Genomic DNA, 1107378 nt, shown 5'->3' with positions numbered 1-1107378 from the left:
TTTTCTCCTGTTAATCTGTCTGGTGTCAATTTTATTACCAGTCCAGCCACAAGAACTCAAGAGGGACGGGGAAATTTCCTCCTCTCTGGCACTTGGGTGAGTTGCTGGGTCAGAAGAGGAAATAGCTAGATTTTCAAATATTTCACAAACAAATATACACGGCCAGGGAACAATACCCTGGGTTTAAGAACATGTTGGAGGGGAGCAAAGACTTCCTCTACCCTCTTAGGTACCGTAGCTGGGCCTACAAAATAAACTGACAACAGACAGCTTAGCAGGAGAAAAATGATACACATTTTATTTGATCTTAATGTTTTTACATGGCATGTGGTGGGGGGTGCTTTCTAGAAAGAAGGGAAAACCCCAAAGAAACAGGCCTAAGAGATTACATACTATTTTGACGAAAGAGCAGTGATCAATTTGTGGAAATGTGACAAAACAAAGGAAAAGAGTTTACTCCAAGGGGGGTAAATTGTGGGGCCGTGACCAAGATACACATGGGAAACTGATGGAAGGTGAGGATTGAGTTCCTAGTCTGTACAGATTCATCTCGGCGTTGGTGCCCCATCTCCAGTGAGAAGAACATTCTCCTCTCCCTGGTTCAGGGAGAGCGATTTTCTCACGGGAAATGTATGATTTTAGGCAGAACATGGGAAGGCAAAGGGCTCTTCCTGCATCTGCTGTTTCTTAATTACTTTCAGCTCAAAATAATCCTTATGCCAAAGTGGCATATTTGAAGGTGGCCTATTCTGGTCCCCTACAATGTCTAGGAAGACAGGTGCAGAAGGAAAACACCTTATCCTCCAAGGTGTGTGCTGTGCACTGTGTTAGGCTTCAGAGACAGGAAAGCTAGGAAGAAATACCATCTTGGATCAGAGCTCCATGTCTTATAAAAGAAACTCAGTGTTTCCCTTCTAGTTGGTTCACTGGGAACAGCTGCACAGGATTTAAGGTGACTAGGATATCATGGTTTTACCACTGGGAAAATGCTTTGTCCCTCAGCCATCCTCAGTGTGGGTATTAACAGCTGACCAAGTCGCAAGATGGTGAGTGGAAACTGGCTGAGGAATTGGAGCGCTAGGACGTTGCTCATTATGAATCAGTCACAGGGATGAGGAATGAAGAAGCCCTGCTAGCGCGTGGCTTTGTAAAAAAACATATATATTTCACAAACGCCAGCTGACCTTTCTGCTTTCTATTTATGCAGAGGAAATGCCACCAGCTATTTCGGGTGATGCAGAGATAGGCACACAAAGGAGAGTGACGGGAGTTAATTATTTAACGTATTTGGGGCCGAGGCTGGAGTGAAAGCTCTAGGGTCGTTATACGGGCTCAGGATAAAGAAGGCAGACAGATCAGACAGTAACCTAAGCGGGGGGGGGGGGGGGGGGGGGGGTGAGGAAACACCACACTGCTCTCTCAAGGTGATGGGTGACTCATGTTTGTTAATGACTGTGTCAGAGGGAAGGGGGCCAGGACACCAAGATGACCAAGGAGAATGAAAAATGAGGAAGAGAAGGAGAAGGGGTGAGACAGAGACAGAGAGAGGCGACCTGGGGGGGACAGGGGTAGACACACAGTAAAGAGTATTTTAAAACGATCTTCTTTGTGTAAGGAAAACAAATTGAACTTGCTCCCAGATGAGCTGGATTCTGCACCCCCTGTTGCCATTTACTGTGTGACCCAGGGCAAGTCATTTCCTCCGAGGCTCAGTTTGCTGCCTTTGTCTGAAGATAGCCATAAAAAAGAAGCAAGACAATGTCATATGTTGATCACGGGATTCAGCGTAATGTGTGGACATGCTTTAAAGGCTGTTAAGATGCTCCCAACTTTGGAGGAAGGGTTAATAACTTTACGACAAACTTATAAAGTGATAACTTCCCATCGTTGGAGATTCATCCCTGAAGGCTTCCTTCCGTGGCTAAGATTCTAGTACTAACATGCCAACACACCCCCAAAGTAAACACTTTTAGCCGTTTTCAGCCAGCACTTGGCTAGAAACTTGTTCACGGTCAGCTGAGAGCTGAGAGGCCATGAAGAAAGCAGTTCTGAAAAAGCAGTTGCGCTCGCAGAGAAACAGCTGCACCTCCCACCCAGGCCTCAACACACCGATCATTCACGAACTCGCCTGTGTGACCCCAGGGCCTTCAGGGTGCTCAGTCCTGCCCTAACTTCAGAAGGAAATACGGAAATTTGGTCCAACAAATATACATTATGAAATAAGATATTCATAAATACTCATTCGGTGTACCGGAGCTGTTAGCATTTATGCAGAATTGAGAGCTTGACTCCAATGAGTATTCGCAAAGTAGATTTGAAAGTTTAGTTGGCAGACAATCTTTCAACAGCTAGAATTTTTTTTTCCAAAATATTATGCTTTTTCCTGCTCTGAAAGATTGAATTTTTGGTTCCAGTTCACCCCTCCCTGGACCCCTGACTGCTCCCCCGTAACTTGGCGGTTCTTCCCACTGTCATGGGAGCAGAGCATTTCCTCGCCCTGGACTCTGAGTTTGGCTGTGGAACTGGTCCTGGCTGAGTGAGCACTCAGGAGCAGGAAACTTGCAGGGACAGTTGGTTAAAGGGGACAATGTTTCAGTTACACCAATGAGTGAGTAGGTTCTGGAGATCTTATGCACACAGTGACGATGGTTAATAATGCTGTATTATTGTGTACTTTAAATTTGCTAAGAAAGTAAATCTTAAGTGTTCTCACCACACACATAAAATAGTAACTATGGGAGGTGATAGATACGTTAATTAGCTTCACTGTGGTAATTTCACAATGTATATGTATGTCAAATCGTCACATTGTACCCCTTAAATATACACAGTTTGTATTTGTCAATTATACCTCAATAAAGCTGGAAAAAAACAAATCCAGACAAGTAAGGAGACAAAGATCTTACGGCATGAAGAACACAAAGGTTTGTGGGTTCCAGGAACGTACCATCTTTTTGTGCTGGTGGTTCAAGTGTGAGGGTGACTGTGGCAGGTTTGAGAGGAAGGTGTGTGGCCGGCCACTGGGATGACCCCAGTGGTCCTCACCTCTGGTAGCTATCCTGCTCTGTGCAAGTCCCTCTCACGTGGCATCAGGGGTGGCCTTGTGGCCATCATGTATGACTTCTGACACTAGGTCATAAAAGACATGGATCCCATCTTGCTTTCCCTTGGGTCCCTCACTCTGAAAGAAGCTGGCCACTGTGTCGTGGGGACACTCAAGAGCCCTGTGGAGACATCTGTGTGGCATGACACTGAGGCTTCTGCCACCAGCACTAACTTCCAGGCATGACGGTCAGCCGCCCGGGAAGCCAGTTCTCCAGCCCTAGCCAAGCCTTCCCTTGACTGCAGCCCTTGCTGATCCCTGGACTAAACAGCACGAGAAACCCTGAGCCAGAGACATCCAGGGGAGCCGTTCCTTAATCCTGACCCTCAGCCACTGTGAGATAGGAAATGTTTATCGTTAAATCGCTACATTTTACAGTACATTTCAGCAACATCACTAAGACAGAAGGCAAAGTTCACATATGAGCTGTTGAGTTTGCTTTGCTGAATCCCATAGAAATGTGCAGCCCCTGAAGAGGGTGTGACTGAGCTGTAACTTGAGACCGAGTGGAGGGCAGGTTTGAAAAGGGTGAGACAGGCAGGACAGGGAGGCATTTAGGAGGTTAGTCCAGGTGAGCAAAGATGAAGCTTGACCTTCATCTGATGGGTCAGGGCATTGAGCATGGAGACGATCACAGGGAGCTGAGGGGTGAGGGCTGCCTGGGGTGGGTGAGGGCAGGGGTGTCGGTGAGGCCCCTAGGTCTCCATCAGGGGCAGCTGGACAGGCGGGGGGCATTTACAGAGGTGGGGGCACAGGAGACGCGGGAAATACTGAGCTCATTCCTGGGCGTGCTGGATTGGAGGCATTTGTGGGTGTTCAGGGGGAGAGGTCCAGGTGTGAAGCTGGAGGTGTCTGAGAAGCTCTGTCCTCCTGGTGAAATAGATCCACCTGATGCGCTCCAGACAACACAACCGAGGATGTTTTTGATGCTACACCTGTAAATAATCAAGAAGAGGGCTGGCTTCTCTAGAATGCACCTCCTCGAAGGCTGCTGGATGTGACTGCAGGTGTGTGAATGCCTAAAAGATAATATTGATAATAATAGCATCTAGCCCTTTCCATAAGTCCTTTTGGATAAACTTCAACAGGCTCTAGCTGGCAGCTCACTGCTCTCTCTTTCCCCCCGCATGCTATACTCTTCAAAATCAGCACTTCTTAATCTTGGCTCTGCATTTGAAACACCTGGGAAATTTTATGAGGCTTAAGTGGGACAATGTAAAATTTCCTGACAGATGGGAGATGTTGGTTGAAGTCTTCTTTCGCCTAAAAAGTGAGACCAGGCCCTCACCTCTCTCTCCCGCTCCTGGACCAAAAGGGATCCTATCTACGAAAGGGTTTTGTGAAATGCAAAGCTTATTCAAATGTAAATTATAACCTTTACCTTTAACTTCATGAGAAGTCAAAGAGCTCTTTATTTTTAACTTTTTACTATGAAAAAATATCAAACTCCATTAAAGAGAATAATATAATAAGCCTTTGTTAGGGAACTCAGCTTCAGAAATGATCAATTCATGGCCAATCTTATTTTATTTATAGTCTCACCCATTACCCCCTCACTGGCTAATTTTTTATCATTCATAAATATTTCAGCATGTATCTCTAAAATATAAAGAATCTTTTTTTTTGTAAAAAGCCACAATACTATTACCACACTTTAAACATGATCAGTAATTCCTATATATCAAATATCTGCTCAGTATTCACATCTCCCCCACTATCTTATTTTTCTTTGTTTCTTCAGATTGGGATCCAAACAAGCCCTTCACTAGATGCGTCTCCTCGGTCTCTTTTAATGTATAGATTCTGCCGCCATCTCTTTTCCCCTTGTGATTCGTTTATTGAAGAAACCAGTTCATTTCTTTTGTAACGTTTCCTTCAGTCTAGACTGCATCATCCTGATTTAAAGCAAAGAAACAAAAAACTTTATTTTTTAGAAGTATTAGATTTACAGAAAAACGGTGAAGACAGCTCAGAGACCCCGCACAGCGCACGCAGCCGCCCGCCCCCGTAACTACGGTCACAGCGGGAGTGCACACCACCCGCAGGGCTTAGCCCTGGGTCACCCTGCAGCCGTGCGGAGGCAAGGCTGTCATTACGCCTCCTCTGGAAGGAAGTCGCGGCTCACAGCCCACCTTGAAGGAGTTGGCCTCTTCAGGGCAGAGCATCTATATAAATTACTTCAACTACTTCCGTGTGGGAGATTTGCTTCTTTCCCCCCATTTATGTACATATTCATGATTTACATAAGTACAGATCCTTAGAGGTTTACTTCATCCTTTGGATTATAATCCAATAAGGCTTTATTTTTCTGCCCAAACTGTTTCGGCTTCCACTGCAGGGGAGCAGTTGGCCCCTGTGTCCCTGTGCCTTTGACAAACTCCCATCAATTTTTTTTTTCCTATTCATTATTGATTGACTGATGGGTTTCCAGGGCGCTTCCTTTCTGGCATCACAAGATGCTCCAGGCTCATCACGGATCCACTCTGTATATTTCCTGCCCCAGTGCTTGAATCAGCAGTTCTCCAAGGTGTCTTGGTTCCTTTTATTGGGAAATGGTAACAGAGACCAAGATCTGGACGCTGGGTGTGCTTGTGGTTCCTGCGGAATCACTGCTTCTAGGCCATCCCAGCCGACAGAGCAAGGAAATTTGTCTGTATCCTAACTGACCCTTGAATATACACCTACCCAAAAATGTTTGTGTGTAACCATCTGTATCTAAACAAATTCTTCCTGATGTCTCCAACTCTAATCCACTACCACCTGGATCATTCTAGCTTCTTCCTGATATTTGAAAAAGATGTTCTTTTGTATTTCTTATAATATGGTAGTTAGATTCAAATCCAGTATTTTAGCAAGAATATTTCATAGGTGGTGCCTCTTCCATCATTTTAGTGATGTTAGCAGCCACTGATGAGCATTTGCTAGGACCTCTTAATTCTTCAAAGTTTAAAAAATAATAAAGGGTTTTTTTCTAATGTATTTATCAAAAAAAATCCAGGTATAAATGGACCACTGCAATTCAAACCTGTGTTGTTCAAGGGTTAAATGCGTATATAAATAAAATCTAACTTTTATATATTCTTCCTTACATCAACTCTGTTTCTTAATACAGAATATCTTGTATTCCTTCCCCCCCCCCCCACCAACCTTACTTCTTTTTTTTAAATTTTTATTGGAGTAGAGCTGATTTACAGTGTTTTTTTCATTTCAGGTATACAGCAAAGTGAATCAGTTATACATATATCCACTATTGATTTTTTAAGATTCTTTTTCTATATAGGCCATTACAGAGTTCCCTAAGCTATACAGCAGGTTCTTATTAGTTATGTATTTAATATAAATAGTAGTTTGTATATGTCAATCCCAATCTCCCAATTTATCTCTCCCCCACCCCGCCCCATCCCCTGGTAACCTTACGTTTGTTTTCTACATCTGTGGCTCTACTTCTGTTTTGTAAATAAGTACATTAAAAACTAAAGTTTTGATTGGCTCTTTCTTCTCTGAATAACTGCAATTCTCTATAGAAAGAGAAACCTCCCCTCATCAACTATTTGGTTGTCCATATAAAAAGGATAAATGCTTAATTCCTTTCCTCAGTATCTTAAAAATAATGAATATATTCCCTAGCATCCTCTGAGGCTGAACACTGAACTATTTTTGGTTTTGAACTTGGAGCATCTCTGGAGGCACAGAGCTCAGCTCTCTACCTTCAGCCCTTACTGCTGGGCAGTCTTCCTCAGGAGGTGAAATAGCGGAGGTCGGGGTAGAGACCGGGCTCCCCCTAGCACAGACAGAGAGCAGTTTGGAGAGGGAGGCAAGGCTGGTGGGGTTCTTGAGGGCTTCCATATTCATTCATCCTGAAAAAGCTCCGTCTCCAGTCATTTTCTTGTAGAGCTGTTACCTTGGTTTCATAGTTTTTCACATTGCTTTAGAAATAGCTGAATCCATCTTTAAAAGTCTCTTCAAGCAACCATAAAAGAAAATACAACAGATGAAGCTCTAGAAAGAGCATGTTTGATCCTAAATCCTTCAAGGAAGCCCTTCTAGGAGAGAAACCAAGAAACCCTTTGGAGTGTTAGGGGTAAGGGTTAGGGCACTGTTCTCAGCCCTGGTTCCCAAAACACTTTTAAAACCCACTTATACCTCAGCACCACTGTCAGAGACTCTGATTCGATTGGTCTGGTGTGGAACCCTGGAACTGGCAGGCCTTTTTTCTTTTATAATTTTTTTTATTGAGGTATAGTCGATGTATAATATTATATAAATTACAGGTGTACAATACAGTGATTCATACTTTTTAAAGGTTATACTCCATTTAGAGTTACTGTGAGATATTTGCTCTATTCCCCGTGTTGTACTATGTATTCTTGTAGTTTATTTTATACCTAATATTTTGTACCTCTTAACCCCTTGCCCCTATAATGCCCCTCCCCCATCCCTCTCCCCACTGGTAGCCTCAAGTTTGTGCTCTGTATCTGTGAATCTGCTCCTTTTTTGTTACATTCACTAGTTTGTTGTATTTTTTAGATTCCACACATAAGTGATATCATACAGTATTTGGCTTTCACTGTCTGACTTATTTCACTTAACACAATATCCTCCAAGTCCATCCATGTTGCTGCAAATGGCAAAATTTCTTTCATGGCTGAATAGTATCCCATTGTGTGTGTGTGTGTGTGTGTGTGTGTGTGTGTGTGTGTGTGTGTGTGTGTATGCCACACCTTCTCTATCCATTTGTCTGTCAATGGACATTCAGTTTGCTTCCGTGTCTTGGCAACTGTAAATAATGCTGCCACGAACATTGGGGTGCATGTATCTTTTAGAATTATTGTTTTTGTTTTTTGTTGTGGTGGTGGTGGTGTTTTTTTTGTTTGTTTGGTTGCTTGGTTGGTTGGTTTGTTTTCTGGATATATGCCGAGGAGTGGAACTGCTGGGTCATATGGCAGCTCTATTTTTAGTTTTTTGAGAAACCTCCCATACTGTTTCCCACAGTGGCTGCACCAATTTACATTCTGGAATTGGCAGTTTTTATGAGCTTTTCACAAGGTTTAATCATTTAACCAAGGCTATTTCCAGGCCCCCTAGAACTCTAAGAGGGGAATGAGTCCTGTCACACTTGCCGAGAAAAACCTGGCCTCTGTTCACCAATGCCGAATAGAAATACAGAGACAGAGCTTTGGAGGAGTAGAAAGGAATAGCTTTATTGCTTTGCCAGGCAAAGGGGGAACAGAGTGGCTAGCGCCTCAAGAACTGTGCCCCCCCTCTCTGGGGAATGGGGAGAGGTCTTAGAGTCAGGGCTTGTGGTCAGGGGGAGCCGATAAGGACCAAGGCAGTAACAGTCTTGCAGTCTCCTGATGGGCGGGTGGTGAGCTAAGGAGGAGTCAGCATCATCCACCTTCAGGTCCAGCGGGTCTGGGGTCTGCATGCGCGTGGGCAGCGCACCATCACTAATCGTTCACGTCTCCCACCTGGAGGGGGTTTCAACATCTGCAGAACAGCTCAAAGATATTGTTGTGTGTATTGTTACTGGGGAAACAGGACCTGCCCCAAGGCTGCTCTTGACTTTTTCACCCTGGTCTCGTGCATCCCCTCCCTTCACCAGTTAACAACTGCTTAAATCTGCCTACTGGTACTCAGGGAAGGTCATGGAGGCTGAATGGAGGCTGTTTTCCTATCATCAAAGAAAGAGGGAACAAAGAAAGAGGGAACACAGAAAGGCTTTGTGCCCAGGAGCCTCACAGGGCCCTGCTCGGTATCAGCACCTACAGTCTAATCACCTCAGTCCAGTTGCCTGATGTTCGTAGATGCCATCTCTCAGAAGACTAAGCTCGGAAAGATGATGCCAGGGATGTCTCACTCCCACCCCTGCTCCCTTCCCCCTCCCCCATGCAGAGGCCTGGTGAATGTGGCTGAGTTCCAACCAGTGGGCCTTTAACTCTGTCCCACCCTCAGCTGCACAGATAGCTACATTTGCTGTGCCTGGCACTGTTCTAAGTGCTTTAAATCTCTTCATATCCCTAGTAAGTTGGTATACTCTGCACTTAACAGATGAGAGACTGAGATCTGAGAGAAATGACTGACTTGCTAAGGTCACCAGCCCGTGTCTGGGTGGGTTCTTAGGCTCTTCCTCATCACATGCTGTCACTTACAAGCTGTGACTCCCAAGCCCAGCCCCTCTCAAGAAGCTGCCTCCTCCTTTCCTTTGCGTAATAAATACTTGATAAAAGACAACCTGCACAGAGTGCAGGGCCTGAGAAAAGGCGGGGAGTCCTGGGGTGAGGGATCCTGAACCCCTGTTCCTCATGCAGCATCAGGCCCTGAGGAGTCCCTTGTCCTGGGGGTGGGCAACTCCCCACCTTCCTGCACAGCGCAATGGTCTGAGCTTGTGTGAGGGTAAAGTCTAGAAAGCCTTGGGCACGTCTACCTCTGGCCCTTGCTCTCTCTCCTTCCTGTGCCCACAGGGTTTCACCCACAGCCCCTTCCTCACTTACCCTTTTCCATAAAATCCCGTGGGTCTGTCCGTCCTATCCACCGCCTATGGCCACCCCAATTCGTGACTAGAACTACACTGATCATTGCTCTCCCCGCTCCTATAATCCCCATCCCAGAGAGTGACAGCGCCATCCACCCAGACCTAAGCCTGAAGTCATCCTGGCAATCGCCGCCGCCCCCCCCAAACCCCCCATCAGTGTCACCCTCACGATGGCTCTAACACCCATCGCTTCTCTGTCCCCACCGCCCAGGGCAGACCGCGGCTCTGAAGCCTCCTCTGGTAAACCTAACCCCCTCCCCGCCCCCCGGGCTTCGTGCACCTTCCGGACCAACTAGGTGTGGTTCCCAGGACGCCCGCGTGGCTCCCCCAGCTCCCAGGACGCGTCCCTAACAGATAATTAAACTCTACTCGGGCTGCGAACCTCTGCTGCGGGACCCAGCTGTCCCAACCCTCTGGGCAAGTCCCCTGGAGCTGGACTGTGACACTATTAACGGCCGCCCTCCGCGTCCCGGACCCGCCACGCCTGCAGACCCGCCCGGCCCAAGGCCCACTTCACCCGGGTCCCACTTGGCCCTAGACGACCCCGGGCCGCAGGCCCCGCCCGGACGGGCTGCCGCCCGGGTCCCTGCCGCCACGTCCCGTTCTGATTGGCTGCTGCCCTGGCCCGCCGCCAGGCCCCGCCTCGGGCCCTGCAGGGATTGGCCCATGCCGCCACGCCCCGCCCCGGGTCCTGCAGGGACTGGCCCCGGGCATCTCGTCCCGCCCTGAGCCCTGCAGGGATTGGTCCTGGCTGCCCCGCCCCCCTGCCCTGGGCCCTGCAGGGATTGGCCCCCGGCGCCTCGCCCCGCCCTGGGCCCTGCAGGGATTGGCCCTGGCCGCCCCGCCCCCTGCCCAGGTGGGCCTTCTGGAAGGCGGAGGGCGGAGGGCGGATCATGGCCGGGATGCGTAGGCTGGAGCTGGCGGAGGCCCTGCAGCTGGGGCCGGGCTGGCGGCACGCGTGCCACGCGCTGCTCTACGCGCCGGACCCCGGGCTGCTCTTCGGCCGCTTCCCGCTGCGCTACGCCGTGCTGGTGAGGAGGGGACGCTCCCGGCAGCCCGCCCGCCCCCGCCCCGCGGCCACGCCGCCTTGGGCTCCCCGGGCCATCCCCGCCTCCCTCTCCCGCAGATGCAGATGCGCTTTGACGGGCGCCTGGGCTTCCCCGGCGGCTTCGTGGACTTGCACGACAGCAGCCTGGAGGAGGGGCTGAACCGCGAGCTGCGCGAGGAACTGGGCGAGGCCGCGGCCGCCTTCCGCGTGGAGCGCGCCGACTACCGCAGCTCGCACGCCGGGTCCCGGCCGCGCGTCGTGGCGCACTTCTACGCCAAGCGCCTGACCCTGGAGCAGCTGACTGCGGTGGAGATGCGCGCGCCGTGCGCCCGGGACCACGGGCTGGAGGTGGGGCCAGCCCAGGATCCCACCCCGTGTCCTCCAGCTCCCTATGGCCTGCCCCGCAGTTTCCTCCTGTGGTTGGGGTCTGGGTGACTGGTTACACCCAACCTGGTGTCCCTGCAAAGATCTTACCCCCTCCCCACTTTACAGGGCTCTACAGTTGTCTTTCTAGAACACACCCATGCAAGTCACGCCCTGCACCTTAGGCCCATTTGTCTTGCGTAGGAGACGTGGCCTGATGTTTTGTGGGGAAACCTCGCCACTTAGGCTAGGGCAGAGGGGGACAGATTGTGTACGGCGATGGTTCTCAAACTTTGGCGGGTATCAGAATCATGTGGAAGCCTTATTAAAACGGTGATTGCTGGCCCCACTCCCAAAATTGCGGGCTCAGTGGAGGCGGGGGACAAGGGCCTGAGAATTTGCATTTTTCAAAAGTTCTTAAATGGTGCTGAAGTGGCTGCTCTGGGTAGCACATTTTGAGAACTGGTGTAGGGCCCAGTGTGCGTCCTGGAGGGGGGAGCCGCTATAGTGATGTGGAAAGGGCCAGCATTTGTGGAGCTGGAGAGCATGATCTGGGACCTTCCTCTGCAAACACCCGGGTCCTCTAGGTCCTCAGAGGTGTGCGTCCTCAGGCTCAGGCCTGGTTCTGCTGCAGTGATAAGGGGTGAGACCTCTGATCTAGGAAGATCTGTCTGGGATGAACCCCCAGAGTTGCCAGTCTCCTGTCTCCTTCCTTTCCCAGGTGCTGGGCCTGGTGCGGGTGCCCTTGTATACCCTGCGGGATGGTGTGGGAGGCCTGCCTGCCTTCCTGGAGAATACCTTTATTGGAAATGCACGGGAACAGCTGCTGGAAGCCCTCCAGAACCTGGGACTGCTGGAACCTGACTGTTTGGCACGCCTGAAGATTTCAGCTCCTCCCTAGAGGCTGCCCTCCATGGACCCTCCATGGAACCTGCCTGAGATCAGGGCCTTTGTATTGGGGAGGGAGGAAGGAAAAGGGGAATGTTTTTTCTTCTAAGCCTGATAAGATGATAATATATTAAAAGAAAAATGTGTGTAATATGTTCTGAGCAGAGGGCCCCGTGGCGATGCATGGCATCGGGCAAAACTCCACAGCCCATCCCAGGGGCCCTGGCAGATTCTCAGAGCCTGCCTCTTCCCTGTACATTTGCACACACACAGCCTGGTGGCCCCAAGACATGCACCCACACACAAGCTGATGCCTCCCCTCCTCCCTCGCCATGTCCAGTTTAAGCAGGAAGTGGCTTGTGTGAGGGGGGCGTGGCTTGTCACCATACCCATCTCCTTGCGGGCAGGAGCATCTGACCCAGGGAGGGTCTCTGCACGCTTCTACATGGCTGTGCCCAGGGTCTAGCCCAGCCCATGATTGTTGGGAGGACAGAAGCAGAGGACCCATTTTCCCCCTGAAAGTAGTCGCATCCTTGCCTGGGGGTCGGCCAGAGCAGTATCCCCACCGAAAGGTGGTAGAGGGCCCTAACCTACCCCCTGCCCTCTTCTGAAACTGAGCAGAAAGGACAAGGAAAAGGTTAGGCCCCCTTGAACTGACCTTGGACACAAGACTCCTGGGTACTGGTGCATTTCCCCCAGGGCTTTCATTTGGGATCCCTTAGACTCTGGGAACAGTGAAGGGAGCTGGCCCAGTCCTGATCTAGACCTGCCCCAATAAAAAAGAGCCTCCCAGTAAAGACTTATAGCTGGGCCTCAAAGCCCTTCAATTCCTTCAACAAATTAGCTGTATGAGGTATGGGTGATCTAGGGATGAGAGAGCCACGGGCGGCTCTCCGTGCAGCCAGGAAACTTTCTCAAGGTCCAGATAATAAATATTTTAGGCTTGGTGAGGCACATGGTGTTTGCAGCAACTGCCTACCTGCCAGGTCAGAAGTAGCAGGGGACAATATATAAATCAGTGGGTGTGGCTGTCTCCAATAAAACCATTTATAAAGGAATGTAGCCAGCGTGTGCCAACCCCTGCTCTAGAAAGGAAGAGAAGATTAATTACATTATGATGCTTAATTGCCTGTCTTATTTATGCCCATGTTAAGAAGGAAATAAAGGACTGCTACGGGTCCCACCCTGGTATCGTTCACTTTTAGCTGAGGTGGTCTGGAAGGGCCTCCCTGAAGAGTGTTCAGGTTGAAGGATGGAAAGGATGGAGCCAGAGAGGTGTGTGGGGAGAGGATTCTGGGTGTTCCAGAAGGAGCATGTGTTAAGGCCCTGGGGAGGAATCTTGGCAAATTATCCCAAAACAAATGTTCTCAACTGGGGGTGGCAGTGAGGGGAGAGGGGGGAAGCAAAGGATTTGCAGCCCTCTTGAATTTACCAGAGCATGTTCTGGGGATGGAAAAGGCCAGTGTCATTAGACTAAAGTAAGCGAGGGGAGGTGGAGCAGGAGACAAATGGTACAGAGCCTTACAGGCCATGGTCCCGACAAGGTGTGTGGAAGGCGGTAGGAGAGGAAGTGTGAGGCAGCAGTGATCTGGGCCAGGGTGGCAGAGGAGGTGGAGAGAAATGGGGTCCTTGACAGGCCCTCCAGGCTGGCTAGAGGATGGGGGAGGAGAGAGAGGACTCAAGGGTGAATTTGCATTTGTTCTCTTTTGTTGAAGTTATGGATGAAGGGAAAGCCTGGCAAAGCTGGAAGGGGAATCACACGAGTTTTTGGAGGGGATGGAATCAAGGTCATTTCGGATGTTTTGAGACCTCAATTTATGTCATCCTCATAAAAATCGTATGGCGATACTTCAGACTTGATGGGGTCATCCAGGGAGAGAAAAGAGACTCGGGACAGCACCCTAAGGGAACCCAGCCCTGAGAGTTTGGGGGAGGAGCAGGACATGTTCAGGAGGAGGAGGAGTTAAGAGGATGCTGCTTCAAGGGGGTGGGCATGCCAAGCGCTCCTGAGAGGGTTGGTAAAAGGAGGGCAGAACTGTCTTGGATTTTGTAACGTGAGGTCTTTGATGACCTAGATGGGAGCCCTTTCAGAAAGGGGTGGGAGTTGGTTGAGTGAGTGGGTAGTGGGGGGCAGGGGGGGTGGACAATGAGAAGCAGGTCCAGAGGGTGTGAGAAATGGGGTGAGGGGGCTTCCTAGGTGGCACAGTGGTTGAGAATCCACCTGCCAATGCAGGGGACACAGGTTCCATCCCTGCTCCAGGAAGATCCCACATGCCGCGGAGCAACTAAGCCCATGCGCCACAACTATAGAGTCTGCGCTTTAGAGCCCGTGAGCCACAACTGTTGAGCCCATGTGCTGCAGCTACTGAAGCCCATGCGCCTAGAGCCTGTGCTCCACAACAAGAGAAGCCATGGCAATGGGGAGGCTGCGCACCACAGCAAAGAGTAGCCCCCACTCACCGCAACTAGAGAAAGCCGGCACACAGCAAAAAAGACAACACAGCCAATAAAATAAATAAATAAATAAATAAATAAATAAATTTAGAAATGAGGTGAGAACCAGAGAGGGCTGTCGGGTCAGGGAGCGTTTGCAGCAGGAGAATCTGTGTGTCCATGGAAATAAAGTGGAGAGCGGGTTCCTGACGGGGCACAGTCCATGAAAAAGGAGGTGGCCTGGGCCCTCTGAGAGGAGGAGGAAGAGTCCTGCAGCACAGTGGGTTCAAGAAGAGGATTTATATGGAAACGCAAAAGACCCCGAATAGCCAAAGCAATCTTGAGAAGGAAAAATGGAGTTGGTGGAATCAGGCTTCCTGACTTCAAACTATACTACAAGGCCATAGTGATCAAGACAGTATGATACTGGCACAAAAATAGAAAGGAAGATCAATGGAATAGAATAGAGAACTCAGAGGTAAGCCCAAGCACATATGGGCACCTTATCTTTGACAAAGGAGGCACGAATATACAATGGAAAAAAGACAGCCTCTTCAATAAGTGGTGTTGGGAAAATTGGACAGCTACATGTAAAAGAATGAAATTAGAACACTTCCTAACACCATACACAAAAATAAACTCCAAATGGATTAAAGACCTACATGTAAGGCCAGACACTATAAAACTCCTAGAGGAAAACATAAGCAGAACACTCTATGACATACATCAAAGCAAGATCCTTTTTGATCCACCTCCTAGAATCATGGAAATAAAATCAAGAATAAACAAATGGGACCTCATGAAACTTAAAAGCTATGGCACAGCAAAATAAACCATAAACAAGACAAGAAGGCAACCCTCAGAATGGGAAAAAATAGTTGCCAACGAAACAACAGACAAAGGATTAACCTCCAAAATATACAAGCAGCTCATGCAGCTTAATACCAAAAAAGCAAATAACCCAATCCACAAATGGGTGGAAGACCTAAATAGACATTTCTCCAAAGAAGACATACAGATGGCCAACAAACACATGAAAAGATGCTCAACATCACTAATCATCAGAGAAATGCAGGTGAAAGCCACAATGAGGTATCACCTCACACCAGTCAGAATGGCCATCATCACAAAATCTAGAAACAAGAAATGTTGGAGAGGGTGTGGAGAAAAGGGAACTCTCCTGCACTGTTGGTGGGAATGTAAGCTGGTACAGCCACTATGGAAAACAGTGTGGAGGTTCCTTAAAAAACTACAAATAGAATTACCATATGACCCACTAATCCCACTCCTGGGCATATACCCCAGAGAAAGCCATGATCCAAAAAGAAACATGTAGCATAATGTTCACTGCAGCACTGTTTACAATAGCCAGGACATGGAAACAACCTAGATGCCTATCAACAGATGAATGGATAAAGAAGATGTGGCACATATATGCAATGGAATATTACTCAGCTATAAAAAGGAATGAGATGCAGCTATATGTAATGAGATGGATAGAACTAGAGTCTGTCATACAGAGTGAAGTAAGTCAGAAAGAGAAAGACAAATATTGTATGCTAACATATATACAGAATCTAAAAAAAAAAAAATGGTACTGATGAACTCAGTGACAAGACAAGAATAAGGATGCAGATGCAGAGAATGGACTGGAGGACTTGAGGTTTGGGGTGGCAGGGGGTGAAGGGGAAGCTGAGACGAAGTGAGAGAGTAGCATAGACATATATATACTACCAAGTGTAAAATAGCCAGTGGGAAGTTGCTGTATAAGAAAGGGAGATCAACTTGAGGATGGATGATGCCTTAGAGGGCCGGGACGGGGAGGGTGGGGGGGACTCAAGGGAGGGTGGGAATACAGGGATATGTGTATAAATATAGATGATTGACCTTGGTGTACCTCAAAAACTGGTACAAGAGTGTAAAGCAGTTATATTCCAATTAAAAAAAATTTTAAAAAAAAAGAAATGAGATAAAAAGATGCTGTAATGATAGCAAACATATGTAAAATCTTCTAAAATAAAATTATACTCAATTTACAAAAAAAAAAAAGAGGAGGGGAAAGTGCGGAGGAAGAGGGGCTCAATGGTGGGATGCAGGAGCTGTAATCTCCTCCAGGAGAAATGAAGTGAGACTGGCAGCTGGGCGTGGGTGGGGGCTGTTCTCAGAGGGTGGGAGGCAGCCTTTCATCCACGCCTGGGACAGCAAGTTGATTACAGAAACGTAGAAGGGCAGGCAGGGCTGTGCTGTGAGACGGGGGTCTGGGTGCTCAGATGGGGGCCGGTGTACACACACACACACACACACACACACACACACACGCATGTTTCTCCCACACCCGTGTTCCGCTGGGACGAGGATACCCGGGGCAGAGTTGGGCCTTTGCCAGAGGTGCACGAGGAAGGAGAGGTGAGGCGGCTAAAACTACCGGAGACGTAATACTGGACTGTGGGGAGTCAAGCTGAATCTGAATGAGCCAGAAACGGAAGGCAGGAGGTGCCTTCGGAGGGGCTCGTGAACTGGAGGTCTCAGTGAGGTCAGCCTCGGCCTGGGCTGCGGTGGGTGGGGAGGTGTACTTGAGTCCGAGGGGGGTGGTTCTGAAATTGAGAGGTGGAGCCGTGATGGGAAAGGCAAGGTCGATGTGATGAAGCCAGAAACCGAGGGCTGCTGGAGAAGGTGGTGGTAACTAGGAGCCAAGTCCTCAGCGAGGCCGCCGGGTGGGGACGGAGCCTCGGGGGAGCGGGCTCTGAAGAAGGGGTGGTGGGGACGGGTGGGGACAGGTGGCGGCTCTGGGCCTTTGAAGCGGTGGGGGTGGGAGCAGCTGCGAAGATCAGGTGGGTGCCCAGAGAGGGGGACGACTCTGTCTCCTAACCTGGCCCTGACTCTCTGGCAGCTCCCCAGGTAGGCAGGCCAGGGGCAGGGATGCCTGAGCACCTCCCAGGGCACCGACGGCCCCCACCCACCCGTGCTGTGTGTCCTGCAGCCCTCACCCATCTCTGCGAGGAGAGGTCGAGAGGGATCCCCAGTGGGATGGGAGTGATGGCCCTGCTTGCCTTGCCTGAGCCTCACAGACGGCATCTTACTGCGAGGCTGCCCGGGGCCGGGGGTGCTCCTGGCAGTGCAGTCGTCAGCTTGTCTCTTTGTTTTTACTAAATCTATTTTTTTGGCGCTGGTGACTGTTGAGGGGGACAGCCCACAGCTTCCAGGTATCGTCCCCACATGCACCCTCCCAGTGAGAGCGTCCCGTCTCAGCCCCCTCCCCCAGACTGCCCATCTTTCTGTGGCTTGAGTGCATTTCGCCTGCCTCGTCTTCCTGTCCGCAGGCAGGCAGGGAGGTGAAGGCACACCTGCCCCTGGTCTCTCCCCTCTCACCCAGTGCCTTCTGGCTGCAGGATGAGGAAACCACCTCAGCCTGGAGAAACCAGTCACCACGGGGAGAGAGGAACTGAGCATCTCCGTGGAATCCTTGACCCCATTAACTGCAGTGGTGGCTCAGCCAGCTCCTGACCTCCTCTTCCTCATCTGAGCCACTGGGTTTGTGGTCCCCGTCGGGAGGTAAACCAGGCAGAACCACCCAGCACTGTCTCTACCTGATGCCACCGCCTCGCTTCCTGTCTGTTGGTGCATTTTGTGTCTTGGGAGGTGAGTGGCCCTGGCTGCACCGGCCCCCCAAACACATTTCCTTTCTCAGCAGAGTCAGCGAGATGCTTGCACTCCTCAATTCTCTTCTGTTTCCTTGCGGCTGCGGCGGCTGGCGCTTTCACACTTTTGGGCCCCGTGCTGTCCGGAGCCAAAGTCTCCTTGGTTATCAAATTTCTGGCAAAGCTGCAGCTTTGAGCAGAAACATTTGAGGAGATGGCTGCCACCTTCCCAGTTGCTCGGGCCAAAGGCTGCTGAGTGAACCAGACCAGGGCAGACATGCAGATGTGGGAAGGCGTGTGTCCTATGACTTTAGTTTGTTGCACAGAAAACGTTTTCCCCCCAAACCGTCTCCTCCACATAGACAAATGAACAGGAGAAAAAAAATAGAAAAATTTTATTTGTGATGAAATTAGTGAATGGCAACAGAATTTGAGCCCAACTAACAAACGCGGACCTTGGCCTGCCTCAGACACAGGCAGAGAGCAGGAGGTGAGGGTTATATTTAAAACACATTCAGTTCTGAGGAAGAGAGACACGGCACGGGCAGGGCAGGGGAAGGAGAAACACCCACCATGGACTTAAGGCCACAGAAACCTCCCAGGAAAAGAGACCACATGGCCTTGTTCCCCGGCCCCCACGTCCACCTGAGCCTGCGGAAGGCAGGAGTGGGGAAGTTCAGCCTCCCTCCGGGTAAAGGCAGCCCGGCAGAGGCCAGAAGGCAGCGAGACGAAGCTGCCTTCCGGGGCCTCGCCCCTGGCCCCAGCCCCAGCCCTGCCAAGCGCCGCGCTCCCCCTGATGCAGATGTGAACGCAGCCCCGTCCCGCCCCCGGGGCCTGTTACCCACAGGCATTCCCAGCAGGGGCAGTAGCAAGCACTTCCCGGCCTTCCGCTCAGGTGGCCCTGGTGGGGGTTTCAGTAATTATAAACAGCCCTTGGGAAAGCCCTGGAAGGGCGGCTGCTACCCACAGCCCTGGCCCCCCAGCCTCTCCTGGACACCAAACAGCAGACTGACGCATGCACAGCCTCCCGTGGTCCAGGACGTCTTCCAGGGGGGGATGTAGGCAGAGGCCAGGTAACAGCGAGCGGCGAGCACGTGGGTGAGCGTGTGCTTGTCTGAGGGCAAAGGAAGGGAAGAGTCGCCTCCAATTCACCGAAGTAAACAGGAAACAACAACATGTGGTCTGCTCCTGAGAGGCATGTGAGCGCGGGCTGTAAATGATAAACAGCGTTCTCTAGAAGACTGATTCCAAGCAACAGAAGCAGGCTTTGCTCAGGGAATTTAAGGAAAACATGGACTGGGGAATAAGAGGAAAGACGGGATAAGACATAAACAGCTGGCAGCACCGAGGAAAGGGTTTAAGGAGCTAGGTCTCTATTAGCTTAAAGTTACACTAGGATTCTTTAACGAATCAAGAGTTTATCCACAATGATTGCGTGAATTTTAGATCACATACAGCAAATCTATGGGAAATGCAAGGAGAAATCGACAGAATGGTATTGGGAGACCACAAACTCAGTCCTGGGCAGATAAAATGTCAACGTTTAATAAAAATAACAACAACCATGATGGCAACAATTAAACACCCGGGCATCACTCCCTGCGCTGTACGCCCTGTGCTGCGGGCTGGCGGACGCTATTCTAAGTAAGCTCTTTTCATATATTAACATATGTAACGTACCCCAACCGTATCAGAGCTACTGTTATATTATCTCCATGCTCCAAATAAAAAACTCAGACACAAAGGTCAACAAAATAATGTACTTTGCCTAAAAGATAAATCCTGAACTCTGTTGACTGAAGCAGAGAATCTACCTTTAAGGACCCAAGAAACAGTTACCAAATTACTTATCTATTGGGCCTTAGAAAACCTCAGTAGATCCTCTCCAGTCTTGTCCCACCTCTGAAACGACAGAGTACATGTCACATTCTGTGAGCGCCACATGATAAAACTGGAAACAAAGGACAGGCAGAGACTCTGAAACTTTCTTCTCCATGCTTTTTCATATTGCCTGAACCGTCTACCATGTGTGTGTGTATTTTGTTTCTAAAATGACCAGTTAAAGAAATAAAAAGGAAATTGCTTTTTTCTCGTGAGTTTACAGAAACCCAACCCCAATAAATCGAAAGAAACAAGGAAAGGATTCAGGGTGGACACGGGACCCATCCCAGGAAGAATGCTGTGTATCCTGTTGAGTTGAGGGAGGACTGAAGCTCTCCAGCCCCAGAAGAGAATGTCACGGTGGAGCGTGAGTGGCCGGGTGTGGTCACGTGCTCACCTGGGCCCTCCCTGCTGAAACCAGGACGCGGCACCTGACCCGCCACGCCTGGCTCCTCCGCCCGCGCAGGGGCTGGGGCAGCGGAGAGCAGATCTGGGGACGCAGCAGACCCCCGAGGGAGGGGCAGCAGTGCTCTGCAGCACAGATAGCCCCTGCCCGTCACCAGTGGAAGGAAAGGGCTGGGGACTCCGACTTCCTCTTTGCTCCAATAGGGACCTTGTTCGTGAGATTCCGTAATTCTTCATGTGGCTGTGCTTTCGGTGTAGAAACTCATGCCTGCAATTTTCAGCCAAAGGTTTGCTCCACGTGGCTACGTGGCCCCCACAGGATCCCTTTGAATGGCTGCATGGTGTCCCACGGAGGCGTTTCCCCTGCGTTTTGATCACCTCTTTAGTTGCTCATCCTCTGACCCACCAGAGCTGAGAAAGCTGCTTTGACCTCAGGCTTCCCCAGGCACTGCCCCTCCTCCCCCGCCCCAGCTCCCCCTCCCGCAGGTGCATTTTGCCTCACTAACGCCAATGGTTTCTTATTTTTAATGTTGCTGCCTAAGGGAAGTAGTCTCTGGTCCTGACCTTCTGGACTAGGTTAATCTACCTCATACTGTACAGAAAATGATAGTATAAAATGGAATAAAAGCGTATGCAACCCCCCAAAGTGGGAAAGAATACTATATAAGCATGTCAGATAAGTAACTGATCGTAATTTTATGGGGTTATTTTTTTTCCTGGATTTTGTCACGTTTGTGGTGTTTTTCAGCTTTTTAAAGTTGTAATTGGTTGTGCTTTTACATCCTAAGTCGATATTCCCTTTGGTTTCCTTTTTCTAACTTTGGTTTCTTTTTTCCTAAAGAACATTCCCCAAGTTGTGTAAGATTCGTGCCCCATGAAGCCTAGTTCTGCCGTGTGTGGAGGCCTGGATGCCCTCACTGTCGGCGGGGAGCAGGGCAGGCAGGGCCTGTCACCACCTCACACCCCCTGACGCCCCCAACGCCAGGACGGAGCCCCAAAGCCAGGGCTGGGGTAGAACTAAACAGGGAATTAGCCGTCATTCGTTTGACCTTTATGCAGCTTCTAGGGCTAGCTCAAGCTGTTCCTTGTTTATGCAATAGATGATAAGTGATCTAAATTTTCCATCCTGGGACTTAGGGGTGATGAAGGGGACAAGAGGGGATGGAGAGAGGGTGATGGAAGCTCTATGAGCAGGAAGCAGCCGGAACAGTGGTCCCTGAGCTCCAAGTCTTTCCCTGGCATCGCTGTTCTTGGTGGTCATGTGGAGGATTTAATGGCTCTAGGCCAGCTGTCCCCTGTGGCAATGACACCCCATCCGCAAAGGGTGTGTTCCACTTGCGATGGTCATGTAACAAAGCACCCCCAAATGTAGTGGCTGAGAGTAACAGCAGTTGCTTTGTCCTTCATGGCTGGAGTCAGATCCAGGCTGGACTTGAGCAGCTGGGGGCCGGCCAGGCCTGTCTCCCCGCACGCAGTCTCAGGCTCTTCCATGGTGACTGGCTTGGGCTCCTCAGCATGGTCCCCTCGGGGGGGTCAGACTGCCTCCCTGGCCATCAGCACTCCAGCAAGCAAGACGGAAGTTGCATGGCCTTGTCTGAATCTGCTCCGGAAGTCAACTTCATTTCTGCCACGTTCCAGTGGTCACAAACGACAGAACTCACGTAGATTCGAGGGGTGGGGAAGCTGGCCTCCATCTCTGGATAAGGGAGTCACCAAGTTCTAGAGGATCACCTGGGACAGACACCCTTGCAGCCATCTTTGGTGCCTAGAAGCGCTGGCTATAAAAGAGGGTATTGGGCGTGAGAACCCTCCTTGCAGGCCTACCTTACCCCAGCACACAGCTCCAGGAACTCTTCAGAGGGATGCAGGCATGAACTTGACAGGATTGAGTTCAGAGCCCTTGACCTCAGGTCCTGCTGTGGTGCCGGCTTTGAAGCTCATCCTTTTTCCATGGGGGTGGGGCTGCCAGGAAGGGCCGGTCACAGCTTAGACATCTCCGGAGATGCACGCAGGGCGGCGCCGTGTCAAAAGGCTGAGGGAGACGAGTTCAGCTCCTGGACTTCTCCCTGGTGAGTTTTGCAGCAGTGGTCGTGTGTGGAGAATAGCAGACCTGACATCCCCTTGTTTCCGTTATCCTAAGATGGACATGATACTCTCCGAAGTCAGGATGGGTCTTACGATTGATGCCAGGTGGTGGTCCTGACATGGTCATCACCTGCTGCACGTGGCCTGAAAAGTTGTGGGGTGAATGTCAGCAGCTTGAGAGGAACTCCCAGAGACTCAGGTGGAGAACTCTTAAGAAGTGTTGCTCTTGACGGCACAGAGGTCGGTGGTTTGCAGAAAAACTCAAACACCTATGACCTCAAGTTGAAAAATGATTCAAAAGCGTTGAACACTGCAGAAGTTTTAGGAATATTTAAATCACTATTTTGCATATACTTCCCATGTATCCACAAGAGGGATCTATGATAAAAACCATGTCTAACGACGTCAAAAAATCTTCACTATATAGAAATTTTTAAAAAATGAATTGACAAGAAGACATTGTGTTACGGCTTAACGGGGGAATTTTTCTTTCTTAAACGTATGTAAGATAACAATGCATGTAGCAGCCAATCATGACTTACAGTGGGTGAAGTGCAGGAGGGGAGAAGCTCATTTCTTATCTCGGAGGTCTCTGGAGTCCTAAGTGACTTCTAAGAAAGAGCTCAGAGCATGCAGTGGGGGCTGAGAGGGGGTCAGAAAGGCCAACGACTGGCTGGTCTGACTCATCCGCGCCTGAAGCACTGGGCAGAGGCCAGGACGGGCAGCGCTGAGTGTGGAAGCAAGAGGTGAGGAGCTGGAGACCAAGCAATGCGGCTGCGGTGGCGCTGGGACAGGTGGAGCAAGATGTTGGCGGAGGCCTCCCCAGCGTGGAACAGAATGGAGTTTCAGGGGTGCAAGGCTTTGGAGGGCGAGCGCCTCTGCCTGTCGGCGCCATCAATGATCAGACAGGCCCCAGGTCTCCTGTGAGAGGGACTAGGAGGGCCCAGCCAAGCAGGGGGAAGATGACGGTGGACACGAAACTGCCTACAGAGATGAGGGCTGACGGTGTAGGACAGGCTGCCTGGCAGAGGCGCACAAGGGGAGGCCAAGCCGTCATGTATCTGGTGTTAAGGAAGGAGTTAAAACTGTGCTGGGTCTGTGACCAGGACAAATGTTTCAGCAGAATAACTCAGCCACTTGAACCACTCAGAGTGACTCCAGCACTGTGTACTTCCAGATCTGTTCAAATATTGGCTTCAATACCCCATTTCCCAAACCAGAGTATGGTTGAAGAGGCTCCAACTCTGGGGGGACAAAGTTGTTGATTGTTTAAACTGGACACACGGTCCCCATAAGTATCAGGCACCTGCCCTCAGGTGCTGCTGAGAAAATGCCAGTCCTTGTAGTAGTAACATATTAATTACATCACATGGAGTCTGTTCCTGGAAAGGCTGCCTGCCCCAAGCCTCCCTAGTGCCTACTTGTCCTTCAGAGCTCACCACCCCTTTAGGATGGCCTTCATCCCACTCATTTGGGCTGCCATGGCAACTTGAGCATGCCTCCACAAGAGAACCATCCCACTGGCCCGAATTCTTCCTTTAAATTGCTTTTGGCCCTGCTAGAACACCACTGTATCTCCCCAGCATCTGGCATGTTACTAATAAAGCAGGCCCAGTAAGACTCAGTAAAATTCTTGTTGAATGCATGCTTCTTGAAAAATCTTTTCTCTTATGAAAGCTGAGCAACCCAGTAGAAGCTCATTTTGAATATTAATTCATATTAATTTTTTGCCAACAATTTTTTCTTTCTTTTTTTAAAAAATATATTTTTTTAAATTTATTTGACTGTTGGGTCTTAGTTGCAGCACACAGGATCTTCATTGCAGAACATGGACTTAGTTGCCCTGCAGCGTGTGGGATCTTAGTTCCCCAATCAGGGATCGAACCCGTGTCCCCTGCATTGGAAGGCAGATTCTTAACCACTGGACCACCAGGGAAGTCCCTCCAACAAGTTTTTTCACATTTTGGCAAATAGCGCTGGACTGGGATTCAAGACTCTTGTACAGGTCCAAGGGCCTTGCGTCCATTAGGCAACCTCCTAATCTCGCTGGGTCTTGGTCACTGCATCTGCTGTGCACACCTCAAGGGTGCCCTGTGTCTTCCATCGTTTATCACACTGCCTGGCACATACTGTGTGTCCAATAAACATTTGAATACATTAATCTGTGGAATGAATGAAAGGTTCGGATACATTATCTCGAAGTTCCCTATTTGGCTTCCTAAATAATGCAAAGAAACACTTCCCGTCACTCTATCCAATCAAAACGTGTATTAGTTCTTAATCTATGTGATACGGTTTAACAAAGCCAGCATACACGACTGCTTGGAGGTATCCTAACTTATTACCATGGCAACATCACACTTCCTAGTCTTCAAACACAGGTACAGTTGAGATGAGCTGACCTAGCATCTCCGTTGAGGTTTGGAACTCAAGACCAAGCCCTACTGATTGTTATGTGATAAGGTTTTAGGGGTCCCTACGGACACGCCTCAGAGCTGCTTCCACCTGTTGGCTGATAACTGAAATTCTGTGATTCAGCTCCTCAGCGTGGAGAGCTTTATATCCTTCAAGAAACACAGAACATCCATTTTTGTAAAACAGTGTCCAACATCAGAACAAATATCTCTGTGTATTGGCTGCACGGAACTTTTAAAGATAACATCGGTGAACCGAGAGGTCATATTGCTTCAGCTTCACGATATTATCTTAAGGGAATTGAACGCACAAATCATCGTTTCAGGTCTGTGAGCATGACAGCTGGTGGCAGTGTGCCTCCAAGTGCATTCATTATAGCTAATTGTGATCACGCTAAGATATACGTGATTTATAGTGGTGTTATTTTCATACATTTTAGCAGATAAACCAAGCCCATTGGATGAGTGATAGATTTTTCAGATGTGAAGGGAAATCATTCTGTGTAAGTAAGATTGTCTACCTTGATTGTGAATGCCACTGCAAGGAACTGGGAGCTGGGTTGAAATGCAGGAAGTCAAATATAATTTTGGAAATGTATATACATTGTCATTATCTGGTGGGCATATATTATTTATGAAATTTTGCTTTGTAAATAACAGAAGATCCAATTTAAACCTTTTGAGCTCATATACCTGGAAATCTGAGAAATGTAGATTTCAGGAGGAGCTAACCCAAAGCCTCAATGACTTGGTTTTATTCTCTCTCTACACTGTGCTGCTATAGTGAGGGCTCCATCTCAAGGCTGATTCCCCTTATTTGTATCCAAAGCAAGAGTCCTTAGCTTTGCCACTGTTGGCCAGCCCTAACTAATGCCCGTGGTCAAAGGACGACCATGAACTTGGGCTGGAGAGGCCTAAATCAGTGACTGTGCCCAGGGGAGCAGGACTAAGTGAGGGTCTGTTCTATTCAGATCTCATGGCTGCTATTCAACGAGGGAGGAAAGAAAACCACAACGTCCAAACCGATGACGGGAACACGGAAGACAGAACATTACCTCTGAATAAGTACATAATTATTTTTGTCAATCAAGTGTAAAGGGGGCACAAAGGAAACTTGTGTCATTCCGCCCGGTTTCAAACAATTCCTTGTCATGAAGAATTGATGGGAAACCATGGGCTGTCCTTGGCAGCTATCCCAATTCTGTCCCGTTTTCAATTAGAGGCTGGAGTCAGAAATGGATTCTGTAACTTATGAACCATGGTAACTGGAGGCTGTAGCTAATCTCGTGTCACAGCTTTTGTTGTTTAGGATGCTCGGGCAAGAAGAGTCAAATGGCCTGTGCTCTGTCTGCACGAGCGTTCTGCTCTAAGTCAAAGCGGAATCGTCAAGCCTCAGCGGCTATATCTCAAATGGCCAATTTAAAAAAACGACTCGCAAATTAGGCTGTTCTCCAAAGTGTGTTTCGAAACATTTATTTGCTTAAGTGACTATAAAATGAGGAATATGGTTAGGACACAAATGAATGGGCTGGTGTAGCCTTTTGAGTTTATTTCACAGGCTCTACTTGGCCAGAACATCTTGCATTGATTCTTGGCATTCTTCAAGCCAATATGTTATCTAGCCTTTTACAGTAGACAAAGCACCACACGCCTTCCTCTGGAGGATCCAGAGGTAGCACTCTGTCACCCTCAAGTCCCTGGAGAGTGTGTGAGTGTGTACATATGTGTGTTCACGTGTGCAAATGTGTACCAAATGTGCTCACCGATGAGCAGAGGACTGCGTGTCTACTGTGTACAAGCACTTAATCTAACTCACTTTATTTAACCTGCAGAGTCACCGTTTTCCCACTGCACAGATAAGGAAACAGTTTGCAGCGGCTAATGATTTGTCAGCTGTCCTAGAGCGGTAAGGCGCAAAGCCGGACTTGAACTCGGGTCTGCCTGTGGTCACACCTCGGGATCTGACCCGCCAAGCTTCACAGCCTCACTCTTTCTCTGAGTTGAATTAAATTAAATTTTTCATTTTGCTGTTAGCTTTGCCTTCTTCCCTGCCCTGTCAAACTCTGTTCATTTACTCGATACTGACTGAGCCCCTCCCACATGCCAGACACTGTTTCAGGAGACACAGCAGAGAGCAAAGCAGACACAAATCCTTCCCTTCAGGGGACTTCCCTGGTGGCCTGGTGGTTAAGAATCCGCCTGCCAGTGCAGGGGACGCGGGTTTGATCCCTGGTCCGGGAAGATCCCACATGCTGCGGAGCAACTAAGCCCGTGCGCCACAACTACTGAAGCCTGTGCGCCTAGAACCTGTGCTCTGCAACAAGAGAATCCACTGCAATAAGAAGCCTGCGCACTGCAACGAAGAGTAGCCCTCACTCGCCACACCCAGAGAAAAGCCCTCATGTAGCAACGAAGACCCAAAGCAGCCAATAAATAAATAAATAAATAAATAAATAAATAAATAAATAAATAAATATTTGTAGAGACATGGATGGACCTAGAGACTGTCATACAGAGTGAAATGAGTCAGAAAGAAATATCGTATATTAATAGACATATGTGGACTATAGAAAAATGGAACAAATCAATCGGTTTGCAAGGCAGAAATATAGAGACCCAGATGTAGAGAACAAACATATGGACACCAAGTACATATGGACACCAAGTGGGGAAAGCAGGGAGGGTTGGGGGAGGAATGAATTGGGAGACTGGGATACCAAATTGTACACTCTGAATATATGTAGTTTATTGTCTGTTAACTGTATCTCAATAAAAGTTCTTAAAAAATAAAAAATAAAATAAAAATTTTTTAAAATAAAATAAAAAGATTTGAGGTCCTTAAACTCAGGGTTTCACTCAGTGTGTGTGCAGGTATCACTTGGGCTTATCCACATCACCTATTGGAAACCGGGCTTGGAGAAATGGCACAGATGCTGATATTCTGGCTTCTACTATTGCTATAAGTAATAAAGTCCTTTGTTTCTGGGAAAAAAAATAAAGAAAAAAAAAAAGAAAAAGAAATCCTTCCCTTCAGGAGCTTACCTTTTATCAAGAATAAGCTGAGTTTTCTGTGTCCTGCCCTCCCAGATTTTTCACCCTAAATATCCTTTTCCTTTCAATCATTCAGTAGACTCAGGGCCTCCTTCCCAAAGGCTACTTGCCCTGAAATATGATTCAACCTTTCAGATTCATACGGGCAGTGGGAATTTGCTTCTATTCTTCTGATGCAAGATACTCAGCTGTCTTATTATTTTGGCTTCAGAGGCGGGCGGCCTCGGGGCCCTGGACTGGCTGCTGGCCCAGTGGTGCGTGAGCACGTGGGCACTGGGTGACCAGTGCGTCAAGGAATGGGTGTGTGGACTCAGTGTTGCAGGCCCAGTTTCCAGGGGAGCAGGTCCTGAGCTAGAGGTTTTCAGGCAAGAAGGTTGCTGGGACGGGCTCTCGGGCACAGCCTGGGCGGAGGGAAATGAACTACTGTGCCGCTGCTTGACCTTAAACGGGCTTCCTTAGTTTGGTAATACCAGGAACATTTATTTGACTGGCTTCTATTATCATTTAATTCCTTGTCTCTTAAGGACTGACGTATCATTTTGTTTAGCTGTAGTAACATTTGGACCTCAAGTTATACAGATTATCTCCTTTAATCCTCAAAACACCCCCGTGAGGTAGATGTCACCATCCCCATTTGACAGAGGAGTAGACTGAGGCACAGTGAGGTCGGGGAACATCTGTGTGGTTACACTACTACGTGGCAGAGCTGGTATCTGAACCCAAGGGCCGGAGCGCTTGCCACTATGCTACCCTGCCTCTCTCCCTTTCTCAAGGTTGGCCTCAGCCTCCTCTAAGTTTAGTAGTTAAGATATGCTCTCGGGCTGTCTATGCTCTATTGATTTATTTATTGAAACATTCAACAAGCATACCATATTTTGGAGAGTGTTCAGAGCTATGGTATATAAGACAGATTCTCAGAATATCTCACAGGATGGTGAAGGGCTTCAGAGAAGTAAAAAGGCAGATAGGAGATGGAGTCGTAGGCGCTAAGCTATAGAAAGCCCTGTGTACGGTGGGGTACACAGGAGGGTTCCTAACACTCGTGGGGGTGGAGAGATGCTCAGTGAAAGCACCAAGGAGGGGGTGTCTGAGCAGAAGCGTAAAGCAAGTACCAGGAGAGGGCGTGGCGGGTGTCCCAGAAGCAGAAGGTTGCAGGCGCAGGAGTGAGCCAGGCATAGGGAGGAATCCAGGATGTCGGGGGCCCCGTGTGAGAGGTTGGACATGCTAAGAGCTGCACTGAGACGGAGCAGGGCCAGATCAGGGAAGCCTTCCAAGCCCCGTCACAGACTGGGTTTTGCCCTGAGAGAACTGGGAAACCACTGCAGGGTGTTAAACACGGTGACTTTATCCAAATTGCTTTTTGTTTTGCCAATATGTTCTTTTTTTTTCTTTTTCAAAGCTTTATTGCGATATAATTGACATACTATAAATTACATGTATTTAAAGTATCCATGTGGGTGAGTTTCCGCACACGTCTATCCTACTGAAACCATAAACACCATCAGGAAAGCGAAAATGTCCATGGCCCAAGGCATTTTCTCCTGCCCCTTTATAAATCCTCACTCCCCGCCCCACGCCTAGCCCCAGGTGACTGCTGATCTGCATTCTGTCGGTAGAGATTAGTTTCTGTTTTCCAGAGCTTTGGATAAATAGAGTCGAAATTTATATGTGTTCTAAAGACTACACATTTTTGTATTATTTCAGCAAGATTATGCAGACTGCCAAGTCAAGAATGGATAAGAAGAGCAGACGCTTTAGGCAGTGAATTATTAACTGAAGTGTAATAACTAATGCCTCTGGAAAGGGGCTCTCTCTGAAGTCGCTCTGTTCATTGCATCACAAAGCAGCAGAGCTACCCCCTCTCCCGTTCCCTCTTAGGTCCTTGTTTCCAGGCGACAGAGACCTAACTCAGGCTGTCTGGAGTGTGCGCGCGCGTACACAGGGTTTAATTGGTTCTGCCGCTGAAAGGCTCAGCAGCGGTCAGTTTCAGACGTTGATGCTCAAACGACCTGATTAGGACTTGCTTTTTCCTGATCACTTAGCCCTCGTCTCTTTCACCTCCCGTAACCAGCATTTCTGATGCTGTTGCTGTGAGGACATTTAAGAGCTCATAGCAGCTTTCATTGTATACAACCCCGCGCTGTTAACTGTAGCCACCGGGCTGCACACTCGTTCCCTGGAACGTTTTCATCTTGTAACTGGAAGCTTGTGCCCTTTGGCCAACATCTCGCCTCTTGCCCACCTTCCAGCCTTTTAGAGAACATTTATTGTGTTTATTTAAGCTCTTACCCAGTGAGTTTCAATCAACGTCTGCTGTTTCATTTGTCGTCTTTAGGTGCCATGTTCCTTCGCCCTGGGAATTCACGCTCCTGTTTTAAGCTGGTTTTGAGGAAGAGCCAGATTCCTCCACGGAAAGGGAAAGGACGAGCCCAGGGCAGACGGCTCTGGACGCCACAGAACCCCGCAGCCTATGACCTTTGGTACAGCTCTGCCAGGCACCTCCTGTGAGCAGGGGTCTCCTAGTTAGAATCCCTCATCCCGGGGAGCTTGAGGGGGGAGAGGTGAGTGCACAGATGCTGAGCATCAGCTGTCGTTCCTGTTCCCATCAGCTCCTCACACCAGCAGGGCTCCTGCGGTGTTTTATGTACCCTGCGCTGATGCTGCAGGTTTCTGTGCCCAAGAGGCTGCTCTGATCCACTTACCCGCCAGGCCTCAGAGAGGGCAGGGAACTTAGAGTCCTTTCTCTGCCCTCGCCCTCGTCTGCTCTGCCCTCCCTCTGCCTCCCCCAACACACCTGCGCTAGACAGCCTGCCTTCTCCCCAGGGGCATCTCACATCTTGGAGGCGTTGTTGATAGTTTTTTCAGATCCACAGTTGCATCTGCTTCTGCAGCTTTTCTAGGGTAGGTCTGGGTGGCGGGGAGTCAGCAAGGCGGTTAGTGCGCTGCCTTGACAGAGTCAGGAAAAGGCCCGGACACGCACATCTCATTTTACAGAGCCATCAGTGTACCTGAGTACCACTCCTCTCTGAGAAGGAGTGACGGGGAGGGCAGGACCAGGAAACAGGGTCAAGAAGCTGTGTTTTTTAAGGCAGAAAGCAATCTTAAATTTGAGCCCCCTATTTTCTCATCGAAGTAAACCCCAGTGAAATCTTCTTTTAGGTAATGACTCAGAGACTCTGACAGGGTTTAATAATAGCTCTTGATGATTCATGTGAATATTTGACTCTGAAGTTCCTTGTCTTTGCGGAAGGTTGGTGTGAAACTTTTGCGCCCAGGAAGTACGGGTGAAGGTCTAAGTACTCACTGCTTGGTGAAGCGGTTATGATAACAGCAATTAATAATTGCATTTCTCTGTGCTCTGCCAAAGCAGCTGGGCATTGTAGAAACACTTTATAATAAAGCCATAAATAGATAACTAGATAAAAACTTTAATTAAGCTGCTTAAAATAAAGTACCATTTCATTCCTTTTTTCTTTCCTTTTCTTTTTATCTCAGTGTCTACAAACTTTAAAAAATAGTGTTTGAGCTAATTGCTTCGGGAGATACCAAAGATTATTATCTGCAGCAATATGTTATTAGAAACAAAACTAAAGATTCCAAAATGCATTTTATAGCAATGCTTCAATGTGAGGCAAAAAACTCTCCTAATGAGAGAACCAAGAGCGTTCTCAGCCCGACAGTTTTAGGCCCACCTGCCACTAGCCTGCCACTCAGAGCACGTTGCTTAGTCACTGGGCCTCAGTTTCCTCATCTGTTAAATGAGGTTGCTGCAATAAGTCTCTTGGACAAAAGGACGACAGGACCTTTATGTTTCAGGTGAGGGAGAGGGTCCCCGTGCCCGGGAAATAGACAAACCACCAGTCTCTACTACTTCTCCACCCCAGGGATGAGGACGACAGGAAGCAGCCCAGAGCAACCTCCAACCTCAACTCCAGGAACCAGGCAAGATCCTCCACCACCTCCCAAATTAAATCACAACTACCTGCAGAACAACCATCGATGGAAAAGACCAGAACCTACCAGAAAAGACCTTCTGCAGCAAGACGCAAGGAAGGAACCCCAACGACACGGGGAGGAGGGGCAGACTCACGCGACACTCAAGGCATGTCCCCCCCAGGTGGGTGGCCCACCACTGGAGAAGAAGCACAGTGCACAGGTTCTTCCCCAGGAGTGAGAATTCTGGGTGCCACGTCGCACTCCCTGGCCCAGGGGTCCTGCCGTGGGAAGACCAGTCCCCAGAGCATGTGGCTTTGAAGGCCAGCAGGGTTTAATTTCAGGAGCCCCAGAGGCCTGAGGTTGATAGAGACTTCACTGTTAAAGGAAGCACACAAAATCCCACGCACCCTGGGACCAGGGCAAAGCAGGAATTTGACAGGAGCCTGGGCCAGACCTACCCGCTGGGCTTCCAGAGCCTCCCGCAGATGCAGGGAGTGGCCGCGGCTCCCGTGGGGGCACAGAGGCTGGCAGCAGCCTTACCGGGGAGCTCGCGCTGCCCTGTGTACCTGGACGCTGGTGCCAGGGGGCTCCCCCTGTCAATCATGAGCGCCAAATCAGCACCAACACCAGGCCCGGCTCACCAGCCTGTGGACACACGTGCTGGGAAACCTCAGGCTAAGCAACCCCAGTCACCAGCAGACAGGCTGCCTACAGACTTCCTGAGCTCACAGCCCCCTCTAGACACGGCCCTGCCCACCCTGGAACATTTTCAAGGAGACTTGGATTTGGACTCATGAGCTCAAAGGAGCTTTGCCATTTCCAGAGAGAACTGCAGCTCTCTGCACCCTGCTTTTCATATCTGTGGAATAAAAGTGTTGGATGAGATGATTTGTCTGGACATTGGCGGCCGTGAAATGCCACGTTCTCTGATCATCTCTGTGACTGGTGTGATCTGACAACAAATGACATCAACAAGATCCCGTTATTTGTTATGTTGAAAAAAAGTGATGATCTTGCCCGCAGTCATCTCTAAATTCAGGTTTGGACATAGGCAGGGTGTGCATTTTTTAGAAACTGGTGCTTGTTTCTTTAAAGCACTTGCCAAAATCACACTGTTGGTTATTGGAAGACTTGAGGGGAAGGCCCTCAGTCTCAGACCCCAAAGCCAGACTGCAGGCCATCTCTAACAGGACGAAAGAGGTGCCGAAAGGGGACAGGAAGGGCAGGCTGTGCTCCTGTGAAAGTCCTTTGGAGCTTGCTGACTGTTTCAGCTTCAGCCGCACTCAGAGGTGGGCTCCTGCTGCCCCCTCCCCCCCCCCGTTTTCCCCATGAAAGCGGCCAGGGCTCCTGCAGACGTGCCTTCTGAGCGACCACAGCACAGTTCTAGGACTATTCCCACTTCATCGGGAGGCTTTCCTTTGAAGGCACAGTGTGTGTTGCACACAGCTGTTTACATTTTGCTGAAATCTCAGGTGTGATTCCATGACATCTCAGTTTCTTTTTCCCAGGGGGATGGATGGCTCCCACATGTTAAGCCCAAGTCGGGGCTTCCCAAGGCTTTGCCCATCAGGGCGCTCCTAAACATGGTACTTGTACAGTAGATGGGCTACTTCAGGTCTTGAGGTGCCTGTCCGGGGACTCCAGCCTTAGGTACCCCGTCCCAGCTCAGCATCCCTGAGGACTGAGGGCATCACAAGGCCCACATGTTTTCTCTTACATTTTGTTATAAAAAGCATCAAACATAAATAAAAGTTAAAAGAATTGTATAGAGGATACCTACATACCCACCACCTAAATGCTACCACTAAGATTTTACTTTACTTGCTCTATTACATTGGTATTCATCTATCCACCCTTTACCCAGCCAGCATCCCATCATATTTTGCAATGTAATTTGAGGTAAGATGCAGGGGCCAGTGTACTTCACCCTAAACTTTTCAGCACACACAGTACTAGTAACTAGAAGTTCAATATTTTTTTTTAAGGTGAAGCTTATGTACTGTGAAATGCACTCATCCTTTTTTTAACCATTTTTTAAAATGGAAGTACACTTAATTTACAGTGTTGTGTTAGTTTCAGGTATACAGAAAAGAGATTCAGTTATACATATATGTTTGTACGCGTGTTCTTTTTCAGATTCTTTTCCATTATCGGTTATTACAAGATATTGAGTATATTCCCTGTCTGTAGAGTAGGTCCTTGTTGTTAATCTATTTTATACATAGTAGCGTGTATATGTAAATCCCAAACTCCTAATTTATCCCTCCCCGGTCCCCACTTTCCCCTGGGTAACCATAAGTTTGTTTTCTATGTTCCTCATGAAATGCATTAAGTGGCAAACTTGTACGCGTGTAACCCAAACCTCTATCAAGATAAAGAGCGTTGCATCACCCAGGAAGGCCCCTCCTGCACTGTCCACACCCACCACCCCACCTCACAGGTCGGTTTTGACCTCACAGGTCAGTTTTGGATATTCTAGAGTTTCATGTACAATATGTTGTCTCCCAGTCTGGCTTTCGCTCAGTGTGTCTGACATTCATCCGCGTGGTTGCACAGAATCAGGAATCCCCTTTCACCACCAAGTGCATTGCACTGTATGAATGTACCATGGTTTGTTTAACTGCTCCTCTGTTGGTGGACCCTGGGCTGCTCCGCTGTTCCGTTCTCTCTCATGATACCTACCCCTTCCGATCTGATCCACTTCACGCTCCAGCAGATCCATGCCTGGGAGATTGTGAGACAAGAGTGCTCTGGTGTATCAAGCCAGGTTTGCTCGCTGGCGTGTGCTGGGGTTCCTCCAGGGCAGTTTGCACACTGGTGAGCCGTGCATGGGACACAGATGGTGGCCTTGTGATGCCCTCAGTCCTCAGGGATGCTGAGCTGGGACGGGGTACCTAAGGCTGGAGTCCCCGGACAGGCACCTCAAGACCTGAAGTAGCCCATCTACTGTACAAGTACCATGTTTAGGAGCGCCCTGATGGGCAAAGCCTTGGGAAGCCCCGACTTGGGCTTAACATGTGGGAGCCATCCATCCCCCTGGGAAAAAGAAACTGAGATGTCATGGAATCACACCTGAGATTTCAGCAAAATGTAAACAGCTGTGTGCAACACACACTGTGCCTTCAAAGGAAAGCCTCCCGATGAAGTGGGAATAGTCCTAGAACTGTGCTGTGGTCGCTCAGAAGGCACGTCTGCAGGAGCCCTGGCCGCTTTCATGGGGAAAACGGGGGGGGGGAGGGGGCAGCAGGAGCCCACCTCTGAGTGCGGCTGAAGCTGAAACAGTCAGCAAGCTCCAAAGGACTTTCACAGGAGCACAGCCTGCCCTTCCTGTCCCCTTTCGGCACCTCTTTCGTCCTGTTAGAGATGGCCTGCAGTCTGGCTTTGGGGTCTGAGACTGAGGGCCTCCCCCTCAAGTCTTCCAATAACCAACAGTGTGATTTTGGCAAGTGCTTTAAAGAAACAAGCACCAGTTTCTAAAAAATGCACACCCTGCCTATGTCCAAACCTGAATTTAGAGATGACTGCGGGCAAGATCATCACTTTTTTTCAACATAACAAATAACGGGATCTTGTTGATGTCATTTGTTGTCAGATCACACCAGTCACAGAGATGATCAGAGAACGTGGCATTTCACGGCCGCCAATGTCCAGACAAATCATCTCATCCAACACTTTTATTCCACAGATATGAAAAGCAGGGTGCAGAGAGCTGCAGTTCTCTCTGGAAATGGCAAAGCTCCTTTGAGCTCATGAGTCCAAATCCAAGTCTCCTTGAAAATGTTCCAGGGTGGGCAGGGCCGTGTCTAGAGGGGGCTGTGAGCTCAGGAAGTCTGTAGGCAGCCTGTCTGCTGGTGACTGGGGTTGCTTAGCCTGAGGTTTCCCAGCACGTGTGTCCACAGGCTGGTGAGCCGGGCCTGGTGTTGGTGCTGATTTGGCGCTCATGATTGACAGGGGGAGCCCCCTGGCACCAGCGTCCAGGTACACAGGGCAGCGCGAGCTCCCCGGTAAGGCTGCTGCCAGCCTCTGTGCCCCCACGGGAGCCGCGGCCACTCCCTGCATCTGCGGGAGGCTCTGGAAGCCCAGCGGGTAGGTCTGGCCCAGGCTCCTGTCAAATTCCTGCTTTGCCCTGGTCCCAGGGTGCGTGGGATTTTGTGTGCTTCCTTTAACAGTGAAGTCTCTATCAACCTCAGGCCTCTGGGGCTCCTGAAATTAAACCCTGCTGGCCTTCAAAGCCACATGCTCTGGGGACTGGTCTTCCCACGGCAGGACCCCTGGGCCAGGGAGTGCGACGTGGCGCCCAGAATTCTCACTCCTGGGGAAGAACCTGTGCACTGTGCTTCTTCTCCAGTGGTGGGCCACCCACCTGGGGGGGACATGCCTTGAGTGTCGCGTGAGTCTGCCCCTCCTCCCCGTGTCGTTGGGGTTCCTTCCTTGCGTCTTGCTGCAGAAGGTCTTTTCTGGTAGGTTCTGGTCTTTTCCATCGATGGTTGTTCTGCAGGTAGTTGTGATTTTGGTGGGCCCGTGAGAGGAGGAGAGCTCAGGTGGTTTCTACTCTGCCATCTTGGCTGCTCTCTCCTGAATTATGTTGCAAATAATTTGGGAGGTGGTGGAGGATCTTGCCTGGTTCCTGGAGTTGAGGTTGGAGGTTGCTCTGGGCTGCTTCCTGTCGTCCTCATCCCTGGGGTGGAGAAGTAGTAGAGACTGGTGGTTTGTCTATTTCCCGGGCACGGGGACCCTCTCCCTCACCTGAAACATAAAGGTCCTGTAGTCCTTTCGTGTTCAAATTTCTTTCAGTGCCTGGATAGGTGTCTGGAACCATCGTGCAGGGAAGGGTCAAGGAGGGCGTTAGCCTCCTGCTCCCCCCTCGCATTTGACAGTGAGGCTCTCTAAGCTGCTGCCAGTGCCTGTGGCAACAATGCCCTGATGGAGGGGTGGAGAAACAGCATTTTCCCCTAATGAATGGTATGAGAGTTGGGGCAGGTGATGCAGTGCTGCTCCCAGGGAGGAAGTAATCTCTAACATCTCCAACTGGATGATGGCTCCTCTTGGGGAAGGCAAGAAAGGAGGACCAGAGCTGGGCTTCACCGGGGAGATGGTAGAGTGCCCTCCAGAGCCCTGCTCCATCAGCCAGCCTTGGACACCTGCTGCTGCCTTGGGGGTGGGGGGGGGCAGCTCTGTCTCCCAGCTGTGGTGTGCCACCAGCCCCAGCCAGGAGGAGCTTGAAATGCCTACAGCATAGGTTTTATCACCCCCATTTTAGAGGTGAAGTAACGGATACCCAAATGGTGAAGAGATTGGCTCAAGTTACACCACTGGTAATAGGTGGAAGAGCTAAGGCTCCAACTCCAGGGCTCTCGGGTCTGTAATTCAGCATGGTGGTCTGGAAAGTTCTTCCAGTTTAGTATTTACAAGGCCTTGGACAAGGCAACTGAGGTTATAGTAGAGATGATATGACGTCATATACGTGGAAGTGTCTACCACACGGCTAGCAATAACAGGAACTCAGTAAATGTGCTGGTGTGGCAGGGTGGGAGTGGGGGAGGTAAAAACAAGAATAGCACTGGGTCTTGGCCCTGAGGAAGTTCATTGTTATGAGCAGTTAGGCTCATGACCTAGTTTTGAATCATGGCTCACTGTGAAGCTGTGTTGCTTTGGAAAAGTTATTCTCTCTGTGCCTCGGTTTCCTCATCTGTAAAATGGGCGTAATTGTAGTATATATTTCCAAAGGTTATTGTGGAGTTTAAATGAATGAATCCATATAAATGTTTTGGCCAGTGCCTGATCACAGAAGGCCTGTGATCCATGGTAGTTTTATGTACTATTATATAAATATGTAAAAATGTAAATAAAAGATTTAGGGAACAGACAACAAAAACAATGGAAGGAATGGCACAAGAGGAAAATGGAAATGTTTGGAGACACCTGCAGGTACAATTTGTGACCAGATGGCAAATGATCTCGATCTCAGTTGATCACGAAACAGTCCAGAGGATGATGCCAAACCTTTCTTTTAAAAAAAGTGCCATCTACGTGTACTGTGGTTCACCCTGGGCATCTTCTGCAAGGTCAAGGCCTCTAGTCTTTGGTACAGAGCATTGTATTCTTTTCCCATTGCTGCTGTAACAATTAGTGGGCATTTAGTGGCTCTAAGCAACACATATTTTCTGTTTTATAGTTCTGGAGGTCAGAAGTCTAAAATCAAGGCTGCATTCCTTCTGGAGGCTTCAGAGGAGACTCTGTTTCCTCCCATTTACCAGCTCCTAAAGTTGACCTCATTCTTTGACTCCACGGTCCCTCCCTTCATCTTCAAAGTCAGACATGTAGCCTCTTCTCTCCTCTCTGACCTCCCACCAGCCTCTTATAAAGATCCTGGTGATTATACCAGGCCCACCAGGATAATCCAAGATAATCTCTCCATCTCAAGGTCCTTAACTTAATCACATCTGCCATACAAGGTAACATATTCACAGGTTCTGGGGATTAGGATGTGAACATCTTTCAGAGGCCATTCTTCAGGCCTGTCACAAGCATCTCCAAGCCGAACACATCTTTCCTCTGCTTAATATGGGCGGCCTTGCTGAGAATAACTTGCAGGATCTATTATGCAAATTCTTCACCCCACCATGTGTGACAAGCAGAAAAAAGAGCCAATGGTGAGGGAAGAAAGGACCCTGTCCTAATACTCGTGCATATGATACATGCTGTGGGAGTTCTGGTGAGGGCAGTAAAGGCCGTCTCTCTTTTTTTTTTAAGAAAGAGTTTTACTATTCATCTTTATCTTGCATATCACTGTTCACAGGGAGCTGACATCGCTGCACGCATGTGGGAGAAGCAAGGAATGCCAGACAATTCCTTTGCTCATGTGCCAAGCTCACTGGACATCAATTACAAAACCCAGATTCAAAGACTGGAGTTTCAGGACTTCCCTGGCGGTCCAGTGGTTAAGACTGTGCGCTTCCAGACATATAAACGCTAATTTGTATAAAATAGATAAGTAATAAAAAAATTATTAAAAAAAAAGAAAAGACTGTGTTTCCGCTGCAGGAGGCATGCATTGGATCCCTGGTCAGGGAACTAAGATCCTGTATCTCGTGTGGTATGGCAAAAAAACAAACAAAGATTGGAGTTTCAAGGATGCAAAGGTAGATGTGGGGATTACCAACATTGCTCCTCCTCGTGGATGCTGACTAAAACACTCAAACTGCTAAAACCCAGGATTGAACCAGGGACCTTTAGATCTTTAGTCTAACACTCTCCCTACTGAGCTATTTCGGCTGCTTAGGCATAAGCTGCCCTGACACTTATTTTTCAAAACTGAGATTGTCTTCAACCCATTGTTAGAATGTTTCAGACTCCGCAAGAGTTGCTGTCTAATTGTCCAATATATTTACCGACCCCAAAAGTTTAGAATGTCTTCATGTACGGTGCTTGCATGCAATTCCTGGCAGTGTGGGATGGTAGGAGGAGGAGAGAGACAGAAGAGAAGTGATAGGGATTCATTGAAAACCCTCTCTGCTCCTCCGACACAGCTCAGAACATTACAGAAAATTTTTTTTTAAATTTCTTTGAGTCCCTTATTTTTTCTCTTCTTTTTGTTTATTCTTGCCTAATCTTCAAAGATGCTGCGAAATGGATTAATTTTTGTTAATGTGGAAGCAGCTTTCTGTTTCCTGGTGATGATCTCTGATGAGTGAGCTGGTTCCTTTCCTTTATGCTCTTCCATCTACTCTATCATAGTCTTTTGGCCCAGGTTAGAAGGTTCTGGAGAGAGGACTAACCTGGCTGAGAAGAAACTAAGAGCGGGAATGGTAACAATTTGGGTTTAGAATTCACTATTCTTGTGCACAGCCATTCACCAAAAAAAGTCTAATTTAAAAATTGTAGAAATAGTAGAGTTAACAGAATAAACTTTCTGACAAAAGAAAATAGTTTTGCCAAAGAATACAGAAAATAGGTATATTTCCTAACATATCCAAAAAAGAGGTAACTGTCACTGGGGGTGTAGCTCAGTGGTAGAGCGCATGCTTTGCAGGTATGAGGTCCTGGGTTCCATCCCCAGCACCTCCATGAGCATTTTTTCTTTTTTATGGTCTCCAATCTATTTCATACTCGTACTTTCCTGCAGTCTCGCGGAATCTGCTTTCTTACTTTTCCACTTTTGCTACCTTTCTCCCCCTGCTCACATGGAAAGTAAACATGACTGCTGTAGCAGCAGAAGCAAGAAACAGGAGAAGAAGGGAAAAACAAAACCAGAAAAACAGGCTTACACCACATCTGCAAATGTCACCAATTTAACCAGGTTTTCACCTGGACTACCAGTTTACAAAACTACTTAAGAGAAGGAAAATCAAAGTAAGACAGGGGGAAAAAAAGCAAAGAAAAAGAAATAAACCCATGTGCAATTTCTTTAGCCAGAATAACTAATCCTAAAGACACTAGCCATGGGAAAAATTGGGGTGATGTGAGCAGGATTCCAACTGTCCCTGGAAAAACACGTCGGACTGCACATTGAACAATTTAGACACACAGCTATTCATGAACCTTTATCACATACCTGGAACAGAACACATGGATATGAACAAGGGCTTCTGTTTCTCCAGTGAGAGCATGGAAAACGACAAAATAAGGAAAGCCCCACCACCAGCCTGCTTTGGTTTTGGAGGCAAGGTCACGCTCAACCCCCGCCACAGAGAACACTGGGCTTCCAGATAAATTCAAGTCACCGAGAGGCCTTGGCTTCTAAAAAGAAGCATCTCCTTGTCTCCTTCCCATCCTTTCCACTGAATTCTCAAGAAGTTGAGAAACAGATGCTCAGCAGCAAGTGGGTAACGTGGAGGCAGGAAACAGTCCCTTTCAATCAACCAGACCCCAGGGGCAGTATTTCTGCTCAAAGGTTGTCCTTTGGGGACTGGTGGAATTGACGCTGTTTCCTTTTACAGAGGGCTTAAGAGATCTGCAATTTCTGAAGAGGGAATCACTTTACCTGGAAGCTGATGGCAGAAAATGGGACTTTTATTGGTCTTCTTCTAAGGAAATTTTAGGACCATAATAATAACTAGTATAAATCAAAAAAGAATGAGACCAGGAGCAATCTCATTTCTTTGTTTTTTCACAAATACTAACAATAACCTCCTTTCCTACTAGTCTTTTTTTTTGGCTGTGCTACACAACATCTTAGTTTTCAGACCAGGGATTAAACCCTCGTCTCCTGCAGTGGAAGTGCAGAGTCTTAACCACTGGACCACCAGGGACGTCCCAGTATCTACAAGTCTCAATGCATAACTTTAAGTTCTCACCCTACCCACTCTTCAGACGTCTTCTACTCCTAGCCACATAAATGTCCAAACTTGAGATTCAGAGATATCCACAAAATTCCAGATTCAGGTTATAATGTGTATAGGCAGACTTCCTCAAGACATCTTATAGGCATTTAAAGTATGTCATATCCAAACCCAAACTCAATGTTTCCCCTTTATTGAAGGGCAGTCTTTTTTATTGGAACTAAAAATTTTGAAATATCTTGAGAAAGAAGCAGGTCCAACATAAATTTTATTTACCCATGAAGACAATTTTATAGAGCTTGCTATATGCCAGGCACTGCTCGAAGCACTTCATATATAGTCATGTAATCCGCTAACAACCCCAGGAAGTACCATTCTATTATCATGACCCCCATTCTATAGATGAGGAGACTGAGACACAATCAAGGGGAAGAGATGAGCCCAAGGTCACACAGCTAGTTGTGGTGGCTCCCCGTAAAGTGGTATCAAATGACTGGGAACAGCAGAACCCCTAGTTCTAGTGACCTTGTGCACTCACCACCCAGGACTTTTTGTGTCCTTGAACCCAGAGTTCTCAGAGTGTCCCATCAGGGTGGCTTTTTGTGTAGATGGTATAGCAGGAACATGGGGAGTAGTTCTCACCTACTGGAATGTCTTTATCTCAACTCTGAAAAGAATAAGGACCCCAGGAAAGAAAGGAGGAGGCACTTTTAGAATCCCGAGAGCTAGGACAGATCTTAGAGATCATCCTGACTGTCAAGGTTTCCCAGATTTCCCACCCTGGGGCGAAGCAAAGTAGCTGCGCTACCCTGGGGGTCCAAGTGTTTTGCCTGGATCTTCCGCCTCAAGCAAGAAACCATCTTTCAAGACTCAAATTCTAGCTTAAAAATTCATGAAGTATATTTTTTTAAATTTTCCTATCCTTTTTTTAAAAAATTGAAGTATAGTTGATTTACAGTGTTGTGTTAGTGTACAGCAAACTGAATCAGTTCTCTCTCTCTGTCTCTCTCTCTCTGTCTATATATATATACATATGTATATCTATTCTCTTTCAGATTCTTTTCCCTTATAGGTTATTACAAAATATTGAGTAGAGTTCCCTGTGCTAGACAGTAGGTCCTTGTTGATCATCTATTTTATATATAGTGGTATGTAGATGTTAATCCCAAACTCCTAATTTATCCCTCCCCCATGAAGTATTTTACATTCTAACCCTGCAATGTTTCTCTACCAATGAATTGTTTTTCTAAAAATAAGTCTTTCAATAAAGCTATCAGAAGATTGAGAAAAAGAATTATTTTTCATCAGTTCCTCGCTCTCCCAGCCTTTCCCTAACTTAGGTAGCATTTGCAGTCTGCGACTTATCTCTGTTTTGGTCTTCCCAGCATATGAAGTGCCTTAGATCTGAGGGGAGCCCTCCTATCCCAGAGCCCCCTCCCTGACAGAGCCTGAGTCAGCGGGCCAGGGGGCTCGCTAGCCCAGGCTCCCTCCAGCCAGGGCTCCGGCCCGGACTCGGGATCAAGGTGGTGCCAACCTGATGCACTTGACAGGACTTGCACTCGGGAATCGAAGGGAAGCAGTGACCCCAACAACACGTGCTGGCCTAGGAACACTAGTGAGGCATCACCTGGGGGTCTGCCCTCTGGGCTTGAAACCTAGTCCTCCAGGCAGCTCAACATTTTTGTGAGTCCACAAGTATCCAATTAGTAAATTCTTTAGCCAGAGTCTCCTATCACTTGCGACTAAACCCTTGGCAATATTTATATTTGCAAATACTTATCAAACACCATGTGCCAGGAATTGGTCTAAGAGCTTCCCATGTACAGACTCACTTCATCCTCAGAGTAACCCCATGAGGCAGGTGCTATAATTATGCCCCTTTTACTAGCACGGAGACCGAGGTGTAGTAGAGAAAGTAGTTTGAGGCTAATTTGCCCGAAATTATTATTATTTTTCTATTTATTTATTTATTTATTTATTTATTTGGCTGTGCCAGGTCTTAGTTGTGGCACACGGGATATTCATTGCCATGTGAGGGATCTTCGTTTAGGCATGTGGAATCTTTAGTTGTGGCACACAGGCTTTTAGTTGCAGCATACAGGCTTTTAGTTGTGGCATACATGCAGGATCTAGCTCCCTGACCAGGGACTGAAACCTGGCCCCCTGCATTGGGAGCATAGAGTCTTAGCCACTGGACCACGAGCAAGTCCCCTAAAAAAAAATTATTTATTTACTTATTTACTTATTTGGCATTTGCCCCCAATTATAAGCAATGAAGTAGCAAGGCTAGGATTTGAACCAAGCTGTCTGGATCTACATCTGAGCTCTTAATCACCATGCATACTGCTTCTCTACAGGTGTTTAATTTTATTTATTTATTTATTTTACTTGCTACATAATAACTGTTCATCACAGAACCATCCAAACACTATAAAAGAGTAGAAAAAGAAAATAAACAACTGTACTGCTTATAGCAAACCATTGTCCATAGCTACACTAGCTGCTTAAATGCAATTAAATGAAGTAAGTTAAAGATTTGGTTCCTCAGTCACACCACCCACACTTCCCGTGCATCTCCTGGCTGCTGGTTCCGTCGGCACGGCTTGAATAGGGCATGTTTCCATCATCGTAGCAAGTTCTGATCGGCAGCCCTGAGTAATCTGGTCTTTTTTCCATAGTTCTCTGGGACAGTGAACAAATACATGTAACTTTATATAAATGGAGTCTGTCGCGTGCTGTTTTTATTGTGGGACTCTCATTATTCCCTCCTGCCTAAGGCTTGTGTTTTCTTGCTTTGAGCCGCCCCTCTCTTGTTGGGATGAGCTGGGTGTGTGGGGGCCTTTCTGGGCCTTGCCCTCAGCTCTTACCTTCATGGAAATTTCACATCACACGTAAAAAGGCCTGTAGTTGGTAAACACTTGCTTTTTTCCATGAATAAAATATCATGGAAATACTTCCAAGTCAGCCAATCCAGGTCTAACTTGTTCTCGCTAGTGGCCTTGTGGAATTCCACAGTTCAGATATAATGACATTTTGAGGTGCCTTCAGCCTCTTTCCCAGGAATAGGGTGATGGGATTGAAAGGCATGTTTATGTTTAATTTAATAGATATTACCAGATTCTAGCCCAAAGGCGAGACTGAGCCCCCTTTTCTCCAGCAAAGAGTGAGTATATTCTGCCTTCTCCCTTCCCTTTCTGTCTCCCCACAGCCCCTAGACATTCCGTGTCCTGGTCCAGCATTAGGTACTATCACACCTCTGGATTTTTTCAGAATTATGATTGAAAAGTGGTGTCTCTCTACAGTGACAAACTGACCCCGGTGAGAGCAGCTGGTGAGAGCAGTTGCCCAAGCTACAAGCAATGAAGGATTGCAAACAACGTCAGTTTGCTTTTATCCATCACCACATGCAGGCCATTTTAACACTGTTAGTGATAACGTACTCCTCCCCTCAAAAATCTTGTTGCTGTTGATGGGAATGTAAATTGGTGCAGCCAGTATGCAAAACAGTATGGAGGTTCCGCAGAAATCTAAAACTAGAGTTGCCATATGATCCAGCAACCCCACTCCTGGGCATATATCAGAGAAAACTCTAATTTGAAAAGACACATGCACCACTATGTTCATAGCAGCACTATTTACAATAGCCAGGACATGAAAGCAACCTAAATGCCCATTGACAGATGAATGGATAAAGAAAATGTGGCACATATATACAATGGAATATTACTCAGCCATAAAAAGGAATGAAATAATGCCATTTGCAGCAACATGGATGGACCTAGAGATTATCATACTAAGTGAAGTAAGTGAGAAAGAGAAAAATACCGCATGATATCACTTATTTGTGAAATGTAAAATATGACGCAGATGAACATATCTACAAAACAGAAATAGAGCCACAGACATAGAGAACAGACTTGTGGTTGCCAAGGAGGGAGGAGGAGTGGGGAGGGATGGACTGGGAGTTTGGGATTAGCAGATGCAAACTAGTATATATAGGATGGATAAACAAAAAGTCCTACTGTATAGCACAGGGAACGATATTCAATATCCTGTGATAAACCATAATGGAAAAGAATATGAAAAAGAATGTATATATTGTAGATATAGATATTCTACAACATTGTAAATCAACTATACTTCAATAAAGTAAATTTTTAAAAAAAATCTGATTGAACTTGGTGTACCCCCCAAAAAATAATAAATAAATAAATAAAATTAAAAAAAAAAATCTGCTGTTGGCCTACATTCTAAGCTACTGCCGTGGGTACTACTAAGTTGTTGGTTTTTTAAATTAATTAATTAATTAATTAATTAATTTATTTATTGGCTGCGTTGGGTCCTCATTGCTGTGTGCAGGCTTTCTCTAGTTGTGGTGGATGAGGGCTTCTCTTGTTGCGGAGCATGGGCTCTATGCATGTGGGTTTCAGTAGTTGTGGCACACGGGCTCAATAGCTGTGGCTTGCGGGCTCTAGAGCACAGGTTCAGAATAGTTGTGGTGCACAGGCCTAGCTGCTCTGCGGCATGTGGGATCTTCCTGGACCAGGGCTGGAACCCGTGTCCCCTGCATTGGCAGGTGGATTCTTAACCACTGCACCACCAGGGAAGCCCTTGAATTTTAATAATATGTGTAAGTGTCAAGTCCCAGGTACACAACTGGCGTCAAATGCACACGAACTCAGCCGCACGTATTTGTTCAAACGTGAATTATGATGGTTCTCAATAATTCTAGCTCACTTCAGGTATGTCTTGTGTCTCCAACCAATGGTACCACACACTCCTGTGCTTACACAGGAGATTCGGGATAAACCAGGAGAGCTGGGTGTAATCTTTCTCTTTGGAGACTAAATGTACGTAAAACTTTTTCAAATAGAATCGGCCTTGAATCACATGTTCTGAAGCACCAAGTTTTAACACTGTCCCTTGAAGGTCAGTGCACGGAAACTGTGGAGAAAGCCAGGAACAATGCAACAACTACGAAAAAGTCAGGATATAGGCAATTTCACGGAAAATAGAGTCAAAGTTTGAAGAAGAATGCTAGGAAACATGGCACAAAGTGAGGGTCTTCTATGGCCGGAAGAAATCAAAAGGACAGTCTTTGAACAGCTGGCTCATTTTCACCAGGAACAGGACACTCATTCTAAAGCAACGGATCAGGTAATGTCGGCGTTTACTGTTCAGTCATTTTCTCTGAATTCAGTATAAGAGGAAAACCTTCAGGGATTTTACTAAATGTAATAGAAATTTATGATGACTCTTCTGCTGAAACATTTTGGTGGGAATGTTTCGGCTACAGAGACATATGCAGACCACTGAGAACAATCCTGAAGAAACAAAGGTATGGAAGATGCTGCAATTTCTGAAATTCTTTGTAAATTGAGGCTTTTAAAGAATCAGTCGAGTTTATGTTTGAGACGTTTCTTAATTATTTGAATAACTTACTCGGGGTGAAAGAAGACTTTCAGAATTAAAATTAATAAAAACTGTCTTCCATGAATTATAAGTGAAGAGATAGGTGGACAAATCTGCCTATTCTGTCTATTTAACATGAATATGCAAATTTTGACCAAATCATTGACATTTGCGAAAGTTAAGGCTCAAACACAAGAACTGTAAAGCTATTTCATCACTGAGATGGAGTAGGTAATTTTTTCTTTTTCAAAAATTGCATTGATATAATTTTAAAATATCAATCATCTTTTATCCTTTGTAATGTAGTTTTTATTTCATTTAAAAACTTATTTACTGACAATTATGCACATGCAGTTCAATAATAGAAACATTTACTGCCCGCATTTCCCTTCTGATCTCTATTCTCATCAGTTTCATTTCATAATTATTACTGAAGATCCTTTTGCAGTAGAGAGGAGGGTAGGATGCTACAAAATGATTCAAAAGATACAAAATATTTTCAAGTGGATAGAATCAGCCTTGAATAATATCCTGAAACGCTAAGCTTCATAATTTTTCCTCGAAGGTTGGTGCACAGAAATCGTGAGGCCACTGGGCACTTGCTGGCGTGATTAGCTCTGGAGTGACCGCAGAGGCCAAGCAGGAGAGGCGCAGCCACCCAAGCAGCCGCAACTGATGGAATGAGCCGCGTGCGGCTTCACCACACCACCTCGGGTCCTGGGATCCACATGGCTTGTCTTTCAAATAGGCCCTTTCTTTCACATGCATTTCCCTGACTGCAGAGAAGCTGAGCAGTTTTTCATGTTTACTGGACATCTGACAACCTTCTTCTAAAATTCTTCATCCGTATCCTCTCTGGAATGGTGATACTCAAGCTGTTTGCGTCAGAGACCTCTTTGAGAATATGATGAAGCTTATGCATCCTTTTCTGAGAAAAATACACATGTTAACCTGTGCAGACCTTTGCATCCAACTTCAGGAGGCCCAGAAATCTCCTCTTCCTCATTTTACAGGTAGAGGAACTCAGGCTCAAGATCTCAGACTAATTTAGAGCAAGTTCCTTGCCCTCTGCGGCTCGGTTTTCTCACCTGCCGAATGGGAACACTCCCACTTAACCTCGCAGGATTAATATAAGAATCGGATGATCTAATGTCTAAACGTATTAGTCTGGATGTTCAAAAATTACTGCAGGGGTTGACCTTGTTTTTCTTTTCTTTTTTTACCTTCAGAGTTCCCTTCCCCTTTAGTATGAATTAGTTCCAAAGTTTAAAGAGGGAGCACTGTCCTAATCCTATCACTCCCTGGCCGTGAAAAATCCCAATAATAAGTGAGAACTTTTTTGCACTCTTAGCCAGGGACTAAGGGTAGAATTGTGTTGCTTTTGCCTCCAAACTGTTTCACATTTTTCTGTTTCTCTCCTTCACCACCTTCGAGACGGTGAAAGCTGGATCAAGAGTTCAGTTTTGGAGTTCAAGGTATAAATTTGAGAGTCACTAGCTAGTAAATGGGGTTTAAAATCATGAAATTAGATGAGACCACACTGGGGAAGGGATGGTTTTAGAGTCGCAGAGAACTGAGTTTGAATCTTGTTTTCACCACTTAGGAACTTGGGCCAATTACTCAAGCCACTTGGTGCCTCAGTGTCCTCATCTGTAAAATGGGGTCATAATTGCATAGAGTTCTCAGGAAGAATTAAAGTGAGGTAATGCAGGTAAAGGATATGGACTGTAAGTAATAAAATGGAGTCACTTATGTCAAGGGGATCGACACTGCAGCCAGGAGGGCAGTAGGGAGGGGAACTTAACACACATCTACCCAGATATAACATAAACTTTCGATCCACAGGCCACCTGGAACTCATTGTCTTTACTTCCTAGAAACTGCAGCTCAGCAACCAATCAGCAGCTGACGTGCAGGTAACTGAACATCTGCCAGCACGCATTGTAGTTCCGTAGAAGGCACGTAACGTCTCTGAATGTCTCTGTCTCTTGTCTTTACAAAACCCTGCCATTCCCTCTTTCCCTTGGAGCACATGTGAGTTGCTACTGGAACTGGTGCATCTCCCAAACTGCAATTCTTAAGACCCTAAAAAAGCTCTTGCTTGCAGCCTTCCGTGGGACTCTTTGGTAGACAAGGACTCGCATAGCACCTGGCCCATAGTCCAGCTCTCGGTGAACAGAGGCTGTGCTATTACTGCAGATGAGGACACTAATTCAGCGAAGTCGGTGGCTTGTTCTAAGTTACCCATGAATACATGGGAAATCCTCGACTCAGAGAATGGGCTTATCCCTTCTCACAGCAGTCCTGTCCCTCTGGATCCTGGCTTGCTGTCCACAGCTCAGATGTCCAGGCACTGGGATTCCGGGGCCTGTCTCCAAGTCCTTGTCCACAGCAGCTGCAGGGCACATGCTGGTGGGCTCCGTCTGTGCCGTGATGTTGGGTTAAAGAGCTCTCGTCCCCACTTTTAGGGGCAAGAATCCATGTGTAGCTGCTGATTTTCATACCAGAAGCCAAAATTGGGAGGCAGGGCTCCCATTCTCACAGGTGCTACTTTCTTCGGATTGTGGCTCAAAGGCTGTCCTTGAAGTCACCATACGCTGAGGGAACCAGAGTGAAAATTGCATTCCGCCAGGAGGCAGACGACCCAGATTCCATTCCATTCAGCAGGTTCCTATGGTCATGATCTGGTCCCTGGGGTCTTTCTTCTTTCCATCCGTAGAACAGTCATATTCACATAGAGTAGATGTTTGGCCTTTTAGGAATGAAAGCTTTTATTATTATTTCTGGCTGTGTTGGGTCTTCATTGCTGCGTGCGGGCTTTCTCTAGTTATTGTAGCACGTGGGGCTTCTCATTGCAGTGGCTTCTCCTGCTGTGGAGCATGGCTCTAGGCATGTGGGCTTCAGTAGTTGCAGCACGTGGCCTCAGTCGTTGTGGCACTTGAGCCCTAGAGCACTTGGGCTTCAGTAGTTGTGGCGTATGGGCTCAGTAGTTGTGGCAATGGGGCTTAGTTACTCTGCAGCATGTGGGATCTTCCCCAACCAGGGATCGAACCTGTGTCCCCTGCATTGGTAGGTGGATTCTTAACCACTGCAGCATCAGGGAAGTCCCAGGTATGAAGCTTTAATGAAAAGATAGCCTCTGGAGTTTTAGGAACAATCCACAAGTTTTGTGGAGAAGCAAGAATGTGGGTGATTGTGGGTGAGATCACTGTGGAGGACTTTCTGATACAAATCCTAAAATTCAGAAGCCTAAAAATGAGATGATTGGATAGTTTCAACCTAGAGCTGAGCTGGGAGGTATTCATGAGCCTTTTGGAGGATGTGATGATTTCAATTGTTCTGTAAAGCCTGGGCAGACTTCTGGGGGTGCTGAAGGCCTGTGTCCATTACCTACTATTTCTAGAGCAAAGATTCTCTTTGGACCAGTAGCATCAGCATCATCTGGGAACTTCCTCAGATGTCAATTTACCCCAGAACTACTGAATCAGAAACTCTGGAGTTAAGACCCAGCAAGCTGTGTTTTAACAAAACTTCCAGGTGATTTTGATGCAGCGCAAGTTTGAGAACCACCGTTCTTTTGTTCTTTTTTAAATATTTATTTATTTATTTAGGCTGCTCCTGGTCATCTTTGCAGCACGCAGGATCTTCTTCGCAGCATGTGGACCTCTTAGTTGCGGCACTCGAACTCTTACTTGTGGCATGTATGTGGGATCTAGTTCCCCAACCAGGGACCGAACCCAGGCGCCCTGCATTGGGAGTGTGGAGTCTTACCCACTGGACCCCCAGGGAAGTCCCCATGAGAACTGCTATTCTTAAGTATAAGTAACTGCAAATCTGAAGAAGCCTCTAAGAACACTGGAACCCAGGGAGGTAAGGAGGCTGCTGGAAATGGGGTGAGAGGCAGAGGGAAGCGGTGAAGGACTGGCAGCTTGGTGTGTAAATCTGTAGAGGGTTCCTGGGGAAGGGGAACCAGGGATGACTTTCTTGACATAAGAGAAGCCATTTTGGGATTTAGCCATTTGGGGATCTAAGCCATTTGGGCATGTAAGTCTGGCCACAGTATAACCATTCCATCTGAACTGGGACTCAGCCTGTTACCAAACTCAAGTCCATGTGTCCGACACACCATGAGGCCAAACAAACCAAAACCTCGGAGTTTGGAGCAGAGAAAGGTCTATTGCAGGGACACGCAAGAAGAATGCGTGGCTCATGCCCCCAAATCCCTGAGCTCCCCAAAAGGGTTTCAGCAAAGCATTTTGAAAGTCAGATGAGGGAGGGGGTCATAGAGTCTGTGATCAGCTCCTGCATAATTCTCTGACTGGCTGATGGAGAGGGAACAGGTCAGTGTCACAGGGGGCAACACCATCAGTCCTTAGGCTCCAGACGTTCTGGGACTCTGTGCTTGTGATCACCAAGCAGTTACTTTCCTCCTTTTGGTGGTGGTTTTTAGGATCTGAAAAACTCAGCAAATATAGGAAATACGATGATCTGGGTACTTCGGAGAAGAGCTACAGCAGAGGATGTGGGGGACGGGTCTGTCCAGGGAAGGCCCTGCAGGGTCCTGCTTGGTTACAAGCTTCGTGCCGCCTGCACTGGAGCACATTTGTGGTTAAATTTTTATCACCGTTGGAAATTTCATAGTGTCTGTGATTGCTTTTCAAGTACCTCCTGAAGAGAGATATGAGCCTCCCTCTTTCCTTCCTCATTTACATGCAGATTATCCTTTAAGGAGGATGACTCAGATTCCCAGCATTTGGCCTCGTCCCCTCCCCTCCGCTTCCCCACACTGTAACCTGCATACTAAACAGAGCCCAAAGGGAGGGCATTAAATGCATGAAGAAGTAATGCCATGAAGGCAGGAGTCCCAACCAATCTCATCTTGCTTGTAATCAACACATTATACAATCTTAATAAAAATGTGCAGACATCTAATTGCCTTTATGGCCAAACACGGATGAGTCCAGACTCCTGAGACCCTTCGATATATTCCAAAGCCATAATGCTTAAATCTAGGACTGCAATATAACTCAGCAGTGCTAGAATATAGTCAGAAGAAAATTCAGTTTCTGACACAGCTGTTAGGAGAGGGGCGCCTGTCTCACTCTGTAAGAAACACGCTGACTTACTTGGCTGGGAATTTCTGCAGGATCCGCCTGGGCTGCTGGTGCTCTGAAGGCTGCTAACTAGGAAGACCTTTCACTCTGCTGCAGCATTTATGTCTGGAGGAGGGAGCCGGCTTAGCCTGTGTGCAGAGCAGCTGCACGTGTCAGGGGACAATGTCCCCAGAAGCAACACTCAACCAATGACAGAGGGGGAATCAGTAGATAGATACCCACCATGTCCTCACTGCTTGGTTGGGACAGCTCTGAGGAGGTCCTGCTCTACACCCAGGACACCCCGGTAGAAGTGACCTCCGGTTGATGGAATCTGGTCCCAGGGCCTTCCCCTTACAAAATCAACAGTCACAGATGATGGCAGAGAGGAAAGTTGCCTTTAGTCAGAAAGCCAGCAATCTGGGGAGATGGTGGACACAAGGTCCCCCAAAACCACCTCTGAAGATTCTGCTCAGCCATGAAAGCTTCTAAAGGGAAACAGGGATGTGACCTCCGTCACTCATTGAGATGGGGGGGCAGGGGCAGTATCGTCGCCACCCCCACTATGTGCAGGCATAGTGACTCCCTGTGATCTTTCTTTTTTTTTTTTTTGGCACACGGGCTTCGTTGCTCCGCGGCATGTGGGATCTTCCTGGAGCTGGGATCGAACCCGTGACCTCTGCATTGGCAGGCGGATTCTTAACCACTGCGCCACCTAGGAAGCCCCCTGTGATCTTTCTTTAGGTACCATCTCCTTCACACAGTTTGATCATGAGGTTACTGAAGGGGGAGCTGGGGAAGAGAACTGGTCATCTGTTAATTACTTATTCTTCAATTCTATTTCTTTGATCCACAGAGAGAACCAACAAGTTAGGCAAAGTATTGTGTGATCAAAAGATCTGAAATGTGTGCTAGGGCCAGAGATGAGTAGAGTATGGGGACGCCAGGTTTAAGGTTAGGGTCAAGAGAAAAGGGGCCTCCTGCAGAGAACTCCTTCCTGCAAAGAGGTCTCTGCTGCCGAAAGCTGCTTACAAATCCCCACTTCTCAGAACATCATTTCATTTCTATGGGATCCCGGGCGAAGGCCCATCTTCTGTAATATCTTCGTGCTGACATAGGGTTCTGTATTCTCAGAGTGGAAGATGTCGACATAGGTCTGTAGCATTTCTTTGCTGACTGTTGTAGTTGCCCATTTACATCTACGGGCAGGAAAAGCCACAATGATTTTGATGCCCACAAAGATACAGACTATTGTGAGCAGTAGTGTTAATCCCACTGTCTCAAGCCAGGTCTTGGAGCTGTGCTAGCCATGATTCAGTCCTGCTCAGGATGGAGCAGGTTATATCATGGCTGCAGTCTGGTCATCACACAGGTAGCTTTTTCCCTCTGGTGGTGGTTACTGTATCTGTAAGACAACTCAGGAAGGTACATCCGTCTGTGACTCTGTTGTCCTAATCATTAACTGCTTGAGCCAGCTTTTTGTGATTCAAAGAGGCCTGGGAGACTTCAACCCTTCTATAAACACGGAGGGGCTTTTGTGCTTGGGGGAGTGGGCACAGGGTTCTGCTGGGTTCCACAGTTACATACCGTGGGAACTGGCTTCATCACACACCCTCTGTTACATTGTTCTCGTCCCAGGCCGCATTTTGAACTCCTTTTCTGGAGTTTTCTCAGATCAGCTCTCAAACTACTCATCCTTGAATCCTTGTCTTGGGCAGTGCTGCTGGCGGAAGCCAAATAAAATATACTTTAGGTGGGATGCTCAATAAGGAAAAGGGACAGCTTTCATTCTTAACAGAAAGCAAGCCATTACGTTCAGGTAAATGCTATTAATGAGTTCAGTCATCCACTGGTTACCAAGCATTAATTAGGTACCTGCTGTTTACCTGGAGCCAAGGGTAGATCTAGAGAGGTTGGGGCATGATTGAAAGAGGCCTGGGATACCAATCTAATGCATTTGAACCTTCTTGTATCAAGAGGAGGGAACTATTGAAGAATTTTGAACAAAGGGGTGATACAGTCAGAGCTGGACAATGGGAAGCTTAATCTGGCTCCACAGTGTGAACTGGAGCTTAAGATTGGGCTAAGGAGGCACATTACAAAACTGCTGGAATATTTTTACTGCATGTGTGATGCCGAAAGCTGGCCTCTGTGCACCAGCACTGAATTTAATCTCAGAGACAGAGATTTGGGCAAAGTAGAAAACAATAGTGTTATTGCTTTGCCAGGCAAAGGGGGCCACAGCAGGCTAATGCCCTCAGAGCTATGTGCCCCAACCTGGGTTGGTGATGGGGGGCAGTTGTGAGGCGTCCCATAGTCCAGGAGCAGCGTTGCTGATAAGGACCAGGGTGTGTGTGGGGCCTGCACGCCTTCAGTCTAGAGATCAGCTGGCGAAGGGTGGTCTCATGATAGGTTTCTGTGGTTCTCAAGGTGATCAAACTCTGACCTTCTGTCTGGAATAAAGAATGCTTCAGCAAGCAGTTAACATCTTCCACTGGTGGGGGGTTTTAGTTCTTCAGAAGAGCTCAAAGATATTGTTGTATGTCCCTTGAGGGGGAACCAGGACCCTGCCCCAAGGCTGCAGTAATGTGTCTTGGCTGCCCCTCCCTTATCTCTGCATCGCCTCCCCTTCCTGAGTAGCAACTGTTTGAATCTATCCTTTGGAACTCAGGGAAGCTCAAGGAGGCTGAATGGGGCCTGTTTCCTACAAACAAGAAACGGGGGACACGGAAACCCTTTTGTGCCCAGAAGCCCCACAGGGTCCTGCTCGGTTTTATGTGCAGAAAAATAGTTCTGAAAAAGTTGCATACATGACTTGATAAAAACATAAAATAAACATGTCAAAGGTTTTATTCCACTCATTAGGGAACCAGTAAAATGTTAAACTAATTCAAATGAAAATTTGAAGAACAGAGATTTACAAGAATCAGACCAAAGAAAATGTTGAAATGAGTTTGTTCAGAGATGCAGAACTGGTTAATATCCTACAGGCAATAAAGGGTAACTTTGAAGGATATCATTTTTACGGATGGAAATCAGTTGCCTCACTACCAGACAAAATCAGCATTTGTTAGGGCTCCACTGCATTGCTTTAGGGCAAAAATTCTTTGCTGTCAGTTTTCTGTGAGTTAGCCTCTACCCCAACAGAGCTATAAAATAGACTGGTCCATAGAAAGCCAGTCAGAGGAACACTCCTAACATTGCTCTGAAAGAATGCTCAATAATCTCCTTGGCCTATTTTCAAGTTTAGGATAGTTTTTCTTGACAGTCTCCTCTATTGTGATCGTAAATAATCTGCAAAGTTTAAGAGGTGCAGCAAGAATGTTAAGTAACCCTAAAGGCTTCCTCGTGTTTGCTTTTCAAATCTGGAGCCATACAGTGTAGGGCAACTATGTGGATTAGGAATCTCAAATTGAACTTTATAAAGTCTCTGTTGTTTTCTTTCCTATCTTGAGGCTTAGGAACCAAACCCAAGAAACTCTGTCCACCAGATTTAACCTGGGGAACCTATCAATTTGGTAAATTCCTCTCTTCTTGAGGTCCTCTCAATTTTCAACTTTCTCAGCTTCCTTACCTGCCAGGAAGTGACCTTCCTTTCCATCTGTGAGGCTGGGCAACAGGCCAGTTTTCCTAGGAGAGCTTTTCCTAAGTCAAATGCTTAAAAGAATATTTGTCATATGTGACTGGTCTAGGAATGGCTTTTAGTATACTGATGTGATAATTCTCTGAGATTGCTCAGTGCATAGGAACATCTGACATGCCTCAAAATCTTCCAGTTTCTACATCTGTGAAAGAAATTGGATAATTTTCTAACAATAATTCTAAAAATTCATATAACTTTACTAACAATGAGCAGTAAAGATAAAAGAAACTTTTAAAAGCTATTAATAATAATAATAATAATAATAATAATAATAATACATTTCAATCAACCATGATAAAGAAGAGAATAAAGTGATGGTGGGGTCAGGACATGCTACCCCAAAATACATCACCTTGGCACATTGGATATTGTTGTTGAACCCAAGTTCAGTTCATGTGCCCAACACATGGTGAGGCCAAAGCAACTGAAATGTTGGAGTTTGGAGCAGAGAAAGGCTTGCAGGGACAAGCAAGCAGAAGGGGCAGCTCATGCTCAAAAAAAAAAACAAAACGCAAACTCCTTGATGGTTTGGGGCAAAGAGTTTTTAAAAGCAAAATTTGGGGTGAGGGCTGTAGGATGTGTGACTTTCTTCTGATTGGTTGGTGGTGAGGTAACAGGGTGGTGCTCCAGGAATCTTGTGCTCAGTCTGGAGTTACCATCCTCCACCTGGGTGGGAGGCTTAGTTCTTGTAGTAGAACTCAAACATATTGTTTTGTATATCCCTTGAGGAGGAACCAGGACCCTGCCCCATGGCTGTCCTATTGTTTCTTGACCACTCTGCCCTTGTCTCTGCATGCCCTCCCTTCCATGCTTAGCAATTGTTTAAATCTGCAATGGGTTTTTGTTTTGTTTATTTGTTTTGACTGTTCCTCCTTTGCTTCTGCATCCCTTCTCTTCCCTGTTTGGAACTCAGGGAAGGTCAAGGAGGCTGAATGAAACCTATTTCCTACAAACAAGAAACAGGGGATATGGAAAAAATTTGTACCTGGGAGAGCCCCACAGGGTCCTGCTTCATTTTACCTTGAGCTACTGTGCTCATTCTAATTGGTTAAATAGCCCTATTCTATCGGCCTTTGACTGTGAGTAGATGCATTTATATAAAATGAAATCATAATATAAATCATATTTTGAGTAGAGAGGAAAGCGCTTCCATGTAGAGCTGTGCAGTGGCCCCAACACCTGCATGTGTGAGACCTTTCACATCTTTGCTGCTCACACAGACCAAGGAAGCAGCAAGAACCCCAGCAAGTTTTGGGACTTGTCCCACACACTGCATACGTGTCCAGGTGGCAACGTAAATAGCAGTGACCAGGGACTGTGGAAAGGAGAGGTCTGGGAACTCAGCATGTGAAGAGACAGGGCAAAGGTCCTCAGCCATTTCCTAGCAATTTCACAATCTCCACTGAAGGAAGTCAGCATAACATTTGCAGCCTAGCTTGGGCTTGGGGAAAAGAGGTGAATAATACACCATCAAAGGAATTGTGGTTTGAATTTGCTCTGAATGTACATTTATTTCCTTTATCCCAGCTACATCTGTACACACCTTGCTGTGAAACAGTGTAATTAACCACTGGGTTTCAGAGAGAAGTGATAATTTTCAGTTTATTCTCAGCTCATTTTCAGTCCAAATTTTAACTTGAAAATGCTTTTTCTTCTCCCTTTGGCAGCAGCTCTCAGAAGTGGATTTTGCTGGAAGCCTTCTATTTTCATCACTCTGATTGCTTTATTTATGCTGCAAATCACTGATTTGGTGTTGGGGAAATTGACATGTTTGGGGTAGCAAAGCTTTTAGTTGATGGGTTGATGAGTTTTAAACTTGTTTATGGAAAAATTTTTTTTAAAAAATAAAGACTCTTAAAGTTCCAACTCATCATGCCTTATGTTCAGGAGAGCAATAGTGACCTCTTTCCATTTACTTCAACCCTTTGTTTCATGAAAGACTGAGGTGTGAGAGGATGGTCACCTCCCAGGTCTCAGGTGAGTCCCTGGCATGGCTGCCAAGCGTGGGTTCTTGGCTTCATGCAGGAAAGAATTTGAGAGTGAGTCATTGCAAAGTGAAAGAAGGTTTATTCAGGAAGATACACACCCCACAGACAGAGTGTGGGCCATCTCAGAAGGCGAGAGGCCCCAGGGTACAGGGTTGTCAGTTTTTATAGGGGTGGGTAATTTCATAGGCTAATGAGTGGCAGCAGTATTCCAACTATTTTGGGGAAGGGGTGGGAATTTCCAGGAATTGGGCCACCACCGCTTTTTGACCTTTTATGGTCAGCCTTGGAACTGTCACGGCACCTGTGGGTGTGTCATTTAGCTGATGTGTTACAAAGAGCATATCCTGAGCCTCAAGGTCTAGTGGAAGTCAACTCATCCACCATCTTGGGTCTAGTTGGTTCTAACCAGTTTATGTCATGTTATGTCGTGTCCTTGGGCTATGCCATTCTCCTAAAGATTGTGCCCTAGCCTCTTCCTGTCTCACTTTGTTATCAAATTAAAACTGAAGAGTAGACTTGTCTAATCTTCCCTCAGGAACATCTTGGTACTTGCCTTAATGACCAGGTTGGATAAACCAGTCTTCTCTCTGAACCAAGCTCTGAATACCTTGTTCCCCCAGTATCTGATCTTGTTGAATGGGATGGAATGAAGCAGCCATTGAAGTTGTGAGCTGGTTTGGCTCTGCCTTGACTCAGTTATGTCACCATATCTTGATCTTTCTTGGCTCTATTTCTAATTAATGAATTAAGAAGATTGGATTACATGAATACTATAGAAAAGTTTTTTGTTTGCTGTTGTTTTCTTTTATGCAACAGAGTTCTTCAGATGAAATTTTACTTGAAATTCTGATGTGTAAAATCATGTATTGGTTTTCTATTGCTGTTAAACAAATCTCCCCAATTCTTAGTGGCTTAAACAAGTGATAATTTATGATGTCTCACAGTGTGACCGAACACAGGTTCATGTGCCTTACGCATTGTGAGACCAAACAAACCAAAACATCAGAGTTTGGGGCAGAGAAAGGTTTATTGCAGGGCCGGCAAGGAGATGGGTGGCTTGTGCTCAAAAACCCTGAACTCCCTGATGGTTCTGGGGGAAAAGTTTTTATAGGCAAAATTTGGGCTGAGGGCCACGGGGTGTGTGATTTTCTTCTGATTGGTTGGTGGTGAGGTAAAATGGTGGTGCTCCAGCAATCTTGTGCTCAGCCTGAAGTTAACATCCTCCACCTGGGTGGGGGCCTTAGTTTCTGCAGAAGAACTCAAAGGTATCCTCATGTATATTCCTTGAGAAGGAACCAGGACCCCGCCCCAGGGCTGTACTATTGTTTACTGACTGTTTCTCCTTTATCTCTGCACCCCCTCCCTTCCCTGATTAACAAATATTTAAATCTGTTCTTTGGAACTCAGGGAAGATCTAGGGAGCTGAATGAAGCCTATTTCCGGCAAATGAGAAATGGGGGACACAGAAAAGACTTGTACCAGGGAGGACTTCACAGGGTCCCGCTTGGTTTTACCAGTTTCTGTTGATGAAGAATTTGGGAGCAAATTGGCTGAATGGTTCTAGCCTGGTGTTTATTATGAGGTTGAAGTCAGTTGTCAGCTGAAGGCTTGACTGGGGCAGCACTTCTAAGGTTGAGTACTCATGCAGCTGGAAAGGTGCTGCTGGCTCTTGGGGTGGGGAGGGAGTGGGGGGTGGGGGTGGAGAGGGCTCAATTTTTCTTCATGGGAGCCTCTCCACAGGGCTGCTTGAGTGTTTTCACGGTATAGCAGCTCCCTTCCACCAAGACAGGTTTCTGCCCTCAGCTGGGGTAGAGTTTTTCTTCCATCCTTCTTCCAGACACACGGGCCTTTGTGTTCTGGAGACAGCAAGCTGTCCTGCCCCTCCCCCAGCTGTGTAAGTCTTTTGTTTTGTAGGAGACTCTGGTTCAAGGACGAGAGCAGGGCCTTGTTCCCACCCCCACTCCCAGTTATTGTAGACAGTTGTAACAGGGAAGAACAGACTCCACGTTGCATCTGTTTCTTTCACTTTAACCTTTGCTTTTCCTTGCTTTTGTTACTATAATCACTAAAAGGATGCTGTCTATAGCTCTAGGCATACAGGATGGCCTGCCTCAGGGAACCCTGCCCCTCTGCCTGAATGGTAACTGAAGTGCTTTTGTTCAGCTCACAGAGAGACAATCTGAACCTGCCCACCTGTGAATGCCTGTGGAAAAGAAATTAACACATCCCCTCCCCGAGGCTGGCCAAGCCAGGGGATATTTTGCAAAGCTAATGTCCTTTTTACTTTACTTCCTCACCTCCTCCCCTCCCTGATAGGATGGTAATCTAGGACGTTAATCCACTACCTTCTTAGACACTTAGCTTTCCAAATAAAGTCATATTCCTTACCTCAATACCTTCTCTCCGATTTATTGGCCTGTCATGTAGTGAACAGAGCGAGCTTGGACTCAGTAACACAATGAGACCAGCTCACATAGGTCTGCACCCCATTCCATTCTCTCCCAATTTCCCTCCAGGCTCATCAGAGCCAGAAGGCAACAGGGTTCACAAGACCAGGGTTGAGATGGGCTCTGTTCCGGACTCCATACACCACCCTGAGCAAACCCTTTGTCATTTTCAGCTCTTCACTCTGGGAAAATCAGGGGCCCAAGGTTGGGGCTGAGAAGATGGGCTCCTTGGTCTCATCCCCCACACATCTGTTTTGTTTTAGAAAGGCCCACAGCCTGTGCCTGATTGAGGGTAGATGCTTGCAAATACTAACTTCCTTCACATCACATGATGAGCCCCAAATTACCCTTTCAAGTTGAGTTGGGGGAAAGAGTAACTGGTTGAGGCAGGTTAATAATAAAAGCAGGGAAGGAAGAGGCAAACAGAAGAGAATCCAAACCTCAGGGAATAAGTAACGTATGGCCTCTTTTACAGAGATCCTGCCATAAACAGCCCAGACATCTGAGTCAAGGAGATAAGGGAAAAATCTAACTTCTGCACTCTGGCCTCTCTACCTTGCCCCTGCCTAGATAAACATAGCTATAGGCTCCCAAAAAGCGCGGGAACTGGTTTATAAAAGGGGAAACTTTTCTTTGTTTCGGGGCTCAGTCTTTGGATGTGAGTCCACTGGGCCTGTACCGGTACAATAAACATTGCTTCCTGTATTACAAGCCTCGGTGTCCTGCCTACCTCTACCGAGTCCTTCAACATGGTGGGGAGGGCTTTGGGTTTTCCGGAGAAAGTTAAATTGCTGTCTGCTGAGCACCAGCTCTGCTCCACGTGTGTTCTATTGACAAGTGCCTCCTCTTAGAGCCCCCGTGTGAGCACAGGACTGAGCGGGGAGGAAAACGTCCCTTCTTCCTTTCTAGGTCCTTTGGCTGGCTTAAGGATTAAATTGACATAAGACAGATTAAAGGGGAAAACAAATTTAATTTCCTACATATGAGAGTACCATAAAAATATGAGACTCAAAGAAGTAACCAAAGCAGGAGGCTTTTGTACATTTTAGACAAAGAAATAATCCATTTGTGAAGAATTGACAAGAAAAGGGCTTTGGACTTGGGGTAGTAAGTTGGTGGAGAAGTAACAGGTTTGTTTATACAGACTTACGGGCCCTGAATTCCCTATTTCTGGTGATGAGGGTGACTTCTACTCTCCTAGCACCAGGAGGAAACCTCACCTCCTGCTTTCAGATGATTCAAAATGATTTGTACTGGCTGCTTCTCAGGTACCTTTAATTCAAAATAATCAGTATGCCCAAATGGCAGGTTTCTGAGCCCCCAGAACTACTATCTCCATTCTACTGGCGAGGAAACAGGCGTCAAGAGGTTGCTGCTTTCACGCAGCCCTGCATCTCATAGGGCTGGGGGCAGGCTTGAACCCCAGGCTGCCTAGTCTTCCTGCTCCCAGGCCGCTGCCTCCTGCCCCAGGGAACACAGCATTCCAGGGTGGGACCAGCTTCGTGTTTGCTGTGGGACGTGGAAACGGCCCAGTCACAGACGCTTTCCTCCCTGCCTGCTCCCTGTCACTGTGGGTGGGAAAGAGGCAGGTGGGGAAGGGATGTCTGTTGTGATGGGGGGGGTGGCCAGGTGGGTCAGGACTCTGTCCCCTTACCTGCCTGCCTCCTGCCACAGAGAAGAACTACATAGGTTCTCTTCCAGGTGGGGTGTGAGGGCTGCCAGCAAGGGCTTTGGGGGGAGTGGTCTTGTGGGTGGACAGCTGATAAGTTCCTGTGTTTTTCTCTCCCCACGTGGCTCCTCTGCAGAGGTGTTCATTGCCAGGCAAGGCCTAGTCCATTAATGGCAGGAGCACTTGTTTTTACTGTGGTGGGAGGAGGGAAAAGGTTGGGTCCTGGCACAGCCCATTCACAGACATGATTCCCTCCAGCCCTCAGCAGCCCTCTCCCTGCGTTTCCCCCTCCTCACTCTCGAAGGCTGAGCCCAAGGGGAGGGGCAGGCAGGGCCAGCTCCAGTCCCAAAGAACCCTCCCTGGCCCGTGCACGGACGCACGCCACACACATGCACACTCACGCACGCACGCACACGCACACACGTATATACACACATGCACTCTCTCCCCCCAGGGACTTGGGGTGGGGCAGTGTCTCTCTCTACCCAATTAGGATTCTTGAGGGAACCTGGTCAGAGGACATGCAGGCTCGGCCATTGCAGAGCGGTGGACACTGAGCTGAAGGCACCCGGCCATCTCCCAATCAGTCTGACCCAGCACCACCCAGAAGTGTCAAGTCCTGCACAATCCCGGCCTCCCTCGTCTTTGGGGAGATCGTGAAGGCACGTGTTTCTCCGAGTTACCATTGCTCTGATTTCCTGTTTCTGCTGATTTCTGGATCTCGTTCTGTCTCTCATCATGGTTTTTCCTTCTTTCGGATGTGCACGCCCCATGCCCAAAAACACCGGCCCCCGCCACCTTTCCCTGCCACCCCCTCCACTCACACGCCTGTGAAGTCTCTGCTACGGACGATTTGCAGATCACTGTGGGGCTGGGGTGCCTGGGCCAGTCCAGCAGGTCAGTAAACATCCTACATCCCTGTTCTCAGAAGTCCCCCAGCCACAGCTGCCACCTGTGCTGTGCCCCTCCCTGTCCAGCTGCCCTCCACTTGGCTCCTCTCCATGGTTCCGGCCCCTTCCCTCCCTCCCTCTGGGGCTCCCAGAGGAGCTTTACGTGCAGAACAATTGCATTCTTCAGTTGTGCCCTAGTTTGATCCAGGGAGTGTATTAAGGATTATCTTTCCCCAACTAAAATCAACAAATATAAATGTATAGAAGCAAATACAGATCTGGATCTGGATCTGCCCTGAGTCTTCCTCTGCCTGATATTAAACTAGCAATCAGCACTTCAGCCCCTGCTACTCTGGGAAGGGCTGCATGGTGGGGACAGAGCCAGGGGCGTGATGACCGGGCAGCAAAGCGGTCAGCCTCTGCCTCTCGTCCAGCACGGGCACACGCCTGTGTTTCCTCTTACTCCTCACACAGGACACTTTGCTTCTGATGCTTCTGGTGACACCCAAACGTCTGGGTGTTTTCCCCTCACCAAGAGATTCTCTGTGACCAGCTGGGTGTTCCACAGTTCAGTTCAAGTCTGACACTAACTGGAGTTAGCACAGACCCCGCAGGTTAGGGCCTCAGTTCCACAAGACCACCCCCGAATGTTAGATGCCAGTCACAGGCGGTAGGTTCCCAGGTGGCCCATAACATCTGTCCAACTTGCCTACAAATCAGAGGTTCCTACAACCCCTTCCTTGGATTCCATCATTTGCTAGAACAGCTCACAGAACTCAGGGAAAATGCTCATGTTTACCAGTTTACGTAGTGAAGACTATGATAAAGGATGCAGAGGAATGGCCGGGGGAGAGGTATGTACGACATGGTCTGGAAGGGCCCCCAGTGCAGGAACTTCTGTCCCCGGGGAGCTGAGGTGTGTTGGCACCCAGGACAGGCTGCCCTCCTCAATGGCATATTGATCGTTTTGAATTAAAGTTATTTCAGAAACAGCGGATAGGGACTTCCCTGGTGGCACAGTGGTTAAGAATCCACCTGGCAATGCAGGGGACACGGGTTCGAGCCCTGGGCTGGGAAGATCCCACATGCTGCAGAGCGTCCCGTGCGCCACAACTACTGAGCCTGCACTCTGGAGCCTGTACTCCGCAGCAAGAGAAGGCACCACTCGCCACAGCTAGAGAAAGACTGGGTGCAGCAACGAAGACCCAACGCAGCCAAAAATAAATTAGAAAAAGAAAAGAAAAGAAACAGCTGATACAAAAGGGACTTTTACCCTCCTTCCTGTCCCCTGAGAGCAGGAGACAAATCTCCCACATGAAATGCACCCTTCCTGCACCAGGAGGTAGAGACATTCTTACACCAGAGAGGAGGAACCCAGGGTGGAGAAGCCCATATAAGCAGACCTTGTTACTTCCTTACTAATTAAGCACCCACGCCTAAGTTTCTTTCTCCTGTTAGTTCCTTTCAAAGTTACTGTTTCTTTGTCTGAAAAGTATGAAAGCTGCCTGCTTTGGCCACTTCGCAGGTACCATTTCTAGGAGACCTCCATCCTCACTATTTAAACTGTTTCTTTTCTTCCTGCTAATCTGTCTTGTGTTAATTTTATTATTAGTCCAGCCACAAGAACCCATTAGAGGTAGAGGAGAAATTTCCCCCCTCCCCGACAGGTGTGCCACCCCCTGGTAGCTGGATGTGTTTGCTAACCCAGAAGCTCCCCATACTATTGGGGCTCTTATGGAGCCTCAGCACATAGCCATGATCGATTCGGAACTCCATTTCCAGCCCCTCTCCCCTCTTTGTAGAACGAGGGGAGGGGCTGAAATTTCCAAGCTTCTAATCATGGCTTGGTCTTTCCTGTGACCAGCCCTCATCCAAGAGCCCACCCCACCCAGAGTCACCTCATTTGAACAAAAGATGTTCTGGTCCCCCAGAAAATTCCAAGGGATTTAGGAATTCAGTGTCAGGAACCAGGGTCAAAGACTAAATACTAGAAATAAAGATTCTCCCAGCATCCCTATTTATAAGGATTTTTAGGAGCTCTGTGTTAGAATCTTGGGGCAGAGACCAATACATGCATTTCTTATTATCTCACACTCTGGACACAGAGAGACCCAGATTTGAATCTTGGCTCCATGACTTATTGGTTTGTGACCTTGGACCAGTTGCTCAATCTCTCTGAACCTCAACTTTCTCATCTTTAAAATGGACATATTAATGACAACCACCTTGTAGGGTTCCCAGAAAGATTAAATGGGAAAATACATATAAATCCTAGTGTTTGCTGCTTCATACACCCTCATTGGGGGACTCTTTTATGGGAATCCCTGTGTGAAATTGAATGGACAAGGACGTTTTTGCCAAAAGAATTACAGTAATGTTATCAGCATATGTCATTCACTCTGCCAAGCCCTCTACCTGCATCAGCTCAGTTAACCCTCACAATCACTGTCTAAATGTCACCGAACACAAATTCATGTGCACACAAACACACACTGAGGCCAAACAATACTGAGATGTCAGAGTTTGGAGCAGAGAAAAGTTTATTGTGGGTCACACAAGCCCATGGGTGGCTTGCGCCCCCCAAATCCCAAACTCCTAGAAGGGTTTCAACAAAGCATTTTTTAAAGGCAAGGATAGGGAGGGATGTGGTTAGTTGCTGCAGACTTCTTGGGGTTGGAATCCTTTGTTCTTGCACCACTCTATGTCAGGTCATGATGTTCCTGTAAACCTCCAGCAAGACAAATGTTATTCTCTGTTCTGCAACTTTTTACCTCTGTGTGAATGGATTTTAAAGGTCAGAGCCTTGAGAATGTGCTATCCTGTATATTTCAGGCAATGGGCAACATTCTTTTACAAAAGGTGAAGAGCCATCATGACTAAGCACAAGCAATAGAGCACAAAGTTTAAAGATCTAAATCCCACTTCCAGGCACATACTCAGACAAAGCTATAATTCAAAAAGACACATGCACCCCTGTGTTCACAGCAGCACTGTTCACAACAACCAGGACATGGAAGCAACCTAAATGTCCATCAGCAGGTGAATGGATAAAGAAGGCATGGTATATATTAAAATGGAATATTAGCCATAAAAAAGAATGAAGTAACGCCATCTGTAGCAACATGGATGGACCTAGAGCTTATCCTGCTAAGTGAAGGAAGTCAGACAGAGAAAGACAAATACCATATGATATCACTTACATGTGGAACCTAAAATATGATGCAAATGAATGTATCTATGAAACAAAAAATAGTCACAAATATAGAGAACAGACTTGTGGTTGCCAGGGGGGAGGGTGGGAGGGGGAGGGAAGAATTAAGAGTTTGGGATTAGCAGATGCAAACTATTACATATAGGAGGGATAAATAACAAGGTCCTACTCTTTAGCCCAGGGAACTATATTCAATACCCTGTGACAGGGCTTCCTAGGTGATGCAGTGGTTAAGAATCCACCTGCCAATGCAGGGGACATGGGTTCGATCCCTGCGCCAGGAAGATCCCACATGCTGCAGAGCAACTAAGCCCATGCACCACAATTATTGAGCCTGCGCTTTAGAGCCCATGAGCCACAACTATTGAGCCCATGTGCTGCAACTACTGAAGCCCACGCCCCTATAGCCTGTGTTCCACAACAAGAGAAGCCATGGCAATGAGGAGCCCGTGCACCACAGCGAAGAGTAGCCCCCACTCACCGCAACTAAAAGAAAGCCCGCACACAGCAAAAAAAAGACCCAACACAGCCAATAAAATTAATTAATTAATTAATTAAAAAGTAAATAAATAAAAATAAAAAAATAAAACAGATTTCAAACGTGTATTACAATAAAAATGACATAAAAAAATTCCCTGTGACAAACCACGATGGAAAAGAATATATAAAAAAGGTACATGTATGTATAACTGAACCACTTTGCTGTACAGCAGAAATTAAACACAACATCGTAAATCAACTATATTTCAATAAAATTAAAGAAAAAATGAACAGATCTAATATGGAGTCATATTTGTTCTTTCCTAGTATATAGAGGAGAAACTGTTGTCCGTCTTTCATAGATGTGAAAATTTAAGTCATTTTCTGAAGGCCACACAGCTGGGAAGCATTAGGATTCAAACAGGGTTGACCCCTTCTGAAGCCCACACCTTCTCTGCTGTATTCTCTCCATTGTTCTTTCCATCTAGACCCTTCGGGCCAGGAAAAACTTTGAGAGACTATGGAGTGAATTGCAGATTGGGTTCTCCAGAAGTGGAGGCTGAGAAGGAGTTTGGGTCCCAGGATGTTTACTAGAGATCCACACCTGTAGAAGGCAGGGGAGAAGGCAGGTGAGCTGGGATGCATGTCTGATAGAGTCATGGCCCCCAGGACCCCTGGGGCATTTACAGCACATCAGACCATCGGGATTGTTTCTGATCCAACCAATGTTGCCCCAGGATGAAGGTCAGTACCAGGAGGGATATGTCAGTTAGGGCCTGTATTCACTAAGTATAGAGACCACTCTGACCCACAAGGCAAACGAGGGACTAGATTTTTCTCTCATGTGAAGGAAACCTGGCCATCACCATCTCAGTACTACACTCCATGATATGATCAGGGAGACGTTCGTCTTTCTTGGTGCCTGGTCCCCATCCTCAAAGTGCCTTTAAGTTCTCAGATGGTTGCTGAAGCTCCAGCTATTATATCCACATTCAGAGAGGAAGCAAAGGAAGCAGGGAGGGGTAAAAAAAATGTGTGTCCCCCACTGAACCAGACCACTCTGAAGGGCTCTCTGAAAAACATCCCTAGCAGGTTTGTCAAAAAATTAAATATAGAATTACCAAGTGATCAAGGAATTTCATTTCTAGGTATAGACCCAGAAGAATGCAAAGAGGGACCTGAAGACATATTTGTACACTAATGTTCATATAGCATTATTCACAGTAACTAAAAGGTGGAAACAAATATACTTCGACAGATGAATCGATAAACAAAATGGGCTGTGTGTAAACCTCCCCCCAACACACACACAATTCATATGTCAAACCCAATGCCCAACCTAATAATATGAGGAGGTTGGGACTTTAGGAGGCATTTAGTGCCCTTATAAAAGAGACCCCAGAGAGCTAGATTGCCCCCTTCCTACCACGTGAGGACACAGCACAAAGACACTATCTATGAACCAGGAAAGGGGTCCTCACCAGACACATCTGCTGTGTCTGAGTCTTGGATTTCTCAGCCTCCAGAATTGTGAGAAGTAAATTTCTGTTGATAAGCCACATGGTTCATGGCATTTTGTTATAGCTGCCCGGATGGACTAAGACAACATAAGATGGAATGTCATTCAGCTTTGAAGGAGTGGAATTCTGATACATGCAACAACATGGACAAACCTTGAAAACCGGCTCAGTGAAATAAGCCAGACACAAAAGCACAAATACCATATGAGGTCCCTAGAGTCATCAAATTCAGAGAGTAGGTTGATGATGGCCAGTGTCTGAGGAGAGAGGGGACTGCGCGTGACTGCTTAATGGGACCTTATTTGTTTTGGAACTAATAGAGGTGGTGGTTGCACAATATTGTGAATTTACTAAATGCCATTGATGTGTTCACTTTAAAATATTTAATTTTGTCATGTGAATTTCACCCCATTAAGAAAAGATTTTTGAGGCAAACTCGTAAAAAACAAAAACCCACAATGAGATACTGCTATGCACTTATTAGAATGGTTCACGAGTGCTGGTGAGGACATGGAGGAACTTAACTTCAGACTAGCTGGTAGGAATATACAAACAATCTGGAAGTCAATTTGGCCACTTCTTAAAAAGGTAGACATATACTTACCACATGACTGGTATGTCTCGTGGAGACAGAAATTAGAATAGTGGTTACCAGGGGGCAGCAGAGAGTGGGGAAGGTGTTTAACGGGGCCAGAGTTTCAGTTTGGGATGATGAAAAAGTTCTGGAGATGAGTAGTGGCGATGGTAATACAACAATGTGAAGATACTTAATGCCATTGAATTGTACACTTAAAAATGGCTAAAGTGGTAACTTTTATGTTCATGTATATTTTATCACAATTTAACAAACCACCTCACCATCAACGACTGCTGCTTTTTTTTTTAAAGTGTACAATTTGAACTACTGATTACACTCTTGTGATCACAGTTGCAAGCAAAACTGGGAAATGTAGACTTTTGGGTTGTAAGCTTTTTTACCCTAAATAAAACTGAGGAGCTGTTAGTGAGACAGGAGTGTTGGGGAGGGTGCCAGTGGTCTCTGACACATAGAACAAAAGCACCTTTGCTGTCCTCATTGATTTGTACATAGATGTGCCCATGAACTTGGTCCATCTGTTTTTATTATACATACGTCACAATCCTCTAAAGGTATAGTTTTTTTTTTTTATTGAAGTATAGTTGATTTACAATGTTGTGTTAGTTTCTGGTGTACAGCAAAGTGGTTCAGTTATATATATATATACATATATTCGTCTTCATATTCTTTTCCTTTGTGGTTTATCACAGGACATTGAATATAGTTCCCTGTGCTATACAGTAGGACCTTGCTGTTTATCCATCCTATATACAGTAGTTTGCATCTGCTAATCCCAAACTCCCAATCCTTCCCTCCCCTCCTCTGTGGTCAATCACAAGTCTGTTCTCTATGTCTGTGAATCTGTTTCTGTTTCATAGTTAAGTTCATTTGTGTCATATTTTAGATTCCACATGTAAGTGACATCATTTGTCTTTATCTGACCTTCTTCACTTAGTATGATCATCTCCAGATCCATCCATGTTGCTGCAAATGGCATTATTTCATTCTTTTTCATGGCTGAGTAGTATTCTGTTGTATATATGTACCACATCTGCTTTATCCATTCACCTGTCAATGGATGTTTACGTTGTTTCCATGTCTTGGCTATTGTAAATAGTGATGCAATGAACATTGGGGTGCATGTATCTTTTTGAATTAGAGTTTTCTCTGGATATATGCTCAGGAGTGGGATTGCAAGATCATATGGTAAGTCTATTTTTAGATTTTCAAGGAAAATATTTTTTGAAAGGTGTCTAATCAAATCTTGTTATTTGTGGTCATGATGTTCTATAAAGCTGCCATGGACACTGGATTTGTGACCATGGAACCACTGCTTCCAGGGGAAATACAGAGTTAGTGTCCTGGTCTTCCTGTCATAGCATTTTTGTCAACCGATGGATACATACCTTGTTTAATGCGTGTCTCTCTTTAAGACACCTTTTAATATATTTGGTGGATTCATTGACCTTGAACTCACGGTCAACAGCACTAGAACTTATGCCTGAATGAAGCTCATCTAACACGTGCATTTTCTCCATAAGGCTCGTCACAGCCTCTGAGCTTAGGACGCTAGACAGCACTCCAGCACTAGCCTTGGAAAACAGCAAAATCACCAACACAAAGCACAAAAATGTACAAACAGCACTAAATAGAACTCAGAAAGGACCCTTTTTTACAGGAGGGCGCTGAGCAAGGAGGCAGTGTCACCTTGTGTGGCGTCAGCTGGGAACATGGTGGCAGGGTCACAAGTTTTCCCTCCTCGGTGTGTGTCTGCAGATGACCCCAGGCCCACAGGCACTGGTTTTCAGGTTACAGAGGAAGTTTAGCGCGTAGGCAAACTCACAAATCTGTGAATAATGAGAGTCAACTCTACGAAGTCAGAGTTTTCACTTTGCCACTTGGATTTAACGTCACTAATGAACACCGTTTATCCAAACTGAGCTTAATTTTGCCTCGGCGGTCAGTACCATTTTTCATCCCGCTCCTCCTCACCCTTTCTCCCTACAGTGTCTGGGCCTTGGCTGCCGGGGAGCATCGCAGTTGATGATGAGGGCTGCGGGGAACGCAACGACCGAGAGAGTTTGTAACAGGGAACCGCCGTCTCATGGTGGGCGGTCGGGTGCAGCTCTCGGAATTGCAGAATCTAGTCCTGACCGTAGTTTTCTAAAACCAAAGAAAAATGATGTGGAAGAGGGAAATACTCTGAAATCCCAATAGTGGGTGGGTGCACTAAAGAGAGATGGGTATGTGATTTTTTTCCCCTTCTATTCTGTTTTACAAATTTTCTGTAAAATCCTTATACATTTTTGTGGGAAGACATTCGGGAACCTTTTTGAAACCTTGAAAATGTTGAAGTATGTGGGCCAAGCGATGGGATTCAGAATGTCCTGCTTGAGCAGTGGAGGAGCTGAGGGTGCGGGGCGTGGAGACTAATATCACCCTGTTTGGCCCTGAAGGACGGCTGGTTAGCCAAAGACGGGTAAGATTCCTCAGAGGAGGAACAACCTAAGACAGGCACAGCCGCAGAGGGGCCAACAGGGGTGGTGCATAGAGCCTTCCTTATATCACCATGTTTGGCCCTGGAGGATGACTGGTTAGCCAGAGATGGGTAAGATTCCTCAAGGGAGGAACAACCTAAGAAAGGCACAGTCGCAGAGGGGCCAACACGGGTGGGGCACCGACCCCCAATATCTGAGAGAGGTCTCCTGCCCCCAGGGCTGTTTTGCTCTCCAGGCCCAGCTCAAATCCACACCTGCTCAACTCAGACCCAGGAAGTAAACAAAGATAATTGCCTCAGTCATGTGAGGCCTTTGATTGCTTATGAGTATAACCTGAGAATGGTAGCCCACGAACTCAATAAAAGCAACCTGGGATGAGTCAGCAGGGCTCTTGATCCTAGAGGTCTTGAGTCCCCCGGTCCCATCTTTCTCTTCAGTCTGTGTCTGTATCTTCTTCAAGCTTGCGGCACCCGTCACTCACCTCGAGTCGCCGAGTTGATCCCGGCATATTTTCACGATGAAAAGTAACTATTAAGAGAAAGAAGTATCCGTTTAAGAGATCCCAGACTCCCCTTGGGCACGGCATAGCTCACAACCCCCAAAAGGGACTTTTTTTTTTTTTTGTCACTCACACTAGCCTGGGGAAGGAGCAGGTCTGAGAGGCTAGAAGCATTTTTACTCATTTCAAGTTTTCGTTCTTCAGCCCCTGCTGGACAACATGGGGGTGAGGTGAACTCAGGAAAGGAAGGGGTTTTCTGAAGACAGTGTCAGCCGCGGATGCCTGCAGCCCCTTCTACACCAGCAGACCTCAGTAGCATCCGCTTCTCCTGGACCGTCTTCTCCTTCCAGCCCCAGGCTCCTCTGTTTGCCAAACCGAACACTGGAAGTTTGCACAGGCCATGACATTTCAAGAAAGTTCACCTCCCTGAAGGCATTCCCTGTAAACTTTTTCTATTCCAAAAATGGGTTTTCCACCCCCAGGAAATGCTGGTTTGTAGCTGAGGGCTTCTGAGTTCATCTGAAGTCATGAACTTTCTGCGTCTTGTTGGGTAGTGACCCACGCTGCCCAAGGACAGGTCAAGGGCAGGAACGCGGGCAAACACCTCGGCTGGAATCCCCTTGCAGCTCCGCACACATTTCTCGGTCTTTCTGCGTCTGGTGCCCGCTCTGTGCTCCCGGCAGGCTGCTCACCAGCTGGCAGAGCTGGGGGCCTGCCTCCAGGGGAGGCCACAGGCGGGGCAGGAGAGGGAGGGGTGGGACCTCCCTGCCCTGGCTTCCTAGGGCTGCTGTGACCATCACAATCTCGGGGGCTTAGAGAGAAATGTATTCTCTCCAGTTTCGGGGGGCAGCGGTGTGAATCAAGGTGTCTGTAGGGTGGGCTTCCTCTAGAGGCTCCAGGCGAGAATCCGTTCCTTGTCTCTTCCAACCTGCGGTGGCTGTTGGTGTTCCGGGCCATGCGGCCGCCTCCCTCTCACCTCTGCCCCTGTCGTCGCTCTGCTTCTCCTCTTCTGCCGCCTTCTCTCTGCCTCCCTCCTGGGAGGATGCATGTGATTTCCTCCCATAATCCAGGATTCCCTCCCCATCTCAAAATTCTGAACTTCATCGCTTCTGCAAGTTTCTGTTTTGCCATATAAGGTAACTTTCACAGGTTCCAAGGATTAGAACATGTGTATCTTTTGGGGCACTATTTTCAGTCTACCACGCTCCCCAAGAAAGAATGCTTTTCTATTGCCATGTGGGGACATGGACACTAGAGGCTCTGAGACTGTGACTTGAGCAGAAATGTTTCTTTTATTAACACTAGAGATGTGTTTGGGAAAGCAGCAGGCGATTGGGGAACTCCAAAGGAGAAGACTCTAGAATGGCCCAGAATAAGAGAAGAGACCCTCTGAGTCACAGGAGAGCTGGGGGTAGCAGATGGAACGCGGCCGAGGCAGAGGGCTCGTGGGTCAGGAGGTGGGGTGATATCCAGAGACCAGGCCACCGTAGGACGCACGCAACGGCAGCACTAGGCTGGCTGGTAGTGGTCTTTCGTTAGATGACCCTCTTTCTAAAATACTGTAAAAGGGCTTATGAATGGGATGGTCTAGATCTTGGGGGTTGAGGAGTAAAAGGTCATACTCCCAAAAGGAATTTGTTTCCTTCTACCCCAGAGACATGTAAAATGCCACTTTCTTCTACTGGAAGGCTTCTGCAGGTGACCCCTCACCTCCGATCCCCTTTCCTCCGTGTTTTCTCCCCCAGGACCTCTCCGTTCTCGTCTCAAACCCCTCTTCCCTTCCCTAGATGTTGCTCGGCTCAGATCACCCCCGGGGAAGCCTGAGAGCACGCGCAAGTCACCTGCTCGCGAGCCTAACGTGAGGCAGCTCAGCGGATGCTGTGAGTTTCTCCAGCCTCGTCCAGCGGCTGAGGCCAGGCCTGGGGAAGGTGAAAAGCCTGGCTTTGCATCCGTGAGAGCCATGCATCTGAGGTAAGGCTTGCGAGCTAGAAGAATAGGAAATGGTGGTCCGAGAAGAGGGTATACAGAATGAGAAATTAGGAGATCCGTTCCACGATTAGATCTCGAGTGGCCACCGTGTGCCAGGAGACTTCTGTGTCTGGGTGCCTGAGTAATCTCACCTAGAAGCAGGTAGGAATAGACCAAGGCTGGCACTGGAAAAGCAGTGGCGGTCACTCAGCCAGGATATGGGATGTGGGGTCAATTTGTGGTTTGGACCTTGACCACAATTCGTCTGTGTTCAGGCGTGATTGTGGGTGGTCTTGTTTTTTTTCTCCATCCATCAACGTCACAGAATGGCCTCCTCGGATGCCGATGGTCTGTGCAAGTATTATGCTCCACAGGAGGACCAGCAGAGAGCGCGCCAAGCCCGCTGTGGGTGTCAAGGACAGCTTTTCTTTTTCACCTTACACAACTGACCGCACATGAAGAGCAAGAAAACTCCAGCTTTCAATAGATTGGCCCTGTCGTCGTAACGTCCGGGAGAAACAAAAAAGGCAGGATTACCAAATTCCCCATCTCCCAGCAGCAGACGTATGATGCCTTTTGAAGACTAATTAAAATTTCATGTCCAAACCATTTACATGCAAGAGCAATGAAAACATCTGAGCTTCAGTTAGGTACAGTCTAGAGACACGTAGTCCCAGAATCTGACCTACGTCAAAAGTGCGGTAATCTTTGGGGGGATTCTTTCATGGATGCTAAATAACTTACTTTGAAATCCCGTTACATTTGCTGTGATTTTTTAAAAATGACAACACAGTTTCTATTTTCATGACCTTAAATATTTGTGTTTTCTTTTCCCCACGTTACAGTTGTTTTAGTAAACAAATGCCTCTGGAATGAATATGTGGTTCCCAAATTCCTCCTATTCAGGAGAAAATCAAATAATACAGTGTTGATGCTGGAAGGACACTATGAGGGCCCTGAACATCACAAGGGCCTCAGCTAGAAGGGACGTGAGATCGCCGACCCTGGGTCAGCCGGACACCGAGACGCCTCCCCTCGGTCCTGAGAAAGTGCGCTCCGTGTGGGCAGAGACATTTTCTGTGTGGTCTCCCACTGGGTTCCCCAGGGCCCGGCATGGTGCTTGATGAATCACAGGGGCTCAATAAATGAAAAAATAAGTTACTTTTTTGGATAGAGACACAAAACACATTTCTGGAAAGTCAGGACTCTGGAGGGGTAGGGACATCAGATTCTGTTATTCAACATACGGTCTGTGGGCTGGCAGACCCAGCGTCACCTGGGATCTTGTTAGAAATGCAGAATCTCAGGCTCCACTCAGACCTGCTGGATCAGAATCTGCATTTTAACAACATCCCTGGGCGACTGACAGGCATGTTGAGGTTCGAGATGTACCGCCCTACACATCACCCAGCCAGCGTTTCTCAGCCTCGGCTGGATGGCTGGCTGGCTGTTGCTGGGGGACGCTTTTAGTACACGTGGATATGTGGGTCCCGTCTCCAGAGTCTGATGTGTGGTCAGGGTTGCAGATCACGGATGGTCGCGCAGTATCCTATGTGACCTTAAGTCAGTTACTTAGATTTTCTGGGCCTCAGTTTTCGTCTCTGTTAAATGGGCTTATCAATGCCCCCCAGCCAAAGACCATCAGGAATACACTGTGGTTGAACAAAGTGGATTTAATAACCTGAGGCAATGCCTTCTGCAAGGAGCCTCGAGGCTTTTCAGAAGGTGGTGGGGGGAGGTTAGGAGGGGGCTGTTGCAGGATTTGAACATGTGTTAGGTGATTTGTTAGAGAATTCAAAGGCAGGTGGTTTTGCTCTGACTGGGTGCTGTCTGGAAGCAGGAACAATTCTGCTAAACCTTAATTTTTATCCCTCAGAGGTGAGAGAAACAAAAGAGAATAAAAGCTGTAACTGGTGAAGAAGTCAGCTGTATTAGCTGGGAGTTAGGGGCGTTTGGTCTGGATGTGTTCTTGCTCTGTTTGTACCCAGACACAGTTTCAGACTGCTCTTGTTTTTGTCCTGGTCCATCACGGTCACAGAGTAGCTTGGTTGGCTGTTGGCATGTATGAAAGTATCTGTGTCCAACATGTAATGGACATAAAAATTATTAATGAAGTGTATTTTTTTTGGTACTGCGTCTTAAAATTCCAATGTGTATTTCATGTTTACATTATATCTCAATTCAGATGCATTTCAAATTTTCGAGAGTCACATGTACTTTGGAAAGTACAACCTTAGAGAATTGTTTTTAAGATTAAATTAGGTAACAGAGTAATTAGCCCTTGGCCAGGCTCAGTAAATCTTAGCTATTATTGTTGTCACTCGTGCAATAATGGCAGAAATGACAGGCACCTTATCTAGGATAAGGCTGGAATGAATCTTCCAGAAAGAAAAAGTATTAATTTATGCCTAGAAAATTCCAGAGCGAGCTTTGTGCTGCCAAGGTGGAATGCTTGCATAAATACCCATTAAACTTGTTAATTGTGTTTCTCAAGTCTTCTATGTCCTTGCTGATTTTTGTCTGCTTCTTCTATCAGTTTATTTTAACACACCTGATAAAAATATGTTAACATTTTCTACTCTAATCATTGATTTGTGATTTTTCCCTTGAAATTCTATTTTTATATGCTTCATATATTTTGAAGTTATATTGTTAGGAGCATACTATTTCATGATATAGCAATCCATCCTTATTTCCTTTTTGCTGTTTTTATTCTGTCATTTCTTGCCATGTTGAATGAAATTTATAATTTTACTCATCTCTTTGAGCATCCTAAAAGCACGAATCTTAAGATCTTTGTTGACATGTTTATAACTTTCACGTGGGGAGAATTCATTCTGATTGCTGGTTGTTCTGGCTCTTTCTTAGCCTTTGATTTCTCTTTATGGTAAAAACATAACATTTTAAAAAAGAATTTTGTTTTTGAATGGGAGATATTTTGTTTATTTACCCTTAAAATATATTTTCTTTTTCTCTTCTTGCCTCATTGTTCGTCTGTCTTCATCTGATGGTTTTCAGTTGCTACTGCCTGACTCCTGGACCCTTAGTCCAGAAGGATTTCAAAAGATCTTGCTCTCTGGTCATAACAAAGTCTTCGCAAATCCAGTTACTGAGCCTGTAGGAACTTGGTTTATCTCTTGGTAATAACATTTATTGATTTATTGATTGATTGATTGGCTCAGTTTGGATTTTAATGTAAAGACAACAGAAATCATTGCAGGGTTATGAACAGGAAGGGCAATATATATATGTGTGTGTGTGTGTGTGTATATACGTAATTGAAATATAGTTAATTTATAATAATTTCAGGTGTACAGCCTACTGTTTCAGTATTTTTATAGATTATAATCCATTAAAAGTTATTAGAAGATAATGGCTACATCTATTTATACATAAAAAATAAATTAGTCTATTTTATACCTAGTAGTTTCTATCTGTTACTCCCATACCCCTAAGTTGCACCTCCCTTTTCCCTCCCCCATTGGTAACCACTAGTTTGTTTTCTATAACTGTAAGTCTGTTTCTGTTTTGCATATACATTCATTTGTATTATTTTTTAGATTCCACCTTATAAGTGATATCATACAGTATTTGTCTTTCTCTAACATTTCACTAAGCATAATATTCTGTAAGTCCAACTACATTGCTGCAAGTGGCAGAATTTAATTTTTTTATGGCTGAGTAATATTCCATTGTGTGTGTGTATGTATATATGTGTGTGTGTATGCATATATGTGTATATATATATGCAGCATTTAGACTGTGGTCTCCCACAACCCTAGGCCAGTAAATGACATAGGCAATAGGTTCTTTTTTTTTTTTTTTTTTCCTCTTGTCTTTATTTGGTGAGGATACTGGGATGGTGGAGCCCTCTGGCTTTGGTCTTCCCTCTTGGGTCAAGCATTTTGGCCCCTTTAAAGCCACTGCCATAATTTTTTTTCTTATCCACGTCTTAAGAGGCTTGTGCTTCAGTTTGTTCTCTGCTTTACATATTTTTCCTTTTCTGGTTTATTTACTCTGGAGCCTGGCTGTGTCTATTTACATATCTCATCCATCACCACTATGTTTTGGAGCAGAGGGGGTGCAAAAAGTATGGTCTCATTTCACTTTGTGGACCAGAGGTCCCAACTTGCCATTTTTAATGTGACTCTGTTATGTATCCCTATGAGTGTATAAGCTCTTTGTGGCTTTGAGGGACACATCTTGGTCCCCTGAAAATTAGTACTTGTGTCCAGGACGAGGGAGAGGCTCCTCTATAAATGTGGGTTTAATTAAGTATGTCGACTTGCTAAGTGCCAACCTTCTCTTGCAGCCCCAGGTCTTAAGAATCCACCATAGTTGTTTTTTTTTAAACTTCTCCTCAGGGAGATAATATATACTCATTTATTTCTTTATTCCACACACATAACTCTTCAGTTCTATATTTGTGCATTAAAAAAAAAAAGACCAGGGCTTCCCTGGTGGTGCAGTGGTTAAGAATCCACCTGCCAACGCAGGGGACACAAGTTTGAGCCCTGGTTTGGGAAGATCCCACATGCCGCAGAACAACTAAGCCATCTAGCCACAACTACTGAGCCTACATGCCACAACTACTGAAGCCATGTGCCTGGAGCCAATGCTCTGCAAAAAGAGATGTCACCGCAATAGGAAGCCTGTGCACTGCAATGAAGAGTAGCCCCGCTCTCCGCAACAACAGAAAGCCTGCATGCAGCAATGAAGACCCAATACAGCCAATAAATAAAATTAAAAAAAAAAAAAAAGACCAAGCCAGTCTGAAATGAAAGCCTCATCAACCTGAAAGTTAACTAAATGGTTGAAGAAGGGAAATTAGGAAGAAAAGTGCTGTGTAATCCGCTTCCTCTCCACCTCCTGTTTTTCCTTTCAAGCCTCAGCTCAAGTTTCCTGGACATCTTTTGTAACCAACCTCTCTGCCAGTCCTTCTCCAGTTTAGCATTTCTTCCACAGTGACTGTATCATTCTATTGTGTGTAGTCCTATGGTGATTCAGGATAGTTTACTTGTTTCCTTTGTGAAAGTTCTGAGGCCAATTTTGAAGTAGTTTTTCTTGGTCCCATTTCATTACTCCCTCCATTGTATCTCTCACTTCCCATTCCCACCCTTTCATATACATGAATTACTCAACCACAATCAATGAAAAAAGTTTTAATTACATTTATAATTGAGGCATAATGTGTATATGTACACAATTTTTTTTATTAATTTATTTATCTATTTATTTATTTTTAGCTGCATTGGGTCTTCCTTGCTGCACGCAGGCTTTCTCTAGTTGTGGCGAGCTGGGGCTACTCTTCGTTGTTTCTCATTCTGGTGGCTTCTCTTGTTGCAGAGCACAGGCTTTAGGCGCTCGTGCTTCAGTAGTTGCAGCACATGGATTTAGTTGCTCTGTGCATGTGGGATCTTCCTGGGCCAGGGATCAAACCCATGTCCCCTGCATTGGCAGGCGGATTCTTAACTACTGTGCCACCAGGGAAGCCTGTATGTACACAGATTTTAAGTGAACAACTCAATAAGTGTTTACATATAAACACATACAGTCATGTAGCCAGTACTGAGATCCAGGTATAAAATGTCACCAGCACTACACCTGGCTTCTGTGAGTCTCACCCACTCAGTTCTCATATAGTAGTTTTGCCTGTTCTTGAACTTTATATAAATAAGACCATAACTGTGTGTATTCTTAAAACAAACAAACAAAAAACCCCAAACCCACTTTTTATTTGGAAATAATTTCAAATTCACAGAGAAGTTGCAATAATAGTACAAAGAAAATCCACATACCTTTTACCTAGATTCACCTATTGCTAACATTTTGCACCCATTTGTTTTATTATCTACCTATTTTATATAAATATTTTCTCCTGAGTCTTTTCCTGAACTTTTGAGAGTAAGTTTCATTCCTTGTGATTCTTTACCTCTGGATTCTTCAGTGTCCATTTTCTAGAAATAAGAATTTCTCTTACATAACCAGAGTAGGGTTGTCAATTTCAGTAAATTTAACATTGACACAATAGTTAGTTCATGTTCCAGGGGAGGGATAAATTAAGAGGTAAATTATATACTACTGTATATAAAATAGATAACCAACAAGGGCCTACTGTATAGCACAGGGAACTATACTCAATACTTTGTAATAACCTATAGTGGAAAAGAATCTGGAAAAGAATAGATATAGATATAGATATATGTATATGTGTAATTGAATCACTTTGCTATATACCTGAAACTAACAACATTGTAAGTCAATAAAATAATAAAAGAAATAAGTCCATGTTCCACTTTTACCAATTGCCCCAGTAATGTTCTTTCTAGCATACTTCCCCACCTCCTCCCCCTCCAATACAGGATCTAGTGTAGGATTAGGTATTACATTTGGTTGTCATGGCTCTTTAATCTCTTAATCTAGTATCTATACCCAGTTTTGTTTTGTTTTGTTTTGTTTTTGATTTTATGCATTTGACATTTTTCGAAAGCATTCAGTCTCTTTTTTCTTTGGCAGGAATTGCCTGACATTCTTTAAAGATTAAATTCAGATTATACATTCCAGCTGGGATATGATAGAAGTGACATTTGTCTCAATGTGTTACATCTGGTTTCACGATAGTCATCTGTCCCTCACTGGTGCTATTAATTTTGATCACCTGGTAATTACTCTATAGTTAATGTTTTCCCCTTTCAACTAATAAGCAATCCATGGGGAGACACTTAATTTTTTTTTCCATTATGACTTATCACAGGATGTTGAATATAGTTCCCTGTGATATATGGTAGGGCCTTGTTGTTTATCCATTCTATAGATAATAGTTTGCCTCTGCTCATCCCTAACTGCCAATTCATCTCCCCACCCTAATAGCAACTACAGGTCTCTTCTCTCTGTCTATGAATCTGTTTCTGTTTCATAGATAAGTTCATCTGTGTCATACTTTAGATTCCACATATAACTGATATCATAGGATGTTTGTTTTTCTCTGACTTACTTCTCTTAGTATGATCATATCTAGGTCCATCCATGTTGTTGCAAATGGCATTATTTCATTCTTTTTATGGCTGAGTAGTATTCCATTGTATATATGTGCCACATCTTCTTTATCTATTCATCTGTTGATGGACATTTAGGTTGCTTCCATGTGTGGGGAGACACTTTAATACCATGCAAATATCCTGCTTACTATGAAAATCTGCCCCTCCCTCCCCCTTGATTTAGTATCCACTGATGATTCTTGTCCGTACCATGATGCCTGCAGAATGATGTTTTGCCAGGTCTAGCAGCCCATCCACATTTGTTAGCTGGACAGTCAGCATTCCACTGAAAGCCGTAGTCCTCCCTTCGTTCTCACTTATTTATATGCATTATTGTATGGACTTATGGATTCCTACGTTTCAAGTGGCTTAAAATTAAAAACTGACTACCTGTAAAAGCGTCTTTCTGTACTTGTTCTATTTTTTTTTTAATCTTCTTATTCTTGTGCCAGTACTACATGGGCTTTGCTCGTTCATAAAGCAGTGTTTATGGCTTAGAGTTGGGAAAAATAAATCTTTCTCCATTTACTTATTATCTTTATAATTTCTTTTGAGATTTCCTCCAGCTTATTATTCTGAATGAATTTAGAATCATTTTTGCAGAATTATACCCTCATGGCTTTTCTGTTCACTGCCTTCCCTCAACTCTGGTGGGATTATGATGGAATGACCTATAGGTACAGTTTAGAAATAACAGGCAATTTTATGAAATGTAGTCTTTTCACCAGAAACAAGTCTGTCCTCCACTTATTCAAGTTTTAATCTGACCATTAATATCTAGAAGCGTAGGGTACATAAATGTGTGATTTGCTCTGTGGGCCTCTCAAATGGTTTTAAACCTTTACAAGAATGTCACTGTGGGCCTTGGAGTCAACCAAGAGAAAGGCAAATAGAATAACCAAGGAAATTGAAAGAAGAAGAAGAAGAAAAAGAAAAAGATTCTCCAGTATGTTCAGTATATTCATTTCATTTATTTACCAAATAAGCCTTCTGGAGGTTCTGCTTGTCACTTGTCTTAGCACTATGCTGGACAAGGGGGGTACAGAGGGGAAGCCAGGCCAGAGGAAAGAATAAAGTCAAATAAATAGAAGGAAAAACAAAATCTTCAATATGCTCATTCCATTCCCTTCTCATGTGTGCCTTTTGGAGGCCTTCCCATGCCACCTGTAAAACTTGCCTCTGGGATTTCACAGAAGACTAAGGTTGATGTCTAATGAAGTAGGCAAGGGATGATTAAAAATCTGCCTGTGAAACAGATACCCAGATGTAGAGAACAAACATATGGACACCAAGTGGGGAAACCTGGGGGTGTTGGATGGGATGAATTGGGAGATTGGGATTGCCATATATACACTACTAATAAGACAAAAATTATCAAACTGTATACTTTAAACATATGCAGTTTATTGTATGTCAATTGTATCTCAATAAAAGTTCTTAAAGAAAAAAAAAACAGCTCTCACCAGACATCAAATCTGATCACACCTTGATCTTGAACTTCCCAGCCTCCAGAACTATGGTAAATAAATGTTTGTTGTTTAAGCCACTCCCCAAAAAAAGAATCTGCCTATTAAATTTCAAAAATTTTGACCACCGTGCATCCTCTTAGAGCTTGAAGAAAGGGGTTTTTAGGATAAATAATAATAAGTCCTGCTGAACACAGCAGGTAATAAAGTGTTAGCTGGACAACTGCTAATAATTTGATAATGAGCTTTGATCGAATGTGATATGATTAAGTCATCATGTGTTAACTTACAGCCTGGGGGACTGCATATACATGGGGCAGAAAGAAAAAAGGAGACTTTACCTGTATATCTGACATTTTTGGAAACACTTTATTGAGAAAAAAGTAACTTAAAATCTGGAAAATTTTCCTGAGAGCTTCACTTTTTACCTCCTGCCTGGAATGGAAAGCACTTCCAGTGGTATCACTTTGGCAGCATTTAGATCCCAGTTTTCTGAGCTCTGCAATTAAGATTGTGGGTTCCACTGGCAAAGACAGTGAATGGGTCTAAGAAGTGCTCATCAAGTCTCTTTAGCTTTTATCAGCTTCTTGGCACTGTTTAGGAGACTGTCTGCTCCTGGAATGTGGCCTAGGTCGCTTGCCACGCTCAGACCAGGCTGAGCCCCCAGAGAGAGCATTGTGCCCCAATGAAAGAGTAGCCAGTGTCACTGAACTGCAGTGGTTCCAGGCTTGAGCCATGTGTGTGGTTTAAGAGATGCTCCCAGCCATAGCTCATTTCTACCTTCTTCTTCTCTACTCCCTTCATCCTTCTTCCCTTCTCCCTTCATCCTTCTTCCCATCCCTTCCTCCATCCCTTCTACAGGTTTCTGGGAAACGCTCCCTCAAGTGTTCTCCTAACTTATGAATTTAAGTCTTTAGTAAACAAGAAGTTAATAATTATTTATGATGTCCCTATTGTTCTGGATAAATGAAAGGGAATAAATTCCTTCCAGTATTTAAGTAAATTAAAGTGGAACCCACGATTCACAGTTAAGTTTCAAATCTGCCGCTCAGAAAATCCTCCAGGTGACCTCCTTCCATTCCTCTGTCCCCACCTTCTTTCCTTCCCTGTGAGAGGTGGTGTGACACCATATAAGCATGTACATTGTAGGACTGTGTATACCTGGAAATATAGACTTAGATATTCATTGCAGGTGGGAAAGATGGCGTGAAGAGAGATGATTACCCCAGAAATCGGGCTAAGAAGAGTTGGTTCATTTTCACTCTGCTTTCAAGGAGGCAGGTAGGATTAAATACCTTCCTTTTCCTGAGTCAAGGGATCATTCTCTTTTTGACAGGAAAGACATAGATCTTCCTGATATTACTCCTCGAGAGGACTGAATCATGCAGCCGCTGGTATAAGGAACATGGACAATGTCCTCAGCAGTAGGGCTGTGACAACACTGGCTCTCTCTTGGCCTCACAGAGATGGTTTACTGGAGACAGACACAGCTAATACCATTCCCATCCTCCCACCACCTCCTACCAGGCAGGCCGTGTAATGCCCACTCTTCCCAGGGCTCTGGCCTGACTTGTCCTGATGAAGATACTTGGACCCACCCAATACCCACAAGCTAAAGTCGTATGTGCTTTTGCGTTCCTTCCTGCTTTCCACATGATGGCCTAGTAACTTCACCCAGGCATTAGGTCCTCCCTGGGATTTTGGGAATTCCCAGATGGTATAAGGGTCCTTGCTTGGCTCTCTGGGGTGATAAATCCAGTCTTAGGGGTGGAGAGAGAGACGGGAAATGAAGGAAGGGTGGATGTTGCCCCCTCTGGAACTTGGGAAAGGAGAAAACAACAGCAATATACTCAGAAGTAGGGGAGAAATTTCCAGTAAGTGGAGGAGGACACCCATGGACACCTCACCTCAGGGTGGGGGACCAGCTACTCTTGCCTTAAATAGAGATTTTGAACACATGTAAGTCGGTACAGTCTCTCTGAGGGTTAATTTGGTATTCCACGTCCTTCGATCCAGTCATTTCCCTTCCAGTAATTTACTTGAGAACAATGAGTGACATCCACAAAGGTTTAGCTGTAAGGATGTCCTTCATAGGCCTGCTTCCAACTGAGAAACAAAAAACCAAAACCCCCCAAACTTTAAGACACCAAAAGATAGATTATCAACTGAAAAAGGCTACAAAACAGCAGGCACAGTATAATCCTATGTATTATACAATCAATCACATAAGTAAGCGCAGAAGTTCTAGAAGATGCTAACAGTCTTAGTAACTCTATGAGGTGGGATCATGAAGTGCTTTTCTCTTTTTTTCTAAATTTATATAATAAATATTACTTTTAGAATACATTTTATTTTTAAGTTTTAAAGATCAGTTGCTCCTTTTGTGTCCTCTTAAAATCCAACTGGATGATTGACCCATAATGATTTTTCCCTTATTTTTATTTATTAAGTCAGTGCGTTCTCTGAATGTCTCTAGTTTCAGTGAGAATAGGAAACACCCCTGGCTCAATGTAGAATCAAAAAACCAACAGCTAAGGAGGTGACAAAGAGGAACCACCCCCCTCACCGTGGCCAGGTAAATAATTACACAGAGACGAGAAAATAAGAAATGGTGGGGTCTCCATGCCTGGGAGCACCGCGGTCTTAAAAAGCTCAGGCACTTTTCTGACTGATGGTGAAATAGAAGGGTCAATAGACAACTTCTCCAAGCTGGCCTGATCGTTGACCTTCTGTGTTTGATAATTCGGTCAACCTAATTTACCACATAAATAGAAGAAATGACTAATCCACAGACATTCTTCATGGGCCTCCCATCCATGAAGAGGCACAGAGGCCAAGAGTGCCTACTTGTCCTGTCCAGTGCTCCTTCTCATCGCATTAGATGGAGAGAAAATTGGGACAATGTCCTTAAAAAGCTGCAAGAGTTCTTTATTCAATGACATTTTGAATCAACGCTTATTTTTAAAGAAGTTGGTTCAGCAGGTTTAGCTCGTATGACCTCTTTGATATTCTTGAACCTCAGGATTTTTTTGTCTCCCACTGTTTCACTGCTTGAAGCTATTTGAAGGTCTAATCAAGATCTATTAGGCAGGCTTAAGACCCTTGCTCAGGTCAAAACAATAATTCTGGTGTTGACCGAGAGGGTCATGTAACTATTCCGACGTGGAACGTGGAGTGAAAGGGCAGATCCTTACCTTCCAGTCACCACTTACACACCTGACCCCTCTTGCTCTTGCGTCAGCCAGAACCCCCCAATCTGGTGGGAGTGATCCCACCCAAGTCTGCCCTTCCTCTCACACTCAGTCCCACCCAGGTCTCATCAAGCCTGGCTCTGGCAACCCAGTCTTCGTTCCACTCCGTTCCCATCTCAGGTGATGGGAGAAGAGGTGAGACGTGGTGAGTTTAAGGGACATGACATCCATCTTTTCTTCTGCAGACTTGAGAGAAACTGCCTCCCAGAAAAGTTATCTAAACCACACCCACAGGTATGGCTGGGGGAAGGGGCTCCTGGGTCCCCACAGCTGAAGAGGGGGCTTTTCCACCAGAACAGGTAGGAAGCTGGGGCCCTGCCCAGAAGTCCAGAGGGGCACGACCTCCAGTTCTCGCCCGGCTGGGCCTTTCACTGGACGTTTGGCTTGAAGATGCCACACGATCACTGAGTCACAGTTCCCTCTTCTGTAAAGGAAAGATGGTAACAACCGGCTCGCAGGGTGGTTGAGGATTAAATGAGAGACTGTGAGTAAAACATCTGACATGCGGTAGTTTCAATAACTGCCATGTGTTTATTACCTTCAAGTCCTGAGGGAGAGGGACCCTGACGAGGCCTGAGAGGGGGACCCACTGCTCAGTAAGTCAGCTTCACCCCCAGGCAAGACCCTCCATCTCCACGGTGGCTTCTCTAGGTTCTTCTAAAGCATTCAGCCATGAGAAGAACAGTCTTCATCGATCCCAATTTGCATCCAAAGAAACTAAGTTAATAGATAAAATTTTCTCCACTTTCCATTTTTCCTCTCAGTAGTTTTTCCTAAACCTCTGATACCTGCTGCAGGTGCAGGACAAGTGAAACAAGTACAATTGCAAACATTACAACAATAATAACAAACTTTGAAAACTTCAGACCAGCTACAGTTGAGTTTGTTGTGCCTGTGATCTTATCGTGGAGATACTAAAGCAACATATTTCTAAGGCAACTTAGAGCAAGTTTTAATACATGTTTATATATGAGGCTAAATCACAATCCATAACAGAGGAAAACAAATATGTCAATCTTTTATTGACTGTGTCAATATTCAGACACAGTCCTGACTCCCAGGTTGTTGTGAGAAGGGCACAGGAAAGTCAGGGACCTGATTTTTGTACAATCTCTGCCAGCCACTTGTTTGGTGAGACCCTGACTGAGTCCCAGGCCTCTCATTCTGCTCGTTTGCTCAGCGATCGCACAGGCTGGTCACTGTTTTTCTTTTTTTGGCCATGTGGCATGCAGGGTCTTACTTCCCTGATCAGGGGTGGAACCCTTGCCCCCCTGCAGTGGAAGCGCAGGGTGTTAAGCACTGGACCACCAGGGACGTCTGAGGCTCATGACACCTAGCATTTGCATAGTCTTACAAGATGAGGAGCATTTTCCCAGGGGAGCACTCTCACAAGGACAGAAAAGCATTTTATAATATCAAGTTTTACCATGCACATATACACATTGCTATTATTACATTTTAACAAAATTGTCTCCAATGTGAATTGCTCTAGGGAGGTTCCCAAATAACTGGCCCAGATGCCCTATGTGACTTGCCCATCTGTACATCATGCTGCTTCGGGCCAGTGGTTCTGAACCTCCACTGTGCGTTGTATTACCTGAGCTTTGGCAACCAGCCCCAGAGAGTCTGAGGATACTGGACTAGGGGTTTAAAAGCTCCCTGCGTGGTTCTAAGGTGCAGTCAAGGCTGACAAGCACTGTGTCAGGTGAAGGTGAGACTTGCCTGTGTAAACCACGTTTGACGGGGTTTGGATGGACTTCGTCATAAACCCACATCCAATGGCTCCTGGGCCACAGAGCCTTGAGCCTCTCTCTTGATGGGAAGTGGCATCTAACAAAGCACTTTGGGTCATTAAGTCACAATATTCTTCCCGTGGCAGAGGCGTCCTCATGGTTACTGGCTAGAGAAAGTAACATGGAAGTGGGGAAGAGATGCTGCTGGTTCTAATCTTACAGGTAGACACGTTTAGAGCTTTTATAAAATGGACCTTTTCCTTATTTCCTTTCTTTTTATCAGTTCTTTTTTCTTTGCCTACTTCCTCTGCTTTGACTCATGTTTTCCTAAATATCCATGTCCTCTGTGGATACTGTAACCTCAGCTCTGTCCCTTATGGTGACATTGTAGCAGCAGGCTGGCTGTTTTTGGCAGCTGGTAAAACTGTTGGTGGTGAGGAGGGGCTCCCTCCTTACAATCACCATGCTCCTCTGGGAGGTGAAGCGTCATGTTCAGTGTTTCTACAGTTAGCAGAAAAGATGGACAGTCACCAATGGTTCTGATGCCATCTTTGCTTTATCATCTCAACACACCATCTTAGATAGGGACATTTATGTTGGATGCCCAAGAAAACTATTTATTATTCATTCTGATTGAGTCCCATTAATATCGTTGTGGGGACTTTTGGTGATGCAGTGTTTAGGTACTTCCTTCTCAAATAAAGCAAATTCGAGGCAGTGTCAGAACTTGATGGATATCTTATCCTTTTGCTTTAAAAACAACAATAAACTTCCTAAATGCCCTGACAGACTCGATGCTTGTAAAAAGTCTGCTTTAGGAGAATCAGGATCACAACTGTCGCTTTCACTCTTGTGGTCAAATGTCAGGAAGGAAAAATTACGTGCCTCCCATGCCAAGAAGGTTCTTTAGCAAGTGGAGTTGAAGTCATTTATTTGCTTGTATGGTGTTATGGGCTGCATTCATTGAGATTAACTTGGCTCATCTAACTTGAGCAGGCCACCTCATTAATCTAAAAAGAATGAACAACAATGCATGACAGGGACGGCTGTAAGTTCTTTGGAAACAACATTTAAAAGCAGAAAAGCAAATGATGAGATGGAGGCTGGCAGCCACGCACACGCAGGACTCTGGCGGTTTCCGGAGGTGATGATGACACTGTAATTGGGTCCTCTCACTTCAGGGAGTCCTGGGCAGTGGCCGAGGCAGCATGTGGATGGCGGCTGTCTTGGACCACATGTTTTGAGGCGTCTTTGTTGTTTCTCTATACAGTTCCTCCCCCTTGGCAGCCACAGTCTGTTGTCTATGTCTGTGAGTCTGTTTCTGTTTTGTAGATAAGTTCATTTGTGTCATATTTTAGATTGCACGTGTAAGTGATATCATATGGTATTCGTCTTTCTCTGTCTGACTTACTTCACTTAGTATGATAATCTCTTATCTCCATCCACGTTGCTGCAAATGGCATTATTTCATTCTTTTTTGTGACTAATATTCCATTGTATATGTACACCACATCTTCTTTATCCCTTCATATTTTGATGGACTTTTAGCTTGTTTCCATATCTTGGCTATTGTGAATAGTGCTAAAGCAAGTATGTCTTGACCAGTTGGCCTTCCTGAGGCCTATAGAATTTATAAGAGGTCCAGTATTTACCTGTATTACAACTTATAGCTAGTACCAACTAAGACTGGAAGAAATGTCTAATCTGAATGAAGTTTGGTGACAAAATATTTCCTCAGTTCAAGACAAAATCTAAAACAGTGGATCAAGTTCAAGCCCACTTGGACTCCATGTCTTCCCATCTACCCAGTGGCCAACACAGCTCAGAAGTCAGCCACTAGTACTGCGTGGGCTCCAAACGGAAAGGCAAGTGGCCAGTGTCCAGACCATGGACTACTTATCCGTAGTAGGCAGAGGTCCATTTCCCTCGAGTTGAATATTTGATGACAGGAGCTGGAGCCAGAAATAGTGACCTGAGGTTCTTAGCAAATCACGTGTGTTTTGCTTAGTGTCTATTGGACCGGGCAGACTTTGGCTTTTGTATCCCATAAGTGTAAAGAAGGCATCCTCCTTTCCCACCTGGCTCAGTAGAACTCAGGTCACTTCTTCTGGGCCACTGAAAAAGTCTGCAGGAACAGAGCCCTGATCCTCTTCAAAGATAGGTAGCTGTACAAAGTGCTGGTGGCGGGGAGCGGGGAGCAGGGGTGTGGTGGGTGCTCTGCTTCCTGTGTGGCTGTAAGCGACAGGGCTCACACCTGTGGTCCTAAAAGGTGATCAGGAAATTTCTCCTGCAAACTCAAATGCAGACACACAGTCCATCTGCAGATGAAATGGGGAAGAACCTTTGTATTCTATTCCAAGTTCATCACTAAAGAGATGCCGCCATAAGCTGAAATTATACGTAGTGGCCCATCTTTGGGAACCCTGCCTCCCAGGTAACGAGCATTAAGCTAAAACACCTTTGTTTAGGGTACCCTGTTGAGAGGAAAGAGTTGTTGGAATTTTACTCCATTTGTGAATTGGTTTGTTTGCTTCTTTGGATACTAGCATTTATATGTGACTTTTGTGCTTTGTCTTGGATTTCTGTCTTTAAAAATGGGGAATGTTTCAAATATTCCTTAAAGAAAGTCCTCTGAGGTGGGTTTTGGATAAGTGATCTGATTATAGCCATAAACCCATGAGTCAGAAGAAGGTGGTATTTTATTGTAAACGTGTGTGACCAAGGTACCTGTCAGAATCTGCACGGGGGATTAGCCACTGTTATCTTGGGACCTCGTGCACCATGCACTGCTACCCTTGCTGTGTAATTATGTCATTTATGGTCTCCTGTATCACATACGTAAAACCCCATGACCAAACGAGGGTTTGGCAGATGGAGGAAAGGAAAAAAAAAAAAAAAGGCCTGTCTGTGGGACCTTCCTAGCGGGAAGAGAAAGATTCCACTTGGTTCCTAAAATCACCAAAAGCCCCAGCCCAGCCCAGAAATCAGAGCCTGGTTGGTTGATACCAAAGCAAAAAGGCATCCTTTTAAAGGTTAGAGATGATCAGTTGCTATTTATGGTTTTATGGTGGCTATTCTGTGAAAAAGCAGGGAAGAATGATAAAATCCTTTATGTGCAAACATTTGTGCTATTACATCAGGGAAAATAAGAAAAGGAAGGGAATGAGAGTGAGAATATTTTGCTTCAAATCTTAACTCCTCCATTCTTTTTCATGGCTGAGTAATATTCTAGTGTGTGTGTGTGTGTGTGTGTGTGTGTGTGTGTGTGTGTGTGTGTGTGTATACACACCACATCTTTATCCGTTCACCTGTCAATGGACACAGGCTGCTTCCATGTCTTGGCTATTGTAAATAGTACTGCTATGGACATTAGGGTGCCTGTAACTTTTAGAATTAGAGTTTTGTCCAGATATATGCCCAGGGGTAGGATTGTAGTACCATTTGCAACAACATGAATGGACTTAGAGATGATCATATTAAGTGAAGTAAGTCAGAGATAGACAAATATCATATGCTATCTCTTACATGTGGAATCCAAAAAGAAATGATACAAACGAACTTATATTCAAAATAGAAATAGACCAACAGACATAGAAAACAAACTATGGTTACCAAATGGGAAAGGTGGGGAGGGATAAATTAGGAGTTTGGGATTAACATATATACAAAAAATATATATATATACACTACTATGTACAAAATAGATAAACAACAAGGTCCTACTGTATAGTACAGGGAACGCTACTCAATATTTTGTAATAACCTATAAGAGAAAAGAAACTGAAAAAGAATATATATATGTATATACATATATATACACACACAGTATAACTGAATCACTTTGCTATATACCTGAAACTAACAAAACATTGTGAATCAACTATACTTCAATTTAAAAAGTCCTAATTCTGGCGGGAAGATAAAAAACCGTAACTCCTCCCACTGAGCTATCTTCCTTAGCCGCTCCAGCTGTTTTGCCAACATATCCACCCCTTCCACCACCTTCCCTTCCTATCCAGCCCCCATTCCTGACACTGGGACTCAATTAGAAAATCCTGTGTTAGTTCCTGGGGCATAGGGGCTTGGTCTCGTATCACCATCTAAGACCCAAAAGGGCATCCAGTTTGGGCCCCTCCCGGGGCAAGGCAATGTCCCTTACACCTTTATCAGATGGGGACTAAATGCAAATGACCAGCCGGTGAGGCTTCTCAGACTTCCTTAACTGGAAAGATTGCAACCCTCCTTCATAAGGAGGGTCCTCTATACTCGGAGACCACTTGGCATCACGCACAGCTGAACCCAAATGGGACCCTGATGAGGGAGGAATGCCTTTATCATAATACTACTTATTAGTGCATCTGGGCAGGGCTTTGAAAAGGGGAACCAAAGAAAAATAGTTCAAATAAAATTCAAGAAATTCACCAAAAAAAAAAAAAAAAGACCCCTCTCAATTTTTGGAAAATATTTATCAAACCTACAGACAGTATACTGATGCAGATCCTGAGACCCCTGAAACTATTAGAATGGTAAATTTGACCTTTTTTGGGCAAAGTGCCTCAGATATTGGGAGAAAGTTGTGACGATTAGATGGTGCATTTGAAATGAACTCTTCTCCAGGGTAGATGTTGCTTTTAAAGTGTTCAACAGGGAACAACAACAGAGGAATGAAGATACCAAACAAAAGGCCACATTTTTGGCAGTGGCACTGGTTCCCAAAAGGGGAGTAACCGGAAGAGAGGTAAGCCCCCATTGTGGGAGGAATAATGCGCTTTCACCCTGAAGATTTTCTTCAGAACAGCTTGACATGAGTCCCACCAGAACACGCTTTAAGCCTACAGATGGCGCTCAAGAGAACCCCAGGAAAGAGACAGAGCCCTCCTCTCCATCCACCCATCCCAGGTCCCTGAAAAGGTAAGACCAGAGTGTGGGCTAACAGCACCCCAGGGAAGGCCAAAAATACATGGCCAATAGGAATCCCCTTAAAAAGGGATGCTGGGACACCTAACCTGAAACGAGATCCTCTGAGGCAAGAGGATCACTTCTCCCACAAGTTGTCAAAATACCATCCAGTATATTCAGAAAAGGACAAAGAGAGGTTTTCACTGGGATGCGCCTTGCCTGGCTAGAAATGCGGTGTGCAATTCCTTTGACTCCTGAGGTGATCTTGGACCCTGTGTTGCAGCACATTGATGTCAGTACCCATTAGGGGAGAGATGCCACCTTAAGATGGATTCAAAAATATACAATGGGGCTTAAACTATAACAGACCATCCAAGTCACTAAGAATTGCATGATTTGTGCTAAAAATAATCCAAAGACTGCTGTTGGACTTTCCCAGATGGGGGCCCAACACAGAGGAATCTGCGTCACCAAGAACTGGACTCATCTGCCTTGAGCTGCGGGAAATTTCAGATACCTGCTAGTGTTTGTGGACACCTTTTTTTCGGAGTGAGTGGAAGCAATCCCACCTGGATAGAAAAAGTCTCTGAAGAGGGTGCCTGGGTCTTGGACAAACTGAAAGCTGAACGTGAGTGTGGTATCAGCATCGATATCTCCCTGTGGAAATTTGAGACCATAAGTACTATGTGACTATCATTGTTGCCCCAGGACACAGAGACTTTATCAAAAACAATGATTCCAGGCACACCCCAGGCTGCCCATGCTGTCCTCATTGTTGCTGCTGGTGCTGCTGGATGTGAAACTGGTATCTCCAAGAGTGGGTAGAGCCATGAGCATGCCCTTCTGGTTCACACTCTGGGTGTGAAACAGCGAATTGTTGCTGTTAGGTGGATTCCACTGAGCCGCCCTAAAGGCCTGAAGAGATATGAGGAAGTTGTTAAGGAAGTCAGCACCTACATTAAGAAAATTGGCTACAAGCCCTATTCAGTAGCATTGGTGCCAATTTCTGTCTTGAATGGTGACAACACGCTGGAGCTGAGTGCTAACATGTCCTGGTTCAAGGGATGGAAAGTCACCCGTAAAGATGGCAATGCCAGTGGAACACACTGCTTGAAGCTCTGGATGGCATCCTGCTACCAACTCATCCAACTGACAAGTCCTCGAGTCTGCCCCTCCAGGACAGTTACAAAACTGGTGGTATTGGTACTGTTCCTGTGAGCTGAGTGGAGACCATTCTCAAACCTATCATGGTGGTCACCTTTGCTCCAGTCAATGTTACAACTCAAGTAAAGTCTGTTGAAATGTACCATGAAGCGTTGTGAAGCCCTTTCTGGGGACAATGTGGGCTTCAATGTCAAGAACATGTCTATCAAAGATGTTTGTTGTGGCCATGTAGCTGGTGACAGAAAAAATGACCAACGGATGGAAGCAGCTGGCTTCATAACACAAGTGATTATCTTGAACCATCAGGGCCAAATCAGTGCTGGATATGCAACTGTGCTGGACTGTCACACAGCTCACAGGTTGTCACACAGCTCTTTCAGTTTGCTATGCCGAAAGAGAAGCCTGATCGTTATTCTGGGAAAAAGCTGGAAGATGGCCCCAAATTCTTGATCTGGTGATGCTGCTACTGTTGATGCGGTTCCTGGCAAGCCTGTGTGTGTTTAGAGCTTCTCTATCCTCTGCTGGGTCGTTTTGCTGTTCATGACGTGAGACAGACAGTTGCTGTGTCATCAAAATGGTGGAAAAGAAGGCAGCTGGAGCTGGCAAGGTCGCCAGGTCTGTCCAGAAAGCTCAGAGGCTAAATGAGTATTATCCCCAATACCTGCCACCCCAGTCTTAATCAGTGGTGGAAGAATGGTCTCAGAACTGCTTGTAATTCTAAAAGACTGATTAATGGTAACAATGAATTGTAATATCTTCAGAAGGAAAGGAGACTGCTTTGTGAACCACTGGTTTTGTGTGTGGCAGTTTAAAGTTACCAGTTTTTTAAATCAGTACTTTAAACATTTTTTTTAAATTTTATATTGGAGTATAGTTGATTTACTATGTTGTATTAGTTTCAGGTGTACAGGAAAGTGACTCAGTTTTATATATATATGTGTGTGTATATATATATGTGTGTGTGTATATATATATATATGTGTGTGTGTGTGTATATATATTCTTTATAAGATTCTTTTCCCATATAGGTTATTACAGAACACTGAGTAGAGTTCCCTGTGTGACACATTAGGTCCTTTTTGATTATTTTATATCTGGTAGCATGTATATGTTAATCCCAAGCTCCTAATTTATATCCCCACTCAACCTGTTCCCTTTTGAAGTCTGTGTTTCTGTTTTGTAAATAAGTTCATTAAAATCAGTACTTTTTAATTAGTTAGAGCCCTCCTTAAGGAAATTATCCCCTGATTTGGATTAAGGCATTGAAACTACATTAATCCTGGAGACCACAATTAACAGAAAAAACTGAGAAAATGAATAGTAATTTAACTTGGGATAAGGCCTTGCCAGTTGCCCTGCTACAGATCAGTGGCTCCCAGAGCAGGCTTAAATTAAACCCCTTTGAAATATTGTATGTAGAACCTATAAATGCTCTGAAAGACCTAGCAGTTGCCAATTATGTTAAGACTTTGGGCATTATACTAAACCCTGTTCATCAGTTTGCCTCCAACAGATCTGCCTATCCAACTGAAGTAAATGGTAATTTCATTATGGCTGGAGAGGGGTCAACCTATTTGTTTAATTTTGTCCAAATAAACAGCACAGGAATTTAGTATATATATTGGGAACTGGAATCCAGCCTGAATTGGGTTCAATTACAAATTAAGACAACAAAGAGCTAAGGGGTTTCATCAGGTTCAAATAGTTGTACATAAAAAAGGAAAGAGGATTTTACTACTACAGATTCTAAAGAATATTCATCACCCCTGTTCAGCAGGAAGTAGCCACAGCAGTCTTTGTCTCTTTCCCCACAAGACTGTGGAATGGACATTGACAGTGGGGAACCTCAATAGGGAAGAAACTTTGAATTCTATTACAAGTTAATCACTAAAGGGATGCTGCCTATAAGCTTAAAGTATACACAATTCCCATCTCCGGGAACCCTGCCTCCCAGGTAGTGAGCATTAAGCTAAAATACCTTTGTTTAGCTCACAGGAAACATCTGGACCAGGCCCACCCGTGAGTGACTGCAGGAAAGAAGAAATTAACACATCCCCTCCAGAGGCTAGTTGGAACCAGGAAATGTTTGACTTTACTCCCTCCCCTTTTAGTATATAAGAAACTTGAATTCTAACTCAGGCAAGATGGTTCTTTGGGACACGAGTTCACCATCTTCTTGTTCTGCTGGCTTTCCTTGCTCCAACAACTTATCTCGATTTATTGGCCTGTTGTGGCATGAGCAGTATGAGCTTGGACTTGGTAACACAGATTTTAGTGCAAGATGGTGATGGGTCTGGGGCAGGCTCTCTAGTGGAGAGGACTCCCTGCCTTCTTCAGAATACATCCTGGCTCTCCTTCTGTCATCTGGCTACTTTCAAATATGATTCCTTTTCTACACTGCATAAAGCATTCTTCCTGAGTAATGATTCCCCCCATCAACAGCTTTTGGGAAATCAAACAGTTTTTCATTCAGACGAGGTTGGGGACTCCTGATCCAAATCTCTGCGTATACCTTATTTGGAAACAAGATTTTATATTCTCCCATCAATAACTGTTCATTTGTCTTGCAAGGTAACAGCTGCTTTCCATAACTTTATCAGCAACCTTGACACATCTATAAGTTCACTAAAATCTTTTGGTTAAATGCAGCTAATTAAAGGAGAACTGATGCATACAATATTATGAATTTCAAAGTTAAATAGGTATAAATAATCCCTAAGCATAGTATGAGGCAAACCTAACTAATGGGTACCATTTTAAGTTTTGGTTATTCTTGAATTTACATATTCATATCAATTTTAGAATCAGTTTGGACAGTTCTATGGTAAGTCCTGTTGAGATTTTAAAAATAGGATTGCAGCTTCCTACATGGCGCAGTGGTTGAGAATCCGCCTGCCAATGCAGGCGACACGGGTTTGATCCCTGCTCCAGGAAGATCCCACATGCCGCGGAGCAACTAAGCCCGTGTGCCACAACTATAGAGCCTGCGCTTTAGAGCCCATGAGCCACAACTATTGAGCCCATGTGCTGCAACTACTGAAGCCCACGCACCTAGAGCCGGTGCTCCACAAGAAAAGCCACAGCAATGAGGAGCCTGCACACAATGAAGAGTAGCCCCCACTCACCACAACTAAAGCCCGCGCACAGCAAAAAAGACCCAACACAGCCAATTAAAAAAATAAAAAAGTAGGCTTGAGCTGAATTCTTTACAATATTCAGTAACTTAAATAATGGAGAGGACTATCATGGTTTTCTATGATGTCCTTCAATAATATTTTATCTTTTCCAATAAGACCTTAGAATATTTGTCCCTAAGTAACCTTAAAAATTGCTGTTGTGGATGGTATCCACTTTCCTCCCACAGAATTTCCCAATTAAATATCACTATTATGTGTTTGTATATTAATGCTGTATTCAGTCACAGCATTTGATAGCTTAGTTGACTGTCTTTGATCTTCGAGATAGATCATATTTCTTATATGAGACTTGTTCTCATTTTCCAGTATTTGTATCATTACTCTTTCCTGTTTTACTGCACTGGCTAAGATCTCCAAAACCACTGGTGAGTAGAAGCAGTAAAGAGTAGCCTTGTTTGACCCCTGACAAGAATGTGCCTAATATTTTACCCTTGAATATGATGTTTATCTTTTTAGAAGTTCAGGAATTTCCAGTTTGATAAATTATTTGCTTTTAATAAAAAACAATGTGCTAATGAAGATTTACTACAGTGTAAAATGATTCCTCTTGAGGAACTCATAATTACAGAGAAATATGTAACAAATCAGTGTTATCTGTTTCACTTCAGTACCTAGGAAGCTCAGAGCCAAACTGGGTATAACAAGTGTGTATCTCATAGCCTGCTCAACTCTATTACAGGGGCACCATTCCTTCTCACACCCTCCCTCCCCCAATTTATACCATCCTACATGTTTTCCCCTTACTTTACTATTTTAATGCATGAATCTCTTGTCAACTGCCACAAATCTTTAATGAAGAGAGATGAAGTATAAATGAAAACTTCAAGAGAGTGGCTACAGCTGGATTTAAAACTAAGAATGAGAGAAATGCAAGGTGGGCAGGAAAATACTGTTAGGTTTTTGAGTGCTCTCCTGATAACTAATGGATTTGTTATTAAAAGGTCTAACACTGTGGTTATAAGTCTCATGGGTGGCAGTGTGAATCAAGTCTCAGAAGATACCTGGGGTTTAAAAAGTTAGATTCTGTGGATCTTCAGGAATCTGGTCTAGAGGAAATCCAGTAGTTAAATGAGGCCCGCTTATACTTACATTGCTAAGCTTAATTATCTGTCATAAGTAGCCATTAGAAAACATTTTCATTTCATACAATGAAGAGAAACCCAGGAGCTATTAACATTTTGAGTAATAAGTGATTAATAAGTTTGGCTAAGACTCTGAGCTTCCACTGCAGGGGGTGTGGGTTCAATCCCTGGTTGGGGAACTAAGATCCCACATGCTGTGCAGCAAAGGAAAAAAAAGGGAAAAATAATTACACCTGTCTTACAGTTGAATGATCTAAAAAATAACTATACCTCCTCACAGAAGTGTAAATAAGACCCATAATATATGATTTTATTGTCAGTTTCAGGCCTTTAACTATGACAGAAACATTTCTATAATTTAGATTAAAAAAATCTCAATTCCCTTTTCTTTTTATGGCTCAGGAAATGGTTTCCTTTATCTAAGTAGGTTACACCATATGATTTGACACTGTTCCACAACCACCCTTTCACAAAGACAGACAAATCTTTATAAAAGAAGTTAAATTTATAAACATTTATGATAACTTGAGAAATACATAGTAAAAAAAGAACAGAGCCCACAAATTACAAAGATTTTGCTAATATGCAAACTGCTGGTCCATCTAAATCTGGCATATTCAATCTACTTAACTGATTTACTTCTAGTGTGGTAACTTTTTAAATGAAATTCAGTTGGAGGATAAACGATAAATTTTATGCCCTTGACAAAGACAGCCAGTGTGGTACGTTGCAACAAAGAAGAGAAAACATAACTCCTGGTTGTGTTATTGTTCTGGCTCATCAGAATTCACAGGGTATGTGGGGTTCTGTTCTGTTCAATGAGGTCAGGCAAACGTAATAGAAGGTGCCCCGGGCTGACACACATCTTCATCATACAAATCTTCTGGTAGCTCCTCTTCATCCCCATCAGGAAAATACGTTGGGAATGGTAGATTTTTAGAGAAATCCTTATATGCAGGCAATTTAGAATCTTTGATCTGGGTGGAGGAAGCAAAAATCTTATTAATAAGTGATACCAATTAAGCTACTTAAAGATAGTCTGGTTTACTTATTCATAATCAAAGAATATGTTTCTACATTTTCTTTTTTTGTTTACTTTGTTTTTTTGTTCCTACATTTTCTAACGTGAATAACACAGCTGTTATATACTGAGTTCCTCTTACTATATATATATTTTTTTATTCCAATAAACTTAACTAATCCAATGACAGAAATATAACCTTCCACAAGTTAATCAACTATCTCATGAGAATAAAATTACTCTGATTATATTTTATCCATAAACAGGATAAACAGAACTGTCCAAAAGGATAAATTATATTCTACAATTACCATATAAATATCAATTACACCCAAATTGATTTTTCAAATATAAAGAACTCACATAAACTATATGCCTAAAAGGTATTACTATCTACCTCTCAAGTACTGATTTTATTATCTACTCATATCATGTATCTTAATTATTCTATATTCTACCATAGATTTTTGAGCTTGGGTTAAAAAAAATAAAATTTACCTAGTACTTTTGTTAGTCTTGTTAAGGAAATTAGCTTATATTTAACAAGTAGTATTCTCTTTGAGAAGCTAAAGACAGAATATTAATTAGCAAAAACAATAATAAACCCAGAAGCCTTGAAAACAGCTCAACTCTTTATATCCTAAAACTATTCTAATTACATTTGTAAATTCATAAACTGAGGAACAGTACAGATATTGATATGACCTAAAATGTTGGGTTATATTTTTGGAAAACAATTATTGGGTTCTTTAAAGCTTCTGACTCATTCCACAGTCTTCATTTCCGAGAGAAATAAAAAAGAGTTACACGTTAAACAGATTAAAATAAGGCATAATCATTTTGGCAATAAGAAATGAATAATTTGGTTGAAGTAAGTACATAGCTGCTAGGAATAGCTAAGTACAGAAAAACACCTATATTAATTTCTCTTATTAAAATTGTTCCAAGAAATTACCAGTAAGTTGCCCAGAAGAAAATATGCTTGTTTAATTGTTTTCCCAATTCACAAATCTTGAGTTGAACTTTAACTTGGAAAAAAAAAGTCATATTCTTACCAACTGTCTCAGAATTTATAACTGAAAATCAAACCCAAGCAAATAAACAACAAAGCTTTCTGTGCTAATTAGATAACTGTGAAAATTTAGTTATAAATTGACTAAACAGTGAATTCTTAGGTACTTTCAAAGTTTTACAGATCTATTATACCTAAGAAACAGCAAGGTGATTTCAGTTATACATATATATATATTCTTTCCCATTATAGGTTATTACAAGATACTGAGTGTAGTTCCCTTTGCTATACAGTAGGTCCTTGTTGGTTATCTGTTTTATATATAGTACTTTGTATCTGCTAATCTCAAACTCCTAATTTAATCTGTGCATCACCCCTTTCCCCTTTGGGAACCATAAGTTTGTTTTTTATGTTTGTGAGTCTACTTTTGTTTTGTAAATAAGTTCATTTATATCATTTTTTAGATTCCACACATAAGAGATATGATATTTGTCTTTCTGTCTGGCTTTTACTTCATATGATAATCTTTAGGTGCATCCATGTTGCTGCAAATGGCATCATTTCACGCTTTTTATGGCTGAGTAACATTCCATTGTATAAATGTACCACGGCTTCTTTATTCATTCCTCTGTCGATGGACATTTAGGTTGTTTCCATGTCCTGGCTACTGTAAATAGGGCTACGATGAACACTGCAGTGCATGTATCTTTTCAAACTATCGTTTTCTAGATATATATCTAAGAGTGGGATCGCTAGACCATATGGTAATTCTGCTTTTAATTTAAGGAACTTCCATAGTGTTCTCCATAGTGGCTGCACCAATTTACATTCCCACCAACAGTGTAGGAGGGTTCCCTTTTCTCCACACCCTCTCCAGCATTTGTTATTGGCAGACGTCCTGATGATGGCCATTCTGACTGGTGTGAGGTTATATCTCACTGTAATTTTGATTTGCATTTCCCTACTAATTAGCAATATTGAGCATTTATTTTGTTTTTGTTTTCATATGCCTTTTGGCCATCTGTATGTCTTCTTTGGAGAAATGTCTACTTAGAACCTTTGCCCATTTTTAAATTTTTTATATTGAGCTGTAAGTGCTGTTTATATATTTTGGAAGTTAATCCCTTGTTGGTAGCATTGTTTGCAAATATTTTCTCCCATCCTGCAGATTGTCTTTTCATTTTATGGTTTCCTTTGTTGTGCAAAAGCTTTTAAGTTTAATTAGATCTTATTTTTTTATTTCCATTACTCTAAGAAACAGATCAAAAAAGATACTGCTGTGATTTATATCAGAGTGTTCTGCCTGTTTTCCTCTAGGAGTTTTAGAGTATCTGGTCTCATATTTAGGTCTTTAATCCAGTTTGAGTTTATTTTTGTATATGGTGTTAGAGAATGTTCTAATCTTGTACACGTAGCTGTCCAGTTTTAGCAGCACTACTTATTGAAAAGACTGTCTTTTCTCCACTGTATATTCTTGCCTCCTTTGACTTAGATTAATTGACCACATGTGTGTGGTTTTATTTTGGGGCTTTCTATCCTGTTCCATTGATCTATATGTCTGCTTTTGTGCCAGTACCATACTGTTTTCATTACTGTAGTTTTGTAGTACAGTCTGAAGTCAGGGAGCCTGATTCCTCCACCTCCATTCTTCTTTCTCAAAATTGCTTTGGCTAATTGGGGTCTTTTGTGTTTCCAAACAAAATTTAAAATTTCTTGTTCTAGTTCTGTGAAAAATGCCACTGGAAATTTGATAGGGATTACACTGAATCTATAGATTGCCCTGGATAGTATGGTTATTTTTAACAATACTGATTCTTCCAATCCAAGAACATGGTATATCTTTCCATCTGTTTGTGTCTTCTTTAATTTCCTTCATCAGCATTTTAGTTTTCGGAGTACAGGTTTTTGCCTCCTTAGGCAGGTTTGTTCCTAAGTATTTTATTCTTTTTGATGTGATAAACATAAATGGTATTGTTTCCTTAATTTTACTTTCTGATTTTTGTTGTAGCATATAGAAGTGCAACAGACTTCTGTGTATTAATGTTGTATCCTGCAACTTTACCGAAGTCATTGATGAGCTCTAGTAATTTTCTGATAGCATCTTCATGATTTTCTATGTATAGTATCACATCATCTGCAAAGAGTGACAATTTAATTACTTCTTTTCCAATCTGGATTCCTTTTATTTCTCTTTCTTCTCTGACTGCTGTGGCTAGTAGTCCCAAAACTATGTTGAACAAAAGTGGCAGAAGTGGGTATTTGTCTTGTGCCTGATATTAGAAGAAATGCTTTCAGCTTTTTGCTGTTGATTATGATGTTAGCTTGTGGGTCTGTCATATATGGCCTTTATTATGTTGCGGTAGGTTCCCTCTATGCCCATTTTCTGGAGAGCTTTTTTTATTTTAATTCATAAATGGATGTTGAATTTTTTCAAAAGCTTTTTCTGCATCTATTGAGATGACCATATAGTTTTATTCTTCAACTTAATATGGCATATCACACTAATTGATTTGCAGATACTGAAAAATTGTTACATCCCTGGGATGAATCTCACTTGACTGTGTTGTGTTGTATGATCCTTTTAATGTATTGTTGGATTCAGTTAGCTAGTTTTTTGTTGTTGTTGTTGATTTTATTTTGTTGAGGATTTTTGCATCTATGATCATCAGTGATATTCGCCTGTAATTTTCTTTTTTTGTGGTATCTTTGGTTTTGGTATCAGGGTGATGGTGGCCTCACAGAATGAATTCTGAAGTGTTCCTTCCTCTGCAATTTTTTGAAACTGTCTCAGAAAGATAGGTGTTAACTCTTCTCTAAATGTTTAGCAGAATTTGCCTGTGAAGCCATCTGGTCCTAGACTTTTGCTTGTTGGGAGTTTTAAAATTACTGATTCAATTTCAGTACTGGTAATTTGTATGATCACATTTTCTCTTTCTTCCTGGTTCAGTCTTGGGACACTGCACCTTTCTAAGAATTAGTCCATTTCTTCTAGGTTGTCTATGGCTGTATAGTTGCTTGTAACAGCCTCTTCTGATCCTTTGTAGTTCTGTGATATTGGTTGTAACTTCTACTTTTTCATTTCTGATTTTTCTGATTTGGGCCCTCTCCTTTTTTTTCCATGTTGAGTCTGGGTGATGGTTTATCAATTTTGTTTTCAAAGAATCAGCTTTTAGTTTCATTGATCCTTCCTTCCTCCCTCCCTTCCTTTCTCTTTTGTATCTATTTCATCTATTTCTTTCCTTTTACTAACTTTGGGTTTCAATTGTCCTTTCTCTAGTTGCTTTAGGTGTAAGGTTATGTGGTTTGATATTTTTCTTGTTTCCTGAGATAAGCTTGTACAGCTATAGCCTCCCCTTTTAGAACTGCTTTTGCTGTGTCCAATAGGTTTTGGATCACCATGTCGTCATTTTCACTTTTTTCTAGGTATGTTTTGATTTCCTTTTCAATTTCTTCAGTGATCCATTGGTTGTTTAGTAGCATATTGCTAAGCTCCCACGTGTTTGTAGTTTTTGCAGTCTTCCTGTGGTTGTTTCTTTTCTTTTTCTCTTTTTTTTTTGGGGGGGGGGGCGCACTCCATTGCACAGCTTGCAGGATATTAGTTCCCTGACCAGGGACTAAACTCATGCCCTCAGCAGTGAAAGCACAGAGTCCTAACCACTGGACTGCCAGGGAATTCCCTGGTTGTTTTCTAATCTCATAGAGTTGTGATCTGAAAAGATGCTTGATATGATTTCAATTTTCTTAAATTTACCAAGGTTTGCTTTGTGGCTCAACATATGATCAATCCTGGAGAATGTTCCATATGCACTGGAAATGTGTATTTTGCTTTCATATGGAAGACTCTATAAATATCAATTGAGTCCATCTGGTCTAATGTGTCATTTAGGGCTTGTTTCCTTAGTTATTTTTCTGTCTGGATGATCTGTCCACTGATGCAAGTCAGGCGTAAAGTTCCCTACTGTTATCACTGTCAATTTCCACTTTTGTCTGTTAACATCTGCCTTATATGTTGAGGTGTTCCTATGTTGGGTGCATATATATTTACAATTGTTATATCTTCTTCTTGGATTGATCCCTTGATCATTATGTGGTGTCCTTCTTTGTCTCTTGTAATGGTCTTTATTTTAAAGTCTATTTTGTCTGATATGATATTGCTACTCCAGCTTTGATTTTCATTTGTATGGAATATCTTTTTCCATCCCCTTACTTTCAGCCTATACGTCTCTAGATCTGAAGTGGGTCTCTTGTAGACAGCATTATACGGGTCTAGTTTCTGTATCCATTTAGCCAGTCTTTGCCTTCTGATTGGAGCATTTAATCCATTTACATTTAAGGTAATTATCAGTGTATATGTTCTTATTGCCATCTTGTTAATTGTTCTGGATTTCTGTAGGGCTTTCCCCCCTCTTTCTTCTTTTGTTCGTTGTTCTTGTGATTTGATGGCTATCTTCAGTGTTATTTTGGATTTTTTCTTTTTTGTGTGTATATGTACTATGGATTTTTGGTTTGCAGTTACTATGTATATACATGATTGTTTTAAATTGCTGATCTCATAACTTAAATTGCATTTTAAATACCCCACATTTGTATTCTCCTCCCCTCATGATTACTGTTTTTATATCATATTTCACATCTAATTATTTTGTGTATCCCTCAACTGCATATTGTGGATACAGATGATTTTACTACTTTTGTCTTTAACCTCCCTACTAGTTTGTGTGTGGATGATTTCCTACATTTACTGTATGTTTGCCTTTACCAGTAAGCTTTTCCATTCCATAATCTTCTTGTTTCTAGTTGTGGCCTTTTCTTTTCCACTTAGAGAAGTTCCTTTAGCATTTGCTGTAAAGCTGGTTTGGTGGTGTTGAATTCTTTTATCTTTTGCTTGCCTGTAAAGCTTTTGATTTCTCCACCATATCTGAATGAGAACCTTGCTAGGTATTCTTGGTTGTAGATTTTTCCTTTTCATCACTTTAAACACATCAATGCCATTCCCTTCTGGTCTGGAGAGTTTCTGCTCAAAAATCAGCTGCAAGTCTTATGGGAGTTCCCTTGTACATTATTTACAGCTTTTCCCTTGTTGCTTTTAATATTTTCTCTATTTTTAAGTATTGTCAATTTGATTACTACGTATCTTGGAGTGTTCCTATTTGGGTTAATCCTGTATGGGACTCTCTGCACTTCCTGGACTTGGGTGACTGTTTCCTTTCCCAGGTTAGGGAAGTTTCCAGCTATTATCTCTTCAAATACTTTCTCAGGCCCCTTCTCTCTCTTCTCTATGATCCCTATAATAGGAATGTTAGTGCACCTGATGTTGTCCCAAAGGTCTCTTAAACTGTCCTCATTTCTTCTCATTCTTTTTTCTTTATTCTGTTACATGGCAGTGATTACTACTATGTCTTCCAGTTCACTGATCTGTTCTTCTGCCTCACTTATTCTGCTGATTCCTTCTAGTGTGTTTTTCATTTTGGTTATTATATTCATCTCTGTTCAGCTGTTCTTTATCCTGACTCTGTTAAAACCTCCTTCTTGCTCTGTGCATCTATTCTTTTCCTGAGTTCTTGGGTCATCTTTATGATCATTACTCTGAATTCCTTCTCGACTACACTGCCTACCTTCATCTCAGTTCTTCCGGGGTTTTACCTTGTTCCTTCACCCAACATGTATTCCTCTGCCACCTCATTTTGTCTAAATTTCTTCTTGTATTTTTATGTGTGGTTAATTGCACTTCTCAACCTTGGAGAAGTGGCTTTCTATATGGGATGTCCTGTGTGTCCCAGCAGTACACTCCCCTCTCATCACCAAATATCACATAAAGGACCACCTTGTCCCAGGGTAGGGTCTGACCTGTTTGCAGACTGTTCCACAGGCTGTGTGATCATAGTTTTCTTGCTACTGGTGTCTGCCCCTGTTGGATGAGGCTGCTCTAGAGGCTTGTGCAGACTTCCTGGCAGGAGGGGCTGCCCATTGGTGGATGGAGCTGGTCCCTGGCCCTCTGGTGGGCAGGGCCACGTCAAGGCGTGTGTCCAAAAAATGGCTGTGGGCTCAGGAAGTCTCTAGGCAGCCTGTCTGCTGATGGATGCCGCTGTGTCCCGCCCACTCAGCTGTTTGGCCTGAAGTGTCCCAGCACTGGAGCCTACAGGGCATTGGGTGGGGCCAGGTCTTGGTGCTAATGGCCCAAGCAAGATAGCCTCCAGCAAGAGTTCATGAAGAAGAATACTCCCTAATATATCTGCCACTGGTTTTTATGTCCCCAGGTTGTGCCACAGCTGCCCCCCACCTTCCTAGGAGACCCTCCAGGACCAGCAGGTAGGTCTGGGCCCAGGCTCCTATGAAATTACTGCTTTTGCCCTGGTTCCAGGTGCAGAAGAGATTTTGTGTGTGCCCTTTATGAGTGAGGCATCTGTTTCCCCCAGGCCTGTGGAAGTCCTGCTACCAAGCCCTGCTGGCCTTCAAAGCCAAATGCTCCAGAGCCTGACATCAGGCTCAGAAATCTCACTCCTGTGGGAGAACTTCTGTGATACAATCATTCTCCAGTTTGTGGGTCACCAGGTAGTAAAGGATTTGATTACATAACGAGTGCACCCCTCCTACCATCTCATTGTAGTTTCTTCTTTATATCATGTAGAATTTTTTTTTTTGGTAGGTTCGTCTTTTTTGTTGATGGTTGTTCAGCAGTTAGTTGTGAGCTCAAGGTCCCTCCACTGCACTATCTTGTGCTGAAGTCGCTGGTATGTGTTTTTGTGCACTGAATCTTATCCATTGCTTTATTATTTCTCTGCCTTCAGGACTCCCCCTCATTCTTTTTATTATTTATAGATATTGGCAAACCAGTTCAAATCCTTCTTTAGGAAACCCGGAGTAGGACACACACACACACACACTAGGCAAATCTGAAAATAAACTTAAATTATAAATTATAATATAGGGATGAGTACACATGAATAGTACAGTATATTATGCTATAAATAATAGTTCTTTAGGCTCTCTTAATACATTGAGTCCAAACAACAACAAAAGCTTAGATTAATTAAACAGATTAGTTATCCCTAAGACTATCTTGCTAACTTTAGAATGAAAAAAAAAAAAAAAAAATCATTGGCAGCCCTGTAATCTGTACTCTGATGGAACCAAAAGCTCCTGTGGAATGAGTGGATGCTAACGAGGTTGCCTGTCCAGCAGGAAAAGACTTGACCTCCAAGGGCAAGGGGCTTATTCACCTGCTATGAGATAACTGGAAAGAATGGACAAAATGGGGTGAATGTTATCAGAAGATTTACCAAACTTTTGATATTTAAAATACAAGTCCACAAAACACTCCCCCAAACCCACAACTTAATGTTTGGGACAGACATTTAAGGTTAAATGACACTATATTTCAAAGATGTTCTTCAAGATGAGTTCTTCTATCAAAATATGTTTGTTGGAAATACATTCACAAGTGTGTTAACAGTTCAAAGTGGCTAGACATTTCTTTGATGGTACAGTTTCTCAAAATGTATTTGGACTCCTCTTTTGGAACTGCCTTCAGTGCACCTTCTGAATATCTTCAGTGATAGCAAGCCACCATCCATTAAGTGGATGGAGTTTTTGAAGGCAACCTTTACTGAAGTGGTTAGAAAAATCTGAGTCGTAAGTGTGGTTGATTTTAAACTGTTTTTAACAACCAGATCAGAACCGTGCACATATGGTTTTTCAAGGCAGTTGACCTTTCATCCCTGCTGATGTCAAGAAAGATGCTGAGGTGAACCTGAAGAGTCACAGCAACAGTGAAGCTCAGCTGGAAACCAGCCTAGAGCTGTATACACCAAATGGGGAGAAAAGGAGAATTTGACAACTTTTAAGACTTCATCTGCTATCCAATATAATTTATTATGAAAAATGAGCATTCTCCTTTTTTCTCTTTTATTAGGTTGTGATATTTATAACAATGTAATAAATCTGGAGTGTGGAGGTAGGAATACATTGAATTATGAGGCCAAAATGTTAGGAGAAACAAATGACAACCTGCTGGTTTCCAGTACCTGTCGCTGTATATATGACTTGGGTCACCTGGAGCCTGGAAACTTACTTAAACCTAAAAATCCGCACACTTGGGGAAAAAAAAAAGACCAAAAAGTCTTGCAAGAATTAATCAAATGCATTTTTCCTTAAAAAAAAAAAATTGAGAATAATCCAGTCAGAAAAGTGAAGAGTTCCAGAAAGGGAATTTTAACCACTGTACAAATATTGTACCTTATGCTAGTAATGGAACCTACTTTAAGAAATGAAAAGAATACACAGAAGAAGAAGGAGGTGTTTTGAAAAACCTGAGGATAAAGTTTCAGCCTATTTTTGTTCTTATTCTTGGAAGATTAATGATGAATCTATTTCTGAGAACTGCTGATATTACTTCTACTACACATTTATTTTCAAAATGGAAGATTCAAAATTCAAAAGTGATCTCTCATTTTGAATTATGTTGACTTAAATCCCAGTCTGAATATTTATTTTGTATTTTATTTGATGGAAATAAATCTGAGAGCTTAAGAATGTATTTTCAAGTCTATCTTGCATAACATGTTTTCTTCTCTTCTTGTTTTGAATAAACAAATGTATTTTTAAGGAAAACACAGAGCAATGCTAGTAATAATAATAATAATAAACCTCTCCTTAGAATGTCCACCTTAGACCACCTTTCTTCCTGACTCGCATTTAATTTCCACATCACATATTTTTAGTTCCCATGTCAAACTACTCTTAAAAAATGAAAAAGATATTTTTTTGAAGGACAGAGATATATTGATATTTTTGCAAGTAGTTTTGCTAATATTCTTTTGGTATTTCTAAAGAGCCTCTTACTGGACCTACCCTTTGTGCAGGTTCATGGTTTTAGAGACATAGGCTATAGGTTATTTTGTGCAATCTTCTCACTCAGGTGCTACTACAAAGCAGAAAAATTAGCAAAGAACATGTGAAGAAACAGCCACTTATTTTTAAGTCACATTTATGGATGAGAGGAGAACTTCTGGCAGACATCCACATCCCTGAACAAGGGAAAATAAAGACACTGATAACGCACCTTTACTAAGCAGTTTCTGTGTCCAGGTACAGAGCCATTTACATAGATGATATTGTGCTTTGTGTTTATCCTCCAGACCTGAAGCAGAAATAAAATCAAACTTTAAGAGTTAGAAATATGAGAATATACTTATATTAATACAAACAAAAGCTGAGGCTATAAGTAGCCTGTAAAGAAACAGTCATGCTAGCGCCTCAAAATCTGAACGAGAATAAAAATTTCAAGCCCTATGCATGACTTGTGCTATAACACTGCAACAGATGCATCTCATGTAAGTGGTAGGAAACTCTCATTGTAAGTATAAATGTGACTGTGCGAGCAAGGCTGCTTGGATGTCTCAGTATTCCGCTGGCACCTTTAAGAATAACAAGTGAAAATTCAATTTCATTTTATTCTTAGTTAACATGAGCTTGCTGCAACTAGAAACTGGGAAGCCACAACCTCTCTGAGTTTAATTTTTTTAAAAAAGTGTGCTGAGCAGATGGCCTTCAAACAGATCTTCACAGGGGGAAAACATTTACACAAATGAGAGAATAGTCAAGAAATGGTACTGAGAAGGTATCTGCGGGAAAATCAAGTTTGACCCACACCACATGGCTAAATGTTAAATACTAGGGAAACTGAAATCTCTCTCCTGTCACACATACGCATACACGAAAAGAAAACACACATGCAGATACAAATAGTTGTCTGTGGCAAGTATAAAAGCAATAGAAGAGGGAAAAAAATCTTAGATTTCATTAATGAAATTTAAAAAACTTCTGCTGGTTAAAACTTATAAATAAAATATGTCTAGAATAGAGAATGAAAGAATATGCACTGACACCAGTGGTTATCTTTGGGGGTCATTCTTTTGTTTTTGTTTTTTAAATAAATTTATTTATTTATTTATTGGCTGCATTGGGTTTTTTTTTTAATTAATTAATTTCTTTTATTGGCTGTGTTGGGTCTTTTTTTTTTTTTTTTTTTTTTGCTGTGCGCGGCCTTTCTTTAATTGCATTGAGTGGGGGCTACTCTTCATTGTGGTGCGCAGGCTCCTCATTGCCGTGGCTTCTCTTGTTGCAGAGCACAGGCTCTAAGCGCGTGGACTTCAGTAGTTGCAGCACATGGGTTCAATAGTTGTGGCACACAGGGTCTAAAGCACAGGCTCAACAGTTGGGGTGCACGGGCTTAGTTGCTCCATGGCATGTAGGATCTTCCCGGAGCAGGGATCGAACCCATGTCCCCTGCATTGACAGGCGGATTCTTAACCACTGCGCCACCTAGGAAGCCCCTGGGGGTCGTTCTTTTGAATGGCTTATTTTTTCCTTTGTACTTCCTATACCGTTCATATATACATAGATGAGTTGTTTTAATAAAAATATAATCATATGGAGCCTGTTATGTGCAACTCATTTTCACTTAGATATTACATACATTCCTCAAGTTAGCAGAGAGTGAATTTAACTCTTCCTTCTAAATATATAATTATTTTACAAAAATGGATGTATACCACAATGCTTTTTTAGTACTATATTTTCCTATTTTGATTGTCTCCTATTTTGTCTTCCTCTCTCCTCTTCCTCACCCACATCCACCCACACATTGCATATTTAATCAAAAATAATCTGGTACATAACTATCTACTCTGTGCTTACATGGCATGGAGACATATATGTGCAGGGAGCTTCTGTTTACTCTTTTATAATATACATAATGCTCTGAATCTCTACTTTTTCATGCAAAAACTTTGTGGAAATCTTCCAGGTCAAAGAGTAGACAATTAACTTTTTCTTTTTAATAAGTGCATTTTCCATGGCTTGGATGTTAAATGAACATATATGACAATTCCAACACACACACACACACACACACACACAGAGTTCATGTATCCCCCACCCCTCAATAATTATAAAACCTATTAGAACAACCATACATTGACATGTTAAATACATATGTTGGTGTTATTGCATTTAGGCATTAATTTAACCATTCCTATGAAAAGCCACTCCAGAAACTAAACTTACTTTCAGTCCAAATGCTGTCCTCTCTATGTTCCCCAGTTGTCCAGGCATTTTAGTTCCAGGCCAGACTCTGGCAACATCCTAAAGCAGAGAACCAAACTTAGCACTTTTAAATAGTACTCTCAATTTCAAACAGTATCAATCAAACCAAAATGCCAATAAGATATGTCATTAAAATGTTTTATTTTTTCCCTCATTTTGCTAGGCCCCAGTAAAAAACAAAATATGGATTTAGTCACATTTACCCCTAGAGAACTCCCTTTCTAAATTAGATCAGAACAAAAAAAATACAGACTAAGAACACATTTAGGAGAAAAACTCAGTAACGAGAGAGCAACTGAGCCAACAATGGCTGAGAAAGACATAAAAACGTGTCACACAACCATTCAAAGGAAAAATGGACTGCCTGGATGCTTTCACAAATCTTCTGTATTAATGGACTTGGACTCCATCCAGTATACTGGTGCTAGAGTGGTCCTCCTCTCCCGCCCCTGCGTTTGATGCAGAGTGACTAAATGACAGAGTTAGTTATCTTCAATAGTGAGAAACTTGGCTTCCATTATCAATATATTTACTTCTCTGGTAAACCCTACAATTCACAGAAAGTTATCTCAGAATGGCTAACTAATACTACTTCAAAAACGGTAATTAAAACTCAACACATGCACACAGCACATTTTAAATTCAGACTCCAGGTACACAGCCAACAACTACGTGTTCACAAGTTCCCTGAGTTAGTCCACTCCAGTGCCCCCACTGGAGTGCGGTTCTGTTACTCATGTAAAATAGGTTCATTTTCTAATTATATTCCATTATGGACCCCCCCCATTTTTATTTTACTTTAAATATGTAAAACATTAACATGGTTCCAAACTAAGAAGTATAACAAAAAAGTACATCTAGTTAAGCGTCACACCTGCCACTCCTGAGCCCTTCCATACTGCTCCCACCCATCCCTTGTAGTTTCTGGTTTATCTTTTGCATATTTCTTTTTTCAAAAATAAGCAGATAACGTGTGCATTTTGTTATATCCTGGAAATCATTGCACTGTTTCATAATGACTTCTCATTCTTTTTTTTCAGCTGCATGGTATTCCACTGAGTAGATACACCAAAGTTCATTCATCCGAACTCCCAGGTACGGACATTTATGCTTGTAATTACGAATAATGTTACAATGACTAATTTTGTACAAATGCATTTTCATATTTTGGAGAGAATACCTCTGGGTAAACTCCTAGAAGTAGGATTGTTGTGTCAAAGGTAAGCACATGTGTAGTTGTGTTAGCTACTGCAGCACTCCCCCCATAAAGGGTGCATTATCTTATATTTCCACCAGCAACGTATGCAAGTGCTGCTTCTCTACACTCTTGCCAACAGAGGGGCAAGAACTAAACATGTGGACAGCACAATCTGCTAGGTGAAAAACCAACTCGAGTGGCTTTAATCTCTCTCTCTCTTACAAGAAGTAGAATATATTGTCAAGCTTTAGAGATTGACCTTGTGTCCTCTGATGCTCCAAAGAGAGAGACTCCCCCAGGCTCTTCATGCTACACCTCCGGGAGAGGTATTCAGTAGGAGTAAATCAGCAGCGCAAAACTCCTTCTCTCCTTCCTATGCTCTTACTGTCTAGCTCTCCACTTTTTCTCTACTACTTTCCCCTCCATCATTATATTGGCCTCGACAACTTTTCCCAATGGTCTGTTTTAAGGCAAAAGCAAATCTGTGAAGGAACCAGTGAGGCCAGACGTAAGGGCATTCTGACCCCTGATCACCAGCAGCTGACTTCAGAGTGTAGGATGGGAGAGAGTGATGGGAAAGCAAGTAGGCAGACAAGTACTGAATACTGGCTGTAAGTACGCAGGGTGTTATAACCAGTGACTCACGCTGGCTCTGGAAAGTAAGTAAGGCCAGAACAAGTAAGGCCAGAACTCATAAAAGTGTGACTTTTACTAGGACCCACCTGGAGTAAGAGTCAAATGATGTGACTTGATCCCAAGGACAGACTAAAGCACCATATACATAAAAGTTGACTCCCCAGCACTAAAAAGAGGATCACTGAGTTATACTTACACCAGTTGAAATAGCTCCAGGCCTCCTGTGGGTTTTAGTTTGACCGTGAGTAGCTGGCTGGCCTTTAAATCCCCATCTTTTCATGACACCTTGAAAACCTTTACCAATACTGAACAAGATAAACATTAGAATTTACATAATGAACAGAGGGTAAAATATCCCCAGTTGTATACTTTGATAGTACCTGAGAGTTTTAGCAAAGTTCCTTATCTAAATAACTAGAAAAGGCCATACAAGCCAAACTGCAAGGGAACATGCCTTATTCTCCATCCTGGTTTGCACACCTTCCAGGACCCTCATTCTACATAAAATGATCAGTTCAAGATTGTGAGACAACAGCAAGCTAAGCAGGAGTTGTATCATCCTAATCCCATGAAACAACACAGTAAAAGTGGGACATTTTAGAAGTTCAAAGTACTTGTAAGAGATGCAGCAGGCAACCACTAAGACCCCTACCTCCTGTAAAGCAATTATATTCCAATAAAAATTAAAAGGAAAAAAACAAACACCCCCCCCCCCCCAAAAAAAAAACTACCTCCTCGTACACATATCCCTGTGTGATCAATCACCTCCCCCTGTCGGTGTGGACCTAGCAATTCACCTGTAAGGAATAAACGACGGCAGAAGTGATGAGACATCACCTCTGACTCCAGGTTACAAAGAGACTGGCTTCCATCTCTGCACTCTCGGCTCTGAAGGAAGCCAGGTGCCAAGCTATCCTATGGAGAGTCATGTGGCAAGGGCCTCTCTAGCCAACAACTGCGGACCTGATGCTCGCCACTGGCCATGTTAATGAGCTTGTAGGCACTTCTCCCAAGTCGAACCCTGAGCTGACTGCAGCCTTAACTGATGCCTTGGCTGCAGCTTCGTGAGGGACCCTGAGCCACAGGCACCCAGCTAAGCTGCACTGGGAGTCATGACTCCAGAGATGGTGAGAAACTATGAACAGACCAATCACAAATACGGAAATTGAGGCAGTGATTAAAAATCTCCCAACACACAAAAGCCCTGGGCCAGATGGATTCACAGGCGAATTCTATCAAACATTTAGAGAAGAGCTAACACCTACCCTTCTCAAACTCTTCCAAAATATTGCAGAAGGAGGAACACTCCCAAACTCATTCTATGAGGCCACCATCAGCTTGATACCAAAACCAGGCAAAGATGTCACAAAAAAAGAAAATTACAGACTACTGATGAATATAGATGCAAAAATCCTCAACAAAATACTAGCTAACAGAATCCAACAGCACATTAAAAAAATCATACACCATGATCAAGTGGGGTTTATCCCTGGGATGCAAGGATTCTTCAATATACGCAAATCAATCAACGTGATACATCATATCAACAAATTGAAGGATAAAAACCATATGATCATTTCAATAGATGCAGAAAAAGCTTTTGACAAAGTTCAACATCCACTTATGATAAAAGCTCTCCAGAAAATGGGCATAGAAGGAAATCACCTCAACATAATAAAAGCCATATGTGAGAAACCAAAAGCCAACATCATTCTAAATGGGGAAAAACTGAAAGACTTCCCTCTAAGAACAGGAACAAAACAAGGGTGTCCACTCTCACCATTATTATTCAACAGAGTTTTGGAAGTGTTAGCCACAGCAATCAGGGAAGAAAAAGAAATAAAAGGAATCCAAATTGGAAAAGAAGAAGTAAAATTATCACTCTTTGCAGATGACATGATATTATACATAGAAAACCCTAAAGACTCTACCAGAAAACTGCTAGCACTAATTGATGAGTGTAGTAAAGTAGCAGGATACAAAATTAATGCACAGAAATCTCTTGCATTCCTATACACTAACAATGGAAGAGCAGAAAGAGAAATTAAGGAAACTCTCCCATTCACCATTGCAACCAAAAGAATAAAATACCTAGGAATAAACCTGCCTAAGGAGGCAAAAGATCTGTATGCAGAAAAATTGAAGACATTGATGAAAGAAATCAAAGACGACACAAACAGATGGAGGGACATACCATGTTCCTGGATTGGAAGAATCGACATCGTGAAAATGACTGTACTACCCAAAGCAATTTACAGATTCAATGCAGTCCCAATCAAATTACCAATGGCATTTTTCACAGAACTAGAGCAAGAAATCTTACGATTTGTATGGAAACGCAAAAGACCCCGAATAGCCAAGGCAATCTTGAGAAGGAAAAATGGAGTTGGTGGAATTAGGCTTCCTGACTTCAAACTATACTACAAGGCCATAGTGATCAAGACAGTATGGTACTGGCACAAAAACAGAAAGGAAGATCAATGGAATAGAATAGAGAACTCAGAGGTAAGCCCAAACACGTATGGGCACCTTATCTTTGACAAAGGAGGCACAAATATACAATGGAAAAAAGACAGCCTCTTCAATAAATGGTGCTGGGAAAATTGGACAGCTGCATGTAAAAGAATGAAATTAGAACACTTCCTAACACCATACACAAACATAAACTCCAAATGGATGAAAGACCTACATGTAAGGCCAGACACTATAAAACTCCTAGAGGAAAACATAGGCAGAACACTCCATGACATCCATCAAAGCAAGATCCTTTTTGACCCACCTCCTAGAATCATGGAAATAAGATCAAGAATAAACAAATGGGACCTCATGAAACTTAAAAGCTTTTGCATAGCAAAAGAAACCATAAACAAGACTAGAAGGCAACCCTCAGAATGGGAAAAAATAGTTGCCTATGAAACAACGGATAAAGGATTAACCTCCAAAATATACAAACAGCTCATGCAGCTTAATACCAAAAAAGCAAATAACCCAATCCACAAATGGGCGGAAGACCTAAATAGACATTTCTCCAAAGAAGACATACAGATGGCCAACAAACACATGAAAAGATGCTCAACATCACTCATCATCAGAGAAATGCAAGTCAAAGCCACAATGAGGTATCACCTCACACCAATCAGAATGGCCATCATCACAAAATCTGGAAACAACAAATGTTGGAGAGGGTGTGGAGAAAAGGGAACTCTCTTGCACTGTTGGTGGGAATGTAAGTTGGTATAGCCACTATGGAAAACAGTTTGGAGGTTCCTTAAAAAACTGCAAATAGAACTACCATATAACCCAGTAATCCCACTCCTGGGCATATACCCAGAGAAAACCATAATCCCAAAAGAAACATGTACCATAATGTTTATTGCAGCACTATTTACAATAGCCAGGACATGGAAGCAACCTAAATGCCCATCAACAAGTGAATGGATAAGGAAGATGTGGCATATATATATACAATGGAATATTACTCAGCTATAAAAAGGAATGAGATGGAGCTATATGTAATGAGGTGGATAGACCTAGAGTCTGTCATACAGAGTGAAGTAAGTCAGAAAGAGAAAGACAAATATTGTATGCTAACTCACATATATGGAATCTAAAAATGGTACTGATGAACTCAGTGACAAGACAAGAACAAGGACGCAGATGCAGAGAATGGACTGGAGGTCTCGAGGTTGGGGGGGGCAGAGGGTGAAGGGGAAGCTGAGATGAAGTGAGAGAGTAGCGTAGACATATATATACTACCAACTGTAAAACAGATAGCCAGTGGGAAGTTGCTGTATAACAAAGGGAGATCAACTCGAGGATGGATGATGCCTAGAGGACTGGGAAGGGGAGGGTGGGGGGGACTCGAGGGAGGGAGGGAATACGGGAATATGTGTATAAATACAGATGACTGAACTTGGTGTACCTCAAAAAAATTAATTAATTAATTAAAACGTTTGTTGTTTCAGGCTGTTGTGTTTTAGGGTAATGTGCCAGGCAGCAATATATAACAGAACATGGAATAAAACAGTAATAATGCTCTAAACACTGAATAAGTTTAGAAGATGGATCTTGGTTTAAAGGTTTGAATCAGAAGCCAATGGAGAAATAAAATCAGAGAGTAACAATTTCTTAAAACTCTAATATTTCAGTTTTTAAACAAAACCATTCTATTTTCAAATTCTGTGAACCAGAGAAATATTATGCAATGTAAGGTTCAAGCAATATTTATATGAAGTTTGTCTCTGATTGTCAAATATATCAGGACAAATGATACAAGGAAAGGGCTAGAATGAACTGTAAGTCTCTACTAGGCAGGACTTCCCTGGTGGTGCAGTGGTTAAGAATCCACCCGCCAATGCAGGGGACATGGGTTCGAGCCCTGGTCCGGGAAGAACCCACATGCCGTGGAGCAACTAAGCCTATGCACCACAACTACTGAGCCTGCGCTCTAGCACCTGCAAGCCACAACTACTGAGCCCAAGTGCCACAACTACTGAGGCCCGTGCGCCTAGAGCCCGTGCTCCGCAATAAGAGAAGCCACTGCAATTAGAAGCCTGTGCACTGCAATGAAAAGCAGCCCCCACTCGCCACAACTAGAGAAAAGCCCATGCGCAGCAATGAAGACCCAATGCAGCCAAATATAAATAAATAAATAAATAAAAAGACTCTACCAGGCATGTTTTTATAGACTCTTAATAGTATGACAGACACTTTTGTTCCACCTTTCATTAGATAATAGGTCAACATATTTTTAATGTTGTGTTCCCTTAATTTAACTATTATTAAATAAATAGTGCATAGTTTAGGACATTTACAAAAAGAACCAATCACAAAAAATTTGGAAAAGTATGTTATTTCCACGAGGACTTTACTATGCATTTAACAAAGAATTATCAGAGAGTAATGGATTGACGTAAGCCCACATGACTAAGATGGTTTGTTTCAGATAAATCAAGAAATCAACATAAAAGACAATACGAATATGTGTAGACTATAACAGCTGAATAATATCAAATCACAGGTCAAAAGCTATTTGTATATGAATAATTTAAATATAGCTTTTTCACATTCATCAACTGAACACATCACTTATGGTGTGCACTGACCAGCACACCTTGTTTTATTGTGCTCCACAGACACTGTGGTTTTTATTTTATTTTCTTTCTTTTTTTTTTTGTGGTTTTTATAATTTTGACAGGTTTGTGTCAACCTTGCGTGATCAGATGACAGTCAAGCACCTTTTGGCCATTCGTGTTTTTGTTTCGTTTTGTTTTGAATTTTTATTGGAGTATATAGCTGCTTTACAATGTTGTTAGTTTCTGCTGTAAGCAAAGTAAATCAGTTATACATACACACATTACCTACTCCTTTTTAGATTTCCTTCCCATTTAAGTCACCACAAAGCACTGAGTATAGAGTTCTCTGTGCTATACAGTAGGTTCTCATGAGTTATCTATTTTATATACAGTAGTGCATATATGTCATTCCCAATCTCCCAATTCATCCCACCCCACTCTTCCCCCTTTGGTAACCGCAAGTTTGTTTTCTACCTCTGTGACTCTATTTCTGCTTTGCAAATAAGTTTATCTGTACCATTTTTCTAGATTCCACATATAAGTGATATCATACAACATGTCTCTCTCTTCCTGACTTACTTCACTCTGAACCAAACTGCAATATCTCTGAGGCATGCCTGCACATAATTCTTTTTTTACTCAAAAACTCAAAATGCTTATCCTTGATCAAACAGCTAAAAAAGAAATTTATTTAACATATATTCATTGAAAAGTCACTATAAACTTTGCAAGGTTAACATCTAAGAAGGAAAACTATGATGATCAAATATTTTACTGAAATTTTGTTTCAGAAACAACAAATATTTCTACTTAACACTGAATTTTAGAATCTACTGGTATTTGAAAAATAAATGCTTTGCAATTTAAAGATAAAAAAGAAGTACCTAAAGAGTCATTTGAACTTATGATATTGTTTGGCAAATAACACACTTTAAAGAAAAAGACTGGCAATGCCATATCTAAAATGAGTGTATTTTCAAAACACGGCATTCTAACACTGGTCATTCTTGGTAGAAAGTTTGTTGGTACCTTCTGAGTTCTCAAACTGATTCATCTCCCGCTTAAAGAGAGAGAGTGCATGTGTGCACTGGTAAAAAAAACATTCCAGGTAAATTGCAGAAGATAATTTAGCTCATTTTACCAGCAAATGATTACAAAATCAAAGTGGTATTCTGAAAGTTCTAATTACTGTCAGCTAATTACAGACTGTTTTTCAATCTAGTTCTAGGACACATCATGTTGTTATACTGTGTACAATGAGAGCCTCTTTAATAAATAACTTTAAACAACAGGATACGACACAGGTGACATGACAAATCACTGGCTGAATTGAGACCATGGGGAACAGAGGGCACCTGTTGCTCCATAGGGGTGGGGCACAGGTGTCTATTCTGTTGTTTCTCTCAGTTGTCATCCAACTGGAGAACAAAAACGAAACAAAAGCAAAAAATGAACAAATCTATACTTAGCATACCCATGCACAGTTCAAACCTAAGGTTTTCACAGGTCACAAAATAAAACCTTCAGTTTACTAAAAAGGATACAAAACATGTTAATACACTTTTATCTCTCCCACCCTTTTTCTGCTGCAGTTTTTAATTAATTGACAGCAGAAAAAACCAAATAAAGGAAAATCCAAATCAGCTAAGAACACATTAGAAGTTCCAAATTTTGTGAAACATATCTGAAAATTAGGAAAATATAAAAAATGTATTTTATTTAGAGTATTCATACTTGCTAAAACCAAAACTTCATCAAAGAATCTCAGAGATACGATTTAAATTTAGACTTTATTGCCCTTGTGTCTTGGTATATTTCCTCACTATACTTTAAGTTCACGAGTCACAGGGATTGTGCAACATCTAACCCTAGCGCCCCACCTAGAGAACTCAGAGCAATTTTGTTATTGGCTATAACTATGTCTTAGGAAGAGAGAGAATTACTTCCTTTAATTTGTCCTGTAGTTTCCACATGCTGTATAATGGGCTTTTCTTTTATAAAAGTTCGAGAAGATTGTATTAAGAAAAGGAAAGGAGGGGCTTAAAGGTTTGACTCTAAGAATCTTGCAGAACAGAATGCATAAGTCAGTGTTTCCAAGTGCATTCTGTAAGTGTCTAGAGAGTACTACTATGAATCTCATTTCCCTGTCACGTTGTGACAAATGCCTAAATGTCTACCAGCAGACACACAGGTCTACATACCCATCACATATTTCCCCACTTTGTGGGAAATTGCCTTTGACTACATGGTTCTGGACACATTTGTATATGGAGGTAAAAAACAAAATGTCCACGAGGTAAAGAGTACTCTCGAGTCCATCCATTCTGAGTCCTCCGAGAAATTCCTCCAAAATTCTCATCACTGAGTCTTGTCGTGTCAATTTCTACCCAACTCAGTGCTGTTGTCTAAACCTATTCGATCAGTGATGTAAAACAGCTCCTGAGCACATAGGTAAGTCATGGTGAAATCTTCCAGTTGCTCTGTGTCCCATCACATACAGTTAAAAGCTGGATGTAAGATCTGTATGGCTGTTACTCTCCAGGATGAATCTGTGACAGCACGACCTGAAGTGCAGGGATTTTGTTTCTGTCTAAAAACTATAAAGCTCCCATCAATATCTGGGAACATTTTTATCAACAACTGACTGCTAAGAGTGCACAGCTTAGAGCTTTCTGACATCAAATCTAGTTCATTCAATATTACAAAGAGCGAAATGTGCAGTGACTCCTTTGAGTCCTCTTACAGAAGGGAGCATTTTCTGGCTGTCCTAAGTAAACCCAGAACACCATGTGTGCTGTTCTGAGTTCAGTCTGCTCTTCTCACAAAAGAAAACTCAAAAACTCAAATAAGGGACTTCCCTGGTGGTCCAGTGGTAAAGAATCTGCTTTCCAATGCAGGGGATGCGGGTTTGATCCCTAGTCAGGAAACTAAGATCCCACGTGCCGCGGGGCAACTAAGCCTGAGCACCTCAACTAAAGAGCCTGTGTGTCGCAAACTACAGAGCCCATGTGCCCTGGAGCCTGCGCGCCACAACTAGAGAAGAGAAAAAACCCTGCACGCCACAACTAGAGAGGAGCCTGTGCACCACAACAAAACTCCCACGTGCCACAACTAAGACCCAACGCAGCCAAAAAAAAAAAAAAGGTAAAATGGCAACCCCAAAATTGATTTCATTAAAAAAAAACCTCAACTAATGCTGCAATATCGTGAAAAGACAGTTTTCTGAGTATTACTTCTTCGTTAATACAGAAAACAGTGAGTTATGCTACTTGGAAAACGGAGGGATTATTTTTTGGAAACAGATTTTTAAAACTGAAAGGAACCTTAGAATATGTGGAATCTAAAAAAAAGAAAAATGATACAAATGAACATTTACAAAACAGAAACAGACTCACAGACATAGAACACAAACTTACCGTTACCAAAGGGGAAAAGGGCTAGGGAGGGATAAATTAGGAGTTTGAGATTAGCAGATACAAACTACTATATACAAACTAGATAACCAACGAGGACCTACTGTATAGCACAGGGAACTATATTCAATATCTTGTAATAAACCATAATGGAAAAGAACATGAAAAAGGATATATGTATATATGTATAACTCAATCACTTTGCTATCTATACACCTGAAACTAACACAATGTTGTGAATCAACTATACTTAAAACAACCCCCCAAATAAATAAATAAATAAATAAATACAAAAAAATAACCCCCCCCCCCAAACCTAACAAAAACCCACACTGGAAAAAAAAAAAAAAGAAAGAAAGGAACCTCAGAAACCATTTACTCCCAAACCATTATGTTAGAGATACAGAATCTACATCCAGAGAAGTTAAGCCACTTGCGCAAGGTCAAATCCCTGGTAAATGAAAGCATCTGGTCATGCTTCAACCCAGGTCATACTGTCTCTTGAGAAACAGAGTAGAGCAAAAATGAAGTAGCATATCAGAGAAGCAAGGAGCTATTTCAAGGGCATCCTCATTACACTGTAAATTCTAGATGCAGAAGGTATTATGTATTCTTAAAATTACCTACTACTTTGCTATACAAAACAGTCTAAGTAAGAGGCAATAATCTGATGTATTAGAAAATACCACAATTGAATTTCTAATGACAATGTTAATTCATTTAAAAAGATACTTCCTATTGAGAAAACAATTTTCCTTTAAAATTTTGAAACAAATGAAAACCCAGTAATATCAGCAATAGCGATAGCAGCCAATGCTCCTGAGCATTTATTATGTTCCAGATCTTGAGCTAAGAGCCCCTGTGCATGATCTCATTCAATCTTTCCAACAAGGCTGTGAGGTAAGGTGCTGTAAGTGGTCTCTTGTTAAAGCTCAGGTGACAGAGAGGTTAACAAAGCTGTTTAGGTCACAGAGCTGCTGAGAAGCAGAGCCATGCTTTAAGCCACTCCCTAGATACCTCTGATGAGACACTCACTTTGACTGACTGAAGGAGGATTGTTTTTTAGAGACTATTTCCCTCTATAGCTTACTCATTTTGAAAATTGTTTCACTAGCATGCTTAAAAATGTACTGCTTTGAATAACTAGCAAATAAAGTAACATTAAAAGTGAAATAAAATTGCAAATGATTAGGGCTGGAGAGCAATTGTTCCCTGGGAGCTTCCCAGCAAACACCCCCCAGACAGAACAACCCGTTGGCAGGGACCGTGTGCAGGACTGCGCACACAGCCCAGAGTCTCCGCTTTGTTAAGAACCTATCCAGCTTTTTAATCACCTGAAGTAAGTATCATTATCAAAGCAAGCGCCTGTTTTTCTATTTTGAGGCCAAAGGGTAATGAGAACTAAAGGGCACCGATAACTTCAAAAATAGTAAGATTATGCCAGAAATTGCTATTAAAGCAATAAGATTATGCCTGAAAATATATGGGCTGTTTTAATCAGCTCAGACTCGTAGACAGATTTTTAGATTATCTTTCATCTAGAAAGAAAAAATCTTTTTAGTAGCTGAATGAGCTGTTTTCTGATTTCAGTCTGGGATTCACGACATTACTTTGGGCACACCACTGTCAGGAAGTCAAAGTTCAGCACGACACCTGCCAGGAAAGGCCCCCATGCCCACTGTCATGGATGCATCACCACACCTGTGTCCTTGAAGTCCTCTGAGACAGAAACCCAACATTTTTTCCTGAACAATGAAGAATGCACTTTTACAGTTTCATTCTGTTTATTTTACTTTCATTCTTTCCTGATTTATTTCCTTAAAAAAAGGAAAAACTCTACAAGTTAAAATAAGCACTGCTAGGATTCAACAGAAAATGCACTAAACATCCTATGTTAAGGGCAGAATCAACAGTCACACTTTATCTCACCCACTCTTTATATACTATTTAGAGATGTTTCCTCCTCAAAACAGAGAGAAAAAGAAAGGGAAAACATTAGACCCCCAAACCCATCATTTATGAGAAGTTACAGAGGAGTGAATTGCCATTACAAAACAAGAACATAATCTTTAAAAGGGTCCTAGGAAGGGGAGTGGGGAGTGGTGGTGGTGTGGGGAAAGTATCATTATATATGCTAGACTTTACATTTTATTTATAATAAATTACATAAAACTGACATATTTCAAAGACCAGGTCTTATTATCTATTTATAGCATAATGAAAACTGAAAAATTATTCTGCTAGAATGGTTTTATAAAGTAGATGTAAAGATCTTTCCCATATAATCTAAATAGAATTTGTATACTCAGACCCTTTAAGATGAAAAACTATTTCTGGTTTAAAAGTAAAAATTAAAAAGAACTCCACTAAATATACATTCACCTCCCACTCCAAAGCAACAATGGTAAGTTTACTTATTTATATAGAAAATTATACCCAAAGTCAGCACAGGTAAACACAATGTATCTTTCAACATAAGCAGATTTCCCAATGCAATCATCAAAAGACAAACATTTTAAAAATTTAAGGAAGGCTTAAAGAAGAGGCTGCTACAGTTGGTTACTGGTCACTTAAAAAAAAATGCCTGCAGACAATTTCATTCTTGAAGTAGACAGATTCTATTAACACAGTATTTTCTTAAATTAGTATTTTTCCATTTTAATTTTTCTTATTTAGTTAGTTATTTCTTAAGTATATTTAATCCAGCAACTAAAATTGAAGGTATAGGTAAAAAACTTGAAATACTCAAAATATAAGTGCAAACTTAACAAATATCATTTCAACATGAGAAAAATGAAGAATTTCACTTAGAAAAAAGTCTGAGATTAACTTCTAATGGAAAGGAGATGACGCAGCCAGTCACTAAGGAGACCAGTTTCCAGTTCCGTGCCAACTACAATGTGGGTGATGCAGAGGCCTGTTTTTACTGACAATGTCATTTGAAACTGGATGGATTAGATTTGCCTGCTTTAAAACAGATGTTGTGTGTTATCATTTGAGTAGAGCTGAGAAAAGGCAGGCACTGGGACTCTCTGGGTGAAGGAGAGGCAGGAAAAGCGGTTCCACCGGTGAGCTCCTGACCACCCTCCAAGCCCACTGGTTCTCAAAGTGTGGTCTCTGGACTAGCAGCACCCATGCCACCTGGGAACTTGTGAGAAATGCAAACCCTCCGGCACCAGCCCAGATCTAAGGAACCTAAGGACTGGTGGGAGGGTGGCGCTTAGGAAGCCCTCCTGGAGATTCTGAGGCCCACTCAGGTGCAGGAACTGATGCTCCAGGCTGTGAACCCATGTCCCTCATCTGACCTAACCATGTCACGGCCCCATTTTTCCTCTAGTGTTTACACCTGTAACAGGATTAATAATCAAGACAATGGAGCCCAGAAGTTTCAAAATTTTAAAACAGGGGCTGAAAATGGAGGACAAGGTAGAAAATCTCTGCCTGTAGGTGAGCCACAGCAAGAAACTGCAAGGACTCAGAGCCTATGCCCAAAAGACAACGGTTCTATTTACAGTCAAGAAGGAAAAAAAACATTCTCACTGGCTGCGAAGGCTAAAACTCCAAGCATGCGGAACTGTCCAAAAAAAAAAAAAAAATGAGAAGCATCAGGGAGATGAGACAGAAGAATTTAAAAAGGAGAAAGAAAAGCAAGCAAATTCATGTGTGCGCGCATGTACACTTGCACGGGAAAGTCAGCAGTAAACAGACAGCTTCCACCAGGACCGTGTGTACATGAGACCCAAGTCTGCACCCAGGAGGAATCCAAAACATCTCCACATGAGGAGGACAGAGTTCTGTAAATTCGCAAGCACTTACAAGCACCCTGAGGCCACCCACAAGCACATGCCAGCCACAAGAGCGGAGGCCACCGGCAACATTTAGCGAAGGGTCAAAGTCGGTTTCATTCTGATTTCAGGTAACACCCCGAAAAGGTATGCACACCAGAGTACAGTGCACACATTACACAGTCAAAGTCAAACAGAGGATGGTACCGCAGCCCACACAACAGTGAGGGTCTTCTCAAATGCAGGTCGCCCTTCTCCAGAGTAGAATGTCAACTCCTCTAAATCCCAGGGCTCACTACTCTCCCAGCTCTCAGCAGCCATCCAGTCCTGAGGCTGGTACATGGCTGTACACACACGTTTTCTAGGTACATGATCTTAAAACACAAAACAAAATCCTTCCACTTTTACACTCACAAGGAGAAGGCTGAAGTTTTAAAAATAGCTTTTAAGAAGCCAAGGAAACCCAACACTAGCATATGAAATGAAAGCATCTACTGAACATAGGCACTGAAAGGCTAGGCTCTAATCCAAGCTAGTCACAAACACTGCTACAAGGCATCTGCTAAAAAAGGATGACTTTGCAGGGCTTCCAACACTATTAACTGTGTGCAAATTAACAAATTACCGTGAGGTATTTTATTATATATAATAATTAAGGAATTTAAAAAGTAAAACCATCTGATTCACAACACACACGTCTCCCCACCTACCAAAACCAGAGCTTTATAGCTCTGATATTTTGAGTTCTTCATAGGGCAGGCAGGACAAATGTTACCAAGAGAGCACTAATTTCACCCCAGCAAGTAGGAATGAGTTCACAGCAATCAGGAAGCAGGGAAAAAGAGAGGAACGTTCACAATCTCTTTAAAGAGGCCCCACTCTCCTCTCCTCCAGCACCACCCTAGCCTCCTCCATTTCTAAATAGGTAATCAAAAGTTACGGCCCCTAGGACCTGTGCGCAATGCCCCGTGTTAAAAGTAGGCAGTAACAATGTGGAAGTGAAGAAGCATCTGACTGCATTCAGGAAACCTGCGCTGGGTTTATCTGGTTTCCTAGGATATATGAAGCTGCTCTGGCTCAGTCACTGTGATCCTAAGGTTATCCCGGAGCACCTGTGAGCCACTGTTCATTTTTCAAAGGGTTCTCAGTCAGAATATTCCAAAAGAAAACCCAGGCACATAAAGCAGTGAAACTATCATCTATGTTGATAGAACAAGAAACAAGAATGCACAAGAGCCTGGAAATTCCCTGGTGGCCCAGTGGTTAAGACCCAGCACTTTCACTGCCATGGGCCTGGGTTTGATCCCTGCTTGGGGAACTAACATCTTGCAAGTCACACAGACAAAAGCTGATATATGGAGTTAAGCTTTGCCTAGACCATGTGGATTCTAACAACTGATATTGAACAATTTCTATATAAACATATTTAAGGGCTTGGTGACTTCATTCAATAGTGAGATAACCTCAACTGATTTTTGAAACACTAAATCTGTAAGATCTAAATGTTTCCTGGAGATTATCTAGCCAGTACTGAGCTTATCTTAACAGACGGTAAGATATAAAAAAACTACAGTATCCCAAATACCACCACCCAGAGTAAGTATGATTCAAAGTCAGCATTTCTGTTAGAGTGACAATTAAGTGTTAATTTCTACCAAATCTGAACCCTTGTTTATGTATAACACAATATTTTGCTTTTATGGAATAGGTCTCTTCCTAGTGCCAAGAGATGATGCCATGCTGTTGAAGAGGCCTAAGGTGTAATCCTATTTCTTCTTCCAGCTCCTGACAGGATTTTAAGAGTTCCAAAAATGCTTTTCAGTTAGTTACCTAGGGGAACCTTAAGCACAACTATCACAAATAGTACAAGATGCCTGTAATGTAACCGCTGCCTGTCTCTTTCACCAGCAAACTGTATGCAGCCTTTGGTCTTCAAACAGACGTGGGCCCAACCCACAAGGGACCTAAGTAGTGTGATCTTTCTCTTAATCCCACCTCAAGAAGCACACATCTCAGTTTAACAGCTGTAACCCAATGTGAACTCTTCACATGCAACTAATTCAGTGCAATTTACAAACCGGTACCATCAGTAACATTAAGGATTAGAATTATGAATGAGAATATTTGTTACTTATCCTTCACACAGTGACTTTGAAAGACTGCACTTCTTTCATTCACTCAGATGTTTTTTAATATACAAGGAAAACAAAAGTAAAAAAACCTGTTCGGTGGACCTACGTTTTGGCTGTGACATCCACATACTGTCCTGGGCGAAAGTGAGCAGCATAAAGAGGGGTGCCTTTATGAAAAGAAAACAAAAAATCAGTATGAAATTTGTCAGCCCAGAAACAACTGCATCAAACATAAACTATATACAGGAAGCCTTCTAGCGATCACATTTCAAAATATCAGGAGAGTCTCTTCTGCAATTTTAATTCTTAGAAACATCAACAATAAAATAAAACTGCTCAGCAAACATATTTTAATGGACTGTATGTAGGCTGAAGCATGGGGCACATGGTGCTGGAGGGGCCAAGGCCCATGACCACTGATATGCTTGTGCCTTCACAGAAGCCAACATGATGCTGGCTGAAACAGGCAACTTCTGTGACAGCACTGTCCCTGCTGGTAAACACACAAGATTCTTGGTCGTTTCTGTGAGTAACAATATATTACGAGGAATTTCCCATCTCAAATAAGAAAAATAAAAATCAGAGAATGACTCAAAAAACACTGGGGCTGGATCAAGTCTTTTTTTTTTTTTTTTTTCCTATTGGAGATAAGTTATCTAAAAATAGGAATCAACATTAACACCATCCAGTAAGAGACTTTTTTTTAAAAAGCTGGAACCAATGTAGCACAGAAAGTAATCAAAAGCTAACTTTTGTTTAAAACAGGGAGTAAAGTGCAGTAGGGTTTGAGAGGGTAGCATCCTTTAGGTAGGACCCAACATGGATTTACAAGAGCAGAGAAAAACCTTAAAGTAAGAAAAAATAGGGGAGATTAAAAAGTGACTGAATTTCTATGAGGTTGAATAACCTGAATTGCTAACATATGACCATTTTTCACCCCCCCACACAAAAACAATATCATATGGTTTGAGCTACAGCAAAAGTTAACGTGGACTTAATTTTTATACTTGTTAGTTTAACTCCATTTACTTTACCTCAAAGATGAAAAATCTGCACTTCAAAAAATACCTTCGATTCTAGCTTATATCAAGCCTGACTCTACCACTCCAATTAATAAGGCCTATTGCAACTGCTCCTACTTCAAGAAATTCAGTTCCGGTATTAAAATATCAAATCTGAAAACATCCTTCTACAGTCTACTTGTTAGAACTCAAGTTCAAGAGATCAGGGAGCTTTTCTGAAGTTCAAAGACATCAAAATGCCATTAACTATATGAACCAATATTGCCAAATCTTACTTTCTGACATTCCATGGAGTAGGTAAAATACTTTGGAATTTTTAAGTAAGAACCTTTACATCAAGGTGCTATGGTCAGTCACTTTCCTGTTTCAGGCTACATTTCCTCATATTATTCTATCTCAGTGAGAGTCTATTCTTCTCTTAATAAAATGCCAGCCTACAGACAGTGAACTTCATGTTTTAAAAGTTCGTTTATTTATTTGGAGTGACTTTTCCAAATGTGAAACTCTGTACATTACAAACAAAAGCATCCCTCCCTCTTTTGTGGAAAACAAAGACTCCTCCACAGTTATTTCCACTTAAAAAAGAAAAAGACTTGTTTGTCCCTAGTGATTAAACCAGATACGGTTTTATATCTAAAAATAAATGTTTGGGACTTTGTATTGTGAATTCAGCTTTACTGACAGGGCTGACATTAAGTAAATCACATATTTGGGTATTTTTACCTCCCTCCTCTCCCCGGCCTCAGATTACCTGGTTTAATTACAGCATTATCTGTTACATGAAAGATTTTAACTTTCTCTTTTGGAGGCAATCCAAGTTCTTGGTAAAATTTCAATATAGATGTAGATTTCTAGAGGAAAAGCAGCACACATAAGTAACACATTAAATATGAAAGGCAGAATTTAACACAGAGAGATCTAAACCATGTTACTAACACCCCAGAAAACAAATCAAAGAGCATTCTTCTTCTCTAATGAACAAAGAATACCCTATTCCCCTTATTTAAGGGAGGTGAGCTTTTGTCCATCACACTTGGGGTCCAAATAATTGGTATAGAGTAGCGCATATAAGGTATATGGGGAAAGACTTCTGTTCCACAGGAAAGGAAATATAGTTGTGCTCATATTTGGATTTTGACTGGATTTGATCTTGACTGTATCAAGAACCCCAATCCTGGGAAATTTTACTCGAATTTCCCTGCTGCGTCCAAGCAGCTGGGAGAAAACATGACAGGTCACACTCAAATGTACGACCACAGACCTCAGAGTGAGTTCCAGTGTGGCCTGGCCAACCACATTCCCCTGTTACATCCCTTTCACTCCCCAAGGCAACTCTGTCACATCCTCTTAAAGCCTCCAGCACTCTCCCCTCCTCTTTGTTTGGAGCTGATAACATTGCTTCTTATTTCACTAGAAAAAACCCAGAAGAACCAGGAGCCCTTCCCCAAGCTTTTAGTACCAAATCAATCAAACTGCCTGTACCAGCTTTACGTACTGTCACCCTCCCACCCACTCCAGGTGCACAAGAAGCAAGTGGGCAGCTTTCAGAGAACACCAAGGCCAGGGCCTCAGCTCAGAGGCTGTAACTTCACTTGGTCTAAGGGGACATCCAGGCGCCAGCGTTTTTTCAGCACTCCATCTGGTTCTGATGTGAATCTGGGGCTGGGAACCACAGCGACAGATGAACTGTCCATGCTCTCATTAAAGCCGAATCCTTCGCTGCGTGCTGACTCCTAGCACCCCTCACCTACGCAATGGCTCTACTCCTGATACTGTCTTCTCCATCTTCTGAATCAATAGTTCCCTCTTTCCACTGGAGCCTTCCTATCCACATACAGAGAATCACAATAACTTGCGTTAAAACAAAACCTCTTCCTCGGCCACAGTGCCCTCCAGCTAATCCTTCTGTGCCTACCCACGACAGCGCTCCTCCCGCTCTCTCAAGCCCACTTTCATCGGGGCTTCCAGCCCCTAATACTCAATGGCACGTGCTGGTCAGCACCCCCGGAGGCGCTGGTCAGCACGCACAACGCTCGGCACAGGCGCGGCTGTCTCCTCGGAAGGCCTGCACGGGACTTGCAGCTCCCCCTCTGGCTCTTTCCATGCTGATGACTCACCTTTCTAACACGCAGGCAAATTCTACTCTGAACTACAAATTCTTCTGCCCAGTTGCCAAGTCAACATTTCACTTTGATATCATACAACAACTCAAGTTTAAACACTTCTAAACTTGAACTCAACATGCCCCCCACCCCGCCAGGCCTGCTCTCCTCATCTTCCAAATCTCAATAAACAGCAGCTAGGTACTTCTCTTTAGACCAAAAATTCTGTGGTCACCTACGACTCTTCTCTTTCTCACATCCCAAGTCCATCGATCAGCCATTCCTGTAGCCTCATCAGCCACTTCTCACTCCCACCGCCAGCCCCCCAGCCAGCCAGCCGTATATGGTCTGGATTATCTCAGTAGCCTCCTATCAGGTCTCCGACTTCCACACTCCTGACTCCCTGGTGTGTTCTCCATTCACAGGTTGGCATGATCCTTCTAAACTCAAGCTACGTCAGTCTCCACAATGGCCTGAATCTCGTGCAGAATCGAGTCCCAAGTCCTCACCATGGTTTACAAGGTTCTGTACCACCTACTCTCCTCCTGGCTCGCCCTGTCTCAGGGACCAGTCTGAGAACTCACTAAACAACAGCCTCAGATCCTTTGCACACACTGGTCTCCTTGCCTGAAATGCCATTTTGCCAGATTTTTTTTCCCTTTTCCCCTTCCTCTCCATAGTCTTAAACTGCCTATGCTATTTACAACTGTAGAAAATGTCTGCCTTATTATTACAGGTGTACAGAATAACAACTTGACTTATATACATCATGGAATGATTTCCACAGTAAATTTAGTGAGCATCCATCATCTCACACAAAAAATTAAAAGAACAAATTTTTTCTTTGTGATGAGAACTCTTAGGATTTGCTTTTAATAACTTTCATATATGATGTACTGCAGTGTTAATTATATTTATCATGTTGTACATGACATCCCTAGTATTATTTACCTTATAACTGAAAGTTTGTACCTTTTGACCACCTTCATCCAATTCCCCCTCCCCCATTACCTTCCTCTGGTAACCACAAATCCAAAATCTTTTCCCATGAATTTGTTTGTTGAAGTATAACTGACTGATAACCCTGTTACTTCCTGATGCAAAACAAAGCCATGCAATATTTCTATGCATTACACAGTGATAAGTCTAGTTACCGTCTGTCACAAACATATTACGTAGTTTTTGACTGTATTCCTCACACTGTACATTTCACACCTGTGACTCATTTATTCTGCACCTGGAAGTCTGTGCCTCTCAACCTCCCTCACCTATGTCTCTCCTCTCACCTCTGCCAATTTCTGTATGATATACTCCCTTACTTATTTAGGTCTCCACCCAAATATCAACTTACCTTTCCTGATTATTCTACCTAAAACAGCACCACTTTCTGTCTCTGGCAATGCCCTCAGCCCACTTTATTAACCTTCAAAGCACCTCCTTCCATCTGTCACAATACACATTTTTAAAACTGTTTATTTTCTGTGCAATAGCTTCCCTGTCTCACCCCCAACCCCACCAAAACGTAAGCTTCTCGAGAGAAGAGACGTTAGTGGCTGCTCCACTGCCAGCCCCTGGTAGGTCCTACTGTCTGCGCTTCCCTCCACCCCACTTTTTTTCCTGCTATTGTAAATATCCTTGAATAGAAAATATCCATGAATAGAAAACTTTATGGACAACTCATTTCCTTACCATAATGACCTGGTGTCTTTTTTTTTTTTTTTTTTTAATTCTTAAGACTCTTGCTATAGATTGCTGTAAGACTTAGCAAAAAGCTGTACCACTTTACACTTCCTGACATGAAGAGCCTCTTTCATGAGAATATAATCAACAATATCTGCCTTCCTAAATGGAGCACCTGCAGGGCCGCCATGAGCCGCAGCGCTCTACGTAAGCTTACCTGTGCCTGTCCACGCCAATCTCCTGGCTTATAACCTGCCCCACTGTGTACTCCCAAAGCTCATTGAAAGTCTGTTAAACACATGTCTAGGCCCAGCTTCAGTGATAAGCCACATTTCTCTGAAGAACATGTATTTGAATATGCAGCAAACTTCAGGCACTTGCTAATTTCGACTTGAAATAAGAACTGTGTCCTTTATAATCACTGAGTAGGCTGCTCTCAGTGGACATGACATTGGGTGGCACTGGCCTGTAAGCAGAGAGCTTTAGGTTCTGGATCAGACCACAGCCTGCAAGACTCTCCCTAGAGCACTGCAGTGGACCACGCAACAAACGTTGAGCAGCTCTACTCCAGATATCCACAGAAGATTGTTCTCCACCCCACAGAGTTCCCTCGGGGGGCTATGCTTTCCTCCAAGAGTGACAACATACACGCACTCTCATCATTCTCTATGGTTTCACGTCCCATATGCTAAAATCTAAGACTGACATTCAACATCGCTGTTACCAAGGCCCCTGCTTTTCATCATCTATCACACTCACTTCTTCCACAAAAGCAAACACAGAAGTTTTCATTTAAAAATGCGGCTCCTTGAAAAAGAAATAAAAATAATCCAGACTGGAAGGGAAGAAATAAAACTATCACTGTTTGCAGATGACAAGATACTATATATGGAAAATCTTAAAAGATGCCATCAAAAAAACTTATTAGAATAAATGAATTCTGTAAAGTGGCAGGACACAAAATTAATGTACAGAAATCTGTTGCTTTTCTGTATACTAACAATGAATTATCAGAAAGAGAAAGAGAAATTAAGAAAAAAAACCCATTTGCAATTGCATAAAAAAAAATACCTAGGAATAAATCTAACCAAGGAGGTAAAAGACCCACACTTGGACAACTAAAAGACAGTGATGAAAGAAACTGAAGATGCTACAGAGAAAAGGAAAGATATACCATGCTAATGGACTGGAAGAATTAGTATTGTTAAAATAATCATACTGCCTAAGGTGATGTAAAGATTCAATGCAATCCCTATCAAAAACAATGGCATTGTTCACAGAACCAAAACAAAAAAAATTCTAAATGTATACGGAAACACAAAAGACCCAGAATAGACAAAACAATTTTGAGAAACAAGAACAAAGCTGGAGGTATCACACTTCTTGATTTCAAACCATACTACAAAGCTACAGTAATCAAAACAGCATGGTAATGGCACAAAAACAGAACTATAGATCAATGGAACAGGATAGAAAGCCCAGAGATAAACCCACGCACCTATGGTCACCTAATCTATGAAAAAGGAGGCCAGAATATACAATGGAGAAAAGACAGCCTCTTCAATAAGTGGTGCTGGAAAAACTGGACAGCTACATGCAAAAGAATCAAACTGGACCACTTTCTCATATCATATACAAAAATAAACTCAAAATGGATTAAAGACTTAAATGTAAGAACTGAAACCATAAAACTCATAGAAGAAAACATAGTATGATCTTTGACATAGATCTTAGCAAAATTTTTTTGCATCTGTCTCCTCAGGCAAGGGAAACAAAAGCAAAAATAAATAATTGGGGTTACGTCATACTAAAAAGTGAAGGAAACTATTAACAAGATAAAGACCACCTACTGAATGGGAGGAGATATTTGCAAAAGATATCTCTCATAAGGGGTCAACATTCAAAATATACAAGGAATTCATACAACAGCAATAGAAACCCAGCAACTCAATTAACAAGCAGAAGACATGAATAGACACTTTTCCAAAGACATACAGATCACCAACAGACACATGAAAAAATGTTCAACATCACTAGCCATTAGGGAAATGCAAATAAAACCACAAGATATTGCCTCCCACCTGTCAGAATGGCTATTATCAAAAAGAAAAGAAACAACAAGTTTTGGAGAAGATGCGGAGAAAAGGGAACCCTCACACACTGATGGGTATGTAAATGGGTGCAGCTGCTATGGAAAATGGTATGGAGTTTCCTCAAAAATTAAAAATAGATAGAAATATCATATAATTTAGTTAATCTATTTCTGGATATTCTTCCAAAGAAAACAAAGACACTAATACAAAAAGATATACACATATCTATGTTCATCACAGCATTATTTACAATAGCTAAGATATGAAAGTGACCTAAGTGTCCATCAATAGATGAATGGACACACACACAAACACACACACACACACACTGGAATATTACTCAGCCATGAAAAAAATGAAATGTTGCCATTTGCAATAACACGGATGGGTCTAGAGGATATTATGCGAAGTGAAATAAGTCAGATGGAGAAAGACAAATCCCGTATGATTTCACTTATATGTGGAATCTAAAAAACCAATGAACAAAGGTAACAAAACAGAAACAGAGTCACAGATACAGAGAACAAACAGCTGGTTGTCAGAGGGGGATGGAGTGGGGGGATGAGTGAAATAAGTGAGGGAGGTTAAGAGGTAAACTTGGGAATGCAGTCAATAATACTATAACAACTCTGTATGGTGACAGATGGTAACTAGACTGATCACAGGATTCAGTTGGTAATGTACAGAAATACCGAATCACTATGCTGTGCATCTGGAACTAACAGTGTTTTAGGTCAATTAAACTTCAATAAAATTTTTTAAAATGTGGATCCTTGAAATTATTTTCCTAATGTATCAGATTCAGATTTATTAAATTTAGAACAGACTTCAATTTTATTTTTGACCCTCACATATTCTACCTGGTAATTTAAAAAACATATTATTTTATTAATATCAGTTTTTAAGTATTCCAGGAAGCTTATGAGAAAAATTCTGTACTTTTTTTAGTAACACAAAATGGACAAGATAAATGTCTTGACTAAGTAACTACAGGCTGAGACATAAGAAGGACAAAGGTAATGCATACTTCCTGATTATCGTCCAGTTTCAGTAACAGTGAATAATTTTTTTCTTTTAAAATCAAAATATCATAAAACTAATAGGTATCTTCCTGAGAAAAAACAAATGTTCAAGTTGAGTTGAAGTCAACCACAGTGTAACAGAGTTTTTTTCCCTAACTTCCAAATAAATGATTTCACAAGGCAATTTAAAAGACTGACAGCAGCGTCACACTTGGATAATCCCATCTATGAGGCTGCATTTTTTTCTCCTTCTTCAGAGTTCTCTGCAATTATTCTTCTCACAATGAAAATGCTTCTCTGCTCCTAAGATGAACTGATTTAATCAACTCTTAAGGCCACTTAACATCCTTATTCAAAAACACCATGTACCACATCAGTTTTTATTTATAAGGTACACAAATGGCAAAAGCAAAGTAGTCTAATTTCTTGGAGGCATAAATTCTTTACAGATTAAAAAAAATAACATTCTAGCCCTATTATAAATAAAACTGATTCAATCAACTCATTTTAGAATGCTTAACTATTTAATATTATATATTCATAGGTCTCTCTCTCTCTTTCTCTCTCTCAAACCCTCTACAATCAATTTACTTGCAGTTTCCCTGAGGGTCACAATGTGCAAGAGAAAGTCTGTATGCTTTTAGTTTCAAAAATCTTTTTCTGGGACTTCCCTGGTGGTGCAGTGGTTAAGAATTTGCCTGCCAATACAGGGGACATGGGTTTGATCCTGGTCCAGGAAGATCCCATATGCCGTGGGACAACTTAGCCTGTGCACCACAACTACTGAGCCTGCACTAGAGCCCACGAGCCACAACTACTGAGCCTGCGTGCCACAATTACTGAAGCCCATGTGCCTAGAACCGAATGAGAAGCCTGCACAAGGAAGAGCAGCCCCCACTCGTCACAACTAGAGAAAGCCCATGCAGAGCAACAAAGACCCAATGAAGCAAATAAATTTACATAAAAAAACAAAAACAAAACAAAAAAACAAAAACAAAACAAACAAAAACCAAAAGTTTTCCTTTCTGAACCAAAATGCTTTACTTATAAAGAATTCTAGAACTTCATTTTCACATCCTATCCTGATGAAAGGTCATTCAAAGACAAACTTTTTTCTTAATACTGCAATACATGACCTCTGGACCTAGAAAATTAGTATCTTAAAGAATAAAAGGGGCCTTCCCTGGTGGCACAGTGGTTAAGAATCTGCCTGCCAATGCAGAGGACATGGGTTTGAGTCCTGGTCCAGGAAGATCCCACATGCAGTGGAGCAACTAAGCCCGTGCGACACAACTACTGAGCCTGCACTCTAGAGCCCATGAGCTACAACTATTGAGCCCATGAGCCACAACTACTGAAGGCCATGAGCTTAGAACCCGTGCTCCACAACAAGAGAAGTCACCACAATGAGAAGTCCACGCACCACAACAAAGAGTAGCTGTCACTCTCCGCAACTAGAGAAAGTCCTAGCACAGCAACAAGGACCCAATGCAGCCAATAAATAAATAAATAAATTTATTTTAAAAAAACAGAAATACTGATTTTAAAAAAAAAAAGCATAAAAGGGCCTCTGTAGCACTTCCTATACCACCGCAGTGAATAGTTTTAAAGGTTTATGCCAGTTAAATGGTTAAAATTCATCACAGTATAAGAATACAGCATTCAAATCACCCTGCTGTGCTATATATTCATTGGTGAGATAAAGCTTACAGTATGAAGACGAGAATCTCATACACGAAAGTAGAAATAAAAGTACTATCATTTCTGTGATAGTTTCAATAAGACTATCTTCATCACTAAGTAAAATAGAATAAATTGAGCTAGCAAGTACATTTTAGGAGGGGAACTTTTGTTTTTTCTTAAAAACTAAAATATTAGAGAACCAATGTGAGACTTTTAGAACAGGAGAGGATTCAGAGACCATCAAGCCCACTTCCTTGTCTTCATGGCTAAGAAACTGGAGTGGAGTGAAGGAGCTAATGGTAGCCACGGAATCAGAACTCAGCTCTTGTGACCCCACGCCTGCTCATTTCCCACTACCTCACAGTCCAGAGGAAGTAATGTGCAAAGATCTGCTGGAGCATAAGGGGTTACCCCAACACAACGCCTGACCTACAAACAGCAAGGCTGTAGGTCATATTTACAAAACTGGTAATGAAATAAAGACGGCAGTGCTAGTCTTAACAAAAACACAGAAATACAATCAATTAGAAAACAGTTGTCTATCAAACTGAAGAACTGTTCACTTGATTCACAGGAAGTCTGGCAAACATTTACACACTTAAAAATTCAAACATTTGACATTTTAAAAAAAGTTTTCAAAAATATCACACTGTGCTTTTAATTACTGTGGTATTATCTGAACCCTGTAATTACCAGTCAATAAACTGTCAAGAATAGTAGATATTACTACAAAGCCTTGATGAAAAATTAACTATACTACCATAATATGCAAAATAGCTAAGTCCTCTAATACTTATGAGATAGGCCTATTAAAGTATAAGATTCCAACCACAGCCAATTTACTGATCAGTATATCCTACTACTTACAGGACAATTCCACCTGGATTTTCTGTAAACACTTCAAATACAGCTTTCCTCCAAAGCATCCCTTTCCTTGTCCCTGTCGCAGGTCACGGCATCAGCATTGACCCGCTGGGTCCTCTTCCCACATGCTCACACTCACCTGGTCTTTTATAATCCTTGCCTTTTCCAAGCCCAATGCAACTGCTCTGGGGCAAAAGACTTTTATCAACTCTCCCTGAGGGCTTAAAACAACCTCCCAAATGTCCTCCCTGCATCTGGAATCTTCTAACTTAGTTAACCATGATAACAATTTGACCACTACCCTGGTTAAAGAATTCAGAAAGTTCCTCAAAGTCTACATGATGAAGTCTAACCTCCTGAGCCCTCCATTCTGACAACCCCATCTTTCATACTTTTACCACATTCTCCCAGTGGCCCCACTGCACACTAAGATTCAGACACACAGCCCTCCTCTTCCCAAGCACCAATGCTCTTCCACACATCTGCTTCTGCAGAGCCCACTCTGCCTGGCATGCCTTTAACACCCACCCTCCTTTCTGGGCTCTTCCTTGTGACACCTCCTAGGATCTCCACAAGCAGAATCAGCCAATGTGCTTGCTGCATTCACAGACTGTGCTGAGATGGCCGATTTCTTAGTCCGCCTTCCTTTGTGCGTCTGAAGGTGGGTATGAAGACACAGTTAAGAAAGAAAGGCTTCTGGAGTCTCACCATCACTCTACCTCTTATCAGTGGGTGTCCCCAAGGGAACTACTCAACCTCATTAGCCTTAGAGTCTGAGAAAGCTTAGTAAGTTCATAAACATAAAAGACTTACTGCCTTCATACCCAGCATGTAATAAGTGCTCAAAAGTTAACTATGATAAGGAAACAGGAGATGAACAATATACACTTGCTAGATTTGACAGCTGCACAACACATGTTGTCTCTTAATTTCCATACAAGTTCATTTCATAAACAATTCAGAGTGGAAAAACGTTAATCTAGAGACAAGTGATGTTTTAGTAAGCCGAAAGACATCTCAGTAGCCATTGGTAAAACCACCACTGTTCCTAGAAAGGTATTTTCTGCTTTTACTCATCCAGAAAAACCCCCAAATACTAATTGTGCAGATTTTTTCACATTTAAACTACAAACTCCACACTCTATTAACCTACTTGGGAAATACACTGTATTTAGAAAAATCTGATGTGAGTTCATATGTAGCTTTCTTCCCAACACTGAAAGCTCCTTCTAATATATATAACATTAATCCTCACATGCTGTTGGTGTCAAGAATTGAAACAATTTAGGAAAAAAATGAAATTAAACATAAAACAAACACAAAACAATCAGCTACCATCTGTTGAGTGTCTGTTACATGCCAGGTACATGTGAAAAGTCTCACGTAACCCTGAACCTCTTACGTAAGAAGTATTTTTATCCCCATTTTACATCTGGGCAAATACTGCAGCTCAGAGGGTGAAGTTACTTGTTTCAGGCAGTGAAGGGAGATGCTGGAGCAAATGCAAAGGCTCCCAGACTCCGGGCTCAGTGGCTCTATCAGACTGCCTCCCCCCAAGTCCACAGACACCTCCTGGACAAGTCTGTGGCGATGGGACATCCTCAACATTTACAGAATTCAGAATCCGAAAGAATCCAGATCTAAAACTAATGAAATGCACTATTCTAGGAATGAAAACGCATCCTTACACGGAAACATGATACAGTTTTTCCTCCCACAGTCAGGGCTGCCGTTTTTCCATTATGGTTTTCCTTTGGCGTATATTTTAGGACATGACAGTCTTGTACCTAAAAGAAAACAAACAAACAAAAAAAACTAGGTATGGGCCAGTATACATGTTAACATTACCTACCAGCCACACTGAGGCCCTAGGACAGTTAGGAATTCCCTAAAGTTTCTTATCTCATCAGCCCTCTAAAACCTACTAGAGTCTTAAAAAGAACTGTCAAATATTGAATACAACACAAAAAGTGCATAAAACACAAACCTACAACAAAATGAGTATTTATAAAGACAATATGCATGTAACCACTACCCATGTCAAAAATCCCCCAAACCTCTGTGTCTCTTCCCAGTCCCCCCACACCCACTGCTCCCCACCCTTTTCACCCCAGAGCAGTGGCTCTCAAAGTGTGGCCCCCAGACAAGCCGCACAGCAGCATTACCTGGAAACTCGGTGAAAACGCAGGTTCCCAGGCCTCAGCCGAGACCTGCTGAATCAGAACCTATTTCATAAGCCCTCCAGGTGATTCTGAGGTACAGTAAAGTCTGAGAAGCACTGCCCTAGAAATATCCACCTCTCCTGACATTTGTGGTAATCATGTATTTAATTTTTCATTATAATCACTACCTTTGGCAGTATTGCTTAATTCTGTAGTTCAGTGCTGCCTGTTCAATCTTTATGTAAGTAAAGGAGTCAGACCGCATAGACTTCTCCATATCTTCCGGCTTTTGCACAAGAGTCTATTGGTAAGGTTCACCCATACTGTTCTGTCTGGCTCCATTCTGTCCATTTTCACTGCCACTCAGCACTCCATCATGTAAATGCACCATGATTTATTTAGCCATTCTACCACGATGGACATGTGAGTTATTCCTACTTTTGAAGTATTAAGAGTAATGCTGCTATAAATCATCTGTTCAAGTTTTCTAGTAACACTCAGGAGTGGAACTGGGAAACCACAGGTTCACCTACCTCAAGTTTTCCATAATGCTAAACTATTTCCTGAAGTAGCTGTACCAATTTACAATCCCACCCATCATTCCTGAAAGCTCCCAAAGTTAGTCCAAACAAACAATAATCCTTTCCTTGATTATTCAGAGTCAGTAAAAACTTACTAAAGGCTTGCAGGCCACCTGTGCCTGTCAGCACTGGAAGCACTTATGTGCAAGAGCTCTCATTTTAATCTCCATTACCTGCCTAATCACTTGTCTGAGGCTTGATACCGATATGAACTGAGCTGGTCAAACTGATACGGGGAATGATGGTCTCAACTTTATCAGTGTTCTTTTTATAATAATGATAAAGACAACAACAGCTAACATTTATTGGACATTTAATATTGTTTTAAATTTTCAGTGCTTGACATTTATCATCTTGTGCAAGCCTCACAATAACCCTTTGAGAGAGGTCACAATGATTTCTTCTACAGAATAAAATTATATCTCTTATAGATGAGTCAGAGTGCTCCAAGGAGCACAGCTAGGAAATGGCAGAACCAAGATACGAGGTATTCTGGTTTCAGGGCCTACATTCCTAACCATCAGAGTTTAACCTTATCTCAGAGAACAAAATGCTGCTTTCCCAGACAAGTGTTACATTCTGAGTTAGTAAAGAGATCAAAGTTACAATCTGGAGTTGAAAGAACTCCATAGATGAAAATAAGATGGGACTGAGATTTTTTTTCTGATTATGAATTAAACTAGTAGATCTATAAGAAGCTAGGTTATAATTTTTTTTTAATTCACTGCCCCAATTATTCCAATGCCAGTATCAAGAGAGGCACCACTCAGACATAAGAACATTCACTGACACCATCGGAAGAAAAGCCCTTTCACAGTATTTATGCTCCACTTTACCTCTTTTTCACCACACAGCCATATGTTTCAAGACACAAATGTTGCCCATTTAGGTTTGCACAAACAGACCTCAGCACACACACGGCTTTGTTGAATCTTCTGTTTCTTTCTTACCTGAAGTAACGTGGCCACGTGCTTCTGACCGTCTTTGGTCCATAAAGGCATCATGCCTAGCTTCAGTGCAATAAGGCCTACTCTAGAGGAACCTGGCCGTTAAAAACAAATCAATTTTCACACAGATTTTTCAACACTTGTCAACACAATACAACAGTGTTTCCTAAATTTTGGTTTCATATAAGGAGCAGGCAGATAAGAAACATGCTGATATATTCACAGAGTGAAATACAACTGTTCCTTACAGATACAAGTGCCTTCAGCCATGCCTGACATAATATACTGGTACTCAATAAATCTCTGTACAATAAAAAATATAAGAGAACTGTACAAAATAAAGAAAACAGTTAAACTGACATTCTGGTATTTAAAACAGTGGTATTAATAGAGGGCATCCTCTATTAATAGAGGATAAATAAATCCACTATTCTGTTTTGCTTTCCTAGATAAATTCATACCCAACCTCATTAACTACAAAACATCTACTACTCAAATTCTAAGAAGCTAGCTGGAGTTATAGAGATGACACAAGTGGTCACGTTGTTAAAATATGTCAGCATCCACCACGATACTTAGATTTGTTGTATAAACTGAAGTTGCTCCACTAAGAATTCTAGCCATTAAACAACTAAACAGCCACAATAACCCCCAACCAATGACAACACCCTCACCAGGAAAGGCCTTATGCTTTCTGGTCTAGCCACACATGGATTTAGCACTCCACCAGGCACAAAGAGCTGATTCTGGGGTTATGCTTGGCAGGCGTGGAGTGCTAGAATACCCCAACTGCAAATGTCTGTGTGATACGTTACAGTTTAGATCACACTCTTTCAGTTTTTCTTCCTTGATTTACTTGATATTATTTTTTTATCTAAAGAAAACAAGAAAATGTTTGCAGAACAATTCTTTTCATCTACAAAGCAGTTTCTTGAGGAAGTCTTGATGACCCTCAGACATTCGCTAACAGTAGACTAGGATGCTGGAAATATACTTGCAAAGCAAACCACAATGAAATAGACACACTTAAGACATGAAAAATAAAGAGATGATAAATTTATCCAGAAGTCACTATGATTTTAAACATGCCAGCCAGACAGTAATTAAGCGATGAGAACACAACATATACAAAATAATCACCTGGTTCCCAAGAATGTATAGGCCACGGCTCATCTTTCAGAGGACAGAGTTTACTTGCTAACTGGGCTTTATTTTCATCAGAGACCAACTGCTTAACAAAGGGAACATTTTCTTCAGAAAGATGCTCATCCCACCAAGTACCACTCTTGCCATGGAGACATCTAACCAAAAGCCAGATGTCTGTTCTGTAAAAATAAAAATTAGAAAACAAAGCATAACTCAAAAGGTTCTCCCACTTAGTGTACAAAAGGAAGGTCACATGAGTTGGAAAGCAATCAGGCCCTTAGGAAAGTGTTTGGATTCTGTTCCAGCTTTTTCCCTGACATTCCTCATGATGATAAAAGGGCTTATGTTTTACCTGTTGATAGCTACCTTGGATGAAAAGTTTTTCCTCTTCTCCTCTGGGGTAAACACATTTCTAACAGAGCAGTCCTATGTAGACACGAGAAGCCACAGGCCCATGCGAACATGTACCTTAACAGTTTACAGCCCGGAGAGGTAACAGAATGTGGGATTACTCATCTTTCTCTGATAAACCCACTTCCTGCCTGTAATGACATGGCCTTGACTCAGAGTGTTGAAGAAACTCGGTGTACAAATTCTAAAAATCCATAAAAGACATGACCTCTGACTAGCTGAACACACCAAAAAAGACCTTAGGGGATGGAGGTCAGGAAAAATGTGTGTAATTCTTACAAGGAGGGTCAGAGAAGAAGTAAAGCTTCCTGCGGTCTCTTTTGTAGACAGGTAGATATATCCAGGCTAGAGTCCCAGTTTTGTAGTTACTAGTTAAGTGACCTTGGTCAAATCACTCTTCTCTAAGCCTCCCTTTTAACTGCAAAACGGAACGATAGGATGGAATAATGGTGGTATCTGCAAAACGCAGAGCAGCTCTCACGTGAGGCTACGTGAGCTCAGACGCCTAATGTTCCTAACAGAGCATCTATTGCAGAGTAAACGCTCACTAACTGGCAGATAATATTACTGCTGTTGGAAACGCCTGCTGCCAGTCGCTGGCTCATCAGCATTAAAAGCAAAAAACAAACCCCCCCACCTCTTCAGTCCCTCGAAGGGCACGTCCTTAGAGCAACGACTCTTACTCGTGAGGCCTGGACGGCGCCCCCTGACCCCCGCGCCGGGCCAGGCCACAGCCCGAGGCCGCAGGTGCAGGGACCACCCCCCTCCCCCGTCTCTCCTCCAAACCCACCTGCTCCCCGCGCCGCGCTCAGCGCCCAGGCCGCCCGCGCCGCGGTCCAGCACCCGGGCGCCCGCCCGAGCCAGCAGCCTCCAACCGGGCATGGCCAAGCCGGGAGGGCGCAGCCCCTTCGCCTCCGGGCGCCCTGCCGCTCGGCTTTCAGGGCGCCACGGCGCCGGAGTCCACGTCCACGAAACCCTCGCGAGCCGTCCTAGCAGCCGCCCGCCCGCCACTGCCCTCCCGGAGGAAGGAGATTTAAGGAGCCACTTCCGGTTCTTTCGCAAAGCGCACCGGTGAGGGGGTCAGCCCCGGGAACCAGAGTTCCGCCTCTGGAATGGTCCCACGTCGGGTCGCAGTCGGGTGGGGAGGGCGGGGTCTGACTGACTCGGCTCTCCAGGGGTGCAAAACAAGGGATCCTCTTTAGGAGAATGAGGAGAACTAGGGGCAGGCTTCCTAAGGAAACGAAATCACTTCTGAGTAATGCCTGTTGTGGGGCAGCTCACTGTACTAAGCAGCGCTTGATACTCTTGCACTGGTTACGTTAGAAACAGCCCTGAAAGGAGGTTGTTATTTTTATATTATAAATGAAGGAACACAGACTTAGAATTTTGGTGCTGGTCCAAAATAGCGCATCTGGCAGATGGACAGAGTCGGCACTGAAACAGGGTTGGCGTGTGCTAGTAGAATGTGGCCAAGTTGATGTCGTGTGACTTCCAGGGGTGGATCATAAAAGGTATTGCTACGGTGTCTTGGGCTCTTGGACGGCTCCCTATGGGGAAAGCCAGCAGTCACGTCCTGCAGACACTCAGACAGCCCTGTGGTGAGGCCCTGCGAAGAGGAACCAACTCACCAGCTAGGAGTGAACCATCTAGGAAGGGGATCCTCCCATTGCAGGCAACCTTTCAGATGACTGCAATACATGAAAGACTTTGAGCCTAAACCACCCAGCCAAGGAACTCATGGGTTCCTGGCCAGAAGAAACTTCCAGAGAGAAGAAATGGTTACTCTTATTTTGAGTCGCTAAATAGATACCTAATACACCTTAAGTAAAAATAAACCCTTGTCCTGGGTTCCAGCCTAATCGGCATGTATGTATCTGGGCATTGATTCTATCACTCCAAAAGTTTGTTTCCTTCTTTGTCAAATGGGTGTTTGTAGAAACTCAGAAATAAAAACTTAAAAGTTTAGCTATTTCAAGACCCTATTTTATTCAAGATCTGGCTACCCTGGCTTAAAAAGTCCAGGCAATAGTCAATTCCTGGTAACTACTTGGACTGTTCTGTAAAAATGAAAATTAGAAAAAAAAGCACAGTCTCAAAATCTTTGCTTTGTTCATGCTAACCAGGCTTCCCAGTTATTTGAGAACAGCCCTTTACTGAATAAGCATGTCTTGAGGTATGCTGCATGCAAGCAGCTGGGAATAAAAAGGCTTGTCTACTACTGCCAAGGTCTAGCATTTCTTGTGCATATAGTATGCTATAATATGTGTTCAGTATTGTGGAAGCCCATCAGTCAGAGACCACCAGGAGCACAGCCAAACTCAAAAAGTTTGTTTAAATTACCTTGCTGCAGCAAGAAAGAGCATATACCTGGATGCTTCTGTGCAAATGAGTTATAAGATTTGGACTTATGCTGGGTGGCATCAGGGAAACAGGGACTTGTTTTGGAATGGATGCTATCAAGGACAATCCAGTAACTCAATAACTTTGTTCTGGAGGCAAGAAGGACAAAGTGAGACTAGGGATGATGATGGTGAAGAGCCAAAATTGCTCAGATTAAAGAAGTTAGTCATTTTGTACCTGGGGTGTGACCTTGGGTGTGATCTGCTAGAAATATTGTGTTGACATTCCGTTATAAATTAAACACTCTGCAGTCCAATTCCTAACAGGATTCATGTTCACCCTTTCAGTGTGTTTCCTCACTTGATCTTTATAATAACCCCATGTGATAATACTATGATTATTTCCATTTTACAGTTGAGAAAATAAACTCAGAGCAATTACACAACCTAAGTTCACTCGGCTAGTAGGGCCAAGATTTAAATCTCAGCAGTGTGGCCACAGAGCCTGTGCTCTCAGCCATTCTGTTCCTTTGATTCCTTAAAACAAATATGTTATTACCCTTGCTTTGGAATTCCTCTGTCTCTAAGAGGAAGATTGGTAAGTGATCATCTCACACACGGCAGCCTGTGAGGCCTGAGGAGGCAGCCGTTCAGACTAACCTTAGCCCCTAGTGCCAGAACATTCCTGGTGCATAGTGGCAACCTTGAGTCAATGAAATCCTTAGCAGATACTACTGCTGAACAGAATCAAAGTAAAATGTGCTTTGTCTACTGTCACATCTCCTGATTGCCAGCTGGGTCTGGGAGGTATCCTTTTACTTGATTTAGCCACTACAGTGTGCTGCTAATTGACAAGGACCAGTCCAGTTCTTGAGGAACCCAGCCATGTCTCCTTTAGGGAACCAAGCTCAAGCTTCCCAGCATTTCTTTCTTCTTTTTTTTAAAAATAAATAAATAAATTTACTTATTTATTTATTGCCTGCCTTGGGTCTTCATTGCTGCACATGGGCTTTCTCTAGTTGCGGCGAGTAGGGGCTGCTCTTTGTTGTGGTTTGCGGGCTTCTCAGTGCAGTGGCTTCTCTTGTGGAGCATGGGCTCTAGGTGAGCAGGCTTCAATAGTTGCAGCACATGGGCTCAATAGTTGTGGCTCGTGGGCTCTAGAGCGCAGGCTCAATTGTTGTAGTGCATGGGCTTACCTGCTCCGTGGCACATGGGGTCTTCCTGGAGCAGGGATTGAACCCATGTTCCCTGCATTGGCAGGCGGATTCTAAACCACTGCGCCACCAGGGAAGTCCCTTCCCAGCATTTCTAACATCATCCTTCAGAGACCACCCCGGACCCCGGGTCCCTAATATCACTTTGCCTCTCTGGGACTTCAATTTTCTCACTGGAGCAAAGGTAACCCCCATTAGTGCTACCATTCTATAATTCTTACTCCTTTAATTTAGACCAAAATCAGATGGAATAAATATTCGTCATATTAAATAAAACATGAGGAATAGTTTCACTTCTGAGTTTCTAAAGCCATGTCCAACAAAAGAGAACCATCATAGAAAGACTAGGTTTCAAACCAAGGGTCTATTGGAAAATATCTTTTTTATGTGTTCCTGCCTTTAAGCCCTTCAGTTAGTTCTCACGATGTTTGTGATATGTCCTGTTTGGTTGGCTGCTTGCAGAATAATACATTTTTCATTGTTGATTAGTTTACATTTTACATTCCTTTATGCCATCTCTTAGCTCATAACATGCCTTATATTTGAAATTAAAAATTGTTTTGAGTTTAGACTTCTAATTAAATTATGCTTGGCTTTTCCCCATTATTCTAAAGTTGTGAGAATTTAGCACATTTTAAAATTGGTAGAGATTCTATGAAAGTTAGTTGAGCATTAGATGGGGAATAGAAAAATTGAACTTTAGGAAATTTTAAACTTTGAGATCCCATTGCAAACTCAAATAGGAAACTTAAACAGCCATATTGCAGAATCAGTAAGAAGACGAAATCTGCCTCAATGTCCTCCAGTAAGAGTAAATCACAATTTTCAATTTCAGTATAAAACTTTTAAAAACAGTTTTTTATTTATAAGTTCCTAATTCTCCCACAGATCTTAGGGTTCCAAGAACTGACCAGCATGGAAATATATTTGTTTTGAAGTCTAAAAAAGAAAAAGAAAAAGAAGAGGAGGAGAGGGGGAGGAGGGGGAGGAAGAGGAAGAGAGGAGAGAAAGGGAAGGAGGGGGAGGAGGGGGGGAGAAGCAGCACCAGCAGTAGTGTGGCCATGTGGTGATGTGCGTTCAAGTTTCCCAGCATCCTGTCCTTATATTCAGAATGGTTCTGAAACTTAATGTGCATTTTTTAAACCCATGTACATTTTTTAAAAGCTCTCTGATGACTGAACAAAGACGTTAGTGGCAGGCAGTGGAGCATCACACACCCAAGGACAAGATGCTTTCTGCCAAGGGCGGCTCCTTCCCCCTGGTCTTCTCCAGATGCTGTGTAATTCTGATGGCTGTAGTGTAGCTCTAGACCAGTGAGTATTCTTGTCATCTGGAGCCATGGTCATGATCCTGTCTGAGCCCAGAAGATAGAGTCTTGAGAAATTCTGTAGAATGAGTTCATTTGGGATTTTGGTTATACTTGGAAAGGGTCCCAGAAGGATGAGAAATAACCAACACTTAAATTGTGCTAAGTGGAAGGCATTGTCCTCAATGCTTTCCAAGCCACTCCTCACCTATGCAGTATCTACTCTTATTCTCATCCTCATTTACAGATGTGGAAATCGAGGCACAGGGAAGATAAGCAGCCCATCCAAGGTCACAAACTGTAAGTTCATTAAGTAAGTCGTGGAGACAGGAGTTGAACCCAGGCAGGCTGGCTCCAGAGTCCAAGTGCTCCACTGCCCTGTTGTACTGCCTCTCACCCAAGAGGAGAAAGATGTGCATCTGAAAGGTAACAGTTGAACTATTCCTTGAGGAAAGAGTAAGAGTCCCCAGGAACAGACTAGAGAAAGGACAGTCTAAGAAGAAAGAACATGGTTCCAGTTACTATTGCTGGGTAATAAATCACCGAAAACATTTTGGCATTGAACAACCACTATTTTATTTTTTGTGTGCCTTCTATTGGTGGAAAATTCAGAAAGGGCACAATGGGGACGGCTTGTTTCTTCTTCATGATGTTTGGAAGCTCTGCTGAGATGACTCAGAGACGGGGGGTGATGTCAGCTGTGGGGCTGAAATTGTTTGAGGGCTCCTTCCCTTCTTGTCTGGTGTTTGATGCTGCATGTCAGCCAGGACCTGAACTAGTCTGTTCTCTGGAACACCTATATGTGGTCCCTCCATGTGGCTGCTTGGGGTTCCTCATAACGTGAGGGTTGGATCCCAAGAGCAAGCATCCCAAAAGAACCATATATAAGCTGTGTAACCTTTTATGACCTCAGCTCAGAAATTGTGTCTTCACTTTGGACACATGCTAGCCCAGATTCAAGGAATATGGACCCACGCCTCAATGGGCGCATTGAGTCACATTGTCGAAGAGCACATGGGGTGGGAGACATGCTTACCGCCATCTTTAGAAAGTATAGTCTGCCACAAACACTGTGAGTGTGTCCATGTGAAAGGATAGAGTTGCATCTACACAGTTGCAGGGATTGATCAATTGCTAATCAACCGCTGATTGAGCAATACCGTGACGTCTTCCCCGTGAAAGTGTTTGAGATTATGTCTGACTGGACATAACCTGGCTGGAAGGAAAATGAGATTTATTCCAGATTTTCTTCTGCTTCCTAGTGCACCTTCTTGGTAAAAAGCTAGTATTTTCTCTATTCATAGAGACCAAAGGCCGGCTTGAAGGACTGTGGGTGTCCAGGAAGACTTGAATACGACCCAGTATGAGTAGCACATTGTAGGACAGAAAAGGAGATTGACCATCAAACAGGTTGAGCCACTGACCCTAAATGCCCTTCCAGCAGTGCCTATCCCCTTAGTGGCAAGGGCTGGGCAGCTAAGTTGGGTCCAGGAGGAGTGGCCGGCTGCAGGGGCGGGGAGGGCACTGCCAAGCTGCTCAGAGGTCAGGTGGTGACAGCGGTTCCTCCCTCTTTGGTATTTAGACTCCAACCAGGCCTAGCAGGATTGTCATGGCAACTCGCCTGCCTGCACTGCTGAGCTGAGACAGGATTCCCTTAGTAACCGAGGCGCCCAGGAGATGATGCTTAAAATAATCTTTTATGCCCAGGCAGAAATGCCTTTGCTGTTTTATTAACCATGAAGCACCATGGGGCATGACTTTCACTCCCACTTTATTTCAAAATGGAACAAAATGGTTTTTTAAAGCAGGAATTTCCACCATGGGCCAAATGCTGTCTTTGCTCTGCAAAGCATACATCCCGCTGAAACCAAGGAGCATCACACCCGAGTGTCTGAGAGGAGCCGCTGGTCACTATTATATAAATTACCTTCAAATAGGCCAGGCCATCTCTGGCTGAAATCACTGGGCTTCATCTATTCTCTTTCCTATTTCCTACTGAAGTCCCAGCTGGTCTCCCTGTAGGGCAAATAGTTATGCTTAGCAAGAGTTTAACACTTGGGCCATTTAGCCTGACAGCTTCTGGCACCTGAGGCTCTCCCTGCTCACACCACCTCTCCAGCTGTTCCGCATCTCCAAGGCCTGCCTCCCTGCTCAGGGCTTCCTCATGGTCACTAGACCTGTCTGTTAATTCCTCTCTCTTAGCACTTACTGTATGCACTACGCCCTTGTACTCTACGATTCTCTTCTATTATAAGTAGTGAGGGGCCGTAAGTTTATAAGCCATGCATTCTTGACAAGATTGCAAACTCTTTCAAGGCAGGATAATATTAACGTATTTCCTCAGTTCTCCCAGAAATCCTATATTTATAGTAAGAGCTCCAGGGGAATTCCCTGGCAATCCAGTGGTTAGGACTCTGTGGTTTCACTTCCAAGGGCATGGGTTCAGTCCCTGGTTGGGGAACTAAGGATCCTGCAAGCCATGCAGCAGGCTTCCTACCTCCCAAAATATATATATGAGATATATATATATATCTCATATATATAAAATATATAACATATATTAGTATATGTTATATATAATATATCATATTATATAATATTTTCATTAGATACATAATAAGAGATCCACGACCATCCCACTTCATCATCATCACTGTCACCATCATCACCATCAGCACCATCAGCATCGTCACCATCATCACCGTCACCATCATCACCATCATCACTATCACCATCATCACCGTCACCATCATCACCATCATCACTATCACCATCATCACCATCATCACCATCAGCATCATCAACATCATCAGCATCAGCATCTTTATCATCACTGTCATCACATTACCATCACGGCTCCTTTCTGGACAAGGTGTAGTATGCTAAGCCTCCTCCTCTCTCTTCCTTCTGCTTCTTTCTTTACCCTTGTAATCCACATGCTCCAGTCCAGGAGCAGAGCAGAAAATGCCAGGTGTGGGTGAGCAAACTTTGCCTTAAAGTTTCTTTCAAGTGAATCAGTCATTGTGGGAACAGTAATTCGTCTGTCAGAACATGAGTTTTCTGGAAAAAGAACCCCTCTTATATCATGGCAATAGTAATGGTAGTAATGAAAAGACTCATAATAATTTTTTGAGCCACTTATATAGTGTGGGGCATAATGGTAAATGTTTTGCAAATATTTCATTTAATCCCCACAACAATCTGTGAGTAAAGTATTGTGACTGGAGAGGTTAGATAAGTTGTCCAAGACAGATATTTAGTAAACATCTGTAGGAAAGCCATGTATATAATCCAGCCTGCTTTAGAACCCAGGTCTCCTAATTCCTGTTCTATTTTTCCACTTTACATGATGCCGAGCCCTTGGGTTTGCTGTTTTGGGTGACTGAAAGCAGAAGTTATTCATGAAATATCTCCTTGCTTAAGTTATGGCCAGTAGAAAAGGGGGGAAATGATCTTTAAAGTGAAATATCAGCTAGTCTGGAACTGTCTAAATGTAAAATGTCATTCTAAGTAGGCAAGGCCTTCTGTAAGAGGGAGTTTGGGACTTGGTCAGACAGCAAAATAAAATATATGGTAAATTGATTCTTGGGGAAACTGACTTTGTCACTGAAACTTGGTTCTTCCTCCCGTGAGCCCAGGGGAGCATCTCGGCACTGGAAAGTTGGAGGTCTCAGGCAGCAAAAAGGTGCTTGTCCTGATGGATGCTTTCTTGGACTCTAAAGCAGAGTGGCTTTTCTCAAGGGGCAAAAACAGGATAGCCCATGGACAAGGAGCCATTCTCCCTGAAACTTCTCTCAGTTTCCCGCCTTAAACTTCTAGCAAATTTAGAGAACACCTTAATTAGAATGTCCTTCCTGCTTCCAAGAATGTGAGAAAGATTTGATTTTAATCTCTCCATTGTTTCTGAATTATCTTATTGCAAATCCTGAAGTGAAACACGTAATGGGCCATAATAGAATAGACACCAAGGAAAATAGAAAGAAGCGGTAGATACAGGGTGTTAAGAAGGAACATGGTGGGTTTCCCTCAGGCAGAGCAGAGGAGGACTCTCCTTTTGCTCTTTCCCTGCAGCAGCAGCTCGGATGATTTGATCCATCCTAGAAACAAATTGTGTCTCTTCTGCTTCTTTTCCATCTCACACAAGGAAGTGGTTAGTGAGTGGGTAATGCTTATTTCATTCAACCAATATGCAAGGACTTTCTACGTTCCAAATCCCACCTGCTATCTATATGCTAAGTCCCGCAGGAAAATCAAAGGTGACCCTATTCTCCAGAGTCCTGAGGCAGAAGACTTACACAAAATATTAATAGATGAGTAATTTTTATTCATTTAGGTACTTCTCACCCCTACAACGTTTCAGCAACCAGAAAGAAGTGAGAGAAATGGGCTCCCTCCGTGGCTGGTGAGAGAAGGAATAGCCACGCAGCACCACCTCCCTCCACCCCTGCCCTGCCACCTTTCCTCTCTGCCCAAGGTCAAGCTACATTAGTCAAAACTCTCTGGTTGTGAGCAACAGAAGTCCAGCTTCTACTGGACTAGGTGAAAGGACAACTACAGGCTTCGGTGGTTGAGAATTCCGGGAATGCGGGGTTGGGGGTGGGCTGGATCCAGAGCCTGTCCCAAGTTATCAAGACAGTGCCTCCCCTCGTCCCTTTTTACATCTTTGTTCTGCACTGGTCTCATTCCCGTGTGGAGGCGAGGATAGCTTCCCACACCTGCAGGTTCACGTCCTCACAGGGCAGCTGTGTCAGGGCACACTTACTCTCTCCTGGGAGCTCCAGCAAAGTCCTGGGTTTGGATGTTCTGGCCTGGCTCAGGTCACATGTTTATCCCTGAGCCAGCCACTGTGACAAGGGCCATCAAATGCTACAGTTTTGTGCATTTGTCATCATACTTTAATATTTTTTGGCCATCTTTTTGTCTTCCAGGCTATACACCTTACCCATTATGCTGAAAATAATGACTTAGAGACTGCTTATTATATGCCGTGCAATGAGCTGAACATTTTAAAGATAATACCTCCTGAGGTCCTCACAAGGACTCTAAGAGGTAGATAGTATCCTTTCCATTTTGCAGATGAGAACTCTGAGGGTCAGAGAAGGTAACTAAATTTATACTCTCTAGGACACATGTTTGTGCCTGACACCAAAACCCTCGCTCATAACCATCATGAGGCAGCTTTCTTCAAGACGGTCTGACCAGCTTGTTAACTGCTCTCGCTACAATGGATAAATGCACATTCTAGAATGAACCGAGACCTGCCAGATGGCATTTCAGCGAAGTTCATTCTGATCCTGAGGCTATTAAATAAAGAGACATCAGCAGAACATGATGGTAATTTCTGGACTGTGGCTATATTTAATGATATTTTTAATCACTTTCAATTCATTTGATTCGTATTTAGCTCTAAATGAATTAGTTTAGATTATGAAATTATTTTCTCAGCCTAATCCAGTCCCTGTTGGTGTACGTATTTTTATTATCCCACACTCCAGTCCACCTGGGTTTGACATTTGGCGCTCTGATTGCTTTGCATAATGCGGGGATTGCGGTCCCAGTGGATCCCAGCTGGTTGCCAAGGATTTACCTGTGGATTATTAATGAATGCAGGAGGTCCTCTTTAGCATTTTATGTCACTTAGAAAAATCATTCAATATGCAAGAGGAAAGAAAAGATCTTTCTTTTGAAATACACCATGCCTTTTAATCACCTGTGAAAGAAATTCCTTTCTTAGAAATTTCACCTGGTCAATGGGGGAAATCCTGTCTGTTCATCCTAGGCAGAACCCTGCCAACCTTCTGGCTCTGCTTTCAGTTTTACAAAGTGAAAGCTAATGAACATATGTGCGTATATGTACACAGATGTATAAAAGAAAAGGGCACTCCCTATACTATCAGAAACCAATGTACGTTTAAATCTATTTTATTTTTCTCTCAGAAATTTCTGGGCAAGACTAGAGAAATTGTTCATAATGCCTGAACTTGAAGCTGCGTTTACATTCTGGGGAAAAGCATTTTTTGTTCCATCAACAAGGCTGCAGTTTTAGGACCCTTTTATGTTCTCGGAAGTCACAGAAACAGGCAGGAGTGGAATGGCAGACTGATGTGCCTTTGTGAATGCACGCTGGGCTTTTAACATTAGAACCCACTGTAAGTTTCATCAAATTGGAAATGCGCACAAAACCTCAGTGTTCTTGGGTAAACGTCTGAATTATATTATCTGCCCTAAGACCCCAAAAGGTCAAGGTCCCAAGCAGTTACAAATCCCAACATTTATTTGTGATGCTCTGCTTACGTGTAAATGGCAGAAGCACTTTTAAAGTCACAACGTGAAGAAGGCTTTGATGCGTTTTGCCTCTAAAGAAGAAAGAAGAGTAGGACTGTGGGGATAAATGTATGCTATGGTTGGCAAATGTGAAATTCTTGTAAATAGTTTATGGTGTTTCTTTTTCTCCTATGCATTATTAGATGAATGATAAATCTTATAATCCAGAGTTCTTAGAGCAAATAGGGCGTCCCCTTTTCAATGCATCTCCATCACATTAAAAATGTTCTCTGTTCAGTTCAAACATTCAGGAAAGCTTTGTTGAGTCCTACTGTCTGTTCTTGGCTGTACTTTGGGGAATTAAGCATGGGGACTGTGTCCATGGTGGTGGTGGTGGGGAGGGAGTGGGGAGTGGGGGTGGGAGTATGATTGGGAGAAGATGCAGCAGCCTGGAAATGTGCTAATGTGGAAGGAGGGGAGATTGGCCGGAGAACCTGCAGCCACATCTAAGATGAGACGTGGGTCTGGGAGGAAACCTGGTGAATGACTGGACTGTCTACTCATCAAGTAAGCTGGGATATTTACTGGTTTTATTTTTCTAAAATTGAGGTGAAATTCATGTAACATAACACACATACGATAAAATTAGCCATTTTGAAGTGATCAATTCAATGACAGTTCTTGCCTTCACAATGCTGTGAATCTCCATCTCTAGTTCCCAAACATTTTCATCCCTCTGTTCTGTTGGTGTTTTTAATGAAAGGCAGGAGAAGTTTTGGAGCCATCTGGGTTATGTAACAGTATCACATCAACCTTAAGATACCGGTCACATTCTCTTGTATTATGTTTGTTGCACTTCAGTGTGTTGGTCTGGAAATCCTTGTGTTAAACAGTGGCTTTTGGTGGAATGGAAATTAATGCACCAGAATCTGATTCATGCTCTGCAGCTGCATTTCTCAGAAGACTGTGGGCAGGTCTGTCATTGACCAAAAAGGCACCTCCTCTTACTGGTTGGGCCCTGCATGCTCTGGGGTTGTATCTGTGCTGTTAGTATAGGACCTGAGGGCTCTGCTCTCTGGGAGGAACTCAGGTCCCAGTTGGAGGGATTTCTGAGAGAAGTTTACCCAGGAGCAAAGGGAGCAAAGGGAACCAGTAGGAGGAATACTTGGCCAAGTCTTGGTTTGGGAGGCCTTCTGAGAAGAGTTGTCGCCTGAGCTGAAACCTCGAAGATAAGCGGGAGCCCACGGAGTGAAGAGGTAGGTTGGGGAAAGCTTCAACAAACACAGTGTGAAGAGGTTGTCAGACAGCAGTGGGAGAACAGATCTGAGGAAGATGATGTAGATTAGGAAAACAAGTTAGGAGGCTCTTTTATATCCCCGACAAAAAAAAAGATGGTGAAGAGTTAAACTCAGTGCAGTGGCTATAAAAAGAAGGAGAAAATGGTGCTGACATTATAATAGCAGGTGTTACAATGTGTTAAGTACTTGCTATATGCCAGGTGTCTTGGGTGTTGTGCTGGGCAACCCAGATCCCCCCTTCAGGACTGAAGGGCTTATTCACGCCAAACCACCCCTCTTCTTGAGGCAGCTCCCATCACTGGCTAGTCTATGAGGGGCTATAAAAGCCTGTCTCCTTGGCCCAACTCGGGGTAACGTGGAAGGACTCTCCCAGCTTCACATCCACCTGTTGCAACCCAACATCTCCTCTGCCCAGTATTACTTCCTTCCCTCTCCTTCCACAGCTCATAATCTCAAGACCATTCCCTTAATAATATTCTCTTAATAATCTACCTGCACAATAATCTCAGTCTTAGAGTTTGCTTCTTGGGAAACCCAACCTGCAACACCAGACAGGGTTCATTATCTCATGTCCTCATGGAAACCTGCCAAGGTAGAAATTATTCTCCCCATTCCACAGATGGGAAAGTTGAGCTCAGAGAGATCATCCAACTCTGAAGTAGCAAAGATTGGGTTTGGATCCAGGTTGTTCTGGCTGGAAACACTAGGAATTTCCACTGAACTGTGCTCGGTAGGAGGGCAGAGTCTAGAGGTATTTAGAAAGTAGAATTTTTTTCAGGACTGATTTGAAGGTGTGTCTCATGTTGGGGGTGGGGGAGAGGAGGATGATGAAAATGGTTGGCAGGCTTGCTGTTTCTTCTCACACGTATGCCCACCTCTCTCCCTCCATCCTGCTTCTCCTTCCAATATTTAAGAGCATCTTCATGAGAAAGACCTTACATCTTGTGAGTCTTAATGTTAAGGCATGTATGGTATGTCTAACAGGATTCCAAAGTCCTAGAATCAGAGGGTAGCTCTGGGCTGGGACCTCCTCTGGACACAGAGACCATGTGTTTCCTCTGCTTCCTTCACTCCCAACTGCCCCTACATCTCCATCCCCAGCCCCAAGCTTAGGGCGGGTTGGTATTTAGCAAGTGCTGGGAAGACTGAAGAAAGGAGGTATTCAGACAGATTCAGAGGACACTCTCCTGGGCAGCGATTTTGAATCGGTGGGTATTTTTACCATCACTCCTTGGCCTTGTCTGTTTTCTCCTTCTGTCTCCGTGGGCAGCCTTTTTAACAGCTCTTGAACACTCCACGCTTCCTTTTAGAATCATCTGGCAACATCCTGCATTTCCTCTGGGGTAAGCAGAATGGCCTCTCAAACATGTCCATGCCCTGATCCCTGGAAGCTATAAACACATTATATTCCATGACATCAGGGATGTTGCAAATGTCATTACTGTTATAGATCTTTGGATAGTGAATCCTAGATTATCTCTGTGATTCAACGTGATCACATGAACCTTAAAGGCAGAGAACTTTCTCTTGCTGGCGTCAGAGAGATGCTGAAGAGGAAGTAAGGGAGAGTCAGTGTTTGAGAGGTGTTTGACCCACTGCCGGAGAGGCATATGGAAAGCAGGGAAGGGAGGTGAGGCCTCTAGGCGTAAACACCTCTCCCCCTCAACCTCCCAGCTAACAGCCAGTGAGGAAACAGGACCTCACCTGAATGAGCTGGGAAGCAGATTCTGTCCTCCGGCATTCAGTAAGGAGTACAGTCCTGCTGACATCTAGATTTTAGCCTTATGAGGCTGAGAGCTGAGTCTCCCTGGACTTCTGACTTACAGAAACTGTGCAGTAATGAGTGTGTGCTGTTTTAAGCCACGAAGCTTGTGGTAATTTGTTACACAGAAGTAGCAAACCAATACACCTTTTGTCAGGGGGTCTAGAGCAAGCAGTTCTCAAAGTGCAGCTCCCGAAGGCCACTGAGACCCTTTCAGGAAGTCTGTGAGGTGAAAACTATTTTCACAATAACACTAAGATGTTATTTGCCTTTTTCATGTTGTTGACATTTGCACCAATAGCGCAAAAGCATCAGTGGGGAAAACTGCTGGTGTCCTGGCTCATGTCAAGGTGGCATCACTTTGCCAGTGGTCATTCTATTTTCACCGGCACAACCTTGCAAGAAAGAACATGCAGTTTCACTTAAGGAAGCTCTTAAGGAGCAGAAAAATTATTAGTTTTGTTAAATCTCGACCCTTGAGCCATGTATTTTTCATATGCTGGGTGATCATATCAAAGCACCAGAAAGCCCCTCCGCCTCGAAGAAAAGCTCATGTGCCTTTTCCCCCATGGAACACCAGTTTTACTAGACAAAAGACTGATACAGAAATTAGAGTTATTCAGACATGGGTATTCGGGAGATACTTTCTTGAAGATGAATGAAGTGAGACTGACACTTCAAGAAACACAACTGACAGTATTCGTTACCAGTGGTAGCATTTGAGATTTCTAGCAAAGAATAGAATTTTGGAAAACCTGAGTCTGCCACTGGAATTTGACAGATTTGCAATCCTTAGACTGTCTGATGAGATCAGCTGTGATATTACACAGCAGAAGAATGTGATTTTCTTTATACTGTAAAATAAACTGTGGAAGTATTTGGAACATGTGAATAACTGAGTGGGTCATTAATCATGCTGAGTAAATGAGCCATGGAAAATGCAGGAAGCATTTATTGATATGCTTCCATATTCCAAATTGCAACTAACCTTCAGGAAGCTACCACTTATTGGGGCTTCCTGTGGCACGGTGGTTAAGAATCCTCCTGCCAATGCAGGAGAAATGGATTTGAGCCCTGATGCAGGAGGATTCCACATACTGTGGAGCAACTAAGCCCGTGTGCCACAACTACTGAGCCTGTGCTCTAGAGCCCACGAGCCACAACTACGGAGCCCGTGTGCCACAACTACTGAAGCCCACATGCTTAGAACCCATGCTCCACAACAAGATAAGCCACTGCAATGAGAAGCCTGTGCACCTCAATGAAGAGCAGCCCCTGCTCGCCGGAACTAGAGAAAGCCCGTGCCCAGCCACGAAGACCCAGTGCAGCCAATACATAAATAGATAAATAAACATATTTATAAAAACAATGCCCCTCCCCTTACCAGCTACATAGCCACGTGAGGCTAGATCTTCTTCATTGTACTTCAACCAAGACATTATTTCACAACAGGTTGAATGCAGAAGCAGATGTGAGAATCCAGCTGGCTTTTGTTAAGCTAGACACACAGTGCAGCTTGTCTCACTGACTACTTTTTTGGTCTTTAAAATGTAGGTTTTTCTAAAAATATTTTTATGGTAACATATAGTGGATTTATTACTGACATAAATGAATTAATACATGTATTATAGTTTCAGTTTCAATTTCAAATACAGCAAATATCAATAGATGTGAACCACAGAAATAAAATCTTTGGGGTCTTCAGGAATCTTCGAGTGGATATTATCTACCGAGGCCTGTGGGAGGGCAGGCCACACATGGGTGTAACTCAGTGGTTCTGAATTAGTGCTCCAGAGGTATTTTTCATTTAACTCATACACTTTAGCCCTTTTCATTCTTAAAACAATTGTTGAATGTTGAATGAGTTTTCTCTGTTTACAGATTGGCAGGTTTTGTGTGAAATATCACATTTTTCAATTGTCTTAAAAAACTGAACGGCCTGGCTGCACTGGATCCAGGATTCAGCCCAGCCCCTGGCGCTGGGTGGGGCAGCCCTCCTCTGCACACAAGCCTTCCAGTTTCCCTCCACCCTCACCACACCCCATTCCTTACAACCTTCCCTTTAAACCTGTTTCTCCTCAGTTGTTCATGTGGTGTCTCGGCTCCTGGAAGCATCTGTGTTTGAAATGTCTCATCTACGTGTCTACATGGTCTCCTTGGTAGCAAGAAGCTAGGAAGACCTGGGTGTGTCTCTAGCTCATTCACAGGGGATGTTATACATCACTAGATGCCAAGAGCCCATGAAAAGAAGATGAGATCGCCAGATGAGACAGGGATTTCTGAAATGGAGGCACAGGGCATATCGTAAGGCTCATTCTCTCAAATATGTTAATAAAGTGCTGCTGAATATGCCAAGCAGATGGGTACGGTGCCAGGAGGGTAGCTGAAATGGGGATTATAAAATGAGTTTGTGTGCCAGAGCCAGAGTATCTGTGTTCAAATCCTGGCTATACCTTTTAATAGCTGCGTGACCTTGGGTTAGTTACCCAAACTCTATTTGCAAAATTAGGCTCATAATACTATCTGCCTTATAGGGCTGTTGGGAGAATTAAATGAGGTAGTGTGTGACAAGCAATTAGAACAGTGGCTGGCACAAAGGAAGCCCTCAACGACTGTTAGCTATTATTTTTGTTATTCTTTTGAGCTGGGCTGGTGTCTGCTGTGAAAAGGAAAGTCGGCTGCCTTAAGATTCTGCCAGAAAACCTGGACGCTGTCCTCCCCACCCTTCTCCAGGTCCCAGGCATCCTCACATGAGTGTGGTGGGTCCCAGCAGATATTCGAGGATGACATGGGCCTCATTTTGATTGACAGCCACAGCCACTCAATCCACACCTGTTAAATCTACAGTGGATTTGGCAGAAGACCTAAATGGACATTTCTCCAAAGAAGACATACATATGACCAACAGGCACAGGAAAAGATGCTCAACATTGCTAATTATTAGAGAAATGCAAATCAAAACTACAATGAGATATCACCGTACTCCAGTCAGAATGGCCATCATCAAAAAGTCTACAAATAATAAATGCTGGAGAGGGTGTGGAGTCCGTTTTACATCATTGGGAATGTAAATTGGTGCAGCCACTTTGGAGAACAGTGTGGAGGTTCCTCAAAAAACTAAAAATAGAGCTACCATATGATCCAGCAAGCCCACTCCTGGGTATATAGCTGGAGAAAACCATAATTCAAAAAGATATATACATCCCAGTTTCATTGCAGCACTATTTACAATGGCCAAGTCATGGAAACAACCATCTACAGAGGAATGGATAAAGAAGATGTGGTACGTATATACAATGGACTATTACTCAGCCATAAAAAAGAATGAAATAATGCCATTTGCAGCAACATGGATGGACCTAGAGATTATCATACGAAGTGAAGTAAGTCAGACAAAGGGAAATATCATGTGATATGGCTTACATGTGGAATCTAAGAAATGATGCAATGAACTTATTTACAAAACAGAAATAGACTCACAGACTTAGAAAGCAAACTCACAGTCGCCAAAGGGGAAAGGGGGGTGTGGAGAGTTAAATTAGGAGTTTGGGATTAACATATACACACTCCTATATACAAAATAGGTAAACAACAAGGTCCTACTGTATAGCACAGGGAAATATACTCGATATCTTGTAATAACCTATAATGGGAAAGAATCTAAAAAAGAATATATATATATATATATATATATATATATATATATATATACAGCTGAATCACTTTGCTGTTCACCAGAAACTAACACAACATTGTAAATCAACTACACTTCGATAAAAATTTTAAAAAATTAAAAAAAAATGTACAGCGGATTTGCTGTGGCTGATGAGCACACTAACAAGTCCATTCATTTGTTCTTTCACACGTTCACTTATTTGATCAGTATTCTATTTCTTCATTAAGCATCTATCTATCGAATAGTTATCTATTCATTAAACACATGGCTTACTATGTTCCTGTCTCATGGACACAGAAGCTCATGTCCTTGTTTTGGGTTAGAAACAACCATCAGCTCTTTCTGGTGAACAGGGCCTAAGTATTTTAATGCCTTGTCTGTTAAAAACCGTGATCCACATGTTTCTATGAGACTGTGAAAGAGCTATTCCTATCCTGAGGCCAAGTTACGTGAAATAAACTGCTGTTCAGAAATTGCCTTGCGAAGAGAAACAGGACTATAACTCAGAAAAAATTCTGTAAGTACCCAATTTATTCATAAAATAATACAGCTTAAATATTTATGGGTTTTTTTTTTTTGGTCATATACTTACCATCACTCCCAAATGTGCCTTCGGCCAACATGTATTTGCAAGGTTAGGGTCTGTAGTTATTCCTCTGGAAATCGTACAAGGCATTTGATGTGCTCGTTAAATACTTCCCCCTCACCAAACAACACACAGATCTATTCTGCCTTGTGATTTACTCTCCCATATCTCTGACCAAAAGTGGGCTCCACCTAGGGCCTTTTATGCTTGCAAGACACTTGTTCATTTCTTGGAAAGACGATTATACAAGTGAAACATTCATTCTTTTGGTTCAAGACTGGCCAGTTTATATCAAAACAAAACACATCCACCCAAAACAATGATTCCAGGCATTTGTGTTGATGACTGAGTTTGCTCTCAGGAGTGATAAAAAGACACACAAGGAAGCCCTAGATTAAGCTTAAATATAAACCTGGTGGGCCACTTCTCTGGAGAGCCATACCACGTGGCCTTTTGCCGTGGACAAGTTTCCACTGTCATGGGTCCATTGAAGACTCTTTGAGGTCATTCCTAGGGATTGACATAAACATGGGGCCTGAATTGGCATCACCTGGGACTCTGTTAGAGCAGGATCTTGGGCCCATGTAGATCTACTGCGTCACAGTCTAAGTGTTAACAAGATCCTCTGGTGATCTGTATACACAGGAAAGTCTGAGTGGTGCTGGACTGGGAATCCCGGACCCACCTCAGGAAGACACCTCTAGGTGAATAAACCTCTTCTTCAGTGGACAGACCATCCTCAGCAGGGAGGAATTACAGATGACAGCTGCCAAAACAGTATGGGTTTTTTTATTTTTATTTTAAACATGCAAAATACAGTCCATGCATCTGCCATTTTAAAAAGTCTCTCATCCTGTAGCAGATAAAACCAAACATGTTTTGGCTACCAACGTTCAAGAAATGTTTCAAAATGCTTTACAGTGTAAAGATAATAAGAAATTTAGCAAAATTTCAACAAACCTGTATAAAAAACAGATACAGATAACATTTTATTTCAAGGCGACATGCTGTAATGTAAAGAGTAAGTTATAATGATCTGTGTTTCTTCGTAAAAAGTCTTTAACAATACAAGTGCTTAACAGATTGAGGCCTCAGGGCTACACATGCAAAAAAATTGTCAATTAGTTAAAAATCACCAAAACGTGCTATTTTTAAATGTGTATCTGTGTGTCTTCTTAAGTACAGGAGTAATAGAAGTATTAAATATTAGCAGGAATAGTATTTGAGAAGTCCGTAAAAGTGTGTAGAGTTCATGGAGCCAGTGTCCGGGAAGAGTCATACATGTCTGATGAACATTTTGGCTTAATCCCTTTGCCATTGTAATAGTCCACGACTTGGTTTGGGACTTCAGCCAACACGCTCTTTGCCAGGGCAGCTGGAGATGCCTGCAGGGAAGAAGAAATCACCGTGACTTTGGCGCCCAGCCAAAGGAACCTGACCCAAATCAGCCTGAAAGACTGGAGTCCTGCTCTGAGCAGCTGGGCTCATCCATTCACTCATTCATCATACATTCACTCATTGATCATCCACTCACTCATTCATCATCCGTTCACTCATTCATCATTCATTCTGTACTTAGCATCTACTCCAAGAAGAGTTGTCTGATCATTGGAAAATGAACCTTTAATTTCATAATTGTAGTTTTTCATGTCTGTCTAAAATACAACTATTCACATCTCAGGATGGGTGAACATTGGATGGCAGGAAGAACAGCTTTGTAGTTTTGTGTCTGATTTACATTCAAATCCAGACACCTATTTATGTTCCAGGCACTATGTGAGCATTTATAGGGTCTATGGTTCTTGCCATTAGGGAAGTTACAGTCACGTGAGAGGAGCCTGGTGGAGCCGAAATGAACCCTCCCGCAAGGCAGAACATGATACATGCCACAGACCAGCAGATCCCAGCACACAGGAGCTCGTTAGAAATGTAAACTCTTAGACCCATCCCAGAGCTGATGAAGCAGAGTCTGCATGTCAATGCTATGCCTAGGAGGCTCCTGTGCGTACTGAAGCTTGAAAAGCACTGCTCTAGCGAGTCACAAACACTGTGACTAGAGCACAAAAACCAAGAGACTAAGTCATCCTGGAGGAAACCACAGCAGGTTTCCAAGAAGAGGTGGCATTTAAGTTGGGTATGTTTTCAAAGGGGGAAAAGGAGAGGATTGGCATTTGATCATTCTAGGGACAGTGAGTCCTCTGATGGGGCTCTGAAGGAAGTGTGCGCGCGTGCGTGTGTGTGTGTGTGTGTGTGTGTGTGTGTGCGCGCGCGCGCGCGTGCGTGTGCATGTCGGGGATGCAGGGTTGGTGGGGCACTCAGCTGGAAAATGAGCTTGTGGCCAGGTGATGGAGGGTCTTGAATACCATGCTAATTTACGTATCCTTTCTTCTGTCAGCATTATGGACTCACTGCCGGCCTTGGGGCAGAGGAAGGTGGAGGTTGAAATCCTGCATGGACTCTGGACCCATGCAGAGCTGGGCCTGATCTCGGACCCTGGCACTCACTACTAACTGCCCAGCCGCTAGGCAAGTAAGATTGCCTGAACCTCATTGTTAGCAGTGACTGAAGAGGTTGAAAGCCTGAAGCAGAGGCATGTTTGAGGTCCTTCCCCCCTGAAGGAAAGGGGGCTGGCCTTAATGCCAGATGACCTGGTTTCGAGCTCTTTCCTTCCTATGTGGCTTCTCACGCAGCCATTCAGCTCTGCATATTCTGAGACAAGAGAGGAAAGAATAGAAATTCATTCTATCTCAGTCTTTAGGAGGCTCAAAATGTAAGAGACGTATGTCTTAAAAACAATCTGAACACTGCAAGGAGTGCTTCTAAAGTGACTGCTCACATTTTGAAGTTGTCACAGTATGTGGGATGTTGGCATCCATGAATGCTCTTTTATTTTATAAATAACTGCTCAGGGTTGTGTGTTAAATCATGGCCCACTTGTACACTGGGGAAGACACAACAGTCACTTCCTCCCTTTTCTCTCTGGTCGTTGCTCACACAAATGTTAGAAAGATAAAGACTTCCTGGCCTTCCTGCCATCTAGGGACAGCCATCTGACCCAATTTCATTGTTTGAGACCCAAGTGGGAGTTCCCTGGGGGTGTTTCCTGGAAAGCTCTTCAACAGACATCATTGGCTCTGTTTCTCTCTCCCGTTCCTTTTTTCCTTGACCTAGCATGTGATTCCTGGGGCTATGGCAACCATTTTAGCATTATGAGGGAATAACAAAAAGAATCTCTAAGTGCTGGTCCTGACACTATTGAATCATTGAAAAAAACTAATGTCCGCAGGCACCAGCCCCTCTAGCTACATGAGAAAAGTATATTTGTACTTGTAAAACTCAGGGTTTCTCAACTTTGGCATTATTGCTATTTTGATATATTGGATATATTTGATAATTCTTCATGTGGGGACTGTCCTCTGCACCATAGGATGCTTACCAGCATCCTGGCCTCTACCCACTGGATGCAAGTAGCCATGAAAACTGTCTCCAGACATTGCCACATGTCCCCTGGGGAGAAAAATCATCCTTGGTTAAGAACCATGTGTGTAACCCACTGTGAGATGGATTTGCTGTTATTTGAAGACAAATATTCTTCAATCGTATGTCAAATAGAACTTGCTTGGATGATAAAAGTATCCTGTATCTCTGCTCTTCAATGTGGTAGTCACCAGACACATGCTGTCACTGAGCCCTTGAAATGTGGCTAGGGTGACTGAAAAACTGACTTTTAATTTTAATGAATTTAAATTTAAATAACCACATGTGGCTCTTTGCTACTCTGTTGGACAGCACAGTTCCCAATGCTTCTCCTGCCTCTTGCATATCTGTGCTGGTAGCTCTAGTGAGCAAAGAGGGCTTGGAGGTCTGTTAAGTTGGGAAAAGGCAAAAAGATATGAAAGCAGCTGGCAACAACAGTAACAACAGCTGCATTTATTAACCACCTACATGTACCAGGCCCTGTGCTTAGCTTTATACAGGGCCCACCTCCAACCCTCCAATGTGTGTGTCATTCACCTGTTTTACAGATGAAAGTCTGTGACACAGAGAGGTTACATAACTTGCCCTGAGCTACACAGCTCAGAGCCTCTGCCCTGTCCGAAGCTGAGTTACCATGCAGAGCAGAAAAAGAGAGGCAATTCCTGGGTTCCTGGCTGTATGAAATGATATCAGTGCCTCACCTTGCGTTTTATTTATGGTTGATTGAATTCAGAGTAGATTAGTTTGGATAATGAAATGGTTCTCAGAATCTAATTTGAAATCCAGAAAGATAAGGCGGGTGCTAGGCTCCTGGTGCTCTGCTCTAGTGGTCCACGGGGAGCTGGGGCCCTGGGGCAGAGGGACAGTGAGGGGACCCCCTTCCTCACCCTGATCAGGCACCTCCTTGCTGCGGGTGCCCCCACCTCCCTGCCCGCCCACCAAGGTCTGTCCTCCTCATGTCCCAGCTCCTGCCGCTTCTCTGAAGTTTTGTAGCAACCGGGTGGCCCTCCTCAACCACCCACAGATCGCTTAGCGTGGGAGTTTTCTGCAGACATCTATGTCCCAACCGCGCAATTCTTCAGTAAATTCCTGGAGGCCGGGCCCCATGGCGCCTCATCTCGCTGTGGTCCCAGAGTGAGCACTTAGCGGGCCCCCAGCGAGTGTGTGAGGGTGAGGGGCTGGCGCGGAGGCTGCAACCTTGCGTGGCCCTGTGGAGCGCGCGTGCGCATGTATGTGTGTGTGTGTGTGTGTGTGTGTGTGTGTGTGTGTGTGTGTGTGTGTAGGGGGCAGGAAGAGGGTGGTTTGGGGATGCTCTTGGACCCCTCTTCACTTAGGCAACGCTGTGGGTGGTGGTCAGTCCTGTGGTGCTCCTGTCTGGCTGACAGGATGGGGTGGGACACCACAGTCTGCAAGAACACTGTCTCCCCACCTTGGGCACCACGCAAGCAAGTGGCTTCACGGATAAACACAACTGCGGGAGATTCAGCTCCAACGCACCCCGACTTGAAGAGGATGCCCCTCCTTGCTGTCCTGTGCAGACACCTCGGGGGCTTGGAAACTTCCCCTCGGGCAAGCCGAAGGTGGGCTACCGTAGCAGGGTTACCCTTCACCCAGGCTCACTGCCTGTACACCTGTAGGGGCTTTCACAAGGGGATGGAATGAAAGAACACGGGGGGCTGTCTGGGACACAGCGGGAGAGGCTGCGCCACCAGCCGAGGGAAACTTTGTATGAATCAGAAAAGGTGGTGGTGGTTTTTTTTTTTAAACTCTATCGGTCATGAGCCGGTTTTGATTCTGCCTTAGCAAACTTATTCCAGAATTTTCCCCTATTGACCACAATCAACTGTTTAATATCATCCTTTAAACTAACTTTGGCTTCTTGCTGGTTCGCTCATTAATGAATTACATAAATCTTTGATGCTGCTCACTACATATTTATAGAGGGATTAGGTTTCTATCCTTTTGAAAATATACTTTGCCAAGGCAAACACAGGCCTCTGCCGGGGCACATGGCTTGACAAGAAGAACCAGGCCGAATTTCAGCTCCTCTTTGCTGCTTCAGCCAGGCACCCTTGAGCAGACAACAACCTGCACAACTGTACATGGCAGCCCTGGGTGCACTGGAGACCCTAAATTATGTGGATGAGGCCAAGCTCTAATGAAGTATTGGCTACCTAGTTCGCATGGCTCAGGTTACACTTCTTTCTCCAGCGAGCCAAGCTCTACCTGTCATGGGTGGGAGGCGGCCTGGCCCTGGAGGGGGCAGTTGGCATTGCTTCACTACGAACCCTGGTGGAAAAGGGGCGGGGGGTGGTCTTCTGCTCTCGCATGGGAAGCCCCTGAGATATGCGTACGTGTTTGAAGTTCCTGAAGGGCACGAACTGGACGATGTCGCGCAGGACGGGCTCTCCCTTGGGTGACCTCAGAATCCCGTCGTCACCGTCCAGCATCTGCATGTCGCTGAAGTCTGCGTTGCCCACTCCCACGATGATGACCGACATGGGGAGGTGGGAGGCGTGCACGATGGCCTCCCGCGTGTCCGCCATGTCTGTGATGACCCCATCCGTCAGGATCAGCAGGATGAAGTATTGCTGTCGTCGGTGGGATGCCAGGAGATGACGGGGAAGGGGGTGGGGTGGGGAGACAAGGACAAGGCCAGTTACACCCAGGCGTCTCCAGTGCATACGGACCACAGCGAGTGACGACAGACTTTTCCCGAGTGCCTGTGCTGACAGCCCTAAACACTGAAGACCTAGGATGACGGCAGCTTAAAGGCAGGCACAGTGATTGCGGGTTAATCTAATTATCGCCTTAGCGATGGTTACAAGGCACAGGGTTTAGACAGAGCAGCAGAGGAGTCAGCGGGGCTGGCTTCAGATCCTGTTCTCTGAGACGCTGGGAATTGTCCCTTAACTCCTCTGGGTCTCAGCCTCTTCATCTCTCAAGAGAGGGTGGGGCCAGATCATCCCACCGTCCTCTTCAGCTTGGAGGCTTGGCAAGAGTCTAAAGCCAAGCTGCCTAATATTTACAGTAGCCACAGCTCCACGTGACTGCGGAGCCCTTGAAAGTGGTGAAAGCAATGGAGAAACAGAATTTTTAATTTTATTTCATTCGAATGAACTTAAATTTAACTTTAAAAAGTGGATATCCGATTGAGTTATCAGAAATCTTTTAAGTATGTTTGGAATGATTATGAATGTGAGTCTACGTTCTCAATTATCAATGTATAAAATCTATATAAGGACCAAGTATTTTTGATGACACTTTAGCATCCACATTGAGATGATGTACGTATAAAATACACACTGGATTTTGAAGACTCAGTACAAAAAAAAAGAATGTAAAATATGTTATTGATAATTTTCATATGGAGTACCTCTTGAGATGATCATGTTTTAGTTATACTGGGTTAAGTAAAATATATTATTAAAATTAATTTCCCTGTTTCTATTAACTTTTTAAAATGTGGCTACTGGAGAATTTAAAATTGTTGTATGCCTCCCACTGTATTTCTAGTGGACGGCGTTGCACTAAAGCCCCGCTAGGAGAGGTGAGGGTCGCAGTCTCTCCTTCTGAAGGCCCTGTGCCCTGGGCTAGTGAGTGGCCTGCAGGGGGCTGCCCTTCTCCAAGGATGTGGGCAGAAGGCTCCTCCTGCTCCAGGTCCTGGCTGGACAGGCTGGTGGGTGACTCATGTGAGATGGAGATTGGAGAGAAGGCTCCATACTCATCAGTACAGGGAGGGCTCGGGAAGGGCTATGGGGCTGGAGAGGGAAAGCCCAGTGGAGGACATCACTGTCCTTAGTTATAAGAGGCATCATGACAGCCTCTCGGGTAAGAGGGGAGGGAAGGAGGTCACTGAGATATTGCTCATGCCAAACTCAAAAGGCCTAATGTAATCGTCGCAATATGCTCAACTCTACAGGAAATAGCGTGGGATGATGAAACCATTCCAAGTTGCCACATTTCAAAGGAGAAAGGCTATATAGAAGAATCACATGTCGAAAACATCTGGTTTTGAGAATCACACTTAAAAGGTTGCATATAGGCTGGCAGTGTTAAAGAGTTCCCTTTTTTCTCTGTGAGTCTGAAAAAAATGTTTTTAAACAAAACAACTCAGTCAAAAATCCAATTGGAGAGAAGAGGAATTCACACTGTGATGAAGACAGCCACATGTCCTGAATGCTGTCCCCACAGTTTAATATAAAGACTAATTCTGTGCCATGTCTGCTAGCTACCCACCCCTAGTTCTAGCTGAACAATTTTCAAGTGCTTTGAAAATTCGGGTTGCCAATTTTCATCCATACCTATGCTTTTTTGAGTCTCATACATTCACAGAGAAGGCGGCCTGGGAGTTTGGAGGAAGGTTTCAGTTGGGTGAAGTGGTGGAGGAGCTAGGGAGGTGCAGGGAGAAGGGGCAGAAGGGGGCAACTTGGTGGCTTGGCGATGGAGGGAAGCAGTGTAGGAAACACTAGGAACATAAATGACTCCCCCCAGGGTGCCCCTTGGAGGCCATGGTAGGTGCCACACCTGGAGGGAGACCCTCCTGATTCCTGAGCAGGTGGGCTTCTGAGTGAATCACACTTCTGCGCCCCCATCATCCACGCCCCACCTTCCCCTAACTCCTGTCTGATTCGATCTTCATGGTCCAGGGCACGGATCTCCCCTGCTTGCTCCCTACAACATCCCCAGGAGCAAACGACCTGACAGTCACATGACCACATCAAGCTAGTGTAGAGTTGTCATGGTCTAGAGTGGGCGCTGGGAAAGTATTTTCTGTAAGGGTCTATAATAAATACTTTAGGCTCTGCGGGCCATAATGGTGTCCATGGCAATGACCTAACTCTGCCTGTTAGAATGAAAACAGCCATAGACAGTACTTAATAGGAGTGCATATGCCTTTGTTCCAGTAAAACTTTATTGATGGACACAAGTTTGAATGTCATACAACTTTTGTGTGTCCTGAAATATTATTCTCCTTTTGATTTTTTTCAGCCATTTAAAAATGTAAAAGCCACTCTTAGCTAGTAAGCCCCTGAAAAATAGGTTGCAGAGGGTAGCTGCCTTTTCATTTAGAGCAGGGGTTCTTAACCTGGGCTTGCAGGTTGCTGAGTTGAAAGAATTCAGGCAGTCTGTGCAGCTGGGGTAAATTAAAGTTTTATTTTCACTAACCTCTAACTAAAACATTTTTTTCAATTCTAAATATAATCAACAAATAAAATTAGTTTTAACTGTACTTGTGACTGAGTCACCAATGGAAATCACAGAATATGTTTCTGACACATTACAGTGGCTGCAAATATCTCAACGTATCACGCCATTCAGTACCACTTAGAAATGATGGAATTACTAGGCCAGCCACTAGTTCTCATGATTTAATTTTATTACTATATTTATGATACTTCTAGGTCACATTTAGAGATACTTTGCTAACTGCATTTCAATATAATTGGTTTACTTTATAACACATACTTTATTTTGTGCATTTAAAGGCCCTTCTGAGGAGGGGTCCGTGGGCTTCACCAGCTGCCATGGAAACCATAGAACAGAAAGGGTTAAGAAGCCCTGGTCTGAGGAGGCTGTCAAGATTCTAGAACCTGACCCTTCCTGGTTTAATCTAGCTACAGGTAAGAGGCTACAGACTGCTGGATTGCAAGCCCGATGGAAATTTCCAATAAAGCTCACAGTAACAGCTGCTTCCAAAGGCAGGCTAGGAAAATACTCACAGTGAAATATTATAGACTTTGAATGTACTTGAGGTCCAGTTTACATAAGGAGGGGACTTTTTTTTTCTTTCTAGAAGAGTCCCACAAAACTGAGGAGAAAACCCTCCAGCCACAGACTTCCTGGCACCACCTGCCTACAAGGTTCAAGGTTAGGACTCTTAGCAACCAGTGACAACAAGGCCCTGGACCACACGCTGTTCAGAAGGTAACAGAAATCTCTGGGGGAAGGCGCCAGTATTCCTGCCTATAGGAGTGAGTTATCTGCGGAGATATGGATTAGATGCTTCCTGACCTGTCCTTTCAGAGCTGACCCACCCGTCCCTGGAGGAGTGAGTGGTGGCCAAACCTCACCCTGGTTTGTATTAGTCCAGAACTCAGACCTATGTCAGATTCTCTTCTTTCTGTGGGTCCTGGTACCCCAGAGAGGCCGAGATGATTCAGTTTTCAAACTGGGCTCCGGGGAGCCCTAGGGATGGCTTGGATGCTCTTGGGGATAAAGGGAGTCAAGGAGAATAGGCAAGTTTGGACCCCATCCCTCAGCCCGATTTAGCAAAAATAGTGTTTTCTTCAAATCCATTTTATATGTTTGGTTTCCGAGCAAGATATTATTTGAAGAATTTGAATTTGAAGTTCTGGTGAGTAGAAAAAAGGTTAAAAATAAAATGAAATCCCGATCCTGTCCAACTCTGTCCCTAAATCTTGCATCCGTGAGGATTCGGATTTGCTCCAAGGCCTCCATGGGTTTGGCAGGATCTTCAGGGATGTTGGGGACAAAGTGTGTGTGGTACGGGTGGAGGGGCCAACAGCAGGAGGGATGGCGACACTGAGTATGGGCAGCTCTTTCAATGAATGTTGCTCTAAAAGAGTAAAATAAGGGACAGTAGCTAAAGAGTAAAGCGAGAGCTTTGGACTTAAGAGATATTATAAATGCTTTGTTTGCTAATAGGAATGAGTCTTCAGTAGAGAGGGAAAAACAGATGATAAGGAGAGAAAGGGAATACTAAGTACAAGGTCAGTGTCCCTGGAGCGGAGGCGTGTGCTGCAGTGCGCAGAGCAGAGGTCGCCAGGAGATGGGAGTGTGGTCCAGCCCATCCTCACATGAGGGGAGCTGAGAACAGGCACAGGAGAAGGGGCTCAGATGAGCTCACGTGAAAAGGTGAGGGAGCCGCGTATCATGTTCTCTATGCAGATTAAGTATCTTGGAACCCAGCATAAAATCAGAGAAAATTTCAGACGTCAGTAATGTTCTGCTAAATCTGAGAAAAGGTCATAAAGCTGAAAAAGCACATAATGATGGTATTGAAAAATGATACATAGAAAAGTTATTACGGCAATATATGTACCTCTAATATATTAGGGGAAAAACTGAACACTTTGGCCTTGTAGCCTTGGTTTGCATTTTTCTTAAGAAAACCACCAACAGGACCTGAATTAAATCTTCGCTGTGATGGTGTGTGTTACTTCACTTGACTACCAGGAGGAAGAATAACCCTTTGTTTTACTTCACTTCCATCTGTAGTCTGGGCACTCTGAAAGCAAGCTTAGTTTTGGACGGTTGTTCCTTCCCGGGGACTGATGGTGAGTGTGGGTACTATGAGGATGACCTGCACTCCAGCGGATAGAGTGGCCCCCCGTGTTGAGTGCCTCCTGTGTCCAGGCAACGCTGCAGACATCCAGCCGGGTCGTCTCTAAACCTCACACTAATCCAGCAAAAATGGGCATGTTTATCCCCACTTTCCAGATGAGGAGACTGAGGACGGGGGGCAGGTTAAGTCACTTCTTCAAACTCACACAGGTAGGAATGAAATTTATTGTCAGAGTGGGATGGGTGCTACGACCAGTGTCCACGTGAGGAAGGGTAAATGCCCACGAGCAGGCAGACCGCCCCTCTCCTTACCGACGCCTCCTTGGTGTTGGTCTCCTCTGATGCTGACTTGGCGACCTTCTGGATGATGGGAGCGATGTTGGTGGGGCCGTAGAGCTGGAGTTTGGGGAGGCAGCTCTGGTAGGCTTCCACAACTCCTTGAATCCCTGAGGTGGAATTGGCAAAGGTCAATAGCTAAATAGTCCCCTAACTATATTTATAATCAAACACACACACACGTGAAGAATTAACTTCCTCCAAACAGTCCTTATCAACAGCACATTTATGTTAAGATAAAAAACACCACATCTGGGCTGGTATTTCTGCCTCCACTCCCACTAAAATCATTCTCTTTGTTCCTTTTACTTATTTTTTTTGAAATTAGCTTGGGAAGAATTTATTAATGAATGATTGTGTTTGCTACAGAATGCAGACAAGCTTTTTATGACAAAAGAGAATATTCTAGATCCATTTAAAAAATGTCAGTTACAAACTTACGTATTCCCAAAACTTTCTACACTTTCAAAAATAAGGTATTCCTATTGGGAATATTTTGCCACCCTCCAACTTAAAACTCAGAGAGAAATCATTTTGGTCTGAGATCACTCTCTTTAAAGGTTCAAGTCAAAAGCGACCATTTCCACAAACGTCTCCCTTAGGTCTCACTCTACACAACAGATTTCATTAGATCGTCCTATTGTAATGCAACCAACATTGCACCCATTTTACAAATGAAGAAACTGAGGCTCGGAGAAGTGTGCTGCAGACTCAGGATTCACACCCAGGTGTGTCTGGCTCTAAGGGCCATGCTCACAGCTTTAACATGCCTCTGGTTTTTACACCGTCCTGTGGACTCTAGTATACCCACCCCAGGCCACCTGTGTGAGTGATGTGTACCCACAACTGTCTCTCCAGATGTTACAGTCCTCGTGGGCAGGAACTGTGACTTTCTCTCTCATGAGCTCGAGGCAGGTCGGGCGCATGGTAGCTGCTCCCCAAACGTGTGACGAGTGAGCAAAATGACTGTCACGATCATCTGCCAGGGACTGGAGCACAGATGTGCGACATCCATCACCATGGGCACCTCTCATTTAAGGGGGGCTTCCAGCCAAGAGGTGGTGACGGGTGGGCTCTGCTGGAAGAGGCAGCCCTGCTTGTGTAGCTCCTCCCAGCACGAGTCTTGACTGCACACTCAATGTTCTAATCCTGATCCCACAGTGAAGTCCCATCACCAATGATTTTTGTTCAAATGGTTCTCTCCGTGTCTGTGCCTGTGTCACCTCTCCCTTCCCCTGTTTCATTTCATCCTCCTACACCCCTTTCTACCCTGAAACAGCACACTGATCCTGTTTGAGGCCAGAGAGACCCACAAAGTCCCTGCTGTGGTTGTTTTCCCTCCGCACCCCGCCAACCAGCTTTTGGGCATCTTGGATGAGCTAGCTGTGTTCTGTTCTGCCCTTATACCCATGCATGCAGCACAATGTGTATGAGAATGACTGACAATGCTGCACTCTCTGTTCTGCTCCAAAGTCTGCTGTTCTAAAGACAGGTGCCAAATCATCACATAGCCTGGTTTTGAAATTAAGTGATGCTGAACAGAAGCTCTCTATCTTTTTTGTGTTTTGAGTTTTTGCCTAAGATAAGCAAGTTTGAGTTCTCTTCCAAAAATACCAGGCAGATGAATTCTAAGATGTGAAATGGGTTAACACTGGATATGTCCTTCATTCTGCGTTGATGGAAAACCATTCTTACAGTTGAAGAGCAGGCGTGGTTTGAGATGAGGGAAGTGTAAATGGAATAAACTTGGTGTGAGGGGTGGTGAGAAGGACTAGGGCAGAATGGACATCTGGTCTCAGAGGTCGTTGTGTGCAGACCTGGGGGGTGTTGATGCCATGGTCTTGGACAGTTAGTGCCAAGTTTGTGACAGGAACCCCCTGCAGGATCCGAATTAACCTCGTTCAGTCCCTTCCTCCTCTACAGGTAGGAGGAAGAGATGTGGACATTTCCACCAGCCCACTGTAAAAATGTCTTACCATTTTCATAGCAACAGGTGTACTTGGCTCTATTTATTATTTAGAAATCAGGAAAAATGGTTCTAGGATACAATTTATCATCCCAGTCATCACCATTATTTTGTGGAATGTCTTGGGGAATTTCTAGCTGGAAATAACAGAATACAGACCAAAGCCTTTGAGAAGGGTCTTTCTGGCACAAAACCATGAAGTGACTTGTTTGAGGTTGCTGAGGGCCGACGTGCTGAAAGTGTCGTGTGATCTGCTCGCTTCCCCCCTCCCTACTACATCACAGAGAGGAAGTCGTGAAAAATAAATACTTGATGGCAACTTGGAAAGCAGAAAGAAGGGCACCTCGTCACTGCCCACCAGGTGACCCTTCCCTCATGTTTTTTCGTTTTTTGTTTTTTTGCTAGAGGAATCCAGAATTGGGGTTGATATTCTTGCTCTAAGCTCAAGACCTCTTCTGCATTCAGTCTTTTCCAGCCCTTATGTCTCTGCTCTGCTGTTACGGCTCTTTGTGGCCTTCAGAGCAGCCTGTTTATTTGGGTAGCAGGGAGCCTGCCTCTCTGCTGTGGACAATCATCCCTGACACACTGCATCAGGAGAGAGAAACTACAACGGGAAGAGGACGAAGGGAAGGGCTGTGAGACCCTGGCTTCCTTTCACGGCGTGATTTACCTGCACATTCTGGGTTGTCTTCATTAAAGTTGATTGCGAAGTCATGAGAGACCTGGATCCCAATTAAAATTTACAAAAGGGAGAAAGGAGAAGGACAACGTTAATCCAGGAAGGAGGCACGGGGGCTAAGTGTTTGCAAACAGATGCTCATCACATGCATTGTGTGTCACGCCGCGGGAACCGTTTTAAGCCTTCACACAATCACTCTGAGATGGAGGGTGGATTCTGAGCTTCCGGCGGAGTTGAGGCGACAGGGAGATTTTCTAGAATCAGATAAATGCTGGCAGGAGGGGGAGAACAAGGCATATGAAAAAAAATCCAAGAAGAGATTTCAGAAAAATGTAACTCCAAATAGCTTCCAGATAGAAGTGGCCACAGACCCGAGGCTTAGATTTGGCTGACTTCTATTTGGACCCAGTGATTAAAAAATGATAACTCAATAACCCAAGCTGTCTGTTCGACATGGCCATGGTTACAAAGGCGCCAGCTAAACTGTTGACATTTAAGACTCATTCTAACATAACATACAGAACTGCCAGGCAGGCGGATTTTCACATACATGCAGGTAAAAATAGACTCTTGCTTTTGGAAAAGTAATAAAGTAATATAATTTGGAAACTTCCAACACAAATTCCTCTACCTGGCAGGACCTATGAACAAGGTCAAATAATTGTGGTTGACTTTTTTCTTTCTAAACCCTGATAAAACAAGAGGGGTGTCCTGGTGTCACTTGGACATTTTTATTGGGTCACTTGGAATTTTATCAGTAAAATTCCATTTCAAAGGCTATTTCCCAGCGCACTGACTCTCTGGGGCCTGGAAAGTAGGTCATAGTGTTAAAAGACCCTCTTTTCTCAGTGGGGGTCAGAGCGGATGCTGCTGGTGCCTCGTCCACGTTCCCGTGCCTGTGGCTCTTCCAGACAACGCAGCTGACTGCCAATCATCTTACCTGCTGTATTCACCTTTAGTTTCTCTAGGACTTCCAGAGCCTGCTTTGCCTGCCCAAGTGACAGGCTAAGAGTGCTGGGGAATTACTGTCCCCTGGGAGTAATGTACCCTGCAAGCAGCTCTCCGTCACGGGCTGACAGGAGGTGGCGGGTCTCCCTTGGGGGTCTGCGTGTGCTCTGGAGTGCCTCCTGGGATTCAGCTCTGGCTGTCCATGCTGGAGATGACTTGTTAGTAAACCCTGTGTTGACTTCTTCCCGCTTCCCCACTCTCTACTGAGGCTTCCTCCACCTCTTAAATAAACTGCTTGCGTCTAAATCCTTGTCACAAGGTTCCAGGTAAGTGCAAACTAAGACAGAGGTGCTCTGGGCTCAGTTTCAACGCAAACTGAGATTTTATCCTGAAGAAGTAAGTCATGGTACCCTTGTAACCTCTCTGGGGGCACCTGAGCTGCTGAGACCATCAGGGCCTGTCTGGGGCAGAGGGGAGGTGAGGCATGGAAAAGGGGTATCTGAAGGGCTTTGGGGGAGCAGAGTGAGGATACATAACGGGTGCCTGTTAGGATAGCAGGAAGAAGTCAGCTGCCAGTCAAAGCCGAGCCAGGGGATCAGGACTTTAGCAAACAGCAAGAAGAAGAAGTTGTTTCAGGAGGGGGACCAGGCAGATGTCAGGGGTAAGGACAGGAAGGCCTGGAGCCAGGTGTGCTGTACACCTGTCCTCAGCCCCGCTGAGACGGGAAGGCTGCTCGGGGGGATGTGGGGAGGATGCTCAAGGATCTCAGGGCAGCTGGACTGGCAGTTGTCCAGATGCGTTCCACAAGGCTCCTCTGTGAGGAGGGCAGGCGTCCACCTGCCCACATTCTGGAATTGATAGCCCATCTGAAGGGGACTGCATCTCCTGAGCTCTGGCTAATTCTTTTATGTGTAATATTTTAATTTTGGTGTTGCCAGGCTTTTAAGTTTTCCCAGAGAAGCCAGAAATCTGATACTTTATGTGATACTGTCTAATTCTTAAAAAAACAAAACAAAATTGTGTGTTAAATAGAATATATTTTTGGTTGGACTAATGTCTACAGGCCACCAGTTGACAGCTCTTGTTCTATATTCTTCCCCCACCACGTGCTCTATTTCCAACAAATGCTTCTAGGATTCTGTAGCATGGTCAGCAGGGAGGCCAGTGTAGGTTACAAGGCAAACAAGGAGGAGAACAGGACAGGTCAGGGAGACTGGCTGCTCCATCACTGAAGGTCCTCGGTCTGACGGCTCTGGGGTGGGAGCAAAAGTCGGCATCTGCCTCATGCTGTGCAGCTCACACAAGGTCGTAAAAGAGAAACTGATGACTGGGGAGTATTGCTTGTACTTAGCTGGAACTCAGAGGCATTCTGAGGCTGCAGCAGGGGCCCTGCTCCTCTCCAAGGTTCTCCCACCTGGGGAGCTGAGTCCCCTGTGGAGAGTGTCCCACAGGGCCATCTGGTATACCATGGGAGAGCCCCTCAGCCCCACTGCAGCACAAATCTCTCTATGTGCAGTCTTTGCCTTCTTTGTGAGAAATTGGGCATCGAGACCAAATAGGATTCCAGGGTCTCTACAGGAGCCTTTCAGCTCCAGATTCTCTGAGCCCGAGCGGTTCTTTCTTCAGGATTTCTCTGTCTCCCACACAAGACTTAGGGACTTGGGATGAGGGAGTCCGTAGACCTCACTGTCATGGACTTTTGACTGTTGGCATGGTCGATAGGGTCTTTCTCCAGGGGAGATCTGAATAGGTGGGTTCTGAGCCACTGGAGATCAACTTCCAAGGGTGTCTACAGTCTCTGACGATGTCTGTAAGAAGCTATGTTTACAGTGGAACTCTTCATTTGGAAATGGCTTTGAGAAGGCCCATCCAGGACACCAGGAGATTGGGTGTCATCAAAACACAGGCTCCCAGGAGCTGCTCTCACTCGTTCTGAAGACCACGGCTGCCTCTTTGGGTCCTTACGTAATTATACCGAAGGTTGAAAGAGTGAGACTCCTGTGAGGCAAACCCAGGTCATCCTTTGTTTATAGCAAAACACTCACTCACCGTGTACTCTGGGGGTATCCTGGCACCGAACCCAAAGGCTGGGAACATTTTGTCACTGAAATTAAAAAAAAAAAGCAGTTGCTGCATTTGTCCATCGCGTGAGGAAAAGAAACATGAACCTGCATTACTTCGCTAGAACAGGTCACCAGGCCGAATGCTGACTCATGCTTCGTGATGACCTGTGGTAACGGGATAGCAGTAGCATGGGAGACTGAAATGAAGAAACAATCCCCACAGCTCATCACTTTACAGCTTTCCTCTACTGTAGGTGAGAGGATGGGCAGGTGAAGAGTTAACACTGATTGGCACTACATATGCCAGAAATGATGCTAGGCCGTGCACATACTTATTTAATTTTCACACAATGTTTGAAGGCCCACCTACTTATTACTCCCATTTTACTGATGAATAAACTGAGTCTCAGAAAGGCTAAGAAAGTGACCTAAGGTGTTTACCAGCGAGCACTGTGATTCCACAGCCCATGCCTTTTCTATTATACCATCATAACTTAATGATTACGTACAGCATTAAATGTGGTTTCGTCTTGCAATTCCCATAACTGGGCCCCCTGAGCAGACCCAAATAAGACTCTGCTTAAGCAGATTCTGTGCTGTCGGGGATTGTTGCAGTCAGGCTCTGGAATATTGCTCTTGGAAAAGGGCACGTCCTTCTCAGGCTATCTACCTTTACTTTCTCTCCCATTAAAAGCACAAGTGAGTCCAGTAGAGATGTATTAAAATAAAAAACACAAGTTAGATTTGTTCTTGGAACAATTCCCCCATTTCTCAGTTTTTGCAGAGTCAGTCAAGTTAAAAAGGAAATTCAGATAAGGGCTCACTGTCCCAGAATGTCTCTGCAAGCAAGAGTGGAGCCCCAAGCTGAGAAGTCAAAGGATCAAAGTCAGACTGTCATCCATCACTATCCAACTGATTTAGAGGTCATCAGTAGCCAATGATGGCTTTGATAGAACTTCAAATGTAGCCAATTTGACCAAATCTGGAACAGGGGTTGGGAGATACAGGGAAAGGAATTCTTTGAAATCAAAGTCTAAATTTGCCAGAAAATCACCAGTTCTCCTTTTCCCTTCCTGTTGTGTAGATACGCACTTCGTGGTGAGTTGCATCTAGCAGGTATTAGAAAAGGTATTAATGTTGATAAATAGAAAATCATAAAAGCTTACCAAGGATTAGCCACAGCTCTGAGAAAAAAAATACTTCTGGTCCTTGGAAATATTGAAATACTTTGTCTCAGAAATTCCTTCTTAGCCAAGACAAGGGTGAGTAGATGCGGGGAGGAATTAGCGAGGGAGTGTCTTGGGGTACTTTCTAGTTAAGTCTGGAAGAAAGCTGTTCTGGGTGGAGGATGAGTCCTGCTTCTTCCAACTCAGATGGCTCAGAAGTCAAAACAGAGAAACCTGGGAGGCTCCACACCTTTCATTTTCTTTGATGAGTTTATTTAGGAGGGGTGAAATCTAGTATTCCATCCATTTCTAATCACCAAACCAGTGTTCCAGCCGTAATGATATTCCTTTTACACCTTTGAGCCACCCTTGGGGATGAGAAGTTTGCTGAGCAGGAGGCACTGTTATATAACCGAGTTTCAAGAGTCGGGAGGTAGGGAAAATGCCTCACCTACGAGGGGAATAATTAGTGAGTCAGGAGGGTGTCAATTCTCTGAAGTTAACTACCACAAAGACTCTAATAAACATACTAAAGAAAAAAATTCAAGCCTAAGCACAATAGATTTAAGCATTCATTTCCCCTGATTAAAAATAAAAGCAGGCAGAGAGGAGTCTCATTATGCAAGAGGCAGGGAGGGCAAGTTGAACCCACAGTCAAGCACTGGCACCCCAACACGCCTGAGAACTCAAGATCGGATCCACCAGCCTGGAGGAAAGAGGCCAGTGAGCAAGTGCTGAGAACGTGACTGGTGGAAACTTCCAGCCTGGAAAACTCAGGGCAGATCACTGCATTGCTGAAGGCAGGATTTACTACTATTGGAATCAAACAGTATAAAATATGATCAAAGAGCCCAGAGTCTTCAGTGGCAATGAGCTTGCTGACTTGAACTTCTTAGGGAAAGACCTTGGTCAGACGATCTGCAGATGGAAGATGTATTTCTACCCTCCGTGGTAAGGAAGAGTGGGCTAACACAAGAGATTAATAAAGAAAAGACAAATGACTGCATCTGTAAGGAAATGGAGATGAACTCAGAGCAAAATAGCACTTCAGAACAACTAGACGTTTAATAAAGGCTGTTCTCTAAAGCGGTGGTCTTAAAGCTGGGGTACACAGAAATGGAAAGCCCTTCTGTGGATATGAGAGCAGGGTTTCTTTGCCTTTAAAGGAAATCAGTATTCAGTTCCTCGACCTCCCCACGTATTCTTTGCTGAAATCGATCTTGTGGGAATGTCTGTGATGGAAATACCTGCTCTTCATTCACACCTCCCCTCTCCCAATTACCCTCCGCTCACCCACTCTGAAGCGCAGCCACTGTGGCCCACTGCTCCCCAGTGTGAAAGCTAGAGACACTTCCTGACGCGAATGACTCACTAGCAAACAAATCCCTTTGTAAGTCAGGTAGTTGCTAATTTTTGCTTTTAAAAAATTGGAGGAAGTGCTGATATCAGGCAGTAGATCATTAAAAATACCTTTTGATGATAGATATATAATTTTTTGATATAAAACTTAGAACTGAAAGAATTACGTATTACTGCTAGGAAAACTCTTTCCATTACCATGGACTTATAAAAACAAGCTTTCTTAGTATTTACATTGATAAAAGCAAAAAATTGGATTAGAATTGATGCTAGATTTTCCCATTCTGGTATAGGTAGCAGTCATCCACAGATATGTAAACTAATAGGGGAAAAAACCTACTATCTGTTTCATTAAGATTTTTTTCAGTTCTATTTTTTATAGGCAATAATAAGGTATTGAAATTTCCCAAATATCTATGATCAATTATGCACGCATAAGGATTATAACACAAACTAAACCAGAAGATATTCTTTAAACATTTTGAATCTTTTCATTACAGTAAATTTTAGAAATTGGAAATTTAAAAATTTATATTCATATTTTAGTTAAAGACGTGTATGATACAGTGATCAATGAAGGAATTTCAAACCAAATTTTTTAAAGACACCTTGGGATGAATTTCTTTGGGGGAAGGGAATGTAAATACGAGTTCATGAAAAGGAAGAAACAAAATTCTCAACTCAAACTGATGAACTTGTTCCTGCCTTTTCTTACATGGATGGTGGTAGGCATCAAATAGCTACGGCATTTAGACTCTGCTGGATGCGTTCACAAGAGTTATACAGAGTTTTATTTTTAAATGTCCATATTTACATTACACTAGACTTTTCATTCTTTGTCGCTATTTCAACTCATCATGGAAAATGTTAGATTTCAATGTAAAAGTGTGTGAGGGTTACATATTTTAACATTCTTTTTAGGGGCATGTGAGCCCCCAAATTTTAAAGGTTATTGGTCCAAAATGACTTTTAGGTCTGACACTACAGTCCCTTTTGTGTAAGAGTATTAAAGAAAATAGCCTCTATCAATTATCAAGTATGTACAAAAAGCAGAACTTTTATATCTCATCCTTACAACTGCTCTGTGGGGGAAGTTAGATGACTCTTTCACTTGCAGTCAAGAGAACCAAGGCCCAGGGAGTATAACCTCAGGAGGATAAAGGGAGCCCAACTGGGGTCTGAACTTAGGCCGACCTGTCACCGGGACCCTGTTGACTCTACCCTTCACAGGAGGCTGGTCTGGTCTAATAATTCAGAATAATGTCCTAGTAACAACAAAGAAAGAATTAGCAGAACTCACCACCCCCAGGATGCCCTCCTTGACTGTCAATCTCTCTTCCCACAAAGGATAGAGTTAATCCTTCCTTCCTCATGCATCCCCATCCTTATATAGGCCACGCAGGGCTGTGAGTTATTTACGTGCCTTTCTCTCCCATGAGACTTGTGACCTACTTGGCGGGAACCATGCTTATTAATCTCTCTGTGTCTTTGAAGCACTGGGTGAGGGGCCTGGCACCCAGTAGGTCCTCAGCCACTCCACCTCACCCATCTCTCCCCATTTAACGCTGAGTCTCAACCCTGGATGCCCACTGGAATTAAAAATCCTGATCCCCAGGACGTGCACCAGAGTAATGAGATCAGGGTGTCTGGGGTAGGGCCCAGGCACCAGCTCGCTTTAAGGCTTCCCAAGCGGTTTCAGTGTGGAGCCAAGGTTGAGAACAGCAGACTGGTGTCGGCAGAGTGGGAAAGGTAGCACTGCGATGTGACCCTGCCTTCTGACCTCTAAGCCAGCCCTCTGCACTCGAAAATGCCTGTGTCAGTGCTAGCCTTGCCTCCTCGCACCGCACCAAGCACACCTCGGCGGAGACGCCTGCCTTGGCCGGTTCCTAGGGTCCCTGTCTTATTCTGGGGTGGCCAAACCTCCCAAACATCGGTCTGTATTCCTGAGCCAGGTGCTGTATCTATACTCTCTTGGTAGCAGCTGGACCAGCCTTTCTGCAAGGGACATGGCAGGTGGTCAGAGATTCACATCTCTACTGAGCCCCCGGAATGGATGCCACCCTGGCCTTGAGCGGCCTAAAGAGACCAGGTCGTTCACAGGAGCTGGGGAAGGGCTGCAACTGACCAGGAACATATGAGCTCATCTGTGAGCACATGTGCTTGGGGAGCTGGAGGGGAGAGAGGGCAGGGGTCTCCCTCTCAGAGGCACAGAGAAAATCAGCCGGCAGGGCTGCCGTCCAGGCTCAGGACCTGAGTCTGGGGGCGCCTCCCTTCAAGGCCGCCCTGAGAACTCCCAGCTGCATGCGCCTCTCAAGCTGTTCAGCCTCAAGGATCAGCTCGTCATGACCCGCGCGCAGTGACTGTACAAGGCAGGAAGAAAACCCTTGGCTGTCAGAGGCTGGGAGGAATTTCCAAGGCTCTTGGGGATTGAAAACCTCGGAGTCGCTGCAGGAGGGGGGACGGCGCCTCCTGTCAGTTTTTATTCAAGTGTTTCTTTTGGAACATCAACCTCACTGACTTTGATGCAAGAATAAATCAATTCCAAAGCCCAACTGGAAATGTCCTGACTGCCTGTCTATTGTCTCTCCACCCACACAGAGGAGAAGCGATGGAAACTTAGTTTTCAAGAAGCGATTAGTGTGTCCATTTCAATGCTGAGGTGTCTTCTTTAGATGAAAAACAAAAAAGCTCCACTGGGCTGAAGAAACCTGATTTTCTTGGCCAGTTGGGGCCGATAACTTTGGTACTTTCCTTTAAAAGATTTTTAAAAGAACCATTTGCGATGAGTCCTCATGTAACCCCAAACGTGTCATCTCTTACTTTCATAATGAATCTGTATTTTTGAGGGAATACAAAATCCTCCCCAGGCTTTGTCTGGCTCACATTATAAAGGGATAACAGCTCTAAAAGGTGTGTGGGTCCCTCTGACTGTCATATCTGCATCTTGCATGTGAGATAATCAGGAAACAGAAGTTCTGCAACTTGTCCAGTAAATCTGCTGCAGAACCACGGCAAGGGCTCCGGGTGCTGGCACCCTAATTTCTGGCCAACCCACCAATCTGCTCTTTGCAACTCATTATTACACTGCCATGTGCCTTGCAGAGTCGGTCAGAGTCAACTTTATCACTAAGCATCTCCTGTGTTGTATTAAGTGCTTTCACCTACTTTATCTCTTTTTATGAGCATTTCAGAATTTAAAAGTTATTAAGAATCCTGAAGATGTTCCCTCTCTTCCTTCTTCTCTCATATGGACACATTATGGCACTAGGTCACCTGTGTGTGTGTGTGTGTGTGTGTGTGTGTGTGTGTGTGTGTACGTGTGAGAGAGAGAGAGAGGGAGGCAGAGAGGGAGAGGGAGAGGGAGAGAGAGAGAGGGAGAGGGAGAGAGGGGGAGAGAGAGAGGAAGAGGGAGAGAGGGAGGGAGAGGGAGAGAGGGAGGGACAGAGGGAGAGGGAGGGGAGAGGGGGAGGGAGAGAGAGGGAGAGGGATAGGGAGAGGAAGAGGGGGAGAGAGAGAGGGAGAGGGAGAGAGGGAGGGAGAGGGAGAGAGAAGAGAGAGAATTACTGTTTTCTTGTCTTGGGATGTTTGGAGAAGTTTCTGACAGTGGGGATGCAATCTGTCCATCTTTTCTGTCTTTGGTAGAAATCTTCACGTGACATGAGCCTCTTTGAGACTCCTCCCTGAATTGGGGCCTGAAGAAATCAGAGCTGAGATTTGAGTTGTCTTCACAGACAATATTTCAAGGTTAAGTACAAGTACCATTTCAACAAGGTAATTTAAAACGCTCTGATTGCCCTCTGCTCCAAACGTGGGAGAGGGGACATGTCGGCAGGGCCTCGAGGTCAGAGCTGTCCGATTGCACTGCACTTGTTCATCCATCCCCTGCTGGCCTCACACCCGTCTGAGCTGCTGGTCATCACCAGTACTTGTCCTGCTGGTTTCCCCGCCCCTTCTGGTCACTAGGCTGTGTCACTCCCTACGGTGCCTGGGTATCAGGTTTTCCATACGGTTAACACCAATTATACGACTAGAAAGAACAGAAATCAGGCTATTCCATGAACTCTCTCTGAAACCGGAGGACAGAGTCACTTTCTTTATATTCCTGGTTTAACAGGTCAGTTAGTTGCTGTTCATTACTAACTAGCCCTATTTTACAATCACCTCAGGCTGTCAACTGAGATTTACTCATATTTATATTTACACTGGTTCTACTTCACAGAGCCTTCTTGATCAAATGTGTGAACAACTTCACCTCAATCTGGAAATACTGGAAAGGCAGAATAAATTCAGTTCAATGTAATTTACGTAAATCGCTTCTTATTGGGAATTCTCTTGGTGGGCAAGGTCAATATTTACCATCAAACAAAAATAAATATAATATCGATCTGATCTCAAAATCATGTTTTCTATACAGACACACAAACACACACACACACACTGTTGTGGGCACACACACCCCCTCTGCCAAAGTTACCAATAGCTGCTGAGGTCAGTGAAGCCCCACGCTTACAAGCTTACACTGTGGCATGAGCTGGGTCTGGGTGTAAATCCTGCCCTGAGTGTGGGACAGGGCACAGAGGACTTCAGCTCCCCGCACAGTTTCCTCTTCTGTTAACCACCACCCACGACAGAAGGGTTCATGTGAGGATCAGACAGAACAGTGCCCAATAAACCAGTGCTTCTCAAACCCCAAGGTGCACACGAATCATCTGGGAATCTTGTTACAAGGCAGATGCTGACTCAGATTCTCAAGTGGGACTTGATGAAGTTCCTTCCTAGGCGTTACGCCGGTGGTCCACGCACCAAACTTTGTGTAGCAAGTGACATACCGAAACTTTATAAAAGGGAAACCAAAATCGCTCTCCAGTGGTCCTGACAGCCACGTAAGAGAAGAAAGCTAAGAAGGATCTTTTTGGTGGCCAGTGTGAGCTTGGCGTGAACTCGGTTTCTCCAGGTGTGGAGAGGATAACACACTTGGGGCATGGCTTTATTCTGTCCCCTCGTGAGTCTCAGCATAACCTCATTTCCATTCTTCTGCCCAGGGTCAGACAAGGGCCACAGGAGCCCACAGAGATGGCAAGTCTCATACCTGTCATAGTCTTGGCAAATCTCCCCCACAGCCACCAACGCCTTCAGGTACTCGTTGGGCTGGTAGGGGTGGATGTAGTGCAGGGAACAGCTGTTCCTGGGGTCCCCATTCGAGGCTGTGAAATCTATAGCTACCTGCAAGAGAAGATAGGCAAATGGGTGGATTTAGAATGAAGGTGTTTCGTAGGAATTGTGATTAGCCCTGAGAGAGACACCGCCGGGCAGCCGGCCAGGGGGTGGGGGTGGGTGGGGGCTGGGGGCAGTATGTTCCACACCTGCCAATAAGCAGAGTTAGAAAAGAAATTCATTAGCTTTAAAAACTAGGTATTCAAATGCTGGAGAGGGTGTGGAGAAAGGAGAACCCTCCTACACTGTTGGAAGGAATGTAAATTGGTGCGGCCACCATGGAGAACAGTATGGGGGTTCCTCAAAACACCAAAAATAGAGTTGCCATGTGATCCTGCAATCCTACTCCTAGGCATATATCCAGACAAAACTCTATTCCAAAAAGATACCTGCACCCCTATGTTCATAGCAGCACTATTCACAATAGTCAAGACATGGAAGCAACCTAAATATCCATCCACAGATGAATGGATAAAGAAGATGTGGTGTATATATATACAATGGAATACTACTCAGCCATAAAAAGGAATGAAATAATGTCATTTGCAGCAACATGGGTGCAAGTAGAGATTATCATGCTTAGTGAAGTCAGAAAAAGAAAGACAAATACCATGTGATATCACTTATATATAGAATCTAAAAAATGAACTTATCTATGAAACAGAAACAGACTCACAGACATAGAGAACAGACTTGTGGTTGCCAAGGGTGAGGGGGTATGGGGAGGGGTGGATTAGGAGTTTGGGACTAGCAGATGCAAACTAGTACATATAAGATGGATAAGCAACAAAGTCCTACTGTAGAGCACAGGGAACTATATTCAGTATCCTGTGATAAACCATAATGGAAAAGAATATATAAAAAACGTATATGTATGTATAACTGAACCACTTTGCTATACAGCAGAAATTAACACAACATTGTAAATCAACTATACTTCAATAAAAAAACTAGTTATTAGTTTGGTTGAGGCCATTTCTACAGTCTTCAATCTCCCCCTCCCCCATGGCCTCTCTTCTCCCTGCCCAAAACGGAACTTGAGATTGACGTCCAGGCCAGAAGGCCCAGCATCTGATCCATGCTGTCACCAGGCAGAGAGGGTAAACGCTGTGATTCACTAAGCAGAGTCCTTTGTGCTCTCCAGGCAGGACGATTCCATCTCTGAGGCCTAGCTAAACTCCCTCAACACTAAATTCTGCGTTACAGATGTGGTCTGTATAACGAGGCCATGGTTATTCTCATGAGTGACCAGCGCAGAGTGAGGTGCTGAAATGGTTGTGATAACATCCTTGCCAGAAGCAGCTCTGTGTGTGGCTCCATTCACGTAAAAACTCTTGCCCACAACCGCGAAGATGCCTGACTGCTACAGCATTGTTGGTCGCAAGAGGAGAAGAGAAACCTCTGTCTGGCCACCAAGTTGGTCATTATCCTTGAACTGAAGGTTTTTCTGACCCCCAACATCAGCATCATCTCAGTAAAGTTGTTGTTTTTTTTCTTTTAATTTTGGCTGTGTTGGATCTTGGTTGTGGTGCATAGACCTCTCTAGTTGTGGCATGCAGGCTCTAGTTGTGCACGGGCTCTCTAGTTGTGGTGCACAGGCTCTCTAGTTGTGGTGCACAGGCTCTAGTTGTGGTGCATGGGCTCTCTAGTTGTGGTGCATGGGCTCTAGTTGTGGTGCGCAGGCTCTAGTTGTGGTGCATAGGCTCTCTAGTTGTGGCATGCAGGCTCTAGTTGTGGCATGCAGGCTCTAGTTGTGGTGCACAGGCTCTCTAGTTGTGGCACACGGGTTTAGTTGCCCCATGGCGTGTGGAATCATAGTTCTCCAAGCAGGGATAGAACCCACATCCCCTGCATTGGAAGGCAGATTCTTAGCCACTGGACCACCAGGGAAGCCCCACACAGGACACTTCTTAACAACAACAACAAAATGCTTAAGCCTGGGTGGCGGGGGTGCAAAAATGGGAAGCCGCACTTCTTCTGATTTCTAACCTCATCACCAATTCAATGAAAGTTAACCTAGCAAACACCTCTCCAAAGAAATGCTTCATCTTGGAGGTGGAGAGTGGAGAGGGAAGGATTAAAATGAAAGGAGTGGTAGGGAGAGAAAGGAATGCCCATGGTGCACCCAGCTCAGTGGAACCCATTCACTGGCTGACTGATGACAGATAGGCTCTATTTTCTCTTATGATCTTGTGAATGACAAACGTTATTTGCATAACATTTGGCAAAATTCCATTATAACAAATAACTGGAATATCTCATCGGATTTAAGGTGGGGTGCTAGTTCTGAGAGCTCAGAGGAAAGGGGCTATGTGCTCTGTGTCTGCTTCTGAAGGACCAGACTGTAAGAGTAACTTTGATGGAAAAAAGTGTCACCTTATCTTATACCATAAGTCTGCAATCAAATCCATCCTATATATAATAGTTTGCTTTTGCTAACCCCAGACTCCCATTCTTTCCCTCCCCCCCCACCTATATCTGTGAGTGTGTTTTTGTTTCACAGATATGTTGATTTGTATTGTATTTCAGATTCCACATATAAGTGATATCACACAGTGTAATCAATTATATTTCAATATAAATTTTAAAAAATAGAATGGATAAACAACAAGCTCCACTGTAGAGCACAGGGAACTATATTCAATATCCTGTGATAAGCCATAATGGAAAAAATACGAAACAGAATGTATATACATGTATAACCAAATCACTTTGCTGTACCGTAGAAATTAACACAGCGTTGTAAATCAACTACACTTCACAAAAACATTAAAAAAAAATTTTTTTAAAGAAAAGAAACAAAACAGTGGGAGAGTGGGTTACTGAGGACAACTAGGGGTGACCTAAAAGGACCAGTGAAATCCAGTATCTTCTGAGATAGATTTCATCCTGCAAGTGAAAGCCAAGCCACTGAAACAAAGAAAGGAAGGCAGCAGGAACTGTGGTGAAAAGCTAGTGAAGGTGGCAGGGGTGGTGGGGGAGCCTACAGGCACTTTGTTAAGAAGGGGAGCATTCCAGGCCTCACCCACGGGGACCCAACCAGACAGAGGTCCCGATACACGCAGACAATCCCTGGAAAACTTCTCCAAGGAGGACACTCGAGAGACAGTGTTTGGAGAAATCCAACATCTCAGGGCCCCTTGGATGTACTAAGCTCCAGCACACACCCACCATTCTCTGCCCTGTTATCCTGACGAGACACACGTAAGAGATCCTGGCTCCTCACATGTGTACATAGTGTTTAAAAGGTAAAAACAGTGCTGGGAAGGCTAGAAGTAAAGCCACTTCTTTCTCTCCTACTGAGGAAAGCACTTTAGAACAGTAGAAAATTCTAGAGAATGCAAAGATGTTATCATGGAGAGAACCTGGATTCTGCTCTGATTTATTGATACCATTGCAGGTATCGCAAATCACTTTATTATGAATAACAAGTACCTGTGGCTCCCCTCACTTCTGTTTACCATGCCCCTCATCGCACAGCATCCCCATCTATCTGTGTTTCTTAACCCTGCAGCTGACCACCTGTACCATGTGTTGATTACCTGATTGTCAAGGGTATCCTGTGATGACAAAAATATGCCGGTGTCTTGACGTAAAACCAGAGAATGAAATCAGATAATATAAAGAACAGAGGGGAAAACCTCCATAAAGAAAAATGATAACTCAAGAAACATAACTGAACATCTTATCTTCCCAGGCATAGGCAAGATCCTCCAAGCATGCAAGCACCAAGTGGCAGCATCTGAGCCCAGGTGTATCACCTGGATGAGTACCTGTGCTATGGGGGGAAGTGTATGCAACATTTGGATGAGCTTAACAGATCTTGGCAACAATCTATACTAAATTAAAAAAAAAATAAACATAGCGCTGGGATTAGGGTAAGATAAGAGAGGTGGCTAGGGCATAAACTCAGGAAGGCATCATCTGAGTTGACCCTACACCTGCCTGATCCTGAGAGTGATGTCTCCTGAAATTCTGCATCCTAGTGCCACTCTTTCTTCACTCTGGTCCTGGTGCTGCTATATCTTTTCATTTTTATCAATTCTTCATCCTCAGGCTGGGAATAATTCCCTTATGCTTAACAAACGAGGGTGGGGCAGAGATGGTGGTGAGAAGAGGATTGTGATTGAAGATATTAAGCATAGAAGACAAACAGGATTCAGTGACTGATTGTGAAGTTGCGTGCCAGCTGCTGAAAGAGAGCGACCAGATCTCTTTGGGGATGGAGTGACCAGATCTCTTTGGGGATGAAGGAGATTATGTAGGGTGGCAACCTGAAATTCAAGGTTAGAAGCTGGTATTGCATTGCCTGTTCCTGGTGGTGCTGTAGGGACACACAAACGTGCCCAATGGAAACTGCTTTTTTCCTGCAGGCAGGCCTCTGGGGTTCCCACCCTTCCTGTGGGGATGGCCCCCACGTTTGTGACAACCACAGAGGCTATTCTGGCTCAGGAGATGCTGATGTAACTTTGGGGAAGGGTGGGTTCACAGGAGCTTTCCCCAGAAAACATCCAGGAGGTTCTCAAACGGCCTGTTTGTCACGGGCAGGGAAGGGATCTGAGACGTGGGCTCGTTTCAGGTAAGAAGCTAAAAACGTCCAAGGAAGGACACTCATTGTTAGCGTCCAGCCCTTTCTGGAAGCAGCTCCCCACGCTGGCAGCCTGCTGAAAAAGGACATAAACCAATGACTTTTATTACCAACTACTTTCTGCAGTTCCCACTGCTCATAAAAATATTTTATTATTTGACTAGAGAGTAAACGGACAGTCTCAGGTACAAGGCAGCTAAAAGGTTTTTTTTTTTTCTTCCTGGCGAGTTATGGTTTCTGAAGTCTCCCTGATGAGGCTGGAGATAAAATCTCTGTCTTCAGGAGGTGGCCTTCTACTGAGAATTCTCTGTGCACTTTAAGTTAGCATGAGTGCAAAGAGAACAGAGTGAAAGGTTAGGTTTATTTTAAAAAGCAACAGGGAGGCTGTGAAAGATGGGATTAAGTTAAGAAATAAAAGCAAGAAAATGACCAAAAAATGTGGGTTTGCGGAGGAGGCTCCCGACTCCTGGCTTCCTTAATGTGGCAGGCTTGCAGAGCTGCTGTTTTCATCTTCTGCTAGGAAGCATTTAGGAAAGCCTGCGGTTCAGATGTGCGCTCCCATCTTCCCAGCGGGCAGCCCCAGAACAGGCCTCCTTTGTCTCCGCTTCTGCCCAGGAGGCCTCGCTCTTCATTAAGCAGAGCCATGGAGCACTTTTGCAAAACCTTGTAAAGTGAGAAAGCAAAGTGCTTGCTTCCTCTGGGCTGCCAGCGTGGGGAGCTGCTTCCAGAAAGGGCTGGACGCTAACGATGAGTGTCCTTCCTTGGACGTTTTTAGCTTCTTACCTGAAACGAGCCCACGTCTCAGATCCCTTCCCTGCCCGTGACAAACAGGCCGTTTGAGAACCTCCTGGATGTTTTCTGGAGAAAGCGTCTGTGAACCCATCTCTGGTTAGTTGCCTGAAGTCTCTGCAAACTTTCTGATATCACCTGCTATAGGACAGCTTTTTTTTTTTTTAGATTTGTATACGATTTGGACCTATACAACGAGCTTTGTAGGTGGAGATACTGTTTAGTCTGGGCCATTTCTTAAATAAATAATAGGTTTAACTATTGTGCTTTTCTGTTTCCTCAAAACTCCACAGCAGGCAAAGAAATAGGAACCTAGGGGAGATAGGAAAGACCCCGGAGGTGGCCTGGTTCATTTCCTGGAATGTGCAAAGCATTCTCCTCTTCAACCCAGGACTCATCCTCATTTCTTGGAGGTCTACACCAGAATCTGTCACTGTTTAGTCTGGGATATAAGGTCAGGATTTAAAACTTAAACTGAGACACAGCTTGGGCATATGTTGTCCTAAGTGTGTTAGGGTCAGAAAAGATGACATGAGAGTACCTTTAACAGGTCGTCTTTTCTTAGGCTTGAAGGTTAATCTGGGAGAAGCCACGTTCAGCTTATTATATCATATTGTATTATTAAAATGCAGACTATAAAATCAGAGATAAAGGAAAGCAATACCCTCTTTAATCAAAAAAAATTACAAATAATAAAAAGGCCATCTGAATATAATAAGAAAAAAATGACGACTCAGGATTCTACTAGTCCGGTAAGTCATAATTTTTCTTTTTAGTTATATACAATCATATATTCAAAATATTTTTAAAATTTATATATAAAACATACAATATAATTATTTATAATATATACGAACATTTAACATGGTTGTAATCATAGGGTAGCTTTGCTTAACATTCTTCTTTTGCCGATTTAACACTACCACATAAACATATCCTCATGTTATCACCAACCATCACAACTGTCACTTAAAATGGCTTTATCATCGTCCACCTAAATGAGGTACTGCAATTCATACAGCCGTTACCTTATTGTTGGACATTTGTGTTGCTCACAACCTGTCTCTGTGAAAAGTCATTTTACAATGAACATTTTTTTGCATCTGGAAAGGCAATAACTTTCAAAAGAAACATTTAATTCTACCATTTGCTTTCCAAATATCTTAGGGAGTCTGCCTTGTCTATGTTGTCTATCGTTGTGTATTTTGTATGCGAAATTCTAGTGTTTCTCTTTTTAGCTGCTGTACCATGTGCCAAACACACGGAACCCAAGCTCTCTCCCTCACGTCTCGGCTTCACCTCTGCCCAGCTCCTCCAAGACCACAATGCGGCTGTCGCCCCAGAGTCCTCACGATGCGAGGATTCACACGAGGGACAAAGGCTGTCCTCAGGGGCACCCTTGGTATCTGGAAATGGTGTGCAGAATTGGGTGAGTGCACTTTCCAGTGAGAGGATATAGATCTTGTATCAGATTTCAAATGTTCCATGTGACCAAAAAAGAGGCAGAATCATGGACTGGGGCTCTTTTTGGCATCCTTTATCTCCTTCTCTCCCCGGGGCCTCCTCTGCTTATTCTATAGCCTAAGACACCCCTCTTCTCACCCTCAGGTTGCCGCCCTCCTTTCCGCCCCTTGCCTGCCCTTCACTGTCAGCCTTCCTGTTCACCTCCGGACTGTCTGCCTTGTTCATCTCCGGACTGTCTGCCTTGTTCACCTCCAGACTGTCTGCCCTGTTCACCTCCGGACTGTCTGCCGTGTTCACTTCCGGACTGCCGGCTACACCCCGGCTCCAGGGTCTCCGTCTCGTTCTGCTGAAGCTGCTCTTCTGTAGGTGACTTGTGGCTGCTCATTACATGCCCAAGTTGCTGTTTTCCACCCTTCGCCTTCTATCTTCTCTTCAGCATATGCGGTTATTGCCCTTGACCTTGTACCGCTTCCTCCTGATCATCTGAGTTACTGCCTCCTCTGGGACCTTTTCCTCTGGCATCTCTTCTCTTACTGTTTGCCCCTCTTTCCCCTGATGCCAAGCGCAGGTCTTCTACAATATTCTATCACCAGTGCCCCCGTCTCTCTGTATTCTTCTCTTTAGCCGCCTCCTCCAGACCTATACACGTGCAGCTTCCACCGCTCTTCGGAAGCCGAGGTCCGCACTTATCAATGCCGTCTCCACCGGGACACCTGAAAATACCTCCACCACGTCTGCAAGGAGCGCCCCCTGTTGCCAGGCGGCTCCTCTTGCTTTCCACGTGTCTGTGAACATAGCCGCCGTGCTCTGTCTTCAGGCATCATCCTCCCATGCTCGCTGTCTCCTCACGTATCATCACTCACGGCTAGCGGACTCTCTGTTCACAGTGCCCCTTCCTACTGCTGCGCCTCCAGCCCCTCTTACTCCCGCCACCAGGACGGTGCCGTGGGCTTTCACGTCTTCTTTCAGAGTCCCTTTCGTGAAGCCCTCCCAGATCTACTTCCTTAAAGCACGTGCCTGATGGCTCCTGAGTCCTGCCCGAGAGTCTTCTCAACATTCCCACGTCCCCCCAATTACCTCAGATTCAAAGCCTTTCCAATTCTTGATCCAAACCACTTCCCCGACAATTCCCTAAGTATATCCTGTATATTCACATTACCTCAAATAAGGTTTCAGTTTTTATCATTAGAATATGTGGTTGCAAAAATATTTCAGTTCATAGGGGTGCTTTTAAAAGCAAAAACATAGTATCTGTCTCCAGGGAGATGGCAGGTTTCAACGCTGGAGAGCTCAGGGGAGGGGTGGCTGCACCGGAAGCCCGCTCCTCCCTCCCTCTGCTCGCCACGCGCGGAGCCCTCTTCTCATTTCTCATCCTTCTGCCACGTACCCTTCATTTTGCCAGATGGCCTCGATAAAGTGATTGGGCAGATAATAAATACCAAATTCATTAAGACAAGCTAATTGTTATGAATAGTTTGCACTGCAGCTTATCATTTACAGTAGGTGGCACTGCTTGAGTAATAAGAAATTAATTACGAGAAAGCGGACTTAATTTTAGAGGAAAATGAAATGACGTTGTCATGTATGTTTTCTTTAATAGAAAGCTTAAAACAGAACACCTAGCAACCCTCCCCTGCGTCCCCGGTCTGGAGCCCCCCAGGAGGAAGGGCTTCGTTGCAGGCACTGCTGATGGCCTGGCCCCTTCTCCTCAGCATTTATCCGCACCTGCTCCCCCTCTTCTCATGCCTCGCTCCAGACTCACTCCAGACCTCCCGCAGGTCCACCCACGGACCCCGGAGGGCTGAGAAGCCGGGGCTGGGAAGGCGGTAGTGAGAACCATTGAGGTGGTCCCTCGCAGTTGGGGAGGATCAGCAAAAGGGAGAAGGAGGGGAGAGCAAAGCCAGGAGGGCAATGCTCCTGTGTCAGGGGGGCCACACGACATCCCCTCCGCTCCCCTCCGTTCCCGAGTCAGGGTGTACAGCCGGAAACCCTCTGGGGTCAAACTTCCAGTGTTCACTGGGGCTGATTCTTTGCAGCCCAACCGCAAGGGCAAAGCAAGCCCCTGTTCAAAAGCATGGGAGCTGTTCAAAAGCATGGAATCTACAGAATCTAAAACAGACCCAAATCAATAGAGTTTTCCCTTGAAAAATCTATAAATAGTTTCCTGACATCACTCCTTGGCCTAAGATCGTGGGATACTGTCTCCTCTGTGGCATTGCTGGCTCCTCCACCGCCCTTTGCCCGGGACAGCTGGAGCAGGGGTGTGTGCCCACAGTGCACGCCTTTGCTACCTTCTAGACATGCCAGTGTGTAAACGGGGGGTGGGGGCGCTGGGTGGGTGTGTCTTTAGAGAAACTTAGACTTTAAACAAATGACCAAAATCTATAATTAAGTCCTGTAAATTTTCAGGGGCAAATGAACAATGGCCTGAATTTAGGCAGGACATAGGTAGACCCCTCTGAGGTTACCACAGAGGACCAGCCTCTATCTAGGGAGATGCCTTATCTCATCCTCTTGGGGCGCTCCCTACTAGTCTTTTGGGTACCACTATCCCTAGTCTCAGGAATACATTGCTCCTGTCCACTCTCTTGGGCTCAAACCATTTTCCTTGCCTTCCTCTCACAAATGAGCCCGTCTAGGGAGCTAAACAGGGCTGAGTTTCACGAGTACATTTCTGTAAGATGAGGAACAAATGCTGCACAAATTGGGTCCCTCTCTTTACATGGGTTTCCTATAGGCTTCAGCAGATCTATTTCCTGTCATCTGGGTATTCTCTTTCTGCAGGTCATGTCTGCCCAGACCTAGGAGGATTCTGAACATGAAGTCACTGAAAGCAAATTGTTCCAGAGCAGATGGACTCACAGCCTTGGCCCACCCAGGCATTTAAAAAAGACCTGGCCCACCCCCACCCCCAAATACAAATTGGGAGTGTGCAAATCCTGTGGGCTCACAGATTCCATGTAGGAGGTGACCCTCAATCCACTCTCTCATTCTCTCTCTCAGCCTTGAAAGGCTGATTCTCCAATCTTGTGAGATTCACTTTTTCACTGACCGATGGACCATTTGGAAGGCTTCCTCTCGGCACTGACCATTGGGCAGGACACGGATGCTTGTTCTGACCACATGAACACAACCAAGACATCTGCAATGGTTCAGTGGGGCGTCCTAGCGCGGTTCGCTTCCTCCCCACCCTTTCCACCTAGGGATGGGGTCTGGCGACCCGCCCCCACCTCATGCCTCACACAGTTACTGAAGGAACAGAGAGTATGAGGCTGGTTCCCCAAACCACCTGAGGCTGAATGGCATGGGCTTCCTGAGATGATGCTGAAAACCACACTCACTGGGGAAGACAGAAGTGTGACCTCCTGGTAAAAACATTTCCTGTATGATGCTTCAGTGGTGAGACTTGAGCAAAGCTGACCTAGGGTCTTAACAGCCTTTGGTCTCCTCTTGCCCCACACCAAGCACCACTCCCCAGCCGCTCCCCTGATGGAAACAAACGTGGAAACAACTCACTGTAAACTGGATTTGGCAGCCACCCATGATGTAGTCCAGGAAAGAGTGCATCTTATGGATCTGCACAGGGGGAGGAGAGGAAACCGTGTTAGCGGCAGTATGGTCTCTGCACCTGTAGCTGAGAGGCTTGGACTTTGGGGTTATGCTGACCTAAACGAATGAGCAGAGAAAGATCTGTGGGAAAAAGATGGGTCAGCTGATTTTGTTTCAAGAAACGAGAGAGAGCAAGTGATGCTGAATTCAGATGGGCCTGTGAAGGCAGCAGCCATCCATCCCTTGCTACCCTCTCTTTCGGTTCACTCACACTCTTAATCAGCTTCTGCCTCTGGGGTGAGACCAACACTCTGTTTTCAAGGATCACCCCTGGTTTGAAATGGATAAAGTCTCACACTTGGCATCAGTCTTTCTGCCTGTGTCTAAATCCCAGGTCTGGTAATATCCCTAACACCACAGTAATCAAGACAGTCAGCTTCAAGGTCACAGTCACCTGAGAAGGTCTTTACTGTCAGCTGCCAGCTAGTGAGATTCCTCCTATGCCATGAACAACAGGGATTAACAGTGATTGAGCACTAACTGTATGCCAAGCACTTAACATACATTTTCTCATTTAATTCTTAGAACAAGCCTGTGAAGGTGATATTATCATTATTGTGCCCGTTTTATAGATGACAAAACTGAGGCTAAGATCACCCACCTAGACGATGGAGGTGGGACTCAAATGATGGTGGTCTTGATGGCACCGTCCATCCTTTCAACCTCTAGGATGGAAGTCAGCGGGATCCCTGCCCTCTGCCCAGCTCCCAGCACCCATGTCCTCACACAACTTACTGATTTCTAGTCTTAATTTCTGCTTCATTATGATTCTGGGGCTTGAGTCTTGGTGACATTCATCTACTTATTTCTTCAACAAGGATTTGTTGAGCCCCCACCATGTACTGGATGCTAGGGATATAGGGGTGAGAAAAACAGGCATGGTACCTGCAGCCACTGAGCTCACCATCCACATCCTTTTACTGGGACAACCACCAGCTGAGTTTTGACCCTCACTTCTCAGACTCCATCTGACGCTCAGGGCAGCATCTCAGAGACGGACCCATAAAACCCCACGGTGGTGTTTTCAGGCACCACCTCCAGGTGGCACACATCTTTCAGCAGACCTGTCTCAGGGCTGATGTTTCCTGGGTCCTCTGAACAGTGCCTGCTCCTGGCTTCCTTATGGCGATGCTTTGCCTGACAGTTGGGATATCCTACTACTGTCTGTACACCAAGAATGTGAGTTCAAGCACCATGGCCTCCGAGTGCCGAACTCTTAGATCAAGACAGACACATGCACGGTCACCTTACAGAGATGGACAGTTGAACTGGCTCACCTGCATCTTCTCTTCTCCTGCTTCTATGGGCACAGGGATGGTCACAGGACTGTTCTGAACGTATCAGGATTTGGTCTGTACAGGTAGTAAGATGACCAGAGACAACTGTCTCTGAAGGAAGAGTTTAGCATGCTCAGCTTCCCAAGGGACAGGAGGCGTGTCCTGCCACACAAGGGGGCCACGTGGGGACACACTAGGGTCAGTCAGGAGGCAGGAGGACTGATGGGAAAGCACGGGAAAAAGTCTTTATCAGGGTTTTGTGGGAAGGAATGAGTGAAGCAAGGGAAGCAGGTTTAGGGTTGAATAATTTGAGTAACTTAGAAGGCTGTGGGGATAGGGATGGTCTCTAATTGTCTGAGAGCTGGCTCTGGGGTGATACAGACAGGGTGGATATTGGCTTGGTGTGTGAGAGTTCAGGAAAGGGCATGGCTGGGGGTATAGGCTCTGGATAGGTTGGTCTGCATGTCAAAGACAAGCTCACAGGCAAGCTGATTGCTACCTCTAGGAATTAGCTAACCCTGGGAGGGGCAGTTCCTCCCCAGTATGCAAGGCCCCAGGAGGTCAAAGTATCATAAAATACAGAAAAAAAGACACTATTAAAACAGTGACCCCAGATGGCCAGTCATAAGCATTATCGCCTGGTTCCAGTGATTGGTTCAAAGGATGGGCATGTGGCCTAAGCTAGACCCATTGGTCTTTTCCTTTACTGTCTTGTCATGTAAGGATGTGCTCCTGCAGCTGCTGTCAGCCGGGCAAGGCCAACCCTGAGCGAAAGAAGCTGACGTACAGAGAGAAACTGCATGGCTCGTAATCTTACATCGTGGAGTCAGACAGACGGAGACCGAAACCTCAGCTCTTAAGCTTACCATGAAAGTGGAGACCTCAGGGTTCTGATAAGAGTAAACACAACGTGTTGCAGTTATTTTCACGTGGGAAGTACTCAACCAGTGGCAAAATCATTCCCAGGTGGGCTTTTCTGCGAAGTTAGAGCCCCTCTGGGAGGAATTTTTAGGCCCTTTAACCTTTCCCCCCAGTCTTGTTTTCATGGTACCCTTTCAGCATCAGGGGAGCTGCCACATGTAAAGCACTGAACCCCGCGATAGGCACAGAGCAGTGCTTTAGAAATGTTGGCTGCCCCCTCTGGCAACCTCCCTCTGGTGCCGCCCTGGGCAGAGAAGAGCCTGACTTGTGACCAGGACTCTCCTACCTTTGAGGGCAGGTCTGTCCTTGTGGAAGGGGTGGTGGCATTGGCCTACCACGGCTCCAAGACCACCTATGCTTATAACGTATGTCCATTAATACCTTGACTTTCTGATTATTATTTTAAAAAGATCATATCTGCTTGGCACTCTCTCCTTCCGTCCATACAGCCTGCAGCCTTCCTCCCGCACAGCCCTGGCTTCACACTCCTGGAAGACAGGGGCTATGTGTATACCTTGCACTGATTCAAAATCACAATGCCCGAGTTCTTATAATTCTTCTTCTTGGCTTTGTACTTGGGGTTGATGCACTCCCACTGCACCTGCAACAAGAAAGGTCATCACGTGATTGCCAGCTCAGGAAGAAGTGGAGTCATGCGTGAGGAGGCCCCCAGGCACTGCTGCAGATGGCCCTGAGGGCTGAAACGTGGTCTCTAGTGATCCCCGCGCACGTGCAGGGGCAGGCAGGAGGCGAGGTGGAGAGGGAGACTCTGACGTCACTTGGCCTGGCTTGAATCCCGGCTCCCACTTTCCAGCCGTGTGACCTTTGGCAAATTACTCGATTCCTCCATGCCTTGCAGGTGTCCTCTGTAAAATGGAGCTTATAACTGTAGCTATCTCATAGGCTACCATGAGGATTGAATGACTAACCCCGGTCCTACATTTAGAGCAGAGCCTGATGCTTGTCAATGCTTACCATTAATGGGGCCAAACCCGGCAGCAGAGGGAAGGAGAGGCCTGGGGACACACAGCTGAGTAACCTGAAAGTGGAGGCTTAGTGTCTGGGAGCTGACTTAAGTGGTAGGAAACTGAGGAACGTGAATACCAGCTACGGGAAGTTGGTGTGGATGATGGTGAGTTTGCCTAAGTCCCCAGAGAACTAAACTAACGTGCTGGTACACGTCACAATGGTGGCGTGTTAGATCTCCAGAGAGGCTCCTGTGAGGGACAGAACTAGAACTGAGGAGGCACCTGGGAGCTGAAGGGTGAACAGGGCTCAACCTTCCCAGCCTGCAGAAGACTTCAGGCGACAAAGCCAAGTGCACTTCGACCGCTGACAAAGTCAAACATCCAAGAGTCATCGAATGCTCCTGCCCACCATCCAATGGGAGTGGATCCTTGGATTTCCACTCAGAAGACAAATTTTCACTCTCTGACAATTGGAAGTGTCTGAAAATGAAGCAGTTTCTGGCAGACGTGAGTGGGTAGACTGATACAGCCTTGGCCCCAAGGACCCGTTCCTCCCAGGGCACAGTGATGCTGAGCTTAGTCAGGTGACTTGTTTGGACCATTGGGACATCAGCAAAAGCGATGTGAGCAGAGGCTTGACAAGTGCCTGTGCACTGGGACTTGCCCTCCTCTTCCTGCTGGGACGGTTTCTCCCCCGTGTATTAGCGTAGGCTGGTGTCCCGGAGGATGGAAGAGCGCATGGAGGGACATTGCAGCTACCCCAGCTTCGGAGGCACCAATGCGGGAGTGAGTCTGGAGCAGAGAGAGGTTTCCCAGGGGAACTCGGCCCAGACTGCCGACATCTCATCCTGCCTGTAGCAGTAGCCTCCTGACAGATCTGCCTGCCTCACGCTCTTGTCTCTCTATAACTGGTCACCCACACAGTAGCCAGAGTAATCTTTAAGGAACTCATGTCATTCTCCAGCTGCAGTGTTGCCCAGTGAAGCTTTCTACAATGTTGGGAATATTCTATGTCTGCACCAACCAATGTGGAAGACACTAGCCATGTGAGCGCTTGGGGGGGTGTGTGTATGTGTGTGTGTGTGTGTGTGTGTGTGCACGCGTGTGTGTGTGTATGGGGGGGGAGAGAGAGAGAGAGAGAGACAAAGAGACAGAGAGAGAATGAGATGGAGGAATTGAAATTTTAACTTAATTTACCTTAAGCTTATTAAAATTGAAATGGAACTAGATGTTTGTAGCCAGTGGCCACTAAATTGGAGAGTGCAACACTTTTATAGGAAACCCTAAACTCTTTTCTCCGAGCTACCAGAATCTGCTTTTCCTGGCCTCTGCCTCTGCCCTTGACCACATCTCACGCGTGGTTCCCTCACCCTCTCTGCTCCAGATACACTGGTCTCTTTCTAGATCCTGAACCATCCACGCTCTTTCCTGACTCAGTATTTTGTAATGTGGTTCCCTCAGCCTGAAATCCTGTTCCCTTGCTTGTTACATAGTTGGCTTCATTTCATCTTTAAGGGCCTTCAAGTTAAATGTCACCTTTTCAGGTGATCTCTTCTATGTTACACCTTTATAACTAAATTGGCTCAGTCTTCTATAGCATCTGTCACAATGTATAATTACATTTTGAATGAATCAATTACTTGATCCATATTTAGATTTTACTCTGATGCACAGTCATATCAGGCCTGGAGTCTGACACTTAGCAGGTGCTCCTCTGTAAATATCAGTAGAGTCAATAAATAATAGCACAGTTCCCTGAGTGCAAATGTGCCAGAATAGGGACTGAGTGGTTGCACCAAAATCTTTCTGGTGTCTCAACGACACGGAAAAGTACGGCAGCATATCATCCATTTCCTCAGAGGGACTTAAAGATTCACTTCTGTTTGAAAGCATCAGCCTTTGGGGTGCTTCAATTGTGATGTATGCTATAATCTTACTTTTAAGGTCCTCTTCGGATTCTAAAGATGAAGTGTTTCCCATGTTTATTGGTTTGGCTATTTCTATTGGTAAAGGAGAACAAGACAAAACTTGTAAAGCTCTTTAGCACGCTAATGGGTGGTATGGGTAACTGTCATTCATTTACGAGCTCAACAGGGCCTGGTCCTGTACATTCAAAGAAGCAACAACGTCTCTGGATAAATTCCTAGTTATTTGGGGAATGACTTTATTTATAGCTTAGTGTTGGTTTTAATTGTAGCCCTGACACTCTGCAAGCCTGCTCGTGGGTGAAGGTCTCTGTGTGTCTGACACGTTTCTTGCAATGCCGGCTATGTAACTGCATGTGTAGCATGTTGCGGGAGCTGTGCAGAAAGCGGCCCTTGACTTTTCAGGCCAAAGGGAGGTAATCAACAATCGGTCTGATTTAGATTAAGCCTCTGATTCTGAAGAAGGTTAGTTTATTTCCATCTAGTCTGGTTATATCTTGACTTACATCTGAAAGGAGAGACTTGAACAACGAGTTAGGACAACCTTCCCTAAGCAGCACTTCTGAGCAGGCCAGGCACGGGGTTTTTAAGGGGAGAGGTCTTCCTCTGCTGTCACTCCTTTCTGATCTATGGGGACAGTGGTCCCCAGAGTAAGGATGGCAGGTCGCTTGGTTTGACTTCCTCCAGAAGCTAACACAGAGGCAAGGATTTAAGTTCAAGTAATTCGTCTGGGAGGCAATACCAGGAAGCAACAACAGAAGGTGGGGGATTGAGAGAGGGAGGCAGCCAAAGAGGGCGCGTGATGCAGCCAGGCACCCAGCAAGAGAGCTGGGGTATTTACATCCCATCTTCCACTCGCTGCTCCCTGCAATGTGTACATCTACCCCGACACGTCTGGCCAGCTGTGGGTGTGGGCAGAGTGGGCTCCAGCAGCCAGAGGAAGCCCTCAGGCAGAGAGATTCAGGTTCCACAGCTGAAGCTGGGCAGGTGAATCCTGAACAGGTCAGAGCAGAAGTTACATGTCAGGGTCCAGACGACAGCAACCGACTAATAGACACGTGTATGTATCCCTCAAAGTACGGGTGTCTGAGAGATGCGCAGAGGAGGTGTAGGCTTCTGTGTGAAGCAGCGAAACCCCCATGTGCCCCTGTGGTATGTGGTAGTGTTTGGGTTTATGTCTTGGTATCAAGAGTGTAAGAGTGAAATGGTGAGACTAGATGAAAATCGGGTGCACAGAATAAAAATTTGGAGGAATCAAGTAATTTGTCCAAAGCATTAAATGTGTAATTAATATCACAGGTCATGGAGATGTAGAGCTAGAAAGAATGCTGCCACCAGCTAATAACACCAGCACATATTTTGGAAGTGCCAGACACCCCACCAAGTGTGTATCATGACTTATCTCATTTAATCTTCACAGATTGCTACCAGGTAGGTACCATTATCACCTTCATTTTCTTTTTTTTTAGGTGAGAAAGCTGAGGCACAAAGAGATTGTCACTTGTCCAAGGATTACACCGCTGAAGGAAATGAGAAACTTTCTCATCTGACTTCTCCATTTTGCCAGTGGAGAAACTGGACCACCCTGGCGCAGGGTCCTGTCCAGGGTCACACCAGTTGCTGTGGGCTGCATTGGCACCAGAACCCAGATTTCAGTTCCCACCATGCTCCTTCCTGGCCGTGTTTAATCGTGTATTAATGTCTCACCTCCAGCTGCTCTGTGTGCAGCTGGGTGCTAAGGAGCCACGGGGAGAGGCTAGTCTGGGGGAAGCGCCAGGAGGGGTTGACCACGTACCTGTTTTCCTTCCATCGCTCCTCTCATCTCCTTGAATGTTGAGGTGAATTCTCCAATGAAGTCATGTTTTCCATTGGAGTCCCAGTCCCATACTATGCACTACAAGAGAAAATAAGTATTTTTTTTTTAAACTTAAGAAAGTGTCCACAGCAGCTGAAGGCAATGCAAACTTTATGAGGAAGACTTGATGAAGGATGCTTGGTCTGGAGCAAAAGTCTGGGATTACAGCATGTGGAATGGGGTCTGCCTTTGGTTTCCATTGGCTTTACTTAGGTTTTTTGCCATGATCTCCAAGCAGCCCTGTGACTAATAATTTGCCCATTTTTCAGATAAGGCCAGTAAGGCCAAAAGGAGATAACTGACTTGCCAGAGGGACCATCCAGTGAATGAGAAATGAAACCTGGGATTTGAAGGCAGGTGTCCTGACTCCGACTCCAGGGCTGCTTCCCCACAGCAGAGAGCCTGTGTGGTTCACAGCGGGAGTCACGCGGGCAGCTTCCACAGGGGCAGCTTACGTTTAACAATTTGATCATATGAGTCACATTTTCTTTTTCTTTTTCTGAAGGCAAAAGAGCAATGCTAACAAAAACGATGAAGAGGGCAAAAAGTGAGATCTTTGTACCCACGCGAAAAATGGGTGAAACACAGGGAGAGGTGAGTTACACTGGTAAGAAGCAGGCATCCGTGACACTTAAGACGTGACCTTGCAACAAGGAGCTCCATCGAACAGCGCGAAGGCTAGCTGCTGGGCTTGCGAGGGACACTGCAGAGCGATGCAGGTGACATTGGGAGCACCCTCTGCTTGGGCACGTCCTTAGATGAAGAGGGAGTCCCCACGTTTTCTAGGGTGGAGGTTGGACTAGGGTCTCAAGCACTTCAGATATCACTTCTACATCTTATACCAGCGATCTGCAGCCAGGAACCCCAGAGCTTAGATAAGATCAAGGCAGCAAAGGAGACATTTACTCAGAGGTTTTCCCTGGAATATTGGGGTTCAAGGTGCAGCCTGGTTCTTTCTTGGGATGAAGACCCCACTGGCCAGTCCTGCTTGCCTGGAAAACCTGGTTTGTAAATCTATCTTCTGACCCTGTGGGATGCTGCACAGACATGAAATACACCCCGAATGCCACATAATCCCCCCCTACACTTATTCCTACTCATTTATTTTCTGTCCCAGCAGATGGTATCCACATCCATCCACTGGGGCATGTCACTCAGGATGCGCAGTGTGCACGTCACACTGTCAAACATGTGTCCACGGACCTCAGCGACTCACAACAGGAGTCTTTCTCTCTATCTGCCAGTGCCCCTTACTGACCCTGATACTCACACAGTCATTCCCCGAAGCCAGAGCAAGAGAAAGCTTGCCCGGCCTGGACGCAGAAAGAGAAGGACATGTGCTCCTGCGGCCCCGCCTCTCAGGCTCTTAACTGTGTCCAGGAGTGAACACAGCCCTGGGGCGCCTGATCTGACACGCAGGTACTCAGTTTTCTATCTTGGGGCAAAGCAGATAAAAAGGCAAAGGCGCTGAAGCAGCCTTTTCAACACTGCCTTGTGTTTTACTGTGTTTCTTTTTAACGCTTCCTTAGAATATAGGGAAAGCAAGAGGGACTGTATGTAGTACTTTGCTTTGTCACCGAGTCTCAAGCAAAACCACCTATGGCTTCTTCTCTGCCTTCTCTTAGATTTCCTGTCTGGCTTCAGTTAGTTACTGCCCTCCTTCCACCTGCCACCATAACGTTCAAGATGTTTGCTCTCTTTGGGGCAGGATGCCCTGGGCTGCAGGATGAGTCAGGCCTGATGGGGCTCCAGGCCTGGCCTCCAGGGGGTGGGCGCCGCTGTTCCCACGGGCCCTGCTTCTTCACTGGGTGGCATTTCTCATCATGGCAAGGGCAGAATTCTGTTTTGACCCTTCTCAGAAGGGATCCCAGAGGAAAGCAGACACAGTGAGGCAAAAAAATGAAAACACCGTCTTCCTCTCTCTCCCTGCCATGAAGCTGGCTCATGACAGCTCTGGTGCAGCTGACAGAGGAACATGTCTTGGTGAAAAGTAAACAGATCAACTGCCCTGCAGAAAAGCTGAGACAGAGCTGGGTTTTTGGTGTGAATCAATAGGGAAGCCTTGACAGATCGGTGAGAGAGAGGCAGCTCAAAACCGTCTGCAAGCCAGGAGGCCTCCTTGAGCTCTTACAGCTCACAGTGGAGTTTAGGTACATCATCTTAAGATGTATGAGCTCAACAGATGGTCTTGTCGACTCCCTCATTTTACAGAGAAGTAAATTAATGGAAGAGAAGGGAAGTGATTGCTGAGAGTTCACCCAGTGCAGGGCTGAGATGAAAGTCCAGGTTTCCTGCCTGCCTAATTTCCCCTCCACCACAAAACAGCAAATTACAATAATTACAACATGTATAGTGCTTACTATGGACCGGAAACAGTTCTGAACGCTTTACATGTATAAATTCACTTAACACCCACAACAATTTATCAGTATTCTCATTTCACAGATAAGGAAACCGAGACACAGAGAGGTGAAGTAAGTTTTCCCAGACTACACAGCTAACAGTAGGTAATATTTGCACTAAAAGAAGTTAAACTTCAGAGCTTTTCCTAACTGATCATCTCTTACGAACCCAGGCCATTTGTATTTATGGTCTCTAATCCTATACGATAATCCTGACATGACAATATTATTATTACCATTCACAGGTATCAGTCACAGGCTTAGAGAGGGTAAGTGACTCGACTAGACATCTAGAAAGTGACGAAGATGGATTTTATTTCTTTTTCTTGTCTAATTGCTCTGACTATGACTTTCAGCACTATGTTGAAAAGAAGTGGCAAGAGTGGGCACTCTTGTCTTATTCCTGATCTTAGAGAAAAAGGCTTAACATTTTCACCACTGAGTAAGATATTAGCTGTGGGCTTGTCATATATGGCCTTTATTATGTTGAGGTAATTCCTAGTTTGTTGAGCTACAAGGGGTGAATTTTGTCAACACAGAATTGCTAAAGCAATCTTAAGAAAAAGAACAAAGCTGAAGACATCACTTCCTGATTTCAAAATATATTACAAAGCCACAGGAATGAAAACATCATGGTACTCCCCTAAAGACAGATCTATAGGCAAGCGGAACAGAATAGATAGCCCAGAAATAACCATGCCTACGTGGTCAACTGATATTTGACAAGGATGTCAAGAATACACAATGGGGAAAAGGGAGTCTCTTCAACAAATGATGTTGGGAAAATTGAATATCCACATGCAAAAAAATGAAATTGGATCCCTACCTTACACCATACACAAAAATCAACTCAAAATGGATTGAAGACTTAAACACAAGACTTGAAACTGTAAAAACTCCTAGAAAAAAACACAGGGGAAAATATTCTTGACATTCATCTTGGCTATGATTTCTTGGATATGATACCAAAAGCACAAGCAACAAGAGCAAAAATAGACAACTGGGACTACATCAAACTCCTACAGGAGCTATAAAAATCTCCTGCACAGCAAAAGAAACCATCAATAAAGTGAAAAGGGACCCTACAGAATGGAGGAAAATATTTGCAAACTGTATATCTAATAAGGGATTAATTTCCAAAATATATAAGGAACTCCTACAATTCAATAGCAAAAAGCCCCCCAATAACCTGATTAAAAAATGGTCAAAGGACTTGAACAGACGTTTCTCCAAAACTAATATACAAATGGCCAACAGGTATATGAAAAGATGCTCAAAAATCATTCATTATCAGTAAATGCAAATCAAAATGACAATGAGATATCACCTCATATCTATTAGGATGACAATTATTAAAAAAACACAAAAGATAACAATTGTTGGCAAAGATACGGAGAAATTGGAGCCCTTGTAACTGTTGGTGGGAATGTAAAACAGTGCAGCAGCTATGGAAAACCATATAGTGGTTCCTCAAAAAATTAAAAATAGAACTACTATATGATCCAGCAATCTCATTTTTTGGCTGTACATCCAAAGAACTGAAGTCAGGATATCGAAGAAATGTCTTCATTCCCATGTTAACTTTAGCAGCAGTATTCACGATAGACAAGATGTGAAAACAATCCAAGTGTACGACTAAAGGAAATGTGGTATATACGTACAACAGAATATTATTCAGTCTTAAAGAAACTTGTGCCATTTGTGACAGGGATGGACATTTTGCTAACTGAAATAAGCCAATCACTGATGGACAACTAGTGCCTGATTCCACTTTTATGAGGCATCTGTAACAGTCAAACTCATAGAGGCAGAGAAAACAGTAGAGGTTGCTGAGGGGTGGGGGCAATGGGGTGTTGTTCAATGGGTATAAGGTTTTAGTTACGCAAGATGAATAAGTTCTAGAGAACTTATTCTAGAGACCTGCTATACAACATTGTGTCTATCGCTTATAATACGGTATTGTGCACTCTTCAAAACTTGTTAAGAGTGTAGATCTCGTGTTATGTGTTTTTAATCACAAAACAAGTCAAAAGGACATAAGGAGACGTTGGGATTTGTGGGATCTGTCTGTTACCTTGATCCTGGTGATGGTTTCACAGGTGTTTGCATATGTCCAAACTCATCAAATTATATACATTAAATATGTACAATTCTTTATATATTAAATAAAGCTGTTAAAAAAATCTCAAAGTAAAGGAGATTTTCCTCGATAATCTGGGTGGGTCTGATACAATCAGCTGAAAGCCCTAAGAGCAGAATGAAGCTTCCTTGAGGAAGGAGGAATTTTGCCTTTGGACCATAACTTAACTTCAGTTATCTCTGAGAGTTCCAGCCTGGCCCCGGAGGGACTGCTCTAGGGATTTCAGACTTGTCCAGCCAGCCCCCATGATAGCATAAGCCAGTCCCTTGCAATACAGCTCATAATGTCTATCTTCTGGTTCTGTTTCTCTGGTTAACCCTGGCTGACACACCTTATCCCTTGGCATTCACACCTTCACATTAAGAAGTGAGTCTTCAGTGACAATTGGTCTTCTCATACTGATATGCCAACGTTTACTGACCACTTACTTCGTCCCGGGCTTTGTTCCAAGCCTTTGACATGCTCAGATGGTTAATCTTCACCACAACTCCACCAGCGGGAGGCTATTATTGTCATCTCCACTTTACAGATGAGGAAACTGAGACACAGAGAGATGAATGATCTCCTACTGTTATGGAATATTTTGGGTTTTAAAGCACGACTGGCTTTGACATCAGAGCTCTTGGGATCTGGATGTGATCCAGTCCTGGAAGGCTAGGGTGGGCTAACAAACTGTGGTTCTAAAACTACATAACTGCAGCTCATCACTGCAGAATTCTCACAGTTAAAGGAAATCTGTTCTTCCCTCGCCTTTTAAATTTTAACATATGTTTTAACATTGTAAGCTGTCATCTGTCCAGGTGAAGGGAGGGTAGGGTTCTCTACCCACTTTCTCTTGGCTCCTTGGTTACAACATCCCCAAAGCTTCCACTGCAGTCTGTTTATATCTGCTTTAATGTGTCTCCAGCTATGTGGTCACCACCAGTCTATACCCACTACTGGAAGGAAACTGAGTACTGTGCTTTCTATCAGGGTTTAGCACAGTTCTTGGGCACAAGTAAGAACTCAGATAAATCTGTGAAGAGTTCACGAAGAAGGTCTTTCTCCTTAAGTTGAGTGGATGGCAGTTCTCAGATCGGCCCTGTTTCCACACTGCACAGGGAAGATATTGCAACCAACTGGTTAATTTTTATTAAAGGAGATGATTAAACTGGGTAATATGTTTTGGAGGTGGTAGACATGGGCACAGGAAAAGGATTGTCTACATGGGATTATGGGCATGGTTTAGTGGTGTAGCCACAGGGGCCAGGCCCTGGGACGCAGGCGGCTGAGTTCTGTCCTTGCTCTGCAGATAGTACTGTGAGACCTTAGGGTGTCTTCTCAGTACCTCTGTGCCTCAGTTCCTTCTCTATGAAATGGATGTCTGGGGAATGAGAGCTGGAGTAAGTGCTCTCTGAGGTCCCTTTCAGATTCAGAATTCCCCAATTACACGGCATTGCATCTTTATTCCTTTTTCACCTTTATATTCTGAAGTCTGAGATAATCATATTAAAGTCATAAAATTCTTAATTATCTATGAATACCTGATTAATGTAACACTACTACCTTTTTTTTCTTTTTCTTTTTCTTTTTTAAATTAATTTTTATTGGAGTGTAGTTCCTTTACAATGCTGTGTTAGTTTCTACTGTACAGCAAAGTGAAGCAGCTATACATATACATATATCCCCTCTTTTTGGGGGTATTTCCTTCCCATTTAGGTCACCACAGAGCACTGAGTAGATTTCCCCGTGCTCTACAGTAGGTTCTCATTAGTCATGTATTTTATACATAGTATCAGTGGTATATATATGTCAATCCCAGTCTCCCAATTCATCCCACCCCCCTTTCCCCCTTGGTATCCATACGTTTGTTCTCTACATCTGTGTCTCTATTTCTGCTTTGCAAATAAGATCATCTGTACCATTTTTCTAGATCCCATATATATGTGTTATTATACGATATTTGTTTTTCTCTTTCTGACTTACTTCACTCTTTGTGACAGACTCTAGGTCCACCCACATCTCTATAAATGCCCCAATTTCTTTCCTTTTTACAGCTGAGTAATATTCCATTGTATGTATGTACCACATCTTCTTTATCCATTCCTCTGCTGACGGACATTAAGGTTGCTTCCACGTCCTCACTATTGTAAATAGTGCTGCAATGAACACTGGGGTGCATGTGTCTTTCTGAATTATGGTTTTCTCTGGGTATATGCCCTGTAGTGAGATTGCTGGGTCATATGGTAGTTCTATTTTTAGTTTTTTAAGGAGCCTCCATACTGTTCTCCATAGTGGCTGTACCAACTTACATTCCCACCAACAGTGCAAGAGGGTTCCCTTTGCTCTGCACCCTCTCCAGCATTTATTGTTTATAGACTTTTAATGATGGCCATTCTGACTGGTGTGAGGTGATACCTCACTGTAGTTTTGATTTGCATTTATCTAATAATCAGCGATGTTTAGCATCTTTTCATGTGTTTGTTGGCCATCTGTATGTCTTCTTTGGAGAAATGTCTATTTAGGTCTTCCACCCATCTTATGATTGAGTTGTTTGTTTTTTTGATATTGAATTCCATGAACTGTTTGTATATTTTGGAGATTAATCCTTTGTCAGTTGCTTCGTTTGGAAATATTTTCTCCCATTCTGAGGGTTGTCTTTTCTGTGGTCACCTAATCTACGACAAAGGAGGCAAGACTATATACAGTGGAGAAAAGACAGTCTCTTCAATAAGTGGTGCTGGGAAAATTGGACAGCTACATGTAAAAGAATGAAATTAGAACACTCCCTAACACCACAGACAAAAGTAAACTTAAAATGGATTAAAGACCTGAATGTCAGGCCAGACACTATAAAACTCTTTGAGAAAACATAGGCAGAACACTCTTTGACATAAATCACAGCAAGATCTTTTTTGACCTACCTCCTAGAGTAATGAAAATAAAAACAAAAATAAACAAATGTGACCTAATGAAACTTAAAAGCTTTTGCACAGCAAAGGAAACCATAAACAAGACGAAAAGACAACCCCCTTTATTTTCTTTTACTAGGTATCTTTATACCCCTTGGACAACTGAAAGTCAATTGTTCACTTTCTCATGTGATTCTCACGAGAGCACCATGAGATGGCAGGTCTATTTTCACAGATGATGATCCTAAAACTCAGTAAAGCAGCTGAAGGTGGCTTATTCCCAAGCGCAGAGCTAGCAAGAGCTGAATTAGGCTGTGGACCTGGATTTACTTCTCCCCACCCAGGACGCTTTTCATCATGCCACATAGCTTCACAACAGACACATGCAGATGCCTTTCCAATGGCAGGACTTTCTTCTTTTTCTATTTTTAAATAACCAACTGAACCATGGACATCTGACCTCTCCCGGGGAGAATATACTTATATACATTTTTAATGTTGTCTTTGATAGTAAGCCACTCTCAAATTGCCCAGAATGCTTAATCCAGGTGGGGCCTTCCTGGGCTCACTTAAAGGGAGAACTTTAAATTGAGACCATTAAATGCTAACGGAATCAGTAATGTAGGAACCAAACTGTTCTCATACCACTCAGTCTAGACTAGTCTCCTAACTGCAGCTTTTGGGAAATCAGGCAACGTTCTATCATTTTGAGGAGTTTTAGGCACATACATACAATTATATTTCAGGATAGCTATGATTAGGGATGTGGGAGAGTTACATTCCTAATTCAGTACTTGGAATAGCTTCCTTTCTGTTCAAATTCAATGACGACCCTTAACACAAAATTGGTTCAGTGGTTTACACCGGACTGTAAACAGCTACAAAAAGAGTATTAAATGTATGTTTGTCTATTCGGTGGTGGTGACTTGGGCACAGGCAGCCCTTGGTGCGGTGTGTCCATGGGGAGAGGCTCCACAACCCTTTATTTTCACATCACTTGACTGCTGTTACTCACTGCTGACTTGGCAATAGCCTTGTGACATCAGCTCAGCTACCAGGACGGGAGTTAAAAGTAGCTCTCTGTTTGTTACACGAACACTGTGATTTGGACCTCTGAGGTCTGGCAGGGCAGGCTGCCACAGGGAGGGAAGACAGACATCTTCCCAGTAGATGTACATCTACTGTACAGACATCTTTCCAGGGACGAGGCTGGACCCTGGGAGATGGGCATATGCAGCATCTAGATAGAGAGGAGAGTTTCCCAAATAAACATAATGTAGGTACAGCTCCAGAAATGGCGGGCAGGGCTGGGGCCTCAGCCATGTCCATCTCCGGGGGTCTCCTTTGCTGGGCAGGTGGGCAGGACTAGCAGACGTCTGTCTCTATGAGAGCCTGAATATCTTCCGGGGACTCAACGTAAGGTGAGGAGAGAATGGGACAACAAGATGGGCCCAGGACCAAGGAACTGCATTTTAGAGGAGTGGGGCAAGGCTGAGTAGAGTCTGGTGACCATCAATCAGCATTTTCCTCAGATCTAACCCCCATGGATCCATGTCCGCGTTGTGGGGAGGGAGCTTTAAGTAGAAAGGCAGCTTGAAAGAGCAGTTTTCACAAAAGAGCAGGGTCTTATGTAGGTCAGGAGAACAGACAGGGTTGGATGCACTACGAGGCCCAGATGTGAGCATCCCACGGGGTCCGTGCATCTCCACGCAGGGGAGGTGGTGCTGGGGACCAAGGGCAGAGGGGTGGCAGCAGCAGTGGCAGCAGGGAGGTCTGGCAGCTTAGAGGGCACGGCCTTGACAGCCATACGCTTGAGCACCCTTGCACCAAGGCTGCAGCAGCGGAGAGAGAGTGGTGCTGAAGTTGCTGGTATCCATGAAAGATGACTCCCCTTGGCCTGGGGGTTAATACTTCACGTGAGCTTCTGAGACAGTAAAAGTGGGGGAGGGCCCTCCGTGGTTTCAGGGGAGGCAGAAGCAGGAGGCGACACACAGGAAGAGGGTGGGGGCATGGCCCACTCCAGAGGTAGCTGAAATGATGCGTGGGTGAGCACGTGCGAGAACCTGCTTGAAATTCGCAAATAAATAATCCAAGAGTGAACTTTAAAGGGGAGGGGAGGTCAGCGGTCCTGCTTTAGTTGATGGAGCAAGACCAAGGGAAATGAAGGCTCTACCACAGTCTATATTTTCAAATCCATACTAAATATGGGGTACACCAGCTTGTCTGAACTCCAGGGGCAGACGCCTACATGAGTCTGCACAGTCACCTGTTTTCCCTGCCCGGCCTGACTCCACCTCAAGAGGAAACACGGAACGTCTGGGACATGCCGTCCAGCGGCAGTGGGTGGGGGTGCTCTGTCCTCATCCTGGGGGCGGGGGGGCACCACCTTCCTCATCAGCCCTATGTCCAGACTGATGGGGCTCCTTCTAATCCTGAAACCCAGGCCAGGTGCTCATGAGACAAGCATCCCAGAGCACGTGTTCCTTTGCAGACTTGAGTCAGTGCCAATGACCTCAATCTGCTCCTTACATCTTGATTTTCAGGTTCTAGACTTCGTTGCTGTCGACTTCGCTGCTTTTTCTTCTAAATCTGCTCTTGATGTACGTTTTGCATTTGCCTCACTACCTTTCCACAAATGGGGCACAGCTTCCTTTTCCAAAATTAGAGAGTTGGTTAAAGATGTAGGTGCCTCCAAGAGAGGAAACCTTTGGGAGGAACTTGCTAGCGGTTTGATAAGGGTGGAAACACTAGCACTCTGGAGTCATTCAGAATTTGATTCAAGTCTCCTCCCTTTCCTTGGACAACTGTGGAATCATCCCCAAGTCACGCTGCCTTTCTCTACCCAGTTTGTTCATCTTTAAGGTGGGGATGGTAATTCCTCTCCACTTACTAGGTTGTTGCAAGGACTAATCCGACATTTACCTGTTATTTACTTATCACCTACCACGGACTAGGAATCATGCTGGAAATGGGGAAATGAAATGAGGGGCTTAGCTCCTGCCCTCGGGATACTGATGATGTCGTTCAGGAGATGCACTTGCAAATAGAGGATAGTGACACGGAGCAGAAATGGCAGAAATGGAGGGTTGCACCAGGGGTCATCTGGGAGCCTTCGCTGAGGACGGTCAGGGAAGGCTTCCGAGAGCAAATAAGAAAAGAGCCCCGGTGAACTGCATACGCAAGTATGAAAGATCTTTTTCTCATCCACACAGAAAGACAAATGACTAGTATCAGACTTTTCTCTGAGCACGAGGTAAGGACAGATGGAGCAGGAGGGCACTTGTCTGAAGGGACCACTGGAGGATGCAGTGGTACTCTCTGCTCCCTCTTGTTTGCACTCGAGTCTGCAAGGAACAGGAATGCAATCTGTTTGAATCTCTTCTCTCCCCTCACATTACATGTTCCAGAGAAAGTAAAGCATATCATAGCACTTCCCTGCAGGACCTTGTGCTATGCCACAAGGAAAGCCCCCAGATGTGGGTCCTGGTGTGGCCTGTGGTGTTAAATAGCTGTGAGACATTGGGCAGGTCGTTCCACCTCCCTGGGATTCAGTCCTCATCTGCAGAATGAGTGGCTTGCATTGGAGGAAGAGTGATACAATTTTTTTATGCCTGGGGATTTAATGCGTCTAAGGAGAGCTTATTAAATTTCAGATTCCTGGGCCTTACCTTCAGAGATTCTGATTCAGCTTTCTAGGGAAGGGTCCCGAGAATCTGACTTAGAAGCAAGCAACTTGCCAGTTTGGGTGCATATGATCTCTGGACACATTGAGAAACACTGGACAGAAAATCCAGGAGTCCGTGGTGTGTGACTGGGGGGGCAATAATTACAATTATATCCTGGTTTACACACTGTGTTCTTCAATTCAGTAAGAAACCTGACCACAGATGGAAAACAACATCCAAGGGCTACCCTGGCTCCTTCATGATCACTCAGTGCAGCACCACTCTAAGTAGGCAGCCAGAATCCTAAAATGTTGTGCTCATGAGAGCTGGACTGAGAGATGCCTGGGAGGAAGGGCAATGCACATGTCGGCTTTGTCTTGCCAGTTCACACATCTCTCCTCTTCTGGACTACAGCCAAGCCTGGAGACGTTCCACAGCGAGCTGTGTCACCCCTGGAAATGTACGACTCATTGGAAATGTATGACTTTGGGAGGCTTGATTAGTTCAGATAAGCTTCAGAGGCTCCCAAACGCTTGTCCAAACTTTTTTAACTTCACACCTCACTAGCGTTTAGGAAGACTGAAAGCCCCAGAGTTGTATGGGCAGAGTGGAGAGGCCAGCTTTGACAGCGACTTACGCCCCAAGCCTTCATCAGGAGCTCCAGCTCCATGACCAGTTACTCTGCGTTGGTTCAACCTGTATTACGCTTCTACCAAATTTACAGGTGTCAGATCTGTCTCAGAAGCTGATATTCGATTAGGGGACTGAAGAGTGGCTGAACTCAGGAAACTTCCTTAGGTGAACTGCAAATGTGGATACAATTCCTGCTCAGTGCACAGATTTTCGATGATGCAGGACAGTGCGGGGGGTTGTGGGGTGTGATGCATCTACTCTAAACACCTGATGAAGCACTGCCGTCCTCGAGGAGCTCTGAAATCATGTCTCTCCTTTCTCTCTCTCGCTTTGGCCCCTCTGTCTCTTATCTATATCTCCACCTCTCCACGTATTTCCTGAGACCTATGTTGGATGAGTCTAATATATTCTATATTCTATAATAGGAGACAGAAAAAGTGACCGTGGGTTTTATTTTTCCTATTTGATGCTTTTCTTTCATTCACTATCAAAGCTTTATTGACTCCTTTCAATGTGTCAGGAAACGCGCTAGGTGTAGTGCATGCAGCAGCACATGGGAAAGACAGATGACTTAATCTCTCCCCATATAAGCTCCACAGCCCAGTGGTGAAAACAGACATTAATCACATGTAGAAAAAAAAATGGAAAATTAAAGTGGGTATGTTATAGGGTCTCCGTAAGTGTCGGTTAGATAAATGAACGAGGCGTGACACAAACACGTGAATGAGATATTTTATGTAAGGACCTTGGAGAACTTTTCACAAATGCTAAGTAATAATTCCCTCCAAATGTTTTGAAGGGTCAGTAGGAATGGATACAAAAATCCCTCTTTCATTTAGAATTCAGATTAGGTATACAACCTATAACCTTAACCTCAGAGTTATAAGACAGAAAAGCCATCCAGAGTTTGATACAGTATCCACAATATGTGCTTGTTAGAGTCTCTAACCCTGTTGAAAAAGCCCAAATTCCAGTCTCATGATGAGCCTTGAGAAAACGCCCTTTGACTGGACAGGGGTAGTGTGTGCAAAGTAGGTTTTAAGTCCTGCAGGTCAGAGGTCACGACTCACCAGTTTTCCTTGTAAAGCACCCTGTATAGGTGATGCCTGATAGACACATGCGTATTGTCCTGCTAGTTTATCTGTTTTTAGTATGGTTAGTGTTTGAGTTATTTCTGTGCACCAGGCACTCACTGGCCAAGTCCTCCAAGTACATCTCATTTAATGCTCATAACAAATCTATGAGGCAAGAACTGATGACAATGTTTTGAAGGAAATTGAAGCACAGGGACATCGGGTAACTTGCCTGAGGTCACTCAGCTGGAAAGTGATCAAGTTGGGATTCGAACCAGGGCCTCTTGGGAAGGAGCCCATGGTTTCCCACATATCACACTGCATTTTTTTTTTTTTTTAGAAATTTACTTATTTATTAATTAATTATTTATTTATTTAAATGGCTGTGTTGGGTCTTTTTTGTTGTGCACGGGCTTTCTTTAGTTGTGGTGAGTGGGGGCTACTCTTCGTTGTGGTGCGCGGGCTCCTCATTGCCGTGTCTTCTCCTGTTGTTGGAGCATGGGCTCTAGGCGCATGGGCTTCAGTAGCTGCAGCACATGGGCTCAGTAGTTGTGGCTCACGGGCTCTAAAGCGCAGGCTCAGTAGTTGTGGCACACGGGCTTAGTTCCTCCGTGGCATGTGGGATCTTCCTGGAGCAGGGATCGAACCCGTGTCCCCTGCATCGGCAGGCGGATCCTCAACCAGTGCGCCACCTAGGAAGCCCACACTGCATTTTCACTAATCCTTAAGTGGATATTTATTATCTGTTGCGTTTTCTGTAACTTCCTGGGCACCGTGTACATGACAGTTGAGACGGGATGCTGTGTCCCTATTTTTATGATGTTTATCCACACCCTAGGAGGCGTCACGCCCTGGAGCATCCTACAGATTTCCTTGCTCGGACCGATCATCTGCAGGGGAGTCTGAGATGTAAACTATTTTAAATGGGGGGTGACACAGTCAGACCAGCCATGCAGAGGGACCCCCGTGTCTGCGGAGTGGAGTTCGGATGGAAGGGGCGGGGACAGAGGTCCCGAGAGGGCCTGAATCTAACCCACAACGGGAACGCGTGCGGGGGCATTAAAGAAGTGGCAGCTGTGGATCTCAGCCTCTAAGCAGATGTTGGGGTTGAGCGAGAAAAAGAGGAAGAAGAAGAAGCTGATGTTACCTGGAAGCTCTTGGCTTGGGCGATTCCGTGTATCGTTCACCTGGGTAGGAATCACAGGAAGAAGAGGCTTGGGGTCAAGGGATAGTTCCGTATCTGGCCACGTCGCATGTTGAATCCCACGTTCTTGACCTCTACTAAACACCATGAATCTCTGGACTCATGACAGGGAATCATTGTTTCTTCTAGAAAAATGCCTGTGTCTCTGTTTCTAAATGAGCCACGCTACTTGTGGTTTATTGATTGCCATAATTTGATGCCTGGAGGCAACCTCCCGTTGGTCCCTGAGGAGGAAAAGGCTTGAAGACCAGAAAGAACAGATGACTCTGTTTGTACGGCTTAATCAGTCTGGAAACCGCAAGCTGCCAACATGGGGCTCGCTGACAGCCAGGAGGGAGTCTTGGCGCAGCCAGGCAACTCAATTACTGTGTGTTTCCGACATAAGCTCATTCACACGCTTTCCCTGTTTAATTATTGCCTGTGGAGCCATCCTAGGTGTCCAAGTCTTGGAGGTTTTAAACCAAGGGAACAAGACAGATCCTAGAAGCGTGGAGAAACGCGCCATTCCTAACCAATCACATGGAGCGATTCATGGAGGAGAGTTTTGGTGCTGCCACAGATGGTACAGAACAGCTGAGGCATTCCAGCCAGGGGCACAAACACTGCTCTGGGTCCGCCTGCCTCAGCACCACCACTGACTGGCCCCTGCTCCGTCCCCGTGTTCACGGTGTTCCTTTGGCTTGTCTGGGCACCCAGCTTATCCTTCGGGCACCAAGGCACCTTGCATGCTCATACTCTTCTGGGCCTGGCTACTCCTGGGGACCCTCTCACCCACGTCTCTTGTAGGCAGACATCACCTCAGACCCTGGTCTGGATCCCGAGTCCTCATCCAGGAATTGGCTTCTGACTGAAGTCCTGTGTAGATTTACTTCAGCTACCCTTGAAACCAAGCTCCAATATTTTTCTTTTCTTGAAATTTCATTTGGTTCCTTGTGATGGGGTCCCTCTGTCCCTCAGCCTTTCTACACAGAACCAGCCATTCCTGGCCAATCTGTGCCTCCCTGAGCTATGCTGCCTACTTAGCGAGCGTGAGGAAAAGAGTTCGGAGTTCCTGGATGAAACAAGAAAACCAAACAACGGTACTAAGCTGTTAGCCTAAAAGTGCCACTGGCGAAACTCTCCTTGTCAGAGAGAATCATTTCTTCTCTTCCAAACAATAATTATTATAGACAGACTTGAGCTGAACACTTTTCTGTGAGATAGGAGGGCTTGGTTCTGAGTCATCCAGGAAGATATCCTATTTTCATCCGGATGAAGTCAGACACACATTTGCAAGATGGACAAGCAGAGAGCTAAGATTTTGACAGTATTGAGCAGGGCCACTGACCTATCTTATCAGGCTTATTACCCAAGTAATTGAACCTTTCTTCTCATTCCATTTCTATCACAGGACAGACCAATAGCTTTATTTGTCTCCAGTGAGATGACACAAACCTTCTTTACCTGGAAGTGTAAACCCATCCATTCACTGATGGGAAGGCCTACCTAATAACAGGCTCATCAATAACCACTTTGGAAGCCAGCAAAAGTAGTGGAAACTAATTAGAACTTTTTTCCTGGCCATCAGAGTAGTCAGTGTATTTTCAATGGAGGTTTTTGATAAATGGACCCAAGTTTCCGTCTAAATCCCATTCTCCACATCATTTTAAAGAGTAGAAATCAAAATTCACATGGCAGCAAAACATTTTAAAAGTTCATTTCATACAGCATCAGTTTTATGGGAGGTTAAAGAGGTATTAATAGAAAATAAAAAAGGGTTGAATCCTCAAATAAGCTTGGGTTACCCTGAGGTTATAGAAGTTAAACAGCTCTCTCTGTTGCAGACTTTGAAATGCCACAGTGAGGCCAACCAGCCATCATGGGCACAAAATTTAAGGAGGCACTTGTTCTCAGGGCACCACAAGCACAGGGTTGTCACTTGCATGACACTGAGAGTGAGAGCTTCCTTAAATTTTGCACCAGTACGCCTTTGCCTTCCCCTCATCCAGGTCCTGTTAATGTGTACTGTGAATAATTTCCAACATTATGGCATAACACACAGTACATAATACACAGCTCACTTGGTCAGTACATTTGTAGAGTTGGTGGAAACGAAGGACGTCCTAGTCAGGTGGACTGCACATTTTGGAGAAGCTGTGCTTGGGTGCAAATTCTTTCTCCTGCATCCATCTTACTTTTCTGTTTTGGTAAATTTTATGGTGAGCTCACATTTTCCTTAAGTTCTGTGTCAGCGAGACAAAAATCCCCGTTTCCTCATGATCAGCATTTATCAGGGGATTTTTTTTAAAGCCACGAAACAAAATATGTATGTTCCTCCTTTATTGATGGATTCACTGGCTGTATCCGTGTGAATGATGCCTTGGCAAAAATGGGACCGGGAGAGCCCATTACGCTTAGGGATATAAATTATCCTCGGTGGAGAAATCCCTGTTCATCAATACTGATGTGGCTGTGGCATCAATTTAACAGCTGAACGCTAAGGACCATTAAACCTAGCACGGTTTGCCATACCATTATTTATAACAGTGCCCAAAAGTAGCATGTAATTAACTCCATGACTGATTGACAAAGCAAATTGCAGGGTGATCAATCACAGTGTATAAACATTTGTCACCATGCTACACGTGGGGTATGAAGGTTGACTTGTGATGTTTCAGTGCTTCCTTGTCTGGACTGTGGCTCTGGGCTGGTGTGAGGCCCACCACTAAGGGGGACTTTATTCTCAGATGCAGATTTAAAGCCAGTGTCTGTACCGTCATATTCAGCCTCATCTTGCCATCTGGCTTCATCTTCCAGAGGGTGACCAGTAGGAAGAATCTGTCAGTTTCTCTTTATCTAGAATGGCTTCCTCTTTCTAGGTCTCCCAGCAACTCATGATTTTCTCCTTTGTCCAACAGTCTCCGCTTTCACTAAGTTTTCCTTCTGCCACTTGCCTTTAAAGCAATCAATTTCCACTCTTCTGCAGGTTTCCCCTCACTACAGCTATTTTGTAATTTGTCCTCCTCTTTAAAAAAAAAAATTATTTATTTATTTATTTGGCTGCCTTGGGTCTTCGTTGTGGGATCTTCACTGCGGCATGCAGGATCTTTTGCTGCAGAGCATGGGCTCTTCGTTGCTGCATGCAGGCTTCTCTCTAGTTGTGGTGCACGGGCTCCAGAGCATGCAGGCTCAATAGCTGTGGCACAGGGCTCTCTAGTTGTGGTGCACAGGGTCTACAGCGCACACAGGCTTAGTTGCCCCGTGGCATGTGGTATCTTAGTTCCCCTACCAGGGACTGAACCCGTGTCCCCTGCATTGGAAGGCGGATTCTTAACCACTGGACCACCAGGGAAGTCCCTTGTCCTCCTCTTCGAGCTGATCAGGAATGCCTTCACCATGATCAGGGCAGATGAGAGCCAGTCAGAGTTTTCCTCTCATGCAAGGACTGTTTTGTATAAAGTTTACAGTCATCCTGCAGGGTTAAGCCCTTGCCTGTGACAGCTACTTGTACCTTCAGAAACTCCAGGTCCCCTGGGGTCAAAAGGAGCCCTGTGAGTGAGATTCATTCCAGAGAGAGAGATGGCTGAGGGGAAGATATGCTTCCCCCATCAGCATGAGTTTCTGCTGCGTGAATACTGACGCTAATATGCAAGAGTCTAACATGGCCGCCTGTAGAAACTGGACTCTGTTTCTAGGGGGGCTTCCCTGAAATGTGGAGGAACTATTTCAAGTATCAATCATAGAAGAAGAGTCAGGTCCTTAGGGTGGAGGAAAAGAGAATTCTGTACCTCTGTCCTGGCATCTGTTTCTTAGGTCTAGACCAGGAGGGCAAATACCGGGCACAGCATATCATCCCCCACTGCTCCCTGTCCATCCTCTTATCCTCACCCACTGCAGACATCGCCGTCAATCACACTTTCCTCACTTAGACCCCTCCTCAACCCAGCATTCCAGCAGTCATTATCTATTGTTCAGAGCTGGAGTATAAGATTAAAACCTGTTCTCCATTGTCAGTCTCAAGTCGGATGAGTCAGGATGCATGTTTGTAGGGTGGGTGCTAGGAGGGAAAGAACTACCTAAATGTCACTGCCTTACCCACTGGGGCAGGGAGATGAGCCCTGAAGAGCGAGCATTATCCTGGAAGCCACATCATTTTCACTTAATAGTACTCCCTGGGTTTATTGTCTATTTGTTCTTACCTGTCTTTTAGCAACATTTGGTTTGAATAACTTGGCTTTGTCACAGCTGGACCACATAGCACCCAGAGGAGACCCATATGTTCATGGCTGGGTCAGAGCTAAGTGGGAAGCTGGTTACCCTGAGACTGCTAATTAATAAACACTCCTAGGAAGCCTAGGTTCTGTAGTTCAGCTGCTTTTTCTTACTCTGAGATTCTTCCTCCTACTGACAACTTTGGGGATCCTGAGTGCTCTATTTTATGAAAGAATGTAACTTTCATTTTCACCACCTTGCCAAGATCGTAATGAGGCAGCAAAAAAATTACTTCATTCACAGAAATTACCATCCTATCCATCTTCTTTCCACCTCTCCTATTCACAAAGTCATGTGTTTTCCATGACGAATCCTTCTAATTTTATGTCACTAAAGCCACATACACTAAAACCTTGGTTTGCGAGCATAATTTGTTCCAGAAACGTGCTTGTAATCCAACGCACTTGTATATCAAAGCGAATTTCCCATAAGAAATAATGGAAACTCAGATGATTCGTTCCACTACCCAAAAATATTCATATAAAAATGGTTACATTACCATAATAGATACAAAATAATAAAGAAAATACAACATATAAAGAAAAATAAATTAACCTGCACTTACCTTTTAAAACCTTTGTGGCTAGTGTGAGGGAGACGAGAGAGGAGGGTTATTGTGTAGGACGACTTTCACTAACACTAATGGAATCATTGCTATCTATTGGCTCAGTGGAATCTTTCTCTTTTCATGCAGCTTTAACAAGGAACCTATCCAATGACACTTGCTTTTGCCTCCTTTTGAGGATTTCGTGGAAAGGTGACATTGCATTGTCCTTAAACAGATTCATTGCTTGCACTGCTACAGCCTTATTTGGGTGGTGCTTTTCTACAAAATTTTGCACTGTTTCCCACATTTTACACATCTCCCTAATCTCATTTGAAGTGAGGCATTCCTCCACCTTTTTCTCCTCCTCCTCCTCTGCAGACGAGATCTCCTCCGTGACCTCTTGCTGTTGCTCGCGATGCAGATCCATCAGGTCGTCGGTGGTCAGCTCCATTGGCTCAGTTGTGATCATGTGACGTTGGGCATCACGTGCTACTCGTATTGCAAGACCGCCCATTACTGAGTTAAAATTTATTAGAAATGTTTTCTCGTCTAGCGGAACACTCGCAGAACAAGTTACTCGCAGTCCAAGGTTTTACTGTATTGAGGTAGCAAATCTCTAAGTTTCCTGATGACTCGAGCCCCAACATCCCGTGGATATAATGTTGATGATGATGATTTCCCTGGCACGAGTTTCTAAGAGAGCCACAGAAACTCGTCTTCTTCTCCTTCTGTCTTTACTTAGAAGCTTAGCTTTTAAGATGCTCTCTGGAGCTTTTATCTATGAAGAGGTGAATGAACTGGCAATATCTTATTATTCATGTTTGCAAATAGTTACCCTGGCAAGCAGGTATGTGCTCTATACACCTAAGTACTGATTTGGCATGTGAGTCAAAAGAGAGTGTGTAAGCCACCTGCAGGCAGCTCTCTCGGAGGAATTCAGCTGGGCATGTAACCCTATTCAGTTGAAAGATTTGGACATATAAGAAGTACTAAACAGACCATCATTTTCCTCTGTGTCTCTCTGGTCATGTACAAATCATTCATTTGGCAGGTTCTTTGTAATTCCACTAATTAAAGGCAAACTATTAGACTTTTTGGCCCTGAGTCAGGATTCTACAAAATTTTTCTTCAAAGCCCAAACATCACCCCAACCAAAAGCTGGAGGTGGAATTAAGGTACAGACTTATGATTTATTTTTAAACTTTTAATTGGCATTTGACCTGGTGGCTGGCCTGGCACTTGTTGGGATCCCCGCCCAGCCCAACATGGAGAAACATGAATCCACTTTTATTCAAGCAAGTAGTCTTTGGGATTTTATTGGTTTCATACCCCAGGTAAGCAGGTAAGATTGAATCAAAGGGCAGAGGAATAAAAGACAGAGAGGCTTACCATGAAGGCACTGAATCCATTCTGTGCACATCTATACTACTGTTTCAACCACAACCTCATTCATTCAACCCAACAGCATTCGCCCAACACATTCCCTGCAGGCTGCCAGGAAACACACAATATACAAAATGAGTTAAAAAATGTGGTCACTGCCCTCAAGGAGCTTGCCATCTCGTAGGGAAGGTAAACCTAAAACCAGAGCAAAGTTGTCTGGCAATTTATTAGGAACCGTGGGTGAAAGCGAAAAAGAAGCCTGATCTGTTGTGGGCCCTCCCTGCACGTGAGAACAGGGACAGAGTCTTATTTGTCCTTGTAACTTGTGCCAGGAAAAAAGTAGATGTTCAATTCAATGCTTGATGGAATGCAACTGAGAGGAAACATGAGAAATTCTTAGAGGAGGTCCTTCTAGAAGAAGAACTGGAAGGGAACATGGAGTTTAGGTTAACAAAGAGGAGGGAGAAGGAAATACTCTGTAGGAGACTGAAAGAGCTTAGAAATAGTGAGGGGCAGCTGCTGGAGCAGAAGGGCAGGACAGAGAATACAGAAAGAGAACCAACGTACACTGATGACATTCATCCTTAGTTGGCTTCCTCCCAGATCTGACTCCAGTCAGAAGGACTTAGAGAAACAATACATGCTCTTGTTCCTAACCAAGTGATGGGAGTACTGCTTTGTTCTCATGGAAACAGAGACTTCCTGGGGTCTTCTGGCGCTCACAAAAGTCTTAGCTCCGCATTCTCAAACTTTAATACACACAAGAATCTTTTGGAAGGCTGGTTAAAATTCAGATTTCTGAGCCCCATCAGCAAACTTTTTGATTCAGCAGATTTGGGGTAAGGTGTGAGGATCTGTACTTCTTACCAGTGCGCTGGTGATGCTGATATGTTAGTTCTGTGACCAGAGTTTGAGAACCATTGCCTTAGATAAATATACAGTTACCTTTCCCTCATATTTACACCATTTCCCAAGACATGGAGAGAATCAAATGCTATAAGATGGCTGTGATGATCAGAGCTTTTAAAAACGTCTGCTGAAGGCAGCTGTTTCAAAGATGCTTGGTTTCACGTGATAAAAGATTTCTGGAATAAAACTGCATTAATTTCCAATTTATAAATAATTTAACTGTAGAAGTTCCTACTGTTAATTGGATGTTGAGAACTCAAAACAACAAAGTTGTAAACAGTGTTTAGGTCTCCAGCTCACCACAAAAGCCCAGGTCACCTGAAATATATCTAATGCACTCAATTCTGTAATAGAGAATCATAGAAAATAACACCACGGCCATACCACTAGTTAAACCAAACACAACCTTGAATGTGTGTGCTTCATTCTGTCCAAAAGATGATACTTAGAAGTTACATGACCACTAAATTTTGATAAGTTTATTTTAGTGCATTAGGAACTTCACTAATTGAATGATCTTTAACCAAAGAATAACAGAGGAGCATGGAATAAAAATAATGAAATGGTGCATAAAGGAGTTCTTAAAACCTTTGTGTTTTTTAAGTTGGATTTTTTTCTATATTACAGATACTTGCAGGAAAGATTTGGTTCACATAGGCATCTCAGCCCCTGTCATGGCAATGACTTTGAACATGTAACTGGAGGCTGGGCTTCAGAATATCTGCTCTTTGCACATCCCTCTCCTGAGGGTTTCTGTCCACGTAAGTTGCCGCAGTAGTGCCTCACGCCTGTGCACCCTGGAAGTGGACACCTCGTCTAAGTACAGCCCACCTGTAGGTTGGCCAGGAGCCTATGAGATGACCTGGAAGTCTTGTTCATCATGAACAATGGGGACTAATTAGACCAATCAGAACTTGAAACAGGGAGAAAGAATGGAGCAGCTGGTTTGGGGACACAGGGAGACTAGCCAAGTTGCCACAATGGTAGAGCACAAGAATAGACATTTGTGAACCCTTGTTGCTTAGGAGGTTGACCAGATGACCCCATCACTTGTGCTGCTCTGAATTCTGAATGATTTATTGGGTCTTGAACTACTTAGTAAGCTCTGTGAGACATGGTGGTTTAGCAGTTCCCAGAAACCTGAGACTGTAGCAAAACCCCCATATCTTCTTCCTCTTCTCCAGGTGAGTTCTTACCTAACTCAGCCAAACTAAAGACCATCAAAATTCCTTTTAATAAAAATAGGCTGACCAACATAAACTCGTGTGGAAATCCCCCAGTGACAGATTTGGCACATAGCTGCAGAACTGGGATAGTATTTCTCTCCTCTCCTCCTTGATCACTCCCAACTGATGGATTAGGAAGTTAAAATCCTCATAGTTTTGAATTCATCGGAACTGAAGGCACACCAAAATGCACAGAATTAAGGACCAGACAGTACATAAAAGAGAAAGGCAGAATGGGAGTCAGGTGATCAGCCCTCAACACAAACAAAGGTGTAAAGCCTTTGATGAGCTGCATCTATAAATAATTAGCTCTGCCGGTCTCTGTGAGGCTTTGGACAATTGTTCCCGGCCCACTAGGGATAATGAGGGCTAGAGATGCTGCCAACAAGCTCAGCTATAACACAATCCAGAGGACAATGTGCTTCAGATACTAACTCTGCACTCGTGTGATGCAGATTTATAGGGTCTGAGCACTGTTCTGAGGAGTACTGGTATTCTTAGATTCATTAAATGGGAACTTAAATGCCTTGTCTCAAGTGTGTCACTGACACCTTAGTATCTTAGTTCAATAGTAATTTGAGGATCATTCCACTAGGGCTCCCTAATTTTAAGGATAAGAAAACTGAGGGCTAACTTCACAAAATTTATTCATGATAGTATTGCTTTTAAAGTCTTGTTCTACTTGGTCTTAGCTCAGAGGCAGTAAAAACTTCATCTTACTGACCTTATTCAGACACTTATTTTGTGGGGTCATTTATAATAGCTCCCACACACACTCTCGCACACCAGTAGCTATTCTTGTAAGTTTTAAAAGAGCCATCACATATCTTGTCTCTCTGATCCTCTCAACAGCCCTTTGAGATGGGCACAGGTATCATTTCCATTTTACAGATGATGAGGCTAAAGCTCAGAAAGGCCAGGCCACTTTTTGGAAACCTAGATTCTCTGAGGTCTAATCCAGATGCCTTTCCAATGGAGAATATACTGAAAACAATTTGTAAATTAAAATTTGAAATAGAAACGCTAGTCTTTATCATAACCCTCACCTTAATCCCCACGTCATATTCCCTGAACTATAGCAAAGGTCCATCCTTAAGGACAGTGCCTATCTTCAGTTCTCTGCACACTTTGCAATTACAGGAACTTTCCACACGTTAAGTCAGAATCTCCACTGGATTATAAACAGGATCCTTTTGAATGCTGGTAACTTTGAAAACTCCCAAAGTACCATTCTGACCCTTGACTTAGTAACTGTGACCATTTTCTTCAGAGGCTTCTGTTTGACACCAACATTAACCTACCACCACCCAAGTCACTCATTCATTCATTCAATCATTTGCCATTTCTTGGGCGACTACTATGTGCCGGACATGGTTAAAGGCTAAACATATGCAGATAACAAGGCAGGGTACCTGTTTTCCCAGGAGCTTATGCTTTAGTGTGTGTAGGGAGGTGAGGTGCTGGGCAGAGGAGGGAAAAGAGGAGAGACACGCAGATGCACCAACAATGAACATATCTGTGCTATATTAAAGATGAGGACAGGTTACTGTGAAAACACAGAAGAAGGTTCTAAATCAGCAGGAGGGGTCAGGGAAGGCATTTTGGAGGAGATGATACTCATCTCGGGAACCATCCCTCTCTGAGGACCACCTGCCCTTCTGAATCTACAGGAGAGCTCCCGGTGCAAGTTAGGAGGGCTACAGAAGGCAGGAATGCTTCTTGCTGTTTCTATAGTCTGCAATCCTAAAGGAGGGGGACTTCTACGGCAAAAGGGAGGGATCAGAAAGAATAATAATGAAGCCTTGCTGACATCTCAGCCTAAAGTTATATTAAGCTAGGGCACAAGCCTTTCTTAAGAGTGTCTTATTCAAGGACTTTACAGATAAGCAGAGACTCAGTGAAATCAAGTGAGTATCCCAAAGACAGGCCATCATTGACTGTGATAACTCAAACCGAAGTCTCCTGAGCACTGCTCCTCCCTCCCGTAATGTTTCCCTTTAAATTAGAAATAGCCTCCTTTGTTTTCATTCTCCGTGTGCACTGACAGGCCAAAAGGAATAAGGCTGGGCTTGGTACAGTCCCGAGCTGTTTCGCTGCACAATAATTTGGGAGGATAAGCTTCCCTTTGGTCTTAGGGTCATACATAAACATAGAGAAGGCCAGCCTGATCGGATTTGAAGGAGCATGCCCCGAAGATCCCTCTGCTCCTAAAATATTTATCCCTCAGGGGCCAGAGTGTCCATTGTAAGTGGGGCAAAGCTGGGTGGCAGAGACTTCTGGGAAGAAAGCGCAGTCTATCATCGCAGCCTTCGAGTTTATGACTTTATTAACTGTGAGCAGCTTTGTCACCACCAAAACTGTGAGGGAACCGAGACATCACTTTGGAGTTGGGTAAACAATAAATCCTGGATGTATAGGGAATCTCTGAAGGGATTCATTATGGGAGACCTTGAGTGACTATAAGGGGCTTGGGGGGCGACTACTCGGATGGTTTGGGAGAACAGAGGCAACGCTAAAAGCACAGAGAGGGATGACACTGAAGATGTTTACCTCACATGCCTGCTTCTGAGAACAGTGTTGGTCCTTTGGTTTTCCACCTGTATGTCCTACAGTATCTGGGCCTTCTTATAGCATTTCAGGGATATTCTTGAAGAAAGTGCAATTACGGCAGACCGTATTTTCTCTTTATTTTCTCCAAGCTTCCAGGAACCTGTTCTATTACCACTAGAGATCAGGTGTCCAAGTCTGGAACATTTGTTAGGGAAGACATTTCCCAGGACGTGGAATATCCATCAAAGCCATGTGTGTTCATGGAGCATCCTGTATTGGGGCGGGGGAAGCAGAAGGGGTCCCTGCCCTCAAGGAGGGAGACAGCATTGGCCTATGGCTGGCGGCTAAGTGAACAATAGACGTGGTTCACATCCAAGGGCTTGTGTGTGACCCAGGATTTAGGGACCATCGGCATTACCTTGTGGAGGCGGGGGAAGGTTTCATGGCCAACAATATGGTGTGAGCTTTGAGGAACAAGCGCTGTGGCCAGTGGAAGGCGAGAAACATTGTGGATGAGGTTGTGAAGTGGCTGCCCACGTGATGGCGGGGGAAAATGCTCTTTCTGAGCAAGGAGAATGTGGGAGAAAGGAATTGTTAGGGAAGGGAGTTGTGACTATAGGTAAAATGGGGAGATTGATTAAAGAAGGCTGGGCAGAGGGCCCGCCCAGAGAGGACTTCCTAAGAGGACTGGAAATGTCCCAAGTCCCCACAATACAGGACCCTACACAAGGAGTCCCACCATCAATTCCTTAGTGACATCTCCTAGCACCTTCCCCTTGCTCATTCTGTTCCACACACGGCATCCGCCTGCCCACCCTCAAATCTGTCTGGAACGCGCCTGTCTCATGGGCTCTGTGTTCGTGTTTGCTCGTCCCAACACGCTCTTCTCAGACATCGCAGTATGGCGTGCTCCCTTCCCTCCTGGCTTGTGCTAGCGTGTGGTACAGCACGTGAGCTAACCTCTAACGACAACTCTTCTCTGCTCTTGTTTCTCTTGCCTATTTAACTTTTCTCTGTAAGACTTATCACCATCTGACCTGCCGTGTATTCTAACATACAGTATTTGTTTCCTGTCTATCTTCCTCATCAGAATTCAAGGACCATGAGGGCAGGAGTTCTGGAGTCTGTTTTAGTACCTGCTGTATCCTCAAAGCTTATGAAAATGCCTGGACTTAATATGCGCCCAAGAAAAATCTGTTGACGGAAGAAAGGAAGGAAGAAGGAGAGAAGGAAGGAAATAAAAAGAAGAAAGGCATGTTTACCTTCGGGTGGCAAGAGAGACTGGCAAGGGGGACCCCCAGCACGTTTCACAGAGCCATGGGGTTCCACTTGCCCCCCCCAAGACTCCTCAGTGAAGAGAAGCTCCCACACTTTCCTGTACCCGTCTGTGGTACTCACGTTAATGACAAGCAGAAGTCTGCAAGGCTGATGGAGAGCCAAGAGAGGAGAAATGGCGAGAAGGACGGAGAGCAAAGGGAAAGAACATGGGTCTTGTGAGAATAGTACGGAACGCAATTCATGGCTTCAGGAGGCATGTCCACCACTCACTAGCTGTGTGACTCACCCAAGTCACTTCCTTCCCCCAGGTCTCCGTCTCCTGCCCTAAAGACCTGGGCCACAGGTGGTCTATGTTGGTAAAGCTTGTGCAGGGCACTTTGCTGCTACTTTCCCTTGTGATCTCAGTAGTACCTGTCAGTACCTGTCAGCTTTTACTCATCGAACTTGGACATGACCTCAGAATACCACTCAGCATGGCAGTCCAGGTAGCTCACTGCCAACGGCTCAGAACTCTCACAGTGGAGATAACACCACTGCCACGTGTGGCTTAGATTCTCTCTCAGGTGATCTCCAATTTAGCTTATTATGCTTTAAAGTTTGGAGAGCGGGGTATGGAGAATGAGGTAGTGGCTCCATGTGCATGGGGTGGGGGAAGAAACTCCAAGGGAAAGGAGGATTAAACTGAGGTCAGTTGGGATGGTGGGGAGGATTCCTAAGCATTCTGTGGACAGGTTGGTGGTATCCTAAGCTACTAAAAATTAGATGTATTGCGAAGGTGCTTTTGGGAGGTGGCTAATAGACAAGAAGTGGCTATAGTGTGATGAAGCTCAAACTAGAGTGCATCTGAATCACCTAAGGCGTTTAAAGCACAGATCTCTGGACCTCATTCTCAGGATTTCTGACTCAGCAGATGTGGGGTGGAGCTCAAGAATTTCCATTTCTAACAATTTGCTCTGGTGATGCTGCTGGTCTAGAGGCCACACTTTGACAATTTCCTATAGTGTCAGGAGTGGGAGGTATAGACAGAAAGCGATGTCAATGGTTTGGGCAAGAATTCCTCAAAAAACTAAAAACAGAACTACCATATGACCCAGAAATTCCACTCCTGGGTATACAACCAGAGAAAACAAAACCACTAATTAGAAAGAATACATGGACCCCAATGTTCATAGCAGCACTATTTACAATAGCCAAGGTATGGAAGCAACCTAAGCGCCCGTCAACAGATGAATGGACAGAGAAGATGTGGCACGTATACATGGAATCCTACTCAGCCATAAAAAAGAATGAAATTCTGCCACGTGCAACAACATGGAAGGACTTGGAGGGTATTATGCTAACTGAAATAAGTCAGAGAAAGACAAATACTGTATGATATCACTTACATGTGGAATCTAAAAAATACAACAGACTATTGAATATAGCAAAAAAGAAGCAGACTCGCAGATTCAGAGAACAAAGTCGTGGTTACCAGTGGGGGGCGGGGAGGGGCAACATGGCGGGGGGGTAAGAGGTACAAACTACTGTGAGAGCGAGAGCATCACTCTGCACTCGCTGCCATCACCTTAAGAAGAAGAAGAGGACTGAGACTTGAGACAAGTAGTAAAGAAAGAGAATAAGACAGGGCATCGGTCATAATATGCTCCCAAGATTCTTTGGCGCCACTAAGAAATACAATTGCTTCCTAGTTCATATCAAGCCTAAAATTGCCAAAAATAAAACGGGGAAAGTACTTAAAATCAAGCTGATTCCATAGCATATGCTACACGTATATATCACAATAGCATGTAGCCTGTGGCATGGGACATACATTCGTGCTGCAGGGAGACATGAGACTTTGAGAGTGGTGAAGAAACGCTCTAGCCAGCTGGGGCCCCCGTCTAGGGTCCATTCCTAGTCCCAGCCTGCTGGGTAGTAAAGCTGTCATGATTCTTTCTCTTGTAGAATAAAAGTCAAGCACTTTCTGGAGGCAATTCCTAGAACTATGGAGTTGGTTGACTATGGCTGACCCAGGTGTGGGGGAAGATTAGCTTTCTTTGGGTGCCGTAAAGAAAGGGGAACTTTTGTGGACATTTCCTTGTGAAGGAGAGGAAGCTGGGTGGCAGGGAGGCCTCTGAAAGCCCAGGTAGTTACACAATAAGGTTGGTGACTGGGTGTAGGGGAGGTCCTGGCAGAAAGATTAACCAAGTGTTGCTGGTTGTCCTTTTATGGCATTTGCAACACCCCCAGCTATGAAAACTACAATACGGCAGGTGCCGTGGGGAGAGGCATGAAGGGCAGGGAGAGAAGATAATTCGCAATTATTGAACTTTGGGCTCTGTGTACAGTGAAATGTACACACAATCCTATTAAATTCTCCAAACAACCTATGAACTCTTCATTGTACAGGTTCTGGGAAGCTAAGTAACTTGTTCAAGTTCACCAGCTTGAGAAATATTCAAAGTGTGTATGATTTCTTGGCCCGGTTTGGAAATGTGTTTTGCCCACCCTTGCCAGATAATAGGAATTGCTTGGCCCCTGCAAATTCCAAGGCCCCTGCAAGACTTAGAATTTCTAAGTGGGGCGCCTGGGATGTTTTATACACATCCTAGGCGGTTTGTAGGATCAGGTCATTTTGGGGAAGTCCTGCAATGTAAATATCACACTGCCTTGACGAGGGGCATGGGATTGGAGAAATTCAGGAGGTAGAACTGTCCGACTTGACTGTGACTGCAGGAAAGCACAGTCTCCAATCCCTGATCAGCACTTTGTATCCAGAGTTCTGTAGGCCCTGCCCCTGCCTCACAAGCACGTCCTCCTCTAACCAGGACAAAAGCCACGAATGGCCCTGATGCCACGTGCCCTTGGGTGTGAGCCCCCACAAAAACTGCAGCCAGAGCACAGCAGCAGCAGGCGTGTTCACCTGGAGATGACTTTCATAACCCTCATAGGTGGAAAGAAATGTAAAAAGCGTTTCTAGAAGAGCAGCCAACTATTATGTCCCTGTTTTCAGAACACAAAAATTACTGTAATTGTTTGGTTGATTTAAAAAACAATGATGATGATGTATTGCAATGAGATGATTTAAAGAGAGAGTTTCTTGGAGCAAGAAATTATGTTAGTTTTAAAAGGTTTTAAATTGACCAAATTGTACCAGAGTAAATCCTTTGCCTTTTAGCACAGTAGGCCGTTTTCCCTGAGCCCTTGGGTCCAGAGTTACTGGCTACCTGAAGGTCAGATTTGCCAATTATCTGGCCTCAGTGAAGATACCACCTATGATAGGCAAAATAATGGTTCCTCAAAGATGTCCACATTCTAATCCCAGGATCCCTGGATCCTGTGACTTTGTTACTTTATAAGGCAGCAGGGACTTTGCAGATGTGATTAAGTTAAGAAAGTTGAGATAGGAAGATCACCCAGCTGGATTATCCAGCTGGGACCAATGTAACCTAAAGGGTCCTTTTAAGAGGGAGACAAGAAGGTCAGGACCGAAGAAGGAGACGTGATGATGAAAGCAGACGTCAGAGTGTATGATTGCTGGAAAGAGGTCCCGAGCCAAGGAATGAGGTGCCTCTAGAAGCTGGAAAAGGCAACAAAACAGATTCTCCCCTCAACCTCCACAAGGAATGCAGCTCTGCTGACACTTATTTCAGCCTAGAGAGAGACTCGTTTTGGACTTCAGATCTCCAGAACTGTAAGATTATAAATTTGTGTTGTGTTACCACCAAGTTTGTAGTAATTTGTTACAGAAGAAATAGGAAACCAATACACCATCATTGAGTGGCTTTTGTCTTGTTATTTCCATGTTGACTAGGAAGGCTCTTGAAGCCAGGTGGGATCCTCAGGAAAAGCCAGCATAGGGGTCAAACTAAGACCCAAGTTCAAAGTCTATGGTGTTGACTCCGACTCAGAACCATCACTGGGCAAAAAGTCCCTAACTTCCTCCCTCAACTACTTTATCCTTTATGAGTACTGGTAACAGTGCCCCATCTCGATGTTTTTCCTACGGCCATCTGCTCTTACTTCTCCTGATGCGGCCACTTCAGGTATCCATTATCCTTTAGAAACTGTAGTGCTCATGGCCAGCTTCAGAAAATTGTCCCCCTGGACCATTTCAGCCTGCAAATCTCATTCTGAGGAAATTAAAATAAATGTTTGCTAGAGACGAAGGCATTTGTGTCTGGGTGTCTGATTCCAACATATCCTTTCCTAATCGTAATTACCTGGCTCCCTTGGCTGAGACCTTTGCCTCATGAATCTCTGTAACCCAGAGAAAGTTTTTTATACGTAGTCATCGGCCCTAACTTTGGTTTTTGTCTTCTGCCTGGTTTCACCCCTCTCAGGAACCTTCTTTAACTTTGCTTCCTTATTCCAATTTTGGTCTTAGGGAGTGCAGTTCATCCCCTGCTGCAAAGGGGATTTCACATGCTATACTATACTAGGAAGAGCAGCAACTTGATTTTGTTCAGCTTGACAATAAATTAGAACATCTGAGTACCCACACATGACCTTAAGATTGTTGTGTGATGAAACATATCACTGATTCTTGTCATAAAGTGTGCCTCATGTAAAAGTCTTGAAGACCACCTCTTACTCTAATGTGCATGAACAGATGTCATCTGACAGTCAATAGCTCAGAGAGAAACACACCAAAGCAGGGCAGAAAGTCAGGATAAAACAGTCTAGGAGGTAGCTATGCAGCCTGGAAAACTTGTTTGCTATATAGGTGCCTAATTCCAGGAGTGAACACGGCAAAGCCTGCCCACGGGAAAAGGAGTATGTTGTCCTGTATGCATGAACATGGCAGGGAACAGTCCTATAATATAAAGGATGAGGGCGTAATTGGCAGGAAAGGTTGGCCTGTGATAGGGCAGGTCAGAAACAACTGTCCTCCGCACAGTGGCAAGAGAGGGGCAGATGCTCTGCAAGGCTCCTGCTGAAATCAGAGCTGTGTGTCCTCAGGGATTTGCCTCTGTCCCTGGTGCTGAAGTTGCTGATCTCAGAACACAGAATCTAATCACTGCCAAGTTGATTAGATTCTAACAATCTAACACAGATTCTGCATCACTGCTTAGGACTGTTGCTTGGTAGCCACATCTAGGGTCATCTGTAAGAGATGAAGGTATTTTCCAAGTTCTCTTTAAACCCAGACCACATGCTATAGTTTATAGAGGACAATAGGTACAAGGCAAAGGAGGGGTCAGTTAATGGGAGACTACAAAGAGTTCATGTGATAATTCTCTGTCTGCAATGTCTACACTTTCCCATTTCTACCATTTTGCTACACATAACTAGTTTTACATCAGCTTTCTATGTCACTAAACTCCACTGTAGTGACATACTCAAACTAAAAAAACAAACCTGCGTCTTCATTCTTGCCCTGTCACTGGGTTCATCAGTACCATTTTTTTTAGATTCCATATATATTTGTTAGCATGAGGTATTTGTTTTTCTCTTTCTGACTTACTTTACTCTAGGTCCATCCACCTCACTACAAATAACTCAATTTTGTTCCTTTTTATGGCTGAGTAGAGAACGGACTTGAGGACACGGGGGCAGGGGGAGGGGAAGCTGGGATGAAGTGAGAGAGTAGCATTGACATAAATACACTACTAAATGTAAAAGAGATAGCTAGTGGGAAGCTGTTGCATAACACAGGGAGATCAACTCGATGATGGGTGATGACAGAGAGCTGGGATAGGGAGGGTGGGAGGGAGTCGCAGGAGGGAGGGGATATATGTATAAATACAGCTGATTCACTTTGTTGTACAGCAGAAACTGGCATAACAGTGTAAAGCAATTATACTCCAATCAAGATGTGGAAAAAAAAAAGAAAGAAAAAAATAAACCTGAAGTTTTATTTTTATGCAATAACATAGATGGGGCATGCCGAAATGAAGCCCATCATTGGGTGATGATTTTTGTTCTGATTATGAAAAATTGTAATGGCTCTGGTAGATAAACCATTTTACAAGTGTTGCACTCCCCCAGGTCTGCATGCATAATTCTGGGCCACCGTGGTCTCCTCTTTCTGGGCACAGGGCTGTGGGCAGCCACTGTCCCAGCAAAGTTCCCCAAATCATTCTTCTCAAGAACTGTCATTCTTGCCCAGACTTGACCTCCTTACACCTGGAAGATGCTTTCTTTCTTTCCACTCACAGTCCTGCTTCTTGTAATAGATTTCTGCCTTAACAAAAAGCTAACACAAGCTGCTGAGTTGAGTCATGGCCCTTATTACTCAAATTATGGGGTGAAAGTATATCTATGGTAGTCACATGTGCATTAGAAATGCAGACTCTCAGGTCCCACCCCGAACCTACTGAACTCAAACCTGCATTTAAACAAGATCCCAGATTGATCTGTGTGCATATTAAAGTTTGAGAAGCACTGGTTTAGGCTATCAGTTGCCTGAATTAGAAAAGTCAGTTTCCAATATCCTAAATCTGCTGGGTTTATGTATTCATTCAACAGTTACTGGGCATCTGCTCTATATTAGGCACTTCCCTAGGTTCTGTGGATAAAAGGTAAAGAGGGTACAGTTTCTTTTCTTTCTATTTTCCATGGTGTTTGTTCATCACCTTGCCCTGCTGTTTACCTCTGACAGGCCTTCCTCTTTCTCACCATTTTCCTTGACTTTGGGTGCCTGACCTGGCTCTATTCTCTGCTACATGTGGTTTTCTAAACATTTCCTGGTAAGTTTAGAAAACCACATGTAATTTGGCTGCTGTTCTCTTTTGTGCTGCCGTGAATCCATTGGATGTTCTGGTTATAATTGGAGACGTCTTTCTGACCATCATTTTCTGCCTTAGTTACCAAGTTTCCCGAGGCTCTCTTTCCTGTGGCCACGTCCCCTTGCTGCATCTGCCCTTGGAATGTAGCTTTCTCACTTTAACCATGGGACACATACTATCCTAGCTGCTGCCGAGATCTGTGTCCAGGTTCTAAGAACTGTGGCTGTCCCTAGAGACTTCCAGCAACACACCTTAGGGAGAAGTAACCTGCCCTTGGCAGGAAAACAAAAGCCCTTATTTTCCAGCTACGCAAAGAAGACCCTTCCTCCAGAGCTTCTTTTTGTCCCTTCCCCAATTTAAGTGCTTCTTTTCAAAGGCAGAGTAATGAGCCACAACTGGAATAGCAAATGGGTCTAGTTTTTAGACAGCCTGTTAACGTTCCATATTCTTTTCATTCTCTTTTATCGCTGACAGAACTTACCATACATTCAATTCAACCCCAAATACAAGTAGGTTCAATTAAGTTGAGAGAGCAGACCTTAATTTGGAGTAATTTTTTTACTTTTTTGGAGTAATTCTGTGCTTTTTACTCTTCAACGGCATCACGTTTCACCATAGATTGGCCCTATTTAAAAGATGCTCTTTCCCCCTACATTCATATAGCGCTTTAATGGGTTTCTATTACTTCATGATGATACAAAAACTCTGTGAGGTCTCATGGGGGTGTATCATATCCTATTTTCACATAAGGATCTCATAGCTGGCAAGTTAAATGAATTCACCATACCTTTGGCAGAATTGACTCAAACCCAAGTCTTGACCCAAGGCTGCTGTTGTCTACAACACTTGATGCGACCCTAGTGGGGACAGAGGATGGACATTTTGATGCCCAACAACACAGAGGCCAAAAGTGGACTCCACACAAATCCCGGCCTTATGTCTTACATATAGGCTTACAACTTTCCAGCAGTCCTCAAATGGGTCTCCCAGTTTTTGCATCTTCTGGATAAAATCTGAATGGATCAGACGAAAAGGGATAGGACAAATGTTTTCCTCTGAAATTTTAGCGTCAGTCTGGGGAATAACTGACTACACTTCTTCCCTTATTTTTCTTCTTCTCTCATGATCTGAATATCCTAGTTCTCACGCTGTCCTCAACTGAAGTGAGGTCCCATAAATATTACTAACTGAAATCTTTCTAGCGATGAGCTACATGTGCTCAAGCAGAAATGATGGTCGTTTGCAGAGTTGCATGGTCACCCACATACCCCAAGAATCTTAGGGAGTCTCCAGGTAGACCCAGAAACCAACCTATCTAGTTGCATCCCCACGGGGCATGGCCACGCTTCTTCCTTTCCTGCTCAGCCTCTTCCTTAGCCACTTAAGGTTGCCTTGTCCCTGCAGCTGCCATTGGCATCCAGAGGGCTGGGTTTTGCAGAAGTGAAGAGAAGGCCCCTCCCCTTACACCCTGTATCATTACCTGGACCCCAAAGCTGCACTTCTTATACACAGAGGCTCCTAAAGGTGCTCATGAAACAGTGTCTTTAGTTTCTAGTCTCCGCCTGTGCAAACACGGCTCCAGCCCAGTTCAAGAAGCCAGGCCAGGGTGATGGTGCACCATCTTTCTATGGTTTGCCAACTCTTTCCTGCCTGGAGTCTGGCTGATACACCAAGTATTAAGTTTTCTCTCCCCCTGCATCCTATCAGGGTTATACACATGTATTCCCTCTCCAATTCCTCTCTTCTTTTACTCAATTAGAAGTTAACAGTGCACTTAACACCCCCCTCCTTAAAACAACTTGGGGGCCACAGAACCATCATGTTAGAAAACAAATGTTATGGCCACAGATGGCTTTCCCTCTCTTCTCTCTCTCTCTCTCTCACGCACACACACACACACATCCCATGACTTGTATGTTTTATAACTGGAAATTTCTACTTTTTGACCCCCTTCATCAATTTTGCTCACCCCCACCCCTGGCAAATACCAATCTGTTCTCTGTATCTTTCAGTTTGCTTCCTATGTGTTTTTGTTTTGTTTTCTCTTCATATTCCATATATAAGTGAGATCATATGCTATTTTCTTTCTCTGTCTGACATTTCATTTAGCATAATGCCCTCAATGTCCATCCATGTTGTCACAAATGACAAGATTTCCTTCTTTATTATGGCTGAATAGTATATATCTTCTTTATCTATTCATCCATCAATAAACATTTAGATTGTTTCCATAGCTTGGCTATTGTAAATACTGCTGCAGTGAACCCTGGGGTGCGCATATCTTTCCTTCCTCCCTTCCTTCTTTCCTCCCTCCCTCCCTCCCTCTCTCTCTTTCTTTCTCTCTTCCAGGTCTTCATCATAGCATGTGAGACTTTTAGTTGCAGCATGAGGGCTCTTAGTTGCAGCAGGAGGGATCTAGTTCCCTGACCAGGGATTGAACCTGGGCCCCCTGCATTGGGAGCACAGAGTCTTAACTACTGGACCACAAGGGAAGTCCTGTATCTTTTCAAATTAATGTTTTCATTTTATTTGGGTATGTACCCATAAGTGGGATTGCTAGATCATATGGTAGTTCTATTTTCAATTTTTTGAGGAACTTCCATACTGTTCTCCATAGTGGCTGCACCAATTTACATGCCTACCAATAGTGTACAAGGATTCCCTTTTCTCCACATCCTCACCAACACTTGTTATTTCTTGTCTTTTTGGTAATAGCTATTCTAACAGGTGTGAGGTGATATCTCATTGTAGTTTCAATTTGCATTTCCCTGATGATTAGTGATGCTGAACATCTTTTCATGTGCCTGTTGGCCCTCTGTGTATCTTCTTTGGAAAAATGTCTATTCAGATTCTCTGACCAATTAAAAATCAGATTGTCTTTTTGCTATTGGGTTGTATAAGTTCTTTATATATTTTGGATATTAACCGTTGGTCAGACATATGATTGTAAATATTTTCTCCCATTTAGTAGGTTGCTTTTTTGTTTTGTTGATAATTCCCTTTGCTGTGTGCCTTCTCTCTTTTAACATCTCTTAAGCTTCTACTATCCATCAGAAATTATATTACCATATTTCATTGGCTCTTAGTTATTACTGGTTGAAGGAAATATCATTATTTTTGGTTTCAGTATGAAACTAAAAAACATCCAAAAGAGGGCCAGGAAGATGGTGGAAGAATAAGACGTGTAGATCATCTTCCTCCCCACAAATACATCAAAAATACATCTACTTGTGGAGAAGCTCCCACAGAACACCTTCTGAACCCTGGCAGGGGATCTCAGACTTCCAGAAAGGTAAGAAAATCCCTAAGTAACTGGGTGGCACAAAAGAAAAAAGGGAAAAAAAGAGACAAAGTAATCCCGAGGAGATGTGCCCACCCGGGAGGGAGCTGTGAAGGGGGAAAAGCTTCCACACACTAGGAAGCCCCCTCATTGGCAGGGATGGATTGGGGGAGCTTCTCCCCAGAGGAGAGAGCAACAACATGTGTGCGGGGGGCAGAGCAGAAAGATTCCCACATGGAGGATCCAGGCAGCACTCCCTAGCTGGAGATGCTAGTCTATTCACCTGCAGTGGTGGGTGGGGGCTGGGCGTTGAGGCTTGGGCTTCAGAGAACAGACACCGGGGAGAGAACTGGGGCTGGCTGCGTGAAAACAGCCTGGGGGCAAGCGTGCCACAGCTAGCTGGGAGGGAGTCTGGGGAAAAGCCTGGGCCTGGTGGGGAGGCAGGAGACCTTTGTTTCAGGTGCTCGAAAGGAGCTTGCTGCTCTGCGAACTCACAGGCTGCAGAGCAGCGCCTGCACGAGTATCACTGCAACCTGTGGCTGCTAAATGGAAACACAGAGCCCGCTATGGCAGCCACCAAGGGTCCTGTGTGCAAGGCAGGTCACTGGCCACACCCTCCTGGCAGCAGGTGTAGCCCGCCAACTCCAAGGGTCTCGCATTCAGAACCAACTTCCCTGGGAGAACGCACGGCACACCTCAGGCTCATGCCGACCTCTGCTGCTGCAAGCACCCCCACAAATTTCAATTAGACTGCCATATCCCTCCCTCCCCCCAACATGAATTTGCAAGTGAGCCCCAATCACCCTCTTTTGCCCCCTCTTGCCTGGGTGGGGAACCAACTCCTGAGAGCAGCCCACATGCAAAGAAGGGACCAAACCCAAAACTAATTCCCGGGGTCTGCAGGACAAAAGAAGAAAAGGGAAACAGCCACAGGAGGAGCAGATTTAATACCCACAATTGGCTTCATAAACCCTGCCTCTGCGGGTCACCTGAATAGACAAGTGTCTCTACAATAGAGGCTGTAGACTTAGGGGGCAACTGTGGACTGTGGGGAGTAAATACACGCAGGACTAACACCAGATCACAGTCTGAGCTCTCCACAGTCCTCCCCACAGCAGGTGCAGAGACCTACCTAGAAGTATTGGAGGACTTCCTGGTATGTTTGACTTGTTCCTGGTTCTATGTATTTTTTAGTTTAATCTTTACTGTATATATTTGTATGTGGGTTTGTTTATTCGTTTAATTACTCCCTTCTTTGTCTTCTCTCCTTGTCTTTTCTTTGTGTTCTCCTCTTCTCTTTTCTTTCCTTTTTGCAAGTGCAAGTGTGTACATCTCCTTGTATGATTTTGACTGCTTAGTGTTGCTTTTACTACCTATCTCAGGGATTTGTCTGTTCTTTCCCTTTCTTCCTTTTTTTTCTTTTCTCTCCTTCTATCTCCTTTTTCTCCATGCTGTGAAGCTTCCAGGGTCTTGGTTCCTGGACCAAGGGTTGGAGCTGGACCTCTGAGGCAGCAGAGCTGAGTCCAGGACGTAGGAACACTAGAGAAATCCTGGCCCCATGGAATATTAATCAGCAAGAGCTCTCCCAGAGGTCCCATTCTCAACACTAAGATCCAACTCCAACCAAAGGCCAGCAAGCTCCAGTGCTGGATACCTCAAGCCAAACAATTAGCAAGACAGGAACATAACCCTACCCATTAGCAGACACACTGCCTATAGTCATACCAAGCTCACAGACACACCCAAACACACCAACAGATGTGGCCTGGTACATCAGAAGGATAAGATCCAGCTTCACACACAAGAACACAGGCACTAGTCCCCCCCCACCAAGAAACCTACACAACTGGCTGGACCAACCTCCCCACTGGGGACAGACAACAGAGTTAAGAAGAACTATGACCCTGCCACCTGAGGAAAGAAGACCCCAAACACAGTAAGTTAAACAAAATGAGAAAACAGAGAAAGATGCAGCAGATGAAGGAACAATGTAAAAACCCACAAGACCAGGCAAATGAAGACAAGATAGGCAGTCTACCTGAAAAAACAATTTAGAATAATGATAGTAAAGATGATCCAAGATTTCAGAAACAGTATGGAGGCACAGATGGAGCAGATGAAAGAAATGGTTAACAAGGAGCTAGAAGAACTAAAGAGCAAACAAACAGTGATGAACAACACAATAACTGAACTTAAAAATAGTCTAGAAGAAATGCAGAGCAGAATAACTGAGACAGAAGAACGGATAAGTCACCTGGAAGATAGAATGGTGGAAATAACTGACATGGAGCAGAATAAAGAAAAAAGAATGAAAAGAATTGAGGACAGTCTCAGAGACCTCTGGGACAACATTAAATGTACCAACATTCGAATTATAGGGGTCTCAGAAGAAGAAGAGAAAAAGAAAGGGTCTGACAAAATATTTGAAGAGATTATAGTGGAAAACTTCCCTAATATGGGAAAAGAGATAGTCAATCAAGTCCAGGAAGCACAGAGTACCATACAGGAAAAACGCAAGGAGAAACACAAGACACATATTAATCAAACTACCAAAAATTAAATACAAAAAAGAAATATTAAAAACAGCAAGGGAAAAGCAATGAATAACATAAAAGGGAACCCCCATAAGACTAACAGCTTATCTTTCAGCAGAAACTCTAAGGGCCAGAAGGGAGTGTAAGGATATATTTAAAGTGATGAAAGGGAAAAACCTACAACCAAGATTACTGTACCCAGCAAGGATCTCATTCAGATTTGAAGGAGAAATAAAAAGCTTTACAGACAAGCAAAAACTAATAGAATTCAGCACTACCAGACCAGCTTTACAACAAATGCTAAAGGAACTTCTCTAGGAGGGAAACACAAGAGAAGAAAAAGATCTACAAGAACAAATCCAAAACAATTAAGAATATGGTAATAGAATATACATATCAATAATTACCTTAAATATGAATGGATTAAATGCTCCAATCAAGAGACACAGGCTGGCTGGATGGGTACAAAAACAAGACCCTTATATATGCTGTCTACAAGAGATCTACTTCAGATCTAGGGACACATACAGACTGAGAGTGAGGGGATGGAAAAAGATATTCCATGAAATGGAAATCAAAAGAAAGCTGAGGTAGCAATACTCATATCAGACAAAATAGAATTTAAAATAAAGACTGTTGCAAGAGACAAGGAAGGACACTACATAATGATAAAGGGCTTAATCCAAGAAGAAGATATGATAATTATAAATATTTACGCACCCAACATAGGAGCACCCCAATACATAAGTCAAATGCTAACAGCTATAAAAGGGCAAATTGATAGTAACACAATAATAGTAGGGAACTTTAACACCCCACTTACACCAATAGACAGATCATCCAAACAGAAATTAAATAAACACAAGCTCTAAATGAGACATCAGACCAGATGGATTTAATTGATATTTATAGGACTTTCCATCCAAAAACAACAGAATACACTTTCTTTTCAAGTGCACACAGAACATTCTCCAGGATAGATCGCATCTTGGGTCATAAATCAAGCCTCAATATATTTAAGAAAATTGAAATTATATCAAGCATCTCTTCTGACCACAATGCTGTGAGACTACCTATCAATTACAGGGAAAAAACTGTAAAAAGTACAAACACAGGGAGGCTAAACAACACTCTACTAAATAACCAAGAGATCACTGAAGAAATCAAAGAGGAAATAAAAAAATACCTAGAAACAAATGACAATGAAAACACAATGACCCAAAAGCTACAGGATGCTGCAAAGGCAGTTCTAAGAGGGACGTTCACTGCAATATAATCCTAACCTCAAGAAACAAGAAAAATCTCAAATGAAAAACCTAACACTACATCTAAAGCAATTAGAGAAAGAAGAGCAAAAGAATCCCAAAGTTAGCAGAAGGAAAGAAATTATAAAGATCAGATCAGAAATACATGAAAAAAAAATCAAGGACACCATAGGAAAGATCAATAAAACTAAAAGCTGGTTCTTTGAGAAGATAACAAAATTGATAAGCCATTAGCCAGACTCATCAGGAAAAAAAGGGAGAAGATTCAAATCAACACAATTAGAAATGAAAAAGGAGAAATAACAACTGACACTGCAGAAATACAAAGGATCATAAAAGACTACTACAAACAACTAATAAATAAACGCCAATAAAATGGACAACCTGGAAGAAATGGACAAATTCTTAGAAAAGTACAAACTTCCAAGTCTGAACCAGGAAGAAATAGAAAATATGAACAGACCAATCATAAGCATTGAAATTGAAACTGTGATTAAAAATCTCCCAACAAACAAAAGCCCAAGGCAGATGGCTTTACAGGTGAATTCTACCAAACATTTAGAGAAGAGCTAACACCTATCCTTCTGTCCAAAATATAGCAGAGGGAGGAACACTCCCAAACTCATTCTACAAGGCCACCATCACCCTGATACCAAAACCAGGCAAAGATGTCAAAAAAAAAAAAAAAAAGAAAAAAAAAAAAAAGAAAATTACAAGCCAATATCACTGATGAACATAGATGCAAGTATTCTCAGCAAAATACCAGCAAACAGAATCCAACAGCACATTCAAAGCATCATATACCATAATCAAGTGGGGTTTATCCCAGGAATGCAAGGATTCTTCAATATACACAAATCAATCAATGTGAAACACCATATTAACAAATTGAAGGATAAAAACCATATGATAATCTCAATAGATGCAGAAAAAGCTTCTGACAAAATTCAACATCCATTTATGATAAAAACTCTCCAGAAGGTGGGCATAGAGGGAACCTACCTCAACATAATAAAGGCCATATATGACAAACCCACAGCAAACATCATCCTCAATGGTGAAAAACTGAAAGCATTTCCTAAGATCAGGAACAAGACAAAGGTGTCCACTCTCACTGCTATTATTCAACATAGTTTTGGAAGTTTTAGCCACAGCAACCAGAGAAGATAAAGAAAGAAAAGGAATTTAAATTTGAAAAGAAGTAAAAAATGTCAGTGTTTGCAGATGACATGATACTACATATAGAAAAACCTAAAGATGCTACCAGAAAACTATTAGAGTTAATCACAGAATTTGGTAAAGTTGCAGGATACAAAATTAATGCACAGAAATCTCTTGCATTCCTATACATTAACAATGAAAAATCAGAAAGAGAAATTAAAGAAACACTCCCATTTACCATTGCAACAAAAAGAATAAAATACCTAGGAATAAACCTACTTAAGGAGGCAAAGCACCTGTATGCATAAAATTATAAGACACTGATGAAAGAAATCAAAGATGACACAAACTGTTGGAAAGATATTCCATGTTCTTGGATTGGAAGAATCAACATTGTGAAAATGACTATACTACCCAAAGCACTCTAAAGATTCAATGGGACTTCCTAGGTGGCACAGTGGGTAAGAATCTGCCTGCCAATGCAGGGGACATGGGTTCGAGCCCTGCTCTGGGAAGATTCCACATGCCACGGAGCAACTAAGCCCATGTGCCACAACTATTGAGCCTGTGCTCTAGAGCCCGTGAGCCACAACTATTGAGCCTGTGTGCCACAACTATTGAAGCCCACGTGCCTAGAGCCCGTGCTCCACAACAAGAGAAGCCACTACGATGAGGAGTCTGTGCACCACAATGAAGAGTAGCCCCCGCTCACAGCAACTAGAGAAGGCCCACGTGCAGCAATGAAGACCCAACACAGACAATAAACAAATAAAATAAATAATTAAAAAAAAAGATTCAATGCAATCCCTATCAAATTACCAATGGCATTTTTCACAGAACTAGAACAAAAAATTATACAATTTATATGGAAACACAAAAGACCCTGAATAGCCAAAGGAATCTTGAGAAGGAAAAACAGAGCTGGAGGAATCAAGCCCCCTGACTTCAGACTATACTACAAAGCTACAGTAATCAAGCTAGTATGGTACTGGCACAGAAACAGAAATATAGATCAGTGGAACAGGATAGAAACCCCAGAGATAAACCCATGTACATATGGGCACCTTATCTTTGACAAAGGAGGCAAGAATATACAATGGAGAAAAGATAGCCTCTTCAATAAGTGGTGCTGGGAAAATTGGACAGCTACTTGTAAAAGAATGAATTTAGAACATTCCCTAACACCATACACAAAAATAAACTCAAAATAGATCAAAGACTTAAATGTAAGGCCTGACACTATAAAACTCTTAGAGGAAAACATAGGCAGAACACTCTATAACATAAATGACAGCAAGATCTTTCTTGACCCACCTCCTAAAGTAAAGGAACTAAAACCAAAAATAAACAAATGGGACCTAAAGAAACTTAAAACCTTTTGCACAGCAATAGAAACCATAAACAAGACAAGAAGACAACCCTCAGAATAGGAGAAGATATTTGCCAATGAAGCAACGGACAAAGGATTAATCTCCAAAATATACAAGCAGTTCATGCAGCTCAATATCAAAAAAAACAAATAACCCAATCCAAAAATGGGCAGAAGACCTAAACAGACAATTCTCCAAAGAAGACATCCAGATGGCCAACAAACACATGAAAAGATGTTCAACATCACTAATCATTAGAGAAATGCAAATCAAAACTACAATGAGGTATCATCTCACACCAGTCAGAATGGCCATCATCAAAAAATCTAGGAACAATAAATGCTGGAGAGGCTGTGGAGAAAAGCCCTCCTGCACTGTTGGTGGGAATGTAAATTGTATAGCAACTGTAGAAAACTGTGTGGAGGTTCTTTAGGAAACTAAAAATAGAACTACCATATGACCCAGCAATCCCACTCCTGGGCATATACCCGGAGAAAACAATAATTCAAAAAGATACATGTGGGACTTCCTCGGTGGCACAGTGGTTAAGAATCCACCTGCCAATTCAGGGGACATGTGTTTGATCCTTGGGCTGGGAAGATCTCACATGGCTGCAGAGCAACTAAGCCTGTGTGCCACAACTACTGAGCCAGTGCTCTGGAGCGTGGGAGCCACAATTATTGAGCCCGTGTGCAGCAACTACTGAAGTCCAGGCACCTAGAGCCCATGCTCTGCAACAAGAGAAGCCACCGCGATGAGAAGCCCATGCGCCACAACTAGAGAAAGCCTGTGCAGGAACAAAGACCCACAACAGCCAGTAAATAAAATAAATTAAAAAAAAAAAGAAGAAACATGTACAATGTCCACTGCAGTACTATTTACAATTGCCAGGACATGGAAGCAACCTAAATGTCCATCAACAGATGAATGGATAAAAAAGATGTGGTACAGATATACAATGGAATATTACTAAGCTGTAAAAAGCAATGAAACTGGGACATTTGTAGAGACATGGATGGACCTAGAGACTGTCATACATAGTGAAGTGAGTCAGAAAGAGAAAAACAAATATTGTATATTAATACATATATGTGGAATATAGAAAAATGGTACAAATCAGCTGGTTTGCAAGGCAGAAATAGAGACACAGACGTAGAGAACAAATATATGGATACCAAGTGGGGAAAGCGGGGATGGTTGCGAGGAATGAATTGGGAGATTGGGATACCAAATTGTACACTCTAAATATTTGCTGTTTATTGTATGTTCACTGTATCTCAATAAAAGTTCCTAAAAAAAAAAAAAGGAAATGAAACTGAGTTATTTGTAGGGAGGTGGATGGACCTAGAGTCTGTCATACACAGTGAAGTAAGTCAGAAAGAGAAAAACAAATACCATATGCTAACTCATATGTATGGGATCTAAAAATATGGTATTGATGAACTCAGTGGTAGAGGAAGAATAAAGATGCAGATGTAGAGAACAGACTTGAAGACACAGGGAGGTGGGGAAGGAGAAGCTGGAACAAAGCAAAAGAGTAGTATTGACATTTATAAACTACCAAATGTAAAATAGATAGCTATTGGGAAGTAACTGCCTAACACAGGGAGATCAACTCGATGATTGCTGATGATCTAGAGGGGTGGGATAGGGAGGATGGGAGGGAGGATCAGGAGGGAGAAGATATGGGGACATATGTATAAATACAGCTGATTTGCTTTGTTGTACAGTGGAAACTGGCACAACAGTGTAAAGCTATTATACTCCAATAGATTGAATAAAATAAAATAAAATAAAATAGAGAAAAGTAAAAAAAAATTATATATATAAATATCCACAATGAGGAGTTTAATAGGAAATTATTTCTGCATGTTGGAACTCAAGGGCCACCCTGTGAGAATAAGAGCAGATGAGGGGAAAAAAAGCCCACCACGCAGGAAGGGATGGCAGGAAAATTTAAATATCTCAATATCAGCACTGGTTAAATGGTGGAAAAGAAAAATCTCTTCTGAGAATTTGAGCCGAAGCTGGTATTCATTCAGGGCTATGATCTGAAATCACACTAGCAGAGCAGTGCAAAAACGCCTCAAGTAGAGAATTTAATTTAAAGGAGTCTCGAGTTGATCATTCCTCAAGGGTGTGGAAGGAACAAATGTAAATACTCTCTGAAAGAATTTGACTTGTACTCATGTTGTCCAACATGGTGGCCACTAGCCTCATGTGGCTATTTAAATTCAAAACAATGGAAAGTAAATAAAACGAAAAATTCACTTATTCAGTTGCACCAGCTTACATGCCAAGGGTTCCAAAGCCATAGGTGGCTGGTGGTGACCATATTGGACAGAACAGCCCAGCAGCATTTGAGCATTTCCAACATAACACAGTGTTCTTTGGACAGCACTGACCAACAGCAACAGAAAACAAGCCGTTCATTGTACGATGTGGCCTGATTTCTGAGACAGGAATTTGAGAAAAGTGTGTGTCTTAAGACTCAGTGAAATACAGTAGATGCAGAAGTAGAGAGATGAATGAAAGCTTCACTTTGAGGAATTGGCAGATACGAAAATCAGGTTGCCTGAGAATCACCTGGAACTGAGACAGGGCATCTAGAAGTTCCCAATCACGGAGAATTCCTCTTCAGCCCTCTGAGTTTCTAGAGCAGTCAGGAGCCACTTGGGCTGAGAGCTCATTGCATGTGACTGACTGGGGAATTAGCACAAAATCTCATTACTTGGATGACCTTCCAGGGCCCTTAGCTCTGTGAAAATTAGAACTGAATGCAGAATGACATCTGTTGGGGTAGCTTTTTCCCACAATATAACTACCTTTGACCTTTTGAAATTCAATTCATTTTTATAAAGTTACTGTGCAATTATTAGAGTAATAAAAGCATTTTCTGAGTCCCAGGAGAAGACAGTATCAGTGGGAGACTTCAGAGTAAAAAGTTTTAAAGAGTGAATGTCTACCTCTCTAGATTTTCCTGAATCTCCATCCTCTGACATCTCTCTGAGGATTTTTGATTTTGATTGAGAGTGTGAAAATAGGAGTTTTATGTGAGGAAAATATGTGGAACGATAGTATACCTAGAACACGCGGCTACTGTTTCAGGCTTGCACAGTTCTAAAACCGTAGAAAGACTTCATACATAATGCAACTTAACAAGAGAATGCTTAAATTTATGAGGAATTACTTTGTGATTCTGCATATTTTTAAATTGCTACCTGGTTCTATCCCAGTACACTTTATCACCTTATACAGAAAAACTCAAGGTATCAACACATTTCTTTTTCTTTGGTTCATAATAAAGGATAATTGAAATATGGTTCCCATTGTAAAGTGTGTCTCAGTGAAAGAGCTGTCTCATATAATACTAAATAGTACCTAGGATGTGTTAAAGTACTGAAGTAGCAGGTTTGTATGTGGGTGTAGGGGTGCAGGAGGAGAGAAGTTGGAAATGATGTAAAGGTTGTGGAAGGAGATCTTAACATTTACTGAGTGCCTACTATGTGCCAGTTCTGAGCTGGTGCTTTACATACCTTGTCTACATTATCTCATGCAACTTTATGATACAGGTTATTATCTTCCTCTTATGAGTGAGGAAACTAAAACTCAGAGAGGCTAAGTAGATTTCCCAAGGTCACTCAATGACCTTTTGCCAACACCACTCTGCTAAAACTGCTGTTGTCAATGTGGGCATCTTTTCAATGACACCACGATGAAAAACCCAATGGTCTGTTTTCAGTCCTCATCTTTCTTGACCTATCATCAGCATTTGACATAGCTGATCACTTTCTGCTCCTTAATAGATTTTCTAGATGTGGCTTCCAGTGTGTAATACTCTCTTGGCTTCCTTCCAATGTCACTGGACATACCCCCTCCAATTTCTTTGTTTCTCATCTCCTTGAGGTCCTAGGAAGGCATGCCCCAGAGCTGAGTCTCTGAGTAGCTTCTTTTCTCCAGCTATGCTCATGTCCTCATGCCCCTGGGTTGGGTTTTATCAATCTTGGCACTACTGACATCTGGGCCAGATAATTCCTTGTTACGATGGCACAGTCCTGTGCGTCATGGGATGTTTAGCAGCATGCTGACCTCTAATCATTATATGCCAGTAGCAACCACCCCAGTCACTCCCAGTGGAGAACTATTGCCCCGGGTATTCTCATCTATTTTTATGGCTTTAAAAACCACCAGCAAGCCAAAAATACCCAAGTTTATATCCCAAGTTTGTATCTTCAGTTCAGACCTTTCCTCTGCCTCCTCGACCTCTCCATTTTGGTGTCTAACATGAACCCTGCCCCACCTGCAGTCCCACCCACCTCAGCTGCTCAGGCAAGACTTCCCTCTCCCACATTCAATCCTTTAGGAAATCCTGTTGGTTTTACTTTGAAAATACATCCATTATCCAGTTTTACCTCATAACTTCCACTACTCCCTTCCTGGTCCCAGCTACCATCTTTTGCCTAAGTCGTCATGATAGCCTCCTAAGTGGTCTCTTTGCCTCTACTCTTGCCCTTTTCTAATTCCATTCACCTCCCCACCATCATTCCCACCCTGCCACAGGAGTCTCTTCCATGTAGAGGAAACATACTCTTCTCAAGCGCACATGAAGTCTTTATGAAAACTGACCTCTGGCTCAAAAAAGTCAAAGAATCAGTATAAGACAGGCCATGTTCTATGATTACTACTAAGTTAAAAATTGATTTTAAAACACAACTACATCTCCATATATCTAATTTTTTTAAAAAAAGTTCATTAATCAAAATAACTCATGAAAAAAGAATTAATGATGGAAACTGAAAATAACTTGGAAGTAGATGACAAAGAAGATACTAATATCAGAATATGTATAACGTGGCTAAAGTGATCCTTCAATGAAAATTTAAAGCCTTAAGTATTTATACCAGTGATGAAGAAAGGGTAAAAATTGATAAGTCAAATGTTCAACTTAAGTAAATTAAAAAAAACAAAAACAGAATAAACCAAAAGAAAGTAGAAAGAAGGAAAAAAACTTGCAGATGATTTTGGTTCAAACTCTACTCCACCATGTGTCTTATTCTTTTGGTGACATTATTTTTAAAGGGTGCAGAAAATTCCATTATGCAGATTGTTCTATTGTTAATATTACCACTCATCTTATGTTAAGCATTTCATTTTCAAATATGAAATCCATGATGATTTCCATAGAATAAGCTTTTAAAAATAGAACTGTGAGACGTCTTAGACATATCCGGGGAGTGCCATATTCACCTCAATTAATATTGGAGGGACTTCCCTGGTGGTGCAGTGAGTGGTTAAGAATCCACCTGCCAACGCAGGGGACACAGGTTTGATCCCTGGTCTGGGAAGATCCCACATGCCGCGGAGCAACTAAGCCCATGCACCACAACTATGGAGCCTATGCACCACAACTACTGAAGCCCACGCCCTAGAGCCGGTGCTTGGCAACAAGAGAAGCCACCACACTGAGAAACACATGCACCACAGTGAAGAGTAGCACTCCCTCCCCTCCCCCCGCAGCTTCACAACTAGAGAAAGCCCGTGCACAGCAACGAACACCCAACATGACCAAAAATAAAAAATATTGGAGATTATACCACAACCCTTGGTACATTTAATAACAACCTACTCCTTCTGTTCTTAGTCTTGCAGCTTTGTGTGGTGTAACATTGTATCCTCCCTACCAACAGGCATGTTTATCCCGCAGATACTGGAAACACATCCAGTAGTCTCCGGAACTTCCCATACTCCGAACACCCATTAACTCAACAAGTTTAGAAGGCGCGAATGCCAAGACTGGCAAACGTTTTGCCGAAGGCTTATCCATGGGAAATGTAGATTAGAATGAGTGATTCGCTTTGGATCATTTTCCCAGGTAGAGCTGTCAGAACCAATGAAGAAAGTAAGTAATCAAACTCACCTATTATCACAATCCAATTTGGCTGAACTTCAGCCAGGAAAGCAATTCTAGGGACGATTAAACCTGGGCCTCCAGTGAAGGGGCCAGTACTAGACCATAAGTTCACAATCAGTGCTTCTTTGCTCATCTCCAATATTGCAGATTGGGTAAATATGATTACTTCTACCTTAAACCTACTCTGACCTTCCTGAGCCTGACAATATCTTATAACTGGATGGGAGATGAGAGGATAAGGATAACGTGGAAGCAATGTCCTTTCTGAATTCATGTGAAAAACTAAAGTTTAAAAAGTCTCTAGCTATGTTTTAAGAGAGACTATTCCTTGGTTTTATATCATTAGTTCATAAACTTAAATCATCCTAAGTGTAAAATGAAGGGAGCAGGCATTGCTTCTCTTGGCCGAGAAAATTACTGGACACTTAAAACCGTCTGGAAACATCAACTTGACAATACATCAAATAGTACTCAGATGCAGTCACATATGAACTTTTAAACTTCATATTCTTTTATTGAGAGCTTATTCTTTTGCAAAACCTGATTATCATAGCTTTTTAATGGATGTCCTCACTCAGGATCAAAAGTGAATTCAGATTTTTGGAACACTTTTGGATGGTTTCTGTTGAAGAGCTGTTATTGCACATTCTATGATTTCTTTCAAAGTCGGATCCAGAAACCTTTTGCCATTTAAAATAGACATCAAAGAACTGAAGTTATAAAAAGTCTCAGAAAACCTGCTGGTCCTAGAATTATTCATGAATGGAAGGTTCCTAACTTTGTCTAACTATCCTAATAAATGATTTAGACATAATCACAATTGGATTGGCCCTAAAAGTCATCCACCCATTAAAAAAAAGATGTCTTAGATGATCAATTTGTCAGTTTTCTAAATATTCTAATTATACATGGCTAGTGGCTACCCTACTGGACAACACTGATACTGAACACACAATAGAACAGCCCAGAAAATCCTACTGGACAGTGCTAGCTGAGACACATTTATCTGATATCCTGCATAAAGAGTAAACAGGAAAACCATATTTCAAAAGATACATGTACCCCAATGTTCACTGCAGCACTGTTTACAATAGCCAAAACATGGAAGCAACCGAAATGTCCACTGACAGATGAATGGATAAGAAGATGTTTTATATATGTGTGTGTGTGTGTGTGTGTGTGTGTGTGTGTAATATTCCACTACATATATATGTAATGGAATATTACTCAGCCATAAAAAGAATGAAATAATGCCATTTGCAGCAACATGGATGGACCTAGAGATTACCATACTAAGTAAGCCAGACAGAGAAAGATAAATATCATATGATACTGCTTATAAATGGAATCTAAAAAAAAATGATACAATATTTCCAAAACAAAAAAAGACTCACAGACATAGAGAACAAACTTGTGGTTACCAAATGGGAAAGGAGGGTGGGGGGGAGGGAAAAATTAGGAGGTTGGGATTAACATATATACACTATATATAAAATAGATAACCAACAAGGGCCTACTGTAGAGCACAGGGAACAATACTCAATATTTTGTAATAACCTGTAAGGGAAGAGAATCTGAAGAATATATATGTGTGTGTGTGTGTGTGTTTGTGTGTGTGTGTGTGTGTGTGTGTGTATGTATAACTGAATCACTGTGCTGTATACCTGAAACTAACAAGATATTTTAAATCAACTATATTTCAGTTAAAAAAAAAAAAGAGTAAATAGGGCTGAGGCTGAGTAGTAAACTCAAATGTCCTCAGAGACCAGGAAGGTAAAACACGTGGGTAAAGCAACATAGTGTAAGACTAGAGAGAGATTTAATGTTTCTGTTGAATGGGACAGTGCAGAGTACGTGCTCTATCCAGAGAAATAACTGCTTGCATCTAGCAGTGTCTGCCCTGGATCCTGATTTTTTCAGCCAGGTCTGTGATCCCGCAAGACCCTGAGAACACTTCTGCTAATTTCAGGAAAACTTTGGACCTTGAAATGTATTAGCTTAGCTTATCTTTCAGGTAAAATAACAGACTTGAAATTCAAACATACCTCTGAAATATAAACACAATTTCATGCATCAGTGGCCATTTAATGGCCTTGTATAATCAAGGTACAGGATTTTGACACAGCCTGTACCATAGGTTCTCAAATTTTAGCATGCATCAGAATCACATGCAGGGCTTGAAGTTCTGCTTTTGCAGGTCTTGGCTGGAGCCTGAGATTCTGAATTTCTAACAAGTTCCCCAGTGATTCTGGTGCTACTGGTTAGAGGATCACACTTTGAGACATACTAGTTTAAGTATTTGCTAATCATTCTTTTCAGCTTATGCCATTTTCCATGTCCAGTTTGTGGTTCTGAGTGACATTTATGTTTATGGGAGAAGAGGTCAATGATATAGAAAGTAAAAAGATTCCAGAATGAAGAGTCAGGAGACCTTGCTCCTTGTCTCAGCCAGTGGATTGAATCTGAGACTTCGAGCAAGTCATATGATCCTCTGGGCTTTAGGAGGATGGGAAAGATCTAAGGATGATATGGACTCTGGATAAAACTAGCAGGAATATAAGAGGGGCATAACCAAGGAAGGTCAAGAAAAGTTGGGCACAATTTCAAGTTTAAATGGCTTTCTAGTAATGGACAGAAGCAAAGAAACAGTAAACAACTTATTCCAGCTTTAGATAATCCAACTGCAGCTCAATAAACGGTTTTCAGATAAGGAGGGAAGAGATGGAGAGTGACATTGCACTGACAATTTGCCTCTGATGAACCAGGCCTAGGACTCTATTGCCAAGAGAGATGCTCACGGTACCAAACCATCATCAGTGTCCAGAAGAGGAAACAGGAAAAAGCTGGACGGCTGAAATCACCTTGGGGAGAAGTTCTCCAAACCGAAAGGACACAGATGTCACATTTCTGTGTTGCTATCCAGCCACTGTCCATCTGTGATGTCCCAACTAACACTGCACATACCTCGAGATGAAATGAGGCCTTCACCACTAAAAGCTGGAGTTATCCATGCAGACGCCCTCTTGGTTAACCAATTACAGATGGTATCTCCACATCTTTCAGGTTTAGCCATTTTTTTTTGGAAATCCTGACACTGTTTATGGCAGTGGCTGGTGCCTCAGAGAACACATGTACCTTTGATTTCATTTGGTCCCTGGCCAATGAAACATCTTAATGAATGATCTATCATAACATCTAATACGGGTAATGTAGCCCATGTGTCCTGAGCACTTATTACATGCTGAGCAAATTGTTTGCATTTCTTCCTTTAATCCTGACAACAGCCCTGTAAAGCAGGTACTATATTATGTCCACGATGGAGGTCAAGAGAAGTATCTCACCTACTCATAAATTAAAACAAGTCCAAAGTTTCAAGTATATAGTCTGGATAAAGTGAGCTACGAGCTGGGTTTTCATTATTGGAGGTCTCAGCATTCAGAGCCTTTGTGGCATGTCTGGCTGCCCTGACTGCTAAGAAGGCATTTCTAAAATAACAGGTCTGGTAGAGCAACCCAAGTACTTTACAGACTTTCTCACTGACTCAAAAAAATGTCACTGGGAAGTGGGTGGGGGCAGACATTACCATCTTTGTTTTGTAGATGATGTGATTTAAGCACAAGAGGGTTATTTATCCAAATTCAGTATGGAGAGGTTCAGAGTTGTGAATGGAACTCAGACCTTGACCTTGGAGAGGACTCAGGAAGCTGAAGAACCTGCCCATAAAAGACCTCTCTTTTCAACAGCTGCACAATATCCAATTTCTAACATAGGAGGTTACTTTGCGCAGAAAGCAGTCAGAATCTCACTCTCTGTGACTGACTCAGAACACAAACTCTGCTGCAAAAAAGGTGACAGACTATATACAAATAGAAGGAAAATAACAGAAAAACTTTCGTTGCATATCAGGCTAAGATACTGAAGAGTTCTGGTTACATTTCTCTTAAAATATATAATGACCCAAGAATTAAGAGTCGGGCCAAAGTGTTTTTCCTCCATCTACAGCAACATACTTCTTATTATAAAATGCAATGAAATTATCTAAATGCTTTAGATAATTTTACTGATAACTTTCATTGACACCACCTATTCTGTGATACAAAGAAAATTCTTCCCCTACACATTATGACAGCAGAAGAACTCATGAGGCAGAATTCTGTCCCCAGGAAATCTCATAAAACCTCTCCCAGGTCTCCAAGGCCCAACAAATGTCACAGGCTAAATTCAGAGTTAGTCCTGCTGAGGACAGGTACACTGTGTCCAGTATTAGGAAACCACCTCGACTCTGGGTTATTAGCATTCTGTGACATTTCCTTCGGCAATTTGGAGCAGCTGTAAATAGGCAAGTTGAAGAAGAAGAGAAATGCAAGCATGTCAGAATGAAGAAAAGGGCTGGGCAGCCAGTGATGACTGGCTGGGTATCACCTCTGGGCTCCGCTGCTGCTAGGTAACATCTTTGTTACCTTGGAAATCAATGATGATGTAGAACTTTCGTCCACAGATAGCACCATCTGTCATCTGAACCAGTAGCCCCCAGTCTTTGGGAGCAGAGCCTGATGGAAAAGATGGGGGAAGAGAGGCTTTCTACTCTGCCCCCAGCTTTCTTAAAACTGCTGTGCAGATCCAGAGGAACCTCTGAAGGGTAAAAGAGCTCCCACCCACTGTTAAGACACTCTTTGGCCAGAAAGAAAGTTCTGCCCTACAGATGACAGCTGGAGTGAGGATGGAGCCTGAGAACGCAGCTAAGCAAACAGCAAACTAGGGTTTCCTGGTTCTCATCTCTTAAACCATTCCCTTTGGAGCACGTTAGATACATCCCCAAACCTGGAGATGCTGTTGGAAATCTCAGCAAATGTGACTGCCAGGGGCCACTGCAGAGACTGCCTGTGCTGATTCCTACAGCCAGGACCAGGTTGCCAGGAGGGCCCTGAGCCCTGAGAACCACACACCTGCTGGTGGAGAAGAGAGGTGGGGAAGGGATGCAGATGATGGAAGGGAGAGAAGACTGGATAGCAGTCCCACATGTTTCCTGCCCTCTGTCATCTCCAATCCTGCCGTACCCTTTCTTTTCCCCTGTCCCATCTAATGGTCCAGGGAGCAGATTTTTGAATCTAAGAAAAGGGGTTCATAGAAAGACTAATATGAAGATTCTGGAAGGGGCTGGGTTTGTAGTAGAAAAGCATAGGCTTTGGAATCAGGCTGTGGGCATGAATCTTGGCCTTGACTTTACTAGTTACTTGATCTCGAGGCTCTGAGTAAAATGCCAATAACAATACTTACCCTGCAGGGCTGATGAGGGAAATTAATAAAATTACTCAAGTGAGAAATTGGAGAGGAATATTAATCCCCCTTTCCTTTCTCCTCTTCTCCATCTGATATCGAGGCCATCACTATTTCCTGTAGAATGTACTGCCTAAATAGTCTCCAGACAACTCCTTGGCTCTCTCACACTCACCGTCACTGCACTTCAGGACCTCGTTATCTCTCATCTGGACCACAGAAGTACCTTAACTGCTTTTTTTCTTGTTCGAGCTCAGGGAGTCAGATTAACTGTCAGAAATGCGAGTCTGACCATAGCTTTCGTGTCTCATAGCCCAGGATGGGTGTCCTATAGATTTTTCTTTCCCTGGTATTTCCGCACGTTAAAAAATATGTCTGCTTATACACTGAGATCAGGTTTTTTCATCATACTTTGAATGTCCTGATGGTGGAGGACCTCTCCGTACCTCTAGAAATGAGCATGGTGCTTCACAGAGAGTAGGTCTTTTTTTTAATGGAAGTATAGTCGATTTGCAATGTTGTGTTAAGTTTCAGGTTTACAGCAAAGTGATTCAGTTATTTTATATATATATAATATATTATATATATTATATATATATATATTCTTTTCCAGATTGTTTTCCTTTATAGGTTATTAGAAAATATTGAGTACAGTTCCCTGTGCTATACAGTAGGTCCTTGTTGGCTATCTATTTTATACATAGCAGTGTGTGTATGTTAATCCCATACTCCTAATTTATCCCCCCCCCTTTCCCCTTTGGTAACTATAAGTTTGTTTTCTACATCTATGGGTCTATTTCTGTTTTGTATATAAGTTCATTTGTATCATTTTTTTAAGATTCTACATATAAGTAATATCATATGATATTTGTCTTTCTCTGTCTGGTTTATTTATTACGATAATCTTTAGGTCCATCCATGTTGCTGCAAATGGAATTATTTCCTTCTTTTTTACGGCTGAGTAATATTCCACTGTGTGTGTGTGTGTGTGTGTGTGTGTGTGTGTGTGTGTGTGTCTCCCATCTTTATAGGTCTTGAATGGAAATTCATATATAATTGAATGAATGATCACATATTTAATGTATTAAGGAAGCTGGACTTAAAAGATATTCAGCAAATGATGATCACTTTCAAGGAATAAATGGTTTAAATATTTGAAATTGAGAAGGTTCTGAAAATTCTGGTTTTGCTCCTTGATGACAATATTTTTGATAAGGATTGTTAAGGCTGTCTTTGTATATAGTAGGTGATCCAAGGTTTGTTGAACGAATGAATGAATGAGTGAACCCTATGGAATAGGGCAGATACTATTATCTCCACATGACTAGGAAGAAAATGAGGCTTAGAGAAGTTGCTGCTAAGCTCGGGGACATGCCAAGGAGGTCCAATCACCTGGGAGTAGGTGGCAGGGCCAAAAGTACGTGCTGGTGGTTTGCCTGCCATTCCAGTTCTGCAAAAATCTTTCCTCGCCGGAACACAATGCCACCAGCTGGGCAAGTGTGGAAACCAAGAATTTTCCTACTTTGCTCTACTTTCTTGGGGTCGATTAGTGATGAATTTGCAAGGCCTGGAACACAGAAAGGCAGGAACAGCAGCTTCCAGAATAGATGCTGCCAGGTGAAAAACTGATTTGCAAAAAGCAGCAGTTTGGGCACATTGTTCTATGTTATTAGCACATCACAGCAGAATGAAAGGAAGGTCATATCAAATTGCTTCCAAGAGCTGCGAGCTCCACTGATACTGACTCATTCGGCTGTTTGAACTCTCCAGCCCAATATATTTTTTGGCCCCGATAGATGGTTCTCACACAGACTCCTTCTCATGCGTAACTACTACACACAACCCACTATTGTCACCAAAAGAGATACAGGCCATGAAACGCATCAGCGCTAAAGTAAAAGCATTCAGGACAGTGAATAGCGTAAATGGAAACCCAGTAGAAAGGCTAGTTAAGGGCTGACTTCCTTCCTATTACAGGAAGCACCAGCAGGAGAGGGAAGCATCAGGGTATCCACCTCTGCGCCCTCCCTACCATGCGGAGGTTCTCGCAGTACCTGTGTTCCCGGCATGGGGGAAGGAGATGGGCTCTACAGCTTTACTCTCTGGTAACATAACTCCTTGTCCTTGGCCCGTTAGACCTGGGGTGGTAAAAGCTTCCTGCTGTTGCTATTCCTGGGCACTTAACCATCTCTCATTTTACATCTGTAATACAGTCCTTCATTAAATGCCCTGCCAGGATCCTGACTGGTACAGAGGAGAAAATAATTTCTCAACTTTCTCCTTAAGAGAGCAGGCTGTTAGGTCTGTCCTAGAAAAATGTGGGAAGAAAACACACTGCCAGAGACCTAGTACTAAAAGATGGTTATGGACTAGACTCCTTAAGCAAAAGACATCTATTGTCATCCTTTTAACCAAACTGTGTGCACGAGTAGGGTGGCCTGATATGTGTCCCTTTCTAAGACTTATCAGAATACATTGCACACAGTCAGGAAGCATTTTTATGAGTAGACAAAGGTGTGTGGAATGAGTTTCCTGTTGTCCTCTGTTAGGTCATCTGGTGCAACAGAAGAAGGGAAGAGAGTGACTGGCTTTATTTTCACCTCCAAGCTGAGGGTCAACACCCTCGCTTTTCATTTCTGACTGTGGGGCCTGAGGGAAGTTGCTTAATCCTGCTGATCTGTTTCATCACCCCCAAACAAGTACAGAAATCCCACCTCCATAAGGTAGGGAAGATTAAATGACACCTTACAGGTAAAGTGCTGAGCAGAGTGCCTAGCGCTTGTTGTTCAGATTTTTGACTAGAAATAAGGTCTGTAAAACCAAGGGGGTGCAGAGACCACCCCTGGGGTATTCATTTTATGTTGCTGTGTTAACAAATTACTACAACACAGTGGCTTAGAAGAACACACACTTGTTATCTCACAATTTCCATGGGTCAGGAGTCTAGACACACCTTCGCTGTGTCCTTGCTCAGGCTCGCACAGGCTGAGATCTAGGTGTGGGATGGGCTGTGTTATCATCTGGATGTGAGACTAGGGAAGGATCTGCTTCCAAGCTCCCTCAGGTTGTTGGCAGAATTTGTGGCTGTAGAATTCATGGCAGTTCGTTTCTTGAAAGCCAGAAGCAGAGAGAAGTCTCTGACTTCAGGGAAGGCACAGGTCCTCTGTTAAAGGGCTTATAATTAGGTCAGGTCCACCAGGATAATCTCCCTTTCGAGCAATTCAATGCAACTGATTAGGGCTCTTAATGACATCTTCACCTTTGCCATATAATGTAACATAACCACAAGAATGATGTCCCACCACCTTTGATACATCTACTGGTTAAAAGGTCACAGGTCCTGCCCACACTCAAGGGGAGGGAAATACACAAAGACACAGACACTAGAGGGTGGATGTGTGCACAGCTGGAGTGAAGGGGGAATATTAGCACTTGCATTTATATCCATTTTTATCACAGCCTTTAAAATTCTATTATTGTATAAAATTTAAAGTATACATACTGTATTAGCACACGAGTAAAAGTATGTAATTAATAAAATATGTATATGTTGAAAGTGCTTTTATTGATAGAAATGCATTATAAAAAATTGTAAATGATTTCAAGCAACAGCTCTTTCCCCTACTTTCTCTTCTCACTTTTGCTACTTATCTGTGAAAGCCTGTGCAAATTACTTAATCTATGACTCAGCTTCTTCATCTACAAAAATAGGAATAATAATTCCTGCCCTGTCTGCCGCCTAGATGAGGTTCTGAAGAGAAAATGTTGGGAAGCATTTGGAAATAGACACAATACGTACCAAGTAGGCAGAAAAGCAAAAGAGTTTTTTTTTTATCATCTCTGATTTTACACTAAGAGAAGCCAGAAAGAACTGATCAAGGTGCCATCTTCTTTCTGCCTGTATTTGATTTCTTCAACGTACATGCAGGACTCCCCCCAAGAGATTTAAAATACTATAGGGCTCTCTGGAATTTTACAACGAGCTTACAAAAAGCCTTGAGGTTCCTGTTTCCTGGCTGTTCACTGCAAGGGCACTTCACCTGAAATGTGATGATATTAAGTTGCAGGAAAGTCCTTGGTACTGCTCTTCTTCCCTCATCCTTCAATCAATGACAGTGATGGATAAACAAATCTGCTATTTTGTTTTTTCTCCTACCTTGGAGGCAGCAATTGAACCTGTTCCCCCATTTCTCCCAGGCATTAGAATTCAAGACAGAAAAAAGGGCCTCTGGAAAACTTCAGGAGGTATCAGGTGGACTCTGGAGTCAACCAGACCTGAGCTCAGGTTCTGTCCTCAAGGGGTCTGTGAATTTTTAGGGACTTTTCCAACTCTCTGAGCTTCAGTTTCCTTCTTTGGTAGCCTTGCAATTTTGTTGTGAAGATTAGAGGTGATGGAAGATGGGAAAGTACCTGGCATGGTTCCTGGCATACTGTAGGTGCACAATAGTGGCTTACTGCTCTTTCCCTTCTGTAAGTCCAGGTTCAAGTCATGGTTTGGCTTCTAATGAGCCATGTGGTCCAGGGCCAGTCTCTTCTCCTCTCTGGGCCTCTATTCCAAGGTTCTAAGGAGCCCTAGGTTCAAACCGCAGCACGGCTGCATGAGATCTCATGGGACCTGGGACAAGTCATGGAGGCGTCCTCCACCTCGTCCTCCTCATTACAATGTTGTCACTCCCAGCCCACTGATTTAAAAGAACAATTGATGAAATCTGTGGCCACACGTTTTGTAAAGAAGTAGATACTGCAGCTACAGTCTCAAATATACATTCAGCCCCGTGGAGAATAGGTTGTGAATGGGAATAAACAATGCAGAAATGGGGTAAAAGACAAACCCACCTCAGAAAACTAACACAAATATAGAAGGACAGTGCTCTGTGGCCAGGCTACTTTAAGCCTAAGTAGACGCTGGAATTTAAGAGGAGATGAACCAAACTGATCCACAGTCTATTTCCTAATTTTGTATAACATACACAAAATTACATAAAAATAAGGTATGCATTCAAAAATAATCTTTGGATATGAAAAATTTTTGTATCCAAAAATAAGGTATGTTTGCCTTTCACCAGGAAAACCCACAGTGACTTTTAGAAATAATTACTTCAATTTTTACTTTTTCGGTAGGAACTGAAAAGGACTAAGCAAAGAGAGAAGGTTGGCGTGGATGCTAAAAATTGTGTGTGTATTTTAAACTGGTCTTTTCTTTTTCCTTGTTGCAAAAGTAACACATTCCTAAGGTAGAAAAAATTTTAAAATTCTTAAAAAATAGTTTTGTTGTTTAGCCACTGAGAAATGTGTACTGTTAACATCATTTTGGTGTGTTTCCTTCTAATCACATGTACATGTGCACGTGCACGCATGTCCACACACACACACACACACACACACACCCCGTCTATTCACTGACAACTCTTCCATTCATGCTGCAGCCTCACTCTCTCTTCTGAGAGTCAGACTCATGTAGATACCTGCCAGGTTGTCCAAGCGTTCTGGGTTGCCCAAGGCTGGTGGTTTCTTGGGACGCAGGCCTTTCTGAGCTAAAACTGAGACAACCCTGGGCCATCTGCCGCTGGATGACCACACACACCTTCAACTTAGCGGGTACAAAACTGAATTCATCATTCCCACCCCAAGACTCCTGCTTCTTTGATGGTCTGATCTTAAGGAATGGTACCATTTTCCATCCATGTGACCAAGCCAGGAGTTAGCGACTGATGCTTGAGGCATTCCTCTTCCTGTCTCTCCATCCAACAGCCAATCTTGTACCAAGTCCCGTTATCCCTGTCTGGTAAGTAACTCTTACCTGCATGACTGCTCTGACTTCTAATCAGATCTCCTGCTTCAAGCCTTGCCCTCCTTCAATCCAGATTCCACAAATAGGCAGACTATTGATCTCAAGAATTCAAACATGACCATATCACCCTCCTGCATAGAAACTCCAGTGCCTCCCATCACTCTCAGGATAAAAATCCAAATTCCTTAATGTGAGCCACAGGGTTCTGTTTACCCATCTCTAATCCTCCTCTGGGGCCTCCTCCCTAACACATTAAAAGCCTGCGGCATTGGGCCTATTAATCATGAACTTCTGGGCCTTTCTACGTATCTTCAAGGTCCTGACTTAGATGCTCTATTCTCACAGGAAACTGCTCTGAAGCTTGTAAATATTTTATGATCTTTATAATAAATTTAAGTTACATGTCAGCAGAATTTTGAAGACTGATTTGACTGAAAAAGACTTACAAAACTTCCTGAGACTGCTGTCTCCCCAATACCCTTATGAAATATCCAACCAGGGATTAAATTTCCTCAGACTACTTGGTTAAAGCAGTGGTTCTCCACCTTGGGTGCACATTAGAATCACTTTGACAGCTTTTCAAAATTTCTGATGCTTTGGGCTCATATCCAGAAATTATTCAATTGGTCTGAAGTGGGATCAATACTTTTCAAAGGTCCTCAGGTGATTCCGGTATGTATCCAAGGATGAGAACCACTGCCTTAGTCCTGCCACTGCCGTGGTCCGGTGTTGCCACACAATTATATTCGGCCCATCCTGAGTTTAACTATCGGCTTCCTCACCTATCGCTGCTTACAAACCTCTCCAGCAGGAGTCAGTTTGAGCAGCAATGAAGTGATATTTTGATCTCCATGCTTCTGAAGTCTAATTTTTCAGTTGGAACAAACTCAGGAAGGGATGCAATGCATTTTCACCTTTAAACCCCAACAGAGAGGAAGATAGTAAAAATCCAATTGATTAGGGCAGTGGTTCTCAACTGGGGTGATTTTTGCCCCCCAGGGGCCATTTAGCAATGTCTGGAGATGGTTTTGGTTGTCACGACGGGGAGTGTGTTACTGGCATCGAGTTGATACAGGCTAGAGATGCTGCTCAGGATACAATGCACAGGTCAGCCCCTGCAGCGAAGAGGTGTCTGGCCCCAGTGTCAGTGGTGTTAAAGTTGATGAATCCTGGTCTGGGGGACCGGCTGAACCTGACCAGATGGACTACACGGCAGCCCAGTGATCCGGAGGAATTGGGAGAAGAGGGGGTGCTTGGAAGCGGCCCTTGGCTCCCTCCCCTGGAGGCACAGAGGGTGGGGGCCTTGGCTAATGGCTTTCTTGCTGGCCACTTGCGGAGGTTTGGATTCAGGATTTGTTCCTAGTGTCCAAGACTTTGATAAGAAACTTACAGAGGCTGATGCTTACCTACAAATCTTGATAGAACAGTTAAAGCTTTTTGATGACAAACTTCAAAACTGCAAAGATGATGAACAAAGGAAGAAAACTGAAACTCTCAAAGAGACAACAAATAGCATGGTAGAATCAATTAAACACTGCATTGTGTTGCTGCAGATCGCTAAAAGTACTATTAATTCTGTAGATGCAATATATCAACCTAGTCCCTTGGAACCTGTGATCAACACAATGCCTTCCCAGACTGTCTTACCTCCAGAACCTGCTCAGTTTTGTAAGTCAGAGCAGCGTCCATCTTCTCTACCAGTTGGACCTGTATTAGCTACCTTGGGACATCATCAGACTTCAACACCAAACAGTACAGGCAGTGGGCACTCACCACCTCGTAGCAGTCTGACTTCTCCAAGCCATCTCAACTTGTCTCCAAACTCAGTCCCAGAGTTCTCTTATTCTAGCAGGGAAGATGAATGCTATGACGCAGATGAATTCCATCAGAGTGGCTCAACCCCAAAGCACTTCATAGATTCCTCTGGATCGGCCTCAGTCTTGACACACAGCAGCTCAGGAAATAGTCTAAAGCGCCCAGATACCACGGAATCACTTAATTCTTCCATGTCCAATGGAACAAGTGATGCTGACCTTTTCCATTCACATGATGATAGAGATGATGAAGGGGAGGCAGGGTCGGTGGAAGAGCACAAGAGTGTTATCATGCATCTGTTGTCACAGGTTAGGCTTGGAATGGATCTTACTAAGGTAGTCCTTCCAACATTTATTCTTGAAAGAAGATCTCTTTTAGAAATGTAAACAGACTTTTTTGCACATCTGGACCTGTTTGTGAGTATTAGTGACCAAGAGGATGCTAGAGACCGAATGGTTCAAGTTGTAAAATGGTATCTCTCAGCCTTTCAAGCAGGAAGGAAAGGATCGGTTGCCAAAAAGCCATACAACCCCATTTTGGGCGAGATCTTTCATTGTCACTGGACATTACCAAATGGTACTGAAGAGAATGAGGAGCTAGTTGCAGAAGGACCAGTTCCCTGGGTTCCCAAGAATAGCGTAACGTTCGTGGCTGAGCAGGTTTCCCATCATCCACCCATTTCAGCCTTTTATGCGGAGTGTTTTAACAAGAAGATACAATTCAATGCTCACATCTGGACCAAATCAAAATTCCTTGGGATGTCAACTGGGGTGCCCAACATAGGGCAGGGCTGTGTCTCATGTCTGGACCATGATGAACACTACATCCTCACATTCCCCAGTGGTTATGGAGGGTCTGTCCTCACAGCGCCCTGGGTGGAACTAGGCGGAGAATGCAATATTAATTGTTCCAAAACTGGCTATAGTGCAAATATCGTCTTCCACACTAAACCTTTTTATGGGGGCAAGAAGCACAGAATTACTGCTGAGATTTTTTCTCCAAATGACAAGAAGTCTTTCTGCTCAATTGAAGGGGAATGGAATGCTGTAATGTATGCAAAATACTCAACAGGGGAAAATGTAGTTTTTATAGATACCAAGAAGTTGCCTATAATCAAGAAGAAAGTGAGGAAATTGGAAGAGCAGAATGAGTATGAATCCTGCTGCCTTTGGAAGGATGTCACTTTCAACTTAAAAATCAGAGACATTGATGCAGCAACTGAAGCCAAGCATAGACTTGAAGAAAGACAAAGAGCAGAAGCCCGAGAAAGGAAGGAAAAGGAAATTCCATGGGAGACAAGGTTATTTCATGAAGATGGAGAATGCTGGGTTTATGATGAACCATTACTGAAACGCCTCGGTGCTCCCAAGCATTAGGCTGGGAAATGCAGAGTTTGCTCCTGGTGACCAGGGCAGGAGGCATAATTAAGTAACAATCTTCCTTTGGGAGAACCTGTTCACTCCTTTCTTATTGCAGTGGTTCCTATCTCAGGGATACTGGACTTTATGACACAGATGAACAATTAAAGTGAGAAAAGCTTCCCTTTTTCCTGTTCTATGGCAGTTACAATGTTGACTTCGGTCTTGAGAAAAACTTCAGGTTTTGAAAACCAGATATCTGCTCCTTTTCCAAATCCCATGTTATAAATCCCACTCTCAAACTCTGCACTCTAGTACTGCTGTTGAGATATACAAAGTTTCCTAGTTCATATAATCTTGGGTTCTATATATATATATAATATATATAATATAGCTGATGTCAGATTTTTCATAAATACACCATTTACTGTAAATATTGGTTCCTCTGAGCTGTTTTAGAAAATTTAGCACAGTGTATTAAAAATGACGTGTTAGGAAATTTCATGGTCTCACCTACAATAACTTTTATTTTGGAATTGAACTGTTATTAAGTTGTATCTAACTCTGGACTACAGTTTAATTATACTCAGTGCTTCTTAAGGCTTCATAAAGTAATTTTTCCAAACTTTAAAAAAAAAAAAGGTGACGATTCCTGACTGATACACGAGATGACTCCAAAGCTTCTCTCTAGCTTTAAAATAATTGTATAAAATTGGTGCAGCCACTACGGAAAACCATATGGAGGTTCCTCAAAAAACTAAAAATAGAGTTTCCATATGATCTAGCAATCCCACTCCTGGGCATATATTTGGACAAAACTATAATTCAAAAAGGTACATGGATACCTAAGTTCATAGCAGCACTATTCACAATAGCCAAGACGTGGAAAGAACCTAAATGTCCATCAACAGATAAATGGATAAAGAACATGTGATGATGTGATGTGTGTGTGTTTGTGTATAATGGGATATTAGTCATAAAAAATAATGAAATGATGCCATTTGCAGCAACATGGGTGGACCCAGATATGATCATACTAAGTGAAGTAAGTCAGAAAGAGAAAGACAAATACCATATGATATGACTTACATGTGGAATCTAAAATATGATACAAAGGAACTTATCTATGAAACAGAAACAGACTCGCAGACAGAGAGAACACACTTGTGGCTGCCAAGGAGGAGGGGGGTGTGGGGGAGGGATGGACTGGGAGTTTGGGGTTAGCAGATACAAACTATGATATATAGGATGGATAAACAACAAGGTCCTACTGTATAGCACAGGGAACTCTATTCAACATCCTACGATAAACCATAATGGAAAAGAATATAAAAAAAGAATGTATACATGTATAAGTGAATCACTTTGCTGTGCCGCAGAAATTAATACAACATTATAAATCAACTATACTTCAATAAAACAAATCAAAAAATACCTGTATCAACGACTAGCCATGAAGAGTCTGAGTATTATGAGGAACTAGAGTGAACGAATGTTAGCCTTGGCAAGAAGGAAACAACGGATGCAGATACTGAGAAACTGCAAGGTGGCAATGGGTGCACTGAAGGAGACATGTCATTGCGGTCACCTCTTGACTGCTGCCTCAGCATCAGTGAGCCTTTGCACGTGAACCCTGGGCGGCGGCAGCAGCACCCCGTGGCGACTGTGAGAAAGGGAAATTCTCTGGCTTTACTCTGGATCCACTGAATCAGAAACTCTGGGGTTAGAGCCCAGGTATGTGTGTTTTAACAAGCCCTCCAGGAGATTCTGATGCATGCTCTAGTTTGACAACATCGTTTTAGATCACATGTTGACCTGCAAAAAGGTCTGTTGAGGTTTGGTACACTGTACACCTCCAAGCATCGGTTTCATTATTGGGAGCAGCAGGGGTGAATGAATTGTAAGAGAGTGTATTAAGACGGCCAGCTGGGCTACAGGGCAGATGAGCTGGAGGTAATGCTTCCTGACAGGCCCATTTAGTGATTTTACTCTTTTGTGGGATAGCTGTCATGACACATTTTAAATGACAGTGCAACCAGGCATGCTGGGTGGCCAACAACAATAAAATTTGGGTAGATGTTTAACTGCCAAGGGAAAGACAAGGAAAAAAGACAAGGAAATTATAGAAAACATTCTGAGGATCAGAATATAGAAGATGGTCCTTCCTCTTCTCACCCATTCTGGGACTTAATTGAACCCTGCTTGTCTTACTCGCCCTACCCTCCATCTCCTGATTTTTCCCATTGAAAATCGCACAGCTTACAGGTGAGCTAGAATTTATCATTCCTAGTTTTAGACTTGGTCCTTGCTGTTTCAGAGACTCTCTGAAGGAAGTAAATACCTGACCAGGAAATATGCCAGTGAAATGAGAGACCTGACATTTGGAAAATCTGCAAGGCTGCTTTCCTTCCCTTTCCTTTCCTGAGAGGAATTTAGGCCCCTTAGATCTTGTTTATCCTCTTTGTGGCTTTCATTCCAGCCCCTCATCCTGAAGGAGTGTCTTTGCCTGTTGGTTTCTCCCTCATCCAGACTCCTCCTCCCTTTCTTTCTTTCCTTCTTGCAACCCTCAGGGCTGGTGGAAGGAAAGATGTGCTTAAATTCGAGGGAGAAAACTATTAGGAGAGGGTATGATTGTAAATGGGCTGTAGTGGGGTGTTCTCCAAGACATGGACGATGAGGAAGGAATATTTCTACGATGCATTTAGACTTGCCTTACATAAAGGCAGTGCCCCAGGGCAAAAGCGACAAGACGGCAATAACAAGCTCATCAGCAGTGTCCATACAGGTGAGGGTAGGAACACGTGGATGAGAGGAGTGCTTTCCTTGCACCCTTTAAAAGGGCAGACCAAACAGCAACACCTTGGCAGAAAATCTTCCAGAAGATCTCACTAATGTGACTATGGCATGCATATATACCATCCATGCATCCATGCATCCACGTATTCATCGATCCATCCATCCACCCACCCATCCATGGATCCACGCATCCACATATCCATCCATCCACGCATCCACGTATCCATCGATCCATCCATCCATGCATCCATGTATCCATCGATCCATCCATCCATGCATCCACGTATCCATCGATCCATCCATCCATGCATCCACATATCCATTGATCCATCCATCCATCGATCCAGCCATCCATTGATTCATGCATCCACGTATCCATCCATCCATGCATCCACGTATCCATCGATCCATCCATCCATGCATCCATCGATCGATCCATCCATGCATCCACGTATCCATCATCCATGCATCCACCCATCCATCGATCCATCCATCCATGCATCCACATACCCATCATCCATGCATCCACCCATCCATCGATCCATGCATCCATCCATCCACGTATCCATCCATCCATGCATCCACATATCCATCCATCCACGCATCCACGTATCCATCCATCCATGCATGCATCCATCCATTAGGCAGATGTTTATCAAGCATCCACTATATGCCCAGCACTGTTTTAGGAGCTGAGGATACAGAAGTGAATTAGGCCAGTTCCTTTCCCTCAGACCTTGGTACTTGCATTTCAGTATAGAGACAGACAATAAGTATAAAGAAACAAACACGACGATGAGGACAGATGATAGTAAGTGCCATCAAGGAGATTCATGGGGTGATGAGATGGCGAGTACTCACGGGAATGTGTGCATGAACCATGTGGCTGGGTTTAGAGCTGACATCTGAAACGTAAGAATGTGCCAGCCATCCAGAGATGGAGAGGGAGTGAAGGAGGACAGACAGGAATTTCAGGCATATATCACATTCTAGAAATGTAAATGAGCGGGCCAATGAGTTTAAGAAAAATTATCCATAACCTGGAAACAAGTCAAGAGTGTGACTGCAAGTCCTTTCAATGGCATACTGAAGCTTTGTTTAACAGGCCCAAGGATGATTGATTTTCCTACAAGAATATACCACTGCATGATTTTGCTATTTATTGTTTATTAATTAAGAGCTCAGACTCTGTGGAGCTACATATGTTAAACTTATGTATGATGCAGTGATTTCTGTCTAGAAGCAAAGATAACCCTGAAGTTTATGATTGATTGCTATGAAGGACACGGACCAATTTTGTGTTTAGAAATCTCAGTTATGTTGAAAGAAAAAGACTGTTTAAACCCTACTCCTCTTGGAAAATAGTTTATCATCTTATTGGTTTCCTCATTCATGAATGAGTTGATTAAAATCTTTGAGAGTTGGATGAGTGGATGAGTCATGCTTTTAACTTTTGGAAAACTATATTTTGACAAGACTCACCATAGCTCTGGAGTCCAGAGATCAGCCTTAATGAGTTCATGTAGCCCTAGAATTTTCTGCATTTTAAAAGGCAAATATCCTATTAACTTAATCAGAGTCTTCAAAGGGTCTTTGTGTCCAACTTCTGACCACAGTAGAATCTCTCAAGGCTCCTCCTGTGCCCTGGGCTTGATTTTCCAAGCTCACCAAGCAATGTTCCGATGGCTAGCTCTGTTTCATAAAGGTTTACATATCAGGGTAGAAGTACCTTGTGTGGAGCATGAAGATCATAGCTTTTGTTAAATTAATTTACTAAAATTTTTGTGAATTCATATATTGGCCTCCTGATGCATGCATCTGACTCTTACATGAATCCCCTCTTCCAGGACCCATCAAGTCCGAGTGGCTGTCTAAGCAAAGAAGCTGGAGACCATAGCAGGTGGACGGGGCCCGGGCTGGAGCTGTCTAGCTGAGCGGCCACTCTAGGCAACATGAGGAGGTGTCTGACTTGTTTCTAATTCATTGGGTGGAGGCCAGGGTGATGATCATTCTAACTTTCTTCTCCTTGTTGGGATGGCTCAAAGGCATCTGCCTCCTCTGTCGTGAGCTTAAGGTCACAGGAAGGAAGGTCCTCACATGCTCCCTGGAGACAAATACTTTATTTCCTATGATGTCAGTCAGTCCATTCTCCCCTGATAATGGTTTCATGTGCTCCCCACAGACAAAATCTTGGCCTTCCCCAACCCTTTCTTGGAAGTCTGAGCACCTTGTAGCAGCTGGGATTTCATGAGTGCCGTGGCCATGAAAAGATGCTGACACCTCCTGATACCTCCTGCAGCTCCTGAGGAGGGCCTGTGGGACTGTTCTGCCCAGTACCTAAGAAAGGGTCATTTCTCTTGGCCTCAGGGACTCTCTATAAAAGCTGTCCTTTGTCCTAAGAGAGAACTCTCTTAATATTTTATTTGAAAATTCTATTGAAAAGACTTTCCACAAGAAATGCCCAGGATGGCTGCAGACTGTAATACTTTTTTTTTTTTTTTAAACCTACATTCCTCTCTAATGTTTAAAATGTGGGACAGTAGCTGAATGCCCTACAGAAATGGACTCAATACAACGGCCTCTCGGGATGTCAACCTAGTTTGTGAAAACCTTCCTATTGACAAGGCTACATTTAAAAACATTTCCAAAAGGGAAAAAATGAAAATTGAGATCTTGAGGCAACTTTTTGAGCTTCAATGTTAACCAAGTGGTGCAATGAACGATGAAAAGTGGCCTAAATAAACACAAACACACAAGCAAAGCAGAGCAACTGGCATAAGGGAGTGTCCGTGTTGCCTACACATAGCATCATTTGGACGGAGCAGGTAGCCCCATTGGGTGGAATAATGCCTCAAGGATGCACAGAGCATCCTCATACTTTCCTTCCCCGTCATCATCCAGCAGCGTGGTCCAGCTGCCTAGTTCTCCCAAGCACCTTCCCAGGATCCGGTTAGCTATCTTAATTTTCGGTGCAGATGCGGGCATAGATGGGTTAAATAATGTGAGGAAGTTGCATCTCATCACAGCAATAAATTACAATTTATTGAAACAGATGTTCTCTCTAGTGGGAAAATGTCCACCTTGGAGGACAAGAGGGCTCCCTCTTCACTTTACACCAGAGATCTCACCAGGGCACTGATTAGTGTTTATTTGGTCCTCTTAGTTCAGAATTTCAAAGTATTTTCCAAAGGTAATTTCCTCAAAAATTTTTTTTGAGTTAAATCAGACAGAGCATGACCATGGACAATTTTCCCCACAAAATAGGTGGGGCCAGATCATGCCAACTCTTGTGGGCTTTGCACTCATTATGGTGTGGGGAAGGGCCTCTCCTGAGGCCCACAAAGGCTTCTGAGTGGGAGAGGGGGTCTCTGGGGTCTGAGGAGCTGCCACACCCTCATCCCGGGTGGCTGGGAGAGCCAGAGTCATCCTAGGTGAGGTGTGCCAGGTGCAGACACACTCAAACACTCCTCAGTACAGTAACGCCAAGCAGGTGTTCCACAAGGGGTGAGTTCAAAGTCGCGTCAACAGGAAGAAGATTCTTTTTTCATACATATTTTTTTTTATTGTGGAAAAAGATACATAACATAAAATCTACCTGTAACCATTTTAAGTGCACAGCTCTGTGGCATTAAGTACCTTCGCACTGCTGTGCACCTGTCACCACCATCCACCTCCAGAATTTTTCCATCCTCCCCACTGAAAATGTAAAACCCGTTAAGCACTAACTCGCAAGGTTCTTTTTTTTTTAATATAAGACCAGATTGCATAGTTTCCTGAGGAGAAAAAACACAGCGCTTGCTTTGACTGGATGTTCTCTCTTCTTAGATATTAAGGAAATCAGACTTGATTCTCACTGATGAAAAAATTATCATTGCATTGAAATACCTACTTTTGACCTCATTTTCAGGACACCCATTCCTCCTCCTTTGGAATCATTAAAGACTGGGTAGAGGAGGGCTCCCATGAGCAGTGGAGGCTTGACACGTGAAGGGGTGAAATTTTCTCCTAGGATTGTGTTTATTGGAAAAGAAGGAATGGGTTCGCAGCATGGGATGAGTGAAAATAGGAAGGCCTCTTGAAGAGAAAGAGAGGAGATGGTGAGAGAGGACTGCTCTGGTCACACATGGGCAGTGGCTACTCTCTTGAACATCACAGATATAGAATATACCACCATCACAGAGAGTTTTATTGGACAGACTCAGACAGATGTGATTCTGGTTTTGTCACTTGCAAGTTCTGTGAATTTAGTCAAGTGATTTCCCCTTTCCAAGCCTCAGTTTTCTCATTTGTAAAATGGGGATATTAAGAATGTCTCCCTGTGGAAAAGCCAGCTCGCTAGTCACCAAAAACCACCCCAAATCCAACTAGACCACATTTCTTAGCCTCTCTTGCAGTTCAGTGTGGCCATATGACTTAGTTCTAGTCATTGGAGTATAGCCAAGTGCTACTTTCAGCTAAAACTTCTAGAGAGCACTCTCCACATTTTTCACCCTTCTTCCTGTGGATGTAAGTAACAGTGAGGCCCTAAGGTATGAAGGAGCCCCAAGAGAGAAGCAACTTGTGTTCTGAATCACTGCACGGAGGAGAGGCAGACTCTGATTAGAAAGCTCTCATTCTGATTGTTATGTGAGCGAGAAATAAACATACACTGCATGTGGGCTCTTTGTTACCACAGCATTGTTTAACCTAGGATAATTATAGGGTTAAATGAGGTAACTTAAGAGTGTCCAGCATGGCACCTGGGAGCTGGTGGGTGAATGCTCGGTGCATGTCAACTGTCCTTTAATAGTTAAGAATAAGAATGATAGAGCATGAGAGACCAGGGTTTAAACTAAGGCTGTGTAATATTCAGCAATTTCCTTAAACAAAGAGTTTTGAATTGCTCATCTGTAAAAAGGGGGACAATATTAATGAAAAGGAAAAATATTATTAAAATTAAGAGAATGTGCAGCTGTTCTCTTGTTCAGAAGCCTTCTCTGTTCCTGCATGATTTACCACTATTTAAGCGGGCTGCCGCTATTCCTTGCTGCAGTACCGCACTGATCACAGATCTCAGGAGAGACAGCCTGCTGGGCTTGGGCGCCGTTTACTAAGTGGCACTGAGAATTCCTGTGCCAGGGCTGATCCAACCCAGACACACCCTGGTGGGTCTGCAGTCCTCTGGTAACTGCAGGGCATCTAGGCTGAGCAAGCCATCGACAGGCACACAACCAGCAGCCCTCGAGTCCGGAGGCCATCAGGAGAGCACTTACGTTTTAACAGATCTCGAGAAAGCCTCACAGGACCATGAGCCACCCCCAAATCTTCCGCTCTCCACTATAAGGTAGGTAGAGAGGGAAGTGACGTTGCTCCCAGCTGCCTGGGAACGTCGGGTTCTCTACTACAGGGATTCCCAGCGACACTGAACACAGTGACGAACCCCTCAATCCCAGCTTCCTGTGTTTTGTACCAAGAACCAGGAAATACTGGTGCAAGCCATGGGCTATCTAATGATTGAAGCCCCTCCCGTGAATTTGGGGCAACCATGGGGCTGAATCGGGGTCACTGTTGCGGACTGAGATCTGGGGTTGGAACTGGGGTGGGGTTTCTTCCTTCCCAAGCAGCAAGAGCCAGAAATTTGTAAGAGAAAATCAGGATGAAACAAGTATGGCAACTGAGTCCAAAGGATCAGAGGCCAAATAAAGGCACTTAGGGGTCCAGGGGTTAGGAGTCACGTGGGGTTGGGAATAAAGGGGGAATGTCCAGGGAAGACTCCAAGAACACACTCCAGGAGTCCAATCCGCTCGGCAGCTGCGTGCCAGTCTGGCTCAGAGAGTCCAAAGCCAGGACAGCGGGCTTGTGGAGAAGATGGCCTGGTTGCACCTGAGAAGAGAGGACAGGAAGCTGGACAGAAGCCCAGGACAGGTGCTAGCATCTCGTACGGGAGGAAGAGCAAGTGTATACACACCTTAGCTTTGCAGTGAGGTGGCAGGAAAAACACTCAGCTACCTAAGAGAGGCGCCGGGAAGCCAGCCAGGTTTGGAGAATCAGTAGGAAGACAGTGTTTCTCCATGTGGGCTTGGCAAATGGCCTGTACTTTTCTGACTGGCCAGGAATCCAACTTTGGGGTGTCAGGAGGGAGCTTGTGAACATGCTGTCTCAAATCACTCAGGCGTGGCTGCAGAGGAAGGAGGGGCACGAAGAGTTGAGCAAGATGGATGGTGGGTAAAAGTGCCATTTACGGTGGCTTTATTTTATTTTTCTTAATGGTAATTTTTTTAACATATATTTTGCTGTAATTTATTATTTTTTATTATTATTATTATTATTTGGCTGTGTTTGGATCTTTGTTGCTGCGTGGGCTTTCTCTACTTGTGGTGAGCAGGGGCTACTCTCTGTTGCGATGCACGGACTTCTCATTGGAGTGGCTTCTCTTGTTGTGGAGCACGGGCTCTAGGGCATGCAGGCTTCAGTAGTTGCAGCATGCAGGCTCAGTAGTTGTGGCACCCAGGCCCTAGAGCGCATGGGCTTCAGTAGTTGTGGCACGTGGGCTCAGTAGCTGTGGCTCATGGGCTCTAGAGCGCAGGCTTAGTAGTTGTGGTGCATGGGTTTAGCTGCTCCGTGGCATGGGGGATCTTCCCCAGCCAGGGAACAAACCCATGTCCCCTGCACTGGCAGGTGGATTCCTAACCACTGCGCCACCAGGGAAGTCCCCATTTATGGTCGCTTTAGACTTGTGTCTGGGCCTCCTCTCAACCCGCATGGCCTCCTGTGTTTCATCGCCTCTGCTTTGACTTTGGGGACCTGCTTCTCCTTCTTTTCTTCTACTTCTTTCTCCTGGTTCTGTCTTGCTGTGTCCACCCCACCAGGACCTCAGTTAATAACCTGGGCCTCTCTCCTGAATAAGGCCTGGGGGCAAGTTGATACAGAACTAACTGGTCCTCATCACCCTAGATCCCCCTTCAGGGCAACTGGCTTCTATCAGTCATCCTCAGAGGATGCCCGATAAACTCTAGGGGAAAGTCTCCAAGTTACCTGTGCAGTTTGAGCACCAGAGAAGGGGAAAGGAAATGGCCTCAGGGTGCTTACACAGTATTTGTCTGGATTGTTCTGGCATGGACTTTCCGCCAGTACTAGGCACAATTAGGGTGCTAATAATACTTGCTGGTGGTCCCTTCTCCCTTTCTTCCTCTCTAAGACCCCCATCTGGGAGAATCTATTCTGAATACCAGCACTGTCTCCTAACAAATATGTACTGGGTATTAGTAATGTGTTGATAAAGTCAAAGGAAATGATTAATATCATATTTCATAGAATCAAAGAGGCAAATATTTATTTTCTTAACAACCACAAAGTGATAGGAAAGTACTGTTATAGTTTCATTGAGAGTGTTTTTTTCCCTTTAGTGGCATGGTGAATAGTTTCTCAGACTTTATGAAATATGTTACACAGAGATAAGTCTTCTTTCTGTTAAATATTTGAATGATGATAAGATTTTTGGTTGAGTGAGAGTAATGGGATATGCTTTACCAGGATGATTTATTTTCTAAGAAATACAACAAAATAGAGGCAGCACGATTCAACAAAAAGCATGAAATCTGGAATTTGACTGCATGGGGTTTTGAGCCTCAGTTTCTTCATCTGTAAAATGAACACAATGGAATCTACCTCATAGTTTGGTTAGAAGTAAATGAATTTGTGATTTTGATAAGGAATCTAATACACCCTAGAAATCATGGATAATTTCATTCAATAGCTAATGTTAAATATTAAGTGTATTTCATTAAGTAGCTAGTTTAAATATTAAATGTCATTAAACAGCTAGTATTAAATATTAAATACATATATTTCATTAAATAGTTAATATTAAATGTAACTCTAAATCTGCTCAGGAAGTAGTGCAATGTCTCTTACATAGTTCAGAAGACATCTCAGCTTGTTGCATGACTGTCTCTTGAGTTACCAAGAAAGCATCCTCTCTGAATCCTACAATAGGTATTTAAGGCTCAGCAGATGTGGCTGAGAAAACTCTAAGCCTCTGACACTTTCATAATTTCTTAAAAAAATTAACTTCTGTGAGAATTAATGGGGAAACAGCACAGGACTTTCCACCATAGTGATGGAGAAGACTAGAGGATGCTTTCCATCTCTGCTATGATTTAACACTGTTGGGAGCACTGATCCACACAGATGAAGGGAAGAAATAAGGAGAGCCACTAGTTAAGTAAGCAGGGGCAAGACTGTCTCTATTTCCAGATGATCTGTATTCTAAAAACTCCAAAAAATTAGCAGAAAACGACTACAAACAACAAAATAAAATAGTAATTTAAGAAAACAATTCAATAGCTGTTATGTATACAAACAATAGTTAGTTAGAAGGTGTAATGGAAGAGAAACAAAGACATAAACAAAGAAACTAGGCATAAACTTAAAAACAAACATTCCAGGCCTCTAAGAGGAACACTACGTGCTCCTGCAAACACAAAAGGAGACTTGAATGAATTGAAAGAGGGCCCAGTTCTGGGCTGGGAAGACAGCCTTAGAAGGGATTTCTTTTGCAATCTCAATAACAATACCATCACTTTTTTTCCCCCCCCTCTGGTACTAGTTGCTTATAGAGCTGAATGGAAAGAACAACAAGCAAAATATCCAAGGAGACCCTTAAAAAGGCAAAGAATACAGAAGTGAGAGAGGCTGGTTCTGTCAGGTATTAAAAGGTGCTACAAAACAATTACCTATAAGGGAAGAGAGTAAAAACCAGAAGAAAGAGGAATGGGAGCTAAACTTTTCTGAATATTCTTTGTTTTGTAGCTCTGACTTTAGAATCATGTAAACATTTTATATAATTATAAAACAAAATTAAGCTTGAACAAATAAATTCTAAAAGTTGAAAGCAAAATGAAACAAAGGAACCCAGCGGTTTCAAGGGTTAGAGCTTCCACTGCGGAGAGGAACTGTCTCTAGACGGTAAAGTGTGACTTAGCGGCCGTAGAGAGATACATATCTTACGGAAAAAAAGAATTTCAAACTTTCAAAATTCATGAATTCAAAAAATTCATACCAGAAAGCAGGGAAATTATTGAATTTGCATCAAAAGAACTCAGGAGCCAACCTGAAGGGATTTTAACTGGTTAAACATGGGACGACACAAGAGTCAAAGGAATAATAACTGAAATAGACTGAAACACTGGAGTATATTAAAAAAAATCCATGAATTCTTAATAATACTGAGGGGACCCATTAGTCACCTATGGAGGATGCTAGAGAAGTAACTTGTTATTCTGAAAATTGTTTTAAAAAAAGAAAGAATACAGCATTTTCCTGTCTTTCTTGTACAAATCACACCTCAGGGAACTAAACAGTTGTTGGAGGGATCTCTTCTTTACAGAAGAACTCTAAATAATAGATAAAGAAGGAATATTAGAATTGGAAAATTACCCTTCTGGATGTTCTAATGAAATAATGAATCTAGGCAATGCTCCTCAATGACTGTTGAGGCCATAAAAGAGCACCATCCCTTGTAAAACAGTCTTGCTACAAAGCAGCCCCCGAATCTGATCAAGTCCCAACTAGCTGTTTACAGGGTACACAGAGCAGGGGCTAACGCTACAGGACACACCAGCCTGGTTTCTTCAGTAAGTAAATTACGAGGAAAAAGAAAAGGGAGAGAGAACTAACAGATTGAAAGAGACTTCGGAGACATTTTGGTCAAATGCAATGCTTGCACCTTGTTTAGATTCCAACTTGAAAAAAATAAAACTATTCAATACATTAGAGGGTTAGATATGAATAGAGGCAGAATATTTGCTGGTATGAAGGAAGCTTAATATTCTAGGTATGCAAGTAGGTTTGTGGTTATGTTTATAGAAAGATTGCTTGTCTTGTAGAGACACATACTGAGGATACACCATGAAATGGCAAGACGTTTGGGAGAGGACCCCATAGGGACTTTCATTGGCCCCCAGGCCATTTTGCCTTCATGGGCCCCCTCCCACCAGAATAGATTTGGGGAATCTTAAAAATGTTATTATTTTCTGATGCGAGAAAAAATGGAAACATTTTATTCAATCTTACAAGCTTGTTTTTCCTTCTGACTTCAAAAGAAATTAAAACATTCTTGGAGGCTCTTGAAAGTATCATGGGTCCTGTGCTTGCTTTGCCTAAAGGATGAGTGAGCCCTGATCTGGGATTTGCTTCCAAATGACCCAGCAGTGGCGGTGCTGGTGGTGGGGGGTGAGGGGAAATGGGTGTTGGGAGTGTGGATGAAATAAACTTGGCCACCGTGAGTAATGGTTGAAGCTGTGTGATGGGTATGGAGAGGGGAGTAGGTTATCATAACCTACTACTTTTATGGATGTTTAAACATTTTCATAATCAGTAAATTAAAACATTAATTTCTGAAAAACACTTATTTGAATTTTTTTAAAAAAATTTTCCCACAAAGGAGAAATAGGAAAAAATAAAACCGAAAGAAAAACCTGGTTTTATTTGAACTTCCTGTTAGTATGGACCCTGAATAAGTGAGACAAAGATATCGTCTCATTTGGGACAAAGACCTCATTGTTAGAGTTTTGCTAAGACTGAGAATCTAAATGGACAGAGGGCTTTTACAATTTTTTAATTTAAAAGTTCACGTTTTCTTTTTTCTTGGTGGTGAGGAGATGCCGCCTGTCAATATGGTACCATTTTATTGCAGAGAAAGCTGAATGGGAGCAACATTATGAGAATTTCAGCGGGGCCTTTGTGATGAAATAATCAATACAAATAAAAGGTGATACAGGAAGTCTCTTGTGCCTCTCAGAAAAGCTGCATTTGGTTACTGCGAACAGGTGAGTGAGGATGTCGGGTTTGTCACCTAGCGAGCTCAGCACACCTGTGTGGGCGTCCCCCACCCTGTGAGCACCTCATAGCACCTCCCTGCTCCTCACTCACTCACTCCAGAAACAGTTACTGAGTATCTACTCTGTGCCGAGTGCTGGGCTGGATGCCTGGATACACAGGGAAGAAAACAGGGTTCTCACCCTCAAGGAGCAAACCCGGAAGGACGAGTCACCCGCTGGGGAAAGAGAGATGGAAACGAGAATGTTCCAAACGAGTGGAGAAGCATCTCCATGAGGTGGGTGCAGGGGGCTAGGGGGCACCCACAGAAGGCTTCTGGAAGCGGAGGGGTATTGAAGAGACCCGAGGGTGATCCAGAGGGCAGGGATCCAGGAGAAGCAGAACCAGGAAGGCGCCCAAGGTAGGGAGAGGGCGTACAAAGCCGGGAGAGGACAGGGGAAGGGATGAGTGCTGGGCAGAGCAAAGGTGGTGGAGGGGAGGCTGGGTGGTGCAAAGTTGGGGGGGCGGGGGGAGAGCGGCGCTGAGCCGCGGAAGGGCTGTAATGAAGGAGCAAACGCCTATCCGGGGGCCTCAGTGTAGGCTGGGACTAGCAGTATTTGCATCACCCAGGAACTTGTAGAATGCAAGTTCTCAGGCTCGCTCCAGACCTACCTAATCAGAACCTCTCTGTGTGTTAACAAGTCTTCTAGGTGATTCTGAGGCCTTGGTCTAAATGGTTTTACCTTCCAGGTAACAGTCAGTAATGTCTGAATACACTTTTGGCTGTAAGACTGATGGGGGTGAAGTACTACGACTGGTGTTTAGTAGCCTGGGACCCTGCTAAACATCCTACAATGCACAGCGCAGGCCCCCACAACAGAATCCAAATGTCAGGGTGCAGCTGTTAAGAAGTCCTGACCCTCATTTCCTCTGTCTGTCCCCTTTCCCTCCCTCCCTCCCTCCCTCCCTTCCTCTCTCTCTCTCTCCTTTATTCCCACTTGCCCTCTACAAACAGCAAAACACTCAAAAGGCTACAAAATGCTCCTTTTCTGCATTTTTATTTATTCAATTACAGATAACCCTCCCCTTTTATCTAATGAAGAACTCCTCATGACCAAGTTGACCTATAGGTAATGTAGGCATTATGTTATTTCTGCCCAAAGGGTCCCTTTACCTCCCTGGGAGTGGGCTGGGCGGCTCAGAGTATAGGTTACAACCCCCACCCTAGGCCCAAAGCTGTAGGTCGGGGCCACTCTGCATATGAGCTTACACACGAGGCCCAAGCAGCCAGGGGTCCTGATTTTGGCATGAAAGTCAGTTCCAGTGCAGGTGGAGGCTCCCACAGGAGACACTGGGGACTACTCCAAGCTGCTCCTCCAGCCCACAGAAGTGAGCGTGTCCATGCATAGCACAGAGTCCAAACAGAATGGTTTTAAGCAAAGATGTAAAGTCACATTAAGAGTTTGGGACTAACCAACAGGATTCTAATCTGATGATGAGTTTGACAAATTGCAATAATTATATCCATTAGAAGAAGGTTTACAGGGCGAAAAGAGTGAGGAAAGTGTAAAGTTACAAACATTGGCAGTGCCCATCTGACACTTTCCAGGGGAGTTGGTGCCCCCGACATGAATGTTGTCTACCTAATGGACTTATAATCCCACCTCAGCGGCAGGTGCCCCATGCTCTTAAAGTCTGAAGCCATCAACCATCCCCATTATCCAGCTTCCCTGGCTCTGCTTTCAGGCTGGACCTTCTGACAATGTCTTCTCCAAGGTTTGCCTACATGGAGAAAATGCCCTGGGAAAGCTGATATGAATGTTGAGTCTGCTTGAGGGTCACGTTTCTCACCGGACATGAACCAGTTGGCCTTTTGGTTTATAGCTCTGGCCTCTATTGAATCTTCTCAGTCATCCTGAGTTGGTAGAATCACCTCTGGGACAATGCCAACATGGAGCTTCTGGACTTCCAAGGTAGAGAGAGGGCTAGACCAGGGACCACAAGGAACGCCTCTGGGAGTCTGCTCCTGGCACTTAGGCTACTGTTCTCCTTTGGTCATCCTGACTCTCATAACGCATCTTTTCTTCCAGCTTCTACATTCCCATGATACTAAAAAGCACGTGTGGTAGATTGAAAAAAGTGGCCACCACACTCTGCAGCTCCTTCCAATAAGAGATAAAGTCCTTGTCCTATTTCCTCATCCCTGAATCTGGGATGGCCACGTGACTGGGCCTCGGGACACGTGCATCTTCTGTCCTGACTCTTTTGGACCCTGCAGTTGCTGAGTGTATGCGTCCCAGCTAGCCCACTGCATGATGAGAGACACACGGCCCCACCACGTCGGTCATCCCACATGACAGCCAGACACACCCCAGGAGCAAAGGCACCCTGCTCAGGTACAGCTGGCTGCAAGGGCAGGAGGAAGTCCATGCAAGACCAAGAAAAGAGCCTCCTAGATGAACTCAGCTTGCCAGTATGCAGAATCATAAGCTAAATAAATGGCTGTTGTTTTAAGTATCAAATTTTGGAGTAGTCTGTCATACAGCAGTAGATAACTCCCAATTATACCCTGAACTTACTGCCACAGTTTCTCTCTGAGAGGCCATGGGATCTGCCTTTTAACGTAACACGATTGGAATTTATCTCATTTTCTCCAGAGCCCCAGTGGCTCCAGCAGAAGGGAGAGCCCTTGTTTCTTCCATTGAGATGCTAAGAGATTTAGGTAAATGCTACAGAAAATTTTGGGTTTGCCAACATTCACTTGAGGAGAAAGAGGAGGGTTAAATATGTAAAATTGTATTTTTCAGACATAGATTTCTGACCTTCAGCCGGCGGTCCGGATCTCCACTGCATAGAGAATTTACTGACACTTTGAATGATTTCCAGGCTGGGCTCAAGTTATTCATCACAACCTGAGGAAAAAAGAGAGGTGTGGTGGGTAGGAGAGGAAATGCTGGACATTTTCACATTTCAACATAAAAACTGCTTGAGAAGCACTGTGGTGCTTATGAAAAGGACAACTGTCTGGAACGGGTGCCTTTGTGAAAACTTGGAGTATAAACCTTTCAAGGGTGCCCACTAAGTGGATAGTATGGGCAGAACTCCTGCGGCCACTGGCCTGGCTGTGGTTTCATGAATAAGGACAATAATGTCATCCAGTATGTGTGTGCTGGAGGTGACCCCTTCCGTATCAAAAGAGGCTGGGATTCAGGAGATGGGCTGCCTCTGCATCTGATAAAGGGTCCCCAGCTCTGTAGGACTGTCAGTCCTGTGGCATCAATTCTCTCCTACGGAGGTCAGCATACATTGGTGGGTGTGGGGATGAGTCAGGACAACTCTGCTGCTGAAGAACTGAGTGGTAGTTGCTGACCAGTGACCTTGATTAGATCAGACTGCAAGTCAGAAGAAAAGTTTCTAGAAGAAAAATCCCAGCATTGCACTTACACTAGGTGTGCTCGGAAGGCAAAAGAGGGCAGATCTTCAGAACTTCAGGATCAGACACTAAGACTGTAATATAGTGAAACCCTTTCAAAAGCAGCTTACTAATCGTGAACTTAGCTCAATCCTGCCTGAGAGTCTATTCGAGTCAAGTCTTATTCCGCCATCAAATGAGACAAATAATTCATTTGGTTTAGAATGTATGAGTATTTGCTCTGTGCCTAAGACTGTACTGTGTACTCTAGGGCAGGACCTCCCAAAGTGTGGCTCTTGGACCAGCAGGAACTTGTTAAAAATGCAAATTTCTAGATTCCATCAGACCTGCTGACAGAAACTCTTGAGGTGGGCCACGAGGTGATTCTGATGCACGGTATTTGAGAACCACTGCTCTAGGGGACGTACAAATGCAGTTAAATGCAATTCTGTCATATTGATTTTTCTTCCTGTGAAGTTTTTAGCTAGCAGAAGTCTTAGCATTGTAAAAAAAGTTAATTCTCTATCCACATGACATAATTATTTTATAAGTGATTTCCTCTTCTGAATTCCTTAATATAATGACGAATTATTGATTATACTGCAGGCTCATTATTAAATTTCCTTTAATGCATTAAAAAGTAGAAAAATAATGTTCCTGCGTGATTTTGCTGTTTGCTCTCATTCCTTGAATGATCAAAGTGACAGAAGAAAAGTTAGATAAAATTGTTTTGGTTAATTTAAATTTCTCACCTTTACACAGAAATACTAAGGAGTGAAGATGTTTCATTGCAACAGTTTTGTAAAACTCAATAGCAGATCAAAATGTCAACTAGAAATTTCCTCTGAAATTAAAATCTGTGTGTGTGTGTGTGTGTGTGTGTGTGTGTGTGTGTGTATGCACACATGTGTGCTTACCCAGAGAGAACAGTATTGCCCGGTATTTATTTTGTATCTATTGAGTAAGAAAGAGTAAAAAATCAATGTTATGTTGATTGACTCATTGGAAAAGTTTACGGTCACATTTCTGGTGAGATTTCCAGGAGCCCCTTGCAATGGGGAATGGGGAAGTGCTAGTTCTGGGAGCAGGGGAATTTGCCAAGAAGAGGGATGCCGTCAGGAGTGAAGAAGTCTAACAGTACGCCACCCCTCTCTTTCTCCCTGCATGTTCAAGTCCCTGTGCACTGGCTGTAGCAAAGGCATGAATGGGTACCACTTCTGATTCTCCCCGACAATTAGTTACTTCTCCTGAAAGAACTTTGTTCCACCAAAGGAATCTTTATGTGGGAAAAAGTTCTACTTAGTGGTGGCAGTGGGGTGCCACTCTGGGAAACCGTCCCAATTGCATTTGAAACTATTCCCCAGGGAAGAGTCTGTGACTGTCCAAAGACTTACATTGTGCTATCACAGGGAGTGGACATACTATCTATATTCAGCTCTATTCATGTATTCATTCTTTCATTAAACACACTTTATTAAATGCTAACCATATACCAGATGACATCCACCAACTAGCCCGCCTAAGACTATTCAGTTCTTGTGCACCTTAAATATGGCATGAAAAGTTCCCCTAATGCTACCTGCAACTCTGCTACTTCAGGAAAAAGGAACTGGATTTCCAGGGTGGGGTCTGGGGACACGGCGCCCCACTCTCATCCTGTGATAGTCCTGAGGGTCCCTTCTTCCTTTACCTCACACTGGAAGCACAACATTTTCCTCTCAGCTCACCACGCCTCCTGATCAGTGCACCTCTCGCCCCCACACAGCCTCTCTTGAACTGGCTTGTACGTAAATAAAATGTGGAGCCTAGGGTTGGCCGTTAAGTGGGTGTGTGGTGGTGGGTAGTGGGGGTGGGAGAGCGAAGGATCAGGTTCGGAGTCAGGTGGAGAGAAGGTGGAAGCAAGAGCGGGGAGGCAGCCAGACCACTGTCTGCTGACGCGGGGCAGCCGTTCATGGGACAGACCTGATGCCAAGTCCCATGTATGGACGTTCCCCGGGGAGGCAGACTGGCTTCGCAAGTAACAGCAAAGCTCAGGGTCAAAGTCAATTCAAACGTCAGCTCAACCCCTTGCTCACCGTGAGAACTGGAAAGGTGACTTGACCTCCTCAAAGTTCCGTTTCTTCAACTGGAAAATGGGGTAATGATCATGTCAAGGCATGGTTGTGAGAAGTTTATAAAATGATGCAGATGAAATCACTCAGTACAGTGCTTGGCACCTAGTCACGTTCATTAAGTGTTAGCTAATATTCATATTTTTATTATTAAGCTGCTGGCTTTCTGCATTAAAGGTCAGTAGTGGAAAATCTGGGTGAGAAAAGGTCTCCTCTTATAACACCCACATTGAGAATAAAGAGCCCTCTTGAGGACTGGGAAGACTCCAGGCCTTGGGGGATAGCTACAGACACTAAGGAAGGGAAGCGGTTTCTCAGAACAGGTCCATGCAGCATCTTAAGGAGATGAGACGGCACAGCGGGAGGCGGCTCTTCTCACCTCGGTTCGGTGCACAAGCTGCTGAGTTGCGTCATCGTTCATTCGAAAAATTTCCAGAAATGGGTCAGACTTACTGAAGAAATCCTAGAATAGATAAGCAGAAGTGAGTTGTTTCCCTCCCCCTACAGAAACACATTTGGTCCAGCCCAGGATAAAATGCCTCTGAATTTGACCGTTCCTTGCTTTGCTCTCCATCCCTGGGACCCACCCTTGGCTAGAATGAGCTGCATCTGAACCCCGCGTCCTTTCAGAAGAAAGTACCTGGTTGATTGAAATCCCAAGTCGTCTTCAAAGATCCATCCAAATGCCAGTTCTCTGAGCAGCACTGCATCTGCCATCTTAAACGTGTTAGTTCTAGCTATTGTAAAGTCTATGTCTGATGACTACAGTTTCCGGATCACGGTGGGTCTGTTTCTATTACCTGTTTCTCTGTTCTGCCTCTTGTTATGCTTGTTAATTTTTGATTAGATACTAGACACTGCGTAAAAAAAATTATAAAGGCTTTAGATGAGTCTTCGGCTTCTGGCAAGCAGTCAGAATGCGGGCAGTCACCTGAATCCAGTTAGGATTGCGCTCTTTCGAGGTTGGTTTCTTCAAAAGTCTTTAAAGGCCCCATCTATTTCTGATTCCTCTGTTCCTTGGGCATAGTTCTTAAAGGGCTGTCATTCAGAAACTCACTGTTTATGAGGGTGGTTCCTCCTTAACAAGCCCTCAGTGCTCATTTCTGTTTGTGAGGCTGAAAGACTGTTTACTTCCATAATCTTCTGGCTCTGTAGTTTTGGGTTCAGTTTCTCTCTACACTGCTATTTGCTAATTTAAATGCCTTGAGGGGATAAGTCACTCCAACTATTGGGCGGCGTCCCTTCTCTGAAGCCTCTACAAATAACCCAAGCTCTCCCTGCAGCCCTGAACTCCGGTTTTACTTCCCCAGTTCCATGCGACTATCAAAACCACTGCTCAGTTTCTGCTTCTTAGTAGCTATTTTCTGCTAGGCTTCCCAGCTTCTCCATCCCTGGGTCTTATGAATCAACCTTATGGAATTGCCTTGAGTGGAAGACCTGCACAGAAGGTCTGGATCACCTCGATTCATTTATCTTCTCTCCAGCTTCTGCACCCTTAAATCTCGACCGCCTTAAGACTCTCAAACAGACATCTCTTGTATCTTGTCCAATGTTTATAGTTGTTTTCCGTGTAGAATAATGTAAAACAAACAGGCACTTTAATACTAGAAGCAGACCTATCCATATCCTTGTTTTAAACTTGGCTTTTTACCCCGATAGATTATAAACTCTCAGAGAGGAGGAATTGTGTCTTATTTTCCTTTATATTTCTGTTTCCTTAGCATCTTCCAAAGCACCTAGCTTTTAATGGCACTCTGTTTACTGAATGTATGAATGAATACATAAATGAGTGAGTCACGTGAATGCCGAGTATAGAACAGGAGGCGATCTGAGCAACAGATTTAGTCATCACATCCTTACTATGTATTTCACCTGGCGATTCCCTGCCCCAGAAATCTAGATGGCAGCAAAGTAGAATAAAGCCTACAGCCATCTTAGTCTTTAGCTCAACAAAATACTCTCAGGGGATATACTGATCATAGAGCCCTTGTGCTTGATATTGATACAAGGAAAGATAAAACCTTCCCTCAGCCCTCCAAAGTGCCATGGAGTTTGGTGCTAAGTACACACATAAACGTAACCAAAGCCTAAGCAGGAATGAATGAATGACAGAGAAGAGGGAAAGTCGATGGGTTTTGACCACAAACTATGGTCGTGAGGAGGATGTTTCTAGGGAGGGAACAGACTGAATGAATGTGTAGAGTAAACACAGAACGTGTAACAGGGAAGAGCTAAATCAGACTCCATGTTCGATCTGTTTCTTGGACTTTAACCTTTGCTTTTTGCTGCTTTTGTTATTACAATCATACAGGATGGCATGCCTCAGGGAACCCTGCCCCTCTGCCTGAATGTTAAACTAAAGTGCCTCTGTTCAGCTCACAGGCAGACACTCTGCCCTGCCCACACATGAATGGCTGCAAGAAAGGAGAAATTAACACATCCCCTCCCCAAGGCTGGTCATTCCTGGAGATGTTTTGCAAGACTGATGGCCCTTTTACTTTACTTCCCAGTGCCTCTCCCCCTCTATTCTGCCTTTTTACTGTACTTCCTCATAGCCTCCCCCTCTCTGATTCTATAAAAGAAACTGGCACCCAGACTCTGATAAGATGTTGTTTTCAGAGACACTAGCCTGCCATTTTCTCTGTTTGCCAGCTTTCTGAATAAAGTTGTATTCCTTGACTCAACACCTCATCTCCGATTCACTGGCCTGTCATGCAGTGAGCCGAGCAAGTGTGGACTTGGTAACAAAAGGACACACCAAGTAGCTGAACTACCCTGCAGCCTAAGGATGTGTAGGGCAGGAGTTTGCTCTTTGAGGTGAAGGGCCTTAAATGTGCATCTGAAGTGTCTGCACTGACCTGAAAGGCAGTGGGGAGCCACTGAAGGATTCTGAGTGGGAAAAAAAACATGGTTGGCCCTGTAGCAAAAACTTTGTAGGATACTTTAGAAAGAGGAGGGAGTGGGATACCTGTCTTCCCTTTGGCTGTTCTCCCTACGCAACCAGGACCAAATGCCCGGAGTCTGGAAAATGCCCCTCTGCTCTGTCCTGAAGGTGCCTGGTTGGCAGTGCAGTGTTCATCAGTAAGTATGCCCTGCAAACTCACCTCTCCACAAGAATGGCCCTGCTTACCTCAAAGATACACTTCTATCAGATTGTTACTGAAACAGGAGGGAAGGGGGCAGGGCACAACTTTTGAAAGAATGACATAGCCCGAGGCCATGACATAAACTGGTTAGACCCAAATGGGTCCAAGATGGTGGACAAGTCGACTTCCAGGTGCCATGACGGTTTCAAGGCTGACCTGAGGATCAAAAAGTGGGCAGTGGCCCAATTCTGGAAATCCCTGCCCACTCAGTAGACTATGAAATTACCTGCCCTTACAAAATCTGACAACCCCCATACCCTGGTGCCTTTCTCACCTTCTGAGAAGGCCCACACTCTGCCTGCAGAGTGTGTTTCTCTCTAAATAAATCTCTAAATAAACTTCTTACCTATTACTTTGTCTCTCACTGAATTCTTTCTGTGATGAGACATCAAGAACCTGAGCTTCATTAAGTCCTGAAACCAGGTGTGTGATCTCAGGTGGAAGATCTTGGGTTTTGCCAGGTTTGTGTCACAGCATGTGGGTTCAAGTCCCAATCTGAGGTGCACAGTTTCACTACCTCTACGTGGAACCAAGTGGGACCCTATGGGGCCGTCCCGGGACAGGCCCTCCCCTGTATCCTCTGCGGTAGCTCCTCTCTGAAGTGCCCAGATAACAGCATCTGATGCATATTTCCTGAGTTGTGTTACAGATGTGAAAACCTCCCATTAAGTGAAAGATGCTCACTACTTGACGACCATGGGCACACAGCCCTCAGGCCACCCGGAGCCTAAAGACCTGTGACCCTGCCCTGTTCCCTCACCATCAGCCAATCAGAATCCTGTGCAGGCTCTGATCACACACCCTGCGACCCCCTCCCTCATCTGGTGTTTTAAAAATGCTTTGCTGAGGGAATTCCCTTCTGGTGCAGTGGTTAGGGCACTGTGCTTTCACTGCCGAGAGTGTGGGCTCAATCCCTGGTCAGGGAACTAAGATCCTGAAAGCCAAGTGGTGTGCCTACCACCCCCCTCCAAAAAAAAAAATGCTTCACCGAATTTTATAACCCTTTCTCTGCTTCCAACGCCGATCTTTTGTTTGCCTGGCCTAACTGTGTGTCAGGCACACATACTTGTGCTAACGTAGGCATCTGCTCAAGACATTCGTGCTGGAGCCTCTCTCTGCTTCAGCACACGTGCACGTCAGAGAACCGGAGCCTCCCTCCCACCCCCCAGTGTGGCCACGTTAGCTTGTTCTACGCGCCCTGGGCCCTCCTGCAGGAGCCACAGGCTGTGACTCCTGAGATAGGTTGCTCAACACACAGGAGGAACAACATCCATTATTTATCTTTTTCCTTTTATTGATAATTGTAAACTTTTGCTATCATTTTTTAAAAAATAGAAAATATAGAAAAAAATAGAAAGATGACAAAAATAGAAGGAAGAAATAGCCCATAATCCCACCCATGATACCACAATTATCGATAACATTTTGGGAAATTTTTTTCTAGAATCTAGACATAAATTTCTTTCTTTCTTTTAAAAAATATTTGTAATCGTACTCTATATACACGTTGGTACCCTATTTTTTTTTTCTTGGAAGTATATTGCAATGTATGTTCTACTTTATTTCATATTCTTTTAAGATACTATTTAGGCCTGTCATGGAGTTGTTATCAGGAGGATGTACTGTCCCAGGAAAGAGCAAAATCTGACTCTAAGTTGGATCTGTTTTCTTTACTTTAAGCTTTGCTTTTCGCTGCTTTTGTTATTATAATCATACACAATGGTCTGACTCAGGGAACCCTGCCCCTCTGCCTGAATGTTAAACTAAAGTGCCTTTGCTCGGCTCACCGGGAGACAATCTGACCCTGCCCACCTGTGAATGGCTGCAGAAAAGAAGAAATTAACACATCCCCTCCCCTATGCCAGCCAAGCCAGGCAAAACTAATGGCCTTTTTACTTTACTTCCTCACCTCCTCCCCTTCTCTGTTCTATAAAAGAAACTGGCATCCAGACCCCGATAAGATGGTTTGGGGGGACACTAGTCCGCCATCTTCTCGGTCTGCCGGCTTTCCAAATAAAGTCACTATTCCTTGCCTCAACACCTCGTCTCTGATTTATTGGCCTGTCATGTGGCGAGCAGAGTGAGCTTGGACTTGATAACAGTACTATAAGTCAAGAAAAGAAAGATCAGGATACAATCTTCACCTTCAAGTAACTAAAAATCTAACATGTAGCACACTGGCTTTCAAATCCTGACTCCACCATATACAATCTGGATGATCTGGGACAGGACATTTAACTTTTCCACACCTCAGTCTCCTTATCCACCAATGGAGAGCGTATCACCTTTTCCTCACAGCAGTGCAGAAGGATTAGAGAAGCTGATGTGCGTAAGTGTTAAGTCCAGTGCCTGGCACGTGGTCAGCACTCAGAAAGCACTACTGCTGTTTATTATTACCAGTGAAAGAGAGAATGCATGAGGACACTTAGTATAGCACTACACAAATATCAGGGATGATTACTATTAAGATATCTGATTTCTAGAAATAAAACAACTCATGAGCAGCTCAAAAGCATCTTAAATGTACACTCAGAGATTCATAGTTAAAAATGACAAATCTGTGTCTAATTGTATGCTTACTTGACGACAGTCTGGAATTTCCAGCTTCCTTTGCTTGACCATCAGAGTTAAGATGGCCCTTGGGACAACTCAGAACAATGAAAATTAATGATATAGGCATTTTACTGAAGTTTTGCTATGGTAAAATGTTTTAATAACTTGGAGGCTATATGACCCTGCTCTTTTAGTCCAACATGAAAGAAATTTGGTCAAGTGAGAGGTCAGTGAGCAGTCAGCGGAAGTTTGAAAGAGAAAAGGAAGCAGTGCACAGCCACAACCGTGACCACGGGGTCATAGCCAAACTCTACAGCTTCCTCGTCTCGTGACTGGGCAAATTGTTTGACCTCACTATGCTTCATCTGTAGACTGGAAATAATAAGACCCATTTTTAACAGTATGGGTATGAGTTTTGGGGGTAACAGAGGCTAGACACCTGACCCCTGGTACATTGTAGATGCTCATGAATGATAATTTGCTATCATTAATGCAGGCTGGGTTAGTTTTCAGGCAGGCATACTCGAACACAGTAAAATCACAGCACAGCATGAGAAAGTTAATGCTGATACAGAACAGGGGTCAGCAAACTATGGTGTATGGCCTAAATTCAGCCCACTGCCTGTTTTTGTGAATAATGTTTTGTTGGAACATTGCCACGCTCATTCATTTACGTATCATACGTATGTTTTCACGCTGCTTTTGTTTATGTGGATTATATCTATCAATATTTTACCATATTATAAATTAAAACTGAGAAATTAAAAAATATTCATTTGTTATATCATTTTTAAAATAATAAAGATAAGCCTACTACATCATAATAAAAATAGCATTTTAATGGAAAATAATTACATTTTCCAAATGTATAAAATTGTCAGGAGAATGACATTATTTCACATCTTTGTGAATCAGTTTAATGATGGGATCAACAGAAGAATTCTCATATTTGCTGCTGCGTTCAGTCTGCTGTGATGCTAGAAGAACCAACTGTACACAGTATGAGAGTGAAGGAAGAAAATAATGTCCTAGTACTACTATGGAAATGGTTTTGACCTCATGCATTCTTTCTTGGACCTGGGACCACACCTTGAGGACGCTGCCTTGTAGCATACACACCCTCACTTTCCTCTCCCTGGCTCCCCACCTCCCTGAAGTACACGGGAACAGAACCAAGCTCTCCACAGTCCAAGACCAATCAAACTCATATTCATCAACCCTCTGCCCGGAAAGAAGACTTAGATTGTAGTTAGGGAACCTGAGTGAGTCCCTCTCTGTTACTGATCATCTGTGAGTGTGGGTGTGTGCGCGTGTGACATTTGGTAAGCCATTTCACATCTCTGAACCTCGATGTTCTCATATGTAAAAGAAGGCAACTGTATTAGGCAGAGCTTTCTACCAGAGGTGCTTGGATACCTGGAGGTTACCGGAATTACTGCAAGGGAACTGGGGTTCCAGATCTCCACAACTATTGTCTGAATTGGATATAGCATATTTCCCCCACATACTCATACTGCAGTTTTTCACATGTATATAGAAATTAGTTGCTCTAATGATACTAATTAGCAAAATGTTTTAAATTAAGGGATTTGTTTACCTCAGTGGCTTTTACTGTTGGTCTATTTTCTCAATTAATAGATATAAGTTTAACTATTAACATGCAGGTAGCTCAACCTTACTGAGTGCTAAAGGCTAGAAGGAGGTCCTCCTGAGAACCTCTGGGAACTATTTTACCAGCTGTGTCATGGGATAATTGTTCTCTCTTGTTCAGATTCTATCACAAAAATACTGTGGCAGGTTGCATCTTCCACTACGCTGTCCACCGTCACACGCTTTTCCACGTTATCACTTTGCCACTCCCCCGTCAAGGCGTGGAGTCACTCTCCTCTACTCGACTCTGGGCTGCCTTGTGACTCACTTGTAACCACCAGAAGCAGCAGAAGGGACAACTTTTAAGGCTCGGTCAGAAAAGGCCACACAGCTTTTGCCTGCTTCTCTTGGGATGCTCTTGTTGGGAAAAGCCAGCCACCATGTAGAAAGTGTGACAAACCTAAGACCACTAGGAAGGCACTCTGGCTGACCTGCCTGGTGGAGCTCGGCCTTCCAGCCATCCCATGTGCTGGGCATGTGACTAAAGCTCCTCCACCAGCTGCGTATAACTGAGTGACTTCTGTCATTGTCATAAGGAGCAGAAGAACTGCCCAGTGGACCCTGCCTGAATTTCTGACCTCACAATTACGACATATAATAAAGCAGTTGTTAGTATAAGTCACCGGGTTTTGGGGTGTAGATAACGGGACAGCAGTGTCAGGCCTGCTGAGCCTCTGCTTCCTGAAGAGGTTGTGTCACGTGATCTTCATGGTACCCTCCTGCTCTTCAACTCTGCAACTCTGCCCTCTCCCCACTGGAGACCATTCGGCTCCCAGTCCACTGGCGCAGCACTTCTGCTTTGCTCTGAACAGGGCCCGCTCCTTTCCGGGTGACTGAGTCTGGGAGAGACGCCGCCACACTGTGGAGGACCTGGGGTCTGCTGCCTGGGGCGCTGGGGTTTCAGCACTGAGCAATCAGCTCAGCTGGGAGTGGCAACGGCCACTGGGAACCATGGTGAGAACCACTGAGAACCACTATGGCTCTAGCATTGTCACGTCATTTGTTGTTTAAACCAATGTGTCACTTGGTGCATTGCAGGTTGTGGGTGTAAGCGTGGTTCAGAGTGTGCCCTTTCCCACCAACCGATGCATGACAAGCACACGACAGAGGTTTGGGAGATGAATGATGAACGAGTGGATAAACGAACAAATAAGGGAGGGAATGCACGGATGCATACATGGACTGGGCACTGTTTGTAGGTGAGAATGGACTATGCCAGCACACAAGCTGCTGCCTAAGACTCTGGGATGCTGCTTGAGGGCTCTCCCCTTTTCAGCCTAATGCCTGTAAGCAACTGAAAGCGTAGCACCACGTCCCCAAATCCCCTCTTCTTTAGTTGTTCGCTTGGAAAATGGAGTCCTTTGTGAATACATTGATGCTTTTAGACTCAAGGGTGTGGCTGGAGGGAAATAATATATATATGGTGAGGTTGGAGAGGAAACTTTTTTTTTTTTTTTTTTTTTTTTTAATTTTTATTTTTTTTTTTTTTTGGGGGTACACCAGGTTCAATCAACTGTTTTTATACACACATCCCCATATTCCCTCCCCTCCCCGACGCCCCCCCCTCGATTCCCCCCCACCCTCCCCGCCCCAGTCCTCTAAGGCATCTTCCATCCTCGAGTTGGACTCCCTTTAGAGAGGAAACTTTTTTAAAGGGGTGGAGACTGTAGAACTTTTCTGTGTATACAAGACCAGCAGGGCCTGTGACTGGGTGGAAGGTGTGAGATACAACAGGAAGAGTACAGACGGGAGTCAGGCTGACACGGGACTGAGTCCTCAGTTTTACCACCAACCAGGAGGGGACGGTGGCCATGAGCACGTGCTTTGCGAACCTCCCACTGCAGGGAGTGGAACTGACCATGGACCCCAGCTGCTGTGCTCCAAAATTCAGCCCTGCCCTCGCTCCAAGGCCGGGCTGCCTGTGGGCTGCTCCCTGCCAGTGCTGCGTGTGTGGGGGATATGAAGGAGCTCATGGGAGACACGGACTCGCTCGCTGGCCAAGTTTGGCTCTAGGACGCCTTGATGGTGTTGCGGGAGCTGCCACCTCTCCCCCTCTCTCCTTTGCCTATATGCAGGCCTGCACCCTGGTCTATCGGCTCTCCAGACTTCCCCCTCAGTGTTCCCGACACTGTATGTCTCCTAATAAAATCCTTGCATCTTTCACCCTGTCTTGGTGTCTTGTTTTTTTGGGTTACCTGGACTAACACATGCAGTGACCTTAGACAATTACTTTATCCACAGTAATCTGTCTCTTCACCTGTAAAACAGGGTTAATAATGCCTGTTACATGCTGTGATCATGCTTGAAAGGCTCTTAACCCCGTATCTGGCAAATACAGATGCTTAATAAATGTAACTTTTCTTCTTTTCTCACATGTCCTCTTTTCCTCTGAAAAGTTCCTAGTGATGGGGTAAAGTCACGTTTACCTCTGCACATGTGACCTGTAGCATTTGGGAACGAATGAAGTCTCAGTGTAACAAAATTGCCCTATTTTAATTATAGTCCCTCCTCCTTCTTGTAAACTGCTTCTTAATTTGGGGGAAGTCTTACTTTGTAGACCTCTCTGAAATCTTTGATGTGTTTAATAATGTGAGCTGAAAGGGAAAAAACAGCCGCGAGGGGAAATCTTATTAAGCTTTGTGCGCCAGCTTTATTACTTCCTTCAATAAAGCTGATGCCAAACACTTTACCTTGTCATCCAGTTTCCGCGCATTGAAGGCAAGTTCAACGTAGTCATCGTTGCCAGATAATTCCTCAGCAATCACCTAAAGGAAAAAGCACGCATCAGACACAGTGGCAGTTGGACCACTCAGCCCAGAAACTCATGAACAATTTAGCTCACGTTTGATCCAAAAATCAACAAAGACTGGCATCTGGCGTGGAGTTTCCCACAACCCAGTGAAGACAGCACAGCACCTCCCGGTGCACAAGGGAGCTCCCTAGAGCAGACCACAGATAATGACTAGATCTCATTCGTGCTGAGCACGAGAACACGAGGTGTGTGGTGTAAGCTGGAGGAAGAGGTTTTGGAGGAACAATTAGGAAGAGCTTCTTCCTTCAAAGGTCACACAGTACTGAATGGCATGTCCATAAATAATCATATATATTTTCTTCTTTGGGAAGTGACAAAAAAGGAGGAGTAGGCAGCAATGCTTCTCCACTGTTTTGAATCAGACCAACAAGGGTTAGGGAATAAATAGGTCCTTACGTCCCTTCCAGGCCAATGGTTACAAGGTCATTAAAGAAATGTTCTAATTCCAGTGTTTCAGAAAAAGACTGTCCCTTGGCTTTTCAAGACACACACACACACACACATACACACAGAGAGAGAGAATAAGAATCTAGACCCTTAACTCCCAAGAACAGAGAATTCCTGACAAAGACTTTGACGTAAGTGAAGAGATAATAGTATCTAAGAGCCTTTCTCATAAAAGATCACTTCCCAATATTGAATAGTGACTTTCAAAGCCTTGGAGCAGAAACTGATGGAAAAAGAAGTTAGGAGAGAAACAACAACAAAAATATAGGGACCATTGTAGCTGCATATAGGTTAAACCACTTCTAAATCAGGTTAGGACTCCACCAGGCATTCAGAGGCCAGTCATCAAATTTGTTATGTGGAGACACTGAGCTTTAATTCAATTTTATCTCCATTCTATCTGAGCTCAACTTTTCCATTACGAGTTGGGTTCATCTGTTCTGAGTACACATTGGTAGCCTCTGGAAATTTTTATTTTATGCATAATATTAAAGCTAAAAGAGTTGTCTAAAGAAAGAAGGATCCCTTCAAAAGTGTGAGCACCTGAGGAGTAGGGAACATGGGTCCAGATACACCGTGAAAACTCAAGAACTACTTGATAAACTGGGAATCGTCATATTTAGATTTTTCATTTGATTCTCTTTTGTCCCATGTCACCTTAATGCCTCTTCTCTTACAATCCACCTGAGCTGTGGTCTTTATTTTGTGGTTACAGATACCTTTGGAAAGGTGATGAAGTTATGACTTCCATCTGCAAAGCCTAGAAAATCTGGCACATATTTTCAAGCGTTTTCCAGAAGCTGTGGAGGCCATTGTTCTGAACCAAGGACCCAGGATTAAGGGGAGGATTTAAATATTTAAAATTAGGAAGGAGATTAAGTTTTTCTGGGCTGTGTAGAGAAAGGGAATTCTGGAGCTGTCTTAGAAAAAAGGTGGCAAGATGAGCTTTTGTTCACTGGGGAAAGAACTGTGGCAGATCTCACACCTGGGTTCACCACCCCAAGTCTTCTCTAGGACTGTGGGCTTTGGGAGAGAGCCCATGGGTCCACGGCTTTTCAGAGCACCCATGTCTTCAAAGACCATTTGAACCATTTGTTCATGATTGAACACGGTAGTCAAGAAAAAGCTCTGATATGATTGCATCATTTTAATATTTAATACTCAAGCCAAGAAACTCAGCTAAGCTCCTGTGAGAATGGTCCTAATTTTCACCAGTGGACATGAAATATTTTAAAATTTTTCCTTTAAAAAATGGCTTAAAGGTTTTTTTTAACGAATCAGTCACTTTCAAGTTAAAAAGGAATGTTCAAAGGACCTATGGAGGTTTTCCTCTGAGGCAATTTGCCTGCAAGCAATTCAGATTCTCCTAGCACTTTTTTCTACCTATTATTATTATTATTTGTTCACACAACTAAATGGTTAGACAACTTATCTTTCTCAAGGGCTCTAATACAAGATGCCAAAGTTTCAAATACTGGAGCTCTACTTGAACATTTCATGTTTTATTTAGAAATACTTCCAGCATTGCCTTATAGAACACTCTGCAATGACAGAAATGTTCTGTAACCTGCACCGTCCAGTATGGTAGCTGCCAGCCATGTGGAACCACTGAGCCCTTGATATCAAGCTAGTGGAAGGAATTTGCTTCTATTTAATTTTATATCATTTTAAGTTTAAATCATCACACGGCTACCAAATAGAACAGCACAGCTCCAAACTATTAGGTTAAAGAGGAGGGTTAAATGCTGGGATCTCTGGTTCTTAGGCAACAGACCAAACCTTGGATTAAATGCTATTAGAGCTTTTTTTTTTCCTCAAGAAACTGAGATGTGGGGGTAGGTAGCTTTAAAGATTTGAAAACGCATTCTTACTGTGCTCAATAACCCCATGTTTGGTCCCTGCTAAAACCTACATTTAATTACAGAAGTGCTTAGTTGAAGTGAATGGCCTCACTTTCAAATTCTTTTTCTACAATAGAAAGGTCAAAATTGTATTGTCAGGAAGGAGAAAGATGGGGAAAAGAAGGGGCAACTGGGATAGCTGAGCAGTTGTGGGATCAGCTTCCCACGTGGCTGGGTCGGACCGTCGGCTCCACCTGGGCACCTGGGCACCTGGGCAGGCGGCTGCCGAGGGAGGGCTCACCGTGATGGAGGATTTCCCCGCCGTGTTCCCGTGCTTCAGCAAGGATTTGGACAGCTTTCTCTGGGAAACGATCTGTACAAAAGGAAACACAAGGTGGAAACACGAGTCATATGCTTGCAGGTACACTCTTTCATATCTCCCCTACAAAATTCTGCACTTACAGCTCTCCTTGAAATTATGACATCTGTGTCCATTTGTTTTCCAAGGTTCTTCCACAAACGTCTCCTAAATACAGGTCCTTCCCTTCTTTCCTCTTATGGCCTGTGCTGTACGGATGAGTGTGTGAGGGGTTACAGATAGTTCAGTCAATTAGGAGGTGGCTTCATTATTGCTGAAACCTTTATATTAAAATTAGACAAAATATGTTGGATATGTACATTAAGATAAAGGAGATGAAGTTTCAGAACAATCTCAAATTAGCACTAAAACCTCTGTGCAGAGTGGGGAATGGGGTGAAGGGAGGAAAGAAACTCAAGGTCTACATATACACTTCCTGTATACCCTATACCCTCTGGCGTTCTATTTTTAATACATTCATCAGGAAGCGATAAAGTACGTCATCAGGAGCCTGACATTCAGACAAGCCAAAGGAGTAACTGGGGTCCCCTCCACGACTCAGTGCCGACTAAAACCATGTCCACACTGGGAGCTGTTCTCAGCAGGACTGCCCATCCCCCTCCTGTGTGGTTTTCTGAAAGAGAAGGGCAGCAAGGCATTGAGGCCTGCGCCCCACGATGCCCAGGATTCCCAAAGGAGAAAGGCTTAAAAGACCCGAGAGAAAGCCGTGCTCTCCCCTCGGCAGAGGGAGAACGAAGTCCCCCGTTGCGGGCAGCAGCCGCTACCTGCATAAAGGTCCCCACCGCCTGGCACTCCTGCCACTGTGTAATTCCCGTCCCTTGAGTGCTGGCTGGATCCAGTTATTTGCTTCCAGTGAACAGGAAACCACAAAAGTGATGGGATATCACTTCAGAGATTAGGTTCCAAAATCACTGTGACTTCCTTCTTGCGCACTACCTCTCACTCTCCCTTAGAGCCTTTGGTCTGGGGGAAGCAGGCTGCCAGGCTGTGAACGGCCCTGCAGGAGCAGCCCACACGGCCAGGAATCGACGTCCGCATTCAACGGGCAGCGAGGACCAGAGGCCAGCCAGCAGCCACACGAGAGAGCCTGCAGAGGTCATCCCCCACGGTGCACCCTGAGATAACTGCACCTCGACAGCAGCCTCGGGAGAGACCCCGGTCCAGAGGGCCCAGCCACGCTGCCCCGGTTCCTGAGGCTGTGAGATAACAAGTGTTCGTTTTTAAGCTTTCAAGTTTGGGGGTAGATTTTAATGCGGCAATTGTAAAAGTACACATAAGACAGGGAAGGAGATCACTGTGAAAAGTGGGGTCACAAACCCATTCTCTGAAATCTTCATGTAGTTGGTCTCTGTGTCACAGCAATAAAAATGTCAGGGGCGTGCTAATATCAAATGCAAAAAGTTCAGAGACCTTCCTTAGGCCAAACAGATTTACAGATCCTGATGTTCAGTCTGCGTCGTCTGAAGAGGAAGGCGAAGGCGTGTTTCTGTAAAAAATCACCAGGTGATGATAATGACGGGGATGACATCAGCAGGAGCGATGGGAACTCCCACCTAAGTATACAGGTTACGTGGCAGATGCCGCCTTCATTCCAAAAATCATTACTTGGCCTCCCCTCCCCCCCGTCGTATGACAAACTTGGTGCTAGGCATGAAGAAGAGTGGTAAGCAAAGTCAGATGCAGTACCTGACCTCATGGAGCTTACACTGCAGTGCAGAGAGAGTAATAAACCAAATGGTCAAACAAAGGAGAGATGCGCTGGCTGTGGTGGGGACCATGGTGAGGGGGAATGGGAGCGGACGGCTTATGGAGCTCCGGCAGCAGTCCAGGCGAGAGGTGACAGTGGCCGTGGAGACGGAGAGGAAAGGCTGGATTTGTGAGACAGTTAGGTGTCAAACAGCCAGAATTTGGAAATGGACTGAATATGGAGAGTGGGAGGCACCCTCTGTGCATCACTGGATCAGAGACTTATGCCCTTCAGTGAGTTAGAGGTCACAGGGAGGGGACCTTAAGTTGGACGGCAAAGAACAAAGTTTGGGGCAGAAAACAGACTGCGGTAGGTTGAAGAGGAGAGAAAGAGCAAGGAAATGGACAAGAAGAAAATTCCTTCAATAGGTTTGTCTATACGTAGGGAAGAGAGAATAGACCCTGAGGGGAAGGAGACATTCAGTAAGGTTTCTGTCTTAGCGGTCACTTTGTTGTTAAACTTTGCAGCCTCACAAATTTGGTAGTTTACTTCCTTTTGTAGAGGAGCAAAGCTGGACACAGATAGTCTAAGTAACTTCCCTAAGGCCATAGAGCTAAGTGGGAGTGTGGCTGGGATTTGAACATAGGGCCGACTCCAGAAACTGATCGCTAGTTACAACAGATTCAGAAAAGGTTCACAGCACTGATGAATTGATTCTTCCATTTGTTCTGCAGGCATTTGCATACAAGAACAAGGCATTCCACTGGGTGCCCAATAAATGTGTTCAGTTGCAGGAAAAAGTTACCCTTTGCACCCAAATTTGCATGTTTTGGTTGGGCAGAACGGAAAAAGACAGAAATCCAACAAACCTCTTTTTCTGCTGGAAGAGAGCAAGCGCCGAATTCCAACCACCTGTGCAGCTGGCAGCACGACCTGCTCCTTCCTTTCTGTTTCTGTCCCGTCCCCAGCTTCCCTGTGTTCCATTATGTTTGATCCCACAAGCCACCTCTGATCCTTTTCGGAAGAGGCAGAGTCCATAAAACGGGAGGTGATTAATCAGTATTTGTTGAATAAATGAATATGTAAGTGAATGAATAAGTGAACAGAGAAAATAGATGAACGGAGAGGGAGAACTGCAAAGCTCTGATTGTTCTTAGCCCTCCTGTTTTAATAAGGAGGTTGATTCAAGGAGCACACTGTGATTCCAACAAGGAAGGCCACACCCTGCATGGCCCAGATGGGTACTGTGGAGTCCGAACAGGCAGGAAATTAGAGAAAACACTCCTTAGTGAGTGCCTGTCTTCCCTCTAGATGTGTTGGAGGGCTGGCTGATAACCCCAGATGGTCCCAGAAATGACTTTTCAGGCAAGTCAGAGGAAAATGAAGCTTACGGTCACCTTGGCTAGACCTCAGATTAAGTGTGTTGATGCCTAATTTATAGGAATCATGAAGATAAAAGTCCTGGATGTTGGTGGAAAGGAAAAAAAAAAAAAAAGAAAACGTTCACAGCTGGATTTGCACTACATGTGTTTGCTTTTAAGCCCTAGATCTCATGTTAGTGCTTAAGCCTCAACGTGTAAGCATGAAGAAGATGGTAAAGAAATGCTCAAGTTAAACCTTAAGAATGGAGTAACTTGAAGACACTGGCTTTGGTTAAGCACAGTGTAGCATGATAAAGAACATAAGTTTTTTACTTGCAGCTGACTGTCAATAAAATGACATGAAAAAAAGTCAGATGACAAAGGAATTGGCTTACCTTCCCGTAGTTAATTCTGATTGCAAGCTCCTCACCTTTCCCATCTTACGCATTAAGAATATTCCAGTGCTTTTAGTCCTATCAGCAAAGTCATTATTCCCCCCACCCCCCCACCCCACTCGGAGTGTCACTTGTTCTAGGAAAGCTACCATTTCCTAGAATAATGTAGACATTATTTTTTAATTTGAGATAAACCAAAATACAGAAGACAAGCCGCAAAAGGGCATGAGGAAGACTCTGCGGTTTCTCTCCAGGGGTTTTTCAGTGGGGGGTGGAGGGGAAGACACATGACTAGATGACAAAACAAGGGTCATTGTTAAGCAGTGGCCAGGTCAATATCCATCTAAAGAAAGGCAACATTATGCCCGGTTCCCAAATAAGCTGGCCTCAGAAATACTCTGGTCCATTGTCATTGCGTTTCACCCACATTGGTTACCTACCCCAGTAGCTCCAAGTGACCCCCAATAAGCCTCTCAGCGCTGAGATGACCTATGCGTTGGGTTTCCAGGTGTTGGGAGACTGTCTTTATAGACTGTGCCTTCCAAGATCCATGTTCTCTTTCTGCAAGGAAGACCAAGGGTGGTCCCAGGTCTCTCTTCTCACTCTTAACTGATTTAGAGGTGCCAACATTTCCAGTTCTAGGGTCTGGAAAGGATGCTACCAGGTACCACCCCCTGTCTTTTACAGATGCTAGGAAGACAAGCCATTTCCCAGGAAATGTTCCTTCCTAAGAAATGGGCATTTGGGTAAACAAGCGGCCACGCAAGCAAGCACTCAAACAAACTGATTGTACAGCCCCAGGCTTCCATCTCAGCTCCAAAGAAAGAGCGATAATTAAGGTCCCAAACTGTTCATTGTAATAATGACCAACAGTGAGTCGCCACTGGCATGGCCATTCTCTTAGGACTCTGGGCAAAAATTATAGGACGCCCAGCTGGAGCAGCGAGCTATAGTGCAAAACCTGTTCGCTGCCAATTCCCTTCTCACACAGGCTTTGTTGTAGCTGAAGCAACTGCATCAGACTCAAAAAAGCCTTAGGCCTTGTCAGAGGATGAGGGGGTTAGAGTGACAAGGACTTACCCTCATCCCAGCTGACACTGAGGCAGCATTAGGCACTGGGCTAAAGGGGAGGCACTTGTCAGAAGTCCTCTAATTTGACTCTGCTCATCTATAGCAGGGTCACAGCTGCAATGCTTAGACTTCAACAGAAGGGTGAAATATGTAGTGACGGGGTAGGGGGGGCACTCTTATTAGCAAAGCGGACCAGAGGGACACAAGCACAATTAAGTCTTTGATGAGCAGTCACACATGGATCTGGGGAGGAAGTGCTTCATCCCCCGTGAAGTGGACGTATTCTAACAGCAGGGACCCTCATTTTTCAGGGAAGTACACTGTTGCATTTGGATTAATGGGAACAAAGCCAGTAGAATAAAAAACATTTTGGTCAATTTTTCAACAAGTGTATGTTCAGCTGGATTTGCTTACAAAGGCTTTCAAAGCAGTCATTTTGGGGACTAGACAGTTGTTTTTCATGAGATCTCTTTTACTGAAAATATTTTCAGATTATTTTCGGAAATTGCTTTAAGACTATTGCAAAAACAAACATTTATTGAACATCTTTTCTGTGCTGAGCGCCGCTCTGAGACAACAGTGGTGGACAGGTGAAAACATATTTACAATACTTGACAGGCGCACCTCTGTTAGCCAGAATTGATAATGCCCAAAGCTTGTGTCAGAGAACTTTCATTCCTTAAGAGGTATGTAAATATTGTATGAAAATGTCTTTGTGTAGAGAAGCCTGGAAATCACAGGAGTAGAAAAAGTTCAGCATCTTAACTACAGGACATCAACAGAGATTTAGTTGTGAGTCACCCTGAGCATAGCCACAGACGGAGCATTCTTTACACTTTTTTTTGGCCCCAGAACCTTTCGTTAAGGAGCATCCCTGGTGTTCCGCAAAATAGCAAGTACGACTCCCATCACTACAGGGTACAACCAAGGCTCCTGTAGCAACAGAGGGGGACCAGCCCAGGTCCCCTCAGGCCTGACCCTTGCAGAGCTGGCTGCCAGCCAGTACTGGCATCTCTTTGCCTGCAGGTTCTTCTGGACTCTGTGCCCGCTGTCCACAGGCACAGCAAGCTGAAAGTTGGGAGGATTAACACCCTTGGGAGCAGAGTCACCCAACTGATGGGCTTTGGTACAGAAAACCCCCAGCTCCTTTGGCCCAGGGATAGGGGTGACTCTGAGGTGTTTGTTCTGCACAGAAGCTGAGTTTCCCCAGTGCATGGAACTCCAGTTACTCCCAGTGGTGATTCCTCAGACATCACACCCTTTGCTTTTTTTTTTAAATTTTTTAATTTTAATTTTATTTTTGCCTGCGTTGGGTCTTCATTGCTGTGCGCAGGCTTCTCTAGTTGTGGTGAGCAGGGGCTACTCTTCATTGTGGTGTGCGGGCTTCTCATTGTAGTGCTCCTCTTGCTGAGGAGCACGTGCTCTAGGTGCAAGGGCTTCAGTAGTTGCAGGATGTGGGCTCAGTAGTTGCAGGACGTGGGCTCAGTAGTTCTGGTTCGAGGACTCTAGAGTGCAGGCTCGGTAGTTGTGGCGCATGGGCTTAGTTGCTCTGCAGCATGTGGGATCTTCCCAGACCAGGAATCGAACCCAGGCCCCCTGCATTGGCAGGTGGATTCTTAACCACTGTGCCACCATGGAAGTCCCTCACAGGCTTTGCTTTATTGGCTGCTCCCTCTTTCCTGCCACTTCTCCCCTCTCTTTTGAGTGTTTCCTTCACTTTCCAAATAATCCACTTGCCAATCCTTGCCTGCTTCTGGGAGACACTACCAAAATTTTTTTTCAAAGATTTTTTTTTTATGTGCACCATTTTTAAGTCTTTATTGAACTTGTTACAATACTGCTTTTGTTTTATGTTTTGTTTTTTTTGGCCCCGAGGCATGTGGGATCTTAGCTCCCTGGCACCCTCTACATTGGAAGGCGAAGTCTTAATCACTGGACCACAGAGGAAGTCCTGACACTACCAAAATTCTACTCTGTGTCAGATAATGTACTGAGTGTTTCACATACATTATCTCATTTACTGTCATTTAATGCGCCGAACTCTCTCTTGCCCCCAAGCAGCTGGGGTGAGAGAAGCAAAGCTTTGAGAAATTAAGGAGTTTATCTGAGGTCACATGGAACTATGGACTGAACTGTGTCCCTTCCCACCCCCCTTCATATCGTGAAGCCCTGACCCACAATGTGACTGTATTTGGAGACAGGGCCTATAATGGAGATAACTGAGGTTAAATGAGGTTGTAAGGGTGGAGCCCTAATCCAATAGGACTAGTGTCCTTATGAAAAAAAGAAGAAGATGCATCAGAAGTCTCCCTCTCTCTGCATAGGTACACAGAGGAAAGGGTATGTGAGGACACCATGAGAAGGCAGCTGTCTTGAAGCCAGCAGGAGAGCCCTCACCACAGACTAACCTTGCTATGACCTTGATCTTGGAATTCTAGCCTGCAGAACTATGATAAAATAAACTGCCATTGCTTAAGCCACCAGTGTGTGATATTTTTGTTATGGCAGCCCTAACAGACCAATACACATAGCTTATAAGAGTTGCAGCCAGGATTCCTTCCGTCACTGTGTATCATACGTATTGAGCATCTACTGTGTGCTGGGTACTGAGAACAAAATGAGGGCACAAGGCAGGCACACACTGCCCTCCTAGAGGCAGCCACACAAAACACAGGTCAAACTCCAACTCTGCAAGGAGAAGCAGCGTCATGCCAGGAGAGGGGACTCACCTGATCCCGGAGGGCAGGTAAGGCATTTCTGTAGAAACTGCTCCTGACCTGAAGGCTCATGGGCGATAACTGAGCATCAAAGAGGAGAGGGAACAGCAGGTACCAAGGGCACATGTGAGGATGTGGAGCAGGGTGGGTATGAGGGGCAGAAAAGGAGACTTTAATTTATCCCCAGAGACCAGCTTCTCGGCTGTGTTGTCCTCTGACTGACACTAGTTACTTTAGCAGCACTGGCTATGGTAGGTAAAAAATGAGCCCCTAGGACTTCCCTGGTGGCACAGTGGTTAAGAATCCGCCTGTCAATGCAGGGGACACGGGTTCAAGCCCTGGTCTGGGAAGATCCCACATGCCACGGAGCAACTAAGCCCCTGCGCCCCAACTACTGAGTCTGTGCTCTACAGCCTGGGAGCCACAACTGTCGAGCCTGCATGCCACAACTACTGAAGCTCTCGCGCCTAGAGCTCATGCTCCGCAGAGAAGCCACTGCAATGAGAAGCCCCTGTACCACAACGAAGAGTAGCCCCCACTCGCCACAACTAGAGAAAGCCCATGTGCAGCAATGAAGACCCCACACAGCCAATAAATAAATAAATAAATAAATAAATTTATTAAAAAAAAAGATCCCCTAAAGATATCCATACCCTAAGTCGCTGAAACCTGTGTTTATTACCTCATATGGCAAAAAAGTCTTTACAGTATAATTAAGTTAAGGATCTTTAAATAGGGAGATTATCCTGGATTATTTGGGTGGGCCCTAAATGTAATCTCAAGTGTCCTTATAAGAGGGAATCAGAGGGAGATATAATGACATACACTCAGAAAGGATGGAAATATGAAGACAGCAGAGAAATATCTGAAGATGCTGGACCTGGCAAGGAACGGACTCTCCCCTAGAGCCTCAGAGGGAGCACGGCCCTGCTGACACCTTCATTTCAGATGTCTGCCCCCAGACCTGGGAGAGAATGAATCTGTGTTATTTCAGGCCACCAAGTTTGTGATAATTTGTAAGAGTAAACGCAGCAAACTAATAGACCGACTCAGCCCATGACCAGGTTCCAAGCTCCAGGAAAAGATTCAGTGATGGCTTTGGTGATGTCCCATTTCCCTCCCAAGTCTGCTGAGCAATATCACTCCACCTGGCAGAAGTCAGACCCACTCAAGATAAATACGCCCGAAGACCCTGGCCCTGACACTCTCCCTCCCTCTCCTGGTCATCTCACTCCCACCACTGACCCAAAGAAGCTGCAATCCTATCTGAGCGCAGAACCACGCCTGAGAACCTCGGCATCTTGTGCGCACTACCAATAAAGGGACACTTTACAATTGTTTTAAAGACCATTAAAAACTAGCCTTTAAGAGCTATGCTTTTTCTTATGCTGTTCCCTCTGCCTAGGACGACTCATACCCTCTCCCCTCAGTTGGCAAATTTTATTCATTTTTAAGATCTTCATTAGAAGTTTGGGGTGGTTGCTGCGGTGGGAGGGCTGTGGAGTCACCCATGGGATAGAGAACCGTGCCTTCTCCCCCCAGGTGTGGCCTCCCCTCCTCATCCCAGGTGTGGCCTCCCCTCCTCATCCCAGCTGGTTCCCTCCAGCAGCAGCTGCAGCATAGCCTGGGTGCTAGAAATGCAGATGTTCAGCGCTCACTGCAGACCTGCTGAATCAGAATCTGCATTTTGATGAGGTCCCCAGGTGACCTGCCCGTACATTAAAAGTGAGAAGCACTGAGCTAGAAAGTAAGAATTGCATGTCGACAATTTCAGTACAGTAGGATCAGATAGAAAAGGGCTTTAAAATGAACCTGTTCTGCTGATTTAGACTTTCATTAAAGGTAAAGTTGTAGGAGCTAAGAAGCTTTCTCAGCCATTCGGGGGAGAGAACGGTGACACGCGTGTGTACGTATGCTTTATGTAAACTCAGCCTGGTCCTCAGCTCCCCAGCGGAGACCTACAGAAGGACCAACCTAGGGAGAATGATTCCAAGTGACAGGAGTAGTGGGTAATCTGCTCACTTGGGCTTCCTGTCTTGAGCTTTCTGTTAAACAGTGTTCTAATTACTTCAAGTGTAATTACAGGCTTTTACCCTTTTTCTGACTTCATTAGGAAGGGATGGAGAGCGTTTCGGAGAGGGATTTAAGGACTGCCTGTTTATTAATTATGCACCTTTACCTCCTTATCACAAATGACCTGGCCCAGAGGCCACCTCCCCACCCCCAGCTGAGCTGTACCACATGGTGATTAGGAGAAAGAGAAAGAGCTGCGTCTCCCAGCAGCTGCTGCCCAGGGTAGGGCACTGTCAAGGGCACGAGGCAGCTTTTCAACCATTGCCTTTGGCAGGTGATGACTCGTCTCCAGTGAAGCCGGCAACCAAACACTAGTGGTCCACAGGACAGAGGATGGGAGAAAGACCTTGGCCATTTTTAAGCGAAGGATGCAAATTTCAGCTTTCAGGTTGTTAGACTAAGTATTTTTTATTACCAGTTAACAGGTGAAGAGACCAGAAGCTCAAAGATAACTAAGGTAATACAACTATTGAAGAGTCATGATGCTACTGTAGGAAGAGCTCTTACCACGTGCCAGCTACTGCTCTGATGTGCCTTACGTGTACTGTAATTTCATTCTCATGACAGCCCTATGGAGTAAGTATTATGCCCATTTACAGATAAGAAAATGAAGTATAGAAGTGTATTGGTTTGCTAGGGCTGCCATAACAAATTACTGCAAATTTACATAAAACAGCAGAGCCATGTTCTCTCATGGCTCCGGTGGGGGGCAGGGTTTGAAATCAAGGCATCTGTGGGGGCTGTGCTCCCTCTGGAGGCTCTAAGGGTGATTCCCATATCTAGTCTCTTCCAGGGTCTGGTGCCTGCCCCGTGCCCTGGTCTGTGGCTGCGCCACTCCACATCCTTCACATGGCCCTCTCCTGTCCACATCCCTCGTCCATGGAGGACACCTTACAAGACACCTGTTGCTGGATGTATCCCCCGTGGATAATCCAGAATGAGCTCTTCATCCTGAGATCCTTTTACTTAATTAGATCTGCAGACTCTTTGTCCAATAAGGTCACATTCACAGATTGTGGGGCTGAGGATACAGACATATTTTGGGAGGCCACCATTTGGCCCACTACAAAGAGGCTAGGTGACTTGCTCAAGATTCCACAGCCAGGAAGTAGCAGAGCTGAGATTTGAACCCAGTCAGTCCAGCCCAGAGTCCATCCCCTCTCTGCTGCCTCCCATAAATGACAGAGGCTGGACTTGATCCTGCACCAAACGTCGCCAGATGTGTGCAGTGATTCACACTCACTCCTTGCCCTGGAGGAGCTGACCTCAGAGGGGCGTTCCCTCTCCCTCAAATGACTGCAGGGCCCACTAACTGGTTCCCTAGCTTCACTCGAAGTATAATGTAGAGTAAAAATCACATATGATGATAAAGAAAACATGGTGTGTACACACACACACACAATGGAATATCACTCAGCCATAAAACAAAATGAAATAATGCCATTTGTAGCAACATGGATAGACCTAGAGATTGTCATACTGAGTGAATTGTCAGACCAAGACAAATACTATATGATATCACTTATATGTGGAATGTAAAAAAATGGTAAAAATGAACTTATTTACAAAACAGAAACAGACTTACAGACATAAAAAACAAATTTATGGTTACCAAAGGGGAAAGGCAGGGGAGGGATAAATTAGGAGTTTGAGATTAACATATACACACTACTATATATAAAATAGATAATCAACAAGGTCTTACTGTATAGCACAGGCAACTATATTTAATATTTTGTAATACTCTATAAGGAAAAGAATCTGAAAAAGAATAGATATATAATGAATCACTTTGCTGTACACCTGAAGCTAACACAACATTCTAAATCAACTATATTTCAATTAAAAATTACAATAAAGTAATTACAAAAAAAAAAAAAAAAAAAGAATCACACATGAGGCTCCAAATACTGAGCCTGATGTGGGACCAGGCAGGGCAACCTCTCCAAGCCTCAGTTTCCTCTTCTGTGAGATGGCGATAATACTGTCCACCCCACTGGTTTATCATGTGCACAATGAGTACCAACAAAATCCCAGCATGAGGCCCATGGAGATGCTTAGGAAGTCCTCCTTCCTCTTCTCTCTCACCCATCTAATGAATTCCCACAAAGAGATGATTATAGCCATTGACTGGCTTGGACTGGGGTCTTGGAAGTGGAGTGGAAAGAGAGGTAGAGAGTAAAGATATTTAAGACACAGCTGATGGGGCTTTGGGAAAGGCTGATCGGTGGGCTGTGGGGCAGAGGGAGTGAGTGAGTGGCACAAGGGAAGGCTCCCAGGTTTGGGGCCTCTGCAACTGGGAGGACAGAGGTGTCATTCCCTGAATGAGGCACAGTGGAGGATAGGAAGATGGAGGTGGGGGGCAGGGGGAGCAAGAGGACGTGGTGAGCGTGGTTTGGGGCTGTTGAGCCTGAGATGCCTATGGCGTTCTGAGTGGAGTCAGTATCTAGATACTGTTGGATACACGAGTCTGGGGCATGGAGGAGAGGCCTGAGCTGGGCGTCTCCAAATGTGGATGATGAATGGATGGGCAGGAGCTGAGCGGGAAATACAGGAAGGAAAGAAAGGAGGGGTCTGAGAGTGAGGCAACCTTCCCAGACTGAGACCCACAGCAATGTCTCTTCACTACCTGCAGCCTCTGAACACAGCCTGTGGGGGCCCAGTCTCCTCCCTCCCAAGGGTGGGGGCCTGAGGGATCACAGGCTGCATCCTCCCTGCTCAGGCTGGGGCTATGCTCTCTGGGGGGCAGCCAATTCAGGGCAGGGGCTGTCTTCTTTTCTGTATGCTGATGGAGGCTTCAAATGGAAGAAGATTAAAAGTGGGAGGCATACACGAACATTGAAGTATCAGAAAGAGAAATTAAGGAAACAATCCCATTTACCATTGCATCAAAAAGAATAAAATATCTAGGAATATACTTACCTAAGGAGGCAAAAGACCTGTACTCTGAAAACTATAAAATGTTGATGAAAGAAAATGAACATGACATAGTTGGAAAGACATACCATGTTCTTGGATTGGAAGAATCAATTTTGTTAAAATGACTACCCTATCCAAGGCAATTTACAGATTCAGTGAACTCCCTATCAAATTACCAATAACATTATCTCACAGAACTGAAACAAAAATTTTTAAAAATTTTATGGAAACATGAAAAACCCTGAATAGCCAAAACAATCTTGAGAAAAAAAGAAAAGAGCTGGAGGAATCATGCTCCTTGACTTCAGACTATACTACAAAGCTATAGTAATTAAAACAGTATAGTAATGGCATGAAAGCACACACATAGCTCAATGGAATAGGATAGAAAGCCTAGAAATAAACCCACACACCTATGGTCAATTAATCCAAAATAAGGAAGGCAAGAATATACAATGGAGAAAAGACAGTCTCTTCAATAAGTGATGCTGTGAAAACTGGACAGCTACATGCAAAATAATGAAACTAGAACATTCTCTAAAACTATATACAAAAATAAACTCAAAATGGATTAAAGACCTAAATATAAGACCTGATACAATAAAACTCCTAGAGGAAAACATAGGCTGGACACTCATTGACATAAAACGCAGCAATATTTTTTTGAATCCATCTCCCAGAGTAATGGAAACAAAAGTAAAAATAAACAACTGGGGCCTTAATAAACTTAAAAGCTTTTGCACAGCAAAGAAAACCATAAAAAAAATGAAAAAATCTATGGAAAGGGAGAGAATATTTGATGCAAGCAACAAAGGATTAATCTCCAAAACACACAAACAGCTCATACAGCTCAATAAAAACAAAACAAAACAAAAGGAACAAACACCCCCCCCAAATCAAACAACCCAATAAAAAAAATGGGCAGAAGACCTAAATAGACATTTCTCCAAAGAAGACATGCAGATGGCCAACAGGCACATGAAAAGCTTCTCAACATCACTAATCATTAGAGAAATGCAAATCAAAACCACGAGGGAATCACCTCACACCAGTCAGAATGGCCATCATTAAAATGTCTACAAATAAATGTTGGAGAGGGTTGCATTAACATGGAAAGATATATTTTTTTACGTGAAAAAAGCAAGTTACAAAAAGCATGTATAAGTGACCAAGTGGTTGTTTTTACCTTTTTCTTTTTTAGAACTTTTATTGAGATACAGTTAACATACAATAAACTGCATATATTTAGAGTGTACATTTTGATATCCCAATCTCCCAATTCATTCCCCGGCAACCCTCCCTGCTTTCCTCACTTGGTGTCCATATATCCAAATGGCTGTTTTTAAAAAGAACTGTATGTATATGCACACATCAAAAAAAAAAAAATCTGGAGGAACGTGTGTCAGAATATTCAAAAGCTATCTGTCAATGTCAGGATGCAGGCCTCCCAGGGCTCCAGCAGAGCTGAGGGAGGGTCTCCAGCAGTGGTCAGAGCCCAACATCTGTTGAGTGCTCCCATTTCTACTGGGGCTTCTGTCTTGCTCTCCACGTGTGCTGTCTCAGAACCCACTCACCCGGGTGTGGTATTCTTCCCATGCCCCTGTACTCCAGACCTGGGCCCAGATTGAGGACCCCTGCTTGCCTGTGGCTTGACTGGTGAACCTGGGACACAGAGATTTCAACTACCCGCCCTCATGGGTCTGTGAGGGTCCTTAACTTACTCATTATTAGTGCTCCAAGCCCTCTCAGGTCTCTTCTGTAAGCAAAAATAATGTTACAAAAGGTCAGAACCAGATGCAGAACAGGATGGTGACATGGGCTTCACAAAGGTTGTTTCTTAGTCATCCTCTAAATCTCGTGCTGAAAGTGCTGGTGCATGTCGCCCACGGGCCAAGGCACAGATGTGCCCAGAAGCTACAGTGGGGACATCATCTGGGAGTCGGGAGGCCTGGGTTTAACTCCCCCACTTGAAAAAGGCTTGCACTTAAGCAAGTCACTTCAAGGTTCAGGTGCTTAGCAGGAAATGTGGAAATATGGTCCTTTCCCCTCAGGGGTTCTGTGAGAATGAAATGAGATGGCTGGTGCGAAGTTTTCAGCATCGGGTCTGGCAGTGTGTAAGTGTAGTCACGCAGCCCTCTGCCTGGACCACTTTCCTGGATTTCTCTGTGTGGCTCACGCCCACACTTCATTCTGGTCTCTGCTCAGAAGGGGCCCCCCAGAAACTCCTATCTAAATCAGCACCTACCCCCTTCCCATCACTCTCCACCCCTTACCCCGTTGGGATTTTCCCTCATGGGACTATCACCGTCATCATTTTATGTAGCAACAGGTAAGCTCTATGGTAACAGGGCTTTGTCCCCTTTACTCACAACTGATGGCGCAGGGTCCAGAAGAGTGTCTGTGCTCAATAAATGAATGAACACATACATATTTATGTGAATGAGTGAATTAATGTATATTAGCTTTCTACTATCATTGTTGGCGTTGAATGTGTTATTCATTGAATGGCTGAATAAATGAATGAGTGCATATGATTTATTTTTATCTGACTGTTACCCTGGTTGTATCCTTGTATGTGAGCAACAGGTCTATGTTCAGCGAAGGGTGAGGCCGGAATACTGTAAGAGGCTCAGACTCTGTGGTCCAGGAGTATTGCAGATAAACACTCACAAATGAGGTGTCCATCTGCAGATGGCTGTCACAGGTCTTCCTGAGCTGGGGCAAAGGTACAGGAGTCAATTTATCAATGTGTGGAAAAGGTCTCTTCCTTCCTGACCTCATTGAGCAGTTTACAGTGATAGCATTTAGGGAGAATTACTCTCCAATTTTTCCCATCTGCAAAGGGTTGTAGAAACTGAATGCAGTGGGGTAGGCAATGTGGTATAATGGGAAGGCAGGTATTGAAATCAGGTCAACTTAGGAATTTTAGCTCCACAACTTGCTGTGAAAATGATTGTAGATGAATTAGTCAAGCTCTCAGAGCCTAGTTCTTGATCTATCAAGTGGGGGCGATACTGGCCTCAGGTAACACAGAACCTGGGATACAACAAGGTCCCCAAATATCAGTCTCCTCCTTTCAACTGAGCACTTATAAGAAAGTAAGTGGGGGGAGATTTGTAAAGGGATATGGACCTTTTTCTTATTAGGTGTATGAAGAAGAAGCCCAGAGGTAGTGCAGCTTAGGGGTGAGAGAGGAAGCGCTGAGTGCTCTGACGGATTCCAGATGCCTGTTGTTGCATCTTGGCTCTGCAACTGAGAAGGTATGGCTCTTGGTCTGGTGATGATGAGGATGACAGCTGTGTTGATGATGATGATGGCACCAAGGTCACAAATGTCTGGCATATAATCAGCACTTGGTAAAATCTTTATGAGGACACCTCACATGCAAGGATGAATTCCCCCTCCTTGGAAGTGTTTAAGCAGAGACCAGGAGCACTGAAGGCTGATGCCTGCACTGTGCTGGCCGAACTCAGCTGGACTTTTCGTCTTCCCATTTCAAGCTTTTCTGATTCCACAGTGGAACCCTGTCTGCAAGTTCACTGCAATATTAGTTTTCCTGGTTCGAGTCTCATTGTGGGGAGAGGTCTGGAGGATTTCCACTCCTTTGTTGCTGATAACTGGCCTGGGAATGTGTGCTGACCTCAACCTCCTGGTGGGCAGACGGCAGGGAAGGGCAGATGAATGCTATACTCAGCTCACTCGGGGCCTGGCCTGACCTGCCCAGGTGCACAGAGGACCCCCGAAGGCTCACATTCCATCCAACACACAGGTAATGAATTCATACTCAGCCTCATTTTGCCCTTGAATCTGAAACCAAGGCTCTTGGCAATGATTTTGTAACCCAAGCAGTTATTGTTTTCTCTCCTTTTAGACTTCATTAGTTTAATTCAAAATAAAAATATTCTCTTTCTCAAATTAGGCTTGAACTGGAGATTCTGGACTTTGAGGGAAGGTCAGAACCTATTTGCAGTTCCAGTGAAGTTTCCTTAACTTATTCATCATTAATGCTCCAAGCCCTCCGGGGTCTCTTCTGCAATCAAAAGCAATATTACGAAAGATCAGAATCACATTGCCCACGGAAAACCTCCTCCCTGCGGGCAATAGGGTGGGAATCAAGGCTTCACCTGCAGCATCTGCAAAGTCCTTTCTCAAAAACCTAACAGAAAGCACAGCCTCATCATCAAAAAGGCCACAAATAATAAATGCTGGAGAGGGTGTGGAGAAAAGGGAACCCTCCTACACTGTTGGTGGGAATGTAAATTGGTGCAGCCAGTATGGAAAACAGTATGGAGAATCCTCAAAAAACTAAAAATAGAGGTACAATCTGTGGCTGAATGACATCTATGATTGGCAGGCTCAGTCCTGGATGAGAAGAGAAGGGGTGGGGGTGGGGCAGCTGAGGGGAGGTGGGCAGAGAGCATCCTGCAGAGGGATGTGGATGCAGAGGGAGATGCTTTACTTTCAGAGGCAAGAGGAAGGAAAGGGATGAGTGAGAACTGTTGACTGTTAGAACTGGAAGGAACCTGGAGATCAATCAATACAAAACCTTCCCTCTACAGATGAGGTCACTACATCACGGAGATCCCACGGGGACTTGGTGGCAGATCCAGGTCCCAGGGCTCATGACACTAGTCTGGGACACAGTAGAGGAGATTTAAAGGGATAAAAGAGACTCTAGAGGAAGCAGAAGGATTTCCCTAGCATCCAAATGTAAGAAGATTACTTGCCGGACAAAGATAGGAAAGAAAGAGGCAAGAATTAATTTTCTTCTCCTTGGAGACCCGAGGTGTGCTCACCCACAACTGCCCTGTGTGAATCCCACCTGCCTATGAGCAGAACAGTCAGCCTGGAAGCAGCACTGCTTCCCAGGATTTCTCAGCTGGCCCATGGGGGCCGAGATGATGACATTTATTGATGACACCATTCATCACTCATGTGGCTTCTGCCTGCAGTAATTCTGCAAAGCTAGGGAAAGCTTTTCACATGAGCAGCAGGAAGAAAATGAGTTGCCTGCTGTAATGTGTAAATTTGACTTCTTGGGCCATCAGTTTTATGCCACGAGGATACTGGATGTTTTGCAACAGAACACCCACCTTGGGAATCTCACTGTGGGCTTCACATTGAGTTTGGGTAGCACCCTCTGCACCTTCAATCCCCAGTGCCCACTGATCAGGTCCATCCCAGCCCGGGGCCAAATGCACGCGGATCACTGACAGCTTGTGGTCTGCAGTCCTCTCGGGGTCACTGTGGCTTATCTCAACCTGATGTTCACTTGTGTCAGGAGAAGAACCAACAGTCCAGATAACAGGTGCATTCAACTACATTGAGTGGAGGGGAGAAACACTTTGGAAATCAAGATCCTCACTGAGAATATAAACTCAAAGCCGTGTGCATGGTCCTTTGTGGGACTGTGAACGTTAGGAAGCATTTTTTTTTCCTGCTCTCCAGGTGTTTTTTTTGTCCTCCTTAATTTCTCTAGATAATTACCCCAAACGTTAGTCTTTTTCATATTAAAACTAGTGATAACCAGTCCAAGATTCGTTAGCATCCCTCCCCCAGGACTCTGGGACAGTGGTCCTCAAAGTGTCACCAGCAGCATCTGTGCCACCTGGAAACTCAGACAGGTGAATGACCTGTGTTCTCGCTACATCTTCTGAGTCAGAAACTCTGGGGGGGGGGGCATCCTCCACGTTTTAATAAGCGCCACGTGGCTCTGATAAGTTCAAGTTTGAGAACCCCTGCTCTGTGGGAAGACGGCACGTGATTCTTCTCTCGTGAATGAGACTCAGGGCTCCCAGAGAGTCTCGGACTCCTTCGAGGGCTTCACGATTTCCCTGCTCACCTATGATGACAGGAAGCAGGAGGTTCTTGGTTTTAACAGATATCCTCTGACCTTCGGGGGAAGAAATACACTAAAGAGCAGCCACATGACAGTGAGGAGAGGACTTCACACCGTGGGACTGTCCTCAAGCCATGGAGGAGAGAACACGCCTACAAGGAAAGCAATGATGAAACCCAGGGCAACCACTGAATTTGGATAATGGGTTGAGGGTGAAAAGACCAGGAGGGACATCTTCTGGGTGCTGAATTTGTAAGGTTCTTGTTTTGGGAGGTTAACATACTATTTAAGAAGCTGTGTTACTTTTAAAGTGAATTCAGTGTGTAAACCTTGAGGAGAGATAACCAAAGCTATTTTTCTTCCCCAGAGGATTCCTATGTTGCCTCTATCAGCTGTGTACAGGACAAACTTTAAAAAAACCCCACAAAAAACCTAGCAAGGTAGACTCCAATCTGGATTTGCATTAATAGCTGCTACATCATAATTTACAAGAATCAGTGTTAAGCTATTAGAGTAAATGGAAGAGATCATGAGAGGCTTAGGAGCCAAACAGATCTGTGTTCAAGTTCCAGCTCGACCCCTCACCAGCTACATGACCTTGAAGAAGCCACCTAGCTCTATTCAGTCTCAGTTTCCTCCAATGGAAATAGAGTGGAAGTGCCTACCTTGCAGGGATGCTGTCCTGATTAAATGAGTTGAGGTCTAGCGAGTGTCCAGCCCAGTGGCTGGTAGATAAAAGTGCCTTGAGAAAGGTAGCTGCTATATTTATTATTTTTATTATTTCTGACTCACTGTCCACTGTATTGGTGCATGACAGAGTGGAAAAATATGGGGATGAATAAACGAGTTAATAAGCAGTGACAGAAAATGAAGGCATCACATTAAAGAAGGTCGGCTTGCTGTTCCAGACAGAGGGGGGTCGTGTGTCTTCCTGGCATGCCCTCTGTTGGGTGCAGCAGGAGTGGGGTTCGGCCTTCTTTCAGCCCACAGAAATCCAAGGATGGTCTCCACACTCACCCAGAAGGTACACACAGCTTTCTGAGCACCCTGCTTCTCTGTGACACGCCCCCCTTGTCCATCTGCCGAGAACACACAGTTCTGCCTCAAGTGCTCTTGGAGGATGTGAACCTTCATCTGGCACCACCGCTCAGTGCTAAGTCACTTGCTGTGCTGGTACCCAACGTCATGGCCAATGACAGTCTCTAGCATGCTGAGGGCTGCTATTTTCACCTCCAAAAGGCCATGAGTCCTGCTGGTTCACATGGCAGAATGAGAAGGTGACAAGCTCAGATGCGTAGAGCAAGTACCTGTAGACAGCCTTGAGGAGAGAGGCTCTGAATGTGTGACTTTCTGGATGGGTTTCAGGAAGTCATTTTATCTTTCCTTTGGGGCTTCAGATAAAGATAAAGATGGGAACATCTGTCCTGAATTATTTCAGAGATCTTACTTGGAACCATTTTTACTAAAAATAGCCCAATAAGAGTAAATATTACACACACACTGAATCTTTGACTATATAAAGTGTGCAATAAACCTAAGGCAAAGTTACAAGTTCAGTTTTACTAATTGCCCAGGACATGGGTTCTATCATAACGTTTTCACCCTTTTTCCTCCCACATTCATTCCTGAAACAATGTTGGTCCTTAGGAGTACCTACAGTGGCATCTCCTTAACAACAGGTTCCAGACCCTGAGTGCTCTTTCTGTGCCAGGGACTCTGCTAAGCTAAGCACCTCGTATGTATTTCTCACTTGATCCTCGGACTATTTCTTGAGGTCAGCACTATTATTATATCCATTTTGCAAACGAAGAGACAGGTTCAATAGGGTGCAGGAAGTTGCCTCTGGAAATACACCTGAGCACGGCTGAGCTGAGATCTGATCCTAATCCACTAAGCTCCATGGTGTAGTATCATGAAACGGCACCTCGAACCCCAACCACACCATTCCTCTAGCTCCCACGTCCACCATCCCCTGCCCAACTGAACAGTGCAAGGAAAATGAATCCTCTCTCACTGGTGAAGTCATGAAGAAGGAAAATATTGATGGTTACTTAATTTTAAAAAAAATTTTATTTTTGCTTGATCACACTAGAGAGAACAATTTGAAAAAAACGAGAAAAACTGCCGTCCTCACCAAAGGGTCACAACTTATCAAACTATGAAGAGTGAAGGAGGTCTGCTCACCCTCACAGGGCTCTCATGGCAAATGCATTTGTCTGTTGTGTTACTCTACACATAGAAAAGGATTTTGACTTTAAGACATCAAGTTCACACTTTCACCTAAAAAAAAGGAAATGCCCTTACATACTCAATGGTTTTTTAAAAAAACCCTTTATGAGGTGTTCATATATGGCATGTTCAATGAATTTTCTTCCAAAATTAAAAATAAAACAGCCTCTTTGAGAGACCCCATCACTTTCCTGTTCCCAACTACCATCTATAGGGAGTCAGCTCCCAAATCTGTGTCATCTTCAGATCCATGCGGTCAAGCCACTACGTGGCAATCTCCTCTGGCCTCTTCACAGACATCCTGAGCTTAAGGTGTCAGCATTGCATCCTACTTCCTATCCCACTCCTTAATCCAGTTCCCCTCAAAGACAGCCAAGTCGCTCCTCCAGTAACCAAAGCCAGATGCCAGCAGACCGCGCATCCCCCACCCAGGCTCTAAGACTTGTTGGTTGTGCTCTTGGACAAACTCCCCTCTGCGTCTCCTCTTCTCAGTTTTCACCACCACTGCCTTCCTCAACTCTTTCCTATTATTTTAACAGCCTCCTAACTGGTTTCCCTGTCTCCACATCCATCCTCTCCCATCCACCATTTACAACAGTGGTCCCCAACCTTTTTGGCACCAGGGACTGGTTTCATGGAAGACAACTTTTCTACGGACTGGATTGGTTGGGGGGGGGTGGGTAGGAGGTGCTGGTTTCAGGATGATTCAAGCCCATTACATTTACTGTGCACTTGATTTCTGTTATTACTACATTGTACTATATAATGAAATAATTATACAACTCACCATAATGCAGCATCAGTGGGAGCCCCGACCTTGTTTTCCTGCAACTAGATGGTCCCATCTGGGGGTGATGGAAGACAGTGACACCTGAAGTGTGTTGCTTGTGTCCAGTCTACTCCGTAATCTTGTTTTGGTTGCTGTCACTGCAGAAAACCCTGCTTCATAAAGATACGATGTGGGACATGGAAGCAGGCTTTGCAGTGCTTTTGTGGCAATCTCAGGATATTCCGCCTTGATTTCAATCCACAATGTATGGGTATTTGAAGTCAAACATACTTTTAAGGCCACTGTCATTTACGGTCTTAAGCAGCTGATCTTCTAGCATGGACAAAGTCCACCTGGCTTATTCACAAATGGGTGGTGGATCCATTCCTTCCCAGTTCAGGGGTCTTTTGTGGTTGGGAAGCAATGCTCAAACTCTCCTGAAAGCTGAGACAGGTGAGCAGTTTTGAAGGTTTCATGGCTTCGCTGGAGAGCCAGTTGCCACATACTACACAGAGCAGGTTGGAGAAGGTGAATCACCTGCTGCAATGAACCCATAATTTAAGTAGGACTCGGTATTTTCTTTCAAATGCAGCTTTCTTTTGTTGACAGTCTTAGGGTCTTCTGCTGTCTCATCATTGGGTCTTTCCCCATTTTCAAAGAAGCTCTCCAGTGATGTTTGTTTTTTTACTCATTTTGGCTAGGGTTAGCTTGTGGGCTTACCAAAACTGTGACTGAGACAAGAGCACAGTGCGGCAAAAAGGTGTGGACATAAGTGGTAAATAAAATAATAGGCGGGCCACACGTGGACTAGAGTAAGTGTTGGTTCCGATAAAGCCACCAGATGCAGCTGTACAACTGAAGCACATCAACTCACTCACCACTATAAAGGCTGCCACCAGATGCAGCTTAACGGTCACTTGCTGCTCACTGATAGGGTTTTGATGAGTCTGCAAGCAGCTGATGTATTGTGGTCTCTGTGCAGTCAGACCTCTCTCTAATGGTGATCTGTATTTGCAGCCGCTCCCCAGCACTGGTATCACCACCTCAGCTCCACCTCAGATCATCAGGCGTTAGATTCTCATAGGGAGTGTGCAGCCTAGACCCCTCGCATGCGCAGGTCACAGTAGGGTTCGCGCTCCTATGAGAATCTAATGCCACAGCTGGTCTGGCAGCAGGCAGAGCTCAGGCGTAGTGTGAGCGATGGGGAGCGGCTGTAAACACAGATGAAGCTTTGCCCCCTCGCCCACCACTCACCTCCTGCTGTGTGGTCTGTTCCTAACAGGGGTTGGGGACCCCTGATTTACAGGAAAGCCAAAGTGATCTTTCTAATACACAGAACCAGTCTTGGCCCTCCCCTTGTTAAAGGGCCTTTCATGCATCGAGTCCGAGCTCTCCAAACTCTAGCAAAAGGCTAGTAAAGCACACGGTTACCCCCGCCCCCACCCCAGCCTCCTCTATCCCTTTCCCAGCTCACTTGCCCGTCCCCCATGCCGGGTCGCTTAGTGTTCTCTATCATTCTCACACTGCTGTGCCTTGATGTGAACGGGTCATTTTGCCCAGAGAGTCCATATTTCTTTTTTCTGCTGGTGAATCCCTACTCACTCTTTGAGATTCAGGACCAGAGTGAGACACCTTTCTTATGAGACAGAGGCAAGTCTCTCCACCACAGCCCTTGGAACACAACTCATTATAGCTCTTAGCAATATACGTTTTGATGATTTATTTACTGGTCTGGCTCTCCCAGCTCTTCTGGAGCAGGGCCCCTGTCTTTTTAATCTTTGTGCCTCTAGCACCTAGCACAGTATTTGGTATACCCGGGGCACTTGCTAAATGCTTATTAAAAAACTGAATAAATGAAAGAATGAAACTTATCATGTCAAAATAAAATTTCATACCGATCTGAAATTTTCAAAATTAACTGATCAATAAATTTGACTTCAGCACATGTGATATGCAAAGCATGATGTTGCCTTACACACAAAGAAGTGCTGAATGTGGCCCCTGGCTTCAGAAGCTTGTAATCTGGGGACCAGATAAATATAAAAATAAGTGCTAATTATAGAGGGAAATTATTTTAATGAACTGATAAAAAGGAACTTCTCAAGGCAATGTAGACTGAGTTGCATGAATGAAATGGAGGTGGGTTACAGGAGCTTGGAGTTTAAAGTCACTATGGTCTGGGAAAGGGGTTCTATGCAGTATGATTCAGTGAGTTAGACTCGGCAAAAAGAATTAGCCTACAGTGGTTCAAACAGCAAAGGGAAGCTGTTTTTTTAACGTTAATTAATTAATTAATTAATTTTTGGCTGTGTCAGGTCTTAGTTGTGGCCCGTGGGATCTTTTGTTGCAGTGCACAGGCTCCTCTCTAGTGGCAGCATGCAGGCTTAGTTGCCCCGCAGCATGTGGGATCTTAGTTCCCCAACCAGGGATCAAACTGGCATCCCCTGCACTGCAAGATACTGTTGGACCACCAAGGAAGTCCAAAGGGAAGCTGTTGGCCGAAATCCCCAGGGCAAGCTGGCTTCAGACGAGACTCTATCTAGGGTGCAAAGAACATCACTTAGTTTCTCTCTTTTTCCCCAGTAGCTCCACATTCTCCTCTCCAAGGGTCCATTTCCACCTCACAGCCCTACCTTTTCTTTCCCAGAAGTCTCCAGCAAACATATATTTACATCTCATTATGCCCAATTACTTACACACCTTCCCTTCAATCAGTGTTGCCACAAAATTGAGACTTTCTGATTGATGTAAGCCAATGAGTGGTGCCCTAAAGTGCGGGAAAGGTCGATGGCAGCACCCACATGGCCGACACTATGAGAGGGTGGTTGTTTGAGGAGGTACAGGACACCCAGTAAGGCCAGCAAGTCGCCAGGGGCGGGTAGTCTGGCTCAGGAAGCACAGCTGACTTGCTGCTCATGTCTTTTTTTTTTCCTTCTAAGCCACAATGTCAAAAAATTTCTCACAATAGGCAGCCTCCCTACATTATCTTTTCCTAAATTATGGCAGAAGAAAGAGCTCTGAATTAAAGATCAAGAACTTTTGACTTCTGATCTTGGCTCTGTCAAGGCACTGAATCTTTCTGATTCTCAGTTTTCTCAAGTACAAAATGTGGATAATGACACCTGTCCTCCCAGTGTTGCCGAGAGAGTCAAGTGAAATGGGAGTTTGAAATTAACAGATGCAAACTAGCATATGTAAGAAGGATATACAACAAGGTTGTACTGTATGTCACAGGGAACTATATTCAATATCCTGTGATAAACTATAATGGAAAAGAATATGAAAAAGAATGTATATATGAATAACTGAGTCATTTTGCGGTATAGCAGAAATTAACACAACATTGTAAATCAACTATATTTCAATAAAGTAAAGTTTTTAAAGAAGCCAGGTGAAATGATCAGTTTGAAAGCCCTTTCAAAAACATCAAAATATACTTAGGAAGGACTATTGGTAATTCATCCTCAGTGCTCTCGTCTACATATTCCTCATCTAGGGAGATTAAGAAGATTACACCAATGCACCCCTCAGTTTCTCTGTATCCCCCACTCCAGGCCCTCTGGCCATCTCTCAGTTCCTCATTTACTCCATATCAGCCCTGATGCTTTTCACTTGAGTAACAGGAACCTCACCCCAAAGGGCTTTGATGGCAGGACACCTTATTTCCTCCTAATGAGGCATCCACAGGTAGGTGGGCTCCAGGTGCGGGATGTCAGGCTGGTCTTGCCATATCTCCTGGCTCTGACCTCCCCAAGGGCTGCTCCCATCCGCAGCCTCCTGCAAGACAACTGCAGTGGTTCCAGGAAACTTCCTGTGAAGATTCTTTTTTTAAGGTGAAGATTATTAAAAAAGATTATTATAAAATCTTCCTTTAAGGCTAGAAAACCTTTCCAAGAAAATTCCTACGTCTTGGTTAGAACTGCCCACAAGCCCACCCCTAAACCAGTATCTGGCAAAGGGGGATAGGATTTGTACGATTGGCTGAGATTCCTCAGGATTCACTTTTGAGCTAGGGATAGAGCTGTTTTCTACGTGGCCACAGGGTGGAAAAGGGTCTGAAGATGGTCAGGGTCTGACAGCTGAAAGAGGGAGGAGACTAGCTAGTGAGGGGGTGACAGCCAGAGTCTATACAGCAGATGTCATAGGTGACCTGTTCTCATCCCCAGGCGTGTGACCACAGTGCACGGCACTGACTTTTCAGCACCAGCACTTGTGTTTCTTTGCTTGAAGACGTCTTCCGGTCTTTGCAGCCGGATTTCCCACCCATGCAATAAGCCATAAACGCTGAGGGATTAATGTTTCCACGCTGGGAACAGCCCTCGATGACTGATGTATGGGGGGGATCACCCTGTAGTGTTTGCTCTGTACTGGTTTCCAGAATGTCGTAGCCCAGTTCCATTCTAGCTGCCCGTGGCCGTAGCTGGCCAGACAACACCCTCTCCCAGGCCGCCCTCCTCTTCCTGCCTCTCTTCCCCACTCCACTGTGATGCTTCCTTCACTTGCTTTGACTTCCTGTCTCAGACTCAGCTTCTTGGGAAATCCAAACGAACATTTTCTGCACCATATGCCAAACTGCTTCCTGAACCCAGAGACTCCGAACCCAGCGTTCCCATCTGCTCAGCATGTGTTTCCTCTCCCCGCTCACGCTCACGCCCCCTTCCAGGCTCAGTGGGAATGTCACTTCCCTCTGGAAGCCTCGTTCGAGCTCTTGTCCACCCGATGACATCCTCTCGATGTCTGCTCTCCTCCTCTGTACTTCTCTCTAAGAATGGCTGTGATTTACTTCATTGTTTGTGCAAGTATTTGTTTCACATGTTTATCCCCAACTAGACTGTGTGCTGCTTGGGGGCAAGGACAATGTTTCCGGCCTCTCACTCCATTGATGGCTCCTGGCCCACTGCCTGGCACAAAGAAGAGGGTCAGGGAGCAGCTGGATGCGGGAGGATGTAAGGTGGAGGGTCATTCACACAGACCAAATTGTGAAAGCTCTGGATAAAAAAGACGCTAGAACTATCTGCTCTCGACTCTTTCCAAAAGTCATGAGAGAGATACACAACGACCATCCTATAATATATGACGGAGAACATTCTGGGTTCTTCATCTGCTTCCCCTCAGCTATATTTCCACAGTAGGCTTTTGGCTTTTAACTGATGGAACAAGGAACAATCCTATGAAATCAATCCCTGTATTTGCTGGAAAAGGGTAACTGAGGGCTTGTCTATTTTGTCAGTGCTCACATGGGAGAAATTTCCTCGCGACACGTGGCGAGAGGCGGGGTGAAAACAAACAAACATGCGTGCTTGCCATCTCTGCCAGGCAGGCTCTTTCTTACTAAACCTGAAAAGAGAACCTCACCTCTGCACGGGATTCATGGTTTTGTGAGGCTTGAGGCTTATATAATTTGGGAATCCTTCTTTGTGAAAAACGTACAGAACTACAAATAAACACGTGAGCTTTGGAAGGGCCCACACAAGGGAGGGGCTCTGAATTTTAAGCGGCACTGGTTTCCCAGTAAGTCAGCATCTGACCCTGATTAAGACGGGCTGGTGCTCCTGCTCCTCAGCCCGCCCTGCACGGGCGCTCCGACCTCTGTGCCTTGTTTACGCTGCTTTTTCACTTGAAAGGCCTCCCTCCTCCTTGTTCTACAGTGCCCGGACCATGCTTTTTCACAGTTTGGTTCCACCATGCTTCTCTGATTCTCCCCAGCAGAAAGCTCTCCCTTCTCTGCATCCCACGACCCTCTGCACAGAGCCCAGGCTACGTGGTGGCAGGAGGGCTTAGAGGATGTCACGCACAGCCCTATGTGAGGGGCACACACTGTGTCTTCTCCAGCTGGTCCTGGCACAGGGACTATTTCTTCACTTAGGTCTCTCAGCACCTACTCAAGTCTGGGAACAGCAGGAAGAGAAGGGAACAGGAAAGTGTTACAAAGGCAAGATGTTGGAGTGAAGCTCACTGGCTGTACCTCTGCCCCTTGTTAGTGCGGGGCCTCAGGCAAGTCGCTTTCGTCTTGGAGTCTTGGTTTCTCGCCGACACATGGATGTAATCAGGGTGTTTATTTCCCACCACTGTTGTGAGGATTATGTAAAGCGTTTATTCATTCACCAAATATCTATTTAGCCCTCTCTTGGGCTATTTTTGGCACCAGAGGCTTGGGGTACATGTGACTGAGTGGTACCCCCTGTGAGGCGGTTCCCAGAGCTGAGTTGGGAGATGGAAGGTTATGATGTGTCAGGAGACGGCTACAGCAGACACACAGCCGGAGCAGGCGCTCCACGAATGGTTGTTAAATAAAGGACTGACAGAGTGAAGGAATTCAGGGAGCAAAAATGATTAACATTGCAAAATAAGGAACACCTGACCTACTGCAGCGTCACCGAGATGTGAGTATAACACTGAATATAACGGCCACAGCAGCGCGTAGAACGTCACGGAACGCGACACGTTACAGGAGACACAATCAACGGGAGGAAGCAAGCAGGGACTGAATGAGAGGAGAGAGGACCAAAGGAGGCAGAAAGGGAGGAAGGGCATCGTGGGCCCACCTGGCCAAGCGTACACTCCATGCCGCCCAGGAAGTCGGCCTCCTTCAGCCCGTTGTGATTGCTGCTGATGTCGTGGACCTCAAACCGCAGGCGCTGCACCTCCTCGAAGTAAAAGTCCACGGTGAACAGCTTTGAGTACACGGGGTTGATGCAGGTGCGAATCACCTCTGTTCTGTCAACCTGCAGAAGAGACAGAGAGCCCGTCAGGACTTGGGGCTTCATCACACTGTCCTTCAGGAGGATTCATCTTACGGCGCTTCCGCTCCTTCCAGACTGCCAGCGCCCTCCAGCACGTCACCCGGGCGAGCAGTCTGGACGTCTTCAAGGATGCACCTTCAGAGAATAAGCCGAGTTTCAAGGAGGAAACTCATAGGAAAATCTGAGCTTTGTATTTCAGGGTTTAGAGCACTTGTATTGCTAAGTAACCCGGCTACAAGATGGATTCACTGTTAGGGGCCGCCTGGAGCCTCCGGATGAGAAAGTGGCTGAGGGCACGTTTGGGCTCAGGGGGAAAGAAACCTGTCTTCAGTTCCTGATGTCTGAGGGGCACAGTCAGGGCAAATGACCATGTAGAGGCCCCACTTTAGCCAACCCTACTCTAGTCTGAGTGTCATAGTTCATGAATCCAGCACACTGGAGGCAAAGGCATGAGAAGGGGTGTGAATAGCTGGCTCGGGTCTCAAGGGTGCCTTTTGCTGGGTTTGCACGTGTTGACTCAGTCGTTTCAGTCCCCTGGCCTCAGTTTCCTCATCAACCCCTGAGCGCTAGAGGATGAGAGGACGAAATGTGCCTTCATGCTCTACCACTCTGGGAGCCCTTCTGTGATTTCACCCTCCACGCCTCCCCTACTTTCCCCCCACTCTGTGCCCCTGGGCGCTGACCTCTGTGCACTGACATTCCTGGGCTCCCCTGACCTCTGGGCTCTGGCTGGAGGCAGAGGAGGGGGGACTCAGCAGGAGATCCGAAGGACACGGGCAGTGTCTCCGAGACTCGACACACACAGTCTGCCAGCAACTCCTGTCTACAGAGGGAGCGGCCGCCAGGCTCCGGTGACAGGTCCTGCCCCTCAGACCGAGGAGGGGTGATGGCTGTCTGCTGCTGCCATGCCATCCTTCACGGGCTCCCTTGCCCCAGCCCACTCCCACGCCCGTGCCACGCAGAGCCCTTGTGTGAAGAGGTCAGCCCTTCCAGTGAAACTCTGGGTATACCATCTACTTTCCGCTCGTACTCCCACCACTGAAGTTCTTAGCTTCCACGTCTGTCCCAAGGAAGAATACTCAACACCATTTATATCCTGCAAAGCCTTAGAGGACCACGTTACAGACAACCCAAGATCCTACAGTCTCTCCCAACGGGAGATATCCATTGCTCATATTTCACAGGTTGATTGGAGCCTACATGTACTGTCAGCTTGCAAATAGAAACATCATTTTGTGAAGGAAAAACGCTGCCTGCCACATCAGTTAACAAAGGATGTTGCAGCCACCAAGCCATCACATGCGAGCCACCCTGACGGTGAGCTCCGAGGCAACTCAGGATGGAGACAAATGGGCCGCCACTGCCAAGCCCTCATCACGGCAGCCACCCCACAGGGCACCCTGAGGGGACTCAGGATGGACAGAAACTGGATACTGGCCCCAGGTAGCTGAGGTGCATATCAAAGGAATGATTTCAGTGAGCCCAGACGTTTGCATCTTCCCATACATAGATAAGAACTAAATTTTATTAACTTGAGATGTCTGGTTTTCTTTAATTAACAGTAATCTTTTGATGTTCCCACTATGTGGTCTTTGTTGCAAAATCTCCCGTATATCTTGGCTCCCCCGCCTCGCTTCTTGGGAGCGGTCTCCCAGAGTTATTTGAGGTGCTGTCTCCTAGGCTTGAAGTGCTCAGAACGTCCTCAGAATGTCAACTTTTATGTTGAGCAATTTTTTTCAGTCGACAGTTTACTGGGTACTTCCCAAGAGTCATTCATTAGCACAAACTGTGAAAGACATCTCCCCGCTTTCATTACAGCACAAGGAACGTTTCCCAGTGAAACGAGGGAAGCATTTTTGACTGTATCATGCGTGTGCATGTCATCCAGCAAAGGAAATTCCATACACGCTTGAGGGCAGGGCTCGGCCCCTGGCCCCGCCCCTTCCTGTGCAGGGCCCTGTGTGAGAGACGGTGACCCTGTAAGGAACACCACCCGCTATTCCTAGTGGGACAGACGGCCCAGGTTGTGGGGAGGAGAACAGGGTCCTTTTACGTCTCTGTGCAAGAGACAGAAAACTGAACCCCAATCCGCTGCTGATACACATTTGACAACACGCTACCGTTCAGACCGATGTTACTTGACTCCTCCCATGAAGACTCAGCTTCTCTTTGAGTTGAATTTTATATTCTTTAAAATGCTCCTTTGGGGGGAGGGGGACGGGCAGGACTGTATATGTTATTGGCTGCTTGTGTGGGTACAAAGATTTACTGTATTGGCACAAATATTTTTTCAGTTATTAAGAGATTATTGTTTTGAATAATAGTAAAAGTCAGAGGTCACGAACTGGGAGCCTGCAAGTTCACACACTCAGATTCCTGATCCCGACACTCGGGGTTCTGATTCAATAAGAGTAGGGGATCCCCCAAATCTGTATTTTTAAAGGTGTCCTGGGCAATTTGAATGTGGGAATATCAGAGTAAAGAATTGAAGAGATGGAGGCTCTAACACTTGCTCTTGTGTGAGGGTTTTTTGTTTGTTTTCTGTTTCCTGTTTTTTTTGGTCAAGGTTTTAAAAAATCTTGCTTTCTCTCTGCTACCCAGTATGCAAAACTGTCAACACTTCTCTCCACTCCTCTGCAGCTGTAATGACTGACACCCTAGTGTTGCTTATGGTTTGCAGAACATACTCACACCCATTTTTTATTTGATTCTCATAGCAATCATGTGATACAGCTTTATTCTACTTTATATACGAGTAAAATCAAGGTCAGATGTCAGTACAAAGTACTGGATGACAGAGTGGGCAGTGATCTCAGGCCTTTCGACCTCAAAGTCTGGATTACTTTTCTTAATTCATGTTTATTCATGCACATCCCTAGAAAGAAAGACTAAATGCAGCCGAGTTATGATACGATGATGATAGAATCAATCAACGAATATTGCTTTTGATGAGATGCTCTTTTAAAGAATTTCATCTAAAACACTTTTCAGTATAACAGTAAAGTTTATCATAATTAATGCTTATGGACGGCCTGGTGTGTCGCAGGCACTCACTTTTAAAAAATGCATTATTGAAGTATAATTTACATAAAATAAACCACATCTATTTAAAGCATGCAATTCAGTAAGTGTTGATATGTGTATATACTTGTGAAATCACCCACACACCCACATGAAGGCACCCATTACCCCCTACGGTTTCCTCCTGTCCCCTCTAATCCTCCCTCTCGCCCCTCCCTGCCCTTGTTCCCAAGCAACGACTCATCTGTTCTCTGTCACCATCATCAGCTTGTATCCTCTACAATGACATATAAAGAAATTATTTTGAGATTTAGTCATTGTTTGTGCATCAACGGCTCATTATTTTTTATTTCTGAGTAATATTTCATTGATGGACTGTTTCTAGTTTGGCTGTTACAAATAAAGCTGCCAGGAATATTCATGTACAAGCATTTGTATGGGTATATACTTCTTCTCTCTGGGGTGAAAGAGCTATATGTTTAACTTTTAAAATTCTAACAGGTGTGTAGTGGTATCTCATGGTGGTTTTAATTTGTGTTTTCCTAATAACTAATGACGTGGAGCATCTTTTCACGTGCGTATTTGCCATCTGTCTTCTTCTGTGAAGTACATGTTCAAATCTTCTGACAGGCACTCTCTTTTCATCCTATAACAATGCTGTGAGGTAGGTACTATTATTATCCCCTTTACTGGGAGGCAGAGAGACCCTATAACTTTCCCAATTTCATGCAGCTTGCAAAAGCTAGGATTTTTCATCTTTATGCTATATAGCCATGCATATTTGAAGCCTTCTCACCTAAACCCTCCTGCTCGAAGTAATGCACAAACCAGACAACAGACATAAGATATGGAACTGATGGGGAGAGTCAGTGGATGAGGCTGTGGTTGTGTCTCTGGAGATCTGGTTTGTCCACTGGGCATATTGGAGATACAATCTGGGCCCTGAACACTGCCCATGGAGACTGAATTATGTAGGGGACAAGGTCAGTGTGTTATCAGAAAGAGTTCAAGACTGCACAGAATGGCCACCTGCTCCTTGAGGCTCCCACGGGCTGGGACTGACAGGGGCAAAGGAGGTGGGGCGATTGGGAAGCGAGCGCTGAGTGATGTGATGCTGTTAGTGGGGAGAAGGCAAAGCCAGGAGCCAAAACTGATGTCAGTCACTGGACAGGCGAAGGTTTCCCCGAGAAGCACAGTCCTCATCCCACGGGTAAGAGGGCTGGCCAAGAGTGACACCATGGGCCAGAGACACGGAGGCCCCCAGGGCAGGCTTATAGTTAGATGTTATTTCAAACTGATATTCCTTAAATATTTCCTCAATATTTATTTAGTGAGGGTGAGTAGAAACTCATTTTCTCTGAATAAAGGATGGATAATGTTATGACCAAAAATAAAGGATTGATCACAGACAATTTTTCAAAATATGTAACTTCCAAAGGGACATATTGAACCACACAAAATTTAGATAAGTCGTCACTGAGTCACCAGATTTAGCATCATTCAATTTCAGCTGCCGATTTCAAGTGCCTGGCCATGCGCTTGGCAGGCTTGCTCTACAGCTGCAACACACAAATCGCTGGTCCTAAAATCACTCAACAGGGGGAGATAGGTTGGTGCTAGTGAGATATGGCTTCTATTTTCATTGTAAGTGGATTCTCTACTTGAATAGAACTAGCATTCTAACATGGTGTTGGTTATGTAAGAAGAAGTCACATGTGGGAACCTGAGTTTCCTGATGCCATTTCTGTGCTACGTCTTCGTGCTTGCACCATTTCTGGCTGCCTGGCTGATGTGCCACATGGCCGGTTCCTGCTCACCAGGGCCTGAGAGTGAGAACATGCCTGAGTATTTAGCAACTTTTGCTTCTCCTTCACTTATCTTAACATCCTGGGCTGAAGTTGACCTTGCACTGGACACACGTGGTCTTCAACAGAGGCACGTGGAAATGTGTAGGGGCACCTGGGGCTGTCACAATGATGGGGTGACATCACTAGATGCTAAATACCCTACAATGTGGAGGTCAGTCCTAACCAACACAGAACTGAATACTCTCCAAAGCTAGCGGTGTGTCTGTCCAAATCTGCCTTCAACCCCAGCTAAACAAACAGAGAAACTTCTCCAAGGGTCTTTGGGTCTTAGAACCATGCATATGAGTGGACTTACTAGCCAAGACAGGAATAAGAGTGGGATCCTTCAGAGAGAAACTCCAGAAGACACCTCTATTTGAAGCAGTCATAAAATTTTTGTTATGGAAACAACACACTTCACAGAGGTCACCTCCTTAGGAATTTTTACCACTGCCTAGTAAATTATTTAAATTCCTCCTGGAACGAATGGCAACTTGGGTGGTGACCAACAATGACGGTACCTTTTCTGTGCAGGCAAAAGAAGGGCTGAGAGGAAAAATGATATACCTTTATTGTTCCCCTTCTTACCTGCCCGTAGAAGGTACTTTACATATTATTTTCAGTCCTTATCTTCATTAACTTTAACACAAACTTTTCTTTTACAGTGTAACATATTTAAAATTGGGATGCATATTATAATTGATGATATGCCATTGTTTAATTGAAAGTGTTTTTTTGTTAACAGGTGATAAAATAGTACTTCATTTTACCAATGATTTACCATTTTGCCAATAAGTCTGTTAAATATATCATCCTTGTTTTGCAGATGATACAATAAAACTGCATCAGAAAAGCAATGGCCAAAGAAAGGATCAAACTCAGTCTGTCCAATTTCAAAACATATGCTCTTTCTACTTTATGCTTTGCTGTGGGTTGAATTACGTTCCTCAAAATTCATATGTTGAGCACATCAGAATGTGGCCTTACTTGGAGATAAAGGTGTTACAGAAGTTAGGATGAAGTCCTGCTAGAGTAGGGTGGGCCCCTGATCTGATATGACTGGTGTCCTATAAATAGGGGATATTTGAACACAGACACCCACACAGGGAGATGCCATTTAGACAGGAAGGGATGCACTTACAATGCGTGAGACACCAAAGATGGCCAGCAAACCACCAGAAGCCAGAAGAGAGGTGTGGCACAGACTCTCCCTCGTGCCCTCAGAAGGAGCAAAACATGGCAACACCTTGATCTTGGACTTCTAGCCTCCAGGACTGTGTAACTATACGTTTCTGTCATCTAAGCCACCCAGTCTGTGCTAGTTTCTTACCGCAGTCCTAGTAAACCATACATTATTCTGCCTCTCTCAAGAAACACCCAGGTTCATCTCTGAAAAGGCATGCCTCACCCACCCCATGGCAAAGTCTTCAAGTGCTCTAGATTAAATTGAACAAGTGATCCAGGATTACAAAAGTCAACACATTGACCTCCATACCCCACCCCCACCCCAGCTTATCTTTCTGCCATGCACTTTACCTGGCTCTCAAGGAGCAGGGCCTCTTGTGCAAGCTGGGTTCTGTTTACGCAGCCCTGGGGATTAAGCTGCTGGAGGACCTGGAGTGAGACTGTCCGTTAACTAGATTCAGTCCGGGCTTGTGCTGTTCAGAGTAAACAGCAGAGTCACATCACCTCACCCAAGAGTGTGGCTCAGGAGTGAATGAAATGAGCATCACCTAGAGGCACCTTCAGAGAGGTCTCAAGGGCCGCGGGGATGGGTCCTGGGTCTCCCTCTTCCTTTGTTGCCCTCCTCACCTCTGTTGGCAGGGGTCTCAAGTACGTGCCTCTTCATCCTCCTCAGGTGTTCCTCTTCCAACACGAGTGCCCAGTGTGTGTGGCTCGGTTCCCACGGTCCAAAATTCCTATGTTGCAACCTAAGCCCCAGTGTGATGGTATCAGGAGGAGGGGCTTTGGGAACGTGGTTCAGTCATGAGGGAGGAGTGCTCACGAATGGGATTAGTGCCCTTATAAAAGAGACCCCAGAGAGCTCTCTTGCCCCTTCTGCCACGTGAGGATACAGCAAGAAGACAGCTAGGTGTTTATTAACCAGGAAGCAGGCTCTCACCAGACACCAAATGTGCTGATGCCTTGATCTGGGACTTCCAGCCTCCAGAACTGTGAGAAATAAATTTCTTTTGCTTAGCAGCCACCCAGTCTATCATGTTTTTTTTATAGCAGCCTCAACACACTAAAGACACAAGGTGATTTTTAAACTATGTAGTTTAGCAGCCTTAGAACCAGTAATATACATGGCCAGCTGCTATGGCTCAGCTCCAAGGTGCATGGTGACCGGACGGTGTTGTGTGATGGCCTCTGAGCCCCCGCCTCCTGGTCGGCCTGTGTGTTGGCACATTTCTGCTTCCTTGGGAGCTGCCACCCTGACTGCTGCTCATCTTGCTACAGGATATGAAGACTGAAGGAAGGAACTAAGCTGTGAGCTGCCGTATCTGATGGGTTGTCTCAGCGAGCACTCTGTTAACTGGACGCCCAACCTGTGAGATGAGGGTGGGTGAGTGTGGTGCTTAGTCTCCTCTGCGTCTGCAGTTCCTCCTGCTCTGCTGGTGCCCCGGCAGATCGGCTACATGAATGGTTGCGCTAGTGGTCTCTGCCTGCTTGCTGCTTCAGCCAACAGGAGGCATCCGTAGGAGATCAGAAAGTGGGAGGAACGAGAGGTGGGTGTGTTTTGCTCACCCCCTCCCTGCCCCACGCTGCAATTTTAAGCAGTGACCACGTGCCTTGACCCCACAGTCCCCTCCTAGCAGCCCCTCCTGCAAGGCTCCAGCTCTCACTGGTTTCCGGCCATTGCCCCCTGCCCATCAAGCCCAGGGGTGCTGTCCCCCCGCTGCTGCTCCCAGAGCATCTCAGCACCCTTGCTGACCCCTTTAACTTGGCCCATACATGTCTGTGTGTCCCATTGACATTTCTTCCGGAAGACACTTCAGAATCCCAAGGGCAGCGGCACTGTGTCCAGTCTGCTGCCTCATGATGAATGAATTATACGGTCTTTTAAGAGTTTGAAAACTGGTGATGCGAGTATTACCCATGTGGTAACTTCCTCTTAGCCTCAACATCTATTCCTCAACTGTGTTCAGTAATAGATCGCAAGCAACATTTACTGAGCACGTAATATGCTCCAGGCATTGTTCTAACTACCTCACATGTATCATCCCAACACAGTACTATTATCACTATTTCACACGTGAGAAAACACGGGGTCAAAGGGGTTAACGTGCCCAAGGTCACACAGCTGTAAGTGATGAAGCCACTTGGGATTGCCCTTAAAGCTCTTCCCTGGGACATGACCATCTCTCTTGAAGAGGACATATCCCTTCAGGTACCTGTTCAATATAATGGTTTCAAGCAGAGCCCCTCCCAACGCTCAAGACTCCAAATGATCTTTGACAGGAAAACAATCTTTAACATCCTCAGCTGAGTGACAGACCCTTAAAAGGCTTTCCGACGTGACTGTGGGGTGTCCAGCATGCCTCTCCCTGTCTTCAAACCTTCTTTTCCTCCCCTTTAGATTTCGCTCTTCAAGCTTCTTCCACTTAGCTCATCCCCCTTCGAGATGACTCAGGAGAAATCTAGACACTCTAAGTGGAGGGGACGTAAGAAGAGTCTACAACATAAATGGTGTTTTCAATCCTAAATCAACTGCCTTCTCCTGGACTCCAGCTGTAACCTGGCACACGAATATCAAACAATCAGAAACTGCCTACAAAACTCCTGCCTGTCTGCTGCAGGAGGTCAGAGCCCGCCAAGACGGGGCTGGGAAGGGGCTGGACTGCAGGTCACTCCAAGTCGCAGCTCCTGTAGACCCTCCTCATAGGGGAGCTTGGAGGCTATTCCCACACCAGTGTAAAGCGATCTGCACGTCCCCTAGATGCTAGTTAGTAACAGGATGGTCCCACTATCTCAGCTCTCGGTCACAGCTGTAGAGTCCTTGGGCGAGGTCATCCAAGACTAGAGAGCCTTAGTTTTCTCATTAATTGACATCTGAAATAGAGAAAGGAAACTCATCCAGGGTGCTGCGTGTGTACCCCGAGTCCGACAGATGCACCAGCCAGCTGGCTGCGACAGCGGGCTCACGAGGCTGCCTCCCCCTCCTCACAACAGGTGCCCACATGCATGGATGAAGCCTTGGGGGTGGTCCTGGAGCTTGGGGTCCACCTCCAGGTTCCAGCTCCCCCTCCCCTGACTCCTTTAGAATAACCAACATCCATTCTGCTCATAAGCCAACTCGCAGCGGCCCAGATTGTGAAGTAGCCGCGTGATCCCAGTCGACCTCCTCCGAATGCCATTGGGCAGGGAGAAGCATGGCGGCCTCTTCCTGGGGCGCTTCCCCACAGTGCTCCCTCACTCATCAGGGGAGCTCACCTCTCCTGGACACGTGGCTTTCCCCAGGAAGTAGATGTTGCTGATGGCAAGGATCTCAGATCCTAGCGTCCATCCAGTCCAGGAGTGGCGGCAGCTTCCATCCTGCCTCGCGGTTCAGAGTGGTTGGTGGGGACAGGGTATTGCAAAGGCGCCTGAGGCCATCTCTGTATTTATGGGGAAAATGATCACTTAGCAATGTCCGCCCTGGGTGTAGGAGGGAAAGGAGTGGCTTGGGTGTCCTGTGTGTATCATTCTTCACCTCCTCTGGTATTCCACTTTTAACAGAGGAAACTGATGCCCACAGATATTAAAACGACGTTCTCAAACTCCTGATGCTACAAACTGACAGTGGAGATGTGGATTCGCTAGGTTCTCTGCCTGCTGGTCCAGTGCTCGGTGTCCCCACACCAAACTACTTATTCCTCAACTGCCCGACAGCTACACAGGTGCATACAGGACCCAGGGCCCCGCATTTCAGCTTCAGAGTTCAAAACAAACATCCACATATTCAGCCTTTTTCTGTGTGTGTGGTTTTGTTAATGAGGGCTAATCACCCACAAGATCTGAAATGAAATTCTAAAAACCACGTTCCCTAAAGGGGACAACACTATGGAACCAGGCCACACCAGGACATGGGATCTTAGGAAACAGGCTCGCCCGGGTGCCCCTGACACCAGCATCAGCCGGAGGGGACCTCGCAGCCAGGCAGTTCAGGATGCGCGGCTCACAGAGCAGTGCACAGTCAGACATCCTGCCTGTCCCCCGAATGGGAGGACCAGCACTCTACAGCAGCATCCTTGAAGCATGCTCTACAACACGCTAGCTCAACACGCAGCTCCTGGAAATTAGCCCTGCCCGCTGTACCCTTTCCTTAGAAAGCTGCCATGCATAGTATAGTACCTTACAGACTCCTGAGAGGTTCTGCAGCAATAAACGTGCTAACTTGTCTAAAATTTTCCAAATGTATTTAACTCTCCTTTCCCCCCCTCACAAAATACATATATTAATATCCAACAAAACGCACTTGAAGGAGTTTGCACTAAAGTGTTAAGAAAATAGATATCTTTTATTTCCTCTAAGAGCAAAGAAGTTAAAACACAAGTGGGACGTGCTGACGTACTCCACACCTGGCTGAGCACCAAACACAAACTGTTTGTTCAGTGTTTACTTATGAAATCAATGACACATGCTAAGCCTCTGAGTGTGTTCAATGTTTTGCACAATTTCCGTGGACCATGACTCTCATCTTCCCTGATGTTTCTCCTGACTATCTTCTTTCCCTGACCTCTTCATTAAAATGTCAAGCTTCTACCAACCCAAGGTATCATAAATTCTTATCATCACGAAACTCTAGCTCAGAACCTAGAAGACAGTGGGAGAGACATCTGCTTCTTCTCAGCTTGGGGTGGATCCTGACAGGTGCCACAGGCCCCCTGCCTTCTCGCCATAGTCAATTGAGACCAAATGGCTTTGTTTACCCACAGGCCACAGGCCTCGCCTGCTGACACATCTTGGGGATGTCCGTCTGTCAGTCCAGCCACACATCTGGGTTCTCCTTCTACTGGGGCCCAACAACCAGAACCCCTTCCTTTTGCCCCATCTCCACATATTTAATTTTTTATTTTACCAGTCCCTGAAACACTTCCTTTAGAATCCAAGGAATTGAAAACCTTTCACTTTATTTGTGAATTAAAAAGGTGATGCTGCTTGCACAGGGGTGAGAGAGAACGTGGTGGGATGGACCCCCCGACCGTGGGAGGCACCTTCTCCTTGTCGAGCCCTGATGGTCTGGGCCTGAGTCCGCCCTGCGGCAGGCTGAGCAACGGGATGTTCTTGGCCACTGTAGATGATGACCACTCTGGCATCACCCCAGAAGGCTCAAGCTACTCCATGTACCACAAAGCTCTCCAAATGCATATATTCCCCCCCATTCCTGTTTATTTCCTTGTAAACAACAGAGAGAGTTTCTAATAAATGAAAAGGATTGGTAATCGGAAAATTAATTTCAACTGATTTTTTAATTTACCGCCAACCACTTGGGCAGACTGATTCTTTATGGCAATTACCCTAAGACTGTCACGAGATATTGTCTTTATTAGAAGAGGTAAAAACCCTTCTCTTTCTTTTTATCTTTCCCATTCTCAAACTTCGACTCCCTCTGTCTTTAAATAAACATGCACATGCAGCACACAAGGCGTCTTTACGAAGCACGTGTCTCTTTCAGAGGCATCTCCCACTGACGCTGTGGCGTTTCTCTTACTCATGTGTCAGTAACTCTGTTGACACTGTAGTGCTTACACTGCTGGGTCCTTCACTAGGTACTATGGGGAGCGGGGCCAAGTCCCTGAGCAGCGAAACTTCCCACCACACTCTCATCACCATCAGCATCATTCAAATGCCCACCAGCAATGCACACTTACTGCATGCCTACATTTCACCAGCCTGGGTTAGATATGCTCATGATTACAGCTGGCCCTTGGACAGCACAGGTTTGACCTGCATGGGTCCACTTATGTGTGGCTGTTTGTCAATAAATATATTGGAAAATGTTCTGGAGATCTGTGACAATTTGAAAAACTCACAGACAAATTGTATAGCCTAGAAATATCGACAAAAATAAGAAAAAGTTAGGTATGTCATTAATACATAAAGTATATGTACTTCCTAGTCTATTTCATCAGTTACCACCATAAAACACACAAATCGAGTCTAAAAAGTTAAAATTTATCAAAACAAGCACACAAACACTTACGACCATACATGGTGCTATTCACAGTTGAGAGAAATGCAAACAAGCGTAAACATGCGGTGTTAAATCATACCTGCAGAAAATTAAGTGTAGTACACACTGTGCTACTGTAAGAACTTGCAGTCACTTCTTGTCGCTATTGCGATGAGTTCATGCTGCGAGTATCTGCTTAAGATGCCATGTCGCTAATATCTCCCCACGAGCAGCTCATCTCTCAAGTAAATCGCAGATGGCTATGAAACAGTGATCTCTTGCAGGTCTTGAGTATTTTTCATTATGTTTATTTAGTTCAATATCATAAACCTCGGCACCTACGGGACCCACACAAAGTGCCACTGGTGATGCTGGTGGTGCCCCCAAGAAGCACAGAAAGTCATGTTGTTGCAAGAAAACGCCTGGTTGCTTGATGTGTACCTGAGATTAAGGTCTGCAGGTGTGGTTACCACCACTTCAAGATGAATGAATCCAGCATAAGGACCATTGTAAAAAAAAAAGAAAAAGAAATTTGTGAAGCCATTGCTTCAGCTACACTAGAAGGTGCAAAAACCTTGCACTTTTTGTGAAATACCTTTTGATTTGAAAAATCAGCTTTTATGTGGGTGCAGGACCACATTAAGAAAGGCATACCGATACACTCTGATTCAAGAAAAAGCAAAATTATTATAACTTAAAGCAAAAGGAAGGTGAAGGGTCTAAAGCCGAAGAATTTAATGTCAGCAAAGGATGGTTTGATAATTTTAGAAAGAGGCTTGGCTTAAAAAATGTCAACATAACAGGAGAAGCAGATTCTGCTGACCAAGAGGCAGCAGATAAGTTCCCAGACATCATTAAGAAAATCATTGAGAGAAAGATATCTGAAGATGCCATCACTGTTATTAAAAAGGCATGAAAGGTAAATTCCTTCTGGAGAAAACTGTGTCCAGATGCCATGCATGACTTCAAAGGATTTATGACAGAGCCAAGCAAAGGAATTCATGAAAGAGAATGTGGATGTGGCAAACAAGGTGGGGGGGAAGGGTTTCCAGATAGGGATCTTAGAGAAATTCAAGCGCTATAGACACTTGTCAGTGATGCGTGCTTCCGAGCCAGTGCCAGAGGAGGGGAAGACACAGAAGAAACAGTGCCAGGAAACAAACTGACATCAGACTATCCAGCAGAAAGGTTCCCATCAATCAAGGCTGCTTTTGATTCCTTTTGCAACATGGATCCTTCTAGGATGCGGGTGTGGAAACCAAAGCAAATGATGAAGGATTACGGTATACAAACATTTTTAGAGAATTGAAAAAGTAAAAGAGTCAGAACCAGGATGCATTTCCATAAGTTTACATGCAGTGTGAACGCCTCTCCCGTCTCCCTTCCACCTCTTCCACCTCTGCCACCCAAGACAGCAAGACCAATCCCTCCACCTCTTCCTCCTCAGCTCACTCAGCCTGGAGACGTGAGATGAAGAGCTGTATGGTGACCCACTTCCATTTAATGAAGAGTAGATAATCACCATGCCATGCAGCTAATAACCTTATCTGCTGCGAGTACGTACGTGTCTCTGTGTGAAAACCTAGTAACTGTACAATAAGAACTGTGTAGACATTTTCGTATCATCATTGCCTAAGTGGTCATGATGTAGAACGTTGTGTTCAAGACTTGCATTGATGTGGACAGCCTATCCTTACACAGGCATAAGGTGAGTAATATGGAAAATAAGTTAATAATGTGTTAGTTTTCTTACTGTTTTATAACTTTTCTTTCAAAGAGTTACATTACTGTACAGTATGCCTATCTCTCTCTCTCTCTCCCCCCTCACAGTTGCAGAAACTGCACATCAGCCTATCATTACAGGTAGGTAATTTTTAAAAAAAGCAATAGTTTCCAATACTGTAATATGAATATGACTGTAATGCTGTATGCCACGAACACTTTATAACAATTCATTCCTTAGTGTATAGGCTAGGCTACCATGAAGCAATCATACTGCTGCCTCTCCGTTATCAATGAATGATTCATCATACCTGTAAGTAAGTATGAATTCTTTTTCACATTATCTTTTCATTTTTGATATCTAGTGTTAGTAAAACATACAACAGCTACAGTTGTTTATATTGTATAAGACAATGTTGATACAGGTGCTGACGACGATTCATCGTGCAAACACGATGTAAGCTTGCAGTATTGATAAGTACAGTACTGCAAATGTATTTTCTCCTCTTTGTAATTTTCTTATTAACATTTTCTTTTCTCTAGTGTACTTTACTATAATAATACAGAATATAATACATATAACATACAAAATATGTGTTGACTGTTTTATGTTATTGGTAAGGCTTCCAGCCAACAGTAGGCTATTGGTAGCTAAGTTTTGCTCAAAAGTTAAATGTGAATTTTTGACTGCATGAGGGGGTTGGCGCCCCTAACCCCCAAGTTGTTCAAGGGTCACCTGTATAAAGAAGCAGCGGATCAACGATAGCTCTGACTGCTCATCACGGGTTCTGTGCTAAGCTCCTAACGCTCATTCTCTCTTCAAAGCTACCCAGCACCCTTCTATGTCAGCCCCTTGCTCAACAAGTGAGAAAACCTAATTCAGAATATATTGCTTTCTTGTAACAACATCAGTGATTTCAGTGCCTAACCCTGGTCCCCTGGAGGACTGTTTTTTCCTTCTACTAGAAACCCAAACCTTTTTTTGTGTCTTACTTATTTGCAAAGGCTTCCAATTAGCACTTCATATTCATTTCCATGCATCCTCTCATTCACTCCATGGATATTTAATGAGCGCATGTGATTTTTTTTTTTAGCACTGAGCTAGGCCCTAGGGATTCGGCATTAAATTAGTTACATACCGTACCTCCCAAAGTCAAGACTCCAATTTATAATACAGACGTCCTACTCAACATCCTATCCATTCTGTGGGAAGGACATTCCGTGTAGCAGTGGCTACTGGCAACACTCTGGGGTGCCCTGCAGTGGAGGCTTTCCTGCCCCAGCTAAGGGAAAGAGACAGAAAACAAATTCTCATAAGTGACATCTTTAAGTGTGCAGTAGGTGTGACCAATACAAGTGTCTCTTTGTTCTGCAAGCCCATTATACATAGTTTATCTGATCTGGCAGTTATTCTGGGAGCTTGGATGAGTGTTTTTTATATCTGCAGAGCAAGACAGCAGACTTTCAGGAATTAACAGGCCAAGGACAAAATGAAGCAGATCTTGGCTTCATAAAGAGAGGACCTTTACTTACAATAAGAAAAACCTGAAGGAGGAGTAAGATGCCACCTTAGCAGGAATAAGGAAGAGGTTTAAGCAACAGATGGGAGTGGGGGGTGGGGAATTTCTCCCAGATCTGGAATTCTAATTCTATCCCTGAATCCAAATGTGGATTTTTAGAAAACTGGCTTTGATAGCCAGAGAATGGGTAGTTTTAATTACCTAGAGGATAGTTTAGAGGTTACGGGTTCTGTGTGGCTCACTTCTATTCCCTGATTTTGTTTGATCCAATGTGAGGCCTCTTTTTCTTGGTCTAGCAAATATGCACAAACATAAAATACAAACGTAAAACGGAATGTGTGTATCAATCATGACTTTTTGTTTTCTATATTTTTTATGCTTTGACATCTTGGTCCTTGCTGACCCTGGAGGGACTGTCCTTGTCAGAGCTGGCCAATTCTGAGAGAGTAAGAAACCTGGAGGATGCTCTTTCATGCAAACCAACGAGCCAGAGCCTACCCCCTACCCCCATCACCTCTTTATCCACATCTTTCACTCTCCAATGATAGGGACAGAGTAAAGGGACAAAGTAGGTGATTAAATAGTTAATCCCACTTCGGGGCTGTAAGTAGAAAAAAATATGGGAGACCCCTGTAAGTTAATAATTACTCAAGAAGGCAGGTTTGCTTAACCACAAAACCAAGCAGGCTTGCCTGGCAACAAAACCATGCAACAGATGCACAAGACATGCCCCAAAACAACAAAACAGTGGTGGCATGAGACCCACATCCTGCCCAGAGAGCTCAGTAAGTTAATGACCCCTAGGACATGCTCTCTGTACACATAAAAAACAATAATTTGTGGAAAGGTGCTCATTGTACAGAGACCTGAAATAATTTTTACAGTCCTGGCTTGACCATGTAGGGACAAACTCCGTACCCCCCTCAACACCCAACTCTTCCATCCCCCACCTGACGTGGAGAAAGAACTAACGATGGAAGTGTGACATCTACTCAAGAATGAGGAATAATGTGGTCTTCTCCCCCTCCCCACTTTTCCTTTGATTATAAAGCTGTAGCCCACCAAGTTCTCAGGGCGGCACCCTCTCGCCTGCCCACTTGTGAGCCTCAGAAGCATCCTATTCTAATAAATCACTTCTCTATCACTTTGCCTCTCACTGAATTCTTTCAACGCTGAGACATAAAGGACCAGGCTCCTGAGAGTCGCCCCCACCGAAACCACACCTATCCGTTCCACCACCATGATGCTCCTGCCCTGATCATCCCAGAGCCAGGTATCAGACAATTAGGGGCAGCCCCTACTTGCTAGTGCTCACTGAAATTATTCAAACCAGACAATCCTAAACCTGCCCTACCCTGCCTCGCCCATTCTTTCCCATGAAAACCACAATAAAGGCTCCTGCCCGTGTTTCCTTAGCCCCCTCTGCCTCCTGACCGACCCCTGTGCCCCTGTGTGTCACACCGTGTCTCCTATTTCTAGGGAAATGTGAGTACAGACTCCCTCCTTTATAGCAATCATTTTGTATCTGCGTGTCTTACCATGCATGCTGAAACAATTCCTTAAAGTACCCTTCAGGTACCCTTGAAACAATGTGTCTATAGGAAGGTAGACAGTTTGATAAAGAAGGAACAACGAAAATGGAAATTTAAAGACGACTTCGTGGATTTAGGTAGCTTTTCCCTGGCCTCTGTGGTAAAGGAAAGTAAACAAGCTGACATTTATTGAGCACCTACTGCATGCTACTGTACTTACATTATATTACTTAGGTCTCAGAACACGACAGCATTGCAAGCTAGAGACGATGAATATTGGGGAAACTGACACCTGAGGAAGGTAAGCAACTTGCCCATGGTGGTCTCACCCTCAGTTCCTGGCCGTGATGAGTGTGAAACCAAGCTTTCTGCTCCAGATTTTACTTATTTATTTTTACCATATTCCAGTTACCTTTTTCTATACCAAATATGAATGTCACAGCAGCCGGCCCTGATTCTTTTCAAGGTCGCAAACACAGAACAGGAAAGGACTCTGCTCACCTCCTACCTGTAGAGCCAGTTAGATTCTTGCCACAATAGCATGTTTATAACCAAGTGATACGGGATGGGACGTACAAGGTATGAAACTCAGTCTATCTCATGAGGCTTGAGATGGAGCTGGCCTGTGGCTGAAGGACCAAGTGTTTCCTGGCCCTGGTCTCAGGCAGAAATTCCTCATCTATTTGTAGCTCAATGCCTTAGCTCAGCCCTAGAAGTGGGCGTGACCTGAGGCGTAATTCTTTCATTGCTTTCATCTTCTCTCTACAGGTCCCTAGAGTATCTAATCTAACCTCATGGTTTTAAATAAAATTGATAGACTGCTGACTTCTAAACTGATATCTCCAGCCTTGATGTCCTTCTTCCTTGAACATCACACGTCCAATCACACTGTCCCCGGCCTGCCTCGGCACAGTGGCACAGAGGTTCTGCCCAAGGTGGTGGTGGGGGCAAGCCTCCAGGAAGAGAGCTCTGCCTAAGGGGGATGACTTTACTTGAAACAGAGCCTGGAGAAGTTCTGTCTAAATGCCTTGATGTCAAGCCCAGTGGAGGTCTTGGTGGAGAGTAATTAAGAGAGGGCTAGTAGTCATGATACTAGTAGCAACAGCTATTTGGCAGAAGAGCCAGAAATTTAACAGCGAGAACCAGGGAAAAGGACAGACAAAAAGAACCCTCTGTGGGTCAGGAAGGCTGTGGGCATTCCCTAGGCTGCACCTACTCAGGAACAGTCAGAGCGGAAAACGGGGCAGACTCAAAAGCATCTTCTCAGCCACACCTGATCCATCGGCAAAACACAATCAGACCAACGCTAGCTGAATATTAAGCTCCTCCGACCCAGGGAGGACTCCGATAGAAGCCAGGCTTTCAAAATACAATCACACTGACCCCCTAAGGTCTGAGAAACTGTGCATACCCAAGGCCAAGCCCTCTCAGTACACACGGGAGAGATGGCCTCAGAGCTACTGCCCTGTGGCTGAAGAGGAGGCAAAACTGAAACGTCCTGAACTCTATAAAGAGTCTCCAAGCCCTCGCCCTGCTTCACATTTTGCAGGCACCTCAAACTTTGCATGTCAAAACAGAGTTCTTGATAACCACTCCCGATTTTTCTAAGAAAAATAAGAAAACAATTTTACCAAATTGATGAGGGAAAATGAATAGCCACTTTATCATACAATATGAGCAAAAATAAGGAAAGTGAACAAAAGGAAATAAAAATGTAAAATAACTAATAAACAAGATGGAAGAAACAAAATAAAGCATAACAGTCAATGAGTAAATGTAAATAGACTGATTTCTCCCTTTAAAATACAAAGACCATCTTACTGGCTTAAAAAGAAACCCAGTTAAATGCAGTTTACAAGAAGCACAGTTAGAGAAAATAATATAGATTAAACATACGAAATGAATTCAGTAAAATAAAAATCTAAAGAAAGCAGGATTGGTGGTATTAACAGCAAATAAGATGGACAGGGTAAAGAGGTGCCTTGTAATTTTGAGTTGCACAATTTGTGAAAAAGGTATGTGTCGTAAACTTGAATGCACACACACATAAAAGATCATCTATATATGAAACAAAACCTATGCAAGAGAACGCTGCAAAAATGCAATTACTGTTGGATATCTCAACACACATATCTCAGAAAGGACTGGTTTACTAGATAAACAATAAATAAAGCCACAGAGGTATTGGCTGGTACAAAAAAATAAGTGTATGTACACATATATATACACACACACATATATACACACACATACACATACATCTACATGCACATTTATTTTCACATATACACATACCTCATCCTCACTGACTAGAAGACCGTTTTCCTTTATGCCTATGGAACATTTATGCAAACTGGCTTTATAATTAGCCACCAAGTGAAACTTAATAAACTTTAAACAGTAGAGAGTTTATAGACACATTCTCTGAGCTAAATCCAACAAAAACAGACATAAAGAATTAAAAAGTGACCAAAAAATCTTATTTACTTTGGAAGTTAAAAACAAAATTCAGAGACAACTTTGTGGTAAAGAGGAAATAAATAGAATTTCAAACATTCTAGAGAGCAACTAAACAAGCACTTCTTATCAAAACCTATGGGACTCTGAAAATTCTACTCTTTGGAAAAAGGGTAGCCTTAAATGCTTTTACCACTAAAGAATAAATAACAAAAAATGTAGACACTTGGTACTCAAGAAACTAGAAGAAAAATAAATGAAATCAGAAGAAGCTAGGAGAAGGAATTAATAAAGATAGGAGCTTATATCAGCAAAATAGGAGAGAAGGAAATACAAATATTGGAAAGGATAAACAAATTTGGGAGGTGGTTCTTTGAAAAATAATGTAAAATCAAACAGACCAACAACTAGCAGTCTAATTATAGGTAAAAGAGAAAGAACAATCACAGATGCAGGAAGGACTAAAAGAATAATATTAAATATTTCCAAGGGGAAACTATTTTATAGCAAAATATAAGTTATTCAAATCTATCTAAGAAGAAATGGAAAACTTGAATAGAAACAACTGTAGACAAGCTTGTGGAGGTGATTAGAGATCTAACATTGAAAAGGGCACTGGGACCAGATGGGTTCACAGCTGAGCTTTAGCTAACCTTTATAGAATAATTACGATGTTACTTAAATTTTTCCAGGCCACAGAAAAAGCTAGACAGCTCCCCAATTAATTTCATGGGACAAGCATAAATTTCATACCAAAATCTGATAAGGAATAGTAGAAAAAGAGAAAAGTATATACCAACCTTATTTGGAATATAGATATGAAAATTCTAAATAAAACACTGGCAAAAGGATCCAGCAGTGTATACAAAAGTACGTTACGACCAAATAGTTTATTCCTGTGATGCAAATGAAGTATCAGGAAATTTATCAATATAATTAATTATATCAATACATTAAACGGAGGAAACCATGTGATGAGATCTATAGATGCTGAAAACAATGATACTAAGTGAAACAAGAATGGCTGGAAACTACTTAAAAAACCAGAAGCAAATCAAATCTAAAAAGAATAAATAAATAATAAAAGCTATTTAGCAACACCTATTTAAAAAAATTTAATGTGAATATGCCCTTCAGCATAGTAATTCTATACCTGAGGATGTAACCCTTAGAAATAAAAACCACTGGGTATGGGAGAAAATATGAACAAAATTGTAGACTGCAGAGCTGTTCTGGGGCCAGATAAACAGGAAACATGATGAACGCCCATTGACAAGAGCATGGCTGGATAAACTGTTCATCTAGACCACAGGATATCACCCAGCCATGTGCAAGAATGAATCAAGACCATATCAACTGACTTGTTACTTTTGATTTAAAAATGCAAGACACAAGAAACAATGTATAGGGACTTCCTAGGTGGTGCAGTGGGTAAGAATCCACCTGCCAATGCAGGGGACATGGGTTTGATCCCTGCCCCAGGAAGATACCACATGCCATGGAGCAACTAAGCCTGTGTGCCACAACTATTGAGCCTACGCTCTAGAGCCTATGAGTCACAACTATTGAGCCCATATGTCACAACTACTGAAGCCCACGCGCCTACAGCCCATGCTCTGCAACAAGAGAGGCCACCACAATGAGAAGCCCACGCACTGCAATGAAGAATAGACCCACTTGCTGCAACTAGAGAAAGTCCGTGTGCAGCAATGAAGACCCAACACAGCCAATAAATAAATAAATAAATAAATAAATAAATAAATAAATAAAATAAATTAAAAAAAGAAACAATGTATAATGCGTCTCCATCATGTAAATCAATGACTAGTGTCCATATCAGTGTGTTTATCAATATGCTGTCTCAGATTATGTGAACAAAGAGAAAAATGTAAAAGCTTATATGCTAAGTTGTTTACATTAGAGTGAGAATATGCATTGAAAGACTGAGGAAGATGATGGTGAAGTCAAGCAAAAAAGTATAAGCAAAAGAGAGGCTGCTCCTAAAAGTTGAAGATAGGCTCTTATATATTTATATAAAATTATATATACATTTTTGTGTATGAGTATTTTGTATTTGCAAAAAGTTTAAAAATACCTACATCACTGACAAAATAGAGACATAATATCTTTCAGTACATCCAAAACAATTAACTTTTCTGCCCATGTTGAAATAGATTCTGATTCTTTATATGAGAGTAACATACATACAATGGAATATTACTCAGCCATAAAAAGGAATGAAATTGAGCTATTCATAGTGAGGTGGATGGACCTAGAGTCTGTCATACAGAGCGAAGTAAGCCAGAAAGAGAAAAACAAATACTGTATGCTAACTCATATATATGGAATCTAGAAAAATGGTACTGATGAACCTACTGCCAGGGGAAGAATAAAGATGCAGACACAGAGAATGGACTTGAGGACACCAGGGAGAAGAGAAGCTGGGACAAAGTGAGAGAGTAGCATTGACGGATACACACTACCAAATGTAAAACAGATGGCTAGTGGGAAGCTACTACAGAGCACAGGGAGATCAGCTTGGTGCTTTGTGAAGACCTAAAGGGGTGGGATAGGGAGGTTGGAAGGGAGGCTCAAGAGGGAGGGGATGTGGGGATATATGTATATATGTGGCTGATTGACTTTGTTGTACAGTAGAAACTAACACAATATTGTAAAGCAATTATACTCCAATAAAGATAAAAAAAATATGGAACTTTGAACACAAGAATAGCTTTTAGCAGCAAGAGAATGTATGGTAGTCCCCTCTTATGTGTGGCTTCGCTTTCCACAAATTCAGTTACCCACTGTCAACTGTGGTCTGAAAATTAAATGGAAAATTCCAGAAAGAAGCAATCCATTTAAGTTCTAAGTTGCACACCTTATGCCATTCTGAGCAGGGAGATGAAATCTCGTGCCACACTTCTCCACCCCACCTGGGATGCCCAACCGTTGCCATCATCCGCTCCTGACATCCAACCATCAACTCACGGCTCCACGACGCAGGATCACCCTACGCAGGTGACCCTCCTTGTGACACGCCGGCAGAATTTCCACAGTAGCCAAAAGCTACGTCCCAACGCCTGCGCCAGTCACCTCACTTCAGCTCACGAAGCAGGCATTTTATCATCGCACATCATCACAAGAGGAAGGGTGAGTACAGCACAAGGTATTTTGAGAAAGAGAAAGACCACACTCACATAACTGATTACCATATATTGCTATAACTTCTATTTTATTATCGGTTACTGTTGTTAATCTTTTAAATCTTTATAAATCTCTAATTTATAAATTAAACTTTATCATAGGTAGGTATAGGAAAAAACATTATATATCGGGTTTAGTACTATCTGCGGTTTCAGGCATCCACTGGGGGTCTTGGAACGTATGCCCCACAGATAAGGGAGGGGTCTACCTTAGTTGAATTTGTATAAGTGAGGTGCTTCTGTGATATGAAGCTATGAGCTTTGGCTGTAAACTGTGTACACCAGGGCACCCAGGGCATTACAGTGAGCTCATGGGCAACACTGGATTTTTTCAAGAGAAGTACAGGGATATTGGATATCTGTTGGATATCTTGCAAACTTTTTTTAAAACTAATTAATTGGCTGTGTTGGGTCCTCGTAGCTGCACGCGGGCCTTTTCTAGCTGCGGAGAGCAGGGGCTACTCTTCGTTGCGGAGCGTGGGCTTCTCATTTGGTGGCTTCTCTTGTTGCAGAGCACAGGCTCTAGGCGAGTGGGCTGCAGTAGTTGCTGGCATGTAGTCTCACTAGTTGTGGGCACAGGCTTAGTTGCTCCGCAGCATGTGGGGTCTTCCCAGACCAGGGATCAAACCCATGTCCCCTGCATTGGCAGGTGGATTTGTAACCACTGCACCAACACAGAAGCCCACAAACTTGAAGTAGTTTACATTTTCAACATCAGATCACTTTACTACATTTCTTTCAAAGTCATGATATCCTTGTGAAACTAGGTGTTTGGCAGTTGCCAAAATGAGGAACAGGAAATGAGAGTGGTGTGGTCCAATAGCATTTCAAGGTCTGAAAATCTGTGCAGTGCCCAACAGGCACACACTTTCTGTTACTGAGTAACTATGATTATTAAAGAGTAAAATTTTGAATATTTTTTCCTTTTGATTTACATGTATTACTTTTTCAAATGTCTTGTTGGGTTGTTTGGGCCTAACTACTTAATAAATGGAGCTGGAAGTATTTCCTTTGGCCTAGGTACACTGTAAGAAAATTACTGAGCCACTGAAAGAGCTGTGAGAGCATCACCTGCTACAGGATGATACAGACAAAGCTAACCCAACTCAAACCTCCACAGGGGAGGAAGCAGTGGTTGCAACTACTATACAAATCACTCTAGGGCCTGGGAGGGATGACCATTACATAAATGCAATAAGGTCTTTCCTCCCTTTGCAAATTTGTAAACATTTTAAAATGCTAAATGTGCTGCCACTGACTTTACTCATGTTTACTCATAATAGCAAGAGATACTTGGTATTCCATCCACTGCCTCCATTACAACCTGCAGGGAGGAAAGAACAGAAAACAGTTACAAATTGATTACTGTTATACTGGGTTTCAGGAGTCATAAATCTGAGCGCTGCCTTGCTAGGAGACACAGTAAGTTTGACAAGTTTCTTAATATTCAGAAACCAGGTGTCAGAGCTCTTCAGAGTTTACACATTCTAGTCTTTGATTACTTCCTTTGTGTGTTTTGTAATGGGATTTGTTAAATACAAAGGCTGCGTGTATACTTATTATATCATTATTAAATAAATCATATTCCTATCATCGCTCCCATTATAATTAGGCATTCTTATCCTGGAGACCGTCAGGTTGCTAGCATTGGGAAGCATTTCCTGAGAGACTCCACAAACCAATTTCCAAAAGCAAAACCTCCCTGGCATGGCCCAAAGGAATCTTGACAGCATGCCTCTGTAAATCCTCTGCTCCCACCTGAGAGAAGGTGAGTAAATTCATCTAAGTCCTCGTGATCCAATAATCATCCCACCACCAAACACATCCAAGGACCAAGTGTGTGCCAGGTGCCGTGTTAGGGCTTCATGGACGGCCATAAAGAGACGGTGGGTAAAAAAAGCCAACAAGCTTTGGTGTCCAAAAAGCTTTGAGATCTCTTTGGCCAAATACAAGAACTATTAATACGTATTGGCCATTAGACCCGCGAATATCCATTAGAGCTAGAGTAGAAACGACCTCATAAAATTAACAGCCGCATATTTCCTCGGTTCAGTCCTCTCTTATCAGATGCTTACAAAAAGCCAGGTTTTTCTCAAGGGTATTTACTCTTAGCTCAGCCTTCAGTGTTCACCAAATAAATTCTAAACCTTCAGAGTCCACCAGACCCACACAGGAGCCCAGCATGCAGATCTCACTATCCAGACCCAAACTCTGGTAGTACCCTTACAGGGCAGAGCACGTGCAACTGAGCTGCTACTCTGTTATCCCCAAACGCCTTCACCTAGAAAGTTACATTCCATCATCATCCATCCATGCTGTGCCTGGGGATGGAAAGGATGAGTGGAGGGCGGCAGCTGGGCGGCTCACCTTTGACCAGGAGATGGCAGGAGAGGGTCATCTTAGGGAAGAGGCAGACCCTTAAGGGGCCCCTTTTGGGACTGGGCCATCACTTACAGTTCTTGGGGATTTAGCAATTCAACAGCAAGGGCTTGAGCTGGAGACGCAGAATGGAGGGCTGAAGTGTGTCTAACTTAAAGAGAGAACCAAGCAGGTTGGGACACCAGTGGGATTCTGGTCAGACGACAGAAACAGCAGCAAGTGGACAGAGCCAAGCACGAAGGAAGGGATGAGTCAGGAAGCAGAGTCGGTGCAGGTCACGGGGCAGCAAGAACAGCTCAGATGGATGGTGAAAACCGCTGAGCTTGGCAGGGCCTGGGGCAACAAGCTGGCTTTGGAGCCACGGGCGACAGCTCCTGCATGTAGATCATGGTGGGTCTGGCATCCCATGTTCCTCTGCCAGGGTGGCTCTCACAGAATCCTCACTGGAAAGACAGCTGACCTAAGGGAGCTTGTCACCAGAAGCCAAGAAGTCTGAGATCTTGAAAACTTCTCCCATTATCTTATTTACTGTGGCCAAGGCAAGGTTACCAACCAATTCCTTCTCTTTCCCCAAAGCTCAGCCTCTAACTTATAAAGTGAGGGTCCTCATATTTACCTAATGGTAGTGCCAACCTGCCATTCAAACGAGCCACTGGATAGACAGCTACTGGCCCAAACGAGAAAGAAACTGGATTGGATTGCAAAGAAGTTATCTTAGAAGAAAAAATAAGGGAAGTGCAGGAGAAAAATACAGAGCTACAATGAGGCACTGACTAGCTATTTAGCTGCTTCATCATTCCTAGAATAATGGACAGAAGATTGCATAAGGGCTCAAGGAAAGTTTATAGACATCTGCAGGGCTGTTCTTTAAGGAATGGTTAGCATTAATGAGAAACAAGAAAACGTCAGCACCATCCCTCCTGCAAATGGGAATAAATCCATAAGGCGCCTTGCTAGCTGTTCTAAAGGCTGCACCCTGTGTATCTTAAGTGCTGTGGCTTGCAGATAGCTGTCAATATTATGGCTTTGTCAGGTGTCCATTTTACAGGAACGGCCTCAAGCAGTTTTGTCACTTCTGAAAGAGTACGTCCTTCATTACAAAGAAAACGCCCTGGTTGCTGTGACCTGCTACGATACCCATGAATGAAATGTATGATAACAATGCCTTTCTAAGTTGACCGTAGGATTTTGTCTGACTTAAGGGAGGAAATTAGGAGCCTGACATTTTTTCAGATCTTCTTGTGTGTTTACAGAACTTAATCCTCACAACATCCCTATAAAGTGGGCATCCTCCCCACTATTGTACAAATGAGGGAAGAGAGGCTCAGGGAGGGTTTATAACTGGCTCAAGGATGGATGCCTAGCTGTTAAGTTGCAGATTTGAATCTGACCCCTTTCTTAAAGTGAATTGTTTGTTAAAAAAACACAAACTAAAAACAAAAAACTGTTATCTGTTCCGTTTCAGTAATCAAACCCAGGTTCCCATGTGACATGTGTCTAATTTCACTCTAGGTGGCCTAAATCTTAGCCCCAAGTGTAGCAGAAAGCCCGTACTTTTCCCCATTTCCATCCCCCAGATCACTGAGTCACCCTTGAGGTGCAGAGTGCATGTCCATTTGCATATTTCATGGGATGGGATAAATCCTTTTGCCCTTGAGAATGATTTGTCAACCAGCGTTTTGGAAGTTCACCTTTATACTCCATGAACAATCACACACTTCATTGCCAGGGAAGCTTAACTATGTGAGAATTTTTATTTTCAAAAGGGCAATTTGGAAACGTGGATAACAGCAGCCCTTCTTCATAAAATGAGATTACTAGTCCGGTCCATTCTCATGTTTTGGGTGGTGATTGGGCCAAACAGCTGGCAAATCAGATGGGGGCACGAGTTTCGTCAAAGCAAGAGAAGGAGATTCAGGGCGATGATTTCGTCTCCTTGGCAGTCAGTCTAGGAACTCCCCGTGGGAGGAGACATGCCTTCCTTGTTGAGTAGGTGCTCAGGTAAGTCCCTTCTGGGGTAGAGCCTGAGCCTTCAGGACCAGAATGAGAACAAAACTGTTTAGCCTGAGACTTGGGGTAGGATTTCCTTTTTCCTCCAAAGAGGGAGGAGCCAGTAAGGGAGAGCGAGACAGGGAAAAGAGGGTAGAGCAGAGAAAATGAGGAAAGGGCTCTTTGAATATGAAGTGATTCCACATCATTTCCTAGCTTCCCTTCTAATCAGGTTACTGAAGCCACGAAACACTTGGAAAAAGAAGTAAAACATCATGAAAAGCCTGGGCGTATTGTCTGGAGTAACAGATTGGTACTAGAGGAAAAAACGGGTGGTCATGGAGGCAGCGTCCACAAGGAAGTAGGCTTCTGAGAACATTATCCACTGGTGGGGGGCAGGGGTGGCTTCCACAGGCCATGAAAAGCTTGGGTCAAGTTCAACCAGATACCGTGTATCTTGCCTTCTCATTCCACTTGCCTCTCTGAGGACCCTGGACCCTCACCACCCGACGATGATGTCTTGAGTTAACTTTAGTCAGCTCTCCTCAGAGGAAGCAGCAAAAGCAGATGTAGAAATGGAAGCAGGTAGGATGTCTAGACATTTTTCAAACAAAACAAAACAAAATGAAACAAAACAAAACAAAGCACCAAACAAGAAAAAAGAAAAAGAAAAACCAAAAGCCAAAAATAACCCCACCAAACCATGAGTGTCTAGCTGAGAGGAGATGAAACTCTGCATTAGCATTGCTTTAATGTGCAAATGAACAAATTAGGAGGCCTTTTTGGAGTGGAAATCAATGACTGAATTACTATTTACAGTCCATCAACTAGGGAGCAAATGATAGCACTCAAAACAGGCTTCCCTCCTGGGTGAAATACACATAGTGACCCATCCTGATGCCCATTTTATTAAGGATCCTTCTAGCAACTTTGATATTGACCTTAAAAGGAACCCCGTTTTTAAAATAAATGACTCCTGTCCCTTCCATTAAATCCTCACTCTCCCTTTGTGGTTAAGCTCAGTTATCAGAGTGAAGTTTTGTTGGCTTCAAGTTGCCTGTTTCTTCCACATGTAAGAAGATTAAGGGGTGCCCAAGAAGGCAGTGTCTAAATCTATTTTATGGTCTTTCTGAAATCCACATAAGTGCACCCAGTGGCCACTCAAATTAATAGCTACTAATTATGCACTAGGTTCTCTACTAAATACTTTACATAACTGAGCTCATTTAATTCTTAAAAGAGCTCTAGAATGAAGGTAGTATCATTCCCATTTTGTAGATCAGGAAACTGAGGGTGGTGGTAGTTAACTTACCCCAGGTTTATTCTCCTCTTTCCCCCCACCTCTCCCTCCCTCCCTCCCTTCCTCCCTCCCTTTTCTAATAACTATTTATAGAGCACCTACAATGTGCCACACACTATTCTAGTTGATGAAGATACAACAAGGAACACAACAGAAGTCCCTGGACACACGGAATTTATATGCAAGTGGGGGTTACAGATGACAAGCTAAACACATAAGATATAAAATATATTAAGTGATGATGCTGTCATAGAGAAAAATAAAGCAAGAATCAGGGATAGAAAGCATTAGGGGGATTGTAGTTTTCAATAATACTGAGAAGGCCTCACTGAGATATGTGGTGGGTTAAAGAGGGGACGGATTCTTTGTTGCTCCTCTTATTAAAAGAAGGCAGCTATTTACAACCTTTCTCTAGAATCTGGGCTGTTGAGTGTCTACTTTAACAGCATTTGGTAGAAGTTCTGCTGTGCCTAGTTGCTGGACCAGGTTCAAGAGCACTGGCAACCTCCACTTTGGTCCCTTTTTTGCTCTGAGGTGCTATGCAAGATCTTTTACTACTTTAAGGAAGCCCAAGTTATGTCACGGGAGAAAGAGAAAGACAGTGAGAGAGAGAGAGAGAGAGAGAGAGAGAGAGAGAGAGAGAGAGCCAGCCATCCTGAAGCTGTTCCTATCTTTGCCTATACAAGTCATCCCAGCCAAGGCCCCAGAGTTTGGGGTTCAGAAACAAGTTTCCTGTCTGAGTTCTGCCTTATTTCCTGACCCACAGAATCATCATATGTAACGGTAATGAATTATTGTTATTTAAACCACTAATTTTTGGGGCTGTTTCTTACATGGTGATTGATAACCAGAACTAAGGTGACTTTTGGGTAATGACACACAGAGCATTAGGGAGCAAGCTCTTTTAGAAAGAGCATCCGAGGCAGAGGGATCAGACGTTCAGAGGCCCTGAATGGACCTGGAGGGCTCAGCAAATGGTGAGGAGGCCACTGTGGCTACAGCAGACTGAGTGAGGGGGAGAGTGAAATTGTGTCAAGTTAGATGTATGACTCTGCAGGCCAGTCACTGTGAGCACTCTGACTCTGAGTGAGATGGACAAAGGCACTGGAGGGTTGGAATGGGGGAAAGATCTATGTCTATGTCTACTCTTAACTATTATTCCGTAATAGTCTGTAAGCCAAAAGTGGGTGCACACTATTGAGCAAAACCAACACAGACGCTGCTCCCATTAACTTAAAAGCCCAGCAGTCAAGTGACAGAGCTATAGGATCAGGGCTGCAGGTCTCAATCAAAGGCTTTGCCTTTCATTATTTCTCCATGTCTGGTCAAATCAGAGGTTGATAAACTTCTTTACCACGTCTCATTCTCAGTTAAGGTTCAGTATCTTAGGATTTTTTTGCTCAGGACAAACAAGGAATGACTTGCTTTTGTTACTCAAGTTGAGAATTAATATTGAACAACATTAATGTGTAGGAAAAAAAGAAACCAGAGGAGAAACTGTTTATCAGCTGGAGTTCAACCAGTTTTTACCACCGCGGCATCACTGTTAAAGCAATGCTACGACTGCTCAGGTTAAGATCTGTAATGGGTGGGGCTGAGTGCCAATTCCTCGACATCTCTGTGTGACCTTGAGAGAGTCGCTTAGCCACTCTGGGGTCTCTCATATCTCACAGTACAATGAGGAGTATTTTCCAAATGTGCTTCATGAAATATTAGCTGAAAAGATAGTATTTTCTTTTAAAAGTGATGCCTGTTTGAATGTGTGTTACATACGTGTATGTGTGTGTGGGTGGGAGGGCGGGTCAAGTCAGCCGGAAAATTCTGTGTATCGTGTCCCCTTCCTGAAGACCCAAAATACTAACCAGCAAATTGAAGACCCTGGTAAGTTCTGCCATAAACCTGGGGACTGACTGCAATTAACTAAAACACCTGTGGCCTCTGTGGACCTGGGTGACGCATTTCACAGCTGCCCAGGATATGTATCTGTCTTATCTCACTGCTACAGGCTGAGGTTAAATCGCTCGTCATGTATTAGCGTGTCTAGTCTGTAACTGATGTTCGATGTACGTCAGTAATACGTCTCATCTCATCCCATCTCTTTCTGATCTTAGTTGAAACACACAACTTTCTAGGTCTTTGTTTCTTGAATAACAAATAAGAGTGAATAATATACGCTCTTAACACTGTAAATGACAGGCACTCACAAACAGTCACTCTTTATCTGTGTGGTTTGGGGGAAGAAGTGTGTCTGGGATGGAGATTAGTCAGTCACCTCGTATGGCCAAGAGGTTCAAATCCCCCTCTTTAAACTTCTTTCCAGAGCAACTTAAGAAGGACAGTATGATGACATGTATGTTCTAACATTTTTTCTCATGGATTAACAAGCTAATATTTGGGCATGTGACCTGAAGAGGGTAGCCAGAAATGAAGAGAGCTGACATCTGAACAACATGAAATAAGAACTAGAGAACTACTCCCTGGAATACAAAGATATGATAACCAGAGTTTAATTCCTCTTGGTGGGAAAATTCAGGTAATAACATAAAAAATAACTGTTTTCCCCTTATTTTAGGTATACATTATATTTTTCCTTGACCAAGTTACAGTGGGCAAAAGCTTATGGTTCTTTTGATGTTACAATTGAACTTATACATGTCAAGGCAGGAAAAAAAGTCACACACACAGAAGTGACTAGACAAATCCCATTGAAATTTCGGAGGAGGAGGTAAGGCAGGAAAGAATGCATATACCACAAAATGTTTTTTTGTTTGTTTTTCTTCAGAAAATAAAAATATCTTTTCTATCCATGACATGACCATATAGAATCTCCTTCAAATTCAATAATGTCTGTTCCCCAAAGACATTCTCAGTTGTGCATGTGTCCTTAATTAGGATAAAGCAGCCAGTGTTTGATTCTCCTGCACAGTGAGTTTCTCCTCTTTAATCTGGGCAAGTAATAGCGTATCATGATAAATGTGATTTAGCAACTGACTTAATACCTGAGATAACACGAGCCACAGCTGCCACGTCAAGCAGGCTTTGTCGGATGCGGCGGATCTGAAGCCCACCCTCTGAAGTCCCCATTGTGAAAAGCCTGCCTAGGGCTCACTGTGGGCGTATGGAGCTGTGATAAGTTGGGTTGTTATTCCTCCAATTCTTCCACTTATTTCTGGAGATGTCTCCTTGTAATTTAGCTCAAGTTAATGAGAACCCTAAATGCAATATTACCAGTTATCATTTCTCACTTTAAAATAGAGCCTAAGTGGTGAATGTTCCCTGCTTTAGGTAAGTCCTGGGCCAGCTAATGAGGAGATATGATGGGCAGAGCAGAGAGGCCACAGGAAGCCGTGCCCCTGGCTCTCTGGGCCACGCACGATCACCTTCCAGTCTTCGCCTGTCTCAGGAAGGCAAAGCACCTACAGGACACTGGTTGCTAACATGGGAGGAAATTGCTTTCTCCTATACTGCTCACGGGATATACTTTTTGGAGGAGAAGTTAGCAATATGTAACAACATCCTTAAATAAGTATGTGTTCTTCCATCAAGCAATGTAACATTCAGGAGTTTACCTTAAGAAATGCTCATCACAGTATTTTCTGCATCAGAAGAAAAAAGAAAACAACTGAAATGTCCAATGATATACTTTGGTGAATGACCTATGACACACCCAGCACTGTTTCCAGCAAACAAGCCCTCGGTGTGCCAGCTTCTGCAGGTACTGCAAACTTTAATTTAATTTCCAGAATAACCCTATGAGGCAGTACTACCACGACCTCCACTTCACAAGTGAGTAACTGAGTCACGAGGACGTGCATAACCTCCTCAAGGTTGCATGGCTCCAAAGGACTAGCCAGGCACTTGAACCCAGCAGGTGGGCACCGTGGTCTACATCCTTAATCTCCATTTACACCACCTCACAGCAACCATACAGTGTTCCGTCTGCACAACTGGTGTTAGGGAGGCGTTATTTCATGGAAAAGTGTTAGAATATGTGGGTGAGTGAAAAAAAAGAAACAGGTTACAAAGGCTGAACAGTGTGACCCCGTTTTCACAGAAAAAAAAAAAAGAGTATATTTATAGACAGAAAGAAAGCTAAAGGTCTTTTAAAACCAACTATATTGACAGTGGTTACTTTGGGGTGGCATCTTTACATGCTTCTGCAATTTTCTTGTTGCTTATCTCTTAGTTCTAATCATTGTTACACAGACCAGGTATTTAAATGTTAAGCCTCTTTAGAAATCAAAGAATGTAAATTTAAGTATGAGAAATAATAGTACAATTAAATTATAGTATATATGTTTTGAATCATAGAAGTTAATGTCAGCCATATTGTGGTGAAAACAGTACAGTCGTGCATTGCTGGTCGCAATATAAATTTCTATCAGCCTCTACGGAAAGCCAGCTGGCAACTGAAAATCAAGAGCCACTTGTGGTTCCCTTGTGGAAATTACCTTATGATCACAATTCAAAAGAAGAAAACTGCTTTAGGCACATAGTAAGAAATACAAAACTGAAATACTGAATTTATGTGTCTGCTGGTAGAATCCTGCGAGGCTGGCAGGCTACCAGGGCCTCTAGTTGCACTGCTTCCCAATGGGCTTATGAGGGAGGACCCGGACCAGACGTATTGAAGGGCTCTGCGTGCTTGAACAAAAGCTCCTGTCAAAGTCCTGGTGTCACTCAAGCCAAGACACTCACCCGGAAAAGGCACAGATGACTTAAATCCAGGAATGCCAGTGCATTGTGGGGGAGATGGCCTTTGAAGTACGGCGCCCTGTGTGGTCACTGGTCTGGGCTTCAGGGACATGGTCAGGCTTCTGCCAGGACTGCCCATCTGGGATCCCACGACCGCTGATGCAGAGAACCCCAGGACTAAAATATCACGCGTCTTTCTCTCTCTGATAAACAGTACTTGGAGCAGGCGTTCTGCCTTCTTCTGTGCTAAACACAGTACCGGGAACCCACACAAACAACCGGTTAATCGCTCAGGGACGTACTTGCTGCTTGTTGAAGACTAACGGCTGGCATATCTGGAGTTGTTTTAGGTGCTCCCCTGACTGTGCCACCAACCAGAAGTCTGTAAAGTCTCCCCAACCCCGACCAGTTCCCTGCCTTGCAGGACCTGCCTTGAATCACAGAGCCCAGACTCAAACCTTCTAAACATCCTCCCCTCGCCTCCCCACCCAAGAAACTCCCACTATCCAGGTGGCCTTGTCTTCACTGCAGGAAGTCTAAGCAGGTTTTCAGGGTCTTTTGCAGATTCCTCTCTGGTCAAGGGACAGGAGGAGAAACGGAAGCGAGAGGGATGGATGAGGTGGAGGCAAACCCTGGAGCCCTGAGAAGGAGGAGCTGCAGTACCAGGAAGGTAGGAAAAGAGGAGGAACTACAAGGAAAAGATCAAAGACTCGGAGGATGGAGAAACAGCATCGACTCACAGACTGCTGGAGCCCAGTGGTGCAAGGAAGAGAGACGAGAACGGAGCTGATCTGGTACCAGCAGCTTCAGGGCAGCCATGGACAGTGTGAACCCTCGTGTGGGCTCGTGACAGGGGAGGGAGGGACCTGGCAGGCGTGGGCTTCAGAGAGTCAGTTTGTTGGGGATCAGAGTCAGACTCCCAGGAATGCTACTGACCTCACTGTGGTTTGGGGGTGACCCGTGGCCCCACTGTGTGCAGACGCTGGCCCTGCCACTTGCCAGCTGTGTGATGCTGGGTATGCTGCTAGGCTGTCACCCGATCGTTCTAAGCCTCAATCTTCTCATCTGTAAAGTGACATTCCAAATAACGCCTCGTTTGATGGGTGCTTTGAGGATAAAGAAGGTGGCTGGCGTAGTGTGTTTCTTGGTAAGCACTCGAGAACTGTTAACGTTTACCTACTATTACTTCCGTACCATTATTCCCTGAGTGGAATTCCTCCAGATGCGGAATCAGAAAACATTGGGACACTTAGTCAGTCATCACAGTATCACATGTAATAGGAAACATTTTAGAAATAAGTAGTGGAGTGCTGGTAAATTGGCATATCTGCCAGTTTTCATGATGTAAAGATTCCCACCATGGCCAATTCCAAGCCGCCAATGTGAAGTCTCTGAACCCAGGGTGGAGATGAGGTATGCAGGCTGGCACCGCGAGCTGCCTCAAGCTCACCTGGCCACTGGGGAGAGGCTTAGGTGTCTGCCAAAGAAGGATGGTCAGGAGGATGTCCCTTGATAACAGACTACAGCGCTGTGAAAATCAGAATTATAAAGACTAGAGACAGCCCTACAAAATGCTTATTGTAATGAAAAGTCTAGATTCAAAATCGTATCCATAATGAAAGGATAACTCACAGGTTTCCTTGATTTTAAGATGCACAGTTTTCAGAGTTTTGCTGACTTTCTGTGCTCACGATGCATCTTACAATCCCCATTTAATGTTGTTTCACTTATTTGTTGTTGTTCTGGAAAGCAGTTAACACATCAGTGATGCGTTTCATATGCTATGCTGCTCTAGAATCAACAGTCAAGGGCGGATGAATTGATGCCATCTTTGGGATTCGACAGGAAAAGAGTAAAGCAAAGTGAACCCCGTTTGATTTGTTGTTGAAGCAATGCTGGAAGGGAATTTTTCCTTTCATTTGGATGTCTGTTAATATTGTGTACACAATAAATCCTACCAAAACTTTAAAAGTCTGAACCTGGGCGTGTGTGCAAGACAGTGGAAAAGCCAGTCCTCCCTCCCTCCTTCCCTTCCCTTCCCCTTCCTTCCTTCCTCCTTCCTCCCTCTCTCCTTCCTTCCCCTTCCTTCCTTCCTTGCTCCTCCCTCCCTCCTTCCCTTCCCCTTCCTTCTGTCTTCCTTCCTTCCACCTTCCTTTCCTTCCCTTCCCCTTCATTCTGTCCTTCCTTCTTTCCTTCCTCCCTCCCTCCCTTCTTTCATCTTTGCTCTGTAACTTATCGAAGACATCTGGTTATGGGGTAATAGAGGCACAGAGTGTGGAAAGTGCTAGGGGTGTGTGTGTGTGTGGTGTGCATGTGTATTGTATTTAGATATTTAGTAAAAAACTTCCATCACTTCTCAGCATGGTTTACACTCTACCCAGGAGTGATAAACCACATTGAGACATATATTTAGAGCTGGCCCTTTAGAGAAAGTTGAAGAAAACCAGTTCAGATTGTTTAAAAAAAATCTGAGTCCAGTGAGTGGCATTTTTTTTTTTTTTTTACAAAGAGCCCAATTGGCTCCCTTCAGCGTGCTGGGGCACTGATGGGGCCTGGGGGGTACCGTGACCTCTTTCTCCTCTAGGCAAGGAGAGAACACTGTTCATACTTTGTCAGACTTGAGAAGAAAAAAAAAATCACAGCTACAATTTTCCCCTCTGCTACCTCAGGGAATAATCCTTCAAAACAAGAGCTTCAGATAGGAACGGTGGGAGGGAGGCTTAAGAGGAAGGGGATATAGGGATATAGGTATAAATACAGTCGATTCACTTTATTGTACAGCGGAAACTGGCACACATTGTAAAGCAATGATACTCCAATAAAGATCTGAAGAAAAAAAACAAACAGACCAAAACAAACAAACAAACAAAACCCCTTCAGATCCAATCTGCCTATCAAAAGGATAACTTTGAGCTAGAAGGATTTCTTCTCAATTCCCCAAATCTCCTCTACCAAACACTTATACTCAGATTTCACAGGTTTTAGGAGAAACATGTTTTGAGTGTTTATATCCAGAAAGTTAAGTACCCTTATCAAACTGAGCCTACATCCTATTCTTTCATTTGGAAACCAAGTCTCCAGTCCGTGGGTTTTGGGGGTCTTAGGCTTTTCTGTTCTCCTGCTTTATCCCCCTCCCAGGTCTGGTTAAGGGGAAGACAGGGAAAGAAAGGTAGCTCACTGCAGCTGTTGGCCAGAAGATCTAGAATTCCAAAGTATGGTGAAGAGGAGGCTAGGACTTGTGATTGTCATCAAGCTTAAGCCAGTTTGTATGGATTGGAAGTTTCAATGTTTTTGCAGAAAACCAAAGGCTGGTTTGGAGGATGTTTGTACCCACTTATTCTAGAACCCGATCCTGACTTCTGGTGGCTTGTACAGGTCACTAAGAATGCCCAGAAAGAGATTCCGTCAGAACTTAGGAATTTCAACTCCTAGTTTTGCAAGAAGAGGTGGAAATGAAGACAGACCACTAGACAGGCTAAACGGGATTCAGGAGAGACTTGAAAAAAATCCTACCACAAATGTAATATTCCGAGCCCAGAATGAGTCCATCCATCAGGATAGAAATTGAATCAGAAATCCTCCTTTGTGTCAATACCCTTCGTGGTGATCTATTCTTTCCACTCAGTGCTGCAGTGGTATCAAATAGAATCTCTCAATTTTAAGAAACTGCAGCACTTTTAGGACCTTGAACTGGCTGAGACTCAGCTAACACTATGTGCAAAACCCACTTTAATCAGAAGGTTCCAGAGGGAAGTTTGTTGAACAACTTCATCTTAAGTAGGATGAGGAATAGCTCCCTCTGATCAGCTGTTGAAAAGCCTGGGAAAAACAGAATTGCTTTCCTTCTGCTGTCGAGGATGATTTCGCCTTGTTTTTCATCTTCTGCAGTTAATTCAATGCCACAATTCCCTGCAGTGCAGCCAGATTGGACATGAATACTAAATGAATCTCCTGGAAAGAAACTCAAGTCCCAAACTAGAGCAGTAAGAAAGAAAGGTTACCTGTACCGTTCTCAAAGCAATTTGCTTATTCGAGGGAAATTCTAAGTTCCTTATAGCTTGAATATGCTACCAAAAGACATTCTGAATATTTCATAGCCCTGAGGACTGGCAGAGCAAATTGTTACTATATTTAGGTATATGCTGGTGTGAGCGCCTGGATTTTCATTAAATATCTACAAAGCCTGACCTCACCCAACCTGTGTTCACGTATTGGTGCTGATAGAGACTCCCACGTTCTGTTGCCCATGGAATTTTCCAGCACTGGTGGAATCCCTAGAGTTAGATGAGGTGATGTTTGGTTCAGTGACCCTCTTCTGGAATATGCAGCATCAGAGGGCAAGCTCTGGGATAGGTATTGAGGCGCTCTAAAGTCAGTTTGCTACGCAGTGAAAACAGCTGGTGGATGTCTCCCTCAGGGTTGTGGGCAGATATGAAGAAAAATTAAGTGCCAGGTTCCCTTTGTCTGACCAACCCCAAGACGTGGCTGTCTGTAAATGAGGATGCACACTTGTGTGAAGAATATATACATATTACATCTAACATTTTACTTTTGTGGACAATATAGCTGACAGTTGATTCGCCTGTGCCGAATCAACTGTCAGCTACATCAAGCTTTTTCTTACGACAAATTATTAAGAAGCCTAGAGGTGAATTATGTCCTGAAAGAAATGGTTCTCCGAGACCCCCAAGCCACAGTGATGATGACCCCTGTTTGGGGAGGGGGAGATAACATCCTGCTGTGGACAGGTGGTCATGAGACAGCTGGAAGAAACCCAGAGCGGACGAGACTGTCTGTTTAAGAAGCCTCTTTCTTCATTCTAATCTGTCCCCTTCCTCTCACTGCTCCTTGCTGAATGACCAGTCTGGCTGGTCTAGGATGCAGAGGGCAGCAGGGGCCATCGCTTGGCCACTACTAATGGGAGGAAGGGAGTCATCCCCCTTCTCTAGTAACTGAAATATGAATAATGATTTTTGCGCCTTATCTTTTTTTAAAATTAATTTTTATTGGAGTAAAGTTGCTTTACAACGTTGTGTTAGCCTCCACTGCACAATAAAATGAATCAGCCACACACATACAGATGTCCCCGCGCTTTTGGACTTCCCTCGCATTTAGGTCACCAAACTGCAGTAGGTAGAGTTCCCTGTGGCATGCAGCCTGTTCCCATCAGTTGTCTACTTTATACTTAGTATCAATAATGTGTACATGTCAATCCCAGTCTCCCAATTCCTCCCACCCCACCATTCTCCCCCTTGGCATCCACACATTTGTTCTCTACATCTGTGTGTCTCCTTCTGCTTTGCAGATAAGCTCATATATACCATTTTTCTAGATTCCACATATATGCGTTATTATATGATATTGGCTTGTCCCTTATCTTTTAGACAAACCTTTGTAAAAGTCAAGTAATTAAAACTGTCTTATGAGATGAGCATTATTTTCCCATATCTACAATTTTTTTTTTTTGCCAGAGATAACCTTTGATTTATTCTCGAGCTGAATTACTCTCGGTCTGGGCCCCAAAACAATCAGTTTGCAAGGCTCATGATGCATCTACCCCAACCGCCAAGCATGAAGCTTGAGCCTCTGGATGATTTCAAGATACTCCATTTCAAAATGTATGTGGGCGTTTTTCATAGCACGAAACATGTTCTGAGCGCTGACCCAGCTACCATGTGGATTCACAAGCTGTTGCTGGGATTTAGGTTTGTGTTAGTATGTTACACATGTGAAGGGATTTTAAATGGGGCTTCCCCTGTTACCCTGGAATTACTTCCAGCTAAGGACACAAATGTCAAATACCCCATATTTTAAAGAGAGTAATAAACTGAGGGCCAGATATCCCTCTGAGATGACCAAACCTATAACCATCATTGCCTCCAATCGAAGCTTATGATTTGAGAGGAAGGAAGGGAGGGTCAAGAGACCTGGATTTGTTCTTATTGGCTGATGGGGAGTGTGGTGACTACTCTCCCCCCTCAAGGGGAGGTAAAGCTTCATTCTGCAAACTCAGGGGAGCAGAGTCCCTGCAGGAGAGCTCTCCTCAGAGACTGGTAGGGCTGGCAAGAAGGGGATCCTTGGCTGGGCACCGGCTTATGCAGTGAGCTTGCTAATATTTCCTTGGTGCCTATCTGAGCAGTAAAAGAAGAGAGTTGGAGAGGAAGGCAGTAGCATTAATGAATCTACTATTTGGTGTGGCGAAGATAGGTGATTATTCTGTTGGTCAAGTGACCATCCTGGAAGGCAGGCAGCACTGAGCTGTCTTGCATGTATCTCACTCTTGAGGGCCAACACCTGGAGGAGGCTCCAGGAGTCCCAGGGAACTATGGGATAATCCTCTAGATGCCAGAGAGAAGAGGGTTGGGGTCCTCTGCCCAGTGCTGTGACCACCTGCTGGTATTTAACCCTAGAAGGGCAATTTATGAAACTGACATCCTGAGATTTCTGCCACCTTGGAACCAGCCTAGGCTGTCCCTGTCACCAAAAGTTCTCATCTTGGAAAACCTCCCTGACCTACTTATCTAACTGAGTTATATGTCGTGATTAGACCCCTGAAATCTGAACTGCTGAAGACTTCACACCACTCACAAACCATTTACTGGAGCTGTCTGCCTGCAAAATATGGAGAAATCACATATTTTTTCAGAAAATGGGTATTTCATTTTATTGACCAAATCAGAACACATGCAAATCTATTTATGAAAGTAATGGCTAACCCACACACCTATAGTCAATTAATCTTCAACAAAGGAGGCAAGAATATAAAATGGGAAAAAGTCTCTCTAGCAAGTGGTTCTGGGAAAGTTGGACAGCTGCATGTAAATCAATGAAGTTAGAACACACCCTCACACCATACACAAAAATAAACTCACAGTGGCTTAGACTTAAACATAAGACATGACACCATAAAACTCCTAGAAGAGATCACAGGCAAAACATTCTCTGACAGAAATCGTACCAATGTTTTCTTAGGTCAGTCTCCCAAGCAACAGAAATAAAAACAAAAATAAACAAATGGGACCCAATCAAACTTACAAGCTTTTGCACAGCAAAGGAAACCATAAAAAAATGAAAACACCTAAGGAATGGGAGAAAATATTTGCAAATAATGTGACAGACAGGGCTTAATCTCAAAAATAAACAAACAGCTCATTCAATTCAACAACAAAAAAAAACCAAAAACCCAACTGAAAAATAGGCAGAAGACCTTAATAGACATTTCTCCAAAGAAGACATACAGATGGCCAACAGGCACATGAAAAGATGCTCAATATCACTAATTACTAGAGAAATGCAAATCAAAACTCTTATGAGGTACCACCTCATACTGGTCAGAATGGCCATTATTTAAAAGTCTACAAATAAAAATGCTGGAGAGGGTGTGGAGAAAAGGGAACCCTCCTACACTGTTAGTGGGAATGTAAGTTGGTACAGCCACTGTGGAGAACATTATGAAGGTTCCTCAGAAAACTGAAAATAGAATTACCATATGATCCAGCAATCCCACTCCTGGGCATATATCCAGACAAAACTATAATTCAAAAAGATACATGTACCCCTATGTTCATAACAGCACTGTTCAAAACAGCCAAAACATGGAAACAATCTAAGTGTCCACTGACAGATGGATGGATAAAGAAGATGTGGTACATATACTCAATGGAATACTACTCAGCCATAAAAAGAATGCAATAATGCCATTTTCAGCAACATGGATGCAACTAGAGATGATCATACTAAGTGAAATAAGTCAGAAAGAGAAAGACAAATACTGCGTGATATCACTTATATGTGGAAAGTAAAATATGACACAAATGAACATATCTACAAAACAGAAACAGACTCACAGACATAGAGAACAGACTGGTGGTTGCCAAGGGGAAGTGGGTGTGGGGGTGGATAGATTGGGAGTTTGGGGTTGGTAGATGCAAACTATTACATTTAGAATGGATAAACAACAAGGTCCTAATGTAGAGCACAGGGAACTACACGTAATATCCTGTGATAAACCATAACAGAAAAAAATACAAAAAAAGAATGTATATACATGTGTAACTGAGTCACTTTGCTGTACAGCAGAGATTGACACAACACTGTAAATCAATTCAATAAATAAAAGGTGAAAGTAATGGCTAAATGTAATATCTGGTGACCATCACAGTCTTCATCTTGATTATAATTCCTTATTTCTATATGTTTATTTGTTGAAGTTTTGTCCCTACCAAGTTGTAAGCGCCATGAAAACAAGAAGCACTTTTGATCCTTTAATGCTGTGTCCTCAGTGTCTAGTGCAGAATCTGTCACTTAATAGATGTTCAATAAATAGTTGTTGAAGAAACAATAGATGGATCTTTAAAATGCCACAAATGAACATATCCAGGTTATAAGGCATTTATTTATTTATTTATTTATTTATTTATTTATTTATTTATTCCAGACATAAAGAAATTGGGGTCTGGAATCTATATTGGTTTTTCAAAACTCCCATTTGAAGAGCTTGATACAATCTGAAAATGGTTTCCTGTGCTCCTGACGCCACCTCAGATGCCTGCTGCACAATGTGAGGTTAGTGTCAAGTGTAACTTTTTTTCCAGCACACATATTTCCAGATACAATCATTCCTGCCCCTGAGTCTACATTTAGTTCAACTAGTTTTAAGGGTGTTATGGTCCTTTCCTGAACTGTCACCAGCATCCCTCACAATCAGGAAGCAAATGACCAAAACACAGATGGAGCGAGGCCACAGGGAAGCTCCTGAAAGGAGGTGTCCTAGAAGTTAGCACATTTCTTGTCCCAAAGCAGGCTCCTCATTCTACCATGGGAGTTGGGCCATGAGGCTTGGCAGAACCATCTTCATTGTGATGGAGAGGAAGGGACTGATGGAGCAAACAAGGCTGAGTGGCCTGTACCTACATCACACTAAGAACAGTGCCTGGGGCACAGCAAGTGCCCAACAAAGGTATGCCACATGAAGGAACAGATGGGATACATATTAGGATAAGCGCTAATTGGCATTAGCAAGGAACTACAGAATGAAACCTCAAGAGTTTGGCCACACTCCCACTCCTGGGCATATATCCTGACAAAATTCTAATTCAAAAAGATACATGCACCCCTATATTCATAGCAGCACTATTCACAATAGCCAAGACATGGAAGCAACCTAAATGTCCATCAACAGACGAATGGACAAAAAAGATGGTGCATATATATATATATATACACACACACACACACATACACATACCACAACAGAATACTATGCAGCCATAAAAAAGAATGAAAAAATGCCATTTGCAGCAACATGGATGGACCTGGAGATGATCACACTAAGTGAAGTAAGCCAGACACAGATAAATATCATATGATATCAGTTATATGTGGAATCTAAATGACACAAATGAACTTATTTACAAAACAGAAACAGACTGACAGACATAGAAAACAAACTTATGGCTACCAAAGAGGAAAGGAGGGGAGGAATAAATTAGGAGTTTGGGGTTAGCAGATACACACTGTTATATATAGAATAAACAACAAGTTCCTATCATATAGCACAGGGAACTATATTTAATAACTTGTAATAACCTATAATGGAAGAGAATCTGAAAAATAATATATGTGTATAACTGAATCATTTTTCTGTACAGCAGAAACTAACACAACATTGTAAATCAACTACACTTCAATTAGAACAAAATATCTTAAAAAAAAAAAACAAAAAAAAAAACGAGTCTTGCCATGAAGTGTGGTTACAGAAGCTCTGTTGGAGAGTGCCCACAGGACGTGTGAGCTACGAGGGGGCCTCAGCACACGAGCCATGTGCATTCCCTGACAGCGTCAGAACAACTTCATGCATCTCCTCGCCTGGCGGGCTTATCTGACAGCTGCAGATGCAAGAAGCCATCATTTTTCCCTTGAAACTTAAATTACTGATGTGAAATCACCCGGTCTTTCTACTCAGATCTGTGAAACAGATGGCTTGGTAACACCCTGTCAATGGAAAGGAATGAGTGCAGTGGGGAGGGATGCTGAGCTACCCCAGACCTTACAACGTGTGATTCAACATCAGCACAGTCCTTCCATTGTGTTCCTGCTGGAATTTTGCTCCTTTTGAGAACGTGATTTGTAGGCTCATCGTGAATGTGTTTAGGGGCACCAGTGAACTCTGTCTACTGAAGGCTGCTGCCCCTCACCTGTGCTGCCTTACACACCACTAACAGCCACACATGGGAGACAGGCCCCCACCCGGAGGGGGAGCATGGCTGGTCAAAATCCCACACGGTAACCTCATCCTCTTCGATAAGTGATTAATCTAGAGATGAGCCTCTATCTAGTTCCAGCAAAAAATACAGCCAGGAAGTCTGTTGAGGAGCCTCTGCTATATGTTTTTTACCCTTAAAAAAAGGGAGAGAAGCAGAGAGAAAGAAGCTCTTTTCTTCCTATGGACACAGACGAGTGAGGACATATATCGGAGCTATGGACACCATCTTACCATCATGCAGAACCAGCCTGAATGTGAAGCCAACATGCTTTGGATGGAGTAGAAAAAGAAGGAAAGATCCTGGGTTTGCAGGACATTAACTATTAATAATAATTAATAAACAGCTGAGTATTCTCTTGTAGTCAAGAGCATTCTAGCTGGACGAGTGATAGAGATGAGACTTAAACACAGGCCTGGCTGAGCACTGAGCTCAAAATTACCAAGGAATGGGATCCAGAGGTCCCTGGGAAAGCTTTTCCTTGTGCCTCAGGGGCTGCTGGTAAGAATGAGGGGGACGCTATGCTGGAGAGACCCCCTCCACTGCCCTTCCTCCCACCTCACCTGTAACACATAGAAGTTCAGAGTTAGATACTGTTCTTCAAAAGTTTCTCCCTATGCAGCCTCTTTGAAGGCAGACTTTTTTCTTCAAGCCAACTCTAAACTGGTTTTCTTTAAGCTAACTCTAAACTGGTTTTCTTTTGCTTAAGAGGATGCTCTTAAAATCATGGTCTGACGTTTGCTTCAATGATTTTGGCTGATAAGGGATCAGGCAGAAAGGAAGGAAAGATGAAATCCAAAGGCAATTCAGAAATCATCCCTTAACTGAATTGGTCTTACTTCTCCTTTCTTATCTAGATCTCTCCTCCTCTGGGCTATTAAATAGCTAAAAGTCAGCTTGCTTTCTATTCTAGCTGTCCTCCTTTTTTCTTTTCTCTTTTTTATTTTTCACCTGTTAGAGAAGGTCCTGATGAGAAGTGAAATGGCCATGGGTCCCATAGAAGAGAGAAGAGAGAGGGGGAAGATAATTGTGGGTCGTGAGGCAGTAAAGTCTGACTGTACTGTGGAAACAGCTCAGAGCACAAGTTCTTTAAAACCTTTGATTCCTTCTGAGACAGATTTCAGTGACCATTTTCTTTTGTTCCAAAAGGTCGGCCATCTTTGGTGGGGTACAATTTTAGTTCATACACAAAAAATGTCTGAAGGGTGCTAGAGAAAGAGATGGGTTGGGGTAAGGGCAGAGTGAGGCAGTGTTCCAAACCCCTTTCCATCCCAGGATGGATACACATGTCTTTGGAAGGCTCGAACCTGAGTACTCTAGATTTTCAGTATGGGATGCAGGTAAGAGCGAGAGATGCGCATGATACCTGAAAGCCCTGACTCTTCAGGTTCTGTTTTCTCTGGATTAGGGTTCCCAATGGCAATCTGCTCAGGGCCAGAGAGCAAATTGGGAGAAAAAAAATCTAAAAATGTTCCAGGTGGAAAACAAGGAGCGTTCAGGGCTCTCCATTTTCTTTTTCTTCTTTATTTGTCTCAATCCATAACCTCAGATTTCAGAACGAAAAGGCGAGGGAAACAGTGCAAATGTCATGGCTTCACTGTGTTTGGGAGAAGGTCAGAATGTGCTGATAAGAGAGGCCTTCGTGGGCAGCTTGCATCAGGAAAGTAAGTGCATAACAAACACACCAGCCTGGTCAGGCTGCGGGGCTCCCTCGGCCTCCATGTGGTACCCAGGAGCAGCAGACAGATGCTGGCCACACTTCTAGGCTCTGGTCCCTGCAGCCTTCTCCAGGGCAGAGCATCCTTCTTCCTGCTTGCCTTTTCTCTCCTCCCTGGCTTACTCTGGAGCATCTTTCTGACCTGGTCACTGCCTCAGTCCCAATCCAACTTATCACTAGCCTTCCAATAAGCTTCCCAAATCGGCCAAGCATCTTAGATGATCAGACTAAGCATCTTAGGAGATCGGCCTCTTCATGTATTTGTCATGGGCCTGATAACCATGTAGGTGATTCCACCTCTGCCAATAAAACTGTTTCCCATCTTGTGAGTCAGGAAGCCAAGGCTCAGAGATTCTAAGACATTTTCTGAGTTTCACTTTAAAGCAAGTGACAGGCCAGGATTCCAACTGGGGGACTCTGTTCTTCCACAGCCCTGGTCAGGGATTCCAGAAACCAGAGCCTGCAGAGGGAGAGAGAGGAGGCTGATAGCATCACTGCCCATCCACCGCAGCCCCCTGCTGCCGCCCACCAGGGGTGCGGAGATAGTGTGATGATGGGAACTTCATTTCAAACAAAACCACTCCAGTCAGTTTCAAATTGAGGCACTGACGCCAAGCCAGGGAGATGGCCCCAGAGATAAAGCAGATGACAATTTAGGGAAAGTGCCGTACAAAAGTACTCAGACCGAAGCAAACAGCATCTCCAAAAGCCAACCCAGTTCACACAAAACACTGAAAATGGGGCCACCTCGCCTAACACACTGCTTTATTGAATCTTGCCAGACAATGGTCTTTCATTCACCAGGAGCTGACAGCAGATTAAGGACCTGTCTTCAGGGAGAAAGCAACTCCACTCCTCATCCTCCACCTGCTACACACAGATTTAGGAAGACCTGATAAACATTAAGAAGTACACTGAAGCAAGTCTATAGACTGAATTAAAGAGTGACAGGGTAATTCACTGAGTTTTATATCAGTTACTGATACACCTGTCCCTTGGTACACAGGAGGGTTGGTCAGAGGCTGCTGAGTTTTTACACTTTCTAGCTGGAGAGGCCATGTTCCCCCATCCTCAGAGCACAGCCACTGCACCACACGTCACTTGCAGACTTCCCTCGTCCGAGATGCATTCTAAAACATACACATTAATCTTCCTGAAAGAGGTGTTCATCTTACAGTAAACACGCTTCGTTAATGAGGAAGTGCTTCTTTTTTTACCCCTGAGAGGTTGTATGGTGAGGTGCTATTATTAGAGTAACCCATGTAACCTTTCCCCTGCAAGAACTTGAGTCCAACCTCTCCCAGAACTCACAAAGCAGGAGGAGCTTTCAGCATGCCCTGCTCCTGGGTATGTCCGAAACTTTAGAAATGAAGACAAAAAAATATGAGGCGTGTTCACCTTTGAGTTTTTATGTACAGTTTGGACCAGAGATGACAGCATTCCAGGACTTTTTTTTTCTTTAGTTTCAAGAGCCTAGTAATTTCAAATAACAAAAAAAAAAATCTCATCATAAATAGTAGAATTGGGAGAAACAGCTGAAAAGCAGAAAGACGTCCCCAGATGTTAGATGAGGGCTGTTTCATGGGAGGATGGATCACACTGGAGACACAGGTTGAGAGGGACCCAGGAGCAGACTCTTGGGCTCACTGCTCGTCAGGAGGCACACAGGCTGCCCTCCCTGGGGAAAACGCCTTATTGATAGCAGCCGTCGAGACTCAATATGCACCCCAGGACCTTACACAATCCAAGTGGTCCCCCCCTTTATGGGCACCGCTCTTCCACATTCCAGGAGAATCTTAAGACCAGGAGCGGTGGATGGGCATGTGGAGAGGAGCTGAGGGTGTAGAAGGAAAGCAACTGGCACTCATCCATGGGCAAGGCTGAAGGAACCATGTAGAGGCCTTCTCCCAAGCAGGCCTGGAGGCAAAACACACCCTTGTGTTGAGGCTGCTATTTAATGATGAGGTGTGGGGGAATTTCATACGTCTGTCTTCAGGAAGGGGTTCACACTGGTTCTGTATGACTCTGGCCCAGCTGTCAAAACCAAGTCTTGCTCTGCAGTGACTGTGCTCCTTCACACACAGGGTCCTGCCTTGCCCTCCGGGCTAGAGCGTGGCCGACCTCCAACATCAGGCTTACACCTGGGGACCAAAGACAGCTCTCCCAGGGCTGCCTCCACTCCAACACCCTTCCTGGGGTCAGCTGCTTGCCCGATGCACTGTCTGAACACCCACTGCCCCACTCCCCATCACGCACCCCTCCCAGCAGCATACGTCTAGTTCAGATCTTATGAGATGCACCCTGTTCTGTACAGAGCATGGGTTTGGAGGAAGGCTCAAATCCTGTCACTTACAAACGATGTGACATTGGGCAAGTCATATAACCTCCTTGAAATTCAGTTTCCTTACTCAGAAAGTGTGGGTTATAATCACTGACACACAGGAAGTACATGTAAAGTGCAGTCTACATGCAGAACAGAGAAGATAGAAGAGAGGATACCTATATGGCAGATAGACCTGCTCCCTCCACAGTCAGCCTCCCTGTTCTAATTCCATGTGCGATGGATCAGGAAGAGCACCTGCGACACAGTGTGCTGGGAAAATCCCCAGCATGGCCAGACCCTGTGGAGAGCAAGTACAGATACCCTCCCCACCTGTCTCATCTCCCCTCTTGGGAGCTGGGGAGGATGGGCTGGCAGCTTATTAAGCTGGAAGGTGTTGGGGAAGCTACTAGAGTAGGCTTGTTCGGACTTCAGAGGCAGAAGCAGGCCTCTGACCGACCGACCTGTGACCCTGCCTGGGCTGCGCCTGCTGACACACCTAATGATTGCTGCCAGCAAGTCAAGCGGCGTTTACAGTAAGAAAGGGAGTGGGTCTTGGAATTTCTTGAGCCCTGAGGACCTGGCCAGTCCCCTGGGGTCTGGAAAATCCTGTGACTCACATGGTGAAAGCAACAGCGTTGTTAGAGTGCATCCAGAGCGGCCTTTTTGCATGCAAACTGATGATATAAGTTCACGGCCTGGAATTATAAGTGAAGCCCCCAGAGCTCCAATCTGAAGTCTCACCCGTGGAGTGGATGCACTGCCCGGGATTCTTCCCACCTGGGGCTCCAGATTGCTGTCACTCGGGCCTTCCCAGCTGCTGTTTGGATCTGGAAGCAAGTGTCGGCCCAATTCGGTGATATATATCCTGTTATGCCTTTCTAATATTCGTATTTCTTTCCTTTTAGTGATTGTATGTTGAAATTAAGTTAAATCACATTTCATTAAAGAATTGATTAAAGCTGGTTTGCTTGTGTAAGATGAGTGATTTTTTTGCCAGCGAATCCAATGAACCTTAAAACCAAAAGCAAAACAGGGTCATACAAGACCAGGGCCCAGGGAGGAGCACCAAGGAGAGAAGACAAGCCTGCCAGCAGGTCCAAGGTGGGTGTGTGAACCAGCACTGAGAGGTGCAACCTGAGGTCACACATGAACGGAGGCTAGGAGAGTGTGAAAGGAGAGGCCATGACCTTGGTCGTGGTGAGAACAAGTTTGCTCAGGGAGCCCCTGACAGTTGAGACCAACTGAATGTTTCTCTGAGGTAGGGGATAGGAGGGAACAAAATTCCACCGAAATCAATCTGTCCCTGCCTGTTGGTAAACTCAGGTGGGGATAAAATAAAACTGGGTTTAACTTTGGCCCCACTCTTACCCAGAAGTCAAACAAAGTTCCCGAGTAAGCAGCAAAGACAGGACACATTTCGCCCAGTTCTTACATCAATTGCCTGGATAAAGCTGGAAGCAGATAATTTTCAGGAACAAACAGGCCAAAAGAGCAGAAGACCTGTTGAAAGAGACATTGCTGTCCTACCGTCCATAAGGATGAGGGTATCATAGATCTGAACCCCATCTTGTGTTTACTGGAGCTAAAGCTTCAAGCTGTATCCAGTCATCTGAATATCTAGCATAAAGAGAGCAATGCATAGCAAGTACGCAGAGGCCATTCAGAATCTTAATGGCAGAGAAAAGTACAGGGTCCTTCTAAATAAAAACTGAAAAATTAAATTTGAAATGTATGTAGCTAAGAAATGCAGAGGAGTCCAAAGTCAAAGTGAAGTCAAAGAAAAAAACTTCCTGAAGTGAGGACGCACAAGTGAAAATTCTTGCGTGTTCTCTTCTCCTAATACTTCCCCACTGGGTCACGACTGGCTCAAACATTAACATTCTAGGTCTCTATGCCAAGTGAAACTGTTATTAAATGCATGACCTTAAAAAACGTCTGGGCTTCCTACTTAAGCCAGGAGACATGGTTAAAAATTTAGCCCTTTCAAACACTAACACCCCGTTCCCTTGGGTAAATGGTTTCATCTTTTTAGTCTCATTCCCTGATTGCACAGAAGGACCTCACCATGCATGGCAGAAACCTGCTACTAGAGTTTCTTGAAGCAGAAATAGGTTTTCCTTTTCTTTAAAAAATTAATTTTTATTGGAGTATAGTTGCTTTACAATGTTGTTTTAGTTTCTACTACACAGTAATATGAATCAGCTACATATATATTCCAAATTTTTTGGATTTCCTTCACATTTAGGTCACCACAGCGCATTAAGTAGAGTTCCCTGTGCTATACAGTAGGTTCTCATTAGTTGCCTATTTTATACATAGTATCAATAGTATATATGTGTCAGTCCCAATCTCCCAATTCCTCCCCGTGCCCCCAGTATCCATACGTTTGTTGTCTACATCTGTATCTCTATTTCTGCTTTGCAAATAAGACCATTTATACCATTTTCTAGATTCCACATATATGTGTTAATATACAATATTTGTTTTTCTCTTTCTGACTTACTTCATTCTGTATGACAGTCTCTAGGTCCATCCATGTCTCTACAAATGTCCCAATTTAGTTCCTTTTTATGGCTGAGTAATATTCCATTATATACATGTACCACATCTTCTTTATCCATTCCTCCGTTGATGGACATTTAGGTTGCTTCCGTGTCCTGATTATTGTAAATAATGCTGCAATGAACATTGGGGTGCATGTGTCTTTTTGAATTGTGGTTTTCTCCGGGTATATGCCCAGTAGTGGGATTGCTGGTCATATGGTAATTCTATTTTTAGTTCTTTAAGGAATCTCCATACTGTTCTCCATAGTGGCTGTATCAATTTTCATTCCCACCAACAGTGCAGGAGGGTTCCTTTTTCTCCACACCCTCTCCAGCATTTACTCTTTGTAGATTTTCTGATGATGCCCATTCTAACCAGTGTGATGTGATATCTCATTGTAGTTTTGATTTGCATTTCTCTAATAACTAGTGATGTTGAGCATCTTTTCATGTGCCTCTTGGCCATCTGCATATCTTCATTGGAGAAATATCTATTTAGATCATCTGCCCATTTTTTCATTGGGTTGTTTGTTTTTTTTATATTGAGCTGCATGAGCTGCTTGTATATTTTGGAGATTAATCCTTTGTCAGTTTCTTCATTTGCAAATATTTTCTCCCATTCTAAGGGTTGTCTTTTCATCTTGTTTATGGTTTCCTTAGCTGTGCAAAAGCTTTTAAGTGTAATTAGGTCCAATTTTTAAAAATTTTTTTATTTTCATCACTCTAGGAGGTGGGTCAAAAAAGATCTTGCTGCAATTTATGTCAAAGACTATTCTGATCATGTTTTTCTCTAGGAGTTTTATAGTGTCTGTCCTTACATTTAGGTCTTTAATCCATTTTGAGTTTATTTTTGTGTATGGTGTTAGGGAGTGTTCTAATTTCATTCTTTCACATGTTTTCCCAGCACCACTTATTGAAGAGGCTGTCTTTTCTCCATTGTATATTTTTGCCTCCTTTGTCATAGATTAGGTGACCATAGGTGCATGGGTTTATCTCTGGGCTTTCTACCCTGTTCCATTGATCTATATTTCTGTTTTTGTGCCAGTACCATACTGCGTTGATTACTGTAGCTTTGTAGTATAGTCTGAAGTCAGGGAGCCCGATTCCTCCAGCTCCATTTTTCTTTCTCAAGATTGCTCTGGCTATTTAGGGTCCTTTGCGTTTCCATATAAATTGTAAATTTTTTTGTTCTAGTTCTGTGAAAAATGCCATTTGTAATTTGATAGGGATTGCACTGGATCTGTAGATTGCTTTGGGTAGTACAGTCATTATCACAATACTGACTCCTCCAATCTAAGAATATGGTAGATTTCTCCATCTGTTTGTGTCATCTTTGATGTCTTTCATCAGTATTTTATAGTTTTCTGCATACTGGTACGTTTTGCCTCCTTAGATAGGTTTTATTCCTAGGTATTTTATTCTTTTTGTTGCAATGGTAAATGGGAGTGTTTCCTTATTTTCTCTTTCTGATCTTTTGTTGTTAGTGTATAGGAATACAAGATATTTCTGTGTATTAATTTTGTATCCTGTGACTTTATTAAATGAAATAATTAGCTCTAGTAGTTTTCTGGTAGGGTCTTTAGGGCTTTCTGTGTATAGTATCATGTCATCTGCAAACAGTGATGGTTTTATTTCTTCTTTTCCAATTTGGATTCCTTTTGTTTCTTTTTCTTCTCTGATTGCTGTGGCTAGGACTTCCAAAACTATGTTGAATAGTAGCAGAGAGAATGGGCATCCTTGTCTTGTTCCTGATCTTAGAGGAAATGCTTTCAGTTTTTCACCATTGAGAATGATGTTTGCTGTGGGTTTGTCGTATATGGCCTTTATTATGTTGAGGTAGTTTCCCTCTATGCCCACTTTCTTGAGAGTTTTTACCATAAATGGGTGTTGAATTTTGTAAAAAGTTTTTCTGCATCTATTGAGATGATCATATGGTTTTATTCTTCAATTTGTTAATATGGTGTATCACACTGATTGATTTGCGTATATTGAAGAATCCTTGCATTCCAGGGATAAACCCCACTTGATCATGGGGTATGATCCTTTTAATGTGTTGTTGGATTTGGTTTGCTAGAATTTTTTTGAGGATTTTGTGTCTATATTCATCAGTGATATTGGCCTGTAATTTTCTTTTTTTGTGATATCTTTGTCTGGTTTTGGTATCAGGGTGATGGTAGCCTCACAGAATGAGTTTGGAACCCCTCTACAATATTTTGGAAGAGTTTCTTAAGGATAGGTGTTAGCTCTTCTCTAAATGTTTGGCAGAATTCACCTGTGAAGCTATCTGGTCCTGGGCTTTTGTTTGTTGGAAGATTTTTAATCACAGTTTCAACTTCAGTGCTTTTGATTGGCCTGTTCATATTTTCTATTTCTTCCTGGTTCAGTCTTAGGAGACTGTAGTTTTCTAAGAATTTGTCTGTTTCTTCCAGATTGTCCATTTTATTGGCATACAGTTGCTTGTAGTAGTCTCTTATAATCCTTTGTATTTCTGTGGTTTCAGTTGTAACTTCTCCTTTTTCATTTCTAATTTTATTGATTTGAGTCCTCTCCTGTTTTTTCTTGATGGGTCTGGCTAAAAGTTTATCAATTTTGTTTATCTTCTCAAAGAACCACCTCTTAGTTTTATTGATCTTCGTTATTGTTTTTTTGTTTCTATTTCATTTATTTCCGCTCTGATCTTTATGATTTCTTTCCTTCTACTAACTTTGGGTTTTGTTTGTTCTTTCTCTAGTTGTTTTAGGTGTAAGGTTAGGTTGTTTATTTGAGATTTTTCTTGTTTCTTGAGGTAGGATTGTATTGCTATAAACTTCCTTCTTAGAACTGCTTTTGCTGCATTCCATAGGTTTTGGGTCATCATGTTTTTGTTGTCATTTTTTTCCAGGTATTTTTTGATTTCCTCTTTGATTTCTTCAGTGATTTCTTGGTTGTTTAATAGCATATTGTTTAGCCTCCGTGTGTTTGCATTTTTTATAGTTTTTTTCCCCGTAATTGATTTCTAATCTCATAGAGTTGTGGTAGGAAAAGATGCTTGATATCATTTCAATTTCCTTAAATTTACTGAGGCTTGATTTGTGACCCAAGTTGATTTATCCTGGAGAATATTCTGTGAGCACTTGAGAAGAAAGTGTATTCTGCCACTTTTGGGTGGAATGTCCTATAATATCAGTTAAATCTATCTGGCCTATTGTGTCATTTAAAGCTTGTGTTTCCTTACTTATTTTCTGCCTGGATCATCTGTCCATTGGTGTTAGTGGTGATAAAGTCTCCTACTATTATTGTGTTATTGTCAATTTCCCATTTTATGGCTGCTAGCATTTGCCTTATGTATTGAGGTGCTCCTATGTTGGGTGCATAAATTTTTACAATTGTCATATCTTCTTCTTGGTTTGACCCCTTGATCATTATTTAGTGTCTTTCCTTGTTTCTTGTAATAGTCTTTATTTTAAAGTCTATCTTGTCAGATATGAGTACTGCTACTCCAGCTTTCTTTTGATTCCCATTTGCATGGAATATCTTCTTCCATTCCCTCACTTTCAGTCTGAAAGTGTCCCTAGGTCTGAATTGGGTCTCTTGTAGACAGCATATATACAGGTCTTGTTTTTGTATCCATTCAGCTAGTCTGTGCCTTTTGGTTGGAGCATTTAATCCATTTACATTTAATACACAATGTATATGCTTCTGTTACCATTTTCTTACTTGTTCTGGATTTGTTCTTGTAGATCTTTTTCTTCTCTGCATTTCCCTCCTAGAGAAGCACCTTTAGCATTTGTTGTAAAGCTGGTTTGGTGATGAATTCTCTAAGCTTTTGCTTGTCTGTAAAGCTTTTGATTTCTGTATGAAATCTGAATGAGAGCCTTGCTGGGTAGAGTATTCTTGGTTATAGGTTTTTCCCTTTCATCACTTTAAATATATCATGCCACTCTCTTCTGGCCTGCAGAGTTTCTGCTAAAAAGTCAGCTGATAACCTTATGGAAATTCCCTTGTAGGTTATTTGTTGATTTTCCCTTGCTGCTTTTAGTATTTTTTTCTATGTGTTAATTTTTGCTGGTTTAATTAATGTGCCTTAGTGTGTTTCTCCTTGGGCTTATCCTGCCTGGGACTCTCTGGGCTTCCTGGATTTTATTGACTATTTCCTTCCCCTTGTTAGGGAAGTTTTTGACTATAATCTCTTCAAATACTTTCTCAGGCCCTTTCCCTTTCTCTTCTTCTTCTGAGACCCATCATATTTGAATGTTGGTGCGTTTAATGTTGTCCCAGAGGTCTCTCAGACTGTCCTCATTTCTCTTCTTCTTTTTTTCTTTATCATGCTCTGCAGCAGTGATTTCCACCATTCTGTCTTCCAGGTCGCTTATCTGTTCTGCCTCAGTTACTGCTATTGATTTCATCTAGAATATTTTTCATTGCAGTTATTGTGCTGTTTCTCACTGATTGTTTGTTCTTTAGTTCTTCTAGGTTCTCGTTAAACTTTTCTTGTATCTTCTCGATCCATGTCTCCATTTTATTTCCAAGATCTTGGACCATCTTTATTATCATTACTCTGAATTCTTTTTCAGGTATCTGCCTATTTCCTCTTCATTTATTTGGTCTTATGGGATTTTACCTTCCTCCTTTGTCTGCAACCTATTTCTCTGTTGTCTCATTTTGTTTAAGTTACTGTGTTTGTGGTCTCCTTTCCACAGGCTGCAGGGTCGTAGTTCCCCTTGCTTCTGCTGTCTCCCCCCTGGTGAGTGAGGTTGGTCCAGGGGCTTGTGTAGGATTCCTGATGGGAGGGACTGGTACCTGAGCTCTGGTGGGTGAAGCTGAGTCTTTTTCCTCTGAAGGGCAGGGCTGTGTCAGGTGGTGTATTTGGGGTGTCTGTGAGCTTAGCATGACTTTAGGTAGCCTGTCTGCTGATGGGTGGGGCAGTGCTCCTGTCTTGCTGGTTGTTTGGCCTGAGGTGTCCAGCACTGGGGCTTGCCGACAGTTGTGTGGGACAAGGTCTTCATGTTGAAATGAATACCTCTGGGACCATGAGTGCTGATTAATAATCCTGAGGCCCAGGAATTCTCCGGTGGTCCAGCGTCCTGGACTTGGCACTCCCACCCTGGAGGCCCAGGCCTGACCCCTGGCCAGGAAATCAAGAGCCCGCAAGCCACACAGTGCAGCCAGAGAAATAAGAAAGAAAAAAAATTAAACAAACCAACAATCCTAAGACAAATAGTAAGAAACAACAGCAAACAAACAGCTGCAACACCACCACCACCACACACACATACATACATAGAAAAAAGAAAAAAAAAAAACAAAACAAAAACCCCCAAGAGAACAAACAAAAGATTTCAAAAATGAGAACAGTCAATAAGGACTAACCTAACCAAAAAAAAAAAAAAAAAAAAAGAAAGCAAAAGAAAAAGAAAACAAAAACTGCAAAAAGGAACAAAAAAGTGAAGAAAACAGAAAGTATACACATAAAAACAATTGAAAAATTAAGAAAAAATAAAAAACAAAGAACAAAACAAGAAAAAACACAAAAGAGTAAAGTAAAAGTAGAAAAATAAAAATATATACGTTAAAAAATTAAAATTAAAAATAAATATAAAAAATAATAAAAGCAACACCACCACCAACTGAATAAATGAAACAAATGAAAGAGAATCATAGTAATAAGAATATTTTCCTGGGCCCCCTCTGTCAGTGTCCTTGCTCCCACAGTGAGCCAGAGCCAATCCCTGCCTCCCCAGGAGGCCCTCCAATACCTCTCAGTAGGTCTCTGGACCTGCTGTGGGCAATGAGGGGCAGCTTAGACTCTGATCTGGCCTGACTCCCACACACTTACCCCCAAAGTCCTCTACTGCACAGGCTAGACTGGCCTCAATTGTGGGAACACTTGTTGTCCACGCAGGTATTCCACAGACGCAGGAATTAGCACGCCGATCTTGAGGATTTAATCCATGGCTTGTGCAGCTGCACAGAAATATTTCCATCCTCTTTCTTAGTCGCCCCGCTCCTGGGGCTCAGCTCTGGCTTGACCTCAGCTCTGCATGTGCGCCACCCTCAGGCATTTGTTCCTTGCCCAGGTGAGAGGGAGCAAAAGCGGAGGCTGCTTGGGGCACACTTACTCACTCAGGCCAGGGGGTGGTGTGGCGGCCACAACTGGGATGTGTGTGAGTCGCCTGTGGTGGTGGGACTGGCAGGCAGTTGCAACAGGCTGTGGAACCTTGCTCAGGTGGGGGTCCCTCCCAGTGCCCACAGAGGCAGGGACTGGCGCATGTGGGCAGTGGGCCCTGCCCCGGGCATGCCTCTCAACAATGGTACCTCGCTTTCCAGGCAGACAACGCTTCCTCTAGGGGCATTCTCGGCCACACATCCCCTCCCTCCCACCCCCTCTGCTGTATCCACACAGCCAAGAGCGTTCCTCTCCCCAGATCTGTTCTCTCAACTCCGTAGTTTAGCACTCAGCACCCCGCAGCATTGGCGGACTCTTGTCCCAGGCAGGGGCACCCAGAGCGCGCCCAGAAGGCTTTGGGATGGGCGGTGCTCAGGCTCCCAGAGGAGACCCTGGCCCGATGGGCCAGTGGGCCTGCTCAAATGGGAGCCCCTCCCAGTGCCCGCAGAGGCTGAAGAAGCCAGTGGGTGGGGAAAGGGGTTGTAATGGTGGCCACGCCCCTTGCACAGCACTCAGCAATGACAGCCTGGCTTCTATGGTGTTCCGGGCTTTCTCCGCAGACTTTCCCGGTTGTGGAGCTCCTTACTCCTGTCCCTTCAGGCTCTCTTTTCACAGCCAACAGCTGTCTGCTCCATGGGTCTGTGCTCCAAACCCCACTTTCCAGCACCCAGTCCCCCTTCTCAATAGGTGACTCACGACTCAGGCTGGAATGTGCAGAGTGCGGTGTAGACCGTGTGCACAGCTCTTACTTTGTCCTGCCTTCCACAGGCCACCTGCTGCATTCTCCTTGGATCCCCCGAAGATCTCTTCCTGTCCCAGCTGATTTCCCCACAGGGAGGGAGTTTTTCTGAGTGTGGAGCCCTCTCCACACCTTCAGCTTCCCGCCAGCATTGCTGGTCCCTTTTTTTTTCATTCCTCTTTTCTTTTTTTCTTCTTTCATCCTACCCGGTTTTGAGGGGATTTTCTTGTCCTTTTAGGTGTCCAAAGCCTTCTGCTAATGTTCTGCAGGGGCTCTATGAGAACTGTTCTATTTGTTAATGTATTCTTGATGTACTCGTGAGGAGCGATGAATTCTGTGGCCTCCTGTTCCGCCACCTTGAATCCTCCCTTAAGCAATTTCAGGGACAGGTTTTGCAAATCTTTACCTCCAAGTGCCTGCCACTGATCCTGGCACAGAAAGGGTGTCACTAGTTACTGTCTGTTAAATGACTGGGTACATGAATAAATGAGGATATGAGATAATTGATATGGAAATACTTTTAAATGGTTAAATGACTTAAAAACACACTATTTCTGCCATTCTTCACTTCTCCCCTTCAGTAATCAGGCCTTCCCTGATTACTCTTGTTGACTGAAAAAAAATGCACAATGTGAGAGTTGTGAGTTAAGTTTTATTTGTGGCAAAATGAGGACTATGGCCTGGGAGACAACATCTCAGATAGCTCTGAGAAACTGCTCCAAAGAGGCGGGGGGAAGGTCAACACACATGTGATTTTGGTGAAGGGGGAGAACATGCAATGAAGCACATACTGTTTTTTACAGAAGGATCTGCTAGTCTTGTGCAGGTTACTGCTAGTCACCAGGAGCAGTCATCACCATGAAGGATTTTAGTGTTTTTCTAGATATGAGGAGATGCAAAAATTGGGCTCATAAAATCAGCTCCTGAAAACATCTCACTATCTGAAGACCCATTCTGCCAGTTTTTCTTGGAGTACCGAGTGCTTCATTCCTGCTCTCCAGCCTGAATTCCTTTCGGGGAGGTTGAAGGTCAGCAGCTGCATTGGCACCTGATTTAATTCTTACAGAGGCAGATGGCAAGTGCCCATGGCAAGTGCCACTTTTTAGGTGACACTCCTTTTTTTTATGCTCTTAAACATCTTCAAAATCGTAAGTAGGTGAATACATCAAACCAGGGAGATGAAACTTTTTACTATGTAAAGGCTTCCCTGAAGTATCAATTTGGTCAATTCTGTAGATAACAGTGTCTAAAATTCATAATAAAAATATAATATCTTAGTGAAAAGAGACATCCAATACAAAAGATTTTTATATACTATTACTGTCTCATCTCTTTTCAAACAGATTTAATGTTGCAAATACTTTATAATTATGTTGAAACAATAATTTAATCTACACCCTCCCAATATTTGATGCACTTTGAATACACCTGAATAATTTCAATTGGTTTATCTTATTTAGTTAAAACACACATATACATGCACACACACAGTTCATTGTTACTACTTATTTTAAAAAGATTAATTACAAAAAGGTCATACATGGTCTTTGAAATTAGGCAACTAGAGTTAAAATATTTTAAAAGAGAATAGGATGTATTATGAAAGACCTAGCAGCCAGGGGGCCAGCGATTCTAGGTCCCCTTGGTAGGGAATGATGAATGGAAATGTAGATCTCTTAGTATTTCACGCACTGCTGACATTTTCTCTAGAAAGAAAGAGTAAAGCCTGTGGATTTTATCTGAAGCTGTGGGAGCCCATCTGGAGGAAGCCTGAAGATGTGGTGAGTGATCACTCCTCAGCGACCTTAACCAGCCTCCTACCCTTTGGAGGGACAGTTCTGAGATGCATGCTACACGATTCCTGAGTACGTAAGAGTGGCCCAGCTGCCCATCCTAGAAGAGCCTTTATTGTCTTCTTTCTTCCCTGTCTCCTTCTCCCAATTCCTTCATGCCTGCTTCCTGACCTCTCCTCCCCAATAAAATACATATGTTCAAATCTCTAGGCTCTGTGTTTGGGGAGGAACCCAAACTAAGATGGAATTAATTACTGATGTATCTGGTCCAGGGTAATAAAAACATGACACTAAAGTTACTAACCGCCTACTCTATACCCATCATTGAATTTGGCCATTGCACAAGAAGATTATGGAAAGAGCTTGGGCTTTGGACACAAAAGCGCCTGTGTTGAAACCCTGGTTGTCTCTCTCACATGCTTGTGCTTTCTTGCAGCCTGAGTGTTTGCATGTGTAAAATGGAGGTAATAAGAGGCTTCTTTGAGGATTAAACAGCAGATATAAAAGATCTAAAGTGGCCTTGTTCCATAAACATGGCTCCTTTGCTTAACTTATTTAATCTTTCCAACTCTGGGAAGTAGATATTCCTCATTTTACAGTAGAGCAAACTGAGGCTCAGGTAGATTAACTAACTTAACTCTCCCCCTCAGTCACTCCCTTCCAGGTCTGCCCACCTCTCTGCTGGCCTTACACATACCAGCGCAGTTCTGTCTCCAAGGCTTTCTTTGTTCTCACCACCTAGAACTGTCTCCTCTCTGATACTACTTGACCACCTCCCTCACCTCCTTCATGTCTCTGCTTATTTTTCCCCACCCCACCCCCAGGCCTCCCCAGTTACACTATTTATCACATCTTCCTGCCCGTGGCTCCTTCAGTCTCCAGGACTTTTGTTTCTATTCTTATTTTTGCCTTATTGCTTCTCTCATTTTAGCTCCCTGCATATTTTAAAACCACTTCTTTTAAAGTTTCTTTCAGACTGTGCTATTATCTCCAGCTCTTTGAGTACAAGATCGATGGTTTGTCACATCTGCTAACTCTTTCTCTCTCATAGTGGTTTATTTCCTTGCATGTGATTTGTAATTTTTATTGTGAGCTCATCTTCAGCAGGAGCTGTATTCCTTGAGAGTCTGGGTGCTCTGGGTTTAGAGTCATCCTTAAGGTCTGGATATTATGCTTGGGTCTGCCGAGACCCTGAGGGAGCCACAAGGTACAGACCACTTGTGCACTGATGGGTTTTCACATAGTCAGGACCCCACAGTCACCAAATACTAATCACCTAATACTCCCAGGTGATTCTATTTCTATCTGTGACTTTAGGTAAAGGACCAGACTTCTTGATGCCTCTCCAGGTGTCTTTCTTCCATTCTGGGTAATTCCCATATCTCTGTGGGGGCTTAGCTTCAAGGCCCCCAAGACATGAATGGGAGAGTAAACACCAGCTCTCCAGGACTTAGGGCTGAGAGTGGGGCCTCACAGCTTCCCGAGCAGATCGTCAGCAACTCTGGCAAAGGCGCTGGCTTTGCTCCCCTTCTTCGTTTCTGGCACCTGGGATTGCCTCGTCTTACTTTCAAGCTTAGCTGTGTTTATTTTAAACTTCTGTAATTTCATCTAACATTTCTTTGTGGTTTCCTGGTCAGTTTGCCAGGGTGACTAGAAGTCTTCTCATATGTAGTCCCTTATCAAAAATAAAACGTCCTTCAGACAATGTGGAAATTAATGTCAGAAACCTAGAAAATAACAACACTGAGAGTAACAACTGACGTGTGTAAAGTTTACTGTGTGACTTACAATGTCTGGGACCCTATACTGCATTACCTCATTGAGTCATCCGGACAACTCTATGAAATAAACACCGTTATGCCTATTTTAGAGAAGAAACCGAGGTTAGAATAACTTTCCAAGGTCACACAGCTGGTTAGTAGCTGCCGTGCCTACAACAAAGTAGGGCTTAGGTGGTTCAGGTTCCTGTGCTGAGTCCACCACTTAATATGTGCGTGACTCTGGCCAAGTACTTACACTCTCTAAGGAAAATGAGGGTGATGATAATGTCCGATGTGAAGATTAAGTGAGATTATCCTTAGAAAGTGCCTAGTGCAGGGCCTGGCACATGGGATACTCTGTAAACGTCAGTGCTGTCGCACAGCGCCCATTTAGAATTCGTATTTGTATTGTGCAGGGAAAGTGAATATTCTCTCTGTGGATGTGAGGTGATGTTGCTATGCTTCCTTCATCAGATCCTAAGAAGTCAGCATGAGCACATGCTTCTGATTGCCGGATGGCTCCGTGTACACCTTCTGTGAACACATCAGTTATTACCAGCTTGAACTTCTGCCTCTCTCTTTGTATCTTCACACATTTTAAGTTCATATTACTTGCTAATTGATTCACTCATTTCCTGGCACATGGAAGTCATTTGTAAGGTTTCCCTTGGATCGCTAGAACTAAGTTCCTGTGGGTGCCTTGGAAGGGTTCACTAGCCCCTCTTGGTCCAGGGCAATACTTGGGGGAAGGGGGGGTGTTTCAGGTTAGGTTCTCCAGAAGCAGATGCAAAGTGGGTTTGGGGGTACAAGAGGTTAATACCTGTGAAAGCAAGAGGAGAAAGCAGGATCTGGCAGAGGGAGAAGATGAACAGCAATGTCCTGGCCAGCCCGTGGGGAGCCCTGGAGCAAATACTCCCTGTCAGCACCGCCCTGTCTTAGGCCCACAGGGCTAAGCATTTAATTTTAACACCCAGCGGCACTTAGGCACCAGATGCCTTGCAAAGGGCATGTCCTTGGGTGAGGCGTTCTTCTGCACCCAGGCAACCCTGAAGGCATTGACAGGTTCTCTGATGACCGTCCCTCCCCACCCCTGGGCATCAAATTTCCGTGAAGGGGGTGTGGGTGGAGAATCTCTGTATCTTCTGCAGGGGATATTGAAACTAGACCTGAGATTTCATCAATATTCTGAAGAAAACCTTGAGGCCTTGACCAAAGTGATCACCCTTCTTCCTTCTGTCTCATGCGGGAGTTAATTCAGTAGCTTGACCTTCCCCATTTGGTTACAAGTTCCTGGAGGGCAGAGCTGGGAATTACGCATCAGAAAACCCTACAGCACAAAGTATCTCCCCTTTATATAATGACGGGGGTGCAGATGTTATTAAATAAAAAACTAGGGGAGGACTGTACCAAAGACCATGAGAAAAAGGACTGCTCCATAGATCACTTTTGAACAACTGTTTAATTTTCAAAAAGAGAAGATTAATTAGCACCTACATCATACCATGTACCAAAATGAATGGCAAATGTATTAAAGTCTTAACTATAAAAACTGAAACCATAAGTGTAAGAAAACATCGGTAAATATGATTCTGATTTTGAGGTATTTAAATTTTAGAAGCAAAGAAAGAAACTACAAAGTAAATTCAGAGTTGGCCTATATAATTTTTAAACTTCCATATGTAAAAAAAGAAAGACATTTTAAAGACAAATTAACAATTTGGAAAATATATGTAACAGATGAAGTCTTCTTTTTAATAAGTAAAGAGTTCAGACAAGTTGATGAGGATAATAAAAATATCCTAATGGAAAAAAGAACAAATGATATGAAAGTACTTTTCCAAAAAGAAGAAATACAAATAACCAAGAAAAATACAGAAAACATCTAGACACTTTAATAATCGAATGATTGCAATTTTAAAACTGAAGAGAGAGTTTTTCATCTATCCAACTGACAAATGTGGAAAGGTAATACTGTAGACAAAGATTGGGGAGATAAGATTTACATATAGATTTGGAGGAAGAATAAATTTACACCACCTTTGTTGAGGACTTTTTCTCCATGTGCATAAAAAGTCTGTGATCCAACCATTCTATGTTTAAGAATTTTCTGTAAAATGACCTGAGATGTAAATACTGATAAATATCCAATAAGAGAAGAATCAGGATTAAATAAATTATGGTTAATCCACTTACTGTGAAGCTATTAAAAAGCACATAATTAAATAATATTTAATGAAATTAGAAAGTGCTTAGGTTTCTAAGCTGAAAAAAGTCAGACAACAGTGTGAGTCTAAATTCACTTATAAATATATTTATTTATACACACACACACACACACACACACACTAGATGCATTGAAATTAGCAATGATTATGTCAGGAAGATGGAATGATAAGGATGGCCTTTCCTTACTCATTTTTTTTCTCTGTTTTAAAAATTTTTGCACTGTGCACATTTCAGAGAACTCAACCAAATACACACACACACACACACGCACTCTTTTAAATAAGAAGCTAATAATAGAGGAAGTTCAGTCTGCTCCTGCCCTTTCACCAGCCACCCATCTTCAGCTACTTACCCTACATTCTTTAAGAAATGATACCTTAACCTTCTCAGAATCCTCAGTCAATACACTTGAGATGACTGTCCAGTCCTAAGAGTGTGCTAACTGCTGTGGAGGATGATAGACATGAGCTTGGGCGTCGTACATGTTGGAACCTGAGTCTCAGGCCAGCCAGTTACCAGCTGTGTATCTTGGGCAACTCCTTTATACTCTCTGAGACTTACTTTCCTTCTCTGCAGAACAGGGGTACACAGTTATAAATATCCACCCAATATTAATGTGGCACAAACAGGATGGAAAGCACAAACTCAGGAGTCAGACTGTCTCGGTTCAACTCCCAGCTCTGTACCTGCTAGGTGTGGGACCAGGCCAAGTTACTTAATCTTTATGAGCTGTGGTGGCTGCCTATTTAACGGGAGATAATGAGAATGTCTGCTTTACAGGTTTTCGGAGACTCACATGGGTTAGGAAGCACTGAGAGCCATCCTGGTACACGGCGCACACTGAGCCAGTGCTTTCCACAATTATTCCACGAGGCATCTAACATAAAACACCACTAAGGAGATGTAATTCACTTAATTCAGAATCTGAGAATCTACTATGTGCCAAGTCCTGCTAAGAAATCCACGATATCAGGATACATAACCTCTGCTTTCGGGAAAATCGTGATTTTGAGAAGGCGGCATGTACAGAAAGAAAAAAAAATCCCCAACAGAGTAAAGTAAATCAGGTTCTGCACACAGCACCCTAGGAGCAGAAAAAGGGGCCTTTCATTCGTCTAGTCCAGGGGTGCAGAGGAGGAGGTGACACTCAGCTGAAGCTTGATGCACACAGTAGCCACCCGACCTGCATCCATTCCTTTCTCTGTTTCATCCTCCATCTAATCACCTCCCCTTGTCAAATCCTTCAGGGGAGCCTGGGTGACAAGAAACAGGAGAGGGAATAAGGGAAAGCCATGCATGCTTCTCTTCCAGCTCATTTTCCTACGCACACTGCAGGCAGCCGGCAGTGCACTATGAACTTGCACCCATGTCTGACACGCTTTTGCCATTTCCAGGTCCTTTCTGCAGCTCTTATCAGATATGGGAGCTCTGTACTTCCTCTCTATGGGTTGGTTTGACCTTTAGTGAAAGGCTGTGCTAACCCCTCTGCTCACAAAGCAGTAATACCCATGTCTTGCTGTCACAGTGTTTTAAGAACACAGGACATCTGAAAATTAACTAAGCTGCTTAGCCATCACCCACCCTCCCCAGGGGTGCTTCTTTGTTCTGCAGGCCAAGTGGTACTTGTCTGGATACCCCCTACCCCAACACAGCTGATTGTGTTCACCAGTCACTCCACGCCTGCCTCTAATTGGCCCTTTCTTAGGAGTCTCATTTAGAAGTTCAAATCTCTCCAACGCAGGTCAGAAATGGGCCAAGCCTGAGGAGAGCTATTTGGGAAGGCCAGCTGCTCCCTCTGGCTAGAAATCCTGTCCTTCTTCTCCCCACCTTGCTGATTGCTGCTCGTCTTCTGAGGCTCAGCCATGGCATCACCCCTTCTGAAACCCACCCTCTGACGCTGCTTCCTGGCTCAGTTAGGTGCCATCAGCAACAGCACCAACCCCACCGGTGACATTCAGAATAATTCTCTTTCCCGCTTTAAACCATGAATTTTTCTGAGGGTGGTTATTATACCTTTTACCTGTAGCCCAGTGCCAGCACGGTGGTGACCTGGCACAGAATAGGTGTCCAATCAACATTTGATCAGTGAATAATGAATGAGTGATGAAAAAAAGAACTTCCCAGACAAGTCAGGTATATAACTTAATGTAAAGATGACAGAGCAGATCCTGGGCAGAAATACAACCTTAGAGACCCCCACTTGGACTGTGTCTCCCAGGGCTTCACAGGGGGCCACCTTAGTCAGGTAGAGCTGAGCATATAGCTCACCGCCCTCAGTAAAAGGCCTCCAAACGCTCTTCTTGTTTCATATTTCTACCACAGAGGGAATACATAATTGTCACAGGGTTTTGAATGCAGATAAATAAAACAAAGAGCCCAGCCACTGATAATATTTTTAAAATGAAATTCCTTCCTAGACCTGAATGCTAGAATGTATCTCTCGTGGGACTTCTATTGCAGCACAGAGGAAACAAAATTCTCAATTAGAATTATATAGAAAATAAGGTACAATGTTTCACATGCCTAGTTCTCTCTCAGCAAACACCAATAAAATACAATTCACTGATGGTATATATTTGAGGTGCTATTTTTTAAAATACAAATTTACATGGAGGTGATGGACGCACAAAGGTGTAAATGTACTTAATGTCACAGGATCCTAAACTTGAAGACGGTTAAAATGGTAAATTTTAGGTTATACATATTCCCTATCTATCTATCTATCTCCTCTCAGTGGTCACTTTGAAATTATCCTGAACTAGGACTGCGACACCAGGGCTCCACGGCCCGAGAGTAGCCATTAGAACGAGCATTTGTGTCCTTGGCCTGAGAGGAAGCCAAAGGCCCATAAGAAGACCCATCTCACATTCTGAGAACCATCTCCTAGCTTTGTGAGTAGGTGCCCTCTAAAAGAATTTTGAAAAGCTGTGAATCAACTCAAATGCTTCTAAGCTGGCATCTGAAGTCTTTCATCACTGGCTTTAACAGCATATAACATTCAACATGTTTTAATTCTCCCATCTTAAAACTGCCTGAACTCTAAAGAGTAGAAATTTGATGCCATAGTGATTTAATGCTATTACCTATGGAAAAAATACTCGGAAAAACTCTTCATTAACAAATTTCATAAACTTCCTTTCCTCCCTTCAAACCGGATTTCCATTTTATTTTCATCATAGAATTTTATCCCAATGAAATATAACTTTATGCTTTCAAATGTTTTATTCCTCAGTCTCTCACACCTCTGGGACAAAAATATGTCTATAAGTGTAAATAATTTAAAAAAAGTTTTCTGTAACCTTAAGCGTTAAAGATTTTAATTTGGATTGAATTATCATTACAATTATGAGTACATAATTGATCAAAACAATGAAATAGTGTCTAAATTTTGATAAATAATTGTTATAGTTAAAATTATAATTCAAAATGCATCTCTTAATGAGATGAATGGCCACTCCTTCTGTAATTACTTCATGTATTCATGAATAAATATAACCAATCTCTAGAATAAATCAGATTCAGCCTCCATAGCATTCCTATTTTTCATTTTTATAAATGCTTAGAACTGAGAGACTTTTTCTTGTAAATAAATAGACCTAAATGGAAGTTTTGTAATAGAGCTGCGTTTCGATTTTTGTACCTCTTCCACAAAGTGATTTATCATCAAAGTTATTTTTAATGATCCAGCAAGTGACAAGTCAATTAGTCCACCTTCCATTTTGTGGAAAGCAAAGAACTGGAAAATGTGACTTGCAGAACGTTTTGTTGATTACCCAGTCAGGACAGCCATCTGTTTTCTCAGTACCTACACTAATATTTCAAATGGCCCCTTGTTTAGCACTTAGGAGGCTTTTGTAAACCATAGAGCAATGTACCACAGACAGAGCCCAGCAGCAAGTTTCTTTATTTGATAAAGCAGGAGAAGGGTGAGTTCCTAGGCAGTTCAATGCTTAGGAAGCAGTACAGATGGAACTGGAAGATCTGTAATTAAGCCCTTGTACTCTTTGGAAAATCTTCGTGTTTCCCTAGGGGGTATGCTTCCCCAGGTTTGAAGAATGTTGCTCTAAGTCAAAGGATCAACAGACCATACAAGACTGGGAAAGAAGGCAAATTAGTGATGGGCTTGTGGAATGGAGACGTTCATCAGGAGGGTCTGGGAAGATACCACGCCCCACCCCCACGGCCACTGGGTGCTCTGGAGCCACGCAGAGGCAGGTTTCAACTCCCCAGGGTGGTCTGCCATCACCAAGCCGTGTTTCCTCAGTGATTTCTGTTGTTTTCTCTAACAAAAGGACTCATTTTCAACATTAAGTGAACCACTTCACTGGTGTTAAGGCTGTCAGAAGACATCGTTAAGTTATTTAAGATACTGGACTGTAGTCACAAAACTGGCAGTTTTCTGCTTGAATCAGAATTAAAGGGGACTAGGAACTGAAAGTACCCCCCTCTTTCTTGGTAGGAGACCCAGGCTGGGACAAGGGGCAGGATAGGAACAGGACACAGTGACTCATCTTCACAGAGTTGCCTCTGGAACCAAGGTTGTTGTCACTGAAAAGTTTATTCCAGCCCCTACCCTCACACTGTCTCAGGCCTGGTTCCCTTTCTTTCTTAAGAGAAAAACTGACCAACAAAAGAGCTTATTTATAACAAACTCTTTAGTTTCATCTTCTTCCACTTTGGATTCTTTTACTTCTTCAAGAATGTTTTAATACCAGTGCAAGCATGTTCTGCATGGGTCCATTATTCCCAATATTAATTCACCCAAAAGCACCCAGTTACCTTAGATCCCCTAAACATCACCACCCCCCACACTCTGTCCACATCTGCACTCAAGGAAATCTCAACCCATAGCTTGAAACACCATTGATATACCATACAAACTCACGGTTTTCTATGCATAGCCCGTATCTCTCCCCTAAATTCCTGCTTTGAATAAACGGCTGACAACCAGACATCTACACTTGGAAATGAGCACATAGCCTCAACACAACAGGCCTGGATGGAAGTTTTTATTCTACTCCCTCATCCTCCAAAAACCGTGCTTCTCCTCAGGGTGCCCTATTTCTGTAAATGCCACCACAATACACTGAATTCCTCAAATAAAAAATCTGTCGGTCATTCACTTTTTCCCACACCCCCAAATCCAATCCATCAGCAAATAAATATTGTAGGAAATGTGCAGGACTACACCTCCACGCTTCCCCTCTCCATCCACTTTTCCCTCCAGCAGACCAAGGCTCCACGGGATATTGGCCATGGACTTCAGAGAGCTTCCCTCTTTCTTGCCCCTTTTAATTAATTCTCTGCACAGGAGCAAGAATGATAATTTAAACATGGAAATCATATCGTGTTACTTCTCTGCTTAAAATCCTTTGTGGTCTTTTATTGTTCTTCTGGAAGAACCTATCAGGCTCCACAATGGTGACTTCTCATCTGTGACTGGAATCCCCTGGAGACCTAAAATAATCACAAGAGCAGCAACAGCCACAACAACGACAACAAAAAGCAAACACCAAGGCCCCACCCTAGACTAAGTGAACAGGAATCACTGCAGGTGGAGGGCCTGCACTGTTGATACGCGGTGGGAGCTGACAACCACTGCCCAACATGAGATGACTTCCGTCTACTGCTCTGGCCATTCCTTCCATCAGGATCTCTCCCACTCACTAAAATCCAAACATACTGGTCCAGGTCTCCTTTTGAACACACCAAATCTGTGTGCCCGTCCCAGGATCTCTGCATTCGCTGTTTCCGCTCTGGAATGCTTTATTCCCAGATCTTCATGTTGGCTGGCTCCCTCTCACCACTCAGACCTCTGCTCACTTATCAGCTCTTCAAAGAGGAGACAGTCACAGAGAACTGGGCAACAGACTTATAAACCTCCATGTCTGCGTATGTAAGATCAAAGTCCTCGTATCAGGAGGTACCACCACGCATTCCCCAGTCACTCCTACATCGCGTGCCCTGTTTCTGTGAGCTCATTGCCACTGGCTGCCCCCCTGTTTCCTTTCGATGATGCACAGCCATTCTGAGATGCCATCAGGATTATCAGGCTCTCAATGTGCCAAGCAAGCAGGGGCCACCTCTGATTGCCTCTGAGGAATGACGCTTCTCGCCGGGGATGTACCCTGACACACAGACCCTTATAATCATCCTTTAGTGACCTTTCCCAAGAAAATGCTTAAAGGAAACTCCAGTTCAATTTCAGAAACTACTTTTTCAGAGATGCAGCTGATGTGGGTTTAAAAGTCTCAGGAGTAGAATGAGCTTCAACTTAGATGTCCAAGCGCAATTTGGCTATAAAGGGATCTCCCTGTGGTCCACCACTTTCAGTATCTTAATAGGACGTATACTGATAAAGAGCATGGCATCTTTCAAAGAACTTGTACAGATATTCTTCCTTATGGTACCACAAAAACTTGAGAGGGAGGCTAGTACCAGACTTCCTGCCTCCAAATGTATATTTGCACTCTGCTAAGGCATGTCTGGCCAAGGGGGTGAGTAGGGAATGAAATCCAGCCCCTCTTCAAGCCCTGTAAAGTCAGTGCAGGGGGAAGGGTGTTTTTCTCAAATTCAACCATGGAGGGCATTTTTCTCATTATCTGCAAACGTGCCATATGTGGCAGAAGTAGATCTGGCGGTACTATTATTTTTGCTTGTTGTTTATTGTTTTATTTTGCAGATGGCAACTCTATTATTCAGAGGTGAAGTACCATATCCCAGTGGAAACTCTCTCAGTGAAACACAAATCTAGTGAGTTGCCAGAAAGTCTAGAGCTCTTTCCAGGGTCACTTGGAAGTGTGTTTACTGTTACTTTGGGATGGTCCCTGGTTTGTAGCCAATGTCTATAGGGAAGAAGCAGGATCCACGATTCCGGAGTGAGAGGCATAATTGTCAAAGCTCAGAGCAGTGCACTGACAACAGCCTCTAAGTCCATGGAAATCACTTAACTTCTCAGGGCTCCTCCTCCTCCCTAGGAGATTGATGGGGTGAGCCCAGCACCAAATATGTTCCTATGGGCTCTAACATCTTTGGCTTGAGGAAGCAGAAGAGCTTTTTCTATCTAGGGAACTTTCTTTGTTCTTGCACTGCAGCTGCCCAAGCTTACCTGAATCAAAGCCATTTTGTGAGACAACTTCTGCCACATGAAACCATTTCGGAATCATTTTCAGTCTCATTAATTACTTAAGGGGGTTAGTTTGGCTCCTGCCAACTTCCCTGTTTATATAACTTGTTGAGCTGAATCCCTAACTTGGATGAAGTCAGGTGTCCCATCCCTGACTATTCAGACACATTCAGCTATTCTGGACCTGCTCCCTGAGGTCAAGAGCATGAACCACCCCATAGCTTTCTGCTGAGAGATGTGTTTCCCAAGGCTCGTCCCTGCAGCCTTTGGAGGAAGTCAGTTCAAACTAGAGTAACCAACCGCCACACATCCACCCGCCCCTTCCTCCCCAGACCCTCCATCAGTACATGGATTTAACCTCATTTGCTGCTCTCTAGGGAGAATGCATTCACCCACAGCTTCCCAAGGTGCTTCCTGGCACAAAAAGCTGAAAATGTCATCGCATTTGTAAATGAACAGAAACCTCCCACTCAAAGAGCATGGGTACCGGCGGTTCACAGGAGCAGACCGCAGGAGCCTTCCTCTCCATGCCATGGCTTTGTTGTTAGAATAATACACATATATTCTTTTCCTCTAATGATGTTGGGCAAGTTTAACTTTCTTTGTGAATGTAACAACTAGAAGACTGTGCCTCCAACCAGAAGACTGACCAGTCTCTCTTTGGAAAGAGGCCGAATGGTTCCTATTCCCTCCAGATGGCCCTGCTCAGCTCTAGCCTCTGACAGGTATTTACTTAAGCTTCATTCACTCCACACTGTATGATCACACCCTGCAGGTCACTGTGGCTCTGGTTTTCTTAAGCTGCAGAAACCTGAATTCTGGACTGAAACGCTGGACACATCAACACCATCTTCTGGTGATTCTCATTCGTCAAGGAGCGCTGGGCTGAAAGCAGGATACTTCATACCCCTTATCATTTGCAATGACCTGTCTTCTCGGATTTAGTATTTCCTGAGCAAGTATACCCAAGCTGGCAAGGGGAGGGCTCTGAGGAAGGCAGCACAGAACACATCCAACTCACTGGGGAATCTATCTGCCCGTGATTTCTCGGGCATGAGTGAACCATGACGTGGCTGGCTTCCTGCCAGTGGCTAATCAAGACCACGGTTTATCCTGTCACAGAGGTGCCTCCCAACATGCGGCCAAAGGCTAGACGATATTACAAACTTGCCGAATGAACACCCTAGAAGGGTCTGACTCTCAGGACACCTATTATATACTTTTGTTCTATTCTATAGGAACCAGGAACATGGAAATGAGGTGCTCTATTACAAACCTTATGAATACTTCAGAGTCAGTGGCTATAGAAAGTGGGGTAAGTATTTTACTTGCATTAGGAATGGAAATATGCCAGTGATGTTCTGAGATAGATTTGTTGCAGGAAGGGAGACCCCATCCACGGCCCGAAAGGGGGCTCTTGTCTAACACTCGGAAATGAACTGTCTGAGGAGACACATGTGCTGACAAAGCAAGAGACTCCATTGGGCAGGGGCGCCCGGGCAGAGAGCAGGAGGGTGAGGGCATCCAGGAGGACTGCTCTGCCCCGTGGCTCTCAGTCTTGGGTGTTATGGGGATGGGGTGGGTTTCCGGGTTGTCTCTGGCCGATCTCTCTTAGGGTCCTTTCCGGTGGCACGTGCATCCCTCAGCCAAGATGAACTCTGCCGAGGAGAATTCTGGGAGGTGGGCAGGACATGTGGACCGGCATTTCCTTTTGACCTTTCCTGTATTCTTCCAGTTGGTGGTGACCTGTTAGTTCCTATGCAAATTGGTAGTTCTCATGCAAATTGTTATGTCTGCCTGGCCAGGGTGGGCGTTTACCATCTATGTTTCCCCTAACAGATCAACTGCCCTGTTCAGACACAGCACATCAGTGCCTCTCACATCAAAATTCCCTGAGTCAGGGACTTCCCTGGTGGTCCAGTGGTAAAGAATCCATCCTGCAATGCAGGGGATGCGGGTTCAATACCTGGGGAACTAAGATCCCACATGCTGCGGGGCAACTAAGCCCGTGTGCCACAACTACTGAGCCCGCACGCCTCAACTAGAAAGCCTGAGCACTGCAATGAAGATCTTGCATGCCGCAACAAAGACCTGACACAGCCACAAAAACAAAACAAAACAAAAAAAACAAACTCCCTGACGGCGTCACATCGAGGCTTGCCCAGCTGTGCACCGGCTGCACAAAGCTGCCCAGTGAGTGGACACGAGGCCTCAGATGCTCTGTCCCTGAACCAGCAACACAGCTATGAGAAGCGCACTCCTCCAAGGCCTCCATCTCAGGCTTCTGCCCGCTGAGATGGGTCTACGACACGTACACACCAATTCACTGTACCACCACCAAGGACCTACTCTGCTCCATGGCTCGTGCAAGCTAATGGGAAGATTAACGGGGCACTGTTTCCACCCTTAGGAACATCACGATGGAAGAGAGGTAGACATATAAACAGACACTTAGTAAATAGAGTAAACAGATACAGAGCCAACGGTCTAAGAATGATGTTAAAGATATGCATAGGGCGATATAAAAATTCACACCTAGTAGCATCATCTAACCTGACCTGTGAAGGGTGGCAGGAAGATCCTTCCTAGAAGACGTGATCCTTGAGCTGAGTGTGAGGTGAGAGTTTTGTGAGGCAGTTGGGAGTCCAAGGAAGAAGCTTTTCAACCTTCCAATTTTCTTTCAACTGAGGCAAGTGTTTGGAAGAAAGAAAGCAGTTACCTCTTACTCTCTTCTCAGCATGATCAAATAACTAGCTGAATTGGGACACATAAATAGGCATCAGGTGGTAGAAAACTGGTATGTTTTGCTAACATGGCATTAATACTACTGACATCATAGCCTGGATTTCACAAAAGAAAAGTGATTGCTTGGAAGTCTGCATTTCTTCTTCTTCTTTTTTAACCAAAAACCCAGAAGAAAATCAATAAGATAAGATTGTACAAGGTTTACCTCCATTACACTTTGGAATTTAAATTGAACCCATAGTCAGTTGAACACACTTTTCTCCAAACTCTCCTGACAAGACATTTCCAAAGCGTTTAAGATGTATTTATTCACTTTGTGGAGTTTTGAAAACTGGCTTTGAAAGAAAAAAATGTCATGAACACTACTGTGGATGTTTTTAACTTTTACAGTTATCCCATGAGAGACTGAGCATAACTGAGTTAGAAAAGGCATGGACCGCTGGGCCAGGACTTGCTCCTGAGGTAAAAATAAACTCATTAAAGGTTAAACTCTGTGCAGTGTCTTTAGGACCAAGGCATGAAGCGGGGCTGCAGTGCGGAATGGGGCCATCGTAATAACCTCCCCCGAGTGAGGAGCTGGGCTCGGAACTCTCCCACGAAAGCCTTCAGGCGTATGTTCAGACCCATCTCACTGAATCCACTCTACAGGCAAGAATGAGTCACAGAATTGTGATGTATCCTGAAAAGAAATCATGATTTTCTACCTGCTCTCGGGTTTTGTTTTTATTTTCTAATATTTTGCTGTTACTTCTCAGTTTCTGAATTGAGCTATGGGGAAAAAACCAGGAATAATCTTCTTCCATGATCCCCTCCCTTTCTCCCATCTCTCAGCTCCCACGAATTATGCTCTAGCACCGGCACATGGGCCACATACAACCACCATTTTCAGCAGTAGCCCAGATCCTCCTTGCCCTAGTGTAACCACGGGTGAAACACACCCGGAATGGTAACTCAGCAGCCTGCAGGTCACCCAGGGCTGGTGAAGAGGTGGCCAGTGCCAGCAGCTGGGGTTACTGCCTTCTCTCTACTGTTGACGAACAAATGTAAAGTCTAGGAATGGAGCAGGATCTGGTCTCCAAGAGCCCTAGACATCAGGTCTCAGTCTTCTCATGGACTGCTCATTGTGTGTGTGTGTGTTTGTATGTGTGTGCATTTCAAACGTTCTTTCCAGAAGCCTTTCCTAACCTCCCCAGGAGTTTCTTCTCCCTCTGTAATCATTAAGAGTGTTTTTGCAGCTCTCATAACACCTAATAGTACAGCTTGGCTTACAAGTCTCTACCACTATTACATGGCAAGATGCTTGAAGACAGGGGGCACTTATCTTAAAAATCTATATGTTCTCAGCTCCTGGCAAGTGCCAAGCATCTAGTGGTTACTATACGGGTAGAAAAATGGTGGAATGGCTTTGGGCTTGTAGCCTCGCGATAAAAATGACAGAAGAGAGAAAAAGATGGCGGCGAAGTAGAGAGACGTGGAGTGCATCCCTCTCCACAGATGCATTGGGAATGCACGGAAGGACGCAGTCATTCCCACAGAGAACCAGCTGAACACCAGCAGACGGCCTCGGACACCAGAAAGGGCTGCGGGGAGCCCGACATAGCCGGTAGGGAGGCATCTACGAGGGCTCAAAGAGGGTGAAGCGGCAGAGCTGTGGCAGACGGGAGGGAGTGAGAAACATACGGAGGGTCCGCAGCGCAGCTCAGTGTTCCCGTACCGAGACATCGATCCGCGGCTGAACAGAGGGTCCAGGAGCGGGAGCGTGGGAACCGGAGAGCTGGTTCAGGGGGAGAAACATTGTTGCCGGTAGGGTCACGGACCGAGAGGACAGGAGGGAGGAGGTCCGCGGAGAGGAGTGCCGGTCCCTAAGAGCTGCCTGGCCATGATGGCGGCTGGAGGCTGCAGGCTCCCGGGCGGGGGGGAGGAGCCGCGCACATAGCCTCTCCCTCTCTTTCGGTGCCTCTGCAACAGGCAGTGGAGAGACGCCGGCCACCTAAGGCGCTCAGGGATAACAAGCACCCTCAGGCGCTCGGGCGGGGCTAGATTAAAACTCCTTGCAACGCCAGCAGCAGGGAGGCTGCCCAGAGGAAAAAAAAAACCAGCATCAAAAAGAAAAAACCCCCGAGAGAGGCCCAACTCTAAGACTTTCTGTGTACGCCTGAGCCACCAGCGCCCTCTGCAACAGGCACCTCCAAGCCTGACTGAAACAACAGTGCGCCACTGCTCACTCACTCCCAGGAGAAGGAGCCACTATTGTACCCTCTCCCTCCCCACACACCGAGGCTTACAGACGAACAATAAAGGAACCTCTGCTGGTCACAGAATAACGCAAAAAAAAAAAAACCCAAGGCAAGGAGAAGGACACTTACAGCTGAGACGCTAAGGAAACAGAAATAGTAGTATCAATACCTATTGAACTGGTCCATTCTGGGATCAGTTCTGGATTTTTTTTCTTTTTTTCTTTCTCTCTCTCTCTCTTTTTTTTTTTTGATTTATTAAATACGATCTTAGCCCTAAGGGATCTACAAGTTTTACAACATAATTTTTTAAGGATATTTTTTATTCTTTTTTTTTTTTTTTTTTTTTTTGCCTTTTTATATACTTCTACATCTAGCTAAGTTTTTGGTAGTACGGACAAAATATCTTTCATACTTTCCTTTCATCCCTTTCTTTTATACACTTCTATTCCTTTCTTTTTCTTTGCATATTTCCAACCACATTACGCTCTTCTGTTCCCCTTTCTTCCAGCCATTTTAAGTGTATTTTAACTTAACATACTTATAAGCAACACTATCGGTCTGCTCAGACTCCTTGCTCTATTCTCCAGATGATGCACTGCCTTGGTATTAATATTAGGCTTTTGTCTTTATCTTAGTTCTTAGTACAGTTGTCTAATTACATTCTGAGAATCTCCATTCTCTCTGGTGGTACTCCAGCTCATTTCTATATTTGATCCTAGCTTACAAAATCTCCCTGGATTGATGTTTGTATGTGTAGGGTGTTATTTGTTGTTTGTTTGCTTTTGCTTTTGTCTCTGATTTGTTCTGTTTCAGTTCTCAAGTTCTGCTGGGTTTCTCTTTGAATATCTGATAGCACACTGGGGTTCTGTCAGGTCTTTCTAGAGCCTTATGTCCTAACGGATTCAATAATTGTGTGTCTTATACATGTATGTGTTTCCTAGACTGAATATTCGTTTAATCCAATACTTGGACATTAGTCTGAGGCTTGGACAGTCTTCTATAAACACCTCTATCGCCAGGACAAGCAACCCCAAAAGCTTGGACAACCATGAGGAAACAAAGAAACCCCATGCAGGCAAAGGAGCAGGAAAAAAACCCACAAGACCAAATAAATGAGGAGGAAATAGGAAAAATGCCTGAAAAAGAATTTAGAGTAATGATAGTAAAAATGATACAAAATCTCGATAACAAAATAGAGAAAGTACAAGAAACAGTTCATAAGAACTCAGAAAAACAAACAGCAATGGATAACAAAATAACTGAAATTAAAAATACTCTAGATGCTATAACCAGCAGAATGACTGAGGCAGAAGAACGAATAAGTGAGTTGGAAGATAGAATGGGAGAAATAAACGCCACAGAGCAGGAAAAAGATAAAAAAAATAAAAAGACTAGAAGACAGCCTCAGAGACCTCAGTGATAACCTTAAACGTACCAACATTCAAATTATAGGCATCCCAGAAGAAGAAGAAAACAAGAAAGGGTCTGAGAAAATATTTGAAGAGGTTATAGTGGAAAAATTCCCCAACATGGGAAAGGAAATAATTCACCAAGTCCAAGAAGCACAGAGAGTCCCATACAGAATAAACCCAAGGAGAAATACACCAAGACATATATTAATCAAACTAATGACAATTAAACACAAAGAAAAAATATTAAAAGCAGCAAGAGAAAAGCAACAAACAACATATAAGGGAAAACCCATCAGGATAACAGCTGACCTTTCTACAGAAACTCTGCAGGCCAGAAGGGAATGGCAGGATATACTGAAAGTCCTGAAAGAGAGAAACCTACAGCCAAGAATACTCTACCCAGCAAGAATCTCATTCAGATTTGAGGGAGAAATCAAAAGCTTTCCAGACAAGCAAAAGTTAAGAGAATTCAGCACCACCAAACCAGCCTTACAACAAGTGCTAAAGGAAATTCTCTAAGTAGGAAACACAAGAAAAGGAAAACACCTACAAATACAAACCCAAAACAATTAAGAAAATGGTAATTGGAACACACATGTCAATAATCACTTTAAATGTAAATGGACTAAATGCTCCAACCAAAAGACACAGACTGGCTGAATGGATACAAAAACAAGACCCTTCTATATGCTGCCTACAAGAAACCCACTTCAGACCAAGGGATACATATAGACTGAAAGTGAAGGGATGGAAAAAGATATCCCATGCAAATGGAAGTCAAAAGAAAGCTGGAGTAGCAATACTCATATCAGACAAATTAGACTTGAAAGTAAAGACTATTAAAAGAGACAAGGAAGGGCACTACATAATGATCAAGGGATCCATTCAAGAAGAACATATCACAATGGTAAATATCTATGCCCCCAATATAGGAGCACCTCAATACATAAGGCAAATGCTAACAGCCATAAAAGGGGACATCGACAGGAACACAATAATAGTGGGAGACTTGAACACCCCACTTACATCAATGGACAGATCATCCAAACAGAAAATAAATAAAGACACACAAGCTTTAAATGACACATTAGACCATCTTGACTTAATTGATATTTATAGGACCTTCCATCCAAAAACGACAGACTACACTTTCTTCTCAAGTGCACACGGAACATTTTCCAGGATAGATCACATCTTGGGTCACAAATCAAACCTCAGCAAATTCAAGAAAATTGAAATCATATCAAGCATCTTCTCAGACCACAACGCCATGAGACTAGATATCAATTACAGGAAAAAAACTGCAAAAAATACAAACACATGGAGGCTAAACAATTCACTCTTAAACAACCAAGGAATCACTACAGAAATCAAAGAGGAAATCAAAAAATATCTAGAAACAAATGACAATGAAAACACAACAACCCAAAACCTATGGGACACAGCAAAAGCAGTTCTAAGAGGGAAGTTTATAGCAATACAGTCCTACCTTAAGAAACAAGAAAATGATCGAATAAACAACCTAACCTTACACCTAAAACAACTAGAGAAAGAAGAACAAAGAAACCCCAAAGTGAGCAGAAGGAAAGAAATCATAAAGATCAGAGCAGAAATAAATGAAAAAGAAAGGAAAGAAACCATAAGAAAAATAAATGAAACTAAAAGCTGGTTCTTTGAGAAGATTAACAAAATTGATAAACCATTAGCCAGACTCATCAAGAAAAAAAGGGAGAAGATGCAAATCAACAGAATTAGAAATGAAAAAGGAGAAGTCACAACGGACACCTCAGAAATACAAAAGATCATGAGAGACTACTACAAGCAACTATATGCCAATCAATTGGATAACCTGGAAGAAATGGATACATTCTTAGAAAAATACAATCTTCCAAGACTGAACCAGGAAGAAATAGAAAACATGAACAGACCAATCACAAGTACAGAAATTGAGGCAGTGATTAAAAATCTCCCAACACACAAAAGCCCAGGACCAGATGGATTCACAGGCGAATTCTATCAAACATTTCGAGAAGAGTTAACACCTATCCTTCTCAAACTCTTCCAAAATATTGCAGAAGGCGGAGCACTCCCAAACTCATTCTACGAGGCTACCATCACCCTGATACCAAAACCAGGCAAAGATGTCACAAAAAAAGAAAACTACAGACCAATATCACTGATGAATATAGATGCAAAAATCCTCAACAAAATACTGGCTAACAGACTGCAACAGCACATTAAAAAAATCATACACCACGATCAAGTGGGGTTTATCCCTGGGATGCAAGGATTCTTCAATATACGCAAATCAATCAACGTGATACATCATATCAACAAATTGAAGGATAAAAACCATATGATCATTTCAATAGATGCAGAAAAAGCTTTTGACAAAGTTCAACATCCATTTATGATAAAAGCTCTCCAGAAAATGGGCATAGAAGGAAATTACCTCAACATAATAAAAGCCATATATGACAAACCAAAAGCCAACATTGTTCTCAATGGAGAAAAACTAGAAGAATTCCCTCTAAGAACAGGAACAAGAAAAGGGTGTCCACTCTCACCACTGTTATTCAACATAGTTTTGGAAGTGTTAGCCACAGCAATCAGAGAAGAAAAAGAAATTAAAGGAATCCAAATTGGAAAAGAAGAAGTAAAATTGTCACTCTTTGCAGATGACATGATATTATATATAGAAAACCCTAAAGACTCTACCAGAAAACTGCTAGCACTAATTGATGAGTTTAGTAAAGTAGCAGGATACAAAATTAATGCACAGAAATCTCTTGCATTCCTATACACTAACAACGGAAGAGCAGAAAGAGAAATTAAGGAAACTCTCCCATTCACCATTGCAACCAAAAGAATAAAATACCTAGGAATAAACCTGCCTAAGGAGGCAAAAGATCTGTATGCAGAAAACTTGAAGACATTGATGAAAGAAATCAAAGATGACACAAACAGATGGAGGGACATACCATGTTCCTGGATTGGAAGAATCAACATCGTGAAAATGACTGTACTACCCAAAGCAATTTACAGATTAAATGCAATCTCGATCAAATTACCAATGGCATTTTTCACAGAACTAGAGCAAGAAATCTTACGATTTGTATGGAAACGCAAAAGACCCCGAATAGCCAGAGCAATCTTGAGAAGGAAAAATGTAGTTGGTGGAATCAGGCTTCCTGACTTCAAACTATACTACAAGGCCATAGTGATCAAGACAGTATGGTACTGGCACACAAATAGAAAGGAAGATCAATGGAATAGAATAGAGAACTCAGAAGTAAGCCCAAACACATATGGGCACCTTATCTTTGACAAAGGAGGCACGAGTATACAATGGAAAAAAGACAGCCTCTTCAATAAGTGGTACTGGGAAAATTGGACAGCAACATGTAAAAGAATGAAATTAGAACACTTCCTAACAACATACACAAAAATAAACTCCAAATGGATTAAAGACCTACATGTAAGGCCAGACACTATAAAACTCCTAGAGGAAAACATAGGCAGAACACTCTTTGACATACATCAAAACAACATCCTTTTTGACCCACCTCCTAGAATCATGGAAATAAAATCAAGAATAAACGAATGGGACCTCATGAAACTTAAAAGCTTTTGCACAGCAAAAGAAACCATAAACAAGACTAAAAGGCAACCCTCAGAATGGGAAAAAATAATTGCCTATGAAACAACGGACAAAGGATTAACCTCCAAAATATACAAGCAGCTCATGCAGCTTCATACCAAAAAAGCAAATAACCCAATCCACAAATGGGCAGAAGACCTAAATAGACATTTCTCCAAAGAAGACATACAGATGGCCAACAAACACATGAAAAGATGCTCAACATCACTCATCATCAGAGAAATGCAAGTCAAAGCCACAATGAGGTATCACCTCACACCAATCAGAATGGCCATCATCACAAAATCTGGAAACAACAAATGTTGGAGAGGGTGTGGAGAAAAGGGAACTCTCCTGCACTGTTGGTGGGAATGTAAGTTGGTACAGCCACTATGGAAAACAATTTGGAGGTTCCTTAAAAAACTACAAATAGAACTACCATATGATCCAGTAATCCCATTCCTGGGCATATACCCAAAGAAAACCATAATCCCAAAAGAAACTTGTACCATAATGTTTATTGCAGCACTCTTTACAATAGCCAGGACATGGAAGCAACCTAAATGCCCATCAACAAATGAATGGATACAGAAGATGTGGCATATATATACAATGGAATATTACTCAGCTATAAAAAGGGATGAGATGGAGCTATATGTAATGAGGTGGATAGAACTACAATCTGTCATACATAGTGAAGTAAGTCAGAAAGAGAAGGACAAATATTGTATGCTAACTCACATATACGGAATCTAAAAATGGTACTGATGAACTCAGTGACAAGAACAAGGAAGCAGATACAGAGAATGGACTGGAGAACTCGAGGTATGGGAGGGGGCGAGGGGTGAAGGGGAAACTGAGAAGAAGCGAGAGAGTAGCACAGACATATATATACTACCAACTGTAAAATAGTCAGTGGGAAGTTGTTGTATAACAAAGGGAGTCCAACTCGAGGATGGAAGATTCCTTAGAGGACTGGGGCAGGGAGGGTGGGGGGGACTCGAGGGGGGGGCGTCAATGAAGGGAGGGAATATGGGGATATGTGTATAAAAACAGTTGATTGAACCTGGTGTACCCCCCCAAAAAAAATAATAAAAAAAAAAATTAAAAAAAAAAAATGACAGAAGAAATGGTTTTCCACAAATCTTGCTCGTTTTGTCACATTCCATCAATCCATTACTGCCAAAAAAGGAAACAGTATTTAGGATTTTGATCCTAAATGTACCAATATTTTAATTTTATGGACACTTAAAATATCAGGGTTAGAATGGATCTGAGACGTTACTTGCCGAAATAACTGACGGGTGAGCAAAGGAGGGCCTCTTTCAGTTCTGCCAAGGTCCCCCTGCCATGTGCCTCCCCCCGTTGTTGCCCATATGTGGGTCGGGAAGGCCTGGGTGAAGATAATACAAGGAAGAAATACTGGGGTTACCACGGGGGGGGCGGGGGGCTTTTGATGTCGGCCTAAGGGTGTGGCCTTAACTTCATGATAAAGGTCCTGAACACGTGGGAGACATGGTTGGATGGATGTCTGGAACAAGTGACATGATTAATACACACAGGGAAACCCACTCCGGCAAAAGGAGAAGGCCGCGGACAAAGGTGGACACGCCTCACCAGCAGCTACTCTATCCTCTACGAGAGAAGTGAAGACAGCCTTGATGCGGTGGAAGGAAAGGAGGGTGGGGTTGTGAGCTACTTTCAGGGTGAACTCACAATGTCACCACAGAAAGGAATCATCTAGAAAGATTTCCAAGGGGCTCACACTGAGTGTAAGGAAGGAAGCAGAGATAAGAAAAAGGACAGAGTTCAAAATGCCAGCAGGGGCTTATACATCAAGTGGAGTCAGTGCGGCGGATGGTCACGTACCTCCTCAGCAACACCTGCAGGCAGCCTCCGTTTCTCGTCCTGGGGGCCTGCGAGGGTGACCTGCTTCCACCAGCTGTGCCCCCAGCAGGCCAATCAGCTAGTATGCGGGAGGCGCCTGGAGTTTTCTAAAAAGCTCATGCTGCTTTCCTGATTGAAATGGGGTCAGGTTTATTTCTGTACTTCACTGCATTTCACAGTAACTTCCTGTCCAATCCCTCCAAACCACGCATACCGCTGCAGAAGGGATAAATCTGTACAATTCAGGCAAGAAAAGTTGCCTCGTGTCCCCAAACAGAGACCAGCGGAACCAAACCCAGCTGCCCCAGCTGCTCAGGTCTCTGCCAAGGTTACACATCAACAGAGGAGCCACGAGGGCGACTCCAGGTCTTAGTTCTTCCCAAAGATGGGACTCAGCCAAGGGCTCATCATCAGATAGAGGGCATCACTGTGTGAAAAATTCTGGGATGTAACACGTAGGCTACTTCACGAGTGTCTTCTCAGGCTTGGGAGGGCGGATAGGTACTTAGCAAATGCTCAGTGCCAGGACCTAGTCTGGGTCCACCAACTAGTGGCCCCGAGCTCAAGCCATGCTAGGATTCAAAAGAAACTAAGCCAGAAGCCAACAGGACTGGAGAGAAAGTGAGGCAGCCCCGTTGCTCGGATCCCTAGCCGGGACGGCAACAGTCAGGTGGGCCTACCCGCCAGGTCCAGGAAACAGGGAGGGGGGAGTTCCGGGAAAAGATAGAAGGAGGGGCAGTTTTACGCCAAATCAGACTATGTGTCCTGAGTGAGAGAGGAAAAGAGTAACACAGAAAATGGACCTGGGTGAGAATCAGATTCCACACCCCCAGTCAAGGCAGAGTGCAAGTCTTCCTCTCCAATAGGTAACAGAGACTCAGAACCAGAGAAACATCAAGTCCCTAGGGCAGAAAACAACCAAGAATCTCATTCAGGTGCCTCAGACCTCTAGTCTTGGGTGTAGAACAGTAGACTATTCCAAACTCTTCTGGTTTGCACAGCAAAAAATGTTGACAAATTGTCCAGCTGCTTCTTCTGGGTTCCAGAGTTGAAGCAGGGTGAGCAGACACACTGAGTGTAGCTGAAATGGGGCCAGGACAGTGCTGGCAGCACTAGTAGACAGAGAGACCTAAGTCACAATTGCACTGATCTCAAGCAAGCCTGCGGATGATGTCGAAGGACAGACATTTAAGCAGAGCCTCGTGGAAGTATCCCTAAAGCTCAGTGTTCACAGAAAAAAACCCTAGAATCTCCCCCAAACCTGCTAATGTATCTGAAAGCTCAGAACTAAACCAACAGTCAAGATAGAATATTCGGCTTTACAGACACTGAAAAAGATGGTGCTTTGCCCCTGATGATCTGCAAAGAGACCAGGTTATGATAACACAAAGCCCCAGCAGAACAGGAGGCAACCCACAGAGAAAACCATCCCCGAGTGAGTACTCCAAGCCTTGGGTCTCAGTATCCTGGCCTCAGCCCGAAAACGTTGATGAACACAGGACTGGAATTAGAAGTTTCTGAGGTTGACTTGGAGCGTCTTCTACCTTATATACCCAACCTGGTTTCCAGATGGGTAGCGAAAGGTAAAATTCAAAAGCACTTTGAAGTCAGACAAATCTGAATTCAAATCCTGGCTCTGCTGTTAGGCAGCTGGGTGGCCTTGGAACGGGGCAGGCTGCATGATCTTCTGGAGGTTTGGATACGGGCATAACTTCATCCATCCACGCCCTGGGTGTCATGAAGATAACATGTCGAGAAGATGCAGCACCGTGCTTAGCACAGTGCCTGTGCTGAGGTGACATGAAACACGAATTCTTCCCCTCACCCCTTCTCTGTCCATTCAGCCTCACTCAAATTCAGTCCTTTTCCAGAAAACAAAAGTATAAGGAGGTTTGGCTGATAAGTGCTTCTATAAAGCTTTTCAATGTGCTTGTGATTTGTTCTTCTCCTTCAAGGAAATATTTGGATGAGAACACTTTGAGGGCATAGACACCTGATAATCTTTCCCGAATAAAGAATTTAAAATCTGAGGAAAGATATTTTTCAAAACCTTGTTAGGCACCTACTCTGTGCCAGGCACTGTTCTAGGCACTGGAGACACAAAGACTAGCACAAAGGTTTGTACTACTGGTCAACCAAAGCCAGGAATAAGTGATTACCCCTCCCCGTGTCCAACATCCTTTACCATGTGACTTTTCAACTCATCTCATCAAAATGCACAGTGTATTTCCGCCCCCTGCTGCAGCTGGGCTGGCCTTGTGACTTGCTTTAGACAGTGGAACGCGGCACAAGTGGCTGTGCGCCAATTCTAAGCCAAGGCTGTGAGACGCTTATACCACTGCCATGTGACTGACCCCAGGCTCTACTGCGGAAAGGCAAGGGAACGTGTGGCTCAGTCTCCCCCATCACCCTTGCCATTAGCCAGGCCTTACTGCCATTGAAGACAGACATATGAGAAAGTTCATCTGAGCCCAGAAGAACTCTCAGTGAAGCACAGCACACAATGCTGCCCACATACTGAGTTAAATAACCGGTGGTTGTTTTAAGCCACTATATTTTGGATGGTTTATTACTTAAGGGAAATAGACGCAAAGTAGATTCCAAAATGAGCAGAATTCTGAGCACTTCCCGGATTCATGTGTCTTGAGTCCAGCCAGAATTCTAGTTGCCCATTTGCGAGTTTTCTCTCCTCATTCCCATCTCATCAGCCCATGAATGAATCACACAGTACCTGCAGCAAAACCTGAGAGAGACACATTCTCTTACTTTCCTTGTGCCTTGGGGAGATACATCATTCCAGATACCTGATCTGAAGAATAATTTTACAGAGATTCTATGACAGGGAGCGTTCATGCTTTCCAAGTATTTATGGCAAGATAAAGAGGTGAATGGAAGATTAGCATCTAGAACTGCAGTGAAACCACAAGCAGGTGATTCCAACAATTTTGACACCTTTAGTTCAGGCTGTTTCGTCCCTGGGCCAGGGTGCTGTTCTAGTTTCTTGTGACTGGAGAAAACACAGTAGGGTGACCAGGTACCAAGAACAAGTGTTCTGAGAAAGAGCCTAGGCAGAAGCTGCAGCTCCTTTAATGCCTTGGGGGTCACAGAGTGTCACTTCCACTGTGAAACTGATTCTGTGATCTGTTTCACTGTACTCAGTCAAAAAGGTATGCCTAGGTTCAAGGAAAAGGGACATAGATTCTACCTCTAATACCCATGGATGTGGAAAGGTCACATTTAAAGAAAAGCATGTAGGGTGGAAGATATTACTACAGCCTTTGATGGAAAATAAAACTTCCCAGATGTGTGGATAAATAATAGGAAACCAGGAATTTCCTGAGTCAATTTTCTTTGCCCCAAGCCAGATATTTTATTAACAGGCAGTTAGAATCATACTAACTAATGACTTAGACATTAAATGCTGTGTGGCCACATTCAGCCACACAGTATTTAATTAGAACTTGAAACTTTCCCTATTTGAGTCTTCCTAAAAGCATCTTGAAAGTTAATGAGTAACTTTCTGTTGGCTGGGTACCATCCTTCCAGATATAATTAAATGATATTTAATTTAAAATATGAACTTTGCTTTAAGGTATTAATTTCAGAGCAAACTAATTTTACAGTTGTCAGTCTCTGCCTAGAGGAAAAAAAAAAAACCCTAAAAACCAAACCACAGCCAACTTGGTCAGCTGATGTTAAGTCACAGGTTCAGGGAAAAGGTGAAAATTCAAAAAAATCTCTCAGAAACTTATGAAGCCACACATTGCAACAAAGTCATTCCTGCATTTTCTTGCTCTGGTTTCTTGTAGGTGGTCTACTCTTGGTCCCCTGTGCTTCTGAAGAAGGATGCAGTCAGGGTAAAAGGAGAGTAAATGACTTGCAAGTCTTCCTAGTAAGTCAAACCTAATGTCCATGCAGAGGAATGGATACAGAGGGAGGAAGTTTGTAGTTTTCACAAAAATTATTAAATGAAGCAGGAGGTGAAGAGGATCTCCTTACCACCAGAGATTTCCCAAGGTTAGGAGGAAGAGAGAAGAGCAAAAGAAAGGTATGCGTAACATGAGAGCAAGGGCACACACATTCCTGGTAGGGCCATGGGCTGGCGGCAAATGCAGAGGTATGGGGGAGCTCAGAGATCAGGAAGAGGTGACCTAAGCTGCCAGTGCTTTTGGGGTGCTGGAGCAAGGGGCACACAAACCCACATGCGGCAAGGGCTATGGTGGGGTAGGCAGGGGAGGTGCCGTCTTGCACAAAAGCCCCCTTGCCCACACTAGACACAGGAGCCTCATACAGTCATAAGACCTCAAGACCATGAGGCAAAGGACGTCTCAGGGACCTTGTGGGTCACACAGTCCCTGTTCCTTGCCCAACTCTGACACCATACAGACAGGTCATAAGGAGGGTTCGGGGAGCCACAGAAAAGACAGATGTTAAAGCTTCCCATTAGCTCTGTGGGACTATGGCTGTAAATATTAAAGTGTACAGAAAATAGAGCAAGTTATATTTCTTCTCACCAGTGTAGACTGAGCTTCATAACCGTTGCATCATTTTCAGAGAAATAAATAATTTTGTAGTCACTATTTTCTTAAGTTCAAGAAAATTAATTTCATATTAGTGGATAGAAAATTGGAGAAATAAGGAGGAAATACTTTTCATCCTGGTTTAGTGGAGAGAACATCTGGAGACAGGTAGTCTGGGGTTCAGATCCTGAGGATGCTACTGACTGGGTGTATAACTATGAGCATTTCATTTACCCTCATTTTTGTCATCTGTGAGATGAAGTAAATTATACGTATGTACAGGATTCCTGAACAGCGTAAATATGACAAACATGGGCAGAGCCTGCTGTGAAGTCACAGCCTTTTAACTCCAGACGTGTCAGTCTTCACCTCCTACCTCTGCATATTACAGGCAATCATGAAAGAGTGGACGATCTGAATATAATTAACTTGAAGGAAAATTAATGGGGAAAAATCCCATTCTTGTTTACGGAACATGTCATAGAGAGTGATCGAATTGGAAATCATTTTTCATTACCTGGACTGGTCTGCCCATCACTTGCTTTAGAAATGTGGCTACAAAGTGGTGGGTTGGAAAATAACCCTGTGACAGTCGACATCCAAGATATTTCTAGTGATTCCCAGCTCCTGTCGAGCTCTCTCCCACACTGAAAAGGGCCGACCTGTACCATCAGTAGGAGGTGTGGCTTCTGAGGCTAGGTCATAAAGGATGTTGCAGATTCTACCTTGCTCTCTCTTGGGTCACTTGCTCTAGAGGAAACCACCTGCTAAGCATGGGGCAACCAGGTATTCCTATGGGAAGGTCCTCATAAGTGAGAAGCTGAGGCCTCCTGCCTACCGCCAGCACCAACTCACCATCCACATAAATGGACCGTCTTAGAAGCAATTGCTTGAAACCTGGTCAAGTTTCCAGAAGACTGCAGCTCTGGCCAATATCTGACTGTAATCCCATGAGAGACCTTGAGCCAGAACCACCCCGCAATACTGCTCTCAAATTCCTGACCTACAGAAACAGTATGAGACCGAAAACCTGTACTGTTTTATGCAGCTAAGTTTCAGGATAAGCTGCTAAAATAAAGCTCCATGAAACCATCTGCCCACCTCACAGCCCATGTCAGTTCTTTTCAGCTGTAACCTTTCCTTCTAGAACTTAAACTGTACGTATGTGTCGGGGCTCAGTGGCACATTTGCTTACTTGAGTGTTAAGGTTAGAAATACAAGTTCAAGTTTGCTCTCACTCTTGTCTTTTAATAGGCTTGTGTAATTCCAGAGTTGGAAAAGACCTTCAAGTAAAGTGGTATAATCATCTATCGGCTCAATTTAGGAATTCATGAGGACATCCAGTTTCTCAGTGAACATCTGAATAGTGGTTTGTGGGGGCTCCTCCTCCCCCTCAGCATTATTAAAACTTACCTGTTATGTCTCTAAGTAGTTATTTCAACTATTCATCACTCAACATTATTTAACAAGTTTGGGTTTTTTAAAATTGCTTCTTAAAAGGTATCATATTACCTATATCATTTCATATCTTTTAAAAATATTTTGTCTGAGGGATACTTAGGTCACTACCTGTAGATCCACCCTATTGTATCAGTTTGCATATTATTACATAGTAGGGACACAAAATAGAATACATTCTCCTATTGACAAATATTTATTTTCTGCCCCATTTTTTATCTAAAACAATGTGGTAGTGAATGTCCTTGTGACAATCTTCTTGTGAGCAAGTTTGTGTATCTCTCTAGGGTAGATAAAAAGAAATTCCTGGGTCATAGAGGATGCATTTTTTTAAGGTATATAATTTCAGCCTTGACCACTTATCTTCTAAAGTAGGTGTGGCAATTAATACCTTAATCTGCAAAATATGAAATAACTTGTTCCCCCACATTTTCATTTACATATATTAATTTACAAATATTTAAAAATTTATGATGAATTTTAACAGTAAAAGAAATCGTAGAAAATGTCCAAATGTATCCTCCATGAAAGCAAGAACACTGCCTGTCTTTAATTTTACACATGTAGAAGTTACAACAGTTCCTGGTACATGATAGAAGACATTTAATCAGTATTAGTTGAATGAATGAATGAACTATAAAAGGAGAATGGAAGAAGAAATTTATCTTCCTTAAATCTTTTTGAAATGGGAATTTCTACCTGCAATGTTGAAAGCTGGAAAGAACATTACTGCTACTCTAACAATCAGAAAGCCAAATAATCTAAATATTCATGACTTTTCTTAAACCCATCAAAGAACTGAGGTCACAGGGTACAAACCAGCCTGAAATCCAAGGAAAGTGTCTGTGAGGGGAGATGGGGGACAGAGCATGGGAGGAAGAGAAGGCCACCACAAATGTGGGTATGAAGATTTCAGATAGTATGGTATGGGTGTAAAAATAGACACATAGATCAATGGAACAGAATCAAGAGCCCAGAATGAACTGACGCATATATGGTCAATTGATTTAAGACAAAGGAGCCAAGAACACAATGGGGAAAGGACTGTCTCATCGATAAATGGTTCTGGAAAATTGGACAGCCACATGCAAAAGAATGAGATTAGATCACTGTCTTACACTATACACACACATTAACTCAAAATGAATTAAATACTTCAATGCAAGACCTGAAATCATAAAATTCTTAGAAGAAAACATAGGTGATAAGCTCCTCGACATCAGTCTTGGCAATAATTTTTTGGATCTGACTCCAAAAACAAAGGCAACAAAAGCAAAAATAAACACATGGTACTAAATCAAACTGAAAAGCTTCTGTACAGCTAAGGAAATCATCAGCAAAATGAAAAGGCAATTTACCAAATGGAAGAAAATATTTTCAAATCATATATCTGAAAAGGGGCTAATATCCAAAATATATAAAGAATCCATAAAATGAGCAGCAAAAAACCAAACAGGCCAATTCAAAAAATGGGCAGAGAATCTGAATAGACATTTTTCCAAAAGAAGACCCATACATGGCCAACAGGTACATGAAAAGATGCTCAACACTACTAATCATCAGGAAAATTCAAATTAAAATAGAGATATCACTTCAAACCTGTTAGAATGTCTACTATCAAAATAAAAACAAAAAATAACAAGTGTTGGTAAGGATGTGGGGACAAAAATAGGCAGATTATCCTGGATTATTCTGGTGGGCCCAATATAATCACAAGGCTCTTTAAACGTAGAAGAGGGAGGGCGGGGGGTGAAGGGGAAGCTGAGATGAAGTGAGAGAGTAGCACAGACATATATATACTACCAACTGTAAAACAGATAGCCAGTGGGAAGTTGTTGTATAACAAAGGGAGTTCAACTCGAGGATGGAAGATGCCTTAGAGGACTGGGACGGGGAGGGTGGGGGGAAGTCGAGGGAGGGAGGGAATACGGGGATATGTGTATAAAAACAGATGACTGAACTTGGTGTACCCCCCCCCCAAATAATAAATAAATAAATAAAATCAAAAAGTAGAAGAGGGAGGCCAAACAGTAGGTCAGGGTCATGTAATGTAAGAAGGATTTAACTCATCATTACTGGTTTGGAGATGGAGGAAGAGGTCACAAGTCACGAAATGCAGGCGGCCTCTAGAAGCAGAAGAAGAAAGGAAATGGATTCTCCTTTAAGGCCTTCGGAAGGGAACACAGCTCTATCCTCATCTTGGTTTTAGTCATTAATACTCATGTCAGACATATATAGACTGTGAGATAAAAAAAAAATCTGTGTTGTTTTAAGCCCCAAAGTTTGTGGGAATTTGTTACGATAGCAAATAAAAATGCAATCTGCCCTCATCCACAAAGCTTCAGTAAATACCTAGGAAAATATGTGGGGTCAGCCCACAACAGTGTGCTGATAAAAGTCAGATAAGATGGACAATAAACACACTAGGGTTAATAAGAAGCCAGTGGAATGTGTGCGAACAAGTAAACGAATGTGGACAAACACTCATCATAAGCTACAATGTTCACTTGTAAGAGTCTAAACAGGTCACAATTATCTGATAGATTTCTGTAGAAATTTGCAAATTTAACACAAAGAGAGTAAATAACTTCAAATAAACAACAAAAGGCAGACAGTGCTTCTTAAGAGTCATCGAATATCTTTGGTTGGTTTATGTAAGCAGGTTACATCCCTGCATGGGGATATGTGAGAAAAAAAAATTGAAAAGGAATCAAAGAAAGATGAGGAAGAGGAGAAGGAGGAGAAGAAGGAAGTAGAAAAGACATAAAAGTATAAAGATATTGTGACTTCCCTGGTAGCACAGTGGTTAAGAATCTGCCTGCCAATGCAGGGGACACGGGTTCGAGCCCTGGACCGGGAGGATCCCACATGCCGCAGAGCAACTAAGCCCATGCGCCACAACTACTGAGCCTGCACTCTAGAGCCTGCGAGCCACAACTACTGAGCCTGCATGCCACAACTACTGAAGCCCATGTGCCTAGAGCCCATGCTCCACAACAAGAGAAGCCACTGCAGTGAGAAACCCATGCACTGCAAGCAAGAGTAGCCCCCATTTACCGCAACTAGAGAAAGCCCACGTGCAGCAATGAAGACCCAACACAGCCAAAAATAAATAAACAAACAAATAAAGTATAAAGATATTAATCCTGGAAATAACCTAAATATGATGCGTTAGAACTGGGGCCTGGAGAGAGAAATGACGCAAAGACAGTTCAGTGACTGGCTTCACATCCAGGAGGACAGTTGCCTGGTACCAACTGGAGTTCCTGCTGTGCATTCAAAGCTCTGTTGTGAGAGTCCACCTCTTCGTGTTTCTCTTCTGCCCCCACCTTGCCTCTAACTCCTTCTCTGAGGATGTTATTCAAATTATCCTTATATATAAGTTCTTAGTCAGCTGAGTGTCCCAGAGAGAGGGCATTCTGTAGACTTTCTCAAATTAACAATTAGTATTAGTGAACCAAGAGGAACACAGTCCAAAATAAAGAGGACACCAGTACCTATGAAACCTGATGTCCTGTTAGGCACCATGTTCAGGAGTTTAACTATTAAATGCATCACCTCTGTTTAACGCCCTCATCTTTATGTGGTAGCTTATAACCACCCTGATTAGGAAACTGCATTTTGCCAAAGGTCAAGCAGGTCATAGTCAGCCAAGGGAGGAACATGACTTTTCAGAAAGGCAGTATTGAAAAATATTGCTTGATGTTTATGTATAGGAGAGTGAACGGCCCAGGTGCAAGGGAGTGGAATCAACAGTCCTTGCTAGAAATTCCAGTGTGCCCCCTGCCCGGGTGTCTTTGGGTCTACAAAGAACAGATTAGACATTTTTATTCCTATGCCCTAACCGACAGTCTAAATCATTTAGGACTAATGCTTGTAGTTAGGAGGAGATAAAGAGGATGGAAATTAAGCTGGCCAAACTGGGAGGAAAAAACCCACGAAGTCTGCGAACCACAATTCTATTCACAGAATCAGTAAAGTCAGAGACATTAAGATGAAAGTAAAGCTAAGAGATGTGGTTTGTTTAGGAGAGGAGAGGTGTACTATGAACGCTCAGGAAGAGAAAAAAGCCAAAGGCACGTATTTGGCACGGTATGATGGAAAGCAAGAAGAAGGTCTGGTCAAGGTAGCAACCAGGGTTTAGGGACAAAAACAAAGATAAGGGAACCTGACTTTTTGTCAATTAGCCCAAAGCACACGTCACACTTACTCGAATAAAAATGAAAGAATCTGAGATTCTCTGGGCTCTGCCTTAGGTCAACAGCCCCGGCGATGAATATCAAACTCACGTGGAAATGTTATGTGCCTGGGAGTGCACCCAACCTTTTATTCATCCCGTTCCACTAATGCACACTGAGCGCCTACTGCGTCCCAAGCACTGTGGACAACACTGGTGACATACAGGACAGTAAGATGCAGCCCAGGAGCTCAAAGGCCAATGAAAGCCCAGGAGCATGGAGGCAGACTAAACATTTCAAGATCTACAGAACAGCTAGTGCTTGCAAACATGCACAGTGTTGCAGGGGGAGTCTGTGAGAATACCGGATGCCTTCCCAAACATGGGGACCATTTAAGTTGGCTCTCAAAGTATACACAGGCGTTCACCAGAGAGAAATAAAGCAGGAATAAACATTTTAGTCAGAAATCCCACATCTGGGAATGTACACTAAGAAGACAGATTTTTAAATGAATGCATGAAGATACTGAAGCAGATTTACTCTGAAATTCAAACCTGGAAACAATCAACATGTTCAACCACTGAAGAATAGTTAAGAAAATTTTGTTATGTTGATTCAATAGCGTATTTGACTATTTTTGACCTGTCAATGGCAGTTTCACATCATTTAACCCAATGGAATTTCAATCTAACAAAAGTTATTCCGATGAAAATGGGAGAAAATCTGTGAAGACTATATAGAAATAGAGAAAAGAATTCATGAAATGATGACAGGTGAAATACAAAGAACAAACATTCCATGTGAAATATAAATTCAAGCATGTAAAATGTATTTCCATATTGACAATGAGGAAGAAGAGAACTGACATGAGAGTAGTTGTAACAGCATAGCAGATGCCATGAGAATATTAAAAATCCATTCGTGCTATTTTAATTTATGTGTGTGTGTGTGTGTGTGTGTGTGTGTGTGTGTATAACGTATGTATGTATACGTACACACATGTATGTACAAATTTAAAGTGCGGTGAAACAAGGTGATAGTAAATTAATCAGAATTCTTTAAAAGCAGTTTCGTTAGGCTATCTAAAATATTCCATCTTATAGAAGTCTGAAAGAAACGCATTAACCTACTTCCCCAGGGAAAAAAAGAAGTTCATTGATTCCATTCTGAAACAGAAATATCAAACAGCAGTCAACTGAAGAGGGAGTGATTCCCATGCTATGAAGCAGCAGGTTCTGGGAAGAAAAGCCCCAGAACACGTCTTTATTTCTGCTGCTGTCACAGCATCTGAATCCAACATGTGACATGTTTAACTACACCTGACATGGCTTTGCAGTAAGATATGTGGGATGCTTAATTTCTCTGTATCTTGAGTCTTTGGCAAGAAGTTCCAGTTGTGTCATCCCTCCGGACCTGACTTCTTTATGACTGATAAATGGCAAGGATCTAGCTGAAGGTTTCGACTAGCTATGGACTGCATCCAACAGAGGTTTGCTACGTTCACCAACAAAACTGTACTGTAGCAGGAGGCTTCATGTGAAACAGACCCCTATAGACATGGAGCATCTCAGGGCGTCTATTAGAGTTGTATCAGTCAGAAGAGGCTAGGTTAATCTACAGTGACAAAGAGTCCTCCCACCTCAGAGGCTTGAAACAACAAGCGTGTATTCTTTGTTCTTGTTGCATGGACAGCATAGCTTGGCAGGGGGTTGAGGGTGGTCTCAGCTCACTGAAATAACTCAAGGAATCAGGCTAGCAGAGCAGCCACTATCTTTTTTTTTTATTTTTATTGAAGCATAGTTGATGTACAATGCTGTGTTAATTTCTGCTGTACAGCAAAGTGGTTCAGTTATACATATATGTACACTCTTTTTTACATTCTTTTCCATGATGGTTTATCACAGGATACTGAATATAGTTTCCTGTGCTCTACAGCCGGACCTTGTTGTTTATCCAGTCCGTATGTGATGCTTTGCACTGAGCAGCCACTGTCTTGAACACTGGCAGCACTATTCCTGAGAGCAGACAGCCCTCGAGGGGCTCACTGGTCTGGAAGTGTCTCATTACTCATAATTCACTTGCAGAACTGGTCACAAGTTTCTACCAATGACAAGGGCCCAGGAAGTGCAATCCTACTGTGTGTTCAGAGGCAGAGAATCGGACAAACGCTGTTAATGACTGCCACAAGAATCCTCCTTTCTCCACTGTTTATTTATTTATTTTTATTATTATTTTTTTTTTAGAGAAGGAAGGATTTATTACTTGCAGCAAGGAAGGAGAACACTTGCCTTCCCAAAGCAGTGTGTCCACTGTTCATTTTTAACGGAGGCGGGAGAGGCTGAGATGTGCCTTCAAACACTGTCTCTGAGAGAAAGTCTGTGGGGTCACAGGGCGGCAACAATCAGGAGGAGGTCTCAGAAAGAGCAAAACAATTTTAAGAGACTGGTGGGTCTGGTGGATAAAGGAAGATTAGAAGAATTAAATATGTATACTTTGGCTGAGCAGACTTAGCAGGGAGCAACAGTGGGTGGTGGAGGTGGACGGGTAGCAATCTAAAAATATCTACCAGATGTAAAGGACCAGAGGGAGAATCGCTGAGCATGAAAATCAGAAAGTAACACCAGACATGCTAGAGAGAGGTACAAGGAAATAGGCTCTGGGATCATGAAACTGGACCATGCTAACAGTATAAATAAAGTGAAAGAGGCAGGCATTTTGAATACTTCTTCCTTGAGAAGATAGGAAAAAGAAAATCCAATGGATGAGAACTGAAGAGGGTTTGAGCCAAAGAGGATGAAGACGGAGGGCCCCTGGGGTAAGCTGACCTCCCCAACTCCTGTGAGAGGTTCCTGACTGCTAGCCAGATTCCAACTTGAGGGGCTGGGAGGGAAGCAGATGCATCCTCTTGATAACACTTCTGAGAGTTTAGAGCAACTGAGGTTTGAGTAAACCAAAGAGCCCTCCCTCTACTCCAGTGTGGGAAGATTCCAGAACCTGCCTACATATAATACTTGGAGCACGTTTGCAAAAAAGTCCTAACACCCACTTTAATTATAGTAACTTAGGATGCATCTGTAAGTATTTTAATACTTTTCCAAGTCTAGAACCAAAAGTTTTAATATGTCCAGGACTAACATTGATACGCAGGTACTGACAGTTTCTTTTCAAACCCTTCATGCTGTCACAGCGGGTGTTTCAGAGGTGGCAGACTTCAGATTTATACCTCCTCTTACGACCTCCTCTTTACTTCCTTGATCCTCACATCAGAGATTTGTCCGACTCATTTTGAAAAACTGAAAACTGAAATTAGGCTGAGGAGGGGAGTGGACACCTTTAGAGATCTGTGTGTACATTTTGGGAGTTTGCCAGCTGTTTTTCTGTTAGCTGTTTCCTGTATTAACAAGAGAAGATTTCAGTCATTTACTTTTTCCCAGTTTGTTTTTCAAACAGGAAAGATGAGGGGTTTTGTTTGTTTCTGTTTTTGTTTATCCAAATGAAAACTATATGTTTTCAGAGTGAAGAGATTCTGATCCACACCCCTTTATAGGAGTGAAACAGGAATCAACTCACTTAAGAAAATCATAAAACTAAGCAGACCCGAAATTTTCTAATCTTTGGGTTTCTGAGAGTCACTCTGCAAATAAAAGAAAAGGCAGCAGGGACAGTGTGCATCTGTTCGCACTGAGTACTTGCTCTCATCGTTCAAAGCCTGAGGGAGTGATTCGCATGACACACATTGGTACTGACTTCTCTGTCCACACTGTTTCCGAGGAAGAAATTTACCTTCCTAAATGCCAACTACTACCTCTACCCTGTAATACCAGCCCACCTCACACCCACCCCATGTGCCCAGAGGGACAGTTACATCCTCTCTTTTTAAAAATCAACTTTATTGAGGTATAATTCACTTTCACTAAACTATACCCATTTAAACTGTATGGTTGGATGAGCTCTGACAAATGTGTACACCTGCGTAGCCACCATCAAAATCAAGATACATAACAGCCTGTACTTTTCTTTAGGAAAAATTATTTCTGCTCTTTCTGAAGACTTAGATTTGCCTTCTGTGGGAGGAAAGGACTTTTCAATCCAAATCAATAATGTTGAGAGGAGGAGAGGTGGTGAGCAGTGCTTTCTACTGGAACTGCAGTTCACTGCACAGGAACAGAAGGTTATAAGCCCTATGGAAAAAGGAAAAAGGAAGGCAAGGTGAGGGGGTCAGGAATGGTGGAGTGGGGGTGGCCTTGATCTGCAGTTTGTAATGTAAAAGAGTAGTGGGGTGAGCCTTTAATTGAGAAGGTAAGCCTTGAAAGAGGGGAGAGAGGTAACCGCACTGCTCTCTGGGGGAAAAGAGTTCCAGGCAAAAGGGGCAGCTATGGTGCAGGTCCTAATGCTGGAATATACCTCGTAGAGTCAGGGAACATGGAGGGCCGACGTGGCTGGAGGGTGAGAAATGAGGAGTGAACAGGAGGGCAGCAGTCAGAGAGGTCATGGAGGAATCAAAACACAATGGCAGTCCTCCAGGCAGCCTCAGGAGGTCTCTGGTGGTACTGTGGAAGGGGAGCCTGGGGCTGGCGGGGTTGTCAGCCAAGGGACAAGTGGCACCTATGTTTCAGCCCTGGTCCGAGATCCAAAAGGATTGAGCAGTGAGGGCCAGCAAGGAATACATGATTCCAAAGGGCAGGCCAGAAGGACACAGGAGTTCTAGGAAGGAAGCCAGGAGGCCCAGGAGATCGGAAACCACCCTGAGGACGCTTGCGGCAGAAGTTAAAGACAGAAATACCGACAAAGGAACGCAGAAAAGTCCTATCTCAACCTTCTCAGAGAAGACGCATTTTACCACCTCCCATAAATGAAGAGCATAAATAAAAGAAATACTGCCTACCCACATCTGAAAGGTTTCCCACTCCCGCTTTGTAAGAATCCCAGGACCGTTTCTGCAAGGGGCTGACTTCAAATCTTAATAAGCTCGGTGCTGTGTCACACAGTCTCAACAACTTAGGTCGCCTAAGCCTTTGAGCCACAATCCCATTTTCAAATGAACAACCCAAATCCAATTTTAAAAGCTAGTCATCTGATGAGCCAACTGAAAGGAGTCAATTTCTCAACATCGTACTGTCCGTGTCAAGAAACTGGTTTCTTTTCAGCAAAACACAAAGTTGCTTTATGAGCGGGGTACATAAAAACACCATAGGATCTACGTTCTTCCCTCTGTACGTGCCTGGGTAACTCCCATGAGCAGCTGCAGGAGTTGCAACAGCCCACACAAGGGAGAATAGGAGCTCTGCAGGGGAAGGCAGCATGTGGCAGAGACCCTCCTTGTGACAGTGCCTCAGTTTCTCCATCTGGCCAGCAGGTGTGGCTTTTGTGCTCTTCTGCCCAGAAGGTGTAGGGTAACACAGGAAGGGTTTGTTCTAACACTACAAATGCACTGACCTCTTCCTATGTGTCCAGCGTCACGGATGTCCTCACTACTCACTGTGTGGTCCGTGGACCAGCAGCACTGGCATCAAGCGGGAGCCAGTTAGAAATGCAGAACCTCAGGCCCCCAGCCCAACCAGCCGAAGCAGAATCTGCATTTTAGCAAGGGCTCCACCTTGCACATTCAAGTTTGAGAAGCACGGTGCTAAGTTTGTTTAAAACCTAACAATCTTTGCAACAGCTCCAATGGGTGAAGTCATTCCCATTTTATCAATTAAGGAGTTGAAGTTCAGTCCTCACATGACTTTCCAGGTCAGCTAAGTTACAAGACCAGGATTCAGTCTCAGGTATATCTGATTCTAACAGATAACATGCTGTCTGCAGTAATACTTCACCACCTCATGATACATGTGTCCAGGAAAACAAGACTGGGGGAGGAAATGAGGGGAAGTCTTCATGCTTTACCCCAATACGATGTTTAAAATAAAAGAAAAAGGCCACTATTTGAATGTAGGAAAATCCATTCAGGTGTGTAAGACAGAAACATGATCTCAATGTAGGTCAGGTCTAGCAGGAAACACTGTAATTAAGAAGGACATAGAAATCTTCCAGGAGACCACAAACCAAGACCCTGCCCCCATGTACCTTGTAGAGTAAAAGGACACCCCCCCCCCACATTTTCCTCAAGAAAACCAAATCTTGCTTGGCATGAATATGTATAATTAGATGTTCCCTGTGAGTGAGAAGCAGTCATTAATTCAGTGTTAAACATCACAATCTATTACTTGAACTCCATAGCAACTGTGGTTGCCAACAGAGAGAAAACAAAATTTCAGAGCCTATTTTTAAACGATTATGCTGAAATTTTTGAAAATGTGTAGAAGCTGACACTTGCTATTCTTAGGCTAAAACAATAGCCATTAACTCAGGGAATAAAGAAGCATGAAAATGAATAAGGGCAAACGGAAAGGGAATCTCATTGGAACCAACCTAGACAATTATGTGGACAGAATGATTCTGACCAAGCACTGAGCCCAGCTGCTCACTCTGGAAGAGAAAATTGTTCTTTCAGGCCAAGAAAAGATATGTTGATAATTTCTCGAAACACAGTCCTTGGGATCAAACTGAACTAGATCTGAATACCAGCTTTGTCACGTAACGTGTTCCCTGACACAAGCTGCCGACTTCACTGAGCTTCAATTCCCTCATCTGTTAGGTGGGAAAATTAGAGATGTTTCATACGGTTTATTGCAAGAATTCAGTATAAAATGCCCAACGCAGGGTGTTGCAGATTGAGTTCCTTCGGAAGCAGGTTCTGAGTTTAGCTTTCAGTGTATGTGTTAGGGAATGCCCTTGGGCCCAAAACGTCTGTGGGAGGAAAGGGAAGGGACCAGAATGGGCAGAAGGAAACCCTGAAAGGAACCCCAATAACAGACTTGGCGGACCTCGTGAGAAGTCTGGAGCTTACGTGGCCTGACAGAGCTGTCTGACAGTGGGCTGAAACGGCCAGACATTTATCCCACACCTATCTGTCAGTCAATAGAGATGGGCTGCTCAGGGAAGGACGTGACCTTGGGTGAGGGGGTTCTCTGCAGCTGAGTCAGTCCCTGAAGGAGCAGACAGCATTCTCCGCAGCTGGGCAACAAATCCCTTAAGGGAGTCTGGGTGCTACATCTCTACATCCAACATACACTATGCAAGTCATGTTGGCTTCATTTCCTTTGCTTATGTAATTCTCATAAACATCTCTTACTAATAGGGATTCTGGTGTCAGGAAGATGCTGTTATAATTAACATCCTATCAATGTCTGTTCTCTGTCCTTAAAAATAGCTTTTAGTACTTTGTTAGATCCTGGGCTTCGGGGTGCTGAAGCCCACAATCATCTCATTAAAATGTCTCAATAACTCCACGAAACAATGTTCATCGCTATCTTACAACTGAAGAAACAAGTGCAGACAGTAAGTAGACATGTTTCTGACAAGTGGTTCAGAGTGAAAGGACAAGATACCGGACAGGTTTTAACAGCACTTCTTGCTGCACCACTGATGTGCCTGTCCAACATCTGCTCAACCCATCAATGACTGAACGAGAGAGGTATCAAGGGAGCTGTGTTCTCCTTTTTGCTGTTTGTTGAGAAACGTGACTCATGTATCTTGCCGACTTGCTTAACCTTTATGTCATAATGTTCCCACATTGTAAAGTGTAATCAGCCCATGTCTCATCCCCCCACCGCCTCCAAGAACTGCAGAAGAAGCTGGCTGGATTACAGGACCTCTAGAGCCCCTTTTAGCTTGAGAATTCTCCGCTGATAACGCAGCATATTAACTGGTGGAGTGTAATGTGCTCTGAAACAAGCTTAGAATACAGGTCTAGATAAGTTAGGGTTTCAGTTTGGTTGCCTGCTATAAAAACTAGCTTTGGCCAATTTACGAAAAAGAACATGTTTTGGAGATTACTAGGAGTTTAAGGAGTCCGTGGACCTGGCAGGACCACGCAGCCCCTGGAAGCTAGCTAGCACGCAGGAAGCCAGCTGTCTCCTCATCCCAGGAAGCCTGGACAGCTGCTGTCCATGGTGCTGGTGTGGCCACGGCGGCGAATGCCTCCCAAGCACTCCCGCCACCCTTTACCACTCATCCAAGACGCAAGGTCTGCAGAGAGATCATCTGCCGGGCTGCCCCAAGGCTAGACCAGGCGAGGACAGAGAGGGCACGAGCCCTTTGTTTCCACTGTAGGTGAGCGCACACGCAGTTTTCTCCCACTGAGGCTCCACGCACTGGGGGGGATTTCACTTCACACAGGAAACCAGGGTATATGTGGACCAGGGGATGTAGCTGTGCACTGCCATACAAATTCCCACGCTTACTGCAAGTGTGCTCACTCAGCCGTATGCCCATGAAGCAAATCAACTTTTTCTTTCTATTCTGATGTTGTCCAGGATCCTTTCAGCATCCTGCTTCCCAGGCCCCTAGGTCTCTCCAGGGGTTCTTATGCTTTCCATTTATATCAGATAGACGCCTTTGGAAAACAGGAAAACTTGACAAATCAACCCTGAGCAGTTCTTCAAGGGACTGCTATTCCCTCATTACCAAGGTAAGTGTAATGTTAAATAAACATTTCCAGGAGTAAGGAGGACCTGGTAAACATACCAATTATCTGGGGAAATTATTAGTTTATATATACTCCTGATAAATGAGGTAGAAGAAGCCACTGAATTCCCAAATGCTATAAATTCAGTGAAATTGGATTTATAAAACAAAATAAAAGCCAATGTTGCTGACGAACCAGCAGATTACATGAAATAAACTTTTATTTCTTTCAGGTTGTAAGTGAACTACTTAAAATTTTAACCTCCAGTCAGGCTACAACAAAATGTATTTGGTCATACCTCTGTCGGAAGATGTGGAATTGTCACAAATTCCCAAAGGGGGATTTTTATGTGCTCCATATACTGGCTGCCCTAATCCTTAGACCAGCATAGACCGTAATTCCAGCCTTAGCACAAATTGATCATTTTCCAAAGGAATGAACTAACAAAGGTTAAAAAATAATCAATGTATTCTTTTTCTCCTTAAATATCCACCCTACCCTCATATCCCCGTGTAATTCAGGATTCACTAATTTAACAAGTGAAGAGAATTTGGCCATGAGTTTGCTGTTCAGCCATCAAAGCTGATGCCCTTGTCGGCCTTGGGGAGTGAACTGGCTTTTCTACCTGCACAGGGAACCAAACGCCTGCCCAGACATAGTCTTACAGAGTCAGGAGGTACCTTGTTCACATTAATGTATCCAGGTCATTGCCTCACTCCTGCAGCCCCAGAAAAATCCATCCACCTAAGCAATCATTTGGGAAGTATTCCTGTTTCATATGCTTCAACTTGTTATTTTCATCCAGTATTGGATCTGTAAAATAATTACTCCACTTCTCAGCAAGGAGGCAGAAATAAGTGGTTACTCACACATCATCATGTTTTTGTGTGTCTGTGTGTGTGTGTGTTTTAATGCAGGAAAAAGGGGAAGGAAACTAACATTTGTTGAAAGCTTTCTATGTGCCAGGCATTGGTAGATGCCTCACATAACATTTTGTCCTCCCCACAACCCTGCAGGACCCTGGCTTACAGGATGCTGGGTTATATGCACTGAATGGACATTTGGAAATGTCAGCAACTTGCTCAAGATCCCACAGCCCGTAACTGGCAGGCCTGCTTTAGGCTCCAACACCAGCGCTTGTGAGCTTTCCATTATGGCACTGCCAGCAAGACATAAGTGTGATGGTGCCAGAGTTCAGAAATCATCCTCTTGGAGACTGTCGCATCTGCACAGACACCACCATTGTGAGCTGCTGAAATTGAAATGTACCACGTGCTCTGAATATAGGGTCAAGACTTTCATTTTCACTGAATGCATGGCAATTAAAAACTTTACTGAAAGCAAACGATGGAGGGTGCGATTTGTAGCACCACTGAAGCATTTTCTGATGAATGCAAAAATAACCAGAGTTGCAAAATCATGTTGCAATCACACCCTCCTTAAAGGTTAGGCTTGAAGGCCAAGTTACTTTCATCAGCCATGTTCACATGATGTACAGACAAGCATGTGTTGTGGGATTTAAACAAGACCACACATGAAATCTAAAACTTTGTTTCCAGTCTGATATCAAGCGTAGCAAGCCAGATATGTCTTCTCTTCAATAATTTAAATGAAAAAAGAAATAGAGGCACTGGTGTGTGTACTGGAACTTAGAACGAGATGGTAAGACATACAGGAACTGTTCCATGATTCTCTGGAGCCCTTTTATCACCCAGCACAGAGACGACCTACAACAAAGTCTTGTTGAATGAATGAATGAATGAATGAATGAAAGAATGAATAAATCAATGAGAGTCTGGCTCCTTATTTGTAAGACTAAGAGTCTTTAATATGCTGAACTCTCAGAGAATTAAAAACACTAGTCTGATGCAGATGGCTAACAAACACATGAAAAGATGCTCAACATCACTAATCATCAGAGAAATGCAAGTCAAAGCCACAATGAGGTATCACCTCACACCCATCAGAATGGCCATCATCAAAAAATCTAGAAACAATAAATGCTGCAGAGGATGCAGAGAAAAGGGAACCCTCTTCCACTGCTGGTGGGAATGTAAATTGGTACAGCCACTATGGAAAACAGTATGGAGATTCCTTAAAAAACTAAAAATGGAACTACCATATGACCCAGCAATTCCACTACTGGGCATATACCCAGAGAAAACCATAATCCAAAAAGAAACATGTACCACAATGTTCACTGCAGCACTATTTACAATAGCCAAGACGTGGAAGCAACCTAAATGTCCATCAACAGATGAATGGATAAAGAAGATGTGGCACATATACACAATGGAATATTACTCAGCCATAAAAAGGAATGAAATAGAGTTATTTGCAGTGAGGTGGATAGAGCTAGAGACTGTCATACAGAGCGAAGTAAACCAGAAAGAGGAAAACAAATACCATATGCTAATTCATATGTATGGAATCTAATAAAATGGTACTGATGAACCCAGTGAAAGGGCAAGAATAAAGATGCAGATGCAGAGAATGGACTTGAGAACACAGGGTGGGGGGGCGAAGGGGAAGCTGGGACGAATTGAGAGAGTAGCATTGACTTATGTACACTACCAAATGTAAAATAGATAGCTAGTGGGAAGCTGCTGCATAACACAGGGAGATCAACTTGATGATGGGTGATGACTTAGAGGGCTGAGATAGGGAGGGTGGGAAGGAGTCACGGGAGGGAGGGGATATGGGGATATATGTATAAATACAGCTGATTCGCTTTGTTGTACAGCAAAAACTGGCACAACAGTGTAAAGTAATTATATTCTAATAAAGAGCTTAAAAAAACAAAAACACAAGTCTGGAAGACAGAAAACCTGAATTCACAGCTAACTAGCTGGGTAAGTCATTTAACTTCTCTTTAGCACTTAGCCAAATGAGATATTTGAAAGGCCCCAGCTAACAGTGTGACCCTATGATTCTATAAATCTAAACCCAGTTATTCAGATCTTACATACACTCTGATATCTTTCTGGTTGTTCAATAACAGGAATTTGACATAAATGTGGCTTACAAAGAAATATAAAACTCAGAGTTTAAAAAAAGAACTACCCATTTCTCAGGAGGCAGCTTAATTTGAGGGTCCTTGAGTATGTTGTCAAAAGATACTGGATGCCAGTGACCTTTGCAAATGCGACGTGACCTGGTGCCTAGCCTTATTCTTTAGTCGGGATGGTGTGAAAGAGGGCAGAAGTGCTGAAGTTAATAATACCAGTCAGGGGTCTGCTCAGGTCTTTTAATGTCCCTGGGTCCTAGCTTCATCAGTATTTAAATAGGTAAGTCTTTGTAAACTTCTCCCACTAGAAAAAAAACAACAGGTTGTTTTGAGTGAAAGCAGATTAAGCATAGGAACCTCCTCAGAAGGAAAACGTTCCACAGTTTTCTGGTGTGTCTGCTCCCCTCTCCTCTGGAGCAGAACAGGAGAAGAGAAACTAGAGATGGAGACAACGGGTCCTTGCTCTCATTTCCAGGGTAGCTTGCATTTGAAGAGCATCTTTGGTGAAGGGCCTGGAGAGGACAGCACATTAGGGAGCAGGAAGTAAGACAGGCTGATATTCCTGAAAATTCTTCACAGCAGCACAGAATCCTGAAGTCTCAGAGGGACCACACAAGTGGACCTTTAGTCTTCTTCTCATGGACTGTGACCTGAACTTTCAGCATCAATGGAATAGTTGAAGCAGCACCCTGTGAGGGACCCAGGAGTTTCAGGAACCACAGGGATCTGTCATGAGATTCCTTAGTAGCTTTTGGTGTCACAATAATGATTTATTCCAAATGTAATTAATACTGAGAAATAGGAACCACATGAGAGGTTCTTGTAGCATATGCTTAAAAGCAATCCTTATAAATGGCAGATAAAATTTGGTAAAACCATTTTCACTGTTTGAAGCCCAATCAATAAATAAAAATGTGGTAATTTTTGTGAGTAGTCATTTCAAAGGTAGAGCTCTGTCCTAAGACGAATGTCAGAATGAAGAAACGTACAAGCAGTCATTCTTTTCCTGCTTCTTTGTCATATCTTGATAGGCCCTGAATATAATAGATTGGGTATTTGCACAAAATTCAAGGTAGGCAAGAATACATCTATTCTATGCAGGTTTAGACTGAGAGTGATCATAAAATCCTTCCCCAGGCTTATGACTATAGTTCAGGTCACTAGAAACAGGCCCAGCCAAGGTCCCTGGGCTTCATAAAGGCTATAACACATGATAAACTCTTAGTCACCTCCTTCAATATTGCTGTCTCCAAGGGCAGACCAAATGGCACAGGGCATCTGTCCCTAGCACCGTAGTAGATAACCAAAACATGACCCAGAGCCCAGACCCTATGCCCCAGGTCTTGGATAGGCATTGTGTGAAGCCAGAAATAAACAAAATAAAAAAGGGGCCCAGAAAAGCTTGTGATAAACACAGAAACTCTACAAAAGTTTTAGTGGAATCTATTTTCATTCCTGAAGGGAAAGAAATGCCTGCATTAATATTTTTGTAGACACTAGGGACATCCCAAATCCCAGTACAAACATATAGCAAGTGTTCAATACAAGTCCTGGATTTGTATGAATAAATAAGTGAAATTAGTATTTTCAGGAGTTGGAGCAAGATAGAGGGGAGGTCATGTGCCCTGGACTCCAGTCCTGACTCACATAAGCTCAATCTTGGGTAAATTATTTGATTGCTATACATCTCCATCCCCCTCACCTGAAAATGGGGTAAATCATGCCTACGTAACAGGGTTGTGGGTGAGGATAAGGTAAACCTGTGTGTGTTTAAGTACATGTGTGTGCGTGTTTATGTGTCTGCATGTGCACACACACGTGCCTGGTAGAGTGGCCTACAGTAAACAGACAGTCATAAGGTATGTCCGGGCTCTTCATTGTCCCAGGGTTTTCTCGTGGATCTGGGGATCTTTTGGTTAAGAGTAGTGCAAATGGTTAAAGAATGCAAACTAAACCACATGAACACAGTTGGGTGGATTGGAAAAGAGAAGGTTTAAGGATCATTTCATACCTGAGAAAGGTTTGAGCCAGAGTCACAGAACGTCAGAGTGGACTAGAAGGAAATGTAGAAAATCCTTATTTTTTCAAAAGGTTCATTTGTTGTTTTTCCGTAAGATGACTCTAGTGGCATTTAGTTGTTTTCATTTCATTCAAAACAATTTTGTTTGATTGTATGTGACAGCTGTCATATCAGCGTGCATTGAAAAAAAGACTTACCAAAATTGGTGAATTTTTGTGTAGCCATTTTAATATCGAAGATAGAAGAAAAAAAGCAACATTTTCAGCATAGTATGCTTTATTACTTCAGAAAGGTAAAAATGCAACCGAAATGCAAAAAAAAAGAAAAAGATTTGTGCAGTGTATGGAGAAGATGCTATGACTGATCAGATGTGTCAGAAATCGTTTGCAAAGCTTTGCGCTGGAAATTTCTCGCTGGACAATGCTCCATGGTCAGGTAGACCACTTGAAGTTGATAGCAATCAAATCGAGACATTGAGAACACACTGGTATAACACAATGTTATACCACGTGGGAGATAGCCGACATACTCAAATCAAGCTTTGAAAATCATTTGTATCAGCTTGTGGGAAGCTGCTAGTGGGAAGCTGGTTATGTGAATTGCTTTGATGTCTGGGTACCGCATAAGTTAAGCGGAAAAACCTTCTTGACCGTATTTCCACATGTGATTCTCTACTTAAATGTAATGAAAATGTTCTGTTTTTAAAACAAATTGTGATGGGCAATGAAAAGTAGATACTGTACAATAATGTGGAACGGAAGAGATCTTGGGGCAAGTGAAATGAATCACCACCAACCACACCAAAGGCCAGTCTTCATCCAAAGAAGGTGATGTGTATATGGTGGGATTGGAAGGGAGTCCTCTATTATGAGCTCCTTCAGGAAAACCAAACAATTAATTCCAACAAGTACTGCTCCCAATTAGACCAACTGAAATCAACACTCAACAAAAAGTGTCCGGAATTACTCAACAGAAAATGCATAATCTTCCATCAGGATAATGCAAGATGGCATGTTTCTTTGATGACCAGGCAAAAACTGTTACAGTTTGGAAGTTCTGATTCATCTGTCGTATTCACCAGACATTGCATCTTCAGATTTTCATTTATTTCCTTCTTTATAAAATTCTCTTAATGGAAAAAAATTCAATTCCCTGGAAGACTATAAAAGGCACTTGAAACAGTTCTTTGCTTAAGAAGATAAAAAAGTTTTGAGAAGATGGAATTATTATTTTTTTTAATTTTTTCATCTTTATTGGAGTATAACTGCTCCACAATATGGTGTTAGTTTCTGCTATACAACAAAGTGAATCAGCTATATGTATACACATATTCTCAAATCCCCTCCTTCTTAAGAATCCCTCCCACCCTCCCTATCCCACCCCTTCAGGTCCTCACAAAGCACTGAGCTGATCTCCCTGTGCTGTGCAGCAGCTCCCCACTAGCTATTTTACACTTGGTAGTGTATATATGTCAGTGCTACTCTCTCACTTCGTCCCAGCTCCCTTTCCCCCACTGTGTCCTCAAGTCTGTTCTGTACATCTGAGTCTCTATTCCTGCCCTGCCAATAGGTTCATCAGGACCATTTTTCTAGACTCCATATGTATGTGTTAGCATAAAGTACTGGTTTTTCTCTTTCTGATTTTTCCTTTCCCTTTCACTCTGTATGACTGGCTCTAGGTCCATCCACCTCACTACAAGTAACTCAATTTCATTCCCTTTATGGCTAAGTAGTATTCCACGGTACATATGTGCCACCTCTTCTTTATCCATTCATCTGTGGATGGGCATTTAGGTTGCTTCCATGTCCTGGCTGTTGTAAATGGTGCTGCAAGGAACACTGTGGTACATATAGGGAAGATGGAATTATGAAGTTGCCTGAAAAATGGCAGAAGTTAGTGGAACCAAATGGTGAATACATTGTTCAATGAAGTTCTTGGTGAACGTGAAAAAATGTGCCTTTTATTTTTACTTAAAAACTGAAGGCACTTTTTGGCCAACCCAATATTACAGATAAGGGCTTGGGGACTAAGATGTATTTGCCTAAGACCATGTGGAACTGAGCCTGGTTCTTTTGACTCTGTTCTGTGACTTTTATCATCCTAAGTGGCCTCCCCACTGCAGAGCTTTACGAAGGCCACTCTTCATTCATTCTCTTACACCATAAAAGTCAGAACAAAAGGAAAACAGCAAGATGGACCTGGGAGGAGAAAAATAGTTTCTCAGGGAAAATTCCCATCCAGTTTTTGGGTTCAATGTATCTTGGTTCTTCTAGCTCCCCTGTGGGATGAGCTACCTTGTTCCAGGTTACTCAGACTGAGGGAGATGAAGTAAATGCACAAATTTACGTCACTTAGTCTTTAAGCTAACATCATTCCCTAAACCTCATCCTAAATACTGCTTTTATTCAACACGGCCATCCACTGAGGTCTTCACAGCCACCCCTACCCTGTGAATGTAAACACACAGATGTACTATATACTCTACCAAATCAGATGTCTTTTTCTTAGTCACCAAAATCCAATGAGCTCTCTGTCTCCTTAGGCAGCCTGAGTTTTTCTTTCTCACCGGTAATTGATGATCTTTGCTATTCTTTGAAGATTGTTCCATGTAATTTGAAGTTACAAAATACACTACATCTCACTTTCAAAGGGAAGCATTTGAATGATTTTGAGGAATTCTTATGGGATTTAAAAAAGAAGCATCTAAAACTTTAGTGTCAAAGATATATACTTCAGAGGAAAAAGGAAAATGTCTCAGGATGACCACTTAAGAAAAGATACCATCAAGCCTGGTCAGCCTAGTTCCCAACAGCTTCTACGTCCAACCACAGATACTGAAATGTGTTCTAGGACAAAATCAGACTTTGCATGTGAAAATGATCTATTTATTCCAAGGTTTCTTTGCTTTGCCAGTAGTGGAAACCTGCTTCACTACACACATGACTTTAATGTACATATCCTCCAGGGTGAAGCCAGATACAGTAATCTGTGACTGCTGTGATGGTCTCACCAGCTCATCACAGCAGCCTCTCACCTTATTGTATTTGTAGAAAACAGCAGCAATGGGCAAAGAGGATACAACTGGTAGCACAGTAAGACATAAGACATTTTATGATTTAAACAAAATAGCCATAAACCAAAAAATGCAAAATAAAAAAGAGTGAATCAAATCCACTAGTGAATGCCCACATTTTTGCCACAATAACTGCCATGTTTTAGAATATTTAATTTCAGTCTTCACACTTATTTCATTTTATCATAAGGAAGAGTGTTGGGTTGGGACTGAAGTGCAGGAAAGCGGTAGCTCTTTAGATTGCATTTGTAGTAGAAACAAACAGGAAGTTAATAAGATAAAACGAGGATGAAACATGGAGCTGATCTGGATGAGGCAAGGCACGAGGACACACTGGTTGCAGAACAAACCTCGGTACCTTGTATGGTTTTCCTCAGCTGAGGACGTGACAGATTCCAAGAAAATACTTTGTGACATGCATTACGCTCTCCATCACAATAAATAAGAGGCTAATGACCTCATATTTCAATGAGGGAGAAAGAAGTAGAAGTCACAGTTAAAAACAGCCCAGTACAGTAAGTCATACATACAGTGACAGTATCCCTGTAAGTCTAGGACAAGGCAATATAACACTGCATTGCTCAGATTCTAAATTTGCTTGATACAATTTTTTAATTGTTTCATCCTCAAATTTTATCTCCATCCCCAGTCTTTTTTTTTATTCAGGTATAATTTACCAGCATTAAAATGCACAGATTTTAAGAGCACAGTTGAATGAGTTTTGGCAACTGTATATACTAATGTAACCAGTACCATAACCAAGAAACAGAACATTTCCATAATCCAAGCAAGTTTCTTCCTGTACTGATTTCTATCATGCTAGCTTATATTCGCTTATTTTCAGTTCATATGTATGGAATCGAACAGTATGTACTCTCTTACATTTGGTTGCCTTCAGTATAAAAAAGAAGTCTATGAGATTGATTCATGTTATCATATGCACTGCAGTTTTTTCTTTTTATCGCTGAGTAGTGTTCCATTGTATGAATATATCACAATTTATTTACTTGCTCTCAAACTGAAGGAAATTTAGATTGTCTCCAGTTTGGACTATTACAAATAAAGCTGCTATGAACATTCTTATATAAGTCTTTGTATGTACATAACTGTTTTCTTGGATGAATATAAAGGTGGGGGGATTGCTGAGTTCACACATTTTATTCTTGAACTCTTGATTAATCTCTTGGTAATCTGGATCACATATTTGAAAGCTTTTTGCTTAAAAGTTTGGTGAGCATTATGTTTCTTAAGAAATGATATATTTCTTGAGAACTATAAAGTATCCTTGTTTTTTGTGTACATAGATGACATACTTTTGAAATCCACGTCCTTCTTTCTCATCTACTATAACATTATTGCTCTGAACTAGGCCTTACCGTCATCCACCCCGAGGCAGGGACAGTAACTATTCATCATGATGGTCCCAGTCCCCGGCACGTGGCCAGAAGTTAGTATTTTCCAAATGAAATGTGTGCTTCTTCTGAGTTACTCAAACTTAATTTCACTGGTGCAGTTTAGTTATTCCCTCTTATCTACAACCCAACCTCATCAGCACAAGGTGAAAAGTTACAAGAGCAAGAAATTAACACTCAAATGCCGGATGGAGCTGATGAGGCAGTATATGCAAAAAGGGTGCCCAGAACATCAACCAAATGATCCTATAAAACAATACTGTAACTACACTATAAAAAACAACAAATTAAGGAGTAAAGAGCCCAAATGGGATATTGCTTGACAAATGTTGAAGATGCTAAGCTTGAATAAATCAGAAGTGACACCCCTTCACAAGAGGATAGGGAGAAATTGGTTGGATCTGTATGTCATCTCTTACTGAAATAACTTGGTACACATAACTGCCACCAGGACTGTTCACCAGTAGAAAGTGGTGTTGCATTTCAATCAAGCCACTAGGTGATAGTTTTTAGGTGAAAATTAGCAAGATCCTCTGCGCATGCAAACATACCTCCAAAAGTCAACACTGGAAGATTCTGGCAGGAAGTGGTGGTCATCATTTAGATATACACAGCTATACAGGTAAAACCAAGTTTTTTAAGGATCTCTTCACTGAAATGAACTAAAGATTTGGAGCTTATAAAATTCCATCACTATTTGGCTGCTCAAGGACCATATTCTCCCCCAGATTTATGCCTTTGCTACAGATTCGTTCCCAGATATTCCATCCTGGGCTGCCCTCTTATTGAAGAGGTCTTTCACACTCTACATCCAACTCATTGAGAAATCCATCTACCTTCAACATATATTCAGAATACAACCGGTTTTCTCCACCTCTGCCCTGGTCCAAGTTACTATAATCTCATACCTGCATGACCACAATACCCTTCTATCTGGGCCCCTGATTTTATTTTTGTTCCTCAACAGTTTATTCTCAACCCAGCTGACAGCACGATTCTTCTAAAAGATAAGATCATTGTTACTCTGCTTCCCTCCAAACTCTCCACTCCCTTTCATCCCACTTCCTTACGTTCCCCACTATTGTTACTCGGGCCTCCTTAATATTCTTCAAACACTCCTGGGATATACTTGTTCTGTGCACCTGTGATGGTATTTCCTCCTCCTTACTCTTACTTACCACCTTCAAGTCTTTGCTCAAATGTTACCTTTCCAATAAAGCCTGCTCAGACCCCTCTAATCAAATTCCAACACCCTGCTGCCTTCCCAATCCTTACACCATAGCACTTACCATATCCTTTTTATATACTCATTTATTATACTGTCTCTCTTCCCTAATTATCTTCACAAAGGCAGGCTCCACAAATTTTTACTTATTTGTTCACTGATTTATCCCAAGTGTATGCTTAGCATATAGCAGGTATTCAATAAACATTTGTTGAACAAATAAACTTTGCATTAGGTGCTTCTGGTAATGAAGATCTCCCTTGAGGTTGACTTCACTATGGAAAATTTAGAAAATATATTGAAAGATACTGTCAGAATCATTGTTGTAGGTCAAATTTTAAATCATGTAGACTCTCAGGTAAAAGTTTTTCTACCCAGAAGTAGAGGAGGGCTTTTAATGGAAGAAAAACCTATAGTTTTTCTATGCAATTCATCTAGTATATAACATTGCTAGAAATTTCTCAAAATTGAGAACAATAAGCTTTTCTTTACCCTGAAAGAAAAAAGCTGTCATGTTCTGGTACTGATATATCTCATATCCAGTGGCCCGTGGCTCAGGGGATGAATGTGGGCCCTAGGGGAAGGGAGGATACATCACATTGTTCAAGCACTGAAACTGTTCTAAGAATTTACCGCATCATGTCTAAAACAAAATATGTGCTTCCCACATATTAGTCTTTCATATACTACTAATACGTGCATTTAGATACTATTTTTTTCTTTAAATTGACATTAAAAAATTCAGTATATGTATCTAAACAACCAAAGCTTTACATCACTACCATAAATGGAAAATTAGTATCACTTGTCATAAAGAAAAGAGACAAATAAAAGTATACATAATGAAAATGAATAAATAAATAAATTCTAGCTAGATACTCTTCCTGGTGCAATGCTTTGAGTCTGAGATCTTTGTCCTCTTTATTGAAAACAGAGGACGTAAAATGTTAAAAAGATATGAAAACATACAACACCAAAACAAAACTTTCTTTTTTGAAATCATCAGAAGAACAGAGAGAGAATTTAGAAGGGCTAACCGTCTCACTGTGTGGCTCAGGATTACTTAACTCTGTGTCCGGATTTCCCCTAAAATCATCTCTGTGTCCCTAGAGCCTTAGAGTGGTTAGCGTGGACTCTGGAGTCCAAAATCCAGATTTAAACGCCAACCCCATCGCTTACCAACTCTGAAACCTTGAGCTAGAGACATAATCTCTCCAAGTTTCATTTTCCCTCATCTGTGAAATGGGGCCAATAGTGCCTATTTTGCAGACTGATGTGACAATTAGATGGCAGAATATATGAAACCACTGAGCAGGTGCTTTTAAATATTAGTTCTCTTCTGGTCAAAAAAGATATTTGGCCTTTAATTTTAGTGACTAAAATCCTCCCTGTTCAGGCCACTCTTGAGTCCTCACTGTCAAAGGCGCAAGGTTCTATTCGATGGACATATGGTTTACACTGTGTAATTGACATTTATATCAATACGTCATCAGGGTTTGGTAGTTTGAGTGGAGAGCGACGGTAAATGCTAGGTCAAGGGAGGCTGTTGCGGGAACAAAGATGACCTCTCAGCTTCTACAGTTAAAAACGCTATCTGTGCCAGAGGAGGGCTGGCTCAGAGTATCAAGATATAAAACTTGGCTGGGCTGGCCTGCTCAAGAATAATTCATCAAAATCGGGGAAATATGCAAAGGTCACCACTGACTCATCAAGAATATCCACCATTTCCTCTCCTTTACCCTACATTTTACTGTGATTCCTTCCTGTACTGAGTCATGTACATCCCAGCAAGTAGAAACTGGCACATGGGGTATACTTTCCTCATCTGTATAAAAGCGTGGGCAACTGAGGGCAGTGGCATATCTTTAAATTCATATATCTATCAAAATGGCCAATTAAAGTTATTTGAATAATTTAAAGAATTAAGCATTAAGCAGGAAAAGCAGAAATGTCTGCAAACTAAGATACAATTAATTTACTTCTCTATGAAACACCAGTAATTCCATATTTCAAAAAGATAAGATGACAACAAATATGTTTTTCATTTTTTAAAAGACAAAAGCTAGGGAGAAAAATGCAGACTACAGTGAAAGCCTGTGTTTAAATTCCCTTTTTAGATTTTATAATAACCTTTATCTTCTGCATTTCTCCCTTTATTAGTATCACAGGACAGCCAGATTTAATTATCTCCTTTTAAATTTCTCTTATTTCTTTGTTTGGCTCATTTACTTGTTTTTCCCTTCAGATGTGGACTGACAAGTGGGGAACAGAAAAGGGAAGATAAGGAGATTCTTTCTATGTCACCTTTTATGAGAGAAGTTAGATTTTATTTTTTTATTTTGATTCAAAGAGAGGATCTATTGGGCTTGAAGGTGTGGGTGGCAAAGAAATTCTTCTCTGAAGGAAAAAGGGCTTATTCATTCAATAATTATATCTGTTAGTAGAGAAAGAAAGGATCACTAAATAAACAAAGATGCTGAGACAATTACTATTTGGAAGAAAAAAGATCAAGTTACATCACTTCTCACAAAAGAATAAAAATAAATTTGTTGGTGATCAAGATGGAGGAGTAGCAGGACGTGAAGCTCACTCCCTCCCACAAATACATCAAAAATACATCTACATGTGGAATGATTCTCAAAGAATATCTAGTGAACACTGGCAGAAGACCTCAGACTTCTGAAAAGGCAAAAAACATCTCCATGTAACCGGGTAGGACAAAAGAAAAAAAAAGTGAGAAAGTAATCAGGATGGGACCTGTGCCCTTGGGAGGGAGCTGTGAAACAGGAAAGGTCCTCACACCCTGGGAAGCCCCCTCACCAGCGGGGAGATCAGCTGGGACAGAGGGGGAGCTTCAGATCCTTGGAGGAGAGGCAGCCAGAATGCAGAAAGATCTGCACAGATGGTCAATGCCGCCACCCCACACTCTCCAGCCTGAGTTGCGCATCAGCTGATGCAGGTCGGGGCTGGATGCACTCAGGCTTCAGAGATCAGAACTTGGAGAGAGGACTGAGTTGGCTGTACAGAAACAGGCTGAAGGGGCTGGAGTCTGGTGTGGCCACAGCTGAGAGTGTACATGGAGGAAGACTGGGCTGCCTTACAGGCCGGGTGCCATTGTTTGGCAGGTGTGTGAGAGGAGAGCCAGGACCTGTCACTGCAGCCTTTTCCACTGTGTGCACTTTCAGGTGGCAGAACACCACCTATAGGAGCTCCAGGAGCAATTGTGAGCTGCTGATGCCACCCTCCTGGAATTCAGGAGTGGGCACAAGCTGCTTCTGCTCCCATTGTGAGCTCTGGGGCTGTGCGTGAGCTGCCACTGCAGCCAGGAACTCCAGGACCAGGCACACCTGCACATACCCAGTCAAGGAGATAACAACCAGAACATGCTGAGGAACAAGTGGCAGGCATCCACACTAGAAACAACCCTCGCACCAAAAATATTAAAGCCACGCAAGCTCCACAGGGATGCTCCCACATGTAAATAGCCCTCCAAGACCACCAGATAATTGCTTCTCCTAAACTCTCAGCCTAAGGAAAATATTGAGTAAAATGAAGAAGCAGAGGAACCACTCCCAGTTAAGAGACCAAGAGAATTCCCCTGAAATAACAATGAAGCAGACCTCTTCAGTTTAATGACATCAATTTCAAAAAGGAGATAAAGAAAATACTGAAGGAAATAAGAAGGCTATTACAGAAATGCAGAGCACTGTAAAAAGGAACTAGAAACTATAATGAGGAGCCAAGAAAAATTGGAAAACTCATTTGCTGAGACAAAATATGAGCTAAAGGCAATGAATAGCGGAATGAATAATGCAGAAGAATGAATAAGTGACCTGGTAGATAGAATAATGAAATCACCCAATCAGAACAGCAGAGAGTAAGCCAGATTAAAAACAATGAAAGCAATATAAGAGGCCCATGGGATAATATAAAGTGTGTCAATCTGCATAATAGGGATTCCAGAAGGAGAAGAAAGAAAAAAGGGGATTGAAAATGTATTTGAAGAAATTATGCAGAAAACTTCCCAAACTTAAAGAAGGAAAAAGAAATCCAGGTACAGGAAGCACAGAAGCTCCCAAACAAGATAAACCCAAACAGAACTACACCAACACATATTATAATAAAAACAGCAAAAGTTACAGAAAGGATACTAAAGGCAGCAAGGGAAAAACAAAGAGTTAATTACAAGAGAACCTCATAAGGCTGTCAGCTGATTTCTCTACAGAAATGTTGCAGGCCAGAAGGGAGTGGCAAGATATACTCAAAGTCCTGAAAGGGAAAAATCTGCAACCTAGGATACTCTACCCAGCGTGATTACCATTTAGAATAGAAGGAGAGAGAGAGAATTTCTCAGACAGACAAAAACTAAAAGAATACAGCAGTACTAAATCTATCCCACAGGACATACTGAAAGGTCTTCTCAAAATAGAAAAGAACTAAGAATCTATAGGAAAGAGAAAATCACAATTGGAAAGTAAATCACTGAAATAAGCCAGGGCACAGATTAAAAGAAAAAAAATTTTTGTGAAAGTGATGGTAACCACAACAAACAGCAAAAGGATGAACCTGAAGATGTAAAATCATCAAATCATCAAAATCATAAAATGTGGGGGAGGAGAGTAAGAAAATGTAATTATGTTTTTCCTAGAATGTATTTGGGCCTATCTGACTACCAGTCTAAGGCAAGTAGATATAAGAAGGGGTTAACGTACTTGAAAAACATGGTAACCACAAATCAAAAACATGCAATAGATCCACAAAAACCAAAAAGAAAAGAACATAAGCATCATACAAAAGAAAATCATCAAACCACAAAAGGAAAAACAAAAAGAAAAAGGGACAAAGAAGGAATATAAAATCAATGGGAAAACAAGTTTAAAATGGCAATAAATACATAATATCTATCAATAATTACCTTACATGTCAACGGACTAAATGCTCCAATCAAAAGACACAAAAGGGAAGACTGGATTAAAAAAAAGAGCCCACAATATACTGCCTACAACAGACCCACCTTAGGGTGAAGGACACACAAAGATTCAAAGTGAGGGCATGGAAAAAGATATTTCATGCAAACAGAAATTACATGAAAGCGGGGGTCACAGTACTCATATCAGACAAAACAGACTTTAAAACAAAGGCCATAAAGAAAGATAAAGAAGGACATTGTGTAATGATAATAGGATCAATACAAGAAGAGGATTTTACACTCGTCAACATATATGCACCTAATATGGGAGCACCCAAATACACAAAACAAATACTAATAGACGTGAAGGGAGAAATTCATAAGAATACAATAATAGTAGGAGACTTTAACAGCCCACTCACATCAATGGACAGATTTTTGAGACAGAAAATCAGTAAGGCAACAGAGATCCTAAATGATAGAACAGTTAGATTTAATTGATATTTTCAGGACATTACAATAAGTTCCCTACATATAAACCTTCAACTTGTGAACTTTCAAAGATGCAAACGTGCATTCACATGTCCAATCATGTAAATTAGGTCACATGTCTGACATACATGGTCACGTGCATGCATCCTCTACAAGTGGTTGTGCTTTTCTGTACTTTACTGTACAATACTATATAGAGTACAATAGGACAGTGTCTTATTTCAAGCCAAGGATGTCCAAAAGCAAGAGAAAGGCAAAGAGAGACAAGAGGATAAAGAAGAAACTGAAGAACTTTAGAGATTCACGACACAGGAAATGGTAAGGGGATTTTCTTTATTTGAGGAGGCACTGTTAGTTCTTGAGGTACAGGACCTGAACATAGAATGGTACATGAAGGTTGCAGCAGCCATTTAGAATGTAATCCAGTGCTACTGTGTCATCTATGATGAGAAAAAAAGAGTTTCTACCCAGATATCACTGGATCGCTTTTTCAAGATGGTAGGCAGAATTGAATCCAGCAAGGAGCCAGAACCTGTGCCATCAACATCAGGCATGAGTGAAACTGCAGCTTGCCCTCCATCTCATGTTGCTAATGATCCTTCAGCTCTACCACCTCCCACCTCTCCTTCCTCCAGTCAGTAACTCTTCTTGCCTGTTCACTTGATGCCTGCCCCTGTATGCTAGCTGTTGCAGTGTAATGTACTTTTCAAGGCACTGTACTGTAAGATTAAAAATGTTTTCATTTTTTGTGTTTGTTTTTTATGTATTATTTGTGTGAAAATTACAGTACAGTACTATATAGTTGATTATCTTAGTTGGGTACCCAGGCTAACTTTATTGGACTTATGAACAAACTGGATTTACAAACCCACTCTCAGAACAGAACTCATTCATATGTAGGGGACTTAGTATACATCCGAAAAAAAAACCAAACAAACAAACCTGGAATACACATTCTTTTCAAGTGCACATGGAACATTCTCTAGGCTTGACCACATACTAGGGCACAAAACAAGCCTCAACAAATTTAAGAGTATAAAAATTATCTCAAGCATCTTTTCTGATTATAACAGCATGAAACTGGAAATCAACTACAGAAAAAGAAATGAGAAAGAAAAAACAATTACATAGAGACTAAACAACTACTAAAAAACCAATGGGTCAACAATGAAATAAAAAAGAAAATTAAAAAAATACCTTGAGAAAAATGACAGTGAAAACACAACCATACAAAAATCTGTGGGATGCAGCAAAAACAGTTTTTAGAGGGAAGTTCAGAGCAATACAGGCCTACCTTAAAAAAAACAAGAAAAATCTCAAATAAATCTGATACACCACCTAAAAGAATTAGAAAAAGAAGAACAAAACCTAAAATCAGCAAAGGGGGAGGGAAATAATAAATAACAGAGAGGAAATAAATAAAATAGAGATTTAAAAAAAATAGAAAAAAATCAATAAAACCAAGAGATGGTTCTTTGACAAACCTCTGGCCAGGTTCACCAAGAAAAGAGAGAGAACCCAAATAAACAAAATAAGAAATGAAAATGGAGACATAACAACTGACACTGCAGAAACAGAAGAAATCATAAGGGAATACTATGAACAGTTACCTGCCAACAAATTCAACAACCTAGAAGAAAGGGACAAGTTTCTAGAAACATACAGCCCACCAAAACTGAATAAAAAAGAAATAGATAATTTGAACAGACCAATCACTTGACGTGAAACAGAATCTGTGATTTAAAAACTCCCTACAAGCAAAAGTTCAGGACCAGATGGCTTCACAGATGAATTCTACCAAACAAAAAATAAGTACTTAAACCAATCCTTCCAAAACTCTTCCAGAAAATTGAAGAGGAGGAAAGAGTCCCAAAGACATTCTATGAAGTCACCATCACCCTGATACCAAAGCCAGACAAAGACACCACCAATAAAGAAAATTAAAGGCCAATATATTTGATGAATACAGATGCAAAAATTCTCCACAAAGTATTAGCAAACCGAATCCAACAACACATATAAAAGATCATACACCACGACCAAGTGGGATTCATCCCAAGTTCACAGGGATGTTTTAACATATGCAGATCAATCAATGTGATATACCACATAAATAAAAGACAAAAACCATGTGCAGAAAAAACATTTGATAAAATCTGACATCCATTCAAGATAAAAACTCTTACCAAAGTGGGTATAGAGGGAACATATCTCAACATAATAAAGCTATTTATGACAAATCCACAGCCAATATAATACTGAACAATGAAAAGCTGAAAGCCTTCCTGCTAAAATCTGGAACAAGACAAGAGTGCCCATTCTCACCTCTTCTATTCAACATAGAAGTCCTAGCCACAGCAATCAGACAAGAAAAAGAAATAAAAGTTATCTAAATTGGAAACAAAGGGGTAAAACTGTCATTACATGCAGATGACATGATACTATATATAGAAAACCCTAAAGACTCCACACAAAAACTACTAGAACTGAAAAAAAAAATTCAGCAAAGTAGCAGTATACGAGATTATCATACAGATATCAGTTGCATTTCTTTACACTAACAATGAAACATCAGAAAGGGAATGTACCAAAAAAAGATAAAACACAAAAAAGAATGCCTTTTAAAATCACATCCCCCAAAATAAAATCCTTAGGAATAAACCTGACCGAAGAGGTGAAAGGTTTTTACACTGAGGACTATAAAACATTAGTAAAGGAAATTGAAGATGATTCAAAGAAATGGAAAGACATCCCATGATCTTGGATTGGAAGAATTAATATTGTTAAAATGGCCATACTACCTAAAGCAATCTACAGATTTAATGCCATCCCTATCAAATTACCAATGGAATTTTTCACAGAACTAGAACAAACAATCCGATAATTTATATGGACCCATAAAAGATCCAGAATTGCTGAAGCAATCCTGAAGAAAAAGAACAAAGCAGGAGGCATAACCTTCCCAGACTTTAGACAATACAAAGCAACAGTAATCAAAACAGTGTGGTACTGGCACAAAAACAGACATATGGATCAGTGGAACAGAATAGAGAGCCCAGAGATAAACCCACACACCTACTGTCAGTTTATCTTTGATAAAAGTGGCAAGAATATATAATGGGAAAAAGAATCTCTTCAGCAAGTGGTGTTGGTAAAGTTGGACAGCCTCACATAAATCAATGAAGTTAGAACACAACCTCTTTATACAACAATTCAACAACTCAACAACAAAAACAACTGAAACAACCCAGCAACAAAAAAAACCAACCCAACCCCAAAATGGGCAGAAGTTCTAAATAGACATTTCTCCAAAGAAGAAATACAAATGGGCAATAGGCATATGAAAAGATGCTCAACATCTCTAATTATTAGAGAAATGCAAATCAAAACTACAATGAGGTACCACCTCACATGGGTCAGAATGGCCATCATTAAAAACTCTACAAATAACAAATGCTGCAGAGGATGTGGAGACAGGGAACCCTCTTACACTGTTGGTGGGAATGTAAGTTGGTCCAGCCACTATGGAGAACAGTATGGAGGTTCCTCAGAAAACTAAAAATAGAATTACCATAGAATTACCAATCCCACTCCTGGGCATATATCTGGACAAAACTGTAATTCAAAGATTCAGGTACCTCTATGTTCATTGCAGCACTATTTACAATAGCCAAGATATGGAAACAACCTAAATGTCTATCAACAGATGAATAGGTAAAGAAAATGTGGTACATATTTAAAATGGAATACTACTCAGCCATAAAAAGAATGAAATAACGTCATTTGCAGCAACCTGGATGCAACTAGAGAGTAACATACTAAGTGAAGTCAGAAAGAAAAAGACAAATATCATAACACTTATATGTAGAATATAAAAATGAACCTATCTATGAAACCGAAACAGAATCAGGGACATAGTGAATAGACTTATGGTTGACAAAGGGGAGGTGGTTGGAGGAGGGATGGAGTGGGAGGTTGGGGTTAGCAGATGTATAATTTATCCATTATATAGGATGGATAAACAACAAGATCCTACTGTATAGCACAGAGAACTATATTCAATATCCTATGATAAACCATGATGGAAAAGAATATTAAAAAAAGAATGTATATATATGTATAATTGAATCATTTTGCTGTACAGCAGAAATTAACGCAACATTGTAAATCAACTATATTTCAATCAAAATTTTTAAATAAAAAGGCTTAAAATGCAAAAAAGTAAATGAAAGATGGACTATGATTTAAATGTAAAAAAATAAATGAAACAAAAAAATATTACCACTGTTTATCTGATCTTAGAATATAAAAAGAAGAAATCACAATGGAAAAAATATTTATCAAAAATAATACATACAAAAAGACAAAAAAGCTGGAGAAATTTCATTGCAAATGAAATTATAAACAAGTAATACATATATTCATATTAAATAATTAGACAAACATTTAAATCTCATATGAAATTGGCCAAAGGAGATGAACAAGTAATTCAAAGAAGAAGCAATAAAATTTAATAATAAATTTAGAAAACAAATTCAATCTCACTAGTAATGAAAATAAAATGATAGCTTTTGGCTCTGGTCAAAATTAGAATAAATATATTTCACCCTACTTCTGTTAATTATAACTAAAACCCTGGGCCCACACACAGCAAGTATCAGAAGATTTTAAAGGATGAAATTAAGAAGATGGTCAGGCTAAGAAAGAAGGAAGACTTGGCAGTGAGTTCCTTGGGCTTCATTTATTGCTCATATATCTTTTAGTCTGGGTGCTAGAGCTGCCTGCAACTCAAAACCAACACAGGGCACAATAAAAAATAAATTATTCCCAGGAAAAGCCTGCTGCCTTTATCTAGAGGACTGAGAAGAGGAAGCCCTTTAGACTGGATCCCTGTTATCCTGCCCTGCCCTACTAATACCACAGAAGAGGCAGCCCCGGGCAGAGTCCCTTTCTTCGCTCCTCCTTAAAGAGTCTTGGAGTGGAGCCCCATGGACTCACTCCTTCCTACACTGAGCAAATGACAGCAAAGAAGTGGTAACATGCCCCCACCCCCCGACCCCCCTGCCTGGCATCAGTGCTGCATGTACAGTGAAGTGGAGCTCTACAGGCCCTTCACTAAGCAAATGCAGGAGAGGCAGCATCTGTCTACTTGCCGCTTCCCCTAACTAGAGAGTGGGGGTCACTGAGAAGACAAGCTAGAGAAAGGGACCCTTTACATCTGTGTCTGCAGTCCCAGGTGCACCCGGAAGTGGCCCATGCATAAAACTGACCAAGAATGAACATAGCAAATGCTTTGAGAACTGAATTGCAATATAAAACATCACCCAGGTTTCAGGTTGGCCTCTAGGTAGTACACAAGTGGGGCAGACTACAATAGCACTTGAAGGCTTAAAATATAATTGGCATTTGAATCACAGGTCTCCTGGTCATAGATAAAAAACTTTTTAACAAAATATTAGTAAATGTGTAAAAGGAATAACATCGTGACCAAGTGGATACAAAGTTGGTTTAAAACTCAAAAATGAATTAACACAAACTGCCATGTTTATAGTCTAAAGGAGAAAATATACATGATCATATGGACTGAGGCATAAAGAGTCTTTTGATAAACTTTAATACCCACTCATGCTAAAAACTCTTAGCAAAGTAGGAATAGAAGCGAACTTCAACATGATAAAAAGCATCTACAAAACAACCGATAGCTCACACCATATTCAGTGTAGCAAGACTGAATGCTTCTCCATAAGATTACGAAAAAGCCAAGTGTGTCTACTTTCACCAGTCTTATCCAACATAAGGGTGTTACAGTTTGTACAACTGGGCAAGCAAAAGAAGTAGAGTTTGGAAAAGAAAAAATAAAATTTCCCTTCATGACCAGGGGTTAGGCAAGAAGTTCTTAGATATGACGTCAAAAACAATCTGTAATAGACAGAGTGGATCAGTTAGATTTTATCAAAATAAGCCAAAAAAACCACACAAAAAACAAAAAACAACAACAACCAAAAAAATCCAAACCACTCTTGCTGGGCTAAAGGAACTGTTAAGAGAATGAACAGACATGCTACAGATTGAAAGAAAAATTTTAAATCACATGTCTAACACAGGAATATACACAGAACTCTCTAAACTCAACAGTAAGAAATTAAGCAATCCAGTTTAAAAATGGATAATATATTTGAATATACACTTCACCACAGATATACTGATGGCCAGTAAGCAAATGAAAAGATGTTCAACATCACTAGGCATTAGGAATATGCAAATCAAAGCCACAATGAGATACCACTCTACACCCACCAGAATGGCTAAAATAATAAAATGCTGGAAATAACAGGTGCTCACAGGAGGACAGAGCAACTGGATCACTCATACATTGGCTGGTGGGAATGTAAAATGGTGCCCCCATTCTAGGAAACAGTTTGGTAGTTTCCTGAGTGTTTACCCTACAGGACAAAAAATTATATTTAACAAACACTTGTACATAAATGTTCATAGCCTAAAACTGGAAACAACCCAAAGGTACTGCAAGAGGTGAATGGATAAACAAACTGTTGGATATTCATACCATGAAATACTACACAGCACTGAAGAAGGACACACTATAGGTATACACACAACAACTTGGATGGCCTTCAAGAGCATCATCAATCTCAAATGATTACACAGTGTGTGATTTCACTTTATATAAAATTGCCAAATGACAATTTTGATCATAGTGATGGCAAACAGATCAGTGGTTGCCACTGGGGTTATGGACGGGAAGGGAGTGACTTGAAGGGGACCGCTCTGTATTCTAACTGTGGTGTGGTGACACAAATCTACACCTGTAATAGAACTAATAGAAGTGTCTGCACCGCCCCCCCATCAACAAAGGGGAAATGTATAAAAAAAAAACTGATGAAACCCACACGATACCTGTAATTTAGGTAATACTGTTGTATCAATGTCAAACTGCTGGTCTTGATAACTGCACTAAGGTTATTTATACATTATGTTATCTTCGAAGGAAGTTGGGTAAAGTGTACATGGGAACTCGGTCCTATACATTTAACAGGGTCTTTTAAAATAAAAGTAATCTTATACATATTTTTATTGAGGTATAATTGATACACAACATTTTATTAGTTTCAGGTGTACAATGTGATGATTTGATATTTTAGAGTTTTTTGAGGTATCATATACACAACATAAAATTCACTCATTTAAAGTACACAATTGAACGGTTTTTAGTAAATTTACGGAGCTGTAAAACCATCGCCACTATTTTTAGAACATTTTCATCACCTTAAAAGAAACCTCACACTTCTCTGCACTCACTCCCCGCCCCATCCCCAGCTCCAGGCTACTTTCTGTCTCCACAGACATGCCTTTTCTGGTGTCCATGCTATTTTTGCCACACGTGTTAGTCTAATATTATTTCAAAATAAAAATGCTAAAAATAATTTGAAAACCCTATGACCTGAAGATTTGTTTTCCTAAAATTCTGGCAAAATTATCAGATTTTCATATTAAATCTCTCTAGGCACATGGATATTTAAAGATTTTATATACAGTAAGTCCTCTACATACAAAGGAATTCCGTTCCAAGAGCACGTTTGTAAGCCCAATTTGTTCGTAAGTCCAAGATAGTTAGCCTAGGTACCCAACTAACACAATAGGCTATATAGTACTGTACTACAATACGTTTGTAATAGTTTTCACACAAATAATGCATAAAAAAACCCACAAAAATGAAGAAAACATGTTTAATCTTACAGTACAGTACCTTGAAAAGTACAGAGTGCAGTACAACAGCTGGCATCCAGGGTCTGCATCGAGTGAACAGGCAAGGAGAGTTCCTGACTGGAGGAGGGAGGGGGGTGGGAGAGGGCAGAGTTGAAGGATGGTCAGCAATAAGAGACACCAGCTACACCAGCGCTGCTATATCTTAAGCAGTACCAGCTACATCACTGCTGCTTTCACGCTTGCTTCTGGACATCCTGGGCTTGAGATAAAGACACTGCACTACTGTAGTCTATACTGTACTGTACTGTAAAGTACACAAGAGCACAGTCACTTGAAGAGGATGCACGCACATGACAATGTATGTCAGACACGTGAACTACCTTACGTGATTGGACATGTGAACGCATGTTCACATCTTTGAAAGTTCACAACTTGAAGGTTCATACGCAGGAGACTTACAGTAGTACAATGGAAGTTAGAAAAAATACAAATGACAAGATTATGGTGTAGTTCTATTATCCGTGTTTACAAGCACTAGTCTTATTAGAATATCCAAGATAATTCCACACAGGACAGAGGAAATCCAGCTATTACTGGTGACAAACTCACACTACGTGGACCACTAAGAAGTAAACAAGGCTTGTAAGGCATTTAACAAGCTTATTTCTGTAGGTGATATAATGTGACATTTAGAAATAACACCTATGAGTTTTGAAAAGACAACGGCAAATTAAAGAAACATAATTTTAGATTAAAATTAAAATAATAAGGATGTTGATGAACATTAAAGTATTTCTTAAAGTCTTTTACCAAAATAACATTTTGGTCAGAGAAAAAAACAATATAAGAATTTAACAGAACAAAAAAAAATAAACTCAAGTGACAGGATATTATTATGAAAGTATACTTCAAAATTTCCTGTCAGTTCTAAAATTACTATATATATGTTTAAAAGCATGCATATGTGTATATGTAAGTATAATACACATGCACGTGTCTTTGTATATATTTAGTAAATATATATGATTTGCAGTGACAATGAATGTGATTCAAAATATCAAAATTCTGAGTTATGATTTTACTCAGACCAAATAAATACAATATATTTTTAGTTTTCAGAAAATAACAATAATGTCTTTTAAAATAAAGCAACTTTAACTTAACGCCTTATTCAGGAAAGTCAAATAATGATACAACACTATGTTCTGGTGCAAATTTTTTAGAAAACAATCTTGTAATATTTATTAAATGCCTTAAAATAGTTCATCACTAGGTTTCAGAAATTACCCTTGTGAAGAAACATGAGGTGTGGACAAGAAAAATCTGCAAACGTGACCTCCATGTCTTTACATTTTTAACAGTGAACGATGTTTTGAAAGAAAACATTTGCATTGTCATGGTGAAAATTTTGAAAAATTTCTAAATCTACATTTTAGAAGATGGGTTAAGCAATAATGGGATTTTAAACGTAGTCTTTAAAGAACATATTTATGGAGACAATATAATACCACAGGAAGATGCTTATAATATAAAGTAAAATTAATATAAAAATCAGGGTCAAAATTATACATATAAAAATATATAGATATATTCATAATGTATTTAATTTACTATTTAATATATATTTAATATAATGTTGATAAACATGTTTGTTTAATTTACATATAAATTATGTTATCTCACATTTTATTTTATGTCAATATAGTGTCTATTTTATACATTTATATATTTATTTACACATTTAATATGCTATTAATAGTCATTATTCTGAGTGGTAGGGTTTATTTTCTGCTTTATATTTTTCTCACATACGGAAACTGAAGCATGCTTACGTGCAACATACATAAACATGTAATAATATTATAAACCAGAAAAATACACGCCTTGAGGGTGAGGAGACCTGGTGTCTACCTGCTGTGCTGCCACTAACCAGGTAAACACAGGCAGGTTGTTAAAATATCCCAGTCCTGTTAAAGGAGGAGTGAGTTCTGTCATCTCAGGGTTCCTGGTAGCTCTATTATTTTACAGCTCAGTTACCTAGAATACATGAGGCACTACACAAGGCAACGCAGGGTGGAAAAGGTGAACGGAACCTCTGCAGTCTCGGTAGGGGAGGCCATCACGTACACGTATGAATCCATCCGTCACGAGGGAGCATGTGCTGGGAGCCATGAGGGGTTAGCAGAGGAGAAGCCACATCTGGCAGGGTGAGCAGAAACATTTTCATGATGGAGTTTGCAAAATCAGCTTATCTCCTCCTCTCCCAGATCAGCTGATGTTCTCCTCTATAATTTTCTCAATTGGCTTCCAATTTTATTCCATTAGTCTTTTGAATCATTATTAGTTTTTATTTCAATTTCCTCTGCAGTGAACCCTGTCAGTAGCCAAAGAGTGACACAGAACTAGTGAATTAGACTTCAAATAACAAATCAAAGCTCAGTTCACAAAGATGCTGCCTAAATGCCGGGCTCACTAGGAAACAGTCAGCCAAAATATTTATCAACAGGATTTTAATTCTACAGTTTGATTTAAATTTCTGCTCAGCTGAGTGTGTGGTATATCTAGCTGGTTCACTCTAGAATTCTAATCAAAGGACTTTCAAAGCAGCAGGACAAATATTTGTGTGAGCCTTTCGTTGCCACCTCAGATGGCATGGCTCTTGAACACATTCAGACACCACTCCAAGTCCATGGCAACACTTTTTAAGAAGTTCTTTAAGATTTTCATTGTCTAGCTTTCTACATCACGCCAGCTGAATGTCCCCACATCCCGAGTATGCTTGTAGAACACAGATTCTGGCTTGTTAATGACCTGACCTTGGTAGGAACTGTACTTGGAGTAGTTTTTCCTGTAGTAATGATACAAATAGGCATTCGCACTGTGTGTGGGGGGTGGGGGGGGGCGGTGCGGGAGTTTGGGTGTGACCAGTTATCTGGATGGGGCCACCTACTGTGCTGTCCCCTTGGGGGAGCTTCTACAGGAGTGAGGTAGCTTCCTTTCAGCCTTCTGCTGTCTCCCTCCTGCCTGTACTCACACTCTGCTTCTGAACAGAGCTCTTCCCCAACCCATTACCACCTCCAAAGGAGGAAAAATGCAGTCCTTCCAGTTCCCAGTGCAGCCTTCACCACAGTAAGCCTGGAATGGCTAAAAAGGAACCACTGAGCTTCTGCAGCCAGAGGGGGATTAAACCATGTTACATAGAGAAGTACAAAGGCAGAAGAGAGTACAGGAAATCAATTTTAGGTTCATATTCCCATTAGAAAGTGACTAGGCTGGGACTTCCCTGGTGGTGCAGTGGTTAAGAATCCACCTGCCAATGCAGGGGACACGGGTTCAATCCCTGGGCTGGGAAGATCCCACATGGCGCGGAGCAACTGAGCCCATGAACCACAGCTACTGAGCCTGCGTTCTAAAGCCCATGAGCCACAACTACTGAGACCACGTGCCGCAACTACTGAAGCCCATGAACCTAGAGCCCGTGCTCCACAAGGAAAAGTAGCCCTCACTCACAGCAACCAGAGAAAGCCGTGTGCAGCAACGAAGACCCAACGCAGCCAATAAAAGAAAAAAATTTTTAAAAAAGAGAAAAAGAAAGTGACTAGGCCTCCCAAAGGAGCATAAACTGCCCCTCTTTTCACTGCCATGAGGCAAAGATATTTCCATGTGAGAAAAGGACTTAAGGTATTCAGATGAGCACAGAAAGAAAGGCAACATTAGGTCACGTCACTTAGGAAGCAGAGAAGTCACCATCACTGTGATGGATGTGGGGATGCACCACTCAGATCCTCCTCGGTGGGAGGGGTTGCTACCCCCAGCCTCAGTACCTGCTTCCTCAGGGATCACTTCAGCTGCGCATCCAGCTATCAACCATGGAGTGCCAGGCATCGTGATGTAAACTTGAAGGTGGTTTCCTGCTACACTGGGTGGAAATAAAAACTCTGCCTGTGTTAGAGAAACCCAGAGGGAGACTGAAAGATAGAGACAGAGACAGAGATATGGGCAGTAAGTGATGGAGACGGAGAGGGTGTGGGGGAAGGGAGATGCAGGAGCCTGCTCCTTGCCTGCCTTTTGGAATAGACCTGAGCAGGTGCTGGAGCTCCCTCAGCATCCAATTGAATCCATTTCCAAGAGCACTCAGTACAATGGACACAGACATTCACTCTACAGATGGCCAGCAGAAATGCAGATGACTCAGAAAGAACCAGACACCCACCCCCTGATGCCATGTAGCTACTTCCGAAGGCCCCTCTGAATCCAGGCTCCATACTGGAGAGAGGAGACTTGTTCAGAGGGGAGTATTGCTGGATAGGAGGTTTGAATTCTGGACTGACTGGATTTAAATTCTCAGTTGACTATTTACATCAAAATGATTGTGTTAATCTGGATGAGACTACTGTAAATGAGAGATGACAAAATTACCTCCAGCAGGCAAGTTCAGGGTCATTCCCAACACCATCAAGTAGAAATGAGGGTTCAGGTGTAAGTCATGTTCTGCTACAGGAAAATAGTCATATCTTTTCACACCTGAGTTGTCCCTGAAACTTTTAAGCCACTGACATATTTTTCAAAGTAACATGAAATAAGATTCCATCAGATGCACACCTGAAAAGTGCTCCTCGATGAAAAGAACCAGAGACAACGCACAATATTCACCCAGGGGGCAAATAAGGCATGTAGGAACAAAGCACACACTCAAATAGGGAGCCCTATAAGGTTGATCTCAGTCCCAGTCTCACCCCTTCTTCCATATGCAGTGGTACCTTGGGCTGCCTTTAACCATCTCTGCATCTCAATTTACCTGTTAGTAAAAATAAGTAAAATCCAATAATATTAATTATAAAACATATTGAAAAAAGTGAAATAATAATTACATTTAGAGAAAAAAAATCTTATTTCTAGCATCCCCATCCCCCTATATTATGACCCTGAGAGATTTATGGAATGGGGGCGGGCAGTGGAGAGTTGCTGGCAGAAGTCCAGAATATCTGCAAATTATTTATGCAGAAACTGAGTAGGACAGGGCTTGCTATTTGAATTACGCATGCTTCTGTTTCCTCAAATCCATTCCTCCCTCATACACATTATAGGAGTTTTCATCTCTTATGTACACACCAGGGTACCTTGCTCAAATACAGAGGGCAAAGCGATATGGTGCATACAGAACGGAGTGTTTGTGCTGAGTAATGTAATTCAACACATCTCAGATACAGTTTTTAAAGATGGAGTACTGTGTGTTGACAGCATCCAGGATGAAAGAAGTTATTTCCTCCCCTGCTCTTCAGCAGGTTATTTGGACAAGCAGACCATTTCTAAACTGTAGTTTGAAATTTTGCACCAGTTCCAGCTTTTTGATCACTCTGAGCCTCAGTCTGCTCCTGTGCAAAAAGAGGGTGAGACCTCCCTTCCAGGGTTGCTGCGAGATGAAATGTACATACAGCACTTGGTGTGATAGCACATTGCAAAGACCTTTCTCCTACATCCCTAGACCCTCTGTGCTGGTTTCCCCAGCCCTGTGTTGTTCGGTACGACTGGGAGGACGTTAAGCCTTTAAAATAGCACGGGCTCTCTTTCCCTGATCCTCTCTCCCTGACCTGGTCTGAGTATGGCCTTAACACACACATAGATAAACATCCCTTGAATAAAGCTGACACACAAAACATGGAGAAGGGAGCAGCAACGGAACAATATAGAAATGTAGGCAGAAAATTAATTAAAAGAAAGTTTATCTTTGGTTACCACCTCTGCACACATACATCCATCCTCACTCCCTATCTTAGCCCCAGGCTGTGTTCTAGTTACAACATATGCAAATGTCTGTTTGCACCCTAAGGTCTCTGTTTTTAACTTGAGTCTCTTAGATAAAAGCAAACCTTTCATCTATAAATGATCCCAATAATCTCTGTGTATTCCATATATGCCACGTTTTCATTACTTATTTTAAATCTATTGTAGCCACCAAAATGTAGCTCCTTGAAGTTAAGTTGATATTGTAATAAAAATAATTATTAAATGTTAAATTGTTTATTCTATGCCAGGCAAATAGTTTTAATAATATGATCTCATGAAATATTCACAACAGTCATTGGTCTAGGTGCTAACCATTATTATCCGCATTTTACTGATAACTCGGTAGAGGCTCAAGGAGGGTAGTGGAGTGAAGGTCAGAGATCCATGAAAGAACAGAATGGGCATTTGCACCCAGGCTGTCAGTTCAGGAGCCAAGCTCTTGGGCACGGTGCTGCAGTGCCCATTCCTCATGGCTCTTCCACACCAGAATCCCTCGTGGCGTCTGGCATAGAGGAGACACGCAATTCATGTCTGGGCTCTGACTTCAACCTTGGGAATGTGGAATAAGACAGAACATGGAAAATACATCCCTTCCTCTCCCATTTTAAAGTTTTTGATGGAAGAACTTGTATAAATAACCATGTGGCATTCTCTCTAGCCACAAACTTGCTCTTTCTCATTTAAAGTTCATTGGAATGGCGCCCACGTGACACTCATGCATGTTCTGTACACTACACAAGTCACCACACTTGGGAAAGTGAAATTACTATGAGCTATAAGTTTTATCGCATCTGCTATTCCCAGTTTATACCTTCTTTATTTAGGAAAAACCACTTTCCTTATTAGTTCTTTCATACTACATTTCAACATCAGGTGAGATAAAAAGATGATTTGGAGTAATAGCAAACAGAAAAAGAAAGAGACATTCAAAGTTTTGATTCCATTTATGTATTTTTACTAGATTTAAGACTTGCTGCCTATTTACAACAGCCAAGGCATGGAAGCAACCTAAGTGTCCACTCACAGATAAATGGATAAAGAAGATGTGATACACACACACACACACACACACACAATGGAATACTACTCAGACATAAAAAAGAATGAAATAATGCCATTTGCAGCAACATAGATGCACCTAGAGATTATCATACTAAGTGAAATAAGTCAGAAAAAGAGACAAATATCATATGATATCACTTATATGTGGAATCTAAAAAAATGATACAAATGAACTTATATACAAAACAGAAATAGACTCACAGGCATAGAAAACAAACTTATGGTTACCAAAGGGGAAAAGGGAGGAGGAATAAATTAGGAGTTTGGGATTAACAGATATACACTACTGTATATAAAATAACCAACAAGGACCTACTGTATAGCACAGAGAACTATATTCAGTATCTTGTAATTACCTTTAAGGGAAAAGAATCTGAAAAAGAACATATATATCTATATGAATCACTTTGCTGTGCACCTGAAACTAACACAACATTGTAACTCAACTATACTTCAATAAAAAAATCTCAAAAACAGAGTTGCTGAAAGGTTTAGCAGATTGACAAATACTGATTCCTTGCTGTATAAAAACATGATATTATCATAACCATCTCCACCATCATTAACTTACATTGAATATTAATTCTATGCCAGGTATCAGCCTCAACCATTGAAATAGATTACCCCACTTAATTTTCACAATAACCCTATGACAAATTAACTTTTCACAATGAGGAAACTGAGGTTTAAAAGAGATAACTGTCTCATTTGAGGTCACATCCAAGTAGGAGACACAGCACTCAAACCAAGCACTGTCTGACATCTAAGTTTTTGCTCTTTACCATGCAATCTGCCTTCCAAGGCTATACTGCCAACCCACTTAACTGCAGTCAAATCTGAAAGCTAGAAAAAGTTTTTGACTGAAGAACTTATATAAATAACCATGTTGCTGTTATGTATAACTGTAACACAATTACGTTAACTGTAACATAATTCCATTCATCTACTTAACTTTGTCAGGAGAAACACACCTTTCCTTTAAGAATCCACGAGACAAGAGGCACAAAGATGGAACACAGGTCCAATGCACTTAGAAATATGTCTAAAAATATTTTTCTGCTACTTTCATGTACTCCCTTTAACATAACAGATGCTGAATAAGTATGCTGATTGAATGAATGAATAAATGAATGAAGAATGATTGATAAAATAGTAACTAGGCATGAAATTGTTGGTTCATATCTTTCCTTCTTGATGACTATGTAGATACTATTCAATTTCTCTTCTGGTATTTTATGTAGCAGAAATTGGAAACTAGTGTGACTTGGGTTCCCCTTAGGATATTTAAAAAAATCCTGGATGTTTATAGGCTTTGTATTTTTGCTTTGTGAGAAAAATTTAGTCATAGTGAGTTGAGGGCTGAGCCTTTTTTTTTTTTTTGGTAATTTTTATTTTATATTGGACTATAGTTGATTTACAATGTTTTATTAGTTTCAGGGGTACAGCAAAGTGATTCAGTTATACATATACACAGATCTATTCTTTTTCATGTTATTTTCCCATTTAGGTTATTACAGAATATTGAGCAGAAGACTGAGTGTTCCTCCATTATTTTTGATTGAAATGGGATAAACCTTTTCAGTTTGCATCCTTGATTCTATTCTCAGTTCTGGAAAGTTAACTGGGATTAAATCAAGCATTTGAAGCCTGATAGCACAGAGGTCAACAGCACAGGGATTAGAGCCAGGCTGCCTAAATTTTCATCTTCACAAGCCATGCAATTTTGGGCAAGGTACTAAACCTTTCTGTGCCTATTGCCTACCTGTAAAATGGGGGAAATAATGTACCTAACTAATGGAGTTATTATGAGTTAATACATATAAATCACTTCGAAGTGCTTGGCATTAAGTAAGTATATGTTCTTCTAGAACATCTAGTATAATTTCCAGGATCCAAGACAGCATTTGTTTAGCACAGATCCTCTGGAATGAGCTGATGTCTTCCCTTCTTACTGCCTAGACTTCAAGCTCTCTTGATGGAATAAACCGACAAAAACCCACTTTTCATGTCCAGCTACCTGAGTTCTTCCTTCACCTATGAGTTACTATATTTTATTGTCAGAACTCTGCCTCTAAAAGTCCTTTGCCTCACTCTCCAGTTTCCCCAGCACAGCCTGCTTCCCCCACCTCCATTCTTTGTTGACAGGGAAAACCTGTGTAAGAGAGGTCTAAAGGCTTGGCCTTATTCAGGAGGTGGGTAAAGGTGATGAAGCAGATTAGAATTTACTAGGAACATTTATAGAAGGTGTGGCAAGGATAGAATAAACTGGCTGCTTCCTGAACTTGCCCACACAGTAAAAAGTTGTTCAATTTTCTGCCTGGTTCAGACCCTGGTAAGGAAGTGAGAAAGTATTATATTTCCTTGCTTCTTTCACACTGGGGAATGGCTTCAGATGGCAGGCTGCCTATTGATATTTTCAATTCAGCTCAAGAGATTTGAAGTCTGCGAAAACTCCAACAGCGATAGTCTTTCTCCATATTTGGAGGCGCTGTAGATTTTCTTCTGTGTTTTTAGTGATACTGCAGCATAGTTACTATGAGCTAAATGTTGTTTTTATTTTAGATGACTTACTTTGATTTTACCGTTCTTTAGCAACTTGATTCTAGCCTTTGGGGTCCAGCCTTACCTCTGCACCAAATCCCCAGATTGTGACCCATTTATGTTCACATCTCCCCTATGCCAGTTACTATGCTGTGTAACAAACATCCCAAACCCAGTGGTGTGGACTAACCATGGCAACATGCTCATGGATTGTGTGAGTTCCTCACCACATGACAGCTGAGTTTCAAGAGCAAGTGTTGCCCCAAACCAGGCAGAAGCTGTACTTCCTCCCATGACCCAGCCTCAGAGGTGCACCAAACTCGCAACAGTCACAGGTCTACTCAGATCTCACACCTTGAAGGGAGGATGTCAAAGTTCTATTACAGGAAGAGCATGTGGAAAGGGTCCTGTTTTATCTCTGGAAGATACAATCTGCTAAGCAACCCCAGCCCCAAGACTCTAGGCAATCTGGTATGGTGTTGTCTCTCAGGCATGATGTCGTCTCATCACTTGCCCCTCACAGGTGTGTTCCTGCCATTCCTCTTCCAGACACTGGCATTGCCCCTCGTGGCTGTGCCCTGAGTCCAGATGCCCACCTGGGCTTGGTTTTGCTAATCACCACTATTTCCACTCAGGGTTGGTTTTGTCTGATGTAAGTTTTACATGTACGCCCTTCACCTCTCTCTCTTCCAACAAAGAAGCAAATTCCATTTATTTCATCTTTAGTCATAACTGGTATTAGTAGCTCCAGAAACCAGTGTTCTTAATGACTAATTTTCTCACAATCCTGAGCATACAGGATTAAGTACAACTGCATGCATTGCTGACCTTGTATATTCAGAGAGTAAGTCTGGCTATTTTCTGACTTGTGGCAGAACTGCAATAGAATCACAGATCAGTAGAGACTGAATTCAAGGCCACCGTTAATTGTGTTAAAATGCCAAAGCAATAGGATTTCACTCAAATCCCACATACTGGGGTTTGTCCAGGGGGTACAATGAGTGGTAAGAGACAGCACAGAAATATGGAGATTACAATACACTTTTGAGACCCAATGGCTTAAAAAATCCACTATTTCAATAGTGTACCAAAACTTCAAATGGATAAAACTTCAAATGCAGCAGGTGGGCTATTAGATAAGTGGTAAGGGAGAAAATGATAACTGTGGATTTAAAATGTTTTTACTTGATTATTGAAGATTAATTGGAATATATTAATAAGAAAGAAAAAAATTAAAACCTCCTATTTGCTCATAATGCAAAGATAAAAGTATGTACCTTTTGGTGAATTTTTTCCTGGTAACTTTGTGTATATGATAACATATACTCTTTCATAATTGTAACAGATATGGGATCAAATTACCCTTACATCTAATTTACCTTCTTTTTAAAGTGTTATTTCATTACCTATATCACTAAATATTGTTTCAAAATCTCATTGTTAATAGCTGAACACTATTGAATTGTATGGACATAATTTATGTAATCACTTTCCTATTGTTGTACATATAAGCTGTTTTCATGTTTCCACTATTATAACCACCATTGTGAGGAGAAACCTTCTCTATACATAAGGTTTACATATTCATTCAACCCTATTTCCACCAGCAACAATAAGGGGTTTAAATACCTCCCCCCTGCACCCTCAACACTATTAGATATTATCTTTAAAAATCTAAGGAATTATAATAATTGGAAAATTGTATCCTATTTTATATTCACACATTTGATTTTTAAGAGAGTAAAATATTTTTACGTGTTTGTTAGCCATTGAAGAGTCTGCTTTAGGAATTCTGTCCATAGTCTGTGCACAGGTACCTACTTGGGGTGTGATGAAAATATTTGAAGCAGGAATTTGGGTATCAGTCAGGGCTCTTAACTGCAAGGAAAAAAGAGAGACAGAAAGAGAGAGAGAAGAAGAAGGAAGGAAGGAAGCAAGGAAGGAAGGAGGGAAGGAAGAAAAAAGGCTATGTTAAAAGGATTTGAGGTAGTTCACAGTGTTTTTAGGAAGGCTTGAGAACTAACCTTGAGGCTAAGCAGCCAGGAAATATGACTAATACTTCCCTTTTCAACTGATTCTGGTGAAGAAACTACAGCCCCTATGCAATGGCCACTGGAGAGAGAGAGATCGCCTTGTCCCTTGTGTCTCATTTCACTAGGTTTTGAGTCAAAGTCTGGCACTGGCATGGCCAATTTACTGAGCCTGAGACTCCACAGGAGGGAGGAGGTTTGCATGCCCTGCCCAAACTCCTGAGATGGGGATTTTCCAAATACAGCAAGTGGTGGCAGGTGGGCAACTCAAACAACTGTGAAGCATCTGCTGTACGTTATAGTGGGGGCCTCTTCTCTGTCTTTGGCCTGACCCACAGTGTTAAGAGGAGGCAGAAATCAGTGATGACACGGGCACACCCAGAGATCAGCTTGAGATAAAATCACCTCTTGGGCGCCGGAGGCTGCTGGCGCGGAGGCCCGGGGCGCTGCAAACCTGCAGAAACTTTACCTGCTCAGGAATGGAAACCGCCTCTGCCTGCTTACGACTTTCTCAGCATGATGGATGCCGCAGCATCTCAGCATCCTACCAGGAAAGTTCCCGAGTGTGTGGGAGAAACTGATGTGCAGGAAAATGGTAAAGAACAGCCTGAAGATAAGTCGGCAGGCGGAAGGGACTCTGTTGGGATACTGAGACTCAAGCACTGGCACAGAAGTGACTGGTCCGAGGAAGCCGGCACACCGTTCAGGCGTGGTGATGAAGAATTGTGACGCTCACAAGGCAGCTGATTGCGCAGGGCTGTGGAAAGCTTTCCGAAGTCTTTTTGGCTTATTTGATAGACTAAGAACTTATTTCATTGACGAGTAACACTAAATCATTTCACGTGTCTCGACCAGTGAGGTCCGGTGGGAGTCGACGTGCCACGTTATTTAACTTAGAATCCCCACAGCCACATTCAGAGGAAAACCGAGCAGAGGGAGATGCTCTCTTTGTTTTCCCAGGCTGAGACGGTAGTCCAGACCGAACAAAGGCAGTCTGCCTCTTCACACATCATGCATGAACACAAGAGACCCATGAAGAAATGTCTTCCAATAGAAATCAGCTAAAATTTTAAAGAATCTTTTAAAGCCCAAGTATGGACTAAAGTATTGTCTTGGAGTAAGTGGGAGCCTTGACATGACAGTAATTCACGTTCACCTGGGAGCTCCTTTCCACTGGATGCTGATGAGAACGACTGGGGCAGGAGCCTGGCAGGAAGGCATCCCTCAGTGATTCAGGCTTGCAGGTAGCGGTTCCTCTAATAACCTTGGGTGACAGACAGGAACACTGCCCACTTCCATCGACCTTTGTGAGTAAAAAACAATCACTGCTGGAGAGAGAGCGTAGCTTCCTGCCTCCAGGGCCCAGGCTAAGATCCACTGCCTCTGGGGGAGAGAGAAACGCAAAAACCTTTGGCCACCGGGAGAGGTAGAAAACCTCTGGTGCCCAGGATCCTGTGCCTCTACCACGCAGAGGTCTCTTATCAATGGGAGAAGTGCAGCTTACCACTCTGGGAGACATAATTGTGGCATGGCGCAGGTAAGCAGGACTTGCTCCAAGCTGAGGGTGGAGCAGGAAAACAGATCCTCTGGCGTCCAGGTCTGACTCAAGTGCAAGCTGACTGCAGCACATCCCTGGAGGAACACGCAGACGGCAGTTCACCAAAGGGAAAAATAATAACATCCAAGCCGTTCTCCCTGACTTGATTCACTCAGTCCCCCACACGAGTGGCCATGTGTAAATACTGTTTATCTCTCTCAACTATTCTCCACAAGATGTGTGGCATCCAGTCAAAAATTCTAAGGCCAAAAAGAGAGAAAAAAAAGAGAAAACAATCCATTGTCAAGAGATGAAACAAATGGCTGAGCTAAACTCAGAGATGACCCGGATACTGGAATTGTGAGACAGAGACTTTAACTATGATGAATGTGTAAAAGGATTTACTGGAAAAATAAAAGGTGAGCTTGAACATATCTGCAGAAAACAGGCAACCGTAAAAGTCACCGGAGCTGATTTGAAAAATAACTGAATAGAACTTCTAGAAATAAAAATACAAGGTTAAAAATTCAAATAAGAAACAGCTGAAAAGAGAGCAATAACTAGAAGATAGATGATAAAAATTATTGAGAATATACCTCAGAGAAACAAAAAGATAAAACATACAGGAAAGAGATGAAAAAGTCCAGGGTGATGGAGTGAGAAAGATGAACATCTGGTACAGATTAATAGACGTTCCAGAGAAGAGGATAGAGAGAATGGAGGCAGGGATGACAAATAAGGAGACAGTTACTGAGGACTTTCCAGAATGATGAAAGATAACAATTCACAGATTCAGAAGCTTATAAATTCCTAAGCTCATGAAAAGAAACCCACACTAGACACAGTGAAACTACAGAGTATCAAAGGCAAAGGAAATCTTAAAAGATGTCAGAGAAAAAGACAGATTACAATCCACAGTATTGGCAGTTAGACGACAGCTGAACCAAAGACGGCAGCATGATATTTTCAAAAGGCTGAAAGAAAAATAATTGCTAACCCAGAATTTTATATCCAGTGAAAATATTTTTCGAAAAAAAGAAGATAAAGACATTTCAGGGTAACAGAGACAGTGTCCATCAAGAAAAATAAGGAGATTCAGGGTATCTACTTCACGTGGAAGGAAGGCAATCCCAGATGGAGGGCAGAGAAGCAAAAGGACGTGAGGAGTGAAGTGATAAATTCGTGGGCCAATCTGAGTGAGCATGGAGAGCGTAGAGCACTCATAAACGTGAGTTTAGAAGAGCAGACGATGGAATTAACGTATTAACAACAACACTATATACGTAGGGAAAGGCGTCAATAGAGTTAATGTGTCCTAAGTTCCCTAGGAAATGGATAATGTTATTGATTAATTTTAGCTTACAACAGGCAGTAAGTATGCATTTTGTAATTTTTAGGGTATCCACTAAAAGGATAGAAAACACACTATGAGAGGGAAAAAATGTAGCTATCAAAAATAAAAGTAAGAGAAATAAATGAAACATAGGACAGGTGGGATAAGTAGCACAAAATAAGACAATAATTTAAATTGAACTGCTGGTAAACAAGTGCAAATTGACCTGATATTCCAATTAAAAGATTGTAAGGCAGGATCAGAAAGTCAGTTATACAAAGTTTGTAAGAGATACATGTTAAACTTAAATATACAGAAAGGTTAAGGGTAAAAGGACAGAAAGAGATATACCATTCAATTTCTAGTAAGATGTTGCTAAAAATTAGACTTTAACATTGACTTTTTTGTATAACTTGACCTACCTTAAAATGATTACTTTTGACCCAAAATAAAACTGAGCAAAACACTTGAAAAAAAAAAAAAAAATCACCTCTTGATGCCACCTGCAAGGAGGATGTCAGTTATGCCTCCTTATAGCTCAGTAGCTGACCAGAAGCTCCCTGGGGGCGGCCCTCCCTGTCTGTATTCCCCACAGTGCCTAGGACGGTGCCTGTGTGCGCTCCTTGCACCATGCATGAAGACTCCCAAGTCCAAAGGAAGACACAACGTCTGAACACTTCCTTTAGAAAGGGCATTAACTTTTGTGGCCATGCAGCCAGCAGGCCTGGCTATGAGCCAGTAGGAGGCCAGATGTGTAAGGCTGGGAGTGTCTGGTGAGGCAGGAGACCCACCGGAAACAAAAGCCTGCAGCGGCATCAATCGATCACATGGTTTTTTGGCCTCTCCTTCCCTCACAGTTGCCTCTACCACCCAGAAGCCTTTCTGCTACTATGCTGATGGGTTTTCCAGGAGTTAATCACTTTAAATTAAGCTTTTCACAACTCTGATATCAATTTAACTGACATCTCCTGGACACCTACTGTGTATATATCCACTTGAGCTACACCAAGGTTTTTAAAATCCAGGTTATTGCTGAACATGCTATGTTCTACCTAGAATTTATGTCACTGAGGTAGTCCCCTCCTGATCCACTCTCCACCCTTCTCCACCCTGCTCTCTGCTCCGAAGGCTAACCTTGCCCTCTGCCTTCAGTGGGAACACCAGCAGAAGACTGAAGGGGAGAGGCTGGTGAGGCTGGTGTCTATCCTCCCAGCACCCCCCTGCATTTCTCCTGTTAGGCAGACCCCTCCGCATAGCTCCATCCCCAGTTCTAGTCAGTGCCCTCCTGACCTGCCCCTCCACGCCCCAGCGGCCTTGGTGCCCCACTGCCCCGGGACAGAACCATTCCCATCTTTGTGAACAGTCCTCAAATTGCCCAATTTTACATGCCATCTCTTCCCTGCCATGAATCCCAGATATTTCAACTAATAATACTGAGGCTATTACACTGCTCAAAGAGATTAAAATATTTTTTTCATTTTAAAATCCTATCACTATGTCTGAAATTTACTTGGAGTTCATTAAAAAAAGATGGAGTGATGGACAGAAATGTGATAAAGCAAATATAGTAAAATGTTAGTGGTAGAATCTTGGTGGTGAGTGTGTGTGTGTGTTCATTGTAAAATCTTTCCAACATTTCTAAATGTTTGAAAAGTTTCACAATAAAATGTTGGGGGAAATCCTATCACCAGAGACATGGAGAAGACTTAAGAAACTATACAGGAAAGTGACAAGGTTTGATTAAATGAACTGTTGGTGAGAAAATGTGAAGATTTTCTGCAGATCGACACAAGAAAAAACAATTGGAATTGTCTAATAACTATTGAAGAAATTGGAAAAGTTCTTGAAGTGTTTTCCCCTAAAGCATGCTAGGTCATTATCGTCTTAAAGGTAAGTTCTATAAAGTATTCAAGCAATTAATAAATTTCATACTATCAATTTTTGTCTGCGTTTTTCATTACTTTTTTAGGAAAGATTCCCAAAAGTGGAATGACTAGTTCCAAAAGTAAGAAAATGTTTACGCATCTTGGCTTTCGTGACTGAGGTTACAGCCAGAATAACTAGCACTGTATTTTCATTTGCATAGCTCAGCCCTGTCCTGTGGCCAGGCTGTTTTTATGTCCTATGTAGCCTCTGGCTTTGCAGGCAGCGCCATGTCACCTCCTCTCAATGTCCTTTCACAAAGCAAGACACACATATATTCTGACATCTGTTGTAATATCCATTGCTAATCTGTGAGAAAAGGAAACAGCAATTAAGGGTAATTCATGAAGTATCAGAATGCAGGTAGCAGTATGACCCTACAAAACACTAGTATCAGACTGCTTTGTAGACCAGCTTTCTAAACAAAGAGATTATGAGAGAAACAACAAAGCTGTCTCTTGATTTGTCTGTTCTTCTTTAAAACTTCAGATTTTACAGCCTGAGTAAGCAGCATTTTCAAATTATCCCAGGTCTTATCACTCTAGGGAAGCTTCATAATCACTGTACCCAATATTTTACTCAACCATTGAATCCTCAGATGTTAATTCTGTCTGAGATTCTGGGAAAGAGAAGTGAGACAGGGGAAGATATGCTCAGGGAATAAGAGGCCCAGTGAGAGGAGAAGTCCTACAGTTTTCATGTAATAGCAGAACCTGCCAGGCCATTGCCTTCATAAAGAGCAGCAGCAACCGTACAGCTTGGATTTGGAGCTCCTGGCACTTGGAGAGAACACGCCCCACCAAAGTTAGTATCAGCTAACATGAGGGTGGCTCCCTGGTTGAGGCACCATGGCCATCTTCCAGAATGTAAGTGGGAGGCCCCTATGCCAGGAACCATGACAGATGCTGGGCCACACTGTGTATCTCCAGGATGATCTGCATGGCCACTGGCATACATGCGTCTCTCCTCTTCATGGCTGAGGACCACTGAGAAAGGTCCAGTGAGACCACAAGACTCAGCCCCGGGGAGTACATGTAGCAGCAAATGCTGATGCTCGTGCAAAGGTCCGAGAGAAACAGTCACCGCGCAACTACTGACAGAGCAAGGAAAGCAGGGGAAAGTAGAAATGCAGGACCTGGAAGGAGGATGCAATAGGGAAGCGTCTTGTGATGCAAGCATACATTTGGGAGAGTATCAAATATGGAATGTGAGACCACATAAACTCTGGAGTTAAGTCTGGGTTGGAATCCCAGTGTGGTCACTTATTGGCCATGTTACACTGGGCAAGTTACCCGTAAGCTGGCCTTTCTGAGTCCCTGGTTTCCCGTCTCTAAACTGCAATACCACCACCTAAATCACAGGCTTTTCTGTAAAAGTTATATTAAAAAGCATACTAAGTACCAACACAATGCCTCGTACATAAAAGATGCTCAAATACTTGACACCTACTGTTGCTTGGATATGAGCTGGGGTTTCAGTGCCCATGAAGATTGAGGGTTCCAAGTGCATATAATGTGGAACAATTAAAGATCCCACTGTATCTTTTTTAAAAAATTCTCAGGAATATGCACGCTACACTTTGTGTGTGTGTTTTGTATGTGTGTTTTTGTGTCTGTGTTTGGGGATAAATGGGCAGGGTGCAGATTTAACTCGATATGTCAGATTACAAAAATGTAGCTTCCTCTATTTTCTATGAATTCATCTCATCTTTTTCTCAATTTTGGAAGAAAACATGCGCATACCAATTAAAAGTAACACTCTTCACATTTAAAAGTACTTTCTAGTTATTTCCACTTCTCTGGGTAAGTATTCTGTCGATTCAAGTGTCAAATTTCCCATCATCAAGGGTGTTTCTCTCTTTTCTTAAAGGATCCCGCCACCCCTGCCACCTTTCTACAAGCCCACCTGGGAGCAGGGGGAAGCTCATACCTTCCTGGTGACAGGGGAGGAGTGTCTGGTCCTGAGCTGTCCTACCTCGTGGTCCCCGATACACTCACGGCTGGGGACACCCTCAGCCAGGATGTAGGCAGTGGCCTGTGTCTTCAGTGTAACCACTGCTCTCTACAGCTGGGGTTCCCTGTGGTCGAGGCCTGGGTTCTCCTCCCCTGCGAGCAGCTCTCGCAGGCTCAGTGAATCTTCTGAGCTCTGACCATGACTCCAATTTAACTGCCACCTTGAACAGCCCTCCTTGAAGTCCTTGGCCTCAGGCTCATTTTTGGTCAGAGTCTGCCAGAGGACCCTTCAGATATATAGCATATTCTCACTGAGCATGGAGGTACAGTCTGGAGCTTTCCTTGTTATCCACAGGCTACGAGAACAGCGTGGTGGGCATTAGGGAAAAACAGTGTCGAGTCCTCACTCTGTGTCTTACGATGCCACGTCAATCCTACTGTGGTTACCATATGTCACCAGCAGGCTTTGCAGCCATCTCTCTTCCCAGAGTCATAAAGAGGAAGCGGGAAGAAGCCCTCTCACTTCTGGCTCTTCTTCAACCTAACTGGAGCTTCTTCTCAGCTCTCCAGAGCAAAACCAATGCAATGGAGACACCAGATTCCTGCAGAGGCCAGAATCCCACCTGGGATGCATTTCCTAACCCCCTCCCTCCTCGCCCTGCAGAAGACCTTCCATGTCGACCTCTTGTCACATGGCCCCTCAGCGTCATAGTCTGGATCTTCTCTACACCAGCATTTAGAATAAAATGCTATGACTGAAGCCAGAGAAGTCTGAGTCTTGATATGTAATAGAGAGCATCTGTAATTTAGGAAATTCTTGGAGCCTTCAAGACACCCAGAAGTTTCCCACTGACCCCCTCTGACTGCCCTGCAGCTTTAATGATCCCAACATTCCTTGAGGTGAAGGTCTCCTCTAGTTGAATGGGGGAGGTCACAAGCAAATGCAAAAGGGGAAAATAGATTAAATTCTAAAATATTCTCGTCATATCAACGTCACTTTGGTGGTCTCTTATCCCAGACTCCCAAGTTCAATAGACCTGCTCAGGTCCTGCCTTGTTGCGCCTGCTGGCTCTAGTCCTTCCCACCCAGACTCAAGTGGAAACTCAGGTGGCCCTGAGATTCACACATATGCAGAAGCAGAAAGCAGATACCACCACAAGCCGTTAGGATATGCAGAACAGACTTATTAAAGGGTAGGAAGGATACAGGTGAAGGATTTATATTTCAGAAAAGCAAACTACTAAAATTGGACAATTTTGTTCTGAAAAGTCCATTGGGCCGCCCACCACTGGTGATTTTTCACTGGTTGCTTCTTACTCCTTAGTCCAAAGCATCTGCTTCCCACCTCCCTTTTCTCCTTCTGTCTTTCCTATTAACCTGTTCCACCTGGCTGTTCTAAGGCAGTTCTTCTCTAGCTCTAATACAAAACATCTGGGGACCCTGGTGCAATGTAGATTCTGATCCAATAGCTAAGTTGGGCCCAAGATTCTCCATTTCTAACAAGCTCCCGGGTGTGGCCCACGCTGGTCCGATGACAACACTTTGAGTAAAAGGCTTTGGGGAATTCCATATTTTTCTTTTACGCAAATCAGTTCTGCTCTTCCAGGCTCCTATTGTCAAGTTACATTTCCAGACCCACTTTTCTGCCTTTCCAAACCCAATGTTTTGCACAACAAATGGAGCTAGTGTTTGGTACAACCCACCCTCTTTGGAAGACAGCTTCACTTTAAAAACTCAGATGCTGTCGTTTCCTCTGCACTGTGGCCATAATCTCTAGGTTATCTGTCCACTGCTAAGCAGCTATTACCAGTGACTAACTTTGTGGCTCCCATCCCATTCACACCCCCACTCTCCTTCTCTGCCTACTTCATCTCACCCCACTAGCCCCCATCCCAGAATAATCTCATTTAAGAGGATTTAAGCTGACTTCCTTCAAGTTTGCACCATGTGGACAAAAATGACAAACACAGAGAGAGGCAAGGACTTCTTGTTGATAAAAATAAAAAAGGAAAGGGGAGAAAATACCAAGCCAATGAAGTAGAGTTTGCCCGGAAGGCTTCTAAATTTGTTCTGCTGTGAATTCAAACTGGAACACTGGGAACTTCATATCTTAGCTACTTTATTAGGTGATGAGTAATTAAAAATGTCTCAAAAAAATAGCACGGAAAAAGATTTGCACCCAACCTGTATTTGGCTCATCTGAACACAGAAGCACTTGAGAAATGTAAAATTCTTTAATTACTCCAAATTGCCCAAGCATAAACCAGGGCAAGAGCGTCAACTGCTTCTAAAATAAGACACAGGTGTTCTGAAAAATCTAAAGCAGCTTGTTCATTTTAAATTACTCTTCACTCCATGTGCCCACAGGGGAGGGAGGACTGAAGAAGGCATTTTCCGTCACTAGTGGAACGACAGTCAGTGATGATTCAAAGAAGAAATAAAAGAAGGAAAGAAGGAAGGAAGGAAGGAGAGAAGGAGCAAATACACAGCCTCAAGAGGACTTCTGACTAATCCTCATGGTAAATTGCATCACTGGTCTCAATTTCTCACCCTGCCCAAACCCATGTCCTTTGCTGAGTGATTCTAAATTTCCTCCCCTAAAGGTACAGAGTATGTTTCTCCACACCTCGACTTTGGTTTGTTCATGTTATTTTCTTTGGACATAGAATGAGCAGCAGGGACAGTGTGTTAGCTCTGAGTCCAGGATTTAAGAGGCCTTGTGTGATGCTTCTTGCTCTTTGGGACGTTTGCCATCCCCACAATAGAATACTGCCCATCTAGCCCTCTGGTCCCAGGAGGAGGATGAAAAATTCATGGAACAGAGATGTCCCAACCAAAAAGAATGTGAAGGAGCCCAGCCCAAACCATCTGGCTCTCAGCCAACCCACAGACACACCTAAGTTATTACTATGCCACTGAGTTTCTGTGGTTATTTGTTCCACAGAATGATCATAGCAACAGCAGACTGGTATAGTACTATCAGGTAGCACTGAGAACTAGGAATACCCTGTTCCTGGTCTGGTGCTATAAATCTGTCTTTCAGTGTGAGTACAATATTCACGACTGGCATCTCCTTAATACTGAGAGAATCTCTTTTGGTTGCAGCAGTCTGCACAATTCATCACTTTCATTTTTCTGAATTTTAAAACATTCTTTAGTTTTTTGGCTAAGGTCCAGAACTCTTCTCATCAGCTTAATGTTAAGTAAATCTTAAAACAGGGCCTGCTCTTGAAAAAAACACTTTCTAAGCATTTTTGGTGTAGGGTTATGACACCTCTAGAAAATGTGTACCTTCCCCTAACACGACTGCATCTGTAGGAACTGAAGGCAGCCTGCTATTTGTCCTGGGAGGATGTTCATTAGAACAGACAGCAGACAATACTGAATTTGAATTCAAAATTCTTCTCTGTGTGGCCTGGAACAAGTTACCTAATCTCTCTGAGCCTCAATTATTTGATCTATAAAATGAGATCTCATGGGCATTACATTAGGTAAGAAATGTAGAAAAGCCAGCCTGATACCTGACATATGCCAGTAGCAGAGTAAGTATGCATTTCTTTCTCACTCTGACTCCCCTCTCATCTTACGCAAGGAGCTACTATGACTATGTGAAAAAACAGCCATTTTGGTGTTGAACTATGATTGTTCAACAGGATTTCCTGAATTCCTAATATGTGCCCAATACAGTGCTTTACTGAGGATACGACATGAGTAAGACACAGTCCCCAGCCTTAGCAAACTAAAGAATTGCGAATGACACTCTGAGGTGGGTACTATTTTATCTATTATCTCATTTAGTCCCCTTAACAATCCTGTGAGATCTCATTTCCTTTCTGCAGAGCAGCCCCCAAACCAGACACCTAGGAAGCAGCAGAGCAAGGATTCGAACCTGGGGGGTCTGGGTCCAGGGCTCATGCTCTTACACCCTCTGCTATGATGGAATCTATGAAATATGCACAAACTCCATGACACAGAAATCCTGCTTCCTGCAAGCTCCCCGAGCACCCGTGTACAACACAGCCTGTGTAAGAACCTTCACTGAGGAACCATTTATGATACTGAGAAACTGAAACAACACAACGAGGAAGGCACTGAAAAAAGGGGCATCGCTAGATGCCACTTATGTTACAATTTCAGATGTTTTTAGGTACACGTATGTATGTACCTAAATATATGAGAAAAGTCACCACATGGACAACCTCTTGGCAAGTGACCGGAAAAGAAGGTGGGTGGTTGTTAAAATGAGACTGTATCTGTATATTACTCATTCAATTAAAAATTAATATTTTTAATCCCTCTTTAACAAAAAACTCAATGAGAAACTCCAAAGGCTGACTGGAAGTATATTCTATGAGCTTAGCACCAGCTGTGTAACAGCTGGACAGAGGAAATATAACAGGCTAAAAAAAATCAGAACTAGAAAAATCATAAAACGTAGATAGGACCATTACTCCCCAAATGAATCATATGTATGGAAAGGCTCCGAGGTACTGAGGGATTAACATGGCAGTAAGTAGGAGTCTGAGTACACTTTAAATATCTTGTAATTTTATTTGTCAATTACACCTCAATAAAGCTGCAAAAAATAAGGGTTTGACTACTGCCCTCATATTAATAGAGAGTGGGCATAAAAAACTTTACACAGTCATTCCCTGGCAATTGGTGATGGAAGAGACAAGAGCAAACATTCCCTGCCCTGAAACATTTTAGTATAAGCCTTCAAACAAACAGCACAAAACAGCAAGCATTAGAATAGGAAGGCAGAACATTCTGGCAGAGGAGACAGCCAGCGTGGCCTAGGAGACCTGGATCCTACTCCTGGTCTTCTTGTAACTTAACTTGCCACCTCTAGGCACAGAGCATTTTACACCCAGAGGAGGTCTTGGAGACCGCAGACCCTTCCCACTTTACAGAGGAGGAAATGAAAGAGGCGGGAGGTGGGCTGCTCAGGATCTCCTGGTAGCAGTGGAGCCCAGGCTGGGGCCCCAGCAGAAGCCCCCTGATCACCATACATTCATGGCCGAGGCTCCACTTGAGGTGAGAACAGAGCCACTGAGATGCTGTCCACCACAGCAGCCACCACGCTCACATCTGCATGAGGCACCCAGATCTGTGCAAAGGGGAAGGTGTTGAGCATGAGATTTTTTTCCTTCCTATTTTATTGAGATATAATTGATGTACAGCATGGTGTAACTTTGTGTACAGCAAGCACAATGATCTGACTGAGATATATCATGAAATGATGACCGCAATACATTTAGTGAACATCCACATCTCACACGGATACAACATAAAAGAAATAGAAAAAACTGTTTTTTCCTTGTGATGAGAACTCTTAGGATTTACTCTCATATACAGTACTGTTAATGATACTTATCAGGTTGTATATTACAGGGATGTTATACATCCCAAGTTTTTTACTAAGTAAAGCCTACTCTTTTTTTTTTTCTTTTGGGGGGGGTACACCAAGTTCAATCATCTGTTTTTATACACATATCCCCATATTCCCTCCCTTCCTTGACTCTCCCCCACCTCGAGTCCCCCCCACCCTCCCCGCCCCAGTCCTCTAAGGCATCTTCCATCCTCAAGTTGGACTCCCTTTGTTATATAACTTCCCACTGACTATCTATTTTACAGTTGGTAGTATATATATGTCTGTACTACTCTCTCGCTTCGTCTCAGTTTCCCCTTCACCCCCCGCCCCCTCCCATACCTCGAGTTCTCCAGTCCATTCTCTGTATCTGCATCCTTGTTCTTGTCACTGAGTTCATCAGTACCATTTTTAGATTCCGTATATGTGAGTTAGCATACAATATTTATCCTTCTCTCTCTGACTTACTTCACTCTGTATGACAGATTGTAGTTCTATCCACCTCATTACATATAGCTCCATCTCATTCCTTTTTATAGCTGAGTAATATTCCATTGTGTATATATGCCACATCTTCTTTATCCATTCATTTGTTGATGGGCATTTCAGTTGCTTCCATGTCCTGGCTATTGTAAATAATGCTGCAATAAACATTATGGTACACGTTTCTTTTGGGATTATGGTTTTCTTTGGGTATATGCCCAGTAGTGGGATTAGTAAAGCCTACTCTTGAAAAATACATGGGAGAACCAAGGCACATACACTTATTTGTTTATTCATAAATTCATTTATTTCTAAAATATTTTCTATGCATTTATTGGTCATTATGAGTATGATACAGTAATGGACATTTTCACAGATTAGAAATAAACTCCCTTCTCAAGAATTAAGTCTAGGGACTTCCCTGACGTCACAGTGGTTAAGACTCCATGCTCCTAATGCAGGGGGCCTGGGTTTGATCCCTGGTCAGGGAACTTGATCCCACATGCATGTCACAACTAAGAGTTCACATGCCACAACTAAGGAGCCAGTGTGCTGCAACTAAGGAGCTGGTGAGCCACAACTAAGGAGCCAACAAGCCACAACTAAGGAGCCCGTGAGCCACAACTAAGGAACCCATCTGTCACAACTAAGACCTGGTGCAACCAAATAAATAAATAAATACATAAATATTAAAAAAAAGAATTAAGTCTAGCAGGAGAGTATGATGCCTGTGTGTCCCCTGCAATATTAGCAATATTAGCAATAATTAAAATCCAGCAATATATAAAAAGGGTAACAGATCATGTGGGATTCACCCAGAGGAATATAAGGCTGGTTTAACATTTGAAAATGAATCATTATAATTCACCACATTAACAGTATAAAAGAGAAAAAAAAATAACAAGAGATGCAGAAAAAGTATCTGACAAAATTCAAAAGCCTGTTGATGTTAGAACTTCTCAGAAAACTGAAAATAGGAGTTTCCTGATTTTGATAAAGGGCACTGACAAAAAACCTAGAGCTAACATATTTAATGGTGAAATACTAAACATTTTCACCCAAGATTAGGAACAAGGTAAAGATTTCCACTCTTCCAACATGTATTCAACAGTGTACTAGAAGTTCTAGACAGTTCTACACAAGAGAAAAGAAAAAAGATTAAATAGGAGGATGATCATTACTTACAGACAATATTATTGTGCACACAGAAAGTCCTATAGAATCTAAAAAAATAAACTAATAAAACTAATAAACAAATTAGGAAAGTCACAGGATACAAAGTCATGTACAAAAATTGACTGTATTTCTATTTACTAATAAATAATTAGCAAATAAGATATAATTTAAAATAGCACGAAAATAAAATACATAGAAATAAAATGAGCAAAACATGTACAGACCTATACAGTAAAAATTATTAAAGTTTTCTGAGAAATTTTAAAAAAATTTGAGACATATCATGTTAAGATGTACATGTTTGAGATGTCAATGATCCCCAAGTTGATGTAAAATTCAAAGTGATCTCAACAAAATACAAGCAAAATTTTTTGAAGAAATTGTCAGCTGATCTTCAAGTTTTGTGAAAATGCACATGATCTAGAATAGCCAAAACAATCTTGAAAAATAAGAATGTTAGAGGACTCCCAGTATCCAAATTCAGGATATACTATAAAGATATACTAACCAAGAAAATCTGATACTGTTGTTAAGGATAGAAAAGTGATAAACAGAACAGAGTCTAGAAATGAACCTACACAAACACTGTGACTGATTTTCAACAAATGCAACTAAGTGTGGAACAAAAAAAGTTTAAAAAATCTTAAAAAGTGGCACCAAAACAAGTGGATATCTGTATAAAAAATAGTTTCAAATCCTGTCAGTCTATAAACAAAAATTAATCTGAGATGGATCTCAAAAGCTATGACTATAAAGCTTCTAGAAGAAAATATAGCGGGATATTTCCGTAACTTTGAAAAGGGCAAATATTACTTAGTTAAGAAACAAAATGCAATAAATATAAAAGAAAAAAGTGATATACTGGATTTTATTAAGGTTAAAAAAAAACAAAAAAATACACTAGTAGGAAATGAAAAGGCAGCCCACAGAGGACGATATTTGCAATATGACTTCAGAATATACAAAGAACTACAAACCACCAATAAACATACAAACAACCCAATTTATAAAAATATGGGCAAAGATATGCACAGACACTTCACAAAACAAGTTACACGATGGCCAACGTGCACATGAAAAGATGCCTCACATCATTTAGTCATCGCGAATACAACCTAAACCACACTAAGAAAATATTTCATGCTTACTGGAATGGCTAAAATATCAAAGACTGACAGTATCAAGCAGTGACATGGATGTGGAGCAACTGGAACTTTCATCAGTCCCTCTAGGAGTGTAAAATGGTGTGACCACTTTGAACAACTGTTCAGAGTTTCCTATAAAGTTAAACAAAAATATATATGCCCATTAAAACACTATGTAAGAATCTTCATAGAAGTTTTATTCATAATAGCTGAAAACTGAAACTAGCCCAGATGTCCACAGACAGGGAAATGAATAAACATATTCTGGGATGTTTACATAATAGATAATCTACTGGTACATAAACAACACAGAGGACTCTCCTAACATTATGTTGAAACAGAAATGCCAGACACAAAAGAGTGCATTTATATAGACTGAAACACATCTGTGGGACTAGAAATCTGAACAGTGATTGTCTTCTTGGGAGGCAAGTGCTTGCGAGGGAGAGAGGGGCATGGGACAACTTTCTGGGATGATGAAACCCTTCTACAGATCATGTGGAACATGGGCGGTTGTTACATAAGTGTATTTGATCGTCAAAATGATATGCACTTACATGGAACTGCACAGACCTGGGAATGTTACATGCAAATTTTCTTCACTTTTAAGAAAAAGGGCAAAAAATGGTTCCCAAAATCCCACTGGGGAAACATATTTGTGTATTCCATTTCAGGATGAAGAACTAACCTCTGCACTCCAATCCGAGGTAAAACATCAGTATTTTCCATTCCAATACCAAAATAAGAAATATTCAACACCATTAAGGAGAGACTGTGTATCTTCCTTTTATTCTTCTCTCTTCCTCTCACCCTCCCACCCTCTCTCACTCCCTCTGGCTCTCCCCCTCCCCCGCTCATTTTTCTTCCTCTTCTTCTTTTGAGGGTCCCTAGAAAACTGGGGAAACATTTGTTTGCAGAATATAATTTCACTCAACCCAAGAATTTAAATTTTGTGAGACCAAAGCCTGACCAACGCACCCAAGTGCCGTCTCTCAAGCTTTCCCCACAGGTCTGGACAAGCGGACAACCAGGGAATGGTATCCCTACTGTTCCCTTAGATCAGGAATCCAAGGAAAGGGCAGGTTCAAGAGATTTTGTTTTAGGTCAGTGTATTTCTTATGAACCTCTTTCTGGGTTTGAGTTTCCAATGTTTAAGAGGGGTCTTTTGTGGGCCTGACCTCACCTTGATTTTTTTGCAGTGGTGCCTTTTTCTTCCCTGGTCCCTAAGAAACACACTCCTCTATTTTTGGACAAGGTCTCATGGTTTCCAGTTGAGCAGAAATTGGCCTATGTGAAGACAAGAAGAGGTGGTCCTGAAACTGGCCCTTTATCTCCACAGCATTAATGGCTTTGTTTCCACTGAGGCTGGACCCCATGAGCTGACATCAAGAGGACAAACACCTAAGACTCCCCACTGCAGCTTTGAGGCATAGGCAGATACTTCGGCTCCTGACTCGCCAGTAATTGCACCATCACTGACAGCTCTTTGATTGTAAAGTTGATTCTGCCTTCATTTCAGGAAGGTTTCCTCAGGTCTGTGAAAAGGATCTTCTCCCTCCTGCAGCTCTAGGTCCTTTTTCAAGACTTAGATTGGTTTCAAAATCATCAGCTTCACTGTCCATCTTGCAACTCGTTAGTTGCACAATTAGGGAAAGCATTAGTTCCTGACTATCTGTTTTGATGTGAGTAGTCATTTGTTTTCCCAATTGTGCCCAGAGAGAGAAAGAGAGAGAGAGAGAGAGAGAGAGAGAGAGAGAGAGAGAGAGGGAGGAATGTGTGTGACAAATACTGGAACCATTTAATTTTGAAGAATTTCTTTGGGCCTCTGTTCATAAAGCCCTTCACTTCCAGACTCTGCTCCGTTGACTCTAGCATCATATATCTGGCAATATCCGTCCTCATTATCCCTGCAGACAAGCCTGATCCTTTCTAATACACAGATATTGAGTTCATATAAAATAACATTTAGTGTATGTTTCTTCCTGCACTCTCATATATCCGCCCTTCTCTGAGTCTTCCTCTGGCTGAAAAGCCACCGAAACCAGAAATGTGTTTGAGATTCCAGCCAAGAGATAATTTGTTGAGACTAGTCCTTCTATTTGCCAACATAGTGTGCTTTCCTCCAACACAGGCCAGGAATCTTGAAGAACATAATCTGACACAGAAAAAAGGAAAATTACCGACTATGTGGTTCTATCCATAAAGCCTATTCAATTCAGTAAATATCTCCGGGGCACTCACTATATGCAGAATCTTGGAAGACATAAACAGTACGCTTTGCATGGTTTCTATATAATTTTCTCTCTCATGATGGTCATGCACTCATTCTAACCAGGTTAAGGCAAACCATTCGAAAATGCTATTAGAATGAGCCAGGAAATTACAGGCTTTATACATTCTAAATATTCTACAAAATCTTAACAGCTCTAACACTCTATAGTGGTAGAGAATATGACAAATTCAAGCAATAGCCAGATGGGCGGTTCAAATAACAAACACACATGTGAATGAGAAGCAGGGCGGGGTGAGGAAGGAAAACCTCCTGAGAAATGATGGAACCTTGGAAAAGTTGGCTATGAAAGAATTTTCCTGGCATTATTTTTCTTGGTTAATAACAAAAATTTTTAATATTAAGTTTTAATAATTAGTAACAATAATGCTGTATATGCCAGACACTATTCTAAAGCTTTATATGCCTTAAAACAGTTCACCTTCCCATGAGGCAGACGTCACTGTCCCTACTTTAGAGATGAGGAAAACAAAACACAAAACTTGCACACTTTCACACGGCTCGTAGATGGTAAAGTCAGGATTTAAACCCAGTCAGGGTGCAGGGCCCATGCTCTCCGTCACGAGGGACCTGATTTCATTCACTCGGTGGAATGAGAGGGTGTGCCTCTTGCCAGTTATTTCTGTTTACAAGATACGGTGGCTTCCCCTGACAGGTCACCTGTACATTCTACCTGGAAGCATGTGTCAAACCTTTGCCTCAAGGATTACGCAATGAAAGAAACAAAGCTCACAAGCCATGTTCCTTAATTTTTGTATTCCTTACATACTTTTTATTTATTTTTTTTTACTTAAAAAAAAATTGAAGTATAGTTGATTTACAATGTTGTGACAGTTTCAGGTGTACAGAAAAGTGACTCAATTATACATATATGAAGAGAATATTCTTTTTCAGGTTCTTTTCCATTCAAGGTTATTACAAGATGTTGAATATAGTTCCCTATGCTATACAGTCAGACCTTGTTGTTTATTTTATACATAGTAGTTTGTATCTGCTAATCCCAAACTTCTAAGTTATCCCTCCCCACCCTTTTCCCTTTGGTAACCATAAATTTGTTTTCTATGTCTGTGAGTCTGTTTCTTTTTCATAGATATGTTCATTTGTACCATATTTTAGATTCCACACATAAGTGATTTCATATGGTATTTGCCTTTGACTTACTTCACTTGGTATGATCATCTCTAGGTCCATCCATGTTGCTGCAAATGGTATTATTTCATTCTTTTTTACGGCTGAGTAATACTCCATTGTATATATACACCACATCTTCTTTACACCTTCCTCTGTCAATGGATATTTAGGTTGCTTCCATGTCGTGGCTATTGTAAATAGAGCTGCTATGAACACTGGGGTGCATGTATCTTTTTGCGTTAGAGTGTTCCCCGTGTATATCCCCAGGAATGGAATTGTTGGATTATACAGTATTCTATTTTTAGTTTTTAAGGAATCTCCATACTGTTATCCATAGTGGCTGTACCAATTTACATTCCTATGAATAGTGAAGGAGGGTTCCCTGTTTTCCACACCCTCTCAGCATTTATCATTTGTAGACATTTTGATGATGGCCATTCTGACCTGTGTGAGATGATTTGTATTGTATTGTAGTTCTGATTTGCATTTCTCTAATAATTAGTGATGTTGAACATCTTTTCATGTGTCTGTTGGCTATCTGTATGTCTTCTTCCTTCCACACTCTTTCAACAAGAACTTACTGTGAAATATTTTGTTTTAGTCGCAGTGCCAGATTCTAATGTTTCAAATCTGTACTGAAAGAACTTACCCTTTAGGCCCACGGGTATTTTATATCTATAGTAGCAAAACTGATTGTGATTTCTTTTCCTCTCCTAAAAATCTGACATAGAACTTGCAACACAAATCAGGTAAGAGTGAGGAGTAGGTCTTTACTCTGTTTGACAGAAATTGTTCCCTTGTCTGCAGAGTTCCCAAAAGAAGCAGGGCAGCCCTAGGGCTGGTGAACATCTGGCTGGACAGTGGGATGCAGTGAAAAGAGCAAGGTACTAGGAACTAGAAAATTAAATTGGCTTGACTTTTAGAACATTTCTGTTTCCCTGAACCTTACTTTCTTCATTTTACAGATTAAGAGTTGGGTGACTAGAAGTTCTCTAAGGCTTTTAGATACAACATCATACAGTTGTACAGACTTGGGGCTGGTTGGCTTCAGGACAGAATGTTCTTTCTGGGGGAAGGGTAAGTGGAAGAAACCCTGTGTGGACTGGCAGAGGGAACCCTGTTATAGTGCTGGCTGCTCTCCATCTCCTGACCTCTCTGCTGCTTAGTCAGTTACACTCCTGCACTAATTATGTTGCAGAATCCACTGAGGAACCTAATACAGCTCTCATTTCTCCTAACAATGCATCAATTTCCAGCAGGTTCTAGGTGGTTAAAAAAAATGAAAGAGTAAAAAAACTCACACCAGATGTAGCCCATATAAATACTACCACACAGGTGTTTGGAGGGGAATAATTTCTCTAAATTATGCAAATAAGTCTCTTCTTGACAACTCAAGTTTTTAAAACAGCTATACACATTTCTTCAGGTTTTTTCAAAATTAATTTAAAAATATCAATTGTTCACATTTGTTAGTTAATTTATACAATTATTGATATATCTTCAAACTTAATTTCTTGAAGCCAAGAAGATGAAAGGTTTGACCATGATTTTTCCTCTGACAACGTAAGGAATGAAAAGATGAATTAACTTCATCACACGGTGAAAGAGCATCATTTCAACTCCAGCTTCAGATCTTCTCAACCAATCCTATCACCAGATCCAATAATGAAAATAGCGGGTGAGTTTGGTTTCTCCTTCTTTATGATATTCTCCCCTGCGATGGACTCTAACGAGCTACTGATCAAAAAACAAGCAGCCCAAGGGTAAGAGATAAGGGAAGAGAGAAGCACTGACTGTCTACACAGGGTCCTGGATAAAAGAGTTGGCTACGTTTACAAACAGGCAGTGTTTGATATTTACTGAAAACACGAGAGATGCTTTTCTTCCCTTTACTTGTCATCCACGGAGACCTTTTTAAAAGTGGACATCCTAGGGTAATAACACGATATTCTAAAAGTTTTATGAAAGGGATTTTAGACATATTCTCCTTTGAATGCCATCACAACAGCGAGACACTTGGAAAAAAGTCACTGCCATAGTCTTCACAAGGCCACAGCAACTTAAAGACCATAAGTCCCCAAACCATCACATAATGGTCTCATAATTTCAAAAGCAAGTGAGACAAAGCACATCTAGGAGGGGTAGCTAGAGAGTGACAAGACTCATCACACAAACCACCACAATCAAGCTTTATAACAGTGCCAGTTGTCAGCAGCCAGCCCTCCACAAAGGAATGCAAACGCTTTGAGCTGGAGAAATCCCTTACCTCTTAAGCAATGCTTCTCAACCATGGCAAGAAATCAGAATCACTTAGAAAGTTTAAAAGAATAATAGTAATGTCTGCACTCTACCCACCAAAATCTGAATTTCTTGAGGATGGGGAATGGGTATTCGTATTTGTTTTCTTAAGTCCTAGGTGCCTCTAATGCGCAGCTCAAGTTGAAAACCATTGACTAAGGAAGCTGGTGGAGCTGTGGGGATGATATTATCAAAGATCAAAAGCATGAACCACTTTCAACTGTACTTATAAAGGACAAGTTTATACTGCTCACATGATCTTCGTATCATAAGTCATAAATGAGACGCATGCCAGGGGTGACCATACATCCCAATTTGCCCAAGATAATCTTGTTGGTTTACGCCTGTTATTTCAGTATAATAACTAATGTCACTCCTTTTCATTTTCAAAAATGTGTGGTTTGGATGATAATATATCTGTTAACCTGTCCAGGAAGCACCCCAAGAAAGCCAGACACAAGTCCCAGGTTGGCTCTGTATCTTGCCTGTCCCTCACTGGCTGGCATCTCAGTGGTCTTCAAGACGCTCTTCTCCACCCAACACCCATAACTGGAAATCACCTGCAGTTGACCTCTTTTTGGCTAATTTTGCAATTCAAGCCAATCTTTGCTTTCGACCCTCTTCCATACTATTTTCCTCCAAATTTAGCATCGATCTTAGTGGTTCTCAAACTTTATCTGAGTGGTTCTCAAGCTGCACATTAGAAACTGCTGGACAGGTTAAATTTTCAAACTCCCAAGCCATATCCCAGGCATATAAAAGTAGAATCTCTGAGGGCTAAACTCAGGCACCAGTATCTTTTAAAGATGATTTGAATGCGTAGCCAAGATTGAGACCCAATACTATCCAGGTGATTACAATAAGGGGGCAGCGTTGCCCACCACTGAACTCTGTCCAGTTCAGATTACTGTCTGTGATTCTGCTGAGGCCCAGACTTCCTCTGTTTCTCAAGAACCTTACATAGAAAGGCAAAATTTGTATCAGATGGGAAAAGATGCACAGGGAAGCACTGGTACTGCTAAAAGAAATTATAATGATTCTGATCCAACAGAACCTAGGCTATAAACTAAAATAGAAAACATCAATGCAAATCTAACCACAGAGTGACCCACCATTTCATACCTTCACATTCAGCAATTATTTCCTCACTTCTTTCCTTTATCTCAAACAAATCACCTTCTCCTGGGTTCCAACTCTCACGCACACAAAATTATAACAACCCTAAAGTCATTATTTAGACAAGCTAAGGCACTTGGGTCTTTAACTGTTAGTTATCAGCTAGCCCTTTTGTGTCTATATAGTTATGCTGTCACGTCACCCAACAAAACATGACAACAAATGCCTCAGAAGTTATGTTTGGGAGATAAAGATGGCTATAATACAGACTCAGTCCACGAGGCTATAGACTTACAAAAGTAGAAGTGTTACTAAGTTACAATGATAACATTTGGAAGCAGATTAGATATTAACTGAGGATTACTGGTTGTACAGAACATAAGGAGAGGAGAGCTAAGACATAAAAAACTCAAAAATGGACTGAGCTCATTTAAATTGGCTGCTGTGAAACAGTGAAAGAAATGGCAGGGTCTGTCATGGGAACCTGTTGAGACGAAGTCTGTGTATCTGCCAGCAGTCCCCCGTCCCTGGGATGGATGATACACCAAGATAATAAAGGCATCTGAAAATTGTATTTCCTTTCCTTTACTGAGGCTCTGCATACATTTTTAATGAATGATCTAATGGAAACCATGTGGACATGTTTTAAAGAGTGTAGGACATTGAGTCAGTTAGACCTAAGTGTGAACCTGAGATCTAGATTGTGATGACTAAGTCACTCAAACTCAAGAGCCTTGGTTTCCTCATTTGTAAATGGAGGTTATATTGCTTATATCACAGAAGATGCTGAAAGGATAAAATACGGTAACTTGTATATTCTGTGTGCTAAGCAATGCAAAACAACAATAGCAACAAAAATAAACCACAGTGCTTAGCACAAAGGATATACTTACAAGTGACAGGTGAGTCTGTCTTTGAATGAATATCTCCTGTTTCATGAGTATGTCTTTAATAATTGAGGAAAAAGAACCCTGTGTGATTTCTGGACATCAGTGCAAATGCTACCTTCCTAAGCAGTTAGTTTCACTGTATGAATCCCATGTCTCATATGTCCTGCTGCCTGTGTCATCACTGACTATGAGAATTTCTACTTACCTGCTATGAACTGAATGTCTGTGTCCCCCCCAAATTCTTATATGGAAACCTAATTCCCAATGTGATGATATTAGGTGGTAAGGCCTTTCAGATGTGATTAGGTCATGAGGGTGGATGCCTCAGGAATGGGATTAGTGCCTTTATCAGGAGACCCCAAAGAACTACCCTGTTCCTTCTGCCGTGTAAGGACACAGAGAGAAGACAGCTGTCTATGAACCAGGAAGTGAGCCCTCACCAGACACCACATCTGCTGGTGCCTCAACTTGGACTTCCCAGCCTCCAGGACTGTGAGAAACACATTTATATTGTTTGTAAACCACCCAAGCTAAGACACTCTGTTACAGCAGCCCAAACAGACTCTGGCACCATCTCATATAAAAGTGAGTTCAGGTGTCACTGCTGAATACAATCATAAATGCATTGACATTGTGTGGCCAAGATGGTGGCATAAGAAAACCCTGAGCTCACCTCCTCCCACACACACAACAAAAGTATAACTATTTACAGAGCAACTATCTATGGAATGACCTGGAGACCAGCAGAGAAGATTTTCTACAACTGAAGATATAAAGCAGGAGCCACAATGAGATGGTTAGCAGGGGCAGGGATGCAGTACAGTCAGAACTCGTAATTCTGGGTGGGCAACCCACAAGAGAAGGATAATCACAGAGGTTCTCCCAAGCAGTGAGGGGTCTGAGCCCCACATCAGACTCTGCACCCCAAGGGTCTTTCACCAGGAAGATGAGCCCCCAGAACACTTAGCTTTAAAGGGGAACAGGGCACCCCTACAGGAGAGCCAGAGGGCTGAAGGAAACAGAGACTCTGCTCTTAAAGGGCACACACAGAATCTTACATACCCCCAATCCCAGCACAGAGGCAGCAGTTTGAAAGAACCCTGGGTCAGACCTACCTGCTGATCTTGGAGAGCCTCCCAGAGAGGCAAGAGGCAACTGGGACTCCCCTTGGGAACATACATGCTGGTGGCAGACATTTGGGGGAGTTAATTCTACCATGAGGACATTACTTTTGGAGTCCTTCCCCCAGCCTATTGAGCAAGGGGCTTATCCGCCCACCAGTTGGCAGGCATCAGCACTAGCTCCCAGGGCTGCATAGCCAGCAGTTCAGTGACTTAATCTCACCCAATAGTGGGGACTCCAGAACTAAGCAGCCAGCCATGCGGGGACCCAGCCATACCCCAAAGCGGGATGACAGCTACCACACAAGGCAGGGCCCGGCAGCCACCCAGGCCTGGGGCCAGCTCTGCTTACCAACACACCCACAGTAATCACCCCCATCACAGGCAGCCTACGTAGGGGCCACCCCTAGAGTATATCACTCATGTGACCAGAGGGGAGTGTGTCTCTGAGCCCCACTTCTCCGAGATTGGGAAACATAATAGACCTATCTAATACATTGGATAAAAACACACAGAAATTAGGTAAAATGAGGAGACAGAGGATATGTTCCAAATGAAGAAACAGGCAAAACCCCAGGAGAAGAACCTAGCAAAGTGGAGAGAAGCAATCTACTCAATAAAGAGTTCAAGGAAATGGTCGTAAAGATGCTCAGCACACTCAGGAGAAGAATGGATAAACAGAGAGAAGTTTAACAAAGAGCTAAGAATAAATGTAACTAAGGAGGTTAAGGTCCTGTTCTAGGAAAACTATAAGACATTGATGAAAGAAAGTGAAGACAACACACAAACGGAAAGACATACCACGCTTATGGATTGCAAGAATTAATATTGTTAAAATGACTGTATTCCTCAAGGCAATCTACAGATTCAATGCAATCCCTATGAAATTACCAGTGGCATTTTTCACAAAACTCAAACAAATAAATCAAAATTTGTATGGAAACACAAAGGACCCCAAATAGCCAAAACAATCTTGAAAAAGAATAACAAAGAGGGAAATATGCTTTCTGGTTTCAAACTAAACTACAAAGCTATAGTAATCAAACCAGTTTGGTTCTAACACAAAAACAGACACATAAATCAGTGGAATGGAATAGAGAGCCCAGGAATAAACCCATGTTTGCATGGTCAATTACTCTATGACAAGGATGCAAGAATATACAATGGGGAAAAGACAGCCTCTTCAATAAATAGTGCTGGGAAAACTGGATAGCTACACACAAAAGAATCAAACTGGACTGCTTTCTCACACTGTATACAAAAATAAGCTCCAAGTGTATTAAAGACTTAAATATAAGACCTGAAACCATAAAAACTCTAGAAGAAAACAGACAATACACTCTTTGACATCAGTCTTCGCAAATTTTTTTTGGATATGTCTCCTTGGGCAGGAGAAACAATAGCAAAGACAAACTGGTAGTACTACTTAAAAACTTAAAAGTTTTTGCACAGCAAAGGAAACTATCAACAAAATGAAAAGCATTCTGTTGAATGGGAGAAGATATTTGCAAATGATATATCTGATAAGGGGTTACTAGACAAAATATACAAAGAACTCATACAACTCAACATCAAAGAAACAACCCAATTAAAAAATAGGCAGGGGACCTGAATAGACATTTCTCCAAAGAAGACACACAGATGGTCAACAGATACATGAAAAGATGCTCAGCATCACTAATCATCAGGGAAATGCAAGTCAAAACCACAATGAGACATTAACTCAGATATGTCAGAATGGCTATTATCAAAAACACACCAAATAACAAGTGTTGATGAGGATGTGAGGAAAGAGAACCCTCATGCGCTATTCATGGGAATGTAAATTGGTGCAGTCACTATGGATAATAGTATGAAGGTTCTCCCCAAAATTAAAGAGAACTACCATCGGATCCAGAAATTCCACTTCTGGGTATTTTTCCAAAGAAAACAAAAACACTAATTTGGAGAGATATATGCACCCCACATTCACTGCACCATTATTCACAGTAGCTAAGATATGGAAGTAATGTAATTGTCCATCAATAGATTAATGGATAAAGAGTATTTTATATATATATATATATATATAAATTTATATTTTATAGTTTCAATTTATAAATATACTTATATATACATATACATTTATATAAATATAAATATAAAACACAACATTACTCAGCTATTAAAAAAAGGGTGAAATCTTGTCATTTGTGACAACACAGATGAACCTCCAGGTATTATGCTAAGTGAAAGAAGTCAGAGAAAGACAAATGCCATATGATTTCACTTAAATGTGATCTCTAAAAGGCAAAATAAATCAACAAACATAACAAAACAGAAAGACTCATAGATACAAAGAAAAAAACTGGTGATTGCCAGAGGGGAGGTGTGGAGGGGTATAAATGTAAAAAGGTGAGGGAGATTAAGGGGTAAAAACTTCCAGTTATAAAGCAAATAAGTCATGAGGATATAATATACAGCATAAGGAACACAGTCTGCAATAATGTAATATCAATAATTTTCTATGTTGTCAGATAGTAACTAGACTCATCCTGGTGATCACTTCATATATTTACCTCCATTTTAGTCTTTGTGAGACTAGACATATATAACCATCTTTGCAGAAAACTCTTCATTTGGAGACAGGTGATGACTGTAAAACATCACTTATGGGCTCAGTGCCATTTGACTCAGTTCAACACAAAATTAATGTTTAGTCTCCACCAAGCCTTTCAAAGACAAACAAGATAGTTCTTGCTTTCAAAGACTTTAGAATAAGCACTCAGGACTGAGTTTGACTCCACTGCAGAAAACTCTCCTGATTAAAGGATGCAAGATTTCACATTGCAAGATGCTCCCTGCTTTCTGTGAAAGCCAGTCACCTTATAGTTCTGAGTTTGGGACAGCCCACCTTGTTAAAAGGGATATAAGAAGATTTAGAACTGAGAAGAATGATACTTCCCCTTCAGAATGATAAAGAGGGACTTCCCTGGTGGTCCAGTGGTTAGACTCCAAGGTTCCAGTGCCAGGGCTGTGGGTTCGATCCCTGGTTGGGGAACTAATAAGATCCCAAATGCTGCTTGGCGGGGCCAAAAACTTAAAAAAAAAAGTATGTCAACAGAATAATAAAAAGAGTTTAAGGGCATTGAAAAGGGCAGGATTCGGTCAATGAGTATACAAAGGGCTAGAAAGCCTTAGCACTAGCCTAGAGTTTTCTAGAGCCGTGAAAGAAGCACGTTAATGAATGGAAGTAGGCACACAACTGTTCAGTCATCATCACTCCACTCAGGACTCAGCAGCACTTATTTGGGTGCTACTAGACACAATGGCTGTTTCCAGGGGTTTGTTCTCTGCCATTTTTTCTTTTATTCTACACCCACTTTTTGAATAATATCATTCAAATGTACAACTTCAAGTAACACAAATACTTCAGTGTATCAGAAACCTATATTTGCAGCTCAAGGATGGTTCTGTGTGCTAGAAATCTATTTCAGGTTATTTTTTTAGATATTTTCGAGACCTCAAGTCTCTTATAATCGCTCTTCTGCCTACTGAGAGTACCATCAGTACATCTCATTAGCCAAAATTCTCAGTCATCTCTGACTTCCTTACTAACTACATCAATCTAGACTCCAAGCCGTCTTAATTCCTCCACCAAAACTTCCTAAATCCATCACACCTTCTCTGTCAGTCTCCCATCGTCTGTTGCCTGGATACCCTACCAAAGAGCACTTACTGGTTTGCTTTCTTCTGACCTCTTCCTTCTTAATTTACCTTTCACATGGCCAATAGTTGGTCTTTCGTCAACCCTCAAATTTTCGTGTAACTTTGACTCTGATACAAACAAATACCAATGAATTCTCAAAGACTTATATAATGTCTTCCACTATCTGGCTTCAATTCACCTGTCTCCCCATCTGCCAGAAATTCTTTGGTCTTTTTCATTCACGCCATGCCCTTTCAAGCTCTTGCATTTTTTAGTGGATACTCTACCTTTTTGATGCCCTTTACCTCCTACTTTATATGGTAACACCTCCACATCCTTCAAGCCACCTCTCAAACCTCACATTCTCTGTGAGGCCTTCTCTGGCTCTCAGGCCATTGTTCGATCTGTCCCATATATTCCCATATAATCATCCTATAATTGGACTCCTCACCTCAAATGAAAAGCATCAGTTTACCCATCTGACTCCTTTCCTAGACTAGGGATACTTCTGAATAAGGGCTGTATCTTATTCATCTTTGTGCTCCTGACCCACCACCCCTACCCCTCACCACCAATCAAGGCATAGCTCAGAGTGTGGTGCTGTGTAGGGTGCACAGGACACATCTGTGGACTGAAAATCCATTGCAGGTGTCAAAGGTTGGGTCCTCTAAGCAACAGACCTGGAGACAGAGCCTGATACAGAGGTACATATTACGAGCACTCTTGGGACCAGGGCCTGGGGAAGGAAGGGGAGGAAATCAGGGTACAGAGAGGGAGACGTCAAACTCATGTGGATTCAGTGACAGCCACTGACACCCCCACAGGAGCTCTGGATGGCCCCATGGAACTGTCCCAAGTTGGATCAAATGGCCAGGCCTTTATGTGCCCAACTGATCATTTATTGAATGTGGGCCACTCCAGAAAGGGCGTAACCTTGGGCGAAGAGGTTGCCTGAAACTGAATAATCCCCAAAGGGGCTGCCAGCACGGACAGTGGCCAGGTGACAAGTTCTTCACTGCACGGGATCTGGGTGGCACACCACAGTGTCCACCAGAGACTCAATCCATTAGTTATAAACGGGGCACTTAGAAACTGCACTTAGCGGAGAGCAGAGTCCCCACAACAGTGCTATCAACCCACCAGCGGCTTTTTTTTTCTTTTAATAAGATGTCTGGAGGTAGGAACTGCTGACATTAGTTTAGTGGTGCAGAGTTCTAGAGCTGAGGTCTCCCAGCCCTCTGGGCCTGTCTCTCACAGCAGATGGAATGGCTGTGGCAGTCTCGCCCATTGTGCCCACATCCAGGGAGCAGGACTTAGAAGAGAGAGAGAAGAAAGGTGTGGCACTGATGGGGGCCAAGCTTCCTCAGAGTCTCCGACTAGACTTCTAGTGTATGGGCACTCTCAGCTGAAAGGGAGGCCAGAAATTATATTTTTTTCATCATACTTATATTTACTAAGCTTTTCCAATTTTTACTACCATATTGGTCACAACATAGTGGACACTGCATGTAATGAGACACTACACTAAAGAGTATAATGAGATTTAGAAGTAAGGGACCTCCTTCCTGGGTTTAGAGTCTTGGTGAGGAAGGAAAATATGAACACATAAAAATAACTTCAGGACAACAGAAGTGTGAAATGTGAACCAACGTAAGTTGTATCTTTTACTGAGGGAACAAAATGTGTAACATGGAAATCACAATGTTTATACTTGGGAGAAACTTCAGAGTCTTTGAGTGAAAAAGGAATAATGGATATTAGGCAAATAAGAATTTCTGCCTCACAGACTCAGGTTTAGAAACCCAGGTTCAAAGGTGAAACAACTGACATGTAATAAGACTGCGTAACATGGAAACAGGACAGATTCATACGATAACTGCTGTTTTGTAAAGTGACTGTGTCCCACTCAGCATACAAAATTACATGAATAAATTAAGCCTGCCAGAGGAGATTAGGGGAAGAGTGGTACCCAGCTCCTGACACAGCAGAAAACAGATTGCAGGGACAGAGAATCAACGTCATCTTCCACGAGAGAGGGCAAAGAAGAGAGACAAAGGAAAGGGCAAAGCAGGGACAAGACACCACCAAGCATTAGAACAAAACAGCAAGCATGAACCTCAAAGCATAGACATCTCAGCAACTAGTCAGCAACACTCCTTAGAAATTCAGGTGTGAATTCAGAGAGACAGCTGGTGCTGCTGAGTGGTAAGAGTTTGTCACCAACGTTCATGCAAGAAGCTAAAGGTCTCACTTTGGGACAAAAATAGGTTTCCCTGATGCGAGGAAGGAGATGGAAAAAGTGCTGTGATGCCCAGGAGGAAGTGACACCCCCCGCAGCCCTTGGGGAATGTGCTGCTGGAGGAGTGGGTAAGAAGAGCTGTAAGGACAAAAAGCACCAGGCGCTGACAGACTGACAATCCCTGAATTCAGAATGTAGGAACCAAAGGACAAGCAAAACATTAAACGCATTTCAAGAGGAAGAAAAGAATGGACCCCATATTGTAGCCGTAGGGGGGCCAAAATCAACTCTGCTATTAAGAAACTAAAGGACACAGAGACGATGCTGAATGAGCCACTCTGAATTAACTCCAGTCACAAGGAAAGCCTGGGGCTGAGGTCGCCTGAAGAGGTTCCCTCAGCCAGCCTCTGTGCAAATGCCAGTCCCTGCCAGTCTCAGAAAACTCTAGCAACTCCTCTCAACTTTCATCGACAGTTTAATCTACCCTCACTTTACAGTTGATTGTCAGCTTGGGAAGGCAGGGATGTGCGTTGGATAAGATATTAAAAATTCTTCCAGGGATCTTGGGTTTTAATTCTGGCTCTACCAGTAACTAGCTTTATAACCTTGGAAAAATAACACCCCTTCTCTGGATTCACTTCTTCACCCACAAAATGAAAGAGATACACTGTCTAGCTCCCAGCTCCCTCCATCCTCCATGCAGATGGGTAATGAATGATAAGTGTTTTCCTTATAACAATTCTTCAAAACAGATCTCAGTAGTCATGGTCCGAAATAAAACTTTACCTAGAAATTGCCCTTTTAAAGATGCAATTCCTTTCACTTCTCTTTAGTTTTCTGAATTCCTACCCATAAGAACAGCGCTAATAATATCTATCAAGGATACAGGGTTTAGCAGTTTATGAAATGCACTTGTATCACTTAATCCTCACAATATTCAGATGAGGAGAGGTGGCAAAGGCTTGTATTCCCCACCCCCCGCCACGTCCAACCTCATATCCATTCTTCTTGTCTTCAGAGGAATCAGCTCCGAGCTCTTGCTATAACCCATGACCACCGGAAATAAAGAATGCCTCTCCCAGCCTTCCACACCAAAGCTAAGCATGGCAGAAGCAGTGTCATAATTTCCAGAAAACATCGTTAAAAAAGAGGTGCCCATGCACTTCTTTTCTCCATCTCCTTCCTGTCGGCTGACATGGAGACTAATAGGTAGAATTCAAGCAACATCCTGGACCACAAGGTAGAAGCTCCAGGTAGAGGATGGCAAAGCAACAGGATAAAATGCTTTGATTCCTAATTACCCCATGAATTTGCTTTAGCAGAGTCTAGATGTCTTTAATATGCGTGCAAAATAAACTTGTGTTTTGTGTAAATAAATAATACTTTTATTTAGTTCACTTGCAGTCCCGATAATTCCTAACTGATACAATTAGGAATTGTACCAGGAATTATTAGCTTTATTTTACAGATTTAATAAGTTGCTGAAAATTTCAATAGGGCTAACATTTGAATATAGGACAATTTTGACACCTAGGCCCAGTGAACTTCCTACTTCTCTCTGAACAGATACAAGCAACCATTAGCAGACATAAGCTGAAATGCACTCTTTAAAATGGAATTCATCCAAGACCAGAACATCTCAGAAGGAGCTCATGTTGCCCTCGATGTGGAAAACATTCCCAGGAGAAGGTAACGGGGACGATCACCTCTCTAAAATGGAGGGGACGTTGGAGACCACCTCTGTGAAGCACTCTTACTCTTTGCAAAGTAAGTAAGAAATAGGATACCGTTCCTGAGCGGGTTATATTATGACTATTAATTTTTTGTCATTTTTTTAGATAAAATCTTCAGTGTTTCTCACAGTAATACATCCTCCTCTGAGAAGTGGATGGATGGCACTTCGGAGGCTCACCGCAGCTGCAGCCTCCTGTTGACAAGGAGCAGGAGAGGTGCCAAAGCCCACTGTGAGCTCAGCTTTTCAATTTAAGGAAAACTTGTGGGCCACATATCCCCCACTTTGCATATTTTACAGTAATGGAATATTTTTAGACAAAGGCATAAATAAAAGATGTTGCTGGGGTTTTTTTGTATGAGGTAGTGTATATATTTTATTGTGGTTTTATTTTTTTTCTATAGCACAATTCTAGTTATATAGATGGTAGAGTTCTATGTTGGGAGATGGAAAGGGGAGAGAACATCATTCCAAGATCCCCAAGAAGGGTCCTGAGTTTATGAATCACTCATACATACTTGTACTCCTACTTATCAAGAGCCTGCAGTATGCCAGGTACTTTGTTTGGTGTTGGGAACATGATGCCTAAAAGATACATATGGACTTTGTCTAGTGGGGCATGCAGTTTGAAGGTGAATGTAGATAATTTAAAAGGCAAACAGTAAAATATGGCATTTCCGCTAACATGGAAAGTATAAGGGGACTTACTAGGTGGCGCAGTGGTAAAGAATCCACCTGCCAATGCAGGGGACACGGGTTCAAACCCTGCCCTGGGAAGATTCCACATGCCACAGAGCAACTAAGCCCAAGCGCCACAACTATTTAGCCTGTGCTCTAGAGCCCGTGAGCCACAACTACTGAAGCCCACGTGCCTAGGGCCCATGCTCCACAACAAGAGAAGCCACTACAATGAGGAGCCTGCGCACCACAATGAAGAGTAGCCCCCGCTCTCAGCAACTAGAGAAAGCCCGTGTGCAGCAACAAAGACCCAGCACAGCCAATAAATAAATTAAATAAATAAATTTATATATAAAAAAAAGTATAAGGAAACATATATACGAGTCCCTAACTTGGTAAGGGAGGAAGGAAGGGAGAGTGAAGTTTGGCAGGAGGGTGTTAGGGAAGCTTTCCCAAGGAAATGACAGCTAAGCTAAGATCTACTCACGATGAGTAGGAGATGCCCTGGATGACCACAAGTGTCCTGAGCAGAATGAACAGCGTGGGCAACTGTCCAGGAGCATCTCAGTGAGTCAGGACAAGATTCTATCCTAGGTCCCATTTGAATGTCTTACCCAAAATGGACGAAATAACACTTCTTACTAGTAATGGTTCATTCATTTAGCTGTTAACTATTCAACTACATGTCACACACTGTGCTACAATTACAGGGCTTAGAGGGACACACAAGACAGAGTCTCTGCCCTCAGGGAGCAACCAGCTTTGTCAACAGAGGCACTCTGGGCTTCAGTTGATGGTAGAGGGCTGCAGCCACTAACAGTCCATCGGGCGTGAACAGGACACAATGTGATCTTTAAAAGACAAGCAGTCGTAACTCTGCAGGGAAAGGACAAGAAGGCAGAGGTGAGAATATCGAGGGACAGCAAAGGGAGGGCAAGAAGAGGGATGCTGGACAAACTCTGCATGAGCAGCTAACCTGCAAGAGCTTCACTTATTCATTTATTTTTAATGTAGTCAACTTCCAAGTTTCATTAGTTTTGCTGGGAGTACATTGTTCTCCCAACTACTTCCTTTAAAATGTTCTGAGAATGGATGCTAGTTACTGATGGTGCCAGAAACCAGAAGGTTTCTATTTAGAAATCATTTGCTTCAGCAGCTAAGCCACGTTAGAGAAGCACAGGGTGGGCACCTCCGAGGACATGGGGTCATCCAGCCTGGAGAAGAGAAGGTGAAGGGCAGTTCAATGAATGCCTCCTAGGAAAAACCAACCAAGGTGAACGGCGTCTGTGAAGAGGTCCTCTTAAGCTAAGTGTGATTGGGAGTGGGAAAAGACGAGGTTGGGAGACCAATTATTAAGCCGCCTTAAACAGTCCAGGAAGAAAATTCTAAAAGTCTAGAATGAGGGCCAAGGAGATGCAAAGGGATGAAAGAAGAAAGAAATATTGCTGAGATTGAAACTGGTCCCTGGATAAAGTAGGGAGGATAAGGGAGAAAGAACCAGCGACATGAAGATACCTGTAAGGGGCATTTTCAAGCTGATGGTGGCAAACTGCTAAACAACTTTGCTGAGTTAAGACAGAACAGAAGGGCATGCTCGCAGGAGGTAATCTTGGTTAGAAAATAAGGATCAGTTGGGATTTTTCCTAATCAGAAGAGCCGAGGGGACTGCAATAAGATGTACCAACAAGGACTGGAGAGATCTTCAGAAGAGGACTGCATTCTTGGTGGTCAGCATCAAGAACATTCTTCAGAATGCTTCAAAGGGCCAGGTGAGCGGCCCTGGAGCAGGGCTGCTGATATACTGACATTTCCTTCCCCACCATTTCACACGCAGACCCTGGAAACACGTATAGTCCTGCAGCAACAGGAAACTGACAACCCAGAGAGAGCATCTTGACACTTTCTGTGCGTCCAGACAGAGAAGAAGGGAGGAGGAGAATGGGGGGACTGGCCTCACATTGCCAGACTCCATTTCCCCCAGGCATAACGTCATCAGCCTCACAGCTGAAACCGGGGCTGTCTTCTGAGAGAGAAAGACTTGGTAAGCTCAGACCCTACCATCCAAAGAAAATTAACCACAGTGAACTGCAGGCAATTTTCTAGACATAAATCTACCTCATGCTTCTGGGACTCTGCCTTTACCTTTTATCTGAAATGACTTTCCTCTCTTCTTCATTGGGGAAATCCTCTGGGCCTTCAGAATCTAGCAGGAATGCCATCACCCCTAAGAATGTCTTTTGACTACCTTGTACCCAACCATGGGCTCAGTTAGATGCTGTGGCAGATGACATTTTCCAAAGATGACTGCACTGATATATATCCTGGCCCATATGCCCTTCCTTATATCATGACATTGACATTTCTCCAGAGACAGGTGGGAAATTGGTTCCCCTACCTTGACCTGGGTAGACCTTTGTAACGTCTCAAAAAAGACATTGTGATGGAAGTGCATGGCATGTGAGACTAGGTCATAGAAGGCAATGTGTTTTCTGCCCAGCTCTCCCTTGGGATAACTGCCTTGGGAACCCAGATACCATGTTTTGAGGAAGCTCAGACCACATGAAGAGTCCACATGTAAACTGAACAACAGCCCCAGCTAGGCCCCAGCCGACATGTCACACAAGTGAGTGAAATCAAGTGATTTCAGCCCTTAGCCTTCAAGTTTTCTAGCAAAGGCCCCAGACACTGTGGAGTAGTGACAAACTATCCCTGAGGTGCCCTGCCTTAGTCCTTTACCCACAGAAAACGTGAGAGATAACAAATGATTTTTGTTGCTTTACGCCACTAAGGCTTAGAGTAAAGTCTTGCACAGCAATAAAAAATGAATAGAGATACCATCTTTCATGACTCCACAGTACCCATTATAATGAAATAATTGCTCTTATCATCCTATATTATAATTCGTATACTTTATCTATTATAAGATTGGGAGCTCTCAGATGGCTGGAACCATGTCTCCAAGACCTAGAACAGGGTAATAAAGTTTGTTGGGCAGATGAATTTTCAGAGGACCCATCTCATTTTTCTCTGTCCACCCCTGAAACCTACCTAGGACTGCTGGCAGTGTGAGGATGAAACTTGATTAAGTATTAGCAGTGGCCAGTGTAGGAACTTAGCTGTTTTGTGGAATAACTGGAGACACTCATACTCTGTGACTGGCAGCTTGGGAAAGGCTCTTGTCGCTCAGTTTCATTTATTTGTGATGTTGAAGCTAGGAACTCTGGAAAACACTCTCTGCTTTGGCAACTGGATCCCTGTTAGTCTCTCTCTGCCAAGCGGGGTCCCCAGGGATGGTGACAAGTCTGGAGGAGGAAGAGGCGTGGACTGGCTCCCACACCCCAGGACCATCAGCATCTCCCCCCACCAACACCTCTCACTCTGACACAGGCACTGCTTCCCTTGGCAGAGGCTGAACCTGCTTCGCAGTTTTTCTAACACTCACAGAACCAGCTTGTCACGCCCTTCAGGGACATTGCCACCATCTCCTCTGAGGTCTGGGTTCTTCCAATCCTAAGGATGAAGGCTGCTTCCTTCAGTTGCTATCATTTTGACACTGTAGTCTCCTATTTGCCCCTTCATATCTTCAATTTCTACTAAACCATTCCTTATATTAAATTCTGTCTCTCAGAATAACATGCGGTTTCTTTCTTCTGACTGGACCCTGGTTGACACAATGAGGGATAAAAAGGACAACTTTGACGAAACTGGATTCTGAGATGCAGCCAGAGAAACCAGCCTTTAAAACACACTAATACTTCTACCCCTCTTCTTGATACCCTGGTCTTTTAGATCAAGCTGTACCCCCTGACTCTGTAACTAGAACTTTTAGGCCACTTTAAGGCACCTGGTATTCATGGAACTTCACTTATATATGATAAAGTTTCACTGCATCAAAAATGTTTCTTTTAGTGTATCGGTGTGCCCCATCTGTGTTCATAAATATCTATGAAACATTGATGTTTAAAACATCATATTGTAAGACAAGGGATTAAGCTCCAAAATATATAAACAGTTCATCCAGCTCAATATCAAAAAAACAAACAATACAAACAGGAAATGGGCAGAAGACCTAAATAGGCATTTCTCCAAAGAAGACACAGAGATGGCCAAGAGGCACATGAAAAGCTGCTCAACATCACTAATTATTAGAGAAATGCAAATCAAAACTACAATGGGGTATCACCTCAAACCGGTTAGAATGGGCATCATCAGAAAATCTACAAACAATAAATGCTGGAGAGGGTGTGGAGAAAAGGGAACCCTCTTGCATTGTTGATGGGCATGTAAAATGATACAGCCACTATGGAGAACAGTATGAGGGTTCCTTGCAAAACTAAAAATAGAGTTACCATATAAGCCAGCAATCCCACTACTGGGCATATACCCAGAGAAAACCATAATTCAAAAAAACACGAATAGGAACTCTGGTCTGAAGAAGCAGTTGTGAGGCCCCTTCACGCAGCTCCCTATGAGCAAGTGAAACTAGACTAAGCACAAAGGAGTGAAAGGACATCAGAAAGCACAGGAGTCTACATGACCTGGTGGGACCCCTCACCCAGGAACTCACTTGACTTGCTTATGCCTGAATCCATTTTTGTTATTGCAAATGGTAGAATTCCCTTCTTTTTAAGACTGAATAGGGGGGACAAAGAGGGTGGCGAAGTAGAAGGACATGGAATGCATCCCTCTCCACAGATGCATCAGGAATACATCAAAAGACGCAATAATTCCCACAGAGAACCAGCTGAACACCAGCAGAAGACCTCAGACACCAGAAAGGACTGCAAAGATCCTGACATAACTGGGACAAGCAACCTCTGAAATCTGGACTACTCTATCAGAAGTCAAGGAGGAGGCTCTGGGGAGGGAGCACTGAATCCAGGATGCGAGCCTACTAGGGAGCCCTCAGCCACAGGGAAGATTAACTGCAGAGAACTCTCATGGAGCCCTGTATCAGAGTCTAACACCTGGCTTCATCCAACTGTCTGAAACTGCCAGTGCCGGACACCTCACACCAAACTACAAACAAGACAGGAACACAAACCCACCCATCAGCACACAGACTAGCTAAAGCCATATTTAGCTCACAGATACCCTAAAACACACCATCTGACACGGCCCTGCTCATCAGAGAGAAAAGACACAGAGCCACACACCAGAAAGCAGGTACCAGTCCCCCCACCAGGAAGCCTACGTAAGACACTGGACAAACCACACCACAGGGGGCAGAGGGGAGAAACAAGAGGAATTACTACTAGGCAGCATAGAGAAAGGAGACAGCAAATCCTATAAATTAAAAAAATGAGAAAACAAAGAAACACCATGCAGGTAAAGGAGCAGGAAAAAACCCCACAAGAGCAAATAAATGAAGAGGAAATAAGAAAATTGCCTGAAAAAGAATTTACAGTAATGATAGTAAAGATGATCCAAAATCTCAATAACAAAATAGAGAAAACACAAGAAACAATTAATAAGAACTTAGAAGAACTAAACAGCAAACAAACAGTAATGGACAACAAAATAACTGAAATTAAAAATACTTTAGATGGTATAAACAGCAGAATAAATGAGGCAGAAACAAATAAGTGAGTTAGAAGATAGAATGGGGGAAATAACTGCCACAGAGCAGGAAAAAGAAAAAAGAATACCTGGGGGACAACATTAAGCACACCAAAATTCAAATCACAGGCATCCCAGAAGAAGAAGAAAAAAAGAAAGGGTCTACAAATATCTGAAGAGGTTATAGTGGAAAACTTCCCCAACATGGGAAAGGAAATAATTAATCAAGTCCAAGAAGCACAGAGAGTCCCATACAGAATAAACCCAAGGAGAAATACACTGAGGCACATATTAACTACATTAATGAAAATTAAACACACAAAAAAATATTAAAAGCAGCAAGACAAAATCAACAAATAACATATAAAGGAAAACCCATAAGGATAACAGCTGATCTTTCTGCAGAAACTCTGCAGGCCAGAAGGGAGTGGCATGATATACGGAAAGTCCTGAAAGAGAAAAACCTACAGCCAAGAATACTCCACCCAGCAAGAATCTCATTCAGATTCGATGGAGAAATGAAAAGCTCTACAGACAAGCAAAAGTTAAGAGAATTCAACATCACTAAATCAGCCTTACAACAATTGCTAAAGGAACTTTTCTAAGTAGGAAACACAAGAGAAGGAAAAGACCCATGAAAACAAACCCAAAACAATTAAGAAAATGGTTATAGGAACATACATGTCAATAATCACCTGAAATGTGAATGTATTAAATGCTCCAACCAAAAGACACAGACTGGATGGATGGATACAAAAACAAGACCCTTCTATATGCTGCCTACCACTTCAGACCAAGGGACACATACAGACTGAAAGTAAGGGGATGGAAAAAGATATTCCATGCAAATGGAAGTAAAGAATATTACAAGAGACAAGGAAGGACACTACATAATGATCAAGGGATCCATCCAAGAACGTATCACAATGGTAAATATCTATGCACCCAACATAGGAGCACCTCAATACATAAGGCAAATGCTAACAGCCATAAAAGGGGACATCAACAATAACACAATAATAGTGGGAGACTTTAACACCCCACTTACACGAATGGAAAGATCATCCAAACAGAAGATAAATAAGAAAGCACAAGCTTTAAATGACATATTAGACCATCTCGACTTAATTGATATTTACAGGACATTCCATCCAAAAACTACAGACCACACATTCTTCTCAAGTGCACAAGGAACATTTTCCAGGATAGATCACATCTTGGGTCACAAATCAAGCCTTGGTAAATTCAAGAAAATTGAAATCATATCAAGCAATTTCTCGGACCACAATGCCATGAGACTAGATATCAGTTACCTGAACAAAACTGTAAAAAACAGAAACACATGGAGGTTAAACAATACGTTATTACACAACCAAGAAATCACTAAAGAAATCAAAGAGGAAATCAAAAAAGGCTAGAAGCAAATGACAATGAAAACACAACAACCCAAAACCTACGGGACGCAGCAAAAGCAGTTCTAAGAGGGAAGTTTATAGCAATACAGTCCTCCCTCAAGAAACAAGAAAAATATCAAATAAACAACCTAACCTTACACCTAAAACAACTAGAGAAAGAAGAACAAAAAAACCCTCAAGTGAGCAGAAGGAAAGAAACCATAAAGATCAGAGCAGAAAGAAACAAAAAAGAAATGAAGGCAATACTAGCAAAGATCAATAAAACTAAAAGCTGGTTCTTTGAGAAGATAAACAAAATGGAAAAACCACTAGCCAGACTCATCAGGAAGAAAAGGGAGAAGACACAAATCAACAGAATTAGAAATGAAAAAGGAGAAGTAACAACGGACACCGCAGAAATACAAAACATCATGAGAGACTACTACAAACCTATATGTCAATGAATCGCATAACCTGGAAGAAATGGATAAATTCTTAGAAAAGTACAATCTTCCAAGACTGAACCAGGAAGGAATAGAAAATATGAAAAGACCAATCACAAGTACGGAAATTGAGACTGTGATTAAAAATCTCCCAACAAACAAAAGCCCTGGGCCAGATGGCTTCACAGGCGAATTCTATCAAACATGTAGAGAACAGCTAACACCTATCCTTCTCAAACTCTTCCAAAATATAGCAGAAGGAGGAACACCTTCAAACTCATTCTATGTGGCCACCATCACTGTGATACCAAAACCAGGCAAAGATGTCACAAAAAAAGAAAATTACAGGCCCATATCACTGATGAATATAGATGCAAAAGCCTTCAACAAAATACTAGCAAACAGACTCCAACAGCACATTAAAAAGATCATACACAATGATCACATGGGGTTTATCCATGGAATACAAACTTTCTTCACTATACACAAATCAATCAATGTGATACATCATATCAACAAATTGAAGGATTAAAAACCATATGATCATCTCAATAGATGCAGAAAAAGTTTTTGACAAAATTCGACATCCATGTATGATAAAAACTCTCCAGAAAATGGGCATAGAAGGAAATTGCCTCCACATAGTAAAGGCCATACATGACAATCCAAAAGCCAACATCATTCCAAATGGTAAAAAACTGAAAGAATTCCCTCTAAGAACAGGAACAAGACAAGGGTGTCCACTCTCACCATTATTATTCAACATAGTTTTGGAAGTTTTAGCCACAGCAATCAGAGAAGAAAATGAAATAAAAAGAATCCAAATTGGAAAAGAAGAAATAAAACTGTCACTCTTTGCAGAGGACATGATTTTATACACAGAAAACGCTAAGGACTCTACCAGAAAACTGCTAGCACTCATCGATGAATTTAGTAAAGTAGCAGGATACAAAATTAATGCACAGAAATTGTTTGCATTCCTATACACTAAGAACAAAAAGGCAGAAAGACAAATTAAGGAAACTCCCCCATTTACTATTGCAACAAAAAGAATCAAATACCTAGGAATAAACCTGCCTAAGGAGGCAAAAGATCTGTATGCAGAAAACTATGACACTGATGAAAGAAAGCAAAGACGATACAGATGGAGGGGGATACCAATGTTCTTGGATTGGAAGAATCAACATTGTGAAAATGTCTATACTATCCAAAGCAATTTACAGATTCAACACAATCCCTACCAAATTACCAACAGCATTTTTCACAGAACTAGAACAAGAATTTTTATGATATGTATGGAAATGCAAAAAACCCTGAATAGCCAAAGCAATCTTGAGAAGCAAAGATGGAGTTGGTGGAATCAGGCTTCCTGACTTCAAACTATACAATAAGCCACAGTGATCAAGACAGTACGGTAGTGGCACAAAAACAGAATGGAAGATCAATGGAACAGAAAAGAGAACCCAGAGGTAAATCCAAGCACATATGGGCACCTTATTTTTGACAAAGGAGTCAAGAATATACAATGGAAAAAAGACAGCCTCTTCAATAAGTGGTGCCTGCAAAATTGGACAGCCACATGTAAAAGAATGAAATTAGAACACTTCCTAACAACATACACAAACATAAACTCCAAATGGATTAAAGACCTACATGTAAGGCCAGACACTATAAAACTCCTAGAGGAAAACAAAGGCAGAACACTCTATGACATAAACTAAAGAAAGACCCTTTTTGACCCACCTCCTGGAATTAAGGAAATACAATCAAGAATAAACAAATGGGACCTCATGAAACATAAAAGCTTTTGCACAGCAAAAGAAACCATAAATAAGATGAGAAGACAACCCTCAGAATGGGAGAAAATACTTGCCAATGAAGCAGTGGACAAAGGATTAATCTCTAAAATATACAAGCAGTTCATGCAGCTGAAAATCAAAAAAGCAAATAGCCCAATCCAAAAATGGGTGGAAGACCTAAATAGACATTTCTCCAAAGAAGACATGCAGGTAGCTAACAAACACATGAAAAGATGCTCAACATCACTAATCATTAGAGAAATGCAAGTCAAAGCCACAATGAGGTATCACCTCACACCAGTCAGAATGGCCATCATCAAAAAATCTAGAAACAATAAATTGTGGAGAGGGTGTGGAGAAGGTAAGTTGGTACAGCCACTATGGAAAACAGTACGGAGGTTCCTAAAAAAACTACAAATAGAACTACTATATGATCCAGTAATCCTACTACTGGGCATACACCCAGAGAAAACCATAATCCAAAAAGAAACATGTACCATAATGTTCACTGCAGCACTATTTACAACAGCCAGGACGTGGAAGCAACCTAAATGCCCATCCACAGATGAATGGATAAAGAAGATGTGGCACATATATACAATGGAATATTACTCAGCCATAAAAAGGAATGAAATGGAGCTATATGTAATGAGGTGGATAGACCTAGAGATTGTCATAAAGAGCGAAGTAAGCCAGAAAGAGAAAAACAAATACCATATGCTAACTCATATATATCGAATCTAAAGAAATGGTGCTGATGAACCCAGTGACAGGGCAAGAATAAGAATGCAGATGAAGAGAATGGACTGGAGAACATGGCGTTGGGGTGGGGGTGGTGGCCGAAGGGGAAGCTGGGATGAAGTGAGAGAGTAGCATAGACATATATACTACCAAATGTAAAATACATAGCTAGCAGGAAGTTGCTGTATAACAAAGGGAGAACAACTCGATGATGGGTGATGCCTTAGAGGGCCAGGGCAGGGAGAGTGGGAGGGAGTCACGGGAGGGAGGGGATATGGGGATACATGTATAAATACAGCTGATTCACTTTGGCAGACCTCAAAAACTGGTATAAGAGTGTAAAGCAATTATATGCCAATAAAGAGCTAAAAAAAAAAAAAAAAAAAAAAACCACTTGCACCCCAATGTTTATTGCAGCAATATTTACAATAGCCAGGTCATGCAAGCAACCTAAATGTCCATCAACAGATAATGGATAAAGAAGATGTGGTGCATATACAGAATAGAATATTACTCAGCTGTAAAAAGCAATGAAATTGGGACATTTCTAGAGACACGGATGGACCCAGAGACTGTCATACAGAGTGAAATGAGTCAGAAAGAGAAAAACAAATATTGTACATTAACACATATATGCGGAATATAGAAAAATGGTACAGATCAACCAGCTTGCAAGGCAGAAATAGAGACACAGATGTGGAGAAGAAACATATGGACATCAAGTGGGGAAAGGAGGGGGTTTGGGGTGGGATGAACTGGAAGATTTGGATTGCCATATAAACATTACTAATAAAAAATATCAAAATTGTACACTTTAAATATATGTAGTTTATTGTATTGTCAATTATATCTCAACCAAAATTTTAAAAAAAATAACATCATGTTGTAAAATCTAAATACATGCAATTCTTTTTTATTTATTTATTTATTTTTTTTGGGGGGGTACACCAAGTTCAATCATCTGTTTTTATACACATATCCCCATATTCCCTCCCTTCCTTGACTCCCCCACCCTCCCTGCCCCAGTCCTCTAAGGCATCTTCCATCCTCGAGTTGGACTCCCTTTGTTATACAACAACTTCCCACTGACTATCTATTTTACAGTTGGTAGTATATATATGTCTGTGCTACTCTCTCACTTCGACTCAGCTTCCCCTTCACCCCTCGCCCCCTCCCAAACCTCGAGTTCTCCAGTCCATTCTCTGTATCTGTGTCCTTGTTCTTGTTACTGAGTTCATCAGTACCATTTTTAGAGTCCGTATATGTGAGTTAGCACACAATATTTGTCCTTCTCTTTCTGACTTACTTCACTCTGTATGACAGACTGTAGTTCTATCCACCTCATTACATATAGCTCCATCTCATTCCTTTTTAAAGCTGAGTAATATTCCATTGTATATATATGCCACATCTTTATCCATTCATTGGTTGATGGGCATTTAGGTTGCTTTCATGTCCTGGCTATTGTAAATAGGGCTGCAATAAACATTATGGTACAAGTTTCTTTTGGGATTATGGTTTTCTTTGGGTATATGCCCAGGAGTGGGATTACTGGATCATATGGTAGTTCTATTTGTAGTTTTTTAAGGAACCTCCAAATTGTTTTCCACAGTGGCTGTACCAACTTACAGTCCCACCAACAGTGCAGGAGAGTTCCCTTTTCTCCACACCCTCTCCAACATTTGTTGTTTCCAGATTTTGTGATGATGGCCATTCTGATTAGTGTGAGGTGATACCTCATTGTGGCTTTGACTTGCATTTCTCTCATGATTAGTGATGTTGAGCATCTTTTTATGTGTTTGTTGGCCATCTGTATGTCTTCTTTGGAGAAATGTCTATTTAGGTCTTCTGCCCATTTGTGGATTGGGTTATTTGCTTTTCTGGTATTAAGCTGCATGAGCTGCTTGCATATTTTGAAGGTTAATCCTTTGTCCATTGTTTCATAGGCAATTATTTTTTCCCATTCTGAGGGTTGCCTTTTAGTCTTGTTTATGGTTTCTTTTCCTGTGCAAAAGCTTTTAAGTTTCATGAGGTCCCATTTGTTTATTCTTGATTTTATTTCCATGATTCTAGGAGGTGGGTCAAAAAGGATGGCGCTTTGATGGATGTCATAGAGTGTCCTGCCTATGTTTTCCTCTAGGAGTTTTATAGTGTCTGGCCTTACATGTAGGTCTTTAATCCATTTGGAGTTTATGTTTGTGTATGGTGTTAGGAAGTGTTCTAATTTCATTCTTTTACATGTGGCTGTCCAATTTTGCAGGCACCACTTACTGAAGAGGCTGTCTTTTTTCCATTGTATATTCGTGCCTCCTTTGTCAAAGATAAGGTGCCCATATGTGTTTGGGCTTACTTCTGAGTTCTCTATTCTATTCCATTGATCGTCCTTTCTCTTTTTGTGCCAGTACCATACTGTCTTGATCACTATGGCCTTGTAGTATAGTTTGAAGTCAGGAAGCCTGATTCCACCAACTACATTTTTCCTTCTCAAGATTGCTTTGGCTATTTGGGGTCTTTTGCGTTTCCATACAAATCGTAAGATTTCTTGCTCTAGTTCTGTGAAAAATGCCATTGGTAATTTGATCGGGATTGCATTGAATCTGTAAATTGCTTTGGGTAGTACAGTCATTTTCACAATGTTGATTCTTCCAATCCAGGAACATGGTATGTCCCTCCATCTGTTTTTGTCGTCTTTGATTTCTTTCATCAATGTCTTCAAGTTTTCTGCATACAGATCTTTTGCCTCCTTAGGCAGGTTTATTCCTAGGTATTTTATTCTTTTGGTTGCAATGGTGAATGGGAGAGTTTCCTTAATTTCTCTTTCTGCTCTTCCGTTGTTAGTGTATAGGAATGCAAGAGATTTCTGTGCATTAATTTTGTATCCTGCTACTTTACTACACTCATCAATTAGTGCTAGCAGTTTTCTGGTAGAGTCTTTAGGGTTTTCTATGTATAATATCATGTCATCTGCAAAGAGTGACAATTTTTCTTCTTCTTTTCCAATTTGGATTCCTTTCATTTCTTTTTCTTCTCTGATTGCTGTGGCTAAAACTTCCAAAACTATGTTGAATAATAATGGTGAGAGTGGACACCCTTGTCTTGTTCCTGTTCTTAGAGGGAATTCTTCCAGTTTTTCCCCATTGAGAACGATGGTGGCTTTTGGTTTCTCATATATGGCTTTTATTATGTTGAGGTAATTTCCTTCTATGCCCATTTTCTGGAGAGCTTTTATCATAAATGGATGTTGGACTTTGTCAAAAGCTTTTTCTGCATCTACTGAGATGATCATATGGTTTTTATCCTTCAATCTGTTGATATGATGTATCACGTTGATTGATTTGCGTATATTGAAGAATCCTTGCATCCCAGGGATAAACCCCACTTGATCGTGGTGTATGATTTTTTTAATGTGCTGTTGCAGTCTGTTAGCCAGTATTTTGTTGAGGATTTCTGCATCTATATTCATCAGTGATATTGGTCTATAGTTTTCTTTTTTTGTGACATCTTTGCCTGGTTTTGGTATCAGGGTGATGGTAGCCTCGTAGAATGAGTTTGGGAGTGTTCCACCTTCTGCAATATTTTGGAAGAGTTTGAGAAGGATAGGTGTTAACTCTTCTCGAAATGTTGGATAGAATTCTCCCGTGAACCCATCTGGTCCTGGGCTTTTGTGTGTTGGGAGATTTTTAATCACAGTCTCAATTTCCGTACTTGTGATTGGTCTGTTCATATTTTCTATTCCTTCCTGGTTCAGTCTTGGAAGATTGTATTTTTCTAAGAATGTATCCATTTCTTCCAGGTTATCCAATTGATTGGCATATAGTTGCTTGTAGTAGTCTCTCATGATGTTTTGTATTTCTGAGGTGTCCGTTGTGACTTCTCCTTTTTCATTTCTAATTCTGTTGATTTGCATCTTCTCCCTTTTTTTCTTGATGAGTCTGGCTAATGGTTTATCAATTTTGTTAATCTTCTCAAAGAACCAGCTTTTAGTTTTATTTATTTTTGCTATGGTTTCCTTCCTTTCTTTTTCATTTATTTCTGCTTTGATCTTTATGGTTTCTTTCATTCTGCTCACTTTGGGGTTTCTTTGTTCTTCTTTCTCTAGTTGTTTTAGGTGTAAGGTTAGGTTGTTTATTAGATAATTTTCTTGTTTCTTAAGGGAGGACTGTATTGCTATAAACTTCCCTCTTAGAACTGCTTTTGCTGTGTCCCATAGGTTTTGGGTTGTTGTGTTTTCATTGTCATTTGTGTCTAGATATTTTTTGATTTCCTCTTTGATTTCTTTAGTGATTCCTTGGTTGTTTAAGAGTGAATTGTTTAGCCTCCATGTGTTTGTATTTTTTGCAGTTTTTTTCCTGTAATTGATATCTAGTCTCATGGCATTGTGGTCTGAGAAGATGCTTGATATGATTTCAATTTTCTTGAATTTGCTGAGGTTTGATTTGTGACCCAAGATGTGATCTATCCTGGAAAATGTTCCGTGTGCACTTGAGAAGAAAGTGTAGTCTGTCGTTTTTGGATGGAAGGTCCTATAAATATCAATTAAGTCAAGATGGTCTAATGTGTCATTTAAAGCTTGTGTGTCTTTATTTATTTTCTGCTTGGATGATCTGTCTATTGATGTAAGTGGGGTGTTCAAGTCTCCCACTATTATTGTGTTCCTGTCGATGTCCCCTTTTATGGCTGTTAGCATTTGCCTTATGTATTGAGGTGCTCCTATATTGGGGGCATAGATATTTACCATTGTGATATGTTCTTCTTGAATGGATCCCTTGATCATTAGGTAGCGTCCTTCCTTATCTCTTTTAATAGTCTTTACTTTAAAGTCTAATTTGTCTGATATGAGTATTGCTACTCCAGCTTTCTTTTGACTTCCATTTGCATGGAATATCTTTTTCCATCCCTTTGCTTTCAGTCTATATGTATCCCTTGGTCTGAAGTGGGTTTCTTGTAGGCAGCATATAGAAGGGTCTTGTTTTTGTATCCATTCAGCCAGTCTGTGTCTTTTGGTTGGAGCATTTAATCCATTTACATTTAAAGTGAATATTGACATGTGTGTTCCAATTACCATTTTCTTAATTGTTTTGGGTTTATATTTGTAGGTGTTTTCCTTCTCTTGTGTTTCCTACTTAGAGAAGTTCCTTTAGCACTTGTTGTAAGGCTGGTTTGGTGATATTGAATTCTCTTAACCTTTGCTTGTCTGGAAAGCTCTTGATTTCTCCCTCAAATCTGAATGAGATTCTTGCTGGATAGAGTATTCTTGGCTGTAGGTTTCTCTCTTTCAGGACTTTCAGTATATCCTGCCATTCCCTTCTGGCCTGCAGAGTTTCTGTAGAAAGGTCAGCTGTTATCCTTATGGGTTTTCCTTTATATGTTGTTTGTTGCTTTTCTCTTGCTGCTTTTAATATTTTTTCTTTGTGTTTAATTGTCGTAGTTTGATTAATATGTGCCTCAGTGTATTTCTCCTTGGATTTATTCTGTATGGGACTCTCTGTGCTTCTTGGACTTGACTAATTATTTCCTTTCCCATGTTGGGAAGTTTTCCACTAGAACCTCTTCAAATATTTTCTCAGACCCTTTCTTGCTTTCTTCTTCTTCTGGGATGCCTATAATTCGAATGTTGGTATGCTTAATGTTAACACTGAGGTCTCTGAGACTGTCTTCTAATCTTTTTATTCTTTTTTCTTTTTCCTGCTCTGTGGCAGTTATTTCCCCCATTCTATCTTCCAACTCACTTATTCGTTCTTCTGCCTCAGTCATTCTGCTGGTTATAGCATCTAGAGTATTTTTAATTTCAGTTATTTTATTATCCATTGCTGTTTGTTTTTCTGAATTCTTATGAACTGTTTCTTGTACTTTCTCTATTTTGTTATCGAGATTTTGTATCATTTTTACTATCATTACTCTAAATTCTTTTTCAGGCATTTTTCCTATTTCCTCCTCATTTATTTGGTCTTGTGGGTTTTTTTCCTGCTCCTTTGCCTGCATGGTGTTTCTTTGTTTCCTTATGGTTGTCCAAACTTTTGGGGTTGCTTGTCCTGGTGATAGAGGTGTTTACAGAAGACTGTCCAAGCCCCAGACTAATGTCCAAGTATTGGATTAAACAAATATTAAGTCTAGGAAACACATACATGTGTAAGACACACAATTACTGAATCCATTAGGACATAAGGCTCTAGAAAGACCTGACAGATCCCCAGTGTGCTATCTATCAGATATTCAAAGAGAAACCCAACAGAATTTGACAACTGAAACAGAACAAATCAGAGACAAAAGCAAAAGCAAACAAACAAATAACACCTTACACATACAAACATTAATCCAGGGAGATTTTGTAAGCTAGGATCAAATATAGAAAAGAGCCAGAGTACCGCCAAAGAGAACGGAGATTCTCAGAATGTAATTAGACAACTGTACTAATAACTAAGATAAAGACAAAAACCTAATATTAAATACCAAGGCGGTGCGTCATCTGGAGAATAGAGCAAGGAGTCTGAGCAGACCGATAGTGTTGCTTATAAGTATGTTAAGATAAAATAAACTTAAAATGGCTGGAAGAAAGGGGAACAGAAGAGCGTAGTGTGGTTGGAAATATGCAAATAAAAAGAAAGGAATAGAAATGTATAAAAGATAGGGATGAAAGGAAAGTATGAGAGATATATTGTCCGTACTACCAAAAACTTAGCTAGATATAGAAGTATATAAAAAGGCAAAAAAAATAAAAATAAAAAAAAAAAATAAAAGTATCATTAAAAAATTATATTATAAAACTTGTAGATCCCTTAGGGCTAAGATCGTTTTTAATAAAGAAAAAGAAAAAAAAATCCAGAACTGATCCCAGAATAGACCAGTTCAATAGGAATTGATACTAATATTTTGTTTCCTTAGCGTCTCAGCTGTAAGTGTCCTTCTCCTCGCCTTGGGTTTTTTTGCATTATTCTGTGACCAGCAGAGGTTCCTTTATTGTTCGTCTGTAAGCGTCGGTGTGTGGGGAGGGAGAGGGTACAATAGTGGCTCCTTCTCCTGGGTGTGAGTGAGCAGTGCCGCACTGTTGTTTCAGTCAGGCTTGGAGGAGCCTGTTGCAGAGGGACACCGGTGGCTCAGGCATAAACACAAAGTCTTAGAGTTGGCCTCTCTGGGGATTTTGTTGTTGTTGTTGTTGTTGTTGTTGTTGTTTCTTCTTGGCAGCCTCCCTGCTGCCAGCATTCTAAGGGGTTTTAATCCAGCCCTGCCCGAGCGCCTGAGGGTACTTGTTATCCCTGAGCGCCTTAGGTGGCCCATGGGCGTCTCTCCACTGCCTGCTGCAGAGGCGCCGAAAGAGAGAGAGAGGCTATGCGCGCTGATCCTGCCCCCGCCCGTGAGCCTGCAGCCTCCAGCTGCCATCATAGCCGGGCAGCTCTCAGGGGCGGGCACTCCTCGCCGTGGACCTCTTCCCTCCTGTCCTCTAGGTCCGTCACCTTACTGGCAACAATGTTTCTCACCCTGAACCAGCTCTCTGGTTCCCACGCTCCTGCTCCCGGACCCTCTGTTTAGCTGTGGATCTACGTCTCGGTCCGGGAATGCTAAGCTGCGCTGCGGACCCTCCGTATGTTTCTCACTCCCTCCCGTCTGCCACAGCTCCGCCGCTTCACCCTCTTTGAGCTGTCGTAGATGCCTCACTACTGGTTATGTCGGGCTCCTTGTGGTCCTTTCTGGTGTCCGAGGCCGTCTGCTGGTGTTCAGCTGGTTCTCTGTGGGAATTATTGCGTACTTCAGTGCATTCCCAATGCAGCTGTGGAGAGGGATGCATTCCATGTCCCTCTACTTCGCCGCCATCTTTTTCCACTCATGCAATTCTTATTTGTTAATCAGGCCTGAATAAAGCAGGGGGAAAAGCCACACTGGTTTGTGCACGAGTGCTAAGAATGCACAATGGCAGATGCCCGATGTCTGTTCCTGTGCACCCACACTGCAGCAGCGGGGCCAAGCCCTGCATGGACTCTCCAGTTCAGCATGTGTGAGCAATGGGTGGAGTCTGCACTGGGCACGGGGGCAGGTGGAAGGAATGGGTGAAGCTCTGTGCTTTCCCTCTGACTCCTCAGCTTCTTCTTTTTTTTTTTTTAAGAACTTTTATTGAGATACAGTTAACAGACAATAAACAGCATATATTTAGAGTGTATAATTTGGTATCCCAATCTCCCAATTCTTTCCCCTCCAACCCTCCCCGCTTTCCCCACTTGGTGTCCATGTGTTTGTTCTCTACACCTGTGTCTCTATTTCTGCCTTGCATTTCCTCTTTCATAGCTGTTAGCATTTGCCTTATGTATTGAGGTGCTCCTATATTGGGGGCATATATACTTATAATCATCTCCTCTTCTTGGATTGATCCCTTGATCTTTATGTAATATCCTTTCTTGTCTCTTGTAACATTTTTTATTTTAAAGTCTATTTTATCGGATATGAGTATTGCTACTCCAGCTTTCTTCTGATTTTCATTTGCATGGAATATCTTTTTCCATCCCCTCACTTTCCATCTGTATGTGTGCCTAGGTCGGAAGTGGGTCTCTTGGAGACAGCATATATGTGGGTCTTGTTTTTGTATCCATTCAGCCAGTCTGTGTCTTCTGGTTGGTGCATTTAGTCCATTTACATTCAAGGTAATTATTGATATGTATGTTCCTATTACCATTTTCTTAATTGTTTTGTTGTTGTTGTTGTAGGTCCTTTTCTTCTCTTATGTTTCCCGCTGAGAGAAGTTCCTTTAGCATTTGTTGTAGGACTGGTTTGGTGGTGCTGAATTCTCTTAGCTGTTGCTTGTCTGTAAAGCTTTTGATTTCTCCATCAAATCTGAATGAGATCCTTGCTGGGTAGAGTATTCTTGGTTGTAGGTTCTTCCCTTTCATCACTTTAAATATATCATGCCACTCCCTTCTGGCTTGCAGAATTTCTGCTGAGAAGTCAGCTGTTACCCTTATGGGAGTTCCCTTGTATGTTATTGGTTGTTTTTCCCTTGTTGCTTTTAATAACATTTCTCTGTCTTTAATTTTTGTCAATTTGACTACTATATGTCTTGGCATGTTTCTCCTTGGATTTATCCTGCCTGGGACTCTCTGCGCTTCCTGGACTGGGGTAGCTATTCCCTTTCCCATGTTAGGGAAAGTTTCAACTATAATCTCTTCCAATATTTTCTTGGGTCCTTTCTCTCTCTCATCTCCTTCTGGGACCCCTATAATGTGAATGTTGGTGCGTTTAACATTGTCCCAGAGGTCTCTTAGGCTGTCTTCAATTCTTTTCATTCTTTTTTCTTTATTCTTTTCTGCATCAGTGATGATCACCATTCTGTCTTCCAGGTCACTTATTCGCCCTTCTGCCTCTGTTAATCTGCTATTGGTTCCTTCTAGTGTATTTTTCATTTCCGTTATTGTGTTGCATATCTCTGCTTGTTTGCTCTTTAATTCTTCTAGGTCTTTGGTAAACTTTTCGATCTTTGCATCCAGTCTTTTTTTCAAAGTCCTGGATCATCTTCACCATCATTATTCTGAATTCTTTTTCTGTAAGATTGCCTTATCTCCTCTTCATTTAGTTGTTTTTCTGGGGCTTTATCCTGTCCCTTCATCTGGTACAAAGTCCTCTGCTTTTTCATTTTCTCTATCTTTCTGTGGCTGTGGTTTTCAGTTCTGCAAGACGAAATGCGGCTGATACTGCTTGATACTGCTGTCTGCCCTCTTGTGGAGGAAGCTATCTAGGAGCCTCCTGTGTGCTTCCTCATGGGAGGGACTGATGGTGGGTAGGGCTGGGTGGGCGGAGCTCAGTAAAGCTTTAATCCGATTTGGTGGGTGGAGCTCAGTAAAACTTTAATCTGCTTGTCTGCTAATGGGTAGGGCTGTGTTCACACCTTGTTGGTTGTTTGGCCTGAGGCCACCTAGTGCTGGAGCCCACAGCCTCTTTGGTGGGGCTAATGGCGGACTCTGGGAGGGCTCACACCAATAAGCACTTCCCAAAACCCCTGCTACCAGTGCCCCTTCCTCTTCGGTGAGCCACAGCTGCTCCCCACCTCTGCAGGCAACCCTCCAACACCAGCAGGTTGGTCTGGTTCAGTCTCCTATCGGGTCACTGCTCTTCGCCCTGGGTCCTGGTGAGCATATTTTTTTGTGCCCTCCAAGAGTGGAGTCTCTGTTTCCACCAGTCCTGTGGAGTTCCTGCAATCAAATCCTGCTGGCTTTCAGGGTCTGATTCTCTGGGGATTCCTTCTCCCATTGCTGGACTCCCAGTTTGGGAAGCCTGAGGTGGGGCTCAGAACCCTCACTTTAGTGGGTGGACTTCTGCAGTATAACTGTTCTCCAGTTTGTGACTCACCCACCCAGCATTTACGGGATTTGATTTTAACGCGATTGTGCCCCTCCTACCATCTCATTGCAGCTTCTCCTTTGTCTCTGGATATGCGGTGTCTTTTTTGGTGAGTTCCAGTGTCTTTCTGTCCATGATTGTTCAGCAGTTAGTTTCAAGAGGGAGTCTCCTCAGCTTCTTGTTCGCTGCCCTTCTCTCACTCCCTGACCCTCACCCCACCAAGGCCACCTTGAGGAATCACCTGGCTCCTAAGGCTGTGGGAAGAGTGGGGGACGATGCCAGCCACAATCTCTGTCTAGCTAGGCCTTGATCTCCATAAGACAGTGGCTCTCCAGTGTGGAACGCACCTTAATTTCAAAACTGCTTCAGTTTTAAGACCATTCATTCGTTCGGTTGTTCATTGGACAAATGCTTGTTGAGCCCATACAGCATTCCAGGCTGTGGGACATACACGGGACCAAACGGAATGGACAAAGTCCCAGGCCTCAAGATGTTAAGGTATATTTACAAATGGATTATTTTGAGAAATTCCACTTCCTTTCCTTCCCTAAATTCTTAACATGCTCAGAGGCTGCTGCAGAGTTGGAGGTAAGAAGATCCAAAAGGCTGGCTGTGTGACCTTGGCAAAATCACAAGGTCTCTGAGCTCTAATTTCTTCAGTTACAAATTAAGGTAACACCACTGAGTCGGTGGAGTTGCTGTAGAAATTAAATGGATTGATATATATGAAAATTCTACATACATATTAGATTTAAACTAAAAGAAAATTATGCTACTTCATTTTTCTTTTTATATTTAACATGCTCATTTCATTGACAGACGTTTATTTCATTGAAAACAGTTAACTACAACTTGACGTAAAGAATTAAACTTAAAAATTCACATCTGTAGTTCCTTGTAGCAATGGGGAAAGTTGGAAAGAGTCTGGCTTAAAGCCAAATCAAGCAAAAAAGGGAAATTACATATATACTATTGATGAATATTTCCCATACCTATTTCCACTGCTGGACCCAAACTCTCTAAAGAACTAAGATCTCTAAACTTGACATTTAAAGTCTTTGCTATCTGGCCTTGACTATGGGGATCTGCCAATATGATATTTAATTGTCACTGTAAACCTATGAGATGGGCTCTATTCGTATTTTACAAATAAGGTAACTGGAGGCTGAGATACTGAATAACTTGCTTTCTCAACAAGTATGTAGAATATTTGGGATTCTACTTAGACTGTTTACTCTAAAAGCCACGGACTTTCTTTATGACACATGGCAGATCACAGAAGGTACTAAATAAATACTTGATCACTTAAAAAAAAGCTAAATGAAAGAAAGTGTCTCTATGGTGTGGTGAAAAAGATATTGTTGAGAAACCATTTTGTTTAAGTCCACTCTATTTTTTTCCTCACCCCTTGGTTAGTCTAGCTAAAGGTTTGTCTATTTTGCTTACCTTAAAAAAAATTCTCAGTTTTGTGATCTTTCCTATGTCTTTCTAGACTCCATTTCAGTCGCTTCTGTTCTAATCTTTATTATTTCTTTCCTTCTGCTAATTTTGGGCTTAGATTGCTCTTCTTTTTCTACTTCTTTGAAATATAAAATTAGGTTGTTTATTTAAATTCTTTCTTTTTTTCTTAATGTAGGCATTTATCACCATAACTTACTTCATAGAACTGCTTTTGTTGCATCCCATAAGTTTTGGTATATTGTGTTTCCATTTTCATTTGTCTGAAGATATTTTATTTCTTCTTTGACAAGTTGGTTGTTTAGAAGCACTTTACTTTCCACAGTTGTAAATTTTCCTGTTTTCCTCTTGTTACTAATTTCTAGTTTCATACCACTGTGATATGATTTTAATCTTGTATTCCTATATACTAACAACAAACTAACCAAAAAGGAAAAAAATCCCATTTACAATAGCATCAAAATGAATAAAATACTTAGGAAAAATTTAACCAAGGAGATTCTGAAAGACCTATAAACTAAAAATTATAAGACATTTAAGAAAGAAATTGAGGAAGACACAAATAAATTGAAAAAGATCTCATGTTCATGGATTGGAAGGATTAATACTGTTAAAATGCCCATACTATCCAAAGCAATCTACTTCAATGTAATGTCTATCAAAATTCCAATGGCAGTTTTCACAAAAACAGAAAACAATCCTAAATTCTATATGGAACCACAGAAGACACCAAATAGCTAAAGCAATCTTGAGGGGGAAGAACAAAGCTGGAGACACTACACTTCCTGATTTCAAACTCTGAGAAGAACCTATAATAGCGAACAAGATGGCACTGGCATAAAAACAGATGCATAGCTCCATGGAACAGAATAGGGCCCAGGTGAAAACCCACACGTATAAGGGTAGCTGTTTTTTGACAAGTGTGCCAAGAATACACAATGGAAAAAGGACAGTCTCTTCAATAAGCGATGATGAGAAAACTATACACCCACGTGCAAGAAAATGATATCGGACCCTTGTCTCCCACCATACACAAAAATTAACTTGGAGTGGATTAAAGACTTAACTATAAGACCTGAAATCATAAAGCTTCTTTTAGAAAACATACAGGGCGAAATCCTTGACACTGGTCTTGACAGTGATTTTTTTGGATTTGACACCAAAAGTGCAGGCAACAAAAGTAAAAAAATAAACAAGTGAGACTGTATAAAACTAAAAACCTCTGTACAACAAAGAAAGTAATCCACAAAATGAAAAGTCAGCCTATGGAATGGGATAACATATTTGCAATGCATATATCTGATAAGAGGTTAATATCCAAAATATATAAGTAATTCATGCAACTCAATAGCAAACAAAGCAAATAACCCGATTTAAAAACTGAGCAAAGGACCTGAATAGACATTTTTCCAAAGACATACAAATGGCCAACAGGTTTACAAAGAAGTCCTCAACATAATTAATCATCAGGAAAATGCAAACCTAAACCACAGTGAGATATCACCTCATGCTTGTTACAATGGCAACTATCAAAAAGACAGGAAATAGTAAGTGCTGGCAAGGACATGGAGAAACAGGAACCCTCCTGCACTGCTGGTGAGTGTAAACTGGTGCAGCCACTGTGGAGAACAGTATGGGGATTCCTCAAAAAATTAAAAACAGAGCTACTATATACTATCATGCAAGCCCACTTCTGGCTATGCATCCAGAAGAAATGAAATCAGTACCTTGAAGAGAGATCTGCACTCCTGTGTTCACTGCAGCATTATTCACAGTATCCAAGATATCTAACTATCTATAGATGAGTGGATGGATACAGAAGATTGATATATGTCACTGTGTGTGCATGTATTTACACACACATATATGAACATATATATATATATATATATATATATACATACACACATATATGCAGATTCACACAAACACAATGGAATCATCGAGTCATAGAAGAGAAGGAAATCCTGCTATTACGACAACAGGGATAGATCCGGAGGACATTATGTTAAGTGAACTAAGCCAGACACAGAAAAATAAATTCTGTATGATCTCGCTTACATGTGGAATTTAAAAGAGTCAAACTCACAGAACCAGAGAAGAGAACAGTAGAGGATGAGGAAAAATGGACACGTTGGTCAACAGGTGCAAACTTTCAGTGATAAGATGGATAATTTCTGGGGATCTAATGTACAGCATGGTGATCACAGTTAATAATACTTTATTGCATATTTGAAATTTGCTAAAAGAGTATCTCTTAAGTGTTCTCACCAAACACACACATTAAGGTGACTACATGAGGTGATGGACATGTTAATTAACTTGATTGTATCATTTCACAACATATACATGTATTAAATCAGCACAGTGTACACCTTAAAAATTACATTGTACAATGTAAATATATGAGTTTCATTTGCCAACATACCTCAATAAAGTTGGAAAAGAATTTTAAAATAGAAACTATTTTGCCTCTTATCATGAGAAATTTCACTGTGCTTTAAAAAACTTTAAACAGGCTGTTGGATTTTTGTCGGTTGCTATTTTCAAATGATCTGCTTTTCCACAGACAAACAAGGTCCCATATTTACCAGTAAAAGGCAAAAGCAAACAATATTCATTTAGTTTATACAAAATTGCAACTACAACCAAATGGAAAGGCAAGCCTTTCATTTTTCTGTGAGAGCTGTTTATTTCTATGAGATGTTACCCCCTTTTCATAGAGTGCGGGCCTGTGTGTGTGTTATCATCAATTCCATTACAGGTCAGTCTGTGTGGTAACGGACAGAAGGTGGCAGAGTCTAGTGAGCCGTGTGTGGGACACCACGAATCAGGAGGAACAGCTTGGGACCACATGGCAAGTGCTCCCTAAATCCAGCTCTGAGCACCGGGTATGAAGTGCATGAGCATCAGCGAAGGACGTTATCTTTTCAAACGCCATCCTAGTGCTATTTCCTTCAAGGCTATAGAGGAGCTGATTGCATCATGCTGTGTGTGCCTTCTTTTTTCTAACAGTCTCCAGCAGACACTGTATTTTGTTTCCTTAACACCAACCCAATACCCCTCTCTTGCCTTCTGCTTTAGGGGCTACAAAGCCAGACACTACTCTCCCAGCTTCCCTTGCATCCAGCAGTAACCAATGACATCGTTACCATCAAGAGACCCTTAAAATGTAAGCAGGTCAGGATCCTGGGGATAAAACTATGCCCACTAGAGAAGGGCTTTAGACATGGATGGCGTAGCTTTCTGCCCACCCCCATTTGTCCTGTCTAGAAGGTCGGCGTTGTATTCGGCAGTTCAACAACTGTATTGTGTCCAGGAGCCAACAGCTACGGGGAAGAAATCCCAGGAAACGTACCAAGAGTGGCACAAAGAAAATGCAGAAAAATCTCAGCTCCTGACCGTGACGCGAAGCAGCTGACCCAGCACCGATAACTTTTTGTTACATGAGAAGAATGAACCCCTATTTGTTCCAAACCCTCTAGCCTCCTTTTCTCACAGCTGAAAGCATTCTTAGCTGGTACAGAGGTGGGATGTGGTTTACTATAAAGCCTAATGATGTAATACGGAGGACCATTACAACAATTCACAGTCCAGAATAGCATTTTGAATAGAAAGATATATCAATAACATAAATAGTAGTCAGTAATATAAACAATAATTTTAAGAGTGTGAAGTTCCACAATAAGAGTAATGGCAAAAATGACTATGATAGCTAAGAATTAACCTGTTTATTATTGTAATAACTACTGTGGGAGTGAATTAATAGTTTGAAAAAAGAGTGACTGCTGGGGTTGGGAACGTATATGCACAATAGAGATACAATTAAAAAAAACTTTAAATAAAACGTTTATGCACAACAAATATATGAAAGTGTTCATCTTCTTATTCATCTAATCCCAGTGGTCTAGGACACACTGAGTAGCTAAGGTCTGAACAGCTAAGATGAAAAAAACACGCAATAATCTCAAATGCTGAAGAAGATGTGAGGCAATTAGAACTCCCACACTTACTGAGGGGAGTGTACTTTTGTACAACCACTTTGCAAAACTGTTTGGAAATACCTACTAAAGCTAATCCTTTGCTCACCTTATGACCCAGTAATCATACTCCTAGGTATTTATCCAAAAGCAATACATCAATATACTCATCAAAAATCATTCCTAAGAATGTTCATAGCAGCCTTATGTATAAAAGTCCTAAACTGGAGACAACCCAAATGTCTATTAGCAGCTGAATGGATAAATCGACTGGGGTATGTCCATACAACAGAATGGCATACAGCAATAAGAAGGAAGCTCACTAACATCTCACTAATCTCACTAATCAAGAATCTCGTCTACCTGCCAATGCAGGGGACACGGGTTCGATCCCTGGGCCAGGAAGATCCCACATGCCTCGGAGCAACTAAGCCCGTGTGCCACAACAGCTGAGCCTGTGGTCTAGAGCCCACGAGCCACAACTATTGAGCCTGCATGTCACAACTACTGAAGCCCATGCACCTAAAGCCTGTGCTCCACAACAAAAGCCAGCCACCACAACGAGAAGCCTGCGCACTGCAACCAAGAGCAGCCCCCACTCACTGCAACTAGAGAAAGCCTGTGCGCAGCAACGAAGACCCAACACAGCCAAAAATAAGTAAATTAATTAATTTTTTTAAAAAAAGGATCTCACTAATAATGCTCAATGGAAGAAGCTCGATGCTAAAGAGTACACACTGCATGATCTACTTGTATAAAAGTCAAAGATCGGCAAAAGCGATCAGTGCTGTTTGAGGTTAGCATAGAGGTTACTCCTGACACAGGTGGAGGGGTAGTAAACAGAAGAAGGCACAAGAGGGGCTCTGGGCTTCTGCTGATGTTCTGTTTATTCATCTAGGTGCTGGTTCTACAGTTGGAGTCATTATCTGAGACTATCTTGAGCTATACACTTACGACTTATAAAATTAAAAGTTTACCTAAAATAATTATTGGAGGATGTTTCCCCAAAGACAGACTGAAACAAAATTTCACACCAGCTAGATGATTCAAATAACTCAACCCATATGCTACCAAGAAATAAGATAGTCCCATTAAGAACAAAGATGCTACAACTAGATAGGGTACAATGATCTCTGCAGAAGAACTTCTAAATGATCAAATTCAGCAGTGATGAAACACCAACAATCTCTACGAGCAAGAGGAAACCTCATTCAACTTTACATTCAAACATTCGTTGAGTGCCTACTAAGTACCAGACACTATTTTAGGAGCTGGAGATTCAGTAATGAGTAAGACAGACGAAAGTCTCACCCTTATGGATCTTACCTTGCCTCACTGTAAGTTCCAGAATAAAGAACACATAGAAAATTCATTGGTTTATTTTGGAAGATTCCATCAAAAGCATAACTAAGACTGTTTCCTACTGTTTGACTTCTTGACCCAGTTTCATTTGGTAATAAGCTCACTAACCAGAGTTAACTATGAATTGCATCTAAAAGTGTGTGAGAGGGTGTGTGTGTGTGTGTTTGTAAAAAGCACAGACAGAATGTTCGAGTTGTCAGTAAGTGCTAACCATACAGAGCATGTGAGATTATCTAAGAGACAAAAATATGATTAAGTCAAGTGAAGGAAGGGAGTGGAACTCTATAGGAGAATACATGAGTAAGGGTGCGTGTAACTCAGGCTGAGATCTTGTGACTAACAGAAATCTACTTCCAGTACTGAGTTTTTCCTTAAGCTCTCCATCATTCCCCAAGATGTCATGATGTAACAGAAGTCAGCTGTTTCATCTGCCATTATCATACACAGTGTTCTATTCACGGGAGAGCCTGGCACACAAGCAATCTGAATTCCAGCTCATGGCTGCATCAGGGCTATTCTCTGCTCAAAGAATTCAACCCTTAAAACTGGCCCCCGATCCCTCCTGGAACATCCCTTCCTCTCCCCACTGAGAGCTGTTCAATACCACCTGTGCTAATAAGGTTCTGTGACTCAAAGCCATGGGCCTCCCAGGATGACTGTGGACTTCCTTTCTCAAAAGCTATTTAAAAATAGAAGAGATGTTCTCTTCTTGGTGTATGGCTTAGGAAGAGCTCTAGCCAAGAAGATGATGGTCCTTTCGTAAAGTCCTTTCAAGAACCATGTATCAGAATTATCCAGGCTTGGCGATTGGTAGGGGTTGCCTGCTCCTGTTGAAGTCAGTCTTCTGCCCACAGCACAACGTTTCCCTTTTTAAGCAATGGTACTCCTTACTTACCGACCTGGTAGACTCATCGCCTAAGATCTAGCTAAGTCACATCTTCTTTATAACACCCTCCCTGGCTCCTCTTCCCAATCTAGAGTTGAATATACTTTCCTCTGACTCCTCCAAGCTTTGAAAGAGTATTTTGGCTCACACATTTTCCTGTCCCTTGAGAAATATGAGTTTTATGAAGACAGGGACCATAACTGTCAATTCTCATATCCAGTGGCAAGGTGCATGACACACAGCAGGTATTTATCAGCCACTTGTTGAAGGAAGGTCAGTGACCAGGTGATGCTTATAAAATGGAGCTTTTGGAAAATAACTGTCCCCCAAACATAACTAGAGCTTGTTAATAAATGGGATAGAAATTAAGCCATCTATCTCATCTTCGAAAAAAAATTCTCCTGCTCAGATCACTTGTGAAAATGCTTGCCCTGTCTAATGGACTTAGGATATTTCTTAAAGAGATTTCCATAGAAAAGATGAGCAGAAACATGAACGTTTTCAAAAGACCTCCTGGGAATTTTCTCTCTAATCAGGGAGAAAGAGAAGAAAAAAAAAAACATAAGGGAGATTTGGGGTTAAATTGAAGTAAAATTAACTTTAAAAATCTACATACATTGAACATCATAATTATCATTCCTTGGATAATAAGGACAGCTGAGAAATAAAAGGTAGTTTTGTTTGGATTCAAGACTTGTTATGATTGATATTTTGCTTAGTCAACAAGTTGGTCCATTGTTAAGAATACGTTTTTTAAATAGAGCAGCTTAAGTTCTGGGTTTCACTCTGAGCCAGAGGAAGGCATCCCTGACATCTGAGAGCTGGCTTGGCAAGCTGACTTGGTGCTATCAGCTTGAACTTAGTGTTGCTAGGAGCTGGCCTGGCATGTACAGCTAGGTTTTAGTGTCCCGTGGAACAAGACACTTTCACAGAACACCAGTGTACTACAAGGTCATGATGGAGCAAGAGAAAAAGCAGACTGCTCCATACTCCTGCTGGAGCGAGACAAAAACATAAACCCTGTCCAAACAACAAAAATGACCAAACACCTCCCACCCTGGTTAAAATGATTGACTGCTGCTTCTTTATCAATCACAGCTCCAGCCTTGGTCCATTCTTGCCTCCTAGATAAGGTCTATTAAGGTGCTCTATTAAGTTACAGAATTGTCCTGGCTTCCATCCAATCCAGACTAAAGTTGTCCTTCCTTAAATCCTCCCCAAATCACCTAACAATAGCCCAAATTTGATAAGTCCTTTCGTAAGCTCTTTCACTAAGATGCCTCGGAGTTCCGCAAGGAGAGTGTTCTCCCTTGTGGCAAAAAGCAACAAACCCAACTTGTTCAACTACAGGTATCTTCCTGGCTTCTGGAGGGTGTTGCTCCCTCACATTTAGCTGTTCACCAGCATACAAACTGACTTCTCCCAAATGCCAGCGCTTACACTGACATTAACTTCTCTTGATTAAATTGTACAATTTTACCCCTTTATTATCACAATTTGTTGTTACTGTGTCCCACTTCAGTGAAATAGAATATTTTAGAAAGCCCCAGAGGAAATGATGATGGAATACATTGTTTTAAGGAATTAGAAAAAGAGAAGGAACAAACAAAGTTTCTATTTTCTTACTCCCCTTACATAAGGGAGGGAAACAGTCTTCTATAATGTAGAGCTCTGAGCTGTAGTGGTCACATTTATCTCATGGAAGCAGGATATTTTCCTAATATCCTCAACTCACCACCATCATCTCTACCAGTTTTCTCTGCACGAAGATTTCTCCATGGAGCTGTCACAATATTTTTCTTCCCACTAAGACTACCAGAGTGCTTTTTTTCCCAAGTTCTTCTGTGTTGTATAATGTGATGGGTTATTAAATCAATTTCTCTCTCTCTCTCTTTAAATAAAGCACAGCATCAAGCACACTGATTGTTCAGAATTAGCGATGACAACCTAGAGATGTTTGGATTCAGTCTCCAGTCCTAATACACACACAACCCACATCTCTCTCCTTCAAGCTCTCACTCTCACAAACCCACACACTGAATCCTAATAAAAACATGTTAATAATTAGCTATGCTTTAATTATATTAGTATTTTAGTATTAGATCAGGCATATTATATTAGTAAGTAATACACATTAATATAAAGATAATTTTGGATGGAGAAGGACAGAAGTGTGATTAGAATCCCTTAAGTGAGTTGGAGTCACTCCAGACCAAAGAAAGCATCCCTCTGTGACTGAGGCAGGAGGGGACAACAAAGGTATATTAAACGCTAAATATTTAAAATATTTTTTTAAAATAATTGCCTCCTTTGCATTTCACAGTTTGCTGGTAGGAACATATGGCTCTGATCGTTCCCGATAGGGAGCTGGGTAATTTAAAAGCTTAATATGTGTGTATATCCTTTGATCCAGCACTTCCCCAAAGAAAACAATCTAAGTGTTAACAGAATTATGTTTATAATGACATTGATGGCTGGCAGTTAGGTGCTAGGTACTGCTGAGTATCATATCCTCCAAACAACCTCACAATGCAGGTACTTTTAGCACCTCCATTACACAGGTAAGAACATGGAGGTAACTGACTTGGGTAAGATCTTACAGCGGATAAATAATAGAGCTGGGGCCTCACTCACACGGTAAGTACATCACTCCGCCTCTCACCACTGGGGGCATGTTCACTGTAGAATTATTATCACGCCCACTCTTCCCCCAGTATCATCATCACTGACCTAGGTGCTTAGTTAGACTTCTGGAATCATGCTCGATTCCTCTCCTTTTCTCATACCCTACATCCAATCCATCAGCAAATTTTGCAGCCTATTTTTTAAATACATTTCATTTCCAACCACTTTTCATCTTCTCCATGGTTACCACCTGCTCCAAACCATCATATCTCTCCCTTGGATACATGTAGTCTCTGTACACTGTCTGGCATAACAAACGGTGTTATCTCTTAAAATGCCAGTCACTTCCCTGCTCCAAGCCTTCTACTGCCCTCCACATTTGGAATAAAATCCAGAAGCTCCCAGGATCCCTACTGTGGCCTGTAAGTCCCTATACAACCTGGCCCCTCGCTGCCTCCCCACATCATTTCCTCTCACCCTTGCCTTCCAAGCCCACTGCTCTCTATCCATCCTGCTCCCTGCTATTCCTTAAACAGGCCAGCAAACCTGTGTTGTTGTACCATGGCCTCTGCTCATCCTTCTGTTAGAACACTCTTTCCCTGTAACCAGATGGCTCACTCCCTTACCAGCTCAATTTCCTGTGCAAATGCTGACACCTCAGAGGAGAGGCCCCTAACCCTAATTTTTAAATTGGTGCCCTCAGCATTCTCCAGCCTCTTCCCTGCTTCATCCTTCTTCACAGCACTCACTGCTACCTGACAACAGATCATACACTCATTGTTTATTTTCTCTTCTCCTCACTTTCACAAAAGTTAGGGCCATGTGCTACTCCCTGCTGTTCTCCCAGCCCATGGAAGGCAGTGCCTTGCACACAGTAGGAACTCAGTAAGTGTCTGCTAAATGAATCAAAAAATGAACCACTTACATGTTCACCATTAGTGGGCTGTAGGTGAATCACGGCTCTCCCATGGGATAAACTGGTTTCTTGCCAGTAAATTATTGTGGAAAATATTTATTAGGATTGGAAAATGTGGTTGGACAAATTTCAAGGCAGCAGGTAGAGAGTGAACAAGAAATGGGTCAAGTAGCAAAGAGATGGAGAGAGCTGTGTTTGGGCTCAAGTGGCTCCCACAGCCGTAGGTGTACTGGCTTCTCAGAAAGGGCCAGGATTAGAATCATGAACGTCAGCGGGAGAGGATTTATGAAGCAACCAAAGGATCCCAAACTTGGAAGTCAGAGGATTTTAGAGAGCAATACCACATGTATTGACTATGTGATCTTGGAAATGTTATTTTGACATCTCTGAATCTCAGGTTCTCATCTGCCAATTGGCAGTAAAAATAACAGCACTGACTTTCATAGGTTGTTGTGAGGAATCCATGAAAAAAACTGTGGAAGGGCTACGCAGCTACAAGTTGCTCTTATTTCTTTTTTTCTTCTTCGTTATATCTAGTGGTTGTAGCATTTATGCATTATTCTTAAAACTGGTGTCTAGGGCTAGAAGAGAGACTTCAACTTTTATTGTCCGTGGTTTAACTGCATGGCAAACATTCGCCCCTCTTCTTATTGCCCTGAGACAGCCATACATGGAAGGCCACACGCTGATGCTCTAGTCGAAAGCCCCCGCCTGACCTGAGGGTGAAGGGCCTTCAGATGATGTGAACCTCAGCCTCAAATCCTGCCAGCCCTCTGGTCTTCCCAGGTGAGGCCCTGTGGATGAGGGATAGGCCAGCCCCACTGTGCCCTGTCTGAGGTCACAGAATCCACGCGAGTAATAAAATGGTTGTTTTAAGCTGTTACACTTTAGGGTGATTGTTCTCCAACAGCAGTTATTGGAACGAATGGGAAAAGCAAATCTTTAAGAGGGGCTGGCTCTCCACCCACAAATCCCAGAAGTTGTTCTGAAAAGGCTAGAATTCAAAGGGGGGTACTTAAAACGTACCAAATTTTCTTGCTTCCATACACAGTTCCCAAACTGTAATCTTTTAACGAGAAGAACTAGTCTTCACATTCAAGCAGAAAATATCTAAGACTGAATTCTCAGATGGGAAGAAGCTCTTGAAATATCAAGTATTTGAAAACAGACAAGCCAAGATGGGCAGTTGAACATTTCTGAGCTTGAGTCAAGATAAAATATTTAATTAGCCTATAAACTGACCCCAAGAACATCTGGAGCTTCCAGAGGAAGAATTTTCTTGTCACTTCTCTTCTAAGAATGCCAAACAGTTCTGGCTGATGTTGGAGCAGAAGCAAAGATGGAAAGGCAAGGTTATCAGCACGGCCTCTCTGATTCCTGTCCACAGATTAGAGCACACGGACAAGTGAAATGAAGTTGCTCCAAGCCTGTTCATCTTCTTCAAAATGCAGGGAGCTCAGGGGAGGAAGAGGCTTAGATAATTCCCTACCAAGAGAGCCAAAACAGATCAATCAAAGTGGTTAGTCAGAGGCTTGGTGGAAACTTACAGACCTGTCCAAATTTTTGACTGAAAGTTCTCTTATTTTAACACGGACGAATGGGACCGAGAATACTTGGGCTGGACAGCAGACCAAAAGCTTGTTGCTGGCATTAAACACACTTCATATAGGTATTACCTGATAACATCTACATACAGGGTCCTAGGTAACATGCTGACCACATAAGTTTTGCACACATTATATCCTTTAAGCATAATAACATTTACTATCTATCAAGCACTCACTATGCCCCAGGTACTCTGTTAAGGAATTCTTAGGCATCATCTCATTTCATCCTGACAGTGAAACCATGGAGCAGGTTTCATGATTACCTCCATGCTGTCAATGGAGAGGACACAGGGCCCGGGAAGGTGGCGCTTCTGCGTTAGGTAGTCCAATTCCAGAGTCTATGTCATCAGCACGCTCACTATCCCGCCAGCCAGTCATTCAATCCTAACGACCACCGTTTAGCGAGGAGGTGGTGTGAGAGGCTCGGAGGGACTGGGAGGCTCTCCTAGGTCACACAGTTGACGTCTGGTGTGCCTCACGACTGTCCTAACCACTCTACCTGGGCAGACTCATTGAACCTCATAATCATCCCCATATGGAAGGCACCATTATGATATCCATCTTATAGATGAGGAAACAGGCACAGAAAGAGATGGGTAATTTGCTCATTAGCACAGCTAATAGTGACTGGGTTAGGACTTACATCTGGGTGGTCTGGCTCCACAGTCTGAGCTCTGAATCACTCTGCCACATACCATCAGGAACTGCTAGGAGGTGAGGCTGAACCATATAAATTGGGGTGGAGGTGGATGTTTTAAGTATTCCCCCAAACAAAGTTAATTTCTATTAGAAATAAATGCAATCAGTTTTAAATGAATTCTTGCATTTTTCTGAGGAGGGACAACATGTTCATTTTAAAGGCTGTGGCCTTCTGGGTGTTACACTTTCTCCATGGGCACTGGAGACATGAAGATCTGAATTCAAGTCCTAATACCACTTCTCACTCGTCTTGTGACCTTTTTCCTACGTGAGTGTCTGTTTTCTCACCTATAAAATGAGTAATCACAGTTCCTATCTGCTAACACTGTCATGAGAATGATATGAATATGCATGTGAAAACTCAGCACACGGCACACAGCAAACACTCAGGGACTGGGACACGTTACTCTCAGAGACAGGCAGTGAAGGGTCCTTGCAGCACAGTCTGACGTCAAGACAGCCTGGGTTCAATTCGTCACAGCTCCTTCACTTACAACTGGTGTGACCCTTGAGCAAGGTGCTTAATTCTTCTGCGCTTCTCTATAAAATGTCTACATAGAACAATCTGTAGGGCTGTTTTGAAACTACCTATGACGACACAGGTAAACTGCTTAAGAGAGTGCCCGCTACATTGCACAACTACTCTCGATATATGTAAGGTGCCATTATTAACAAACCACCATTACACTTAATAAAAAAAGATAAAATTGATTGACATTACAAAGGAAAGGTAATTTTAAGATGATTATCAATAATGACTCTATAAACATTGAAAAGGGGGTCCCAGAAAAGGTGTTGAAAATATCTCCTTTGAAATGTTGTAGGTGGTTTGAGCTAGAGGCAGAGGGCTCTAAATCACAGATGCCTCCTCATGTTCTTTCCCTGGCCTGTGTTCCATCTTTCAAACACTCAACATGGGACTCAAGATACACTGCAAAACCCCATGGCAACCAGCGCTGAGTCAGAGTGTCCAGAGTGTGTCCTGAAAGTTGTTTGAGCTAAGGAGGCAGTGAAGCCCACATCACAGTGCTTTCCTCTTTGCAGGAGGCCTGACATTATCCTTCCAGCTGGTAAATCATCTTCCAGGCCCCCAAGAGAATAAGTAGTGAAAACAAGATTTCAGTTCAAATTGTTTTTTTTTTTTTTTCACTTGCAGCCCCAAACTTCCCAAGTCCTGTGATTCTAGACATTAACATTGACAACTTGGGAGATATCAGTGATAAGAAAGCTACTTAGTCCCATATTACACAATCCAGTAACCTTCCCTTTCATCCAGGTACATCATTTTTGGAGTGAGCATCGGGGCACCAGAGTCTCTGGTCACAGGGATATAACCTCCAGCAGCAGGAAGGAAACATTTTCTGGTTCTAATATTTCATTTTGTTTTCTATTCAGTGCTCAGGGTAAGATTTCTAATATCACCAATAATAACATCCTTTTTTTTTTTTAAAGAAAAGAAATTATTCTCATTAAGGACGTGTTAAGGGGGAGGTGAAAAGCAACATCATAAGGACGTGTTAAGGGGGAGGTGAAAAGCAACATCAGAGTTTTGGCAAATGGGAGTTTGATGTGAAAGCACAGTGGAAACTTTGTAAACAACTGAAGAAAACTGTTGTTGTTTTTTTTTTAATCATCCTTCATGCTAGGTGTTCGCCACTCAAATGCTGCAAGTCCACACAGTGTGAACAGAAAATCTTTTGAGAAAGGAGCTTGTTTGTGATATTCGGAGGGAATGCTTTAATTGACTTAATTTTCATTTTTCAGCTCTTGTGTGAGTCCACAACTGAGAGGTTCGCTGTTTCAGAGGCCCAGACCAGGGGCTGCAGGAGTGCCGTCTGAGCTCAAACACCTCCAGGGGCCATTTGGGCCATCCCAGTGAGTGAAGGAGGCTGCCCAGGAGTGAGCACAAGGACACCCTTAGACTCTGGGTAGGGGCAGCTGCTGAGCATCACTGCACAGGAATTAAAGGCTCCACGTTGCCAGATTTCCTGGCAAAAGAAACAAGAAATCTGGAGTTTTATGAAAAATCTCCTGATCTTTAAGTTTCGTCAACCAGTACAAAACTTGTTTAAACACCATGACGGCCAAACAAACTGTGTCCGGAGATTAGATTGTGGCCTTTAGCTTTAAATTTGTGCCCTCTGATAAAATAGAGATAACATGGGTTTTAGAATTAACCAGATTCCAGCTTTACAATCGACTACTTATATGACCTGGTGATTGATCAGTTCTGCCCAAGCCTCAGTTTCCTTACTTGGTTAACAAAGTCTGCACTGCAGCATAGTTGTGAGGATTAGAAGGAAAATACGTAAAATGACGAATACATAGCTGGTACTGGCAATTAGAGATGGCTAGTTTATCACCTAAATGTTCATATTGCCTGACACATTTTCATAAAATTCTAGCATTTTGGAGCAATAGAAAACTGAAAATCTCCGGCATTGGTGAAACTGCTATTTCGGACTCTATCTTCCTGCCTCACTATTTACCCAAGCATGAAAGCAACTTGCTCCACAGAACTCCTCCATGAGCCCTCTTAGCCAACAAAGAATTGCTGGAAACAGTGCATAGCCCACTCATACGGCAGTGGCAAGCCCACCACGAGGGGCCCGTATTTCTCCTCTGTGCTGCCAGCAGAGATGCTGGGTCGTATGGTATCCATCCAGACCCTCCATCTGGGGGTAGGGGATGGGGCTGGGGACAGAAGATGGGAAATAGTGGAGGAAAGGAGGAATGGTTGACTTTTACATCCACCCACATAAAGGTAGCCTAGGTACCCCTGAAATGGCCTATCCACCACATGCTCAAGGAAAGGAAAAGGTTTAAGTTAGGACCTTGTTTTGAGCCCCTTTTCTCAAGTTCACATGACCATCTAAGGCTCCAGGCCTCTGTCTCTGAGATGGGCTGTGTTCTACTGGACTCTGAGGTGTTCGAGGACACAAACTATGTCTTTTTCATAGTACCCAGAACATGCTAGGGTAATTTTCAGTGTCTGTGCCATCTTTTTACAGGGCTTTTATGAGAAGTAAATGAAATAATTTAAGTAGATGGGCTTTGCGAATGTAAAGTATTACATGGATACATTACTATTATAAACAATAATAATCTTGCATTAACATCCACTGATAATTAATGTTAGATATAACCACACTAATTATTACTAACAATTATTATTACCAATGATCCACCAAAGCACATGATTCATCACAACATGTTTTCACATGGAATTGATCCAAGGGAAGATCATTCTCAGAATTACTTAGAGCTTCCTATGGAGGAACTCAGTAACTACGTATTAAAATTAAATGGAAAAATGGAATTATAGGTGATTGAGCAACATCCTAGCAGTGTGGGAAACCGTCTGGCTTTTTCCAATGCGGACAAGAACTCTGCCCTTTACCAGGTCTCTGCCAAGGGCCACAGCCTCAGGAGTGCAGCTCTGCATCAGGGAGAACCCCCAGGTGCCCAGGGAACAGAGCATGTGCTCCAGGGAGATGAACAAATGCCTCCAGTTCATAACAGCTCTTGCCTTTTGAATCCCTGAGAAGTGTTAATTTATTCCATTTACATATGAAGTTCAGTTCCTGGGAGTCACTGAATATCAGCACACCCTAGAAGCCAGGGGCAAATATTTCCACCCTTCATCAGAAGATGAAATGTGTTTTAAATTATCATCACACTGAACTGTATCATATATTGTCACCATTACATGGCCAGGAGCAGGTACGGGGGGTGGGGGGAATTTAAAACAATAGGTATGAATTAAATTAAGGAAATTTAAATTCCCTAATACGTCTGAAACTCTCCATTGGGAATGTATTTCCAAGCTACAAGTCTTCTTTTCCTTCTTTTTTGACAGTTACAATCATGGTCATTAAAGATTTACCATAAGGTTTAAACAAAAAGCATCCTCCCATCTCCTCAGCCCTCAGACATACACTCCAAACCCTGCTGGTCTGCAAAGAACAACAATCCATTCTATCTTTCAGAACAACTGATTCCCAATATTTCAAAGGCAGATTTATCTTCTCGACTCTTTTTTTTTAAGTATAGTTGATTTACAATATTATATTAGTTTCAGGTTTATGGCAAAGTGATTCAGTACTTTTATAGATTATACTTCATTTAAAGTTACTACAAAATAATGACTATCACTCCTTGTGCTATACAATATACCCTTAATGGATAAAAAAGATGTGGTGTATATATATATACACAAAGAAATATTACTCTGTGATAAAAAAAAATGAAATCCTGCCATTTACAATAACATGGATGGACCTAGAGAGTATTATGCTTAGTGAAATAAGTCAGAGAAAGGCAAATACTGTATGTCATCACTTACATGTGGAATCTAAAAAATGAAACAGGAATATATACAGCATAACAGAAGCAGACTCACAGATACAGAGAACAAATTAGTGGTTACCCACAGGGAGATGGAAGCAGGGAGGGGCAATACCAGGGAAGGGGCTTAAGAGACATAAACTGGCACCTGGAAGGTTCCTTCCCCGGAACCACTTCGTACGCTTCCTGGACCTGAACTTTGAGGAGCAGCAGGTCTGCGAGGGTCCACGGGTGCTGCTCTTCCCGGGCATCGCCTGTTGGTGGCCCTTCAGCCTCGGCCACCACAGCCTTGGCCACCACAGCACCTCAGCCTCAGCCACCACAGCACCTCAGTCTCGGCCACCACAGCACCAACAGCCTCGGCCACCACAGCCTCGGCCACCACAGCACCTAAGCCTCGGCCACCACAGCCTCAGCCACCACAGCACCAAAGCCTCGGCCACCACAGAACCTCAGCCTCGGCCACCACAGCACCACAGCCTCGGCCACCGCAGCACCACAGCCTCGGCCACCACAGCACCACAGCCTCGGCCACCGCAGCACCACAGCCTCGGCCACCGCAGCACCACAGCCTCGGCCACCACAGCACCACAGCCTCGGCCACCACAGCACCTCAGCCTCGGCCACCACAGCACCACAGCCTCGGCCACCACAGCACCTCAGCCTCGGCCACCACAGCACCTCAGCCTCGGCCTCCACAGCACCACAGCCTCGGCCACCACAGCACCTCAGCCTCGGCCACCACAGCACCTCAGCCTCGGCCACCACAGCACCTCAGCCTCGGCCACCACAGCACCACAGCCTCGGCCACCACAGCACCTCAGCCTCGGCCACCACAGCACCTCAGCCTCGGCCACCACAGCACCTCAGCCTCGGCCACCACAGCACCTCAGCCTCGGCCACCACAGCACCTCAGCCTTGGCCACCACAGCCTTAGCCACTATAGCACCTCAGCCTCAACCACCACAGTTTGGCCACCACAGCCTTAGCCGGCCCCGCGGAGGGCTTTAGTTTGGCTCTGAGGTGGAGCAGGGACACTCCTGAGGTGACGGGCTGAGACTGCTGGGGAGTTTCCCCCGCTGACATACCGAGCCACAGACAGGGACATGGTGTGGCCTGAAGACACCCGGCTCCTCTCAGGGTTCTTCACCCACCCGTTTCCTGCTCCTGCCATGCCACAGGCTGAGACCTGCGCTCCCAGCCAGGACTTGTGGCTGCTCCCACAGACCTGACACCTGGGCCAAAAGTTCTCACATGAAGGAGAAAAACATGGCAGCAAAGCAGAAGGATGTTGAGTGCATCTCTCTCCACAGATGCATCAGGAATACATCAAAAGATGCAATAATTTCCACAGAAAACTGGCTGAACACCAGCAGAAGACCTTGGACACCAGAAAGGACTGCAAAGATCCCGCCATAACTAGCTGCCAGCATCCCTGCACATTTGGCGTCACCCCCAGGGCTCCTGTGATCCAAGCAGGGCGCTACTGTTGAGTCATATGCAGGGAGAAGAGCCACTATCAAATCTCTCTCCCCACACACCTGCATCTGCAGATGAACAATAAAGGAAACCCTCACTAAGGCAGACCCGAAGAGCTCCAAGGCAGCCTCAGGACCAGACTCTGGCAGTTAGACCACATGCAGAAGCAGGGACAAAACTAAAGCTGAACGCCAGGGGCAGGGGAACTAAGGAAGAGGTTCTAAAGGTGCTAAAGAGGTGCTGCAGACTAAATCCCCGTGATCAGCTAGGTAGCCCCTATGTCTTTGGAATATCTGAGGAAACAACGAATGTTTCCACAAATGAAAAAGGTCTAGCTCTGGCAGATGTGGACTGAGGGAGCAAGCACACATAGGAATTGGGCCAGATCAGAGCCTAAGTGGACCCCATAGGACTCACAGAAGGTCCAGAGTCCAACCCAGAGGCAGAGGAGGGCCTCTTGGGGAGGCGAAGGTGGCCTGAGGCTCAAGGTGGGTATAAGGACACTTAAAACTGAGACCCCCGAGGAAGCAGAATGATTATTAATTCTATTGATCTGATGGATTCTGTGGTCAGTTTTAGGTTTTTTTTTTTTTTTTATGATCTTACTCCTAAGAGAGTTTCACATTTTATAACATATTTTTATTCCATGTTCTACTTTCATTTTTAGACTTTTTAAATATTTCTATTTCTACCTAGCTTTTTTGTACTGCTGAGTTGATCTCCCCATCTTCTTTTCTTCTTTATCTTTACTTATTTATTTTTTATTATTCTGAAATTCTTTTTTTTAAGCTCTTTATTGGAATATAATTGCTTTACTTTCCTGCACCAGCTTTTGAGGTACACCAAACTGAAGCAGCTGTATTTATACATATATCCCCATATCCCCTCCCTCCCACGACTCCCTCCCACACTCCCTGTCCTGGCCCTCCTTTATCTTTAATATAGTTCAATTTTATTTTATTTTTTTCCCTTTTACTTTTCATATTTACAGTCATACTATGCTATTCTGTTGCTCTGTGTTCTATCCCTTTTATTTTATTTTATCTTGTTAAACTTTTAATCAATATTACTGGTCTACTCTGTTTCCTTGCTTTACTCTTCAAATGACACACTGCTTTGGTTTCTGTTATTAGGTTTTGCCTTTATATCTTAGTTCTAATTATAATGGTTTGAATTCATTTTGGGATTCTTCAGTCTATCTGGTAGTTCTCTTGCTCTTTGTTATATTTGCTCCCTGTTTCTATTTGGTCCCTGTTATACTTGGTCCTTGTTTACAACAATTTCCGTGGGTTTTTGTTCCTTTGTTTTTGTTTTGAATTTTTGTACGTTTTCTCTTTTAATTGTCTGACTGCATTCTGGCATTCTTCTGTCAGGTTGTTCTAGTGTTTTATGTTCTGTTGGGTTCCGTTTTTATGTTTCTTGTGCATATATGTGTTTCCTTGATACAGTATTTGTTTGTTTGACTTAACCTTTTATCATTAGTCTGGGGCTTGGATAGTCTTTTCTAATTCCTGTTATTGCAAGGATGAGTGACCTCTGCAGTCTGGATCCCTCAATCAGAAGTCAGCTAGGAGGCTTTGGGGAGGGAGCACTGAGTCCAGGATGCTAGACCACTAGAGAGTCCTCAACCACAGGGAAGATTAACCACAGAGAACTCTCATGGAGCATCTATCAGAGTGTAAGACCCAGCTTCGCCCAACTGCCTGCAACTGCCAGTGCTGGATACCTCATACCAAACTACAAACAAGACAGGAACACAAACCCACCCATCAGCACACAGACTACATAAAGCCATATTAACCTCACAGATACCCTAAAACACACCACCTGACATGGCCCTGATCATCAGAGGGAAAAGACTCAGATCCACACACCAGAAAGCAGGCACTAGACACCCCCACCAGGAAGCCTACTCAAGACACTGGACCAAACCCATCACAGGGAACAGAGAGCAGAAACAAGAGGAATTACTACCAGGCAGCACAGGGAAAGGAGACAGCAAATCCTATAAATTAGAAAAAAATGAGAAAACAAAGAAACACCTTGCAGGCAAAGGAGCAAGATAAAAACCCACAAGAGCAAATAAATGAAGAGGAAATAGGAAAACTGCCTGAAAAAGAATTCAGAGTAATGATAGTTAAGATGATCCAAAATCTTGATAACAAAATAGTGAAAATACAAGAAATATTTAATAAGGACCTAGAAGAACCAAAGAGCAAACAAACAGTAATGAACAACACAATGATTGAAATGAAAAATACTCTACATGGTATAAACAGCAGAATAACTGAGGAAGAAAAACAAGTAAGTGAGTTGCAAGATAGAACGGGGGAAATAACTGCCACAGAGCAGGAAAAAGAAAAAAGAAAAATAAAAGAATGCAAGACAGTCTCAGAGACCTGGGGGACAACATTAAGTGCACCAACATTCAAATCATAGGCATCCCAGAAGAAGAAGAAAACAAGAAAGGGTCTGAGAAAATATTTGAAGAGGTTATAGTGGAAAACTTCCCCAACATGAGAAAGGAAATAGTTAATCAAGTCCAAGAAGTGTGGAGTGTCCCATACAAAATAAACCCAAGGAGAAACACACTGAGGCACATATTAATCAAACTACCAAAATTTAAACACAAAGAAAAAATATTAAAAGTAGCAAGAGAAAAGCAACAAATAACATATAAGGGAAACCTATAAGCATAACAGCTGATCTTTCTGCAGAAACTCTGCAGGCCAGAAGGGAGTGGCAGGATATACTGAAAGTCCTGAAAGAGAAAAACCTACAGCTAAGAATACTCTACCTAGCAAGAATCTCATTCAGATTTGATGGAGAAATCAAGTGCTATACAGACAAGCAAAAGTTAAGAGGATTCAGCACCGCTAAATCAGCCTTACAACAAGTGCTAAAGGAACTTTTATAGGAAGGAAACACAAGAGCAGGAAAAGACCTAAAAAAAACAAACCCAGAACAATAAAGAAGATGGTAATAGGAACATATATGTCAATAATCACCTTAAATGTAAATGAATTAAATGCTCCAACCAAAAGACACAGACTGGCTGAATGGATACAAAAACAAGACCCGTCTATATGCTGTCTACAAGAAACCCACTTCAGACCAAGGGACACATACAGACTGAAACTAAGGGGATGGAAAAAGATATTCCATGAGAATGGAAGTCAAAAGAAAGTGGGAGTAGCAATACTCACATCCGACAAATTAGACTTTAAAGTAAAGAATATTACAAGAGACATGGAAGGACACTACATAATGATCAAGGGATCCAACCAAGAACATGTCACAAAGGTAAATATCTATGCACCCAACATAGGAGCACCTCAATACATAAGGCAAATGCTAACAGCCATAAAAGGGGACATCAATAATAACACAATAATAGGAGGAGACTTTAACACCCCACTTATAAGAATGGACAGATTATCCAAACAGAAAATAAATAAGACAGCACAGGCTTTAAATGACATATTAGACCATCTCAACTTAATTGATATTTATAGGACATTCCATCCAAAAACTGCAGAATACACATTCTTCTCAAGTGCACATGGAACATTCTCTAGGATAGATCACATCTTGGGTCACAAATCAAGCCTCGGTAAATTCAAGAAAACTGAAAACATAACAAGCATCTTCTCTGACCACAATGCCATGAGACTAGATATCCATTATCTGAACAAAACTGTAAAAATTACAAACACATGGAGGCTAAACAATACATTATTAAACAACCAAGAAATCACTGAAAAAATCAAAGACGAAATCAAAAAAATCTAGAAACAAATGACAATGAAAACACAACAACCCAAAACCTATGGGACCCAGCAAAGGCAGTTCTAAGAGAGAAGTTTATAGCAATACAGTCCTCCCTCAAGAAACAAGAAAAATATCAAATAAACAACCTAACCTTACACCTAAAACAACTAGAGAAAGAAGAACAAAAAAACCCTCAAGTGAGCAGAAGGAAAGAAACCATAAAGATCAGAGCAGAAAGAAACAAAAAAGAAATGAAGGCAATACTAGCAAAGATCAATAAAACTAAAAGCTGGTTCTTTGAGAAGATAAACAAAATGGAAAAACCATTAGCCAGACTCATCAGGAAGAAAAGGGAGAAGACACAAATCAACAGAATTAGAAATGAAAAAGGAGAAGTAACAACGGACACCGCAGAAATACAAAACATCATGAGATACTACTACAAGGAACTATATGCCAATAAATTGCATAACCTGGAAGAAATGGATAAACTCTTAGAAAAGTACAATCTTCCAAGACTGAACCAGGAAGGAATAGAAAATATGAACAGACCAATCACAAGTACGGAAATTGAGATTGTGATTAAAAATCTCCCAACAAACAAAAGCCCTGGGCCAGATGGCTTCACAGGCGAATTCTATCAAACATGTAGAGAACAGCTAACACCCATCCTTCTCAAGCTCTTCCAAATACAGCAGAAGGAGGAACACTCCCAAACTCATTTTACGAGGCCACCATCACCGTGATACCAAAACCAGGCAAAGATGTCACAAAAAAAGAAAATTACAGGCCCATATCACTGGTGAATATAGATGCAAAAACCCTCAACAAAATACTAGCTAACAGAATCCAACAGCACATTAAAAAGATCATACACCATGATCACATGGGGTTTATCCCTGGAATGCAAGGTTTCTTCAATATATGCAAATCAATCAATGTGATACATCATATTAACAAATTGAAGGATAAAAACCATATGATCATCTCAATAGATGCAGAAAAACCTTTTGACAAAGTTGAACATCCATCTATGATAAAAACTCTCCAGAAAATGGGCATAAAAGTAAGTTACCTCAACATATTAAAAGCCACACATGACAAACCAACAGCCAACATCGTTCTCAATGGGGAAAAACTGAAAGCATTTCCTCTAAGCACAGGAACAAGACAAGGGTGCCCCTCTCACCATTATTATTCAACATAGTTTTGGATGTCTTAGCCACAGCAATCAGAGAAGAAAACAAAATAAAAGGAATCCAAGTTGGAAAAGAAGTAAAATTGTCCCTCTTTGCAGATGACATGATAATATACATAGAAAACCCTAAAGAAGCTACCACAAAACTGCTAGCACTCATCGATGAATTCAGTAAAGTAGCAGGATACAAAATTAATGCACAGAAATCGCTTGCATTCATATACACTAACAATGAAAGAGAAGAAAGAAAAATTAAGGAAACACTTTCATTTACCACTGCAACAAAAATAATAAAATACCTAGGAATAAACCTGCCTAAGGAGGCAAAAGACGTATATGCAGAAAACTATAAGACACTGATGGAAGAAATGAAAGATGATACAAACAGATGGAGGGACATACCATGTTCTTGGATTGGAAGAATCAACATTGTGAAAATGACTATCCTACCCAAAGCAATTTACAGATGCAATGCAATCCCTATCAAATTACCAATGGCATTTTTCACAGAACTAGAGCAAGAAATTTTACAATTTGTTGGAAACGCAAAAGACCCCAAATAGCCAAAGCTATCTTAAGAAGGAAAGGTGGAGTTGGTGGAATCAGGCTCCCTGACTTCAAACTATACTATAAGGCTACAGTGATCAAGACAGCACGGTACTGGCACAAAATCAGAAATATAGATCAATGAAACGAAATAGAGAGCCCAGAGATAAACCTACACACATATGGGTACCTTATCTTTGACAAAGGAGGCACGAATATACAATGGAAAAAAGACAGCCTCTTCAATAAGTGGTGCTGGGAAAATTGGATAGCAACATGTAAAAGAATGAAATTAGAATACTTCCTAACACCATACACAAAAATAAACCCAAAATGGATTAAAGACCTAAACGTAAGGCCAGAGACTATAAAACTCCTAGAGGAAAACATAGGCAGAACACTCTATGACATAAACCAAAGCAAGACCCTTTTTGACCCACCTGCTAGAATAATGGAAATAAAATCAAGAATAAACAAATGGGATTTAATGAAACATAAAAGCTTTTGCACAGCAAAAGAAATCATGAACAAGACAAGAAGACAACCCTAAGAATGGGAGAAAATACTTGCCAATGAAGCAATGGACAAAGGATTAATCTCCAAAATATACAAGCAGTTCATGCAGCTCAATATCAAAAAAGCAAAACTCAATCCAAAAATGGGTGCAAGACCTCAATAGACATTTCTCCAAAGAAGACATGCAGACAGCTAACAAACTCGTGAAAATATGCTCAACATCACTAATCATTAGAGAAATGCAAGTCAAAGCCACAATGAGGTATCACTTCACACCGGTCAGAACGGCCATCATCAAAACATCTAGAAACAATAAATGCTGGAGAGGGTGTGGAGAATAGGGAACCTTCCTGCATTGCTGGTGGGAATGTAAGTTAGTACAGCCACTATGGAAAACAGTATGGAGGTTCCTTAAATATCTAAAAATAGAACTACCATACGACCCAGCAATCCGACTACTGGGCATATACCCAGAGAAAACCATGATCCAAAAAGAAACATGTACCATAATGTTCATTGCAGCACTATTTACAACAGCCAGTACATGGAAGCAACCTAAATGCCCATCCACAGATGAATGGATAAAGAAGATGTGGCACATATATACAAATGGAATATTACTCAGCCATAAAAAGGAATGAAGTTGAGTTATTTGTATTGAGGTGGATGGACCTAGAGTCTGTCATACAGAGCGAAGTAAGCCAGAAAGAGAAAAACAAATACCAGATGCTAACTCATATATGTGGAATCTAAAGAAATGGTCCTGATGAACCCAGTGACAGGGCAAGAATAAAGACGCAGATGTAGAGAACGGATTTGAGGGACACAGGCTGGGGGGCGAAGGGGAAGCTGGGATGAAGTGAGAGAGTAGCACTGACATATATACACTACCAAATGTAAAGTAGATAGCTAGTGGGAAACTGCCGCATAACACAAGGAAATCAACTTGATGACTGGTGATGATTTAGAGAGGTGGGATAAGGAGGGTGGGAAGGAGTCACAGAGAGGAGGGGATGTGGGGATACACGTATAAATAGAGCTGATTCACTTTGTTGTGCAGCAAAAACTGGCACAACAGTGTAAAACAATTATATTCCAATAAAGAGCTTTAAAACAAAATAGAAAACAACAGCAAAAAAACCCCAAAACTTAACACCCAGTCCTCATACAATTTGTTTCAATTTTTAAAAAAAGCAAACAAAAGCCAGCTGCAGAATTCAACCTGTGATATTGCCACACAAACCGTCAAAGGCTGCTCTAATGACCAATGTAAGTATAAAATAGCAATAAAGAGCCGAGGCCCTGTAGCTTGACCGGAAAATTTTAGATTTCCCACTTACAAACTGAATGTTCCTGGGAAAATCCTTAATCTTTCTGCTTCCTCATCTTTTTCCTCATAGGATTGTTTTGCGGATGAAATTAGTTATTTTACATAAAGCACTTAGTGCCTTACACTTGATAAGCACCTAGAACAGTGCCCAGTAAAATTTAGCTAATATTAACTTCTCACTCCAAAAAATAAATGTGTGATGTGGCCGCTGTAAGGCAGTCCCTGCTGCCCATCCCCAGGGGCTACTACGTCTACAATGAGCACACAAATTAAGAATAAATGTCAAAATAACCACAGCTTAAAACATCAAGATATGTAAGGAACCTAAGTGTTCTTTGACAGATGAATGAATAAAGAAGATGTGGTACATTTACACAATGGAATATTCCTCAGCCATTAAAAAGAATGAAACAATGCCATTTGCAGCAACATGGATGGACTAGGAGATTATTATACTAAGCGAAGTAAGCCAGACAGAGAAAGACAAATATCGCAAGATATCACTTATATGAGGAATCTAAAAAAATTATGTAAATGAACTTACTTACAAAGCAGAAACAGACTCACAGACTTAGAGAATAAACTTATCGTTATCAGAGGAGAAGGGTGTGGGGGAAGGATAGATCGGGAGTTTGGGATTGATAAGCATACACTGCTATAGTTAAAACACATAACCAACAAGGACCTACCGCATAGCACAGGGACCTCTGCTCAATATTCTGTAATAAGCTAAATGGGAAAAGAATTTTCAAAAGAATAGATACATGCATATGTATAACTGAATCACTTTGATGCACATGTGAAACTAACACAACATTGTTAATCAACTATACTCCAATATAAAATTAAAAAAATTTTTTTAATAAATAAATTTAAAAAAACATCATGAGACAAGCAGGAATGTTACCATAGTCATTTCTAGAATTTTCCATCTCACCAAAATAAACCACCAGAAGACAGCAGATGCCAAAGCATTTTCTAATCACTCCCCCTGCCATGCTTCTGTCCATTTCACTGGACATGCCTACCTCGAACCACTGCCCGTGGGACTGCATCTTGAGGATGACACAGGGGTCTGGTTTGGAAAGGGCGTCTCTGTCAGAAATGCCTTTGCATGCCACACGCAGCTCAACTTTGGTCAGGCAGGGGCTGTTAAAGATCCCCAGTGTGTTGGCAGCTGACTCATAAATGTTGCTCATCTTCTTCATTCTGTTTTAGGCAAGGAAAATAGGAAAAAAGACATGCCAGTCACCACAGTATTTGTCAAAGGAGAAAGCTTCCCAATCACCCTTCGGGAAAACGTTCCCCACACACTTTCGAGTACTGAATATATTAATTATCTAGCTTTGCACAGCAGAGTTAGAATTCCAGTGAAACAAACAAACAAAACCAAAAGGAAAAACAACCAAAAAACCCAATAGGTGCTAATAATGCACTTGGCTAAGAGCACTATTTTCTTATACGATTTGCATACATTTGCACAGTAAAAATTTTAGTCTGTGAAATAACGTTAATGAATTAGAGCAACAGACTGCAAACTGTAATCCAGTTCTATATTAAGTGCACAGCTTGTGTGAAATTTTACAGAGTTGTTGGTTAATCAATTTAATCACATCCCAAGTTGTTAAGATTCCCCCCATACCCAGCTCTCCTTTTCCTTCTGTGTGAGGGCACAGGGAAGGACATTGTCTGACCTGAAGGAACAGTCCAAATTTCCCTTCCAAACCCTGGCTCCCTTTCTCAAGATACTTTCAGCAAACCAGATCCAAGAGAGACCAGCATTTGATCTCCTGCCTCAAGTGCCAAGTCCATTCTCTCCTTTCCCTTCCCTGCTCCTGCTGTCACATCAGAAATGTGACTGTGACTGACCTATGGAAACAGCAGCCATAAGTAAGCCCTGTAGGCCTCCTTCTTGTCTTCGCATGGTCACCTTTCAATGCATCGCCAAGGCCCAGGGCTACAGGGAACCCCCAGAGCCCACCAGCACTCTCCTTCTCTGAGGAGGGCAGGGCCTGTTAAGGACATCAACAGCTCCTCTCAGGGTGAAATTGATATCTTTCTCATGAAATCCTGTTTCCCTATAAATTCCCTATGAGGAATGGCATTGGTATCCCACATTGGAATTTCTTCATCTATAAAATGAGGATAATCCCATCCCTCTCCCTTTCCTTCCTCTGCAAGTATGCAGTGAGACCCCTTGGCACCTGGTACCATGCTAGGTGTGGGTACACCATAACCTCTTACACACACGCACACACTCACACCCCAGCTGGTCTCTCCAAACTTAGCAGCTCGCTCTGTGCCAAAGCCAACCTTTTCCAATCTGGTAATGCCCCTCCCTCATGGCAGATGTCACTGGAATTTTCTCTCCCAGTGCTCCAACACAAGGCTCTCTACCCTCCCACCCTTCCTCCCTTCCACATTCCAACTTTCTAGTTCCCTATTTATCTAATTATTGTGAACATATGTTTTTCCCTATATATGCTGAAGGGAAGTTACACTGAATGCCAAAAAGTTATGTCCTAGAACAGAAGTGGACAAACTATGGCCTGTGTGTCCAATCTGGCTCGCCACCTGCTTTGATACATAAAGTTTTGTTGGAACACATGCCCAGTCACGCAATTGCATGTCGTGTGTGGTTGCCTCAATAGACTGCGGCTCAGAGTACTTGCAGCAGAGGTTACATGGCCTGCAAAGCCTGAAATACCTACTCTCTGGCCTCTTCAGAAAATGTTTCCCAATCTCTGCTCTAAAACATCAGGTAAGGGGAGTTTGCAGTTGGGAGGAGTTGGGATTCTGTTTCAATATGTGCTGTGGGATTAGTCTGAGGGTGAGAGTTGCTCTCTCCTCTATCATACTGAATATTAATTGGGACATTTGTTTTTCTACATACGAGAAAATCCAAGCTCAGAGGGGACTGGCACCTTGCCTGTGTCACATAGTTATTCTAATGGCAGAGCTAAGTCTGGAATGCCAGTTTTCTATCTTTTAGCCCACGCTATTTTTTAGCATATGTAAAACCTTTGGCTGGAGAATTGTTTGAATCTACCAAGTAACCGTGGATATGACAATATCCTTGATTTATTCATCCTCCATACAGAACCATTCCTTCTATTTTGAAATAAATTTTATTCATATATAGAAAATGCACAAATCATAAATGCGCAGCTTAATAAATGATGGTTCCTCTATTTTTACAGACTGAGAGCAGACCAATTATTACAGCAACATGGAAGGCAGAGCATATATGAACTTCAATTTATAAAAAAGTGCACAGAGAAGGAACAGACTAGTAGGAGGATGGCTTTGTATCAGATAGTGTTGGAAAAATGCTGTGAACTCTCTATCAACTTTGTGCTAAGAACAGCTTAGCCTTCCTGAACTCTGCTTTCCCAGAGCATTAACCGGTTCCTTCGATCCACACTGCTTTTCTGAGTTCTGCGTGGCCTCTCCTATCTCTGGGAGGCACTGCTACCTCTTCTAACTGGCCGTATCCTCACAGGCTTATGGCCATGCCCATGCCCTTTCCCTCCCTCCCTCTCTCTCTCTCCCCAAGACTATATTTTAGAGCTGTTTTAGGTTCATAGCAAAATTCAGAGGAAGGTTCACAGAGATCCCATGTGCCACCTTCCTCCTCCATTACATTTGTTAAAATCAGTGACCCTCCACGGACACATCATCATCACTCAAAGCCCACAGCTCACATCAGGGTTCACTCTCGAGGCTGCCCACTCCCTGAGTTCAGGCAAATGTATAAGGTGTACCCGCCGCTGTAGTCCCACACGGAGTAGCTTCACCATCCGAACAATTATCTGTGCTCCACTTACTCATCCCTCCCTAATCCTGGCAACCACTGATCTTTTCACTGTCTCCACAGCCTTTTCCAGAATGTTACAGAGGTGGGAGCCTTTTCAGACTGGCTCCTTTCATCCAGGACCATTGCCACCTTTCTATACAACACAAGCCTGGCTATAGAATGGAACCCACTCTCATGCCAAGTATTAATCGTAGGTTGTGATGGAAAAAAGACTGTCAAGGAGACACACAGTACCTTCCAGGGTCGAATCCTGGCTCCATCACTCACTATGTAACCTTGAGCAGGTTCTTGACCTCTCCTGTAGTAACACCTACCTTGAAGAGTTGCCGTGAAGGGCAGATGAAATGATACATTTGAAGTGATTAGCACAATCCCAGGTTACAGTAGATCCTCCAGAAGTGGAGTTACTACTATTCTAACCTGACTGCTCTGAAGATTAAATCACTCAATTCTCCAACTGCCAACTGGAACTCTCTTAGGTTTTCTGCTATAACTCCAGGATCAAGGTTCTACTTGACCCCTTAAACACATTGTCTTTGCAGCCCACACAGTCTGGGCATAACACTCTCCACCTAAGAGCACACAGCCACCTCCCAAATCAGCAGTTTGTCTGAGGAGTCATGCACATTAGATAATAACTCTCACACGTTCAGAAGGCAGATAATAAAACAGAAGTGACAATCTGATTACATAGGCCAAAAGCTGTCTAAAATAACTCAAAACTATTAGGAGAGCTTCTTGAAATATGGATTCTATGCCATAACCATGAATGGTAGATCCTAAACTGCAAGTGTACGTAGTCCTCCAAGATACTAGTTGGTAGTAAATTTAAATCACTTTTAAGTGAATAAACAAATGAACTGGGGCACATGTTCAGAGACCTTTTTTTAACCAAAAATTTTTATGAATCATTCTTTTAGGCAATGGCAGACATTTGGAGGATTTAGAGGTGGGAAAATGGACATGATGAAATAACCATTTGATAAAAATTAACCTACTGCCAATACAATGGCTGGATCAGAGGAGACTGTCTAAGGCTGCTATGCTGGTCACTGTTTGTTCCTCTTTTTCTTGTTGATTTTCCCCTTCTCCTTCTGCTCAAGGACCTAAGAGGCTGACCTCCACTGAATGCCAGCTCACTGTGGGTAGTTTCCTGCTGCAATGGTCTGAATGTCTGTGTCCCCTCACAAGATTCATATGTTGAAATCCTAACCCCTGAAGATGGTAAGATTAGGAGGTGGAGCCTTTGGGAGGTGATTAGGTCATGAGGGTGGAACCCTCACAAATGGCATTAGTGCTCTTATAAAAGAGACCCACAGAGCTCCCCAGACCCTCCTGCCGTGTGAGAACACAGTGGGAAGAGAGCCCTCACCCAACTATGCCGGCACTCTCACCTCAGGATGCCCAGCCTCCAGAATTGTGAGCCGAACCCCTATGTGACCCAGGTCCTGAAAGGCAACTCCATCTACAAGGCTCTCACTGCACTTTGGGAATACTGTTTCTTCCTCTAGCTCCTTTAGGCTTAAGGTCATGCTAGGGTTGGGGAAGCATAACCCCTTAGGTTTGGTCCCTGCCACCCATTGGCTGAGAGCAATCAGTCCAGGGAAAAAGGGCAGCCGTGAGCCATTCGCAGCTGACACTCACATCCACTGGGCACTGAGGGATGAATGCACTAACTTGATAAAGGGGAAGTGGGAAGAGCATCAACAGGGTCTATTTTACCACCGTGGTTAGTCTCCTTTAGGTCAGGGACTATTCCTTATACTTTATTGCATCCCAAATAGTGTTTACCTTGATAATATTTTGTAGAATGGTGATGAAACCACAATAAACCCTCACTTTGGGGGGTGGGAGGATAGGATATAGGACATGTCCATGCACAAATGAAAGCCATACCTAGATGGGCATACTGGAGATCATGAGTTCCTCCGGCTGCTCAGAGGTAGCAGCAGTCCTGACCTTGACTTTGGAGGTGGTATATAGGCCAGTGAAGTCAGACTGTTTGGCCTTGGCCGAGCTCACGCTCACTGCTGAAAGGTGATCACAAAATATGGCTCTGTCAACCAGTGATCAGCTACCTCCAGCCCCAGATAAGTGGAGTAAACAAGTAATTTCACACTCTGCTAGAGGACAGGATTAATACGGCCAGATTATCAATATATTTTCCATGGCCTATTTAAATCCTTTTGTTGCCTTCCATACAATACCCTGGTTTTACAGAGACTAATGTCTGCTGAGAATTACTTTAACGAAAGCTGACTTTTGGCCAATTTTAGAAGCAAATTATAATTGTCCTTTCACTTGGATAATTTTAAGTTATAAAAACCACCCCTTCTGCATATCCACACTTTCTAACAGGACAAACTGATCCTGAAACTTAATTAGTTTCTGAATGAGTTGCAAACAATGCCAAGACAAAAGAGAGCTCAAGTGGGAAGAGAATCAGCTTGGGTTCACAGGAGAATCAGCTGAGCAGAGCCTGTCTTAAAACTATGTTAAGAATAAGTGCATCATCTCTGTTCTGCTTGCTCTGGCATTATCTGGCCTTTTGAAACGTCACAGCACACCCAGGAAGGCTGCTATGCTGGATGTCTCTATTACACAGCATTTCCATCTCAGTGCAAGAGTATGACGGGACATCTGCTGTGTGCCTGGCGTGGCAGCGTATCCAGAGGCCCTGAGCACCATCAGCCGAGGAGAAGCCAGGTGTTCCCTCAACTTGTGGATTTATTTCCTATTCAACATTTCCTGATCTACCCTTAGATCAAAAGTAAATCTACTCTTAGGCGGCAAGTGCAGTGCTGGGCAGTAATGAGACAGACCATCTCCTGCACGTTCACATCCTGAAGCAGCTTCTCGGCTGTGCACCATCATGAATCACGTGGGGAGTTTGTTAAGACAGAGTTCCTGTTTCAAGAGTCTGGAGTGGGGCCTGAGACTGCTCCCAGGTGTCACTGATCCCGCTGCCTGTGGACCACACTTTAACTGCAAACCAAGCATTAATGAAATAAGGCAAACTGCCCTAGAAGTTGTTCATCTGAAGAACAGACACTCACATATGAGATGCAGATGGTATAGAGGACAAGAGTATGGAACCAGCATGAGAATATTTGATGCTAACCCGGACTCTGCTACTCTCTGGGTATGAGTTTGAGCGAGTTATTTGACTCCTTTCTGCCTTAGTTTTATAATGTGTGAAAAGGGAATAATAATAGCTCCCGTCTTGTAGAGTTGTCCTGAGAATTAAATGAATTAATCCTCATAATGTCTTCAGAAGAATAATGAAAGCGATTATTGTCCTTTTTAAAAATGACACCACCCTACAAATAACTCACTTTCATTCCACATATATGCACTACCAAACATAAAACAGACAGCTAGTGGGAAGCTGCTGCATAACACAGGGAGATCAACTTGATGACTGGTAATGACCTAGAGGGATGGGATAGAGAGTGTGGGAGGGAGGCTCAAGAGGGAAGGGATATGGGGATATATGTATAAATACAGCTGATTCACTTTGTTGTACAGCAGAAACTGGTACAACAGTGTAAAGCAATTATACTCCAATGAAGACCTCAAAAAAAAATCTATAAAATGAAAAAAAAAAAAAAGATTACAGAACAAGATTTGAACCCAGGCAAAATAAATAAATAAAAAAATAAAAATAAATAAAAATGACACCACCAAGTTCATGTAACGTTGATCAAGCTCTTATATATCTGCCAAGCACTCAACATTAAGTCATGAGATCCCAGAAGAATCTTCCACTTGACCCTCAGGATAATATGGGAGATCCTGTCAGGATGCTCGTTTCACAGGAAGGAAACTGCAGCTTAGGGAAATGAAACTATTCAGGCAAGAGTGATGAACAAGGGTTTGAACCTAGAACTCCAGGTCCAGAATTTAGGCTCTTAACCACTCTGCTCCACTCTCTTCCCTGTGGGAGAGCTACTTAAGAAGGCTCTCAATAGAAAAGGGAAACCTCCTACACTGTTGATGGGAACATAAATTGGTGCAGCCACTATGGAGAACAGTATGGAGGTTCCACAAAAAATTAAAAATAGAGCTGCCATATGATCAAGCTATCCCATTCCTGGGCATATATCCAGATAAAACTATAATTCAAAAAGATGCATGCACCCCTATGTTCACAGCAGCACTATTCACAGTAGCCAAGATGTGGAAATCCATTGGTAGATAAATGGATAAAGAAGTTGTGAGATATATACATATTTATATATATAAATACACACACATAGTTTAAAATTATATATATAAAATTTATAATTATATAATTTATTATTTATAATTTAATTTATAATTTATAATTTATTTAATAATTTATTTAATTATAATTAAACTTATAATTTATTTATAAGTATATAATATAATTTAATTAAATAGTCTATATATTTAATATATAATATACATATAATTATATATATTATATATATTAAATATATGTATTTATATTTATAATTATATATAATTTAAAATTATATATAAAATTTATAATTATATAATATAATTTAAAACATATTTGTAATTATATATAAATACATTTTTATATATAAATATACACACATAAATATATATTTATATATACTTATATATAAATACACACAAATTTTATATATTATATATACACATATATAATATGTTCTATATATGTACAATATATAATATATATACACACATATATGGAATATATATACTACATATAAATAGACAATACATAATATATAATATGTAAATATATTTATATAATATATTATATAGATATATATATAGATATATATTTATATCTACATAAATACACACACAATGGAATACTACTCAGCCATAAAAAAGTTTGCTGAGGGGGGTGGGGGAGGAATGGATTGGGAGTTTGGGATTAGGAGATGCAAACCATTATATATAGACAAGATAAATAACAAGGTCCTACTGAAGCACAGGGAACTATATTCAATATCCTGTGATAAACCATAATGGAAAAGGATATGAAAAAGTATATATGTATAACTGAATGACTCTGCTGCCTAGTCGAAATTAAGATATTGTAATTCAACTATACTTCAATTTAAAAAAGTTTTTTTTAAAAAGAAGACTCTCAATAAAAGTGGCATCTGGGGACTTACATCACACAACACTCCCCTGATGTTCCTGACTTACCTGGATCCCAAGTGTCACACTGCACTGCCCCCTCTCTCTTTCTGTCTATGCCCCTAAACTTCTAGCACCCTTCTCTATCAGTCCTCAAAATTGTTATATTCCTTATTTTTCTCTCCTTCATAGAGAGCCCTTTATTTTATAAATGAATCTTCCCTCTAGGTTCCTTTCCTCTCACAGCTTTCATCAAGACCTACCCTGCTCAGGCCCTCTTGGCTCCTGGTTTGGCAGCACAAACACTGAATCTTCCCACATGAGCCAAAAAGGGAGAAAAAAGCTGGGAACATTTACTCTTTTTGTTTTCATCAAGCCTAAAAGGCTCCAAAAATTTCTTTTAAAAATTGCTTGCTTTCCTAGCCACTAATACCAATGACACTGGTAACAAAGTGCACAGACAGTGTTTCACTTAATTCTGGAGACAATCTCTTGAGATGGGTATTGTCAGCCCCACTTCACGGATGTAAAAGTAAGACTCACAGTGGTTAAGGCACAGCTGCCAGGCGACAGTCAGGAATTAGGGCTGGGTCTGACAGACTCCACAATCTGTGTTTTTGACTATTTCTTATAAAATGATCTATACTGTTAATTAGCTTAATAATTATTTTCTTTCTAGATCATGCAAAGGCAAACTTCAAACCTGTTCCAATCTTAGTAAATCTCTAAGGTGTGTTGTGTGCATTAATGAGACTGTGCTCTAGCAGCCTTTAAAAATTCACTTTTCTTTTTTCCCCTTACTCTCAAGGCAACTCAAGTCATTTTGGGAACTCTCTTTGTAACAGTAACCTCACCAACAAGTTGAAGGGATGGGAACTCAGTGCTCCTACTTGGATGATTAAAACCAGTGAGCATCGATGAGTTGCAGATGGTGGGGCTACAGCACTTGCAAACCCAGAAATAAAACCACAGGAACCACAAAAGGCCATGGTGCTAATGAATAAGATTCAACACTGACAATATGTGGAAATGAATGTTTTTCTTGAAATACACTATGCCAAATCACTCAACTGCAGTAAATTATTATTTCAGTCATATCCTGACTTTCTAATTTCAGACAACCGAGAAACCAAAAGAAAAAAAATCCAGCAGAGATCCTATTTCCTGAAAAAGAGCTTTCTTGGGAAAATGTGCATAAGGAATCAGATATATCGATGTTCTAGGAACTTCTGGGCTCACATTTGTGTCTCTGACAATGAGTCATAAAGATGCGGTTTTTTTCTAGAAAGCAATTATGTCCATTGTAACACATTCATGTTAATTTTATAGCACTCAAATGTCACCCATTTTTAGGAGACAAACTGGATATACAAATTTAACTGGATGATCATAAAGGCCGACAGAAATTTTTAAAAGCGAAACACGAACAAAATGTCAAAGGAAATTGTATGAATGGTTGTCTCCTCCCTGTAACAGCCCCTTTTCCTACCACATCAAAGGCAACTATAGCTCCTGAATGAGAGAGAAAAAGCAAATTCAGATGACGTTTTATTATTTTGGCACTGAAATAATTCACTCCTGTTTCTCAGGCAACTAAATTTACCCAGCAGAAAGATCAAATCCCAGTCTTCTTTTGTTCAGTTATTTTCCCTTTTTAACATAATCACAGGGTAGATTCTTTCACTGTCACCTTAACAGGAAGCTGGGAGCTCACAAAATGAATTTTGTTCTTCTGGTCTCATATTTGTGGTTAAATTTAAAAGCAAACAGGAGCAACATTATTTTTATGTTCAACAGGAAAAACTATAGACAGTATATGTAGCCAGAGGCAATTTCTTAAAAAAGCACGATGATGGATCTACTGATGGGTCTTGTTCTGCTCCTGCACCTCCAGAAGGTGGGCATAGAAGGAAATTGCCTCCACATAATAAACGCCATATGTGACAAATCAACAGCCAACATCATTCTCAAGACTAAAAAACTGAAAGCACTCCAACAACAGGAACAAGACAAGGGTGACCCTCTCAGCACTATTATTCAACATAGTTTGGGAAGTGTTAGCCACAGCAATCAGAGAAGAAAATGAAATAAAAGGAATCCAAATGGAAAAGAAGAAGTAAAATTGTCACTCTTTGCAGATGACATGATATGACACACAGAAAACCCTAAAGATGCTACCAGAATACTGCTGGCACTTATTGATGAATTTAGTAAAGTAGCAGGATATAAAATTAATGCACAGAAATCTCTTGCATTCCTATACACTAACAACAAAAGAGCAGAAAGAGAAATTAAGGAAACACTCCCATTTACCACTGCAACAAAAAGAAAACACCTAGGAATAGAACTGCCTAAGGGGGGAAAAGGCCTGTATGCAGAAAACTATGACATTGATGAAAGAAATCAAAGATGATACAAACAGATGGAGGGGCATACCATGTTCTTGGATTGGAAGAATCAACATTGTGAAAATGACGATCCTACCCAAAGCAATTTACAGATTCAACGCAAGCCCTATCAAATTACCAACGGCATTTTTCACGGAACTAGAACAAGAAATTTTACAATTTGTATGGAAATGCAAAAGACCCCGAATAGCCAAAGCAATCTTGAGAAGCAAAGACAGAGCTGGAAGAATCAGCCTCCTTGACTTCAGACTAAGGCTACAGCAATCCAGGCAGTATGGTACTAGCACAAAGACAGAAATAGAGATCAATGGAACAGAATAGAGAGCCCAGAGATAAACCCGTGCACATATGGGCATCTTATCTATGACAAAGGAGTCAAGAATATACAATGGAAAAAAGACAGCCTCTTCAATAAGTGGTGCTGGGAAAATTGGACAGGTACATGTAAAAGAATGAAATTAGAATACTTCCTAACACCATACACAAAAATAAACTCAAAATGGATTAAAGACCTAAACATAAGGCCAGACACTATAAAACTCCTAGTGGAAAACATAGGCAGAACACTCTATGACATACATCAAAGCAAGATCCTTTTTGACTCACCTCCTAGAATCATGGAAATAAAATCAAGAATAAACACATGGGACCTAATGAAACATAAAAGCTTTTGCACAGCAAAAGAAACCATAAACAAGACAAGAAGACAACCCTCAGAATGGGAGAAAATATTTGCCAAGGAAGCAATGGACAAAGGATTAATCTCCAAAATATACAAGAAGCTCATGCAGCTTAATACAAAAAAGCAAATAACCCAATCCACAAATGGGCAGAGCTAAATAGACAGTTCTCCAAAGAAGACATGCAGATGGCTAATAAACACATGAAAAGTTGCTCAACATCACTCATCATTAGAGAAATGCAAGTCAAAGCCACAATGAGGTATCACCTCACATCAGTCAGAATGGCCATCATCAAAAAATCCAGAAACAATAAATGCTGGAGAGGGTGTGGAGAAAAGGGAAACCTCTTTCACTGTTGGTGGGAATGTGAACTGGTACAGCCACTATGGAAAACAGTATGGCGGTTCCTCAAAAAACTAAAAATAGAACTACCATATGATCCAGCAATCCCACTCCTGGGCATATACCCTGAGAAAACCATAATCCAAAAAGAAACATGTACCACAATGCTCATTGCACCACTATTTACAATAGCCAGGACATGGAAACAACCTAAATGCCCATCAACTGATGAACAGATAAAGAAGATGTGGCACATATATACAATGGAATATTGCTCACCCATAAAAAGGAATGAAGTTGAGTTATTTTTTGTAGTGAGGTGGATCGACCTAGAGTCTGTCATACAGAGTGAAGTAAGCCAGAAAGAGAAAAACAAATACCGTATGCTAACTTATATATGTGGAATCTAAAAAAATGGTACTGATGAATCCAGTGACAGGGCAAGAATAAAGATGCAGATGTAGAAATCGGACTTGAGGAGGTGAAACTGAAGCTTGGATAAAGTGAGAGAGTAGTACTGACATACATACACTACCAAATGCGAAATAGCTAGTGGGAAGCTGCTGCATAACATACAGAGATCAACACGATGATGGGTGATGACTTAGAGGGCTGGGATAGTAAGGGTGGGAGGGAGTTGTGGGAGGGAAGGGATATGGGGATATATGTATAAATACAGCTGATTCAATTTGTTGTACAGCAAAAACTGGCAGAACAGTGTAAAGCAATTATATTCCAATAAAGAGCTTAAAAAACAAACAAAAAAAACAAAAACAAAAAAAAGAGTTGCTTCTGCTTTGAATGACATCCTAGCATTAACAGGCTTTTGCTTAGTTGGCACAGGACAGCACTGTGTGTTCTGGGAAAGAAAAGGGGGGTTGGGTAGATGACAAAGTGTAAAAAGCATTATCTCTTAGGATACAGAACAAAACCTCTAGTTCAGTGCTGCCCAGTAGAAATATGTGTGATGAGGGACATTTTCTTTATCTACGCTGTAGAATAAAGTGGCCACGAGCACTTGAGCCTGGGCTAGTGCAACTGAGGAAATGAATGTTTAACTTTATTTAATTTTATCTTAAATTTAAATAGCCACCTGTGGCTCTTGGCTACCATAACTGACATGTCCTGGACATACTGTATAAAATTACTGTTCATAGCTTTCTTATCTTTTCTTTCCTTTGTTTCTCTGAAGACTGAAGTTGAATGCTGTTGCTCAAAAGAACCTTCCAACATGAATGCAATGTCAGGGACCTCACCTCAAAGCAAGTCATGGAAACATGACTTCTTTATAAGAGAAATCCACTTCCTACTCTTTTACTGGGCACAGAGGTGCTAAAAGGATTTAACAGGTCCCGGTTTGGCTCATAGGCTTTTCCTCGTTTGCCAGGGCCAGCTGATCAGTGGCGAACGATTGCAGTACTGCACAGAGACAGACTGCATGAGGAAGAGTGTGATTAATTAACAGCGGCTGCCATCCACATGCTGGTGGGAGGCGGGGCTGGGGGCAGGGGGGAGTGGCAGCTTAAAAAGATACTGGAGTGAAGCTCTCCTTAGAATTTTTTTTAACCTTTTATTTTATACTGGAGTATAGTTGATTAACAATGTGTTACTTTCAGGTGCACAACAAAGTGATTCAGTTATACATATACATGTATCTATTCTTTTTCAAATTCCTTTCCCAATTAGGTTGTTACATAATACTGAGCAGAGTTCCCTCTGATGTACAGTAGGTCCTTGTTGGTTATCCATTTTAAATATAGCAATGTGTACATGTCAATCTCAAACTCCCTAACTATCCCTCCCTCCCACCCTTCCCCTCTGGTAAGCATAAGTTCATTCTCTAAGTCTGTGAATGTGTTTCTGTTCTGTAAATAAGTTCATTTGTATCTTTTTTTTTTTTAGATTCCGCATATAAGCGATATCAGATGATATTTCTCCTTCTCTGACTTACTTCATTCAGTATGACAATCTCTAGGTCCATCCATGTTGCTGCAAATAGCATTATTTCATTCTTCTTAATAGCTGAGTAATATTTAATTGTATTTATGTATCACATCTTTATCCATTCTTCTGTCCATGGACATTTAAGGGGCTTCCAATGTCTTGGCTACGGTAAACAGCGCTGCAATGAACACTGGGGTGCATGTACCCTTTTGGTCCATGTTTTCTCTGGGTATGAGCCCAGGAGTGGGATTGCAGGATCATATGGATTAGTCTCCAAAATTTACAAGATTTACAGCTCATGCGGCTTAATATCATCAAAACAGAAACGCAATCGAAAAATGCACAGAAGACCTAAATAGACATTTCTCCAAAGAAAACATACACATGGCCAAGAAGCATATGAAAAGATGTTCAACATTGCTAATTATTAGAGAAATGCAAATCAAAACTGCAATGTGATAACAGCTCACACCAGTCAGAATGGCCATCATCAAAAAATCCACAAACAATAAATGCTGGAGAGGGTGTGGAGAAACATGAATCCTCCTACACTGTTGGTGGGAACATAAATTGGTGCAGCAACTCTGCAGAATAGTATGGAGCTTCCTTAAGAAGCTAGAACTTCTTTCTAATGTGGCTACCTTTATGTCTGATGTGTAATAATGTTTCTACAGACAGTTTCAAAATGGGAAAACATAAGCTTTGTGGCAAACGGCCTTGATAGAGTAGCAATGGATGAAAACAAATGAGAGATGAGAATTGAGGTAGAAGTACTATGTGAAGTGAATGTGATCTGGGGAGTGGAGAGAGGACTGCTGGAAAGGCAGGCTGTTCTGGAGGATAACATCGCATCTGTCTCAGATATTGGTCATAAGTACACATCATGATGCATCAGCAAGGAAGAAAGCCACGACAGACGTGGAAGGTGTGGTATCTGCATCTCAGCATTCAGGTATGGACACACACACATTCGTTCTCTCTCTCCCCCTCCCTCTCCTGTTGAATTTCCAGAGTACCAGAGTACAAGGTGGGACTGCCTTTGTGTAACAAAGTGAGAAATTTATATTCAGTGAAGGAGTCTGGAAAGGAAAGAAACAGTCTCCCCATGAGCACTGAGAACCTTCAAGGGTCCTCTGGCAGCAGGAAGAGATACTGACTGAATGGATCAAGTTTAGGCATCTGGGCAAGGCATGTGCAAGACATGATTAGATGCCGAGGAAACCTGACACATGCCATGCGTGTGGGGGCTGGGAGTTCTGTAGATTTCCACCTTCACTGTCTGTGCAGAGGACATGAACACAGGAAAACCTGCAGGCTCCAGTGCACACAGAGACCAGAGAAACAAGGGGCCAGGTGGAAAACCATCACAGCAACAATGAAACCAGCCACAATAACTGTTTTTGGATACTTGGGTGCCCAGCACTGTGCTCAGCCCTACCAGCTACACGATCACGTTCAATCCTTTCAATAGCTATGAAGTGTAACAGTATTATTTCAGTTTTACAGATGAGAAAACTGAGATTCAGAAAATCTAAGTAAATTCCTAGATCACATAGCCAAAAAACAAAGAGGGGAGGATTCATTTGTATTCTTCTTACCTCCAAAGTTACAAGATTCTCTCTCTAATGTTATTCTTCCTCTTCTGTACACTTTAACATCTTGGTTCAGATTCTAGTTTTATTTGAGTCCCTTAACGCCAATAGTCCCAGGGTTATATCTCATTCATTTATTCATTCAAAAAATATTTATTTAACTCTTCAAGTATGTGCTGAGAACCATGCTGGAACTGTGAGATACAAAGAGGAAAAGACAGGCCACCAACACCAAGGAGCTTGCAGGCAAATGGGAAATAAATAGATAACTATTTTTTTTTAATTTTTATTGGAGTATAGTTGATTTACAATGTTGTGTGAGTTTTTGAGTTACAGCAAAGCTGATAAGTTATACATAATATCCACTCTTTTTAAGATTCTTTTCTCATATAGATCATTACAAAGTACTGAGTAGAGTTCCCTGTGCTGTATGTTAGGTCCTTATTATTTATCTAATTTATATATAGTAGTGTATATATGTCAATCCCAATCTTCCATTTTATCCTTCCCACCCCATTCCCTCTTATTAACCATAAGTTTGTCTTCTACATCTGTGACTCTATTTCTGTCTTATAAATAAGTTCATTTGTACCATTTTTTTAAGACTGTATAAGTGATATCATATAATTTTGTCTTTCTCTGTCTGACTTTAATAATGACAATCTCTAGGCCTATCCATGTCTCTGCAAATAGCATTATTTCATTCTTTTTATGGCTGAGTAATATTCCATTGTAAATATATATAACATCTTTATCCATTCCTCTGTCATGGACATTTATGTTGCTTCCATGTCCTGACTATTGTAAATTGTGCTGCAACGAACCCTGGGTTGCATGCATCTTTTCAAATTAAAGTTTTCTCTGGATATACACATAGCAGTGGGGTTGCTGGATCATATGGTAGCTCTACTTTTAGTTTTTTAAGGAACCTCCATACTCCTCTACATAGCCAACAGCATAGGAGGGTTCTATTTTCTCCACACCCTCTGCAGAATTTATCATTTTTCGATTTTTTGATGATGCCCATTCTGACCAGTGTTTAGGTGATACTGCATCAAACTGTAGTTTGATTTGCATTTCTCTAATGATTAGTGATGTTAAACATTTTTTCATGTAACTTTTTGGCCATCTGTATGTCTTCTTTGGAGAAATGTCTATTTAGATCTTCTACTCATTTATCAATTGGGTTGCTTGGTTTTTTTATATTCAGCTGTATAAGTTGTTTGTATATTTTGGAGATTAACCCCTTGTTGGTCACTTCATTTGAAAATATTTTTCCCATTCTGTGGGTACTCTTTTCATTTTGCTTATGATTTCCTTTGCTATGCAAAAACTTCTAAGTTTAATTTAAAAAATTAATTTGTGTCTTTGTTTTTATTTTCATTATTCTAGAAGGTGGATCAAAAAAGTTTTTGCTGTGATTTATGAAAGAGTGTTGACCAGTGTTTTCCTCTAAGAGTTATTTATTTACTTATTTGTTTATTTATTTATTTGGCTGTGTTGGGTCTTCGTTGCTGCACACAGGCCCTCTCTAGTTGTGGCGAGTGGGGGCTACTCTTCACTGTGGTGCGCAGGCTCCTCATTGCTCTGGCTTCTCTTCTTGTGGAGCATGGGCTCTAGGAACATGGGCTTCAGTAGTTGTGGCACATGGGCTCAAAAGTTGTGGCTCTCGGGTTCCAGAGTGCAGGCTCAATAGTTGTGACACACGGGCTTTGTTGCTCCACAGCACGTGGTATCTTCCTGGGGTAGGAATCAGATCCATGTCCCCTGTATTGGCAGGTGGATTCTTAACCACTGTGCCACAGGATTCCTCCCATCATGAAATGAGATGGTATCAATTGATATATGTGAGTGTCCATGCTTCCCCTTTTTCTTTGTGCTTAGTCTAGTTCCACTTGCTCACAGGGTGCTATGGAGAGGCCTCGCACCTGGCACTTCAAACCAGAGTTGCTCATGGGAAATGGCTGCATCCACACCTCAGCTGGAGGGGCCGTGTGCCTCCTCTAAGAGTTTTATATATAGTATCTGGCCTTAAATTTAGGTCATTAATGCGTTTTGAGTTTAATTTTGTGTACGGTGTTAGGGAGTGTTCTAATTTCATTCTTTTACATGTAGCTGTCCAGTTTTCCTAGCATCATGTATTGAAGAGGCTGTCTTTTCTCCAGTGTATATTCTTACCTCCTTTGCCATAGATTAGGTGATCATAGGTGCATGCGTTTTGCTTTAGACTTTCTATCTGGTTCCATTGATCTATTTCTATTTTTGTGCCAGTACCACACTGTTTTGATTACTGTAGCTTTGTAGTGTAATATGAAGCCAGGGAGCCTGATTCCTCCAAATGTGTTTCTTTCTCAAAATTGCTTTGGGTATTCGGGGTCTTTTGTATTTTCATACAAATTGTAAAACTTTTTGTTCTACCTCTGTAAAAAATGCCATTGGTAATTTGATAGGGCGTTGCATTGAGTCTGTAGATTGCTTTGGATAGTATAGTCATTTTTACAATATTGTTTCTTCCAATCCAAGAACATGGTATAGCTCTCCATCTGTTTGTGTCATCTTTGATTTATTTCATCAGCAACTTATAGTTTTCTGAGTAGACATCTTTTGCACCACTTAGGTAGGTTTATTCCTAGCATTTTATTCTTTTTGATGCAAAGGTAAATGGGATTGTTTCCTTAATTCCTTTTTCTGATCTTTCATTAGTGTATAGGATGCAAGAAATTTCTGGTATTAATTTTGTATCCTGCAAATTTACCAAATTTATAGATGAGTTCTAGTAGTTTTCTGATAGCATCTTTAGGGGTTTTTTTTTATGTATAGTACCATGTCATCTGCAAGTAGTGACAGTTTTACTTCTTTTCCAATTTGGATTCCCTTTCTTTTTCTTCTCTGATTGCCATGTCTAGGACTTCCAAAACTATGTTAAATAAAAGTGGCGAGAGTGGAATCCTTGTCTTGTTCCTGATCTTAGACAAAGTGCTATCAGTTTTTAACCACTGAAAATGATGTTTGCTGTGGGTTTGTCACATATGACCTTTATTATGTTGAGGTATGTTCCCTCTAGGCCCACTTTCTGGAGAGTTTTTATCATAAATGTGTGTTGAATTATGTCAAAAGATTTTTCTGTATCTATTGAGATGATGATATGGCTTTTATTCTTCAGTTTGTAAATGCGGTGTATCACATTGTTTGATTTATTTATATTGAAGAATCCCTGCATCCCTGGGATAAATCCCACTTGATCATGGTGTATGACTCTTTTAATGCATTGTTTGATTTGGTGTGCTAGTATCTTGTTGAGGATTTTTGCATCTATGGTCATCAGGGATATTGGCCTATAAGTTTCTTTTTTTCTGGTATCTTTGTCTGGTTTTGGTATCAGGGTGATGGTAGCCTCATAGAATGAGCTTGGGAGTGTTCCTCCCTCTGCAGTTTTTTGGAATAGGTGGAGAAGAATAGGTGTTAACTCTTCTCTAATTGTTTGGTGGAATTCACCTGTGAAGCCATCTGCTCATGGACTTTTGTTTGTCAGAGGTTTTTAAATCACAGTTTTGATTTCAGTACTTGTGATTAGTGTTCATATTTTCTATCTCTTCCTGGTTACATCTTAGAAGGTTGTAACTTTCTAAGAATTTGCCCATTTCTTCCAGGCTGCCCATTTTATTGGGATACAGTTGCATGTGGTAGTCTCTTATTGTCCTTTGCACTTCTATGGTGTCAGCTGTAACTTCTCCTTTTCTATTTCTAATTTTGTTGATATGAGTCCTCTCCCTTTTTTTCTTGATGAGTTGGGATATTTATCAATTTTATTTATCTTCTCAAACAACCAGCTTTTAGCTTCATTGATCTTTGGTACTGTTTTCTTTGTCTCTATTTCATTTATTTCTGTTCTGATCTTTATGGTTTCTTTCCTTCTACTAATTTTGGGTTTTGTTTGTTCTTCTTTCTCTAGTTACTTTAGGTGTAAAGTTAGACTGTTTTAGATTTTTCTTGCCTCCTGAGGTAAGATTATATTGATATAAATTTCCCTCTTGGAACTGCTTTGGCTGCATCCCTTAGCTTTTGGATTGTCATGTGTGTGTTGTCATTTGTCTCCAGGTATTTTTTGACTTCCTCTTTGATTTCTTCAGGGATCCATTGTTTGTTTAGTATTATATTGTTTAGCCTTGATGTGTTTATATTTTTTACAATTTTTCCCTGTAATTGATTTCTAATCTCATAACGTTGTGGTTGGAAAAGATGTTTGATAGGATTTCAATTTTAGATTTACCAAGGCTTGATGTATGTATGGCCCAAGATGTGATTTGTCCTGGAGAATTTTCCATGTGCACTTGAGAAGAAAGTGTATCCTGCTGCTTTCAGATGGAATGACCTATAGATATTAAGTCTATCTGGTCTGTGTCATTTATAATTTTGTCTGGATTGTTTGCCCATTATTTTAATTGGGGTGCTAAAGTCTCCCACTGTTATTGTGTTACTGTCACTTTCCCATTTTATGCCTATTAGTATTTGCCTTATATAGAGAGATGCTCCTAAGTTGGGTGCATATATATTTACAATTGTTATATCTTCTTCTTGAATTGATACCTTGATCACCTTGTATCTTTTAACAGTCTTTATTTTAAAGTCTATTTTGTCTGACATGAGTATTGCTACTCCAGTTTTCTTTTAATTTCCATTTGCATGGAATATCTTTTTCCATCCCCTCACTTTCAGTTTGTATGTTTCCCTAGGTCTGAAGTGGGTCTCTTGCAGACAGCATGTATACGGGTCTTGTTTTGTATCCATTCAGCCACTCTATGTCTTTTGGTTGCAGCATTTAATCTATTTGCATTTAAGGTAATTAACAATATGTATGTTTCTATGGTCTTTTTCTCAATTGTTTTGGGTTTGTTTTTGAAGGTATTTTATCTTCCCTTACTCTTTTGTTCTCTTCTCTTATGGTTTGATGACCATCTTTAGTGTTGTGTTTGGGCTGCTTTTTCTTTTTTGTGTATGTATCTATTGTAGATTTTTGATTTGTCATTACCATGAGGTTTTGACATAGCCTTCTATATATGTACAAGGTTGTTTTAAGTTGCTGATCTCTTTCCTGCCTAGAGAAGTTCCATTTGTTGTAAAGCTGGTTTGGTAGTGCTGAATTCTCTTAGCTTGTCTGTAAAGCTTTCAATTTCTCTGTCGAATCAATGAGAGCCTTGCTAGGTACAGTATTCTTGGTTGTAGGTTTTTTCCTTTCATCACTTTAAACATATCATGCCACTCCCTTCTGGCCTGCAGAGTTTCTGCTGAAAAATCAGCTGATAACCTTCTGGGGATTCTCTCATATATTATTTGCTGCTTTACCCTTGTGGCTTTTCATGTTTTTTTCTTTGTCTTTAATTTTTGTCAATTTGATTAATATGTGTCTTGGTGTGTTCCTTCTTGGGACATGGGACTTTGCACTTCTTGGACTTGAATGAGTGTTTCCTTTCTTATGTTAGGCAAGTCTTTTGTTATAATATCTTCAAATATTTTCTCAGGCCCTTTTTCTTTCTCTTCTCCTTCTAGGACCCATATAATGTGAATGTTGGTGTGTTTAATGTTGTCCAAGAGGTATCTGAGACTGTCCTCATTTCTTTTCATTCATTTTCTTTATGCTGTCCTGTAGTAATGATTTCCACCACTCTTTCTTCCAGCTCACTAATTCTTTCTTCTGCCTCAGTTATTCTGCTGTTGATTACTCTTAGTGTATTTTTCATTTCAGTTATTGTATTGTTCATCTCTATTCTTTAAATCTTCTACTTCCTTGTTAAACATTTCTCGATTTGTGCTTCTGTTCTTTTTCTGAGATTTTGAATCATCTTCACTATCAATACTCTGAACTCTTTTTCAAAAGACAGCCTATCTCCTCTTCATTTAGTTGTTCTCACAGGTTTTTATCTTGTTCCCTCACCTGCAACATATTTCTCTGTCATCTCATTTTGTCTAAATTTCTGTATTTGTGATCTCCTTCCCACACGCTGCAGGGTAGTTCCTCTTGCTTCTGGTGTCTGCCCCTTGATAGGTGAGTTTGGTCTAGTGGCTTGTGTAGCCTTCCTGGTAGGAGGGATTGGTGCCCGCCCTCTGGTAGGTGGAGCTAACTCTTGTCCCTCTGATAGGCAGGGCCAGGTCAAGGGGTATGTTTTGAGGTGGCTGTGAGCTCAGTACAACTTTAGACAGCCTGTCTTTTGATGGATGAAGACTGTGTTTCTATCTCGTTGGTTATTTGGTCTGAGGCTTTCCAGCACTGGAGCCTGTAATTTATTGTGCGGGGCTGGTCTTGGTACCAAAATATGAACCTCTCGGAGATCTCACTCTGATCAATAGTCCCTGGGGCTTCTGCTACCAGTGTCCTTGCCCCCACAGTGAGTTACAGTCAACCTTTGCCTCCCCAGGAGACCCTCCAAAATGCCTAGGTAGTTCTAGACCAGGTTGCTGTGGAGGTACTGCTTCATGCTAGGTTCTAGTGCATAGGAGACCTTGTAAGTGCTCTCCAAGAGTGGAGTCTCTGTTTCCCCCAGCCCTGTGGATCTTCTGCACTCAAGCCCCACTGGCCTTCAAAGTGAAATGCTCTGGGGGTTCTTCCTCCTCACACAACACCCTCAGACTGTCTTGGAGGGCTATTTTTATGTGGGATTGTCCCTGTGTAACCTGAGTGGTTTTAATATGTTTTGGTGTGAGTGCTGTTTTTGATATACATGTCTGCCACATCTTTCCTCAGTGTGTGTTGCCTGTTATCCCCTTGATAGGGGGTGTGACTGATGTTGTGGTGACCAGAGCCTGCAGTGGATATTGAGCAGGGCCTCCCGTTTGCTCTATGGTTGTCACTGTCCTGTCAGAAGTGCGTTCTTCTCCCTAGCTGTTGGAGTAGAGGCCACAGATCTGTTTCTTAGCTGTGTTTCTGGTCTATGGCAAGGTAGGTGGGATTGGAGCACTCACACTGGGATAGAAGCCACTGAGTATTCCTCCTCCAGAGCTGTTCACCTGTGGGTGTGCTCTGTTGTGTCACCTTTCACCTGTTTTGCATGCTCTCACCTTACACCATTATTGGCACTGCTCTCAGCCCCACCTTAACTGTGGGTGTGCCAGCAATTGGCCCTGGTGTCTCTATGACATTGTTTTCAACAGGCCACCAGCATAGATCCACTGAAGTCAGGTCCCAGGATTGCAGTAATCATGGATCTGGGCCCACTGTGGGCACTATGGGGGCAGCTCAGACTCTGGCCTTGTCCAACACTTGCGTGTATGTTCCCACAAAGCCCATAGCCACTAAAGATAGACCCGTCTTGGCTGTGGGAGCACTTGTTGTCTGTTCAGATGTTCTGCAGGGTTGAGTTTACAAAGCTGGTCACAGGGGTGTCAATCTGCAGTTTACACAGCTGGAAGGAAAAGTCTCAGCTTTTATTCCTTAGTTGCACAGCGTCTGGGGCTCAGCTGTGGTTTCAGCCCCACCTATGAGAGTGATCCACCCACAGGGGTCTTCTCCCAAAGTTGCTTCAGAACACACAAGTCTGCCCCAGCAAGGAGGGGGTACTGAGGCAGTGGTAGCTGGGGTCGTAAGAGTGCCCACCCAAGGAGGGCTGCAGAGGAGGAGACACAGGCCACTGGGGTTGTGGGAATGCCTGCCCTGGTGGGAGCCCTTCCTACTGTCCAGGGCAGCAGGGGCCAGCATGTGGGGAGGAGAGGCCACAATGGTGTCCCCACCCCTTGTGCATCACTCAACAACACCACTTTCCTTCTACGGTGGTCTGAGTTTCTGCCACAAGCATTTCTGGTTGCAGATTTCCTCATTCCCGTCTCCTCAGGCTGTCTCCTTGCAGCAACAGAAGTCCTCTCCCCAGGTCTGCTCTCTAAACCCCACGTTCTAGCACCCAGTCCCTGTCCACACTGGTGGACACATATCTCATGCTGTGGTGCACAGCTGTGTAGGTCTCACTGTGTCCTGCCTGCCACAGACTGGATGCTGCACCCTCCTCTGATAACCCCCAAAACCCCCTTTCTGTTCCAACTGATCTCCTCGCCAGTGATCAGGATGTAGGAACCTGGATGTAGAAACCATCCTTCCCTGGATGTAGGACCCTCTACTCTCCTTCAGCTCCCATCCAGGGGCACAGGTCCCTCCTGCTTCCTCTCCTCTTCCTTTTCCCTTCTTCTATCTTTCATCCTACTTGGTTATGCAGGGATCTTTCTTGTCATTTTAGGTGTCCAAGGTCCTCTGCTAGTGTTCAGCAGGTGCTCTCTGAGAATCGTTCCATTTGTAGATTTGTGGGGAGAGATAAACTCCACGTCCTTCTACTCCTCCACCATCTTGACTCTCACAGGCAAGTATTTATAATAGATTAATTTTGCCTGTTATGCCTTCTGCCACATCTCCATTAAAAGAGCTATGGAGAATCTCAGAAACTAGCAATGGCACTAAAAGGAAAACCATCCAAGTGGAAATCCCTCTGACTGTTGTCTACATAGCAATGCGCTATGGAACCATGGTTCTATTTTGTGAGGTACTAATAGATACTCTTAAAAGTTGAAAATAGTATATTTTATAACATAAAGCAGGTTCCTTTACAGTAAAAAGTTTCTGCTCCATGTGAATATTCTCTGTAAACCAAAAAGGAGGTATGGTGTATAATGCTTTCTAAACTTGTTTACTCACAGAAATCTTCATGGCTGCACCAATTTACATTCCCACCAACAGTGCAGGAGGGTTCCCTTTTCTCCACACCTTCTCCAGCATTTGTTATTTGTAGACTTTTTTTTAAAATTAATTAATTTATTTATTCATTTATTTATTTAATTGGCTGTGTTGGGTCTTCGTTGCTGCACATGGGCTTTCTCTAGTTGCGGCGAGCAGGGGCTACTCTTCATTGTGGTGCGCAGGCTTTTCATTGTGGTGGCCTCTCTTGTTGCAGAGCACAGGCCCTAGGTGCATGGGCTTCAGTAACTGCAGCACATGGGCTCAATAGTTGTGGCTCTCGGGCTCTAGAGCGCAGGCTCAATAGTTGTGGCGCACGGGCTTAGTTGCTCTGCGGCATGTGGTATCTTCCTGGGGCAGGGATCGAACCCATGTCCCCTGCATTGGCAGGCAGATTCTTACCCACTGCCATTTGTAGAAGGCACCTAGGAAGTCCATTTGTAGACTTTTTGATGATGGCCATTCTGACTGCTGTGAGGTGATACCTCATGGTAGGTTTGATTTGCATTTCTCTGATAATTAGTGATGTTGAGTATCTTTCCACATGCCTGTTGGCCATCTGTATGTTGGTACAGCCACTATGGAAAACAGTATGGAGATTCCTTAAAAAACTAAAAACAGAACTACCATATAACCCAGAAATCCAATCCTGGGCATATATCTGGAAAAGATAAAAACTCTAATTTGAAAAAATACATGCATGCCAATGTTCAATGCAGCACTATTTATAATAGCCAAGACATGGAAACAACCCAAGTGCCCATCGACAGACATTTGGTTTAAGAAGATGTCATATATACATATGTATAATATATATGTTATATGATATATATAGTACATATATATATTATTGTACATTATATATTATGTAATATATATGGATTAACACACACAATGGAACAGTACTTAGCCATAAAAAAGAATGAAATGTTGCCATATGCAGCAACATGGATGGACCTAGAGAATATTAATTACCCTAAGTGAAAAAAGTCAGAGAAAGATAAATATATGATACCACTTATAGGTGAATTCTAAAAAATATAAATGAATCCATATATAAAACAGAAAGCAGACTCATAGACACAGAAAACAAACTTATGGTCACCAAAGAAGAAACGGATGGCAAGGGACAGGCATATGTGAGTAACAGATACAAACTACGATACATAAAGTAAATAAGCAAAAAGGATTTACTCTATAGCACAAGGAACTATATTCAGTATCTTGTAATAACCTAAGCTGGAAAAGAATCTGAAGAAATATATATATATATATATATATATATATATATATATATATATATATATATATATATAACAGAATCACTTTGCTGTAGACCTGAAAGCAACATAACATTGTAAACTGACTATACTTCAATAAAAAAAAAGTCATGGGACATATTAGAAGATAAATGATTAGCAAAAGGGAAAGCAAAAACAAACTCTGAAGAAATGGTAGAGTTAGGGCACCAAGGAGAGGCACACTGCATTTGGGAATATTTTGTTTTCCACTGAAAATACTATAATTAGGGGCAGATACGACTACCCCAGGAAGCCATGCGGTGTGGGAGGCGCTGTCTCTCAGGTACCACACTGCACAGATGAAAGGACTCAGAGCTTCTGGCTGAGTTGGAGCTCTATCCACAGTCTCGCCAACCTACTCTAGATGAACACCTGTGGGGCTTACCAGTTTGGGCCAGGTACTAGGTGCCATGGTGACCCTCAAACACTCAGCTCAGAGGTAGGAGAAGCTAGCATCCAGTGAATAGTGAGGAAGATTAATGGCACTCCTTAGCCTGTGCAGCAGTAAATGCCAGGCTGAAGAGAGTATTCCCAGCCTTTAATGAGTGAATAGAAAATAATGACAAGAGCCGTAACATGTGACCTAAGAAACAGATGGAGATAACAACAATGTGATCTAGTCACATGATAGATGCCACACAGCAATGAGCATAAAGGACCTTCTGATATACACACAAGCATGAATGGACCTCCCAGACACAGTGCTGAACAAAAGATGCCAGATATAAAAGAGTTCTTGCCATGTGCCCCCTATTATATCAAGTTGAAAAACAAGCCAAAATTAATTATAATGATGGAAGTTGGAATAATGGTAACTTCTTTTGGAGGTGATGATGGGAGAGATACAAAAGAGGCTTTGGGTACAGGAATATTCTATATCTTGATTTTGGAGTGTTTGTTTCATAAACATTTGGGAAGCTGTACAATTATGATGTAAACTCTTCTGTAAGTTGTTGCACTTGGATAAAATTTTACCTAAAAAGTAAATAATAGATGGCATAAATAAGACCAACATATCTATTATGTTAGTAATCATAAAAAAGTTAAAATTCCCTCCTAAAGGATCAAGAACCTTAGATCTTTAAAAATGTAACTGTGTGGTACTTACAGAGCAGGCTATAATAAGTAAGTAAATGGATGAGTGAGTGAATGAGTGAGTGAACATCTGGATAAATAAAAAGAGATTCCAATTAAAAGAAAGAAGGGATGATAATATGAGGCAAAGTGGGATCTCAGGAAACAAACCTTAAATGAGACAAAGAGAATAATTTCTCTCATTTCCCCTACCTTGGATCCATTTTATATTATTCCTCACTGCAATCAGTAGGCACAAGGTGCTCAGGGGTGTTTGATAAATTGTTAAACTCAAATTTTATCATGTCACTCCCTGCCCCACATCCTTCTGTGGTACCTAAATTCAACAGGCCAAAGTTCACATTTCTCAGCCTAGAATCACCAGCTGACTTTTTCTACCTTTGCCCACTGGGCATACTAGTCTCCAGCCACTTACTTTATTTAATTATTTAGTTAGTTAGCTATTTAATATTTATTTATTTAAATTGAAATATAGTTGATTTATAATGTTGTGTTAGTTTCAGGTGTACAGCAAAGTGATTCAGTTATACATACATATTTATCTATTTTTTCATATTCTTTTCCCTTATAGGTTATTACAAAATATTAAGTATATTTCTCTTTGCTATATGGTACATCCAGACACTTTAAACTGCTTCGTTCTCGATACTCTTTTTCTCACTTTCAAGTCTGGCTTGTCCCTCCACTGCAATTCCCATGGAATTATATTATTTTTTTCACACAAAAAATTCCTCCTCACTTATGCCTCCTTCATGGCCCCACTTTAATGCCCTGATTAAGTCTTCATGGCCACCTCATACCCATCAGTCACCCCTCAGTTTGTGTTCCTATGGTCCCCTCACATCAATGATCACACACATGTTATAATTACCAACTTCCAGGTCTGCAAAGTCCTGGTGGGTAGGGACCAGGGACTGGTCAACAAAGGTTAAAAGCAGGACAGACTCGGTGTGCAGCCTTCTAAACTGTGGGATGACAGGTCGGTGCCCCAGGGCGTGGGCTCCTGTAAAAATCGGTGGCTCTAGCTGCTGATACTTAATAGATCTCCAGAACCAGAAACAGGGACTGGGGTGGACAGCCAAAGCCTCAAAATGCCAGGTGATCTAGAAATATGATGATTGTGATCTATGCCGTCACCTTAGAACCAAACATTACATCAGTGTGAGACTCCAAGCATTCTATCCTGGAGGGCATTTCCCTCCAATCTTCTTCCTTCTTTCTCCCTGCATTAAGCTTCTCACTGATACTGTCTCAAACACAGATTATTTCCATATTAAATGGCTGAAGCAAAAAGAACAGGGTCTGGAATTCTCACTGTGGGGATGGATAACACGGAGTTAACATGACAGTCAGAACACAGGCTTCCTGCTCACTCCTGATGGGCTGACAGCATTGCTCCCACTCACTTGGCACTGACTGGTTGTACCAAAGGGCAATGATTTTTGCCTCTGTGTCTCAGAAATCCAATTCTCCCTGAAGAAGTGATGTCACTTCTGGGTAGAGAGCACCAATCCACTCCTACCTCTACCACCAACTGATCTAAAACACTTGGACATATCCCTTAACCCTCAAGTCCCTCTGACTCTGTGTTTGTCTATTTCACTTGGAGGCTAAAAGCCTAGGAAGCAAACATAGCTAATTCTCATAACCACAGACGACTGGCAAGAAATGCTCATGGTCAAGGATACTCTCATTTCACATCTACGATTCCTAAAATTCAACTTGGCAAGTGATTATTGAGAAATTACCCTGTGCCTAATACTCTATAACATGCTAGGAGAGACACCAAAATATTAAGGTGTGGTCAGTGCCTTTGAAAGACTTTCAGTGTGACCAAGTAGTAGCATTATATTTAAAAGTGTGAGCTTTTGAGTTAAACAGCCCAGTTTCACAACCTAGATCTATAATTTACTGTTATAACTGTAGGCAAGATGTACTTTGGTTTCTTTATCTGCAAAAAGGAACTAACAATAAGATCTACCCTAGCATTGTTGTGAGGATTCAGGGAGTAAAAATGCAGATATAGAGTATAATGTAAGTGCTAAATAATTGTTATGTTAACCCATGCTCATGTGAAAAAGATTTCTCCAAGAAGATATAGGATGAATTGCTAAAGTAATTAGCAAAGACAAGCTAAGTAATGATAAAGTCCAGGAAATATAAAGATACTTTGGTCCAAAGTAAAGAGAAGAGGTGAATTGGAAGAATTAATATTTTTAAAATCTCCATACTCCCCAAAGCAACCTAGAAATTCAATGTAATCCCTATCAAAATACTAGTGGCATTTTTCACAGAACTAGAACAAACAATGCTAAAATTTGTATGGAAACAAAAAACACCCCACATAGCAAAAGCAATCTTGATAAAAAGAACAAACCTGTCCTGATTTCAAACTATACTACAAAGCTACAGTAATCAAAACAGTATGATACAAAAAACAGACACAGAGATCGATGGGACAGAATAGAGAGCCCAGAAATAAACCCACACTCTAAGATCAATTAATCTATGACAAAGGAGGCAAGAATACACAATGGGGAAAAGACAAGTCTCTTCAATAAATGGTGTTGGAAAAACTGAACAGATACATGCAAAGAATCAAACTGAACTACTTTCTCATACCATATACAGAAATAAACTCCAAATGGATTAAAGAATTAAATGTAAGACCTGAAACCATAAAAGTCCATAGGCAGCACATTCTTTGACATCAGTCTTAGTAATATTTTTTGGGTATGTCTCCTCAGGCAAAGGCAATAAAAGCAAAAATAAACAAATGGAACTACATCAAATTAAAAAGCTTTTTCACAGTGAAGAAAACTATCCCACAATGAAAAGGCAACCTACTGAGTGGGAAAAGATATTTTCTTTTTTTTTTTCTTTATGCTAAATCAGCTTTAATAATAAAAGGTACATAGAGTTGAATTTTTTATTTTATCATGACCCCAGTTGAATGCTGAAAGCAGTATACCCTCCTGGTCTACTGGTTATATTGAACTTTATCAAAATGACGTTGCTCACATGATTGTTTCAATAAGCTGTGGTATCTGCTTCTGCCTTTTTTTTCTTTTTTTTTCTCTATTTTTTTTTTAATTTTTTTGGGGGTACACCAGGTTCAATCATCTGTTTTTATACACATATCCCCGTATTCCCTCCCTTCCTTGACTCCCCCCCCCCGAGTCCCCCCCTCCCTCCCCACCCCAGTCCTCTAAGGCATCTTCTTTCAAATGATATATCTGATAATGGGTTGATATCCAAAATATACAAAGAACTCTTACAACCCAATATCCCCAAAATAAGCAGTCCAATTTAAAAATGGGAAGAGACATTTTTCCAAAGACGACATATAGATAACAATAGACACGTGAAAAGATGCTCAACATCACTAATTATCAGGGAAATACAAATCAAAACCACATAGAGATACCACCTCACACACATCAGAATGGCTGTTATCAAAAAGATAACCAATAACGAGTGTTGGCGAGGTTGTGGAGGAAAAGGAAAAATTGTGCAAATAAATACTATATGATTCCATTTATATGTGTAACTTAAGAAGCAAAACAAGTGAACAACAACAACAACAACAACAAAAACAGACTTACAGATACAGAGAACAAACTGGTGGCTGCCAGAGAAGAGGGGAGTGGGGAAACGGATGAAATAGGCAACAGGGATTAAGATGTACAAACTTCCAGTCATAAAATAAGTAGGTAACGTGGGTGTGATGTACACATAGGGAATATAGTCAACAATACTGTAATAACTTTCTGTGGTGACAGATGGTTACTATACTTATCATGGTGATCATTTTGTAATATTATATAACTGTCAAACCACTATGTTGTATACCTGAAACTAATATAATACTGTATGTCAACTATATGCCAATATAAAATAAGCTTTAATAACAAATTTCAAAATTTATATCATGAATAAAAAAATGAAAGCAATGATAATTTTTGGATAAAAAACTGAAGTGTGGTGAAGACAGAAGAAAGGCAATATTTATCAAAAAGATTTCTTTATGCTAGAATTGGTATTGACTGCTTTAAAATGCACTATTACTATATTATTTATAAAATGCAAGAGACAGTTCTCTAGCTAAGCTCACAACACTGCTCTGAATGGAAGAGTCTAGGAAAAGAAGAAAGGAGATGTCAATCTGTATGTCCCATCATCAAAAAGAGGCAAAAACACAGAAGCAGCATGCTGTGTCCAGAGGTCATGAGAGGTTTGGTTGGATGAAAATATCACCTGGGTGGTGCAGGACAGAGTCAAAAATGTGTTGGAGAGCCAAGGACATGAATTTGTGTCCTGGCTGTGACATTTCCTAGTTGTGACACAACTTCTCTGAGCCTTAGTGGTCCCATTCTGGGGAAAAAAAGAGATAATAATGGCTACCTCTCAGGGCTATTCTGAGGATTAGAGAGATCACAGACATAAAGGAACCAAATGGGGGGAAAAGATGGCAGCAAAGTAGAAGGACATGGAATGCATCTCTCTCCACAGCTACGTCAGGAATATATCAAAAGATGCTATAATTCCCACAGAAAACTGGCTGAACACTAGCAGAAGACCTTGGACACCAGAAAGGACTGCAAAGATCCTGACATAACTGGGTAAGACAAAGGGGGAAAAAAGGAGAATGAGGAGGAGAAGAAAGGAAAGGCACAGGTCCTACACCCTGGGGCAGGGGGAGCTGAAACAGAGGAGAGATTGCTGAATTCAGGGAAACCCCTTTATCTGACAGGGAAAGCCCTGCTCCAATGAGGAATCTGATTGGGTCAGAAGGGGTGAAGCAGCTGATCTGTGGCAGACGGGAAAGAGTGAGAAACACACAGAGGGTCCGCACCATGGCTCTACATGTTCCGGACTGAGACGTGGGTTCACAGCTGTACAGGGGGTCTGGAAGCTGGATCGTGGAAACTGGAGAACTGGTTCAGGGTGAGAAACATTGTTGCCAGTGGGGGGATGGACTGAGGGGACAGGAGGGGAGAAATTCATAGCAGAGAATGCCTACCACAGAAAGCTGGGTGGCCATGGTGGCAGCTCACTAGTGCTGACTCACAAGCAGTGGGGAGGAGCCACAGTTGTAGCCTCTCTTTCAGTGCCTGCAACAAACAAAGGGAGCCCCTCTCTGGGTCTGGCTGTCACAGTCGACAACAGAAAAAAACCCCTGGAGGGGCTGACGTGGTGTACCTACGGATGAAAGCCAGAAGTCTGCAGAGAAGGACATCTCTGGAGAGACACTCTGCTCACACCCGAGCCCGCTGGCTTCCCTCTGCAATAGGCACTGCCACCACCACCAGGGCTCCTGAGACCCAGGCAGGGTGGTACTGCTCACACACCCAGGGGAAAGAGCCACTATTGTACACTCTCTCCCCACACACCAGCACCTACAGAGAAATAATAAAGGAAGCTCTACTGGTCAGAGAGTAATACAAAAAGCCCCTGAGGGCTGCCGGTCAGGCACCTTGTGCTGGGCACCAGTAAAGAACCACACTAAGGCCAAATTTCCTATACCCGTGGCCAACAACATCCCTGGGCATTTGGTGTCACCCCCAGGGCTCCTGCGATCCAAACAGAATGGTACTGTTGAGTCACACGCAGGGAGAAGAGCCACTATCAAAGCCTCTCTCTCCCCACACACCTGAGTCTACAGATGAACAATAAAGGAAACCCTCACTGAGGCAGGCCCAAAGAACTCCAAGGCAGCCTCAGGACCAGACTCTGGTGGTTAGACCACACACATAAGCAAGGACAAAACAAAAGCTGAACACCAGCAACAGGAGGACTAAGGAAGAGGTTCTAAAGTCTTTTCATCAGATATACAAGCTGCAGACGAAATCACCATGATCAGCTACATAGACCCTATGACTTTGGAATATCAGAGTAGACAATGAATGTTCCCACAAATGAAAAAGGTCTAGCTCCGGAGGTGTGGACTGAGGGAGCAAGCTCACACAGGAATTGGGCCAGATCAGAGCAAAAGGGGACCCCATAGGTCCCACAGCAGGTCCAGAGTCCAACCCAGAGGCAGAAGAGGGCCTCTTGGGGAGCTGAGGTGGCCTGAGGCTCAAGGTGGGTACAAAGACACTTACAGCTGAGACCCCAAGGAAACAGAATTTTTATTATTAATTCTATTGATCTGATACATTCTGTTGTCAGTTCTGGCTTTTTTTTTTTTTTTTTTAATTACAGTCTTAGTCCTAAGGCAGCTTCACATTTTATAATATATTTTTCTTCTATTTTTCTTCTATTTTTATATTTAGCCTTTTTATATATTTCTATTTCTAGCTAGCTTTTTTGTAGTGCTGAGTTTATATCCACTATCTTCTTTTCTTCGTCGTTAATAAATTTCCTTTTTCTTTTTATATTACCAGTCATACTACGCTCTTCTGTTGCTCTGTGTTCTATCCCTTTTTACTTTATCAATTACACTTTAAATCAATATTATTGGTCTGCTCTATTTCCTTGCTTTATTCTTCAGAATATATACTGCCTTGATTTTATTATTAGGTTTTGTCTTTATCATAGTTCTAAATATAATTGTTTGATTTCATTTTGGGGATTTTCAGTCGGTCTGGTTGTTCTCTTGTTCTCTGTTATACTTGCTCCCTGTTTCTATCGGGTCCCTGTTATATTTGGTCCTCGTTTTCACAATTTTCCCGTTTTTGTTTCTTGGGTTTTTTTTGGTTTTCTTTTCATTGTTGTTGTTTGCTTTTTCTTCCTTTCTCTTGTTTTGAATTTTTGTTGGTTTTGTCTCTGATTGTCTAATGGTGTCCTGGGGTTCTTTTGTCAGGATGTACTAGTGCTTTATGTTCTATGAGGTTTGGTTTCTGTGTTTCTTTTGGGTGTACATGTTTCCTTGATACAGTATTTGTTTGACTTAACCTTTTGCCATTAGTCTGGGGCTTGGGTAGTCTTTTTAAATCCTCGTTATTGCTGAGATGAGCGACCTGTGAAATCTAGATTCATCAACCAGAAGTCAGCTAGGAGGCTTTGGGGAGGGAGAACCGAGTCCAAGATGCTACCCCACTAGACAGTCCTCAGCCACAGGGAAGATTAACCACAGAGAACTCTCATGGAGGGTTCTATTAGAATCTAAGACCAGGCTTCGCCTGACTGCCTGCAACTGCCAGTGCTGGATACCTCATACCAAACTACAAACAAGACAGGAACACAAACCCACCCATCAGCACAGACTACATAAAGCCATATTAACCTCACAGATACCCTAAAACACACCACCTGACATGGCCCTGATCACCAGAGGGAAAAGACTCAGATCCACACACCAGAAAGCAGGCACCAGACCCCCCACCAGGAAGCCTACTCAAGACACTGGACCAACCCTTCCACAGGGGGCAGAGAGTAGAGAAAAGAATTACTACTAGGCTGCATAGGGAAAGGAGACAGCAAATCCTATAAGACAGAAAAAATGAGAAAACAAAGAAATACCATGCAGGCAAGGGAGCAAGATAAAAACCCACAAGAGCAAATAAATGAAGAGGAAATAGGAAAATTTCCTGAAAAATAATTCAGAGTAATGATAATAAAGTTGATCCAAACTCTCGATAACAAAATGGCGAAAATACAAGAAACATTTAATAAGGATCTAGAAGAACTAAAGAGCAAACAAACAGTAATGAACAATACAATAACTGAAATGAAAAATACTCTACATGGTATAAACAGCAGACTATCTGAGGCAGAAGAATGAGTAAGTGAGTTGGAAGATAGAAAGGAGGAAATAACTGTCACAGAGTAGGAAAAAGAAAAAAGAAAAAAAAGAATGCAAGACAGTCTCAGAGACCTGGAGGACAACATTAAGCACACCAACATTTGATTCATAGGCATCCCAGCAGAAGAAGAAAAAAAGAAAGGGTCTGAGAAAATATTTGAAGAGGTTATAGTGGAAAAATTCCCCAACATGGGAAAGGAAATAGTTAATGAACTCCAAGAAGTGCAGAGAGTCCCATACAGAATAAATCCAAAGAGAAATACATGGAGGCACATATTAATCAAACGAATGAAAATTAAACACACAAAAAAATATTAAATGCAGCAAGAGAAAAGCAACAAATAACATATAAGGGAAAACCCATAAGGATAACAGCTGATCTTTCTGCAGAAACTCTGCAGACCAAAGGGAGTGGTAGGATATACTTAAACTCTTGAAAGAGAAAAACCTACATCCAAAAATACCCTACCCAGCAAGAATCTCATTCAGATTCGACGCAGAAATCAAAAGCTTTACAGAGAAGCAAAAGTTAAGAGAATTCAGCACCACCAAACCAGCCTTACAACAACTGCTACAGGAACTTCTCCAGGCAAGAGACACAAGACAAGGAAAAGACCTACAGAAACCAACCTGAAAAAATTAAGAAAATGGTAATAGGAAGATACATGTCAATAATCACCTTAAATGTAAATCAATTAAGTGCTCCAAACAAAATACACTGGCTGAAAGGATATAAAAACAAGACCCTACTATATGCTGCCTACAAGAAACCCACTTCAGACCTAGGGACACATACAGACTGAAAGTGAGAGGATGGGAAAAGATATTCCATGCAAATGGAAGTCAAAAGAAAGCTGGAGTAGCAATACTAACATCAGACAAATTAGACTTTAAAGTAAAGAATATTACAAGAGACAAGGAAGGACACTACATAATGATCAAGGGATCTATGCAAGAAGAACATATAACAATTGTAAATATCTATGCACCCAACATAAGAGCACCTCAACACATAAGGCAAATGTTAACAGCCATAAAAGGGGAAAGTGACAGTAACACAATAAAAGTAGGAGACTTTAACACTCCACTTACATCAATGGACTGATCCTCCAAACAGAAAATAAATAAGGACACACAAGTTTTAAACAACACATTAGACCATCTCAACTTAATTGATATTTATAGGACATTCCATCCAAAAACTACAGAATATACTATCTTCTCAAGTGTACATGGAACATTCTCTAGGACAGATCACATCTTGGGTCACAAATCAAGAGTTGGTAAGTTCAAGAAAATTGAAATTGTATCAAGCATCTTCTCTGACCACAATGCCATGAGACTAGATATCAATTACATGGAAAAAAAAAAACTGTAAAAAATAGAAACGCATGGAGGTTAAACAATACATTATTAAACAATCAAGAAATCAAAGAGGAAATAAAAAAACACATAGAAACAAATGACAATGAAAACACAACAACCCAAAACCTACGGGATGCTACAAAAAAAGTTCTAAGAGGGAAGTTTATAGCAATACAATCCTACCTCAAGAAACAAGAAAAATCTCGATTAAGCAACTTAACCTTGCAACTAAAACAATTAGAGAAAGAACAAAAAACCCCCAAAGTGAGCAGGAGAGAAATACTAAAGATCAGATCAGAAGTAAATGAAAAAGAATTAAAGGAAACAATAGCAAAGATCGATAAAACGAAAAGCTGGTTCTCTGAGACAATAAAATTGATAAACTATTAGCCACATTCATCAGGAAAAAACGGGAGAAGATACAGATCAACAAAATTAGAAATGAAAAAGGAGAAGTAACAATGGACACTGCCAGAAATAGAAAAGATCACGAGAGACTACTACAAGGAACTATACACCAATAAATTGGATAACCTGGAAGAAATGGACAAATTTTTAGAAAATTACAATCTTCCAAGACTGAACCAGGAAGGAATAGAAAATATGAACAGACCAATCACAAGTACAAAAATTGAGACTGTGATTAAAAATCTCCCAACAAACAAAAGCCCAGGGACTCAAGGCCTCACAGGAAAATTGTATAAAACATTTAGAGAAGAGCTAACACATACTATTCTCAAAATCTTCCAAAATATAGCAGAAGGAGGAACACTCCCAAACTCATTCTATGAGGCCACAATAACCCTGATACCAAAACCAAGCAAATGTCACAAAAACAGAAAATTACAGGCCAATATCACTGATGAATATAGATGCAAAAATCCTCAGCAAAATACTAGCTAACAGAGTCCAACAGCACATTAAAAAGATCATACAGCATAGTCAAGTGGGGTTTATCCCAGGAATGCAAGGATTCCTCAATATATGCAAATCATTCAATGTGATATACCATATAAATAAAGAATAAAAACCATATTATGACCTCAATAGATGCAGAAAAAGCTTTTGACAATATTCAACATCCACTTATGATAAAAACTCTCCAGAAAATGGGCATAGAAGGAAATTACCTCAACACAATAAAAGCCATGTATGATAAACCAATAGCCAACATCATTCTCAATGCTGAAAAACTGAAAGCATTCCCTCTAAGGACAGGAACAAGACAAGGGTGCCCCCTCACTGCTATTATTCAACATAGTTTTGGAAGTGTTAGCCACAGCAATCACAAAAGAAAACAAAATAAAAAGAATCCAAATTGGAAAAGAAGTAAAATTGTCACTCTTTGCAGATAACATATTATACACAGCAAACCCTAAAGACTCTACCAGAAAACTGCTAGCACTCATTGATGAATTTAGTAAAGTAGCAGGATACAAAATTAATACACAGAAATCTCTTGCATTCCTATATACTAACAACAAAAGAGCAGAAAGAGAAATTAAGGAAACACTCCCATTTACCACTGCAACAAAAAAAATAAATTATCTAGGAATAAACCTGCCTAAGGAGGCAAAAGGCCTGTGTGCAGAAAACTATAAGACACTGATGAAAGAAATGAAAGATGATACAAACAGATGGAGGGACATACCATGTTCTTGGATTGGAAGAATCAACATTGTGAAAATGACTATCCTACCCAAAGCAATTTATAGATTCAACGCATGCCCTATCAAATGACCAACGGCATTTTTCACAGAACTAGGACAAGAAATCTCACGATTTGTATGGAAATGCAAAAGACCCCAAATAGCCAAAGCAATCTTAAGAAGGAAAGGTGGAGTTGGTGGAATCAGGCTCCCTGACTTCAAACTATACTACAAGGCTACAGTGATCAAGACAATATAGTACTGGCACAAAAAGAGAAATAGAGATCAGTGGAACAGAATAGAGAGCCCAGAGATAAACCCATGCACATATGGACACCTTAACTTTGACAAAGGAGGCAAGAGTATACAATGGAGAAAAAACAGCCTCTTCAATAAGTGGTGCTGGGAAAATTGGACAGCTATATGTAAAAGAATGAAATCTGAATACTTCCTAACACCATACACAAAAATAAACCCAAAATGGACTAAAGACCTAAGTGTAAGGGCAGACACTATAAAACTCTTAGAGGAAAGCATAGGCAGAAGACTCTATGAAATATCAAAGCAAGATCCTTTGTGACCCAGCTCCTAGAATTATGGAAATAAAATAAATATAAACAAATGTAACCTAATGAAACAAGCTTTTGCACAGCAAAAGAAACCATAAACAAGACAAGAAGACAACCCTCAGAATGGGACAAAATATTTGCCAATGAAGCAACTAACAAAGGGTTAATCTCCAAAATATATAAGCAGCTCATGCAGCTTAATACCAAAAAAGCAAATAACCCAATCCAAAAATGGGTGGAAGACCTCAACAGGCATTTCTCCAAAGAAGACATGCAGACGTCCAAAACACACATGAAAAGATGCTCAATGTCACTAATCATTAGAGAAATGCAAGTCAAAGCCACAATAAGGTATCACCTCACACTGGTCAGAATGGCCAATATCAAAAAATCTAGAAACAATAAATGCTGCAGAGGGTGCAGAGAAAAGGGAACTCTCCTGCACTGTTGGTGGGAATGTAAGTTGGTACAGCCACTATGGAGAATAGTATGGAGGTTCCTCAAAAAACTAAAACTATAACTACTATATGACCCAACAATCCCACTACTGGGCATACACCCTGAGAAAACCATAATCCAAAAGAAACATGTACCATAATGTTCACTGCAGCACTATTTACAATAGCCAGGATACGGAAGCAACCTAAATTCCCATCAACAGATGAATGGATAAAAAAGATGTGGCACATATATACAATGGAATATTACTCAGGCATAAAATGGAATGAAATTGAGTTATTTGTAGTGAGGTGGATGGGCCTAGAGTCTATCATACAGAGCGAAGTAAGCCAGAAAGAGAAAAACAAATACCGGATGCTAACTCATATATATATGGAATCTAAAAAATGGTGCTGATGAACCCAGTGACAGGGCAAGAATAAGGATGCAGGTGTAGATGTAGAGAATGGACTTGAGCACATGGGGTTGGGGGGCGAAGGGGAAGCTGTGATGAAGTGAGAGAGTAGCAGTGACATATATATACTACCAAATGTAAACTAGATAGGTAGTGGGAAGCTGCTGCATAACACAGGGAGATCAGCTCGATGATGGGTGATGACTTAGAGGGCTGGGATAGGGAGGGTGGGAGGTAGTCGCAGGAGGGAGTTGCCTGAGGGATGGGATATAGGGATATGTGTATAAATACAGCTGATTCACTTTGCTGTACAGCAAAAACTGGCAGAACAGTTTAAAGCAATTATATTCCAATGAAGAGCATAAAAAAAAAATTACCAATACAGTAGAGTCTCTCAAAAATGTTATATCCATTTATCCTGAGCAAATGCTCAAATGTTCCCACACTTAAATTTCAGATCATTTGAGAGAGCTGTGATTTAAAGATAAATCATTATTAGATATCTAGACTCCAAATTAAAAATCAGTTCATGCTAGGTTATTCATATATTTTGGTTTGGGTCAACAAATTTAGAACACATACATTCAATTATAACATAAACTGATTTATTGGACACATGGGACGTTTGGGGCATGCCCTATACACAAATTAGCTTTGCGGAGGGTTTAAAAACTTAGTTAACTTCATTCTTATTGGAAAGTCCGAGTTTAGTCCAATTAAAAGATTTTCTATAAATAACTTCTGCTTTATCATTTTCCTCTTTCATGCCAATAGTAGGACCAAAGAAGCAAAGATAAAATTGTGTGTGTGTGTGTGTACAATCTTCTCAGCAAACATTCAATCTGTTCCCTTAGCACTCCTACAGTTAGGCAAAGCCATGTGACAAGTTCTGAGAAGTAACTGCTTCAGGAGGAAGCACGGAAGAGCCAGGGCATGTCCTCTGACTATCCCTTCCCTGCCATGTTGACCAAAGAAGCCTTTTTGGTAATAGTGGAGTGACAATGTAAAAACACTTGCAGTCACTAAGTCACCAGTGAATGACATAGCCCTAGAGATATATATGGCCTTAAAAAGGGCTTTATGTCAGTAAGAAAGAAACCTTGGGTGTGTTAGGCCTTCAGATTTGGGATGTTATTTCAACACAACCTAAGCTACCCTGATCAATAAAATATTCATTTCCTTTCCTGAATCAAACAAGATGTATGCATGTGGTGGGGTATGCCTGAAAGACTTTGACAGAAAAGTATGTGAAAGTGTGTGTACTAGTAGAGGGAAGCCTTCACTATGTAAGTGTGTAAAAATGATTTATTGGTTGCGATTTCCAGAGCTACCCCCTAGATTCAGCTAAAGGTCCTCTAGAGTAACTTATCTACAATGACAACTGAACAATCCATCAGTGCGTATTCCTAGAACAGCTGTGAGGGAGAGGGGTACCTTGAAATCCAATTCTAACTCCTCATTAATCCATCCCTCAAATTCTTCTTTGATCACTCTCATGGTTTCCTCTATAACCAGCTACTAAGTACCAGTCGTTCCAGAATTGCAGGGACATTGTGCACTGTTGTGTTGTTTACATTTTTAATTTATTATTATTTTTTTATTTTTAAAAAATTTCTTTTTCTTATTTTTCTTTACTTTTTATTTTATATTGGAGTACAGTTGATTAACAATGTTGTGTTAGTTTCAGGTGTACAGCAAAGTGATTCCATTCTACATATAAATGTACCAATTCTTTTTCAAATTCTTTTTCCATTAGGTTGTTACATAATATTGAGCAGAGTTCCTGTGCTATACAGTAGGTCCTTCTTGGTTATTCATTTTAAATATAGCAGTGTGTACATGTCAATCCCAAACTCATTCATTCATTAATGAGCTCCAGTAGTTTTCTAGTAGCATTTTTAGCATGTTCTATGAATACTATTCATGTCACCTGCAAACAATGACAGTTTAACTTCTTTCCAATTTTGATTCCTTTCATTTCTCTTTCATCTCTGATTGCCATATCTAGGACTTCCATAATTATGTTGAATGAAACACAGAGTGGGAAGAGTGGACATGCTTGTCTTGTTTCTGACCTTAAAGGAAATGCTTTCAGCTTTTCACCATTGAGTATGATGTCAGATGTAGGTTTGCTGTATGTGGTCTTTATTACATTTAGGTACTTTCCCTCTATGCCCACTTTCTGGTGAGTTTTTATGATAAATGGGTGCTGAATTTTGTCAAAAGCTTCTTCTGCATCTATTGAATCATACGGTTTTTATTCTTCAATTTGTTGTGGTGTGATCAGCAATCACACTGTTTGATTTGCAGATATTGACAAATGCTTGCATTCCCTGGGATAAATCCCACTTGATTATGGTGTATGACCCTTTTAGTGTATTGTTTGATTCAGACAGCTAGTATTTTGTTGAGGAATTTTGTATCTGTGTACATCAATGATATTGCCTGTAATTTTCTTTTTTGTAGTATCTTTTGTCTGTTTTGGCTGATTAGGGTGATGGTGGCCTCGTACAATGAGTTTGGGAAGGTTCCTTCCTCTGCATTTTTTTTTTTTTTTTTTGGAGGAGTTTACTCTTCCAAAAGGATAGGTGTTAACTCTTCTCTAAATGTTTGATAGAATTCATCTGTGAAGCCATCTGGTAATGGACTTTTATTTCTTGGTAGTTTTTTAAATCACACTTTCAATTTCTGTACCCGTGACTGGTCTGTTCATTGTTTCTATTTCTTCCTGGTTCAGTCTTGGGAGATTGTACCTTTCTAAGAATTTGTCCATTTCTTCCAGGTTGTCCATTTTATTGGCATAGAGTTGCTTGTAGTAGACTCTTATGATCCTTCGTATTTCTGTGGTGTCAGTTGTAACTTCTCCTTTATCATTACCAATTTTATTGAATTGAGTCCTCTCCCTTTTTTTCTTTTTGATGACTCAAGCTAAATCTTTATCAATTTTGCTTATCTTCTCAAAGAACCAGCTTTTAGTTTCATTGATCTTTGCTATTGTTTTCTTCATCTCTATTTATTTCTACTCTGATCTTTATGGTTTTTTTCTACCCACTAACTTTGGGTTTTGTTTGTTCTTCTTTCTCTAGTTGTTTTGGTATAAGTTTAGGTAGTTGAGATTTTTCTTCTTTCCTGAGATAGGATTGTATTGCTATAAATTTCTGTCTTAGAACTGCTTTTGCTGCATCCCATAGGTTCTGGATCATCGTGCTTTCATTTTCATTGTCTCTAGGTATTTTTTTATTTGTTATCTTATTTCTTTAATGATCCATTCATTGTTTAGTAGCATATTGATTAGCCTCGATGTGTTTGTGTTTTCTTACAGTTTATTTTTTTCCTTGCAGTTGATTTCTAATCTCATAGTGTTGTGCTCAGTGAAGATGATTAATATCATTTCAATTTTCTTAAATTTAATGAGGTTTGCTTTGTGGCCCAGAATATAATCACTCCTGGAGAATGTTCTGTGTGCACTTGATTAGAATGTGAATGCTGCTGCTTTTGGACAGAAAGCTCTATAAATATCAATTAAGTCCATCTGGTCTAATGTGTCATTTGAAGTTTGTGTTTCCTTATTTATTTTCTGTTTGGATGATCTGTCCATTGGTGTAAGTGGGGTGTTAAAATCCCCCACTATTATTATATTACTGTCAATGTCTCCTTTTATGGCTGTTAGCATTTGCCTTATATAATAGGTGCTATGTTGAGTGTGTAACAATTTAAAATTCTTATATCTTCTTCTTGAATTGAGCCCTTTATTATTTTGTAGTGTCCTTCCTTGTCTCTTGTAATAGTCTTTATTTTAAAGTCTATTTTGTCTGCTATGAGCATTGCTACTCCAGTTCCTTTTGATTCCCATTTGCATGGAATGTCTTTTTCCATCCCCTCACTTTCAATCTGTACATGTCCCTAGGTTTGAAATGGGCCTCTTATAGACAACATATAAAAGGGTCTTGTTTTTGTACCCATTCAGCCAGTCTATGTCTTTTCGTTGGAGCATTTAATCTATTTACATTTAAAGTAATTATTGATATGTATGTTCTAACTGACATTTTGTTAATTGTGTTGGATTTGTTTTTGTAGGTGTTTTTTCTTCCCTTTCTATTTTATTGTCTTGTAATTTGATGACTAACTTTAGCATTGTGTTTGGATTCCTTTCTTTTTGTTGTTGTTGTGTGTATCTATTGTAGATTTTTGGTTTGTGGTTAAGATGAGGTTTTGAAATAACAATCTATATACAAACAAGACTGTTGTAACCTTCAGATCTTTTAATTTCAAATGCATTTCCAGTATCCTGCATTTGTACTCTCTTCTTCTCACAGTTGCTGGTTTTGATACGACATTTGTGTGTAGATAAGTTCCTACCTTTACTGTATGCTTGCCTTTACTGGTGTGCTTTCCATTTGTAATTTTCTTCTTTCTAGTTGTGGCCTTTTCTTTTCTGCCTGGAGAAGTTCCTTTAGCATTCGTTGCAAACCTGGTCTGGCAGTTCTGAATTCCCTTAGTTTTGGTTGTCTGTAAAACTTTTGATTTCTCTGTCTAATCTGAATGAAATCCTTGCTGGGTACAGTATTCTTGGTTGTAGGTTCTTCCCTTTCATCATTTCAAATATATTGTGCCACTCCCTTCTGGCCTGCAGAGTCTCTGCTGAAAAATCAGATGATAACCTTATGGGAGTTACCTTGTACATTATATGTTGCTTTTCATATTTTTTCTTTGTCTTTAATTTTTGTTAATTTTATTACTATGTGTCTCCATATGTTCCTCCTTGGGTTTATCCTGCCTGGAACTCTGCACTTCCTGGACTTGCGTGACTGTTTCCTTTCCCATGTTAGGGCATTTTTCAGCTATTATCTCTTCAAATGCTTTCCCCGGTCCTGTCTTTCTTCTTCTTCTGGGACCCCTATAATGTGAATGTTGGTGTGTTTAATGTTGTTCCAGAGGTCTCTTAGGCTGTCCTCATTTCTTTTCATTCTTTTTTCTTTATTCTGTTCTGTGGCAGCAATATCCACCATTATGTCTTCCAGCTCACTTATCCGTTCTTCTGCCTCATTTATTCTGATTTTGTTTCCTTCTAGTGTATTTTTCATTTCAGTTATTGTATTATTCATCTCTGTTTCTTCTTTAGTTCTTCTAGGTCTTTTTAAACATTTTTTGTATCTTCTCTATCTGTGCCTCCATTCTTTTTCCAAGATCTTGGATCATTTTTACTATCATTATTCTTAATTTGTCTTCAGGTGGATTGTCTATCCACCTGAAACAACTATTGTCTAGTTGTTCTTCTGGGGTTTTATCTTGTTCCTTCATCAGGGACATATTCCTCTGCTGTCTCATTTTGTCTAACTTTCTGTGATTGTGGTTTCTGTTCTGCAGGCTGCAGGGTCGTAGTTCTTGTTGCTTCTGTTCTCTGCCCCCTTTTGTATGAGGATGCTTATGAGGCTTGTGCAGGCTTCCTGGTGGGAGGGAGTGGTGCCTGCCCACTGGTGGGTGGAGGTGTGTCTTAGCCCTTTGGTGGGCAGGGCCATATGAGGTGGTGTGTTTATCGACCAGCTGTGTTCTGAGGAGGACTTTAAGCAGCCTGTCTGCTGATGAGTGAGGCTGTGCTTGTGCCCTGCTGGTTGTTTGGTCTGAGGTGTCCAAGCATGAAAGCCTACTGGCAGTGGGTGGAGCCAGGTCCTGGTGAGAAAATGGTGGCCTCCAGGAGAGCTCCCACCGATGAGTTCTCCACAGAATTACTGCCACCAGCGTCCCTTTCCCCACAGTGAGCCACAGCCACCCTCCCACCTCAGCAGGAGACCCTGCAGTACCAGCTGGTAAGTCTGGCCCAGTCTCTTAAGAGGTCACCATCCTTTTCTCTGTATCCTGGTGTGCAGGAGACTGTGTGTGTGCCCTCCAAGAATGGAGTTTCTGTTTCCCCCAGTCCTGTGGGGTTCTTGACATCAAACCCTGCTGGTCTACAAAGCCAGATTCTCTGGAGGCTCCTCCTCCCATCATCAGGCCCCTAGGCTGGGGAATTTGATGTGAGGCTTGGTACTTTCACTCCTACGGGTGAACTTCTGTGGTAAAAGTATTTTCCAGTTTGTGGGCCACCCACCCGGCATGTATAGAATTTGACTTTATCATCATTGTGACCCTCTTATTGTCTGGTTGTGTCTTCTTCTCTTTGGATTTAGGGAATCTTTTTTGGTAGGCTCCAGAGGTTTCTTGTCAATGGTTGTTCAGCAGTTAGTTGTGATTTTGGCGTTTCTGTAAGAAGAGGTGAGCTCACATCCTTCTACTCCACCACATTTTCTCCTCTCTCACAACAACCTTATAGGCAGTTATTATTCCCATTTACAGATGGGCAGACTGAAGCTTGGAGAATCTCATTTGTTTATTTGCTTGTGTTTCAGGTGTTTTGTTTTGTTTGCTTTTCAGATGATCATAGAGCTGTTTGATGTCAAAATCTTGTTTGTCTCCCAATGAGCTGGCCAAAATACAAAAGTGATCTCCTCTCTACAGTCCTTCAGTGGACTACAGGTGCTTTCAGGATTAAAATCAAACTACCAAGTATGTACACAGAGCCCTTCTCCCACTCTATCTCCTCAAGTACCTTTCCCCATCCACTACAAATAGCTTGTTATTTTCCATATATTCACCACTCAGACATGTCATTGTCATTGCTGAATTATTCATTTGGCCCCATTCCAGACTGGGTGCTCTTGGAGGTCAAAGCTGGGTACTATCTGTATTTTTACCCTATTGCCAAGTATAATGCCTGGTTCAAAATGAGGGCTCAATCAATGTTGAATGGATGCATGCATAAGTTAATCAATCAAATCATCTTAGATTCCCACGTAAAACAATCCTCCAAATACATTCTGCAGGGCAGTTTACCCTCTGCTTTGGATATTAACCAGAGTTTCATTTTCCTCTGCCTGTCCCCACCATGGTTTTCTGCCTTTTTCTTTGTAGCAGGAGGTATAGGTGGCTGGGTTATGTTTGAAAGAACACTCATTCAAGGACAATCTTGAAACTGGCAAGAAAAGCAATTCCATTTTCTTTTCTGCCTGCATTCTTGATGCAAGCTTTACGTGTAAAAATCATTCAAAAGCATATTAGATGCATGTGCAGGATAAAAGCCCAGAAGAAAATGCACTACAATGTTAATATTAATTCACTTCAGAGTCATGGGGGATTATAGGTGTATTTAATTTTCAGCATTGTGCATTTTGGTATTTTCTAAATTGTAAATAATAATCATGCATATATTACTTTTTTTTAACAAAAATACAATAAGGATTATGTTTTTAAGCATTAAGCAAACTGTAGATGTATTAATTATACATACCATATCAGTGAATTAAAGTAAAGATAATTCAAAATTTGTAACAGTCTGTTTTTCTTAAAAAATAGTTTGCACATAAAATTGGGATTGTATTTAACACAAAAGCTTTGTAATTCATGCTTCATGCTACTGGACTATGAAATCCTAATGGAAATTTACCATGAAAGTAACCCAAACCTATAGAAAGGAACAAGACTTTCAAGCCAGTGGCCGCCACTGCCCTTCTCCTTTGCCATTTAGCAACAGGAGGTGCCCATCTGTTACAGACAGGGGTCCAAGAGGACAACAGCACCCTGGCAGTGACTGCTTACAGCCTGCGTCTCAAAGCCCACCTCAAGACTTGAAGCTATGTCCAACTGGGCATGCATGAGGTGTGATCACCACAAGGAAAGAAAGCCTGTGTCCTTCCACACCTGCACCTGGCCACACTTGTTAAGGCAACATCCTGGAGGGACCACCTGCTGTCCATGTTCCCGTCAGCCCTGATCAGAATGGATGGAAGAGTGTCAAGCCTCCCAGACCTAAGCCAGGGTAAGCTGTCATGTGAGACATTATGTTTGACATTTTTGTCAAAATACAGAAAAACTGAAGGGGACGAGCAGCAGCTGGCTGCTCCAGCATCGAAGCCCAGCTTCTGTTATCAACAGTGAGGGACACGGCTCTGGACACAGTCCAGTGGAGAGGGCCAGTCCCAGGATCAGATGAGGGGAAGCAGAGCTGAAGCATCTTCCAAACAATGGCTGCAATGAAAAGCACTCAGATCTCTAGTGCCCATCAAATAACTCAGAGGAGAAAGGATAGTTAAGGTTTTTCAGTTCAGCCAGATTTATCTGTCACACATTCTGCCACCCTCATCTTTCTTCACCAATCACCAGTCCCCACCTTGTCCCCACAAAGAAAGACATGCTGTGTTTGGATGATACCATTGAGTTGAAGGGCTGAATTTACTTGCTGTGCATTCACCTGTGCCAGAAAAGAAGCCCAGATATCACCTTATTACAAACACCAAGCCCACAGGGACCAGGGACCCCCAGGAAGGACCAAGATTCAAATGATCTTTGGTACCATCTGGGTCTCTAAGTTTCTCAATCCATAGACACTGACTGAGAAGTGAGTAAAAGAGATAAATCATCTGCCCTCGTAGAGTTTTAAAGCCTCGCTCGATGGCTGCCAGGGAGATGTGTTCAATAAATATTTATTGAATTAATCAGTAACTTTGACCATGAGAATGTTGTTCAATGCACAATACAGGCAGACCTCAGAGATATTTTGGGTTCCGTTCCAGACATTGCAATAAAGTGGATATCATAATACAGTGAGTCACATGAATTTTTTGGTTTCCCAGTGCATTTAAATTTATGTTTATAACCTAGTTCATTACTGTGGAATAGCATTTTGTATTTAAAAAAAAACAAGGTACATACTTTAACTTAAAAGTACTTTATTGCTAAAAAAAAGGCTAATCATCATCTGAGTCTTCAGCAAATCGTAATCTTTTTGCTGGTGGAGGGTCTGACCTTGATGTTGATGGCTGTGGACTGACCAGGGAGATGGCTGCTTCAGGCTGAGGGGGCTGTGGCAATTTTTAAAGCTAAGAAAATGAAGTTTACCACATCAACTGCCTCTTCCTTTCCGGAGTGATTTATCTGTAGCATGACATGCTGTTTAGTAGTTTTTTACCCACAGCAGAACATCCTTCAAAAGTAGAGTCAATTCTCTCAAATCCTGCCACTGCTTTATCAACTAAGTTTAATATTCTAAACCTCTGTCATTTCAACAATCTTCACAGCACCTTCACCAGGAGAAAGAAACCACTTTCTTCATCTCATCTATAAGAAGCAACTCCTCATCTATTAAAGTTTTATCATGAAAGAACAGCAATTCAGCCCCATTTTCAGGCTCCACTTCTAATTCTACTTCTCTTGCTATTTCTACATCTGCAGTTACTTCCTCCACTGAAATCTTGAACCCCTCAAAGTCAACCATGTGGGTGGAATCAACTTCTTTCAAATTCTTCATAATGCTGATATTTTGACCGCTTCTCATGAATTGCATTTGTGAACACTTTCCAGAAGGTTTTTAATTTATTTTTCCAAGATCCATCAGAGGAATCATTATCTATGACAGCTATGGCCTTATGAAATGTACTTCTTAAATAATAAGACTTTAAAGTCAAAATGACTCTTGGATCCATGGGCTGCAAAATGGATGTTGTGTTAGCAGGCATGAAATCAACATTAATCTTATTGCACACCTCCATCAGAGCTCTTGGGTGACAAGGTGCACTGTCAAATGAGTAATCATATTTGAAAAGGAAACTTTTTTTTTCTTTTTTTTTTCCTGAGCAATAGGTCTCAACAGTGGGCTTAAAATATTCAGTAAACCATGTTGTAAATAGATGTGCTGTCATCCAGGCTTTACTGCTCCACTTTCACAGGCAGAGTAGATTCAGCATAATTCTTGGGGCCTTAGGATTTTAGGAATGGTAAATGAGCATTGGCTTCAACTTATTCACCAGCTGCATTAGCCCCTAACAAGAGAGTGAGCCTGTCCTTTGAAGCCGGGCATTGACTTCTTCTCTCTAGCTATGAAAGTACTAGGTGGCATCTTCTTCCAATCCAAGGCTGTTTCATCCACATTGCAAATCTGTTGTTTAGTGTGGCCACCTTCATGAATGACCTTAGCTAGATCTTCTGGATAACACACTGCTATTTCTATATCAGCTCTTGCTGCTTCACTTTGCACTTTTTGTATGGAGATGCCTTCTTTCCTAAAACCTCATGAACTAACCTCTGATAGCTTCACACGTTTCTTCTGCAGCTTCCTCACCCCTCTCAGCCTTCACAGAATTGAAGAGAGTTGGGGCCTTGCTCTGGATTAGGCATTGGTTTAAGGGAATGTGATGTCTGGTTTGATCTTCTATCCAGACCACTGAGACTCTCTCCATGTCTGCAATAAGGCTCTTTTGCTTTCTTATCATCAGTGTGTTCACTGGGGCAGCACTTTTAATTTCCTTCAAGAACTTTTCCCTTGCATTCACAACTTGGCTAACTGTTTAGAGCAAGAGGCCTAGCTTTCAGCCTGTCTGGGCTTTTGACATGACTTGCTCATTAAGCTTAATCATTTCTAGCTTTTGATTTAAAGTGGAAGACATGCAACTCTTCCTTTCACTTGAACACTAGAAGCCATTTTAGAGTTGTTAATTGATCTAATTTCAATATTGTTGTGTCTCAGGGAAGAAGGAGGCCCAAGGAAAGGGGGAGAGAGCAGTCAGAACACACAGCATTTAAGTTCACTGTCTGATGTGGGCAGTTTGTGATGCCCCAAAACAATTACAATAGTAACATCAAAGATCACTGATCACAGGTCACTGTAACAAATATAATAATAATGAAAAAGTTTGAAATATTGCAAGAATTACCAAAGTGTGACACAGAGATACCAAGTGAGCAAATGCTGTTGGAAAAATGATGCCAATAGATTTGCTCAACGCAGGGTTGCCACAAACTTCCAATTTGTAAAAAATGCACCATCTGCGAAGTATAATATAGTGAAGCCTAATAAAACAAGGTCTGCCTGTATCTGTTTTCTTCAACTAAGAGTTAGTCAGCATCTGCGGGAGGCCAACCTGGATACTATTCCAAGTCAACTTAAATTGCCCACCACCCGCTTCTCCTGTCTTCCTTCTCCATAATACACTTCATGTGCCGGCTCTACCCCAACACAGCAAATGCCCTCCTGTACATAGTGATCTGGTCTCCAAGTTCTCCTTCACTCACAGGTGAGCTGCCTCAGAGACTGTGAGCGTTCCCCATTGTGAACCCAATCCCTCATTCAGTGTCTAGCATACTGTAGACACCAAAGAAGTATTTGTTGAATGGGTGAATGAATGACAAAAGGGACCCAAAAGGTGGTTCTGAGTTACACAACCTGGACTAGTTACAGCCAAACTCAAGTTGGAAAGGTTTTGCTGGCAACCTCTCACCAACTGTTAATAGTCCTCCTTCCTTCCTGTTCTGCATCACAGTTACAGTAACTATGACGGCTAACATAGCATGAGCCCTTATGTTTGGCAGGAGCTGCACTAAGCACTTTATGTCTTTAATTCTCATAGCACACCTGGGAGGTATATAGTAGTAATCGCCGCAGCAGCAACAGCAGTAGTAATAGCAGCAGCAGCAGTAGTGACAGCAGCAGCAGTACTAGTACGGTTAGCACTACTAGCAGTGCTAGCAGTACTAGCAGCAGTAGTAGCAATAATAGCAGTAGTGATATCAGAGTCGGCTACCAGAGCTTGTGCTTAGCCACTGTCTTCCCTCCATGGCCTCCCCCCACCACAGTGCTCATCACCTCTCTCCTTCCACTCCATCCATGGTCTCCCTATTAAAACCATGGCTGCAGAAGCTGGGACAGAGATGGCCCTTATATAGGCTCCAAGGTTTCTGGGTAGCTTCTCTCCACAACTCTGGACCTAATTGAAGGGATAAACAACTAAAGAAAGGATGCACCCCTTCTAAAAGTGTGCTGGTCTCTCCTGTTCTTGGGATCTCTTTCATGGAGGTGACCTCCAGTCTGCTGACTCACTCATGATAATGTCAGCTTTGAACTCCCCTTCTGCTCGAAAATAAGTAGGAAACCAGAGTGACTTTTACTATGAGGTGGAAGGATTAAACTCTAAGCCAGAAACCTATACTGACATAATCCAGGGCCTACAAAAGAAGAAGCTGTAAGGGAGGTGGAGAGTCCACTTTGTCCCGTCTCTTTTCTACCTCATGTCTTCATGTCTGCACGTCCCCTCCAACAGGTGTGCCCTTGGCTTCCCAACCCCTGCCAACCATTGTGTATACCTGCACAGACCTCCCACCGACAGAGCTGTTCTGTACCTTGTCTCCCTCTTTTCGAAGTCAACCTCCTCTGCATCCCATTCTCTCCACCTAGCTATTTTGTTGGAAAGCTTGCCAACAAATGAGCTACTCTGTCACCAGTGTGTATGCCTTCTCCTGACAGGGCTGTTTAAATCTTTAACTGAACACTCTTAGAGATGCAAACCTTAGTGCTGCTGAGTGAATCTGCATTAATAGCACTGGCTGCCTGACAAGCTGCTGGGAGCCAGGGGATCCTTTCCACAGGAAGAACTACTGCAGTGTATCTTAATGGGCAATCACTTCAGCACCATCTATGACACGCACATGCAGAGCAGGTCTTTTTTGGCTGCAAGTGCTACTGTAATGAGCTGTGACGATTTTGCAAGTAAGCACCTAACATGCATCACCCTGGAGATCATAGCCAGAGACACCACTTAACTCAGACAGTCATGTGAAAGTACTGGCACTTTTCAATGGGTGTTACCAAGAGGTGGTGCTAAGGACATTAACTTTCTAGTGAGATAGAATTCATTTTGATATCCAGCCTGTATTAGTCAGGGTCCTTACAGGAAAAAAAAGGGGCACAATCAAATTAGGGTAAGTCTGATACAGGGGAAATTCAAGGGATTATGCAACAGAGAGACAACATTAGGAGCTAGAACCCAGGGGGTGAGAGTTACGCAGAAAAAAAACTATCTTGAGAAGATCAGGGAAACAGCCAGCACACAGTGACCTTGCAAGGAAGGAGTTCAGGGGAAGATATACCCTGGCCTCATCCTTTCTTCTGATCTCACACTGGGGCTCCCAATTGAAAAAAAAAAAAAAAGGAAGCCAAAGGACTTATTTTTCTATGTGGTTACATGTGGGGCAGCTGTAGTAACTGTGATAATACATGTAAAGATACCTCACTGACAACTTTGGGTGGTCCACTTCACATGGACCACAACGTGAAGGCTGCTCCCTGAGTCATGCAATGTGGCAGCCCTACTAAGCACCTAGTATAGTGCCTGGCAGAAAACAGGTGCTTAGTGAATATTAACTCCCTTACCTCTTTCAATTGGGACAGAGCAAGTTAGAAGTTTCCCATTGTCCTCACATACAGGAACCTAAGGAACAAAGCTGCCACCCTTGCAGTGACTTCTTTCCCTCAAATAGTGAAGAACTTACTGAATGGTGAGGAGCTCTCGAGCCTGACTCCTGTAATTGCAGAATGCTCAGAAACAGATGTTTTCAAAATTCCTCTTGCCCATTTTGTGCCTCTGCTTCTCTCACAACGTGAGGTGAGGCAGATGAACCGTTGTGAGGTAAGAAAGAACAAGCTCACCCACAGGAAACTAAAAGTGTTGATTAGAAATATGTCCAGTCAACACATAGGCCAATACTTGGTATAGAAAATAACTCTACCTGATATTTTAACAAAGGCAACTGACACTTACTCATGCCCGATAAATTTCAGGGCAGTTTCAATCATGGTAGGAAGTACAGCCAAAGAAAATGCTCCACCAGTTGGACTGGTGAGAGCTTTTGCAATATGCTCCTGAAATGCAACTACAACTGAACAAAATCCAGCCTCAACATACGAACAGTGAAAAATGTTTTAGGAGAGAAAATGAAAATCATCTCAGTGAAGAAGAAATTGGTGAACCTGTTTAACAAGAAGGTTAGGGAGAACCTGAAGTCTCCTTAAGTAGGAGAAGAGAACCTCACCTTGACCAACAACAGTCTTTTGCAAAGGAAAATATCATTCATCAGAAAGTAAGCTATCCTTAATGGCCTCAGTGTTGAGCTTCATACCTATGGGTTTGTAGGACCACCACTTTGGTTTATATGACTTCTGAGGTGCCCTTTGACACTGAGAGATGAAGAACTCAAGTCTTTCCCCCTAAACACAAAGATTGTTTATGTCCCCATCTTCATTTTGCTCTGACCTTTTTACAACTCAAGAAAAATTGATCTACAGCTGGCATGCACATTTTTGGTTACTAAGGTAAATGAAGGGTATAGTGGACAAAGGGATCACATAACTGTGTGATCTTGGTGAAATCACTTTACTTCTCTGGGCTTCAAATTTCTTATCCATGCAATTGGGGTTAGGTTAGAGCTGTAAGGTACTTTCCAATTCTGGCATTTTATGAAACTAGGAGAGAGGAAATGATCCCTTTGGTTCTCACATGTCAAAGTTAATTGCCTTTCAAAATACTACCTCTCTTTTCTGCCTCTAGTTTGGTATCATGATACAAGGGAGTACTAATCAGGTAAGGCTACAGCTACCACAGTGAAAAGGCAATGTTTCCAAAGCCCACAGCGGTCAGAAGACTGGAAGATTCAAGAAATGTCCCGGACACTATAAAACTCCTAGAGGAAAACATATGAAGAACACTCTTCGACATAAATCACAGCTAGATCTTTTTTGATCCACCTCCTACAGCAATGGAAATAAAAACAAAAATAAATAAGTGGGACCTAATGACACTTCAAAGCTTCTGCACAGCAAAGGAAACTATAAGCAAGATGAAAAGATAACCCTCAGAATGGGAGAAAATATTTGCCAACAAATCAACAGACAAAGGATTAATCTCCAAAATATATAAACAGTTCATCCAGCTCAATATCAAAAAAAACCCAATCACAAAATGGGCAGAAGACCTAAATAGGCATTTCTCCAAAGAAGACATATGGTTGGCCAAGAGGCACATGAAAAGCTGCTCAACATCACTAATTATTAGAGAAATGCAAATCAAAACTTCAATGAGGTATCACCTCACACCAGTTAGAATGGGCATCATCAGAATATCGACAAACAGTACATGCTGGAGAGAGTGCAGAGAAAAGGGAACGCTCTTGCACTGCTGGTGGGAATGTAAGTGATACAGCCACCATGGAGAACAGTATCGAGGTTCCTTAAGAAACTAAAAATAGAATTACCACATGACCCAGCAATCCCACTACTGGGCATATACCCAGAGAATACCATAATTCAAAAAGACACATGCACTCCAATGTTCATTGCAGCACTATTTACAATAGCCAGGTCATGGAAGCAACCTAAATGTCCATCAGCAGATGAATGGATAAAGAAGATGTGGTACATATACACAATGGAATATTACTCAGCTGTAAAAAGCAATGAAACTGGGACATCTGTAGAGACATGGATGGACCTAGAGACTGTCATACAGAGTGAAGTGAGTCAGAAAGAGAAAAACAAATATTGTATATTAACACACATATGCAGATTATAGAAAAATGGTACAGATCAACCAGTTTGCAAGGCAGAAATAGAGACACTGATGTAGGAACAAACATATGGACACCAAGTGGGGAAAGCAGGGGTGGGGAAATGAATTGGGAGATTGGGATTGCCATATATACATTACTAATAAGAAAAAAGTATCAAATTGTACACTTTAAATATATGCAATTTATTGTATGTCAATTGTATCTCAATAAAAGTTCTTAAAGAAAAAACAAAAAAAGAAACATCCTGAAGAACGTGGCTGTGAATATCAGAGAGATCTCACATGTCAGCTAATGGATTTGGACAGGAGGACAGAAAGTCTTGTAACCAAAGGTCAACAGTTTAAATAGAAGTATACACATGCTGACAATTTGAAAGGCCTTATTACCATAAAAGTGCTGGTTCAGTTACCAGGTCACTGTATAGAACCCTGATGGAAACCTGGCTATCTGATATATGATAGACCAGGCCACCAAATATCTCTGTCTCAAAGCAAAGCCTAGCCTAGATCCCCTTTCAATCACTGGGTAAACAAATATCTATTGAGGTCCTGCTTTCTGTCATGTTCTATGCTGGATGCTAGCACTTAAATGGACAACGAGATTGACGTGGACCCCACCCTCATGGAAGATACAGACATTAAACAAATAAGTGGACAAATATATATCTGCACAATTGGAAAAAGTCCACGAAGAAAGAGCAAACAGTGTGATGAGATATAAGAGGGGTACCTTTCAGGGTCAGAGAAGGATTTTCTGAGGAAGGAACATTTAAATTGTGCCTGGTGGATGAGTAAGACTCAGCCAAATAAAGAGCTGATGGAAAAACCTTCCAGCCTATGCAAAGTCTCCAAGTTTGCCCATATTTAAAGTCAGTCCTGTGGCTGAGACACTGAGGGCAGGAAGGGAAACTGAGGGTTGAGAGGCAGTTAAGGGTTAGCTCATGCCTTGTAGATGATGCAAGATTTTAGATTTTAAATGCAGTGGTGAGTGACAGGACACCTATAAGTTCCTTAAGGACCTCACTCTCTGGAGCAGTATGAAGGACAGACTGGGGAAGATCAAGAATGAAAGGGAGAAGAGTAGTTAGATGGTCACTGCAGCCATGAAGTCAGGAAAGGATAGAGGCTTGGACTGAAGAAACAGCAGAGGAGAAGGAAAGAAACAGGTAGATTTTAGGAGCATCTTGGGAGAAAAAGTGACAGGCCCTATGCAAAGTGGGATATGTGAATGGAAGATGAAGGCAATGACAAAATGCTGGCTGCCCGTATTCCTAGTGTGACCAACTGATATATAGAGGTCATACCATATCCTGAGAAGAGAGACACCAGAAAGGAAGAAATACAGGGGCCAGAGATGGAAATTGAATCATGTTTTCATAGCGATATGTTAAATGCTGTTTTAAATGTGAAGTCACTAAAGATAAGAACTTTAAGTGATCCTTTGGATTTAGGAAGACCACTGCTGGCTTTAACAGGTGGAGAATACAGATTGGGATGAGTCAAAAAAATGAATGAAAGATAAGTAAGGGAAAACAGCATGTGTACAAAGCTTTTTCAGAAAGTTTGTTGTAAAATATCATGGAGAGATGCAATATCCAGGGAAAGTGTTTTAAAACGTAAGTATCCACCATACATAGATGCAGGCTGCTGGGGAAAATACAGTTAGAGAGCAGAGACTAAGGTTGGAGCCACTGGAGGGGATAGCCAGTAATGTAAGTCCTGTGAGAATGTGAGAAGGGATGCTGTCTGGAATACTAGTGCTTCTTCTACTGAGTAGGAAGGAAGGAAATGCAGGTAAGTCTGTGGGGATTGGAGGGGGATGTGAGCAAGAAAGAGTTCACATTTATTTCATGGCTTCTATTTTTTCCTGTGGATGAAAATATGTCATTTGATTAAGGTTGTGGGAAAGGAGTTTAGAGATATAAGGAGCATGGAGGAGATGTAAAATGAGTTTAATGATGAAGAAAAGACTCAATAAGGAAATGTAAATAAGCTATTTGGCATTACTGAGAGCCCAGTTGGGGGCTGATGGTCATGGACTTCCAATTATACCAAACTTTCCCAATGTGTGATATTCTCAAGAGGCATTGAGCTGGCTCTTTGGGTCTGGACAGACACATAGTTTGGTTTAGCTGGGCTGAAATTAACCATTTATAAAGACAGATTGAAGGCCAAGGAAGTTGAGAGTATTTGCATAAGAAACATTAAAATGAATAAAATATAATCTGGATAGAATGGAAATGAAACAGGAAGAGGTCAACAGAGAAATCGGAAACATCAATAGATTGGACATCTTGATCAGGTCACAAAATCATTGTGTAGAGATAATTGAACAAATAAGCTGGAAAGTGGGATGGTTGAATTAGCAATATCGGAGGTGGAACACTTTGAATTAAGGACCAAAATCAACAGCATAAAGGACAGATGGGATAAATGGAATAGAGGAGAGCAAAGGATCACCAGAGTTAGAAATCAAGGGAATAAGAGATCTGAGTCCTTCGGGGGGTATTCAAGCAGATGTTAATTTTCTAGGATGATAGCAGAAGGCAGGGAGCTGAGGAAGACTGAGCGAAGCCTTCCGTAATAGAAAGGGTGTGACAAAGAGGTCAGAGAAGATGATAGCATGGCTTTGAAAAATAGATTCTGCTTGAAAAAGCCACAGAAAAAGGGGTGTCCTAGGGGTTCAAACATATATTAACCTAGGCAAAGTAGAGGATGGAAGGTCTTCATTAGAAGTATAAAATTTAGAGAATGTCATTATTTGGAGAATTCTAGGAAACACCAACTAGAAGTGGGTTTGGGAGAGGACAGGTAATGTTTGGGGTCTGTAAAGGGGATGTATGGATTGATGGGGGGGGGGTATGAATTTCCTTTTATACATGAAGAAAACCCAGAATAAATTAAAGGCTGGGACAGCCAATGGATAGTTCAGGATTATGGGCCTCCTACTATATTTTATGTTTGTTTTGTTTTGGTAGAAATATTATTCAAGACTTCTGTTATGATAGCTACGTAAGTCAGCACTTTTACTCTTTTCCTCATGAAAATCATATGATAGTAATAAAGAGAATAATAAAACTTTTAAACTCCATTTTCAGTGAGATCAAGAGACAGATTTAATCCTCAGAGACTCAAACACATTAAAGGGCTGCCAAAAGCATCTGAGAAGAAGCAGAAGTCTTCTGGGAGGTGAAAAATGAATAAATAGATGAGCGAACTCAGCACTGAAAGGATAGGCAACATTCACCTGCACAAGATATGTCTCAATTCTGCAATAATCAATGTGGGTTGGGTAGTATGGCTGGTAGCCGAAGCCCTGCTGTACTAAGTCTGGTTCAGAGAAAATAAGAGGGGATTTCACAAAGAAACACTAGAATGGGTCTGTGTAGCAGCAGAAAAGGAGAGAATCTTTGGGCTGGGATGCTTATAAGTTTACTCTGGACCCTTACATCTCAAAGAGAAACTTCCTACATATAACTAGCTCAGAAAAATCCAACGTGCTCAGTGAAGAGCAATGAAAGGTTAATTGAGCCAAAACAATCTTGAGAAAAAAGAACAAAGCTGGAGGTATCAGGCTCCCTGACTGCAGATTATACTACAAACCTAGAGTAATCAAAACAGCATGGTACTGGCACAAAAACAGACACACAGATCACTGGAACAGAGTAGAGAGCCCAGAAATAAACCCAAGCACTTATGGTCAATTAATCCATGACAAAGGAGGCAAGAATATACAAATGGAGAAAAGACAGTCCCGTCAGTAAGTGGTGCTGGGAAAACTGGACAGCTACATGTAAAAGGATGAAATTAGAAGAGTTCCTCACACTATATACAAAAATAAACTCAGAATGGATTAAAGACTTAATGTAAGACCAGAAGCCACAAAACTCCTAGAAGAGAACATAGGCAGAACACTCTTTGACATAAATCACAGCAATGTTTTTTTTTGGATCTGTCTCCTAAGGCAAAAGAAATAAAAGTAAAAATAAACAAATGGGACCTAATTAAACTTAAGCTTTTACACAGCAAAGGAAACCATAAACAAAACGAAAAGACAACCTACAGAATGGGAGAAAATATTTGCAAATGGGCCTGACAATGGATTACTATCCAAAATATATAAATAGCTCACACAATTCAAAATCAAAAAAACAAACAAACCAATTTAAAAGATAGGCAGAAGACCTGAATAGATATTTTTCCAAAGAAGATATACAGATGGCTAACAAGCATATAAAAAAATATGCTTAACATCACTAATTATAAGAGAAAAACAAATCAAAAACACAATGAAATATCACCTCACATCTCTCAAAATGGCTATCATCAAAAAGACCACAAATAACAAATGTTGGTAAGGATGTGGAGAAAGCAAAACCCTAGTACACTGGTGGTGGGAATGTAAATTGGTGCAGCCATTATGGAGAACAGTATGGAGCTTCCTCAAAAAAAGTTAAAAATAGAGTTACCATATGATCCAGTAATTCCCTGCTGGGTATATATCCAAAGAAAATGAAAACACAAATTGGAAAAGATTACATGTACTCCAATGTTCACAGGAGCATTATTTACAATAGCCAAGAAAGGGAAGCAACCTAAGTGCCCATCAACAGGTGAATGGATAAGGACTGCACAAATATACAATGGAATATTACTCAGCCATAAAAAAATAATAAAAATTTGCCATTGGCAACAACATGGATGAACCTAGGAAGCTTAATGAAATAAGCCTCACAGAGAAAGACAAATACAGTATGTTATCACTTACATGCGGAATCTAAAAAATAAAACAAAAGAATGTATACAGCAAAACAGAAACAGACTCCATAGATATAGAGAATAAATTAGTGGTTACCAGAGGGGGAAAGTAAGGGGGGAGGGCCAAGATAGAGGTAGAGGATTAAGAGACACAAACTACTATGTATAAAATAAATAAGCAATGAGGATATATTGTAGAGCATAGGGAAATATAGCCATCACTTTGCAATAACTTTAAATGAAGTATAATCTATAAAAGTATTGAATCACTATGTTGTACATCTGAAACTAACAAAATATTGTAAATCAACTATACTTCAATTTTTTAAAAGTGGATTGGCACAGACATAATGCAAAGAAAATATAAGAAAATGTGGGAAAGAGGCAAAAAAAAACCTACTTGTAGACAAAGAACAGACATTAGAAAACGTCATGGGCACATGAAAATTGTGATAAAAATGTCTTACAATAAATTATAAAAATTTAATGAAATAATCCCCTCTATGAAGGAACAGCACAGAATAGAAATGTAAGAACTCAGAAAAGAGATGGAAAACAAGAAGAGAAGAAGTGAGTTGGCAGAACCTAGGAAATAAGGAGAGGAAAAAATACTCACAGACATAAAGATGAAACCTGAAAGGACATGAGAAAAGCAGACATCACAAATAGCACATTAAGGAAGTACACACCAGAAATAAGAAAAAAATAATTTTAAAAAAGGCACAAAAATGAGTTAGGGATTAGACAGACAATAAAAATTATGTGAAAAGCAAAGAAGAACCCCTGTGAATATTCAGAGTTCCTCATGTATAAAACTAAATGAAAACTAAACAATGAAACAGAAAAACTAATTAAAATATGATCAAGAAAATTTACTTGCATTTTTGAACCTACAGGTTTTAAGGATATGTTTTACTTATGAGACTTTCTTGAGAAAATGATAGAAGACAAACTTAAAACAATTATGAAATGACTAAGGAAACTATGGCGAAGGAATAGTGCATTGAATGTATTTAACTCTCCAACTAAGACAAAAACAAATGTGAAAATTAAGATGCCAAGACGAAATGTATATATATTAACATCTTGATCACAGAGATGTAGGCAAATAACAGAAATATGGGGGAGAAAAGAGGAAAGAAATTGGGAGATAAAGAAAAGGTGATGTCTTATGGAGCATCTGACAGAAAAAAACATATTTAAAATCAGTAAATGAAAAAACAAAAATAAAGGCAAATTTAATAGTACAAAGTATTTAAAGTACAGAGTTCTTATTATCAATAAGAAAGATAACATTATTGATTAAAATCAAGTGATAAAAGAGAAGCAAGAAAGAGGGGAAAGAGTCAGCATACTCATCACTACTAACTGCTTCCGGTAAAGGAAATGGACTGACCAAGACGGTGACCTAGGAGGCTCCTGACTTACCCTCCTTCCACAGAGGCACTAAACACACAGCTACACATGGGTCACTTCCCTCTGAGAAAAATCCAGAAACTAGTTGAGTGACTCCTGTGCATCAGGCAACTGAGAGACACATCAAAATGCATAGGAAAGGCTGAAACACATTCTTACCACGACCCCTGTCCTAAGCATAGCACCTTACATTTGAGGGGGAAACCCTAGCTGCCAGCTTCTCCCTGAGGAGCAAATGGTTTGGGCCACACATGTAACGTCCCAACTTTTAAAGCTGTCACTTGAGGGCTGGACCACCAAATCACCTAGCTCTGCCAGCTGGTGAGGTTTGAATTCGAAAGTCCCACAGAACTATAGCAAATGAAGAAGCAGCTCTTAAATGGGTTCCTAAGCACTCCCTGTGGATGTCCCCTCCAGGCTCAGTGCAGAAGGACCAAACAAAAATGTCCACCTCCCAGTTTTTTCTTGGAAGGGATTTGATTGCAATACTCTCTCAGCTGCTGTCCAAAGATTCAGCTTCTATCAGCCTGAATTTTAGGGCTGACTTGGATTCTCCTGGGAGCCTGAAAGAGTTGGTGGGCACTTCCTCCACCTTCTACTTCCATCTAGTTTCAACAGTGAAACCAACTCTCCAAGAAGCTTGCCTATACTTTTGCAGCTGCCACACAAGAGGATCCTCAGATCGTCTGGCTCTGATAACCAATGAGCTCAGCATTCATCAGTCCCATAGAAATATATTAAACAAAGAAAACAACCACCTACTTTTCAAACAGTTGCACAAGCACTTCCTGAAGCTACACCTCCAGGTTCACTGCAGAGGGAGAAGGCAAAAATACCCACCTCCCAGTCTCTCCCTGGAACGGATTTACTGCATGCTTTTCCAGCTGCTTCCAAAGGTTCTGGCTTCTAATTAACCTGAGTGTGGGAACAGACTGGGATCCTCCCAGGAGCCTGAATGACCTCCTGTGCACATCCTCCACTATCTCTCCTGGTTCACTGAGACTAAAACTGTCTTGAGCTTCCCGCTGGAAGGAGCCCATCTGTACTTCTAGCACCTCAACTGTATGGTTGCCTCTGAGGGACTGGCTCCCAAATCACCTGCTCTGGGAGCTGATGGGCCTCAGAATTCCTGACTCACCTGCCACATAAAACAGAGAGGGACTTCTATTGGGGAATGCAAGCACTCTCAGTGACTGTTTGAGTGAGTAGGCAAAAACACCCAGCTTTCAGTTTCTCCCTGATAGGGGCTGGACTCTGTATATAATGTCCTGGCTTGCCCAGCTGCTGCCTGAAGGTCAGGCTTTCAATTAGCCTCAATCAGGGGCTCAAGAGGTAGGTAATTTGTAGTTCTCCAGCAGGCTGAAGAGGGGTATAGACATTTAGGACATGGATGGGTCTTGCCACACCATCATTTATTGGGAGCCACTAAAAAAACAAACCAAAACAAAAACCAGCTTAAACAATCATAAAGATTTAAGAGGAAGCCAGGAGCTCAAACTGCGCTGATTGACAAGGTTCATCTCCTGCACAAGGGCAGGTGGTCAAGATTGGGAGAGATGGCTGTTTCTTTTGGTCTTCTTGTTTGTTTGTTTGTTTATAAATCTATTGATTGATTGATTGATTGATTGGCTGCACTGGGTCTTTTGTTGCTGCACACGGGCTTTCTCCAGTTGCGGAGAGCGGGGGCCATGCTTCATTGTGGTGTGCGGGCTTCTCATTGTGGTGGCCTCTCTTGCTGTGGAGCACAGGTTCTAGGTGTGCAGGCTTTAGCAGCTGTGGCACACAGGCCCAACAGCCATGGCTCATGGGTCCTAGAGCACAGGCTCAGCAGTTGTGGCACACAAGCCTAGTTACTCCATGGCATGTGGGATCCTCCCGGAGCAGAGCTCAAAGCTGTGTCCCCTGCATTGGCAGGCAGATTCTTAACCACCTGGGAAGCCTGAGATGGTTGTTTTATCTAATGAACAGAAACCAACTCAGAATGTTAAGAAAAATGAAGACATAAGGGAATATGTCCGAAACAGAAGAACAAGATAAACCTCTAGAAACCAACCTTAATGAAGTAGAAATAAGTGATTTACCTGATAGAGAGTTCAAATTAACTGTCATAAAGATGCTCACCAAGTTTAGGATAGCTATGCATGAACAAAGTAAGAACTTCAACAAAGAGGTAGAAAATATTCAAAAGTACCAAGCAGAAATCACAGATCTGAAGAATACAATAACTGAACTGAAAATTCAATAGAGGGGTTCAACATCAGATGAAATCAAGCATAAGAAAGGATCAGTGAGCTTGAAAACAGGGCAGTGGAAATCATCCAATCAAAGGAGCAAAAAGAAAAAAGGAATGAAAAAGAGTGAAGATAGCCTAGGGACTTCCCTGGTGGTGCAGTAGTTAAGAATCTGCCTGTCAATGCAGGGGATGTGGGTTTGATCCCTGGGCTGGAAAGATTCCACATGCAGTGGACCAACTAAGCCTGTGCGCCACAACTACTGAGCCTGTGCTCTAGGGCCTTTGAGCCACAGCTACTGAGCCCGTGTGCTGCAACTACTGAAGCCTGTGCTCCTAGAGCCTGTGCTCCACAACAGGAGAAGCCACTGAAATGAAAGGCCTGTGCACCACAACAAAGAGTAGCTCCTGTTCTCCGTAACTAGAGAAAACCTGTGTGCAGTAACAAAGACCCAAACCAGCCCAAAAAAATTATAAATAAAATAAATAAATTTATAAAAAGAGTAAAGACAGCTTAAAGGATTTATGGGACATCATCATAACCAATATATGCATTATAGAAGTCCCAGAAGGAGGAGAGAGAGAAAAAGGGGCAGGAAGCTTATTGGAAATCGTGGCTGAAAACTTTGCTAACCTGGGGAAAGAAACAGACATACAGATCCAGGAAATGTAAAGAAAATATCAAATAAGATGAGTCCAGAAAGACCCATAGTGAGGCACATCATAATCAAGTTGTCAAAAGTTAAAGACAAAGAGAGAATCTTAAAAGCAACAAGAGAAAAGCAACTTGTTACGTACAAGGGAACCCCTGTGAACCTATAAGATTTTTCAGCAGAAATCTTGCATGACAGAAGGGAGTGTGGTGATATATTCAAAGGGCTGAAAGGAAAAAAAACACACACACAAAAAAAACTACTATCAACCAAGAATACTGTACCCAGCAAAGCTCTCCTTCAGAATTGAAGGAGAGATAAAGAGTTTCCAAGACAAACAAAAGCTGAAGGAGTTAATCACCACTACTAGATTGGCCTTACAAGAAATAAAAAGGGAATTCTTTAAGCTGAAATAAAACTACCTAATTAGTAACAGAAAAGCATATGAAAGTATTAAAGCTGCTGACAAAAGTAAATAGTTTAATTCAAAATACTCAATATTGTAATAGTGGTGGGTAAATCACTTATAACTCTAGTGCTAAGGTTAGAAGGCAAAAGTAATAAAAAAAACTATAAATATAATAATTTGTCAATGCTTACACAATACAAAAAGATATAAATTGTGACATCAAAAATATAAAAGGGATTGGGGCTTCCTAGGTGGCGCAGTGGTTAAGAATCCGTCTGCCAATGCAGAGGTCACGGGTTCGATCCCAGCTCCAGGAAGATCCCACATGCCACAGAGCAACTAAGCCTGTGCGCAAAAAAAAAAAAAAAAAAAAAAAAAAAAAAAAAAAAAAAAAATAAAAGGGAGAAGTGTAAAAATGTAGGGCTTTTGTATGCATTTGAAGTAGTTATCAGCTTAAAGTAGACTGTTATTACTAAAAGATGTTAATGTAACTTTCATGGTAACTAAAAAACAAAACCTATAGTATACACAAAAGATAAAGAGAAAGGAATCAAAGCATACAACTACAGAAAATCATCAATCATCAAAGGAAGAAAGCAAAAGAGGAAGAAGGAAGAACAAAGGAACTACAAAACAGCCAGAAAACAATGAACAAAATGGCAATAGTAGGGGCATATCTACCAATAACTACTTTAAATATAAATGAACTAAATTCTCCATTCAAAGGACATAGAGTGACTGAATGGATGAAGAAACAACCTAACTATATGTTGGCTACAAGAGACTTATTTTAGCTTTAATGATATAAATAGACTGAATGTAAAGAGATGGAAAAAGATATTCCATGCAAGTGGAAACCAAAAGAAAGCTGGGGCAGCTGTACTTATTTCAGACAAAAAAGACTTTAATTAAGCCAAATACTGTATTAAGAGACAGCAATGGCTATTACATAATGATAAAGAGGTCAATTCATCAAGAGAATCTAACAATTCTAAATATTTCTGCACCCAACACTTGAGTACTGAAGTATATAAAGTAAATATCAGCAGACCTGAAGAGAGGAAAAGACAGAATACAGTAACAGTAAGGATTTCAATACCCTACTTTGAACAACAGGTAGATCATCCAGACAGGAACCAATAAACATTGGATTTAAACTACATGCTGTAACAGATAGGCCTAACAGACATGTATAGGCATGTATAGGCCATTATATCCAACAGCAGAAGAATACACATTCTTCTCAAGAGCACATGTTCTCAAGGATAGATCATATGTCAGACCATAAAATAAGTCTTAACTAAATTTAGAAGGATAAAATCATGACAAGTATCTTTTCAGACCACAATGATATGAAACTAGAAGTCAGTTACAAAAAGAAAGCTCAAAAAATTCACAACTATGTAGAATTTCAACAACATGCTTGTCAACAATCAATGAATCAAAGAAGAAATCAAAAAGGATATTAAAAAATCTTGAGACAATGAAAATGGAAACACAATATCCCAAAACTTATGTGATACAACAAAAGCAATACTAAGAGGGAAGTTTACAATGATAAATACCTACATTAAAAAAAAGAACGATTTCAAATAAATAACCTAATTTTACACTCAAGAAACTAAGAGAAAGAACAAACTAAGATTAAAGTTACTAAAGAAAGAACACAACAGAAATAAGAATGAAAATAAAGGAAACAGAGATTAGAAAAACAGAAGAAAAGGTCAATAAAATTAAGAACTGGTTTTTTGAAAAGATAAACAAAATTGACAAACCTTTAGCTAGACTAAGAAAATTAGAATACTCAAATATTCAAATAAACAATCAGAAATGAAAGACAAGACATTACCATTGATAACACAGAAATATTAAGTAACACAAGAAACCACTATGAACAATTAAACATCAATAAATTAGATAACCTAGAAGATAACCTAGAAGAAATGGATTTCTAGAAACATACAGCTTACCAAGACTGAATCATGAAACAGAAAATCTGAACAGATTAAGATTTCCTCAATAATCACAAACCTCCCAATAAAGAAAAGTCCAGGACCAGAAGGCTTCACTGTTGAATTCTACCAAACATTTAAAGAAGAATTAATACAAATCCTTCTCAAAATCTTCCCCAAAATTGAAGAGTAAACACTGTCAAACTCATTTTATAAGGCCAGCATTATCCTACTACCAAAGCCAAACAAAGGCACTACAAGAAAAAAAAAATTACAGGCCAATATCCCTGAGGAACATAGGGGTGAAAATCCTCAACAAAATATTAGCAAAGTGAGTTCAACAGCATGTTAAAAGAATCACACCATGATCAAGTGGGATCTATTTCTGGGATGTAAGGTTGGTTCAACCACTGCAAATCAATCAATGTGAGACACCACATTAAAGAAGTGAAGGACAGAATCATACGATCATCTCACATTTGATGAAATCTAACATCCTTTTATAAAAATAAAAAACTCTCAACAACAGAAATAGAAGGAATGTACTTCAACATAATAAAGATCATATATGAGAAGCCCATCATACTTAACAATGAGAAGCTCAAAACTTTTCCTCTAGGACCAGGAATAAGACAAGGATGTCGGCTCTCAGAACTTCTATTCCACGCAGAACTAGAATTCCTAGCCAGAGCTCTTAGTCCAGAAAAACAAATAAAAGGCATCTAAATCAGAAAGGAACAAGGAAAACTGTCTATTTACAGATGATATAATCTTATATATACAAAACCCTAAACTGTTGAAACTAATAAACAAATTCAGTACAGTTGCAAAATCAACATAAAAAAATCAATTGTTTCTATACATTAACAACTGTCAGAGAAATTAAGAAAACAATCCATCTACAATAAGATCAAAATAAATAAATAAATAAAATAAAATACTTAGGAACAAATTTAACCAAGGAGGTCCCAGATCTGTATACTGAAAAACTGTAAGACGCTGATGAAAAATTGAAGTAGACAGAAATAAAAGAAAAGATATTCAGTGTTCACGGATTGGAAAAATTACTATTGCTTAAATGCCCATACTACCCAGCACACTCTACAGATTCAATGCAATCCCTATCAAAATTCCAATGACATTTTTTCACAGAAATAGAAAAGACAATCCTGAGATTAGCATGGAAGTGCAAAAGACCCCAGGTAGACAAAGCAATCTTGAGAAAGAAGAGCAAAACTGGAAGCATCACACTTATTGATTTCAAACTATTTTACAAAGCTATGCTAATCAAACAGTACGGTACTGGCATAAAGACACACATAAATCAATGGACAAAAATAGAGGTCCCATATATAAACCCATGCATATATGGTCAATTAATTTTTGACAAAGATGTCAAGAATACAAGGATAGTCTCTTCAACAAATTATGTTGAGAACACTGGATATCCACATGCAAAGAATAAAACTGCACGATCTTACACCATACATAAAATAAATTCAAAATGGGTTAAATACTTCAACACCATAAACTCCTACAAGAAAACACAGGAGGTAACTTCCTTGACATTGCTCTTTGCAATGATTCTTCAGAATTAACACCAAATGTACAGGCAACAAAAGCAAAAATAAACAATTGAAACTACATCAACTGAAAAACTTCTGCACAGCAAGGAAACCATCCACAAAAATAAAAATCAACCTATGGAGTAGGAGGAAATATTTGCAAGCCACACATCTGATAAGCAGTTAATATTGAAAAAGTTAAAAAGTCATGCAACTAAATAGAAAAAACCCAAATAATCCAATTTTAAAATGGGCAAAGGACCTGGATAGACAGTTTTTCAAAGAAGACATACAAATGGCCTTCAAGTACATGAAAGAGTGTTCAACATCAGGGAAATGCAAATCAAAACCACAAGGAGATATCACCTCACACCTGCTAGGATGTCTGTTATCAAAAAGACAACAGATAACAAATGCTGGTAAGGATGTGAAGAAAAGAGAAACTTTTACACTATTGGTGGGAATGTAAGCTGTAAAATCACCATGGAAAACAGCATGGAGGTTCCTCCACACTGAAAAATGAAAACGGAACTAATATATGATCCAGCAATCCTACTTCTTGGTATATATCCAAAGGAAATAAAATAACTATCTTGAAGAGATACGTGTACTCCCATGTTCATTGCAGAATAATTCACAACAACCAAGGTGAAGAAACAACCTAAAAGTGTGTTGACGGATAAGTGTGGATGGAATGATATACATATATCACCGTATTGCATATATGAGGGTGAGTCAAAAATTATTCGCACTCCCACTATATTAAAACTTCTGTTGGCCGCACTGTTTCATCAGCGCTTTCCATTCAAGGCTTTTGTCTCCCCAGTCACTGCTGTGCAGGTGTGAACATGTTACATCAGTTCATTTGTGACTGTGGTGCGAGCAAAAATGAATGCCCCACTTGCGATTTGCACAAAAGAAGAGCAGCATGGAGTGATTTGTTTTTTGTGGTCCGAGGGTGTGCACATCTGCACACTTCTGCCCACACTGTTGACACTCTGCATAAACTTCCTTTTGAGGTGTTAAAGCATCCTCCCTATAGTCCTGACCTTGCTCCATCACACTTTTACCTGTTTGGTCCCCTGAAAGCTGCCCTATGAGGACGAAGATTCACTTCTGATGAAGTAGTGAAGATAGCGGTGCATTCGTGGCTTGCAGCTCAGCCTAAAACATTTTTTAATGAAGTAATACAAAAGCTTCTTGACAGATGGACAAAGTATACTGAAAAGCAAGGAGATTATGCTGGAAAATGATGTATTTGTCTTTCCTAAAAGTTATTTAAAATAAATTCTACAGCCAGAGTGTGGATAATTTTTGACTCACCCTCGTATATATAATGGACAATTATTCAACTTTTAAAAAGAAGGAAATCCTGCCATTTGCAATAGCATGAATGAACCTGGAAGGCATTATGCTAAGTGGAGTCCCGTATAGAAAAAGATAAATACTGCATGATATCAGTTGTATGTGGAACCCAAAAAAAAAGAAAAAGAAAGGAAAAATAAGAAATGAAGGACTGAGCATATTACATAAACTTATAACTACCAAGGTAATATTAGAATAGAAATACAGATCTTCCTAAATACCAAACTGTAAGAAAAGGAAATTGTGACACTGTAAAAGTTTTTTAAAAACCTGATAAAACATGATACAATAGGAGTACATGGATGCTTAACATTAAAAAAAACTTCAACTCAAAAGACAGAATTAGGTTTAATGGGCAAACTCAAAAGGCATTTCACTAAAGTCAGGAAAGTAATATGCTCAGCGTATCATTAAATTCAAACTACACTAAAATACCTATCAAATCGCAAAAGGTAAAAATGAAAGGTTGCCAATATAATCTGCAGTCAGTGCCTTGGGGAAGTGGGTACCTTCATGCACCATTAATGCAAACTGGTACACAGCTTATACTGGGAGACTTAACCATACTGTTCAAGATGATAAAGGCATATGCCCTTTTACCCATTCCACTTTTCCATACTTACATACAGAGTTACATACTGCGGCATCATTTGAAATAGCTAAATATCATAAACAATCTAAAAGTTCAACAACAGAGAGTTGATTAAATAAGTTGTTGGGATATCCAAACAATGGAATACCACATACCTGTTAAAAAAAGTAGGAAGCAACCTAAATGCCCATCAACAAATGAATGGATACAGAAGATGTGGCATATATATATACAATGGAATATTACTCAGCTATAAAAAGGGATGAGTTGGAGCTATATGTAATGAGGTGGATAGAACTACAATCTGTCATACAGAGTGAAGTAAGTCAGAAAAAGAAGGACAAATATTGTATGCTAACTCACATATATGGAATCTAAAAATGGTACTGATGAACTCAGTGACAAGAACAAGGATGCAGATACAGAGAATGGACTGGAGAACTCGAGGTATGGGAGGGGGCGGGGGGTGAAGGGGAAACTGAGACGAAGCGAGAGAGTAGCACAGACATATATATACTAACAACTGTAAAATAGTCAGTGGGAAGTTGTTGTATAACAAAGGGAGTCCAACTCGAGGATGGAAGATGCCTTAGAGGACTGGGGCAGGGAGGGTGGGGGGGACTCGAGGTGGGGGAGTCAAGGAAGGGAGGGAATATGGGGATATGTGTATAAAAACAGATGATTGAACCTGGTGTACCCCCCAAAAAAATAAAAAATTTAAAAAAAAATAAAAAAAGTAGGAATGGCTGTTTGTGTGGAGACAGAGTGATCTCAGGATACATTATTGTTACGTGAAAAATGAAGCTGCAAACAGGGTACAGAAAATGCTGTCTTTTGTGTAAAAAGAAGGAAAATAAGAAAAATCATATATGTACATTTGCTTGTGCATTATAAAGAAACTCTGGAAGAATGTTTAAGAAACCATGAACAGTGTATACGTTTTGGGAAGGATTTGTGAGAGCTGGGTGGATATGTCTTGGTTTCCCTAGGATTGTCCTGATTTGCTTCAGACAGTCCTGGTTTATACCTACTGTTCCAGTCTAATTATTACTAACGCCCCCTTTCACTCTCAAAACTGTCTCAACTTAGACGACACGTTATAGGTTCATTATTAAGGACAGTGGCAGCAAACACTCCTGTGGCACTTCCTGTGTCAGGTACGGGTCTAAACACTCTGTATATACTTAATCCCACAGCCTACCCTCTGCCCACTGCTACCATAGTCAGTGGCTCATCCTATCCCGGGCTCGAGCTGGCAGGGCTGGGCCACTCAGCAGTGACAGTAACAGGAGCCGTCCTTCATAGAGACTCACTGCATTCTCAGTAAGCACTTTTTATATAACATCATCAAATCTGGCTAATAGCCCTTCCATTGCTTCCATTTTACATGGCAAGAAACTAAGTAATCTGCCCAAAGTCACAGAGCAAGACAATCACATGGCTGGAGTTTGCACCCAGCTTTGCCTCTTCCCTAAAACATGTATGTATGTGTTATATCTGTGTGCCTCTGTGTGTGTGTGTGTGTGTGTGTGTGTGTGTGTGTTTCTGGGTATGTGTTCTAACCCCATCCTTGAAGTTTAACATAAGTAATCATATTGTTTTGATTGGCAAGCTTAATTCCTCATGACTAAATCATGAAATTAAGGCATTATGATGGTTTACAGATAAAAGGAAAACAGGTAAATTTATGCTTTTAATGAAACTTGGTTTCCAACAATGCTCATAGATCCATGCTAAATACCAAACTTCATATACAGTATGATCCCAATTATGTAACTTACACAAACAAAAAAATAAAGAAAAAAATAAGAAATTCACTGAAAGATAACAGTGGCTCTGAGTTGTAGAATTATGAGCAATTTTGTTTTCATCTTTTTATATTCTCAGTATTATTTCATGCTTTTTTACACTGCACATGGTTAACCTTTATATTTTGAAAACACAATAAAACTTATATTTCCTTTATAAGGAAAATATATAGGCTCAGATACACATGGATTTCTAATCATGTGACTTAGTTGAAAATAAATAAGAAATGACTACATCAGAATCAGTAGGGTGTATACTTTTCTGATATACAGTGGAAACATCTCCCAGAACTCTCATCTGAAGTTGAATAAAGCCACAGATCTGACCCTTTAACGAGATCACACTCTCTTCTTGGTCGGCTCTAGGATAAGGAAGCATGAAGAACTACTGACCCAGGGAAAAGGGGCAGAGTCCCAGGTGACCAGGAACAAGTGCTTGCAAGGAGAGATGATGACACCAAGGCCCCTTTTCCTCACGTCCAAGCTGACCCTTTTCACAAGACTGAGAGCAAGTGAATCGTGCCCATAAGCTTTCCTGAATACTCTGAGAAATACAGCAAGCTAACTTGCCTTGGAGGTGGTATTAAAACTAAAGATGCTGTCATGGACTCTGAGGACGATGGGGCTTAATAAAACACAAGAGAAAAGAGGAGAAAATGGAGATTTACGGAGGACCTATGAAATTCTGAGGCACTATTAGGCAGTTTTAAAATTTATGATTTCCTTTTAATTTTCATAACACCTAGTGAGTGGTGTGCTGGAGCTGGCTCGCACGGGCTTCAAGAGTCAAATGTTAAATTCTCAGGAATTTTTGAAAGCTGGTTGTTAAAAATAGCCATTTTAAACATTAAGTTACATAAACTTAAAATTAAATTATATTTAAAACAAAGGCAATAAATACTTAAAACTCTTCACTTCCTAATTATTTTACCACATTTTACTATTTTCTCTGCTCTTAAGGTACTTTACACCTATTACCTTCCTTACCTAAGTAGTAAGGAAGGAAATACTGTGCAAAGGTGCTTTGATGCTACCATGGTGGCCTGAAATCAGATGTGAAGGGAATGTCTACACCACAGCAATCAGAAGCTTTATCCCGCCTTTCTTCCTTCTGCTTGGAGGCTGTTTGTTAAACATTTGCCAGCACACCACTAGCCACACCTCCGTGAAATAGATCTTATTTATCCCCAATGACAGGTGAGAAAACTAAAGCCCAAACAGAGGCTATTTTTGAAAAGAATCATGCGATATATCTGGTACTATTTACTGTTCCTTTAAGGCAAAATATTATAAAGGCATTTTAGTGAAAGGTTGAAGAAAGTTAAAATTCCTGGTTCAGAAGATACACATTTTTGTGCTTGCTTCGGCAGCACATATACTAAAATCAGAAGATACACATTTTAAAACCGAAGGTCAGGACTACCTTTCTTAGACTCTCCTGATCATCTTGGCACAAATCAGGTGCTCATTAAAAAACGGCCTCCTGTGGTTTACTGACATTTTATTGTTTCCTCTTAACATGTATACAATGTCATAATAATACCTTGTTCGACAAGAAAAGACTGTCCTCCTATTACAACCTAATATAAGTAAAATTAGGTTTTATTAAGCTTCAAAAGACTGCCTAAATTCTCTAATGTTACTGGAATGTTTATCACATTAAGTACTGCTTTATTTTTTTTAATCAATTCATTATGACCTAGAAATCTTTTTATTCCTTTAAAAATTTGTTACTGCAATTCAGTGGACTTCTATAGCTTTTTTTTTTTAATTGAAAAACATCACTTATGTGTGGACTCTTAAAAAATGCAACAAGCTAGTGAATATAACAAAAAAGAAGCTGACTCTGTATCTATCGATACAGAGAACAAACCAGTGTTTCCCAGCGGGGACAGGGAAGGGGAGAGGGAGAATCTAGGGGCAGGGAGTAAGGGTACAAATAGGTATAAAATAAGCTACAAGGATATATTGTACAACATGGGGAATATAGCTAATATTTTGTAACAACTATAAATGGAGAATAACCTTTAAAAATTGTGAATCACCTGTAACATATAACATTGTATAGCAACTATCAGTTCAGTTAAAAAAAAAAGTTTGTAAAACATGAATAATAGCTAATACAATTTCCACTTTAAACTTTTCAGCATTTGTGAGCAGTTAGCAAGTGGGATAAGAAAGTAATCTGTTGAGTGAACACATCAGCAAATAGTTAATGAATGCCTCTTAGTTACAAGGCACTTATTGCTTTAGTGCAAAACAAGTCATTAGTCACAAAAAAATTAAAGGCCAATTTTCTAACTATAAAAGTAAATTGTGACAATCGTGAAAAACCTGAAAATCTTTAAGAATCAAAACCAAAATCATCTATAATCTTGTCACCCAAAGTTCACCACTGTTTTCCTTCATTCTAGAGCCCATGATGTTAGGCAGCTGTTGTCCTCCCCCTCCACCCGATGCATCTTCATAAACTGGCAACCAGTCCCCATTCCCAGAAACCTCATCACCCTGGAGTCCTTTTTTCTGGCCAAAAGATTCATTTGAGTAACCTTGGTAAGGAAATGCTTCTACTCTTCTAAGATCTAGAAAGCAAGATATTATGATTCACAGAAGCTGGTTAAAAAGAAACATAGGTTGTCTCATCTGTAAAACGATCTGATGGACCTAGAGCCTGTCATACAGAGTGAAGTAAGCCAGAAAGAGAAAAACAAATACCATATGCTAACTCATATATACGTAATCTAAAAAAATGGTACTGATGAACCCAGTGACAGGCCAAGAATAAAGATGCAGATGTAGAGAACAGACTTGAGGACACAGGGCGGGGGGCAGGGACAAAGGGGAAGCTGGGATGAAGTGAGAGAGTAGCACTGACATATATACACTACCAAATGTAAAACAGATAGCTAGTGGGAAGCTGCTGCATAGCACAGGGAGATCAACTAGATGAGGGGTGATGACCTAGAGGGGTGGGATAGGGAGGTTGGGAGGGAGTCACATGAGGGAGGGGGTATGGGGATATACGTATAAATACAGCTGATTCACTCTGTTGTACAGTAAAAACTGGCACAACCGTATAAAGCAATTATATTCCAATAAAGAGATTTAAAAAATAAATAAATAATAAAATGATCTTTTCCTGCCAATCTAAGCAGACAGTGCAGAAACGAGCTTCAAAGTGCAGGCTCTGGAGCCCAGAGAAGCTGGGTTCCCATCCCAGCTCTGCCACCACTTAGTTGCATACTTTTGGGCAAATTACTTAACCTCCCTGTGCCTCTGTTGCCACAGCTAAACCATAGGTAGGCCCACAATCCCTGATCTGAAACCCTTGGAGTCAGATATATTATGGAAATCAGGAAGCTTGGAATTTACAAAGGCATAAAGTGGATGTGAAGTATAATTTGTAACACCTGTAGAGGACATCACACCATCTACAGTCTGTTTGGTGATGTCCCCAGAAGGGTCTGGGGCCTGTGCTCCGTAATCCAACACGTTTACATTCCTGTAGCAGAACGTGCAGGTGTTCACACTAAACAAATAAAACCCGTGAGTAACCTTCCATCACTGCCAGTCAAATGTTTCCACCAAGCAAGCTCAAAAGTCTACTGAAGTTTTACTGCAAATGAGTTTGGAAAAACTTTTTGTTTGGGGGATTTTAGGAATTTTAGAATCCTGGATAAGGGATGATAGCCTTGAATATCTCACAGCGTTGCTGTAAATGAAGACAGTGTTTATCTGTCACAGGGCCTGGTACAGAGATGAGGATTTAATAAATGTTATTACTACTATTGTTACCGCTTTTACCTTTATTATTTCTTGTTCAAAAGCTCTCTCACAACCATTGCCTCTGCCATTTGCATGAATTCTGATCTTCACCCTTTCTCACCCGGGCTCCTCCATCAGCCTCCTGACTGCTCTCCCAGCCTCCAGTGTCTCCCAGTACATCCATCGTCCCCTGTAAACACCAATGTGACCTCCTATCTCCCGTGATTCCTCTCCTCGCTGGCCTCCTGCCCCTGACTCCATTGGGTCTAATCATCTAGTACCATCTATAAGACCCAGGCTTGCTCTGACCCACACCCCGGGTTCCTGCTTTACCTCCTACCATGCCTCTGGCTCCTGCTTTGACTGTCTTTTTCAACTTCAAATTTCTAGCACCTAGCCATGATGAGCACTAAAAATGTCCACAGAAAAGAACCCTGGATCTAACACGGTATTTTAAGGTTAACAGGGCACCAAAGATCTATCTCCTAAACATAGCAAAGTCACACCTCTTTTTCTCTTTTTGCCAGAAAATAGTCTCTGCAGGGAAAGCCCAGAAGAGACCATTTGGTATCATCCCTTCTGCAATGAAAGCTGACAAATGACTTCATGATGGGGGCAGTCTGAGGTGGGGAAGGACTGCTATGCTCTTGAGTAATGTCGAGAAAGTACAGTGAGAGACATCAGAGCTGCATATGTCTGCCCTGCCCACAGGCTGCTCCTGGCAGTTAGTGTTGGCAATATTCCACTTTCCACATCAGCAGGAGCAGCAGGGGAAATGCAATGACCAGGGCCCACCTCAGGCCTTCAGCTGGACTCCTCCCATGACTACAGAGCCACAGAGAAGGAGCCACTGCTATCGTCTACCTCTCAACGGATGAGAGAAGGGACAGCCAGTCCAGTCTGACTGTGTCACCTTGGTGGGGTTGTGCAGTGGACTCTAACAGCTTTTTTGTAGATTCTTTGAGATTCTCCATATACAGGATCATGGCATCTGCAAATAGAGATAATTTTACCTCTTCCTTTTCAATTTCAATGCCTTTCATTTTCCTTTTTCTTGCTTAATTTCTCTGGCTAGAACTTCCAGTACAATGTTGGATATCAGTGGTAAAAGTGGGCACCCTTGTCTGTTCTTGACCTTAAGCGGAAATTTTTCAGTCTTTCACGACTGAGTATAATGTTAGCTGCGGGTTTTTTATAAATGCCTTTTATTGAGAAGGTCATATTTTTTCTAAAGTATCGAAAATACCCAACGTAGGAACTCAATAAACATTTATTAAATTGAAAACAAGTGGTTTTTCCCTATATTATGCTGACATGCCTTGGCATGCCAATGCTGAGGATAAAATGCAGTGGAGGCAAAAGCAAACAAAAATGCATAGCAGAACACAGTGAACATACAGATCATGATTCTGGGAACCAGCACCATTATGTGAAGAAAAGAGCATGGGTTTTGATGTCAGACCAACTATGCTGGAATGCCAGTTTTGCTATGATTCAGGTTGTGTGATATTGATAAATTTGTGTAACCTCTCTGAAACTATTTTCTTTTCTGTAGAGATAATATTAGCCTTGCAGGGTTTTGTAATGATCACATGCAAAGGACTGCACTCTGCATCTAGAACACTAGTTCCCTTGGCTAAGTCCACCCCTACCATTTGCAGGACCCATGACAAAAGAAGAAAAAGAGGCCTAGTTATCAAATTAACGATTATCTGAAAATTACAAGTCAAGGTAAACATTGTATTCCCTTCTCCCTCTCAGTTTCTTCATTAATTCAGTTAAAGGACATTTATTGCGTATTAATTCATGACAGGCTGAATGCTTCACTTATGTGGAACTCCAGCTCAAAATGGAGGAAAGCCAGGAAAATGTAAAACACTTCTTTCAACCTTCCAACTTAAACAATAAAGCACACAAAAAATATGTAAATTTCCTAGAGCACTGAAGTGTGGATGTATTGGACATTAGTCAAAATCATATTTAGGTGAAAAATCAGAGGCATTCATTATGTACATTTATTCATCCCCCACTATTTGCTAAATTCTGAGTCAGGAAAAAAAAAAGAATCTCCTATTATAATTATTCTTTAATAAATCCTAGAAGTTCTACCATATGAAATAAGATAATATCGAATTTTAATTATCTACACCTTTGCAGGGAGGCATTCCTTGGCCACATTATTTAAAATTTCAAAGCACCCCAGAGTGAGGAGTTAAGATGGCAGAGTAGGAGATGTGGAGTTTGCATCTCCTCACCTAACAGGCACTGGTGGGGGACCTTGGACACCTAAAGGGATGGGAAGAATCCCTGAGCAACTGGGTAGGACATGTCGGTAAAGAAGGAAGGGAGGAAAACTGGAGGTGGGATTAGGCTGGCACCCTCGAGGGGTGGCTGGGGGAGGGGAGGGGTTCCCACTATTGGAAGGGGCCACCCACAGAGCAGGGATCACCGAGGACATGGGAGACCTTCAGGGGATTGGAGGGGAATGAGGCTAGTGTCTTCCCCAACTGCTCAGGCCCCAGCAAGCCTGCTGGGGTCCTGGGCCTAAGTCTCAGCCCTGCCAAGCAGGTCCTGGGGGCATGGGAGTGAAGGAGAGGGAGAAGAAAAGTGGAGGCGGGAAGGGACCAGCACCCCTGTGAAGCAGTGGGGGGAGGAGAAGGGTTCACACGCTTGGAGGGGGCCACCCACGGAGCAGAGCTTAGCAGGAATGGGAAGAGACCTTTGGGATATCAGGGGATTGAAGGCGGACAAGACTAGTGTCTCCCCTGCCCGCTTGAGCTCCAGTGACCCTGCTGGGGTGCCTGGACTAATCTCAGTCCTCCAGGGCCCCTTCCAGCTGTGCTGAGCCTAACCCTTGCCCCCTAATGCCACCCTCATGCCCACAGGGCCTTTTCTAGTCAAGTGGGTCCTAAGCCTGGGCCTTGACCATATCTAAGCTCACGCCACACCCCCTGCCCCACCACCAAAGGCCTTTTCCAGGCCTTTTGTTTTTTTTTTTTGCTGTTGTAGTTGTGTTTTGCCTTGTTGTTGTTTCATTTATATTTTCATTTTTTCTAATATATTTGTATTTTCCTCATTTTATTTTATGTTTTATTCTTTGTTATTGTGCTGTGTTTTTTTTGTTTTTGTTTTTGGTTTTTTGCCATACAACAAGGCTTATAGGATCTTGATTCCCAGGCCAGAGGTCAGGCCTGAGCTCCTGTGATGGGAGCACCAAGTCCAAACTGCTGGACTAACAGAGAACCGTAGACCTTAGGGAATATTTATCAGTGAGAGGTCTCCTGGAGGTCCTCATCTGGGAACCAAGACCTGGCTATACCAAACTGCCTGCAAACTCCAGTACTGGATGCCTCAGGCCAAACAACCACTAAGACAGGAACCCATGAAAACAAAAAATGACATGACAAAAAAATATGTTACAGACAAAGGAACAAGGTAAAAACCTACAAAACCAAATAAATGAAGAGGAAATAGGCAACCTACCTGAAAAAGAATTCAGAGCAATGATACTAAAGATGATCTACAATATTGGAAACAGAATGGAGGCATGGACTGAGAAAATATAAGAAATGTTTAACAAGTACTAGAAGAACTAATGAACAATGATGGACAACACAACAACTGAAATAAAAAACACTAGAAAGAATCAATAGCAGAATAACTGAGGCAAAAGAATGGATAAGTGAGCTGCTGGAAGACAGAACAGTGGAAATAACTGCTGAATAGCAGAATAAAGAAAAAAGAATGAAAAGAAATGAGGACAGTCTCAGAGATGTCAAGGACAACATTAAATGCATCAACATTCACATTACAGGGGTCCCAGAAGAAGAAGAAGAGAGAGAGAAAGGGTCTGAGAAAATATCTGAAGAGATTATAGTCAAAAACTTTCCTAACATGGAAAAGGAAAGAGCCACCCAAGTCCAGGAAGCACAGAGTCCCATCCAGGATAAACCCAAGGAGAAACACACGAAGACACACATTAATCAAACTAACGAAAATCAAATTCAAAGAAAAAATATTAAAAGCATCAAGAGAAAAGCAACAAATAACATATAAGGGAATTGCCATTAGGTTATCACCTAATTTTTCAGCAGAAACTTTGCAGGCCAGAACGGAGTGGCACAATATATTTAAAGTGATAAAAGGGAAAAACATACAACCAAGATTACTCTACTCAGGAAGGATCTCATTCAGGTTTGATGGAGAAATCAAACGTTTTACAGAGAAGCAAAAGCTAAGAGAATTCAGCACCACCAAACCAGGTTTACAGCAAGTACTAAAAGAACTTCTCTAGGAGGGAAACACAATAGAAGACAAAGACCCACAAAAACAAACCCAAATGAATTAAGAAAATGGTAATAGGAACATACATATCAATCATTACCTTGAAAATAAATGTATTAAATGCTCCAATCAAAAGACACAGACTGGCTGAATGGATACAAAAACAAGACCCGTACATATGCCGTCTACAAGAGACCCACTTCAGACCTAGGGACACATACAGACTGAAAGTGAGGGGATGAAAAAAGATATTCCATGCAAATGGAAATCAAAAGAAAGCTGGAGTAACAATACTCATATCAGATAAAATAGACTTTAAAATAAAGCAATAAGGAATGATCAAGGGATCAATCCAAGAAGAAGATATAACAATTGTAAATATCTATGCACCCAACATAGGACCACCTCAATACATAAGGCAAATGCTAATGGCTATAAAAGAGGAAATCAACAGTAACAATAATAGTGGGGGATTTTAATATCCCACTTACACCAATGGACAGATCATTCAGACAGAAAAAATTAATATGGAAACACAAGCTTTAAATGATACAATAGACCAGATAGATTTAATTGATATTTATAGGAATTCCAGCCAAAAGTGGCAGAATACACTTTCTTCCCAAGTGCACACAGAACATTCACCAGGGTAGATCACATCTTGGGTCACAAATCAAGCATCGGAAAATTTAAGAAAATTGAAATTGTATCAGTCATCTTTTCTGACCACAATGCTGTAAGACTAGAAATCAATTATAGGAAAAAAATTGTAAAAAACACAAATACAGGGAGGATAAACAATATGCTACCAAATAACCAAGAGACCACTGCAGGAATCATAGAGGAAGTAAAAAAATACAGAGAAACAAATAATAACAAAAACATGATAACCCAAAACCTATCGGATGCAACAAAAGTAGTTCTAAGAGAGAAGTTTATAGCAATTCAATCTTACCACAGGAAACAAGGAAAAATCTCAAATATACAGTGTAACCTTACACCTAAAGCAACTAGAGGAGGCAGGAGGGAGGAGGAGGAAGAGAACAAAACAACAAATACAACAAACCCACAGTTATTAGAAGGAAAGAAATCATAAAGATCAGAGCAGAAATAAATGAAACAGAGATGAAGAAAACAAGAGCAATAACACCAAAAGTTGTTTTTTTTTTGAGAAGATAAACAAAATTGATAAACCTTTAGCCAGACTCATCAAGAAAAAAAGGGAGAGGACTCAAATCAATAAAGTTAGAAATGAAAAAGAAGAAATTACAACTGACACTATAGAAATACAAATGATCATAAGAAACTACTACAAGCAACTATATGCCAATAAAATGGACAACCGGGAAAAAATGGACAAATTCTTGGAAAGGTAATATTTCCCAAGACTGAACCAGGAAGAATTAGAAAATATAAACAGACCAATCAGAAGTAATGAAATTGAAACTGTAATTAAAAATCTTCCAGCAAATAAAAGTCCAGGACCAGATGGCTTCACAGGCAAATTCTGTCAAACATTAAGAGAAGAGCTAACACCCATCCTTCTTACACTCTTCCAAAATGTAGTAGAGGAAGGAACACTCCCAAACTCATGCTACAAGGCTACCATCACCCTAATACCAAAACCAGACAAAGACATCACAAAAAAAGAAAATTACAGGCCAATGTCACAGATGAACATAGATGCAAACATACTCAAGAAAGTACCAGCTTGCAGAATCCAACAGCACATTCAAAGGATCAAACACCATAAATCAAGTGGGGTTTATCCCTGGAATGCAAGGATTCTTCAATATATGCAGATCAATCAATGTGATACACTATATTAACAAATTAAAGAATAAAGACTATATGATCATCTCAATAGATGCAGCTTTTGACAAAATTCAACACCCATTTATGATAAAAACTCTACAGAAAGTGGAAACAGAGGGAACCTGCCTCAACATAATAAAGGCCATTTATGACAAACTCACAGCAAACATCATCCTCAATGGTGAAAAACTGAAAGCATTCCCTCTAAGATTAGGAACAAGACAAGGATGTCCACTCTCTCCACTACTATTCAACATAGTTTTGGAAGTCCTAGACACAGCAATCAGATAAGAAAAAGAAATAAAAGGAATACAAATTGGAAAAGAAGTAAAACTGTCACTATTTGCAGATGACATGATACTATATACAGACAATCCTAAAGATGCCAAGAGAAAACTACTAGATTGAATTAATGAATTTGGTAAAGTTTCAGGATACAAAAGTAATGCACAGAAATCTCTTGCATTTCTATACACTAATAACAAAAGATCAGAAAGAGAAATTGAGGAAACAATCCTATTTACCATTGCAACAAAAATAATAATATATCTAGGAATAAACATACCTAAGGAGGCAAAAGACCTATACTCAGAAAATTATAAAATACTGATGAAAGAAATCAAAGATGATACAAACAGATGAAGAGATAAACCATGTTCTTGGATTGGAAGAATCAATATTGTGAAAATGACTATACTACCCAAAGCAATCTACAGATTCAATACAGTCCCTATCAAATTACCAGTGGCATTTTTCACAGCATTAGAACAAAAAATTTTACAATTTGTATGGAAACTGTATGGAATTTCTATAGAAATACCTCAAATAGCCAAAGCAATCTTGAGAAAGAAAAACAGAGCTGGAAGAATCAGGCTCCCCAACTTCAGACTAAACTACAAAGCTAACAATAATCAAGACAGTGGGGTATTGGCACAAAAACAGACATATAGATCAATGGAACAGGATAGAAAGCCCAGAGATAAACCCACACACCTATGGTTACCTAATCTATGACAAAGGAGGCAAAAATATACAATGGAGAAAAGACAATAAGTGATGCTGGGAAAACTGGACAGCTACATGTAAAGGAATGATATTAGAACACTCCCTAACGCCATACACAAAAATAAACTCAAACTGGATCAAAGACCTAAATGTAATATTGGACAGTATAAGACTCACAGGAAAACACAGGAAAAACACTCTTTGACGTAAATCACCAACCTTCTAATGAAAATAAAAACAAAAATAAACAAATGGGACTTAATTAAACTTAAAAGTTTTTGCACAGCTTAGGAAACCACAAGCAAGAGGAAAAGACAACCCTTAGAATGGGAGAAAATATTTGCAAACAAAGCAACTGACAAACACTAATCTCCAAAATATACAAACAGCTCACACAGCTCAATATCAAAAAAACAAACAACTCAATCCAAAAATGGGCAGAAGGCCTAAACAGGCATTTCTCCAAAGAAGATATACACATGGCCAAGAGGCACATGAAAAGATACTCAACATCACTAATTATTAGAGAAATGCAAATCAAAACTATAGCAAGGTAACACCTCACACTGGTCAGAATGGCCATCATCAAAAAAATCTATAAATAATAAATGCTGGAGAGAGTGTGGAGAAAAGGGAACCCTCTTGCACTGTTTGTGGGAATGTAAAGTGATACAGCCACTATGGAGAACAGTGCGGATGCTCATTAAAAAACTAAACATAGAATTACCATATGACCTAGCAATCCCACTACTGGGCATATACCCAGAGAAAGCCATAATTCAAAAAGACATATGCACCCCAATGTTCACTGCAGCACTATTTACAATAGCCAGGTCATGGAAGGAACCTAAATGCCCATCAACAGATGAATGGATAAAGAAGATGTGGCACATGTATACAATGCAATATTACTCAGCCATAAAAAGCAACAAAATTTGGTCATTTGTAGAGATGTGGATGGACCTAGGGTCTGCCATACAGAGTGAAGTGAGTCAGAAAGAGAAAAACAAATATCATACATTAATTGCATATATGTGGAATCTAGAAAAATAGTACAGATGAACCTATTTACAGGGCAGGAAGAGAGACATAGATGTAGGGAACGGATATGTGGACACAGGGGGAAAGGGGAGGGTGGTATGAATTGGGAGATTAGGATTGACATGAACACACTACCATGAGTAAAACACACAGCTAGTGGGAACCTGCCCTACAGCACAGGGAGCTCAGCTTGGTGCTCTGTGATGACCTAGATGGGTGGGGTGGGAGTGGGAGGGAGGTCCCAGAAGGAGGGGATATATGTATACATACAGCTGATTCACTTAGTTGCACAGCACAAACACAACATTGTAGCAACTACACTCCAATTAAAAAAAAAAAAAAAGTACCCCACACCACAGGACTTAATTACCCTTCTCTGCTGAATTTTCCTCCACAGCACTCACGACCTTTTAACATGTACTTTATGTAGTTAGTTTGTTTATCGTGTTTTTCCACCAAAATACTAGCACCATGGCAACGTTCCATTCTATGGATACAACACAATGCATTCATCCATTCTCTGCAGGAAAGACATTAGGGCTGTATCTAAGCTTCCACCATTACATACAACGAACACACTTTATGTCTCTGCGTGCATGTGTGAGAGTTTCTCTGTGGTTTACAGTTGATTCTTGTTATTTGCAGTAGTTGTGTTTTATAAAGTCACTGCAAACACTAAATTAGTAGATCCTGCACTACTGCTCCTAGAGGAAATACAGGGTTAGGCCCCTGCAAGCCTCTGGTCACAATATTTTTGTCAACCATTCAATTAATAACCTTGTTTTATGTGTTTTTCTGCTTAAAGACACCTTATTTCATATACATGTTGTTGATTCACTAACACTGACCTCACAATAAGTATGACTCATGCCTGAACAAAGTGTATCTACCACTCACTTTTCTCCCTAAGGCACATCACGGACTTCTTGACACAAGACAGCACTTCAGCATATACTTTTGTGTCATTTTAAACAATGAAATCCCCAACAAAAAGCACAAAATGCAAAAAAAAAAAAAAAAAAGGCACTAAATTGACCATGAGAAGGATACTTGTTTGCAAACCAAACAAGAAGGCAGAGTATCTCCTTGTCTGACCTCAGCTGGGACCTCAGCACATCAAGGGATGCAAACTTTTGCCACTCTGTCTACAAGTGACTGTGAAAGCACCGTGGATACTGATTTGAGGATTACAAATATATTTTAGCAAGGAGGCAAATCTGCAAATATGGGATCTATGAGCAGTGAGGATCCCTACACTTAGAAGCAATATTCCTGAGAAGCAATATTCCTGGAGGTTACCCAATAGCCATCTTCAGATCCATTAGGTGCTGGCACACTGTTGCTCAAAACAGTTGTACCGATTTCATTTCCATCCTAAATCGCGCTCCATCCGATGTCCCCACACACTTTCCAACCCTTGGTATTGTTACTATTTTTAACTTCTGTCAATCCAAGGCACATAAAATGGCAATTTGTCTTTGGTTACTTAAATTTGGATTTATCAGATTACTAGTGAGACTGAGAGCCCCTTTATGTGTTTTGTCCTCTATGAATTGCCCAGATGTTCTTTTCCCATTTTCCTATTGTTTACCAATTAGTTTGTTTGTCTATCCTTGGATACCTACCTCAACATATGAATTGTAGAATACGTTTGCCCAGATTTATAAAAAATTCTGTTGGAAAATTTACTAGAATTGCATTGGTTTTATAGGTCAATCTGAGAACTAACGTTGTTAAAAGTTCTATTACTACCTTCTTTTATGTTTTTCAGAGATGTTTCGTGATTCTTTTCTGTTAGAATATTGTACATTTGAAGATTAAATTTATTTCTAGTCATTGTGTAGTTTTGTTATTATAATTTATATATCTAGCCATAACATTTTCTAATTGATTAGTTGCTATGCAGCTCATTACTGAAAATTTTCCCAGTTTTATTATATAATTGACATAAACACTGTATTCATTTAAAGTGCGCAACATAACGATTTGATATACATATTATTGCCAAACGACCATCACAATGTTTGGTTAATAGCCATCACTTCACACAGTTACAGTTTTTTCTTCTGATGAGAACTTTTCAGTTCTACTCTCTTAGAGACTTTCAAATACACTATACAGCATTGTTAACTGTAATCACCATGCTGTACGTTACATCCCAGAATGTATTTATAACTGGAAGTTTGTAACCTTTGACCACTGTCACTTATTCCCCCACCCCACCCCCACCCCCCACCTCTGGCAACCGCCGATCTGTCCTGTTTCTAGGAGTTTGTTTTTTTAGGATTCCACATCTGACTGAGATTATACAGTATTTGTCTTTCTCTGTTCACTTGTCATACTGCCTTCAAGCTATACTCATATTATCATACATGGCAGGATTTTCTTCTTTTTTGTGGCTGAATAATAGTCCACTGTATCCCTCTCTCCCCCTCTCTCTCTCTATATATATATGTATATGTATATATGTATGTATATATCACATTTTCTTTATCCATTCATCTGCTGATGGACACAGACCATGGTTTGTTTCCATGTCTTGGCTACTGTAAATAATTCTGCAATGAACATGGGGGTGTAGATCTCTCTCAAGATAGTGATTTTTGTTTCCTTTGGATATGTAATGTGCCTAGAAGTGGAGCTGCCGGATTATATCATAGCTTTAACTATAATTTATTGAGGAACCTCCATACTGTTTTTCATAATCACTGCACCAATTTACATTCCCATACTATTACAGTTTTCATGTTAATGTTTTATCTGGAAACACTGAGCTCTCTTTATTATTTTTGATTACTGTCTACAGATACTGTTTGATTTTTCCCACGTAGATGTGACAAAAATGACTAATTATGGCCCCAGCACCCATTCACCATATTTTCATTTCGATAAAAGGCCTTTGTCCAGTAATGCACACCTGTTTTAGCTAAGCACATGGCCATCAGCTAGAAATTACATATTTTAGTCTCCCTTGTGAGCACGTGATTAAGTTCTGGGTTTTTTGTTTTTGTTTTTGAATTTGGTTTTTCAAGTGGTGAGGCTAGGATCTCCAGTAGAAGGTGGAATAGTAGCAAAAAAGTGGGCATCCTTGTCTTGTATCTGACTTAATGGAACCATCCATAAACTTTTAAAACATGAAATTTACCAGAGCTTTTGGATAAGTATAGTGACCATGTTGATTATGAGATTTTGATTTTCCTTTTGTTTTACTTAGTTTTTATCATAAGTGTTACATCACATCCAGTGCTTTTTCCGAATTGTATTGCATCTAAATTTTTCTGTGTGCCTCCTGTTCCCTTCAGCTACCTCCTTCTTTTCTCTCTTGGCTGATGTTCCAACCAGCTGAATCTCCCTCTGCTTCTGGACTTGGATGAAATGCCACACGACAGGGCTTAGAACTGGCTTCTCTAGCAGTTGCCATCTTGCCAGGTGTATACAAGTATCAGGTCTCTGTGGGACAGAGTATGACCAAAGGGAAACAAATTCAAAAAGGAAACAGGCATATAAATTTACCCTCCCTTTGCGCCTCTACACAACTGCTCAATGGGGCACTTTCCTCTTATAAACCTTCTGTGTCTATCTCCCACAAGCTGAGCTAACACGCCTGAATGTTTTTGCGACGCATTTGGAAGTTGTGGCTGCTTCACATCTTTCCTTGCCTGACATCACCTACTTCCCTCATTCTCCCTGCAGCGAACTGGACCCCTCGAAGCATCAATTTTCTAATCCGCACCCCAGGCTCTGCTTTCGAGCAGCTCCAGCCTCGGGTACTCAGGCTAAAACCTATCACATGTACTAAGACAATGGTAACATTTTTCTCTTTTAATCTCTGATATTAACATAGTAATATATATTGATACACAGACTGGTGTAGACCCATCCGTCACCCTCAGGATAAGTTCTTCTTGGACACCATATATTTTTAAAACACTGGATTTCATGTGCTAGTGTTTTATTTAGGGATTACTCATTTATGAGCCTAAGTGAGATTAGTCTATAGTAGTCTTTTCTTTAAACTCTGAGTATTGGTTGTGGTATCAAAATAATATAGCTAAAAAAAAGCCTATAGCTTTTCTTTTTGTGTTCTCTGAAAGATGCGTAAGATATTACCAGTTCATTGACATTTGATAAAACTTGTGTTCAAATTTTATTGGCCTGATGTATTTCTTATACTTGAGAGGTATAGAATTGGTGGAGGCATATTTTTAACTACCAAGTCAATTTCTCTAATGGATATTGGCTCACTGTGGTTTTCTATGTCACCTTCAGTCAATAAAATCTTAAATATTAAAATGGCTTGCATAAAAAATGTAGTTTGAAATCTAGGGAAGAGCAAAGCAGACTCATGCCCTATGATCCAGTAAAATTCCACTTCAATGCAGGTTTTTGACTGAAATTGTCATAAATATACACAAAATTTATACATAGGGATGGAAGTTCAACAGAGCATTTATTATAATACCAATAATTTTGGAAACAATATAAATACTTAAAAATTGAGATTGTTTTCAGCAAGGTATTATATCCACTCAATTGAATAGCATACAGTCAACAAAAGTTATATTCTTGAAGAATATTTAGAGAGTGTAAGAAAATACTGTGGGTTGGAAGGTAGAAAAAAATTGTATATTCTATTACTTAATTTTGTTTGCAAATAGTAAGAGAGAGGGAGGGAGGAGGGAAGGGGGAGAGAGGGAGGGAGAGAGAAAAAGAGAAGGGGAAGAGGGAGGGAGGGAGGCAGGGAAAGAGAGAGAGGTGAGGGGAAGAGAGGAGAGGGAATAAAAGACTCATTAGTATATATCCCAAAGTTTTAACCTTGCTATAGTTTTCATTAAAAGTTTACATATATATTTTATCATGAACATGATGCTACTTTTGTTATCAGGAAGAAAACATGTTGTAAAATATTTTAAATAGTCATTCCTGTTTTCTCTTGCTACACTGATTCAGGATGGGTGTTAGCTCATCCTGTGTGAAAGGCACTCTCTCTTAGTTCAATGCCATGTCCTACTTACTGAGTTGGGATACAAAATAACCCGACACTGGAACTCTGTGAGAAACTACTGACACCTATAACTGTTATCAGAGCACACCCCCACCAAAGCCTTAGTCTCGTCAGAGTACATCTAGGCCATCCTCTAAATTGAAACAAAGCAAACCTTACTGAAGGAAAATGATGTCCCCATGCCTGTCAGCCTGATCCTGGGACAAATATAATAGCTTCCTTCACTGAATTGTGGGGATTTTGAAGAAGAAAAGTCCCCATGTGGTCACTAGCATGTCCTGCCTTCCATTCAGCACCACAGACACAAGAAGGAGACTCTTAGAGTAAAATAATCTAAGGGGAGCACACACAGATCCTTTGGTTATCAGCACTATTACCAAATTACTGAAGAAGAAATCATTTGACCTGGTGAGTGTGCAGATGTAACAGAAAAGGCACATGCTTAAATGTTTTTAAAATTCTAATTCAAGACTTTCATTGAGGAAAGCAAAACCCATAATGGGAAAATAACCCACCACAGGTGGCAAAACCCCTTCTGACCTCACGCCTTCCAATTCCCTCACTCATTCACTCACTCACCAGATATCTCTTAGGGCCCTGCTAACGGTGGGAGGCACTGCAGAGGGTCAAAGGTTTGCTGCATAGAATCCCTGTCTTCCGGGAGCTTATTCTAGAAGAAGCATTCTGAAATCAAATGAGTCTACTGCATCTTCTGTGTCGGAAGGTGGCTAAGGCAGAGAACACCTGCAGATCAAGTTGAGACTGGAAGTTTTATCCTCCCACGTGGTTGTGGAAGCTTCTAAACACCACACTTTGGGTTGGAAGGAGGAAGAAGTGAGCTGGGGCGGTAGTGATTAAGGAGGGAAAGAACACCTCAGGGTCTGACGGAAAACAAGACGGATGCACTAAGCAAATCGTGGGACTTCAAGAATAGAACATGTGATGTCTCGGAGTACGGGAAAGACCTGCAGGGTTCTGGCCGGGTAATTCAGTGACAGTGATAACAACATGAAGCGTCATAGATTCCAGGCACTCAGTGAAGCATCTGGAAGGCTTTGGTTCATGTCACTCTCACTGCAGCTCTCTGAGGCAGGTACAGGTGAGCAGTAAGTAATTCAGAGACCAAGTGATACTCCACTGTGCTCGCCCTGAGTTAGTGGTGGAGTCTGTATTCAAATCCAGGTAGACTGTCTCTAGAAATCCTTTCTGTGCACATTTTTGTCCTCTGTGTCGAACTAGCTCCATCAGCATCACATGGGAACATGCCAGAAATGTTCAGACCAGCTGATGAAAAACTGGGGCTAGGGTCAAGGACACTATTTTTAGCAAGCCCTTCAGGGGTTCTGACACATGTGGTGCTTAAGAACCACTGCTCTATCCCAGACTCTTTGAAGTCAGATATTTGGAATGAAATTCTAGCTCTCCTATATGCCAGCTGTATGACCTTTGACAATCTATGTACCTTTCTCAGCTTCAATTCTCCTGTGTAAAAAACAGAGTTACTATTAAGTACTCCTGCATTCCCCAATCCTAGTGGGTTTTATAATGAATGAAACGAGAGAAATGCAAGTATCTAGAGCAGTGAAGCCTCCATAAATGATACCTGGGTGCAGACTGGCCATAGGCTGTGAGTCAGGCAACAGTTCTTTGATCAAAGCCAACGAGTTAGTAAAGAAGATTGGAGGGACTGGGGTTAACACATCCAGACGTCCACAAGAGCCAGGCATCCCTGGGCATCAAAGATCAAAAACATCAAACAATATGGAAATGACTCAGTGCAATATTTCAATATCTAGGCAACAGGGGGACCACAAGGGTGAGAGAGAAAAGGCAGGATGTTTCTAATCAAAACCCATGAGAGAAAAATCACAAACTCAAACAGGGCCCTTTCAGAACGGACTACCAATCACCAAGGCATAGCCAGCAGCTTCCTAAACATTGCCAGCTACAAACTGGCACTTGCCATCTACCTCATCTGCAGCTCATGATTTAAACACCCCCTGAAAGGAGCACAGGGTGGAGATCAGGAAGGAGGCACCCTGTGCTCTGGGAAAAACTGGCAGGACAGGTCTTCAGATAGTCAGATATTTTCAGCAGCAGATTTTATGAACCAAATTCTTGCATCTCCTTGTATCTAGAAAAGCACTAAAATCAACAGTGACATCCACACCTCGTGACTAGCAGCAAGCCTCTGCCAAGACGTGCGCTTGACTGCAGGTACCCCCTTCCCTAAAATCATATGTAACCCTGACTTTCCCCCACGCCTCTCTGGAGCAGTGTCTCAGAGATCTCTGAAAGGCCGCCTCCCAGGCTATAGTCCTCATTTTGCCCCAGGTACAACTTAACTCACAACTCTCACGTTGTGCCTTTTTTTTCTTTTTTCAGTTGACAACATTCTCATCCAAGGACCACTGTGAAAGGGGGAAGTGAAATTCCCAATTAAAAAAAGTCTCTCCTCCACCCAGTCCAACTTGCTTCTGTTCTTGCCTGCAACACAAAGTGTGACGGCGCCTCTGGAAAACAATGGAAGGTGCAAGGAATGTGTTCCACTCTCAGATGCAATTTAGGGCAAAATCCTTTTGCTCTGCTTCACCCGCCCCCCCCACCCTCCCATAAAGCCACCTAAATCAAAATGCCACATGGTGCCCTGAATTACAGCAGCAGTGAGCTATGAATATGAAGGCCTAAAAAAACCTTCTTTCTTTTGAATGACTAACCCCATTATCTTAAGAAATATATCTCCTGAATACTAGCGCCCAATAGGAAATTCAAGTAATATGTCATACTATGTGGCGCTTCTAAAGATTCAGGTCATTCAAATGATTCCGCCTTGAAAAGAAATGTGAGTCTGACAATGCACTGTGAGGCAAGAGAGAGAGCACTGTTGTTAGAGGAACCACTGACTGAAACCACCCGCCCTGGCCAGACAAGAGAGTAGCCACTTCCATGAGTCATCTCAAAACAGGAGGTCCTGGCAAGGAACGCAGAACTAACAAGCTACCACCAAGCAGAATAATTCAGGAAAGGTCAAAAGGAGAGAGGGGATGCCAGTCCACGTGTCCTACTAACCTGCCAGAATCCTTCTTGCTGGAGTCCCTCTTGGCTGAGCGATGTGCATACCACCGGGAAGGACCCTGAGTCAGAGTGATTGGCCAGAGACAACCCGGAAACCCACCCCATCACCATAAAACCCGAGACTGCCAGCCACGGGGCAGAGCAGTCCTCCTGGGCTCCCTTCCCCTCCTGCTCTCCGCCGGGGCACCCCTTCCCAATAAAGTCTCTTGTTTTGTCAGCACGTGTGTCTCCTCAGACAATTCATTTCTGAGTGTTAGATGAGAGCCCACTCTCGGGCCCTGGAAGGGGTCCCCCTTCCTGCAAAAAAATGGCGACACTGGTGGAATCTCTTCTTCACCATGACTGACATCCTGACCACTCGGGGTACTTGGGGACCAGCTCGACCTCCAACGGACCAGACCCAGCGGCCGCAACCAGGACCCTTTTGTCCCTGGTCTTCTCCAGATGTGGATGACCGGTCGGAGTGCCCAACTGGGTAAGGAACCAGAGGCTTTACTGACCTACTTCCCCTTCCCTCTCCCTTTCCCCATTTCAACTCCTCCTTATCCTACCCTTTTTCCTTCTGTCCTGGCCCTGGACACAGAAGTCTGGCTGAAGGGCCCCAGCCTGATCTGAGGGTTGGAGCCTGATCACCTCTGGTGGGCAGAGAATTCGAATTCTGGTTCTGGTCTGGTATCTGGTTTCTGGGTTCTGTTAGTTCCCATCCTCCCTTACTGGAAGCCCAGGGAAAAGTCCCGTAACACCTAGGCATCTGCAGGTGGCAGGAGACATCTGTAAGGCCAGGCCTTTTGTCCCCCTCCTTCCCCTCTTCTTTCAACCTGGCCTCCTTTCCTCCCTTTGAAATCTTTGAAGACCTGAGATGTTTCCGTTTACTCTGTTAGTACTCGGATCTGAAGTTCTGGGTCTCTGTAGGAGGTTTTCTGACAGACTACAATCTTGTATTTAAGGGAGTGTCTGATTAGGATGGCCGGGCCTGTGTGTGTTTTATACTTTGTGTTCTATGTTGTGATTTGATGGTCATTCTGCCTTGTGAAATGGGAAATTCTGGTTCTGTTCCACTGTACAGCCCTCTTGAGCAAATTCTGTCTGACTGGCAAGATTCCAGCTATAAGCCCATGACTAAGGAAGAGATGATATTTTATTATAACATTGTGTGGCCACCATATTCTTTAGACTCTAGAGAAAATTGGTTTAGGAAAAACTCTTGAAAATCCTAAAACTGGGGTTGTTTTGCATATACAGTTAGAAGATACAAGCTAGATATTTCAGAATTCTGATCTTGAGAGAACAAGCTCTTCTTAGGAGGAACTTGCCTGTGCCTTTGAGATGCAAATGTCCTACCTTGTCTTCTCAGGAACCCTTATCTCTACCATCTTTTTAAAATGCAAATTTTGCAAAAGCGGGTAAAATAATTTAGACCTTGCCTTGTCAAGAATAAGTAGAAATTCTAAGTATCTTTTCTGTAAACACTAGTGAAACAGGTTAGCCATCTGGACAGGTGACCTTAATTTGTTCCATCTGCCAGAAGCCCCATTTGAGTCAACCCCTTGTAACTGCTGGGTTTTATGATGTTGTACCTGACTCAGCGCTGACATTTTGGAATGAGAACCATGAGGTCTTGTAACTGGGAAGAGCTAAATCGGGCTCCACGTTAGATCTGTTCCTTTGACTTTAACCTTTGCTTTATAATCATACAGGATGGCCTGCTGCAGGGAACCCTGCCCCTCTGCCTGAATGTTAAAGTGCCTCTGTTCAGTTCAAAAATTAACAGTAATTAATGACCACCGAGGCTGGTCATTCCAGGAGATGTTTTGCAAGACTGATGGCCCTTTCACTTGACTTCCTCACCACCTCTCCCTCTCTGATTCTATAAAACAAACTGGCATCCAGACCCCAACAAAATGGTTTTTTCACAGACACTAGTCTGCCATCTTCTCAGCCTGCCAGCTTTCCAAATAAAGTCGTCTTCCTTGCTTCAACACCCCATCTCCGATTCATTGGCCTGTTGTGCAGCGAGCAGAGCCGGCTTGGACTCGGTAACAGTCTCTCTGTTTATGTGTCTGTATGTATCTATGTGTGTTGTGTATGTATGGTATTACCAAAATCAATTCTTAAAAGAGCTCTACTTAATTGACAAAGCAAATTAAGTGCTTCTATAAATAGGAACATAAACCTGGCTAGAATAAATTTTGGATTCATGCGATCTAGGAAATATTCAACAGAAGTTAAAAGACATCAATTACTAAACAGAGAAACTAAAGGTATTTAGGACTATTAGTGAATATATTTGGTGCCACGCTGAGATGCTCTCTGTAAGAAAACAAATGTTTGAAGAAATTATCACTGGTATTTACGTTTACCAATCTACAGAGTGCTAATGTAAAAGAGTTTGTAATTGCTTACTTCTTAGTTTTCACAAAAAATTAAGGTTTTAAGAGCTGAGGATTCTAATTTAAATATGTAATTAAAGCTACTAGAAATAATAAAGGAAACATTTCAGTATACAGTAGGAAAATAGGATGTGTGTTTTCAATAAAAAAGGTGTGTGAGGAATGGAAGTGCACTTTATTAAGAGAAAAGAAAGTAAGTAGCTGGTTGTTTCAGAAAGGGATGGGAGGTTTGTGGATGGTCAGGATTGGCTGGGTTTAGATTGAAGGTAATTGAGTAAATGAATTTTAAAAGTAAGCTGGCGCACAACCTGGATGTGGCCTTTCTCTCTGTTAAAAGGACAAGTTTTCTTACAATGTCGAACTGCCTTTGAAAATAGATATTGTTTCTTTACCTTTTAAGTGATCTATTCTGTATTTGCCTTTGAAATCTTTTATTGTCACTTTGGCTACATGAATAACTATTGTCTCACAGAGACCTGTGATCCTGTATGACTGAGTATTCTAAACTCTTTTGATATTTTTTTTGAAAACACTTTCTAAAGCAAATTCTAATGAAATCCTTTTGACCTCTAGCTAACTTTAGGATGCTTCAAAGGGCCCCTGAGACATCCCGAAGAGAAATATTAAACTAACTAGGTTCATTTGGTATGTTGAACTATTCAGTACATGGGAAGTATTGTCAAAGGAGTAATAAATCTCCTTCGGTTATACTGTATGGTAAATGTTATTAATATAGATATTCTAGACATTATATGCAGTTCCTAAAAGTCTGAAATGTCCTAGTAAAATGTTATCAGTCATAATTCTAGCTATTATCTGAAAGTGTTGTATGTCACAGCAGTAACCAAGTTACTTGGTCAATTGCACTGTAATCAGATTTAAACATGCCTTCTTAAGTGTTTTGTCATTATAGAGAGTTATAATTTCACTCTGATGCCTTTGAAAAAATGCTTCCTCTTCAAGAAGATTTATAGAAAGGACTTTTGGATAAATACAACTTTCTGACTTTCAGACCATAATGCTGAACTGGGTAAGAAATTAAAGAATCTTAAGGAAAAACCTGATGGCTTCATAAAAAGTTAACAGGAGGATTAGTTACTGAGTGAACTGGTGCATATGATTATGATTTTTATGGTTTCTGTCTGAAACATTACTAGCTTTTGATCTGTGTTTTTCAGATATAAAGAAACCCTTCCCCCTCAAACTAATTATGACTTACAGCAATTTGGTAAATTATAACTTTGTAAGCAGAATTGAAACAATTCTCTTTTCTCTCTACCTGATCCCTCCAGAGACTGGAAACTCTTAGGTTCCCAGCAATTTTTTAAGATAAATCAGGAAGGCCACCTTCTAACAGATGCAGAAATCTGAAGGTATTTTGTGGACCTCAAAAGGAGGAATTCACCTAAATCTGTAAGGTGAAATCTGTGATAAGCCCTTGGCATGGCTTTCCTGGCCTTGGAGGGACTTCTTTAGTCAGACTTAATTTGCAGACAAATATAATCTTGATTTGACTATATTTGATAAGAAAAAGGGTAATTTTAGAGAGAAAGGGATGTTTCAATGGACATCAAAATCTAATTCTGTTTACTGAGGTCTGTATTCACTAAAACTCACTTCTCAGTTCCTTGTTGTTATATTGTTGAAAGGTTTAATTGAATTATTAAAAGGACACTTTAAGTTTGTTTCTGAAGCTTGCATTTCTATACACTAACAATGAAAAATCAGGAAGAGAAATTAAGGAAACAATCCCATTCACCATTGCAACCAAAAGAATAAAATACCTAGGAATAAACCTAATCAAGGAGGTAAAAGACCTGTACTCAGAAAACTATAAGACACTAATGAAAGAAATCAAAGATGATACAAACAGATGGAGGGACATACCATGTTCTTGGATTGGAAGAATCAACATTGTGAAAATGACTATACTACCCAAAGCAATTTACAGATTCAATGCAATCCCCATCAAATTACCAATGACATTTTTCACAGAACTAGAACAAGCAATTTTACGATTTGTATGGAAAGGCAAAAGACTCCGAATAGCCAAAGCAATCTTGAGAAGGAAAGGCAGAGTTGGTGGAATCAGGCTTCCTGACTTCAGGCTATACTACAAGGCTACAGTGATCAAGACAGTATGGTACTGGCACAAAAACAGAAATATAGATCAATGGAACAGGATAGAAAGCACAGAGATAAACTATGGTCAACTAATCTATGACAAAGGAGCCAAGGATACACAATGGAGAAAAGGCAGCCTCTTCAATAAATAGTGCTGGGAAAACTGGACAGCTACATGTAAAAGAATGAGATTAGAACACTCCCTAACACCATACACAAAAAAAAAACTCCAAATGGATTACAGACCTAAATGTAAGGCCAAACACTATAAAACTGCTAGAGGAAAACATAGGAAGAACACTCTTTGATGTAAATAACAGCAAGATCTTTTTTGATCCACCCCCTAGAGTAATGGAAATAAAAACAAAAATAAATAAGTGGGACCTAATGAAACTTCAAAGCTTCTGAACAGCAAAGGAAACTATAATTAAGACAAAAAGGCAATCCTCAGAATGGGAGAAAATATTTGCAAACAAATCAACAGACAAAGGACTAATCTCCAAAATATATAAACAGGTCATCCAGCTCAATATAAAAAAAACAAGCAACCCAATCAAAAAATGGGCAGAAGACCTAAATAGGCATTTCTCCAAAGAAGACATACAGATGGCCAAAAGGCACATGAAAAGCTGCTCAACATCACTAATTATTAGAGAAATGCAAAGCAAAACGACCATGAGGTATCACCTCACACGGGTCAGAATGGGCATCATCAGAAAATCTACAAACAGTAAATGCTGGAGAGGGTGTGGAAAAAGGGAACGCTCTTGCACTGTTGGTGGGAATGTAAAGTGATACAGCCACTATGAAGAACAGTATGGAGGTTCCTTGCAAAACTAAAAATAGAGTTATCATATCACCCAGCAATCCCACTGCTGGGCATATACCCAGAGAACACCATAATTCAAAAAGACATATGCACTCCAATGTTCACTGCACCACTATTTACAATAGCGAGGACATGGAAGGAACCTAAATGCCCATCAACAGATGAATGGATAAAAAAGACGTAGTACATATATACAATGGGATATTACTCAGCTGTAAAAAGCAAGGAAAGTGGGACGTTTCTAGAGACATGGATGGACTTGGAGACTGTCATACAGAGTGAAGTGAGTCAGAAAGAGAAAAACAAATACCGTATATTAACACAAATATGCGGAATCTAGAAAAATGGTACAGATCAACCGGTTTGCAAGGCGGAAACAGAGACACAGATGTAGAGAACAAACATATGGACACCAAGTGGAGAAAGCAGGGAGGGTTGGGGGGGAATGAATTGGGAGATTGGGATACCAAATTGTACGCTCTAAATATATGCAGTTTATTGTATGTTAACTGTATCTCAATAAAAGTTCTAAAAAACAAAAAGAAATCTAATTCTGTTTACTGAGGTCTGTATTCACTAAGACTCACTTCTCAGATAGTTCCTTGTTGTTATGTTATATTGTTGAAAGGTTTAATTCAATTATTAAAAGGACACTTTAAGTTTGTTTCTGAAGCTTCACTCAGTAATCTGGGAGAAAATCAGATGCTCTATGATCTGCAACCGAGAGGTTAACACCAGGCTATGGTCATTTTAATTCAAAGGCTCCCTTATGCTGGGAACAATTAAATCATACTGAGGATAATCAGTCTAGTAACATTAGGAAATTAAGCTGAGAGCCTTACAGACAGTGCCAATATATAATTTCCCTTAAAGATAAGGACGCGTACAGAACAGACTAAGTCAGATGACTGGGGATATACTGGGCTGAACCTAATGAAAGTTCTTAAATTCTTCCTTATGACCTTACTAATACTGCAGGCTAGATTATTTTTTATATTGTCTGTTTTACAAAATTGTTGTTTCCTGCATCACCAAATGTATGACTGAGCCGCTGATAAAATGATGATATATAGTTCCATATAAGATCAATGATGGCAATGGTGTAACTCTACACATGGGAAGGAAAAACAAGAGGGAATATTTTCCTGGACCATAAGAGACTAGTAAGACAGGTGGTCTGGAGGCTTTTGACTGCTGTTAATAAGGCTTAGTCCCATAATGTCACATTCAGTGGCCTATCAATAAAATCTTTCCCAGACCTGGGAATGAGCATTCCTAGCATCAGGGGATGAAATGCCCCCCCAAACCATGGTCAAATGCATGACCCTGAAGGGGCCTTGCCAACAAAATTGCCACTTGCCATCTGCCTCTGCAAGGATTAAGTCAATGGCCACGGTGGCCATGGACCTTCAACAACCCCTGAAAGGAGTTCAGGGTGGAGACCAGGAATGAGGTACTCTGTGCTCTGAGAAAATCTGGCAGGACAGGCCTTCAGATAGCTATTTTCAGGATATTCGCTGAGCCCAAATTCTTGCATATTCTCATATCTAGAAAGGCACTGAAATCATTAACAGTGACATCTGCTTTGGCCACTGAGGAGGGAAATACATTTCAAAAGTCAAAATGGAGTAACTGGTTCAGACATCCAATGTAAAATTAAGTGGCCACTGTGGATGTCAGACACGCCCCGTACTGCTGAGAACAGGAATTTTCTGAGCTGTGTCAGACGAGGGGATGGCACCCACCATTCTCAAAACAATGTCTGTTGGCAGCTGGTAGCTGCACCCTTATGGTTTCAAAGCATCCTCTTGCAACTATTATATTTTTAGAAAATGAAATTGCTTTAGATCAAATATTAGTAGAAAAAGGAGATGGGCAGTGCCCAATAGCTCCTGTTATGTATACGTCAGTACCACATCAGAGTTACAACCTACTTAGATGAAAGTAAACAACTAGCTACCTAGGTATAAGTCTCCCCAAGGTGTGAGGTCCAGCCTGGGTTTCAGGCTTATTCTTACACCAAAATGGCAGACCAAGGGATTGAGATTTTAATCACACTAAACTCAGATGCAGGCAGAAAGATTTCCAGTTCACTGTCTATTCTCCAAATTGAGGCAGGACTATGCCTCATTTTAACAGCAAGTGGCCAGAGCCATCATCGCCCAGTTTCCTGAATTAAAACTGAGCAGGATTCTGGGGCTCCGGAGTACAAATCTGTGTCCCCTGTTTCTAGTTTGCAGGAAATAGGCTTCATTCAGCCTCCTTGACTTTGCCTGAGTTCCAAAGGGCAGATGCAAACAGTTGGTAATCAGGGAGGGGAGGGGATGCAGAGACAGGGAAGGAGCAGTCCAATGGTGGTGCAGCCTTGGGGCAGAGTCCTGGTTCCTCCAAAGGAATATGCATAACAATCTCTCTGAGCTCTTTTGCAGAACTGGGGGCCCACCCAGGTGGAGGATGGTAACTTCAGGCTTAGCACAGTTTCCTGGAGCATTGCCCTGTCACCTACCACCAACCAATCAGAAAGTCGCACATCCTGCAGCCCTCACCCCCAATTTTGCCTTCTTTTTCTGGGCCCGGTGATGACCATTCTGCTAGGCCTCCTGTTTGGCCCCTGTCTGCTTCCTCTCCAACAGGCTCCAACAGTTTCAGGCTAAATTGTTACTATGAGGGTAAACGTCAGTTTCAGGAACATAACACCTAGATTTAGATCAGGTGGAGAAAGACTTCTACTCTACCAGGCCCACTCTCAGCAGGAAACAGTTACAGAAGAAAGAGACCCCTGCCCCAATTCCCAAGAAGCATCTTGAGTAAAGTCTCTCAGGGGGGAGTTGTTAGGGGAAACGCCAACTAAAACCACCCGCCCTGCCCTGGCAGGATAGCAGCCACTTGCATGAGTTATCTTACAACAGGGGGTCCTGGTAAGGAAAGCAGAACTAACGAGCTACCAACAACCAGAATAATTCAGGAAAGGTCAAAAGGAGAGAGGAGACGCCAATCCATATGTCCTACCAACCTCCCAGAATCCTGCTCACTGGAATCCATCTTGGCTGAGCAATGCGCTTACCACCAGGAAAGACCCTGAGTCAGAGTGATTGGCCAGAGACAACCCGGAAACCCACCCCATCACCATAAAACCCGAGACTGCCAGCCATGTGGCAGAGCAGTCCTCCTGGGCTCCCTTCCCCTCCTGCTCTCCGCCAGGGCACACCTTCCCAATAAAGTCTCTTGTTTTGTCAGCACGTGTGTCTCCTCAGACAATTCATTTCTGAGTGTTAGATGAGGACCCACTCTCGGGCCCTGGAAGGGGTCCCCTTTCCTGCAACACTGTCAATGCTGAATAGCACAATATATAATGAGTAGTTTAGAAACCATTATTGCTTTGAAAAAAAAAATGCTGATGATATCTTCTGACAAGGTTTTCCTGTGATTTACCTTGAAATCCACTCTGTGGATTGCAAACAGCTTAGTCTCATTACCATGATTTTTACCAGAACAAACCATGTAGATTACAGGTAGTCAAAACTTTAGAGATGAACAAGACAAACTCAGTGATGTCACAAGACACGGAGGCCCAGAAATGCTCAATGGCTGCACTCAGGTTCATGGAGGTGAGGGGTTAGGAGCAGAGCCAGGACTAACATCTTGATCACCTGGACCTTCATCAGGGGCACTTTGTTCCATGTGAACATGCTTTTGCAGAGAGAGAACAACAACCAAAAAACAAAAAAACACCAAAAAACTCTTTAGAGTAATTATGACTCATAGAATGATTTTTCCCATAAGGAATCTTCATTTCACGGTGCTGTATTAGAATCTGAACACACTTAACATCCTAAAGGACTGAGTTTCAGTAGTCCTCTGTGACTTTAGGCAGGTAACGTCATCACTCTGAGCCTTAGTTTCATAACTGGTGAAAAATCAATAGTTCTGGTTAACTCCCAGTGTTGCTGCGAGGAACAAACATGTGTGATATTGCCTGACCCAGGATTCCATCCAAAGTAGCACTCAGCCAGCAGGCATTATCATAAGGCCAAAAGAAATGCAGCTGGGCTACTTCCACAGGGAGTGGGCTAAGTTACAGCCTTTCCAATGGCCTGAGAGGTCAGCCAGGACCTCTGGCAGAAAGGAAACAGTTATTAAAACATGCACTCACTGCATTACCCCACACAAGCAAGCAAGTCATGTTTCTCCAAAAGTATCCTCCTCTCCCTTCTCTGTTATCTATTCCTGACTCAAGATTCAAACCTAGTAGACTGAAGGCAGATAATGTAGGATTGAAGGGGGCTTATGTTCCCTAGTCACAGTCCACAAAACATGCCCTTAAAGAAAGACAAAAAAAAAAAAAAAAGTGAAAGAATATGTATGTGTCTAACTGCATCACTCTGCTGTGCACCAGAAGCTGTAACCGCGCCAGACACTACGGAGCCTTCCTGGGACAGACCCCTCCCCCATATCCTCTGCTGCAGCTCCTCTCTGAAGTACCTAGATAACAGTATCTGAGGCATATTTCCTGAGTTTTTTAAATGCTAAAAACCACCACCAAATGGAAAAAAAAAAATGAACTACTAGACGATTATGAGCACATAGTCCCCAGACCTTATGGTACCTTAAGGACTGATCACCATCAACCAATCTGAGAACTGTGCACAAGCTGATCCCATATCCTGGGACACCCTTCCCTCGCCTGGCCCTTAAAAATGTTTGGCTGAAACCCTTCGGGGAGTTCAGGGTTTGGGGGGCATGAGCCACCCATCTTCTTGCTAGCCCTTGCAATAAACCTTCCTCTGCTCCAAACTCCAAGGTTTTGGTAGTGTTTGGCCTCACTGTGCGTCTGGCAAAAGACCAGCAGGTGAAGGAGGGGCATCACCAAGAGTCACACAAATGAAATACCTCAAAACGATGTTCCGTTTCTCTCTCTCCCTTCTCCCTTTTCCCTGCCCAGACCCAGGTCTGCCACAGCACACCTCACCAAGCACACACCTCACCAAGTCCTGCTACACATTCTACTTCCAAAATGTTTCTCACTCCATTACCCTATCTCATCCAACTGGCCAAATCTAGATTCTCATTCACTAGTTATTCATTCATGTGCCCAGCAAATACACTTCTTACATGTGAAGCGTGGTAGGGAGTACCAACCTGGGGGGAGACCGTTCATTAAAGAATGTCCTTGGCCCCTGGGGACATCCTCACTTTGATCACCGCCACCTAACAGGTCTCTTGGCTTCCCTTCTCACCACTGTAATCCATCTTCTATGAAAGATTATTATCTTCCTACTCAATAACACAAAAAGCACTGGACCTCTTGAAGTTCTCAGAATTCCATGCCCAGGCACATATCTGTGCTTTGCTGTTCTCTTTTGATTAGACTCCCCTTCTAACCTGGAAAACTTGAGATTTTTTTAAAAAATAGACATATATAGATTTGGTCATTCAGATGACCAAAGTATATTTCTCATATATATTTGGTCTTCCTCCAGGTTTTCTGGGTCACAGCTCCCAAAACCCTCTGAACAACCTAAGTGTTGAGAGTAATAGACATATCTTTCGTTATGTTAATGAGGTGACTTTTGGAAAGCACCTGAGGGTGGAGGCTGGTTGCCAGTGGAGCCAACCCTGTGATTAGAAGTTTGGAATTCTCAGTTTCACCCCAGGATTTCCAGGGAGGGGAGAGGGGATGGAGTGGAGTTCAGTCACCAATGGTTATGCCTACGTAATGAAGCCTCCATCAAATCCCCAAAGCACAGGGTTTGGAGAGTTTCTGGGCTGGTGAACACAGACAGATTTGTGGGAGACTGGCCTCAAGCCCTCTCCCTATACCTTGCCCTGTGCATCTCTTCCATATGCCTGTTCCTGTGTTGCACCCTTTCATAGTAAACTGGTAATCCAGTAAGTAAAATTTTTCTCTGAGTTCTGTGAGCTGCTCTAGCAAAGTAATGAAACTTAAGGAAGGATGGGGGTCATGGAACCCTCTGATTTACAGCTAGGCAGTTAAAAGTACAGGTAAATAACCTGGACTTGTGTCTGGCATCCGAAATCCAAGGAGGGGGTTGTTGGAACCTCCAATCTACAGCTAGTTGGTGAGAAGCACAGGTGATAAACTGGGCTTGTGAGTGGTACCTGATGCAGGGAGAAGAGGCAGTCTCATGGAATGGAGCCCTCAACCGGTGGAATTTGATGCTGTCTCCAGGCAGAGAGTGTCAGATTGAGCTAAGTTATTGGACACCAGCCAGGTGTCCTTGCTGGTATGGGGAAGGCCCCACCCCACACACACACACACACACAGACACACACGTGGGAACTGGATCCAGGAACACCATTTACTCTGAGCCACTCCTCAAGGCCCTGACTTAGCTCCCATAGCAAACTGTTCACACTTCCATTATGACTGTTCTCACAATGCATTGTGGGTAGCTCTTTCCTTCTGTTTCACCCATTAGACTAAGGGCCTCTCAAGATCAGAATTTTCCCTTTAATTTCTATTTCCCCAGTGCCCACCCAACAAGTGCTTGGTGCTCAGCAGATGCTCAGTCAAGAGTAGATGATGAGATATCCTTCCTTTTCCCTCAGAATTTGCTACATGTTTCAACAACTACTCTAACAGCCGACTCTGATGGTTACAATCAATGGATTGCTTTATTTTCCATTCAGTATTTGATCTTCTCTCAGTTCCTCAGGGCCCAAATCTCATACTATGTACAACAACAAAAAAATATGCTAAGATGCCCCAGAGCAAAATACAGACCGTCCTTCTCAGTCTCTCAGAACTATATCCCAAATAGTTCCTCCCTCTCCTTCTACTTATTCACTTTGCTGTATACCTGAAACATTGTAACAAATCAACTATACTGCAATTAAAAAATAATATTTATTGAGCACCTGAAATGGGGAAGGTACAGTTCTAGGAACTTAAAAATTTATAATTTTATAATTTTCTAAATCATGGAGTCTAGAGCAAACGGATGAGCTTCTAGAGGGGAATGCATTTAGGGAGACTCAGAAACTGTGAAATATCTGCAAGTGTGTAAATATACTTTCCTAGGAGAGAGAATAGCTTTCAGCAGATTCAAAAAATTTACTGTTCTAAAATGTGCTTGGAACAATATATATTTATATCTGAACAAATTCCAAGACTTTACTATTTGTATGGAAAAGAAACCCTTATTCTTTTAAAGGATGTTTCCTTTTTACTAGACTATAGCAAACTCTACAAGAATACCGTGTTCTGATTTTTTTTCTTTCTCCCACAGACCAAGAATAGTGCCCTGAACACAGTGAGGACTCTCAGAGCACAGGTCAAAGGAGAAGCAAAGTGCCTTATGAAGATGAAAATACAAATAGTTATCAAATTCTCCTCACTTCCTTTTGTCTGTTCTTGTTCCTCAATGATATGAATATGCTTGGTAATAAGCATCATGTCAAAAAGAGCCTGCCCTCTGGAATCTGACCCAGGGACTGGGTCCCAGGCCCTCCTCTACAGGTGTAGGCTGTGACCATGGGCAACTTGCTTTCCCTCCACAGGCCTGTTTTCTACCTATAAAATGGGCTTTTGTTAGAATTCAGCAAGACACGCCTGGCAGAGTGCCTGCCCCACAACACAGGCTTGTGGTCATCACCAGTGCTCCTCAGCAAGAGCTACCCCTTCCCCCTTCTCCCAGAACTTCCTGCCCTCTTTAAACTGGGTGCTTTGGCCAGTGAAGTAGGAATGGAATGAAGCTTTAAGAACCAGACGTGAGCTGCCATTTCCCCTTCCCGAAGCTCCGAATATGGGAAGCACAAGCTGTGTAAAGCCTGAGCTATCATGTCACTGAGTAACGTCAGTGAGTGGAGACACTCCCCACACACCAACCTGAGCTGGGTGTATAGAAGAGCATGAAAAAGGCTTTTTCTGTATGAAGTCACTGAGATTTGGGATTTGCTCCAGCAGCATATCCTGGTCAGTATATTCTGACCATATTAGTAAACATTAGTACTATGTTTACTAATATGCGTTCCTTTTCTGATTAAGTCTCATTACCAGCACATTTCCTTGCTACATTTTTTCCTCAGAAATTGGTGTAATCACTCTGACATGAAAAAAAATGTTTATATTTGTTTTCTTTTTTTTTATATTTGTTTTCTTAATGGAAGATCTAGGCAAGGAGAATATACTTTATTATAGTTTCTTAATATTAAACTTTTATTTAAAAATAATTTGAGGTGATTAGGATGATCACCTTTCCTCAGGCTGCACCTTCCCTGGGCTGCACCTTCCCTGGGCTGCACCTTCCCCAGGCTGCACCTTCCCAGGGAATCTTTCCCCAGGCTGCAACTTTCCACAGGTGCACCTTCTCAGGGCTGCACCTTCCCCAGACTGCATCCTTCCCCAGACTGCATCCTTCCCCAGGCTGCACCTTTCCTCAGACTGCATCCTTCCCCAGGCTGCACCTTCCTCAGGGCTACACCTTCCCCAGGCTGCACCCCCTAGGCTGCACCTTTCTCCAGACTGCATCTTTCCCCAGACTGCACAGGTTAACTGATAGTGCTGCTCTTTACAGATTTTCCCATTTCCAGAATTCAAAATTCATCCAGAATCGACAGTTTCACATTAGACTCAATTATCTGGCTAGATCGTTTAGAACAGAACTGTGAGGTTAAAGCCATATGTGTTAGTTAGTGTACGTTTGTATGGGGGTTGACGGAGGGTTGTTGCTACCTCCTGTTATGAATGTGGACATAGAGGGTAAGGGCATTTCCTGAATATCTATTCCTGCTTAACAAACTGCCTCAAAATTTAGTGGGTTAAAACAATAACCATTTCATTGTATACCCCTGGTTTTGTGAGTCTGAAATCTGGGAAGGGCTCTGCCTGGTGATTCTTCTGTCCCACATGGCACAGATGAGGCCACTCACTGGTGTTTATCTGGTGAAGAGCCTGGTCTAAGAATCCAAGGTGTCTCCCCTTACATGTCTGGCACCTTGATGGAGAAGGCTGGAAGAAAGGAGCTCATCTGGATATGTTAAATGCAGGGCCAAGTCCAACATGGTCATTTCAAGGTGGCTGGATTTCTTAGGTGGTGAATCAAGGTTCTCAGAGAGAGTGTTCCAAGGCAGAATCTGCAAGGCTTCTCAGGACCTAGACTTACAAGTCCCAGAACTCCACTTCTGCTGAGGTTTACTGGTGAAAAAAGACCGTGTCCAACTTCTCTGGAGGGGAATTAGGTTCTGCGACCAGTGGGAGGAGAAACAAAGCACTTGTAATTATACATATTACACCATGAAACAGCAACCTCTTGACTTCCTCTCTGATTCTGCAGGATACCATTACTAGTTTCAACCCCCCAGGAACAACAGTAAGTTTTGATGAGCAAATAGTAATTCCCTTATGAGTTTAAATGCCTTCCTTTGGGCCCCGGAGGGTCATCTGGATTCACTTACGAAAGCCCTGCTGTGCCAGATTTGTCCTTGCCCTGCAGATGCGTCCCCGCTGCCGTTTTCCCTGGGAGTCTGCCCTGCATGGGTACATGGGCTCCCTGCCTTCTGGTTTCTCACCAGATGCAGTCAACAGGAGACACTGGCAGGGGAGAGGCAGCAAGGGCGTCATTCCCGGCTTCCTCGCTTCCCAAGCAGTGTGGCTGGTCCTGTTCTCTAGCTGAGCTAAAGTCACAGTTCCTGTAGGCGTTCCCTCTAGAATGACAGGTGGCTTCTCTAGCCCCAATACCCACTCCCATTCCTCATCCCTTTAGGCCTCAGAGTGACAACAGCATCAAGATCAGTAAAATTAATGCAACTCGAAATTAAGCCTATTTGAGGACTCTTTGGGGTAGTACTGAGTAAAAAGTAAATATATTCTTAGGTTATTCTTTTTAATTGAACATTAAAATACTTCTAATGAAATATCAATGAGAAAATTATCATTGAATTTACTTCTTGAATTGACCCTATGTCCCAAAGTAACAGCAACAAAACGTTGAACAACAGATTAGAAGACTAGAAATATTTCCTCACTTGGACCAGATGACATGAAATAGTCCCTTGGTTAGATGACAGACCTGAAGTATCTTGCCAAGTAACCCCAAATTTCGGTTTGACTGCTGGAATCAGCTGAACTTACCAAATATTTATGAGGCAGTATTTGCTGAGCACACAATGGCATCACTTACTCGCCTGTCTCCCATCAGCCTGTGGCCTCCTCATGGCCCAGGATGGGCTCCTGTTTGCCTTAGTGCCCCCCTTCACTCAGCTCCACACCTGCCATTCCATAGATATTTAATGAATGCTGTGGAGTGAATGGACAGATGAGGAAAGGGATGAGAGGCTAGCAAAGCACCTTGACTTAAGAGAAGAAAATACACATGACAACCAAAGTCAGAACTGGGAGTAATGAAACCTCTTACCTTTCTATCCTAGGGAGATAAAAACTAAAAATACAAAACAAAAAAGAAATGCCTACCTTCTCAGAGGACAGTGAACACTGCTCTCAGAGACTCTGAAGTCAATTAAAAGACTAAGGGCCATACATCAACACTCCCTTGGCAAACAAAGGTCTCACTGCCACCAACAAGTACACACTCCAGCAGGACAGAAACATCTACAGCTCTCTGCCTGGGGAATCTCCCAAGTTTAGCTAGTCCACTCAGAACCTCATCAGAGCATTCAGCACCAGAGTGCCTTCGTCTGAGGTCAAGTAAGTGCACAGAGCTAGAAGAGATGCCAGTCCCCAGTGACCTTTGGCTCCCTTTTAAACAAATAGATGGCATTACTGGGGACAAAGAAGGCCATCTTCCCTGTGGGAATTCCACAAGAGAAGCACTGCACCCCACAGGAGGCTGCTGCTGTCGTGGAATAAAGGATGTCCCAAGCCTTTGAGAAGAATCCTCGAACAGTGTCAAAAGACCAGGACCTAGAGGAGATGACGTGGGGAGTAGGCCAGATGGTACTAAGGACTCAAACCGCAAACACTCCTACTTCTGAAGGTGGCTCTGGGTTCGGCCAGTGGTGTCCTAGGTTCTTGTCCTGTCTTTGTCCCTCCCTGCCCAGGCCATCATTTCTAGGATTCCACTTCCTCCTCCATAAAGGGGAATGTTGAAGCAAATATTCCCAATGGACTCACTCCAGCTCTGCCATTATGAGATCACAGGTTCCAAAGAAAGCCTGGCAAAAAGCACTAATACAATGAGTTTTATTTACTCTTAATCTTTCCCTGAACTCAGCTTTCTCATATACTTCTTTTTCTTTTAAAGGAAATGAGAAAATAACAAAGGTCCACAACTCATCTCAGATTTGGTCCCATCTTCTCCCCTTCATATGTACCTACCCTCCCTAACTCACCTCCAGGCTCAACAACTCCAGCTGGTTGTAGTAGCAGAGCATGACCGAGCACATACTTTCAGTGCATCCACTGGCTTGGAGAGAAGCCACTTCATCTAACTGATTAGGGCTATGATGGCCACTTGAAAAGCTACCAAAACCTGTGTTCAGGAGAAAGAAGAAAGGCTGGAGGTTCTCAGAAGTGTTCAGGAAGTTTGTCAGGTTATCTCAAAGAATTCCTGTGAGTTCAAGCTTCCACTCAGACTCTGTTCTATGGACTTTATTATCTTTCTTCTTCTCCCCAGAGCTCATCTAAGTGTAGGATGGAAAAAAAATGTCAATTCTTCCCAATAAGAATTAAATGTAATAATAATAACAGATATACGATGATGATGGTGGTGGTGCTGGTGGTGATATCTGACATTCATGTAGCCCCTAGTACGGACCAGGAACAATTCTAAGTGCTTTACATATATCAGTTAATTTCTTCCTCAGTACATCCCTAAACGGTAGAGACTATCACCATCCCCAGTGGCAGAAAAGAAATCTGAGGATCAAAAAAAGTTTAAGTAATTTTCTCAAGGTCTCCCAGCCAGTGAATGTCAGAGCTGGGATTCAAATCCAGGTAACTGGACACCACAGTCAATGCTTTCAATCCACTGAACAACTTCTCCGCACACAGGAATCTAGTCCAGAGAAATCTGAAAAGAAAGTGTTGAATAGTTACTGCCGTGGAGGAATGCGTGTGACTGTTTATTTCCAAGGTCAATTTAATCTGTAGGTCTACTTAACAATTACCTGGGAAGAGCAGACATGTCACAAGCACTTATCTTGTCAAAAGAAACTGGTTCACAGAGCACAGCACTGATTTTTTTTTTAACCCTAAGAATTCAGCACAGAGTATCATGGCGCCAGGCCACAAATGTGCATTCTCTGGGTTCTTTACCCTGCCTATTAGAAATATATTATCCTAAACTACAGGGCCAGACCAACTGCTTTGAATTACCATGGCAACCAGTGTCAGTGGAGATGCCCCCATGTAAACAGACAGAAGAAAGGCTGTCATTAAAATCCTGCTTGTGACAGAAAGTGGGTATTTGGAGATAATCTGTCCTGTGGGAGATCTTTCACTTTAGGAAGAAAAACATCCTTGCTTTTGTCAGAACTTTCTGTTCTCAAATCTCCTTAATATAGTTGTTTCTTGCATGGAAGAGGTCTGAGAGAATCCTTATCTTCTGCTTCCCTGCACAGCCATACATCGTAAACTCCATGTGCGTGCATATACAGGTGTGCGTACGCCCTTATCTGTACACACGTATACATATGTGTACATGGTGTGCATATACACATACAGTAAATGCATATATATATATATATATATATACACACACATTCATAACATGCACATTCTAATGCAGACGCATATACCCTGACTTCCCACTTTCCTTTTCCCACGGCACTCTCAGCTCACAATTCTGACAGATGCCTGTCCACCTGGAGGCAGATTCAGCTGAGAAAGGACATTAAGCAGCACCTTCTCTTCCCTGACCCCCATGAGAGAAGGGACCACGTGGACGCGATCTGATTCATTAAGGTCACCACTGGCTCTTCCCCTCCCCCACACTGGCTGCCCACTAGTCGCCCATCACCTAAGCATCTTCAAAAGGGATGCAAGAGAGAGAAAGACAAAGAACCATCATTTCCACCCCAAACTTATATCACAATTTTTTAGCAAAGATTTTGAAATCATCATCAAATTGAGATGGGGGCCTCAGAGAAGCTGACAAAAATCCTGCAAGACAGAACTGCCTGTCAAATTTTAACTAGTGCGATGGTGCTCAAATGCCTCTTTCAACTGGGTCAAGAGAACCCAGTCAAGGTCACGAGGAGAAATAACAGGAGAGTCGGCCTACAAGAAATAGAGAAACACGGGGGTTTCCATCGGGGTAGTAGAAAAAGCCCTGGGTAGTGAGCTGGGAAGGTCTGCCTCTCACTGGATAAGAGACTCAGGCATGGGACTGACTGTGCCTGGATGTCCACTCCCTTCACACAGAGAACGAAGGCTTGGGCTCCACTGCCCCATCGTCTCTCCCTCGGTCAAGAGCCCAGGCTTGTGAACTACAGCAACCCTGCCTGCCACTGGCCCCAACCTCTTCAGCCCATTTGTCTCATATCCAGGGGCACTCGTGCTACTGCTGCAGGCCCTGAATGTCTTCACTGTAGAAATAACACCCTGACATCTACACCTATGGAGGGAAAGGCAAGGAAACCTGAAGAATGAGGTGGTTCTATACCTGTGGCTATCCCAAAGTACTCAGTAAAGTGAGGAAATCACCACCCTGATTTCCTCACTTTACTGCATTTCTCAATGCTTCTGTTTGAGTATACAAATATTATACACATACCCGCATACGAAGACATTTATGTCTAGTATGCGTAGAATTTTATCTGACAAGTATATACAAGGTTATGAGGCGTACAAATAAGGACAATCACTACAGCATGACTTTAACAGTCGAAATGAATGAATGAATGAAATAACTGAAATGACCACTGATAAAGGACAGGCAAAACAGATTATAGGGACTTCCCTGGTGCTCCAGTGGCTAAGACTCCGCACCCTCAGTGCAGGGGGCCTGGGTCTGATCCCTGGTCAGGGAACTAGATCCCACATGCTGCAACTAAAGATCCTGCACACAGCAGTAAAGATCCCATGTGCCGCAACTAAGACCGGGTGCAGCCAAATAAATACACGAATAATTTTTTAAGAAATATTTTATAACTTATCCATACTATGCAGCTGTGACAAAAGATAAAGTAGACTTATGGATGTTGATATAGAAAGACCTTTAAAATATACTGTTAGGTGAAAAAAAATTAATAAGCTGTCACTATTAGCCTTTTTAAAAAGGGGAGTGCTCTCTCTTCCTTTCACTCTTCCCTGTCTCCTTTCCTAGGTAACATTCAATCCTTGCAGTATTTGTAGAAGGATCACAAGTAATAGTAACTTTGGGGCGGGGAGGGGGGGAAGCTTTTTAAATGTCAAAATATGTTAAAATTCTTGCAAAGTATTCCACCTAAATATTTACCTAGTTACAATTTGTTCAGTAACTGAAAGCCAATACCTGGCATACATGCAGAACTTAATTCATGAAGTGGTGGACATGTTTAATTTAAACATGTTTGATTTAAAACACAGAATCTGATGTGATTATTTTACATTTACCTCATACTGAGATTAATTGCTAGAATGCCACATTGCATCTTTAAAATATATACCTATTATAAGTTCCTTGCTCCCATGTGGAGCTGCAAGAAAAAACTTACGTTGGACAACCCAATTTATAGAAAAGGACCTCTTTAAAGTTCAAAGCATGTAGTAAATTCTTGCAATTCCACAGTCTTCCACCTAAATATTCACTTAGTGACAATTTATTCAGTAATTGAAAACCAATACCACGTATATGTATAGAATTTAATTCATGAAGTGATGGCCATGTTGAGGGCTGAGAAGCTTCTGTCCAAATCCAACATGATCATTCCTTGGATTTGAGAACAAGGAAGAATAAAGTTATATAAGCATCTGCCCTGGATTCTTCTCCTTCACGTCTGAGGAGCCAAGGAAATACTCCAGGATGTCCGAGAGACTGATACCAACTCTGTTTTCTAGGAGAAACTGAAAAAAGCAGTTGCAGCCACTCTCTGCACTGAAGATGAGAGCTGCACAGCATCCCTGGAAGTAGCTGTCTTACGTGCCCCCGGGAGTCACCATGTCTTCAGGACATAAATCAATGAATTTGGAAAATCACTGATTTGGAAGATAAAATTGATGAGGCAGTTAAAGATCCTACGAAATAACTTGTCTCTTCCTTCTCTCCTTTAGAAAGGCCTTGTTTGTTGAAATCAGCATATCTATCACTTCAACAAAAGCTCTGGGGTCAGGAGTCTGTGTTGGGAGGGAGATTTACTGCTATAGGGTTTAATTTTTTTATACTATGACTATTGTTTACTTTTCCAATTTAAAAAATGGTTTATATAAAAACAAGCAAATGAAAACCCAACACTGACACAAAACTTTGATAAAGTTCACCTAAGCTATTTCTGCTTTAAGACATCAGCCTATGTGTGGCAATTCAGGTCTAAGGCACTCTAAGAAAAAGAAGTTTTTTGGTTCTTTGTTCATTTTTTGGTTTTGGTTTTGTTTTCTTTTTTTAAAGAGAGTGCAGGAGGAGAGTAGAAGAAGAAAAAAGAAATCTGTCCTCCAGAAGCAGTCTCCTGAAATGAACGTCCGAATTCTATCCAGCATCCCAGGCTGCACAGTAATCCAACAGGAAGAGTAATTAAGGGATGCTCAGGGGGAAAAATCACATAAATGATCAAGGAAATTACTCCTGAGTTAGAGCCAAAGGAAATGACCTGGTTATGTAATGGCTGTTGAAGGATTTGGCAAGTGGCTTCTAAATATCCGAAAGGAATAAACATCCAACACTAAAAAATTAATAGGTAATAAAGGAAAAACATTATCATTTCTGATAAATCTACTTTAGGTGAAACTCACTTTGTTCTTTTCCCAAACAGTCTTTGTAAAGAGAAAAATCAAATATGAACTAATTCTATCCAGCATTCAAGGATCCTAGACTTCCAGAGAAGGAACCACAGTGAGTGGAGACCACAGTCTCGTCACTTACAACAGCAGGGCAGCAGCAGAGACGGAATGACAAGCTCCACTCCCCCCAGAATTGCAGTTCCATGTTTCATAAGCTGATAAGTCCCGGGAAGGAGTCTTCACCACAGGGGATGATGATTAATTCAAGCAAGATACCATTTTGTTGTAACAGTAATAACTAGAAAGAGCAATAATTAGCCACCACGACACCTTCTCCTCTCAGGGCTGTGAAAGTGGCACAAGAGAAGAGACGCTCACACCTCAGTGAGGACCTGCAATTAAGGTGACATCCGGTGCCTAATATGCAGTCAATCCATATTTGACAATAAATCACCCAAAGAAGAAAATACTTCCTCTCCGATCTGCCACCAGAAACCACCACGATGTCATCCAGTTTCAAGCATCTCCTCTAGATGGTTCTTTAAAATGTCTATCGTTTGATCACTGAAAGCTCTAGAAACTTTCTACATATACATCCCTAAGCTTCATTTACCAGTGGAAACTGAGATAAATTCTCTCATCACTAAGACTTATCCATTCAGATCTCTTAACAAATGAGCAATTTTAAACGAGTAAAAAGTCTTACAAAATGTGTTTTAATAAAAACACTTGCAAAGATATAAAGTGTCACAGAGATAAGTTATTGAAAATACCAGAAAAGTAAAACTGTGCAAGGGGTATGTGTATGTGTATGTGATTTTAATTCACCACCAGCAGTAATGTTTGTCCATACGAAAATAAATTAAGCCATGAGACTATTTGTGAATAACAGAGCTAGAACGAACCTTAGGAGATGAACTAACACTCCTCTGGCTACACTAGCCTGCCTTTCTCAGAGTAATGGATCAGAAAAACAGCCTTCTGGTACAGGACACTTTCCCATACCCGGCTACCACGATTGGGTTGGTGGATTAATACCACAGCTGCTTCTGCCTCCTAATGGGACAAACCCGAGTTACATCTTCTACACTGTTTCTCAGAGTTGCCCAGTAAGATTCAGTTCCAACTGCTGGCAGCATAAATCTCCTTGACAACTGCACCCTTTTTGGGCTTCCAGCCCTTCCCTGTCTCCCTTTTCCACCCCCACCCACAAGTATTTCCTAAGATCACCTCTCAAACTACCTCCACCCAAGTCCTTGTCTTGGGGTCTGTTTCTGGGGACCTGACCTAAGACAATGACTAAAGTTTGATGATATGTCAGGTTTGAAGCTTAGTGCATTTCCTGTTTTACCTTAATTAATCCTCACAACAATTCCACAAAGCATTTTTACATTCATTTAACACATGAGGAACACAAAACTTAGAGAGGTGACAACTGGCCCACGGTTGCATAGTTAGGCGTAGAAGAGTCATGATTAGAGCACAGACTTAAAAGCTGACTTAAAAGTCATGTTTTTAACCACTAAGAATCATAAATCCTTTATCAGTGCTGCCCCACAGGTTTACTTACAAAATGTCTGCAAAATATCTTGAATCACTTTGTAATCAGTGGTACTCAATGATCAATAGAAACCAGATAAGTCAAATACTGGACAACTCCAAGAGAATACTAGGTGCAACCAAAAACCTTAAGTGAGGTGGAGTAATGAATGTTCTCACTGACTCTGCTCCCTTATTCATGTACTGATGGCCTAAGTAAGACCAGACAGTCGTGACCCTGGAAGCATGCGTCTAAGGATTTCCAACTAAGCTGGATGGAAGAAACATGATAAACATGCCTACCTTCTTATTCTCCCAAAGCAGTGGATGCACTGCCAATATTACCTAAACAGGTGATTCGCTGCCAAGCGGTAAGTTAGGGGCTGGCAGAAGTGAAAGTTTGAGTGCAGACAGGAACCACTCTAAAACCACTTTGCCTATATTAAGGGAATATGTGATGCAAAACAACTCTCCAGGAGGAGATGGGGGAGGAAAGAGAGCCTGACTGGTAGTGTTTGCCCATTTCTGTGGTGTAAATACTCCCACCATGGCCAATTTCGAACTAGCAACATGTTGTCCTTGAATGAGTAATTGGAAAGAGAAGCACAAAGTCTGCCTTCATAAGCCAGTATGAGCCAGCTCCAGCACACCACTGCTCCCGTGGGGCGATGAAAACACAAGCCAAAGGCTTAAGTGCCACTTCTCTAGGTTCTAGGGAAGGTGGGAAATAAGAAAAGCAGTAAACTGAGAAAGCAGACAAGCTCTGCTCTGGGTGACACCTGCTTCATTCGAAAAGGTAATGACTGTTCCTTCCCAGCATGGATTAGAGAGGCAGGGTGCACTGGGCCATCTAGGACTCAAGGACATACAGAGTAGTGTGCATTTGTGGCTGCAAGTTAGAATCCCTTGAGGGTTTTTTTAAAGTTCTGCTGCCTAAGCCTCACCCAAGGCCAATTAAATCAACATCTGTAGGTCTTCCCTGGTGGCTCAGTGGTTAAGAATACACCTGTCAAGGCACGGGTTCAATCCCTGGTCCAAGAAGATCCCACACGCGGCAGAGCAACTAAGCCCATGTACCACAACTAAGCCTGTGCTCTAGAGCCCATGAGCCACAACTACTGAGCCCATGTGCCACACGACTGAAGCCTGTGTGCCTAGAGCCTGTGCTCCACAACAAGAGAAGTCATTGCAACGAGAAGCCACACACTGCAACAAAGAGTAGCCCCCAATCACCACAAATAGAGAAGAGGAAAAAAAAAAAAAAAAGCCCATGTGCAGCAACAAAGACCCAATGTAGGGAAAAAAAAAAATCAGCATCTGTGGGGATGGCACCCAGGCACCAGAGGACATCAATGTGCCAGCAAGGGTGAGAACGAAGGCTCTCTAGAAACAGTTCTCAAACTTGAACGTGCAGGTTCACCTGGTGTTTTGTGAAGATGCAGATTCTGAAAATGTTAAGATCAAGAACATGAAAAGCTAATAAGCTAATTAATAGAAAGAAGTAAGGCTAGTGGTTACTTCTGAGAGAGTACTGACTGAAAACAGGAACAAAGAAACCCTCTTGGGTTCTGGGAATGTTCTACCTCTGACCTGAGAACTGGTAACACAGGTAGCATACTAAGTCATCACTTGAGTTTAGCACACTTTCCACATTTCACTGTATATAGGCCCTACCTCAACAGTGGGTCTAGGGGGGAAATGCAGAACCTGATTTAGTAAGTCTGGGTGGGTTCTGAGATTCTGGATCTAATAAGCTCCCAGGCAATGCTGATACTACTTGTCTGAGTCTCAAGGCTCTCTGCTAGAGTCAGAGTGACTTAAAGTCAATGTGCTAAAAATGTTTACCCAGTGCCCACGTGTGCCAGGCGCTGGGCTGGGCCCAGCAGGTATGAACGACAGGCCCATGGACATGTCTCCAGCATATGTTGCCCTTGAAGAAGTCAGAGCCTACTGAGGTCCAACAATATGTACAAGAAATTCACTCACTGAAAAAAAAATATCTCAGTGAGTCTCTGCCACGTGCTAAGTAGGTGCCTGTTTCCCCTCTGCAGCGTTTACAGATATTAGACCGGAAAATGCTCGTCCTAAGTATGTACTCATCCAACTGGTGAACGTGCTGTAAGACCCGGGAGAAACTGACTTGCAGAAAGAAGGTCAGCATGGCTGGGGGGTGAGAAGAGATGGGCAACAGTAAGCAACGGGTTTGCTGATGCAAGCAGGAGCCAGAGGAAGCAGGCCTTGTGAGCCACAGTAAGGATTCTGGTCTTTATCTGAGGAGCAATGGGAAGCCTTTGAAAGGTTTTAAGCTGGGGATTGGCATAATCAGATTTGCATTTTTAAAAAGATCACTCTAACTCCAGTGTAGAGAACCGTTAGAGGGGGGTCAGATAGAAGGCTAGTCTGGTAGACCAAAGGAGAGGTGATTTTAGCTTGGACGAGGGTGCCAGCTGTGGAGACAGGGATGGTTTACAGATATTTATGTGGGAACATGAGCAGGTCTTCACGATAGATTGACTAGGAGGGTATTAAAGATGAGTCCGAGTCTTTTCATTTGCACGACTCTAAAAATGGGGGTGTCAGACTTCCCTGGTGGCACAGTGGTTAAGAATCCACCTGCCAATGCAGGGGACATGGGTTCAATCCCTGGCCCAGGAAGATCCCACATGCCACAGAGCAACTAAGCCCATGCGCCACAGCTACTGAGCCTACCCGCCACAACTACTGAGCCCATGCGCTGCAACTGCTGAGCCCAAGCACCACAACTACTGAAGCCCACGTGCCTAGAGCCTATGCTCTGCAACAAGAGAAGCCACAATAATGAGAAGCCCATGCATCACAACGAAGAGCAGCCCCCACTTGCCACAACTAGAGAAAGCCTGTGTGCAGCAATGAAGACCCAACACAGCCAAAAATAAATAAATAATAAATAAATCTTTAAAAAAATAAGTAAATAAGAAAATAAATAAAAGTGAGGGTGTCATTTGCAAAGGTAGGGCACACTGTCCCTATTATTTCCCTATTTTCAAGGCTTTCCAGGATAATCCCAATTTCATGCAAATTTATTCTTTTCCAGTAAACACAGTTTACCAATATAAGACTTTTCCTAGAAATAAATCCACAAAATTAAAAAACAGCTTAACAACAGCGACATCTCTTTCCCAATGGTCAGTGTAGCGCTTTCCCTACGCGGGTGGCCTCACACAACCACGGATCATGTAATCCCAGGTCCACTTATGTTTCACTGTGCATATAAAGCCCCCAAAACTCAAAACCTGGATGCAAATAATCCTTCTCTTGTGCCTCCCTTCCTTCTTCCCTTTAGCACTCATAAGCCAATAGCTGACTACTATACATGGAGACACACGCTTGGAAGCTGGCTCGCAATGTGTTGAATTTACTTCCCAGAGTAACGTATTTTGTTACACGTAAAACAGTGCAGTTTTTCTCCAGTTTCACTGAGGTACACTTGACAAAAAGTGTACATATTTACAGTATACAACATGCATTTTTAAAGTACATTCAGAGCCCTCTTCCTGGATGATGACAGGTGCCTTGAAAAGATGATGACAGCCATGACCTCTAGGAGACAAGCTGCAGACCTGGGTACATGACTTTTGGTGGCTATTGAGATCCGATTCAACACAAAAACATAGGAGTTTAGAGTTGACTGGGGTCTCTATAGGTCAACCACATGCCCTTAGAAGCACACAGGCTTGTTTCAGGCACAAAATGGTCCTCTGGAATATAAAAACGCTGCATTTCCACCAATCATGGGTGTATCACCAGAGGCTTTGGCTATAAATACACTTCCTTTAAAAATATTTCTTGAGCACCAACAATGGCCAAAACAGTGTGAATCTGGGGACCCATAAACCAAGAGTCCTGTCCTCGCGGAAATGTAATTTGCCAGAGAGACAGACACAGTAAGAAGAAAAGATAATCCAACAGAATGAAATTAGTGCTAAGAAGAGAGGGAAGTAATTTCTGTGAAAGGCAGAAGAATGATACATTTTCTCTTACCAGGGAGGCAGGAAAGGTATTGCAGAGACAATGAAATTTGAGGTACTGGTGGCTGAGAAATAAAACTTCAACAGGCAGAGAAAGCCTGTCCTAAGCCTAGGATAATACCTAAGCCTAAGATAATACCACACCAAAAGCATCGAGAAGCAAAACTGCACTTAGATTTTGGGAAACAGGTGGCAGTCTGTTGTGAAGCTCGGCTGCCCTGGAGTGGGTAAGCATGGAAGGTGCAGAATCCTGGGGCTCTAGGAAGACACTGAAGATTCTGGAGCAGAAGGGCTGTTGGATAACGGCAACAACACAAATATTGAATTATTGTGAGGTTTTAGCCAAAGTCCATATTCTCTGCAGTTGAACTGTGATGCTCATGGTTTCACTGACAACTCTGTATACCAAAGAGACATTTAAAATCACACATCTTCATGTATCATTTTCTGCTTATCAAACAAGCTTCTAGAGACTTACATGACTACATCTCCAAGAGATAAAAATTTATCTATGTTCAGGTTTCTTAAAGCAGAGTCCATAGGTTTTATTTTGTAAAAGAAGAATTTCAGTATCTAAATTGTGACTGCACATGCCATAGAGATTCTTTTTTTTCTCCCTAAACACTTCTTGGTTTGAGGGCTGAGGTGAGTTTTGAGTTTTACCCATTTTTTTTAGTGACTAAGTCCACATGGCCATTATTGGATAGGGAGAGAATAAATGCTATACATGTGGAGTAAATGTTGTTTTAAGTTCTTTTTCCTTAAAATCCCCCAGCAAATACAATAACAACTGTTCAAAGCTTTTCAAGGGCATATTCAATGAAATATGTAACAGAAATGTTACTTGACTTTACAACATGCGGCCAATACAGAATGATATATGAAAAGAGTTGACCTTCTCATTTTCTTTGATCTCTTAAAATAAATATCTGATTTGGAAATTTATATTTCAAAAGTGCGTTCAAAAAAATCACTAGTGACCCTTTCTCTTTTGCTCCCAGTGTAATTTATTTGTCCAGGATATTCACTGATAAAGATAGAAAAGGAGTATACGGGAGGCGAGAAGCTGCTGGAACGTAAAGCACGTGGCAGGGCTGGAAGGAGCTGCATCGCCGTGCAGTCAGAGGTTGTGGGTCCACACAAACACGTCTGCTCTCTTCCCCTCACTGATATGGAAGCATCACAGGTGGTGCTAAAGTTCTGAAGGGAGAACACATGTGCTGTTTCCTTTGCTATGGGAAGCTAAGAAGATTGACACACGTTACCCAGGTTCAGGATGTTTTTAAAATGAGGGCACAGGAAACTTGTGATTTTTATTTCATGCTCAGCAACCTTTAGAAAAGGCAAAATATAGTCACAAGAAATGCTGTTAGTTAGAGCTATTCAAGTGTGGATTGCCTGGGCAGAAGACACCCCTGTTTTGTAGCAGGAGTGCTAAGAGATGGCACAGCTCAGAGAGTGGAGAGCCAGAGGTCCGGCTACCACGGGCATGACTTTGTCTGTGAAGTGGAGGTGTCTGGGTAAATGCTGACATCTCAAGCAAAGCAGCAGCAGAAACAAAACCCTTGGGTAGAGGATGAGCCCTAGAAGATTTCTAACCCACAGAGAAGAGTCTCTTTTTGCAGTAACTGAAAAAAAATCGTAGGCCATCTATGTAAGACACCACTCTCAAATTTGCTTTAGTTATTGCTAGAAATGATATTCTTAGCTTTAAAAGAACCAGAAAGTCATCCCTATTCAACAGCATACTGGTGATCTGGCAAAATGCCAGAAGGAGAAATAAAAGGCACACAGGTGAGAAAGACAGATGTGATGCTGTCAGACTAAATGCTACCTACACAGGAAAGCCCAAAAACCCACAGAAAAGCTATTAGTACTAAGAGTGAGCTCGGTGAATTCCCGATACAAATGTAATACACAAAAACAACAGCATGTCTATATACTAGCCAGGAATGGAAAATTAACATTTTTTTAAAAGTACTATTGACAGTGGCACCAAAAACATGAAATTTAAATCTAGATGAACTCTAGATTTAGAATAGATCTAAATCTAGCAAGATCTGCCTAAGATTTGTATGCTGAAAACCAAAGAAAACGAGGAAAGTCAGAGAAGACCTAAATAAATGGAGATATATTGGAAGACAATATTGTTGTGTGGATTCCATTTAACAGCAATCGAAATATCAGTAAGGTGCATCTTGTGGTTATATATTATAAAGAATAAACTTAAATAAGAAAAAGGAAGATAACTCCAGGCGGCAAGTGCAATGGAATCCCAGTTTGAAACACCAGCTCCTTGCTTCCCAAAGTGTGGTCCAGCGCCAGCAGCCCTGCCCAACCAGAACCTGCACTGTCGACAAGATGCCCTGGCAATTCAGCCCACGTACACACCAAAGTTTAAGAAGCACTGTGTTCGTGTGACTTTCACCTTCTGCCCTTCCCCAAACAAACCACCCTTGTCCAAAGTCTTTTCCCTTATTTAGCAGCAAAGTGCATGTAAGGAAACAAACTCTTTCAAAGATGTGTTTATTTCTTCGGGAGAGCCCTGTGTAATGGGCCTTAAAGCCATCTCTATGGTCAGAATAAAGTAAAGCAAGTAATTAGCTTGATTAACACCTACTCCTCCCGAAGGACCTAAACTTTCAGAGAGCAGAATATGGAGGAGGGGAGATAAACAGATTAAAACATTTTTTCTATAATGAAACTCATTTGTAGAGAAAAGCAGCTAATCAATGTTAATAGAGAAAAAGGGATTTAACCAAAAGCACACGCTGCCAAACAATTTTTTAATAAAAATACAAGTCTACTGCCCTCCTTACTGTTCAACTTTTAAGATGCCGTTCACCCCTTCTTCCTACCTCACCAAGTAATTTTATCTGTTCTCAAAGAAGAATTCACGCACACGCACACACACACCTGCTCTTTTGAGGGAGTTCCAACACATGGTTACTTCCTGGTTGCGCCAGGTCTGGGATATTTCTTTAAAATCAACAATTATTTTCCTTGGGTTTGTGTGTGCTTTATTTCTAAACCCAGTACCCAGGCCTTTTCTCCTTATGGGTCTCTGAATGACACCTCCCCCTTCAGGGTTCTGTAGAGGCCCTTGGCCTCCCATAAAAGGCTCTGTAGACTTCATCCAGGTTGAAAATGCTTCTTGAATTTCCTTCAGAAAGTCTGTCTACAAAGCAGCAGAACAGGGTGTGGCATAATCCATCCTGATGCCTGCGCTTTCTCGACGACATCAGCATGATGTCTCAGAGTAAGAGAAGATGACATAGAATGAGAACGTTCCAGAAGGAACCCAGCCAGTCTCTGGAAAGCTGAAGAACTTGTACAATAAAGGAAGCCAGTGAGAACCTTTCACCTGGAGACTGCCAGCCTCTTCTGTGGACCCATTCCTGAAACATCACCTGAGCTTTCTGAGCACTTACTATTAGAGTCCCATAAGCGGGACTTCCTAGGTGGCACAGTGGGTAAGAATCCATCTGCCAATGCAGGGGACACAGGTTCGATCCCTGCCCCAGGAAGATACCACATGCCGCGGAGCAACTAAGCCCATGAGTCACAACTATTGAGCCTGTGCTCTAGAGCCCATGAGCCACAACTGTTGAGCCCATGTGCCACAACTACTGACACCCACGCGCCTAGAGCCCATGCTCTGCAACGAGAGGCCACCGCAATGAAAAGCCCGCGCACCACAATGAAGAGTAGCCCCCACTCACCACAACTGGAGAAAGCCTGTGTGCAGCAACGAAGACCCAAAACAGCCAATAAAATAAAATTAAAAAAAGACTCCCATAAGCCATTACCCCAACAACGTCTCTAAGAGAATCCCAGTTCTCCACTTCACCATATTTAATAAGCAAGAACTCAAAATTTGTGATATTTGATGATATCACAAACCACAAGTCAGTAAACCACAGGTTAGTAAACTCTGTCACTTCCGCATGATATAGCTGGAACTCCAGGGCTCCCGCCACTGAATGTGGGAGAAGCGTCATTCCCGTCCCACATCTGACATTCATTAACAGGCTCCAGTTTTTAATACGCTGTTGACCAAATCAAACAGCTTTCTCTCCTCTGGAAGTAACTGGCTGTGACTCACCCATTTGTACAGGACACCACAAAATGCTCTCTGTGTTTTGAAGGAATTAAGTACCTGATTTAATCCACGTGTCTTCCTTTGGAGTTTTAATTATTCATTTCTCCATGAGAGGAAAAGGTTGGATGCTTCGGGTTATTTATAGCTGGGGGACTGTGGAAGAACACAGAGAGTAGGAGGAGAGAGGAGAGAACCAGAGGAGAAATTCCATTAAAAATAAAGTGAACTCAGGCAGGAAGGCAGGAGGGCTTGAGAATAGAAGTCAACAAGCAGGAGGGAAAGGAATCGGTGCACATGGTGAAGGCAGAAGATGAGCCAGTAGGAGAAGCCCAGTGATGCCAGTGTGAGACGGGGAGAGTAATACGGAGAGGAGGGCAAGCCCCACAGCAGGCACACAAGCACACCTCACACCAGCAGGGAGAGGGTTTCATGCACCCGACACTGCAGTCGTCACCTCTCAGCCCAGGCAGCACCTGCCTGCAGAGCCCAGGTATGATCTGATGAGACCCATCAGGTGGGTGACGTACGAGAGCAGATCTTGTCGGTTCATAATGACTGTGGCATCCCCAGCCTGCTGGGAGTGCACCGTTGTAGCTGCACAAGGCATGACCTGGTTTCTCAGGTAGGAGGTGGGATGATGACGCCATGGCCACATCTCTTTGGAAAAGTGCCTTTCTGTCCAGAAATGGAACAGCCTGAATTTCAAGAGGCCTGTAGGGTTTGCACTAGCTTTCGTGAAATATTCTAAAATGTACAAAGCGCTCGATTCAAGAATGATGGGGACCTACATGTTGGTGATGAGAGCGACTGGGTTACACCAAGAACTCTTACATGGAATAATAATACAGGGAGGACTTTGGGGTGAGGGGGACATAATCAGCACAAATGCTGGCATTGTGACCAGGAATGCCTCCAACTCAAGCATGGTTAAGAGTCCCTCTCTCCACGCCGGTTCCAATGTAACCTCGTTTCCCATCAAGGTCTCTGGATTCTACCACGCCTCCAACTATCTAATTTGCCTGCCTGAGAAAACACTTCCCAGGATATTGTCTGTTTTTAACCAACAGTGGAAAGGGCAGGCCACTCAGAAATAAAATTTTCAGACATTCCAACAGCTACTGTCAGCTTCAAGGCTGAAACAAATTTTACAGATCAGACACTGCCCAAACAGTTCCCGTCTCCCACCCCATCCCCAAGGCACAGAGTGGGCTTCACAGCTGCATATGCCTAAGGCTACAAGCAGCAGTGGGCTGGGGACTCCTGAGGAATGGTCCACCTGAGGATATCTCATATGCATTTAGTTTTCCTCTATCTGGAAGCCATGTGACCTTGCCCAAGTCCCTAAAACTCTCTGTGCCTTATTTTTCTATATTTATATGGATAAAAATGAAAGAGCTGGCCTAGAAGAGAGAAAATGTGCATATTTTATAGGTAAAAATAACTGACGCTTCGAGGACCCATAGCCAGGATGAGTGGAACTGACATACAGCCCACTATCTTTGATTTTAAGCACAGAGGCAGAGCTTATTGTCTTAATTGAAATATAGCTGCTGCACAATATTAGCCAGAGCTTCTTTTATTACATGTAACATGGAGATCACTTCTACAGGTAGGGAAGTTCATTTTAGGTGGATTGTCCAGTATGGTACAAGGTATGAATATAAAAAAACTCGGCTACCGACAATAAAGGGGTGAAATTTGACAGGAACTTGAATGCTAAGCCCAGGTGTTAACATACATGATCTTGCAAGCAGCAGGGACAGGCAGAGGCTTCTGCAGAAGAGAGTGACAATGTTCCATGAAAAGCGATTTAGATTTCTAGAGTAACAGTGATACCGGTGACAGAAGTAGGAGCATTAAGAAAACAGCCATTTTGGAAATGACATCGTGAGTTTGATGTGCTGCCTGTTGAATCTGAAAAATGAGTAAGCCCTACAGAGAGAAACTTTTAGGAAATCTGAGATATTTAAAGCAGAGGAAAAGGTCATGCCTAGAAATATCAGTTTAGTGATCACATGAGTATATGCCATTATTGAAACTGAGAGAACAGCTTGACTGTTCATCAGCTCGGGACCTTCCGTTGCAAGCAACAGAAACCCATTCGAGGCTATTTGAGAAAGAAATGTGTTAGGAGGATGTGAAATAGATCACAGAAATAAAGCACTTCCTCTCCTCAACTAAACTGGGACGATGACTAGACCGGAAACCAGATGCGTGTTCTTGTCCTGACATTTGCACTCATTCCCTGTGAAGCCTTGGTTACCTTACCTGACTCTCCTTAGTTTCCTGGTCTCTGTAAAGTAGTAGGTAGAATCAGATGATACAGAAGAGCCATTTCCAGCCTGGAGTTCTCATATATTTCTGTTTTCAAGAACTGTCTTCAGTGATACTGGGAAAGAATTTCTCAGGAAGGAAAGGGAAGCTTTGGGAGAAAATGCAACCAAAGGACTTTTCCTTAGTGAGAGTATCAGTGAGAGTCCCCATTAGTCTTCTAAGTTTCGACTCAGTAAATCAGTTAGCATTTCTATATCATACAGTCTCAAGCTAGGAATAACCTCTTTTCAGAGAGTTCTACATCAGATATTTTAAAAGTCCAGATTTTCCATAGATGTTATTTCTACCATGTTCTAGATTCTAGAGTTGCAGATGACAAGTCTGATGCTAGTCTGAGCTTAACAGTCACTTCTTGCTGTTTGGAAGCTTTTGATAGTTACATCCATATTTTGGAAATAGAGATGTGTCTTTTTTTTTTAATTAATCCTGTTCAGAATTCAGAAAGGATCTTCAATTTATAGACTCAAGTTTTTCTTCAAAGTAAGGAAATTTTCTCTCATTGTTTTTTAAAATAACTGCTTCTCTACCACATGTTCTTTTGTGGACCCCCTGGAGTGCCTCATGGGGATCTCAGACTGTCCTCTGGGTCTTCTGGCATCCTTCTTTATTTTTCATAGTAGTATATCCTTACTCTCTACTTGGAAATATTTCTTCTCATTCATCTTCCAGGCCACTCTTTTAGTTCTTAATAGCATTTGTTCTTTCAGTTGAACTACAACATTTTTAATTAAAAAATAATTTTAAAATCCCAACAACTTTTTTATGCGGTAAGAAAACCTTCCTAAATACCCTTACTATCTCTGCCATTGGTCAGCTCATATCCTAGTGGCTTAGTTCCACCAGCAACATCTGCTGCCCGCCTCCCTATGGCTGCACTGCTATCTCCTCTGACCAATCAAGACCTGCAATCTCCCCCCACACTCCTCCCATCTTCCAGTAATCAAGTGAGCGTCACCCTATGTGGTAGGAAACCTGCAAAGAGTGGGATGTGCAGCTGTCACTGGGGGCCAGTAAGCGCTGCTCAGCAAATCCCCGTTTTCTACTCCTCCCTGAGGAAGCCTCTGCATCCAGACCTCCTAAGTCGGTTGTCTCCTAGACTTGGGGCTCAGAGGATCTCATCCCATCCAGTTAACTCCCTGGCAGTTACTCAGGGTCCAGGAAGACCCATCAGGCCCATCCTCAAAGACCACACTTGGACTCCCTCCGTAAGGAGGTCCTTTCATTGCTCTGTGCCCATCTCTAACCACTCTTTGCCCCGGGCCTCTCAGCCTCTGTATTTCCTAGAACCTATCTGGCCCAAAGGGGAATAAAGTCCTGAGCTTGCTCTCTTATCCAGAAATCCCAGGAAAGTGGCCTCAATAAAACCTCCAGTGTCAATCCCATCTGCCACTTGGCCCAGAAGAAGTAGATAATTTGGAGTCAACAGGGGTTGACGTGAAGGATACACATTCAGGCTGCATCTTCCCTGAATCTCATACCTCAGAGTGTCCCTTGAACTCAAATACTGTTAAGTACAACTAAAAAGATCAAATGTAGAGTGATTATTCATATTACAGAAAAACTGTGCTTTGCAAAATGTTACATTACAGAGTAGATAGCACCTCCTTAGAATTACAATAGACTGTTGTTTTAAAAAAATAACGATGACTGTTTGGTCTTTCATGGTTATGCCTAGTGCAGAAAGAGAAGCCCACGTATGATTCCCCTCATCCCTCATCAAGCTGCTCTAGGTTGTCCTGATGCTATCATTTTCCTTTCCCACAAATCAAGGAATTTACTAGACACAATCTGGTTCTTGGGCGTGGAACAAGGCTTTAGTGCACGGATCCAGTTCTTTCCAAGACAGGAGCAAACAGTGAAAGGCACAGTGGAAGGGACTTCTTGAGTCTGGTCTCCATATAAGTTGATTCTGTACTGGACACTGTGGTAGGGCCAGGGCTGAGGGGGTAGAGTTGGTCTGGGGGCTACACACAACTTCAATCATAACTTCTGCCTCGCCTCTTTCCATACATCTGCCTATAATAATACTCAGCACACATGCACACCAGTGGCCAAGGTAGACGGAAGCTGATACTGGGAACATTGTCGTCCAGTGTCCCCACTGGTCATCCATTTCTTTTGTGGAGTATTGGAAGATATGAGGACACCTTCTCAACTCACAGGATGGGCAGGTCCAATTCTTTGCTCTCAGATAGTACAAGGTCAGCAGGACTGAGAAAGGAAGAACCTAGAGGTAGATGTCACCAGGAATTCTTTCTTTCCTGTCCCTCTCCACCACTCCAGGACTCTAAGAGCATAAAATGCTGACTTTTCCTTCCCTTGAACTTCAAAGATCTCCTACTGCTGTGGCCACAGGCATCCTAGAGGACAAGGCAAGAAAACTATGTCCAGTTGCCAACCCGACCATTTTTACTAGTTGCCCTGCAAGGTAAGTGCTTCCTCCTTCACCCTTACCCCCTGAACCAGGATAACTACTAGTAACTAAATTTGGAAAAATACATTTTAGCACCATTAAACACCAGGTTAATGAGCCAATCTGTTCACAGCAGCTTAGAAGTGTGTTTTCCATTTTGCCACCAGTAACTTCCCCCTGGATATCAAGGCAGAGGGCAGATGCCTCACATCTTCATCTGTGACACATTTTTACCCAGGTTTCGAACATGTTTAAGGAACTGAATTAACTGCCTTCATGTGACAAGGCAGGAAAGAAGCCACTTTCTAGAGTGGCATTTTCTTAAGAGTTTCTGATCTACCAAGGAACTGTTCTCATCTGCTCATCCCTCAAACCGACAGTGTACACTTGCTATGTGCTGGGTTCTGAGGATAAAACAACGAATAAGGGGATGTGGGCTAGGACTTAGGAATTTAATGTATTCATTCCTGTGGTCACACCTTCATCAAATGTTTACTGAGTACCTACTACATACCATGCCATTTTGGGTCACAGAATAATCTACAACTATTAAAGCCTAAGCTGTCTAAAGTAGATAAAAGAATGAGAAAAGTAAAGCCGACAGGCCCTATCTCTAGCTAACATTAGAAAAAAACAAAATTATCAGAGGATAAGAAATGCTCTGCAGATAATTATAAAAGAGTCATGTGCTGAAGAGGGACTAGGTGATCACTTTAGAACAGACAGTCAGGGAAGGCTGTGATCTGAGTGATACAAAGGAGGCAGTTACATGATAACAAGGGACAAAAGTATTATATACACAGGAAAGAGCTAGTGCCCAGGCTAGAAGGCAGGGGAAAGCCTGGTATGTCTGAGGACAAAAAGGAACAAAAAAGGATTTCTGTGACCCAGAAATCTCATCCAAGGTGTTTATCCAAGGTGAAGAAGATAGCTTTGCACACAAACATTCGTGAATAGCAGCCACATACGTCACAACATACAGAAGCTGTGGCAAGACAAAGTGTGGAATTCTACTCAGCAATGAAAAAGAATGTGTTTATAAGAACAAGGATAAATCTTAGGAACACTGTGTTTAGCAAGCAAGCCTCATGCAAAAGACAGTATATACAGCATTTCCATTTACATGATGAACTCCAGTTCAATATATGCTGAGTAATTAGGGGAAAATGCACTGATGTCTTCATTGTACTTTTTTTTTTTTTCTGACCACGCAGCTTGTGGGATCTTAGTTCCCTGGACCATCAGCAGTGAACGTGTGGAGTTCTAACCACTGAACCACCAGAGAATTCTCTATCACTGTTTTATTTATTTATTTATTTATTTATTTACTTACTTACTTACTTACTTACTTAGTTACTTACCCACGCTGCACAGCATGTGGGATCTTAGTTCCCCAACCGAGGATCAAACCCATGCCCCCTGCAGTGGAAGCATGGAGTCTTAACAACTGGACCACCAGGGAAGCCCCTTCATTTTACTTTTAAATGCACCAAAATATAAGATGGATTAATAGAAGAGTGAACAAATGAATAGATATGTGATAATGCAATTAAACTAAAATTTTTAACAATAGAACCTGTGGATACACAGGTATTTACAGTAAAATTCTTTCAAGTTTTCTGATATTTAAAATTTTTCATAATAAAAGCTTGGGAAAGAAAAAAGAAGGCCAGTGCAGCTAGAGTACCCTAATGTGATGAATACAAGTATTGATCAAATAATTCACACAAATAAATGTATTTCACTAATGTGATTCTTGGTTGAAAATGATACTTCTTTCCCTCCATTCAATTGGTTTCATGGTTTCTAGTTAGTAAACAATAAATTCTGTAGTCGCATATACTTTGCTCAATGTGGACTGATACAGCAACCACATTCAGTGAACACTCACTATGCCTCGCGCACTATGCTGAAGGAAATAGGGTTATTTATTTCCAACAAGAAGCTTGCAAAGATAGTTGGGATGGTTGCACAAACTTACATGAAATAATCAGAGAACAAGACAGGGCAGATAAAAAGACAGTGCTATCATAAAAATGGGATTTAAAGAAGAAGGGGGCTGTGGGGGGCATCTGAGTGGACCCAGAAAGAAAGATGATGAAATTGGGTTCAGCTCTAGAATCTAGACAATCAGTGGAGAGAAGGCACTGTGAGGTGTCCTGGTCACAATGTGATGTTTATTGAGTACCCACTATGATTTAAGCATAGTACATTACATAAACTTGACAAATATTTACTTTATTCTCAAGTGCTAAAAGTAAAACAGGGCACAATTTTTTTCTTTACTTAATAGAGCTTACATTCTAATGGGCTGGGAAAGACAGGGTGATAGCCAATAAACAAGATAAATAAATAAAATGTCCAGTTTAATGGCAGTGATAAGAGGTAAGGCAAAGAATGAACAGCAAAGAAGGATGTAAAGTGTTAAGGGGGCAGTACATTTTAGATAAGGTAAGCACATTGAGCAGGGAATTCTTGAGTAAAAACATAAAAGAATTAGAGAGCTGTTGATTAGGGTTTGGGGAGCAAAAACATTCCAGGAAGACAGAACAAACAAGTGCAAAAGTCCTAAGGCAGGAGCATTTCAAATATCTTATACAAATGTCAGAAAATGGAGAAGACATTATTAACTCACTTAACCCCACAGCCATCAACTCTATGAGCTAGCTGTGCTCTATAACCACCCACATTTAACAGATGAGAAAACTAAGGCACAGAAATGTGCCTCAATCCACTCAAAACAAACCCTCAGTAGAACTAGTCACGATCATGTCAGAACAAAGTTGTGTCACAACTAACTGCTGAACAGCCATCGATGGGAAGATGCTGGAACCCACCAAAAAAAGATACCGCACACCCAAAGACAAAGGAGAAGCCTCAGTGAGATGATAGAAGGGGCGCAATCACGATAAAATCAAATCCCATGCCTGCCAGGTGGCTGACCCACAAACTGGAGAACAGTTACACCACAGTTCTCCCACTGGAGTGAAGGTTCTGAGCCCCACGTCAGGTTTCCCATCCTGGGGGTCTGGCAATGGGACTAGGAATCTCCGGGGAATCTGACTTTGAAGGCCACTGGGATTTGATTGCAGGACTTCTACAGGACTGGGGGAAACAGAGACTCCACTTTTGGAGGGCACATACAAAGTCTTATGTGCACCAGGACCCGGGGAGAGGAGCAGTGACCCCACAGGAGACTGAACCAGACCTACCTGCTAGTGTTGGCGGGGGGGCGGGCGGGGGGGGGGTCTGGCAGAGGTGGGGGGTGGCTGTGGCTCACCACAGAGACAAGGGCACTGTCAGTAGCAGTGATGGGAAGAAACTATTGGCATGAGCCTTCCCAGAGGCCACTACTTGCCCCACCATATAGCCTGTAGGCTCCAGTGCTGGGTCACCCCAGGCCAAAAAACTAACAAGGAGGGAAAACAGCCCCAACCCATCAGCAGACAAGGGGATTAAAGTTGCACTGAGCATGGCCCTGCCCATCAGAGCAAGACCCAGTTCTACCCACCACCAGTCCCTCCCATCAGGAAGCCTGCACAAGCCTCTTAGTCTCATCCACCAGAGGGCAGACAGCAGAAGCAAGAGGAACTGCAATCCTGCAACCTGCAGAATGGAAACAACCATCACAGAAAGTTAGACAAAATGAAAAGGCAAAGGATCATATGCCAGATGAAGGAACAAGTTAAAACCCCAGAAAAACAACTGAATGAAGTGGAGAGAGACAACCTCCCAGAAAAAGAATTCAGAATAATGATAGTGAAGATGATCCAGGACCTTGGAAAAAGAATGGAGGCAAAGATTGAGAAGATGCAAGAAATGATTAACAAAGACCTAGAAGAATTAAAGAACAAACAAACAGAGATGAGCAATACAATAACTGAAATGAAAAATACATTAGAAGGAATCAATAGCAGAATAACTGAGGCAGAAGAATGGACAAGTGACCTGGAAGACAGAATGGAGGAAATCACTGACATGGAACAGAATAAAGAAAAAAGACTGAAAAGAAATGAAGACAGCCTAGGGGCTCTCTGGGACAACATTAAATGGACCAATATTCGCATTTTAGGGGTCCCAGAAGGAGAAGAGAGAGAGAAAGGACCCGAGAAAATACTGGAAGAGATAAGAGCTGAAAATTTCCCTAACATGGGAAAGGAAACAGTTAACCAAGTTCAGGAAGTGCAGAGAGTCTCAAGTAGATAAACCCAAGGAGAAACATGCAGAGACACAGAGTAATCAAACTGACAAAAATTAAAAATATGAAAGAATATTAAAAGCAACAAGGGAAAAACATCAAATAACATACACAGAAACTCCCATAAGGTTATCACCTGATTTCTCAGTAGAAACTCTGCAGGCCAGAAGGGAGTGGCATGATATATTTAAAGTGATGAAAGGGAAGAAACTATAACCAAGAATACTCTACCCAGCAAGGTTCTCATTCAGATTTGATGGAGAAATCAAAAGCTTTACAAATAAGCAAAAGCTAAGAGAATTTAGCACCACCAGACCAGCTTTGCAACAAATGCTAAAGGGGATGCAGGGGACACGGGTTCGATCCCTGCTCCAGGAAGATCCCACATGCTGCGGAGCAACTAAGCCCGTGCGCCACAACTACTGAGCCTGCAATTTAGAGCCCATGAGCCACAACTACTGAGCCGATGTGCCGCAACTACTGAAGCCCACACGCCTAGAGCCCGTGCTCCGCAACAAGAGAAGCCATGGCAATGAGGAGCCCGTGCACCACAACAAAGAGTAGCCCCCGCTCACCGCAACTAAAAAGAAAGCCCACGCACAGCAAAAAAGACCCAACACAGCCAATAGAATAAATAAATAAATAAGTTTATTAAAAAAAATAAAAAACCTCATGGAAACAGCAAACCCAAAACCCACAACAGATACACACACACAAAAGAAAAAACAAACCAAATACAACACTAAAGATGGTTATTAAACCACAAGAGAAAAGATCAAAAAGAGGAAGGGAAGAAAAAAAGTCCTACAAAAACAAACCCAAAACAATTAAGAAAATGGCAATAGGAATACATGTATCAATAATTACCTTAAATGTAAATGGACTAAATGCTCCAATCAAAAGACACAGACTGGCTGAGTGGATGCAAAAACAAGACCAGTATACATACTGTCTGAAAGAGACCCACCTCAGACCTAGGGACACATACAGACAGAAAGTGAGGGGGTGGAAGAAGGTATTCCATGCAAATGGAAATCAAAAGAAAGCTGGAGTAGCAATACTCATACTAGACAAAATAGATTTTAAAGTAAAGACTGCTATAAGAGACAAAGAAGGACACTACATAATGAACAAGGAATCAATCCAAAAAGAAGATATAACAATTGTAAACACATATACATCCAACATAAGAGCACCTCAATATATAAGGCAAATGCTAACAGCCAAAAAGGGAGAAATCAACAGTAACACAATAATAATGGGGGACTTTAACACCCCACTTACATCAATGGACAGATCATCCAGACAGAAAATCAATACAGAAACACAGGGCTTAAATGACACATTAGGTCAGATGGACTTAATTGATATTTATAGAGCATTCAATCCAAAAGCCCCAGAATGCATATTCTTCTCAAGTGCACACAGAACATTCTCCAGGACTGACCAAATGCTGAGCCACAAGGTGAGCCTCAGTAAATTTAAGAAAATTTAAATCATATCAAGCATCTTTTCCAATCATAATGCTATGAGATTAGAAATACACTGTGAGAAAAAAAAAATATAAAAAAGATAAACACGTGAAAGCTAAACAATAGGCTACTAAACAACCAATGGATCACTAAAGAAATTAAAGAGAAAATAAAAAAATACCTAAGGGTGAATGAAAATGAAAGCATAATGATCCAAAACCTACAGGATGCAGCAAAAGCAGTTCTAAGGGGGAAGTTTATAGCAATACAATCTTACCTCAGGAAACAAGAAAAATCTTAAATAAAAAGTCTAACCTTACACCTAAAACAACTAGAGAAAGAACAAACAAAGCCTAAAGTTAGTAGAAGGAGAGAAATCATAAAGATCAGAACAGAAATAAATGAAATAGGGACAAAGAAAACAATAGCAAAGATCAATGAAACAAAAAGCTGGTTCTTTGAGAAGATAAACAAAATTGATAAACCTTTAGCCAAACTCATCAAGAAAAAAAGGAGAGGACTGAAATCCATAAAATTAGAAATGAAAAAGAAGTTACAACTGACACCACAGAAACACAAAGCATCATAAGAGTCAACTACAAGCCAATAAAATGGACAACTGGAATAGACAACTCCTTAGAAAGGTACAGTCTCCCAAGACTGAACCAGGAAGAAATAGAAAATATGAACAGACCAATCACAAGCACTGAAATTCAAACTGTGACTTAAAACTCCAAACAAACAAAAGTCTAGGACCTGAAAGCTTCACAGGTGAATTCTATCAAACATTTAGAGAAGAGCTACCACCTATCCTTCTTAAACTGTCCCAAAAAACTGCAGATGAAGGAACACTCCCAAACTCATTCTGTGAGGCCACCATCACCTTGATACCAAAACAAGACAAAGATACCACAAAAAAATTAAATTATAGGTCAGTATCACTGATGAACAGAGACACAAAAATCTTCAACAAAGTACTAGCAAACTGAATCCAACAACACATTAAAAGGATTATACACCATGATCAAAATGAGATATATCCCAGGGTTGCAAGGATTTTTCAATATCTGCAAATAAATCAGTGTGATACACCACATCAACAAATTGAAGAATAAAAACCACATGATCATCTCAATAGATGCAGAAAAAGCTTTTGACAAAATTCAGCACCTGTTTATGATAAAAACTCTACAGAAAGTGGGCAAAGAGGGAACATACCTCAACATAATAAAGGCCATAGTCAATATAGTTTTGGAAGTCCTTGCCACAGCAATCAGAGAAGAAAAAGAAATAAAAGGTATTGGAAAAGAAGTTAACCTGTCACTGTTTGCAGACGACATGATACTATACATAGAAGATTCTAAAGATGCTACCAGAAAACTACTAGCGCTCATCAATGAATTTGGTAAAGTTGCAGGTTACAAAATTAATACACAGAAATCTGTTGCATTTCTATACACTAACAGCAAAAGATCAGAAAGAGAAATACAAGAAAATTCCATTTACCATCACATCAAAAAGAATAAAATGTCTAGGAATAAACCTACCTAAGTAGACAAAAGACCTGTACTCTGAAAACTATAAGATGCTAATGAAAGAAATCAAACAAAACACAAACAGATGGAAAGATATACCACAGCCTTGGATTGGAAGAATCAATACTGTCAAAATGACCATACTACCCAAGGCAATCTACAGATTCAATGCAATCCCTATCAAGTTACCAAAGGCATTTTTTTGCAGAATTAGAACAAAAAATCTTAAAATCTTTATGGAGACATGAAAGACCCCGAAAAGCCAAAGCAATCTGGAGAAAGAAAAATGGAGCTGGAGGAATCAGGCTCCCTGACTTCAGACTATACTACAAAGCTATAGTCATCAAAACAGTATGGTACTGGCATAAAAACAGAAATACAGATCAGTAGAACAGGATAGAAAGCCCAGAGATAAACCCACACACCTCTGGTCAGTTAATCTATGACAAAGGAGGCAAGACTACACAATGATGGAAAGACAGTCTCTTCAACAAATGGTGCTGGGAAAACTGGATAGCTACATGTAAAAAAAATGAAATTAGATCATTCTTTAACACCATACACAAAAATAAGCTCAAAATGGATTAAAGATTTAAGTGTGAGACTGGACACTATAAAACTCCTAGAGGAAAATACAGGCGGAACACTCTCCGATGTAAACCGCAACAAGATCTTTTTCAATCCATATCCCAGAATAATGGAAATAAAAACAAAAATAAACAAATGGGACCTAATTAAACTCAAAAGCTTTTGCACAGCAAAGGAAACCTGAAACAAAACGAAAAGGCAACCCACAGAATGGGAGAAAATATTTGTAAATGATGTGACTGACAATGGATTAGTCTCCAAACTTTACAAACAGCTCTTGCAGCTTAATATTATCAAAATAAAGACCCCAACCAAAAAATGCGCTGAAGATCTACACAGACATTTCTCCAAAAAAGACATACAGATGGCCAGGAGGCACATGAAAAGATGGTCAACACTGCTAATTATTAGAGAAATGCAAATCAAAATTACAATAAGCTATCACCTCACATCAGTCAAAATGGCCATCATCAAAAAGTCCACAAACAATAAATGCTGGAGAGGGTGTGGCGAGAAGGGAACCCTCCTACACTGTTGGTGGGAATGTAAATTGGTACAGTCACTATGGAGAACAGTATGGAGGTTCCTTAAAAAAACTAAAATTAGAGCTACCATATGACCCTACAATCCCACTCCTGGGCATATATCCCAAGAAAAACAAGGTCCAAAAGGATACATGCACCCCAATGTTCATTGCAGCACTATTTACAATAGTCAGGACATGGAAGCAACCTAAATGTCCATCGACAGAGCAATGGATAAAGAAGATGTGTGTGTGTGTGTGTGTGTGTGTGTGTGACACAACAGAATATTACTCAGCCATTAAAAAAAATAAAATAATGACTTTTGCAGCAACATGGATGGATGTAAAGATTGTCATACTGAGTGAAGTCAGAGAAAGAGAACTATTATATGATATCCCTTACGTGGGGAATCTAAAAAGAAATGATACAAATGAACTTATTTACAAAACAGAAACAGACGCACAGACTTAGAGAATGAACTTATGGTTAAGAGGGGGGAAGGATGGGGGGGAAGAGATTATCAGGGAGTTTGGGATCGACATGTACACACTGCTATATTTAAAATGGATAACCAACAAGGACCTACTGTATAGCACAGGGGACTCTGCTGAATGTCATGTGCCAGCCTGGATGGGAGGGGAGTTAGGGGGGAGAACTGATACACGTATATGTACGGCTGAGGGCTTTTGCTGTGCACCTGAAACTATCACAACATCGTTAATCAGCTATACTCCAATGTAAAATAAAAAGTTAAAAAAAAAAAAAAGAACAAAGTTGCTTTAATGTACAATTATAGTTTTGGGTTCTTTGCTTTGTAGATGCAAGTGGTACAGGGAGAAAACTGTATAAAGTTCCAAATATTATAATCTGATCAAGAAAGCAAAGCAAATTCAACTAAATCCTGATACCAAATGATTTATTTTGCTGGCTAGAGCATAAGACAGTTAACTAAGTTGACCAAAAGGTTACTCAATTTGAACAGATGAAGATTTTGATTAATCTTGATTCAAAAGAACCAGAATAAGACACTTTCATGAAGGGTTGGATGGGGAATCTTACCCAAGTGCGGTGAGTAGATAATGTCAGCAGGGTGATTGCTTTAATCAACAGATCACAGACGACATGATAAAGGCAACCTGTCTGCAAATAAAAACTATAAAGACATCACCAATACAACAGAACAACTGTAACAAAGAGAAATTCCAAGCCTGCTGGCCTGGATCATACGAAATACCTGGTGCCCTGTAGTTCTCAGCATTTAGAAAAAAATTCCATCCATACTCAGTATGGACACAAAGCAACAATTCCAGGCCTGGATGAAGTGGATGGAAGACCGGCTCATGCCTTCCTCCTTCCATGCACTCCACAAATGAGGAGGACACCCAGAGACTCGGGGGCTACATCAAGGGCAAAACCCCCACCCATGGGTCACAACACTGAGTCCCTCTAAGTCACAGAGATTATTTAAGGCTTGACCGGTGCAAGAAATTACGGGATGTTAATTCTGGTATCCCACGTGCAATTGAATTCATTTTTCTAACTTCCCTAGCTCAGCCTTTGCGGAATAGAATTTTTTCCTGTGTGTGATCCTTTTCAAACACTTTTACTTTCCTTAACCAGGTTATGTTGTTCCCAGCGAGTCCTGGGCTCCTTTCCGAAGGCCTGTTACCACTGCAGACATGGCGGCACCAGCTAATGAACCCGGCAGGCTGCCAATCTTGTCATCACCTCTGCCACGCCCCCATGGCAACGGCCTCCCAGAGCTGCTTTCTCCACTTCCCTTATTTGCCCCATTCCTCATCTCAATAGCATACCATCGCATTCAGAACAGTTTGAAAGGGCCAAAGATCAACTGCTGCAGAGATGGGGATATTAAATTAAACCCATACCTCGGCAGAAAGCCTCAGAGGGGCCGAGGAAGAAGAGGTTAGTGACAGGGACCAAAGCCCTCATTAGTGTGTAGCTGACTTGTCACTTTCCTGGGAGTCTTGTAAGGAGTTGAACTCTGATTTAAGCAGGAAGATAAGGCATGACATTCCAGAGAAACTGCTTCAATTTTTCTTGCCACATTTAGCCCAAATGCTTAAGCCTTTTTCATTCTTTTTATTTTTTGCCAGGTTAGATCGCATCAAAAAATGTACATAGAATATGACAAGAAAGTCTTTATTAAGCACCAGTCTGCATGAAGTACTGGCCCTTGTCCTCCAGAAGCTTACAACTTAGGGAACTAGGGCTGCAGCGTTTAGGTGAGGAGGTGTGTTTCTGATAAGCCCTCCAAAAATGAGCCCACAGTGCCCATCTGGGCACTTCTGTTCCCAACTTAAACGAACAAAAAGGAACTCAACCATGAATCAATCCCTTTAAAAGAGTTATTTGTATATCAAAGGCTATATTAAAACAACCCTCCTTTGCAATAGACAGAAATTTAAATATCAACAGAAGAATGTATCAAGAAGCCAAGCTTTGCCAACATCCTTCTGAGAGACTGATGACCCCAGTGAACACAACTCAGAAGTGAGGTCCTGCAGTCAGCAGTCTCACCACCACTGAAAACTTGCTGACGTGCAGACTCTCAGGCCCCACTCCACACCTCCCGAGACAGAATCTGCATTTCATCAAGATCCCAGGTGATCTGTACGCACTCTGGGGCTCAAGAAGCCCTGCGTTCAATGAGAGAGCTCTTGGGTTTTGAATGGAGGTCATCATCACCAACTCGCCCTGCTGGTCTGCCCAGCACTAGCAGCCGTTACGTGATAAACACACACACTGCACTGTGAGGCCACACAGGTCGTGCAGACGACATCATGGGTGCCCCCGAGGGACTCCATACAGTTAAGGGGATAAGTAAGGGAGGCCAGGGGAGAGGAGCACGTCTGTCACCGAGAGCAACTTCTCAGTCTACCTGTGATGACTGCCTCTGGTCAGAAGGCTTTGAGCTGTCAGTCTGATCAGCCTCACCAGGAAGCCCTCATTAGCCAGCGCCTCCTCTGCTGACCCCAGCACCTTGCCTAGATCATTGGATCCTGGCAAGTGGAGCCCAGATCTCCTTCGTCTCATGACTCAGACAGCAGGGATTATGACGACCTTGACAGCCATGGGCTCCCTTTCTCTCCTGCTTCCCAGAGAAGACATTCTCACCTCCTGCTCCCAGGTGACAGGCCTTCTGCTCACCCTCAGTGCTCTGTACCAGGGTGATAGGTCAGTAGGAATCAGAACCCCGTAGGTGTGTTATCCTGTTCTTGTGTGAGCCATCTTTTTTAGCACATTTCCTGAGAGGCAAGTGATTAAATTAAAATTCAACTAATGTCTCTCTTCTCCATCCAAATTCACTGGGATCTGGGAAAGCAAAAAGTTTCTTGAGTAGAGAGAGCCAAAGAGGTCTTGATTAAAAAGACAAGGCTGCTGACAGCTAGGGGCCATGGCAGCTGAGATGCTGAAACTTGTTGGCAACAGCATTTTAATTGCACGATGACATTCAGCAGAAGATACCAAATTAACTATCCAGGAAGAGAAGATGGGGCCAGTGATGCGGGGACTGGCTGACCCTACTTAAGCTGCACTTCAGGATGGAAATGACGGTCCCCTCATCTATGAATGGCATCTCTCTCCCATCCTGCTCTCCGTACCCTTTTCTCAACACTGCCTCCAAGTTCCAAATGACTTGAAAAAGGAAACAGAGGGAATAATCTACAATAAACACCATTGAATTCTGTTCTGTGAGACAGTATTACAAGAAATACATAAGCACTTCTGAATATCCATTTATATTTATATCTATACATAAAATGTATTTTTTCTGATTATAACATATCTGAGCAAAAAATTATGTTAATTTTTAAAAAGATAATTTGGTATAAAATTTTTTGCAAAATTCAAAAAAGTACAGAGAAGAAAATAAAAATAATCATTAGGGTCAGAGACTATAGCTGCCAATATTTGGATGTATGGATTTGCAATATGGAAAGTGTGTGTGTGTGTGTGTGTCTGTGTGTGTAGAAGACAGACAGGGTGATACAGACAGCAACTGTCAAAGAGACAGACAGAGAAATCTGGAATCATAATATATATAGTTTCATATTTTGTTAGGTTCACTTAGCATTGTTTTGTGAAGGATTTTAACAATCTGCTGGAAAATATTTTTACACTGACGTTTAAAAAAATTGAGAACTCCAGTTAAGGCATCCTTTGAGACAGTATCAAGAAAATAGAACAATTTCCTGAGCTAAAACATTCTTGATGGTTTAGAAGAAATATCTTATCCTTTTAAAAAAAAACTGCAGTTACTGGTATAGCCAACATACAGAAACTTAAAATAGCCAGAGTTGGACATGAGTCACTGTGGTTAAACATATGGAATTGAAATTAGTATCATTTGCCAAAAGGAACTTCAAATCCATGAAAGTATTCTGAAGAAATATCACAGTATTATAACTGTTACCTTCAACCTTTTCTGTAACTCAGTAGCATAAATAAGACAAAGGACCAGTACGGGTGGGCTAGAGTCTTTGAGATAATCTAAATTTCCTCTTCCGTGCACAGGGGAGAATTCCTCTTCTCCACCTTATTTGCCATCTGGGAGCATATGACTAATTTCAGATGGTAGGCTGTGACCAGTATGATGTGTGTCTCTTCAATGACCAGGGCAGGACAGTCCCAGCACCCAGCTGACCCCACTGTAGTGAATGTGAAAGGACCTTGTGTTGAAATGGCAAAGCCAAAGGTCAAGGCACTTCCTGTACCACTGATGATGGGGGGCAGTGGCCCTAGAGAGCTGCTTGGAAGTACAAAGCCACAGGGGTTATCTGTCAAGTTAACACAACCTGTATTACGCTGACCAAAACCAAAAAAAAAAAAGGAATGAATGTTCTATTCCTATCATATAATAAGAGCTTTAGGCTGCTATGTTTCACCAAAGGAAGGAAACACTCTGCTAACACACCCTTTTCCCCATCTGTCCATTTGATAAAACAGAGGGTCAGAATGTGTGATAGGATCTGAGAGGACAGACTCCAGGGTCAGTCACATGCTCCGACATACAAATATCTAGCTATGGGAAACCACTTTGCAGGGGCTTCTAGGAAAAAGAAGTTGATTAGGGACAGTCCCTGCCTTCTGGAAGCTTAAAGTCTAACAGAGAAGAAAACTAAAAATAGAATTACCATATGACCCAGCAATCCCACTACTGGGCATATACCCAGAAAACACCATAATTCAAAAAGACACATGCACTCCAATGTTCACTGCAGCACTATTTATAATAGCCAGGACATGGAAGCAACCTAAATGTCCATCAACAGATGAATGGATAAAAAAGTTGTGGTACATAAATACAATGGAATATTACTCAGCTGTAAAAAGCAATGAAACTGGGACATCTGTAGAGACATGGATGGACTAGAGACTGTCACACAGAGTGAGGTGAGTCAGAAAGAGAAAAACAAATACCGTACATTAACACATATATGCAGAATCTAGAAAAATGGTACAGATCAACCAGTTTTCAAGGCAGAAATAGAGACACAGATGTAGAGAACAAACATATGGACACCAAGTGGGGAAAGCGGGGAGGGTTGAGGGGGATGAAATGGGAGATTGGGATTGCCATATATACATTACTAATAAGAAAAAAAATACCAAATTGTACACTCTAAATATATGCAGTTTATTGTATGTTAACTGTATCTCAATAAAAGTTCTTAAAAAAAAATGTCTAACAGAGAAGAAAGCCGTGAGTACAAACACAGAGCACTTCTAACAGCTGTGTGACTCTGGAGAGCCACCTGCCTGTGAGCCTCAGCTCCATCATTGGTCAAAGGGCAGAAGACAGTGCCTTTCTCACCAGAGTGTTAAGAGAATAGAACACCTAGCACAGCACCTAACACAGGAATCACTCATTAAATACCTACTATTGTTGTTTCTATTTACCTATAGTGGATATTATTTAACACAGAACTGTTCCTCCTCTATTTAAGAAAAGCTGTCCCTCCCTGAGTGTCAAAATACATGTTATTATAGAAAGAGCGTGGGCTACACAGCAGACAGTCCAGAGATGAGAAGATTGAACACACACCCTGGGCCCTGGGACTTCTGAAGACCTCAGTTTCATTGACAATAAAATTGAGATAATAATACCTCATTTTCAGGACCCTTGGAAGGAATTAAGGAAATCAAGCGCAAAACACAGAAATGTAATTCTCTTCCTCAGCCCTCCCCTTCTTCAAGATAACCAGAACAAAAGATTTAAAGCCTGCCTACAGCTTTAAATAGATTATCTCCAAGAATCCTACAGGCTCTGGAATTGGGAGAGAATTATGGCATAAGAAGCAGGATGTCTCCAAAGCAGGAGGACTTCATCCCCCTCCAAAGCCATACAGCTCACAATCCTGTCCTGAAACTTTAAAATTGTATCCACTGTTAGTCACAATTCTTTTAACCAGACATAAAGTCTTCTTTCACCTTTTTTTTTTTTGGAGTGTAACTGCTTTACAATGTTGTGTTAGTTTCTGCTGTACAACAAAGTGAATCAGCTCTATGTACACATATACCCCCATATCCCCTCCCTCCTGGACTTCCCTCCCACACGCCCCCTTTCCCACCCATCTAAGCTGTCACAGAGCACTGAGCTCCCTGTGTTATGAAGCAGCTTCCCACTAACTATTTTACACATATATGTCAATGCTACTCTCTCAATTTGTCCCACCCTCCCCCTTTCCCCCGTGTCCACACGTCTGTCCTCTACATCTGTGTCTATTTTCCCGCCCTGCAAATAGGTTCATCAGTACCATTTTTCTAAATTCCAAATATATGCATTAGCATAAGGTATTTGTTTTTCTTACTTCGCTCTGTATGACAGACTCTAGGTCCATCTACCTCACTACAAATTACCCAATTTTGTTCCTTTTTATAGCTGAGTAATATTCCATTGTATAGATGTGCACATCTTTATCCATTCATCTGTGGATGGGCATTTAGGTTGCTTCCATGACCTGGCTGTTGTAAATAGTGCTGCAATGAACACTGGGGTGCATGTGTCCTTTTGAATTACAGTTTTCTCTAGATACATGCCAAGCAGTGGGATTGCTGGGTCATATATGGTAACTCTACTTTTAGTTTCTTAAGGAACCTCCATACTGTTCTCCATAGTGGCTGCACCAATTTACATTCCCACTCTTTCACTTTGTAGTTCTCTGGGTTGAACTGTTATGTTCAAAACCTGACTGAGAAATAAACTGCCTTTAAGAGCAACTAGCAATCAGGACCTTGCCTTCTGTGGGTTCCCAGGATCACACAGGAGCGCGAAGTGCCAAGACTTCAGGGGGCAGTGTGGGGAAGGCCCTGTTCATTCACAGCCGTGACATGACACCAACAAGGCACTGCATTAGCCAGCCTATTGCTGACTCGGGAATGGAGAGAAATTAAACTTAGTTATAAAAGAAACAGCACATCCGAGATGGATGTCATTTCCCAGCCAAGAGGCTGACTTGCTAAAATAACAGCTCCTTGCTCATCTGGTCCAGTGTTGTGATCTCTTGTTATTATTTTTGTTAGTAATATACATGGTGTATTCATCACCTCTACCAGATGGGTCTTTCTGGGGTCTTAGATCCAAGCTTCTCTTGAAGAGAAGAGGATGGAGAGCCAAGATTGTGATGTGATCATGGAGGAGAAAGTAGGGCAAGGGTCTCACCAAGCCTGTGACTTGAAGCCCCAAACCTGGAAAAGCAATCATTTCAGCGTCTCCACTCCTCCTTTTGACCCCAGAGACCTAAGCATTTGGTTCAAAGAAAAGACAAGGCCCAGTCTATCAAGTTTTATATCAAGTAACTGTTTTCTCCTATTCTCCAAGCAGGCACTCTGGACTCAGAGGGGTGTACAATCCAATTGTGGGTCCCCCCTCCCACTTCCACTGACTCCCTCTGTGAACCTGGGCAGGTAACAACCTCATTGAATCCCCAAGTCCATGCCTGCAAAATGGAGAAAATACCACTTAAAGGATGGAGTGCTGGGAGGACTGAATGGGGGTACATGTGAAATTCTTGGCACGTGATCACAGAGGCTGAACATCATCACCACAGTGTGAATGGCATGCCTTGGAGTGCAGTACGAAACTCGCACAACTGTACATGGCAGACTTTCCCTTCATGCACCAATTCATCCAAATATTCAGATACTATGTTCCAGGCACTATGCTATCAACTTTCTTTAATAAGCCTTAATGAATTATTCACCTATAAGTTTATTCTAAACCAATTCTTGGATTTCTATGACACCTGTCATGGTTTTGTATGTTCTGTCTCAGTCAATTGCTCACATGTCAGTTACCCAACAAACCACCACATTGCCATATTTCACTGTTTCTTTTCATCACTCCCCTAAGCACCTGACGCAGAGCGTGGCACGGAGCCTGTCCGCAGTGGGCATCCCTGCCGCAGGGTGCCACGTCCTGCCCGGAGCACGGCTGGAGCAGGCGAGGTACACAGACCAGCAGCGAGCAGCTTTGTCTGTTTTCACTGCTGGAGTCCCAGCAGTCTGGCACACAGTACATGCTTCATAAATCTTTACAGGAGTGAACGGAAAACAGGAGCCCTTACATGAAAATAAGTCAGATTCCTGAAAGATCACGTATTACTCCCTATTGAATGAGGATTAAGAGAGAGTATTTCAAAATGGAAAACACCCATGCCCAGTCCCAAAAGTGACATGGAGGAAGCATGCAGTATAACAACCTAACTACTGATGAGTAACGTACGAAAATCAGCTCTATCCCAGACTTGGTACCTTTTTCGTAACGAGTCACAAGAGTAACAACAACGACATCACTTATCAAATGCTGTCTGTGCTTTGTACCTTCAAACGCATAATGTCTAACCTTTACGGCAACACCATGCACGTCAGGATGATTATTCCTATTTTAAGAATAAGGAAACAGGCTCAGATATCATAAGGAACTCATCCATGCCGTATGCGCAGGAAGGGACTTGACCTGGAATTTGAAACAGGCTCATGTGGCGTTAAGCGCCTTATCCTCCGCATGGAGACAAGAGCATGTGTGCACACGAGCATGAGGGTATAGGCACGTGTAACCCTAACCGTCAGCCACGGTTCAGGACACGTCCATAAACCCTGTGGACTAAACTTCCAAAGATTTTTCCTGGTGATTTTATTTAGCTCCAAAAATGTATGTTCTGAAAAACAAGAGACTATTTTAAAACTGACTGTCAGATCCCATGATGATGTCGCCCAGGAGGCAGGATGATGGAAATTCACTTTCCGGCCTCAAATTCACAGGCATCCCTTTCCGGCCTCCCTAACCGTTTACACCTGGGGCTGTTAAACGGGGCGATGGAACAGCTCAGACCCCCTGCTCTGAAACCAGTACTCCAGGCTGTATAAGGACCTCGATGTCTCCAAGGGACACCCTGCCCTGAGGAGGCTGTGAGGGCCGCCCACGCCCCACACCTAACTGAGGCCTGCTAGAGCCAGAGATGAGGGCTGGCGCTGGGCCACTGTGCTGCTCTAGGCCTTTGTGGCAGATGTCAATGCCTGCGGGGTGTTTCATTAAAGCAGCAAAAGGCGAGGCCTTCAAGGCCTGCACAGCCTTGGCCTGTGTGGAATCAAGATCCCCAAGGAAACCCAGCCCAGCTGCTCCCCGGGGAGGGGACGTCCTGCCCCAAAGCTTCCGGAGCTCACACTGCCTGTCCCCTCTGCTCCGTGCTTGCTGGACGCCCAGCGTGGTTTTTAGAGGCCGTGTTGAAGCCATACGCTCACACCACTGAAGCATTTTACTGCCTGAGCAGAGGCACTTAGCACAAGCAAGGACACGGTGTTTTCAGAGCTGATTGGCTCTTAATACTTCCCCCAGGAGGCTTCAGGCTCAAAGAGAGAGTGTCTGGGACACGTGGGAAGATCCAGCAAAAAAGGTAAAGGGTTCCCAGTGACACAGTTCAAAGACGTCAGCCAGGCAGGAAGAAGGGCTCAAGCCTTTAACGGCAGAATTTTGGTGCAAAAGAAAAAACAAACGTAGACAGTAAAGAAATTATATGTGCAGAGATTTTTTTTTTCTTTATCGGCAAATTAACACTAGTTCACGTCAGTGATTCTCACTCGACTAAAGTCAATTTTGTCTACCGGGGGATATTTAGCAACGTCTGGAGATATTTTAGGTTGTCACAACTGGGCAGAGATGACACTGTCCAGGCAGGGAAACTGCTGGCACCAAGTGGGTAGAGACCAGGGATGCTGCTAAACACCCCACTATGCACAGGAAGGTCTCCCCAGCAAAGAGTTCTCTGGCCCCAATGTCTCCAGTGCCGAGGCTGAGAAACCCTGGGTTGTGTTAACTCCACACAGGTAAGAAAGCTCCCCCTGCCCCTGCAACCTCATTGCAGCAGCAATTCCACGAGCCACATTCCAGGCAGTGTGGATAGGCACTGGGACACGGCATTTAAAAGCAGTATCATCCAAGTTTAAGGTCTGCATTAGAATTTTAGCTGCAGAACTTTCTAGCTCTGTGGTTTTGGGCAGGTGCCCTAACTCCAGTGAGCCTCGGTTTTCTCTTCTGCCAAATGTAGAGAGAACTGACCACAGCTAGCCTTGTGAGGTTTAAATTACATGAGATAAAGAGAAAGCATTTAGCACCGCATCCACACCCAGCATTACCAAGGCCCAGCAAAGGGAGGCAAAACAGAACAAAACAAGGTTTTTAAGAGAAATACACCAGGGCTTCCTAGGTGGCGCAGTGATTAAGAATCTGCCTGCCAATGCAGGGGACACAGGTTCGATCCCTGCTCCAGGAAGATCCCGCATGCCGCGGAGCAACTAAGCCCGTGTGCCACAACTACTGAGCCTGTGCTTTACAGCCCGTGAGCCACAACCATCGAGCCGATGTGCTGCAACTACTGAAGCCTACGCGCCTAGAGCCCATGATCCGCAACAAGAGAAGCCATGGCAATAAGGAGCCCGCGCACCACAACAAAGAGTAGCCCCCGCTCACCGCAACTAAAAAGAAAGCCCACGCACAGCAAAAAAGACCAAACACAGCCAATAAAATAAATAAATAAATAAATTTATAAAAAAAGAGAGAGAGAGAGAGAAATACACCAAGCACTTTAGTAACCTGAGGGAACTAGAGTGTGAACTAGAGTGTGGGTTTGACAAGGTCTCAAGGAGGCTCCAAAGGCGCCTCCTCCCTAGAGGTCCGTGGCCGCAGCAAGCCTCACCTCTGTGTACTCCCACCCACAGGGTGCCTTGCTGTCCTCCCTATGACTGTCCCTTTGCTCGGCCCAGGTATCTGGTCATGCCGTTGTCCAGGCCTCTGCTGTCAGAGGCCAAGAATGACCCAGCGACGGTCTGGCCAGGGAGAGAGGACACTTGGGCACACGTTACTGTTCTCCCTGCGTGGGGCCAGAGGGACTGTGGCTTCTCCCCACTGCTCTGATGCTGAGAAAATCAGGCCAGACTTGGCCACACCTGCCTTTGATCTGACACCCATCATGGCCTCTCAGAACCGGTCTCTGCCTCGACACTGTCACGTCCAGTGTCCTGTCCTCAGAGCCACCCAGGAGCCCTTCTCTTCTCAAGCCTGTGGACTTCCTGGGGCACAGCTTTCCCCGCTGGCATCAAAGGCACTGCAGGCAGGGAAGCACCACAGAGCACACAGGGGACTGAGCAAGCCACGCAGACGGCCTCAAAAGGCTTTCAAATCAAAGAGCTAAGAGCTGCCTCGGAAACCATCTAGCTCAGTTTCCCTGAACAGGCAAGAATGAAGCTCAGAGAGAGGAAGGGACAGGACTGCCACCAGCCCACAGGGAGCCTTTGTGCAAATTAGAAATGGTGCCCATCTGGATGGAGGCAGTCCTAGGCCAGGGTGAACAGCTGACAAGCGGCCAAGATCCCAGGCCAGCAGACAGTCCTGCGCAGAAGCTCTGGGAAGGGCTTGTCACAGAGCTGAGATCAGACTAACGACCTCTTGGTATAGACGGAGTCAGTTATACACAGAAAACAGCGGCTCCTGAGCTCTTTGCTGTCCTTGCAAAGCAAGATTCGTTGGTCAGCAAGGCTGGATTTCACACTCCATCCTCCTTGTGGCCCCTTTAATGACAGAAAGGGGACAGGCAGGTACTTGGAGTGCTGTGGGTTCCTCAGAGATACTTCACACAGGGCTGGTGGCCCAGAAAAACTCAATACTTTCAAAGGGGTGAGGGGACTCTGGGAGCTGAAACACTGGAACCTCATTACCCTGTCTGGCGTCAACACGGAAATGTAAGGGCAAACCTCAAAGGATGGTTTTGTTTGGAAACTGTAACCAGCCATCACGGCAGAGCTGTGGGAGGACAGGGGATCGTTTCACAGACCCCCTTATGTTTCCCATCACTGGAGAATTTCCCACGACTCCTGTGATGAGGAAAACACGGCGTGTGATTAGGGGCAGCTTCCACTGGAACGGACAAGCTGTGACACACTACGGCGTGGGCAAGAGCGGGAGCCCGTATCCAAGCTGTTCAGCTGCTACTTCACCCCCCGGTTCTACAAGCAGCTTTCTTACACTCACCTCATCCTTTCTTATCCTGAATTTCCCTACCTGTAGAACAGTGGTGATCTCTACCTCCCTAGGTGGACTTGGGAGGACTCCCCGTCTCTCTACGTCTAATCTTTAGGTTGAGGGTCAGCAAACTTTTTCTATTATGGCCTGGACAGGACATTTTCTAGGTTTTGTGGAGCATATGGTCTCTCACAAATACTACTCAACTCTGCATCTGTAACACAAAAGCAGCCATAGGCAATATGTCAATTCATGGGTGTGGCTGTGTCCCAAAAAAGCCTTCTTTATAAAGACTGGTGGCAGGCCAGACTGGGCTCCTTGGCTACAGTTTGCTGACCTCTGCTCGAGGTGGTGCTGGGCATAAAGGGGGCAGGACCTGAGCCCCAGCTCACTGACATGAGCCGTGAAAGCCACCAAGAAGTGATGCTCCTGGACAAACAGAAGTTAGTAGCCAAGGGGGCAATGGTGCGAAACCCTTCCTCCCATCCTACCCTTGACTGTCATCAAGTTGGGAAGAGGGTTAAGCTGAGAAGACTGGCATCACACAGTAAAAGAAGAGACTCACCTGGAGCACGGAGGCTTCATTCTAAAAGATGCATCTTTCTGGGCATCATGAGATTGATAAATTCATATAAGAGTCTGCAAATCAGACTGGTCTCTCCTCTGCATTTTCCCAGGATACCAAAGGGACACAACCAAAAAGGTGGCCTCGAGAACAGTAGCATATTTAAGAACTCATGTGTATTCTACTTCTTTAGGCAGGAGCTTTTTTTTTAAAGAGTGAATGAAACCCAGACAGTACTTCTCAGAAGCCTAAGAGCGGGAAAAACTAACATGACTAGAGGGCTCAACTCTTCTCAGAAAACAAGGAGGCTCTGCTCCACCCACGCTAGATGGCAGGCAGAGGGAAGGAGACCCATCCTCGGAGGTAACAACTGATCTTTCACCAGATGCACACGATCACAAGACCAACAACCTCCAAGGCACCAACGTTCGCATTATAGAGGTCCCAGAAGAAGAAGAGAAAGAGAAAGGACCCGAGAAAATACTGGAAGAGATTATAGCTGAAAACTTCCCTAACATGGGAAAGGAAACACTCACCCAAGTCCAGGAAGTGCAGAGAGTCCCAAGCAGGATAAACCCAAGGAGAAACATGCCAAGACACACAGTAATCAAACTAACAAAAATTAAATACAAAGAAAAAATATTAAAAGCAGCAAGGGAAAAGCAACAAATAACATACAAGGGAATCCCCATAAGGTGATCAGCTGATTTTTCAGCAGAAACTCTGCAGGTCAGAAGGGAGTGGCACAATATATTTAAAGTGATGAAAGGGAAAAACTACAACCAAGAATACTATACATAGCAAGGCTCTCATTCAGATTCAACAGAGAAATCAAAAGTTTTACAGACAAGCAAAAGCTAAGAGAATTCAGCACCACCAAACCTGCTTTACAACAAGACCAACTTCCTTCTTCATGACTGAAAGACGTTCAGCTTCCCAGATTACAGCATAATCCCTCTAGGGCAGGGACGGTACTTTTACGCATTTACCCAGTGTCCCTACAGGTTAAAGTAATAATCTTCACTAATATCTGAGAAGCCATTATTCCATGCCAGGCACTATCAAAGTGCTTTAAGGCCCTTCTTATTTAATAACCTCACAACCCATGCCTGGGGACCCACTGTCATTACTATTCCAAATAATGGAACCAGGGCACAAAGAGATTCAACAACTTGCCCAAAACCATGCAGCTACAAGTTGTGGAGTCCAGATTTGGACCCAGGGATCCCAGCTCCAGATCCAGTGCTCTTCCCATATATTTATACCACAGCTTCTAACAATGCAGACAATACAGGAGATCAGTAAATGCTCGGGGTGGGTGACAGTGGTGACTCTGAGAGGTGGGACACAAAGGAGGAGGTCTGGGTTGATGCTAACAAACTGTGCGTGACTGCCAGTGAGCTCACTGCACACTCTCCTGGGCGGGGAACACAGGACTGTCTTGAGGGCTCTGCACTGGAGCCTGGCTCTAAGAGGGCCAGCTACAGGAAGAGCTGCAAGAAGGCATGTCTGCAGCTCGTAAAGAAGGCCTTTCTTCAACCACCTCCCAGAAGCTGGAAATGTGCCTACAACTGGGAACGGTGCTCTCTCTGACCCTCCCAGAGCCTTCCCTAAGGGGACAGGGTAGAGAAAATGACCCTAGGGCATCCCCCACCCACCTCTCTACATCACCCCGAGATCCTGACTCTGGGGAGCTTCTCCGTGGCTGGGGTAAGGATGGGGACAGCTGAGGAGGAGGAGGAAGAGGAGGCACCCTCCAGCTGGGGCTAGAAATGACAGCTTTGTTCATTAGACCACTTGGTTTTTCCTTCCTTGACACCCAGATCATTTGGATTTTTCTTTCCTTTTTCTTTCTTTTTCTTATAATGTTTTTGATTCAGAAACTATTTTAGTCTCTTTTTTTCTTGTCTAACACTGGCATTTAGGAGTAGGAAATGTAGTCTAATTACAGTTTTGATTGCATGCCATGGTATATGGAGAAGACTGCACTTCTATTGTCTTTTAGTATATTGTGTACTTGGCTTCTGTCTTTCACAAAAGAGTTATTTAATAGTTTTCGAGCAATTGAATAGCTTTTAATTAGCTCAGCATTCTACACCTCCAAAGTCATTATGTTGTGTTATGAGAATGTCGTGGGCAATAAGTGAGATTGCCTTTTTTTTTTTTTTACTGAAAATATTTTTCAAACAGACCCTACACATCTTTGTAAAAGATCTCTGTATTCTTGAAATATATTTTATCCTCCCTTTTTAAAATTTTTCTTAAAAATTCTGTTAAATCACTCCTAATGAAATGTGGAACAAAGCTGTTCCCTTTATTCTGCTGATCAAACATTTAATTTATTCACCATTGCTTTGCCTAACATTTTGATAACAGGGTGCAAAGATTCCGTACATGTAATTATTTCCAAGAGTCAGAGAACCTGTACACAGATCCTGGTTTATCTTTAATCTGTTGCATTACTTTGGCCCAAATCACTTCCCAGCTCTGGACCTAGGTTTCCCTTTTTCTATAAAATGGGGAGCTGAATTAAAACTTTCAAAATTGTCCTTTGACAATATGATTCCAGGACAGCTTTCCGTGGGGCTTACATTCACCACCAGGGCCATCATCCCCCTTCCTTTCTGCTCCAAGGTAACCCTTTTAACCAGATTCCATCTGATGAAACAAGGGAAGATCAACTAGATCCTGAGAATCATCACACTGTCCTTGGAAGGAAAAGGAATTCTTTCTACACACACGCACACATACACACACACACAACACTATGATGCCTGAATGTGAACTTTTCAATCATCGAGTGTAATGTATCAATGAGAAAATTTCTATTCTGAGCTACCAGCAAGTATTCAGGAAACGGATTATTTCTTTTACTCAAGGGCAAATATCAAAAGTCCATGAGCCTAGGGGAACCCTGGCAACCCTGTATCTCCCTAGCAATGTTGCTGAAGAGGCTAAGCCTTGGAAAGGGTCCAATGGAACAATCACAGAGAAATGCCAGCCTCAGAGGGAATAAACTCAGAATCTTCAACTTTCATAGCCCAGCTGTCATCACAGTATATCAGTCAGATTTGACTCGAGTTGCTGCCAGGAAAGACCCAGACACCCAGCTAGGATCAAGGCTCACCAGGCATCTCAAAATCAACTATTTCTTCATGGACTGAGGATGTTGGAACCAAATAACATGGATTGGCTTCAGCTTATAACGCCCATCTACTATGAAAACAAGAATGACAGCTAAATGTACATGAAATGTGCAAGAAAAAATGGGAGTATTTCCTGGATTGAACTCAGTCACACTTGGACCAGCCACACCAGGAATTCCAACCCAAAATCTTGACTTCAGGCCCTCTGAGACCTCCAGCATGTCAGACCATGAGCCCTAAAAGCAGTGCTCTGGCTCACCCAAGAGCTGACAAAAATTATTATGGGAATTTCAATCACCAAGCTGGAAATGACATTTCAAAACCCTCTCTTCAGTTTAAACGTCACCTCCAAGGAGCTCTTTATGTGCAGCAGAAAGTGAGCAGTCTGCCGATCACGGCAGGGCTGAGAGAAACTGGGTGCTTCCCCTGAGCCCCTCAACAGCTGAATTTTAAGATGTTGGGAAAGATACAGGACCAGAGACGAGATGGCCACGACCAGCAGAGGAACAGCAGTTCCCTGGACTGGAACTTTCCCTCGGAAAATGTAGGCAACAAAGAAAAAGACCCACAGCGCTAAGCTTTTACCCATGCATTCCTCTTTCCTGGATTGAAATTTTCTCTCTTTTCCAAATATGAAGATCCTATTTGGAACCCCCTTCTCTATAAGACTCTCCCAAACCCATCCATCCCACAAAAACTGCTCCATTCTCTCAACTCAAACATGTCTTGTTTCACTCATCTAAAGATAATGCTCCTGCCATCTTCCGGCATCTCACCTTCTTGTTTCAGGACATCGTGTAATTATTCCACTATTATTTGGCTTTTCACATACTCGTACCTCGATTCCTAAATTTGATTTTACCTTCCTTCCTGAAAGTGACGTTCATAGTCATTTTAGCTTTCTTCTCTAAGGCAGCTGTTCGATATATGCTGACTGAAGAAGGAAGGAGCAGGGGAAGGTAATACAGTACAAAGATGTTCCCTGGTAGCATGAGGGTGGACCTGTCATGACAGAAAGGGCACTAGAAGTCCACGCCAGCTAGGAACCAACAGCAGCTAGCAGACATCTGAACAAGTCTGTCGAATGGAAGGAAGGGGGTAAGGAAAGGAAGAAAAGGTGAAAGGAAACAATAAAGGGAAGAAAGTGAGGAGGGGAAAGAAGAAGAGGGAAGGATGGAGAAAGGGGGAGGGGGGAGAAGAATGGGAGAAAGAAGGAAAGAAGAATGGAAAGATGGAGGAAGGAATAGGAGGAAGGAGGAGGGAGGGTGAAAAAGGAGGATGAAGGGGATGGAGGACAAGTCTTACCCTTGACCTTCTGGGTCTTCCATGTTTATTCTTGTTCCCTCTCTATTGCCAAAATATCTCTTGGGACCTTACAGGGCATCCAGCACCTAGTTCCAGGCTGCCTGATGCACCTGCGTAGAGATGTGTGTGAAGCACTTCCAAGGCCAATACGCTTCACTGGTCAGCACCCGCCACCTCCTGTAAGCACAGCACCCCTGGTCCAGGGACGTCGGCCCCAGAAAGGCTGCGTCTCATGGCCCAGGGCTTGGAGCTCTGGAGAACGTCTGGGTAAAAGCCTGGGCACTACTGGCCCTCCACCAGGAGTGCGGCAGGAGGCCTTCTCCTCTTATTTGTGCCAGGGCGTCACATGATGCACTCGGCCCACCAGCTCCCTGGGCAGCCCATCGGGGAATCTGGGCTCCTGGGCTCCACCGAGCAGGGGCGGGGAGTGCCCCTGAGGACACGCACGGGCACGCAGCCATGCCTCGCTCACTGCCAACCCCCAGGTGCTGCCCTCACCCCTCCTGCACTCCCTTCCTCCACGCACGGCCGAGGAGTCAGATGCTCACTTCAGAGTGCCCCAGACAATACAATGCACAGCTCTACGGTAACAAGATATTCCCAGCTCTACTGCTCCCTTTCCCTCTAACAGAAACGCTACCATGTCATAAATTTAACATAGGTATTTTTTAAAAGAAATTTACCACTGAGAACACATACATTGAAGAAACAATGAAGGAGCTCTCGACGGGAAAAGGAGAAGGTTTCTGCCTTAGGGAGGTCCACAAACCCCTGAAATTGGTTGCAAACTTCTGTGTACAAATAGGTGTATTTCCTTTCCAGGTGAGAGAATCCATAGCTTTCAGTACATTCTCCAAGAGAACTGTGATCCAAACAAGAGGAAAACTACCACCTATACAAGGCAAGTGATCAGGGGCTTATCAGTCAGGGAAAATGGGCTTGGTTATTTGCCAAAGACAACTGATTTTCATGAAGATGCATTTCCTAGAATTAACCGATTTCACTAAGATGACAACTGAACTTTGAAATAGGAGCTTTCTTCCCTTTCCACCCCTCATCTCAGAGGCAGTCGGTCTCTGGGCCTATCTGTCTGTCCCCACCAGGCCTGCAGAGAATCTGCTGGGGATGGCAGGGGAAGGCCATTGAAACGTGTGACACTTCATTAAGCCATACCCACTGCCATCACTGCTCTAAATTAAACCAATTCCAAATGAGCACACCTTGGAAATCCTCTGCCTTCTGTCCATCCAATTGTATTCTCTAGAAATAAAAAGCAGAGGTTGTGGTTTTAATACACCATGTCATTGTCTTGAAACTTAAACTATCACTGGAAGAATAACCAGGGAGCTATGTGAAATAGTTCAGAAAGCCCTAACACAGCACAGTGATTCAGCTGCCACAGAATAAAATGAAGCCTAGAAAAACCAAGGCGATGCACCTGAGCAAGCACCGAAACACAAAATATCAATAACAGGAAAATCTGCTTTATCACTTTGTGTTTAAAAAGCTGTTAGCAGACGCTGCAGCTGTTAATCACTGCTCACATATGGCATGGCTGCCACCCTTATGAATCATGTTCTATCTTGAAAAGATTGTCCTTTATTACCTTTCCTTGTGCCCATTCCTCAGGAGTTGGGAAATAAGAAAACAGGAAAACCTCTGAGAGTCTCAGTGCCAGGATCAACACTTAAAAGGAAAGCAAGCAAGAAAGTGCATTACAGTTTTAAATTATGTCCAGTTCCACGAAGCCAAACACCAGCATCTTCATTTCCAAGCTTGCAGGAAGGGTGCCATCTCTTACTGAAAGGAACTTCTCCTGTAAGACTCTGCTTTGATTGCACATGAAATCTTCTAAGCCCTAGGTACTGAGTAGCAGAAATATTCAGACCGCTGCTGTCTTACATGAAGGACTTAAATAAATGCTTGATTCAAAGTAACAGGCATGGTATTGCATCAGTTTGTAATACAATAAATCTGATGAATAAAGGTAAATATATTATACACTTAATGGGACAGATGAAGATACGCATATAAAGGAAAGGAAAGTTTGCAATCAGATACATATGATTTGTCCACTTATCTTAAAAAACAGAACGACAGAGGCAACCAATATAAGACGTCCAGGAGAATGTGCTTTCAAGCTCTCACCTGACATAACGATGCCCTTTACTGAACTGCAACACTAGCCACACTTCAACAGATCAAAAAGCATCCCTCGACCTTCAGTCCTAAGACGAAAGCCTTGAGACGTTCTAAGAACCAGGAGCTCTCAGACACTAAAACTCCAGAAAGGAACAAACTCCACTCCTCCAGCAGGACCAGGCAGTCTTTCCCTGCAACACGCCTTCCAGCCATGGAGCTTAAAGGTTTGAGAGTCAGAACGCAGCACAAACTGCACCGTGCCACTCCTCGTCCTGCCCCTTCTACCCTCCTGTTCCCAGAGGGAGAGGGTGGTCTGGGTCCTGCACGTGGAAGCCCGGAGCTAGTGAGCAGGCCTCCTCTTCCTTAGCCCCGAGCTGCTCACAGCCGGCTTGGCCTCAGCCCTCTGACCTGCCACAGTGAGGTAGGTCACTTACCAAGATGGGAGGAGGCAGGGATGCTCGGCCGGACCCCAGCACTGTGTCGGCTGGAATTCCCGAGAGGAACACCCCGGTGCAGCCTGGGACGCAGAGGCAGGGGCCGGGGCTCTGCTCACGTGTCTGCAGAGGCAGCGTGTCACCCTCCCAAACACATGAATGAATAAATGATAACCCCACAGTCAAATCTGCGGAGCTGAGCAGATGGGAACCCTCGCTATCTCCTCAGGAGGGGGGCCACGGGAACTCCAGGTCCTAAAGGGAGGCACAGCATAAGCTCCGCATCAGCAGTCAGCTACCCCATCACACCAAGGAGCACAAGCCTTCCTTCCCAACGGCCCAGCTCCTCCTCCACCCTGTGTAGAAGACGGTAACGCCATCCCCTTTCCTCCCCTCCATCCCTGCCACGTCCTCCATCGACGGCTCACCACCCCCTGGACTGTGATTGGGGATCTCAGGCACATCCAGCACGTGTCCAAGATCACACCACGAGCAGCAGAACACAAACAACAAATGTGTTCCACAAAGCAACTCATAACAGGCACAGGCATCACCTGGAGGCTCTCAACTCTTAACCCTCCTTGCTTCTCTCCACAGGAGACACTCAATACACGGCAGCAGTGGACCATCGTGCTTTTCGACCCTGCCTAGTAACTCCAGCTGATGCTAAATGAATATGACTGACGGGAACTCAAGTGGCTGTGGCTGTCACTTTGCCAGACGAGGGTGCAGGGCATGAGCGTTCACCTCCTCGCTCTCTCTCACACTACATAGAACAGTCGTGCAAGAGGGATCCTCAGCGATCACATCAGACACTTTGATTTTGTATATGGGCAAATGGAAGCCAGGCCGTGAATCACTCATCTAGAAACACACAGTGAGTCATCCCACAAGCACCTACTATGTACAAGATCCTCACAAGGCACAGCAACAAAATTCTATCACTTATGGCTCAGAGTCCATATTTCAGGGTACTATTTCCTGAATATCAGGAGATGGCCAAAGAGAAATATGTCCCCAAGTTCAGGAGCTGACAAACTTTTTCCACAAAGAGCAAGAAGGCAGGCGTTGAGGGCCACAGCTACTCACCCCCGCACTGTCATGTGAGAACAGCACAGGGAACAATGTGACTGAGTTCCAACCAAGCTTCACTTACAAGAAATCTGCATGCTGGATGCTCTACTTGGCTGACCCCTGCCTTGGTGGATCTCAATTTGACATTGACCTTTTTGACCGGCAGATCTCAAGTTGGCCTTGATCATGTCTTATTTCACCTCAAACCTCCCTTAGATGTTAAAATACATACATATAAAAGAAAAATCACACAAGTTGCTTAGAGAGTAAACTTATACAACCATTCATAAAATACAGGGAAGGAATGGGAATCTTATACAGAACCGTCCCTGCCCATCCATGCAAAGAAGGACAGAGTTTCCACAAAAGCAACCACACTGCACCTCCCTAACTGAATGACGTCTCTTCTCCCAGTTTAGGCAAGATGGTGTCCCCATGATGTCAGGCACATTCCCATCATCCCAGCCCCCTGGAAAATAACTCCCATCCCTTCCTGCCAGAGGCAAGTCTGAGCTGGGCTAAAGCTGAGGCTAATTGTTAGCAAGGCAGACACAAGGCAGACACAAAGGGTCCGTGAGCAGGTCTGGTCTTCCCCGAGCCCCATCCCTGGGCAGGCAGTGTGGCTGAGGAGCAGGGGCCCAGCTACCTTCCTTGTCTGTACCTGCTTTATTTCTATTGATTCATTTCTTTGGCCGCATGGCTTGAGGGATCTTAGTTTTCCAACCAGGGACTGAACCTGTGCCCTCGGCAGTGAAAGTGTGGAGTCATAACCACTGGACTGCCAGGGAAGTCCCTGTGCCTGCTTTAGAAAAAGGAGTTCTTGAAAGTGGCCCTAAAAATCTGCAAAACCAACAGGGTTCATCACTGAGAGTTGCTCGCGTGAGCCCATGGACGCAGAAACTGAGAATTCTGGGCAAGAAGTTCACAACTGACACACAGCACAAGACATTTGGCTAAAAGGATTCCCAGGAGATGGCCCCTCAGGGGTTGTATCACAGTCTCCCATTTGATGTGATGGTGAAAAGGAGATTCAACTTGCCAGTATAATTCCTTATGCCTTAGACCTTTGTACAAGCACCTCGTGCCAGAAAAAATATTTCCTCTGAAAAGTTGCAATCACCTGGCAAAAGGTGCCCTGTGCAGAGATGCTATGTAAAGGACTCCATGCTGCCTCAGGTCAACCGACAGAGATGCTTCTGTCAAAATTCAGCTTTTAAAGAAGATGACGAATGATGAGCACATGTGTGTTGATTTGTTTTGGCTATGGGACGTGCATGTGTGACATGAAACATCCGGGTAAACATTTTAAAAGTCTCCCCGTGAACCAGTGACCCAGATGTTTGGTGTTAAGAAGACTATACGGTCAGATGACTAGCGGCTTCTCTCTTTCCTACTTCTCATTCAAGGGTCCGCTGCATCTAAATAACCGCATGAACCTTGCTGTAGCAGCCCCTGCCCCACCACCAGCCGCAGCACTGCACCCCGCACCCCGCACCCCGCCCCCAAGCTGGTTTCTACAAAAATAAAAGGAGACCTGATCTCATTGGCCATCCACTGAGAATCACATCGAGTTATGGCAGCTCTGACTTGGTGACTTTACTCAGTAAAAAACGAGGCCATGAAGGCTCAGGGTCGGCCAGAACATCCGTGTCTGAACAGCTGTGGACCATTACACGCCAAAGGAAAGTATCTACTAGGCTGTCTCGTGCTCACTGGATCACGAATACAAATGATGGGAAAGGGCAGTATTCCGGTCATCAGCCCACGATTAAACATGATTCAGCTACCAACCTCACATAAAAACCGCCAGGCTTGAGTCCAATCACCCATCTATTTCTCTTACTGTAATGAGACAGCAGGAGTGATCCCTCAGTGCTTCCTTGGCCATGGCTTTTGCCCTGAGGAGCCCCGAAGGCAATGCACATCACTAACTTTTGTGAACTGTATCTTTTTAAATGCCCTCAGCTGGGACAGAGACACTTCGGTGAATAATAAAACATCACATCTTAGTTTGTTCTGCAGTTGGCCATTTCCTCATCACATACATACACACACACACATTTAAAAGGGCGATTCCAAAGCAGGTCAGCCTTGTCTTTATAAAGCCATCAGCACTAGAAATATAGGCTGAGGCTCAAAAGAGGCCCTCATGTTTAAAAAAAATAGTTTAGGAGGAGTTTCTCATCTTTGATGGCTTACGGAAGCCATTAAAGCAAGTCAGGGTTCGGAACCTAAGAAAGATGGTACTATTTGCAGCCTGGCTTAGCGCAGCAGTACTCAAAGTGTGAACCACTGTGTTTTATTTTCTAAAACAGTAAATGTTGATAGATTTAATCCAAATAAACAAAAAATCTTTGAGGTCTTTAATAATTTTTGAGAGTTTAAAGGCACTCTGAGACCAAAAATCTAAGAACCTCTGTTTTAGTGGAAGGATGGTACATTTTGAAGTAAAATGGTTTTTAAGTTTGTTCCGTCTCCCACTAGTTGTGTAACCTTAGCCCAGTTACTTAACCTCTCTGGTCTTTCATTTTCTATGGGTCAGACTAATCACCCTTATAATTATCTGTTCAAGCATGTTTCCCTGATTACGTCTGTGGTGTTGGTTCCACACCCCCAGCGCCTAGCACAGCACATGGCATGATACACAACAGGGTCTCAATAAATACTTATGAATTGATTGGTGGGACTGGTGTGAGGATTAAATAGGATAACACATGTAAAGAGCTGCTCAGGTACCTGGCACACGGCAAATGTTACAGGTGCTCAGTAAATGTCAGATCCCTTTCCTCACTACCAATGCTGTTCTCAGTCATACCCCACAGGAGAGAAAATGCACAGTTTGTCTAAATAAGGTGAGTGTCTAAGGCATCAGTTCTCAAAGTGTGGTTCCCAAACCATCAGCATCAGCATCACCCGGGAAACTATCAGAGATGAAAATTACTTGACTCGAACACTAGCCCCACCGCATCAGAAACCCTGGCGGTGAGGCCCAGCGATCTGTGTTGTAACAAAAGCCCTTCAGGAGATTTCTGATTCGTGTTCCATTGTGGGAACCGTGGCTTTACAATATGAATGGGGTCTCCCTGAGAAAAAGAATATTTTGTGCTAGTAGCATTTTGGACTTTGCCAGTAGAGTGTACCCAATATGCTGTCTATTGCTGGCTTTCCAGAATCTTTTTTGGGCAAAGATAGGAGATAAATAAATACAATAAATGTCTGTGGCTAAGCCTTGCAGAGTGGAATGACTGATTTTGTATTCTGGCTGTGTATCTGGGGGCCAGTGCTAAATATACTTTGCATTTGAAATAAATCTGGAATCATCAGGAAGAGAGGACGTTTTATCTTAGAGAAACCCCAGCCTAACCCTTGAGTCACTTTTGCAACCAGGCATAAAATCTGTGGGGGGGAACAGGGCTGAGGAGAGAGAGGGGGAAGGATGGTAAATGACTGTGTCAGTAGCTGTGAAAGCACACACTTTATTGCTAGTTTCTATCATACCTTCATAAACACACTCCTAGTTTTCACATCTCCCTTGCAACACAGCACACTACCACCATTGGGGGATCCCTCCTAAGCGCTGACCTCTGAGGGGTGCCACCAGCCACCAACAGTGACAGCCTGAGGATCTCCACGTGCCCGGTGCGATGCGCGCCTGGGGTGCATGGACCTTCCGAGGCTCACAGCCCTCCCAGGACAGAGGCTCTCACGTTATTCTCATTTTATGTCTGTGGAAACTGAGCTTCAAGAGATTAAGCAGAGCTGAAATTCAAACCCAGGAATGTCTGACTCAAAATGTACATGCCTCTCATGAATAATTCCACCTACCCACACACAGCACAGAGCATGGCCTTACAAACATAACGCAGCACGTTTCAGGTAAGGGCTACCAGTCATAGTTAATGCACAAAGTAAAACTCACACACAGTCAAAATGACCTTTGAAAAAAATCCCATAAATTGTTCGCCAAGTACAATACATATTACATTACATATACAACACTGTACAGTAATATATCTGTACAAGGTCACATTAATTTAGATTATATAACAGAAAGCAAACAATCAAAATGTAATGAGTATTTTTAACAAGTGATCGAGGGTGTACAGTTGACTGCGAGGAAGTTAAATGTACACTGTCGTCACCCGCAAACCTGACTCGGATGCAGGATATAAGATAAGAGAATGGGCAGGCGTACGGGGTGACAGAGGGAACATCCTATGTACCAGAACCTTCTAAGCCCTCTGGGGTTACAGCAAGCAGTGCACGATACAGCCTCGAGCTGGCAAAGCCTGTGGCCCAGTCAGGGAACAGGCACACCCACACACGTCAATGTCACACAGCAGGGGCTAGAGCACAGCCAGCCAGGAGGGTATGGAAAGGGAGAATCTGAGACTTTTGAGGGGCAGATAGGATGGGTGAGAAACAAAGACCATATGAAACATGGATTTGAAAAAAAAAATGCAGGACTTCCCTGCTGGCACAGCTGTTAAGAATCTGCCTGGCAATGCAGAGGACACGGGTTCGAGCCCTGGTCCAGGAAGATCCCACATGCCACAGGGCAACTAAGCCCATGTGCCACAACTACTGAGCCCACGTGCTGCAACTACTGAAGCCCACGCACCTAGAGCCCGTGCTCCGCAATAAGAGAAGCTACCACAATGAGAAGCCTGTGCACCACAACTAGAGAAAGACTGTGTGCAGCAATGAAGACTCAGTGCAGCCAATTAATTAATTAAATTAAAAAAAGAATCAATTTGTAAAAGCAAAAAAGAAAGAAAAAGAAAAAACAATGCCCTGGTTGAACCCGCCTACACTGCCAGTGGGGATGTAAATTGGTGCAGCCACTATGGAGAGCAGAATGGAGGTTAGTTAAAAAACTAAACTTAGAGCGACCACATGATCCAGCAATTCCACCCATGATCCAGCAATTCCACCCCTGGGTGTATATCCAGAGAAAACTCTAATTTGAAAAGATACATGCACCCCTATGTTCATAGCAGCACTATTCACAATAGCCAAGACATGGAAGCAACCACGATGTCCACTGACAGACGAATGGATAAAGAAGACGTGGTACATATACACAATGGACCATCACTCAGTGATAAAAAAGAATGAAACAATGCCATTTGCAGCAACTCAGGTGGACCTAGGAATTATCACACCAAGTGAAGTAAGTCAGACAAGGAGAGACAAATATCATATGAGATCACTTACATGTGGAATCTAAAATATGATGCAAGTGAACTTATCTGTGAAACAGAAACAGATTCACAGACAAAGAGAACAGCCTTGTGGTTGCCAAGGGGGTGGGGGAGGGATGGATTGGGATTTTGGGATTAGCAAATGCAAACTAGTATATATAGAATGGATAGATAACACGGTTCTATTGTTAGGGTTAAGGTTAGTTGTTGTTATTGTGTAGCACAGGGAACTATATTCAATATCCTGTGATAAACCATAATGGAAAAGAATATGAAAAAAAAAATTCCCTGGTCTTGAAACTAGGGTGGGGACACCCTAGATTTGAGTCCTCTACCTCCCTAGTTGCCAGTGTTTTGGCATTTGCCAAATTATCTATAAAATGGGACTAACAATATCTAACCCATAGAATATATATTTGTAGTGATTTCATGTGTTTACATTTCTATAGTGGAATAATCTTTTCTGCAGGATAAATGTGTATTATCTGTAACAAATTAAAACCCTTTTTAAAAAGTACTATAACCCCCTTTGCATATTCTTCAGGAAGAACAGAGAGCAGGAGTGGAAGAGTGAGAAAGACCAACACTTAGTACAGGTCCTCTGCTGCCTTATACAGTTTTATCCCCAGTTGTACAAATGAGGAAATAAAACTCAGAGAGGTTTAGTAATTTTCCCAAAGCCAAACAGCTATTCAGTGGCAGAATCAGGATCTGAACCAAGTCTGTTTACCTTCAAAGCCTAAGCCCTTATTGTAACAAAACTCAATAAATATTTACCTTTATCAAATTACAGTGCTGCCTAGTAATTTATTGGCACAATCCTGAATAAGAGTCAGAAAGAAAGAAATAGCACTGTTCATGCAGTCGGCCAAAATTTTTGGAGCAGCTGCTAGATGCCTGGCCCTGTTTGGGGTTCAGCAGTGAACAAGGCAGGAGTCCTGCTTTCATGAAGCACGTAGTGGGGAGGAGAAGCAGGTGCAGCTTGGGTGAGGGATTTCACCTTGCTGGGCCTGTTTTCTCACCCGGAAAATGGGATGGAATGTTCCTCATTTTCTGGGATTGTCCAGCCCTCACACTCTCTGATTCCATAAGAAGCATTTGTTTTCCTGTTTCTTTAAAATTCAACCAGGCCATGAGCTGTGATGTTGTTAGCTGCTCCCCAAGTCAACTCTATTTCTACCCTCTTCCTCTGATCAGGTCTTTCCCCAACATGATTCACGATCAATCAAGTCACAGAACCTAAGGGGCACCCAGCAGAAGAATTCCAACCCTGGCTTCTCAGGAGCTCTGTGGTCTACCTGGCCAGGTAAACTTAACTCACCTGGCCCAAGGTGGGCATCCCTAGTTTCACATCAACATGATCTCAGGCACAAACCTCTTTGTTTTTCCATTTTGTCTTTATGTTACTTGCTGAAATAACTGCACAAATACAACAAAGATATAAAATCAGGCATCCTCTGCCCCAAGTGCCTACTAATAAATTAAGACACTTTTCTGCCACTTTAATGATAAAGCATTTCTTTTAACCATTCTGCTGGCCTTATTATTTTTCATTTTTGTTGACATTTGTATTGACTACATCTTCCAACATTTTAACAATGGAATCTTTATTTAGGTTGTTCCAGACCCAACCTTTAGAGGTAAAGCTTTTCTTGTTATATTTCTATTATGTTTCCTTGAAAAGTCATTTTCCTGTTTAAATGGAATTAAGTCAATTCCATAGGCATTTAGCTTATGATATTGATGAAATTAACACACAGAGGGCAGCAGTACAAGTTGGTTGAATTTAAGACCCTCTATTAGCACAGTTACATATGCATATAAGCCAAGCACACGCTGGGTGAGATGCCCTCCCCTTTCTCCTCCCTCAGGACTACTCTCCATAAACCCCATTCCTTGAAATACAGAGAGATCAAAGAACCTGAGAGACCACTTCCCAGGGTCTCTGAGACAAAGCAAACGACTCAGTACCTCTCAGCCCACAGGTCTGTTCACCTCTCTCACACTCACCATCTGCCCCTCAAACCACAGCTTCAAAAGATGGGAGCTCCACACTGAGGGACCCAGTGCCTGACTCAGCTTTGCGCACAAAGGCTGTGATCAGGGACTGCTCAACAAGCGGGGAAGTGCGGCCCTTCTGCTGGGGGGCGGGCGGGGTGTGGGGACAGGAGGAAGAGGCTCAGATGGAAAGGCAAGAAGGAAGTCTGGGGAGCACTCTCGGGAGAGACGGCACAGGGATGGTCACAGCCCGCCCACCAAAATACCACTGGCACACACTCCACATTCACCACCACAAGCCTCGCTTTCCAGAGGTCAACACTCACACAGGCCTGCACCTTGCAAACTGCAAGCCCAAGAGTCAAGCCCGGTATGTCTGGCTCCAAAGTCCTGCCTCCTCTGGAGAAACAAAGGGCTGTGAGACCTAGAGGGCATGTCAGGTGTCCAGCCACTGGGCCACCCGACGAGGCTGGAAGTGCCCCCTCCAATGCTGAAGGCAGACGTCTGTCCCCTCTCTGAAGCAAGGCAATCTGGCCAGAGAGTCAGGGGCACACAGTAACCAACCGCTTCTCTCTGGGCACTCCTTCGAGTTCTGCCCACCGCATCTCCAAGCCTGGGGACCGGGCCCGGGAGCTGCAGGAGGACTCCGCCGGTGCTCCGGCGCCCTCTCGCGGCCGTCTGCTCGAACGCCAACTCTCAGCCCCTCCTGCCTCCCTACCCAGTCCCGGGGAGGCTGCACCTGCCTGGAGCACCCACCAGTCTGATAGTCTGATTTCGTTCCTCCTCTCCCTTTAAGTGCAATGAATTGCCTTACAGAGGTATAGGAGCTCCTGCATAAGGAAGGTCTTTTAGTCAATATACCTGAAACCTCAGAAGGTTGCTTCTAGAGTTAACCTGAAATACTGTATTTTTCTCCTGATGTTTCCAAGGAGAAGCAGCTCTAGTTTTCTAAGTCAGAAGAAAGTTATCAATATAATATTCTGAGCCAGAGATGGAAAAGCAACATTTTAGAAAGTCTGTTCTTTCTGAATGGACCTTTAATTTAAGACAGAATAAAGGATTCCTTGAACTGGATACATATAAAATCTGTTTACTTTATTGACTCAGTTGTGACATTTAAAATAGAAAGCTAGGACTGAGCATGAGCAATTCTTCACAAAACATGCACATTAACAGGGATGGCTGCAGACAATGACTTTGTACAAATTCAATCACATCTATTGGGTAAATATTGCACTGGCTCCAAGATAGAGCAAAATAATAAGCCTCAAGCCTGCTCCTCCCAGTGAAGGTGGGAGCCCCCCTCCCCCACCATCATCCCCAACTCAGTCAAGATCATCAGTGCCCACAGCGGCACCACAGTAATCATCTCCAGGGACCCGAGTCTCTCCGTGAGACCAGCAGCCCAGAGGCTAGTTGAGTGAGTGCCCCGAGCTTGACCACGTCACCTCTCTGAGGCTCAGTCCCCACATCTGTCAGATTAAACCGCTGGAGTCAACAGATGATCCCCAAACTCTCTTCTGGTTCTGAGAGTCAAAGATGCAAAGTGATAAAATCGTCGTTCACAGTTTAGAGATGAGCCCAGCACAGGCCGCTTAGATGGGGTGCACCAAAATCACGGGACAAGTATAAACCTTCCAAAATAAGTCATCCCTATCCGTCCACTTTGCAAGACTTGCCTTCAGGCCTTCAGTGTTTACTGAGTTAAAAGCTAGTGGTTCTCAAGATGCTTTCCCAAGAATACAGAAGCCAAAGAAAGGATTTCCCAGCATTTGCCAACTTAAGGAAAGCATATATTATATGTCAGATACACTGAATATTTAGTAGTTCAGAGACTAAACAGAAAGCTTCCACATAAATGAGATTTCTAGTACAGAAAAGACTGGAAGTGTATGTAGACCTTACTATGTTTTTACTCTGCAGTCACGAGTTTTAGCAGACTGGTTGAATTTAATGCTAATCCAGACTCTACTATAAATTGTCTATTTCAAATAGCATAGAAAAGACAGCCCATCTTGCCTGACCCATTGATTGAGCTTGGTTTTGGACTTATCACCAACCTCCACAAGAACACCTCACTCAAAGAAAGGATGTGTCACTCCAACCCCCTTACTTTTAATAACATGCTTCCCTCAAAAGAAAAACCATTCTAGAATTTTTAGCACATCCTAAAACAAATTAAAATTCTGTAACCCCTCTTGACCATCTACATTCAATCAGGAGAAAGGCAGAGTTAAAGGCAACTCTATAATCATATGCTGGCAGGTCAGTTCTAATGAACTATAGGATGGTCTTGAACCATGTGACATTTTAAGTGCATTTAAAATTTTCTGTCTTCATATTCTGTGACTCCAGCATACTAGCTACTGTTGCCAAGGAAATATGACTTTGGGTTCCTGCAGGGATCTGAAGGGGCTTTTGTTTGTTTGTTTGAACATTAACATGACAAAAATGGAAAAAGTAAATACAGACAGCAAATTCAGCTCCTTTCTTCTTCAAAATGCAAGAAACACAGATCCTCTGGTCACATCTCTGACGAAAAAATACAAAGATTCATGAAGTGACTTTCTAAATGGTATAGAGACTTTCTCCCAATCAATGGGGCTGGTACCATCAGAGTCCTCTTCTCATTCTTTGTTCTAGATTGAGACCTCTCTGAAATTGTGGGACATTGATTATACACAATACTAGCTACTCATCTCCAGCGTGTTTACCCCCATGGAAAAATCCCTTCTTTACATGAGTAAAGGTGGCCATAAAGGTCCAGGGTATTATATTTCAGAAAACTTGTAAAGAAAAGACAGAGAAATGCATGGTGCAAACAGTATAAATACATTCAGCTTGGTTCCAAAAGATTCAAATGCAGATGGGAATAAAGTGTCCACCATTAACTTGTTTTTTTTTTTCCTCTGTGATTACTCCTTCTAGTCAGTACAGTCAGTATAATCTAAAGGTTTTCAGTCATGATAGTGGACTCAAGTCATCTGATGATAGGAAGAATCAAAACCTCTATTTTATGGAATACTACTACATAAAACTTCTCTGGAAACAGATAACATCTTGGCTTCCTACTAACTGAAACACAGTATTTTAAAAACAGAAGTCCACATGCAGATTAAGAAACCCTGTAGTACAAGGCACTTTTTAATCGAAACCTCCAAAAGCAGGGTCTCCTTAAGACAAACCAAGGATTCCAGCAAAATGCCACGTTGCTACCAGAGACCTGAAGAGAAACAGGAAGTCTTTTAAGTACAATTTAAAAAAACTCACAAATCTCAGAGCAACTATTTTTAAAGAAATATTCAGAAGCTGTCTCATGCTGGGAAGGCCACCGCTCCCCAAATTACGCTGGGAAGAGCTCTCACAGGAATGGTATAGGTTTGATGTCCGTCCGTAAGCATTTTCACAAGGTGAAACATGAGGAGACCTTTGGTTCCATTATAGGTAAGCTCTTCTCACTGAACCATTAAAAACACCGGGGATGCAATAGCCACTCCTACTACGGAGGGATACTTCCTTTTATGTAATGCTCAGGGAAAATCACCTAGTTTTGATGTGGTTTGAGTTTGATCCTGTGAAACCATCAGAACTTCCCACCAGAGATAAATGAGGAGATTCTGGCCTTTATTAGTATGCACATGAACACAGGTGTCCTGGTTGTACTTGCCAACCCTCCGGCTATTTTTATCCACCTTCCTCCATGGGTGAACCTTTGACCAACTCTGAGCTCAGATCCCTGACCTATTAGAGTGACTTTGTTAGTCTTTCTTTTAAAATGAACAGACAATAAAATGAATTTAACCTAGAAGCAGCTCAGTAAGGGAAATGAGAACATCAGAAGTTATCTAATCACAGCCACAGCCATCCAGAGCTCTGTCTTATCGGCTGGGTCATAAAAATGGGACCTTCCTAAACTTGAACGGCATCAAATGAAGTAAGTAAAGTTGCCGCTTGCCTCTGGGTCTTACGGGGCTTGCTATGCAGCTTAATCAGTGTATACTAAGTACAAAACATTGTCATGGATTTGAAACACCTGTGTTCTAGGAAAGTTTTTTGGGGGGTGGGTAGTGCAGGGGAAGGGCGTTTTGACATAAAGCAAAAAAATAAAACACAAACGTTTTTTGAGAATAGGGATTGTTAAGAGGGCAGTAGAAGGAAAGAATGGGAAGAAAAGAATTTCTCCTCTGAAGTGACGGTGGGTTTTCCAAAAGAGTAGGGTTTAGTATCCGTTTAAGGAGAACACTTTTAAACACGCTGGACTGCTCAAAACTGCTGTTTAGGGAACCTAAAACCAAGCGAGCCAAGAGCAACCACAGCAGTGCTTTAAAAATCTTGGCAAAGCAGCAAGAGGACGAAGAGTTGGTTTTGCACAGTTTGAACGCAGGAGTAAAGAAGCAGAGGCATCTCCTCCCAAAAGCACTGAAATCCTATGGCATCAGTGGGTCAGCTGCAGGGGGCGGGGGGTGGGGTGGAGGATATTTCCCTCCCCAAGTCTCCCCACCCCACCCCACCACTCCGTTCACCCCTCCTCCCTCCACCACCCCAAGGGCAGCACTTCTTAAGCTCGAGCCCTCAGGGACCCCCTCTGCAGCCCGGATTCTTCCCAGAGCCTGGCAAGTTCTGGGACTTGGAAGCCAGGCTGGCAAGGCCGCCGGAGGCGCAGTGGGACCTGCAGCCTTAAAGTCCACCCACGTCCTTCAAGGCGAAGGAGGAACTGATCTTCCTAACAGTACTTCTCAGGGGTCCCGACGATGATCAATACTCACTCGACGCCACGAGGACCACCTCTGCACTGTCCCGCCGAATTCCACCCTAGGGGTCCCCGGGCGTCTGTGACAGCGCGGGGCGCAACCTCTCTGGTCTGCTGGGCCGGCGCTCCAGGGGCCCCTGCAGTGGCATCCTCGTCCCCTCCCCGGGGCACCTGAGCTAACAGAGGGAGGAGCGCAGGGGACTCTGCTGAAGCAAGGGAGCCTACGGGCGAGTTTGAATTCCCAGAGCCCGGGGCGCAATTAAAGAGTATCGGAAGCTGGGTTCCCGGGGAGGGGGATGGGAGGCGGGGAGGCTGGGAGGCTGAGCCTCGCCGGCGCGGGTCCAGCCCCGGGACCCCGCACGGCTGCCGCGCCCTCGCCCCCCGCCGGCAGGAGCGGGGCTGCCGCGACCCCAGCCGGGACCCGGGACGCGGGAGCGGCGGGCCGGCCGCGTCCGCACGCGCGCGGGGCCAGGGCGGGGGCGGCGGGCAGGGCGGCCGCGGGCACCGAAGTTCCCCGACGCCGGCTCGCGGCGGACCCCCGCGCCGCAAAAGTTGCTCTCGGGCCGCGGCGCGGGCGCGGCACAGCTTACCTGGCGCGGGCCCCGGGGGCGGGCCGGATCCGGTGGCGCGGCCGAGGCCGGGGCTCGGCGGGGCCGGGGGTCGTGCCGCTCCGCCCGGGCGCCGGGGCAGCTAGCGACCGCGTAGGGCAGACGCGCCGCGCGGGGCCCCGAGCTGCATGCCGGCGCGGCGCGGCGCGCGGCGGGGCGGGGCCGCTCGGCCCGCGGTCCCTCGTGGGGGGCGGCGGGGGCGCCGCGCAGGGGGCGGGGCGGGAGGCCGGACGCGGGCGCCGCCGGGCAGCCGGGGCCGCCGCTCCGCCAAGAGCTTCCACCTTCTGACGAAACCCGCGCGCCCAGCTGCCCGCGCGCTGCTGGCTCCCGGGCCTCGGCGCGAGCGCCCCCTGGGGGCCCCGGCGGAGGGCGCGGCCGCGAGCCGAGGGCGCCGCCTCGCCCCGCCCGCCCGCCGGGAGGAGTCCTGCACAGGCGCGAGTCTCTGGGCGCGTTCCCACCCCCCAGCCCGGCCACGGCTCCCGTTCCGGCTCCCCTCCCGGCCCGGTCGCTCACCCCGGCTCCTGGGGACAGGTCGCTTCAGGAGAAAGCGGGGATGTCTGGAAGGGAGAGGGAGGGATGCTCCTTTTTGCACACATTCCAGGAAACTTCTTGGATGGATGCTCAACTGCCACCAAAAACGGTGAGGAGATCTCCCATCTCTGCATCCTCTATGTTTGGCATAAGGAGACTAGTGCTCCTTTTTCAGTAAATAAGTGCACGAATAAATGAATGGACATGGAGGCTTTTTTGCATCCTGTAATGTCTTCCTGAATACACCCACTTCACAAGTACAAGATAAACGCTTGGGGAGCACCAATGTTTAAAAATAAATGTAAACACACTGTCTTATGTAAGGTGTACCCACGGCCACATGTTATGAAGCACTTTAGGAAGGAAGTGTGGCTTTCCTGTCCCAAACTTATGAAAAGCCGAATTCAGACAAACAAGCACTGGAGGTGTATACTGTGTATTGCTCCTGTTTCTGCAACAGTAAGCTAGACAGCTACCTTCTCTCAGCATAGAGCCGCACATTTGTGAGAACCACAAATTGGACTTCAGAATCCACAAGGTTCAGGAAAGGCAGTCTCTGACATTGGAATGACGAGGATATTACATACGATGTGGACAGGGAGACAGGGACATAGGCGGGGCTTCCTCCCCATCTAAGGCACATCTAACAAGACCTCTCTCCATGTAAAGAGGTTGTCAGACAAGGGGTTTTCACCAACCACAGAGTTCTCAATTGCAAAGGCCACAGAAGAAGTAATAGGATGACGAACAGGTATCCCACTAATGGTTCTGTAGAGATCTTTAAGAGGCAAAGGAAGAGCCTTCAGAAAGAAAAGACTACATTTTTCTTCCCCCAGGTTACCGCTCGAGACCTTCTGAAGTAGGGTAACTCGAAATGTGGACCTAAAAAAATCTTAGGCGGCTTAGGCAGGGAAACGCCTTTGGTTCACTTTGAACGGAGAAACTTGGGTCATGTGATTAAGCACAAGCCAATCACTGTGTCCTTAGGATGCAGGATTCGCTAATGCTCCGGGCCTCCCGCAGCGTTTGGGAACATTCACTGTGCTCTGCAGCACTTCCGGAGCCCAAGTGGCACCCCCCCCACCCCCGCTAATCCAGAGCGACTGAGAGGGAGACAGGATGGTCCCCCAAAGAAAAGGGGGGATAGATGCTGTGCAGGCAGTCAGTATATGTCCACTGAAAATGGAAATACTAAGTCAGAAAATGTTCCTTTCCAGTTTAACTAAGAAGTAGCCTTGGAGATGAACTTGAAGTCTGAGCTGGATTGAACTTGCAAAGATGAAGAGAGGAAAAAGGAAAGTGATTGTGTATTTCCTTGCTGGTGACTGTAAGTCCCATACAGGCAGGTGATAGTCTGTTTTGTTGTCTTGTGATTGTAACCCTGATGCCATTGTGATGTTTGTCACTTAGCAGGTAGGCAATATACATTCGTTAAATTAAATTTTCAAAAATACCTGAGAGCTTATTGAACACAAGCCTCTTATTTTATGGGTGAGATAAAAGGAATTAAGGTGTACTATTTCCAAGAGACCTGTAAGCTACTCTATTGACTACCAACAACTGCCCACCTGGGTTTTATTATCTCTACAAAAAGCCTACGGTTTGAATGTCCAGGCCAGGGAACATAGTTAGTTAATGGGAGAACAGGAGTGTTGATGGAAGCAGGCTCTGAAAGCACAACTAAAGATGACATAACCAGGAACCACAGAGCAGATAACTAACAGAGTTAGAACCACAGGGAGAGTCCAGTACAACCATCATAGCTCCTGGTGTTAAAGGGACAGACTCAGAAACTGAACGCAGCACCACAACTTGTGACAAATATGGTTTCCTCTGCCAGCAGGCTTCAGCTCCCTAATTAGAAACAAACAGTCGCCTGCAAGCCGATGTGCAGAACACACATGCAGCTTTATGCCAGAAATTTGGATTTTTTTTCCTCAAGGCATGACACTGAAGGTAAATCAGAGGCTCTCTGCCGGCACAGAAAGCAGAATTTCCTCCCACGTCTCCCATGAAAACAACAGCCCATCTCTACAAATGAGGATCTACAACCAGCTCATGAACTCAGGTCGCCGTCGCTGCCCCCACAGTGAGTTTCTCACCAGCCGGAGTCCTTTTAACAACTATGACATCCAAAGCCCCTGATCCTTGTCACTCACCTCCTTCCAGCTCTCCTCTTCATGGATTCTGAGCTGCTGGGCTCTACAGCCATGGTCAAAATGATCTAAAGTCAAGCCACAGGTCACGGCACCGCTGGCATTCCCAAGCCGCAAAGGAGGCTCTAGCTCCGGCAGATCTACTCGCCGGGGCTTTGTTTGATAATATAAGGGGAAGCATCCGCTCACTGTCCTATGCCAATATGAAAGGCACCCCTCCCATCAGTGTGACAAGTGCAATACTGGAATGGAGCCGGGAAACTAAAAGGAAGAAACGTGGATTCTTACCAATGCAGTTGATACCATTTTTTTAAGGGTGACAGATGGTGAAGGGGAAAAACAGGCAGAGAATCAGTGCCCTGCATTGAAAACCTTGGATCCTTCCCTCAATGACTCAGGATGAGCATTTTGTTTTGAAATTGAATTTCTATTTTCCTTCCTTTTTTTTTTCTTTCGAGCTGTAGGATGGTTACATCCTCAACTATCTGAGGGGACTTCTGTAAATAACAGGACTTATTTTTGAGGCTTTGGATCAAAAAAGAAACTTGCATTCTCTCCCCCCCTCCCCCCGTGGTTATTTATAGATTAAAAACTTGTTTTTTTTTTTTTCTATTTCATGCGATTTTGAGAATGGACTGATATGTCCTCCTCTGCTGTTTCTATGTATGCCTGAGATGCGTTCTATTACTGGAAAGCAGAGAGGAATGCTTGAGAAAGCCCTTCTAAGATGTTAAGAGTCAAGAGAGAACTGATACACACATTCCAAGCTGATGTAGGTATGACATCTTCTACTGTCTGTCATTCTTCTATGTGAAGACCTTGTGTGACCTCTGGCACCTCTGACATCCACCAGTCACAAGCCAGCCATCAAAGGGGTGCCCTATTCTTTTGTCTACCAATAGGTGGCATCAAAATCCCTCTAGCTCTTCGCATTTTAAAAACCATTGGCAGAGAGCATTTTCTTTATAAGATTTTATATTTTACCATGGGTGATACTTTAAAAAACACTAAATCATCTGCCTATTATTTCAGAGCAGATTATCCCATTACCTCTTTTTTTTAATTTGTTTTATTGAAGTTTAGTTGATTTACAGTGTTGTATTCGTTTCTGCTGTACAGTGGGGTGATTCATATATATATGTTCTTTTTCATATTCTTTTTTATATTCTTTTCTGTTATGGTTTATCACAGGATATTGACTATAGTTCCCTGTGCTCTACAGGAGGACCTTGTTGTTTATCCATTCTATATATAATAGCTTGCATCTGCCATTTAGCTCTTAATTAGGCCTCTCAGTCACCCCCCAGTTTCCTCATTGTGAAAAGAAGATATTTGAATTGAACCTCAGCTCTGGGATTCTGCTTTTCAGCTACATCACATCTGCTCTGCTACACCATTCTCCATGTTTGTGATAAACCCATGAAGACTCCATCCCTTTGGGTTTACGGAGTGTCAGTATGCAACTATCACTCTGTTGTAGAGACAGCTATTTACCTAGCCTGTAATTGTTTTTATTTGTTTGTTTTTCCAATTAAGAAAAGCACAGGGACTTCCCTAGTGGAGCAGTGGTTAAGATCTGCTTGGCAATACAGGGGACACGGGTTCAATCCCTGGTCTAGGAAGATCCCACATGCTGCAGAGCAACTAAGCCCGTGCACCACAACTACTGAACCTGGGCTCTAGAGCCTGCAAGCTACAACTGCTGAACCTGCATGCTGCAACTACTGAAGCCCATTCATCTAGAGCCCATGCTCCTCTGCAATGAGAAGCCTGCACACTACAATGAAGAGTAGCCCTCGCTTGCCACAACTAGAGGAAGCCCGCACGCAGCAATGAAGACTCAGTGCAGCCAAAAACAAATTAATTTAATTAATTTATTAATTTATTTATTTATTTTTGCCATCAAATGAATGTAGACTTTATTTTTTTAAATAAATTTTTAGAACTTTTATTGAGATATAGTTAACATACAATAAACTGCATATATTTAGAGCGTACAATTTGGTATCCCAATCTCCCAAATTAATTTAATTTAAAAAGAAAAAAAAGAAAGAAGGAAAAGCACAATCGAGGGAGGTGGCCATGTGTCAGCCCCAAACTCACATTTCCCAGCCTTTCTTATAGAGGGTGTAGTCATGTGCCAAAGGTCTAGCCCTGCACTGTCAAATATCGTAGCCACTAGCACAGGTAGCTGCTTAAATTCAAATTTATTAGAATTAAGTAAAATTAAAAATTCATTTCCTCAGTCACAAAAGCCACATTTTACATGCTCATAGTCACAAGCAGCTAGTAGCTACCATCTGGGACCGTTCAGATACAGAACATTTCCACCATCGCAGAAAGTTCTGCTTTGCAACGCTGGTCTAGCAATTGAGATGTCAGTGGAAGTTACAGAGCAGTTTCTGTGATGGTCTTAAAAGGGAGGGAGATCCCTTTGGGTTCAGGTCTGTACCTTTATTTCCTAGCCCCTTTACCCCTCCCTTTTCCCGAGCTGAAGTTGAAGGTGGGTCCGTCATCATGTGACTGGGAAGAAGCAAGCCTCGGCCAAGGCAGGCTAAGCAGAAAGGTAGAAGGAACCTAGGTCTTTGATATCATGAAGGCAACCACATTGTCACCAATTTTATTACAAGAAAAATAGAACCACTCGTTGATACAAGCCACTACTTTCAGCTTTTTATTACTAATCACCAAATCTTGTTTCTAACTGATATACCCTCAGAAAGTTACCTGGACAATTTTCTGTTAATGGCTTTGGATAAATAAGCGTCTTTCCAGTTTTCTTTACTTCAGATAGAGTTAAGGACAAATTCCTGGTTAAAAGAAACAAAACAATGTATATACCCAAAAGAGATAATTATTAATCATTCCTTTCAATATGTCAAATGGGCCAAAATGTGGGCGACAGGGCATTAGCGGTGCCCAAAATAATTCTCCCCTATTTTATAGTTTGGCTGAAGAGCACCTTTGCATTATCCTGGAGAAAAGGTAGGTGGGTATGGAGAGAAAAGGAACATAATATTTGAGCCTATTCTATCTGCTAGAAACTTGGCTGAATGATTTCACAACACAATAACAATTAAGTTTCATGACAAGTCAATAAGGTAATATGTATAGCTCACCTTTTTTTTTTTTTTTTGTAGATAAAAATCTACACAGCTAGTTAGCCATAGAGATGAGTTTTGAATCCAGGTCTGCTTGGCTTGGCACGACCACATAATGAAATCCTCCTAGGGAGTGAGTGCCATCGGATTCTTCTCCATGTGTGCTTATTTCAAGACTCTCATTCCATCCTCTGGACCATTTTTTTGATGGGCTTGATTAGTTTCTACCATAGAAAAGACCAATGACATTTATCTTCATCTTCATAAGCTGCAGAAATTGAGCAGGCAGGTTAGAGCAAAAGGCTTTACAAATGAGAAAACAACACAGACGAAGGCTTCAAGTCAAGATCAGGCATGGCCAACAAGGCCTCTCTAGGGAAGCAGCTGATGAGCTGAGGACTGAAAGTGAGAAGGAACTGGAATGCCATGACCAGGGGGAAGAGCATTCCAGCACGGGGAACAGCAAGCATGAAGGCCCAGAGGTGGGGAAAGTTCTTTGTGTTCTTAATGGTCAGCTTTAAAAGTTTGGACAAGAGTGGATGAGGCAATTAGACCACAGTAAACTTCCTAAAGGGGAAAAGAGGAAAGAAGAGTGAAAAAGATGTGCGGAGATTTCAATATTATGGAAAACTTGTCTTGCTAGTTTTATTGATTACACGCATTTTGAGCATCTAGTCTGTGCCAAAACCATCCTAGGCACTGGGGTTGACAAGACATTGCCCTGTCCTTCAGGATTGTATAGTAAAGTGCAAAGCACAGAACAGAAAAGGAACCCCAGAGGGGTCACCCACAGGATCCCCTGCTCAGGAGTTTGCTTCCACCTCCTGGACTGACACCACCAGCCCCCATTGACACCCAGGAAAGGAAGGCCTCTGGGCTGTAGGCTCAGGGAACCAACATGCAGAAGGTCATTTCTGAAACACTGGGTGCATAAGTCCACAAAGGACACTTAAAGGAAGAACAGGGTTTGCCTCAGCAGAATCCCTCCCCCGTACGACCTGCTCTTCCCATGGCCAACATCCATAATGACCTTTTGGGTCAAATACTTTCATACATGTTACCTTGTTTACTCTTTGCGACAAATCTAGGAGACAACATTAGCCCCACCATGTAGGTCATGCCTTTGAAAAACACCTACTCCTTCTGGTGGAAGGTGTCTTTCTGCTCCCCAGGTCACAGGATCAGCCTCCACGTGGCGATGGACACTGGCTCCTGGGGAGGAAGGTACACTGCTGTTATAGTTGTGGGCAGACCTCAGGGCCCCCAAGGGCAGGTTCTGGTTTGACGTATTCCCTGTAGGGTTGCTGTGAGGCAGTGTACAGAGTTTTTAAACCACATATACATAAGGATATTTTTTAATATTTTCTAATATTACTAAATGAAATCTTACTATATCTCCTGCTTTGCAAACTGCTTTTTATGTCTAAAAATATTAACCTACATTATAATTTATAGACTATGAAATATCTTTGAAAAATATATAAAATATATATAGATATAACAAAAGATACTAAATGAATTCCCTGTTTTGAGCATTTGTTTGCAGTTCTTCACTATTGTACACAGTGCTTCTACAAGCATGCTTTCATACCACGTACCCCTGAGATGATGTAACAGGACTACCAATACAGGCACCTCTGTGGCATTCTTTCCAAAAATCCATAACCCCGGTCTAATCATGAGAAAAACATTAAACCAACACAAATTGAGGGACATTCTATGGTATACCTCACCAGTACACCTCAAAACTGTCAATATCATTATGAAAAAGGAACAAAAAGGAAAGACTGAGAAACTGTCACAGATCAGAAGATACTGAGACAACAATAAGTGCAATGTGGCACCCGAGGTTGGACCCTGCGACAGAAAGAGGACACTAATGGAGAAATTGGTGAAGTCCAAATATGGTCTGGAGTCTACTTGATAGTAATACATCAGTGTTGATTTCTTAGTGATGACAAATGTCCCAATCTGTTAACATTAGGGGAAAATGGGTGAGAAGTATATGGAAATTCTCTGTATTATCTTTCTAACTTTTCCATAAATCTAAAAGTATCCCTAATTAAAGTCTATTTTTAAAAACACACAACTTTTCTCCTTGTTTCCTTAGAATAAAGTTAGACTAGTTAAAGTGAAGCCTCTGTAAAATTTTCAGGCTCTGGATACATTTTGTGAAATTAATGGTAATTTAACTTAATGCATCATTTTTGCCTACTTTGTCAGCAAAAGCCTCACTTTATCTGCTTGGCATCTTAAAGTCAAACGTCTCTTTGGCAAATTCCACAGGAAGAGAGTCCCCAGTTAATGCCACAGAACTCAGAGAGAAAATGAATGAGAACGGCCAGAGTTAGGGCCCAGCCCACCTCTCCTAGCCTGGTTGGTTCTCACGGGGCAAAGGAATTAAGAAACGACCAGAAATAAAAACCTCCGGAAACAAGGACAGAAAGTCAGAGGATGCTATTTGTACATAGTCATTTTTCTGATTGCAACTCTGCTTTCTGCATTTTTCCAGCAGTGCTGCCTTTAAAGTGAATCACCGGTGATCAAAGGCAGACCAAAATAACACATTGTTCCTCCGGAGAAGAGAAGGTGAAGTCCTATCATTCTGAGGTATTCTTGGGGAAAAAGGAAAGATGAGCCAGAGAAAGACCACGTTGCCTTCTTTTTCTAAAAGCGAGGCCTGTAATTTTGCTCTTTTGAAAATCTTTTTTAAAAACACTTGCCTATTGGGAAAGGCATAAGGAATGCTGAGGCATGTATTAAAGAGTTTATCTGTTGTGTTTCTATCTCCTCCTCCTGCAGCAGCGGGCAGAAGGTGCTCTCCGTTGTGTCTGGTCCTCTGTTGGTATTTACAGGAAGGGAGACGTTACCAGGTGCTGAGCATCTGTGTGCCAGGCACTGTACTAGACCTCTTCAGGTGTGTTCTCATTGATCTTTCCCAACAGTGCCAGGCAACCATGTAGGAGATTCCAAAACATGATCACTATTCTTCTCTTTCAGATATATATGAAAAAATATATATGTGAATATATGTGGATATATCCCTTGTCATGTGCCTCTACAACTCCTCCCATCGAGTAAGGGAATCTGTCCACCCCCGTAAATCTAGGTCAGCCTTGTGGCTTGCTTTGGCCAACAGAAAGCAGCAGAAGTTTGGTGCCAGCTCTGAGCCTAACTTGTAAGAGGACGGGCACATTTCCACCCAGGCACCGGGAGAAGTCCAGGCCCTGCTGTTGGAGGGTGAGTTGAGATGAGGGGCAATGAGCTGCTGCAGCTGAAGCCCAGACGTGTGAGACGACCTGCGCCTGATCATCGAACTGGCCCCGGCCAGCCCCGACTGGCCACAGACACGTGAATCAGCCCTTCCAAAAGCAGCCGAGCCCACACAGAAGCATGAGCAAATAAATGCTTCATATTTTAAGCCACTGAGTTTTGGAGGTGGTTTGCTATATATCAAAAGTGAGTTGATGCAAGAAAATAGTTGTTTCTTTTTAAGAGGTAAGAAAACTGAGGCATAGAGAGATTGAATAAGGTCCCCAAGGCCACACAGTATGTGGGGAGAGTCAGTCGTAAACCCAAGGGCTAAATAAATCCAAGGCCTCTACTGCTTCCACTGAACCCCTGCCCCTGAATGAAAACGAGAATAAAAACCAACACAACCAAGTGCCACTGTTACGTAAATGTGATAGAGTCCCTTTCCTAGCTGTCTCCCAGGTAGTGAGCAGCGTGGGTGCATGTATGTAACCTTTGTAAAAAATGATCTGTTCAATGGAGAGAAGGGTGAGAGACAGCTATTTTTTGACTTCAATAACATAGTCTAAAACAAATGCATCACCTTGGTGTAAACGTGTAATCACCTCTCAATGACAAATGACTTGCTTTTGACAAACTGACTTATTTCTGCCTTAAAAGCAAGGCTACTCTGGGCATAGCCACTCCACACTCCCTTTCTCCCTCCCTGTGGGGCTCTGCTGGCTCTTCCATCCCTCCTTTGTGCTGAAATCGTGTACAAGCCCCGGTGTCCTTGTCTTCTGAAGCAAAATGCTGACTCAAGAGCTCATAATTGGAAAACATGAAGATGTAGAAAAAAAGAATAGCTGTTTGGTTGGGAAACTAGTAACAATTTAGACTATAATTCTCCCACAGTGCAGAATCACCAAACTCCCAGTTCCCTGAAAGATACAGATAAAGGCCTGACACACATGCCTTCTTGTTTTCACAAGAAGCAGACCCCCCACCTGATGAAAAATACTGACCACAGGAAGATAGACCCCAGACTTGTTGAAACCAGAAGGTTGATGATGCTTAAAGCATCTCCCTGATGTCAAGCAGTCTGAGAACTGTGCACAGGCTGACCACGCCCTGCTCCTTGAGCACTATGAACCCCTAACTATCCCCTCTGGGGGCTGGGGGGCACAGTTTCTGAGGCAGGAGTCTGCTATGTTCACCCTTTGCCTGGCAAAGAAATAAAGCTACTCTCTCTCTTTCCTCCAAAACTCTGTCTGTGTGTTTCTTTTTGGCATCAGTGCACAGAGGGCCAATATTCTGGCAACGGTGCTACATCTCTCTCCAAACCTTTCCCCTTTTATCTCCTGTGCATATACTCTAACGTTGTCTGTCTGTTACAATCTATATAAAAGTGGTTTAATTAATCCCTAATAGCCCCATTCTCCTCACTCCTGCATTTTTGACAACTTCCTTGTCTGGCCTTGAGTTTGTCACTCCTCTAGTTCATTACTTCTTTCTATGGATCCCCAAGACAGTGAAGTAGATCATCACATTCCTCTGTTTAACCCCCTGCAGCCCTTTTCTGATGCTCTCAGGAGAGTCTGAACAACTTAACATGGCCAAGTAGTTCCTGCAGGGCCCATTTTTTTCTACTTTTCTGGCTTGTCTCACACTATGACCCTGTCCAGCTCCTGACATTGGTGCTTTAGCCAGACTGCATTTATTTCAGGTCCTTTAGCTCCTATCTCCAAGCCCTCCTGCATGCTAGTTTCTCGACTGGGGATTCCCTTGAAGTGCATGAGCACGTGTGTGTGCTACACACACACACACACACATTTTTTAAGTCTTAGGAAAAATTTCCCTTCTGCTGAGAATCCTGCCCTGAATGTTCTAAATGAGATAACATGGTCTTATTATGTGCCCACAAGTAGCCTGTAATTACCCTACTATCGCATTTACCACTCTGTACTGTATTTGCTGGTTTAACTACCTGTATCCCTTAACATACTGTCTATTTCATTTGCCACTGTATACCCAAGGCTGTCATGGAGCTTTGTACATAGTAGACTCTCAGTAAATATTTATCGAATACACGAATCATATGCTGTTATTCTGCTTTATGTGTGGTTTAGCCTCAAAAGAATTTTCATAATTTTTAAGACTCAGTATACAAGAAAGCAAGGTTGGGATTTTTTGGTAATAGCAGAAAAATGAACACAAACTAGTGTAAATCATCAGGAATTGATTGGCTAATGCATTTGGAAGACTCCAGAGGCAGGATAATAATCAGGTGGTTTTTATCCAGAAACTCTGTCTCTGGCTTACTACTCTGACAGATTGTGAGGTAGTTGTAACTGCTCAGACTACATATTCACAGATCCGGAGCATGGGAGAAAACAATTTTGTCCAGAAACCCTAAGCAAAGTTACAAGGTTGTTCTGCTTGGATCACTTAGGCCATGTGGCCATCAAAGAGTCAATGCTGGGGCCAGGACAACGTGACCTACTGACGGCTTAAGCTTCTCTCTCCCCAGATAAGTGGGTTGTGTGGGGAAGTAGTGGCCAATTAAATGAAAATCGGGGTACCATTGGGAAGAGAGTCATGTGCTCATAGACATAGAGAACAGACTTGTGATAGCCAAGGGGGTGAGGGTGAGGGGACTGATGGATTGGGAATTTGGCATTTGCAGATACAAACTATTACTTATAGAATGGATAAACAACAAGGTCCTACTGGGAACTATATTCAATATCCTGTGATAAACCATAATGGAAAAGAATATGAAAAAGGATGTATATGTATAACTGAATCGCTCTGCTGTACAGCAGAAATTAACACAACATTGTAAATCAACTATACTTAAATAAAATAAATTAAAAAAAAGAAAGTCTTTCCTCATAACAAGTCTGAAAAAACAAGAAGAAGAAGAAGAAGAAGAAGAAGAGAGTCATGGGTACCAGCTATAGCTGACAGTGACTCCACTTGTCACCACAGCATCTTCCATGACTGAATTTATGGGGACTCACAGGAGGACACACATTGTGTGTGTGGCCTGCTCTCAATATGCACCTCCTCACACATTCTGATGAGCCTCTTCTCAGCATCATTCTGTGATAGGACAGCCCTCAACGTGGGGCTGCTTTAACATGACTGGCAGAAACTTCACAGCCTCTTGATGAATAATCACTCCAAGTTAGCATTTTAAATGCAGACCCTTCATCAACTGTTTCTAAAGAGCAGTTCTTCACACATGCTCTACCAGCTCCAGCTGCTAGTTACCCCTGGCCTTGGGAATGGCTTCTCTCTTTTTGGTCTTGTTTTTTGTTTCTGTATTATTCTCCCTGGAAACCTCTGTATTTCACTTATTCTGCATCAGTGGAAAAGCATTTGACATTCTGCTCTTTGGGGACAAAAAGAGTAGCTTTCAGATGAGGCCCAAACTGAAAGCCTCAAGAAGAAACATCATTCTTTCCATATTGAAACAAAACATTCTTTCTAGATTTAGCACGTCAGAGATTTTACTATTCAGCTCCTTCCTGCCTATATTAACCAGTCTTACGAAAATCAACTCAAGTAGGATAAAGAAAGGTGTCAGTCAGGTCATTTAAGGGGATGATTCAGGCCATCAAATTTGTAGAAAGTGATTCAACACATCATAATATCTCTGCTTTTTATAGATGTCAAGTCAACTAGACTTCAAAGCCACCTTTATCTTGTAATATTTTTCCATCCATCAGAAATGAGAACAAGGATGGCACAGACACTACATTTCACAGCCTCTTATTAGAGTCACCACAAGAGCACAGAGATTTATTCATGGTTCATTTCTTCTTCCTGAATCCTTGCTTCAGGGAACACAAAGTGCAGAATCAATGCAAGTGTCAATCATCACTCACTCATTCATTCAGTATTTGCTGAGCACTTGCTATACGCCAGGTACTCTTCCTGTCACTGGAGAGATAAGGGGAGAAGAAAATAGACTTGATATTGTAAGAGAGTAGTGGTCATGTTCAGATTGCTTTAATAAATCAGGGTGAGATTATGATAGAGAATTTGCAGGGTTGTATGGAAGCATCAGGCTGGGGGAGTTAACATGGTCTAAAGAAACAGAAATGGAAAGGTTCCTGAAGAGTTAATATTTAGACTTGAAGGGTCAGTACAAGTTGGCCAGGAAAATGGAAGCGAGGGAGGAGGAAAAGGCAGAGAGAAGGTTGTATCTGGAGATGAGAGGGGCTGGGGAGAGAGTTGGAAGAGAGGCGGTGGGCGGGGTGAGGAGGGGCCAGAGATGGGACAGGGAGATGGCATAAGGTTCAGTGAGAATCAGGAGGGGGAGGGCTGACAATAGAAGAGCTTAAAAGGCCATTCAAGAGTGGACTTTAAAGGGATCACTGGAAAAATTTTAAAAGGAGACTAGCATGATTTTTTCTTTATCTTAGAAACCTCCTTCTAGGGACTTCCCTGGTGGCAAAGTGGTTAAGAATCCACCTGCCAATGCAGGGGACACAGGTTCTATTCCTGGTCTGGGAAGATCCCACATGCTTCAGGGCAACTAAGCCCATGTGCCACAACTACTGAATCCCAAGCACCTAGAGCCTCCACAAGAGAAGCCACCACACTGAGAAGCCTGCACACCATAACGAAGAGTAGCCCCCACCCTCTGCAACTAGAGAAAGCCCACACGCAGCAACAAAGACCCAGCACAGTCAATAAATAAATAAGTAAATTTATTAAAAAAAAAAAAAAAGAAAGCGCCTTCTAGCAGTTGGGTGGAGAATTGATTGAAGGTGAGGAGATAGAATGTAGGGAGACTATTTGCTTACGACGGTGGCGGTGATCTCGGTGAAAGATGATGGTGGCCTAAACACAGGTGGTAAGGATGGAAGGGCTGGATGATTCCAGAGATAGTCATAAGACAAAAACTCATGTGACTTAGGTTCATTTAGTGTGGATCCACAATACCTCTGCCCACATCTGAGATCACCTGCAGACAGTTTCATATACACAGAAGGCTCCCTGCATTTGTATCTGGGGATACTCTGGCCACTGGCGTGGGGTGGCCAGAATATAAATAAGTCAGTGCTCCAAGCGTGGCCCTCTACACATGAAGGATGGAAATTTTTAGACAAATACCCCAGTTTCCTTGTCTTTGTGTGAGATGACCCTTGGCATCTTCTCCATAGTCTCTTAGGGGCACTCATTGAAACCAAGCCCCAGTGGCCCACAGGGGTGACCCTTCATAGACGCATCTTCATCAGCTTTCTGACCCTCTTACGTCTACTGCTCTATCTTCTCACTTCTGCTTCCTGGGATCACCTCCAAAATAAACCACTAGCACCAAAATCCTTGTCTCAGGGTTAGCTTTTGGGGAAAGCCCCATGAAGCATCACACTGTCGTTAGATTTATTAACTGAAAGAGACTTTTTAAAAGCTCGTCTATACCTCTTTGAGCCTCTCAAGTCATCCTAGATCCCACTCCAGACCACTCCTCTGGAGGGTAAACGAACAGAATATTAGATTCTAATCAAGCCACGTTCCTGCCTCCCTTGCCAGGGCCTCTACCAGCCAGTTCTCTGGCTGAGATTCCCTTTCCTATACCAGTGACTCAGGCAAGCAGAGGGGGTTATGCCCACTGCAAATTACCTAAAATCACATGCCTTAACCTTTCGTATCTATGTTATATAATAAGTATTAATCCTAGCTGGAGCCCTGTCAAGAGCCCTCGCTGGGAGAACAAGTAGTTCAGTATATAATCACTTTTTATGACTTTCTGGATTTTACACAAATTGAATTTTAAAGGAAAACATACCCACTATCTAGGGATAGATCAGAAAGCAAATACTTTCCTACCTGCCCACGACCGGATCTCACCTCATACTCTTTACCTTAAACGAGATCATAGAAGGCAAGAAAAGCACCTATGACAAGTAAGATGTGTGTCAGGCTCCTGGTGTCCCTTCCTCACTTTCCGATGGCCCTGTCTGCAGATCAGAAGGTTGGCAGAGGGCAGCGGGGGCAGGGAGAAGAAGGAACCACGTGTCCCAGCACCAGAGTCCTGTCGGGTGCAGACCCAATGCTTTGAACATGCCGTCCCTCTGAATCCTCCCCATAAGTCTATACAACAAGGGACATTATTCCCACTTACAGACGAGAAATCTGAAATGAAGGTAGTTAAATGTCACATATGTGTGTATGGTAAAGTCTGGATTTAACCTAGGCCCATTAGGCATCAAAGCTTATACTTCTTCACTACACCATTTGGTTTCAAGCCATTACTGTTTCAGGCGGATATTCCCCAAAGGCAGAGAAAGCTTTTCCTGTGGAACTTTCAATAAGAGCATTTCCTAGCACCTGGGCAGTGCCACATGGGACTCTTTCAGGTACACTCATGTTAACCCCCGACTTTCTCCAACCTCAAACCTACGTAACATGCCAATCAATGGTCACTGTCACTGTAAACAGCCTGCTCGAGGCACCTCTAAGTGGAATAAAAACCTAATAATCCCTGAGAAGAAAGTGCTCTGGCAGACAGACAGCATGTCCTAGAACCCCCACCACCACCACCAGTACATAACAATGATTATAGCAACAATGACACACTATCTACAAAGGAAAAAGAACCACCACAACCAACAGTACGATATGAGCTTATAGAAATGGCAGCTGAGCCAGGCGTGTGGGGGAGGAGATTCTGGTGCAGGCTGGCAGAACCAGTGCTGAGGAAAGAAAATGAATCAATGGATCTGGGAATAATCACTGACAAATTTGCACAGTCAGCAGTTGCAGGAGGTTGGAAAAACTCTCCCAACCCCTATGCCTATCACCGCAGGAACTCTCAGGGATGGTGGAATTCCTAGCACTCCACTTGGGCATCCTCTGGCTGAGAGAAATAAGAAGGAAAAGGGAAAATGGTTAGGACTACCCAGATCTAATTATCTCCAGCAACAACAGAGACTCAGCAGAACAAGACAAAGAGTGTGCTCTTAGGATGCAGAGAGGGTGCTCTGAGAACCCCGGATAAAGGCTCACTTCTCCGCTCAGAACTAGGAAGGAGGACACAAATCTCCATCTCCCAAGATTTGTTTTTTATTTTAAATTTATTTTATTGAAGCATAGTTGATTTACAGTGTTATGTTAGTTTCTGCTGTGCAGCAAAATGATTCAGTTATACACACATATATATATATACACATTCTTTTTCATATTCTTTTCCATGATGGTTTATCACAGGATATTGAAAATATAGTTCCCTGTGCTGTACAGTAGGACCTTGTTGTTTATCCATCCTATATATACTAGTTTGCATCTGCTAACCCCAAACTCCCAGTCCATCCCTCCCCCACTCCTCCTCCCCCTTGGCAACCACAATTTTGTTCTCTATGTCTGTGAGTCTCTTTCTGCTTCACAGATAAGTTTATTTCTATCATATTTTAAATTCCACATAGAAGTGATATCATATGGCATTCGTTAAGAGACTTTTGTTTTTCTTCTTCTACTGGCAGAAATAGAAATAACTATTGAGAAAAGAAGGTGAGTGGAAATGGAGATATGAAACAACCAGGATGATCTCTCTGATGTAAGTAATGGTCCACACTGACTTGGAGGAAAGACCAAAGAAAGATGCCATCCCTGTCCTCTCTCCCCTCTGCATGAAAAGAAATGGCCTCCAACCAGGTGCAAAAAGTCCTGATACATGACAATTGACTTCAGAAGGAAGAAAAGTCCCAGGTCCTCTGAAGCCTGCACACAACCCACGCTTATCTCTCCAAGAGCCCGCCCACTGCTCCAGGCTGGTTTTGAAAATGGGGAGAACTCACAAGGTGCACACTTCAAAGTAGCTCAGAAGAGGAAGACAAACAAGTCACTGATAGAGTGAGAAAAGGGTCAAGGAGAATATGTCCACATTGTTAGAACCAATAGAAACTCTAGGTAGGGTTGTCCACATCAAGCACTGAAGGTGCAAAGAAATGGTGTGATCTTCAGACAATGCACTACAGGCAAATGAGAGAGCAAGAGAGGGAGAGGGAAAGGGGTGGGGGAGAGGGGGAGAGAAGACAGAATATGCCAAAACTGTTCCTGAAGCTAACATGGGAGAAATCTCTGGCAATACTTCATGCTATAATCTTTCTATGGGCTTCTATAGAAAATGAAATCAATAAAATAAGACCACAAAGCAAAGATAATAAAACAGGATGAGATGCAAATTAAGATTATAAAGACAAGGAAACACGGCAAAGACCAAAACAATCCATTGTGGAACAAGGAATATAATAGACACAGCTGAAAACAATTACTAACATATAAGGAAGACTTAATCACAGTGGAAGTAGAAAGGAAAAAAAAAAAAAAACTAACAGCAACAAAAGGACAAAAAACAAAGCAAAAAACCCCAAGAGCCTAAAACAATAAGAAAAAAGATAATGTAGAAAATAGAAAGAGAGGGGAAAAGAAACCCAGTTGTCCCCCAAAAAAGACATATTATTGTTCCAGAAACAAAAAATTCAAGTAAATGGGACAAAAATGTATTTAAAAATTATTGAAGAGTTTTCCCTTGAAATTAGGAAAAATAATCTACAGACTGAAAGGACACAAAATGTTCCAGGAAAAATTAATGGTTGTGAGAGAATTACTGGAATCATCAAGTTATTTAACTCTAAGGCTAAAAGAAAATTCTTCAGGTATTTAGTAGACAAAAAAAGCAAATCATGAGGAGAAAAAATAGAGTCTGGCACCAGAATCCCTGCAGCAAAATTTAATGACAGAAGTCAACGACCAATGGCTTCAAAGTTCTGAGTTCAAGAAATTCTGACCCAAGACTATCTTGAAAGATCAAGATGTCTTTCAAATATAGAGGAAACAAGAAATTGCTTTCACCATAAAAGAGTTAAGGGATTATAATGCATGAGAAACCTTGAAAACAAAAAAACTCCCAGATGGTTAAATCAAATCAGCAGAGTAAAAATGAAATACAGAATCCAAGCATACAGAAACTGCGGTAAAAGGGACTAGTTTCTTTCAATAAATCAGGATTAAACAATTATGGGAATTGTACAAAGTAGAAGTAAATGTTATAGATCTTGACAACTTAAAAATAAAATGTAGCGAAAGGAAATTAGGATATAAAAGGAGAAAACGTAAATGTGAAGTTTTTCATTTTTCATAACAATCAGTATTGCACAAACATGGAACACAATTAAAAATCATATAACACTCATACTTGTCAACACTTCTACCAACTATTTTCTCATCAATAGAACAGTGGGCCTCAAATCTTACCATGCACAAAATCATTTGGAGGGTCTGTTGCAATACAGCTTGCAGGGCCCACACACAGATTTTCTGATTCAGCAGGTGTGGGCTGAAGCCTAAGGTGCTACATTTCTAGCAAGTTCTCGGGGGCCTGCTGATGCTGCTGGTCCAGGAGCCTTTGGAATGAGATTCTCTTGGGAAATCATCATTTTACTTTAAATTTAAGGGGATTTAATAATTTTTATTTAAAATGACATATATGGTGTGATCTCTTAATGCAATCATTATTTCTATCTAAACCACCCACTTTTCTATCTTTGTATGTATCTGGAGAGAGAAAGATGGGAGAAGAGGAGAGAGAGATGTTTAGAATAATGTTCGCTTGGTGTCAATGATTGTTATTTGTACTTTTTATATTCTTTGAATCTCTTAGGTTGAGCCTATGAAATATTTTTACAATATAGTAAGGTCATTAACAACCACAATAAACTTCAAGTCCAGAAACAGTGTATTCGATCTAGAATTCAGTTTCTCAGAGTGACCCCAAGAAATGTGTTTTGAAGATCATGATGGTCTCCAATGATATCAGCCACATGAGCTGAGAGATCCAGCTCAAACACCCCTCATTTCCACTAATTACTTTGAATGGAGCTTTCACCCATGGATATACCTGTATCCTTGCAGAGAAACAGCATTTTCAGCTCTGCTGCCTTTTGTTACAAATCTTACATGTTTGTTGTCTGCTGCATGAAATCATGCCTTTCTTTAGTGATCCTAGAACTGGCTCTTCCAATTTCTTAGGGATTTTGTTGAACAAACTCATATTAAGACTTTCCATAACCTTTGAGGTTTTACAACCTCCGTTCTCATCCTGATCCACTGTCACAAAAGATGCTCCATGGTCTTTCTCACTCCTTGTCCTGAGACCTCAAATTTCCCTCTGACCCATTTTAACTCCCCTTCTCTAGGTCTGTTTTGCAAACACCTAACCTATATTGTTGGGCACACTTAGCTGGTAAATAAAGAAAAGCCTTCTCCCACTTGGTTGATGAGTACTTTATGCAGGGTTCCAGAGTTGGAAATGAGAAAGAAACAAAAATAAAATATTACCAATTATTAGCTGCCAAATTAAATGGCAACTTTGGAATAACTTCCCATCAGTGAAGGAAACACAGGTGATGTAACCACCACTGAAGTGAGAGTAAAGAAAAGTACCTACTGCAGTGAGTCTAGCCTCAGTGGGTAGAGCTCGCAAAAGAGTCTGAGGACTGGGTTGGAACTCCTTTCAGTATGTGTGAGGGAAAAAGAGAGAGAGAAATGGATAAGTGAATGGATGAGCCACTGGCGTTATTATATAAGGATTAATAAAACCAATGCCCCATTAGAACAGCTTAAAATTATTTATAATTCGATCATGAGATGGTTTCTATTTCAACCCCTCAGGTGTGAATCAGAATTAGCTGTGACCCCATCATCAATATCCATGATGCCAACTCTTACTATTTTGTGGATCTTCCCAACTCAGATGTTTTCTGAGTGTTTGATTCTACATCCCTCCCTCTCCCTGGAAAACAGGGTGTCAGAGAACATTCTGTGCCAGGAACTGCAACTAGTCTTCTTGGCCACGTGCATCACCCAGCCTCCTAACCTCAAGCTGCTCTCTCCTGGGCACTGGTTCCCACCAAGGAACGGGAAGAGGAGACACCTATATCTGAGAATGAAGAATGTTTTGTGGTAAGTTTTGCTGAAGGGTGATATGGTGTTTCTCATATTCACTTTTCTCCCAGCCCTGACTTTCTGAACTTCACAAGGCAGCCAGTCTTCCAAAATTATCTTTTCTCTATCCTACTCTGAGCAGGAAGAGTTGACTTTGTCTTCGCGTGTACCTTCAGCATCTCAGCCTCACCCATGGAACCTTCCTCCTATTCTTGTTTGATTCTGGAAGATTCATCATGGCTTTTGCTAACTGATCTGTTTATCTGATACCTGGGTCAAGTCTGGTCTGCTACCCTCAGACAGGTTACAAATGGAGGCCTGGGTAAATGCAGCCTGTAATTCCCAACTGTCTTCTTTGAAATCTTGAGAATGTCACCATTTTGTAGCTTTTCTTTTCTACCAAGTCTGCCAAGCTTGATGAACCAAAGGATATATAAAGATTGTTTCTATGTGGTGTACCCAGATATTCTAAGTCAAAGCGGCAAGATACATACTGGGTTTGGAAGCAGAAGGCATGGATCCCAGTACTGTTTTCCATCTGTAACTAGTTCTGTAACCTTAGGTATATAGGTACAGTTTACTTATAGCCTGAGCTGAGCACTAGGCTCTGTGTCTTAAAACTAGGTTGGCAAAGCATCATTCGAATGGGTAAATGCTAGCAGCAATGCTCAATGACCAGTCATCTAAAATGTAGGCAGCCCAGGAGCAAACCATAAACTCCAAATGCATACGATGAAAAGCCAAGGAAGGCACTGAAGGATGCAAGCTTACCTGCAGGATGTTACGATGTGGAGTGAGAGAAGCAAGAATAAAGCATTCACTGTCAGGCTGACTCCATGTGGCTCAGGGCAATGCTTGGGGTGTCAAGAAGCAGATCCTGGGGCAGCAAAAGGAAAGAGCTTGTTTACAAAGCCTGTTTGCATGGATGATAACATGAACACTCAGAGGAAGAATAATAAAACCAACAGGAGGCTAAGTTGAAGACACAGCATTATAGAGTGTAAATACGGTTGAATTATCAAATGTTAAGGATAGAAGGGATGTAAAAAGGATTCATGTTGTCCAACTCTGTATTTTATACATGAGAAAACAAACTATACATTTGAAGTGATCTGTCCAATAGAGAACAGATTTGTTGTTGCCAAAGGGGAGGGGGTTAGGGGAGGGATGGAATGGGAGGCTGGGGTTAGCAGATGTAAGCTTTTATATACAGAATGAATAAACAACAAGGTCCTACTGTATAGCACAGAGAACTACGTTCTACATCCTATGATAAACCATAATGAAAAAGAATATGAAAAAGAATATATATGTGTATAACTGAATCACTTTGCTGTATAGCAGAAATGAACACAACATTGTAAATTAACTATAATTCAATAAAATAAATTTAAAAAATAAGTGGAGTGACCTTTCCAGAGTCTCACATCTAGTTCTTAGCACAGTTGGGATCATCTACAATGAAAGCCACCATGTTTCCTGAGTTCCCAGTTGGTGCCAGAACCTTTATCTCCAGTCCCCAAAAGTCATCCCATCCTAACTGAGAAATTAATTTACCTTGACTCACAGAGCCAGTAGTCAGAGATTTCAGTATTGGTCTGGCTTCCCCCAAATATCTGCATTTATTTTGCTGCACTCTGCTGTTTCATGTCTCTCACAAGGTTAGAAGATGCAAAATTTCATGGGGCCCCAAAGCGTTCAACTCAGGATTTGAACCACAGCCAGCACCTGTCCAGATTCTGAATTTACTTACATGGGCTTTTTTTTTTTTTTTTTTTACTCTAGTATCAGTCATACTTTATTCTCTAGAATGTGTGTGTCATCAAACCAGGAAAAAAAACTCCTCACCATTTCCCACAGTAACATTAGTTGAGACACAACTTCATTTGACCCAAATTCCTGGCAAAGAACAGGAAGACATAACTTCTGATGGACAAAGTTTCCTCCACCTGCATACTACAATTACACATTGCCTTGAAAATGATCATTTATTGGAACTTTTCTGTACATATGGAAATTTGATTAATGAAAATAGATTGTCAGAGGCTTTACAGGAAAAGATTCTGAGCACTGCTGGCCAGGAAGCCTCATTTCTTCTGTCCTTGGCAATCTGGAAAATTCTAGGTTCACTGGAGATTATGCCTGTATCGCAATGTCATCTGAGATTAAGTGAGATCACATATGCGAAGTGTTTAGCATGAGGCTCAGCACACAGTAGGTCCTGGTACATTCGTTTTCTTCTCCAAGAAACCAGAACACAGACCCTTTCAACAACAAGCTCTCTATTGACCAGCAGGGGTCAGCATTAGCACTTTTCCTGTCAAGAGCCAGATATGTAGTAAATATTTTTGGCTTTGTGGGCCATATGGTATATATCATGACTACTCAACTCTGTTGTAGCTAAAGGAGCAAGAGACACAAAATGTAAATACATAGGCACTGCTATGTTCCAATAAAACTTTATTTATAAAAACAGGTGGTTGGCTGTATTTGGCCTGTAGGTCATAGTTTGCTAAACCTCGGATTGGAGGAAATATTCATTTACCCTACAGGGTCACTTTAGAGAGATATATAGGGTGATCCATATGTCTTATTTATCAGCAGCAGTCCCAATATGCATCTACCATCCCAGCATAATTACTAATACTAATTATTTCACTGTCAAGAGTGTACCAGTTTGACAGACTCACAGACATAGAGAACAGACTGGTGGTTGCCAAGGGGAAGGGGGTGGGGAGGGATGAATTGGGAGTTTGAGATTAGCAGATACAAATTATTATATATAGAATGGATAGACATGGGGAAGTGTATAGCATGGGGAACTATATTCAATATCCTGTGATAAACCATGATGGAAAAGAAGTTTTTAAAAAAAAATTTTAAAAAAGAGTGTATCCAGTTGAATAATAAACCATGTGGTTGTGGGTATATAGCTGCTTGTCCTACACAGAGAGAAGTTGGGTGGTGTGAGAATTCCAGCATTCCTTTTTGTAGTAAAACATTTTGTTTTAATTTATGAAACAACGCAAAGTTTTATTGAGTACTTATTCTGTTCAATACTATAAAAAGGACCTAGATCAGGACCACATAATACCACATGGCATAACCTGCTCTTTCATATCCACAGCAAGCACCACTAATGGATATGGCTGTCCAGTCCTGAGCCACCTTGATACAACCCCATCATCTTTTCAACACACTGCTCAAGTCAGTCACTACCTATCATAACACAATGCAATCTCCTTGTTATCCCTGCCTTAGAGTGCAAGCCTGGCTCCTTTCCACCAAGACTCATACCCCAGCTGGGAAGGGTGATATATAGAATTCTAAAGTCTGAGTGGTATGAAGATGGTGGAGTAGATGGATGTGTGCTCACTCTTGCTTGCAAGAGCACTGGAATCACAACTAAGTGCTGAACAATCATCAACAGGAAGGCACTGGAACTCACCAGAAAAGACACCCCACATCCAGAGACAAAGGAGAAGCCATGATGAGATGGTAGGAGGGGCACAATCACAATAAAATCAAATCACATCACCACTGGGTGGGTGACTCACAAACTGGAGAACAGTTGTACCACAGAAGTCCACCCACTGGAGTGAGGGTTCTGAGCCCCACATCAGGCTTCCCAGCCTGGGGGTCTGGCAATGGAAGGAGGAATCCCCAGAGAATCAGACTTGGAAGGCCAGTGGGATTTGATTGCAGGAATTCCATGGGACTGAGGGAAACAGAGACTCCACTCTTGGGGGGCACACAAAAAGTAGGGTGCACACCAGGACCCAGGGGGAAGGAGCAGTGACCCCATAAAAGACTTAACCACACCAACCTGCTGGTGTTGGAGGGTTGCCTGCAGAGGTGGGGGGCAGCTGTGGCTCACTGTGGGGACAGGGACACTGGCGGCAGGGATTCTGGGAAGTGTTCATTGGCATGAGCCCTCCCAGAGTTGGGAGTCCACTATTAACCCTCCCAAAGAGCCTGTAAGCTCCAGTGCTGGGGAGCCTCAGGCCAAACAACCAATAGGGTGGGAACGATGCCCCATCCATCTGCCCATCAGTAGATAAGCAGATTAAAGTTTTACTGAGCTCCTCCCACCAAAGCAACACCCAGCCCTACCCACCACCAGTCCCTCCCACCAGGAAATGCACATAAGCCTCTTAGATAGGCTCATCCACCAGAGGGCAGACAGCAGTATCAAGAAAAACTATACTTCTGCAGCCTGTGGAATGAAAACCACAGCCTCAGGAAGACAGAGAAAATGAAAAGGCAGAGGACTCTGTACCAGATGAAGGGACAAGATAAAAAACCCCAGAAAAACAACTAAATGAAGCATAGATAGGCAACCTTACAGAAAAAGAATTCAGAATAATGATAGTGAAGATGATCAAGGACTTTGAAAAAAGACGAGATACAAAGGTTGAAAACATGCAAGAAAAGTTTAACAAAGACCTAAAAGAATTAAAGAACAAACAGAGATAAGCAATACAATAACTGAGATGAAAAATACACTAGAAGGAACCAATAGCAGAATAATTGAGACAGAAGAACAGATAAGTGACCTGGAAGACAGAATGGTGAAAATCACTGATGCAGAAAGGAATAAAGAAAAAAGAATGAAAAGAAATGAAGACAGCCTAAGAGACTTCTGAGACAACATTAAACACACCAACATTTGCATTATATGGGTCCCAGAAGGAGAAGAGAGACAGAGAGGGCCTGAGAAAATATTGGAAGAGTTTATAGTCGAAAATTTTCCTAACATGGGAAAGGAAATAGCCACCCAAGTCCAAGAAGCACAGAGAACCCCAGGCAGGATAAACACAAGGAGAAACACGTCAAGACATATAGTAGTCAAACTGATGAAAATTAAAGACAAAGAAAAACTATTAAAAGCAACAAGGGAAAATGACAATAACATACAAAGGAATTGCCATAAGGTTATCATCTGATTTTTCAGCAGAAACTCTGCAGGCAAGAAGGAAGTAACAGGATATATTTAAAGTGATAAAAGGGAAGAACCTACAACCAAGAATACTCTACCCAGCAAGGATCTCATTCAGATTCAATGGAGAAATCAAAAGCTTTAGAGACAAGCAAAAGCTAAGAGAATTCAGCACCACCAAACCAGCCCTACAACAAATGCTAAAGGATCTCTTCTAAGTGGGAAACACAAGAGAAGAAAAGGACCTACAAAAACAAACCCAAAACAATTAAGAAAATGGTAATAAGAACATACACATTGATAATTACTTTGAATATAAATGGACTAAATGCTCCAACCAAAAGACACAGACTGGCTGAATGGATACAAAAACAAGACCCATATATATGCTTTGTACAAGAGACCCATTTCAGACCTAGGGACACATACAGATGGAAAGTGAGGGGATGGAAAAAGATATTCCATGCAAATGGAAATCAAAAGAAAGCTGGAGTAACAATACTCATATCAGATAAAATAGACTTTAAAATAAAAAATGTTACAAGAGACAAGAAAGGACATTATATAAAGATCAAGGGATCCATCCAAGAAGAGGAGATAACAATTATAAATATATATGCCCCAATATAGGAACACCTCAATACATAAGGCAAATGCTAACAACTATGAAAGAGGAAAAGCAAGGCAGAAATAGAGACACAGGTGTAGAGAACAAACACATGGACACCAAGTGGGGAAAGCGAGGAGGGTTGAGGCAGAATGAATTGGGAGATTGGGATACCAAATTGTACACTCTAAATATATGCTGTTTATTGTCTGTTAACTGTATCTCAATAAAAGTTCTTAAAAAAAGAAAAAAGAAAAAAATAAGAAACAATCGAGGTAGATTCTTAATTCTCCATCTTATTTCTCCATCTCTTTTGATGTAAAATAAAATCCTCCCCAGCCTGCAAAAGGGGCTACTTTCAATTTTTCTGCTGTTTAAAATGGTAATTTTTCCTTTTGTTTCATGATTAATATGGCACATTCCATTCTCTACATATTCAGATTTAGAGAAGCATTTTTTTTTAATTCTATAGTCCAACGACTGTGTGTTTCTGATACCACAAATATGCATTTCCAGGTAGGAATCTTTTTATGCCTTTCTTTAGCAGTGTTACTATGTATTCTATTCTCTTGAGGTTAGAAAAAGCTGAGTCCCAATAATATCAGTATCTAAAGAAAGCAGAGTTTTTGAGAAATTGGTACCTAGAAGCTATAATTTGGAACCAGGTGCCATCCCTAGATAGCTGTAGGTGTGTTGGGGGAGGTGGATTTGGCTTTGCATGGTGATCTGAAGCTAGAACCAGTAAAGGATAAAATTAAGAAGCACTTCCTCCTTTGTAAACGGAGGATTTCCAGACCCTTCCATCTCACCCTCACTCCGCAAGCCTGACAAATCAGAAAAAGCCCTGCACAGAAGTTTTAGGAACATTTCATTGTCCACTCTTTGGGAATGGTCTCAACAACTCCAGTTGCAATAAGCCAAACAATGAAGGTGTGCAGGAAAAATAGAACAGAGACACAAGGCTCTAACTGACTTGAGAATTTTCTGTAGTGTCAGGTCACTGGGAATAGGCATGATATTTCGAGGACTTTTTGATTCAGACTGAGGATTACTGACTTGTGGAGATGTTGCTAAGGGAATAATGAAAGACTGGGTTGGTTGGGGGCTCAAGGACTGTCTTTTCCTCTCTCCCTCCCTTATCAGAAGGATAATACATTTTGCTAAACTGTATCCACCTACTATTTGCCAAGCTCAGTGTTGTTTTATTTGTAATACATCATTTATCCTTTACAATAGACCCGTGAGATAGGTATCCTTAGGTCCCTTTATTATCTCCATTAGCTTGAAGATAATTGGACCAAATGAGTTTTAAACAATTTAAATCTAAAAAGCAGTTGTAGGTGGGGGGAGTCGTCCAAGGGAAACCCAACAAGGGGGCCTGAAGTAGGAAGGGGAGGCCTAGAGGAGGACTAACATTTAGTGAGTATCTACACCAAATCCGGCAACAGTTGTGTGATTTTATTGTTATCCACATTTTGCAAATGATGAAACTGCCTGAGAGACCATCTTGTCCATGGTCTGAAAACTAGTTTGTGGGATTTGAACCCAAGTCTGTTTAATTCCATTGCACCAAATAACTAGGAACAGAGCTGAAGGGCAACCACAGTTCAACAGCTAGTTTTTCCATGACCTTGTAACTCAGAGTAACCTGACTCCAATGTCCTTGGTCACCAGAGAACATGCTGAGCATGTGCTGGTCTCTGGCTCCATCCTCAGAGCTCAGCGGATGGGGGGAGCCTCACTTTCTTCCCAATCACCCCCAAGAGATAACAGCAGGAGGTCCCTGAAGTGGGGGCAGAGCTAAAGGACAAGTCCCCAGAAAGTCAGTGCCAGGATAACAACAGATAAGTTATAACCCTGGTTTCTGATCCCAAGGTGATCCCTCTTGTGGGGGTTTCCTGTTTCCCCCCCCGCTTTGGATCTCACAGTCAGCACAGATTTCCAAGCCAGCGTGCAGGCACCAGATCAAAAGGCACCAGAGCTGCTTTCTCAGCTGGCATTACAAATAGCTGTGGGAGAAACAATCAGATATTTTTCATGACATGATTGAAAGAAATGATAGCTCTGAGATCTGGTGGGCAGAGGTGTCTGTGTGTGTGTGAGTGTGTGTGTGTACTTTAGTCCCTTGAATTTCTGCTCTCTTTTGTTAAGATCTTAGGATTCATTTAGCAGATGGTCTGCCAAGAACCTGACAGAGTCTAACCTTCCACGTTAAATGTTTATGGAAATGCTGATCAGGGGTGGAAGCGGGGGTAATAAAGATAACTCAAAGGGCCCCAGAAAACAATCAAGCCCTTTTATTTAAAACACCAAATCAGAACATTTCTTTGCAGCACTTTGTAGTTTACAAAATGCCTTCACACCCACCATCACATTTGACCTTTTCAACCACCCTTTGATGTATATGTTTATTTCAATTTTATTCATAAGGCATGTGAGACTCAGAGAGGAGAAAGGATGGGTCCAAGGCCACACAGTAACTAAGTGGAAGAGAGGTTCTCTTCTCTTCACAGCTTGGTGGCTTCAAGCTTACTATCCTTTTAGCATCTCACTGCTCTGCCTAGTCCTGACCTCCAAGAGGCACAAGGAGATGAGGAAAGGGACACAGGTAGGACTCCTCATCCTCCAAAACTTTCAATACACACTTTAAAAAATTAGCATCAGATGGTGTTCTTCCCATTTTTCAGCAACATTTTTTTCCCCTCTCTAACTGATTTTTAAATACCAAGGACACCTCTAATAGGAGAAATCCATAGAGGCAGAACAGTAGAGAAGAACAGGCTCATTTGTCAAAGATTTCAGGAAAGCCATCTCTCACCAGCCAGGGTACAGCATGAAGTTAACTATTTGTGGGTGAGAAGTTCTGAGGCAGGTCTTCTCCCAAGGCATGAAACTTTACTCCGACATTTGCATGTGAGCAGCGAAGATCAGGCACAGTGCGGATGTGCAGAGTGTATATTGGGTCTATAGCGTCTGTGTGTGAACTTCAGCTGTAAGGTTCTCAACCCATGCAATGAAAGGAGGGGAAGAAAGGAACCTCTGTGTTTCTGCAGCCATTGAGTGGCCATTCCAAGAAGAGAACGAAGAGTCTACACGAGGGTCACAGATTCAATAGACCCCAATGGAGACTCCAAGGTTGTTGATTAGATACTGTCTCAAGTCTCTCTCAAGGTCGCTGGAGGACCCTACTCATCTCAGTGCTAATGAGGCCCAGAGAAGTGATCGTAAACTGAGCCCGATCAGGACCTGATGCGTGTGGTTCCGAGAGGGAGATGTTAGGGAGGAGGCAAAAGTAGAGAAAGGCGGGGGGAAATGGGAATCAGTATGACCAAATTGGTCAGTATCAGTTTTGTTGCACACAAAATTCCCTGCTGGGTCACTGAGTCATGAACAGGCTACATGCACCTTAGTGCCCATGAAAACACGCTCTGCAGGGTGTAACACGCAGGTGATTCCTGCTCAGAATTAAGCTTCAGCTCATGTGTGAGGAAGGTATTTGAGATAACACAAAAGGTCAGACTGTCAAAACAGATTAACATGAAGCAGATCTTCCCCAGTTATCAAGCTTTTCTAACAAGTTCAAAGTTACAGGTAACCACAAGGCACAGGCAAAGCAAGGAGAGGCCTGGGGACTTCTGACACTGACCGTCCACCTCACTCTAGGCCCAGACTAACCTATGAGTCTCAATGCACATCACTTACACAGAGCAGTGAGGAACACAGCTCACCTCCCATTTCCCAAGGAGCCGTGATCTATAAACCCATAGATTCTAGTAGGTTTACGATAAGATCCTTGAATCCCTCCAAAAGCATTCTATAGACAAGAACTGTGCTAATTTTCTAAGAAGTCTGTCATCATCTGGTTAACTGGGAAATTTGACTGCATCTCTGCCTTCTTTGTTTTCCAATAACGATCACCCCCAATAAAGAGAGAGTGGACAGCAGGCCGCCTCCTGCTGGCCCTTCCCTTCCTGACATAGGACTGTGCATGAGATGGCCTTATGTGGTCCTGTGGGCTGACCTTCACTCTCCTGATTTGGGACCTGAAAACACTTGTCTCTAGGTTCTGACCAGGGTTAGAATGGGAGGTGAAGAGTCACCTGGGAGGACAGATGATTCATTATTTCAATGGTTGTTTCCACTCAGTAACCTTAATTTTTATTTGGGTAGCACTTTTCACTATGCAGAGCGTTTCTACCTGTATTATTCCAACTAAAATACAAAACAATCCTAGAAGGCAGGTGAAGAAGAGAATGGTATATACATGAGGAAATTCAGGATCGGTTGCACTAATAAGTAGTGATTTAAGGTCTATTTGACTCCTAGTTTCATGTTCTATCCACCGCACCTCACTGCAGGTGCTTTGAACGTAGACAGATGGTTTGACCAAGGTGGGGAAAAAATAACAGTATCCATGTTCCTCTTAAATTCAGAGCATTTTCCCTCAAATTCTGCTTGCACCAAACTTTTCTAACTTTTTTACGATCGTGGAAAGGGTCCATGTGTCCTATGATGGAGAACTACTCTGGCCCCATGAATCACTGTTTTAAGAACTCTCAAGTGGGAGAATATGAATGTGCTATTCCCGCAGCCCTCACCTACCTTCTGACAGCTGTGACATTGGCAAGAGGTGTTTGATACACTTTCTTCTCAGGCCTCTCTTTTCATCCTCTTCAACAGGGTGTTGGGGATTGGCTTTTGGCAGATAAATGAGAAAAGGGAAGATAATAGGGTGGATGTAAAATTGTCTTCATAATCCACCTAAACATTCAAAAGAGAGGATGCTGCTGCATGGAGGCCGGACAGGGACATTTGCTGGGAAATGCATTGTCTGTTCCGTCTTCCTTGTCTAGAGTCAGACCTGCCTGGCTCTCAATCCCAGCACAGCTGCTTCACCCTGGAAACAGAGCCCCCAGAGCCCTCCATTGCCAGCCTGCACTAAGACCAAGCCAGTTCCAGGCTCGGAGGTTATCGAAAGTTCTTGCCCAACACTCCACCATCCAGCTTTGCACCTGGATTGTGAAGTAGCTCTGGCCTTGAACTCTGTTAAGGGTTTAGGAATCCTCTTTTCTAAGTCAAGTTGATAACCATATATGCTAGTCTGGTTATCTGGCCTTCTGCTTGGAATTCTAATTGCTACAGGTCCTTCAACCATCTTACTCTTCCCGGTGGATGGAAACTAGTGTCCAGGTCCTATGTTCATAATGGGTGGACACATGCAGTCTTCTGAAAGCCTTCCTGGAAGTGCTGACCACATTGACTGAACCAATAGCCATCTATTTTCACACTGTGTTGCACTCACCTCTTGGGACAATCTCATTATTTCTTATTGAAACCCACCTCTTCTATCACCCATTACCATATTATCTAGTGTTTGTTACCAAATTATTTAGATGCCATTTTATACACCTAGGTTACATTTTTCTTCCAGCTTCCACAATTAGCTCTGTTTCCTAAACTGCTAGTTGATGCCAGTAAGCGGATAATCCCAGCTCTGGTCTCTTCTTAGTCAACTTTACTTCACTGTTCTCAGGGAAAAAAATCAACAACAACAACAAAACAACAAACAAACAAACAAACACCACATTCCTGGCTATGTAAAAATATCCCACACAGAAGAAAGTCCTTTGCTATTAGGGACATGTTTGCCAATCTTCAGGGAGCTGAGAAACCCTACTTTATTGGTTTGATTTTATTATATTTTCTTTTCCTCCTAAAATGGTTTTTTTTTTTTTAGTTAATTTTCAAATTAAATATGTTTACCTTCAGGAAAAAAAGGTCTTGGGGGCAATCCTGGGTAAAACTGAAGACAGCTGGAGGTATTACAAAATCAAAATTAGGACTGTGTTCTTGGAGTAAAATTTTAAGTCAGGGTCAAAATACTGAGTGGGTAAAAATATCTTAATAAGCTTTCCTTCCAGATCCCAATCAGCAGCTCCAAGTTATATCACACCCCAAGTACGTTCTGACTTCTTTATCAGCCAGAATGAGAGGAGAGAAATCATCGTATCACTGAGACAAGTGTTCTGAGGGGGAGGGGTGAAGGAGAACATGAATCATTTACAGTGTCTCCTGGCAGCAGGATGGAGGCACATCAGAGGATGCAGAAAGTAATAGTGGCTTTCTGGACACCCATTCACATTCGTCATCCTTCTCAGGGAAAGAGTCAGAAAAGGGTGAGACACTTGAATATAATAAGAGACTCTTTTTAGCCTTCAACAAATAATTTAACAACTAATTCAATCATAGGGGAATTTTTAAAGTAATACGCAATATTGGAGAGAGTGTAGTTTTTCAATCATTCTTATACATTGATGATGGGGTACACAGAGACTTTCAGTCTGAAAAAAAAAAAACCTTACTTTTTGTAGTACAGCTCAAAGGCCTTTAGAAGTTAAAATCCCTAAACTCAGTACTTTTAAGAATCTATCTAAATTGCAGAAGGAGGAACACTCCTAAACTCATTTTATGAGGCAACCAACACCCTGATACCAAAACCAGACAAAGATACTACAAAAAAAGAAAACTACAGACCAATATCACTGATGAATTTAGATGCAAAAATCCTCAACAAAATACTAGCCAACAGAATCCAACAACACAGTAAAAGGATCACATACCATGATCAAGTGGGGTTTATCCCAGGAATGCAAGGATTCTTCAATATACACAAATCAATCAATGTGATACACCATATTAACAAACTGAAGGATAAAAACCACATGATCATCTCAATAGATGCAGAAAAAGCTTTTGACAAAATTCAACACCCATTTAAAGTAAAAACTCTCCAGAGGTGGGCATAGAGGGAACCTACCTCAACATAATAAAGGCCATGTATGACTGACCCACAGCCAACATCATCCTCAGTGGTGAAAAACTGAAAGTATTCCCTCTAAGAACAGGAACAAGACAAGGGTGCCCACTCTCACCACTACTATTCAACATAGTTTTGGAAGTCCTTGCCACAGCAATCAGAGAAGAAAAATAAATCAAAGGAATCCAAATTGGAAAAGAAGAAGTAAAACTGTCAATGTTTGCAGATGACATGATACTATACATAGAAAATCCTACAGATGCCACCAGAAAACTACTTGAGCTAATCAATGAATTTGGTAACGTTGCAGGATACAAAATTAACACACAGAAATCTCTTGCATTTCTATACACTAACTACGAAAGATCAGAAAGAGAAATTAAGGAAACAATCTCATTCACCATTGCAACAAAAAGAATAAAATACTTAGGAATAAACCTACCTGAGGAGGTAAAAGACCTGTACTCAGAAAACTATAAGACACTAATGAAAGAAATCAAAGAAGACACAAACAGATGGAGAGATATACCATGTTCTTGGACTGGAAGAATCAACATTGTGAAAATTACACTACGCACAGTAATTTACAGATTCAACGCAATCCCTATCAAATTACCAATGGCATTTTTTACACAACTAGAACAAGAAATCTTACAATTTGTATGGAAGTGCAAAAGACCCGGAATAGCCAAAGCAATCTTGAGAAGGAAAGACGGAGTTGGTGGAATCAGGCTTCCTGACTTCAGGCTATACTACAAGGCTACAGTGATCAAGACAGTATGGTACTGGCACAAAAACAGAAATATAGATCAATGGAACAGGATAGAAAGCACAGAGATAAACTATGGTCAACTAATCTATGACAAAGGAGGCAAGGATATACAATGGAGAAAAGGCAGCCTCTTCAATAAGTGGTGCTGAGAAAACTGGACAACTACACGAAAAGAATGAAATTAGAACACTCCCTAACACCATACACAAAACTAAACTCAAAATGGATTACAGACCTAAATGTAAGGCCAGACACTATAAAACTCATGGAGAAAAACATAGGAAGAACACACTTCGACATAAATAACAGCAAGATCTTTTTTTATCCACCCCCTAGAGTAATGGAAATAAAAACCAAAATAAATGAGTGGGACCTAATGACACTTCAAAGCTTCTGCACAGCAAAGGAAACTATAAGCAAGATGAAAAGACAACCCTCAGAATGGGAGAAAATATTTGCCAATGAATCAACAGACAAAGGATTAATCTCCAAAATATGTAAACAGTTCATCGAGCTCAATATCAAAAAAACAAACAACTAAATCAAAAAATGGGCAGAGGACCTAAATAGGCATTTCTCCAAAGAAGACATACGGATAGCCAAGAGGCACATGAAAAGCTGCTCAACATCACTAATTCTTAGAGAAATGCAAATCAAAACTACAATGAGGTAATCACTCACACTGGTTAGAATGGGCATCATCAGAAAATCTACAAACAGTAAATGCTGGAGAGGGTGTGGAGAAAAGGGAACCCTCTTGCATTGTTGGTGGGAATGTAAAGTGATACAGCCACTATGGAGAACAGTATGGACGTTTCTTGCAAAATTAAAATTGAGTTGCTGTATGACCCAGCAATCCCACTGCTGGGCATATACCCAGAGAACACCATAATTCAAAAAGTCACATGCACTCCAATGTTCATGGCAGCACTATTTACAATAGCCAGGACATGGAAGCAACCTAAATGTTCATCAACAGATGAATGGATAAAGAAGATGTGGTATATACATACAGTGGAATATTACTCAGCTGCAAAAAGCAATGAAACTGGGACATCTGTAGAGACATGGATGGACCTAGAGACTGTCATACAGAGTGAAGTGAGTCAGAAAGAGAAAAACAAATATTGTATATTAACACATATATGTGGAATGTAGAGAAATGGTACAGATCAACCAGTTTGCAAGGCAGAAATAGAGACGCAGATGTAGAGAACAAACATATGGACACCAAGTGTGGAAAGCGGGGAGGGTTGCGGGCGAATGAATTGGGAGATTGGGATGCCATGTATACATTACTAATAAGAAAAAAAATACCAAATTGTACACTCTAAATATATGCAGTTTATTATATGTTAACTGTGTCTCAATAAAAGTCCTTTTTTAAAAAAAAAATCTACCTAAAAGAATAGTCAGAGATGCAGACAAAGAACATTCATAAAAGCACCACTTATAATAAAGAAAAATCAATAATATGAGTAAATTAAGACATGCATATATATGTATATATATAAATGAATCACTTTGCTGTACAGCAGAAATTAGCACAGCATTGTAAATCAACAACACTTCAATAAAATAAATTTAAAAAATTATATCCTTAAAATATTTAATGATGTGGGAAAGTTTTCAAGACATAATGTTAGTGGGAAAAGCCTGATACAAACAGCATATATCTTGTAATCTTATCTGTACACCAGATTGTGCCTGGAAGCTGAAGGTTATAGACAATAAAAATTCTTCTGTAGACCTTTCTGTGTTTTCGGTATCCAGAGAGCATCTCATGCACTGACCAAGCCCAGGGTTAGAGCCCTCGCTCTGTACCTGTCTTGTCATTTCAGCAGGGCACTCCTTCCACATGGACTCTACAACAAAGGGCTTTTGCTCCTTTCACAGGAGCTCAGATTGCACCATGCAGGTGGCTGTTGGGAAAGGAGAGCAAATGCAATTTTCCCGGTAATTTCCTAGTCACAGCACAGCTTGAAAACGGAGCCCTCCTGTTCACACCCTTGGTCTCACATCTGGCCATGTTTGCAATGCTTATTTTTGGAAATCCAGTGGCCAAAATGTTTCATGGAAGCAGAAGAGATTTGTTGTTAGGCTGGGGTCCAGGTACATAGCAGACAAAATGAATGTGTGATAAACGAGAGAAAGATGGCCGAACCAAGCCGTTGATCAATTTATCAACGATGCCGGATTCTTGCCACACATTTCAGTTACCCAGGGCACCAGGATAAACCTCTCATCTGCCAGATTCCTCTCCTGTATCCTGTTGAAATCTCCAGTGACAAACGGGAATGCACTAGCCATGAAGAACCTCAGGATCCTGACTCCATCTCAATTCTGTCCCCTGCCTTCTATCCCAGCACTTTCAGACATGGACTCACATACAGGGTACTCTATTGGATGACTAAATCCCACCAGTGCAGATGTTGAAAAATGTACTTTAGGAGGACGCCTGAATGTCCCCACTTCATCTTGCAAGGGACTATGAATGGCTGGGCTGCTATCCAGGGACCTTCAGCCAGCATGATGAACAGTAGGGGCATGACAACAAATTCTGAAGGAGAAAGGCGAGGTTTAAACACTTCAGCCCTGCTACAGAGCTGCAGATCTGAAGACCAGAAGTGAGGACAAGTTCATGGTTGGAGATGAGCTGGGAGACCAGAGGATGAGGGTTAGAGATTAGAGAAGGCCAGGAACAGGCAAATGGTCAGGGTCAGCGGTGGGAAGAAGTTCCAGATGGTGGCTACAAGCACACATAGTTGTTTCATTTTGCTTTTTTAAGTATTTGGGAAAACTGGCCTGGTGTAAAGGGCAAGAGGCAGAGAGGACCATACACAATGGGGGAGGAGGAGTTGAGCAGGTTCTAATGACTCCCTGCTGTGGTCCTGGATACAGTGTATAGCTCCATGGGATCAGGAACCCATTCATTCATTCATTCTCATTGGCCAGGCAAAGTCCAGAAGTTGAATCTGCCTTGAAGAAGTGAGAAACGGTGCAGACACAAACCCCGGGGGAAGACCCACGTTTATCTCTGTGGCCATGATGGCTTCCTTTCTCTGTGTGCACACTGCCCGACTCACAGGCAACACTCAGGAGAGGCTTGCTGGGGACTCTGTGTGTTTTCATGATACTGTGATGTTAACTAGGACCCTGGAGAACAGCCCAGATGATTTCATCTTTGAACAGAGATTAGGTGAGGATACATTGGACTTGGAGCTGCAGGATCAACAGCACTTTGGACAGCCATGGAGACTGGGTATGTACCCTCCAACTCTCATGAGCTGTGTTCTCCCTCTCCCTCTCAGTCCACTTCTCACTTTCTCTCTCTCTCCCTCCCTCTCCTCTCTTTCTCTCCCTGTCTCCTTTTCCCTCTCTCTCTTTTTCCTGATTCCCATGAGTAAGGATCTGATGCACCCAGCTCATCTTTGAAGTCAAGGCCATATTATACACAGGTCTCTGACAAGCCTGTGGTTCAATTGAAAAAAAAAAAAAAGAAACAAATATTCACTTTGTAGGACAATTGTAAGGATTTAAACAGGGTATGGATGACTAAACATACCCAGCATATACGTGTGTGTGTGTGTGTGTGTGTGTTTGTGTGTGTGTGTGTGTGTGTGTGTGTGTTGGGCATATAGACATTCAAAAAGATACTTTATATTCCTTTCTCCTCTTTCTATAGTCCAGCCAAATTAAATCTTAAGTCTTTGAATTTTCCTCAGAACATAATTTCTAGTCCTAGCTATTTAGTGATGTTTATAATTGCCTCTCTCCCACATCACTTTTTTTAAGAACTTTTATTGAGATACAATTCACATTACTTTTTAAAATTGCCCATCTAAAAGCCCATGGCATCCCCCTCCCCATTTTCATAGCTGTTGAGAATATTAGTATCTGTTCCTTTTATAGATGAGGAAATTTAGACACAGAGAGGTTAGATTAATGTTCCCATCCAGTCAGTAAGTATTAGAAATGGGATCCAAGATCTCTGCTATTTTAATTGTACCGTGACAAGTTGTCTTTAATTGTGGTGAAATGCTAATATTAGAGAGAAATTTCATCTATCCTGGCACAAAAGGGCCAAACCAAAATAATCAGAATCCCTAGTTAGTAGGGTTTAAACTTTGTATCCGGGGGTAGCTTCTGACAGCAGATCAAGGGACAGCCTCCAGGAGAAAGCTGTTGCCTGAAGCACACAAGGAAAAAATACAAAACCACAGTTGTGATATTAGAAACTGTTCCAAACTCATGATGTGGCTTATTAAATCAAACCTTGTTCCGCCTGCAGAATTTCTAAGATTATAAAGCATTACCGTTTTTTTGGACAGACTGTTTTAGAGAAGGGATGAAATAATTTATATGAAAAGTATTTGAATTAACAAGGTTCAAATGTACTGTTGTACTTACTATTATGATCTAAAATATAAAACTTTACAGAACAATCAAATTAATCACTGCCTTACAGTTGTTCCATCAAATCAATGTAGATAAGTATCAGTTCAGCTTCTCTCTTCCCCTTTTCAGGTTTTTCCTATAATAGGAAGAACACTGCCACACTAATTTTGGATTATCTGTAATCTTCTCTAAGTGAGTTTCAAATAATTATTACAATTTGAGACTATCTTGATCTAATAGTCTGATCATTGTGGCTGGAAAAGCCAGCTACCGTGACCCAATAGATCTTTAGTTATGGCCGGAGAAAGAAATGCTCGGTGTGCCAATGGCCCTTGAGTTGTACCCACTGGCCCAAGTCTCTGGAGCTTAAGCAAAGATTATGCAAGTGACATCCATGGACCCTCTGCCACTACTGCCTGAGAAGCCAGGCCTGCAATGATGCAGACTGAATTTACAAGAAAAAGGCTTCAAGAAAACAAAAGACGACATTCAGAAGAAAAAAACAGATGCAGCATATGCCTAGTAAATCTGATGACTCTCAGAAGAGCAGAGTTTATTGCTAGCAAACAGGACATTATCCTAGCTAAGTGATTTAAGAGGAAATCCTGGCTGTTCCATTATTTTCATCTATTTAAAGTTTATCCAATATTTGACCTTAAGGAATCAGAAGCCATGCGTTGTTATCATATTCAAGCAGTGATGTAATCGACAATAAAGCTGTAAACAGATATAAGCAAAGAATATAATTTGTGGTGGGGGAGGGGATAACCATTAATTGAGGTCTTCTGGACGTTACATATCACAGGAGATGTTTCACAACAGAGTTTCTCAACCTCAGCATTATTTATTGACATTTTGGGCCAGATAATTCTTTGCTATAGGGAGTTGTCCTGTGCACTATAGGATGTTAACCAGATCCCTGGCCTCAACCCAATAAATGCAGTAGCACCATTCCTCCTCCCCAGCTGAAACAACCAGAAATGTCTCTAGACGTTGCCCAATGTCTCCTGAGTAGGGAACTTTCCATTAGATGAAAATTGCTGCTTTAACAGTAATACTAATAGCTTACAGTTAGTGAAGGTGTACTACAGATTAAGTATTGGTTTAAACTCTTATTTTTATGCTTTTTATGGTCAAATATAATATGCATAAAGAGTAGAGCACAAAACAAAAATGTATAGTTTAATAGCTGAACAAATAGGGAACATCCACCAGGCAGGTTAGGAAAAAAAGAACATTACCGTACTTAGAAGCTTTCATTGGACCTCTTCCCAATCTCTACCTCTGCTTTCCCCCCATGGTAACCATTATCCTAAACTTCCTTGTTCTACTTCATAGTTTTACTACCTAAACATGTATCTCTAAAGCTATAGTTCACTTTTTATGCAACACTTCTCGGCATTTTCTGGTGGCTATGTGCTATTTTTTTTTTAAAGTAAACCAAAGAGAAAAAGATTGGGGTTCAGGGAACAGGGACAACAACACCAGAACCCCCAAGATGATGGGGAAGGATAATCTCAGAATAGCAGCTGCTGCCCAGAATAGAAAGCAATTGGTCCACGTTGGAGCAAGTAAGACAGTTCCAGAATGAACTTCTTCAGGAAAATGAAATCAACATAACGCCTCCTGTATATGAATATATATTGACAGGTGAATTGGATACCTGTGAAAATTTGAACTGAATTTAGGGAAACATACATAGAAAGCAAGCAAACAAAGGACAATTTCACTGCGGAAAACAAAAAACAGTGCAAAATAGTTATTCTAGTACACTACCATGACTCAGTTGTAAACACTTTATATTGCCATAGTGTAAATGCTGAGATTTATATCGTGATAAAACAGGAGACATGGGAAGCGTGGGGGTGGGGTTACGGGGATTGAGAGAGCGTTACATCCTCTTGTTCAGAAGTCAATAGATAATGCCTAACAGAAAAATGTTAATTTAAAATATGGCAACTAGGGCTTCCTAGGTGGCACAGTGGTTGAGAATCTGCCTGCCAATGCAGGGGAGACGGGTTCAATCCCTGCTCCAGGAAGATCCCACATGCCGCGGAGCAACCTAAGCCCATGTGCCACAACTATTGAGCCTGCGCTTTAGAGCCCATGAGCCACAGCTATTGAGCCCATGTGCTGCAAATACTGAAGCCCACGCACCTAGAGCCCATGCTCTGCAGCGAGAGAAGCCACGGCAATGAGGAGCCCGCGCACCACAATGAAGAGTAGCCCCCCTCACCGCAACTAAAAAGAAAGCCCACGCACAGCAAAAAAGACCCAACACAGCCAATAAAATAAATTAATTAATTAAATAAATTAATAAATTAAAAAAATATGGCAGCTAAAGAAATGAAAGGGCTTCCTCTTAGGAGGGAGAAATGGGGGTAGAGGGAGTGTTCCTGTTTTTCATAACGAACTTTATAACACAGTTTGACTCATTAAATCATGTGCATGGAAACTTTTGATGAAAATGAATACTTTAAAAACTGACTTAAAAAGAGTTACTTTTGATGGAGGTGAATCCATAAGTAGTGCTTGAAGCAAAATGAATAGGGAACAGGTTGGCATGTTCATAAACTCAGACTGAATGCAACTTTTCCTGAATGGCCATTTGAGATAAAGTGCTTTGAGATGCTCCAGGGTTGAAATGAAATGGCAGTGACCTCATGTCACTCCATTCAAGTAAATATTTTAAAAGGGACTGTCTTCAAGATCCAGAGCACTGAAGTACCAGGAAGTTAAAATGATCGAGAAGAAAGTTCTTCTTCCCAGTGAGATATTCACCCACTTTCTGCATTTTAATATAACCCTTGTTTCTAGGTCAGACCAGTCTGAAGGAGAACCATCAGGAACTTGGCAACTATTGCAGTGATCTCAACCCTGAGAATCCCTGGCACTCCAAACCTGGAGACCCTTTATTTTCTCAAGGCGAGGTCTGAGGTTCCCCAGTGGCCACTGAAAGTTTCTTAGGAAGGACACAGGATGCAGCAGAGTGAGCACACTCTTTGGTTTGAGTCTCAGTTCTGCTCTTAATAGGAGTGTGTTCTGGGTAAAATTACTTAATCTTCTTAATCACAGCTTTGACATCTAAAAATATAGAGATAATAGTGCCTACCTTGCTCTATGGTTTTCAAGATCACAGAGATTATTTTTCTAAAACCCTTGGCCTGTAGATGGTTCTCTAGCAAATTTAGCTAATGTATAATTATTGTCATTGTGATAATTATAACAATAATAACCATTATTATTTTTACTGTTTCTGTTGTCAATGGTGTTATAACCAATCTGCTGCACAGTGGCTTTACGCAGCGGCTGCTGCTTCCTTTGGCTCCTCCTCCGTGGACTCTGACCTTGCTGAGGCCACTGGGGTTATACATGCCGTTACTGCCAGCTGGGGTCCGGGTCTGTGACCACAGTCCCCAGCAGCTTTATAATGCTTCTTGTAAAGTGACATGCTTTATAGTTTTCTTTGTCCCTTCTCTCCATGAACTTGGAACAACTGTTCTTGAGGGTTGGGTCAGATGGAATTTAAATGACACCATTCCTTTATACAATAAAAACATTTTTTGCAATAAAAGTTTATTGAGCAACTACTATGAATCCAACACTGCTCTCTGCGCAAAACATCCAAAAACAGATAGCCGTGGTCTCTGATGTGCAGAGGCTCAGCTCTGGCAGAGGTTAGTCCCAACTTACACCAGCATTTAGAAGCATCCCTTTCTAACACTGCCCAGAGGTTTTTAAGTTTCCCAGTGGGGCAGATTATGTTTGCCAAGATGACCACAAGAAGGTCTCTCATCTTGCAAGCTTTTCTTACAACATGACATTGACATTCCTGCCATGGGAGTTTGGGTCTGTGTTCCCTTCTCTCGAATCTGGGTGAGTCTGTAACTTTACTGAAAGTGTTTCTATATGACTTCCAAAACCAGGTTGTAAAAGGTGACACACTTTCCGTATGTAAGCACACACACACACACACACACTCGCACACACATATGCGTGCGCACACACACACATACTCCCCTTACTAATTTAAAACAAAAATAATCATTTTTGCACACGCATCTTCAATGTGAGCAGGGTTTAATGAACAGCACACCTTGACTTCAAGAGGAATGGAATCAGCTGGGAAGGACAGCTGGACTGGAGGACCCACTTCCAAGCTGGCTCACTCACATGGCTGTCAGTTGGATACTGGCTGCCAGTTTCTCTCCACATCAGCCTCTTAATGGGGAAAATAGCCTTCCTCACAGCACGCTGGCCTCAGAGGTCTTACATGGCAGTTCAGGGCTCCAAAGGCAAGTCTCACAAGAGAACAAGACAGAGTATGCATGGCTTTCCCTCTCAGCTGCCTTCCCAGAATTACTCCTTGCTGCACTCTACCTGCAGAGGCAGTAAGTAGCAGGGACCTGCGTGGTTCAAGGGAAAGAACTACAGCTCCTTCTCTCAATGGGAAGTGTCACAGTTATATTGTGAGGAAAGTGTGTGGAATGGAAGAGAGCATTGTGCTGTTTCTGGAAAATTCAATCTGCCACACTCACAAGATCTCATACCTTCATCTCTTTGTCAGAGGGCTACCCTCAGGCTGCAGGAGACCATTTTGCCTATGTTCCTGGAGAGACCTCCCAGTGCCCAGGAATTGACATTCCCCCATAGCCTTTAACTAATTACTGACAGGTGCAGGGCACATATATTCCATCTTGCTTGCCTTCTGATTGGGGGAGCTTTGAACTCCACTATGTCCAGACTCCCTTTGTGAACAAAGCCAAAGATCTCCTCGGGGACTTTCCTCAGCACAGACCTCTTTCTTGGACACTTCCTACCTGATCCCAGTTCCCCCTGCTCTGATGACTCTTCCTCAAAATACTTCCACATAAATCCTCATCCCAGAATCTCCTTCTTGGAAGACCCTAGGAAAAGCGTACTTAGACACATACCACCCCATCTTAAGATATTTTGGAGGTTTTCCAAAAGAAGCCTTTAAGGAAATTTCACAAAATACCCCAGAAATAGTGGTCATTATTTTCTTCAAATGTCATAAGAACTCACACATTACAGATGTTAACAAAAATACACATGGCAAAATGATTGGGATATTATTTTACTTTTGCCTCTGCATTTTTACCTCCTCTCCTATTTCTATTTCAAGGAAGTAGCCAAGCTCTTTGTAATTCCTTGTAGTTGGAGGGGAGGGGGTTTATAGGGCAGAAGCTGCTGTTTCTGGTGATGCATGTTTTCTGTCACTGTGAAAGCCCAAACTCCTTGAAGTTATGTTATATGTCACGGAAAAGAAGGAGGATAAGAGAGAGAGAATTCCCTTGAAGGCCATGAAAGAAAGAGGTTGTCTCAATTGAGAAGGGGATGCAGGTTGTTAAGACCCCAAACTGTGGGACTCTAGAACTATTCCTGGAGAAGGACTTGAGGGGAGATGGTTTCATGGTGGACCTAGCAGCTTAGTGAATGGGCCAAGAATCTGGAATTTAACCGTGTAAGGAATGGGGTATCCAACAAGTTGGATGGAAAGTCATAAACCTGAGGTTGAAAAAAAGAGAAAAAAAAGGATCAGCTATGCCAGGGAGACACAAGCATCTGCCAAAGTAGGAGCAGTAACCAGAGGTGGCTCTGACAGAGAACCCCTAGAAAGGTCTGATTCTCCTGTGTTTTGACCTTGAACATTGCCAAAAGTCAAATTTAACCTACAGTTTAACATGCCCTCTCTGAAAAGGGAACCCTCTTACACTGTGGTGGGAATGTAAGCTGGTTCAGCCACTATGGAAAACAGTATGGAGGATCCTTAAAAAACTAAAAGTAGAATTACCACATGATATTGCAATCCCACTCCTGGGCATATATCTTGTTGAAAATCTAATTCAAAAAGACACATGCACCCCTATGTTCATTGCAGCACTATTCACAATAGCCAAGACATGGAAGAAACCTAAATGTCCTGCGACAGATGAATAGAAAAAGAAGATGTGGTACATACATACAATGGAATATTACTCAGCCATAAAAAGAATGAAATAATGCCATTTGCAGCAAAATGGATGGACCTAGAGATGATCATACTAAGTGAAGTAAGTCAGACAAAGACAAATATCATGTATCACTTAATGTAGAATCTAAAAAAAAAGTGATACAAATGAACTTATATACAAAACAGAAAGAGACCCACAGACATAGAAAACAAACTTATAGTTACCAAGGGGAAAGGGAGGGGTAAATTAGAATTTGGGAACTAACCAACATATACACACTACTATATATAAAATAAATAACCAACAAGCACCTATTGGATGGCACAGGGAACTATGCTCAATATTCTGTAATAAATTATAAGGGAAAAGAATCTGAAAAAGAATATATATATATATATATATATATATATATATATGTAACTGAATCACTTTTATGTATACCTTAAACTAACAAAACATTGTAAATCAACTATACTTCAATTTTAAAAAATACATTGTAATTGAAATGTGGGGAAAAAAAAGAAATGCAATCACTTCCTAATAGAACCTCTAAAATACATTTCTAGTTAGAACCATGGATCTAGCTTCAGTCAACCTTAACTATCTCCACCATCTTCAGGCCACTCAATCACTGGAAGTATGTTAACACACTAACAGAAGAGGCAAGGGAGAGGCCAACAGACTGAAAATAAGAGTCAAAATGATGTGCCAGGAAAGATTAAAATCAACCAAGCTCGTATTATGGAAATAACTGTCAGAATTTTGAGAAAGGAGAAAAGCTATTTAGGATGGATTGCCTGGCCATTGTTTTCCTATGAAGGCTTCAACTTCACACTTGAAATTCAAACAATCTATAAATACTATATTGTTCTGTCTCATGTCCCTGTGAATGAAGACAATGTCCAATCCCTTATAGGCTCCAAGTACCCATAAGATGTTGAGAGTCCTTATGGTCCTTGAAAAAGAAATATTGACCAATGATCTTTACCTAATTCAAATGATGGATTTCCTTGGCTTGGATACATTCTGAAAATACTACATTATAACAAAATGTTTTTCATCTAGCTCTGAGAAATAACCCAAATCAAATTTCTTGTCAACTGACTTTTGAGAACAGCATCCTTCAAAAATGAAATTTGAAAACCTGTGTGTGGGAGGGAGGCAACCTCAGTTTTATCACTGGAGTTTGGATTTCCCCTTTCCTGTAAAACTCAGCTGGCATTTTGACAGCCTATTTCTAACCATCCACTGTCGCCAGGAACAGGTTTGAAGAGTGAAGCAAGGGCCTGACACCTGGCTGCTGCATTTAGGATACTGACTTGGAACAGGGCTGCCTGTCACTCTAGAATTCACTGCGGAAAATGTTTATCCCTCCTCTTACAGATATCCAGTGCTTGGTGTGTTATAGACGCACAAGAGAAAGCTAGATTAAAGGAAAGAAGGAAGAAAAGAAGGAAAGAAGGGAAGGAGGTAAGGGGGAGGAAACTAGGGAGGAGGAGAAGGGAGGAAAGGGGAAAGAGACTGTGCTCTACATTTGTAGTCCATTCATTTCCTTCTCTTTGAAAGAACTTTCTCACACTTTCTCTCCTCAACCCCCCAAGACCCCTCCACATTCTTTCTCTTAGCCAATTCTCACTTGCTTCTTCCTGGAGAAATCTGAAACAATAGAATAGAAGTTGGGCAAACTCTGCTGCCCCTTCTACCCATCCACCATCTCCAAGGCCACATTTTCCATCTTCTCACCTGCTAATGTGTAAATTAACCACACTCCTATCTAAAAACCCTCCTCTCTGCACTTGGTCACATCCCCTCTGGTACTGAAGGATATTTTCCTAGCAATTCTCCATTCTCTCTCCTACATCAGCAAATTTTCACCCTCTATGAAATCATCAATATCGGTTTACAAGCATTTTATTTCTTCCGTCTTCCAAAATGCTCTCTGGGTGGACCTAGAGATTATCATAAGTAAAGTAAGTCAGAAAGACAAAGACTAATACTATATGATATCATTTAGTGGAATCTAAAATATGACACAAGTGAACTTGCCTAAAAAACAGAAACGGACTCACAGACATAGAGAAGAGACTTGTGGTTCCCAAGGGGAAAAGGGGAGTGCGGGAGGGATGGATTGGGAATTTGGGGTTAACAGAAGTAAGCTTTTATATACACAGTGAATAAGCAGCAAGGTCCTACTGTGTAGTACTGGGAACTGTATTCAATATCCTCTCATAAACCATGATGGAAAGGAACATGAAAAAGAATATATATATATATACACACACATATATATATGCATATATATGAATCACTTTGCTGTACAGCAGAAAATTAACACAACATCATAAATTAACTGTATTTCAATGAAAAAATTCCTGCCCACAAGCTCCTCCTTTCCCTCTAGCTGCCTTTCCTTGCAGCCAAAACCCCTGAAAGTGTTGTTCATACACAGTATCTAAAATTCTTCTATTTTCACCTAAATCTACTCCAACTTCAATGTTTCTGTGGCTGCTCCACCAGGACCGCTCTCATGAAGGTGTCCTCTGTGGCCAAGTCCACTGTCAGCGTCCAGCCCTCATCTTTCGCCATCAGCAGTATTTAACACAGTTCTTCACTCCCTCCTTCTTAATTACACCTTCTTTACTTGGATCCCAGGACACCACATGCTCCTAGTTTTCCTTCTACATCCCTGGCTGCACCTTCTTAGTCTCCTGATTTCTCTTTTCTCTGACTTCTTAACGTTCAGGTGCCTTGGGGTTGAGCCCTTGGTCATCTGTTCGTCTCTGTTTATATACACTATCCTGACAATTTCATCTAATTGTTTAATACCACACATTAAATGGCTATTTCAAAATGTGCATCTTCAGTCTGGAGCTTTCTCCTAAATTCCAATGTCCAGCCACCAGCTAACAACACCACTTGAATTTGAATAGGCACCTCAGGTACAACATGTCCAAAACTAAACTCCTGGTTTTCCCTCTCAAACTTGCTCCAACTGAGACTTAATCATCTCAATTGATGGCATCTGCATCTTCCTCATCATTCAGGTCAAAACTCTGGAGTTACCATGACTCTTTTTTTCTCTCACACCACAACTGAATCCAACAGCAAAGAGTGCTGGCTCTACCTGAAAAACATACCCAGAATATCTCATCATCTCTTTGTCTGAACAAAGAGCCCTAACTGGGCTCCCTGCTTCTCCCCTGGCCTTCTTCCAGGCTATACCAAACAACAGACAGAATTATCCTTTGTAAATATAAACCAAATCATGAGGAATCAATCAATCAGTCAAATCATGTTACTGCTCTGCTTTAAAATCTTCCAATGATTTTCTATCCTATTGAGCATAAAAAGCCAAAGTCCTTTACAATCATTTACAAAATAACTATAAAACTGCCAGATCTTCTAATCTCATTTCCTACTTTCCACTTTTCATCCACTCCACTCCAGTCTCTGGACCCTGTGTCATTCCTTGAGAACACAAGACATAGTTCTGTGTTGGGGATTTGCAGGTAGAGAATATTCTAGGGGATACTCTACAATACTCCCCTGTACCCCAATATCCACACAGCAGACTCTCACTGCCTTTAAGCCTTTGTTCAGATGTCACATTCTCAACAAATTCTGCTCTGACCACTCTACATGAAATTGCAGTTCCTCTCTTCCCACTCCCAGGAATCCTGCCCTGGGTTTTTTCCATAGTTCTTATCATATGGTGTAACTTACTTATTATGTATGTTATTGAATGTCTGGCTCCTCAATAGCAAGTAGGACCCACAAAGACAGAGATCTTTCACTATTCTGTTCACTGACATGTCCCAACTGCCTAGAAGAGGACTTGGAACACAGTTTGTGTTTGATACATATTTAAGGAAGGAAGGAAGGGAAGAAGAAAGGATGGTAGAAAGGGAGGAAGGGAGGAAGGGAGGGACAGAGCAGGATTTGGGCCTTTCTTGGACAATTTGGTTCTTCTGCCCTCTGTGGGCCTCAGTTTTCATCTTGAAATAAAACAGGTGAACTATAAGACACCATCCATTTCTATATACAATTATCCAATAATTCTATGACCTCTGTGAATCCAAGGGGGTTCACAAAAGGTATAAAGATCATTTAGACCTTGCTATGATGCAGAATCTCAGGACAAGCAGGAGGACTGGTTGGCTAGAGCTGAGCCTCCTTTCCTCTTATTCCCAGCCTGCCATGAAGCTTCCCTGGCTCAGTCACTTCCACTGTCCTCTGGATGACACTGATTCTGGACAAGCTGGGATGTCTATCCCATGGCACCCCTGGTGTACAGGCTACACAACCAGACTTCTTCATGAGAGCCAACATGTCTCTGCCAAATTTAAGTCACTAGAAATTACCACTTGCTGTCCCCTGGTTAGATTGTGAAAGCTACACTCTGCCTTTGACTGTCCCTATTACTCCTTGGTTTGCAGCATCATGTCAGAGTTGCTGTGAGAAAAGCCCCTGCCCTCTCTGTGGACCATAAACCACTCTAGGGCCTCCTTCAGAAAAGGGCCCTATGAATCTCCCTGCTCTTGAGCACAGAGCTCCTGGAATAGAAGCTGCCACACCTGCTTTTCACCCACAGGATAAATGCTATTTCCTAAGAAAAGGATAAAGCCTGACCTGCAGGAAATGTGGGGTCCTGGCTCTATGGGACACTGGCTGATGCAGAAGGACATGATCAGCTTCTGCTGGCTGATTCCATCCCCATCGCAGGGGACAGTGGGGGAACTGGCAGGGAGAACCTACACCAAGGAGAATTCAGGAAGATACTGGGTCATGGTGTGAGAGGTGGATGCATTAAGGAGACTTCTTACTGTCACTCAGAATCACCCAGAGAAGGAAATCTTTCAGCAAGAAGTCTGGGGGCGGGGTCTCACCACTCTTCTCAAACCTGAACCCCCAGGTTTGCCAAGCCAGGCCAGACCATCAAGAACTCAGGGATGTATATTCTCTACCCAAAGACAAGGAAGCATCTTTTTGCTGAGAACAAGTGGCTTATTCACAAAAAACCCATGGAGCCAACCCAGAAAATTACCTATTACTAAAGGTTTGTCAAGGGTCAGACTTGCAGTGGACAATGAAGGTGTGGTGATGCATCTTCTTATAAAGTCACCACCACTAACTGCTAGAAGAGGTGGGCTGGTCCTTCTCCCTGAAATGTCTCCCACCTGCTTCTCCACCTAGAAAACTCCTATGCATCCTTCCAGATGCAAATAAAATATTCTTCTGAAAAACTTGCCATTCTTCCCAGCCCAAATACACACACACACACACACACACATGCACACACACACACACACATGCACACTAAATTACTGTCTTCCCTGTAACATCTCAACACTTTGTTTATAATTTGGTTAGCCAATCCACAAACACCTTGAAGAAATAGGTATATACTAAAAATACTTAATTGTAACACATTATTTCATTAATTGGATATATATTATTTATTTTAATGCTATTATCCAATGATGAACTATAGTAATAACAGTAATAAAAACATATTTCAGAGCAAGCAATAGCTAATACACATACATATGGCCATTTCTCTTTGATCCTAAAAATTAGCAATTTTCATAATTTTCATTTGCTTTCATGTAAGAATTTTTGGTCCCTTCCACAAGAAACAATCAAGAAAACAATGTCAGTGTATGCGCTTCCCTGGTGGCGCAGTGGTTAAGAATCCACCTGCCAATGCAGCGGACATGGGTTCAAGCCCTGGTCCAGGAAGATCTCACATGCCATGGAGCAACTAAGCCCATGTGCCACAACTACTGGGCCCATGTGCCAAGAGCCTGTGCTCTGCAACAAGAGTAAGCCACCACAATAAGAAGCCCGAGCACTGCAATGAAGAGTAGACCCTGCTCGCGGCAACTAGAGAAAGCCCACATGCAGCAGTGAAGAATCAACACAGCCAGAAAGAAAGGAAGAAAGAAAGAAAGAAAGAAAGAAAGAAAGAAAGAAAGAAAGAAAGAGAAAAAAATGCCAGTGTAATGTAAAGTGACACAGCCTCTGAATCTTCTCTCTACTTTACCTGATGAAGTTTACTTTCCTGCTTAACCTCAAGCAGAGGCTGCCCACACTTGCTAGGAATGTAGATATCAGCGCTAGGGATGACTGTCCCATAAATGGTGAATTCTTATTCAAAGTCAGTTGTCCAGCTTGACATCCCATCTTATGTCACTGCCATTTTGAAGACTGGAGAGAAGATGAGTGCAGGAATGATATTCCCGGCTGGTTTTGTAACAGGGAAGAGCTAAATTGGACTCCATGTTAGATCTGTCTCTGACTTTAACCTTGGTTTTCGCTGCTTTTGTTATTATAATCATACACGATGGCCTACCTCAGGGAACACTGCCTCTCTGCCTGAATGTTAAACTAAAGTGCCTGTGTTCAGCTCACAGGTAGACAATCTGCCCTGCCCACCTGTGTGAATGGCTGCAGAAAAGAAGAAATTAACGTATCCCCTCACTGAGGCTGGTCATTCCCAGAGATGTTTTGCAAGGCTGAAGGCCCTTTCACTTTACGTTGTCACAGCCTCTCCCTCTCTACTCTATAAAACAAACTAGTATCCAGACATCAATAAGACAGTTTTTTTGAGACACTATTCTGCCACCTTCTTGGTCTGCCGGCTTTCCGAATAAAGTCGTATTCCTTGCCTCAACACCTCATCTCCGATTCATTGGCACATTGTACAGTGAGCAGAGCATGCTTGGACTTGGTAACAGTTGGGGGATCACAAGACAGCTAGATCCTGTAGCAAACTGACGTTCAGTGGAGATGTATCAATAGACCTTCATTAAACACTATGGGCTCAGCCTGTGCTTAAGTGAATTTTCTCTAACTTCGTCCTCAAAGAGGTGGAACAGGCTCCTCTTGAAATCAAGCAGGACCATGTGGGGCTTCTGGGTACAAATCCTTTCTGTTTCTCCCATTTCTTGTTTGCAGGAAACAGGCTTCATTCAGCCTCCCTGATCTTCCCTGAGTTCCAAAGGGCAGGTCCAAACAGTTGCTAATCAGGGACAGGAGAGGATGCAGAGATGAAGGAGGAGCAGTCAAGAGACAACAGTGCAGCCTTGGGGAAGGGTCCTGGTTCCCCCTCAAGGAATATACATAACAATATCTTTGAGATTTTCTGCAGGAACTAAGGCCCCACCCAGGTGGAGGATGGCAGCTTCAGGCTGAGCACAAGATCCCCGGAAATCCTGGTACCTCACCACCAAGCAATCAGAAGAAAATGACTCACCCTGCAACCCTCACCCCAAATTTTGCCTATAAAATTTTCCCCCAAAACCATCAGGGAGTTCAGAGTGTTTTAGCATGAGTCACCCATTATCCTTTCTTGGCCCTGCAATAAACCTTTCTCTACTCCAGACTCCAACTTTCACTTTTCTTGGCTTCACAACTTTGTTTGGTAACACTGTCATGAAAAACATGTGTATGGATAAGGGAACTTGGAACATGAGTGGGACCCAGGGCATATGTGGAAATGGATAAAACCCAACTGGGGAGCATTCCTTAGCCAAGGGCAGACAAACTCTTCTGTCAAGAGCCATATACTAAGCGAGAGAGTAGCACAGACATATATATACTACCAACTGTAAAATAGATAGCCAGTGGGAAGTTGTTGTATAACAAAGGGAGTCCAACTCGAGGATGGAAGATGCCTTAGAGGACTGGGGCGGGGAGGGTGGGGGGGACTCGAGGGGGGGGAGTCAAGGAAGGGAGGGAATACAGGGATATGTGTATAAAAACAGATGATTGAACTTGGTGTACCCCCCAAAAAAGAAAAAAAAAAAGAAAAAAAAAAAAGAGCCATATACTAAATATTTTCAGTTTTTCAAGATGTGGTCTCTGTAGCAAGTACTCAACTCTGCCATTGTAGCACAATAGCAGCCACAGAAAATACAAAACTGTGTTCCAATAAAACTTTATTTTCACAAGCAGACAACTAGCCAAAGGTTTCTGACCCCCACGCTAGGCCAATATTTCCCAAAGTATTGTGTACATACCACCATGGGACATTGGTATCCTGAGTGATTTTAAGTAGCTCTCAAAGAAATATTTTAAATTTTACATTATGTTTGTGATTTAATATTTACTATAAACAAATACATAATTATCAAATTCACAATCTCACAGATATTATTGCTTAGGATAAGGCTAAGTTTATTTTTAAGTTTAAAAAATCAGTTGGTCAGTGAGTATGACTTTGCCATGTGATTTGCAAATGGGGGAAAAGCTACTGTGTATGTTTTTTTTAAATTTACACTATAGAGTGATTCTCCCCCCCCCGCCCCATGTCAAGTTTTTACCTGGCATGTACTAGAGTATTTATTTCACCTATTAAAATGTTATGTTTCTCAAAAAAACAAAGTTGATTAAAAAATAATACATTGGGCTTCCTAGGTGGCGCAGTGGTTAAGAATCCGCCTGCCAATGCAGGGGACACAGGTTCTATCCCTGCTCCAGGAAGATCCCACATGCCACGGAGCAACTAAGCCCGTGGTGCCAAAAAAAAAAAAAAAATAATAATACATTGATAATAGGAGGGTATTGAAATTGAAAAAATCCTGGAGGTGATCTATGTATGGCCAAAGCCTGGAAACACTGCTTTAAGCTCCACTTACAGTCTCTTCCCTGGGAAAATATGACTTCACTTTATCTGTATGTTCACTATTATTATTTATACTGGGTCCATGGACAGGCCACTAAGAGGCCACTTCAGACTTCTGGACTGGATTTTCCCTCTGGGCAATGCATACAACTCACAGATTGGTTCACAGAAGTGGACTATGTTATGTCTTAAACTCCTTCAACTATTATATGACCATAGCTGTAATTTTCTTTGGAATAAATTTTTGATGTTTTTAAAGTTACAGAAAAATAGACATTCATTCTTTTTTGTAATTTAAAAAGAAAAAATTATTCACTTTATTAAATCAAAGAACTTTTGCTGAAAAGGAAATCAGAGATTATTATGTAAATAACTATTGAGGAATTTGTGGGGGTGGGGGTAGGTACACAGGAATAGCTTTTTGTTTATATTTTTAGCTCCTATGAAAATCATGTTTCAGAATATTATATATCTCAAACTATAGAGAATAAAAATTAAAAGGTCAGAGAATGTAAGATTTTTCTCATTCTCACCTCTTCTGATAGTGAAGCCTTTTGACACAATGTACTCACATGTCCCTTTTGACTTCTGAATAGAGACTTAGTTCCCAGGTGAGAAAAGTCACCTTCTTCCTAGAAGAGAAAATCAGCTAGGCATAGGTATCAATCCCACTGTGTATTCTCATCCGTCTTTATCATGTGGAATAAGGAATAAGCAGAACAGAAGTCCAGACTCAGGAACAAGACACAGATGGATTCAAATCCAGCTTGGCCATTTTTTGTCCTACTTTGTAGAATTGTGATAAATATTCAAGATAAACTATGTAAAGTTTTTAAAATTGTTTCTGACTAGGGTTGCTAGATTTAGCAAATAAATATAGAGTCCATCTGTATTTTATCTGGCAAGTCTAATCTGGCACATTGTACACTTGCAATATATTTTAGAAATTGTTATCTTTATTGAAAACATGTGACCTTCTGTCTCTTCATGGTGTCGGTTTAGGAAAAATAAGAACATGTCTTGCAGTGGGCATTTAATTAACTTATTTCTTTTCTCAGAAACAGAAACTTCATTTTAGATATAGAAAGGAAGAGCAAGGAAAGGCCAGCTCTGTGTTAAATAAAATGGATTTTGGAAAAGAGCAAGTAAACTGAGAGGAAAAAATTTTATTAGAAAAGTAGTCTCAGGGAAGGAAATATAGCTGTATCTTCTGATTGCAATTTCCTCAAAATTTTGGATTAAGTCTACACTTGAATCCAGTTCTTGATAGCCTTCTGTGGCTTAATTAAGATGAGGAATACCTATTCCAGTATAACAGGGATGAAATTAAAGTCTGGAAGGCATATGAAATGCCCCCTTCATTTTCCAGCTGACACCTATGCTCATCTCTTACGGAAGTTATGACCATAGATGTCATAAGTGCTTCTAACTATGGGACAGCGTGGGCCAGTGAAGTTGGTGCTTTACAGCCTGTTTTTCTTTTTCTCAAGATGACTGAGTAAAAAAATTATTGTTCTCATTCCCAGTGGAGCTTAAGGAACCAGTGATGCTCTGAATTCACTTGTTTTTAGGATGTTTCTCTTACAGGCTTTCTGGAGATGAATGGCTAAATGTGTGTCTACATTCAGACTGTCGAAAGAGGATGGCTTTGAAAAGCAGGGGAAAAGGCTGCTCTAGAGCCTCCTGGGAATGTGACCCTGAAGTTTCTTGTCTTAACAATAACAAAAATATTCAGAATGGTTTATATGACCATTTTCAGACACAGTATTAAAAAAAAAGGAATAAAATGGATCCATACGTCCTGGAGTATGGATAATAAATATTCTGAAAAGTACAGTCATTAAAATATAACTAGGTTCTGCATGAATTACAAAATCAATCTTTTCAAAGCAGTGCTGAGCTTGCAAGAAAGTAAGAAATGTTGTGTTAGTTGGAGGGAGGGTGGGAAGGAGACAGTAAATTGTAATTAAAAAAACATGAACGGTGAGGAAGTGCAAAGCCCAGAGTTTCCTTGAAGGCAAACACTAAAACCAGCGTTAGAATAGGGATAGTAGACCTAGGGAAAAGTGGGAACCTAAGCTAAATCCTCTGTATGTGGCTTAAATTCCTTTGGAGGAAGTTAAAGTGGTCCCAGATTAACAGCCCAACTGGCACCCAGTAGAAACATACAAATCTTCTTTGGCAACAGCAACTCCAGTTTACGCTCTTAGTAATCTCATACAGTAAGAGCAATTAAATATGATCTCCCAAAACAGAATTACCAATACTCGGGGAAACAAGTCATCATGAATAAAAGTTACAGAAAAATGCACTGTATTATCAGATATAGAATATAAAATATGAATAAAATGTTTAAAAGAAAAATAGAACTAAAAATGAGTTAAAAAAAAAAGAGAGAGCATATCAAAATGACCTAGTGGAATTTAAAATAAGCAAATAGAAGTTTTAGGAATGAAAAATGTAATAGCTAAAAATGATAACTCAATGGAGGTGTTAAAGACAAAATTGCTTATGATAACTGAAGAGAGATTAGTGAACTGAACAATACACGATGTTGGAACAACTGGATATTCACATTAAAAAAAAAAAAAAAGGACCTTGACCCATATCTCATGTATCATACAAAAATTAGCTCAAAATGGATAACACCTAAAGATAAAACGTAATCTTACAAAATTTCTAAAAAAAAATATAAAAGAAAAAATTTTGTGGCATTGAGTTAGGTAAAAGTTTCTTAAATACAACACTAAAGAGAAAAAAATGACAAATTGGACTTCATCAAAATTTATACTTCTGCTCAATCTTTTGAAAGACTCTGTTAAGAGAATGAAAAGATAAGCCATGCATTTGGAAAAAATATTTGCAATTAACATTTCTGATGACGGAATTTCATTACAAATACATAAAGAATACTTAAATCTCAATAAAAAGAAAACAACCTCCCCCCCGCCCCAAATGGACAAAAGACCTGAACATATTTCACCAAAGAAAATATAGAAAATAAGTCATTAGTCACTAGCAATCATTAATCTAAGTTATCAGCCATTAGAAAATAGACAAATAAAGCCACAGTGAACTGCTATTTTACACATAATAAAATGAATAAAATAAAAAAAATATTAGCAATATGAAGTGCAGATGACAACACAGAGCAGTTAGAAGTATCAGACATTGCTTACGGGAATTCAATGTGATACAACTGTTTTGAGTAACTGTTTAGCAGTTTCTTACAAAGTTAACCATAACTTACCACATGACCCAACAATCCCACTCTTAGGTATTTACCTAAAGAAATGAAATTTTACATTTACACAAAAGCCAAAACATAACTGTTTATACAGCTCTACTTATAACCACCAAAAACAACCTAAATGTCCTTCAGCTAACTGAATAAATAAAATGAGGTACATCCATTCAATGGAAAAATAGTCAAAAATAAAAAAGAAAGAACTACTGAATACACAACAATGTGGATGGATTCTGAATACATTATGCACCATTTGTTAAAAAGACTATACTTTCTGCATTGAAATTATCTTGCACCTTTGTCAAAAATAAGTTAGCCCAGCATCCAGACAGAAAGCCATAAGAAAACATCAAACTTTGCACAATAAACAAGATAGATTTTATTTTTATTTTAATATTTATTTTATTTTATTTATTTTTCAGATCTTTGTTGGAGTATAACTGCTTTACATTGATCTGCCAGTTTCTGCTGTACAATGAAGTGAATCAGCTGTATTTATACATATATCCCCATATTCCCTCCTTCCCGAGCCTCCCTTCCAGCCTCACTGTCTCACCCCTCTAGGTCATCATCGAGTTGATCTCCCTGTGTTATGCAGCAGCTTCCCACTAGCTATTTATTTTACATTTGGTAGTGTATATATGTCAGTGCTACTCACTCACTTTCTCCCAGCTTCCCCACTGCCCCCACCCTGTGTCCTCAAGTCCATTCTCTACATCTGTGTCTTTATTCTTGCCCTGCCACTGGGTTCATCAGTACCATTTTTTTAGATTCCATATATATGCCTTAGCGTACGGTATTTGTTTTTCTTTTTCTAACTTACTTCACTCTGTATGACAGACTCTGGGTCCACCCACCTCACTACATATAACTCAATTTCATTCCTTTTTATGGCTCAGCAATGTTCCATTGTATATGTGTGCCATATCTTCTTTATCCATTCATCTGTTGATGGACATTTACATTGCTTCCATGTCCTGGCTATTATAAACAGTGCTGCAATGAACATTTTGGTGCATGTGTCTTTTTGAATTATGCTTTTTTCAGGGTATATGCCCAGGAGTGGGATTGCTGGGCCACATGGTAGTTCTATTTTTAGTTTTTTAAGGAATCTCCATACTGTTTTCCATAGTGGCTGTATTAAGTTACATTCAGTGTAAGAGCATTCCCTTTTCTCCACAGCCTCTCCAGCATTTATTGTTCCTAGATTTTTTGATGATGGCCATTCTGACTGAGGTGAGGTGATACCTCATTGTACTTTTGATTTGCCTTTCTCTAATGATTAGTGATATTGCACATCTTTTCATGTGTTTGTTGGCCATCTGTATGTCTTCTTTGCAGAAATGTCTATTTATGTCTTCTGCCCATTTTTGGATTGGGTTGTTTGTTTTTTTGATATTGAGCTGCACTAGCTGCTTGCATATTTTAAGGATTAACCCTTTGTCAGTTGCTTCATTTGTAAATATTTTCTCCCTTTTCAAGCATTGTCTTTTCATCTTATTTATGGTTTACTTTGCTGTGCAAAAGCTTTTAAGTTTCACTAGGTCTCATTTGTTTATTTTTGTTTTTATTTCCATTACCCTATGAGGTGGGTCAAAAAGGATCTTGCTGTCATTTATTTTTGTGTATGGTGTTAGGGAGTGTTCTAATTTCATTATTTTACAAGTAGCTGTCCAATTTTCCCAGCATCACTTATTGAAGAGGCTGTCTATTCTCCACTGTATATTCTTGTCTCCTTTGTCAAAGATAAGATGACCATATGTACATGGGTTTATCTCTGGCTTTCTATACTGTTCCATTGATCTATATTTCTGTTTTTGTGCCAGTACCATACTGCTTGATTACTGTAGCTTTGTAGTATAGCCTGAAGTCAGGGAGCTTGATTCCTCCAGCTCCATTTTTCTTAAGTTGCTTTGTCTATTTGGGGTCTTCTGTGTTTCCATACAAATTGTAAAGTTTCTTGTTGTAATTCTGTGAAAGATGCCATTGGTAATCTGATAAGGATTTCATTGAATCTGTAGATTGCTTTGGGTAGGATAGTCATTTTCACAACTTTGATTCTTCCAATCCAAGAACATGGTATATCTCCCCAACTGTTTGTATCATCTTTGGTTTCTTTCATCAGTGTCTTATAATTTTCTGCACACAGGTATTTTGACTCTTTAGGTAGGTTTATTCCTAGGTATTTTTCCTTTTTGTTGCAATGGTAAATGGGAGTGTTTCTTGAATTTCTCTTTCTGATTTTTCATTGTAAGCATATAGAAATGCAAGAGATTTCCATGCATTAATATTGTATCCTATTACTTTACCAAATTCTTTGATTAGCTCTAGTAATTTTCTGGTGGCATCTTCAGGATTTTCTATATATAGTATCACATCATCTGCAAACAGTGACAGTTTTACTTCTTTTCTGATTTGCATTCCTTTTATTTCTTTTTCTTCTCTGATTGCTGTGGCAAGAACTTCCAAAACTATGTTGAATAGTAGTGGTGAGAATGGGCACCCTTGTCTTGTTCCTGATCTTAGAGGGAATGCTTTCAGTTTTTCACCACCGAGGATGATGTTGGCTGTGAGTTTACCATACATGGCCTTTATTATGTTGAAGTAGGTCCCTTCTATGCCCACTTTCTGGAGAGTTTTTATTTTACATGGGTGTTGAATTTTGTCAAAAGCTTTTTCTGCATCTATTGAAATCATCATATGGTTTTATTCTTCAATTTATTAATATGATGTATCACATTTATTGATTTGCATATATTGAAGAATCCTTGCATTCCTGGAATAAATCCCACTTGATCATGGTATATGATCTTTTTAATGTGCTGTTGGATTCTGTTTGCTAGTATTTTATTGAGTATTTTTGCATCTATATTCACCAGTGATATTGGCTTGTAATTTTCTTTTTCTGTGACATCTTTGTCTGGTTTTGGTATTAGGGTCATGATGGCCTCATAGAATGAGTTTGGGAGTGTTCCTCCCTCTGCTATATTCTGGAAGATTTTGAGAAGGATAGGTGCTAGCTGTTCTCTAAATGCTTGATAAAATTCACCTGTGAAGCTATCTGGCCCTGGGCTTTTGTTTTTTGGGAGATTTTAAATCACAGTCTCAATTTCTGTACTTGTGATTGATCTGTTCATATGTCCTATTTCTTCATGGTTCAGTCTTGGAAGGTTGTATTTTTCTAAGAATTTGTCCATTTCTTTGAGATTGTCCATATTATTGGCATATAGTTAGTTGCTTGTAGCAGTTTCTCATGATTTTTTGTATTTCTGTGGTGTCAGTTTTTACTTCTTTTTCATTTCTGATTCTGTTGATTTGAGTCTTCTCCCTTTTTATCCTGATGAGTCTAGCTAATGGTTTAACTATTTTGTTTTTTCCCCCAAAGAACCAGCTGTTCATTTTATTGATATTTGCTATTTTTTCTTCAGTTCTTTTTCATTTATTTGTGATCTGATATTTAAGATTTCTTACCTTCTCTAACTTTGGGTTTTTTTTTAATTCTTCTTTCTCTAATTGCTTTTGCTGTGAGGTTAGGTTGTTTATTTGAGATTTTTCTTGTTCCTTGAGGTAGGATTGTATTGCTATGAACGTCCTCTTAGAACTAATTTTGTTGCATCCCATAGGTTTTGGGTCATCGTGTTTTCATTTTCATTTGTTTCTAGGTTTTTTTTTTTTAATTTCCTCCTTGATTTCTTCAGTGAACTCTTGGTTATTTAGTAGTGTGTTGTTTAGCCTCCATGTTTCTGTATTTTTTACAGTTTTTTTTTCCTGTAATTGATATGTAGTCTCATAGAGTTGTGGTCAGAAAAGATGCTTGATATGATTTTGATTTTCTTACATTTATTGAAGCTTGATTTGTGACCCAAGATGTGATCTATTCTGGAGAATGTTCCACGTGCACTTGAGAAGAAAGTGTTTTCTGTGGTTTTTGGATGGAACATCCTATAAATGTCGATTAAGTCCATCTGTAAACCAGATAGATTTTAGCAGACTTACAGAACATTGCTTTCAAACAGCAGCAGAATACACATTTTTCTCAAACACACATGGAACGTTCTCCAGGATAGATCATATGTTGGGCCATAAGATAAGCCTTAATAAACTTAAGAAGATCAAAATCACATCAGGCATCTTTTCTGATCACAATGGTATGGAACTAAAAATGAATTACAAGAAGAAAAATGGAAAATTCATAAACATGTGGAGATTAAACAACATGCTACTGAAAAACCAATGAGTCAAAGAAGGAACTCTTTTGAGACAAAAGAAAATGGAAATACAACATATCAAAACTGATGGGATGCAGCAAAAGCAGTTCTGAAGTGGAAGTTTATGTGATAAATGCCTACATTAAGAAACAAGAAAGATCTTGAATAAACAGCCTAAGTTTATGCTTCAAGGAACTAGAAAGCAAGAACAAACTTAGCCCAAGTTAACAGAAGAAAAGAAATAACAAAGATCACAGGGGAAATATATAAAATAGAGACTAAAAAGAGAATAGAAAAGATCAATGAAACTAAGAGCTGTTTTTTTTGAAAACAAACAAAATAGACAAACCTCTAGCTAGACTTACCAAAAGAGAGAGAGAGAGAGAGGATGCAAATAAAATTATGAATGAAAGAAGAGACATTACAACTGATATCACACAAATACAAAGGATCATAAGAGACTTCTATGAACAATTATACAGTGGCAAATTGGACAACCTGAAAGAAACTGATAAATTTCTTGCAACACACAATCTACCAAGATTGAATCATGAAGAAATAAACAATCTGAATAGACCAATTACTAGTAAGGAGACTGAATCAGTAATCAACCCCTCCAACCCCCCCCCCCCAAAAGTCAGGGACCAGATGGCTTCACTGGTGAATTCTACCAGACATTTAAAGAAAAAATAATACAAATCTTCAAATCTTCTGAAAAATTGAAGCAGACAGAACACTTCCAAATTCATTTTATAATGCCAGCATTATCCTGATGCAAAAACCAGACAAGGATACTACCCAAAAAGAAAATTGCAGGCCAATATTTTTGCAGAACATAGATGCAAAAATCCTCAACAAAATATTAACCAAAAAGATTCAACAGTACATAGGAATAATCCTAAACCATGATCAAGAGTTATTTATTCCAGGGATGCAAGAATGGTTCAACATCTGCAAATCAATCAATGTGACACACTGCATTAACAAAATGAAGAATAAAAATTATATAATCATAGCATTAGATGCAGAAGAAGCATTTGACAAAATTCAATGTCTTTTAATTATAAAATCTCTCCACAAACTGCAAATAGAGGGAATTTGCCTCAACATAATAAAGGCCACATATGACAAGCCCAAAGCTAATATCATACTTAATAGTGAAAAGGTGAAAGCTTTTCCTCTAACATCAGGAAAGACAAGGATTTCCACTCTCACCAGTTTTATTCAACATAGTACTGAAAGTTCTAGCCAGAACTATTAGGCAAGCAAAACAAAACAAAACAAAAAGTCATGCAAATCAGAAAAGAAGAAGTAAGAACACTTCTATTTGCAGATGACATATATGAGTGTGAGTCAAAAATTATCCACACTCTGGCTGTATAATTTACAGAAGTTTTAATATAACTGGAATGCAGATAATTTTTGACTCACCCTAGTATATATAAAACTCTGAAGTCTCCACTAAAAAACTGTTAGAACTAATAAATTCCATAAAGTTGCAGGATACAAAATAAACATACAAAATTAGTTACATTTCTGTACATTTATAACAAACTATCAGAAAGAACAATTAAGGAAATAATCACATTTACAATTACATGGAAAAGAATAAAATACCTAGGACTAAATTTAACAAAGAAGCTGAAAACTTTAAGACTCTGATGAAAGAAATTGAAGACTACAAAAATAAATGGAAAGATATTCCATGTTCATGGATTGGAAGAATCAATAGTTAAAATGTCCATACTACCCAAAGCAATCTGCAGATTTAATGCAATTACAATCAAAATTCCAATGATGTCTTTCACACAAATTGCACAAATAATCCTAAGATTTGTGTGGATTCATAAAGACCCTGAATAGCTAAATCAAACTTGAGAAAGCAGAACTCAGCTGGAGGCATCACACTTCCTGATTTCAAATTATGTTACAAAGCTATAGTGATCAAACATTATGGCAATGGCAGTGAAACAGACACATAAATTAATGGAACAGAATAGAGCACCTAGAAATAAATCTATGCATATAGATTAATTTACCACAAAAGAGACAAGAGATTGTGTAATAGGGAAATAATAGTCTCTTTGATAAATTGTAATAGGAAAATTGGATAGCTACATGTAAAAGAATGAAACTGGACCCCTATCTTACACGATACACAAAAGTCAACTCAAAATGACTACAGACCTAAATGTAAGACCTGAAATCAATCAAATTCACAGAAGAAAACACAGGGAGTAAGCAACTTGACATTGGTTTTGGCAATGATATTCTGGATTTGACACCAAAAGCAAAGGCAACAAAGACAAAAATAAATAAGTGGGACTACACCAAACTAAAAAGCATCTGCATAGCAAAGGAAATCATCAGCAAAATGAAAAGGCCACCTATGTAAGCAGAGAAAGTATTAGTAAAGCATATATTGATAAGCAGTTAATGTAAAAAAATATACAAGGAACTCATAGAACCCAACAGCAAAAAAGCAAACAATCAAATTTAAAAATGGGCAAAGGAACTGAATAGACAGTTTTATGAAGAAGACATGCAAATGGGCATCAGGTGCATGAAAAGGTGCTCAACATCACTAATCATCAGGGAAATGAAAATCAAAACCACAATGAGATATCATCTCACATCTATTAGAATGGGTATCATCAAAAAGATAAGAGACAAGTATTGGTGAGGATGAGGAGAAAAGGGACTCTCCTGTTGGTGAGAATGTAAATTGTGCAACCACTAAGGAAAACAGTATGGAGGTGCCTCAAAAAATTAGAAATGGATTTACCATATGATCCTGCAATGCCACTTCTGGGCATTTATCCAAAGGAAATGGAAATAGGATCTTGAAGAGATGTCTGCTCCACCATGTTTATTGCAGCATTATTTTTAGTACCCAAGATGTGGAAATAACCTGTGTCTATTGAAGAATGAATGGATAAAGAAAATATATAATGTGATATTATTCAGCCATAAAAAAAGAAGGAAATTCTACCATTTGCAACCACATGAATGAAACCTGAGGGCATTACGCTAAGTGAAATAAGTCAGAGAGAGAAAAGCAATATTGCATGATCTCACTTGTATGTGAAATCTGAAATACTAAACTCATAGAAACAGAGAACAAATTGGCATTTGCCAGAGATGGGGCAAGTGGTGTTGGGGAAATGGGTAAATTGTTCAAAAGTTACAAATTTTCAGTTATAAGTTGTGAGGCTGTAGTGTACAGCATGGTTATTATAGGAAACAATATTGTATCACATATTTGAAAGTTGCTAAAAGTAATCTTTATAGTTCTCATGACAAAAAATTGTAAACATTTTAGGTGATGGGTGTCAACTAAACATTGTGACAATCATTTCACAATATATACAAATATTAAATCATCACACTGTACACCTTAACTAATACAATTATGTGTCAATTATATCCCAATAACAATGGTGGGAAAGCAATTCAATGTAGGAAGAATAGCTTTTCAATTAGTGGTCCTGGAGCAATTGGACATCTGTAGGCAAAAAATGAACCTTGACCTAAACCTCACCTCCTACAAAAAATTAACTCAAATAGATCATGGACTGAACTATGAAATGTAAAAGCATAAAACTTTTTTTAGAAATAGGGGGAAATATTCAGGTCTAAGGGCTAAGTGGAGTCAGACATGACATCACAAGCATGGTCCATGAAAGGGAAATTTGATAGACTGTAACTCAGCAACATTAAAGACTTTTGTTCGTGAAATACTATGAAGATGAAAATACAAGCTACAGATTGGGAGAAAATGTTTGCAAACTATTTGTATACAACATTGTTGAAATGATGAAGTTGTAGACCTAGGGAACAGATTAGTGGTAACTGGGGGAGGGGGGAGGGGAAGATAGTTATGGTCATAAAAGGGTAGCTTTGATGGAATCTTAGCTTCATTGTGATGGTCACATGAAGCAAATATCCCCCCACAACACACACACACACACACACACACACACACACACACACACACACACACGTGCTTGCAAAATTCATACATCTAATTAAGGTAAGTGGGTGATATTAATGCCAATATCTGGCTTGTAATGTAGTCTACCTTTGCATGATCACCATTGGGAGAATGTAGCTAAGGGTATATGGTGGGATCTTGCTGTATTATTCTTTACAACTGCATGTAAATCTAAAATTATCTCAAAGGAAAAAGGGTTTTAAATATATTTTTAAACATCTTTACTCCTGGGCCATATGAAAATGGACTGGGGGCCAGATTTGGCCCATAAGATATGACTACATTTAATGTAATTATTTTTATGTTAGGATTTGACGTAGGATTTGTGACATTTTGTTATTTGTTTTCTGTTTGTCTCTGTTTTCCATTACTGTTTCCCCTTTCCTGTCTTCCTGTGGCAGGAATAAAATTTTTAATATTCCATTTTTAATGTATTTTAGTAATTTTGATTATCTGTATGTATATCTGGTGCATTAAATTTACTGATTGCTATAGGGATTACAATATCTATTCTTTTTCCTGGTGGACTTGCATTACATCTTTAAAAAATTTATTTTATTGAAGTATGGTGGATTTACAATGTTGTGTTATTTTTTTGCTGTAGAGCAAAGTGATTCATATCTATATACATGAATATATTCATATATATATTCTTTTCCATTATGGTTTACCACAGGATATTGAATATAGTTCCCTGTGCTGTACGGTAGAATCTTGTTGTTTACCCATCCTACATATACTACTTTGCATCTCCTTACCCCAAACTCCCAGTCCTTCCCTCCCCCTTGGCAACCATAAGTCTGTTCTTTATGTCTGTTTCTGTTAGCTAGATAAGTTCATTTGTGTCATACTCTAGAGTCCACATGTAAGTGATCATATTTGTCTTTCTCTTTCTGACTTAATTCACTTAGTATGGTCATCTCTAGATCCATTCATGTTGCTGCAAATGGCACATTTCATTCTTTTTATGGCTGAGTAGTAGCCCATAGTATATATGTACCACAGCTTCTTTATTCATTCATCTGTCAGTGGACATTTAGGTTGTTTCCGTGTCTTGGTTATTATAAATAGTGATGCTATGAACATAGGGGTGTACGTACTTTTTGAATTACAGTTTTGTCTGGATATGTACCCAGGAGTGGGATTACTGGATCATATGGCAACTCTATTTTTAGTTTTTTGAGAAACCTCTATACTGTTCTTCACAGTGGCTGCACCAATTTACATTCCTACTAACAGTGTAGGAAGGTTCCTTTTTTTCTACACCCTCTCCAGTGTTTATTATTTGCAGACTTTTTAATGATGCCTATTCTGACTGGTGCAAGGTGATACCTCACTGTAGTTTTGATTTGCCTTTCTTATACAATATCTATTCTTAATTTATCAGTTTACTGGTATCAACATTTTATCACTCCCTGTGGAATCTAGAAACCTTACACCTTTATGTCCCTTTATCCTCCTTCCCTCATGATACCGTTGCCTTAAATATCACCTCTGTATACATTAAAAACTGCATTAGAGAATATTTTCATTTTACTTTCAGCCATCAAACACAGTTTTTATAAGCCAAGAAGAGAATCGTCCATTATATTCACCCTTTACATTGATCTTATTTCATCTTGATGTCCCAGGTTTACTTCTGTTAGCACTACTTTCTACCTGAAGAACTTCCTATGGCAATCCCTTCCGTTCTGCTACCGACAGATTCCTTAGTTTCCTCAGGTACCTTCATTCTGGAGGATTCTGGGTTGGCACTTCTTTTCTTTCAGTTCTTGAAAAACGCTGGTGCATTTTTGACTGCCCTCCATTGTTTCTGAAGAGAAATTCATTATCAGTTAAATCATTGATCCCTTGTAACTGTTGTGTCATTTCTCTCTGGCTGCATTTAAGACTTTTTCTTTGTCTTTAGTTTTGAGAAATTTGATTATGATGTGTCTGGGCATGGATTTCTTTTGTTTCATTTTGTGTGGAGTTTGCTTACCATTTTTTTTTTTTAATCTCTGGGTTTACATCCTTTACAAAATTTTGGAACATTTCAGCTATTATTTCTTCAAATGACTTTTCAGCCCTGTATGCTTTCACCTTTCCCTGTGGAACACCTGTGACAGAAAGGCAGCATCTTCTGTTATTGTCCAGGGGTCCTCAAGGCTCTGTTTATTTTTTCAATTCAATTTCTATCTGATGTCCAAATCTGATCCTTTATGTTGATCTATCTTTTTTAAAAAAATTATTTTATATTGGACTATAGCAGATTAACAATGCTGTGTTAATTTCATGTGCACTGCAAAGTGATTCAGTTATACATATACATGTATCAATTTTTTAAAAAATATTTTCCCTTTACATTGTTACATAATATTAAGCAGAGTTCCCTGTGCCAGAAGTAGGTCCTTGTTAGTTATCCATTTTAAATATAGCAGTGTGTACATGTCAATCCCAAACTCTTTAACCATCCCTCCTCGCCCCCCTCCCCCACACTTCTACCCTGGTAACCCTGAGTTCATTCTCTAAGTCTGTGAGTCTGTTTCTGTTTTGTAAATAAGTTCATTTGTATCTTTTTTTTTTTTTAGATTCCACATATATGAAACATCATATGATATTTCTCTTTCTCTGTTTGACTTACTTCACTCAGTATGACAATTTCTAGGTCCATCCATGTTGTTGCAAATGGCATTATTTCATGTTTTTAGTGGCCGAGTAATATCACATTGTATATATGTGCCACATCTTCTTTATTCATTCATCTGTTGATGGGCATCTAGGTTGCTTCCATGTCCTGGCTATTGTAAAGAGCTGTAATGAACATTGTGGTACATATTTCTTTTTCAATTATGGTCTTCTCTGGGTATATTCCCAGGAGTGGGATTGCTGGGCCACATGGTAGTTCCATTTTTAGTTTTTTTAAGGAATCGCCAAACTGTTTTCCATAGTGGCTGTACCAACTTACATTCCCACCAACAGTGCAGGAGACTTCCCTTTTCTCCACACCCTCTCCAGCACTTATTGTTTCTAGATTTTTTGATGATGGCCATTCTGACAGGTGTGACGTGATACCTCATTGTGGCTTTGATTTGCATTTATCTAATGATGAGTGATTTTGAACAACTTTTCATGTGTTTGTTGGCCTTCTGCATGTCTTCTTTGGAGAAATGTCTATTTAGGTCTTCTGCCCATTTGTGGATTGGGTTATTTGCTTTTTTGGTATTAAGCTGCATGAGCTGCTTGTATATTTTGGAGATTAATCCTTTGTCCATTGCTTCGTTGGCAAATTATTTCTCCCATTCTTAGGGTTGTCTTCGTGTCTTGTTTATGGTTTCTTTTGCTGTGCAAAAGCTTTTGAGTTTCGTTAGGCCCCATTTGTTTATTTTTGATTTTCCTTCCATTATTCTAGGAGGTGGGTCAAAAAGGATCTTGCTTTGGTTTATGTCCTAGAGTGTTCTGCCTATGTTTTCCTCTAAGAATTTTATAGTGTCTGGCCTTACATTTAGTTCTTTAATCCATTTGAGTTTATTTTTGTGTATATTGTTAGGAAGCATTCTAATTTCATTCTTTTACATGTGGCTGTCCAATTTTCCCAGCACAACTTATTGAAGAGGATGTCTTTTTTCCATTGTATATCTTGCCTCCTTTGTCAAAGATAAGGTGCCCATATGTGTGAGGGTTTATCTCTGAGCTCTTCATTCTCTTCCATTGATCCATATTTCTGTTTTTGTGCCAGTACCATACTGTCTTGATCATTGCAGCCTTGTAGTATAGTCTGAAGTCAGGGAGCCTGATTCCACCAACTGCATCTTTCCTTCTCAAGATTGCTTTGGCTATTTGGGGTCTTTTGCATTTCCATACAAATTGTAAAATTTCTTATTCTAGTTGCATGAAAAATGCCATTGGTAATTTGATAGGGATTGCATTGAATCTGTAAATTGCTGTGAGTAGTAAAGTTATTTTCACAATGTTGATTCTTCCAATCCAAGAACATGGTATGTCTCTCCATCTGTTTGTATTGTCTTTGATTTCTTTCATCAGTGTCTTAAAGTTTTCTGGGTACAGGTCTTTTGCCTCCTTAGGCAGGTTTATTCCTAGGTATTTTATTCTTTTTGTTGCAATGATAAATGGGAGAGTTTCCTTAATTTCTCTTTCTGCCCTTTTGTTGTTAGTATGTAGGAATGCAAGAGATTTCTGTGTGTTAATTTTGTATCCTGCTACTTTACTAAAGTCATCAATTAGTGCTAGCAGTTTTCTGGTAGAATCTTTAGGGTTTCCTGTGTATAATATCATGTCATCTGCAAAGAGTGACAATTTTACTTCTTCTTTTCCAATTTGTATTTCTTTTATTTCATTTTCTTCTCTGATTGCTGTGGCAAGGACTTCCAAAACTATGTTGAATAGTAGTGGTGAGAGTGGGCACCCTTGTCTTGTTCCTGTTCTTAGAGGGAATGCTTTCAGTTTTTCACCATTTAGAATGATGTTGGCTATTGGTTTGTCATATATGGCTTTTATTATGTTGAGGTAATTTCCTTCTATGCCCATTTTCTGGAGAGTTTTTCTCATAAATGGATGTAAAATTTTGTCAAAAGCTTTTTCTGCATCTATTGAGATTATCATATGGTTTTTATCCTTCAATTTGTTGATATGATGTATCACATTGATTGACTTGTGTATTTTGAAGAATCCTTGCATTCCAGGGATAAACCCCACTTGATCATGGTGTATGATCTTTTTAATGTGCTGTTGGATTCTGTTTGGTAGTATTTTGTTGAGGATTTTTGCATCTATATTGCTTGTGGATTTTTTGATGATAGCCATTCTGACTGGTGTGAGGTGATACCTCATTGTAGTTTTGATTTGCATTTCTCTAATGATTAGTGATCTTGAACATCTTTTCATGTGTTTTATGCCCATCTGCATGTCTTCTTTGGAGAAACATCTATTTAGGTCTTCCACCATTTTTTGATTGGGTGGTTTGGTTTGTTTGTTTGTTTTTTGATATTGAGCTGCATGAGTTGTTTGTATATTTTGGAGATTAATCCCTTGGCAGTTGCTTTATTTGCAAATATTTTGTCCCATTCTGAGGGTTGTCTTTTCATCTTGTTTATAGTTTCCTTTGGAATGCAAAAGCTTTTGAGTTAAATTAGTTCCCATTTGTTTATTTTTGTTTTTATTTTCATTACTCTAGGTGGTGGGTCAAAAGTGATCTTGTTATGATTTATGTCAGAGAGTGTTCTGCCTGTGTTTTCCTCTAAGAGTTTTATAGAGTCTGGCCTTACATTCAGGTCTTTAAGCAATTTTGAGTTTATTTCTGTGTATGGTGTTAGGGACTGTTCTAATTGCATTTTTTTTTACATGTAGCTGTCCAATTTTCTCAGCACCATTTATTGAAGAGACTATATTTCTTCCATTGTGTAGTCTTGCTTCCTTTGTCAAAGATAAAGAGATACACCCACCCTATGTGTGTGGGTATATCTTTGGGTTTTCTATCCTTTTCCATTGATCTATATTTCTGTCTCGATTACTGTAGCTTTGTAGTATAGTATATGTCAGGGAGCCTAATTCCTCCAGCTCCGTTTTTCTTTCTTTATTTGCTTTGGCTATTCGGGGTCTTTTGTGTTTCCATACAAATTTTAAGATTTTTTGTTCTAGTTCCATGAAAAATGCCATTGGTAATTAGACAGGGATTACATTGAAACTGTAGATTGCCTTGGGTGGTAGAGTCATTTTGATAATATTGTTTCTTCCAATCGAAGAACATCTCTTTTTGTCACATATCTTTCCATCCGTTTGTGTCACCTTTGTTTTCTTTCGTCAGTATCTTATAGTTTTCAGAGTACAGGTTTTTTGTCTTCTTAGGCAGGTTTATTCCTAGGTACTTAATTCATTTTGATGTGATGGTAAATGGGATTGTTTCTTGAATTTCTCTTTCTAATCTTTCATTGTTAGTATACAGAAATGCAACAGATTTCTGTGTGTTAATTTTGTATTCTGCAAATTTACAAAATTCATTGATGAACTCGAATAGTTTTCTGGTGCCATCTTTAGGATTTTCCATGTATAGTGTCATATCATCTATAAACAGTGACAGTTTAACTTCTTTCCCAATTTGGATTCCTTTTATTTCTCTTTCTTCTCTGATGGCTGTTGCTAGGACTTCCAAAATTATGTTGAATAAAAGTGGCAAGAGATCCCTGGGACAACATTAAATGTACCAACATCTGCATTATAGGGGTCCCAGAAGGATAAGAGAGAGAAAAAGGACCCAAGAAAATATTGGAAGAGATTATTGTTGAAAACTTCCCTAATGTGGGAAAGGAAATAGCCACCCAAGTCCAAGAAACACAGAGAGTCCCAGGCAAGATAAACCCAAGAAGAAACATGCCAAGGCACATAGTAATCAAACTGACAAAAAATAAGACAAAGAAAAATTATTAAAAGCAACAAGGGAGAGTAGCATAGACATATTTACACTACCAGCTGTAAAATAGATAGCTAGTGGGAAGTTGCTGTATAACAAAAGAAGATCAACTTCATGGGAGATGCCTTGGAGGGCCAGGATGGGGAGGGTGGGGGGGCATCACTAAAGGGAGGGGATATGGGGATATATGTGTAGATGCAGCTGATTCACTTTGGTGTACCTCAGAGACGAGTACAAGAGTGTAAATCAAATATATTCCCATAAAGAGTTAAAAAAAAAAAGCAACAAGGGAAAAAAGACAAATAACATACAAGGGAACCCCCATAAGGTTAACAGCTGACTTCTCAGCAGAAAGTCTGCAAGCCAGAAGCGAGTGGCACGATATATTTAAAGTGGTGAAAGGGAAGAAACTACAAGCAAGAATACTCCACCCAGCAAGGATCTCATTCAGATTCCACAGAGAAATCAAAAGCTTTACAGACAAGCAACAGCTAAGAGAATTGAGCACCACCAAACCAGCCCTACAACAAATACTAAAGGAAATTCTCTAAGTGGGAACACAAGAGAAGAAAAAGACCTACAAAAACAAACCCAAAACAATTAAGAAAATGGTAATAAGAAGACACACATAGATAATTACCTTAAATTTGAATGGACTAAATGTTCCAACCAAAAGACATAGACTGGCTAAATGGACAAAAAAACAAGACCCATATATATGCTGTCTACAAGAGACCAATTTCAGACCTAGGGACACACACAGACTGAAAGTGAGGGGATGGAAAAAGATATTCCATGCAAATGCAAATCAAAAGAAAGCTGGAGTAGCAATACTCATATCAGATAAAATAGTCTTTAAAATAAGAATGTTGCAAGAGATAAGAAAGGAGACTATGTAAAGATCAAGGGATCAATCCAAAAACAGGAGATAATTATAAATATATATGCACCCAATATAGGAGCACCTCGATACATAAGGCAAATGCTAACAACAATAAAAGCGTAAATCTACAGTAACAAAGTAATAGTGGGGGATTTTAACACCCCACTTACACCAATCGACAGATCATCCAGACAGAAAATTAATAAGGAAACACAAGCTTTAATTGACGCAATAGACCACATAGATTTAATTGATCTTTGTAGACAAAGATACTAAAAAAAAGAGAAAATTACAGACCAGTAACACTGACGAATTTAGATGCAAAAATCCTCAACAAAATACTAGCAAACAGAATCCAATAACACATTAAAAGGATCATACACCATGATCAATTGGGATTTATCCCAGGGATACAAAGATTCTTCAGTATATGCAAATCAATCAATCAATGTGATACACCATATTAACAAATTGAAGAATAACAACCAGAAACCAAATCAATCTACAGATTCAATGCAATCCTTATCAAATTACCAGTGGCATTTTTTACAGAACTAGAACAAAAAAATCCTAAAATTTGTATGGAGTCACAAAAGACCATGAATAGCCAAAGCAATCGAGGAAAAAAAAAAAAAACGGAGCTGAAGGAATCAGACTCCCTGACTACAAACTGTACTACAAAGGTACAGTAATCAAGACAATATGGTACTGGCAAAAAAACAGAAGTATAGATCAATGAAACAGGATGGAAATTGCAGATATAAACTATGGTTAGCTAATCTATGACAAGGGATTCAAGGATATACAATGGAGAAAAAGCAGCCTCTTCAATAAGTGGTGTTGGGAAAACTGGACAGCTACATGTAAAAGAATGAAATTAGAACACTCTCTAATACCATACGCAAAAATAACTCAAAATGGATTAAAGACCTCAATGTAAGGCCAGACACTTTAAAACTCTTATAGGAGAACATAGGAAGAACACTCTTTGACATAAATCACAGCTGAATGTTTTTTTGACCCACCTCCTAGAGTAATGGAAATAAAAACAAAAATAAACAAGTGGGACCTAATAAAACTTGAAAGCTTTTGCACAGCAAAGGAAAGTATAAACAAGATGAAAAGACAACCCTTAGAATGGGAGAAAATAATTGCAAGTGAATCAGCAGACAAAGGATTAATCTCCAAAATATATAAACAGTTCATCAGGCTCAATATCAAAAATACAAACAACCCAATCAAAATATGGGCAGAAGATCTAAATAGGCATTTTTCCAAGAAGACATACAGATGACCAAGAGGCACATGAAAAAGCTGCTCAACATCACTAATTATTAGAGAAATGCAAAGCAAAACTACACTGGTTAGAATGAGCATCATCAGAAAATCTATAAACAATAAATTCTGGAGAGAGTGTGGGGAAAAGGGAACCCTCTTGCACTAGTGGTGGGAATGTAAATTGATACAGTCACTATGGAGAACAGTATGCAGGTTCCTTGCAAAACTAAAAACAGAGTTACCATATGAGCCAGCAATCCAACTACTGGGCAAATACCCAGAGAACACCATAATTCAAAAAGACACATGCACCCCAATGTTCATTGCAGCACTATTTACAATAGCCAGGACAAGGAAGCAACCTAAATGTCCATCAACAGATGAATGAATAAAAAAGATGTGGTACATATATACAGTGGAATACTATTCAGCTGTAAAAGGGAACGAAATTGGGACATTTGTAGAGACATGGATGGACCTAGAGACTGTCATACAAGTGAAGTGAGTCAGAAAGAGAAAAACAAATATCGTATATTAACACATATATGTGGACTATAGAAAAATGGTACAAATCAACTGGTTTGCAAGGCAGAAATAGAGACACAGATGTAGAGAACAAACATGGACACCAAGTGGGGGTGAAGCCATGGAGGGGATGAATTGGGAGATTGGGATTGCCATATATACATTACTAATAAGAAAAAAATATCAAATTGTACACTTTAAATATACACAGTTTATTGTATGTCAGTTATATCTCAAAGTCCTTAAATATATATGTATTAAATTTCTTCCAGAAAAAAAAAAACCCAAAACAAATGGACTATGGCTACACACATACACACACATACACACATCACTGAGTGAAAAAAACAATTCACAAAACCTACATAGAGAAGATCCCATTTCTTCTTTTTTTTTTTGGCAAGGAAGAGAGACTTTATTCAGAAAGCCAGAAGACCAAGAAGATGGTGGATTAGTGTCCCAAAAAACCATCTCACCCAAGTCAGAATTCAGGCTTCCTTTTTTTTTTTTTTTTTTAATTTTTTTTTTATTTTTGGGGGGGTACACCAAGTTCAATCATCTGTTTTTATACACATATCCCCGTATTCCCTCCCTCCCTTGACTCCCCCCCCCGCCCTCCCTCAAGTCCCCCCCACCTTCCCGGTCCCAGTCCTCTAAGGCATCTTCCATCCTCGAGTTGAGATCCCATTTTTTTGAATCAAAAAACTAAACTATGTATCATTTATAAAAACATATATGTATATTAAAAAACTATGTTTTGAAAAGGAAAGGAAATCATAAAATTTAGGATAGTAATTCTCTCTATTTAGGATAGATACATGGGGATGATATGAAGGAGGATCACACAGGAAATTTCATGGTTTAGGTTATGTTCTATTTCTCAATTTTGGTGGTAGGTTCACCCAATTTGTTTACTATGCTCACTAATTATATATATGTTCCATATTTTTATTTATCAAATATTATGCACATATCTTAATTAGATACATTCTGTATATGCTGATATGAAAATATCTGTAAGGAATAGTATGTAAAAGCAAAACAAGGGGCAGACTATTACAAAGAGCATAGTTCCACATTTAACATATACTATAAACATTTACATTTATGTAGTTACACAGAAAAGCACAGAGGAAGTCTGGAAGGATCTTCTGCAGTCTTCAGAGTAGCCTAGTTTAGGGAGTGGGACCAGGTGGAGGTCAAATCTCCCTTATAACTTTATGTACTTGCTTTTAGTTTTGTAATGATAGGTTAATGTTTTTATTCAACTTTTTTAAGGGGAAGGAGAGGAATGTCATGTCAACCCCTATCACAAAAAACTCTTTGTTATATCATGTGAGCTCAAGATGTTAAATGGTGACACCAACTCATTTCACCTACATGGTTTTCCCTTCACTGGAAATATTTCAGCATTACTTCCCAGCCTGGGAGTAGCTGCAGGAGGTCTAACTACTAAAGGCAAGACAAACCCACATCGTCTGAGCCTGGGCCTGCTTCTAGCCTCCTGAAGCACCATGGTCTTGGCCCGCTTGCCCTTTCAGAGGACCATCAGGTGGATTAAGCAGAGGCTGATACCTGGCAGCGTGCAGCAGAGCCAGCCCGCAGATTCCGTCGCATAAACAGTAAGAGTGTGCATGGTCTTTTTCTCTTCATTTGTTGTTAACATTAAAAATTAATCATCTTCACATAAAAACCATTATTTCCTACATCACTTTAAAAATATCAAAATATGACAACACTGGGCCTACATTCTCATGTGGCAGAGATCCACTCTGCGCGTGTAGCAGCTGTCCCTCAAGGCAGGGCAAGAAGCGTTAGTCGCTCACCATTCCTCTCCTTCTCTTTCATCTCCTTTATCCTGCAACTGAGCAATTGTTTCCACTTATCAGCACACTTGTGCTGCCATTTTTATTAAAGAAGTTAAATGTAAGATCAAATGTGTCTTCATAGCTCTAAAATAAGTTGGAAGAGAAGAAAAAACATTAAAAAAAGAAAAAAGAAAAGGAAAAAAAAGAAAAAACCAAGGAAGGCCATGCATTTTAACAGAATAAGAGAAAACTTACTTCTGTGTTAGAGTCATTTCTCTAACTCTGGGTTCAGTATTTAAAAAGTAATACAAGTGAATCTGAATTAAATAAATGTAAGTTAAGGTGGTCTAATGTGACAAATCATAACAAGGATTCGTATCTGAACAACTTCACATATTTGAGTTTGTGACTCTGGATTAAAGGAATTATTGAACACTTCCCCCTAGTAATAATACCTGTAATAGTTTTCAACTCTCTTTACTAATGATTTCTATATTTGCCTAATCCAGAAATCCCTGCTATCTCATCCCTACTCTCACACATTGTATGATTGGGCTAAGAGAATAGGTAATTTATCTTACAGGTACTAAACCTTCTTAGTCACCCTCTCAGACACATAAGTCCCACATGTTTAAGTTAAGAGAAAATGAAAATGAATGACAATTACCTATTTCCTCAAGATTTTATGCCTCATTTAATCCTGGTCTGGTTCTCTTAAGACTCTGGGTAAATAACAAAGGCTAATGTATTGGCTGTATATAACTGAAAAATATTTGAGAGTTTTGTGATGGGAAGATTCCCATGAAATGCTTTCTTGAGTGTTCAGAATGTTTTTGTTAATCTCGCTAAAATTATGTCCTTTCAGAAGGCTGTTAGAATAGAAGTTTATTTCCCTTAATTCTGCTTGTGAGATTATGGTCACTATCTACAAAAATGATCCATGATTTGATTATTTTCCTGGAAGATTTCAAATGGAGGGAAAAAGGAATAAGGGAATAGGAAATGAATTTTGGAAAAATACCAGACACTGGTATACAGCAACAGTTAAATCTTACAGCAACCTAGAAAATATTTTTTGTCCTACTTATGGGTGAGGAAACCAAGGCTTAGATGGATGAAATAAATTTCCCAAAGTCACACAAACAGTAAATGACAGAGTCAACATTTGAACTCCTATCTGTGTGCAAAACCTGTGCTCACTGCACTGTTAAGTTCTAGAAGTGTAAGCCCCATACGATCAGTATCAGCATTACCTGGGAAACTGTCATAAATGCAAATTTGGAGGCCTCACCCTAGACCTTCTGAAAAGAAACTCTGGGAGTGGGATATACGATTTATATTTTAATAGGTTTCCGGGTAACTCTGATGCACTCTCAAATTTGAGAATGCCTGCCCTGTGCCAGACTGATTCATAAGAAGGGAGGACACAGGCCTAGTGTGTAAAATGAAAAAGGTGCTGAGTGGGGTAGACTCTTCATAAAAAGAGTACAGACCCTGGAAGGCCTCTAGCTCAGTCCCTGGTTCCTAATTCTAAAGATATACACATTTTGATCATGAAACTTAGAGTATAAAAAGGAGGACTAGCTGATACCCTAAAGGGAGATAAACTCATTTAGCTCTCCCTTTTTTAGCATTTTAAAGCTGGAAACAGACTGATAACTAGTCCAGTTATAAGCCTCAGAAAGGTGAACTGATTTGCTCCCAATCACACAACTAGATGGTTAGCACAGAGCCTGCAGTGGTACAGGCTCCCCGATATCCCGCTGTGCTTGTTCTATTGGCCTCCAACTTCTCTGCTTCACTTTACATGAAACATCAGATACAGAACTGCTGCCTTTTCCTCTTCCAAGCCAAGATGAGGAATCTGAGATGATTTTAACTTCCAGATTCTGAAAAGAATTTCAATTTTTTATTCAACCTTTCCTGGCTCTGGGCTTAGAAAGCTGGCCCCCAGTTCTTAATCCATTTCTATCAGCTGGAGAATAACAGGGAGAGTTGCCAGCAGTAACCTCATCCAGAAATGGGGCACAGGACCCCTTGCTAAGGAAGCTGCAGTCAGCAAGGAAATTGCAGGGACAGCTGGCAGGCAGAGATGTAATCAAGAATGAAAACACAGCAAGTGTCTGCTGTCATCTGGAAACTTTTTCCTTCCTAGGTTTCCCATCGCAGTGTAAGACCGTTTTGTTGGAAGGTGAACAGCGGAGAAATGGAAAATTAGATATGAAGCACCAGGAACATGGTTGCCAGAGACAAGAAAGCAGAGGTCAGGGACAGGAAATCTGTCCAAGGTAGCAGGAAAGAATTTACTAAAACGCTGGTTGGGTGGGCCCCTGGCAGAGGAGGGTGGGAGAACAGAATTCGAGGTGCTACACAGGTTTTCCAGATAAGAACGATATGGAGAGCAGGGAACAGAATCCACGCAAATCCTGAGAACTACTATTAGGCGGGAAGTTAGCCATGAGCAACGAGAGGGAGAGGCAGAGGCAGCCCCACTGGCTGAGCATCCAATAGCCGCCTAATCCCGCCCAGCTATTTTTGCCAACCCTGCCCCGAACCTGCCCCCATCAGTGCTCCACAATGGTCAGGGGACTGGAGAAATCCCCCACTGGCCGACAAGATGGACATTCCTCACTCTGGCACATGTGCGCACCTCACTCGATCATGTCCAAAGGTAACCTTTGGTGGCCATTTGGCTCATTAAATGTTCATAAATATTCTATACATACATACATCTGATTATAACAGACTGAATTATGGGAAGGACATGCACTGTAAAGCCTCTTGTTATATAACCTGCAGCTGTCAATCAAGACTGTCAATCAACGACCTTGCCTTAAAAACTCTACACCCCAGCCCTCCAGGGGCCATTGCCCACCTTGGCCTGGCCCACCTCTCTCTTGAGGTGTTCTCTCTGTTTTCTCTTTATCTTCAATAAACTCTTTTGCAATGGGTAAAACCTCAGATTCTTCTTTACGTCCTTACCAAGAACTGAGGCCCATGGGAGGAGGGGTCTCCGGACTTTCCTCCGCTAACACTACTAAATGGGTATGAAAAGGGGGGAGAGCTGTTTGGGCCACTGCCAAGGAAAAGCAAGAGAGTGATTGGACTTCCTGATTTGGTTAGGAGAGGTGCTGCAGGGGACCGGTGACAAGCAGAATGTAAAATGCAATGCCAGTCTGGAAAGCTAGTATTTGTTGTAGATAATTAACATTTGAAGAGCAGTAGTATTCTGGTTATGGTTTTGTCCCACACAAGTGCATTGTGACTTGTAAGATGGTATAAAGATGAGAAGGCAATTGGTACAAAGGACCCAGCGTGGTTTGCTCTCCCATAAAAGGTGGCCCAAGGAGGCATGGGCTCACTAGGATGAGGAGTGGGGACACATCAAACCAGTGACTGTGCTGGAACCCAGGTTCAAGATCAAGAAGAGAACTGAAAATGTACAGAGTCAAAAATAGACATCAGGGAGAAACGATAATAAAGCTGAAGGTGAGCATCAAATCTCCAAAAAATGTCAGCTAGCATTTGTGGCTGTTTAAATTAAGCAAGAGCTGATTCCCTAAGTAAGTTCCTGGTTCAGGGGGGTGAGTGTCAGAAGCTGGACAAGTACCAGTTAGGTGGATTTACCTGAGTTGTCGTTCAGCCTTAGTCTGCTCATCTACAAAGAGAATGATCAAGATTTTTTGCCTGATGCTGAACTCCCACTCCCACCAAGTGATTGTGAAAATCAAATTAAAAATGACGTATGCAGAAAAGGCTATGAAACACAAGGGGCTCTTTAAATGCAAGGTGATGACATTATGATGTCATCATTTCTCAATGGGACTCTGGTTTCTTGGTTCCGTGAGCGGGGTGGTCTGTGAGCTGTTAGGCTGCAAGGGAGAAAAACTCGCTAATGATACTCCTGAGACAGAAGGTAAGTCCAAGCAAACAATACGGTGGAAGTCTCTTTATCTGGCAGAATTTATACTCCTGTTATTAAAGCCCCCCAACTGTTAGACCAGTGGTTCTCCTCATTGTTTCCCACTGCAGCAACAGGAGGGTTGATTTTTCACTTGCCAGATGTGGTGTGCACCCCAATTACTGTCTCTGAAACACTGCAAAATGAGCGACTATCTTATACTCAGGGACTCTGTTATTCTTTAAGACAGATGAAAGTGATCCAGAGAGTCTAGCTTACCCCCAGGACCCTCTGTTGAAGCTACCCACTGGGTTATAAACTCTGCCTTACCCATGTCTGAATGAGCATAAAGCAGGACAGTCTCCAGGGTTTGTATAAGCCAGAATAGGGAGCCTGTTGCTAAAACCACATGACCGGTGAATTCTTGGCAGAGACACTGTTAATTTTCTATCCAACGGCCATTTTCGCCTCACATCACCCACTCCTTCCATCCTCCCCCTCAACTCACACACATGCTTCCTCCTCACTAACCTGATTTGTTCAGGGTAGCAATGTGGCCATTGAAAACCTGTAACTTCCTAGCCTCGTTTGTAGATAGCAGTAGTCCTATGGCATGTGCCTGACCAATGAAATATAGGCAAATGTCCCTGGATAAAAGAGCTAAGCCTTGCTAAAAAGACACCTCTCCACCATTCACTTTACTTCCTGCAATGATGAGGCCTGGAGACATAGCTGGCTCACCTACTTCAACCAGGAGGAGACGAGCAGGAGGATAGCCCAGGAAGGATGGAGACGGAGCCTGAGTCCCCAGGGCATCTCTGGGACTAGGCAGCTGTACCACTGCCTTGGTGCTTTTTATTGAGAAAAACAAATCCCTTGTTTAAACTCCTCTCAGCTAGTTTTTCTTTTATCTTCAGGTGAACATATTCCTAATTAAGAAGAGAAATTTTCTAAGGGATATTGGGACTGGGTGCCCCACCAGTTCATCTGAGCCACTTACTGTGAAGATAGTGAAGGCAAGTAAGAATGATCAGGAAATTCTGGAGAGATGACACACAGGGACCGGTGTTTACTGATACATCATGATTTCCGCATAAGTAGAGAAGGCTGATGGCATTTTAAAGGCAGCAAACTGTGGATATGACTCTTGCAGGGTTACTTAATCTATTTATCTATGAATATTTACTGAGCCCTCTTCCGCACCCAGTGTCTTCTTCACCAGACTCCTATCAACCCCTGTTCCCCTCTATTGTCACTTCAAAGTTACTGACACGCTAAAGCATTATGTCCTAGAGGCAAGGAAGCTTAAACAAGCAAGACTTCCCAGCCACTGGACTATAAAAATAAAAGCATTGTGTCTGTAGTGTTATGTGTCCAGAACTCTTCTAAGTGCTTTACATACATACACTCATTTAATTGTCACAAAACAACACCGTGAGGCAGTAAAATACTTTCTACTTATGTGGAAATGAAGATGTATCAGTAAACACCGGTCCCTGTGTGTCACCTCTCCAGGATTTCCTTGTCATTCTTACTTGTCCTTCACTATCTTCACAGTAAGTGGCTCAGAAGAACTGGTGGGGCACCCAGTCCCAATATTGCTTAGAAAGTTTCTCCTGTTAATTAGGAATATGTTCATCTGAAAATAAAACAAAGACCAGCTGAGAGAAGTTTAAACAAGGGATTTGTTTTTCTCAATAAAAAGCACCAAGGCTGCCTAGTGCCAGAGACACCCTGGGGACTCAGGCTCCATCTCCATCCTTCCTGGGCCATCCTCCTGCTTGTCTCCTGGTTGAAGAAGGTGAGCTAGCTAGGTCTCCAGGCCTCACCATCGCAGGGAGGAGTGGAAGTGAGGTAAAGAGAGGTTAAGTATGTTAGGATATAGTACGTGATAGAATAGGACAAGTACATTATAGTATAGAATATGGACATTATAGTATAGGATATAGGATGTGATAGTGTGGGATAAGGACATTCTAGTATAGAATATACTACATTCTAGTACAGGATGAGGGCATTATGGTACAGGACAAGTATGTTATATTATAGGGTATAGTATATGATAGTATAGGATAAGGAAGTGATAGGATAAGTATGGTATAGTATAGGACAAGCGGCAGAGGCATGGCTTGAACCTAGGCAGTCTGGCTCCAGAATCTGGGCCCCTAAATGCTTTGCTCCACATTCGCCCTCCCAGGGCATGGTAGGAACCCTGATGGACCTCAGATCGAGGACTTCACTGGTTATCCTCTATCTCCTCTCAACCTCTGACCCAGTTTGCACCCTTCTCTGCCTTCCTCTCTGTCCTGCAGACTGAACCCAGCCTGCATCACCCAGGCTCCCTCGGCCTCTGGCTTCTGATTGAATTTGGCCCGTGTGAAGGGCTGACAGGAGAGGAAAGGGGATATTTATTCCCCACTCCCTCTTCCTCCCCACAGTGCCAGCCAAAGCTCCTTCCTCAGCAGCTCCTGCTTACAGCAACACTCCACAGACTCTGCTCGTAATGTCCCTCCAGCCCCTCTCTAGGCCTGGGGCAGTTCACAGCCCTTCTCTGTTGCCAGTCTCTGGGTATTTCCCCCAACCTTTGGGGTTTACCTTATCTCTGTCCACATTCATGAACCTCTCTTCAACTAAAACTTTAATCATGTATCCATCTTCCTCCACGACCTGACCTATACAAAGGTTCCTATGACAGAGACCCCTCTCCGGTCAGAGTGGTCTCAGGAGGGGACACACTTGTGTGATACTCAGCTCTGTGTCCCTAGGATTATCTCATTTCTTCAAAATATGTTAATAAACAAAGAGAGACTCTTTTAAACAATAAAACGGTCAATATGTCAGGAAGATACAACAATTATAAATATTACACATATAATAACAAAAATACAAAATGTATGAAACAAAAAATTGACAGAACTAAAGAGAAATAGACAAAGCCCATTCTAGGTGAAGATTTTAACCCAACTCTCTCAAAAATGGTAGAAAACTAGATAAAACATTAATAAAAACATAGAAAATGTGAACAATTGCCAATCTTCACACAATTACCAACTGTATCTGTATCAGGCAACATATCTTCTATTGGTATTTAGAAATAAAATATTGGGTTGGCCAAAAAGTTACTTCAGTTCTTTTTTTAAGAACTCTTATTGAGATACAGTTAACAGACAATGAACAGCATATATTTAGAGTGTAAAATTTGATATCCCAATCTCCCAGTTCATCCCCTCCAACCCTCCCCGTTTTCCTCACTTGGTGTCCATGTGTTTGTTCTCTACATCTGTGTCTCTATATCTGCCTTGCATTCCTCTTTCATAGTTGTTAGCATTTGCCTTATGTATTGAGGTGCTCTATATTGGGTACATATATATTTATAATTGTTATCTCTTCTTCTGGATGGATCCCTTGATTCTTATGTAATGTCCTTTCTTGTTTCTTGTAACATTTTTTATTTTAAAGTCTATTTTATCTGATATAAGTATCGCTACTCCAGCTTTCTTTTGATTTCCATTTGCATAGAATATCTTTTTCCATTCCCTCACTTTCAATCTGTATGTGTCTCTAGGTCTGAAGTGGGTCTCTTGGAGACAGCATATATATGGGTCTTGTTTTTGTATCTGTTCAGACAGTCTGTGTCTTTTGGTTGGTGCATTTAGTCCATTTACATTCAAGGTAATTATTGATATGTATGTTCCTATTATCATTTTCTTAATTGTTTTGTTTTTGTTTTTGTAGGTCCTTTTCTTCTCTTATGTTTCCCACTTAGAGAAGTTCCTTTAGCATCTGTTGTAGGGCTGGTTTGGTGGTACTGAATTCTCTTAGCTGTTGCTTGTCTGGAAAGCTTTTGATTTCTCCACTGAATCTGAATGAGATCCTTGCTGGGTAGAGTATTCTTGGTTGTAGGTTCTTCCCTGTCATCACTTGAAATATATCATGCCACTCCCTTCTGGCTTGCAGAGTTTCTGCTGAGAAATCAGCTGTTAACCTTATGGGAGTTCCCTTGTATGTTGTCATTTTTCCCTTGTTGCTTTTAACATTTCTCTGTCTTTAATTTTTGTCAATTGACTACTATATGTCTTGACATGTTTCTCCTTAGGTTTATCCTGCCTGGGACTCTCTGCACTTCGTGGACTTGGGTGGCTATTTCCTTTCCCATGTTAAGGAAGTTTTCAACTATAATCTCTTCCAATATTTTCTCAGGTCCTTTCTCTCTTCTCCTTCTGCAACCCCTATAATGCAAATGTTGGTGTGTTTAGCATTGTCCCAGAGGTCTCTTAGGCTGTCTTCAGTTCTTTTCATTCTTTTTTCCTTATTCTTTTCCGCATCAGTGATGATCACCATTCTGTATTCCAGATCACTTATTCACCCTTCTGCCTCCGTTAATCTGCTATTGGTTCCTTCTAGTGTATTTTTCACTTTCGTTATTGTGTTGCATATCTCTGTTTGTTTGCTCTTTAATTCTTCTAGGTCTTTGGTAAACTTTTCGATCTTTGCATCCAGTCTTTTTTCAAAGTCCTGGATCATCTTCATCATCATTATTCTGAATTCTTTTTCTGTAAGGGTGCCTATCGCCTCTAGTTTTTCTGGGGCTTTATCCTGTCCCTTTATCTGGTACAAAGTCCTCTGCTTTTTCATTTTCTCTATCTTTCTGTGGCTGTGGTTTTCAGTTCCACAAGATGAAATACTGCTGATACTGCTTGATACTGCTGTCTGCCCTCTTGAGGAGGAAGCTATCAAAGTTACTTCAGTTTTTAAGTAAAAATAAAAGACACATTTTTCATTTTCATTAAGAAATTTTATTGAACAATGTATTCACTGTCTTGTTGCACTGCCTTCTGCCATTTTTCAGGCAATTTCATAATTCCATCTTCCCAAAACCTTTTATCTTTTTCAGCAAAGAACTGGTCGAGGTGCCTTTTACAGTCTTCCAAGGAATTTCAACTTCTTCCATTAAGAGAATTTTGTAAAGACCAAAATAAATGGAAATCTGAAGGTGCAGTGTCTGGTGAATAGGGTGGATGAATCAGAACTTCCCAGCCAAGCTGTACCAGTTTTTGCCTGGTCATCAAAGAAACACGCAGTCTTGCGTTATCCTGATGGAAGATTAGATGTGTTCTGTTGACAACTTCTGGATGATTTTCGTTGAGTGCTACTTTCAGTTGGCCTAATTGGGAGCAGTTCCTGTCAGAATTAATCCTTTGGTTTTTCCAGAAGGAGCTCTTCATAGAGGACTCCCTTCCCATCCCATCATATACACAACATCACCTTCTTTGGGTGAAGACTGGCCTTTGGTGTGGTTGTTGGTGGTTCATTTCTCTTACCCCATGACCTCTTCTGTTCCACGTTATTGTATAGTATCCACTTTTCATCACCCAATTTTTTGTTTTAAAAAGGGAACATTTTCATTGCATTTAAGTAGAGAATCACATGTGGAAATACGGTCAAGAAGGTTTTTTTCCGCTTAATTTATGTGAAATCCAAACATCAAAGCAATGAACATAACCAAGCTGGTGCAAATGATTTTCAACACTTGATTTGGATATTTTGAGTACGTCAGCTATCTCCAGTGTGGTATAACATTGATTGTTCTCAATTAATATCTCAATTTGATCACTATCAACTTCAACTTGTCTACCCAACTATGGAGCATCGTCCAGCAAAAAACCGGCACGAAACTTCACACACCCACTTTTGACATGTTCAATCAGTCACAGCACGTTCTCCATACACTGCACAAATCTTTTTTTGAGTTTCAGTTCCATTTTTACCTTTCTTGAGATAATAAAGCGTAATATGCCAAAAATGTTGCTTTTTTTCTTCCATCTTCAATATTAAGATGGCTACACAAAAATTCACCAATTTTGAAAGATTTTTTTTATTACACACTGATATGACAGCTGTCACATACAATCTAACAAAATTGTTTTGAATGAAGTTAAAGACAACCAAGCACTACTGTAAGAGCCATCTTATGGAAAAAACCAAATGAACTTTTTGGCCAAACCAATAATGTTAATTACTAGCAGACTGGTGATACTGTCTCTCAAGCTAAGTGCCAATGAGCTATAGAATCCCTAATGAGGACATGAAAAGTAAAGCGCTCTTGAAACATGAAAAGGCATGTAAAGGGAAAACTTATGAAAAGCCAGATAAAGGAGAGGCTGGAGGCCCAGAAGACAGAATCTGACTATAATTTGATCCATTTATATAAAGTGCTAAATTTCATCCATTATGTTAGAAATCAAGATAGTGGTTACTCTTGGAATATAATAACTGGAAGATGACATAACGTGGACTCCCAGGATCCTGTTTAGATTTTGTCAATTGATCTCCATGCTGGTTATACAGCTGTGCTCAATTTGTAAAAAATCTTTAAGCTCTACCCCCATGATATGTATGCTTTTTGGAGTTTTGAACAACAAAACATTTTAAAAGAAGAGCTCTAGAAACTTCACATTGGAATTTCAGTTCTTGGTTTATCTTCATGAATGTTAGCTGGAACAGAGAAATAAGATGTATATTTCATACTCCACTCTGGCAGGAATGTGTGTGTTTTGAGGGAAACATTAGCCCTTGAAGCAGAACCACAAAGCACAGAGTGATCTGCAAAGTAAATAAGCAGGAATTGCATTTAATAAAATAGAAGGTCTTCCTGTTCATTCCCAGTTGGGATTGCTGGCCCCAATTCTTCACTCTTCCCTGTATCCATGCACTATGCTATGAGATTCTGAAAAAGGACATTTCCTCCTCCTCCACTGATGGTGTACATTTCCCTAACCTTTGCCTTCAGGCTTGATCATGTGACTTTCTTTAGCCAATTATAAATGGGCAGGAATGCTGGTTCCAAGGCTCTGCCTTCAGAGGCCTCATGTATTTCCATTTCCTCCTTTGTGTCTCTGCCATTGCCTTGAGAAGTTCCTGTCCCTCCATCGTGAACCTCAGAACAAAACACATGCAGCAAACCTGAGACAGCTGGAGCCTCAATTTGAAGCAGGGACACCCTGACAAACCTGCGAACAGGTGAGCTAAGTAGATGCTTATTGTAAACAAGTGAGACTTTTGTAGTTGTTTGTTACACAGCACTAGTTAACCAGTACACTAGCCAAGAGCCAGAAATGTGTGATTGAAGCAAGTTGTAAAATTCTGCCTGACTCTTTCAAGCCATAAGACCTTCTCATATACAATGTGGCCTGTACCAGATCTTAAAATGTTAACATTAGCTGTTGTTGTTGCACTGATAATGATGATGATGATGATGTCAGTCTTCTGACATTCATGCATGTTTCACAATTTCATAGTAGCCAAGGGCAACAGGTTAAAGCTAGAGAACAGCATTGAATGTCAGGTAAGAGATGCAAAGGCAATTTGTAAATAAACCATAGAGTTCTTGACTTTCTTAGCTTCTGGTTTTGTGGTCTATTTACAAATTTCTGCCTTCTGCAGTGCTGAGTAAAGACTTCTACTGTCTAGTGAAGCCTTGTGGACCATATTCCTTGAAATGGGCCTCATCTTCCTCCTCTTCACCTTTGAGCTGTGCCCTTGCTGTGGATACTCTGGCTTGGCAAGTGGATCCCAGGCAAACTAAGCAGAAAAAGCCCCTCCCTACCGGCACAGGAGGCCATTTTTCCCCATCACACCTAATGAGAGAGTCAGCACCTTCCTTTCCCCACATTGCTATTTATTCTCCTCCTTCAAAACTATGTGCTCTGATCCCATGGTACTGGAACCCCAGCTCACGTCTGTGTCCCAGAGCCCATGAGTAAGTCCCTGAGCCTCTCGCCTGTCCTTATCTCCAGACATTCCTCTCAAGCTGCAGAGAGAAAGAGTGAGTCCTGCCTTGGCAAGCCCTTGAAGTTCATTGGTTTTAAAATTTTAAAAGGCACTCCTGAGAGCTCAAGCATAGGCAAAAGAGAGCACATGAATAGTCTTTGGCAGAAGTGCTGCCTTCCCTACATTCAGCGGCTCTTGGAGAGGCTTCCTTTGTATACTCAGCAGGTTACAGATGGCTTTGTAGATTCAGAATCCAGCTTCTGTCAGAATGGAGTTTAGAGCACCTGGTAGGGATCTGAGAAAGAGGCCCACTCTGGAATCAGACATGAGGTGGTGGGGCACGCGTGGCTTTCCACTCACCGAGCAACCTACTTTATCTTGTGGCTCAGTGAATCAGACAGGAAGCAAAATTTATAAAGACCTACAATAGGCCTGGCAGGTCTTGGGATTTTTAAGTATCATCTTTTTTAACCCTCGTAACGGCCGAGCAAGGTCTGTTTCTTCCTTTTGTAAATGAAAAATGGGGGTTGAAAGAGATGAGACTCTTTCAAGGTCACGTGGCTGGTAAAAATGAGAATACAAATTGGGACCTGGATCTATTCCCTGTGTTTCTTAGAACCCAAAAGATAAATGTGACTACAGGAGAACTTCGATAAGAGAACTACCAATGACAAATATTTTTTAAAAAGTCTACAACTGCCTTATCGAATGACAGGGTAGAAATCTGCCCCAGAATCCAAGCTGGACTTTCAGTCTCCAATAGCCATTGCCAGAGAGTACTGTATTGGATGAACTCACTTCAGGTAGACACAGAGGGTCCTCTCCCTGGTAGCTTTCTGGACACACTCAGATCACTCTGTAACAACCCGAACTTAGTACTATCATTACCCACAGCACATGGCACTGCTGGTGCCATCGGGATACTTTGAGGGGAAGCAGGACAGACCCACTTGCATCACAGAAAAAGGATGGCAAATGTGGAGTCTCACAAGAAACATGTGAACACCAAGAACAAAACTTTGAGATATTCGTTTGTATTCTGCCTCTGTACATTTCAGAACTTAGACAAAGGCCGCTCTATGAAGCTCATTATGATTTTGACACAAATTCAGATTCCAATGTAAATAATATTTGCAAGTATTAATCATGCCCATCACTGTGCTAGGACTTTCAGCTGGGTTGTCTTGTTCATCTTCCTCACCAGCCCTGTGAGTGAGGAAATGGAGATGCACATGTGTTACGTACACACCATGCACAGTACCTCACAGCTAAGCGCAATACAGCTGCACGTCAACTCAGCTCTCTTGAAGAGCAGTTCAGAATTCCTAGCTGGCCTGGTTGTAATCACTAGGATTTTTCAATAATTATAAAATAGTAAGAATCCCATAATATTTTGAACAAGGATAGTATTATTGGAAAAAAGATGCTCTCTCCAAAGGTGGAAACTTGAATGGCAACTAGACTGTACATGAGGGCAGAATTCACATCTGACTCTTCTTAATAAATATTCTTAAATGAATGCTTCTTGAAAGAAACCCAAACCAGGGCTTACACATCTAATTCTAACAGCATCACTTACCTTATAGGCAGCCAGTGTGGATTTATAATGGCTTTCCTTTATGGAGCAATATCACCTCACTGATTAGTCAAATGGTCAGCCCTAAAGATCCCTAAATCCAGAAAAAAAAACTCTCTAGAATTTAGGAACATTTTGTTTTAACTCCTTTTAGGGAGCTAGACCCATGATTACCAGATGGGTTTCGAGGAGATTCCTACGAGTTCTTAGAGGTGTGTCATCGACGTTCTACCCACAAGCATTCTAAAAGTCTAGTGGAAATGCTCTGTTTGTATTATAGACCAACAGATAAACCAGGGTTATTTTACCTGGAATTATATCAATTCATTGATTGGAAGGGCTGGTAGAAAGCCGTGGTCAGGCATTGTCAGAGAGTGCTGTATTGGGTGGATTTACTTCAGGTAGACACAGAGAGTCTGCAGATGAAAAGATAGGTGAGATACAGGCACACTGAAACAGGAAAATGATTCATTATTACTCATTAATTTCCAACAACTATAAAATTTCCAACAAAATACAATTTGGAATAAAAGATGAAAATACTAATAAAACAAAACTCTAGCAAAAAAAAAAACATGAATAGGTAATTCACAGAAAGAGAAACCCCAAAAGCTAACATTACTAATCAGAGAAATGCAAATCAAAATAAGATGTTACCTTTTGCTCCTCCCGTTAGTAAAAGTAAGAAAGTTGGATGACATCAACTGTTGGCAAGAACATGCAGAAATGGGAAACTTCATACACTGCTACTGGATTACAAGCCTGTACAGCCATTTTGGAAATATTAACAAACTGGTTGTAGATGGTAAAGATAAGTGTGTGTGTCCTTGAGATCCCAGCACCCCCAATCCAAAGCATAATCCCTAGAGAATCCTTGTCTAGGTCCAAAAGGAGTCAAGGATGTTCATTGGAGTTCTGTTTGTGGAAGAAGGAAATTGGAGGCAGCCTGATTTATTCATTAGGGAAATGAAGACATCAAATGTAGACCCAGACTCTAGAGTACTCTGTTGGAATTAGAAGCAATAAACTAGATGTTTCACATGATAAAACGATATGACTGGGGACTTCCCTGGTGTTCTGGTAGGTAAGACTCTGTGCTCCCCAGGCAGGAGGCCCGGGTTCAATTCCTAGTCAGGAAATTAGATTCCGCATGCGTGCGGCAACTAAGAGTTTGCATTCCGCAACTAAGAAGCCCGCGTACTCCAACTAAAAGATCCTTCATGCTGCAACTAAGACCCAGCACAGCCAAAATAAATAAATAAATATTAAAAAAAGAAAAACCCAACATGACTAAATCTCAGAAAACTAGTATCAAGTGACAAAAGTAAAAATCAGAATAAAGGCTACAGTGTAATACCACCCAAAAGTACACACACATTATATTTTCTAAGAATCCACACATATGTAAGGATATGCATCTGACACATAAAGATGGTGCCTAGTGAGCAACAGGTCATGGATAAAGAATGGGAGGGAGGCTAAGGCATGAAAGAGAAAACACAAGTACAAGGAAAGTGGGAACTCTAGTGATAGAACGCCATGAGCTGAAAAGAACACTAGTCTTAACTGTGTGCATCTGAGGTCCAAATAAAGTATGGACCACGTGAAGAGGGGCAGGGAACACAGTAAATGAGGTAATGGGAAAACACTGAGATTGATAATGATTGTCAGGCTCTTTCAGTCAGGATTCTGCCATTGTCATTGGATGAAACTCTCAGATCACAGGGAAGACTGACAGTTTCTATCATTCAGTCCCAATTCTTCCTCTGCAATTCTGAAGAGCTCTAAGCCACACAAGGTGTCCAGTAAGAGCCCAGTCCCATCTCTAGCTCCTGGGAGAAAAGATCAATACAGATAACTATTGTGGTTACATCTGAAGTATAAAATTCATGGCTTTGCCGTGGACAGAAAGGAGAAAGGTAAACAGGAGCTCAGGAGGAAAACACAGCATCTCCCACCAATGTTAATCCATTCCTCTGCCTTTGCTATCAAAGCTGAAACCTGTTTAGCATGGCTCTGCTGTGGATTCCCAGCTATCCCTCCATTAGGAGGAGAGATTCCAGGAAATGCCAAATCAGGAAAAGATAATTGGCGGTCCTTGGAAAGATAATTGGAGACAATTAACTTCCTAAATTGCTGTCCAGACTGCAGGCCCCCTGGCTCTAAATACCCAAGCAAATAAGCAAGCAAATAAAGAAATCAGAAGTGGTGGCATTAGCTGCCAGGGAGCAATCAGAAAAGCAAATAGCCTCAACAAGTAAGCAATATTATCTAGAGCGTGGAGCACAAGGCAAAACAAAATGGGAGGAATTCTGCTGAGGTGTGCAAACAGTTGTTTAAATATGAATCAATGGGAAAGCCTGATATAGAGTATAGAGAGTACAAGGAAGTTAAAAAATACACTGCAACAAGAACTTCACAGATTGAATAATTACTAGCATCCAAGTTCATGTTTAAGATAAAGTCCCAGACAGCCATTTAATTAATGCATACAGGCATACGGTAGCCAAAAGAAAATCAAATTGCTGAGGATAGAACATTTGCAAATATCACATGAAAAGTCATTTTTCAGGCAACGTATTACACATTCTTAAATATTTTTAAAAAGTGAGGACTGGAGTTACACAAAATTGAATCAAATGAAAATTCGAGATCCATACTTAAAGTTGTTGTCAAATATTAAACAGTTCTTGGAAATTTTAAGATTTCTAGGTTTAAAGTGATGGGAAGATAAATAATTTCTCAATAATTTAGAAGTTTAGGGGACCCTGTACCATATATGTGACTTTATAAAATCCATTTTTTATAACTGAAAATCTTCTTCTTAAACCACTCCTATTCCCAAACACCATTATCTGATCCCATTTAAGGACATTAAAAATTTAGGGATATTTTATATTCTTAATGAACTTTCATCCTTCAGATGGCTATGGCCCCTAACACTTTTTTTGCTTTTTGGCTGCACCATGGGGCTTGCAGGATTTTATTTTCCCGACCAGGGATTGAACCTGGGCCCTCAGCAGTGAAAGTGCCAAGTCCTAACCACTGGACTGCCAGGGAATTCCCCGCTAACACTTTTCAGTCTTCTCTGGTCCCTTTCTTGAAAAATTTTAAGCAATATGGGATTTTTATATCTTTTCAATGCTCTAGGTGAACTAGAATTAAAATGAAATCTAAGTGAGTTTTTTATTACTGAAAGGGAAAAAAAATCATTCCTGTACCTTCAAAATCTAAATGGGGAAGATATAAAGGTAGAGGGATAAAAGACTTCAGTGTGATAAATAATATGGTAGGACTAATTATAGGATTTTTTTAGGGGAATATAAACCGCACGGGAAGGGGAGAGAGAAGGTCAGAGCTAGATGCTTGGAGGACATTATGACCAAGCAAAACCCAGGAAAGCAGATCAGAGGGGCAAGAAAAGAACAATATGGACTGAGTCATCATCTCAGCTCTCTATATCCAGATGCTTTAATATCTAAGAATGTTTAAGATCAACATGGAATATACATGGAAATTTATAACAACAGGCCAATAACTTAAAAGTGCTAATGTCACATGCCTATTTAACTAATACCAAGAGAGCTCTACACAGTTTATGTTATCTCACATCAACTGATGCCATATGGGGCACTACCGATTTTCAGAGTCATCATTTTGGAAATCTCACCCATCTTTGGTTTGACTTTTAGGGTCATCTTTCTGGAAATCTCACCCATCTTTGGTTTGCTCTAAGAAGATGTCATGGTTCCCTGCACCCTGGGTCAATATCCTCTCTTCTCTTCTAGAATCTAGAAAAAAGTAGGCAATCAGTAGAAATTACAGTATTTTTCTCTACCCACATCTTCAGACATAGCCTTATTGCATAAAAAGAAGTACACCTAGATAGGAATATTCAAAAACTGGGTTGTGATGGTAGTTGCACAATTCCATAAATTTGCTAAAACTGTAGTATTTACCCTTATGATGGGTGATTTTTAAGGTGTGTAAATTATAACTCAAGCACACATAAATGCTGAACTTTTAAAATTTATATATTATTTCTTTCAATGCATTTTTTATGCGTTTCTATATACATTATTTATATTATAAAAGCATTGGCCTGACTTCTGCACCCTGGTTCCCACCCTAACCAGCTCTGTGAACTCAGCAAGCAGCAAACCCTTCTGAAACTCAGTTTTCTCACATTAAAGATGAGTTTCAATATCATTTACATACCTGTCTCATAGAACGGGTTGGGGGGATAAATGAGAAAGTATAAGATCAGTGCCACTCAGGGCCCTAGGAATGAATAGAAGCTTGATAAATATTAGTTTTCTTCCTTCTCTTTCCTGGAGTATAACATTTGGTAACTAATTTGCACATTGCAGTTCCAACACCCCTTTTACCAGGGGATTTGTGTCCCTGCAGAAGAAGCTATTAGTATTCCACACCAGTGACTTTTCCCTGAGGTCGCATGCATGCCTCCACCTCTCCGGTCTGTAACCTGCCTGCCCTCTGGCTCCCAGGTCTGGGGAAGTGCCAAGTCCTGCCAGCTCTCCCCCTTGCCAGTGGCCTTCTGAATGTGATACCATCTTGGTTTGCACCTTTCATTTAAGATACTAAAGCTTATACCAAGCAACAGCAGGCTTTCCAAAGAGCTTCCAGGGCTCTTAATAGGTCACTGAAAGAGAGCGAGGGAGGGAGGGAGGGAGGGAAATGCCACCCAGAAAAGAAAGAATCAGCTATGTGCTTCTCCTCTGGCGGTACCCAGAGTTCATCAGCTCCCTTGGGCTCTATAGTTAATGCCTGACCGGGAACAGGGGGGAGTTAAGACGTCTTCAATGAGAAGCAGCTGAAAATGGGAAGCTTTGGCCCTGACGCCAATTGCAGCTTAGACCTGACTTGCCAGTGTGTGTTTCCCTTCTCCCATCACTCATTTTGGGTAAATGCTAACGATTACCAGTCACTCTTCTCATCTCAAAGCCTTCTGTGAGGGCCTGAGATCCTTGCTGCAGCTCTCAGCTTTGTGAGCAGCTCAAAGCAACGCTCCCTCGGGGGGATTAAATTAAAGCAAGGCCACTACTCTCAGGATAAATCTTGGATCTCTTCTCTTTCACCTTCTAGGTCTGCAGCCCCTTTGCTTTCTTGGTCTGCTAGGTTTCCTCCAGTGATCTTCTGAACACCTGGGCCAACCTCATGTGGGAGAGAAAGAATGATGTGCTTCTCAGAAAAACTCATGTCTCACATCACTTCTCCCCCCACAAACCAGCCGTCCAACACCTGGAATCCCACTGACAGCAATCATTCCTTTAGCCAAGGCTTTCATTCTCAAAATATAACTGTCCAAATTTAATAATATATGTTAATAGTCTTCCTAATATTTATATCCTTTCATTTATCAACCCCAGTATAGAAATGTAGTCTGACAAAACAGAGACACAACAAGATTTCTACAGGGATGTTTATCACAGGGTTTCTTGCTACAGTCAGCCCTCTGTATCTGCATTCAGGGACTCAACCAACATCAGATCCAAAATATGTGGAAAAAAATCAAGAAAGTTCCAAAAAGCAAACCTTGAATATGCCGTGCTGGTAAAAATTTCTATAGCATTTCCATGGTATTTACAACAGTTTACATAGCATTTACGTTATACTCAGTATTGTAAGTTATCTAGAGATGATTTAAAGCACACGGGAGGATATATATGCAAATACTACACTATTCTATATAAGGAACTTGAGCATCCACAGATTTGGGGGCGGGGGGGGGTCCATGGGGGCCAATCCCCCATGGATACTGAAGGACGACCGTATATTTTAAAAAATGAAACCAATGCAAATGCCCAGTACAAATTAAAATATGAAACAAATGTGGCATAGCCATATGATAGAGTATCAAGTAAACTTATTTACTAATAGTTAATAAAAGGAACAGGAAAAAAATTATAGTGAGTCTGACCAAAACAATACACATCCCACACATCCCACACAATAATGTGCATGGAGGAAATTCTGGTAGAAAATGCTCAAAAATACTGACAGTGTTTTCCTTCAGGTGATGAGAGTCTAAGCAACTCTTTGAATTTCTGCGGTTCTATTTATTTCTCATTTAGTGAGCATATGTTACTGTTCCGATGAATATAAAAGACTTTAAAAAACAAACTGGTGAAAATTCCACAATCCTCCAGAGAAGATAGAACTTTGATACCTTGTTTTTGCATATTCTCTGGGGTTGTCATCAATCACTTATGATCCAAGGAGTATGTTTCAAATCTTCCAGGGGAGCAAGTTTTGACTGGGAGGAGGGCATACTTAGAGCATTGAGTGTTGAGTGTTGGGAGGGAAGGAAGTGGGTTGTTGGTCTGGCAGTGAGGTAGGGGCGGGGAGTGAATCATAGCGCACTACTTCCCACCCCAACTCACGTCGTCCCTTCTCAGAAACCTGTAAACCTGGACACTGTATCGAGAAGACTGCTCATAAGCGGGTAGTGTGGTGGAGTGAAATGACTGAATGAGAAGTACCGAGATCTTTCAGAAAGGAAAAAAGCAGCTGCTGACAGCTGCCACGTGCTGGCTGGCCGGCACTCACAAGAGGAGCCAGGTATTCTCTACTTAATAATTTCACAGGACGTTAACATCCTACAAGGTGACTCTTGTCAAAGACAAAAACAAAACCTCTCCAGAACAGTGTGCAAACCACAAAGATATCCAGCTGTAGTGGCTAGAATGAGTGATGGCTGCCTCTTTATCAATTACAGCTTTACACCTATTCCATTGCTCCCGTCTCCCAAGTAACAGTTATTAGGATACTCAATCGTAGCTGTCAAAAACTTCTTCCTAATAGCTTTCGGTCCAGAATAAAGCCATGCTCCCTTGAAGCCTCCCCCAGTGCTCCTAAGCCAAACTCAATCCTATAACAAGCTCCTCATACAGAACTGCCCCTTGTTCCCTGTGGTGTGTGCCCTCCCCTGTTAAAACAGATACCAGTAAACCCAACTTGTTCCATCACACGTTTGTTCCTTCTGGTTTTTGGCTGGTGAACATCACTTACTGGACATGTGTCCTGGAGCAGGTCAATTGCCTTTACTGCACACCCTTTTCCTCATTTTTAAAATGGTTACAATAAACCCTATACCTCTAACCTTTCAGGGGTTTTGCATTTTGGTGCCAGTAACAGCAACTGATAAAACAAAACGTCAAGTCTCGGTTGATAGCAAATTCAAAAGAAACGAACGGTGTGACACAGTTTGGAAAGAGCTGATTCAGTGCAACTGAAGTAGCGTTCTGGCTCTTCCACTGTGTGATACTGGGCAAACTGCTTAAACTCTCTTAGTGTTATCCGTGGGAAAATGATGATCGTAACAGTATACTCACCTCAGAGGCTCCTTGTAAAGCATGAATGAGAGAGTTATGTCAGAAGCAGTTCAATACCTGTACGCAGTAAATGCAATGAATGTGGCAAAAAAGATACGTAGAGGCTAGGTCTAAAACATACTCACCTTGGTTTTCCAGTCCTGACACTTAGTAGACATCTAAAAAATACTTTTAAATGAGTAAATATGAGTGAATTACATTTGGAATTATTATTATTTATTTATTTATTTATGGGCTAAGTTGGGTCTTCGTTGCTGCGTGCAAGCTTTTTCTAGTTGTGGCAAGTTGGGGCTACTCTTCGTTGTGGTGCATGGGCTTCTTATTGCTGTGGCCTCTCTTGTTGTGGAGCACAGGCTCTAGGTGCGCAGGCTTCAGTAGTTGTGGCACGTGGGCTCAATAGTTATGGCTCACGGGCTCTAGAGCGCAGGCTCAGTAATTGTGGTGCATGGGCTTAGTTGGTCTGCGGCATGTGAGGTCTTCCTGGCCCAGGGATGGAACCTGTGTCCCCTGCATTGGCAGGCAGATTCTTAATGACGGAGCCACCAGGGAAGTCCCTGGAATTATATTATTCACTGAACAAACCTTGTGAGCACTTTCTACGCGGCATGCCATATTTTATAACCCAAGAGTACAGGGATAAACCAGCTACCATCCCTTTGAGTCTAGTGAAGGAGTTAGATACTAAACAAACATACAAATAAACTATATTTACAAGTAGTGATAATTGGTGGAGAAGGGTTTCCCAATATTGGCACCATTGACTTTTATAACGGGATAATTCTTTGGGGAACTGTCCTGTGCATTGGAGGATGTTTCATAGCATCTCTGGCCTCTACCCACTAGGAGTCAAGAGCACCCCCTCCGTTTAAGTTGGGTCAACCAAAGATGTCTCTAGACATCACCAAATGTCTCTGGGGTGTCGTATGTGTGTGCAAAATTCCCTCTCTCCATTTCACATTGAGAGCCTCTGCTGTAAAGGAAAAGGAGAAAAGCAGAAAAAAGAAAAAAAGAATAGGATTCTCTGAGACAGCTGAATAAAGGGACAAAATTTTGGTGACAAGTTAAGAAAAAGCCTGTTTGGGGAGGGGGCCCTGAAGCTGAGACCCTAAAGTGGTCAGGATGTAGTCTGGCAATAACAAGGAGGAGTGCTAAGGCAGGTCAGAGCCCATATAATAAACCTGAACTTGGAGTTCAGGGAAAACAGAAGTCCAGTGTGGCTGGAGCATGGTATGGGCATGAGGTGGGAGAGAAGGCCATTCCTAAGGTGTATAAAATAGGTCATCTCTTAAGACACCTGGGTTCTGCTGTGGCTCCACCCACTGGCCATTTGCAAGCATCATTCTCATCTTCGCTTGGCCTCTGTGCTTCACCATCTCGACAACAAGGAATTACGGAGCAAGCGTGAAACTGAAGGGGCAGTGACCACATCAACATCCAAATCCTCCTCTTTTTCCTGAGCAAACAGCCAAACTAACAGTACCTTGTTGATTTGAGCTGCTAAAACAAAATACCATAGACTGGGTGGCTTATAACAACAGAAATTTATTTCTCTCACTTTTGGAGGCTAGAAGTCAGGATCAAGGCCCTAGCATGCCGGGTATCTGGTGAGAGGTCGTGTCCTTGTTCGCAGAGATGGCTGCCTTTTCCTTGTAACCTCACATAGCAGAAGGGGTGAGGGAGCTCTTTGGGGCCTCTTTTATGAGATAACTAATCCCCTTCCCTCATGACCTGATCACCTCCTAATACCCCACGATGGAGGGTAGGGTTTCATCATATGAGTTTTGGGGGGACACAAACATTCAGACCATAGCAGCCAACCTCCCCAGCAGTGGGTATGTCCACATGGCTGAACTCTGGCCAGTGAGATGTGAGCAGAAGTGGTGGGCACTGCTTCCAAGCCTGCCTGTGAGATACCACCGTACATGAACTTCCTTGCCCAGCTCTCTCCTCTGGATGAGTTGTCAGTGTCAAGGGTAGTTATGGGAAGGACATACTGAAGACGGCAGCTCCTCTGTTAGTCTAGGTCCTTTAGTGTCTGCTTGGACTGCATGAAGTAGCCATTCACCCACCAGCCTTCTGGTCAGGAATAGCTGCACTGGACTTTACAGAGGACACAAGGAAACTTCTACTGTGTTAAGCCCTGAAATTTGGAGGTTTGTTACAGAAGTTTGCATCATCCTAACAAACAGAAGCAACATCTTGGGAAATAGCTGTCCCTCGATAGAGGACACACATTTCCCTTGGCCAACAATTTAGCACACAATGTAAAACATCCTCCAGCCTGATTAGGCAACTGTGGAACATTCAGGGAACAGCAAACTCCTGGGCAACTCAGTTTTAGCCTTAAACTTTTGATGTGGAGAATATACTGAAAATGAGCAGGAAAGTCCTCTCTCTTTTCAAACTACCATGCAGAGAATTTATTTTGTGAACATTTTAACACTGTAGCCAATCAATGGAGAAAATCGCAGAACAACAAAAATTTCTGAAAACAAATGTGGTATAGCTAAGAAATTCTAAAACTTCTGTACCACCACTACTGCCAAACTGAACAGTAATTGGTTACAAATCTATTGCAGGGCACAAAACATTATTTGCAAAGTGCATAAAATCACCTACATTCCTGCCCTAAAGGTCTTTTATGTCATGTGCATCCCCATTTTTTCTTACCAGATTTTCCCTCTAAGCTTATGAATCCAAAAGCTAGCAATGACTTACACTTTTCAGCAACCATACACTCAGTAATCAACCAAGCAAAATGAACAATCTTCTGTATATTTATTCAAATGCACAACTCCAAATCCAAGCATAATGTAAGAACTGGGCTGTAAAGGGGCTATCCCAGGGAAGAACTGTGGAAGTATAAGCCAGACAGACATGCCTTCCGCTGCAAGAAATAGAAAACTCAGCCTTCAACCGGCTGAAAATATTGAGGAGGATATTTTTATCACTTGATAAGAAATCTTGTATTACGTGATAATAGATTCATTTAACGTTGCAATATGCATAGGCTCTAGGGCATGTGGGCTCTGTAGTTGTGGCGCACAGGTTCCAGAGCACGTGGGCTCTGTAGCTGTGCTGCGCGGGTTCCAGAACACGTGGGCTCTGCAGTTGTGGTGCATGGGTTCCAGAGTGAGTGGGCTCTGCAGTTTGTGGCACACAGCCTCTCTAGCTGATGCAAGCAAGCTCAGTTGCATGCAGGCTTAGTCACCCCACGACATGTGGGATCTTAGTTCCCTGACCAGGGATCGAACCCACATCCCCTGCATTGGAAGGAGGATTCTTTACCACTGGACCACCAGGGAAGTCCCTCAAATTTTTCAGACTCCAATAATATCAAAAGACTTTCTAGCATCCAAATGATTGGTAAAATAATTCAGAAGGCTGTAGTGTTACTCATGATTAGGGTAAACATGGTGTACAATGAAACATGGGGCCTGGTACCCAATAATTCCAATGAGCACAGGCCTTTAGAAGTCTGTTTTCATTCATATCTATAACTAATAAAGTACTTTAGTAAAAATCACTTTACTCTTTAAAGAGGACTTTCACTTATATTTTATCTGACCTGAGCAATAGTTCAATCAGGCATATATTTTTATTCTTTTTTTACAGTTGAGGAACTAAGGTTTAGCATCACAGAGCTAGTAAATGGGTGAAAGTCCACTTGTACCTGAATCTATTGTTTTGCATTACATCACAGATGGCTTTAAGAGCATGAGTATTCCCCGATCCCTGCTGGCCTCCCAGGGCTCCTCCTTGGCTCCTGAGCTGAGCGGGGCTGGGCTGGACTGGGCTGGCTGTTTTCCAGTTTATTATGTTATGATGACTTCCCCCTCCCCGGAATGATTAGACTTTAATAAATAACATTTCTCTCTGAAAAAAAAAAGAGCATGAGTAATGGTCTCTTGACTTTTGGTTTTCATTTCCTTGTTAGCGGCACCAGAAGACATATTTGGTAAATCTTATTTGCTTTCAAAAAACATAGTTCTGTTGCTATCATTCCAACCCACAGATCTATACTTTATGGGTTCTATAAGATCAAATGGAAGTCACCTTTTAGGAGCTTTAAAAAAAGATGTCCTTTACCTAAATATTTCCATTTTTCTTCCTCCAAAGAGTTGAATGCTCATTCCTCAAAAGATCTGGGTAGTTAATAAAAAAGAAGATACCAAAGAGGGGAATCTATGACCTCTCTGTCAAGGGAAATCAGATTATTCAATGCCAAGAAAGGCTATTTTTATTTTCATCTAATGGTCTGCAGGATTTTTTAAAGGTCAGCACTATGGAAGTAAAAGGAGAAACTGTTTCAGAAGAGCTCTCACAAACCTCTCTCCTCCTAATAGCCTCAAGCCTGACCTTGCCTTATCAGTAGCCAGTTACCTTGGTAGTTAGAGTGTGGTGATACAAACAGGACGAGGGACTAGTTCCATCCTTGAGGAGGCCACCTAAACCCCTGTTGACACCAGTAGTCACAATAAAGTCCAGAAAGGCGGGTCTCCCTTAATTCCTGCTGCTGCTGCTGGAAGCACACATCAGTAGCATCTTTTGAGCAGCTAAAGGAAGGTAGGGCATTGATTTCTCACTTAGTTCTTAGAGCACAACTCTGAGAGCCAGGTCTCAGGAGATAAGAAGGTTGGGACGTGTTGAGTTCACATAACACAATCCCTTCAAGCTGCAGGAGAAGAAATCTTGCAAAAGCCACTCATTAACTCTGTGATCCTAGGCAAACCACTTTGTTTCTCTGAGCTTCAGTGTCTTCATCTAGAAAATGAGAACAATCTTTCCCCACCTCACCAAGTTGTGGTGAAGTTTAAATGAGATAAATGTGAAAGAGCTGTGGACATTGGAGAAGCAGTCTAAACATTCACAGTCATTCTCTCCTGTCTATCTACCGTTTGTTAGAGGAAATTACTTTTTGCTGAAGATCTTTGTTGATTCATTTAATACATGTTTACAGAGTGCCTGCTATGTGCCAGACAATGGGCTCTGTGCTGGAAATGCAGAAGAAATAGAAGGAGATCCTGAGTCTCAAAAACTCTACAGTCTGTGGGGTGGGGTGGGGAGTGTGGGGGTGGGAAGGCAAAGGAAAAGGAGGTTAAGCGTAGTAGATGCTGTGATGTGGCACCCAGATCCCCCTTTGGTGTCAAAAGACTATTCCCCCAGCTGCCAGAAGTATGGGCAGTCCCTTAGAGGGAGCGCGTGGACCAAAGAGAATCCCCTTGTCCAAGGTCATGCTCACTTCCTGAGAGTTCATAGCCAATATGATCGACTTGCTCCAAACTGTCACTTCCGAAGGGTCGTTCCTCTTTGTAGTTTCCTGCGGGTTGGCTGACATTGGGACTGTAATGCAGCTCACCTCCTTCCTCTGACCAGTCCTGCTTCTTTCCCTTCCTTCCCATAAGTATTGATCCGAGAGAGTTCCTTAATAAAGCCTCCTGCACACCGATACCCTTTTCAGACTCGACTTCCACGGCAATTGATCGTCTGTGTCAGCTTGGCACATGGCACCCTGCTTTTGTTCAAATGCAGATGAAATGTTGCTATGAAGGTATTTTTGAGATGTGCTTAACATTTAAACCAGTAGACTCTGAGTCTTCCATAATACGGGTGGGCCTCACCCAATCAGGTGGAGGCCTCCAGACTGAGGTCTCCCAAGAAGGAAGGAATTCTGCTTCCAGACTGCCTTAAGACTCGGGTGGCTGTATCAACACTTCCCTGGGTCTCTAGCAGATAGGTAGACAGGTAGACAGGCAGGTAGGTAGCGAGATAGATTCTGTTTCTCTGGAGAACCCTGACTAATATGACTTCCTGGAACTCTACTACAATATCAGGCACTTATGATACAATGATTCTTGATCAGTAGCACTAGAGCTGGCTTCCCAGGCAGATGACCTTGGCAGTCCCACACGGCCTCACGCTCAGAATGACTGAGGTATACACTCTAGTATCGCCATCTTGAAAATCTTGTAATTTTATCTTCACATCTGTATTTTGTAAGTGAATTTTGTGGCACAATAGAGCATGTATGTGGGTAGAAGGAGACATGTGCTGTATGCCTGCACACTGTTCTTTGCCACCTCATTCATGTACAGCATCTGTGATGCTCTGACCCACTAATCCCAGTGGCCTCACAATGCACGGGAGCTCAGTGAGACTCAAAATGCGTGCAGGATAAGGTTGCTGCATCTCTGGGTATGTGAGCAGAGGAGGAAGGACAGCTGCCAGCTCCGGGAGGCCACACTTGCAGTCCTAACCAAAAGTCACATCCAACAACAGAAAGAAGGCAGTGGCGTTCTAAAAAACATGCATGGCCAAGAAACACTATTATATTCCTTTTTATTCATGTTACTTCCATGTGCCAGCCAGCCATTTATGCTTAGTCATGTCTTATTCATCAGTAGCTGAAGGTCGAGAATGCTGGTAATTGTGTGTTTATCAAGAAATGAAATTTAAAGTGTTGAGTTAGTTTTGTACATATTTTCCACTCTCTGACAGGAACAAAATGCATGTGCATGTACAAGCTATGAAACATGTCTTCTGTGGGGTCAATGTTCTTATATAAAACTGGCATTGCACACTATAGAGATGAATGATGCAATTCATGTAAATTAACACCAGGGAAAATGAGGAAGAGGTTCCAGGCAGAGGGAACAGAATGTACTAAGTCCAATAGTCTAGAGAGATCATGGCTTCTGCAAAAAACTGGAAACCATTTGGTTTCTCTGAACCTGGAGCTGGGACAGGAGGGTTGAGGGGTCTGGCAAGAGATGAATCAGGCCACGTCATGAGGGTGCTGGTGTGCAGGTGACAGGAAGCTGATGGAGGGTTTTAACCCAGGGTCACATGAAGAGACGCACTGAGGAAGATCTTCAGGACCAGGTGTGATTCTAAGGGTCTGATGCACAGAGCATGGAGCTGCTATTGCCCTGTGAGTTCCACACTGTCTAACCTCTTGGCATTGACTTTCCTTTCACCCAAACATTATAATCCTAGTTGTTAAGCAGAATATCATGTACCAGTTATCAACCCCAAGGGAGCAGAATGCCATGCATTAGTTACCAATCCCGGGGGGTACTCTAAGCCCTCTACCCATGGCATTTGGGTATCAGAGTTGCCAAGGAAAACACAACACATTCAAGCACTAGGTGAACAACACCTTCCTTACACAGAGAAGAGACAAAGCAAGATCAGCCTCAGTAGTAGGCGTCAGTCCTTCATGGCCAACAGGGCTCTCCCAGCAGCCAGTACGGAACAGTGGGTCTATGTGCGTCTCTGTTGTGCTGCAGTGGAAGGGAACCTATCCTTCCTCATGGAGGACAGACGTACCAGTAGGTCTGGCCAGGTGTCAGGTGACTCTCACTTTAGGCAGAGACAAGACTACTCATTGCACCTGAAACTAGGAGAGATATTCCCACACAAGGGGATAAGCCTCGCACAGGCTGTGTGAGGTCTTTTAACTCTTGCTAAGGCCCAAAGCCCATTCTTATGTGGCTGAGTGGGAGTTGAAAGGACTGTCTTCCTCAAAGGTATTCATCCTTCAAAATCCAGATTGAATGCCATCTCCTCCTTGACTCTTCCAGGATCATTTTAACAAGTGCAAAGGCAATTTACTGGAGAAATGATAGTCTTGCCAACAAATGATACTGAGGTAGGAGACAGATGGGCTCCAGGCTAGGCATTTACAACTGGCCTGTTCACACCTCTGGGGTGAGAAGAAGATGAGTTCCAGGCCGGACATTCATTACCAGCTCCCTGTTTACATTTCCTAAGGCAAGAAATAACTGGGCCCTGGATTACATATTTATGACTGGACTCCTGTCTATATTTTGAGATCTGCACCTCGATATAGGAAACAAGAATAGAAATAGGGTAAATAACTGGATATTTGGATACTTTTATGGCACGGACAGAGAGGGGCTAAACCCTGTTAAGAGACTAAGAGGTCATACCCTCCCCATCCTTTGGACAAAGGAGACACTACGCATGCGTAAAAGCCTCCATGGGGTCAAAAAAGCAGGGGAATGCCAGACCATAATAAGTCTAGCTATCTCTCTCCCAGAGGCCTTTGTGCTAAGATCCATCCTAATTGAGAGGTGTGTGCACACCCAGGGGAGGGTCCAGAGGCAAATTAACTCTGGGGTCAAAATACGATTGGCCAAGGAGAAGACAAAGACCCGGAAGACCACCTCTTCATAAAGAATTTAAACTCCCCAAAGAGGCGACTCTGGGGACTCTCCCTGAGCTCGCCCGTGCACCTGTCCACATGTACGTTGCTTTTCCAATAAACTTTTTTACTTTTCTCTTCACCTTCTGTCTCCTCACCTGAATTCATTCTTGACAAGGCCGGCAAGAATAAAGGACCCAGGCCCTAGCACTGGCGTGTGGTCCAGCGGTGAGGACTCCCTGTCTGGGAACTGAGAATCAAGACCTTGCTTCCAGCTATGGCTCGCTGCTGCTTGCTGCAAGCTGCCGCTTACTGCTGCCTGTGTTTGAAATTAATACCAGAATTATTGGATGTGCAAAAAAAAAAAAAAAAACTTTGATCCAGTCTTGCATCGTACATAAAAATTAATTGAAATGGATCACAGAATTAAATATAAAAGTTGAAGCCAAAAATTCTAAAAGAAGACACAGGAGACAAATCTTTGTGCTTTTGAATTAGGCAAAGATGTCTTACTGAAAGCACAATCAGTGAAAGAAACAATTGATAAACTAGACTTTATGAAAATTAAAAATGTTTGCAATTCTAAAACCACTGTGAAGAGAATGAAAAGACAAGCCACAGATTGGGAGAAATATTTGCAAAGTATAGATGTGACAAAGAACATACATTCAAATATATAAAGACCTACAAAAAATAAATACCAAGAAAACAAACCACCCAAGTTTTAAAAAAATGAGCAAGAGGTCTGAACATACAACTCATCAATGAAGATACATAGATGCCGAATATACACATAAAAAGATGCTTAAGGTAATTATACTTTCAATTATAAAATGAAAAATGAAATCTCAATCAGATACCACTAATATCTGTTAGAGTGGCTAAAACTTTTAAAACTGACATAGCAAATGTTGGAAAGTATATGGAGGAAGTCTCTTGTGCTGGTGGGAATACAAAATGCTACAAATATTTTGGAAGATAGTTTGGCAATTTCTTAACAGGTTAAACACACACCTAAGTTATAATCTAGTCATTTTTACTCCAGGATTGACTCAAAAGAAAAGAAAGCATATGTCCCCACAGAAATTTGTACACAAATGTTCACATTTATTTGTAATAGCCAAAAGATGAAAGCAACGCAAATGTGCACCAGCAGGTGAATAGATACACTTGGGTGCATCTGTGACAGCAGGCAGGTAGCTAGGGACAAGCAGAGAAGTGGGGGCGGGGCCAGGGCACAGGGAATCGTGCATCTTGTAAACAATGGGTGTCCTTGGGCAGACAAAGAAAATCAGGAACTTCCAGACTGACAGAAAACCACACATTTTGAGAGAGAAGTGTCCTGGAAGCAGACAAAGAAATATGGGGAAAGGTGGGAATCTCCTGCAACTAAATGTAACCCGTTGTTCATGATGCCCTCATTACAATAAAATCAGCCTTGCAGATAAGAAGTTCCCATCAGGCACTGACACCATGGCAATTCTGATCTAAGCTAAATAAGGACAAAAATCCCTCCTCCCTTCAGGAAGATGGAGCTTGGATGAAAATCAGGGAACACGACCCCGAAACTCCTCTTGCCCCAGTGAATATTCCGCCCCTTCATTTGTATGCCCTCATCATGGGCTTGCCAAAGAAACCCAGGGCAGGCTGCCCACTCTCTCTGAGGGCATATTCTTGAGTAAATAAATTCTCACTTTACTTTCTTAACCTCCCTGCTTTGTCTCCACATTCTTTTGTGATGAAAAAAGAACCTTAAATTCACTAGGAACACAGCCATACAGCGGATACTACTCATCAGTAAAAAAGGGTTGGGGGCTTCCCTGGTGGCGCAGTGGTTAAGAATCCACCTGCCAGTGCAGGGGACATGGGTTCAATCTCTGGTCCAGGAAGATCCCACATGCCACGGAGCAACTAAGCCCGTGCGCCAAAAGTACCGAGCCTGTGTGCTGCAACTACTAAAGCGCCTGTGCCTAGAGCCTGTGCTCTGCAACAAGAGAAGGCACTGCAATGAGAAGCCTGCGCACCACAACAAAGAGTAGCCCCCGCTCACCATATCTAGAGAAAGCCCGTGCGCAGCAATGAAGACCCAAGGCAGACAAAAATAAATAAATAAATTAATTAATTAATAATTACTTAAATGAAATAAAAAATAAAAACAAAAAAGAATGAACTATTGAGACACACAACATAGATGAATCTCAAAATAGTTATGCTGAGTCAAAGAAATTGAATGCTAGCAAGAGCACATAGTGATAGCATTTATATAAACCTCTAAAAAGTGTAAGCAAATTTACAGTGAGAGAAAGCAGATAGTGGCTGCCTGCGGACAGGGTAAAGAGGTAGGGAAGAGAGTGTGGGGAGTTGCCCTTGGGAGAGATTACGAGGAGACTTGAGGAAGCGTGGGGGGAGTGTAGGAAATACGCTCATTATCTTGGATTGTGTTGATGGCTTCACAACTGTGTGTGCATCAAAACTTTGAAAATTGTACACCTTAAATATATGCAAGTTATTTTATGCCAATTATCTCAATAACGCTTTTTTAAAAATCTTTCTTGTCTGGAGATCTGTTTCACCATTTTGTCTCCTTTCATGTATGTTTAAAATAGTCTGGAGTAAACACTTTAATAAAAAGCACCTTCGTCTTTTGGGTACAACATAATAAGAGTCATGGAACCGGAAGTGGCCTGGAGATGACAGCATGCTGATTCCCCTGCCCGACTGGGTGGTGACACGCGCTCTCACTGCTTATGCATGTGATGGCCTCAGTTGTGTCAACAGAGTTTTCAGAAACATGCTGGGCTTGCACACATTTAATTTGACCCCTAAATGAGCCTCATTTATCCCCCTCTACCCCCACTACCCCCTGCTTCAGGGCAATAACCAAACGTCTGTCATTTCGAGCAGTGAAGATTTCCCTACAGAGTCTGACTCCCAGGACAACAGAGGAGCAGAGAGAAGCAATGTGTTTCATTGCTCAAGCACCTGCCGACCCTCTCCTAGGTAGCTCTGGCTGATTTACAGTCAGGCAGGTGCTGAAGTAACAGTCATGCCGGTTCTACTGATAATAGCCCACACCCTTGGGCAGGTCACTTCCCCTGTCTGCACTTGATTCCCTCCAATGTGAGAGGTTGGGTCTCTAGACTGTCTCCAAGGTCTCTTCCAGGACTGAAACTTACAAATGTTCTCCTTCTCTGTCCTATATCCTCACCGAGTAATAAACTGCAGGGTGACACTCACTCAAGATTTTACATGTGGACACCAGGCTGTGTGTGGTGAGAGCTGGGAAGGAGGAGTGTCTGAAATGGACACGTCTCATCCGGGTGATGCTCTCAAGTTCATTACACTGAAGTTGGAATATGCACCTTGGTCAGGCATGGTTTGTTAAAAAGAATAGAATCACATTTGTACTTCTCAAGCAAATGGGTGATTTCCTAGAAACTGCAGAGATTTCTTAGAACTGAAATGGATAAAGCACAGCTAGATCTTATGAGAGACTGAAACCAGGGACCATAAAACACGGACAGTTACTTACCCCAGCACTTGCTCTCTATCTCTCTCTCTAACCCCCTCTCCCCCCTGCCCTCCCCCCCCCCATCTCCTCTGACTCTGCGTCCACAAAGGACTTACTCCTGTCTTTCTGCAAAGCAATATTTTGTGCCCTATGGTGGGAAATGGCTAATAACAGTTGAGCATGACTTCTCAGTCTGATGCCCAGCACCACCTAACCAGCCTTGGGAATTCCAGATTCCCCAGAGGGGAACTCCAGGGGAGCCAGCTTAAGGGAGGTGGTTCCCGGGTACAAACAGCCAACCTGGTGGGGGGTGGGGAAGCGGGTCATGTCTCTGGGGCCAGGGAAGGGGAGGTTCTTTTTGAAGGAGGCATGAGACGATTGGTATAAAGACCACCTTTGATGAGATTTGAGAATCCAACTTAATACCCAGGGAGCAAGTTTCCTTCCCTAATAAGAACAGAGTTCTCAATTTCTTAGACCTCTTGAACTTTACAGACGAGGGGCTGAGAGCCAGCTAGTTGTGGCAGAGCTGGATCTGGAACTCTGGCCACTTGATTTCCAACCCAGGGTACTCTTTTAGGGTAAGTTCTGCCAGAAGGTCCCCTCACATCCAGGATGGTGCTGATGGATTAAGAGTCTTGTGCTGGGAAGGATGCTGGTTGTGACAAGCACTGCCAGGAAATCATAGAAAGGGAATGGGCGTCTGAGAAGGACTGTGTTTTCCAAAAATGACCACAACATTCCCTTATCCTTCATGCCCTTCTGACACTGTGCCTTGATACTCCTCCAGTGAGTGGTGAGGTCTGGGTCCCCTTGGCTTATACTTTGGCAAATCTTTGTGGCGTCCTCAACCAATAGGGCAGGAGGGATGCTATGCAGCTTCTGGGGCTACGTTGTGAAAATGCCGTTCTCATCTACCATACTCTCTTGGGACACTTCTCTTGGGATCTAGGCACCATATGTAAGGAAGTCCAAGCTAGACAACATGCAGGGTTCAAGCTGAGAGCCCAGCTGAGGTCCCAGCCAACAGCCAGGATCACCGTGTGAGTGAAGAAGCCTCCAGGGGATTCCAGCCCCCCAAGGCATCGAGGGACCTCAGAGTTTGAATCTGAGGACCCAGACCTCCAGGAGCATCAGAGAATGCTGTGCCCTGTTTGGATTCCTGACCCGCAGAATCTGTGCGGACGAGAAGACAGTTATTTTATACCATTGAGTCTTGGGCTGGTTTGTTACAACGCTAATTGGAATCACACAGTAAATCATCTACTGGCAAAACTTCGGGTCTTACAGACAACGTTCCTGGGTATTTTTATACTTTCCATCATTTTTAGAAGAAAGTCTTCCATTGTATTACTACTGGCTGCTTCATTTAAAAATAAGACACCCGGATTAAACCCAAGTCTGGAGTCTGTGGACACTTACTGATTGGTGCCGGGTGCCTGTTGGTTTGTGATAAGGCAGGATTCCCTCCTGACCTGCAGAAGCAGTGCAAAGTTTGTCTCAATGCCCTGCACTTCGTTCCATTCTTAGAATCTCCTCTTTTCCATGATTACTTGCTCTTCCCCCAGAGCTGTGGCAAAGCTAAAAGATTCCAGGTGTTTCCTTCTCTTGGGTCGGTTCTAGCAACTCCAGGGGGCTTTGGTGTCCGACTCTGTTGCCTGGAGAGAGCTGGACTCCAGGAGCTTCCCTCGTCACCTGGGCCTGATCCCCATGCTGCAGCCGTGGGCTCCTGGCTCTGGCTTTCGTTTCTGTTTTCCCATGGTCCCCACGCTCATGTCTGATGGACCCCTTGTGTTATTATTTGCAGAATAGCACATGACTATGCCTCAGGAACCGTGCTGAGCGGTGGGTGGGATACAAAGGTGAGGGCGGGGAAGGGCAGGTCTTCAAGGAGCTCACAGTCATCACCACGGAAGGCAGCAGCTCCTCCCCCATCAGCACCTGCAAAACTCTGCTGTGAGCCCCATGCCATTCCTCAGCCTCCAGGAAAGGAACTGCAGAGTACCCACTAAGTGGCTGCGAGACTCGGGCATACGTCTTAATATTCCCGAGCCTCCATTTCTTCTTCTGTAAAATAGGGGTGATACTACCTGGTACACAGGTTGTGGGAAAGGTGAAATACGTAGGCAGATGCAGAGTTCAAGTCTGGCATGTCAGAGGAATTCAATAAATGCTGTTTTTCTCTTCTGCTCTCTCTAACGCTATGCTGCTATTTCCCAAATCTATTTTGTTTTACAGTTTGAGTGTCTTTTAGACCCCGTTCCTCCTACTGCCCCCTTCCCTTATTTGGGGGGGGGGGAATTTCTGTGAAAGGGGGAAATGGCAGAGTGAATCAACATAGGCCATTCTGACAGCGTATGAGGAGTCAGCCAGCCACACCACCTCGTTTTGCAGAGGTAACTTCACCTCCTTCCCCTTTTCATTGATTTATCCGACACTCCTCTTCACACACACAGTAAATCCAGCCGAGAATTCCTCTTCTCTGAGAATTCTCTCCAACTTCTGAGCCCCTCTCATCTGAGATGTATGTGGATGATGTGTCAGGGGAGGGAGGGTAGCAGGAGGTGAAGCTGTTATAAATAAAGGGAAGATGCAGGTATAGTGTAATTTTTAAATTTTATAATAAAAGACCATATTTTGGGAAAAAATGTAAGGTGTGTTTAGTTTTTTCTTTTTTAACTCCTGTAAAAAAAAGTACAGTTTTGCAAAATTGGCCATAATTATTCGTGTTTCCCTGCATCTGCATCTTTTGCAATGTGGCTTTGCAGCTCTTTCCATCAAGAAGTGGAGTTTATTTTCTCACCCCTTGGGTCTGGCCTGTTTTGATAGTTTTCCAGTCCCAGGTACTGGTCAAGAGGCTTTGTACACTTCATTGTCTTAGAACACTGTCATCACCACACGAATGAGCCTGGGCTAGCCTGCTGGAGGACAAGAGTCCACCGGGAGAAGCAGAGCTCAGCTGTCCCAGATGAGGCCATCCTAGACCAGCCCATATCCAGCCAACACCCAGACATGTGAGCAAACCCAGTCTTGATCAAACTGGCCACCTGCCCCCTAGCTGAGCACAGATGCACATGTGAGTCCTGCCGAAACACCAACCAGCCCATAGACCTGTGAGCAAAAATAAATGCTGTTGCTTGAAGCCACTGAGTTTTGGAGTGTTTGTTTTGCTACAATACCCCTGGTATAAAAACTATAGAAAAATGAAACCGAACAAATCTTCTTAGCTGTGGAGTTTCTCAAAGCAATGGATGAGGTAAGAGTGTCTGCATCTCTGCTAGCTGGAAGAATGAGGTTTTGACATTATTTTCCTTCCTAAGGGACACCAACTAAAACAGGCTGAGAAACACTGATCTCAAGTTCTGAAGCCTCAAGCAGCCTAAATGCTGTTCAAAGAGCCTGATTAACACTGAGCATTCATCCAATTTTAAGCTGAATGTCTGCTGGAAATAATTAGAAAATGAAGCTGGGACTAGGGAAAAGTGTGTGCAGGGGTTAAGGTAGGCAGCTATTTACATCACCTTCCCAACACCTTCCCCCACCTCCTTCTGGGATGTGCTCCTTTGGGTCATGTAGTTTAAATGGGAGTTGCCAGCTTTCTGTCTTGCCTCCTTAGCATCACGGGTTGATCCAGAAATGGGCACACAACCCTAGCAGGCCCAGTAGAATCCTTTCATGAGATTTTAAAAACTAGAACCAAGAGAAAGAGACCCTTCCTCTCTGTCGGCAGAAGTGGAGAATGGAGAATGCAGGGCTGATGTATTTTCTAGCGCTCTCAAAGAAAAACCCACTATACTCAGAAAAGTTGAGATACTAGGCAGTGATCACCTAGAGAGCATCTGAGTTTCTGGTTTCAGGCATTTCTGGCCTTGCCATGGTTTGATGACATGAACAATAAACTCCCCTTTTCTCCTACTATTCAAGTTGCTCACAAACACTTGCAACCAAGAGTCTGATGATAAAATCTATAGCAGAGAACATCTTGATTTTGCAATGCTGCTTTGAAGAATTTTTTTTTTAAACTGGAGAAAGATAAGTTACTTGTGGCAGACACAGAGAAGCACCACTCAGCTCCTCCTTTAAGGCAGGACTCAGTGCCCAGCTGGAAGGATTATGATTGGCTGACAGCGTCCAGCTGTAAGCACTCTCGTGGGCTGCCGACACTTTCGAGCCAAGGCCATACTATTCTGGGGACAGCCCCCAGCCAACGACCGACTAAAGCAGTGGTAGTGGCGGTCTTGCTATCCTGGGGGTAGCCCCAGCTAATAACTAAACAAGACATGTGGTACAGGAACTAGCCATTTCCAGCCAATGTCAGAGTCCTCTAGCGTATAATTCCTACCACATCCCAAACGCCCCATTGGGCCAGCAGACACTTTGCCAATGTAGCATCAGTCTACATCCACTCTCTTCTTTTCTTTTTCAGAGGTGTTACTCCTTAGTAAAATTTTGTATTTCTAAACTCAGTGTCCCAACATTTTAGGAAGCCATAAGTTTGGTGCTTAATGGCCTTTCTCCAGCAAATTTAAAATAATACAATCAAGACATGAATATTTTCATGGACATCTTCTCTAGCATAGGCAGAAGGAAAGGGTCCTTTCTCAGAGCCGTGAGCAGATGGAGATGATAAATATCTCTTTCTTGCCCCTTTAACCCAAACTCTGGTTCCTTGATTCTGGTTCCTATCTCCTCCCATCCTGCCAGGGCCCACGCTGCAACATGGGAGCTATATAGAGACCACAGATCAGGAAAGCCTTCCTGATCCATGTGTCCTACTTGGGGCACCTGGGCCCTTGCCTCTGAGCCCCTGCCCTCCCTACTGCCACGACCCCTTTGTCTGCCTCACCTCCTAACCCATTTCTGGAGCAGGAGACTAATTACTGAGCTGTCGCTCTGAGTGATGCAGACCCCGCACACATCTGAATCATTTATTTCGAATGCCTCCCATCACATCTACCCTTGAAGCTCCCAAATATATGACAGATAGCTGGAAACAAGCCTGAACCTGCGACTTCGTTTTATTTTCTACTGGTATATTTAGACAGTGTTAGAAAGTGAAGAAATTACGGCTTGTTCACTCTTTGACTTACAGAGTCATTGGTCAGGTGACTGAGCTTCCAGCTGAGAAAATTCCTAGCAAAACTTCATATGTCTCCAGCTTGATCAGCACAGAGCAGATTCACTTCATAATTAAGAATCCAACACTTTAAGTTCCACTAGTTTATTGGAAGTTTGGCAGATACCATTTCTTCAACTTTGTTCGAACTCAAGGATACAAATGTTGTTTTGATAGTACGGTAGTTGTGTAAATAGCCTCTAAAGATGGCCACCTACAGTTTCCCAGTCCTTTTGCCCTTGGACGTGGGCTGGCCCACGAGTGCTTTGACCAATGGGAGGATTTCAGAGCCCAGGCTTTACGAGAACCGGCAGCTTCTGCTTCCTTTCCAGAAAGCCGGCTGCTTTTCTATGAGATGTCCAAGCCACACGGAGAAGACACGGCAGCAGCCACAAGAATGAGCCATCTCAGACATCCTGGAACAGCTGAGTCCCCAGATAACTGCAGCCCCTGCCTTTGACGTAAGCAGCAGCAGAACTGCCCGATGGAATCCAGTAAAGCTACAGAGTCATGAGAAATAATACAATGGCTGTTGTTGCAAGCTACTAAGTTTGGGGGGGGGGGGGGTTGTTACACAGCAACAGATAAATTAAGCAATGATTTCTAGATATTCTTACTTAAGAAGTAAGAGGAAGGTATGGGGAGTGGACACTCTCATAACTGCTGGTGGGAATGTGAATTCAGTTTATACTGAAAGCAAATGCAAGACAAGTACACAAATACTTTATACAAAAACAGTTAATTTGGAGGGCAATTTGGCAGTATTTATTAACATTTATTAACACAGGCACTATAACTCAGGATCTATCCTAAAAAATCACCCACATGTACACCAAGGAACAAATATGGTTATTTCAGTATTGTTTGAGAAAAAAAAAATAAAAGAGTGAAAAATGGAATACCCATCAATGTAGGAAAGGCTACATGTCTAAAACAAATATTTTGTATCTGCTGAAAGACTAAGGTAGAACTATATGAAACAACTTAAAACATGTCTCCAATATATTATTGAGTGAAAATAAGTTGCACTACGATATATACAGTAAGAGAACATTTATGGCAAAAGTACACAAGGTAAATACTATATCTTTGTAGTTGCCTATATATCAAAATGCACAGAAAATCTGAAGAAGTTACCTGCACTCTTAGTCCGGATAAGATAGGCTATTCTGTGATAGTAAACAACTCCGAGATTAAGGTGGCCCTCCTATGTAGTTCTCCTCTAAATGGTGACTTGGAAATTGGGGCTGATTGCATCATATAGTTACATAATCTTGTATGTGTGGCCTTCAGGGTGTCTGTACCAGGGGAAGGGAGGGGGTGGGGAGGCATGCTGGCTTTTAACTGCCATGGCCTGGAACTGACAACTAGTTCCATTGGCTGGAACTAGTCAATGGCCTTAACCTTGCTGCAGTCCCATTTTTGAGACATTTATATTTTTTATCATTATGGATAGATAACATTATCCTGCATGTGCGTGTGAAAAGCTGGAAATCCCTTTTCATTTAGACATCACTTTGTAGTTTCAGGCACAGTTCACATCCATTATCTCAACCTCACCTACAAGAAAATCCCACATGACAACGCTCCTTATTTTGCATTAGGAAAATTGAGGTCTTTAGAATCCTGACCTCATGGCTGTAAAACAGCTGAGACTCAGAATGAACTCTGTGAGTTCGTCCTTTCATCAGGGACATGGTAATCAGCAGCTGCCCTACAGCATATCTTTTAAGATGGCCTCAGGATGGATGAATAAAAGGAACTTGGCCAGAGAATAGATAAGGATTTTAAGGAAATGAAGGAAATAGCTGTTTCAGGAATCTTGGCCAGAGTGATTTTGAAATATGTTTGTCTGCACATCTGTCTCCTTGACTAGAGTGTGACTTTCTAAACGGGACTGGGCATGTCCACCTCTACAGTCCCGATGGCTGGCACAGGTCTTGACACACGATGAGCACCAGACAAACATTTATTGAATGAATGAATGGTGACAAAAGTACACCTTCTATATTCCCTCTCATAAAATCATAGCGTTTCAACCTTGAAGAAATCTAGACCCTGGCTCCCCAAATGCATCCCTTGAAGTAGCAACATCAGGATCCTGGGAACTTGTTAGAAATGAGGAATCTGAGACCCAACTCCAGATGTACCGAATCAGAACCTTCATTTTAACAAAATCTCAGGATAAATCATAAACACTTTAAACAAGTTTGAGTTAACGCGAACTTGTTCTTGCCAAGGGAGAGGGTTGGTGGAGGCGGGGAGGCTTGGGAGTCTGGAGTTTGCAGATGCAAACTCTTATATATACAATGGATAAACAACAAGGTTCTGCTGTACAACACAGGGAACTACATTCAATATCGTCTGATAAATCATAATGGAAAAGAATATGAAAAAGAATGTATATATATGTATAACTGAATCACTTTGCTGTACAACAAAAAATTAGCACAACATTGTAAATCAGCTCTACTTCAATAAAATAAATTGAAAAATAAAAAACCAACAAGAAACAAAGTTTGAGATAACTCAAATGCACTGGCCTTGAGTAAACGCTTCTGTTGTTTAGATAGAGAAGCTCTGTAGGTGCCCAAACCTCAGGCACCCCTCTGCCCTCACTGATTTGATATTTCTTCACACTACACCCTCTTCTTAACATAAAATAAATGAACAATAAATGGAGTTTGTTTAAACTCAATACGTTTAGTGTTTATGTGGGGTTGGGGGAAGTAAGGTGATCTTTAATAATATGATTCTAACACCAGTTCCAATATGTGATTTTTTTCCCTCATACCAAGCAATTCTGCAACACTGGCTGGGTATGCTACAATCCAACTCAATTCTGGCACCATCTACCCACAGAGAGCATTGATCTCAGGTGGCCTCAGCCCACAGTATCTTGAAGCAGGCTTTCGGTTCCCGGCCAGTGATTGAGGTCGGGTCACAGTGGTGACAGCACAGAATCCTAGTCACTAAACCAGTGGTCAGTGACAAGACGCTGGCCCTACAGCTTTGCAGAAAAGAATTCCCACAAAGACGGAAAGTAGTGAAACAAGTAAAATATTTATTAGGGGAAAAAAAAAGAGCAGAATACTTGTGGATAGACACACGGGGCGGACTCAGATAGAGAGTCGTGCCCTCGTGGCAGTTTGAATCACTTTTATGGGGCATTTCTTCCATGTTTCCTTTGACCAATCATTTTGATTTGCCTGGTTCTGAGTCCTTATTCGGTGTATCTCAGGATTTTCCCACGTGTGCGTGCACATCTCTTAGCCGAGATGGATTCTACCGAAGAGGCCTATGGGTAGGTTTGGCCACTTGGCATCACTCCCCTTTTGACCTCCAAGGAGCCTTTCTGTGCATGTGTGGTCGGGGGCAGTCTGCTGACTTGGAGAATGAGGAGTATGTGGTCTCTTATCTTCTATCTGGGCAGTGCCTAGCCCCCTCTCCCAATTGTCCTGTTATTCCTGTTTCAGAGTATTGGTCCACAGGGAACCAACTCAGACCATTTGGCTTGGGGCCCATCTGTGTCCTACCTCAGTGTCAGATATCACAGGTAAGGGCCCAATCCCACAAGACTGCCCCCGCTTTAGGTACCAGTCTTAAGTGCGGGCTGCTACCTGTGCTGACCAACTGGCTACAAACCAGAGGTTCCTATGACCCGCTCCTTGGGTTTAGTTAATTGCTAGAGCAGGTCACAGGACTCAGGAAACTAGTTTAGTAACTAGATTACCAACTTATTACAAAGGATATTAAAGGACACCAAACAACAGCCAGATGAAAAGATGCACAGGATGACATCCTGAGCAAACGTGCTTCGATGCCCGTGGAGTTTGGGGCCCAGCACCGTGGCATGAGGATGAGTTCTGGTTCCCCCGCCTGGAAACTCTCCAAACCCCTTCCTGTTGGGTGTTTACAGGGGTTTCATTCCATAGCCATGATTGATCAAATCATTGGCTAGTGGTGATTGAACTCAATTGCCAGCCCTGCTCTCCTTCTGGGGTTTGGGGAGGGGCAGGGACTGAAAGTTCCAATCCTCTAATATGGGGTTGGTCCCCAAGGCAACCAGTACCCCTCCTAAGATGCTTTCCAAATGCAACTTCATCAACATAACAAAAGACATCTTTATTGCCCTCCTCACAGGAAACTCCAAGGGTTTTAGGAGCTCTGTACAAGGAATGGACAAAACCCAAATATATATTTATTATAAATCACAATATCACGAATGATACAGCCACAGCTGACCTCAATAGGGGTTTGAACTGCACTGGTTCACTTACACAAGGATTCTTCTCAATAAATACAGTACTATAATCCTCAGCTGGTTGAATTTGTGGATGTGACATCATGGTTAATCGAGGGCCGACTGTAAAGTTATATGCGGATTTTCAACTATTTGGGGATTGGCACCCCAACCCCTGTGTTGTTCAAGGTCAACTGTAGTACATTATACTTGTAGAAAATAGAAAACAGAGGAGATTGAATGGAATGCAGGAAGCAGTGCCCCAGTGTTCCAGGTGAATCATCCTCTCTCCCAGCTCTACCATCCCCTTTCATCCTCCAAGATGTCCATCCCAAGGCTGGCCCTGGTTCTCCCATCTCACCATCACTACATGAAGTCATCAGGGCAGAGCATGCTAAGGACAGCCCAAGAGTGTACTCCACAGGAGAAGAAAATTAACACTGACTCTCCTAGACATTCTCACAGAGGTGATCTCTATTAACCCAAATTTTACCCAGTAAAGCTGATATTACATGCATTTCACAGAGAAGGGAAATGAAACTAAGCTCAAAGAAGGTAAGTCACTTGCTTAAGTCACTCTATAAATGCAGAATCTTTGGTCACAAAGTCTAAGATCACCTGAGATCAACCTGAGGTAGGAGATAGATGGGCTTCAGGTTATGCATTTACAATCAGCCTTCTGTTTGCACTTTGAAATAGAAATAACAACAGAAACAGGGTAAATAGCCATGTTTTGTCTCCTGAGGACACTTTAGGATAACAGCCACGGGGACTTCCCTGGTGGTCCAGTGGGTAAGGCTTCGTCCTCCTAATGCAGGGAGCCTGGGTTCGATTCCTGGTCAGGGAACCAGATCCCACATGCCCCAACTAAGAAGCCCGTGTGCCACAACTAAGACTCAGTGTAAAAAAAAAAAAAAAAGATAACAGTCATGGCAGACATAGAGAAAGGCTACACCCTGTTTGAGTAAAAGATCAAAGAGTCATATATTTCCCATCCTTGGGGCAAAGGAGACATTGCACATGTGCAGAAAGCCCCCTTGGGGGTCAAAAAGGAGGGAGCACCACCCCATAATATGTGTTGCCAAGCCCCCTCCCATAGGCCTCTGGGCTGGAAACCATCTTGGAAAAAATTTGTGTACCCATGTTGGCAGGTCAGGTGTGGAAAAAAGAAAACAGATAATTGGCCAAATGTAAACAAAGACCTGGAAGACCTGCTCAATATAAATGATTTAATAGCCACTTCTTTACTGCCCTCCTCCTCATTAGGGAGGATGCCCACACCCTTTCTCTCCAGGAGTGCATCTCTGCCTTGCTTCTGTCTTAACAAACTGTTTCTCTGTGTACTCTCCCACTTGTTATGCTGTCTCTAATAATATACTTTGTACCTGTTTTCACAGCTTTTGCCTCCTTGAGAAATGCATTTTTCAGTGAGGGCAAGGGAAATTTGCTTCTAGCCTCTAGCCCCTGGGGGACTAGGGGTTAGGATTCCTGGTTTTTAGCCAGGCTACTCAGGTCCAATTCCTGACCAGAGAACTAGGATCTCGCTTCAGGCCACCATTCACCGCTGTCTCTGTGAGACCAAACTCTCCTTGGTTGGCTTGGGTGGGGAACAGTCAGTGAGGCCAGTCATCTCCATTTCTCCAGCTTAGGATAATGGTGTTGGGCAGAGGCCCATTGTCTGAGCCTGTTTGAAAACAGTGGCTGGAGAACTACCAAGTTCTAAGCATCCTGGCCAGACTTCAGCCAAGTTCAGAGTCCTGGGGTCTTGAAAATCTGGACTTAGACTGCAGATAGCTTCTCGCCTGCATGGAGGTATGCCTGCCCTCACAACACCCACTCAGATGACTATACAAAGTGAGTGTCATCACTGGTTCAACATGGTCAGCACAGGGTGGGGAGGGTGTGAGGAAGTGAGAGCCTCTAATGGGGCTCCGCGATCCTAGCTGATCAAGCAAGAGTTTCCAAACATTGGATCCCCAACATTTCTGCTCCTTGATACACCAATCCGGAAAATGATTAAGTGAGAATCCATGAAGATCAAGCAACTTTGTTCCTCCTACTAAAACTGACTCATGATTTGATAGGAAGCATGATTTGGTAAGTAATCACCATTTAAATCAGAGGCAAAAAGTAATAGATTTTAAAAATTTAGCACAAGGAAACTGAGGACCAAAAATGTAAAAGGGCCAAGGCTGCATGGCTGGTAAGGGGCTGAGAAGAATTAGAATCTGGATCTAATTTATACATTTCCCATTCTGCAAGAATGCCTTTGCAATGTTTATACATAATTGGTAGCCATCTATTTTCTTTTTTTTTTTCTTTTTTTTAAAGAACTTTTATTGAGATATAATTGACATACAATAAACTGCATGTATTTAAAGTTTACAATTTGATATTTTTTCTTATTAGTAATGTATATATGGCAATCCCAATCTCTCAATTCATCCCACCCCAACCGCCCCCACTTTCCCCACTTGGTGTCCATTTGTTTGTTTTCTATGTCTGTGCCTCTATTTCTGCCTTGCAAACCAGTTGATCTGTACCATTTTTCAAGATTCCACATATATGCATTAATATACGATATTTGTTTTTCTCTTTCTGACTTACTTCACTCTGTATGACAGTCTCTAGGTCCATCTACGTCTCTACAAATGTCCAAATTTCATTCTTTTTTTACGGCTGAGTAATATTCCATTGTGTATGTGTACCACATCTTCTTTATCCATTCATCCGTGGATGGGCATTTAGGTTGCTTCTGCATCCTGGCTGTTGTGAATAGTGCTGCAGTGAACACTGGGGTGTGTGTACCATCTCTTTTCTACCAGTAGTATTTCCCCAGATTTCTTTCATTCCCATGGCCATGGGCCACGACTCTAAAATTCTTATTTCCAATTCTGATCTCACTCCAATTTCGATAGCACATCAAAAGTATACATCCAATAGCGAATCTGATGTCTCCACCTGGGTATCTAACAGACATCTTAATTTTCCCAAAACAAAATTCTTCATCCACATCTCTACTCAAATTTGTTCCACCTTTAGTCCTCTCCAGGTAGATGAAAATACCACCCTTCCCTTGGCTACTCTATCCAAACACTTAAATCACCTTGACTCCTCGTTTTCCCTCATACCCACATCCAAACCATGAGCATGTCCCGTTGGCCATAATTCCAGAAGGTGTCCCTGATCAGTCCACTTCTCATCACTGCTGCCTCCATCTTCTCTTGCTTAGATTTCTCCTAGTCGGTCTCCTGGCTTCCACTCTTGTCCCCTCCAATCCATTTCCTAGCACTCAGAATGATCTCTGCACACACATGTCAGTTCACAACCCCACCCTGCTTCACAGCATCCAGAGGCTTCCCAGGCTTTTTGAACAAATCCAATGCCTGAGCACAGCCTAGGAGGCCCCACTAACCCAGCCCCTGACTGCTATTGATTTCATCTCCTATCACTCCTTTTCTCTGCACCTTGAACTTGCCAACTTCATTCCAGATGAGGCCTTTGCTTGTGCCCTTCCCTCTTCCGGGGCTCTTCCCCAGATCTGTTCATTCCCCCTCCACCACTCAGACCTGTGCACGTGCAGCCCCTCAGGAGGCCTCCCCACCCATCCTCCACCACATCTCTCTACTTTATCTGCTTGGTAACACCTGGTAATACTTTTAATCTTTTCAGTTGTTTAGGGTCTCTTTCCAGCACCACACTCCTCCCCACAATGTTACCTCTTTAAGATCATGAGCCCTGTATCTCCATTATTGAGAACAGGAGGCCCCAATCTCTTCCTTCAAAAGGCTTGTGGGTCAAAGAGTCTCTGCTGCAACTACTCAGATCTGCCACAGTAGCACAAAAGCAACCGGAGATGATATATTAACAGACAAGCATGGCTGTGTTCCAGTAAAACTTTATTCACAAAAACTTGTGGTGGATTGGATTTCACCCAAGGGCCATCGTGTCCGGCTTCTTAAGTAGACAAGCACTTGGCGCGTAGAATATGCTCAGTAAATATTTATCAGACACATAAATGAATGAAAGATCTAAAAAGAACACTCTCTGGGAGGGAACTTTAAATAAATAGAAGAGAAAATAACAGCAGGATGATTCTGTGTACATCTGGCAATAGCATATTAGTATTACTATTTTTTAAATTTTATTGAAGTATATTTGATTTACAATGTTGTGTTAGTTTCAGGTGTACAGCACAGTGATTCAGATATATCTGTATATTCTTTTTCAGATTTTTTTCCCCTTAAATCAGGTTAATACAAAATGTTGAGAACAGTTCCCTGTGCTATACAGTAGGTCCTTGTTCGTTATCTCTTTTATATACAGTAGTGTGTATATGTTAATCCCAAACTTCTAACTCCCCACCCCTCTTCTCCTTTAGTAACCATAACTTTGTTTTCTATGTCTATGGATCTATTTCTGTTTTGTATATAAGTTCATTTGTATCTTTTTTTTTTAGATTCCACATACAGTAAGTTCCCTACACACGAACGAGTTCAGTTTTGAGAGCACATTTGTAAATCCAATTTGTTCAAGTCCAACACAATTGGCTAACACACAAAGTCTAACACAAAAGTCTAACACAATTGGCTATATAGTACTGTACCTTAATAGGTTTATAACACTTTCATAATACATAAAAAAACACAAAAATGAGGAAAACATGTTTAATCTTACAGTACAGTACCTTGAAAAGTACAGAGGGCAGTACAACAGCTGGCGTGCAGGGGCTGCATCGAGTGAGCAGGCAAGGAGAGGTCGTGACTGGAGGAGGGAGAGGAGGTGGGAGATGGTAGGGCTGAAGGATCGTCTGCAATAGGAGATGGAGGGCGAGCTGCAGTTTCACTCACACCTGATGTTGATGGAACGCACCTTCGCATCTTTGAAAGTTCACAACTTGAAGGTTTGTATGTAGGGGACTTACTTTATAAGCCATTCCATGTGATATTTGTCTTTGTCTGACTTACTTCACTTAGTATGGTAATCTCTAGGTCCACCCATGTTGCTGCAAATGGCATTATTTCTTTCTTTTTTTATGGCCGAGTAATATTCCATTGTGTATATGTACCACATCTTCCTTATCCATTCATCTCTTGATGGACATTGAGGTTGCTTCCTTGTCCTGGCTATCGTAAATAGTGCAGCAATGAACATTGGGGTGCAGGTATCTTCTCGAATTATAGTTTTGTCCTGGGAAGGGGACTGCTAGGTCATATAGTAGCACTATGTTTAGTTTCCTGATGAACCTTCGTGCTGTTTTCCATACTGTTCTGCACCAATTTACATTCCCCCCAACAGTGCAGGAGTGTTCCCTTTTCTCCACACCCTCTCCAGCATTTATTATTTGTAGACTTTCTGATGATGGCCATTCTGACCAGAGTGAGATAACTCACTGTAGTTTTGATGCGCATTTCTCTAATGATTAGTGATGTTGAGCATGTTATTAACAGAACCTTATTGTCTCATGTACTTAACACTAAGATTTGGTATTTCTGTCCCTCTAAGACTTAGCAAAGAGCTGAGAATATACTCTGTATTAAGATCAAACTGATCAGCTGGATCCTCAAATCTTGGGAAACACTTGAGACTCAACCTATGGACCCTATCTCTTCTTAGACCAGACAGGGCCTGAATACAGAAGGAAGTGGTGTCCCATTAGCAATGATAAAATTGACCCACAGTTTCTAAGAGAAGATTTTTAGTGAATTTCTCACCTTCAAACTCTTCCTTTGATTCTGCTACACCCTGAGCTGCACTTTAAGCATTTTCTACTCCCATTTTTTCCTCAGCTATCATTTATAATGGATTAATTTATTGTGGGGCAGCACCTGCCAAAGATAGAATTACTCAGTTACTGGAAACAGTTGGTAACTTGAGTTTGAGAGAAAAGCATCTTCTGGTTGTAAGAATACCGGATTCCCACAGCCCCAGAGGGGGAGGAAGCTCAGGCCTGCCCCTAGGAGGGGAACTGCCCATCTTTGCGCATTTAAGAGTAACAGAACAATATAAGAGCTCCTGAGATCCTCCTCTGTAATCCAAGATAACAAATCACCAGACTACTGGTGCCAAGAGAACTGTTTCAGCCCCTGCAGCTCCACTGAGTGGAAAGTATTTTAGAATCCATTTTCAAATATAATGGTGTACACACTGCCTAGATTTTATTGAAATTGTACTGAGACTCTGCTCTCAGGGCACGAGAAGGTTGAGAAAGCATTTATAAACACCTCACCACCATTTCTAAAAACACCTGTTTCAGGAAGAAGGGGACTTTGAGTAGCAAGCAAACGATCTCCAAAAAAAAACTCTGGGTGGGGATGGTGGCGGGGTGGGGCGGAATTCTCTGGTGGTCCAGTGGTTAGGACTTGGTGCTTTCACTGCCAAGGCCCAGGGTTGGGGAACTAAGATCTCACAAGCTGCGTGGTGGTGCCAAAACACAAACAAGCAAAACAAAAAACAAACCAAAGCCTCTGGGGCTGGACCTTGAGATGATCATACTAAGTAAAGTCAGAAAGAGAAAGACAAATACCATATGATATCACTTATATGTGGAATCTAAAGTATGACACAAATGCACTTATCCATGAAATACAAACAGACTCACAGACTCAGAGAACAGACTTGTGGTTGCCAAGGGGGAGGGAAGGGATGTGGGAGGGAGGGATTGGGAGTCTGGGATTAGCAGATGCAAACTATTATACACAGGATGGATAAACAATAAGGTCCTAATGTACAGCACAGGGGACTATATTCAATATCCTGTGATAAACCATAATGGAAAGGAATATGAAAAAGAATGTATAAATACACACACACACACACACACACAAGAATCGTTTTGCTCTACAGCCGAAATTAACACAACATTGTAAATCAACTATACTTCAGTAAAATAAATTTAAAAAACAAAAAACACAAAATCACATCTGTGGGCATGAGGTGTTCAGAGAGGGGAGGGGGACATTCAGATTCTCTAAGTGGGAAAGAAAACAAAATGGGAATTGACCGAGAAGGGTCATTCTCTAATTGTTTTTATTTATCTTTTTTCTTCTGGGCCATGGAAGATATTGAAGTTAACAAAAATTTTATAAACTAAAGAAAGCAACTTAGTAAACTAAGGGCAACCATTCCCTACTGCCCTTTGAATTCTGATGTCTGAAAGAATGAACTGTGAATCAGGAAATCAGGAAAAATGTATCTTTTACAAAGCTCTAGTCCTTAGAAAGATTCTAAACTTAGATAAAACCTTGCAGTGCTTTTGTAAAAGAGTCAAAGTATGCCTTTGCCAGAAAGTTGCTGATGAGAGCCATCTACTGGGAATTACCCAAACTGTCGTGAAATAACTTCAATGCACTTTCAGGACTCGTTTTGCACGAGGCCCTCTTGGCGTATAAAAGAAAACTCCTGGGAACCCAGGCGGCCTTCTGGGTTCACTTGGAAATCTTGCCTTGGACCTTTGCATAGGCTCTGGGATAGAGTTAGGGGTTCATTCCCAGGGGAAAGATGCAAAATGAGCCCTTAGGAAATAAAGGAAGGTCCCAGATCATCTCTCTATAAGAGGACTAGGCCTTAGGGCTAGAATCTAACAGGGAAGGGAAACTGTCCCAGCAACCCTCCCCCCTCCTCTCACTGCCTTCAGGTGACTAGAAAGAAAGGTTCAGTCCTCTGGATATCAGGCTGCCCTTGAAATTCTTTTCTCCTCTGTTGATGATACAGGATCATGAATGCGCAGTCTGAATTAGGTCCTCCACTTGACAATGACTGCCACTGTCTGGCTAATAAAATAATACACATGTGTGTATGGGAAACCACAATGGCTGAACTCTCAAATTCTTGATCAAGTACATTCTGGTTGGCTCTGCTGACTAAACATGCCACAGTCTGTGAAGTAAACACAATTCCATCTCTGGGTTTCCAGAACGAGAGCATCTTCTGTCTGTGCGGTACAGAAGAGTCTGCACTATCACTTCTGTTTTCCTCATAAAACCTTTATAATGCGATTGATCCCTGGGGTGTTCTTCTGTAGTAAGCAGAAAATCTGGCTCCAACAAAAAAGTTTTCATATAAAATGGTAGCGATAGAGTCACAAGGACAGTAGAAGGTGGAGGATGAGCTGCAATAAGCATAATGGGACAGTAATACAGTAGAAGGAACGTGGATTTGAACTCCCTGTTTACCAGCTGGATGGCATGGGTTAAATCTTAACCTCGATCTCGGCTTCTCGCTCTATAAAATGGGGCAGTACTGCTTCATAAAGTTGCAATGAGAATTAAAAGATCATTTTTTCTAAGTCGCCTGACATATATTAAGTATCAGATGATTTTTATTTCTCATTTTTCTTTTTATACGGCCTTTGTAGATCATAGATGTGAGAGCTCTTCCCAGGATGTCTCATCAGAATTCAGAGCATCTACCTTTCCTTTTCATTCCAAGAAGATCTGCAGTGGATTCTTGCAGAGTCAGCTCATAAAGTATGCATGAACTCTCTCCAAATGGATGTTTTTAACCAAGAAATAAACTGCTTCACGATAGGTGCCCATAAATTAAAAGGGAAGATTTTCTAATCACATTTTTGCATGTGCCAATGGTAAACATCTACATTTCTCTAAGGAATTGCTGAAGAAATATTTAGAGGATAACTCACTTATGCAGTTAAGTTAAAAATCCCCAAATACCACCCTAACTAAATCAATTCATATGAAACTGGCAAAAGTTTAAAAGGAAAAGTTTTCGTCCTACCACATCATTCCTTTCCTTGATTCATGAATTGCAACCCCAAAGAACTTTATCTCAAACCAGAAAATGCACAAAAAATGCTGTTGTCATATAGATTGATAGTTAGGTTAGATAAACATTTGCAAATAATCTTAGCTTTTAATATCAAAATGCTGAAATTTCAATAGCAATGAAATATTTTCCACTTGTTCATTCACATACTAATTTGTAAAATACTTCTTGAATACCTAACGTGAGCCAAACATGAAGCTGAAACACAAAGTTACACAAAGGTCTCATATTCCTTTGGTATTTTCCTCCCACTCAACACAAACCTGGCATTTGGTGGACATCCTATAAATGCCTGTGTCAAATGATAAGGCTGATTATCTTGACCCAGTTTTGTGGTTCACCTGGTGCTAGAAAGAGTAACAAAAATAATGTTGGACTAGGTGAAACAAAGATAGTGAATAGAAAAATTATAAATGGACTTGGAATTGTATATGTAGGGGTTCAAATCCTACATTAACAGCAGAAAGATCTTGGGAAAAATGCTCAACTTCTCTGAGCCTCGATTTTCTCATTCGTAAACTAGGAATAATATCCATTTCACTAGAGAGACATGAAATTTACATGCAATGGTAAATTGGAAAATCCTTGTGATAGTATGTGCTCAATACACATTCACTATCTTCTCCTTCCCCAACTCCACTTGAATGTCAACACCATGGTATTTGTTTTTTGTTTTTTCCTTCTTTTTGTAAGAACTTTTATTGAGATATAATTGATGTACAACAAACTGCATATATTTAAAGTGTACAATTTGACATTTTTTTCTTATTAGTAATGCATATATGGAATCCCAATCTCCCAGTTCATCCCATCCCACCCCCACCCCATGCTTTCCCCCCTTGGTGTCCATATATTTGTTCTCTACATCTGTGTCTCTCTTTCTGCCTTGCAAACCAGTTGATCTGTAACATTTTTCTATATTCTGCATATACGCATTAATATATGATATTTGTTTTTCTCTTTCTGACTCACTTCACTCTGTATGACATTCTCTAAGTCCATCCATGTCTCTACAAATGTCCCAATTTCGTACGTTTTTATGGCTGAGTAATATTCCATTGTGTACATGTACCACATCTTCTTTATCCATTCCTCTGTTGATGGACATTTAGGTTGCTTCCATGACCTGGCTATTGTAAATAGTGCTGCAATGAACACTGGGGTGCATGTATCTTTTTGAATTATGGTTTTCTGTGGGTATATGCCCAGTAGTGGGATTGCTGGGTCATATGGTAGTTCTATTTTTAGTTTTTCAGGGAACCTCCATACTGTTCTCCATAGTGGCTGTATCAGTTTACATTCCCACCAATTTGTGCAAGAGGGTTCCCTTTTCTCCACACGCTCTCCAGCATTTATTGTCTGTAGATCTTCTGATGATGCTGATTCTAACCAAACACCATGGTATTTGTATCAAAGCATCACAATCTGCAAATTCTGTAGAGCAAAGCTGATTTCCAAATTCAGGACTCGAGGCCCACATCCAGGCAAGGTAACTGGTTATGGCCTCATGGCATTTGCTTATTGCTGCTTTGAAGAACATCAGGTCTATGTTCTAGCCCTAGTTCTATTACTAACTTGCTTGACAACCTTTGGGGAGTCCCTTGACCATCTGTGGGCCTCTGTGAAATGAAAGACTGAAGTAGATAGTCCCCAACTCTGGCATCTTCTGCCCAATTACCCTGGAGAAAGCTCTGAGGGAGTGACCTTGCCTCCCAAAGCATGTTTGGCTGAAGCCTTGGAGCTAAGATGTTTGGGTGATGAGATCCAAATTAATCAAAAAGACAAGTGAAACCCCTGTTCATAAGCCTTGGCCAACAAAGAGCCTCACTCCCTTTTCTCCAATCCCATTATTCCAGGAACTAAAGTGCCAGAAATGTTATCGCATCTTCATTATATCTTTAATATTTTTAAAAGCAACTGATATCACAGGGAAAACTCTAGACCTAGACTTAATGAAATCAAATGTATGCACTTCTCTGCTTTTTTTTTCTTGTCACACATTAATGTTATGACCCTTTATTTCTAAAGATATCTTTGAGATGAAAAGAAATCTATAAAAGTGCTGATACTTGAAACACTTGAAAAAAATGTAAGGAAGATGCTTAAAGGTTTCAATCTATTCTGGTATTCACTACCTCCATGCCTTCCTCACCTGAGTTTGGGATTTTTACTGGCTTTTTAAAATTTCTCTGCTTGTTCTTTTTTGTTTTGTTGTTTTTACAATTAAGCACAATAAAAATTAAAACAACTCCAGCAGGAAATGCCTCTGACACAGAGAATTACAACTGTTGAGAGGCTTAATCTGAAAAAGGAACGTATGCATCTTCTCCAAAGGTGTGTCTTTCAGGGAAATGGTTTTCCAGTGAAGGCTTTGCAATGAGCAGAGACTATTTCTTAAAAGGTCAGATGCTTCATCCCAACAAAATGTTTTCCCATATCTTTCAGAGGAGACCGGTTACTTTCAGATATGTCAACAAAATTTCCCCTTCCCTCAGACCCAGACAAAACGAAGAATTTCTTTTTAGCCTTATTTATCCTGTGCCTTAGCCGGTTTTAGAGTTTGCACTCTTTATTCTGATGTTCTAAGGACTATGAATGCTGAGAAAATAGAGCAAAGACATAAGAACCAGGTAATGGTGACACAGGGTGTGATTTCAGAGAGCTCATGGCAGCCACAGATGATAACACGCTGAAGGGACTGAATTACGTGTAGCAAAGGTGGACACTGTAGCCTCCAAATTACGTGTGTTTCCCAGACGCACGGATCTACGGAGCAGGCAAAGGAGCAGGTGCTGCATACCCTCAACATTGGCCCCCCTAGTATCATCTCTGCTCTTTCCCAGCCAAGGGCACCCATAATTACCTCCATAAACTGAACCCACAACCTCACCGCCCTCCACACACCCCCACTGTGGAAAAGTGTATTGGCAATTAATTTGTCAGGAAAATGCTAGGGCATGTGAACACTGGTAATTTTATACCATAGATATTCAAATTAAACCTCGAGCCTGAATGTTTTCAGTGTCAAATTGTACAAGAGTCACAGAGGAAGAGAGAAACACAGGCTTCCTCCTGCTATCTCCTGATGAGGGGCAGAAAAGGATGTTCTAAGTGGATGTAACAACCTTGGCTCCATCTGTAGGCTTGACTTGGGAACATTAAGACAAAAACACACTAATTATGGGTGTGTTCCTTGTGTTCCTCTCCAAGTGAAAGGAGATGAGGTGGTTGATTGTTCTGTATCATTCCTCGAGTGCCGAGAATCTTTTAAATGAAGAACAATAGTGTCAGACACACGTCACTTTCAGGAGCCCACTTCAATTCTGCGCCTTATTTTCCCAGGATTAGTGTGGTTTATAGACTGTGGTCAACTGACAGCCACAAAAGAAGCACAGCACAAAAGAGCATCGGTATAGCACCAAGTGGAAAGTGCCTCAAACTGTCTCCTGTAGACAAGGACAGCTTCTGGGTCATTCAAGCTGAATCTAAGGGGAAAGCATAAAGCTTCGCATTCTCCTGTGGCTACATCCTAAAGAGTCACTTCATTAATTCTTATGAAGGCAGAAAGAAGACCAATGTCAATTATCTACTCCAGGCCAAGAACTGTACATACATTATGTAGTTCAATCTTTAGAGTAAACCCATCAGGAATATATTTACTATCATTATTTTTATAGATGAGGAAACTAAGACTTATGGGTTAAGTCTCTATATAACTCAGCCAGTGTGTGTCCTTTGTAGAGTTCAAACTCAAGTCGCCTGGTCTTTTCCTTATCCCAAATGACTCAAGCTTCTGTGTCAAGGAATCTTAGACAGGATGGGGGACTTATGGATGAGCTGATGGAATTCTTTCACAGGGTTTCCTAATCCATTGTATGTAGATTAAATAAACAGTATCTTCGTGCACCCTAATTTTCATAGGAGCACTATTCACAGCAGCCAAGACATGGAAACAACCTAAATATCCAGCTACATGCACTATATATATAGTGGAACATTACTCAGCCATAAAAAAGAATGAAGTAATGCCATTTTCAGCAACAAGGACAGACCCAGACATGATCGAACTAAATGAAGTAAGTCAGACAGAGAAAGACAAGTATCATATGACATCACTTATATGTTGAATCTAAAGTATGACACAAATGAACACATCTGCAGAACAGAAACAGACTCACAAACAGAGAACAGATTTGTGGTTGCCAAGGGGGAAAGGGAGTGAGGGAGGGATGGAGTGGGAGTTTGGGACCAGCAGATGCAAACTATTATATATAGAGTGGATCCAGGGTCCTATTGTATAGCACAGGGAATTATACTCAACATCCTGTGATAAACCATAATGGAAAAGAATATGAAAAAGAATACAAATGTGTAACTAAATCACTTTGCTGTACAGCAGAAAATAATACAACATGGTAAAGCAACTATTCTTCAATAAAATAAAAAAATAAATAAACAGTATTTTTCACACATATATGCACTGATACTTTTGAAAGTGCATAGATGCTGGTGATGAAATATAAATGCCTTTAAAAATGGTCATGAGCTCATAGCACCTTCTTATTATCGCATACGTCTTCCATCAGTAGACACTAAAAGTACAATATTATCACTTGGATATATGAATATTTTTGTCGTTCAGGGTTTTCATACTCAAGAACTACTGCTCTTCTCCATACAGCTTCTGGAATTTATTCTTCAAGGTGTGATGCAAACTGGGCACCACAGACTTAATGATGATACCATGTGGTTCACTGACATGAAAACTGGGAGCCATCAATATCCAGGTTTAAACTCAGGAAAGAACTCCTTCACTATACAATAGACAGCTATTTCACAAACTGTGATCTAAGGACTGTCTAGGACTTGATAAAAATCACATTCCTCAGACCTATAAAGTCAGACTCTCTGGAGATGGGGCCCAAGAAATTGCACTGTGTGCAAGCTCCTTAGGAGACTCTGTTATCCACAAAGTCTGAGAGCCACTAGTGAAAACTGACACCATGAGATAAATTCTGGACCGGCTGTACAATACTGCATCTAAACAAGATGCAAAGGATTAACATTAAAGAATAGAAGTTGTAAGGCCTTGGATGTGGTGGTTCTTGTCCCTGGAGAATGTACACAATAGAGTCTCCTGTCCATTGGTTTATACTAAGGCAAAGAAAAAGACTCCAGTGTTCAAATCAGCAGCACAGAACTGTTAACTATCATCAGCCCAAGGGATTTCCCCCATTTGGAGATGTGTGGATACTTAGCCACACTAGATTTGGGATCGTTTTTTAAAATTCTCTATACTTAATATAGCACAAATCAAATGTTATTCACTTATATTGATATATATAGCCTCAGTCTTTCCTGTTGCTGTTCATTTCATTTGCTCTCACATTCAGACGTTCTTTCCTTGATATCTGCCGAAAATTTATCCTGGTAAGTCAGTTGAGACTCCTGTTGTCATGAACAACTAACCACCTTTAGGAGCCATTAGGGAAATGGAAATTTCAGCATGATGAGAGAGGCAGAACCTTGAACTCTCACAGTCTGGGATGGCAAGAAGACCCTATCTTGAAAGCCCAACTTCAGTTAATTGGCAGTGGTCTCCTGGGCACTGTGTTGTGAGAGATTCTGAGACCACACTCTGGCTCAAGACGAAAGTGTGATTGATTTGGGGCAACGTGGCAGCAACGTGGCAGGCACTTGGCATTCTTGCTCTTAATGATTCAGTATTTCCACTGGAAATGCCTGCCAGGTTTACAGGACCCAGAGTCAGAGAATTCTGGAAACTTCCCCTCTTTCAAATTTGCATTTAATGTAAGAGAAGCAGTATTCAGAAAGGATGAATTTCCTGAAGCTAAATGAGTACTTGAGGCAGGACCAAAGTTAGGCCTCGGTTTTCTTTTCTGCCCATCCAATTCTCTTTATTACCCTCAGCGATGTTTCACAACAAGACAAGTTCCCTTTTGTTGTGGTTCGATCACGGGTTGGAAAAGAATTTCCAGACACAAGGCAGAATGCAGGGAAGACAGAGTTTATTACAGAGAAGGTCACTGTTTAGAACAGCAGGCTGACTTCCCGGTAGCCAGGAAAAGCCGACCCTGAGCATGGGTTGCTTGCCTATTTTTATAGCCAGGGAACCTGCAGTTATCTGCTGACTGGGCAGAAAATGTATACTTTTAGTGTGCTGAGTGGGAGAAAAATGAGGCAAATGTTTTTCCTTATATGGGATGGGCAAGGGACATGGCATGCTGCTTGGGAAGGTTTGGGACATTGCAATTGTTGCATTGTACGGTGTGATAGGAGTCCTGCAGCTCTTTGTTCCGGCAATATTGGCCCTTTGAGTCTATCTTGTTCTTGGTCCTTGGAGCACATCTCACCTCTAATCTTACCCGTATCTGTTACATCGCTTCTGGAAAGAAAGCTGAAAAAATCTCCACTGTGCCAAGTCAGTGGGCAGTTCTCTCAAGCAGTGGGTGGTGGCCTTTTGTCACCAATATCAAATTGGCCCACAAACTACCAAGAAATAATCCAGAACAGTCCAACCCTAGAAGAACCAGATAAGATGATGACTGGTTCTGCTCTCCTACGCAGGAATACTTTCCCAGGGGAGCTGGGGACAAGGGAATTCACGGGGATGAAGCTGGCTTCTGAAACAGCACAGGACTGACCACATGCTTCATGCTGTGATGTTCTCTCCTCCCTGGAGCCTACTGGGTGGAGGGATGATGTCTAGCCCTGCAGGGGCTAGATTCTCCTTCCCAAATGCACTCTGAGATGCATCACGAGAGTCAATAATTGGAGGGCTGCGTTCCTCCCGGTGGACTCACACAGAGGTGCTCACAGCTTTAACGATCTCTCACAGTTAGATGGGACTCTACAGTCCAGAGGACCGGGGCTAAAAGGAAAATTAACATCACAAGTGTTTGGGTACCTTCCTTTCTCAGAACCACTAAATAATTCCCTTTCATTTCTTTGTTCTTTCCTTTCTATGGTTTTATTTATTATTTTAATTGAAGTACAGTTGATTTACAGTGTTGTGTTAGTTTCAGGTGTATGGTAAAGTGATTCAGTTATATGTGTGGGTGGGTGTGTATTCTTTTTCAGAATTTTTTCCATTATAAGTTATTACCAAATATTGAGTAAAGTTCCCTGTGCTCTGCAGCAGGTCCTTGTTGGTTCTCTGTTTTCTGTATAGCGGTGTGTGTATGTTAACCCCAAACTCCTAACTTTTCCCTCCCCTCCTTCCCCTTTGGTAACCATAAATTTGTTTTCTATGTCTGTGGGTTTATTTCTGTTTTATATATAAGTTCATTTGCATCATTATAGTTCCACGTACAAGTGATATCATACGGTATTTGTCTTTCTTAGTATGATAATCTCTAGGTCCATCCATGTTGCTGCAGATGGCACTCTTTCCTATTGATAGTTTTAAAATGCTTTCTCAGACTTCCCTGGTGGCACAGTGGTTAAGAATCTGCCTGCCAATGTGGGAGACATGGGTTCGATCCCTGGTCCAGGAAGATTCCATATGCTGTGGAGCGACTAAGCCCATGCACCACAACTACTGAGCCTGTGCTTTAGAGTCCATGAGCCACAACTACTGAGCCTGCATGCCGCAACTACTGAAGCTCCTGGGCCTAGAGCCCATGCTCCGCAACAAGGGAAGCCACCACAATGAGCAGCCCGCCCACTGCAACGAAGAGTAGCCACTGCTCACAGCAACTAGAGAAAGCCCGTGCAGCAGTGAAGACCCAACACAGCCAAAAAAAAAAATTAATTAATTAATTAAAAAAAAAACTTTCTCTTAAAAATAAAAAATTCTGTATAGAATGTTCCCGCATCTGCAGGGCCATGTTCCACTGGTACCCATCCTTGTGTTCCATACAAGGAGCCTTAATCAGACTTGCAGTGGAACACACGTGTTGTCTACAGGTGAATTACAGGAGATGAGGAATGAGGCCAGATGCCAGGATTGAGGCGGGGCTGGGGAGGGTCCATGCTGCGCTACCATGTGACACTGTGCTACCCTGTGACGCTTGGCAACAAGAAATCATCCTAAGGAAATATGTCTCATTCTCCAAGTGTGAGGCTTTTCCTGTTTATCACATCTCTGTATACCTGGCCAAGTACAATTAACTACCAGGATAAGGGGAAGAGGAGACACACAAGAAAACACAACTAGAAGCTCCTGCTAGATGTGCAGGCAGACCCACTGGCAGCCCAGATCCTGGCTTGTCCTAGGAATTTGTGCAAACTAGAAAAAAAGGCACCCTTGCTCAAAACACTTTACTGCCATCTGCTGGAATGTTATCAGAATAACCATTTATATCTAGGGTGAATGAATGCTGCCCCTTGGAGGTGTGCCCTGTCATTGCATAATCCAAACAACTAGAGTGAGGTTGATTCAGAGGAAATTTAGTCTGGCAGTAGAACAGGAAATCCCAAGACATACAAGCATGATTATGGGCCAGAAGTCAGTCTACATCAGGACACCGCAGCATGTAAATCAAAGGAAGGCATAATCCAAGATGAAAGGGAGACTGGGCTCAGAAAGCCAGGAGGGCCATTGCCTTTGGTCATACAGAGGTTGATGGAGGCCAAGGGAGGCTAACAAGCCCACAACAAGCCCCAGCACCAATCAGACTGAGGAAGCAGGGCAGACTCCAGCTCAGAGGGTCAGACACAAGTCTTCACAAGGTGATTCAAAGTCTCAATGCCTGAGGGAGAAGCTGAGGCTGCAGGCAGAACCAGCCAGCCACAGCTGTAAAGACAGAAGGGCTGCAAAGCCTGGGCTTGTGGCAGGGTTCAGTAGGCATTTATTGAGTGCCTACTATGTGCTAAACTTTATGCTAGGTAGAGACAACAGCGATGAATAAGCCATGACCCATACCTTCAAGGAACTCTTTTTCTGATAAAAGCTCCCAAAAACCTTTTTGGTGAATTTAGCAATTCATCAATAAAAGCGATAAATATTTAATGAGTATCTATGCTATCCCTGGCCCTGTACTAAGCACACAGGACATATAACTGTAAACAAGAAACAGTCCTTGCCTAGAGGGTATAGAGAAAAGGGAACCCTGCTACCCTGTTGGTGAAATGTAAACTGGTGCAGCCACTATGGAGAACAGTGTGGAGGTTCCTCAAAAAACTAAAAATACAGTTGCCATATGATCCAGCAACCCCACTCCTGGGCATGTCTGGATGAAACCATAATTCAGATAGATACATGCAACCTAAATGTCCATCGACAGATAAAACGGATAAAGAAAATGTGATATACACATATGATGGAATATTACTCAGCCATAAAAAGAGCAAAATAATGCTATTTGCAGCAACATGGGTGGATCTAGAGATTATCATGCTAAGTGAAATCAGACAGAGAAAGACAAATAACCAAATGTTATCACTTACATGTGGAATCTAAAATATGACACAAATGAACTTATCTATGAAACACAAACAAACTCACAGACATAGAGAACAGATTTGTGGTTGCCAAGGTGGAGGGAAGGACTGGCAGTATGGGATTAGCAGATGCAAACTATTATATTCAGAATGGATAAACAACAAGGTTCTATTGTATAGCATAGGATATTCAATATCCTTTAATAAACCATGAGGGAAAAGAATTTTAAAAAGGATCTTGGATAGAAGAGAAAGAAGAAAGAAAGAAAGAAAGAAAGAAAGAAAGAAAGAAAGAAAGAAAGAAAGAAAGAAAGAAAGAGAAAGGGAGAAAGAAAGAAAGAAAGAAAGAAAGAAAGAAAGAAAGAAAGAAAGAAAGAAGAAAGAAAGAGAAAGAAAGAAAGAAGGAAAGAAACAGTCCTTGCCTGTAAGGAGCCTAGAGACAGTTAAATAAGTAATTGCAATGCAGGAGACAAGCACTGCCTGAGAAGTTAGTGCTGAGGGCTGTAGGAACACATAAGAGAAGCACTTAACCCAGTCTTGGGGGACCTGGGAAGGGTTCCAGGAAGAAGCAACAACTAAGGGGAGGTCTGCAGAACACAGTTCCTGCCCTCAGAGGTTTACAGCCTAGTCCTGAGCTATCCAATAGAATAGTCACATATGGCTACTTGAGTACTTGAAATGTGGCCAGTGCAATAAACTAATTTTAACTAATTTCAATTTTAAAACTGAAGCAATGGAAGATATATTTTTTTTCCGTCCAACACACTTTATTGTTTTGGTAGGAATACATTTCACTCTAACCATTGTATTTCATAAGATATTATTGTACTGTAATCTGCATGTGCTTTCTCCTTTCAGAAAATTTTAAATTACATGTGGGGCTCTTGTTATATTTCTACTGGGTAGCACTGGCCTAGATGAAAATATAGTTATACAATCAGAAAAGTACAGCAAAATATTCATTATAATTGTGGGGATAGGTTTACTTACTACCTGCTATTGTCTGGAAATATTAAGACAAAATGCTGAGAAGATCCTAGATAGCAGAGAAAAGAATACAGATTAAGTGCAAATTAATGCAGGCTGAATTTGTAAAGAAATGGGTGGCATATACTTAGCCAGAGGGAAAAAAGCAACATATTTTAGAGGAGCACCTCATAATCTGGGCAGAGACAGGTCCCTGCAAAGGGGTAGAGCCCCCGACTGCTACAGATGTGGAAATACGATACTCACTGTACTCTGTCTGTCATTGGCATTAGACTGCAGTAACGAAAAGTCTCACACTGGCTTAAACTTTCAAGATATTTGTGGTTTACTTAACACGCCCAGAGGTGAGGAGCACATGGCTGGTTCAGAAGTTCAAAAGTGTCCTCGAGGATTCAGCAATTGCCATGCTTTCATCCACCCTCCTATGGATTTGCTTCTTAACCTTAGGCTTGTCACCTCAAGGTCTCGAGGCAAGAAGTGAAGGGAAGGGAGCAGCCTAGTTAAAGAACCTTCCCTGTGGCTCACTGATACTCAAAATTCTACCCCTAGATTCCAGGGAGGCAGAGGAAGGAATTATCTGGCAAAGGAGAGCCCGAAAGCCATGATATACTTACATTAATCACAAGTGCCCTGTCCAGGCTGGGCATCTGCTGCCAGAAATTAAATTGAGGTTCTGTTAACCCTCCTGCACTGCTGGTGGTAAGGTACATGGGTTCAGCCACTGTGGAGAAGAGTGTGCAGGTTCCTCAAAACACTAAAAATAGAGCCTCCCTAGGATCCAGCAATCCCATTCCTGGGCATACGTCTAGACAAAACTATAGTTGGGAAAGATACACACACCCCTATGTCCATGGCCACACTATTCACAATAGCCAAGATATGGAGACAACCTAAATGTTCATCAACAGACAAATGGATAAAGAGGATGTGCTATATATCTGCTATGGAATACTACTCAGCCATAAAAAAAGAAAGAAAGAATGCCATTTGCAGCAATATGGATGGACCTAGAGATGATCATACTAAGTGAAGTAAGTCAGAAAGAGAAAGACAATTACCATATTATATCACTTATATGTGGAATCTAAAATAGGACATGATGAACTTATTTACAAAACAGAAACAGACTCACAGACAGAGAGAACAGACTTGTGGTTGCCGAGGAGGAGGGGGGTTGGGGGAGGGATGGATTGTGAGTTTGGGATTAGAAGATGCAAAGTATTATATATAGAAAAGATAACAAGGTCCTACTGTATAGCACAGGGAAATGTATTCAATATCCTGTGATAAACCGTAATGGAAAATAATATGAAAAATAATGTATATATTTTAAAAATTGGGGTTCTGTTAGCTGGGACTAAGGGAAAGTAACTCATAGCATCTCCCACAGACACCAGCACTGATACTTGTCTCATGAAATGTAAGCACCCTGTAGTCTAATTCTTAGCAGATAATTTTCTAAAAGATACTCCTTTAGTTGAAAATACAGGAGATTTTTATCACCATATATGAGGCAATAGAGCTATGAAAGCTCCAGGCAAAACAAAGCTGTCAGAACCCAATGGCAACCTGCTTACAATTCTCTTATCCCCATTTAGGAAAAGCAGCACCATCTTAGAAGGACGAGTGTGGGATTCACAACAACTGAGAAATTGTGTTTACTGAGAAAACAAAGTTTAGCACTGCTCTAAAGAGATGAGAAAACTGCAAAGTGTCCAGCCTTCTTGAGCTTAGAACAAGTCACGTTTCAAATTTCTCCAAGTAATAAGGGCTGTAAATTGGACCCTGTACACAGTACTTAAGACAGATTTTATAGAAAACTATGCTAATAGCAGCTATAAACTGAAGACGAAAGAGTGGGAATTAATAATAAATACCAATAATCTTTGCTGAAGAAAAGGACTCTCACTCTGACAACAACATGGACATTAAAATGCACTTTCACGATCTGCTGGAACCCTGGTCAGCTGTTCACATGCAAGGCCTCACCTCCAGGAAAGGCCAAACAGCGCACGCTCCGCAAGGGTGTGTCCGTCCATGGGGAGGAGTGAACGTTCATAAACCAAATGGGACTGAATTGCATCTAACCATTAGAAGGGCACGTGGGCCCAGACATAGAGAACAGACCTGTGGTTGCCAAGGGGGAGGGGTGGGGTGGGAGTTGGGGATTTGTAGATGCAAACTAGTATATATAGGATAGATACACAGCAAGGTCCTGCTGTATAGGATGGGGAACTATATTCAGTATCCCATGATAAGCCAGAATCGAAGAGATATGAAAAAGAATATATACATGTATAAGTGAATCACCTTTCTGTACAGCAGAAGTTAACACATTATCTAAATCAACTATACTTCAGTAAAATAAATTAAAAAATAAAAAAATTAAAAAAATTTTTTAAAAAGGAGTCCATGTGGGCCTATCATTTTGAAAGGCATTTCTGCCCAGTTTTGGACACTGAGGTAGGTCCTGGCAAGACAGAAGCAAAGAGCTTCTACCCTCAATTGGTTGACAGCCTAGTGGAGAGACAAATGGGAAAAGGGATAAAAGCTGTTCCTTAGAACAACAGGTCTTTTTCAACAAAGAGGAGAAGTTCGAGGAACATCTCACAGAGGAGGTGATGCTTTATCCGAGTGCTAAAGATGAGTAAACACTTTCCAGGGGGTGGGGGACAGAAGCTAAAGGAGATGCCTGAAGGAGAAACAAAGATGCTGGTCGGAGAAGCACAACGGTGTTCAGGGACCAGGCACACGGTGCCCCACGAACGTGACAGGGCAGGTTTGATGGCTGTGGAGCAGCAGCAAGAAGAAAGGCTGGGAAGACACACAAGAGGTTGCACTCAGTGCAGTGGGAGAGCAAGCACACTGTTTTGAGGCTGAAAAGACCTGTCTTTTGTCCCAGCCCCTTCACTGCCAGTTTCCTGATTTGAATAAGATGTTTCCGTTTTTGGAGGCTCCTTCTCTTCCTCATCTGTAAAATGGGATAATGAGTACATCCCAGGATTCACGTGTGGAGGAAATACAATGAGTATAAGTACTCGGTGAACTTCAACGCAGTACACTGACATCCATGAGTATTTTTATCATTACATATGCATTATTGTTAAGCTGGATATAAACACAGAGCAACCTGCATTTATATGCCATCCAGAAAAGAAATGGTGCTACTGTTTCCTGGCAAATGACTGGAGGCAAAGGGGGCAGTAAACTAGCTCAAGTTGTGAAAACTCACCTGAGAACCAGAACAATGCCACTTCATTTAACTGCATTATGACGATATGGCTGAGAGCTGTTAGAGCACTGAATGCTTATTATTGGGCTGATCAGTGTAATTCAGTGGTGATCTTATAGGAAGCTTTATGGAGCAGTCTCATTTCCATTGGAAACCTGTTTGCTGCTGGGCATGCTCTAGTCCTCTCCTCTCCCTGGGAACAGTGGGGCAGCCTTCTTATTGGAAGCAGTGGTGAAATATATTGGCTACAGCTTCACCACCACTACCACCATCCTAATTGTGTCTGGTTACCATGGAACCTGGTTACCATGGCAACTGTTCACACATCCTCCAGAGGGACCCTTCTAAGGGACTCTGCTGGGATATGAGGTGGTGACCAAAGCCAGGGCTGGCCCAGATACATAAATCTGAGCTCTGGCCTCAGCTATGTCATTAAATATTCAATATTCCTAAATATTGAGAAATGACCTCAGTTTTTCAGGCTCTGATTGCTCTGCACACAGAGAAAGAACGTTAGTCTGCTCTATTCCACCTTCGTAAGGCTATGCGAGCTCACTGATTGAAATGAACACTTAGTGGAGACCTCCTCCACACCGGGCACTTTACTAAATGCTCTACCAGGATTCCGCAGGGCTGTGAGTTTTGGTTCGCCAAGGTGTTTGTCATGGTTTCCTTCAGTCTCTTGTCTCTTTTCTCAGCCATCCAAGTAAGTTTCTCAACCAAAGTTAAGGCTTTTTAGAAAGATGCAATTACTCTTTCAAAAATTTGCATCTTTATAAATAAATGGCAATATCTTCGTAATATTTCTGAAAGAGTGATTCTGGCTGTCAAAGTTGTCTCAGACTTTCCAAGGAGTTCTGGTACAGGAACTCAGGAAACCAAGCCCCTGGGGCTGATGTGTACCAATAAGTATAAAGACTCCAACATCATGTATTAGTGCACTTAAAGTGGGGAAAAGATGGATTTTGCATGGAACGGTCTAGGTTTAAAATTTGAATTCTTCTATTCCTCATATGTATAACCTTGGATAAGCCACTTAATGTCTTGTCTGCAATTATCACAATATCTGAAAACATTAAGACTACTTCTCAAGGTTGTTGTGAAACTCAAATAGGATGAGTATATTAAAAATTCTTTTTTAAGAGCTATAGGTATTTTCTCATATACCTTTCTTCTAATTCTAAAATATAAACATGACCAACACCTGGCTAAGGTGTCAGGCACAGGAGAAGTCCAACAGCCAAAACCAGATGAGGAAAAGTGGAAGAAAATAAAAGTGATCAGTCTGAAAAAAAATGAATTAGGTCAGGGAGGAGGGGACTGCTTTTTTCAAACTCTCTGAAAAGTACCCTGTGAAAGCAGGAAGAGAATTAACTGATTGCAAAACACTGCTGCATAACATGGGGAGACCAACTCAATGATTGGTGGTGACTTAGAGGGATGGGGTAGGGAGGGTGGGAAGGAATCGTGGGAGGGAGGGGATATGGGGATATATGTATAAATACAGCTGATTCACTTTGTTGTACAGCAGAAACTGGCACAACAGTGTAAAGCAATTATAGTCTAATAAAGAGCTTAAAAAACAAAATGAAACACCATAACAACGTGGCTAGTAGTTTAAGCTTTGGAATTAGACTAAACTTGAGTCAAATTCTAGCCTTGCCATTCTTTATGGGTGACCTTTGGCAGGTTATTTTACTTCTCTAAGGCTTAGTTCTTTCATGAGTATAAGTGGAATTAATAATAATACTTGAACAATAGGTCCAACTGTAGAGCACAAGGAACTATATTTAATATCCTGTAATAAGCCATAATAGAAAAGGATATTTTAAAAAAGAATGCATATATATGTGTGTGTATATATATATCTGAATCATTTTACTGTACAGCAGAAATTAACACAACATTATAAATCAACTATACTTCAATAAAAAATTACTACCTGTCTCATAGGGCAATTGTGAGAATTAAAGATAAGGGGTGTAAAAGACTTAGCAGAGCCAATGGCTTATGAAATTTTCTATAAATATTAGCTACTTTTATTAAATGATGAAGAGGTGGAGGAGGAGGAAGAGAAAGATAGACTAATGGGTAGAAATTTCTAGGAGACAGATTCAGTTCCCTAAGAGGAAAGCATTCCCTTGGATAAACACCTCTAGCAATGGAACTGCTACTGTCCCAGTTCCCCTGTCTGAGAAGCACGAGCTCTGGATGGCATCGTAAGCCAGTGGTCTTTACCCACAAAGATCATGTGAGGGTGAAGCTGAGCCTTTTTCTTGTTTGAGAGCTGGGGTGAGGAAGCAACTAAGGAGGCAGTGATGCCTGGGAAAGAATTTATTCAAAATACCAGAAGACATGCAAATACACCACCAAACCAACCAGAGCTGGACAAAGAGGAAGGATCCCAGAAAAAGGCCAACAGTGGAGACAACAGAGAAGAGGGAGAGAATTAGAACCTGGAGTCAATCTCACCAATTCCCAGGCAGCTGCTGGGAGCTTGTGGGCGTGTGTGCCCAAGGCTATGCAGTGGGGATCATTGGAGCAAATAAAGGCCCCTTGCCAGGGGCAGATACCCTCTTGAGGCACTAGGTTCTCAGTCACCAAACATTTTCCTAAAGATGCAGGCGCCCTCCGCCAGGAATCCAAGATGGTGTTCTGTCCCTAGCAGAGAACTGGGTCTATATATAATGACTTCTCATTCCTTCCAGTTCTAATGATGATAAGATCCCACTCAATCATCCTGTAGAGCTATCCTCTTTGCTTACTTTCTTCCACACATTCAGTCAACATACATTTACTAAGCATCTGCTGTACAGCAGACATTGCTATTTATGAGGGAACATGGCTCGCATCCTCAAGGAGCTTACAGTCCAGAAATGCTGCCCAGCAGACGTATAATGTGAGCCATGCATGTCATGTTACATTTTCTAGCAGCCACAGTAACAAAAGCGAAAAATAAAGGATGAACTTCATGTTAATAGTATATTTTATTAAACCAAACACATCCAAGATATTATCATTTCAACATGTAGTCAACAGTTTTAAAATTATTAATGAGGTATCCTATATGCTTTTTCATATTAAATCTTGAAAGTCTAGTGTATATATTACACTTATAGGACATCTCAGTTCAAACTAGTCACACTTCGGGACTTCCCTGGTGGTCCAGTGGTTAAGACTCCATGCTCCCAATACAGGGGGCCTGGGTTCGATCCCTGATCAGGGAACTAGATCCCACATGCCACAACTAAGAGCTTGCATGCTGCAACTAAAACATCCTGCATGCCACAACTAAAGATCCCACATGCTGCAACAAAGATCCCACATGTCACAACTAAGACCCAGAACAGCCAAATAAATAAATAAATTAAATAAATATTAAAAAACAAAACCAAATTAGCCACACTTCAAGTGCTCAGTAAACACACATGCCTAGTGCTTCCATGCTAGACAGTGCAGGTGTAATAGAGAAAACAGATATTTTAGAAAATATTGACTATATAAACTGACAGAGGAGAGAAGCCCTGTCTTGTAGGATTAGCAATGGTATACTGGTAATGGTTTAACAACTAATTGGGAGGGGGTTGGGGGTGGAAAATTTGTAATATTTTCTGAGTTCCATGGTACCTTAATTGAAATTTTAGGCCAAGTGGGAATGATACCTTCTTTGGGGACCATGAAATTGATCTTCAAGTGCTAATGAAGTAAACTTTCCTCTCTTAGAAGGTGACCACAAAGGGAAGTCAGATGGAATGTGCCCTGGTCAATAGTCAGGTGACCTGGATTCTAATCCTAGAAATTAAACTACCCTAAGGAGGCCCTAGCACTTGCTCATCTGGGAAACAGGGATTACAGCGATTGCTATGGAAGGACAAAGGGATAAAATACATGAAAGAATCTTGCAAGAATCCCTACAAATGTCATTTTATTATTGACTTTTGCAAACTTCAATGAGTTTTTATTAACATTTCCAGCTTCCCCGCTAAGTCAGGAGAGACTGTTACTAAGGGAAGAAAGGCCCTAAAGAAGCTTCAGACCATTGTGTTCATTCTGGAAAGATGAGGAGCTTCCATCACTGAGCCTGCCCAGCCCCCAAACACATTCCAGCTGCCCAGGAAAAGGAGCTTCCTAGAGAGATCATTAAAAATTGCCATTGTAATTTCTACATGTCCTTGTGGCTCTAATTATTAATGCAAAGGCAGGGGGGAAGCATGATTTACTCATGGTTCTATAATTATCACAAACTAATGCAGCTTCGCAAACAAATATAGTCAATTAGTTAATTGCCTTCAGTCCTACACCCCAAAGCCCCATCCGTGACTGACAGGCATTTCCATCAAGATTCCTCATGCAGTGGAGCTAGAGCAGACGGTTCCAGGTGATCAGCAAAGCCAGTGACATGGGGACAAATATCTATAACGACCATTATTTATCAAGTATTGTGGGGGGCTAGCTTCACACAAAGACAGGTACATTCTGAGCTGCCTATTCAAGGGCGACGGATTAGGATAAAGCTCAAGGTCTGAGCCAGGCAGAAGCCCTCCATGCAGCATCTCCTCACTGATTAAACAGAGCAGCCTCATTAAAACCCACACTCCAGACTTCAGTATTAGGAGACTTTGCTTTCTTGTCTCAATGTTTGAACTCTGTAATTCAGGGTAACTGCTGATCTTCTGACACAGATATGGGAGACAAACACATCACTAAGATGTCTGGTAAAATGTCCAGAGCAGAGATCCCTGTGGTGCCAGGATCTCAGAAGAAGAGGTAGGAGGATTAGGATTGCCAGACAAAATTCAGGACACCCATGCAACATTTGGGGACTATTTACATTAATAAATTATTTGCTGTCCTGTACTTTTCTTTGCTACACTTGGCAACCCTAAGAGTACCTCTCAGAGAAAAGAGGCAGCAATCAGCTAATTTGTCCCACCTCAACTAGTGATGTCCCCTTCCCATCCTTTGCACAAGGAAAAGATATTTCTTGTTATAAATATTAATACTTGTACCACTGAAAGTCAATTTCAGGGTAAAATTTTACACTTTGAGGCAGGCCTGAGGTATCTCATTTTGTTTTTCCTTTAAATTCACAAAAATATTAAAACACTCCTTTGTTACTATAAGCCAAAATAACCTTTGTCTTCTTTCAAGTTATTTCAAGACCCAAAGTCCACGATGACTACGGATTTGTCTTGATACAATGATGTTCACTATGGGCCACATTCCCTATTAAACACCTTAAAAATCCCAATCCCTGCTCACAACCAGCTCATAAAAACAGTAAATGCTGGAGAGGGTGTGGAGAGAAAGGAACCCTCTGCACTATTAGTGGGAATGTAAATTGGTACAGCCACTATGGAAAAAGGTATGGAGGTTCCTTAAGAAACTAAAAGTAGAGCTACCATATAATCCAGGAGGAACCCCACTCCTGGGCACATATCTGGAGAAAACCATAATTCTAAAAGATATATGCACCCCAATGTTCATTGCAGCACCATTTACAATAGCCAGGATGTGGAAACAACCTAAATGTCCATCCACAGATGAATGGATAAAGAAGATGTGGTATATTGAAATATTACTGGAATGTTACTCAGCCATTAAAAAAGAATGAAATAATGTCATTTGCAGCAACGTGAATGGACCTAGACATTATCATACTAAGTGAAGTAAGTCAGACATAGGCAAATGTCACTTTTATGTGGAATCTAAAAAAAAAGATACAAATGAACTTATTTGCAAAACAGAAATAGACCCATAGACATAGAAAACAAACTTATGGTTACCAAAGGGAAAGGGGGGAGGGAGGGATAAATTAGCAGTTTGTGGTTAATATAAACACACTACTATGTATAAAATATATAGCACTGTGAACTGTACTCAATATTTTGTAATAACCTATAAGGGAAAAGAATCTGAAAAAAATATATATATAAAACTGAATCACTTTGCTGTACACCTGAAACTAACACAAGATTGTAAATCAACTATACTTCAATTTAAAAATAAAGGAAATTGACTCTTAAAGAAAGTTATTTTTATCCTTATTTTTAAAGATGAATAAATCAAATTTCATAGAACATAAGCACCTTGCCCGGGTCATACACATAATTAAACGTCAGAGATAATATTCAAACCCAGAGGTGACTTCAGGACCCATGTCTGGTGCACCACTAGCCCACGGGGTAGTTTGTGAGCCTTTCTGTTAGCAAACTGTAAGGCTTTCCTGGAATAGGCACTACGTTGCCTTCTTTGTAAGGTGCTTCCCTCTTCAAAGAAAAAGATCTGCTTGATTATAAAAATTAATTGCCAGTTGGACTTCATTAGTGGTAGCTGGAGTCTGAGAACTGTCCCAAGCTGTGTTTGCCCTGGGATTTGGGTTGCTGGGGCATCTGAAGGATGCTATGAGCCAGGGGACCGAGGCCAGGAGGAGGGGCAGTGTGGTTCAAGGGCAGGGCTCAGGCTGTGAGGGGTGGAGGTGCTCTGCTCCTGAGAAAGTCATTCCTGGGATTTTTCCAGAACCTCTATAGACTCATATCTGAATCGTGGGGAGTGAGGGCTGCAGTAAACAAGTGAGTAAGTGCATATTTTTTTTTTTTTATTTATTGGCTGCATTGGATCTTGGTTGCTGCACATAGGCTTTCTCTTGTTGCTGCAAGTGGGGGCTACTCTTCGTTGCGGTGCATGGGCTTCTCAGTGCAGTGGCTTCTCTTGCTGCGGAGCACAGGCTCTAGACATACAGGCTTCAGTAGTTGTGGCATGCCGGCTCAATAGTTGTGGCTCGTGAGCTCTAGAGTACAGGCTCAGTAGTTGTGGTGCATGGGCTTAGTTGCTCTGCGGCATGTGGGATCTTCCCGGACCAGGGATTGAACCCATGTCCCCTGCAATGGCAGGTGGATTCTTAACTACTGTGCCACCAAAAATCTGTCCCAAGGGCAGATTTTTTTGTTTGCAGTCTCCTTGGGTCATTAAGAGGCTGTGAGTAGCAGCAGTTTCTGTGGGTGAGTGTCGGTGGCTTTGGATGGAGATTGGCACCACTGAGGCAGCACTAGCTCCTGGGGTGTAGGGCAGGGCTTGGGGGCAGCCACCACACCACATCAGAACGTGAGAGGAAAAGGCTGAAGGCAGATTCGGTGGTGGGCCTGAGAGCAGGTTGGTGACCTGAGCCAGGGATTTCAAAAACACGGGAGTAAAGCAAGATCCTACCAGACAGGTGGGGACAGAGGTGCAAACTGGTTTGTGGTTATTTTTATAAAACATTCTTCACTCCTGGCTGACTCTCCCTGGAGGAATTAGGGTACATTAAAAAAATGGGAACCTCACTCTTTTTACACAGCTTTCAAGTTCAAAAATAGGCTTCTCAATTCTGACAGGATAATGAGAAAGAAAAGCTAAGGAATAATGAGTGTGAATTGTCTCAAAATGTACATTCTAGAATGTGTATCAATATATGATAAATCGGTGCTTATATAGACATGTTAAGTTTTCCTGGTCATTAAAAATCCTCAGTTCCACAGCAGGGCTAAGGTCAGGTTCCACTAATGGGATTGTGTTGTCTAACCCTGCTAAGCATTTCAGAACCTTTTGTAGCAATCGGTTAGTCAAAATACTTCCATGCATGTCTACTATTTTCTCTTGTACTTCTTTGAAAATCATGCATGCAGCTATTCCCAGAAATTTTTCCCCTTGCATTTGTTTCATGCCTTGCAGATTAGCAAGGGCCCCCGGAATTATTTTCTGTCTTGATTTCATACAAAATCTGTGGGGTTATACAGTGTAGCATGAATTAGTAGTAGTGGTAAATTATCATTGACTGAGTTTCCATTAAGAGTCAGGTATCATAAAAGCAATGAACAATAATGGTTAACATTTGCTGAGGGTTTTTACATCTCTCAGCAAATGTTATAAGACATTGTTATAAGCCCTTCCTATGAATTAATTTACTCCAAGAAGCTTCTGATATAGACCATAAAGCCAGACATCACCACTGAGGTGTCCTGCTTATTAGGGTCAAGAAACCCTTAAAGATGGGTCATTTTCCTGGAAAAGGCTAAACTTAGCTATGTGTTTGCACACCCCTGTGGTACCCCATCCCTTGACCTGGTGCTACTAGACAGATCCTGGCTTGAAGCTGACCCAGAACCAGTTGTCACATGTTCTGAGGGAGTTTGTATGGCTGTTGATTGGCTTAAATACAACCAGAAGCATGATGGAGTAGAGCCTAGCCCTGTGTCTCCTGGGTGGCTAAATCATTTCTTAACCCATAGAAGTTATCTCTTTATCAAGAGAGACAGCATCGAAGCTGGACCAGTCTTGTCCTCTGATGCCCAAGCATTGAAGAGGCAGGAATACCTCTTGAGTTTGGGGGCTTCATCTCATTATACTTCTCCACGTGCGGTTCACACATAAGGATTCCAAGACAAAACTCAAGTGGTGAGTTAGCAAGCCAGGGTGCAAGGGATGCCTTGTAAGCCAGGGACTGCAGTGTGGGGCTGGGAACCGAAAAAGCAGATTGCATTCATTGTGTTCCCTCCTCTTCTATTTCCTGGATGAGTTTGTAAAAATTTAGTATTAAGTATTCTGTAAATGTTGAGTAGAATTCACCAGTGAAGCCATGTGGGCCTGAGATTTTTCTTCGCATTTTTAAAACTACTAATTCAATAGGCCTATTCAGACATTCTATTTCTTGACTCAGTTTTGGTAATTTTTGTCTTTCTAGAGATTTGTGCATTTTATCTGTGTTATCTAACTTATTGGCATATAACTATTCATAGTGTTCCTTTAACATTTTTTTTTAAGTTTCTGTGAGGTTGGTGTTAAAAGCCAAATGTTGTGTCCCACCACAATTCATGTTGAAATCCAGTCTCCAGTGTGATGGTATTTGGAAGTAGGGCCTTTGGTAATTAGGTGAGGAGGGTAGCACCCTCATGAATGGGATTAGTGCCCTTATAGGAGAGGCCAGAGAGCTAGCATACTCTCTTTCCACCAGGTGAGGATACAAGAAGTCAGCCATCTGAAGCCCAGAAGAGAGCTCTCATCAGAACCTGGTCACACTGGTCCCTGACCTCAGACTTCCCAGTCTCTAGAAATGTGAAAAATAAATTTTGATTTTTAATAAGCCCCCAGGGCCTGGTATTTTGTTATTATAGCAGCCTGAGCTAAGACAGTAAGTAATAATGTCCCCTCTTTCATTTCTGATATGAGTATCAATTTGAGTCTTCCCCTTTATTTCTTGGTCAATCTAGCTAATGGTTTGTCAATTTTGTTGACATTTTCAAAAAATAGCTTTTAGTTTTGTTGATTTTTCTCTACTGTTTTCCAGCTTTTCATATCGTTAATTTCCATTCTAATAATTATTACTCTCTTTCTTCTGCTTGTTTAGGTTTAGTTTGCTCTTTTTTTTTTCCAGTGCCTTAAAGTGAAAGGTTAAGTTATTGATTTTAGATCTTTTTTCATTTCTAATACAGGCATTTTACAGCTATACATGTCCCTCTAAGTACTACTGTAGCTACATCTCAACTTTTGGTATGTCACATTTTCATTTTCATTCATCTCAAACTTTTTCTTAAATTTCTTCTGTGATTTCTTCTTTGACTCATTGGTTATTTAGGTATGCTGCTCAACTTCCACGTTTGTGAGTTTCCCAAACTTCTTTCTGTTATTGATTTCCAATTTCATTCCATTGTGATCGAGAACATACCTTGTACAAAATTAATATTAAAACAAGTATTTTACAAAAGTTGACTGCTTTCCTATATATTAACAATGAACAAGTGGAATTTGAAATTAAAAACACAATATCATTAGCATCCCCCAAAATGAAATAGGTATAAATCTAACAAAAATACGCACAAGATCTGTATGAAGAAAACCACAAAACTCTGATGAACAGAATCCAATAAAAGTTATAAATGGGGATGTGTTCCATGTTCATGAGTAGAAAGACAACCTTATCAAGATGTCAGTTCTTCCCAATTTGATCTGTGGATTCAATGGAATCCTGATCAAAACCCTACCAAGTTATTTTATGGACATCGATAAACTGATTCCAAAGTTTATATAGAGAGGCAAAGACTCAGAATAGCCAACACAATATTGAAGAAGAGGAACAAAGCTGGATGACTGACACTATCCAACTTCAAGACTTACTACAAAGCTACAGCAATCATGTTAGGGTGGTATTGAAAAAAGAATAGACAAATAAACTAATGAACAGAATAAAGAGCCCAGAAATAGACTCACGTAAATATAGTCAACTGACCTTTGACAACAGAGCAAAGGCAAATGCAGCAGAGTAAAGATAGTCTCTTCAATAAATGGTGCTGAGACAACTGGACATCCACACGTTAAAAAAAAAAGAATCTAGACAAGATCTTAGATCCTTCACAAAAGGTAACCCCTCAAAATGGATCTCAAAAGTAAATGCAAAAATATAAAACTCCTAGAAGATAACATAGGAGACAACCTAGATGTTCTTGGGTATGGTGAAAGCTTTTTTAGATACAGTACCAAAGAGATAATCCCTGAAAGAAATCATTGTTAAGCTGGGCTTCATTAAAATTAAAAAATTCTGCTCTGTGAAAGACAATATCAAGAGAATTGGAAGACAAAGCCACAGACTGGGAGAAAATATTTGCAAAAGACACATCTGATAAAGGACTGTTACCCAAAATATACAAAGAACACTTAAAATTCAACAATAAGAAAACAAACAACCCAAATAAAAAAGGGGTCTTAGGATTGCCATATATACATTACTAATAAGAAAAAAATATATCAAATTGTACACTTTAAAAAATAAAAAAGGGGGGTCAAAGACTGTAACAGACACCTCACTACAGAAGATATACAGATGGCAAATAAGCATATGAAAAGATGTACCACATCAAATGTCATCAGGGAAATGCAAATGAAAATGACAATGAGATACCACTACATACCTATTAGAATGGCCCAAATCCAGATAAACAGGCAAAGCTCAGAGGATTCTTAGGGCAGTGAAAATAGTCTGCATGATGTTAAAATGATGGATACATGTCATTATATATTTGTCCAAACCTATAGGATGTACAACACCAAGAGTGAATCCTAAGGTAAACTATGGACTTTGGGTGGTTATGATGTGTCAATGCATGTCTTCTTTTGTTAATTAGACAGATAGATAGATAGATAGATGATAGATAGATAGATAGATAGATAGATAGATAGATAGATAGATAGATAACCAGTTCCTCCTAATATTTAGTCTTTGTCCCCAGTTCCTGACACAGAGCTCCTGAATCCCTTGTAATTTCCTGAGTGGTTGGAACACCTTTTCTTCTAAAAAGGCAACTCTTGATGGGTTCCTGGGTGGGGGCTGGGCACCAGAAAGACCAAGCCATAATTAGCAGCTTGGAACTTTCAGCCCTACCTGCCATTTTCCAGGAAGAAAAGAACTGGAAATTGAGTTAATAACCACTTATGTCTATAGGATAAAGTCTTTGTAAAAATCCCTAGACTATATGGTTTGGAGAACTTGAGTTGGAGAACACATTCACATGCCAGGAGGGTGACCCACCCATTGCCACGGAGGCATTTGTGTTCAGGAGCCTTCCAGACCTTGACCTGTGTAGCTCTATTGAACTATTGATCTGTATCCTTTATCATATCATTTACTATATAATAAACCAGGAAATGTAATTAAGTGTTTCCCTGAGTTCTGGGAACTGTGCTAGTGAGGGGTTGGGGGAACCCTGATTTATGCTGCTTGGTCAGAAGTACAGGTGGCAGCTTGGGACTTATGATTTGCATCTGAAGTGGGGGCAATCTTGTGGGACTTCACCCTTAACTTGTGGAATCTGATACCAACTCCAGGAAGAGTATCAGAACTGAAATGAATTATAGGATGCTCTGTCAGAGGATTGCTCAGTGTGGGAAAACCCCACACATCTGGTAACAGAAGTGTTGTGTGTGTAGAAAAATCACAGTTTTTCCCTTTCCACATGTGTAATTACTTGGAAGCATCCTCATGTCCACACTTTCTAAGCCACTTTAAGGGGAAATCATGTTATAATGAGATTCAACCCCACAATCAAATCTCAACATTCAGACAGTGCTACATCTATATCCTTCAAGGGATGAATTTGCCTATTTACTTTGTGCTGCTGTAACTATTCCCACTCTAATCTCACCTGACAACTACCAGCTATCACAAGAGCAGTGCTAGGTTTTATCAGACACAAGGGACTTCTAGGGATGAAACTGGGTACCCCAAGGCAGGCTCCAAACAGGGCTTAGCCAGCTGACCCTCCATCCCTTCCATAACGTTGTAGGAGGGAGTGCGTGGGCTTCTAGAACATGCTGACCTTGGCCAAAGACCCAATCATCCTTCAATTGCATTGATAGCATGACTCTGAACCATGGTAACTTCTGGAATGTCATGATGCTCAACTATAAGATGGAGATAAAAACACCTTTATCATAGGCTTGTTGTGAGCACCGCATAAGGTATGGGTACAAATAACCTTCAATAATTGTAAAGTGATGCCTTAATGTTATTAGTTGTTGTCTTATGCCTCACAGATCTCCTACCTCGACCTCAGCCAGTGAGGAGAGGTTACACTCCACCTGAGAACTAAACAACAACTCACGAAGGGTGAGAAGAAAATGGTTTCCAATCAACTCTACTTCTATGGGGAAAAAAATAAATCAAATCCTGTCCCGAGCTTCCAACTTCTTACTATGTTTGAAAAGTAAAAAGTATGCTTCAAAGCATACCCCTCCCACTTCAGAATGAACCACATTGCCAATCACCAATAGGAAAATCAAACTCAAAGGGAGGAATTCTCGGTAATTTTTTTCAGCATTTGAAAGATGAAGCACTTAATTATGCATTCTGTAATTAGTTTGTAATTCTTACAAAAGGCAGATGAGGAATGTTAATGGTGGCTGCATGCTGTGTGGAGATGGTAGAGCATATTTGATATTCTAGGGCCACTCTGTGGAAGGGGTTCACTGCATACATTGTAACTGTCACCAGCTTTGTTCAACTACAAAGAAGTCCTAAAGGCAGCTCCCACTGGCACAGTGAGGGTGGACAAGGAAGGATTCTTTACAGAGTCAGGTTGGCCAAGGTCATCACCCAGGGAGTTTACTGCCTAATTATATCAGCTTTATGGTGAAATAAAGCTGTGGGTCATCTCCTGAGACGGAGATCAGGGATTGTGTTGAGAGGACATTTTTGTGTTGGACATTCCCAGAAGTCATGGGTCTCGAGTGCCACTTTTCTATTGTTCATTTCTGCTAGTGTTATACATTCCTCCCAGAACTGGTTCCCTTGGGGAGCAAGCCACTACTCAAAGCATTTCAAATTCAAAGGAATACAGAGCATGTTGAAGGTAATCAAGACCAAGAAGCCTGCTCTCTAGACCAAAGACCACACCATGGGGACTTGCTCACCGTGCTGCCACTGATTCACTCAGCGGTTGCCTGCACAGACTTACCCTCAGTAAAAGGAGTTGGATTTCTATGCAAACTATAAAGTGTGACTTAAATTTCAATATGGTGGGCTCTGCCTGTTCATAGAAGGATTTTGGGCAGATTGTTTGCAAATGTGGCCCCAGTTTTCCCCTCCCTGCATCCACATCTGTTTGCAAGGTGATTTTGCAGTTCCTCCCATCAAATGTCTATTTAGTAGTCTTCTGAGTCTGAGCTGGCCTTGCACTTGTTCTGGCCAAGGATATACAGAAGAAGTAACATTGTGCCAGTTTTGAGACTACCTCTCAAGAGACCTTATGCTCTTTTTCTTGAAATCCTGCCAAGCCACCAGGTGAAGAAGCTCAGGCCAGCCTTCTGGATAATGAGAGACCCACCGCCCAGCCAACAGCCAGCAAACCCCAGAAGAAGAGCATCCTAGTTAACTGATCACAGGCACACACAGCCCACCCACACCCGTCCAACCCATAGACTTGTAAGCTAAATAAATGGTGGCTGTTTTACATCACAAAATTTCAGGGTGGTTTGCTGTACAACAAAAGTTCCATAGAGAGATATATTCCACACATAGCCCATCCTGGTGGCCATTGCTCTGGGCAAGCTGATGCCAGAGAAACAAGAGCAGTTGGTTTCTGAGGGACAGGTGTAAATACTAATCAGATGGCAGTTCTAGAATGAGCTTCCACACCCGAGCCATCTGGGGAGCCCCAGCCCCTGTCACAAGTCGTGTTCTGTGCTCCCCCTGCCCCCCAGGTGAGTGTGAACACCAGCCTCTGGGGCTGCTCTGCATGTCTGGAAACAGCACAGCTCACACTGTGACCCGCCACTCCTTATGCTCAATTTCCCTGTTTCCCTACCTCAGTTCCCACCACCCACCTGCTCCCATCTACCCTGATAACCTGATGGAGCTCAGCTTGATTCTTCTGCTCCTCCCTCACTTGCCTTCACGATTTCTGGCTCTGTCCATAGCACTGGACAGGAACTGCTCACCCCAAGGTCACTGATGGCCTCCTAAGTCCCACCTTCAATGGCTTTGTCTCCATTCCCCTCCTACTCAGCATCACTGCAGTACTTGACCTTGTTCTCTGTGACCTCCTTTCAAGAAAGCTGACTTAGGAAAGTTTCCAAAACCATTATGTTAAAGAATATTTTCATTCAAGAAAGTCTTGAGGCTTGAACATGATTATAGTGAGAGACTTACCTAGTCAGAATCCTTTCCAAATGATAGCAGTATTTCTGACTCCAGAGAGAAGGCTGTGACATAAAAAAGGTGGTACAGGTATAAATAACAGACTTGCGGTTGCCAACAGGGAGGGGGCTGGAGGAGGGATGGATTGGGAGTTTATGATTAGCAGATGCAAACTATTATGTGTAGAATGGATAAACAAAAAGTTTCTATTGTATAGCACAGGTAACTATAGTCAATATCCTTTGAAAAACCATAATGGAAAAGAATATGAAAAACTGTGTGTGTGTGTAATTTTATATATACATATATGTATGTATATATAAAACGGAATCACTGCCATATAGCAGAAATTAACACAACATTGTAAATCAATTATATTTCAATAAAATAAATTTTTAACAAATAAATAAAAAATTAAAAAGGTGGTAAAGACATGATGTGTGAGTCTTCATATTCTTAAAATGTCCCAAGCCAAGTTCAATTTTTTAAAGGGCATCATTACATCTAAAAAGATAGAAGGTAGAATCAAAAGAACACTATACTAGGATTCAGGTGTTCAGAAATGAGTCCCAGTTCTGCATTTAGCATGGACTTAGTATAAGTCCATCTTTGTAAGTTACTTAATATCTTTGAACAACATCTGTATTATCAGATTGCACACTCCTAGAGGGTAGGGATTCGTTTTACACTTCTTGGGACTCGCAGAGCCTAGCACAATGCCTGCAACATAGTAGGTGGTCAATACATGTTTATATGCTTACTGACTGAATTTTGAAAGAAAGAATGAAAGATCTGCAGTTTATATATATGCATAAAATTATAAACTCCAATGGTATTACCACCACATCCTTAAATGCCAAACCTGCCAGCATGCAAGTCCCCCACTGTGACCTTATCCTCCCACAAGTTTGTTCTTAACGGTCACATAAACACGTCCCCCTAGATGTGGGAGACAGCAGTGTTGCAAAGGATGAACCAAAGTCAGAGTCACCTGAAGAGCTCATTTTTAAAAGTCTAATTCCAGGGTCCCACACTCACAGAATCTGATTTGGAAATATTAAGTTGGGGTCCAGGAGGCTTTTTTTAAGTCAAGCTCTCCAAGTGATCCTGATGCCGATGGTCTTTTGTCACAATTTGGGAAACACTGCCCTCACCCTGCAAAAGCTTCCATGTCATCCTGAACCTGCCCTCCCACCCGCCCTGATGAAGGGCTCCTGAATGTCATCCTCGCTCTGAGGGTCTTGCATTGTTAACCCTCTCAGCCCAGGCCCAAGACTTCAAATGCATCTGACTCTCTTCTACACAGAGAGGAACAGGTATCTCGCCCCCGCAGGTGGCTGGGTTCTGCCCCCAAATAGTAATTCAGAGCTCACGGGTATGACTTACTGAGACAAGCTCAGTCCCCTAGGACGTTATGAGTCAGAACATCCTTTTCAGTCTTGGTAGCGATTAGCAAAGGATTAGCAAAGCAGAACAGAGCCTCTGAAGCATTGTTTCCCTCCATCACAGAAACGAACAGGCATCTATTTAAGTTAGCACCATCGTTATAGAAACCACCTATTTTAAGTGGAGGGTAAAGAAGCACCACACACTCCGCTGACGTGAACAAGCTCTCACTGGAGCTCGGGAGGCCTTATTTGTTCTAAACGCACATCTCGGCTGACTGACTGGACATTCCGATGTGTTCATGTCCTCTCTGGGGCTCCTCCCTCCCCTCGAGAAAAGGCCATAGGTTCCAGAATACCCCAAATCCTCTTAAATCCCAGACCCTGTTTAAACACAAGAAAGATTGTTGACCACCCTCTTTTCCTACAGCAAATGAGTTTTAAAATATAAAATATATAATTCTCTGGTGAACTGCATCACCTTGGTAAAAATAATTGTGGACTTCCCTCTTTGACCCCATTGTGTTAAGGAAAAAGAAAACCTTGAACCAGGCTGCAGGTCAGCTCAGTGGGATCCTGGGGAGGTTATCTCCTTATACCTAAATGGCCCGAGGCAAATTTTTTAATGAGGCCTCCTGTCTAAGCCAGAAGGTTCCCCCCGGCTGTCTTCCCCTCCCTCCACCTGCCCCATACTGTCCCAGTACTTGTAAAGCGTCACAGAGACCTTCTGTTGAAGAAGACACTTGGCACTGGGCTGCTTCCACCTCGCTATGTGCAGCAAATTCCTTCTCACAGGGCCAGGTAGAAAACATTTTAGGTGCAACTATTCAACTGCCCTTACAGTGGGGAACCCACCAGTGACAACGCGTAAGTGAGTGAGCACAGCTGTGTTCCGATGAAGGCTCATTTACTCAAACGTGTGGCAGGCTGCATCTGGCCCAGGGGCCGCAATCAGCCCAGCCCTGGCGTGGTAGATGCCGCGGCGTGCAGCCTGCATTGCCCCTCCAGGACTAACGCACTCACAGTTCTAGGTGCTGGGAATTGCAGGGGCTGAAAGCTCCCGGCCTTGGCCCCCGGCTCAGTCTGTCTCCTCAGGAGCAGCCCGCATGCGGGGGCTGGTGATGGGGGACGCAGGGCGGCGTCCGGTTGGCCCAACCCAGCACAGCTCTGAAGGGCCCTCCGGCTCCAGAGTCCAGGCACCGCTAGAGGCCTTTTGTGTGAATGCAGGGTGGTTCAGCTGCTGTGTCTCCCACCCTGGTCTCCTGTGCTCCGCACCAGGAAGTAGTCCCGAGAGCATCACCCAATAGACTTCATGCTTTCAAATCTCCAAGGCAGAGTCAACCTCCCAGAAACCCGGCTGGAGACCAGCATCAGGCCTCTGCTTCTGGCCCCGCTCTCCCTCCCTAGCCCACCCGGTGGGCTTACTCCTCCTGACCGGCCCCATCTGCTGAGTGCCTTCCTGTGCACATCACTCACCGAGACAACTTCGGGAACGCATCTCAGCCCTCTGCTCAGGCCACCGCCACAGCCCACTCAGGACAGCTGCTCACAAGTGAGTCTCACACTGTGTCTGTACAAAATGCAGATGCCAGGTCCCAACACCTAGATGATGTGTTACAGTAGATCTGAGGGGGGGCTTAGGAATCTGTATACTTAACCAGCACTAACAAGCACCCCAGGCGATTCTAAACTGGGTGGTTTATGAACCATTTGCTAAAACTACACTATACTTGTACATAGTAGCTGCTTCACAAATATTGACTCAAGACACATTTCTAAGCAACTCCTGTGTTGAGAGTCATGATCCAAGACATATTATTACATATGTACAGGATATGCAAACAGCTGGCTGAGAACAACTAAATGCATATATTCACAACTGGAATTGCACACAGGACTTCAAAAGCATATCTTCCTTATGAGCCAGACAGAAAAAGCCAAATATCATGTGATATCACTTATGTATGGAATCTAACAAAAACAAACAAAAAATATACGAATGAACTTATTTCCAAAACAGAAATAGACCCCCGACAAAGAAAACAAATTTATGGTTGCCAAAGAGGAAAGCGGGGGAAGGATAGGTTAGGAGTTTAGGATTAACAAATACACACTACTATATATAAAATAGATAACCCACAAGGACCTATACTGTATAGTACAGGGAATTACACTCAACAGTTTGTAATAACCTTATAAGGGAAAAGAATCTGAAAAAGAATAAAAAGAATATATATTTATATATATATGTATGTATATATAACTGTCACTGTGCTGTACACCTGAAACTAACAGAACATTGTAAGTCAATTATACTTCAATAAAAAAAGCATATCTTCCTTGAGAATAAGAGACACTCATAATATATAATTGAGATGAGAGCAGACTTACAAGGGTGGAACTTGGGAATAGGCTCCAAACTGAAATAGGGACACTGCACATGCAGGAAGGCTGAAGCAGTGGCAGAGCTGCGAGTGGTGTAATAGGGCTGACGGGGACCGTGGCATACCCTCCCCGATAGCTGTGACATGTGAGAATGGGGAAATGCTGTTGCCAGATCATCTAATTTTTCTAAGAATAGTCTAGAACTGCGTACTTCTGAGATAAAACCTATAGGTTTTTAAATATTCGCTCCTAATTACTTTTTCTTAAGTCTGTAAATTCAGTTGGGCCCTCGGGACCTCAGTACTAGCTGAAGTCTTCTGAGAGTAGCAAATAGGGTAATTGCTCTATTTCTGAAAAAGAAATATTCCCAGGTTCCCAAGGAGCATGGTCAGAGGAGTCCCAGGGGTCATCTGAATAGAAAAACACCACGGATGTCCTTTCATGGGGCAGAAGGGACCAGAAGTTGAGGTTATAAGATAAACAGAGTCCAGGCCACATGTAAAGAGTCCCAGGAAGAGAGTTCAGTGAGGGACGGGTGGGAAGGGTGACTGGAGATATGACTTAGCAGTAGCCCTGGGGAGGAGCAGTGGCTCGGTCCAGGTGGAGAAGAAGCCGGCCTGAACAGAGGCTGACCCCAGGAGAGATAGAAGGGGCTCTGTCTCCAGATCCCAGAGGTTGGGCAGGTTAGAACTCATGCAGGATTTGGGGTCAAAGTCAAGTTATCTGATGCCAGTGGGCAGGATGCACCCACTTACCAGGTAGCAGAGGCCAGGGTTATCCCAGGTCCATCACACAGCCACAGGGGATGTTGCAGTTTCAACTCAGATCGGCAAGCCAAGGGCTTGTTAAAATAACTCTTATTTTTCTTTGTTTATTTTAGTTGGAAAGCCCAGTGTGATTTTATTTTAGAAGACAAAAGAACTGACATCAGAACTGGCATATTTGAATGAGAATAAATTCGAAAGATTAAGCAACTTTCTTGAGTGTGTCTTATTTCCTCTTGATGGACATAGTTCTTAATTTAAAGGCAGGAAAGGAAAGAGATCCAGATGCTAGACATACTTCCACCACCAGCGGACTCGATGCTGAGTCAGTGCCCCACCTCCCTGGTTTATGCGTTCTAGAAATAAGGTGTGGAGACCATCATCCCTCAGTCCCTTTCAGCATAAATGGCTGTCATCTAGATCTAAATATTTAGGCCTCGTTGACTTACAAGTAACAGAAAACATAACCCAAAGAGGCTTAAGCAAGAAAAGATTATCTTATATAATTTAAAAATCCATAGGGAAATCAGGTGTGAATTGATCAGGGCTCCAATGATGTTCCCAGAAGTCTTCATTCCTCTTTACTTCTTGGCTCTGCCATCTAGATGTTGAAGCCATGCTTAGCACACACATGAGAGCACCATGGCTACAGCAGCATGCACAACTACATTGTTTTTTAATTCTAGTCCAGTGGAAAGAACATTTGCCCCTATTCCATATGCCTCAGCAATTGTCTAAAGATATCTCATGGGCTTAATAATGAACCTCTGACCCAGGTAACACTCATCTTCATTACCAGAAGGCATGCAATGATTTAATTGGCTAAGGTAACATGGAGCTGGGTAACTCTGGAATTGGAGAGTAGAATTTTACCAACGAAAGGGGAAGGTGGACCTCCCCTTCCCCTGCCAATCCAAGGAGTCGGTAGTGAAACTGAGATGGGCAGACAATGGCTGCCCAAACAAAGGCAAACGCGATCTGACCTTGTGATTTCATTACATGTCATAGGTGTTACTCAGACTGTCTTTTCAAATGCACCCCTTCTAATAGGTTCATTAGGTCATGCTTGTAAAAATGCAAGAGAAGAAGTAATTATAATAATCTATTTTGTGTTGGTGTTTGGGTCATCTCCAAAGCTTTCAGCACACTGGACAGACTACGTTGTGGTTTTTCGGATTTTTTAAAATTGCTGTTTGTGTTGTTGTTTATCAGAAGGCATCCCTGTCTTAGGTACTGAAAGCAAGAACTAATCCAAAGCAAATGTAACCCAGACTGCTGCTTTTGGTTCTTTTAGAAGAAAGTTACTCACATTCTCCTAACTGGGACTGTTACCTGTGATTTTTCACCCTGGAGATGGCTCTGCAGTCCTCAAGAAGAGCAGCCAATAAGCGTGATCCCAACCCCACTCAGGCATCAAAATGAGAAGATACAAAGGCACAAAAGGTTTGGGGAGAATATCAGACAGAAAATTGTCTAATTAGATTTTTCAGAGTTCAGGACAGCCAATAGGATAGAATTTAAGATAGAGATTTATAAATTAGCAGCTAGAATTCTCTGCTTGCATTCTCTGAACTCCCACAGTGTCTAAAGAAACTGCTCTCTATGGAACTAAGGGAAGGTAAGACCCACTAGCCTTTGCAGTCTGAGGACGATTTCATTGGTCCCCAAAGGCAGTAAAATGCAGCTACATGCTGGCAACTGTTAAGTCCCCCTCCTTGAGTTTGGCTCCGTTTCTTTGGAAACGTTTGGGGTGACATGATGGGTGATCTAGCAGAGCTGGTAGTTAAGTGGATCACAAACAGCAGGAAAGACTGCTTGTGGAACTCGAATCCAGCTTGCTTATGTGAACCACCTGCAGTTATCCTGCAAGATGCAGGGATGGCACAAAACTTAGGCAATTCATAAAACGGAAGAAATCCGGGCTGTGTGTGTCATTAAAGTTCCAAGTGCACAGACATGCAGGGAGGCTTCCGTGCAGATGGGGTGGGTCTCATTAGTGTGGAGTCGAATCCATAGTTATCTCTACTGACTTACCATGACGCTAAATGTGCCAACTACCCTTCGAACCCACAAGAAAGACACAAGAGCCTTACACCTCATGATGGTTCTCTTGCAAATTTCACTTGCCTCTTTGCAATTAATCAAGTTGTAAAATTTAATTTGCTGCCATTTACTTTGTGGTTGATTTTCTTCCCTAGCCTGGGCTTTCTTAAAGCAAGAGGCTCCTCTCAATGAAACTGCAGCTCCAGTCATCCCTCACAAGAGAAAAGGATGCGCTAGAAAAACTTGGGGAGGAAACATACCCCAGTGAACTAGCAGGTATGGTAACTGGTTGGATTCTTCTATTGTCACACCTCATATTTCCCTTCTTAATTCCTCATAGCTGGGTATCTTCCCTCCCTCAGACAAGCATGTATTTTCCCCTTTTCATATTCTCTTTTGTATCCGTCTCCCAAAGCATGAATATTTGCTATAGATATATTAGTAACTATGTGCCTAAAAATAAGGTGTGGAGCAATCTCAGAAATTTCTCCTTTCCCCTCTGCACATCCAAAACTATTCTTTGTAAACCATGACCCAATAACTATGTGCTTATAACCCATCATATTAGCAATCCTTCATATGGACTTCTATGTGTGTGCTACACCAGGGGGTAGAGAAGAGGAGGCTTAATTACCCTCTCCCTAGAGGTCAGCTCTGGTCTCTGCTTGCCTTGGTATCATAAATTGTTCTGAAAAATAAAGGTCCAGTGGGAATGACACTCATTCTGTGGCTGTCTTAAAGATTTGCCAAGCACAGAGAAGAATTAAAGTCTCTAAGAAATAATGCAATTGGGGAATCTATTTAACTTTGTTTAACCCAGGATATTGGGCAGCTATTGCCTCAGTAGTGCTGCATAACAAACAACCCCCTAAACTCTGGCTTACAGCAAGCAGTTATTCTGACACAAGTCTGCAGGTTGACAAGAACTTGGCTGATTTAGGCTGGGCTCGGTTGGGCACCTCTGATTCAGGCTGGAGATTGGTTGGTGGGGGTCTGGGCTCAGGCCAGCCTCTGGAGTGCTCATGCTGAGACCCAGACCGAAGGAGCAGCAGCTGCCCAGGGGATGCTCTTGTACAAGCACACTTCAAGCTTCTGCTCACATCAGGTCTGCTAGCATCCCATTGGCCAAAGCAAGACACATAACCAAACACTGGTCAAGAGGTGGCAACTATGAGACCATGGCTTAAGCATGTGTGTGTAATCCTACAACTTCCAACACTCCATTAGCTTTCTGGAGTTCCTTCCATCCCATTCTCACTCCACCAACATTTCAACTACCATCCCAGAAGTTTCCAACTTTGTTTTGAGCACAGGACTCTCTTCTGACTCATATCTACCAAATTTAGTTTCATGGAAGACACTTCATGCTAATCTACACACAGTTGACTAGATGCATGACCACAGAATTTGGCTTGATTTTCAAGTACAGTGTACACAAGTGAGAGAAAAAGAGGAGAGGCTCTTGGGCACCCATCCTCTCTAAACATGCATGTGCTGTATCTATACAACATTACCAGAAAGAATCTGAAACTGCAAGGCTAGCCTGACACAGAATTTGAAAATTTTCTAAGACTGTGAGAAAATGACACGGAAACCCTTTGCAAATTATGTGTCCTCCTTTTGGGTTTGCCTCTTGTGGCTGTTGTCAGGCGACCAGTGCTGACTCTTTGGAGAAGATTTACTGCAGTAATTGTCTAGCTCTCCTCCACATCAGCAAGAGTCTCGGGAATCTGGCCCAGGAGTCTGAGCTGGGTTGTGAGAGGGCAATGTCAGCTTCTTTAGCGTCTGGTTGGTTCTTGATTTCAGGAAGCTCTAAGGGGTATAGCATCTGAGGGAAAACCGAGTTGAGAGGCAAGTAGACAGTCCATGGTGTTAACTGAATTGGCTGATTAGAAAGGCAGAGGACAAGGACTGGAGTAGAAAAACAGGCATCTGGAGCAGAGCAGCTGGGCCCAGGATGGAGGGGATGGGGGCACTGCTGACAGAGTCCTGTGCATTTTGAGGCCCTTGACATTGCAGGTGAGTGAAGAGAATCCGGCTCAGTTTGGACTTGTTATGAGTCACCAGGTGGAGCTTGGGGACACCACAAATTAGATTTAGCAATCATTGCATATTTAATATAAAGGGTTGGTTTAAATTAGGAGGGTCTAAAACATGGTCCAGAGAATACAAGTTTTGTGGTTTGCTAATAGGATATTCCATGAAACAGAGTTCTGTGGATACCTGTGTTTTAGAAATCCCTGTTAGAGAAGGTCAGAGGGATTTCTTGGCAGGACTTTGAAGCACCTTTATAATAATAATGTTTCTTGGAAGTCTCCAAGAAGAATATATAGTTCATAGCATTTGGCAAACTGAATGATTATGAAACCTACGTTTTTAGAGCATTTTGGCAAAACACAATTTAGGAAGCATGGATATAGTGGCACAAGTCAATTAAATTTGCTTTCTATTTACAAACTGCACAGTACCAGAGTAAGATTATAAAAGAAAAACTTAAGTGTACCAAACTTAGTTGTCACCAACTTAACTGCTTTATTCACCTTATCTCTCATGATTTTCTTTTCTTTTTTTTTCAAAATCATAAGGGCTGATGTTTTAAGTTGATTAAATAGCTTTCTCTTCTGTATTTCCTCATACTGAACTTCCCATATCAGAAACATCTATTTCCCTTGAGAAGGTTAGTGACTATTATACACCTGTGCTTCTCAAACCTTAATGTGCACATGAGTCACCAGGGAATTCTTGTTACAAATGCAGAATCTGAGCTATTAGGTCTGAGGGGGGCATGAGATTCTGCATCTTAATAAGCTCCTGGGGGTGCTGCTGTGGGTACATGGACCACAGCTCTCCTTCCACCACAGGGAAGTGACTCTGGGCACGTCTGATGGGTCACCGTGAGGTTTGCTGCCCTCAGGTAGAAAGAAGACAAGGTGTAGAGGAAGTGGGAAGCTCAGAGGTCTCCCTTTCTAACCTGAGGGATGGTGGAAGGAACAAAGGAGGCAGAGTACCTCAGTCTACCCTATTTGGACCTGAGTCCCAGAGAACAGAGGTGTACTAGGAAGGGGTTAAGGTAATTTCCAAAAAGGAAACGATTCCTGTTCGTCTTGTGGTTTCTAATGCTGGCATGAAAATACTCTAGTGTGGGGAGAGGGGACATACAAAGAAAGTCTACCCAGTTACATTGTAATGAGTCTCTGGACTGCAGTTGTAAGGGGTAATTGCCAGCCTGTTAGCGAGTGAAAAATGGACCTCTTGCGTCCTTTTCTGTGTAAGTGCATAATTAACTGTACCTGCTTCTTAGCACAGAATACAGAATTCTCAATAAGACATTTTATTATCTTTATAAAATTCTGGGCATAATCTTCTATATCCAGACACGTACTGAGCAGATCCCACCTGTTCACAGAGTCATGGTTGTAGTGCCCCATCGGGGGGAAATCAGGCAGCCCATCCTCCTGAGCAAACTCCCATCATGAGCTCCCTGAGCTCCCACGTCACATCAACGTTACATCATTTCCTCTTAGTGAATGGTATATTCCCATTGCTTAAAGAAGCTGGACCCTGTTCCTTCAGAACATACTGGAGACCATCAAACAAAACAAAGTTTAACAAAGATCAAACAGGTGTCTTCATGCCCCGGCCGACAGCGAACTCCAAGCACCCTGATACAGAAGGGTGGCCTCCCCCAGGCCTGCAAACAAACTGAGGTTATCTCCCCTGGCTCACTTCCAAAATCCACTAAGGCTCAGATCAGCTTTTACTTCCTTAAAGATGCTTCCTTGGCCACTCACACCTTCACTGACCTCCCCCTTCACTGAAGCTTCTTGAGCAAGAATTGATTGTACCACACTTGCAGTATTTAATCATGCACTGTCTTATATTCCGTGTTTGTTTGTTTGTTTTTAATATAGGGCATTTTCCAAAAAAGAATTTGACGATCTCACTACCAAAAGATTTCTTGAAGAAGGGATTAGTTTCCAAGGTTTTTATTAGCAATCTGCTTAGGAGATGTTCTCCAGCGGGAGCCCGTTTCCTGATCTTACCAGGGGAGTGGTCCCTAAAATACTGGGGCTCAAGATAACCACCTCAGGACAAGCTGGGGCTCCCTGACTGTCCTGCTGTGACACACGCACCACTCACCCCACTCCTGACTCAGCCCCACTCGCCTTTCTGACTTCATCCCCTCCCTCCACCCAGGCACCCAGGCATTGCCTCTTTGCATGAGACGTGACTGCTCTGCTTAGATCGGATCTCTTTGTGAGGAGGTAAGCTTCAGCCTGGCCAGACTAGATGTGTCCTCAGCGGACTCTGCGGGAGGAGCCAACTTTGGACTGCGGTCCTGGCATCCTCTCTGATAACGGTGGTTCACCGGGCCTGTGAGGCCATCCAGCAGCTCTCTGCTGCCCCCTTCTGGCTGTTTGTGGCATCACATCAGGTCTTTAAAGGACCTCAGCCAGGTGCCTTAACGCTTTAAACTCGAGTAAAATGCCTCGGGTCAGGCATGCCTGGTGAGGGTCATATCACATGAGAGATGGTCTTAATTTAACTACTGTTTCCTTAGCGCTTATTTGCCTACCTCAATGAAGCCACTCACAATTAGCTAGCCCTGCCTTTTATTAGATGCTATGGATCTAAAAGGCTCTCCTAAAATGGAGGAGGGTGGGAGGGTGGGAGGGAGTCGCGGGAGGGAGGGGATATGGGGATATATGTGTAAATACAGCTGATTCACTTTGGTGGACCTCAAAAACTGGCGCAAGAGTGTAAAGCAAGTATATTCCATTAAAGAGCTTTAAAAAAAATAGAAAAATATACCAAAAGAAAAAAAATGTCTGAGTTGCAAGAGGGAATGATAGTCAAAGATTCTGAAAAACAAGAGTAAACATTCACTCAACTAACAACAATATCAGTGTCTAATTTGTGAATGTAGACTAAAAACTTTGGACATATATACTGTAAATCAGGAAGGTTAATCACTGTTAAGTATTCAGTGTTTCTTGTATAAATATGTTCAGGAGAAGGATAAAATATACTGACTAATTTAGACTTTAAGTGTAAATAATTAAATAGCTGGAAAATCCTCTGAAGAGAGAAACAGAGTATAACTTCAATAATGTAAAGGAAAAAGTTAGAAAAGCTAAAAGAGAAAATATGAATTATTGTAAAAGAAGAAAAAATGTATAAATGAAGCTGAAGAGATGTAGAAATAAATCTAAATGTATTATAAACCCTCAAATAAATATACCATTAAAGTCTTGATAGGTTTGAAAAAAAATCCAGCCACCAGGCTTTTCTTCTGAATATATATATTCATATATATACAAATATATTTTAATATATTCACATATTTCATTTTCATTATATAAATAATCATACATATATATATACACAGAAATGAAAAATGTTACTGTACGTGGGACACTGAAATTTTAGGCAAATCATCATATTGCTCTCTTTTTCTGACTCCCTAAAGACAGGCTTCTGTGAATAAGCATCTTGTATAAGCACAAAAGTCATGATTCTCTTTGCTTGCTGTATGATTGCGGTGCCTGAAATATGCCTAACACCAGCATCTGATATAAGAGAGAGTGTTGTAATTTAATGACTCTCTTCCATAATTTATCACCCTGGACCTGCAGCACGCAGAGATGATGATGACCGAGTCAGCAAATATTTTAGCCCTCAGGAGACAAGTAAATGCTATTTAGAGTGCACTATGGTGTCCTTCCTTAGGCTTGGAGACATGAACTTGAGAGGGTTTTTTTAAACTGTTGTGACTTGCTTACTCAGATGAAGACTCATCAGACTAACTGAGCTTCCTCATTCTGTGGAAACCAACACCAAAGAGAAAGATATCTCTGCCAGCTTCCACAGCAGCTGAAAATGCAGTTTCAATGCATTTTAAGTGCCGTGCTCGGTAGTAGTTTCTCACGGACCCTACTGTGCATTGAAATCACTTGGGCTCTTGTTAAAATGCAGACTCTGATTCGGCAGGTCTAGGGTAGAGCCTGAGATTCTGCATTTTTAAAAAGTTCCTGAGTGGTGGCGATGCTGCTGGTCCTCAGACCTTGCAGAGTAGCAAGGCTCTCGTTGGGGCTCTGCTCTGGAGGCAGCTGCCTGCCTGGAAATCCTGGTGCTACCACTCACTAACCGTGTGATCTGAGCAAGGTGAATTGGGAGCCTAGGTTTTTCACGTGTAAAACAGGACAAAAAGGTTAGTATGAATGAAAGCGGGCATGCCTGTCACACCTGGCATGTGGAAACCTTCCAATAAAAGTTCACCGTCCTCACTGCAGGACCAGGTAACTTCATGCAACACCTGCAGCACATTGCAATCACAGCTCAGACCCTGCTCCCATCCTTCCTGGACCATCCTGCAGTCTTCACCACCTCACACTATACTCAGCTGATACACTAGGAAAAGAAGGTGATATGCTGAAAGAGGAGAGGTTTGAAAACACTATGTTGCTGGCTTTGAAATTGGAGGAAAGGGCCATGAGCCAAAAAAAGCAAGGCTAGAAGTTGGAAATTCCAAGGAGGCAGATTCTTCCCCAGAGCCTTCAGAGAGGGCACGGCGCTGCCGGCAGCTTACCTTTAGCCCAGTGAAACCGAATCTGAACTTCTGACCTTCAGAACTCTGAAAGAATAACACAAATTAGTATTGGGCTGACTCATCACTGTATTTTTCCTATTTCATTAGGCCCCCACCAAGACTGTTCCCTTTTCACTCATCCCACTGGAATGCAAATGCCCTAAGGATATGATCCCATCTAACTGTATCTCTAGCAGCTGGAACGGGGCCTGGCACAGAGTGGGTGCTTGCTAAATATTTGCTGAACCAGTGACTGAGTTATAGCCTCCTCCTCATCACTGTCTCTGCAGGAGCCTGGGTGCAATCCCCTGGGCTGAGCATCATTCTTGTTTAACCACAACTCCACACTTGAGATGCACCCGGATTCTGAGAGGTGAATACAGGCCAAGCCTCGTCCAATTTGCCACTGACAAAACAACATGAAGAAAAGTGAGCTCTTACTCTTAAAAGCAGCACGTCACTGTTGGAAAAAGAAAAGAAATGAACATTTGTTGATTACAGATGAGGAAAGTAAACCTGAGAGGCTAACCTGCCCATGGTCACAGGTTTATAGAACCAAACTTCAGGTGCAGTATCATTTCAGGTTTTGCTGTACAAGTGGTTCTCGCCATGCTTCCAGAGCTACCAGCAACTCATCCCCTGGGAACCTGTAGAAATGTACATTCTCAGGCCCCGGCCCAGACCTACTGAAGCCCAAGCCCTGGGGTCGGGCCCAGGACCTGTGTTTGACAAAGCTCGCTGGGGGTGGGGGGTGGGCGTCTGTGCACACAGAAGTCTGAGAACCATTGTCCTGCATCCTAGGGACATTAAAAAAAACTACTCCTAGGAATATTTAGATGTTAAATCAGAGGACCCAACAGTTACCCTTAAAAGTGTAGACTTGCATGGTGCATAAAGTTAGGAGTAAAGAGAGAAAAGATGAGTATTTCTCACGGGAGGGACGTTTGAGAGAAAGATGATCATTCCAAGCCCACCCTCACCCCCCACCCCTCCTTTCACCCCCACAGTCCGTGGACCCCTCAGCACAGCATAGAGCAGATCCCTTGAGTCCTGAACAGGCTACAGAGTAAAGGGAAAGTCATGAGCTATAGTGATGCTCAGAGGGAGAAGACAAAGGAATGCCATTTGTGAAGGGATAGAGACATGATTTTATATTTACTATTTTATATGAAGGGAGACAGAGGTGAAAAGTGAGATCTTGGCCATATTAAACCAATTAGGTATACTTAAGGACAGGAGAGGAAAAATAAATTTTTTAAAAAAAAACACAGTATCTAAGGGTGACATAAAGTTTGGGATGTTTTATTTTTTTTAATTTTTATTTATTCATTATTTATTTATTTGGCTGTGCTGCGGTATGAAGGATCTTTCTTTAGTTGTGGCATGTGGGATCTAGTTCTCTGCCCAGGGATCAAACCCAGGCCCCCTGCATTGGGAGCGCAGAGTCTTAGCCACCAGACCACCATGGAAGTCCTGGTTTGGGATGTTTTCAAAAATATTCAGGCAAAACAAAAGGAGTGGAAGAGAATAGATGAAAGAAGATTGGCAAAGCTTCGATAACTTTTAAATAGGGACATGGAAATTCATGATGATTCTCTCCACATTTGTATTTGAAAAATTTCCATTATAAACGGGTTTTTTTTTTTTAAAGAAATATAGTCATAGTGCTGGGAGGAGAGGTAGTAAAGAACACATGAACATTTCAGCCTGCTGAAGGCAAGCTGTTGAAACAGGAGAGAGGCCAGAAGTTCCCGAAACTTAAAATACAGCTATTCCACAGTTTGATCTCAAGGTTCGAAATGAAGTCGGTCTCAGCTGTAGGTCCCAGATGCCACAAGATAACACACTGACCCTAGAAAAGAAAAATCCCCATATTCTTACATTTAAGGATGGCCATGCACTATTTAAGTGGGACATACTTATACTAAAAAAGAAAAATCTTAGCTAAAATTCAAATTCAACCAGGTGTCCTGTATTTCTATTTGCTAAATCTGGCAACCCTACCAATATTCTACTACCTAACCAAAATTTGACACCACGATCCAAGGTTGATCCAAGTATATTTTCTGCCTCTGACCTTGTTGCCATCCTCCCCTTTCTGCTCATCCTCCTTCCCAGTACATTTCATTCCCCCTTTCTTTCCCAGCATCTGTATCATGCTGTTAATTTCCTCCTTAGTAAATCTATTTCACTCACACAAGTCAGTAGAAAACAAGAGCGGTTTGTGATAAACCTAAATTTAAAACAAAGTCAAGTTAAATCTCATTGGCTGTGCCTGGGTTGTGACTCCATTCCTTAACTTGTTACTGTAGAGAGAGAAATGCAATTGTCTGCCAGGGCTTAGGGCCCCAAACCAAGAATGGGCCATCCCAGACATGCGCCTGAAATAGGATCAGCTCCACAAGTGACTGTTTCCTGCCTTTCAATCAAACTTCTGGGTTCCAAGAGATGGCACAGCCAACAGGCATTTCTCAGCTGTGGGATCTCTGAGCGCCCACCTGGCCCTTTCTCAGGCGGCTCAGGCGGCTCCTGTGTGTGAGAAACATGCTCTCTGGGCTCCCTCCAGGAGCATCTGTACCTGTGAATATCAGCTCCTGGTCTTCAGATACAAGCTCAGAAGTGAGACAGCATGGGAGTGAGAAAGGAAAAGGCTGGTGACATCAAGGAGCCCTGAGCAAGACCTGGATGGGAAACGAAATGGAACGAGATAAGTTGCAGAGAGAGCCAGTTACACTGCTGACATGAGGCGTCCACACTGAGCTGTGTGACCGGCTATCCAGTTCCTTGAGGAGCCTGCAGGGAACCCGCAGCTGCCGCAGGATGGTGGGTGAGACCCAAGCTTTGTCTTTGTCACCTTCTCAGCCGCCCGCGGCTGCTCCACCCCATGATGACACTTTGGTGAACGGATGCAGCAGCAATGACTTGTGCTCAATCCACCCTCTCTTTTCTGGTAAAGTCATCCAATTTTTCTTTAGATAACCACCCGCTCCCAATCTTAATGTTGTCTGAATGGGCAGAACCAACTCCCCAGCTCTAGAAATGGACAAAGAGTGAAGTCCCGGTCAAATCACAGAATTCCATGGCCATCGTTACAAGACTGGTTCAGAAACAGGCCAGTGAGACTTTTAATCACAGGATTTTGTGAGAAATACCCAGAAGACAAACTTCCTTTTGTCTTGGAATAGCTAAGAGGGAAGGAAGTCAACTTGGTCAACTGGCCACCACTTGGAGAGAATCTTCCTGGGAGTAATGTAAACACAGAGAAAAGCAATCCAAGAAAAGGAGAGAAACAGATTCCTGGTAACATGACTTCGGTACCTGGATACAGCCATGTTTGAAGCCAAATATGAAACCTAGATTTTTCACTTAAATTCTTATTTTGCAAACACCAATTTGAGTTGGGCTTCTGTTGTGTGCAACAAAGAGATCCAACAACTGCCACTCCTAGCTCATACACACCTTTGTGAGAATTAGAAAAAATACCCACTCTGGGTGGGCACAGCCCTGAGGGTTTAATGCTCACCAAATCAATAGCACATTCACGCAAATTAGAAAAAGGCTCCCTTCGAACTCTTCTTCACTGTTGGTGGGAATGTAAATTGGTGCAGACACTGTAGAAAACAGTATGGGTGTTCATCAAAAAACTAAAAGTAGAGCTACCGTACGATCCAGCAATGCCACTGCTGGGCATATATCCAGACAAAACTCTAATTCAAAAAGACACATGCACCCCAATGTTCACAGCAGCACTATTCACAATAGCTAAGACATGAAAGCAACCTAAGTGTCCATTGACAAATGAATGGATGAAAAAGATGTGAGATAAATATATAGACATACAGATATGAATGGAATATTATTCAGCCATAAAAAAAGAATGAAATAAAGCCATTTGCAACAACGTGGATGGACCTAGAGATGATCATACTAAGTGAAGTAAGTCAGAAAAAGACAAATACCATATGATATCACTTACATGTGGAATCTAAAATAGGACACAAATGAACTTATCTACAAAACAAACAGACTCATAGACAGAGAGAACAGACTGGTGGTTGCCAAGGGGGAGGGGAGGTGGGGGAGGGGAGGATTAGGAGTTGGGATTAGCAGATGCAAACTATTATATATCGGATGATTAAACAACAAGTCCTACTGTATAGCACAGGGAACTATGTTCAAAATGCTGTGCTAAACCATGATGGAAAAGAGTATGAGAAAGAACGTATATATACGAGGGTGAGTCAAAAATTATCTGCATTCTGCCTGTAGAATTTATTTTAATTAACTTTTAGAAAAGACACATACATCACTTTCAACATAATCTCTTTGCTTTTCAATACACCATGTCCATCTGTCAACAAGCTTTTGTATTCCCTCATCAAAAAATATTTTAGGCTGAGCTGTGGGCCACGAACGCACTGCTGTCTTCACTTCTTCATCAGAAGTGACCCTTCGTCCTCATGGGGCTGCTTTCAGGGACCAAACAGGTGAAGGTCTGATGGAGCGTGTGGCTGGTTCACTGTGTTGTACAGCAGAAACTGACACAACACTGTGATGCAATTATAATCCAATAAAGATTAAAAAAGAATAATAAAATAAAATTAAAAGTCTGATAGAGCAAGATCAGGACTATAGGGAGGAGGCTTTAACACCTCAAAATGAAGTTTTTGCAGAGTGTTGACAGTGTGGGCAGAAGTGTGCGGACGTGCATTATCATGTAAGATCACAGCATCCTTGGATAGCAGTCCTCTGCTTTTAATCTAAAGGCTAGGCTTCAGCACAAACTTTTCAAAACCTAAGTCGGTCTTGGATTATTTCATAGGCAGAGCCATGGCTGATTTGCAAATGATTGGCCCCATAATCCACTGTCACTCATCTATTCAACAGAATCATTTCATGTGTACACTCAATGTTGTCATCAGCCGTGGACGTGGGGGGATGTCCGGCTCCTTCTTGATGGCTAACACGTGTGCTGCCTTCCTTGAACTTCTCTATCCATTCACACACGGTTCTTCATGACAAAACTCTTTCTCCATACTGCACACAAAGTCTTCAATAAATAATGGCACCAGGTATACCCTCAGACCACAAAAAATGAATCACTCCACGCTGCCTTTCTTTTGTGCAAATCACAAGTAGGGCAGCCATTTTTGCTTGCACAGCAGTTACAAATGAACTGATGTAACACATTCACACCTGCACAGCAGTTATTTGGGAGACAGTAGCCTTGAACAGAAAGCTCTGATAAGACAGCGCAGCCAACAGAAGTTTTAATATGACTGGAGTGCAGATAATTTTTGACTCACCCTCAAATATATATATATTTGAACCACTTTGCTGTACAGCAGCAATTAACACAACACTGTAAATCAACTATACTTCAATAAACTACATTAAAAAATGAAGAAAAAGAAAGAAAAGTCTCCCTTTCCTGTAGGCACATGTAGCCGAGACTAGCTTGACCACTGGAGTGTGGCCTGGATTTCAGCCACTGCGCCCTCTGTCAGCTGGGTAGCTTTGCATGATGTCCTAACCGCATTTATTTATGCGGCAGCCCTGAGCCTGGTTAACATACAAAAGATTCAAACTTATTAACTCAAATTAATCTCTTCTCGACAAAGGCTTTGGTCGTGTTAGGACATGTCTGATGCACCAAGTTAGAAATAGGCAACAATAAACCAGTTATCAATTCACACAGCAGGTGCTCAATTATGACTGAATCTTATCATCATAAAGAGATAAGACTCCTTGGATCTTAATACCAACCTAGGTTGAATACTGAAAATAGATACCAAGTGCTCTCTGTCTGGTGGGTAGTGCAGTTACCTGGCCTGAAACAAAAGCCAGAGTCTAAAATCTGCCAGAAAAGGCCAGCAGAGCAGAGAATCTTGAAAACTGGGTGGTGTGTGGAAGGAAGCTTTTCCCCAAAGCCTGACTCTGGTGGTTTTAAAATAAGCCCACAAATTCTTTGACATGTCTCTTTTCAGAAGGTACACACTCATTCTCCTCCCCTGAGTGTGGAGTACCCTTAACGATGTGCTTCTAACAAATAAAATGTGACAGAAATGATGGTTTATGCGAGGAAAGGAAGCTGCCACATCCTAAGAATATTCAGGTCCTCCTGTGGAGGAGTCTGGACAGCAAAGAGCTAAGCCCTCTTGCCAACAGCCAGCATGAGTTTGCTGACTGTGTGAGTGAGAGGGCCCCTTGCAATCAGCACGGCCACTGGCAGCCAAGCCTTCCTCCCTCAGCAGTGTGATGGCAACTTCAAGAGAGACCCCGCGCTAGCACAGCTGCTCCCGAGTTCCTGCCCCTCAGGAGCTGTGTAAGAGAGCAAGTGTGCATCATTGTCTTAAGTCAGTGGTGTTGGGGTAAATTATGCAGAGTAGGTAACTAGTATACTGAGAGCAGTAAGGCTCCAGCCACTAAAGCTAAGGAGAGACAAGCAGAGCTCCTGCTGAGAGGAAAGGGGGCACTGAACTGGCAAGGACGACAGGGGTGCAGGGGTGGAAATCGGGGGCAGTCAAAGCAACAGGAACCACATGTTGGACTGAGTCCTGGAGACAGAGCTATGAGTCCAGAGGTTCTTTCATTTCCCTGACATGGAGTCCCATTGCTGCAGAGCCTGGGGCAGGACTGGGCCTGGCATTTGGGCTAGTAATGGGGCCAAGACCTGGTGGAAAGGTTGGCTTCCTGGTCTGGCTCCAGGCAGACTGAGGTCTCGGGGCTAAACTGCCCTGGGGTGAGTTGTCTGGAGCCGCCAGACACAGGGACCAACAGACACGTGGAAATCACATCCTGTGGCAAATCAAAGGTCTTAGTACAACTCGAAAGTCAAGGACCCAAATTCGAGCTGGAAAGGAGTACATAACTGCGACAGAGCAAATAGTAGCATCTCAGGATGAAGGCTGTTAGAGGGGGAGCCTGAATCAGACAAGAACCCCAGGGCAGCCCAAGCCCTTAATGTGCATCAGCAGCCTTTTTGTAACAGAGATTGCGGGGTCCTGCTCCCCCCCACCCACCGAGATTCTGAGCCTAAACATCAAAGGGGGAGCCTGGTAATCTGCATTTCTAATCAGTTTCCAGGTGTTGCTGATGCTCCCAGAGCACTTTGAAAAGCCCTGAGTGAGGCAAAAAGCCTAGGATTGTGCAGGGCTATGGGACCAGGTCTACCACAGCAGGAAGAATCTGTAGAGATTCGCTTTAGACAGAGAACCATTCATGTTTGCTGAATCTAATTAGACATCCACATGTCCCACCCGCATGCCCTTTCACATTTCTTAAGCCCCACCCTCTGCTCTATGCTATTCGCTTCACCACTGAAGAGGAAGTACCTGGAAAATAATTGCTTTCGTGTATTGAGCAGTTACTATGTACTCTATTGACATTATATTTTACAATTCTGACATCAAACTTAGTAAGGGGAATATTATTATTATCCCCAATGTACAAAGGAAAAGAACCACGAGCTTACAGTGGTTAGTTAACCGCCCCCAAAGCATTCAGGAAACCAGAATACACCTTTAAAAGTTATCCTAACTATAAAACAGTGACAGAGGTATGTCCCTTTGGAAGAAGGAAACCAAAGTTTCCCCACAGAAAAACAAAATGCATCATGTAGCAAAGTACCACATGATGAGCTTTAGCTGTCATTTCTTTTCAAAGAGAAATGAGGGAGAGATGGTACCTTGCTTTAATGAAAGCTTGGATGCAACTCATTTCCTTTTAAGGCACTATAGAATATAATTGAGATTCCTTTGATTTTTTTCTCTAAAGAAGCCCTGCTATATGGCAACCTTCAGAAAACATCAAATAGAAGTCAGGGGAAGTCTCCAGGTTCTTTCTTTCTCATCATGTGCACACATGACCTGTCTGTGGCTTGTGTATTTGTAACTCTGCCTTAGAGACAAAGCCTGTCCAGCTCCATTCAGTGCTGGTTAATTACATCTGAATAGGAAATTTGGAAACAACTGAAATGCTCAACATATTATTTGTATAATTCACATGTTAAACACCATGTAGCACTTAAAACTCATATACTTTACATTTAATATCATGTACAGGATATATTATTAAATGGAAAAAAATCAGTTATATCAACTTAAAATATGTCTTAGACTGATATCTTGGTTTGGGTTCCCATAGCCTCAGACTCTTGAGTCAAGAATTCAAGTTCAAATAACTTATCTGAGAGATGCCCACAGGGCACACTGATGAAGGAAGGGGGAGTAAGACAGAAAAGGGAACGCCAGTAAAGGCTGTACCATCATGCAAGTTACCACCTCGCACAACCCACTGCAACTCCACTGGGAACTCAGGAGCCCAGACAGTAGGCATCGATCGTGGCTCAGACTGTTGCCCTGAGGTGTAAGGGACCAGGAGTATTTAAACAGTTTCATTTCTTTATTTTGTTTTTATTTCTGTTATTCTGTGAGGTTTGTCAAAAAGGATCTTGCTTTGATTTATGTCATAAAGTGTTCTGCCTATGTTTTCCTCTAAGAGTTTTATCATGTCTGGCCTTACATTTAGGTCTTTAATCCATTTTGAGTTTATTTCTGTGTATGGTGTTAGGAAGTGTTCTAATTTCATTCTTTTACACTTAGCTGTCCAATTTCCCCAGCACCACTTATTGAAGAGGCTGCCTTTTCTCCATTGTATATTCTTGCCTCCTTTGTCAAAGATAAGGTGCCCATATGTGCATGGGTTTATCTCTGGGCTTCCTATCCTGTTCCATTTATCTATATTTCTGTTTTTGTGCCAGTACCATACTGTCTTGATTACTGTAGGCTTGTAGTATAATTTACAGTCAGGGTGCCTGATTCCTCCACCTCCGTCTTTCCTTCTCAAGATTGCTTTGGCTATTTGGGATCTGTTGCATACCCATACAAATCATAAAATTTCTTGTTCTAGTTCTGTGAAAAATGCCATTGGTCATTTTTTTTTAAAGAACATTTATTGAGATACAGTTAACAGACAATAAACTGCATATATTTAGAGTGTACAATTTGGTATCTCAATCTCCCAATTCAACCCCCACAACCCTCCCCACTTTCCCCATTTTGTGTCCATATGTTTGTTCTCTATATCTGGGTCACTATTTCTGCCTTGCAAACCAGTTGATCTGTAACATTGTTCTAGATTCCACATATATGTGTTAATATACGATATTTATTTTTCTCTTTCTGACTCACTTCACTCAGTATGACAGTCTCTAGGTCCATCCATGTCTCTACACATGTCCCAGTTTCATTGCTTTTTACAGCTGAATAATATTCCACTGTGTATATGTACCACATTTTTCTTATCCATTCATCTGTTGATGGACATTTAGGTTGCTTCCATGTCCTGGCTATTGTAAATAGTGCTGCAATGAACATTGGAGTGCATGTGTCTTTTTGAATTATGGTGTTCTCTGGGTATATGCCCAGCAGTGGGATTGTTGGGTCATATGGTAGTTCTATTTTTAGTTTTGCAAGGAACCTCCATACTGTTCTCCATAGTGGCTGTATCAATTTACATTCCCACCAGCAGTGCAAGAGCATTCCCTTTTCTCCACACCCTCTTCAGCATTTACTGTTTGTCGATTTTCTGATGATGCCCATTCTAACTGGTGTGAGTGATACCTCATTGTAGTTTTGATTTGCATTTCTCTAATAGTTAGTGATGTTGAACAGCTTTTCATGTGCCTTTTGGTCATCTGTTTGTCTTCTTGGAAAAGTGCCTTTTTAGGTCTTCTGCCCATTTTTTGATTGGGTTGTTTGTTTTTTTGATATTGAGCTGGATGAACTGTTTATATATTTTGGAGATTAGTCCTTTGTCTGTTGATTATTTTGCAAATATTTTCTCCCATTCTGAGGGTTGTCTTTTTGTCTTGCTGATATTTTCTTCTGCTGTGCAGAAGCTTTGAGGTGTCATTAGGTCCCACTTATTTGTTTTTGTTTTTATTTCCATTACTCTAGGAGGTGGATCAAAAAAGATCTCGCTGTGATTTATGTCGAAGAGTGTTCTTCCTATGTTTTCCTCTAGGAGTTTTATAGTGTCTGGCGTTACATTTAGGTCTTTTATCCATTTTGAGTTTAGCTTTGTGTATGGTGTTAGGGAGTGTTCTAATCTCATTCTTTTACATGTAGCTGTCCAGTTTTACCAACACCACTTATTGAAGAGGCTATCTTTTCTCCTTGTGTATCCTTGCCTCCTTTGTCATAGATTAGTTGACCACAGTTTATCTCTGGGCTCTCTATCCTGTTCCATTGATCTATATATTTTTTTGTGTCAGTACCATACTGTCTTGATCACTGTAGCCTTGTAGTATAGCCTGAAGTCAGGAAGCCTGATTCCACCAACTCCATCTTTCCTTCTCAAGATTGCTTTGGCTATTCGGGGTCTTTTGCGTTACGATACAAATCATAAAATTTCTTATTCTAGTTCTGTGAAAAATGCCATTGGTAATTTGATAGGCATTGCATTGAATCTGTAAATTGATTTCAGTAATATAGTAATTTTCACAATATTGATTCTTCCAATCCAAGAACATGGTATGTCCCTCCATCTGTTTTTGTCGTCTTTGATTTCTTTCATTAGTGTCTTATAGTTTTCTGAGTACAGGTCTTTTACCTCCTTGGTTAGGTTTATTCCTTGGTATTTTATCCTTTTTGTTGCAATGGTGAATGGGATTGTTTCTTAATTTCTCTTTCTGATCTTTCGTAGTTAGTATATAGAAATGCAAGAGATTTCTCTGTGTTAATTTAGTATCCTGCAACTTTACCAAATTCATTGATTAGCTCAAGTAGTTTTCTGGTGGCATCTTTAGGATTTTCTATGTATAGTATCATGTCATCTGCAAACAGTGACAGTTTGACTTCTTCTTTTCCAATTTGGATTCCTTTGATTTCTTTTTCTTCTCTGATTGCTGTAGCAAGAACTTCTAAACTATGTTGAGTAGTAGTGGCGAGATTGGACATCCTTGTCTTGTTCCTGATCTTAGAGGGAATGCTTCCAGTTTTTCACCATTGAGAATGATGTTTGCTGTGGGTTTGTCATATATGGCCTTTATTATGTTGAGGTAGGTTCCCTCTATGCCCACCTTCTGGAGAGTTTTTATCATCAATGGGTGTTGAATTTTGTCAAAAGCTTTTTCTGCATCTATTGAGATGATCATGTGGTTTTCATCCTTCAATTTGTTAATATGGTGTATCACATTGGTTGATTTGTGTATATGGAAGAATCCTTGCATTCCAGGGATAAACCCCACTTGATCATAGTGTATGATCCTTTGCATGTGTTGTTGGATTCTGTTGGTAATATTTTGTTGAGGATTTCTGCATCTAAATTCATCAGTGATATTGGTCTGTAGTTTTCTTTTTTTGCAGTATCTTTGTCTGGTTTTGGTATCAGGGTGATGGTGGCTTCATAAAATGAGTTTAGGAGTATTCCTTCCTCTGCAATGTTTTGGAAGAGTTTGAGAAGGAGGGGTGTTAGCTCTTCTCTAAAGGTTTGATAAAATTCACCTCTGAATCCATCTGGTCCTGGACTTTTGTTTGTTGGGAGATTTTTAATCACAGTTTCAATTTCATTACTTGTGATTGGTCTGTTCATATTTCCTATGTCTTCCTGATTCAGTCTTGGAAGGTTATACCTTTCTAAAAATGTGTCCATTTCATCCAGGTTGTCCATTTTATTGGCATATAGTTGCTTGTAGTAATCTCTTATGGTGCTTTTTATTTCTGCAGTGTCTGTTGTAACTTCTCCTGTTTCATTTCCAAATTTATTGATTTGTGTCCTCTCCCTCTTTTTCTTGATGAGTCTTGCTAGAGGTTTATCGATTTTATTTATCTTCTCAAAGAACCTGCTTTTAGTTTTATTGATTTTTGCTACTGTTTTCTTTGTTTCTATTTCATTTATTTCTGCTCTGATCTTTATGATTTCTCTCCATCTGCTAACTTTGGGTTTTGCTTGCTCTTCTTTCTCTGGTTTCTTTAGGTGTAAGGTTAGATTGTTTATTTGGGATTTTTCTTGTTTCTTGAGGTAGGATTGTATTGCTATAAACTTTCCTCTTAGAACTGCCTTTGCTGCATCACATAGGTTTTGGGCCATTTTGTTTTGGTTGTGATTTGTCTCTAGGTATTTTTTTTATTTCCTCTTTGATTTCTTCAGTGATCTCTTGGTTATTTAGTAGCATATTGTTTAGCTTCCATGTGTTTGTGTTTTTTACAAATTGATTTCTAATCTCATAGCGTTGTGGTCGGAGAAGATGCTTGATATGATTTCAATTTTCTTGAATTTACCAAGGCTTGATTTATGACCCAAAATGTGATCTATCCTGGAGAATGTTCCATGTGTACTTGAGAAGAACGTGCAATCTGCTGTTTTTGGATGTAATGTCCTATAGATATCTATTAAATCAAGCTGATTTATTGTGTCATTTAAAGCTTGTGTTTCTTTATCAATTTTCTGTGTGGAAGATCTGTCCATTTGTGTAAGTGGGATGTTAAAGTCCCCCACTATGATTGTGTTACTGTCAATTTCCTCCTCCATAGTTGTTAGCATTTGCCTTATGTATTGAGGTGCTCCTATATTGGGTGCATATATATTTATAAATGTTACCTCTTCTTCTTGGATTGATCCCTTGATCTTTATGTAGTGTCCTTTCTTGTCTTTTGTAACAATTTTTATTTTAAATCTATTTTATCTGATATGAGTATCACTACCCCAGCTTTCCTTTGATTCCCATTTGCATGGAATATCTTTTTCCATCCTTTCACTTATAGTCTGTTTGTGTGTCCCTAGGTCTGAAGTGGGTCTCATGTAGACAGCATATATATGGGTCTTGTTTTTGTATCTATTCAGCCAGTCTGTGTCTTTTGGTTGGAGCATTTAGTCCATTTACATTCAAGGTAATTAGCAATATGTATGTTCCTATTACCATTTTCTTAATTGTTTTGTTTTTGTTTTTGTAGGTCCTTTTCTTCTCATATGTTTCCCACTTAGAGAAGTTCCTTTAGCATTTGTTGTAGGGCTGGTTTGATGGTGCTGAATTCTCTTAGCTGCTGCTTGTCTGTAAAGCTTTTGATTTCTCCATCGAATCTGAATGAGATCCTTGCTGGGTAGAGTATTCTTGGTTGTAGGTTCTTCCCTTTCATCACTTTAAATATATTGTGCCACTCCCTTCTGGCTTGCAGACTTTCTGCTGAGAAGTCAGCTGTTACCCTTATGGGAGTTCCCTTGTATGTTATTGGTCGTTTTTCCCTTGTTGCTTTTAATAACTTTTCTCTGTCTTTAATTTTTTTTCAGTTTGACTACTATGTGTCTTGGCGTGTTTCTCCTTGGGTTTATCCTGCCTGGGAGTCTCTGCACTTCTTGGACTTGGGTGGCTATTTCCTTTCCCACGTTAGGGAAGTTTTCAACTATAATCTTTTCCAATATTTTCTTGGGTCCTTTCTCTCTCTCTTCTCCTTCTGGGACCCCAGTAATTCAAATGTTGGTGCATTTAACATTGTCCCAGAGGTCTCTCAGGCTGTCTTCAGTTCTTTTCATTCTTTTATCTTTATTCTTTTCCACATCAGTGACTATCTCCATTCTGTCTTCCAGATCACTTAAATGCCCTTCTGCCTCAGTTAATCTGCTATTGGTTCCTTCTAGTGTATTTTTCATTTCAGTTATTGTGTTGCATATCTCTGTTTGTTTGCTCTTTAATTCTTCTAGGTCTTTGGTAAACTTTTCTTGTAACCTTTCAATCTTTGCATCCAGTCTTTTTTCAAAGTCCTGGATCATCTTCACTGTCATTATTCTGAATTCTTTTTCTGTAAGGGTGCCTATATGCTCCTCATTTAGCTTTTTTTCTGGGGTTTTATCTTTTCCCTTCATCTGGTACAAAATCGTCTGCCTTTTCATTTTCTCTATCTTTCTGTGGCTCTGGTTTTCAGTTCCACAAGACGAAATACTGCTGATACTGCTTGATTCTGCTGTCTGCCCTCTTGTGGAGGAAGCTACCTAGGAGGCTCCTGGGTGCTTCCTGATGGGAGGGACTGATGGTGGGCTGGGCTGGGTGGGCAGAGCTCAGTAAGACTTTAATCTGCTTGTCTGCCAATGGGTGGGGCTGTGTTTCCACCTTCTTGGTTTTTTGGCCTGAGGCTACCTAGCACTGGCACTTACAGGCTCTTTTGTGGGGCTAATGGCAGACTCTGGGAGGGCTCCCACCAATGAGCACTTCTCAGAACCCCTGCCGCCAGTGCCCCTGTCTCCTCTGTGAGCCACAGCTGCCCCCCACCTCTGCAGGTGACCCTCCAACACAAGCAGGTAGGTCTGGTTCAGTCTCCTATGGGGTCACCTCTCCTTCTCCCTGGGTCCTGGTGAGCACACTTTTTTGTATGCCCTCCAAGAGTGGAGTCTCTGTTTCCCCCAGTTCTGTGGAGGTCCCGCAATCAAATCCCACTGGCTTTCAAAGTCTGATTCTCTGGGGATTCCTCCTCCTATTGCTGGATTCCCAGGTTGGGAAGCCTGACATGGGCTCAGAACCCTCACTTTAGTGGGTGGACTTCTGTGGTATAACTGTTCTCTGGCTTGCGAGTCACCCACCCAGCATTTATGGGATTTGATTTTAATGTGATCGCGCCCCTCCTACCATCTCATTGCAGCTTCTCCTTTGTCTCTGGATGTGGGGTGTCGTTTTTGGTGAGTTCCAGTTTCTTTCTGTCCATGATTGTTCATAAGTTAGTTGCAATTCTTGTGCTCTTGCAAAAGGGAGTGAGCGCATGTCCTCCTACTCTGCCATCTTGATCTTCTCTCATCCCATTGCTCATTTGATAGGGCTTGCATTGAATCTGTAAATTGCTTTGGGTAGTATTGTCATTTTCACAATGCTTAATGCAACTTAAAAGCTTTGGCACAACAAAAGGAACCGTGGACAAGACAAGAAGGCAACTCTCAGAATGGGAGAAAGTATTTGCCAATGAAGCAACTGACAAAGGATTAATCTCCAAAATATACAAGAAGCTCACTCAACTCAATTTCCAAAAAGTACATAACCCCACCCAAAAATGGGCGGAAGACCTGAATAGACATTTCTCCAAAGAAGACATGCAGATGGCTAACAAACACATGAAAAGATGCTTAACATCACTAATCATTAGAGAAATGCAGGTCAAAGCCACAATGAGGTATCACCTCACACAGGTCTGAATGGCCATCATCAAAAAAATCTAAAAACAATAAATGCTATAGATTGGGTGTGGAGAAAAGTGAACTCTCCTGCACTGTTGATGTGCAGGAATGTAAGTTGGTACAGCCACTATGGAAAACAGTTTTGGAGGTTCCTTAAAAAACTAAAGATAGAACTACCATATGACCCAGCAATCCCACTACTGGTCACATACCCTGAGAAAACCATAATCCAAAAAGAAACATGTACCACAATGTTCATTGAAGCACTATTTACAATAGCCAGGACATTGAAGCAACCTAAATGCCCATCCACAGATGAATGGATAAAGAAGCTGTGGCACATGTATGCAATGGAATATTACTCAGCCATAAAAAAGAATGAAATTGAGTTATTTGTAGTGAGGTGGATGGACCCAGAGTCTGTCATACAGAGTGAAGTAAGCCAGAAAGAGAAAAAAAAATACCATATGCCTACTCACATATATGGAATCTAAAAAAATGGTACTGATGAACGCAGTGACAGGGCAAGAATAAATGTGCAGATGTAGAGAATGGACTTGAGGACATGGGGTGGGGAGTGAAGGGAAAGCTGGGACGAAGTGAGAGAGTAACACTGACATATATACACTACCAAATGCAAAATAGACAGCTAGTGGGAAACTGCTGCATAATACAGGGAGGTCAGCTCGATGATGGTGATGACTTAAAGGATTGGGGTAGGGAGGGTGGGAAGGAATCGCGGGAGGGAGGGGATATGGGGATACATGTATAAATACAGCTGATTCACTTTGTTGTACAGCAAAAGCTGACACAAGAGTGTAAAGCAATTAAATTCCAATAAAGAGCTTAAAAAAATAAACAACAGTTTCTGTCACTCATTGAGTGCTGTTCCCAAGGGCCATTAATTCTCTGGCACTTCCAGCTTTAAGTGAACAGGTGCAACTGGCTCTGGGTCAAAAAAAAACCCTCAGGGGAAAAGAGGCAGATGCTGGTAGCTGGAATCAGGCCAGGGTGAACTGTGTGGGAAAATTGGCAAAGTGTCCAGGGTGTCTGCTGTACCCGTTACCCCAGAACCTAGAGCTTGAGAAAAGCTTGTGTGCTATCAGTTTTTCAGAAAGTACCATCCCAGGCAGCAGGAGTGAGGGGAAAGGGAGGGAGTCAGAGAAAGAAGGTTCAGTCAGTTTAAAGGTGAATTTCCAAGCTGGCCACCACGTGGTAACAAGTGCACTGATTGCTTGATCTCATGAAGCTGTCTCTTGAGAGGTTGTATGAACAACTGCATCCCCAGACAATGTGTCCTAAGGAAGGAAGAGGAGATTTCAGCTTCAGCTTCTGCATTTCATTGGTGAAAGCTTTCCCTGTGGTGCACGCACTCCTGAACACTTCCAAATTCTGTATGTGGGGCACCAAGTGGGTCTCGTGACCTCTCACACCTTGAAAGCAAGATGGAAGCCAAGAAAGGGAGGCGGGGGCATCCTGCATGGACAGGAGGGGTGCAGGGCAGGCCTGGGTGGAGCTGATGGGTACTTACATACTTGGTTACCCCTGTGGCAGCCAGGGCAGAAAAGGTGGCCAAGGGCTCCAAAATGCTCAAGACCAAGAGGATCTGAGATGCTGCCTAATATATACCTGATGCATTTTTGCTTAATAAGTATTTACATACATTCACACATAAAACACACTCACATGTACAAACAATCACATATAAAAAAGACAACAGTTTAAAAGGCAGTGGCGAAGAGCCAACCAAATTTTATTGCCTCCTGTGTTCTTTGGTATATGTTTAAAATTTTATATAATAAAGGTGTTTTGATTTTACAGTGGCTGAAGGTCATGTGGACAGTTTTAGAAAGGGAGGCAGAGTAGTAAAATTTATTTCTCAGAATAAAACAAACTGGTAAAAACAATTATTATTCTGTATTTTACGTGATGGGCACATACAATATTGTCTTCTTCAATAAAGGTTGAATCTTTTAAGAAACTGTTTAGAAAAGCAGCAATAAATAGTTTTTTAATGTGAGAAGTATAATGCTTGCCTTATAATAAAATTAGTTTCCAAATAATTTAGAAATTTACTTTCTTTGTATATCTTTCTTCATTCATTTATTCATTCACTGAATTAGCCAATAGCTGTTATTCACCAAATACTTTCTGAGCCCCTACTGCGGGCAAGGGCCTTGCCAGTCACTTGACAAGAAGAATCAGAAAGAATTGCTACCTACTAAGTGCCCATTTTGGAATGAATAAGATGGGTTATGGCAAAGAAAAGTCATACTCACCAAGTACCCAGACACTTTCTTACCTTTCCCAACCTTCACTGCAATAAATATGGGGCCACATGACTAGTTCTGAATAAACAACAAGGTCCTACTGTATAGCACAGGGAACTATATTCACTACCTTGTGAAAAATCATAATAGAAAATAATGTGATGAAGAATGTGTGTATATATATATATATATATATACATATATATCTGAATCACTTTGATGTGCATTAGAAATTAACACAACATTGTAAATCAACTATACTTCAATTAAAAAAAAAAACACAAGGAAAGGCTGTCAGAGGTTGATGGAGACTAAGAAGACATTATGACTAAATGCAATGTGGTACCCTGTATTGAATCCTGGACCAGGAAAAGACACTGGTGGAAAAATTGGTGACATCTGAAGGAGGTCTATGGTCTGGTTAATAGTGCTGAACCAATGTTTATTTCACAGAAATGTTTCATGGTTATGTAAGCTGTCACCATTAGGGAAAGTTGAGTAAAAGGTATGGGGGAATCTCTCTATACTATCTCTGCAACTCTTCTGTAACTCTACAATTATCTCTGCAACTCTTCTGTAACTCTACAAGTTTGTAGAAAGGAAGATTGAAAGTTCTGGTTAATAAGACTTGAATACATAGGACAGGAGAAAAGGTACATGTGAGAAAGTGCATACATTGTGTGTTTTTGTCAGTGTGTCTGTGGTTGGGGGACATCAAGTGTGGGAGTGTGTATGGATGTGTCTCTTGGGTGTTTGTGTGTATCTGGTGCAGGCAGGTTAGGTTAACATGAGAGGGAATTAATAAGGCAGGGTGTCTCCTTGAACCTGAGGGACTGCCAGCTTAAATGCTGAGCCCTAGACACCTTCCTCACCTCAACCCAGATCCAGCCTTTTAATGAAGCTGCCAGGAAGAACAAAAGAAAAAAAAAACAGGGGGCACCTGGATTTGAACCAGGGACCTCTTGATCTGCAGTCAAATGCTCTACCACTGAGCTATACCCCCCTGATACTAAAATGACCCCTACAAGTATTTATTCCACTGTTGTGAGTTACATCATACTTCATAAATACATTTATGGCTGAGATTTCTCCTGGATTTAAATTCATCCCTGATTCCTTTCTAGCCACACAACTTCCTGCTCTTCTCAGAGCATGTATGTTCAGTCTCTTCCCAGAAACTAAAGCTCAGTGCTGTGTTCTCAGTTTAATACTCCAGCATTTAAATATGCCTGCAACTGCCCATAAATCTCTGGGCACATCAGTGAATGTTGTAAATATCATGGGCTGCCATCAAGCATTGGACATGGAAGGGATCTTAACTGGGTATCCACAACTAGACTGCAGAAGCTCATGTTCAACTCTGAATTACAGGCAAATATAGTATGCATGTATGTATTGTATATTGTGCATGATTTCATCAGATTTTCAGAGGGACCTCACCTTGGAACACCATGGTTCCTAGTCCTTTGAGTTCCAATCTGAGAACTTTTAATCTTAGGTGCCTCCAAGATTGAGAAGGAACATCAAGGAAATCTCTGGCATTGCAGCAAATTCTCCCTGATGGGGCCTGTGAGCTGCTGCGAAGCTAAGGAGCCCACAGCCCCCAGAGCTCCAGCTCACAGTCCTCTGAGGGTCGCAGACGACCCTTTCCAGCCTCCCCACTCTGAGGTTCTACAGAAACCTCAGATTGCAAACCCAGTAAGCTCCAAATGACACTTGCTATCTTGCTGCTTAAACCTGCATCTCCTATTTTGCTTTGTCGTAATAACAAAACGAATAAAGAATATTTACTAAACACTTGTGATGTGCCAGGCTCAGTACTAAAAGTTCTAGCCATAGCTTCTTGCTGAATCATCACCAAAAAATCCCACAAAACAGGTATTTTTGTTAGCATACTGATTTTGCAATTGAGGAAACAGAGGCACAGAGTGGCCATGCAGCTGGGAGGTGGCGGGGCCAGGATTTCAGGATGGGCTCAGAGCTGGGTACCAGGCCTGCCTATTTAACCATCTGATCAGCCTCCTTCCTGTCTTAGTTGATGACACCACTGTGTAGTCAATCATTTGGCCAAAACATTTAAAACAACTCTGGGCTTCTTCCAACCTCTCCTCCCCAGTCCCAGTTTATCACCGGGTACTGTTGATTGTACCTTTGACATCACTTATGTCCATCCCCACCCCTGCACCACAGGGCCACCACCTCTTAAGTGGCCTCCTGGCCTCCACCCCTCACATCTATCCCCTACTGCTTCCAGAACAGTCATTCTAAAAACCAGGTGTATAACAGACCCTAGGTCCATCCACCTCATTACAAATAACTCAATTTCATTCCATCTTATGGCTGAGTAATATTCCATTGTATAAATGTGCCACATCTTCTTTATCCATTCATCTGTGGATGGGCATTTAGGTTGCTTCCATGTCCTGGCTATTGTAAATAGTGCTGCAATGAACATTGTGGTACATGTTTCTTTTTGGATTATGGTTTTCTCAGGGTATATGCCCAGTAGTGGGATTGTCATACAGAGCAAAGTAAGCCAGAAAGAGGAAAACAAATACCGTATGCTAATGCATATATATGGAATCTAAAAAAATGGTGCTGATGAACCCAATGACAGGGCAAGAATAAAGATGCAGATGTAGAGAACGGACTTGAGGATATGTGGTGGGAGGTGAAGGGGAAGCTGGGATGAAGTGAGACAGTAGCATTAACATATATACACTACCAAATGTAAAATAGATGGCTAGTGGGACGCTGTTGCATAACACAGGTAGATAAACTGAATAACGGGTGATGACTTAGAGGGCTGGGATAGGGAGGATGGGAGGGAGTTACAGGAGGGAGGGGATATGGGGATATACGAATAAATACAGCCGACTCACTTTGGTGTACAGCAAAAACTGGCACAGCAGTGTAAAGCAATTATATTCAAATAAAGAGCTAAAAAACAAAAACAAAAACAAAAACAAAATACAGGTGTATCTAGGTCACTCCTTTTAAAGGTCTTAGTGATAAACTCCAAGCCTTTTAGCACAACACAGAGTTCTTACATTTTGACCCATCTGCCTCCTCAGCTTCAGCCTCCTCTGACACTCCTGATATCACATTTTGTGCTCCAACTGCATCCATTGGGCTCCAACCTCTGTCCATGCAGTCTTCTCTGCCTGGGACTCAACCACCACTCCCCTCGGCTCTGCCTCTGCTCCACCCTCGCTCTGGTGAGATACTCGTCTTCTGTGAAACACTGACATGCCTGAGAAGCCTCCTGTAACCTCCCTCCTCTGGACAAAGGTAGTCACTGCCTCCTCTGTGCTCCTGAAGCTGGCTCAGCTCAGTACAGCTCACAGCTGTCTTATTTATAGGCCTGCTTCCTGACTGAGAGCACACTGAGTGCAGGGGCTGTGTCTTGTTCACTTCTGGGCTCACACTCTGCACAGTTCAGGCACACAGTGGTGTGTGTCATTCAAACGGACTTACTGCACAGCAGTGCCTGAGCTTCAGGCAGGAGTTAAACCTAGACTAAGGCCTGACCTCTGGCCCCAGCCTGGGTTGAGAATGAAGGCATCCAAGGTGGGGTGCTCAGCTGCAGGGAATGAACTGGGGGTGGAAAGGTAATAGGAAGTCCTCAAGCTTTAGTGCAGGAAAGGAGTGCAGTCCCTAAACTTCAGGCCAGTTCATGTTTATCCACAGCAGTGTTCTGTGAACAAGGACTCTATTCCCTGACTGTCCCCAGGACACTGCGAAGTGTGGACACCGTCACTAAGTTGCTGGCTTTGCCTTGCAGCCCAAAGGTTCTAAAACTCTATGGACAGTCCTAGCACCTTGGGAGCATTGCTAAGTGGAATTTTGTGAGAAAGATTTTAACAGAAGGAGAGCAGTACATATAGTATAACGAAGTCATTGAGAACCGTGCTCTGAGGTCAAATCCCAGACCTGCACTTTGTAGCATTTCCAAGTCCCAGACTTCCCATGCAAAATGGAGATAATGTGTCTTGTAACATTTTGGTGAGAAATGAAGTAGGTAATTAACGTGAAGAACATAGTCTGCCACCTGGCATATACACAAGGGACATTAGTGATTATTCAACCAGCCATGAGCTGTAGAAGATAAAAGTCAAAATCAATACATATTTTTCTAAAGCATGAAGAATATGCAGGGGGACCTGGATTTGAACCAGGGACCTCTTGATCTGCAGTCAAATGCTCTACCCCTGAGCTATACCCCCACTGAAATGGACTTGTTTTTGTACTCTCTCTCTCTCTCAGCGTTGCGGTTCTAAACACCTGCAATGACTCAGGGGAGCTATAATTAGAGAGAATTCTGCCTGGAAGGAGCTGGGCATCACACGTCTTAGAATTTCATTACGCAAAAAGACCCGACTCCTGAGAATTACGTTCTCTGAGCCTAGAAACTCTCCCAGACTTTCCATACCCAAAGCCTCTTCTGTCTCCCATGTCTCACAGAAAGTGACCCTCGGTTCCAGGTAAAAATCATGAGGTTTTCCATGAATAGCATCATCAGCACAATGTGATGATGGGATTCCCGTCATGCTCTCTCAGCCACGGCTCCCGGCAGCTGAGAGCCTCACTCTTCTCCTGACTTCACAGGACTGAGCTCACAGCTGGCACTCAGTAGACGTTTGCTTCATTAAACTGATTCTGGAAAAATATGAAAAAATAATGGTTTGTGTGAGATAGCTTTTCCAAGACATAACTATACGATAATTTTACACAAAAGACAGATGGTCTAGGAGACACACTCTTATGTAACATAATGTGCCTGAAACTTGGAATGCTGCCAACTCTAAAAGGTCATTTGATGAAGAGGAATAAGGCTTCAAACAAGAGCCTCTTAATTGATTAAATAAATTACCTGTCCTATTCCTACCACCAAAGATTCCTTTTCACTTTCAAACACAACCACAGTTGGATCACCCTGTATTTCTGGGCATCACAAACACCTCCTCTCCCCCTAATAAACTCTTCAGGTGCTTCTTATGGAATCTTACCTGCCTACAGCTGTTGGGAAGGCTCTCTTCTGGCAATTTCCTGAGTACATTATTGAGATCTTATCAAAGGATCCTAGCGTGTCAGAGTGGTGGCTCGTTGGGAGCCCAGGAGAGGGAAGAGTCTACATTACATTCTTTTCCTCCTCTGCCTCAGGCTGGGATTGAGAGCTGAGAAAAGAATCACATGCATTCTTTGCTCATTGTTCTTTTCTCACCCTGGACATCAGTGGGAGTAGAGATTTTAGCAGTAACAGATGTACTGTGTGCTTCGTATTGAAGAACCCTGGCGTTGGAAGGGATTTAGAGACCATTTATTCCAACCACTTCCTTTGCAGACTAAGAAACAGATGCAGGGAAGATGAAGAGTCCTGCTTAAAGTCACAGACATGACAGCAGCAGGAGCAGAACCAAGGGTCCATTCCACTGCCAACTCCTTAGAGGCGCTTTGGAAGCCCCCAGTGCCTGGAAAGGTGCAGGTGCTCAGTATAAATGTCTGTGGGATAAATACCAAATGGTAGTTATATAGGTAGACCCAAAGTCTTGGTTTGCTGGGGATTCTCCTGGTTTTAGCACTGAATGCCCTGCGTCCCAGGAAATCCCTCAGAAAACCGGGCTGTGGTCATAGATATGACCTTATATTTTTTCATTCAAAATATTTCTAAAACCTAATCATTCACTTTCCACTGTCTCATTTTTTTAACCATTTAACGTACCTCCTATACTAGTATTTACTTAATATTTGTCTTGAAATCAACCTACTGTTTTTTTATTTAGCCTCATCCTAAGCAAAAATATCCTTGAAATCATGCCAATTATATATTTTTTGTACTGAATATCAAAACAAATACAGAGCTTTGGATATTTGTTAAAACTGCATTTAACACAACTTGCCATGCACCCTTCTAAGTGCTTTACAAACACTGATTTATTTACTCCTTAAGACAGCCCAATGACTGAGGAATGATTATCATTTTTACGATGAGGAAACTGAGACACAAAGAGGTTAAATAGCTTGTCTAAGGTCACACAGCTGTTAAATTTATCCACAGCCCCAAAATCATCTAGGAAACCCTCAGTGATAACCGCAAAGTGATAATTAATTTTATGTGTCCATCTGAGTGGGCCCAGACATTTGGTGTCATTATTCAGAGTTGTTCATAAGGTTGTTTCTGGATGAGATCAGCATGTGAATTGGTAAGGAGTAAAGCAGATGGATGCTCTCTTTCTATGTGGGCCTCTTCCAATCCATGGAACAACCAAATAGAAAGATCAAGTAAACAAAAAGTACCACAAATAACATGTGTTGGAAAGGATATGGAAAAAAGGGAACCCTCATGAACTGCTGGTCGGGATGTAAATTGATGGAAAAGTATGGAGGTTCCTCAAGAAACTAAGAATTACCATATGATCCTGCAATCCCACTCCTGGGCATATAGATGGACAAAACTCTAATGCAAAAACATGCATGCACCCCTATGCTCACAGCAGCACTATTCACAATAGCCAAGACATAGAAACAACCTAAGTGTCCATCAACAGATGAACGGATAAAGAAGATGTGATAGACACACACACACACACACACACACACACAGGAATACTACTTGGCCATTAAAAAAGAATGAAATAATGGCATTTGTAACTACATGGATAAACCTGGAGGGTATTATGCTAAGCAAAATAAGTCAGACAAAGACAAAAGCTGTATATTATCACTTGTAAGTGGTATCTAAAAAGTAAAACAAATGAAGGACTATAACAAAAGAGAAGCAGATTCACAGATGTAGAGAATAAACTAGTGGTTATGAGTAGGGAGAGGGCAGGGGGAGGGGCAGGAGAGGGAAAGGGATAAAGAGGCACAAACTGCTACTAAATAAGCTGCAAAAAGAGAAGGTACAGCACAGGGAATGTAGCCAGTATTTTATAATCACTTTAAATGGAATATAATCTATAAAAATGTTGAATCACTATGTTGTATACCAGAAATTAATGCAATATTGTAAATCAACTATACTTCAATAATAATGAACAGAAAAGACCAAGTAAGAGGGACCTTGTCCTGCTGTGAGCTGAGATATCAGTTGTTTCCTGCCTTCAGAATCAAACTGAAACATCAGCTCATCTGGGTCTGCAGCTTGCTGACTATAGATCTTGGGACTTTCCAGCCTCCAAAATCGTGTGAGTCAATTCCTTACCATAAGTATCTTTATATACACATATACATCCTATTGGTTCTGTGTGTCAGGAGACCCATAATACACAGGGCATGCCCTGGGGAGAATTACTGGGCATGTACTGGCCCTGTGCTCCTGTCCATATTGTTGAGGTTGCGTATACCCCAGAACAGCACCTGCCACAAGGTGGCAATCCAGTGGCGATGGTTAAGCTGAGCTGCTGTGGTGTTTCTAACTCCTGTCCCCTTCACACACATGTGAATTTGCTCTCATTGTCAAAACATTAACAGAAATAAAAGCTCATACATTTTTAACTCTGTGTTATAGGATCCAAATAATCCGGCTCAAGTTCCAAAGACTTACATTGCAAGAAAAAAAACGTTCTAGACATCTGTTGCACAGCTATGTGATTATGCTAAACAGTAATGAACTGTACACTTAGAAATGATTACCATGATAAATGTAATGTTATGTATTTTTTACCAAAAAAAAAAACTATGCTCTAATATCAGAAAGAACTTGAGTAATGAAGCACACCACCTCAAAAAACCAAACACACGCGCACTGCAGAAATGACAGGAACACGTAAGCACTTGTGTCACTGGATATGAGCTCCTCAACCTCCGACTCAGTGAGCAGACTTTGCCTGATTCACAGACTGAGACAAACTTCCTCAAAGGCCACAGCAAACCCAATGCCTCTCCATGCTCCCAACAGGGCACAGCACCACGTGACACTCTTCATTCCCTAGACGGTCACGGGGTCACTGACTTCAGCCCCATTTTGTTGTACCCACTTGACAAGAAAGCAAAATAAAGCTAATATGATCCTCCATTTTTCTTTTTTTCCCCTTGAGACTTATATTAACATCTGCTGAGAAATTTTTTTTTTCAGGTCTTGATTGGAGTATAATTGCTTTACACTGTTGTGCCAGTTTCTGCTGTACAACAAAGTGAATCAGCTGTATTTATACATATATCCTCATATCCCCTCCCTCTTGAGCCTCCCTCCCACCCCCCCATCCCACCGCTCTAAGTCATCACCCATCATCAAGTTGTTCTCCCTATGATATGCAACAACTTCCCACTAGCTATCCATTTTATATTTGGTAGTGTATATATGTCAATGCTACTCTCTCACTTTGTCCCAGCTTCCCCGTCCCCCCCACCCCCCGTGTCCTCAAGTCCATTCTGTACATCTGCATCTTTATTATTCCCTTGCCACTGGGTTCATCAGTACCATTTTTTTAGGATTCCATATATATGCATTAGCATCCGGTATTTTTTTTCTCTTTCTGACTTACTTCACTCTGTATGACAGACTCTAGATCCATCTGCCTAACTACAAGTAGCTCAATTTCATTCATTTTTATGGCTGAGTCATATTCCATTGTGGATTTGCAGGTCTGCACACGGGGCCATCCTCTATTTTTCTACTCTTGGTGAAGTTGCCTCTGGATTGAGCCCCATGTGCAAACCTGCAAATCCACCAGTCCCATGCCTGGGTTTTCTTTTCTGTTGGCAAGTGGTCCAGGGAAGCCTTACAAGTTTTGTTATGCCTACAGACAGATAAGAAAATTGGGGACTGTGCATGTTAGTTTTATTAAAGGAGAGGGGGAAAGGATGTCCCAATCAAAGTGCACCCAAATGAATTGCCAAGGGGAAGACTGGCCAAAAGTTATGTTTAGTAATTGCCTTGCAGTTGATATCCTCGAGATGTAATAAGGAAGAATAAATCTGACTTGATATTAGATCTGTTTCTTTTACTTTAACCTTGATATTCTATTACTTTTGCTTCAAGTCAAGATTGCTGCCTGTAGCCTGAAATATACAGGATAGCCCATTCTCAAGGCTCTGACCTTTAAGGGTGTAACACTTTTCTATTCATATAGAGATAAAAAGTTGCAGAATAGAGAATAACACTTGTCTTATTGGAGCTTTACAGGAACATGATGACCTGACCTATGTGGACAGCTCCAAGAACAAAGGATTCCTACACCAAGAAGTTTACAACAACCAACCACGTCCCTCTCTCACCTTGCCTTTAAAAATGCTTTGCTGTCTACAAATAACAAATGCTGGAGAGGGTATGGAGAAAAGGGAACCCTCCCTACACTGTTGGTGGAAATGTAAATTGGTGCAACCACTGTGGAAAACAGTATGGAGCTTCCTCAAAAAACTAAAAATAGAATTACCATATGATCCAGCAATCTCACTGCTGGGCAGTTATCCAGACAAAACTGTAATTCAATGAAGTCAGGACACTATTTAACACCATGCACAAAAATAAGCTCAAACTGGATTAAAGACCTGAATGTAAGACCAGACACTATAAAACTCTTAGAGGAAAACATAGGAAAAACACTCTTTGACATAACACACCAAGATCTTTTTTGACCCACCTCCTAGAGTAATGAAAATAAAAACAAAAATAAACAAATGGGGCCTAATTAAACTTAAAAGCTTTTGCACAGCAAAGGAAACCACAAACAAGATGAAAAGACAACCCTCAGAATGGGAGAAAATATTTGCAAATGAAGTAACAGACAAAGGATTAATCTCCAAAATATACAAACAGCTCATGGAGCTCAATATAAAACAAACAACCCAATCCAAAAATGGGTGGAAGACCTAAGCAGATATCTCTTCAAGGAGGACATACAGATGGACAAGTGGCACATGAAAGGATGCTCAACATCACTAATTACTAGAGAAATGCAAGTCAAAGCCACAATGAGGTATCGCCTCACACCGGTCAGAATGGCCATCATCAAAACATCTAGAAACAATAAATGCTGGAGAGGGTGTGGAGAAAAGGGAACCCTCCTGCAGTGTTGGTGGGAATGTAAAGTGATACAGCCACTATGGAGAACAGTATGGAGGTTCCTTAAAAAACTAAAAATAGAACTACCATATGACCCAGCAATCCCACCACTGGGCACATACCATGAGAAAATCCTAATTCAAAAAGACACATGTGCCACAATGTTCATTGCAGCACTATTTACAATAGCCAGGACATGGAATCAACCTAAATGCCCATCAACAGATGAATGGATAAGGATGTGGTAGATATATAGAATGGAATATTTTTCAGTCATAAAAAGGAATGGAATTGGATCATTTGTAGATGTGGATGGACCTAGAATCTGTCATACAGAGTGAGGTAAGCCAGAAAGAGAAAAACAAATATTGTATATTAATGCATATTTGTGGAATCTAGAAAAATGGTACAGATGAATATATTTGCAAAACAGGAATAGAGATGTAGACACAGAGAATGGACATGTGGACACTGAGTGGGGAAGGGGAGGGTGGGACAAATTGGGAGATTAGGATTGATGTATATACACTACCATACGTAAGATAGATAGCTAGTGGGAACATGCTGTGAAGAAAAGGAAACTGAGCTCAGTGCTCTGTGATGACCTAGATGGGTGGGATTGGGGGGTGAGGTGGGCGGGAGGCCCAAGAGGGAGGGGATGTATGTATATACATATAGCTGATTCACTTCCCTGTACAGCAGAAACTAACACAACATTGTAAAGCAATTATACTCCAGTTAAAAAAAAAAGATATATGCACCCCTATGTTCACAGCAGTACTATTCACAATAGCCAAAACATGGAGACAACCTAAATGTCCATTGACAGATGAATGGATAAAGAAGATGTGGTACATATATACAGTGGGATACTACTCAGCCATAAAAAGGAATGAAATAATGCCATTTGCAGCAACATGGTGGCAACTAGAGATTATTATACTAAGCGAAGTAAGTCAGAAAGAGAAAGACAAATACCATATGATATCACTTATATGTAGACTCTAAAATAGGATACAAATGAACCAGCTCTGAAACAGAAACAGAATCATGGACATAGAGAACAGACTGGTGACTGCCAAGAGGGAGAGCACTGGGAGAGGGATGGAGTGGGAGGTTGGGGTTAGCAGATGTAAGCTTTTATATATAGAATGGATAAACTACAAGGTCCTACTGTATAGAACAGAGATCTATATTCCACATTCATTAATAATGGATAAACCATAATGGAAGAGAATATTTTAAAGAATGTATATATATGTATAACTGAATCACTTTGCTGTACAGCAGAAATTAACGCAGCATTGTAAATTAACTATACTCTAATAAAAAAAAAAAACATTTTGCTGAAGCCCTTCGAGGAGTTTGGGGTTTGGGGGGCACAAGCTGCCTGGTCTCCTTGCGTGCCCCTGAAGTAGACCTTTCTCTGCTCCAAATGCCAATGTTTTTGTTTGTTTGGCCTCACTGTGCATCAGGCAGATGAATTTGCCCTTGGCAGCAAAGAACCTGCAAGGGAAAACCATCTGCTCTATGTTGCCCTGAGGTCATGAGGACTGCTGTATATTACTCTCAAATTCACTCTCTCTTTCTCTCCATCTCTCTTCTCTCTCCTCTTTCTGTCTCTCAAATCAATCAAGGTTCTCCCAGGGTTCAATTTATTCTCTAAGTGAAACAGAAGCTCTTTTACAAAGTACATTCAGGCTACTCTGATTGCGCTGCTCTAGTTTAGAAGTTATAATTTCAGGTAAAGATGTGCCTCATTTATGGGAAAGTTTGTTCCTTAAAAGTTATTGTGCAACAGCCTCCTCGGTGTGTCCTTCCATGAATGCCTCCACTAATCTGCTTCATCAAATATTGTCTGTGCTGACATACACACCTCCTCTCTAAGCTTTCCTAAATATCTCCAAAACACAGCCAACCTGCCAACCTCTTGGCTAGCACAGTGATTATGAGGTTATTGGGAGGATAGCAGGATAATTTAATTCATAGAAGTGGTGGTGGTGAAGTCTCTTTAGCTAATATGGAACTACATCTCCCAGAATTCCACGCATGGTTCTAGGTTAGGGCTGCACCCACAGGAAAGTGTGCAGGACACACAAAGGTGGAAGTGTTGTGTTTCAGGGCAGGTGCTGCTGCAGTCCCTCACATGCATCTATCTCATGGCCTGCCTTGGTTTTGGGCAGTTCCAGGCTCACAGCTCTGCCCACTTGCCACTGGAGCTCTTCCTGAGCTCTCTGAATCCTGGGCCAGGTGCATGAGCAGTGTTGGAGAGACGTGTGCCAGCAGGTCACCCACCCTACTGAGGTTAGAGGTTTGGAGGCATTGAGAGACTGTTGTGGGTTCCAGTTTGGCTTTGTGGTTCTAGTTTGTCCTTTCTTGCCCCTTCTTCATGTTCACCTGCCCTTCTGGACTGCTGGCTTCAGTGACCTCTGGCCCGGCACAGACAGGACAGTGGACTCACGCACACTGCTCAACCAGTGCCCACAATTGCATGAGGTTTCATCCCTGTAATAGATCCTTTATACTGCTCACATGGTCCTACCTTTCTGCTTGAATCCTAACTAGATACTGGAAGAAATGTCCGCAAACAACACGTGGAAGCTGGAATTCTTTGACCCAACCAAATCCTGCTTTGTAAAGCTCTTTGCCTCACGAGATGCTGAAGAGGAGGGTTGTGGCATCCAGACTCAATCTCTCATTTTCTCTGGAGCCTTCCTGTAAGGCAGTGGCTGGGAGAATGACTTCTGTCTTCCTTGCGGCCTCTCTCCACAATCTCACCCTTATCTCTCTCCCTCACTCTATTCTGCCTCTTCTGTCCCCTAGTACACACCACTGTCCAGCCATGCTGGTTTAGGTCTCTTTAGAGTCCCTTTATATCTGAAGTAAGACCAGTGTATATCAAATCATAATTTCTTACAACAAATATTAATATATAGTTTTTTTTTTATTTCTCACTAAACTTTATTCAGCAATAACTCTGAAAACTTCAGACTTCTCCTCTATGGTATAAGTGGAAGAACATAGGGCCAGCAGTCAACCCCAGCTCTGCTCAATCAGTCTGACCTTTGCACAAACCCCTGAATCTCAAGTCCTCCAACCTTCATCTGCAGACATAAAGAACTGGAATTGACGACCTCTCAAGACCCCTCCAACTTGAAACAATCCATTCAAAATAAACTTCTAAACAATGCTCTAAATACACTAAGAGAAGCTTCATCTTTAAAGAAGCTGAAAGTAAATATTTCCAGAAGCAAATACTTAGACTTTTGTACATTGTCAAATATACATCAAACACACAAAGCTGTATGAAAGCTTTTTCTGGAATTAAGCTCAGAGCAAATTTAATACTCAATCGCGAGTGACAGGAGCCGAAGAAGCAGCGCAGGTTGTCCCGTTTCCCCTCCCCCTTCCCTTCTCTGGTTGACTTCCCGGGTCTCTTACACTCCACAGTCCCAGCCCCGCCATGTCCCAGAAACAAGAAGAGAAAAACCCTGCGGAGGAGACCGGCGAGGAGAAGCAGGACACACAAGAGAAAGAAGGTATTCTCCCTGAGAGAGCCGAGGAGGCAAAGCTAAAGGCCAAATATCCAAGCCTAGGACAAAAGCCTGGAGGCTCCGACTTCCTCATGAAGAGACTCCAGAAAGGGCAAAAATACTTTGACTCAGGAGACTACAACATGGCCAAAGCCAAGATGAAGAATAAGCAGCTGCCAAGTGCAGGACCAGACAAGAACCTGGTGACTGGTGACCACATCCCCACCCCACAGGATCTGCCCCAGAGAAAGTCCTCACTCGTCACCAGCAAGCTTGCGGGGTAACCTGGGCCCCCTTCTGCTCCCCTTCCTCACCCACTGGACTTTTATATATCATAGGCAGGGATGGAATGGGCACCTGGTTATATCTTCTCAGCTTGCTAGCCAGAAAGGACTGTGATTCTTCTGGGGGCTGCTGAGAAGGTGATGTGGGCTGAAAAGAGGCGCCGAGTTCATTTCTTTGGTTAAATTGAGATTTCCACACCCTCATGTAGCCCAGGTAGGGGCTCAGAAATAGGAGACTAGGATTGGATAAAGCTGCAAACTCTCTTTTTCTTTCATATGAGAAACTGGGGAGATGTGATTTCTCCTTTTGGAAGAGAATATCCCAAAATTTGTTAGGCTAAGCCTTGGGAATGATGTGACAGGTTTAACATTCCAAGGCTAACCTGACATGGTTGGAAAAGATAGATTAAATGAGATCCGTTTTCTGTGCTTTAAGTGTTTTGTCCCTTAGGCTGCTATTGCTTCATGTTTCCGTTATGGCAGGTTTAGAGAATCCTCAAAAAGAAAAAGTGATTTGCTTGCCTAAAGCTATAATGCCCACTTAACCTCATTTACTCAGTGTCTTTTATAGTTTGCCCTGGCTCTTAAATAATGTAAAGATTGGAGGATATTATTCACATAAAATGGGCACCTTCTCTCTCTCTTCCAACATGTTGCTTTTTGAAAGTATCATGGGATAGTGAAAAGAACACTGGATTAGGAGTCAAGATATCTGGGTTCTAGTTCCACTCAGTCTAGGCAGAACTGATATGTAACCTTGGTCAAGTCATCTAACCTCTCTGGATTTCTATTTCCTCATCTGTAAAACAGAGTTGAATATAGATAAGATTGATTCTGATTCTAAAATGCTGAAAAAAACTGTGTTACTCATTGAAAAACCAAAAGTGAGGAAGGCCCACAGGTGAGCCTACAGAGGAGAGCTATTTGAAGACTACACGGAGAGAGAAGTTGAGATATGGGGGTTATAAATTCAGGCAAGAGGGCCTCATCAGTATCATGGTCTTGAGGGTCAAGAAAAAAAATTCTAAGCTAGCCATGAAAGCTCCTGCCTCTGCCCTCACCTGCTTTCCTACAGTCTGGGCCCTTGCCACTAAAAAGCTGCTCTGGCAGCCAAGCTGTGGGCCTAAAGAAACAAGCTCAGTCATGCACATATGGAGTTCCACGTCTCAGATGTTGTCAGCTGCCAGGTGTATTGTTAGGAAGACAAAAGGAAAGGGATGAACTGAGCAAGCCTCCGGGGCTCAGTGCTACTGCAGGGCTGGAGCGGCAGGTTCTCAGGAGATGAATCACCCTGGAGGAAACTGGGGAGGGTGGTTAGGGAGAAAGAGAAGGAGCACTGAGAAATCTCTGCCTTCCTAGAGCTCAGTAACCCAGCTCCTGTGCTCTGAGAAGTAGCAACGCTGATCGTGAACCAGGTGGAAGAAAGGGGCTGCAGGTGGCCAGCATCGTCAATCTAGTTATCACTGGCTTGGCCTGAATCTTACTGAACGCAGCCTGCTCTGACAGAGGGCCAGGGTGAGAACTAGCCGTTCAAGAGAGGAAGATTCTATAATCTTCTCTTGCCCTCTCAGCTCACCAGTTCTGATGTGCCACACATCTGACCTGATGAGAACGACTGATGAACTTGCTGATGCATGTGTCGGGGGTTGGGGGTGTGTCTGTACTTCTTTCCTGACCAGCCATTCACTTTTCAGGCCATCATTCAGATTGGATAGGAAAAGGCTGGTGAGGAAGGAATGGAGAGAGCAGGATCCCATGATTCCCCGGCTCCCAAACTCCTTGACTGTCCCTTGTAATTGTATATAATTTTTGTGTTTCTTGCTCCATTTCCTCATGCTGTCTTCCTTAGTCTAAAGTCCATGTGGGAAGGGGAAAATGCCAAACATCCTTGTATAGTTTCCTCAACTGTCTCAGACATGTTGTACATAGATATGTCATGTTATTATAGATATAAATATATATATATAATTTTGTAAAAAAAATACTCAATCACTGTTACTAAAGTAACTCTCATTTTTAGCATACTGTTTACATAGTTTCTGATCCTTTATTTTTATTTTGATAGTCTTTTTTTTTTAATGTATAGTGCCTAAATTCTATTTGGAAGTACTTGACATATAAACTGAAAGGAGATAATTAAAATGTCCTAATAGCTAGGAAGGAAAATAATTCAGGTGAAAACTCCTTTACTGTGCCACCTGCAAATAGCAAGTTAGTGCATTGTTTTAATATTGCTGGAAAGAATACAGCCCTTAAATGGCTCTGGTTGATTTCTGGGAAGTGAATTGAGCTTGGGGGAAAAAATGAGCACGAGTTTTTTCTGACAACCAACTTCACATGGAGTTAAATAGCTTCACTCTTTGCCTTATAATGAAACTCTCTCATCTACCTGGATCCTCTACTCTTCCTCACTTAGTGTGAGGGATGTCGGACCCTGGTTTCTGTCTGGTCCCCCCAGCAAGGACTAGGGCTGTATGTCTCACTGATCATGAGTCTCTGTCCCCAGGAACCACCAGATCCCTGCTCCAGAACTAAACCCAGGGGCCAGAGGTTTGTTCCCTATGGACAGGTAGCCCAGGTGTTGGCTTGCCTCCCTTCCCAAAACTCCTTGCATTACCTGTGAGTCTATTTCTTGTGGACAAGGAAGGGTGACTCTGAGGGAAAAACTAAGATCCCAGAGAGGAGAGTCAAGAGCCATGGAATTAATATTCCCAGACAGTAGTATTGAACCCTATAAAGAAACTAGTCATGGTGGCCTTGCTCTGGCCTAGTGGCTGCTGTGTGCCTCCTGCTTTCCCTCTTTCTGAAGGAGAGTGTCTGTTGCAGTTACCCCATGCCTGTTCCCACACAGTGGGACAAGTAATCTCTTGAGTTCACAGGAATTTCGATTAAGAAGGATGGTACTCAAGGAGCCAGATCTGAGGAAGCCAGGGAGCCTCATTTACACCTAGACATTGAGGCTGAAACTGATTTCATAATGAGCTGAGACTTTTGCAGGGACTTGCAAGGAGTACACCTATTTTGCATGTGGGAGGAATGTAAACAATTGGGGTTGGAGGATAGGTTTTATTTCAAAACATGACCCCAAATTTCTTTATCACCTCTCCCATTGAAAAGTGGTGTTTACATCCCTTCATTTGATTCTGGCCAGGGGCTTGGGACTTCCTCAACCAGAAAAGTATGGCAGAAGTAATGCTGTGTGACTCCCAAGGTCAGGTCTGAATGGGATATGCAGCTTTCTCCTGCTTCTCTTGGGGATTCTTGGATCCCAGCCCCCATGCTCTGAGGAAGCCCAAGCTGCCATATGGAAAGGTCACATGTAGGCATTCAGGCCAACAGCCTGAGCTAAAGTCCAACAAGACAGGTGAGTGAACAAGTCTTTAGGTCATTCTAGCCCTAGCTGTCAAGTCATCCTCAGCCTTCAAGTTCTCCCAGCTGAGGTCCCAGACAATGTGGACCAGAGACAAGCCATCTCCATCACGCTCCTTCCAAATTCCTGACACACGGAATTCATGAGCATAATAGTAACTTTTTTTTTACATCATTAACTTTGAGATGGTTTATTTTGCTGCAATACACAACCAGAACTACCCGCCTATACCCGCCATCACTGCTGTAGCTGCTGGGGCATTCCACCACTTCATGCCTCAACCAGGACTGGAGTGTGCAGTGCCCTTGGGTCCTGTTCCTCTCCTCTCTTGCTGACTATCTCCCACCACCAACACATGGAGCTAAGATCCAGACCCTATCCCTCCCCTTACTGGCTCTGATCTTACGTGTTAAACTGCACCGCCTTATGAATGCAACCCAAGATAGCACAAACACAGTGGTGAGGAACGTGATTAGGAGTAGGCAGTCAATAAGGCAAAGGGAGGCAGTGTCTAATAGTTGACACTTGGAAACATGGTATGATGGGCTGAGCCTGAGACTTCTACATTTTTTGTTCTTTTTATTTGTCCTGGCACCTCTATCTAGACAGTTACATTACATCTCCAGTTTCCTGTTGGGCTAGGACAAGGGCCAATGACCAGTGTTTGATGAGCCTCTGACAAATCTCCAGCTTCACCTGGCAGAACTCCAAGCCAGATACCATTGCCTCAGACCCCTCTCCAGACAAGCCAGGATTCCCCATGAGGGAGAGGACACAGCCAATAGCAATACTTTCTCACACATTCACATTTCCTGGTCAGCACCCACCACCCCTTCTACACATTGTGTCTCAGTCTCCTTTGGGTCTGAGATCTCAAGGCTTCACAGAAGTGAGGTGTTCTCCTTTTCCAAAATGGAATCTGGCGCACAGCCCTGTGTCTCATTCAGCCAGTCTATTACTGAATCAGCTCCTCTTACTAAAAAGCCACATGTCACAGGTGTACCACAGACGTCCTCAAATTAATGACAGCAATGCCAACAGGAAGACCTAGGGCTGGGGGAAGGCTGCGGATTAGTGAAATAACCACTAGATTCCCTAGATTGCCAGCTGATAAGGGATGAGGCAGAAATTCCTTCCTACTGGCCTGACATCTCGACATCATATCCTAGAAGGCATCTGAGGGGGGCAATGTGGCATCCCAGGCAGCGAGTAATGAGGCCAGGGAGGAGACGTAGAAATGGCCAGATGGTGGACCTGCAGCTGAGAGCTGGTTCTTCAAGTTGACACAGTGGCATAGAGATTTTAAATGAAACTTGGTAAAGGCCAGGTTATGTGATCACAGACCAAGCCCTTGGCCTTCACAAGATCTTGGATTTTTATTTCTTTGTTTTCACTAATGTTTCCTTACTTCCCAAGAACTTCAGGAGAAACTTAAGAGGTTTGGGGAGGAAGAGAGTGGGAGATCAAGGAGAATTTAAGTCCTAGATCTAAACTTTCAAATCCTAAAATATTGTTAGTTATAAAAAGATGTCCCACTTCCAAGAACCCAGTTCTGTAAATAGTTTTCAGAAGTCAGGAGACTGACAGAGGTTGAGCTTGGCTGATGAAATTTTCATTTGCCTCTTCCACATTTCATAGTGCCACCCTCTATGGTTTTTGATCTCTAAAATTCTAAATTAATGTGGACATCTGCTTCTAGCACATATAGTCAGAGCTGTCCTGCCACCACCAATGTGCAATCATAAAGCCAAAGACAGAAGAAGAGTAAAAAAGAACAACTCCTTACCTCTTCCAGGGACCAGAACCTTTGCCAACTAACCATTGTTCCACAGCCGCATCTTGCCTCCTCCCACTGTGTCTCCGTCTAGTGTCATAATGAAGCTGCAAATATACTGAACAGGAAACAACAGCCCCAATCCTGTTTCTTCTGTAATCACTCAAAAATCAACGAGGTTTTGTCGGAAGAGAAAATACAAACAATAAAAACTTTGTGAACAGAAACTACACTCAAGGATTCTGTATGCCCCTGACAATTTCAGCCACACACGCTTCTACTGAGGAGAATGTAACTCCTTCTGGGCAGGCTGGCACCTGGCTCCTGGCCTGACGATCACCAGGTCTCCCTGACTCAGCTTCCACTCTAGGCCAGAGCTGTCCACTGGAAATGTAATGCAGGCTGCAAATGCAAGCAAAATTTTGAATTTCTAGTAGCCACACATAAAAAGTAAAAACAAACAGGTAAAATTGATTTTCATAATACATTTTAGTCCCATATATGAAAAATATTATCATTTAAATATGTGTTCAGTATGTAGCAACACATGGCTGGTGTGCAGATAAGCGTGTCTGTATTTTTATGACTAAATATGTTCCTTTCTAACAGAAAGTGCCTGTCCTGGATTAGGCTGCTGAAATGGGAACCGGAAGTGGAAGTTCCCTGGAAGTGAACTTGCCATGTGAAATACAAGACACCTAGTTAAATCTGAATCTCAGATAAACAACAAATAATTTTTTAGTATAACTACATCCCAAGTATTGCATAGGGCATCTTTTTTTTTTTTAAATTGGGGTAGAGTTGCTTCACAACGTTGTAGAAGCTCCTGCTGCACAGTGAAGTGAACCAGACATATGTATACACAAATCCCCTCCCTTTTGGACCTGCCTCCCACCCACGTCCCCACAGAACACCGAGGAGAGTTCCCCGTGCTGTACAGCAGGGCACAGGACATACTTATGCTATAAAAGATTCTTGACTGTTTATCAGAAGTTCAAATTGAACTGGGCTTCCTGCATTTCTATTTGGTAAATCTAGCAATCTGAAAGGCGTTCTTAGAATTGAGTTCTTTAGCTAAGAGAGAGTATGTAAGTGGTACATAAACATAACTCTCTCTCATCAAGGCCACAGTTAAGGTAATGGGAGGGGGACATGTCTCCAGGCTGCCAGTAAAAGTAGGAAGGGCCAAGGTATGTTCTACATTGGCCCAGCATAGACAAGAAGGTACTGGCAATCTCACAAAAGAAAGAAGGAGGAAGTGGAGGTAGAGGGAGAAAATATGGCCGGTACTTGCAGCAGCACAAGATGAGGATGCCCCAGGTAGTCAGAGCAGACCTGCTGGGGGAGCATTGCTTTCAGGTTGAGAAGCACCCGTACCAAGGATGAGTAATGAGGTCACCTGCAGGAAGGTGCACAGGCTGAGCAGCAGGGTTCACTGACGCCTCTGCAGCCCACTCCTCTCCACCCTTCTTTCTTCTTCCCTTTCCACAAATTTTACAAAATATCCGTGTATTCCGTAAGAATAAACATTTTGCAAGACCTTGATCTTAATGTGGCATCTGCAGCTTTCCATTTTGCTATGGATTTTCCTTACTAATAAAATTGTCCTTTTTTTTAATTTCATGTGCTAAGAGTACTCTCAGTGGGTGAGGAGAAAGAAGCATTGAGTTTATTCAATTTATTAGATATTCCCTTGTGTGCTCCAAGTGAGAGGGGGGAAACATGTCCCCCAATGCCTAATATTCCTAAAAATTCCAAAGCAGCAACCTGGTTAAAGCTAAGGGGCACGGGGATTACAGACCTCTGGGGGAGATGTGTTTTTGGTTGGCTGGGTGTTGGGCACCTGTGAGGCTCAGAGGTAAGATCCAAACTGTCTGATACAGTAGATCAGGGTGGGGCTTGAGAATCTGCATTTCTAACCATTTCCCAGGTGATGCTAACACTGCTGGTCCAGAGACCACACTTTGAGAACCACTGCCTTAGACGATGAGAGAGTTCCCATGTGGATTTAAACAGGACCTGTTGAGACTTTTTGTTCTGTTCTATAGTTAAAGTTTCCTCAGATTGGAAACTCAGAGAATGTAAATTGCATCAGCAGTGGTCCTGCAGAGCCAGTGGCCTCTGTTGATGGTGCAGCTGAATGATGTGGGTTTCCACAACATGAGTCAGATCGTTTATTTGGAACTCTGGAGGTTGGAGGAGGAAGTGTCTTAAAGGTGATTCTTTGAGAACAGATATCCCAAGCCAGACACTTGTCACTCCTGGGTCATTTCTGCCCTCTCCATCCTCCATCACCCATTGTGCTTCCTTCTAATCAGCCCTGAAATTCCCTAGTCTGTCCCTCTGCCTCAGCCTGCAGCCAATCCTAGCCTTTCTCAAAACAACTGGCACCCAAAAATTCACTTTCAGGAGTAGGAAGCTTTTCATGCTCTTTTCCTGAGCATGGTGGTGGGGAGACTCGCTTAGTGGTGATATCTTCTGTTCCCTGGGCTGCGTAGTTACGTTCCCGTCCAGAAGGAGACAGCATCACTCATATCCGTCCCAGACAAATGAGGAAGATGGAACTCTGCATGAGGGCAGTAACAGTGAGACTCAGTGAGGTTTTTCAGCAATTAAAAAAAGGCATTTCCATTTTCTAACCTCCCCTGAGGCTATATCTCTGTCTCCATCGGCCTATCCACATCCACCCAGCAGCCTTCTGGGAGGCTAGCCTATTCTCCATTCCTCTCCAGCAACTTCACCCCCTTAGAACTCTCTCCAAGACGTCCTGTCTACCCAGGGCCCCCTTGCCCTTGCTCCCAATAAGGAACAAATCCTTTTCATTTAAGAACTTAATAACTAAATTAAATGGAGTTATAAGGGATGCCCAGGATCAAACGAAAAGAAGTCACAGAGGTTCAAAACACCCCACCACACTCTCCCAGCCTTTGTTCCTGTTATGTTCAAGAAGTCCAGATACCCTTTCTGCTCTTTTAATCCCCAAGGATACAGAACATCAAACCATACCAGCCATGTCATGCCCTTCTCTTGTCCAGAGGAGCAGTCTTCCATGAAAATCACTTGATGCAGAGCCCTTTATTTTGGTCAGAAAGGAAGTTTAGGGTGGCTCATTAATGGTGAACTACACTGATGTTGAACTTCCTGCTCATCTCAAGTGGGAGCAGTCCTCAGGGGAACTTGAAAGGGGTCTTTGAGAGCCATGGAGAGCAGCATACTGGCTGCAACAAAGACCTTGGCTTCCATTCAGTCTCTGCTTGGCATTTTGTCCAAAGCTTGGCTAGACAAGCCCTATCCTTGTGCCCAATTATAGAACTAAACAAATTATAGCTAATAAAATGTGTTGCAAACTAAACAAATCTTAAAGTGCAAGCAATTATTTTCCTCTCAGCCAGTATTCTTCATGAGGTGAGCCCATTTCCACATGTAATGACGAATTTCTGGAATCCATTTGCCATTTGCTTTAAATGCAATTTTCTCTGGATATAGAAAATCAAAATTAATATTAACTTTGCATAACCTTTTTCTTCTTTTGAAAGGGAAGTAATCTGTGAGCTTACTTCTTCCTTCTCCATTTCATTGTTCTGATAAACTAGTACATATTTCTCAAACTATGGTCAGTGGGATCACCTGCATTAGTAAAGATGCAAACCCTTGGACTCATGCCAACCCTCTGGGGTGGCGAAGGCACTTGCCCAGGGAATCTTTATTTCTAATGAGTTTCTTGGAAGATTCTTCTGCTCACTGAATTTTGAGATCCACCACAATAGGTACAGTTTATATTTATCCTCCAATTTTTTAACAGGCACCAATGTACCTGGAAGGCAGCTGGGGGGTGGGGCACTGACAAAACTACCTGACCTCTGGGGCTCCACTTCCTCTGCTGGTGTAATTACAGTGGAAAGCAAAACTTTATTCTAGATTGGATTCAACACTGGGTCAGAGAAGACCCCTCTGTTTTTTCCCAGTGCACTTTGCTCTGTCTTGCCTCTTCCCCACTTCCCTAGCTCAGCGTGCCATTATCCCCAATTCATTCAACATCCCTTTCTCTCATGTCTTGATTCAGTAGTCCTGTTACCATTTTCTTGTTACCAAGTTTATATCCTTCTCTAAATAATTTCTTCCCAATTAATACACAGAGTCCATGACATTAACTCAGCTGATGTTCCTAATCCCACCAACCTAACTCGTCTTCCAATTTAGCAATAGCAAAGCTTACACTATTGATACTTAGGGACGCAGCTCACCCTTTGCCCTTAAGACCAGAAACCAGTTTGTTTATTCCTTTTTATAATGGCCTGGGCTGAACTGAAAATCATCCTAGATCTTTATTTCCCCAATTAGATTAACATATTGCCTTTTCCCTGAAGTACTGCAAATACCAATTTTCTCCCACCTTCAAGGTAGAGATAGTTTATTAAACCTTCCTTTGTGCTGACTGTATACTTCAAACACACTTCAATGATGACGCACACCATCCCGCAATATAATATTCGTTTACCTGCATGTTTCCCCTTTTAGATGATGAACTCCTCCTGGGCAGGAATCTGACTCATTGCTTTGTGATCTCTAGTGCTTAACACAGTTCTGGCACAGAGTGGGCACTCAGTAATGTTTATGTTGAACTGAACTAATCTCAAACTTTTGTAGGTAGAGACATATATCATTTAATGCTGCCCCATAAAATGCTGATTTGTTATGCCACACTTCATTTTAGAGTGTGTGTGTGTGTGTGTGTGTGTATAATATGTATGAGTAGCATGCAGTTAATTTATGTTTTCATTTGGTCATACAGCTAGTGGAGTCTAGAGCAACACTAACAGGACTTTCTATAATGTTGGAAATATTCTATGTCTATACTGTCCTGAATTCCGGATTCCTAGAACATCACCCTGTCACTTCACCACGAACCAATCAGAAGAAAGTCACACACCCTGTAGCCCTCACCGCAAAAGTTGCCTTTAAACATTCTTCCCTGAAAACCATCAGGGAGTTTACGTATTTTGGGCATAAGCCACCTGTTCGCCTTGTTTGGTCCTGCAATAGACCCTTTTCTGATCCAAACTCCAATGCTTTGGTTTGGTTGGCCTCATTGTGCTTTGGGCACATGAACTTGGGTTCAGTGACACAGCCATTAGCTACATGGTGTGTGTGTGTGTGTATGTGTGTGGGGGGGTGTGCATGTGTGTATGCACAGGTCATATACACTGTACATGTTTGTAAGTATGTATATGTCTGTACACATTGAAGTAGTAGAATGGTACGGAATGAGATTAAAAAGTAGCAGTGATTATGCCCATATGTAAAATCACTGGTAGTGTTATTCACCAATTCTATAAGAAGTTTAAGCAAATAAATTTTCCACACTAAATAAGAAAAAGATCATTGTTTTTAAATGTCAGCATATTCAAATCCTTCAAGTATGGGATACATCGTGTAGGCTATCAGCTACAAGATAGTTATGTGCTTATTGCTGTCTTGTTAATTATTCTCTGGATGCTTTTGTAGGTCTTCTGTGTTCCTTTCTTCACCTCTTGTTCTCTCCCCATGTGGTTTCATGACTTTCCTTAGTGTTATTTTTCGGTTCCTTTCTCTCTTCTTTTGTATCTATTATATGGCTTTGATTTGTGCTTACCATGAGGTTCATTTATAACACCTATGTATATAGCATTCTATTTTAAGTTTAGGGTCAGTCAAATTTGAATGCATTCTAAAAGCACTACATTTTTACTACACCCCCTCACTCCTTGTTTCACATTTTTTACATCATATTTTAAATCCTGTAATTTTGAGTATCCATTAACTAATTATTGTAGTTATAGTTGATTTAACTACTTTTATGAGGACATAGCAAGGAGGCAGCCATCTGCAACCCAAGGAGAGAGGCCTCAGAAGAAACTAACCTCGCAGACACGTTGATCTTGGACTTCCAGCCTCCAGGCTTCTGAGGAAATAAATGTCTGTTGTTTAAGCCACCCAGTCTGTGGTATTTGTTCTGGCAGCACTACACAAACTAAACATGGCTGTGTGTTTGTGAGGTTGAATGAGAAAAGAGACAAGAGAAAATAAATATCTAAATGGTGGTCTTCCCATAGCATTCCTGATTAGAAATGATGCTTAACCTGCAAGTGGGCTATTTGGATAGAAGAAAATCAATTCAATGAGAGCCACAGAGCCACTGAACTCTGGAAAAATTTTGCTGTTACAGATCCTGAATAACCTGAGAAAGATTAAGAAAAAGTAGTGTGGAGATGATTTCAGAAAAATTATTTTCTAATGTCAAAATTATGTGTAGTAGAATTTGTGTAACCCTCCAAACTGTTGATTCGCTAATATCTGTCAAAAAAGGAAAGAAAGAAGGAATGAGGGAGGGAAGGAAGGAAGGGAGGAAAGAAAGACAAGGAAAATGTGCAAATGTGCTTTTCTTTTTTTCCTTCAGATGAAGCAATCATAAGTTTTGAATTAACTGGTGTGTCTGAATCAACACTCTGGACCCCCAATCCCGTGGATTTGGCAATATGACCCATCCCAATTCTGCAAAAATTGCTAGGGAATCACACATTCATTTATGCATGAGTGTTACCAGCAGCTGACCAAATCTCGTGTTAAGCTCTGTACCTATGCATGAGAAATGGAAAGTTTATATTTCACTCTATTCCCAACCCTCTGACTCCAAAATTAGAAGCAGGCCCATCAGTTGCCCACTGCTTAGTTCTTTGAAGTAACTGAATGGACGGGTGTTTCATTTCTTAGTCCCTCTGCAGGTTTTAGCCTTTCCGGTTTTCCTCCCCTAAAGGGCAGTTCCCATGGACCACCCATAGATGTCACTAGCTGCCTATGGTGAAACAGGTTTTTAAAAATTTAAAGCTTTTTACCATGGAATTTGTTAAACACACACAAAAGTACAGATGATATAATGGATGCCCACGTACTCATTTTCGTGGTCTGAGAGCGGGTTGGAAAAGAATTTCCAGACACAAAGTATTTCAAAAGAGAGTGAGTTTGTTGAGAACACAGAGCAGAGTTTAGTGAGGGGCGCTGTAAAGACAGCAGGCTGATTTCCTGGCATCCAGGGGAAGTTGAACCCTTTTATGGGCTTGCAGCCAGTTTTTACACCATCAAAACAATAAGCTCTCCTGCTGGAAGGGTAGCATTGGGTGGTTGGTGAGGTTGCTATATGGTAAATATTTTACCTAATATGGAGTTGGGGGTTTTCCAGCCAAGGTCAAGAGAGCTCATGACAGCAGGTGTTATTGGACTCAGTGCAGGGATTTCTTTTGTTCTGCGTCCTTGACATAGGGCTCCACATTCCCCCCTCTTTTTATTTATTGGCCAAATCTTTGGCCCCCTTAACACCCTGCTCATGACTATCTACCTTTCCCGTCTCAGGCTGTAGAAACCCAGGTTATTGGGGAAAGGGGTGATGATCGTTCCTAGCTTCTTCCTGCTGGAGAGGGGTGTTGTGGGGTCCTGGGACCCAATGCCCCCTCTCTGTCAGGGTGCATTTACAGAGGGAGATGAGAGTCTACGGAATGATAAGGCAGCTTGTTCTAATGTTGTCCGTTTGCCAGCTGACTGGTATCCTTGTTGTAGCACCATCTGGAATTGAATCTTTTGAACCTGTCAAGAGGTTAACTTAGATAATGTGTCAATAATGCAGGGGCCAAACAACAAAACTGAGGAACCAGGGGCCAAAGCACGAGTAAGAACCAAGTTATGTTTGGTAAAAATTTTTGATCCTGGTCCAGATAGAGTCAGTGCTTGGGTTATCCTGTCCAAAGGAGTGGAGCCATTTGGCATGGTCATATATATTTTTGATGTCCTTTTTATTAGCCCAGTGTGATTGATGTAGGTGTAACAGACCCAGTTAGTAGTAGTTGGAGTGACAACCTGAAATTTAATAGGCAAAATAGATCTCAGGTTTTTTTTTTCAAGAATATAGGCCTGAATCCCAGTCTAGACATGGCACTTTGAGGAGACTTATAGCCAGATAGCCAGTTGTAGAGTTTTGTCCAAGTAGTTTTTACTTTTGATGAGGTATTAACACATAAACCAAAGCAGTTTGCATTGTTAATGATTTTAGTGTTTTCTAGGTATGAGAAGAGGCAAGAATTGGGGCTTATAAAAATCCTTACCTGAAAATATCTATCTGAGGGCCTGTTCTGCCAGTTTTTCCCAGAGCACAGAGTGGCTTATTTCTGATTTCCACCCTGAATTCCTTTCAGGGAGTGTTGAAGGTCAGCAGCTGCAGCAGCTCCTGTTGTAAATTTTTGAAGACACAGACAGCAAGTGTCAGTTTCCAGTCAGCAGCACCCCTTCATGGCCATAAATTTGACCATGATTTGGGGGGCATTTCTTGACCATTTTGTCTCATGGTGCTAGGAATGCTCATTCCTAGGTCTCATGAAGATTCCACTGACAGGCCACTCAATGTGCTGTTACTGGACTAAATCTTGTGAGTAGCCAAAAGCCTCTGGACCACTTGTCTAATCTCTTAATGTCCAGGAAAATATTCCCTCTTGTTGCTTCTTCCCATATCTAGAGTTACACCATTATCATCATTAATCCCATATGGAACTATATGCCACCATTTTATCAGAGGCTCAGTCACACATTTGGTAATGGAAGAAATAGCAATTTTGGTAAAATAGGCAAAAAAAAGAAGTAATATAGCCAGAAGTATTAGTAAAGTCATAAGTAAGAATTTAAGTCAATTTCCATTAAGTGTATCCCAGTATATTCCCAGGTTGTCTGGCTTAGTCTGCTTTGTACTAATTTTTATCTTTAAGGGAAATTATATACATTGGCATTGTCTATGAGGCATTTAGCAAATTTCTTAGTGTTACTAGGCTGGTTATCCTTGGCATAGTCTAATTGTTTCTTTAAACTTGAATGACGAGGGAGAAAAAGATGGCGGTGAAGTAGAGGGACGTGGAACGCATCCCTCTCCACAGATGCATTGGGGATGCACCAAAAGACACAATAATTGCAACAGAGAACCAACTGAACACCAGCAGACGACCTCGGACACCAGAAAGGACCGCAAGGAGCCTGACATAACCGGTAGGGAGGCATCTACGACAGCTCAGAGAGGGTGAAGCGGCGGAGCTGTGGCAGACGGGAGGCAGTGAGAAACACAGAGGGTCCGGCACTGCAGCTCAGCGCTCCCGGACCGAGACGTCGATTCACAGCTCAACAGAGGGTCCGGGAGCGGGAGTGTGGGAACCGGAGAGCTGGTTCAGTGTGAGAAAAATTGTTGCCAGTAAGGTGATGGACCGAGAGGACAGGAGGGAAGAGGTCTGCGGCGAGGAGTGCCCGCCCCTGGGAGCTGCCCGGCCATGATGGCGGCTGGAGGCTGCAGGCTCACGGGCGGGGGGGAGGAGCCGCGGGCATAGCCTCTCTCTCTCTTTCTGCGCCTCTGCAACAGTCAGTGGAGAGATGCCCTGTGGGCCACCTAAAGTGCTCAGGGATAACAAGTACCACCAGCAGCAGGGAGGCTGCCGAGAAGAAAAAAAAAAAACCCAAGAGAGGCCCAACTCTGAGACTTTCTGTTTACATCTGAGCCACCGGCGTCCCTCTGCAACACTCACCTCCAAGCCTGACTGAAACAACAGTGCGCCACTGCTCACTCACTCCTAGGGAAAGGAGCCACTATTGTACCCTCTCCTTCCCCACACACTGACGCTTACCGATCAACAATAAAGGAAGCTCTGCTGGCCACAGAATAATGCAAAAAAAACCCAAGGCGAGTAGAAGGACACTTACAGCTGAGACTAAGGAAACAGAAATATTAGTATCAATCCTATTGAACCGGTCCATTCTGGGATCAGTTCTGGATTTCTTTTTCCTGTATTAATTATGATCTTAGTCCTAAGGGATCTACAAGTTTTATAACATAATTTTTTAATGCTATTTTTTATTCTTTCTTTTTTTTGCCTTTTTATATACTTCTATGTCTAGCTAAGTTTTTGGTAGTACACATGATATATCTCTCATACTTTCCTTTCATCCCTATCTTTTATACATTTCTATTCTTTTCTTTTTATTTGCATATTTCCAATCACACTACGTTCTTCTGTTCCCCTTCCTTCCATCCATTTTTAGTTTATTTTATCTTAACATATTTATAAGCAACACTATTGATCTGCTCAGACTCCTTGCTCCATTCTCCAGATGATGCACCGCCTTGGTATTTAATATTAGGTTTTTATCTTTATCTTAGTTCTTAGTACAATTGTCTGATTTCATTCTGAGAATCTCCATTCTGTCTGGTGGTACTCTGGCTCTTTTCTATATTTGATCCTAGCTTACAAAATCTCCCTGGATTAGTGTTTGTATGTGTAAGGTGTTATTTGTTTGTTCGTTTGCTTTTGCTTTTGTCTCTGATTTGTTCTGTTTCAGTTGTCAATTTCTGTTGGGTTTCTCTTTGAATATCTGATAGCATACTGGGGTTCTGTCAGGTCTTTCCAGAGCCTTATGTCCTAATGGATTCAGTAATTGTGTGTCTTATACATGTATATGTTTCCTAGACTTAATATTCGTTTAATCCAATAGTTGGACATTAGTCTGAGGCATGGACAGTCTTCTATAAACACCTCTATCACCAGGGTAAGCAATTCCAAAAGTTTGGACAACCATGAGGAAACAAAGAAACACCCTGCAGGCAAAGGAGCAGGAAAAAAACCCCATAAGACCAAATAAATGAGGAGGAAATAGGAAAAATGCCTGAAAAAGAATTCACAGTAATGATAGTAAAAATGATACAAAATCTCAATAACAAAATAGAGAAAGTACAAGAAACAGTTCATAAGAACTCAGAAAAACAAACAGCAATGGATAACAAAATAACTGAAATTAAAAATACTCTAGATGCTATAACCAGCAGAATGACTGAGGCAGAAGAACGAATAAGTGAGCTGGAAGATAGAATGGGGGAAATAACTGCCACAGAGCAGGAAAAAGAAAAAAGGGTGAAAAGAATAGAGGACAGTCTCAGAGACCTCAGTGATAACATTAAGCATACCAACATTCGAATTATAGGCATTCCAGAAGAAGAAGAAAAAAAGAAAGGGTCTGAGAAAATATTTGAAGAGGTTATAGTGGAAAACTTCCCCAACATGGGAAAGGAAATAATTAACCAAGTCCAAGAAGCACAGAGAGTCCCATACAGAATAAACCCAAGGAGAAATACACCAAGACACATATTAATCAAACTAACGACAATTAAACACAAAGAAAAAATATTCAAAGCAGCAAGAGAAAAGCAACAAATAACATATAAGGGAAAACCCAGAAGGGTAACAGCTGACCTTTCTACAGAAACTCTGCAGGCCAGAAGGGAATGGCAGGATATACTGAAAGTTCTGAAAGAGAGAAACCTGCAGCCAAGAATACTCTACCCAGCAAGAATCTCATTCAGATTTGAGGGAGAAATCAAAAGCTTTCCAGACAAGCAAAAGTGAAGAGAATTCAATATCACCAAACCAGCCTTACAACAAGTGCTAAAGGAACTTCTCTAAGTAGGAAACACAAGAAAAGGAAAACACCTACAAATACAAACTCAAAACAATTAAGAAAATGATAATTGGAAAACACATGTCAATAATCACCTTAAATGTAAATGGATTAAATGCTCCAACCAAAAGACACAGACTGGCTGAATGGATACAAAAACAAGACCCTTCTTTATGCTGCCTACAAGCAACCCACTTCAGACCAAGCGATACATATAGACTGAAAGTCAAGGGATGGAAAAAGATATTCCATGCAAATGGAAGTCAAAAGAAAGCTGGAGTAGCAATACTCATATCAGAAATTAGACTTTAAATAAAGACTATTACAAGAGACAAGGAAGGACAATTCATAATGATCAAGGGATCCATTCAAGAAAAACATATCACAATGGTAAATATCTATGCCCCCAACATAGGAGCACCTCAATACATAAGGCAAATGCTAACAGCCATAAAAGGGGACATCAACAGTAACACAATAATAGTGGGAGACTTGAACACCCCACTTACATCAATGGACAGATCATCCAAACAGAAAATAAATAAAGAGACACAAGCTTTAAATGACACATTAGACCATCTCGACTTAATTGATATTTATAGGCTATTCCATCCAAAAAAAGACAGACTACACTTTCTTTTCAAGTGCACATGGAACATTTTCCAGGATAGATCACATCTTGGGTCACAAATCAAACCTCAGCAAATTCAAGAAAATTGAAATCATATCAAGCATCTTCTCAGACCACACCGCCATGAGACTAGATATCAATTACAGGAAGAAAGCTGCAAAAAATACAAACACATGGAGGCTAAACAATTCACTCTTAAACAACCAAGGAATCAAAGAGGAAATCAAAAAATATCTAGAAATAAATGACAATGAAAACACAACAACCCAAAACCTATGGGATGCAGCAGAAGCAGTTCTAAGAGGGAAGTTTATAGCAATACAGTCCTACCTTAAGAAACAAGAAAATGATCGAATAAACAACCTAACCTTACACCTAAAACAATTAGAGAAAGAAGAACAAAGAAACCCCAAAGTGAGCAGAAGTTAAGAAATCATAAAGATCAGAGCAGAAATAAATGAAAAAGAAAGGAAAGAAACCATAAGAAAAATAAATAAAACTAAAAGCTGGTTCTGTGAGAAGATTAACAAAATTGATAAACCATTAGCCAGACTCATCAAGAAAAAAGGGAGAAGATGCAAATCAACAGAATTTGAAATGAAAAAGGAAAAGTAACAATGGACACCTCAGAAATACAAAAGATCTTGAGAGACTACTACAAGCAACTATATGCCAATAAAGTGGATAACCTGGAAGAAATGGATACATTCTTAGAGAAATACAATCTTCCAATGTGGAACCAGGAAGAAATAGAAACTATGAACAGACCAATCACAAGTATGGAAATTGAGGCAGTGATTAAAAATCTCTCAACACACAAAAGCCCAGGACCAGATGGGTTCACAGGCAAATACTATCAAACATTTCGAGAAGAGCTAACACCTATCCTTCTCAAACTCTTCCAAAATATTGCAGAAGGAAGAACACTATCAAACTCATTCTACAAGGCCACCATCACCCTGATACCAAAACCAGGCAAAGATGTCACAAAAAAAGAAAATTACAGACCAATATCACTGATGAATATAGATGCAAAAATCCTCAACAAAATACTAGTTAACAGAATCCAACAGCACATTAAAAAGATCATCCACCATGATCAAGTGGGGTTTATCCCTGGGATGCAAGGATTCTTCAATATACGCAAATCAATCAACGTGATACATCATATCAACAAATTGAAGGATAAAAACCATATGATCATCTCAATAGATGCAGAAAAAGCTTTTGACAAAGTTCAACATCCATTTATGATAAAAGCTCTCCAGAAAATGTGCATAGAAGGAAATTACCTCAACATAATAAAAGCCATATATGAGAAACCAAAAGCCAACATCACTGTACATGCGGAAAAACTGAAAGAATTCCCTCTAAGAACAGGAACAAGACAAGAGTGTCCACTCTCACCATTATTATTCAACAGAGTTTTGGAAGTTTTAGCCACAGCAATCAGAGAAGAAAAGGAAATGAAAGGAATACAAATTGGAAAAGAAGAAGAAAAATTGTCACTCTTTGCAGATAACATGATATTATATATAGAAAACCCTACAGACTCTACCAGAAAACTGCTAGCACTAATTGATGAGTTTAGTAAAGTAGCAGGATACAAAATTAATGCACAGAAATCTGTTGCATTCCTACACACTAACAACGGAAGAGCAGAAAGAGAAATTAAGGAAACTCTCCCATTCACCATTGCAACCAAAAGAATCAAATACCTAGGAATTAACCTGCCTAAGGAGGCAAAAGATCTGTATGCAGAAAACTTTAAGACATTGATGAAAGAAATCAAAGATGACACAAACAGATGGAGGGACATACCATGTTCCTGGATTGGAAGAATCAACATCGTGAAAATGACTGTACTACCCAAAGCAATTTACAGATTCAATGCAATCCTGATCAAATTACCAATGGCATTTTTCACAGAACTAGAGCAAGATCTTATGATTTGTATGGAAACACAAAAGACCCTGAATAGCCAAAGCAATCTTGAGAAGGAAAGATGCAGTTGGTAGAATCAGGCTTCCTGACTTCAAACTATACTACAAGGCCATAGTGATCAAGACAGTATGGTACTGGCACACAAATAGAAAGGAAGACCAATTGAATAGAATAGAGAACTCAGAAGTAAGCCCAAACACATATGGGCACCTTATCTTTGACAAAGGAGGCACAAATATACAATGGAAAAAAGACAGCCTCTTCAATAAGTGGTGCTGGGAAAATTGGACAGCTACATGTAAAAGAATGAAATTAGAACACTTCCTAACACCATACACAAAAATAAACTCCAAATGGATGAAAGACCTACATGTAAGGCCAGACACCATAAAACTCCTAAAGGAAAAAATAGGCAGAACACTCTATGACATACATCAAAGCAAGATCCTTTTTGACCCACCTCCCTAGAATCATGGAAATAAAATCAAGAATAAAGAAATGGGACCTCATGAAACTTAGAAGCTTTTGCACAGTGAAAGAAACCATAAACAAGACTAGAAGGCAACCCTCAGAATGGGAAAAAATAGTTGCCTATGAAACAACAGACAAAGGATTAACCTCCAAAATATACAAGCAGCTCATGAAGCTTCATACCAAGAAAGCAAATAACCCAATCCACAAATGGGCAGAAGACCTAAATAGACATTTCTCCAAAGAAGACATACAGATGGCCAACACACACATGAAAAGATGCTCAACATCACTAATCATTAGAGAAATGCAAGTCAAAGCCACAAGGAGGTATCACCTCACACCAATCAGAATGGCCATCATCACAAATTCTGGAAACAAGAAATGTTGGAGAGGGTGTGGAGAAAAGGGAACTCTCCTGCACTGTTGGTGGGACTGTAAGTTGGTACAGCCACTATGGAAAACAATTTGGAGGTTCCTTAAAAAACTACAAATAGAACTACCATATGATGCAGTCATCCCACTGCTGGACATATACCCAAAGAAAACCATAATCCCAAAAGAAACTTGTACCATAATGTTTATTGCAGCACTATTTACAATAGCCAGGACATAGAAGCAACTGAAATGCCCATCAACAAATGAATGGATACAGAAGATGTGGCATATATACACAATGGAATATTACGCAGCTATAAAAAGGGATGAGATGGAGCTATATGTAATGAGGTGGATAGACCTAGAGTCTGTCATACAGAGTGAAGTAAGTCAGAAAGAGAAAGACAAATATTGTATGCTAACTCACATATACGGAATCTAGAAATGTTACTGATGAACTCAGTGACGTGACAAGACAAGAACAAGGACACAAATGCAGAGAATGGACTGGAGAACTCGAGGTTTGGGGGGGCGGGGGTTGAAGGGAAAGCTGAGACGAAGTGAGAGAGTAGCACAGACATATGTATACTACCAACTGTAAAATAGATAGCCAGTGGGAAGTTGCTGTATAACAAAGGGAGTTCAACTCGAGGATGGAAGATGCCTTAGAGGACTGGGACGAGGAGGGTGGGGGGGACTCGAGGGAAGGTTGGGCGGGAGTAGAGGGAGGGAGGTAATACGGGGATATGTATATAAAAACAGATGATTGAACTTGGTGTACCCCCAAAAAAATAATAAATAAATAAATAAATAAATAAATAAATAAATAAATAAATAAATAAAATTAAACTTAAATGACTATAGCCTGTTGTTAAACTCCTGTTTGTAGGTCATGGAACATCTGATCTTTGTCCAAAGATTGATTGCAAAGTTAGGCTTCAGAAACAAACTTAGAGTGTCCCTTTAATAAATAAATTAAATCTTGTAACAGTATAACATAACAGTAATTGACTATCTGGGAAATGAGTTTTCATTATGAGGGTACCAGCCCTACAGCCAGGAAAGGCTTTAACCCATCAAATAAAAATGAGTTTGTCAAGGAGCTGGAAAAATCCAAGTTGCCATCTTGGATTTCCCATAGCCCTGAAGGTTTAGTTTACAGGTATTGTAGTCCCATTTTAAATTTCCCAATTTAGGAGTAGATTTTTGTCATGCTGCAAGGACATCCAGATGGCAAAAGTCTGACAATGTGGGGTAATCTTGTGGAAGCAGAATGAACTTTATCTACATATGCAATAAACTTTGCAGACCATTGTGAAATAATACTTATTTAAAGCAGTTGTGAACTGTTTGTCATATTGGCATTTTCTGATTAACAAACTCAAGAACACATTTCATAGCCTCTAGAAACGTATTTTTCCAAAACACAATTTCTTTTCTCAATGTGATGTAATAAGCATGTGTCTAATAAGCCCATTAGTTTCTCTCTTGTATTTAGAATTGTTTGATTTGTAAGCACTTACTTTTCTTTTTAAGACAATTAAATAGAGTTCGTTTACAAATTAACCTTATTAATATTATCTGAAGACAAAGACACACACTGAGACATACATACATTCAGATAGACAGCGATCTCATAGTTTCCTGCTTGAGGTTTACATGTCTTTTTCCTCTTTTTTTTTTTTTCTTTTCTTGACTGGAAGTTTCACTAAGCAAACCAAGGCCAAAGTCTCTGCAAAGTGGGCTGTCTTTGTATCCCAAGGACATGATAAGAGTTAACTTCAAGCTTTCTCCTAGGCATATTTTTGTTCTTTCAGGGTCAGAATTTTGAAAGAAAAGTATTTTTACAAGCTAGCTTTCTCTAATTGCACATGCAAAAATAAGTCCTGCAATTTCAAAAATTATTTTAACCAATTTTCACCCGAGTCTAAAGAATATTGCAGCCATCAGTGTCCAAAAAATCATCTTTCCTTTTTGTAGTCATAGTTTCATAGCAAAAATATAGACCAAATAGTGCTCAAGTTGGTGCTAATAAAAGAGGAAGACTGCTGATAAAATGTTGTCCCAGCAGGTCGGGGGTTGATAAGGTGGTGGACAGAAAGGTCGAGTGCAGGGTCACCTAGGAGATCTGATGGAAAGGAAGACAGAGGGGGTTGGGGGGACAAGGCAGCAACAGAGAGGCACACAGGCATAAGTCCCTCAGATCCAGATTCTGACTGAAGTCCATAAAAGTCTGAACATAAGGGACATCTGAGTCCTTCCCTTGCTTTCAACAAAAGAAATCAAGTTGGAGAATTGTGTTACAATTTAGTGTGCCATTAAGAGGTCATCATTCTTGGTCTCCCAGTTTACATTGAGGCCTAGTCACGTTTCAAAAGAAAATGAGACAGGACGAAGATGGCAGAGTAGGAGGACGTTTGCTCACTCCCTCTTGCAAGAGCACTGGAATTACAACTAACTGCTGAACAATCATCGACAGAAAGACACTGGAACTCACCAAAAAAGACACCCCACATCCGGAGACAAAGGAGAAGCTGCAATATGATGGTAGGAGGGGTGCAATCACGTTAAAATCAAATCCCATAAATGCTGGGTGGGTGTCTCACAAACTGGAGAACAGTTATACTGCAGAAATCCACCCACTAAAGTGAGGGTTCTGAGCCCCATGTCAGGCTTCCCAACCTGGGGGTCCAGCAATGGGAGGAGGAATCCCCAGAGAATCAGACTTTGAAAGCCAGTGGGATTTGATTGCAGGACCTCCACAGGACTGGGGAAAACGGAGACTCCACTCTTGGAGGGCACACAAAAAATTGTGCTCACCAGGATCCAGGGGGAAGGAGCAGTGACCCCCACAGGAGACTGAACCAGACCTACCTGCTGGTGTTGGAGGGTTGCCTGCAGAGTTGGGGGGCAGCTGTGGCTCACCGAGGGGACAGGGACACTGGCAGCAGGAGTTCTGGGAAGTGCTCATTGACATGGACCCTCCCAGAGTCCACCATTGGCCCCACCAAAGAGCCTGTAAGCTCCAGTGCTAAGTAGCCTCAGGCCAAACAACAAATAAGGTGTGAACACAGCCCCATCCATTAGCAGACAAGCAGATTAAAGACTTCCTGAGCTCTGCCCACCCAGCCCTACCCACCATTAATCCCTCCCATCAGGAAGCACACACAAGCCTCCTAGATAGCTTCCTCCACAAGAGGGCAGACTGCAGTATCAGCAGTATTTTGTCTTGTGGAACTGAAAACCACAGCCACAGAAAGATGAGAAAATGAAAAAGCAGAGGACTTTGTACCAGATGAAGGGACAGGATAAAACCCCCCAAAAGCAACTAAATGAAGAGGAGATAGGCACCCTTCCAGAAAAAGAATTCAGAAAAATGATGGTGACGATGATCCAGGGCTTTGAAAAATGACTGGATGCAAGGGGGCCAACCTTTAGCAACTGTATCCAGTTGTTTGGATAAGTATGCTACGGGATGGTGCCAGGAGCCCAGAATTTGAGTTAACATTCCTACCGCTATCCCAGTACTTTCATGTACATATAGAAAGAGGTTTTGAGACATCCAGGAGCCCTAAACTGGGCGTGTTAATGAAGGTTATTTTGATCTTTTCAAATGCCTCCTTTTGTGCCTGTTCCCATATTAATGGTTCCCTCCCCCCCCCTTTGTTGCTTCATATAGGGGTTCTGCCATTATAGAAAAGTTGTGTATCCAAATTCTACAAAAGCCTGCCACCCCAAGGAATTCTTGGACCTGGCATCTGGTTGTAGGGACAGGGATTGAGCAAATGGCTTCTTTTCTTTCTGGGCCTAGCCATCATTGCCCCTGTGAAAAGTGGAACCTGAGATATTTTATGCTTTCCTTGCAGATCTGGGCTTTTCTTTTAGATACTTTATAGCCTGCTTCCCATAGGAGGGTAAGGAGGTGCCAGGTTCCCTCCATACATCCTTCTTTGTCTTTTCTGGCTAATAAAAAGGTCATCCACATATTGGAGCAAGGTACAGTCCAGCTGGTTGGCCAGATAAACCCTTAAATCAGTTGCTAGGGCTGTCCCAAAGATGGTCAGGGAGTTTTTAAAATCCTGTGTCAACCTAGTTGAATTCAGCTGACCTTTGTCTCCATTTACAGGGTTTTCCCATTGGAATGCAAAAATGTCCTGACATGGTGGAGCTAGATGAATGCAAAAGAATGCATCCTTTAGGTCTAGACAAGTAAAGTATATTGCTTCAGCAGGAATAAGTCCTAATAGCGTGTAGGGGCTTGGGAAAACTGGATGCAGGGTGACAGCAGCCTGGCTTATGGCTCAGAGATCTTGAACTGGCCTATACTCCTCCATGCCTGGTTTCTATACAGGCAGGAGAGGCGTGTTCCATGCTGACTGACAGGGCTGTCGAATCCTGTACTTTAGGAGCCTTTCCAAACGTTTTTGGATCCCAAGCTGAGCTTTTTGGGGAATGAAATACTGTCATTGGCAGATTGGCCTGGCCCCAGGTTTTAGTTCTATCATCACCGGGGGGATGTTTTTAGTCAGTCCAGGTGGGTTATCTTCTGCCCGTACCCCAGGTATTTGGAAAGGGAGCTGGGGCCTTCTTGTGGGTCCTTCATGGCACTGTAGAGGCACCATTCCTCTTCTTGGGGGAAAATAAGAGCCAAAATCATTGTCTTGGGCTTTCCCAAAGTCAAAGCTTCTTGTCCTTGTGAGTTAAAGGTTATCTGGGCTTGTAATTTTCCTAACAAGTCATGCCCCATTAAGGGCTATGGGACAATCAGGAAGATATAGGAACTCACGAACCACCTCATGGCCTCCTAGCCTGCATTGCATAGGTAACAAAAAGGGATGGTGTGCTCAACCACCTGTGGCCCCCACAATGGTAGTTTGTTTTTGCTAAATAGGTCCCACCAATTGTTTTACTACAGAGTGTTCTGCCCCCATGTCTACCATAAAGTCCATGGGTTGGCCTCTTACAGTCATTTGGACCATGGGCTCCTGGGGGCCTAGTAAAATGGAGCGCACTCTATCCTAGTCTTCCTTGTATTCTTCCATGGTGGCCAAACCCACAAAGTCATTGGAGGAGGTCTCGTGTCTCTGTTGCCCAGGCTGATATCGTCCCTTGGTTACTCTCCCCCTTTCCTCTTCTTTATGGCCTGAATGATGGTTCCCTGATTGGTGAGGACATTCATTTTTCCAGTGTCCTTCCCTACAGCAATGGGCGCATTGGTTTGGTCCCAGCCTGGATCTTGGATAGGTTGGTTTCCCCTCTAGACTCACTTACAGGACCCTGCCACAGCCTCGACCTTGACCTCATATGTCCCTTCCTCAGAGGTACACTTTCCTTTCTGTAAGAGTGGCCGCAATTAAATCTGCCTTTCTCTTTAATTTTCTTCCAGCTTCCCGCTTAGCTTCTTGGTCTTGATTAATATAGACCTTGGTGGCTACCTCTAGCAATTGACTGATATTTATCCCAGCAAAACCCTCAAGCTTCTGCAGTTTTCATTGGATATCCCCTTGGGCCTGGCTCACAAAGACTGCATTAAATATCCTCTGGTTCTCTGCAGCTTCAGGATCAAATGGGGTGTAAAGGCAGAACGCCTCACACAGTCTCTCATAGTATTGGCTCGGGATTTCCCCAGGCTCCTGGAGCACCTCAGTGGTCTTACTCACATTCACAGCCTTTCCCCCTCTTTGTTTCATTCCACGTAACAGGGCCTCCTGCTATTGTTCTAGCATTCAAAGGCCTTAGATTTCATTGGGGTCCCACTGGGGGTCTTCCTCAGGAAAATAGCATTGGGCCTGGGTGTTAAGAGTGCCTTCTGGTGAATGTTCCTCTAGCCACCACAGGGCAGCTTGTGTGACCCTATGGTACTCTTCAGTGTTAAATAATGTCAATAAAAGCTGATGACAGTCCGCCCAAGTGGGCTTATGAGTTTGAATTATGGACAGCTTCAAATCAATCATAGCTTGGGGCTTTTCTGTGTATGAGGGGGTATGGTTTTTCCACTTTAGGAAGTCTGTTGTGGTGAAGGGCTGATACACAAATGTATGCTGTCTGCCCTGTATCTGTCCATCCTGATCATAGTAGAGGGGTCCCTGAGGGTACTCAATGGCATTTCTAGGGCTGCCCATCGACCCTGAGTGAGGGGTGGGCTTCTCTCATTTCCCTTCTGTTCTCCAGTGTTCAGAGACTTCTCCCTAGGAGGTGGTTTGGAGTCTGATGTCTGGGGCATAATGGGTGAGGAGGCTTCAGATGAGCTACAGACCTCACTAACCCTTGCTGAGTCAGTAGCAGGTAGGGGAGGGTATAAGGGTACATATGGTGGGGGCACTTCCTCTGGCTCTCCCACTAGGACTGGCTTTTTTGATTTAGGCTTTCACCTAGAGGAGGCTATTGCCTGTGCCATCAGGATCTTACAATTTTCCTCTAGGCATAACTGAAGCCAGGTGGCTTTATCAGGACTACATCCTGCCATGAGTATATGTATGGGAATTGGTCTGGGTATCCCGGGTCCCCTGTCACTACTTTATATATATCTTATTTATTAGTCCCCTGTCCAAGGAGCCATCCAAGGGCCATCCTCCTCCGAATGATGGCCACTCTATTTTGCACAAGGTACAGAGTTTTCTAGGGGTCAGTTTAACTCTGTAATCTCCTGAGTATCCCTTTTTAAAGTTCTTAATCATGCATTCTAAGGGAGTGGGTTTACTTTGCTTGCCACCCATTTCCTCCTGTCCTATCAGATGACACACACACACACACACACACAATGGACGGAGGAGTAGGGAAATTGGGTTTTGGAAATGCACTTCATCCATCTCCGGCCGCTTCCCTCATGGAAATTTTCAGGCATCTCTTAGCATTGGTGGGATGGAATAAACCCCACATCAGCGCTTCTCTAAAGAGAACCACCCTAAGCCATATGAGGATTGCCATGGAACCAGATCAGGACTCAACACTCGCTTCGACCTTAATTGGTCATCTCATTTACTCACATTCATTCAACAAGCTCCAGCCCTCTGCCCAATCCTTTAATCTTAGAGTCCTCCACTCCCCCTGTGAGGGTCTTGGAGGTTACTCAGGTGACTCTTGGGAGGTGACCAGCCTTCCCTTCTGTCACTTCAGGATGGGCCTATTAAACCAGAATGAACCCAGGTACTTACCAGTCTGTTGGGCGGTGCTCCCTGCACTGGTTCCTGAGCCTCTCTGGGTTCTGTTATGCTCTCGGAAGTCTCATCCCAACACACCAGGAGGGCTAGTCTCTTAAGGATCAATTGGTCTGCTGGCACCAGGCAGTGTCACCACCCCCAGCATCCCAGGATTGTACCCTGGAGACAAGGGAGGTGAAAACCACTGTCTCTGTATATCATCTCCCTATCCCAGATGAGCCCCCAGAAATGTTGGAGGAATTGGTAGAGGTAGGCAGGACACTGAGGCTTATAATGCAGGAAGCAATGTTTATTGTACCAGTACATGCCCAGTGAATTCACATCCAAAAACTGAGCCCTGAACCAAAGGAGAGCTTCTCCTCTTATAAAACAGTTCCCATGCTTTTGGGAGCCTATAACTATGTTTATCTATGCAGAAGCAATGTACAGAAGCCAGAGTGCATACGTTAGTCTTTCCTTATCTTGTTGACCCAGATATTTGTGCTACCCCTGGCAGGGTCCTGTGAAAGAGGCCATAAGTTATTTATTCCCTGGGGCTTGCATTTTCCTATGTTTTCCTTGTCCTTCCCTGTTTTTGTTATTAACCTGTCTCATTTTTACCTGTTTTTATAGTTTCTGTCTCCTTGAGAAGTCCTTTTTTCAGTGGGGGCAAGGAACAGGGGAACTTTGCTTCTAGCCTCTAGCACCTAGTGAACTAGTAGTGAGGATTCTTGATTTTCAACCAAGCTACCCAGATCCAACTCCTGGGCAGGGAACTAAGATTCTACTTTAAGCCACCAATCACTGCTGTCTCTACAAGATCAGTCTCAGGGGTGACATGGGTCAGTAATATCCTCCTCCAACTGCCTTCCCCCTGCAACACCCCCACAAGAAAATATCTAGACTAACTGCTAAGGCTAATTTAGGAATATATGGCTGGTCCTCTTTCCTTTTTAATGGCAACTGCTTCTTGCTGTAGACCAGAGTTTGGCAAGCTGCAGCCTGCAGGCCAAATCCAGCCTGCTGCCTAGTTTTTGTAAATAAAATCATATTGAAGCTTGGCCACACTCATGCATTTAAGTAGTATCTTTGGCTGCATTTGTGCTTCCACTTGAGAATGAATGGTTGTGACAGAACACATGGCCCACAAATCCTAAAACATGTACTGTCTGGTCTTTCACAGAACAAGTTTGCCAACTCTTGTTGTAGCCCGAGAGAGAGAAGTGAAATTTTTGTCCTCAAATAATGATATTTTGTCCAGTGTATGAAGGTTTAATAAGTGACACACCAGGGAACTTGGATGCTAGCTTATGCTACAGTGTGGCCTAATAATTAAGAGCAAAGGTTTTGCAGACTTGTGGTTGCCAAGGAGGAGGAGGGTGGGGAGGGATGGATTGGGAGCTTAGCAATAGCAGATGCAAACTATTATATATAGAATAAGCAACAAGGTCTTACTATATAGCACAGGAAACTATATTCAATATCCTGTGACAAGCCATAAACCATAAAGGAAAAGAATATCAAAAGGAATGTGTGTATATAAATATATTATATATATTATATATATCTGTAATATATTATATATATCTGAATCACTTTGCTATACAGAAGAAATTAACACAACATTGTAAACCAACTATACTTCAATAAAATAAATTTTATAAATAGAACAAAGGTTTTATAGCTGGGTGTGCTGGGTTCAGAGAAGCTCAACCCCTCTGCTTACAAGTTGTGTGATCTTGGACAAGCTGCTGAACCTCTCTGAGCCTCAGTTTCCCCTCGTATAAAACATGACTATTGGCTTGCCAGAGCCTGTGGATAGTTCTGATAGTTACCCCTATTTTTTCCTGGGACAAGCTGTAAAACCACCCAGAACAAAGAACTAATCTATTCCATCATCAACACTGAAGGCTGCTACAAAGGCACCTACTGACAAGGGACAAGTTGATGATTGAAGGTGGCTGTCATGACTCGCAGAAACTTGGCCACAGAATTCAGTTCCACCATGGCCTGAAGATCAAGCCTAAGTTCTAAAGGGCTCCCAGAGGGCAACCTTACCTGAAGCAGAAAGACGCAGACCTGTGGGAGGTCTCTAGCTCCCTCTATTCCTAGTCAAGGAAGCCCCAGCATCCATGGAAAGAGCAAATCACCTCCCTCCTTTATTGTGCTTATTGGTACACAGACCAGTAGAGAGTCTCATGGTTTTATGAGCTTTTTGAGGACAGGGGCCATGTCTGATTCACCCATTGTAGCTGCTCAAGGTGTTCTGCCGAGTGACCACAGAGTCTGGATTATAGTCAGTCTAACATCTCCTGCTCATTACAAAAGAAAATTGTCCATCTCTAAGTCAGGAGACCATTTGCATTGTAGAAAGATGAACAGCAGAGACACAAGGGGTCCTCAGGGGATGGTGTAGAAGCGACTTAGGCAGCACATGCACAGAACAGCACCTGCACCACAAGGTACCCTCAGCCTCAGTGTCTGCTGACAGGATGGAGACTCTGTGCTATGTGTCTGTCTGCCTTTTACCACCTGAGGAGCAACAGATGAAAAGGGCGAATGCTTTCCTCTCCTGACAATATATGGAGCCTTCAGATGAAAACTGAGGATGCTAGCTGCCTCCCAATAGTGACACCCAGAGTAACCTGGAGCAGTAGTCCACAGAAGACAGTCCATGCCCTGTGTAGACATCCAGAGAGCTGCTTTCTCCCATGGCCACTCACAGGTGTGAGTGCCAGAGAGATGAGCACAGAGAGATTCATGCCACCCTGTCATTTCAGGCCTGCCCTGGAGAAGAACACTGGCTAACAACTATCTGAAGAAAAACCATCGGTAATTCTTTCCAAGTTCATCAACCTCCTAACTTGAGTTTTAACAAACCCTGGTAGAGTCGAGTCCTAATGTGCCAATCCAGCTCTCCTTCCCCAGCTGAGTGTGTCACTTGACAGCTCTGAGCCCCAGCCTCCTCACCTCTGAAAGGGGGATAGAAGTCAGGATTCAGTAAATAATATATGTAAACCACACCACTATCACACAGCAGATGCTCCACCAAGTTAACTCATGCTCTCCCTACTTAAGTCTTGAGAATTCTGGAAGAGAGAATTATTATTATATATGAGTGAACAAAAAACTTATGAACTAAAATATAAGCCCACATGTGGTTCAGCTTCATTGCTCATCTAACTTCTTTAAGGTGTCTTGGTCAATGAAACCCTCAAGCCCATGAAGGTTGCAAATCAGCCACCAAACCACAGAAAACTCATTTTATATTCTACAGTAAGTATTTTGTCTCCATTAAACATCTGTTTGTTCAAGTCTGTGAGCTCTCTCGCGGAGGGTGGGACTCATCTTTTTCATCAATATTTTGCTATCACCCAGTAGACTGTAGGCACCATTCAAACCTTTTAAAATTAAATACATAATTCTGGCTCTTGAGGAATTTACAATCTAGTACTGATAATAAGACAAGTAAGCACATGAATACCATGCAAAGCAGAACAGCAACGTCATACAAGCCTGTGCTTTGGTGCCTCAGAGAAAGGAAACATCATTTTTATTCCAAACTAAAATTAGAGGCACAACAGGAGAGGAAAAGGGGTAGCAGGGTTATGAGCAAAGCTGAGTGTACTGGACTTGGTGATGTACTGCACTGGAATGTGGGTGGAATCTAAGCCACAGATGTAGGTAGTGTTTCAAATCTCAATGACTGGAAGGAGGGTGGAACCATTAACAGAGGTGGTCATGGGCCAGGTGAATGTACTGATAATGCAACTGAGTTTGAAATTCCAGGGTTATGCAAATAGAAAACTTTAGGTGGCAAAAGGGATAGAAAGGGAACAAGATCTGCAACTGGAAGTTAGAGCTATATTTGGGTGCAGAAAGGAAAGAGAGAGAAATTTGGAGATGTCCATTTCAGAGCAGGAGCTGGGAAAGATACGTTGTTGGGGGGAAAATTCTAGAGATGTATGGTGCACTGAAATGGGTGTTCCTGGAGTCTGGCATGAGCAAGGAAACAGGACAGGGAAGGCTGAGATGGGCTCTCACCCACTTCTGTAGGACAGAACACTTCTCAGATGTGGTCTGGCTGGAGAAAGGAATGGTTTCATCCTGCAAGAAGGTGGAAGAGGTGATTAAAGGTATGGGAAATTTATCATCTGGGGATTCATGGAAGGAACAGAGTGTAGTGACACTTGGAGAAAGGTAGACCTGAAATTAGTTCATTATTTTGGATTTTCTAGTTTCTAACCTGGTTTCCACTTCCAGCTTGGTGTGTGACTTCTGGCAAGTCGTAAATCTGTAACTCCTTTTTGTCTCTAGTAAATTGGTTCTAACCCCTTTTGAGTATGTATATGCTACCATATACTTTTTTTTTTTCAGGTCTTTATTGGAGTATAATTGCTTTACACTATTGTGCCAGTTTCTGCTGTACAACAAAGTGAATCAGCTGTATCTATCTATCTACCTATCTATCTATCTATCTACCTATCTATCTATCTATCTATCTATCTATCTATCTATCTATCATCTATCTATCTATCTATCTATCTATCTATCTATCTATCTATCTATCTATCCCCATATCCCCTCCCTCTTGAGCCTCCCACACACCCTTCCTATCATACCCCTAGAGTCATCACCAATCATTGAGTTGATCTCCCTGTGTTATGCAGCAGATTCCCACTAGCTATTTTACATCTGGCAGTGTATATATATCAATACTACTCTCTCACTTCATCCCAGCTTCCCCTTCCTCTCCACCACCGTGTCCTCAAGTTCTTTCTCTATATCTGCTTCCTTATTCTTGCTCTGCCACTGGGTTCATCAGTACCATTTTTTTAGATACCATATATATGCATTAGCATACAGTATTTGTTTTTCTGTCTTACTTCACTCTGTACGACAGAGTCCAGGTCCATTCACCTCACTACAAATAACTCAATTTCATTCATTTTTATGGCCAATATTCCATTGTATATATGTGCCACATCTTCTTTATCCATTCATCTGTGGATGGACATTTAGGTTGATTCCATGCCCTGGCTATTGTGCTGCAGTGAACATTGTGGTACATGTTTCTTTTTGGATTATGGTTTCTCTGGGTATAGGCCCAGTAGTGGGATTGCTGGGTCATATGGTAGTTCTATTTTTAGTTTTTTGAGGAACCTCCACACTGTTTTCCATACTGGCTGTACCAATTTACATTCCCACCAACAGTGCAAGAGGGTTCCCTTTTCTCCTCACTCTCTCCAGCATTTATTGTTTTTAGATTTTTTGATGATGGCCATTCTGACCGGTGTGATACTTCATTTTGGTTTTGACTTGCATTTCTCTAATGATTAGGAATGTTGAGCATCTTTCCATGTGTTTGTTAGCCATCTGCATGACTTCTTTGTGGAAATGTCTATTGAGGTCTTGCACCCATTTTTTGATTGGGTTATTTGTTCTTTTGATATTGAGCTGCATGAGCTGCTTGTATATTTTGGAGATTAATCCTTTGTCCATTGCTTCATTGGCAAATATTTTCTCCCATTCTGAGGGTTGTCTTCTTGTCTTGTTTATGGTTTCCTTTGCTATGCAAAAACTTTTAAGTTTCATTAGGTTCCATTTGTTTATTTTCTATTTTATTTCCATTATTCTAGGAGGTGGGTCACAAAGGAACTTGCTTTGATTTATGTCATAAAGTGTTCTGCCTATGTTTTCCTCTAGGAGTTTTATAGTGTCTGACCTTACATCTAGCTCTTTAACCCATTTCAAGTTTATTTTTATGTAAGGTGTTAGGAGTGTTCTAATTTCATTCTTTTACATGTATCTGTCGAGTTTTCCCAGCACCACTTATTGAAGAGGCTGCCTTTTCTCCCTTGTATATTCTTGCCTCCTTTGTCAAAGATAAGGTGCCCACATATGTGTGAGTTTATCTCTGGGCTCTCTATTCTGTTCCATTGATCTATATTTCTGTTTTTGTGCCAGTACCATACTGTCTTGATCACTGTAGCCTTGTAGTATAGTTTGAAGTCAGGGAGCCTGATTCCACCAGCTGCATCTTTCCTTCTCAAGATTGCTTTGGCTATTTGAGGTCTTTTGCGTTTCCACACAAATTGTAAAATTTCTTGTTCTCGTTCTGTGAAAAATGTCATTGGTAACTTGATCGGGATTGCATTGAATCTGTAAATAGCTTTGGGTAGTATAGTCATTTTCACGATGTTGATTCTTCCAATCCAAGAACGTGGTATGTCCCTCCATCTGTTTGTACCATCTTTGACTTCTTTCATCTGTGTTATAGTTTTCTACATACAGGTCTTTTATCTCCTTAGGCAATATTATTCCAAGGTATTTTATTGTTTTTGTTGCAGTGGTAAATGGGAGTGTTTCCTTAATTTCTCTTTTTGCTCTTTCATTATTACTGTGTAGGAATGCAAGAGATTCCTGTGCATTAATTTTATATCTTGCTACTTTACTAAGTTCATTGATTAGGTCTAGCAGTTTTCCGGTAGCATCTTTAGGATTTTTCTATGTATAATATCATGTCAGCTGCAAAGAGTGAAAATTTTACTTCTTCTTTTCCAAATTGGATTCCTTTTATTTCTTTTCCTTCTCTGATTGCTGTGGCTAACACCTCCAAAACTATGTTGAATAATAGTGGTGAGAGTGGGCACCCTTGTCTTGTTCCTGTTCTTAGAGGGAATGCTTTCAGTTTTTCACCATTTAGAATGATGCTGGCTATTAGTTTATCGTATATGATTTTTATTATGTTGAGGTAATTTCATTCTATGCCCACATTCTGGAGAGTTTTTTTTTTATCTCATAAATGGGTGTTGAACTTTGTCAAAAGCTTTTTCTGCATCTATTGAGATTATTATATGGTTTTTATCCTTCAGTTTGTTAATATGATGTTTCACTGATTGATTTCCATATATTGAAGAATCCAATTTCCATACAAATTGGAGAATTTCTTGTTCTAGTTCTGTGGAAAATGTCATTGGTAATTTCATAGGGATTGCATTGAATCTGTAGATTGCTTTGGGTAGTATAGTCATTTTTACAATGTTTTTTCTTCCAATCCAAGAATATGGTATATCTCTAAATGTGTTTCTATAGTCTTTGATTTCTTTCATCAGTGTCTTATAGTTTTCTGTATACAGGTCTTTTGCCTCCTTAGGTAGCTTTATTCCTAGGTATTTTATTGTTTTTGTTGCAATTGTAAATGGAATTGTTTCCTTAATTTCTCATTCTGATTTTTCATTGTTGGTGTATAGGAATGCAAAAGATATCTGTGTATTAATTTTGTATCCTGCTACTTTACTAAATTCATTGATTAGGCCTAGTAGTTTTCTGGTAGCATCTTTAGGATTTTATACATATAATATCATGTCATCTGCAAAGAGTGACAATTTTACTTCTTTTCCAATTTGGATTCCTTTTATTTCATTTCCTTCTCTGATTGCTATGGCTAAAACTTCCAAAACTATGTTGAATAATAGTGGTGAGAGTGGGGACCCTTCTCTTGTTCCTGTTGTTAGAGGGAATGCTTTCAGTTTTTCACCATTGAGAATGATGTTCGTTGTTGATTTGTCATATATGGCTTTTGTTATGTTGAGGTAGTTTCCTTCTATGCTCAGCTTCTGGAGTTTTTATCATAAATGGGTGTTGAATTTTGTCAAAAGTTTTTCTCCATCTATTGAGATGATCATATGGTTTTTATCCTTCAACTTGTTAACATGATGTACCACATTGATTGATTTGCATATGTTGAAGAATTCTTGAATTCCAGGGATAAACCCCACTTGAACATGGTGTATGATCTTTTGAATGTGCTGTTGGATTCTGTTAGCTAGTATTTTGTTGAGTATATTTGCATCTATATTCATCAGTGATATTGGTCTATAATTTTCTTTTTTTGTGACATCTTTAGTTTTTGTATCAGGGTGATGGTGGCCTTGTAGAATGAGTTTGGGAATGTTCCTCATTCTGCTAAATTTTGGAAGATTTTGAGAAGGATATGTGTTAGCTTTTATCTAAATGTTTCATAGAATTTGCCTGTGAAGCTATCTGATCCTGGATTTTGTTTGTTGGAAGATTTTTAATCACAGTTTCAATTTTATTACTTGTGATTGGTGTGTTCATATTTTCTATTTCTTCCTGGTTCAGTCTTGGAATTTTGTACTTTTCTAAGAATTTATCCATTTCTTGCAGGTTTCCAATTTATTGGTATATAGTTGCCTGTGGTAGTCTCTCATGATCATTTGTATTTCTGCAGTGTCAGTTGTTACTTCTTTTTCATTTCTAATTCTGTTGATTTACATCTTACCCCCACCCCCCTTTCTTTTCTGATTAGTTTGGCTAACGATTTATCAATTTTGTTTTTCTTCTCAGAGAACCAACTTTTAGTTTTATTAATATTTGTTATTGTTTCCTTTATTTCTTTTTCATTTATTTCTGATCTGATCTTTATGGTTTCTTTCCTTCTGCTCACCTTAGGTTTGTTGTTGTTGTTCTTCCTCCTCCTCCTCCTCCTCCTCCTTTTCCTCCTCCTCCTCCCCTTCTTCTTCTTCTTCTTCTTCTTCTTCTTCTTCTTCTTCTTCTTCTTCTTCTTCTTCTTCTTCTTCTTCTTCTTCTTCTTCTTCTTCTTCTTCTTCTTCTTCTTCTTCTTCTTCTTCCTCTTCTTCTTCCTCTTCTTCTTCCTCTTCTTCTTCTTCTTCTTCTCCTCCTCCTTCTTCTTCTCCTTCTCCTTCTTCTTCTTCTCCTTCTTCTTTCTCTAATTGTTTTAGGTGTAAGTTTAGGTTGTTTATTTCAGATTTTTCTTATTTCTTGAGGTAGGATTGTATTGCTATAAATTTGCCTCTTAGAACTGCTTTTGCTGCATCCCATAGGTTTTGGGTCATCGTGTTTTCATTGTCATTTGTTTCTAGGTTTTATTTTTAATTTCCTCTTTGATTTCTTCAGTGATCTTTTGGTTAATTGCTTACTGTTTAGCCTCCATGTGGTTGTATTTTTTACAGTTTTTTTTTCTGTGATTGATATCTAGTCTCATGGCATTGTGGTCAGAAAAGATGCCTTGATATGTTTTTAATTGTCTTAAATTTACTGAGACTTAATTTGTGACCCAAGATGTGGTCTATCCTGGAGAATATTCCATGTGCACTTGAGAAGAAAGTGTATTCTGTAGTTTTTGGGTGGAATGTCCTATAAATATCAATTAAGTCGAGATGGTCTAATGTGTCATTAAAAAAAAAAGCTTGTGTTTTCTTATTTATTTTCTGTTTGGGTGATCTGTCCATTGGTATAAGTGGTGTGTTAAAGTCTCCTACTATCATTGTGTTACTGTCCACTTCCCCTTTTATGGCTGTTAGCATTTGCCTTATGTATTGAGGTGCTCCTATGTTGAGGGCATAGATATTTACAACTGCTTTATGTTCTTCTTGGATCAATCCCTTGATCATTATGTAGTGTCCTTCCTTGTCTCTTGTAATAGTCTTTACTTTAAGACTAATTTGTCTGATATGAGTATTGCTATTCCAGCTTTCTTTTGGCTTCCATTTGCATGGAATATGTTTTCCCATCCCCTTACTTTCGGTCTATATGTGTCTCTTGGTCTGAAGTGGGTTTCTTGCAGACAGCATATGTAAGGGTCTTGTTTTTGTATCCATTCAACTAGTCTGTGTGTTTTGGTTGGAGCATTTAATCCATTTACATTTAAGGTGATTATTGACATGCACATTCCTATTACCATTTTCTTAATTGTTTTGGGTCCATTTATGTAAGTCTTTTCCTTTCTTGTGTTTTCTGCCCAGAGAAGTTCCATTAGCAATTGTTGTAAAGCTGGTTTGGTGGCGCTGCATTCTCTTCACTTTTGCTTGTCTGTAAAGCTTTTGATTTCTCCATGAAATCTGAATGAAATTCTTCCTGGGTAGAATATTCTTGGCTGTAGATTTTTCCCTTTCAAGACTTTAAATATATCCTGCCACTCTCTTCCGGCTTACAGAGTTTCTGCAGAAAGATCAGTTTGTAACCTTATGGCAGTTCCTTTATATGTTATTTGTTGGTTTTCTCTTGCTGTTTTTAATATTTTTTCTTTGTATTTAATTTTTGTTAGTTTGATTACTATGTGTCTTGGCATATTTCTCCTTATGTTTATTGTGTATCAGACTCTTTGTGTTTCTTGAACTTGATGACTACTTCCTTTCCCATGTTTGGGAAGTTTTCAACTATAATCTCTTCAAATATTTTCTTGGATCCTTTCTTTTTTTCTTCCTATTCTGGGTTCGTGCACTTAATGTTGTCCTTAAGGTCTCTGAAACTGTTTTCCATTCCTTTATGTTTGTTTTATATTATTAGTATCTTTTTATTTTTATTTTTTATATTTGGCTGCATTGGGTCTTCATTGCTGCATATGAGCTTCTCTCGTTGCAGCAAGCAGGGGCTACTCTTCATTGTGGTGCACAGGCTCCTCATTGTGATGGCTTCTTTTGTTGCAGAGCATGGGCTTTAGGCATGTAGGCTTCAGTAGTTGTGGCACATGGACTCAATAGTTGTGGCTTACAGGCTCTAGAGTGCAGGCTCTGTAGTTGTGGTGCACAGGCTTAGTTGTACTGTGGCATGTAGGATCTTCCTGGACCAGGGATCAAGCTCGTGTCCCCTGCATTGACAGGTGGATTCTTAATCACTGCACAACCTAGGAAGTCCCCTGTCTTCTATTCTTTTCATTCTGTTTTCTTTATATGCTCTGTGGCAGTTATTTCCACCATTCTCTCTTCCAGCTCACTTACTTGCTCTTCTTCCTCAATTATTTTGCTCTTGAGTCTATTTAGGGTATTTTTAATTTCAGTTATTGTGTTTTTCATTACTGTTTGTTGTTCTTTAGTTCCTCTAGGTACTTGTTAAACATTTCTTATGTTTCCTCTATTCTGTTTCCTAGATTTTGGATCATTTTTACTATCATTACTCTGAATTCTTTTTTAGGTAATTTGCCTATTTCTTCTTCATTTATTTGGCCTTGTGGGTTTTTATCTTGCTGCTTTGCCTTCAAGATGTTTCTCTGTTTTCTCATTTTGTCTAATTTATAGTATTTGAGGTCTCATTTCCCTAGGCTTCCTAGTTGTAATTCCTCTTGCTTCTGTTCTCTGCCACCCACCCCCCTCCGTGGTGGTGTTGACCCAGTGTCTTGAGTAGGCTACCAAATAGGAGGGATTGGTGCTTGAGTTTTGGTGAGTGAAGCTGAGTCTTTTCCCTTGGATGAGCAGGGTCATGTCAGGTCATGTGTTTGGGGGTATCTGTGAGCTTAGTATGACTTTAGGTAGTCTGTGTGCTGATGGATGGGTTTGTGTTCCTGTCTTGTTTGTTGTTTGGTGTGACACGTCTAGCACTGGGATCTGCAGGTAGTCAGGCAGAGCCAGGTCTTAGACTCAGATAGAGGCCTCTGTGAGAGCTCTCTGCAATTAATATTCCTTGTGGCTGTGGATTCTCTAGTGGTCCAGCGTCCTGGACTCAGTGCTCCAACCCCAGATGCTCAGACCCAACTTCTCATCAAGGAATCAAGACCCTGCAGGTCACTCATCCTGGCAATAAAGCAGATTAAAAAAGACTAACCAAGCTTCAGAATAATGGTAAAAAGTTAAATAAAACAAACAAATACTGCAACAAGGAACCTCATACACACACAAAAGAAACAAAAACAGAACCAAATAAAACATAAAGCACTAGAACAACCAGTCAAAAAACTGCAGAACAAAATCAGACAGTTAGAAAGAAAACCAACAAAATCTCAAATCCAAAAAAACTCCATCAGAGTGCCAACTAAAGACTGATGCAAAGAAACAAAACAAACCAAAAAGAATGATAAAAAAAAAGTGAGAGAGAAAGGATAAAGAGAGAGAGAGAAGGGAGAGAAGACAGAACAACAGAAGAGTAACATAGAAATGGTTATACAGAGAAAAAAATTACAAAGGAAGAAAAAAATGACAAAGAAAACCCCAGATAAATGGTGAAAGCAAAATCAAGCAAACAAAAATAGAAACGAGGAGCAAGAGAACAACCAGATAAACTGAAGAACTCCAAAATGAAATCAAACAATTAGAATTAGAACTGAGATCAAAACAACATCTGAAAACAAAAATCAAAGCAGGGTGTCAACTGAAGAATAAAGCAAGGAAACATTTCAATCTGATAGTAATGACTAAAAACAAAATAAGACAAAATAAGATTAAAATAAAATGGGCTTAAAAACAGAACAACAGAAAAGCAAAGTATAATGGAAATATAGAAAGATAAAAAGAAATAAAAATAAATGTATTAAACAAAAAGAAGAAAAAAGATAGGGCAAAAAAATGCAGTGCAACAGAAAAGCCAACTAAAAATAGAAATATATATATTTTAAAAAAGTAAAATGATAGAAAAAATATGTTATAAAACACGAAGATCCCATAAAACTAAGATAGTAATTTAAAAAAAGGAAACAAAACAAAACCAACAGCAAAATGAATCAAAACAATAGAATTAATATTAATAATTCTGTTTCCTTGGGGTCTCAACTCTAAGTGTCCTTGTACCCACCTTGAGCCTCAGGCCACCTTCACCTCCCCAAGAGGCCCTCCTCTGCCACTGGGTTGCACTCTGTACCTGCTGTGGGCCCTGTGGGGTCCACTTAGGCTCTGATCTGGCCCAATTCCTCTGTGTGCTTGCTCCAAAGTTCACAACTGCCAAAGCTATTCCTTTTCCATTTTTGGGAACATTCATTGTCTATTCAGATATTCCAAAGACATAGGGTCAACCTAGATGATCACGGGGATTTAGTCTGCAGTGTGTATATCTGATGGAAAGATTTTAGCACCTCTTTGTTAGTCCCCCTGTCCCTGGTGTTCAGCTTTGGTTTTGTTCCTGACTCTGTGTGTGGTCTAACCACCAGAAGCTGGTCCTGAGGCTGCCTTGGAGCTCTTGGGTCTGCCTTAGTGAGGGTTTCCTTTATTGTTCATCTGCAGGAGCCAGCCTGTGGGGAGAGAGAGGCTATGATATTGGCTCCTCTCCCTGCATGTGCCTCAGTAGTAGCACCCTGAATGGATTGCAGGAGCCCCAATGGCAGTGCCATACGCCCAGGGAAGCCAGCAGCCACAGGTGTAGGAAATCTGGCCCTAGTGAGGGTCTTTGCTGGCACCCAGCATAAGGCACTTGAAGGCCATCCCTCAGGGCCCTTTTTGTGTTACTCTGAGACCAGTGGGCAACAGCCAGTCCTGGAGAGGGCTTTCTTTATTGTTTGTCTGCAGGCTCCAGGGTGTGGGGAGAGAGGCTACAATAGTGGCTCCTCCCCCTGGGTGTGACTCAGCAATAGTGCCCTGCTACCATGGTAGCCTAGTCTTCCCCAGTAGGCATTCTGTGCTACAGATTTCTTCCCTCCCATCCCCTCAGTCCATTTCCCTGCAACCAATAGCAATTCTCACCCTGGGCCTCTTCTTTGGTTTCCACACTCCAGCTCGCAGCCCCCCTTCTTTCATGTGAACACTCCTCTCAGACCATGGCCTGTGGTCTGGACCATCTGTGTATTTCTCACACTATCCTATCTGCCACAGATTGGCTGCTTCACCTTCTTTGGACAGTCCCAAATGCCTCCCTTCTGTCCCAATCAAATTCCCCATCAGAGAGGGGGTTTCCCCTGAATTTGGAAATCTCTCCTCTGCTTCAGCTCCCCTGCCCCAGGGCACAGGTCCTGTCCCCTATCTTCTCCTCCTCCTTCTCCCTTCTTTTTTTTTGTACTACTCCAGTGTTCAGGGATCCTTATAGTCCTTTCTGATGTCCAAGGTCTTCTGCTAGTGTTCTGTCAGTTTTCTGTGAGAATTGTTGCATCTATTAATGTATTCCTGATGCATCTGTGGAGAGAGATGAACTCCACATCCTTCTACTCTTCCAATATCTTGCTCCTCCCTGCCATATACTTCAGGTAACCAAGTGTTATGTCCATTTTGTAGACATGAAAATAGAGGATTTCTTAAGTTTACATAGCTAACCAGTGCAAAACTGGGGATGAAGCTGAAAATCAGTCTTTTATGCCTTCCAGCAATTCTGAGATAAACTTTTAACAATTCTTTTTAAGCTACACACTCTACTTCCTTACATTTTTATTTTCTCTAAAGATTTACAACCTCATATAGGCTTCCCCAATCTTAAAATTACAAATGATGCTAATCTACAGAAAACATATAACCTAGCAATGATTGTTCCAAATTATTTTAAAATTTAATGAAAATCAATGAAACAAGCTAAAACAGAGAGATGTTCTACTGGGAATGGCATGGGACAAAATCAGAAGACTTGGCTCGGATTTATTTTCTTCCACTTTGGAGATATACAACATGAAGCAAGTGACAACTTCTTTAGGTGTCAATTTCTTTGTCTTTTAAAGGAAATAATAATATGCATGTAATCTCACTGCCTAGCATCCAGCAGATGTTGGGCCACCAGTAGTCATTTCCCTCTCTGCTTCCTAAGTCATTGGTGTTGGGAATTTAATGGAATTGGAAATCATCATGGTGCTCCACTGTGCTTAATATGCACCTATTGACTATGCTGATGAAGAATAGAGATGGGCAGGAAAAGAGGACATAAAAGAATATTGCCGATGTGGGAAGGGTTCCACTTTCAGAATCCCCATAGAACAGCAGTGGGTACATATACGAAATCATGGAACCACAAAGAATTTCCCCTGGGAATGCATTTCATAGCTCTTTCCTAAAAATTCCCCCTCCCTGCTCTGGATGAAATCATCCTAAATGAGAACAAGTGGGAGAAAGGTCTGGTTGGCAGGGGACCAGAGATGCCAGTAGCTGTGGTTTCAGAGCAGGTAAAGGTAGGGGAGTGTGACCCCCAGGAAAGCCTGCCTCCCCCTCCTGAGAGTCCTCAGTATGCCATGTGCTGCTCACCTCTTTGCTCCCTGGCATTGAGGGCAGGGGCTTGTGCCTGTACCATCACTGTTCTACCCTTGGAAACTGGCACACTGTAGGTACTCAGTAAATCATTGTTAAATGAACAGTAATACTGAGTCTGGTTTCTGTGGGTGTCTGTCCCCCCAGTTCAGGGATCCCTCAGGATCCACCTCACAACTGGCATGGAAATAATAATACCAGCAGGAGCAACAGCAATTCCTCAGAATAAGTGGGCTTGCCTGAGCACTCTTCACCTATTGAAGCGGGAAGTAAGGGACTACACTCCACTCTTCCTTGTAATAAGGAGAAAAGTCAAGGGCCACAAAGGGGAGTGGGTTTCCAGTGTTACTGCCCACTTGTCCACCTTTTGGGAGGCTGGGAGGCTTTTCTACCACATTCTGGCCCTGAAGCTCCAGTCCTGTGTGGACACACCTCCCTCCCTAGAGCAGTGTGGGCAGAGTGGGACACACCCCAGACAGTGACCTCAGTCACTAGTCACCAAGCATCAGGACTTCTCCCAGCTTATCCTGCTACCTGTAGGTTATACTTATAACAAGATCCTACCAGATAGACATTACAACCTGTATGTGGTGTTTTTGGTGATTCACCTTACTTCCATTTTATTTATCTTAGCAAATGTTAAATGACCTCTGGGGTCTGTGTGAACAGGAGGTCTTGACGTATTAGAAAAAAGCAGTGGCAAGTTATTAGAAAATAAGGGCAGGAACTTAAGGTATCCAGACATCTCCAATGAGCGAAGTGGAAACAGAATTGTCTACTGCTGCTCCATCCCAGAACAAAGCCACATGCCCATACAGGGCCCGCCTGACCCCTAGGCCAGAGTCTGTTAAGACACCTGTTGTGTGGAAGGGCTTGGAATTTGCTACTATCATTACTATCAGTTTTTTTTTTAATTTACATCTTTTTTTTTTTAGAACTTTGAGATACAATTAACAGACAATAAAAGGGGGCTGGGAAGCACAGCCCCCTTTGTTTTATTTATTTATTTAAGTATTATTTATTATTATTTTTTTCTGTGTCAGTTCTTCATCATTGACAGTGGGCTTTCTCTAGTTGTGGTGAGCAGAGGCTACTCTTTGTTGTGGTGCATGGGCTTCTCATTGTGCTGGCTTTTCTTGTTGCAGAGCATGGGCTCTAGGGGGATGGGCTTCTGTAGCTGTGGCATGTGGGCTCAGTAGTTGTGGTTCATGGGCTCTAGAGTGCAGGATTAGTAGTTGTGGCACAGGGTTTTAATTGCTCCATGGCATGTGGGATTTTCCCAAACCAGAGATCAAACCTGTGTACCCTGCATTGTCAGGCAGATTCTTAAACACTGCACCACCTGGGAAGTCCCACAGTCCCCTATAAATGACTTAATTCATCCCTACCTTCACATGCCTTCTTCATTCATTACATGAAAAGCCTGACCCTGCCAGCATGTAAATTAGAGAACCTTGCTGGGGAGGGGTCTAGTCGTGTCACCAGATTAGGAACCTCAATAGTTTCCAGGTCATTTTCCTGAGCTGCCTGTCAGAGCCTTAACAAGGAATGGTCCTTCCATTTCATCTTTCTTATCATATTATCTCTCTCCACTTATCTTTCTCTACTCCCTACCATCATCCTCCCATTTCCATTCCAACTACTGGCCTTTCCCTGAATGTAAAGTACACTATTCTCTATCTAAAACATTCATTGTGTCCTAAATACAGTGTGTACATGTTGATATTCATGATTGTACACATCTGCTGATTTCCCTCTCCTAAAGGCTGTTCTCCATAGTGTCCCTACTCTCCAGGGCAACTTTCTACACCTTTTCCTAGCAGTTCTAACATCACTTCTCCTCTCTTTTTTTTAAATTGAAGTGTAGTTGATTTACAATGTTTCAGATGCACAGCAAAGTGATTCAGTTATATATATATATATATATATATATATATATATATATATATAGTCATGTATATTCTTTTCCAGATTCTTCTCCATTATAGATTATTATAAGATATTGAATGTGCTATACTGTAGGTCCTTGACATTTATCTATTTTATTACATATTTTTTCAAAGCCAAATTTTACTTAAAGCACGCATGCATTAATTTGTGCGTAAAGATCCGTGACATGTGACTGGACAGTGAGGTCAGATAGCCACTTAGCACACATTTAAGCCCATTGCCCCTCCCAAGTGATGAGGGAGTGGCCCCAGGCCATTGTACACAGATGTCTGGCCTGGTTCTAGGGGGTGACAATTCATACTGAAGTTTAATGCCTTAAATACTGGCTTCAATTTAGTACCCTACAGTGGCAGCTCTTGACATTATTAAAAAGGACACAATGCACTGAAGGGAAAGTTAGAGGCAGGTTTGGTGAATGATAAATTCTTACTACATAAACATGCAAACTTAAGTTACTCTATCAGCCATTTTAACATCTGTATAGAAATTCCCAGCAAGATGTGTTCCTCAAGGCTAAATGTAAACCAGGACGTGCATTTTGGAAGTCCGTTCCCTGCAATGCCTGTAACAGAAGTGTCCTTGAGAAGCTATGTTGGCAGGACAGGTCACTTTGCAGAAGAGCTGCCTGGGGTCTAGCAACTTCATCCTTCAAGCCCCCCTTGGTGCACATTGGGTTTGGGGGCCATCTTGGGGAGGACAGGGCAGAGGCACTGCTCAATAAATAAAGTCAGATACAGACTTGGGCTTCGAGCTCCATCCTGTAGTCCAACCCCCTTAGGCCAAGCGAGTGACTGAGGAAGAAGGAACAGCAGCCAGTGGGATGGGAGTGGCTGCCCTGCACCCCTGCTGGGGTCTTCCCAAGTTTCTGGTGTTGGAGTATGCTGACGAGGGCTAGTGTCTCCTTTTTGCAAAAGCACCAGAGCACATGGGTAAAATGCAGGGTAGGGCTGTCCCCAAACCCCTCCAATGACAGCTGTAGGGAAGCAGCTTAGTGGCTCAGTCAATATGGGAATTTTTGAGAGCAGCTGACCCGTGAAGGAGAAGCTCCAGCCCTAGGTCTTCAGTGCTTCTGGTGAGGTAGCAAGTGGAAGAACTGGGCAATGTGTAGCATGAAGAAGCTGGTTGTGCAGGGCACAGACCTGCCTAGAAGGACAATGACCAGCCCCTGGGGTCTGCCTGCTGTGATGGCTACTCAGGCCAAGGTGGCTTCCACTTCCTGCCTGGGAGGAAGAAGGCTGGGGCTGACCTTGTGGGGAGGCAGGGCTGTGAAATGCTCAGTCTCCTCCCTGCTGGAGGGTCAAGTGTGGTTGAAGTCACAACTTCTGCAGACCCCGTTTAACCAGTTCTTGTTCCCTTACAAAAAAAACAAAAAAACATAGAACCAAATGCAAAATGACAATAGATATTTTTTTTCTCCACAATATTGATTAGGACAATCAACAGCAAGCGACACAGTCATTCTGAAGGTCCCAAGTGTCATGGGCAAGTGGGGTGTTCCTGGTGAGACAGATCCCTGTGTGGGGTTGGCTGGTTCTGTTCCAAGAGGCCTGTTGGGGCGCGTGACTCCTGGGGCATCAGGACTTCACAGTGATGTGATCCTTGGAAGAAGAGAGGTTGGAAAGCAACAGATGAGGCCAAAACCAAGCAGGAGGCTTCCTGCCTTGGCTTAGGCTGATACCAGAGCTCTGCTTGTGGATGCAGGGAGGTGGGTGAACATGAGGGGTGGGAGGCCGAGCAGGGCTGGGAGGGAGCTGGGAGGGCACTGGCCAAGGGGGCTGGGAGAGGTTGGGGGCTCCACAGTGTGGTTTCCATGTCTGAAAACCCCAAATAGCTGAGATGAATGCTCCAACAGGTTAATTCTAGCGGTCCAGCATGTGCAGTGAGATCCAGAAACCCAGGTCTGTACCAGATGCTAGTGCAGAGGCTACGATGGTAGCAGAATGCTGGCTAATGCAAAGAGGAAAAATGCTGTAAAGTTTCAGGATTCACCATCATGTATCACAAATCAAAGTCCTGGTGCCATACCAGTTGTAGGGACAGAAAAAAAAAAAAAAGAAACAATAACAAAATTGCACCATTTTGTTCAGGGAAGAAGGCAGGAGGGATCTCAGAAATAACGTGGTGGTGTAGTGCGCTTTGGAACGGAAGTCATGTCCCTCTGCACAGAAGCACGTGTGTGGAAGAGCAGAGGTGCCATCAAGGAGGCAGCACATCTGCACCCAGAGCCTGCAACCATGTCCTCCAGCCCCATGCGCCACAAGCTCCAGGAGCACCTGCAGAGGCCGGGCTGGAACTGCCAGTTGAGGCATCCGTAATGAGGTGAGACTTGGTTCTCCGGAAGGTGGAGAGCAAGTTCCAAGGCCAGGAGCACAGTGAACTCAAACCCAATTAGATCCTGTCTGTGGACTCGAAATGTTTCTTCTAACTTGCCCATGAGCTGTTTCACATTTTCTGGTGAAGTCACTGCTGACCCCTGTGGCCGGCAGTGCACAAGCACCCAGCACGGCTTGGGTTCTGCTTGTTGAGCTTGCCCTGCAGGACCAGCTTCTCCGAGTAGACAGAGGCCCTGGACACCGGCACAGACTCCAAACCACACTCCTTGGACAGGTTCTGCATCTCTGGGTTAAACCCCTAATTTTGCTCAGTGTCAGCTGGATGTGAGGGAACTTCTTCAGAAGGTGCCATTCATGTCCTTCTCGAGGTCAGAGGGCTTTGTGTGTTCTATCATTGTGGGCGTGCAGGGCACCAGGATGAGGGCTCCTGCTGGCCGTGGGGCCAATGCGGGTCATCAGGAGGTGTGGCTTGTACTCCAGGGCATCCCCCGCAGATGGGTTTGCACCTGAACCCCAGCAGAGTGCAGGGCGAGTGGGCTGCACTATCTGGCTTGAGCGTGACCAGGGCATTGGTGGGTACAGGAACTTGGAGTAAGATAGCCTTTCCATCTGCTCTCAACTCTATGCCTTCCAACTGGAAGAACATATGTGAAGACACGTAAATGCCACAGGGTGGATCCTCTGCTTCTGGCTGTCCACTCTCGGGTCACTAGTCCACAGGCCTCCTCCACAGGGCAGGACCGAGGAGGCTGCACACAGGGCCTTCCTGGGGCAGCTCAGCACAGTCCTGCTGCGCTTGATGTCCCACGGTATCCTGTTCTCCAGGAACTGAGTTTGCTTCAGGCCTTTGTGTCTCAGGATCTGGACACATGTTTGGTTCTTTGGACCAAGGCACATCCCACTGCATCTTCCAGAACCTTGGGGTAACAGCACTTGGAGAGACTTGCCTTCTTGGGAGCTCCGGGGCCAAGGCCCAAGCAGGGGGGTGGAGGACATAGGATGAGCAGGCCCTGGAGTGTTTAGGTCCTGCCCATGGTTCCAGCAGGGGCAGGCCAGCAGATGGGGAGTGGGGGGTGGCTATTGATTTTATGTATAATCGTTTCTATGTGTTAATCACAAACTCTTAATTTATCCGTCGCCTACCTTTCCCCTTTGGTAACCATAAGTTAGTTTTCTATGGCTGTGAGTCTGTTTCTGTTATGTAAGTAAGTTCATTTGTATCATTTATTTTAGATTCCACATGTAAGTGATATCATATGATATTTGTTTTTTGTCTGTCTGACTTCACTTAGCATGATAATCTCCAGGTCCATCCATATGGCTGCAAATGACATTGTTTCATACCTTTTTATTGCTGAGTAATATTTCAACATCACTTCTTAAGTGAAGACTTCTGGAGTCATCCCACTTTCATCTCTCCAGTGTATCTCACATCCTCCTCTTGGCTCTTCTGCTACAGCACATAGCAACTTGCCTTGTGCCAGTCTGGCTATTTATCTACCAAGACCACCCCTCTGCCCTCTCACCACACACAACAGTCTTCCATCTACACTGAGTTATTTGCATCTTTGACCTAAGGATCTGGTTTTATTCTCTACCTTCTTCCACTCCAGATTACCTCTGATAGGAATCCCCCTCCCCAACAAGACTGAGGCAAGCACCACTGCTAGCTGAGCAATTTGGTCCAGCCAGTTTGACTTACCAAGAAAAGGGGATGGACATTTCCCTCTGAATTGCTGGTTCAGTAAGCCTTCCATGTGTCCATGACAACAGTGATTATGTTGTGATGCACCAATCCCTGATCTTGAGGATAATGGCACAGAGAAAAGAATACAAATTCCTAACATCTGGAGTCCAATGTGTTGTTCAACCTATTAGATAATTGAATGGAGCCATGTGACTGCTGATTGTAGATGCTGTAAAGTTTTAATTTCATTCCTATTCCCCACAACCAAAAATTCACATGAAATCCATTCATGTTTAGTTTTTTTTTTATTCTGTTTGTATGCGTATTTTGTATGCATTTCTGCTTTAAAAAAGAAACATACAGGGCTCATGATACTCTTCAATCTTGAGGAAAACATGTGGGTATGATTGGGATAGAGTGATTAATCATAAATTTAGCAGAGGAATTCAGATTTAGGGGCATTTGGTTTCAACCCCCATTCCTGTTTCATCTTTCCCCAAGTATTTCAGGGAATGGGGTGATGACCACTCTAGATACTTTCTACTAAAATAGAGCATAGCCCTACAGTGGATTCTGAATTAGAAACATTGCTGAGTTCCAAGTCTTGGATCCGAGTCTTATATAAACTTGAAAAAGGAATTCAGGAGAATAAACCTGAAAACCAGTCTGAGCATGAAACTCTGCGGGAGACATTTTGCCAGGTAACCAGACATGCAGAAATAGAATTTACCAAATTGCTGTAAGTCATTATTAATTTGAAGGGAAGGGCTTCCCCGTATCTGGAAAACACAGATCAAAATGAGTTTTATTCCAAACCAAATCCATAAACATTATAACCATATACACCAGTTTATTGTTTGTCAAAAATTCCTTGCTTTGAATCTTCTTGAAGATGAAGCACTTTGGCAAAGCCTAAGCTTAACTGTCTGTAGAGACTTAAAAGGGCAAGGTTAAAGATCTGATAACACTGTGTTGACAAGGAAGCGTAATCAGGTTGCTGTGATATAACAAGAATTATGGCTGATTGATTATACCAACACATACCTGCATTTCAGAAACTTTGTATACTATCTAGAATATCTATAGTAGTGACTTTTATTCATACCATGTAATTTTAGAAGCTTATCACTCCTCTGACAAATTTTTACATGTAATTCAAGATACCAGATAATACTAATTAAATATTCCTCCTTGAGTTTCCTTAAGGGTCCCCACACAAATCCCAAAGTTAGCAAAATGTTTCAAAACACTTGGTCAATTAAAATTATCAGTCACTGTAGGACAATACTTGTTTCTTATCCAAACTGAGAAGAGATCTTAAAGCAAATAGAGAACACTAAAAGCCAAGATAGCTCACAAACGATGTTATTAAATGGGGCATTCTAAGTAAGCATGTTCTCTTAGCAGAGAGGAATGAAATGTAGTCTTGTACCAGCATACTTTTAATAACAGTATCCATTTCACTAAGTTTAGTTTAATCTCAGCCCAAACATGCATAAAACGCCACTATTTTTTTACACAAATCATATATCCCACTTTCCTACTATATACTGAAATGTTTTCTCTTAATTATTTTTAGTTTTAATTACATATTTAGATTAGAATCCTCAACTCTTTAACATCTTAATTTTTAGTGGAAACCAAAAAGCAAGCAATTGTGAACTGTTTGTCATACCAGCATTTTTTAACTGGAAACTTATGCTTTAGTTCCTTTTCCTAAGGAGGCAAAGGTAGGTAACCTTAGCTTTGCCCAGGAAGCAATGTTCCAATATTTTATCCTATTTGAAATGAGCCAGATAGTCAATGAATTCCTTCTATTTAACTTGGTTAAGTTTCAACCTACCAAAATTTAGAGAGGCTAATTTTGATGGACTAAAACTTCATCATATCAAGTTATTGTCCTGGCTGACAGATTTATAACAGATATAAGGTCTTATTTGATCTCCACTAAACCTAGGTACAACAGAAGTTTATATGGTCAAAAACAACAAGCTTAAGCCAGCTTCAATACCAAATATCAATTCAGTACAGAATATTTCCCAGATAATGAGGACCTGAAATATATTTCAGCCAATTTTCTAAATATTAGGAAGTATTTAATTGGTAAGTGCTTACTTTGAGTTAAAAAGAGCTCATTTACAAGTTAACTAATTAGTTTATCTTATTTTCATTATACCTGAAAATGGTCCAGATCTGGAAAATGCACCTGAATAGGCTACATTTGGGAAACACATTTGAGTTTCCCATAGCCAGCACACTTTCACACAAGAACAATGCAAACATACATGCAAAGAACAAAATCTGAATTCTGCAGGACAAAAACAAAGGGGTGAAGTTCAACAATTTCCTCAACTTTTTTTTTTTTTGGTTTATTCTTTATTTATTTATTTATTTGGGGGGGGGGTACACCAGGTTCAATCATCTGTTTTTATACACATATCCCCATATTCCCTCCCTTCCTTGACTCTCCCCACCTCGAGTCCCCCCCACCCTCCCCGCCCCAGTCCTCTAAGGTATCTTCCATCCTTGAGTTGGACTCCCTTTGTTATACAATAACTTCCCACTGACTATTTTACAGTTGGTAGTATATATATGTCTGTACTACTCTCTCGCTTTGTCTCAGTTTTCCCTTCACCCCCCACCCCCTCCCATACCTCGAGTTCTCCAGTCCATTCTCTGTATCTGCATCCTTGTTCTTGTCACTGAGTTCATCAGTACCATTTTTAGATTCCGTATATGTGAGTTAGCATACAATATTTGTCCTTCTCTTTCTGACTTACTTCACTCTGTATGACAGATTGTAGTTCTATCCACCTCATTACATATAGCTCCATCTCATCCCTTTTTATAGCTGAGTAATATTCCACTGTATATATATGCCACATCTTCTTTATCCATTCATTTGTTGATGGGCATTTAGGTTGCTTCCATGTCCTGGCTATTGTAAAGAGTGCTGCAATAAACATTATGGTACAAGTTTCTTTTGGAATTATGGTTTTCTTTGGGTATATGCCCAGTAGTGGGATTACTGGATCATATGGTAGTTCTATTTGTAGTTTTTTAAGGAACCTCCAAATTGTTTTCCATAGTGGCTGTACCAACTTACATTCCCACCAACAGTGCAGGAGAGTTCCCTTTTCTCCACACCCTCTCCAACATTTCTTGTTTCCAGAATTTGTGATGATGGCCATTCTGATTGGTGTGAGGTGATACCTCATTGTGGCTTTGACTTGCATTTCTCTGATGATTAGTGATGTTGAGCATCTTTTCATGTGTGTGTTGGCCATCTGTATGTCTTCTTTGGAGAAATGTCTATTTAGGTCTTCTGCCCATTTGTGGATTGGGTTATTTGCTTTTTTGGTATGAAGCTTCATGAGCTGCTTGTATATTTTGGAGGTTAATCCTTTGTCTGTTGTTTCATAGGCAATTATTTTCTCCCATTCTGAGGGTTGCCTTTTAGTCTTGTTTATGGTTTCTTTCACTGTGCAGAAGCTTCTAAGTTTCATGAGGTCCCATTTGTTTATTCTTGATTTTATTTCCATGATTCTAGGGAGGTGGGTCAAAAAGGATCTTGCTTTGATGTATGTCATAGAGTGTTCTGCCTATTTTTTCCTTTAGGAGTTTTATGGTGTCTGGCCTTACATGTAGGTCTTTCATCCATTTGGAGTTTATTTTTGTGTATGGTGTTAGGAAGTGTTCTAATTTCATTCTTTTACATGTAGCTGTCCAATTTTCCCAGCACCACTTATTGAAGAGGCTGTCTTTTTTCCATTGTATATTTGTGCCTCCTTTGTCAAAGATAAGGTGCCCATATGTGTTTGGGCTTACTTCTGAGTTCTCTATTCTATTCAATTGGTCTTCCTTTCTATTTGTGTGCCAGTACCATACTGTCTTGATCACTATGGCCTTGTAGTATAGTTTGAAGTCAGGAAGCCTGATTCTACCAACTGCATCTTTCCTTCTCAAGATTGCTTTGGCTATTCGGGGTCTTTTGTGTTTCCATACAAATCATAATATCTTGCTCTAGTTCTGTGAAAAATGCCATTGGTAATTTGATCAGGATTGCATTGAATCTGTAAATTGCTTTGGGTAGTACAGTCATTTTCACGATGTTGATTCTTCCAATCCAGGAACATGGTATGTCCCTCCATCTGTTTGTGTCATCTTTGATTTCTTTCATCAATATCTTAAAGTTTTCTGCATACAGATCTTTTGCCTCCTTAGGCAGGTTAATTCCTAGGTATTTGATTCTTTTGGTTGCAATGGTGAATGGGAGAGTTTCCTTAATTTCTCTTTCTGCTCTTCCGTTGTTAGTGTACAGGAATGCAAGAGAATTCTGTGCATTAATTTTGTATCCTGCTACTTTACTAAACTCATCAATTAGTGCTAGCAGTTTTCTGGTAGAGTCTGTAGGGTTTTCTATATATAATATCATGTTATCTGCAAAGAGTGACAGTTTTACTTCTTCTTTTCCAATTTGTATTCCTTTGATTTCTTTTTCTTCTCTGATTGCTATGGCTAAAACTTCCAAAACTATGTTGAATAATAGTGGTGAGAGTGGACATCTTTGTCTTGTTCCTGTTCTTAGAGGGAATTCTTCCAGTTTTTCCCCATTGAGAACGATGTTGGCTTTTTGTTTCTCATATATGGCTTTTATTATGTTGAGGTAATTTCCTTCTATGCCCATTTTCTGGAGAGCTTTTATCATAAATGGATGTTGAACTTTGTCAAAAGCTTTTTCTGCATCTATTGAGATGATCATGTGGTTTTTATCCTTCATTTTGTTGATATGATGTATCACGTTGATTGATTTGCATATATTGAAGAATCCTTGCATCCCAGGGATAAACCCCACTTGATCATGGTGGATGATTTTTTTAATGTGCTGTTGGAGTCTGTTAGCTAGTATTTTGTTGCATCTATATTCATCAGTGATATTGGTCTGTAATTTTCTTTTTTTGTGACATCTTTGCCTGGTTTTGGTATCAGGGTGATGGTAGCCTCGTAGAATGAGTTTGGGAGTGTTCCTCCTTCTGCAATATTTTGGAAGAGTTTGAGAAGGATAGGTGTTAACTCTTCTCGAAATGTTTGATAGAATTCGCCCGTGAACCCATCTGGTCCTGGGCTTTTGTGTGTTGAGAGATTTTTAATCACTGCCTCAATTTCCGTACTTGTGATTGGTCTGTTCATAGTTTCTATTTCTTCCTGGTTCAGTCTTGGAAGATTGTATTTTTCTAAGAATGTATCCATTTCTTCCAGGTTATCCAATTTATTGGCATATAGTTGCTTGTAGTAGTCTCTCATGATTTTTTGTATTTCTGAGGTGTCCGTTGTTACTTCTCCTTTTTCATTTCTAATTCTGTTGATTTGCATCTTCTCCCCTTTTTTCTTGATGAGTCTGGCTAATGGTTTATCAATTTTGTTAATCTTCTCAAAGAACCAGCTTTTAGTTTTATTGATTTTTCTTATGGTTTCTTTCCTTTCTTTTTCATTTATTTCTGCTCTGATCTTTATGATTTCTTAACTTCTGCTCACTTTGGGGTTTCTTTGTCCTTCTTTCTCTAATTGTTTTAGGTGTAAGGTTAGGTTGTTTATTCGATCATTTTCTTGTTTCTTAAGGTAGGACTGTATTGCTATAAACTTCCCTCTTAGAACTGCTTTTGCTGCGTCCCATAGGTTTTGGGTTGTTGTGTTTTCGTTGTCACTTGTGTCTAGATATTTTTTGATTTCCTCTTTGATTTCTTTAGTGATTCCTTGGTTGTTTAGGAGTGAATTGTTTAGCCTCCATGTGTTTGTATTTTTTGCAGCTTTCTTCCTGTAATTGATATCTAGTCTCATGGCGGTGTGGTCTGAGAAGATGCTTGATATGATTTCAATTTTCTTGAATTTGCCGAGGTTTGATTTGTGACCCAAGATGTGATCTATCCTGGAAAATGTTCCGTGTGCACTTGAGAAGAAAGTATAGTCTGTCGTTTTTGCATGGAATATCCTATAAATATCAATTAAGTCGAGACGGTCTCATGTGTCATTTAAAGCTTGTGTCTCTTTATTTATTTTCTGTTTGGATGATCTGTCCATTGATGTAAGTGGGGTTTTCAAGTCTCCCACTATTATTGTGTTACTGTTGATGTCCCCTTTTATGGCTGTTAGCATTTGCCTTATATATTGAGGTGCTCCTATATTGGGGGCATAGATATTTACCATTGTGATATGTTTTTCTTGAATGGATCCCTTGATCATTATGTAGTGTCCTTCCTTGTCTCTTTTAATAGTCTTTACTTTCAAGTCTAATTTGTCTGATATGAGTATTGCTACTCCAGCTTTCTTTTAACTTCCATTTGCATGGAATATCTTTTTCCATCCCTTTCCTTTCAGTCTATATGTATCGCTTGGTCTGAAGTGCGTTTCTTGGCAGCATAAAGAAGGGTCTTGTTTTTGTATCCATTCAGCCAGTCTGTGTCTTTTGGTTGGAGCATTTAATCCATTTACATTTAAAGTGATTATTGACATGTGTGTTCCAATCACCATCCTCTTAATTGTTTTGGGTTTGTATTTGTAGGTGTTTTCCTTTTCTTGTGTTTCCTACTTAGAGAAGTTCCTTTAGCACTTGTTGTAAGGCTGGTTTGGTGGTGCTGAATTCTCTTAACTTTTGCTTGTCTGGAAAGCTTTTGATTTCTCCCTCAAATCTGAATGAGATTCTTGCTGGGTAGAGTATTCTTGGCTGCAGGTTTCTCTCTTTCAGGACTTTCAGTATATCCTGCCATTCCCTTCTGGCCTGCAGAGTTTCTGTAGAAAGGTCAGCTGTTATCCTTATGGGTTTTCCCTTATATGTTGTTTGTTGCTTTTCTCTTGCTGCTTTGAATATTTTTTCTTTGTGTTTAATTGTCGTTAGTTTGATTAATATGTGTCTTGGTGTATTTCTCCTTGGGTTTATTCTGTATGGGACTCTCTGTGCTTCTCGGACTTGGTTAATTATTTCCTTTCCCATGTTGGGGAAGTTTTCCACTCTAACCTCTTCAAATATTTTCTCAGACCCTTTCTTTTTTTCTTCTTCTTCTGGAATGCCTATAATTCGAATGTTGGTATGCTTAATGTTATCACTGAGGTCTCTGAGACTGTCTTCTATTCTTTTTATTCTTTTTCCTGCTCTGTGGCAGTTATTTCCCCCATTCTATCTTCCAGCTCACTTATTCGTTCTTCTGCCTCAGTCATTCTGCTGGTTATAGCATCTAGAGTATTTTTAATTTCAGTTATTTTGTTATCCATTGCTGTTTGTTTTTCTGAGTTCTTATGAACTGTTTCTTGTACTTTCTCTATTTTGTTATTGAGATTTTGTATCATTTTTACTATCATTACTGTGAATTCTTTTTCAGGCATTTTTCCTATTTCTTCCTCATTTATTTGGTCTTGTGGGGTTTTTTCCCTGCTCCTTTGCCTGCAGGGTGTTTCTTTGTTTCCTCATGGTTGTCCAAACTTTTGGGGTTGCTTGTCCTGGCGATAGAGGTGTTTATAGAAGACTGTCCAAGCCTCAGACTAGTGTCCAACTATTGGATTACACGAATATTAAGTCTAGGAAACATATACATGTATAAGACACACAATTACTGAATCTGTTGGGACATAAGGCTCTAGAAAGACCTGACAGAACCCCAGTATGCTATCAGATATTCAAAGAGAAACCCAACAGAAATTGACAACTGAAACAGAACAAATCAGAGACAAAAGCAAAAGCAAACAAACAAACAAATAACACCTTACACATACAAACATTAATCCAGGGAGATTTTGTAAGCTAGGATCAAATATAGAAAAGAGCCAGAGTACCACCAGAGACAATGGAGATTCTCAGAATGTAATTAGACAACTGTACTAATAACTAAGATAAAGACAAAAGCCTAATATTAAATACCAAGGCAGTGCGTCATCTGGAGAATGGAGCAAGGAGTCTGAGCAGACCGATAGTGTTGCTTATAAGTATGTTAAGATAAAATAAACTTAAAATGGCTGGAAGAAAGGGGAACAGAAGAGCGTACTGTGGTTGGAAATATGCAAATAAAAAGAAAAGAATAGAAATGTATAAAAGATAGGGATGAAAGGAAAATATGAGAGATATATTGTCCATACTACCAAAAACTTAGCTAGATATAGAAGTATATAAAAAGGCAAAAAAAAAAAAGAATAAAAAATATCATTAAAAAATTATGTTATAAAACTTGTAGATCCCTTAGGGCTAAGATCATATTTAATAAAGAAAAAAAAAAGAGAGAGAGAGAGAGAAAAAGAAAAAGAAAAAAAATCCAGAACTGATCCCAGAATGGACCAGTTCAATAGGTATTAATACTACTATTTCTGTTTCCTTAGCGTCTCAGCTGTAAGTGTCCTCCTCCTTGCCTTGGGTTTTTGTGCATTATTCTGTGACCAGCAGAGTTTCCTTTATTGTTCATCTGTAAGCATCGGTGTGTGGGGAGGGAGAGGGTACAATAGTGGCTCCTTCTCCTGGGAGTGAGTGAGCAGTGGCGCACTGTTGTTTCAGTCGGGCTTGGAGGTGCCTGTTGCAGAGGGACGCTGGTGGCTCAGGCGTAAACAGAAAGTCTTAGAGTTGGGCCTCTCTCAGGTTTTTTGTTGTTGTTGTTGCTGTTGTTGTTTTTTTTTTCTCTCTCGGCAGCCTCCCTGCTGCTGGTGTTGCAAGGGGTTTTAATCTAGCCCAGCCCGAGCGCCTCAGGGTGCTTGTTATCCCTGAGCACCTTAGGTGGCCCACAGGGCATCTCTCCACTGCCTGTTGCAGAGGCTCAGAAAGAGAGAGAGAGGCTATGCGCGTGGCTCCTCCCCCCCGCCCGTGAGCCTGCAGCCTCCAGCCGCCATCATGGCCGGGCAGCTCTCAGGGACGGGCACTCCTCTCCGCGGACCTCCTCCTTCCTGTCCTCTCGGTCCGTGACCCTACCGGCAACAATGTTTCTCACCCAGAACCAGCTCTCCAGTTCCCACGCTCCCGCTCCTGGACCCTCCGTTCAGTTGCGGATCGATGTCTTGGTCCGGGAACGCTGAGCTGCGCTGCGGACCCTCCGTATGTTTCTCACTCCCTCCCGTCTGCCACAGCTCCGCCGCTTCACCCTCTTTGAGCCATCATAGATGCCTCCCTACTGGCTATGTCGGGCTCCGCACAGTCCTTTCTGGTGTCCAAGGCCGTCTGCTAGTGTTCAGCTGGTTCTCTGTGGGAATTACTGTGTCCTTCTGTGCATTCCCAATGCATCTGTGGAGAGGGATGCACTCCATGTCTCTCTACTTCGCCGCCATCTTTTTTCCTTCTCCTCAACTTTTTGAACAAACATGCCCTCTTTTTAACAGCAACACAACAAACAACATGCAAATGGAAAGAAAAGGATCTTGACCACATGTGTCATGGCAATTCACCTGGCAAGCAATAAACAAATGGAAAAAAAAAACACACTTGGAATAAATTAAATTTGCTCAATTAACTTGAAGATTTCTCCTGAAATATTTCTGTTTTCTCAGGGTCAGAATTATGAGAAAAAAATAGTATTTTATCAAGTCAGCCTTCTCTAATACATATTTTAAAATGACCACTTTGGTAGTTTTGAAAGAGTTTCATTTTAACCTATTGTTCTCCAGAGTCTGAAGAATATGGTGGCCATGCAGTGTACAAAAATTCTTCTTTCTTACCTCCTTGGGGGACTAGAAGATGGAACAGAGCTCTGATGATCACAGCAGGTGTTATCAATTACCAGACACACAAATGCAATGCAAAATGGTCTCTCAAGATCACAGTTCCCTAGCACCAAAAAGGGAGATTCTCATCCATTGCAAAGGGAAAATCCCAACCAATGTTCCACCACAGGTGAAAACTAATGCAGTAGGGAAGGATACCTGGTGTCATCACATGCAAGCTCTGTTATTCACTAAAGACTTCTCAAGCAGCCAGTGTAAGTGCTGATTCACACACATACAATAACCAAATGACAAACACAGTCCCACAAACAAAAGCACAACATGGAGTGGCTCAACTGAAAATGACACACACAAAAACACAAAGGACAAACAAATGCTATAGTCACATAGACATAAAATCAAAGGAGGCGTAGTATAAAATTCCACATCCACTCCAGGATGGAGGCCTCCACACAGAGTCTCCCAGTTCTCCAGAGAGAATGGACCCACAGAGGCTCACTTCCTGCAAGGGGAGCAACTCAAATGGAGTGGAGAGATTTTCCAGCCTGTGCCAGCTGGAAAGTCTTACCTCCAATTGACATCCAATGTACACCATAGTTCTGGACGTTTCTCTGTTCCAAACAGCCTCATGCTGTAGGGCAGCCAGCACCTATCAGGGAGAGTCCCTCCAAGTTCCCTGAAGCAAAATGAACTCTAGCAGCTGCTGGGAACTTGGGAAGGGGCTGCCCCTGGTCAGGTTCCACCTACAACACACCTGCTGACTGGCACACTATAATTGGTAACAAAATGCAAGTTTGTGTGCCCAATGCACAATGAGGCCAAACAACACCAAAACATTGGAGTTTGGAGTAGATAAAGGTATATTGGCGGGACATGCAAGGAGATGGGGGCTAGTGCCTGAAAAAGCCCTAACTCGCATGCTTCCAGCAAAGCCCTCTTGTAGGTAAGATGAGGGAGGGGCATGGTTTGTTGCAAAATTCTCCGTGTCAGATGCTTTCTTCTTGAGGTCAGGTCATGGTCAGGTAACGATGTTCCTGTTAATCTCCATGAAATGAGTGTCACTCTCTGTGCTGAAAAGAAAGGGTAAGGTCCCAAGGCACAACTCTCACATTCTGAGGTCCACACCTGGCTAAGAAAAGGGGTCGCTGTGTGTGGGGGTGGGCAGTTTCCCTACTCTGGAGTGTTCATCCAGCAACCAGTCTGAGTCCTCTGGCCACTGCCCAGGCCTGGTTGAAGAGGCAGCTCTCAGTTGGTGGCTCCCTCAGGGCCAGGGGACCAGACCCTGCCCAGCTGTCATTGCTAAGGGAGCCAGGCGCCCATGACCCAATTGTCCTTCATGCTCCTCTGGATACCCAAACAGTGGGCATCAGGTCCCCCAGACTGTGATCCATGCCCTTATGGTCACAGAGGCAGAGGTGCAGAAGAAGTTCACCACCACCTCAGGGCCTTGGCTCAGCCAGTGGGCAGTCTGGGCCAGGGCTCTGTAGCCCTGCAGGACACATCCCCAGCCTGGTCCCTTGGACCTCCAGCTCACTAGCTGGCCCAAGGCCAGATGAGCATATGGGCCCTAGGCAAGAAGGCCTGGGTCTACCACTTAGCTCACTCTTCAGGACTGATGATCACACTCTACTGACCACTGACTAGAAAAAATGGCACCCACTAATGGTGGCTCACTGACAATTGTTCACTTGGGGGAGGGGCCCACTGCAGTGCCAAACAATGGCTGAGTGGGATGTTCAGATCGCAAGTAGGGGTCTCCCGGTAACCACTGTCTGCTCACAGGGCACTGGCTAACAGTGTACAGCAAGGGCTGCATACTAAAGGGTGCACACCGCTGGCTCTGTTAATATTCCCCCTTTTTCTTTGATACTCTTCAATGTTGAGGAGAACATGTGGATATGATTTGGGTAAAGTGGTTAATCATAAACTCAGCAGAGGAACTCAGTGTTGGGGCACTTGGTTGCAACCCCCCTTCCTGTTTCATTTTTCCCAAGTCTTTCAGGGAATGAGGTGACGAACACTCTAGCTACTTCCTCCTGAAATAGAGCAGAGTCCTCCAATGCATTCTGACTTAAAACATTCCCGAGTTCCAATTCCTCAGTCTGAGTCTTATGTAATCTTCTATAAGGAATTCAGGAGAATAAGGCTGAAAACCGGTCTGGACGTGGCACTCTGGGGGAGACATTTTACAAGGTAACCAGACCCACAGAAGTAGACTTTACCAAATTGTTGTAAGTCATTAGTAATTGCAGGGGAAGGGCTTCCCCATATCTGGAAAACAAAGACCAAAATCTGTATTATTCCAAACAAATCCATAAATATTATAACCATATACACCAGTTTATTCAGTTTGTCCAAAAATCCTTCCTATGAATCTTCTTGAAGATGAAGCACTTTTGCAAAGCCTCAGCTTAACTGTCTGTTAGAGACTTAAGAAGGCAAGTTTAAAGATCTGATCACAATGTGTTGGCAAGGAAGCTTAATCATGTTGCTGTCTTATAACCAGAATTATGGCTGATAGATTATACCTCCATTTTAGAAACTTAGTTTAATTTCCAGAATATCTATAGTTGTAACTTTTATCCATACCATGTAATTTTAGAAGCTTATCCCTCCTTTGACAATTTTTTCCAAGTAATTCAACATGCAGATAATACTAATTAAATATTCCTCCTTGAGTTGCCTGGAGGGCCCCCTCACAAATCCCAAAGTTAGCAAAAAGTTTGAAAACAATTTGTCTAATAAGATCTACAGTAACTGTAAGACAATACTTTTTTCTGATCCAAACTGAGAAGAGATATTAAAAGCAAATAGAGATCACTTCAAAACAAGAAAGTTCACATACCATGTAATTAAAAGCAGGATTCTAAGTAAACTTGTTCTCTTAGCACAGAGGAACCAAATCTAGTTTTGCATGAGCTTATTTTTAAAACAGTATCCAATTCCCAACCTTTAGTTCAGTCTCAACCAAACCATGCATAAAAATCCTCTTTTTTTGTCTACACAGAACATATATCCCAATTTCCTAGTGTATTCTGAAATATTTTTCTTTGAATTATTTGTATTAGCTTTAATTACATATTTAGATGAGAATCCTCAAGTCTTTTATACTGTAATTGTAATGAAAACCAAGAATCAAGCAATTGTGAGCTGTTTGTCATACCAGCATTTTCTGAATGGAAACTTATGCTTTAGTTTCCTTCTCCTAAAAGGCAAATGTAGGTAATCTTATATTTGCCCAGCCACCAATGTTCCAATATTTTATCCTATTTGAAAGACTCAGATAGTCAATGAATTCTTGCCATTTAACCTGGTTAAATTTCAAGTTACCAAATCTAGAAAGGCTAATTTAGATGGAGTTAAAGTTTCCTCATATCAAGTTATTATCCTTGCTGACAAATTTGCAACAGATATAAAGTCTTATTTGAGCTCTAATAAACCTAGGTACAGCAGAAGTGTTACATTTAAGAACCCAACAAGCTTAAGCCAGCTTCAATACCAGATATCAATTCAGTACTGGATATTTCCCGGATCATGAGGACTTGAAATACATTTTGGCCAATTTTCTACTATAACCTCTTCAAATATTTTCTCAGACCCTTTCTTTTTTTCTTCTTCTTCTGGAATGCCTACAATTCGAATGTTGGTATGCTTAATGTTACCACTGAGGTCTCTGAGACTGTCTTCTATTCTTTTTATTCTTTTTTCTTTTTGCTGCTCTGTGGCAGTTATTTCCCCCATTCTATCTTCCAGCTCACTTATTCGTTCTTCTGCCTCAGTCATTCTGCTGGTTATAGCATCTAGAGTATTTTTAATTTCAGTTATTTTGTTATCCATTGCTGTTTGTTTTTCTGAGTTCTTATGAACTGTTTCTTGTACTTTCTCTATTTTGTTATTGAGATTTTGTATCATTTTTACTATCATTACTGTGAATTCTTTTTCAGGCATTTTTCCTATTTCCTCCTCATTTCTTTGGTCTTGTGGGGTTTTTTCCCTGCTCCTTTGCCTGCAGGGTGTTTCTTTGTTTCCTCATGGTTGTCCAAACTTTTGGGGTTGCTTGTCCTGGCGATAGAGGTATTTATAGAAGACTGTCCATGCCTCAGACTAATGTCCAACTATTGGATTAAACAAACACTAAGTCTAGGAAACATATACATGTATAAGACACACAATTACTGAATCCATTAGGACATAAGGCTCTGGAAAGACCTGACAGAACCCCAGTATGCTATCAGATATTCAAAGAGAAACCCAACAGAAATTGACAACTGAAACAGAACAAATCAGAGACAAAAGCAAAAGCAAACGAACAAACAAATAACACCTTACACATACAAACACTAATCCAGGGAGATTTTGTAAGCTAGGATCAAATATAGAAAAGAGCCAGAGTACCACCAGACAGAATGGAGATTCTCAGAATGAAATCAGACAATTGTACTAAGAACTAAGATAAAGATAAAAACCTAATATTAAATACCAAGGCGGTGCATCATCTGGAGAATGGAGCAAGGAATCTGAGCAGATCAATAGTGTTGCTTATAAATATGTTAAGATAAAATAAACTAAAAATGGATGGAAGGAAGGGGAACAGAAGAACGTAGTGTGATTGGAAATATGCAAATAAAAAGAAAAGAATAGAAATGTATAAAAGATAGGGATGAAAGGAAAGTATGAGAGATATATCATGTGTACTACCAAAAACTTAGCTAGAAATAGAAGTATATAAAAAGGCAAAAAAAAGAAAGAATAAAAAATAGCATTAAAAAATTATGTTATAAAACTTGTAGATCCCTTAGGACTAAGATCATAATTAATACAGGAAAAAGAAATCCAGAACTGATCCCAGAATGGACCGGTTCAATAGGATTGATACTAATATTTCTGTTTCCTTAGAGTCTCAGCTGTAACTGTCCCTCTACTTGCCTTGGGTTTTTGTGCATTATTCTGTGGCCAGCAGAGCTTCCTTTATTGTTGGTCTGTAAGCGTCAGTGTGTGGGGAAGGAGAGGGTACAATAGTGGCTCCTTCCCCTGGGAGTGAGTAGTGGAGCACTGTTGTTTCAGTCGGGCTTGGAGGTGAGTGTTGCAGAGGGACACTGGTGGCTCAGGTGTAAACAGAAAGTCTCAGAGTTGGGCCTCCCTCAGGTTCCACACCCCCCTCCCCGGCAGCCTCCCTGCTGCTGTTCCAAGGGGTTTTAATCCAGCCCCGCCCAAGTGCCTGAGGATACTTGTTATCCCTGAGCACCTTAGGTGGCCCAAAGGGCATCTCTCCACTGCCTGTTGTAGAGGTGACAAAAGAGAGATAGAGGGTATGCCTGCAGATCTTCCCCCCTGCCCATGAGGCTGCAGCATCCAGCTGCCATCATGGCCGGGCAGCTCTCAGGGGCAGGCACTCCTCACTGCAGACCTCTTCCCTCCTGTCCTCTCGGTCCATCACCTTACTGGCAACAATTTTTCTCACCCTGAACTAGCTCTCCGGTTCCCACGATCCCACTCCCAGACCCTCTGTTCAGCTGTGAATCGACTTCTCGGTCTGGAAATGCTGAGCTGCGGTGTGGACCCTCTATCTGTTTCTCACTCCCTCCCGTCTGCCACAGCTCCACCACTTCACCCACTTTGAGCCATCTTAGATGCCTCCCTACTGGTTATGTCAGGATCCTTGTGGTCCTTTCTGGTGTCCGAGGTTGTATGCTGGTGTTCAGCTGGTTCTCTGTGGGAATTATTGCATCCTTCGGTGCATTCCCAATGCATCTGTGGAGAGGGATGCATTCCACATCCCTCTACTTCACCACCATCTTTTTCTCTGGCCAATTTTCTAAATATTAGGAAGTATTTAATTGGTAAATGCTTACTTTTGAGTTAAATAGAGCTCTTTGAGAAGTTAACTCATCAGTTTATATCATTTTCTTTATACCTAATAATGATCCAAATCTGGAGAATGCACCTGAAAGGGCTGCATTTGGGAGACACCTTTGAGTTTCCTTTAGCCGGCACACTGTCACACAAAGCAAATGCAAACATACACGCAAAGAACAAAATCTATGTCCTGCAGGACCAAAAAAAAGGGCAGATTCAACAATTTCCCCAACTTTTTCAAACAAAGATCCCTCTTTTTAACAACAAAACAACAAACAACATGCAAATGGAAGGAAAGGGCATCACAACCAAATGTGTGAAGACAATTCACCTGGAAAAAAGAAAAGCAAAAAAAAAAAAAAAAAAAAATCATTAGTACAAAGTAAAATTTGCTTAGTTAATTTCAAGTTTTCTCCTAGAATTGTTTTCATTTTCTTCAGGTCAAAATTATGAAAACAAAGGTATTTCATTCAGCAATCTTTTTCTAACTGAGTTTTTCAAGGGGACCAGTTTTGGAGTTTTGAAAGACTTTCATTTTAACCCATTTTTTGCTACAGTCTATAGAATATGGCAGTCAAACAGTGAAAAAAATTTTTCTTTCTTACACCCTAGGTGGACTAGAAGATGGAATAGGGCTCTGATTATCATAGCAGGTATTATCATATACCAGACAGACAAATGCAATGCAAAACGGTCTCTCAGGATCACACTTCCCTCACAACATAAGGGCAGATTCCCATCCATTGTAGAGGGTAAATCATAACCAACGTTCCATCACAGGGGAAACACAATGCAGGAAGGAAGGATACATGGTGTCATCACATGCAAGCTCCATTATTCACCAAGGATGTCTCAAGTAGCCAATGTAAGTGCTGATTCACACACATGCAATACACAAATAACAAACATGGTCCCACAAATAAAACACAACATGGAGTGGCTCATCTGAAAATGAAACACACAAAAACACAAAGGACAAATAAATGCTACAATCACACAGACAGAAAATCAGAGGAGGCGTAGTCTAAAATGCCACTTCCACTCCCAGATGGAGGCCTCCACACAGAGTGGCCCAGTTCTCAATAGAGAATGGACCCACAGTGGCTCACTTCCTGCAAGGGAAGCAGCCCAAATGGAGTGGACATGTTTCCCCGCCTGTGCAAGCAGGAACGACTTACCCACGTGACACCAAATGTGCACCATAGCTCTGTACCTTTCTCTGTTCCAAACTGCCTCGAGCAGTAGGGCAGCTGGTGCCTATCAGGGAGAGTCCCTGCCAGTTCCCTGGAGCAAAATGTACTCTGGCAGCTGCTGCAAACTTGGGAAGGGGCTGCCCCTGACAGGGTCAACTTACCATGGGCACAGACCTCCTGGCTAGCTTGCTATAATTGGTAATACAATGCAAGTCCGTTTGCTCAATGCACAGTGAGGCCATACAACATGAAAACATTACAGTTTGGAGCAGAGAAAGTTTTATTGTAGGGACATGCAAGGGATGGGTGGCTTATTCCTGAAAACCCCCAAACTCGAAAGCTTTCAGCAAAGCCATCTTATATGAAAGGTGAGGGAGGGGCATGGTTGTTTGTTGCAAATTTCTGAGTGTCAGATCCTTTGTTCTTGAGGTCAGGTTGTGGTCAGGTAACGATGTTCCTGTTAATCTCCACCAAACAAATGTCACTCTCTGTGTGACAAGAAAGGGCAAGGTCCAAGACACAATTGTCATTATCTGAGGTCCAGACCCACCAAAGAGATAGGGGTCCTTATGAGGGGTGGTGGTTTCACTGCCGCTGCGTGTTCTTCCAACAACTGGTCTGGGCCCTCCCACCAGTGCCCAGGCCAGACTGAGGAAACAGCTCTCAGTTGATGGCTACCTCAGAGCCAGGTGCCCAGACTCTGCCCAGCTGTCATCATTGAAGGAGCCAGCCACCCATGACCCAACAGGCCTTCATGATCCTCAGGCCACCCGAACAGTGGGGGTCAGGTTTCACAGACTCTGACCCATGCCCTTAGGGTCACAAAGGCAGGGGTGTCGAAGAGGTTCACCACCACCTCAGAGCCTGGGTTTGGCCAGTGGGCAGTCTAGGCCAGGACTTTGGAGTTCTGCAGAAGAAACCCCCAGCCTGTTCCCTTGGTTCTCAAGCTCATCAGCTGGCCCAAGTCCGGGTGAGCAGAATGAGCCTGGGGAAGAAGGCTGGGATCTGTCTCTTACCTTACTCTACAGGCCTGATGAGCACACTCCACTGACCACTGACTAGAAAAAATGGCCTTCACTAATGGCAGTTCACTGATACTTGTTTGCTTGGGGGAGAGGCCCACTGAAGTGCCCAGGAATGGCTGAGTGGGACAATCAGAGTGGCAATAGTTGTCTACCTGTACCCATTGCTTTGTCATGAGGCACTGTGTAACAATGCACAGCAAGTGTTGCCTGCTAAGGTCTGCACATTGCTGGCTCTGTTACAATTCCCCCCTTCCCTTTAATACTCTTCAATCTTGGGGAGAACATGTGCGTATGATTTGGGTAGTGTGGTTAAACATAAATACAGCAGAAAAACTCAGTTTTAGGGGGACTTGGTTTCAACCTCCACTGCTGTTTCATCTTTTCCCAAGTCTTTCAGGGAATGGGGTGATGACCACTCTAGCTACTTCCTGCTGAAACAGAGCAAAGTAATACAACGGATTCTGAGGTAGAAACAATGCTGCATTCCAAGTCCTTGATGTTGGTCTTATATAAACTTGTATAAGGAACTCAGGAGAATAAGCCTGAAAATCAGTGTGAGCATGGCACTATGGGAGAGAGATTTTGCCAGATAACCAGACACACAGAAGTAAAATTTAGCAAAGTGTTGTAAATTGTTAGTAATCTGAGGGGAAGGGCTTTCCCGTATCTCGAGAGCACAGATCAAAATCAGTATTACTCCAAGCCAAATGCATAAACATTATAACCATATGCACCAGTGTACTCAGTTTGTCAATATAACCTTCCTATGAATCATCTTGTAGATGAAGCACTTTTGCAAAGCCTCAGCTTAACTATCTGTTAGAGACTGAAAAAAGTAAGGTTAAAAAATCTGATCACACTGTGTTGATGAGGAAGCTAAATCAAGTTGCTGTGATATAAGCAGAATTATGGTTGAGAGATTATACCAAGACATATCTGCATTTCAGGCACTTTGTATACTTTCTAGGGTATCTATAGGAGTGAATTTTATCCATACTATGTAATTTTAGAAGCTTATCCCCCCTTTGACAATGTTTTCCAGGTAATTCAACATGCCAGATATAGGACTTAAATATTCCTCCTTGAGTTGCCTTAAGGGCCCCCTAACAAATCCCAAAGTTAACAAAAAGTTTCCAAACACTTGGTCAAATAAAATCATCAGTCAGTGTAAGACAATACTTGTTTCTTATCCACAGTGAGAAGAGATCTTAAAAGCAAATAGTGATCCCTTAAAACAAGATAATTCACATACCGTGCTATTGAAAGAAGCATTCTAAGTAAACTTGTTCTCATAGCAGAGAGAAACAAAATCCAGTCTTGCTCCAACTCACTTTTAATAACTGTATCCATTTCCCTAAGTTTAGTTTAGTCTCAGCCCAACCATGCATAAAACTCCTCTTTCGTTTTTTACTAAACACATACCCCACTTTCCTAGTATATACTGAAATGTTTTAATTCTAATTATTTTATTAGCTTTAATTACATATTTTGATTACAATCCTCAACTCTTTAACACCTTCATTTTAACGAAAACCAAGAAGCAAGCAATTGTGGGCTGGATGTCATACCAGCATTTCTGATTGGAAACGTATGCTTTCATTACTTTCTCCATAGTAGGCAAAGGTAGGGAAACTTTTAGATTTGCCCAGCATCCAATGTTCCAATACTCTATCCTCTTTAAAATGACCCAGATAGCCAATGAATTCTTGCCTTTTAACTTGGTTAAGTTTCAAGGTACCAAAATCTAGAGCGGCAATTTAGATAGACTTAAAGTTTCATCATTTGAACTTATTGTCCTTGCTGTCAAATTTGCAACAGATATAACGTCTTTTTTGATCTTTAATAAACCTATGTACAGCAGAAGGTTTTACTTCAGAAACCAACGAGCTTAAGGCAGCTTCAAAAGCAGATATCAACTCAGTACTAGCTATTTGCTAGATCATCAGGACCTGAAATCCATTTAGGCCAATTTTCTCAAGAGTAGGAAGTATTGAATTGGTAAGTGCTTCCTTTTCAGTTAAATAGAGCTCATTTACACTTCAACTCATCAGTTTATATCAATTTCCTTATACCTGAAAATGGTCCAAATCTTGAGAATGCACCTGAAATGAGTGCATTTGGGAAACACATTTGAGTTTCCCATAGCTGGAACACTTTCTCATAAAACAAATGGCCTCTTTTTGAGGCCAATACTGGCCAGCAAAATATCAATGACCAGGACTGAGTGGGGACTAAATTTAAAAAGCTAAAATGGCAAAAGCAATTAAAATTTGGGAATGCCTCCCTAGAAAAACAGTGAGTGTAGAGATTTGTGCTTCATTTATACCAAAGTTGGAAAAGTAAGACTTAAGCCCAGGCCAGTTTTTATTTTATGGATATTAAGTAAACAAGTATATAGGTTCCTTAGTGGATTTAAGCACTTTGCTGGTGGAAAGAAGCCTGGTGTTATAGTTTTCATGGACTTTCAAAAGCTGTTCATGTTTGTAAAAATGCACTGCTCTTACACACTCATCCTCTGAGTCAAAATTAAAATTTCAGTATATTCAACAAAACCTAGTACACAGAGCTACAGAATTTTTTGCACATCTAATTCCTCTACTTATTCAGAAGCTTCTTAGAACCTTGAAATAGATCCCCTGCCTGAGGGCCAGTCCTCTCCTGTTTTTCAGATGAGGACCTTTTGTGATCAGCTTGACCTCTTCCCTCATTTAACATGTCTTCCCAGAAAGTACATAGATTATTCTGCTTTAGTTATTGTGCCTAATTTGGGTTGCTCCTATTCCTTTTTTTGTTTGTTTTGTTGAGTGTTAAAATGATGCAGAATGTATCAAAGTTGTGGGATGATGTGGTCGAAGTGATTTAATTCTTCCTTTTAAAACAATTATTTTTCATTTTGGCAACATACCAAACCAAAAGTGAATAACCAATTTACTTAAAAAAGAAAAATAGACAGTTAAGACAAAGGATACTAAGCCAAGGAGAGGCAATACAAGTAATACATTTAGAGGTCTAGGTCCAGACCAACTCTCAGAGCTGCCTCTGTTTTCAGTCTCTGTTCTCACCCCTGCTCTCCCTCTCCCTTCCCTCAAAGATTAAGCCCACCTGCTTCCCTGAAGTCTTACATCAACCACTCCTCCCCCGACCCAGGGCAGAGAAACCCATCTACTTTATGGTCACCCTCTATTTCCATCCCATATGCTATTTTCTCCTGATTTTTATTTTTATTAGGCAAACAATCCATACTCATGAAAATAACTATAAAATGAAAAGTTGTGTGTGGTTGAGCAACTTCTTCACAGCCAGCTCTGTGATTTTCGTGAGCATTTAAGGCAGAGTTTCGTCTCACATGTACAGCTTTTGGGCTGTCCCTTTCATGGTTCAATTTCAAGCAGTGTCTCCTGTCATAGATTGGGGGGAAAGATTTAGAAGGAACTAACACGTGAGCTCTCAGTGAATCAGTTGACAAGACTTAGGAAGTCTTTTTAATTTACATTATTAACCTCACATTTTGAAGTTGTCTAAATTGGCTGAAAATAAGTTTTCTAGGTGCCTTATCGGTTTATCCTTGCAAACGTTTGTCATATTTTCTCGTGGTCATTTCCAGTGATGGGCCTGTGTGTATGTTGTGTGTAATTGTGCACATGTACAAGCTTAAATAATGTGCCGACAGCACTGTTTCCAAGTTTGTATTCATTAGGCCGTTTCCTCCTGGGCTAGGGCTGCGCTAATCCTGACACTGGCTGCCAGGAGAAAACCTCGTGGATTCCACACCGAACTGTAATAACAGCATCCGTGACCTGCCGTCTCAAGGACAGAATGGGAACCCCAGAGCTAGGAAATGTAGTGGTATATTTTAATGAACTGCTACCCCTGCTAAAGAGGCTTCTTTCACTTTTGTGCTCTACAGAAAGACCAAGGGGGGTAGGAAGGACAAAGCTTTGACTAACTGCTTTCTAACACCGAAGATGGCCAACAGGACAGACCATCACAGATCTAGGCAGGTGTGAGGTACAGTGGCTCAGAATTGCCCGCTCCCCGTGTGCCCTTTCTTGCCTCCAAAGGCCAATCAAGTGATCCTGGGAAAGAAATACGCCTGGGTTGAGGAGGCTGTTTCTGAAAGAAAAAGCTACCAAGACGTTAAAACAGGGTGAAGGGTAGGCAGGATGAAAGTAACTAAGTATTATTATTATATTTCCTGGAACCTGGTGATAATGTTTTGGAACTGGGTCATAGTAGTAACTGACATCAAGCATTGCCACACTGGACACTAGCAGACAGGCAAAAGGTGAAGCTGATGTGACCTTGTTGAGGGAGGGCAGTGGGAGGTGGACAAAACACGGAAGCTCTGCCTTTGGACGAGTCAGTTCCCACAGTGAGGAGATACAGGGCCACTATCGGGGGAGCTAGAAGTAAAGGTTAGTAGAATTGAGAATGGTAAGATGAAGGAATAGATGTTTTAAGAAAAAGCTAGCAGAATAATTTGAGGTCTTGAAGTAGATAATCAACACATTCTTGAGGACCTTAGTTTCCAAGGCTGTCACTGAATTTGTCTAATCACATTCAAGTTACTTAGCTCCCTTCACAGCAGTTACAACAATCACCTAACTTGTTCCTCTTTTTAAAGAACAGGAACCGCTTTTCCTTTAACTCTGGATTCCTCTTACTTTCTATAGTTTCACTTTTCTTAGTTCTTTCTGCACCCTAGAGATCCTAAACCATAAACTGGTATACTGAAAATCTGTTTCACATTAAGTACATGTAATCTGTCAAACCCATTTAAAATAGACTAGTGGAAATTGCCTCAGAAACCAAACAGACTGCACCTGCGTACAAAGGACCAGGCTTCGCTGAAGCACTCCTAGATCTTTTGTATTCTTGCTGGCACAGAGTCAGGCTGGACAGGTTGGTAAGTGGCAAACAGTTAAGATTTTAGGTGATCTACTCTTTAACTTGAGAGTTGCTGGGTATAATCTACAGATTCTGCATAGAAACCAGCACTTACCTGGGAGAGCCTCTGCCAGCTGTCAAGTGCTTTACCCAGTAGCTCTCTACTGAGGAATGTGGCTTCTGGGTGTGGGAAAAGTGTAGTCATTTTACATGTGCTTAGAGAGAAGGCTTGGGTGATGAAAGATTTTAGCTAACCTACACGCTGTAGGGGAACATTTCCAAAAACACCGCATAACCTGAATACAGAGTGAATTGTTTTCCAGTAAATACCGGCTTCAGCATTTCTTCCCCAAAATCAAGGAATGGTATATTTTATAGAATGGGAAAACAAAACTGAGAAATGAAACTTGAACTGTTCTAAAACTAGGAATTAGAGCTGTTGCATTTCGATAATGAGCATACAGGGTACACGAGGAGTAAATGTGAAAGAACTGTGTCATGATGGAATCTGATACAGGATGGAAAAAATTCCTTAGCCATAAACACTGGGCCCTAATAAGTAGTTGTCTTAGGGTGAACCATGTGAATTTAATGTACAAAAATGGCAATTTCATTTGGTTCAAACATACATTTCAAACCTTTGTCTTTTCCTTGTAAAGAATAAAGTTCAGGTCACAGTATACCAGAGTTAAAGTTGCACTGATGTCAGTATTCCAAGAGAAAGAAACAAAAGAAAACAAAATTTGAGTTGAGGTAGTCAGATATTCTTTTATTACAGTCTTACTACTTTAGGGAACAAACCCTTCCTAGGTATAAAATCGTGAAAAAACTGCCATAGTTGCCACCCAACTAGTAACTAGTTTCCATGCCCCACCATATTTGTCAGAGAACCTACTTTCAGCGATGTTTAAATTTCTACCTTCAGTTGACTCAATTTCCCATTTATCAAAATGGCTGTATGGCCTCAGAATTAAAGCTGAAAGAGAAGAGCAATTTTTTAGCGATTCTCCTTATTCTAGCAACTTATTCTTGAAGCTACAGTTGTGTCCAATGTTCCTATCCATTTTTTCTAACCTTCGACCACTCAAGATATGTCAGCATTTCTGCTTAGTAACTGGCATATTACATGATGCGAACTATCAGTGATTGGTGATAGATTTTTTTTCCCTTCTGTACTAAGTCAGACCATTTCTCCCAATCAACAACTGATCCACAGGGCAAGGATAAGGATGCAGACGCAGAGAATGGACTGGAGGACACGGGGTTGGGGGGGTGGGGGGCGAAAGGGAAGCTGGGACGAAGTGAGAGAGTAGCAGAGACATATATACACTACCAACTGGAAAAGAGGTAAATAGTGGGAAGTTGCTGTATAACAAAGGGAGATAAACTCGATGATGGGTGATGCCTTAGAGGGCCAGGACAGGGAGAGCAGGAGGGAGTTGCGGGAGGGAGGGGATATATGTATAAATATAGCTTATTCACTTTGGTGTACCTCAAAAGCTGGTACAAGAGTGTAAAGCAATTATATTCCAATAAAGAGCTTAAAGAAAAAAAAAACTTAACAAGAACAAAGTTAAAGATCTGACCTTAGGTAATGAATTAAGGTGGATGAAAACACAGCAATACTATCAGGACTAATGGAATATTACTCAAGCACAGTGGCTAGAGCCTTAAAGAACCTTATGGAGAGTTGGTATATTTCTAACGGAAAGGTAAGTGGAAATAGCATTTTAAAGTAATATTATGTGGCTTATTTAAAAGTCACACTCTTTACAGCAACCACAATTCTACTACTTCCTGTTCTTCCATTTTCTTTTCTGTTCCATTGCTTGAAATCCGCAAACAACTCACGTTCTGATTCTACAGTATTCCTGTAATTCCTTTTTCTCTGTATTCTGCCTACTTTTACTTCTACCTGCTTTTCCCTCTTGGCACAAAAACAACTGCAAATGCCATCTAATGCAGTCTGCCACTGAGCACTGTAGCCAGTGATTTTCAGTGTTCTACATCATCTTCAGGTTGAAAACAGCATAAGCCAAAGAAATAAATGACTACATCTGAACTAAAGGCAAGGGTCAAAACAACTTACGAATGGTTAGTTTGAAAGTGCTTTAAAGCCAACTATCAGAGCTGACTGAAAACATCTGAGTTAGGCAGAGTCGTAATGTTATGTGAATAGTGAGAAGTGTTACAAACACAGTAGCCAATATATTTTAATTAAAATAGAGTTTATTAGCTTTTAATATAAACATGAGGAAGAAAAACCACATAAGTTGTAGCATTCTTTTCAAAATAAAACTGCAATCAATACTTGAGTTTCCAAGCTCCAAACTGCATAAACAATATTTTTTGAGGTGGTAGATTGTAATATTTTATATACCATTATTTATCATTTAGGTCTCTGTCCTTTAAAAATGATGGAACCTGCAGCACTCAATATAATGTGAAGCCTTGCTCTAAAGAGAGAAGGTATTTCTAGCCCAGAAATGCTTTGTTTACAGGCAAAATTCCTAGGACTGTATTTGAGAAGATAGGCGGAAAAAGATTTCACATAGTTGAGAACACTAATCTTTCTTTCTTTCTTTCTTTCTTTTTTTTTCCTTTAATATTTCAAGTTTAGGTGACATCATTACCAATCTCCTAAAAGACTGATTACTGGACCTCCCTACCTTTTAAAGCCTGAGGTAAGGGTTCCTAAGGTTTATATGTTTCCTCTTAAAAATAGCAGAACTTGAAGTGAGACACCTATAGCCAGGTTATTAACACACAGGATAGAAAAGCTGTTTTACAGCACTTACTTTCCTATCACTACTGTGAGGGTCCAATTCCTTTCAATTTATTACTTGTGTATTAACACTGTTGTTCATAACTCCTTTACCAAATCTAGAAGAAGAAAAAAAAAACTTAGGTGATCAAGCAGGTTAACAGCCCAGCCTTGCAAAGGTTTATTTTAAAAAGAGGAGGGGCAGGTCTATGAAGATATAAAGTATCCCCTGAAGTCTTAGTGCAATTTTAAGCTTTGATACTTGTAGATGTATAAATGCTACAGACTTACAAAACATCATCTGAAAGTTTAATTGAATTTCTTCTAAGCTCATTTAAGTTTTGTAAATTTTAAATACTAAGCTCTTAATTTTAATTTTTTGTTTCAGCCCATTGTTTGCTATCTTCAAGAGGGGCTGAAACAAGAAATTAAAATTAAAAGCTTAATGTCTAAAATTTACAAAACTCAATGAGTTCAGAAGACATCCAAGTAAACTTTCAAATGATGTTTTGCCAGTCTGTAGCATTTATACTTCTGCAACAGTGTCCTGTAGTGTCAAGCACACTTATATTAAAGCTTAAAATTGCACTAAGACTTTTGGGACACCTTCTATTTTATTACCTGCTTGCTAATTACTGGACCGCCATGTTGGCTGGAATTAGGAAAATATCCTTTCATACAAGTATTTAACAAAGAGGAAAAATCATCAGAAAATGAGAAGCACCATTAGAGTCAAAAAGAAATGCAGCACAGACTCAACAGAAGTAGATGATAACATACTTTCTCTGCTTATGATCCCAAACACGCTAATAATGCTAATAAGTAGTGCTTGCAAAGAATTTGAATGACAAGTGTTATTCAGCAGCTTTTTGGTTTAAATTGATTGCCAATAATGACTAGCAGCTTCAATGATGTAGTAGGGAGGAAGAATCCTTCAAACCGAACAATGCTACAACAGTTTGTTCCTAAGTGGCTTTATGAGTTGTTAGGAGGCCCATGTTTTAATGGTAATACTGCAGTGATTCTAAAGGAATATGCAGCAAGATGGGGGAGTGGGGCAAGAAAAGCAGGAAAAACGTAAATCTTATATAGTTAGTGTCTTTAAAGTCTAAAATTTTAAACTGGTAATTAAAAAACCTCACATAGTTCAGAGCTATTGGCCTACAGAGTAAGCAAACAACTGTGTGTGGGGTTGGGAGCTTTTAGCTTTGGAGTGGTTTTTATAACTCTGTTTACATTAAAAAGGACAGAAGAGTGTGCTGCACTAACAAGGTCCCGTTCTTTCCTACGAGCATAATCCTCGCTGTCCGAGTCTCTTGAATTCAATGTCTTTCTTTTAGGTGAAAATACTAACTTTGCTGGTTTCTGAACAGGAGAGGTGATATTTCTCCAGTCCTTTCTGATGTTACAACCCCTCACTTCTTCCTTAAGAGAGGATGGCGTTGGAGCGCTGAATACCAATGAAATGATCAGCGCTGAAGGACCTTCTTACAGCAGCTCTGCACAAGTCTTTGTATTTGTCATCACACAATCTGGAAATGGCCTAGGAAAGTCACACAGAACACAGGTACGATTTGGGGGAAAAAAAGTTCCAACCTTTAAAAAAAAAAAAAAGGCATCATTGATAAGCCACACATCAACATTCTTTTAGATAGTTCATAGTTACTGCTACTTTGGAGAACTGATATCTACACTAACTGCCAATTCCCTAAGGTTATATCCTTTAAGGGCTATGATTAGATTGCTGGGGTGAAGGGGAACTTAAGAGTTTTTGAAAAATTGGGTTCCCAAAGATAGGCTCCTAATAGCAGTATCTTCTGTTACCTACACACTTGATCCTTAAACATGATGAACATACACTTGGGTTGAATCAGTGTTTACTCAGTTATTCAACTTCTATTCAATCTTCATCAGTAATTACATACTCCGAGAAAATTTTAATGAGGTAGGTGTGTGCTGAAGGCAGGAGAGGTCTCATGATTGAAGCAATGAAAGATGCTATTTCACTTGCATGTAAATTATGATAGAAAAACATCTTACTCTAAAGTACCACCAAGGTACCACAGAGAGTGTCAATTTTAAATGTGTTCATTTCAGTTGTGAATTTTGCTGTATGCCCACCAAAAATCATAAGCCATAAATTACTTTGTCCCATGTACATTACCATTTCCATTAAAAACCTAGGTACTTTCTACATCCATATCTGAACCCACATTATACATTCCAAGTATAGGTCTCTCAGGTTAGCCACTGATGCTTTGTCTAATAAACTCATGGGACTGAACTGTGATACACACACACACACAAACTGCAAGCTGAGTAAAAGACAGTTAAGAGTGCTAAGTAGATTATGTATATACCTATGATGAGGGATAAAACTGTAAGAAATTATGCACGTATGGTTCTATGCAAGTGTAGAGGTTCAGATGGAAAACCACTAAGAACAGATTAAATCTAACTGAAAGTATTCTGAATTATGGTTAAAGAAGAGAGAATATCTACTTTTTTTTTTTTTTTTTAATAATGTGAGATCCCTGTATAAACCATAGGAAATATGATGCCAGGGTTAATAAGCTCTTCAAACTGTTAATTTAACAGCTTTCCATTTTCCAAATCACTGCTCAATACAATTTGGCCACAGACACCGGCTCTGGTGGCTGACAGAAAACCCCAGTGAGCGCTCCTCACCTCTAGGTTCTGGGCCCGCTCTTTGCTGAGAGGAGCGAACAGAAAGCTCAGGTTGTTGTTATCTGCTAAGGAGTGAAGGTCAAAGTAGTATCTGACATAAACACTGGCAGGAACATTAATATTAAACTGAAGTAGCTCCAGAAAGTGCCTTTCCATCTCACTCCTGGGGGAGGAGAAGACAAAACCAACACAGGACAATGTTAGTCAACTGGGCTATTTTCAAAAATACCATTCTGAGCTACGAGGATGGCTCTAAATACTGTTTTGAAACAAATAATGGCTACCCAGCTGGATTAATACACTAATGTTCAAACAAGGTACAGCTATCTGTGGTCCTTTCTGCATCCCAGCACTTTGAGTTTGGGACAAGGGGGAAGAGGTTACAGCCCTCTTATGCTCTCGTGCTGCTGACTCGGGGGCTTATTCTTCGGAGTTCCATGAGTGCAGCTGTACGATTCACGCTCCACGCTCACTCACAAGGCCCCGCCCCGCTATAGTGATCAGATGAAAGGAAGGAGGTATGCTGTTTATTAGCTCTGAAGAACTTTCAGACATTTTCACCGGGCCGATAACAGGAAGGGGCTTATTGAAGTAGATACGGGCCAACAAAAGGAGTGGGCACATCACCACAGCAACAAATGGATCCATCGAGAGCCACTGCTATTATCTCTGAGGGGGGAAAACTCTTGAGGCAACAAGGATTCATTGCAAATAAATAAATAAATAAGCTACATTCGATGAGAAAGGGAATTCCTTCCCCCTGCTCCAGTGCATGGGGCTGTGTCAAAGGGCCTAATGCAAGTTTCTGTTCACCTTAACCTTACTAGGGTGAGAAGCTGTCACTATGACAGGACAGGATGTACTTTCTAAGCTTTAGAAGGCAGTAAGATTAAAGATAGCTGTCTTGGCTGGACTAAACCCACTTTATAATATGACCTCTGACAGAGCAGCCCCGGATGCTCAGCCCCGCAGCCCCCTGCCTGGACAGAACGCACACATGCCCGCAGAGGGCGAATTCAGTGAAGTGGGAAAGTAGAGTGCTGGCAGCAAGCCTTTGCTACATAACCATATACAGCCATTTGCTTGCCAAATGTTTAAGTAAATAAACATAAAACTAGAGTAAATCTTACCCTTTTCACAGCAATCACTAAATTTAGAGAGTTAATTATATAAGAATGGTAAATACAAACATGAGAGTGGCTTATTTTACAATATATTTGGTCTCTGGGTTTTAAACTGTTAATATTTTATCTGTTGGATAAGTCAATAAATGCTTGATGTTCTCCTGTATGGAGAGCAGAGTGTGAGCAGAAATGAGGTTTCTCATTTGTTGAACTTTAAACCTAACAGAACCTACTTCCAAAATTAATTTCCTGTTCTTATGGCCATAAGTCTATAGAAATATAAATCAGATAATGTTTTGATAATCAGCTAATCAGGACTTCATTTACTACAGGAATAAATGCACTTCACTATCCCTTTTATATTTTCTCCACTAATACATTTTAATTGTCTGGAAATACAGTACTTCATAGGATTAACATGTCTGTTAATAGAGCCTTCATCACTGAAGAAAAGCATTATGCCTACAGAATATGCACCTTCTGTGTTTTTTGTTGTTTTTTAAATGGCTAGATGGCTGAAGAGCAGACCATTGACAGGCGCAGCAAATTTTCTGAACAGCATCTGCTCACTTTAACTTAGTCTTTTGAAGGGAAATATATTTTAATAAGACACATAAATGTTAGAAAGTTTTAAAGAAAAGCTGTTAGACACCAATTTTTCAATTTAGACTCAAAGTGAGACCATTACAAATAGCAGTCAACAGCAGAGGGATGAAACAAATGTGTGTTCAACACTTTGTGGTAATGCTTTCCAATTTCCAAAGATCATCAACAAAAGTAGCCTATTATAAACATAACTCCAGGTGATTCTACATTCTACACAGAAAAGCGCTGCTTAAAATGTTTCTTCCTGCAGCTAGACACCGCCACCAAGGCTGCTGGGCTCATATCTATGAACACCCACACATTGCCCTGCATGTTCTCTGATGTTATAATTGGAACCTGAGTGCCAGTCAGCTTAGTGGCAGGTTCTCAGAAAATTTCAGCTGCCATCATGGCAGGGTTGGTGTTTATGATTACAAATTTTCCATCCTTCAAGGGACCAGTTTAAAGACTGATGATACTGATGGTCAAAGTCACTTTAGTTTTTGCAACTTCCAAAAGTACTTCTATTCATTTCAAAGCCATTATCCGCCATCACACTGTTTACTACGATGGCTACCAGCAATATCCCCATGACTACTTAGTTTACATTATCACCAAAGTGGACATTTTCACCAAAAGCCACTTTGACAGCTACCATCCCAACAATCACTGGTCCCTTCGCTTAGTCACAAGTTTCCTCGCTTCAGTTTTAAATATGCACTTTGGTAATTCTGAATTATCTAGAGTAAGGTGCAAAGGTACAAAAGCAAACTCTGGCCACTGCCTGCCATGATCTTGATCAGCCTCTTCTGTTCAATATAATCCAGACGTGTCCTTTCACATTTTCCTACACGCCACCCACAAAGACATTTTCATTGTCAAGTGAGCACTTCAAGAGTCTGCTAGAAATACCTCTCTGGCTCATCCTGCCTCCCACCCTTGGGGCCCTTCACCACAGCCAGATTGGAAGCCTGGTGTTTCATGCCCATGTCAGCATGCCATCTGTGAGGAGCACCTGCCTAGTAAACTCAAGGTCCCACAAAGTGCTGCTGGGGTTGCTGAGTGCCCTGGGTGAGGCCCGGGTGATGCTTCCCGGTCTGAGAGATCAGTTTCCTAACTCAGCAGACCTATTTCTAAACATGGGCAATACTCTTAAATAGGGGAGGAGACAGGAACACAGGGATCTGAAACCTTTATATGTGGCTATCTGTACATCACAGTTTCTATAATAACAAAACCTCAGGTAAAAAGGAGGAAAAAGACCGGCAAAAGCAAATATACAATGTGTGACTCAGGCTGAAGTTATAACCTCGCAGTAGTCTAGAGCCCTGAGACCTTAACGGTGGCCGCTTACTTCAGAGGCCAGACATGTGCTGCTTAAAAATGGTCTGAACCTGGTAGACAACTTTAAGAAAGCCGTGAAGTTATTTACTATACCATGTTGTTCTGTAGTGAGCTTGTAAAATGTCTCGCAAAAACCACCGGAAAAATAATTTCAACTTATCAAGCAGAATATTATAGCAATAACACATCAAGACCTACCAATTAATGATGGGAAATACAAATTGTTATACTACAGCTAGACAGGAAGAAGTCTGTAGTTTTATGCCTATTTCAGCTCTTTGCACAATATAACCTTTCTTAAAATGTATAATTTCTTAAAATGTAAACTGTATGGGAGTAAATGAGGTATTGGAAAATAGAAAGTTCACCATAACCTTACAAACTCACATGTCCTCAACTGCAATGTCCTTGAAGACCTGGCAGTAGTCCACATTCCATAGAGCCTGATGGTCCCAAACCTTGCAGGTAAGAAGAATGGCTTCCAAAACAATTCTTTTCCAGTTAGTGGGGCAAAGGTCGATCTCAGCATAAGTTAAAAGCCTTTCTAAGTAAACCTGCAAAAAGTAGAGCACTGATCTTTGATTTTAGTTCAGTTGAAGTGCTGTGATAAGAGTTGTTAGGAATGACAGATTTCATCTGTTTCTGACATGCCTTTTATTCTTCAGTTCTACAGACTTTGCTTGGCCACCCAAGGCCAGAAGCCAAGTCACAGTTGTAAGTCAGGTATTTCTGTTGGTATGATATTTCTACTCTGCCCATGTGAATTTCCAACCCAATTTTGGTCACAGGAATGAAAGGACAAAGGGCATTCGAAAGACAGGCACTGTGTTATTACCTTCCTACCTGTAAAGGGCAGCACATACAGCCCAGCATGGATTTCAACTGCTCAGTAAATGCCTGAGTGCCTGCATGTGCAATGTACCTACCATACCTGGTAATGGTTACATGGCAATTTTACATAGCGCTTGAGTATGTAAAACTCTGGTAAGACTGAGCACGTCTTTATCTCCTCTTCAGAGTAACTAGTCCTTTTATGGCATGCACTTGAAGATAAAAACTGGTGGTCAAGAGAGCCTCCCAGTGGCTGCTGTGTGGCACAGCAGGACAGGCAGTACAAAGGGGCTTTATAACTGTTGAGCATTCCCATATTCAATACATTTTTAAGGAATGCACATGCATACAAAGGATAGTCTTTTTCATATCCCCTATTTTTCACATCTCCATTATCATTTAATAATTCATTTCTGTCTTACATAATCTGCAGCTTATTCAATTCGTTTGGTTTTAAGGTGGAAAGAGCTGCCCGTGTTTGTATCCCTGAGGCCCCTCTAAACCTGCCAGGCAGTTTGTGAGTGAATATCACGATTTCTTTTCCATGTATCAAATGTCTATTCTACAAAGAAATGGACAAAGTTAACAGCTGAGTAAAGATGAGAGAGGTAAGCTGTGATTTGTGGTTACCTCTGCAGAAGAGTGTATATGCCATTTGACAAAAAGAAAAAATCCAATTTTAAAGCGTATGTTTAACTCTCTGAAGGTTATCAGATTGACAGCTCAGATTTGCCAGTGCTCTCCAAACTCAACTGTGTTTTCAAACATGGATATTGAGATTATATGTGTATGTTCTGAGTGAAATTCTGTTCCCATTCCCCAGAGAACTCAGCACTCTCCGGTACCCTAAGAATGAATCTCCCTAACAAGGTTCAATTCTCTATGGGACTAATTAGAGGCACTTAAAACGACACTGGCAATCTTTCAATTTCCTCTCACCTGTACTGGCAAACCTGGTATGTGCCGACACTCATTTATACCACTTGCCCTCCTGTCTCAGTGGAAGTGAGATTTCTTTCTTTTCACTAAAGCCAACTCTTCTATGAATGAAGTTGATCCCATCTCACTTCTGCAGAATACTGTTCCCACAATTAACCTCTTTTTCAACAATTTCTCCCTCTCTGTCAGAGATTTCCTCCACTGTGAACACTTACCTGTTCCCAGCCTATGCCCCACGACGCCTAGCATCTGTCCTCAGGAAACGCCCTGACACTGGCTCCTCATCGCCTCCTCTCCTTAGCCCACTGTAGTCCGTCCCCTGCTGCCGTGGCTCTACTGAAACTACTCTTGCCACGGTCACTGGTGTCTTCACAGGGCTCTTCATCCCAACGCTCCCCAGCCCAGGCCTTCCCTCACAACTGAAAGACACTGCCACACGCCTAGCTGCTGGGACCAAAAACCTCCATTTGAGTTCTCTTGCTCCAATCTGTTGGAGATTCTTGTTGTCTCTACCTTCCCTGGTAACCAGACCACTTTTCTCTTCTCCTGGGTTGGCCAAGAAGTTCGTTTGGGTTTTTCCCTAAGATGTTATGGAAAAACCCAAATCAACTTTCTGGCCAACCCAATATTTGTCACTTCTGACTCGTGCTACTGCCGTTGCCTCCTAACTTCTCTGCCTCCGCTCTGACTCTCAACAGACTAGTCTCTTCTCCCCAAAGCAGGCAGGTGAGCCTCTTAAATTAAGTGTACTTCATGTGCCTGCTCAAGATCTGCCACAGTTTTCCCATCAAACAAATAACTTCTTGGCGTGGCCTGTAAGTTACAAGGCCCTGTGTGGTATGGCATTGTCCTGCGACCTCATCACCTATGCTCTTTCCCTCATTCCCCGCTCTGATCACAACGGCCACCTTGCTGTTCCTTGAACACACAGGACATGTTCCTGTCTCAGAGCCTTGCACTTGTCCCCTCTGCCTGTAATGCCGGCGCTCCTGCTCTTCCTCGGTTCAGCCAGGCCCCAGGTTCAAACGTTACCTCTTTAAAGAGGCTCTTCCTGATCTTTCCAGTAAGCCCCTCTAATCACTTTATTCCTTTACCTTGCTTTCTCTTCCTGATTTTTACAACTACTTGAAATATTCCTTTTTAAGATACTCATTACAAAAGATGCTTATACTTTGCTGTATACCTGAAATGAACACTACATTGTAAATCAACTATACTCCAACAAAAATTAAAACAACAACAACAACAACAACCAAACTCAAAAAACCTGAGCAGGACTTCCCTGGTGACGCAGCAGTTAAGAATCCACCTGCCACCATCAGTCCCTCCCATCAGGAAGCACACAGGAGACTCCCAGATAGCTTCTTCCACAAGAGGGCAGACAGCAGTATCAAGCAGTATCAGCAGTATTTCGTCTTGTGGAACTGAAAACCACAGCCACAGAAAGATAGAGAAAATGAAAAAGCAGAGGACTTTGTACCAGATGAAGGGACAGGACAAAGCCCCAGAAAAACAACTAAATGAAGAGGAGATAAGGCAATCTTACAGAAAAAGAATTCAGAATGATAGTGAAGATGATCCAGGACTTTGAAAAAAGACTGGATGCAAAGATCAAAAAGTTTACCAAAGACCTAGAAGAATTAAAGAGCAAACAGAGATATGCAACACAATAACAGAAATGAAAAATACACTAGAAGGAACCAATAGCAGATTAACGGAGGCAGAAGGGCGAATAAGTGACCTGGAAGACAGAATGGTGATCATCACTGATGCAGAAAAGAATAAAGAAAAAAGAATGAAAAGAACTGAAGACAGCCTAAGAGACCTTTGGGATAATGTTAAACGTGCCAACATTCACATTATAGGGGTCCCAGAAGGAGACGAGAGAGAGAAAGGACCTGAGAAAATACTGGAAGAGATTATAGTTGAAAACTTCCCTAACATGGGAAAGGAAATAGCTACCCAAGTCCAGGAAGCGCAGAGAGTCCCAGGCAGGATAAATCCAAGGAGAAACATGCCAAGACATATAGTAGTCAAGCTGACAAAAATTAAAGACAGAGAAATGTTATTAAAATCAACAAGGGAAAAACGACCAATAACATACAAGGGAACTCCCATAAGGGTAACAGCTGATTTCTCAGCAGAAACTCTGCAAGCCAGAAGGGAGTGGCATGATATATTTCAAGTGATGACAGGGAAGAACCTACAACCAAGAATACTCTACCCAGCAAGGATCTCATTCAGATTCAATGGAGAAATCAAAAGCTTTACAGACAAGCAACAGCTAAGAGAATTCAGCACCACCAAACCAGTCCTACAACAAATGCTAAAGGAACTTCTCTAAGCAGGAAACATAAGACAAGAGAAGGACCTACAAAAACAACAATAAAACAATTAAGAAAATGGTAATAGGAACATACATTCCAATAATTACCTTGAATGTAAATGGACTAAATGCACCAACCAGAAGACACAGACTGGCTGAATGGATACAAAAACAAGACCGATATATATGCTGTCTCGAAGAGACCCACTTCCGACCTAGGCAAACATACAGACTGAAAGTGAGGGGATGGAAAAAGATATTCTATGCAAATGAAAATCAAAAGAAAGCTGGAGTAGCAATACCCATATCCGATAAAATAGACTTTAAAATAAAAAATGTTACAAGAGACAAGAAAGGATATTACATAAAGATCAAGGGATCCATCCAAGAAGAGGAGATAAGAATTATAAATATATGTGCACCCAATATAGGAGCACTTCAATTCATAAGGCAAATGCTAACAACTATGAAAGAGGAAATGCAAGGCAGAAATAGACACAGGTGTAGAGAATAAACACATGGACACCAAGTGGGGAAAACGGGGAGGGTTGGGGGGGATGAATTGGGAGATTGGGATACCAAATTGTACACTCTAAATATATGCTGTTTATTGTCTGTTAACTGTATCTCAATAAAAGTTCTTTAAAAAAAAAAAAAAAGACTCCACCTGCCAATGCAGGGGACATGGGTTTGATCCCTGGTCTGGGAGGATCCCACATGCTGCAGGGCAACTAAGCCCGTGAGCCACAACTACTAAGCCTGAGCTCTAGAGCCCACAAGTCACAACTACTGAGCCCACATGCTGCAACCACTGAAGCCCGTGCACCTAGAGCCCGTGCTCCTGCAACAAGAGAAGCCACTGCAATGAGAAACCTGCGCACCACAACAAAGAGGAGCCCCCCGGCTCGCCGCAATGAGAGAAAGCCCACGCACAGCAACAAAGACCCAATGCAGCCAAAAAAATAAAATTTAAAAATTAAAAACAAATACAGAAACTTATGTCTTCCACACTTGCTCCATAAAGGCAAGAATTTTATTCAACCTGTTCTCTCCTCCATCCCCAGCACTTAGAATAGGGACAGAGTAGGTATTAGGGGGTACTTATGACATGAGCAACTCCTTGGCAGCAACTAGCACTTGGACCACACTCTCCATCCTGAACCTCTCCTGGCGCCTCTTATGATTCCCTCCTGGGTTTCCTACCACTCTAGCCACTCCTCTGGGGACTTGCCCTTAAGTGCTAACAGTCCCTACAGATCTTCTATCCACTTTTTATTTTACATTCTTTCTCTGCATTTGAACAGCTATACCTAATGCCCTCCCTCTAGCTCAGATTCATGCTCCAGTCCCATACACTTGACTGATTACTAGACATCGCCACTCTGCTATCTCACAGGTACGTCACACTCAACATGTCTACAAAGAAATGCCCCTCTTCCAGCCCCAGATGCTCTCCTCCCTGCATTTCCTGGCTCTCCACATGCGCCACTGCTGACTCTCTCAAGCATGTGCTAAGCACTCCAAGTGGCCTGGAGCTCCACGGAAAGGCCTGTAGTCTGATCCAGTGTCCACTGAGGGGTCTCTTTTCAAAAGGACAAGCCTCCTCTGCTAGATTCTGCCTGGACAGAAGCGGGCAGTGGCCTAACTATTCCTTCCCTTCGGACCATGCAGCTGACTTTCCCGTACAGGTGTGCTATAGGGAGGAGTAAGTAAAACAATCCCAACTACCTCTCACTTGAATATGATTTATTATTCAAATGATCAGCTCTTACCGTAGGAATTCAGTATGGATGACACAAAGGTCCTCACGCAACTGCAGTTTAGCAGGCTAACTAGAGTAAAGCCTTTCCAAGTACTGCTGGCACCCTAATCCTGGGCAAATCCACACGCAGGCACAAGAGGACAGGGGATGGTTAACACCATCATCCAAGAACAGAGAACTGAGGGCAGCAGTTCTCAGTCAGCTGTACATCAGAACTGTCTAGGTAATACAGTCTGGGACTCAGCTTAGAACTACACGGAGTCCGTTTCTGCCTGGGGACCAGATGAGTCATCGCCCCCATCCTACCACCACTGCATGCCTTGTCTGTGTGTACGTGTGTGCACTGTGTGTGCATGTGTGCCCTGAGGTGTGCAAGGAGAAACCAGAACTCTCTCCTGCTGCCTTTAATAGCAATTGTTTTGTGATAAGAAGAGCAATGGCAACATTTTAAATCATAATGACTATTAAGCTCAAATGTGTATATTTTACTTTCTTTTGATAGGTTTCTCTTAGTAAAGTTCTGACGATCATTTCAGGAACCTACTTTCATTTTAAAAACAGGACCACACCTTGTGTACAAGACGGAAATTTCTACAGATGCTTTATGAAAGAAAACGTACCTTACCAAAGTTACTATTGCACCCTCAGCAGTAGCTGTGCAGCACTAAACAGAATGCAAACAAATCTGCAAATGAATTCATGTTCAGGATCATGCTTAAAGTATTCCTCTGGAAGCTTTTCTTGCTAAAAGAAGAAAAAATGCAATATAAGCATCCACTGAAGAAAACTACTTAAAAGTACCCTTAAGGTAGCAGTCTTCACATTTGGGCCCACGTGCCCCTTAAAGCAATTTTGGTTGGGTGACATGTCTTGGAGTCTTTTAAATATAAACAATGGGATCCTAAAACACTGCAGTGATTTAATACTCACCACCATCCACTAAAGAAAAACACAGGCGCAACCTCAGGAAGTTTACATATTTCCACCTTTCTCCCCACAGAATTCTAACCAAATGTAAACTCTTTTTAGGTTCAAAAGTTTTGCTGATCACCATGTGTCATCATACTTTTCTGCCATCAACTTTGAAAAAAGCACTTCCAGGGTCCTGTAACCATAAGGCTCTAAGAATGTTCTGTCCTATATAGCAGTCACCAGCCACATGTGGCCACAGAGCACCTGAAGATGTGAATTTTAAAACTTTGTCATTTTAATTGGTTTAAAATTGAAGCAGTTTTCTAATTTTCTTCTTAGAGGTCTTAGCACATTTGTTAGGTTTATTTACAAATATTTACATTCTTTGATGTTATGGAAAATCATCCTTCAAAAAGATACATCTTCTGTTACTTGGGTATGTTTACTTACCTGCTCACTAATCATACAAAGCACAACTCAGTTCTTATCCGTCACACCCCTTATACAACATGCCTTTGGTAAAATGACTAGACAAAACATGGGGTAGGGAAGAAGACTTCAGAGGAAGATGATTTGGACCTTGAGATGGAGGGAGTAATTTTCTTCTAATAACTAATTTCAAAGCAAATCAGCATGAAATAAACAAGTATAAGAGAAAAATACTTCAATAAAACTGACACTTACTGTGAGTGGATGTGATCTCTCATCAAAAATATCCAGGGATCTATTTGCATCTCTATAAAATAAGAATATGCATGTAAAAAGTTCATTCAGGAGTTACTATCTTAGTAACATATCTGCTAGGAGTAGAGAGAGGAGTAGAGGAAGCTTAACCTTTGACAAAGCAAACAATTTTTTACAAATTCTTGTCCTGGATTCTGCCCTTAGAAAGGTTTCCTGACCTATTTTTAGTCAGCACATCAAACTCTGAAATCTTTTCTACAACAACCAGCCAGAGTTGCCTTCACAAGCACTAACCCTCCCTGACAGGCTATGCTAGCAAACCAATATATTTCCATTCCTCTAACCTCACACTGAAATATATCAATACAAGAACGTTTTATAAAGCAGTGGTGATGGGCAACAAAGTCTTCTCACTTCAATGTGAATGAGATTCAGTTTTTCCCCGTTTCTTTCTCTTTATTTCTTTATATTATATTCTTACTGTGTATTTCTTCTTGTCTCTTAAATAGTTTGAGTTTAAAATGTAATTGTCTTTTTATTTTAAAAGAGACCAGGCTTTTTATTTAAAATTTCACCACACTAATACACTGTGCTCAAAATTTACACAGCAGTTCTCCAAATGTGGTCTGCAGGGCTCTGGGATTCTCCCCTATCCCCTCTTCAGGAGGCCCAAGATGTCAAAACTGTTTGTATAAGAATACTAAGACATTACCTGCCTTTACATTGTTTGACATTTGCTGTGACTGCATAAAAGCAAAAGTGGGTAAAACTGCTGGTTTCTGAGCAGTGGTACCAAACTCAATTAGAAGTCATTCAATTATTCATAGCTACTTGCAGTTAAAAACAAATCTGCTTTACTTAAGAACATCCCTGATAAAATCATAACAATTAACACTGTTCTTTAACCCCTTGACCATTCTTTTTAATATTATGAGTAAGTGGAAAGTATGCATTAAGCACTTGTACATACTGAAATACGGTTGTGTTAAGGAAAAGAATTTCTGACTTAGTGCTAAGTCACTTTTTTCATAGAACACCATCTTTATTTGAATGTACAAGTGACAGTCATTCTTCCAAAAATGAACAAAGTGAGCCTGTTACTTCAAGGGAAATAACTCTAACGTATTTGTTGCTAATGATAAAATTCAAGCCATCAAGCTAAAAATATCAGGATTTTTGGAAAACTTGTAACTCCTATTGTGAGCTTGATCTACTGTGGGCTTGACAACTTCTCAATATTTAAAGGCTTTTCTGTTAAGACTGGCAGTGATACTAACAAAAGTGAGTTTTTGACACTGTCTAAAGAAATGTGACCCAATACTTTCCAAATGACCGATGTATAATAATGTAAAATCATGTACAGGTAAAAAGATCCACTCAGTATGCATGACAGTTCAATGTGTATTAATTAACATAGTATTTACTACAAGTTCATGGATATGATTTAGAATTCCATTTTAACTAATTTAAGAAACTAGCACATGTGGACTTTTAGTACAGTATCAAAGAATATGCCAAATTATCTGAAGGCTTTAAAAATACACCTTTTTCCAACTATATATCTGCATGAGGCTGGATCTTCTTCATATTGTTTCTTCAAAACAGATGACTGAAGACAGAGTAGGTGTAAGAATCAGCTGTCTTCTATTAACAATGAGATACTCTTCTCTCAACTTTTTTGTTGTGGAAAACAGTTTAAAAAATGACCTATGTTAAACACTGGGGTTCCCAAGCAGGGGTGATTTCAGCCCCCAGGGGACTTCTGGCCATGGCTGCAGAGTTCTGGTTGTTGTCATGTGGAGGAAAGAAGAAGGCGCTCCCGGCACCTAGTGAGCAGAGGCCAGGCGTGCTGCTAAATACCCTACAATGCATAGGACGACCCCCCCCCCAACAAAGCGTTATCTAGCTCAAAATTTCAATAGTGCTAAGCAAAACCCTGTTTTAACATACAATGGATGTAAGTTTTTAATTCTCAATTTCAATTTCTAATATAGTAAATATCAATATAACCCACATAAACAAATACTCCAAGATACCCAGTAACTTAAGAATTAAGAGTCTTGAGATAAAAATAAAAGACTCACTTCAATATTATAATAAAAGCATTCTACTAATAAAAGCTTACTCCAATAATGTCTATAGTTATCACCTAACACTCAACATGATACCTTGTAAATTAATTAGCTGGAATAACAAGATAGGTTTTAAAAGAGCTCACCTGTTCTTTATGTGGTAATATATTGCTAAGGTCACACTGTGGAGGGAAAAAAATATATTGTAATAATTGATTTTTATCATATTAGGCCTGAAGACATTTTGGAAAGGGGTTGGCGGGGAGGGAAGACCTTCCAGATGTCCAGTGGCCCTGACATCCTCTAATTCAGAGCAGTACTCCATGGGTGCTTTCCCTCTGGTTTTAGGTTTTTCGGCTTTTAGCAAAATTAGGAGACCCAAACTGCCAGATATGCTGTTAGAAGACATGTTTTGGTTATTATAATATATAAATTATTACATATTTCCCCTGTCATGTGTCCTTCTACCCACAGAAACTTTCGTCCTGTATAAGCTATATTTATCCATACACATGCTTAGATTCAAGCCATACAGTAGGTGGTGTGTGTGTGTGTGGCTTTTTTGTTAGGCCCTGCATCTCAGTTGATTGAGTTCACTATCCACCTACCCATCCATTTTCCATTATTTCCCTAAAAGTAAATATTAAAAGTGCTCTATACCAAATAAAATGATTTAAAATCACTTTTACCTAAGTGTTAGAAATTTTAATAGCAAAATTTTACAGCCACAAAATTGATGATAGGTCTAGCTACCCTGGAATAAGCAGTGCTAATAATGCAGCATACTACAACACAGTATACTACCACTGACAGGTATTTCCAAATTACTTAAAATAAAGTATTAATGAGCAGATAGATACAAGTCCTCAGATACTCTTTAAGTTCCTATATTTCTAAGTTATTCACAGATGTTGTGTATGAGGCAACAAAGGGTTTTCTGGTTAAGTTATATGTTTCCCTTTGTTCTCAGTGTCTAAAATGAAACTCAAGATAAGTGAGGGAAGGCAAATCTGAATTTTATAAGTAGGTCTATAGAATCTTAGCACTTGTATAAAGGCCTGTAACACTGTGAGCATCAAAGATGGATACTTCTCTAGTGCTTCGAAGTTCCATCTTCCAACTGATTTTAAAATCACAGAATTAGAAGTTATATGACGAAAGGACCACTGAACCTTAGATGACATTTAGTTAAACAACTCATTTTACAGATAAGGGAACCAAGGCTTAAAACTGGCTTACCCAAGGTCCCACCAATTATCAGAAGCAGCTCTCTTTCTCCTACCCTCAAACCAGACAGTGGCTCCCAAGCTCGGCTGCACACTGGGATCACCTGAGAAGCTTTAAAAACTGCCTGGCTTCTGCTTCAAAATGTTCTGATTTCACTGGCATTGGGTATGACTTGTGCATCAGGATTGTTTTTAAAGATCCCCAGGTGACTGCAACGTGCAGCACAGTTTAGCATGAATGAGTTAGGGTTAAGATCAGAATCACTCGGGACGCTTTTGTCCAGGGGATCATGCCTCGCAACATTCCCCCGCTTGGCAAAAAGTGCGTGTGAGAGAGAGAGACAGAAACATAGATACTGGGTCTTGGGGGCCGGAGGGAGGTGGAATTCATGTGTTTAGAGACATATATCTTGAAAAAGTTGCATAAGTGATTCTAGTAAGGCTCACCTACCCCACTGAGAACAACTACCCCATTGAAAACTAATCTCATGATAAAACATTTTTCAAAATCATTCCTAAAAGCCAATTGGCCCTATTAATTGGCTCAGTAAACCTTTATTTCATCAATAATGAATGTGCTGAATGATCATTTCTAAAACTCAATGAGAGCTAATTAAAATTTATTGTACTTCCAAAAATTACATTACATTGGAAAAAAAAAGCATGAAACCTACTTGTCTGAGCAAGGTTAATCTTTAAAACTATGTTTGAAGTATATACTAGAACATCAGGCTCTTTTGAATTCGAAAGAAGCTGTGACTCTAGCCAAAGTAGTGATTTTTTTTACCCACAGATTTAGTGTCTTGGCTAAATAAAAACATTCAGTGCCAAAACTCAGGACTTTAGAGACAGACAGGGCTCTGCTTTTGCTGAAACATGATTTGACCACAACTATTATCATAAGTAAGACAGGAAAGTTGCATTACTATGATTGTGAACTTGCTGTTTTTAACTAGAAGTTACTGATAATTTACATAGCTAAAAAAAGGCTGGCACATTAGAAACAAATTACTTATCTTTTTAAGACGGAAAATAAAATGAAGGAGATTAATATTTTCAAATAGCATTTCCCAAACTGTGCTCTGCAAAGTCAACATTCATATCCTAAGGAGACATTAATGTTCCGGGGACAACACCAAAGGAGTCAGAAAGCTCTGCACCCTGTTTGGTTTTTCCTTCTCTCTCTTAAAGAAACTCGAAAGGTTCATCATTAGGGTGTTTTGAAAGTGCATCTCCAACTTGTGGACCATGAGGTGCTCCCAGAAGTTAAGGAACAGTTTTCATCATCATGATACTGTTCACATCTGAAGTATAAACCTGACCACAGCCGTGTTTCCAAAACTTTATCTCTTTTATTGTTCTTCTGCCGTGATTGATATGGTGTGTTGGAGACGTATTTATAGATATATAAACAAAAATTAAATGTATCTCAAGTTAAAACCTCAGTCGAACAAACTGCATCTACAAAGAAATTAAGCTTGAGAGTGTGTTCCTTAAGACTGGTTTGATATATTTTCCCCCTCTTTCGGGGTCAGGAAGGAGAAGTGAAATTTCATCCAGAAATAGTGCAGGGAAAAAAAATGCACAGTGGGATAAATCTGACAAAATCCAATGAAATCTAAATGCAGATTCACTATGGTGCCAGTAGGGGACAAGCTGTTCCTGCTTCTAAGAGTAGCTTCCAAAGTAGTATACGTTGTTTTAGGACTACAACTCATAAAGAAATCATTTTTTCTAGAACTATGCAATACAAAGGCCTGCTCCTTCTCATTACGTTCAACAAGGTCTTAACTACAGAAATGGGGGGGGGGGGGCGGAGTCAAGACGGTGGCATGGGAAGACGCGGAGATCGTGTCTCCCCACAAATAGAACAGCTGCCGGAGGCCAGCGGGGTACCTGAGGCCCAAGCAGACCGCAGGAACCCCACAGCAACCGGGTAGGACCTGGGGGAAGTCAGGGGAAGGGGAAGGCTGACTGGACCAGCGCCCCTGGGGGGTGGCTGGGGGAGGGGAGAGGTTCCTGCCTGGAGGGACTGCTGGGGGCTGGGGAGATCGGGGAAACCGTGATTGGGTTTCTCCCACCCAGGAGGCCGGGGGGCCTGCTGAGCTCCCCGGCTTGGGGGCCTGCTGGGCTCCCCAGTGGGGTCCTCCACCCTCCAAGGCCCCCTCCGGGCTGCCTGGGTCCTGGGGGGTGTGCAAGGAGGGAGGAGGGGCGAGGAGGTGGAGAGGCAGACAGGAGGGGGTGGGAGATTGGAGACTGGGGGACAGGGGAGGCTGGAGGGCATTTCGCCTGCTCTCTTGGCCAGGGAGGCCAACTGTGCTCCCAGACCTGGTCCTTTATTCTCCGGGCCCCCTCCAGCTGCTTAGAACCTAGGAGAGTGGGGGGCGGGGGAGAGGAAGAGAGGCAGACAGGGACCCTACCAGACTGGGAAATCTGGGGAAGTGTGGCAGGCATTACCCAAGCCCAGTTGGCCCTGGGAAGCCTGTTGGGCATCAGAGTCTGGTCTCCAACCTTTCAGTGCCCCCTGCAGCTGTAAGGGTTCCAGGGGAATAGGAGAGAGAGGGTGGGAAAAAAGAGAACCCAAGGGGGAGGGGCCCTCTGAGACTGGAGGACTAGGGGAGGTGCCTGCATCTCTCCTACCAACTTGGGCCCAGGGAGCCCTCTGGGTACCTTGACCTGGTCCTTTGCTCCCAGGACCAGAGGCATTTCCAGGTCCCTCTACCTCATTGGACCTAAGCCCCATTCCCCACCACCCCCAGGGCCTTCTCTAAGGGTGGGCTCGGCCCATTGCCTCACACCCCCCCCCCCAACCTTGTCTAAGCCCTGTCCCCACAGCCAAGGCTTTTTCTGGTTTTTTTTTTTCTTTTCTTTTTTTTCTGTTTTCTTTTTCTTTTTTTTTCTTCCCACCCCCTCACTTAGGATATTGCAGTTGTTTTACGATCCAGTTGTTGCTCCATCATCTTTTTTTAAAATTTTTTCTAACACGTCTGTTAGTTTCCTACTATTGTGTTTTTTAGCTTGCTATTGTTCTCCTGTTCTCCTACCTTTTTTTTTTTTCTTTTTCTTCATTTTCCCTGCTCCACACAGCTTGTGGGATCTTGATACACAAGCCCAGTGTCAGGCCTGCGCTCCTGAGGTGGGAGCTCTGAGTCCAAAACATTGGACTGACAGGGAAACCCACTTCCCAGGAAATATCCTTTACCGTGAGGTCTCCCAGAGGTTCTCAACTTGACACCAAGAGGCAGCAGGAACACAATTCCACCCATCCAAAGTGGGGGGAAAATGAGATGACAAAAAAAATATGCCACAGATGAAGGAACAAGGTAAAAATACACAAGAACAAATAAATGAAGAGGAAATAGGAAAATCGCCTGAAAAAGAATTCAGAGTTATGATAGTAAAGATGATCCAAAATCTCGATAACAAAATAGAGAAAATACAAGAAACAGTTAAAAAGGAATCAGAAGAACTAAAGAGCAAACAAACAGTACTAGATAACAAAATAACCAAAATTAAAAATACTCTAGATGGTATAAACAGCAGAATAACGGAGGCAGAAGAACGAATAAGTGAATTAGAAGATAGAATGGGGGAAATAACTGCCACAGGGCACGAAAAAGAAAAAAGAATAAAAAGAATGGAAGATAGTCTCAGAGACCTTGGTGACAACATTAAGCGCACCAACATTTGAATCATAGGCATCCCAGAAGAAGAAGAAAAAAGAAAGGGTCTGAGAAAATATCTGAAGAGGTTAGAGTGGAAAACTTCTCCAGCATGGGAAAGGAAATAATTAATCAAGTCCAAGAAGCGCAGAGAGTCCCACACAGAGTAAACCCAAGGAGAAATACACCAAGGCACATATTAATCAAACTAACAAAAATTAAACACAAAGAAAAAATATTAAAAGCTGCAAATAACATATAAGGGAAAACCCATAAGGATAACAGCTGACCTTTCTGCAGCAACTCTGCAGGCCAGGAGGGAGTGGCAGAATATATTGAAAGTCCTGAAAGAGAAAAACCTACAGCCAAGAATACTCTACCCAGCAAGAATCTCATTCAGATTCGAGGGAGAAATCAAAAGCTTTACAGATAAGCAAAAGTGAAGAGAATTCAGCACCACCAAACCAGCCTTACAACAAGTGCTAAAGGAACTTTTCTAAACAGGAAACAAAAGAGAATGAAAAGACCTACAAAAACAAACCCAAAACAATTATGAAAACGGTAATTGGAATATACATGTCAATAATCACCTTAAAGGTAAATGGATTAAATTCTCCAACCAAAAGACACAGACTGGTTGAATGGATACAAAAACAAGACCCTTCTATATGCTGTCTACAAGAAACCCACTTTAGACCAAGGGACACATATAGACTGAAAGTAAGGGGACGGAAAAAGATACTCCATGCAAATGGAAGCAAAAAGAAAGCTGGAGTAGCAATACTCACATCAGACAAATTAGACTTTAAAGTAAAGACTATTACAAGAGACAAAGAAGGACACTACATAATGATCAAGGGATCCATCCAAGAAGAACATATCACAATGGTAAATATCTATGCCCCCAACATAGGAGCACCTCAATACATAAGGCAAATGCTAACAGCCATAAAAGGGGAAATCGACAGTAACACAATGATAGTAGGAGATTTGAACACCCCACTTACACCAATGGACAGATCATACAAACAGAAAATAAATAAGGAAACTCTCAAGCTCTAAATGAGACATTAGACCATCTCAACTCAATTGATATTTATAGGACATTCCATTCAAAAACTACAGATTACACTTTCTTCTCAAGTGCACACGGAACATTCTCCAGGATAGATCACATCTTGGGTCATAAATCAAGCCTTGGTAAATTCAAAAAATTTGAAATCATATCAAGCATTTTCTCTGACCACAATGCCATGAGACTAGATATCAATTACAGGAAAAATACTGCAAAAAATACAACCACATGGAAGCTAAACAATACGCTATTAAACAACCAAGAAATCACTAAAGAAATCAAAGAAGAAATAAAAACATACCTAGAAACAAATGACAATGAAAACACAACAACCCAAAACTTATGGGATGCAGCAAAAGCGGTCCTGACAGGGAAGTTTATAGCAATACAGTCCTCCCTCAAGAAACAAGAAAAATATTGAATAAACAACCTAAGCTTACACCTAAAACAACTAGAGAAAGAAGAACAAAGAAACCCCAAAGTGAGCAGAAGGAAAGAAATCATAAAGATCAGAGCAGAAATAAATGAAAAAGAAAGGAAGGAAGCAATAGCAAAGATCAGTAAAACTAAAAGCTGATTCTTTGAGAAGGTAAACAAAATTGATAAACCATTAGCCTAACTTATCAGGAAAAACAGGGAGAAGATGCAAATCAACAGAATTAGAAATGAAAAAGGAGAAGTAACAACGGACACCACAGAAATACAAAAGATCATGAGAGACTACTACAAACAACTATATGCCAACAAACTGGATAACCCGGAAGAAATGGATACATTCTTAGAAAAGTAAAATCTTCCAAAACTGAACCAGGAAGAAATAGAACATATGAACACACCAATCACAAGTACAGAAATTGAGACTGTGATTAAAAATCTCCCAACAAACAAAAACCCAGGGCCAGATGGTTTCACAGGCGAATTCTATCAAACATTTAGAGAAGAGCTAACACCTGTCCTTCTCAAACTCTTCCAAATTATAGCAGAAGGAGGAACACTCCCAAACTCATTCTACAAGGCCACCATCACCCTGATACCAAAACCAGGCAAAGATGTCACAAAAAAAGAAAATTACAGGCCAATATCATTGATGAATATAGATGCAAAAATCCTCAACAAAATACTAACAGAATCCAACAGCACATTAAAGAGATCATACACCATGATCAAGTGGGGTTTATCCCTGGGATGCAAGGATTCTTCAATATATGCAAATCAATCAATGTGATACACCATATTAACTAACTGAAAGATAAAAACCAGATGATAATCTCAATAGACGCAGAAAAAGCTTTTGACAAAATCCAACATCCATTTATGATAAAAACTCTCCAGAAAATGGGCACAGAAGGAAATTACCTCAACATAATAAAAGCCACATATGAGAAACCAAGAGCCAACAAAGTCCTAAATGGTGAAAAACTGAAAGCATTCCCTCTAAGGACAGGAACAAGACAGGGATGTCCACTCTCACCATTAGTATTCAACATAGTTTTGGAAGTGTTAGCCACAGCAATCAGAGAAGAAAAAGAAATAAAAGGAATACAAATTGAAAAAGAAGAAGTAAAATTGTCACTCTTTGCCGATGACATATTATACACAGAAAACCCTAAAGACTCTACCACAAAACTGCTAGCACTAATCGATGAATTTAGTAAAGTAGCAGGATACAACATTAATGTGCAGAAATCTCTTGCATTCCTATACACTAACAATGAAAGAACAGAAAGAGGAATTAAGGAAACTCTTCCATTTACCATTGCAACAAAAAGAATAAAATACCTAGGAATAAACCTGCCTAAGGAGGCAAAAGGCCTGTATGCAGAAAACTAGAAGACACTGATGAAAGAAATCAAAGATGATACAAACAGACGGAGGGACATACCATGTTCTTGGATTGGAAGAATCAACATAGTGAAAATGACTATCTTACCCAAAGCAATTTACAGATTCAACGCAATCCCTATCAGATTACCAACGGCATTTTTCACAAGAAATCTAACGATTTGTATGGAAATGCAAAAGACCCCGAAGAGCCAAAGCAATCTTGAGAAGGAAAGATGGAGTTGGTGGAATTAGGCTTCCTGACTTCAAACTACTATAAGGCCATAGTGATCAAGACAGTACAGTACTGGCACAAAAAGAGAAAGGTAGATCAATGGAAAAGAATAGAGAACTCGGAGATAAACCCACGCACATATGGGCACCTTATCTTTGACAAAGGAGGCAAGAAAATACAATGGAAAAAAGCCTCTTCAGTAAGTGGTGCTGGGAAATTTGGACAGCTACATGTAAAAGAATGAAATTAGAACACTTCCTAACACCATACACAAAAATAAGCTCAAAATGGATTAAAGACCTAAATGTAAGGCCAGATAGCATAAAACTCTTAGAGGAAAACATAGGCAGAACACTCTATGACATCCATCAAAGCAAGATCTTTTTTGACCTACCTCCTAGAATCATGGAAATAAAATCAAGAATAAACAAATGGGACCTCATGAAACTTAAAAGCTTTTGCACAGCGAAAGAAACCATAAACAAGACAAGACAACCCTCAGAATGGAAGAAAATACTTGCCAACAAAGCAACAGACAAAGGTTAATCTCCAAAATATACAAGCAGCTCATGCAGCTTAATACCAAAAAAAGCAAATAACCTAATCCACAAATGGGCAGAAGACCTAAATAGACATTTCTCCAAAGAAGACATACAGATGGCCAACAAACACATGAAAAGATGCTCAACATCACTAATCATTACAGAAATGCAGGTGGAAGCCACAATGAGGTATCACCTCACACCGGTCAGAATGGCCATCATCACAAAATCTAGAGACAATAAATGTTGGAGAGGGTGTGGAGAAAATGGAACTCTCCTGCACTGTTGGTGGGAATGTAAGTTGATACAGCCACTATGGAAAACAGTGTGGAGGTTCCTTAAAAAACTACAAATAGAACTACCATATGACCCAGTAATCCCACTCCCTGGGCATATACCCCAGAGAAAACCATGATCCAAAAAGAAACATGTAGCATAATGTTCACTGCAGCACTATTTACAATAGCCAGGACATGGAAACAACCTAAATGCCCATCAACAGCTGAATGGATACAGAAGATGTGGCACATATATACAATGGAATATTACTCAGCCATAAAAAGGAATGAAATTGAACTATATGTAATGAGGTGGATAGACCTAGAGTCTGTCATACAGAGTGAAGTAAGCCAGAAAGAGAAAAACAAATACTGTATGCGAACACATATATATGGAATCTGAAGAAATGGTACTGATGAACCCAGTGACAGGCAAGAGTGGACATACAGAAGTAGAGAATGGACTTGAGGACACGGGGCTGGGGTGAGGGGTGAAGGGGAAGCTGGGACGAGGTGAGAGAGTAGAATAAACATATTTACACTACCAGCTGTAAAATAGATAGCTAGTGGGAAAAGCTGCTGTATAACAAAAGGAGATCAACTTGATGATGGGAGATGCCTTGGAAGGCTGGGAGGGTGGGGGGGAGTCACGGGAGGGAAGGGATGTGGGGATATATGTGTAGATGCAGCTGATTCACTTTGGTGTACCTCAAAGACTGGTACAAGAGTGTAAAGCAAATATATTCCAATAAAGAGTTTGAAAAAAAAAAAAAACAACAACAGAAATGCATCAAATAAAGATTTATACTTTTCCTGGGATTTCTTATTTGCTATCTGGCTTTCCCTTCTATCATGCACTCTAAGATTAAAATGGAAACTGAAAATCCATATTTAAGTCTCTGAAGTCAATATATAGTTGACACCAGTTTCTTAACCAGATCACTGAAAAGGACAATTCAAATGAATGAAATTGCGTATGGCTCGGGTGCTTTTAGCAATGAGGGGGTCTCTGTCACTCAGCTCTTGGCAATCTAGTTGTACTCACCATTTTATTGTGGTTATAAGATTAGGCTGGCTGACTGTGCTGTCATCTAGAAATATTGTTGAGCATGAGCTATACTTTTTAGTAAGCTGCCCTGGAGATACCTGAAGGGGAAGGGAAGTAGAAGAAACTGTCATAGTAAGTTAAACCTATAAAAGTCTGTTTTTTCCTTGCTTAAAATGTCAAACGATAAAGCATTAAGATTTTTCTTACACTCCATGAACTGTGTGAGTGTGATACCCTGTGAAGCTCTATGGGAAACCTCTACACTGTAACTTCCACAGATGAGATTTGAGAAATGGTTTATAAAATGCTGCCCTTGGTATAGTACCTACAATCCAACCTGGCAAGCACCTATTATAAATTATCTTTATAATAATGTAAAAAGTTTAGAATAAGATTTCAGTGTTTTTTCCTTAAGCAAAGAAATGCAGCTGAGATTTTCTATTTCTATTCCTTTACCACAATAAAATGTATTGCTTTATTTAATATCCATGCAAGAGCATTTCACTACAGTAAATGAACGCCAATAATGAGACAGTGTGACGAAACAAACGTTTGTGAATCAGAGGCTGGGCATGCCATGGGTGCTCTATCTCTAACAAGCTCGGGGCCGTAAGTCTCTCTGGGCCTCAATTTCCTTATCTGGAGGACAAAAAGGTACTGCTTGAAGATTCTCTCACATCCAAAAAACAGATAAAACAACTCTGAGAGTTTAACTTCTCACTTCATGTTTAAGTAAGACTGCCACTACATTACTCAACTGAGAACCTCAGAGAATACTTTCCATTCATTTCAAAATTTCATCAATTCTTTCCTACATATTTGACACTCCTCATGACACTTTCCTGCCTCACGCGTTCTGCTCTCTGCCTGCAATGCCTTTTTTTCCCTCCTTGTCCCAGCAAGCTTGACCCCATCTACCTCCAGCATGTATCTGCCAGCAGCCACACCACAAAACTTCTTCCATTCTGTACACTCAACACATCTAATTTACCAACTGTTACATGGGCTCAACTGCTTGCATGGTATCACCCTCATAAGTAAGCAAGCTTCTCCAGGTTAGGGAAGATTCTTCTCCTACCTCCAGCTGCTGAGCACAGAATGTGGGACAAATTAGGATTCAACAAGTGCTTGAGAAATTTTTTAAGATCACTTACAACTAGAAGGTAAATCTTACTAAAGATACAAATTTGTGAGAATTTATCTGCAGTGGTATTGACTAGGTGACAAGGAACTTTTTGAGACCCTCTAGAGAATAAACTATCTTTCAAACCCTTTAGAAGTATCCATTTATTTGTGAAGAGCCCAAGAATACAGCAATAGTCAAATACTAAAATAGCCTCAACGATGTTAGGACAATTCTCTTTCTTAAAGTAAGGCCAGTAACCAAATCCCACTCACTGTCAGCAGTTGAAAGTAATAGCAGCATTCTTTAATATCACAAATACAAACAATTGTAATGCTTGGTTTTGTTTTTGGTTTCTGTTTGTTTACTCATTCAGATAAGCCTTCCTGCCTCCTATTAATATAAAATAGTTTTCACCATGCTGTCTCGCTCTCCCATCAGTGTCCTCCACAAATACACGAAAGGTGACGAAGGGAGAAAATCTAGTTGATGCTTTTTAAAATACACAGCATTTAAATAAAAATTGCCAGCAGCCAATAATCAGGAATATACAAATGGTATAGAAAACACCATTTTGCTTGTTTCAGATGTTTTATGGCAAAGCCACTTATTCCTTATTAACAAAAAGTTCTAGATGGAACATATTTGAAAAGTATCACTATTTGGAGGACTAATTTATCCTTCAAACAAGAAATGTTTCAAACTCAAACTGTGATATGGTCCTTAAGCTCTTTGGTTAATGTGTAATTTTAGAACCTCAAAAAACAGATACAGCATGAAAAATGAAAATTCATTCATTCAAATACTTTTATTCTAAATGAAGCAGGTTATCTTTTAAGGTCATTGCTATTAGGGTATAATATGACATACACTCACATAGTAAAAGTCAATTCTGACCAAAAATCTGTATATGAGGAGAATAAAAATAGTAAGGAAATGCTATTTCCTTACTAGAGACTAGTTGGTAGAGCTCTGGGTGATAGTTACCCTGCTTTCCTCTATTAAATTTTTTTTTTCTATTGTGGTCTTACGGCCCTATGGGGGCTCCTTTAATGTATCAGCAGCTTACAGTCTACTGGCTCGATCCTACCAAAGCAACACTTCCACAAGCCTACTCCCAAAGCTATTTCAACTTTTTAGCATCGAGTATTCACTAAAGGATGGCAGAATTAAAGCCTCTGAGCAAAGCCTGGATATATTACCTGCCAGCAGGTTACTTTCCTCTCATCTTGCTTGAAAATTTAAGATAACTCTCCTTTATGATTAAAGCCTTACCACTGCTGGCTCAAAACCTCAGTCAACTACACGGACACACATAAGGATATAAAATTCAAATCCAAAAAAAAAAAAAAAAAAAATCAAACAGCTACTGACAGTTTAATGTTCACAGGTATTATTTCAACTGGTTGCTGAAGAACAGTATTTATCTTCATTCAGGGCAGAATACATGGGGTTTTACAATCTTTACAAGGGGAAAGGGTTGCTTAGTAGACTTCAGGTTTAATGGCAAAGACTAAAAAATAATCATGCCTAGAAGGCTAGTGACAACCCCCAAAACTGCTGAAATCCTGCCCCACCCAAAGACTCTTCTCACTGTGCCTAACGCCTCTGACTTCAACCCAGTAAAAAAATAAAGCTAAAGGTCACTTTTGTCCTCCCCCTTTTCACAAGTTTTGGATGTGTTTATTAAGAATCAATGACTTTAACTTAAAAATTTGTAATACTTCACACATAATATTCCATCTATGTTGCACATTAATGAACAATATGGTATGGTGAGGGGTTTGAAATAAATTCTTAATAAAGGCCTTAGCAGAAAAGTATACTATTTTAATTAAGGTATAATCAAACATATTGTCTGAATTAATATCATTATATGGAATTAAAACTGTAAACTCAGAACCTATATTCAAAGTATAAATCTAAGTTTGAGTGGACTGACCACAAATCTATTTCCTCTTCCCCTTCTTTCAGAGGTATCATCTCATTAGAATTAAAGGCATTTTTAAAAAATGCTATAAAGGCTATACATAAGACAGGATAAAGACAGCAGAGGATTTTTAACATTTGAAAGATGAAAAGGCTAGATAAAGCAGTGGCAACTGACGTGGCAGGAGAGAGGAAGCACAACCTTGGCACCTACAGAGAATGACTGGGACAGGAACAAGAAAGTCAATTTGCCTTCCAGAACCCAAAGCAGCCTCAGAATTCAGAGGCGTGGTCCCCCAAATCCTTACAGTGATGCTTCCAATTAGGTCTTAACAGACAGACAGGGCCCACCACACGTTTGAGGGAAGGCCCCAACAAGGAAGAGATCAAAACAGGGAGAAGGAATTGATGAGAGTGATAAAATTCAGAAGTGAAAACTTTAAAAAAATATTTTAAACATCCACAGAAAGACGAGAAATTGCATCAGTGAAAAAAAAAGAATGACAGGATGTAAGAACTCTATAAAAATAAGGTAGACAAAACAATATATTCAATAGAAGGATTAGAGTATAGTCAAGGAAATCTTCGGTAAGTGGGACAAAAAGACAAAATGCAAAACAGAAGGGGAAAAAAATTAATTAGACATCTGTACAGGAATACTGCTCTAGGACTTACAACATCTGAATAATAGGAATCCAGAAGAAAAAAAAAACAAAAACAAAACAGAAAATATCAAAGAAACACAAAAAATGTCTATACCAAGCCATATTAGGAAATTTCAAAATCCCAGGGAGAGAAGGTACTAAAAGGTTCCAGAGAAGGAATGGATGGGGGAAAATGACTAAAATCGGTAATATATGCTGTATCATATGTCAACAGACTTAAGAGCAACACTGTCAATGAGAAGAAGAGAGGGAAATGTCTTTAGAACTGCAAAAATTAGTTTCAAGCTAGAATTCTATACTTTATCAAATAGGAGTTTCAGAGAGGCTAGATCTCTATAAAATTTCTGCTCATGTGCCCTTTCCCCAGGAAAATGTGTCCAGTAAACAAGGGAGCATAACAAGACAGAGGGAAACAGAGAATCTAGGACATAAGGCACCCAACATAAGAGAGCAGTTATGTGAGATCCCAGATGACTTCTCACAGATATCCCAGGAAAACAGACACAGAGCCGGCCTAGGGGAAAACTAGTCTATATGGGAGTAGGAAGACAAAAGGTTGGGGAAGAGCATCTCCAAGAAAAAAGTGGAACAGATGTGGCTTAGTAGATGGAAAATACTTTTGATAGGCATGTGACAAATGTTACAACATTTGGGGAAAAAAAGAGCTGTTAGAAAACAGGCAAGTGAATATAGTCAGGAAATTAATTCCACAGAAAAAATGAAGAATGTGAAAGCAGGGAGACCAGCCAGGGAGCTGTATGAGATCACATTGGCTAGGAAAGGGGGATTGGAGTATCCTGGAGAAGTGCAAAAGTACTCAAATGTCATTAATACTTAAGAAAAAGAATGGAGTACAAGGAGGAGGCACAGTCATAGAATGATATGGTTCAGCAATAAATAATATTTACAGTCTTAATAATGTAAACATTGATTCTGATTTCATAAAAACTGATACATGTTGAAGGAACAGAGGGAGGGAAATAAGGTCATGGTGGAGTGAGGAAACTAAGCTTTCACCTGCTATGACAAGAAGTTAATGGACAGTGCTAAAAATTAACTTACCTATTACACGTTTATTACTTGGGTTAAAAAAATAAGATCAAAAGATTAAGGCAAAAGAATTTAAGGCAGATCTTTATACTACAACCATCTTACTGAAATTTAACTTGAATGTCAGAATCCTTAAAAAATGGGCACTACTAAGTCAAAGACTTTCCTGCATACATTGGATAATTAGGAAAAGAGAGCTAGAAAATCTACAAAAAAGAGGTCCACGCTAACAGTACTGGATCCATCATATTTTTTAGGATTCATGACAGACATATTTTTAATTCAAACCATTAATTTCTTAACTTTTCAACTGTTTACTTACGTGGTTTAAATGGCTGCTCTTCCTCTTTTCTCGCACTAAGAATAAAAAAAAATTAACTGATGAATTCTGATACAAATGCCACAGAAAAATAAAAGGAGTCACTACCTGACGGATTACCAATAACATAATGAGATAAAATTCCATTTTATTTCTTAAAATAATTTCCAACAGAATAGATAATTTAAATCACCCAGCAAGATGAGTGCTATAAATAAAATCTAAAAACTTAGTTTTACTTTTTGACCTAATAGATATTCTGTATTAGGGACAAACGAAAGACTCTCCATTTACAAAGGAAAAGAACAAAGCAAATTAGGCCAGGTGAGAAATTTAGCTAATGAAAAAATGTACCCTGCTGCACAGCTGGACTACTCTATTCAGTAGTATATTCTAATTCTACATTTACACACAGCTTACTTTAATACCAGCATCTAACAGATGAAAACTCGAAGAACCAGTTGGCCAGGCACTCATCTCTAAATGCACTAGTATCCCTGGAAGCATCCTGAATCACTTATTGGTAACCTACGCAAATACCTTACTGAAAAAATACATGGGTCTTTACACAACTGGAAAGTAACCTATCTCAAATTTAAATTTTAAAATGAGTGTGCTAACCTAACTGAACATTATGTACAGCACACAAAACTGTTTTGCTCCAACAAAGGCCAGAAGAATAAAAGGTCAAAGAGGGTCTTAGGCCACACTCTTTCCCACACTACCCCCTTTAACTCAGGATGGGCATTACAGGCACAAATTCTTTAAGGCTGAAGAGAGAGATGGGCATGGGGCCACTTTTCTTTTACTGTCTCCACAGTCTCTCTACATGTGAGCAGCTCATGGCTCTGGAAGAAACTGAGAAATATAGCAATCCTAACCAGAAATGACTGTCTCAAGACAAAGCACACACACTGGAAAAATGCCAAGTTAAAAACCCTAGGAGCTTCCAATCTGGTGAACATGTGGTGCCCTCGGAGATGGCACGAAAGCTCTGAGCCCTTGTCCCTGTGCCTGGCCCTCTGCATCTCTTCCACCTGGCTGTTCCTGAGTTATATCCTTTCATAAAAACCAGCGATCTAATGGGGAAAAAAAGAAAACTCCATTTTTTATTGTGCTGCATCACTTCAAATATTATGGAAGGTTCACTTGTATTTCTGCTCTGGTCATCAACTGAAAAAGTTGGTCATGGGTGGCTTTTTAGCAAATAAACTAGGATTTAACATAACATTACGGAAGGCAAGCAGGAATGCAAAAAATTCTACAGTTCTGATTCTCCTCTTAAAACAAGCAGGACACAGGAAATTTACAGGAGTTTCACATGCTGAGGATAATCTTCTGTGAAACCCCATAAGGCATGTTGCTCTGATTACCCTGGCACAGCACTACATTAGGATGAGAAAGTTTTGAATAGCTTAAAAGTTCTGAGTAGCATAAATCCAGATGTGAGATATGCTCATCTGGTTGAGCACTCTGTAAAACAGGACCAAAATCACAAGACTCAATTCCCATGTATAACAACTGATGTTTTTGATTTGATCAAATGAAAACCTAACTCTGACCTAAACCCTGTCATTCATCTTTAACACGTGCTCTTTGGAGAGAGGGGGAAAGAACAAAGTATCATGGAGAAACAGACCACATCTAAATCATGTGGCCAGTTGACTGTGTTGATAAAGAAGTGGCAAAATGTATCAACAGATGGTTTAAGTGTTCTCCTCACTAAAACAGTGACAACTAAAGGACACTGAATCATCATATATTAAAATAAGATGAGTGAATACATAAAAAAAAAAATGAAACATTTAAACCATTGTAAGAGTTTTTCTAAATCCTTCCCATAATACAAAACAAAAACAGTCTTCAATCTTTTGCTCAGGGGAAAAAAAGCATTGTCTTACCATCCGTTTGAGATTTGCTCCGGAAAATTGTGCTTGCCCTTGGGTGGTCAGAAGGGTTTGATTCCAAAGCGAAGTCTGTGTAGGAAGAGAAAAAGGTGTGATAATTTAGTTGAGTAGAAAAATACATGATTTTTAAAATAGCTACACACTGATTTCAATCACTTTTAATAGTCTTGAGAAGAGCTTTTAGTAATGACAAAAAGGCAATTTTAGTTAAAGCCAACAATATAAAAATTCTATTGGGAAACAGCAAAATTGTAGAAACTCTCCATACAGGTGGAATAAAACCATGGCTATGACTTAAAACTTTTCTTAACTTGCACCTAAATAATCGATGCTACTTTTAGATGAACCATATATGTGACTCCCCTCCTACTTATCAATTAAAAATTCACTGGCCCTCCTTTCAGCTGATATTACTAGCACATTCCAGGAACAGTCTCAAGAAGCAAGCTATGCTGTAGCCAACTATTGTCAGATACCAGCTCAATATATCAAATATGCCAAAAACTAGCGCGTTGCTTTTGGCAAATGTTCTTCAGACAATCAAATGGCTAATTGTAACACCATTCAACAAATGAACTCCTTTAGCTGGCTGTGGTTTACGTGGGGGCTATTCATCATGGCAGACTGAAGAGGACTACATAAAAGTTCAATGTTCTAATCTACAGGAACACTTCCACGATAGTGATTTTTAACTTTGCCCTCTATTTCCAAAGCTAAACTCTCACTTCTTCTTTCCATGCTGCATGATTAACTTGGGGCTTCAATAAGAGTACTTTCTGGAGCAGATCATAAGGCTACTTGGGAAAAATTTTAGCCATACCCACATAAAAAGGTGGGTCTGCCTGCAGTCCACCTTGCACCAAGGTGGGACAGTCTTCTATTTAGGCAGAAATACAAAACAAGCGCCAGCCACCACATAGGATAGTAAGGTTATGTTTTCAAACAAACAAATAAACAAATATAAAAGCCCTATGACATTTCCTCAGCAAAGTCCATCTCAAACCACTTAACCAATCTTTTAAGAAATTGGACCAAGATTCAGAGAAAGAGTAATGGTTAAGGCAATATTTCCCAAACCACATAATAATTGTTTCATTTTTTACAGAGGGATTTGGTGGTCAAAGCGAAATACACTATATCCCTGACTCTCAGAGAATCAAAAGAATACACACTGATATATTAAAAACTAAGCAGTCTAGTAGTGAATTCTGTCTAACCCCAGTATTTCACAAATTTGTTTACCTAGAATCCCATTTTCCCCCAAAAAAGGAATTTGGCACGAACAGTAATTTGGGACTTCCCAGTTCAGCAGGAATCTGAGCCATCCATTTTAATGTTACTGCCAGCATTAGAAATTTACATAGCTAAACCAACTGCTTTGTTCTTCATGAAAATTCCTTCACTGAATTTGAAGTTTAGTAAGCTGCTTTTGGAGAAAATAATTCATTCAACATTTTTAGGTAAAAGACCCATACAATTATTTTAACGTTTTTTTCCCCTACATATTTGAAAACTGAAACAATGGGAAAATAAATTTCAGTTGTACACAAAGTGACAGGCAGAGACTTTCACAGCTGCCTCTAACCTAAGGCTTCTGAAAGGATTCATGACTACTTACCTGTACCGAAAAGAAAGTAAATAGACTACACTTGAATCTAAAACATGAGCAGAAATGTTTGCAAAGTAGCCAAATTATTTTATCAGTGTCTATGGCATGGTAAAACTTAACAATTTTCAATGGTAGTCCAGGAAAATTAAGTGCCAGAATCAAAACAGAAGCAAGTTTTAACAACATCCCCCCGCCCTGCCCCCCCAAGATGTGCTACTATGGATCTAAATACAAAAATCAAGAAGGCTGGGATAAAAGAAATGACAACATGCAGAACAAAGCAAACTTAGCCCAAGTGACCAGAAAAAAGCTGGCACACCCCTAATCTATCCTAGGGGGTTCAAACATGGGCACATGACCAAGGACTGGTGGATCACAGCTGTCCTGGGACTTCCCAAGAAAAAAGACAAAGGCAGAGCTGTGCTCCAGGATCCTCAGCGAGTCTGGAGCTGCCAGACACTCCCCTTGCTATCACGAGGGGAAAGCCTTTTCAGGAGACATCAAGAGAGGAAAGCAGAACTGAGACAGGCTCTAAGGAGATCATTTTCACTCCTGGTCAAGCAGTGCTTAACTTACTCTGTGAACTCTGGTTCTACAAGTCAATACTTTTTTAAAAATGTAAGCTGTTCTGAGATCGATTTTCTTTAACTTGCAATTGAAGGAGACCTGGTTCATCAGCAGTACAGATGATCACAATAAAGGTGGGGAAAGCTAAAAGTCACTTGTTCGTTCCTTTATCAAATATCATGAACAAAAATCTGAGCCAAAACGATGCTCTGTTTAAAACTTAACCCACAAATTCACAACCATTACTTTTAGTTGCTTTTCTTACACATTAAAAAAAAGGCTCTAATTAGTCTACAATTTAGGTCTTCCTGTGCTAACAAGTGCTCTCCACCCCATGGTTGCGTATTTACTGTATAACATAAGCCATTAGACAGTAAACTCATACTTAAAACGTTTCTGCACTCTCATTAACTGTTTTCCCAAGAACCTAAGGAGACTGATAAAACCTACTACTCTTCACTATCACAGGGTAAGACTGCCAACGTAGTAAGCAAAGCATTACCACCCACCATCCCGCTCATCCCCGCCCCCCAACCACCACCACACACACCCACCCACACACACACACACACAAATTTAGAGAGATTTCAGGAAATTACTGTGTACTTGATATGTGAATTCTTCCTAAAATTATTTCTTTAGACACCTCTAAGAATAGTTTAATCCAGAAGAAATATTCCTGAGCTAATGATTAGGGGTTATGATGTAAATTGCATTTTAAGACCCATCACTCTTGTATTATCAATTTAAAGTGCAACTTATTTGACAGCATGATAGGTCGATGTAGAAAGAGTATGATTAAAAAAAATTAAACTCGGGTCTTGATGTAAACATTCCTCAGAGGAAACCTGTAAAACACCACTGACATTGAATACTACTTCTCCTCCAATCTAAGATTCTATCCCTTTTCAGATCCATCTCAAATGCAGATATTAAAAATGTGAAAATACAGGCAACTTAAAACAAATGAAATGCATTACTGAAGGCTAAAAGTGTTCAAATTATGCTATTAAACTGTCAATAATTTTTCCTTTGTCAAAATATTAGAGGGAGAGGGAGGTGACCAAGAAATCATCTGACAGAAGCACCATATTTCAGAAAAAGACTAATTTCAGCATATAAATTTTAATATATACCAATTAAGCAGTTTCTGGGCCAACTGCTGGGCACCAGTTTCCTTAAAGATTTACTGTGTTTACTGAACTACCCTAGCATCCCTATACTGCACAGTGTATTAGTTTTATGGCTCATAATACAAACATTACAACTCTTACAATGACCATGTAAACTGATGATTTCATCCCTTTGAGTCCACACTGTCCACCCCAGTCAGGGAGTTCCTGCCAGCCAGCCCTGAGCTGGGCTGCCTCACCAGAGGGCACACAACAGGCTCCTGCACCTGCCAGTCTACTGCTCGCCCAAGCCTTGCTCCTGCTTTTCCAGCTTCTGACAATCCTGGCTTCCAAACTCCCCAACTCTGGTTTCCAACTGCTTCTGTACCTGCCTCTACCTTGGTTCTCACTCTTGCCTTATTTTAATCCTCAATCAGTGTGTTAGTGATCATGACTGAGAGGTGACATATAGGTAAGTATACCTGGCTTTGTATATTTCCAAAGAGCCTTTTACTCAGTTGCTTGGACTTTTAAGAACCTTTCTGGGTTGTAAGGTACCTTCATTTCATTTCACATTATGCAATGTAACTGTTTTAACTCTAAAGTTTTATTACTTTAACACACTAAAACAAACAAAAAAAGGGGGGTGAGAAAAAAGGCAGTATTCCAAAGAAGCTCACATAATGTCATCAAATAAATTCTGTTCCTCTATGCTGTACATTTGGAATTTACAGTCCTGATCTACCAAGACTCATTTTTATCACCTTGGACAACTCAATGTATACCTCAGAGAAGAATTCCTACACTCCCTAACTCAGAACATGGTAAGAACATTTCAAATGAAGTGCAAGAGCAATCCATATACTACATAAAGCACAATAAATGACAAAGCAAAGCTTTCACAAATTAACTCAAAAGCAAAAAGTGAACATTTAGCATTCCACAGGAAAGTGTACGTCCACTCATCATGCCCACCCAAATACCGTCTTAAGCAAATAGTGCTTTGGCTACCCACTAAAGGAAAAGGGGATAACAGTCACACAACCAGCAGGAATTACTCCTTGGGTTTTTTTGTTCTTAAATAAGCAAATACATATTATTTCTCCTGCTGCTGTCATGGAGATTACTGTATATGCTTTCCTTGCTTTTCTCACATAACATCTCCTGGAGATCAAGTCATAGCAGTAGAGCCCCCTAATTCTTCACTGTGTGGATGTGCCAGTTTATTTTACCAGTCCCTTACTGGACATCTGAATTATCTCCAATATTGTGCTATCGAAGAAGTGCAACCAAAGTTAGTGAATATGTGGTTTCATATTTGCGGGATATAGCTTCATTATCAATTCCTTTAGTGGGATCTCTGGATTCAGTGAGATTGTGTCAACTTCCCCTTCATGAGGTCAAACCATTTCACACTTCCACTAGCAATGCATGAATGTAATTTTCTTCAGTCTCACCAAAGAAGGCAGTGCCAAGTTTTTACATTTTCTCCCAACAGGAGAGAAACTATAGTAATTGTATTTTGCACTTCTCTTATGTGTGAGGATATGTTTAAAGGCCATATGTATTTCTTTTTCTGTGACTTGTCCCATTCACACCGTTGTTAACCGGCTTTTAGATTCACTCAATTTCTTCAACTCAGCCTATTTTAGGCCTTTCTTAGTATCAAGTTTTTGTTCAAGCCACTGTTGGCTCTCTCACCTGAATAGGCAGTAGCACCAGCCTAACTGGTCTCCTTGCTTCCCTCCACTCTTGCCTGCATTACCATCTATCTTCACACAGACGCTGGTCTGATCTCCCTCCACCCTCCCCAACCTCCCTCCCTTTTTTTTAGGAATTAACATCATCCCCCTGCATATAATCCTTCAATGGTTTCCCATTACAATTAGACTAAAATCCATCTTTTTTCCTCAAGGCCCACTAGGCATACAAGGTCTCAATCCCCCACATTCCTCCCACATTCTTTCACTTAGCTGCAGTCACTAGTGTTTTTCGGTCCTTTGCGTGCACCAAGCGTATTCCCTTCTGAGGAGCTGCACAGAAGCCCCTTCTCCCGCATCCTCACATGGCTCCCTCTCTCTTAGGACTGCTTACAGGTCATGTAAGGAGAGCAGCTGTCTTTAACCACCCCATGTAAAACGGCCCTCCTCCCCAGTCCATGACCCTCACTTTCTTTCTTCTCAGGGTCTCACTACCTGACATTATGCTTGTGTTGTCAGCCCCTAGGCACCGCTAGAAAGGAAGGACCTGAGTTACAATACAGGTTTTGTCTTGTATAACCGCTGTTTGCCCTGCCTCTGGAATGGTGCTGATACTCATCTGTTTCAGTGTACCCAAAACCACTGACGTTTCCCAATCTTCCCACATCATCTAAGATTTCTTCTAATGCAAAATGTCTTTTGATGTGTCTGTCACCTAAGACCAGCATTAATTTTAGATCTCTTAGAGTAGTAGTTGAGTTACTCAGAACCAAAGACATGAGAGAGGTTACCAAGAACCACAAAAACCTAAAAGAGGAAATCTAATGTTTAGTGAAAAATCAATGGTAACTTTAATTTGGGAGAAGCACACTTAAGGTTAAAATACCTTAACTACAAAATGACCCTATGAGTTTAATGAAGTCATAAGACAATGTGTATCATCAGAATTCTATAGGGAAGTATAATACAACGCATCAGTTTTTCTCAGTGTCCCCAGAATAAAGCATTATAATGGGATGATAAAAGATGCTCAACCATAAAGGGTGGAAACAGCTGGTAAAAGGCAGGCAGTAGAGCTACCTGCAATTGCATGCAAATACATCCTGGAGCTCTCTCTAGATGTCAGCACACCTCTAGGAGCTTCACATCATTACTTTCCTTTATAACAAAAAGTTACAAAGTGGCACATAAAGAACAATCTCATTTTTGTAAAATAAACACAATGTTATGTGTATATGCATACAAAAGGTTCAGGAAGAATCAACACCAAAATATTAATAAAAATTCTGGATATTCTAGTATGAGTGAATGACATTTCCTTATTTTCTAAATCTTTTACATCAAATGTTTATTAATATTGTCAACAAAAAAAGTAAAAAAAATAAAGTGTTTAAAACAGCTACTGGAAAGAGGAAAGATCTGTTGCTCAGAGGTTTTTCCACATCACATTGCCAATTCCTTCCCTACCCACTCCTCTGGAGGATGGGAGGAGGGGGTCACTTGAGACAGCACCTTTCACCAGAAAACTAGCAAAGCTCCTAAGGTCAGAACATAAAGGCTCTATGAAAAGTTGATGAATAAGAATAAATCAGATAATAAGATTGTAGCATCTTATTTTCTATTACTGACACTACCATCAGTTATATTAGATACACTGTTAAAAGACAAGGTAGTAAAAAATTCTTTTGAGTCTATCTGAAATCTATACTAGGTTCTTAGGAGTTATTGCTTTGAAATGGCTTGAACAAATCATGTTCTTCTCAAATGTTTCTGAAAAACAAGACAAGAGCATCATTTATGTATGATTCTGTCTTAAGTAACCAAGTAATTCTTCATTGCAGAAAAGCCAAAATGTTTTATAGCGACGTAGGTATTTCTCAGTTTCCAGAGAAACTGATATAAAATTGTCTGAAATAAAGACATTAAGAGCAAACTTTCAATGTGCCTGTATTTTATATTTGGCATTCTGACCTTGTTTCTACAGAAACAATAACAGGCAAATGCTGAAACGGAGGTTTCTCGTATCACTTTATTATGCCAAAAAAAGACAAACTGAAATGAAATGTTAACAATCATGTGAAACATAAAAAGGTAAATTCTGTGCTCATCAACTCTACTTTTCCAGTTCCTGGTCTAGCACTTTCCATATCTTAGTCGTATGCTAAATGCTTAGTACCTTCCTTACCTGCCTGCTTACCAGCTTCTTCTAATGTCCCTCTGTCCAGGGCATTCTCGGCTTCCACTGGAGGTCACCAGAACAAACTCTTTAAAATATATCAACGTGTTTACCTGACTGGTAAATTGAGGCTATTTCATGACTTCTACTTTTCGTCATATCCATTGTAATGAATGTACAGACATAGAATGGAGAGGTAAATGTTGCTTCTGAGTTGTGTACAATAAACTTGAAAGGAAAGAATCAAAACTGGAGAAAGCTGAGATAGGCCTACCTTATGGATAAATTATCAAGTATAAGGTGCACTCTAAACCGTTTTTTAAGCACCCCAAGAACTGAATTTGGTGTATCTATCACCTCCGAAGTCTGTCTCTTCTGTTGAGTAGCTGTGTTACACAGTCATTTCAGATCTCTAGGTCTTGGCTTCTTCATCGGCAACACAGGGAAAATATACACGGGCCTTATTTGTAGATGGAAGGGCCAAGTGAAATACACATGAAAATATGTTGTAAATCTTAAAAGAATTAAATTTTGGCCTCTCATCCCATGCTACTTTTTTAAAATCACTTAGAGGCTTACCTTACAGTAACAAGCAGAGCAGTTTTCACAAGGACTTACATGATTTGTGTTTAAAGCTACAATTAATTCACATCATTTGTTCATTATTTCACAATATCTGACTATTCGGAAAAGGGAGTACCTTCCACTTACAAAGCCACGTCCATCATATGGATGAATCCACAGGCTTCATTAGTCTAACTTTTAAAGAAATTACGTAAAGACAACTAAAATGTAAACACAAGAGCTATGAGACATTTCCTTTATGAAATAATCTCTGGCATTAAATGAAACAAATGGGCCAGTGGGGCTTTAACATTGCCACTGTGCTACCCAGAATTTTTTCTTTTAACCTACAGCCACCCCTTTCCAAAATTCTAGAGGCAAAAATCAAACTTTTCCTCTCTCCTCTCCTCCCTGACAACCCGCCCACTCCCCAGCCATTTAGTCTTCAAAACTTTTACCTGAAACAGTTCAAGTTGAATAGGAATCTACTGGGGGTGGGGGGTGGGGTTGCCATGGAAACACTTTCCTGCAGGAAAAGGCATCTTAACTCCCAAACCTTTGTATTACAAATTACAACCGAGTTTGTTTTCTCTCCTTTGAAACTTTTGACCAACAGTCTCAGGAAGCACTCCACCCCTCCCTTAGAACAGGCAACGTGTACGTGAAGTCAGTTAATTAAGGCTGTGGGGCTGAAGACATATTTGTGTCAAAGTGGGAATTTCAAAGTAATCAGAACTCCCGTGGGGGTCTCCTTTGGGTAAAAAAAAGAAAACCTATTCTCTGCAGTCCTGGAAGTAGCAGTGGTGGAAGTAACATTTCACACCTTCCCAGTTATTTTAAGCCCCCCTCCCACCATTTTCTTTCCTATGGAGTTCAAGAAGGGCTGCAGATGGGAGGGTCACAGGCCCGGCTGGGAAATGGGAATGGGGGAAAGAATTGGGCATTCAGGTAGCGAAGAGGGAAGGAGACTGGCTGGACGCGACAGGGAATGAATACGTGGTGGGGACGCCAGACAGAGCCAGCCCTCGTCCCCGGTGCCCAGCCCTGGGAGAGCCAACTCGGGGCACGAAGAAGCCCTAGGTGACAGCTCCCTCCCGGGGGACCCTGCGAGCGGCGGGCGCCAGAGGGAAGCCCAAGAGGCGACAGTGCCGACCCCGCAAGGAGCAAGGCGCGCCCTCCGCTTCTTACCTTCGGGCATCTCCCGGTCACTGCTGTGCTGCAGGTGGTGGCCTTTGCCGGCTCCCAAGTCCAACTCGGCAGGTTCCACGGCAGCTGGCGCCAGCGCTACAGCCACCGCGTCCCCGGCCGTCGCCTCGTAGACCTCAGACTCATTGTCTGGCTCCGCCGACCCCTTGCACCGGCCCAACTTGGGGCTGGCATTGGGGTACACTCAACAGCTCAGCGTGTTCCCCATGGGGCCCCTCCACTCCTCACCGCCGCCGCCTGGGCTCGTCACCCGACTCCGCCACACTCAGCAGCCGCCCCCTGCCCCAACAATGGCTCGGCAGGCACCAGCAGCGCCACGCATGTAGACGCGGCCTCGCCCGCCGCTCACCTGCCTGCCCTGGCGCCGGCCCGGCAGCACCCCCGCCGCCGCCTCCCCGGAGCCAACTAGTCTGTGAGGGAAGCGACCAGACCAGCTTATTTAAAAGGGGTGGGGACTGGACAAGCGCTGAGACTTGCAGCCACTGAGCGGAGAGAGCGCGGCCGGAGCTCCTCCTCCTTCCACCGCCCCTTCCGGACTGAAAGCCGCTCGCCTGACCGGCCCTTGGCAACCGGAATGCATCCTTCGGTCACCTGGTTACGGTGGACCAATCACAACTAGAGTTTGCTGCAAGTGCCCCCAGAGCACAGGCACATGACTCACAATGCCCTGCCCCCGCCCCGTGGCTGCTCCGTCCCCCAAGCAGTGCGCTGGGGACTCCGGTGTCCATTCACCGTGCGCCGCTCGGAGCTTTCTGGTCCTGCGGGAAGCGCCATGGGGGTTTGTTAATGGACGCTGTCCTGAGTCAGTGGGCTCTAAAAAAGCCCCATTTGTGAACATGCCGGTTCCCTTAGCAACTCAGTTTCTCTGGGTCTGACAGCTGCCTCATTTGATGTACTGCTCCACGAACTTAGTTACACCCTAATTGTTGACAGTTGTTTGTAACTAAATGCTCCTCCCCTCTTGCCTTCCAAAGAGTGTTAGTTTCTGCCTGCAGTTTAACCATAGCAACCCCTGGGGCCCTGGTCCTACACTCAGTAAAGAGCTGTGGCTGTGTCTTGAATGAGACTTGAGGACATGTCACCCCTCCACTTCCTCCCTCATCTGTAAATTAGGGGCCGAACTCCTCCCTCCCACCTCTGAAACACTGGGATTCAACAGCTCGCTTTTTCTCGCCTGTTTCCCTCTTCCATGGCAGGAGTTTCCAGGTTTCCCTACTTCCGCCAACAGCAACACATAAATCACGATTTTCTCATATTGACTTGAGAGTCACAAAGTGGACTTGATTTGATGAAGATGAAAACGATAGTTAACATTTGGCAAACACTGTGCGCCCAACCCTGTTCCAAGTGGGGTGCTCGTTCAACCCTCGGGAACAAAACTCTCAGAAACCCTCATTGTACAGATTTCACAGAAACGAGGTCACATTCCCGAGGTCACAAGATTGCTCAGGGGTGTGGCCAGGATTTGATCCCTGATTGTGTGGATCCCTAAAGCCACCTTATTGTGATTATCAGAACATAAAAGAAGTCAAACGTGGTTGGAAGTGGCAGAGTGTATCAGGATTTTCTCTTTTTAAGGAGGAACAATTTTTGGATGTGGATTTTAAAATACTTTCCCTTCATTCAACATGGATTAATCCCTCCTATGTGCCAGGCACTGTGTGCCTGAAATAATCCTGCCTTCAATGAGTTCGGGCAGGTGAGAACAAAGGCTTAGAAAGTCCAAATGTCTGGGGTCACAGTGCTGCAAAGTACTTGAACCTGAAATTCAAACCTAGATCTGTCTAACCTCAAGCAGATGCTGGAGTAAAGAGCTTGAATTTTTTCCCAGAAACACGAAAGGCACTGAATGTTGTGAAGTTACAGAGCCACTATCAGGTGGTTTGTGGTGAGGTCACTCTGGACAATAAGGAGAATTGACGGACCCAACAAGACCCATTAAGAGACTTCATGTTCATCTGAGACTGGAGCGAGGGTTCAAACTGAAGGCAGTGGCAGAGGCTGGAGAGGAGGGAAAGGATTTGAGGTCATTTGGGAGGTAGAATAGAAGTGCTTGGTGACTAGATATGGAATGAGAAGGGGAAAAGAGAGGCAAAAACGGATGCTGCGGTTCTGGCTTAGGGAACCAGGTAGAGCACAGTGATTTTTTTCCTAGACAGAGAGTGCAGGAAGAGGAAGAGGTTTGGGGAGGAAGATCTTCTTGGGTTCTGTTAACTGCAACATGGAAATGGAGCTCTCTGGTTGAAAGTTGGATGTAAAACTCTTTAGGCTAAGTCCATTTTGTCACATTCCAACCTATGTTTTCAGAAATAACACGTATTGAGGAGCAGAATCAAGATGGCGGAGTAGGAGGTGGTGCGCTCACTCCCTCTTGCAAGAGCATCGGAATTACAACTAACTGCTGAACAACCATTGACAGAAAGACACCGGAACTCACCAAAAAAAACCACCCCACATCCAGAGACAAAGGAGAAGCCGCAATGAGGCGGTAGGAGGGGCACAATCGCTTTAAAATCAAATCCCATAAATGCTGGGTGGGTGACTGACAAGCTGGAGAACAGTTATGCTGCAGAAGTCCTGGGGGTTCTGAGCCCCACATCAGGCTTCCTAACCTGGGGGTCCAGCAATGGGAGAAGGAATGCCCAGAGAATCAGACTTTGAAAGCCAGCGGTATTTGATTGCAGGACCTCCACAGGACTGGGGAAAACGGAGACTCCACTCTTGGAGGGCACACAAAAAAGTGTGCTCACCAGGACCCAGGGGGAAAGAGCACTGACCCCATAGGAGACTGAACCAGACCTATCTGTCGTGTTGGAGGGTTGCCTGCAGAGGTGGGGGGCAGCTGTGGCTCACCGAGGAGACAGGGGCACTGGCAGCAGGGGTTCTGGGGAGTGCTCATTGGCGTGAGCCCTCCCAGAGTCTGCCATTAGCCCCACAGAAGAGCCTGTAAGCTCCAGTGCTGCCTAGCCTCAGGCCAAACATCAAACAAGGTGGGAACACAGCCCCACCCATTAGCAGACAAGCAGATTAAAGTGTCACTGAGCTCCACCCACCAAATCAGATTAAAGTTTTACTGAGCTCCACCCACCCAGCCCAGCCCACCATCAGTCCCTCCCATCAGGAAGCACCCACGAGCCTCCTAGACAGCTTCCTCCACAAGAGGGCAGACAGCAGAATCAAGCAGTATCAGCACTATTTCATCTTGTGGAACTGAAAACCACAGAAACAGAAAGACAGAAAATGAAAAGGCAAAAGACTTTGTACCAGATGAAGGGACAAGATAAAACCCCAGAAAAACAACTAAATGAAGAGGACATAGGCACTCTTCCAGAAAAAGAATTCAGAATAATGATGGTGAAGATGATCCAGGACTTTGAAAAAAGATTGGATGCAAAGATCGAAAAGTTGCAAGAAAAGTTTACCAAAGACCTAGAAGAATTAAAGAACAAACAGAAAGAGATATGCAACACAATAACAGAAATGAAAAATACACTAGAAGGAACCAATAGCAGATTAACGGAGGCAGAAGGACGAATAAGGGACCTGGAAGACAGAATGGTGATCATCATTGCAGAAAAGAATAAAGAAAAAAGAATGAAAAGAACTGAAGACAGCCTAAGAGACCTCTGGGACAATGTTAAACGTGCCAACATTCACATTATAGGGGTCCCAGAAGGAGACGAGAGAGAGAAAGGACCTGAGAAAATACTGGAAGAGATTATAGTTGAAAACTTCCCTAACATGGGAAAGGAAATAGCTACCCAAGTCCAGGAAGCGCAGAGAGTCCCAGGCAGGATAAACCCAAGGAGAAACATGCGAAGACATTTAGTCAAACTGACAAAAATTAAAGACAGAGAAATGTTATTCAAAGCAACAAAGGAAAAACGACCAATAACATACAAGGGAACTCCCATAAGGGTAACAGCTGATTTCTCAGCAGAAACTCTGCAAGCCAGAAGGGAGTGGCATGATATATTTCAAGTGATGACAGGGAAGAACCTACAACCAAGAATACTCTACCCAGCAAGGATCTCATTCAGATTCAATGGAGAAATCAAAAGCTTTACAGACAAGCAACAGCTAAGAGAATTCAGCACCACCAAACCAGTCCTACAATAAATGCTAAAGGAACTTCTCTAAGCGGGAAACATATGAGAAGAAAAGGACCTACAGAAACAAAAACAAAACAATTAAGAAAATGGGAATAGGAACATACATATCGATAATCACCTTGAATGTAAATGGACTAAATGCACCAACCAGAAGACACAGACTGGCTGAATGGATACAAAAACAAGACCCATATATATGCTGTCTCCAAGAGACCCACTTCAGACGTAGGGACACATACAGACTGAGAGAGGGGATGGAAAAAGATATTCCATGCAAATGGAAATCAAAAGAAAGCTGGAGTAGTGATACTCATATCCGATAAAATAGATTTTAAAATAAAAAATGTCACAAGAGACAAGAAAGGACACTACATAAAGATCAAGGGATCAATCCAAGAAGAGGAGATAATTATAAATATATATGCACCCAACAGAGGAGCACATCAATACACAAGGCAAATGCTAACAACCATGAAACAGGAAATCGACAGTAATACAATGATAGTGGGGGACTTTAACACCCCACTTTCACCAATGGACAGATCATCCAGACAGAAAATTAATAAGGAAACACAAGCTTTCAATGACACAATAAATCAGCTGGATTTAATAGATATCTATAGGACATTACATCCAAAAACAGATTACAGTTTCTTCTCAAGTGCACATGGAACCTTTTCCAGGATCGATCACATTTTGGGTCACAAATCAAGCCTTGGTAAATTCAAGAAAACTGAAATCGTATCAAGCATCTTTTGTGACCACAACACTATGAGATTAGAAATCAATTACAGGAAAAAAACTGTAAAAAATACAAACACATGGAGGCTAAACAATATGCTACTAAATAACCAACAGATCACTGAAGAAATCAAAGAGGAAATCAAAAAATACCTAGAGACAAATGACAATGAAAACACAACGATCCAAAACCTAGGAGATGCAGCAAAAGCAGTTCTAAGAGGAAAGTTTAGAGCAATACAATCCTATCTCAAGAAACAAGAAAAATCCCAAATAAACAATCTAACCTTACACCTAAAGAAACTAGAGAAAGAAGAGCAAACAAAACCCAAAGTGAGTAGACAGAGAGAAATCATAAAGATCAAAGCAGAAATAAATGAAATAGAGACAAAGAAAACAACAGCAAAAATCAATAAAACTAAAAGCTGCTTCTTTGAGAAGATAAATACAATTGATAAACCTCTAGCAAGACTCATTAAGAAAAAGAGGGAGAGGACTCAAATCCTTAAATTTAGAAAGGAAACAGGAGAAGTTACAATGGACACCACAGAAATAAAAAGCACCAGAAGAGATTACTACAAGCAACTATATGCCAATAAAATGGACAACATGGATGAAATGGACACATTTTTAGAAAGGTATAACCTTCCAAGACTGAATCAGGAAGAAATAGAAAATATGAACAGACCAATCACAAGGAATGAAATTGAAACTGTGATTAAAAATCTCCCAACAAATAAAAGTCCAGGACCAGAAGGCTTCACAGGTGAATTTTATCAAACATTTAGAGAAGAGCTAACACCCATCCTTCTCAAACTCTTCCAAAACATTGCAGAGGAAGGAACACTCCTAAACTCATTTTATGAAGCCACCATTACCCTCATACCAAAACCAGACAAAGACACTACAAAAAGAGAAAACTAGAAGCCAATATCACTGATGAATTTAGATGCAAAAATCCTCAACAAAATACTAGCCAACAGAATCCAACAACACATTAAAAGGATCATACACCATGACCAAGTGGGGCTTATCCCTGGAATGCAAGGATTCTTTAATATATACAAATCAATCAATGTAATACAACATATTAACAAACTGAAGGATAAAAACCACATGATCATCTCAATAGATGCAGAAAACGCTTTTGACAAAATTCAACACCCATTGATGATAAAAACTCTCCAGAAGGTGGGCATAGAGGGAACCTACCTCAACATAATAAAGGCCATATATGACAAACCCACAGCAAACATCATTCTCAATGGTGAAAAACTGCAAGCATTCCCTCTAAGATCAGGAACAAGACAAGGATGTCCACTCTCACCACTACTATTGAACATAGTTTTGGAAGTCCTTGCCACAGCAGTCAGAGAAGAAAAAGAAATAAAAGGAATCCACATTGGAAAAGAAGTCAAACTGACACTGTTTGCAGATGACATGATACTATACATAGAAAATCCTAAAGATGCCACCAGAAAACTACTTGAGCTAATCAATGAATTTGGTAACGTTGCAGGATACAAAATTAACACACAGAAATCTCTTGCATTTCTATACACTAACTACGAAAGATCAGAAAGAGAAATTAAGGAAACAATCCCATTCACCACTGCAACACAAAGAATCAAATACCTAGGAATAAACCTAATCAAGGAGGTAAAAGACCTGTACTCAGAAAACTATAAGACACTCATGAAAGAAATCAAAGAAGACACAAACAGATGGAGGGACATACCATGTTCTTGGATTGGAAGAATCAACATTGTGAAAATGACTATACTACCCAAAGCAATTTACATACTCAATGCAATCCCTATCAAATTACCAATGGCATTTTTCACAGAACGAGAACAACAAATTTTACGATTTGTATGGAAATGCAAAAGACCCCGAACAGCCAAAGCAATCTTGAGAAGGAAAGATGGAGTTGGTGGAATCAGGCTTCCCGACTTCAGGCTATACTACAAGGCTACAGTGATCAAGACAGTATGGTACTGGCAGAAAAACAGAAATATAGAGCAATGGAGCAAGATAGGAAGCCCAGAGATAAACTACGGTCAACTAATCTATGACAAAGGAGGCAAGGATATACAATGGAGAAAAGGCACCCTCTTCAATAAGTGGTGCTGGGATAACTGGACAGCTACATGTAGAAGAATGAAATTAGAACACTTCCTAACACAAAAATAAACTCAAAATGGATAAAAGACCTAAATATAAGGCCAGACACTATAAAACTCCTAGAGCAAAACATAGGAAGAACACTCTTTGACGTAAATAACAGCAAGATCTTTTTTGATCCACCCCTTAGAATAATGGAAATAAAAACAAAAATAAAGAAGTGGGACCTAATGAAACTTCAAAGCTTCTGCACAGCAAAGGAAACTATAAGCAAGACGAATAGACAACCCTAAGAATGGGAAAAAATATTTGCAAACAAATCAACAGACAAAGGATTAATCTCCAAAATATATAAACAGTTTATCCAGCTCAATATCAAAAAAACAAACAACCGAATCAAAAAATGGGCAGAAGACCTAAATAGGCATTTCTCCAAAGACAACATACAGATGGCCAAGAGGCACATGAAAAGCTGCTCAACATCACTAATTATTAGAGAAATGCAAATCAAAACTACGATGAGGTATCACCTCACACTGATGAGAATGGGCATCATCAGAAAATCTACAAACAGTAAATGTTGCCAAGGGTGTGGAGAAAAAGGAATGCTCTTGCACTGCTGGTGGGAATATAAATTGATACAGCCACTATGGAGAACAGTATGGAGGTTCCTTGCAAAACTAAAAATAGAACTACCATATGACCCAGCAATCCCACTACTGGGCATACACCCAGAGAACACCATAATTCAAAAAGACACATGCACTCCAATGTTCATGGCAGCACTATTGACAATAGCCAGGACATGGAAGCAACCTAAATGTCCCTCAACAGATGAATAGATAAAAAAGATGTGGTACATACATACAATGGAATATTACTAAGCTGTAAAAAGCAATGAAGCTGGGACATGTGTAGAGACATGGATGGACCTAGAGACTGTCATACAGAGTGAAGTGAGTCAGAAAGAGAAAAATAAATATTGTATAGTAACACATATATGTGGACTCTAGAAAAATGGTACAAATCAACCGGTTTGCAAGGCAGAAATAGAGACAGAGATGTAGAGAACAAACATATGGACACTAAGTGGGGAAAGCAGTGAGGGTTGGGGTGGGGAATGAATTGGGAGATTGGGATACCAAACTGTACACTCTAAATATATGCAGTTAATTGTAAAAAATAAAAATAAAAAAAGTCCAATTAAAAAAAAAGGAAATAACATGTATTAAATGAATTTTAAAATGTGATTGGGGAAATTTCCTAATATTGACAGCTAAGACTATCATATTTCTCATGGAGCAACTTGGAATCTATGGTTTTAGCAAAATGAGGCATCCTATGTAAAATAAAACTGGTAAATGAAAACATTTAAAATTGTATTGTCTGAATATACACAAAGTAATTGAAGCTGTGCGTATAGAAGTGATTGCCTTGAGAAGATGTGTATAATAAGGAAAGGAAGGGAGGAAGGGAGGAAAAGAGAGAGGGAAGAAGGAAAGAAAGAAGGAAGGAAGGGAAGGAAGGAAAGAAGGAAAGGGTCTTAGAAAATTGGGAGATTTAAGTGGCATTTCGGTAAGCCCGCCAAACGGAGCAGTGGAAATCAAGGGACCTGAGTATTCATCAGGAACGACTGACCAGGTGAGTCCCACGAGGGTAGGGATCACATCTGCTTATCATTTCTGGAACAGAGCACTTAGCACAGTACCTGGCCAGTAGACGCTCCATTCGTCATTCCCTAAACAGAATCCAGTGTTGTCCGGAGGACAGGAGAGCTGCGAATACCTTTGGCTGTAGCTACTGGGTGACTGGGGATGTGGGCAAGCTGGAAGGCAGGCAGTGAGTAAAGAAATGAATAGGAGGTGAGAAAGTGGAGACAAGAAGCCTCTTCCCAAACATTTGGCTGAGAAGAGAGACGTGGTAGTCATTAGAAGGAGATGCACAGTTAATAATGCTTTTTTCTTTTTTTTTAAGATGGAAAAAAAATGTGAGTATATTTATAAGTTAAAAGGTTAAGAGCCAATGGAGAAAAAGGAGTTTGACGTTAGAGGAGATGGGAGAACTGACAGAACGAGGTCCCAAGAAGGCAGAAGTGGATGCACTCCGGGGTAGGCATAGATTAGTTTGGACTGAGAGAAATGCAGGGAATCTGGATCTGATGACCTTTATTTTTCTCTATTATAATAGGCTTCTATTTGGAGAGCTACTCTGGGAAAGAGAGGATCATGTGTAGAGAAGTTTACACATCAGAAAATCTCCATATACCTAACAAAAAAACAAATAATATCTTCCCTCAAAGTTGGATACATTGAAAAGAAATCTGAGCAAAAACCAAGAAGCTCAGGTATAAATAGGTATGTCACAAAAGTGGAGGGTGGGAACTATTTATTCCTCCAATAGTTAAAAGAAATAACAACTCTGAGGGGAAGAGCTTAAAAAATTAAGAAGAAAATGACCTGGAATTGCAAAAAGTGTGAACATTTACAAACTCTTTAATCACATGAGACCAGAAAAAAAGACAGGAGGGAATATTCTCCGTTATTAAAAGGATACCAGGAGGAAAAAAGTCACCTCAAAAATCAGGGAAGCAAGGATGAGTAATATTTAATGTAATTGTTTAAAAGATATAAGTAAGGTTTAGGGACAAAAATAAGCAATATATTGAAAGGTGGGAAACCACAGCGGAATGGGAAAGGAGTCAATGAAGTTGAGTTTCAGTAAACAACATCTGTTAAATCCTTAGGACCCAGTGACTACATTCCAATGATAATAATAATATTGTCTGAAGTCCTATGAATGTCATTAGATACCATTTTGGATGATTCTTATAGACTTGAGACAATGCCTAAGATTAAGTTTCAAACTAGTGCCTGCGTTTAACAGACACATACAAAAATAGATATGCGTGACCTTGAAAATGAAAGAACTTTTAATTTTCTAAGTAGAAAAAATAACTGGAAGCATCATTATGAAAATGGATTTGAAAATATTTGAAGAGAACACTGGAAGGTGGTAAGAAAAAACCCTATCCTTTCATGACAGTGGCATTTCTGGGAGAGCAAAAGGAAGCAAAGAGAAGTAATGCGGTTGAATTAAGCAGAGTCTGGTTCTGTGACAGAACCTGACACTTTACATATGCCTACTGATGCCTGAACATTTCCTGGGAGAACTTTATGGTGAATGTTTTAAATGGATCTCGAGTAAACTCATTCATTCATTCCTCTTACTCATCCAATACCTGTTCAATACCCAAGCCCTTCCCACAGGCCACACTTTTTAAGTGCAGGGAATGTTGCTTTGACCAAGAAAAGCAAGGTCCCTGTTCTCATGAAATGTACCTTCTAATAGGGGAGTCAACAGACAGTCTTATCCATCACATCTCAAACTCATGGCCCAGGGTGGTTACTGGTCTCCAGCTACTGTGACTTCATTCCAGACAGTAGGATGAAGGAGAAGAAGGGGGATTTTTCAGAAGAGCCATATAGTACAGTACTAACATATCACTGGCTTAAAGCTTAGTCTCGTGGCCAAATATAGCTGCAAGGGAGGCTCAGAAAATGTAATCATATAGCTGAGTAACTAAATGCAGAATGGAGAACTAGATATTGAAACTGGATATTGAAAGCACTCTCTATAAGGAACGATCTGTAAGAAAAGATTAGAGAAGTTCCAACTTCAAGAATGATCATGAGGGACTTCCCTGGTGGCACAGTGGTTGAGAATCTGCCCGCCAATGCAGGGGACATGGGTTCGAGCCCTGGTCCGGGAAGATCCCACATGCCATGGAGCAACTAAGCACGTGGGACACAACTACGGGGCCTGTGATCTAGAGCCCGTGAGCCACAACTGTTGAGCCCATGTTGCACAACTACTGAAATTCACACACCCTAGAGCCCATGGGCCATAACTACTGAGCCTGCATGCTGCAATTACTGAAGCCCATGCACCTAGACCCCGTGCTCCCCAACAAGAGAACCCACCACAATGAGAAGCCCATGCACTGCAACGAAGAGTGGCCCCTGCTCGCAGCAACTAGAGAAAGCCTGCGCTCAGTTAAAAATTAAAAAAAAGAAAAATGATCATGATAAAATTTCATAGCCCTTTGCAAGCATATATGAAAGATTTACACAAGGAATTCTATAATGATCTTTTCTTAAGCTAAGAGAACAGAAAAAGTGAAGAGAGGCTTAAACTATAGAATAAAACTAGGTTAGATGCAAGAAAGAGTCTGTTAGTCAAGTGAACAGGACTGTATATTTATATTTGTGTTATGACTAATTGGATTCTATCTTGAGTATTATGACTAGCTGTTCTCATAAAGAGGAGTCTATGTGTAAGTAATATGCACATTTTTTCTGGACATAGAGTCTACCCTTATTATCATATTCTCAACAGTGTATGTGAATGAAAGAGTTAAGAATTACTGTTACACCTGATTTGATGCGGAACAACTTGACTTTTCTCATTCCCGACTTCAGAACGTTATAATCCGTATTTTTTGGTAAGTGGAACATTCAGTGGTACTGGTAGTCATATTGTAGTAAACTACCCAGTGCAGTAAACTACTCCTTCTGAACTGTTCTCCCACCTTCTCTCTTCTCACAACATCTAGGTTTCTTTCCGCCAAGTGAATCCGTTGAGATGAGAATGTGAATTTAGTTCAAATGATGCTCTAAAAAAATGTTAAAGGTGTTAGTTTGCCATATCATCAGGGCAGTTAATGCTTACTGGACAGGTCAGTTCTGGCCCCAAATATCCTCTGTGGCTACAATTCCAAACATCAGGGCATTTTCTGAGACAAGTTCTAGGAAAAGTCTGCAGTTTTAAGACAGACTAGGGGTTTCCTTTTGCCTTCCTGGGACTGTTAGTTTTCTCTGCCATTTAATAGTTTATTGGTTTCCAGTTCCATCTGTCGGAGTGTTACAGGAAATCTAAAATCTTTCTCAGCCCACTGCTAGTGCTTCCTCCAATCACCTCCAAGTGGGGGTGGAAGAGCCTTTCTCTTCTGGAAGTGTCTTGTTCAGGCTCCTGGTTTTCTAAAGCAGATGCCAGCTTTTCTCTGAGCTCCAAAGACTGTAGCAGCATGTGGTCTGCACTTGGCTAGTTTCATGAGAGAGTTCCCCTCTACACTTGCCCAGGAAATAACTCACTGCCAAATCCACTCAGAACAAGGCAGAATATGAAAAACACATTAGATGCTTTCAATTGTTTGTTTTCTTAACCATGCCAATGCTGCTTTTCCCCCAGCACTTCCATATTTCACTCTTTCCAGCTGTGTGATATCTTGGTACATTTAAAATGTCAACTTTATTCCCTTAAAATGGAATCTTTGGCCAAGTTGCCTTACTGAAGTCAGAACCATTTTCTTGCAATGCTTTAACATGTTCCCCTCGATTTCTCCTAGAAGCCTTTTTGAGAAACGCCTCCTCAAATGAAGCTGATGTCAGAATCAGAAACACTGTAGGAGGAGGAGTTTCATTAAACTTGACAGCAGGGAAAACATTTGAAGATATCTTCTTGTTCCTTTTTTTCATGAACTTTTATTGAGATACAGTTAACATACAATAAACTGCATGTATTTAGAGTGTACAATTTGGTATCCCAATCTCCCAATTCATCCCCCCGCACCCTCCCCACTTTCCCCACTTGGTGTCCATATGTTTGTTCTCTACATCTGTGTCTCTCTTTCTGCCTTGCAAACCGGTTGATTTGTACCATTTTTCTATATTCTGCACATATGTGTTAATATATGATATTTTTCTCTTTCTGACTCACTTTACTCTGTATGACAGTCTCTAGGTCCATCCATGTCTCTACACGTGTCCCAGTTTCATTGCTTTTTACAGCTGAGTGATATTCCATTGTATATATGTACCACATCTTTTTTATCTATTCAGCTGTTGAGGGACATTTAGGTTGCTTCCACGTCCTGGCTATTGTCAATAGTGCTGCCATGAACATTGGAGTGCATGTGTCTTTTTGAATTATAGATTTCTCAGGGTATATGCCCAGCAGTGGGATTGCTGGGTCATGTGGTAACTCTATTTTTAGTTTTGCAAGGAACCTCCATACTGTTTTCCATAGTGGCTGTATCAATTTACATTCCCACCAGCAGTGCAAGAGCATTCCCTTTTCTCCACACCCTCTCCAGCATTTACTGTTTGTTGATATTCTGAGGATGCCCATTCTAACCAGTGTGAGGTGATACCTCATAGTTTTGATTTGCATTTCTCTAATAATTAGTGATGTTGAGCAGCTTTTCATGCGCCTCTTGGCCATCTGTATGTCTTCTTTGGAGAAATGCCTATTGAGGTTGAAAATGTCTTTTTAACCACGTTTATCTCCTGGAAACAAAAACTCATAGATTTTAGGATATGAATTTTTTTCATGATGGCCCTACTGCCCGATTCTCGAGACAAAAGTTCTGGAAGTACTTCAGCGTGGCATCCACCCTGAAGTACTTCTAGAACTTTTCTATCAGAAGGAATTAGGACAGAAAACTGGATGGAGGTAGGGGCCAGGGAACTTCTCTTAAGAGTCATATTTGAATGGAAAGCACACTTGAAAAAAGCTCCAACCACTTAGGTTACACTGGTTGTGCCCTCTGGTGAGCAGGCCTGGGCTCTGTAGGGTGCTCGTTTGATGAGCCTAGGTTGAGTAACACTGTACACCCCATGAGCTGTTTCTTTCCAGTTGTACTTAACTATGCAGATAAAATCAAATACTCCTCTGAAAATAATACTCTGGTTATGCAATCAATGCTTTGCCCAGGAGAGGCAAAGAAAAGCTGAGACCACAGGAGCAGCTGAAGCCAGTGTACGAAACGAATCTACCCTGTTCTTTGCAACCATAGTGTTTGCTCTGCCCCACCTTGCCATCTGGTAAACCTCTACTCAGTCTTTGAGGCTTATCTCAAGCAAAGCCTCCTCTGCAATGCTTTTCTGACTCCATCAACGCTGTGAGATTCTGCATCTTCGGTGCAATCGGTTCAGTGAAGCAGCCTTGTATCACATTGTATGGTAATTATTTGACACCCTCATTAAACTAGCCAATCCCCTGAGGACGGAGCTATTTTATTCAGCGTTTTGTATTATTCTGCTGTTTTTATTCAGCATGCCCAGCACTAACTATAATGCCTGGTTTGTGGCAGTCTCAATATATTTTTCTTGAATGAAGAGATAAATAAATGAAAAAGTTGAGAGTACCAACAATCCCAATTTGAGAACGGTTATAATTGTTTTTTATTTTTCAGTCTTCTCTATTCTCTTCTGTGCCTCTGCTTCTAGTTTCTGTTCCCCTATAGCATTTTTAAAACAACAGTCATTTTCTAACTCTCACAATGTTGTGGGTCAGGAAATTAGTCAGGGCACAGTCGGACTGCTCATCCCTGCTCCAGGACAGCTGGAGCCTCAGCTAGAGTGGATCTAGCAAGTGGACACAGCTGAGATGGCTCTCGCAGGACCACACAGCTGCAGTGTCTGTTCCAGCTGTCAGCTGGGTTCCTCCGTTCCTCTCCATGTCACATCTCCTGAGGCTGGAGTGTCCACAGTGGCTTCTTCACTCCCACATCAGATCCCTGGCCTGCGAAGGCTGGGACATCTGGGGCTGGCTAGACATCCCTCACCACATGGTGGTCTTGGAGTAGTCACACTTCTTACTGGACACAGATATGTAATCCCAGTGTGTTTCACTTCTCTGGTAAGCACATTAATCTAAAAATATGGGGGAGGGCCTTCCTAGGTAGTGTAGTGGTTAAGAATCTGCCTGCCAATGCAAGGGACGCAGGTTCGAGCCCTGCTCCAGGAAGATCCCACGTGCCTCAGAGCAACTAAGCCCATGCGCCACAACTATTGAGACTGCGCTCTAGAGCCCGTGAGCTACAACAATTGAGCCCGTGTGCCACAACTACTGAAGCCCACATGCCTAGAGCCCATGCTCTGCAGCAAGAGAAGCCACGGCAATGAGGAGCTCGCACACCAGAATGAAGAGCAGCCTCTGCTTGCCACAACTAGAGAAAGCCCGTGCACAGCAACAAAGCCCCAATGCAGCCAATAAATAAATTCATAAAAAAAAAATAAAAATTAAAAAATATGGGGGAGGGACTTCCCTGGCAGTCCAGTGGTTAAGACTCCGTGTTTCCAATGCAGGAGGTATAGTTTCAGTCTCTGGTTGGGGAAATAAGATCCCACATACTGTGCAGTGCAGCCAAAAAATAAAAAATATAAATAAATAAATAACAATATGAGGGAGGTGTGGTGAGAAACATTCCTTCAATTAGAGGAGAAAAACCTCAGTGCCAACTTCTTCGCTGTTATGAAGTTCATCCGGACCATCACCTTACACTGGATTATGCTAAACTTACTGCAACCAAACCTAAGTCTTATGCACCACCTGCCATTCAAATAATTCCTTTCCCTGCTTGGTCACTGAGCTTTTTGGTAGCTAAAAAGAACACAGATTTCTTGCAGAAACAAATTTGCCATAGGTGAAGTTTATTTTGTGATGTCCTAATTTATATGTTGAAAATAACATATAGTATATTAAATCAAATGGAGAAGAGTAATAGAGGAAATATACTAAAGTTTACAGGCTAAGAATATCGTATTTTTCTAGTGATTACTTTGACAGAGCAACTTTGAATCTGTAGTTTCAGCAAAGGAGATGTCCTTTGTAAAACGAAACCATTGGTGAAAACAACACTGAATGTTATTATCACTGCTAGTTTTAACTAGCAATTTCCATGTGAATGTGTACTGTGAAGGGTTTGACATGCATAAAGGAATACCCACAAACTCCCATGAGACAGTAATCTGAAAGCCCCCGGAGGAAGCTCTCCGCCTGGGACCAAAGACCCACCTGACCCCATTACATAAAGATCTTCCCTTCTCCTAGGAAGGAGGTGGAATGAACACGATGTTTGCTATTGCCTGCCTTTGAAGCAAGGTATGCCAAGGTCTGTGTGCCCTTCCCCAGAAGTATCAGGGGAGAAGCCTGTAACATCTGCAAACTCTGTTTAGTGCTCTTTGGGGTAGAAATCACGCTCTGCTGGCATTTTATGTTTCTATAAAAGAATAGGGAGAAACTTGCCCCTCAGAGTCCTCAATGAGACAGGAAGACTGTGGTTAGGGAGCAATTGTGATTAGGTATCTGCTGAGGAGAAAGAAAGAAACGGGAGCAGAAAAATATACATTCCCTTTAGGTATCCTTACAGGGCCTTGACTGAGGGCCAAACAATCACAGAGAGAGCAATGCCAGTTCTGAGGCTCAGGATAATTTGGATAATTAATTATAATTAAGTAGCAATGAATAATGATTTGAATAGTTGAAGCTTCCCCACCTTCAGTCTGCAGGCTGGGAGCAGCGCCATGCTGAGCCGTAAGGGAGCCTGAAACAAAGGAGAAATTAGTCATACTTACCTAATAAAGTGTTGACATTTTGTTCATTATAGATTTTTAAGCATATTTTTATTAAAAATATTCCATTAAATAGTATTTATCTTGATCACTGAGTGTCTTGATAGCCCCTTAAAAACTTGGCACCTGTGGCAAGTGCCTCATTATCCCTCCCCCTGCCACCCCCGCCAACCAGGCCCTGTGCCCAGAAGCAATGTGAGGGGTATTCTAGATATTGCTTGGCCTGGCCTTGACAGAGAATAAAGAGAGAGTCAAATCCTTGCATTGGTCCCTGAATTTTGGTGTCCTAAAAGTTCCAAAACACTGAGCTCCAAAGAATCAAATTCCAGTCTGGGCCAGGGGTGGAAGTCAGCCCCAAGTCTTGCATGTACCACTATGACCCCATTTTACAGATGAGAAACTGAGACTCAGTACAATTGACAGGTATGCCTAGATGGCAAATCTAGAAAGTGGCACATGAGGACTTCAATCCAGGCTGCGTGGACTCCACGGGCTATGCTCTCAGCCACTGGGCTCCAAACGACTGCCCACGCACTGTGTTTCCTACTGTTCCCCAGTGAAAAAGACAAAATAATATCCTTGTTCTCTCTTACCATAACAGCCAGTTACATGTTATGAGAAAATATCTTCTGTTAACTTTTAATAAATTTATGGTCTTTTTCCTCTTACAGAAGTAATTGATATTCACTGAAGAGAAATTAGAAAATACATATAAATGAGAAATCAAAATCCCGCCCCTAGGGCCACCCACTATTAGCACTTTGTTGCGTATCTCTCCAAGCTTTATTTATTTACTTATTTATTTTGTTCTCTAAGCTTTATTTTAATAAAGATACATTATATGTATATGATTTTAAAATGAAACTATGCTACGCATGCAGTTTTTTAAAATATGTTTTCTTCACTTAACAATATACCTTGAACATCTTTCTCTGTCATTGCTTTTTTGCAGAGTAATTTGTAATGGCTTCATAATATGCATTCATCCTTTCATGAATATTTACTGAGGGCCTGCTACTTTCCAGGCATCAGCTAGGTACTAGAGACACATCAGTTAACAAAACAAAGAATTTGGCCCTCTAGGGTTGCCACTGAAGTAGAAGGAGACCTTCAAAAATAAATGAATAAATGTGTCTCAGTTAAGAGGGACACTACTTAGGATGTGTCAGGGAGTCTTCTTTGATAAGAGGCTATTATAGGCTTAACTGTCCCTTAAAACTGTCCCCCATAAAATTTATATGAGGAAGCCCTAACCCCCAGTACCTCAAAATGTGACCATATTTGGAGACAGGGTCTTTAAAGTGGTAATAAGCCACAGTGTGATCGTCGAATGAATGGACAATAATGCACATAATAGTGGTAGCATTATGTTGAAAAGAAGAGGAAAAATGTGTCATATAAATACTCCTAGATAATGATGTCATAAATAACATGAGCTGGCTTGTTCACTGGAGACTCAATGCTACTTTCCCCTTCTGTGCTCTCCCTGCACCTACATTTCTAGAATCTCTGTCTGCAGAGTTATATTCTATAGGATATATTCTGAAAATGAAAGACACTAGCTCAAGATTTCAAAGATTGAAATGATGTAGCCATTATTGTTCCTGTATAGGAGTCATCATCAGATATGAGGTCTAACAGTAGCTTCTGTGTGTCCTTCTGTGAGTCACTCATGTTTGAGCTACAAGGAGCTGAGATAAACAGTACCGGTTCCTTGTGATGCAAGCATTTCTGATTTTCTTTTCTTTTTTTAAAGTACTAAGGATCTTTTTTTTCTTTTCAGGTCTGATTTGAATCTGTGGCTGCAGATAATAGGTCGCTTTTTTGAGAACAAAAGCTGGCATTATCTTCATTCTTTGCAAGTTGTTAGCCACAAAGTTAAACCTTATTCTCATAAACATTTCTGATTTTCTTAACTCTCTCTCCCTTGACCTCCTAAAGAGTTTTGCAAGCTGGAAATACTTAGATTAGGTTCTTGTGACCAAGCACTGACACATAACAAGGTTAATATGTGTAGAAAAAAATATTTGTGAAAGAAAAGAAATGAAAGAATGGATTCCACAATTCTTAGCAAATCTTCCCGCTATTAAGATTTACCAAGTTAGCAATCATTTTACTACTACAAAACTAATACCTGCATTACCACAAATAATGATGCACATTTGGGATATGAGTATGTCATCCTTGGTCCAGCTTGGGTATTCTTAAAGATGCCAACTCCTAGGTAACAACTCCTTCCCAATAGAATGCTCTGTCCCAGGACACGCAGGCTCACCCAGATCTGGGAGCTGTGTGTGGGGCTGGCTGTGTGGAGTGCCACAGGGGCTTAGAGTTATTAACTGTGCTAACATGTAGCATCGCTGCATGTTTTCAGGGTTTATAGCCTAACCAACAAGGTAGGAAAAACTACATTCACCAGAATTCCCAAAGGGACTGGAGGAAGCAACTGGGTCTGGTAGAGCTCATCCCCTCCAGACAGCTTTGGGAACAGAAGGGGTGCACTGTTTTATAGTGGACCTCGCGTGGTGAGGGGTGTGGGCTTTTAGGAAGGCTGTGAAGCATGAGTGCAAGAGCAGGAGGACGGGGCGGGGGGGGGGGGGATATTGTGTATTATGTGATGTAAGGCATTCTTGATTCCTCAGTCATGGGACCAAAGCCATGAGCTACTTGACTGGAGAGAAGAGGTGTGCAGGGCAGAACTCGGCACCCACACAGACTTACAAGTGGCAAGGGGGCAAAGCAAGGAATAAGGCTGGGACTTCTCAGGGAGCTTGGGGAAGGCACTCGAGAATCAGACAGGTTAAGCCTACCCTATTTGCTGACAATCTTCCATATTAAGATCCTAGAGGACCCCAAAGGCTCTTTGGGAAGGGTCACATGGAGGTGCACCAGTACCTTTTTGGTCAGCACTGAGAGTCCAGGAGGCTAGTGTGGAGAACACTGAAAGAGATGACTATATACTTGGGCTCTAGTACATTCTTTCTGTGAGTCTCAGGTTTCCTCATTGATACAACGTGATAAAAGAATACTGCCCCCCACACTGGGCTACTGTAAATATCGAAAGATATTCATGAACATCAAAGTGCTTTGTGCATGACTGCTGTTTCAGTTCCGTCTATTTATGTCTCTGGGCTTCTCTAATTGACAACAGGAAAAGCCATGGAGAAAGCTCTTTTCCATCATCCTCTTAGTTCAGCAGTGGATTCTAGTATAACCTCATACCAGTTCTGCCAGTGAGTCAGTTTTATTCCTTTATGAAACTTATTTAATACTTACACTGTGTTAGGTTCTGGAGATACAGAGGGGAGCAGTCATTGATCTCTAGTGTGGGTCTGACTTCTGTGATTAACTCTCAATCACTTCCAAACTCTTGGGGGGGGAGGGAAGAGGAGTATTATTTATCGAGTCCTCAAACCCCTGCAACATAACTCTCAGCCTGGTGACAAGCGTTTGGTGAGCTCCACATCTTATCCCTAACAGACAGCAACATATGAAGCCAGCTTATCATCCTGTACTGGGAGCTCATTGCAGTGACTTTCCCCAAATTACAATACTCACCCCACTATAAGGTGTCTTAAGACTCAATTGCTTAGTATTGACTGAGCACATGCTGTGTGCCCCATACTGTATTATATTGTTAGGACTGCAAAAGAAACATTAGACATGGTCTCTACCATGAAAGGACCCACAATTTAGTTGAGGACACATAAATGAAAGAGGAAATAATTGGAGACCCATGTCTGTGAGGGCTTAGGGACCAAGGGTGAGACTAGAGAGAGGAGAGGTCCAAAAAAAGAGAAGGATTCACACGGGAGATGGGAATTCAATTGGCCCTACACGATGAGAGGTGTTTGGGCTACATGATACAGGCAGTGAAGGACACTTCTTCCGGGGGCAGCAGTAGGAATGGAAGCCAGACTTCCAGGGAAGCAGCATGGGGGGGGGGGTGTGTGTGTGTGTGTGTGTGTGTGTGTGTGTGTGTGTGTGTGTGTGTGTGTGTGTGTGTGTGTGTGTGTGTGTGTGTGTGTGTGTGTGTGTGTGTGTGTGTGTGTGTGTGTGTGTGTGTGTGTGTGTACGCGCGTGTGCTCACGAGCGCTGGATTGCAGGGCAAGAAACCATGTTGCCTAGAACAGAGTTTAGTGCTAGCTTACCATGGAGGTCAGGGTAAGGAATTAAGCAGATGTAGAGGCAGGATGTGAAGGGTCTTGATTCTTTTTTTGTGCTTAAGGGGAATCAGACATTCACTATTCTACCTCCCACAAAAAATAGCGATCACTTGGAATAGGGATGGTTCCTCAATTTTGTGTTTGGATTGACTGAAAAACAGAAAAAGGGTTCTGCTATAAACTCCTAGGTAGACGTGATCACTCTTTCATCCAGCTCCATCAGTTTTCTTTCAAGTGGAAATTCTTTTCAAATTCTGGCAATAACTGATAGTACTGCTTTTCACCATAGTTGCTGGTTTTTGTCTTTCTTTTCCCTTTCTTCTGAATCATCATAGGTATTTTAGAGGGAAGTGCAGAAAAGCTTTTTCAGGGACCCATGCCAGCAGTATTTAAAACCCATTGTTTTATTTGGCTTGTACAATTTTTTAAAATTCCTTCAAGCTGGACATCAAATCTCCACTGTGCCATAGTTTTTTTTTACCACTTCCTACTATCTAAAAGTGACTTATTCACTTATTTCAATTACCTTCTTGGCCGTTGAAACTGTCAATGTTAGCCATCCCTGTTTTATAGGCATAACAGAAACAGGGGAAAGATCACCTAGATGGGTATTACGCTGCTAGAGAGGATTTCTAACACTTCCAACGTAGAAATCAGTAGAAACCAACGATAAATTCTTACAGGGGAACTCTTAATGGGTCCTAGCACCTTCCATTCATTGCTAGACACAGGGAGAGAATTTCTTTAGTACCTGTAAAGACTGTCTTTAGTTTTAGTCCTTCCATGGGAGAAAGGAATGTAAGGCCTAACAAAATTGATGTATGAAAGGACTAGGAAATGCAAGCTCTAAGGAGTGACATGTAGTGGGGATCTTGCCAAGTAATAAAACATTTGCTTTTCAAGCCAGGCACTGCGCCCAAATCAACTAACTGAATCCCTCATGGTTCACACCCTCTTCATTTTCTAACTTCCATCTTTCTAGTCAACTCTGAGGTTTTCCAAACATTTAGAACCTGGAATGTAATCCCAGAAAGTGAGGGATCTCCTTTGGGCAGCCACCCTGATCTTGGAAAGAAACAAGATTTCAGATTCCACACCCTCTTCCTGGAAAGCCTATTTCAGATTCCTTTCTGATAGCCTGGGGGAATGCAGAGGACATTTGGGAAGACTTCAACCAACCCATCATTCAGTGGAATCCCAAACAGTGAACCCTGTTGGTCTCATTTGGGAGAACTCGTATTAGATGGAGATATTTGGGGAGCTGTTGAAATCTCTGTGATCTGCATTGATCAGATAATCCCTTTTTATCCAAATCATGAATCCTCTTTGTTTCAAAAATATTAAAACAGAGAAGGGAGATTCTGAGACATTGTTAAAAAAAAAAACACGAAGTTTGGGACTTGTAGGTGTTAGGAAGGACCTGGGAATATGCACTTTTAACAAGCACCTCAGGTGATTTTGATGCAGAAGGTCCACAGACCACACCTTGAGAAGCACTAAGACTTTATAACACCTGAAATATATCTGCAAATTTCCACTGTGAACTTTTTTTATCTATGTTTTTAAATTGAAGTACAGCTGACTTACAAGGTTCTGTTAGTTTCAGATGTACCGCAAAGTGATTCAGTTATACAGATATATATACACACATTCTTTTTCAGATACTTTCCCCTTATTGGTTATTGAAAAATATTGATTCTAGTTCCCTGTGCTATACAGTAGGTCCTTGTTGGCTGGCTCTTTTATATACAGTAATGTGTATATATGTTAATCCCAGACTCCTAATTTATCCCTCCCTCCTCTTTCCCCTTTGATAAGCATAAGTTTGTTTTCTATGTCTGTAAATCTATTTTGTAAGTAAGTTCATTTGTATCATTTTTTTAGATTGCACATATAGGTGATATTATATGGTATTTGTCTTTGTCTGATATTTGTATGATATCTGTCTACCTTCACTCAGTATGTTAATTTCTAGGTCCATCCATGTTACTGCAAATGGCATTATTTCATTCTTTTTTTAAGGCTGAATTGTATTCCATTGTATAAATATACCATATCTTCTTTATCCATTCATCTGTTGGTGAACATTTAGGTTGCTTCCATTCACTGTGAACTTTCAATTTTTCTTGATTATGATGAAACTGGGTAATATAAATCTAATAATTTAAAACTCGCATTTTAGTCATTGGTTCCAGGATGTTTCCAAACCTCCACACCCTGACAGAATTCTTCACTTCATCAAAGAGAAGCAAATGTCATTGATCACCCATCCACCAACTGCATAATTACTCTGAGTTCACTATTGAGATCAAGTTAGAGTTCTTTGGGTGTTAAAGTTTCAAGAGCACACAAGATCACAGAAGGAAAAAATCAATTTACTGAAATGTGACTTACTTCAGGGTTTCATCAATGGAAAAGAACACAAAGTAATTGAGAATGTGAGCTTCTCAGTTACAAAATTAGAAAAGTAACAGCAAGAAATATATCATCTCTAATGAAATTTAAGGGATACGGTGGATTATATAAAATCACAGAAAGGTAAACATACATTGGCCAGATTGGTCAGAGTACTTCAGGATCATGTATTTACACTTTTATGAAATTTGTGTACTAGTTCATGGTAAACAAAACTGCACTGCAAATGTATTATTAAAATAATATAAACATTACTCTTATCAAGGTCAATAAGGGCTGTAGCGTTGGAGTATATATGATGTTAATATGTTGTGGGTTATAATTAGTAGGTATGTCTTTGGCGGTTTTGCTCAGTTTGTGTAGAAATTTTGCTTTCGGTCTTAAGGACTGAATTCAAGAAGAAAATGGACTCCTGTGAAAATATATGTGGACATATTCAGGAAGTGCAAATGTTACATAAATGAACAAATTCTTGAAATAATCACAACTTTTACCCTTCTGTATGTATCCCTATAAGCCTCATTTTCTCAAATAAGTCTAGAATTTTCTTCAGGTGACTGCTAATGAGAAGCTTTATAATCACCGATAAGACTGTTACATACTTTGAAAAAACTCCAGATATGGCTCCATCAATGACTAAAGTAGAGTGCCTTTGTTTGCACAGCCAACACTAATTTGCATACGTAGCTGGGTGAATACATTCTGGTTCTCTAAGGAGTAGTATCCAGGGCACAGGAATTTCTGAAGGTGCTGTTGGTTCTGTATATTTGCCCACAAATGTCTTTTTTTACACTTTTGAAAGGATGGAATCAGGTACAAATAGCAGGTACACCCAAAGTAAGTTTGTACATCTTACAGTTCAATAAATTAAGATTAGCAATTTAATTCTAATGTGTTCCTCCCCTAGATTTTCACGTTATTTTCAACGAATGGCACATATTAGAAAAGCTTAAAAGCAAAAATGAACTGTCAGTCCTTCCACCCCTCTCCCCAACATGAAGGCACTTAAAAATTTAGATTCATCATATTTCTGTGATGGACTTTGTAATTAATTTACTTTCTTATACGACTAAAGGGTTATAGCTGGTCTTTTTATCTTCTAGGTTTCACAACTTTCTGAGTGCATGTGCTTTTCCTCTTTCCACTTCTCCTTCTCTCCTTCCCTCCATCCCTTCCTCCAGTGAATACGAAGAAGCACTATATGCCAGACACTCTTGTGAGCACTGGGGATGAAAGGTGAGAAGATAACAACTCTTGCTCTCTCTGGGGGCTAACAGTCTAGGTAGGGGTCAGAGAAGTAAACAACCGATTACAATATTGTGTGTGATGCATGCATGATAGGGGTGGCATAGGAGGCCTGTGCGCTGAGTGGGAGCACCTGGCGAGATGCCAAACCTACTCTTGGGGGAGGGAAGGTCAAATAAGGTTTCCTGGAGAATCTACCTTAGGCTGTTGTCACTTTAGGACCACTTCAGACTTTGAACTCCACATGGCATCTGTATTCTTTGCTCTTTATAACAATATTTACTCTTCTGCAAGGTCCCTTGACTTTCCCAAGGGATTTTGTACATATTCAGGCACCAGCTATTGGCAAAATTTAACCTATTCATTTTAAAACAGCCCTTGTGTTGTACCATTGAGGTTGGAGGCTTTATCTGTTACAGCAGTTACTATCACCCACCCCTTGATCCTGATTCAGGCCAGGTGTGGGATCCCCACATACATCTCTGAGGCCGAACCCCGTGGAAACCCCAGATGAAGCCTGGGGACAGGCCTCTACCTTCCCTCCATTACCTGCCCCCAATCAAGGTAACAATTTGCATTTCTTTTTTAACTTACCTTTTCTAAATTTCCTCGTATGTCCCTTCTTTATGTCTTGTCTTACCTTTGTAAAGTTTAAATGTACAATTTAAGAGGAAAATACATGGTCAGAAAGTTTTGCCATGAGAAACAAACACTATGAATCCCAATGATACTTTCCTCTATCAATTATATCAATGAATCATGTTCTCCTAATAACTATATGCCAAAACACCCAAGGGCCTATGTCATAAAATTAGATGAGGCAGGCTAAAAAGAACTTTGAAACTTTTCTGAATTTTGTCAAGGCCTGTCTATGCAGCTAATCTCATTTCTTTTTTCTTTTGTTCTCCCATATGGGCACTGTAATTTATCAGGTTTCATGACTGCTTGAAAGTTGAGAGCCAGATCTGTGGCTGTAGCTCTTTATGGAATGTGCATCTGTGTTAACTTCATCCTTGGTTCCATTTTAAGGCCATATCCTTGCTTTTCTTTCTCATCTAATTTTTTTTCCAAGTGAAAATGTCTTTATTATTTTATTTAATAATGAAGTTAATTCATGCTCCAAGTAACAATACTCAAATAGTATTGAAAAAGCAGAGCAGACCCTGAAATAATCCCAACTTGACCCTCATCCCCTGAGAATGTGAATGTTCTCACCTACCTTTACTTAGATATCTTGACCTATTTTTTAAACATGTATCTTGACAAGATGGCTTACATTCTTCTGGAACATAGCAGAGTACCACTACATAATGACTTCAAGTGCTTTTAATAGTGTTTCACAATTTACAAAGCACTTTCACAAGCTGTAGCTCATTTCATCTAAGCAAAGATCAGTATCTTCTAAAACATGTTCATTTTATTGTTGCCACAAATCTCGTTGATTTGGCTGAATTTCATTTTCCTGCCGGTGCTTCCCCCCCGCCCCCAGTGTATCCAGTTCAGAAAAAAATGTGAGTCACACTTCAAATTTTATGTTCACATTCTTCCCAGTGGATAGTGAGATCCTTATTAGTTGTGTTTTAGAACAGGAAGGACAACAGATAAGACGACAATGGAGCAGTTAGAACAGGTAAAACCATGCCTGTCAGTTATTGGGGGTCAAAAGGAACAGTTGCTTTCAAATTATGCTTCGTATCAGTGTTTGTTTTACTATATTCTTATTCTAAGAGAAATTATTTTACTACGTTGTAGTGAGAAGCAAACAAAAGTCTGTGTTCCTGTGTGTTTATTCTCATTGTCTGACTTTTTTCAGAGCTATCTAGAGACTGTGTTGATTTTTCTGATTTTTCTAGCAAAACTCAAGGGGACTGTGTCCACATACACACTGGTATTTCTTTCAGAATGAACCAAACGGAGGTACAGCTTACACACTGCCTTCTACAGACACCTCTAGTTAAACCAAGGATGATAATTCCGTTCAAAAGAGAGAGGTCCATTTTCCTTTAGTTTAGACCCTGATTTCAATTAAAAAGGAAAAACGCGATTGTAACAAGCAGAAACTCTTGATATCCAGTCACAGGCAACAACTGAAAAGTGGAATGTTGCTTAGTGCATTGATGATATTACTTTCTCTTCGTTGTGTTTGCACAACAAATGTGCTTTTGTTGAGACATGGAAACATAGCTCCTGGGACTTACTTTGGAGGTTTTGTGACACCATCAAGGGACCTTCAGCTGCTAAGTTTGGAATAAATACTGTTTTTCATCCACCAGCTTTCTCATATGCCCATGCGGCTACCGCTTGCAGGACGGGCTCTCATCAGGGACTCGCCTCCCTCCCCGCTGGGGGCCCATGACCCCGCTGGCTGTGCCCCGGTGCTCGGGGTTCCTGGCCCGCATCCTCAGTGGCACCTGGTGCCTGCTCTGTGTTGCCAGACAGGTAGGGCAGTTTGCGCATCTTGCGTGCCTCCCCCTCCTGAGACCTTTCTTCTAGGCTGCGCTATAGCAGGAAGTGCTGTTGTTTGAGGCACGCTCTCTCTGGCCGGAGCTGGGACAGGGGGCACGGGGCTGGGGCTAAGGCAGCCTCTCCAGTGAGCCCCGAACTGGGGGGATGAGACAGGCACTGAGCCTCTGCCCAGTCTCCTGGGACCGCTTCCCACCCACACCCTGGTCCTGCCTCCAGCTGGGCAGGGTCCAGAAGAGGAAGTGGCGTCTGAGCTGGGGTGTGGCCTTCTCTCAGGGAGCCCACGACCCGCACCCCTTCCGGACAGTCCTTTCGGGAGCCCCTTCTCTCTTTCTCTCTTTCCTGGCGGAGGTTGGGGCTGCTCCGGGAAGACTCAGGCGCTGGGACACTCCTCCTCACTCTGTTCCTTCCCTGGTCCCAGTGGACTTGTGACATCTTCACCTTAGGGCCACCCGCGTCTGGGAGAGTCGGGGCAGAGCGTTGTAAGGTGTGTAGATGCCAGACCAGGTGGGCTGCCTGATGCTTTGCAATGGAGAGAAGGTGGCTCTGGCACAAGAACGGGCCCTCGCCGCGTCCTCTCTGGGTGCTCCTAGGGTTTCCTCCAGAGGCAGATGGGGTGTAGGAATTGGGGAGTTCTTCTGAGAAGGTGGGCCCAGGCCGCGAGACAGAGCAGAAGGGTTCCAGTAGGGTGTCTGATTCACAGTCATTTTGGCTGTGGTTTATTACAGACCCTGGAGAGAGCTGCTCAGGGAAGGGGGTGGGGGGCGGGTGTCAGTCAAACCTGTGTTGTATGTGGTGCCTTTGGCTTTCACAATTTTCAGAGTCAGGTAACTCTGGATTAAAACTCATGATTTCGGCAGTTTGTACCTAATTTAGCACACACACATTTGCTTTTCACAGATTACCTGGGTAATTCTGGGAAAATGCCCAAACACTCTTGGCCAGAAGTATCGCCAGATAGCCTCCCTTTCCTCTGTTTTGCTTATGGAGACTTGTCCAAGTTGGGGGATTTCCTTCCCTTGCTTTTACTTGATGTTTTTGAAACTTGGTTTCAGATCTCTATTTTAATGGTCCTTTTGATTGCAGTGGTGCACATTTAGAGGCTGAGTGAGGAACAAGAACGAGGGCTAAGAAGGGCCCAGAGCCCACTGGAACCGGACAGGCAGAGACGACCCTAAAAAGTGATCGGAATTTTCAGCAGGGAACACCTGCCTTAGATTGGAGCGTGAAAAACCATAGCAAAAGCTTGTCTTCATTATGAGCCATTTTATTCAGAATACGCTTCCCTCCATTGGCAGGGCTTCTCAGAGGTGGCTGCACGTTAGGATTGCCTGTGGGAACTCTTGACACTGCCTGGGCTAGGCCCCCAACCCAGCTGGATTGCATCAGCATCTTTGGGGGCACAACAGTGAGGCTGGGGCATCAGGACTTACAGAGCGCCCAGGTGATTACATTATGTGCTTGGGTTGAAAACCAGTCTGTAAAACTGACCTGCCTCACAGTGAGCTGCTCTTGTAGAATCTTGAGCCCAAAAGGAAACTCAAGGGAGAACCGTAAAGAGGGCCTAAGAGACAGGCTAGGGAGAGAGTGTTAACATGCAGCTTCCAGTCCTGACTCTGTCCCTAACCAGCTGTGTCATTTTGGTCAAGGCCCTTAACCTTCCACTTCCTCATCTGTACAGTAGGGGTGTTGGCCTATGTTCTTGAAGGTACTGCCAGCTCCAACACCACCAGGCAGGTCGGCTTCTAACCCAAATCAAGACAGAACTCCTTGTGTCTCATTTTAAAATAATCATAAGGGTAGGAATTCTACTTTATCCTTGAGACTTTGGTAAACTATCTGGCAATATTTGAATCCAGCGAAAATGCTAAAGAAGATGCAAAGATGCGTAGTGTAGTTTCTTAGACTTCTGTGTTTGTTGATTTTTTGTATTGTTTTGTGTTTAATATACTTTAACGTGCTGCCTGTTTTTTAAATATTTTAAATACTCTGCTGGTTTAGACCTCTTTCAAGTCATTCGGTGCCTTCTTGACACTCAGGACAAACTGATTTTCCCAGTGTTACATACCTGTTCTGCCTTGCTTCTCTTCTCAACCAACCTTCTCCTGGGTGAAGATGATGAAAGCAGATTTGAGCCCTGTGTGTGTGTTGGAAGTGGTTTATTGTTTAATTCCAAATGACGTTTTCTTGTTCCACCTGGCAGGGCTGCTCTCCACATGTGAGAAGCCTGACTCAACTTGTCAGGGAAGGGAAAGCAGAAATTTTAAAGTGGTAGATGGCTTCTGTCTTCTGGTTGAATGCAATACACTTTAAAGATAACTTAGTCAGGTGTTGGTCAGACGCAGGTGATCTTGCAACACAATGTAACACTTTCTTTTTTTTCAAGCCACATGGGTGTTATACCTAATCAGTGAATTTAAAAGTCCTGAAACTCGAGGATACTTAATATCAAATCCAGAAGAAATCAAGCCAATAGCCAGTGCCAAAGCATTGGAACACTGTTTGGAATTTATACATTCTTTAAAATGTTTTGAGGGGGGAGAAAAGATGGCAGCAAAGTAGAGAGACGTGACATGTATCCCTCTCCACAGATGCATTGGGAATGCACCAAAAGATGCAATAATTCCCACAGAGAACCAACTGAACACCAGCAGACGGCCTCAGACACCAAAAAGGACTGCAAGGATTCGGACATAACCGGTAGGGAGGCATCTACGACAGCTCCAAGAGGGTGAAGCGGCTGCGCTGTTGCAGACGGGAGGGAGTGAGAAACATACGGAGGGTCTGCACCACAGCTCAGCATTCCCAGACTGAGATGTCGATTCACAGCTGAACAGAGGGTCCGGGAACGAGAGTGTAGGAACCGGAGAACTGGTTCAGGGTGACAAACATTGTTGCCAGGAAGGAGAGGGACTGAGAGGACAGGAGGGAAGAGGCCTGCAGGGAGGAGTGCCTGCCCCGAGAGCTGCCCAGCCATGATGGCAGCTGGATGCTCCTGGCTCATGGGCTGGGGGGAGGAGCCGCAGGCATAGCCTCTCTTTCTCTTTCGGTGCCTGCAACGGGCAGAGGAGGGACCCCTGTGGGCCAAGCTAAGGCACTCAGGGATAACAAGGGCCCTCAGGCCCTCAGGCGGGGCTAGCTTAAAGCCCCAGCAGGCAGCCAGCTGAGAGCAGGCTTAGAGCGCCGGCAGCAGGGAGGCAGCTGAGAACACAAAAAAACCCGGAGAGAGGCCCAACTCTGAGACACTCTGTTTACACCTGAGCCACCAGCGCACCTCTGCAACAGGCACCTCCAAGCCCAAATGAAACGACAGTGCGCCGCTGCTCACTCACTCCTAGGGGAAGGAGCCACTATTGTACCCTCTTCCTCCCCACACACCAGCGCTTACAAATGAACAATAAGGGAAGCTCTGCTGGTCACAGACTAATACAAAAAATCCAAGGGGGGGTAGAAGGACACTTACAGCTGAGACTCTAAGGAAACAAATATTAGTATCAATTCTATTGAACTGGTCCATTCTGGGATCAGTTCTAGTTTTTTTTTTTTTCTTTACTAATTATGATCTTAGTCCTAAGGGATATACAAGGTTTATAACATATTTTTTATTCTATTTTGTCTCCTATTTTTATTTTTAGCCTTTTTATATACTTCTATTTCTAGCTAAGTTTTTTGTAGTATGGACTATACATTTCTCCTTCCTTCCTTTCTATCTCTTTTATACATTTCTATTTCTTTCTTTTTATTTGCATATTTCCAGTCACACTATGCTCTTCTGTTGCCCTGTCTTCCATCCTTTTTAAGTTTATTTTATCTTAACATACTTATAAGCAACACTATTGATCTGCTCAGACTCCTTGCTCTATTCTCCAGATGACACACCGCCTTAGTATTTAGTATTAGGTTTTGGTCTCTATTTTAGTTCTTAGTATAATTGTCTAATTTCATTCTGAGACTCTCCATTCTGTCTGGTGGTACTCTAGCTCTTTTCTATATTTGATCCTAGCTTTCAATATCTCCTTGGATTTGTGTTTGCCTGTGTAAGGTGTTATTTGTTTGTTTTTGCTTTTGTTTCTGTTTTGTTCTGTTCTGGCTTTCAATTTCTGTTGGTTTTCTCTTTGAATATCTGATAGCATACTGGGGTTCTTCTGTCAGGTCATTCTAGTGCCTTATGTTCTACTGGATTCAGTAATTGTGTGTCTTATACATGTATGTGTTTCCTAGACTTAGTATTTGTTTGACACAACACTCTGCCATTAGTCTGGGGCTTGGACAGTCTTCTTTAAACCCCTCTATTGCCGAGACAAGCAACTCCTGAAGTTTGGACTACCATAAGGAAACAAAGAAACTCCATGCAGGCAAAGGAGCAGGAAAAAAACCCACAAGAACAAAGAAATGAGGAGGAAATAGGAAAAATGCCTGAAAAAGAATTCAGAGTAATGATAGTAAAAATGATACAAAATCTCGATAACAAAATACAGAAAGTACAAGAAACAGTTCATAAGGACTCAGAAGAACTAAAGAACAAACAAACAGCAATGGATAACAAAATAACTGAAATTAAAAACACTCTAGATGGTATAACCAGCAGAATAACTGAGGCAGAAAAATAATTAAGTGAGTTGGAAGATAGAATGGGGGAAATAACTGCCACAGAGCAGGAAAAAGGGAAAAGAATAAAAAGAATAGATGACAGTCTCAGAGACCTCAGCGATAACATTAAGTGTACCAACATTCGAATCATAGGCATCCCGGAAGAAGAAGAAAAAAAGAAAGGGTTTGAGAAAATATTTGAAGAGGTTAGAGTGGAAAACTTCCCCAACATGGGAAAGGAAGTAATTAACCAAGTCCAAGAAGCACAGAGAGTCCCATACAGAATAAATCCAAGGAGAAATACACCAAGGCACATATTAATCAAACTAACAACAATTAAACACAAAGAAAAAATATTAAAAGCAGCAAGAGAAAAGCAACAAATAACATATAAGGGAAAACTGAGAAAGGTAACAGCTGACCTTTCTACAGAAACTCTGCAGGCCAGAAGGGAATGGCAGGATATACTGAAAGTCCTGAAAGAGAGAAACCTACAGCCAAGAATACTCTACCCAGCAAGAATCTCATTCACATTCGATGGAGAAATCAAAATCTTTCCAGGGAAGCAAAAGTGAAGAGAATTCAGCACCACCAAACCAGCCTTACAACAAGTGCTAAAGGAACTTCTCTAAGTAGGAAACACAAGAAAAGGAAAACACCTACAAATACAAACCCAAAACAATTAAGAAAATGGTAATTGGAAAACACATGTCAATAATCACCTTAAATGTAAATGGAGTCAATGCTCCAACCAAAACACACAGACTGGCTGAATGGATACAAAAACAAGACCCTTCTCTATGCTGCCTACAAGAAACCCACTTCAGACCAAGCGATACATATAGACTGAAAGTAAAGGGATGGAAAAAGATATTCCATGCAAATGGAAGTCAAAAGAAAGCTGGAGTAGCAATACTCATATCAGACAAATTAGACTTTAAAATAAAAACTACTAAAAGAGACAAGGAAGGACACTACATAATGATCAAGGGATCTATCCAAGAAGAACATATCACAATGGTAAATATCTATGCCCCCAACATAGGAGCACCTCAATACATAAGGCAAATGATAATGGCCATAAAAGGGGAAATCGACAGTAACACAATAATAGTGGGAGACTTGAACACCCCACTTACACCAATGGACAGATCATCCAAACAGAAAATAAATAAAGACACACAAGCTTTAAATGACACATTAGACCATCTCGACTTAATTGATATTTATAGGACCTTCCATCCAAAAACGACAGAATACACTTTCTTCTCAAGTGCACACGGAACATTTTCCAGGATAGATCACATCTTGGGTCACAAATCAAGCCTTGGTAAATTCAATAAAATTGAATCATATCAAGCATCTTCTCAGACCACAACACCATGAGACTAGATATCAATTACAGGAAAAACATTGCAAAAAATACAAACACATGGAGGCTAAACAGTTCACTATTAAACAACCAAGAAGTCATTAAAGAAATCAAAGAGGAAATCAAAAAATATCTAGAAACAAACGACAATGAAAAGACAACAACCCAAAACCTGTGGGATGCAGCAAAAGCTGTGCGAAGAGGGAAGTTTACAGCAATACAGTCCTCCCTCAAGAAACAAGAAAAATATCGAATAAACAACCTAACCTTACACCTAAAACAATTAGAAAAAGAAGAACAAAGAAACCCCAAGGTGAGCAGAAGGAAAGAAATCATAAAGATCAGAGCAAAAATAAATGAAAATGAAAGGAAGGAAGCAATAGCAAAAATAAATAAAACTAAAAGCTGGTTCTGTGAGAAGATAAACAAAATTGATAAACCATTAGCCAGACTCATCAAGAAAAAAAGGGAGAAGATGCAAATCAACAGAATTAGAAATGAAAAAGGAGAAGTAACAACGGACACCACAAAAATACAAAAGATCATGAGAGACTGCTACAAGCAACTATATGCCAATAAAGTGGATAACCTGGAAGAAATGGATACATTCTTAGAGAAATACAATCTTCCAACGCGGAACCAGGAAGAAATAGAAACTATGAACAGACCAATCACAAGTACGGAAATTGAGGCAGTGATTAAAAATCTCCCAACACACAAAAGCCCAGGACCAGATGGCTTCACAGGCAAATACTATCAAACATTTAGAGAAGAGCTAACACCTATCCTTCTCAAACTCTTCCAAAATAGAGCAGAACGAGGAACACTCCCAAACCCACTCTACGAGGCCACCATCACCCTGATACCAAAACCAGGCAAAGATGTCACAAAAAAAGAAAATTACAGGCCAATATCACTGATGAATATTGATGCAAAAATCCTCAACAAAATACTAGTCAACAGAACCCAAAACCATACTAAAAAGGATCATCCACCATGATCAAGTGGGGTTTATCCCTGGAATGCAAGGATTCTTCAATATACATAAATCAATGTGATACACCATATTCACAAATTGAAGGATAAAAACCACATGATCATCTCAATAGATGCAGAAAACGCTTTTGACAAAATTCAACACCCACTGATGTTAAAAACTCTCCAGAAGGTGAGCATAGAGGGAACGTACCTCAACATAATAAGGGCCATATATGACAAATCCATAGCAAACATCATTCTCAATGGTGAAGAACAGAAAACATTCTCCCTAAGATCAGCAACAAGACAAGGATGTCCACTCTCGCCACTACTACTCAACATAGTTTTGGGAGTCTTTGCCACAGCAGTCAGAGAAGAAAAAGAAATAAAAGGAATCCAAATTGGAAAAGAAGAAGTAACACTGTCACTGTTCACAGATGACATGACACTATACATAGAAAATCCTAAAGATGCCACCAGAAAACTACCTGAGGTAATCAATGAATTTGGTAACGTTGCATGATACAAAATTAACACATAGAAATCTCTTGCATTTCTATACACTAACAATGAAAGATCAGAAAGAAAAATTAAAGAAACAATGCCATTCACCACTGCAACCAAAAGAATAAAATGCCTAGGAGTAAACCTAACTAAGGAGATTAGAGACCTGGACTCAGAAAACTATAAGACACTCATGAAAGAAATCAAAGATGACACAACCAAATGGAGAGATATACCATGTGCCTGGATTGGAAAAATCAACATTGTGAAAATGACTATACTACCCAAAGCAATCTACAGATTCAATGCAATTCCCATCAAATTACCAATGCATTTTTCACAGAACTAGCACAAAAAATCCTAAAATTTGTATGGAGACACAAAAGCCCCCGAATAGCCAAAGCAATCTTGAGGGAAAAAAATGGAGCTGGTGGAATCAAGCTTCCTGACTTCAGACGATACTACAAAGCTACAGTAATCAAGACAATATGGTACTGGCAAAACAACAGAAATACAGATCAATGGAATAGGATAGAATGCCCAGAGATCAACTATGGTCAACTAATTTATGACAAAGGAGCAAGGATATACAGTGGAGAAAAGGCAGCCTCTTCAGTAAGTGGTGCTGGGAAAACTGGACAGCTACATGTAAGAGAATGAAATTAGAACATTCCCTAACACTACACACAAAAATAAACTCAAAATGGATTAAAGACTTAAATGTAAGGCCAGACACTATAAAACTCCTAGAGGAAAACATAGGAAGAACACTCTTTGACATGATTCACAGCAAGATCTTTTTTGACTCACCTCCTAGTGTAATGGAAATACAAACAAAAATAAATATGTGGGACCTAATGAAACTTCAAAGCTTTTGCAGAGCAAAGGAAACTGTAAGCAAGGCCAAACAACAATCCTCAGAATGGGAGAAAATACTTGCAAATGAATCAACAGACAAAGGACTAATCTCCAAAATATAGAAACAGTTCATCCAGCTCAATATCCAAAAAGCAAACAACCCAATCCAAAAATGGGCAGAAGACCTAAAGAGGCATTTCTCCAAAGAAGATATATGGATAGCCAAGAGGCACATGAAAAGCTGCTCAACATGACTAATTCTTAGAGAAATGAAAATCAAAACGACAATGAGGTATCACCTCACACTGGTGAGAATGGGCATCATCAGAAAATCTACAAACAGTAAATGTTGCCAAGGGTGTGGAGAAAAGGGAATGCTGTTGCACTGTGGTTGGGAATGTAAACTGATACAGCCACTATGGAGAACAGGATCGAGGTTCCTTGAAAAACTAAAAACAGAGTTACCATATGACCCAGCTATCCCTCTCCTGGGCATATACCCAGAGAACACCAACATGCAAAAAGACACATGCATCCCAATGTGCACTGCAGCACTGTTTACAAAGCCAGGACATGGAAGCAACCTAAATGTTCATCAACAGATGAATGGATAAAGAAGATGTGGTACATACATACAATGAAATACTACTCAGCTGTAAAAAGGGATGAAACTGGATCATTTGTAGAGTCACGGATGGACCTAGAGACTGTCATACAGAGTGAAGTGAGTCAGAAAGAGAAAAAATAAATATCATAAATTAACACATATATGCAGAATATAGAAAAATGGTACAAATCAACTGGTTTGCAAGGCAGAAACAGAGACCCAGATGGAGAGAACAAACATATGAACACCAAGTGGGGAAAGTGGGAGGTTTGGGGTAGGATGAATTGGGAGATTGGGATTGCCATAGATACATTACTAATAAGAAAAAAAAATCACACTGTATGCTTTAAATATATGTAGTGTATTGTACGTCAATTGTATCTCAACAAAAGTTGTTGAAGAAAAAGAAAAAGAAAGAAAAAAACCAGACTCCATGCTTCCATTGCAGGGATCCTGGGTTCGATCCCTGGTTGGGAACTAGATCCTACACGCATGCTGCAACTAAGAGTTCAAGTGCCACAACTAAGCAGCCAGCTAGCCACAACTAAAGAGCCCATCTGCCTCATCTAAAACCGAGCACAACCAAAAGAAAAAAATATACATATAGTCAGCTCTCTGTATGCGTGGTTCCTCTGTATCCGAGCTTCTGCACCCGGGGATTCACCCAACTGAGGATCATGTAGTGCCGTAGTATTTACTCTTGAAAACAATCCATGTAGAAGTGGACCTGTGCAATTCAAACCCATGTTATTTAAGAGTCAACTGTAAATGAGATAATTCCTTCTTGCAATAAAGGCTAAGAAGAAAATAGAAAAGAGAAGGGCTGACATTAGGTAGATTGGTCAACGAGAACCTCTCTGAGGAGCTGACACTTGACCTCAAGGTTGAGAAAGAGGCGACCCAGTTTCAGAGCTGGGAGAAGCGAGTTCCAGGTTCAGGGACTGGTTGGTGCAGAAGCCATGGAGGAAGAGGGCACTCAGCATTCTAAGCTCTTCCAGAAACAGTATGACTGGAGACTAGTGAATGAGGGGCAAAAATGGCACACATGACATAACATAAGAGCCAGATACACAAGACTTTGAAAGTCATGGAAAGGGATATGGATTTTATTAGAAGTGTAAAAATAAAGGCAATTCACAAAGAGGTATTACGCTGGGGAGTTCCTGCTCAGTCTGGCTACTCTGTGAAAAACAGCCTCCATAACATTCCTTCTCAACAGAACCTGCGTGTCATTCTCCTCGTTTTTCTTCATGCAGACGACAAAGAAGACACACAAAAACACGTGAAAGAGGAAGGCACGGGCGAAAGCCCAGGGCTCTAGATTTTCCATCTTGGGATCTTCTTCCATGCCATGCTCCCTCTTATGAATTAAATGGGGGAAACAGCCCATTAAAATGAACAGGGTCTGGGACTTCCCTGGTGCTCCAGTGGTTACCACTCCATGCTTCCACTGCAGGGGATGCAGCTTCAGTCCCTGGTCAGGGAGCTACGATTCTGTGAGCCATGCAGCACAGCCAAGAAATTTAAAATAAAGAAATAAATAAAATGAATAGGGTCTTTGGCTTCAATATTCTTTTGCCACACACAGTTCTGGCATAAGAGTTTATCAATCAGAATCTTGCCCTAGAAAGACAAACAGGGAGGCAGAAAGAAATGAGGTAAGAAGGCAGGAGGAAGGGAGACCTATCTATTTAGTATGTCAGTAAGCCCGCTGTAGCCAATACAGTCTTCTCTGTCATGCAATAAGTGAAATGTACAGATTATTTTTGGAAAGGAGCAGTGAGGAGCGTACAAAGAGAAAGTGTTGTGAGAACCCGCCTGGGAGGCAGCCCCACAGTCACCTCGCACAGGATGCTGTCTTTGTCAGGAGGACCCAGGGATGCTTTGTGAGAAGGTGTGGTTATCTTCACAACGTCCAAAGTTAAGTGTGATATGCTGGGGTTCCTGGTCAGCCTCAGGCATCACTGTTATCAACAGGCTTATTTCCACCAGTGAAAAATGTACAGCTGACCCTTGAACAAGGGGGTTAGGAACAACAACCACCTCCAGGCAAAAATCTGAATATAGGGACTTCCCTGGTGGTCCAGTGGTTAAGACTCTGTGCTCTCAATGCAGGGGGCACAGGTCCGATCCCCGGTTGGGGAACTAAGATCCCATATGCCATATGGCTCGGTGCCCCCCGCCCCCCAAAAATTCGAGTATAACTTACAGTTGGCCCCCTTTATACACAGTTATTCCATATCTGAGGTTCTGAGTGGGTGGGTCCAACCCACCACAGATGGTTTAGTCATGTAGTAATTCCTAATGAAGAAAATCTAAAACCACGCAGTTGAAACCCATGTTGTTCAAAAGTCAACTCTACAAACAGCTCAGACCAGACAAGCTGAGCTTATTTATTTATTTGTCTCACAGGTACGAGCCCTTGTGTGGACAAGACCAAAATAACGGGCAAATCTGGAAATACAAGTGAGTCCCTAAGTACCAAAATCAAGATGCTCCAAATAAGGGTCTTTGCGTCTCTGTTGCTGTTTTTAGAGTCTTCTCTCTCTAGAAACTGAGTGGCCTCCAGTTCCCTGTTCCAACAGCCAAAGCTACTGATGCCAGTTGTGAGTTCAGTCTCTCTCCTTCTCCCTCTGAACAGGAAATGTGCGTGCTTTATGTGGATTCATTTCTGATATTTCTCATTGGGAAGCTTTTGGCTCCAGGCTCTGACACCTTGAATCTGCCTCCCTGCAGGATGGAAACGAGGGCCCGGAACAACCTTGTGCACTTTCTCCAGAGCAGGGCTGTGCCAATAGTATCTCCTGGCCATGGCCTCCTTCAGCCTGAGTCCTGGGGAAGATGGGAATGATTGCTCCGCGAGGTGAGGATGGAGGAGCCTGGTGGACTCCACAGGCCCAGTGAGGCACACGTCAGGATTGACGAGGCTTCATTTCCCACATTCTGTTCACACAAAGCACGATTATAGGGAAGGGCTTCCATATGGTCCGTGGAAAACCCCAGCCAAAAACAGCTTCAGCTGTCCAGATTCAGAGCAGAAACAGACATGAAGGGGCCGTAAGGAAAAGCAAGGATAAGCAGCACTGAGTTTTCACGCAGGCAGGCATCTTTGCTAACTTTAGCCTCACCCCCAGCACAGGCATGTAGGGCCTGAGGACTTGCCAGCGGCTGGCGGGATGCTCCCAGGTCTCACCGCCTAGCTCTCCTCACTGCAATCAAGGATCTGTCTGTGAGCTCCAGTTGCCCTTCCTTTGCAGAATTTCATCAAAAATATTCGAGATGAGGGGCCCTTCACCTGGATTGTTCTGAACTGGCATCAGGTGTCTGAGACCCCTTGAAAACAATCAGAATGGCAAATTTGGGCACATGCATTTTCCTGGAGAGAAAATGCATCATTAGCAATAGATTCTTGAAAGGATGTATAATCCCGAAGCTGAAAATTAACGCAAGAGAGAGAGAGGATATGGAGTACCTCACCAAGAGGGAGGACCGATGAAGTGCAAGCAGGTACCCCCATCCCACCCCCTCCCATCCCAGGGCCTCCTCTGCACACTTCTCCAAAAAAGCTGGTTTCTTGACCCACTTTCACTCCGTTTCTACTCTGGTTCAATTAGGATTTTCTCAATTTCTAATCTCTCTCAGACCCTGACAAGATGACATCTTTTCTGATGAGATTTCCACACTTTTTCAGAGCCAATGCTAACTGTAGGCACCTCCCCAAGGCCTGAGCTGCTGATGATTCCCCCCATCAGTCCTCTCATACCAAAGCCGTCCCAGTGAACCCTTCACAGCACTGCCTGGCTCTTCACTGTCTTCCTCTAGATCTGATTCTTTCCTCTATCTTTGGTTTCTCCTACAATTCACTGTGTTTTGACACCTTTGAACAAGATTTTCCTGCACACCCATCAGTAGCTCTTCTAAAAACAATGTCTGGGTGGACCAAGTGTTGATTTCAAAATCTGTTTACATTTAATGTTATGTTAGAGGTATGATATGCTCTGGTACGCATATGAGCAATATTTCTAATAAAACTTTTGCTAGCATTTACTGCGCTCTCTCTAGGTGCCAGGCACTATTTGCAATGCTTGGAGTAACTGACATTTAATCCTGACAACTCTACAAAGGCGGTACAAGTGCTGTTCCCAGCTCAAAATGAGAAAGTCAAGATGCACAGCAAAGTTCAAAAACTTGCTCTGTTTACACAGCTCGTAAACAACAGACCCAGGATTTCAACCCAAGCAGTTATGGCCCCAGAGCCCAATTTCTTTTTCTTTTTTGAATTTACCACACCTTTTATTTTCTTTAATTTTTCCTAACTAGACATCAGTAGGTGTATCAAAGTTTTAATAGAAATGATAATCCTTAGGAAAAAACTTTATATGACCACAGTCAGATAGACAATTTAAGTTCATATAATGAATTATATAAAGCAATTAAAATCATAACTTGACCCAAAAAGTGAGAAAAAAGAAGACATTCGCTGATTTGCAGTTCATCTCAAAATGATTTCTTGAAAAGCAAAGTCTATGCACATTTAACCAGCATACTTTGTATACTCAAAGCTCTGGGAAGGACGACCTCCCCAAGGACAATAGCTCTGTGTTAAGCCACCACTAGCATACCCTAGGCTTCCTGCACAATTTCATGAGGCCTTTAGTTAGAGCTCATCTCTGCTAGGGAACCACTTTTAAAAACTTTCTCTGGGGTGATGTCTGAATAAAGACTTTGCTATAATTAAAAAGGACTTACAGGGGAAAGAGGATGTAGGAATGCTAATGAGGTTTTTGAAGAAATGCTCTCAGACCCCCATTTCTTAGCCATATTCCTTAACGTCTCTGTTCCTTAGTTTCCTCATCTGTAAAATGGGTTGGACAGCATCAAAACTACAGCGTAAGGGGCTGGTGGAATTAAATGATATGCCTCAAGAGAACGCTGGGAATGAGCAATATAAAGCATTAGATCAATATTGGCCATAACAGAACGGATGGAATGTGATATACTTGGTTTCCCAGCTCCTTAGAAGCCAGTGTGTCACATGCCACAGTTCTGGTGAACGAGGCAAAATTCTCCAGGGAGGACATCCCTTCCCGACTGAAGGGCACAGTATTAAAAGAATGCCTTTTGCGCTACCGTCTTCTTCACCATCTGATGTGCAGCTGTGTGGTGTGAATGTTTCATAGTGACTTAGCAACCCCAGATGAAAGCCATACTCTAAGCTGATGAAGGAGAGACAGGAGCCTGATTCCTCAAAAACTTAGTAAAACAGTTTCCCCAAGCTTGACTGCCTACTCCAGACTTCTTGTTAGAAGAGACATGGAAACTCCTGTATCTATACGTTGGGTTTTCTGTGGTTTGCCATAGAATGTATCCCTCCCCGGTACCGCACCACTCAAAGCCAGGTCCTTCAGGAAGCCCATGGAAGCTCCATAAACTCACGGTTTCCAGTCTCACCTAGGCCTCCTTGCAGCTACTCCTCTACCTCTTTAGGATTCTGGGGGGTTTATTTTTGACCATGCTGTGTGGCTTGTGGGATCCAAGCTCCCCTACCAGGGATCGAACCCAGGCCCCAGCAGTGAAAGTGCAGAGTCCTAACCCCTGGACAGCCAGGGAAGTCCCCTCCTTACTTTCTTTGATGAGCTTCTTATCCTCCTTTCCTCGATGGGAACACTCTCGAGTCCCTGATAGGCCTCTTTTTTTTTTTTCATTGAAGTGTAGTCAATTTACAGTATTGTGTTCATTTCAGATGTACAGCAGCATGATTCGGCATTTTTGCAGATTATATCCCATTACAGGTTATTGCAACATATGGGGTATATAACTCCCTGTGCTATACGGTATATCCTTGTGGCTTATCTAGTTCACATGTAGTAGTTTCTGTTAACCCCACTCCCCTAATTTGTCCCTCCCCCACTCCCTCTCCCTTTTGGTAACCACAAGTGTGTTTTCTATATCTGTGAATCTGTTTGAGAGCCCTCACTCTCTACCTCCTAATGAAGAGAGTTAAAAAAAAAATTGTATTGGAACAGTTAATTTCTCACCATGTGCTCCACCGATGCTCGCAGTTATCCAGTTCTTGACATGGTGTAGGTGTGCTCCCCTCCTTTAGTCCTCAGAAAATCCTTCCCTTGATACATTCTCTCAGCTTCTGTTCACTCCTAAACCCACTGCAATCAGCCTTTGGTTTCAGCCAGAAATTCACTGAAACCACACTTGCTAAGGTCACAAATTTGGCCTCACATTGCCAAAGAGAAATTTTGGGACCTTAATTCAAGTTGACCTCAAAACAGCATTTAACATGGCCAACTATCACCTCCCTTTTTGGTATTACTTCTTCCTTCAGCGTCCATACTGCTTTCACTAAATTCTGAGTTTTCCTACTCTACCCATTATCTTTTCACTTGAATCCCTTACACTTTGTCCCTGGCTAAACCCCCCTGGCTTCCTGATATATTCTATATACTCTCTTTGGATGAACTCAGCTAATTTGTAACCGAAGACCCACCAACATACGGGGATTTTGCCACTAGCAACAAGGGACTGTCACCTTGCAGATCAGCCCTTCAACCCCAAACAAAATATCATCCAACATCTGTTTGAAGGTATCAGAAAGGGACCAAGGCACTGAATATGCATGGGGCCACATTTCTGGAAAGAAGAAAAACCCAAGGAGGGGAACCCTTATCTTTGATATGCCTCTCCTCTCCATGCACTCCTTACTCAGATGGACAACAAAGAAATCCACCCAGCTGCTCAAGCTGGATAATCTGCATCATTCTAGCTTCCTTTTCTCTCTTACACTCTTCATTCTAAGAATTATCAAACTCTGCTGACCCTCTCTCCTAAATCTCTCTCCTATCTCTTCCTTCCTCTACCTCTCTCACCACACTACCCCAGACGAAGGCCTCATTATTTCAAACACCCTGGAGTATTTAAAAATAGCATCCTATTTGGACTCCTTGCTTCTAGGCTCACCTCCACATGCCGCCAGAATTATTTCATTAAAACACAAATCTAACAATGTCACTCCACTGCCTAAACTGCTTTAGTGACTCCACTTCACCTGAAATGGGAAGCACAACATGAAGGCCTTTACTTTGGCCTTCTGAATGCCACTCTGTCTTACCTCCCATCCTATCCAATGTGCAATCCTAGTAGTTCCTCGAGGAAGTCCAGGCTTCCCTCTAGAGTCACGCCATAAACTTTGTGTTTCCTCTGCCTGGAAAATCCTCCCCACCCTCCACCGCTCCTGTAAAGTTCTCCCCATTTGGGGAGAATAAGTAAAATCCCTATTTCATAAACTCCATCCAAATAAATTCAAAGAAATGAAAGATTTCAGAGCAGGAACACATAAAAAAAAGCACTGGCAGAAGGCGCACATGTATACTTTTTTTCCCTTTAAGGCAAGGGTTAGCAAACTACAACCTGAGAGTCAAATTCAGCCTGCAGGCTAGTTTTTGTAAATCAAGTTGTATTGGAACACAGCTCTGCCCACTGGTTCACAGGTTGTCTGTGGCTGCTTTTGCCCTGCAACAGCACAGTGTTGAGTAGTTGAGGCAGAAACCATATGGGCTGAAAAGCCCTAAAATATTTACTATCTGGCCCTTTACAGAAAAAGGTGACTGACCCCTGCAACTTAAAAAAAAATTTAAGCAGATATTATTGAACTTAAAAGATGGAAAATTCTGAATATGTAAAACTTAGAAACTACTGATTCCACAAATGCAAACAATATTGAAAGTCAAATGACTAAATGGGAAGAACATTACAAATACGTACAGCAGACAAACAAATAGAATATATTCATCATACAAGTGAGGAAAAGATTACCATCCAAACAGGAAAATGAGTAAATGACTTCAACAGCTAACTGAAAGATGAAGAAGTATAAACGGACAATAAATGCATGACGATATTTTCTACCTTGTTAGCAATCAAAAAGGGGGAAAAGAAAGAAAGACAGACTCATAGTTTACCTTAAGAAATCAGCAGATAAAAAAAAGTCGCACTCTGTACTGGCAAATGTTCAAAAAAACAGGTAGTCTTAGAAGAGGTAATGGGAATAAAACTTTGACATACTACACTTTTGGGAAGACATTTGTCTGTTAGAACACGGGTCAAACATACGAAAATGTTATTCTAGTATCCGCCAGTCTACAGCACGTTGTTTTAGGGTGACAAATCGGGTTTAAAACCTACTGTTTTCAGGAGAAGCCTGTGACTGTGAGTTTCCCCGCCCCAGCCTGCAGGTGGCGCCATCACCAGCACAGACACCACAGCTGTCTTCCTTGGCATTGCTCCCCAGGCGCGGGTCGCAGCCCACTGCCTGCACACAGGAGCATGGCGGTCAGGGGTGGGGAGAGATACAGGGATGTCCTTCTGTATGTCAGAAACCGTATTCATGGTGTGATCCTTCCTAAAAGCATGAAGCGGCTCTCTTTAGGAGAATCTAGTCTTTAAAGTATACAACAATATATAAAGCTTGACAGTACCATGTTATTTACATGATTTTTATCCAAAGCCTAAATAATTCGGAAAGGAAGACTTGAGGCTGCCCCTTGATGCTCCCACTCTTAGTTTTGTATTTATATTTTTATTCAGGTATTTGATGTACATAAAATAAATGACCATTACAGATATTTCCTCTCTCCTCTTTCCCAACCCCTTCCCTCTCTTTCTATCCCTACCCTAGTCTTAGGCTCTCATTTCTTCCCCTAAATGACCACTATTTTGAAATTGACGTATACCCTTCTGGTCCATAGTTTTATTTTAATTTCTTTTTTTCTGTTTTTAATCTCAGGCTATCTTAACATCAATGATGTATCCACATTTCTCTATATTCTGTTATCTGCATTTGTATCTTTGTATCTCTGTCTGTTTATTATTATCTATACCCAGACCTACATATCTCTACCTTTGTGTCACTATATATGCGTACATATGTAATACGTATATATATAATCTTCAAAAAAACTTTTATAAACAATTTTTAAAACATAAGAAAAATTAATAAGAGAGAATTCACAGGATATGCTTATACTGATATCCTGCAATCTCTTTTGAATTATTACTTTTGTGAGTTGTGTCTGGCTATTTGCTGGACTGTGACCTTCCTTATATGAGAGAAAGTGCTATGTCTTGTATTTCTTTTCATTTTACAAGTATGTCTTTTACATGATATGCGCCCAATAATATTAACTGATGAGCTGGTGTATCTCTACCTCCCCATACACATTCAACTTTATTTGTATGTATACGCCTGGTGTGGAAGTGCAGAGACCTTGGAGGCAAACAGCTCACTTACACAACCTGCCCTGTCCTACCACCTCTTCCAAGTTGCAGGACGTGGAACAATGCCAACCCTAGGAGACTCATCTTCCACAAGAGTATGATAGGGGCAATCGTACATACATCACATAGGGTCTATTAAGAGTGAAATGAGAAAACACATGCGAAACTCTTAGTACAATGATTATAACACTCAAAGGGCTCAACGAAAGAGCCCCTTTAATCATCTCTCTGTTTCTCATTTTGTTTTGACTCCCAGCCTGACCCCCTGTGCTGCTTTGCTTTGGGAAATTACTGGATCAGATTTTGTATCCAAGGTGTTGAAGGGAATATAAAATTGGAGGAAGCTGAAACCACATCTGTAGACCAATCTTTCCAAAATGGTGGTGCTGAAGGGAAGCAAAAAGATCAAATGAAAGTTTCAGGGAGAGGTAGGAAAAGTTCCAAGGAAGTTGAAGGAAAAGCCTATGATTAGAGATATTTTCAAATTCACAAAGTGCTGTCATGAAGAAAGGGCTCTGTGTATTTTCAAATGGCAAAAGCTACAGATTTAGCCATCGTTTAGCTCAATGTGAGAAAGTTTTTAAAGTCAGAGTTATCCAACAAGAAAAGTTCAACCATGGGCTAGGTAGGAGAACTTGTGGCAGGAACTGGAGAGGGGAATAAATTATCTGATGAGCAGCTGAATCCTCTGAGATCCTTTCATGCTGATTATATGCTTTTTATAAAGTTAATAGTGAACTATTAATAATAGTTAATATTTATTGAATGCTTACCACGTACCTGACATTATGCCAAGCATGTTATACACATTATTTCATTTAATCTTCACAGCAAACCTTCTGATAGCTTTTATCTCTAGTTTACAAATGAGGTATCTGAGTGTTACTGAGGGTATACGACTTTCCAACATTACATAACTGGTATACTGTTTTAAAACCCAGGGCAAAAAAACTAAACTGAACTTGTTACCTTCCCCCCAAATTTTATGCCTTTTTCTGTTTTCTCTCTCCATGAAATGAGGTCAGAATTGTCTGCTTCTCCAAACTTAAAGCTTCAACCTCATCCTCAAACATGATCTCTCCCATTTCTCCCTAAGACAATCAATGGATTTTATCAAATCTGAGGTGGCTTTGGTACATCCGGGTACTTTAAAATATGGCTCTCAGCATGAAGGAGAAAGAGGGGCTAGAAATACAGATTTTGCAGCTGGGTACTTTAAAATATGGCTCTCAGCATGAAGGAGAAAGAGGGGATAGAAATACAGATTTTGCAGTTATCAAGAATGTACTTTGGAAAATAGTATTACTCGGGATGAGACTGACACTTGTATATGTTATCGTAGGACTGTAAATGGACTCAACAGTGTTCTCAAAGAAACTAAATAGTACGAAAAATATTCCTGTTAGAATAAGTAGGGGGGAAATATCCTAAGCTGAATAAGTGATATGTATTCAACAATTGTCTTTTAGTTCTTTGATTCAGAGGCTGCATCTTGTCTTTCTCCTCCTTGCTGACTCCTTTTGAGCTAAATCATGTATACTGGGACAATGTGGATAATGAAAATGTGCTTGTATGACTCAACTGTGCAAACCCTCTATGCCTACTTTTCCAGTTGCTCTTTATATTAAACAAAATGTAGATTTTTAAAGATCTAATGAAGGTGTAATGACAGGCTTTTTCATTACAAGTATCAAAGTAAGCACTGAAGGAAAAAATTAGCTTTTGATTCCTTCTTTTTGTAACTAGACATTTGATGATCAATTCAAGGATTAGTATTAAGAGACCCAGAAACCATCTGCAGAAAAATTGTAAGGAGTGCTTCCTCAAGAATGTCAGTATAATAGCCTGGAGTGTTTATAGCAGAGGGCAGGAGACCTTTCCTCATATTCCACCTAATAACTACCTCAAAGCCACATTTTTACTATAACGCCAGGACCAAAGCTCAGGATGGAGACCACAAGGCTAGGATTCATTAATAACATGTATATTGAGAGAATTTAAAATAAATAGAATGAGTAATAAAGATGAAATTATAAACGCTTTCAAAAATAGATTTTACATAACATAGAAATATTTCAATATAGCTAAAGAAATGTGACATGTACACTTTTAATGTTTTTATTAATCCAGCACATTATCATTATATGAATATACTAACATTTTTTGCTGAAAACTCTGAAATTACAGAAAAGCATAAAAAGTGAAATTAGTCACTCATCATCCCAATATTAAAAGGAAAGCTCTACAAATATTTAGGTATCTAAACTACAGCTATATATATTATTATATGTAGTATAATAATTGTGTGTGTGTATATAATTTTTTTACATTTTATGACAAACACCAATGAACTATGAGCATTTTCCTCTATTACTAAATAATCCATTTATCTTCATAGAAGTCCATTTTATGGCTTCATCACAATTTATTTCTTAATCTTGAGAAAGTATAATTTAAAATTATTCGATGACAGGCAGTGATACAGTAGTGTATGGAGCAGTTATCAAAGAAATCATCTGCAGAACCAAACAAAGATACTGAAAGCAAAATAAGCATAATATGGCCACAGAATGCTTGCATGTAACAGTGATTAGCTAAAGATGGTGGGAGGAGGGGGCCTATCAGGAAGGAGGGGAGAGTTAGATAAAGAAGGATTTTGAAAGCCACTCTTAAAGAGTTCACAGTTTACCCTGAAGGCATGTTTGTGCACCGAGGCATACTTTAATAAAATCAATGTTTTTGAAAGTTTAATCAAGTGGCCATATGTTATGGGAGTGGAGTGAGGAGAGACTGAAGACAAGCAGACCTGTAAAGTGGTTACTGTATTAATTCCAGCAAGAGATGAAAGGGATGGCACAGGGAATGGAAAGAAAGAGGCAGATGAAGAGAAACCTTCTGAGTAACAATGTCATATAACTGAGTCTCTCTGATTGGAGAGGAAAAAAAAACATTACATTGGTTTTGAACAGGAAAGTTGAAGCTATGGCAAACCCCCAACTCAAAATTGTGGTCGCTATTTGGAGTATAATAAAAAAGTCTGTTGCAGTTCTGAATAAGTAACTGTACAAAAGTTACCTGCAATGTTGGAGATGAGCAAGAATAAGCTAAGGATAAAAGGAGTAAATAGCAAAAGTTTGAGAAGTACATGGAGGGAATGTCCATAGTAAAGAAGGCAAGAGGAGGAAAATAACCAGGAAGAGAGGAAAACGAAAGCAAAAGCAGCTAGAACTGGGCAAATTACAGAAAGGAATAAAACAATGAGAACTGGAAAGACTATTGGACTTGACAAAGAGTTCCTGGGGTGATTTCAAGAAGGTAGTTTCAGGCAACATATGGGAAAAATAAAACAAAAATAAAATAAAATAAAATAAAACCCAGGGCATCTGACAGCAGAGTCTGAACACTGTGCTATACCTTCCTCACTTTTAGTCTCAGCGGATGGACAACCGTGAACCCAGTTACACAGGCCATTACGTTAATATTTACAAGTACATGTGGAATAACTTGAGAGTGACTGATTTTTGAAACACATTTGCATGGTTGAGATTCAATCAATGAGTAACTTGTGTTCATGCAACTTTCTGCAAGGGGAGTAATTCTACCATTAAATTATAGAAGCACTGTTCCTGGGCCAAGCTCTGTCCTCACACATTTGTGTCCCTAAACACTTTGCATGTCATGAGAATGAGAAGCACCCTTCATCTGGTCATCAAGGAAGGGTGTGGGTTTACGAGCTAGGATGGGCTTGTTTTGAAGTGTGTTTAGAGCCTTGCAAGATCTTGGGCAATCCAATACCTCCCTGAGCACTGACATTTATTTCATAATTGTTTTTAAATTTACTTATGTATTTATGTATTTATTTATTGGCTGCATTGGGTCTTTGCTGCTGCACACAGGCTTTGTCTACTTGCAGTGAGCAGGGGCTACTCTTTGTTGCGGTGTGTGGGCTCTAGGCACGTGGGCTCCACTAGCTGCGGCACATGGGCTCAAGAGTTGCGGCTCATGGGCTCTAAAGCACAGGCTCAATAGTTGTGGCACATGGGCTTAGTTGCTCCGCGGCATCTGGGATCATCCTGCAGCAGGGATGGAACCCGTGTCCCCTGCACTGGCAGCTGGATTCTTAGCCACTGCGCCACCTAGGAAGTCCCTACTTCATAATTTTTTAATTTATTATTTTTGGGGGGGTACACCAAGTTCAATCATCTGTTTTTATACACATATTCCCGTATTCCCTCCCTACCTCGACTCCCTCCCACCCTCCCCGTCCCAGTCCTCTAAGGCATCTTCCATCCTCGAGTTGAACTCCCTTTGTTATACAACTTCCCACTGGCTATCTATTTTACAGTTGGTAGTATATGTATGTCTGTGCTACTCTCTCACTTCATCTCAGCTTCCCCTTCACCCCCCGCAAACCTCGAGTTCTCCAGTCCATTCTCTGCATCTGTGTCCTTGATCTTGTCTTGTCACTGAGTTCATCAGTACCATTTTTAGATTCCATATATGTGAGTTAGCATACAATATTTGTCCTTCTCTTTCTGACTTACTTCACTCTGTATGACAGACTCTAGGTCTATCCACCTCATGACATATAGCTCCATCTCATCCCTTTTTATAGCTGAGTAATATTCCATTGTATATATATGCCACATCTTCTTTATCCATTCATTTGTTGATGGGCATTTAGGTTGCTTCCATGTCCTGACTATTGTAAATAGTGCTGCAATAAACATTATGGTACAAGTTTCTTTTGGGATTATGGTTTTCTTTGGGTATATGCCCAGCAGTGGGATTACTGGATCATATGGTAGTTCTATTTGTAGTTTTTTAAGGAACCTCCAAATTGTTTTCCATAGTGGCTGTATCAACTTACATTCCCACCAACAGTGCAGGAGAGTTCCCTTTTCTCCACACCCTCTCCAACATTTGTTGTTTCCAGATTTTGTGATGATGGTCATTCTGATTGGTGTGAGGTGATACCTCACTGTGGCTTTGACTTGCATTTCTCTGATGATGAGCGATGTTGAGCATCTTTTCATGTGTGTGTTGGCCATCTGTATGTCTTCTTTGGAGAAATGTCTATTTAGGTCTGCCGCCCATTTGTGGATTAGGTTATTTGCTTTTTTGGTATTAAGCTGCATGAGCTGTGTGTATATTTTGGAGGTTAATCCTTTGTCTGTTGTTTCATAGGCAACTATTTTCTCCCATTCTGAGGGTTGCCTTCTAGTCTTGTTTATGGTTTCTTTTGCTGTGCAAAAGCTTCTAAGTTTCATGAGGTCCCATTTCTTTATTCTTATTTCCATGATTCTAGGAGGTGGGTCAAAAAGGATCTTGCTTTGATGTATGTCATAGAGTGTTCTGCCTATGTTTTCCTTTAGAAGCTTTATAGTGTCTGGCCTTACATATAGGTCTTTAATCCATTTGGAGTTTATTTTTGTGTATGGTGTTAGGAAGTGTTCTAATTTCATTTTTTACATGTAGCTGTCCAATTTTCCCAGAACCACTTATTGAAGAGGCTGTCTTTTTTCCATTGTGTATTCGTGCCTCCTTTGTCAAAGATAAGGTGCCCATATGTGTTTGGGCTTACTTCTGAGTTCTCTATTCTATTCCATTGGTCTTCCTTTCTATTTGTGTGCCAGTACCATACTGTCTTGATCACTATGGCCTTGCAGTATAGTTTGAAGTCAGGAAGCCTGATTCCACCAACTCCATTTTTCCTTCTCAAGATTGCTTTGGTTATTCGGGGTCTTTTGCGTTTCCATACAAATCGTAAGATTTCTTGCTCTAGTTCTGTGAAAAATGCCATTGGTAATTTGATCGGGATTCCATTGAATCTGTAAATTGCTTTGGGTAGTACAGACATTTTCACGATGTTGATTCTTCCAATCCAGGAACATGGTATATCCCTCCATCTGTTTGTGTCATCTTTGATTTCTTTCATCAGTGTCTTAAAGTTTTCTGCATACAGATCTTTTACCTCCTTAGGCAGGTTTATTCCTAGGTATTTTATTCTTTTTGTTGCAATGGTGAATGGGAGAGTTTCCTTAATTTCTCTTTCTGCTCTTCCGTTATTACTGCATAGGAATGCAAGACATTTCTGAGCATTAATTTTATATCATGATACTTTACTAAACTCATCAATTAGTGCTAGCAGTTTTCTGCTGGAACCTTTAGAGTTTTCTAAATATAATATCATGTCATCTGCAAAGAGTGACAATTTTACTTCTTCTTTTCCAATGTGGATTCCTTTGATTTCTTTTTCTTCTCTGATTGCTGTGGCTAAAACTTCCAAAACTATGTTGAATAATAATGGTGAGAGTCGACACCCTTGTCTTGTTCCTGTTCTTAGAGGGAATTCTTCCAGGTTTTCCCCATTGAGAACGATGTTGGCTTTTGGTTTCTCATATGTGGCTTTTATTATGTTGAGGTAATTTCCTTCTATGCCCATTTTCTGGAGAGCTTTTATCATAAATGGATGTTGAACTTTGTCAAAAGCTTTTTCTGCATCTATTGAGATGATCATATGGTTTTTATCCTTCAATTTGTTGATATGATGTATCACGTTGATTGATTTGCATATATTGAAGAATCCTTGCATCCCAGGGATAAACTCCACTTGATCATGGTGTATGATTTTTTTAATGTGCTGTTGGATTCTGTTAGCTAGTATTTTGTTGAGGATTTTTGCATCCATATTCATCAGTGATATTGGTCTGTAATTTTCTTTTTTTGTGACATCTTTGCCTGGTTTTGGTATCAGGGTGATGGTGGCCTCGTAGAATGAGTTTGGGAGTGTTCTGCCTTCTGCTCTATTTTGGAAGAGTCTGAGAAGGACAGGTGTTAGCTCTTCTCTAAATGTTTGATAGAATTCGCCCGTGAATCCATCTGGTCCTGGGCTTTTGTGTGTTGGGAGATTTTTAATCACTGCCTCAATTTCCGTACTTGTGATTGGTCTGTTCATAGTTTCTATTTCTTCCTGGTTCCGCGTTGGAAGATTGTATTTCTCTAAGAATGTATCCATTTCTTCCAGGTTATCCACTTTATTGGCATATAGTTGCTTGTAGCAGTCTCTCATGATCTTTTGTATTTTTGTGGTGTCCGTTGTTACTTCTCCTTTTTCATTTCTAATTCTGTTGATTTGCCTCTTCTCCCTTTTTTTCTTGATGAGTCTGGCTAATGGTTTATCAACTTTGTTAATCTTCTCAAAGAACCAGCTTTTAGTTTTATTTATTTTTCTTATGGTTTCTTTCCTTTCTTTTTCATTTATTTCTGCTCTGATCTTTATGATTTCTTTCCTTCTGCTCACTTTGGGGTTTCTTTGTTCTTCTTTCTCTAGTTGTTTTAGGTGTAAGGTTAGGTTGTTTATTCGATCATTTTCTTGTTTCTTAAGGTAGGACTGTATTGCTATAAACTTCCCTCTTAGAACTGCTTTTGCTGCGTCCCATAGATTTTGGGTTGTTGTGTTTTGTCATTTGTTTCTAGATATTTTTTGATTTCCTCTTTGATTTCTTTAGTGATTTCTTGGTTGTTTAATAGTGAACTGTTTAGCCTCCATGTGTTTGTATTTTTTGCAATGTTTTTCCTGTAACTGATATCTAGTCTCATGGTGTTGTGGTCTGAGAAGATGCTTGATATGATTTCAATTTTCTTGAATTTGCTGAAGTTTGATTTGTGGCCCAAGATGTGATCTATCCTGGAAAATGTTCCGTGTGCACTTGAGAAGAAAGTATAGTCTGTCGTTTTTGCATGGAATATCCTATAAATATCAATTAAGTCAAGATGGTCTAATGTGTCATTTAAAGCTTGTGTGTCTTTATTTTCTGTTTGGATGATCTGTCCATTGGTGTAAGTGGGGTGTTCAAGTCTCCCACTATTATTGTGTTACTGTCGATGTCCCCTTTTATAGCTGTTAGCATTTGCCTTATGTATTGAGGTGCTCCTATGTTGGGGGCATAGATATTTACCATTGTGATATGTTCTTCTTGGATAGATCCCTTGATCATTAGGTAGTGTTCTTCCTTGTCTCTTTTAATGGTCTTTACTTTCAAGTCTAATTTGTCTGATATGAGTATTGCTACTCCAGCTTTCTTTTGACTTCCATTTGCATGGAATATCTTTTTCCATCCCTTTCCTTTCAGTCTATATGTATCCCTTGGTCTGAAGTGGGTTTCATGTAGGCAGCATAGAGAAGGGTCTTGTTTTTGTATCCATTCAGCCAGTCTGTGTCTTTTGGTTGGAGCATTGAATCCATTTACATTTAAGGTGATTATTGACATGTGTGTTCCAATTATCATTTTCTTAATTGTTTTGGGTTTGTATTTGTAGGTGTTTTCCTTTTCTTGTGTTTCCTCCTTAGAGAAGTTCCTTTAGCACTTGTTGTAAGGCTGGTTTGGTGATATTGAATTCTCTTCACTTTTGCTTGTCTGGAAAGCTTTTGATTTCTCCCTCAAATCTGAATGAGATTCTTGCTGGGTAGAGTATTCTTGGCTGCAGGTTTCTCTCTTTCAGGACTTTCAGTATATCCTGCCATTCCCTTCTGGCCTGCAGAGTTTCTGTAGAAAGGTCAGCTGTTATCCTGATGGGTTTCCCCTTATATGTTGTTTGTTGCTTTTCTCTTGCTGCTTTGAATATTTTTTCTTTGTGTTTAATTGTCGTTAGTTTGATTAATATGTGTCTTGGTGTATTTCTCCTTGGGTTTATTCTGTATGGGACTCTCTGTGCTTCTTGGACTTGGTTAATTATTTCCTTTCCCACGCTGCGGAAGTTTTCCAGTATAACCTCTTCAAATATTTTCTCAAACCCTTTCTTTTTTTCTTCTTCTTCTGGGATGCCTATATTTCGAATGTTGGTACGCTTAATGTTATCGCTGAGGTCTCTGAGACTGTCATCTATTCTTTTTATTCTTTTCCCTTTTTCCTGCTCTGTGGCAGTTATTTCCCCCATTCTATCTTCCAACTCACTTATTCGTTCTTCTGCCTCAGTCATTCTGCTGGTTATAGCATCTAGAGTACTTTTAATTTCAGTTATTTTGTTATCCATTGCTGTTTGTTTTTCTGAGTTCTTATGAACTGTTTCTTGTACTTTCTCTATTTTGTTATCGAGATTTTGTATCATTTTTACTATCATTACTGTGAATTCTTTTTCAGGCATTTTTCCTATTTCCTCCTCATTTCTTTGGTCTTGTGGGTTTTTTTCCTGCTGCTTTGCCTACATGGTGTTCCGTTGTTTCCTCATGGTTGTCCAGACTTTTGGGGTTGCTTGTCCTGGCATTAGAGGTGTTTATAGAAGACTGTCCAAGCCTCAGACTAATGTTAATATTTCTGTTTCCTTAGAGTCTCAGCTGTAAGTGTCCTTCTACTCGCCTTGGGTTTTTTTGCATTATTCTGTGGCCAGCAGAGCTTCCTTTAATGTTTGTCTGTAAGCGTCGGTGTGTGGGGAGGGAGAGGGTACAACAGTGGCTCCTTTCCCTGGGAGTGAGTGAGCAGTGGCGTACTGTTGTTTCAGTCGGGCTTGGAGGTGAGTGTTGCAGAGGGACGCCGGTGGCTCAGGTGTAAACAGAAAGTCTCAGAGTTGGGCCTTTTTAGGGATTTTTTTTTTCTCTGCAGCCTCCCTGCTGCAGGTGTTCCAAGGGGTTTTAATCCAGCCTCGCCCGAGTGCCTGAGGGTACTTGTTATCCCTGAGCACCATAGGTGGCCCACAGGGCGTCTCTCCACTGCCTGTTGCAGAGGCGCCAAAAGAGAGAGAGAGGCTATGCCCATGGCTCCCCCTCCCCCCCACCCGTGAGCCTGCAGCTTCCAGCCGCCATCATGGCCAGGCAGCTCTCAGGGGCAGGCACTCCTCGCCGCGGACCTCTTCCCTCCTGTCCTCTCAGTCCGTCACCTTACTGGCAACAATTTTTCTCACACTGAACCAGCTCTCCGATTCCCATGCTCCTGCTCCCGGACCCTCTGTTCAGCTGTGAATCGACGTCTCAGTCCGGGAACGCTGAGCTTCAGTGCAGACCCTCCGTATGTTTCTCACTCCCTCCCGTCTGCCACAGCTCCGCCGCTTCACCCTCTTTGAGCCCTCGTAGATGCCTCCCTACCGGTTATGTCAGGCTCCTTGCGGTCCTTTCTGGTGTCCGAGGTCGTCTGCTAGTGTTCAGCTGGTTCTCTGTGGGAATTATTGCGTCTTTTGGTGCATTCCCAATGCATCTGTGGAGAGGGATGCATTCCATGTCCCTCTACTTCGCTGCCATCTTTTTCTCTCTCCCCTACTTCATAATTTTTAAAGCTACAGCTCATCCAAATCTTACACCCAAACAAAGCATGTGAAAATATCGCAGGAAAACAGTATCTGAAAAGAAGGTCTGGGTGCCTTGTGATTCACAGGGTATAAGCCAGAACTGCCCTTGAAATTGAGGGACTACTGAATTTTGGCTCTCGGTTCTCATTATAAGCAACAAATGAGCAACTTTTTAAGAAACGCCTCAAGTATTTTCAACTTCTGTGACTTCTCTTGAAGTCAACATTTCTAGTTGTAATGATTTAAAAACCACCAATGGATCAACCTATCAGTTAAATTTATTAACATCCATATATAACCTGTTTCTACAGAGCCAGCCACTACAGAGTATAAGTCAGTAAGACAAGATTCATAGTCTGCAGTGTAGTTGATGAGACAAGTTACACAAGATAGGGGATACTATAAACACAAATTTAAGATGCATGAGCAGTGCTTTGGGGAATAAATACTCATATATAAATCACCACTGCAGCTAAGGATTATTCCATAGTTCCAGCATATGATTTCTTAATCAGCTCACAGAAGTCAGTGTTTAAATAAGGGTCATTATTCCACATGAAGCCCAAATATGAATTTTCCAGATCAAATTGAATCCTTCAAGAAGCAAAGAATTTTTTGAGTCAACTTCTGTTTGACATCTTTGAAAACTGGATTCTACCTTGCAAAAAATTCTAACATTCCTGCCTGAAAAGTCAGAGGATATGGAGCTATGGTAGTCATTGGGAACACTCATAAATATTTAGCTTCTCCCTTCAGCCCAGGGAGGACTGCACTTCTCCGCCCCCTCAGAAGTTACATGCGGTCACTGACTGTCTGTGGCCAACGACATATGAGTCTAAGTGTCTGTGTCACTTCTGTAAGAAGCTTCAAGGCTCAGTGCGTGAATCACATGTTCCTTTTCTCACTGCTGTAGTTACTATGCAAAACGTGTTCAAATAAAGCCTCCCTCAGTCTGGGTCTCTGAGATGCTCAAGGGCAAACACCCCGCCCACCCATGCTGACCAAGCACCATGCGCTAGAAGTCATCTGTAACTGTTTTAAGCCACAGAGCTTTGGGGGTTGTTGGTTGCCGAAGGAAAACCTAAGCTGTCTTATGTTGGAGTCCTATTTAACGATTAATGGATAGAGCAGGGCCATTAACACCAAAGGGTTGTTTGAAATTGGCCATTTCACATTAAATCCAGCTTTCTGGCTCCTGTTGATAGATCAAAACTCTGACACGTGTATAAACGGTTGCCCCCTTAAGCATATCCATGAGCACATGTGGATTCTCCAGCTCATGACAGCCCTCCTCACTCACCACGACTACACTTGAGCAGTCTTCCTCCCTGAGTGGAGTGGAGATAGTTGACTTTCAGCCTCTACACTCAACTGCCTCAGCGTCACTCACCCATTGTGCTGACTGCCCTCCACTAGAATCACATCTTACTTCCAGTTACAGACTGCAGCTATACTGGCAGCAATACAAAAGGTACAAATGTCATCCGTATAGCGCCACAGTTAAGAAAACAGACTTTGAAATTTGGTTTCTTGGCTTCAAATTCCAGCTCTACAACTTTCTAGCTGTGCCATCTGGGCAAATTACTTAGCCTCTCCAACTTCCAGTTTCCCTACACACAGAGCGGGGATAATGACTTTCCCAGCTTCACAGTGTACGATGAGCTAACACGGCAACATGCGCAGACAATGTCTGACACCGTGTAAGCACCCAGTCAGTACGTGTTCGATGCTATTCTTTTTATTAGAAATACAAACTGATTTCTTCAGTTACCCAGCCATCAAAGAATTCAATAAACCTGTACAATAAATTGGATTTGTTCTGCAGATCTGGTTCCAACCAGGTATTGTTTCTGATGAAAATCAGACCTCCAAAGCAGAAGCAAATTTCACTCAGTGAGTATAGTTGTCATGGTGTCTGCTGTGCTCAAGACTCACGTTCCCAGGAGCACGGTGACACGGTCATGTAAATGAGCAAACTATACACACTCTTGCAAACATTATCTGCAGTCTCTGCCAAGTGAACACCAGGGACCAGTTCACCGACCCTAAGGCAATCAGAGAGAATCACACAGTTTACTTTCTCCCATCCTAAAGGCTGCAGACAGCCATGGCGACATTGTACAGGAAAGCGAATGTATGTGAACATTATCCCACTGAAGGAAGGCTTCCCACTGAATTCAATAGAGAAGCATCTGAGTCACTTCTGAAGAAGTGTGTCCAATTCATTTTTACTTGAATAGCCTTGCCAGAAGAGTACTGAGCTTTCAGCAAGGTATCACCTGTGACTGCCCCAAGAATCTGCTTAGCCATTAGACTCACAAAAACATGACAGGAAACACATATTCTAAAGAGATGAATTTGGCACTGAAAACCACCTTGATCCTGCAATCTCCTTCAAACCTTGGAAGCCACTGGAGCAAACTATGCACCTTAGCCAAACAAGAGCGGGCTCTGGTTAGTGAGCACAAGGAGAAACCAGGGAAAGGGAACCAGTGTAGCCTGCAGGGCTCCCATGTGACAGCTATTGTGCTGGGTTCCTGAAATGTTGCTCATGAAAGAACAAATTTATTTATTTATTTTTTAGGTTTTTTTAACGAAGTTTATTGCTTTCTAAATGTATCACGTAAACTAGTCCTGCTTGTTTTCACGCTGCCTCACAAATAAAAAATCACTATAAATCCACCTATTTACAGTTGTCCTTAACAGCAAAAGCAACTCTCTTCTAGGAGTTTAATTCTACTAATAACTCTGTTAAACGGTCTACAGGCTACACGTGAGGTTTCAGCGTGATTCAAATTCCTCTTTTTTCCAGTGGTACCTTTTGTTCCTGTCTGCCTCTCTTGTAATCAGACCCTCCCTGCTGAGAACGGTGAAAGGAAAGGCAGCAGGACACTGTCTCACTGATGAGCTGAGTTTACATGTTCAGCAAAACCGGGCACTAGTAACCCATCAACAGTCTGACTACATAATAAGCAAGATGAACTCTCCTCTACAGGTAACTTTTCATTCTTTCAGATTATCCCGCTTACATGAGAATACTTTTTATTTTTTCAGGCGATTCTGTAATTACCAATATATCAGTTTCTTGAGCCTGCCGCACCTAATAGGATAAAGAGCCAATATCCATACCATTTCTTTTTTTTAACTTTTTATTTCATAATGGAGTATAGTTGATTCATGAAAGGACGAATTTAAAATAGGACCTCTACGGAGGGTAACATCTCCTTTTTTACAGGCTGTGGAGACCAAGGCTCAGAGGAAACTAATACATCCTGCACCAAGTAGAGTTCACTCCAACCATGTCACTGAGACTGCTTAAGCTGCGGTCACCAATGATGTCTGTTTGGTCCAAATGAAGCAGGCATATTTCAGTTCTTTTCCCTCTCGACTTCTCTGAAGCATTTGGCACTGTGAACCTTTCTTCTTAAACACTCTCCCACCCATATCTTGTTTTTCCCAGTTTTCTATTACACAGAAGATTGGTTTGTGTAGTCTCCATCATGGGCACCTCTTCCAATGCTCGCCCCTTAAGTGATGGGGCCAGAGCTCTGTCCTTGGGAATCTGCTCTTCTCATTCAGTCCCCAAGGACAGACATTAGCTTTAACCATGCGATGACCCCAAGATCTACATTTCTCACCTAGAATTCTCTCCTAAGCTCTAGATTCATGTATCATCTTGGATATCCACAGCTACATCAGGCTCATCATCCTTTCCCCACACACTTGGTCCTCCCCCAGTAGCTTCTGTCTTGGTGAAGAGCCTCGTCATCTACTTAGTTCTCACATCAGAAATCCAGACATCATTCTAAACTTCTCTCTCCCACTCCCCACGTCCAATCAAACATCCAGCCCTAAAAGATCTCCTTCTTTAATCTGTAGAACCTGTCTTCCCTTCTTCACTCACCCTACCTCTGCCTTACTTGAAGCTCTTGTTATCTCAACTTGACCTATTAATATCTGCTCCAACCCTGTCTTCCCCAAATAATCTGCCACATTGCCACTTGAGTGATCTTTCTAAAGGCAATGCCAACTCAGCTATTTCTTCTAAAATTCTTCATTAGCTCCTCTTATAACTTTCAGAATAAGTTCATGATTGGTTTCCACGCATATCTGTAGCCTCAACTTCTAGCATTATCCCACAGGTATTTTTCACCTCAACTCTACAGAATGAATCAAAGATGCTTAAATACACCAATTATCACATCTCTTCCCCATCCCTTCTGCTTGGGATTCTCTTCCTCATCTTGGTTTACATAATTTCTATTCAACTTTTCAGAACCTCAGTGTCAAAACATTACCTTGATCACATGGCTCCTCTTTAGCCCAAATTCAATTGGTTTTTATAACAATTATTTTTCATTATAAAAGCAATACACACTCACTGTCAAAACCTTGGAAAACAAAAAAGCATACTTCCAGATAATAGCAATTATTATGATTTAGTGGAAGAGCCCCAAAGTTAACTGGCGGTTATAAAGGGAAACAACTGACAGCACATAAAATAGGGGAATGAAGAAGTAAACTCTGACCTTTGGCAAGATTAGGCAACAGCAAACACCAAATAAGATGGTTTAACAGTGGGAGAGAAAGGAAGAGATATTGGTGAGGCCACCAAGGGAGATGGGCTAGTCTAGTCTTGGGGCGAAAAGGTTCAAGTGACAGAGGAAAGAAGAGTAAAATGTGAGAGATTTGACAGAGGTACCAGGATATAGAGGACATGTAAGCAAATACACTCTGTGACTACAATATGAATTCAGGAAGGTAGCACTGAGAAGTGTGCACTCATACACAGAAATGAATAGAAATAGCAGTTAGAATAACTAGTGGGTCTGGGAAGGACAATACTAATTCATCTGAGAAGGCGTGGGGATCAGAGGAATCTGATGGTGTATTGGAGGAATTTGTGAAATCCCCCAGAATGGACACCAAGCTTGTACTAGAAAGTTCAAGACAGGAGGCTGAGAGAGAAGTGAAGGAGAGACCAGGAGTTATGAATAGCCTCTATATTTGCAAGTAGGTAAGACTCATTCATTCAGCCAGTTTTTAACTGAGGACCTTTCTTTGATGGGGTCAGACATTGTGGAGGTCCTGGGGTATGGCTATGAGTCTCAATGCACCAACTGAGAAGACAGAGAATGTCATGGTAGATCAAAAAACGAGATCCAACTCTCTGTTGTCTGAAGAAACCCACTTGAAATATAAAAGCATCTACAGATTAAAAGTAAAGGGATGGAGAAAGACATGCTATGATAACATTAATAAAAATAAAGCAGGAGTAGGTACATTAATTTCAGACAGAGCAGATGTCAGAGCAGGGGAAGTTATCAAGGGCATTTATGTAATGATAAAGGTGTCAATACTCTGAGAAACATAACAGTTCTTAAGGTGTATGTGCCTAACAACGGAATGTCAAAATACATAAGGCAAAAACCTACAGAACTGCAAGGAAAAATTGGTGAATCCACCATTATAGTTGGAGACTTCAACACCCCTCTATCAGAAATGGATAGATCCAGCAGGTGGGAAAAAAAATCAAAGAAGAACTAAATAAATGGAGAGATAGTCCATTTTTGTGGATAGGAAGACTCAATATTATCAAGATGTTAGCTCTTTCCAGCTTGTTCCAGAAAGTTATTGTGTGGATATTAGCAAACTGATTCTCAAGCTTACGTAAAGAGGGAAAAGACCCAGAACAGTCAACACAATACTGAAGGAGAAGAACAGTGTCAGAGAACTAACACTGTCCACTTCAAGGCTTACTAATAAAGCCAAAGTAATCAAGATGGTATGGTACTGGAAAAAGAGTAGACAGGTAGATCAATGGAACAGAATACAGAGCACAGAAATCAACCCTCATGAATACAACCAAGTGATCTTTGACAAAAGGCAACACAAGGGACAAAAGATAGTCTCCTCAACAACTGGTGCTGGAACAACTGCACATCCACATGCAAAAAAATGCATCTACACACAGACTTACATCCTTCACAAAAGTTAACTCTAAGTGGATCATACACCTCAGTGTAAGAAACAAAACTATAAAACTCCTAGAAGGTAACCTAGAAGGAACCCTAGGTGACCTTGGCTATGGAGATGACTTTTTAGATACAACACCAAAGGCATGATCACTGGAAGAAATTACTGATAAGCTGGACTTCATTAAAATCAAAAGCCTGGGGACCTCCCTGCTGGTCCAGTAGTTAAGACTTTGCAGGGGGTGTGGGTTTGAGCCCTACAGGTTCAGGGAGCTGTGATCCCACAGGCCTCACAGCCAAAACACCAAAACAGGAAACAGAAGCAATACTGTAACAAATTCAATAAAGACTTTAAAAATGATCCACGTCAAAAAAAAAAAAAAAAAAACCCTTAAAAACAAAACAACACAAAAGAAAGCAAAACAAATAAAATGCCTCTGCTGTGCAAAAGACTGTCAAGAAAATAAGAAGACAAGTTACACCAGGAGAAAATATTTGTGAAAGATGCATCTGATAAAGGATGGTTATCCACAATATATAAAGAACTCTAAACAATAAGAAAATAAGCAACCCAATTAAAAAACAGGCACAAGACCTGAACAGACATCACATCAAAGAAGATATATATGTGATAAATAAGCATGTGAAAAGATGCTAATATTATATGTCATTAGGGAATGGCAAATTAAAATAATATATCGCTACACACCTATTAGAATGACCAACATCTGGAGAAATGACAACACCGAAAGCTGGTGATGATGTGGAACAACAGTAACTCTTATTCACTGCTGGTAGGAGTGCAAAATGCAGTCACTTTGGAAGACAGCTTGAGACTCTTACAAAACTAAACATACTCTTACCATGAGGCAGCAATCACATCCTTCATAGTTACCCAAATGTGTTGAAAAGTGGTGTCCATACAAAAGCCTGCACATGGCTATTTATAGTAACTTGATTCATAATTGCCGCAACCTGGAAGCAACCAAGATGTCCTTCGGTAAAGTGAATGAATAAATAAAACGTGGCACATCCTGACAACGGAATATTATTCAGCACTGAAAAGAAATAAGCTATCAAGTCATAAAAAGACACAGAGAAAATTTCAATGCATATTACTAAGTGAAAGAAGTCAACCTAAAACGCATATGATTTCAACTATATGACATTCTGGAAAAGACAAGACGACGGAGAACGTTAAAAGATCAGTGGTTACCAGGGGTTAAGAGTGGGAGGGATGAGTAGGCAGAACACAGAGGTTTTTAGGGCAGTGAAAATACTCTGTATGATACTATAATGACAGATACACGTCATTATACTTTGGTGCAAACCCATGGAATATCCAACTCCAAGAGCAGACCCTAAAGGAAACTATGGACTTTGGGTGACTATGATGTGTCACTGTAGGTTCATCAGTTGTAACAGAGGCACCGCTCTGGTGGGGAGAGTTGAAAATGGTGGAGGCTCTGCATGTGTGCGGGCAGGGGGTATATGGGAAACATCAGTACCTTCCACTCAATTGTGCTCTGAATCTAAAACATTGAGTCCTTTTTCAAAAAGATAGGAAAGGGGAGAGAAGAGCTCAGGAAGGGCCTGGAAAGGTAAGCAAGGATCCTGGATGTCCTCATCAATGCAATGACAAGCCAAGTGGGGATTTTGGGGGGAGGAGTGACAAACTCTGATTTAGGCTTGAAGACAATCACTTTGGCTGCTGTGTGGAGAGGAGCTCATAGATCTTCCAGTGCTGGAAGCTGGGAGATCAGGACAGGAGGCTATTGTAGCTCACAGCTAATGTGGGGCTTAGACTCGGAAAGAAATCAGTGGAGAGAGAAATGATGAATTCAAAAGAGGTTTTGGAGGTAGAACTGACAGGACTTGGCAATGGATTAAATGTGTGGGTTGAAAGACAAGAATCAAGGATGACTCCAATGTTTCGTGGTGAGCACGTGGAGGCCGTCTCCTAAGGGAAAAGATGTAGGAAGGAGAAGCTCGTCTGAGGAGCAAGTCCACGGTTCGGCTAATCATACGAAGTCAGAGATGCCTGGCACTGTCTGACGCTTAGTAGGTGGTTAGGTTCATTTGCTACTGTTACTACCATTTTTGTTATGAACGTAATAGGGTAGATGGAATACTACACATTCATTATGTTTACAGTTTTTTTCCCATTGATCAAAGGAATGGGGTGGAATCCTATCCTTTCCCTACTATCCCCATACTGTCTCAGCAACCCATCATAGTGCCCTGAATCCTCAGACCCATTACAAGCCATGGAGGGTTATTCTTCAGCCACACTCATCACAGCTCTGCAAAGTCCACTCTGAAAAGTCTGCTGGAATACATTCATGCTGATTACTTAGTAAATAAGTCATTGCTCCCCAAAACCCAAAGCAATGAATTAGTTCTAATGAGAGGGGTCAGAGAACCTATCAATCTTAGCCTTCCAAAGCAGTGGTTCTCAAAGTGCAGTCCCTGGACCAGCCAGCAACACCAGCATCTCCTGGGAACTTGTTAGGAATGCACATTTTCAGGCCCTACCCCAGACCAAATGGATCAGACACTCTGGCATTAGGTCCCAGAATGCTGTGTTTTAACAAGTCCTTCAGCTGATCCCAATACACTTTCAAGTTGGAGAACCACTGATCTAGAAAAATCACAACTCATATATTGCAACCTTTTAATTTCACATGGGCAAAATTTACCCTATTTTAAATCAGTAAAACATAACCTACAGGTAATACTCCCTAAAATACATTTTACATTACAGTGATCAAAGACAATACTTCATCTGCACGAACAAAAGCACAGAAGAAAAAGATTATAGTTATTGAGAGAGGTCGTGGCACATCCTCGAACCAGCAGTTCGGGAAGCAGGTGTGGCTTACCTGACAGATGCCGCTCACACACATGTCCAAGAAGTCAGCATTGCAAAGCGTTCCATCCAGGACCTCGGGCGCCAGCTCCATGACCAAGTTTTGTCCCTGTGCGTGACACTTCGGCGCGCAGGGGGCAGCAGGATCGTTGTACTGTGGAAGCCACTCATGATAACGCCCCTCATCCTGGACATCATTGTAGGCTGAACACTGCTGGGCTCTGAAGTCCTCCGCATCTGGAGGGCAGTCCTGGAAGCAGAGAAAACAGGCCACATGCACGTCACCCAGTGAGGTGGGCCAGCAGAAGGCTGAACAAGTGTACCTGAGTCCCAGGAGGGCAGACCCCAATTGCTTCTCTCCTGCACGTCACTTAATTTTTCACGTTTTTTTTTTTTTTAAATTCAGAACAGAATCTTTCGCGTGGAATTCTACTGGTACCTCTCTGATAATGGAGAGAAATCACCTCATTTATTAGGATTATTCTTCTGCCCAGGAAGTTCTTTCCCAGTTAGTTAAAGCTTACCATATTTAAATGCCAAATTTGGCTCTATTTTAACCAGCCTGGATATAAATTTTCAAATGCATTACACAACCTCCTTCTTTTCGAGACAAGGGGAAATGGAATTTTTGATTTTTCCCAGGTGACCTCAGGTCTTCATAGGGAATATTAATTATCATCTGTGCCTTTAGAAGCCATTTCAAAGTAAAGGATTATTAGCCACTGTTTTAACTGGCCCCAAACTGCTGTGCTACGTGGGCACTTGTGTTTGTTTCATTGTTTTTATCACTGTTGTTTAGTTCATCACCTTTCCCTGCTTGCTGTCAGGCTTGCAGCCATTGCTCTTTTTTTGTTGTTTTTGTTTACTTTGCTTTTTTTTTTTTTTGGGGGGGGGTACACCAGGTTCAATCATCTGTTTTTTTTTTTGTTTTTGTTTTTTGTTTCTTTTATTTTTTTTGGGGGGGGGTACATCAGGTTCAATCATCTGTTTTTATACACATATCCCTGTATTCCCTCCCTTCCTTGACTCCCCCCCTCAAGTCCCCCCCACCCTCCCTGCCCCAGTCCTCTAAGGCATCTTCCATCCTCGAGTTGGACTCCCTTTGTTATACAACAACTTCCCACTGACTATTTTACAGTTGGTAGTATATATATGTCTGTGCTACTCTCTCGCTTCGTCTCAGTTTCCCCTTTACCCCCCGCCCCCTCCCATACTTCGAGTTCTCCAGTCCATTCTCTGTATCTGCATCCTTGTTCTTGTCACTGAGTTCATCAGTACCATTTTTAGATTCCGTATATGTGAGTTAGCATACAATATTTGTCCTTCTCTTTCTGACTTACTTCACTCTGTATGACAGATTGTAGTTCTATCCACCTCATTACATATAGCTCCATCTCATTCCTTTTTATAGCTGAGTAATATTCCATTGTATATATATGCCACATCTTCTTTATCCATTCATTTGTTGATGGGCATTTAGGTTGCTTCCATGTCCTGACTATTGTAAATAGTGCTGCAATAAACATTATGGTACAAGTTTCTTTTGGGATTACGGTTTTCTTTGGGTATATGCCCAGTAGTGGGATTACTGGATCATATGGTAGTTCTATTTGTAGTTTTTTAAGGAACCTCCAAATTGTTTTCCATAGTGGCTGTACCAACTTACATTCCCACCAACAGTGCAGGAGAGTTCCCTTTTCTCCACACCCTCTCCAACATTTGCTGTTTCCAGATTTTGTGATGATGGCCATTCTGACTGGTGTGAGGTGATACCTCATTGTGGCTTTGACGTGCATTTCTCTGATGATTAGTGATGTTGAGCATCTTTTCATGTGTGTGTTGGCCATCTGTATGTCTTCTTTGGAGAAATGTCTATTTAGGTCTTCTGCCCATTTGTGGATTGGGTTATTTGCTTTTTTGGTATGAAGCTTCATGAGCTGCTTGTATATTTTGGAGGTTAATCCTTTGTCCGTTGTTTCATAGGCAACTATTTTCTCCCATTCTGAGGGTTGCCTTTTAGTCTTGTTTATGGTTTCTTTCACTGTGCAAAACTTTTAAGTTTCATGAGGTCCCATTTGTTTATTCTTGATTTTATTTCCATGATTCTAGGAGGTGGGTCAAAAAGGATCTTGCTTTGATGGGTGTCATAGAGTGTTCTGCCTATGTTTTCCTCTAGGAGTTTGATAGTGTCTGGCCTTACATGTAGGTCTTTCATCCATTTGGAGTTTATTTTTGTGTATGGTGTTAGGAAGTGTTCTAATTTCATTCTTTTACATGTTGCTGTCCAATTTTCCCAGAACCACTTATTGAAGAGGCTGTCTTTTTTCCATTGTGTATTCGTGCCTCCTTTGTCAAAGATAAGGTGCCCATATGTGTTTGGGCTTACTTCTGAGTTCTCTATTCTATTCCATTGGTCTTCCTTTCTATTTGTGTGCCAGTACCATACTGTCTTGATCACTATGGCCTTGTAGTATAGTTTGAAGTCAGGAAGCCTGATTCCACCAACTCCATTTTTCCTTCTCAAGATTGCCTTGGCTATTCGGGGTCTTTTGCGTTTCCATACAAATCGTAAGATTTCTTGCTCTAGTTCTGTGAAAAATGCCATTGGTAATTTGATCGGGATTCCATTGAATCTGTAAATTGCTTTGGGTAGTACAGACATTTTCACGATGTTGATTCTTCCAATCCAGGAACATGGTATGTCCCTCCATCTGTTTACATGGTATGTCCCTCCATCTGTTTCATTGCTCTTTACTGGTACCCAGTGCCTGCCTTCAACTGCCTCTAGAATGGAAAGAGATAATGTAGCTTTTTCAAATTCCATCTACAATACATTCCAAGTTAACACCACAAGGACCTTGCATAATAATAGTACAGAGTGTTTGTACAAGTCTTGATGACTCAAGGATCCTTTGATTTAATTACTAATCAATCTCATCAGATATTTCCTAAGCAAGATGATCGATGACAAAATGTTACTTTACTCTTCAAAACTGAACACAAACGTCCCAATTAATGGGAATGAATGAACTGTATACAAACTTCCCAATTAAAAAAAGTAGATACAGAAAGGCAATACATTATGTTTTTTCTTATTGCAAAAGAAATAATTGTTCATTGTAAAAACTTGGGGAATAGTTCCTATTCAAAAAAAGAATAAATAACAAAGATTTTTATACATAAATCTTTGCACAAATTTTTGATTACTTCCCAAGGACAAGTTTCCAGGATTAAAATTTCTGAGAAAAAGGGTGTGTGTTTCATTCGCTTTTCAAAGTATTACAACATTGCCCTCCAAGAAGGTCTGATTATTATCACCAGGCTACATACGTTCCCTTTTCTCAGTACCTCTTCTCAGTTTGGATATTATACTTTTCTAAAACTTTTTCCAATCAGAAGTGTTACACAGAATTTCGACATTTTAATTTGCAGCTCCTTCTTATTATTTAGGTTTGATATCTCTTTATGCATATTTGCTTTTTGTATTAATTCTTCAAAAATTTGTTTCCTGTCCTTCATTTATCTATTGAAATGTTTGTGTTTTCATTATTTTTAACAGATGAATTTATTAAATTTCATAGTGATGTTATCAACTCTTTGCCATTTGTATTGGGAATATTTTCGCCATTTAATTTTGGTCTTGGTGCTTTGTAAAGTCAAGAAGTTTTAAATTTTTATGTAGTCACCTCTATTCATATCTCCTTTTAAGGTTTCTTTCTTTGCTAAGGAGATATACTTTTCCCACCCTGCCCTGAAAAACAGATAAATACTTAAACGTACTTTTTTAGTTCCTTTATACTTTAGCAATTATGTTTGATTCTTTATTACATTTGGAATTTATTTGGATCTATGTGATCAGGTAGAAATCCAACTTTATTTTTATGGAAATAGTTATTAACAAATTATCAGCCAGAATTTTAAAATACAATTTCTTCCACTTATCTCCTTTTTGCTATGTGATTTTTGTATTTTACTCTGATTATGCTTTGGGCCTCTATAAAGTGTCTCTAATCCTTTTTGCAAATAGGTAGGGAATAAATAAAATATAATTAATAAACTTTCCCCTGGAATTAGTCACATTACTTTGCTATGAATCATTCCAAAATCTTATACTGCATCCATATTTTTCTTTGTTTTTATGAGATTAACCCTTAACCTAGGTCACACCTCTAGAAGAAAGAAACAAACTGAAGAAGATTAAAACTGGATGATGTTTCTGTCTTGGCATGAGGACTATGTCTTTCATCTAGCCATAGAGAAGATCATCAGTGACAAAAGTCTATCACCTCCTCTGTCCTCAACCATAGCCAATGTTCTCTGTATCTGACTCTGAAACCCAAACCAGAGAGTACAAGGGAGCAGGGTAAAAACAACTTCCCTTGCATTAGGCTTACTTAGCATCCTAAGCACGCACTAGGAAATGCAAGTGCTGTCTGACTCTTGAATGTCTTATACCCCCCAAGCCAATGAAGTTTCGCAAAATCCACTATGGTTAATAAACAGAAGACCACCTAGGAAGCCCCCTAAACTGAGGTGGCAGCCAGGGAAGCACAGAAAAGGAGGAGGAGGTGGCAGCCAGGGAAGCACGGAAAAGGAGGAGGAGGAGGAGAGGGATTAGGAGGAAGAGGAGGAAGAAAGAGATGAGGGAGGGAAAGAGGGAGAGTGATGAGGAGAGGGAGTAAAGCATAGCAGATCACCACCACCACCCATTCAAGGACCATTCTGAAGACAGGGGTCTCCTTTCCTCCCTAAAGCCATGAGAACACACAGACCTGTATGGACAACTTAGGAAGAGAAGCCAAGTCAGGGAGAGAAACCGAGTATTTTTATGCAAGAGAGACAGACCATCACCTAAGAGATGATTTATATAATAGGACTGGACCAAGCTTTCATTTGGATTAGATATTTAATTACCCCCTAGATAACCCATGAGTAGACACTCAGGAGAAATACAATTTTTGTAGAAGCAATTTTGAACATTTTCTTTTATCTTCACATCCATGTTATAGCATGAGTTGTTTTGCCATCCTCTAATACAACAAATGCAAAACTTTCCAGCATAAAAATAAATCTTTGGAGGTGGCCACTATCAGCTAGAATAAGCAAATGATGCATCACATGAAGAAATAACACTTCAGAAGGGATCTAAAGGATGATGTGACGCGAGTAGGAGAAGACATGTGAAATGACATAAGCAAAAGAGAAACAGAAAAAATAAATTCAGTATCTATGAGGCACAGTCTAGCCCAGCCAGGGTGAAAATTATTGAGTAGAATAAGATACAAATCTCACCAACTTCTGGAGGTCCTGAAATGCAAGTGAGGGGAATTAAAAGCAATAGGGATCCACGGAGGGGAGTGACATTAAAAAGGGATAGAATAGGTGGCATTTCAGAAGGCCCAGTATGGTAGCAGGATAGAGGGGAGTTCTGGAGATCTGGAGATATGAGAGGAAGGGGCCCTTGCCCAGAGCAGGAGCAATGGCAATGGAAAACAACAAACAAAAACAAACCAAACCAAGACAAAAAAACACCTCTAAGAGAAAACTGTCAGAAATTAGCCATTCATAGAATCCAGAGTATAAGGAATCTTTCAAGGGTCACATCAAATGTCACCTCTTCCGGAAGGTTGTCAGGGAGCCCAGGGACCCCACTGTGTAGAATTAGCCAGGCCTCCCTCTGTGCTCATACAAAATGTGCTTATGCTACAGAAGTACTCTTACCCAATTATAATATATTTATTTTTTAAAATGTTTCCTTTGCTCTCCTCCAGCTTTACCTTTAATCCCATAAACCCTGGTATAAAAACACACGAGCAGTGGAGTGAATCAGGTATTGGGCCTCCTTGCTAACATGCATGACTGCCCTGGGAACTTCTCCACTTGCTCTATACACCTCTGATAAGATAATTCTTTCCTGAGGCCTCGGGGGCCCAGCCGCGGCTGCAAGCGTCCATGCTGAGTGCTGATCGGAGGGTCACGTCTGAAGCTGACAGTTACCTGGAGCCCCCCTACTGCACACAGGCATGTTCTGTTCCCCTCATCTCACTGGCCCTTCAGCCCAAGGCCCCATCTCTCCTGAAAGAAAGAACCCAGGGAGAGGTGCTGAACACATGCCTGATTTCTCAGGGAGGGAAGTGTGGTCCTCGTTTTGGGGTCGTGCCTCCCACACTGCCAATTGAAGTCCCATCAGATGGGGTGCTCAGGTCCCCCAGAAGCATAGGTATGGGCATCTTTGAATCATGAAGCAAGTTTCCCTCAAAAGAGTGCCTGACCTCAGAATCACTAAAAGCAGCTTCCTTCAAAAGAGTGGGGGACGAGCCCCAGCCCCAGGGAAAGGGGAGCCACAGACTAGGGACAGAGCATGGCCCGTCTCCAGTGAGGACACCGGAAGGCAGGGGGAAACAGCAGCAGGGCTCACAACTCAGTTCCCTCTCCACTTGAGATGGGCTGCAGAGGCATCCCCACTCCTGCTCTCTGGAATCCTTGGGGTGATAGAGACATGGAGACTTCAAGAGGGTTATTCTTGACCCCTAATTAATACAGCAGGAAGCATCTCAAGTAAGTAAGTACATGGAAAAACAACAACAACAAAACGTGACCACATCCGTACCGAGTTCACTGTGGTTACATCCACTTACTGCACCTGATGCCTTGCAATGTCTCTGTGTTACATTCCCAGGAATATACCCATATACCCACTCCTGTATAGGAAGAGACTTCTTACAGATCATCAACACTGCAGCTGGGGCTGCCTTTACCCACGTCAGGTCTTCAGTAGGGCTTGAGTATCACAGCTACAGACACTTGGCACATGGAGACGGAGGGGTGCCCTGACCACTACAGATATGAAAGACCTGCCACAGGGCTCCCTTATTTCCCTGGAAGGAATTTTGTTGGAAACTCTGCATTTGCCATGGCAAGCACAGAAATAAATGTCATTTTCTTATGGAATCTCTCTAAGGACTCTCTTAGGACTCCAACTCTGAGAAATAGAGAAGGCTGATATTTACCTTGCTGTCCTCCCCCACTAGCTCCCACCTCCTAAGCATCTTGTTTCTCACCAGCCTACAGGTGGTAAATGTTTCTGCAGAATCCTCTGAGGGGCCATCAGTTAGAGACCAGGGGTACTCCCAAGACCCTCCCAGCCTCAGGGGCATCAGATCTGCTCTCAAATGCACTGAAGCTCTAACCATGGCAACTAATACCCAACAATTTTAGCAGATTACATTGTATCTCTACATTGCACAGCACAACATTTCTAGACCTTTGTAACACTTGTGTTGAAGAGTTGCCTTTTTGTAATTAGCTAGAGCAGGCAGACACACACACACAGACACAGACACACACACACACACACACACACACACACACACACACACACGCAGAAACCCTAGAATGAAATCTCAGAATGTGCTATCTTGATCTGCACATTTAAAATGAATTCCCCTAGAGGGCTTCCCAGAGTACTGCTTGATGGCACACTGTTGTGAAGTTTATCCTGGAGTGACTGCAAGGAATGTGCCAGAGCAATTTGTCTGAGAAGACGAGCTGTCCCACCGTGTTAATCAGAGCAATGCATCCTCCCCAAAGATGGTCACAGCCTAATCCCTAGGACCTGCGCATAGGCTGCCTTATGTGGTGAAATGGGCTTTGCCCAAAGCATCCTGTGACGTAGGTTAAGGACCCTGAGACGGGGAGAATCCTGGATTATCCACGTGGGTGAACCTCGCTCAGCTGCGATCACAGGCAGATGCGACTACATAAAAATGGACACAGAGATGTAATGTTGCTGGCCTTGAAGACAGAAAAAGGGGCCACAAGCCAAGGAATGTGGACAGCCTCTAGAAGCTGGAAAAGACAAAGAAATGGATTCTTCCCTAGACACTCTGGAAGGAACGCAGCCCTGCCCACACAATTACACTCCAGTGAGATGAGCATCAGACTCCTGACCTCCAGAACTGTAAGATAATAAACCTGTGTTGCTGTAAGCCAAGTCTGTGGTAATGTGTGACAGCAGCAATCGAAAAATCATATGTACCCAGGCCAAAGGCTGTAGATCGAAACATCTTGTGTGTGAAACCCTGCTAATCCATCCACATGCTGGAGTAAAAATGAATGTCAGGGGAGTTCCCTGGCGGTCCAGTGGTTAAGACTCCCCTCTTTCAATGCAGGCGGCACAGGTTCAATCGCTGATCTGGGAATTAAGATCCCACACACCATGCAGGGTGGCCAAATATACATAAAGTTAATTACTTAATTTCATTTTCCATTTCATTTAAAAAGAAGAATGAATGCTAGACTCTGCTCATACCTAAATGCCAGCCTGGGGTCTGTGCTCAGTCAATCTCCCTCCTTCATCCCCACCTGGATTCCAGCTCATTGCCTTTTGTGACCCCCACACACGTGTTTCTCAAGTCCCCAAGTCCATCCTGTCATAAGACATGTGAAACCTATTTGCTTTCTCTCCCACAATCCCTCCTAGGACATAGTAGACACAACTCTAGCTACCTCTGAGCTGGGTGATATTGAGCTCTGAGTGCCCAATAAATAAGCACCCATTTTTCCCACGCAAGATTGAGAGGAAAACATTTCTGCTTCACCGCTAATTCAAACTGACTGAAAACCTGGCTTGAGCTCCATGGACAAAAGGTCTTGCTAACATTGCCTATTCTCCACTCCCAAGGCTAGGGCTTGAGGCTGCCCACCGAGGAAGAGTTTGGGTCAGCAGAACAGAAATGTTTACCCAGGACCGCTCTCTCACATTGGCCCAGGACAGAGAAGGAAAAGAGGGACAGTCCCCCAGTAAGCGAAATATTTAAAATAAACGAGTTATAGCTACTTGAGAAAAATGGATTTGAAGAAACCCTAAATCTCACTTCGAGCTCCAGATTTTCAGAATTTCCTTTGAATTCCCCTCATTTCAATTCAGGTATATATCACTAACAAAGGAAATGTTTTGTGTGGAAAATATGACTGGTGCTTTTTGACATTTCTTTTGCACTGCACATTTGTATGTTTGAATTTTCTCTTTTGCTTGTGTTGATCACTGTAGAATGGGAGTAAGGTTTACAAACCCTTCCTCAGGTGTGATTTTCTTGAGTCACCTACAGCACTCCTTAACACATTTTACAGGTGTTCTGGAGCAGGAGAAACAGCACGAGAGAAATTCAAGTCTGTCCTCTTCCTAAATGGCCTTTGGAAACTAACTTCACCTCCCTCAGCACCAGTCCCCTCATTTGCCACACCTGATATGCCAACATCTTGGAGATCATAGTGAGGGCCAGGGGAAATCTGAACTTTGAAGGCATTTACAAGTATTATGTATTGTTTCTATGAATTCAGAAATTATTAAATGCCTACCAAATTAGACTATACATGTGAAGTGGCCTAAAAAGGTAGTATAAATGGAAGGCATGAGATACACAAAACCTGTTGTCAATTAAACAGACATTCAAATTTTCCACAAAGAGTACCAAGAGGCCATTAGCTTTACGGTACCTAATATTCCAACTTGAAACAAGAACATATTTTATGGGAGTATATATTTTTACTACAGAACTTACATGATCGCTGCATGTCTTGTATCGAATATGCTGCCCTTCACAATTCCTGAGGGAAAAAAGAAAATAAGGATTTCATGGGAAGTTGCAAGCAGCAAAAAAAAAAAAAAAAAAAGTGGAAAGGTACTCATAAAACTTTTCTTATGGCACATTACCTCAAAGATTCAAACTTTAAATTCTAAGAAATAACTTTCAAGGATCAGGAGGCCAAAAAGTCTCATGGAAGTGTCATGTTAAATAGAGAGTGAAATCTTTAGTTGAATAATGTAATATTATTATTACTATTATTATTATATTTGAGCAGTTTTTACCCCAAGGTCCATATAACCACTGAAATTAATGTATAGTGTGTATGTGCGTAAAATGTGTGCACATATTTTTTTTCAATGAAAAATAGGGGAAAGCTACCGGCAGAAACATTTGTGTAGCACGTCCCTGTAGGGGAGTTTCCCTTCCTCACTTGGCTGAGGTCACCAAGTCAGCTGGGCCTTCTATACCCTCCCTCTCTAATCTATACAACTGTGTCTGTCAGAAATTTGCCTGAGGCAATGCTTATATTTTACCTCAGCCACTGGCCTTACTCAAGGAATGCTACAAAATAGTGTCGGGGAGGCTTTCTTAGGATACCAATCCCATAGGGTCTGAAGTCATATACATAGATGCATATAAGCTTGAGAACCGTCCAGGGATGACCACCACACACACTTCCTTCCCTCCAACCACTTGCTCTGGGACCCTGCCTCCACTCACCTTCCAGGCAAACTTTCCTTTCCGATGTTTGGAATTCCATCTGGCAGGTCCTTTCCTCTGTGCTGTGCTTGCTGCTCTACATTTTACATTAACTCCTTAAAGATAACTCCTCTGTAAATGGCATCTTTACCAATTTTCCCATGGAGCTATGTGTTTACCCTTTATGCATCCCTGGTCACTTCAATGGCAGATTTGGAGCAACAAAGCTAAACACAGGTGTAACTCGTCATCTTGAATTAAAAGTCAATCATGACTATGCCATTTGTTTTAGAATAGTTAGTCCTGGAAGAACAGAACTTTTAGAAAGTGGATCCAGAGAGATCATCTTTTGCTGGTATGATTTAAATATGAGACTACATGAAATGATTGAACAAGTCTTTTCAATAATATACAACTCATTGCACATACTGTCTGACGATTCTATTTTTATCAACTACAAAAAGAGTACGTGAAAACTAATAATGTGCCAAGAAGTATAAAAGAGGAAAAGCAATCATTAAAAATCCCATCATCAATAATTAGTGATGTTGAGCATCTTTTCATGTGCCTCTTGGCAACCTATATGCCCATTGACAGATGAATGGATAAAGAAGATGTGGTACACATATACAATGGCATTATTACTCAGCCATAAAAAGGAACATAATTGGGTCCTATGTAGAGACATGGATGGACCTAGAGATTGTCATACAGAGTGAAGTAAGTCAGAAAGAGAAAAACAAATATCATATACTAACGCATATACGTGGAATCTAGAAAAATGGTACAGATTAAGTGGTTTTCAAGGCAGAAACAGAGACACAAATGTAGGGAACAAACGTATGGACACCAAGGGGGGAAGTGGGGTGGTGGGATGATTCGGGAGATTGAGGTTGATATATATTCACTAATACGTATAAACTAGAAAACTAATGAGAACCTGCTGTACAGCACAAGGAACTCCACTTCGCTGTACAGTAGAAACTAACACAACATTGTAAAACAACTATACCCCATTAAAAAAGCAATCCCATCATCAGACCTTTACCCTTAACATTCTGGCATTTCATCTTCAGTGTTTCTGCCCTGACTTATTTACAGATGTGAAATCATACAGTCAATTCAACTGTGTATTCATTTTAATCTGATAAGCATTTTCCCATTTTATTAATAATTCCTTGGAAAAAATTGTTTAATGACTACATAACAGCCCATAATACAGACATTATGTTTCTTGTAGTTTCAAATTTGAATGTTTTAAATTATGGTAAAATACACATCACATAAAATTTACCACCCTAACCATTTTTAAGTACACTATTCAGGATCATGAGTGTATTCACATTGTTGTGCAGACCTTACCTTTTGTGGGTATTTATGCTGCCTCTTCTTTTTCCCTCCTTTTAAAACTTACACACAGTAAAATTCACTTTGGAGGGGGGGTGCACAATTTCATGGGCTTTGACAAACCCATACAGTTGTGTAAGCATGACCACACTCAACATGTGATACAGCTCCATCGCCCAGTAAATGCCCTCAGGTTGCCCCCCTGCAGCCCACTTCTCTCCACCAACAGTCCCTGGCAACCACGGAGCTGTTTTCTGCCCCATTAATTTCACCTTTTGCAAAACGTCATGTAAATGGGATCATACAGTGTGTAGTTTTTTGAGACTGACTCCTTTCATTTTTGTTCACGTTTAGGATACATACCTAGAAATGGATAAAAAATGCCATTCCTTTTATCTCATGACTTCTTCATGGATGCGTTTTTAACTCTTGGTTGGCTAAGTATTATTCGATTGGTTGTTTTTTCAATAAGGGTAAATGTCTCCCATATTACTGAACATCATAACTCAAATAGGAAAGGCAACGAAGAAGATATATAATTTTTTTCAGGACCCTTTTTCCTCAAAACTGTAGACAAGCTTCACATTTAGACTCACAGAAGTTTGATTTTTATTCTTTTGTATGTGTTTATTTTTTCTGCCTGGAAGCTTGTTTTGTTTTCAGTATTTGAAATAAAAATTGTAGCCAGGGTGTACCTAGTTGTGTGTTTAGTCTCACTGATTTTGACTGAAAAAAATAGTTGGCCTTTTGACTGCAAGACTCACGGTCTTTACTTGCAGTGCTGCATATTATTCTCATGTTATAATTTTAATCACTGCTCTTGTTGTGAGAATATCTATAATTCTTAAACTAGAGTTCCCTTGCTCTGCTCCTATTATTTCCTTATTGATCTATGACTTTCTCTAACATACATCTCTTTTATTTGACCTTCTCTTATACTTCCAAGAAATCTCCTACAGATATCCCTCCGACACGACTGATTTTCTTTTTCCCCTGCAGTGACTATTTTGTATTTTATTATCTGATACTTTTTTTTTTTTTTTTGGCGGTGCCATGAGGCTTGTGGGATCTCGGTTGCCTGACCAGGGATTGAACCCAGGCCCTGGCAGTGAAAGCGAAAGCTGGGAATCCTAACCGCTAGGCGACCAGGGAACTCCCTGATACACTTTTTGATACTGCTCTTTCTTTCTTGGCAATCCTTCTTAAACTCCCCATTCTTCAGCCACATCTCACACCACCCTCACCTTACTTTCTGTTCCAACTGCAGCACGTACCTCATTCTCTTCATATCTATTTTCTGTGAGGTGCAGTCCCCGATGGTATTTAGAAAGCATACTGGAGAAAGCCATTTTGGAGTGAAAAGAACAGCGCTATGGCTGCCTCCAAAAGCATTAGCTAACTGATAATAACACTTTTGAACCGGAATACAGACCAAGTGTCCAAATAGTTGCCTCTTTTTAATATATTTCTCTTGACTTGGCATGCAGAACGTCTTTGTAGATTATCGCAATAGGTTAACCCAGTCAGTATTTTCTAACACTGTATGTTTCCATCTTTGTGACTCATCAGAGGGACAGCACTTTGAAATTTATTAAACTCTCAGCCAGGCTACATTAAATTTTAAGCATTCCAGAAGCATCAAACTGGGAATCTGGCAAGAAAAATTTATGAGGGTAGAGAAGTCTCTCTCTTGGTCCAAAGGATAGGACTCCATTCTCCTGGGAAACAACAGCTATGCCAGTAGACAAGGTCAGTTACATACACGACTTATTTCATTGTGCTTATTACGTGTGCATAAAAGAAGAAAATAAAGTACAGAAAAAGTGAAAGGGTAATTTGAAGTACTCTGCTTTTTTTTGGAAAAGTCCCAACTAAGGAAAGCAGCTAATAGGGTAGGGAAGTGATAACCAAAATCTTCTTGTATCATGCTGACTTATAACCCTAAAAAGCTTTTCATTCTAATTTCAAGGGGGCAGGCAACTTAAAAACACATGGCTGAAGAGAGTATTGGAATTGATCTAAATACCGGAATAGGAAAACTGTGGACACTTAGAAAGAATGCCATTTGCTTCAAGAGAGTATTAGAGGAAGGGCCCCAGCCCTCAAACTCCTGGGGAGAACTTTTCTTTCCGCGGGGAATGTGCAAAAGTGGGTTGGCAGCCGGCGCGCAGACTGGAAGGCGGCGGTGCCCTGGAAACGGGGACCCGCGCCGTCCCCACCGCCCTTAGAAAAAGCCGCAGGCGGTGCGGTCCCCTCCCCACCCTCCGGCGGACAACGCCCGCCGCTGACACGCCGCCCCGGCAGATGCGGAGCCCGTCCCACGGAAAAGGAGGGCGAGGAGCCGGGCGGGATTCGGGTCCGAGACCGGCAGGCCCCACAAGCCCCCAAGGCGGCAGCGCGGCGGCGGCGGAGGAGCCCGCCCCCCCCCACCGCCCCCGGCTGGACCCGCACCCCGGACACTGCGGGCCTCGGGAGGGAAAGGGGGAGGGGACCGCGGCGGGGGCGCCGGGGAGAACCGAGGGCCGATCCCCCGAAGGAGGGGGAGCCGGGGCGGGGCGAGTCGAGCTGGGGGAGGGGGCCCCGGAGGGGGAGCGGGAGCGCCGGGGGTGGGAGCAGGGCTCAGGCCGCCTTAGGGGTGGGTACCCCGAAGGACAAGCCTCCCCACCCCAGCCGGAGGCCGCGGGGGCCGAGCGGTAGTCAGGGCGCGGCGCGCGGGGATTAGGGGGGAAGCCGGGGGCGCGCGGAGCAGAGTCCCCGTCCGAGGGGGGCAGGAGCCCCTACGGGAGGGGATGGGGGGTTCCTCCGAGAAGCGGGGGCGCGGGGCGGAGGCGGCTCGGACCAGGTCCCTGGAAGGGGTAGCCAGGCCGGCGGGGAGGGGCCGGGGGCGCAGACAGGACCCCGGGCTACGCGAGGTGGGGGAGGGTGGGTGCGGCGACCTGGGGGCAGGGGCGCCGGGAGGACGCGGACACCCGCGGGAGGGACGCAGAGTGGAGAGCGGGCGGGGAGGACCCGGCGCGGGCCGAGCAGGGGTGGGGCTGGACGCCGGGGGGCGAGGACGGACAGCGGGGGGGACAGGGCGGTGCTCGGCCGGCGGGGCTCCGGCTCCGGAGCCGCAGGGTCGGTGTGGGGTGGTCGGGGGCTATGGGACGCAGCTCTCACTCACCTCCGGGTGGAAAGCGGCGCAGGAGGCGGAATCCGTGTTCAGGGTGTGGGGCGGCCACCGCGGGAGTGCGGGCGCCAGCCGTTGGGGGCCTGGGGCGGCTCAGGACGAGGGCTGACCCGGGAGGGGTCGCCCGGACCGGGGGTGACCGGGGCTCGGGGTGTCGCGCACCGCGACTCCACAGCTGAACACAGTGGTCCATGCAGCTCCTGCCACCAGCGCGACTGCAGAGGTGGGAGAGTCGCTGCTGGCGGGGCGGTGCCGCGCAGACACCCAAACGCCTCCGCGAGCTGACGCCCAGTTAGGCAGGTGTCTCGGGAGGGGGGGCGGGGAGAGCCGCGAGGGCTGTCTGGAAATGTAGCCTGGGGCCGATGGGAAACGGCCAGCGAGGGGGCGGGGCTTGGGGCGGGGCAGGCGCGCCATATTGTGGGAGTCCTAGTCCGGGCTCCGCTGCTGAGGCCCACAAAGGCCCCCTCAAGAACTCCACCCCCCCAGAGAGTTCCGGCTGTGGCTGTCTGGTATACGGAGGCGGTGGCTCGGCCACCTCAGACCTCCGGAGCGGGGGAGATGCAGGGGCTCCCGCCTGCTCCGCGATGGGGGAAGGGCTGCTCCAGCGGTAGCGCCTCGGTCTCCGCGGGGGCGGAGGATGTCAGCGGTCGCCCCTGTGGGTGGGGGCGGGGCTGACGGCCTTGGTCGTGCTGGGCGGTGGCAGCTGGCACCTCCTCCGTCACTTTTGGGACTTGGGGGTCTGTGCCCCTTTGCAGGGCTGGGGTCCTCACCGCCGGGCGAGGGCAGTGGGTGCTGATGGCGCAGCCGCCCCACGGCTGACTCCCCACTCCCTAGACCCGGCGGAGCGAACTTGTTTTCCTGGCTGTGGCTTTTCTGGCCGGTTCCAAGGAGTGACTGATTCAACATAGGAAAGAGACATTCAGCCAACATGATGGGAGAAGATCCAGAAATTTTTACCCAAGAGGATATTGATGTAAGTACAGTCACTCCTTGGAAAAGTAATTGCTATAGAGTTTTAAATACTGAAAGCACTCTTCTTCAGCCTGAGCTCTGTAAGTTCTCATTAGACTGTGTCAGAATAAGGAAGACTGCCACTGTACTACTTTGCAAGTTGGAACTGTGGTTTCAGAGGGAGATGCTACTCTATATTTGAAGCATCATAAAGTACAGTGTTTTAGATTTTAACCAGCAACGGAGAATTTTCCTTGATTCCAGGTCACAGGAGCCACTATGAATCTTTATACACGATTTAGAAACACTGATCCTGGTGTGTAGTCTTAAACTCAGCTTTTTTACAAAGTGATAAAACAAATGGTAACTTTATACGAAAAATCCCATAAGTAAACCCAAGCCCAGAGTTTTTATTTGCCCTAACTATATATTTGAGTTTTCAGACTGAGGACATGTTCTGAGTGGTTTGAGAGTAGGATTAGAACTCTGGTCCTGCTCTACCTAGTACTCTTACTTTGTTCTTCATTTTCCAGGTCACTTTGTCTATTCTTTGCCCCTTGAATTTCCATATGAATTTTAGAAGGAGCTTGTTAGTTTCTTCAGAGAGCCAACTAGGATTTTGATAGGGATTGTGTTGAGTCTGTAGATCATTTTGGGAGTATTGCCATCTTAATATTAAGTCTTCTGATCTGTGATTATGGGATGTCTTTCTATTTAATTTCTTACAGTGATGTTTTCCAGTTTTTGGAGTTTATTTGGCATTTCTCTTGTTTCTGAGCATTAATTGCTTTTTTTTTTTTTCAGTGTACAACACAATTGTTTACTTCCAATATTGTTTGAAATGGAATCAGTAGTGTTTTTTTGTTTTTTTTTTTTACATTTTAAATTCTTTTTTATTTTTTGGAGGGTACACCAGGTTCAATCATCTGTTTTTATACACATATCCCCGTATTCCCTCCCTTCCTTGACTCCCCCTCCTCGAGTCCCCCCCACCCTCCCTGCCCCAGTCCTCTAAGGCATCTTCCATCCTCGAGTTGAACTCCCTTTGTTATACAACAACAACGAAGCGAGAGAGTAGCACAGACATATATATACTACCAACTGTAAAATAGTCAGTGGGAAGTTGTTGCATTAATTGCTTTTTAAAGTTATTCTAAAATATTGTAAATAGAATTGTTTTGTAGTTTTTTGGTGGATCTCTTAGGATTTCTTATATACAAAATGTCACTGTCAAATAGAAATAGTTTCACTTCTTTCTTTCCAATCTGAATGCTTTTTATTTCTTTTTCTTGCCTAATCGCCCTGGCTGGGACCCCTAGCAATGCTGAATAGAAATGGTGAGAGTGGACATTCTCATCTTGTTCCTGATCTTAGGAAAAGCATTCAGATTGCGAGAAGGGAAGCACGTGTGAGTGTGTGTGTAAGTGTGTGCGTGGGCTCGCAAGCCCCCATGAGTCAGTGTTGTGACCACAGAGTGCCTATCACAGCGCCCACTCGCCAGGCAGACCTTCCTGGTGGTCACTTCCCGCCCGCATCCCGCTGGGAAGTTCGGTTCACTGGAGTCCCCAGACTTTCCAATTCCCCGGGACGTCTTTCCTACTCAGGTGAAACAAGGTTGTACATGCAGCACCATGTCCAGCCCTGCACCAGACGGCCACCCTCCCGGCGCCCCAGCACCTGGCTGTCACCCGCTGCTCGCACCAGGGCACCCGGCACCCTGCACCCGCAGGGCGACACCCGCAGACAGGGCCCAGGTCCCGGCAGAGGGGCTCGGGACCTACGCGAACCTCAGGGGCGGGGGCTGAGAGGCATCTCCACCCCCGCCTACCCCCCACCACGAGCCCCGAGGACACCCCCGGGCGCGGAAGAGGCCAGCAGGTGCAGAAGGCAGGCTCGGGCGCGGGGCAGGCCCGGGCGCGGGGCAGGCGGGCCGCGTCCCGCGTGGGCCCCTCGGCTCTAGGCGATGCGCCCGCGTTGGCGAGGCGGGGTCTCCGGGGCGCGGTCACAGCGAGCTCAGGTGCGGCAGCGCGTCCAGGGACCCCGCCCCGGTCGCGCGCGGCCGCCGCCGACTCCACGCCGCGCAGGCACTCGGTGCACCCGCGCACCGGGCCCTGGTTGGCCGCCGCGGTCTCCTCCTCGTACTCCACGTCGTCGTACTTGCGCCGCTCGTTGAGCAGCGACAGCTTGAGCAGCGGGCGCGGGTCGGCGGGCCGCGGGCCAGGGTCGGGGCCCTGCAGGCCGCCGGGCAGGGGCGGGCGGCGGCCGGGGGCCGCCCGACGGGGCCGCGCCTGCAGCTGCTTCTCCAGGTGGCGCCACTGGATGACCAGGATGGCCTCGGGCGTGAGGCTCAGGGAGAAGCGCAGGGTGGCGGAGGGCCAGGAGCTGGACAGCAGCCCGAGGGGCCGCTCTGGGGGGGCCGCCTCTTCTTCTCCGCGGCCGCGGCGGCGAGGTGGGGGCTGCCGCCTTGCGTGGGGCGGCGGGCGCGGGCGGGAAGGGCATGATGCGGCCGGGCCAGAGGCTCGTCAGCGCCCTCGGTCCGGCCGCGCCATCTCAGGCTTCCTCACGTCCTGGCGCCCGCACCCCGGGCTTCACGCCAAGGCACCCCTCCTTCCTCTTTGCTTCCTTCCTTCCTTCCTCCCTCCCTCCCTTCCTTCCGGGGCCGTGGGCTCTGCCCGGACTCGCGGCTCCGCACCCGCCTCGGCGGGGCAGCACCGGCCGCCGGGTCCACGCCGAACCAGACGCCCCGGCGGGAGGAGGAGCCGCGCGCAGGCCCAGGAAGCGGCGGGGCGAGGAGCCTAGGCGCCCGGCGCGTGTCACGACCCACTGGGCCTCCCCACCATTTCATATTCTTTATCAACTATCAAAGAACATTCACAGCCTCAATTTATTCTTTAACAACCTCCCAGTTGTTATATTTTTAATACAAATGCAAAGTTAATATTTTACTTTGAAAATATGATCTCACGAATTCCCATAACAATGAAAGGCACAAATATGTTAATATTTCTACATTCCTGTGCCTTCCTGAATGGTCCTTAGGGTAGAAGAGGGAAGGATAGAAACTAGGTTGACTTAGGATTTTTAAAAAATTTCTATTTGGCTCATGTTCCCTAAAAACATCAAAAAGCAACTGCCACACACCCACCTCCAACACATGCTGAATGATAAGGATGCATATGTCAACTTTTAGGAGGTTTAAAAAAGAAACTCCTCCCATTATAACAGTTTCACGACTATCATTGTAACAACCCATAATCCAAGAACGACAGGAAGCACGCGGCCGCCCACATAGCATTTGTCCTGTAGGCCTGTGTCGTGTGTGGGATACAACAGCCCATACACAGTAAAAAGTATTGAGAGAAATTCAAGTCTCTCAACAACATGTTGGCACAGTTATCATTTGGATCCATCCATGTCAGGTTTTTTGTTGTTGCTGTTAAGCTTTTTATTGGAATATAATTGCTTTACACTCTTGCACCAGTTTTTGAGGTACACCAAAGTGAATCAGCTGTATTTATACATATATCTCCATATCCCCTCCCTCCCGTGATTCCCTCCTGCCCTCCCTGTCCTGACCCTTAAAGCATCACCCATCATGGAGTTGATCTCCCTTTGTTATACAGCAACTTTCCACTAGCTATCTATTTTTACAGTTGGTAGTGTATCTATGTCTATGCTACTCTCTGACTTCGTCCTAGCTTCCCCTTCACTGCCCCCCCAACCCCGTGTCCTTAAGTCCATTCTCAGTTTTTATGGTTAGCTTTTACAAGCACAGGCTTTGACGTCAAAAAGAGATGGGTTCAACTCTACCTGCCCCTTACTAATCATGACTTTGAGCACACTGTTTAACTTTCCTAAGCTTCAGTTTCCAAAAGAGACATAATTATATGATTATTATGAGGGATAATAAGACAACAGATATAAATCAGATAAATATCACACTTTATGGCATATTTTCAGGACTCAATAACTATTAAGTACTATTATCACTGTCATATAAATCCTATATGTGAGCAAACTAAAAGTTCTCAACCTTCACTTCCTCCCAGCATCCTTGAGGGCTACAACACATTCCCATATCAACAGATGACCTTTGGGGGCACTGCTGTTGTGAGGGGAAGCGTGTGTACTCATGTGCAGGCGTGTTCTCATGTACCTACACTGCACCATCCTGAGAAGACACGCCAAAGGTTTAAGATAGAAGTAGAGGGAAATACAGGTTGACAGAAAGCTTGGTACATGATTCTGATAAATAACTCCTCTCCCCAGAAAGAATCACTGAACCAGGCTAAAACTGAAGATTAAATATTCTAAGTAAGAAAGGAATATGGTTTTTAAGGTGTGACTGGAAGTAATAGAGAAAGAAGATCAAATGATAAGACAGTCAAAATTATGTTTACTTTAGGGGGAAAAAAAAGAGAATAGAAACTCCATAAATAAGTTAAAAACACACAGGAAAATTAGTATATGAGATAATATCTCACGTCAGTGGAGAAAGGACCTATTAATGTGATGGTGGAATAACTGGATAGCCATATGGGAAAGATATATTGCATCTATTCCTCCTGCCATGTTCCAGGACAATTTCTACATAAATTAAAGAATAAATAATTTTTAAACTATACAACTATTGTAAGAAAACATAAGTTAATATCTTCACAATCTATGAATATGATACATACTGATAATATTAACTACATAAAATTAATATTTAAATGCATGATAAAACTGTGAGAAAAGTAAAAAAGATACGTGAGATTCTAGAGGAAAGTATTTACAACTCACTTCACAAAAAATAGAGCTATAGTTTTAAAAGAACTTCCTTTGAGGACACAGGAAGAGGGATAGGAGAAGCTGGGACAAAGTGAGAGAGTAGTAGTGACATTTATACACTACCAAATGTAAAACAGCTAGTGGGAAGCAACTGCATAACACAGGGAGATCAACGCTATGATTGGTGAAGACCTAGAGGGGTGGGATAGGTAGGGTGGGAGGGAGGCTCAAGAAGGAGGGGATATGGGGATTTATGTATAAATACAGCTGACTTGCTTTGTTTTACAGCAGAAGCTGGCACAACAGTGTAAAGGTATTATACTCCAATAAAGATCGAAAGAAAAAAAAAATTTTTTTAAATAAATGAAAGGACTTAAGAAAACACATAGAAAAATTGGCAAAATATATGAATTTACAGTTCATATATAAGGAGATAAAAATAAACCTTAAATACATGAAAAAAGTTGTCTTCCATGTTAAGATATATGCAGAGTAATAACATAGGGAGATCAACTCCGTGGTGGGTGATGGTTTGGAGGGCTGGGATAGGAAGGGAGGGAGTTGTGGGAGGGAAGGGATTTGGGGATATATGTATGGATATAGCTGGTTCACGTTGGTATAACTCAAAAACTGGCAAAACAGTGTAAAGCAATTATATTCCAATAAAGAGCTTAAAATATATATATATGCAGAGTAAAACCAAGCTGAAATACCACTTTTGGCCTATATGACATCAAATATCTGACATCAATATTTAATATTACAGCCTATTGGTTAAACTATATAGAAAAGGGACACTCGTACGCATCATTGATGAGGATACAAAATAGTGTAACATCTTGGCAAGATAACATCTCCAAATATTGCCATGCTACTAACTTTTGACCCAGCAACCCTAATTCTACCCTAAGGATACATGGAAGAAAATACAGAATAACCAATGCACCAGGTTACTTGTTGAAGTATTGCTTTTAACAGAAAAAGAATACAAAATACCCAAATGACAATCAGTAAGGATTGCATAAATTATGTGCATCAATTATATGCGATGAAATATTAAGCAACTATAAAAATGTGGGAAATATCTCTGAATACGGTTCTGGTGGAATCTATATGGCGTGTTAAGTGAAAACAGTAAGGTGAAGAAGAATGTCTCTGGTATGCTAATTTTTGTGTTAAAATAGAGATGCACATATTAGCTGTATATGTAATTATAAATATATATTTTATAAAGACGTATTTTAAATGATAAAATATTGAAATGTTTTCTTGAGGAAGAAGGAAACTGGGTAAGAGACAGGAATAAAAGCTAGACATTTCTGAATATTTTGTAGTTTTGACTTTGAAATCAGGTAGATGATTTTACATAATTTAAAATTAAATTAACTTAAAATAGCAATCTCTAAAAATGCAATTCAAACTGAAACAATTGTTTTAATGGTATTTGTGTGTGTAAGTATGAATTGTCTACAGGATGGAAATAAGGAGATCTTTTCTAACCACAGCCTCAAAATTCAGTTTTTGACTCAGTTAATCGTGGTGGTTAATTTGTAGCTTGGCTAGGCCACAGGACCTAGATACGTACTCAAACACCAGTCTAGATCTTGCTGTGAAAGTAGTTTTTAGATGAGAGTAACATTTAAATCAACAGATTTTGAGCAAAGCAGGCTACCCTATATAATGTGGGTTGGCTTATCCAGTCAGTTGAAGGCCTTAACAGAAAAATACTGACACCTCCTGAGGAACACAGAATTCTGACACCAGGCTACTTTGGACTCAGATTGCAACATCAACCCTTCCTTGGGTCTCCAGTCTGCTAGATTTTGCATTTGCCACGATTATATGAGCCAGTTCCTTAAAATAAATACACCACACACACACACATCCCTATTGGTCTGTTTTTCTGAAGAACCCAGACTAATACATAAATTTAATGTGTTTTGTGTATTTTCTATTTCATTGATTTATCTATAATGTTTCTTTTTTCTTTTCTAATCACAACACTAAATTAAATTTCTAAGCAATGCTTTAGTTGCATAACAAATTTTACTTTGTAATTTTATTATAATTAAGTTCAAAATACTTTCCACTCGCCCTTGTAAGTTCTTCCCGGAGAATATTCAGAAATATGATGCTTAATTTTAATATACTTGGGCTTTTCTATACATATATTATGGTTGTTGGTTTCTGATTTAATTACGTTGTGATCAGGGAACATACTGTGTTAAGGTGCAAATCTTGAAGGGGTTTTTAGATGCACTTTATGACCTTAGTGAACATTACCTGTGCTCTCACATGAGTGTTCTGCTCCTGTTGAGTATAGTATGATTGCCAACTAGGTCAAGGTGATAAATGTCAGTGTTCAAATCATCTATGTTTTTCTGAATTTTGTTTACATATCAATTACTGAAAGATGCCTGTTAAAATACCCAATTATAATAGTAGTTCTGTCACATTTATTACATCTACATACATTATAAACCCCACAATAGGATGTTATGATTTTCGCTTTAGATACTGAGATATCTTTTAAAGAAATTAACCAGTCACATATTTACCATTTCTGATGTGCTGCATTCCCTTCTAAAGACATAGTTTCCATTTCATATCCTTTCCTTTTAACCTTAACTTTCCTTTAGGGACCTCCCTGGTGGTCCAGTGGTTAAGACTA

General features: G+C 42.2%; 5 protein-coding genes, 4 non-coding genes and 4 pseudogenes across 10 annotated transcripts; 5 read left to right on the top strand and 8 right to left on the bottom strand.

The window, feature by feature from the left end:
- Nucleotides 1-10516: 10516 nt before the first annotated feature.
- On the top strand, nt 10517-12098 carry NUDT16 (nudix hydrolase 16). Its single transcript, XM_057739159.1, has 3 exons — nt 10517-10666; nt 10762-11031; nt 11768-12098. The coding sequence occupies exons 1-3, from the start codon at nt 10529-10531 to the stop codon at nt 11945-11947; spliced, it is 588 nt and encodes a 195-aa protein (XP_057595142.1). The 5' UTR covers nt 10517-10528; the 3' UTR covers nt 11948-12098.
- Nucleotides 12099-18620: 6522 nt separating this feature from the next.
- LOC130854936 (elongation factor 1-alpha 1-like) lies at nt 18621-93007 on the top strand (annotated as a pseudogene).
- TRNAF-AAA (transfer RNA phenylalanine (anticodon AAA)) lies at nt 38980-39052 on the bottom strand. Its single transcript has one exon. It is a non-coding gene; the product is annotated as a tRNA-Phe (tRNA).
- On the top strand, nt 39773-39844 carry TRNAA-UGC (transfer RNA alanine (anticodon UGC)). The gene has a single exon. It is a non-coding gene; the product is annotated as a tRNA-Ala (tRNA).
- A 4265-nt stretch (nt 93008-97272) lies between the features above and the next one.
- On the bottom strand, nt 97273-142888 carry MRPL3 (mitochondrial ribosomal protein L3). Its single transcript, XM_057739100.1, has 10 exons — nt 142664-142888; nt 141457-141641; nt 140320-140411; nt 138315-138413; nt 127934-128033; nt 126267-126327; nt 111952-112060; nt 109883-109960; nt 107877-107954; nt 97273-97759 (listed from the first exon to the last, which is right to left on the bottom strand). Exons 1-10 carry the CDS (start codon nt 142753-142755, stop codon nt 97607-97609), a joined length of 1047 nt encoding a protein of 348 aa, XP_057595083.1. The 5' UTR covers nt 142756-142888; the 3' UTR covers nt 97273-97606.
- An 18219-nt stretch (nt 142889-161107) lies between these two features.
- CPNE4 (copine 4) lies at nt 161108-708047 on the bottom strand. Of its 2 annotated transcripts, XM_057739418.1 has the most exons (16): nt 707985-708047; nt 540033-540213; nt 324404-324583; nt 296721-296792; nt 294010-294084; nt 284350-284433; nt 281270-281359; nt 202171-202269; nt 197997-198083; nt 195192-195251; nt 184710-184843; nt 177082-177136; nt 174076-174127; nt 171416-171549; nt 166150-166386; nt 161108-161703 (listed from the first exon to the last, which is right to left on the bottom strand). In XM_057739418.1, exons 2-16 carry the CDS (start codon nt 540210-540212, stop codon nt 161569-161571), a joined length of 1674 nt encoding a protein of 557 aa, XP_057595401.1. In that variant the 5' UTR covers nt 540213; nt 707985-708047; the 3' UTR covers nt 161108-161568. The 2 variants fall into 2 exon arrangements, with proteins under 2 accessions (XP_057595401.1, XP_057595402.1); XM_057739419.1 differs by lacking the exons at nt 324404-324583; nt 540033-540213; nt 707985-708047 and adding an exon at nt 296882-296956.
- On the top strand, nt 262992-265200 carry LOC130855594 (oxysterol-binding protein-related protein 9-like). Its single transcript, XM_057739417.1, is given in 1 exon segment — nt 262992-265200. A coding segment is annotated over 1 exon segment (1881 nt). The 3' UTR covers nt 264873-265200.
- Nucleotides 708048-892698: 184651 nt separating the features above from the next.
- On the bottom strand, nt 892699-892770 carry TRNAC-GCA (transfer RNA cysteine (anticodon GCA)). Its single transcript has one exon. It is a non-coding gene; the product is annotated as a tRNA-Cys (tRNA).
- A 3151-nt stretch (nt 892771-895921) lies between these two features.
- TRNAC-GCA (transfer RNA cysteine (anticodon GCA)) lies at nt 895922-895993 on the bottom strand. Its single transcript has one exon. It is a non-coding gene; the product is annotated as a tRNA-Cys (tRNA).
- Nucleotides 895994-905141: 9148 nt separating this feature from the next.
- LOC130855627 (alpha-endosulfine-like) lies at nt 905142-905640 on the top strand. The gene has a single exon (XM_057739490.1). The coding sequence runs from the start codon at nt 905237-905239 to the stop codon at nt 905588-905590; it is 354 nt and encodes a 117-aa protein (XP_057595473.1). The 5' UTR covers nt 905142-905236; the 3' UTR covers nt 905591-905640.
- Nucleotides 905641-951771: 46131 nt separating this feature from the next.
- On the bottom strand, nt 951772-954734 carry LOC130854935 (CDK5 and ABL1 enzyme substrate 2-like; annotated as a pseudogene).
- Nucleotides 954735-978565: 23831 nt separating this feature from the next.
- Nucleotides 978566-1020568, bottom strand: LOC130856085 (cyclin-Y-like protein 1; annotated as a pseudogene).
- Nucleotides 1020569-1101936: 81368 nt separating this feature from the next.
- Nucleotides 1101937-1102779, bottom strand: LOC130854934 (proline-rich protein 18-like; annotated as a pseudogene).
- Between the last annotated feature and the right edge of the window lie 4599 nt (nt 1102780-1107378).

Source organism: Hippopotamus amphibius, chromosome 6 (genome assembly GCF_030028045.1).
Source record: "Hippopotamus amphibius kiboko isolate mHipAmp2 chromosome 6, mHipAmp2.hap2, whole genome shotgun sequence".
In the NCBI taxonomy this organism is placed as follows: Eukaryota; Metazoa; Chordata; class Mammalia; order Artiodactyla; family Hippopotamidae; genus Hippopotamus; species Hippopotamus amphibius.
This window is presented reverse-complemented; position numbering and strand designations above follow the sequence as displayed.

Coding starts and splice junctions, on each gene's coding strand:
- CPNE4 (XM_057739418.1), bottom strand. CDS start 540,212: ATGAAGAAGATGAGCAACATTTATGAGTCAGCTGCCAACACACTGGGG. Junction 294,085..296,720: donor CGGGGAAATCCTCCATCACG/GTGAGCCCTCCC, acceptor TTTTTCCTTTAG/GTGATTGCTGAGGAATTATC. Junction 184,844..195,191: donor GCTGCCAAATCCAGTTTACA/GTGAGTTGTTTC, acceptor CTTCTCTTGCAG/GTAGCTATAGATTTCACAGC.
- NUDT16 (XM_057739159.1), top strand. CDS start 10,529: ATGGCCGGGATGCGTAGGCTGGAGCTGGCGGAGGCCCTGCAGCTGGGG. Junction 10,667..10,761: donor CGCTGCGCTACGCCGTGCTG/GTGAGGAGGGGA, acceptor CCTCTCCCGCAG/ATGCAGATGCGCTTTGACGG. Junction 11,032..11,767: donor CCCGGGACCACGGGCTGGAG/GTGGGGCCAGCC, acceptor TTCCTTTCCCAG/GTGCTGGGCCTGGTGCGGGT.
- MRPL3 (XM_057739100.1), bottom strand. CDS start 142,755: ATGCCCGGTTGGAGGCTGCTGGCTCGGGCGGGCGCCCGGGTGCTGGAC. Junction 141,642..142,663: donor GAGCGCGGCGCGGGGAGCAG/GTGGGTTTGGAG, acceptor TTATTTTTACAG/AACAGACATCTGGCTTTTGG. Junction 109,961..111,951: donor CTGGAGCTATTTCAACTGGT/GTAAGTATAACT, acceptor TCTCTGCTTTAG/GATGTTGCCAGAGTCTGGCC.
- LOC130855627 (XM_057739490.1), top strand. CDS start 905,237: ATGTCCCAGAAACAAGAAGAGAAAAACCCTGCGGAGGAGACCGGCGAG.